Source organism: Rhinolophus ferrumequinum, chromosome 20 (genome assembly GCF_004115265.2).
Source record: "Rhinolophus ferrumequinum isolate MPI-CBG mRhiFer1 chromosome 20, mRhiFer1_v1.p, whole genome shotgun sequence".
Lineage (NCBI taxonomy): Eukaryota > Metazoa > Chordata > Mammalia > Chiroptera > Rhinolophidae > Rhinolophus > Rhinolophus ferrumequinum.
This window is the reverse complement of record NC_046303.1, coordinates 5,238,775-6,392,207: the sequence shown is the minus strand read 5'-3', so window position 1 is coordinate 6,392,207 and position 1,153,433 is coordinate 5,238,775. Positions and strand designations below refer to the sequence as shown.

Here is a 1,153,433-nt window from a genome sequence, read left to right as displayed (position 1 = left end):
TATATGAAAGTTACTAAGAGAATAATTTTTAAGTTTTCATCATAATAAAGAAAATGATGTTTGTGACAGATGTTAATTAGACTTACTCTGGTGACCATTTAGTAGTATATAAATATCGAGTCATTATGTCGTACACCTGAAACTAGTATGTTGTATGTCACTTATACTTCAATTAAAAAAACAACAAAAACAAACAAAAAAAATAACCTTGTGCAGATGTTCCCACATTTTAAACAGTAACAATTTAAGGACATTTTTGTTTGCCAGCATGGGATAATAGACTGAGATATGATAGCAGCACTTGCACTTTCATATAGGCAATCAATGTTAACATGAGAAAGTAGTTTGATATGCATAGAGAAGATGGGGCTAGGCTGGCAGCTATCACACAAAAATAATTAGGTAGTCCTGGTGCATAAGATTGAGCAGTTAGAAAAAAGAAAAAAAAATGAAAAAGTAAAAAAAGGAATTCTAATTGAAGAGTCCAAAAGACTGTCTCTTAGAATGGTTATGGAGACAGAATGGAAAAACCAGTAAAGAATGAGCCAATTTTATGTGAAAGATGATTAGTTTGGTTTGGAAGTATTGATTTTTGAAGGACACCTCAAGTGGAAATATTCTATTAATAATTGAAAATATTTTACTGCTGTTCGGCTAAAGATATACACAGCAATATAGTCAGATTTCTGCCCTTTCCCCAAGGATTCGTGTCCTCTGGCTATTTGATGAAGTATTATAGTAATCTAGGCACTGTGGTGAAGAAATTTTTGCAGATAGAATTAAGGTTACTAATCAATACAGTTTAAGATAAAAAGAATATCCAGGATCACTCAGGTGGTCACAGTGTAATCACAGGACCACTAAAGGCAGAGGAGGAAGGCAGAAGAGTCCATCAGAGAGATTCTTCTGAAGAGAGAGGCAGAGGAGAGAAGAAGCAGAAGGGGAGGTCAGAGATTTGAAGCATGACAATGACTGAACCCACTTTTGCTGACTTTGTATGTGGAGGATGGAGGCCACGTTCCAAGGAATAAAAGAAGACTCTAAAAATCCGAAAAGGATCCCTGGTCGACAGCTCGCAAGGAAATGGGAAGTTCAGCCCTACAACAGTCTGGAACTGAATTCTGACAATAAGCTAAATGAGCTGGAAAGTAGGAGTATCCCAGCGCTTCCAGGAAGGAATGGAGACCTGCTGACACATAGATTGCATGAAATCGAGAGCAGAGAACCAACTGAGCTACACAGTGCCTAGACTTCTGACTGACGGAACTCTCAGATCATAAATGTGTGTTGCTTTAAGCACATAAATCTGTACTAATTTGTTATGACAGCAATAAAGTTGCTAACACAGAAGTGGTTCAATGACTATCCCTTTAGTGATGATGTAACTGAGGCCCATAGAAAGGAGAGAAGAGTTTATAGCTTAAGATTAAACTTTGACAATCCTACGTAAAATGAGGAGCTGACTGGAGAAAGTGGGGTTAGTGAAGCCAAACCAAACAAGGTGGCAACTAGGAAATGCGTGGGTGGCCAGTGATCCAAAGGGCATTTGACAATTACAGGAACTCTTCGGTGTCATGCAAATAAAGGGAGCTAAGAACAGGAGTGGAAGATCAATAAGTTCAATGTCACAGAAAAGTCAAGCAGAACAAGGATGAATGAAAGATCACTATTTGAGAAAATCATTGGAGCTGGAAATCACATTTCAGGAGTAAGAAGGGAGTGGCACAGTGACAAGTACAGATTGTTTGCTTTAGGAGTTTAGATATGAATTGCATAAAACAGTAAGTTTGAAGGAGCAAAGACATGAGGGATAACTGAAATAAACATAACTCCAGTACAAAAAATGACCATGTTTTACCAAAGAACTGTCAATATTAATTATTACATGTTTACACTGTGTTTTCAATAGCACATTATGTGAAAGTGAAACCTTCCACTATTCTTAAAGTGCTCACAAACGTATGGGAGCAGAAGGCAGGGGGGCGGAATAGTAGGAAGAAAAGATACTGGGGCAAACCTGGATCCAAGAAAAGAGAGCGAGTCCTTAGCATTCCTAAGGTTCGAGCTTCCTCAGCAAATACGCAGGGCTAATAATACATGCTTCACAAGTGAGTCATTATGATTACACAAGAAAATGTGTGCAAACCATCTAGCATAAATTCAGTCACCTGAAACAGCTTCAATAGTTCCAAACTGTGTATCCCCGTACAGTAAGGGCAACCTTAGTGCCGGCCCCAGGGCATGTTTGAGAGTTGAGACTATTAAGTTGGTCTACAGCTGGACAGAAAGCCCATTTTTGGTCTGAGTAATTTCTTTACTCTTCCAATATTTCTGGTTGTCCTGAGTCTCCAGCTCACAGATGGCAGAACATGGGACTTATCAGCCTCCATAATACTGTGAGCCAAATCCTATAATAAATCTCTTTATAATCCCTTATAATGAATAAAAGAGATGTTATATATATATATATATATATATATACACACATGTATCTTTCTATACACACGTACGCATATATCATATATATAAAAAAATATATATAAAGCTTATACAGATGGTGCCCAAAAAATGCATACACCTTTTAAGAAAGAAAAAACTGTATTAAAATTGTAATACAATGAGTGATGCTAACATTAATTTGATTAACGCCATCTTTTGAGAGAACATCATACTACAAATAGCTGCCATAATTCACCTTCGAAAAGTAATACATAGATAACATCTATTAAAATGTGTACATATTTTGGCACCCCTGGTATATGTGAAAGATATAGATATACATGTGTGTGTGCGTGTACACGTGATTGGTTCTGTTTCTCTGGAGATCCCTGACTAATGCATTTAGTGTCACTGAAATTTTGGGAGAAAAAAGCATGATACGTTATAAATAGTATTATATAAGTGAAAAGAGAATTATTGAGTTATTTTCTTCTAGTACCTGGTACTATGTTTCCCCGGAAATAAGACCTAGCTGGACAATCAGCTCTAATTCGTCTTTTGGAGCAAAAATTAATATAAGACCTGCTCTTATTTTACTATAAGACCAGCTCATAATATAATATAATATGATACGATATAATATAATATAATATAATATAATATAATATAATATAATATAATACCAGGTCTTATGTAATATAAGACCAGGTCTTGTATAATATGATATGATATGATATGATATGAAATGATAATGTAATATAGTATAATATAACATAATATGATATTAAATAAATAAATATAATAATATAAATATAATAATTTTATTTTTTAATTTGTATATTTTTTATATTTTATAATATAAATATAAATATAAAATAATTAGGTGCTTTTTAATATAAGACCTGGTGTGATATTATATATATATGTAATATATGTAATATAATACAATACTGGTTTTCTTCTTTGCAATATATAATATATAATGTATATTATATAGATATAGATATATATACAATATATATTACAATACATATTTCTATATCATATATTATATATATTTATATATGTAAAAATATATATATATATTTATAATATATATATTGCAAAGAAGAAAGGTTGCATTTGAGAACACATGAAACATGCACCAAAGTCAGCCATGTATCTACCATTAAAGGAGCCTAAGTAATTAAAATAAGTCAGTATCATGCAGCATGTCATAAAATTTAGCACAAACAATAAGAATATAACAAAAGGAAGTTAAAAACTATACCTGGAAGCTAAAGAACCTCACATGAATTAATTTCATACATAAAATAATGAAGAAAATAAAAATATTTTAAACTAAGTGACAATAAAATGACTACACACCAAATTTATGAGTGAAACTCAATGCATTGAATAGAGGGAACTTAATACTTTTAAATATATTCATCAGAAAACAAGAAAGAATGAAAATAAATGAAATGGGGAAATGGAGGAGAAGGGAAGAAGGAGGAGAAGAAAGAGGGAGAACAGGAAAAAAGAAGGAGGAGAAGGTTAAAGAGGAGGCAAAGGAAAAGGAGGAGGAGGACATGACAGCCCCCAGCCAGTTAAACATAAAACCTCAAACAAGAAGCCTGTTTGTTTCAGTTCCTTTTGCCTAGTACATCGTGTACATCTTTCATTAAAAAAAAAAAACAAAATTTACAAGTTATATACTAAAAGACAAAAAACATAGTTTGAAGAGACAGAAACGACAAAAATTTCATAATTATCAGACCAGGAAAAGATTGTTAAAGAAGGGACACATGAAGGTTAGATAAGATCTTTTTTCTTCTTCTTATTTTTAAATAAAACAATTCACCGTTTTTATTGATTACATAGGTACATATTTCCAAGCCATGGTTCCAAGTACCTGAGTTAAGTGGTATAGCCATAGGGTAGGCATGTGATGTGGGACCATTTCGTTAGCCTCTCCTTTTCATCCTCCACTGGGGCAAATGTGTTTCTGTTTAAGTTTTTGGAACCTCATGTAATATTATTGTCTTAACTCCAGTGAAGCAATTGTCAAATTGCACATTTTTCTCAAGTTCACGTGGAACAGTCTCCAAGACAGACCACATTCTCGGACAAAAAACACACCTTCACAAATTGAAAATAATAGAAATTGTACAAAGCATGCTTGCTCTCAGACCACAAGGAAATTAATGTAGAAATCAATAACAGAAGGATAGCTGGAAAATCCCCAAATACTTGGAGATTAGTCAACACACTTCTAAGTAACACACAGGCCAAGGAAAGAAGTCTCAAGGGAAGTTAAAAAGTATTTAGAACTAAATAAAATTAAAAGTTATAAAAATGTATGGGATTCTTTGAAAGCTGTGCTTAGAGTGAAAATTATAGCATCAAATGCATATATTAGAAAAGAAGCAAGATCTGAAGCCAATAATGTAAGTATTCACATTAGAAAACTATACAAACAAGAGTAGATTAAATCCAAAGTAAGTAGAAGAAAATAATAATAATAGAAATTAGAGAGAAATAATGAAATTGAAAACGGAAATCAATAGAGAAAATCAACAGAATCAAAAGCTGGTTCTTTGAAGAGGTGAACAAAATCAGTAAACCTCTAGTTAGGTTAACTGAGAGAAAAATGAGAAGACACAAATTACTAACACCCAAAATGAAAAAGAGGCAATCATTACTCCATGGACATTAAAAAGATAACAAAGGAATATTATGAACAAAATCACCCACAAATTTGATAGCCTAGATGAAATTGACCAATTGCTTGAAAGACACAATCTACCAAAACTCATATAAGGAGAAATGCATCATCTGAATAGGTCCATATCTATTAGAGAAATTAAGTCAATAATTAATAACCTTCTAGAAAAACAGAAAGAATCAAGTCCAGATGGGTTCACTAACGAATCCTGCCAAACATTTAAGGAAGGAATTACACCAATTCTCTATAATCTCTTTCAAAAAATAGAAGCAGTGGGACTACTTCCTAGCTCTATTAAAATTTGAAAGTCTATTGAAATTATGTTGAATCTTAATTTTATCACCTAGTCTCAATTAATAATGGCATTTTCATGCTATATACAGATTAGATACATGGTTTCTTTTCCTTCTTGGAGAACGATGTGGGGTTTGTTTTTGTTTTAATTTCTCTGCTGGCATCCAAATACATTGATGTAAGATTCCAGTTATTTTTTCAGAATTGTAAGATTCTAGAGAATAGATACTTTGTCTACGTTATTAAATGTGCCTATTTCTTTGCGTAGAATTTTGCTTAATGACCGCTTTGCTTTGATGCTTGTTGTCACTTGCAGAGCCTGTCTGTAGAGAGCCACCGTACATACAAGTCGAGCTGGAGAGTTTATAATGTCCTTTGACGTAGCAGCTGGGTCCTTGTTAAATCCCTTTTCCATTTATTTATCTAAACGTCAATAGATGCTTTGAATGGCGTTAGCCAAAAATAATCCTACAGCCCTCACTTGAGATTTCAGTGTCCCTAGATTAGATTCCTACTCTTTATGTACTGCTGTTTAATCTCTTGTGTACCCAAATAACTGTACTATCATCTTTCTCAATCTTTATGATATTCTCTGTACAGATTATAAGGAAGATTCAAACAAAGGTGACTTTCATGTTTTATAGGGAAAGTACGCTCTTCAGGAAATCAATCACCAAATTCTTTTCAAAATCCTGGCAAAGTGTGACAAAATGTGAGCTTAAAGGAACCCACGAGAATCGTTAAAAAAACATCTATTTATTCATACAGTCTACACATTTTTAATGCATCGTTGCTTCAAGGTATCAAATGATAGATTCATTTTCTGTTAAAAAAAAAAAAACTGCCTAAAATCCTGTCAAATCTAAGCTGAACTGTATGATACTGAAGAATATACTTGAATTTCTCAATTATGATAAAGTTTGAATTTAAACAATCTCCAAATACTGACTATTATCTATTACATGCCTCAAACTCAAAATTATGTTAAGAATTAAAGTTCAAGGAGTAATATCTAATCATTAGTTATGTAAACTGCAAAAACATAGGATTCCATACATTTTGTTATTCATTTCTAGTAACTTTAGATTTTAAGTTTTAAAATAGAAAATCTAATCTTACTTTCCTATAAGCTTTAATTAAGGATAGAATATTCAGAAGTGTCTAACACCTGCTTTATAATAAGTGGAGTATTATTTCAAATGCCAGATGGACCAATTAAAATATTCTTTTAGATGATGTAAAATCTTGTGATGTAAGCTTTTTTTCAAATCCAAATTTAAATATGCTCTATAAGAATGTAAAATTATCTAAGTACATATTAATGAAATACCTTCATTTTTACCTTGGAGAGAGTAGGATTGAGTCTTTTTTTTTTTTTTCTTCTCCACCATTCCATCTTCATTCTTGTCCTCCAGTTCCACTGTTTTAGCATTCATGCTCTTGTTTTCCCATGGCTATTGCTGCTAGAAGCAGCTCAGAGTTTATATAGAAATGAGTCCCCAAGAACAAAGGGAGAATTACAGGCTTTTAACCTGCAAATAACTGGAAATTCAAATTGGTGGAAGATAAAGGTCATAGAGAAAATGAATTTGTATATAAAAATACTTCACAAAGATTGTATCCTCTGCTGGCTCCTATACTTACACAAACTATTTTGACACAGTTTATGCAGTTCACACAGTGGAACCCCATTTGTAGCTTCTACCTGAGTCATCCATCCAGTATGTATTTCCAACACTCTCCAGACACAAGTTGCAGGTAGAGTCCCCAAAAAGGTTTGTGCACAGTCCCTAACACCTTTCTGACAGCCACAATTGTAAATAGCTGATTTTGCATAAAGTGAAGGGGTTCCCTATGTCTAGACAGAAAATAATTTCTTAACTTTATTACAGTCAGCAAAAGTTCGTGGTTTTATCTTCCGTTGTTTTTCAGCACTTTGTTCATGTCTAGTTGGTAGCATTCAGCACCTTGCTTTTCATTTTCCTATTCCACAGCAGTCTTCCCTGATAGCCTCCAGGGACCTCTGGGGCCAAGGTCTGGTGTCATTCATCTTTGTATCTCTGATGCTTGGAACCCCCAGGTTGTCTGTGAACTTGGCTGTCAGTCATGGCATATGTGGGTCTTTGTCTCATCAATCTGAATGGCGTGGTCTTTTCATACTGAAAAATACAATCACCAGTGTCACCAGAGACCACCTGACCATGGAGAAACCAAAAGGGTACCTAAACCTACAGCTCCGGTCGTGGTGACTCAGAGCCCAAGTGTAAGCTGACTCACATTCAAAGAAAGCCTTTCAGCAGGTGTGTACACAGAAGGAACCTGGCAGATGAGATTTTGCCATTCAGCATAGCACCATTTCAACCCCATTCTGTGCCCTCTTTCCACATTGGACTTTTCATGAGGCTATTTAAACACATACTATTTGTCTGTATTTTGGTTAGAATATGCTTACCTGTGTAGCTGTACACACACTACATCCTGTGATCGTAACACAGTGGCCACAACTATCATGTTTGCAGACTGGTAAGATCTAACTCCGTCTTGAAAGCATCGTGTCTGTTAGAAAATCCTTTAAAGTCTGGAGAGTTTAGACAACAGTTTAACTGTCCATTTGTAACCTTCATGACATCAGGAAAACAATGGTTGAATTTCACATCTAATAGTGGAGGGCTACAGCAAGTAGGATGCTTAACGACATTCTACCAAGTCACAGATGCCAGCATTCTGCCAATGAGATAGGTATAGAGGAGAAGATCCATTTTTAACTCAGATCTTCATCAGGAAGTTAGCTTCCTCCATGACAGATTCAAGATAGATTGGAGAATGCAGAGTGCACTTTTCATACCATAACACGAAGATCTAACATGAAAGGAAACAGGAAACTCTGGCTTGTTCTAAAGATAGAGAAAAGTCATCCTAGAGTAATATTAAGCCAAACAGAGAACTAAAATTTTGCTCTCAATTGGAAGTAAGGAAGCACTATGTGCCAAAGGTTGGAAACATTTCAGACTTCAGAATGAACACTGAACAAGTACATAACAAAAAACAAAAACTGTCTGAAAAAAATCAAAGGTGAGAGAGAGAGAGAGAGAGAGAGAGAGAGAGAGAGAGAATGCCAGACTATTATATGATATGCACTTGTCCCCACAGAAACAGAATAGAAATATGAACCAGATCAGAATAAAGACTAAACTTTGAAACATTTCAATAGTTCATTAATGGGGAGGAATTAGAAGTTTATATATCTCTCCCACTACATATTGTTATCAAAATTTTGTTTTGCTCTTGACTTACAACTCTTAATTAAAGAAGCCCTGCATGTATGGACAGAGTGGACAAAACAGGATGCCACACTCCCTTGACAACCTTGCTTTAAAAAAACATATTTATGGAGAGTACTTGTCATTATACCTTATGCCTAGAAGAGTCAAATGCAAATGCACACTCTTCTGTATTCATGGGTGACTCAACAGGCATTTACTCCAGCAAATCCCCAAGTCTCATAAAGTTTTGTTAAAACATAATCCAATGAGCAAACAGAGCTCAACTTTCCACTGAAAGGAGATGTATTTCCATCCCTCCGTGTTATATATGTATGTATATATTGGGCTACATGATCAGTGAGATTCTTTCCAGTTCTAAATGTTTGTAGTACATGCACGTTATAGGTGTGTGTAGGTACATAAGAGTTTCAAAGTCGCTCCGGAGACACAAGTTCAAGTGATAATGGGGATTCTTTTTCAGAGACAGTCCCAAGAGGCCACTCTGAGGACTGGGGCTGAGAAGGACAGTGAGAAGCATCAAAATCACACTGAAATCGTTTTTTTTTTTTTTTTTTTAATAGTTACAACAATGCATGAGAAAAAAAATCACCTGACTTTATGTTTCCAAACACACATGAGGAAATTCAGGAACTTTCCCTCCTTCCAGAATCAGTCAATATAAAATAACATCCACAACAAAGCTTTCTTCTCTAGAACTGTTTTCCGTAAGGTTAGGATTTATACTGATAGAAATTCACGGATATTTTCTCCTTACATGTTCTTGCATTATCTTACAGTGCCATTCAGTGAACCAGTTTTTACCCCAGATTTATCAACGCTATTGTCTAATGGCCTATAGTTTCCACTTATCTGCATTTTAAAGAATCTATTCATTAATAGATATATATTGAGCATCAACTGTATGCAAAGCTCCTTTTAACCAACATGAAAGCTAGCAGAAATTTGACAGAGCTTAAAAACTGATTTGTGAGGTTAAATTATATATTGATTATAGGCAGTGCAGTAACGTGCAATGTATATATTGCAAATATATTGATAATATACATATATGACACTAAAATCACACAAAAAATATTTTAAGGACCAAAGAAGTGGATTGGGCTCACTAATGCAGTAGTATGTCATATTATGTAGAGTTCATCATGGAATGAAAGGTTAGGAAAAACTTAGCAAACAATATGGAAATTAGATTGTGCCTTAAAAGTAAATAAACTTCAAATATGCCCAGAACTTCAGTAGATATGGAAAAATACCATTAAAAATGGGTTAAAATATAGTGTGTCCAAGACATTTTGAAGTTATAAGAATAGACTAGACTTGCCAAAAAAAAAAGAGGAAGCACTGAAAGATCCACTTGAAGGGAAAGTTAAAGTCAGATTCTGGAGAGTTTTGTGTTCCAAGCAAAGGAATCATTAGCTGCATTATTTTATACGAAATGAGAAACTATGGCAGGTGTTTTCACAAATAGATTATATTGGAGAAAACTTTATGAAGATTAGTCATTCAAGAATTAGTATTAGGGAAAGAGAAACTAGAGATTACAAAATAACACAGGCACTATTTCAAACTCTGTACTGAATGTGATGAGAAACTGAACTGTGTGTCATCTCTACGTGGAAGAGATGGAAAGGAAGGAATTGAATGTTTTCAACAGGTGCTTTTCAGAGCCTTGGCAGGTCTTAGTAAAGGATTTAGAATGGCAGTGGGAGAACACGTAGAATAATCCAGGTTTTAATCCTGGGTTTGAAAAATGCTTCTATCATTAAAAAGGAACCCAATTTGTTAAGAGGTATGACCACCTGCATTACAAAAGTTGAGTTTGGGATCCTAATGGATCATCCAAAGGGACACGATTATGAAGAAAGATAACGATACAGGACTGAAGGTCAAAGCCGTAGATAAATATGGGTAATGATGTCTGAAAAAAAGGAGGGAAGCTGGTAACGAGAGATCACTTCTGCCGATCAATGTTGCAGACTCCATGGTGCGCTGAACGGTAAAGCAGACTTGGGGCAACAAGAAATGGGGGAGTGGTGTAGAAGAGAAGAAATAAGAGGAAACATCAGTAAACAGAGATATGTTGTTTTAGATGCACTGTATTCAGCCAAGTTGTTATTCATGAGTGGAGACAAACAAAATTCACTCTCATATATTCAAGGTCTTAGAATACACATAGAATATAGACACTCTGCTGGATATATATCATTGGAAATTTTAGAACAATGTGAAGGTTTAATACCTGAAATCCAGGATTTAACAATAGTGAAATACCAGAAAAAAATAAGTTAATATTGAAACTCCTTAAACGTACAAACACATATCTAAAAAATTATGTGTGTTTGTATATATACGTGTATGTGTGTATTGATCTGCATATACTTATGTGTTAATCAGTAATTCTGGAGCTTGTAAGAGGGTCATGAAAAAATAATTAAAACATAGACCTGAATCTAGCTCCAAATGAGTCTAAGAAGAATAAAAATAATGTGTTATCAGAGGTTTTAAAAGATGCTCCTGAAATAAAGAGCTGTGACCCTTTGGACCTAAAAAGCCGATGGACATGGAGGTCTAGGCCTTCCCAGGTTAACCTGTGTGCCCTTAAGCCCTCCTGTGGAGAAACGTGTTGGCTGTCAGGACCTTAGCAGAGGAGCGAGTCCTTGGACATAAGGCCATTTTATATCACAGGAAGAGAATGAAGGTAAAAACAACTTGAGAGTCTGGGCCACAGTTTGCTCAACTCAGACATGCGCTGTAGACCTAAACCATAGTAGGGTCTCAGTTAATAGCTTTTAAACAGAATTAAAAGACTGAGCCCTAAGCTGTTCATTCACACTTTCGTAATATAGCGTTTTTGTAAATGTGCCATGAACTTAGAGCCCTTTCTTTTCTATAATTAAAACTTTAAAATTCTCTTTGTTGTTTTTGTTTGTTTGTTTGTTTGTTTTTTGGGGGAGGAGGTTGTGTGGCTACAACAAAGGGAATATTAATTTTGGGAATTTAGTGAGATGAGTTTCCATTGATATGATTCTGATTTAAAATTCAAGGACATCTGAACAGGTTTGGGAAAAGGTATTGAGGGCCTTCTGGCTATTTTTTTCCATTTTTTTTTCCCTTTCTTTTACCATCCTACCTCCTGTCTAGCGGGCATGTCATAACCCGACCAGGAGTTTGAAAAATAAATGATTGCAGCTGTCAGTGCCTACTGCCTGAATCCTCGACTTCCTTTATGAATATTTGGGTTGCATTGTGTTTTCGAGTAGCGGGCCATTCCGGAAGGAGGCATGATGGGTCTTTCATGTAAATTAATTTCTACAGCTGTAACTTTCACGCCTAGCCTGGGGCTCTTCTCTGTGACTTTGCATTTATTTAAAACAGCATTTTGAAAATTAAAATGCATTTTTGTTGAGTTTAACTTTTATTGGAGACAGCTTGAAATTATTACTCGATCTGCATTTTAAAAACAACTAATAAACATGTCCCTCTTAAATAATTGCTTGCTGAAGACTTCTCCACTCTGTCATTCTTGTATCTGCCTCATCTGCTTCCACTGCAGTCTTCCTGTCTCCCTTGCCCTCTTCATATTTCATTCTGTTTGCTGTTATTTTTTTTTTCTTGCCATTAACCTAAGGAAACTTTTATTCAAGCGCACGGTCCAGCCCAAATTTTAAAATACTACCTTTTGAGTTGTTCGGACATTTAGGCTTTCCAAAATTGCAGTGATCACCCAAGATACTGTTTTTTCAGCTTCTCACTATATGTCTAGTTTTGTTGTCCTGTTTTCCACTGTAATTTATTTCAAATAAGACTATTTGATGTTAACATTTAATCAAGAATTTTCTCAATGTATGTTTTTAGAGGTTATGATAAAATAAGTCACCGATCTTATGCACGTCAGTTTTATTGGCAGATTCAGCTTCTAGACCAGCTCCTAGGTATTTACACAAACAGAGTTGATGTGGGTGTCATATTGGTGACACTGTGACACTATGTGGTGACACATTAGTTATTCTGTGAAACTGCCTAACAGATGAAGGCAAGAGAGAAAAAAAAAAAAGAAACAAAAAAACTCAGAATCATAAGCTAAATATTACCTCTAAATCATCTGAGGATAACAAAATTATGAAAAGAGCAGTTATGATTAGAGCAGAATTCATTCATTCAATAAATATTTATTGAACAACTACTATGTGCCAGGTGCTCTGAAATCTCATTGCCTCTAATCTGAACAGGGCTCACGGTCTAGTGATTGAATACCAACGTATTTTTCTTTCCTCTCTTGAACTAAGGATTGTATAAGCAACTTGTCCCACTTTTAAAAGTGATCCTCAAACAAACAGCCAAAAAATTGCAAGAAGAGGAATTGACAATTGTGCAAGTGATTTTCTAGGTTGTAGCTCTTGGTCTCAGACCTGTGCATGCTAGCTGTGGGAGAAGCAGAACCAAATGTCAGCTGCCACTCCAAACCATCTGTGGCATCTTTCAGGAGAATATCCTGAATGTTACAGAGAATAAATGTTATAGAAAAACAAAGGGATTCGTTTAATTTCCACAGTGCCCTTCAGTTGATTGGATGTTTTTAATTCTGAATTGCCAAACATTATTAATTATTTTGAAGACATGTCCATGAAGCCCAGAAATTAAGCAGCTGCCTTGGCTTTCTTAGGTGCTCACTCCACAGTCACGGCACCATGAGATGACTGGCGTGTTCAATGTTATGCACAGAAGAACCTGTGATGACTTTTCTTCCAACCCTTGTCCAGTAGATGTACAAGGCAGCCACATGAGCTGAGAGCACAGAAAGAGGACCTATGATCTTTGGGCAACTTCTCATCCACAATGAAATACCTGTGACATGCTCGTTTTCACTTTTTAATTTTTCGTATGCTCTGCTGCTGTAATTTCTCTCCATTTCATCCTTCCTTAAAAAAGAAAATAATAAGAAGTCTCTTTACTTCTCTTTATCCTCTTGTGGATGGCTTCTGTTTAGACTTGCCATTACTCACAGACTGGTACTCACAGACTTTGCAGAGTCTTTACAAAAGTTCAGTAATGGAGAAGTTGTTTAATTTTACACCGATAATTGTAACCTTTCTATATTTACAAATGCTTTTAATGGCCTTTTCCCTCAGTTTTACTGACACCAGGAAATTTTGGGTGAAATTATGTTACCTTGGAATGTTATATATGATCATAAATGTACTATGTTTGCTGTCAACTTTAGCTAACTGATTTTAATGATACATTGCATTAGTTCAGTGCTCCATCAGACTAGTGCTTAGATAAAGTATTTCTATGGAGATCCATATTGGAAAAGACACGTGTCTGCCATCATCCATGCTAATTCATGATCATGCATCAAAAATCTATGGGCAAATTTTGTGCTGGTCTATTTCATGCTAAAGCTTTAGTTTTACCATTTCTTCACAATTGTCATTAATTTATAAAACACTCAGTCTATACAAATTGCCATTTATATTTTCTTAAGAATGTATGTTTAAGTACTTTTTTCCCCCAAATACCACAAATGTAAATCTAAATGTTAGTTCTGATCAATTCTATGTACAAACGCATAGGTGACTTGTTTTAATATTCCCAATCTTCAATTTCTCTGTTGGTTAAAAGAGGAATAATTGATAATAGGTAAGGAGCAAGCAGCGAGGGTAGATTTCACACGGTGTATCACCACCAAAGTAAGCATGTACAAACCTCCTCTGTCCTACACATGCTCGCTGGGCTTCAGAGAGCTCCGTCTTGGCGTGGAGAGACATGGAGCACATGTGAACACTGGACAACTCAGACTGGAGCGCAGGAACATCCTGAAACACAGACAGACACGATCTACCTCTGTCTCTAGAAGGTCCTGGCCTGAGATTGAGGAGGACAGCGGCTTAAATTCAAATCGCAAATGTTGTGTCTAGGCTGCTGATGGGCTTTCCAATACTCTCTGTTGTCCTCTTGTAAGGAATTCCCTCTTTTCACTTAGTTACACCCCCAGGATTCTAGATCCCCTTCACAATACATCATCTTTTCCAAAATTAAGCTCTTCCTCTTCCCCTCTCTGTTGAGCAAACTGGTACAGAAAAACCTGTGTTGCTATGCTGAGTAAGCATAAAATAGCATGTTTTAGGAAAACCTGTACAAGCAGAAAAGCAGCGTCCTGCTGACCATCACCCAGGTCTTATTTTCAAACAGAGGCATGCCTCCATGAGGTTCCCTTTAATGGACATACCAAGAAAGGACTTCTGAGGGCAAAGCTATTTTAAGGCTCCACGTATTTGTAGGAACAGGTGGCAGGGAACACCTGCAAGAATATAAATGTTCTTCCTTAAGGAACTAGCTTTGTTTGAAAAGTGGAGACTGAGCTCAGCAACGGGAATCTGCTAACTCAAACCTGCAGAGACAGATTTGTACTCAGATTCTGAAAAGGAGAGGAAACGCGCCTCCAGAGTTATCCATACTTGTTTCTCCTCATTATTCTAGTTCAACCACCCTCATTTTCTACAGGTTGAGAAAGGGAATGGGGAAAAGAAGTGTCATCCGTGTATTCTCTCTGGGATTTTATTTTCAATCTTCTCTACCAGTTTCCTCTGTGGTCTGCCTTTTTGCTTCTCAAGAGCCTAATTAGATGTTTTTGTTTGTTTGTTTGTTTGTTTGTTTGTAATACATAAACAATAGTTTATTTCATTATTCTGAAGACAATGCTGGAAGGGGCTAGACGTTCTGGAAACAAGGAAAGCATGAAGATAAATATGTCAAGATCTTATCTTGCTACTTTCAGCTCACAAGGTTTTTCTTGAAAATTAAATGACATAGAGTATGTGAAGCATTTATCCTAATGCCTGATAAGCACAAAGTAAGGGATTGATTTATTGAGCTTCATTTAGATAGCTATTAGTTAGAAGTCAAGTTTGTCATGAAATGTCCCTTATACAGAAGTTAAAAATGAATACAATAGCATGTTTCAGACTCAATTCAATATGACAGTTTGGTAATGACTACTTCTTTAAATCCAGTCACTTTAAGATGACTTGTTCAATTGAGGTGCATCTGTTAATTGTCAAATAAAACTGGTTTTGTTATACAACCTCTAATACTTCTATTTATTGTCGTAAAAATATATGGAATATCTGGGACACAATATAGAAAAATTACTGAACCATTTAAAACTATATTCACAATAAACGAGACAGATAAGCGAAGTAAACAAAAATCTAATTTAGTCTTAGGCTGGTGCAAAAGTAATTGAGGTTTTTGCAATTGTTTTTAACCTTTTAAACCGTGATTATTTTTGCACCAACCTAATGTTAATATTTACTTCTAATAAGAATGTGTTGGTTATTAAGGATTATAAATAAGACACTGTCAGTATCCTTACAAAGATCCTAAGTGTTAGGGATATTTAACCCCATTTCTTGGGAAGGGAAAATAAAGGTAGGAGAGAAATAAACAAATGACCCAAAAATGACACATAACTAATAAGTAAGAGGGGCAAGACTGAAGTCTAGATCTGACTTATTTTCTAACTTAAACTCTCACTATCAGATCAAACTGCCTAAATCCCCCACTTCTCATTTCCCCAGAACTGGTAGCTTGGAGAAAATTTCACTGGTGGTATGTATAGAATACTTATTTTTCTGAGAGTTATTATAGGATGTCTTGTCCTTGTAGTTATTCTAATGGAAGAAATGAACTGGGATGAAAATGCCACGAGAATACTGAGGGGTATTTATCTTAATTATTTCTCAGCTCTTTTGGCTATAAACAAGCAAAATCTTTTTCATCTGAAATAAGTATTAGACAGCAACTTACCATTAACAAAGAGGAAAATAGTACCTGGATCTTAGGAAATATTAATGAAGCTCCCTAATTATCTAACCTATTATCCAGTTACGATGTATGACAAAATTCAACTGAAATTTAAGCTAATTTCCATTAATTTCTAGAACAGCGATATTCTTGGTTGTTCTTTTCCTTTTAACATTATCAATCCAGATATGTTGGATGGCCTGGAATTTTCACACTGAATATACCTTTCATTCGAAAACTTATTTTGGTTTTGACTTTGATAAGTAAGCCACAGAACACCTGTGAGGTGACTAATAATAAATGCTCGCAAAGGGATTACTCTAACAGTTTCTCCTTGCACACAGCATAATACTGTCACTTCATGCATAATACTGAATAGCTAGAAATAAATACCTGAGAATATGGTCTATGTGTATCAGTATTTGGGAGGAAGAAACCTTTATTTCAGCCAAATCAGCACATTATCACACAGGCATTTGACTATCTGCATTGTCTCTGTTACATTGAATTCCTATCCTGAGTCCTTCAGTCTAAGCAACAGAGAGAGTCTTCTGACCCAGAATAATACATAACTTGATAGTCTCATAATCGGGGGCCGGTGATATCATTAAAGAGCCAAGAAGGCCAAGGGGAAGATTGCCTTCTCGATGTAAAATAATAGGCTAAAAGAAAAGTTTTGAAAATTTCAAATCTGTGCTAAGAAGCGTTTCTTCTCCCTATTGCATACATTCATTCACTTACATATATGCCTGCATCTTACAAATACTTGTGTATCAGTTATGAGATGTCTGGAACTAGTATATACTCGGCTTTGGTGACAGAGCGGGGGAACAAAGCAGCCAGAGACCTCTGCACCATTGGAGCTCGCATCCCAGTAGAAGGTGGGGCGGGAAGATAAACACGGGATGTCAGAGGGTGGCACATGTGACAGAGAAAACTAATACAGGGAAAGAGGTGATGGGAGGTGGGAAATTTGTCCTTGCACACACAGCCATCTGGAGATGGGATTCTAGCAAGGAATGAACCTGGAGCCCTTGACTTTGAGACAACTGATGTAAACTAACATAATGGACATGATCACGTTCATTCTCATGATCCCACAGTGGGTGGTTCTAGGGAAGCTGTGAGATTGGGGTGAGGGAACAGGACTGGGGGCCATGCCAGCGTCGTGCAGAAGTCTCAGACCCCTGTATCCTGCCAAAGCTGATGTGAAAGCTCACCGAGAGGCATGGACACTTCTGGATGATTTACAAACACTTAATAATCAAATCCTTGGAAAGTTAGCAAAAAGATTAAAAAACAATTTCTACTTAAAGTTATGTAAATCAATTTAATATTGGAGGAGAAAAGAGGGACATTTAGCAATGTAACTGTTGAGAGGCTGGCAGGGGGACAATGATTCTTAAAGCTTTCACTTTAAGTGGTGTACACTTGTATTTAGTCAGGAATAATGTAAGAAAGTGGTGGGCATACATTAAGGTATTAGAAAGCTAAACTCTTTTCTGCAGGAATGCAAGTTTACTGAACATGCATCCTTTTATTTAAAAATAGAGTGAGCTTGAGTACCTGTTAGGATTTTTACCAGGGTCTAAGAAATCTCAATACAAAGAATAAAGAAATATATGTTTATAAGAGTGAGTGAGAATTCATGTATCAAATCTACATGCTCTTCCAATTTTTAGTGGAAAAGGCACATTAAACAAGGCCCCTACTTCTCCCAGCACTACTATTTATTAACACTGCATGAAAAGGGACTAATTTCTTATAACCTGAGGGATGTAATCATGGGATCTGGATTTAATATTTATGCCGATTTGCAGCTACCATTGAGAGAGATTTTGAAGACTTTGGAAGGATTTGAATGACAATATGTAATTTCCTGATTAGAAACAAGGCAGAATTTTTCAACACTCCTACTTTACTGTTGATATTATTCACAAAAGGTAACATTTTGGACCAATTCAAGAAATAAGCCAACCAAATAAATTAAGTAATAGATTTATTGTGAAGTCTGTATACAAATGAACAAGAAAACAGCCAAACAGGCAAACAAATAAACAGAAATATATATATATACACTCACTTATACAACAAAGATGTCACCCCTCGTTTACATGCTTAGCTATCTGATATCCTCTGCCTAAGACTCTTCCAAGTTATAATTATGCATTGGTCCTTTATGAAATTTTGATTTTGTGATATGATTTGGTATAAATGTAAAGAAATCTCAGTTTGGGAAGTTAAAGGCATATACTAATATATATTTCAAATTGCCCAAGATAAAATTGGTTTTTATTCTACCTCCTCACTCCACATGTCACAATGTTGTTTTTAAAATGATGAATTACAGCTCCATAGAAAATATGTTAGATTTTCACACAGAGATCATTCCATTAATGTGATTCAGTCGAAGGATATTTCATCTGTTGTAGTCAGGAAAAAAAATGACAGATTGCTAAGGAAGATGAACTTCTGATTAATAGAAATGCACACATGGCTACAGAAAAATGATTTGTTGAGAAATCTAAAACTAAAAGCAACAAATTTAAAGACACAAGAAAAGTCAAGTGTTAAAAATTAGTCTGCACTACATATTTAAAATGTTTTCACAATTTATGTGTTTTACAAATATTTTAAATATTTAAAAATTATGACCATTTAAAGAATGAAACTAAAATAAGTATTAAAAGTACCAATTTATTTCTTCATAATTGCATTATCCTTTTTGAATTCCTTTTTGAATTTTTTGTAAATTATTATCTTGCTTCTCTTTATAATTTTGCCATATCTATAAATTCTTCTATATTATATAAATATATCTGTATTATATAAAGGATAATATATCACTTAGCTTTGTCTGATTTTAAAGATGGAATCATACAACGTGCATTTTTTTGGTACTTTTATTTCACTAAGCATGTTCTTGAGATACATCCATGGTTTTGTATGCAATTCATTAATTATCTATTATAATTTATTTGTTAGTGCTATCAATGGATGTTTTGATTATTTGAAGTTGGTTTTTCCCCCTTTTACTTTTAATGCTATGAACATACATACATACATCCATACGTGTGTGTGTGTGTGTGTGTGTGTGTGTGTGTGTGTGTGAGCTTCTGGTATCATGCACAAGAGTTCCTTTAGGTATATTATCCATGAGTGGGATTTTAGTGTTGTAGGGTATGCGCATGTTTAACTTTATTATGTAATACCAATATGTTTTCCAAATTGTCACAAACAAATTATGTGTATCCCTCCCTACAGGATGTGCATCTTCCTCTTTTTTCACACCCTCACCGATACTCAATAATGAGAAAAAATTAAATTTTAACTATCTGATGAGGTTAAAATTAAATTTTAACAATGAAAAATCATGTCTTTTCATTACTAAGTGACACTATTAATATCAATGAGCCTAATGCTCGATTTGGTAGCACATATACTAAAATATCAATGAGCCTAGCATCTATTCCTTTGTTTACTACACTTCAGTGTTTCTTTTGTGAATTTGTATCTATTTGTACCTCCTGTCAATTTTCTATTGAGACATTTTTTTTCTTTTCTGTGATAGATTTATAGAAATACTTTTATGGTCTACGTATAATATTTGGTCAGTTATTAGCATTGCAGGTGTCTTCTCACAAATTGGGCTTTGTCTTTTAACTTTATAGTGTATTTTGATGAGCAGATAGTCTTAAGATATTTTAAATTAAGGTTTATCTCTTTAGATAGCTTTAGATTAACACACAGTTGTAAGAAATACATAGAACAAACAGAATAATCCCAAAGAAATCCACACCAGGACACAAATAGTCACAATTTTAGAAACGAAAGGCACACTCTTAAAAGCCATGAGAGAGAAAGAACATCTTATCTACAGAGCATAAACAATTCAAATGATAGATTTCTTATCAGAATCTATGGAGGCCAGGAAGACAGTGGAACATTTTCCAAATGCAAAAAAACAAAGTCAATCCAGAATTCTGTATCCAGCGAAGTGTCTTTCAGTAATGAAGTAATAATCAAAAAAAAAAAAAAATTCAGATAAAGGAAAACAGAAAATAATAAAGTGGCAGACTTAATCCCTAGCATGTCAATAATTACATTAATTGTAAATGGTCTACCTAAGTCCTGATATCTGGTGAGCCGTGTATGCTCATTTAGTTCTTCAGTGCTGACTGAAAAGATGTTATCCCTTTATGCGTCTGTATATACATTTTTAAATCTACTCATCAAGTGTTTTCAAAAACCCTCTTTGAGTTTTCTTAATTTTTTAAATAAGCTAAATAGATAATTAATTTCACAGGAATTGCATATCATGATCTTATGCATCTCGTATTTTAATATTATATCCATAAACATGTTATGTTTTTTTATATATATATATAAACACATTTTTATATATACACATTTATTGTATTTCAATATAATTTTATATTGTTTACATCTTTTAAATCTTATAATGGATTTTTTCCTAGATATCTATTGATTAAATTTATAGTAAGTAGCATTTTTAATTGCATCTTCTAATTATACATGCATTATTGTAAAGCAAGTGACTTGTGCATGGATCTTATATCTAGATAATTTGATGACCTCACTTATAAATTCTGAATATATATAAATATGTATTATACATATATGACTATCATAGAATTCTGACTAAATCCTTATAGGATACTATGCTATTTTCCAGGTCTTTGCCTCTTTCTCTCCTAATTTATATTTTTTAGTCTCTCTATTTCAGATATTTTTTTCATAACTAGACATTAAAATTCAATAACTTCTTTTTGCCCATGTTTAATCATTGTTTAATCTACCCATTAAATCTTAATTTAATTATGCATTTTTAATTTCTAGAAGTACTGTTTAGATCTTGTTCAACTCTAATTGGACATATTGGTATTCTCTGGTTCTTATATCATATTTTTATTACTTTAATCATATTAAAAAATTTATTTTATATTCATCATATGATTTGTCCTGTATCCACAGTTTTGTGACACTGGTTCTAAAGACTTTTGGTATTATTACTCCACGTCATAGTGGCTTGTTCCTTCATATAGTTAGTGCTCTTTGATTTTGATTTCATGTTTCTCAAATTTTAACTGTGGGGTAATTTTTTTCTTTAGGACTACGTTTAAAGTGTTAATTTGCCTCTACCTGGTATGTAGGAGAAATATCAATGCAGGATCTCTTTACAATTTTTGCTAAAGGTTTTCAGGCAATACAGCTCATAGAATTGTTTCCTCAAAGGAGCGTAACTGTAGACTAGTAGTTAATTTTCTACAGATACTTTTCTTTGTACTACCTTCAATTAGATTTAGTGCTAAATTAGGCAGATGTTGCACCAGATATATCTGCTGGGTAGTTGCTCATGTTTATAGTTGCGTAGGTGATGGGCATAGATTCATCTCACTTGTTATGAGCAAAAGTTCCAGTGATCCAACCACACATGACTTTAATGCACAGCTATGTGTGTGTATAAGTTTATTCAGCCACATTGTTATCTATAAAAGAGTTCAAAATGTTTCACATTTCTCTTATAGTGATTGTGTTTGACTTTGTGTTCTACTTGATTTTGTATTTCACTTTCTTATTAGTGGTTTGTACTAATGTGAATGGGTCAAAATTTTAAAGTCAAAAATGATTCTAAGCTCATCTCTTTATATATGTGTGTGTGTGTGTATGTGTGTGTGTGTATATGTATATGTGTATATTCTAGATTACAAAATTAAATGACATTTCTTAAATGTCAGCCTCATGCTCATATTTCAGTTTATCCTCTTTCTTCAGTCTGGAATATTATCCTAACTCCATCCTCACCCAGTCTAATGTGGTGAAAATCCATGACTCACTCCAAGCCCACGTGAGACATGGAATTCAGGAAACACTCCCTCATTATCTGCTCCTACAATCATACCACATTGCCAAGGATTATTTATTTTATCCATATATTTTGAACATTAATAAAAATTATTCATTCTCATTTCAGTGTCAAATCCCTAATTGAATATCTGATTAAAGAAACCTTGACTCTCCTTGTTATATTGTTAAAATAACATGGAATAATCTGTTTCTTCAGATGGGAGCGTTCAGAATTCAAAATACTGTATATAAAGTAAACAATCTTTATTTCAAAGAATGAAAAATGACTCATGACACAGAAAGGAAATTGATGAAGAGTGACTTGAAGTGATAGCTATGTAACTTTAAAAATATAAGGCCATGCATTTAGGGAACAGTTTTTTTTTAACGTAATGCAGTTTTGAAATAACAAAGAAATGAGATTTGGATGCAATTCTTTTCAACTATGGTTCTGAGATGTACACTACTTCGAAAGTGGAAAAGTTACATTTTAGTAATAGATTAGAAACAAAATGAATTAGCAGATCTGATAGAATTGCAATGGAGATGTTAACATAGGGACGTAAAAACCAATAAATCACCATTCAAAGGGATACAAAACAAAGCCCTCTTACAGATGTATATTTGAAAAATGAATCATGCACCACCCAAGTAAACACCTAAAGGAGAAATATAAACTGGGTACAGTTTAATTGATTATACCGATCTCACTATGACAAACAAGGCAATAGCTTTTCATTAAAATTTATAAAAGAATTACAAAGGTTAGAAACAGTTCATGGCTTTAACGTCCCTTCATTACCCACTTTCTTCACCTTCTTCTTCCCCTTCTTTTGTGTCTTAAACCACATCCATTTAGCATTCAGCCAAAAGAAACAGTGGGGCTCTCTCTCGGCCCTGCCACTGATGATTTATTAAGCTCATTTTCTATTCATTTGTTTATAGATCAAACACAGAAAGAGAGACTCAACAATATTGAACATATTTAATAAAAAACACACACAACAAGTATTTAAACTTTGTGTTGTGCCAGGTTAGACATTTTGGAAGAAAGACAATAATTACACACAGGCAATTGCTTTGATGTAGCCTCCGAAATCAATACGGCTACTTAGTACGAGATAGACATTTCTGTATGTTTAGCGTCGGCACTCTTTCCAGAGTATGACATGTCAGGTAAATGTGCTTTATTGCAGACATGAGAAAACAGATAAATGAACTTCTTCTTGACAGCCTGATTCTCACTCGCTAACCTTTTATAAATGGGGTATCATTAATCTCCCTTTCGCCACAACAGCAGTCTCCAAATTGGTTGATTGGGCACCCCATTAGTAAAAAGTTTTTGTTTTGGCTACTCTGTTGTTTATAAATAATAAAATGTATCTCTCTCACATAGATTATGAAATATACACACATTTCCAAAAGTAGAAATTTTAAATGAATGTGATAAACATTAGCAAAAGAAAGTTCTAATGTTTTCCTTCTGTACTTTGTGGATTGTCTAGCTCCCTGAGGTATGCATGTTTCATTCTGAAGACTGTCATTTTAGAAAACCTGTGTGTTTTTGTGAGACACAGCAAATAGTTGAATAGAGTAAGTATCTACAGGTTGTAGAAAACTACAAGTGCTTCTCTGATAGTTTCCCATAGAATCAGAAGGTTTTCATTATGTAGTCTTCATGTTTAATGAACATTACGAGTCTTTAATATCATTTCCACATAATACCACATTTACCGCCCAGTTATAAAAGCAAACGTCTCACCCCTAGCTGGTATTCCAGAGTGAAAAGATTAATCTTAGGTCCAGCATAATTATGGGATATTCTACACAGTCTAGCTTGTTTTTATTGAATCAACTTTTAAATAAAATGATTAATTTATCCATTCTAAAAAATGAGCACAGGATATATTATCAAGCTAGACTCCCTGGTTCTGGTATATTAAGCATTCATGTGTGGGACATGACTATCTAAGTTTTGTCATTTAAGTGGTTTTACTGTTGATTTCAGTTGTCACAGTTCAGTATGCAGCAGGAGTGTGGGTAGCAGTGTCAGCTGTACCTGTTTCCACTTAGCAATGAGAACAAGAAATATGACTATACAGTTGAATTATTGTAAAGTACATCTACCGAAAAATAAGTTTAAAAATTCAAGTTATCAAAATCTAAGTTACCAAAATCAGGGGCTTTAGGGAGTAGCTGCATTTGCACTAAAATCTCCCTTAACTTTAGATTCTTAACAAATAGTGGAATGATAAAAGTGGTTGTCATTTAGAATATTCCTTCATTTTAAACTCACTGCCCTGTTTCACATTAATAGTGCTGCTTTTTCATGATAAAAGTAGATCAATGATTCAGTACAGATCATAATAAGTCTTCTCAGAGACCAAGATCTAGCTGGTGAGTATTTGATAGACTATTATAAAGTCTATGTGATTACTGGACTATTCAGCTTACGCTAGCAAAAGAAATATTGACTTAAAACTGCATTTTGACACCTACAATGCAAAGCTAACCAGAAAAAGAGGGAACATATTGTATCTTATGACCGTATATCACTGTACTCTCAAAAATTCAATTGTGACCATGGGATGTTCCTTTCATAGAAGTGTTTAGGCACCCACATAGCAAATGAAGCGTTGCACTGAATGAAAACAGATATGAGAATTAATTTTAAACTTCTGGGGGCAATATGAAAATCAACAACTATTTTAGGAAACAATAAGATGTGATTATGATTATATGCTCTGTTATTCTTTTTTAGGAAACACGTAGGATCCTAGAGACTTAGAATTTAAAAGTCAGTGGATGCATCAATTGAATTCAACTTTCTTTTGTTTTTATAAATGAAGAACTGAGGGCAGAGAAGTGAAAAGTCTTACTCAAAGTAACAAAGCGAGATAATGCAAAATCAAGACCAAACCCTGGCATCTATTCCTTAGTCTAAAATATGCTTGCCATTACCTCACCTATAGAACATTTCCTAGACTCTAATGATATTATTTTATAACTTTAAATTTTATTTCTTTTAACAATGAAAAGTCACTTTAAGTCCACCTTGGAAAACAAGGTTGACCTTGACAAAAAAATTGTGTTGTAACTCTAAAAAATGAAAATAATTTCTTTCTCATTATCCTTTTTGGAGAGCAGTTTTAATGAAATAAAATATATAAAATAAAATAAATATAACTATTTTATAAATTAACAATAAAATATGTAAAATGAAATATATACATAAAACAAATATAAATAAATATACATAAATTAAAAATATATAAATATATGTAAATAATATACACAGATATGTACGTATATACAAACATACACTATATATATACACACATATATACAACATTCAAAAATATTACATAGATTTGGATTGTTATATTTGCATATTTCAAGAATCAGGTTTTCATTGTTTGATAATCATTGCCTGTGAAATATAAAATAATTAGTGTGGGATACACTGAAACACAGAAAAATATATGACAAGACAAATGATGTAATTATTTACAAAGAGACTTGACCAGAGAGAAAAGGAGGAAAACCGATAAAATAGTAAATCTCCTGCTGATCAGCAAGAATCTCAAAACTTTTCAAATGAAGAAATTCTGGGAGGTTTTCATTATACTACAAATTATACTTTTAAAATTTTATAACTATAATTGTGGGATTTTTCTTGCCAAAAATGAGGCAAAATAAGGCATCTGTAGCAGATTGATAGATCCCTCATATGCATAGCAATTTTGAGGAAACACAGTTTCCTCAATTTTTGAGGATATATAGTTTGTTTCGCTATGTTTATTTTGATATGATTTTATTTTAATGTTGGCTTTAATTCCTTCTTTATATTCCAGTGAGATTCATGACTTCCTTGTGGGAAAGTCATATGCTTTGTTTTTGTCCTGTCTGTTAAAATTAAAGAAAAAATATATAGTTTCAACTGGAAACTATCAACTGAAAAGAGTATGAAAAGAAAATATTGCATACATATATTATGTGTCGCTGGATTGTATTAGGGAAAAAAAATATATATGTATGTTTTTATATATATATAAAATGTATATATATGTGTTGTGTGTGTGTGTGTATATATATATATATATTTGTAAAGAAATCTAGGTAGTTCAGAAGCCACTGTCTTAATCTATAGACAAAATTTCTAACAGATGAAGGAAGAACATAGATTAATCTTTACAACTTTTGCCTTCTAAAATTACACAAAGGTTACAAAACAATATTTAGACAGCGTTATCAAAATGAGTGATATATGCCTCCATGAAAAATGAATATAACGGGTGTGCTGTGAGGAGAGTGAGAAACAGGCAAATCCCTCCAGTGAGACTGCTGTTGACCTTCTCCTCCATCCATTTTACATGGTGTCTCAACATACAATGTGTAGAACATTCACAGTTGCTGGCCCAGTGCTTTTCAGTTACAACCCTTTGCTTGGCCTGACACCGAGCATGCTACAGGGTGACCGACAGAGCAAGATGGGAAAGACACTCATATTCCCTCTTTCCCTCACCCACCATGTCTCATGCCCATCCCCCTTTTCAACACTATTTTATGCTAGGAAGGTTTTGTGATTTATTGCCCTATAATTTCCTCAAAAATGTCAGTCCCTAGATTCTTCTCCATTCAACAAATGTATATATCCCCTTCCCCTAAGTGACTAACAGATCTTTAGTCCTTTTATCTGTAATTTCCACACAATGTGATCAGTGCTAGGAAAGTGGTGTATTGTCAGATGATTTGAGCATTGCATGTAACGTGAGCATCAAAAGCAAAACCCTGAATTCAGAGGATCCAAATTTTAAAGAACAGATTAAGTGAATTACACATGCCAGTTAGTTATACTGCTGATTGATTTTAATTTGTAAAAATCTAATAGGCACTTTCACATTTGACCTTTTAATCAATGGACATAGAACTTCTAGTCATGGATTCTTTTCCCTTGGGAAGAGGAAAATTATGGTACGTAAGAATTATTGTCAAGAATAATATAGGAATTATCACTGTACTACCATTATAATCAATTATTTATGTGTTTATGTTCATTTGAGAAATTAAATATTGCTATTTATGTAGCCCATGTTAACTAGAAAATCAGAAGATTAAACTGAGATTAATGTCACCTTCAATCTTGGCTCTAATATTAGTACATGGAAGAAGTTAAATTTTATGCTTTGCAAAGCTTTACTCTTTTACTTGAGTAAAGTAATCTCAGCTTGGGTTTTGAAGTAGGACTCTCAAGTTACTTTCTTGCTTAGAAACTACTCAGAATCCAATCTTAAGGCAGGATATTTGTTTTTATTTCTCTGAGGTTCTGCAAAGATCCCATCTAATGAATTTAAATTAGTTATATTAGAAATTAGGGTGCAGTGCTTCCTTTCTAAACAAGTTCATAGAAATCCCAGACTACCTTTTGTGTAGTGAAAACACGTTGGAGGAGTCTGTAGCGAACTATGGCTAGGATTTTGGGGTTATAGAATACCCTTGCTTTATACTCACCTTATGACCCTATAAGCAATCTTGAATCTTTCTATTTTTATTTATTTTTTCATCAAAAGACCTGCAGTGGGATTTGGAAGTCCCTATAGTCAGCACATGACTCAGGAGGTCCAGATGAGCCTTTGGAATGTGGAGAAAGGTGCGAAATGAAGTTCTCCAGGCATTTTTTTAAAGATTTTTTTTTTTATTAAAATACATAATTGCCTTGTGAAGTTTCTAATTCATTTTGCTTTGCAAATATACTATAACATGTATTTCTTAGGATTCACTTTTAGGCTCTGTGATGCTCAACTTTAGATTAATTCCTAAACTCTAAGTAATTGTCTTTTTGTTTTGTGTAATACTCTAATTTAAGGTAATTTATAATTAGAGTTTTATTACCAGAACATTTTGTAGAAATGTATTCACAATTTGAAAAACTGGGATAATTTGGAAGAGTGTATGCAGAATAATTTAATTAAACACAAAAAATATTGGAAATTCAAGTCCCATAGCTATCAATTAATATAGTTATGCAATACCATTCTGCTTAACAAATTGATAAAATTAAATAAAAAGTTAAATCACAATGTTAAATCGATGGGAATTCTTATACATTGAATATGAACTGTTAGAAGGAAACAAACCAGGAAAGTGATAGAGTGACTATCTTAGAGGTGGAATTATGGGACTTTTTATCTTCATCTTTCTGCTGTTCTGTGCTTTCCAGACGTTGAAAACATGCATTGATATTATTTCTATCACAAGGGTAACCATGGTCTAACAATAGTATGCCTTTCATTAAAAGTTAAAGTATTAGTTTAAAGATATCATAGAGAAACTCACCCATCCAACTTTTTGTTTGTTTGTTTTTTAACTGTAACTTTATTAGTTTAGATAAGGTAACTTTCAAGGTTCTGTTTATTCTGTTATTCTTTGATTGGGGTATTAATGGATGCACACATAAATTTTAAGTATGTCACAGCTGTTACCTAGGGTAATTCTTTGATTACAGAATCTTCTAAAAATTATAATCATTTTGACAGGAATAGCCACATTTCTGAAAATCATCTCAAGTCAGCGTAGCTATAGTTCATCCTGCTGTGCCCTGTCCTAGCCCTCTCCAGACTCTTCCTGATCCTTGATGCCCTTCTGCTCTGAAAAGCCTCCTGCTCTCGGAATGAGGATAAATGGACATGTTGGTAACTAGGAGGTGTGATCAAACAATACCGTGCATGTTTATATAAAAAAATATATATTACAGTAAAAGTCACATTGCCATTAATCCCTCTCAAAATACTCCCCCCTCGCTTTGAACACACGTATCCCATCATTCTTGACAGTTTCTGAAGCAGTTCTAGAAGTCCTCTTTCGTGAGTGTCTTTAGTTGTGCTGTCGTGGCTGCCTCAATGTCCAGAATCTATTCAAAACGTTTTCCTTTCATGGTCATTTTGACTTTGGGGAAGAGGCAGAAGTCGCACCTTATGCAATGAATAAGGTGGCAGAGGACACACCATAATGTTTTTATTTGACAGAAATTGCCCTATACCAGAAGCAATGTGTGACACAGAGCATTATCATGATGGAGGATGAAGTAAAGACACTCATGAAAGAGAACTTCCAGAACTGCTTCAGAAAGTGGCAAGAATGGTGAGATAAGTGTATTTGAAGCAAGGTGTTGTATTTTGAGGGAGTTCATGGCAATGTGTCTTTTACTATAATATTTCTTTTTATTTAAACATTCACCATATTGTTTGATCACACCTCATAGATATAGATAGACAGGTTTAGATACATGTAAGTCAGCTGCTAGCAGGTATCCAGACACCTTGCTACTCAAACGGGGTCCATGGAGTAGCACCATTGGTGCCACTTGGGACCTCCCTGGAAACAGATCCTGAGACCCCACTCCCGACTTACTAAACCAGGCTGCATATTAACCAGATCCCGTGATGACTGCTATGCACATTAAACTCTGAGAAGCACTGCCCTCATGCTTATGATTCGATCATAGAAATCTAATCATCAGGATCCAGACATGAGCATGGCTGTGGAGGGTTAACGTGGGGAAGATGGAAAGAACACTGTAATTAAGCAGATTAAGCTAAGGAGAAGACAGGGTGTTAGCCACGTATGTAGGTGGTCACTGAATGGTTACCTAGAATGATGAAGGAAAATGTTGAGAGAAAGTGATCCAGAGCTAAAATGTTTGGTTAGAAGAGTATGATGGTTAATTTCATGTGGCAGCTTGACTGGGCTGTGGGGTATCCAGACATTTGGTCAAATACTAATCTGAGTGTGTCTGAGAGAGCGTTTCTGGGTAAGATTAATATTTGAATCCGTAGACTGAGTAAAGATTATTCACCTTTTTGTGGGTGGGACTTAGCCAATCAATTAAAGACATGAATAAAACAAAGAAAGCTAAGAGGAAACTCCTGTGCCTGACTACTGGGGATGGAACATCGGTATTTTCCTGTCTTTGGACTCAACCTGAAAAATTGGCTCTTCTTGATTCTCAAACCTGCCAGCTTTCAGAGTGGAACTTCTATCACCAGCTCACCTGGTTCTCAGGCCTTTGGGCTCAGCTCTCTGGGGTCCCCGGCTTGCCTACTGCAGCCCTTCAGACTTCTCCGCCTCTAGAATCACATGAACCAATTCCTTATAAATATCGATCAGCTCTGTCTCTCTAGAGAACTCTAACGCAGGCAGAGTCACCAGGAAAACATGTGTAAGTGACAGTGACAAGGAGGGGTGATGACAGGAAAATTCTGAATATCCACTTTTTTGAGGAGCTAGGATTTTTGCAGCATAGAGGAAAACTTACTTAAAAGCAGTGATGAAGGACAAAGATTTTTGATTACCATCAAATTATACTTGGGAGTAATTGCGCTGTGAATGAATAAAGTAAATACCCCTTAAGAGAATTGCAGGGAAGCTAGTATCTTCAGGGTACAGCAATATTTTAATGAGAGAAACAGGTGAAGAGGATATTAATAGAAACAATTTAGGAAATAGGGAAGTTTGGTGATCAGAAATCACGGGTTCCAAAGGGCACTGTGGAAAAGTGTGGGGGTGAGGACAGAGCGGTGATGGAAGATGAGACTGGATTAGGGGCCATACAACTCGATGTGGTGCCAGGTGTTCATATGATAATGGATAATAACAGAAAGACTTCTGATAATAATTGAAGGGAACCTGGAGAGTAAGAATAATGAAATTCTAGGAAAACTCTTAGAGGAACTAAGAATCAATTAAATTACAGATATTTGAATTGGAGATGGACCATTGTTTATTCTTGTAGGTCAAAGTGATTAAGTAGACCTGGAGGTGGCAAACTGTCTTAAGAGGCTGTTCAAAGTACCATGTCATCATGAGAATGAGACCTGGGAGTGCCAAGACCTCCCACTGCAGTAGGCACTGAAGCAGCCATCAGGGAGCTATTATATCAGTGATGGATCAGGTTTGTTGTGGTAACTCGGAAACACTAGGAGAGCTGAAAACTTCAGGGAGGCTGAGAATTCTAATGTAAGCAACTGGACTAACATATGCCAAATATTAGTAACCATTGCTCTAAAACACTATAGAAGTGTATTTGCATTACTTATAAAATATGCCACTCCATAATGATTTATTCCTGAATACTTCCTGATAGCTATCATATTCTACGATGCATCTGTAGACACACCTTCCTATAACCACTCAGCAGGTAAGCTCTTCGAGTGTGTTATTAAAGAACTTCATGAATTTATTAATGGATGAAGAAACAAGTACACATCCCAAATCATATTTTTGCTTTGCCAATTCTTTGAATTATGGATAGGTACTTTGGCAAGTGTTTTCATACATATATATATATTTTTTTTTTCTTTTTTTTTTTTAATTGGAAGCTAAAAGCTCACATTCAAACTTGGCCAGTGTAAAATGCCATATAATTTACTATTCAGTTAAACTAACAACTTTGAAATATTTATAATAATTGTGCTAAAATCCTGCCAGAATCATTTTGCTGACAAGTTTCAGCCTTTATTTGTGTTTAGTCTTATACAGAATTTCTGAAACAGATGGATTTTTAAAATCTTTATTATTGATTTCTCAATCTCCCTTAATATGTATGTGTTAACCAATATATTTCTGACCAAGGAAACTAGAAGCTCACCACATAAGTTATAAGATAAGAGGAATCTTTTCATTTCCCTATCTTAGGTATCTCTAGTCTTCAGAACCTCGTTTATGCCCTGTCTTCCATAATCTGAAGTTTTCAGCTTCATGACTCCAGTGACAAAACACGAAACACTGAACAGTTTCAATTCATTAAAAAAATACTGCAAGGTTATTGAATTAGTTGTATGAATTTATAAAATACCACTCAAGGCAACAAAAACTGGTAATGATCCTGGTTTGCAATAAAATTTACTTTCAAATAGTCCCCATCTGTGCATGAACAATGAGGCACTGAGGTGTTTCCTCAGTTCTACATTCTGATTATCATTCTATTGGCCCTCAATTTAGAAAATAGTTTGACTCTTCCCCTTGATATACTCAATATGTACCTTTATTTCAGCAAAACTACTGAGATGTTTTCATCATGAATTTTTGTATTTATTGTATTATTTCTTTCCACTTCTCTTGCTACACACACACACACACACACACACACACACACACACACAAGCTTCTGCTTATAACACAAGCACAAACAAGCACAAACACATACCCAAAATAAAATAATAATAATAATAATAATGATAATAATAATAATTTCTGTTTGAAACAGGAAAATTAAGATGAGACTTTGGTTTATTTTCTCCTCCTCCCAGCCCTGTTGCCTCTCCCAATATGGAGTGTGGTTTGACAAAACAAAACAAAAACATGGTCTGAGAAGTCTGGTAAATTTGGATTCTGTGATCAGTGACATACAATTGGATAAATTTTAAAACCACTTAGAATCTCAGGATTCTCCTATGTAAAATGAGAATATATATGACTTCCTGTACTGATACTTGTGAAAAATAACGTATCTGAGGTTCCCACTTTTTACACAGTGGTCCTTCAAAGAACAAAAGAGCATAAATGCAGATGGACCTATGAGAGGAGAACTGAAAATGAATTCCAAATTGAAACCTTACTTGAAGTTTGACATTTCACATCCATATTGAAGGATAAAATGTTCATATGTGAGGGTTTCTCAGTTCCATCGTCTCCTTTTCCCACTCTGGGATTATCACCTGTCCTGCTCTACCTACCTGGAATAAAAGATCAGAACCTGTGAAGAGTATTTTTCTTGACAAGCGATCAGAACTATGCCATGCACTCACTTCGAGAGCTTCACAGTGAAGGATAAAAATACTGTAAGGAGCATATTATGCATATCTTTGACTGACTCGAAAGGAAGAGTAGATAGAAGCCTTATTGCTGGGCCATAGTGGCATGCACAAGAAGGTTCTTTGAGTTTGCGGCCCCCTGGAGTTTTAAGAACAGGAAAGGGAAAAAGGTTTTAAGAGTGGTAATGTATTAGCACTGTAATGTTGTATTAAGAGTTGTGATGTTTGAAACATGACTACAAGACTATATACCACACGTCTCGTGACTTTGTAAATATATGAAAATGCTTATGTATATTACAATGCACTCTACTATATATCCATTTTTTTATTTTAATATGAAAGTTATGTTTATTCTTCAAGTCGTTGTGGAAAATTGATACCAGAGAAAGGTTGGCATCTTTATACTGTGATTTTAAGGGTCCAGCATCTCTGTTGAAAAAAATGAGTTAAATTCCTTATCTGCTTAGCATAGTGTTTGTCACAGCACAGTGAATTAGTAAACACCAGCTCCAATTCCAAGTGATTATTAATTTTATGTATCGACTGGGTTGGGACCATTGTGCCCAGACATCTAGTCAAGCATTTTTCTGGGTATTTTTATGAGGATTTTTTTTGAGATGAGACATCTAGTCAAGCATTTTCTGGGTATTTTTATGAGGATTTTTTTGAGATGAGACTAACATTTAAATCAGTAGACTCTGTGTAAAGCAGATTCTCCTCCACTATTGAATGGGCTGCATGCAATCAGTCAAAGGCCTGACTATATATATATATATATATATATATATATATATATATATATATATATATATATATGTCAAGGGTGCCCAAAAAATGTATACAAGTGGACATTTTGGTCAACGTTGCTCAAGCTGTAGTTCGCCATAATCAAAAATGTCTGGACACTGATGGTCACCACTTTGAGCTTCTCTTATAATTGCGGAAGTCAAACATGACTTGTATTCATCTTTTGTTATCGGTATATATTGAATATTACAATTTTAATACAGTTTTTTCCTTTCTTAGAACGTGTATAAATTTTTTTTGGCAACCTCTGTGTGTGAGTGTGTGGTGTTGTACACACACACACAAAGATTTATTTGCATACACACACACAAACACACACACACACCATCTTATTGGTTCTATCTCTCTGGATAAACCTAATATAACAGTTAATGATGAAATCTTTTACTCTCTATTAGAAGATATGTAATTTTTAAACACAGAATTCAGTGGGATCTAAGATTCTTGAACACCATTGAATTAAAATTAGGACCTTGTATAGACATTGTTGTCTCTTCAAAACTCATGTGAAAGTCCTAGCCTGAGTACCTCACAATGTGACTATATTGGGAGATAAGACATTTAAAGAGAAATTAAGATAACATGAGGTCATAAGCGTGAGCCGTAAGGCAATGACTGCTGTCCCTATAAGAAGAGATTAGAAGACCGACACACACAGAGGAAGACCATGTGAAGACACGAGGAAAAGACAGCCATCTCCAAGCCCAGAGATAGGCCTCAGAAGAAATCAGCCCTGCTGACACCTTGATCTCAGCCCTCTGGCCTTCGGACCAGTAATAGAATAAATTCCGGTTGTTTAAGTCACCCACTCAGTGGTACTTCCTCACGCCAGTGCTAGAACAGTAATCCTGACTGACTTTGGGTGGCAGCACGATTATCCTCTGACCAAATTTATCAGCAAGAGATACAGATAATTGATTAGCTCCATTAGTAAATTAGGAGTCCTAGAGATTAATAGATCCATTTGTAAATTAATAGATTCTGAAGCTTTATAGATATGCCACTTATTTGAGAGACAGGATATTTTAAAGCGTATAATTCTCAAATTAAAAACATTCAGGAACACTCCAAAAATGTTAGAAGGACCTCTGTAAGCACCGACTGCATGCAGCCGTCACTGCCTCTCCTTCGAAGCGCGGCCTGGCACGTGGTCCAGGGAGTCAGCCAAGGCTCCTGAGAGAGCGACAAAGGAGGACCTGGTCTTTGTGACTGGCTAGCTAAGGGACTGCTGTTTCTCAGTCCTCAGGCAGCTAGTCCTTTTCCCTTTGAGATGAAATAGTAAACAGTTGAATCGGATTTTGACAGCCCTCCTAATATCAGAATATATTTTATTTCCCCGGTTACTAGTCCTACTAAGGTTTTTAAAATGTTCTAAGCATTAAAAGCCTCACATGGAACATCCAAGTTATTTGTCAAGTGCACCTACATGATACAGCATTCCAAGATTTTTATAGGAAGATTGTTTAATGAAATGGCCCTGAGTGTAAGATCCTCTCTCTCTCTCTCTCTCTCTCTCTCTCTCTCTCTCTCTCTCTCACACACACACACACACACACACACACACACACCCCACAGAGATATCTCAGAGTATCACAAGATACAGTTCTAAAATCAAATTATCTAAAATATATTTAGTGAAAACTTTTTATGAGCTTTGAGCTTTTTTCTTTATACTTCACTGTTGAGTATATCTGCACTCTTAAGACATTTTTGTTATCGTTTTAACAGTGCTATTTTCAAGTAAAGCTGTATACAAAATACGGTATTAACCCTGATTTCTTCCCAGTGGTCTTTCAATAAAACTTTTTTGTGCTTCAGTTTATGAAAATCAAACAAGTTTTCAAATACTGATATAATAGCATATGAAGTATGATCCATAGAAAACAATTCTTAAGGCATTTTTAGGTATTAGAAAATATACTACACACCAACATCATAATACTTTATTATTTTGCTAATCAGTGTTAGTTCCACTTGCATCAATCCCTTCTTTACTTTTCTAATGTTAAGTTTCTCCTTAAGAAGTTTAATGCTTTTCAACATTCCTTTGCCCTAAAGTGTCTCTCCCACTACATTCCAGTTTCTTCAGAATCTTAGTTCCCTAACTCCCTCTCCTTGGGGTTGTTAGAAAAAAAAAGAAAAGAAAGAAAGAAAGAAATACTTTTCTTTAGACTTTGCATTTAAATTAAAGCCATTTTATACTGTTGCAATAATTTGAAACTTATAGTTCATAATAGGCATTCTAAAGTAGTTTAGAAATTCTAACCTTTATAAGCAGTCTGGTATCTATTTGAATGTATCCAAACCACTAGACTAGCTTATTCAAATCTCGTATGTAATCAGCAGTTTCAAACGCAGTACAGGAAATGACTAGTTTTACAAATAAATTGTACTGTTCAGCCTATTACAGAATTTCTCTTTCTTTGTGACACAGCTACTAATTACTAACGAGTATCTTTAGAAAATTAGATCCAGTGTTCAACTTTTTTAATATTTGCTCTTTTGTAGACTTACTGAACCATGTCTATTAAATTACTTAACCTCTCTGTGCATTTTAACTACTTTCATAAGAACATTCCTTAAATAAATGTGGCTTAATGTGTTTTAAGATTGCTAAATAATATGTACCAATTAGTCCGATGCAAAGTTTATAATTAAATTCAATATAATTTAATCACGCCTGTGTCTGCTCAAAGAAAATCCTATGAGCAAAAATCTATTACGGTTTTTACCTTTATTTTCAACAAGTAAAATTTTACATTAAAGGTTTATTTATGTAAGTGCCTTTTTCAATTCTTATTGACTTCATAGAAGGCAAACAGTACCACTAGTTTGAAAGTAGTTTTAAATTTGTTATAAAATTAATTCTGCAGAATGCATACTAATTATGCAGGCATTATTAGTTGAATAAATGATGAATACATAAACTGACAGCTTAAGAAAGAAGTGGAAGGAAAAGTAGACCCACTATAGAAATGATAGTAAGGTAATTCTTTTGCACAAAATATTTCAGAAAAATGGTATAAAACAAATTATACAACTACTTCTGAGAAATATGTACCAAGGCGATACTGGCCAAGATAAGAATTTAGACTGGGAAGGATAAGAAAAGAACTGCAATCTATTCTCTCCCTTTATTCGGAATATCTGGGTAAGGACAAAAGCCAACTGAGACAGACCCCCTGCAAAACCCGTTAATGACAGAGACCCCTCTGACACATATGCCACCTTCTGGACTAGCAGAAGAGCCCTTACTTCTGGGATGATGAAAGCCGAATGTATCTGAGTCCTGGCTCTTGGTAAATGTCACATAAGCTATGTAATTATAAAAGGAAGATGCTTAATGACGGAAAGAGCTGCCTTTTATGTAACTGATGTCCAATATGCATTACGTAGAGACCTCATACATTAAATCCAGGACCCAAGAACTGTCTATTGCCTCCTGTATCCTTAAAATATTAGCACATTTGGATACTCTGTGCGATCTCTTTTCTTGTGAATCTGATTTGACCCTCTGAACGCCGGTGTCGTGTGAAGAGCTAACAGATGTGACAGATCCTGTCCCCATGCCACGCTTTCAACTAAGACCAGGAAGGCCACGCCTTCGCTATAGGGGTCATGCCCTGAAGTAAGGGAGACTGTAGACCTAGGCTTCAAAAGAGCTTACAAAACAGTTGAAAAATGTTATCTGTTAGGTCTAAGAACGTAAGAGTCTTGTGATCATGAAATCAGGTATTCATAAGACCCTATTTAAGCCCTGGATTTCACATCTTGTTCAGATGTTATAGGTAACTGACACTTTTGAAACAATTCGGTTCCCTTGTGTGTGTTTTGTTTCTACCCATTTAATAAAACAGTATGGAAAAATAATGCATATGATTTCACCTGAAATTCTGTTAAAGATACTTTATAGCACCTTTCTTTCCTCTGGACTTGCTAAGCCTAAGGCGTTATATTTTGAAGCACGTTAAGGCTTTCAGCAGCTCTGCTACCTGCTTTCGTAGGAAGAAGTGGCCCATTTAGCCTGATGCTATCAATGCACGTAAGCCAAGAGAGCACTGGATCTTGCCTTCCTTATGTCATGGCACATACCCTGCGTTATACCGCCAGCCTTCTGCAAAGAGAGAGTCCCTGCACCCCACTGGCTCCCAGACAGAAGCTTCTGCAAACACTTTGATCCACCAAGCAGCTGCTTCCCTTTGCGATGACGGACCTCTGTAGTTTACACATGCTGCCACACTTCTTCCACAAACCACAAGCAGAACGGAAGTGCCTCAAAAGGCTCCGAGAACAAGGCAGAATGCAGCTGCTAAGAAATAAGGGATAACTGCAGCTTAAAGGGACAATTAATGGCCTCTCACGTCCATGTTAATATTAATAAGCCCATTTGCCTAAAGAAGGGTTAATTTAAAAATGACAATCCACACCTCTTTATTATCTGTCCCCATGCTTCCAATAACTAGAAACACATCCTTCTACTTGTCATGGGATATTCTTCGCTTTCAGCTGTATTCTTGGTTTTACATTTGTGAAGGTCCTTTAAACACATACTAAAAAAAAAAGCCATAAAAAATGCAACAGCGACATTTAGACTGAGTACGGTGCTCTCCTCCAGGTGTTGATAACAACACTGACCCACTCTATTCCTCTGGTATCCATACACACCTCTTTTTTCCAGAAATTAACTCAATTAGAACTCAGATCTTACTCACAACTTTAGTTTGATGCATCTTGTGTTATAGACGCAAGCTGAATCTCCTTACACTAGTTTGGCTAACGAGCAATTCACTAAAAGATGTAGTCTCTGAATTATAATCCTTTTTTTTTCTCAAGCACACCCATGTCACCAAAAACATTTAGCTGGGGATTTTTCAGTATGGTTGGATCAACTTTAATTACATGCATATTTTACACTTCAGACTCTAAATTTTTCTCATAAATTCAATGCTTTTTATGTGAATGGATGGGATTTCTCTTGGAAGCATGTTCCATTTCTCTCTATTTGTATATAGTTGTGTCTGAATCCACCCCCTCTGGTGGCAAAATCACTGGGGTTAACCATCTGAGTGTAGGTGTTTGCCTACAGTTTGTGTGTGTGTGTGTGTGTGTGTGTGTGTGTGAGAGAGAGAGAGAGAGAGAGAGAGAGGAGTTTGGATATAGGTGTACTTATCATTGAACAAATATATTTTCAGCAAACTGACCTATAGTAAGACATGATGTTATTATCAAGAGCATATGTTAGCTTATTATATTACATTGTCAAAGAGCTAGAAAAGGACAGAGAGAATATTCCATCTATATATAATCATTTTGAAAGAAAAGCCTTATAACTTGAAATAAATTAATTGTGATATAATGCATATACATACCAAAAACTCACCATTTGAAAGTGTACAATTCAGAGTTTTTTTAGTATAGTCACAAAATGAAACATCACACCATCTAATTTCTGAATTTTTCATCCCTCTAGAAGAAGCCCTGTACCCACGACTGCTTACTTCCCGTTCTTCCTCTAGTCATCCCTGGCAACCACTGATCTATTTTCTATGCCATAGATTTGCTACCTGTACATGTTGTGTGCATGGAATCATATGATGTATGGCCCTCTGTGACTGGCTCCTTTCACTCAGCATAAGGCTTTTAAGGTTCATTCAAGCTGTATCATGTATGAATGTTTCATGCCTTTTCATGGATGAATAATATTCCATTGTATGGATACATCACATTTGTTTATTCATCAGTCAATGGACTTTTGGATTGGATTGCCTCCACTTTGGGTTATTATGAATAATGCAGCTACGAACATTTGTGTATAAATTTCTGAACACCTGTTTCTGACCCCTGTGGGTGTATATAGCTAAGAATGGAATTGCTGGGTTATATGGAAACTCTATGTATAACTTTTCAAGAAACTTTCAAATTGTTTTCCATGGTTTTCATCATTGTACATTCCACCAGCGATAATGAGCGTTCCAATTTCTCCACTTACTTACCATGCTTGTTATTTTACATTATTATTATTTTAATTTTGTTGAAGTCTATTCCCTATAAATTTTGGGGGGTTGCTTATGTTTTAGTGTCAAATCTAAGAAAGCTTCGGCTATCCGGAGTCATGAAGATTCACCCCTTTGTTTTCCTTTAATATATTATAATTTTAGCTCTTACAGTTAGATCTTTAATCCATTTGAATTAATTTTGCATATGATGTGAAGTAGTGGTTCAACTTCATTCATATATGCATGGATATCCCACTGCCATTGGCTGAAAATACTATTCTCGCCCTACTGACTGGTGTTAGTATCATGCCAATTGACCATAGATGAGTTATTTCTGGACACTCAATTATATTCCATTGAACTCTATGTCTATTCCGTTACCACACTGTATGAGTTACTACAGCTTTGCGGTGGTCTTAAAATTGACAAGTGTAAGTTTTCCAACTCTGTTCTTCATTTTCAAGGTTATTTGGGCTACCTTATTTATGACTCAGACTTTCTTATTTCTTTACATGTCTCATAATTTTGTTGAAAACTGGAGATTTTAACTAATGTAACATGGCAGCTCAGAAAATCAGATTCTCCTCAAGCCATGGTTCATTTGTGTTGTTACTTACTAGAACTGTTGTTTGTTTAGTGACATTTCTGAACCAATCCTGCAAAGACTGTATATTTGTCAAGTGTGATCACTAATGTGTGTCCTCACTTGCTTAGTGGTCAGTTATTAAATAGACAGAGATTCTCTTAAATATCCAGAACCAATGAGTCTCTGAGTCTTTGCCAGGGGACTCTGGGTGGGTGGGACTCTAGGTGGGTGTTAGAATATGCTTTGCACCCACTTAACCAGGTCATTTATGGCTCTTTCTTAGTCAGTCAGAAGAAGAGCTTAGAACCTTCTCAGACCTTCCCTGAGCATGTGTACAGAGCTGTACATGGACATGGATTTCCAGATTCCCGAAAACACTAGAGCTTCCCCAAGCCCGGGGATGAATAGCTCGTCTGCAGCTTTTCCTTTTCAGTTTTTGGTTAGTCTCTTGTTTGTCCCAATGCCTCATAACGGCTTAACGTGGAAACAGTTAACAAAGGCCTTATAGGAGAAGCTTGTTAACACTGGGTGAATTGACTGAAGTCAAACAAAGGCATGTTGTTTTTTCAATGCTCCTCAGGTTGCTGCAGGCTTTCATTTAATTTCTACAATTCTCTAAGAGGTGATTCTGACCTTTTTGGCCAGGTTTATTTTTTTTATTACATAAAGGAGTGAACTTTCTGAAGTCTTTACTTTGCCCTTTTCACAGATGCCACCACCTGTAACTGTTTATTCATTAAATAATATATAGATTGCAATCTTTGAAGTCAGATATTCACCTCTCAGTTAAAGACTAACTTGAAGGATGTCAGGTCTTTGTGAGTGTAGAGTATGTACAACTAACTGTTATTGCTTTAAGGCATTTTCAGAATAAATTTAAAAATCTAAAGATTTCTATTAGAATTGTCATCTGAAAAGACTATCTATATTCAGACTGAATTTGGATGATGTATTCAGCGACTCTCAGTGATATTCTACATGAGATGTTTATTTAGTCATAAATATTTCATCAAAGCCGGGTGTGGAATTTTTAAAAAGAGGTGCAGTAGAGTTACCTAATTTCCACAGGAGTCTCAGAATCAGACAAGGGTAATTTCGTCTGACATTTTCTCTGTCAGGTAGGCCAGGTGACTGAAATATTCTTCATCCATATGAGCCTCTGATTCTTTTTTCTTTTAAGTTCTGAGTTATTACACGATGAGTCAATTATGTTCTATGTTATAAGCCAATCATACAAAAAATATAAAAATTGCATGCAGAACCAACAGATTTTAATACTTAAACTGACATATTGTGAGTATTGGGAATCTTGTAGAAAATCCAGTTCCACATTTTTGTCTCTTCCTTTCAACCTGGGCACCATGATCTATACACCGAGGAAGTAAAAATGATTGATGTTGGTATTTCTGAGAACTTCTAGATGGGAGGTCAGAAAAATAATGTCATTTAACTAACTAATTTGTATAGACATTCACTAAATCCTAGCAGATCCCAAAGGAAAGAGTAAATATCTCGAAGTCAGGTAATATAACACAGGGAGAAGACATTTAAGCTAAATTTTGCAAAATGAATAGAGATGCATCATCTATAAAAAGTGTATTCCAGAAATGCAGAACAGTATACATATATAAAATATTGTTTTTTTATGGTGAACTCATTTATCTCTTTTTCTCCTTCAAAATCTGATTTTTTTTTCATATATCCCCACTTGCACATTGTTTTATGGGAATCTGAACTCATGCATCTTGAGAAGTGGACCTAATTGGTAGAAGTGTAATGAAATGAAAATGTGAGCCAATTTTGACCAATGAGGGGTTTTTCAAAAACGTTTTGTAGTTCCTAAGTGAAAATCAAGGAAATAATAATCTCTTTTGTTCTTCTAGAAATTGTCATATCTGAATCTAATACTTGGAATTTATGCAATGTCTTGCCATGCACCAAAAATTAACATTGAAACTGACCAAATAAAAACCAAAAAATCCTATACCCTTGATGATAGCAGTAAGGCACGAATCAATCAACCTTTAGGCAGTCCTACCTCTGGACCTCTATAAATATTCTGTAACTTTGTTTTGTTTTCACTTTGTTTATTTATTTTGACATTCAATATGAATTTGTATTAATTTCAGGTGTACAGCATAGTGGTTAGACATTTGTATAACTTAAGAAGTGATTCCCCTGACTAATCCAGTACCCACTCGGCACTATGCATAGTTATTACCATGTCACTGACTGTATTCCCTATGCCTCACTTTACATCCCCATGAACATTTTGTAACTACCAATTGGTACTTCTTCATCCCTTCACCTTTTTCACCCTATCCCCCAACCCCTCCCATGTATCACCCGGATAAATCTAGTACCCATCTGACACCATACATAGTTATTACAGAATTATTGACTGTATTCCTGATGCTATACCCTACATCCCCATGACTACTTTGTAACAACCACACACACACACACACACACACACATATATGCATATACATATACTAAATGAGATATCTCACCTTAAATAGGTGTGTCTACTTGTATGACTAATGAGGCAAAAGTTAATTATGTGATTTTTCACCAAGACGATTTGATTTCACATTGAGAAATTGTAATTGATTTCAATGTACAATAAGAACATCCTTTCTCTTTTTGAATCAGTATTGGAAAACCTCCACTGAAGTTGGCAGCTCCCAGGAGCATGCCATGACATATTAGAAAATTAAAGATTCTACCATCATTCAAAAGGACCCAAAGCAGAAAATTCACTCTCTAGGTTCTGGGTGAGTAATGATTTTGATTAAAAAGCCAAAAAGATATAAAACCCTTTGACTTGTACCTCCAAATATCCTAAAATCCCTTTGTTACAAATTCAAAATATCCAGGTATAGATGTCCCAGAAAGTGAGAGGTATTTTCAAACCTGTCAGATGATAGCATTATGTCTCAGCGATCTATGGTCACAAAATACACACAACCTCCTACAACACCACCTTACTCATCAGCCTGGTTAATTAAATATTTTCTGTTTCTGTCAGACATGTGTTTTTTTTTTTTTTTTTTTTTTTGCCTAGGCATTGGTAATAGAGTTTTGAATAAGATCATAAAATTCCTGTGCTTATGGATTTTTAGATTTTTATCATTAAACAGATAATCACACAATTATTTAGTTATGATAATCATGAGTACAGCAAAAGAATGGTAACAAGGCACTTAAGAGCAATGTGATCGTCCTATAACTAGAAAGGTAAATTAATTAAAGAGAAGAGAAAGAGAAGCATTTTCTTCTCTTCCCCGTCCTTCAGATGATGTGTAGCATGAAGCATAGCATAAGGACAGCTACGATGTGTCCAGTCACTTGGGAAGACTTCTGTTAACCTGTTTGTGGTATTTTTCTAACTCACGAATCGCTTATGGGGGAATAGGTGGAAATATTTTCCTGGACCCAGTAGGTATCATAAGTCTGATTAAAATTATAATTTATAAAAGTGAAAAATGATTTATTATACTCTTGGAAATAAGTAGCAAAAAATTACCAGCTGGCATCCTTCCAGTTTGCCAGCAGAGTAGTAAAGTTAAATAAAATGAGTCGCTCAGTTAGTAATTTTAAATAAATCACTGCTCACTGCAGTCTAGCTATAAGTGTACTATTTATAAGACAGCTCAGTTAAAGAAAAAACTGATTGAAATTTACAAAGGAAATGAATGATAAAAGAAAAGATTGTTTTGTTTGTCTGTTTTGTTTAACAATGAAGTTTTTTTCATTATCTGATACCAAATTTTTTCATTATCTGATACCAAAATTTTTATTAAGTCTTTTTGAAATAGGATTAATGATCTGAAACAAGACTCTTTACACACACACACACACACACCACACACACACACACACACACTCTACGGTGTTAACTTTTATGTATCTAAGAGTTAATTAACGTAGCCTGTCTCTTAGTGTTATTACCTACCAAGTCTACATCAAACACAACTCAGAGGTAAATGAGACAGGCAGAGATGTGAAAGATCTTCCAGGAAACTGCTTCTGTCTTGTTCCCAAGCTCCGATTACATTTCTCCTTTTTTTCTTTAGTGAAGTACTAACTGTCTTATTACAAGATATTTTGCACATTCAAGGCTTCCCGATGTCTACTCCAAGAAAACAGAGTAAACGTGTCTGGCCGTTTCCAATGGGGAGTGTAAAGCTGTGTACGACTTCTCTTATACACATTTACTTTTACCTCCAAATTCCTCTTTCCTTCTGATTGCTAGCTGCGGCAGTTTAGACAACTTTCCTGTAGAATATAAAATTGTTCCACTAGGTCACACCATCTTGTAATGATGGTCTCCATTTCTCAAGTGATTACCAGATCCCAGGCGTTATTCCAGGAATTTTCAGAAAACATCTTTAACCCTTCAAATCACCTAGAACACAAATAATATTTGTTCTTCTTTATGTAGATGACAAAAATCTAACTATTCAACAAAGCTGAATAACTTACTAATGGCAACACAGTAAAGAACAGAGAAGGCAGCCATATTTCAGATCTTCCAAAGCAAACTCTCAAAAGGTGAAAAGAGGTAACAGATTCAGAGAGAGAAAAAAAATAAGGATGGATTTCTGTTTGGAGGAGCGTTTTTTTTGTTGTTGTTTGTTTGTTTTTAAGAAAACATATGTAGCTCTAACTCTTTAATCACATTTTTGATATAATGAAATCTCTAAAATCTATCAGACGTGACTGCCCAAAAAAGAATATAGACTGTTTTTTTTAAGTGTCTGAGGTGAACAAATGGTAGACAATGTAATATTTGGGACAAAGGAAGATTAAAAGGTGGAGAAGGAGGAGGTTTTGCTTATTTTTATTGATTTAGAATGAAGATAGTGGCAATTCTGAATGAGACAGGGAATACTCGAGAAAACTTTATAAATATTTGGATGCGATTAGGAGTGGTTATTAAAGAATGTAAAGAAAATGGAAAAAAGTATCTTTACAAATTAGGAATAATAAAAGTTATCTCTTGGACAGAGGGACAAAGGTAACAATACTTTGTGTGGTAAGAAATGGAGATAGCCCAGAATGAGAGAATGCCACGAGCAATGGGAAAAGACTAGTAGAATTGCTAACGTAGGACAGAAGCAGTGATAGACAAGTTTGGCAAACACTAGAATGCAGTCACATATGCTTCTGAAGTTTTAGCAGGAAAAAAAAAGGGCAGAATCTTATAGCAAAGAGAATGTTTCAATTCAAAGTTTGATTACTGTCCAGGTAGAACCTGCGACCACTATGAATTCTCTCATTCCCATGGAAACTAGTTATAAAACAACTACAAATTGCTGCTAAATATTCTTCTTAAAAATTCATAAGGATCTTCCAGGCACGTTGACAAAAGGGCCATACGGCACGCAACAAACAATACACAGAGTCGATAAATATTCACACGGCAGGAAAATAGCAATAATGACTATTCTGAAAGCTTATATCTAGATTCAGAGCTCTGCAAGCTATACTGCCATTCAAGAGCAATGTGACACGGAAAAGCCTCAAATTAAAATTCCAGACATTAGCAGCAATTATCTAATGGATTTTCACTCCCATGGAGATATTCCAAATTTCTATTTCTAAGTGAGAACTCTGTAGCACGATTTCTCCTCGGGAGATGGTGTGAAGTAGAGGCCCTGCTGTTCTGCTTCTTGTGAGCAGACCCTCAGAGGAAAGCATTTCACAGGCTGATACAGCGGAGAGGATGGGAAGAATGTGTGACTATCACTTATTGTCACCTGAGTTGAATTTTATGCATTAGCTGTGCCAATAATACATGCATGGGATATAATTTAACACACTAAAGTTCTTGTGAACGTATGCCCTGGCTGCATTTCAAGCTAAATTAACTGCCCCTCTTTGTTTTAAATATATATATATATATATATATATATATATATATATATATATATATATGTATGTATATATATATATATATTATTATTATTATTATTATTATTATTATTCTTAGGCAGAACACCTACAAATTGAAATATGTATGAATGTGATATATAAATCATATGTTCATTCCATAAAGATTTGTTCCTTATTATATTAGACACCATAAACTGACTACATAATTTGTTTTTCAATTTGTAAGAGACATAATACATAGGAACATCATAAACCTTTATTAGTTTGGTGCCTTAGTAGAAAAAGATGAAGGTTTAAATGTAAGACCTATCTTAGTGTGATTCCCTGAAAACGGAGCTGGAAGGACAATGGACGTACTGACGCTTTCTTTAGAAAGGAGGTGATTCCCCCCGCACCCCTGTGTTGCATCATGGGGCCCTTTCAGCTGCTATTCCAGGTGTCAGATCTATGCTCTGCACTGTGTTGGTTCAAATCCAATCCAGAAGGAGGGAAAGGTAACAGACTCTCAGTGCATGTGCTGTCCGCTGTGACTCCAAGGGGGAGGCTAAGGAGAACGGCCAAGCACTCCTCAAGGAATGACTAGGCAGCCCCAGATGGTGGAAATTTGGGGCCCGCAGGAGTTGGTTAGGGCATTTGAAGCACAGCAGGTAGCTGAGGAGACGTCAGGGAATCCCAGAAAGTATATACAATTTGAGTCTGACGCAAAGACCAATAGTTACAGACATAAAACATTCATTGATAATGAGGAAGGATTGTATTTGGTAAACGGTAAGAAAAACAGCACCCAGCACTGCTGCTTTTCCAGGATGTGCTGAATAAATGATCAGAGCGAGACGCAAGAGAGATGCTTCCTGAATCAGCAATCTATAGAAAGCTAGATTGCAATCGCCGACCTCTATAGAAAATAGAAAGCAGTGTGCTAACTCTTATTTTGTTTGTAGGGGTGACTGGTTTGGGATATTATATTTGTTTTTATCTCTTGGAACACAGGGCTTTGATTGAAATGTTTAATGTAAGGAATCATGAGAAAAGATAGAGGGTAACTGTCGCCTCACGGAAAATGATAGTTGTAAGTAATTCAACTACAGCTCAGTGGGTTTCTACTTGATAGCAGATAGTGAAAATAAAGAGTGGATAGTCACCAGAGAAAAACCTCTGTTATAAAAATTCTTTCATTTTCATCATTCAACAAAAATGTATTGAAATAAAAACCTGCCAGGTTAAATACCTCACAGAATTCTTTTTGGTTTTGGCACTGTGTTGGGATTTTATTCCACATTAAAGTTTGTTTTGTTTTCTCTAGTTGTATATTTTCCCAGAGATAAAGGTAGAACTAGAAAACTGTATAAAAACCCTCACTTGACTGGCTCCTATACTGAGCTAAAATAAGAAGCCTTTTCAGAGCATATAATCCTATTAGAATATTTTGGAGGCAGATAACGGTACTCTCGGAAAGCACACACTACATCATGAGGGGTTCTAACGTACAGTAGAGTCTCATGATTCACAGATTCCCTATTTGCTAAATGTACCTATTTGCTAAAATTTATTTATAATGCAAAACTCAACAATCAGGGCACTTTCGTTGGCATTCATGGACACACACACTGTGATGGATTTGATTGCTCAATGTGTGGTTCCCAGAAGAGGATGAACAAGGCAGCGCTCTTCTTGTTCAGCTCTCATACTGTATGCAAGTGTCCTTCTCACAATCTAGTTTTCACATGTTTTGTGCTTTGTTGGTGATTTCACTGCTTTAAATGGCCTACTGCTGACCTGCCACTAGTGCTTGCCAGGCACAGAAATGCTGTGACGTGCCTTAGGGACAAAATATGTGTGTTCAGGCATGCTTACAGTGCTGTGGGTCATGAGTCCAATGGTAATAGATCAGCAATGTGTATTACATAAGTTTTCTGTAAACAGGCACACATAAAATAAGTTTATGTATCGATCAGTTGACAAACATGTCGCAACCAGAGGCTCATAGGAACTTAACTCTGAATTTCCTCTAGAAGCAATGATTCAGTATTTGATAAATCAGTGTTCTTGGTGACTTTATAGAACAAATTCCCCATGAATAATGAAAAATGACTGTACTTAGAAAAGAAAAACAACTGAAAATCATATTGAGAAGATTTTAAATGATCTGAATAGAAGACTTGATTTGGGGTGAGATCTAACACAGATAGATTACAGAATAAAGGGAGCTAAAGTTTCTGTCAATTCCATTCTTCTTTTGCTCGCTTCCTTACAAAGAATTCGTAGGCTAACCAACAGAAAATACTTAGGATAAGGATAGGGCAAAGAAGGTCCAGTAAATATCATTCTCTTTCTTAAGTTTAAAACTAACTGAGAGGTCAACACAGGCATCAGCTAGAGTTCAAAAGTGAGCTTTATTACTGACAAAAGCTACATGAAAGGACATGCATTAGTACTCAGTTAACTGGGCTTTCTAGTACTGAGCCCCAGATTTAGATGCGCTTATCCATCCAGGCACAGGCAGTACTCACAAACTGCAGGGACTCCTTAAACAAGGCTAGAATTCCCTCTGCAAATTTATAGGCTGAAACAGAAGAGATGAGGGATGCTCCTCTAAAATCAAATGAACAAAGAGTGAAAGTCAGAGAAAGGCTGAGGTGATTTTGCTCCCGTCAAACAGATAATGCACTCCTCCTCCCTTGGGAAAAAAGGAATGCTGCAAGGCTCTAGCAGTGTTACTATTCTTCCACGTTGAATCAGGAAATGAGGGAGAGGAGAGCCTTTACCACATTTTCAGGAGCCATTTCATTGCATTGTAAAAGCAACTCATTTAACAAAATTCTTATGACATGGGGGTACCGTACAGGTCTACCGACCTCTATAGAAAAAGCTGGCAATCACCACAGACAGAATGATCATTTAGAACTTTGAGTGTCTTAAAATGCCATGTCCCAAATCCCTCTAGAGTGACAGACTATTGAACATAAGCAGTGAAAGCTGTAAGACAATGGAATCACATTTTCAAGGCACTTAAATAACTTGCAAACTCTAATTCTATTTTCACACAAATAAAAACTAAGAGAATATCTTACCAGAAAGTCTGACTGTATTAAACATTAAAGGGATGTTTTTGTATCAAGAAAATGAGCACTGTAGGAAACACAAGCTGTAGTAAGAAAGAAAGAGAAACAGAAAAAGTAGATATGGGGTTCATTGAAAATGAGTATCAGCTGTTTACAACAATAACAATACAGTGTCTTTTCTGTGTTTTAAAAAACTATGTAAAAATGTTCATTCTGACTCCTAAGCCATAGTAGTTATTCTTTGAGCAAAGCCCTCTATGGTGTCAATTAAAACCCTAAGGTATTTAGCAGGACTCCTATTTTTAAAGGCTCCTGAAACTCAAGCTATATATTACTAACAATCTCTCTCTCTCTCTCTCCTCTCTCTCTCTCTCTCTCTCTCTCTCTCTCTCCTCTCCCTCTCTCTCTCTCTTTGTATATATATATGGATATATATCTTTCCATACATTTATCCATATACTTGCTGCTGTCTACTTGTTTTCTTACGGTGTCCCCTTGCATATGCAGGAAACAACAGCTATGCCAGGGAAAATTGTGAACAGTATTTTGAGCTCATTTCTATATGGTTTCCTCCTGTCTGAGATCCCATCCCCTGAAAATCCTAGATGTCTTGACTGTCTACAAATCCACGCTCTGTCTCCTCTGCCCATTAAGAAGGCTTCAGACCCTAAGGAACATGCTGTTGGGTGAACCTTTAGTCCCAGCGTTAAGAATGATCATTTTTCTGAAGGAAAAGAATATGTGAATATAAGAAACACTGAGTATATTTCTTGTGTCTGTAGCAGAGAAGAAACCCCTCAAATATTGGCTGCCTTAGTCAATCTCTTAGTGCTTTCAAACTATTCTTTTATATTTTGTATCCTGCTGGCCTGGTTTATATTTGTGATAGACCTTTCTGAAACAAATTCTTCTGTCATGTCTGGACGCTGAAGTTCTTATGATTATATGTTTACCATCAGATTTGTCCTAAATGATAATAAAACAAATGACCTCAAATTTGCTTAATAAAATTGAATAATATAAAGCACATTTACTCAATGGAAAATCTATTGAATGTGAAAGTGAATTTTATTTTTGTTATTTTTATACTATCTAATTTCCCAAATACCTAAATTAAATTGATGCCTCTGATTTGTCAGAGGGGTGTAGAAGTAAAAGGGACCTAACTTTCACCAATCTAAGCCTCATGTCCATCTCAAAAAAGATCACATATTGTAGATTCCATTTCTTTGAAACAATTAGAATAGGTAGATTGGTGGTTGACAGGGACGGAGGGAAGGACAAAGTGGAAAATAAGTGCCTACTGGATAAGTGCCTAGGATTTAGTTTAGCAGTGACAAAAATGTTTCGAACTAGATAGATGTTCAAAACATTGTAACTTAGTACCACTGAATTTTTCACTTTAGAATGATTACTTTTATGTTGTAAATTTTACCTCAAAAAAAAAAAAAAAGCTTTATATGGACATGTATTAAAGCTGTTTATTACTTTCAAAAATAAGTAAAATTGAGTAATAAGAATAATCAGTATATGCCAAAATCTGAAAAGCTACAGTAATCCTAGAACCATAAGGAAAACACAGGGGGAAATTGAAATGCATTTGGTTTGAGGAGAAAAGGCAAAGGCATCAGGACAATGTACTTAAGAAAAGACTGCTCTTGAGGAAAATAACACGGGCAATGTCAGCCTGTGATAGAAGCTGGGTTGTGCTACGGGGAACAGAAACCTATCAGTGTTCAGTATCACTGCGAGCCTTCTTATCAGTACTTCAGCTTGTTATAAAAGGACCACTAAGCTTTCCCTCGATCGCTCTTGTTCATATAAAACATTTCCAGAGAGAAAGGATATGCCATGTACAGCTTTATCCGTATGTGAAATGTCTTAATACAAAATGACAATAGAAAAATAAGAAGTCATGATTGAAAATATTCAATTAACAACTTCCATCATGTCCATATTCCATTTTTTTATCCCCTGTTAAAACCCCAGAAACTCACAGTGTAAGTTTGCCAAATTACCTAGAGTTTATGAATACTCACATGATTTTTACATGTATGTTCCCGTGTGGTGACACAGTCACACGACCAGTAAGCAGCAACATCCATTTCTCCTAAAGTACCTTCTAAGCACTATAGAAATTGACTACTTCGCTTTTGTCCAAGAAAAATTAAGTCAAACTCAAAATTGGCACAGATGCACATATAACAGTCAATCCGGAGACAATATATGAGCAGACTTAGGTTAACTCCCTAGAGAATTTAAGCAAGATAAATTATAGGATTCTGTAGGCTGCATTAGAAATATGTCAGCCTTCAGCAGACGCTTTTAAAATGAAAGGCTTGTTCAAAATGAGGGATCTTTGTGATATAGAAAGGATGCCAAGTAACACCAGTATGTCCTAGAATTACTTTTATGTCAAGGGTGGGAGCAGCTGGCTTCCTGGAAGATCAGTGGTTTTATCAAAAACATTGTTTGAAAATTATGGGGAAAAGAGAACAGTACAACATATTAATACTCACCATATGACAAACCATATGCCATCTACATTCCTCAAACCACATTTCCAAGGAACAGGGAGAACTAATGTAGAATATTGCAGCACATTTTATTTAGGAATACTCGTAGAACAAAATTTTTAGTTGTCACTATGGTTCAGATATTTCAACAACACAGAGCAATTTGTCTGGTAATGATCTACCACAATAAGCGTCTACATAAAACTCTAAATATTTTTCATCACAAAAACCAGGCCTGGTCATGAATTGAAGCTATAAAAGTGACGTTTAAAACTAAAGGAAAAGGTAACCAGGAATCAACTCATCTGCTTCAAGTTCTCATGTATTTCAAATACTCACTGCAGTCATTAAAGAAATAAAATATCAGGGGAAAGTCTATATTGCCATTCTAAGCAAAGAAAGGGGGCCCACACATTTTTCAAATACTTGCAATAGTATACAACTGACACGTGAACAATGCTAAACTTGTGACTTTTCAGAAACTTAACTACTAAGAGTTTACTGTTGACCGGAAGCCTTATTGATAGCATAGTCCATTAACACACGTTGTGTTTGTTAGATGTATTACATACTGTATTCATACAATAAAGAAGACTAGAGAAAATAAATGTTTTTTTTACAAAATTATAAAGAGAGAACATATTTACATTACTGCATGGTATTTATCGACACTGTAAGTTTATGTTGTCTGTTTAAAAGATGAATCGTGTATCTGCCAGTTCCTACATTGATATTTTCTTCTATGATACAAAACACTGTAAATGTTATGTGTTTTACATTCTTCTTTCTTTACTTAAGAATTGTCCACTATCACCTCTCCCATAATAATTCTAAGGACCCCCAAATTTTATGTCTCAACTTTATCACTAATTTCCTTGCTTAAACTTGTTCAGTTACTCTGGCAAAGGGATGGATAAAAGTAATGTTCTTTGACCCAGGGCTTCACTAGTCTATTATGCTAAGATTGAAAGGGTGAACGCAGATGACTGCTTGCTAGGATAAACTCTAGATACCCTTATGTGGGCAGCCAGTTTGCTCAGTGGTTAGAGTGCAGTGCTCATAACACCAAGGTCGCTGGTTCGATTCCCACATGGGCCAGTGAGCTGCGCCCCACCCCCCAACTAGATTGAAAATAACAACTTCACATGGAGCTGATGGGTCCTGGGTTCTGATGGTACTGTTCCCCAGTATTCCCCAATAAAAGTAATTAATTAATTAATTAAAATAAAATACTCTTATTTAACAAGTCTATATAACTGTGTTATAGATATTAATTGAGAAACATCCATTTTCCTATTAAGCATATTAAATTTGCCTGGCTCTTGAACAAATCAAGATCCAATTAACTCTTTTAACTGTCTAAATAAATAAAGAGAACATCAGATGCCAATATATAAATGTATTACTAGGGCTTAACTTGAGAGAGAACTAAGACTTATAAGTAAATGTTGTTTAAAACCCTTCAATTATTTCTTTTGAAAAGGAAAAAGAGAACTTATTTTTCCCATTACCTCATAAATCCCCTTTTAGAAAGCAACAACAGTATTTGAATTCCTAATCGTCTCATTTTTGTTTACAAAATGTACACTGTGTACAAAAATTAAAATAATAGAGGAATAATAGAAGAATCTATTGTTTATATCATCACATTACTGAAACAGAACTACAATTTGGAATTAATGAAAACAATAACAACATAATAATAAAAACAATAAAAACAATCTACTTCAAATATTTCATTTGCTATAAGAAAATTTAATATTGAAATAATGGTAAGCTCTTAAGATGAAGGCACTGAGATGAAATCACTGCACATATGTAGAAATTATCCACATCTAAATCGTCTAAAGAAAGTAATTTTAAGATACAAGAAATTATTTAAAAATCAATAAAATACCTTGAAAAACGTTTCCATTTTATTCTACAAGAATTATGATTGCCTAACACCATTTGGACCTGGTTCTGGGAAATCTGGACAGTGGGATTTCAGATCAGACAAGAAAAATCCTGCTTTTCACAAGTCTCCACCAGGTGGGCCTTAGCACTGAAGAGCTCTCATGAGTAAGAAGAAAAAAGAATAAGGAGAAACGAGCCCAATTCCAGCCTCTAAATAGTGGCACAAAGTATATATTCTGGGCCAACAAGTGAGCTTTTACCAAAGCTCCCCATCCCCCAAACCTCTGGCCCCAGGGTAATCCTGCTAATCCCATAGGAAAGGTGGGGAGAGGGGGTGGGCTGAAACACTCCAGGCCTTTCTGAAGGAGATGGGCAATGAAAGTTCCTCTCCTCCTGAAATGATTTCGCTGGTAGCAATTTGATTGTACTTTGTGGAATGACAATTCTGTAAGACAGAGATAGGGTCTCAGGCCACAATTCCTTTAATCCTCAAAGGTTATCTGATGTCCTTTAGAGGTGCCATAGAAAGATCAGCAGCGGTAATCAAATTGGAAAGATTATTCTTGACTCTATAGCAAGGATCTATTTCATTTTCATTTTATTTATTTTTTTTGGTAAGAAACCATACTATTTAGACAAAGCCGACTCTCCAAAAGGATTAAATTTTGTTGTTGTTGTTGTTGTTGTTGTTGTTGTTCATTGAACTCATATTCAAAAGGCTGATTTCTAAGCCAGTTTCTGTATGGTTGTTTTTACATGCAGTGATTTATCAGCTGCCATGTGCCCCTCAGATAAATTTAAAAACCGTTCCCCGGAACAGGCAGAGCCTGATTTTTAACAGAAATAATTGAAAAAGGCACCAGGGGGATCCCTAAGAGCTCTGACTGTGCCATTTCAAGAACACCTCCTGAATCAAGTCAATAAGAGAGCAGCGTGAGAAATAGTTCTGAGCAGTATAATTTTTCAGGAGAACAAGCAGATACCTGGTAATATTTGGAGAGTACTCTGCGCTCTTCAGAAAAGGGTGGATGTAGAGAATGTCCTTCCCCTCCCAGGCCCCTTGTGTACCAGCATCGTTTTAAGGCTCCATCTGTTTGTTCAGGATTCCAGTTACCATAGAAAAATAGCAAGTGCTCACTGACATTCCTTGTTTTATTATATCGTGATGACAGTTCTGTTTTGACCAGTCTGCTCTTCATCCACGTTGACCTACGGGGTGATGGGAACTACCGCAGTATGGGAACTAGGTTTCAAAGGACACGGCTCTTACTTTAAAGTGCATGCCTGTGCTTTTTGGAACTCCTTTCTTTCAGTGGTTCAAGCAGGCAAGCATGTACTCTAAATAGGATGAGGAGAATGAGTTTATTGGAATGAAAATGTAATGTGTTGTTACAAATAAAGCCAGAGAATGCTGTTGTTCCTGCATATTTGGTCATTTATGTCAAGAAAAATGGCCCTTGAGACAATTGATCATGGGGCAGGGGTAAGCTCTATACTGGTAGTAAAATCCCAAAGCTGCAGCCTGAATAGTAATTATTTTTATTGACTCGTGCACAAAAATATGTAGCTCTTGATCTGTTGAAGCTCATGCCTTGTACCACTGGTTCTGTTGCTCTGTTTTTTCATTCCTTCCTACAGACCCACCCCCTTCCTTTTCTCCTTTTATTCCTGTTTTCCTATCTATTTCACTGTAAAGTCTTATTACTACGAGAGAAGATTGTAAAATGAAAAGTGGTGTTAGTGAGAGTGAGGATAGGATTTTTTTCCCTTCCTCAGGCTGAATTGTGACTTCAGAGTGGCTTAGTAGAAAACTTAGGAATTCCTTGTCCTAGTTTTCTAAGAAAATTGCTTTGGAACATTTTCCTGACACCAATTCATTAGCAGTAGAGCTTATGAAGACAGATTTTGCTACGCTGAGTCCGTATTCTTTTAAAAGTACAAATGAATGTCTTGTCAGGCTTTTCAGTCTGATTTTTTTTCCACATAAAACTAGTAAATTATAAAATTTATTTTCTTCGTTAATATCTTTTTGCACAAACAATCTCAGTAAAATGGTTTACTGAGGACATGATAGTTATAACATGTCCACTGGGGCTCTGAAAATAAACATTGCCCATCTCATAATAATCACCTCTGAAATTATACAATGTTATCCTGTAAACACTGTTGCAAATTGGACAAATGTACATTTTGTTTTAAATAGCATGTTTAATGTGTTTTGCTGTTTAATTGATAATTTCTGATTGTTTATTTAATACCTTACAATGAGGCCATGGATATTTTATCATTCCTAAATTGGTCATGCATGTTTATATAGAAACAGAAATAAAATGGATGACAGAACACATATTGAAAAGATTCCAAGTGACTTCCAAAATATGTAAATAGATAGCTGAATTAGTTTCTGACCATCACAATGATAAATTATGTTCTTATTCAAAGGCTTTAGGTCAAGTAAATAAAATTCTCTTAGCTCCATTTCTTCTCACAGTTTGGCTTCTTTCTTATAAGCTTTATGTCATATTATTAGAAGAAAAAATAAATCATTCTCTAGAATCTAACTTAACCAAGTTATAAATTGTATTTTGTCATGAGTTTTCCAGGACTTTTATACAGATCTAAAAATAAGTGTGTTTTTACATATCCATTTTATCAGTCACATATATTAATTTTTTATTGGTAATTCTCTTTACTGTTACAACAACAAATCCCTTCTTTTTTTCTTACCAAGTTAAATGTCTGCCTAGGCTATTTTTCTAAAAAGCTGTGCTTAACCTCAAGTCCTTAAAATTTTTTGTTATCAATTGAAACAGCACTATTAATAAAACAACAAATATGTGAATATTTCATGCAATATGTAACAAATATCCATAGACATCTCATTTGATCCTAACAACCACACAAAATAAGTAAGTAGATATTATCATTACACCATTTTATGGATAAGAAAACTGAGGTTACAATGGGTAAACGTTATTTTTCTTACGGCCACTTAGCTGATAAGTGTCAAAAGAACACAAATGCAGGTATTTGGACTCAACTTTCAGTACACGCCAGTCTCTGATAGGCCCTGGAGTTATCAAGATGAATGAGATACATCCTGCCCTCCAGAAGCTCACAATCAACTGTCAGAAATATGCTTAGTGTTCTGTGGGTAGGGACAAGTAGTAGAAGCTTTTCATACAGTGTGACCTGATCTGAAAGGATGTCTGAAAACTATCATCCTCACCTGAGTCTTGAAGACTGAATAGGGGTGTGCCATGGAAAAGGAAGGTTCTTTCCACGGTGTTGTTTCAATGCATCCAGGTGTCCAGTGAGAGGATCAAGGCCTGAACTAGGACAACGGAAGTAGGACTGGATAAGGAAAGACGTGTTGGAATAAGATTAAGTGGGTAGGAGTTTACAAATGATTGGACTCCGGGGTGAGCGGCATAGAGGATTCAAGGTTGATAAACTGAATGGAGGAGAGCAGACCTCCACCTGCAGGAAGGAATACACGAACAGCCAGTTCTAGGTGTTTAGTCTGAGACAGAATTAGTGATGGTTAACGAGTTCTCGTGAATATAGACCTTCAGGATAGCAAGTGAATAACTGGGTATGTAGATTTGGAAGTCACCGGAATATCTGTGAAAATTAACAAGGCGAATAAATTGTATCTTTCAAAAAATGTGTGTCATCTGAGAAAGGCACTGAGCAGAAAACAGAAATCTGAAGAATACTACGAGATAAGGATCAGAGGAGTTAAAAATGATCAGAAAATAAGAGGAATAAATGGCACGGCATCAGGAGTGGAGTTTAAAGCAGAAAGGAGTGGTCAACAGCTTCAAAAGCAGAAATAGCTTCAGTAAATGAAAGTGGTACTAGGATTTGGCAATGGTTATACTTTAGTTGTTAAAAATCATCTTTGAGGTTTGTTCTTTCTTTAAATGTTCTGGGGAAGTATTTCTTTTCGCTAGTACTACAGAATCATGATTTTTTTTTTTCCTTGCTTAAGTAATTCTGCAGTGAGGTGCAGGAAATGACAACAGAAAGATGCGGACATGCTTAGGCTCCTTCCTCTCTGTCCACTTGAGGCTTGGCTCTTAGTTTGAATCCTAGAGCAGGACTATAACACTCAGCGACCTTTGACTACATCATTCTTGTACGCCAATCCCGGGACAAGATGCAGTCTGTAATTCATCTCTGTGAGCTGAGGACTACACATCCCAAAACATACTCCTCCACGTACCCGTCTTGACTTTGCTTGTTGGCAAGGTTCTCCCTGTGTCGACATCGCCTCCTAGGAGGCTTGGCCATTGTCTAACACCTATTTCAGTGCCTGGTAGTTTGTGAAGTAAATATACACTGTTCTTTATTTTTTATTTCTTTATTATTTTCCCTAGCATATAGTCCCCTCTTTGTAATGGGCAATTCCCTACCTTTTGAACCCTGTGAGAGGCAGAGCCCGTAACTTCTGGTGAAGTTGACAGTTCCAGCTTCTTGCTCTCCCAGTGTTCAGATGACTTTCCTCTGTCCTCTCAGATCCATTTCCTCCCTTTCTCTGCCCAACTCTGTGTCACAGGAAACTATGGCAAACTTCTGAGGGGGTTAGGTCAATGGAAGGCAGTGATGGATGTTTGGAACATGGGAGGAAATGAGAAGCTAGACAAAGTATGTATCATTCTCTTATTTTGTTCTGGCCGTCTCTCTGTAGTGTCTTCTCTATGACTCTATCTCCTAGGACAATGTCCCTCGTGGCCCCAACACTCTGGTGTTCCTCTATTTTTAGTTCCAATCAAATCTCCCTCTCTTCTGGGTACTAGTAGCATCCATTTTCCCCCTAGCCCTATAGCTTCCTCTTGTTGCTAATCTCTGTATGTTCCCACTGTCCTCCATTTGGCTGCTCAGCTCTTCCTTCCATCACCTGCATTACCAATCCACTGTGCTTGAGAGACCAAATGGTTTCCTGGTCTTACAAACTAATCTAGACCCTGACTACCTCACTCAGCCTCTTTTGAAGCTGGGGTGCAGGTCTGTGCCTCAGGACTCATCAATCATCTGAACTTACTCTGGGCTTTGGAAAGTTTGCTGCCACCATAATAAAGCAAGAACAGCACTGGAGAGAACCTCCCTGGCAGGTACCGTGTTTCCCCAAAAATAAAACCTAACCGGAAAATAAGCCTGGCATGATTTTTCAGGAGGACATCCCCTGAACAGAACCACTAATGCATCTTTTGGAGCAAAAATTAATACAGGACCCGGTCTTATTTTCGGGGAAACATGGTATATGGGTTTCAGTGCGGCTGGCCGTACTGATGATGGTGTCCACTGCCCCGTCCCGTTATTGTCAGGGGTGCAAGCTGCTCTGTCAAGTGCTCAGTGGTAGCAGCAATGGTTCAGAAATGTGGTTTGGAGCCCTGTTAGCTCCTCACTGAGTTTCTCAGCCTTCTAGGAAATTCTCTACACTCTGCTTTTGGTAAATTCTTTGCCTAAGACGAGAAAATTAGTTTCTCTTGCTGCCCACTAAGAACACTGATTGATACACACTGAATCCTATGAGTCTTGAGATCAATGTAGAACAAAAAAATGTGAGGGAGGGGGAAGGGAAGGGAAGAGGGAAAGGGAAGCAGGAGCGGGAAGGAAGGAGCCTGCAACTGGCCAGCTCAGTCAGTTTCAGTGCGAGTCTTCATGGCAACATCCTTGAGTGCAGACTTAGTGGCAGCTCTTTGGGATGTTGTAGGTCGTAGGTGGGGCAGGGACAGTACAGACATGTCTGTAAATCACTTCAGACACCAACTGACTTATTCTCTTGAGTTTGCAGCCCTGCAGCTGGGCTCCGTGAATCCACCTTCTGGGCTCTTTCAATGGAATCTTCGGAGATGGCATGGCACTGTTCATTGCGAAAGTGTCACCACAGTCCCTGTAAGTCAGGCTGCAACTGGTTGCTTGTTTGCCTGTCTCACATGGGACAGTGAGCTCCTTAACAATAAGTACTGTGTCCCTTTGTTCCATATTCTAAGACCTAGCGGAGAACAAGAAAAGATACTCAGCAAATATTTACTGAACAATGATTGGATTCCAGGGAACCTGATTGCGACACTGAAATTTTGTTCTGATTTGCTTCTGCAAATACAGTCATGGAATTTAGAACATTGTGTTTGGAGAGAGCACACAATGTTATTTAGTTCAGCTCTTTTCCAGCCTCCTCCAGACTTCCTTCCCCAGGTCTGTTGATAATATATCTCCTGAGATGGTTCACTAGACTGTCATCTCCAGGAACACTTCCTTGTAAAGTGTCAGTTATGACCTCCTTGGTGGTACATCATTCTGCACTTTCACTGATTATAAGAATTATCATAGTGCACTGCAGTCATCTATCTAATTGTCTGTATCCTCTATCTGACGTGGAATATTTCGACAACCAGAACCATGGTACCGCATCTGTACCGACCCTTTGCACAACAATCTCAGACACATTTTAGGCCTAAGATCTTTCCTAGAACACTTGGAAGGATTCATGCGACTGATTTTTTTTTTTTTTTTAATGCATACGAAACTGCATGCAGACATATGCCCTTTTTTGAAGGAAAGGTCCATAGGTGTTTGCAAATGTTTATTGACTTTAATTTGGTCAAACTCCAACTTGAATGGTTTTGTTGTATTGTAGTTTAATTTTTGCAGCACAAACTGCAATCCATTACAGCATCAAATCTCATTTAGTGTTGTTTCCATGGACATTCTCTCTATAATAAAATATAAAAAGCTGGGAAAAGGGCAGAGAATGAAAAACAGAAATTATCTGTTCTCTAGAAAATGTTCTACCCCATCTCCCTTTTCTCCACTAGGCAAGAAATGTCTCTGCACTCTCTGCTGAGATGTTACCTATTATGAAATGAGAAGGACAGAAAAGCACAGGGGTAACAGTCCTGGCTGGATTCCACTCGACTGAGGAATTAAAGTCACTTCAATTAAATACTTAATTAAAAAAATATGTTGCTGGTTTTTCTCACCAGGATTTTTCCAGTCCACAATCCTTTATTTGAACTTGTCAGGGTCAGATGGGTTTCCAAACGTTATGATTTTCTAAACATCAAGAAAGTAATAAAATGCACCTACTGCACAGTAAAGAGCACCCTAGCAGAATGTGGTGCAACATCCCAAAATCTAACCCAGTAAAACTGCTACACGCAATTGTATAGTGGGTCAGAGTGAGAGGGATAGATAAAGACTATAAATAAATGTCATTCTAATCAAATTCTGAAGCCAACTACTTCTAGGAAGACAAGTTTTGCTGTCCCCACCTCCCCCCCACCAAAAAAAATATATCAGTTTTCAGAGTTATTTGGATCTTGGAATTACAGACTTATATTCAACTTTCACTACCGGGCCCTTTATTATGAATTTTGAAATTAAATTATTTGTCCTAAACTATCTCAACTTGAAACTCATAATGGAGTTCATGGAAAGCTATCACTGCCAAATGAACAACGGGGGAAAAGAAAATGAGTATAGGAAGTACGGAGAAAATAAACTCAGCATTTTAAAATATTATCTACTACAAACATAATTTAAGAGTTTTAAGATTTATGTATGTATGTATGTGGTGTACATAAACACAAATGCACAAATATACACACACAAACACACACACACACACACCAGATAAGCAACAGCAAACACAGAATATTAAATGGCACACACGCATCGTCCAGAAAGGTTACTTTGGATGCATATATGTCTTAGTGGTTGAATGAGAAAGTGTGGGGGGCAATGGGATATGGAAAACTGAGACTGGTGGTCTCTAGCCTCATGATACTTAAACTTCCCATTAGGAAATCAGAGATATATATTCATGAAGTAGTTAAAAAAAAAAAAATAGAGGACCCAAACTTTTTGAAATGGTGGTGTTCAGGTAACGTTTGCTCAATGGACTTAGTGGTTAAATCATCTTTGGCAGAAAGTTAAGGTGCAAGTTTATGGTCAGGCATTCTAGCTAAAGCCTTTATTTCTCCTTGTTTTCCACAGGAGAATCTGCTCTGAATGAAGTCCTTTTTAAAACATTATTGGGAAAATTTCCATTGAGAAAGTAAGAGATCAGCTATATAAATATCCTGTTGAAAAGTATACAAAAAAAAGAAACAAAATATACAGATAAGAACAAAACATAAGATAAGGATGGGAAAATATTATAAAAGAATATTCTTCCATGCCTATCATCATTTTACAAGTCAACTGCTTTTTTAAAATTAATAATACTTTCAACAAGAAGAATTTTCTGAAGAGAATATTAATCAAAACAAGGGAACCTGGTTCACTCATTAAAATGTTTCATTATTAAGACAACATGTCGTCTATCAGTTATTATCAGTTGTAATTTATAGTACAAATAAAATTTACTCAGTCACATATTTAAAAATCAGGTTTAGCAAAGTCATTCTTGGTAATCAGATTCTTATAGAAGCATTTCAAAATCATAAATTACACGTGCGCGCACACACACACACACACACACACACACACACACAGCCTTATTTGCCTGGACTCAAACTACTAGCAGCTAGTGAATGGGACATAACCAGATCCTACTTGCTTTTTACAGAGTTGTAAATTATACAACCGGGATGGTGGAAACCATATGTTCCACCAATTGACATAATTTTCTCCCAAATATCCACTCTTTCCCCCAGAATATGTCACCATATTCTGTCATTATGAATCACTCAAAGAAAGACCTCTGGGGGAACTGCAGTCTCTATTGGTTCACTGATGTGATGGCTTGAACAGAGTGACAGATGGCACACGCGCTTTACTGATTCTCAGAGTAACATAATTGTAACTGATGATTGTCATAACTTTCACATTTCCCCCAGGGAATATTTCTTTCCTCTTTTGACTTCTTGTTTGCTCTAGTCTCTCTAGAATTTTTTACTTTTTCAATGCCCTGATTTTCCCGATTTCTCCTAATTCCATACCTCTCATTCCTCTGCTTCCCTTAGATGTCCAGTCTAGAGCAAGTATATTAGAAAGGGAAAATTAAATACAATGGTGTTAGGAGAGAGAGAGAGAGAGAGAGAGAGAGAGAGAGAGAGGAGAAGAGAGAGAGAGAGAGAGGAGGAGAGAGAGAGAGAGAGAGAGAGAGAGAGATAGAGAGATAGAGAGAGAGAGATACGAGAAAGAGAGGAATGCGGCGTCTATATAGCTCGTTATCTATATAGCGAGAGAGATATATCTATCTATCTCTATCTCTCTCTCTCTATCTCTGCTTCTCTCTCTCTCTCTCTCTCTATCGCTACTCGCGTCTCCTCCATCCTTCCGCCGCCTCATCTCCATCACATCCGCCTCCATCCTACCTCCCTACTCCCTCCGCCGACGCCTCCTCCGCCTCCTCCTCCGACTCCTCCTCCTCCTCCTCCGCCTTCCTCCGCCGCATCTCCTCTACACTCCGCACGCCTACCCCCAGTCAGTCCTTCCTTCCTGCATTCCTTCCTGAAGTGAAGGAAGGTAATGCATGACGAAAGACCTCTTTACATGCCCGGATACTTGATTTAGAAACATTCTAAAATAACATGCACCTTACTAATTACTGTAATTATCTTGTTTATATGTATTAATGCATCTCTAAAATGTGTGAAATACCTTACATGAACTAATATTCACCTTAAGCCCTTAATCTGATTTCCTTTATTATTTTGATTAACAGTTCAGCTCAGTCATGTAGTATTGATCACGCTAATAATAATTGTTGTTTAAAAAGGGGCTTCATTAAATATTTTCAAATTCAAGTTGAAAATTAATACAACAGAGAGAACTAGAAAGAGACTCTAGGAAGAGAAGAATGTGGATGGCATTTATAAGGAAAACAGCATCACTGAAATCTTTACTATGTTTTCTCATTTTGAAATCATAGTAGAAGATGCCGTGGATGATTGTACCCCCAGAAGTCTGGGAAACAAAATATTATGAAGCTTTTTGAAGTCAATCGATGAAACATTGAAGCTTCTGAAAATTTCTCAGTGGGGATGGTTACATAGGACCGGATGCTGAAATGATTGCTCTTAATTTTCCCACAACCCTTCTCAACACACAAGTATACACACCCACCCAGCCACACACATATCCTGAGGTGTCATTATACCACAGAAGAGCATATCAAGGAGCTATTTTCTGTTAGTTAACAAAAACAAATATACCAATGAACTCATCATTTTGTTCCAAAATAATTTATTTCTTTTCATAGAGTTTCTACAGACTGCCATGAACTTTTTATACAAGGATTCAAGAATTTAAGAGACAACTCACTAATAAAAAAAAATTAAAAAAGGTAAAATATGTTTTGAAAAGCATAAAAGAGTACTAGTCCAAATAAACAGAAACATTTCTATCTGCTGTGATCAGATTTAACTGTTTAAAAAATAGAAATTCATTTAAAATTTTCTATTATCAGGATTAGTGTCCTTACGTAAACTCGTAAGTTCTCCTAAGAAAAGGCTCGACTACTATATACACTTCACAAAAATGTTATCTAGTGTTATGCTGAGTGAATATCAAATAGGAATCACCATAGTAAGCAAATTTTATCCATGTAGCATAGGATTTTGAAGTCAAGGAAAATGGATATTAGGTATTGTCATTGCTAGCGGAAATTATTTCTGATAATATGGGAGGTGAACTGAGGTTTTCCAATTAGAGTTTGTTGAAACATGTTTGTGTGACAAACTAGTTTCTTTTCTTTTTATCTCCCAGCTGAACTCAAAATACTTCCACTTGTACATTATTTTCCACTAAAAATCTATGCTCCTTCCTCTGCCTTTTCATATGCCTTAAATACTCTCCATCTCAGATTTTGGCACGATCTTTGAAGGAATGACCATAATCCCATACCACTCCCTACGTCTCTCTTTTAGCAAGATCTGCCCTGTCTGATCTATCTATACCAAATATTTGAGGTTTTCTGTGGGTTTATATCATAGTAACTAGAGATGAATATTCAAGATTGAATGTTTAAAAAAGCTATACTGTTACTAAAAATAATAAAGTTCATAAATGAAACTAGCTCATAATTTCCTTCCTTCTCCAACAGCATCTTAATTTATCTTAGAGCTACTCCCACACAGAACAGTTCCCTGTCTTCATGCACAGATGTTGCATAGTTTTCCCTACATTCCTGCGTTCTCACCCATTTCTCATTTTCTCCCCCTTTTAGAACCAGTCTATTCTGCAGTTTATTAATAGATACCATAGGCATAAAGGATAATTCCGTGGTTGGATAAAAGGCCTCATGCATTTCAACATCACCTTTTTGCAAGAATAGTTATCGAAGGTCATTCTAGCAAAGATCCCCTAACCCACTTAAGGAAGAGCAAAACAACTGCTCGCTGCTCTAATATCACGATCTACTCACCGGAGCTTCCATTTCCCTCATTGTCATCAGAAAGATTATTTAACAAACCTAAGTTTAGCTATTTTTTTTGTATACTATATCCGGATGTATTTATTTTATAAGTGGATGTTTGTTCCTTTGGGCTCCCTTCACCCATTTTGTCCCCACGCAACCCCCACCCCCACCCCGGACACTGCCTCTGGCAAGCACCAGTCTGCTCTCTGTATCTATAAGCTTAGCTTTTGGGTTTTGTTTTTGTTTAGATTCTACATGTAAGTGAGATCATAGGATATTTGCCTTTCTCTCTCTTACTTGTTTCTCTTAGCCCAATGCCCTCAGTGTCCATCCATGTTGTTGCAAGTGGTAAGATTTCATTCTTTTTTATGGCTGAATAGTATTCCATTGTGTATATGTACTGCATCTTCTTTATCCATTCATCCACTGATGGACAGTTAGGTTGTTTCCATATCTTGGCTATTGCAAATTATGCTGCAACACCAGTGGGGGTGCATAATTGCTGGACCTTCTATTTCCCTTGCTGTCATCAGTAAGACCATTTAACAACCCTGAGCTTAGCTAATTTTTTAAGGTATAGAAAGAAACAAATGTTACAAAGTTAGAAGCAACAACAAACAAAAGCATTATTAACTTCAAGTGAGAAAAAAGTATGTAAAAATGTTTCATATTCTGAAATGTTTCATATTCAAAAAGCAATATGTTTTTTCTCGTAATAATTAATATTTTTATGGTTGGAACTTTTAGACTTTAAAAAATCAGGTATTCCCGTAAAGTTTAAATATCATTGTTTTCATGTATAACTAGATATCAATCATTCTCTATAATCTCTTACTTTTCCATTTGGTAGTATCATTTTAGGTTACTAAATGAAAGTTACTTTTGCATAAAATTGCTTAAAAGAAGACATTGTTCAAATATGAAATAACTCATGTTCTTCATAAGTTTAAGGAGGAAGCAGAAAGAAGAGCAGGATAAAGCTCAATTATACGATGAAAGAGTTGGAAATTATAAAGTGATGTGTAAGGGATTTTAAATCATCCTATAAAAGGAAGCCTTGAGTTAAGAAAAAAAACATCAAATTAGTTGTCCTATTAGAGACATAATACAGGATTAAATTGAAGATCGGACAAACACTTTATCTAAAATGGTAAAAGCTGAAGTGACATCTTACACACATACTTCAAAGATAAACACTAATGAATAAAATAAATTTCCATTCTGACAAAGGGGAAAAAAAAATCTGTAGCAGCAAATGGGCTTAGGGTTTTGTTTGTTTGTTTCCTTTTCTTTTGTCAGCTATATGACTTCAATACAATTAGAACTACCTGAACATTTTTCCTATGTTTATATTTTAAGGCAATTTCTAAGTGAAAAGCTGCTGGCCTGCTCCAAATTCACGGTCCCCTCTGATGACACCGACAGATGGACAGTTTTTCCTCTTCTCACACATGGGTAGACTCTCACATCTTTACTGGACCGATACAGACATTTACTGACACCTTTCTAATATAGTTTATATACCACTTTATTTGTACCATATCTATTACATATCCTTTCCCTTTGTATTCCCTACTGACAAGAATAATGAATTTAATTTAGTGACACTCAACTCTTATTAGGATTCATAATTGACTTTAAGTTCTGATTTATAAAAGATCACAAGTATCTTCATGGATTGAATGTGTTTATTTGTAGAACTTTGAGACGTCATGCAAAATAAATCCACACTTACGTTTCCTGCTATATATTCCTAAGACTAAGCAACCTCAGTGATGAGAACAGACAAATCAAAGAAGAACAAGTGCCCATGTTTGAGCAACAGAAGTGAGAACAAGTGTCAGAATCTCACTGCATTTACAATTTGGTCTGGAAATTATGTTACTATTAAGAAAACACTTACTTTAAGATACATTGGCTGGTATCAACATATCTTTGATTAAAAGTGTTCACATTTTACAATTAGGATGTGGATTCCAAAGTATTTTATAAAGCAATTTTTTTAAGATTAGGAGAATAGGAAGAATTTTAAGTTTAAGATAACACGTTGGTTACCACGTTGCTACTTTTTATAGGGACTAAGTCGTGCTGTTTGGATTAGGCTATGGAATGAATTAAAATTTAAAATGTAATTTTCAATCAATATCTTATTTATCTTTATCATCCTTCTTGCCCATTTTTCCCTCCATACTAGGTACTTCCAAATATTTTTAAATTAAAATCTAATTAGGGAGTAAGAGATATTCATTTATTATAACTGGTCAGAAATGAAGAGTTTTTATAGAAAACCTGTGCATCTATGTGACTGGGAAATAGGATCATCTGAAAAAATTAAATTAAAAACAATTTTCCTGGTGGACTGATTATTTACTTAAAGACAAATTTTGTATATTCTGATCTGTGATTCTAAGGTTGAGAACCTGCAAACACATTTCCCAGACTCTGTGGAAATAGAAACCACTAGAAGGAATGTTGACTTTCTCCCCATGGTTTAAAATGGCTCAACAAAACTGATTATACTCCATCCCACTTGAGGAAGAAATGTACTTTTAGGAACATAAAATGTTTTCTCTATTTTTGAACTTTATATAAATTCAAAATAAGTTAATAAAGGTGAAAAAAGGAACGTAGCACAGGTGGGAAATTTGTTTTTAAATTGTGCCATGGAAAATTTAGATTTAAAAATATCAATTATTCTATTAAATGTAAAATTCTATACATTCTAATTAAAATGCCAACATGTTCATAATTTATTAACAATGAATAAAAATAGTTTGCACTAGACATACAAAATACAGGGATTTGAAATTTGAGAATAAAAAGAAAGAAAAAAAGACAAACAATTATACACTAAAGGAAAGCTGGTATAGCTATATTATTATTTTGAAAAAGACTTTAAAATGTACTAATAGAGATTTAAAAACTAGATTTTATAATTCATTGATGTTATATTCCACTCAAAAGTGTTTATCTATTTTTTAGCAAGTACTTGCTCATACTGCAATCTCAGTCTCACGAGAAACTGGAAACAACCCAATTCTCAAGATGAAAAAGACGTTTTAACCTTTTAGCCAGGATGCTGCTTATGCTGTTTATAGATTAGGTAGTGATTATATGCAGAACACAGGATTCTTCTCCTGTGTTCTCTTCTTTCCAGAAGACTTATTCTCCAGCACAGGTGATGGGCTTTTAATTGCAGCTTCAGCTGTCTTTCCCTGTGCTCTAAACAGGGCCCACCCTCAGGACGAATCCAAAAAAATGAAACTCACTTATGCCAGTACCTTTCTTCAAGTTTCAAGGTCTCTCCCAAATCAGCTTGCTTTTTTTGTTCAGTCTCTGGAGCCCCAGATAATTTTTTTTGTTTTTGTTTTGTTTTTTTCATTAATCTAGAGTTTAATCATGTTACATTTATTATATATATCAGAATACTAGAGCTTCACCCTGCCAAATGGTAACAGGACTCCATGAATTCTCTTTGTTGTGCAATCTTCTATTTAACCCATCAATTTCATTCTGAAATTTGGTGACAGTCTCTTTCCTCTCCAAATCTTGCATTGCTTCCTTTCTTGTTATACTTCTACAATTGGCCTAATCGTTTTTGACACTTCCTTATTCCTTTTGATGTTAATGGTTTATGATTTTTGAATCAATATTTCTTCAAGCAATTTACAGACAATTATTTTGTATTCTGTATTAAGTAATGCCCATATAAAGAGTTCTTAGAAATCTAAACATGCTGTTTCATCTCATTCATGGAGGCTTTTACTCTTTGTGTATTTGGTAAAATTCATTATGTGCTCATACTAGGCTTTTTTAAGGAGATTATTTGAATTTGTTTGTCACAGGTCTTCTAATTCTATAAACTCAGGACCGTTTCAATTTTCTGCTTAGTATTTTCTGAACCTTGAAATTAGAGTAAATTTAAATTACAATTAATGTGAGGAAGGCCTATGATTCCAAATCCTTAGAGTCACCGTTTTCCCATTCTGAATCTGCCTAAGATAGACAAGTTATCTCGTCATCTTCCTTTGCTGGCAGGTTGAATTTTCTGTCACCCCTTTATTAACATCATAGCTTTTTGAGGGTTCTTGCTTTATATGCAGGTGTCAGTTTCAACTTGTCACTTTTTAAGAGCCCTAGATATTGTATCAATTTCACTACAGAGCCTTTAAAATTCAAGTCCAGTTCCTACTAAAAGTGAATGTCCCAAAGAAGCTATAGATTCTAGATTTGTTTACCCTTTTGGTTATGTTTCTCAATTTTTAAAAACTCAGCTATTGATGTTATAATAACCTATTTGGTTTAATTTTTCTGTTCCTCGATGGCTTATAATGACTGTTTTTCAGACTATCTAGCCCACCGTGTTTTTAGAAGTTCTGTACTTAAAGAACTCATGATTCTCTGCCTACTCTTTCAACTTAGTATTTTCCTCATTCCCTTTAAATTAATAGAAAATGTCATGAAACTAGACAAATTGCTCTTATTGGAAACTCTTGCTAACTCATCAGTGATTTATTCATTCCAATCGATTGCCTTTTCTACTATCCTTAAGTTCCCAGTTCCTTTCAGCAGATAATCTTGCCTACTATTTTCTCAGGCTACCCAATATTAATTGTTTATTGTTCCTCTTTTCCTGCCACAAAATATCTGTATTTTCACACATTCTTTTTTTTTTTACCTTCAGTCTGCAAGATTAATTCTGACACTTGTGCCCTACTTTGTCCTACTACCATCTCCATAACCATTGTGCTTTCCAGATTATTTTCACCCTGCTTTTGAATAGTCAGTCTTCCCATGATGTCTCGTTGGACAATAGTCTTTACTCTGAAATCTCCTTTGAATTCACCAGTCCTTGTAAGCAATACATCCCTTTTCTCTGCTATCAAATATGTTGAGAAAACAGTCTTCTCTTCATCATCACCCACTTTATTTGAAATTATATTGACACAGTTTCACCAATGATTCACTCCATTCAAGCCGTTCGCCCTTTTTCTCATCTCCTTAATCTTTCTGCAAATTATCTTCCATAAACTTCACGTCGTTAACTCTCTACCTTTTGGAAATCTCCTGACTAATCTAGCTTCCCGTTCTTGTCCTTATCTAAAATGTAGGCATTCCTGAGGGTTCCAGATTTGGCTGTCAAGCTCCTATCCCCATAACTCTCTACGCTACATCACTTACTGATCTCTTCTCGTCCCGTGATTCAACATATTACCTCCATGTAACTCATTCCTAAATTTACGGGCCGAAGCCCCTCCTTTTCTTGCAGTCATTTAAGCAGAAGCTTCCAGACATTCTTTATTCCTCTTTTAACCTTGTCATCCAGCAGTTGCCCCACTGAGACAATTCTCCTTATACAAAATATTTTTCATTCTTACTGTCATCACTTTATTTCCCCATCACATCGCCTAATCAGTCTCTTAATTTCTCTACTTGACTCCCTTCCCTCAGTCCACTCTGAAGACTGAAGCTGAGTTAACTTTTCAAGAATGTCGCTCTGATCATGTCACCACCATCCCGCTCAGAAACTTTCTTTTATTGTCCCAGAGTAGGCGAACTGATTAACATCTGGGAATTTCTATAATCTGAGCCCTATTTAACCTCGCAGTTTATATGGATTCACTGTAGGCACTCCGGTCACCTGTCACCCTAGATGCACCATATCATTATAACAGCTTGGGCTAGTCTCTGACTTTAAGGAATGGACACCCACTCACAGGAGTTAAAATACAGGAGAGTCTATTGAAAGGGCACCGGCTCTTTAAATAGGTCTAACACCGACTTAAATCACATGAAGCCAGCAGGTGAGACTTGGGAACTAAGAAAGGTTGAAGCAATCTCTTGAGACTTTCTTTGCTTCTCTGTAGCAAGTCTACCAAATATAGCTTCCACTGCTGACTCCCATGTGATACTTCTATGAACTCATCTCCCCCATCCTATCTCAGTGCCTTTGTTTCTTCGATGGAAATTTTTAAAGACCCACTTTTATTGGTAGCTGGCCAAGCAACAGTGTGACTGACTCTAGGTAGGTGCTATGTCCAGAGAAGGCCAGGCGATTGCAAATGTATATGTAAGAACATACACTGTTTCCTGTGTCTGAGCTCGTTTGTGTATCATGGCTTCTGCTTGTGATTCTAAGGACTTTCCCCAACCTCCCCATTTTTCCAAATACCCCAAATCACTCATCCTTTAAGACCCTAACCAATGCTGTATCCTCCTTGAAGTTTTTCCTGATCTCTCAACTGAAAGTCGCCTCTAGGTCTCCTGTGAGTTCCCTTAGCTCTTCTCTGGCTCCCTGCTGTGGCAAGTCTTATCTCCCAAATTCAGCTGAAAAGGGAACCTCTCATATTCCCCTACTGTGCTTCGGTTAGTACAGGAACACAAGAACCACTTGACAAACATTTGTTGAATGGCAAATAGGATTCTAAAGGATAATTAAAGACAGGAAGTACTTCTAAACCTTCAACTGAATTCTTTTTTTTTTTTTTTCCTGAAAGTATGTCACATATTGTCATAAATATTCCTGCAAGAGAGGAAAAACCTCTGGGCATTAGAACATATCTAAATCAATTCATTCTCAAGTTAAAAAAAAAAAAAAATGAGACTGCACTTATGTCCCAGATGGGAGACTCAAATAATAGATTAACTTAAGAAAAACAAACAGGTAGAAAGAACATCCAATCATTCAGTAAGAATGCACCCACCATATGCTTGGAGGTCTCTACTCCTTACTCCATTTCTAAGCAAACAGGACTGCTATGAGTTTAACCACTCTACTACCTTCCCTTAGAACAGTTGCTGAACTCTGTTGGATTGCTCATCAGCCATCCTTCTGCAGAGAGGGACGATACAAAAGCAATCCACAAAATATATGTTGCAGTTCCTTAGCTTCTGCTAGTCTTTTAAACTCCACATCGTAGACACTTATTACTTGGATAATCTAAGGGGAGGGATTCTATGCTAGATAGGGACTGTAGTCCATCATTAGGTAAGGGCTATGGAACTACTAAAGCATCTCTTCCCAGCATCTCTTCCCTAATATTCATTAAAATTTCAAGGGGCTGAGAATGGGGGCCGAAAACTCCTGTGGACTTCAGGACAGTAGCTCAGTTCCCCCACGAGGCACACTTGACCTGTATGCTCCAGTTTGCTGGAGTGTTCCGTTAGTTTTTAGGATTAGTAGTTCAATAGGACTTGATCTCTGCAAAGTTCATTCTGCTCACTCTGGTATTTTTACTCAATATTTTACTTCCTTATCCAGATCCCTCTTTGGCTTGTTAGTTTATCTTTCTCTCATATTTTGAACAGTGTTTTTGAACCATACCCAGTGAAATGTATTTGTGGTCTCTGGACTCAAGGGCTTTAATGATGAGGCATCTTCTGTGTGATTCTTATCTAAAAATAAGTCACATTTCATGGTATCATTCATTTATTTGCAGGAGCCCCTCTGTGCCTAAGAATCCCCAATAAATTGATATTATTGTCTCTTCTTGTAATGATTTCGCTGCACATTTGTCTTTCCCTGTCCAGACTAGAGTCTTTAGCAGAATTTAAGTGTTTGACTTTGGCCTCACCAGCATTTCACCATGGGATCCGTTTAATTACATTTGTCCTAGGCTTTCCCAGAGAAATTCCAATACAGTTTTTCTTTAAGTATTAGGTTGGTGCAAAAGTAATTGTTGTTTAAAAGGTTAAAAATAATTGCAAAAAGCGCAATGACTTTGGCACCAACCTAATAACTTTTGATTATAGTCAATGCTGTCACCAAGGGATGATGTTAAACGGCATAAACCTCCATTAGCCTCTCCGAAGTTTCCTATTCCAAAATGAGCATGCAGTAGAAGTGTAAATGGCAGTTACACTATGCAAATACAGCTTCTAGAAACAACTCCGAGGGATGCTCCCTTCCCAACTAGATTATCCGGCCCTGCTCATACATATGCATCTTTTTTCTAATACAGCTTTCTACGTGCTCTTTCCTTGGAATAATATGAACAGACAGCATTTTGTCCAACTTCATGCCTGTCTTTCAGCATTTGTCACTGTCAAGTGTATATTCCAGATACTCGATAGCTGTATGTTGAACCAAACAAGTTTGGGAGAGGTTCTCTTCCCCCTTTGGGTTGAAAAATTTGTATATGAGATAGTCTGTGTGTATGCTGTCAATCTGACCTTTAGATTGTACAATTACATGTAATTAGCATTTGATTCTATTACAATTAGATGTAATTGAACTTCAAAATTTATAAACTTTTCCTTTAAAATAATTTTGAAATTGATTGTTTCCCCTAACCATAGTACACCTAGGTCTGGCCCAGTTGTAGCATCTTTCCACTATTACTATGGAAAGGTACCAGTGAGTCTTTAAGAGATGTTAAAAACCATGTTATGCTTCAGGACTTAGTATGTTACATGGCTCCTAGACACAGGATGTTATCAGTCCTTTAATTTTTTTTCAGGTTAGGTCATGCTATAAACCTAAATGATGCCAAATAGAACCTTGAGATCCTGAAAATTTCCCGCAAAAATAAGAATCCCATTGTATTGGTCAACCCACTTGTTACATGTATACTACCGTGTTTCCCCGAAAATAAGATCTAGCCAGACAATCAGCTTTAATGCGTCTTTTGGAGCACAATTTAATATAAGACCCGCTCTTATTTTACTATAAGACCAGATCATAATATAATATAATATGATATAATATGATATAATATGATATAATATAATATAAGAAATATAATACAATATAATATAAAAGGCCTGTCTATATATTATATAAAAATTAATATAAGATCCGGTATTATGTTATGCTATGTTATGTTATGTTATATTATGTTATGTTATGTTATATTATATAAGACCCGGTCTTAAAGTATAAAATAAGACCGGGTCTTATATTAATTTTTCGCTCCAAAAGACACATTAGAGCTGATTGTCTGGCTAGGTCTTATTTTCAGGGAAACACAGTATTCTTTTTTGTTTTGTTTTTTCTGCCAGCAGTGCCTTATGTTTGCCTTTCTTTTATGAGGAATAATTTAGCCATCCTTTTTCATACTTTGAGATCCTGTTTAAAGAACACCTACTCCAAGGTAGCTTTCTTAATTCTTTATTTTCATCTTCCCTTGTCTCACTCTCACCAAATTGTGATAGCACATCCATATATTGTATTAAAGTTATTTTACATATTTGTTTCATTAAACCAGGAGCTTATTGGGATTAGTGACTTAGTCTTATTTTCTTTGTAGTCCTAAATCCTCAACTAATGCCTGGACAACAAATTTAAGTCTTCCCTCTCTCTCTCTCTCTTTCGCTCTCTGTCTCTCTCTGTCTCTGTCTCTCTCTCTCCCTCTCTCTCTCTGTCTCTCTCTTTCTCTCTCTCTGTCTCTCTCTCTATCTAAAAGAATAGACAGAGAGAGAAAACCATGGAGGTTTTCTCTCCGTGGCTCAAGATGGCCTTCTGTTGCTGAGGACCCGTCAGAGCACGAGGGAGAGAAATATATATATATATTAGGTATATCACTTGATATGTGTGAATATTTTGGAAGGTTGAGCTATTAGTATATCTGTGTTTAAAGTATAAGCGTACATTATAACAGTGATCTTTACAAATGTCATTTTAGAAGTACCATGACAGTAAGTGTCAATGGTGGATTGCCAGTTCAGAAATAATTTCTGATTTAAAAATAAGATAATTTATCCTTGTCATTGCAAGGTAATTAATATAAATTTCATTTGCATATTCTTGGCTTTCTTTTCATTCTTTAGTTTTTAATCACTCCTAATAATACTCTGAAAAGGTGACCTTAGGAAGTGATTAACATATATGTTTAGAATAACAGAATAATTGCCTGTTGATTAGTGTAGTATTTGAAAAAAAACAATTGATTAATCCAGGAAAAATGTTTCTCAAGCGAGAAAATTGGGGGACAATTGTAATACATATCATCTTTTTAAAGAACAAGTACTGCATTTATTAACATATTAAATAGTTATTAAAACATTAATACTTTATATTAATGTTAAAATATTAAAGGAATCTGAGCTTTTGGTAGAAACTGGCAAACATATAACAGTTGGTCTTCAATGTAGCATTGCTTTATCATCCTTTGTTTCCTTGTGTTTTTCCCTTTGTTTTCTTTCTTCATTGTGAAAATTCTTCATTTCTTTGTGAAAATACTCATTTATGCCTTAGGCTCACCCCTGTGCATTAGCAATATTTTTTGCTATAATTCCTCTTCCTATAGTTCTTCACTCTCTCTTCCATCCTTTCCCTCTTTCTCATCTCTTCTTGGTCTAGTTCTTCTGAACTTCTTCCTCATTGTTACCTCCTGTGACACGTTTCCTTTTCCCTGGCTTCCTCCACATCACTTGACACATCTTCTTTTTCTTTTTCTTCTATATCACACTCTTCACTGTAACTTGCAGTTCTTTCCCTCTCTCTTGCATCCCTTTCTGAATCATCTGAGCCTGTTCTCCCTCCTACTCAGTAGAACTACTTCCATTTAATTTTCCAATTCAGTTTCCCACTCTTCAAGAAGCTACATCTAATTGCGAATGCTATGGCCATCAGAGGAGATTACTTTGCACAGGAATCTTTCACATACTTCACAGATTTGAAGTTTTTCTCCATTTCTAATGGAAACTCAGTTAATGAGTTGAAGAAGATTGATCTGGAATTCATGGTATATATTCAGTCTTCAGTAACTCCCTATCCTATCTCAATTATTTTCATTTTAATGCTCTAATTAAGAAGTTGATATTTTGTGAGTATTTTAAAGTCAAGAATAGAATAATACTAATTAACACCAAACAATTTAAAATATGCTGAGCCTTTTTGACTCACAGCTTACCCATTTTCATGAAAATAAAAATATCAGGCTTAGAAACACATGTAGTCAGGTAGGTATATACTCTTCAACATCCAAACTGACACCAAATTAATTCTTCTCGGTGGGCTGTCAAATGGCAATAGTCATTTTCAAAAATAGCTGACTTTAATAGATCTATGGCAAGAAGTATCTTGAAAGTTTTAGATATATTAACTGAATAAGTGAGTAAGCCCTCTCTAAACCAACATGAGGTGTGTGTGTATGTATACACACACAGAGAGGGTGTCAAAAATATATACACATTTTAATAAAGGAAACAACTATTAATATTGTAATACTCAACATAGGCCAATGAGAAAAGATGAATACAAGTTATGTGTATACATTTTGTTGGCACCCCCGGTATGTATTTTATCTTCTTTTGTACAAATGAGAAAACTGAGACACAGGGCCTGAATAACTTCTATGAAGTCACTCAACCCAGGCAACCAACAACCAACGCGGGGTCATGCCAGCCCCAGGCAGCGGGCATTCAGAGGCTGCACACCCGAGATACTAAAAAACATGGAGACTGATAGGTACTCTTTGTTCACTGAATACTCAGTAAGTGAGCAGATGCAGTAAGTAACTGGAGTTAAGCATGCTGGTGACCTCGAAGAGGGATGACTGGTTGGGTGAGGTTTTCTCTCTGTGGCTCAAGATGGCCTACTGTTGCTGCGGACCCGTCAGAGCACGAGGGAGGGAAATATCTGCATGCTTTGTGTGAATTTTTAATACACATCACATAAGCATCACATATAAATTAAATCATCCCAAGATAACCGATATGTATCTATGAAAAAATATGAAAATGCAATCAATAAAATTATAATCTTGCATTGATTGTAATGTTAAATGCTTGATTACACACACACATAGTTACACACAGAGGACTCTTCTGCATTAATATTTGTTTAAAAAAAGTTCTTTTAAAAAGTCAATTGTAAAGATTTTAAATTTTAATGATGTGTTATTACTTATTTTGGACTTTATGCAACCCACTGGACATCCAATTCAAAATCAAATATATTATTCCTCATTGATGAAATATAATTCAAGATACCAAATTTAGAAGCCCATGTTTAACACGACTTATTTATAAAATTGATATATTTAAGAGTTTACTTACACAAATATGCATGTTTTTAAATTGTCAGATCTTAATAACGTAATAACTATAGCTGTTTTCCTACAGAGTATTTACTTTGTACTAAACATTATGCTAGTTCTTTGCGTGCATTATATCATTTAATTCTTAAAACAACCCTTTGAAATAAGTTCTATTGTTATCATCACTAGGAGGAATATTTACAATATTAAATCAATAACAGGTATAGCAAGAACATGGACCATTCAAAATGCAAACCAGTCATGACGGAACTGGGTTCTGAAGGATTCTTGCTGAGTCCAGTCCTGTGTTGAGGAAGATCTGGGGAAGGTAGTTAGTGGTGGGGCTTGGAGAGAGCTCTGAGAGTTATTTACCAACTTGTATCCTTCATTAGATGACTTTAATGTGTTCATAAAAGCCTTGCCATTGGTTGCAAAGCAGTTAAACAATAACATATATTTCTATTAATTTTCATGATAAAAAAAATGTGATGCATTTCATCCCAACCCAAGACACTCAAACAGTGTTCAAAGGTAGAAAAGTCTGAACAATTTAAATAACATGCAATTTCGTGAAAGCATATTGTACTAACCAAAGGAGGAAATGTTGGCTTAATAGCAGTTGGAGGTAGGTAGAGAAGGGTACTGAGAAATCATAGGAGAAGGACATGAAGAAATAAAGAGTCAAGTAATTGACCTTCAGACTGGTAAGCCTTTTGGGAGGTACATGGTTATTTTGCACTCAAGTTGCACTTAAAAATAGTGACAGCACAGGGAAAAAAAGAAAAAGAAAAGAAAAGAAACTTAAAGCACAAAATGAAGACCAAACTTGAGAGCACTTCAGAATAAATGAAACTGGTTCAGGCTCACAGCAGACTGAAGGGTCACAGAAGCATGTACTTCTTTATGCCTCTCACTTGTTTGGAGAACAAAGCAAACATGCTAACACAGTGATTGGAAATGGTTTTGTATAATATTCTCTAACCAAAACCTGATGTTTTGGAAAAAATGTAGTAAACATGTCTTTGCCCGAAACTGAAGTGTCAATATATTGTTTAATATGGAGTATTTGTTAAGTTGTGGCATAGAAACGGTATTATACTGAAATAAAAGAGTCATCTGAAAAGTGTTGTTAACTTTTTAAGAGTCGTTACAACTCTTAAATAATTGAAGACTTAACAATCAATTCATCCATATGTGGTATAAAAGCTGAATATTAGATCTAATCCCTCCCATTTTCCACTGAGGCAAATGATATTGTGAGAGGTTAATTAGCCAAACCTTGGTCGTAAAAATAATACTAGTCAAAACTTCACCCTAATTCTGCCTCATATCAAAGACTGTGTTCTAAATAATTGTGCTATGTAAGAAGTGTGGCGGGCCAGCCGCCACAAATCGAACAGTGCCTGAATGGGGGAGTGGGAATGAAAAAAGACACTCACACAAAATGATGATGCGGCCGGTCTTCAGTGATCCTGAAGCCCAGACTTTACTTTCCTTTACCAATTTATACCACCTGTGTACGTGCAGCTTAACAATCACGAATGTGTATTACCTCATTGAGAGTAAATTTTTTCAACTTTTACATATAAACTACAGACTCACTGAAACTTCCCCAAAGTCATTATCTCAATGACAAAGCCCACCAATTACCCTGATAATCATCAGTGATCTGTGTCCAGGAACTGGCCATTCCCACCTCATTCCTTAGCAGCTTGCAAGCACCCTCCAATTGCAGGCAGAGACAATGCCTCAGGAACTAAAACTGAGCCAGTCTGCAAGGCTTCAGAATAACAAGAAGTCATGGCTCCCCACAAAGAAGAATATCCTTGTTTACATCTATTGCCAACATTTGAATGATAGAAAAAAATTATACAATTTTCTATCAAGGTAATAAAATGATCAGATTTGCAAGGGTCTGCTTTACATACTGGTGAAGTAGGTAGACCTGGTCTGGTGACCACATAAATACAAAGAAGACATTTCCTAACATATTTCCACCATTTGGTAGTCTTCCAGTTTCCAAAATGATATATTCTGGGATAAAAACCAAAGGAAGCTTTTATCATACATAAGTACCACATGAGATGTAACTAACCAATGCCTTTCTAAAGTGCCATGAAAATGATGCTGACATATGAATCCCAAGACCTGGGTTTCACTTCTACTGTAGCCACTTACTACGTGAATGGCACTAATTATGTCACTTGAGCTTTCTGAACCGAGTTTCTTTCTGTATTGGAGGTAACAACACTTTTCTTACTATACTGCAGCATTGCTGCAGAAAATTCCATGTAATAATGCAAGTCAGTGTATCCTTCAAGCTACTTGCCCCATTGATATGTAAGCTCTGAGATTTAAATATATATATATATATATATATATATATATATTTAAATATATATAGGCATATGTATAAACATAAATATATACATATATGTATTTTACATTTATTGGAGTGACAAGGGTTAGTAAAATTACATAGGTTTCAGGTGTACAATTCTGTAATACATCATCTATGTATCACATTGTGTGTTCCCCACCCTGGGTCAGTTCTCCTTCCGTCACCATATATCTCACCCCCTTTACCCTCTTCTACCATCCTCATTCATGCCCCTTATCGTCTGGTAACCACCAAACTGTTGTCTGTTTCTATGAGTTTTTGTTTCTTAGTTTGTCTTGTTCCTTTGCTGATTTCAGTTTTATAGCCCACATAAGAGTGAAGTTATGGTTCTGGACTTTTTCTGTCTGGCTTATTTGCTTAATATTCTCAGACAGAAAGGGGATAGATTGATATTCCACACACAAAAACTTTATTTAAAAGACTGAAAGAAGGAAAGGCAGAAAGGGGTCTCCGGGTACCTGGTGTCAGGGTGGAAAGCACAGAGATTGAGAGATAGCCGCTAAAAGGCAGGGAGAAGAAAAGCAGACTTCATCTGTTTTAAAGTTTTGTTCTAGATGGCCATGAAATTTGACGTACAAGAAAATGGAAGTAAAACTAACTAAATAAATTAAATGCATGTTCTTTTTCATATGTTGTCTAGAACTAATTTTCTTGTTCTACTTAGTCTGGAAATGAGGGTTCCTTTACAATGTAAATCATTTTTGCATATTGTTTACAAATATAAATCAATTCTAAGGTATAGGCTAGGTTGGTTCTAGGAAGGAAGGAGGGAGGGAGGGAGAGAGGGAGGAGTGGGGGAGAGGGAAGAAGGGAGGGAGGAAAGAAGGGAGGGAAGGAGGGAAAGAAAGAAAGATTGGGGCGAGGGAGGGAGGAAAGAAAGATGGAAGAAGGGAAGGAAGGAAGAAGGAAAGGAGACAGGGAGGGAAGGAATGAGTTTTAAGTTCAGTGCTATGAAATAGGTAATTTCTTGTTTAGAGTCCCTACAGTGGACTCTGGCTTTAAATGTCTGCCTTCACATTATTCCCTCTGTGTTATGGGATTTAGTTGCCAATACTCATCCTGAATGTTGCACCATTTAGAAATCATTTATTCATAGCTTGGAGACCCAATAGCTTCAAAACATTTTCAGAGTACAGATAAATTATGACTACTGCCACCTTACTCACCATAGTCGTCTCAGCTGGACTGTTGAATGAATTTAAATTAATCTCTGTCAGTTTTAACCCATCGCAGATAGGGTCCTTAGGCTTTTCTTCCATAGTCAGTTGCAGCAAAATAACTTTGTTTCATTAGTCATAACTTAAGAACTATCTAGCTACTAATTAATAAGCAGTGACTCGTCCTAAAGGTACCAGAGCACAAATCAAAAATACTGCAACTTTTTTCTTCTTGTTTTATTTCAATATATAACTAAAGTTCATGTTAATTTTAAGACAATCATATAACTTACTAACATGTCTACCACTGTGTTATGTTTACTATAGCTGATGCTTTTATTTTTATTTTTAACATCAAAAATATCCTTTAACTTGAGAAATAATGACAATATTATTTTTTTAATTATGAAATGTTAAAAATACCTCCTTCATAAACTCATGGTTCTAGTGAGAAAAAAATATTCTAGTCGTTGTTGTACTTCCCATAAGTTATTATTGCACAGTAATTTATTGATCAACCGTAAGTTTAAATGGCGCAGATATTATACCTGTAAACTCTCCGACTGCTTTTGCTCTCCTAATTTCAGTGAGAAACCTTACAGATCTAAACATAAAATAATCTTTCATCTTTCTTCTAATTTTGGTCGTATGAAAGAGAAACTGAGAGCATTCCTGTAGCTAATAAGAAACAATAAGGAAAATCGATAACTTCCTAAGTAGCTTTTGCTCCTTTAGACAAGAAGAGATCCGTGTGAGAGAAAGATATTTTGTTGTCCGAAGATGCCAGTAAGATATTGTATTAGTAATGAATATATAAAACAGTAATCGATTAGAAAGGCCACGGGTCTGTCCCCCGAAAGTGTCCTTATAGGACTCCCAAAAGCTAGAGAATGCTGACGAGGGCCTGGCTTCCAGGATATCCATTGTGCTCACACTTGACCTTTCTGGTCTGACCAGACAATAGACCTACCAGGGCCAGCAGCAGATAATAAGACATGGAATGCTTTCCTTCCCTCTGTGCTCAGACTTCACTTGCCATTTGCATTATTGTATTTCCAGGAGAGAGAGACAATAACACACTGATGGCACAGTAACAAAATCAGAATCTCTTCTGAAATAAATGTGGGTACACTCCATACTTTCATGAAATTCTTTTTATTTCACACAAACACATTTCTGAAATTATTACTGATTTCAAAGTAAAAGTTTGTGTCTACAAATATGAAACTATTTACCTTTCAATCATGTGTGTGTATTATTTGTACGATACACAAACATGTGTATATAGTATAAAAATGCTAAGCTACATGGATCATTCATTTATGATTTTGAATATTTTTTCCATCTTGATAGCGTTCAAATTAATATACTTGATTGCATAACATGTACAAATACTATTTGTTATGATGGTCAAGTACTAAGTCATTTCAAGATTTCTCAAAACAAATTAAAAATAATTAAATTTAACAGCTTTGCAAATATGTTTACTGAGAGTCAAGTTTGTTTAACATGTTTTTTTCTGCTAATATCTGGGCAATAAGTGGGTTGTCATTTTTCAACATGAAACCTATACAAATGCTATTTAATCTTATAAATGGCTCTGTATTAAATGGTACCTTCATTTTCCAGAAAGCATCATGCTTTAGCCAGGTGAAAATATTCATAGATTCTAGGTGAGATCTGAAAGAAAAATGCCAGTCCTGGGAAATTCAGCCCCTATAGCATTATCAGACAGAAGAAATACATCCGCTATTTATACATAAGGCTTTTTGACACACGCAAATGACACCGGAGTGGTGACTTCCTGTTCTGCCTTCCCCTAGGATATCTCAGATGTATTCCTCTGAAGGGATCTTTAGCTATTAAAATAAATTGCTTTCGGCTGTGAATATCTAATTACAAATAATTAGTAGCAAAGAGGGCATGAAAGATCTGTTACTGATTAACCATAATACAAGTTTGGTCTGGTGTCTGACAAAAGTAGGTTAGAATCAAGACTAAAATACCAATTAAACATTTGGTAGGATAATTTAAACACGTTTCTGAATGAATTAGAAACAAAACCAAAGAGCCTGCTTCAGCTATACGATTTAAAAGGAAAATACAGAAACATTGAGCAGAAGACCCTGTCATTATACCGATTTGGGCTATAGTGTGCAGTTAAGGAAACCAGAACTCTCTAAAGAAGCTCTCACAAATTAATGCTGAGGTGTCCCTTGTCAGCTGGCCAGGTGATGCTCCCTGAAGGAGGGATGTGGTGTCTGCATGGACCGCTGTCAGACCAAGGCATCCATCCAGCTAGATGAAGCCTTGGTAACGTGCTGGTGAGGTGTGTGGTACAGCACTGCAGGCGCAATGATTGCACAGTACTACACACCTTCCAAGAGGCCCAAAGGGCAGTGAGTAGTCAGGTGCTGAGACAGGTGCTGAGACAGACATCCCACAAATGACAACTGTGCCCAACTGACAACCCACAATCTACACAGGCGGACAGCAGAGGGGTAATTTGCATTAGGAAAAGATTGTTCACTTTAGGTTTCTTTGTAATAAAGAATTACCCTGGCATATTTTTAAATAGCTTCATCGAAGTGTAACTGACAAACAATAAATTGCACATAACACTTCACACTTGTTAGAATGGCCATTATCAACAAGACAAGTAATAATAAGTGTTGGAGAAGCTGTGGTGAGAAAGGAACCTTCATACACTACTGATGGGAATGGAAATTGGTGCAGCCGCTATGGAAAACAGTGTGGAGGTTTCTAAAAAAATGAAGAATAGAATTACCATACGGCCCAGCAATCTCTCTTCTGGGTCTCTACCCAAAAATCTGAAAACTTTTTTCCGTAAAGATACCTGTACTCCGATGTTCATTCCAGCATTATTCAGGGTGGCCAAGACATGGAAACAATCAAAGTGTCCTTCAACAGATGATTGGATAAACAAGACATGGTACATATATACAATGGAATACTACTTGGCCATAAGAAAACATAAAATACTGCCATTTGTGACAACTTGGATGGATCTTGAGATTATCATTCTAAGCGAAATAAGTCAGACAGAAAAAGTTGGGAACCATACGATTTCACTCATATGTAGGATATAAAACTGAAAGCAACAAAGGAACAAGACAAGCAAAAACTCATAGACACAGATAACAGTTAAGCAGCTACTAGAGGGTAAGTGGGGAGAGGATGGTAAAAGAGGGTAAAGGAGGCCAAATACATGATGATGGAAGGAGAATTGACTCTGGGTGGTGAACACACATGCAATCTGTAAATGATATTTTATAGAAATGTACACTTGAAAGCTACATAATTTTACTAATTAATGTCACCCCAATATATTTAATAAAAATAAATAATAAAATAAAATGTATCATTTGATAAATTATAATATTTGTAGGTATCACCACCGTCAAGATAACGAACATATCCATCATCCTCCCAAAACACCTCATCCGCTTTCCTCCTTCATCCTACCCACCCCCATCCCTCTAGCCCTGTCCCCAGGCAACCAATAATACCTGCTTTCTTTCACTATAGATTAGATTGCATTCTTTCTCTCTTACACACACCCCCACACACACACACACACAAACCCTGCTAGAAACCTCTTGGTCCCTTGAAAGGTAAATTAGAACTGATTTAGAAAAAACAAAAACTGTTGCAGTATCTGATCAAATAACTGATTTCACTAAAGAGGGGGGTTAAAATTGCTTAACATCTGCTTAGTGCTTTCACAGTCTTTCAGATTTCTCCCATGTCCATCATCCATTTGATCCTCACACGTTGTTATTAAATTTATTAATATTTCCATATAATACATATTAATGACTCTAACAAAGACCAATCCAAATTCTTGAAACACTGCACAGTCGCTTCTAATTAACTCAACACAGACCTGCTTTTATTGCTTTGTTATAATCTCTTTCATCCTCCTTTATTATATAATACGCTTTACCTTGTAGGACTGTTCCCGTAGAGTTCATTTCATATTCATAAAGTTTATATATTTTTGCTACTAGAAAGAGTCTGAAGTTTGAAAGCATTACTCTTTCATTCCTCACCCTCCCCTTTTCAGAAAATCAAAGGAATTTTTCCATAACTATAATTTCCACATTTTTCTTGAATAGTTGGCTTTAAAAGCCTTTAAAAGCCTTGTGAAGTAACACAGTCTGATACTAAATGTCATGGTGTCATGTCTTAATAGCTTTCATTAGGCTGAGGCCATCCTCTCAACCTGAAACTTCTGGGACACGTACCCACTCCTCGGAGCCTGAGGCGTACACAGGACACCTTCACTTTCTTGTCGTTCCTCTAAAAGCAACTGCCTAGAAGGGATGTGGTAACCGTTATATAAAACAGCACATATAAAAATATTAACGCCAGGCACATAGTAGTTACTCAGTAAATTGTAGCCATGGATTTGTTACTGTTGTTGCCTTGTAAATCTATTTTAATAACTGCATTTATAAAGCTTATTTTCCTATTTATAAGCACAGGCTTATAGGTAATCATTTTCTGCCTTCCCACACTTTTCAGTCCTTCAGGATTAATTATCCTTATGATGACCTTTTCGTAGCATGGCTTTCTGTCTTAAAAAGTTCCATTTGGTAGAACAATTTGTTTTTGTATTTTAAGAACAGTAGAACTTGAACAATCACTGACTTAAGTTATTTTTGGCCTTAATATTGAAAAAGAAAACATTGCATCCTAAAAACAATTCTATGTCAACCCAGCCATGCTCTTTTTCTCTTGAGAGGTGGTCTTCTAAATTGCAGTTATATTCCATAATGTATACAAGGTCCCCAACACCAGGACACAGGATAGTGAGGTCTGACAATTAAGTTTGAGAATTGTTCCAACGATGTTGCTAATCTTTTTTGATATCAGAGGGATTATTCATTATGAATTTATACCAACTAGACAAACAGTTAACCAAGTTTACCTTTGGAAGTGCTGAAAGGCTGCGTGAAAAAGTTAGGTGACCTGAACTTTTCGCCAACAATTCATGGCTCTTGCATCACGACAATGCACCAGCTCACACGACACTGTCTGTGAGGGAGTTTTTAGCCAGTAAACAAATAGCTGTATTGGAACACCCTCCCTACTCACCTGATCTGACCTCCAATGACTTCTTTCTTTACCCGAAGATAAAGGAAATATTGAAAGGAAGACATTTGGATGACATTCAGGACATCAAGAGTAATATGACAACAGCTCTGATAGCCATTCCAGAAAAAGAGTTCCAAAATTGCTTTGAAGGGTGGACTAGGCCCTGGCATCAGTGGTAGCTTCCCATAGCTTCCCAAGGAGAGCACTTTGAAAGTGACTGTAGGGATATTCAGCAATGAGGTATGTAGCACTTTCTCTAGGATGAGTTCGCAAACTGAATTGTCCGAATTTGTATTGTTATCTTTGTGTTTGCAAAAAGTCCATAAGGAATTAAATTTTCCAAAATTCATTTTCATCATCATCCTCACCTAGCTCTTTTTCTTTCAATTTTCACACCATCATATTTTAGTTATACTAACTCAGATGTGAGTCTGTGGCTTATATTTGTACTTGCTCTTACATTTCTAATTACTTTGCCCTGACACTGTAGGAAGGTTTTTGTTGGTAGTTATTTTCTCTTCAATTTTTTTTTCACTTACTTCTGCAGTATATGCTTTTCATTAATTACTATAGCTGTACATATATATTTTACTGTCTAAAACTTTTTGGCTCTGTTTCTTCCGTTGAGACCTCACGTTTGAATGTGTCCTGCTATTCTGTGCTCTTGAGAAATGAGCAAAGAGAAACGTATAGTTAGTTTTTATTTCTTCAAGTAGGATACAGCTTATTTACAAGTTTACTGAGTTATAAAAATGCCACCTGTAAGATCTCTACTTTCGAAAACTTCTTGTGATTTACTTTGTAATCAAGAACATGATATGTATTTTTATAAAATGTCCATAGACTTATGAGAAGGTTTATATGCATTCCGTAAGATGTACCTCTCTCTGTCTCTCAGTTTATATATATTTCTTTTCATTCCCTCCAGAGGACTAATACAGGGATTCTATGCATAGTCTTTTCCAAACTGCACGCCATTCTTAGGAGTCTGAAATGTACCAACTGCCTTGTGTCTAAGAATCTGAATTTAAGCAAACATGTCTCTGACTCATCGTAATAGAACCAATTTTCAAGTCTCCACCCTGTACACCTTTCCTAAGAAGATAGCACCTCTTATAGGAAAGAGGATGACATATAAAGGGCAGCTCACTGAGGTCGCTCTGGCCTCTGATTCTAAGAGAGCGCATTTCTGTCTGAAAGGAGGCTTTTCTATGGCTGATCACTATTATGTGACCCCGTGGGAAGAGGACTTGGTCCAACACTAGGAATACTTGAGTATTAGAAAACAATAGTATAATGGAATTATGCAGTTTTAATACTAGGAAGTATATGAAGCATCATCTGGACACACACACACACACAGACACACACACACAAATTTCACCTCCTCCTCTAGACTAAAGGAATCACGTGATTTTCTTCAAGGTGACTTTTTCAAACATCCCACAGGCCAACAATATATTTCACAGTGTACAACATAAATATGTCATTTTCCCTAAATATAAAGTTGTCCAAATTGGACAACTTTATATTTGGTAAATAACGTGTGACTAAATAGCACCATATGTGTTTAGACATACAAAAGAATCCATCAAAATTAGGTCTGGCAAAAATAAGTACGATACATAAGGGAGGTAAATCTATGCTATAAGAAAAATGTATTTTGTAGATGTGGGCATTTTTTATAAGTTTAGAGGCAGAGTAAATGGATGATACTGTGTACTTGCTAATATTTGAAACTGAGGTACCTAAATGAGCCATTGAAAGTGTGCGTCTACTCACTTGAATTGCTCAAATGCAGTACCTCAGGGGATTTATAGTAGAATTAGATCGACCTTTACACCAATCAGAATATAATGCACATGGGGAAGCTGCTTCAAACCCTACAACATTTCTTCTTTGGCAAAGCCAAAGACATGAAGTCCATATTGATTTTAAATAACGGAAGTAAATACATGTAAGACCACAATAAAATCTTAAAGAGAAAACACTGTCTCCTCAGCAAGATACTTATAGTAAAGTGAATGGAGTGGACAGAGAGAACCATCCCGAGTTAGGAGGACACAGCAGGTTCTATTGGAAACAGAATGATGGCTGCAGATATCTGTGTATGTGATTGGCATGTAACATCAGCCATTATTCTGTCATACTATCTATTTCAGCAGTGAGCAAGAAGTCTCACAATTTTGAATGAAATTGACCAGAGTGCCCTATCAAAACTCTGATATAATCAATATATCAGTGAAATTCTAAGTGATCTCTTTAACACCTATTTCACAATACTGTGTGGTGTACCTTCCATGCACTTGCAGTAAACTGATCCAATCAGTTTAAAGCTGAATTTTGAAAAAGTAAAAACTATCTACAGCAGGGCATCACACTTACTTTTTAAAGTTACCAAAAAAAAAAAAATAGCCTTATTCAAATATATTCATTTTTTATGTTTGATAGGTAAAGGTTAAATCATAAAAACAGAATAAGTCCAAATTTTTGTTAATACAGTTTTAGATTTCTAAGGACCCTTCAATAATAATGAAATGTTATCATCAAAAAATACAGATCGGTAATTGAAATAATCTAGTTTTGTTGTAGTATCAGAGAGGGATGGTATGTCCTAAAAACACTTGAAATTTAGCTAAAAAAAAAAAAATCAACAACAACAACAACAAAAGAAACAAACCTAGAAAAATGTCACGTGTTATTCCTACATACCTGTGGAACATAGGGTTGTTTTCTTGTTTGTTTTTGTTTTTTACCCATAATCCAGTGCAACTGTACCAGTCTTTAAGACTATGGCCAATTGAAAGACAGTTAATTTTCTCTCACCCACATGGGAAAGGTAGGCAGAGTGAAGCTAAAACAGAATCCTAATGATAATCCATTGCAGATCCAGTGCCTCCAACTACCCATAAAAGATGGACATAAAGGAGAAACGATTATGGCTACCAGGCATGATTCTTTCACTGTGGCACCAGGGGGTCATTGCAGGAACCAGCTTCAAAACCTGACAAAGACCCTCATTTAAAAACAAAACTTGGGCAAAGGACATAAACAGAAATTTAACAGTAAAGAAATCTTAAAGGCAAATCAGCACCATTAAACATGTTGAAACTTGTGTGCAATTAAATAAATATAAATAAATAATAATACAATACTACTTCTTATCTTCAGATTAGCAAATATGAAAAAATGAAAATACTCAGCATTAGGAAGAACTATGTATCATCCCACAGTGTCAGAAAAATAAATAAATAAATAAATAAATAAATAAATAAATAAATAAGGTGTCTTTTATCCTGGAAATCCTATTACTAAGAATATATCTTAAGGAGATACCTCAATAAGTGAACACAGAATTTTAAGCAAGAATGTTCACAGACACATTTTTTAGTTATCACAAGTTTCGAAACTATATAAATTTCTATCCGTTAGGAACTTAACTATCCAGAGTTATCCAAGCTCCATTTCAAAACAATAATGAATATTGATGTTCATTTTAGCCTCTGTATTTACTGCTCCAGATTTCAAAGCAAAGCATGCATTCCCAGAATATTAGTGGACAAGTGGCAGGGCCTCCCTTCCAGTGAGAAGGGAGTGGCGATTACTGTGACATGCTGCGAGAATGAAGTCACGGGCTGAGGGTTTTGAACATAGGTCTTCTGGGAGCGGGGAGGTTGTTTTTTAAAATGTCTAATTAATGATGGTGTCTTTGGAAATGAAACCTATGGGCAGCCTACTGAAAATTACGTACTATGGTCTGAATGTGTCTCCACGAAATTCCTATGTTGAAATTCTAATGTCCCATGTGATGACCCTACTAGGAGGTGGGTCCATTGGTGATTAGGTCATGAGGGTGAAACCCTTATAGAGGAAGACCAAGAGGGCTCTCCTGCTCCTTGCACCACGTGAGGACACAACAAATGTGCAAAATGGAAGAAGGCCTTCACGAGAACCCAACCATGCTGACACCCTGATCTTGGAATTCCAGCCTTAGAACTGTGAGAAATAATACATTTTTGTTGTTTATAAACTAACCAGGCTGTTGTAGTTTGTGATACAGCCCCAACACACTAAGACATTACTTCGTCTACAGAATAGGAGGGGAAAAATTAAGTCTGGCAGCCAGACACCAGACTTGGGCACCACGGTTGAAGTCATAGCTGCTTAACCTGTTTATAGAACTAAGTCAGTTCACAGACCGAAAGCCTTTGATTGACCGGGCAGCTGGTTCCCCTGGAGGAATGACCCTGAGTAACTGCCACACATGATACTGCAAATCTTTCTCCTAGTTTGTCCAAAGGCATTTACCACCATTTACTGTGGTGACTAGAGCATGGATGGGAACCTGTGAGATACGCACACACCTTTAAAAATGTACTACAGACAGGCTCAAAATTGGTGTTCATCCTTGGAGGCCCAAAATGCTACAATATTTTGCAAGTCAAAATGAAGTATATGACAGTAATTTGTAAGTGGTGTTTTCATTCAAGTCTGTATCGCCGTGACCCCGGTGGGCCAGAGAACCATCCTGTGATTATATTCCCATTTCCTGGATACATCATTTAAATAAACCTACTCAGCAACTGGCAGAATCCCCGTATTGACTCCCTATTTCATGCAACAAAGGTTATTATGCTAGGAAGGGCCAGTGGAATCCCCTAGAACTTCCTCTCCCTACCAGAATAGTAAACCATGGTGATCCCACATGCCTCCCAAATGGAATAGAGCTGGTAGCAGAAAGATGGATCTCAGCAAATAAGTATGCAGGGCCATAAACTTAATCAGGTGATTACACCAATTACAACTGCTATTCTAGAAATAGTACATATGTTCCTTGGAGCAAATGATCAGTCTCTCTTATCTGGTATGCAGCTGGCATGGGCCAGTTTCTCTGCATTCTTGTTCCAAAATCTGGAGGGTGAGGCTACATGAAGTCATGTAGTGCAGTGGAACAAATGACAGGAGGGAGGATTTGCCAGCGTGCTTGCGCTGAGGTCTGACCAACGTTTACCAGCTTCCGCCTGGTGCTCTGGCGCCTGGCAGCCAGGCTGGGCATCGGAGACCCCGCGGCTTCCCGGGACAGGGGCAGAGCCAGCGAGAGTCCTGGCAGGGGAGGATTTGGAGGCCACCCGGCATACTGTACCTGCTCCCGCGCCCCACCAGCTTGACACCAGCAGTCCAGAATATATTGTGCCTAATGGCTTTCTGCTGCTGTTTTATTAAGCGCTTTTTTAAACGACATGAAGTTGATGAAGTTGATTTCAGCCGACTTTCTGCCAGGGGCGCAGGAGGCTGTGCAGGAGCCCGCGCTGGGAGGGCGGGGCACGCAGGACCCGGGCCTCACACCTGGGATGAAGGAGGGCGCCAGGGAGGATGCCCTGCTCCCTGAGAACCGCCAGAGGTTCAGAACCACCGAAGTCCTCCGGCTTCCAAATGTGTCCACTTCCCTTTTTTTCTCTTTTACATCCAATCCATTTACTTAAGCATATAATGCCCGTAAGTCACTTTGGCCACTCAGCTGGAACTCTTCCGGGAAAGCCTGCATCTCTTTCTTGATCCTGTTTCCCACAAGTGATGCGGAGCGACTGCGTTTTGAAGGTTAGAGCCCACAAACCCCTGTTCCTTGGTCTTCCTGGCTGGGCTGGAGACGAGGCCAATGGAGCTCAGGGTCACAGGTGCTCTGAGGAGGAAGGCACAGCCCAGGAAGGAGTCAGAGTGGTAACAGGTGGCCACTCGAGGTGCGGTGTGGCTCCACCCACAGAAAGAGAGTGCATTAGCTGCAGGACACAGACGTGGATGAGCTGTGCCTGCAACCTCGCCCTGAAGTTGTGCGGGCGACATCCCCGCCCACAGCGACAGCTCCATGCTGCCCGGTGGGCTGGGCCCATAAGCATCTGTGACCCGTGTCCCGGCAGCTGTAGCCACAGTCCCTCCGGACCCCAGCAGGTGAGCGCAGAGAGGCAGTGTGCCTTAGCTTTCCTCCAGGTACCTGGTTTGACAGTTGCTTTCTTCCTCTGGGACAGTTGTGAAGAAACATGAAGAGCAGTCGGGTTTTATCTCACAGGGGTGAAAGTGGCTTAGAGCCCAATTAACTCTCCAATTCCCCACCAAAGTCTAGTCTGCCGAGGTTTGCATCCTAGTGAAATCCTACAGAGTACCACTCATTACACTGATGGCATCAGGAAAATGGACCAGATGGTCAGGAAGCAGGGATTTCCTTAGATGAATTAATATGGTGTATTTGAGCCAGGAGATGGGGGAGATAAATCCTATGAAAATTCAGGGGCTAATCACCTCGGTGCTGTGTCTGGGGTCTAGTTGTTGGGACGTGCCCTCCAAGTGAAAGGTAAATTACTGGGTTTTCAGTTTTTATTATTAAAAAGGGAATCTTTGGATGCTCGAGACAATGTATGCCACTTTGCAGTGTGCTAGTTGATCGATTTACAGAGTAACCCATAAGGTTAACAGTTTTGAGTGGGACCCAGAGCAAGTCAGGGGTCTGAAGTTAGCCCCAGTTTTAATGCAAGTCACTCTGCTATCCGAGCCTATTGACACAGCAGACCTAATGATGCTTATAGCGTGTAAGAAAAATAGAATGTTATATACAGCTCAGGCAATTTCCAATTGGAGAAATGCAGGGCAAACAAGGAATGGGAATAAAACGATTACTTCATGGTTCTCTTACACAGAAAAAAAAGTGTGTTTTTTGTTGTTGTTGTTGTTGTTGTTTTTTCTTTTGACAACTACTCTTCTTGCATTGTCTCTTGTCCCTCATGCTATGTTTGTGTCCTCATGGAACGTTCCAGTGACAAGTTCAATGAGGAAGGGAAAAAAAACCTCAAGACTTTCATAGCTGTGTCTGCATTATATTCCTGGAACCAATAGGGAGTGGATTCCCGTAGCATCACCGTTCCATCCAGGAATGTCCTTGAAAAATGATATTGAAGATAAATTCTCCCAAGAGAACAATTTTGAACCACACATTTGATTTTCCAGTTTATCCGAACCAAGAGATGGTCAGTGCATGACTCTGTCCTGATACCTGGGCAGTGACTGGTGGTTTGACTGGATTGTCAGGAATATGGAAACAGATTGGATTTTGGGTCAAAGGCAAGTCTGGAGAAGAGATGTGTGGATGGACTTGTACAGGTGCACAGAGTACGAAGATCTTTGTAGCTCACATTAATGCCCATCCAGGGGCATCCACTGTACAGGAGAGTTTCATATCTCAGATGGAAAGGATAACATGTTCCAATCTTGTCAGTCAGTCTGTTTCCTCAGCCACCCGGTACTAACCCAATGGATCTACATGAAAAGTGTGCATGGGACTTCTGGGTGCATCACCCAATGAAGTCGCCATCATCTGACCCTTTTATGGCTACTATTGGATACTTAATTAGCCAACATCAGAGACCAGACCTGACCATGATTCCTTCCTCTTGGAAGACTAGCCAGATACCTTCTGACAAGTTGTTTACTTTGAACTCTGCTGTATGATGCTGAAGCTACGAGTTCCACCAAACGGAGAACCAGAAGGAGACTGTAAGATAAGAAGATGGAAAAGGGGCTTGTCCCATCCTGGTTGCTTTCTGTCACTGCGAGCATCATCCTAGCTTTTGTTCTAGAAGTAGTAGTGATTTCTTTGGCATTCTTAGAACCGGCCTGATCACAGACCCTCAGATGTACTAGCAATAGCGAGAGCATCCCCTTCTCACAGGTCTAAGCCTCAGCTTTGCAGGGCTCCTCCTTTAAGTTCTTGCCAACAACAACCAGGTGACAAACATTCCTTAGAAGTCTGAATCCCACCTCCACAGGCGCTTCCTTCATGTTTCTAACTTAGGGGATTCTCAGCTTGTTCCCATTGTTCCCCAGTCCTAGAGGTGGTAGCTTCTTCTCACAGTTATCCCTGGGGTATGTCAGTGCTTCCTTTTGGTTTTTCCGTCCCCTCAATACCTTTTTAAACAATCCCCTATATTAAAATTCTTTCTCTGGAAACCGCTAATATGATTTCTGTTTTCCTGACTAGTACCTGACAATACAGTGAGAAAATACACAATTATAACCTTATTCAGCATCATAAGATTGGAAATTTGAAGTACCACCTTGACTATAAACATAAAAAGCCTTTGAAAATAACATAGTTTTTATTTCACCTAAGAGAGTTCACATAATGGGGAAACTCTGTGAATGTAATGAATGTGAAAAACCCTTTTAGCAGAAGTCAGCTCTCATTGATTGTCAGAGAACATAAAAATACAGAGGGAGGAAGCCCTAAGGATGTAATAAAAGTGGTGAAAACATTCCATTTGAAATCCCATCTCACTAAAAATTAGCAAACTCACACTAGGGAGAAACCTGATGAGTGCAACATATACGGAAAAACCTGCCAAACACACAAACAGAGAAACTATACGAAGGTAGTAATTGTGATAAAATCTTTCACATATGTCACTTTACATAAGAGAATGCACAACATGAAAGAAATGTGATATGAGTACTAAATGTGGCAATTCCTTCAGCCAGAAGGTCCATATCATTATTTATCATAATAGTTACACCAACAATGTCTCTAGACCTATGAGACTGCACTGCTTTCTCAAGTGCCACAATTTGAAAGACCCATTTTGGCCCTATTCAAGCCATGACTCTTCATGGGACACTGAGTCCACAGAACCAAAGGAAGGGCCCACCCAAAGCCTACGACACTCACTCCTTCTAAATCACTGTCTTTGTACCTCAGACCTCGTAAATTCCTGTCCAAATAGCTTTGGGGCCAGTTCTTGGTCCTGCAGGAGGCTGTTCTTGGGGTTTTCCCTCTCGTGATCAGAAAGCAACAATGTGTAGCCCCTTCTTATGCCTGTCGCGTGCACAAGAGGTAACTGTAGGAAAGAGCTTGGTTGTGCCCCATGGAATGTCACACACCCTCACAGAATGCTCCCCACAGGACAGGGTGAGCCTGGGTATTGAAGAGACGGAGTGTGAACTGCAGGCCCAAAGGAAGTGAGTCATCCTGTGACAACGCCTGTGAAGGCAAGAACCAAAATGTACGCGCTCCCCAACAAAAGAGAATTAAGTAGGAGGGAAACACTCTGAACGTTTGAAAGTGTGACTGTTCAACGATAAATCAAAACATACATCAAACAATTCATACTCTGAGAATCTTATGAAGCATGGTACTATGGGGAAGTAAAGCCTTTTCTCTTAGATATAATCTTACGTTGTAAATCATGTTTTAGATGTTATACCAAACGTCTTCTAGAAAAAATGACAGAGATTTATTAATAAGTTCAGTCACTGTGGATATGAAGCTATTAAAATCTATTGAATAATTTTAATAATTAAACAATATACATTAGCATACAAACAAACTTCTCCTGGGATAGAAAGTGTTTATATAAGTAAATATAGAGAGACATTGGACCTTCTTGTTATTCTGACATAACCACATCTATAAAATTAATATAATAAGTAACTAACATATATTTGTCAAGGTTTTCTACATTAATACCACCAGTGTGGTATAATATACATTGGAAATAAAAAAAACACTTCAGAAGTTTAAGCTGTCATTCCACAAACTTTTTCTCCTTAGAAAATATAAATAGCTCTGACATTTGTAACTCAATTGTCCTTTCAATAAAAAAATAAAATGAAAGAAATATAAAAATTAAAATAACTATTATTTTGGGTAAATTGCAAAAAAAGGACTTTCTGTGAAAAATACTCAGTAAAATATATCAGCAGATTGAAAAGTTTCAGGGCTAAAATTAGGTTAAGAGTGTTGTCCAGAAGTGAATATTTTCATGGTAAGATTTTTGAAACACATTTTACTGAAACCCAGATTTAGGGAAAGCCTTGGAAATTAAAAGATAAGTGAGTAAACAATATACCTCAAGGGAGGGATTAGAGATTTACCTCCTTGGAGATATGTACTATCTATCAAAGGAGAGTGAGACATGGGGCCATGGAGATATCCCAGGGGCTGTAAACCGAGAGAGGTTTCCCTAATCCCACTCCCAGGCCTTTACGTGGTTGTTTATATTCTCGAAGGCAAGAACCAAGGACATTTTGCTCTCTTTTTCTAAGGAGCATTTCTTTATAGGAGGGAGTGAAGATCACTCTCCTTTTCTCAGGAAGGAACAGTTGTCCTCTTATATAAACTCTCCTCTCCCTATTTTTAGTGTCCCTCATGCAGAGTAGAGATCCAGGCACATGTAAGGTGACCTCTGTCTGGCTTTCATCAGATCACCTGACTAGGGGAAAATCAAGGCAAAGAGGACCAATGCAGTTATTGCTGTAAGTAATAATTAATATTTCCCTGCCTCAGAAACGTTGTGCCATTTTTTGTAATAACACAAATAAATGTAGGTGTTAAAAACTTAGTAGGTGTGACCTTTCTGCTTTCTGTTCCAGATAGTCTCACATTACATACCTTTAACAGACAAAAACCTTTGAAGGCAAAAAGCAAAGAAATAAAACAGATGAAAGGACTATGCCTAGAAAAGAATTATAGAGGAGGTTACTGGCACATGGAAATGAGAGTGATCTGAAAGATAGCAATCCTTTTAAGATTATGAGAGAGTCATATTAACAAAAAATCATAAATTTTGCTTTAAAACGTTTGTGATTGTTCAACACTTAACACCCGTGTCTCGCCAGTTCTCCAAGGTGAGGACCTAGCCTGATAAAGCTGTGCACCCACAAAGCACTATAACCCCAACAGCCACCTCACAGGTGCCCAAAGATGGGAAGGGAAACACCTCGTAATGAGTGGAGTCAGAGCCTCAGGTTCAAGAGGAAGCCCAGGAGCCTAACCTCAGGGCTCCCCACATGCCTGCCAGCAGAATTGCGGAATTGCTTTAGCCTGGGGATACTTGGTGCCCGGAAGTGAAGAGAGACATCAATTGGCCACCAAACACCCACATGCTCCCCAACATTCCCCAGCCCCTTTGCTGTTAAAAGAAGTTGTGTTGCAAGTTGTAGTCAGCAGACGATGATCAGTACTGTGAGTCATTGGGGCAGAAGCATTAAGACCTAGTTCTCTCTTTCCTGCCATAGTCACCTGAAAGTCGATGCTGTTTCTACCCGATACGCGCCACCTGGATCCCACTGCTTAGAAGGACGCAGCCCTTGAGAACCACTGGGCTCATTGCAGATTTTGAGTGAGTAAGTGCGCATGTTGACTCCTGAAATGGGGAGGTCTGTATCATCACAGCATTGTGCGTCACAGTTCTCAATGAGGGATGGTTTTTGTCCCACTGGAGACATTTGGCCATGTCTGGAGGTATGTTCGGTTGTCACAAATGGGAAGGGAGTGCTACCGACATCGCGTGAGTAGAGGCCAGGGCTGTTGTTAAACATCCTGCAATGCACAGGGCAGCCTCCACAACAGAGAATTTGCTGGCCCAAAACGTCGGTAGTGCCACTGTTGAGAAACCCTGGCCAAGCCTAACCTGGCCCTTCCAACAGTTAAATGGGCTGTGGCGTATTATTAAGCGAAAAATCAGAGATTTATTCTGATCATCCATATATAGCATTCTGAGATTGTATCAGTGTCCCTGCATCCACTCCTACCTATAGTCTCTTCTTCTCACAGTAGCCAGAGTGATCTTTATGAAAAATGTGTAGTAAATCACATCACTTTCCTGCTCAAGCCTTCAAGGACTTCAGTCACGCTTACAATAAAAGCTCTGCTCTGCACCTTGGCCTACGAGGCACCTGGCCTCCTCCCCACAACGTCACTGGTGTCCCTCAGGTCTTCCAAATAGACCCCTTTACTGTCTTTCGAATGTGGCAAGCGCACGCCTGCCTGGGAGCTGGAGGACACGGCCCTCGTCCTCATGAGTGTCTCCTCTGGCTTTGACGGCTCTCCCCTCGTGAGGGCTCTGCTCCAACCTCTCCTCCAGATAGGCTTCCCTGATTACCATTCTGGAATAGATCCCTATCTCCAGCCACTCTTAATCCCCTTGCCCTGCTTTATTTCTCCGTATTGAACTTCTCGCCCGAAATTAGCCCTGCAAAGTCCAGGTGTAATATTTCCCCCACGACATCTCTAGATCTGCAATCATGACAAGGTCGTAGTAAGTACACAATAAATACTTGTTTAACAAATGACTAAAGGCATGGATGTAAATTCATTGCAAGGTACCTGGAACTATACCAACATGTTAATATCAGTCACCCTTAGGTTGGGCAATTTCAAAGGATTTTCAATTTCTTACTTACAATTTTATATATTGCTTCATGTTCTACCTATGTTACCTTTAGAAACCAATTTTTAGTGTACTTTTCAAAGAGAAAATACAGACTTAAAGATTACGTGAAAGAGGGTTGAAATTGGAGGCAGTTTCTCTATTATATATCCATGAATGGAGAAGTTACGTAATAAATCTACAGTTTGGCCTGTTACACTCTCTTGGAATCAAATGGCACAGATCAGATTCCTCTGGTTTTGTATTTTATACGGATTTTTTTTTCCCTTTGGTTGATAGTAAGTCCATCTATGGAAATATAGAAGTAGGAGGAATTTCCCCTAATCCTTCAAAGGGTTTTAACTCAAAAGACCAGAATCAAGTTAAAAGAAAATCCCACAAATAACATGTGGTTATAAAATAACAAGATTCCTACCCAATTTCAACCTTCAGAATATCTCTTAGAAACTAAAAGTTGTGTATATCCATCACTAATGGTAGCTGAATGAACTGCAAAACAATGATAAAGGTTTTATGAATTTGTCCTCATGCGAAACTCTCAGTACAAGCTACATTTGAGATAATTAAAAAACAATGGGCATTCAGTATTGGGAAAGGATGTTAATCTTCACTATTGAATGAGATTATGTGACAATGTTATAATTAATATGTCTAGTTTCTTTTTGAAATGACAAGCATAACCAAAATGAGGAAGCTTTAAGATAGGTTTATGAAAGGCCAATATGAGTGTATCTCTGAAGAAAGATCTATAGTGAATATGGATGGTAAATAAACAAGAACGTTCTTTCTTCACGTACTAGAATGAGACGTTTTCGGGGGATAAAAACAAATATTGAAACAAAAGCATTTTATGTTATCAGGTTATAAACAGTTTTAATAAAAAATAATATCCTAAATAAAGAATATAAAAATGAAAAACTTTCAACTAGGTTTCTTCATCTCAGTCAATGAGTTTGTTTTTTAATTATGTCCAATAGGAGAGGAAAATACAAATGGACAATTGGAAAGTACTTCAAACTTAAAAAAACTAGATACTAATGAAAGCATTGATATAGAACTTTGAATTAAAAATATTCATGTTAGCACAACTATTTTATTTGCATTTTAAAGAATATGGCTGACCAAAAGACTGAGTCATTTATTAAAATCATGTCTCTTTTAAAGGGATAAAATGCCTATTCGTATACAAGGTCATTCAATCAAACTAGAACAAAAAATAATGAGATTATATATCCAAGTATCTGGAGAGTGGCTAATGAAATCAAGAGCAATAAGCCAATAATGTGACAAAGCTATATTTCATAGATTTTCTTTTACTTAATAGCATTACCCAATGAAAGGATGGGACTATGAACAGCATACAGTATGTGTTTTATAGTAAGGCTTCCTTAAAGATTTTGATATGATGTCTCCTGATATTTGACTCCCAAAATTATTACAAATTGGTTTGGATATGAACACAATCCTGTGGATAGGAAACTGATCTTTAGGTTAAACAAAAGTTAACCTCAAATTAATATTAACGGAATCCATTGGATAAGGCTCCAAACAGCTTGCATAGCAGTGAATTTATTCATTAGGAGGCAATGGGCTTGATGGTAAATAAAATATTAGGTTGGTGCAAAAGTAATTGCGGTTTTTTGCAATTATGTTTGACCATTTAAATTGCAATTACTTTTACACCAACCTAATATTTAATTGAGTACTTACTAAGAGGTAATAACTGAGCTTTAATTACATTTGCTGATTATATTAAAATGGAAGAGTAGTGAAAATGGCAGACAGTGTTTGCTGGGCTTCAGCAGGAATGGAGTTCTAGGTGTGGTGGGCAGGTGATTTAGACAAGTACTGCTTGGGATTCCATCTCAGTGAGTTGATATTTGGATTTTATATCTATTTATGTGTTTTTCTGCTAAAGCAGTTACTTTCTTTGTCTGATAAAAGCAACCACAAAAGAGTTGGCAGTTTTGGAGATGCAAGGCTGTTTTTAATTCTATACTTTATAAATTTACAAAAATTATCTTAACCTGAAAGTTGCTTGACAGACTTTGGGTACTTGAGAATGATCAAAATGGATAACCAGGAAAACTATGAAATTTGATAATTTACTCATTCTACACGTATTTATTGTGCTTCTAATCTGCGCTAAACATTGTGCTAAGAGTTTACAATATTTGTGAACTAAAGCGATTAGTCTTTCCCCCTGTGAAATTTACATTGTACTAAAATCGTGACCTCTTGGCTTCCTAATCCTCTCTCAGTGGCACTGTACAAGATTTGATAGGAAAGCATAATAGATATCCTCCATGCTATCGGGTGGGGGAGTGGGGGAAAGGAGTTAGCATAGACGCAGGACCTACTGGTTTTCTGTGTTGTGCCCAGGGGAATACAGACGTAAAAAGCACCTACAGCTACTGGGCAATTAATTAGAAGCAAAAAAAGGTTAAGGGGAGGGGGATTACAAGAGACTTGATGAAATGTGTTAGACAAATAGATGAGGACAGGGAAACCTCCAAGGGGGGAGCAGCATGTGAAAAGGCACTGAGGTGTAAGAAAGCATGGTGTGTTCTATGAATATAAAGAACAGCAGGAGATAAAGGGGCAAGAAGATTGGGTCACGGAGAGCCTTGTGTGTCATGCGAATAAGTTTAGAATCCGGCGGTGAAAGAGGTCTCATTGGAGAATTCAGAGCAGGGAAATAGGATCAGATTTGTATAAGGCTCATGCTGGAGCAGAGGAAAGCGAGCCAACGTACAGGGACACTGATGAGTCCATTGCGTAACCCTGGGAATAGATGAAACCCGCACTGTCCAATGTGGGAGCTGCTAGTCACATGTACTATAGAAATGTTCATTGAAATTAATTAAAATTAAACAAAATTAAAAATTCAGTTCCTTAACCATGCTAACCATGTCTCAAGTATCGTATAGCACCGATGTGGGACATTTTCATCATCCAAAACATTCTGTGGCAGCACCGGATACCTAACTTTGGGCAGGAGTCACCTCCTTTTGGGAAAACAGTGAGATTAGACTGAGGGAGGGAAGAGGGAAGGTGTTTGAAGGAGTGAGCTCTTTCAAATTTACTCAATGTGTTTCTACAGTTTTCTTATTCTTTTGCAACAAGAATGTACTCATGCACCATTAGTGAAAACTGAAAAAAAAATATCAGCGACTAAATTTGGTAGTTATTGTGGGGATGAAAAGGAAGGAACAGGCAGAGAGGTAGACTAAATGTCTCCGTAAGTTTTGTTGCCTACTTTTAATGCTGTCTATTATAGACTCTGAAATTCTCAAATACTTATTAGTATTTAATATAAAATATATTTAACAAGAAAACTTCTTGATGCTACATGATATTGAACTTAATTTTTTACAGGAAAAAATAATCAACACTCAAAGGCACACAATTACACTGACCATGAATTATACACAAAGATTTGGACCGAAGACAAAGTGTCTCTCTCGTCACTACATTGTGAGGGAGCAGAAAGGCAGCTGGGGATGGGGGGACAGCCTCAGCTGGATCACATGTGTACCCACAAGTCCACGGCCTCGATTTCATCCTTTCAGGGTCAGTGTGCCACACCCACTTTTTGGCTTTTCTGGGAGGTGCCCCAAAAGCTCAAACAGAGTCAGGCACGAGTCTTCTTGCTCGCTAGCTGCCAGACTCCCAAGCTGTCATGTCAAGAACGCTGCACAGCGTGCTCCAGGGAAGTCTTAGCATTTAAATCTTATCAGACTCTTGTGGTGCAGTGAAGATGCTGTTGCTTCTCAAGCCCAAATACTGCAAGTCAAAGTTCAGGATGGAAGCAAAATTAATGCACGCATGCAATAGAAAAATCAGCAGTATGAGGGGCTACCTTGCAGGATGGTTTCAGATGGTTTCCAATTTGCTACACTTCCATTCATGTCGTAGAAGTTATATTTTTAACACATTGTTTTGTAATACCTGAAATGAAAAGGTGAGAAACTCAAAGAAGCAAATCCATAATAATCGAACTGCTTATTTTTCAATAAACTGAAACAGTTTATTTATCAGTAAACTGAAAAGCTTAAGCACTCCCTAACTCCTGTCAGCTGCAGAATGTCTTGGATTAGGTTGCTTTTATAGGGACAGTCCTAACTTTTATTTTTGCTCAAGAAACAAGACAGGCTAGGAATGTAATACAAAGATTATATTACATAGCTATCCTAGCTGAAATATTCTGTTACATGTTTTGTTATTTCAGAAGTGCTTTAAGTCATACCGACTGGCTGTCACTCATATATATGTGTGTGTGTATATATACATATATATGATATATAATTGAAATTACGTAATATATTTTATATAGCACACATAAGAGAACACGAATTATATATATAGTATTATATATGTGTGTTACATTACATTCACCACTTACCTATTTCTGTCTAAAAAAAAAAAAGGAATAGTATCTAAATATGTTAGAATTACATGTCATGCCAGCACATCATACCCTTTATTTCTCATTGACTAATTCTGTGAACACAAAGTAAGTATTACCACTGGACTCTTTCATTTTTAGTCATAGAAAAGGAAAGAGAAAATAATAACTCAAAAGTGAATACCCCTCCTGTGATGCGAGGAATAGAACCCAGGTCAGATGACCTTTTGTTTGAGATTAGCCCTTTACAGAAAAGAGTCCCTAAAAAATAAACCTGAAGGTGGATATCCTGATTTGTGCTAACACTCCAATGAATACAGTATTTTCCCCAGTTGTCTCCAGGCGAGTCCTCTGCTGGCTTTTCCAAATACCGCGCCAGCCCATTGTCACCCTCTCAAGGTCAGGCGGTGTTTCTGCAGCTCCACAGCCCCTGTTTTTGTTCTGCACCTGCTGCCGTCAAAGACATACACCCCAGACCAAGCTGGGTAATGGTGTTTCCAGCAGTGACAGCAGGCTTCTGGCTGCTTCTATCTAGACAGCTGGGCAGTGGCTCACACTTCCCCTGCAGGTCTGTCAGACAGGCCTGAAGTTTGAGGAGCTCAGGAAACCTCCATCTTAGGCTGATTATAATTTGCTGAATTCAGAGGTGTTTCACATAAAAATGAAATATATTTTTTCACACTGATATGAAAAATGCATGTGGAGATACATATTTAGCGCACACACACACACACACACACACACACAAACACACACACTTGGTTCAATTCCACAAATTTATATTGAACACCGTCTGTGTACAAGTTTTAAGTTCATATATATTCAGAATCTGTGATCTATGATTTTTAGGAACTTAAAATGTAATTAGCAGGTCAACTATCTTAGGTCAAAAGTTACCTGATGTCATTTTAGTTTGTTTCTAAAATGGGATATAACTTAAGCCTAACTTGCAAAAAAAAAAAAAAAAAAGAAAAAAAAGAAAAATCACGAGGCCGGCCCAGTGGCTCAGGCGGTTAGAGCTCCATTCTCCTAACTCTGAAGGCTGCCAGTTCGATTCCCACATGGGCCAGTGGGCTCTCAACCACAAGGTTGCCAGTTCGGTTCCTCGCGTCCCACATGGGATGGTGGGCAGCGCCTCCCACAACTAAGATTGAACACGGCACCTTGAGCTGAGCTGCCACTGAGCTCCTGGATGGCTCAGTTGGTTGGAGTGCATCCTCTCAACCACAAGGTTGCCAGTTCAACTCCCGCAAGGGATGGTTGGCTGCGCCCCCTGCAACTAGCAATGGCAACTGGACCGGGAGCTGAGCTGCGCCCTCCACAACTAAGACTGAAAGGACAACAACTTGAAGTTGAACGTCACCCTCCACAACTAAGTTTGAAAGGACAGCAACTTGATTTGGAAAAAAAGTCCTGGAAGTACACACTGTTCCCCAATAAAGTCCTGTTCCCCTTCCCCAATAAAATCTTTAAAAAAAAAATCATAATGCAGCTAGTCAAATTAATGGAGGGATATCCCTGTATAGAGCTTCCTATCATTTATAGAAAACATCTAAATGATAAAATCCTGGTTTTCCCCCAAAGTCACTCATGAATATGAATAGCTTTTCTTTTTTATGTACAAACCAAAGCTTTGAAGTTTTGTGTTGCTCATTAATTTTACATTTACCTAGATACCCCACTTGTTGACACCTATGTCAGAGTAGTAATGGAGAAATTCTTTAAAAAAATTATTATTAGCCACTGTTAGGCTCACCGAGCTAAGAATGCCTCCTTAACAGAAGTGCGTGGTTTTTTTTAATAATATGTTGTATAGTTTGCAAAGTAGCCATCAAAACTAAGAAGATAATGAAATAAAATTGGAAATAATAAATATGCCATAAAGTAAGTTAATAAAAGTAGATGATAAAAACTAAAATAAAATTTAAGATTTAAAATTATATAACACTGTACCATTTGTTTGGTCCTAAACAATTGAATTGCTAAGCAATGCTGTGTGCTAATTTCCCTACCCGGTCTTCTCCTCCCATTTACTCTACCCTCCTCCAGCCTTCATTTCTGATGTTTTTTCCCTTCTATCCATGTCCTCTAGTAGCTATTCCAAATTTGGAAATACTCAGTTCTTGGTGTATTTATTTCCTTTAAATACCTAGTCTTTCATTTATATTTCTCCTGTTGAATCTGCCATAATTTACCACGCAAAGTAGTTATTTCTATTCCTAGTGTATTCTGCTATTAGAAAGTAGTTACTTGAGAGAGAGCTCGTCTCTGTGTCTTATGGAGCTTTGTAGCACTTGTGGTTCTTAATAAAGGTTCCCCTGAATACAATCTCACATATTACGAGATACAGTTGGATGAGAGGCAAATTTGTTGTCACTCCACATTTAATCTATCTGATTTGCCATGGTTTAAGGTGTTTTTTTGAGTTCAGTATTTCTTATTCTTCTTTTGCTATTTGCAGGACCACAGTAATAAACTAGAAATAGAGCAAATAGAAACTGAACTTCTTCAGTCACATTCAATTCAATCAAGGTGTGGCTCATACACTCCCACAAATAAAGCACCTCTTATTCATCTTACTTTGTGGCACTTACAATAGAACCGCACTCAGAAAAGGCTCTGTGTATCTGTTTATGTCAATTCTGTTGCTGGGACAGGAAGCGACTGGGAAACATTTGGGTTCAAAAGTATCAGAGTTCACAGTGTCAGTTCTGAGTATTCTGGACGAGGACATAAACATTTTTACTTTGTGCTTGTCTGGATTGCCAGAAAAAAATATGAAATGAGCCCCAATTCTGTGATTTTCATTCTGCTATTTTAATACTATGTGGTCACCCAAAGTACACTATGAGTGATCGTGGTTTTAGAATATACACAGTACAGTTTAGTATAGCGTGAATTCTGAATCAAAGCTAAAGAAATGAATCAGTGACGAATCTAGAGTAGCCTATCTCTGAACTTATGCTTTTTGGTTTCATCTTGGATATTTATTTCCCCGATGAGAAGAGGAATTTAGAAACTTGTATTCCATGTATTTAGTAGCAGGTGGAAAATGATGTAAGTGATTTTCCTCCAGCACAATAGCTTGGAACGTTGTACATCCTAAGTACTTTCTTTCTAAACAGAGTTCCTAGGCAATCATCTTAAAGCTAGGTTTCCTATTGAGCCTACAGGTCTGCGAGCACATTGGCTGAGTCAGGATGTGCTAACACTTTCTCACTTACGGTATGTATGTCATTGCCACACGGTCTCAGTAAGTGAGGAGCCCTGGTAAGAAAGAAATGTTCTGTAATCCTCAGGAACCAAAGTAGTACTTATATTCAGAGACAGATTGTCTGGAAAAAAAATTACCTAAGATGTAGTCTGTTGTCAATAGCTCACATATCTCAGATAATGTGGAAAAAATATGAAACATGTCCAAACTGGGTTTTGATGGCCTATCTCTGTGTGACATGGTATTAGCATATGCAAATATATGTCAGCACCCAATCGTACCCCATTGTGCCCTCATCCTACCTGTGCGTCTGTCTAAACCTACAATTGTCTGTGTGGCTGTCTCTGCACTGGGTACATGTTATCTTACTCTGTGTGAAGCGAAATTGAGTGTGATTTGTTATAGAAAAGCCCCATAAGCACTCATTCATGAAGCACGACTTAAACACTTGGGCTCCATGCTAGCAACATTGTTTGCAAATGACACTTCATGAAATAGCAAAAGAATCTCGGTGCACACCAGTCTATGGCAAATCTGAGAACAAGCCATTCAGTGTCTGGCCAACTCCATTCCATGCTACTCTACCTTTATACCTATTGAGATCTTAACATCAGAAATTATTTATTAAGATACAAACTAAATGCAAGGCACTGTGCCCTATATTGAAACATATAATGTAAAAGTACCTTGACATTATGTATTCAGAACACTCAGTAAAACAAAGCCCTTATTTAAAGTAAACTTACATGTAACAGAAATCCATTCAAATGTTGTTTAGAAGAGGTTATTGAAGCAAGCGTATTAGACTTTTACACTCATGAACCTGGCGTGTGTGTGTGTGTGTGTGTGTATGTGTGTCTGTGTCTATGCCGTTATAAGTGTAGGAAATGCCCAGGATCAATATTGCATGGACAACATTTGTTGTTTTTTAGGTTTTGTAATGTCACTCTCCAAAAGTCATTTTCACAACTCTGCCGCTCTTCACATGCTCACAGTCATAGAACTGATAAGTAATTTCAGCAACTAGTCATTAGATTTTTGTAATTCAAGACTAAATGTAATTCAAGGCTTTTGTGAGAAAAAGCTAAATGATCATTCGCCCTAAATGTCTTCCCTAAGGGTTAATTATCGGGCAATAACACCTGCATCCTGAGTCTGTGGAGATGCAAGGATGGATTTGATTATGTCTAGAATAACTCTTTGATTTGCTTAGTGAATTAAGCTATAATAATTTGCAGCAATATTGTTGTTATCTATTGCCATGAGATAGTTAACTTGTGTTTATATAATGTCTTTCTTAGATTAATTGGAAATGCTCCGTTTGAAATCAGAGTGGTCTCTAGAGAATGCTGCTAAAATGTTTTATCCATTAAAAATAGTTCAAAGCCAGTTAAGTGGCCAATGGAAAATGTAATGCTTTAGAAAGTCCCTTCTAAACACATACTTTGGGCCACCATGCATGTCTATATTTGACTTTTGAATTAAACCTCCGTGTAGCATATTCCATGTTAGGAAACACCAGCAGAAATGAATAGACTGTGTGTGATGCAAGGGATTATTACAATGATTGAAATGATCCATCAGCTCATTTCAGTTTGTGTGCTTAGAAACAACTTGCTGGAAAGGGGCATCAAAAGGAAGCAGCCACCTTCTATTTTAATTGTATATTTGATGGCATTTAATAATCGTTAAACGAAGTGTCTATAATCCCATGGGCTCCTCAGAAAAATTCTATGAATCCTCATACTGCTACTACTACTACTACTACTAGTACTATTCCTATTTCTGTTACTTTTACTACTACTACTACTAGCTACTGTTTCTTCAGAAACTGAAAGGTGCGAAGCATATGCTAGGCATACACACAGGTCCATTTTCTTTAAGACGACTGGAGTGCACCCTGTAGTGTGTCCCCCAAGACCCTCTTCTCAGGAGCAAGGCACTCATTTGCCAGCTGCCAGAAGGGTTAGCTCTGAAGTGACTTCCTTGACATTTCCTTTGGCCAAAGAGTTGTCTCCCTGAAAATTACATACCCTTTTCTCGGCAGCCTACACCCAATGACTTGTTGATGAAAACTTACAGATAATCACTATCCCACATGTCCTGAAAACAACACTCTAAAGCTGTCAAAGTCTTCAGATTTCTGTTACTTATAAAGGTCCTATCACTCACACAGCCCGTGTCCCTGTGTTTTGAAATGAAAGCCTTCCTATTCTAGATCATATTATCCTGATCATTGCCTTTCCAATGGCTTAGATGTTAGACCCTTGAGCCCAGCTTTCCTGGAATTAAAAATTAGGAAAAATTATAACAGCGATGCAACAATGTGATTTGGCAAAAAGCTGTTTGATTTGTTGCCGATGGTTTTCTGCATAAATTATAAAATTGTAACATATGGCAGAAAATAGAGTAAGACAAGGAAAAATCAAATACAAATTCTGAAAAACAGACACAAAACTCAAAAGATGAATTTTGCTGAACCACCTCATCACTTACCCATCTCAACCACATATGGAAATCAGGGATTGAAAATATTCTAAGTCAACCAGTTTGTCAGGCCAACCAAATTATTGCCGAAACCAATTATTGTGACCTAAATCAAGAACCGTCATGATAATGCAGGAACATTGCATGAGCTCTAGGTACAGGGTCTGTTTATTACTTGAATTGGGGCTAATGAGACACTTGATGTATACATGATTTCTTTCACTAGTATTCAGTCAAACCAAAACGCTGCTTAGAAGAAATAGGTTCATTTTCACTTTGTGGCACAAGTTTCGCAGATAGACTCCAGCTCAGTGGTAACAAGTATTCCTACTGATGGATATCGTTTATAGTTGCTAATGAGGAGTCATCATGCGCCGTAAGTCATACAGAGTAGAAGCCAACATGTTCCACATAATGACTTATGCGGGAAACTTGACTGAGAACCTTCTACTCTAGGAAGCTTGATGAATGTAAACGGATGAATAGCAGCACTTGTGATGGAAACAGATGTAACACCTGTGAAACCACAGTGACTGTACTGCTCCTCCTTTTTTTAGAATCATTAAAAGCACTACAATCTTAACATACAATGAGCCTGTTAGCATTTAGAGCTTTCCCACATGCCTTAACTCTGTGTTCCCGGTGATGCTCAGAAGATAATATCTGGTTACACGAAAATAATGAGCACAGTGATTTAAACAGTAACAGAGCATTCATTGCTGCATATTAAAACACTACTATGTATGGTCTCCTATTAGCACCTCCAAGAAGACAAATGTTCTAATTAGGGTCTGGGCTGTAAGAACTGTTGCTGGTAGGAGGTAACGTGTAGGTCGACTAAATGGAATACAAAGCTAAAGAATATCCTAATTCTTGTAAGCAAAGCTAGGGAATTGCTAAGAGCAAGGCGACCAGAAACACCACCCCCTTTCCGTAAACTGAGGCTGTTTGAGGTCCGTGTGCGTAGAACTGGCATGGAGTAGAGCATACTTAACCTAGCTTCACTCAAATTAAAATAACAAGGGGTCTCGACAAGTCTCCCTCCTGTGTGGTTTGAGTTTTTGGTCTTTAACTATGACATTAGTATTTATAAAAATGACAGAGAGGTGAACACGGTACGGAGTTGTCCCTGCCTGTGATGCGTATCTTTCTTGATCCCTTTTGTCACTCCCTGATCTTACAGTCTTTTCTTGTGTTAAGCAGTAACTAGTGGATGAGGGCAGAAGTAACATTGCCAGGTAGTTTTTGCTTGTTTTCATCAGGCTACTTAAGGGAGTATTCTTCCCAGTGGGTGCATTTTCTGGGTGAGAAAATTACCTACATTCATTTCAGAGAGAAAGAAACAAAATTACAGAGCCAGGTAACCACTGTCCTAAGGGGATTCTTGTTGTTTGTCAGCCTCCCAGTTGTTCATCTCCACGGGCGAATCCTGGGAGAGACTTGCTCCTCTTTCAACTGTGGGAAAAGCTTATCTTTGGCAGCTTATAAATTATCAGTGCTCCATACATACTTGATGTCATTTTTCTGTTTTTCCCTTCAAAAATCGATCAGGTCTGTCTTGCTTGATGGCCACAAGCTTCAGAAGAGGGGAGGAGGAAGAAAGAGGAACACAGACCTCAGCGATTTTATAGTCTTCTCTTCTTCCATTCCCATCATAAGGCATGTAGGACCTATGTCATAAGAATTCTGGAAAAAGTAATGTCTGGTCCCATCTCTATAGAGGGTGCTTAGTACCTGAAAGAAAACAAAGGTACCCTCAGAGAGTTTTCAAACAGGCAGTATTTAAAACAAGTAGGATAAAAAAAAAAAAAAAAAAGTCCTACTTTGTTTAAATATGTATTAGATTGGTGCAAAGGTAATTATGGTTTTTACAATTATTTTTAAACTTTTAAATCACAATTACATACTTATTTTTGCACCAACCTGGTATGTGTGTGTGTGTGTGTGTGTGTGTGTGTGTATATATATATACACACACACACACACACATATATATATAGTATTAACATGTTAATACTATATAAATATATATAGTATTAATATGTAATACTATATATATATATATATATATATATATATATATATATATATATATGCCATGAGGTCAGATAAGGTCAGTATTAAAAGCATCAGGAAGGATTTGAGAAGAGTTGAGATTTAAGAGAAGCTGTATATAGGATATGGCTTTGACAGGACCTATCAAGTAGTAAAGTTGGAAGTTTGGGCTCCACGGGAAAATGTGAATAAAGGAATAGAGTAGAGAAAATGCAGAATGGTTTTGAGAAAATAGTCATGATGGAAATACGATCAGAGCAATGCATGCAGTAAAATGTTAAACCCAAAAGGAAATTAGAACAAGGGACTGGGTGACACAAGGAGGAGCTTATACATAATACAGTAATTGGAAAGTCATTGGAGGAATTTTATCAGAGGAACACGACAATTGAAGCTGTAACTTGAGAGATGAAACGGTCATAATATGTCACATGGATTACAGAGCAGAGAGAAAATAAAAAAAGCCAATGAAGGCAAGAGAGATCAGCCAGAATGGTGACATAATTAGAAAAAGGGAACAAAACATGTATTGGTCACATGTATATGACTTTTGGAACTGGTTTGACTGTAGAAAGCAAAGGGAAGTGTGGAAACAAAAATGATCACCAGGTTTTGAGCCTGGCTTACTGAGAGAATGCTGGTGGCAAAAGGAAGAAGAAATGTGTGAAGTTAAAAACAACACATTCAATTTTTGATATATTGATATTATGAAGCTTTCAAAGCAAACTGTTGGAAAATTTCAAGCATACAACTTGAAATTGAAAACCAGGTCTGGATCAGTCAGTCCTATAGATATGGGAATTATATGCACAGAAATAGTGGGGATGTGGAAATGGATGAAATTCCCATGCGAGAGAGTTTGCAGAGCTGTACGTATCGTGGGGCCAATAATGGAACGTGGGTCAGCCATACATTCAGGAGGTGGGCAGAGAATGAAGCAACAGACAAAGAAAAGGAGGAATGTCCAAAGTGAAAAGAAAACAAGAAAACGGTGAAGAGACTCCATACTCTCATGTACTCAGTATTGAGGACTTATTGGTATATTCTAATCTTAAGAAAATAAAAATAAATAATTGGTAAACTAGTACAAAATGTGAAAAAAAAAACTAATCATTATCAGAGTTGCTAAACAACATACCCAAACATATAGCAGTAGCATACGCTAATTTCCCTAAGTCTTACATATATTTGGATTTTGACCACTCAACATTTTCAAAGAATCTGAGGACACGGTTTTTTATCAAATATTTGCTCCTCTTTGTCGTTTGTCATTAGAAATTCCGACTTGGACTGACACAATGTGCCTATTTTATGTTTGTGTCTTCAGGAGAAGGTAGTGAATGACAATTTAAATGGTTTCAAACATTAGTAAATAACAATAAAGAAAACGAAATTGAGCACTAGACTGGATATACAACAGGATGCCAACCAATTGATGTGAATTTAAATTTTCTGCATAAAACTACAAAGTGACAGCTCTGGGAAGGAGTTCTGATAGATAAGATGCCGCGCTCTGTCCTTCTCCACAGACAGAGGTGTTGCAGGAGCCAAGAGGACAGTCAGTGGGTCTTCTGATTCTGTTGACCACCAGAGACTCCTATTCAAAAGCACAGGACTGAAACGAAAAAAGGAAAAACAAAAAGCACAGGACAAACAGAAAATGTTTAGAAGATACAAATTTGATTTTAATACTCCGTGGACCACTTACCTACCCTGTTTCCCCCAAAAATAAGACCTAGCTGGACAATCAGCTCTAATGCGTCTTTTGGAGCAAAAATTAATATAAGACCCGGTCTTATATTATATTGTATTATATAAGACCGGGTCTTATAGTAAAATAAGACTGGCTCTTATATTAATTTTTGCTCCAAAAGACACATTAGAGCTGATTGTCTGACTAGGTCTTATTTTCGGGAAACGTTATATTTCCCGACAGTATTAGCCAACATTTGAGATAAGTTGTCTGACAAAGATGCAAATATCAGCAGTCTTTTTTCTTTGATGAGAGGGTAAAACTTGTAATTAGCATTAAGGATCTTCTTGAAATACTCTCCTGATATTTTACCCTCCACTGGCGGCCACCATTGTGGTGGTATTGTCTCTAACGTATGAGTTGAATCTACCTACGAAAATTTACATAGGGCTTGAAGAACTTCTCATTATTTACAACACACAAAAAGCGAGCAGATGTAGCTACTTGTGAAAATACATCAACACAAAGATGGGCAATGCATTAGGATATAAACCTCCCATTTTAGACTCAAAAGGGGGTAAATTAGTAGTTCATTTTACAGAAATGGAGAGAGACACGTACAACAGTAGTAAATGGTACACAGTGATTCTATCTGTGAGAAACCAGCAAGGATAATAATAATACAGGTGAACTTTAAATTGAATTTTATAATTTGCTCAAAGCTTAGAAACTCTATCCATGATGCCTGGTCGAGAGAGGAAGGTAAAATTTCACATTGTCCCTTTCTTTCCAAACTCAGACTGGCAGGAGAAAACATCTAATGTAAGATGTTTAACACATTTAATGTAAGAATTAAATATTTGTGTTACGACTGGTGGATTTGCTTTTGGGTACCCACTGAGAATTTATCCTTTCTTTTCCAGGAATAGCTATTGCCTTCTTTTGTGTCTCTTTTTGTGTCCTGAGAACTTGGCCTGACAACTGTCAGGTTGGTGGCCCCCAAAATATGGCTGCACAGAAGTGTGGGTTGTACCCTATTTGCAGCTGGGGCAGGTCACATCCTGGAGGTGGATGTCAGTGGCAGTGCCCAGAGTTGTCTGCAGCCACTACTGCAGCTTTTTTCAGCCAAAAACCAAAACCAAAGGCTAATGCCAGCCACTGTGGCTATAGCCTAAACCTAACCTACCTAAGCCTTATGGCTGGATGGATGGCTACCAGTTGTGAGGAGGAGATGAGGAAACTCTGCTCTGGCAGTGGTGTGCTGCTAAATATTTAACAGCGAGCTTTCCAGGAAAAAGTAAAAAGAGAAAAGAAGAACTGATTTGTTGCATTTTTTTTTTCTTCCTGTGACGTACATACTCCCACCTTGGCAGATGTCGTGCTACCAATGTGATGGAACTGAATGCAGAACTGGGAAGAGAGGCACATGGTCAGCTTTGGTGAGCAATGCCAGACAGTCCCGGCTTCCTACTGATTTCCGCTATCCCACATTTTCATTTGTTTTTACAAGCTGAAGCCTTTTGGGCTCTGGACAGTATGACATTGAAAGAAAGACTGACCTGGCATTTTTGCACAAGTCTTCCTCGAGTAAACTAAGACTTTGAAAGAATTAAAGCAAAGCAATTAAAAACTAGGAAAAATATAATTACAAAGTCTCCAGATATTTCTCCAGGTTTGGTATTAGAGCATCAAACCAGAAAACAAAAACAAAATAAACAAAAAACAAAAAGAAGAAAAAGAACTCCGCCTTCTTAAAGGCACAGTAGAAATCCATAGTCATCTTCATCATTGCAATGCTTGAGGCTGAGGGGTGCATCTGGGAACATGCTCAATGCAACATCAGCACCATGACTCTGCCATCCGTCTCCTCGGTGCCGTCAACTTCTGAAGAACATCACTAAACAGTCCTTCCTGAGCCTCCTCCCATCACCAGTGCCTCTTCTGAGAACTTCAGCCTCTCTGATCATGAGTTCTCATCCTTGGCCCTCACTAAATGCATCTTACTTTCCTTTCTATTTGATGGCATAGTTATTTTTTTCTGGCATCTTCATCTTGATCTTGGGGAAAAAGACTTTAATCTTCCCCCAACAGATAAAGGAAAATAAAGGAATGAACAGCGGACATAATCTCTTTCTAGCTTGTGTATATCTATATCTACTCCTGAGCCTTTCAAGACACTCAGACTTTTCTTCTTTTTTTTTTTTCTCTGCCCCCAGAAAAAGCAGTTAGAAGTTGGCAATTGTGTACAATTCTTACCATATTGGGGTAGAGAGTGAAGAAAAATATGGCTCTGTAGATATGTAAAATTAACAATCAGCACAGAAATAATTCATCCAATGAATGGGAAGGCATTACTTGACCAATGGCTCTTAAGTATATAAGCCTAATAAATAACAAATTTGGGAGATCACAATAAATACTTTGACTCAGAAATGTAAAAGGAAGAAAACTCTGCCAATCATGAAATATACTACCTATCAATCTGGACTTTCACCTTATGTTACAACTGTATCCAGCCTGTTCTGACCTGCTCAGTGAGCTGCAGCTTTGCCTAGATTGACTTTCTCAGCATGGCCACTGAACCCTGCGCTGTTACATTCCCGTCTCGGATGGATGCATTGCGCCCCTATCTCACCTCTATTCGCCGCTATTACCTCACTGAACAGATATCATAGTATTGCCAATAAAATCGTTATATGGAGTATACATGAAGTCAGCTTGTGTCAGCCCTTGCATTTTCTTACGTAGGATACACATCATAATAAAGTCACATGTAACCATTGATATACCTCACCAGTTCCTTGAGGTCAAACACTGTGCTGTGGCTTTTTCACAGACATATCTCCAGTGACGAAGGAACTTACAATAGTTCACCCTATTGGATAACCTAGAAAATCTTCCATGCAATCTCTATTGTTTCACACTTTTTTGGGGGGAAGGGAGGAAGCTAAAGTATTCTGTATAATAAGCATTCCTTGAAATAAATATATTTTATATGGGATGAAATAAGCCTACTCTTAATGAATGGAAAGAAACCACATTGGTCTGTGCATAGGAGTCACCTAAGGGGGATTCTTTCCCTAAATCCGTAGTTTCTGTCCTATTGATTCAGTATTTATAGAGATTGACACTGGGGAATCTGAATTTAACAAGTGCCCCAGTGTTTATTGTGATCAGGTGAGTTTAGGAAACGTTGCTTTGCTTTGTGAAACTGTCTCCCTGAAACCAAGCCAAGTGGAGGATTCTGAAGGAAAAGAGGAAAAGCCTGAGCCAGAGGGCTGCTCGATCGTGACAGACCATGTTGAATTTGACAACAGAGCCGACGTCAACAGCCAAAAAAGGACAATCGCTCCACAGATGCCCCTGCAGTTCACTACTGCCCCACACCAACTGACCTACACCATTCTGTGACAGGTGCAGGCGCGTGTTCGGATGCCATGAGTCACCCGTTTATGGTCATGTCACTTTTGGTGCTTCAAATGTTGCCTTTTAGAGTCTAGGTGCTCATAAATCATCATCTGTTGACCATTGGATCAGTGATCAAAGTCTGCTGAAGGATTTACAAATCTCAGAATACACACCACCTCACAGCCACGGCTTCGCTGTAGAAGAACAACTATTATCCCTTGCATTCCGGTAGCTTTATCTGTTTCTGCTTACTACTGCTCAGATCTCTTCTAAACTTTTAAGTTCTGTCCAGCTTTGTAGTGATAGTCATATCCATTCAGAGAGATTCATATCTGTCCTCTTCTCCTCGATATTTATTTCACTTGAGATGTATTGCTTCCCTAATTGCAATTCAAAAGCAAGATATCCTTGTAACCGTCGCAAACTTTAAATGCAGTTTCTATATTGTGACAATTTTGCAATCGTTTTGCAAAGTTTTCCAGACAATAAAAAGGCAGTGCAGATTTGCTTATGATGACACCATGAAGGGTCATACATCTGTACCCTTCCACTCCAGGCTACAGGTATAAAAGCCTTTGTAAGGTTTCTGACATAACAAGAGAATACCAGCTATTATTCCAATGAGTAAAGACAACTGCTTGACGAACCTCTATTAATATCCATCACTGCTCCAGACTCCTCTAATCTATAGAATGGACTTTTAGTATCTGAAGACAAACTTATCTGAGGAAGTGAAAATACTCCAGCATAAGTATATCAGCTTGATGCAGAATTTAGGCACTCCAAGATGGGTAGTTTCAAAGTAAAAGGTCTATGAAAGAAGGGAGGCAGTTTGACCATGATCTAATTTTGCCTTACTGATTTTTCTGTGAGTGTTTTCGACCTTATTATTCTGAATGCTGACAGGATCACGTTCCTCTCATCGGTCAGAATCACATCAAATGGAATGGGAAGATTTTCACCTGTTTATTTGTTGATTGCTTATATCAGCCTCTCTCACTAATAGACTATCTCAAACTACAGCTGGCTGTATTTGATAATATAATCAGCAGTCTGCTCCTGCCTGAAAATTGAAGAATGAAGCAGATGACTCACTGTGCTCTTCTCTCTGGTATAGGAGCTTTGACAAATGTTAGGCTGCTTTATGTTTGCTTTTCAAAACAAGGAAGGAAAATTGTGTTTATTGAAAGAATCACTTAGGAAGAGTGTAAAGATATGCTATTCTGGGGTAAACTAAAGTGATTTTAAACAGTTGGGATTGCATAAGGAAAATGAAAAGAAATATGGAAAAAGATTCAAAAGTTTTCTATTTTCCCTTCTGATAAATAGATAACTTACAAGCTAATACGATGTAGTCAGAAGCCAACACTGATGTTTATTAAAACCATGGTCTTTATTCTTGCATCACATCAAACTCTTCGCAGTTTCTTTAAAAAAAATTTAGTTAAAGCTACAAGGGTAGGGCGACATTTTCAATGTCTGAGAGGAACTACAGGAAAAATTAAAGATATCATTGAGTTCAAAGCAAAATTTTTGAAAAACTCTTTAAAGGTCATTAAATGTAGCTGATAGAAAAACTTTCATGGAGAGAAATAATTTTAGCACTTCACTGTCAAGCTTCATTATCCCCAAACTAAGAAAGAGGGAAAAGAGCTAAGCAAACAGCTCAGATGATTCATTTATGGTCTTCCTGAGTGATGGGACAGTTCCCCCTGAGCCAGTTAAAGTCTGACTAGTCAAATTGTTGTTTAGGAAAGCAGTGAGAAAATTTCAATTTCAAACCATTATTCCCATATTGCAGGGCATTAAGCTGAAAATGTGATCTTAGGGATTTATATGTGAGAGATTATTTACTAGGCTAGAAATAAATGCAGTGATCTTTTAAGCAGGGCCTATTCTTTGGTAATTTGGGGTCCCACCCAAAATTTAGATGCAAGGAAGATGGAAAAGGGTAAACTTTTGCTTTCCATACACAAATCAGATTTATCTGAGTGTCTCCTTCAAATCTCTCTTCCTCTCTCTTTTTTTTTCTTTTTCTGTGACTGAAGGAGAAGTCTTAGCAGATTAACCAGAGGCATGCACGAATCATTTGTCAAGTGACTGATGAAGGTCATCACAAGGTATTAGTGAGAAATCTTGACAAAAGAGTAATATTGTATTGATCATCCAGCTGAAACTGTGTTCCCCTGTACTGCAAGCATGAAAAGCATTGAGTCTTATCCTTGCATTTCATTTTGAAATATCAAGATTTGTTTATTTTTAAATAAAGATAAATTTATTAGCATATTTTTTTTCTGTTTTTTTTCTTTTTACTTGTACTAGCCAAAGCAATCCATGTATATAGTTTAAAAAGGAAAATAGTGATAAAGGGCTTTATTGAATCATTATTGTCTAAAATCTTAATCCTCCAGACTCTTACAGAATTTGGAGTGTTTGACCTTTACTCTAACTAAGGAGCATTTCGTTTAGAAATGTGCCTGGAATAGGAAGAAGCAGTCTGGAGAATCTAAAGGTAATGTATGAGAAATATATTCATGCCTAAAGGTATTGCATTATTTTCTAAACTCTAATATTGAAAAGAAATACCAGGCCAAAGATACATTCTAATACATAACCAGAATATTCAAGTTCAGAAGACACCTAAAAGGTAGTCTTAGCAGGTAAGAGTCATGTTTCCAGAGAAGCTGATGTGACCCTCACTTTCTCAGGCATTATTGCATGAGATATTTTTCCCTAAGTGGATCTTGAAAGCCTGCAGCTGATTATGCATCAAAATTCATAATCTTCTGAATGATTTAGAGAGGGAAAATAAGTGCATAATTTATGAGAGTGTTTATATCTGATCTCGTCCTCAATCAGTTCTCATTAACCTTTGTCAAAAGAGTGATTATGGAAACCAGCAGTCCTTGATCTCCCTTTTGCCTGCGTTCCTTTCTCCTGTTTTTGTTAATATGTCCTTTCTATTGTTGTTATACCCATATTTATTGTTTTCATTAATATGGCTATGCATATATGGTTCATTGTTGGTTCAAATTTGTGCAACATGATTATATTTTCTTTATATGTAATTTTTATATTTCTCAGAGAGAGTAACTACCCCTTTACTTTCCATCTGCTTATTTGTTTTCAAATTTCTTGCATAGTTCTGACTTCAGTCTTCAGTCTATCAGTTCCATTGTTTTACTTCTGTCATTATGTTGTCTACCAAGTCTGCTATTATAAAACAATGGTCCTTTGAATGCCTACTTCTCTTTCCTCTGTTGGATCCCTTCCTTATTTCCTGGACCCCATCTTTTTCTTTACTTTTGTTTTCTTCATTTTGATGGAGCATTTCCTCCAGTGGCTTCCTAAGAAGGAGTACAGAGAAGCTTAATATTTTTTGAGAATTTGATATCAATAAAATGTCCTAATATTACCTTTAGACTTGATTGATATTTAGGCTGGGTATAAAAGTTTGGCTTAAAACCATTCATTCAGAATATACAAGGCGTTTCAACTGTCTTCTACTTTCTAATACTACTTTTGAGAAGTCGGATGCTGTTATGATTCCTAGGTTTTTTTTGTATGTGATTTTTTTCTTTTATTTCCTTTCTGAAATTTGTGATCTCTGCATCCCTGGTGTTTATCTTTGGTATTCTCACCATACATTCAGGTAGATCACTGTACTAAACCTTTTAGGATGTATAACTATATCATTCAGTTTCTGAAAAAATTTTTTTCGGGTGGGGGCTATTTTTGTATAATACCCCATCCATTTTCTTAGTTTTCTCTTTATAGACCTCCTATTAGATTTTTTTTGATCCTCTGAACATATATTATATCATTTTATTTCTTTTCTGTTTCTATTTCTTGTTGTTTTTTTTATTAAAGGTATTGATTTTTTTAATTAGAAAAATTAGAAGGATAAACAAAAATGGATTTTAAATTGTTATATATTATTGGGATTGGAATAGGGAGAATGGAAGGACAAAACATGTATCGTTGTATGTGTCATGTGTGTAACTTTCTAATGGTTTGACATTTGAATAATATAAAAAATTATAGTTAAAATAAATATTAAACATAAAATACAATAAAGATCAGTTCTTGCTACATAACAAACACTATATAAATGTTACCTATTATTTTATGAGATAGAGGTCTGTCAGGAAAGCAAACTCTACTAGTTATTTCAAGTAGAAACACATTTAATTCAAGATGTGTTCCTAAAATTAAGGACTATGAAACATAAATTAGATAAAGCCACCCCTAGTTTTCAGGGATTAAGGAGATATGGGAATCTCAGAGAGCCGTAATTGATGTTTGCAGCACCAAAGCGATTTTCACAAAAGAATGCTAGAAGCCACTGGTAAAACTGCACATCTGCTGCCTGAAAACCGCATGCTTGCTTTCCAGTGCTCAAATATCCATAACAGCTTTCGTTGTTCTTCTGCTTTCTGAATCTGAGTCATGAATGTGCCTCTTCTTGGCTTTAAACCTGCTAGCAGAGATTTTGAGAAATAAGGTCCCCCATCGTCCAGCCCCTGTGTTACAGGAGAAAGTATGATGGGAACAGTGTTGCCAAAAGGCCGTCTGACACTGTTATATTATGACTCATTTTAAATGTTAATATTTTCCCTTTGAAATGTTATTCTGCTCCCTATATTGTCTGTTTTCTCAGTTCTTTGTTCTCTGTTTACTGCTCTTTTTGCATTGCTGTTGATGTTTGGTTATTTCCTCAGATGCCTGGTAATTCTTTCTTAGTGAAACACTAAAAGCTTCCAGAAGCTCTGTGTATACTCATATGGGTGGGGCTTGTCTCCAGGTGAATGGGGATTATTTCCAGATGGTCTGCCAGTGTGTTCATTTGGGCAGCCAGATAGATTTTGTGCTAAGAACTACCAAATGCCAGTATTTTTCTCTAAGTTCGTTCAGTTTCTCTGTAGGAAGGTCCTCCAGACTTTTCATCCACTCCAGATGGCCTGATGACAGTGCAGCTGTGGTTAAGGATGGTGGGATTGGTACATCAACATTGGATGTATAGCTATTAATGTAATTTCATTTGCAGTAATCTGTCTCACTCCTGCCTGGCTCTCTGCTTGGTATTCCTGAGTTTGGAGGCTTTTTGAAGAGCCAGCTTTATGGGTGTACCATCTTTGTAGTTACAAGGGCACTTCGAGGGTCCGTGTACTTTGTTTAGTTCTCTACTGTAGCCATCTTGAAATTCTTAATTTTTGAACAAGTGTCCCACATTTGCATTTTGCAGTGGGCCCCACCAATCACATAGCTGTCTTGGGCTCCATTTCAGTGTCTACAAAGCCTGTCTCCTGAATTCTGCAGGGACTAAAGATGGGTAGTTGCCTATCTTGTTGTAGAGATGAGAAAGAAGGGAGACTGGAGAGCAGGATTTTAATGGTTTTTTACATAGGCTTTCACAAACAAACAACTAAAACAGAAAACTAGGTCCCCACATGTCTGATAGCCCAAGTCCAAGTCCTTCTGCGATTTCATGGGTAACGCCCTCCGTAGACACGGCGTCGGGTCTTCTGCTCGGAGCTCTTCAGCATCGCCATGAGCTCTTACACCCTGTGGCTGGGGATACTGATATTTCCAAGAGTCACTGAATATCAGCTTTGTGATGTTTTCTGTGTTTGCCTTCTTTATTACTTGGCGGGGGTGGAGGGAGTCATTTTAGAAAGCAGAAGGGAGCAGAAATTTCTTCTTGCTGCCACCTTGAAACCAGAGGCCCATATAATGTTTTTATAATGGTATCTAGAAACAGAAAATTTAAGAGGCTTCCTCAAGCTGATTATAAGAATGAAACATATGGTTTTGAAAAATGTAACCAAAAAGGGAGGTCAGTTATCTTTTTTTTTTTTTTTTTTAGTATTTTAGCTGAATATGTTCCTTGCTTAGTGGGTTGTAAATATTATTTTCTAGAAATCCTTATTTATTGAAGTTAAATAGCTAATATATTGTTGCCAAAAGGAAGCATTTCTCCCCCTAATCCAAGTGGTTTCTGCTGGCTTTTTCAGTTAATTATTAATATTGTCTGAATTCCAAACTAAAAGCTTAGCCTTTTGTGGCATGTATTTTTTATTCTGTTACTTAGAGCCCACTTCATAAACAATATAATTTAAAATGTTTATGATATACGAAACAATAATTTAACCAAATGTAAAATTACATTCATAAAAAGAATGTGGAAGATTTAAGAACTGTGAAATTTTAAAGCTCTCCAATGATTGATCTTCACATTAACATCTGCATTTCTGAGAAGCAGGGCAAAGAGAGAAGCAGTAAAGTTACATAGTTCTAATGAGCCTCTATTACTACAGATGGTCTGGTCTTCACATAGCTAACTCCACTCGAGTATTTGTCAGTGGAAACCAACATGGCAAGGACTGGGTACAGTGGTACCTTGGTTTTCGAACGTAATCCGTTCCGGAAGATTGTTAGAGTTCTGAAACATTCGAAAACCGAGGTGTGATTTCCCCATAGAAAGTAATGCAAAATGGATTAATCCATTCCAGATCTTTAAAAGCAACCCCTAAAACTGCAAATTTAGCATGAATTTTACTATCTAATGTTACTATAGAGCCATAAAATTTACAGTGTTCGTAAACTGAAATCTTCGTCAACGGAGACGTTCGAAAACCGAGGTACTACTGTATTTTTCTCTATACCACGTCATGGAGAGGCACATTTCTCTCAGCTGTCTCCTATCCCACGATTCCCTGAGCTACTGGCAAGCCCTGTGATGGGGGCCACTTATTTTTAGCATGCTTCAGTCTCAACTTTAAGTTATTTTCTCTTCTCTTCTACGTATGTATGAATGTATCTAATTAGTTTGGACTTCTATTGTACCAGTAATCTTTAGGTTAGTAACACATCATTTATCCATGAATTTCTGTCTATTTATTTAGTTAATTATTTGTAATATTGTAACAAGCACTCTGGAAACCAGTATCCAAATAGAGCCTAGAACCTAAAGAATAATTTTCATTTTACTCTAGAGTTTAAAGTGTGACCTCTTCTAATTCATCCTCCTGCCTCCGCTGTAACCTGAATCCTGCATCCAGCATTCTCTTGCTTTCCTTTATTTAATGTATGTATGTAGTCCTAAGAAGGGGGGCATAGGGGTAGTGCCCATCTATGCCATGTTCTTTTAACCAGCCCTACCCAGAGCAAAATCTGTTCGTTTATAAAAGAACCCATAATATAGTTAAACTGAGATTATGTTTATGAGAAATTGTAATCCCTAAATAAATCCTCAAAACTAAAAAAGGACTTTGAACCTAGTATCCAAAGTACTGGGTAGCACATAACAATTCCTGATTATATGCGCACATTTGAGAATTCAGAAAAAATGAGAAATAGGAATAGTAGTATGCTGCTTTGAAGCTGAATACATCTTTCTTTTCCTCAAACTATGCGTTTTTACCTCCCTTTTTCTAGACAAGTATAGTGAAGAAGTGTCCTCTCCTAAAATGTAGTTTCGGAATATTTCATCAAAATAGCCCTTGTTTTCCTCCTGGCAACTGGAGTTGTCTTTACCTCTGACTTTATCTTTCTATGTTGTTTATTTCCAGTAAGTCTCCGGTCCTCCTACACAGTTTGTCACCTCATATCCTCCCTGCCACCTCTACCTCCCTCCCCATACTGACCTCCATATAGCAGCAGCTGCTCCACTCTGAAAGTGTTTGCAGAAACATTCTAGCGCTGTCCTGGGGATTACAGAAAACTTGGGATGTTACAACACATACGTTTAAAACCTACCCAGACAAATTTTTTTTTTTTTCACTTTTCAGAGAGGCAAGGATGTGAGGTTAACTACCTAACACAATCTTTCACTCTTCACTATCGTTGCTGAGTTTCTTTTCTTTACTGTTACTACTTTCTTGGTACTTTCCTAGATCTTTTTGTGTAGGCCCTTTTGGTTTTTCTCTATCATTCCACTTTTATGTTCTCTTACTTTTTCTAATTCTGCTTTCTCTTTCCCTGAAAACCTATTTCTTCAGGCTGTTTTCATTTTACTACATCAGAGTAGTTTTTATCATTTGTGGTAGAGTTAATGTTGAAATGATTCAAATCAAGTTGGGTGCTTTTATAAAAATTTTTCCTATGTCTTATTCATAGGGAATTCCATTTAAAGAAACAGCATATGCAATAATTATTTTCTAAGGAGAAAATAAAATGTAATAGTATATTTTTATCACGTAATCTTCACCCTATGTAACAGTGAATAAGATATATACTAATTAAAGATTTAGAGTTACCTGACACATTGTTTATGTATTGGTTTCAATAATCTCTCTCAACCCAAGTACCCTCAAAGTTCTAGGGAAATAAAACCAATAGAAGAATGGCAAAGTACATATTTGAATTCACATGTTTTTCCAAAACATTATTGACATTTTGGATGACTGAAGGTGTTGCAAGAGTAAAACAGAACAGTTAGGTACCTATATTTTGTTTGTGATAATTGAACTTTTTATGTGGCTGCATGTATTCATTATTTTCTTTAAATGTTCCCCTGATACTCTTAAACCCTAAAATATTTTATTATTCCTGGGCAAATTAAAGTTCTAATATATTCTTATCCAGTAATTTTATTATTTTATTATTTTTTTAATTTCCATTATCTCAGTGAGGTCCAATTTATCAATTTTTAAATGTGTGGGTTATGATTAGGTATCAAGTCTATGAACTCTTCCCCTTGCCCTACATTCCAAGTAGTTTTTTTCAAAATTTTTATAGGTTTACATTTTGCATTGAAGTTTACAAGCCATTTTCAGTTAACGTTGTATAAGATGTGAAGTTTGGGCTGAAGATTTTTTTTGTTTTATTTTTTTGGTTTTTTGTTTTGGTTTTTTCCCCACGTGGATGTCTACTTGCTACAGCTTTATTTTATGAAAAGCTATCCTTCCCATATTGAGTTAATTGTGCACCATTGTCAAGAATCTGTGTGGGTCTGTTTCTGAATTCTCAATTCTGTTCCATTGATATATATATATATATATATATATATATATATATATATATATATATATATGTATATATATATATATATATATATATATATATATGTATATATATATATATATATATATATATATATATATATCTGTCACTTATCTAATCTGTCACTTATCTAATACCACACTATATTGATGACTTCAGCTCACAATAAGTCTTAACATTGTATAAAGTACTTCCTCCTACTTTATTCTTCTTCATCAAAATTATGCTAGTGTCATTCTGTTTTAAATGAGGGACAAGACGAGGATGTTAGCTGTTTTAATATCTAATCAATATTAGTGAAAGCTCACAGTGCAGGCTAGTGGGAGAATTGACCTGTGGCACAGGTGGCATGGCAAAGTATGTGGAAAAGATAAACCAGTTTTAACATAATGCAGTGGGAACATTGATTATCTATATGAAAATAAATATGACCTCCAACCCAGGCTCACACTGTAGGTGAAGATACATTGTAGTGAATGTAAAACTTAAATGTAAAAACCAAAATTTTACAATTTTTAGAAGAAACTATAAGAGCATATTTTTATGGCTTTGAGGTAGAAAAAACTTCTTACGCAAGATGCAAAGATTGTAATAAATTCTACAAAAGGAAAATAAGATTAGTGGATTTAACTGCCTTAAAGATTAAAGTTATGTTTTAAAAAAATGCACCACAAAACATTTAAAAGACAAAGCTTTGGTATGGGACACAATAGTTGTGAGTATATTACTGGTGAAGGATTAGTATTTAGAATTTATAAAGGACTCCTAAAATCAATACAAAAGCAAAGAAAAGCAATCCATTAGAAACTTGAAAATTATAAGAGCAGAGAGAATTCGAAAAAAAAAATTAAACTTCACGAGGAATCTGAGATGTATGTGTGTGTGTGTATATATATATGTGTACATATATATATATACACACACTCACATATATATACACACACACACACACACACATATATATGTGTGTACACACACACACACACACACACACACAATTTTTCAGGCTACAGACTACCAAAAATTTCTAAGTCTGATAAAACAAAATTTTGGAGAAGCTAGGGAGAAATGGAAATCCTCTATAGTGCTTAATATGTTTGTAAGTTGTCACAAATATACTAAGGAGCATTTTGATAGCAGTAATCAAAGTAAACATTCATTAATATGTTTACCTTTCAATCAAGTGATTCTACTTCTGGGTATATAATGCAGACAATTCTTGTACATCTGTACAAGGAAACCTATTGCAAGAATTTTCATTGTCATATTATTTCACAGTAACAAAAATGGTATAAAATACCTGTTAACTGAGGAATGGACAAATAAGTTATGGTGTAGTAATACTGAATACAGCAATTTAAAAAAAGTTATGTAAATTAATATGGATAAATTTCAAAAGCATAATGCTAAATTTAAAAAAGTAAGTTGCCTAGCAATGAATTCAGTAAACCTGCAAAACAAACTCATAAAACTGTGGATACATTTGAATTTAGTATTGATATAAAACATGGCTAGGATGACAAATATCAAATCTAAAAAAGCAGCGTGGGATCGAAAAACGAAGAGTTGGAATCAGGAGATGTGCACAGGGGCACTTTACCTCTATCTATAGTACTTTAGTCTGTACAAAAATGCTGAAGCAAACGAATCAAAATATTAAGATTTGATAAAGCATCTAAAGGCAAAATGAAATGGGTATGACAAACCATCAAAATGAGAAGTCAGGTAGGGAGATAGAATCAAGATACGGGTTTTAGTATGAAACCCAGAAAATGTGAAGCAATTTCTGATGGAAAATGGGAAATGAAGCCAGGAAAAATCCGCCAAGGTGGGGAAAAAGTAACCCTGGCGCTTAGTGGAGGTTACATGTGACATCTGTGAAGTACAGCTACCCTTTGCCCTCACACCTACAGAGATAAGGTGCCAGAAAACCTTGCAATAGGCCACACGATTTCTGTCATTTCCCAGTGTATTGGGAGTTTCAAGATCAGGGCCTATCATGACACCTGGGAAAGTCTGGGGATGCTGGTATCAGCCGTTTATGATTGCTGCCTGCATGCAGTCCATTGTTGATACGAAAAAATGAGAAAATCTCTCTCATGTAGCAACCTGGAAACTGGGAGGAATAAAACATTATTTATTCCGTCAAAATAACTGTGCTAAGTAGGGAGGGCACTTGACCACATGTCACTAAAATTTGATTATTTGAATTTAGATAGAAAGACATTTAAGGAACTTTGTACATAATTCATCAGGCTCATTACCATATGCCTCTTTATAGCTATGAGACATCGCGTGAGGCAGTATCTTCATGAACTGCTCTGCCTCCTCGGGTATCAGCTTGAAGTCCTGAGTTACCTGTGTAGTGTGGAAAGGCCTAGGAAATATTTGATTCTACTATCTCTAGTTCCTCTCTCTTCTCCAAATAATCTCAGCCTGCAGTTGCGCTTGGTGAAAGCCTCTCCCAGAGAGTTTAATGAGATCAGGAGATGAGTTAAGTCATTTATTTTTCCATTCCGTCACGAAAGGGTTCAAGGTTTCTGCTTTCAACAAGAGGCCAATTGATCATGTGACCACTAAGAGTTCTGATTCTCAGCGTCTCTGAATTTATTCATGAAGGCAGAAAGCATCATAAAAAGACTTGAATGAGGCTGCATGAAATTCAATAGGCTTGATGATACCTTCGTTTTAAAAGCCTTCCTGTGTGTCTAAGCTGCATACACATTCTGCCTGGTAACCTGCGATACAGGGTGACCTTGGCATTTGTGAAGCAGGAGTCCACTCTGCCTCTTCAAAGGGCAGGGCTTCAAGGCTGCCATCCTGTACCGAGACCAGAAAGACCAAGAAAACGTTCAGTGGATGTTAGTGATGGTCTCACAGGGCCTGCCATCCTATCCCTAAACATCTCAGATTCTGTCTCAGTAGATATAATTTAAATTGTTTTCTTTTTTCAGAAAATATTTCAAGGAAACCTACAAGAATTTTGATATTTTCAGTACATTTTCTCCTCTCCTCATTATGTAACTCAGCCACGAAACATTGCGGCTTGCAGAGGTCAAGTGTTCTGAGCCTTCCTTCCAGACAAAAAATTCTTTTACATTTCTTCTTCCTCATGCAATCTCTATCTCATAGTCATAGCTGTGGAATCCCAACGTTTCCTTAAATGCCTTTTCCACTGATCCAATATAAAAATCTATATTGCTGGCAGCTGATTGCTTACTTGGCAATCTCTTGTCCTTAGCTTTCATGACAATGGGAAATACCACTAAAAAGATGGTCATTTTTCTCATGCAGAGGTTAAAAATGCACGTTTAGAATGAGAAAATCCATAAACATTCCCCTGGGTGTGAACCAGCATGTGTTCCCATCAACCATTTGGGTTGGGGATGCTACTGTAAAGATTCTCAACATCACTAATCATCAGGGAAATGTGAATCAAAACCACAGTGAGCTATCACCTCACACTTCAGAGTGGCTCTTACCAAAATGACAGGAGATAACAAGTGTTGGTGAGGATGTGGAGAAAGGGAACCCTTGGGTGCTGTTGATAGGAAGGTAAATTGGTACAGTCACTGTGGAAAAGTTTGGAAGTGCTTTAAAAAATTAAAAATAGAACTACCATAATATCCCGCAATTCCATTTCTGGGAACTTACCTGAAGAAAACAAAACCACTAATTTGAAAAGGTGTCAGCACCCCCATGTTCATTGCGGCGTTATTTACAAAAGCTAAGATATGGAAACAAGCTAATTGTCCGTCCATAAATGAATGGATAAAGAAAATGTGATATATGTTATATATACATATATATAAAATATAACACACATACACACACCATACACACACACACACACACACACACACACACACACACACACAGGAATAATAGTCACCCATGCAAACGAGGGAAAAGTTGCTATTTGTGACAACATGGATGGACCTAGAGAATATTATGCTCAGTGAAATAAGTCAGACAGAAGAAGTCGAGAACCATATGATTTTACTGATATGTGGTATATAAAACTGAAAACATCAAAGGAACAAGACAAATGAAGAAGCAAAAACTCATAGTCACAGACAATAGAGGGTAGAGGGGGAGTGGGTGGGAGATGAGGGTAAAAGAGATCCAATGTATGGTGAAGGAAGGAGAACTGACTCTGGGTGGTGAACACACAATGTGACATATAGATGATTTATTACAGAATTGTACACCTGAAACCTATGTAACTTCACTAACAATTGTCACCCCCATAAGCTTTAATTTAAAAAAAGAAAGAATTCAAACAGAGACAAATTCCATATGATATCACTTACATGTATAATCTTAAAAAAAAATCTCATAGATACAGTGATTTCAGAGGGATTGGGGAGATGGGTGAAATGGGTGAAGAAGGCCAAAAAGTACGATTTTCCAAATATAAAATAAATACGTCCTGGGAATGTGAGGTACAGTATGGTGTCTGTACTTAATAATACTGTATTGCATATTTGAAAGTTGCTGAGAGTAAATCTTAAAAGTTCTCACTATAAGAAAAATAATTTTCAACAATATATGTTGACAGTTAATAATTAAACTTATTGTGGTGATCATTTCACAATATATAAAGATACTGAATAATTATGTTGTATGCCTGAAACTAATATAAGGTTATATGCCGATTATACCTCAATAATAAAATAAATAAATAAATAAAAGACACACTTTAGTTTATTCCTGATTTGGGTCATTCTCTAATGATTTCAAGTAATTCTTAAATATGTTGCCTGGCGCTATAATTGTTGTCTGCAGGAGGATTGGTCCAATGTAAGCTTCTGTGATATTTCTGAAAAGAGAACTGAGCTCTAGTATGATTTTCTTTGAACTTATTCTACTTACAGTTTTTAGTGATTTTTGAATCTATGATAGATGTCTTTCATCAGTTTTGGAAATTTTTCAGCTATTATCTCTTCAGACTTTGTTTATATGTCATTTTATCTTCTTTTTTTTTTAACTCTAATTACACAGATCTTTGACTATGTCACATATGTGTCCTTTACTCTTTTTCTATTTTCAATGCCATTTCTCTTTCCGTTTCAATCTGAATATTTTCTTCTGAGCTGTCTTCTGCTTCACTCATTCTCTCTTCAGTGTGTCTAACTAAATGGCTGTTAAATCATTTATTGAGTTCCGACTACCCATTAATATGTTTTTCAGTCCTGGAATTTCCTTTTGATTTTCTTTATAGTTCCCAGTTTCCTGTCAAGTTCCTCATTTTAGCATGTTTCTTAAACATATTAATAATCATTATTTTAAACTATTTACATAATCACTCCAGTATTTGTATCTTTTATGTGTCTATTTTTTCTCTTGGATTTTGGTCAATTCTTAGAATTTTGTATACTTATATGTTTTTCATTCAGTCTGGAAAATAATTGTTCCAAAACATTTTAAAATAATTTGAGGCTATTTAGAGACAATAATAGATATAATTTAATAAATACTGACATCTACCAGAGAGGATTTCTATTTTTTTGGTTAACCTTCCAGGCTGTAGCCCTTTGGGGTCCCGACCTGTAAAAGAAGCCCTGCCTCTTTTTCTGAGCCTTTTCTCAGCTTTAAGCCTCTCTGCATTCAAATTGTCAAATGCCTTAAGGAATTGAGTGCACCAAATTTCATAAAACATGTCTTGGTTTCTCTTATGTTCAGAATCTTGATCCCGCAAGTCTTTGCTACTGCTCTGAGATAAATTGCTCAGATGTATAGTTGTAGTTGGTAGGAAGGTTGGTGCAAAGAATGTGCTCTGTTGTTACACTGTCTAGATTCCTATGTGATTTTTATGGGTGTAATGTGGGCCTACAGAAAGGGTAAATGTGCTGACAAGATATTTTAGAGCCTCTTTCTAGAATTTTGCGATCCAGAACAACATTTTGGAATCTTGTCTTTAATATATATTACCTATTTTTGTCTTGTCTAAAACATACTGATTATAGGAACAATATCAATTTAGATGTAATGTGATGTTCAGAAATTACTGGATGTTGATATACATTCTATATCTTTCTAGGTCATCAAAGGAATCACATTTAGCTGATATTCATCATAAGTTTGCACTGATTCAATTCCACATTTCTTTGGTTTTATGTGAAATCAGATCAAATAGCCATACATTGGACTTACGTGTGAATGCTTACTATGTACCAGAAACTACTAGATAATAGTTGGTTAAAACCAGGGGGGGGTGGGGGAGGGATGTCAGGAGGGATAAAGAGAAGTGGAAGCCAAATTTAACATTTTTAATTGTGTAGCTTGATTATTACTTGCTATTCCTCCTTGCCACAGTTCCTGTTCAATTTAGAGTAGATATCCTAGAGCGATTGGATTCAGAAGATAGAGTAATTAAAAATCATTTATTTATAGACCGTCATGATTTTTTTTTTTGCTGCTTACCATAATTCATCAGTTATTTTCTAATAGTAAAGAGAGAATCAAGATTGTAATAACTGTGTACGGTGACAGATGGTTACTAGACTTATTGTGCTGATCACTTTGTAAGGTATAGAAACGTTGAATCACTATGTATACACCTGAAATTAATGTAATACTGTATGTCAATTATAATTAAAAATAAATTAAAAAAAAAAACTCTGGGAAAAATAAACTCAGGTCTGTCTGACTAATAATAATACGTAGGTAATAGTAATTTAAGAAAAAGAGAGAGAGAATCAAGGATACTACTTACTATAAGAAAAGTTTTAATGTAGAGTTTTCTGGGTTTTGGGGAAGGAATAATGTGAAAGTAATTTGTATATTGTGTTCAATGGAAAAAATATATGTATTATATTAAATAATAGTTTATGTATTTTTTAGTTCTCCTTAACAGAAATCAAATATTTTGAGTGTTTATGTTACTTTAAAATGATAAAAATTTATTTGATGTTATAAATTGAACATCAAACTTCTTATATATGAAGTAAGTGAATGTAACATAAATGGGGAACAATCACAGTAAATCTATTAACAGAGAGGGAATACATTCTTGAATCTATTATAGATTTTTAGAAAAATAGTGCTGAGTAATAGTTGGGCAGGTTTCTGGCACTTTCACTTCAGCATCTTCCCAGAAGTCCTTGCAAATGTAATTTATCTCAATGCCTATAGGTTCTCAAGAACTTTTATAAAAATGAGCTGATTTTTTTTCTCACTGTTTGTATTATACAATGAACTATGGTACTTGTGTCATCTTTCCTTACCCACTCTCTTTTTCCATTCCTCATTATTATTCACGTAGTCAGATTCTATTTCTTTTCAGGGACTGCCAAGTTGTCAGCTTCATTCTCACCATGTTAAGAAGGCTTCATGCCAATGGATAGACTTCTTTCTCTTTATTACAATGCTAAATTTCCATAGGTTGAAGCCTAAAGAAAATACGAGCTTCTGTTTTCTGTATTGTTTTAATAGCAATAAAATACTTTCATAAAAGTTCATGTCAGAGCCTGATCTAATACTTGCATTAGAGTCTTATATACATATCACTATATGTGTTCATTTGTCTGGAAATATTATTTCAATTAAATTTGCTGAATAAATAGGCTTTAATATAGTTCTTTTACCATAAAAGTTAGAAATATTTTAGAGAGACTTATCAAGTATTCTTTCTTAATAAGTTAGTATTCAATGAAGGTATCTGGGGGAAATAGCTTCAACTGGCAGAAGTATGAACTAATAAAGCATGTGAACTGGCTCTGGGTTATATCATGACAAATAAAATTGAAAGTCGTTCATTCTTTACATTGTGGAATACTCAAACTTGAGCTGATAAACTGTGTTTGCTCACTTTTCCTCATATCCTCACTACCAAGCTATAAAATATGGATGAATCATAGATTTGGTTTTTGATTTTCAAGCTTAGACCACTGATAGTTCATGTAACGGGCATGTTCTCCTCCCGCCATCACTATCACTTAGTTAGTATGCAGTTTCTCTTCTAAACCTCTGACCGTTTAGCTTCTAATCGAATGACAATTAAGCATTTCTAATCTAATTGAAATTTGCATTTTAGGGGACTACTTTGCATTATCGTCTGGATATTCAATATCCTCTTATTAATAATAAAGGAAACAAATGACTGATGAATTTTACCCTTTCCCTTCAAAAAGTTCTTCCTAGCTATTATTTGATCTCTAGTGGCTATCATCTTTACCTAAATTGTTACTGAATAATCCTGTGGTTTTATTAATCCTGTATTTTGGCATTTAAAGATCTAAATCCTTCATGTGCTGCTATCATTTGATTAACGTACTTTTGATGAAATCCTAATTAAAGCAATGGATTTCCCTTAGCTCTCATTTAGTCTCTAAATTTTAAAGTGCCTACCTCTTCCCAGAGATTTTTTTACATCTTCTCCATTTTCCTGTAGCAGCCACATATACTTTAAATCAAATTTGGAAACCTTTATAGCTAAACCTAATTTTCCTCATTAAGTTAGGTAGATATGAGTATACATTAATTTTTATTGAATTTAATTTTTATATGATTTTTAAAGTAAGGTCATTAAATCTCTGAAATGGGATCAAATTACTGAAATTAGCTGATGGTCTGACAGATGTCTAGTGGGTGAGATAATTTGAATATTTGGAGCGTGTTATAGCTGACTTGTTGGTTTCTCATTACTTCTCATTTTCCCTTTGAGAGAAAAGTGTTGAGGTTTGCTAAAGTGTGGCCTTTTCTCGTACGTAATTCTCTCATACTCATGCAATCAGTCTGACTTTTCCCTGTAATCACCACCACAGTGGAGCACGGTGAAGATGAGCTGACGCCCTAATACCTTCCTATTCTCCATGACACTATGGTGCTTGTAGTGGCAACTTCCAAGGAGTCACTCCAGCCAATAAAATGATAGTGATGCTGACCACAGTGGCCATGACTGCCACCATGATTTAGTGAATGCCTCCCATGTATCAGTCACTGTTAAGTGATTTACGTATATTATTTAATCTTCCCAACAAGACCTAAAGGTAGGTTGCTATCCTTCTTATACAATTAAGAAGGCTGAGGCTCAGAGAAATGAAGGTTTGCCCAGGGTCACATAGCTAGGATATTGTAGGACCAAGATGGCAACCCAGTGTCTACTTGGCCCTAAAGCTCATTGGATTTCCTTTATTTCAGGGGTTTTCCAACTTGAATCATTGTCAAAATTGCTAAGGTTTTTGTTTGTTCGTTTGTTTGTTTTTTAATACAAATAATCATGGAATCTAATTCAGCTGGGCTTTGGCTAGGTGCTTGAGACAGTATCAAAGAGTTCTTTCCCCCAGAATTGTTAGGTTACTGCTCTCTTTATTCTTGTGTTACCCCTGGGAATACATATAGATTTTCCAGGAGGTGTGGGGCATATGTAGTTTTAGAGGAGTCATTTTCAGTTCTAGATCTTCCAAAATTGATCTGCTTGCCTCACTTTCTCTCATAGAAGAAAGGCATACTTTACCAATTTCTAATCTTAATATGGTACGTTCCCACAAACTGCAAAATCTATAGACCAAATAATCTTTAAAAATGAGAAATGTAAGGTGTTGAGAAACAGAATGACTCTAATAACTAGGTACAGCTATCTTTGAAAGTGTAGTCATTTCCAATTCTTTGATTTAAACAAAATTGAAGCAAGACCCAATTGAGTTGTCAGTTATTTTTTTAATGATTGGTCATAATGTCATTTTTTAACGTATAACTTGGATGTTCAAAGGATTGAACTCCTTCCTATAATTTTTTTTCATTCACACCTACTTATTTATGTGAGAAAAGTTTCTTAAGTTTTTTATATGTAAAAATGAAAAATAGAAACTGAATTTGTGGTGACACTTGTCTCATTTTGCCAATATTATTTGTCCATAGGCATATGAAAATAAAGCCTTGTATATCGCTCATTAAAAGATGCATATCCAAAGAATTTTACTTTTGAAATTTAATGATCATTAACATTTGTAAAATATTGTGTGATTTAATTGTATACTAGTAGTTAATACGAGGTCAGACAATTAAATTCCCAAACTCATCCTAGAAAAAGAGCTACATACTTCACTGCTGAATATCATTACGGTCACCTTCAAAGTAATCCCCTTGGGAAGCTAGGCACCAATGCTGGCGCCTAGTCCACCCTTCAAAGCAATTTGGGCACACGTTCTGGAATGGCCATCAGAGCTGTTGTATTATCTTTGATGTCCTGAATGTCATTAAAATGTCTTCCTTTCAATATTTCCTTTGACTTCAGGTAAAGAAAGAAGTCATTGGGCCTGATCAGGTGAGTAGGGAGAGTGTTTCAATACACTGTTTACTGGCTGAAAACTCCCTCAAAGACAGTGCCGTGTGAGCTGGTACATTGTCGTGATGCAAGAGCCATGGATTGTTGATGAAAAAGTTCAGGTCGTCTAACTTTTTCATGCAGCCTTTTCAGCACTTCCAAATAGTAAATTTGGTTAACTGTTTGTCCATTTGGTACAACTTCATAATGAATAATCCCTCTGATATCAAAAAAGTTTAGCAACATTGTTGCAACATGTTCAAGAACTTAATTGTCTGACCTCATATGCTAAATTGTTAATATCCACAGTCCATGGTTACAAGAAATAAAATATAGATACATATATAGAGATATACTTATCTGTATAGTGATTTTTATCTATATTTACTAAAGTTCAGTGATAGCTCTAAGTTAGGAAAAAAATTCATGAAATCTTCAAGGTCTATGGTTCAGATGCTTACACTTGCTTAGAAGAAAAGACATTTAAAGTTAATTCAAGGACATTCCAGAAACTCAGTGAAGAAGAGATTGTGTACAATTCAGTTACCATTTTTGACTACTATATTTTTACCATATTAGCCCCATAACTGCCATGATCACAATCACTGACACTGGGTCTACCTCCATCACTTTTAAATATGTTACCAGAAAGTGCAAAGCCACTTACCGATATGAAAAACATGTACTTTTATGCAATGTCATGAAGAAAAGGACATTCCTCAACCTGAAATCTCCTAAATTACTCTGATCATTGGCAGTGCTACTAATACGGGGAAACATGTATTGACACCTCAATTGTACCAATTTTTTTCCCCAAAAAGTCTTGTTCCTGTTATAATCACCTCAAAAGAAGACCACAGATATTATGCTAGTAAGAAAGCAAAAACTTCTATCAAAAGGATAGACTTACTAATACTTTGTTAAAGTTAAAATAAAGGACTTGAGGACAAAGTTAGCTCTGCTGAAATTAGCTACTCTGTACCAGATAGCCATTATTTAAAAGTATTTTTCCTTCTATCTTTTTTTTTTTAATTTTAGTAATTCTATCGGGGTGACATTGACTAATAAAATTACATAGGCTTCAAGTGTGCATTTCTATAATACATCATTTGTATATCTCATTGTGTGTTCACCACCCAGTCAGTTTCTCTTCTATCACAGTATTTTTGACCCCCTTTAATTTTTAAAGATTATGTCTGGATCATTGAAAATAGGCCCTAGCAAGACCAAGAATCAAGGCATTTTTTCCTTTTTTTTAAATAATATATATATTTTTTATTAGTTTCAGGTGCACAAAACAATGTAATAGTTAGACATTTATGATTTATATCCCTCACACTGTGTCATTTCTTGAAGAATGAAGAAGACCTACGTATTTCATTCTAGTTCCCAAAAACTTACTTTTAAAAATAACTTTCATACTCATATTTATTAAGTTGCTATGTATATGGATACTTATTTGTTTATGTAATGATGTTATCAGGTGAGAAAAAAATTATGACAGAGTTAGACAGGGAAGGCTTTACTCAAGACTATTGTAATAGGTGTAAATACTATTGTAATAGAGAACAAGATTGAATTCAACTCCTTTGAAACAAAGACAAGACAGGAGAGTTTTCAAGCATTGGGTGAGCTATGGGAAAGTACTGGAGGATGTTAGTGGGAGCTTAATCCATGTGATTAGCCCGCCTGTGTTTGAATACTGGTGCTTACACTTGAAGCTGCACTTTTACTCTCCTACAGCCACTGGGAGATAGAAGCACAGTCTTTTTGATCATTGCATTTCAAAAGGATGGCTCCCAGGGCCTTGAGAAAGACAGTCCTGGACTTTAAGGCTGGCAAGCAGCTGGAAAAAGATTTGCAACAGAGGGACAGAAAGTTTTCTAAAGTAAATGTGCTAAGAAAAGGAAGGTCAGGGGCTTATAATCAGGAAAACCTGTCTTGGTTTAATGAAGCTACAGGGAACGTTAAAATTGTCTTGGTCAGTCATAGCAAACGTGATTTGGGCTGTTGAAAACATCCAACAGAAATGTGGCTTGTCATTCTTAAAGAATTTTTAAAAAGTTGAAATTATATTGAAAGTATAGCATGGGCTCACCTGAGCTGGATTGTATATGCTTGTCCCCAGAGGACGGTGGTGCTCTGAAGGGTGATATCGTACCTGTTGGCCAATGCTCAAGTGTTTTCATTAAGAAGAACAGTGTCCCATAACTATGTGTCTGTAAGTTGTCTCGGCATAGGAACAACCAGATGATTGGCCTGGTGGAGCCTGAGAGTTTCTCCAGTTAAATCTGGTCACATGGCTGTAAAGACATCTGTGTGCCTGCTCACTGAAAGAGGTCCCAACGTGAACAAATTGTGTGCTTTCTAGGGCAGAGCTATTTCACGTGCTCTCATGTGATGATGGTTCCAGACCTAAAAGAAAGCACATTGTGTTGTCTTACAGATGGGAAGACAAACAAGCCTGAAACTGAGACCTCCAGGACCCCTTCTCAATGCCTATCTTCCTGCTATTCCCATACTGTAACTTTACTTGTGATAAAGCTGTTCTGTGACTAAATTGAATCCAGTGAGTCCTTCAGCAGTTGAACACTTAAAGTAATTACCGTATAATTAGTACATGTAATATATGCTTATACATTTTGATTCATATACAGAAACTGCATCATGTAAATCAAACAGAGACCATTCATTTTAATTACTAGAGTTTATCTGTCCAAAACTTTTGATCATGCTGATAGTTGATAAATGCTTTATCAAATTTAGACCCGCTATATATGGATTGATTTCTGCACCTAGATTCTAAAATATGTGTGTATCAAGGCCAAAAAATTTAAGATAGAATTGTACAAACTGGACGTACCCAGGTAATGATAAAAAATGAATTAATTTTTAACATTTAAACATTGAGAGATTTACATATAAATCTTCATTGCCTCCTTCATTTGCTAAATTAGAAGACCTGGCCACCTGAATGTTGCCACCTGGTATCAATCAGCTGAATATTGGCTTCTCTCTTTATAATTAGGCATGGCATTTTCTGTCCACCCCAGTCCACACACAGCCCACTTCACACGTTTATACTACCAGCTTGGCTTAGAACCATAAGGCGACTGAAATAATAACATGCAACGAATAACTAAAAGAGATGGGATATTTTAGACTGGAGAAGAGAAGCCTGAGGAGTGACAAGATCATTTTCTTCAAATATTTCACAGGGAAAATGTGATAAAAATAGTTTGCATTACTCCAATAACAATTCTGATACCTTAAGTCTCTATAGCACCTTCTTTCATTTGTTTTTCATAGCTACTATCTATAGAGAGGCCAAAATTCTTAAACCCATAGTATAGATGAGAAAATTGAAAACAATTACAGAACTTGGCTATGGTCACAAAACTAGGAAAGGTAGGGAGCTGGGCATTAAAGCCAACCCTTTCATCGCAAGGCCAACTGGGGGACACAAACTCACATGCTTTTGGGACCCGATAAATAATGCAAATGTGTGAGCAGTGAGAAGTAACAACAGGTAGTAATGCATGGAACACTGGAGAATACCTGCATCGATTAAAATTTAACTTAAAACAGAAGCAATGATGGGCCAAAACCCATCTGCCTTTGGGTATAAATAGGGACCATGAGTCTTGAACTTCTGTTCTCTACCATATGCTTCCAGAATGAATGATGGATGTCATATCATAGCAGAATAATGGAAAAGTGAGGTTACAGTTGAACCACAAAGATGCTGTAGCTAAGATACAAACCCATGGTGAATTGAATTAGGTGACTTTTAAAATCTTTCCTGATGCTAACATCCTATGAGTGAAATTTTTAAAGATATGTTTCAAGTATTTATAAAACATAGGATGGCCAAGGTGAAATGTGTATCCCATTTAGGCCCTAAAATGATAGAGTATATACTACTGAACACAGAGGTAAAGGAAGTTACACTGGCATCTCGTGTTTTCCAGGCAGTCGTAACACCCTGCTTATTCAGCCCGGGAGGTGGGCCCTGGGCGATTATACCAATGAAGGTAACACTAGCTGTTATAACAGATGAATCCCCAACTCCCAGCTCCCAAACACAATAGAAGTGTATCTCTCCTTCAGATGACTTTCAAAATGGGGGTACCTAAATGACGGTGGTCCTTCCCATAGTAGAAATTCAAGGACTCACCTTCCTTCCTTCATTTTTATATATAATCCAAAGTCTGCCGTGGAGATCATCTCCTTTCCAACCAGCAGAAGGTGAAAAGAATACAAAGAATATTGCACATGGATGTTTTTGTGTGCTGTACCTGGTGCTCACCTGACCACATTCCACTGTCCAGACCTTAGTTACATAGCACGCCTAATGCAAGAAAGGGTGACAGCTAGTCTAGCTGTGTGCCAAGGAGGAAGAGGAAATGGATTGGTTAACAGCTATTCAGTTTCTGTCATGGCCATACTCAGTCTTATTTTAGGGTAAGCACAGATTCCCAAAGTTTTAAAATCTGCACAATCAAAATAGCTCATCTTTGCATAAAGTTAAATATATATTTGACAATGTGGATTCACGTTCGATATCCCAGTGACCCTCACAATCATCCTGTATGAGTGAACTAGTCTTCTGTTCTCCTCATCTTCTCTGTGCTTTAATGCAAATTTAAGCACATGACCTCTGCAATCAGAGATATTTGAGTTCAAATCCCACTTCGACCACTTGCCAAGAGGATTCTTGAGTGAATTACCTTACCTGTGTAAGTCTGTCATCTCATCTATAAAATGATTATCGTAGAAATAATGGGTATTATTGAATAATTATCACGTATTAGATAATGGTATTAATGATCTTATTAAATCATAACAAGTGAATGGGGAGGTTCTGTCATTGTCCCTATTCTACAGATGAGGACACCGAGGTGCAGAAAAGTTAAGTGACTTTGGGGATCAGATGTGTAGACCGTAGTAGAACCAGGATTTTAACCTCTGAAACTGAAACTCCGAGAGTCTCTGCTCTTAACCACTTCGCTATTCTGTGTTTAGTGTAATACATACTTTGCAGGGTTACCGTGAGGGTTAAATTTAAAAGTAAAGAATACTATGTATGACTGAATGGATGAATCCTCCTGTGTCTTATCGTGTGACCACATAGGACTAAACAAATAAAGACATCTGAGCTCTGTCAGTTCCTCAGATTCTTCATAATTCAAAAGGCAAATTACTCTGATAGAGAAGTACAGAAATGTTCACATGTCTTTATGACTTTTACAAGATTGTTCTACTGTTAGGATAAGAGATCAATAACAGAACTCATGAAAAAAGTTTGGTTAGCATTCTTTTTGCCCCCTTATCCAACTGCTTTTCTAAGGTGCACAGTGACATTTTGCGATAATTCTTAGGAAATACATTAGTATTAACATATATATATATATATATATATATATATATATATTTTTTTTTTTTTTCTTTAAATCACTTAGCAGCTTTAAAATTTGCCATAGAAACACCCATGCAGAGCCAAGGGTGACAGACAATGTTGCAGTAGCAGTGGTGATTCAAAATGATTCATCGACGAAGTGTGACTCTGCAACCTTGAAATGGTGCCACCAGGGTGTATTATGCATATGGCACTGATGCCCACACAAAGATTTGTAATTACCAAGCACATGTTGCAGGATATAATTTCTTGCTAGGGGAGAAATCAAAAATCTTGTGTCTCTTAGCTCAAGCATGGTGCAGATCACTTTAATGTGTGACAAAGGTACTGTAGACTCAATTTTACAGGTTACCTCTGAATGTCAGATAGTACCCTGGAAACGGCCGGCAGAATCTGTGCACAAACCCCAAACAGGAGATTCTCGTATATCACTCAGAGCAAATGTTTCTAGGTTTCATTCCCCGGGAAGAGGCTGTTACATTTCCTTGGGGAATGAACTAAAGTTTTTAGTCACAAGAACCAAAGCTAAAAATAAAAATGCTCCTGGAGAATAAATCATGAATGGAAAGCACCTAAGGACTTTCGACACATTTAAAGACAAGGCACTGTTTCAAAAGGTAATAGAGTTTCCTTCTCCTTGATAGTCTGAGGGCCAGTGGAGAAGATAACCAGAAATCTTCATAATCTGGGACCCTAGAACCCGAATCTGTGGGGAACCCCATCACCTTGCTCTTATACCAGTTGAATCTGTGACTCTAATTCCTTAGTTCCTGCCTCATAAAGATGTCCCAAAGGAATGAACAAGTTAAGCCTCTCAAATACTTCCTTCGCTCCTTCTGGAGAAGACGAGATGGTTGCTACACCTGCCATTTTCCATCTCCAAATGGATAATTTTGCACAAATAATCTTCCCTCTTAGCCCAGAAATTGCCCCCTTGATCCATTTCTACCTCGTCTTATATATGAGGTCAACTGGCATTCTCACCATCAATCTGAATTAAATAGATGAAAGATATAACTACATGGCTCCCTTCCCTTTTCCAATCCCCCCACAAGCTTGCATTTCTGAGTTGTCATTTTATAGTACAAGACAGGAAAGATAAATGTTAACCTTAAAGCATAAAACATGGGGGCGGGGAGGCATGGAGATGATAAAACTTGTTCATTCCATCCATTCATGCCACATGCATTTTTATGTGCTCACCCTAGGTCTGAGTGCTGCTCTTTTGTGACTCAAGATGTAGCTGGGTACCGGAGCCAGTACCGAGAGAGAGAGAGAGAGAGAGAGAGAGAGAGAGAGAGAGAGAGAGAGAGAGAGAGAGAACTCGCAGTAGTCCTGAGTGCTAAGTGCTTAGAAAGGAAAGTCAGGGGAAAAAACAGAGGAACGCAATGGTCTCTCTCAGAGACCAGGTCTCTCTGAAGAGGTATGTTTTGATTGGAAAGACGGACGGGCAAAGGACTTCCGTCCTTTGGGTGAGGGATGGGCAAGTGGTGTGAAGGTTCTGAAGTGGAATGCGGTGGTCACGTTCAAGAAGCAGCAAGGTCAGTGTGACTGGAGCTGAGTGAGGTGGAGGAGGGAGCGGGGGGTGGGGTGGTGCATATTCGTTCTCTTCTTCATGTCTGTGGAGCAGGCCTTTTGTTTTCTCTTTCCCCTTTTCTTAGAGATCTATGGTCTCTTTGTGACCGAGGCCACTGTTATCTATCTGCTTTATATGCCAGGGTGGAAATATCTCAGCCTGAAGGAAAAGATAAAGCACTAAAAAAAAAAAAGACACCCTGAGGCTATAAACCAGAATTGCAGACCTGTTACTAGAGAGTGTTCTCCAGGAAGCCAGCCGTGGAGTCTTTTCTGGTGAAGAGCCATTTTACGTTTGCACTGCATTGCTAGGTATGTGGACAAGGAACTATTATGCTGCCTTGTATTTGGCACTCAAACATTTATCCTTTAAAATTACTTTAACCTTTGAGACAGAAACAGCCTAGCATCTTTCAAAAGCAATTGTATTACCACAAATATGCATTTACAAAGCGTGTTTTCCTCTCACATCCTCTATCAGATTAAGTGGAGTCTTTAAAAGGCGACTCCATCACGAGCCTTGTAGAAATGTACATGCAGATGCTAAACCTTTGGCTGTCCTTTTCTGATCAGAAGGGCAGCGCGGCCATATGCTAAGCAGGATGGTCTCCAAATGATGGTGCCCTTAGTGCATCCCCTTTGTAAGGCAGAACTGGGATCCGAGTTCTGTAAGCCTTTGCATTTCCTGTTTTGAAACATACACAGCACTAGCCCATAAACGGACCGCATTTTCATAAATGCATCACCTATAGAAGCATCATAAACATTGTTGGAAATGATATTTTTCCTCAAACCCATAAATGGAAATATTAGAAGAAAATTGAAATTTCAAGTGTGTCCTTACTAAAACTCTCTTCCCTTAATGAAAAAAGTGCTTTATAAAGCTAATGTTTTTCTATTACCATTTACAATTCCTTGTTCAATTTTTAAATGTAATGCTTCTAGCTTCTAGGCTATGACATTGCTATGCAGTCGCGAAGGCACCCCACCGGGAGCCTTGCTTTAATCCTGGTATGTTCCCTCACTGCTGATTGGGTACAAGAGTATTTAGGTAACAATTTTAGGCAAGACACTCACTGCATCCCGTAAAACTGACAGATTTTCTCTGCCCTCGTCAAGGGTTGTTGTGAATGTATGAATGAATAAACGAGCATTTTCCTCTTCTGAGCCCTCTCCGAGCAGCCTGGACAATTCAATATGGTTTGTTCCCTTGTACCCTGTGTGTGCTTGAACCATTCTCTTTGTGCTGAGCTGTTTCTGCTCATGCCACCACCCCACACATGCTGTCCCCAGCCAGTTCTTCCATTCAGCTATCCCGAGTAGCTAATTAGAAGAAAGATGATGTATTACTATAGATCTAGTAGCTGAACTATCCTAATCATCTTTTCTGTCCATTCATCTATCTGACCAATAGAACGTTCTGCAATGATAGAAAGGTTCCGTAGCTACACTGTCTAATATTCTAATCACTAACCTCCTGTGGCCACAGATCATCTGAAATGCGACTGGTGCTACTGAATAATTAAGTTTTTTTTATTTAATTTAATTTTAATTAATTATACTGTAAGTAGCCACACAACTAGTGGTTCTTGTACTAAACAGTGCAGATCTAGACTGAAGTCACAAAAGTATTTTTTTAGGGGCAGGAGAACGTTTTCATGGCCACTTAATGCTTAAAACAGTTTAGACAGAGAATCTCCCTGTTTTATAAGTTGTGAAATTGGTTTCAGGTTAAACTCTGTATCCATAGCCATGAATTTCATTTTTCAACAGTCTACATAGAGCAGACAAGCGTACCTGCTTGTTGGTTTCAAGAACGTCCTCACTGAGGGTTAGCAGGGACAGTGTTCCAGAGGTGAGACGTCTTCCTAGATCTAAGGCTTCCATTGTCAGGGGTAGCATTTTGAGCATTTTAATGATCACTGAGTCTCAGATATGACTTAAAAAATATGCTTTGAGATGGATTCCTACACATAGCCACAAATGAAGAGAAATTAAATGAATCTCCAGTGATGCCAGAGTCAGTTTCTTATAGGAACTGAGGAAGAAACATTTGAGCCCGGTAGTCAAACAGTATTTTCCAGAGAATTTCATTGTTATCTTCTTTGGGAGAAAGTCCCACACGGAGAACATTCGAATGTACATCTTTGTGACTACATCCTTTCTCTCAAAGACAGCCCAAATTCAAAAGCTGTGGTCTTTTTAACTAAGGCTGCTTCAGAATATAAAACAAAAGCCATGATTACAAACAACAAACAAAGATGGATCAAATACCCTGAGGCCCAGCAAGAAACTCAAAGATGGTAAGAAGACTTCAATTTGACAAGAGCAAACACAGTAAAATCGTGATCAACTATAGAAAGTGTGGCCATACACAGTGAAAGATTCTCCAATCCTGCACATCCTGATTGTGAGAAGGGGCACTTTAGTAAAGACACAGGAACATAGGTGGACATTGGAACTGGTCTGAGTGAACACACTAACTTTTTGGAAGAATGTGTTCTAGATCTCCATGAATTGTTGGACAGCGATGGTTATGACAGTCCTGCTCTGTACATGCCCTGGGTCTTTTCAAAAACTCACTGTTTTCAGAACTACCCGGAATTGGGATTTGGAAAGTCCATACCAGTTTCAAAAGATCTAGGTGCAGCGGTCTTTTGAGAAAGATCCTTCACAACTCTAAAGCTCTGTGTCCAAGTTAGTAGTGGAGTCTTCTGATGTTTTACTACCTGAAACTCATCCTCTAGGGTCAGTGGAGCTATGTGGAATGGTTAAGTCAGGGGTCGGCAGACTTTGTCGATGGCCAAATAGTAAATATTTTGCATTTGGTGGTATATGGCCTCTCTTGCAGCTACCCAACTCTGCTTGTAATATGAAGGTGGCCATAGGCAATATGCAAATGAATGGGAGTGGCTGTTACAATAAAGCTTTATTTACAAAAACAGGTGGTGAGCTTATTGATCTAGATAGAGCCTAGCATGAGAGACAGAGAAGTCCGACCATGTTAAGTTTCCCTGTATTGCTATAGGGCTCCTTCTCACACAGGTGCAGCCCCCTTCCCTTCTTTTCCCTTCCCTCCCCCTTCCTCCCTCCCTTACTTCCTCCCTCTCTCCTTCCTCCATTCTTTTTTTTTTGTCCTTCCTCCTTCTTTCCTTCTACTCGTATTCTTCCTTTATTCTTTGGTTATTAAGCAAATAGGTATTAAGAACCAACTCCATACCAACAGTTGGGATTTCAAAGATAAATAAGACACAATTCTTCCTAATTTGGGGAGATAAATGTTTAACATGCTGGGCAAAGATATGTGATATGGCTTAGTGTTAGAGAACCTGGGGTCCAAGGCCATAAGGTAGTAGAAGCAGGGACAGCACTAGACCTCATTGTTCTGATTCAGTCCCCGGCTCCTTCCCTCACTGCTGCAGCCTGGCATATGTTTGGATGGTCAAGAGAAACAGTAGACCAACAGCAATCCATTTTTATAAGCCCTTTTCATAACTTATATTCTGTGCATAGCAGCATTCCCTCAACCTCCCAGCGAAGATTTTTGTTTTTAATAACCCCAACATAAAATTAATAATAAATGTGTTTTTCTGTATAGTAGTATATTTTTATCAGAAACGATTGTAAATATGTAAAACAGTATAAAGGCAAAGTAATTAGTACTTTCAACATTTTTACAAAATTCAGTGAAATATTCTGCTATGTGATCAGTATATACTAATTAGTAAGAACATTTATGCAAAAGTGCTTTGTCTTTCTGCCACTCTGTATTTTTTCCCCTAAATGATATTTATCTTAAAGTTGCATACTTTCTTTAGATCTAACTCCTAACAATAAAATAAACTGTATTTAGATGTAAACTTGAGACTGATCTTAGTAGAAATGACCTATTAATAATTTCTACTTTGCAATTGTATGGACCATGCTCAGGTCACTGGGGTGGGGGTGTAGGGAGGATTGAGCTCATATAGCAAGTGAAACGCACTTGTGGCAGCTTCAGCCTCCAGGCAAAGCTCAAGCACTTCCAGGCCACTTCATTTCATTAAACTTGAATGTAAATTCTTCAAGAAATCTAGTAGAACATCTTGGTCAGTGTACCTTCTACATTTTCAAGGTGGCCTCAAGGAATATTACATCATCACCCTGACATTTATGGGAAGACCTGTTACCCTGGATAGAAAATATTTGTCCAACTTGCCCTTAGTACAAAACTAATTATATATAGAATAGAATGCCAGGCTTTGCTTCAATGTCTTCCATAATTCTCATTTAATTCTCATTAAAACCATGTGAGTGGGTATGGGGAAAGAAAACTTTCCTGGATGTCTCCGTTCTCTTAAGCAAAATCTTACAAAGTGACTTCTTTCCCTTTAGAAGCAGAGAAAAATCCCTTTTCCTCCTCGCTCACCTGTGGAGTGTCCAGCAGCTCACGCACAACAATGGAGCTCACTCTCGGGGCGTTGTCTAGGGGTGAGGACTAGGAAAAGAGGGCGGAAGCCCTTATTATTTACTGTGAAGCTACGAGAAATCTGCCTCTGAGCCAGAATACCTCACAGGTATGTTCGGGATAAAATTAATGAAGATAAATACGAAAAATTAAACAGTAAGGTAAATCCTTTACAAAGATAAGAAGACAGACACGACTCACATATAAGGAAGTCTAGATTAACAAAAACAGGTCAAGTGTGGAAACTGAAATCCCTCCTGTCTTAATCCATTCGGGCTATTCTAACAAAACACCAGAGGCTGAGTGGCTTATAAACAACAGAAACTTATTTCTCACAGTTCTGGAGGTTGGAAGTCCAAATGAAGGCCCTGGCAGATTCCGTGTCTAATAAGAACCCGCTTCCCTGTGGATGGCTGTCTTCTCATTATAAAGTCAGAAGGTGGAAGGGGTAGGAGAGCTTTCTATGGCTGCTTTCTAAGGGCACTGATCCCATTCCTGAGGGCTCCACCCTCACGACCTAATCACCTCCCAAAGGCCCCACCTCCTAACCATCTTTTGGGAGTTAAGCTTCAACAGATGGATTTTGGGGGGACACCAACATGCAACCAGAGCAACTCCTGTCACTGAGATTGCACTTTTTTTGTTCCTGATGGTTGAAGTGCTAGAAGAATTCCTAGACTAGTTGCCTGCCTTTCCCCCAGAGCTTAAGCCCCGTCACCCCCCACCCCGCCCCCATCCCCCCTACCTTCTGCTCAGTACTTTCGGCCTGTCAGCTCCTCTTTGGATGCGCCTGTCTCTGTGTCCTTCCTGCATCCCTCATGCAGGAAGTGTGGGGGAAACGGCCCCACTCCAGTTCTCTGCACTCTGCACTGTTGCATTTATTTGCCTCCCTCACACAGATAATGATCATTCATTCATTCATTCATTCTTCATGCAACACCTGCCTTTGCTAGTTTTGTTTCTGCTTGCTTGCTTCACTATTTTTCTTTTTTAAAGCTTTTTCTTGCCTCGCAGCAGATTCCCGTCTTTATGTGTAGGTCCTCAACACCTTACCCACAATTCCAAAATCCAAATTGTCCTCAGAACTGAGACGCCTTTGTTGGTTGGCTGGTTGGTTTTTACCTATTTGCTAACAAACATCTCCTGATCTGAACTTATCTGGGGGCAAAACCTGGCCTGACCTGATGAGAGGCTGTTTAGATATTATTTCTCCGACCTGGTATGAGCATGGGTACATTTCATGGCAGCTCCTTAAAATGTTTACTTCTAAACTGTTGCGTCTGGTTCCTTGGAGGTGGGAAGGGAATTCCTCATATACTGTGAGCTTCATGTCACCATTCTAAAAATCTACAAAAAAATATTTTTGACTTCTATTTTTTCTATTAGTAACTTATTTTTGATCTATTTACAGAAATAGCTATTTTACTTACTATTTAACTATTTAACTCATACTAAAGGATTTTTTTTTTTAAGAGAAGCAACTGTCTTGTTCTAAAGTTAATTATAATCCACAGTTAATGGTCTTTTTTTTTTTTAATGTAATAAAGAACATAATTGAAATGTGTCTCCTTGGGAAAGCATATCCATTAATTCTTTTTGACTACAAATTTCCCTAAAGCAAAATGCTGGCATAGTCAAATTTACTTTCCTATATTTTTTCAGTAATCTAGAGAATTTCATTCAGAGAAAGAACAAATATTGACTGCCCACCATGGAAGATAATTAGAAAATGGCAGGGACTGGGATTTGGAAGGTGGAGATGGAGCTTGAGCAGGAATAGTGGTCTGTTGCAGTAGCTTTCAGAGAGTGCATGGGGTGGGGTGTCAGTACCCGGGGTCTGAGAACCTCTGTCCTGTGTGGTGAGAGGGGCAGAAGCCTGCAGAAGAACCTGGTGGAACCAAATCTGAGAATTCTGCTGCATTCCAGGATCTTCTGGTAAATAACCTGTGCTTAGGGATTTGAAATAGACCCCATTTGCTGCTAGCAGATGGGTTAAATAAGACACCGCAGCATATTGTCTGAAACATGCAATTATCCTGCAGCTCTCTACTACTGCAGGAGATCTGGACTTGAACGATGGAAGTTGGTAACCAATTCATAAAATTAGAAAGAGACTGATGTCTGGGAGGGAAGAAGAGATCAGAGGAGAGGAAGTGGGAGAAAATGCCTCTCACGATACCCAGTTTCCACAAATACCCATGATACCCAGTTGCAAAGAGCAACTGATGTCAAACATTTCTTTGATAATAAATTACAGGAAGAGCCAGAGCAAAGGATGGCATAAACATTGCATCTTAGGACCAATGAGTACTATTTAAGTGATGTAAAAGTAGTTACTGAGAGCAACTGTATATGTTATCAGTATGTGCTATCAGCTACTGATAGCATCTGTCTGTTTTTATTGTCATAGTTTTAGTAAATGTTTAAAATATTTTAAGATTTCTTTTCATGATCTTAATTATTCTGATATGATTTATCCCACTGAAGTTTTCATTTCTTCAACTTAAAATTCTCTCTCGTTATGGGGAGTTTCAGGAATGCACTCTTTAAAGCCGTTGTAGGGGTTGGAGGAAGAAATGTTAGACATCTGGTTTAATGAAATTAGGAGAGCTTTATCAGTGTAGGATTCCTAAGAAACAATTACCTAAGTTTTGTTCAAATGCTTCAAGTGATGGAAGATGTGCTGTCATAAAGACAGGCCATTGATTTTCAGATAGGGATATTTGTTAAATTTCCCTTACAGTGGTCTAAAACTTTCTTCTTGCAATTTCTTCTGCCCTGTGAAGTAACAAAAGAAAAACTATATCCTTTCCTAGGAGATGACAACAACTTTTATGTGGGCAGTCCAAGGCCCTTCTATTAGTACCAAGTTTCCTATCATTCCTTCACATGTGATTTGCAATTACTGAATGTGATACTTTTATTACTGTAATTCATTGTACCTGGCAGAGTTCATCAGTCTTTCATTTAATCTCATTTGCTTGTTCTCTCTCTCTCTCTCTTTCTCTCTCTTTGTCTCTCTGTCTCTGTCTCTCTCTCTCTTCTTTTCTCCCTCTCTCCCTTACCCTCTCCCTTCTTCCTTTCCCTCACTCCAGTCTTGACCATTCCTTCTCCCAAACCTTCTCTGCACCCCTAGAACTCCCACTTTTGCCCCTGTTGACACCTCCTCCCCTGTAAACAAGCAAACAAAAGCCCAGCCTGACAGGTGCCCCCCTCACCCCAGGCAAGTGGGTAGCTCCTGGGGACAAGGAGTCAGTCTTGGACAGGTATCCTTCTAGGTCAGGGAGAGAAATTAAAATTGTTGTGACTCAGGGCCACGAGTGGGAGCAAAGGAGTTTCCCAGAGACCGTGCCTCTAAAAGGTCCCTTGTGGGAGTGAACAGGGCAGGAAGGCACTGGAATCCCAGAGGATACCTGCCCCACCTGAGCCTGCAGCTCAGGCCCCTGGGCACCTGGCCCTGAAGTCGGCATATCCCGGGGCAGCCAAAGGGATGTGGGATGTTTGACAGCATGGATACATTTCATATTTGAAATGCTTTAGGAACATGGATGCTCTGATTTTTACAAAAACAAATTCTGACACTTAAAACTTATAAAATACCAGCGGCAATCCCCATAGACCTGTTTCGTGGAAAACAACACTGACCTGAAGTCCTGAGAGCTCCTTCCTCTCCTCTGCAATCTTTCCGTCCCCACAGAGCCTTCATGTCCAGGCTTCACTCGTTCATCAGTTTCTTCCTCTTCCTAAAGGACAGGAGTTCAGCCCCATGTCCTGGAAACTGTGATTCCTGGATAGAAAGTTTATGTCACTGATTTCGGCATTCACCGAATAAAAACAGCTATTAGGTATTAATTCAACAAAGACGGAGTGGTTAACTTCTGGGATTCATCAGCGATTAAAACAGAGGGTGGATAAGATGCGATGGTCCCTCTGTGGGCCCTGGAGCCAGGCTGACTGTGTTAAGCCAGCCCCGGCCTGGTCCAGCTCTTCCAGCTTGTGCACACTATTTCTGTGCCTCAATTTCTGCATCTATCAAATGGCGACAATGATAGTGATAATTAATAATTTAATTAGTGAGTCAAGATCCAATGGGGCTTCGAGGATTAAATGTCTCCACACTCATGCCTATAAACCACTTAGAACAACAGTTGGCAGCAACTAAATATTTAATAACTGGCATATGTTAGTGTTTAGGTAGGTCTCACTCTTGAATTCCTTATAGTTCAGTGACCACTGGAGAGAACAAGAATTCCAATGGACAGTGATAAACTGATTGGAAACTTCAGTTAAGATCGTTTGATCCACTAAGGTTCTATCAATGACTCTATTTTTCAGCCATTATTCTTTATTTCTCCATCTAGTCCATAAAGCTATCTCAAGATTGGCCAGTGACCTTCAGATGCCATTGCTGAATACATTATGATTACCAGTATTTTATGAAGAACAGAAAGCATCGTGATACTTTTGAAAAGGTGTGTGTTTGCTGTCAAAGAGCCTGGCTGTTAAGAGCCTGGGCCGTGTCTTAGTCATTCGGGGGTGGCTATAACAAAATACCACAGATCGTCTGGCTGAAACAACAGACACTTATTTCTCTCAGTTCAGGAGTCTGGGAAGTTCTAGATCAAGGTGTCAGCTGGTTTGGTCCCTGGGAAGGGCCCACTTCCTGGCCTTCTCACTGTGTCCCCTCGTGACCTTTCCTAAGTGTTTGCATGTTCAGAGAGAGAGAGAGATGTTTCTGTCTTCCCCTTCTTACAAGGGCTAATTTCATCATGAGGGGGCCCCACCCTCATGATCTAATCCATGTAATGACCTCTCAAATGCCCTATCTCTTACTACCATCACACTGGGAGTTATGGCTTCAACAAATGATATTTTTTTTGGCGGGGGTGCGTAACGCAAAAATTCAGCCCATAACAGGCAAGTTAACAAAACTTACCAACAACTCAAATTCTTCATCTGTAGAGTGAAGGTCAAGGATACCCAAACCATTCCATAGGATTGTTGTGAGTTTGCAATGAGATGGTCTACATACAGCCGGCTGCTCAGCATCTCAGAGGTCCTTCTGTCCAGGAGTTAATAACCTGTGTGCATAATGAATTTCTAAGAATTCCTACAAACATGTATTCTATCTTATATTAATTTGCAGTTGATAGATGAGTAAAATGTAGCCCTCTCCTTGGTATTATCTTTCCACATGATTTTCGCAAGTGCATCAAAGAATTATTATAATATATCTTTTGGGAGCACAATCCTATTTAATAAACGCAGCTGAGAGGCATTTCAGTGTTTCGTATCATTCAAATATTGTCAGATAGACTTTCAGTTGATCTTAAATATTGTCTTTCATTTGCATTTTACTTTTCTAGCTTCTAGAAATAGATCCTTTGCTTTGTCAGGCTTACAGGTTTTTTTGTTTTGTTTTGTTTTGTTTTTTCCCTCGAAATATTGAAGCTGGAGTCCTTTGACTGTTTAGAGCCAAGAAAATACTCTCAAGAATACTTGGTCTGTCTCAGTGGCTTCCGTGTGGGACCCAGAGGTCCTCACCAACTCTCACCAAAGTCCCTTGGGAACTGCAGGCCAGGGGCAGCTTCAAGCTTGGGAAGAGAGTATCTGTGAGTGGCAGGCAGCCCAGGGCCACATGGGTAGGATGTTACGGGGCTGACATATGTAGAGCCCTTCTACTCCTCCTGCAGACTTCTAGAAGACAAGAATGTGCCAGATAGAAACTGTTAGGAGATACTGACTACCATCAGATGCACAACCTGCCCCCAGCAGACACTTATTTGGTCTTTGTTGAAATACTGGCCTGTGGAAATACATGTTTGCAATAACATCCAGCAAGAAAACCTTGAGTGTATTTGGAAGCCTGTGAGGGGAGGTCAGGCTCAGGAGGCAGCCTTGGGTTCCCAGCTCCCTCACTTCCAATCTGGGTTGTTTAGGTCAAGTGACTCAATCTCTTTGTCCCCCAGTTTCTTTGTGTGTTAAATTCCCATCTCAGAAGGGTTTTGTGAAGATGGAAAGTGAGAAGATAGCAGGGCACCTGGCATACTGCAGGTGCTCCAGAAATAGTCCTTTAAATCACCTGCTACAAGGACAGCCACGATGCCATTGTTTACTACTGTTTCTGTTCAGTTCGATTTTTCTTTTTTTAGAGTAAAGGCTTTTTATAAGATATGGAGCTATAGGCTGAAATAATGGAAAATCTAACTAAAGGCGTTTTAAATAACAGACAATTTATTATCTTACGTAATAAGAAATCTGGAGGCATTTCAGGGATCAGATAATTCAGCAATGCAATGATGCCATCAAATACTCATTTTCTTTCCATTTTTAACTCTGATCACTAGCATGTAAAATGTGATGCATGTCCCCTTAAGATGACACCAGCATGTACTTCCACCAAGAGGCAGAAAGACAGATTCAATTTCTCTCTCTCTCTCTCAGTCTCTCTCTCTCTCTCTTTTTCTCTCTCTGTCTATCTCTATGTCTGTCTCAACTTCTGTGTCGCTAAGGAAATCCCAGGAACGAGGGAGAAAGATCCAGTGCAAAATGTGTGACAGAAAAGGGCCTTACAGTAACTCTCCGTATTTTTAATACTGCCCAGAAGGTAATAAGAAAATGTCTCCTCTTTAAAATTAAAGAGGGGCATTTATTGTGTATAGGGAAAAAATGTGGGCCAATAAAATCGATGGAATCTGTTAGCATTCTGGGTTCAGGTGAGAGGGCTGGGTGGAATTATGTGTTGACTTCCAATACAGAAAGGGCTGTTTCGCAGAGGACAGTGGCTGTTTTTGGGTTTTTTTTTCATTCCATACTTAGGTCATGAGTGGAACTTGAGTTTACATTCATGCCTGAGTGTTTGTAAAAACCTTTTACAAAGAAGAATTTCTTGTGCATTTGTGCTTTTACAAATCCAAATAAGTTGCTAGTGGAAACTGTATCCTATTTCTTTGCCAATTTCTATCAAAGGATAATATCTCTGTTGTTTCCGTATGATTCAAGAAGCTTGGGTCAGATTATATTTCAAGGTTCCTGTGGGTCCTTTAAAATAACTCTCAGCTATTTTAAGGCTTCTTGGGGGAAATGTTAATGCTAAAGCTTCCCTCCACCAATAGTACTGACATATGAGCGGCTGAACGGCGGCTGCTGGCAAAACACTAACTAGAAATAGGTGGGTTGCCTGCACTCAAACATACCTGCAGAGGCATATATTTTCCACACACTTTTATTTATCCTTCTTATCTACTAGACTATGTCAGCAGAAGTGTGTGTGTGTGTGTGTGTGTGTGTGTGTGTGTGTGTGTGTGTGTTCTTGTTTTCACCTTTGGACGAAAGATAAATAGGGGCTGGGTGAAGAAGGTTGTCAGTGGAAAAATCAGTGCTATTCCATTTCGGTAACACAAGAGAGGGTGCTGAACCCACTGCTGACTGCCCTGGAAATGTCTCTTTGTTTTTCGGGAACACATATGAATTTTATTTGGTAATGAAATTCTTAAACAATGAAAATGGAAACTGACAAATAAGAAGGGAGTACAACTCAGCTAATCTAGTTCATGTCAGAATTTAGATTCAAATATTTTTAAAGAGATGGAGAAAACAAACTTTCAGAGGGACATACTTCTAACCCTTCATCTAATATTCTATTAACGGACCCCAGAAAATAATGTATTTACAGGAAGTTCTCAACCCTGCCCTTCCATTGGTTCAAATACAGTTCTTTTCTAGTTTCATGGACAAAAGGTGGCTCTATGAATAAAACTAATTAGCTACCCCGGGAAAACCACAGGCTTTCATTACAACCAAAGCTTATGGGGTCTCATCCAAAGGTTTCCTATATCACAGTTCTTGTCAATGCTTCAAAAAGAGTTGGATAATTCCCATAATTAATTTAGAAACTAGAGTTGATTTTCTGCTGTGAAATTACCTATTAAATTTAAAAAGTGAGACTGGCACAGTAATGAAAAATCAGGCACGTGAAAGAAGTAAACAAATTATTATGTACAGCCAGGAAAACGCTGCTTAAACATTGCAATCTAGCGAGTTTGATGAGAAGGGACAGTATAGAAATGAGATCGTCATAGCTTCTAAAAATTAATTATTTAAATCTAAACCGCAAATGATTTAATACTTATAGTTTCCAGAGCCTCTGAACTTCATCATGAAAATGAAGCTCTCACGATAAATCCTACTATGCCCTTGGTAGTTAATCCAGTAGTGACACCGTTTATTCGTTATGTACTCGGTTATGCTTTATTGCATATTAGGTTCTGGGAAAAAAATTAATTTTGCTTGTGGAAAAAGACCATGTTTCACAATAGTAGGCCAACTCTAGGTCTTTTGCGCTGGGCCTACTGTATTTTATGATTTTCATCCAAGTTGCCTCATAGAGAAAATGAAATCCCCACAACCAGGTGCTGCCTTTCCTGTCTCATGCAAGTTAGAGATGAGTGAGGAAACCATCACCCAAGCAGTTGTCCACACCAGGATCTGCCCGTTGGGGGAGGGTGGGATGCGGGCCCAGAGGAGAGAAACCAAGGCAGATGGAGACAGGTGGCTGAAAGTGACATCAACTTGCTAAAACCCCTTCTCAGGCTTCCAGCTGAATGGGGTATAAGATCTAAATCTCTTCGGTGAGCCCTGAAACCCCCCGACCATCCTCCCGCATCTGCTGCATTCCTATCCGACCAGCCCTCTCCGTGTCTCTGATGCACTGGACTCTTTCCTTTCTCAGGAATTTAGCACGTGTCTCTTCCTTTGCAGTGAACACGTTTGTGCCTCTTCTATCAGCTAAAGCCCCGCCCTCGCTTCAGGTTTCAGCTTTATTGAAGAGTCTTTCCCTGTCTCTCTATTTTATATTGTCTTCCCTCACCTTTGTGCCCTCTAGCCTTGATCTCCTGAGCACTTTACATGGATGATAAGTACGTATTTATTTTTCTAGAGCTATGCGTTCCGGTAGCACAGCCAGTAACGATGAGGCTTTTCAACACTCGGAATGTGGCTTGTCTGAATTGAGACACGCTGTAAGTGTAAAATATACTTTGACAACTTAGTACAAAAAGAGAACATGAAATAACTCATTAATAATATTTACTGCTGATTACAGGTGAAAGTTATTTTGGATATAGTTAAGTAAAATAGATTATTAGTTTTGCCCTTTTTTCATGTGATTACTGGAAAATTTTAAATGAATATGATCTTTCTTGTCCTTTCCACTGTAGACTTGGGTGTCCTTCCCGTCCTTTAGTTCTCAGCTTGAGTCACTCCCTCAAGGAAAGTTTCCTGTATGCCTGCCCTGCCCCCAGCTGCTTTTTGTGCAGCGCTTGTCCAATCTCCCATTTTGTTTTGCTTTGTTTTCCTTTAGAGCATTTCCATCTGCGTGACTGTTTGGTTTATCTATGGTGTGTCTGCCAGACTCTCAGCGATAAGCGTGTCTGTTTCCCTTACTACTGTATCTTCTTGGCACATTGTAGATACTCAGCAAGTACTTGGTGAAAGAAGGAAGCAATTGAATAAATGAATCTGGAGACTGGGAGGCAGGTTGCAGCTGGGAGTTCAGTCTCACACTTGGATGGTGTCTTCCTGGGCCTTGATTACGCTGTGTTTTCTGCGTCACGAGCTTCCAGGAGTGTCAACTATTCCAAAACAACCCTCCAGTGATGCAGAGGTAACGGGACATACTTTCCTTCCTGAGGCCCCTCCCAGCAACCTCCCCTTTCTTTCCAGCTTGGTTGTCTAATGAGTCAAACTGAGTGTTGCACATATTCCATATTTTGACCAAGAAAAACAGGTTCTTTGGCAGATTCAATGAAGGATGAAATGGAATATTTGGGCATCTTAAGGATCTCAATTTTGAATTTTTTTTCCTTTCATTTTCACATAATTTCGCAAACTCATATGTCAGCGGACTGAAGAATTATTGCAGACTGCAGCCACATTCGAAGAATGAGCATTAGAAATGCTAGGATGTGGAAACAAAGTGAAAGTAGACCCAACATTTTATCATGAATAACTTAGGTGATTCTTCTATTAACTATTCAGTGCAATTTCACTCCTCAAACTGACTCTTAGCCAGAGCGAGTAATATTCTCTTCAAGCTCTGTGATGTTGGTAGCGTTGTCTTTAAATACTAATGAGCTGGTTTTGAAAGCTGAATTTGTTTAACACTCAACAACCAGACTGAAGAGGCACTTGCTGTTTGCTATGCATAGGTTATCTGTACTCAATGATAAATCTTGGTTTAAACTTTAATGTGACACTTCATAAATAAATCGGAAATACTGCATAATTATCCCAAACATGGGTCCTTGGCTGAGCAGTAGTTTAACACATGCAACTAGGCTGCAATCTGTACAAAGAATATCGTTAAAAATTTAATGTGGCATCCCATGGATGGAAAAGTAACCGTTACAATGCTGTCGAGATTGTAGTTTTCCTCTGTTGGTTGGAAAACAATTCTAATCAGACCAATGGTAATCTTGGGTACAAATGATCTATAAAAGGGAAACCTGGAGGTCCTATGTTCCTTTTTGCTCACCTAAAACTAGGGCCCTGGAGGTGGATAAGAGTCAACTTACGGATGACTCAACTCATTTCAACATGGTACCGTATGAAGAAAAAGACGAGAAAAAGAAAAAAAAATGCTACATTAATGATTATCCACCATTATCATAAGCAATAATATGGGAAGATGGTAGTTCTCCTTTTTTTTTTTTTTTTTACACTACCCAAACCATCTTTGTTCTATGGAATATATGTTTTTTGTTTGTTTGTTTGTTTGTTTGTTTGTTTTTAATATGCCCAGATCTCTCCCTCTTTTGACAACAGAAAGAGATCCCTAGCTATTGTGGTGAACATTAATCTTGGGGTACGGGGTATCTATCAGGATTTTTCAGCTCCTGTCCATGTGACTAATCTAAGCGACGGGCAGGGAGTCCAACTTGGGGCAATCCAGGCCCTATGTGGGGCCTTTTTAAGTTCAAGTTATGATAAGAGAAGCTTTTTTTCTTCTGTAGGCATACGTTCCAAGGGTGAGCAAGATAAACCTAGGACTATGTCTTTTCTTTGGCCACACGGGGGAAATGATCTAAGAGAAAGAGATTCACAGGAAGAATCAAGAGGTAATACATGGAACCACAGAGGTCTGAGTCCTCGGGGTATGGCCCAGCGCTCAGGTCAGCGGATGGGTTATATTAGCTAATAAATAAATTTCCTATTGTCCATTTTAGCTGGTTCACTTGGAGACGCAGTTATTTGAAACAGGAACAGTCATGACTGATACATCCCATTAATAAGGCAAAAATTCAATAAAATAATGAAGCGGCTACTACCGTCAACTATCCTTAAATCCAAACACGCATAACATGGCTCTCCCCATCCTTCTGGTCCATTCAAATGAGTTTACTTCCTAAAACACAAAAGCAAAAACAAACAAGAAAACCTTCCTCAAGACTTCAATGAAGTGATCAAGTAATTGTTGCCGTTCCAAATTATGAATGTTTTAATTAAAAAATAAACAGCATTTTAAAACAGCAATTTATTCAGCTTACTCTCTAAAAAGGCCCTCCCCAGTAGGCAATCAAGGCTGTCAAAGATAAATATTACACTGTTGATGTAAAGTGGAATTTACATCTGAATATTCTGCTCTGAGTTGCCAAAAGCATTTGTCATGATGTTTTTCAAATCCTATCACCCTGAAGCAGCAGTGTGTGTCATCTGTCTCTGCTTGTAGCGATTTCCATGCAGCAACATTAAGAACAAACTTAATTGACAGTCAGTAGGAACCCAAGGGCAGCACACATGATCAATTATCTAAATATGCTGCCGGTTACCAAAGAGAATGGTGTTCATGAATCCCATTGAACAAGGTTTTTCTGTCAAAAGATTTTTGCTTTTTGATGGTATAGCACTATCATCTGAACCTGAGTTATTTTTAGTTCAAATATATGTTAAGTGAAAGTTCAATAAGCTTCCCCCACCCCGTATTTGAAATTTTGAGAACTTTACCTGTGCACACTAATGCTAAATAGAATTACCAATATTAAGAGTGATAGTTCCTATCTGTCAGCTCTTTCCTGAGTATTACTCTTTTCATTGGAGAGTCTTGAAGGCCCCATCCTTCAACCGTTCTCACAGGTTATGTCATTGCACTGTCACATTTTGGGAAAGGGATGGGACTCTACTGTGGAAATGAGATTTCTGGCATCATTTTTTCTGGATTCAAAAATTATTGGCTCTCTAGTCTTTGCTTTAAAGTTGTTTGTAATAGAGGTAATTTTTAATAATTTGGTTTATCGAAGTAAGTCATTTTGAAAAAAATGACTGATAAGTTGTCTGAGGAGAACTTGCATTTCACATAGAGGATTCTGAATATTTAGCAGCATACTCTGGTTGTGAAGCAAGCTTTGGGGTTTAGAATCAGACAGACTTAGGCTGGAATCTCAACGCTGTCTTTCATCAGCAGCGTAACTGATAAAAACATGATCGTGCTTTTTTATTACTGTATCTAAGAAAGTTTTCCCAAACTTACAGTGTTTTCTCTTGGAAGTTTTATGTATTTCATTTTGTTCTATCATCTATTTTTGAGTTAATAACTTTTTATATAGTGTGAGGAATGAATTGAAGTTCGTTTATTCCACAATACAACACACACTGGATTTCAATGGTTCCAGCACCATTTCTTGTAAAGACTATCTTTTCTGCACTAAATTTCCTTTGCATCACTGCCAGTTGTTCTCTGCCCCAGAGTAAGGAATGAAAGCTTAAAAATCTATGATTTGAAACTCTTAGGTTTAAAGATGGAGGGCTTCTAAATGATTTTCCCATTTCATAAGAATCTCTTTCGTCAAAGACCAGGGTTCTCCTAGCACTTTTATTATAGTTATAAACTTTGAGGCACAGTATCTAAGGTGCTTGTGAGTAACAATGCTAACTAAAGTGTCTATTTCCTCGTAAGCACGTGCCAAACATTCATCTGTCAATCAGAGAGCTCCAGGAGACACTGTGACCTCAGCGAAGAGAGTCCTATTACTATATACAGAAAGGATTCTTTGAGATCATCACTGTCGGAGAAGTCAAAGGAGAGCATATAAATGGGACAATGGAATGCCTGATCTGATCCAAAATAATTAATATAATTTTCTGTTTAAATTAAATCTGCTGGTATGACAGTGGTGCACGGTTTGATTCATGAGGATTTGGTTTAAATCCTAATTTAAAAAAGGAAATTAATCCAGAGAAGAATGAAATTTAAAAATACCTCATGATAGATTTCCTTATCATTGTTAACTATTATTATTATAACAAGGTTAATTATGTCGTTGGTAATATAGCGATCGTTAATATACTGATCTAAGGTTCATCACACATCAACTTTTGATTTGAGAAGGGATCGTTGCCTGAGACCCTCGTTTTTGGTCATTTTTGATTGCACATTTGGACTTGGGGAAGGGCTCATTTTAGTTTAACCTACATAATCAAAATACTTTGTTTTAGTACTTCCACGGTGAACAAGAAGTAATGTGTTCTCAGTGTTTTACAACACTGTTGTTTTGGTGTCTCTAAGAGGAGAAAAATACTCTCTTTTTAAAACCAGCAATATATTCTGCCTGAAGTAACTCAAAAGCCTCCTCACTGTGAAGTCTGCAGGGGCATCAGAGAGTCACAGAGATCTATTACGCAGATATATCTTCTCCTTAATCCCTTGGAACATCTGTGGCTGCTTGTCCTTGGGGATGGGGGCGGGGAGGTGACAATTTTGTAATCATGACCAATGGTTGATTCAGGATTTGACGGAAGGTACCTACATAGTCTTCATTTGGAAAGTAGCTACCTATCCCTTATGGGCAGAAGCCAAGTCTAATTTATCTTGATGTCTCCGGTGTCCACTGTGTTGGTTGACAGAGAACAGGTGTTTACTCCACTTTTATTAATGATTATGGGCAAATAGGACAGCCATCTTTAACCAACTCACTAGGACTAGGTTAGTCTAAACATAAGATGATGACAAATGTCATTAGATTTAAATCATTCATGCCTATTTATAAGTTTGAATTTTAGAAATGGCAATCACATATTACTGTTCGGTAGAGTCCTACTTTCGAAGGTATTGGCTATGAGTTTTTTGTCAGCCAGAACATGTACTTTATGAATAGTTGGTTTGTATAAAAGGAAGACGCATCATATCAACAAATAAATCTAGCTACCTCTGAGGCAATTGTTCTCCCTTTTGAATTACAGTGCTTCCAGACAAATAAACACAATGCTTGACTAAAAGGAGCCTAAAATAACAGGTCTTCTTTTCTCACGTAATAAGAAATTGAATTGCTGGCAGTTGTTTGGCCCTAAACTATCAGGGCTCTCAGTTGGCTTCTCTATGACTCTCTGGCCTTCTTAGCATGGCTGTTGCTTATGTTCCATCTTCACAAAACCATGTTCAAAGCAGGGAACAGGGTGGCAAGAGGTAGAGCTTCTTCCTCATTTGCCTCTTTTGTATCCAAGAAGGGAACATCTTCCTAAAAGCTCTTTTCAATCACACTTCTCCCAGCTTCTCTTACATCTCATTGGCCAGAACCAGGTTTCACACTCCCTTCTCGCTCTAATTAATTCAGAGTCTGTGGTCACCAACTTTGTGTGTTTTCGCCCTTGTACTGAACAAAATTGGGACTCATTAGTAAAAAATAGGTGGTGTGGCATGGCTTTTAGATAATCAGCATTGTTTCTGCCTCAATTGCACAACACTGAGCACTGTTTGCTAACCCTGGAGAGGCTAAAATACATTGGAAAAGAACACATAACTCATCTAAAACTCTTTTAGGTACTTTGACAGACAGTTGTCAGCAAACTGGTACAAAAGATTTTCAGGGTCACTCCATCCTCCTTCACAAACAATAGCTCTGCACAAGATGAGAAGGCAACCAGTGTGGTTGAAGAAGTTCCAGAGGCTTTGAACACTGAATCTTCATGAAATGAAATTGATAAAATACCTAAGCAACAAAGGGTTACACTGGAAAGGAAAATGATTCAGATCATACTACATGGCTCGGTTATAAATGGTGTTTATATAGTCGTAATAAAAGAAATACTAAATTGACATAATCGTAATTAAAATACACCTAAATTGACAGGATAGAGAGATGGAAAGTGTGTATATATCTGGTGGGGATTAGGACATAAGTGGTTGCCAGCTACATGGAATCTGGAAGAGTCTCTAGGTATCTGACTGCTTCTACTTTTTCTTTTATTTTAATATACATTTTTTTTTAACTTTCATTAGAAGAAAAAGAAAAGAAAGAAAATAAATTCTGAGAAAAATCCTTAAGCCCAAAGACCTTGAGGTCTGACTGCTTTTCTGTTTTGCTGTATCATTAAAAATGTTTTTTCCTAACTGCACCTTCATCCAAATTTCAATCAATCTTTATATATTTAGTGCCTCCTTTAGACCGCTTTCATAAGTACCTGATGCTATCAATTTCTGAGCCTTTTCGTGTTCTGGAACAAAATGGAAAAATCAAGTTGCTTATTGGTTCTTTACATTGTTGACTTAGGGTTCAGTTTTTTTGTATCTGCTAAGTCATTGACCACATCTCTGCTTTCAGGATCCAAAATGGGTTTGCTATTGTTTCGTCCATCATCTTTGTCTCTGTGACTTTATTCCCTTAAAAAATCCTCTTTGTTGTCATTTTTAGAGTTTCAGAAAGGAGTGGGCCTAAATCGATGTGTCCCATCTTCCATTGCCCTCTTCCCCTGCCAGTCTCCTTAGCAATAGTCTTTATATAATATATTGAAAACTTTCAACGTGATTAAATCCTACCATATAATTTTTCATAGCTACGTCATGCTCTGTTGTTGGAATATATGATCTTTTATTTAATAACTTTCTTTTGAGTCATTTTCAGTTTTTTTTGTTTGTTTGTTTTAGAAGTATTGCTGTAATGAATTCGGTGTAGGAAATTTAGTACATTCCCATAAGTATTTCCCTAGAATAAATTCCTAGAACTGGTATTATTTAATCAAAAGGTATATGCATACGTTAAGACTTTTGCTATATATTGATAACCCAGCAGAGAAGTTTTATTGATTTCATGTCTGTCTGCTGCGTGCAAGAGTGTTTTTCCCCGTACACACTCGTCAATGTTGGGCATTATCATTAAAATAATTCCCTTATACTTTTTTTTTTTTTCACACCACAAGTGGACTCAACATAATTGGTTTTACCATAATGTAGGTATTAGGAAAAATGGCTTAAAATCCATTAGTCTAAAACTGAATATATTTGGCAAAAGTCTCTAAATTTTAATCAGTTTATTTCTAAAAATAAAACCTTCCATATAGCAGATCATTTGGTTGGTCATTTAGAAGTATATATTTTTATTAATTCTTCCTAGCAATTTCATAGGGAATTCTCTTGCTCGATTAGATATTCATTGAAGAAAAAAATGAAATGCAGGTGTTGGTAGACAATTTATAAATCCTACTTAGATAATTTTCTACACGTTTCACTGTGAAACAAAATTTGGGGGGACTTTATTAATCATTTGTTCATGGCTGGGCAAGTCTGGGACTCTTTTCTTCTTTGTTAAATTGGGGGGGAATATCTTAGCCTTGCCTAAAGAAATTCTTTTGGCCATATCCGAAGAAATTGAAAGACCATATATTTAGTAGAGAGCTGTCAACTGCTCTACTAGTCAGCTGCTTCAAAGTTTCATCCAGTAATGTGAGCCTTATCTGCTGTTTATTTGGTCTTTAAAAACTATGAAACTGTTCTGAAGAGCCTTAGAAAACTCCAGTGCACAAAGTTAATTATTTCCTGTTCACATTTTTTAAAATCTTAGAGACAACTAGTAATTATGAAAGACTGTTTGAATGACAGGCAATTCATCCATCTCTCATGAACTGTGATGACTTTCAAATACCTTTTTAACTGCCAAACCCTTTCTTTACATGAAATTTTAAGTCCTATTTGCGTGATGCCTCCTTACACCTGAGAAGGTGAGCAATTTCCATCAGATGGAAATGCCAAGAACACTTTGCTAATCCTCTGAAAGTGAGTCATGTAATTGAGTGTCTCCCTTTTATTTGCCAGAATGTTTGGAGTCAAATTTTGTAACTATATGATATGTCTCCTTCCCAACTCTTTCTGGTGTAATGCATTTATTTACTTTTTCTGTGGTATAATATGAATTTATGTTCATATTTGTCTTTTATTAAATATATTCTTCCGGCTTCTAATTCATTGAAAAACAGGTTGAGAAACAAAGGAAAAGCATTTTTTTTCAAAAACAGCATGGACAATGAGAAGCCTTTGGAGATTCCTAAAAGGAATGATGAATTGACTATATTTGTAGGTAGACAACACAGGTAGCTCTGTCAAGATAGATTAGAGGGGATTCCGAGTGGAGATAGAATGTCAGAGTGAAGACATTAATAAAAGCTCTTGGCCTCCAGGAGTTCACAGCCAAGAAGGGAAACACAACTCTGAATATCAGACAGGATACAGCCATGAGAACAGAAACCATTGTAGGTATTTCCAACAGAGGGGATTTGAAATGAAGAAAATTGTGTACATGGGTGTTGGAAGAGCTGGGAAGCCAAGCATGAAATTGTGAGGCAAGCTGCAGGTTAGCAACAAGAAGCACTAGCACCACTCTGCAGGGAAAGACAGAGGGAGGAAGTGATGTGACAAAGCCCACAACTGGGCAATTTGGGTAGAGCTGCATCCATGGGGAGGGCTGTGTGGAAAGTGCTAAATCAGGGAGGAAGGGAGAAGCTAGCTGTCTGACGAATGCTATCACAGAGAAGATGCAGCTGCCACTCTGGGCCCTCCAGCTTATCCTAAGGCAGGCACGGGAGGGAAATGGCTTCTCCCCTCCTGCCAGGATCCAGTCAGTCACTGTCTTCCACTGACTGAACCAACCTGGAAGCCAGTTGGTAAGAGAAGGAGGGAAATGGAGTGGTCCAACCAGGTAGGACAGAGCAGGGGAAGGACAGAGTACGGGTCTGAGCGTCACCAGGCAAAAGACAGTACTGCCTGTGAAGGGATGTGGTTTGTGCCACAAAGTAAAGGTGAACAGTTTATAGTGGCGCCAGAGGGAAAGATGGATTTCTACTGGGATGAGAGTGCAGCTGATAAACACCCACACAGAACAACATCTTTGCAGATGAATGAGGGCAGATTTGGGACAAAGAGAGCAAATCTGATTAGAAATACAGCTGCCACTAAATTTTAAGAGGTTCTGTTGTCTTACCAGAATTCTAAAGGAGACTGAGACCTTAAATCATTAGATTTTCAAACATTTTAAAGTGTGCAGTGAATTTATGCACGTAGAAAAACATATGGAAGTTACCATTTAAAAAAAAATGGATGAGGATTTGTAAATATCCAAAAGCAAAGTGGCTTTTAGAAATGACTTAAGTGCTCCAGAGAGAGGTGCATTCCTGCCTAACATTCAGCTCAATTTCAGGAAAAGTGGAGTTCTACCAGGAAAAGTGGAGTTCTACCACTCCGCTGAGACTTTAGGCAGAGCTTGCAAAGCCATTAAGCAATTCTTGGTGCATTTTTATTAGGTTGGTGCAAAAGTAATTGCGGTTTTTGCGATTATTTTTAACCTTTAAACCACAGTTACTTTTGCACCTACCTAACACCTGCCAGCATCACCACAAATAATGTGAGGCTGAACTCACTGATAATGGCAGACGTCTATACCACGGCTCCAACTCCAACAATATTATGTGGTCCTAGAACTTTAGCCAGCACCACCCCAATACATAAATACCAAATTTCTTCCCCTTGAATCTGACCAAGCCGCCTGTGGCTGCTAGTATATGCCACTTGGGTATCTTTGATGAGGTGTTTTTTTTGGTTTGTTTAATCCTGGGATATACGTTATTTCATTTTCTCAGTATAGATAACATGCACAAAATTATTCTTTTTTGACCATTTATACTGAGGGAACCCATTGTGTATATGACTCTGGTGAAGAACTGACTATAATTCTTTATGCATTCTTTTAACCAGAAAGAGGATAATTGGCCTGCTTTCGGGGTCTTAATGCATATACTACTCCTTCTCTTTATCCTGTTTTATCCCCCATGACCCTAGTCTATTCAGGAGCTCAGCATTTAATCGTGCAGACCAGATCTTCTGGAATGTTTAAGGATTCCACTTATTTCTGGGCTTTTTACGCTAAATGTTTAAACACTTGACTGTAGGATTTCTAGGCTGTTGGTCTTGGCATACATAACACCGTCATCTATATTTTAAGTAAAATTATCTAAGTTTTGGATATGGGTGACACCAAGAAGTTCCAGAAGACTCATTTGGTGAAGCCTGTTCTAGCCCATGGTGGGCTCATGACCATGGAAGGAAAGCAGCTGCCACAGGCGGAGTAGAAACTTGGACCGGTGGGGTGGTTCTATCTTTATATGTGAGGGAAGAAAATAACACTTCTTTTTATGATATTTCATGACAGAGACATTTTCAACAGTGTTTAGAGTGTCATTCTTCTCCCTTGTCTTGTCACCATTTATATGGAATATCCTGGAAGAAAACCTGGCTGGGTTCACTAGCCACTCTAAGAATGACTGCTCCTCTGTTAATCTAAAAATCATATTTGAAATGAAATAATAACATACTGAGTGCTATTTAGTCTTCTGTCTTGAGGCCACAGGAAAGAAATTTGTTGTAGCACAGGCATCCCTTAGAGATATTGCAGTTTGGTTCCAGACCACCGCAATAAAGCGAGTCTCCCAATAAAGTGGGTTGTAATCTTTTTGCTGATGGAGGGAGAGTCTTGCCTTCAATTTGTAAAAATGGCAACAACTGTGAACCATAGTAGAACGAGGTATGCTTGGATTTAGATTCTGAATATCAGCTGATTTGAAGTCTTAATTCTTTTTATTTTTTTTTTTTCAATTGGGGAACAGTGTGTTTTTCCAGGACCCATCAGCTCCAAGTTAAGTCCGTTCTTTTCAATCTAGTTGTGGAGGCACAGCTCACTGGCCCATGTGGGAATTGAACCCATAACTTTGGTGTTATGAGCACTGCGCTCTAACCAACTGAGCTAACCAGCACCCCCTGAAGTCTTAATTCTTGAATTAGGCATTTAATTAGTATGAATCACAGGAGTGAGGGTGGCATCAGGCTGCACAGGTCTCTAATCTGGTGAGTCTGATTCCCCACACAAGATCCAGACCAGCAGAGGCCGCTGCTTAGCATTTCCTGATGACCAAGAATACTACAGAAAGGGGCTTGAATGTGGTGAGTGTTTTGGACAGGCTTTACCGCCCCCCGCCTCAGCCATTGTCTCTTTCTCTTCCTCTCAATCTCTCTGCTTCCCTTCTTCCCTCCCGTTCCCATTGAAAGCATATATAAACTCAGGCTAATACTGATTTAGCAGGGATTTCAAATTTTATAAACGTTAAAAGATAGAAGTATGTATGACACGGTGACACTATTCTTTGCTGGGCACAAATAAGCATCCCCTAGACCTGAAGGTGTTAGCGTAGCTTTTAAAGCAGAGAGTAGTGCAGTCGGGCCGAGGCCCTGCCTCTTGGACCACCCGGTTAGGGACTTGGTGTGGTAATTAGCATGAGAAACACCTGGTGGCCTGGGGAGGGAGGCCCCTCCTCCCACACTGGCCCATCCCTAAAGAGGCTGGCTCCCATCACCTCCCAGGCAAACCCCAGTCCTCCTGGGAGGCCGTCCTTGGCCTGTGGTGGGGGCACAGCATGGCAGCGTCTGCCTCAGGGCTGGCTGTCCTGGAGGCAGAAGGCCCAGAGGCAGAGACTTGGGCGTCTGAAGCTGAACCCTGTCATCTACCAAGGTCTGAATGGCAAATATTTTCTTTCTCATACTCACTATGAGATTTATCACGGTCCACGTGGTACTATGGTAATTGATTTAGCATTCAGAATTGGCATTAGGGATATCTTCTAAAAGAGCTGAAAAATAGCGTGTCTTAGAGACCACTGGACTCTTTCTGCCTTTTATTTTTCTTCTATTTTTACATCATTGTGTCTTTGCGGGGTTCCAATTCTCAAGCATTCTGTGGACGCCAGTCTGATAAGGAAATTCGGTTAATGCCTCAGGCTGTTATAGGTTACCACCTTCGTGTCCTGTTTCAGTCTTTTAGAAACTTGTAGGCATCTCTCACCTGCCTAAGGTTGCTCTTCTTCCTTTGTTGCTCTGTATTCTTTTGTTACACTACTGACTTTTTGTGGTCATTAGATCATTGAGCAGATTTCTTTTGTTTGTTTTAGTGTTTTTGTATTTCCTTTTGAAAAATTGTGGTAAATTAAACATAGCAAAATTTGCACTCAACCATTTCTTAAGTGTGCAGTTCAGTGATATTAAAGTGATTCACCTTGTCGTGCAACCGTCACCACCATCCATCCCCATAACTCTTCATCTTGTAAAGCCCAAACTCTATACCTAGTAAATAATAACGCTCCAATCTCCCACCTCCCCCGACCCCTGGCAAGCGTGCAGTCTTTATCATTTTCACTACTCTGAGTACCTCATAGAGGTGGAAGCGTACAGTATTTGTCTTTGTAACTGGCTTCTTTCACTCAGCGGAATGTCTTCAGATTTCACCCATGTTGTAGCACATTGCAGCATACATTGTAGCGGACTCTTTAATCTCCCTTGTGTCTTGGGCGGGAGCAGTGTGGGTGGGGTTTACAATTGGCTGTTCAGAACCAAGGGGCCAGAGTGTGGGTGGTAGACATGCCAGTCTGGTTTATTATGACTTTTTAAAAGTTTTATTGTCTCCCCCAACTCACCCACCGCCAGCAATCCCATTCCAGGATCCTGATTTTCTAGGAGGTCCTTGGAGCTCCTAACCATCCTATACGCCCCACTTCCCTTTCCATCCCATCCATTCTCTGTAGTCATCACAGTGTTTTGCTCTTGATTAGGCATCCTTCATTCTCTTCTCATCCCATCAGCCCCTAACTAGGTGTGGTGAGAGAGGCTGCCGGAGAGTGGGAGAGGGACAGGGGTGGAGGGAGAATGGGAAGGATGTCATCCCTGCTGTTAATTAAATAAAAAAAATAAAATAAATAAAAACACTCGTTTGGTGGCAGCAATCTCCCTTTACTCTCAGAGCCCCACCTTTATATTCATAAATATATTAGAAAGTGCTCCAACTGGCTTGTATCATGTGAAAGTTATTGTCAGAGTTTTAATACATATTATCTATGACTGCAATGACGGGACTTCCAGGGAGAAAGGGCAAAGCTTGCTTACCTCTCTTTCAGTCAGCAGACTTGTACCTCGTAGGACTGGACGTCTAGTGTCTGACTCACTCTATTTGTCGTACTTGCTTTGGCTGCTGAGCAGAGTCCAAAGACGAACTTCTAATGATGCCCCTCACCTGGGAATGTTTTGAGGCAGATGGTCACGGTCGTCTACTATAGAACCGAGAAGCTAACTTGCCCATCCTGGGCTGCAGCCTCTAGCCTTCCCCCAACGATGCCATGAAAGGACATTACGGTAACCCAAGGATGGAGAAACCAAGACGGCACTGAAACATGTCCAAATTAATCTTGGAAATGCATTCTATGACTAAGAAACATTTTGGTCTTGGACTCAGTACAAAATTTCAAAACCTAAGCTCAATGAGCCATGACAGGACTAGTCATAAAATTCTTAACTATAACAGACTTTAATTATTGCAAACGATAGCGATGCTTTGTAATGCTAACAGCAATGAGATGCTACAATGCAATTTTTTTTCCAGCAGTAGAACTATTTCAAGTACTCTACAAAATAATTACACTTCAAAGTGCTCCCTAGGCTTGAGACCAAAAGAGGAAAAATAAAGGGTGTGGGGGGAGAGTAAAATCATGCAAAGATAGAGAGCTTTCACCTTCTGTTGGGTTTTTAATCTCAATTTATTGACGTGATGTGATAATTGTAATTGCAACTATAACTGGAATCCATTATTTCAGATCTGGGGAACTAAAATTCATAGCCTTATTCATGTTAAAACTGAGAATAATTTGTTCAAAATGTCCTAGTGAGCAGAAAATTGCCTTATGTCTTTGAGGGGTCATAACAGCTTTCATAGTGTGTACAATAAACCCATTGCAGGACATAACAGATAATTGAAAACAAAAGCTGAATATATTAAGTCTGTTGGTATCAAGGTTAAAGGAGTGGAATGAAGTATTCAGGTTAAGTGATGCTATTAACTCAGTGTCTTCATGTGTGGTACATCTAGTATGTTAATACTTAATGTGGCACTTAGGCTTTTTCATATAAAGCTTCCACTCACAGTTGTAATTTGAATATATATTTTTCAGAAGGTAGAAAGTTTTCTCCACAATGAATATTCTTCTCTAAAAGCCTTTTAACTGTAGGTTAAACAAGCAATTGTGTCATGATCAAAGAGAACCAAAACTAACCTGAGGGATAAATCCTTACTGTTGCCAGAACCCTGAGTTTATTTTCCTGTCTAATAAAATGAAAACACATTCACAGTATCAATATCAATATTACATGGGCTCATGAAAGCAACCGTATCAAATTCCTGAATAGTATTAAGTCTCTATTTTTTTCTCCCAAAACTGTGAGGAAAAGAAACAGCTTATTTTTCAGCCATTTAAAAAGGAATACCTTCTCCCATTTTCCTCCATATCCATCTTTTCCCTCTCTTTGTTCACCATGTTCACCACAGTACTTTTCCTTCACTTTGTTTCCTCCTGTTTTTCCTCTTTCTTTCCTCCCTCTCTCCTGCTGTCCTTCCATATTTTACTCATGCAGCATTCTTTTAAAGAATAGACACACAGAGGCATCAAATTATATGATGTTTATTCAAAGCACTGAGATCCCAGGGTCTTCAGTAGTTACATAAAATCAGAGCCAATGAGAAGACCTCGAGCTCACTCCAAGTTTTTCATTCCTACTCTGAGTGTATCTCCAGTGGTGTCCATAAAAATTGCTGAATAAATGAATAGTATTTCATAATCACTCTTAGCCTCCTAAGTGGGCTCTCTCCCTCTGGTCTTTATTCCCTCCAATCCACCCCATTCGCTGCCCTGAAGATTTTTCAGGTGCATAAATTGGACTTCTTAGAAATATTTCATGGGTCCCCATCACCCAAAACTATGCCACCATCCTCAGTACATACTCGTATATTAGGCTCCTCACTATATGCTCTCTACCAATAAGTCCAGGCTTCTCTTCCTTCTCTCCCTTCATCCTATCCTTTCCCTCCTTGACTTCACTCCTCCCTTTCTCTCTGCTGTCTCATTCCTTCCTCCACTTATGCAACTTTGAAGCCATTTTCAAATTTCAATCCCAATTCGACCTTCTCATAGTAAGCTTTCCCCGATACCTCCCCACTAAGGCAGACTAAAGCATAATATTTCCCAGGCTCCCACTTGGTTTCGTAAGCACTCACATATTAGCATGGGTTATAACTCCATTTCTGTCTGCAAGCTTTTCTTTCACACAAATAGAGGAATCTAAATTCCTTGAGATCAGGAGTGGAAATCAGACTTAGGTCTTTCGGATTTGAAAGGCCACTATGTTTTGCATCATATTGAATGTGAGAGGTTGACAGCAGTGGAGAAGTTGAAGGTGCCACTGAGATTTCAAACGTTAAGTGATTAGGCAGATGGTGAAATCTTTTATCAAGATAGAGAATATGGAGAGAGTTGGTTAGGGGTGGTTACATTAAATACCCGTAGTGAAGGCGCTGACTACAAAGGAGAATAGTGTGAAAATGACCCCCTATGAAAGGCCAACATTTGAGGCACGGGGACTGCAGCGCAGAAGAAGCAGTCAGAAGACAGAGACAAACACAGAAGCAAAAGTAGGCAGAATTTTAAGGAGATAACAATCAACATTGTACAATACTTTGTAAGTCTATTAAGTTTGAGGATTGAAAACAAACCACTGATAAACAGAACATCATTTCAAAGAAATTTCAGGATCTAGGGTAGGATAAAACAAACTGGAATGAATTCTAGAGTGAGATGAAGTTGAGAAAGTGCAGCTGCAGCATGTAGATTACTGAATTTGGACTTGAAAGTGAGTAAGAGACGAGGGGTAATGTGCTTGGTGCAGGACCTAATTTGAAGTTAGAAACAAGCATGTGTGGAGGTATTTTTAATGGACTTGGAGGTTGAAGGTGGGGAGCTGGTAGGAAAGAAGAACAGAATGTACAGAACAGCAGAACCATAACTGAAGGAACTAGTGTGTGGAGGAAAGAGAAGGGGACAGGGTGCAGAGCACACAGGGAGAGTTTGGCCTGAGGTTGAAGGTACTCTCTTCAGGCTGGAAGGTTCAATGAGATACTGGCTGAAGACGTAGTCATGTTTGAGAAGGAATGGGGAAACAATTGAATAACTTCATAGTTCTTAATCCCGATTCTTTTTGTTTAATGAAACACACACTTCAAATCCAAAAGCTATTGCTGGTGCGCCCTTGTCTCTCTTTTATTTGGCTTTTGGCTTTTGTGATGGTGGGATGCCGTGGGGGGTACCACCTTGCCGAAGTCCAACTTATGAATCTATCGGTTGTGATTCCCATCAGGGTCAGGTGGGCAATTATGTTATGCAGCTCAGTATAGGACAACGGTTAAGGAGAACTAATGGATTGTACCAGCGTTTGCAATATCTGAAGGTGTTAAAAAAAAGTCCTTATGCCGAAAAAGAATTTCTCTCTTTCTGCTAGGCTGTTCGATTTGAGTAGTTATTAATGCACTTAAAGCAAGCAAGCATCGCACATTGTGGCTTTGCTTCCTGGGGGAGCCTGATTGCACAGTGAAGGTGGATGTGTGTACAATGCTTGTCTAGAGTCGAGGAGCTGTGGAATGGCAGCTTTGGCAGAAATCAGATGGTATACAAAATCCCCAGTGCAGCCTGGGGACCTACATCAAGACAGGACATCAGCATCTTCGTCTTATCTCAGATCTCCAGGCAGTGTAACTTTCTGTAAGCCGTATTGAATTCATTAAGATTTTAAGAAATATATACATTTAACTCTGTATGATTTCATAGGACTTAGTTATCAGTAGCCTCTCAAAATCTTCGTTATGTTTAATTCATGAAAGAAATTCTTACCTTTCTGCTCTTATATGCCTTCAGCTTTTAAGTAGAGCCTACTTTAAATATTTGGTAGGTTGGGTGAATGAAAAACGTTTTATGCTATTTAATTTTATAAACAGGTATTTTAACGTGTATTCAATTTCTCAACATAGAGACAGCCTTGGAATTAACTTTTTGGCAAAATAAGAACAGTTACTATATAGAGAGTCCCTACCACATTAAAAGCTTTGTATGCATTATCTTATTTATTTGAACAGCTACCATCTAATCTCACTATTTTGTCAGTTTAGACTTCTGTGTGTTGACTCTTCCATTCTTCTGTAATGAGAAAATTAGCATAGTTTTTTATTTATTTATTTTTGAATTCCTCATCATTTACCACATGGTTAAGCCAAAAAAAGAAACTAAATAATTGCTATCCAAATAAAGCAAGGAAGGAAATAATGTTTTTCTTCACAGGGACTGATTTAGAAAATGATTAATGCAGGGTTGTTTAAAAGTGCTAAATAGCCATTAATAAAAAATGTTTGTTGTATGAATTAATTCCACATAGTGAATCCTATACTTAAGATTTGTGAATGTTGCACGTAGCCTGGAATTATATGGCTCATTATTTGCACTGTTTATGAGGTTCTGATTTCCTGGAGTTGTTTGACAAAATAGTATAAATTCAGAATTTTATTTTTCTTCTTTTAACAGAGTGTTATATAATTCACACAGGATTCGCGGAGCACCTCTGATGTATATGCAAGGTTGTGTGATAGGCCTCAGAAGGGAAGAAGTTGGGGATAAGGGCCAGGGACTGGGTGGGAAGAATGTGAAAATCAGAAAGATGTTTCCTGCTAGTGCAGCTTACACATCGTTGTGGGGCAGGAAGGGATAATACAGATTACTATGATGCATTTGACTAATGCAAAGTAATTATCAGTGAATACAGGTACTGAAAACACCAGCATTTTTATATGACTCTATATTTAAAAGTTAAAATTGATTTTGTATTTTACTTCTTAGGGATGCAGTGAAGCAACAGGGGTAAGCGACAATATATCTTCTGTTCCATTTCCCTTCTGCTCTCCAGGACCGTGAAGTGTGGTTTCCAAGGATGAAGTCTCTCCAGCGAAAGGAGTCTATTAGCATTAGAAATTCTATCCACACCAAACCGATTTTCCAAGTCAGCCGGCATTTGCTAAGTATTTCACAAACTAAACAATACATCCATTAGCAATGAGGCATTAATGACTCACTGTGGCCGCTCTTAGAGATAATACATTTTCATATTTATAGGAGTTTTCTTTAAGCAAAAGATTGACTGCAATGGTAATCACTAATATTCACATGGAATCACATGGAAAATCTTTGGGGAAATATTTTTAGATAGACTGGGTGTTGACTGCTCTACATGAAGGAGGAAATGAGGAGTGTCAGAAGGTGACATTCTGACATTTCCTCCTTTTTGCCCACTAGCAAGTTAGCCGACCAGCTTGGCAGAAGCCAGCAGAAAACACGAGACTCCTGGGCAGACACACAGGACAAGGTTAGGGGACAGGTCCTATGACGACATACTCACAGCAGTGGTGGTAGCCAGAGCCTCACGGGTGTTCACCTGCCTCTTTCTGAGGCCCTCTTTCCACGGGGTAATGTCATACACACCTCATGGTGCCTGCACACCTGGTGGGCCGTGTGACAGCAGAGGTACCCCAAGCTCAGAGAACCCAAATCTTTTTTAATGGGCTCAAGAAACCATGCCAGAACTTTGTCCCCAGAGGAGATGTTCTCTTTGTGATACTGGATAGTAAGCAAACCTGCCCTCTGCTCTGGAGGGAGACCTTTTATCATCCAAGCTACTTGCTGTGTAAACGTCCTTGAAAGATTGTCCAAAACAGAAGGGTGGTTAGTGTCTCTGCATTGAAAACATGCAGAAATGTGCAGCACCCATGGAAATCTGTCTCTTGAGACTGTCTTCAGAGCTGCTTTTCCACAAGCATCTTTTATTACACAACAAGCAATGTTCTAGGCGCTTTAGAGTATACGTATAAACATCCTCACTTATTCCCCAAAATGACCCTGTAAAAGACATGTTATCATTTCGTTCTACAGATTAGTAGCCTGGCACTTAGACACATAATGGTTCTTGCTTTGATATGAACAATGAGTGCCGCTGTTGGGGTTTCACCCAGGCTTCCCAGAGTCCAGCACCCATGCTTTCAATTACTGCACACCCCCGTTCCCGGACCTGCCCATTTCACTTTGCCACATGGATTTCATTGTCGGCCTTAGGGAACCCACAGGAACATGGATCTAATCTAAAGAGCCTCGTGTGAAGGTGAGTGTATGTAGCAATTCATTAAACTAATAAAGCACATCCTTCTTTGTGTACGCACTCCATCGACTCAATTCATTTTTTAAAAGGAATTAGTAAGAAAAAGAAAGAAAAAAGGAAAGGGTACCAGGCTCAAGTAAAGAACCTCTGACTTAAGCCTCCAATCTGCTTCATGTTTTACTAATTTTCTTGTTTGATAAGTAGTTCTCTAGTAAATATTGTTATTTTCTCTTGGATCATTTCTTTGACTCTTTGGGACATGTTAGTATCATCAAGAAACTCGTCATATGAATAGTCTTGACTCACTAGCTACTAAATATGGTCCATGTTCTTGACCCTTAAAGACTACTGAAAGTCACTGAGAGACCATTCGTGGTCCCCATGGTCCGACTGCATGTCCCACTATTTGTGTGCCGTGTTTTCATGCTCCATTCCTACTACCAGTGCTGTGTGTTTCTCTTCGTATGGTAACACGTAGGTCGCTCTTTTTGCCTCCGGTGCTCTCTTTCCCCGGCATGTCCTGCTCTTACGTTCTCATCCCACGAAGGTATGCGTGATCTCCCCCACAGATTGGCGTTTCTTCCTCAGGGGAACTGCCTTAGACTTTCGTTTTCCTTTTCAAGGATCATCTGCATTGTGTGTCTGTTTTGTCCACGGGACTTCAGTCATGTAAATTTCCTTTGGCAGTAACGGGTGTCTTCCTTATCTTTGTATATTGCTCTAGTGCATGAATTATGTCTGACACAGTACAGCCTTGAGGAGGGAGGCCTAAGAGGTTACGCTTCAGAGGGACTTGCGAGGAGGATACGTGGAATCCAGTGTGAAGAGAGCTATCTCAAACACTTCCTGGCTGGGGTTAGCACCCAGGTCCTTCTGCGTGCAAAAAGGGCGTACGCTATCACTTCTTGTCTTGGACCGGTGCACCCATTCTTTTGGCATCTTGCTTCCTGAATTAAATATTTCCTGCTGAGACCTTGAGGGGAGCTCCTTTATGCTTCTCAGCTTATCCAAAACATTCTGGGTCATCCTTAGCGATGCTTACTCTAAGAGCTGATTATATGTTACCGTGTTTCCCGAAAATAAGACCTAGCTGGGCCATCAGCTCTAATGCGTCTTTTGGAGCAAAAATTAATATAAGACCCGATATTATATTATGTTATATTATACCCGGTATATTCTATTCTATTCTATTCTATTCTATTCTATTCTATTCTATTCTATTCTATTCTATTCTATTCTATTCTATCCAGTTTTATATTAAAATAAGACTGGGTCTTACATTAATTTTTGCTCCAAAAGACGCATTAGAGCTGATGGTCCAGCTAGGTCTTAGTGTTGGGGGAAACACGGTATACCAGCACCCTCCCCCCCACACACAAAAAACATCTGTTTCCAGTGCTGTCAGTCTTTATGTAAAAACCAAAAAATAATATCCTGTTAATAATTAGTAGCACCAATTAGTGTTGTGATCAGATGGCTTTCCATCTCCTTCCTACTTAAAGCAGAGTATGAATTACACTTCTGTTCCCAAGGTGCCATGGTCTCTATGTGACATCAATCTGAAATGAGTACAAATTAAGAGGAATGTGAGTGCTCACAAAGATGTAAGGATAAAAATTTCCCACAACCTTTCCCATTTTTTGCTGCTTGTTTCTAATGTGTGTATTATGTATATGTAAATGTAGGTTTGTGTATATCTGTGACATAATATAGGTATAGACACACATATACTTCAATTCCAATGTGAATATTTTTACACATTAAAATGTGTTTTGATACCAGCATGCTTCTTACATTGGGTTGTAGATTTACCATAGTTTCTTCCTCTAAAAAGCTATTATTAAGTGGCGGTGCATTTTACAACTGATCATTTAGTTGTTCCTAAGAAACTGTTTATAAAAGGGAGAGGCCAGTTGAAAAACAGTGGCCATAGTTTATCATGGGAAATACGCCTTTCACCAGAGGGAAGCACCCATGTGGTTGTTCTCCCCCAAATTTCTGAGTAGAATGAGAGGGAGAGCCAACTTTTGGCTTCAGTATGGTATCCACATGAGATGACAGTTCTTCCAGGGGCTGCTGGAATGCCAGCCACACCATCTTCTGCCTGGCATTGCAGTGATCTTTGCTGGCACGGAAGCCATTTCATCTCTCGCAGAGTCACTTTCAGTGAAGGGATCAGGGACCTTATCTTGCTAAGATGTGCTGTGTATATTTCATGCACATTGGAAGAGATAAAATGTTTTCTTCTGAAATAACATTCCTTTCCCTTTTTTAAAAATGGCGACTTGGCAAGGAAGCTCTTTTCTATGCTTCAGTTGCCTTACCTAAGAAATGATGAAAACAGTAGTTCTGACTTCAAATAGTTGTTACAGAGGGTGAATTATATCATGTGAGTAAGACAATGGCCTGATGGCTGACCATAGTAGGATTTCAGTAACTAGTAAGTAATTACGTGGAGGTACTTCCCACAGTTATACTTTTTTTTTTTAGGTGCACCCACAACTTGTTTGTCCCTCTCTGGTCGGCAGAGTGTGCAGACATGAGCCAGAGAAAGTTGGGCTTTGGTCTTTATTTTCTAGTCCACATATCTCTTCTGTTGGCCTGCCCCCTTATTCTGTCTGCAAGAAGCTAATTTCTCAGTGTCCAGAGATTACAGAATGTCCACTTCCGGCTCCGTGAAGGGCTGGTTTCAGGGTTTGTTCACAGCAGGACCAATCGCTGTAGTCAGAACTGGGCTTACAGAAAAACACTTTCAACTTTCTCCGTCTTGTGATGAGCAGTGCCTGCCACCATCTCCATCTCCTCCAGTCACTTTCCATCTTGAAATGCAGTGAGGCTTCTCTTCTCTGATTTCCCTACATTGAGGCAAATTATTCTCACTCTTGTTGCGTGTGGAAAGTGAATTAAATTGAAGCCTGGAGTGCAGCCGCCTGTAGATGTGACTCTCACTTTTCTTTGCTAAGCGATGCCATCAGCCAACAGCTAACATTTTTCTTCCCGGTTTTGTTTATTTGTAATTTGCCTACACTTGGCATTAAACAAGCACCTAGAAAAAGAGGAAATGTGCAGAAACTGGCACTCAGTAACAGATCATTGACATCTCTAATGCAAATCCCTTTTCTTATCTGTCTCTAATTCTCTCAATGGAGAGTGAAGACAACCCTTCACCAGCCAACAGTTACACCTTAGCCGAATAACAGACAGGTCTCCATCCAGCCTTCTGGGCTAGACTCGGGGAGCTTATTCACGATGCAGAACAATTCTCAGGGTAGCGTCTCTTCTTCCACATCATAGATGCCAGTCGCATGAATGGAAAAGGGTAGCCAGGGACCTGACGTTAATTGACTGCCATTCACGTTCTAGGAGCTATTAAATGTTTATATTCTTTAAAAAAAAAATCAATGATGAGTGATTACTTCAGCCCTCTGGGACAGCTGTGGTGGAATGCACGGGAAGAACTACCCTGGGAGCTACAGAGACCTTCACTCGTGCTGGTTCAGCCACCAAGGACCTGTGGGGTGCTGCACAGCCCCTTTGTTTGAAAAACAAAAGGGTTGAATTTGTAGGTTTCACCCTGAAGATCACAAGTTTGACAAACTCTGGAGCCATTTTAGCCCCAAGAGAAGACCTGAATGTGTTTATCAGTACTGCCATATTTTCACTCTCAGTTACTTAGAGACTAATTAGCCAGTTGTTCAGGCATTGGGGTTTTCTGATTGTTTTCCTTTCCTTCTGCTACTCACCATTGGGCCATTTCAGCCCTCACAGATATAGGGATTGAAGGAAGTCCATCTAACACCTTAGCAATAACTCTGACAAAAAGGGTTCGGGGGAAGGACTCTGAGACTTTTGATTACATGAGATTTGGGAATGAATTTCAGATTTTGAGGAGGTTTGGGAAAGTGGTTTTCCATTTATGTGTTCTATTGAAACCAATGAGCCGATAATGGCTATAAGGTAGAGAAGAGTTTATTTACAGTTAGGAGATGTATACTTCTTACATACATTGAGAGACTTTGTGTGCATAACCTTGATTGCCCAATTTATTTGGTATAAGACTGCAAACGAATGACTAGTTATGAAGTGCCAACCTGGCTTATGGGCTTATGGTATTGGTGGAATATTTTATATATCTACCGGGAAGTGTAGCCTAGTCAAGGCTCTGGCGGTAATTAAAGAGCCATTATCGTGATTGTTACCCTAATTAGCCACATGTATACTTACAAACACCCCATTTGGGGAAAGGAAAGTACCTCGCTTTGTTACCATGTGTCTGGCACTTTGCCTCACTCATTATATCCTTTTTCATTTAATTCTAAAAAAAGAACAGTAACGTCTATGACGCCCAAACACATTCTATCCCTTGCATGCCCATGGGAAGGGCATTGTTCTCCACTCTTACCTTTTCCTTTCTTCTACCCATTTCCCTTTATCTTTCTTGCCCTCCGTCTGAGTTCCTTTCTTTATTTTCCTTTCCTGGACTCCTTGGTCCTAGTTGCTCATATTCCTTCCTTTTCTTCTTCCCCTTCCCTGCACTTCCTTCTATACCATCTTGGGTCTGCCAAAGGCTCCTGTGGGCGTTCTTAAGCTCCACTGGTAACTTTTGCAGCTAAAACTGTTGCAGACTGCTGGCATAAGTCAAATCACATTTGGCAGAATGTGTGTTATGTATCTGGAAACTGGGTTATACTCATCCTAGAGCAATTAACTAGGTAATTGCTCTGGCATCAAGACAGCCTGTACTATTCTTGTAACGAAACATAATTTTAACTATCGCTCCACCTAATTCTTCTAGGAAGTGCTAAAAAATCTGGCCCATTCTTGTTTTAGATCCATTAAATGTCTCTGCATATTCTCTTTTATCGGAATTTTGCTGGCCTTAATCTCTGTGTTGTTTTTGAACTGGGAGTCTGTGGTTTCGTGAAATAAAAACCAAATGCTCTACGAATTAAGCAAAGTGTACATTAGAGGGAGCAAAAACTTCATCACCTTTTCTTCCTCTAATTTTCTTCCAAACCATTTTCCTGGTTTATTCAGCACTTTAGATCAGTCCCTGCAAACAGTGAGCCCCCACTTCTAAGATGTGACAATGGAAAGAATTTTGCAAAGGGGAGCAGGAAGGGTGTTTCTGGTCCACTGTTGGTGGTGTTTACGTCATGGACTCATCACTCCACCTGATGGAACAATCAGCTGTGTAGTTACAGAGAACCTAACCTGTGTGCTCAGCTTTGTGCTGATGTACAAACAGGGAAAGCAATAGGGCACCCTGCCCTATGAGTTCATAATACAGTGGGACAGTTTACCAACTACACATGGCAAGACCAAACTCTGCAGGAGAGTTGGGGGTAAATTTTTGTTTTTCTTTTCAATGGACATCAAAGGCTGCTGGTGTTCTGCAGAAACAAAAAAGAGCTTGCTGCCAAGGAATATTTCTTGAAGGATTTGGGGCTGGCAATGAGCCCTAAAGAATGTGGCAAGTGGGTGAGAAAGAAGAGAGAGTCTCAAGCATGGACTACTTTTTCTCGTATCTCTCCCACCTCCACCTTTACTGTGAAATCTGGAAAAACAAACCCATCAGTGAAGCAGAATGGATAAGACTGCGTGTTTTGGAATCTGATAGTGTTTGCATCATTATGTGTCACCACCCTGCTCTGTGACCTTCACTTAAGCCCCAGGACTGTCATCTATATGATGCAGATGACCACAGCGCTTACCTCTGGGTCTCTCTGAAGATACCTTATGATGCTCTTCATTCACTCAATGCATGTTTTTGAGCACTTTATTCTAGGCTTGGGGGACATAGAGGGGAACATATTGGATACATCTTTGTCCTCAAGAAGCTGAGAGTCCAGCCGAGAAGACAGATGCAAGTACATAAAATTATTTGCACCGTTCCTGATTCATAGCCAGTCTTCAGTGCTTATTGGTGTACACTAGCTGCTATTTTCAATTATCACAGTAACCCAAGTAGGAAGATATAAAATGGAAGAAAATACAGCATTTCTGCCAACACAGTTGCACCAGCCAGTGATATCATGCACATTTAATATTCTGTACTGAGTCACTAAACCTCCAATACATAGTGTCATATCAACTGATCTGTGGTATACAGCAGTGCACTGGGCAGGACCGGAACTCCTTGACAAGGAGCTCTGCCTCCCTGCTTGTATAGTCAGCCTGGGAACTGTAGAGCAGGGAGGGCTTCTTCATCTTTAGAACTAGATAGCTGCTACTTTCTTGACCTTCCTTGTGAATAAAACATATCCAGTCATCCACGTCTTGGCACTCAGCATACACTGCTGTGCAAATGGCATCTAGGGGCACACCTCAGTCCAGCGTCTACTGAGTCGTATGCAATTCCGTTGGCCTTTCTTCATGTAGTTTGTCCTCTTGCCCCACAGGTTTTATGCCTACTGTCACAGATTCTTGAGAAGCAGGAATCTAAATATGATTCAGAGACTAGCATGCAGAAAGTTTAATGGGAGTGATCGTGATCATACCTGACCTAGAGAAGGGAAGAAAGGAAGCAGGATTGGGCAGAAGGAGAAGGGGGCTATTGTCTCACTGAGGTCCTCAGTCGGCCCATGAGGGCTTTGACCTGGGAGATCCCTTCATAGGTGTCCCAAGGTGGGGCAATGTCACCAGGCCATCATGGTCCCATGCTGATCAATCATTAGATGAGCTGTCCCAGGGGTAGGTCATGACCTCAGATGAGGTGGCTCTCTTCAGCCAAGGTAACTAACTCCCTAAGAAGCTGGCAGAACAAGTCCCTTATTCCTGAACAGAGATCCTGTTCTCACAATATCCACTACATACACACTCTCTCTAAGAGGTAAACTTAGAGTAGAATCCAAAGGGGTTTGTTTGTAATTTTTGTATTCTACTACAGGATTGCCAATGCCTGCATAAAATAATCATGGAATTAGTATACAGATACTCTTAGCTCCTCCAAAACCTTCCATTACAACAGAAACTTGACACAATAGTGTGACTTGGATTTTTTGAGATATATAGTTATTGGGGTTAGACAGGAGACTGCGTGTTATCCAGATAATTGATCCATCCTTATGACTGATCTTTTCCCACCATATTTGGTTTTATGTGATACGGCTGAAACTTTTCATTTCTTTTATGAGCTCTTTCTTGGGTCCTGAGTCAGCATTCTTTCATGAAAAATGTTACAGTTGAATTAGGTAGTTGCCTATTATTTACTGTCTTCCCTACTGGATGTGTATTCTTCTTAATCTTGTTTACATTAGCAATAAATAGTTCCTAGAGACCATAATGATACTTTTATTTCCATCAAGCACTGTGATCACTGGTTCAGTCAGATCATAATGCATTGCTGTACTGAGCTAAGCTAATGACTCCTCAAAACAGTGTAATAAACTCACAAATGAGAGCTTATTCAATTTTCTGTAATTGTGAGTTAAATCTCCCAGGAATGCATAAAATATAGGGCCTTCTGAGTTTACGATTATTTTCTTGCTTTTAAATTAATTTAATTTGTTACCACATAGCTGATATATTTTAATTCTAATACAGAGATGTTGAAATCTTATATTGTTTAAAAATTTGTTCTTTAATGTGTTTATGCTTTTTAAAACTAAAAGAACTATAAGGTAATACAGTAGGGGAAAAGTAAATTACACATAAAAAATCCATTTCCATGCTAATGAAGTGTGTTATATCAGACTCTTCATGCTTTAGGGGAGAAAATAGACATACTTAAGTAATTTATTTCCTTGGATAAAAGGTGTTTGTTAAAAATATAAACCACAAGCTTTCTAGTTAGTTACATTTTTTCCTATTTATGTGTTAAAGGAAGTGTTTTGTTTGAAATTACCAAGGAAAAAAATCCTTAAACAAAACAAAATGAAATAGATTGAAAATCAGTTACAGATTTAAGACACTCCATTTTGTATTTTCATAGTTAAGCCTAAGGCTATTGTTTTCAAACTTTTTAAAGATTCATAATAGTTTTAGTCAAATACTATAATACAAATTGAAAAACAAAATATTTTATTTAAATAAGCAGGGATTCCTACTCCCTTCCCCCAACGAGCATGTTATTTTTAATCACTTTTTCCTGTACTTAAAAAAAAAAACTTATGAGAAAACGCAAATATATACAAGAGCGTAAATGTTAAGATGATAAACCTCTGTGTGCGTCACTCAATGTCATTAACTGTCAACTCATGTCCAATCTTACCCATTCTTCTCTGTCCTCACACAGATTACTTTAATGTTGTATCATTTCATCTGTAACTATTTTACATGTACCTTTCAAGATCAGGACTCTGTATAACACAGAACCACACCCCTATTGTTATACTTAAAAATTAACAGTAATTTCCTAAGAGAACGAGATACCCGGTAAGTTCTCTAAGTCAAATTATTTTATGTACTTGTTTCAAATCAGTATTTAAATAAGACTCATACATTACAATGGGTTGTATAAATATGAAGTCCCTTTTGCTGTATAGGTTTCCTCTCCAGGTCTAATTTTTTTCTTATGGTTTCGTTGTTGAAGAGAGTGGGTCATTTATTCTGTGCACAGTCTGGATTTTGTCGATTGCAATCCAATATGTCAATTAATGTGTTCCGCTTTTCCCTCTAGTTCCTGTAAATTGGTGGTAAGATCTGGGGAACTGATCAAATTAGCTTTAATTTTTTGACAGATACTTCAAATATCGTGTTGTACTTCCATCCATCAAGAAACATATCATATTTTGTTAGCTTTGTTTTTTTAAGGGTTATCAACAACCATTAATGAAATTGCCTAGATCCATTATTTATGGTGTTAAAATATTAAAATTTTATCACTTCCACTTTCTTTATTAGCTGGAATATTAAAGAAATACTTTTCATTATCAACTATTTAGAAATCCTAAGATACGGCTTTTATACAGATTGAGTTTGCTTGATTTGCCCCTTTATTTACTAGTTGTCAGAATAAGCGATTTGTTCCCAGCATCCTCTAGATATAACCAGGGCATTCTTAAATTATTTCTACCACATTTTATATATTTTTGATGTGTCAATCCATTGAAGCTATCAAATGTACTGATGTTCAACTGTCACATATTCGGCCAGTGAAAGGCTCTTTAAGCGGTTTGTGCATCCTTTGGACTCTTCTGTAATGTTCTTCCACAGCTTCCTAATTTTCCTATGTGACACGAAGTGCCCGATTCAATTTATACATTTTCTGTCACAGACCTGAAATCAGCCATTTGTCCAGAACTCCAGGAAATGGTATTAATAGTAACAGTTTGGGTGCTGGGGTTATTTGCTTATCGTTAAAGGTTACTTATTGCTATTGGTTTGGTCATTGTATCTAGGCTTTTTCAGTGAACAGACTTTTTTGTTTTGTTTTGTCGTAATGAGTTCTTACATCATGAGTTCTTACGGATAGAGTCTAGTCACTTTTAAAGTGAAAGGGTGTTTGTTTGACTGCATTAATCTTACATATATACATTGTTTCTCATGCTGAAAATCTCAGTTCTCGAAGAAATCAATATAATCTTTAATTTGCTTTACCCCATGATACACATACAGTGGAATCAGAATAAAATACAAACACTGCCATTGGCAATATAATTAATAGAGTTTCAGATTTATTTTTTTTTGTACTTAGGTTACATCTCACCTGGCATACATAGTAAAAGTTGCTGTGTTTCAAAGTCACGTAAAATACAGAGGGTGCCAAAAAATATATACACATTTTAAGAAAGGAAAAAGCTATTAAAATTGTAATACTCAATGTATACCAATAACAAGAGATGAATACAAGTCACGTTTGACTTCTGAAATTACAAGAGGTACTCAAAGTAGTTCCCATCAGCGTCCAGACACTTCTGATTATGGCGAACTACGGCTTGAGCAACGTTGACCAAAATGTTAACATCTCTTAAAATGTGTATACATTTTTTGGCACCCCCGGTAGTTTTACTATTTTGCTACAAATACAGTACATAGTTGGATTCATATGCTTTGCTTTGCTTTAATTTGTTAGAATTTGCCTTTTAAAAAATACTAAAATTATGCACAGTATTTTCATTGCTCCATCGTCAGATCTATCAACAAGGTATGTTCAGAGGAGCCTAGCTTCTGTCTTCTTGACCCTATCCCTTACTTCCCCTGTAGGGAAACATTGAAAACGCTGGAATTGATCCTCCCATCAAAACCTTTTCTTTGGGGGAGGGGGACACTTAGGAAGGTTTGCATTTTTCTTCTTATGACGACTTTATAGTCATATCCTTATGTAATAACCACAATTCCTTCCTTTCTCTCTGGATGTTGTTGCCTTTTGGTTCCCTACTACTGAAAGCAGCTAATCGCCTTTTCACCCTCCCAATTCTTTGGCAGCGTTTCATTGACAGCAATATCTTTTTCAGTTGAAAGTCACAAGGTAATGATTCATTTTCATCTACTTTTCATATACTCTCCCTACTCTTCACCTTTTTTGGTAGCTGAACGTAAGAATATACAGCCATTACCTACAATTATTTCTCTGTTATAAATACCATTTAGCTCTTTCACATCAATGTTCATTTAATGTTCAACACTAGTGCTGATGTCATTGCCATTAGCCATTTTGCTCATCAGAAACCCATTCTTGGTCAACGCCTAAAGATGGGTTTAGAGGCATAATATTCTTGGAACTCTTGAATTTTCCTAGCATTTTATTATGGCTCTTATAATCGAAGTCACTTGTGCTAAATATTAAATCATTGGCTCACATTTCCCCCTGTGTTTCTTTGTTACCACTTTGTCTTCTGTTGTGAAATGTCAGTGTAGACAAATTGATGACAATCTCATCTTCTCTCTTTTGTTAGTGACTTGGTTTCTTTGCCTGGCTGCCCCATAGATTTCTTTTTCCATTAAGGTTCATCATATTAGTGTGTTTTTCTCTGTTGGCTATTCTGGTTGTAATTTCATGCTTTTGTTTATTTCATTATCAAATTAAAATTTTAGCATTCTAATCCATTGTGGACTTTTTTAGTGTATACACACACACACGCATATGTATATGTATATGTGTGTGTATATATGTATGTATATGTATATATATGTGTATATATATGATCTTCTTTACTTTTACTTCCTCTGTTTTTATTACTATCTCTTGAATCTTTTATATAGCTTCATTTTTTTTAATTTTTAGAATTTTCTCCTTTCCTATGCTGCTTCTCTTCATGTAGTATCCCTAGTATTTATTCACTTTTTGTGTTTATTCTAGTTCTTTGTTTCTGAAATAGTTTTCCATTTATTTTTAAATCATCCCTATATTTTTCAGCTATTTTTTTCAAGTCTTTTTTTAATCTGCAATCAACTAAATGCTGAGTTTTTCTACATCAGATTTATGTCATTCTTTCATCACATTCTTAATTTGTTATAGCTTATTTTGAAGTATTAGGTTGTTATTTTCATCTTTTCAGGCACATCTTTATGATGTACATTCATTTGTTCTTTGATCATTATTTGCTCCTCATTCTATTTTTTTAAACATACATTTTGAATGGGGTTTTATCATAGTCCTCCGTCACTCATGTCTTAAGTGTGATCATTTTTCTTCTATTCTTATCAGAAGATGGGCTAGGATAGCTTTCCTCACCTCATAGTTTCAGAATTCTATTATTTTCACCAAGTTGTACAAAATGTGGCCTTGTACTTCCTGTAATATGGAGGCCCTGCTTCTCAGCTGCACTTTCATCTGGACCTCTCTCTTGTGTCTGTCGCCCCTCTGTTGTTCAACTTGGATTCTACGCCCAGTAGTTCCAGCTCAGTGTGGACCTTCATCCTAGAAGAAAGCTTGTGCTAGTTAGTTTCCAGAACTTAGCATTCCCCTACCACTCCAACATCATCTGACCTTATAGTATTCACATTGTACTGACCTGTAAATTGGAACCCGCAAACTTCCCTTCCATTTTGGCTGCTGTTTTCAGCTTGCCCTGTGGCATACTCCGACTGTTGGCTTTCTGGGCCTTAGGGCCATCTAAAGGTCTCCTGTTATTCCCGGTTCCTCTATTCCAGTTGTAGATGCCACTTGGGTCTTGTTGCTGTCAGTGACTTATATCCCTGTTTATATTTTCAGGTTTGGGGACACCTTGCAGGTACTTTTTGCATGAGTGCTTTGTAAGATTTGAATTTACTCTTCTAGTTGTTCTCTCAGTTATTATGCAGGGGGTGGGATCCAGATAGATATTCAAACACTTTGCTGCAATCATCATTTTCCCAAGCCAGTATTTTAAACCTAAGTTCTACTCAACATTTTTGAGGTAGAAGAACTATGTGGAAACTTTCCATCGAAGACTGTCTAACTCAGAGTTTTATTAGCCAAAGTGCTATTTCTATTGGAATTTGCTAGGGAACAAAAAAAAGTTTCTGTACAAATAGTGTTCTAGGAAAAAATAATGTATGAAAATAAACCAGTCCTTCATTGTGGCAAGAAGGAGTGGAAAACACATACACAATATAGTTACTTGGCTTTAAACCTCACCAATGTCTACTACTAATGACCCTTCTGAGTTTCCCTTCAGTGCTGAGCTCATAGTAGGACCTAACGTCATGAGTGAATAATTGAATTCATTTGAGCCCTGGTTGTTTCCTCGCCAAAGTATTAGGAGAGTAACAAAGATTCTGTGCAATCATTCTCCTCCCCTTCATTGTTCTCCTTAGGCCTCCTAATGACAAACGCGCAGCTCACATGCGAGGGCACGTACATGGGCACGGCACCCCCACCCCAGCACTCATGGCCCACACTCATCATGGCTTTACATGGTCCTATTTAAGAGAATTCGAGGTTTCAAGGGAAGGGTTAACAATAAGCTTTGATGACTGAATTACTTACCTTTGAAGCTGCTGACGCTCTCAGGTCTCGGGCCTGGGAGACCCTGACTAGTACATTATCATTTGACCTTAGAAAAATCGCAGACAACATCAGCGAGTCTTGGACATGGTGAAGATACTTAACTGAAGCTTTTGGTGCAGGCTTAGCTGGAGCAATAAGGTGATTAGGAACAAGCAGAGGAAAAAATACCAATTTTTAGAAAAGATCAGCACTAACAACCATCGAAAAAATGAAGACTGACAGGCAATTGATTGCTTCATTCCACTTTCACTAACCATAAGGGCGATGAAACTGGATGGAGAAAAACAATTGATGAATGCCCAGGCGTTGCCTCATAAAGAGAACAGTCTGCTTCCTGAACAGAAACCAGGAACATCCTTTCTCTTTCTCAGTATTAGCTTCTGCAATCACAGTCCATGTTCGGGTCAAGCCAGAAGCTGTTGATGGTAGATACAGTGCTTTTTAAGGTCACTGTTCTCAGCTTCACGTCTCTCTGCTTTTTACATCCATTTGGAGATTAATTTCAGTAAATGAATGGGGTGGGAGGTAGGGAAGATTAATGGTGCTTAAGAATTGTGGCAGCTGTAAACACCTCCAATCCGATGCTATAGGTTCGTGGCTGAAGTAATGACCTTGAATTTTTATAAACTTCATAACGTCAAGGTTTTAGAGATCCAGAAAATAGGCACGGAGAAGATTCTACTTAGCATCATGGAAATATACAGATGGATGCGTGATAAACACTGGGACCTGAGAAACAATCTGGGCCCATAAATTTGCTTCTGGCTTTAAGTCCGAGAAGGAACCGCAACACCTAAGAGGGCATTGAGCATAGTTGTGGTAAATTGTCCACTCTAAAGGTTTTTGTTTTTCTTTTTTTACAGGTAAGTAAATAGGGGGTAAAAAAAAAGAACAAGTTGTGCCTGTAAAAACAGCAACAACAATAACACCAACTGGGGCAAACAATAAAACTGGAGAATAAGAGAAGAGGTTATAATCTCATCTATGTAAAAGAAGAACATGCCACTGAAAGTGATCTGTTTTCAGGATTCACATAGGAACTAGAGATACATCAAAATGTTCTGTTTCTTCAAGAGTGTATTGGTAGGAGAGAAGAGATTTTGGTGAAAAGTCAAACAAAATAAGACAGAAAAGGAGAGGATGAGATGATTGCAAGGAAACAAAAATTGCAGTAACAGAATTAAAACCTGCATTGGAGATACTAGTAGTAAAATGACACTGTAGAAAACAAAATCAGTAAGAACAAATGTAAAGTTCTTCAGGAATATAAAGGAAAAGTACAAAGAGATTAACATTATGATAGAGGCAGTGATAACGGAGAATAAAGATTCAATCTAGAAATTAACAAGTGTTTCTGAATTAGACATTGGAATAAAAACAATATTTAAGAATACAACTGGAATGTACTTTACTGAGCTTAATAAAATCTGAGAATGTATATTTAAAACACACATTGATGCAAAAATCAAAGGAGAGATTTCTATCTCAACCCAGTCCATATTATAAATGCTATATAGTATAAACGTGCTGCCCTCGGGTTCTTGGATGTTTAGCTATGTTTCTCTATTGGCTTTATACTTGGTGGTACATTCAGTCTTTGGTTATACCATCCTAAAATTTTGGAAGGCTTTGTTCTCTCCCGGCATTGTTTTACTGTCACCAAGTCTGAAGCCAGCCTGATCTTTTGTTAGCGCCCCCGCCATGAGATTTGCTTTTTCTGCCCAGTTACCTACGTTATTTATGGCTGTAAGTGTTGTAACTTAACTTTCTCCAAAGATTCTATGTGAAAGTCTTTTTAGTAATAATTTATGTTCAATTATTTCTAAATGACTATCGCTTTATCTTTAAATGGAGATACCTATTCTTTGAAAAATAGCAGTGGGCAGAAGGTGGGAGGCAGATTTAGCTAGAGGCTCTTTGCAGTCTTTCCTTGGGTTTATCAGTGTCTTACACCTGTCGCTGAATCTGTTGTTTCTTTTGACTCGGGGATGTATTTGTTTTTTACTTTCGATCGTTGGTCATAGCAGAGCCTTGGGGATCACAGGGTCCTAAGTTGCATTTGGTGACCACTGAGAACCTATTTTCTCTCTGTCATTTCGCTTGTCCTCCTGTATCCCTCTCCACTGAAGGCAGGGTTGTAGATAGAAAATATCCTTTCAATGTGTTTTCTTTCTTTCATTTTCTCCTCTCTTGCTGTTCAACAATGTCAAACCTGTTCTCTAGAAGGCTATCTCCACCTCCAAAAGACCACATATGTATCTTCTAGGGCTGAGACATAGTTTGGAGGCTCAGGGAGGTATGTGTTGGTGATTATTAGCATGCCACTTTTTTGCCCCCCCAGATTTTGCTATCTTTGACCAGTGTGTTACAAATTACTTTTTAGAGTTACGGCGGTTTTCTTGTTTCACTTGAGAAAGGGTTTCCCCTCTCTGTTTTTCATTCTGTGCTGTTGTGTTTGTTTGTTTGTTTGTTTGTTTGTTTGTTTGTGAGTACTAAGAGAGGGAAATGGATCATAAAATGCATTCTTTGTTACCAAAATTCACAACTGTGCTTTGTATCTTTAGTTGTGTAATTGTGTATGAATGCCCACAATGCTCCCCTTTTAGACTCTAAGCCTTATGAGGGTGGGGACCTTGTCTGCTTTTGTTTATTTGACTCAAGCAGTGCTTCCTGTAGGCTCTGAGTTAGCACAATCATCCATCCTAGCTTTTGAGATTCTGGCAGGTCCGTTCTCTGTTAGGGCTTCTTTGCCCCTTTCAGGTCCTTGTGTGAAATCTAAATTTGGTTTAGAGAACCATGAACATTTGTGTCGTGGTGGTTAAGACAGCACGTTCTCATAGCTCTTCTAGCTGCATCCCCTTTAGAGTCTGCCAGAGAAGAGTCAGGTTGCCATGTGTTCCCTGGTGTCTGTCTCTGTGGTTGTCCTAACGCTCCTCCATTTGGCTTAAGGTGAGTGGGCCGGAAGCTCCCTTTGAAGTAGAGGGAGAGGCCTGACCGTTGGTTACCAGTGCTCTTTAAAATATATGCACATGTATGTATTTATACTTAGAAAAATCTCTATATTTCTATTTATGTTGTATAAACTTCTTAATATATAATCTCTATGTAGTCTCTCTGAATATATATCATATCTGGTATTGTATATAATATAGAATAGATTTGTATGTAGTCTCTTCTATGTAGATATATATTTAGATATAATATTTTAAGGTATCTATAAATGTTGTTATGCATTAGTTATATATTTATAGAATCTATAATCTTTATGCTATATAGTGTTACGCTATATAGTATGCTATATAGTGTTATATCTTTTTCATATTTTACTTAGTATAATATATTTAGCATATATTATGTAGTATACTATATTATAAACTGAATATATATACTAATATATTTAATAGGTTTATGTACTGTATGTTATATATATATATTACATATAATGTATGATATACATATACATATATACATTCTTTCTATATAGATTATATGTCAAAAACCCTAGATTAAAATAGCATATAAATTTGGGATTTTAAGCTTACTTGATTGTGCCTAAAGTATTTGATAGTTGAGAGCTAGCACTGTGTACCAGTTACAGGTAGGCTTTAGATTTAGACATCTGTGTGACCTTGAGCGTTTTCCTGAAATTCTCTGTGTCTAATTTCTATAGTATTTAAAATGGGACTAATAACAATACCCACACCTCAGGAAAGTTATAAGGTAAAATGTGAATCGTTTGGCATAATGCCTGACACGAGGCCATGCCTTGATAAACGGTAGCTAATATTATTTTTGCTACTGAATTATAGTAATAAAACTGTTACTGCTCTGTCAAATATATAAGTTATTGGTGCTTTTGAGTGTGTAGAAATACTATATCCAATTAACAAGTGAAATATAAACCAAATGTCCAAATTTGACAGTATCCGTTGGCTCTTCCATGATGTGTATATTTGTAAATATTCTTTATGAGCTTTGTTTATAGCAGATATTTAAAAATTGCTTTAAAATCACATTATACGTTCCTAACAACTCAGCTTATCCTGTTTCAAGTTGTGATATATATATATATATATATATATATATATATATATATATATATTTTTTTTTTTTTTTTTTTTTTTTTTTTTCCCCTAAAGCTATTCTAGAGAGACAAATGCAGGCTATTTGGAGCTTCTTTTCCCAAACATGGTTTCGAGTTTTGTTTTGGTAACGCCACATCTCAAGATGCCCTTTTTAGTTTCCTGACAGATCACCCCAATGGGGTCTGCTCTTTTGACTCTGCTTATTTATCTCTGTCTTTCTTACTAAGACATCCAGATTCACTTTGGCTATTTCCCCCCGGAGCACGGCACTCACAATTTTCTATAGCTCTTTTTCCTTCTCTAGTTTTTTTCACCTTGCCAAGCTGTGTGCACGGCTCTCTGAAGAGTTAACACAGAATCCATCTGGTACCTCCTGACAGCGTGCCTCTGGTCCATCTTCATTTTATCATAAATTATCTTACCTGGCGGCACGGCGTCCTTGAAGTGTTCAGCCAAATTGCAACAAGCTCTTTGAAGCCCATCCCAGCTTGTCTGTTCTTAATGGTTTTGCCTTCACTTTGAACAGGATTAGTGCACCTTAGAGCAAAATCAGCTTTGAACCAATGGAAATTTCAATGCCTCCTAATGTAATAGAGTTCACTAGGAGAGACTTGAATGGTAATATTTAGACAAATCTTATCTAAATTAAGCTGGTTCCTCAGGCTATAAAAACCTTCAGGACTCATCTCTATCCCCCTCCCCCTGGCCCCAGGGGTGACTAGGGATGAAGACAATCCTTGAGCCTCCCCTGATGGTGGCTGTCTGTTGGGTAGACCGAAGGTGAGGCTGCCTGTGAGTGGGCCAATGCGTGAGTCACATTGGATTATACTGAAGAACTGGGTTCTACTGTGTTAGAAATCTTTCTTAGTCTAGAGCAATAAATACTAGCAGGACTGATATGTGATTTGTGTATGGGAAAACTTTGGAACTTGAAGTCATCTTTTTCTATTAACTTGTCTTTATGATGTTGAGCTGTTCGTTCTATCTCAGAGTTGGTTTAAAAAACATTCTGCTGGTTGGCTTTCCACCTATTTCAGACAGGCTTGGCCAGCCTGAGGCCACGGCGGTGCTGGAAGTTTTCATGCTTGCAATGGCTCTGTGTGGACAGTGATCTGAGAACAGTCACCAGGCACCTATGTGGGAGCCCCTGGGTGATCAGATGGGCTCAGCCGTCTTGCCTAGGCTTTTCAGCTTCCTTGATTTCAACTTCCGTGGGAAATTAGAAAGAGGAGAGAGATAACAGCCAAAACATGGTGAGTTCGGGTCCAGGAAGGGGATGAGGAACATCAGACGGGCAGCACGTTGGCTGTAGTGCCCTTGTCTGTGTGCTTTTTGCTTTTGTACGTGTACCCAGCCCAGAAGCTACGCACAGATCCGGCTGCTCAGAGTAGTGGGTATGGACCTCAGAAATGGCTCATGTCTTCACTTGATCTCAACTCCCTGGTTCAGGTATTCAATTTGATTGTTACTTTCTCCTGTTCCGATTTGGTGTGCTCCTTTCTTTTTTTCTCTCCCTCCAGCCAGTTTTCATGGATGTCTTCTTTTATACTGACTTTGCTAGTCTCTACAGCCTCAAGATTTTTTTCTCTTCATTCTGTGGATCCCAATCATGATCCACGTTAAGCCTTAGGTCACAGCCTGGTGGGGCCACTCTGTCACTTCCCAAAAAGGATGCATGATATTGGGTGGTAGAAGTCAGGGCGGATGTCCTTTCACTCATACACCTTCTCCTTTTGTTCATATGGAAATGAGATTGCTTGCATTTACGTTGCCAGAGCTATGCAAAAGACTCAGGTGCCATTCTCTGCCTTAATTTACCTGGAGAGAGAGCAAGAGAGACAAAGAGAAATGGGTTTTTCATAGATTGAGGTAATCGCTATCTATTTTTACTGTAGTAATTTCTAGTAGGGTCTAGTGTCAGTATTTACGCTATGCTAGATTATAATTGACTTGTGAAATTAAATAATAATTTATAATATTACCAAATTGAATGGACTCTCTTTGGCCTATTTCTTAGTTACCTTATTATTCCCTTCCTCCAATACTTTTCTCTTGGCTTTTGTGGTAGTACTTCCATATTTTCTCCTCTCTCTCTTGTATCTCCTTTCTTAGTCTCTTTACTAGCCTCTCTTCCTCAACTAAAACTTGAAGTATTGTAGTGCCCTAGGGCATTGTCCTGGGCACTTTTCTCTGCATTCTCTCTCCGTGTGATCTCATCCTTTCCTATGGCTTTTGCATTCTTTCTCTATGCTCTTGGCTCACAAATATGTCAGGAGACCAGATTGCTCCATCGAGTGGCTTTTCCTAAAACCTGAGCCCACCAATGTTCTCTTTCCTTTCCCAGCCACATCTAATCCATGAGCAAGTCTTCCATTTCTTTGTACATTTCCCCTTCTGCTATCTCACTGTGGCCTGAAACTCCATCATCTTTCCCCTAAGCTGCCACAAGTCTAACACGTTTTCTTCCTTTGACTTTTCATGACTTCTGGTAATCCAGTATCCACACAGAAATCAGAGTGGTTAATACATATATGTAGATTTATGGAACTCTCCGGCTTATTACATTTTACTGGCTCATTGTACCTAGAGTAAAACATATGGCCCGCAGGCCATGATCTAACTCCTGCCTGACTCTTTGGTTACATCTTATACTGTTGTTCGTTCACAAACTGGCCCCCACACACAGAGGGCAAGGAGAGACCAAAGAAAGAGACAGTCCACTCCAGCTTGGTAGGTGGCAGGTTTAATAAGCAAGAGAAATTACTAGGCTTGTCTCGGGCAGCTATAAGACCAGTAGGTCTCCACACCTACCCACCAGAATCTTAAAGTTTCTATAGAGGCCTTAACTGGGTTCAGTCATGTATACCGTCCACATGGTCTCAACAACACCATACTCTCTCAGAGCTATGCCCTTGGAACAGCTCCCGCTGTGAGGATGGTCGGCACAACATACATTCCCAAGGACTGGGAGGGGTGAGGTGCCTCCAATTGTCTGGTCCAGCTCTCGGGTCAACCGGCAGTCCTATCTTCTCAATGACCTCCTCCGACAGCTGTCCCTTTAACTCACTACTAGCTAGGTGTACCACCCTCTTTCTGCCTTTAAATCCACTACACTTTTTTTTTTTTTTTTTTTTTTTTTTTTGTATTCTTCAGCCTTTGCACTTGCAATTCCTTCTCTTTGGAAAGCTTGACTCCTGGCGAGGTACACTGGTGTTTCACTTTCATCCTTCAGACTTGTCCTGTTTATCTGAAGCTTACCCCCTACCCAGTTATTTTCCATTCTGCCTCTGATCTCGTTATAGCCTCCATACTCAGCACTCTCTGCAGTGACCTGCTTGCTGTTTATTTTCCATTCATCCATCCCCACTGCTCTACCTCCCCAGAATCCCTGGGGACTAGCAGTTTCTGGCACAGTTTCTGCTCAATAAATTGGTGAAACAATGCATGGAAAGTTATGTATAGCCACATCTGGCATCAGGGACAACAGTCCATTCTTTCATTCATGTGTGGAAAACGTTTCTTTCTCTTTTTCTTAAGAGTGGGTGCTGAGAGAGTATTCACGAATAGAAGAGGGGAAGGGTCCATGGAGCTATTTATCATGCTGAAATAAATTGCAGTCCAAATATATTTGGAAACCTCTGTAAAAGGGGTAGAGAATGTGTTCACCTCTATGGCAGGTTTTAACATGTTTCCTCTCTTTCCTCCTACCACAAAAATGAGAATCCATGGCATAGTAGAACATGAAATAAGGCTAGTTTTGCATATACTGCCCCCAGGCAGGTTTCAGCTCCAAGAAAATAATGATCAGAGCTAACGAGGAGTTGACAGTGCAAGGCAATCTGTGTGAAAGCCAAACACGAACACCTAGCCCAGATCGTCTGGAAATCTGAAATCCAAAACGCTCTGAAAAGTGAAAAGTTTTGTTGAGGCAAACTGTTTTTGCAACAAACCCGGATCTGATCTTACAGGAAGCAATTTCAAGTCTGTATTCATAAAATTCACATTTCCCTGGAGAAATATTTCCGGTCAGTGTGACAAGGGATTTGTACGTCATGTGCATGAAGATCCAGCTCTCCAGGGTGCTTTCAGGGACTTGCAAAATGATCCCCTACATATTCTGGCCTGGACACCGAGTCGTTTTTTTGTTTGTTTGTTTGTTTGTTTTTTTACAGTGTCACAGAGCTCCATTACATGATTGGATTCAAAATATGTCCCGCTTTCTTCCATCAGTCGTTATATACGTAGGCTCCTTGTAATGTGCAGGGACCTGTTGTTGCCCAGGAAATTAAAACATATCAGCTTCCAATTGTAACTGAATTAGAGCAGGAAAATAAGTTTCCTTTCAGTAAGTGACACCTGCTACTATGGGAGGAGGCGGCAAGAGATAAATGGTAGCACACGGAATGAGCAAATGGGGCAGAAATAAAGCCAAGTTACAGTCTCAATGGCTTTTCCAATGAATGACAAGTGGTGACAAGGTTCAGAGTGTGATCCAAGCCGTACCAGCACTCACTAATTACCAGGTATTTTGCTTGTGCTTGGCTTTCACACAGACCAGCTCCCGGCATGCCAGAGTCAGTCAATGGCAAACTCTACTCACCATTTTCCAGCACTGATGACTCTTCATTAACTCTGACCGTCATTTCACAGCAGCTGAATCCTCGTCTGTCTGGAGGGGAGACAAGAGGAAACAGCCTAGCCGCATGTTCCACCGAGGAATATTTGTGTCCTCAGGTCCTGCCACAGCAATTAGTCAATCCCGTGTTTGGTATTTGCTATTTCAGAGGGCTCAGGGCAGCATGTTTGATGGCTGGTAGATGATTTGACATCCGGTGCTATTGCAAGCGGTGTTAGTTCCAAGAAAGAAAGAAAATAGACTGTCAGTGCATTTTGTTCTCTTTCCTGTACCTGGTGGTTTTTTTGTGGGTTTTTTGGCGTTTTTTTTTTCCTTCCTGCTTCTTCAGTCTATCTCTAATGGACCCTGGTGAACTTAGAAACCAACAGTTAAAAATAGAAGCTTTCAAGGACAAAGAAAAGAAATGACTCTGGTTGGTATTAATCTGTCCTAAAGAAGTGAGAATAAAGTGATGGATATAGAACATGTAGATAGAATTTGTGAGTTCTGAGTGTATTCAAGATGATGATCTCATAGATGGAAAAAAAAAGCCTTCTGAATGAAATAGAAAGAGCAGTTTCTTCTTTCCTACTCTTGTATGTTTTGCAAAAACAAAGGAAATCATTTCTGCCATTAATTATAATATAGTATTTATGAGGTAAAGTCCACATACAGTGACACACATATATCATAAATGAAGACTTTAATGAGTTTTAATAAATGTCTGTATCCCTGGAACACACACCCCTACCAAGATGTAGACTATTTTCATCAACCCAGAAAACATGCCTCTTTCTAATAAACCTCCCACTCTCAAGAGGCAAATACTTTTCTGACTTCTATTACTGTAGATAAATTTTGTCTGTTCTTGAACTTTATGTAAGTGGCATCATCGTTATACAGTGATTTATATCTGACCTTTGTTTAACATAATGTTTTTGAGATTCATCCATGCTTGCTCATCTTTATTGCTGAGTAGTATTGTATTGTGTGAATATAACAGGTTTGTTTTTTTTAAATCTGTTCTGCTGATGTATATGTAAGTTATTTCTAGGTTTGGCTGTATGGATAAAGCTGCTTGAACATTCTTGTACACGTCTGTTTATGGATCTATATTTTCATTTTGTCTAGATGAATACCTACAAGTGTGATTGTTGGGTCAGAGTAAGTGTACGCTTCGCTTCCTAAGAAACTGTCAAACAGATTTCCAAAGTGACTGTACCGTTTTACATTCTTATGGGTAGGATCTGTGGGCTTTATTTGCTTCACAGATTCTTTACAATAGTATAATTAGCCATTCTGGTCCGTGTTTTTACATTCTGACAGTTTTAATTTGCATTTCTCATATGACTAATGAGTCTGGGACACCTCCTGTGTTCCCACTCTGAGACCAGGTTTGGGGAGAAGGAGGTTTTTTCACAGAGATGGATGATATAGGAGGAGAAAAGGGGAGATTTAGTTTTGGGTATATTAGTTGGAGTTATGGCACTGGATTTCAGGAGAAGAGTTTGGAAGACACAGGTTTAGAAATCTACGACAGCTTAAATGTGAAAGCATATGCCACTCCGAGGAAAAAGACCAAAATCCAATGTTATAATTTCATAAATTGTCACAAAATAATTCTCCCTAGCCTTTCTCCTCTCTCTCTCGGCCCCATTGGAATGAGACACCATCTGGTCAGGGAAACAGAAGGTTCTTGTTCTCACTGAACTGATAGTAGTTAGGAAATAACTCTAATTATGGATGCCTATTGAAAATTTTAAAGAAAACTAAATGCTTACAATATTTGCCTTAAAAATATTTTTAAGCATCTTTTAAAATTCTTGTTGATGGTTCCTTAAGTAATTTAACATTTACTGTTAAAATAGCCAAGCACTTTACACATGCATATTATGGAAGTAGTTTGACAGAATTGAACATATCTGAAAATGGAGGAGGAGGAAAGAGTGAGAAACAGTGATCCAGAAAGAAACAGATTTTTATACTTCATTCTTAAATCATTTTAATTACATATATTACCTTATGCTGATTTTCTCTCAAATGTTATCTTTTTGTTGAAGGTTTTAGTAGAGGGATGGAAATACTGCTGTGTAGAAGAAATCTGAGTAACACTAATTTCTTGGTGGTTTCATAGGTTTTAGGCATAGGAGCACCCCACAGCAAATCTTAAAACTACACTCTTCCTGTAACTCACCATATAAGGCAAGGCTTCAACTTAAGAGAAGGCAACAAAGATCAGCAGCAAACACGTAAATTAGGGAACTGCTGTGAAGTTTTTAAAGCTTCATACATAACACTTCATCAGGCTTAGAGAAGAAAATGAAAGTACCCCAAATGGTATCCATTCTTTTTCTCGTCTACCAGCCAGGGCAGCTCACATCAGTTCCCTAACTGGCAACATCATTAGAAAGTGTGCTGCAGTGTTTGCTGGTGGCTCTACTAAAAGGAAGTTCCTTTTATTTCGTGTCTTTTTCTGGAAGAAAAAAATAGAAGGAAAAGTTGGAACATTAAAGAAAAAGAAAGGAGAGGTGTCACTCTCCCCTTTCCTGAATTGTGGGTATTCGATGGGATCCAGCGGTCACAGAGAAGCAGAAGCCCGGGGCAGGCGTAAGCTAGCAGGCAGGCGTGTGGGTCTTGGTGCAGGAAGCTGGCCATGCAAACGGAATGCCCTGGGAGTACTCAGAGCCAGGCCTGGGGAGGGCGCAGCTTCCAGGGTTCCCCAAGGGCCTGAGCAGAGCCCTTCCTTCCGCTGCTCTCATTAGAGATGGCGAAGCGGGGGATATGCAGTGTTCAGCTGCTACTTGCAGAATTTCTTCTTGATGTAATCCTAACAGGCACAGTCTAGTAGATACAGTCCCTATTTGTATTAGTGTTTGGAAGGAGTAAAGATTAAGGGGAACGGGAGGAGTTTGAGATTCCTAATCAGTACCAGCTAAGAGGCATGTCTGTTGTCCTTACAGCTGTGGCAGCCGGGTGGACTCGTCCCATAGTGCTTTTTTTTAGTGTGTGTGTTTTGTTTTTTGGGGTTTTTTGCAATAAGTTACTACTTTACTAACAAATTAAAACCCTGAAGTTGATTTCTTTGGGAGTTCAATTATTGAAGGAGGGTTAATTATAAAATCTACTCATTGTAATAGATTTAGCATGGAAGGCTATCTTGTAGAAACTACACATACTGATGTAGTTTGTGGTTGAACAGTTTCCAACGTGCTTGTCCTATCTTGTTCCTAACAAATAGTTGCTCTGCCCTGGAACAATTCGACTTAAGAGAAAGAGAAAAAAGAGAGAGAGAAGAGAAGAGAAGAGAAGAGAAGAGAAGAGAAGAGAAGAGAAGAGAAGAGAAGAGAAGAGAAGAGAAGAGAAGAGAAGAGAAATAGCTCTTTCATCAAATGCTTATTCAACCCAAACTTTGAGAACTGTTTTAGGAGCTGAGCATAAAAAGATGAAAAATCCATAGGTCTTGCCCTCAAGGGGTTTAGAGACTAATGAAAAAGCTACACCTATATATGTTTGCCCAATAACTAAAAATAAAAAAATAAAAGATGTTAATTACCTATCCTCATTGAATTGTTTGTTTAAACCAGGCTCTGCAGAGGGGACAGCAGGATGAGATAACACCTCATCTCTACAGAAAGCTTCCTTAATTCAGCCGCTGCTGAATACTTTTCTCTGTGTTGTATTCCATGCAGCATAGGATGACAGTTGGGGTGGGGGGGTGGGCACAGAAATGGGCACTTATTTAGCTCAGACATCTGAGGGGCGGCTGATCTAGGCTGGTCTACCTGGGCAGTTCTGGGTCACGTGTCTCCCCTCTTTCTCCCAGTCTCTGCATGCCCTTTACCTGGCAACAGCAAAGTATAAGCACACTGACCGGCACACCCTTGCACCTGCTCAGTTCTGTTGGCCAAAGCAGGTCATGTGGCCAAACCCAAGCAAATCACTGGGTGAAGAAATAATTTAGCCTTTTAGAGGGAGGAATTGAAACGTCACATGCGAAGAGCATGAAGATGGAGAGCTGAATCATTGGGACCAGTAATGCGACACAGGAGGTGTCCCAGACTCATTAGGACGCACGTTAACTTGGTTCTGGCAGCAGTTCCATGAGGTGGGTGCTCTTACCTGCTAAGACTGAAGAAGGATGTGATGGAGACCATCTGAAGCTAGCTGTATGAGTCTGGCGGGCTCTGCCGCTTACTGCCTGTAGGCTTTTAACACTTACTTAGTTAGCCCATTGTTCCTCAGTTTCTTCATATTAAACTGGAGAAAATAATTTTATTGAAGGGTGCTGTGAGGAATAAATGAGTTTACGTGTTAGATGCTTCACATACTGTGAGACACATGATAAATGATAACTGAACTCTAGCTGTTGCTACCAAGTTGATAGCTAACATTCCTGGAAAGAAGAACTGTGGTCGTGAAAACCTGTGACTTGGTGTCAACAATAATGATGACTAGGACAGCTATGTCTTACATCATATCTGCTCTGATCCTTGCCCTGAGAATCTCAGGCCCTGGCCTCTCCACCTGCTGGTCACAACTCGCTTGTTTTCATTCAACAATCTTTTGAAGATAGTCTTATAGGTGCTGTGACATTTTATATAATAAAACAAAAATATAACTCTGTTAGTAAAGGCTACACTTTAATAATAATGGTTACTGACAAATTAATTTCCCTTTGCTGTCAGAAATAATTTTCAGGAAATCATTTAGTTTTCATAAAAAGCTCTATTTGCAGAAAACACGTTCATCATTCAGATGTTAGATTTCTCCTTTTATTTACCCAACTCAGGTAGAACCATTATTCATAAATACACAATTTGAAACTTTCAGAGTTGCAGGAGAGGTATAAAGATTTAAACCTGAGTATTCTAGAATCGTGCAGGAAGGGTTTTGTGTTTGAGGAGAGATTATTTCATGTGTGACAAAATACAGAAGTAGATATTTATTCAGTCATGAAATATTATAGACCATCTGTCCCAGAAAAACTTGTCGTAGGTACAGAGAACATAAATGATGAAAACATCATTCTTGTCTTCAACACATTCACAGTCCAATGGAGAAAAGCTTTTAGAAAGTACATGATTACAGGACAGTGCAATAAGCTCCGATAATTGTCCACACGGTGGTCGGGGCATCTTATCCAGGTAACAGGGAATTCTGGAAGGCGAGGAGCAAACGAGTGGAAAAGGAGAATACAGAGTGGAAATTACAGGGACCGTCAGGCAAGCAGAGAGAGAACTGGGTGCAAGTTTCCGGGCTCTGGCAGTAAAATCATCTGGAATGGATAGAGCATTGAGTTGTTGAAATGGGACGAAGGAGATGACTGGAGAAATAGGCAGAGTTCAGATTTTCAAGGACCTTGGCTCCCTAAAGACTGTGAACTTTACTTAAAAGTATCGCGCAGCCACTGAAGATTCTCAACACAGTCTCATTTACATTAGCTCTTGATCCTTCTAATAGCTCGTGGGTTGGTGGAGAGGGCAAGGCAGATGAGGAGGGTGTTGCCTGCCGGTAAGAGCTAAGGGGGCCAGACTTAAGACACAGTCAGTAAGAATAGGGAGAAGGGGAAGGATTCGATACAAGGGTCTGGGCGTGGAGCAACAATTACGACGTTCAGGGCACTTCCTTTCAGGATGTGCTTTAGTAAACAGGAGGGTAATGATGCTTGTTTCAGCTTTCCCTGCCTCCCAGCCTGGTAAAGTGAATACGTTCAAATACGTATATGTCAATTGCAGCTGCACCTACCTTTCAATTGTTTCCCTTAGCTCCACAGAAAAGATGTTAGGTATTTAGCAATAAACCTTTGCTACCACAAACCAAGGATGGATACATAGGCTGTTTAAAACCTAGATCTCTCAGGTGATCAAACTGACCCTGAAGAAAAGTGCTTTCATTTAATCAAATCCGGTCTCTTAGACTCTTGGAATTTCAGCAGTTGAAGGTAACTGCATAGACCCATTGTGCAGATGAGCCTACTGAGGTCAGGAGACATTAAGGGGACCTCAGTGTAACGTGCTAGTAAAATCAAGGTAGTCGAACTTAGTTTGTAACACCTTCTACCATACCACATCGCTACTATTTTATTTGTAAGTTATCCTGTCTTGGGTTAAATTGTTTTTCTTGTAGTTCTTCAACGGGTCTTTAATGATCTGTTTTTGTTCAGTTTCAACATTTTGTTCCTACTCATATTTTTCTTTTTCATTTCATGTTTTTAGTTCCACTTGATGGTTTTCCTTTAATGGAATAAAACTTTAGTTTTACTTTGCACTGCAAAAGAAACGCATAGAAATAAAACTTTTTAAGAGAATAATTTAGCCTCAAATGCATCCCACAGTAATTGGGTATTATAGTACGTTTAAATAAATTATAGTTAATTAAGCATGCAAACACACTAACTACTGTAAGTACCCAATTAGCTACCTTCACTGAAATAATTGTCCAGAATAGCACATTTTTAAAAGGCGTTTTTCAAGGTGCTACATAAATCCTTGTCTGTGGTGTGAAAAATGTAATTACTCATAGAAGAAAAAATATGGTAACCATGGATTGTTAAGGAACACAAATGTAGCATGAATTACTGGTCTTTCTCAGCCCCCTTGTTTTCACCTATTAGGTAAAATACCTGAGCTAGAAATTTACGAAGGTTTTCCACTTCTCTAAAGTTTTGCAGTCATTCATCTATCAGCTGTGATCTGTAACGCATTTTATCTGCAAGATCCTATATATCCCCCCGAGTTTGCCTGCTTTTCTTTTTTTTTTAAAGTGAAAGTTTATTGGGGTGACAATGGTTAGTGAAGTTACATAGGTTTCAGGTGTACAATTCTGTAACACAGCATCTATATATGACATTGTGTGTTCACCACCCAGAGTCAGTTCTCCTTCCATCACCATATATTTGATCCCCTTTACCCTCATCTACCCTCCCCCACCCCTCTTATCCTCTGGTAACCACTAAACTATTGTCTGTGTCTATGAGTTTTTGTTTCTTTATTTGTTTGTCTTGTTCCTTTGTTTTTTCAGTTTTATATCCCACATATCAGTGAAATCAAAAGACTTTTTCTTTTTTTTTTACAAGCAGCATCTGCAGCCATGTCCTATCCCAGCCCTAATGCATCTCATTATTTTCTCTGGTCCATGAAATGGCTGCTCACTCAGAAATTCTATTTCATTGTCTTGAAAAATATCCCTCAAATTCTAACCTATAGACAGATCCCCGAGGGTCTGCATGGCATCTATTGTTTTGTTGCTTGGTTTTTTTGTTGTTGTTGTTTTGTTTTCATTTAAATGACCTTGTAGTAAAAGCTTCCTGGATTATCTAGGTGTCCTCATGACTGGGTACTGTCACATGGTTTCTGTGTCATATTTTTAGTTACACCAAAGGAAGAATGAAGAACGCACCCACTATCCCTGAACCCTAGGTTTACATTCTGTTTCTGTTCTTTTAGTGTTACCTTTAAATGTTCAACATGTATCCTTGCCTTGATACAGTCTAAAGTTACCCTATCCTCCTCCCAAAGAATATGAATACATTAGAATGCTTTAAATTTCATAAACAGTCTTTAACTTCTTCCATTTGTTCTAAAAATCCACTGCTGGCCTATTATTTACATAAAATAAAATGCACATGTTATGTATCCAATTGGGTGAGTTGGGGCAAATATACTCGTGTATACCCATCCGTTTGGTTTTTAACACCCTCAAGGTTAGTCACTATTGTTTGGTCAAATCATATGTATTTACCAATAGGGTTTAACCTAATTTTTATTATACTTGAATTTAGATTTATTCACAATACTTTAAATTCCTTCACTTTTTTCATTCTACACTTTGAGTCTGTGTTCAATTTTCTTTTTTCCGAAATACAATCTTTAGTCTGTTGTATATACAACTGTGGCGTTGAGATTTGTCACTCAGCACACTAAACGTTAACTTTTTCTGCTCTCCTCCACCATTGTCACTGTTAGTCAGCTGTCACTCTAATTGTTATTCATTTTAAATAATGGATCCTTTCTCTTCAGCTGCTGTCTTAGATCTCCCGCTGTTTCACTATAATCATGTCCTGCATTTACTTTTATTTCTTCTGCTTGGGATCTATTGAGGTTCCTGAACTGGAGAACATCTACTTTCCATCAACTCTGAGAATTTCTTGTTCATGGTTGCCTCAAATGATATCCTCCATTTTCTCTATTTTCACCGTCTGTGTTTGCTGTTAGGTTAGATATTAGGCCTTATTTGTCCTGTGTGTCCTTTAATCTTTCTTTCAAATGATTATCTCTATTTCTCTGTGCTGAATCTGGGTAGCATACTCAGTTATGTACTGATATTTATTAATTACTGATTTGCTTCTGTCTGACACGGTCAGCCAACTCATGCAGATTGCAATTGGTAACATCTGTGTTTTTCCTTTTAAAACATGTTTTTTCATGTCTTATTTTAGCCTTATGATTTCTTTACCTTCTTTTATCTCTTTAGTTAATTGACGCATACTTAATTTGTATCTCCATGTTAGTTTCCTAGGGGCTTGTACTAAAGTACCACACACCGAATGGTTTAAACAGCAGACATGGATCGTCTGGCAGCTCTAGGGGCGAGAAGTCCACACCAGGGTGTCGGCAGGGTGGCTCCTGAGGACTCTGAGGGGAGTATCTGGTGCAGGCTGCTCTCGTCGCTCTTCATGGTTCACTGGCAGTTCTGGGCCTCTCTTGGCTCCTAGAAGCATCGCCCCAATCTTGGCATACCCATTCACATGGCACTCTCCCTGCCTGTCTCTTCTGTGTCTAAATGTCCCCTTTTGATAAACACACCAGTCACATTGGATTTAGGGGCCCACCCTCTCCAGTAAGAACTTATCTTACCTACCAACAGCTCTAATTCCAAATAAGGTCACCTTCTGGGGTACCGGGAGTCAGGATTTCACTGTATGACTATTGGGGGAGGTGTGGGAGGGGCCACGAATCAAATCATAACAGTGTCATGTAAATTATGGTTCTAAGCATTTGAGATCTTGGGGTCTTCATTATTTGGTTTTCATGTCTGCTGAGTAGATTGCTACCTTTGGGGTTTTGAAAATGTTAAATGTGAATTTGAATATTCAATGAGGGACAATTGGTTTTTCTCTGTGGGGACATGGCAAGGAAGGCCTGGGTGGGTGAAGGGTCCATCCCAGCAGTTTTGTGTGGCTTCTGCTCCAGGCAGGCTGGGGGCAGCACCGCCCAGGGCTGTTTGTGTTGTCAGCCTCACTAGCGGGCTAGTTTCTGGGATAGAGAGCAGCTTCCTTAACTTGTCCCTGGGCTGTGGACCTGAGATTATGTTAACTCCTCCTTAAGCAGGATGGCGGCTCTCAGAGGTCCCGGGATTTATACAAGAGTGTCATACCCATGGCTCCTCCTCAAGGGCCGGAGGTCTCAGACTGTGTCCCGTGGTCAGGAACCAAAAAGTCCAGCCTCTAGCCATTCTAAGGCTTGAGAGCTGCCATTCCGGCCACAAATTTCTTTTCTCTCCTGCCCTTTGGATATTTCCTTTTCTTTTTCTCATTCTTTTGAAAATGTCAAACATAATTTGCAAGTTGTGTTTTACTCTGCATCCCTACATACCGATGGCGGGGGGGAGGTTCTTCAGTGGCTTATTCTCATTTCCTGGAGCTGGAAATCCTAATCCCTTATGGAAGAGTTGAAAATAAAGGTCCAAAGAGGTTCCAGTGCCTTAGCTAAGATGGCACCATTATTTGGAATTCTATCTTGTTGACGTCCTGTTTGGTAACGTCACAGTCTCGCTCTGATTATTCCTTCTTACCCCCATGATCATCAGCTCGCTGATTAAGCAGCTTACGGGCCTTTTCAGGATGTCCTTTTTTCCCAGATTCTAGGCGACCTCCGAAGTCTTCTGAATTCCAGAAATCCCGATAGTAAGGTGCTTCAACAGGCAGGCATTGAATAATTTTAATATAGTTAGTGATTATTACAGAGAAAAACGTTCTCCTCTTCCTTTCTGAAGTCTGACCAAATACTGGGTGACACTGTGCCCTTGACATTGTCTAATTCTCCACGGAGAACTCGAGAACTTCAGTGTGAAATAATCCCATGTTATTCTTATGGTATGAAATTGATGTTCTTCAGCTCCATGTGAATGTTGATTGAGCCCAAGGCAGGTTTTAGGTGATTCCTTAATGGGAACCTCACTTATCGTCGTTGGGGACATCACCGTAGATTGAGCCACAGAGCTGGCTTCTGCCGCGCGGCTAGCAGGAGTGAGATTTTGTAGGAAAAATCTTCTGGAGACAAGCATGACTTATTCTCCATGTAAAATAAAACACATTAGCTGAAATCCCATGTCCCATGAGGCCAGGCTGACTTTCATTTTATGTCAAGACTTCTGTCAGTCTGTCAGACACATTTCACACTTAGGACTCTTGGATCAAAGTTCATGGATCCCACATAGCAATGAATTCAAAATTGGAATTAATGTAATGTAAAATATTTAGACACTGTAGGACACATTTCCCCCTGTATTTCCAGCAAGATATGAGATTTTAGTGGCTTTTAGGATGAGCCTCAACATGATTCTGCTCTGTGAACAAACAGGGTTTTAAGGAAAGCAAAGCATGCTGAGTGACAGGGACCTGTCCCTTTCATTAGACAAACTGGGTGTGTCTAACAAGTGAGATCTCACTAGATATTACAGTGAATGAGTCAGGAATCACAGAGTACCCGGAAGTTTCTCTTGATTATTTTTTTTGACTGCCAAAACCTGTGTCTGTGCACACCCCGGGGCTATAGTTCTTCTGATCAGCAAGTACTTTATTATATATTCCTGTTGGACGTGATAAGACTATCAAGGAAAGCTTGTACTGATCTGGTCACAAGCTAGCTAGGTGACCTGCTCGGTAGGCTGTGCTCCCAAAGTTTTATTCTTGGTGGAAAAGCACGATTTCCCTTGGCAAGGAAACCCTAGTCATTTTACTTCCTCGCAAGTCTTGCTGTATCTTACAAACCTACCAGAATAACAGAAGTGATATTTATAAAGATAAGCTACTCTCCATTAAGCTGTGAGGCAATCGAAACCTTAGGAGATAATTTATACTCACAGCACAGTATAAAGTGAAGACACAGTTGCATCATTAATGAATAACATCGCTATGAAATTGTATAGTTGCTCAGATCATCCAGCATCACACTGCTTGCAAATGCTTACGCCAGAATGTGAACCTGGTCTGACTGAAGCCAGGGTTGCGGACCACCATGTCTTGAGACTTTTAGTTTCCCTCTCCAGATTATACAAATAATTTCTGTACTAGGCAGCTCGACATCTGCATTTGATGTAATTGGTCCCTCAAAAAATTTAAATATCAAGATACCAGTAAATAGGAGGCAAAGTTCCATAAAAAAAAATATGCAATTATTTTTAACCTTTTCAACTGCAATTACTTTCACACCAACCTAATATTTCTTCCTTCTGTCCAAACAGGTAAAGATCTCTTTGCAAGTAGCAATTTAAACAGACAAAAAAAAACCAATGCCTATAAATCTAAATATAACGAATTTCCATTTCTACAGAATCGTTGACAAAGAGGGTATAGCTAGTATTTTCATAGAACTCTGTATGTCACAAAATGCGCTAATACATCACTCATGAGTCTCAGAATAGACCAGTGCAACAGTTATTCTTCTCATTTTATAGTTTAAGAGATGGAAGCACGAGCACACCAAATAGTGGTTCCCCTCTTTTCATATTAATATCACCCTGGCACTGAAATATATAATGCTCTTACATGGATGCGTTGGAAAACTTATCAAAGGGATCACACCCCGTCAAATTTCTGTAAGTTTTAATCTCCTAAAATCTCCCAAGTGATCAATTTTTCTTTTCCTTATAGAATGATGATTTTCCCTTTACAGAGACTGAAAACTTAAAGTTTAGTTGCTATTTTAGCCAAACTACAACGTAATCTCATTGATTATAAATGATGAATCATATTCATAAATTCAACAGTGTTAAGAAATGAAAATATGTAACTCTGTACTTTAGGAAAAGTCACTTTTATGAAAGGAGAGTAATACTCCAAAGGAAGTTCTAAAAATAAAAATGGTGTAACATTTATTTGTTTGACCATTTTGTTTATTTACTAACAAGTCAATACCATCCTAATAACCCATTTACTGGTGGATATTAGTATTAAGAGAGTGTAGCCAAATGGCCCATCAAACCATACAAGTAGCTATAGCCTGAAAGAGAGGTAACATTTTGAACACTCAGTCTGAATTTACCACAGTAGGTTTACATAAAAATGCCTCCGGTGGAATAATATGTGTGTTCTTGCTCACCCAAGAACCAGGTCACCTAAAGCATTTCATCTAGAAATATACTTAAATTCCATGTGTACAGGCAAAGCACTGCTCTAGTAAAGGATGCACGGCACTGTTTAGAAACACATTTTACTATTACATAAGAGACAGGTGAAAGAGATCTTTTTGAAATGTACTTCACACACTTAATTCAGAATTATTTATAGAGATTATAAATGGCGTTAGGCTGCACAAAGATATAACTGAACTATATTTAGTGGAATTCAGTGGGGGGCTCTGGCTTACAAGAAGAAAATGACTAGTATAAAAAGAAATCATGGTGTCTTTTTTCATCAAAGTGAGAACAACCTAAAAGATAAGCACTTTAAAAGTGCTTTCCCTTTGATTTGCTGTTTGCATTGGAAGGCAGTGTGACACGCAACGGCAGAAAGAGAGCTCAAGGTTATTTGGAGCTTTATGTAAAGAGACATCAGGGCTTTGGAATAAAAGTGCCAGTCCTTTACTCTGTGTCTGGAGTGACTTTATTCATTGAGAAAGGGTCTCCTGGGGGTGGGAGGGAAGCTGAAAAATGATAGAGTTACTATTGAGATTTTAAAGAGATTAGAGAATTGCTTTATGGAAAAAAAAAAAAAAGCTAAAACAAAATCAGGAACCGGCCACATTGCCCATTTGCTTCAAAATCCGCAAGTCCCTAGGATCTAATTCAACTGAATAGAACTTTCATTGATTGTCTAGGGTACAGTTGCAGGGGCTCTAGTGTAATTATGACTGCAGCACCCAGATAACTCAGGGTGAGTCCATGACCTCCAAGATTTTACCTTCTAGTTGAAGGATAAGAGAAGGGCGGAATAAAAGAGTTTAAAGCACAAAAGGAGAAATTTCTCAAGAATTATAAATATAATATCGTAAAGAGTCAGCGAGGGGAGAGAATTTGCTTTACTTAGATAACCAGGAAGGCTTTGCTAGAGGAGGATGCTTTCGAGTAAGAATGTGTAGGCTCTGAATAGGAGAGTCCTACTGGGGAGAGTCTAAACCGCTTATAGGCTACAGTGAAGCCGGAGGGTTGGGAATGCTGAGTGTGGAGCTTGATTGGATTGTAGGCTGTTTGGAGGACGACGGTGGGAGGCAAGCCTGGGACCATATATTGGGGCTTTGCGGATGGGGAATGAAGTGGCAGGTGGGGAAAGCCAGCAGAGGGGCCCTTGGGGGCTTTGGACAGGCAGAAGATTCAGCTCAGGGGTATGGGTATCGGACAGACCTTGATGTAAATCCATACTCTGCTCTTTGCATGATGCATTTCCTTGACAAGGATGAAATTTGGTGGAACATTCATCTCCCTTTCCACAATTAAAATGATGCTTTTTAGTGCCTACCTCCAGGAGTTATGAGGATCTAATAAAACAATGATGTTGCTCATTGTACAAAGTAGATGGTCGTTAACTGTTTATGATTGACATTGTTCCTGGTGTGGTGATTAAGAAAGATTTCTCTAACAGCAGCGCGCATGGGAAGACCAGTGAGGCAGCTGGAGAGGAACAATGAGAAAATAGACTTTACAGGATTTGGAAACAGGTGTTTGTTTACGTCTCTGAAAAGAGAGAGTCAACGGTAACTCCAAAATTTGATCCTAGTTTAGAGGGTAAAATTTGAAAGCTATGTAGTTTTTTCTTACGAAGTGGATGAGTTAGATTTATGACATGTTGAGTTTGTGGTTTGGGTGAGTCATTTAGATATTTTCAAAAGGCAGTTCGAAATGCAGGGCTGAGGCTTAGAGAGGTTACACTCAGTGACATGAACATGGGAATTATCTGCTGAGGGGTGCTAGTTAAGGACCTGGAGGGGAATAAAATCAGCTATGGCTACTGTGTAGACACAGAAGGTAAAGGACTTAATCTTGAAAGCTGTCTACATGTGGGGTTCAGGAGGAAAGAAGGGGACCATCAAGAAAGAAGGATAACACAGCAGGGTACTGCTGATAACACAGTCTCATGAGAACCAATCGGTGAAATAGGCAGTTTCGAGAAGGAGACGGTCACAGAAGCTACAGAAACGCCAAAGAGAACACGGATTCTATCAACGTTGCTCACCCAGTAGGTACCAGGCTGATGCTAAGAGGCTGCTCCTTACTGCAGCCTGACAAGCCCTGGCGGAGGCTGCCTCTTCTCACTGATCATGGCCTGATCCTGCCCAGGCCCCACGAGAGGGGAGAGAAGGGCTCCCTGTGCTGTTCTCGGTGCTTGCTTAATGGCCAACACACCTGTTCCTTCAGTACCCCGCCTCGGCTCAGTACAACCTCCGACTGTAAGAGGCTGTACTTGTCTTTCTTTGTAAACATAAAGCAAAAATGGTCCCACCTTACGAATAGTCAGGCTCACAGGGCAGAATCTTAGAGTTGGAAGTGCCTTTAGAGATTAACTCATCACATCTGGGCTCATAGCCCAAGGTGCTGAGTTATCTGCTGTGGGCAAGGCAGCTTGGGAAAAGGGGGGATGAAAGGGCTCTGACCTCAGCTGCCCTCTGCAGGGGTACAGAGAGAAAGGACAGAGATCTAGCTGTAATGTCCACCGACAAGGGTTGGGATCAGTGTTTTCTAGTCCAGGGAGAACCTAGCTGGAGGAAGGTGGGCCCAGAGTGAGGACCCTAGGATATTAGACAATTTCCCAGGGAACTAGGGAACATGGAACAGGATAGGGATCTAGGTACCAATTCTAGAATATCCATGGGGTTTCTGAATGTAAGGAGTCGGGTTAGAGTACTGCAGGCGAAGGCTGGAAATCAAAGCGGATGTGGCCCGGTGCTGAGTGTTGGGTTTGTTCCCTCCATCCCTGGCCATTGTTTTTCAACAAGGAAGCAGGAAAAGTAGTTCGTGGGCCACGTTTCCTATTTGTCTTTCGAGAGGGCAAATGAGCGGGGCCTGGATTCCATGCAGAATGATATTCAAATCTTACCTTTACCATTTACTATTCACCTGGGAAGTTATTTAACTTCTCTGTTCCTCAGTTCCCTCTATGCATAAAGGAGGGATGATAACCACACACATTTCCGAGGGCTGTTGAGAAGCTCAAACTAGCTAATATTAGCTAATAGTGCTTAGGGCACAAAGTCAATGCTATATACTTATTAACATCATCCATTGGTGACTTTTGTTAATGTTAACTCTTGTCATGTAGATCAGCTGCTAGACTGAGATAACTGGGAATACCTGTGCATACGATAGGACAAGTCTCGTGACTGGATACCATGACCGCTCTCCTGTGTCCTGGGCAGGCTTTGCTGAGAGATCACGGCCTTCTTCTCTGATAAACCTAGTGGTAGCTTCAGAAATATTCTCCATGTGGAGGTCCAGGCAGTCTCTGCCAATCAATTAGGGCTAGAAATCTACTGGACATCTCTGAGTGTAGACATTTCCCTCACCACCACTAACAGATAAATGTCCAGCTTTTTAATAAACCTTTTACTGTCAATGAGCTTATTGCCTCCAAAAGTCATCCGTTTCATCATATCCCTAATGATTGCACAGTTTATGTGGGGGGTCAATATCTACTTATTAATTATCGGAACAAAATTAAAACAAAAAACAGTTTATTTCAAAAATCTCAAAAAGAAAAAAACACCCAGATTTGCTGCTACTACCATTTCATATGCACAAATATATATTAACCTCTTAAATAAACATCTATCAGACTTTATGTTCACACTTATATTTAAAGAAATTGTCAAGTATTTCTTTGTAAGTGTTAATTTTCATTTGGCAGCTGAAAAAAGTTCAATGCTGTTCTTGCAGGTATGGCTTTGATATTTATTCTTAGCAAAGTAAATACTGTTTTAATGCTTTCTCTCTCTCTCTCTGTCTTTTTTAAAAAAATGACCTGGACTTTTATAAAATATTTTTGAATCAGTGTACACTCATGATTGTAAATATGAATTTCTAACTTAATCATGAGATCCAATTGCTACTTAAAAACATAACAAAACAAACAAAACCCCTGAAAACCAAAAACCAAAACTTCAATGGTGATAGATAGGTCTGGATATTTTGGTGGGAAATTTAGGGCAAGAATCTTTATTCTGGATTATCAGTTTCATTTAGATAAAATCGTTAGTGCTTTATAGGAATGAAAAACAAAAGACACCAACAGATATTTTGGCTGCTGTTCTTTTTTCCCTCCTTTGTATACACACTAGGTCTGTTCTTTAGATATTTTAAAAAAAGAGTCTGGTGAAAGGCTTTTTATTGTTGTTTGTTTGTTTGTTTCTTTCTGTTTCATGCTGTTTTGGTGATCTCTTCATGCCCAGTGTAAGAGTTTCCAACATTGAAACTCTTGTTTCAATGGAATAGTCCAGTCTAGTTCTATTCTTCCTTGGACTATTCCCCAGAGAGATCTGCGTATACATGACAGAAGAGCCAGCTGATCTGACCTTTGCAGTAGAAATATAGAACATGCTTTTCCTGACATAGACATAGAAATAATTTTGGGTACTGATATTTTTTTCCCAAACTAATAGGAGATAAAATGATTAAAATAATAAGCATTTATTAAACTTCTATTAATGTCAAGTGATTAAATACTTATCTCTATTTTAATCTTGCTGAAAGGTGATTTGTATAATCTTCATTTTATAAGTAAAAGGAAACTGAGGCTCAGGGAGTTAAGCCACTTGCCCAATGTGTCTCTGTTAAGAAGTAGAGCTGGGTTTTGAATCCAGGTTTGCCTAGTCTTGCCAAGACGCCTTCCCCTTCCACTGAACCATCCTGACTCCTAACTGGATTGACAGACTGTCGATGGAAAGTATCGACCTGGAAGAGGAAAGGCATAGTAGGTCCTCAAAAGCTACTTTATATGAGAACCACACAGACTGCACATCTGACCGCACGTGCCATAGTCACAAGGGAAAAAAATCTTCAAAGGAAGAAAATACTCTAAAATAGGGGAAACTGGTATAGAACCATGAAAGCCCTGAGATTCATTATTTTCTCAAAGCCTCAGGCCTAAACCAGAGCCATAAGTAACTTTCAGTTCCCAGACTCTAGAGAATTGTTATTCTTCTTCTATTCATTTCATAGCTAGCTATCGCTGGTTTTATTACAACCTAACTTGGCTAGAGCCTTTAATTATGGTGAGGTGAATCCATTTGTGTGAAATAACAAGCATAAACTTTCTTCCATTTTCAAAAGTGAACGTGTGGGCAAATTCAGATTGTCATTTTCCCCCCACTATGTTTATCCTTCACTCTAGCCTCCCATTTCTGTGTAATTTGTGTCTTTCAGACATTATATTATTTATCTGTGGAATGTGACAGCTAGAAGGATCAAGGCCATTTCGTTATTCTTTGAATCTGTCTCAGACACATTACTTTCTTGGTTTAAATAAAAAATCTGTATGGTAACTTGTGATTTAATCTTCTGTTTTAAATGTCTTCTTCCCTGATGACATTCCTTCAGCTTCTTGATTCAATGCAAATGCTAATGCAGATATTGAATTTCTCATTGAGTGTTCTTTATTTTACTTTTAAAATGTAGGTAAAAAACAAAACCCCTACCTGATTCTGGGAAGATTGCATCAATGGCAGCCTAATTTTGGGTCTTCCTGAATCCTCACATAAAAACAGAGAGACTAGAAAGCAAAAGCAAAAACCCATGCTCAACAATGATAGCAATACCAGGTGTCACCATGACCCAAGGACCCCAAGGTACAAGTAGGTGTGCATTAATCACTAAGAGCCACAAAACCTATATGCACTTGACATTTGTGCAATAGAAAGTGAAGCAATGTGGCCAAACACAGATGTGCCCCTCTGACCCCCCCACACACACCTCCTTAAGTTGCCCTGGTGTGGTTAGCTGTTAAGTTTCTTCAAATGTGCTTCACTTTTGAACTCGCATCTTTTTGGGGGTGGATCCAGCCAATGACTGAGCAAGACTGTGATAAAAGGTCTAGCTGTTTCCACCAGAAAGGAGCAACTGACATAGAGAATGCAGACCACAGACCTGTGTGGTGGTTGGCGCTTTACTTGCCAATCTTGCTTGCTCTCCTTTCCTTTTAGAACTTATACTTTGCATCCTAACTGAGTCTCAGTGTCTGCTTCTGTGGGGACTCTGCTGACACAGCAGGGCCAGATGTTTTGGGAAAGCAGGCAGTCGGCTGGGAAGGTCTAGTGCCCGGCACAGATGATAGACCTGTCACCAAAGCCTCCCTTGGTGGTGACATGGAAGAATGTGTTGGGGGAGGAGACTGGAAGGTGCAATGATTCAGGCTTTGAATATGTGCGAGGAGAATGCTGTCCACAGAAACAGTGGGATGGGCTGGTAGTTACTGAGTTTTATCGATTGTCTACAGAGGGTGAATGAAAAGCTGAGGACAGTCAACAAACAAGGAAAAACTAAGTACCCTGTTTCCCCGAAAGTAAGACCTGGCCGGACAATCAGCTCTAATGCGTCTTTTGGAGCAAAAATTAATATAAGACCCGGTCTTATTTTAATATAATAGAAGACCGGGTGTTGTATAATATAATTATAATATAATATAATATAATACCTGGTCTTACATTAATTTTTGCTCCAAAAGACGCATTAGAGCTGATGGTCCAGCTAGGTCTTATTTTCGGGGAAACATGGTATGTAGTCCCGAAGTTTCCTTTGGTAGAACTTACAGGAGTCTTTGTATCTCCTACAGGAAAGCTAACATCCAAACCCATTCCCGAGGGAAAGACACTCTGCCCCTCAAGGCTTATAAGAACTACCTGGGGGCTCCCCCTACTCCACGTCTGGCTGCCACATCCATTGCCAGCATTAAGTTGCAGCTTCACCCAGCGAGGACCATGCTGGGCCTGGTGGGGGAAGAATGGAGCTATTCCCTGAAGGGGTTGTAAGAATTAGCCAGCATGCACTAAAAGAAGCTGGTGGAGTACCCCTGGGTCTGGATTTCAAGGTCACTAGACCAAGGGGACCACAATGTAAGACTGAATAAGGTAGATTTTATTGACCTGAGGAAACTCCTTTGGGGTGCACGCTGCAGTCCCTTGGTGAGAACGTCAGTAGGTGCTGCGAACTCATTCCTTGGGTGTCTCTTAGAAACCTGAAGAGAGTGACTGCCCAAGCTGAGAGAATTGAAATGCCATAATTGTTGAGCAGAGCTAGGGAATTAAAATGTTCATGAGAGTGGGTATGCTAGTGTGGCTATGATATGTGAGGCCGGAAGACCTGCCGGAGAATTCCTAGAGGGTCCCCTATTCACTAGGCCAACAGGGATGTGACAGCGAGAAGGGAACCGGCTTCATTAAGAAATTCAGTGGTGGCTGTCCTCTGCAAAGCAGGGCTGTGATGATAGGAGAAACTGTTAACAGAGGTTGTCTTGTTGATAGCCAGGAGACAATGGGGCCCTGAAGTAACAGAAGCCAGGTGTTAGCACTTAACCTCCAGGTGTCATGAAGGGGCAGCCAGGGGGACTTGACCTGCAGAGAATTGTAACGATGTTTAATAGACTCGGCGATCTCACGGGCAAAATAGATGGACAGCCAACAAGGTCACTGCAGAATATGTGTAACGGCAAGGAAATCAGAATGCATGGGCAGGAGACTCAGAGCAATTTCCCCAATAAAAAAAATCATGATCTCTGTCTAGCTTCCAATCCTAGACCATGTTGCAGATGGAGAATTCACTGACTAAATTCACGGAAGTGGTAACTGGGTCTCCATGAGGAAGGAAGCTGTGACAGGTATAGGCTGTGATGATTGTCCCAACCTCCCTAACAGGCCTATGGGCCAACAAGTGGGAGGCTTGGACGAGAGCAGAGGTCAGGAACTCAGAGGCCAGTGGTCAGGGCTCCTGGGTGAGCACAGTTCTGGGAGGTGATGTTCACATTGTACTCTGTACAAATGGAAAAGCCTGAGCGAACAGGGCCTTCAGGGGCTGTGCATCTCGCGGCTCCCTGTTTACAGGAGAGCCAGGCAGTAACACCATGGGGCTAATAAGGCCAGGATATAATAAAACACTGTCACAGCTTGCGGCCAAACCGGAAATGTCATGTCCTTCCTACAGGCGAGTCAATGAGAACTTGAAGGGGTAAGAGTCTCCCTACTGTGCTGTGGGTGGATTTGGAACTTCTATGCAGGTTCTACATGTTATGATTTTGTTGGTTTGTTGCTTTTACAGGAGTTCCTATTTCTCTGTTGTTTCTCCATTGAGGTGTAGTCCTCTCTCTGATGGGCTCAATCACTAGAAAGTATGAAAGGTAAGAAAGAAGTGAAGAGATGGGAGCCAGTGCTCCGCCAGATGAAACACCATTCTGGCCCAGAGACAGCCATGTCTCTGCTTTCCAAAGACTAGTTTCTAGCTATGTAAGAATCACCCGGAGAACTTAACTAAAAATACTCAGAAAGCTTTCTGGGATCACACATACTGAATCAGCATCTCTGGGGTGGAGGCCAGGAGGTTGGTGTGTACTCAGGGCTCCTCCAAATGGTTCTACAATGCAGGCAGGGTGGGGAACCAGTGACTATGTAGCAGTGTCTGGGAGGAGCCGTCTTCCTGGTGGGTCAGGTCTCCACCTTCATCGTGAAGCTGCTGTCTCTGAGCAGACTGGTGCTGTGGCATGGAGCCGTTCACGTTCAACTCAGCGCTACTTTCTCTAGACAGCTGTTTTAAGAAGACAGGTGCTCAGGTGAGCACGGATTTGAATGTGTTTATTGAGCTATTTTGAACGATTCAGTTTTAATGGGTGACTGAGATTCTGGAAATGGAAGATTGGCTAAGGGTTGGCAAAAGCCTTTTCTGTGTCCAAGTAATAGTAAATGCTTCCATTGAATGTAATCAATTTCCCTTTTGCCTTCAGTTGTTTGTTTCTTTCTGTAAGTTTCTAGTTGGTCCATTTGGGATTTGATTCTTACTAGCATCTGTGCAGAATTACACTGTAAAGAAAATGTTCCTGTTCAGATTAAAAATCAGCCAGATTCATTTTTATAGTTCTCCTCTATCTGGGTCTGTGAAGCATAGCTGAATGGGTGCAGGGCCCTAAAATTAGCTCCAGAAAGTTCTCTAGAAGATATCCTGATGGCAGACCAACAGAAACTTATATGTGCTCTTTACCTCATGGCTTGACTCTGTGATGACGTTGGTAATTTGATGGACCCAATTTTGCCAGCTGACCTAGGAATCATAGTTACGTGGCATTTATGCCACCACCACCCTCCTGGGAGCCTGTGGCAGACATGGCCTGTCAATCATGGCATTCTTTTATGCTGGGCCTTGATGTGGCCTCAGAGTCCCTGTGAAGAGTCCTCAGCACCTGATTCAGGGCAGCACAACCGAGTGACCATACCTGCCTCACAAAAGGCTCTGCAGTGTGGGCGAGTGGAAAAAGCAGGGGGAAAGAAGGAAAGACTCCATCTCTGACTTTGAACAGAGCATATCCTCTCTCTCAGGGCTTCGTGTTCCTGCATACGAAATGAGATGGCTGGTTCCTTTTCAGTGTTTCTTCTTTCCATTGAGTTCTCGCTAGCGTATGGCTTTGTCGTCCCAGTACTTAGGGGCTTTCGTTAATGGCTTCTGTGCAGGAGTTTTTAAAAATGTAAGCCAGCTCATTCCATACCTGTTTTTACTTCTTCAGTTTCACACTAGCTGATCTCTAAGATCTGTTTCAGTTTTAAAGGAGCACCAAGTATGACTGTCGTGCAGGAGACCCTGCTTCCTGTGCCATGTGTCATGTGGGGCGGCCTGGCGGGGTCTCAGCTTCCGCTCCCCACATAAGAATGCAGGATGTGGCTAGGCCAAAAAGGAACACCCACGGAGCCATAGGAAGGCCAGTCACACCACCACAGTCTCACTGGACGCTCGGGGAGTCTGCGAGACACAGGCAGTAGTAGCCACCCGATCTGCAGTCCGCCATTCACTTCTCTGCCTGCCAACCAACCAACCAATCAACACAGCCCCGCAGTTACATCAGTTGCCAATTGGCTAACTGGTTACAGCTGACGGCCAACCAATCATAATTGATGGTCATTCACTACCCGAGCCAGCACCTCCCCTTGTGAAGCCGAGAGCCTGGAAACTGCTCTCTGGGACTCTGTCCCCACAATGACCTTATATATTGACTGTTGTTGTGATATTATAGCTTAGGCTTCTGTAGTGTAAACTAAATTTGGACATGGGTAGAAATAAATTTATGTGAAACTCATAATTGGATACTTAGAAGAGGTTCTCCCTGAGATAAGGAATTCTTTTGCTTTCCTTACTGCCAGACCTTTTCAATTTTCTAAAATCCAAAATATCAAAGGTCCTACATTCCAATGGGGTTGACATATTTTCTGTTACATTCAGGTCTTAAATTGTTGACCATCTTCCAGACAGAAACTTCCAAAGCTGGGCGCAGTACACAAAAGTATGGAAAGCCAAAGTCGGCCCAACAACCTGTCCAGGAATTCCTCCTTCCTGATTAACCTTTGACCCAGGGCACCCTTCTCTCTGCAGTGTCCCCTCACCCACCCAATGCTTTGCTTGAATGAAGCACTTTGTCATCATAGGTCCCTAGCTCCTGTAGCGGGTAGGAGCAGTTTCCCTGTCTACACAGAGTAGACACAAAGCACTCACAGGGAGAGTAGTGTCTTTTTTGGTTTTGTTTTCCCGCCAGAACTAATCAGTTTAAAGGCAAAAACAAACCAATCAGTATACTAAACCTTACCCATCAGCTTCTACTAGGGATGATGACACGGATCGAAAACTGTTAAAACCTTAAGGTTCTCCCTTTAAATATAAAGGAACCACAGATAATCCTTTTTTTAAAGATGTAGTATGTGAATCAGGTGCTGAGCTCTTTGCAGGTGCTATTCAAAATACAAAAGGTGTTATTTCATGAAACCTCTGTAACTGTAGAAAACACGGGCATGCTAACTTAGGCTTCAGCTGTTGTGAAAAGAAAATCTGCCGATAGCACAAAAGGGCAAAAGGGTGACATCTGGCATCGCAAATTTTCTAAGAGGGTTTTGGCACGAAGCCTGCATTAAAGAGCAGAAGCAGGGGGAAAAATCTATTGAAATAAAAGGGAAAAATGAGGACAATACAACATTGACTTCTAATCTTTAGCAAACCTGTTTAAAGCCTCTGTAACCATTTTGTTATTGTTATGACCCCAAATGGGCCATCGCCTCTGATATTGGCTCTGAAAGACAGGAGAATATGACCACATAATATTTTCTCAAATAGAGGAGGCTCAATCTCTTCATAAATTCCCAACCACTGTACACTTGACTTCACCTTTTCACCTGAGCGAGTAACGCACAGAAATGTTCACATTACTGCAGGATCTCCTCCACTTGACTTGTTTGGATACTTTTAAACATAATGCATCGAGTGCTGCTTGAAGTAATAAAGAATATGTTTCAGCTCCAAAACAACAGTGGCATGGAAATGGTGATTCCTGTAGCTTGAAAAGAAAATAATACACTGCTGGATACAAACAAGGGACGCGTTAGGATAACGTTTCTAAATCCTGTAATTACTCAAGACACTGAAAGATAAGCATCATCCTGGAGAATTACCTTTGCAGGAAGCACATTTCAGAGGAGCAATTCCGGGGGGTCCCATTTTTTCGCAAACTGTAGTATTTGGCCTGGATGATCTCAGCTTGAAGCCGAGTGGGTAAGTGATTAGGAGTCAGGAGCATAGCTGTTGATTCTGGATGATCGATAGCCTGTTGTTTGACAACTGGAAGGCAGTGGTTTTGCTGAATTCTGAGTGACAATCCTGTGGGTAGTTCTGATGTGAGCAGTCTCCAGTACTTGTGCCAATTGCTTTGATATGCATGCACATCTGTGAGGTGACCGAGCCATGGCAACAGTTCTGTGAACAATCAGCCTTTGTGTTTGACCTCAGACCCCATGTAATTATACCGAAGCTTAAACTTTACTGATGGAAGTTCTTATGCCTTCACCTTAGTTTCTCACATGGAGATGAAAGTGACCGTATTATCTGCAGTATGACCTTGATCTGCCCATGACGAGACCTCAGTGGGAGTTTGGCATGTGAACTGGGGACACAGTATGGCCTTGGAGAGTGGTTTATAAATAGAACGTGTATTGCCTTACATGATTTATAAAGCCATGATGCCAGAGATTGAGCAATATTTGTTGTTTGAGAGAAAGTAAACTATAATGACAACAAAATGCTACTTTTATACACCAGCTATATAAAAACCTTCCTAGTATAGAGTTCCTTGGCCCAGACAGTAAACTGCATGATTTTTCCCCCTAATTTCCCTTAATACTAATACTAGAAATGTAGGTCCTACTATGTGGTTACTTTAAGTAAAAAGAATTACGAATAAAAGGAGAGTAGGGAGAAAGTGTTAAAAGGAGAATGACAGGCTGAGAGCTTCATTTAAAGAGGATATATCTTGAGCATTAACGAGGAATTTAATTCTCCTGAGTGCCAGGTTAACCTAAAGATAAAGGACCAAGGATTTAAATTTTACCTCTCTTGTTACCTGTAAGAATAGTTACCCCTTTTATCAGTTATCTAGTGTACCAGGGCCTTCTCTCTACTCTATTAGACTGGGTTTGGATATTCAAAGAGTAGACCCCAAATGGAAAAGAATCAGAGTCAGGCACGGATGGGTGTGAATATTTAGAATTAAGGAGGAAATACAGGAGGGTGACCGAAGGCATAGGCTCTGAAATCAGATTGTTTCCAAATCCTAACTCTGTCACCTATTTTCTCCATGAGTTCTTATACCCAGGTATTCTTTGTACCATGGGGATAATTATGGATGAGTATGGTGGATTGGTACTCAAAAATCATCTTCCCTCTTGCTAGCCTACCTTCCTCTCTGTCGTGTAGAAAATGAAAAACTGTATCTCGGAGGTTGTTTACTTCTTCTTATGAAGGATTGATTTTCACAGTAATTGTTCTTCTGCCATAAGCAACTAGAAAGATAGCCAAATTTATAAAAACAAATGTTTTCAGAAATTGGCCACTAGGTACTACAAGACTGTATCCCTGAGAGACGGGAAATAAATGAAGTGTCGGACAATTTCCCCAGGTTACTGCCAAGAACACTTCCCAGGAGAATATGACCATATAATATTCCCAGGTCACCACGTGGGGAAGGGAAAGCTAAGAAACCCCAGTGGTCTTGCTGATTGGAAGAGACAGAGATGAGAGTCAGGAAGCCAAGGGGGCTGTAATTTGCAAGACAAAGTGTTAGAGAGGAGAAAGCTGTGAAGAGAGAGAGCTCTAGAGATTTGCAGAGGGGCCTTGTTTAGTCTTGGAGTGCTGATGTGTGTAACATGAGGTGCAATTTCATGAGGCTGGAGAAAACAAAAACCACTGGAAGTCAGAAGGTCAGATAATTCCAGGAACACATCACGCTAGGAATACATCATGTCCGTTCCAGCCAGAGTAGCAAAACTTCATCACATATGAGCCACTGGATAGAGACCTTAGATGGGTAAGGCTTTAGTAATGGAGATAGATTATCCCAAAGGGAAGACTGTTATGTGTGTGCTAGGAAAAAAAACAAACAAACAAATGAACAAATAGCCCTAAAGCCATCAAACTGAATTACTGAAAGCCACTTTATTGCAGGCCAGAACAAAGTTGAACATTTTAAAATGAATACAAAAAAATTCATCACTCATTATCTTTAAATTCACAATGTCTGTCATCAATGAAAATATTGACATGCAAGGAAGTAGGAAAACATTACCCATGACCAAGAGAAAAAGCAACAGATAAAAGTAAGTAAGTGATAGAGATTATGGAATTGACAGAAAGGAGCCCCCAAACAGCTATTATGAGTCTTATAAATTTGTTCAAGGACATAAATGAAAAACAAAAAAAATGAACATTAAGAAAAGAGAAATGGAAAATATGAAAAAGACCCAAGTAGGATTTAAAGCAATGAAAATGCAATCTCTAAAATGAAAAATAAACTGGAAAGGATTGATCACAAATTAGCCAGGTCAGAAGAAATGATCAGTAAACTGGAAAAAATATCACCACAGATGATTAAAAATGATGCATGGAGAAAGAAAAGATTGAATCTTATTTAAAAGAGCATCAACAACCTGTGGAACAATATCAACATCTCTTAACATATTTAATTTGAGTCCTAGAAGGAAAAGAAAATCGTGGGGTAGGGAGAAGAGAGAGGACAGAAATATTTGAAAAAAATGTTGGCCAAAGATTTTCCCAAGTGATGAAAACTTAAACCCATGCATCCAAGAAGCTTGAAGAACTCCGAGCCAAATAAAAATATAGAAAGCTGCACCAACGCACAACATAATCACGTTGGCATAACAATGTGATAATAAGAAAATCTTAAAAGTTGCCAAAGAAAAGACATAAGATATTATTCAAAAACAAAGGCAAAATAAAGATACTTTTTTAAACAATTGGAAGCTAGGAGAATTGTTTGCTACACTCCAATGAATGCTAAAGAAATTTCCTCAGGCAGAAGAAAATTTATACCAGATAAAATTTGTACATATAAAAATAAATGAAGATTGCCAGAAATATTTATAAATATGTGGGTAAATACAAAATACATTTTGTCTCATTTAGAAGATCTCTTAAAAGATAAAAAAAAGATCACTGATAAAAGCAACATAGCAATATATTGTGAGGTTCATGACACATGTAAAAGTGAAATAAATAAAAGCACCAAGGACGAGAGAGAAGAAATAGAAGTACACTGCTGTAACTGTGTAAACTATATTGAAGCTGTTCTTGAAAGTGCATTGTGACAACAAAGGTGCATTTCACACTATAGAGCCACTCCTACATAGCAAACAGAAATATATATATATATATATATATATATATATATATATATATATATATATATATATATAGATCTATACCTATATTGAATATTTCCATACTTCTCTCTTAGAAATCATAGGACAAAAATAAGAGAGGATGACATTGTTGTGGAGTGAATGTTTGTGTCTCCCCTCAATCCATTGTTAAAACTCCATCTCCAAGGAGATAGTCTGTGGAGGTGGGGCCTTTGGGAAGGAATTAGGATTAGATTAGGTTGTGGGGTTGCGGGTTCTGTTGATGGAATTATGTCCTTATAAAACAAACAGACACAGGAGCGCTCTTTCTCCACTTGCACTCACCAAAGAAAGACCACGTGAGCCCATAGCAAGATGGCAGCCATCTGAAAGCCAGGAAGAGGGCCCTCCCCAAGAACCTAATCTTCTGGCACCCTGATCTTGGACTTTCCAGCCCCCAGAACTTTGAGACAGAAGCCTTAGTTGTTTACACCATACAGTCTATCGTATTTTCTTACAGTAGCCTGAGCCAACGGAGACAGTGATGTTAGGTCTTCAGGTCCATGGACAGATATATGCCTCTATTTTTTTTCGATATTCTTCAGTTTTTCTTAGTGATGTTTTATAATTCTCAGTATAAAGAGTATACCAGTTTTGCACATATTTTCTTAAGTTTTTCCTAAGTATTTCATATTTTTGGATACTTGTGTAAACACTATTTGTTAAATTGTTCACTGCCAAGATATCTCTAAATATACTATTTAATTTTTATATATCTGTCTTATAACCTTTGATTTTACTAAACTCACTTATTCTAGTAGCTTATTTTGTAAATATATCACATTCTATTTTTAGTCAATTATTTATCTTGTATTGAAATCAGTTCTATTTCTTCCTTGCCAATGTCTATGTCCTTTGTTTGTTTTTCTTTGCTTATTGACTTGTCTGTACCTTAAGTACCATATTGAAGAGAAGTAGCTGAAGTAGACATCCTTGCTTTGTTCCCAATCTTAGAATTTCAGTGGGAAATTATGTAGAATTTCACCATTAATATGATGTTAAAATAGGGTTTTATTTTTATCATTTTCATTACCAGATTGAGAACATTTTCTTCTGTTCTTAGTTTTCTGAGTATTTTTGTCATGAATAAGTGAATTTGTAGAATGTTTTTGCTACATCTACCAAAATGCTTGTATAGTTTTTTCTTTTGCAGTCAGTAATTATGGTGATTTACATTGTTTTATTTTAAACCAACCTTATATTACTGGGAGTCTCTCAATTTGGTCATGTATACTGTACATTGTATACATTTTATAAATTATTAGATTAAATCTGCTAATATTTAAATAACTTTTACACATACGTTAATGAAGGATATTTGTCTATTGTCTTTTTGTCATGTTTTTGTGTGATTTTGGTATTAGGATAATGGATATATCCACTGGATATATTCTGGCTTATAAAATTCTTTATGAAGTATTTCCTTCTCTGTTTTTTTATAAGAGTTTATATCAGGTTGGTATTATTTCTTCCTTAAATGTTTGGTAGAAATCACCAGTGACGTAATCTGTGAGGCTAGAATTTGCTCTGTTCAAATATTCTTAGCTAGACGTCAACTGAAAGCTGGGTAGGAAATGGGATCTTTAGTCCTACAACCACAAGAAATTGAATTTCTCCAACAACCTGCCAGCAGGAAGCGATTTCTCCCCTAGAAATTCCAAAAGGAAATAGCCATGTGGGCACCTTGATTTTAACCCAGTGAGACCTATGTCAGACATAGCTATAGAACTATAAAATAATAAATCTGTCGTTTTAAGTTACATGTAACAGGAGCAATAAAAAACTAGTAGACCAATATTCTAAAACAAGAACATACCGGGGGTGCCAAAAAAATGTATATGCATGACTTGTATTCGTCTTTTGTTATCGTTATATATTATTACAATTTAGTACAATTTTTTTTCCTTTCTTAAAATGTGTGTACATTTTTTTTGGCACCCTCTGTATTTTGAAGACTGATACAATTTGAGTTTAAATTTTACTGTGAAACTAATCAATGTAGTGTGATATTGGCATAGGGATAATATCTAGACAAGTGGTTCTCAAAAGTTTTGGTGTCAGGATCCCTTTAAAGTCTTAAAAATTATTAAGGATCCTAAGATGCTTTTTGCTTACATGAGTTATATGGGTTATAGCTGTTGATATCTACCATATATTTTAGTTACACTTAACAAAAAATCAAATTAAGAAATTTAAAAAATATGCCTTTGAAATATTTATTTGAAATACTCACTTGAAAATAATTATAATAATCTCATTACTGAACAACATATTAATATTTCTGATGAAACCTAACTGTAAGTTCCTGAGACCCTCAACAATTAGAAGAATGGTGTTATTTTTCATTTTTGAAAATCTTTTTGATGTCTGGTTTATTAAAAGTGAGCTAGATTGTCATTTCTGTTTCTTCATTCAATTTGTTGCAATATCACATAATGTCGCCTCTGTAAAACTCCATTGGAAACTTACAAGAGAATGAAAGTAAACAGATAAATGGGTTATTATTATGAAAATAGTTTTTACTTCAGGGATCCCTGAAAGGATCTCTGGGACCCTGACCACATGATGAGAACCACTGATACAGATCAGTGGAACAGAATAAAGTCAAGAAATAGACCCTTGAATGTACATTCAATTGATTTTGAGCAGAATTACAAAGGCAATCCAATGGAAAAAGCATAATCTTTTGAACGAATGATGTGGAACAACCGGGCAGCCATACTTAGAAAAATGACCCTTAGTCTTTCCCTCACACCACATACAAAAATTAACTCAAAATGAGTGATAGACTTAAACACAGGAGTTAAATGATGAACCTTCTAGATACAATGCTTTGTGACCTTGGGTTAGTCTAAGATCTTTTAGATAGGATCAGAAAAAAAAAGGATAAATCATAGAAGTAAAAGGAAAAGATAAACCAGACATCATCAAAACTAACTTTTGCTTTTCGAAAGAAATTGAAAAGACACGCCACCGACTGGATGAAAATATTTGTTAATCATTTCTATAATGAAAGACTTTTATCTAGAGTATGTAATCAATTCTTCCAGCCAAATACTAAGATGACATTTTAAAAACGAACATAACATTTGAACAGGTATTTCCCACAAAATGTTATGTTGGCATATGAAAAAAGTTCATCACCATTAGTCATTAGGACAATGCAAATTAAACTACAATATAATATGACACACACTGAATGAATAGGAAAAGAATTACGGTATCAAACGGTGAGGATATAGAATATGTACAACTGTCATACTCGTACCTAGCTAGCGGGAATGCAAAATGGATGACTACCTTGGAAAATGGCTTGAAATGTTCTTATACAGTTAAACATACAAATATGTATATACCACATCACCCAGCAATCCCATTTTTAGAAATTTACTCATGAAAAATGAGCACATATATTCACCAATAGACTTGTAGGTGAATATTCATAGCACTTTATTTATAGTCGCCTCTAACTAGAAACAACCTAAACGTCCATTTAGGTTCATAGATAAACAAATTGCATATCCATGCAGTGGAACATTACTCAACAATCAAAGCAAACAAACCACTACTGATATATGCAACGGTATGTAAACTCAAAAGCCTTACACTGAAGTGAAAAAGCCAAACACAAAAGACAAAGAAATGTATGATTTCATGTCTACAAAGTTCTTGAAAAGGCTAAACCATAATGATAGAAAGTAAGTCCATGGATGGCCTGGGGCCTATGGTGACAGGCAATGATCGATGGGGTAGGGACGCCAGTCAACATTGTAGGGGTGGTGAGAATGTTCTAGATCTTGATTGTGGTGGTAGTTATATAATTGTATAACTTCTCAAAATTCATTGGACTCCACACTTACAATGGGACATTTTTATTGTATGTCAACTACATGCCGATAAAGCCAAAGATAAAAACTACATCCCCCGGTCTTACCTGAAGCTAGGCCTCTGGGTATGGTAGAAGTTAACTAGTAAGATATAGTTCTTAAAATTGGAAAGGTGGAGTGAAGCAGATGGTGAGCTGTTGAAGCTTCTGCTCTTTCTGCTGGTGAAGAGGTAGCGGAGGCACCCAGTTTGTTCCATGGCAGCATGACGCCGAGCTCACCACGTCCAGTCATTTGCTGTGTAGGTACCAGGAGGCAGGAGTGGGACTTCCATTCTACGAGTGCAGATCATAGCTCGCATTGGATTCCTAAGCAGGAGGCTATAGCAGCTTGTGATTCATGGCACCTCTGTGATTGTGGCCATCGCTGAGCTGTTGTGGCTTCCAGACCAGTATTAGTTTTGAGGCCCATGGTTTTGACCGTACAAGAGGCAGCACTCATTTTGTGCTATGACTTTTGGAACTGTACGCTTTAAACTCAGCCCAGAACCTGTTTCTTCAGCCTTTTCAAGGGTTCTGTAAGCTATATAATACCCTAGAAAAAAACATACTTCGTTTAATCTAGTTAGAATGGAGTTTGTTCTTTAAATGCTAATATACTCCCTTGCAGGCATATTGTGAGAAATAAATGAAATTAGGGACGTAAAACACTTACTAGTGTCTGGTACTTAGTAAAGAACTCAATGAATATTATTACCGTTGTTATCTAGTGATAGGTAAACACAGGGTGAGCAAACCAGCAGGGGGGTTGAATTTTTGCTCATAGTCTTCATCAGTTTGAGCTGCTATAACAAATTCCCGTAGACTGGGTGGCTTAAACAACACATATTTCTCACAGTTCTGAAAACTGGAAGTCCAAGGTCAAGGTGCCAGCAGATCCGGTGTCTGGTGAGGACCCCTTTCCTGGCTTGTATGTAGATTTCTGTCTTTTCGTCGTATCCTCACGAAAGAGCCCCGAGCTCTGTCATGACTCTTATAAGGGCGCTAAGTGCCATTGATGGTGGTGGTGGGGATGGAGGGCTGCCCTCCTGACCTCATCTGAACCTAATTACCTCCCAAAGAAAGTCCCCACCTCCTCATCCAATCAGAGGTAGGGTGTTAGCATATACATTTGATGGGGGTGGGTGGCACAACAAACATTTAGTCCTTAACACTCACCTATTCAGATAAAACTGAAACCATGCAATGCTGTGATGGTTCCCAGACATGCCAGGTTTTTTAGTGGAAGCTAATTTGCCTTAGATAATCAGGCTCTTTCCTCCCTCCCTAATCCCAGCATCTGCTCTCCAGTTTGCTTACTGGACTCCAGAAGGAAGTAAGTAAATATCCTGAATGTATATCTGCCTCAGGGGATGAACGCAGAATACTAAACCTGGGATCTCGCTTCTACATCTTAAGTTCAAGAGGCAGAGGGCTTAGACCCAACAATCCTCAGAAAGCTAGGAGGTAGTAGCAGTGTTGGTGGTTGATCACTCATAAAGTGCATGAGATATTCCAGAGGATGGAAGGTTGGCAAATGCTATCCTGATTTTTTTTTTAAAAAAGCAGGGAGAAAATCGATTCGGAAAACTGTGGCGTGACAGTCCTCATGTAAATATCTGGCAAAACTATGTAATGGATGTTTAAGTGGGTTTTAGTGGTTCAAAGGAAAGACTGCTATTAGCAAGAGGCAGCTTTAGTTTACGGAGAACAAGTTCAGCCAAGCGAAATGTGATGTTCCTTTTTAAGGGAGGTTATCTGACTGGCAGATGAAGGGGGTGCTAGAGACAGACTTCAGCGAGGAATTTGACAGTTATATCCTTAGGAATAAGAGGGAGAAATGAAAGCTGCCTCATAGTACAAGGCAGTGACCTATCTGACTGAGTATTTATAATGTGGGGCCAATTAACGAGTGCCCACAGGCAGGCTCACCCCCGCCAGAGGCTCTGAGACCGTATCTGGCCCGGGTCAAAGTCAAGGTCAGGAATCCAGTGGTTTAGCATGCACATCAGCAGGATACCTTGTTCTCCCAGACATCTTGCTTGAAATCTTGATTTGGGATCCTGGCGTCATTCTTGACATCCTGTCACTTCTTAACACTCATTATCTATTAAATATTAATTAAATATGTCTTATCCTAATCGTCCCTGTTACCACATATCCTAGTGCCTATGTCATCCTCTTTCAAGTCCTGCAATAGCCTTTTAACTAGTGTTTCCGCCACAGCTGCTCTGCTTCTCCTCACAGATCCCTCAGTGAGGGATCGCTTACTTGTCAGTTATCTTCTTAGAAGTCACATCGGATCATGTCACTCTCCTGGTTAAATATCCCAACACAAAATAAAGTGAAAACCCCTTCATAATCTGACCCAGATCTGTATATCTGGATTCATTTCCCGTGGCTGCCTGCTTGTACACGATCCTCATGTTCAAAAACACTTCAAGTTCTTCTCAGTCTGTGTTGTGGGTCTGCTATTTCCACCGCCTGCTCTCTTCTCCGTCCTCACTGATAAGCCCTCCTTTTTAAAGTCCCCTGAAATTGAAAGAAGGCTGACACCACTAAGCGTGGCCGTGTTTCAGAACCCCAGGGCCTCCATCCACAATGCAGTTTACGAGAGAGACTCCGCACACCGCTCCTGGGGGCTCCTCTTCACCTGGATTTCGTGTCAACGGCGACCCTGGAGTTCTGACACTGGGTGGCCCCGAGCGCGCCAGGTCAGATGCTGACAAGTATTCCAACTGTGTGCAAGTATAGAGAACACAGTTCATCTCCTTTTCTTGGCGTCTATCCCCACTCTTCCCTTTTCCAGGAGTAACCACTGCAATCTACGGGGTTATTTTAGATGCTTTAATGTATTTACTTAAATGTGTAAGTGTACACACAAAGGATGATTCTGTTTTTTTTTTCCTTTTGTGAGTGAGATCATACTACACATTTTGTTCTGTAACTTTCTTTTCATGCTTTTCAATAAGCGTTGGGAAATGCTGCTGGGCAACATACATAGATGTACCTCATTCCTTTGTGAGTTGATTCGTTTGTCAGGATTCAGTTCAAATAGTGTCTGTATTTTTGTCAAACTCCTTTTTGGCAGCTCAGTTACCATTTTGTGTGATCTTTTAACACTGCCTGTTCCTACATATTAGTGCTTATTGGAATGAATTATAGTTATGTCTCCATAAATCTTTCTATTTTCTCCCTAAATGAACTCTGATGTCTTCAGATAGAGACTGGGTCTTGGGATATTTTAGTGGCTCAAAAACATTTCTATCAAGGACAGTTATATTTGAGTTTTCCTCATAAGCCCAACAGCAGATAGTTAAGGAGGTAAAAGCAAGTGCCATACTCCTTAGACACCTCTTTAGATTTAAATGATTAGTTTCCAAACCTCTGAACTGTCCAAGGAGAGGTATTGCTTACCTTGTTTCCTGGGCGTTTTAAAGGTTCTCCTTGGTAACATATTTGGAGCAGTCTGTGATTTGTTGTGAAATATGATATTTCACAGTGAAATGCAAAATTCAGGGGAAAATTCCTATTCTCCAGGCTAACAGTGGCTCCAGGCCCAAGTTCATTTTAAACTGGGCATCAATTAAACCAGACTTATTAGGTCGGTGCAAAAGTAATCGTGGTTTAAAAGGTTAAAAATAATTGCAACTACCACAATGGCTTTTGCACCAACCTAGTATTTCCTAGCTTATCTTTTTTTTCCTGCAGGTATAAATTAAAGCTCATTTTAAAAGCCTATTCTGTCTTACTTTACCTTTATTTTTTTGATTGAGGTATAATCAATATATAACAGTAGATTTGTTTTGGTGTACAAATTAATAATTTGATATTTGTATATTTGGTGAAATGGTCACCACAATAAGTCTAGTTAGCATCTATCACCATACAGAGTTGCATTGTGTTTTTTTTTGATAATTTAAGATTTACTCTCTTAGCAACTTTCAAATATGCAATGCAGTATTATTCATTATAGTCACCATGTTGTACATTACATCCCCAGGACCTGCTTATTTTATAACTGGAAGTTTCTACCTTTGACCCTCCTCACACCCATTTTGCCCACCCTGCAACTCTTGCCTCTGACAACCACTGATCTGTTCTCTGCATCTCTCAGCTCATATGTATTTATTTATTTTTTAGATTCCACATGTAAGTGAGATCGTATGGTATTTGTCTTTCTCTCTCTGACTTACTTCACTTAATATGATGCCCTCAAGGTCCGTGCATGTTGTCTCAATTGGCAAGATTTCCTTGTTTTTATGGCTGAATAATATTTCTCGATGTGTGTCTATATCCACATTTATAGATAGATAGAGATAGAGATAAAGATATGGATATATATCTCTCACAGTTTCCTCATCCATCCATTCACTGATGGACCCTTAGTTGGTTTCCATATCGTGGCTATTGTAAATAATGCTGCAGTAACATGGGGGTGCATATATCTTTTGGAGTTAGTGTTTTTCTTTTCTTTGGATAAATACCCCGAAGTGAAACTGCTGGACCATGTGGTAGTTGTGTATCCAGTTTTGTTCTTTTGCACGTGGCTGTCAGTTTTCCCCGCACCATTTGTGGACGAGACTGTCCTTTCTCCATTGTATATCTTTGGCTCCTTTGTTGTAAATAAATTGGAGATATATATATATATATATATATATATATATATATATATATATATATACATATATATATGTTTATTCCTGGCCTTTCTATTCTGTTCCACTGATTGATATGTCTGTTGTTTGTTTGTTTAGTTTTGTTGTTTTATGCCAATACCATACTGTTATGATTTCATACCTTTGTCATGTCATTTAAAATTAAGGTGCATAATGCCTTTAGCTTCATCCTTCCTCTTTAAGATAGCTTTGGCCATGTGGGGTCTTTTGTAGTTCCATACAAATTTTAGAATTATTTGTTCTATTTCTGTAAAAAATGCCTTTGGAATTTTGAAAGGGATTGTATTGAATCTGTGGATTGCTTTTGGTAATATGAACATTTTAATAGTATTGATTCTTCCAAACTATGAGCACAAAATACCTTCTCATTTATTTGTAGACTCTCAGTGGTTGGTGAATTTTATGCTGTGTTAATTATATCTCAATCAAGATTAAATTTATTTATTTATTTATTTATTTACCAAAGTAGTTAAAATTTTGAAGAAAGAAAAGTGAGAGAGGAAAAAGAGAAAAAAATCTTACAAGTTTTTTTTCTTACAATGTGTGTGAGAACAGGGAAATCCAGTAAGGGGACATGAAAAGTTTTTTTTTCATGTCAGCTTTCTACTAATTTTCTAGACATCTCATGGAGGCACAGAGATGCAAGCTATCTTTAGTAATAATTAAGGTAAAAACCAGCCAAGTGCTTTAGCAAATCATCTCGTTTCCTGCAGAGGCTGACTGCCTCTTGTGTTGTCACAATAACCTACAAAGCCAAGAGTAGGCCTATCACACAGGCACCAACCCAATATTGCAGGAAGTATTTCAATTGCTAGGCTTACAGGGTGCCCATAAGTTTTACTTAAGTTAGAAATTATCTTAGAGATCCAACCTAAGATCCTTTGATTGTATAAACAAGGCTATTCACTGCAGCACTATTTGTCAAAGGAGAAATAACCCAAATATCCATCAATGGGGGTTGGTTGAATAAATGGTGCTACACACATTCAACAGAGTATGAAGCCGCTGAGAAATAGAATGAGGAATATCTCTCTGTGCTGCTGAAGAGCTATCTCCAGGGTACATTCTTAAGGGAAAAAACAAACAAACAAACAAACGAAAAAAACGAGGCAGTGGAAAGTAGTATGTACAATTTGCTATCATTTACCTAAGAAAGAAGAAGGGATGGCTTCTTTTATGGGGAGTGGACAGAGGTAGTAGTTTAACTTTTTTGAATACATGTTTTTTTTGTAGATTTGACTTTTGAAATGTCTAAATATTTTATCTAATTCTGAAACAAAATTAAATTTAGAAACTGATCTCAAAGGTTAAAAGTAAACTGAAATTAATGGACAAACCATTTAACTGTATTTAAAATTTTATATTTTCTAAATTATCAAGGGTAGAACAGAAACCATTTTTAATTCAGAGAATTCTATTTAGGCATTTTTGGCATCTGCTATTTGACTTTTTTTTCCCAGTGACCTAGAAATATTGATTTCATGCTTTCATTAGTATTTTGTAACTTTTACAAAACACTTATTATGTGGCTGCATAGTACTTAAACTTTTACTTCCCATTTAAGCCTTACAACGACACAGAAAGGTATTATGATCTGCTTTGAGCATCCTACTTTTCTAATAAAATAAAATATATTGTTAAAACAAACAAATTATCAGTCTTAATAGTACTGTAGGTAAGACTCTATTAAATTTTTTTTTCCATTACTGCTTACTGCAAAGTACCAAGGGATAATTTTGGCCATTTTATAGATACGTTTTGATTAAACTTCTTGGGGGCAGTGATGTCTAATTTAAACGTATATTTTCATGATATTTATCATGGTGCTTTATATAGTATAGATAATAAATGTTTGTTTGATGAATGTTTGAAAAACTTGCCACGGGTAAGAAAAGAATCCACATTCTGAAAGAAACACCAATCACTTTTTAAATGAGTAACGTTGATAACCAAATTCAACGTCGATTTTTCTCCATTTTTATGTTATACTTGCTTCATGTGTTCATTCCTTGCATAAACATTGATTGAGCACCAAGTGTAGCAGGCTCTGTGCATCAGCTGTGCCCCTGTCGAGCTCGCTGCATGACCAGGTGTGTGTTCTACCTCTTCTGGAGTCTTTTAAGGGCAGGTCCAGAAAGTCAGCCCAACAGAAGGGAGGACTTTCTTTTGCTGACTCTTTTAGGCAGAAATCACCAACTCAGATGTATTTGGAGACATCTTAGAAAATTTAAATAAGTGAAATGGACCAGGTAAAGAGTCCATAGGGAGTGGTAGGGTCCTAACAACATCCAGCTCCCTCTGCTACCATGACAGATGGGCTTCATGATTACAAGAACTTCCAAGAAATACGGGAAACTGGATTTTTATTTAAAATATCATAATCTATAAATATTGACAGTCAGTGGGAAAAAAATGCAGCAGATTACAAAGGAAAAACAAAACTTTAGAAATAACACGTGAGCCCCTACGTGGTTCTGGCTGAACAGAACCTGTTTGTTAACTGAATTTGGCCTGTGGACCACCACCACATGACCTCTGTTTAATGATAATGTCCTCTGAGTTTCACATCACTGTCGAGTATCCCATCTCTTCCCTAGGGGGTTGATGATGGGGACATTTATACCATCCTGAAAAGGCTCCAACTGCTAACCAGTTTGGGTCTTATTCTGTGACCTCAGCAGGACGACAGATTAAAATATAACATAATGGCAGCATCTCAACAAAATCTACATAAGAGGTTTTCTTTTTACAAATTTGTGCTTCAAAACCCAGAAGCGTATTCTATAGCTCTTCACATGCTTGTGTTGCAGTTCTTTCTTTCTTCTTCATTCCCTAATATTCCAAGCTTTAGTTACAGTCATTTGTACTATTTTGACTTTGTGCTTGACAACAATCACATTCAAACTCAAACCAGAATTTTACGGAGAAGAAATAGTTTTGGAATGCATTGACTCTTCTAGGCCTGTGGTTTGATTTTTGTTTCTTATGTGTTTCTAGCAAAGGTAACATCTTGTCTCTTTGAACTAAGACTTATGACTGTCAGTTTTTAGACACTAGGGTTATAGTTAGTTCTTTACGTTCAAAATTCAGCTCTCAGAACCCACTTACTATTAGCAGGGGACAGGATTCATAGGTAAATGATGGATTTCCTTCTCATACCTCTTCCTTGCATAAAATTATGACTGTTGAGCTAAAGGAAGAAATTTGAACTTTAAATTCCTCCTTCCCCATTCCAATATGGAAGGAATGTTAGAACTCCTGAAATAACCCATTAAGAATGGGGAGTGGTAACTAATCTCTGACAACCACTGGTCAAGGAATGGAATATCCTTGGTGGAAGGAGTCATCCACCTTATTACGAGAATATAGGTAGGACAGTGTGATAGATATCAGCCCATTCAATATCCACTTTAATCTGTTTCTAGTGTGCCTTCTGTACTTGAGTTTGGAAAGTAAGAATTCCCAGATACTAGGAATTGGGATGTAATGTGAGTCTCCCAATGAGAAGCACTTTCATGAGATTTGAATTTGGGGCTATGGAGAGACTGGGATGAATCTAGCAGAGAGAGTATGATTCTAGAGCCGTCGGTTGTTATGGTAACACCCCAATTCCACAGGCAGCTTCTAATTAAAGCAGGGGCAGAATCTCCCTTAGTCATTCTGTTCTGCAGTGTGGTGCAGTGGGAGTCATTCCTAGAAGCTCAAACTGGAGTCTTCAACCCTCTCGTTAATTCTGCAAATCACTTGAAATCCTGTAATAACTGCCTTCCAAATGTATAGTGAGGAGAAAGTGTTAGTCACTTTGTTTATCTGCTAATGTGTCCAGTAGCCAGGCCAGATCATTGAGCCTCCAAAGAACCATCATGACTCCATTTCCGAGTAAGGTATTATGTAAGAAGAGAAAGTTAATTTGAAAATGAAGGGGAAAAAAAAGCTTCAAGGGGAAGAACTCCTTGACCAAGCACCTTACTATTACTGCCAGAGGTATTACCTCTAATGCCCCAATCATGGGGGAAGGGACTCCTAATCCTCCCTACTTATGTATAGTTCCCCAAGAGAATTATCGTGGTCTGGGGGTGGGGCTGGTGAGACTTGTACGATTGCGTTTCACCAGTGCCTGGCTAGTCAAGCGCCACACAAAATCCCCACGTGTAGAGTTCACGGGCTCCAGAGTTTTTCCCATTTCAGAACCCTGGGGATGGCTCTGCTGAGCTGAGCTGACACTAACAGACACCCATTTAATGAAGGCTTAGATATCACCTGGAGCCTCAACTTACATCACCACTGAAAAAAACATTATGCCCAAATTACATATAACACCTTGAGACTAGGGACTCTCTCTTTGTTTCATATCTTTGACACTGTCATCACTGACTGCTATCCAAAATATAGCTCCCTTTGCTCTTCTGTCCTTTTATCAGAATCGCAACTCCATTTCCTATGATTTTTTTTTCTTTTTTCCTCCTTTTTGCTGATTTTTTCCTTTACAATCTTTCCTATCATCCCCATCTGGAAAACTCAGTTAGTGATAAAGATACTCCTACATAGCCATAATCTCTTCAGTTGGCTTCTTGCCCTACCTGGAACCCAGATCTCCCTGAAGCGCACAGCTTCTCCTGAATTTCTCTACAGTGAAAGCTTGTTATTTTTCTACGGTCACATTTTCATTATGTTCCTAACTTCACAATCCTGATTATAAGCCATTTCTCTTCAACACTCTTGTGAAAAATCACTTGTTCTTTGAAGTCAGTGTCATTTGGTTATGATGTATTTAACCCTCTGTACGTATATATTTACTTGCATATATAGGCCTCTTTGTCACCCTTTCCTCAACTGTGTCAAAGCTTTCCACCTGGCTGATAGCCCTCCGCTTCATCCTGAGTCTCACCATTTCTCTGTGCTCATGTGAACAAACCCATCCAACCCCTTGGCCTAAGAGTTTGACCTTGACCTTGACCTTGACCTTGTCGACACTATTACCTGTCATCCCCAGTCCACGTCTGCTGCTTCCACGCTGGTGTTGGTTACCAGTCATAACCTCTTTACCTCTGAAATCTTAAACTCTCAGGTGCTACACCTTTCTTCTCTCTTGGACCATTATTCCCATCGTACTTGCTTCCCTTAACCGATATTTCTAGGTCCTAGATCACTCACTACATTTTCATTCACTCTATCATCCCATTTAGAAATTACTTGCTTCCCCATCTACCCAAATCCAATCTTTCAGCCAAGATTGTATCTGTCCTGCCACATGTGGGCTCTGGAATGAACTGTCTGCCTTATATATTATAACTTAGGTGTGCTGCAGCTCAAGGAAATTACAAACTCCACAGATTTGTACTCTGCAAATTTGTGGTCTGTGACCTTGGATGGGCCTTCGCTTCACTCTTTTGCCCTGTATATGACCTAGATCACCTCTCTTTATTTCACATAACCATTGAAAATCTTCGCCAGTCTTCTTTAATTCTTCAACCCTGCCTCTAACTTTTTTGGAAGATGGAGGCCAACAAGCAGGAACACCTTGACTTCTAACCTTTTGCGTATCCGCGGGCTTTGCTGCATCGGCCTTCTCCTTCCTCACCGTTTCCCTTCCGCATTCAGCAGAAGAAGACTCTTGCCTACTCATCAAGGCCAAACCTCCCCGGGTGGACCGTTCTCTGGGAGTGACCCTCCTGTCTGCACAGAGGCACACTTCAACAACAGTGTACTCTGTCTCAGAGCCCCGTAGGCTCTTTCTCCTCAACCTGTAACTATGCTTAGTTCTCTCCCACATTCAAAAGATCCTTCTGGTCCTTAGTTCTCATAAACTATTGGCCAATATCTTGCTTTTTTTTCACTGTCTAAAATCCTTAAAAAATTATATGGGGGGAAATGCTGGCTAAGACACTTGGCACTGATAGTTTTGAAAACCTAAACGATAGAGACTAGAAACCTAGTTATTTCAAAACTGCAAGCAGATTTTCTTTTCTTGAAAGGTCAAATAAAGTGTTCCTTTTGTTCTGGAAGAATATTTAATTAGACCCTTTTATTAGATAAATATAAAGCAAGTACTCACCTACTGTTCTTGTGGAGAACAGAACACTATTGGCCCAAGTTTGGCATTTTTTTTAGACTGAGAAGTTAAGCTCTCTGTTCGTAATAGAAATCGTTTTATATTCCTGGAACAGATTACCGTCTCTGAGATGTTCTTTGTGTTTGTTTATGTGGTGGGAGGAGAGGAGAACTATTGCTTTGGCCCTGAATAAATTTAGAATGCCCATTATTGCAAAGTGTTGCTTATTTTCGAGGAGGCGTGGGCATTCTTATTCAAGAGGTGAAGGAAGGATATAATCAAGGCAGGTGGATGCCTGCGGAAGGATGGCATCACTTGCACCTGGCATCGAGGAAAAGTTGAGAGAAGGGCCCAGACTAGTTCTGATACCCAGTGTTATATAAATCTGATTGATGCAGAAAGTACTGATGTCGGATACAGTATCCATAAGGAAAGGCTATGCTCCTGTGAATGGGGAGATGTTCTCGATGCTGGAAAGCATTCTTCCATCAGATATTCAAGAATGAGGTATAACCTGGCACAGGAAATGGGCATTGAAGGGCCTGAGTGCCACACTCTAGTAACAGGGGTGTCATAACCTGGCTTCTCCATACCCGTTCACTAAAATGAACCAGGGCTTCTTGGGAAAAGTCTGCTTCCAGGAGGGAGACTGAGAAAGTACAAATGAGCCTGTGGATTTATTAGAAAGTCAGAATGTGCTGAAAGAAGGATGGGAACATGTCAAAGGGCATAGAAGCCAGCTTCAAGTGGCTCCTGATGGTCAAATATGGCAGTATTTGAGCATCAAAAAAAAAAAAATAATGGTATGCATCATAACCAGTTGAATACAATAATAATCTGTGAGTTCACATCAATATAAATAAGTGAAAGAATTGAACATTTGATAGAGAATAGAATGTTCACATAGCTTCAAAATACCTCCTCCCTAAAATATAGAGTGACATCACAGTTGCTATCCAGGCAGATGTTACTTCAATCAAGAGATCAAAGTTAACATCTCAATGACGGGAATAATTGAAAGCACGTACCCCCTGATAGATGCAATGAGAACACAGTATCACTTCTGTAACATTCCTGCCCAAGATGCACAACCTGAATCTAATCATTAGAAAACAGCAGAGAAACTCCAACCGAAGAACATTCTACCAAATAGTTGGCCCGTAATCTCCAAAAATAACAAGGGGAAGCCAAGGGAAGACAAATTATTTCTCATTGAAGGTGACCAGAGAGAAATGACAACTAAATGTGTGTGATCATGGACTGGACGTCTTTTGCTAAATATCACTTTATTGGCATATTTGTTAAAATTTGCATGGGGTTTGATCATTAGATGAGAGTCTATCCGTGCCAGTTTCCTGATTTTGATGGTGGTTTTGTGGTTATGTAGGAATCAACAAATAAAACAAAAAAATGTTAATGTCATCCTATTTCATCCTCAATGGCTAGTAAGAGGTGGATATTTGTGTTAGAAAACAGTAGCTATTACCCACTGCGTCTAGTTCTTAACCTCTCATTCATTTTTACATGCTGTAACGTTTCCTTTTTTCTTTCTTTCTTCCACTTTATTTTAACTGATCTTGGTTGATAAAACTTGTGCCACTCAGTGTCTGGATGGTCTGAGAAGCTTAACTTGCTTATGCTTCTGCTCACTGTGGTAACCTATTCCGTGGGAAAAGAATATAATTATGATCAAGATCAAAATATATGTACGATGCCTAGAATAGTTCTTGGCATATATTAAGTGCTCAAAAATGTTGGCTATTCATTATTATCATAATTATGCCCATCCCAGAATTCTTGCCTGTGATCCAGACCTATACAGAGGGTGCCAAAAAATGTATACACATTTTAAGAAAGGAAAAAACTATATTAAAATTGTAATACTCAATATAAGCTGATAACTAAAGATGAATACAAGTCACGTTGACTTCTGCAATTACAAGAGGTGCTCAAAGTGGTTACCATCAGCATCCAGACACTTCTGAACTACTGCTTGAGCAATGTTGACTAAAGTGTCCATTTGTATACATTTCTTTGGCATCCCCGGTATATTAAAGTGCTCACTAGACATTTCCACTTGGATGTCCCACAGACACCTGGAATATAAGACGCCAAAAACTGAGCTCTACAGTGCAGGACTCATTCCTTATCCTGGTGAATATTTAAGTTATAAACCTGAATACCATCCTTAACCTTTGGTTTTCTCCTTTTTTTTTTTTTCGTACTTATTCAATTTATGGCCAAATAATATTAACTTCCTTACTGTCTTGTTATTCAATCCCCTTTTCCTCCTTCCTTGTTGTCACTCCCTTACCTCATCACTCATTGTCTCCTGTTAACGACCGCAATCTACCTAGTTTTCCTGCTTACCCTTGATCTTTCTAAAGTACTGATATCAACGAGTCCACCCTCGCCCTTTTTAATGACTTCACATCGTCTTTAAGACAAAATAGAACTTAGTATGCCTTACAAATACCATTCTCCCTAGTTTTTATCCTGTGTCCCTTCTTTCTCTTCCCATTGCTTAACCATATATTTCCTAACTACTGGTAGTGGGGTACCCACAAGTGCCTGCTACTCTCTCTCCTAGATCTTTGTTCAAGCGCTGTTCTTTGTGGGATACCATTGCCCATAGTCTTTGCTTAGTTAACTTTTGCTTTCTTAAGACTTAGCTCATGCATAATCACCTCCAGGAGGCTTTGCCTGAAAGCCGCATAGGTTAAATGTTCTTCCCTCTTGTGCTTCTTTCACAGTACTCATCCCATGGTTTCATATTTATTTATGTATTCTCTATACCTGCATTCCACTGAAAACAACCTGAAGGCAACCTGGATTTGTGTGAATGTATGAGTCTGTTCATCTCTTCACACTGTATTCCTAACACCAAGTGCATTGTCTCAAATATTGAAAACATTTTTAAAAGATTCTTCAATTCTTAAAGAACACTGGCTGAATTAGTGACTTTCTCTTATTTCTGCATCATTTTAGACTGACATCTGTTTATAGTATATTTGTAAATGGTCATGCAATTATAGTATATTGACAAGGTTGTCTGCATTTACTTTCTGTTCTCACTGTCCAGCTTTCAATAAGCACTCAATAAACATTTTTAAATGAATATGCAGTTTATAATTAAGACATTGAATAAGATATTAGATCTTTCTTTAAATATTTTTCTTTAGAAACATATACTTTTCTACCAGGCAGTTTCCTTTGCCTGTAATATCTGAACTTTCTAGAGTCTTCAAGATCTTAGCTATTTTTAAATATTTCTGACTCATTGATGGTGAAAATGATTATTTTAATTTTTCAGGGGATTCATTTCTACCATGTATGGCATTGGCATTGGAATGATTTCCGCACTCCAGCTAAGACCATTGAGTTATTTTCTGTATAATTCCTATAGACTTATAATCATCCAAACCTCGGATAGTACCAAAAAACAACCAGGGCATTTTATACCACAAGAGTTAAGAGTTCATAAAACAACAAACATAAAAACAATGAATAAATCCTAAAAATGGGTCCCTTGAAAGTCTTTCACAAAAGCTCTGAGGACTACCTCCAAGTAAATGCAGGCATAGCTTGTATAAAATTCTAGAATTCCTAACGTCCTTGGGTATGAGTTAAGCCTCAGTGGCTATAGTTCATGTGATTGAATCAGATATGACCAAGAGATTTATTTATTTCATATATTTTCATGACCCTGGATTAGTGTTAGAAGTATCTAGCTTATAGACTGAGGTAAAATAATGTACTAAATATGGAATCACCAAGGACTTCAACAGTGGGCCTATTTTTGGCATTTCTCTCCAATAATATCATATAAATATTTGACTGATAAAAGTACCTCCACATCCAGGATTCATTCAGTGTTCTTAAGAAGGGTTGACTCCATGTGTTAACTCTTTGCTGCCTGTAACAGAATCAGTCAGCCGACATCCCAGAAGAGTGAATCCCACTGAAAACTAATTGGGATATAATAGGACAGGTCATCGTGGAACTCCATGCTATGTCTCCAATTTACTTTGAGATGATGCAGTATTGAAGGTTAATATGTAGCGTGGGCTCTGGTGTCCGGGACACTAGAGGTCACTTAAGGTATCAGTATGCATTACGAAAGCAGAGCTCATAGAGGAAAAAAGGTAGATGCTGTTGTCCTTAAAGATCTCTGTCGATACACCAAGATCCCCCGAAGCTGGAAAGCTAACATGCTCCACAAGCCAAAGGCATGGCCCAGAGGAGGTGAAAGTCCATTGGCTCTGGAAGGATTCTACAGCCAGAGGTTATGGCACTGGAGCCTGTTTGCATGGTCACGAGTCGACAAAAGGGTCTACCAGTCCTGGATGTTACTTCCAGAGAGAGATGGTTAAACTATCAGAACCATCAGAAGGTGAAAAGAGCCCATGATTCTATTACAGAATTAAGGAAAAGAGGCCTATCAATAGCAACGGGTGACCAGGTGAGCGCATCTCTCAGTCACTTCCTAACTCAATGCAAAAGGCCAGGCTAGAGTACCGTGACACCTTCCTAAGAACGCCCGTGTTTATCTAGAAAGCTTTAGATAGACTGAACTCGGACTTCAAGCAAGCCATTGACTCTCTTTGAAACTCAAAAGCAAAGTGGCACTTAGTAAAGTGGAGACTTAGGATGCATCTCCCAGGGTCTGGTTACGTAATAATGCAGACTGCCTTTCATCGGGCGCTTATTACTATACACCTATGCCTGTATTGCTTGAAATACTTTAGTGATTCTCAAAACCTCTTAAACAATCAGGAGTACTGACTATGTGCTTAATAAATAGGTTGTTGAGTAATCACGTCCACTAAATTTCTTGTAAACATTTGCTATTTATACAGACACGATCTGTTTGAACAAATAACTGGCTGGTCAAAGTAACTATGGAAGAAGCACTGTTTTCCACATCTACCCAGGGTAAAACAGACATGAAAATATAAAATGATGCAAAACAAAAATCCATCTATTTATGTTAAACTCTTTATTGAAATCTGTCTATATTCAAAGCACTGCTATTCATGTCTGAAGAGCAGAGAGATTGTTCCCTCTGGGTTTGCAATCTAGTGAGGAAGATCAGACATTGCTGAGACAACTGGACTAACAGAAAACTTAAGAGCACTATTTTTTCTTGTTTTATGTTACAAACCCCCTTCTGCAATATGACTAAAGTCAACTACAGAACAAGCTAGAGTTTGTTTTGTGCATTTTGCTGTTAAAAAATGAAATTCCGGAAATGATGACTATAATTTTTAAAGAAGAATTATGGCAAGTTTGTAAAATGTAATGGCAGCATAGACTCTGAATCATGTACTATATAGTCAGACAGATGCATGATTTTTTGATTGAAGGGCCGTAAACAAATAATTCACGTTTATTAGCTTTCAGTTTTCTCATTTGTAAAACATAAAAGATAGTAAGAACTATGTCACTGTTTGTCTTTTTTCATGGAGACACATGGGATTAAAGAGATACATAAAGCAAAGGAAGAGAGAGAATACTCGTGCCCTTGTAATGCAGATATTACTAACATATGAAGATTTCAGAAGATTAAGTACCTTCTGAAAGGTTATGCAAGGGAGTGGTTGAATTATGCCAAGTTTCATAAACTATTATTACCAATTCCATCTTGCAGATATACAGGAAAGACAGTTTTTGCCTTTGATACTTGGTCCTCTTCACAGTTTGATATAGCAGCTGCCGTTTAATTCCTGGGTATAATATCTGTACAATGGTTCTGTCTTTATTGTGCAGAAGAATAATCTGGTACACTTGTTTAAAAGCAGATTTGGGGGTGCCCTTAACCTCCCATACTGATTCACTGTGTTTGGTGAGGGACCCCAGAATCTGCATTTTTAATAACTGCTTCCAGGTGATTCCATTGCAGGCCATCTGTAGATCACATTTTGAAAAACACTTATCTCCAGTCACATGGGAGATTTTAACAGAAAAGCAAGACATCATTCAGTTTTATTAGAAAATAACGTATTGACAGTGTCTCAGTTTTATCAGAATACCTAGTTAAATATGTTGCATTAAGCTGAAAGGACCTAAAAGCTCAGTCTAATCCAAATTATCCTTATTTGGATGGATGCAAACTGAGTCCCTCAAAAAGATTTAATCTGCATATGCTTATATGCAAGGTAGATGCTTTCTGTGATAGAAGATAGCAGGAAACCATCACTGATCAGAGTATTATAGTTCATACATTTTCAGCTGTATTTGATACCCTTAAGGGAAATCTTACTAATTATGTAGTATAAATCCCCTTAAGAGGATTATACTAATTTAGTAGATTCCCGCCCCCCCAAACAAAAACACACAATAACAACAACAACGCCCCCCCCAAAAAAAACACAATAACAACAACAAGAACAGTGATATCTCTGGATTAGGTTAAAAAAAAAAGTCTATAAGTCTATAAATTATAAATTTAATTCAATGAAAGAAAGACAGAATTTTAAGGCCATGAGATAATCTTTCCATAAATCTTCGCATAATCCATTCTTTAGAAATCATAGAGGAAGATGTTCTATCGATGCTTTCATAAATCTTCTGTTCTGTCTGCTCATTAACTGGACTTCAGCTTTAGCTGATCTGCTTAGCACCCAACCACAAACTTCATACCTGAAGGTGTCTGATCACCATCTGTCTAATCCAGAACCAGTAATAAATCAACGGACAGAAGTGATTCACAGCTTCCTCAGGTCACTGAAATTCCTTACAATCCCTGTCAGTACAACCATCAAAGGGCTAATACTTATTCTGTTTTCTTGTTTTCAGTGCTACTATAACAAAATATTTATAACATTCTCAGAACAGGTAAGAAGACTATTGAGTTCAAATGCAAAATACGCGGTGAGTCCAGGAGCTTTTCTACTTGGATCAGAGGTTTTGAATCTTTGAGATGTAGCCTCTGTGTTGTCAGAAAACCAGACATTTTTTCATAAAACCTATTTAGTGTCAGTTGCACTTTGTGGATCGTTGCATGATTGATGTGCAGTGCGATCCCTAGGACCCCACACTCCAAAATGCATGTGAGTAACAGGTGTAGACTTTTCCTGGAGAAGAATAATGCCAATGTGAACCAATGTATATCTGAAATCTAACAGACTCCAAGTTAGCAAGGAGCTTGAAAACCACCTAACCGAATCTTCTACCTAATGGTGGGTCTCTACTATAGTCTGCTTGATGGCTACGATTAAAAATTCAACCACATCAGAGGCTTTGGCTTACAGTTATAACAGCATATAGCTGAACCTCAAATGTATTTTAAGAGAATTGTATGTATTTTAGGAAAAATCTAGAAAAGAAGCTAATGTTTCCCTATAGCAATATGTCAACTAATTTTCACCTCATCTTCAGTGCTGCTTACAAGGAGCAAGATTTATGTAAATGTAAAGAATTTATTAAGAATCATAGCAATACTGATTTAAATGCAATGAACCAAAAAGAAAAATAGGGATAGTTCACAATTAATGAACAATTAGTAGTACGAGGCACTCTGAGAGTGCTTCCTATTTAATCATTTCAATGATGTTACGAGAGGATGGTTTTCACCATGTCTTACAGATGAGAAGGCCGAGTTCAGGAAGAGCTGAGCAACTAGCCCAATTTACTGTGACCAGTAAGTGACAGAACAAGACTCTAACTTTGTCTGCTCGACTTGGACGCCCATGATCTTTCTCATTGAGCCATTCGCTTCTCTTATTTATACCGTTTCCAGGTACCTGAGGAAAATCATGGCATTCACAGTTCTCACCCCTTCTCCACTCCATTCCCTATATCCATCCCAGCATTGTGGAGTGTCATAATTATGTAAGGGAAAGAGCTTGGCCTTGAAATCAGATTAGGTCTCCTGCTTACTCTTTGTGTAACTTTGGAAAAGATATTTACTCTTTGTAGTTCAATTCATCCAGCTGTAAAATGGGTATAAAATAATCTACCTAAATAGAAGATGTCTGTGTTGCCTTCCTCTTCCTTCAATCTAGAATGAAAGAATGGTAGGAGTAAGATAGGTATACAGAAATATGAGAAAATTTATTTTCTCTCCACCATTATATTATGTGAACCACTGCCAATCCTAAACAGCTACCTTAAAATGATTTGACTGAAACAGTTGAACCCGAGACATTATAATCTGTTATGAAGACAGATTCATGATAGTCATGAAGAAAAAAAAGATTCTGTAGTTCTGGTTATGCAGCTATTAATTTAAGGCACTTCCACTATTCCTGGCTATTAATTCTGTAGAAACACATTCTCCCAGTTCAACCAATGACCTTTATTGCTAATTTTCAAGGGAATTTTCAAGACTTGAATATTGAACATTTTACAGACAGGATTTCTTGGCTTAAGAAGAACTTGACTGAATATTAACAATATATTTTATTGCATTTTTAATTCATAGTATATAAGATATTTTTAGTATAATCAAAGCATTAATTGTCATGTTTATTCAATTATTTTAAATAGGTTAAGTGAGGCTGGTGCTATCATTTTCTTATTGCATAATCTAATAGTGGATTAACACACTTTATATATTTTCAATCTCATTTTATTCTTTTGCTTTCAGTTCCAATGAGTTTCACCTTTGAATTTTCTTTTCCAATTATATGCTCAATCTTTTATTTCTATTTAACTGCTCATTAAACCAAGTTTTTTCCTTATTTTTATTTTATAGAAGTAATCTTCTTTTTGTACTATGAGTTTTATTTTCATTTAACCTTTTAAAGATCAACACATTTGTCATGTTCATAGTTGAATGGCCAGCTGTGAATTAGCAGAGATAGTGGACTGTGACACTCAGACAACACAGCTACTGATTCCCACCCCAGGTAGTGGTCCTGATTTGAGAGCAGTAGTGGGATATTGGGAGATGCTCTGGGTTCGAGGTGATCTGTGTCCCAGTGGGTGCTTCCTTAGGCCTGTCCCCTTACTGTGTAGGGGCACGCTTTCCTTATGAAACTGGAAGTTTGGATTGGATGGGCGCTTAGTTCCTTTCTACCTGGAAAATCATGGGATCTTATAGTTTCGTGGATCCATGTAACTCTTTAATATCAATAAATCCTCATGAGCACTCTAAATGTATCTTATTAGACTATATGTGTAGCCTCTGTCAAGCACGCCTAGACATAGAGGGGTCTGGCATCATTTTAAAAAATTCTACCTTACCAGCTCCTCGTTGTATTTGGTTAAGGCTGGTCCCCCGAGATGAGAGGCAGAACCATGCATGGCAGGTCGGAATGATTTGTAGAAGTCCTCACCAATTTCTCTCACTATTAGTCACTTTCTGTTCCTCATTTATCCTCATTCTTCCCTAAGAGATGTGAGCACATACTGAGTGCCTAGTTCAGGGGAATGGACACTTTTAGAGGATAAATCAAGGTGCTTCTCTCCATTCCACATACAGCAAACACTCGACTGGGAAGAACCTATTACGGAAATCTCTTGGAGGAAGGCTGACCATTGTTTCCCTATTTGCAGTCATCTTATTTCTAGCTTCCCATAATAGATTATATATGGTTGCTCTTAAATTTTCAATATACATCATTCTGCACTGAGAAGACACAAGCAAGTATCAGAATAGCGGTGTCTTTGTTATTTTTCCTCTAACTTCCTCACTCCCCACCAATGAGTTGTAGTAGCCTGGCTCTACTGATGTGTTTAATACTTCTACTGTAGTATTAACAGTAAATTTAACTAACACGTTGTTTGCTCACTCTTTTATTCCCTTAATAAGCGTGTCAATTATTGAACTCCAGCCACCCTTGTAGCACCTGAACATGACACCTCCTGCCTCCCGCAAGAAGTCTTTATTTATCATCGTCTTTAGTCTTGGAGACGTTTTTAAAAATCCTGCATAGCTGTGTTCTTATCATTTCTTGGGTATATTTTTGAAGTAAAACATTTTATGGAACTAATGTTCTGTATCCCAACGCACTAATATAAAAATGAACTGTCGTGATTTGCTAAAAGTAAACTCAGCCTGTTCATTCCCCATTAATTGATGATATTCTAAGTTCCATACATTTCTTTTTGTTTGTTTTCAATTTTTTTTCAGTTGTTTTGCTCAGATTCAAAGAATGTCATTTACAGGAATCCTCACTCTTAGAAAACTCTTGATTATTTATAGATTAACAATTAAATATTCAAAAGGACGGTGCATTTTCTTTTATTATTTTTTAGATCGCTTTTAGTCACTTCTGTGCTCATTTGTACTGATGTTATAAAGAGATAGATAAAAGAGGGTTTTCAGTCCTTGAGGAAAAAACTATGTTATTCAATCATATTTCCCTCAGAGGTTTGACTGGCAGACATTTATTTCCTGCAACCCCTAGTAGACTGTAAGCTCCTTTGGCATGGAGACCACACTCTATTCATGAGCACACAGTACCTGGAACACATTAGTGCGCTCTCTCTCTCTCTCTCTCTCTCTCTCTCTCTCTCTCTCTCTCTCTCTCTCTCCCCACCCCCCCGTTTCCCTCCCTACCTCCCCCCTCTCTCCATCTGTGTATTATTCACATAAATAGAAGTTTATTTTTAAATTTTCTTCTTGGATGTATAATGTATTTTCAGTGAAATGCACAAATCCTAAGTGTAGAGTTTGATGAATTTTGACAAATGCATATGCACATGTAGCCCACATCCTATCAAAATAAAGAACAGTTCATCATCCCAGAAAGTTTTCTCACATCTCTTCCCAGTCAAAACCCCCCTGCCAGAATCAACCATGCTTCTAATATATTTGGATTTAGAATATACTAGTTTCCCTGTTATAGAACTTTAAGCAGTATGTACTCTTATGTCTGGCAGGTTTTACCAGTTTTTGAGGTTTATGCTTGTTGCTTATCCATCAGTAGTTTGTTTCTTAAGATAAATGGGTATTGAATATACCATAATGTAAAACCCATTCTTCTCTTGTTGGAGAATTAGTATTAGTTTGAGACAGCATTATTTACAGGTTTTAGTTATCATAAATTAAGTTGCTGTAAACATTTCTGTACAAGTCGTGTGTGTGTGTGTGTGTGTGTGTTTACCTATTTTTATTTCTCGTAGGTAAATATCTAGGAATAGAATTGCTAGGTCATAGAGGTATGTATATGTTTAACTTTATGAGAAACTGCCAGGCTGATTTCCAAAATGGCTGTATCTTTTCGATCTCTTCACTAGCATTTCATGAGAGTTCTAGTTCCTCTAATTCTTGCTGACACTTGGTATTGTCAGTCTTTTACATTTTATCCTCTTGGGAATGTACCATGGTACAGCCACAGAACAGTTTGGTGGCCCCTCAAAATGTCAAACAAGAGTTACCCTATGACCCAACAATGCTATTCCTAGGTGTATACCCAAGAGAATGAAAACATGTATTCTCAGAGAAACTTGTGCATGTACATCCATAGTATCGTTGTACATAATAACCAAAAAAATGAAAACAGTCCAATGTAATTTATCCAGTAAAATGATAAAATATAAATGTGATATATTCATACAGTGGACAATTAGCACTAAAAAGGAATGAATTAATGCATATTACAACACAGATAATCCTTGAAAAATGATTCTAAGGGAAAGAAGCCAAGCACAAAGACTTACATACATATCATGTCATTCCATTTATATAAAATGTCCAGAGCAGAAACATCTAGAGACAGAAAGTAGAATCATGGTTGTAGTCTAGGGCTTGGGCATGTAGTAAGGAGAAATGAGGAGTGACTGTTAGTGGCTATGGAGTTTCTTTTGGGAGGGACAAAATGTGCTAAAATTGATAGTGGTGATGATGGTACAACCCTGTGAATATATTTTAAAAATAGCGCTTTATACACACTTTACACTTTATATAGGTGCATTATATCATATTGTCTATATGGGTGAATTATGTGGTAAGTGAAGTATATCTCAATTCCGCTGTTTTTTAAAACCTTTAAGGACCTTACGCAGAGCGGGTGACAAGCACAACAGGCCTAAGGCAAGCACGTGCGTGGTGTGACGGAGGGGCAATTGGAAGCTCCACGTACGTAGCTCGAGTGGAGTGAACACAGCACAGAAAGTAGTGGGAATGAGTTTGGCAAGGTAAGCGGGGCCAGGAGACACGGGGTTGTGGAACCCATGGATGAAAAGGAGTGTAGATTTGATTATAAACGGTGCAGGAAGTCACTGGAGCGTCCTGGACAGAGAAGTAGCACGATCTGATGGGTATTACAAAAATCCCTCTGCTGCCTACGTGTGTGGGGTGAGAGCTGCAGAATGAAAACCGGGGAACAATGAGGAGTCTCGGACAGGAGTCCGGCTGAGAAACGGTTGTGTATGGGGCCAAAATGAAAGCTGTGAGGCTGTGAGAAGCGCTTGGACTCGGGATGTGTTTTGAAGTCAGCGCGTAGAACTCACTGACCAGACTGGATATGTGATGTGGGGAAAGGAAAGCATGAAGGAGAGTTATATGTACGTACATCTGTGTGTGTATTTGTGTGTGTGCTCCTCTCATGAGAAAAGGAGCTGATGGCGTTCATTCCTTCTCTAGGAGCAGTATTTTATTTGGAAGAGAAAACGAGATGGTCACATTTTTGTTTGTGCAAACTCTTTTATAGTTTATTCGTTGGATGTGCATATACAAATATACTCAGAGAATGTTCTTAATATTGTTGATGTAAGAAATAAATTACCCATAAAGTTCAAACATATAGTGTGTTGCATACATAGTAACGATCTAAGAGAGAGACTGCTCTGTGGCACTGCTTATTTTCCTGTGACAGTTTCATTCTGTGGTGTCTATTGAACGTCTGCGATTGATATCTCTCATTTATTTTATGTTTTTACTTAGTTTTTAGACAACTGTTCAAGTTTTAAGGGAAATTTTCTGCTGACTTTTTTTGTAGGCATTTTTACTCTTCTACATGGCTTCTTATGTCTTCTACTATTTATATATGAAAGCTGAATCTACAAATCTTCATCCTATTTAAATCAAACCCTTGTTTTCTGTATGTAATCGTTTTGTAGTTGGCCTCTTTATAGCAATACATTTACTTTTTTAATATACAATTTTTTTAAGTACAATTTCCATTTGGAAAGAATATCAGCAACGTTTAGATTTTTGTACTTTAAGTGACCATTTATATGCACATTGCACCTTGCATATGTACTTGTGAAATCAAAATGAGATCAAGTTAGCTAGCTACAAAATGCATCAAGAGCAGAGCTGACTGCAGAAATCACGGTGAGCTACCCTGTAAGCCCATTTATTTGTATTTTCATTAGGATACATTGAAGTACACAGTTATTCTATTGTAGACTGGTGACCTACAATAAAGGTGCTTGTAATCATTGCCTAAGACTGCTATCAAGGTAAATAAAGGTCTTAAATATTACAAATAAATCAGTCATTCTGGGATTCGGTTAGTATTGTAGGTTTGCGTGCATTTCAGAAAATTCCTTTCTGTTTGACACAAATTCCAGCTTCATCTTTCTAGTTTCCTGTGTCCCTAGTGGGCGGACCTGGAAGTCTTTCTAGTAGCATCTCTTCCTAGTTTTAATGATAACAGAGAGTTTTTCAATTCCCAGAAGTGGATGACAATACCGACCACAATTCTCACCCACAAGGGACATTGGGGATCCAGTGTCGTGGCTCTTTACGTACTACTCTGCGTGTAGGGTGTACCCAGTGCCATCAGTCCCACAGTATGGCCAATGTGAATGCTGCCTGCCCCCAAGTCCCCAGGATCCTTTCTCCAGCCCTATTTTTGTTTCTACAGTGGGAACACTCTCCATGGATGAGGAGAGTCTGGTAGTGGGTTGTGATTCCCAAGTTGTCGAAGTGAGAGCAGCAGGTGTTCCCTCTCTTGTCCTGGGATAAGGCCGGGCCATTTCTATTGGCCACAGAGAATTTTAACTGGAGCTAGATGTTCAGAGGCTGAATCATTCAATCCGTGAAGGCAGATTCTGGGGTTATGGAGGTGAATGTTAAATAAAGGGAAGAAACTCCCAGGGAAAGGAGAATGCACACGGGCAGAGGGGACAGCTGCTCTTTCCTGGACTAAGGGAGCACTGTCCCCTGCCTCCTGTACGTCAGTGGGGACAGCAGATGGACCATCGCCAACACTGGGGAATGCTGGCCTGAGAAGCAGTGCTGCGTAACTGCTCCACAATATGAGCAGCATTCATTGTTGTTTTGTTATTATATCCAACCTGATTTTTCCTCATAATAGAGATACATCCCATACTGAGCAGTGGCTCCAACTGGAATCAACAATCCAGGGTGCAAACCGATCGGTTTACCTCAGTGAAAAACAGTGCTAACTAATCTATGTCGGCATCTAGTTCTGCCCCACCTTGGGCTCCACTCATGCTCTGCTCTCACAACTTACGATCGTTAGGGTACATGCTGATATGTGGTCTGACAATTAAGTTTGTGAACTTATTGTAATGGTGTTGCTCACCTTTTTTGATATCAGAGGGGTGATTCATTATGAATTTGTACCAACTGGACAAACAATTAACCAAGTTGACTATTTGGAAGTGCTGAAAAGGCTGCATGGAAAAGTTAGACGACCTGAACTTTTCGCCAACAATTCATGCATGGCTCTTGCATCATGACAATGCACCAGCTCACACAGCACTGTCTGTGAGGGAGTTTTTAGCCAGGAAACAAATAACTGTATTGGAACACCCTCCCTACTCACCTGATCTGGCCCCCAGTGACTTTTTTCTTTACCTGAAGATAAAGGAAATATTGAAAGGAAGACATTTTGATGACATTCAGGGCATTAGGGTAATATGACAACATCTCTGATGGCCATTCCGGAAAAAGTTCCAAAATTGCTTTGAACGGTGGACTAAGTGCTGGTGTCGGTGCATGTCTTCCCAGGGGGTGTACTTCGAAGGTGACCGTAGTGATATTCAGCAATGAGGTACGTAGTGCTTTTTCTAGGATAAGTTAGCGAACTGAATTGTCATACCTTGTATATATCCCTCCAAAGCTTATAATGAAACCAAACCTCTGTATGACCCTCAAATATCACTCCAGCCCCTAGTTTCTATAAGTAGCAAAGACCTGGGAGGCCTGAGTCAGTAGCATGATAACTGGTGGGCTTAGGCAGCTTTTCCTTCCCCTCCCCATGGATGTTTCCTACTCAATAATTCCTTCCATAACAAGCCCCATCAAGCTAAGTGATGGAGGCTCCGAGATTAGAAGTGCCTATAAGAAGAGGAGATTGTAATCTCATTTCTTGATTGGATGTCTGCTTATGCAGCAGACTTTCTCGTTTTTGTTTGGTGATTTTTGTTTCTTTTTCTTTTTTTTTTCCCCTGTACATATATCTTAGCAGATATGGGAGTGAGACTGGGGAAGAAAACTGGAGAGAGAGCAGGTCTAGACTGGGATCAAGTGTGGAGCAGGTTGCTTTTCTATCTCTTGATGTGGTAGGAATATAGAACCCTCCATGAGTAAAGCAGACACTGCAGAAGGAAGTTGAGTTTGATTCATCCTTGGAGGTGTGTTATTTAACAGAGCTGGCTGCTGGGACGGATGAGGCTATCCCCTGAGAAAGAAGGGGTGAAACATGCCACCAGCTGAGGTACAAGTGATCAAAGTGGGACATATCTCCCACTTCAGGGAAGACGGCGATGGGAAGGGCCTCTGGACAAGAAGGCACAGCTGTCCCTCACAAAGCCTGAAGCCACTTGTGAGTGGGCGGTTATCTCTTCCCATCTTTTCTTTCCCTTCATTCTTCGCCCAATCCATTGAGGAGGCTGAAAGATACAGTGAGGATGTGTCTTACGAGCAGACTTTCCAAGAAAATGTGAGGTGAAATATCAAAAACAAGGAAGACATTTCCATGCGACCAACATCGGTTCAAAAAGGAGGAAAAGAGGGAGGGAAGGCAATACCTACAAATAATTAAAGAAAAATCTTCTCTGCTAAAAGACCCCATATGTAAATTTTTGTTGCAGGTAAGATTATTGAGGAATATAGCAGATGTATCCTGGTAAAAGTTCACAATTCTAAGAATAAAAAGAAAATGACCTCCAGATGTAAATAATAGTTTACTTAAAAAGAAAATTGGACTGGAAGCAAACTTCTCATTTGTACATTAGAGGTTAGAAAACCATATAACAACTAGATTCTTGCATGAGAAGTTCTGAAACAAAAGAATCCACTATTCTAGTTAAGATAGCATTCACATGTTAAGGAAAAGAAAGAACTTGTTAATACACAATATTCAAAAATTATATCAACCACAAACCCTATTTGAGAAAGTAGGAAAGTATTATAACCAAGTGACAAATAAGTCTCAAGGGAAACATCAAAAGATGATAAAGAAGAAGAAACAGTAATCATATTTTTTAAGTTGTATACGTATTTAGGGTTGTTACCGTTTTCTTGGAGAATTGACATGTTTATCATTATGCAATTTCTCTATCTCTGATAATCTCCCTTTTTCTGAAGTCAGCATTGTGTAAAATTAATACAGTTATTTCATCTTTCTTTTGATTAGTGTTAGCATGGCATATCTTTCTCCATCCCTTTGCTTTTAACCTATGTAAGTAATTATATGTAAAGTGGGTTTCTTATAGACTAAATATAATTGAGTCTTGCTTTTTTTATACACTCTGACAATCTGTCTGTTAATTAGTGTATTTAGACCGTTTACATTTGAAATAATTATTGATATAGTTGGATTAATATCCATCTACCATGTTTGTCTTTGTTTGCTATTTGTTGCATTTGTTCTTTGTGCCCCCCACACCCCAAACCCCTTTTTCTGCTTCCTCTGGCTTTAATTGAGTATTTTATATGATTGCATGTGTTTTCCTCTTTTAGCATATCAATCAATGTTATTTTTAACTAATCTAAGTCTACCTTCAAATAGCATCATACTGTTTCAGGTAAAGTACAAGTAATTCACATCCCTTGTCACTTTGTTGTTATTCATTTTATGTATCTATATGTCATAATCACCTAATTTGATTCCTAATTTTGCTACAAATAAATTAGTATCTTTTAGATACCGGACAAGGAAAAGTATCCTTTAGATTAAGAATAAATACAAAAGATATTTATCTCTATTTTTCCCTGATGCCTTTTTTCTTTCTTTTCTTTCTTTCTTTTTTTTGTGTGCAGATACAAATTTCTGATATAACATTTCCTTCAACACTAAGTATTTTAGTCTGCTCTCTTGCTTGTATGGTTTCTGATGAGAATTTCATTGTAATTCTTACCTTTGTTCCTCTGTAAATGGGAAAGGTGTCCCCTCCAAGCCCCCAGGTGTTTTCAAAATTTTCTCTTTGTGGTTTTCTGAAGTTGGAATATAATACCTCGGTGATTTTTGTTCTTGTGTTTGGTATGTATCCTGCTTTGTGTTCTCTGAGCTTTCTGAATTTGCAGTTTGGTGTTTGTCATTGATTTTGGAAAGTGCTTAGCCATTATTGCTTTAAGTATTTCTTCTGGTCTGTTTTCTCTTCTCCTGGTAGTCCAATTTTGTGTCTGTCTCTTGACATTGTTCCCTGGTTCTTGGATGTCATGTTTTCTTTCTTTCCTTCCTTCCTTCCTTCCTTCCTTCCTTCCTTCCTTCCTTCCTTCCTTCCTTCCTTCCTTCTTTCTTCCTCTCTTCCTCTCTTCCTCTCTTCCTCTCTTCCTCTCTTCCTCTCTTCCTCTCTCTCTCTCTCTCTCTCTCTCTCTCTCTCTCTCTCTCTCTCTCTCTTTCTCTCTCTCTCTCTCTTACTTTTTAAATTTCCATTTGGAAGTTTCTATTGATCTCTCTTCAAGATCATTAACTCTGTCCTCATAATTGATGTCTGGTCTGTTGATGAGCCCATTGAAGGCATTCTTCATTTCTGTTATGATGATTTTGATTTCTAGTATTTCTGTTCAGTTACTTCTTAGAGTCTTCTTCTCTCTGCTTACATTACCCATCTGCTTTTGCATATTTTCTCCTTATTCCACAAGATTTTGAAAATGTCAATTTGCAACTTAGATGACAGCTAAAGGATGCTTTTCTATATCAATACAAAGAAATCTTACCAATAGACAAGATAAAAATAAACCAATAGGAATGCGGTTAGCTCACAAAAAGCAAATAAAATGGTTAATAAACTCATAAAAAATTACTAAATTAACTAATAGTTAATAGTTAAGGAATGCAAACAAAAGTAACAATTTAAAATTTAATATTAAAAAAACTCAGGCACTTACATTAATTCTGGTAGAAATTTGGATTGTTACAACTGTTTTGGAAAACAACCTGGCAGCAGCCATTAAAATAAGTCCACGAACCCTTAAACCTGGACAACTCAATCTTGCATATCGATCCCCATACAAATAAAAGCAAATTAGGGTTTACACATCGATGTTGATGGCATATAATTATTAAAGTGAATGTTTGGTGCTATGAAAATTCTTAAGTTATGAAATAGCCAAACTATGGAATATATCACACTCATTTTAAGTAGAGCTATGCCAGTTGACTTGTAGGGATTGCCAGAAAATATTTATGAGTGAGAAGAGTACAGTGTAGAAAAGTGTGTATAAAATATGATACTAATTTTGGAGAAATGGTGAAAAAACGTAAATACTTGTATCTACTTAAAGATTTTGCCAGAAGTTGCAGATTCTTTTTATAGTATGATTTTATTATGGCAAAATAAACAACTGAGCAAAGGAAATTTTTAAAAATTCCCTGTGTAGTGTGGAGATGCCTGTATGTTTGAATAAGCAAGTTGAGATGTTTGGGTAGATACACACAAGATTGTTAACATAGGTTCACTCACTAGGTCCATCCATGCTGTGGCAGATGGCAAGATTCCATTCTTTTTTTATGGCTGGATAAGATTCCATTGTACCACTTCTTTATCCAGTCACCTATTGATGAATACTTAGGTTGCTTCCGTATCTTGGTTATTGTAAATACGCTACAGTGAACATATGGATGCACACGTCCCTTTGAAACAGTGTTTTTGGTTTCTTCAGATAAATACCCAGAAGTGGGATTACTGGGTCCATCTTTGTCTCTTGTTACAGCATTTGTTTTAAAGTCTGTTTTGTCTGGTATAAGTATTGCTACTCCAGATTTTCGTTTGTTTGTTTCCATTTTCATGAAATATCTTTTTCCATCCCTCTACTTTCAGTCTCTGCGTGTCTTTTGATCTGAAGTGAGTCTCTTGTAAGCAGCATAAAAAGTCAGACAATTAAGCTTGTGAACTTTCCACCCTGCACTTACTACAATGGAAAGTTCGCAAACCTAATTGTCCAACCTTATGTGAGGGTCAGTGTCAGATGGGCACTACATTTATCAGGGTAATCACCTCACAAGTTATAGAAATGTCTAATCCCTATGTTGTATACCTGTTAATTGTAATTGAAAAATACACAAAAATATTTTCAAAACCAACCTAAAATAAATAAAATGTGGAACTTAAAAAAAAAATGAGTTGACTCAGAAGATGGGACAGAAAGGAGGCATGGAGCCGATGATAAGCTTTTTTTTTTTAATACATGTTTGTATTTCTTCACTGCTTTATATTATATTAAAGTAGTAATTTAAACAAATTAACTATACAAGCTCTGAGGAAAAAAGAACACTGATATACTACTATAGAGATTTGACTCAGGAGGTCAGCCTGGATGTGGTGAGAATAATAGTCACAGTGTTGCAGGAATGAGGGATGTAATATAGGAATTAAGTGTTGCATAGCTGTGGGAGTGGCTGAGGGACTAACGCTCCGTAAGGCCGTATCTGGAAGAGCACAGAAAGTCACTAGCCCCTTCAGCAAAGGCACTAAGTCATATCTCCCATGATCCCCCCATGAAAAGTGTTGCTTATTTCACTTCTGCCTTATCTTATCACTAAGTCCTGTCAGGCACAAAACTGGTTAGTCATCGTTCCAAGATGAACCAAGCTGACAGAGCACTGTTCACCTGGTTGTCAACTTGGCATTTATATAAACCTTTTCAACTTTCAAATCAAGATAATAACCACATCACGCTTATGACTAACATTAGAGAGAGAGAGAACACACACACACACACACACACACACACACACACGAAAACACATATCGCTATCATAGTCTTTAGTCCTTATTTCTGCATGTGGTGACATGGCCATAACCTATTTTATCTTCCTTTGTCTAACCCCATGCCATCTCTCCTTTGTTCTCAGCAAGTAACTGAATTGTTCGCAGTTCTTTGATTATTTGGTTACCCAAACTTTTATGCCAGAGGCGGTCTGTGCCATTAGCAGCCCTGCTTATGTTACAGTTTTCTATTCAGTTTTGTCACAGGAGTATTAAGAGGTGCCCTAGGAAATCTCCTGAATTCTGAGTATGTTGGTTATCTATTGCTGCATAACAAATTACTCTAAAACCTAGCAGTTTAAAACAACACATGTTTGTCATCTCATAGTTTCTGCATGTTAGGAATCTAGGAGTGGCGTAGCTGGATGTTTTGCTTCAGTGTCTCTCACAGCCTGTAATAAAAGTAGTTAGCTCCAGGCTAATTGGGGAAGGAGCCCCTTCCAAGCTCAGGTGGTGGTTGTCAAGATTCAGTTCTTCATGAGCTGTTGGACTGAGGGCCTCGGTTCCTTATTGGTTGTTGGCCGAGGGCTTCCCTCAGTTCCTTGCCAAGCAAGCAGAGCTTCAGCTCAAACTCTGTGAGCTGATAAGACAGTAGAGAGCCTGAGACGGAAGTCACAATATTTTGTACCTTCGTCATGAAGGACCATCACATCCTGTGAGGAACTGACGCCATTGGTGTGTTCTACTGGTTACAAGCATGTCACTGACTTCAGTCAACCGTCAAAAGGAGTGGATTGCACAAAGGCATAAATATAATATCAAAAGGTGGGGACCACTGGGGTGATCATAGCAGTCTGCCTGCCACATGGGGTGTACGTCTTTCTGCCACCATTGTGTATTACCAATCAAACCGCACCCAGTCATTAGAGTCACCACGTTTTTGTCTGTTAATTCCATCACATAGGGAACTCAAAGTGATTAGGTGGCATTCTCAAATTTTAGTTTAATGGAACCATTGTTTTATCTCTTTGTGGAATCTTTACTCCTTTGGAAACTAAGATCTCTAAACCAGCAGAAACATTTTGAGCGTGGAAGGCAAATTGAAATCCATCTTAAATGTTGTCATGCAGGGTGTGATGTGGGGGTCTCAGCTCCCGCTCCCCACATAAGAACACAGGACGTGATGAGGCCAAAAGGGAACAACCACGGAGCCATAGATAGGGGAGTCATACCACTATATTCTTGCTTGCTAGCCCCCATTTGCTGCTGGCATAGCCACGACAGTTATATTAGTGACCAATGGCTCACTGGTTACAGCTGACAGCCAACTAGCCACAGCTGATAGCCATCCGATCACAGTTGATGGCCATTTACTACCCGAGTGAGCACCTTTCCACGTGAGGCCGAGAGCCTGGAAACTGCACTCCTGGCTCTGTCCCCACACATGTCTTTTTCAGTAAATGTAAATCGCTGCCCTTTTCGTAAAAGAAGTGCAATTAACCTGCCATCATACAGCTGACTGGCTACCCCGCAGGATGCTGTTATATGAGGAGTTCATGGTTTGTCTCTATTATTGACAGCTTGGGAAGTCAGCGTCGATGTGACCAGCTCAACCTCGTTAAGTGGACGCCCGTGCTGCTAAGTGTATCTATTCACCTGTTCTTTTTAGAACTAGGAAGATGACCAGAGAGTGGCTTGGGGGACCCACTACAGATGGTTAGACATCTACATTCATCACCTGGCTCTCACAGTCCCCTTTCTGAAGTGAATCCCTGTGCTGTTTTTTGGCCCCAAGAAGTGGTGTAAGCTTAGAGTGGTGTCCAGAATTCCTAAGATGTTTGGTATTTCTTTCCCTAAAGTACGCGTGCCCCAGTAAATGGCTGTGGGTTCTTTTGTAAAGGCTAAATGGATAATGTACATGACACATTTTCAGCAGAATAGCAGTATCCTTCCTCAAGGGTATGAAGTCCTCTGCACTTAAGGCACTGTAAGTCTGCAGACCACTGAAATCCAGGAGTGGAGAAGGACACGAGTCTGTTGCAGCCCTGCAGGTCAGGCCTCCATGCACCAGTCCTAAAGGTTTTTGCTCATGCAAATCAAGGAGATTTGAGTTAGTTGGCTGTTCATCTGACTTAGTCCCACAGATATGATTATTGAGCCACCAAAATGTCTGTCTAACTGTGTGACTTGCTGCATCCCTGTGACCCACATGGTAACCATGCCCACCTAGACTCTGGTAGTTAAGTAAATGCCAGCAGCACTCACGTGGTTCCTGCCACTTCAGTGTCCCATCATCCCGTTGTTTTCTGGGACTCTAGTCCATGGATAGCCTCTCCCACTGTCACTTCTGACATGCAAAGAATAGACATTAAAGTCTTTCAGGGTTGCTTGTTTCCCCCTCATGAATGTAGTTCTGAAGCACTTGGAGAAGGGGGTGGGTGACAGCAGCGGCACACAATCAACCCATCCCGATTTCCATAAGTCTTCTGCACTCAATCTTTCCTACCACAGGGACAAGTTACAGTCACCCAACCACACAAGCTGGTACAGCTATTGCCACTTGTTCAGGGTAGCAACTGAATCCAAAATCGCTCATTAGTGATCCATATAAATAAACCCAGCTGAATCCAACAGTGTATTCCTGCCCTCCTGTTCTAACATGCTTAGAATCCATCCCTGAAGATATGCCCCCAGTTTATAGTGAAATTACATTATCAAAATAAAATTGAAAGTCACTTGTTAAAATAGTGCAATTCTTTCAGTGTGTATAGTATTTTCTCCAGAGTCAGACTTGGCGTTTTTTTTCAAGGTTTGATTCCAGTGAAAGGTTCAGAATCAATGAGAGGTGATAGAGTGGTTCTTTGTGAGAACCGGCGTTGTCTCACAAGGCGACAGGTGACGTAGTAAGAGAAGGTGAATCTACTCCGGGGAGGCACCTACTAAGTGGAATTTGGGGGTTTGAGGTCCTCAGCTTTATTGGCATCTATCCAGATATCTCTGTCTCTGTATTTAGGATTTCATTCCTTCCTAATTAGTGTCGTAGATATTCTGTAGGAGACCCTAAGAAGTTATGATTTTTTTTTTTAACATTTTAATTCAGTCACTCGCAGTTTCCGATTTTAGATTTGGTTCTCAAAAATTTTAGATTTGGTTCTCAAAAATTACCTATTCTGCAATAGGTAATGTGTTAGGATAGTCCTAGATGTCTCTGTTTTTTTCAGTGCAGTTAAAATAGCCCACCATCTCTCACCTTCCCAATCCTTATATTTCATATCATTATGATAATGTTGGTTTATTTTGTTTTATTTTTAGGTAGGTCACCCAAAGCTATAGGTACCTGACTCCAGGTGACTCTTGGTGATAATTTAAGAAACAGTTTTATATATGTATATCATGGTCTATATCCTACTTACCGCTGCCAATGAGGTTACTAATGTTTTTAAGTCTTGTTACATCATAGAACTAATTCCAGGTTCCCATCTTTAATTTTCTGTTTTCAATACCAAAAGCTGTTATCGGTCTGGGTTTGCTCAGGAGAACTGAGCCCCTTCAAGTATTGCAGGAATAAGTGGTTTAACATTGGAATTAGGGTTTATACACATTTGCTGTGTAGCTGGGTAGAGATTTGTCTGGAAGGCTGCAGCTAGAGGATCAGAGAGACTCTCATTAATCACTTGACTCTGAGCAGTGGCACTGGCCTGACTGAAAAATCTTGCAGGATGTTCGTGCAGGATGCACAGGAAGCCTCAAAGTGGGAGCTCATGAAGAGGTCTGAGGAAGCGTGGCAGTGAATGAAGTCCTCGCGTTCGATTCCCATGGCCGCTCAAGAAAAATGGCTTCACTGCGCCTTCCAAATAGTTTGTGAGGCCCTCTCACTGGCAAACTCCAACTTAAACCCCATGGGGAAGAAAATTCTGTGAAACATCTCCCAGACTTGAATGGAAGTAGTGGCACTTGTGTAGGCTTGTCAACAGACAATCCAGAACAACCCAGTCCTTTTCTGTCTCTAATAATGGTTTTTCAAAGGCCCAAACTCTTAAAAGGCCAGTCATTCTTAGAAACACTCTATCGTAGTGTATTGAATTCAACCACCATTTTTCGAGTGCTCTGTGTCCGACATTATACTAAAACATGGGGCTACAAAGATGAACAAGTCACATTTTTGAAGATCTCACAGGCTAGCAGGGAAGAAATATATGGCAACACAAAGTGGTGTTTATTTTAAGGATGCTTCAATGACGGTGCAATTCAAGGTAAAGTGAGGAATAATGCATTTTTGTCAGGTGAGCTAAGTGGAGGTCATTCTAAGAAAAAAGAATAGGATGGGTTCCAAGAAAAGGCATATGTTCCAAAGATTAAAAAGTGAGAAGAAATTCAAGTGAATTTGTATGGCTAGAAATTAGAATTCAAAGAGATCATAAGTGAGATTAAGTTGGAAAAAGCAAGCAGAGGTAAAGTCAGGAGGAACCTATATAAGAGGTTTAACTGTTTTCTGTAGGAAATTGAAACCAATAAAGAGACTTAAGCCCTGGAGACTTGGTTTATATAAAAATCACTCTTACAGCAATAAAGGGGAAGAATTGGAGCGGGTCAAGTCTAGAAGTAGAAATGTACATTAGAGGCAGTTGTCACAGTCTAGGTGCAAATTATATAAATGCTGTGCTAGTTTTTATAAATTATATAAATGCTGTGTACAAATTATATAAATGCTGTGCTAGTTTTTATAAATTATATAAATGCTGTGTACAAATTATATAAATGCTGTGCTAGTTTTAGAGGAGGGAGTGGTTTCAAAAGGAGGTTCCCCTTCATTTAGTGATTAATCGTTGGGATGTAGACGTGTGTAGGGAGAGATGATCTGGCATAAACTTTCTAGTTCTGGCTTGGTTGACAAGATAAATAGGTAAAGGCCATTAGTGAAAATAGAAGTTAAAACTAACGTGTTCTTTGTAAGGACTAAACTATGGAGAAATACCTTAATCCATTTGGTAACTTTGAAATGGAACTATTTTTGTTTTTAATTATAAAGTGTACAAAATGTTCCTATATCTCCATGGTATGTAAAAGGAGCATACGTTAGCAATGTCAAAATAAGAAATGCAATATATGTGCAATGCATGACCTGTCATATTGCATATCGGTCAATTAAAAAGCCTTGTAAATAGCACACTGTGAATGTCAGGAAATGTAAGCAAAGATGTAGGAAATTTGTGGAATTAAATCAGAGCCATTCACCTTTTACAAGTGAAGGCATATTATATTCTTAATTTCCTTTCTCTCTCTCTCTCTCTCTCTCTCTCTCTCTCTCTCTCTCTTTCTTCTTCTTCTTCTTCTTCTTCTTCTTCTTCTTCTTCTTCTTCTTCTCCTCCTCCTCCTCTCCGTCCTCCCCTCACCCTCCTCCTTTTCCTTCTTCTTCATTTAATTTGTAAATTCTGGGTTCATAGTCCATATCTTCATCTTAGTTTTCTTGCCACAGTAACTCATAGTTCTGTTCATAAGTACAGTGTCTGAATAAATAAAATTATCATTTAATTAACAAATTGATCAAGTGAAAACAACTGTACTATCACAAAGTAATAATTACAGCAATAAATTAAGGTCAGGAGACCTGGGTCCTGGACTCAGTTCTGTCACTTAGGCAGGTGACCTAGTTCTCTTTTAGCCCAAGTTACATTTCTGAATGATTGATTACTTCTACCTTTGCACTTATAGGACTATATTTTACTGTATTTAAATATAGGGTAAGGTAATTTAAATGTATTTAAAGGTAATTTAAAGGTAATGCATTTAAATATAGGGTAAATATAAGGTAAGGGGTAGGGTTTGCTATGTATCCTAATCTTTTTTGTATTCCCAACAGTTAATCCAGTATCATGTGTGTGGTGGATTCTTAATTAATAACAGTTGGAAGATTAAATAATTGATTAATTATCAGGAGTGTGAAGGAAGGTTAAGGTCTGGAAGGTGGATGGAATCAAAATCTAGACCGAGAGCGGAGATTTGAAAAAGCAGTAATAAATCAGTGATAAAGCCAGGGGTAAGTTGGGAAGAGGAGAAGGGGAGAGTAGTCACGGGAAGACCTGTGTTTTCAGTCGATCTGCTCAACAGGAACCTCTTCTAATTTGCATAAGGGTGCATATGTCCTGCCCCTAATGGTAACAAAACACCCCAAAAATCGATAATAAATCACTGGTGTCAGTTCTGACTACATGAAGTGTTCCAGGTTTCTCTAATGTTTGTCTTATTTATCATATGGCAAGCTCTGCAAACGAATGCTGGAGAGGATACTGAATGATTTTCAGTAACTTTATGCATCACCTCTAACATAATTTAATACTGAAGGCATTCTTCTTGAAGGGTCCCCAGAGAAATAAGAGGTCCATACGTACGCATAGACCTGCTACCATGGGGTATTACCCCTTGATCTTTGTAAGAAAACTTTTTTCTAATTCCCATACCTTAGAGACATAATGAATAAATGACTGATTAAAAATTTTCTTACTGAATTTATGCACTTCGTGAAAAACTAGCTAGGTTAACATTTTAGAGGCTGTGGCATATGTGCTGTTTTAGAGACTCTTTATGTAGGGCTGATTTGCAAACATTGTTCTCTTGGGTTTCTCCTATGTATCCAGTTTTCTCAGTCTTTGATTTTGATTGAAAAAATAGGACAGTTATGAACCAAGGAAATATATCCGAATGTTGTCAGATATTTAAGCCAATTTGTGACTTGGTGATAGATGAGATGGTAAAGATGCTTTAAAAACTTGTTTGTTGAATTCCTGTTCCTATTTAAAATCAGGAATATTGGAACTGGGAAAATCCTAGTGGCCTAACTTCCCACTTCATACAGACATCCCTTGTCTGTCCTTTGCTTGAACATTTTCCATGAATGGAGCTAGAAAAGATGGGGTCACTTGTTTTCCATCTGTCTACTGCATCATCGAACAGCTGTAATTCTCAGAAACTTACCCTTATTTTGAACTGATATTCTGCCTTACTGAGGATCTATCACTTTAGATTCCTTCTCATCTCTCTTCTTCTAACCTGAGGGACTGGGCAATATTCTCAAAACAACTAGTTTTTTATTAGGTCAGAATAGTTCCATCTTGAGTTTTGTTTCTTCCAGACTAATTAGTTCCAGTTCTTCCAACCATTCTGTATACCATCTAATTTCCTGGAAACCCCACTCATGTTTCTATTCCTCTTGCCAGTTTTCACTTTTGCAAAGAACCCGCTAAAAGACTGCCTGTGTTTGAATGACAACACCATTCCTTTCTACCTGTGTGACTTCAGACAGTTATTTCATCTCTCTGTGCTTCAGTTTAGTTATTACATGTAAAGCATTAATTTATTCCACATATATTTGTGGAGCACCTCCCATGTACCACACCATTTTCTAGGTGATTGAGAAACATCAGGGACCAAAACAAAGTTCTTTGCCCTCGTGGAAAGTATATCCATTCTTATGACTGTTCCTGGCATATGATATTAGTTATGTGCGTGTCCATTTGTGTATGAATGTAACATCCACAGGAGTCAAAATATATTAGACACACATTCACTAGTGCTGAATGCATCAGGAATATTACCTTCTTAAAACCGGATGAATATTTCTTTTAAAGCAGCATAACATTGCTTTAGTAGCTGGGTTAATCATTGCCCTTGTGAAGGCTAAGATTAGCTGATGACTTCAGTTGTTTATTTATTTTTTAAATAAATAAATGTGCTGTTATTAGTCAATAGAAACACTCATTGGTGTGCGGAGTACAAAAATAAGGAGAGGACTAGAACCCATCTTGGGTGTACTTGCGGGGCTCAAGTTTCCTGCCCTGGCCTCCACCTTACTGTGTGTTCTTCTTTATGTCTGCTTGCCTTGCATCCTCCTGCCCACTCCCCCAGCCCAGTGGTGGGCTGGGGTCACATGTTCCTGCTGTCCAGCTGATTGGTAAAAATTCAGGAAATTTGCAAGTGGTTGAAAGCTAAGGTTGGTAGCTTAAAAATGGCCACAAAGAGAGTATTTACACCCCAGAAATCAGCAAGCCCTACACATCTACACTTTTTCTGAGCCAGCTTACCAGAGTGTTGGTCCAACCCAAAAGTATCTGACCAGTGTCTCATTATTGTGTGTTTTAGTTGGCAATTGAGTTTTGATTGAATCTTTGCTAATAATTAGACTTCCGGCTGCCACACACTGAACTGTCCTTTCCATCATGGGATATTTGTATTTTAATACAGGATTTTTTTTTATTTTTATAAAGATAAAAAACAAAAACAACTACAACAACAACAAAAATCTTCAAAATATACAGAAGAAAAGGTTGTGACGGTGAGAAGGAGTTTTTATACACTTTTATGAGGACAGGAATCTTTCTTTTTTGTCACTGACATATCTCAACCACTTAGAAGATTGTGTGGTACATGCTAGGTGTTCAGTAAATATTTGTGGAACCAATGAATGCTTTGCTTGTGATAACTAAACTGAAGCACAGAGTGGTTGAATAACTGCCTGAGGTCCTGCAGCTAGGAGGGAGTGGAGCTGGAGTTCCCACACAGGCAGTCTTTAAAGATCTTTTGTTTCTCGAAACTAAAGGAATTTAAACAGCTGGCCTATGATTTATTCACTGCCATCCAAGGAAGGAAAGGAAAGGAGGTGGGCAGCCCCATCAGATCTCCTTGTCAAATGGAACGTAGAATATGCAGAGTAACAATATTATCCAAGAGTATGAGATCTTATCTGCTTAGTATCCTTAAAAGGGTGCTCCTTTCAGAACAGCCTCTGGGGCATTGGGATAGGGGTGGGGGTAGGGACCCTGTGTCTATAAACAATTTAATTAATATGTTTTAAAATTAATGAATACATGTGGGGTATAGTGACATACTGATGACAATTTAGAGTAACGGACAGAACAGTGGTCCTGAATTATCTGTTTCTTTCCCGGTCAGAGCACGTGATTCTTCGTGGTATCTAGTTGGCATTTCTTTTTGTTCAGGCCCAGGACCGCATTCTTCATGGTCGTTCTTTTCAATTTTTCCCTTTTCAAAAGGCTAATTTCATATTTCCAACACAAGAACAAGGTAGCGATACTGGCATTCCAATGCTGTAGATCTTCCAACTATATTCATATTGAAAATCCTTAGTTTTTTAGTCTCTTTTATAGTCATTACTTAAAATTGTGTATATTTTTATACTTTTAGAATAGCAATGACTTTTTTTTTTAATCCCTTCTAAATAATGTGCCTCTATTTATTCAAAAACAAAGAAGCAAAGGTAGTTTCCCACCAGTTTATGGTGGGTGGAAGATTGCATTTACATTTCGATTGTTGCTCTGGAAACAGGCAATTAGTTATAAACCAGGCCTGCCGTTGTCATTTATTGATGAAGAACCACTGATACGGAGTCCCTTCTTTTGTAAATTTGAGATAAGCTGTCCTCCCAAAGACATCAAGATAAGATGAATCAATGCCCATTGTCATTTTGACAGGCCATACTCTCCTGTTAGTTTATACATCTGCTCTAGGAGAGAAAACTATCAGATACTTTCGCTGATAATGATGAAGGAGAGAGGAGTTGGCTGGGTGTCTGAGGACAGACAGCCTGTCAGGGCAGGGTGGGAAGGGAACCGCCCAGGTCTAATGCATGCCATCGCCCTGCAGGGGGAGCCGTGATGACAGCTGATCCCTCCCCTGCAATTTGAAGTCTTGCTAAGGGCCTGACTGTACTTCTCAGACCTGCCAACAAGGATTCCTCGTGATCTCTCAGTCTAGTAAGGTACTGTGAGCTATTTTTATATGGCTGTTTTCGGGACTTCACTCCTATTTTGAGGTGACCCTGTTCCGTGGGGAGGGACTCCAAGGACAATTCAGCTGCTCCCACATGGTTTGGAGAAAAGTCTGCTTCATGTTAAAAGCTGAGGAAAAAAATGAGGATTTTTACTACAGATACTGAACAACTTAAGACATGGCTCAAGGGGACAGTATTACAATAGCTACCATGTAATTAACTAAAAAAAAACCTCAACAATGCTCTCAGTCTTTACTAATACACATGAAGCCCAGCTCAAGGCCTAAATCTCACAAAATAGCCCTGTGTCCTCCTTCTTCTTAAGAAGTCAGCTAACTCTGAGCCTGAGTGAGAAACAAACACCATTCTCTGCCTGATTTTCCTAACTCTCTTCAACCCTTCTTGTATCAGAAAATATCTAATATTTTCTATTCATCACTACATTGAAGAAATGCCGATGTCTTTTCACAGACTTAATCTTCAGAACCAATGTGTCAGAACCGTGCAACTGATTGTTTTGTTTTTAAGTCTGAGTTTTTTAATCTTAAAGAAAAGTTAATTTTAATAATTAACAATTAAAACCAATAAAAGAAGTATAAATAGTAACCAAAAAAATCATAGTAAAAGAATTTTAGGTGAGACACGGGCTATGTTTACTTACGCAAATAAAGGGCAGGATCATAAGGGATTATTAGAATGATTAAAGATCCAAAAACTTACAGAATTATTTGAAATCTTTCTCAGTAGAACAGGAATGTTGGTATATTTAACTTGCAAAATAACCCGGACTTTCCACTTTAAAGCCTAAATGGAATAATATGTGATAAGGTGGAATAGTAAGTGATAGTGCCTTGTCCAGCGTCTGGAACTTAGTAAGTGCTGCATAAATGTTGATATATGAAGGATGGCCTCCAACTTCTGCTCTTTTGGCTAAAGGTAAAATCCTAAACATGCCTGATGTGTGTACTGCCCGATTTTTTTTATTGCTATTCTGATGATGTTATAGGACAAAAATGGCAAGGAGATTGAGAACCCAAGATCATTTTCATTGCTGTTGTGGTGTTTTCAAGTAATATGGATCATTGCATCGTCAGTACAGCTATGGCTCGGCACTCATTGTGATACTGACTTTGCAGATTGAGCTCCTCACAATCAATTGTGTATCCCATGGCCTGCAGGGCTGAGTTAGTGTGGACATGGCTCATGGAGCGGAAAGTCTTTCAGAGTCTGATGTAAGGTTAGAGAAAGCAGAGAGATTTACAATACAAGTGTGCTGAGGTCATTTCTGTTCTACATTACTCTCTTTCTCACTTAGGGAAAATAAGATCTAAAGAAGTAGCCCAGAATTCATTTTCATAGTCTTTGGAGAATTACTAAACGTGATCAATTTATTATTTACTTTTACTTCCACCGGTAAACCCCATTGGAAGGAGATGCTTTGTACAAAATGTAATCCTTTAAACTACACACTTATTTACCAAATTAGAAATCATTCTGACAAAGAATTCCTCTGATTTTTTTCCTTTAGATTATAATATATATTGATTATGGTTTTCTGAACCTAGAGTTTATTTGGCTTTAATATTTGATAGCATAAAGAAAGAAAACAGCCCTTCTAAATTATTCATCTTGGTTAATAAAAGTGAGCACTGCACATTGGGTTGGCTCCTGAAAATCCATTAGTCTATTGTGAAATATATAATTATAGACTATTATGAAAATAAGACATTTTTATTACACATATGCATTTGACAGTCTGCAATTAGCTTAGACTCTCTAATTAACATATGTTCTACTTAATGATGAATGATTATAGATTATCATTTAATTGTGGATAATTTCAAATATTCATCTATTTTTTTGTGAATCTTAGAATAAAATAAGCATTTGTCAAGAGCAAGAAGAGTGGTGCTTTCCTGTTTGTTTTTGTCCAGTACTAAGAATTATTCTGAAATAAGTGGTAATAAATAGCTTTCCTTTCAGTAAATTGCTGAATATTTTTTACTGTATATGTCCTGCTATCATATTTATGAATGCTGTTGGTTTTTTCTATGAGTTATTCATGAGTAATTTTTCACATAAAGAATAATCAATAGCATAGGGAACTATAGAAGCTGCTGTGAGTTGCATTAATTGAATACCGTTTTTTTCCTGAGTAGTCATTCTAAACCCTTGGATTTCATCAATCTACCCTAATCAGAATATATTTGTATAATCAGGTTACAGAACAAATTATACTTTTTAATGTAATAGTACCTGACCATCTTTGAATGGTTCTATACAGAGGGTGCCAAAAAAATTTATACACATTTTAAGACAGTAAAAGTGTAGTAAAATTGTAATAATATATACTGATAACAAAAGATGAATACATGTCATGTTTGACAAATACAAGAGGTGCTTAAAGTGGTTACCATCAGCGTCCAGACACTTCTGATGATGGTAAACTAGTACTTGAGCAATGTTGACTAAAGTGTCCGCTTGGATACATTTTTTGGCACCCCCGGTGTGTGTGTTTGTGTTTGTGTGTTTGTGTGTGTGTGTGTGTGTGTGTGTGTGTGTGTGTGTGTGTGGTGGGTTTGTTATAGTTCATAGATAAATTTCTATGTTTAGAAAAATAATATATAAACAGGAAAACCATGAAGCATAAGAATCCATTTCTTCCTCTATATGCCAAATGAAAGTGCCGTCAAAATACAAAGCCTGTGAAATAATTGTGTTTTTTTTCTTTCTGTATATCCAGTTGAGTGGGATTAATGAATTAATATTTCTAAGATTAGAATCTCTTTTTTGAGGTTTAGAAGCAAGGGAAAGATAGTTAGTAACTCCTTGAAACATCTTTCTTGGTATTTATGGTTTAATTTGCATTCTTGACAGAATGCATTGCTTAAAAAAAAACAAGTCCACATATCACAAAATGTAAGTAGATATAAGTAGGACTGTAATTAAGTTTGGGCTGTGTATGTTTACTGACAGTATCTAATGGCCTAAAGCTGATTAAAAAGAGGGTGGAGCTAGAGTGATGTGCTATGGCTGTATTTGCAATAAAACTGCCCTAGATTAGTGTACTGCTTCTCTGTTTGATCTGATGAATCCCTAACTAGAATGCTAGGTGAATAGCATGTACTGAGCATCTTATTGTGGCAGACAGAATACTGGCCCCCGAGATGTCCACATCCTAATCCTTTGGACCTGTGAATATGCCACCATATAGGCAGCAGGAATTCTGCAGGTGTGATGAAGTGTAGGTAGTTTGAGACGAGGAGATTATCCTCAGCTTCTGTGGTGTGCCCAGTGAAATCACAAGAATCTTTATACAGGGAGTAGGAAGTAGAAGAAGAGAGTCAGAGGGAGATGTGACTAGGGAAGGATGGTCAAAGAAATACCTGGGCTTGGCTTTGAAGATCCTTAGGAGCACAGGGTTCTTTCTAGATTCTGGGAAATGCAAGGAAAGGAATTCACCTCCAGAACCTCCAAAAAAGCAATGCAGTCTGCCAACACCTTGATTGTAGCTCAGGAAGAGGCATGCTAGACTTCTAAACTACTCACTCTGTTTTCCTACTGGGTAAGATAAAATAAGTCGGGGTGTTTTAAGCCACCAAGTTTATGGTAACCTGTTACAGCAATAGAAACTAACACACATGAACCATCATATTGTGACAACAACTACGAGTACTAATAAAACAGCTGATAGTTATCGACCTCTTATCATCTGTCTTCAGCATTAGAATGTTGCAAAACTTCATTTGAATCTCACAACAAATTTACGGGGTTGGTACTATTGTTAGCTCCATTTTAGAGATGTGAAAAGTGAGGCCTCAGTTAAAAAGTAAATAAACAGGTAGTGCATTTGCATCCAGTATGTCTGACCTCAGTGACTTCTCTCTGAACCACTTTCTAGGACCTTCCTGTCTGGGTAGTGATGGGTGAAAGCAGAATCTTCTTTAGTTCAATTCTGGTTACTGAAAAACCTGTCCAAAAGATTTCCTAAATTTAATATTAAAAATATAATAAACATAAGTTAACCCTTCTTTTATAAATTAGTGTCTTAGAGTACCTCAAGATTATTGTTAAACCTCCAATTTCTTAGTGGTGGAAATGTAGGGTGACAAATATCAGTCCTAGGTTGATTCTTAACTGACTCTAGGATGCAATTGAGTTTTAAGCCACAAAAAAAAAAAAAAAAAGATCCTTTTCTTGTCCCATATGAATCAAACAAAATATGTCACTTAACCAGTTGTATATAATTAAGATTTCCATCATCCAAGACTGAATATTTTGACTAAGGTAAAGATTTTCTCTTTTTATGCTATACCTGAATCATCCTGCCTGCTTTTCCTCCTTATTAATTTGAAAATATAGTCTGTAACATATTTATCTGAGAACATTAAGCCATATTTATTTAAAATACATCAGGTATCTATATGTCTAGTAAACCCCTCTTCATAGGAAGTTTTCCTTTACTTAACTCCCCCTACATTTTCCTTAAAATCTTTACATTGTTAATCCTTCCAAAGTTTGCCATTTTTACCTACTTTTCATTTGCCTGCTGAATCGGATAATCAAATCTACATACTTTTCCTAGTGTTTCTCGCCCCCCGGGTTTATATTGTGTACAATTGTGGACTGAAATTATTTTTCATGGACTCATTTCTTGTTTTCTCTGTACTTTTTAATATCAATATCATTCAACTCCTGATTTTCATTTAGATAATATCTGCCGATGACAGCTGTTTCAGTATAAATTATATACAAGGTAGTTTGAAAAGCATCTTGACCACTGCTCCTGGCACACAGGCCAGGGTATTAAGGCTTGCCCATCATTATTCAAATCTTCCTCCACAGTACAGTGCCTAGGGGGGTTACTGATTCAAGCTTCCTGACACTCCTAGGAAAAATCAAACAAGAAACAAAGCAGGAAAACAACCAATGGCAAAGATCATCTCTTAGAAGCTGTGGAGTCGTGCTCATAATAATAATGATCATAATTATTATGGGGGGGTCACAAGAGCCACAATGCTAATTGTTGGTCATGTCTCCAAGGGGCAAAGATACAGAGAGGTACATAGAACTTTTACATAATTCCTCAGTCAGAATCCTACGTCCTCTGCAGGCTTAAAAGAGAAAGGAAATTACGGAGAAGGTCAGGGCACACACACACACACACACACACACACACACCCCTGGGATTTTGACCCCAAATATCTCTGTGGGTCCTCTGGCCCTAATGAGTTGGTTCTCAAAGTGTGTCCCCATACATACCAGCAAACTTCACATCACCTGGGAACTCGTTAAAAAGGCAAAAGGTCCTGCTCTAGCTCAGACTCACTGAATCAGAAACTCTGAGAAAGAGGCTCAGGGATTTCTTTTAACCATCCCTCCTAGTGATTCTCATACAGGCCAATGTCTGAGAGCCAATGAAGTTTCTAGAAAGACTGAAGTCTCATTTAAGCAATGGTTAGGATGCGTCCTTTTCTGTAGAGTACACCCCCGTTCTCTGTTACCCTTCAGAAAGTAGTGTGACTTTCCAGGGCAGAGAAATACACCAAAACAAGCAAAAGCAAACAAATAGAAAACCCGAAACAAACCTAAAATATAAACACAAACTATGAAAAACAAGGACCCTAATAAGAAAGGCCTCATAGGCAGAAGCACTTTGAACTTCTTTTCACACTGAGAGCTCTATTCCGCAACACAATAGGCCAAAAGCGTCCTCCACCCTGGGCCAGGTGGGCAGGCTGTGTGATCAAGGCCTGCTGTAGGACATGCACTAAAACATTAGGGAAGTCAGTCAGAAAATGCTGTCAGCTAATTCAGGTTTCCATGGTTGACTGGCCGCCCTTCACAAAGTTACCACCTTTGAGTGAACAACAATCAAGCAAAGACTCAACCTCAGTGCTGCCACTTTCAAGGAGTCCTTTCGTGACTCTCCATCCAGGTGACACTATACAAGCACAGCACAGCCCCCAACCCTACTTGAAGGGTGCAGACAGCTAAAAATTGGAAACTGAATTGAATAATTGAATAATTAATGCTTGTCGTGTTGTGTTTACAGGGAAAGAGGACTTTATTTTATTAACTAATTCAATACCTTTATTATGCCCCATAAGAAGTTTTCTGGTATGGAAAATTGCAATTGGGTGACAATTCAAAATATGTAAAAATGCTATGCTACATTCAATGCATATACTAAATTCCTTATTTCAAATTTAAAGAGGTGTACAACTTGTAATAATAGAACACCCGTTTCTCATTGCTACCACTCAATAAACATGAAACATATATTTTTAAATACTAGTGAACAAAGTCTAATTTTTAGCTTTTCAGAGATGCCCGTATGTCTCTCTTTGTCTTTGTCTGGGGTTCCTGTGAACATTTCTCTTCAAGATGGATGCACACAGAGCCTTTAGCAGCACCTAGGATGAAACTCTCGCTTGTACCTGACGATAACCTGTGTATTGACTTGATACCCAGATAGTTCTGTGGGAGACTTTCAAATTTTCAAGGGTAGTGCTAGTTGGTGATGCTCCCTCTGCTTAAAGGATTACAATAGTTTCCTATTTGGTCTCCCTTGTCGCAGTTTTTACCTTATTCATCCACCTGACTATTAAATAAGTTTTCTTCTAAAGCTTTTTAAAACCTTGACTTTCATCATATCGTTCATAGCTTTTCATTACCTGTGGGCAAGTCATTAGCAGTTCCTCTTTTATTATGTTGTTCTATTGAGATTTGGGGAAATGCATAAGCATGGTGACACGCTCATGACAGACCTGGTCCCGTCCCAGGACGTATACAAAAGCCTCAGTATCAATACAGCACATCTTGGAGTATCATTTTTTACTCTATAATAAGTAGTTGAAATAATAAGGTTTACATTAATTCATTCACTTTAAAATAAGTCACGAGTCTTTTATGCTTGTACAGCACTGTTTTGAGCTCTGTTCTGATTCTTCTGTAACAATGTTTGAGAAGACTTGCACGGAACAGATTTACCATTCCAGCCAGCCGTGGGGACTTTGGCATCGTCTCCCCTTAAGACTGTCTATATCTTCTTCCGAAAGTTTTATAGCTTTGCCTTGTGATTTCAGTTCTATAATTTATTTTGAATTATTGGAATGGCCTGTTTCAAAATCATTTGTTGCTAATTAGATCAACTTAGTTGATAGTGTGATTCAATACTTTGTACTTAATTACTTTAAAGTTACTATTTCTAACAATTATTAAGTCAAGAGTGTTGAAGTCACCTTCAAAAATGGTACAAACACGTTTGTATTATTCTGTCTTCGTAATGAATTGTACCTTTTAATACTTAGAAATTTCCTTCTCCATCCCTGGTCAATTTCTTGGCCTGAAATCTACTTTGTATTCATTATGATTACTGTTTCTGTAGTGTAGCTTTGTTTATCCTTTTGCTTTTAATCTCTTTATAAAACTTTATATTTACAGAGCATTTCTTATAGACAGGCATATATTTTGTTCTTGCTTTAATCTAGTCTAATAATTTCAACCTTTCAATTGGTATGTTTGGTCCATTTATAGTTATTGTAAAATTTGATATAGTTAAGTGCAAAATAGTATTTGTTTCTATTTGTACCATTTTCTTGGTTCTTTGTCCCTTATTTCCTGACTTCTCTTGAATTGAACATTTTTTGTCTTTCATTTTAAATGAAAGACAAATTGAAGTGTAAGTTATAGCTGTCTGATTGCTTGGTTGATTGATTGATTGATTGGTGGTTGTAGAGTTTACAACAGGAGTCTTTACCTTATCAGAGTCTCCCTCAAAATAATATGATACCTCTTCACATGTGTTAGGTTGGTGCAAAAGTAATTGTGGTTTTTTGCAATTGTTTTTAACCTTTTAAACTGCAATTACTTTTGCACCAACCTAATATTATAAGAACCTTAGGGAGTTTACTTCTAATTCCCTCTCCATCCATTATGCTGTTGTTGTGATATATTTTATTTCTACATATGTTGTAATCTACATACGTTATTATCATCATCATTTATCTTTTAAAGAAATTTAAAAATGTAAATAAGATGCCATTTATATTTACACATGTAATTGCCATTTCAGAAGCTGTCCATGCTTTATGCAGATCAAAATTCCCATTTGGTGCTATTTTTCTTCTGCCTGAAGAACTTTTTTTTCCCATTTCTTACAGTGCATATCTGCTGGTAACACATTTTTTTCAGCTTCTATTCGTCTTACAATGAATTCTCTCTCTCTCTCTCTCTCTCTCTCTCAGCTCAGTATAAAATTCTAGGACAATAATTTTTTTTAGCACTTTAAAGAAATCCTATTTTCTTATGGCTAGCCTTGTTTTTGAAGATGTCTCTAGCCATCGTCATCTGTTTCATATGTATTTAATATCGTGTGTGTGTGTGTGTGTGTGTGTGTGTGTGTGTGTGTTTCCATGATTGCTTTTAAGATTTTCTCCATTGATTATAGCATACTTTGGTGTGGTCTACTTCACAGTTCATTTTCTTGCTTTTGAGTCATTTAATTTCTTGGATCTATAGGTTCCTAGTTTCATCAAATATGTAAAATCTTTGGACATAATTTCTTCACATATTTTTTCTGCTAATTCCCCTTTTGCATTTAAATTATACATATGTTAAATCATTTTAAATTGTCCCACAAGTCACTATGGCTTTGTTCATTTTTCTTTCAATCACTTTCTCTCTGTGTTTCAGTTTGGATATTTTCTATTACTGTGTCATCATATTTACTTTTTCATCAGTGTATATCTCCTATTAAGTCTATCCAGTGAACGTTTCACATACATCTCGAGTATTCTTTGCACCTTTTATTATAGTTTACGTTTATTTCTAGGGTGCAAACCTTCTGAAGTCTCCACTGTCTGCCCTCATGATTCCCGAGGTCTCCCCACTCTGGCTAGTTGGTACTTGAATGCTCCCCAGTGCTGTTTGATCTCTGAGGAGTGTTCATCTTACAGCTCTCTATTAGCTCTTTGCATGGTCTTGTATCAAGCAAAATAAAAGCAAAATATGTATCAAGCAAAATATGTATCAAGCAAAATATATGCAAATTTCACCCTACGGTTTTATTCAAAAACAGACTTTGGAAAACCCACCAATGAAGGGTTCTGAAGTTCTTCTCTATACATTTTCTCCTCTTTGTATTCTTGGAAAATTGCAACTGCCTCAGCAACCCCAAACCTCCATCTCTTTCTTAGCTCAATGCTCTGCTTGGGTTCCCCGCTCCATGCGCTACAGTACACAATGTTCCTGCAGGACCAAAATACATAGATGGAAGGGTACCCCATTTGTTTTTCTTCTCTCAGAGATCAGTGTTCAATTTAAAATCAGTTATTTCAGATAGTTTTTCGAGAGTCTTGGCTGTTTTCAGCGGTTGGGCAAAACCAACTTACTTACTTCCATATGGTAGAAGCCTTAGAAAAAGGATACACAATAACCAGTGAAGAGGGTTCTTTTAATGTCTGAAAGTGATATCGGTGCTATGGGAAGGGGGAGCTTTCAAAATATGTTTGGCAGCAAACAGAGGAGAAAAAAATAAAATCCTTTCAGATTTGCATTTCTCCAAGTTCAGACTGTTCAGTAGACTAGGAATTTAGGTGAGGATGCTTTATAGAAATTCATTTTCTGTTGTTTGCATTTATAAGAGAAAACAATTTGAGCAGAATTAAAAGTGGAATGGCCGCCCTGATGTTTTACCAAATTCAGGGGAGACTGATACACAGCTTCTTGGTTTGTATTAGAGGAATCTGCTCCTTCATGCTCTGATTTCATGCTCTGATAAGTTGGATGTGGTTTGTTTCAATGTTTACATCACTTCTGCCAAGTTTCATAATGCCTGCTTGGATGTCTGGTCACATTTTGATGCTCTTTTAACCTTTCTTTATACTTTAAATCCCACAGAGTTATGATTTCTTGGGATTTGGGAGTGAGATCAGTAAAACCACTGGGAAATTTAGAATATTGCTTTTCTGTGGACCATTCCTCCAGGGACAGTGGAATCGATTAAAAAAAAAAATCCTTACCACCTTTATCTATGAACAGAATGCCCTGAATTGGAATGAATCTTGGTATAATTTAACTTGGACATTCTGTGATTCTGGCCTCTGAACTTTTGTCTGTGAGACTTGTCTTTCTCCTTCTTTCTGCCTGTTTCAATTGCTACAGTTCTGTTTCACCTGGTAGGTTTTTCCTGCCCGCTTCACTACACACTGATCTCTTTGTCCCCTGAATTCTGGAACCAGGTTATGACTTGCATATAATTAATCAGATATCAACTTATTACATAGTTTTCATATTATTTAATTTATGCAGCGTTCTTGTTCCTGTCTTCATGTATATGGAGGTAATTATCATTCATTGTTTGCTTGTTCATTCTTGTATTCATTAGATATCTAATCTTTGCCAGGTACTGTGCCAGGAGATAACATACATTTGGGGAAGGAAACAGATATGGTCCCCACTCTCATACAGCATGAGAAATATGTATCAAGCAAAATATATGCAAATGTATAATAATAAATTGTGATATGTCCCTTGATAGCCAGGAACTGCTCTATAAAAGAATATTAGGTGAGACCTAATTAACTTTGAGTGCTTAGGGAAAGTCTCTCTATGAAAAGGAAATCTGAGCTAAGATATGAAGAATGAAAAGTAGTGAGGTAGGCAGAGAGTACGGGGAAGAACCTTTTAGGCGTTAGATGTGTCATGGTGTAAAACCGTGGGCTGGGAAAGAGCTTGACACAGTGAAGAAAGCGGAAGACAGATTGTGGCAAGAGCACAGCTGGTGTTTGTCAGGGAAGGGCTGGGAAAGGAAGGCAGAGGTCAGATCTCTGGGGTCTTGTAGCTGCATTATGGAGTTAATTGTATTCTCATATCTATGGAAGTTGCTTAATCATTGTATTCTGAATGAAAATGAGCCAGGAGGCAGAATATGACTTAAAAGGGGAATGACCTAAATCCTCAAGAGAATAAGGGAAAAGGAAAGATGTGCAAAATAGTAGTTTTCAGACTTTATTGTTCTCAGAATAATGTGTGTGCTTATTAAAAATGCATATTTCTGGCCCTCACCTCCAGAGGTTGAGCCATATTTTCTGCATTTTTATAAGTACCCAAGTCATTCTTTCTGATGGAGGTAGCTGTGACTCCATTCTGTGAAATACAGGTCTAAGCAGTTCATCTTCTGCCTTAAAAAAAAAAAAAAAAAAATGGTATGGTAGAAATAAAGCTGAGTGACTACAAGAGGAATAAGTAGAAACATAGACAACGCAACAGAATAAAAGGTAAGGCATTTCGGCACTCAAAGATTCGTTGTGCAATGGGATGTGGATCGAGTCCTGAAATATTCAAACTTCAGCTGTGAAACTCTAAGTGACAAAGTCCCAACGTGATTTCTCAGCGTCCCATGAAGATAACACCCAGGCTGGAACTTTGTCCCACAGCATCTGTCATGGACTTGGCAACTCATACGTGTTGAATGCACGGATGAATATTTTCCCGATACTTCTTATCTGGTTCTGTTTTCTCAGTGTACTTATCATATTCTACCTCACGGCTTGGGGAAGAACGAGATCCTGCTAGTTCTGATAATTAATGTATTGCCTCTTGGAATCATTTGAATAAAATAGTATCTGGAAGAGAGCAATGATTAACCTTAAACAAATGATCTTTAATCTATATCCTCCTAACACTTCCTATTATGTACATACATAAATTAATCACAACAGAATATGTGTTTTTCTTTCTAACTGGACTGCCAGCTTCTCAAGGGCAGGAACTGTGCTTTATTTGTCCTCATTATGTGTAGAGGTACCCACCGCGTATTCTTTGGTTGGTGTTCAAAGAATTTGTGTTGATTGAGTTGAATTATAATGATACTGTAAGTATCTTGGCTCCTCAGTTGCGACAATTTTTGAGATTAAAGAAACTTTCAGTACTTTTCAATACTTACATTTGTACCGTTTGCCCTCCTCCCAAATCACAATGGGATTCAAGGACACAGAAGTTGACATCACAAGCACCATTGATGGGGAAGTGCAGCGTCCCCAACTCTTGGGTTAGGATTTGGGTTAGTGACAGTGTCATATAACAGATGCTGGAATGCCACATGTGAGTGACCTAGAGTCTCACTGAGTATCTCAGATGAGCTCAGACTAAAAATGGGTTGATTTCTTGACAACTTGGAGCCAACATCAATAGAACAAGCCATTATTAGATGGAGGGAACCTTCTTAGTTTGTTGATTGAAACCTAAGGAAAATACCTGGGCTGAGAATGGTGAGCTAGATGGTCCAATATTAGGAATAATTTGGGAGTTGGGTCGTCTGAAACCAGAGCTCTAATCTGGTGATGATGACAGTGGGGATGTAGTAAGAGATGTACAGTGGTGTCCAATGTGTAACTCAGGCAGGCGCCACTGGCCAGTGGAGACCATGCCACGTGTGAATATTGGAGACTGAACCGCGCTGGAATGCACAGGTAACAGAATCTAGCTCAGCTGAAAGCATTTTGTTAGGTTACAGGCCACAAACTGTGGCTTGTGTCAGGACCTTGGGTTTAGAAGGGGACTGGAGAACTAGGAAACTAGGCAAATTGAGTTTGAAATTATGCCAAATCAGTGTCTAGAAAGAGACTTCTGGTTAATCTTGCTCCCTTGATGTAATGATCTGAGGGTCACTTTATGTCTGTGTACAGCTACCAAATGGGCATAAAAAATTCACTTAAACCGCACTTCATGTGATTATATTCTAAGGCTGACCTCACCCAGGTTGAAGCAAGCAGTATTAACTTGCTTGGTTAAGAAACACATCGCCTCGACAGCCTTAGTATTATTTTACAGAAAAGCTTCTCTCTTCTTTGATGCCCCTAAACTTATTTGTGGAGAGCATTTTCAGTTTCTCTTTAAGAACATCTCCAATGGACGATTTTGTGTCAGCTGGTGCCTGGCTCTTAATCAGCTCCTTTCTAAATTTAATTTTCCTGTTTCCTTTCCCTGCTCCACTGAGCCCTTCCTTAATTATCAGATTACAGTGTTCAGCACGATTCCTGGAATTGTTCATTTTGTCAACCAGAAAGAAAACAGACCTTTGATATATGTAAGACGGTGCCTTCTCATTTAATGATTCTCCAATTAGTGTCCCAGTCAATCTCAGGAATTGCACCTGAAATAACCAGTGAGCGAACTCGCCTTCTGTTCTGTTCGCTCATCTCTTCCTACCACCAGACTTACCCATAATTTGCAAAGCAGGACTTTGGTGAAATAGCCAGTCACATGACGTCATGTGAATATCAGATCATTGTGCTTAGCTCTCTTACTTGGTGAGTCTGTCCCAATCTCTTTCTGTGTAGAACGACTTGTGTGTACGTGTCCCGATCTTTGCCCCTGTGTCTGGCAAATGTTAATTTCATTAATTAGATAAGTAGGTGTTAGGGGTTCCTGTGTGCCTGGAAAGTACTTTGGCCAAGAAAACCAAAGCAGTATGTCGGGGCTGGCTTCATGGGTGTACAACCTGGGCAGCCACAGAGGGCCCATGATCAGGAGGGCCTGCCTGTGATCTAATGGTCTCTTGGTGTCGTTCTGTAGTGCTTCCTTTTATCTTTGAACTTGTATTCCGTAAATGAAGTTTGATGGGACAATGGAGCATGTGTGTGAGCACAGGAGATTGGCACAGTGTGTACGCCCACCGTTCTGGCCGCTTCCTTTGCATGGAGTGTTTGTGATGCCCAGGGCACAGGATTCTGATGGAGCCATGTGCATGGTATTCAGCAAGACAAATAGTGAGTACAAAGTGGCACATTACCTCTGCACTGAGTAAGTGAGTCCACTCGGTCTGGGGTGCTGTGCTTTCCATGTGAACCAAATTGGATTCAAATGCAGTAAAGGGACAATGGTGTTCTAAGAAATGTTAATGACTGTGAACTAATAGGAAAATATATATAATATTAACAGGAATGCATATATATGAATAGGAATGAATATATATAAAATATTAATAGGAATGAATAGATAGATATATAGACAGATATATATATATATATATATATATATATATATATATATATACATATATATATATCCCCAGTTCCTGGCACAGAGCTCCTAAAACCTTTGTCATTTCCTAAGTGGGAGAAGCACTAAGAGCCTCTTTTGTTTTCATATTTGGTCTTTGATCCCAGTTGCTAATACAGAGCTCCTCAATCCCTTACAATTTCCTGGTGACAGGAATGTCCTTTGTTCTAAGGGGTGTCTCTTGGTGACTCCTGGATAGCTTCAGGATGGGGGCTGGTCACCAGAGAGACCCATCCATGACTAGAAGCTTGGAGTGTTCAGCTCGACCCCTCGTGCTCCAGGAAGAGGGGAGGGGCTGGAGGTTGAGGTGATGATTGATCATGCCTATGTGATGAAGGCTCCATAAAAACCCCAAGTGTGGGGTCTGTAGAGCTTCCAGGTCGGCGAGCACATCCCTGTGCTGGGTGGGGGATGGCCCACCACTGCTCCATGGTGACGGAAAGTCCTTTGCTTGGGACCCTTCTAGATGTTGCCGTACACATCTTTTTCATCTGGATGTTCATCTGTATCTTTCATCATATTCGTTTCGAATAAACTGGTAAATGTAAGTGTTTCCCAGAGTTCTGTGAGCCCTTCCAGCAAATTATAGAACCCAAGAGGGGCTTGTGGAAACCCCAATTTATAGCCAGTCTGTCAGAAGCCCAGGTGACAATCTGAGACTTGTGATTAGCATCTGAAGTGGAGGTGTGGGCAGTCTTGTGAGACTGAGCCCTGAACCGTGGGATCTCCTGATAGATACATTGTAGGACATCTAGCTGGTATTGAAGCATTACTGGTATGAAGACCCCTCTCACCCACGCCCCACACACATCTGCTGACCAGACGTGTCAGAAGTGAAGTGTTCTGTGTGAGTAGTAAAGGAGAAACACCAAGAGTATTCTTCCTGTGCGATGATCAAGGAGTCCTGTCATATCCTTTCTTACTCATGTCACTTCCATGTGTTAGCCAAGCATTGCAGCTGAAAATGATGACACAGAAGGCAAGGACAGTCGGGCAACCACAGTTTCTTTTCCTTTCATCCCTCCTTCACTCCTCAGTAAGCTTAAAGTAGAGGGTGTTGGTTGAATGTATGCATGTGAAAAAGTGAAATACCGACAGCCAAGCTCATTTTGTGCAGTATTTCTGTTGTTCTGCTAAGAAGAACATGCCTGCATTTACAAACTACAAAATATGACTTGTGTAATTTTGTTGATTCTGGAATTTAGATAAACGCTCTTATATTTGCATTTAAAATAAGCACTGCACAATATAAACAGCAATGGTAAAATTCATCCTAATAATCAGAAATTTAAATTTTTCTTTACTTGGAACGACATTCAATAGCAAATTTAGAAACACCATAACAAGTCAGGAGAAAGGCCAGAAAGAAAGAAAAAAGTTTTATCACCTTTTATAGCACTCGGTTCCTGCTGTTTGGACAGGAAGCCCCCGTTTTCTTTTTACTCTGGGCCCTCCAGAATGTTCTCAGGATCACTTCTATTTTTCCTTTCTTTATCATGGATCCCCCGAAAGTGTTTGTGGCTCCAAGAAGAGCCTGTCCGATGGGTTGCTCTGCGTGAACCCCCAGAACGCCAGGCTCCATTAGATCGCTGACTACTCCAGGCCACAGGAGGGCAGTCTTTGTATCTTTCATCCTCCATGGAGGGAGACTCCATCACAGGGGGTCCTTGCTGTGTGAGTCTTTTTGCCTTCCCTCTTTTATCCTTTCTTCATTCACACTGTAGGGTGGCCCCACAACACCTTGGTTGCTAGCAACCCTTTGGAGTCAAAAATGGAGAGGACTTTCTGCGTGTTTCAAATGAGGCATCAGTCCTACGTAGGCTGTCGGCAGCTGAGAACGCAAGGTTGGAGTTTTACAGTTACTGATTGTGGTATAGCACAGTTTGTGGATGTCAGGGCACTGAGCCTATAGCAGCTTGAGAGACAGAGAGAGAGGGAGGGAGGGAAGGAGGGAGGGAGGGAGGGAGGAGAGAACATGTTTTAGTAGTGGCAGAAGACTGTGGTGGTGATATTTTTTTTTCTTCTCTACTTCTTTTCAACTGACATTCCCCAAACTATGAGAAATTTCTGAAGACTGTTTTCTTCATTTGAAGACCATAGAGTATATAGTCTAACTTTTACAATGTTGATTTCTTCTGATTATAAAAGGCTACTTTGGAAAATACAGGAAAAACTATGAAAATGAAAGAAAAATTGCCTATAATTTTATCATACAGTTAACTAGTATTAACATTTTGGTGTATTTTCTTTTTGTCTCTTTCTGTCTTCATTTCTCCCATTTCCCTCATTCTCTCCTATCTTCTAGTCCTTCTTCATATCCTCCCTTCCTTTCTTCCTTTTTTCCTTCCTTCCTTCCTTCCTTCCTTCCTTCCTTCCTTCCTTCCTTCCTTCCTCCCTCTCTCTCTCTCATCTATCTGTCTATATATCTGTATCTATATCTATCTATCTATCTACCTATCTATCTATCTCTCTATATGTATATGTATGAGTATCTGTATCTGTATATGTATATCTATATCTATATATGATCCATTGGATTAAGCAATGGCCATTCTGGTACTTTCTGCAGTTTTAATGTTTAGATTGTAGTACAATCAATTCAATCAGTTGTGTGGTGACTGAGAATGTTAAATGATCCAAAATAGAATAGACACAGTCAAACTGATATCTGTGAATAGACACAGCTTTAATCATTAGAAGATTAATCAGTAAGGTGTTAACATAAACCAATAAAGCAAAGGTACTTCAGATTAAGAACTTTATATCATTTAGAGTTTCACCCCATTATTCTTTCCATGCAAGTGCCCTCGGGCTTTCGAATTAATTGCATGTGATTTAAAAAGGTTTAAGATGAAGGCGACACACTCAGCAGAAAGCAAACTTGACCATTGCTATCTTACTTTAATTAATCTCTTTATTCAGTTCATTCAACATCTGAATCAAAAAAGTAAAATCATGTTCTTTTGAGATGAGGAAACAGTTGAGTTACAAAGTAATCTGATATAGAAGGGATCAAGGACGGACTATAAAACATAGAATTCCGAACAAGTGGACCTGAATTGAAAGTCCTTTTATACCAGGTTTTTCATGCTTCGGTGGCAGACTTTTCTTCCAGGTTCCCTGGATCCTGCCCTTCACCCCTTTGGGGTTTGTGATATAAAGCTTTCTCCCTTTCACTTACAGCCTAGGCTAGCATTCTAAAAATGACCAGGTTCTAAAAGCCATTCCTTTTTTAACTCTGTAAGAATTTAAGGCTCCTTTAGAAACCAAAATCCTCTCGAGACAACTGAAAAGTGTTCTCTTTTTCCATAGCAACCCTCTTATCGTATATCGGAAACTCAGTTGGATTCTACATTCTTTTGTGGCTGCATTCATTCACTTACTCTAAGAAGGGCAGAATGCCTACTATGTGCCAGGCACTGTACCCCATGAATAAAAACTATAGCCTCTTCCCTCTGGGAGCTCATTCTCAGGGGAGAAACAGACATTCACCATGTGATCAAAATGAATTAGCATATGTGAAAGATGCCGCAAGGAGAGTGGTTGCAGCACTAGAAATGTTGCAGATGATTCTAGAAATGCCTGTAACAGCCAGAGAAAGTAAGGGTGTCTGTGAGGTCGAAAGATGAGTAGATGTGTGCCCTAAGAAGGGGCAGGGGAAGAAAGAGCCTTTCAGAAAAGAGAACTGTACTGGCAAAAGCTGTCAGGGGAAGCAGGATAACAAGTGCATAAGAGTCTGTGACCTGGTCAGAAGCACATTTACAGACGATCACACTGGTGACAGCAAAATAGGTGGGTCTCTAGATCCTAAGCTGGGAGCTTGTCTGGGTTGGTGGTGAAGTCCCTGCTATAATGAGCCCCAGAAATGACACAGATTTAAAATGTTGTTAAAGCTGTCCAATAATACACTGTATTATTTACAGTGCATTTTACGCAGAGCATGAAAATAGAAAATCTTTTTTAAAGACTTCAACATGAAAGGCCCTATGGGACAAACCACATTTGACAGAGAAATCACTTCTGAAGTCTGGTGAGGAAAGAAAGACAAAGCAGCTGCGAAAATGTTCCAGTCAACAGCCTATGTGTCAGACTAGGATGGTGGTCGTGAAAAAGGTTTGAGGGAAGCACTGTTCTAGGTACTAAACATTCAGTGAGCAAGAAGGACAGAGTCGCTGACTCCGAGGGACTCAGATGTGGTGATGCAGACACGTGATCCAGGACCCAGAGCACACAGTGACATGTAAGCACCCAGGGCACAGACCAAAGAATTCACAGGACAGGGCGCCCACCTGTGAGTGCCATGGGCAAGTTTTCATGGGGGTAGGATGCTGAATCTGAGTGTTGAATAGGAACTGAGAATTCTCGAGGTGACTGTGAGAAGGAAAAGCCAAAGAGACAAAAAGAAGAGAGTAAATGAAAAGAGGTAATGCTAAGGGAACCGCCCAGTACTACGGAGCCATGTATTCCAAAAGCTGGCTTGGGGTCGCATTTTCCCAAGTCTGTAACAAAAGGAGGAGAATGAGGGTAAGGAGAAGCACACACACATTTTCAAAGACACACAGATTTCCCAGGTACCAGAAATATGACAATGGACAAAGTCTTTGCCTGTACGAAGCTTACATTCTAACGGGGAGACAACTAATACATGCATAGTGAAAGGGACTTTCAAATAGAGATAAGTGTTTTGAAGAAAAGTAAAACGTATGAAAGTGACTGGAGGTCATCTTTTAAATACTGTGGTAGCCATTTCCACAGAGGTGAGAGTTGGAGACCGGAATGAAGTGAGGAAACGAGTCACGCCACTATCTGGATCAATATCTGTTTCCAGTAGGGGGAACAGCAAGGGCAAAAGCTCAGAGGCAGGAACGGGCTTGGCATTTCTAAAGAAAAGAAAGAAGAACCGTGAAAGTTGAGTAAAGACAGTGGGAAAGAGGGGAATAAAATATGAGTATGAAAACAGAGCTGGGGACCAGATTATATAGGTCGCATCTCTGCTTCACATTGTTATGCAGGAGACCCAGATAGGGAACTTGGATTTCATTCCATGTTGGAAGAGAGCAAACCTAGCTCTTTGTTTCCCTGGTTATATTATTTGGAACACCTGAGAAGAGAGATGTTCTTTTAAAAAATAGTGTTATCCTAAAACAGGTGGTGAAGTCCAGCTTGCTGTTCCGCCTGTGTGTCTTATGAGTAGCATGGTTCTTCTGTAAAGAAAATCTGGGACAGGATGTAGCTGCCCATTGTTGCTTTGGAGAAGTGAGGCTGAGAAGCAGCGTAAAGGACTGGGGAAGGGAAACAAGGAGTGTTCAGCCTCAGGTGCTTCACTGAGTTGAGGGTCAAACTCGGGATCTAGAATTCTGCAAAACCCCATTTGGGGTTTGACCGCTAGAGAATGTTCTCTCTTTAGTGCTGGGCATTATTCTTCAGCTAATTCGATTTAGAAAAACATTGTTTTCTGTAGTCACTTTATGTGTTTGAGCTGAGGGTCAAAACCCCCCTGTCTTTGTGTCATGGGTGGTAATGTGGCAGCTCGCTGACACGAGGCTGGAGACCTCACCGGATGTCCAGGTAGGTCCTAGCACCTGAGATACTGTAGTCAAGTCATTCCCGATTTTAGGATCTGTTTCCTTATTTAAACTTAAAGGGCTTGGGATAACTCAGATGGTTTCTATTCACTTGTGTTTCTGTGGGTTACTTTCAATGTGTATCTCCTCTTCTACACTTGTGTCGTGCTCTTTTAAAGACTTCAGTGAAGGATGTTTAAGCTAGTTAAGCTTTGCCATGTTAGACTGGGGTGGGGGACATCAGCTGAGTCTTTCTTGGTGTTTTGGGTCTTACTTCTGATACTCTATGGGTTGTTATCCCTCTTAGCTTCATTCCATGTGAAAAATCTCATCAAGTGCCCTAGATGTTCCTACATAAGATACTGATAAACACAGGGCATAGAAATTCTTTCGTATTTTGGTCCTGGGGAAGGAGTCGAGGTGACAAAGGATATTACATTTCTCAATTCTATACTATGATGAAGCACAGATGAAATTAAAACAGGCACACAGCAATGTCTATTAGAAAAAATCAATGTGCCTAAATACCAAAACAAAGCATTAACAACACTTAAAAATTCTCAAAACAAATAAGTAGTATAAGGTGCAATAGGAGAATTATTAGTTTGTTTTATTGTGTGTCAAGAACCATTTTTTTATGAGTAACAGTGGTAGACATTAAGGCATAATGTAATAGTTTGGAATCTAAGAAAGCTTTTTCGTTCTACATTTCCTATTAGACAAAGAGTTGTTTTGTGTGTGTTTTTTAAACAAAGTTTAAGGGAGTTGAATTATTCTCTAGAGCCTAATATCTGCCAAACAGCTCAGTACTCCTTTAAATTTGGTTCAACTCTCTGTGAAATAGTAATATGCCACTCTTGACCTCCATTTTAATGGAAAGAAGGATTTTATTAATATGCTTTCTTAACAACTGCTCTAATTAATATGTACTAGTCAAAAGAGCTGATTTACACTACAAGATTTCATAAAGAAGAGGAACTAAGTAATCCTGAAATAAAAGCTTTATCTGAATACACAGGACGATGTTCAACAATGCATACTTAAAGTGAATTTCTCATAGGGGAACATCCAGCCCAAATTCCAGTGCCAAACAACTCCACTGGCAAAATGTACAGTTGTGTTTTCTATCATCAGGAGGCTCTGCTGAAATGAGATCTGTTTGAATGAAGGCCAGGTAAAAAGAAATGCAACTTCTATTTTAGGGGGATTGTCTTCAAACAGCCCAACGCCCTTCAAAGGCATTGCAGTAACTGGCTTTATTTGAGAGTCTTGTTACTGCTTCACAAATAAGCCATGGGAGAAAGATTGGTTACTCCTATTTATTTTACATCATCTTCTTAGAAATGCTGTCTGAAACAGATTGCTTACCCTCCCTGCCCCCCACACCCGCTCCAAAAATCAGTCTGCAGCAACACCAATCAAATAAACAAAAATTCTAAAACTTTCCAAATCTCGCTTTCATTCTATATTTTAGGATGATAGCCACATCTGCCAAAGAAAACCCTGAATATAAAGAAGATAAAGAAATATGGGCTGTGATTACTCAGTGAAGATAGAATGTGTAGATTTTATTTTAAGGAAAGTCCCTACCGTGTTTAGGTAAGAAGTCACCATATGTAATTCCCCTTCATCTGTCATCTGAGAACGGATGCATTTGTAACAATTCCAAATTCCTCCTCTTTTAATTCTGTCGTCTTCATCTGGTAATCTGTGAAGGATCTTGAATCAGTTTTCTCTCTGAGAAGATAATCTCACATGGAATTTTCAGAAAAATTCACATGACAAATCACCTGATGTAATCCATAAAGGTTGTCCTGCTACCTGCTGGGGGCCATTCACCTATGATGAAAATATGATTCCTCCCCTCGTGGACTGTGCAGATAAGATCAGCAAGGGAGAAAAATAAGCAGTTAAATTAAAGAGAAACCAGACTGAGCTAAACACAGCAACAGATACATCCAGTGATTGGGGGTGAGCTGCGAGGAAGGAGGTGAATCAGAGAAGCTTCATGAAGGAAAGGCCGTACCAGTGGGTCTGAAAGGATTTGGGTGGGAAGGGACCACCCAAGTAGAATAAGCTGAATAGAGGCAGAGAAATTGGAAAGTGGCAACTCGCTCCAGACAATGAAGAAGAAGCTGGGTTGTCGAATGTGTGACGTTGAGGGGAAGAGCTGAGAAATTAACCTGGCACCTTGGCTGGGTCACGTGTCCCATGCGTTCAGATTAGGATGAGGGTCTTTGTGTGATGTGACTGCAGATGACCCCTCAAAGGTGTCACGTCCTGCTCGACGAGAGTTGTAGCGAGCGAGGAGGGCAGCACAGGGTTAAGAAAAGACAGTAGCCATGAATAGAGTTTAAGCAGACCAAGGGCCCCCCAATCTCAAGGACTGGAAGCTCCAAATCAGGCCTCACATCAGCTTTTATTAGTTCGGTGGGGAAGTAAAGGAGATAAAGCTTGTGGATCTCAAGATCTGTGAATTCTACACATCATAATAGGAAACCGACTCAAGTCAATCACCCTTGCCTGCAGGCAGCTGGACCCTAAGTCTCAACGTCCCCAAGGGACAAAACCTATATGCATATGACTAGATGGAGAGCACCTCATTGAATCTCTTCCCCTGCAGGTTGTGGGAAGGAATGCAGCCACAGAGGCTGAGGTTTTCCTTAGCCTCAGGAAGGTGGGGGGCTGTGCCCACCTCCATGAACCCCGTGGGTTCTCCTGTTGGTCCCCACGACTGCGCCTGGCTTGAGTTGTTCCTTCCGTGAGGAATCTTACTCGTCATTGACTGTCCAGTCATCTTTCTGGGACCAAACAGGGAGGCAGAAGGTGCAAACACAAAGGTTTAGCAAAGTCCCTGAAAGGATCCGTCTTACAGACTCTCCTTTCTTTGGGGAAAGGTAGAAGGAAACAAATGGTTAGGCTGCTGCATGGGGACACAAAGGAATGGCATGAGCACAGCCATGTCATCAGAAGATGAATTTGAAACTGGGAATCGGTTAGATTAAGGAAAGGACAAGACGATGGCAGAGCAAACAATTAGGAAGTAAATGAAGTCATTTCAGGTGAGAGTAATGAGAATCTTAGACTGGGGACAATGAAGGTACAGTACGTATCTGTTGAAGTTAGTGTTGTTTTACAGCCTGATTCTAGTATGGGATTTGTGAACCTTGAGAGATTATTTTATCCCAGAGGATAAAATTTTAAAAAGATTTAAAACATTTTAGATGTCTTCCTCATTCTCCTATTGGAAAATTCAAAATGATCTCATTTTCTCCTAGGCTATTTATATCAGAAATACAGCCCCAATGTGTCTATAAGTATTCAAAACACAAGTATATAGCTCATGATAAACATGTAGGCCTCTTCCTGTTTATATGGAGTTGTCCCTTTCTATGCAGGAAGCATGAAGTACTCCTCTGATCTTGTCTTTTCTTTGCAAAAGAGGTCTCATTCTTTGTTCTCTCCCAGGGTTGAGGTGCATTTTACACAGTACCACCCCATGAAAATCATATGCTTTTGGGAGCCCAACAGCAGCAATTCAAGTGACAGTGACTGATTTGGCACAGGTTACTATGAAGAAAATATTTCACCCAACTTAACTGTTGTGCTACTGCTAATTTAAATGCCAACATGTACAATGTTTACAACTTAAGCATAAGTGAAGCGTCCCAAAGTTTCATTATATAACCCCACCTGAAGATTATAAAAGATGACTGATGCCATATGTTTTTCATTTAAATATTTGTGTGTGGATAATCATTGAGCTGAATATATTCTTGCTGTTACAGTGTGACAGAATCATCATTCCTCAAAAGTTTTTGTTAATAAACTATACGCTTTGGCTCAAGGGCACAGTAACCCTTGTATCAAATTAATTTAATCATCAACATAAACTAACGAGAAATTAAAAACGGTGTTCAATATGTTGTCATTCCTGCCTCATACATCTCATGACTATAGATTTCCTAAAATGAGTTAATTTATACAATGAAATGTCATACTAGATATAACAACTCTTGTATTCTTTCATAACTTTATTATTTTGGGGTAGGAATTACCTCGTTTCTCCTCTATCTAATTGGTCTTTTTTTTTTTTTTTTGGACTGTGTTTGAAAGTAATTCTTTCTTGAATGAATACTTTGTTTTATAGGTATACATAAAAATAAAAATCATCTTACAATCGGAAGAAGTGGGAAGCAACTTGTACTATACAGTTTGCATCATATTTTATTGTCATAACAGCTCTACTGCCCTATACTGAATAGTATATCCATGTCGCCCTACAACTTATGAATGAGACATTATTTGGAAATAGGATCTTTGCAGGTATAATCAAGTTAAGATTAGTTCATACTGGGTTAGAGTGAATCCCAAATCCAATATGACTGGTATCTGTATAAGAAAAGAGGAATTTCAACAGAGACACATGGGATAATACGATGTATGATCGAGGCAGAGACTGGTGATGTGTCACTCCAATGCCTAGGGTAGCCAGCCACCACCAGAAGCTAGAAAGATGCAAGGAAAAATTCCCCCTTTGGAACCTTCGGGGAGGGCATGGTCCTACCGACACCTTAATTTGGAATTTCTAGGCTTCAGAACTGTGAGAGAATGGACTTCTGCTGCCTTAAGTCACCCAGTTTGTGATCGTTTGTTATGGCAGCTCTAGGAAGCTAATACATCTAGGAAGAAGCGAATTTTACCCATATTTATTGAGAAAGCATCTGTGGGGAAAATGAGTGCTTTTTGACCGCCTAGGGCATCAAACAGCTTTATGCAATGTGTTTTGTATGATCGTCATAATAACCTGCAAGGCAGGTATTAAAAACTAAGGACACAGAGACTCAACAAAGTTAACATGTACCGTAGTCACTCATATCTTTTCCTTTCAAAGCCTTGCGCTCTTTCCCTTACTTCGAGCTGCCTTGGAAATAGTACAAACTGTTAACAGCAGGAGGTCCAGCCTGGTCTGCTTCTCTGTATTGGGTTGCTACGCGTTAGGTGAGCTGTTACATAAGATAACTCTAAGTCTTTCCCAATTTCTGAGGTTCTAGAAAAGACTCGGCAGGCCACTGAGAATTCTAGAATACGACTGGATTTTAGAGCTCCTACTAACCTAGGACACTGGGGCAAAACACATAGACGGCCTCCCCATAGCGCAGAGTGGAGAGGCAGCACTTACGAGAACTCGAGAACTCCTCATTCCCTCCATGTAATCCCTCACCACCTTACATGCTCCCTAAAAGCACAGCAAGGAATCCTTGGCTGCACTTCCATCTGAATTCATGACTTTTAAAAGTTTTCAGTCTCCAAATGGGAATTCTCATATATATAAATTTTTCTGTATTGCATGTCACTGATATCAAAATTCTTTCATCTGTATAACGTAAAACATGCAAGTGGATGATGGGTCAGAAGGGCTAGGTTTGAATTTTGGATTTGCCGTAGATTAAGACATGATGTAATCTCTTTACTTTGATAGCCGTATCTATGAAAAGAGAGAGAAAGACCATTATTTATTCAGGAGGCATCCATTGAGCTTTAATATGTACCAGGTGCTCGAAATGGAGAAGACAAAATGTCAATCAGTGCTAAATGCTATCTGTATCTGTTAAATTTTTGTATCATTTCCTATTCTGACATTCTGGAATATTTTGTATATATGAGAAAAACGTTTTCTCAACTATATTCTACTGTTGTATTATTTAACGGGACCATTTCGAAAAGCTCTTTCCCTCCATTTATTTGTTATTTCTGTGGATATTTAGATAAGAGAAGCCAGGCAGTTACTCACTGATAAACACAAAGAAAACTGTTCAATGTGACAGAGTCAACATTTTAAATCCAGCGTTTGAATAAATATTTATCCAGTATATTCATGTATGTGGTATACCCCAAGTCAGAGTGGTAGCAAATGGCACCATTCCCAGATCAAAATAACAACAGATAAGAATGTTTAATCACATCTATAGACTCAGGCTAATTTGCAAAATGAAAGGAAACTTGTAAAATTTTGAGTTAACACTTCAGATTAAACTGGGCACATTCAGGGAGTATGAATCATGTTTAGATGCCTTCTTTTTTATAGTTCTTAGATTCCTGGCATATGAAGAGGTTGAACACTGAGTGCCTTCATGGAACTACAGAATAACATCAGAACCAGATTGAATCCTAAGAAAATATCATCTAGTTTAATTCCTCGGGTAAACTGTCTGAAGTCCAGAGTGGATTAGAGACTTGCTCAGTGTTTCCCTCATTGAAAGGCCAAGAACGGCCATGAAGTACACTGCACATGTCCGTCTATGTGCAGGCTGAATAGAATAATCTATTTTCCGTCCATCAGTCTTGTGAAAGGAAGAAGTGTTTTGTTTTGTTGGGTATTTTTTTTAATTACTTTTCACATATATCTGTATTTATGTAGGGAGTGTTATACGTTTTGGTCTAAAAAATTTAGGGAACTCTTTCATAACTTTTCCCACGTAATAATACCATTGTGTGATTCTTCAGTCATTCTGTTAGGCTGGCTCAGTTACAGTTTATGCTCTCTCACTTATCTGTATCTGTAATTATGCATCCAGAACATGACATCTATATTTCTCTAGTGTGGTTTGTATGTGCATTAATATGGCACAACTGTGTGGCGTTATCAATTAAACGTGTGATATTTCACATTAGAGGTTAATTTTTCTCACTTTTTTTTGTTTGTTTGTTTGTTTGTTTTTAGTGGCAGTTACTACCTCAAGGTGCCTAAGACATATTTGGTAAATGATGTTATTAACATTTGTAAAGCTACTTAAAAGTTTATTTCTCCAACAATAATGACAGTTTATTAACAGTCAAATAATATACGCTGGGGCCAATTATTAAAAAATGCCCTCTAAAAAGCACTTTGAAAGTAATAATTTCCAGAAATGCCTTCTCTATGTGTCAATTGTTAAACAGCAAATACTATTCCATTCACGCCATTATATAGCAGCTTATCAAAATATCTATTAAGGGAGAATTAAGGTGCAGTTTTGGAAAGCATAGTCAACACTATATCACTTTTATGTTAAAATAGAATACATAGCTATTGGTTTCATAAAAGAAGTCACTCACAGCAAAAATGGGCAAAAAAATCTTTTTGACTTGGTAGAGATACATAGAAAAGATTGATTTTTTTAACTAAAGGGGTGACCTCCTTAAATGTGCACATGAATCTCTAAGTGTTAATGACATTTTTATGCTTATTCAAATCATCATAGATTAAAAATGGTTCAGAACCCTGCCTCTCAGTGAATGTTTCTGGAGCTTAAGTTAGAAAGGAAACAATCCTGAGACGCACAGTGCCCAAATCTCTTCAATCAACAGCTCCATAAGCACGGGCCGAGCACTCTCCTTTTTGTATTCTGGCATAGACACTGGCCATGTTATCTGAACTGTTAATTCAAGAGGTTTGCTTTCCTCCGTCTTTCCACCCCCCCCAACTTCCTTCCCTCCCCCCTCCTCTCTCTGACTCTCTTTTTCCATAGACACACCTATTGTGTGTTTTATTGCTTGTCGGCTTTCTTCTTACCCCATATTCACTTTTGGCATCTTACACTTTCCGCTTTAGATACGATGAAATATCATAAGAAAACACTATTGAGATTGTTTTCTTGACTTGTAATGGAAAAAATATCAGAAATCCTACAATAAAGTCTACCTTTTTACGACAGTGTGCCCTACGCTATAGACGCAAGGGAGTCAGGTGGTGCAAGAGCTGGCTCAGTACCTGACCATACTTTTTTGTATTTTAAACGTTTTTATTCCCTACCAGAGACATTAATTTTGTCTTTTGTTTTCTACATTTTCCAGTTGCACCTGTATTTAACACTGCTCTGATCGCCTGGAGATATTTACTGGTTGCTTTCCTAAATCTAAGGATTCTATGGTTTTAGCCTAACTATACATTTTCAAATCTAAGGCAATTTGTGAATAAATCCAGACTGCGATCAGCCTGAACTTACTTCAGAACCCAATAGCCACATTTAACGTACAGACAAAAATCTGATTATGAAAAATAGTATTCAGTGAGAGGTATTACTTAGATTACAAGATTATAGTGATTGAATGTTTATATATATATATATATATATATATATATATATATATATATATATATATATATATATATATATAGGTAAAATGGCATATAGCCAACAAAAAAATTTGGCTGTATTTTCAATTTGTCTTTCTTTGGAGTTCCCCAAATGAACTGACTGAATATAATTGTAGCTTGTCATTTCATGACTGAAAGTTTTACTTTAATTCACATATTAAAGACAAACCTGAATCCAGTCAAATCATCATAGATTCAGAATTGTGGACTAATGTCCCCAAGCCGAATATGCTAATATATGAAAACTATAATACTTTTTAAAAGATCTCCAAAATAATTTTTAAATAATGAGATCGTACTTAGATTGTCCAAACCAGGTGGGAAATCATTATTAAAACTAGCCTTTAAATATATGTATGTAAAATGAGATAATGTATTTTTTAAAATGTAGTAGATTGTAGATTTTACGTAAGAAGATATCAATAATAGAAGATCTTCCCCATGTTATATTATTCTAATTCAAAAGGAGAGTATAGTGTTGGCCCTAATAACCTTGCTGATATATCGACTATTGGAATATGTCAAGATTTGATTATAATTCACATTCTAGACCTGTCATTCTGAGTGCCAGGCAAATTCTTAAACTTTGTCCTGCTTTACTTTCCTGTTCTGCAAAAAAAGGTTTAATAATAATTCCCACCCACCTATCAGAGGGTTATTTTATGACTTACTGTGATACTTGGCACAAAGTAGGTCCTTAACAAATGCCTGAGAAACATTGGTGGACGTGCGTACAAGGGTGAAAGTGTCGGTGTGCCAATAACATCTGCCTGCCTAAGTATTTGCCTAAGTTTAAGTGTTGAGTCAGATGAATATGCTGCTTCAGATCCCCTGAGGTCCTTTTCAGTATTTTCTCATAATTTCATATTTGAAGCAACAGCTGGAGATCCCAGAAAGAGGCTCTCCGTCCGTGCCTGAGTGCCCATGTAGCTCCAGGGGACACCTGGTTTCTTTCAATTTTCACTCGGGACCATGTGCTCAAGAGTATGTTCTGTGATTTATAGCTGAAATACCTTGATCTATGTCTGTAGGACAGCTAATTAACCCATTGACTTTTACAATCTCAGTTTACACACATGTTTATTTCTTATGCTCAAACATGTGAAAGCAGGGGTCAAGATCTGTGAAGGGTCTGTGACTTTCCCCCAATTTGAAAACCAACAAGAGAGCTCGCTCAGGTTTCCTGGATGGTGGCGTAAGGCATACGATGCCTGGGTTGGAAACCAAAGTGTCATAACTCGCAGCACAGCGGGCACAACGAGATTTGGTTCCCATTGGTCCCCTTGTCCCTACGTCCTACGGGAGTGATGCAGAAGCAGATCCAGGTGGCAGCTGTGCATAGAGTAAGTCTGAGTCACCTCAGACTTTTATAAGGGGATTGCAAGGAAATCTGTGCCCCCCCGGGGGCACTTTGCAGAGAAAAGCCTGCTCGCGTCCATGCTCGTGGGATGTGCAAAAATGCGCATCCCGTTGACAATGACACTGTGAGAGGGTTGCAGACATCTTCACACTTCACCCCAAATACGCTGACGTAGATCCCCGAAGACTGAGGACTTCTCCTACGTGGCCACAGCACCATCGTCACTCCCAAGAAAATCAACATTCGCAGTTTCTTTCTCTTCAATTTTTGTTCACTTTCCTCTTATGCTAGAATGTGAGTACTGTTGGTACCTGCCAGTACCTATGATGGGGACTAAGGTACTAATTGACTGATGTTCTATGTAGAGTTGTCTGGTGAGAAGCCATCATTCGTAAATCTATTTAAGATCTCTGTTATATCCTATGGCATAATGAGAGAGGATTGAATAGGCAAAACTTGTTTTTGCTAGCAAAGAAAAAGAGGGGAGATGTTGAAAGTGGTTGCAAACACGGTAATAGCAGCATCGATAGTAATAGCTGGCCTTTGTGAAGCTCCTATCACATACGCGGCACGATGCCAAGGTTTTACCTCGTTTGCATCATTTAGTTAGTCATTCTTAAAGAAATACCGTGGAGTTTTCCTAGATGAAAGAATTAAAGTCACTTCCTCCAGGTCAGCGAGTAAACAGCAGACTCAAGTCCTGGGCCCGGCCTGCGAAATTCCACAGCCCACGCTCTCACACTGCCGCTATCACACCCTTCACCCTCTGCCGTGTGAGCTAACCTGCGTGAGCTCGCTGTGCTCCATTAGCACAAATCATTTGCACGAAGCCATCCTCTCTTTGAAAGAGGGCCTCTTGGCTCTGTGGCTTCCCACTCCATTTAGAACTGTCACTGTATCCAGGACTTTAATACGAGAGAGGCGACATGCTGCCAGAAGACACTCAGCGTCATTAGAGGTCTCAGTCCCAGAATCAGACAAACAAAATTCCAATTCTAGCTTCTCACTTACCTTGGGTTGGAACTTGGCAGGTCAGCTGGCCTCTGTGTGATTACCCTTCTGTGAAACATGAATGGCAGCGACATTGGCCTAGAACAAAGTCAGTGCCCAAATATGCCATTGATGATTCTTCACTGGGCACCTGCCCCTGCACAGGACGCTGCCCCAGCTTCCCTACGGGGGAGTGAGAACAACCAGAGCAGCCCAAGCCGGAGGCAGCGAGGTTGTGCCTGTGTCAGGATCCAGGCGTATACAGGTTCCAGAAGCGCTTGGCTCCCTCCAGGGATGACAGGCATACAGCGCAGATATAAAACAGCGTGATTTAGTGACTGAACTGCCCTGACCCGACTCTGCGTAAATCTTCTGGTGCCCAGGACTGGGGAGCACTCCTGGGAATGCTGACTCAAATGCTTCTCTTTCTGCACTCTATTCGTTTTCTGTGTAAAACACCTTTTAATACACCCCCTCCGATCCCATGGAGTGGAGGCAGCCACAACACTGGCCTCTGATTACATTCACTCCATTTGCCTGAGGCTCACCTCCTAATCCGCAGGCATGAGATCTGAGGGGGTCTGGGGGTCCCGCTGGCAGTGCCACTGCAGCTGGAAGCCCCATCACACTCCAGCCACATTCTGAGTTTTCCTCACCCTTACGATGGATCAGTTCTGCATGCTTGCAAATTATTAACATTAACAGAAGGTAAAAGTTTCTATGTGCTCTGGCAAATGCTAGGCTTTTACCCCCTGTCCTGCCCTTAATACTATACAAGGAAGGAGAGCTGCTTCTGAAGACTATTCCATTGGTCTGATTTCAACCTGTTATGGCAACAAAGGATCCCAGGAAATGTCCCCTCAGAGAATAATTTCTAATAGAATCTATTGTTCCCTGTGATTGGTGGGAAAATTCACAATCATTAACCTCAAACTTGGGGTGACTCATGCCTCCGCTGTCAGGATGTCCTTTCAAAATTCCTGAAAGTCAGATGACAAAATGTTTCTCAAAGGACCACGTTCTAGAACTTTATGAGTTTGACATGTCGGATTATTTTACAATTTCCTTCCATGAGATTCTGGAACGCATTACACAGTGAAGTACACCACACCCACCAGCACTGATTTCCACAGCAACCTCAGCCACATACATATGTGGTATACATTTCATTACATAGATTCCAGCTGTGGACTTTTAAGAGGAAAGTCGGAAATGACATAAATTACGAAGTGAAACTGTGATCAGCTAATGCAATAATTTAAAACTATTTTTTAGTCATCCATTCCTGCGTTCAAGCACAATATATCATGTGGAAGTTCAGAAAAAAGATTAGAGAAACACTCAGACCAAAGCAGGGTGGCTGTAGCTCTGAGGGTGGAGCCCAGAACTGGCCAGTTCATCCCTCCCGTCAATCATTGCTGACCCTCTGCTGAGTGCTTAAGATACAGAAATGGCTGTGGTCCCACCCGACCAGGGGCTTACAGCCTAAAGTGGACTTACGTCATCATTCAACGGGTTCAGTATTCTAATTGAAGTGTGCTTGGGGCAGGTTGGACTGCAGAGGGGTACAGTCTGGGAGCTATAAGGAAGAGCTTCCTGTAGGAGTTGGTCTGATGGTGGACTTGTTTAAATAAAACCACACTGGAAACATACACAGGACCCAGAATCTAATGGGCTAGTGTACAGTTAAGGACCTCAGCTTTGAGGTCATGCTGACCGGGTTTTACTCCCAGCCCACTGTTTATCAAGGAGGCAACTTGGGCCAGAGAAACTTAACCTCAGTACTCGTCTGTCAAGAACTGAGGTTCACACTTGACTCAAGGTGCTCCAGATATGAAAGAGTATATGCACGGTGCTGGATCTCATGCTATGTGAAGACTCTTCTATCGTTTATTCTCCTTCTGCCTCAAGCCGATGATGTTGGGTGAAAGACTTGTTTCTAGGCACAGCAACACGAAACAGAAGACTGCTTTCGAAAAAGTATCTTTGAGACGCTGCTATTTCAAAATCTGCCACTTCATGCCCTTTGGGTTGAAGAATAAATGCTTCAAAAGTGCAGGCTTCTGGAATTGCTACCAAACCTGCAGAAAAGCTTTTTAGTGCTTCGGACTTTTTTTTTTTTTTTATCTACACTGTAAGCTTGGTTGTTGGAGAATAAGCCTGATGTCATGAGTCATTTCTGCAGCTTTTTCTCTTATAATTTGAGAGGCACATAAATTCAGGAACAAAGGTGATTCTTGATAAAAAGGAAATGGTAATTCACACACACACACACACACACACACACACACACACACACATACACCTTTATTGCTTAATGTGATTCAACTGTGAACATGTACACAACTTCCATTACTGGGCAGTTGTTAATTCTTTATATATTTTGATTATGTCTGAAATAGATGACACAGTTAAATTGCTGTCAAAAAAAATGTTTTTTTAAAGAAACTATTCAGAAACAGATAAACAGGTAGGTATCCTGGGCTCTGTTTCAGACTGGGACAGTTGTCATTTTCTTTTCAGTTATTTTAAATACATTACCATGACCCAGAATAAAATCCCACAAAGGAGGCTCTCTCTTATCTCTGTGTATGGAGAAGATGAGTGGGATTTTACATAACTACTTTTCATGTTTCTTATGATTGACTGATGAGGATTTCATTCACTGTTACTTTTTCCTCTAGTTCCCATCAGTTTGAAATAGATGTTGAAAGATGCCCCTAGGTATATCCTAATTGTTTTCCATCAACCTTTTTTGCCTTCAGGTTTCTGTGCGTGTCCTTATTAAATAAATGTTTGTAAAAATAACCTTACCATTCTGATTTTCCACTGTGAGTTTCTAGATAGGTTCTTCATCATTTATTATCATCTACCAAGCATGCCTTGAGCCTTTCATTTGAATCCAATGATGCTTGCTCAGGGGAAAAATAAATGAACCTATGACTAACAGAAGCTTTAAAGAGATTTGGCTTTCCTTGCTGCATGATTTCTTCTTTGTGTTTTTCGAGAGGAAGCAACAACTTGTTCTAGAGGGAATTCTAGCTAGATTTTCATTTTCACCTGTTCCCAGAATGGCTGGAAATTCACACATCCTCACCCCAATTTTCTTTGCTCTGTTTTTTAAAGGCTTGCCTTAAAAGAAAAGGAAAAAAAATGACAGAAACAAACTCTTTGCTTGCATTTTCATTCCTACTTGTGTTGTCTGACCTAAATGACACCGAACAATATCTTAAGTGGCTGTACTCTCAGCTTCATTTCACAATGGACCACATTTAGCATCCAGTCCAGTGACATTTCAGAACTTCTTTCATATTGATCTTCAATTTTAGGTCATGCAGAAATAGTACAACTGGGTTCCTTCCAGCCTATTCCAGGAAATGTGACTCCAAAGCATACAAAATACCTGTTTACAGTAAACACGTATTTTGTGAATAGTATATAAATACTGTCAAAGTAGAGAGACAAAAGAACATTCTGATGAAAAAAAAACATGTTCATTCAAGAGAATTCCCCTCACTTCTCTGTAATCCCCACTGGGGATTCTTCTGAGAACTAGATTAATTTATTTCTCACAGCAAAATAGTGAGCCAGACTAAATTCAAGATTTCTGGAGTTCACAAGTAAGTACCCTGCACTCAAACACAGAAGCGGTTTGTTATCTCCTTCTCAGGCAGGTTCCTGTACCGTCATTCTTGTTTGTGCTATGCTTGTTGAAAATGCAGGTACAAGTCGACCAGACACACGTTTTTCAAAGCCGCCCACACATCTACTTGTTTGACAAATCATTTTGCGATGAGGCCCATTACGAACCTTGGACGTGAGATATTTTTCTGTGATATGGTAAACATTTTTATGGTTTCATGCCTTTGGAGATTTGTTTTAATGGTTTCTCTTTTTTCCCATAATAGAAATGTTGGAATAATAGTTCTGACTACCTTTGGGACTTTCTGCTAATACCCTGTGGTACTAAGAGGACACCAGTGGGATGGAGTATGCATTAATATAATCATATCTGTTCCTTCACGCAATAAATTGTGTGAAGTGCATACTACGCACAAAGCAGTGTGTGAAGTATTGGGAGGACAGAGGTGGACAAGAGGATTTCTTCCTCGGGGATTTCTCAATAAAAGAGACCAACACGTGATTCAACAGTGAGCAAACAGAGGGAATAATGTTTTGTTAGAGCCATGAGTTGTTGATTTGGGAGCCCATAGAAGCAACTAACTCAGCCTGGGCGTGGGGTCTCAGGGAAAAGACAGCTGACACTTCCTATTGAAAGATAACTAGGAGTTGCAGGGGTCACTGGGGATAACAAGCTGTGGGACGTAAACTAGAATGCAGAGTATGTGGTGAAAGGCATTGAAAACAGATGGGAGCTAGGGTTGTGAGAGATGAGCCTGAAGAGGGAGATAGGAACCATTTCAGGAAAGGGCGTGAATATGGTTTAAAGACTTTTCCCTCCTGGCTTTATTGAGGTATAGTTGGCAAATAAAAATTGTGTATGTTTAAGGTGAACATCTTGATGTGGTTTTTTTTTTTTTGGTTGTTTGCTTTTGTTTTTGTTTTATTTATTTGTTTATGTTTTAGTTTCAGGTGTACAAAACAACGTAATAGTTAGACATTTACACCCCTCACAAAGTCATAACCCTCCACCCCAGTCTATTATCCCTCTGACATCGTATACAGCTGTTACAATTCCATTGACTATATTCCCTATGCTACGCTCCACATACCGTGAATGTGTGTGTGTGTGTGTGTGTGTGTGTGTGTGTGTGTAATTGACATTCAGTATTATTCAGCTTCAGGTGTACAGCACAGTGGTCAGGCATCTATGCAGTCCATGAAGTGGACTCCTTAATAAGACAAGCACTCATCTGACACCCTACAAAATTTTTACATTTGTGGGAGACACTAGGGTTTGTTTCTTCCTCCCTCCCTCCCTCCCTTTTTCTCTTCCTTCCTCCCATTTCCCCTTCCTCTTTATTTGTCTATCTATCTATCTATCTATCTATCTATCTATCTATCTATCTATCTATCTATCTATCTATGTATCTATGTATCTATCTATCTATCTATCTATCTATCTATCTATCTATCTATCTATCTATATTAGGTATAATAAAAACTATGCATCCACACATCATTAGAAAGTACAGTTTGACAAATTTTTCATAGGTCTATATGCCCGTGAAACTATCAATACAATCAAGATAATGACCATATCCATCACCCCAAAAATCTCCTCTTGCCCCATGGTAATCTGTTTCTTCACTATAGATTAGTTTGGATTTTCTGGAAATTTGTATTAAAAAAATGATAAAGTATGTATTTTTTTGGCTCTAGCTTTTCACTCAAAATAATTATGTTGTATTCATCCATGTGGTATAACATTCTATTATGTGAATAATAGAATATATTATTCTATTCTATTCTAGAATAATAACATGTGATAAACAATTTGTTTATCCATTTATCTATTTGATGGGTATTTGGGCTGTTGCTATTATAAATGAAGCATCTATGGATGTTCCAGCCCAAGAGAGCAAATCTGGTTTTGTTTCCCTTGGGTGAATATCTAAGAATGAAGTAGATGGACAATGTGATAGATGTTTAGTTTTTAAGAAAATGTCAATCTGGTTTTCATTTTACATTTTCTCCAGTAGTGTGTGAGTTCTGGTTACCTCACGTACTCACCAACACTTAGTAATGTCCAGTTTTTAATTTTAACTATTTTAGTGGATGTGTAGTGAGATATCATTTTGGTTTTAATGTGCATTTCCCTAGCAAGTAATGATGTGGATGGAACATACTTTCTTTTACTTATTTGCCATCGATGTACCATGTTTGCTAAAGTTTCTGTACAGATTGCTTGCTCATTTGCTTTTTTTTCTTAATAATGATTTTAGAGAGTTCTTTATATATTCCAGATACAAGTCCTTTATCTGAAATGTGATTTGCAAATCTTTTCTCCCAGTTTGTGGCTTATCTTAATTTTCTTAATGGCATCTTTTAAAGAGCAGAATTACTTAATTTTGAGTTCAGTTTATCCATATTTTATTTTATGGATTATGCATAGATGTTAGATTTTGTCAAATATCTTCTTCTGCATCTATTGAGATAGCCATTTTTTTTCTCCTCTAGTTTGCTGATACTGTAAACACAATATGTTTTCTTCCGTGTCCCCCAACCTGGACTTTTATTTACATTTTCTATTTTTCACCAGTTTTAAACAATTTGATTATATCTATCTAGATATAATTTTCTTTATACTTCTTATGCTTGAGGTTCATTGAGCTTATTGAATTTGTTTGCATTTTCATCATATTTAGAAAAAACTTGGCCATTATTTCTTTAAATATTTTTCTGCATGCACCTCATTCCACCTTCCATTAGGGACTCCCATTACATGTATGTTAGACTGCTTGATGCTATTCCATAGTTCAGAGATCCTCTGTTTATTATTTGCACTCAGTTTTCTCTGTACTTTATTTTGAATAATTTCTATTGCTATGTTTTAAGGTGACTAATTTTTTCTTTCATTATGTTTAATCTGTTGTTAATCCATCAGTGTATTTTTCTTATCAAACATTGGACTTTTTCTCTTCACAAGTTAGATTGGAGTCTTTTTCATATCTTCTGTATCTTTGCCTAATACTCGTATATTCAATATTTTCTCTACTTTCTTGAACACCTGCAATGTAGTTATAGTATCTGTTATAATGCCCTTGCATAAAATTTCTATCATCTGTGTAATGTACTTTTTCATTTATTGAATTTTCTCTTCAATGTGGGTTATATTTTCCTGTTTACTTGCATAGATGGTAATTTAATGTAATTTGTTAGGTGACAGAAATTGTAATTTTATTTTGTTGAGTGTTCAGGAATTTTTATTCATAAGAAATGTTCTTGAACTTTATTCTGGATCCTAGTTAAATTACATGGAAACCATTTGGATCTTGATTTAAATCTTGTTTGGCAGGACAGATGAATGTTTACTCCAGCACTATTTTGTTTCCCAATGGTGAGGCCAAATCTTTTCCTAATTTTTTTTTTTTTTTTTTTTAAGGATTTTGTAGTCCTACAGAATTCTAAATTACCTAATACTCTGAGAATTATGAGGTGTTCCACTCTAGCTCACAGGAACAATAACTATCCCCAGCTCTACTTGTGCTCCAAATGCATACATACATACATACATACATACATACGTGTGTGTGTGTGTGTGTGTGTGTGTGTGTGTGTGTATTTTTTTCCTTCTTACTCTTTTGGGCAATTCTTTTCTAGCCACAGAAGCTTCTATGCGTGTGTACTGATCAGAACATTGATGGATACTAAAGAAAGCCCCTCTACAGATATCCAGAGTCCCCTCTCTTTGCAGCTATCTTCTCTGTATTATTCTTCTCAGTAAACTCCAGTCATCCAGACCTCCCTGATCTCTTGGCTCCATCTACTGCATTCTGTAAGTCATCCAGCTTTTGCTTGGGTTTCCCCATCCTGGGCCACAGCCTGGAAACTCTTTCCAAGCAATAAAGACAGGCAACCATAGGGATTACCTTTTTTGGTTTCCCTGTCTCAGGCATAACTGTCCTCTGCTGCATGATGCGCAGTGTTTTAAAATGTGTTTTACATATTTTGTCCAGTGTTTTATTTTTTTTCAAGCCGGAGAGTAAGTAGGTCCCTGTTGTTTCATCTTGTTTGGATACAGAGGTCCCACTGTAGGCGTCTAAGCATCGAAGTGATAGAATCATTTTTGAATTTGAATGCGAACTACAGCTTAACTACAGAGTTTAGAGGAGATTGCTTAAAATAACTTTTATAATAATGCAGAAAAGAAAATTATGTAAACCAGAATGTAGTCTGTGACAACTGGAACAATAAGTGATTAAATAGTTTGTAGCCATTTAAAAATAGTTTTCAAGGACTTAATGGTATGATTGAAAACAAGTCAGGATAAAACATTAGATTTTTAAAAGCAGGTACTAAATCATTTGTATTATATTTTACTAAGTGAAAAATAAGAAACCTATAAAATTCTTTATTTAGAGAGAAAAAAGTAGCAGAAACGTGTAGCATTGTACCCATTGCATAGTAAAATCATGAGTGATTTTATTTCCTGTATTTTCCAAATTGTATTTAACACACATTATTTTCACTGTAAGAAAATAAACTCTAAAAAAGTTCTAGAATAAACAATAAACAGCACTAGATACTGACTGATATTAGTGAATAAGTGTGAAGGAGTGGTGTAGGTTAATTCACTTTTTAAAAATTCATTTAGACAATTTATTGTGGATTGATCATTTAAGAAGAGTACTCTTTCTTGAGACAATATAATTATAGTAGCCAGATGTTCTATTTTATTTACTTATTTTTAATTTTTATTAAATGTATTGCTGTGATGTTGGTTAGTAAAATTACATGGGTTTCAAGGGTACATTTCTGTAATACATCGTCTGGATAACTAACGTAAAGAGTACTGAAGGTGAAGCAGCTATTTGGGGATGGTATTGAGTTCATTTTTGAACTTTTAGAATTTAAAGTACTTGAGGGATACCTAGGTCGAAATGTCTAGTTTCAGGCATTGGTTTCAAGTTCTAAAACAAGCTCAGAAACTTGCTCAGAAACAAGCTCTTGGCTAAAAATATACATTTGGGAGTCATTGATAATAGCTGAAGCTGTAGGTTTAGATAAGGTTACCTAAATGTCATAATTCTTATGATCTAACATTATATTTTTAATTTAGTTCCCTACGTAGACACACTATACTATCGAAATCATGAGTAAGCAAATGGGCTATTTGCCTAAAAATAAATTAAGAGTAATTATATAATTATAATTATATATATATATATATATATATATGTAAAATAACATGATTGCTTTTAACAGTGTGACACTATTGGTTAATGTTGGTCGTTCCCCAAGTATTAAAAAAAAAAAAAATCAAGTTTAGAAACTGAAAAAAGTATGGTGATAGTGCCCGATTAACAACTTCTGTGTGTATCAAATCTTTGGATGCCACACTGTGCTCTAAGCTTTTTGAAATCAATCAGTGTGGCTTGTTCATCTAGCACAGAGCCTGATACATAGAAGAAATTCAATAAATATCTGTTGAAGGTGTGACAAATACTATGTAGCAATTGAACCAGACTAGAGATTAAATGTATAAAGTTATGTCTACCTGGCTATTGTCTCTTGCCCACGCTTCCTTTTTTATTTTCCTTCTTCATTATACACATTCTCTTTACTCATCTCATGTAGATAAAGCGTGAAGGAAGTGAGCGTCTTTTTCCAACATTTGATTCTGTACAATTTCAGTCATAGGATAAAGTTAAAAGAATTTTACAGTGCACACGTATATCCACCATTAAGTGGGTTCTTACTATTTTAGTATCTTTTTATTATATTTGCTTTATCATGCATCTATCTGTTTATCTATTAACCCTCAATCTATCTTATTTCTTGGTATATTTCAAGTAAATTAAAGATATCAATTCAATTCCTATTAAATACTTCAGCATAAATAGCTTTTAACTAGAATTCAAAAATTGCAACAGTCGTTCTTATTAAGATAAAATCTACAGGCAGTGAAAAACACAAAACATTCTGAGTTTTGACAGGTGCATACAGCTATGTAACCCAAACTCCTATCAAAACATGGATCACTACCATTGTCACAGAACATTCTCTCATGTTCTTTCCCTTCCTTTCCAGTCAATCCCCTCTACTATCCCAGAGGAAACTGCGGTTCTGATTTGTTTCCACTAGAGAATTCTTTTATCTGTTGTGGACCTTATCATAAAAGGGAGCATAAATATTCTTTCGTATAAGGATCCTTTCATTCAGCACATTTTGAGATTTATTTGGTACATTATCAATATTTTGTTCTTATTATTGCTGAATAGTATTCCATGATATGAATATTCCACAGTTTGCTTATCTATTCTCCCATGGAAAGACTTTTTCTGGCTGTTTCCAGGGTCAGGCTATTAAAATTAAGACACGGTGAAAATTTGTGTGCAAGTTTCTTGGTGGACATATATTTTAATTTCTCTTGGTGAATACCTAGTAGGTGTAGGATTGCTGGGTCATAGGGTATATGTATGTTTACTTTTATAAAAAACACTCCAGACCTCCCCTTTCCAAAGTAGTTACACCATTTTACATCCCTCCATAGTTGTATCATTTTCATCCCCAAATATATGAGAGTCCTGGTTCATTCGGACCCTCCCCTGGTTTGGCAGACTTTTTCAGTTAATGAATCTGTAATCATGCCTTGTTGTGATAGTATTTGCATTTCCGTGATGATTAACGGTGTTGAGTACCTTTTCAGGTGCTTATTGGCTATTTATACAATCTTTGAGGAAATAATCTGTTCAAATATTTTGCCCACTTTTTATGGAGTCTTTTGTATTGTTTATTGAATTGTGGGAGTTCAAAACTAGATAATCAGTATTTAAAGGGAGAGACATTTTTATGCATTGTATTTTCCACTGAAGCTAGCCCAGCATCTTCCGCATAATGAGTGCTCAAAATATTTGCTTCTTACTATTAATTTGAAATGTACACTCAGAAAAAAATAGACATAACTTGGAACTTTGAAAACTACTTTGGTAAATATTTTGTCCACCACTTACCATACCCTATTCTCCAAAAAGTACAGAACTTAATTGGCTTACTCTCTCATGGGTTGACGGAATTCTTTCGGTTTTGCTTTTGTTTATCCCTTTTGTTGAAGAGAGCACACGGTGCAGGAGAAGCAGGTTTTTGTGTCTTGGAGTGGACTGTGCCGGGGCTTGTAATTTCAATGTCACTCTTAAAACCTTGGAAGGGAGACATTTTTGCCGCCAGCCTCCTCCAGCCTTCAGAGAACTGGTTGAGTTGTCAGAAATCACAGAGAAGCCTGGAAGGTCTTTGTGGAAAAGGCGTAGCAAGACAGAAAGGTTTTGTTTTAAATGAAATGTACTGATCTTCACTGAATGGTTAGTGGCAGCAGTCATGAGCAGTGTTAGAAGCATGATGCACGTTAGGGGCCTGGGGTAGACACCGATGTCCATTCCAGTTTTGATCTGAGGGCAGGTCTGCGAGTGGCTGGTGTGCTCTTCCACCCTTCAGAAGGCTGAAAGACCCAGTATGACATGATGTTCGGTGACACTGAGACCCACGTAGCACGGCATAAAGGACATTGACATCATGGCATTGGGTCCGGGAGCTGCCGTCGGTCTCTGGGAAATCACTGACTCTTTCTGAGCCTCAGTGTCTTGAAGATAGGGATGGCGATAGTGCTTATCTCGGAGTACTGTGTGAGACTCACTGAGAGTGACATGTCAAGACCCTGGCACACGCGTCAGCACGATAAATGGCAGCTACTGTTATTATTTCCATGGTTCTTACTAGTCGCAGCAGCAGTGCTACCTCTCCATCTTTAGGGCAGATGGAAACTCCAAGCCCCTCCTAGCACATAGTCTTGCTGACAATACATGTTTACCTTTCTCCTTAATTTGCCTAAGTTTGATAGAGATCTACTGGTTCCTCTTGAAGCCTTTCTTCCTTCTCTGATATCCAGAGCAGTTGCCATGGCCACGCTTTCTTCCTCATCACAATTTTAATTCCTCGATCTCCTCTGTCTTCCTTCCTTTAAAAAAAAAAAAAAAATCAGCACTTTGAGAGTCAGCACCGCTGGCCACTGACTTTGCTTTGTCATCACTTTCCCATCCCTCGGGATCAGACTAGAACCTGAGGGAAATGAAAAATTGTACCTTATCAGGAAAATGCAGAGGCTCATGTCATAACCCTCCACTCAGGGCTGCAATTAAACTTGGCTCGAGGGGAGAGGGATGTGTCACAGGGACCAGGGACAGTCTGCCAGACAGGACTCTGATTTCCTTATGCTTCTCCTGTAAAGCAGAGACCAGGGAAGTTGGAGCAAGAACTTCGAGTGACCAAGAGGCCCCCTCACTGCTGGGCTTCCAGAGCTGGGGTTTTGAGGTGTGACACTGTCGAACCCGCTTCTGATGAACTGCTGTGTAGGTATCTTTCCTTAAACACTAAGGGGTCAGCCCAGGTCCCCGCAGGTCTGGCCTGAGGTTTGGCTCTGCACGAGGTCCAGCAGCCTGGACCCGTGTCAGAGATCAGCATGATTCTGTCAGTCACGCAGCCTTCGAGTGTATGTTTAGGGAGTGGGAGAAGGTGGGGGACGTGTGGGCTTCTGGTCACTCGCTCTTCCCCACCCTGGGGTCAGTACTGGGTTGTACCAAACAAAAATTCCTCTCTGATTCATTTTGAGTTACAAAGGGACTATTTCATACAAAGCAAAACTCTTTTAATAATCCAACTGAAAATTAGTGTGGCCAGTAAGGGAACAGGTTGATTCAACAAATATTCTCCAAATACAGAAAACTGCTAGTGCCAGGAAAACTGTGTGTTCTTTCTCTATATTTTTTTAAAAAAATAATATGAGAATTTTTTTCCCCAACATCTAATTATGTTCCATAGGATTGGGAACAAGAAATCTACTGTTTTCATTTAACGACCCAGAATTTGCTATTATAGCATAAGAGTGACTAAAAGAAAGAGATATTAACGCCAAATAAAGAAGAAAAGAGTAATTCCGTGTTAATTTCCCTCTGTGCTTTCAGCAGTTTTGCCCAAAAGATTTTTGAGCTTAACACAAAATAATTTAGTCATTAGTCCAGTTTCTCTCTCTATCCTGTGTCCCCCACACGGTAGTATAAGATCTACTAACAGTGATAAAGTTGCAAAATTAAACATTTCAATATTTGATAATGATCCATCTATAGACACAATATCAAAAAAATTATACTTCCAAAAATAATAATAATGAAATAATCTCCTTGGAATTGAGATTGAAATTTTGCTTGGCCTCACTGAACTTTCTGGTCTCCAATGCTAAAACTATGAAGGGGAATCCCTCTGGTTACGAAAACAGAAATGTACTTTGATCTAAGGCGAGTCTTAACATCCATTAAATCATTGCATTAATGGACGCAGTGTTTGAAGTGGGTACTGGAGACTTCTGGCTGCCATGTAGAAGGCAGGAGAAATTTATTTGGAGGCATCTGGCGGCCCAAAATAAGGACACCTTTGAAAACAATAGGAGTGAGACCGAAATGTGGGAGACAGTAGCGGAAGCCTGAGGTTCCCTCCCCTTCAAGTGGATTATTTTAAAGATTAAGGAATTCCAACAGGCCTCAAAGATGTAAAGGGAAAGAGTTGCATCCCTTCTATTTCTAATCTCCATTTTGGGGTTCTAATCAGTCCTATGTTTTTTTTCATTTTACTTTAGCATTCAGTAAATATTCACTTCTAAACGTACAGAGATGATCATGGCTACCACTGCTCTTTTTCTTGAGAGTTAAGTAGAAGGCTAACTCATGAGTAATATATCTTAAATGTGATTCTTGATACACTCATAACACTTTGGCCCATTTGTTCATTTTGAAAGAGTGGAACTTTCTTCTAACTTTTAAAGTTTATCCTACGACTTATGAAAGACTCATAAAAGCATAAACAAAAATAATTACCCACAGTATTACCAGCAAGACATAATAGTTGTTAATATATTGATGTATGTACTTCTAATCTTTTAGGTTTTATGCACATACAGCCATTTATTAAGTAGCCCAAACTTAGTGGACTATGAACATGGAAACTTTTGTTTTTCTTTATTATCATCTATCCCCTGGCCTATGATGCTTAATCCCTTAACAAAAACTTCTGTAGATTGCAAAACTTTCTAGTCACTTCCAATTCCTAAAGCAAATAAACAAGAAGCTGAAACAAAAATGGACTGCTGTCTTCTCTAGTTGAAAACTCCCATCTCACACCACCTTTAAAGCCCTTTCTTCTGTCTTCAACCAAGTTTCAAACAGATGGCTTGGGGAGAGAGTATGCTGTGCCCTTTTTTCCATTCGTTCCACTCTCTCACCATAGAATGAGAGGTGCATGATCTGCTCAAATCTCCCGCCTTTTCATTCTTGTGCCTAGGAATTTATATGGGAGCGCTGTCTATCTCTGGGCCACAAAGAGGGAGGTGTGAGATGGACTAACTTGGAGAGCACTCCGTGTTACCATGGAGCCTGAACTCCTGATGACTCTTTCAACCAGTAGTTTTTGTTGTTGTTGTTCCTTCTTTGTTATTCATCCACTTACATAGACTAGGAGTTGAGGGGTTAGGGAGGAGTGCTGGCAGTTGGAGTAGGAAAGTTTACTCAGTTATCTCTTAAACTCTGGGAGAGGTTTCTGACACCGCTCACTGGTGTCCTTCTTTGGGAAGTGATGTACTTGGAGATCCTTCGTCCACAGTTTTTGATCCGAGCAGGCAGTTCTAGGATTATAGACAAAGTCCTCCTAACATCCTGTGCATGCGTATATAGGAAGTGAATGGAGTGTGCAGAGAATGTTAATATGCTTTTCTGTGTTGCTTTGTTTCGTACATGGTCTTCTCCAGTCAGCTGAAGGCATTGTTCCGCCCATCTGTGTGTGTGTGTGTGTGTGTGTGTGTGTTTGGGGAAGGATCTGGTGTGTGTGTGTGGCGGGGACCGGGATGTGGAACAAAGTGTTACAGCAAAAATTCAATGAGAACCTTTCCAGCTTCTGATTTCCAAAAGAGAATTTTACAACAAAACACCAAGCTTGGAAGCCAGGCGTTATATAGAGAGAGTATTCTAAATTCATTGTATTAAGAATCACGTTTTAAGGACTCAGATTGCAGAGTGCCTCACAGAGTGTAGCAGCAATACCCTTCCTGCCTATGATGGTCAGGGCAGGAGGGAAAACGGCATTGGGGGGAGGGGTATTAAATTTGAGAGGAACTCTAACACTATCAGGGCCCAGAGGCTTAGGGAATGGGGAGAAAAGAAGAAGGGGTTCAAGCTCCCAATCCCCTTTTTCCAAACTTTGACCTAGAGCATCAGAGGAGTTGTAGATAAGTTGAGAGAAATGCCAGGAGTCTTTATCCCAGTTCATGTTTAGAAGATTGTCGCAAATGGGGCACCAGCAATAACCTGGGGGTGACCACTTCAAAGTAAATTCAACAGGGGAAGGTCAGACGTAAAATTTTTGAGCCATCCCCAGTTCTTATAGGGTTGGGATGGGGCCCCCATTTTCCTTCAGCCCCCAGCAATGACTGAGAGTAGCCATACTGAGACAGTGTAGCTTCTCTGAAGCTGCCAAGAAGAGGGGCAGATGGATTTGGAGTGGATCCTATGACATGCATAGTCTGGGACAAATGAGACAGCGGGAGGACAGCAGAGAATAAGTGGCCTCTACTCTTTCTAGGGCCAGGAACCAATGATGTATGATCCCCATAGCCAGAGAGGAAACTGGTCTTAGGAAAGTGAAGAGAGACAAGACCTTGAATTCTACCAGCGGGTCATGCAGTAGAGACTTGGCGATGGGGCACAATAGCACCAAAGGTCACTGCCCATGTCCCAAACTCCTTCCCACCACCCCCTTAGCCACCAAGAGGGCAAAGTAATTCCACAGGTACCAGATATAACCATGAGCCACACAAGGTATAGGGAAGGGGGTTTAAACCTCTAGACACTGAGCTAAGCCTGAGCTAACTAAAGAGTCAGTTGAAATTAGAGAGTACTGGACATGAAATCTACTATATTTTTTTAAACCGCTCAGTGTATGTGTGTGTGTGGTGAGAGAGAGAGAGAGAGAGAGGTTGAGATTGTAGGCTTTAAAAGTATAGTATTTCTTATCACAATGTTATAAAAACAACATTGAATTTTATTATTCTAATTATTTACTATTAAAATGCTATGTTTAATCATATTCTGAAAATGCATTTGTGTACACATGAACACACGTTGTTAAGCTCTCTTTTAGACATAGAATTCTCAGCCAAAGGTTATAGGCATTTTCAATTTTGGTATATTTTGCCAAATGACTTATCATGAAGACTACACTTTCCCACTTACTTAGTCCTTTCGGCAATATTTAATAAGGTGAAAATGCTCAGAGCTTAAAACTCATACTTAACTTTTTAGGTCTCTAACAGAGAAACGATTCCTTACGTTTACCAGAAAACACACTTAGAGATAGTAACTGAGGTTTTTGGGACGTGAAATGTTTTGTAATGTGAAAAATTGGATATAAACCAAATATCCACCGATAGTAGTGGATAGAGGGTCATAACACTCAAACACTGGGATGGTGTACAAAGTTGAGCACCCTAGGACAATGTAAAATAGATCTCAAAAACAAAGCAGGGAATAAAAAGGTAAGTTTCAGAAAGTGACACACTATATGTTGTTTTTAAATACGGATGTTATGAAATGGTACAAAAATTACTGGAGAAACGAGGTCTGACAATTAAGTTCACGAACTTGTTGCAACAATGTTGCTAACATTTTTTGATATCAGAGGGATTATTCATTATAAATTTATACCAACTGGACAAACAGTTAACCAAGTTTACTATTTGGAAGTGCTGAAAAGGCTGCATGAAAAAGTGAGACGACCTGAACTTTTCGCCAACAATTCATGGCTCTTGCATCACGACAAAGCACCAGCTCACCACTGTCTGTGAGGGAGTTTTGAGCCAGTAAACAAATAACTGTATTGGAACACCCTCCCCACTCACCTGATCTGGCCCCCAAGGACTTCTTTCTTTACCCAAAGATAAAGGAAATATTAAAAGGAAGACATTTTGATGACATTCAGGACATCAAGAGTAATACGACGACAGCTCTGATGGCCATTTCAGAAAAAGAGTTCCAAAATTGCTTTGAAGGGTGGACTAGACACTGACATTGGTACAGAGCTTCCCAAGGAGAGTATTTTGAAGGTGATTGTAGTGATATTCAGCCATGAGGTATGTAGCACATTTTCTAGGGTGAGTTTGCGAACTGAATTGTCCAACCTCATATATTCACCCAATTACTGACGGCAGGGAGGTTGCCTTGGTGGTGGGAAGGGAAGGACTGGAGGGCCATTCAAACAGGAATTCCACTTTATTGTGTTTCATTTCTCTTATTATTACATATTATTAATCTTTAACAAAATGGCAACATTAGGATTAACCAATTCTGTGTAAGAGGTATATAAATATTGATTTCTTCTTATACAGTTTTTTTTTTTTTTTTTTTTTTTTTTAAAGAGAAGAATTCCAGGTCCCTTGGCTTTTAGCCTCTGAAGAGTACCTTTACTGACAGCACCTGGGGTTTGTACCTATTTATTTTAGAAATGACACACCTACAGTAGTAGAGAGTTTAAATTTACTAAAGACCTGAGGCTAATATTAACAATCTAGCCTTCTTAGATTGCTCTGTTCTCTGGGACTGTTTTTCTTTGCCCAAGTGAAATTCAGAAAATAACACTTGGAGAGTGTTGGGTCACTTTCCATTATTTGTTGTCATACGAAGATGTGACAATTAATTTCGCGAACTCATCTTAGGAAAAGTGCTGTATACCTCATTGCTGAATATCACTACGGTCACCTTTGAAATACTCCTCTTGGTAGCTAGGCTGGTGCCTCATCCTCCCTTCAAAGCAATTTTGGAACTCTTTTTCTGGAATGGCCATCAGAGCTGTCGTCGTATTACCCGTGATGTCCTGAATGTCATCAAAATGTCTTCCTTTCAATATTTCCTTTATCTTCAGAGAAAGAAGTCATTGGGGGCCAGATCAGCTGAGTAGGGAGGGTTTTCCAATACAGTTATTTGTTTACTGGATAAAAACTCCCTCACAGACACTGCTGTGTGAGCTGGTGCTTTGTCGTGATGCAAGAGCCATGAATTGTTGGTGAAAAGTTCAGGTCATCTAACTTTTTCACGCGGCCTTTTCAGCACTTCCAAATAGCAAACTTAGTTAACTGTTTTTCCACGTGGTACAAATTCATAACGAATAATCCCTCCGATATCAAGAAAGGTTAGCAACATTATTGCAACAAGTTCACAAACTTAGTCAGACTTCATATGGTTTTATCTCTTTTGCCTTCTTAAAGTAGTAATAAAAAATTGCTTATTCACATAGTAGAATCAATCTCACTGATTGATTAATGGGCCAAGTGAAGTTTTTAAAAGAAAAGTTTGTAGCCAACCACACCCATTCTAGACTGGAAAAAAAAACTGTGATGAGCAGGACCTTGTGAAATAGGTATGGACGTTGGCGTGTGAAAATTTTCTTGGAAGTTACGAAGTATAATAAAGTGTCAGTTGTTTGTTCTGTTACATTTGACAAAATCACCTTGTTTTTTGTACACTGTTGGAGCTGGTGACCGAACTGTTTAGAAATAGATGAGATACTGAGATCCTAACTTAATTTTTAAGTGCTGAAGAGGGAGCCCACAGCCCTAAAATAAGAGCTCTGCTGGTGCTTGTAGATGGACTTCTCACCTGCAGCCATGGGAGCCGTCCCCTCCCACTGACCCCACCTCCACCCTCAGCTTTGGCTGGATTGCTCTGCAGGACAGTCCAGTTTGACACTTGTCTGCCCAGTGTGAGTTCCCGTTGGATACAGCTTCCTTGGCGTTGGGTAAATTCAGATGTTTTTATTTTGGCGATCAGTGCTATTTCTTTATTGCTGGATTTACATCTCCCTCATTGCTAATGACGTGTACCATCTGATAAGTATATTGGCCACTTGGTTTCCTCTTCTGTGAACCACGACCTCATATACTTTTTTCATTGAGCTGACCTTTTCTTATTGATTTGTAGTTCATTGATATTCTGAGTGAAACTCTTTTGACTTTTGTGTATATTGCCAACTGTTCTTTCATTCTTTAAAATGTATTTTAACTTTGTTTATGAGTCAGGCAGAATTTTTTTTAATATTGGCAGTCAACTTTATCAACTTATTTCTTTAATTGATTATGCTGTCTGTGTCCTGTTTAAGAAATTATTTACTAAGTCAAGGTCATAAAGATAGTCTTCTGTAATTTTTTTCTGACGGTTTAAAGGACTTTTTATTTTTTCATTTATTTTTTTCCTGTTTATTTTCACTTGGGTCTCCAACATATTTGAATGTAATTTTAAAGTACAGTTTTAGATAAGGATCTAATCGTTTCTATACGGAAATCCAATTTACATATGCCATTTACTAAATATCTAACATTTCCCCATAATATTTAGTTATGTTTCTATTATATATACTAGGTTTCTATATATTTTGTGATTTATTTTAATGTTTGGTATTTTGCTCTAAATATATAATTTGTATAACTTACAATTTATTCTTCAACCTGTGTACTATTTATTTAGTAGTGTGACTTTTAGTTGCACACATATTTTTAAATAGTTCTGATATTGGCTGTTTCTAATTTAATCATTATGTGGTAATAAGATATGATCTATACAATAGCTATTTGGAGGGATTTGTTGAGATTTCCTTTATGGACTAGTGAGTGTCAGATTTTGAAAATTTTCATGTGCACTTGAAAATTAGTTTAATGTGATATTCAAAACATACCTAATATATATGTGTGGTAATGTGTGTTGTTCAAATTTTCTACAGCCAAACTAGCTTTCCAAGTGTTCAAACTATCAGTTTCCAAAAGGTAATTTAAATATTCTGCTTAGATGGTGGTTTACTGAATTATTCCCTATAATTCTGTCAGTTTTTGCCATATGTGTTTTGCACTGCGCAGTTAGTTGCATGGAAATCAGGATTTCTGTATCTTTGGGATTTCTGTATTATTTACTTCATTACGATACATTGTGTGCTTATCTTCAGTGAATTGTTGTTTCTTTGTTTTGCTTCACAAGTTCTCTGGGTGTGAAGTCAGTTCTATGAGATAGTTTCCTATTTCCCGCAATCGGGCCCCACGGGCTCCACTATTTCTGACTTGGGTGCATGTTAACCTCTTGGCTTTTGGTCTTGATTCATTACTTCAGTGCGGGATTCCAGTGTCTCGGGCTTGATTCTGTCTCCAGTCCATGACACTTTGTGACTCGTAAGCTTCTTCGTATATCCTCAGCCTCCGCTGGTTGAATTTTTCAGGCCCCACATCAAGTCCCTCTTTCAAGCCTTTCATGTGTCCAGTACGATGCTGCTAGAACGACCCCGGCCCACAGTGGCGTGGACTGTTGGCGGACATTCTCCTTTCCACGGCCCCACAACATGAGGGTTTCTGTGTGCCTCTAACAGTTTGTCACCCATTCATCTGCAGCCTCTGATCACCAGTCTGTGTGTCCTCTCATTCCCAGCGCCTGAGTTTTCAAGGAGCTCTTTTCAGTGTTAAGTCCAGCTATGGATTGTGGATTTCTTAAATGTAGTTTACTATTATATTTCATTTTGATTTTCTGTATAACTGTGTGTGTGTGTGTGTGTGTAGGGGAGGAGATGATAATTTCAAGTGAGTTAATCCTGCTAAATTACCCACATATATACACAAATAGGGACTTGGGGTGTGTTTTTTTTTTGCCTTTAATTTTAACCAAAAGACATCAGAGGACATAGTTTTCTCATTCAACCATTAATTATTCCCCTGGTCCTACATTAATCTAAAATGTGTATTTTGATATACATTTTAATCATATACCAAAATTAGCATAAGTATTTCATATTTATATATCAAGCATATATAATTATTTGTACCATGTTGAATATTAATGAAAAAATATATTTTATTTAATAGATACGTAGTTTTTCCAATCTTTTTGCTCTTTTTGTTTTCTCTGTAAAATTTGCTTCCCCTTCAACAACATATGATACTATAACTTTTTCTGCATCTTTTCAGTACTGGTTTATTGCAATTTTTCCTTTTTGGCAATCTTATAAGTGGAATATGGTTTCAGTTGGTATTTACCTGATTACATTACTGTGGCTTTAGGTGTTGTTTTATGGAAATAATTTGGATTTCTTCTGTAGTTTGTCTCTTAGTACCTTTTGCCTCTTCATGTTGTTGTTGTTTTTCAATAAATCAGTCACTCTTTGTGGATCACATTGAGGAATTTCATGTGGTTTTGTGTATATATATATATATATATATATATATATAATTATAATAATTATTATTTTATTATTAATAAATTATTTTATTATTTATTATAAATTATTTTATTATTAATAAATATAATTATATTATAATAATATATAATCATTATATATATTATTAAATCTGGATTGCTTATTTAAAGAAGTTGTTTCCAATACATTATTCAGATAGAAAATTGTTATCCAATAGATTCTTTGCATCTAAGTCTTTAAGTATATATATATATATATATATATATATATATATATATATATACACACACACTATATACGTATGTATGCATATATGTATGTTGTTAAGGGTCTTTTTTTGGTCAGACAGCTTATTGTATTGGCATCATTTATTTCTTATAAATGAGAAAGCTGCCTTTGACTAACAATACTTGGTTCTATCACAGTAAATCATCACGTCACCTGAATAGAGTTAATTTTTCACCCTTTTTCCCCCTCCATGCCCAATCTCTTTTTCTATCATAGCATCCTGGAGTTCTGTCGTACTCTTCTCCCATTTCAGGCTCTGACCCAAACCCCCAGGTCAGTCAGGGTCCTCTGAATTAGGTCCTACACTTCACTAAGAGCAGTGGTTCTCAAACTGGCATGCATCAGAATTACCCCAAATTCTTCTGAAAACACAAATTGCTGGGCCTCATACCCAGAGCCTCTGACTTAGCAGGCTTAGCACAGCATCAAATGATTTGAATTTCTAATAGGTGGTGCTCAGGGTGCAAGGGCCACACTTGGAGAATGGTTCACTTACGGAAAATGGTCCTTAACTCCAGTCACCTAGAGAGCTGTGAACAGATCTGAGGTCTGTGTCCTTCCCCAGATCAATTCAATTAGCTTCCAATTTAGATAATGCTTCCTTGGTTTTACGCTGAAGACAAAGTTCACAGTCAGTTATTTTGCTGTGTGGGGCTGGAACGTGGCCTGACTGCCTCCGCTTTCTGGAAGGTAGTTTTCTAAGTCGTTATTCTGAACATCATTGCATCGTTACTCCTGTTCTTTACAGTCACTGCTTCCAAATGCAGCTTATTAGCGGGTTCATTTGGAGGAATAGCACGTACCTTTGTGGATGGGTCCTCTCCTGCACCTCTTTTAGAATGTGTAGCGCTTTGATCGGGCTTCAGCAATAAATCTGAGTCCGTCCAGTATTTTAAAAATGTCTATTTATTATCTGTGTTTGAGACTTGGAGAAAAACATGATAATAATTTAAACAAAAAATAATTATAGCTACGTGAGTCTCCAAGGAAACAAGTAACATGTTCAGGAGCTCACAGGCAGTATGATTCTAAGCCCCCGTTACAAACCCTGGCAGTGTGGTTCCAGGTGGATGCATTGAATTGTCCTGGTAACTCTAGGTTCACTGTCAGGGTGAACTGGCAGAATGATCATCTCTCACTCTGTACATTTACTTCCTGAGTAGCACACGGATAAGCTGGAAAACCACACCCTCGATTCTAAGCAGGGAGGTCCGCCTTGGGGGGCTCACTAAGCAGGGGCAGGAAAGAGACAAGCAGACTCAGCACAAACACAGATGGGTCCAAGAGAAGCCCACCTAGATCTCTCAGAAATTTCTCAGTATTTCTGTTCTACTGATGATATCCTCTCTTGATTCTTAGCATTATTCCCAAATTACACTTCTTTTAACCTTGCCATCACTTTGTAGAAGGTTAGACAGGAACAGAGTTAAATGTGTGCTGAGTTCATCATTCTGAAAGGAAGGAGAGAGACCTGCATTTCTAGCTGTAATTCTGCAACAAAAAGCTCCACGACCTTGAGATAAATAACTATGTCTTCCTGGGCCTGATGTTTTTTTTTTCTTCTGAAAAATTAGTCATCTAATTTAGTTGATTTAAACATTCTTTCTAATTCTAACATTATAAAATGGAATAATCTAGCTCCAAGTTTGACAAGTGACTCTTGTAGCAACGAGGAACTGTTCCCATATCTTTATGCTCAGATTATTTGTGTGTCTCGTTCTAGTGATTTATTGTGGTCATGAAATAATTTCTCAGCTTCCAAAAGAACAATCTCTTTACCTGTTTTTCATAAAAACATTAGAAAGAACAGAAATCACCCTCAAACCAAAACCAAAATAGGAGAGAGACAGACAGACAGACAGACAGAGAGAGGCTCTGATCTTGAGATGTTGTTAGTCAAATAAGAAAACAAGTAATTCCAACTCACTGTATTTCAATTGTACTGGAATTTATTAATGTATGTATAAAGCACTGTGTGACGCAGAGTTAAAATTGCTATATCTATGTCACACAGTATCAGGGTTACTGCCATTACCATGATACTTTATATTTTAAACCCTCTGTTCTGTTTCCAGGGAGATGAACTGACAGTGGCATACAGATGTATCCAATGGCAGGCAGTGTTCCTTTGTGTTTAAAATATTTGACCAAAGATCCCCCACACTTCTAAGCATAGTCACCTATGAATAGATACATCTTATAAATATAAATTTAAATATATATATATGTATACATACATATTCATATATATAATTTTATTAATGGCTGAATAGCTGAGGAACTTAGAGAACAATTTCAAACACAACTGTCTCCATCTCCTTCAAGATATATGCATGCTCAGGTAATTATGACATGTACTTCTGACTTCTATTGGCAGCTATTTTTTTTTTAATTTTGCGTATGTGTTTTCTGTAACTTGCAGAATAGGGAATGCATTTTGTACAATGGGCAAGCATTTTCTCTTGGAAGTTATTTGCTCATTTTAGACACCTTTTCCTTAAGGTAAATAACGAACTGATATAGTATGCAGTTTGGGAATTAAATCAGAATTAAAATTTAAAATGGTAGTAGGTAACCTTCATCCCTTTGATGAGTATTTATTATTATTATTATTATTATTATTATTATTATTATTATTATTATTTTGGTGGCACTTTGGCTGTATCTGTGGCTTTAATATTCAATTTCATTAAACAACAGTTGTATAAATAAGGTTGTGATGTCTTAGTTTGGGTCCCTGGAAAACACTGTGAGACAGAGCTTCACGTGCAGGAAGTTTATTGGGTGAGTGTTCTCAGGAACAGCTGTGCGGAGTGAGAAAGGCAGGATGGGCAGAGGAAGAAGCTGAGCTCCCATGCAGCTGCAAACAGAGGCGTGGCCACGCCGCCAGGTGGCTCTGGAGCTGGCCCTTCAGAGGAATCAAGGTGAGGGGGTTGTCTGTCTGCTCCGCATGGACCAGTTGCTGGACATGGGCTTCCCCCAGGGAGGCGATGCGAACTTACAGGAGGCAGCTCTCTCCTACAAAATGTCACTTCCAAAAGAAGAGCTGGGGATATTTTGTCGATGACTAAATACTAATAATACTCTGACATGAGTGTGGTGTAGGAGGACCAGCACTTTACAGTGTTATCCACACACTACGGCAGTCGTGGGAGAAGCATTACGGAGAGAGTGCGTATCCGATGCCAGTGGTGGATTTCCGTTTAGTAATGGCACCGAAGTGGGACAATGTATTCTAAAATTTTGCATATATAGAATATACTCTTCCTAAGGAACTCAGCGTTTAAGTCATTGAATTTGTTTGATTCTAGTTGTTTCTTGTAATGGGATAACTGAGAATAAATGCACGATCTGAGCAGGGAACATGAGTGAGTGTAGAATGAACATGGATTCACGTAGACTTTTTTAGTACGTATGTTTGCAGAGGATGCCATATATTCTGTGTACCCTATGAGTGTGAAAAGGGGCTTTCTGACCGAGTATTAAGTTTGACGAACGCACATATATGCATATATCCAGATTCCAGCTCTGTCTCACAAGTCCACGTCCCACACTCTGGGACAAAACCCTGACTTAATTGTTGCAGTAGCCTCTTACCTGGTCCCCCACCCTTTTTCCTCGGATAGTCGGGTTTCAGAGCATCTTTTACAATGTAAGTAAGTTGATATGACTACTTTGCTTAAAAGCATCTCCTGTCTTCCTGTCTCTCTCAGAGCCTCCAGGGCCCTATGCGATCTGACCACTGGCCTCCCTCCTGCTCTGCCATCACTCGCTCTGCTCTGTGCACACTGGCGTTCTGCTGTTTCCTGAACATGCCATTTCCTCTACCTGGAGTGTCCCTATTCCAGTGTCCTATTCCAGAAAATGGCACGACTCGTTTCCTCACTTCCTTGAGCTATTTACTCAAAACTTATTTTCTTAGGGGTTGTTCCGGGAGATCCGACCTACAGTTTCTGCCATAGTTCCTACCCCCAACATGTCTGACTCTTTTCTTTTTCTCCTTCACACTTATCATTATTTAGCAAGGTGCCTATTTTTCTTATTTGTCTTGCTTATTTTCTCTCTCTCCCGTTGGAGTGAAAATTCCAGGAGGGCTGAGATTTTTGTCTTTTCTATTTGTCCCTCTAGCTCTAGTGCTGAAGCTAATGCCTGACATTTAATACACACCATATATATATATATATATATATATATATATATATATATATATATATTTCCTAAATGAAAGCATATTTAGAAGACAAATGTGCATATACAGTGCTTTTACCACATTGGACCCTGGTACCAAGTTTCTGCAAAACAGAGGTAACAATAGAAAGAAGAAGAAAAGAGTTTCTGTGGGGCCTGCCTCTTCTGCTTTCTCCAGAGATGAAGGTTTTGCAGACCGCTAAGAGACCTTCTTCAGTGAGTGTTAACTGTGTCTGGTCCTTCCCACATGAGATGCCAGGAAGTCTTGAAGGGAGAACTGGCCCTCTAGAATCCTGTACGTTCCTTTGTGCCCAACTGTGAATCTGTGAGACAACACTGCTTATCCCATGGGTGTCAAGAAGAAGACACTTACGACTAATGAGAACAATGAAAATGCCCTACTGGTCATTAAGAGACAGTATCTTCTTTTGTTCTTTACAAGCGAACCTTGCCCTGGTCCCTATTTAAAACAGGACAAGAAACTCTAAGGCCTATTTAAAAGAGATTAGCTCTAGGTCAAAGCCAAAGTCTGCTTTCTGTGAACTAGTCTCTGAATTCAATACCGAACAAGTGTTTCAATGTCATTTGCACCATGAATATAGCAAAAATTCTTATGGAAATTGCAAGAGAGTTTCTTTCGAACGTCAGCTTGTTTTGGAAAAGGATGTTGAAATTTGGTTTTCAGTTTGAGTTAAAAGTTACTTTTTATAACACTGTGGAGTTATAAGAAGCATGTCAAATGCAGAACATGCTCCTTACATGTGATGTCTGTCAATTTTGTAAATCCCACAGGACCTGCACTGCCAGGTGTCAGCTCTCCTCCTATCACGCTTCTAGGACCAACGTATCAGAAGCGCTGTGTCTAACGACTGGCAGGCCACCTTGAGGCAGAGTGGAAAATCGAGAACAACGACCATGGCTATTGACTATAGAGGGCACGTGTGAGCTCTGCCTTCTCCCTGTGTTATCCATGACCGTCACAGTGGCGCTCACTTCAGGACCCTTACCTGGGAGGAACTCGGAGACAGCTGTCAAGAGCGCCAGAGGCATTAAGCAGTCAGTGGTCTCGTGGTTCAGCATCACTTCGGATGCCGTTCTAAAGCTTTGCGATATCGTATTGGAAGTCTGTACTGACAGCAAATCATAAGAGACGGCTTAGAGCACAGTTCTTCTCAGACTGAATACTAAAGGTGGCACATGCTGCTTCTCTTTCCTCTTTGCTTTCAGCAAAACCTCAGAACAACCAGAACAGCTATGGCTCATTAGGATGCAGATGGTATAGGAAGCTAAGCCCCTGATCATCATGGCTAAGTACCCAGGAGCAAAATCGTGATTTATACATTGTCTAGTCATCTTTGCAGAATTTTGAAGTTTCAGGGTGTGGGCAGAGATCGGATTATGTTAAGCACAAATGCCGATATAGTATCCAGATGCCCCCAAATATTTAGTCGCATGACCCTTCCTTTCATTTCTCTCAGGAAGGATGAATGAGAAGGCCAATCAGCAAGTGGTTTTATCTTAAAGCAAAAAAGATACATCATCAAAAGGTGATCTAGCTTTACTAAAGATGGGGTTTCCATGTCCGAGGGTGGCAGTGCCATAGGGTGGTCCACTCTGTCCCTGGCATTGTCTGGGAGCACGTCCTGGTTTGGGGACACTGCTGTGGCCTCTGACAGCCTGTGGGGGCTGCGGGCTGTCCCCGCCTGGACGGGACAGTAGGGCCATCATGCCACACACGAGCTTCTTGAGGCATTTGCAGCCCAGCAGCCTCACAAGCAGACACTTGCCACTGAGAAGCCGAGGAGGATAGATGTTCTCTGCCTTTTGCTCTGCTCAGCCATCACAGGGGTGACAACCTCGATGCAGGACACCAGCACGTCCCAAAGGAAAGTGAACATTTCTCTCAGTCTCGTAGCCCTTTGTCAGCAAAACTCCAGATTCCTAGAGTTTGAGATGATTTGTTAGCATTCTGCTGCTTCCCTGAATGTTTTGTCATCCAACAGACCAAGCCTAACGTGGCGAAGCGTGCCAATCCGAGGCATTTGAATACTAAGCCAGATGTGGCAGAACATCCTCTGCCCCTTAACAGATCATCTGTGTCTTCTCCAGGAAGCCCCAGACTATGTGAGTGGGGGCCACTGAAGCATGTCCCCCTCTTTCTCTCTTTAAGCAGGCACATATCAAAACAACACCGTTTGTAGCACCCCCCATTTTCCTCAGCCACAATACCTCACGTGTGGGATAACTAGGTGTCTTAGTGTTACAGGACAGTGACGCATGGGATACCTGGCAACACAGTTTGCACAAGGGGCCCACACATCCTGTGTGCTTTGGACCGAAGGGGAAGAATGACGATGACCGAACAGGGAAGCTGTGAGGATTGGAGATTAAAGCAAAGCCTGGCCAGAAGGGTCTGGGAGCCACACAACTCTCTGAAGGAATCATGAGCTTCTCAGATGGAAAGTGAGCTGCTCACAATATCTTTCAGGGAACACTGACACTGTTTCTCTCATCAGCCACTTCGGCTGTATTTCCACATTCTAGACTCCATGGACATGGTGGGAGCATTTTCCTGTTGTTTGCAGAAAGAAATAAGGAGTCATTTTTCTAATATCAACAGAATAACTCACTGCAATTCATTCCCCTGCCTTCCTTTTATGCAGCAAGACTGATATTTGCCATCGTACGTCCATGGAAGGGCTCTGATACCCCTTGCCTGATCTGTTGAACATCTCACTGTAGCTGCTGATAAAATCCATTGTAAAAGACAGAAAGACAATCTCATGAAAAGAAACAGAAATTATCCTGAGTACCACAGGCCGGATAAAAGTTGGAGGCATATATTACATGTTGCCCTGCATTTGAATTGCTAGACTCCCAAAGGTCCAGAGCTAAAAGTTGTATCTGTATTTATGTAACTGGGGAATGTTCCTGGCATTGAGGCATCAATGACAAGGAAATAACAAGCTCCATTACGAAAGTGAGAGCATCTCCTGGAAGACTGGCAGGCATGGTAATGGAGCAGTGCACCGTGCAGACAAAAATCAACACTGCCAAGTGAGAACGGTATTGGATTCTCTTTGGAGACGGGGACGTTCTTGGTAAACTGCAATTGCGCTAGTTTTGCTATTTGTCCAAAATCACATGGCAGAGCAGAGTACCTGCTAGACGGAACCTGACTATTGCAGGGTCCCACTAAGGCAGGCCCTCTCCTTCCTGGGCACGTGCCATGCTTACTCCCAGCTCTTGGCCTCTGCCGAATTTCTTTTCCTGCAATTCTTTCCCAGCCCATCCTCCCATGCAGATACCATCCATCCTTCACAGTATGAGGCAGTGGTAGTTACACAGTACTTCCTGTGTCCCAACAGTAAATTAAATACACACACATACACATATATATTAAATATATACACGCATATATATGTATATATAATATATATATATGTCTATATGTACACATATCTGTGTGTGCATGTTTATCATCCACCTTAATTCTGATCACAACTCTATGGGGTAGATAGGATTATTATTTTCAATTTACAAATAATTAAATTGGTGCCCTAGAAATCCAGCAGCTGTCCAAGGCCATTCAGTTAGTGAATGGAGAAATCCAAATTTGAATCTAATCTCGCTTTACCAGCCCATGCTCTCACCACTATGCTGCCCTGCTTCCTTCAATTCCAATTGCACACATCGTTGGCAACATTCATTCCAGTGCTTAATCTTATACTGTATAAGATGATTATCTAAGGTGTTTATTAAATCAAACGTTTCCCCATAAGGTCACAAAGTTAAGACATATGTATATATATGGAATATATGTAATCTAATGTAGTACAGTATTTCCAGTACTGTAGAGACCTGATATTACATATTCAATTATACCTAGTAATTGATTAAATAAGCCAGTTAATATAGATGCAATAAAATGAGAAAAATGCAAAAATACTGCATTCATCACTGTGAGATCCATTTTGCTAAGTATGACTGAAGCATGGCGATGGAAACTTCCCCACATGTCTCTGGTCTCCTTTAGAATGTCAAGCTGATGTGCACACTGTAGAAACCCAGCTCTGTTGTGTAGTCAGGGCGCGCAGAGTACATTCCCGAACAGCAATTCAATGGTGAATAGGTCAGAGGGCTGTCAAGTAAGACAGTCAAGTGATGCGCTGAAAATAAGCCAGAAGCAATACAAAAATCAATACAGACATCTGAGAAGTAGCTGGGGTTGACCAGACTTTCTGGGCAGGTCTGCCAGGCAGATGTGATCTAGTTTACCCATAAACCAACCACTAGTCCAGAGACCAAACAGAAAAGATGTAAGTGGCATTAGGGTCCCTTTACGGAGGCTCTAAGGAGACCTGACAAGATAAACACTCATGTATAATTGACACTTCTGAGTACTCTGGCCATCAGTGAGCCGGCAGACTACTTCTGAGCCTCCTGGGGAGTACCCTGGGCATGGAACAAATAAGAGTAAGATGACTATTCCTGACGATGCTCCATGGTCCAGGGAGTAAGATGGACTCAGAGAAAGCTCTCGCCTGGCCATCACTTACAGATGTGAGAATTTGTATGTTATCCAACCACTGTCCTGACTGCAAGTTAGCACATAGTAAAAATAAGTCATGTCATATTAGCTATTTTAAATAAAGTGATGCATATAAGTGTATATGAGTTTCTTATCACAGTGTCTGGCTATGATAAATATGTGCTGAATAATGAAGAGAATATCATGAGAGGGAAGGATGTATGTGGTTGAGGTGGGCAGTAATAGTGTAGAAAACCATTCATTTAGTCAATAAATGTTTACTGAGAACTACTTTCATAGGTACTGAGTATAGAACTCTAAACAAAATCAACTTGAGGCTTACTTATATGGAACTTAAAATCTAGGGAAGGAGACAGACCCTAAAAATTAAAATAAAAGTATAGTTGTAAGTTATGAAAAAGGATATAAAGGAAAGGTAGAGGGCTGAGAGCAAGAATAATGGGAGAAGACCTATTTTAAATTGTCAGAGACAATTTTGTTGAGGGAGTAACATCTAAGCTGAAACTTTAAAGATGAAGAAAACATCTTTCTTCGTCTTTAACGAGCACAACGGGATGGAGGGTGGAAGCTGTCCAGGCAGAAGAAGTCTTTCTGCTTAACGTGCTAAGGAAGGAAAAATCTTGACCTTTCAGCTGAATGAAAGAAGGCTAAACTGATGGGGCAGCAGTGGAGAGGAAGGGAAGGACCCACGGAGAGGACAGAGGAGGAACAGGTACGTGCGAGTGGACTCAGGGATTCCTAGGCTACAGTGAGGGGTATGGATTTAGTTGTCAGGGCAATGAATGGGAGGTTATTGAAAAGATCCGATTAAGGTTGTCCACTTTATGGGAAATGGAACAAGGATGAATCATTAAGACCAGTTAGGAAACCATTCTAGTTAGGAAACCATTCTAGTAGTCCAAGCTAGAGACCATAGTGGCTTGGGCATGGGCGGAAGTGATGGGTCAGAAGAGAGGCAGAAGTATGGAGATGTATTTCAGAGGCAGTGTCTGTAGGACACACACACACACACACACACACACACACACACACACTTGACATAGAAAGGGATGTACCGTGTTTCCCTGAAAATAAGACCTAGCCGGACAGTCAGCTCTCATGTGTTTTTTGGAGCAAAAATTAATATAAGACCCGGTCTTATTTTACTATAATATAAGACCGGGTCTTTAATATAATATAATATAATATAATATAATATAATATAATATAATATAATATAATACCGGGTCTTATATTAATCTTTGCTCCAAAAGATGCATTACAGCTGATGGTCCGGCTAGGTCTTATTTTTGGGGACACACGGTAGATTGATGATCCCACTAAAATACATGTTAGTTTTAAATAGTATAATATAATGATAGCTTGTAAGCCACTTTTGATCTGTAGTCCATGTATTTAAAGATTTTATCAATTCTAAGATGCCATTTAAAAAAAAATCTGTCTCTCTGAAATCAGGATTATCTTATAATTGAGGACAGATGAAAGGAAATGCCCTGTTTGTCATGTGTTTTTTGTGTTTTTTTTTCCACACAGCATGAGAAAGTCCCATGTTTTAAATTTATAACATTTGTCCATGTGTTATTTTAAATTTATCCAATGAAAACTTCTTTTAAAGAAATCTTCAGGCTCAAGCCAAAATAGGACCCTAAAGCTGTGAAATTCAGAGTTCTCGACATCAAAGCACACGGCAGGGCATGGTGAGAAATGTTATATGCCCAGTGTTTCTACTATAAATGAATTCCCATCAGCTGAGAAAGCAGAAGACAGCTGACAACAAAAATGTAGTGGAGCCCATAAACACAAGGTCATTATTCCCTATTACAAAATTATTCAGCAAGGAGCACACTTTCAAAACATTTATGGGAATTAGGCAGCCGAATCCCCATGTGATGTTTTGAAATTTCACCCAGAAGAGTTTAACGGTATTCATGACAACACTGTAATTATTTTCTGCCTGACTTCAATCCACATTTTAACTTTTAACAACAGTGTATTTTGTAGCATGATTAACAATTGCCCATGGACTAGTTAGGGGACAACTCACTAGTTCTATTCATGTCAATCTTGTTCTTTGGCTAGATCATCAGATGGCACAGCCTTGCTGAGTTTGTGTGAGGTTTTCTAGAACTGCAGCCTGGGAGCTTTCATCCATGCATCTCACCTAAGAAGTCACTATTCTACACCGTCAGAGCACTGGGTTGCTGCTGGGTCGCTGCAGCTGACAGACCCATCTGACTTCTAACTGTCACAGAGAGAGAATCCATTTTGAGCAAATGGACCACGTGATCCAGGTGGCAACGAGCTAGAGTGGCAATTCAGGGCCAGCCAAGCATCCAGGCTGAAGACACTGTCTCTTTACTAGGATTTGAAATAACCTTACAGAAGCCACTCCAGGCTTTGTTCTCCAGCATCTGTTCTCATTGTCTGATACTGATATACTGGTCTACACGGCAGCATTTTTCCTTCGACATACATTACTAAACACTCCACAAAAGTGCGTGTTTCTTAGGGACCGTTATCTTTAGGTGCCTAGGTCCTTTCTAAACCATACAACCAGCCCCACACAGAAGTATGTCTGATGTCCTTGGGTGGTCCACAGACACTGTGCTGAACTCTTATCCACAGTCACTTGCTCTCTGCTCTCATCCTTCTTTTTTAATCTCCTGATTTCCATTTACATTTTCCTTCTGGATCTGGGGTTTACATAAGAACAACTACAAAGCGGGCCTTAACATCTAGCAAGAATTATACTGAGTTACTCGTATCAGATAGTAAGTACTTTGGCCGTAGTCTGGCCATGAAGGAATAAGACAGTGTTTGGGTGTAAACTGAGGAATGTAGTACAAGAAGGAAAGTCGCTAACAGGAAATGGTAGGGGGCTCAGAAACAGGAAACGGGGGGAGTCATGGACAAGGGTAGTAGAAGAGACAGGTAGGAGTTTTAACATAGGCACGGAGTGGCTGCCTTCAGGCAGGGTTGTTCAATTGAGGAGGTGGTTAGAGAGGCGGTGGAGGTCAGCTTTCCTTGTATCACCATTTAGTTAATCCTTGGCGCCACAGAAATGTTTACTGAAGTCCTATAAATACGTGGATGAAATAGAAGAATGTTTGCCGTGTCTTCTAAAGGGTGTTATCTGGGTCATAAATCCCATGTGCTGTGTTATAAAAATGGGGTTCCCTGGGCTGATAGAACTGGGAAATGCCGTTCCATCGATCCTCCTTAAAATTCATTTGACACTGGAGCACATTAGAGGCCTTGAGGTGTCTCGATTAAAAAAAGATGATTTGACTTGTTCAAGCTTTCTGTTTCCAAATAAAAAATTAACTTTGAGGCACATAATTAAATAAATTGTTTACGCAATTTAAGGAAGCAAAAAATAGCCTTGATGAGTAGGTGCTCAAGTAATGTAAACCAGAGTTTTCCAAATTTTGAGTTCTCAGTTCTAATAAATCATTATATTTATATAGATTATGTACATATAAATATATCTGGATATATTACGTACATTATTAAACACACACACATCACACACACACACACACACACACACACACAAATAGGAAGTCAGAAAGTGACAGAAATGAAAACATTTAAAATATGTTTATTTTATCTTTGGCTATTCAAAAACATTTTTCTCGCACAATATTTTAATTTATGACACTTTTTTAGTGAAAAATGTGAATAATTTTCTTTTTAGACTACTGAAATTCTTGTTTTAAATCCTGGTTTAAAATTTGTGCTACATGAGTGAAAGGAGGGGTTCTAAGTGGAGTTTATTTCCATATTAGATTTAAATGACTGTCATATATAAAATAGGTACCTCAATTTTTTAAAAAATACAAATGGACGATGGATTCAATTCCATTAACTAATAGCTCACAGTATAATATACATCCGTGGGATTACGTAGCATTGGTGGACATGGACCCATATTTTAAGCAATTACTTCAGTGATTTACCTAATTTGGACTTCTTGTCAAATCTGGTAGTATCATTATCTATCCTTCATCCTCCAGTCGATTGTCTTACTCACCACCTGGTTACATGCTGCCAATTTGGGGGACCACTTGTCCATACCTGTAAGAATTTCAGCTTCAATTCTAAGCTAAGGCAGGCCTGTTCCCCTTCTCGGGGGAATGCTGTTTTTTAGCACATGGAGAAATGAAGCCACAAATGAAACTTCCTTAGCCACAGGGACTATTTCAGGTGTGTTTCAAAATCCTTTAGACAACTAGTACTCTGAGCTTATTTTTCAACAGAGTTTAGCAGAGAAAGATTTCTGGAGGGAGTAATTTTGGACCTGGATGTACAACCAGATAAAATGACAAAGGTTTTCAGAAAGAAAAGGAACGATATTCCAGCAGAGAGGGGTACCAGAGTCATTTTATTTTCTATGACAATAACTTTAGGGGACATCATTACTTGTAATTGTGTGTGTGTGTGTGTGTGTGTGTGTGTGTGTGTCACACATGCATGATGTTTTACTAGAGCGGGGCGTGTGCAGAAGTTAGAAATTAGATATGCAATAAACGTGCCCAGATTTCTAGTTTTATGATCATCATCAAGTCTATTAAATTAATCACATTAAAATGTGTAGCTTCTTTCATTGCTATCACCCTGATATTGTCAAAAGTAGCTCTGGGATACGCACATCTTCCCATGTCACATGTTTCTCTCTACCCGCCAATGACGCAGGGATGGCTATGCCCAGGCGCCCCTGTGCTGTTTTCAGCACCGACTTCCTATACAAGGGCATCCTTCCTCTTCGCTTGGAAATGCCCTCTTCCCACCCGATTTGCCCATGTTCACCTCAAACACCAGTGGTCACAGCCAGGGGCCAGAGCTATGATTCTCCCGCCCACCTCAGCAGTGTGGCCCACAATAGCACATGCAGTTAGGAGATATGGATTGTTCTCTAAACGCTTAGAATTTTCTGTGGACATGACAGACACACCCTAAGTTAACCTTCAATGATCCACACCTTTGTTTCATTCCCTTCCCTTGGGTAGGTGTGGGGAGGGGGGACCAGTGACTTGCTTCTATCCAAGTCAGCAAAGCAAAGATGGAATGTCACACCCATGATTACATTTCATCCCTTAAAAATCTTTTTGTCTGACTAGAGAGAGACTTTTCTGCCTTGCTGGACTGATAAGTAAGCCACCATGTTGTGAGAGGGCCGTATGGCATGGAACTGTGTGCAACGTGCCAGGGCTGAGAACAACTTCTGTCTCACAGCCACCAAGAGGATCAGGGACGTCAGGCCTACAACCATAAGAAAATGCATTCTTCAAACAGCCCAAGGGACCTTGGAAATGTACCTTTCCCCAGTCAAGCCTCCACACGAGAACCGAGCCCTGGTGGACACCTTGATGGCTGCCTTATGGAGAGACCAGCTCAGCCCTGCATCCGACCTACAGAAACTGTGAAATGGTGACCCAGCCATCTGACCTACAGAAATTGTGAAATGGTGACTCTGCCACAGTTGTGGCCATTTGTTGTATAACTATAGAAACTAGAGAGTGGAAAAGTAGCCAGCTTTTTATTTTGTAAATGTCTATAAACCAGTTTTTGATAGATACACTAAGGGGCATGAAATAGGTCATTATTTCTTAATCTTTGATTTCAACTCTTGCCTCCACTTGATAAAATTGTGCATTGTTCTGGAGATCGTGCCATTTCCCCGACCTCTGTAAAGAGGTCACGCCTTCTAGTTTGTGAAATCATCAGTAAAATGACTATACAACTAAACTTTGGCTTCACTCCACGAGCCTTGTAGTTCCAGACAGTTCTATTGTCTAAGCTTGAATGATAAAAATAATGGCAGAGAACTTACGACCTGAAATAAGCTTTTCCCAAGCTGCATGTGTGTGGTTCCACCTCTCACCCTGATGTGGACTTGTGCTCATTAGGAGTCACTGGATTAGTGGAGCCCGAGGGTTCTTTCCAACACTAACTCTCTGTGATTTTGTGGTTTAAATTCATTCTAACCCATGTAATACCGAAACAAACAGAGCTCTAGGGTACTCAGCTCCCCAGTCACACTGCTTGTTTTCCCACCACGTGCTCTCCAGAAAGGAAAGGATGTTTTATATTCCTGACTCGGTGACGTCCATCGTAATCATCAATCAGTGAAGCACACCTATCAGAGTCTATTCAGGTTTAAGCCTAAACTCTAGTTGTGGAATGAGGTATCCTGAAGAAAGGAGTGGGGAAGATGACTTGTGGCCTCTTTGAAATCATGGCTCAAAAGGAGTGGTCGATCCCATCAGCACATTGACCCAACCCGTAGGCTCTTCCTACTATTGTTGGACTGTTTTCCTGCTATTCGGGGCATCTTCCAACCTCTACTTCTTCAAGAACCTGCATCCATTAGGTGACCATTTAAACATACAGGGGTAACTCCGAGTTTTCCTATATAGCTGTCCCCAGCGGTGCATAAATGAGGTCTGCCCCACTTTGAGGTATACTTAGTATCAGAGATTGCCTCATTTAATGATATATTCTATTTAGAGATTAATGTGTATGATCTACACATAAGTTGGTCCATGATTATCGGAGAAGAACTATAAAGTGAAATCAACCAAGAATCAATATGCTTAGTAATTATCCTGGCATTTTCAAAGTCCATATTTTAAAATTAACAAAAATTATGTTGATAAACTTGGAGGTCGTCTACATCATCCCTCCTGGATTTGATTCCTGGTGCAGCTTCTTGCCAGTTAAACAACCTAGAGCAAACAATTGCATAGCTATGCACTCATGGTGAAATTAGACATTTAGGACTGTAACAGAGAATGTTTTATTAGTAGCTCGTGAAAAGAGACTTTTACATTACTATGAATAAAAGAAAGTCCAACAATAAGGCCTAGGCTTCCAGTGGGAAAAGGACACCACTTTGTATAGTCAGGAGGCAGGATGGGGGCTAGGCGGGTGGGGTCGACCGAATAATACCCTGGTTCAAACTTATCAAGAGAAGAGGCGAGTCCATCAAGGCTGCGAGTGAAAGAGCCCAACTCTCCTCTGTCTTTTCAGTGACACTTTTACTAAAATGAATATTGCTGAATTCTTTCAGTATTGGTGGCTTTTCTTCTGGAAACTTTAAAGCAGCGCTCAGTTCTACAATAAGGTTTATGGGAAAAGAAAATGAAGACATGCCGTAAAAACTAACATCTGATTTATATAATGCCTACATATCTTCAGGGTGTTGTGAGAGTTAATCCCAATAGTATAAACTGCCTAGCACAGTACCTGACACATGTGCTTTCAACCAATGGCAGCTGTCTTACATGGTACGTCACCACCTGTGTTGTAGGAAGATGAGAAAAACCCTTGCGCAATGATAATTTCCTTGAAAATATACAGTAACATATAAGTACTATTGATATATCACAATTAAATTAAAAATTGCAAGCAAAAGTAATATATTCAGCAACACATATTTAAGTGAAAAGTACAGGAGCCCTTTAGGAATGAAATAGAAAATTAAAGGATAGGCATCGTTAATAAAAGAAAGATCAAATGATCCCCCAAGAATATGTAGGAAAGGGCAGAATTTCATACTAAGAATCAAGTAGGACACTGTGGATCGTTAGTGAATAGAACCTTAATAATTTTCATCATAAGAAGTAAAGTTGAGTTATTGGTTTCTAAGTTTTCCCTAGCTTCTGAATGACTTACTATTTATCACATCGATACTTTCTAAAGAAAACTTCCCAATGATAAAATATACCATAGCAGGTTGAAAAATGTCCCCATCTGGCATCACAGTTGGAGCCCTTTTTAGTGCCACGCCATGAACCTGATAAAGAAGAGTTTGCTGAATCACCTGAAAATGATCAAGTATTTACATAGAGAATAGCCACCAGGAAGGTAAAGTTTTAAGACTCTCATACAATGCTGGTAGGAGTAAAATTTGTTCAAGTACTTTGGAAATCCTTTTTGGGGCTATCTGCTCACGTTAATTGCAAGTTTATCCTATGACCCAGCAGTTCCATTCTTAAGTTTGTGCCCTAGAAATGCATACACGAGCTCCAAGAGACCCATGTGAGAATATTCTTAGAGTCACTATTACAAAAAACAAAAAACAACCAAACCAAAAACAGGAAACAATCTAAATGTCTATTAACAGTAAAATAGATAAGTTAATTTTGATATATTTATACAATAAAATACTATATAGAGATGAAAACATGCAAACTACAGCTGATTTCACAAACACAATATGGAATGAAAGAATGGATGTTACAATTCCATTTGTATGAACTTCCAAGACCTCAAAAGTGGTCTGTGGTTTGAAACCAGGATAATTGTCGGGAGGAAGAAAGATGCGTAATGATTAGGGAAACATATCTGCATGCTTACAAACTTTGGGAAACAGAACGATGGCTGCAATTGTGCTTGAGACCCAACTGGTTAAAGTATTTATGCTCAACAATACAGTGTAAACAGTTTCGGTAAAGGATGATTCCGGAAATCTAAATGTTATGTGTATGTGCCTGCACTGTGAGAGGTCTTCTAAAACTGGCCATTGGAAGCAGATACGTGTGATGTGTTTACATAGACTCTTGTCTTAGTGAGGATTCTCCAGAGAAATAGAACCAACAGCCTGCATGTATATGTACAGTAAGAGGTTCACTATAAGAAAGTGGCTCGCGTGAGCACAGAGGCTGGCAACTTGCAGGGTGGGGTGGCAGGTTGGAGACACAGGAGAGCCAGTGGTGCACATGAAGTCTGAAGACAGTCAGCAGAAGAACTCCTTCTTGCTCTGGGAAGATAGTCTTTTTGTTCTCATCAGACCTTCAAGTGATTGGATGTGGCCCACCCACATTATGAAGGGCAATCTGCTTTACTCATGGTTCACTTATTTCAATGTTATTCTCATCTAAAAACACCCTCCAAGTTGATGCAAAAAAAAATTAACCGTCACAACTCCCTACACTTAACTGCAAAGAATCTAATGCATGTTTGGATCATTAATTTCTAATTCCTACCCACTGGTGTTATATTTGGATAGATTTGACTAAAAAGATGTGCTTCTCTTCCCCCTAGTCTTGTCATCCTAGTTTTGCTTCATCTTTCTACATCTTTTATGAGCATTGAAATTTCACTTCCTTGTACGCTGTGCTATATTAATTGCAAAGAATATGTCTACAATTATGAGGTTCACACATTGTTTATAGTCTTCATCAGCCATGTATTTTTAAATGTCCTGGGCAATCCCTGCTCTTACATTTATGGCACAGAGCTGTGACATGCTAGCGATGACAGAAGTTCTCCAGTGCTCTGTAAAAAACGCCCGCTACAGTTTCTCACTATGGCTTTTCTTTCTGCCTTTGTGTTGTGGTCATGATAGAGATTAACTGTCTTAGTGTGTGTTGCCGCTGGATGGAAAGAGAATAACTTATCTAAGGTGCCTTAGGACTCCACAGCCACTGTCCTCTCTTTGCTTCTGTACTCTCCAGGGCACTGAGAATTTTGTTCTAGTGGAAAATTCGGTTGTGGTTCTAATAAGAGCAGTCACGCCAACCTGAACTCATTTCCTTTATGGCATGGATTTACTAGCTTGGCAAATCAAGGACATGTGCTACTGTGTTTCTCACAACGTCTTTGCCAACAAGAGGATAAAATGAAGCCTAAGTGTGAGCATGAGGATAAGAAATTGAACTTGACTGAAAAATCATGATCAAAGAGTATTGATTATGGAATTGATGTCAATCCAGAATGTAAGCTGTATGTATGGCTTGTCAGAAGGCTACTTACTCGTTACCAGTTCTGTGACTGCTCTGCCCATGAATGGAGGAGAACCCCTTAGGATGCCCTATGCTGTTTGGATACTCAGAGTCTGATGAGAGAGACCACATGCAGAAGATAATTATTTAACAGTGTTGGGGACACAATGACAAAGGTACATAGATGTGTGGGTACCATAGTGACACTGAGAGAGGTACTTTCAACCAAGTCCCTCTTTGGGGGAGGTGACAGGTGAGCATAATTTATGTTAAAAGAAACAAAACAAAACAACTCTGTCACCCTGCTCCCCCCAAAATCAAGGCTGATAGGAGCATACCAGAATTGGAAAAAGACAGTGGTAGTTGTCAGTGGTAATATCGGGAAACAGGATTGGGGCTGTCTAAATTTCTAAATCGTTAGTATTTTTCTCTTCAGGAAGCATATATGACTTTTGTAACATCAAAAAAATTGATATACTTTTCAACTTTCAAAAGACGTAGTCTCTAACCACATATTGGATTTAAAAGAGAGCCCCCCTTGCCCCCGCCCAATCAAAGTGCCATAAGCTGCTTGACATCGTATCTCACTTATGTTTACATATCCCTGTAGAAAGGTGAGGATTTGCCCACAGATAAACCTCATCAGTTTATCCACGGGCCATTGGTATGATTGTTCTAATTCACTGCAGAAACCAGTGAAATGTGTGGTTTTTAAAAATGGCAGCCCTGGCCCTGGAACCAGTGGCGACATTTTTGAACCAAATGTTATTTTTTAATTGACCAGTGGCAAGTCCCCCCCCTTCTTTTTCTAAGTTAGAGTGCTGTTGCAAGTCTTCAAAGCACACTGGATCCGCTTGAGACTTTTCGTCTGTCCCTTCATGCTGGTAATGCGAGCTTTACTGAACCCTGCTGTAAAGCAAAAGGATTTGATTCAAAGAAATGCGTCCTTCTCACCAGTATTGTGTAACGGCTTGTTTGCAGTTCTCCTTCTCTTCATAGAACTGATTGTGTTTCTTGCTTGGGTTCACTAGATTAGCACCAAGGGGGGAAATAGATTTGTCAGATGTATGGGTGACGACTGATGGCAATCAAAATGCAATTAAATATTCTTCTCTTGTGAGTGGAAGTAGCAGGATACTGTTAGCCATTGCTAGTTTTTGTACAACTTCTTTACTTGGCTACAGCCCAGGTACCAATTCCTTTTCTTCCTCCCACCTCCCATCTCATTACACACACCCAGAACCTACTTTTCATACATTTGTGGGGTTAGAAGCATTTCAAAAAGCCAATTCCCCTCGCGGTGTAGTGACTTTATCTTGTCCAGTTTGGAAGTCTGGTTCTCCAGAATTTCTCGACTAGGATTTGTACACCAGATGTGTGACATCTTTTGCAGTGAGGTGATGCGACAATCTCTGCCATATTTTTCAGGATAGAGCAGAAACCCCAGATGCTGGTAGACAATAAGGGTGAAAGTTTCCATCAGTTCTGTGCTTGATAGTGTTCCCCTCAAAAGATATGTCCAACTCCTAACTCCCAGTACCTGTAAAGGTGAACTTAGGACCTTCATATTAAGGACTGCAAGGTGAGATCATCCTGGATTTAGGGCAGGCCCTCAATCTACTGACTGATATCCTTATAAGAAGAGGAGAGGACATAGGCACACAGGGGAGAAGTTCATGTGAAGACGGAGGGAGGGGTCATGGCCTCAGGCCAAGGAACCGCTCAAGACACCAGAAGCTACAAGAGGCAATGGTGGATTTCCACTAGAGTCTTTGCAGGGAGCGTGATCCCGCCAACACCTTGATTTTTGAAGTTTGGCTCCCAGAATTGTAAGAGATTCCATTTCGGTTGTTTTTAACCACCAACTTTGTGATAATTTGTTACGATAGCCCTAGGAAACTAATAGAGGTTTGAGGACCAGGAAGTGGGGTGCTTTAGGTAATAAATACCTAAAAATGTAGAAGTTGCTTTTGAATTGGATAGTGGGAGAGGCTGGAAGAAGTTTGATGCACGTGATAGAGAAAGCTCAGATTGTATGGAAGAGATGGGTAGAAGAAATGTAGACACTAAACATGATTTTGGTGAGGACTCAGAAGGAAGTGGAGAGTACAGTAGAGGATGCTTCTATTGTCTTAAAGAATACATATGTTGTCATGAATAGAACGCTAATAAAAATATGAATGTTAAAAATACTTCTGGTCATGTCACAAAAGGAAAGGAGGAACAGGTAACCGGAAACTGGAGGAAAGGTGATTCTTGTTGTAATGGGGCAGAGAACTTCACTGAATTAAATTCTGCTGGGCGAAAAGCATATCTTTAAGTGATAGACTCAGATGTGTAGCTGAGGAGATTCCAAGGAAACTGCTGAAGGTATGGCTTGGTTTCTCCTGGTTGTTTATAGTAAAATACAAAAGAAAAGAGAAGAATGGAAAAGGGCAATGCTAAGCAAAAAAGGAAGTGGCGCTTGATGATACTTGGTGTACCCGGATTGCAAAGGACGTATATATTAAGGAGGCCAGTATCGGGAAAGCATGCGCTAGAGAGAAGGCCAAGGATATGTCTGGGAAACCTTTTGCAGAAGAGATGAAGTGTGTGACTCCTGAGTTTAGGAGATCATTTCAGCAGACATCAGCAGCAGAGGTAAGGTTATCCTGAAAGATCTATGGAGGAACCTCTTGTGTAAGGGTATGTATCCCATGGACATGGATGGTAGGCCCACAAGTTTTTTGAGACTGTTGTACCAGGAGAAACACTGCCAGCCTGGACCGAAGGGGTCAGAGACAGGACTAGAGAAGGAGGCTATGTGAAGATGGAGGCAGTGATCGGGGTGATACCACTGCCCACCAAGGAGTGCCAGGAGCCTTCTGAAAGAAGCCAGATGCTCTCCTCTAGACCTTCGGCTGGAGCAGGGCCCTCCTGACACCTCAATTTCAGACTTCTGGTCTCCAAAACTGAGAAAATTAATTTATGTTACCACGTTTGTGGTAATTTGTTATGGCCACTCTAGGAAACGAATACATCATCTCTTACAGTAAGTGCTCTCTTAACCTTATTAACAGGTTCTACAGCTTTAAGGGAAACGACTCATCACAAATTTAACTTTACCAAAGGTTAATTGATCTAAACGAGAGTTTAGCTCCTATGGCATCAACATTATAATGAAATGATATTAAAGGAAATGACATTACTGGAGGACCCATTGTGCTCTCTTTCTGGTTCTGCCGACATAAATGGGAGGATCTGATCTCTCTTACCTAAGTTCAATGTCTGGGTACCTTTAACCCAGTTCCAGGTGTACTTATACCAGTCTGGAATGTTCCAAGGGAATTAACTCTCTTCCTCTCTCCTATTAACTGTTTCTGTGAACAACCTGCTCAGCATTATAAATTGTAACAAAGCCTCAGAGGCATTAAATCTTATCATCGTGGCAACGATTAATTAGAAGTCATTTTATGTGTTTCAAGAGCCTTTAAAAAACACACAGTCATAACGATAAATAAAAGACCACAGGTTCTTGCACATACCCTACTGGGCGCTAATTGTCAGCCTTTGTTTGCAAGTGAGAATGAAATGATGTATGACTCACTTGCTTCCAACATAAAAACCTCTTAAACTTTGGGAAGGTGGGAAGAAAAGAGCAAGAGAGAAGGCCAGGAATGTTGGAGAAGGGGAGGGAATCTGGCGTTACCTTGTATGGAGGCTGTTACATTCTCTCTTCTTAAAAACAATATATTGGAAACCCACATATGAATAAATACTCCTAACAGAGTAAATGTTACAGAAAAACAAAGTACTTAATAATCATTCATCTTCTGGAGTCCGTCATGTGTCTTGTGCACATACTAACTGTTGCTATAAGAATGATTTCCACTCATATTTAATTTCACCACTTACAAAAGGTTTGTGAATACATTTTGTATCTAGGTGTCTATGAAAACTGATTCTGACAACTCTGTGTGGTACATATGGGAAGGGGTAATTGTTTCATCTTACAAACAAGAAAACAGACTCAGGCTCCCCCAGTTCATAGAGCAAGTATTAGAACCTTGTCCAGAAACAGGGTCTCCTGATTCCAGCCAGTGAACTTTTGGTTTCTTTCTGCTGACTGTGGAAAAAGTGACCAAATTTTATGGGTCTAATCAAGATTATGTATATATATATATATATATATATATATATGTATGTATTCCTATATAATGATTTGGAATTTTACACATAAGAAAACCAATGTGCAAACCTCTGTTTAACGGCTTGCTTCTCTGAATATATGCTTTGATAGTGAAATGAAACAGAAGGTGGAAATAGGTATATTTAAATCCATGTGTTTCATTGTGAGAATATAGCATGCTGCTACTAATGTATGTGGTTTAAGGAGAAAATTCTCATGTTGTATTGGGTATAGAATGGTGCTTATTATTATTATTTTTTTTATGATAGGAGAAGATTAAGTAGATAGTATTTTTTTTTCTATGTTATCTATGACCTATGAGTGGAATCAGGTTGACTCAAAAGGGCAATTCATTATCGCCAGAAGGCCAAGAAACTTCTAGGAAATAATTTTTAAATATTTATACACTGAGTTCCCCTAAATCCTTAAGAAAGGAAAGTGACACATGATTCAGTACAATGAAAGACCCATGGGTTTTATGCTGGTAATTTGGCAGGTTTACAAAGGTAAGCATTAAGGTGTTTTTTTTTTCTTTCTTTCTTTGAATAAAATGAATATGGACACATTTTGAAGGAGCATTCAAAAAAGTCCTTTAAAATTAATTATGCAGTTTTTTAAAAGAATCATTAAGGAACTAATGGTTTAGCTGAATTGATACCTGGAACATCATTTCCATCCAATAGAAATTTGTTTCAAATGCAGAATACTTCCCAGAAAATTGCTAAAAATATAATAAATTAAGCATACCAAAATCATATCTATTTTCTCCTTGCTGCTTTTGATCATGGTACAATAACATGTCTCCAGAATAACAGCTATTCAGAATATTTGCACCATCAGAGAATTGAAAATACTTGTCTGTAGGAAATGCATACTCATGAGCCTAATGGAAGTAGTTAGTCATGTGTTGTGATATATTTATATATTGTAAGCGTACATAAAGCCCAAATGAAACATCTATAGCATTTGGATGTTTCAATTGAAACTATAAATTGGAAAGTAAAGAGATATAAATTTTAACTTGTGACAACCTTGACTTCCCTGACGTTACCTAAGGAGCTTTTCTGAGATGACTCACTAAACATGGACATCTCGAGTGGTTGATGGGAGCACAGACTGATGATCTCAGAAGGGGTGAGAACTGAGACTGTTATTGGGCCTGGAAGTGCAGCAGGTACTGTAGGAATGCCTGGAGCTCTCCAAGGTGTGAAATGATCATCTTTCTATTCCTGAACCCTAATCTCAGCTTTCTGTCCTCTCTATGATGAAAAGACCATTTAACATTTTCCAGTTGAGTTACTGGGCTATGTAAAGCAAGTTCAAGTAATGCCAGCTTATCCAATTAATGCTTTGACAGTTGGAAAAAGAAATGTACTATTTGTGTTCATATGTTTTTAAAGACCACATTTGACCATCCAGGCTTTGGTTTGGTAGCGATTGTGTGGTTTTGCTTTGCCAAAGGATCCAGTTTCCAAACCAAAGTCATTTGTGACCCCTACTTTTTTGTCGTTCCTATTTGAGTACAGTCATTATCCTAGTTTTCACTTTCTGTGGTTTGACCCGCAGTCAACCATGGTCTGATAATGTCAAATGGAAAATTCCAGAAAGAAACAATTCATAAGTTTTAAATCGCATGATGTTCTGAGTAATGTGTTGAAATCTTTCATTGTCCCATGCTGCCCCACTTGGGATGGGAATCACCTCGTTGTGCAGCAACTCCACGCTGTATGCTGTACACACTACCCACCCTTTAGGTACTTGGTAGCCATCTGGGTGATCAGATCGGCTGTCACAGTATCTCAGTGCTGTTGTTCACGTAACCTTCTTTTTACTCAGTAATGGCCCCAAAGCACAAGAGGAGCGATGCTAGAAAGTCAGATATGCAAAAGAGAAGCAGTGAAAATGCTTCCTTTAAATGAAAAAGAATGTACGTATAGGGAAAAACATAGTATAAACAGGGTCTGGTGCTATCTGCGGTTTCAGGCATCCGCTGGGGGTCTTGGAATGTTCCCCTGTGGGGGGGGGGGCGGGCAATTGGACGCCAGTGGAACATATAAGAGCTCTGTTTAAATGATCTAAACCAGAAGATTCCAGAAGAGATTTAGAAATTCCCATCTCTAACTTGTCTGCTTTCCTTCCCACTAACAACTGAGGCATACAGCTGTGGAGTCAGGGTTCTGCCATTGTTGATTTTTCTTACTTCTGACTGTTCTGTTCTTCCTTCCCTGGTTCATTTATCTTATTTTAGGCACTAGAATATTGCTTAGAGTCCATTCTCTTCTTTCTGTTTATGTTTATAGACCCTCCAGGACATGGCTTTTCTTTTTCCCTTTGTCCAAGTTTGATGAACTCACTCTCTCTATATATAACTCCTGGGGCAGCTTTGCGCAGTGGCTGAGGGTGGGAAATTGGTGCAAATGCATTTGATAGAAAAACTAACAGCTGCTCAGTATAAATCGCTGTTACAAGCTTTGGACTGGCTGCCACAGGGTGCTGAAGCTCCTGAGGGGAGGAGAGACCAGAAGGTTCTGGTCGAGGCATATGAGCTCCAGTTCATCATCACGAGGAAACTAACAGGGAGCATTGAGACGACCCTCGTGGGTTTCCAGGACTCCTATCTGACCTCAACGTGTTTTGATGTAACTGAAGAAGTGACACACAGAGCTACATGTACTTCTGTCAAGTTGGTTTCCTCCTCACCCACCACCACAGACACGATCTTCCCATAGAAAACTCCAGTATTTACACCATCGTGCCCTATATCTGAATTTCTGCCTGTCACACAAGAAGCCCAGGATACCCAAGTCACTTCACTAGGCAGCTTGGAATATCCTATAATTGGCCTCCATCTGCCTCCTTCCTCACCCCCGAACCCTTCTTCTTCACCCTCTGGAATACATAGTCAGACATCGGAAAAAATCCCCTTTGCATTTAAGCTCTTCTTAGACTAGTCCTTTCTTCTTCTTTCTCTAACTAAAATCTCGTCTCCCTGAGGGAGAAAAGACTTAACGAGTCTTCTCAAGTAGTGAATCAATTGACCATTTCCTCAATATGTCCTGTGGGCTCCCTCAGTTACCTTTCTATAGAACTATACAAATCCCATCGATCCTTTTAAAAAATAAAACACTTGTAAATAGTAATATAATAAACATATTCTTATATATAACATAAGAATATAATAAACATATTCCATATTCTTGCTACTCAGAGTGAAAATTAGTTAAGAATTTATCATCTTTTACCACAGATTTTTGTCAAAGGAAAAAAAAAGCATTGGAAAGAGAGTAAAAGGGTGCTTAATCCCCACTCCAGTTGTTTTCCTCCATACCGTTCCCCACCAGAGGTCACACTGTCACACCATCGTCTCCGTATGTCTGTATTCTCCAGTCTTTTTTTTGCTTTTCACCTACAAAAATATATATGATTGAATGCTTTCTTAACTTTTCTCTTCTCTGGAGCAGAATCAAAGGGTAAGGAGTACTAGAGTAGATTTTTGCATGATCTTACCTGTCGTATGGACAAAGAATTCACTGTTCATCCTTTACGGCCCAGGTCTAGTACAACCTCTCCTTCATGCTTCCTGGTAGACAGGCCCCCCCATGCTATGTATTTGGAAATCCCTTTTTTATACCATGTGCCATTGAAATTTTACATATACCCGGTCACGTGCTGCTTAATGATAGGGGTACATTCTGAGAAATGCATTGTCAGGCAATTTCTACATCGTACGAACATCATAGAGTACACTTCCACAAACCTAGACAGTCTAGCCTAATATTGTGATTGTATGTGCTATACATTTATATGTCTGTCAGCGCATAGGTTTATTCATGCAAGCATCACACAAACATGTGAAGAATGCTTTGTGCTGTGACGTTACAGAGTCTACGACATTAACAGTAGGAATTTTCCAGCTCTGTTCTAACCGTATGGGACCACTGTCGCATATGTAGTCCCACCATTGACTGAAACATTGTTATGTGGCTCATGGCCATATAGAGATAGATATAGATGTAGATAAAGATAGAGATAGAGATGATATATAGATTAAGCTATAGATTGAGATATATAGATATAGATGATATAGATATGGATGTATCTTATTTAAATATAGATATAACTTATTTAAGCATAAATATGTTTCTTGAGATTGTCACTAACTACTTGTTGTCACTTTGACATTATCTTTAGGCGTCTGCACCTGCAAATTGCCTAGCAGAATATACACATACCCCCCCCCACACACACACACTGTCTCACAACTCCCTGCACACATGCACACACACACATTTTTCCCCCTCTGTTCACTTCTCCTACTCCAGATATATAAAAATAAAGGAATGAACAATAGAATGGTTGACTAAGGAACATGTAATGTCTCAAATTCAGTAGGTGCTCATTATCTAAGTGATGTGCTATACTGCTAATTCTTCATTCCTTTATTACACATGGCACTAGTAAAAAGTAATAAAGGGCTCTTAGCTACTTGAAGTGTTCTCATAACCTACAGGAGCATCATTTGTCTTGGTGGCAGCTAGGAAAGGAGCAAAGAACTATTTGTCTCCTTTTGACTCATATTTCCACTTAAATGCAGAGAGATAAAAAGCCAGAGACAGCTTGTACTAATTAGAAGGAGAAAATTTAAGAGAATATCGCTCTTGGCAGTGTTCAAAATACCAAGGTCAAACATTCTGTAACTCTTTGCTTCTCCATGGAATAGTGCATTGGGTGACAGGACCTCATGGAGGCATCTTTTTGGATTCTACAACAAGGGCCTAGCAGCATAGAGTCAAGAGGTTGCATGTTAATTTCTTAAATGGTCACTGGGAAACCATGATATCCTGTTTATTCATTAAACATAGTTCTTAAGAATATTAATCTCAGCCTGAAAGATGAATACATCTGGATCTCTCGCTCCCTTGCGGTGCCATTTAGTTGCTCTGTTGCATAAAAATGGCTTAGACAATGAAGCTCAAGGACACTTTCTCCTTCACTCCCACCCCCTTTATCCATCATATAATTTAGCAGTGTCGTGACTTTTTGACTGACTTGTGGCTCATTTGTATGGAATAACCATTACCAATTATCTAGTTTCTTGCCTTCACAGAAAACCACACCTCTTGGGCAAATCAATCTGTTCAGTGTCTTTCGGTCATTTATTGGCAGATTAAGAAATAAAATTGATATTTGATAAAGACTCAATAATTCTCATTTTCTTTATCTAAAAATGCAGTTATTCCCATAAAATTGCTCATCAACGCTACCACTATGTAGGAAAGAATTAACCAATTTTCTGAAATGTTCTGCGAAGATCAGTAGCACAACACAACCCAAATTAACTAATTGAGGCTAAATCGCATCTGTCAAAATAGACAAAATATATATTTAGAATGCAGTTTCTATATTTTCTACTGTAAATAGTCATTGAATTTCTAATTTATACATTTCGATAACCCACGATGGACCTCTTCGGGTCTCACTTCTAATTGTCAAGTTTCCTGTGGAGATTATTAAACCCTTAGTAGAATTAAACAAAAGTTTGCTTTCCATTTAAACTGTTAGTAAAATCCGTTAGTCCTTTTTGATCAAAGGAGACTTTCATTCAGTTCTCTCCCTTCTTGTTCTTTCTCTTCGGTATTGCAAAATGATCACAATATGCTTAGGTTTGATTATACAGTATCAGCACAAGTTCCTTTTATCATTAATGCAGTTAGGTAGGCATCACAACCAAATGAAGCAGGTGTGTAATAACCGCCACAAAGAGGGAGAAATCCCACAGCAGGTTTGTGTTGTGTTTCTTAAGAATTACACTTTATTCTACTGAGTACAAGCTCCGTGGGAGTTGTGGTCATTTTCAGCTTGTTCATGACTATATGCCATCGTTTTGTCCGGTGCTTGCTATAACAAGTACTCAGTAAACATTTGCAAATAAGTCATGTTGCTGACCTTGTTTCACCCAGACTCAATCATCCAAATTCTAAAATAAATGCTGTAAAGAACTGCCCTTTAGTGGTTTGGGCAAATAACTATATTCCTGTTCTTTATACTGACCTTGAGCAATTGACCTTCACCTTTAACATGAAGCATCACTTACAGCTATGTTTTAGGTTCTGTCATCATCCATCCAAATAAAGTCCCCATGTGAGAGATTGGATTTTTAATACATATCAGGAATAAAAGAGCACCGTGCTAAGTGGATACCATTCCTTTCTCTCTCTTCAGTTGGAAAACGAAGGTAAATCCAATTTGAATGTGCCAACAAGGAAAAGAGCTGAGCTCATAACTGAGAGCTGTTGCTTTTCTTTAAACTCTATATTATACTTGGATTCTTCCATCTGAGATACATAGGGATTTTCCCATTTTTTAAGGCTTTTATTCAGGTTCTCAAATCTCCATGTCTGGCGTGTTGTTCAACAGACTGTCATTTGGCTTTTCTTTAAGAAAACAACTTTTGAGAATGCCACCATCTCTAGCTTTTCATGCTATATATAGAAGATAATTTGCTGCACCTTCTTGGATCGATTTTGCCACCTCAGTTACTTTGTGAGAGATAATTGACATTCTTTGTGCTATGACAACTGTATGTGATGGATTAGTTCTAGTGGTTGACACTGGTTAGCTTCGTATCAATCACAGAATTTCATGAGTAACCAGATTCAAGTTCTATGCAAGACATAAGAGATTTCCAGACTTAACTTTAGTCAAAGAACAAACATTGTTCTCTCTTTGAAGAAATCTTAAATTTTCCAGAGTCATGAAAACTCAATAGGCTATTAGTAAAACAGTATCTTCTTGTCAGCATATATTATAATTGAAAAACTCTCATTCTTGTCAGCATATATTATAATTGAAAAACTTTAGGGTATGACTGTAGTGGTACTTTTATATCACACATTAGAGCCTTAAAAATAATATAGTTAACTTTTTACAAATTAATTGAGAGTATAATTTTTCATGCAAAAATGTAAAACTTATTTCAAAAGGATGCATTAAGACACACTTTATATTTAGTTATGTTTAAAGGAGTACATGATAAGGATATAGTTTCAAGACAGTTTCTCCTTGTCATCTTGAAGATTAATGAAATACTAACAGAAATACTATTGTGTATTAAAACATCAAATGGCAGACGGCATATCCATAAGAGTACATACATTTTAAGGGAGCTTAAAACTTTTATGAGTTGTATTTTCTTTTGTGATCATTTATCTATTCGTTTATCTCCAAAGATTTTATACTCTCAAAGCTTATTTTCTTTTAGTATTCGAAGTTGGGTGTGATTTTAAGATGTAGTCTCTATATCTTTTTAGACAAATGTCGTCCATTCTCTTTCATATAAGTAGTTTAATGTCTTCAGACCCTCTCCACTCATCCGATAACGCTGTGTTTAACCTGACATTGTCCTTTTGACTAAGAAGTGATGGGGCTGAATGACATAATCTGCATGTTAGTGATAGGGAGAGGAATGACTTGAGCCTGGATTAATGTCAGTACAAGGCCAAAATTCCCAATTGCAAACTACAATCTGGTCACCCCAAAGTGTCCAAACAATACAGAGAATAGTTTCCTAATGTACAGACTCATGATTTAAGATGGATCAGTGGTACTAACTCATTGGTAAAATTCTGTGTGTGTGTGTGTGTGTGTGTGTGTGTGTGTGTGTGTGTTTCTGTTTCACTTCCGAGTTGGCCAGGTGTTCATTATTACAAAATTTGAGAAACATCTTGCTGTACTTTTCACATGTTTTCTTATAGAATTTTTCAACTTAACTCTCCTAGTCCTTTTTAAGGTTAAACATACTTTTTTCCCTCCTTTATCTCTCTCCCTCTCCCTGACTTATTTTCCCCTCCCTCCCTCTCTTCTTTTTCTTTCCTCCTTTCCTACCTCTTTCCCTTTCTTCCCCTGTCTCTTCTTTCTTTCCCTTAACTCTTCTTTATTCCATTCACCCATCTTACGTCAGGATGTTTCCCTTAAAACTGAATTCTCATTTGTAACATTCTCAAAACAATATGGACCGCCTTGTCTGTATTACAGGACACTGGAGATAGTAATGTAATTCACTCAAAATTCCAGGTGGTATAATTTAACACATGGTGGCTAAATGATAGTAAATCCTGATAGGGTTCATTTGCTGAAAAATTCCTTCTTTGGGAAATGACTGACTTTCTTAATTTTATAAAATAGTCACTATGGTGAATTGCCCCAATCTCAGAGGCATGTCTGTTTTAGTCATCTCCTTTTTTATTAACAGAGGAGCAATTGCTTACTGGCCTATGTAAATATGGATTTTAAAAAGATAATTTTTTTTTATAACAGGTAGTCATTAACAAGCGCAGACTTTGGTAAAAGAGTACACACTTCAGCTGTGACATGACTGAATTCTGGAGACCTAAGGTACAGCGTTGGTGACTATGGTTAATGATATGTATTCTGTAGTTAGAATGAGCCGAGAGTAGATCTTACGTGCTCTCACACACAAGGGTAACCGTGTCCCGTGATGAATGTGTTCATTAGCTTGATTGTGGTAATCGTTACACATTGTAGAGGTCTATGAAATCACGTTGTACATCTGAAGAATATACATTTTTTCATTTGGCAATTATACCTCAGCACAGCTGGGGAAAAGTTGACCAAACATTAAAGAAGCAGCTATTGTGGTTGCGTGTGGAGAAGTGTGCTCAAAGAAGTGACCGGGTGGAAAACGTTCTAGGATAGAGAGGGAGCGCTCTGAATTAAGAGACCCTGGTTGAAGGTGAGTATTCTTTATTCAGAAGTAAGAGCTGGAGAAAGCATTTGAGTAATTTGCACTGGGGCACCTGGAGAGAGAGAATATAAAGAGTATAGATAGCTACACGGATGTCAGGAAAGCATGGAGAAGAAAGGGTGAGTTGTCCGTTGCTAAGGAGAACACTATCAGCCTCAGCCTAGACTACCCAACCAGAATACCTAGGGTTTCCTTCAGAATCAGACCTTCTTATAAACAGAATTAGCTCAGGTGACCTAGCTGTGGTCACCAGCGTGAGAACTTACACTCCTCTCTAACTTGCTTGCCACCAGATTCCTCATTTAGACAATTAGGTAAATTCGTGTATCCTAAAGACAAGCTGAATATGAGAAGAAATCACTAGAGATGAGAGCATTCAGATTTCAGACTTCTTCAGTCTCTCTTGCCTGCCCCGAGATACATTACCTAGAAAATAAAACAAACTGAATTTGGAGCAAAATCAGCAAATTCAGAGGAGAGTGGGAAGTATTGGAGTTCAAGGCTTCAGTGATGATGGCGATTATACATATTTCTCTAATTACTGGATGATGCCAAGAGGGAAACTCAGCACCAGCTACTGTGGGCCTTTAAGGAGGACATGTGTGGGATGTAGTCCTGATGGTTCACTGGAGAAATAGAATTGGCGGGTGAGAAAGACATTTATGCACTGTTTTGTGAATGGTGCTTAGATTTGCTGGGTTTGTAAACTGACCTCAGTTTCCATTTTGGACTACCTGCAATTATTTCTTGATATTATTGAAGGTCAGTTTACCCATAAAGATTCAAAATGTATAGGAGTTCGTTCAATGAGATCCAGAATTTTTCATTCACTCTTGTATTTCTATTTAAGGACAACTAGTACAAGAAACCATTCTGAGCTGGCTGGCACGAGATGAGCAAATTTGATTTTTGATTTTTGATTTTTTGAGGACTTTTGAACAGTTACATCACTGTAAGTAAAGAGATTTTATTTTTCTTGAAATTTACAAATCCTTTAATTTAGTACCAGGGAGAGTAGTTACATTTCTGCTACTGTGGTTTAAATCCTAGAATAAATTGGAAAAGACATTTGGAGATTTTAAAAGCCCAGAAATACATACTCAATTCCGGAGATCCCATATATACTAATATTTTCTATTCCTGTTTCTCTCTTCTATTCATCCTTGAAATGAACTTACAGTGTTTTTCAAGTGTGGAAATGAGGACGTTCAGAGTGAGTTTTGCTGGATACCCCTGCTTGTTCCGTGTTTGTGTGGGAGTTGTGCCTTCCCGGCCCAGCGACCCTTGCCTGTGTCAGAAAGCACCCCCAGTGACTTAACGTCTCTCGTTGCTTTTTGATCTTTATGTTTTGTTCTGACATCATTCTCTCAGACATCCAGCATCACTGTAATGTTGATAAGCATCTTTTAAAAGCTAAAGCTCCAATAGTTTTATTTGATCAGAAATCCCTCAGTAGCAACTTCGCCTGAGTTGTGGAAGTTGACTCAGTGTGAAAACCTGTTTCCACCATTCAGCCCGAGACCTGCCTGTGTTCCAAATAGAACGTTCAATGACTCAGTGACTGTTACTCTTCCTGCTTTCTAACCCTTGTCCATTGTGAGCCCTTCCATATGAATACAAAGCCCAATGTTCCAAAGAGGAACTAAGGAGTTTGAAATGTCTCCATCAAGTGTAATGCAGTTGACTGGCCAGCGATAGGCACAGAAAGAACAGTTCCCTACCAGGCGCTCTTGTCTGAGAAAGGAGTTGCTGACACCTTTTCGTCTTCTCCCCATGGGAGCTTATTTCTTATTTCTCTACCCTCAGAGAAACAGAAGGAGAAGAGAAAAAATAAGTGTGAAATGCAATTGGAAACTGCATCTGGAGATCTATACTTTATTAACCAAAGGCTAAGAAGATATCTCATGGTCTCCCCTATCAAGGTTCATTTTCAGACGGTGACTGTATATATATATATATATATATATATATGCCTGAGACTTTTGCTGCAACCAGGAGGATCCTACCCATCAATTTCAGGCATCAGAACCGCAGCCCTTTCTTTGATCTCAATAATAGATGACTGGGAGGCAGCTTAGAAAATCCATTTGGCAGCTTGGGTTGAGGTTGAACACAGTAGTTTTCAAATCCATGTGACCCTGAAGCTAATGAGCGTTTGCCTACCTGGATTGGGGAGAAGAGGAGACATGGGTCGTAACTAAATGCCCTGAACAAAACAAGTGAGCTTCACACCCTTTTCCAAACCTCATTCTTCCTCCAGTATTATCCATTCTCAGTGAATGGAGACCCAATAGGAACCTTGAAACAGACTGGAACTTCTCCATGCCTCAGGCTCTCTCACCTTCAAACACCAAATCCTGCCATAATTAACTCATCCGTTTACTTATCTCCATCCCATTCTCTAACTCATGCCACCAACGATTGCTAAAACAGTCCTCAAAATGGTCTTCCTAGCTTCAGTTTGGGTTTCTTCTAATCTACACTCTACACTGCAGCCAGAGTGACCTTCTGAAAGGCAGAAGTACTTGTAACCTCCTTGTAGTTATGGTCCTCAAAAGCCACCTGGACGTTGGTTTGCTATGACCTGAAATGTTCATTCCCTACTTACATGCCCGTCCCTATTTCTCACCACCCCTCTTTCTCTGTAGTGAACTAAACGCCCCGGGCTTTCCCACCTCTGCCCCTATGTTTTGACATATGGTTCCCTTTTCCTATAACACATTGCTGCCTTACGGCTTCCTCCCACCTATCTTTTGGTCTCAGTCTTCCTTGGTCCGTGGACTTGATTAGGCTCTTCTGCTACTTCCCCTTTAGCTCTTCTCTCATAACCCTCATTTTATGTTTTTGTAATCATGATAGTTATATCTTCCCTGTGAAAATTAAAATTTCATGATGACTCTGGGAGCTGGGAGCGTACCTCAGCTTTTGTTTACCATCAGTGTCCATGACTCCATGATGTTTGTTGAATGAAAGGCTGGATTGACTTGTCTACACTGTCTGAGATGCAGGGACATAAATGGTCAGCTGAGAAATGAGTTTCCTTCTCCTTGCCTACCTGGAAATAGAGGGAGTGGTTGACAAGACAAAGTGCCATGAGAGCATGTCTGTGTACGCCCCTAAGGGAAGGGCCAGCGAAGACTCTCGCCCATTGAGAAGACTGGGCGACTTTGGGAAACATGGCCCCCTACCTGGCTTTGCTCTCAAAGCTTCAAATGGGGGAGAGTGGTGAACGTGGGGTAGGAAACTTAGTTGCAGCCTGATGTAAATAAAGATAACTCTGGAGAATTAGGATACAGGTATAAGCAGTTCAAAATACTGACAAAAAGACCTGAGCTTTAAGGAAGTCTGAAAGAACGCAGGGTTAGCAGAAATGAAAATATGGAATCTTCTTTTACATTTTCTCTCTCATGCTCAGTTTTTTAAAGTCCATGATCCTGACCCTCCTGCCTCCCCTACTTTCTTGCCTTCCTTCCTTCCTTCCTTCCTTCCTTCCTTCCTTCCTTCCTTCCTTCCTTCCTTCCTTCCTTCCTTCCTTCCAGAGTACAGTTATTGTCAGCCTACAACACATCAGACACAGTTCTAGGTATTGAGGATACAATGGTGATAAAGTAAAAAACAAAATCACCAGACTCATGGAGCTCATATTTTAGTGGAGAGACTGACAAATAAACAAATAAATAAACATGTGCTATAAAGTCCAGTAGTGATCAGTACTGTGAAGAAACATAAAGCAGAGCAAGGCATAAAGTGACTGGATATGCTGTGGGGGTGGGGGTGCAAATAGGCTCTTCCAGACCTGTGGATTAGAGCAGGCTCTCTGAGAAGATGTCAAAGTCAAATTGCACCGGGACAGAATTAAACAGGTAAGGGAGACTATTCAAGCCAACTGCAATAGAGGAAAGAGATTGAACTGAACTCTGCTGAAACAAAAGGCAGGACAATTTGTAAGCACTGGGGTGAGATAGTGGAAAAGTACTGGAGGATGTCAGGGGTAGTAGTCGGCGATTTGGCCATCTGAGTTTGCTCATTTTCCCTTATAGAAGTTCAGCTCCTGTTCTCCCTCAGAGACCAGGAGATACTGGTGCCTTGATGATTACATATTAAAGGGATGGCTCCCAGGTTCCTGATAAAAGGCATCCTTGGGTTGTAAAAGTGGCAAGAGGCTGGAAGAAGATTTACATCTCCAATGGGACAGAGAAATAATTTAAAATTACAAGTTTTCTAAAGTAAATACTCTCAGAAAAGGGAGGCCAGGGACCTATCGTCAAGAAGAAACCCATCTAACGTTGAGTCAAGCTGAAGGGAATAGTAAGGCCGTCTTGGTTAAACGTGGCATCGGGACAGAGACTTAGAGGAAGTGACAGAAGGAGTCCTGAAGATTCTGCAGGTGAGCTCTGCAGGCGGAGGCCAGAGCCAGTTCAAAGGCTACCAGGCAGCATCAAGCCTGGTGCTGGAGGGGACTGAGCAGGGCGGGATGGGGGGCAGGTGAGGCGAGAGAGCAGGGCGGAGGCCACACCATGGAGGACTTCTCAGGGAAAAGGCCTGGAGCTTCTTGTGAGGGCCCTTGTAAGCCATTGGAGGCTTTAAAGGAGAGAGTTTCATAAACTACAGGTAAGGCAGCCTCTCCGGGGTTCGGGGTGGAGCGTGGAGCAGTTAGGAGGTGACTGTGGTAGTCTAGTCGGGGCTCGCATCCTGGACCAGGGCGGGAGCAGTGGAGGGAGGGGGCTTGACATACATGGTCACCTTAGGAAGTCGGGCTTCCACATATCAGGTTGGGAGGGACACAGCTATTCAGCCCATAAAAGCAAGTGTGCTGAATATGTTTTAAGGGATGCTTTTGATGTTTCAAAAATGCATATGAAATACAAATGATTGGAGAAAGTAGAATTTTGTTTGGCATTCTTAATCTCATTTTACAATGTAGTAGTTTTTAGAATATAGTATTTTTTAGAATTCAGTCTTTATACTGCCTTGACCAGGCTCTGACGCTGGCACTGTCCTCAATAAGAAACAAATGTCAGCTCCTCCCGGTCATTTCTTTCAATGTAGTTTTTGAATCTCTTTTTCAATTAAATAAAGCAAAAGTGATCATCATAAATGAATGATGACAGACTGCATTAACTTGTGGTGCTTTTAGTTCTTTATTAACTTTAATCAGTGGGGGATGAAACTCAAGAGGTTGTGAAAAATCAGGTGAACCCAGATGGGCTTCGCAAAAGGACCCTTTCCAGTGGCGCTCGATTATTTTGTCCTCAGATACTTTTTATTTGTTTTTCTACACAGTTCCTGAGAAGTTGTCCAGTATAAAGTCAGATGGGGACACTGAGTGCCTGCTATGTGCCTGCCTGGTTCTAAGTGCTGGCGTTATAGCCGTTTATAAAACGGATAAAAGTATGTGCTCTTACCGAAGCAACTAGACAATAATTAAACTGACTAAGTGAAATCTGTATGCTGAATGGTAATACATGCAATGAACAAGCATAAAACCGGGTTGTGGAACTAGGGCGTGTTGGGCTGTGGGTGGGTGTGCAGTTGTAAACAGAGAGATCAGGGGACGTCTCCCTGGAAGGGTGGGTGTCTGAGCAAAGGCATGGAGGGAACCGCGGAGCAAGTCCGCAGACAGCCCCGAAACAGGCGCCGCGGGTGGAGGGGACAGGGAGAGCAGGGTTTTCGAGGCTGAAACACAGCTGACATGTTTGAGGGACAGCAAGGGTGGGGCCAAGTAAGGGAGAAGGAGAGCGGTAGGAAGTGAGGTCCCAGAAATAGGGGGCCCCGGGGCATGGAGCGTCTTGAAACCATTGTGGAGTTAGGGCCTTATCATTCCGCGGTCACCTCTTTCCTCTCCTCACTGCCTTGCTCTTGTGTAAGCAGAGTTCTTCCTTCAGGATTTTTTTACAAATGAAAACATCGCAAGGGCACCGAAGGAAGCAATGCTTCCGTGAGTGATTTATAACAGCAACGCGGGTTACAAAAAGTCAACTGAAGAGAACTGAAGCCTTTGGGAGGATAGCGAGCTGCGTGGGTCTCCCTTTGGAGTCACTGGAAAGTTCTGGAAAGCATAGATTTTGTTTGGTTTTGTTTTGGGTCAAGTTCCCATCTGTGACCCAGAGATTGCCAGCTGTTTCCCCTCTAATCTAGGACACCTAAACGAAGACATTAAACAAAGCTATTGAAATTTTATCTGTTTCTCACACTGTTTCTAAATATTGATCTTGCTAAGTTGCTGCACTTCTTTGTTTCCTGGTCTTAAAATGTGGTGCTGTTTTTAGGACAGTATTGCATATTGTGGAAATCCATCACTGCACTGAGTGCCCATTGTGGTAACTAATGTGATGGAATCTGTTAAATGTGTGCAGGGGGTGGATAATGGAGTTGCTATCATTTGTTAAACATATTTTCAACAGAAAAATTACTTTTACTTGAAAACACATTATGGTGGTTTGTCACTAAATTGATTGAAAAACTTTGGAGGCTTTTAAGCAGAGGAATAACACATGAGCTGACTCACAATTTGAAGGACTCACTCTGGCTGCCATTTAAGGAACAGATATTGGGGACGTGAGTGAAACCAGAGAGAACTCTCTGAGGCCACTGTAATAATACCGGTGAAGTAATAATTACCAATGACAGTAGGCCAAGGGGTTAGCGGTGCAGGTGGTGAGACCTCACCAGAAATATTTTGAAAGTACAGCTGGTAGAACTTGCAGAAGGATTGGACACGGATTGGGAGAGAAAGGAGTCAAGGATAACCCCAAGGTTTATGGCCCATAAAATTAGAAGAAGGGTGATACAATTTACCGAGATAGTAAAGACTGTAGAAGGGACAGGTTTCAGAATGAAGATCAGGAATTTGTTTTATGACATTTTAAGTTGGATATGCCTACTAGAGGTCCAGGCGGAGTTATCTAGAAGGCAGCTAGATACATACGTCTAAAGTTCAGGGTTGAGGTCTAGGGGTATCTCTTTAGGATTCATCCACCTCTATGTGGCATTTAAATGAAGGAGTGTAAAGAGACAAGTTGCCCAGGGACTGAAGCCAGGGGTGCTCCATCCATGTTTAGAGATTGGAAGGATGAGGAGGAACCAGCAAAGGAGAATGAAAAGCAGTAAGTGAGAAATTCAGCAGGGTGGTGTTCTGGAAACCAAGTGAAGGGCGCATCTGCAGGAGAAATTAACTGTGTTCCACGATGCTGGTGGGTCTAGTGAATGAGGACTAAGGGTGGCACATTGCATCTGGCAACAAGGAGGCCACCAGTGGCCTTGAACTATCTGCTAATTCAAAGATGACTAATTTTTGTAAATTTGTCTCAAATATATAATGCTTCCCTCCGTTTATTTATTTATTTATTTTTTAATGTAGAATATGCCATTCACTTTCTAGAGGTTCAGGCTAAATACTTCTGATATTCCGTCGTGTTATGGCTTACATATGATTTCATAACATTTACTGGGCATAGTTTTACATGGCATGCAAATCTTTTTCTTATCAACCCATTCATTTTTTCTAAATAAGACGAACTATACTAAGTGGTGATAGCTACAAAACGGAACTGTGCATAAAAAAATAACTACGCATGGAACTTTAAAATAATCTCTTAAATGATTTTATTCCATTATCTTATTTTACTCTCCAGGAATATGAAGCTAACGTGTATAGTATTGGAATCCAAGAGCCTTTGCAAACCAGAGTGAATGTATGAATTGTTCATTATATGCTGAAATCTAAAATAGATGACTTTTTATCATCCTTTAACTCTTCTAAATGATCCCTCTGGAAATCTCATTCTCATTCTCTCTCTGTCTCTGTCTCTCCCTCTCTCGTCCATAATGAGCTGTGAATCCTATTATGTCTCTTAAAAACTATTTCACGTTCTATGAATTTTGTTACAAACTTCAGACTTCCCTAATTCACTGTAATCACCAGCCAAACCATTACATGTCATGTTTTGTTTGTAACAATCCAGCATTACCCCCCCACACACACACATTCTCAAACTCACCTGGCATATGCGTGACACTGATGGGGTCTCTAAAGAATGTCTGGACAGTCAGCACGTCTTTGACTCTGCTCAGTACTCACAACACCCAGTCCACGGAGTGTATTGGCTCTTTCAGGCCTAAAGACTGAAGCACTTGAGTTCATTTTTGTCAGCCCAGCATATAAATGCCAAATAACTAGTGTGGCCATTCCCGGATGGGACTGAACATAGGAATTGATTCTTAAAATGTGTCCTGCGGCATTTAATTATACTCAGTGATCTCCCATTAAAAGCCAAATGAAAACCAAAGCAAACAGACGTACTCTCTCAAAATTAAGTTTCAGTCCAGCTGTCACTGTCACTCTCTTACTCTCCTTCAAAGCCAGCTTCCCTCCCCAGTGACTCTGCTGAAACTGCTTTTGTCACCATTGATCTTGAATTGCCCACTCCGGTGTGAACTCTATTATCTCTTGTAACCTCAACATTCAATTCTGTTCCAAACACATCTAACCCAACTCTTCCCCTTGGCTCTCATGACAGCATACGCTTTTAGTTTTATCCCTGTGTTTATGCCATCTTCAATTTTCAGGGTCCACTAATTCTTCCTTTCCTTAAATGATGGTATTGCTCAGATTTCCTCCTGACACGTCAGAAGAGTCACCTTAGAAGTACTGACGGCAAGTCAGACAAACACAGGAGCGCTAAAACCTTAATTGACTGGCATTTTAATATATTTACAACTTTGGTTATAATAGGACAAATGTGAAATAATCGAGAAGAGAATGAAGCAATCAATAGATCAGAGCAAGCTAAGCATGTGTGGTCACAGTGTGGGGTTATCAGCCCTAAGTTCATGAAAAATTAATATGCTTTACAACCCGTGACTGAAACAATTAGATCCCATCCCTGAAATTTTGGAATTCATGATATAACAAGTCTGCCCAATACTTAATACTCATTTTATCATGAATTCCAAAATGTAAGGGGATTGACTTATTTGTCTAGTTCTTCACCATAAAGTAAGAGCCTCATGGACAGAGGCTGTTTTTGCTTTTGCTTTAACTATGAAACCCTAGCCGCTTATTAATATTTGACACTTAGTAGGCACTTGCTACACAAATGAATGAAGTAATGAGTAAATGGATGTCTGGGTGCCAGTGAGAGGCTTCAAATGGCAATTTGGACTTTCCATTAAAATATCTTTTTTAATGGAAAGTCCAAATAATTTTTCTATTATTTAGAAAAATAACTATTTCTAAACACATATGTGAAAATATTCCCAAAAGGAGAAACCTAATTACTCTGTAATTCAAATGAAGTAGCAGTCGAATCCACTCTCGTACATAACTTTCATGAATTCCGGGCTCATGAAACACCATCAAATTCCCTAATGTTTTCTTTTCTGACAAGAGCCCATTAACTTAACTGAAAAGCAGGCTTGCTGCCAGACTCTGTTTTGGGGTGAGGCAAACGCTTTACTACCAAATGTTTTCAAAGGGCATAGCTAAATGAAAACGGCAGAGCTGGTCGCTTTCTTTAGTAGCTTTTACCCCTGTAATTGTCCTGTCTTGTTTGTTCAGTTAAGACCAAAGGAGACAGAATGTGGGCTCAAGTGGTTGTGAAGTTCAGAAAGTAGACATTTTAGAGTTGCTGCACCTGATAAAATAATTTTCCGTTCATAGCACTTTACATGTGATTTTGGCAACGGTTATAGGGTTTTTCTTTCTGTTTTTTTTTTTTTTCCAACACTATTGTCACAGGGGAAGCATAAAATTGTAATACAAATCAAAATTTGGTAGTTGTGTCTGTTACTGACAATACGCAGTAAATTGAGTATAATTGGCTTCTAAAATCTGAATTAATTAAGCTCGTTTATGTCTTCTGAAGGGGTTCTGAACAGGCCTCCCAAAGATGTACTCCTTTGGCGTGTGGATTATTTTGAGCTGAAGGCAACTGAGACTCTGTCGGTTGAGGAGAAATTTCTGCTCCTCCTTTACCTAAAAATCGAAATTGGGGGCCCCGCCCATCATAAGAGTCATTACCAGAAATGACTTTGTATGACCTATCTATGGGACAGGGCAAACTCCTGATTACTGAGCATCTGCTCTTCTTGCTGTCCTGTGAATTACCCTCCTCCCATGAATCCCCGGGATGCCTTACCTCTCTTAGCTCAGGATGTCATCTATTTTACCTTTCTGTCGCTGACTATTTTGTGTATGTAGGGTTCCACTTGTACATACATAAATTTGTTTATTTTCTCTCATTAATTTGTCTCATGTCCCTTTGGTTATTAGACCAACAGAAAGAACATAGGAGGGAAATTGCTTCCTCCTCACAATGTTCAAAACATCTGACTGCATAAGTAAAGGTAACCGGTCACCTTTTCGTTCTCTTTTTGTTGTGAAATGGGAAGAATGTATACATGTGCCAAATTATTGATGAAAAAAGCATGAAATAGTTAAGATATTGCTATCCCATCTGTCTAACCAGATTGAGAAAACTTTTAAACTGAAGTAGTTGCCATGATAAAATAAAACTATTTCCATAGAATAAACCTCATTTCCTATGTTTCTCAACTGGCTATTGGATATACACGGTCAGACAATTAAGTTCACGAACTCATCCCAGAAAAAGTGCTACATATCTCATTGCTGAATATCACTTGGTCACCTTGGAAGTCCTCCCCTTGGGAAGCTATGCACTGACGCCAGCGCCTAGTCCATCCTTCAAAGCAATTTTGGAACTCTTTTTCTGGAAAAGCCTTCAGAGCTGTCTTCCTGCTACACTTGATGTCCTGAATGTCATCAAAATGTTTTCCTTTCAATATTTCCTTTGTCTTTGGATAAAGAAAGAAGTCCTTGAGGGCTAGATCAGGTGAGTAGGGAGGGTGTTCCAATACAGTTATTTGTTTACTGGCTAAAGACTCCTTCACAGATAGTGCCGTGTGAGCTAGTGCACTGTCGTGATGCAAGAGCCATAAATTGTTGGCGAAAAGTTCAGGTCATCTAATTTTTTCACACAACCTTTTCAACCCTTCCAAATAGTCAACTTGGTGAACTGTTTGTCCAGTTGGTACAAATTAATAATGAATAATCCCTCTGATATCAAAAAAGAAGATTAACAACATTGTTGCAACAAGGTCACGAACTTAATTGTCAGACCTTATAGGTTCCCCACCAGCGACGTACAGGCCCACGGCCTCTCCTTCGCAGCCCCTACTTAATAGCTGCAAGCCCCCCAGCCTTGCTCTCATTCTGACGGGTGCATGCTGCTGCTAACAGTGCTTGAGCACCCATCATTCATTCAATAAATACATATTTTTGTGGCCTAATTTGTACCCAGCCTTATTGCAGGCACTAGGGAACCAATGGTAAAACACCACAGACACGTCCATCGGTGACAACTGGAAAAGGTATACACACAAGCAATGTTAAAGAAGGGAGAGTCCCCAGTGGTGAGAGAAATGAACAAGGTGCAGTGAGGGACCTTCACTGTGGACATGGCCCTTCACGAGCTCTAGGTCACAGTGCCCTTGCTGAGCCTTCCAGGCTGTTCCACCAACTCCCTGTGACATTGGCAGTGTCTCCTCCATAGCTACTGGCAGTGCTAACTAAGGATCCTTTCCCTCATGCCCGGCAGGCTCTTCTGGGAAGGTGAACACCTGCCATCTCGCACCTTACTTCCCAACACCTAAGTGTCCTCCAAGTTCCCTTCTCTGTTAGAGGACGTCACGTGTTTGAAAGGAATACTGTAGTGTTTGCATTTGTTTTATATTTGGATGATTATAACTGTCGGGACTTTCCCGAGGACGCATGACTATGTGTCCAACTATTAAGGGACTGAACGTGTCTGTGGTGGTGTGGCTGAGGTAAGTAGCTGTGCACCAAGACAGTGAGTATTCCACTCATTATCTGTGGACAAAATAAAGAACTAGGCAAATAATTTAGATTTAGGATGATTTACAGAACCTCATTAGCAGCGTTGTATAGCCAGTTAACTAGGAAACAGAGGCACGGCTGTCTTCTGGGTTGATCTCAGGAAAATGGGGTCAAGTTCAGACACTGCTACTTACCATGTTTCCATATGACATTGTGCAAATGATGTTTCTGACATCTGGGTTCATCCCCGATAAACCCAAACGAAAACAACTGCTCTGCCTTACTCTCAGTAGACTCTGAGGTTTGAATGGAATTGTGCCATAGAATTGTATATTGATATTATTTTCTCTAAATTTAGAATAAAATAATATTTATGAAGGCCAATGATCTGCCAGGATTTACCCAATAGAGGCAAACTTGTCCTTGTGTTACAGATGAGGAGACTAACAGAGAGAGGCTGATCCACCCAAATTCATGTTGGTTCTAAGCATTCCTGGAATGAGAAATGAAGTCATTTGGTACAACATCCTATTTGTCTTAAACCAAGTAGAAAATGTTACAGTATGATGGGTACTTCATTTTATTAGAAGCTTGATATTCAAGCTCCTGCAGGGGGCCTCCTCTAAAAAGTGGAGGAAACCTTCAGAAGGGTTTCCTTCCTGCTCTTATCCACATAAACTGACCTATTTTCACCTGGTTTACATATTGTCCTCTTATAACTTCTTTTAAATCGAGAGTTCTTAGATGAACACAAATGAATGAATGAAGGAATGAATGAATGCCCCTCATTTAGGCTACTGTAAGTTGCCAAAGTTATTTGAGAGCTAGCCAGTGTTTTGCTCTCAGAAGGAAGGCTGTATAGACGCCTATGACAATTTTCTAAATCATTTGAAAACTCCCCAAACAAAGGCTAAGGGCTGGTGGTTGGTGTATTCAGTATTGTCTCCAAGGCAACTCTTTCTCTCCTTTTTTCTGTAGCCTGTGAATGACTGTGTAGGAGGGATTCTGTGAAAGGACCTGTTAAATTATGTTAAATATTCATTTGCTCATTTTAACATCTGGATAAAGACTTTTTACACTTTGTGAGATACATATCCAAAAGAAACTTTAATTGACTTGGTGAACTATCTTTCTCCTAAGAAGGATAAATAAACTGGGACCATATATTTTCTCATATTGCAAAAACATAAACAATACCATGAAGGGAAATCAAAATAGTAATGGGTTGGTAGAACTGCTGAGATGGTTGTAATATTCTTTCAAACATTTTAGCTTAGCCATATTGGTTTTTTATACCTATGTATGCAGAAATTCACAGGTGTTTACAATCTCAGTATAGTTTGTAATGAATTTTAAAGACGTTACAAACAACAGCAGCAAGCCATGAATGATTAGCATTTCAAATCCAAGGTGGAGAGAAGGTATGATGAAACCGCAAATTATACTTTTTAATAAGTGCATTGTTCTACTGAAAGAGAGTATTCACCGACAGCCAATTCCAATTCAGTAGTGATGAATTATTGTTTAAAAGCCTTTTCCCTGTGATATTTTTGGTAAGCAGTTAACAACTGCTCCGCTAATTTTTATGTATGCATTTATAAATCTTTACTTTAGTTAAATTTCACACCAGGTTAACTGATACATGTTTTTGAAGCATATGTGCCTTCTCTACCTTCTCTTTTCATTTAAATTTTCCAAAACAACATAATTTTCCCAACCATGAATAGGGGGAGCACAGTAATATGAAGAAATGGCAAGGTTGGGGGCATAATCTAGGTTTTATACCTATCACCTTTTGTTTGAAAAAGAAGCACTAATCACCTTCTAGAATTCCATCATCACCTTGTCCTCCCATAGTGAAACATTTACCGTGGTCCCTCAAACTGATTAACCCAATGCTAAGTTTCTGTGTTACTGGATACCTCACTCTATCCTCAGGTCTTTAAAAAAATCAAGGAAAGCTCTTCTATTCTTATATATATTTTTAACCTCAAGATAGATTAAGCATACAAGAATCCTAGCTTGTTTATTTTCAATTGGAACCAATTGAAAGTTTACAGGGTATCCAAGTTTTATGTTTTAAAATTGTGTACTCTCATTTTAATTGTTAAAATCACCTCCAGTTTCTGGAGTATATTATCAATAATTACGATAGTTTTATGATTTGTCAATAGTTTTAGGATTAATCATTCGCATCAGCTGTTTATTTTTGCATAAAATATCTACTGACAAATAGGTGAAGTCAGAGATGACCTAGTTATTAAAATTTAAGGCATGCAGGATGGATTCCCTCTATATGAAAGAGTCTCCTTCAAAGACCTGAAAGATAAACTATTGAGATTGGCAGTGAGTGTAATTTCCTAAAAGATTTCCACGTAGAGAAATTTCAGGAAGGCAGAGGAAAAGAAATACAAGTCACGGATTTTAATACTCATTCTTATAAAGGCCCTGGGCAAAAGTATCACGTTCTTATCCCTCCCCACCCCCAGCTTTATGGAGGTATAAGTGACAAATAAAAATAGAAATTGTATACTTAAGGTTTTTTATTTTTTTAAAAATGGATGTTTTGATATGCACACGCGTAGTGAAATAATAGCCACAATCAAGCTAATAGCATATCCATCACCTGATAGTTTTCATTCTCTCTCTCTCTCTCTCTCTCTCTCTCTCTCTCTCCCTCCCTCTCTCTCTCTCTCTCTCTCTCCTTCTCCCTCTCCCGCTCCCTCCTCTCCCTGCCTACCGACCTCTTGGTGGTAAGAACACTTAAGATCTACCCCTTAGCTAATTTCAAGGACATGATACTGTTTTTACTAGAGTCACATCGCTGTACATTAGATCTCCGTTCCTTTTACATCTTGTGTAACTGAAACTTGGCCAACAGTCCGTGATTTAGAATACCTAAAGGGGAGGATTTCAGGCTAACGATTTCAGTAATACAAGATAATCCAGGCTCATCGGCACAGCGTCCTCCCAGTGCACGCGGCGTTGGCATAAGGCAGCCTCGATGTGCGAGGATTGGAGGGGAGAAGCCTGTGAATGTCTTAAGTGCAGTGAATGCCAAGCACACAGTAAATGCCTTTCTCACTGTTTGCTGTGGACTGGTGGTGCTGGTGGTGACAAAGAGAACCATGAGGGGTCACACGCAGGGGACGGCCTGCCAGCCAGGGCACTAAGCCACTGTCCTTCTGCCTCTCCAGGGCAGAATCCCACGTGGAACAAGCGTCGTGTAATTTGTGTGCAGTCTGCGTGATGCTCGCTGGCCTTTATGTGAGTTGGTTATTAGCAAATGCCCTGGGAGGGTTAGAGAAAATGTATTTCAGAGAAATGGGATGAGATTTTCTGTTGGGTAATAATCCTCTTTCGAAGTTTGCTGGCTTTGACCTTTTCACATTTCAAGTATTAGAGCCCATCACAATATTTAATATATCTCATTTTAAGACAGTCCTTTACACACCTAATCAAATCCCCTTTTCTCAGTTTTCAGTCACTTTGTTCTCTCTGGAGAGCCCCTGAGAACTGCTGGACAATGTACTTGATCAAATAGCATTTCCAATACTTGCAGTCACTCGGGAGCTCACCCCTCGACAATCTATTCAGGATAAATAACTTGTTTCCTTCTAATGTTTCTGTATAGATTTTATGTTATTAAAAAAAAAAAACTTTGATCAATTTTTGTGGTTCTTTTCTTGATCTTTAAATAGTTTTCTTAAAAATGGGTTTCCCATTATAAGGTGCCTTTTATCTGTAACATCCCACAGGATGCCGTGTACATAGTGACCGCCTCACAAGTAATGGTGGAAGAAGGTGGGCAGAAAAGAACAAAGGAGGGATGGAATAAAGGTGGCAGCAGGGTACAATGGTTTGCTGGTGTTACATGGTTTAAAGGATTGTGAGAGGGACCTCGTTTAAAACACATCTCTAAAATGCCTGAAATCCCGTCACTAAAGTTTGTTTCTGAATATTATACATTGTTTGTTACAAATGCACCTAGCATGAGTCTTTAACACCTCAGGGAGAATTAGTTCATGGGGACATTTTGTTTTTCCTCTTACAGAAAAGACTATATAGCAATGTCGATACCTGTTTCTATAAAGCGGTGATCTTGATATCACTTATAAATGGGGGAATGATGTCAACATAAAGGGAAGGTCATGCTGATTCATGTGGCTACTTCTAGGCCTAGAGAGCTGGTGTAGCACTAATTAGAAACTTCTGTAGGAAAAGAAAAATCCATGAGCTTGGATGCTGCACAGATAAAGTCCTTCGGGCTCTATGTTAAGCCAGTGCAAAATGAGCTCTTCCAGCTGGGGATTCCTCTCCAGTGAGCTGAACTCCGATTTACCCAGACTTTTCTGGTGGTTTCTTCACCATCCTATGCCCTGAGCACCACTCCCACTGACACTGTCTCTGCCCCTGTAAGCCATCACCCCACCCCTGACGTGTGTGTGTGTGTGTGTGTGTGTGTGTGTGTGTGTGTGTGTGAGAGAGACGTCTTTGCAGCAGCCTCCAGTCATGCCAAGAGCCTGCTCAGCTGCCCAGGTTGTCTCTGGAGGAACCCATTATGTTTCCATGTAGTGCCTCTGGTTACCACATAGCCCAGAGTTTGAGTGGCCTTCCCAACCCCAGTTTTTTCCATCCATTGTGTTACTTTAGTATGATTTTGAAGAACGGGCATTGTTTTGAAATACATATATTGGGGGATAGTAGAAATTATATTAATCCTTAGCAAGGTGTCAGTAGGGGACTCTGGGATGTTGTTTGGAGGAGAGTAAAAACAAGGGAAAAGTACAGAAGTTAGAGATACACGCAAAACAAGGCTTCTCAAAGTTTAAATGTGTTGGAATCAGCCCAGGAGCTTGTTAAAACGCAGGTTCTGATCCAGTAGGTCTGGGTGAGACCCAAGATCTTGCTTTTCTAGCAAGTCCAGGGGATGCTTGCTGCTGGTCCAAGGGTGACACTTCCAGAGGCAAGAGCCCAAACAACAGGTAGCAATTTGAAGAGCCGCCATCTAGGACTGGGCCAGGATGCAGCACATGCTTTTTCAGAACATGATGTGTTTTCCTGACTCACAAGCCAGAATCATTACTAAAAGCTTCAGTGTGAAACTAATCAAAAGTAAAAAGAAAAAGGTTGCCCAATGTCAATGTTCCTTTTATTTCTCTCACAGGCACTTAGGAAGCTGAGCTTATCAACTGGTTGTTAAAATATTAATACTCAGAAAGAGGTCCTTTTTTTAATCTCATATTAGAAACAGCTCAAGTTATAACCTCTAAATATCTCCTGAGCTAGAAAAAGGCAAGAAAGATAACCAGGTTCAATCACTTTTATTGACTAAACAAAGTGAGTTCCTTACCTTACTTGGTACTTAACATTTCACTTTTACTTGTCTGGTTTCACAATAACTATTATGTGTTTTGATCATCTTCAGCACGCTAAAGGAGGTCAAGATATACTGTAAGCTTGAGCTAGCATTTTAAAAACAAAGTAGGACCTATAGAAGCTTAAAAATAAATTCCTTCTGAAATTAAAGATTTTGAAATCATTTAGCAGATAGATAAATATTGCATGAATATGACTGTACTGCATGAGAACGACTGATGACAAAATATAAAATAATAATAATGGGGGAAAAGGGTTTTCGTTATCATTTGTTGTGCTGTTTCACATATGTTATCTTATCCAGCTCTCCTGAAAACTTGGTAAGATTCAAGCCTCATTTCAAAGAGGAGGGAACCAAGGCTTGGAGGGGGAACTGACTCAATGTCACACAGCTAACGGGTGACATGCCAAGGTTCAGACCTAGATTTGCTTGAGTCCCAAATCTACATTCTTAGTCACTAAGCTCTCCAGTCCATTTGGAGGCCCTAAAATGTAGGTAGAATTTATGTCGGATTTCTATGCCATGACAAAGAAAAAGAGCATGAGATTCCCCCTGGCATGCAGCCTTCCTCTTTGGCAGTTACCTAAAGTCCTTTTTGGAAGTAAGTGATGTGTAGATTTCAAATAAATAAAATGTTTCAATGCCTCTGCGCCCCTCAAGGACTTCGTAAGTACATTGTGGTTTTTGGAGGAGTGTCATTAGCCCACGAGTCCCAGCTCAAGACCTGATGTACTGTATGTCCTTGAGGGTCTCTGTCCTGTGACAGTTGAAAAGCACCTGGAGAAATAAGATCCCCAGGGTTAGAAATACCTGGTAGTATAGTCTGTCTGTGATTTGAACCATCTTCTGAGCTCTTGGTATGTTACGTCATGGCATGAGTACCATGTGGAGCCGGCACTGTGATACCCAGCCTGTAAATGCTTTGAAGCAACCAAGGACAGGCTTGTCAAATTAAAAAGTGCATCTGTGCAATACATGAAGAGCTAAAAGGGGGGGGGAGGGGGGGTCAGAAAAATCTCTGAGCTGAAAGAAAATTTTTGGAGCAGGAAGAAGCTGTTTACTTGCTTCAAGAATGGCTGGGCTTTCCAGTAGGTTCAGCTGTTTGCCAAAGTGCTGACGAGGCAGATGTGGAGACCTTCCCCCTGAATGTAAATCACTTAGTAAAGAAAATTTCTGAGGAAAAGTCTCTATCACACGTGAATGGTTTCTAGAACCTGTGTCTGGAAGCTGCAAGCACAGGTATAACACAGAAAGGATTTTCTGACAGTGGCACTAGCAGACATTGAACTTCACGGGGCTTCTTTATTAGGGTTATTACTGTTTTTGTTAGCGCTCTGCTCACAAAGTTTCAGTCCAACCCCAGTTCTATTTTCCCATGAGCCGTGTTACTTTTAGCTCAATTTTGCAGAATGTGAGATTGTTCATGACAAGCCTGTGTCAGGAAGCTTAGTGGAAGCAGAGACAGTGAACAGTTTCCAGAAGCGCCTTGTTTTTCTCTTTTTGGGAGGTGCAGAGATTTGTCGTGGCCACGACCTGCAGCTCTTGTCCCTGCAGCTGTTAGTGGCTTACGCATTTGCTTGACCGTGTGGGCTAAGCCTAGGAGAAGTCCTTTAAAGGTTGACTTTGTAACATGGGCCATACGGAACTGACAAAACTTGTAACCTTTCACCAAAAACTTTCCTGAACCATACTTTCGACATCAGGTTAAAACAGGCACATTTATATCGGATTACGCTGGAAGGTGTGAAGAAGACCAAATACAGACAATAAAAAGGCATATCCACCTAAGAAGGGATCTGCATAAAAATAAAAAAGTATTTTAAAAATTAGAATTGTCCATGACTGGACTGGCCAGCCTTGTTAGCTAGTGAGCTCCCTGCCGATAGAAATCTTCTAAAGGTGATTGGATTAATTTCAACCACAAACATCACAGCAGTGGCACCTACAATGCTTGGGATGTTGGATGAGATAAAACAAAAAGTCATAAAAAAATAATAATTACCATGTCTTGAATGTTAACCAGGTGTCAGACCCTACACTAAATTTTTACTCATATTTTATTTAAAGAATAAACATGTTTTATTCTCAGTGTATAGATGGGGATAAACATATTTCATCTATTACAAGAATTTAAATATTTGACACACTTAGTATGTTGGATATTAGCTTGCCTTATTTCAACAGGTGTAAGGATAAGAAAAAAGTTGAACTAAAGTTAATGATATAAGAAAAACTTGGCAGTGGCTTTAAAATTCCTCATGTCACTCTACAAAAGCTTTACAACATTATTGATTCTATTCCCCAAACTGTCTTTCCTATCCCCGGGGCCATCGTGTGGTTACCGACTGTGCTTTCTAATCCCCTCACCTTCCCCCTTATCCCCACTCCGCCTCCCATCTCGCAACCCTCAGTTTTTCCTCTATATCTCTGAGACTGCTTCTGATTAGTTTGTTCATTTATTCAGTTCTTTATAATAATAGTAAAAAAAAAAATTCCTCATGGCACAAATGAGAATCACTATTGTGTGAATGAATGAACTGGATATTTTGTGCTAGCCCTTTAAAAATGTCTCCAAACGTTTCCTATGATTTCATATTCCAAGTAAAGACATAGTGACCCATACTCTTTGCTCAGCTCTCCATTGCTTGTTATGTCAATAGCTTGTCCTTCACTTTGGTTTCTGAGCATGACACAGATTATAAAAGTTCTTAGCTTCCTACACTCCCATGAGTAATAATTGAACTTCTTTTATTCTTGGACTCTGCTCTTCCTCCTGTATGTTACTTAAAGTTTACCTGGTCACCTCTGGTACTGTGTTGTGGCCAGTGCATGACACGTAAGGACTCTGTTAACCTCAAAAAAAAAATCATTGAGCTATAACATTGGCTTTGAATAAAAATGATAATCAATGTAGAGTTTATTGCCTAAGGACTATCATTGATTTTACTACAGTTTGTTTAAAGAATGCGAAGTGTATAAACGATCTAGGAACTTCTTGGGGTATGTAAATATTGTGTCACATACATCCATTTTGATCCTGAACATCAATATTTATGACAAAAAGGGAGCTAAGTGGAATTGGAGTTTTTCCTAGAGTGTCTGACTCAAGCACGTGGATTAATCAAATTTACTGTATCATTTGGTATGAAGCAGTTACATTATTTGTTCATAGTAATGAAAATGGAAAAGATAAATTTGTAATGATAGGTTAAAGTAAACAGCCTTCACATTCAGGATTCTTAACGTTTTTACCCATAATTGCCCAAAAAGTCTTTTATCAATTTAGAATATCGAAGCGGTGTGGTGGGAGTGATGCTCGTGAAACACCTGACATGTTCACCTCTATTCTCCAGCCTCCTTGTAGCTACATGAAACCACGTACATCTGTTCTAGTCTATGAGCTTGGAAGGGAAGGTGTTCTGTGACTTCAGGCTGAGGCAATAAAATGCCCTCGTTAGGTTTTGCATCTCCCTTACCCTGGCATAGGGATCTCAACATGCCCGCTAGCTCCACTCTTCTCAAACTTTAATATGTATGTGAATTGCCTGGGCATCTTGTTAAAATGCAGATTCAGACTTAGGTTTGAGGTGGGGCCTGAGACTCCTCATTTCTGACAAAGTTCCTGATGATATCAACGATACAGATCTACAGACCACTCTTTAAGCAGCAGGACACTCGAGATACTAGAACCTCCCCTGGTCCCTGAGTGACTGTCTGGAGTAGAGCCTCACATTGGGCATGGAGTGTGAGTGTGTAATAAATGTGGCGTTGGGCAAATAGGATAACAAGAAGTACAGTTTCTTCAGAAAATGATTCTTCAGAGTACTATAGATAGCTAAATAAAAATGAATAAACAAATGATTCTACTTCGCGGGTTCATAGATTGTAAAAACTGTAGGGCACTGATGCAAGACGTTAATAATGGGAAATGGTGCATGTGTGGCAGGGTGAGAGGGCCATATGACAGATCTCAGTACTTTCTACTCATTTTTGCTGTAAACCTACACCTGCTCTAAGAAATAATCTACTTATTGAAAAACATTTTAATTACAATCACTTTTCCAACTTTTCTCCATTCCAAAGAATAAGTAACTAAATAAAAGTCACACGTTAATGTACTAATGAAAATGAAGAGAAAGAGACAAGTTCTAAGATTGTGGTTTTTTTTACTAAGGCAATAAGTTCAGACAACTTAAAGAGTGAGATTCCAGGGTGGCTGTAGATTAAATTTCTCATATATCTTAGCCCAATATCTACTTCATATTCAAAACAAGACAGTTGTACAACTATACTTTTATAAGAATGTCTTTCCTCAAAAAATTACAAAATTGAGCACAAAGAAAAGACAGGCAAAATTTTAGTTGAAATTGCAAAGGACATTAATTTGTTGTGTAAAAGTATATGTAGGAAACAACTGTGGAAACAAGTGGGAAATACATTCACATTTCTGCAAATATCTATTCCAAAAGTTCAGAGCTTCATACTTGTAGTAGTAAGTATGAATTGAGGGTGTTATGAAATAATGCGAGAAACTTCTTTTTGAAAATTATTATAAATGTAATAGCTGTACTTGGGGAAAATTTTTTTTTTAAAAGTAGGAAAATATATGTTAAAAGTAAAAGCCTCCTCTAAGTCGACTTTAATTGCTATTCCCAATTTCACTCTCCAGTTTTTTAATGTTACATCCCTGACACCTAATAGTACATTTATATCTAAATTGATTATCAAAATCAAAGATGAAGATTTAATACGTTTACATTACCTCTCCTCCCCATCCTCCTAATTTTGTCACTTATATTATTAGTTTATTCTTGATCGAATATCAGAAATTCCATATGGTTCAACCTCACCATGAGGGTTGAGGGCTTATTTATACATGAGCATGTAAATTCATGTATATTATCTTGTCAAATTTAAATTGAATAGGGGTTGCAAACCATCCGATTTAGAGTCTAAACTTTGGCAATGTGTCTTGGTTCCCTATATGTAAAATTAGGAGATGCCTACCCCTTGTATACTTTCGCTCTCCTCTCCCTCTTATACCTCGTGATTTTCTTATCCAGGACAATATTTTAACATTGTGTGGGCAGGTGACATTATCAGTCTATTCTATGAATATCATTAAATCTATGGTCTTTCTGTATTCTGTAGTTTATTTGTAGAACTTAAAATCAAATTAATAGACTTTAAAACAAAATAAATGTTACATTTAATCAGCAACATTATCGTCCCCATAAAATACATTACCACACATTTCAAGCATCAAGGTAGATGCAGCTACTGTCTCAATGTTGGGACGTAAAAGCTGGGATTTAGAAATGATAAATAACTTTCGAGTGTTACATGATTAGATAAGTGGTGGAGCAGGATGAAAAAAACGCATTCCATCTAGCTCAAACTGGATGCTCGTAACCACTCTACGCTCATCCATTTACTTCAAGAATATTAACGTTTGGTTTGCTTCACTTCTCAGTCAGCACAGTTCATAACGGGTTAATAAGCCCTGAATGTTCTTTCAGCTCCAGCAGTGTGTAGTAGCTCTGATTCATTACTCACTGCAGTTAAGAAATACTTACTGCCTAAATAGTATTGTAGACTAAGCTTGATGCTCCAAGAAAGAACAGCCCTTTGAAAAGGCCATCACCCCCGCTGTGTGACTGCTTTGTCCTCATGAAACACGTGAGACATAGTGGAAGTGCTTCATACTTATTGACTACATTTATTGCACTAATACAGCTACAGAATAATTTTTCTTGTTCCTGCTTAATGGCCAATTATAAAACTATTGATATTTTCCTCCAAGATGAAGGTTCAGCAATAGATTATATATTAAACTTTATAAAAGGGACACATTAAATCAATGGTCAATGTTTTAACATATAGAATATTGGGTTGTTTGGATATTTTCCTATTTAAAAACAAAAATCTCTCCTTGATACTTTTTCCATATCATTAAAATTTCAATGTATAGTTCCATCTCAAGATGGAAGATTGAGAGAAATGAGAGTAATAATATATGAAATACAGTTCAGGCAGTAGGAAATGGAGGCACAACATGAGTAAGTTGCAAATGGTCCAATTCCTGCAAGACTGGCAGCAGATAAGACCACACCAAATCATTGTTCATCTTAAAAATATACTTGTATGTGAATTTTGTGTTCTGCTTTGTAATATAGTTATGATTGTTTTAATATAAAGACACATTTTAAATTACATCAGATAAAGCTGACACTCCAATGTATATGTTATTGTGTTGTGTTTTTTATCCCAGAACACGATATGTACATTCCAGTTTGAAAAATAGAGAACTATAGTCAAGAACATTTGTTTCACATACAATTAATGCTTTACTTGTTTGCTAAATACTTTTTTAGAGTCTATTTCTTTGCTCCTTCCTTAGGACTATACCTCCTGGCTGCCTTTTCCCCTTCACGGGCCTCAGTGATTCTTTGCAAGAACATTCTTGTTTAGTTTCTATTGGTAACTCCGAGCTTCACTGCTTTATTGCCAATCAGCCCGTGAAACTCTAGGCAAGCTTTCTGTCTTATAGAGCATCATGACACCCTCTGTGGATGCTGAGCAGGTTGCTGTTTCCTTTACTGCAGTATCCCCACCATACAACTAACACAGAGGTACAGAGAGTGTCACAAACTGTAATGAAGGTGTGGAAATTCCTGGGGGGATTACAGACTAATGAAAAGAATGCTCTTCAACCTCAATACTACATATAATTTTTCATCTAGTCTAAAGGGAATACATTACATTGATTAAAGGGTTCCCTCACTGGAGCCTTTGTGTTTCTCTCTCTCCAGTTCTACCCAGCTCACTGTGTTAACACACACACACCACACACACACATATATATGTATATATAATTTTACATTTTTCAAATCTATTATTTTGTCTAGTTTAATAGTAGACAGCTGGATTTTCCTAGGTATTCGTGCTTTCAACCTATTGCAACCTTACATCATGTTGCCTCTGGAAAACACTGTACACTCAAGAGAATAAAGACTTAAAATGTCAAATAATGCATTAAAATTATCATGGAAATAGGTTGGAACTTGCAGATCCCTAAAAGGGTTTTGGGAATCCATCAGGGTTCCCTGGATCACCCTTTGAGAACTACTGATAGAGTATTTTTAAAACAGTACCTGTCACAGAGTGATTTTAAATGTAAGAATGCGGTATCACTATTGACTTTATTTCTAAAGCTAACAGGAATACCTTAGCTTATATCAGTTCACATTTTCAGGACCCCATACCTATATCAATTCTCATAATTCCTTTGCCTGTCTGGTTTCTCTATTTTAGCTTCTTTCCTTGGCTCTCCTTTGTAGTCTAGCTTTCCAAAGTTGAGGATTCTCTTTTGAGCTCTTCTTGGTTGGATATTTGTTTCTCTTTGAACATGACATCTGTGATTTACAAAGTCTTACATGTATGTGTACAAAGCACCTGACCTTTCAATCTGTTGTCATCCCCCTGGGTACTCCGATAAGTCTACCTTTCACCTGGTCTTCCAAGTAGGGAAGAAAACCCTGAATGAGAAGGGGGTCGGATAGGTCACCCAAATGAAAGACCGAAGCACAGATTAGGAGCTATAATGGATGCAGACTGAGACCTCTATGAATTGGACCCATATGAAGATAAGTATTTTGCCCATGGTTGACATACTTGCCCTGTCATCTAATACAAGGGCTGAGATAGGACCAGGTGGCTAAGCCATGGAGGAGGGGGATGGCAAAGAGGGAAAGTAGGAAAGAAGAAATGGAAATGTTAAATATGTAATAGAATAAAAGGAAATGAATAATAAATAAAAATTTATTCATGACATAGGATTAGGCAAAAATTTCTTAGACATACCAAATGCATGATCTATAATTTTTTTTAAAAATGGGATACATATTAAAAACAAAAACAAAAACTATTGCTCTGCAAAAGATCCTGTTAAGAAGGATAAAAGGCAAACAGAATGAAAAATACCTTAGTAACTAGGAGAAAATATTTGCAAACCACGCATCAGGCAAATTGCTTGCATACAGAATATATAACAAGCTCTACAAATTCAATAATAAGAAAGCAAACAATCCAATTAGAAAATAGACAAAATAATTAAACAGATACTTCATCAAAGACGCTCTGTAGATGCCAAATAAACATATGAAAAGATGTTCAACACTGCTTGCCTTTAGGGAAATGAAAATTAAAATCACTATAAACTATCGCCATACACCTATCAGAATTGCTAACATAAAAAATACTGCTAGTACCAAATGCTGACAAGGACACAGAAAAACTGTCTCTCTCAAACATTGCTGGTGAAAATGTATAGCCACTCTGGAAAAGAGTATAGTTTTTCTTTTTTTTTAAAGGTAAACATATGCCATGTAGCAAAGCACTTTCTTCCCTCCCACTTCCTCTCTTTTCCTCCCTCCTTTCCTTCCCTTCCTCACCCATTCCTTTCCCCCACCCTCTCTTTCTTTCCTCTCCTCTCCTCATTTCTCCCTTTGTAATCAAGATCCATCTATTAGTTTTGATTATTATGTCTTGGGCGGATATTTATTAAATAACTAACACATTTTTACGTTATTTTAAGGAGGTATCTATCCAGCGTGTCTCAGAAAGAGGGTGGCTTCAAGTAACAGTATCATTTACTCATGGAAACCTAAATCTGAATGACAGACAGGATTTAGGACCAGAAGAAATCCAATGGCTTAACTCCATTTCTTTGTGGTCCTTTGGTTGTGCACTACTGTTTCCCTATGTCTTTACAACCATGATGCTGTAGAGGAAGAGAAAGAACTGCTTAAATAAACTCTCAGAAGAGTGAGAAAACATCTTTTTTAGAACGCAGGAAACCTCTCCTTGGGTCTCAATGGGCTGGAATGAGTCACATACCCATTTCAATGAATGCCTGTGTACAGGAAAATCGCAAGTCTGTGCATCCTGAACCCAAACATTTTGTCAAAGCCCATGAGATTATCCTGACTGCCTTAGATTGATCAGTTTGCCTCTGGAGCTGGGGGATCAGTCCCCTAAGTGGCATATTTATAGAAAGTGGGCAAAGCGGAAATAGATGTAGAGAAGAAAACCAGTGCCCACTGTACAACATGCACAGCTTGTGAATATTTTTGGAGGGAGGAGAGCCATTCTACTACTCGTGTTCTACATTTTAGATGACAAAAATATTTAAGCTGGTCCTTCAAGCTGATATGATATTATTTTTTTTAAAAAATACTACGCTTGCTTGTGTCAAACAAACAAAGGAAAGACTCATTAGAGAATGCATGTGAAGCAGTCACCCATTTGAGAATTCTATGGTATCAATGCTATTCACCTAGGTAGCACTTGATTATTTTGACAATTGAGATGTCATCTTTATGGTAATATGTGATATAATTTCCTGCAGTAAGTGCAATTTTCTGGCTGAGATATCCATCTGGACTCATTATTGAATGATGATAAAAAAGATTGCTTTGTAATAATAAGGCTCATTGCCAATTCATTGGTTTCTCTTTTCCTCAAGTCATAACAAATGTGCTTAGCGACTTTTACTCATGGGGCCAAATTTCACCCTAGATTTCAGTTCTGGCATAAAGTTTGACTCAAGGCTTTTTCTCTCACATTGAGGTAAATTATTTGGTGACCCAGGCATTCCTTGCTTTGTGATTCAATGTCAAGACATAGATTTCCCACTGGGTAAGATAACAAATCACACAAAAGCAGACTTGCAGCGACAGCTAGCTGGGTGAACAAACCCATATTCAGTTGCAGAAACTTCCAGAAGATTGACTACCTGCCTTATCCTTTCAATCTTTCTACTCTCCCCAGGATTTTGGCCAGTTTGAGTCTTTTAATTGTCTGCATGCCATGGTGCCTGGGGACTAGTGACGAGAGCCCTGCTCACTAAAGATTATACACATGCGGAATACATCGTGTGAATGCAGAAATCTTGGTGATCTTTAAGGCAACCATGGGAATGAAATGGGATCCTTCTCCTTGTGACCGTCAGCATTTTCAGCACGGCCACCTGGCCTCCCTGTTACCCTGTGGCCTCATATCACCTCCTGATTGTCTCATTGTCCACTTTGTCATTACTCCTTCAATCTCTCAACTCTGAAAAGAAAGACCATAAATCTAAGTGAATAACATTACTTACAAATTCCAGTATGATCATCTGTATTAATGATTCATTCTATCAGTATTTATTGAGCCCTTCTTATGCAGGCTCTGGTAGAGGGGTTTAGAAGATACAAAAAAGAGACATAAAACTTCAAAACGCTTAGCTAGGGATGGCTTAGTTCAGGCTTCAAAATAAGTGCCACTTGAAAGGAGTAGATAAAACACTCTGGCCATTCACAGGAATGAGGGTGAACATCGAAATGGGGAGACAGTGGTCTGATGTGGGCGGGGGCAGACAGCCTTTGGCCCCCAAATATTTTTTCCATCTACTGATGGATGCTTCATGTGTGTTGTGCCTTATGTTTACCACTCTAAGTCTAGGTTTGATCTTTACCAAACTACTCATTCACATTTAAGTCAGTTCCGCCTCAGGGCAAACAACTGGGTAAGTGTCACCTAAGCCCACTTATTATTATTAATATTATTATTATTATTATTATTATTCCTCTCTCTGGCTATCAGCAAATAAAGGTAGACTTAAAACTGCGCTGCTGCACGGCTACCTTATCTGCCTCAGGAATATCTCAAACAGAGTAATTGCTTCTTCCTTTATGCACTCGTAGCATTCTCCACACTTCTCCATTATAGGATGAGGGTATTTGACTATAGTATACACAGTGGCGGCTAAATAGTAGGTACTCAACAAATGTTTGTTAAATGAATGAGTAAGTAAACATAGTGATAAATGAGCCTAACCCACAGCTCGTATTTACTGGAGTCCGTGACCTAGAACTTCATGGTACAGAGAAAATGGATAAAGCCTTTCAATAGCTCCTTGCCAATTATATGGACTGAGCCAGGAGGGCTTTCCAGTGAATTGACTCTAAAAGAGAGCGATAAGACAAAAGGAGCGTCATCATTCCATGTCCGCAGATTCCTTAAAGTTTGAGAGCACACACTATTTTTATTTCCCCTGTGATGACACTGTGCCACCCACTCTCACCCTCCCCACTCTGGTTAATTTATTCATGCTCCAGAACCTTCTGTTTCCTGAGACTTTATTATGACAGAATCTCAACCATACACAACCATAAACAAAAGTGATGAGACATTTACAGTGACTCCCCATAAAGTTATCACCTAGATCTAATAATTAGCAAGATAATGCTCCAAAATATGGCATACGTGACTCCATAAAACCTCACACCTGAAATGTAGAGAGGGTTAAGGACTGCCTGTCATTGTGACTTTCCATTTAGCATGATTTCCTTGTGTTTTCGTGATAGTTTCAGAACTTTAATCTGTTCAGAATTTTTTGAACTGATGTCTGGATACCTATAATTTGGACAGATTCCCCTCAAAATCCTGAGGTCCTCAGTCTAACTTAGATTGAAATGGGCTTGGAGCCACTGTAAGGTGGAGGCTTTCCAACGGGTGGAATAGTTCCTGAGTTCACGTTGGGAAAGTGTGTGGCGTCTGCAGACTTGCCATGCCATAGGTCTATTCAGGAGAGCTTTGCGTTGTCAAAATTTCAGTCTGAGATGAACTTGGCAGAACCCCCAGGATTTCCTTATGGGGTGTGGATGTTTGGGTCTAGGATGCGCCACAGAGAACCTCTTCCCAATTTATAGATCCCAGATGTCTTGCCTCATGAAGTTGCCTGGAGACCTCTTTATCACAGACTAATGTCCCTGATGTGGCCCCACCAAGGACACCAGGGACAGGGACCATTGTGGCCCCAGTGTATTTATACTGTGTAGACACAAAGTATGTTAGCTCTTCTCTACGACTGTCCGGCCTTGGCATTTTATTTTTATCTTATCAGTATGTTATAAATCTGGGCTTCTTTTCTGTTTACTATCTTAAGTTCCAAATCAACTTTCTTATAAGAAATAATATCAAAGTACTGAAAGGATTTTGAAATAATAAAACAATCTATATTGGAGCTAAAATACACAGCAGTGAGAGGAAGAAAACAGAACAGTAAATCAAATGGCATACATACTTATTTATCTAATATGAGGATTCTGTTTATGAGACGAAAGTGAAAGGGAAAAAATGTCATACTTGGTATAAAATGGAAAACAGAAAACAAAGCCAGTCATAGAAAGGCCATATACTACATTTAATGAACTAAAACTCAATTTAGAATTAAGAATACAGTTTTTGGATTTGATTTTTTAAAATTTGTATGAAGTACAATATTGAAAGCCTTCTATCACATACCATACAACCTCAGTCCGCTTCAATTCTTGAAAAGATGATCAGTAATAAAAATCTGATAAGTATCCTTCCATCATTTTTCATTGTTATTTTTTATTCTCTCTCTCTCTCTCTCTCTCTCTCTCTCTCTGTCTCTCTCTCTCTCTGTCTCTCTCTCTCTCTCTCTCTCTCTCTCTCTTTTTCTCTCTCTCTCTCACACACACACACATACACACACACACGGATCCAGGTTTTAATCTGAAGCTTATATAAATTTGAAGTTCCTCTTTAAGAAAAAGAATACAAAATTATAGATACAAAATAAGGTATAATGATACATATTTTTTAGAATGAGAAAAACAATCACTGCAGATTTAAAAAATTAAATCTAACAAATAGCACAAAAATCACAAAATCTAGGAAAAAACAATGCAATATTTTTATTAACTGCCAGACACATCTGTAATACTTATTCCTACATTTTATAGAACTCTCTTTATGGCTTCTTTTTATAACAATTATTAAAATTATTTTCTGTTGAGATAATGAAAGATAATTCAATCTCTAGTAGTGTTCAGTTGAAATTTTTAATAATTTTGATTGTTTGATAGTTTAAAAAGATTTATTTCAGCTTCGCAGAACTTGTCATATGCAACTTTAGCACTATTGTTAAATTAGGAACAATCTCTGTTGCGTTGATTATAGTTATGTGCTGTGAGAATTGAAAGAATTTTCCACACACTGGATTCTGGCTCCATAAATGGCGTCTTTTGTTTCTCCATTATTATCCATATACTTCTAGTGCAGGTGCAACTGAACAGTTCATGTCATGGGATGACTTCTGTCCCTGCACCTCTGTGTCTCAAACCTGAAGACCCTTCCCACAGCAGGCTGCGATGAATAACTCGGTTATACTGGAAGCAACAACACACCATGTAAACATGTTCCACTAACGCCAAACCCAATGCATCTCCAACTCAACTTCTAACTAGCCAAGTCCCCAGAATGCCTATATTCACTCCAGGTGTGATGGAGGGGAACTCGGAGTGGAAAGAGATAACAGTCTAAACTGATGACTGTTAGACTATGTTCCTTTAGAAAATTTTATGATCGTATGTCACATTCTAGGCCCTTGAATTTTATATACATATGAAGCTTATGCCTCATTAACTTAGCAGTAAATCTTCCTCTGAATACAAGTAATCAAAATGGGATCCTAGGGAATATATATATGTAACTATAGAAATAGTGATGTAGATAAAGATACATCATAATCTCTAGCTGCAGATATAACTAATATCCAAGTTAACAGAGAAATATGAGAAATAGATGTCCATTTGTAATCATGACAAACTAGATACTAAAAAATACTATGCATACTATATAATGAAATATAGTAATTTTAATTATAAACGTCATATTTTTTTCATTTATTCTTTATAATATGAATTGCTTGCATATGATTAGAACATTATAATATTTGGGGTCCAAAAATATAGAAAGAAAAAAATAAAAATTATTAATAATTGCATAACAAAGATAATTATTGTCTACATATCTATTCAGTTTTCTGCCTGTGGACTCTCACAGACTCGTGTTGTATATAGCACTCTCATTGTTTTCTGCTTAAAGCTTTATTGTAATTTTGTCCCCAGGCCCCTAAATATTTTTAAAAGATAAAAAAATGCTAATGAGTGCACATTTTTCCACCTCATAGAAATATTTATAACCCCAACCCAAGAGTTTAGAAATATATATTTTTTTAAGGTTAGATTTTTAAGTTTCCAATTTGCTAGGTGTGTTTGTGTGTGTGCATGTATGTGTGCATTGCTTGTTAATTGCGAATTTTATTAAATTCTTGTCAGAAACTGTGACTGATAATTACCAATTTGAGAATCTGTCAATGCTCTCTTTGTCATCTGTGGTGTGAGTAAATTTAAAAATATTTCTTGAGCATTAGAAGATAACTTATATTCTTCGCTGGTGGGGATCAGTGTTTGACCTATGGGTTATATTTTTTTTGAAGGAAAACAGTAATCTTTATCTTTTTTTTAAATGTATTTTAGTATTCCAGTTCATGGCAAATAAAGATTTCTAGTACCAGGTGTTCATTGGGGCATACCTTCTATTAATATAAAATAGCTGCAAACCGTTTAATATTTTGGGTTCCTGCTTTGCACCTTGTATAGAGATAAGGATCTCAGAGATTCTGAGTTAAGTTAATGGAGAAACTGCCGCAAGCACAGTGCCCTGTGTGCTGGCAGTAGAGCAGGATGTGGGCAAAACCTTGGAGAGTACCACTAAACATTGTTTTGCTTTTCAGGAAGATGCAAGGTTGACTTTAGTCTGTCCGGAAATGATAGGCCTCAGGAGGTAGGAAGAAGAATTAGGTCCCCAGTCTACTCTTGACATGTCTTTTGAATAGAATTGAAATATTACATTTTAATGGAGAATCTTTAAAAAATAATGTTTTGTCAGATTTCTGCAGCAAAAAAAAAAAAGAACCCCAAATTGTATCTCTTGCAATTCTGTACTCAAAGTATCTCAAGCTTTCTTTCTTTACTGTTAAGACTATAATTTTTTAAAATCTTCTCTATAAGATTGAATCTGTAAGATATAACTAAATCTTCCCAATGTTTTTCTCTATAATTTCCCCACATATTTTTTTCTATCTCACACCTTTCCCAATGCCTTTTCTTGCTGAAACTCCAAGCCTTCTCTACTTCTAAAATTATACTATCCCTCTTCCAAGAATTGCCTGTCAAGTTCTCAAAAATACCACCAGAAAAAGCTGATTAAACAAAGCCACACATAAATGTACTGCCATAAGGGAGAATATCACTTTGCCCCAATTTTAGTAGTAACGTCTCAAAATGGGAAAATTAGGAAAGGGTATTTATAGTTATAGGGAGTTAGGACTTAAGATGTGTCATTTGAAGATGGATCTGATGAGGAGGAAAACGTCTTGGGACTAGACAAATACCTTTGGGTTGGTGGACAAAGCAAGGTGTCTCACTCTTAGTCTTCAGGAGTAAGCTGTCTGGTTGGTTCAGCCTTCACTTCCAGAACAGTTAATGCAGCTAGGTTATGTTTGCTTAGTCCCAGTATTGTTTAACACAGGAACAGGGAATTATGCTGATTTTAGTCCTCATCGTTCACTATTTAAAGTATCTCCACCACTGATGTTCTTTCCCCCATTATCTTTTTGTTTTCTTCTCCTAACAACCTCTAATCTTATTTCCCTCTCAAGACCTTTTCAACTCTTCTTTCTCTTCACAACCTTTACATACCCCCTCACCCACAGGAACACTAAAACAATTGACGAGAGGAAGAGCCCTAATGAATGAGGGGACTGTATCACGTCTCAAAAAGGGAGACTTCTTAATATAGTCATAGAAATTGCCCAAATCATTCACCTTCCCTCCGCCTTGTTACCCTCTTAGTCTGTTTTAGCCCCCTTCCCTACTTCTGCTCACTACTGTATTCTTTAGTTGTGAATTCCCCCTCACTGCACTCCACCTGCCCCAAACCACCCACAGGACAAATGCAGGGAACTAGGCAAGAGGAGAGAGTGAAATATTTATTCTAAATAGAGTCATTAGAATAGTAAGCATCTTGGAAGTTTATCATAAAAAGCTTTTTTAAAAATTTTCATAATGGATAACTGTTTCTCTATTTTCAATCTTGCTTTTTCTTGCAAGTGATATATGAAAGTAATTAGGAAAACTTCTTGTTAAAGGGGGGAAAGAAAAAGCCAAAATATAAAGGAATGCCTCAAAGAAGAACCCTGAGATTGTACTGAAACAGATTGCGTTAGCATTGTTGTGGTTTTATTTACACATTTTCCAGGAGGGTGTGGAGGGAAAACAGTGAAATGGAGAGCAGTTGTTTTATCCTTACTACTCTTATATCCTCCTCCCCACTCCCATTTTTAAAGTTGAGAAAACTTCCAAACCTATGGAAAAATTGAAAGAGCGATACAATGGATACCTCTATGCCCGTCACTTATATTCAACAATTTATACATTTCTGTAGGATACTTTAACCCTAAATGCCTCAGCATGTATTGCCTACAAAATAATTACATCCTGCATTGTCATAATCCATCTACCACTGTCATTATAGTAATGATTGGTGGAGGATGGGTGGGCATAGAAATAGGCTCCTCTCTCTATTCTGCACGTAAGAAAACCTACTAAAGAAGAGCTTGGTGCTTTACGTTTAATTAAAAATGTAATGGGATTTTCAGGTTTCTTCACTCAAAGACTATTTTGAAGTGGCCTTCTTTTTTTCCCTTTGGAAACAAGGTTTGAGAATATGTTTCAGGTCATCTTGATAATTATATCTAGTTTTGAAAAGTGAAAGCTATTTTTCCTTCAGCTTTAGTGAGGTATGATTGACAAATAACAATTGTGTATATTTAAGGTTTACAATGTAAGATATATATATATAAATATATATATATATATATATATACACACACACACACACACACAAACGTATAACATTTGAAATTTTATCAAGCTGAAGACATATGGGACCACATCACACTAAAAAGTTTCAAAAAGCACACAAAGGAAAAAGTCAGCAAATATAAAAAGCAAGGGATGGAATGGGAGAAAATATTTGCAATGCATGATTTTTCTAGTTGTAATTCTCAGCTGACTCCAGGGCTCAGAGCACGCTAGCCAGAAATTCTCTTCTCCCCAAGGCTCACGGATTGTCAGTGGAGTCATTGTAGGTAGAAAACAGGAGAGGTTGAACGATCCCTTGAGGATGCTAATAAAAGTTGAGAAAATTAGAAGCAATCTACCCAGGCTACTGGATAAAAGATGTTAGTGAAGTATAGGGACACCAAGAAGTAGTCACTTTCCAGGAAGGAAGTGAATAAACACATAAGGGAACGAGTGGAGAGCAGCATAAAATGTTGTTGAAAGGTCAAGTCAAATGAGGGCCCAGAATTGACTTGGGCATATCGGAGGTCTTCGGTGACCTTCACACAAAAAGTTCTGGTTGACTGATGGGGCCAAAACTTGAATGGATTTGGTTTCAAAGGGAATAATAGCAAAGGAACTAGAGACAGAGCCTGTGGGCTAATCTTTTAAGGAGATGTTTTGTGGAGGGAGAAGAGATCCAAGACAGTAACCAGAGTACACAGGGGCATGTGTCCAGGGAAAGGGTTGTTAGGTGGGGAAATTTACAGCATATTTGTATGCTGATGAGAGTGATTATGACACAGGGAAGATTGATGGTATAGGAGAGGAGGGGTCATGACTGGAGTAGTTTCCTTGACTAGGCGAGAGGGCTTGGATCTAGTACCCAGTGGACGTAAAATTCCTACATGTTTTTTTCAAGTAATCTGTACTGCAGTCTGAAGATCTTTTCAAAGATATTTCTCAGTCATGAATTCAATTTTCTGAAATGAAAAGGTGCATTTTAATTAGTTTTTTCCACAGGAACAGGCAGGAAACATAGCATGTGGATATGGGTACCGATAGGTTGGTAGGGGCAGACCGCTGGAGTCCTCTCTTACTCCTTACGTAGTCTCATTAAATTAGAAGCAGAGACATTAGTCGAGGGTAAGCATTAGGACAAGGTATAACATGTTTGTGAGAGGAGAAGGTACGAGTCATTCTTCTAAGAGGGTGACTAGATGAATTAGATAAAAATAGTGGGGGAGGGAGAGAGACGTGCTGTGGTTTTGAATCTAGACATTTTTATCTATGACATCTAAAACTCTGTACAAACTGCACCAACATGAGAAACTTGGCAGGTAGAATTTTGTTCTCACAGAAGGAAGGAGTGGGGTTGGGATGATCTAAGGGAAAAATAGGTATGCTTACGGCTCCCTCTTACTGAACTCTGTGACCTTGGAGACGTAATGTTTTACCGAAAATAAAAGACACACATTTTGTGAAAAGACTGAAAAGTGTAAAACTAGACACCTGTGTTGGAGAATGTCCACGGGGTCTCGTGATGGTCAGCCCTTGGATCATTCGTTTGGAGATGAACTCCTTTTAGGGAGGATCCTTCGGGGACTTCAGCTCTCTACTGGGTGAAATTGGATTCTTTGCCGCTGGAGACTGGATACCACCCTCCTTTTAGGCTCTTAATACAACTGAATTAAGACTTGCTAATCTCAAGATTAAAGGCATATAAAGCAATGATAAAATTACTATATCTTCGACATAAATGTCAATGAGATCAAATTAATGTAAAAACCTTAATTTACTGTTTTATGGAAACTATTTAACACAGACTGTTCCTCCTGAATTTGATATATTTTCCCAGGTGAGTCTGATACCCTGCCAGTTTGCCCTGCCAAGTGAGAGTTTCCGTTCTGTAGTCTTTTCAATTGTCTATATATCAAAATGGTTCATCGTGGAGTCTTGCATATTTGAAGTTCAAAAATTAAGTAATCAGCTGGTTTGGAAACTGAAATGGGTATAAGGTTTGTTATCAAATTTGGCGAATAGTGACCTTAACCTCTTAAAGATGGACATAATAGTCTTGGCACAAAGCAAAGCTGACACAGAGACACCCTTTAAGTTGTCCTGGAACCTTCTCTACAGGAACCTCTAGATGAATTAACCTACATAAATTAGGGTATACTTGGTTGTGCTAATAGATTTTAACATTTCAGGGACATTGCACAATAGAAATCTGTTTCTTGCTCACTTCCTAGTCCCGGGAGAATGGTCAAGTTTGGTTGACTCTTTTTCAGGGAGCCATATATTTTTTTCATGGTGTGTTACCTGTAGGGACTTAGAGTCATGCACATCTCACTGGAAGACAAACGAAGAGCCTGCAGGAGCCCTTGAGAGGTTTTATGTGCCAGGCACATGAATCACTTTCAATCATAATCTGAGTTGGCAAAGACTCAGAAACATGGTCATAACTAACTGCAAGGGAACCTGGAAAATATAACTTAGAGGCATTTCTAGGAAACAGAGAAAAATGATTTTGCTAAAGTCTCTGCCATCTAATGAAGGAGAGTGACTATGGCAAGATGAGGTCATCAGTGAAGAGTTTGTCTATGGGAAGGTGGTTGTAAGACTGCTTCTCAAGAGATTTCTGACTTAAAATAATACATTTTTAAGAGAGATTTATTCCCCTATATTTAAGGAGGAAAACTGGTAATGGCAGAGGGGAGCTCTTGGTAAATGTGTAGCTTAGCTCAATTATGCTTCTCAGCTTTAGAAGAAAAGAGAATTTACAGGATATCAAGACCCATGTCTTCAAATTAGGGTTTTTGTTGTTTTTTGTTGTTGTTGTTTTGATTTTTTCTTTTTTTTTTCTTTTTGGTTGTATGTGTATGTGTGTGAGTGTATGTATAATTAAGGTATTACTGACATATAATGTTATATTAGTTTCAAATGTACAATAGAGTGATTCAATATTTGTACATATTGTTAAGTGGCCACCACAATAAGTCTAGTTAACATCCTGCACCATAAATAGTTACAACTTTTTTTTCTTGTGGTGAGAACTTTTAAGATCTATTCTCTGAAGCAACTTTCAAATATGCAATACAGTATTATTAACTAGAGTCACTGTTCTTTACATGACATCCCCAGGACTTATTTACCCCATTCACACATTTTACCCATCCCCCACCCTGCCTCCCACAACCATCAATCTGTTCTCTGTATCTATTTTTTTTTTTCTTTGCTTTTTTAATTCCACATATAAGTGAGATCATATGGTTTTGGTCTTTCTCTGTCTGACTTATTTTTGCATTGCATAATGCCCTCAGGTTGCAAATGGCAGGATTTCCTTTTTTATGGCTGAATAACATTTCAATGGCTATATCACTTTTTCTTTATCCATTCATCTACCAATAGACACTTGGTTGTAGACATGTCTTGGCTATGGTAAATAGTGCCTCAACAAACATCTTTTTTGGGGTACACATTTTTTTGGAGTCATTGTTTTCATTTTCTTCAGATAAACACCCAGCAGTGGAATTCCTAGATCATATGACAATTCTATTTTTAATTTTTTGAGGAGCTTCCTATGGTGTTTCCATAGTGGCTGCACTGATTTTCATTTCTACCAACACGGCACAAAGCTTCCCTTTCCTCTCCTTCCTCATCAACACTTATTATTCCTTGTTTTTTTTGTAATAGGCATTCTAAAGGGTGTGAGGTGATACCTCATTGAGATTTTGATTTGCTTTTTCCTGATAATCATATATATATGATTATATATATATATATATATATATATATATATATATATATATATTTGCATGTAATCTATAAATAGTGACAGTTTTACTTCTCCCTTTCCATTTCAGGTGTCTTTTATTTATTTTTCTTGCCTAGTTGATCTGGCTAGGACTTCCAGTACTACTATGAAGAATAAAAGTGGTGAGAGTGGACATCCTTGTCTTACTCCTGATATTAGAGGAAAATCTTTCAGCTTTTCATCATCAAATATGATGTTATATGTGGGTTTGTCATATATATCCTTTATTATGTTGAAGTTAGTTCCCTCTATACCCACTTTGTTGGGAGTTTTTATCATAAATGGATTGTTGGATTCTGTCAAATGCTTTTTCTACCTCTATTGAGACGATCATAAGATTTTTAACATTAATTTTGTTACTGTGACATATCACATCAATTGCAGATGTTAAACTATCCTTGCATCCCTAGAATAAATCCCACTTGATCATGGTGTATGATTCTCTTAATATAGTGTTGTATTCAATTTGCTAGTATTTCATTGAGAATTTTTGCATGTTGACAGGGATATGGGCCTGTAATTTTCTTTTCTTGTGGTATCCTTGTCTGGTTTATATATCAGGGTAATGCTGGCCTTATAAAATAAGTTTGGAAGTGTCTCCACCTCTTCTATTTTTTGGAAGAGTTTGAGAAGATTGGTATTAATTCTTCTTTAAGTGTTTGGTAGAATTCACCAGTCCTAGCATTTTGTTGGGAGTTTTTGTTTCCTGATTCAATGTCCTCACTAGTAATTGGTTTGTTCAGGTCTTCCATTTTTTAATAATTCAGTCTCAGTAGGTTGTATGTGTGTAGGAACTTACCCATTTTTTATAGGTTGTATAGTTGTTCATGGTCTCTTATGATCCTTTGTATTTCTACAGTATCAGTTGTAACATCTTATCTTTCACTTCTGATTTCAGTTATTTTACAATGCCATTCTCTTTGCCTCATATCACATTTTTTGGTTTAAAGTCTATTTCGTTTGATATGTCTAAGAACTCTAGCTTTCATTTGATTCCATTTGTATGGAATATCTTTTTCCACCTCTTCCTTTCAGTCTGTGTGTGTCCTTACATCTCAAGTGAGTGTCTTATAACAGCCTATAGATGGGTCTTATTTTATTTTTTAACCCATTTAGCCACTCTATGTCTTTTTTATTGGAGAATTTAGTCCATTTACATTCAAAGTAATTATTGATAGGTATGTACTTATTGCCATTTGGTTAGTTGCTTTCTGGATGTTTTGTAGTTTCTCTTTTCCTTTCTTCTCTTTCTCTCGTCCTTTGTGATTCAATAACTTCTGTAGTGGCATGTTTAGTTTTCTTTATATTTTGTGTATCTACTATGAGTTTTTGGTCTGTGGTTACCATGAGGCTTACATATAGCAACTTATATTTATAACAATATAATTTGATAACAACTTAAGTTTGAATGAATCCTAAAGCTCTATATTTTTTTACTCATTCTTCTCTCCCTATGATTCTTGGGTTTGATGTCACATTTTATGTCTTTTTATCTTGTGTATCCATCCCTTAACTAACTATTGTAGCTATAGTTACTTTTACTACCATGTATTTTAATCTTCATACTACCTTTATAAGTAATTAATCCATAACCTTTACAACATAAGATTATTTTGAATTTCACTATATATGTTTACTGGTGAGAGTTATATTTTCATATAGTTTTTCTGTCACTCATTAGCTTCCTCTCTTTTCAGCTTAAAGAAGGTCCTTTAGCATTTCTGTAAGGCCAATTTGTTGAAGATACTCTCCTTTCACTGTTGCTTGTCTGGAAAACTTTATCTCTCCTTCAATTCTGAATGACAACTTTGCCAGGTAGAGTATTCTTGGATGTTTTTATTCTTTCAGCACTTTAAATATATTATGTCACTCCCTTCTGGCTTGTGAAGTTTCTGCTGAAAAAATCTGCCAATGGTTTTATGGAGGTTCCCTTGTACATAAAAAGTTATTTTTCTCTTGCTGCTTTTAGGATTCTCTTCTTTAACTTTTGACATTTTGATTATAACATGTCTTGGTGTGGGTCTCTGGTTCATCTTCTCTGGAACTCTCTGAGCTTCCTAGATCTGGATGTCTGTGTCAGCCATTACTACTTTCACATAAGTTTTCTACCCCTTTCTCTCTCTTTGTTCCTTATAAGACCCCTTATAATGAGAATGTTGGCCTGCTTGGTATTGTCCCATAAGTCCCTTAAATTATCTTTGCTTGTTTTCATTCTTTGTTCTTTTTGCTGGTCCGATCGTGTCAGTTCTACTGCTCTTTGATTTGATTGATCCCTTTCTTCTGCTTCATCTAGTCTGCTGTTGAATCCTTGCAATGTATATTTCAGTTCAATTATTGTATTCTTCAGCTCTCTGACTTCGTGTGTGTGTGTGTGTGGTTGTATCTTTTTTAATTTTGTTTTCAATTACAGCTGACTTCTATTTGGTACTTCCTTATATTTTTTATCTCTTTGTTGAAGTTCTGTGTTCATCCATCTTTCCCCCAAGTTTGTTGAGCATCTTTATGACCGTTCTTTTGAACTTTTATCAAGTAAAGCACTTATCTCTGTTTAATTAGGGACTTTTTCCTGAGGTTTTATCTTTTTCTTTCATTTGGAACATATTCCTTTGTTTCTTCATTTTCTTTGACTCTGTGTTGGCTTCTATGCATTAGCTAAGAGAGCCAGCTCTCCCAGTCGTGAAGAAGTGGCCTCATGTAGGAGATACACCTCACTGTCCTACCCTATCCTAGTTCTTGGTTGTCGCTCAAAGCTTTGTGATTGTCTAAGCAGCCTATTTTACATGCCGTAGCTCTCAGTAGTTAAGGGCATACTGAGACTGTCAGGGTCCCTAAGGGGAGGGTCTCAGTGCACCTAGATCAGGCTGACTAGAAGCCATCCCTCAGGTATCTACCGTTAAAGTATGCAAATATATATAGTCCTGTGGGACTACAAGTGTGAGTCCCACTTGGCCACCAGAACCAAGTGATCTAGAGGTGTCCCCTGGGCGGCAGTCACAAAAGTCAGACACCAAACAAGTATACAAGCTCCTTTCCAGGAGATGCTGGTAACCTGGAGTGAGGCAGAGGGTGAATGCAAAGATGGCATACACTGACCTCTATTCCCAGTGTCCCCACTTCAGTAGACGCCTAGATATATGCCAAACCAGATGCCTGTTCCCCTAAAAGGACAAGAAAACAGGTGTCTCTTACAGAAAGACTGGGGGTGTGTTTCAGCCCGCTGTCTTTGCAGTGCCCTAAGGTGGTAGTTGGGTAAGAACTGTCTCTCTAACTGTTACAGTGCCCTGGGACCCAGGAACTCTGGCCCCAGTGGCCACCGGAGCTGGGTGAGGAAGTGTTGTCCCCTGGCTGACAGCCATAAAACCCAAGGCACCAGACACTCATGCAGGCTCCTTTTTGGGAAGACAGTGGTGCTCTGGAATGCAGGAGAAGAGTGCAAAGACGGCGTCTGCCCTCTGAGGTCTCTGGAAAGGATTAAAGTCAGCCTAGACATATGTTTAACTAGAAGCCTGCCCCTCAGGTCGCAGCTGTGAATAGAAGCAAATTGGCCTTATTCACTTAAAGACTGGGCTCCTTGGCCTGTTGTGTTTTTTTTGCTGTGCCCTGAGGCGGAGGGGAGTAGGGGGTGTCCTGTTAAGAACTCTTTCTCCATTGGTTAATACTGGACGTGACTGTGATGCCTACTTTATACTTTCATGAGTGCATCCGTAATTAATTTCACCTGCAGTAGCATTTTTGAGGCGGTAACTTATGAGCTGAGTTGTTCAACCAGCACCAAATGTTAACTGTGCTGGTGATGTGTTCAAGATGGCTAAGGAATAGAAAACGTAGAGAGTATCTTCTCTCTGAGGAGTTACAATCTTGAATTAATAGTTTGAGTAGGACTGACACAGGTAGTTAGTTAGGTAGCAAGGCTGACGACCAGTTTGCCTTCCTACTAAAATATTGAGTCATTCCATGACAGTGGTGAGAGGATCTTCCTCACATACCCCCTATTTGCTCTCTATCCTGTGCCTCATTTCAGTGCTCAGCCCCCTCACCCGTGGTCCCCAGACTTTCCTATATTCCGGCAATGACAGGGTCAATATCCTGTGCACTCAGTCTTTTACACATAATCCCAGGGAATGCACTTTGCCAAGGGGAAAACAAAAACAAAAACACAAGCCTTGAAATAGCAATACATATTTGGCAAACTGCAGTTAACGGCCAGAGCATGAAGTTCAAGTTGGGGGAGAGAGGGAAATGGAACTGACGAACCAATAAAAGTCATGAAGATCCGTGGAAAGATTTTAAGCATTTCATCTATTAAAACGCTAATTTTGACCAACCTGAGTACATAAGTACTCGCTGATGGTTGCTGAGCAAGCTATTACGATGCTAATGAATTATTATTAGTGGCATATGCTCTTAATATGCCTGTTCTTTTCTCCTTTTGTTCCTGCCAGCTAACGATGAGTTTGCATCCACATTTGAAAATGACTGGTCCTTGTTTGGGATTATATCTGCTGATGAAACACAAGAGAACGAGACCAGGCACACAGGGGACACTGATTCATAGACAGAGTTTCCATCATCACAAGCCTCTAGTTAATAGGAGGAACAAAGAAGGAAAGGTTCATAAATATAGACTAGCATGCTGGCGATTTCCCTCCGTACCTATACAATTACAGAATCTGTTATGCTAATGTTACACCACTTTGCAGTTGGTGATTTCAGTATTACAGAATGAACACTGAAAAGTCATTGGGGGAAAAATATCAAACTTGGTTTATCCAGAGTGTTTTGTTGTTGTTGTTGTTTTTCTATTTCATTTAGACAGTTTACCAAATAGTGACCAAATATTGATAAATGGGTTTATTTATCAATGTGAACAGGTATGAGATCACTGAGAAGTTTTTTTGTTTTTGTTTTTTTTTGGTTTAAAAGGGCCAGTAAGAAAGGTTTGGTTATATGGAAGTATTCATAGAATCGGGTCTCTATTACTTTAATTCCTTACTTCCAAAAGAGACAAGATGTTCCTCATTAATGGATGTACAGGTGAAATGATAAACACCTCAAACAGTACCTGAGCAAATCAGTTTTATTTCAACATCACAGTTTACTGTTTCTCCTAACTGGCAGCCACTACACTGTAGATACTGTCAATTACGATATTATTCCTATCACGATGTGTGTAATATGTTTTTCCGTGTTCCATCTAAAGAGTAAATGACTTTACTCCAGCAATTACTTTCATCAAATGTTAATTTTCACATCCTTTCAGCAGCAAGCACCAAAATCAAAACCCAACAATCAACAGAATAAGCATAACAAAATCACAAATTTAGCCCCTAGAAGACATACGGGAATAACATTTTCATATTCTGAAAGGTTGGCTTCTTTTTTGTGTTTCTTTTTTGGTATTAATCAACAGGATATTACAATTTACCACAAATGCAGGTGCCATTTAATATTTGAAAACTCTTTCTTTAAAGATACAAATCATCTTAACATGAAAGGGACGGTCCTTGCTCAGCATCATCTCGGTGGACGCTCTGCCCTTTGGGGTTCCTCTTCTCCTTCCTTCTCCTGTGATCGGTGCTGGTGGCAACTCAGTGATGCAGTCACGCCTCTTTGCTCTGAACTGGTAGGCGCTCTGGAGGAAGAACAGACTCCAGCTTCTGCCAGCGCTCTGGAGGCCACAGGATGTGTGTGGCATGGGCGTGCAGAAGTCCCAGAGACACCTGGACCCACGAGAGACACAAAGAAAGCAGAGGAGAAATTATTTTATAAGGATCAGCGTTAATATCTTAAAAACAGCATCTGATCCAGGACGGATAGTCCATGGAAAGATGATGATGATGATGATTAAAAGTACGAAACACCCTTTTCTAGGTGCTTTGTGCCTCTCTAGGTATATGTGCCTGCAAAAGCCTTTACTCCTCGTGACCATCTGAGGTAATTATTCTCACTGTGCATATGAAAGCTAAGGTCAGGAAGGTGAAAGGACTTGCCAACACTCATACAGCTGCCAGGCGGTGGAAGCTGGCTTCAAGGATGAGAGGCTCAGATCCAGAAGGCTGAAGGCTGCAACCTTCACCACCATCCTCAATAGCCTGCTTGCATGGGTGCAGGAAGCGTAAACCTGGTTTGCATTCTCAGAATTGCCTACAGAGTCCCTGGTATCTCAGAGAGGGACTTTTTTGGAAAGGTCAGAGAGACATTAAAAAAAAAAATGGTTTTTGCAGAAAACATTGTCCCACCTACTGGATGAGCAGCCAGAATTAGACGTAAGGTTGCATGGGGTGTCTCCATGGAAAGTAGACTGAGCAATACGAAGTAGGGTTTACAGAGAGATGGAATTCCAAGGGAAAGCCAGCAAGGTGGAATGGGATGCTATGAAACCAAGTGTAAAGATCATGGCTGATGGCAAAGGACCCCCGTCGGCAGAGAGACAGCAGGACAGAAGAGGAGGCTAAGGAGGAACCTGTTCCTGGAGGACTTAAGGCTGAGCCCTGAGGAGGAAGGAGCAATTCAAGACATCTTAGGGCTCACTAGGAACATGAGCTGCAGTGTACAGACGAGTGAGAGAAACCTGCTTCAAATGTAGACCAAGGACCTGCCCTCACAGATGACCCTTCAGTAGGTTGGAGGCAGGGCCTGAAATTCCGTCTTTTGCTACTGGTGCTACTGCTGTTGCTCTGAGCTCTTTTGATGCTATTTAGAAGCTTACAAAATGCACTCGTGTTTAAGAGCATATCTATTGAATGCCAGCAATAAAGCAGACACTACATGTCCATCTTATTTATCATTTTATTTTCAAATGGTTTTCCTATAAATTGCAGCTCCAAAGAGATTAACAAACAACTGCTTTCACGGAAGTTATTCTAATTACTAGCATATGCATTTGAAAAATTACATTGTCCATGACTCAAAGGAAAGAGCTGAATGTCAGGAGAGACTCCACAAAGATAACCAGAAACACATTAAGCTGAAAGAAAAAAGAAAAGAGAAACCCTTCACAACAACTTGAAATACAAACAAAATAAACCCAAAGGGTACCAAGAAGCCCCTGGGCCCAATAAAGAGAGATTTTTCTTTAACTTGTTACTCTGAAAATCAAACCTATAGGAAACCTGAAAATGCGGTACAGAAAACAGCTCTATTCACCAAAATTCACCACTTACATTTTTCTGCATTCGTTCCTCTCACTATGTGTCATTATATGCACACATATACATTTTTTCTGAACAATTTGAAAGTTGTTGACATCATACTGAATTCTCCCCTAAATAAATACTTCAATGTATGTCTCCTAAGAACTAAGACTTTTTCCTACATGAATACAATATATTATATGCAAGATATTTAATACTAGTACAATATTTAATATAAGTCCACATTCAAATGTTCCCTCTTGTCCCAATAATGTCTTTTATAGCTATTTTATTATTAAAATTGTTAATCAAGGATCCCATCGTGTATCATAATTGTCATTATTTTGCTTCAGTTTATATTTAGCTCATTTTAATCCGGAGTTCAGGCCAGCTGCCTCGAAAAATGTCCTGCATCTGTAACTGCCTGATCTTTTTCCCTTCCTGAATGGATTCGAGTTACATATTCTTGGCAAGAATACTATATAGTTGCTAATGTATTCTTCCCATTCCAGCACATCAGGAGGCATAAAATATCAGGTTGTCCCATTGTTGTGATAAGAAGTTTGATCGCTTGATTAAGGTCATATTGTCCAGATTTCTCCACTGTAAACAAATCATTTTCCTTTTGTAATTAAAAGTCATCTGTGGGATTTTTTTTCTCAACTACAGTTCACATACAATATTATATCAGTTTCAGGTGCACAAAATAGTGATGAGGCATTTGTGTAACGTACAGAGGGATCCCCCTGATAAGTCTCATACCCATCTATACCACACAGAGTTATTAACATTATTAACTAGATTCCCTATGCTGTACTTTACATCCCCACGACTGCTTTTTACAACTGGCAATGTGTACTTCTCAATCCCTTCACTGTTTTCACCCCGCCTTCCCATCTAGTGACCATCGGTTTGCTCTCTGTATGGATGAGTTTGTTCCTGTGTTGTTTGTTTGTTTTAAGATTCCACATATAAGTGAAATCATTTGGCATTTGTCTTTCTCTGTCTGACTGACTTAGCATCATATCCTCTGGTCCATCCATGTTGTCACAGATGGTAAGAGTTCCTCCTCTCTATGGCTCAGTACTATACCATTGTATATTATATTGACGTATGGTCCCTCTATCCCCACTTTGCTGAGAGTTTTTACCATAAATGGGTGTTGGATTTTGTCAAATGATTTTTATGCCTCTATTGATATAATCATATGATTTTTATCTTTTATTCTGTTTATGTGGTGTATCCTGTTACTGTGTTTCCCCAAAAATGAGACCTAGCCAGACAACCAGCTCTAAGGCGTCTTTTGGAGCAAAAATTAATATAAGACCCAGTCTTATTTTACTATAAGATCGGGTCTTATATGATATAAGACCGGGTCTTATTTTACTATAAGACCCAGTCTAATATATAATATAATATAATATAATATAATATAATATAATATAATATAATATAATATAATATAATATAATATAATACTGGGTCTTATATTAATTTTTGCTCCAAAAGATGCATTAGAGCTGATTGTTCGGCTCAGTCTTATTTTTGGGAAAACACGGTAATTGATTTACAGATATTGAGCCAAACTTGCATCATGATAATAAATCTGTGGGATGATATTTTGAAATATGTAAATGTCCTGTCTGTCAACATTTCATCTAATCCTCTCACTGCAGCTCTCCAAAGAAAGCTGTTCCGTAAACCATCTAATAGTTTTAACATCCATCGATGATCCTGTCTTAATTATTACATCAAAGATTACAAAACAGTGATTTCCACATTGTTATGTCTTTTATATTTATTAGCTTTCATTTTTCTCTAAAAAATCGCTTCCCCTCCCCACTCCAAATGCCTCTATTTTAATATCAAAGATTCTTTTTTTCATTCAAAACCTGTTACTGTTTTTTGGTTTGTTTGAAGCTCCAATGCCCTATGTTGGGCCAGTGGGCATTCTTTCTTATCTTTGGACACGTTGCCATTTGTCTTGAAGCATTTTAACTTGACTGCTGAAGATAAAGCGACCCTGGGGCCTCTGAAACCGGCCGGCAGAAGGTAAGGGTTCTGACCAGGTCAGCACAGCCCAGATCTCTGTCTGCAGGATCTGGTAGTGAAAAGTGGTGAGAATTTTTTTCTCTCTCGTAAATTTAGATTGGCAAGAGAAAATATCTGTGAAACTCGGGCGAATGACTCTTGCTTATTTGGTATCTCAGGCTAAAGACTTTTGCTTATTTGGTATGAGTCCTCATGAGTTTTGTTAATTCTGTTTTTCTCTGTCTCTATTTAGTGTCTCTCCTTTCGTCTTGTCATATGTCCTAAGAGCTTGGCCTTCTGACCAGTGAGAATATTTTCTCTCTGGTCTCCACCACCTGGAAGGTGCATTTACCTAGGTATATCTGGTAACCAGTCTAATCGACTGGGGTTTCAAGCCTTGGGTAAGCCATAAAAAGCTTATTGGTTCTCTTTGTCTGGCCATGCCCACTCTCAGGAGTATTTATCATAAGGGTCCCCAGCCCAGAAAGGGTCTTTATCATCTCAACCATTGTTGCTTGTTAGTAATGGAGAAATCCTATTCCTGCAGTGCTTGCCAAATGCCATGAGTTACCGTGTTTGTGGCTGGAGGCATCTCACATTTTTGTGGGTGATCTCAAATGCATAAAAGAAAATGCTAGACTTTTTTTTCTCCAGAGAATTTGAGATGTTAATCATCAGTTTAGCTCAAATAAACTCTTATTAAAATGTCCTACAGATTTGGACATTCCTTACCGCCAACAGTTATAAAATTTGTCAGCAAGAAAAATAACTTGGTATGATGAAATTATTGTGAGTAATCTAAACTTTATTGTTCAAAGCAAATAAATTAAGTAAATGTAAGTAGAATAAAAGTTTATTTTTACATGAACTCTTTAACAATGGTTATATTGTATGTATACTTTAAAATGTTTTAAAGTTTTGCTTGCTAAGTTAAATGATGGGTATTCATTGACTGTCTAGAACATTTCCAAGTATGACAATATAATGACACATAAATTACTGAACATAGGTTTATCTACTTTTTGTTTATTATGGAGAAACCAAAGATATTTGGGTCCATTAGCAAACATGTCTTGTGCCACATTTAAAAAAATTCTAGTAATTATGATATGTGTTCATAAACCTATTGTTTTAAAGACTGGTGTAAAAGACAATTCAAAATAGCTTAGTTTTCATTAGAAATTAAGTTTGTTCTAAGGTTAAGAAGTCTTATATAATTAAGCTACAAAAATTAATAGGAAAACAACTTGTATACAAGATAAGTAGAATATGTTTTGGCCAAAAAGGAAAAAGTATGAGATATACAGATGTATTTTTGATGGAAAAGAAATTAACTCTGTGCTCGAGTGAGGTGGTCTCAGAATGGGAAAGAAGAACAGGACAAATCCGTATCTAAGAAGGAAAGGCGTAGATGGTTTGTGAAAAAGGAATCTTGTGAAAGGAAATTTTATGTATGATCCAAAATAAATAAGATGAAAATAAATGTAATCAAATAAGTGAATGAATTTACATTCAAAAGCAAGTTGACGCAAACTTTGAGTTTGGTTTTCTCCTTCTGCTGAACAAGGACTATTAGTCTGCTCCTGATATTGTGAAAAAACTTTTCCACCTGGAAAGCAAAGATTTGGTCCTATCAAAACAATTTTATGTTTTATGTTGTCTTAAGTCCTTGATTACTTAAGAAAAATGAACCTCCTCAATAGGAAGAACTAAATTTTGCTAACAATTATGCAAACTTATGTATTTGTCTTTGAAGTCTTGTCACTTTGGTTAAATAGATATTTAAGTATTGCTTCCTAATGACTTATGGCCCATTTAGTCAAATGTCCAAAACTTTTGATATATTTTCACTAAATTCCCAAAATTTAAATTATAGAGTCTTGACCTGGAAATAACTTTGGGGTATTCCAGAAGAGCTTCTAGAAGACCTCAAAATATTTGTTTTCCCTCCTTACGCAAAGAAATATTAAACTAATTAGGCTGATTTTGGTGTGTTAAAATTACATGGGAAGCGCTGTCAAATAAGAAATAACACCGAGCCTTCTTTATGTTGTATTTGTATATGGTATATGTTCCAGAAATTACGTTAAATTCCTGGAAATCTAAGACGTCCTGACATAAGATGTCTTATCAGAGTCGAGGCACACACTTACAAAGACTGAATGTATCAGATTGCGGTACATGTGAATGGAGTTCATTCTGTTTTTGCAAAAATGATCCCTCATTGCCAGACTTTTCCCTTCCCAATTTCCTTGTCCCATGGACACAGTCAGCTTCTGAATCAGATAAAAAATCAGGTAAACTAGCACCAACTGTGAGGGAGGAAGAAGCTTTCCTCTACCCCCGAAGTTCTATCAGCTGGTCTAACAATCAAATAGACATGGGACAGATCAGCAAGAGGAAATAACCAAGTGTGATACATGCATATGTATGGGGACTCCACATGCATGAGAGAGTCAGCGACCCCACATGCACGAGAGGTTCCAAGACAGAAAGGGGGCATGGGTGTCTAGGACACTCTGAGCTAGGGATGAGGTCAGGTGCCCTGAGGACTCTAATGGGTCCTTGCAGAAAGATGAGAAGAGCAGATGCTTAGCAAATAGAAGTTTGTCCTGCGCAGCACACAGGTCAAAAGAGGTCATCTCTGATCATCTCTCATCATTATAGGACAAGGCCCCTAATTCAAGTTCTTCCAGGTCGTCAAGGTGGGGCAGACATTTCTCCGGAGCCTGCAGCTAACGCTGCCTTTACCTCCAAATAATCCCCACACCCCAGAAGCACATCTTGGGCCCTAAGTTGTTAATACAATGAGGCCGTTAGGGGGGCTGTAACCCAGTCTGACTGGTATCCTTGTAAGTAGAGGAGATTAAGAAACAGGAGGCTACAGGGGACATGTACACAGAGGAATGACCGTGTGCAGACGCAGCAACATGGCAGCCACCTGCGAGCCACTGACAGAGGCTTCAGAAGAAAACAAATTTGCTGACACTTGATCTTGGACTTGTAGCCTCCAGAACTGTGGAAACATTTCTGTTAAGCCAGGCAGTCTGTGGCGTTTTGTTATGGCTGGCAACCCTAGCACACCAATGCAAGCATGAATTAAAAGGACTGTGTTACAGGCTGGCTCTGGGAGATGTCCAATACTCACTCGAAGTAGGGTAACAGAGGAACAAATTGAGGCAAAAAGAAAAGCAAACATTTCCGTTATTTAGAGGAGAGAGAGAGAGAAACATATATCATTTTTTCAGTAGGTTAGAAACTTTGAGCAACCAACCTAATATTTTATTGGGACTTGACTCTCCTCTACTTTGTTCTGTCCTATGTGTAACTGTGACTCCTTCAAAGGATGCACTGGTTTTAGGCATAAAGAATTCATTATCACCATAAATTTTAAAACAAAACATTGAATAAACCATTATAAACCCTTGGCAGATCCCTGTATTTGCAGTATCTACTAAATGAGAAAATTGGTCCATCCACATGTATCAATGGACTTCTTACAATAACTTACTCACAGACTAGGAATTGATAATCTAGAATAAGAGTCACCAGACTATTTTGATTGTGTCCCCCATCAGCAAAAATATTTGAGAATTCACCCTTCTCTCTATAGACACACACACACACACACACACACAGTATTAACACGCCCTAAAACTAAATGTTAGTAAAGCTTAAATTCTTATCTTTCTGATCCAAAGTTCTACTTAATGTTTTGTTTTTGTTTTTGTTTTGCATGCAGGGGATCATTGTACACAGCCCTGGATAGTCCTGCTCCCCCTTTAGTGATCTCTGCTTTGGGCAACACCAGAATGACTGGCTGGCAAGTCATCAATGCTGTTACCTGATTTGTATCGTCCACACCAGGCCACGGGACCACGTGTTTAAATTTATACTGGATCACTGGTCTTCCACTGAATTGGCTCTACGGAGAAGTTATTTTGGTACCTGGTAGACACAGCCCTCAGGAGCCAGCCTCTCCTTCAGGTGCCTGAGTCATGGGTGTGTATTACTCGAGTTCCCTTCACGCCCTCTCATAGGCCTAGAGTCTACAGAACACTTCTAACTCTTGACTTCACAACAAAGGGCGTGCAAGGAGAAGACTAGGACAAGTAAAAGCACCAGAGCCCAGAGGTAGGAGAGAGGGGAAAACACAGGAAAAAAGTTAAGGAAGAAAGAAGACAACTGTTGTGGGAGCAAAGAGCTTTCTGACAAGACATTCAGAAGTAGAGCCGGGGTCAGAAGAAGACCAATGTGAGAAATGAGATGAAACACAAAACTTCCAAGTTCATTTGATTAAAATGCTCTCTAAAAAGGAAATACAAATACATTTTATATGCACTATTAGCAAATAAAATGTCTTTGATGAATTCACTTAGCAGCATAGGAGAGAGAAATTTCTACATAAACAAAGCAGCAGTGAGATGATGTTTAAATATTAAATCACCCACAATTATTTTTGAAAGTCAAATCGAACTCGAACGCTATCCAAACTCTGCAGAACACCGTTCTACAAGCAGCACTGGCTTCCCGAAGCTGAGAGAAGTCACAGCTTTCCCGTCTGATGCCCACGCCCTTCCGTCCTAGTCACGTCGTCACGGTTTCTCAGTGCGAGTGCCCGGCTCTGAGGGCCTGTCCATCATACACCTAACAGCACAGGCTGTGCCCACCTTCCTTCTCCGCTGGATGCTGCCCTCCCAGACGATACCACTCTTCCCAACAGCCCTGGGAAGCACCTTAGAACACAGTAAGTGACATGAGAGCTTCCGTCGTCATGGATGATTTGCCACAAGGGACTGACAGTAAACTGCTTCGACCAAAGGGCTCTGATAGCGCTCTTTGATACAGTCACAAAAGAATTTTTTAAAGGTACAGTTGGGAATTTCAAGCACATTTACATGCAATGCACAGATTTAAAATTTTTATGATCTATTTTCCATGTCTTAAGAATTTAAAAAGTACATTGCAAAGGCAATTGGTCTGGGTTGCCTCTGACCTGCAACACAACAGAACGATAATGAGAAGGAGAGAAAGTCATCACAACCGACCGCCAGTCTCCCAGGATGAGTCCCAGTGGTTATTTGGGGAACTGACCACTCTTTGGGCTATTTGTACCACATTACAATCTTCCAGAATACACACCAATCTGCTTGCTGTGTTGGCCAGGGAACACTTCTCTGCGCTGCCTCGACCAAGCGCCCAGCTCCTTCTGGCCTGTGGGACCACACAGGGAGGGGTCGTCCTAGCATCCCCCACTGCTGAGACCTGGGACGGGTGCAGAGTAGGCCACTGTGAGGACCACAGGATTTCACGTAGCGCCTCCACCATGTGCGGTGCCCTCAACACGCCGCTACAGTGGGACACGTGGAGAGAGTACTGGGCACCCGCGAGCAATCGAGGGTGTGGTGGGCACTGCACACTGGTCACCACCCCGGGCGGGGGAGTGGACTCCAATGACCGGGAGGAGAGCGAAGACCATCACTGTGCCAGACAGTAGGAGAGGAACTCACTGCGTCTTGGTGTCAGTCACCCAGGAAAACACAATTCTGCCAAGCACCAGTGGGGCCACGCTCTCCTCACATGGAGGAGAGACAGCAAGGTCACCTTTAGCAGTGGGTGCCGGGGTCAGCGCACAGAGAGAGAGGTCCTGGCCTCCCTGACACACCACTGAGGTCACCATAGGTTTGGCTAATGTCAATATTACACACCACCAATAACAATACCACCAAAGGCACATCTTCAAAAGCAAAGTGTGAGAGGGAAAGAGGGAGGGAGGGAGGTGAGGGCAAAACCATGCCTGCAACAAACAGTATAGAAGTCAACTTTCCTGTGAATCCTCACAGAAGCAGACTCGTGGTCTAAGTAAATCAAACAGAATTAGAAATAGGGGCGGGCAAAAAAACAAAGAGCATATGAAAAATAAGGAATCGCACTGTTTAAAAAATATGAAAAAGATATTTTTAAAACGACTGAACAGAAATGATGCTACCTACTGTATTTTTTAATGTGGATTAACATACAGATTTGAAATGTCATCAACATATTTTATACACTAGACAAGAGTCATAAAGAAAACAACAGTGGCCTATTTATCATCCACGCACATTCCCAAAATGCTTCTCTACACATATGGGCAGATAAGCACAACTCCTCTAAACGAGATCCCCTGCAGAGGCTGCTTCCATTCCAGAAAGTACGACCTGGCACGCTGAGGGCAAAGCTTGGCTTGAACGAGAGGCATAAGGGTCACCAGCCAAAGACAAACAAGGAAAGTATAGAAATTCCTCGAGCTAAACTGAGAGCGAAAACATATACTAGGAAGAAAGGAGGGGAGAAAGGAGGCTCTAGAAAAATGGAGAAACAGGTTAGAACAGAGGGGAAGGAATAGACCGGTGAGGTAAATAGATACAGAGGCAGTGCCGGCACAATGGGAAGCTTGCTTTGTTGTGGGCGATGAACCATTTCCATTTCCCCTTCCCGTGGGGAACCCAGCATCAGTGCCAGCTATGGGAACATGTCCCCATCCAGGAAAACCCAGCACCGCTTTCTTGCTCTGAACTGAACTGACAAGACTCAGGCTCCTCCTCCCCATAAGTTTCCTTTAGATGAGAACTTCCTTCTGGAAGATGCAACACAGGCCCCCAGTACTTTACGTGCAACTCCAAAATAATTCAAGTTTTTGTCACTGCCTGGTCACAGAACCGACCCTGAGCTAAACTGTTATGCAATTATAGTCTTTATTTATCCACGCTGTGTGCCAATTCATCGTTTTTGCTGTAGGAATATTAATGTGCTTGATTACTGAAGTCGGCCCAGACTCTGCCAGGAGCGGTATGTTACGTAGGGTGTAGACCTCGTTTTCTAGGCTATTCATAGACACTGGCATCACCTTCCCAAGATCCGAAAAGTCTGAGCTCTGAAACACATCTGCCCTCCAAAGTGGAAGACGCAGCAGCAATACCCGTAAGGATCTGCAAAGGTAAATATTTACCAAAGAAGGTCAGTGGGATCAGAGTTATGGGCTCCATCCTTGGTGGGATGGGCACCCTGCCAAACGCTGGCAGTATACACAAGATAACAACGATGATCCCTGCCCTCTAGGACCGTATCATCTGGCGGGAAAGACAGATGTTTAAACAAAGCATCAAACTACAACAGGACAGCACGAAGGAGCCAGGTGCCCTGGGAGCAGAATCGGTGCATTCAGGCCTTGGGAAGGCTCCCCTGGGCAGACGCGGCTAAACTGGCGCCAACGGATCCTGGAGACTTCCCTCTCCTGTGACATCCCCTGCCAAAGTTTTATCTAGAACATTCTTCTAGCCCTCTTGTCCTCTACTACATTTTGAAATTGAGGCTGATACACCCTAATATTTGCAATGGAAAAGGAAAACCATATGCTTTAGAAAAGATTCGAGACGAGACCCTTTCTTTCAAAGGCCTCATTCTAGCACAAGTGTTTTCCTTCATTACCAACGATTTTAACTTTAATCATTTCAATGCAATTTTCCTGTTCACGACTTAGCTTTAATCGGAATGCATTGTCAGGTCACTCCGCGGCCTCTTCACAAGTCTCTCTAGGTAACTACAGAATCATGCATAATCATTCTAGTCTCCCAGAAGACACCTTCGGCAAGTAGTTAGTTCAACATTTTATGCAAAAATAGATACAAAGCAGGCCCCTAGGGCATCTGCAGCTAATTTTCATGAATTAATTGCCCAGGATTGATGTCTCTGCACCAGTCTCTTTACCACCTAATCAAATCACTGCAGTTGAAGTGGCCTAAACTACTCATTCTGCAGCTTGATTAAGCAGGTGATGAAATGCTTGAATATAATTTGGATAGTTAGCAACAGTAGCCACGGTAAACGGCGGTGGATGGATGACATGCTGACCGATGCCTCCTCGGTTACCTGTGCTCTCTCTAGTAGCTGATGTTCCACCTGCTATTTTTATGTAGGAGGTAAACAGTTCATATAAATAGATGAAGTCAGAGGTGTAAAAGCTTTGATTGCTGTTGACATGGTTTTAAACCATACTTTGGCCAACGGGGCAGGCAGCCTCTATGACGGAGTGGATTGCCGTTGGTCAGAGAGCATTCGGGACAAGATGCCCCATATTTATGCCAGCCCTGCCACTGTGGTGGATGCAGCCACTCCTCTGCCCTAGGACCTCTGTCATGCAGGGCAGCCTGTGGGGTCTCAGCTCCCGCTCCCCACATAAGAACGCAGGATAGGGTGAGGCCAAAAAGGAACACCCACGGAGCCATAGGTAGGGGAGTCATACTACTATATTCTCGCTGGTGGCCTCCGCCTCTCTCTCTGCAATCTACTCTTGCTAGCTCAGCCACCATCTTCTTGCTAGCCCCCATTTTCTGCTAGCGTAGCCACGGCAGTTATATTAGTGCCCAATGGCTCACTGGTTACAGCTGACGGCCAACTAGCCACAGCTGATGGCCATTTGATCACAGTCGATGGCCATCTACTACCTGAGCCAGCACCTTTCTATGTGAGGCCGAGAGCCTGGAAACTGCTTTCTGGGGCTCTGTCCCCACACCTCTGTTCACATGGGCGGTTATCTGGCCTTCAGTCTCCATCTAACCATCTCTCCCCACTTCCCATCCCTCTTCTATTCCATCTTTCAAAAAGAAAGTTAAGAAGTTTACAAAACAACCAATAAGGAACAAAAGAAGATAAATAAAAGTGACAGCTTACAAGGGTCAAGATCGTTGCTGTGGAAGAGTGCCACACTTGGTACTTAGCCTCTGGGGGCCAAAGTGAAGAAGAAAGGGCGCTTACATAGCTCTCCCTGGGAGGAGGTAGTGTTCCAAGTTGTGAGGGAAGCTCCGTTTTTATCTGAGTAAATTTCTCCAAGCTATTCCTCACAGGGGGTCTCACAAATAATTCCTGACCCCAAAATCTTGCTGTATCTAAGTATCAAAATGGGCCAGGTCCACTGTAACACGTACCCCCCAAAAGGCAGAAGCATGATTCAACTTGCTGACAATTAGGTGAACATCGTTCCGCAAGAGACTCAGGCAACTAGGCTTGTATGTCATGCCGAGATCTAACTTACGCCCAAGGTAAGTACTGAGATCACCTGAAGGCATAGACAGACGGTATGCCCTTTAAATGATCTGTCAGAAACATCACTTCTTTCAACTGTGTTTTTGACATCCAAGATCTGTTCTGTGTTGTTTGTAGCTACAGATAATTCCCGACCCCAAAGTCTTGCTGTGCATCTGTGAGTCGGAAGTAGTGATGCACTGCACTCTGTCCTTCTCGTCACCGGGACATGACAGTCTTGTTAACCAGCCTGTAATCCGTCCCCACCTTGCTTTCTCCCATGTTCATGTCATCTTCCTTACCTCCCTTCATTCCAAAGGCATAAAAGAGACTGCAAACTGTCATTCTGGGAAGCGTTTTCCTCAGTCTGTTGAGATCTTGCTTCCACGTGTATCCTCTGTTTGGCTCACATCAACTCTAATAAACTCTTACAACATTTTTCTACAGGCTTGGACATTCTTACATGGATTTAAGAAAGTATGAAATACGGGTGCATTGCAAATGCTTAGTAAATGCGCTCTTTATATACGAAAGGCAACTGTCAATTTTTTGTTTCCTTGACTGACTTGAAAATCGACTGCATTCTTCCTTTCCTTTTATAATTTGCTGTTTAAGATGAACATTACATGGAAAAGAAACATTAGACTATGTAAGAATTAGGGAAACTGACTGCAAAGTTGTGCCCAAAATGCATTCTTTTAAAGCTTCCCAAACCGTTGAGAGTTTTACATAGAAGCGTATCATACCAACTCCGACCTTATCAACGCTAAAAGGAAAGCAAAAACAGAGACCCTAGCATACCCATTGGAAGACTTTTCTACTTCATGCCCAGTGATCTCTGAATCCTTCTCAACTACCGTGTTTTAGTCTTTTCCATCTGTGAGCTGGACTGCAGGTTGTCACCGACTCGGGCTTTCTCACACAGGTGCTGGACGATAGCCCTGGCTTCTGAGACTGCCTCTCCTTGCACAAAGGCTCATGTCACCCTTCAGGGGTCTTTAAAGATCTCGGTCAAAGTTGGCCTCAGAGTTTCCCCCTGAGTGAATGGAACCCTTAAGAGTACATCAGGGTACCTCATTATCAATACAGTTTTTAGCTAAACCTCCACAAATCATTTTTCCCTAAGGAGAAAGCCTCTCTTCATAGTTCTGCTCATCCTGCTCCCACAGGAAGACTTCTCTGGAAAGACAGAACATGCCACAGTTTGGACCCAGAGGGAAAGTGGGCCACCTCCACCCTAGCCTGGAAACTACTTTAGAGTGAACACGGAGCCTTCCTCCCAGGGACCCTTCCTCTTGTCCACGGCACCCCCTGAGCGAACAGCATACAGTAGCACGTTTTCATCTGAATACTAGTATACTAGTATACTGAATAATAGGATACTAGTGGTCAATACACGTGGCCACTAGTGTAAGAGAATGAGAGCTGCTGCCTTCCACGCACTGTGCCGGCAGCGCTGGTCTTAACTACCTCTGCACGTCTGTGCGGACGTGGTGGGACGCCCCCCCACTGCTGCCTGCTCGAGCTGCGCGGCCTAGGTATTCCTTCTGTCCACTGCCAGCAGCGAGGACGAAGCCTCCGCCCAGGTCACGCACCTCTGGCGTGTCCACAGCCCTTCATAAACGTACCTCTGCACTCAGCAACTTGTCCCCTGCATCACTCCAGAGTGAAAGGCTCACCTAGAGATGGTGGAGGCTGCAGCCTCCTTGGGGCTATTGTCTCCAAGCATGCTCTGTGCCACCTCCCACTGTTAAGAAACCGCCACTAATCACGTCCTCTACCAAAGTGGAGTGGCAGGAGGTATTCACAGAGCACCAGGAGTGGAGCCCGTCCTGCCTCCGAGTAAAGTCTTTTCACGCAAATTCTGGCTAGAGTTAGCCCACTGCACCCAGTCCTAACTGGCACTGGAAACTAAATTCCAATTAGCTTTCCTTTTCCTTTAAGTGTTCCCCCCACACATGCACTTTGATTTACCATGTCTTCTTAAACCGGAAAAGACAAGTGTTTTATTACCTTAAAGGTATTTTTTAATTCCAGGGGATGGAGGAAGTATCTCAACTCACACTCATCACAAAGAGAGTTTCCTCTCTACTCACCAGCCCTGAGAACTCAGCACACCGCCTGCGTTCCTGGAGCACCAGGACGTGCAGACAGCCCAGGAAGACAACTGCAGTGAATGTCGGGAGCAGAGTGCAACGAGCGCAGGTTCCAGAGTCAGACAACGGCGTTGGGAGCCAGACTCGGAAAATTAATGGCTGGTCATCTCTGATAACGTCTTTATTTTGTTTTTTCTTTTTTAAAAGATTTTTTTTTTAAATATAGAGGACATACCGTATCATATTAGTTTTGGGTGTACACCATAGCAATTCCACATTTATAAATCTAAAGAAGTGATCACCATGAGAAGTTCAGCAATTATCTGACACCATCCCACGCTATCACAGTATTATTGACTATATTCCCATGCTGTACATTACATCCCCATGATTTGTTTTATACCTAGAGATTTGAACCTTTTATTCCCCTTTGCTTTTCCCCCCTTTTTGAATTTTTCAATGAGATGACATTTGATATTATTTTGTATTAATGTCAGGTGTACAGCATAGTAATTAGACATTTACATAACTTAAGAAGTGATCCCCCTGGCTAGTACCTACCTGGCACTATACATAGTTATTACCATATTATTGACTATATTCCCTATGCTTTATTTTACATCCTCATGACTATTTTGCAACTACGAATTTGTTTTTCTTAATCTCTTCACATTTTTCATCATTGCCCCCAAACCCCTTCCCATCTACCATATTTCCCCCAAAATAAAACCTAGCCAGACCATCAGCTCTAATGCATCTTTTGGAGCAAAAATTAATATAAGACCCAGTCTTATTTTACTATAATATAAGACCGGGTCTTATACAATACAATATAATATAATGTAATGTAATATAATGTAATACTTGGTCTTAGATTAATTTTTGCTCCAAAAGACACATTAGAGATGATGGTCTGGCTTGGTCTTATTTTCAGGGAAACATGGTACTGTGTCCCATTGTTAACTGTCCAATTAGGAGTTATGCCTTTGAGGGAAATTGTATTTGGTTAGCTTGTGACACTGGTTTATAAGTATAAAAATGACTGCAAGACATCTTGCTCCAATAAATTTCCGTCTTACAAACTCTATCTACAATAGCAGTAAAACATGGTTGTTGTTATGTTTCATTTTCTTATACAGAGCTGAAGTTTGAATGAGATTTTCCACATACCAGATGAGCTCAATAAAAACACAATCCTTTGGATTAAGGTAACATCCCTAAGAGACCTCTGCCTCTGGTAAAGGTATTTGCAGTAATGAACAAAAGTAGAATAGGGGACTCCACTGTTGCTTTAAGTTACATGTATGACAAATCACAAAGAAATTGCTTTTAGGTAAATGGGCAATATTCTCTTGATTTTCTCCCAGCTTTTCAATACCAGTTAAAAGGTCCATTGGAAGAATAAATTTTCTTAGCAACATAGCGCTGAATTATAAATGGCACCAGTTCCTGACCACTGACCCATTCAGTACCCTAACCCCTGCTGGCTTCTGTTTTCACTACTTAACAGAATTGTATTCTTAAATCACCAACATTTCCAGGGGCTTCAGTCTGTCTTCAGTCTCCATCCTCCTGTGTGTTATTCAGTCCTGCTGATCACTCCCTGCTAGCAAGTCACCCCCAATGACGACCTATTTCTCTTCCTAGTGCTCTGAACACAATACACAGCTTTGCTGCCTTCTTATTACACACCTGTTCACCGCATATAGGTATCCCCTGAAGTGATGTCTTCTACATCTTTCTATTTATATGCGTCCCCAGGTGAACTCATCTACTGTCATATCTCAACTCCTGCTATTCCGCCAGTATCCCTTCAGTCTGTGTTTCCAGCCTCAGCCTTCCTTCTGACCTGCACACCTGATTCGCTGTGGCCTTCAGGACATTCCCAATGGGACATCTTCCTCATTATACAGATGCCACATACGCAGTGCAGCATCTCATCATCACTTCCCCAAGTGGATATCTTACCCTGGCTTCTAGATTGGGGGTCTCCCTTTCATCCAGCTTTAACGGGAACCTTAAGAGTCATAATTAGACTTCTGTTTCTGCATCAACACTCTCCCCTCTACTTTGTTGCCAGGTTCCTCGTTGCTTGCGTCCCTCTGCTCCTTTCCATTCTCACTGCCACCATCCAGAGATGGATTCTGACTTCCTCTGTACCTAACTCCTCAGTTCCCACCTTGTTTGGCTCCAATTGCTATACACACTGGTCTAGATGAATTTTCTAACCTTGGCTTCAACCATGATGTAGTCTTCACTGCCTACTAACATAAATAAAAGATACACAGCATAACATTCAGGACCTGCCACAGTATTAAACCCACCTACTGACCTTTCCACTCTTTTCTCTAACTATTCCTTCACCATATACCCTACACGAGTTGTCCCTGGTGACTTCCGTGACTACCAAGGCTAGAGAACCACTGCCCTCAACTACAACCAACTGGAAGTAGTCACAATTGTTGCCTGGTTACTCTCCATCCATGCCTTTGCTCCTGCCATTCCTCTAAGAGTTCTTTATCACCACCTCCAAGGCTTCCAGCAATAGGCTCCATAAAGCCTTTATAAAATGACTCTCTTCCACCCCCAATCTGATGTCTCTCTCGTCACCTTATTTATACAGTTATGTGCTATCTTCCTTTGATGCCTTTGAGGTCCTCTAAGGCAGAATCCACATCTAATCCATCTGTTTTGCTCTTCAAAGTACTCAGTGTAACATTTTACCCATCGTAGGCACTACACAAATATTTTCTTCATAGAGAAATAATAGAATGTCAAAAATAATGACATTACCCACATAAGGCCAGTTTAGGAAGGAACGACTAAATAAGCATGGCCCACAACACAGACCTAGTAATTTTAGCAGGAAAAATATTTCATAACGTTGATTATTTTAAAATCTAGATATTTTTATTTCATAGGAATATATCTTTAAAAATCATTTTTTAAAATTGTACACTTTTATGATATAGTCATAGCTTGTATACATAAACAATTCTACTTATTTCTTAATAAGTAAACAAACTACCTGTGGCACATTGTATTTTTCATAGATAACCACAAAAATACACCCCAACCCAAATGCTCTTCTGCTATGTAATCTTTCCATCCCCCCGCCTACAAAAAATGGAGTCTGTTTCTTTACCTGCTTGAATCTGCCTGGGGAAAGTGGCCTGTGACTGATCAGTTCTGAGCACAGCACTTCACTGGACCTGCAGCTCTTTCTTCTCGCCTTTTGGAGACTAGCCATCACATCAGCGTGGTGACTCTGAGTTCACCATGTGGTGAGAAGCCCAAGCCACATCGAGAGGCTGGAGAATGAAATGCCACATGGGAAGAGAGATGGTGACTTGCAGTTTTGGAATTATTTGGAAGGGACAGAGCACACTGTAAAGGAGACGACGAAGAAAGTGTTTGGCAACCTCGCCCACAGGATAAAGAGGTTCTAAACCTAGATAACGTTAGATACAAAAGAGAAAAGAGGCAATGCAGAAAACAAACAAGCAAGCAAACAAGAAAACCAAGAGAGGAGAGGTCGTCAGTCTCAGGAAAATTACGGGGAAGAGAAATGAAGTCTAGGATTTAGGTAGGTCCTTAACTGCCTGTAAATCAGAGCATGTGATCTAACACAGAAGCATACATGTGACCTCCTGGGTATTATTAAAGCTGTGTGAAAAGATACTCTGGACTGAACGAGAGAGAGAGAGACAGAGAGACAGAGAGACAGAGAGAGAATATGTTGTGGTGGTTCCTTAAAAAAAAAAAAAAAAAAAGACCCAGCAATTCTACTCCAATATACTGGAAACAAATACTATTCATGAATGTTCGTAGAAGCACTGTTCACAATACTTAAAAGTGGAAAGAACCCAAAATTTATTAATGGATAACTGGATAACCAAAATGTGATATATGCTGATATTGTATGTATTAGGTTGGTGCAAAAGTAATTGCAGTTTAAAAGATTAAAAATAATTGCAAAAACCACAATTACTTTTGCACCAACCTAATAGATACAATAAAACATTACCTAACCAAGTAAAAAGGAATGAAGTACTGATACATAAGCATGGATGAACCTCAAAAGCATTGTGCTATGTGAAAAAAAAAATAATAACACAAACACAAAAGGTCATATATTGCACGAGTCCATTGAGATGAAATACCCAGAATAGGTAAATCCATAGAGACAGAAAGGTCATGGCCAGGGAGTAATTGCTTAATGGGTATGGGGTTGCCCTTCTGGGGTGATGAAAATGTTTTGGAACTACACAGACGTTGTAGGTACCCAGCCTTGTAAGTGTACTAAATGCCACAGAATTGTTCCCTTGATGTAGTTAATTTTAAGCCATGTGAATTTCATCTTAATAAAGAATAAATAATAGTCTCGAAGGTTAAAGAAATTCTTAAATACATTTTTTAAGAGATGGGGAGGGAGCAGCAGTACATGATAGAAAGGGATGTATTTGTAGAAATAGTCCAAACCTGAGAGTAGTGTCATAACATAGGGTACTTATTTCACGAAGCTAACAGGGTAGACACACTCAGAAGCAACAGAATTACGAAAAGAAGACACACACGACCTAGTTAGATTGATCATTAAGAATGATGCTTCCCAATTAAGGATGTAAATCAGAGACAAAAGATGAACGATATATTCCACAGCTGACATACTGTGGGCACTGCAAAGGTTAATAAGGTGAAATCTCTTTCTCCAAAGGCTAATAGTCTGCTATAGCTGTGACCTTCGGACGGCCTTGTGTTATGTGGGAGGTAAATCGAGTATCAGGATCATTTGGAGGAAGAAGAATTTACTTTCCAAAAGCTTCATCAACATTTGCACTGTCCCTTACTGAATGATCAGAGATAGGGGTGGGGGAAAGAAGAGTGAGCAAGCACTGGTGACAAAAGGCACGTGGTGTGCACAGAAGATTCTATAAGCCATGAAGGAGGGCTATGTCCAGAGTGCCTGCGTTCCTGTCTAATGGGTCTGGACCTTATTCCTTCGTTAATGGAGAGCACGGAGGTTTCTTAGTGAATGACATGAGCTGTGCTTCAGGAAAACCAATCTGGCTGGTATGTCAGGTCGATAGAGGAATGAAGGGGCTGTAGGCAGGGAGAGTAGTTAGAAGTCACCTCTAAGAGTGGAGGCAAGAGGAAATTGCACCTGCACTGAGATAAGGACCATAGATAGGAGAAAGGGGACAGATAAAACAGATATTAGAAAGCTTATTGGAAGCTGGGGACAAAGGGAATATTCTATGAATTTGATCTGGGGAGACTGAGAGGGTAATTGGTTCATTAGCTAAACGAGGTGCTATAGGTAATTAGAAGAACGATATGGCACAGATATGCGTTCCATTTTGCATGTACTACATTTGAAATCCAGATGGAAATGGCCAACCGACAACAATGGAGCCTGAGGGAAGAGCATTAGACGCCTAGGAGACAACCATAAAAGTGTAAGGGTGGAAATTCAACTGAAGTCTGTTATGCAAATGGTCGGTGAGCACTTGGGGAAATGAAATCAACCAGAAGCAGCTATAAGTTTGCTGCCAACTCATTCCGCCAACTTACCCTCAATTCCTTTGTGACAAGGTATCTCGACTATAAATCTAAGAGGTGCACCTTGATTTCAGCTAAGCATTTTACAAGTATTTCATATCCTAACGGTTAAAATGGAAACACGCTGGGATAAAAGCAGATATAGGTGGATCCATAGGGGATTCAACAATTATACCTGAAGCATATCGATTGTGGCATGACCATAAACATAGGAGAACCTAAAAAAGTATTAACTTTACACTAAAATATTCATCCCCCTAAAGGAATGGCTTATTTATCTTACTGGGCAGTTAGAAGGAAACTCCAATAGAACCACAACAAAATATTTTGTTGTTTTACACTGTTATTCTATGGTTGGAATTTTAGCTAAAACTGATGAAAACGGAAGGGATTCTTAAGAAATTATCTCAAAAGAGTTACTTGTGAATACCATTTGGAAGGAAACTGCTAAACACAGCATGTTATCTTTGTATAGAGTACACATACAAGCTGCCTTGTTTAATAATTTGGGAGTCTTAAATATTTTATTGCTAAAATACAATGGCCAATCGTATATGTCACTATATGCTAATCTTTGTCAAAGCAGTCATTATAAAAAATGTGCCTTTCAATATTTTAAATCATTAGCAATTTCCATGCGAAGAAATTATCATTAAAATTTCATGAGGCAGCAGGACCTGGGAATTAAATGCCAGAGCAGATACAACGATCAAGCTCCGATTCAAACTCTCCACCTTGAGGTCCCTGGCTATACTGGCAGAGAGAACCAGGATGTGATTGCAAAATACACTGAAAATAATGTTCTCTCCAAAGGGAAGTCAAATCCATCATCTACAACTGCTACCTAATGGAATAAATAGGTTTAGTCATTATTGAGATTTGAATGTTACATCTCAATACAAAACATAAGCTACTGTTATCCCTTGCTAACAATTCTTACCAAGTAGTTACCTCTAACTCTATGAGACTTATTGTTTCATTGTAACTCTACCTTTAGAATCTAGACTTGTAAAAGGATGGATGGATGGATGGATGGATGGATGGATGGATGGATATCCTTTCCCTAGTGTATTTTCAGACTCTACTTGCATTAGCAGCATTCATTCTCTCTTGATTACAATACCCCTGATTTTCCTCCTGTGACAATACACCAGCAACCTTGTAAACAAGGTTGGCCAATGAGATGAAAATGGATGCTAATGGCTGGAACATCCGCAGAAGGCTCTTTAAAAGGAAACTGAGAAGATACTCTCGCCCTTAACCACTGCTGCCTTCCCCTTTCATCCTTTCTAGAATTCAGAAGTGAGGATGCCATCAGAAGCTCAGCGGGCACAGAAACATTAGTTGCTCTTTGGACTAAACATAGTGCCCTAAGGAGGTCAGGGCTGGAAGACAGTGGGAGCACTGGAACTCTTAAGAGGGGGAGAAACCAAATAGATTTTCTGTTACATAATTAAATTTAATCACAACTAATACACTCTGTGTATCCACTATTCACTGTCTCATCTTTCCACGACACCATTCTAGTCATAAGATGCTGCCTAATTCAAATCTATAATATTTGCAATTCATTCAATGGTTTCACAAATACGAAAGCACATAGAACCACATGTATAGAAAGCACATCGAAAGAGACCAGAACATGCCTGAATCGTCTGTGGCCTTGTGTCCATCCGAGCTACTTTGAGAAATATTTTGAATTCGTATTTTAAGTCAATGCTCATGACATGGTAATTGTTTTTATAGATTTTCAGTGAAGGTAGAGTGCTTTGACAGCTGTCAGCAAAGTGTCTATAAACTATAGTAGTGAAAGTGAGGGGACTTAAAAGCCCTTATTCTTGGTGACCTTAATTTGGTCTAATACCGAGATGATAAAAACTGGCATCCACAGAAGAAATAGCATTTACTCTTTCCCATACTCTTCCCCTCATGTTATTCCTCGCTGTCCAGCTTCCCAAGCCTCTCGGGGTTGTACTGAGAAGTGACCTCAGCTGCAGAAACAATTCTGCCCTAGACCCTGTGCTGGTCCCACCTGAGTCCTGAAGTACCCATCCTTTCCAATATCCCAAGAAATAGGGCCTAGAATAGTAACTTGCATATCAGGATCAACGGCTTATTACACCCAGGAACATTCTTTTAGGTAGGAGGAATTCTGAGATGGCCCCAGGGTCCCCATCTGCTGAGCATGGCTACCCTCTCCTGGACGGCAGGTGGAACCTATGACTTTATTCTAACTAAGGGAATATGGAAGTAGTGATGGGATGCCCCTTCCATGATTGCATTCTATTATATAAGACTGTCTTAGCAACTGGAGTGCAAGGGATTCTCCCTTGAGAAGCAAATGGCCATGTTGTAAAGTGTCAACAGAGCGGATCACATAGTAGGGACCTGATCGCTATCTCTGGGACCTAATGGCGGTCTCCAGTTGATAGCCAATAAGAAGCCAGAGGACTCAGTTTTACAACCACCCAGAAACGAATTCTGCCAACAACCAGGCTGAGCTTGGAAACATTTTTCCCCAGTCAAGCCTCCAGATGACAACAAGCCCAGATGACACATTGATTCCAGTCTTAAGACACCCTGAGCACAGGATCCAGCTCAGGCAGCCATAATTCCTGACCCACAGGACTGAGAGATGACAAACATGACTTGTTTTGAGGCACTAAGACAGTGGTAACTGGTTATGCATCGTACAAAATGAATGCACTCCCCAAGCTTTCTTTGCTTCTGCTTTGACCTGGCACCCATCACCGCAAAGTGGACTTTCTCACTGTTCTCTTACGTGAAGCCCTTCTTGATTCTGAGAGCGCCAGTCTGCAGCACTGAGACTTCAGCTCTGGTCCCCTTCACAAGGACCAGAGGCCTCCCCTCCCCCTCCACACACATCCCTCCTCACACTGCCTGTACACTCTGCCTGGCTTTGGTGAGTCCCAGGTTTTCATATCAACAGGTCCTACCTACCAATCCCCACAACCCTCACAAATATCGGCACAGAGAGTGTGTGTCCAGTATTCAGACATTACCCATGGATGGGTTTCCAGGTCAATAACCACCCGGCCGTCGGGGTTGCCAGAAATCTTTTGACAACACTCTGACATCTCCAATCCTTTATGTCACTACCCCTTTGACTTCAGATTAGGTTCTCTATTGGACACTGGACTTTCTTACCTGGTCATTTATTTCAACCTCTCTCCTTCCCTCTACAGTTCAAAAACAAAACAAAACAAAAGCCCACCCATTAATTCTAAGAATGAAGCAAATCCAGTATTAAATGCTTATTTAGTCTGGTCAGCATATTAGTACTTCTGTGTATTGATATAATATGTATAATTTAATTTTTTATAAGTTCATTTTGGGGAAATGGGAATGAAATGTCTTATCAAATGAGTGTTTGCAAAATATTTCTATCCATTTTACAAGCCTTGCAACATAGTTTTGTTTTGTTTTGTCTTTTAACAGATCTATTTTAACTGATCTAAATTATTATGAAGTATTATAGTTAAGGAATCTGTTTTCTGTTTTATGACATGGCATGTTCCACTTCTGATGCACTTGAGGCCATTTTGAAGCCATCTTAAACAGAAATGTAATGACCATTTATTACAAAATTCATATGAGAAAGTTATTATCCACTTTAAACTATCATGCTGCAATTTTTATAAATCAATTACAGTGAACACTGGGTATTCCTATAAGGTAGTATATATAGTAGTATTTACTGCCCCAATAGCAGGTTACTATCTTTATCAATAATCATAAAAGCTACCAATTATTTAGTACTTACTAAGTGTCAGGCATTATTTTTAAGTGCTTTGCATATATTATCTCATTGAATCTGGGCAAAACTTGATGACAAACGTTAATCCCATTTTATATATGAGAAACTGGAAGAGTAAAGATGATAGACAGATTTCAAATGATAACACAATTGCAAAGCAGGATTTAAGCCCAGGTTTTAATGATGCCAGATTTCATCTCCTCTCATAGCGCACTAACTCTACTTTTATTCCTATATCTACAGAGTCAAATAAAATATGTTGCTGAAAGATTTCTAAATTTTAATTGAAAGGTAGCATATTTGATTAATTTAGGACACAGATCTGGATTCTTTTGGCTCTCATCTTATTTGGCTTCAATATATACCTATATATTTGTATATATGTATGTGTGTGTATATGTTCACATAAACTTTTGATTCAGCAATTATTTATAAATAAAAAGACAAATATATCATAGACAATACTTTCAGGAAAACAACTAATGCTAATCATGAATATTAAAATCTAAGTGACTGGGAGTACATCAAATCTGTAAACCAAATCACCTATAATTATTATCTTAACAATATCAATTCCAATCCAAGAACATAATATATTTTTCCACTTAGGCCTTCTCCAATTTATTCCAGCAGTATTTTGTAGTTTTCAGAGTATAAGTGTTCTACATATTTTTGTTAAATTTATCCCTGAATATTTCGTGGTTTTTATGCTACCGTGTTTCCCCGAAAATAAGATCTAGCTGGACCATCAGCTCTAATGTGTCTTTTGGAGCAAAAATTAATATAAGACCTGGTCTTATATTATATTAAAATAAGACCAGGTATAATATAATATAATATAATATAATATAATATAATATAATATAATAGTGGGTCTTATATTAATCTTTGCTCCAAAAGACGCATTAGAGCTGATCGTCCTGCGAGGTCTTATTTTTGGGGAAACATGGTATTGTTAATAATATTTTAAAATCTAATTTCCAATTTTTCATTCCTAATATATAAAACAATTGATTTTTTTTTGTATATTGAACAGGTATTCTCCAATCTTATTCAACTTATGTATTAATTTAGTAGTATTTTTGTACACTCCTTAGTATTTTCTACACATGCAATCATATTGTTTTCAAAAATTTTACTTTTTATTTATGAATCTGTACACCTCTTATTTTTCCTATAGTATTGTACTAAGACTTCCAGTACAACACTGAATGAAAGTGATATCAAATATCCATGCCTCATTTCCTATCTCAGAGAGAAAGCACTATGATATTTTATGACTATGAAATTCTTTATGCTTTACGAAAGCATTATCATTAACTATGAGGTTGCTGTAGGTTTCTATAGATACATGTAACCAAATAAGGATGTTCCCTTATATATTCATAGGTTCCTCAGAATGTTTATTATAAATGGATGTTGAGTTTCATCAAAAAATTTTTTTTGTATCAATTAAGGTACTCATTTGCTTTTGACACTTCCTTATGTTAATATGAAAATTTACATTGACTTTTGAAAGTTAAACATTCTTGGGATAATGCCCACTTGGCTGTGATACACAGAGGGTGCTGAATAAATGTACACACATTTTAAGAAAGGGAAAATCTGTATTAGAATTGTAATACTCCATGTACACCGATAACAAAAGATGAATACAAGTCATGTGCATACATGTTTTTGACACCTGCAGTATTATTGTTTTTATATATTATTGGATGCAATTTGCTAATATCTTGATAAGGATTTTTGGGTCTATGTTTATAGGGATTTTGATCTGGAGTTTTCTTTCCTGGTAATATCTTTGTCTAGTTTTGATATCAAGTAATTCTTGCATTCTCAAATGAAAGTGTTCCTCCCCCTCATTATATATTGTTGTATTTATAAACAAAAGAAAGGTCCGGAATTCAGTAGAGTTTTACCAGCATAATTTCTGCTTCATTCTCACACACCCATCCCCCAGAGATAATTCCTTTGCCTTATGTGTTCCAAAACCTCAGTGTGCGGCCCATTCATATTTTTAAAATAGATCAATATACAAAATCAGTTTGCCTTGTAGAAATAATGTAGTGGAAGTATGAGCTATGAGAAGCAATGGGGAACAAAGGAATTCAAAATATTGTCAGAAACAGGGTACTGTGTTCAGAAAATAAAAAATTTGGTGTTTAATAAGTTTTTGTGTGATGATGATTACTGCTCAGATAATGACTAGGTTTCAAAATAAAATGTGTAAGGTCGTCAAAATCTTACTGAAATCTAATTATATAGAAAAGGATGGTTTTCTAATAGCTCCCGAAAGCTTTTTTAAAAAAGATTTTAAGAGTAACTTCCTCAAATTCATAATATTCTGAATTGGTTTTATACTTTCTAAAGAAAAGAGTCAAAGTAACTATATTAGCTAAGCATGTGTAGAGGGAAATCACCAATATAATGTGCTAATAACAACCTTCAGAGAGTGCATAAGAAAAATCAAGCCTAAGTTACTTCAGGTTGAATAGTTACCTTTAGGAATATCACCCCTTCCTGATATTTCCCAGGTTCTCTTACAATATTATCACACCTATTAAACAGTGCAACTTTCCAATGCAATGTGTAACTGTGAACTATTCTCAGTCATATTTATAGTTCTCTTGTCTCAATGGCTTAGAGACACTACCCCAGCCATGCTGATATGTGTGAACCCAGCACCATGGCAAGGCTCCTTCAAACTGTCCCCACCAGAACTCAGGTGACAACAGGGCACATTACACTCTACGGCAAGCTGTCTATTAGACTATTAAGTTCGTCTGGCCCGCTTTGTCAAGTTTCTGTGTTTTAAATGTCAATTTCTATTCACTTGATTTCTTTTCACTTGGATTTGCTAGACTGAGAATAAATGGCCTTTTCCAAGGAAAAGAACAGGAAGTAAGACTATCAGGAAAAGTAAATTTGGAAGTATCTTGGCGGGGGCGGGGGTGGGAATTCAGTGCTGGTGAGAATCATCTTTAAGTTAATTAACCATCTTGGAAGGTCATTGAGATGTTCCCATGTCCTGTTTTCTCACACTGTCCCCTGCCCTGCAATGGACATTTGGCTACTTATGTACCACTATGGACCCTGATTCTATCGCAGATGCCAAAGCCAAGAAAACTTTCCAGTAAAGCATTTGCTTAGACTAGATCAAATCTCTTATTTTTGAAAAAAACAAAAAGTCTACTTATTTTACATCTAATGATAAAAATTCAGTAGTCATTTTTTCTATACCATCAGCTCATTATTATTATTTTCATCAGAAATAATGAGAGAGAACTAAAAAGCGATGAAATTAGACACACTCTTTCTGTCTTTATTAACAGGCATCACGAGGGATTTAGTGATGGAGGGATTTATAACTACTGGCTGGAAAGTGTTTAAAACGATCTATAAATATCTTTCATCCATGCTGATGTATGACCAAGGATAATCCAGAGTTGACTACAATATCTCAAACACCCCATCGAACATTATTTTCAACAGTTGGTTGGGTTAAAGGAATGAGACTGTTAAATGATTTCTACTAATGTTTCAGGTGAACAGAGAGTAAATGTCTGATAATAGCTCAGACTGAAAAAGAACTATAGTGTGAAACTTACTTCATGGTAAATGGTACTTTTATTATTTACTAAGAAATACTGTATATGCTTGTTGTGAAATGCAACATTATCTGTTTTGTCTAAGGCCTAAAAGATTTCCCTCAGGTAATTAATGGGGCCAACCTGACAAAAGGTTACAAAATTTCTTGGGGTAAAAAAAATGCAGAGGGCTGAAGACAGTAAGAATATTTTCTTTCCTAAATTTTCACTTTTATGCCAGTGTGGCCATTTTTTTAATCCCAATAGTTCTGGTACAAATATTGTCAATGGAAGAGATGATTGGCTCTGGAAAGAGTAAATGGTTGTTGGAAATGTTAAGGATAAAATATATATAATCTGCAGAATTTTTTGACTGATTAAACGTGATTAAAAAATGAGGTGGGGGAAAGCGTCAAAGATAACTCTCAGATTTCTAATATAAAATGGTGGTGCTAGTTACTGAAATTTGAAACCCGGGTTAAGAAGTAAGCATTCAGAAAAATGGAATTTTATAAAGCTCATGAGAGATGTCTGGAATGAAAAACTATTTGAGTCATAAGAAGATGAGGAATACCAGTTGTTGAAGATTCGGGCAAGTCTGTCTAAGAGACCACTTGGAATAGAAAAGAAGGCAGAGAATGGAAGCTACTGGCCATCAACACTTAAGGGTTTATTTGATAGATGAGGAGGCAGCTCAGTAGACAAGAAAGTCACTGTCTAAAATATAAAATATGCAAAATACAAGCTCTCAAAAAGCAGGCACTGTACGTATCCACAGCACCCATTACACCACCTGGAACACAGTAGGTCAACATTTGTTAAGTAAGTGAACAAAGCAAACAAGAGAGTGATGCTATGAAAACCAAATGCCTAGAGCCTTTCAAGGAGGACGTCATTTACAAGGGTATCAAGATGTGACTATTGGACTTGGCAATTCAAAAGTCATTTTATTCTATTTTATTTTATTTTATTTATTTTTTTAATATTTTTTATTAGTTTCAGATGCACAAAACAATGTAATAGTTAGACATCTATCATTTATATCCCTCACACAGTGACAACACCTCTCCCCGCCATCCACTACTAAAACCTTACCAAGAACAAGTTCTGTGGAATTCTGCTGGTTGAACCCAAGTCGGGATGCACTGGGGAGCAAAGAATAATGGAGCACTGGAGATAAGGAAGAGTGATTCGTCTTTCAAAAGACTGGGAGAGAGTGCAGGAATTAGTAATAGAGAAAACTAAAGGAGGAAACAACATTGGGAACTTTTTGGGGGTATGTTGGGAGAGATCTGAGCAGGTTTATGTGCTGGGAAAGAAGCCAAAAGAAGGGAGACCTTGAAAAGGCAAGAAAGGACATAATTGATAAAGGATCCTGGGACATGGAGGGGATGAGTTCTCAAGCAGAGATGGAGGAATCGGTGTAAGACCAGAGGGAAGAACTATCCGATCTATGGAGTGTTTAAACACGGAATGTGAGGGGGAAGGAAGAGTCAAAGATAACTCCCAGGTTCCTGGTGCAAGATGGTGATCTATACCTCTGACCTCTATAGATAGGTAAGAATGAGAGCAAGTACAGGTGCGCTTATTGGTGTGGAAAGTACGTCCAGGGCACTTAGGCTTCAAAGCCTATGTTGTGTAAGCAACTCCTCAGCAGAATTCGCAATGAAGCCATCTTTGTAGGAGGGTTAGGGTTAAAATAGGAATTTGGACGAGTGGTAGACATTTGGGGCAAACTCTGGCCCCAGGTAGGGAACTTACTATAAGAAGAATACCTGGAAAGAGCCACCACGATCCAATGAAGAGGAGCTGACACACTTTTTAGTTGGCTGCCCTAATCTGCTTTAATCGTTGGGTTTTCTCCAGGGGCACTCAGCAGCTCTGGTATAGAAACCGCGAGGTGAATGGCAGGTTTCATCCAAGCCTGGGTGTTGGCAGAGGAGGATGAGAACTTGGACAGGAACCAGGGAGCCGACTGTGCTGGACTCAATGGAAGTTAAACTACGTGGAGAGGGAGGAGGGTGGTGATGTTGCAGGTTTCAAAAGAAAGGATGGAAGTGCTTCAAGAGTGTAAAGGGCAGGGCGAATTAGAGGAAGAAGGGGAGTGTGGGAGGCTGAAGGCTAAGAGAAGCATGGCCCTGGATTCCTTCCATCAGCATGGGAGAGAAAGGGCTCCGAATAGAAGGTGGACAGACAGCTTTGGGTGCAGTTCCATACAGACATCTGGGCAGCTCGGATGCTTCCATGAAAGAGCCACGAGCAGGAAGAGGATAGGTGTAAGCACCCTAGGGCAGTGGCACCTGTGAAAATGCTAATGTTTGCGTGGCACCCTGGAATAACGGCATGAGGCCGCCTGAAGCAGTAGGTGACTGCATCAAAGGGGAACCTACTGCTTACCCTGGTCCCCGTCCCAGTCTATTCACTGCATGCACACCAGAACACCGATTTAGGAAAACACTGCCTTCGGAAACATAGGTCAAAATCTGGGAAATCAAATGACTGCGACACAGCTCAGGGGGTTAAGCGTGAGAGGTTCAAAACAAAGATAACCGTATCTGAATCCAGGCCAGCACCGGACTGAACATGTGAGAAAAGTGCCGGAAGAGGAAGAAAGGAAGAGTCTGTGACTGTGGTCCTGTGTGCCATCTGAGGTCAGCTTTTTGGTGTATGGACGAGTCAACGCAGAAGTGAAGCAAACGCGGAGGTGACATTTAGAATCCGTAACTTCGGGAACCGGTGCTTTTAAGGTGATGAGAAGTAAGGTTTGCTTCCACTATTTTTGTGTGTTACTCATATAATACATAACCAAGTATCACAGGCAATAAATCGGGAATTTTTAAAAAATATTTAAAAGCTGTAGATTTTTTTACAAATGAAGTATTCATAATAGCGCTCTGGGAAAAAAATCCAATTTCTCAAAATGTATCCTGACATTTCTTTTCTTTTCTTCTGCTCAGCAATTGCACAAACTAACAGGAAGTTCTTTTAAGTCTGGAATGTTTATAAGAATAGCCTTTTTTGTGTGTCTGTAAAATATACAGCGCTTTATTGTGCTTGAACATCTTTGAAGGACTGATCAAAGAAGCAGAATATCATTTGCATCGTCAAATGACCTTGGTCTGTGATCATCACAGAAAACAAGCAGCTTTAGATAAGAAGAAGCTGTCAATTGGCTATATTACAATAGTGAGAGTTCGTCTCATGCTCTGTCCTGTGGCTCTGAATTATAACACTCTTTTATGTAGTTACACTGAAAATCACTCCCCACTGTTTTATGGCATTTTTGCACTTATAGCCAAAATATCAAGTAAATCAAGTTGGAGATGAAATCTTTCTGGCTTAAACCAATTCAATATGTTCTTGCTTCTGACAGCTGTAAAACTCAAGAGTTATTTTACATCTCAGGGTTTGAAGTCTAAACATCACAATGTTGGATGACCAAAGCATGCCAGCTAAAACCCTGGAAATCTCATGATCTCTGAGAAATTAGCTGAGGGGGGCATGAGCAGCTCACTGTTATTGGATGAAACACAGGGAAAACATAGTAAGGTGCCATTAGCCAAGAAGCCTAAAGCAAGAAATAGGAACAAAATTTTAAGAGATACCCAAATTGGAATTACAGTGTGGGTGTTAACCGATGATAAAACAGAAATACCGTGTTTCCCCTAAAATAAGACCTAGCCAGACCAACAGCTCTAATGAGTCTCTTTTGGAGCAAAAATTAATATAAGACCCGGTATTATATTATATTACATTATATTATATTATATTATATTATATTATATTATATTATATTATATTATATTATATTATATTACATTACATTACATTACATTACATTACATTATATTATATTATATTATATTATATTATAGACCTGGTCTTATATTATATTAAAATAAGACGGGGTCTTGTATTAATTTTTGCTCCAAAAGACGCATTGGAGCTGATGGTCTGGCTGGGTCTTATTTTTGGGGAAACGCAGTATATTCTGTTTTATTCTAGAAAGTCAGCTAAGGATAAAGAGGCTGAGCCCCAGTTGCATCTGGTAATAATTCTAACAAAATATTTATGTAGAAAGTAATCGCTCTTCTTGGAGGCTGTTGTAACAATTAGTAAAAGAAAGAAAAGAGGACTAAAGAGATAAGCGAAAGCAAACACATAAACAATAACTGAACAGTTTGTCACCACGAGGAAATACTGTCATAATTGCTTGAGATTTTATAAGTAAAAATGCCTATGTCATCAGGATGACTCATTGATGTGCACTAAAACAATTTAAATTTTGGGAAATAAGATGTAATCTGGTTTTTGCTCTACTACTAATAACTGAGAAATATGGTACTGACTGCTACTGGAAGTGTGGAGGTGGAGCTGGAGCCCTTCTCTTTGTGCAGGAGCTGTCTTGTATTCCTTGGAACATAACTTTTGGAAACTCAGTATTTATGCTGAATATTCATGAAATCATTTCAGTGCATTTCTCTTAATGGTTATGACTGCTACTTTAAAATAGCAAAGAAATATTTTTGGATTCTTGCCACCCTGGTTTTCCAGAATTGGTGGAATTCACAAGTGACTTTTCATTCACAGGTTTCCAGAAACACACACTTCTCCTTTGTGACTCTGGATTGGCAGCAACTCTAGAACCGAGTGGTGCTTTGGGAGGGCCTAACGCTCCCTCTTTCTCTCAGCTACCTCATCCCCACTCAGTTTACCATCAAGATTAATGCACAATATGTAAAAACTGTGCTTGTTACACATAATCAGCTTTAGGAAGATTTCTCTTGCTTTCCCCAGAATGGAATCACCACCTTCCACCCTCCATGCATCTAACGTCACCACTGCGTGGCAGTGTAGTATACTGGTCAGTACCTGGACTCGGGCATCAGACAGACTCTGACTAGAGACAAGCCGAAAGAGACAGACACTACCTTTTTTTAGGGATGTAAGCCTGGAAATCTTTTTACTCCCCAAAGTCTCACATTCTTTATGATGGTTACAAGGACTTAATGAAGGATTTGTAAAGTGCTGGGCAGCGTCTGGCCAGTATCGTGTTCCCCTGAAAATAAGACCTAGCTGGACAATCAGCTCTAATGTGTCTTTTGGAGCAAAAATTAATATAAGACCCGGTCTTATTTGACTATAATGTAAGACTGGGTCTTATATAATAATAATATAATATATATTATAATATAATATAATATAATATAATATAATATAATATAATATAATATAATATAATATAATATAATATAATACTGGGTCTTCTATTAATGTTTGTTCCAAAAGACACATTAGAGCTGATTGTCCGCCTAAGTCTTATTTTCAGGGAAACACGGTTAATAACTGTCCAATTAAAGCCAGCTATTTTTAATACTATTGCTACAGGTATTATTACTGTTTATTGCAATTTTCCCCTGCAAATTGTGTATCCAATGAAAAAATCCACAATAATAACCATGAAGAGTTACAGGAAATAAAGATGTCTTAATAAGGTTTTATTTCTTACTAGTAAGCAATTTAGAGTACCTATAGGTAATCTGAATTTTATTACTAGCTTTGAATATTTTATCTGCACAGAATTATAGAAATGTAATTTATGTTGTTTTGAGAAGGACTAATTGTCAGGAAAGGAGGTTTTGTGGCACATCAAAAATCCTAGCTAAAAAAATGAGTTGTCACCTGTTATTGACTGAATTGTGTTCTCCCAAAATCCATGTTGACAGCCCAAGCCCCAGTACCTCAGAAAGTGACTGCATTTGGATAAAAGGCCTTTAAAGAGGTGGTTACATTAAAACAAGGCCCTTTGGGTGGACCCTACTCCCATCTGACTGGTGTCCTTGTAAGAAGAAAAGAGGACAGAGGGAGACAGCCTGCATGGAGGGACAGCCACGTGAAAAGGAGCAACAGAGCGGCCTTCTGCAAGCCACAGAGAGGCACTTCAGAGGAAACCAACCCTACCAGCCCCTTGATCCTGGACCAGCATCTAGAAATACGAGAGAATTAATTTGTGTTGTTTTAGTCACCCAGTCCGTGTTTTGTTTTTTGTTTTGGCAGTCCTAGCAAACCAGTATACCATCTAGGGGTGACCAACTAGCAAAAGAACAGAATATGACAAAAACACTCCCCTAAAACAGGTTGAATGTGATTTGATTATTTAGAGAACCTTTCAGTCTCATAAGAGACTGCTTCAGAGTTATCTGTACAACCATCCATTTTCATTTTGCTAGCAAAGAATGGAAACCCTTGCTATTAGAGAGTTCCAGATAACAGTTTAATTCAGCAAGGATTGATTGGATTGTGACCGTGTGGATTGTGACCCGTGCTCACTGGTGAGAACTGTATATAAGGGGAGAGGATAAAGGTAAGTCAGAAAGTACTTCAAATACCCTACAACACAATAAGCGAGAGAATTGTAAACAACCGTGAGATAAAAACAAATTAAAGCGCGATAATAAAGCTGACAACCTAGGGATCTGAGGGCACAGCTGTACTCAGAATTGATTTTAACTGGGTACATTGAGGAAGGCTTAGTGGGGAGACTCGTTAGAGCTGGCACTTAAAAGACAGTAGGATTTCAATGGGTGAGAAGGAGGAGAACGTTGCAAGGTGAAGGACAGGACGAAATACTTTGGAATATTTGGAAAACAGGAGTAAGGAACTAAGTCAGCAGATTGTGGTGAGGATGGAGTGACAAGGAGCCTAGAGGTTTCTGAGTAGTGAGTGGCCTAACACCAAATATGCAACAGAAAGAGCAGTGGGGGCAGCGGCAGGAGTTACGTTAGGAACAGAACCAGTTATGTAGCCAGTGTTACTTAGAGCACACTGTGGGCCAGGCACGCAGCAAACACTTCACGTTCATGATCCCACTTAACTTGCAAACACCACTTGTTACGATGCCTACCATCTTTGCTTTTCAAAACGAGAAGCCAGATGCAGGGAAGTTAAGAAACGTGCCAGAAGTCAGACAGATAATAAGTAGTAAAGTCAGGATTCAGACAGGTCTCACTGACTCCTAAACCCGTTAACTTAATTCACAGGAAGATTTTCTCTTTGATATGAAAACAAAGAAATCATACAATCCATTTTCTCACATAGTTGGATTCATTCTTTTTATTTTTCTTTTCTCCTCCTCCTCTTTTTCTTTTTTTTTCAAATAGATGCTGTACATTGTAATCCATCTGAAAATATATTCCAACTTTTGTTTCTGTGGTAAATGCTATTAAGAGCTTCAAAGGCAAATTTAAAATCTGTATCATTCCTTCTGGCGAGGGAATCCAGGCCTATGTGCTAGGCCCTTCCTGCAATGACAAGGGACTTAGATCCTAACTCAGCCAGCTTGTCCAGTGATTACCCACTGGGATGGTTTAGGACATACATTCTGGGAGCACAGGATGTCATGCTATGGAGCAGAGACATGTGTGGGCAAAGCAAGTTTCTGAAAATAAAAGCTCTTTCTTCTTCACTATCATCCTTCTCGGGCCACGAAACCCTGGAATTTGGTACAACCTGGGCAGGAAAACAACTCAGGCTGGGGAGCAGGCAACCGTGGCAGGCTCGTCAAAGCTGTCCTCAGCTCGTCTAACTCCTCCTGAAGAGAAAGGTTTCCCGATACTTAGGACATTGCAATGCATTTGCTAAAACACACACATCAACTACAAGCTGGAAAAAACGTTCTTTTACTAGGAATAAAGAATAAGAAAATGGCTACTACACTAGAGTAGGAAACTTTGGGCACTGGACCACAGATGAGGACGACACATGTATTACGAGGAGGGTTTTGAGGTTTTCAGTCCCCTCCACACAAGGAAGACACCGGGAGTCGCCGTCACACCAGGTGATGGAATAAACTACCACTGTCTGATGCAAAACCCTAATCCAAGTGTTGGACCCTACAGTTGGGGTGCACCTGGCATAGGACCACCCGACTCACAAGCAAATGTAAACCCACAGGTGTGTGTCTGGCTGAACTTTTGAGACCAACATTTTTGCTGACCAAAGGGAACAAAAGTTAATTAACTGGGAGTGACTACTTCATTGGGGTCATTGTTATTTTTCGTTTAATTCTATGAATGAATCTTTACTGATTAGCAATTGAAGCTGTACTCAAAAAATGACTGATGAAGGAAAGGACACACTATGTTTTAATACAATTTCTGTAAAAAATAAAATATAAAGTAAAATAAAATATAAAATACCCAATTTGTGTATCAAGAAATAGTAACTGGAAACTTTATTTTATACCTTCTAGTTATAGCTATAGCGATGAATGAATTACAAAACAGATAATTATAGAGATGTGCCACGTAACTCTCAACTATAATCTCAAATTATTCTCACCTAAGAATAGATATTTTGGAATAGTAAAAACAAGGAATTTAAGAAGGAAATACTATTTAGGAAATATTTAGCAGAAACATTTGCAAACGCTTAGTAGAAAGAGCTTACAAACAATTTATATGAATTATAACACTAAAGAATTTGTGTTAAATTTGAGATCTTACTTTGATTAATAGCTTTCTAGTTATTTTCCGTCCTTTATGTAATTCTTATCAACAACCCCTCAAAATGCTGTAGAACACTTAGGATATTCCAGCTGATTTGTGATTGTCAAAATATTCCATATTTTAAGCATAAATAATATTTTTAGATTTATAACACTAAAACATTTTAAATGGTCACCATTTATTTGGTTTGAATTTGTAGTTGTAGTTTTCCATGTGAAATAGAATTACGCTTCTATAGAGTTAAGGGCAACTATTACCGTGCTCCCCCGAACATAAGACCTAGACAGATAAGCAGATCTAATGTGTCTTCTGGAGCAAAAATTAATATAAGACCCGGTCTTAGTTTACAATAATATAACACCGGATATAATATAATATGATATAATATAATATAATATAATATAATATAATATAATATAATATAATATAATAACATAATATAATATAATATAATACCAGGTCTTATATTAATTTTTGCTCCAAGAGACGCCTTAGAGCGGATTTTCCAGCCAGGTCTGATTTTCGGGGAAACGCAGTAGCTAGATCCTGCTCCATATCCACTCTCCCAAATTTAGCTTAAATCAGGAAAAATTAGAGTGAGCATTAATGTCTTAACTTCTAAATTGGATCATGGCCACGACCTCTTTTGTAAAGCATTTCCATGAAGACATTTCCTCTGTTGCACTCAGGAACATTGTGTTTTTCTGTTTGCTACAGTGCAGGACACTGCTACACTGTAGGATACACCGCTGTAACTTATTGTAAAGCAACGCCGCGGGTTCCTGAGCAATGTCAGAGGCCGACTGTTCAAGGTTGCTGAGGATGAGGGAAAATGTCCTCAACCTTTTTGTGTGTGTCACAAAAGAGAGATTTAAAAAATTAGATCCAGGGAAAAAAACCAAACAAACAAGCATTCCAATAATTCCAACAGTTTTGTTTCTGTGTTTTCATAAATACCGTTCTTAGCCCTCGGGTTTTTCTAACGACTATCAAAATCCATCAGAACTAAGCCTTCTCCCATCAGTCATCGCTTGACCCGTGCTCTTCTCCCAAGAATCACTAAGATGAAGGGCATCACCTACCCGCGAGAGGCTTAGCAAGACTTGGCTGTGAGATGTGAAAATCTTCACGACCTTCACTACAGCACAAGTGTCTCCAAGAACAATTCATCTAACTACATCATGACACTGGATGACAGGTCTGCGACTCAGGGAGTATCAGAACAGGAAAGCTCCAAGGCCCTTGGGGCAGACAGATAAAATGAGGCAGAACCTGTCTAAACAACACATATGTTATGGTACTAGTTGCGGTGTTTTCAAAGCCTTTGCCCTGGGAACTACACTGATGACGCCGGAGTCCCCCCGAGTGTACCTGCCATAAATCCTTTGAGACCCAGACCAGACTTCCCCATCTCCATTTTACACCGAGGAAAACAGAGACGACGGTATCTGGGAATCCTGGAATCCAGGCTCACATTTTTTCATTATTATGTACTCAGTTCCTAAAGAAATTCTTGTGCTAAATATTTTGCTTTTCTACCTTTTTAAGTCAGTATTTTGGTACATTTTGGCTTTTTTTACTATCTGTGCAAAACAATATAGTTTCTTGATTTAATATCAATTGCAGATATATAGCAAACTTAATTATAAAAAACATTTGTGTTTGCCTTCTACACACAAATTATTAAAGTGGTATTATTAAAATGTAGCATTCTTTATTATACATTCATTTTCACATCTGAAGAGTTAGAGTCAACCACTCAACAGAAACGAGACGGGAAGAAACAAATATTTTCGGAAACAAACACGCCTACTATGTTTAAGCACCATGTTCAGCAAGAAACACAACAGCTTTGAAACAATCACTAGCTAGTGCAGGAGAAGATGAGCTAACAGGAAACTTGGTACCGGTGACGATAGTGGTAGTAAAGCAAGTTAAGTGCTGGGAGAGTACAGATTAAAAATGAGTTTATTCTGATTCTTAAATCTTATTCAGATTTAAACTGAATCTTACAGATGAGAGCAGCCAGAATAGTAATTACAGCTACAGCTTCTGCTGCTACAACTCACATAGCACTCGCTGAAGGCCAGGCTGGTTCTAAGAGCCCTACAAATACCAACTCATTTAATTACCACAATAACTCTATAAGGTGAGTACTAGTATCCCCATTCTACAGGTGAGGAAACTGAGGTTCATAAAAATGAAATGACTTGCCAAGGACACGTAACTAATGAATCGTGGCGCTGGGACTTGATCCAGATGGTCCGGCCCTAGAGTCTGTAGTTCATAATTATTAAATCAAATGGACCCCATGGAGAAATTCAACAAGGAGGAGGGGGTCAGCCTAACACTGGGAGTAGTGACGTATCCTGAGTTATGAGATAAACGATTGTGCTGCCATCCATCCCTGGGCTCCTTGAACATCTCCCTCACCCTCCGAGTAGATACGTGAAATACACAGTCCTCCCTTCTTCCTCCCACCATTCGCCTCCAATTCAGTTGTGCTGATAACACAGAAAGGGAAGAAGACGGAAGAAGCAAAGCCAGCATGCAAAAGCATGGAAATGTACTTATCTGCAAGAAATCACTACATACATAATAGGACATTTAGGTGGAAGTTCAGGCTAAAGCAGTGAGAGAATCATGAACACAGGAGGTGTCAGACCACACGCTGAGTTCCCAAAGCGGGTGCTGAGAAGCAGGTACAAAATTCTCAAACGCCGGGCTGTCATCTAAGCTCTATGGGTGGACATTAGGGAGGAGAGTTTATTTGGAGAAAGTTATTGATAAGCTGTGAATTCGACACTGAAGGATGGGACATGTCTGCTCCTCATCTAAACCTGTGGAAGACACTCAACAGGACCTCCTGGGGACCTCAGTGAGTGTCCACTGCAGTTTGATAAGCAGGTGGACTGGGGTTCGACTCGTGCACCAGAAACCTAAATGCCAAGGTTAGTCCCACTTATGAGGGAGCAAAGCGGAGGTTGCTAAGTTAGGCATCATGTGATTCCCAGGGGACAGGATTCATCCTGTGTGAGTGCTTTCTGTGGACCAGACATGGGCATTTTGTAAGAAGGGATCAGAATGAGGTCCCCTTTGGTTATCTGAGAAGGCCATCTGGATAGGGTCAACAGATCCCCCCAACTGGATGGACCATTGGCTTTCTTCACCCACATAGGGGTAGTGCCCCATTAAAACAACTGCAGAGGGAACAGTCTACTAAGAACCAGTGAAAGCATTCGCAAAAAGTCAGCGTTTACATCCCATACCTGAGAGCAGCTATGTCAGAGCAACGCTATGGTGTTGATCAAGGATGAACTTCCCGCCCCTCCCAACCAGTGCCCCAAACCCAGGGAACCAGCATCTGACATCAGCAGCCAGGATGGAGGAGCAGAAAGCCAGGCAGGGAAGGAAACCAGGACCACTTATCGTTCTCTCCAGGGCAGCTTTCCTGCCTGCAGGAGGCCTGGGCTTGGAGCGCAAGGCGAGCCGCTCTAATAAAGTTCAGAATATGAAATATCACATGGCCTACAGACTTACATTATTAAATGGAATCTGTGTTTTTGCCCCAAAAGTATCCGAGAATGTCCAGGAAAGTCACGGTGGCCTGACCGAACTTGCATCACGGGACAAGAAAAGGCCTCACTTCACAGAGTGGATGTAAAGTAAAAGTGTCTTATATTTACATTGACCAAACTACACTTAGTCAACATGCCAGCTACACAGGTGACAATTTCCACACTGACCATCTGCACAGGTGTAAATTCTGCTCATTTCTGCTCACAGTGTAAAGGGCAGCTCAAGGAGCTTCAGAGTGCAGGCTCTGGAGCCAGTTTGCCCGAGTGGGCCTCAGTTTCCCCATCTAGAAAGCAGGAGTAATAACAACATACGCTCCCTGGTGTTGTTGGGAGGATTAGATGAAGGGATATGTGAAAACACCTAATCTGCTGCTGCGCCACAGTGAGCACTCCACAAACGGCAGCTGCCCTGCTAGTTATCGTTACGATTACCGATAATATCAGAAGGTTCTTTCTACCCTACTTTACATTCAAAGACCCATCAGAGCCGGAAGTGCACCACTACTACATTGTATCTAATCACCGTCTGACTACGTTTAAATCCCCATACTCAAATGCTACCACGGCGTCTCCTCCCATCTGACAGACAGTAAAAGTCCAGCCTCCAAAAACAAAATCAGAAACCAAAAAACAATTAATGTTGACTGAGTGCCTGCTATCCCCACGCCCAGGACTCTGGGCTCTACACACATCACCTCCTTCATCCTCCCCAACGAGGAGGCTACTCCTATCACTCCCCTACCCCTTTCCTGATGAGAAACGAGACTTAGAACAGTTGAGGCCACTGTCCATGGTGACAATCAGTATGTGGCAGAACCAGGAAAAATGGTTCAATATTTTTGCCAATTTAGGCTAATCAAAAAGTATGTTGTTCGTAAAATCTTGTTTCACTTTGGGTTCAAATATTGAATATGCCCCATGCCATAGGGATTTCACTAAAGACTACTAGTTAGTCTTAGTGAACTTAGTTAACTACAAGTTAAAGCAATGCGACTTTTGAGGAAGAAGCAATCCTCTTTAGTCACGTGTTTTTAGAACATATAGAACATTATGAAGTAAATCAGACAGATTGCCCTTTGATTTCAAGTGAAAGATTTTCATGTCAGAGCACGTACAAAACCAAACAGTAATTGGTTTTGGGTTCACAATTTAATGGGTGTGAATAGAAAAAGATAGCAACTTAAATGAATTTAAGGCATGATATCTATCAGGTGAACAATCATTTGTTTTTATTTCTTGCCTTTTTTTAAACATCTTTAGCCTCAGGTCCCCGATATCTAAAATAGGGATTTGTTGTCAGAATTAAAGGAAATTTTATATACCGTGTTTCCCCAAAAATAAGACCTAGCTAGACAATCGGCTCTAATGCGTCTTTTGAAGCATTAGCAAAAATTAATATAAGACCCGGTCTTAGTTTACTGGGTATAATATAATATAATATAATATAATATACCAGTTCTTATATTAATTTTTTATATTAATTTTTACTCCAAAAGACACATTAGAGCTGATTGTCCGGCTAGGTCTTATTTTTGGGGAAATATATATATGTATATATTTGTATATATATTATATATACAAATTTATGTATACATGAATTTATATGTATGTAAAAACTACCTTTTTAGTTGTAAAAGGATGTAAAAATTAGCACTGATGTTTATTAGATTTTTTTTGTATTTAAATATACAGAAGCTCAAAAAAGTTACATGAAAACGTGCAGATGCTCAGAAGTCCTGACCCACAGCAACAGTGTATCGAGCATTCAGAAATGCGGTGACGTTGGCCAACGTTTGTCATCATAATAATGAATCCTACAAGAGCCTCTGCAGTGTCCGGGGAACACAGGAGAGGGGAGCTCGCAAAGACTCACAATATATGCAATGGTCCCGAATCTGGGACTCCAACTCCTGTTACTGTTTTCCTAGCTCTCCCCACCCCAAGTGCATGGGACAAATATATAAGCACAGCCACGAAAAATGACATGAAAACTAACACCTTGTGTGACAATTAGGTGAAGAATCCCTGACATGCTCAAACATTATGGCATTTATGTCACGAGATCGAGAAATCTATTTTCTCAATCGACACCAGAATGAGAGCGAGAAAAGCCACCACTAGCTACATACCATTTATTGATCACTCCATTGTTATTAGGTACCTGCTGTGTGCCAGGTACTGAATTAGGAGTTGGATTAAAAAGCGGCCCCTTTGAGCAGTTTTAGACTAGTTAGGGACACACACAATTAACTGGGAAAGAGTATGATGTCTGCTAGTTCCAGGAGCTATAGGAGCACATGAGAGGGACTTTTCAGAGAGTGCCCTGTGCGTAGGGAAGTCAAAAGTGATCCCTAAGGACGCAGGGCTCTGTATTGGAGGAACACGTAGGATGGTGACGTTCAGGGGGCTGGACAGCATGAAGGACTCAGCGACCTGACCTGGGCGAGTGTGAGTGACCAGCAAGAGAGAGAGGGTGGAAGAGGTAACCAGGGCCAGATCATAAATGGCCTTAGGAGCTATGAGTTCTCAGGAAAAACTGTAAGAGTAGTAATACTGAATAAACATGCCCTGGTTAAGCATATTCGTTTACCTCCTGCTATTGATTATTGTTAATAATAGCTGGTTTCTTTTAAAGAAGCTTCCAAATTTAATCAGAAAAGGACGAGCGCAAAGACCTAAAACAAGACACCCCACATCTTTTCCTAATTAACAATAAAGAGATCTTTAGAACTCCTTTCTCTACTTGCAGCAATGTGCATTGTGATTTGACAGCTTGGAATATGGTAGTGAATTCACCTTCTCTGAGAAAGAATGGACACAGATAGCAGGAAGAGGGCTTCTCCTTTGCCCTTTTATCAGTGTGGTTTTTACATTCTGTCCAGGACCACCAGGACCTCATGGGAAAATTAATGCTCCCTAAGCTAAATACTGACTTGTAGGAATAGGTCAGCAGTGCCAGTTTACTGATAGTAGTGAGTTCTTTAGTGTAAAACACTAGATAATGCCTGGCCTACTAAATGACCCAGGCATCTGGTGTAAGTGTCGCTGAATGGAAGGAACGAACACTCAAATACAATGGACTCCAACTTCTTTGATACTTTATTAGTTAAGATTACACTTGGCTGCAAGAAACAGAAACCTCCCCAAACAGTGGTTTAGATAAGATACTAGTTACAGTTATGCTGTCTGGTGCTAGTATGACCGTGGTACAGGGCTACCAGGACGAGTCACCTTCTATCTTAACTTTCTACCAAGGTCATGGCTATTCCCCTCACTACCACCTCAGAAGCCAAGCTGGCTGACAGAGTGACAGGCATCACATCTGGAGTTTAAGATGTAATGTGGAGGAAGAAGGTGAGCAATGGCATATCTTCTCCCTTTCAAGACACTCTCTGGGAAGTTTTACTTAAATTTTATTGGCTAAATTTTAGTTATGAGACTCCACCTGACTACAAAGAGAGGTGACGGAGTCCAGGTTTTCAGATAGGTGTCAAAATGCCCAGATGAAAAAGCATGTTTTTCTAGGTAAGGACAAAGGAAGAGAGGCAAGGAGGGAGGGACGGGATAGTTTTATGAAAATTCATACAGTCAATGTTATTCATGAGACAGAAAAATGTCCAAATTATAATTTGCGTTAGTAATTATTCAGATTCTAGGAACAATGCATTATCAAACAATGCATTTGAATATAACATCCTGAAGTCATATCTACATTACTTGGAGATAACTTTCTGTGTTAAATGAAAGTTAAACAAAATAAGGCATGCGATATATGCAAACTGTTATATTAAACAGTTGCCATTATGTTAAACTTCAGATCAGAGAAAACCTTATGTAGCTGATTCAGCTCCCAGAAAGTAATGGTTTTGCTTAGAAAAACTGCCAAGACCAAACTCTAACAACATAAATCTGTCACTCATATAAAACTTTCCAACAGATAAACACCACAAGGGTTACCTGGTTTAAGTTTCCAAGTGCAAATTCGATCTGAAATGATATTGCCAAAAATCTCTGTTGTCTAGAGGATGTTTTTAAACATCTACAAAGAGAGTGAACAGTTATAGCTCCCACTCACAGATCTGGGCCTTCAGAAACACATCAATGCATGCTGTACATAAGAGCCAGCTGGAAGACATTTTTTTTTTTTTTGTCAATACAAAGCAAGGTCACTGCATTCTAGGAAGACTCAGCACTGTTTATTTCACTTCCATAAAGGGATTGTTCAAGGGCAAATTCTAAAAGAATGGTTCTCAGGAGCACAGAAACCCCTGGAAAAAAAAAAAAAAAGACAACATTGGGGAAAACTCTGAATATCTACTGGGATATTTTCAGATTATATGACAAATAGAACCAAAGAGTGTATTTAAAATGAGCTATATCTTGCACTTATCTTTACATATTTAACTAAATGTCCTTACTTCTTATTTCACAACAATAGACAGAAACACAAATACTGAGAAAATAATTAACCAGTGGCAATTATGATGACTCACTCTGGAAAATTTAAGATAAAAAGAAAAACTTGCAACAACAAAACACTAGCCAGACGTAATCTAATTTGATGAGGGCCTGCCCTCTGCTAGACACTGGTTCTGGTTGCTGAGACCTGTTCCTGCTCCCTCAACACTGTACTTTTTCTCTACACAGCATATTAATCATTGGAAATAGGGCCGGTCTAGGGTGAGGCCACATAGGCATTTATCTCAGGCACAAAATTTAAGGGGGCACAAACTCCTCATTAATCAACATAAACAACATTTAATGAACTATTTCAAAAGTAAAACAAATGCAAAAAAAAATGAAATATCAAAATTTTAATACACGTAAGATCTGTCAGAAAGCATTACCAAATACTACTTGGTTTGAGAGGAAATGAGACAAAGGTTTTCAAGTTAAAAAAAATGTTTTTAGGTACAAACTTCCAGTTATACGATAAGTAAGTCCTGGGGATCTAATGCACAGCACGGTGACTATACTTGATAATACTGCATTGCATATTCGAAAGTCTATAAGAGGGTGGATTTTAAAAGTCCTCATCATAAGAAAAAATGTGTATTTAGGTATGGTAATGGACGTGAAGTAGACTTACCATGATAGGTGTCTCAGTATATACAAATATCAAAACATTATGTTGTACACCTGAAACTAATACAATCTTACATGTCAATTATACCTCTATTTACAATAAGATGATTTGTGGAATGTCTTCATTTTAAATACTTTTGGACCTTTACGAAATTCTTGCTTAAGAACATAAGGACAAAACACAATCTAGGATATTTCCTTCCCTAAGAGACTGAAAGGAAATCTAGGATCTTCAGGGAAAAAGCCATTATGGAAAAATAATGCATTGGTGTTTACAAAGCAAATCTCATTATGTATGATGGATGGTTGAAACAGGAACAAATGAAAAAACATGATGATACTCCCTTAGAAACATGTATTTAATATTTGGCTAACATCCTTTTTTTCATCATCTAGACATTTTAACTTGTTTCCCTACGCCTTTTACAAACAATCTTTTGGAAAGCCAACATTCAAGTAACTGGAAGAAGCCTTGAGAAAAGAAGATGAAACATACGCAAGAAACAAAAGCAAGAGTACTAAAGAGAAAAAAGAATAGCCCTGATAACCAGTCAGTGCTCCAGGAAATTTTCTTTGGAACATTGAAACAAGATCTAGCTGTAACATAATAAGGTAAAGGAGGTAACCTCATTGCTGTGACATAGCAAATGAATAACCGGGAAATTCTGATCTTTAATGAAATAAAGTCTAGTTTGTTTAAACCTGTACTATATTCTAGTTACTTCCAAAACAGTAATTCAGTGATTACATGTAATATTAAAATATTTCATACCCATTTGTATTAAATGTTTTAAGATGTAAACAAGTATATTAATGCTATTTTTTAATCCATGAATAGATGGATATGAATTACAAGATAATTTGTATCCAAAAAAAATTTGATGAACTTCTGAGTGGCTCTATCCACTATAGATTCTTATCTGATAAATTCTCATTTCCTTGGTGGGAGAAGATTATTGAAATTGCTCATTCCTCAGCCCCACACGACATTTTCTCAATCAGTATCTCTAGGGTTAGAAACCAAGAAAGTGCATTTTTAAGAAGCACCCTGGGCAATGATTATGTTTCCAAGTTTGAGAACAACTGCCAAGGAGGTAGTTTAAATTTGAATTTTTGAAAACAGGCATGACAGAAATAGGTCATGGGATAGCTTGTGAGCTTCAGGACTATAGAAATGGACAGCGACACAGCATTTATAGGATGTAAGATCTCTTTCCCTGATTCAGTCCAACTGAGGTTGATGGATGATAATTACAGTAGCCTGCTTAGCGTTCATGGATGGTTATTGCTGCAGGGAAAACAAGCCAAAGAAGTGTGTTGCGATGCCTCAGTGCCTTGGTCTTAGAACGTCTAAGTAAAGATTCTAGGGTTTTTGTCGGTGTTTTTAGTGTCAGCGCCCTACGTTATGAAAGCTTATGATTGATTACTAATGTCTTCCCTATCTTGACATATGTACAGATTCATATATGCAATGATTTTACTTATATTTTAAAATCTTGGTTTCAATGCTGTTAAATAGTAAAAAGTGACTGGGACACTCACTATTATTAATGTCACCACTGTTTTCAAATCTAGTGTCCCAGGGTCTCCGGGTACTGGGCCCTCCATTGTCATGGCAGCAGGGTTATTCTCGCTCGTGAAGCTCTCTGATACACACTTCTCCATTAGTTCAGGGAGGCAGTGGGAGGCAGGCTGGCCCACCTTCAGCCAATCAAGGAGGAAACCTCCACACTTGAAGGGATGTGGGTAAGAGGAGAAGAAACAGCTTGTGTAAGGAAGAGGTTGGGTGAGATTACATCTCGATCCGTCAGTGGGAAACAGAAGGGGAACGGAATCTGTAGCAAATTATAGGTTATAGAATGTTAAAGCTAGAATGCATTTGAGGGAACAGGTAAATAAAGCCCTTCACTTTACCAATGATAAAGTAAAAGCAGGGAGAGGTTAAGTAAACTGTTAGGCCCTTTAAAATAAAAGCTCTCATGGATCACCACAGTAACACTGTTTATTATGGTTTCCATGGAGACTCCAACCCATAATGGAATCTATAAGCTTTTCCTCTATAGTAGTTACACTCTAGGGAAATGCTTGATTGAGCTTGGAGAAGTTGAACGTAAAGGGAATAGAAGAAGAGAGCAAATGTTCCCTAAATCCATTAATTTTTCATAAATCAACACTTAAAAATCTCCTCCAATTTTTCTACCTCAAATAGTGTAGTTAACGAGTCCAATTAGCTTTCAAACTACCTACTCAAATAGAAGACTCTACTCAAAAAGATCTTGGGTATTAGAAAAGGGAATGGAGGGAAGTATAAATGACTTTCAGTGGCTCCTTTGATCAAAATGCTTCTTTTCATTTGCTAATTCATAAGCAAGAAGCTGAGATCCATTGTATTTTCATTATTGACCCCTGCAAATGGGGATGTGCCTTCTGACATTTAAGTATTAGGACAAAATCCCGCACAATGTTATCATGGGATTATATATAAAGAAGCCCATGTTTCAGTGAAATATTGAATCCTAAACTATCGCAGCCGCAGCATCAAGACACCACAATTTTCTAACAACCATACACAGAAATCACAGCTCATTCATGACCAATGGTCCTTCAGTGGTCATTCATACTGGTACAGACCACAGACATGTGATAGCACATCATGACTGATTTTTCAAAGGAAAACAGCCAAAGGGCAATGGCCACAGAGACGAGAGAGGCTCTTGTTTGAAAGTGTGTATGTGTGTGTGTGTGATAGAGAGAGAGGGGTGGGAGGGGAAGAGAGAGAGAGAGAGAGAGAGAGAGAGAGAGAGTAGTGGACGAGGAAGAGAGATGAAGTAGTAAGAGAATATGGGCAATGGAAGGAAACTGTGTCTAAACATCACTGTAATGAACCATCCTTACTTATATCCCAGAAACTTTGGGTCACTTTACAATGGATGTGGATGGAAGAATGGAGGCCCAGCTATCTTTACTTCCTGTTACAAAGGTTTGGGGTGCCATTCAAGCTTCCCAGACTGGTTTTGAGTTTCTTTTTACCAAATCTGGTGCATAGAATAAAACCACCATCACATGTATTTCAGTATCAGGGACATTCCTCCGGCTAGCAGTTTTTCCAATCTTCTCTCCAACTTATACATCCCCACCAAATAATGTATCTCTCTTTGAAGGCTGTACTTTAAAAATGGAGTCAAAGGGTAAAAAAATATCAACATTCATTTCATAGCACCCAAGAAGATAAGTGACGTAACGGTTTCCCAGTTCTTTCACTACATTTTATTTTTTAAATAGCCACATTCCAGTTAATGTAATGAATGAATATTGATGCAACTCCAAGATAAATAATACATTATTTCCAAGATGACTAGGGTTAGCTAGACTGTCTTTGTTCAGAAAGTCCAGATTTAATAGCCTGTAGATTTACAGTACAGTTTTTCTATCTACGAACTGTACTTTTTATAGAAATCTGTCAGCTTTACACAGCAGCTATCTCTACCCAAAGGCATATCTATTCTGGATTAAATGTCAGTCGTCTCTTGTCTTCTTTCTGCTTCTCTATGGACACTGAAATAGTTTATAGAAAGTAAAAGATATTTTTGGGTCTAGTGATATTAACTTTGATTTTGAATTTTAGAAATTCAATTTAGGATTGTCTAAGTGTACGCATCTGCTTACTGCTTAGTATAAAGCTAATAATATTCAAGCTCATAAAATAATATGTTATAAAAACTAATATGAAAAAGGAAATTTTCATGGTACCATAACATATTTGCAATAAGAGCCTTTTGCTGGTAATTGGAAGATCCGGCTTCACTTCACTGTTTAATCACCCACAAAACTTTTTATTGCCCTATATATTCCTCCAACAAGGACATTATCCTTTTAATGTGCCCCTTAGAAAACCAGGCAACATGGCATAGTTACAGCACACACTACTCTTTCCAACATTAGAGCCACATTTTAATCTAACCATCAGGCTCTGACAATGCATTCTAAAAATGGTATATATCTGAATCTTAAGGGGTTATTATTTGATGCAGAATTGCATAGGTATGAGGTTAGGACATAAATAATAATTATAACATAAATTATGTGTGTCTAAAGTACTAACTTTTAAATAAATATGGTTGACAGTGTAGACTATACAAATATAATGTTTTTAAAAACTCATAAAATATTTTGTTCATAAGTGTGATTAAGTATTGCATACTTGTACTTGTGTATATTGATCGATATACATTTAGTTTTCTTTCTAAAGCTTTTAAATAAGTTTAACAATTATAAACTACTATTTTTAAATTTAAAATTAACATTTTCACAATAATTAGGAAAACATAAAGTTAGTTTCCTTTAGTATTTTCTGGACAGAAATAATTAGAGAAAAGTAAAATGGTTTACTTTAGGATATTGTTTAAAAGATTTTAGAACTTAAGCATTTCAAATTATGTTTGTGTAGTTCTAGAGCTGTGGTTTAAATTTATGAACAGCTATGAATACAGTGTAAGAGCCACAGCAGCTGGTTATCTAGTTTAGTGAGCATCTACTATGTGCTGGTCATTGGGCTAGGTATATGAAGATAAACCGGTGTCTCTCCCCCAAAAGGAACTTAAGAGTGCAGTGGAGAGCAAGATATCTAACTACATTGTCACAACGTGCCACCCAAGGCCATAGAGTTGTCACAATATGCCATGTAAGGCCATAGTAGAGTGGTCACAAGGTACCATGGGGACAGTGGGGAGGGATGTGGGTTTAGAGGAATTTGCCGGGCTGATAAGACTGTGCCTTCTCTGGAGGAGAAACAAAACTAGGTGGTAAGGCAGGGAAAGACAGCAGAGACTGTGGAGAAGACTTGGTTGAATACATATGGGTCTCTTGGCACAGTAGCACAAATTGAAAAGACGTAGAAGGAGATTTCATTTGCCATGTAAAGGAACTCAGGTTCTGTGCTATAGGTGAAGAGAAGCCACTGAACAAACGACGTAGAGACATGGTAAAATCTGCATGTGAGACGACCGCTGTGGCAGCACCCAGAATGACAGCTGTAACAGCACCAAGCAAGACTCCTTAGGGACCACTGTCAGGGCAGCAGATGTGACGATGAGAGGAAAAACTCAGATATGAGAGATCAAGGAGCTGAAAAACAAGACAGTGGGTGGATAATCAGGTATGGATGAGGAGGAGAGAGACGTCACCAGTGAATCCAAGGGGCCTGGTGTGGATCGCGGGAGAAGAGGGTGCTGTTTCAGAGACAAGGGTGCAAGAGCAGGCTGGTAGCGAGAGAGGGAGAAAGAAGATGCAGGTACATCCCTTCTGAGTGGGTCCAATATCCCCGTGAGATGCACAGGAATACTGTGTGGTGGCAGCTGGATGTGTAGCATAGAGGTTTGGAAGTCCAGGTGGAAAATAAAGGCTGGGAACAGTGTTCGGTCTTCATCGACTTAATTTTGATCCCAGGTTACAGATGAGTTTACTGCAGAGCGTGCACTCTGAGAGCACCGGTAGGCCAAGCCCGGAGCTCAGACAACCACCGTGGGAGGGAGGCCCAGAGAGAAGATGAGCTCAGTTTGTATCAGGGAAGTCCTCCTCAGAGAACTTGAAAATTACATCCATGCACACATTTCTATTCTAAATGCCGACTGTCAATTTAAGTTAGAGGTCTTGCTTTGATTACTTTGTCTGTATAAGAAATTATTAAGACAGATGCTCTTAAAGACTGAGAACTTGCAAAAATTACCCTTTCCAGCGGGAGACAGTGGCCTGCAGGTAGCTTTGAGTTACACCCAATGACGAGACGGGGGAGGCTGTGGAAAGGAAACCAAGCCAATTCAGGAAGAGCTGGGTGATACCTGCCTGTAGCCGTTGTTCTTCCCCTTTTCAGGAGGACGGTTCATCATTCACGTTGTATATATTTACACATATTTTCTGATTTGCTATATGCCAGGGAGTGTGTGAGGCATTATGAGCAGTATGTAACCAAAGATACTAAAACCTCTGCCCCAGGAGCTAGAATTTGACTGGGGTGGAGGGATAAGTAAGTAAGTAAGTTAAATTATATAGCATGAGGTTGAGACAGGTGGAATAGAGAAAAATAAGGCAGGAATGAGGAGCAGTGAATTCAGTGTCGGGGCAAGGTTGAAACCCTGGGGTGCGGCCTATGCAGTCACACAGACCCCCGCGTTCAGAGGGCTCCATGCTGGGTGCAGTGTTTGACTGCCACCATCTTAAATATCTTAGTGTTTTTAACAAGCGGTCCCTCAAATGACGTAGTTGGCCCTGGTTGTGATTTAAAACATGGTAAATGAGCTCACCAGATGTGCTCTCCACCACGCTGGACTCGCCTGTCCCAGGGGGCTGGCCACATCGGCTGTGGCAGTCACCTCCTATGACCTCCCCTGCCCTCCAGCTTCCGAGTTGGTTCAGACGACAGGGAGCCCACGATAGGCAGGAGTTCCAAAGGTGCTTCTCTCAAGGGGCCTTGTCGCCCTCTTGTCTTGATGTAGGTTCTGCAGCTGCTCCTACTCCTTGTCCATCTAAGCTCTGCTTTACGAAACCTGGCACACACACAACCCTCCTGATCTCCCGACTCCCTTTGTTAAAACTCTCCACAATTTTTCTCATCTGAGTCTGCCATCTGTGTCCTGCCAGGACTTCAGAAAGACCTCATTAAGAAGATGACACTTGCGCAGATTCCTGAAAGAGGTGAGGGAGAAGCCGCGTGGCTCCCTGGAGGAAAAGGATTCCAGACCCTGGAAACGGCCAGCATTCCAAGCCAGGGTTTCGTCACGTGAATCAGAAAGAGTCAACAAACCACAGTCTGGGGGACAAAGCCAGTCCGCTGCCTGTTATAAATAAAGTGTAATGGGAGCACAGCCATATCCACTCACGGAGGTATTGCCTATGGCTGTTATCGTGCTACAACGTCCAAGTTCGGTAGTTGTGACAGAAACCATATGCCTACGAGGCCGAAATCATGGCCTATCTTTTCCTTTACAGAAAAAGTTTGCTAACCCCTAAATTAAGGGATAAGAAGGCGCCAGAGAATCTGGAGCCTTTTGGCTGAAGGGGAGAGTGACAAGAGGCAATGCCACAGAGATCGTAGCAGCACAGATGATGAGGGCTTTAGCCTTGCAGGCTGTGATGAGGGGAGGACTTCATTTTCACCAGGAAAACTGTGGCTGCTGCCTTAAGAATGGTCTAAGGGAAGGACAGAAGCAGAGCGATGAGAGAAGAGACTGTTGTGACATGCCAGGAATGACGTGATGGTAGCTTAGATCAAAGCAGTAGCCGGAGAGCTGGTGAGAAGTGGTCAGAGACTGGATGGATTGTGATGCTCCTGCCAAAATGATCTGCTGATGGACTGAATGGAGGGTGTGAGAGAAGGAGAGACCGAGCCACAGCTTTCCTGCCTGAGCAGCTGGCAGTGGGCAGCTGCCATTCCCGGAGTGGGGCAAGGTGGTGGGAGGGAACGGGCATGGAGGGGTGGGAGCGGGACTTGCGTAGCTCGTGAGTTCAGTTTCAGATGTTGTGAGCTTCAAATTTTGATGAAACATCCATAGAGTTATGAGATTGAAGGAAAATGTGTTGTCATGGGATTCGGGGAAGAAAATCTTTCAAGGAAGGGAAGAAAGGAGGGACCTGCTGTGTCATGTCGCTGAAGTCGGGGGAGATGAGGTTGACAAATGGACCATGGAAGTCAACAGCTTGGAGTTCATCGATGACCTTCAGAAGAACAGGGAGGGGTGTGGGTGAAGCCTGACTGTAGTGGGCTCAAGAGAATGGGAGGAAGGGAAACACAGGCTGTGAGTATAAATTCCGCTGAAAGAGTTTGGCAATGAAGAAAATGAGGGGAGTACGAGGTTGCTAGACGTAGAGGCTGAGTACAGAGACTTTTTTGTTTTTCTTTAATGATGGAAGAAAAACAGCCTGTTAGCTGTTAGCTGTTAGGAAAGCTCATATAGACAGAAAAATATTGATGATGCAGGAGAGAAGCTAAGAATCGCTGCGGTGCTGTCCTTGTAGGTGAAAGGGGATTGGTTCTAGTAAGTACCAGCCTTCGCTACCAGCAGGAGAGTTCCCAGGGCAAGTGACACTGAGCTTTTTAGTAAATAATAAATCAATCAATATTGACTTTCAGTCTTCCTACAATAAAACCTCCTAATGCTTTGTGAACAGTGAGGACATTGGTATATAATCAAGATCTTGAAGTTCAATTCACTGTTTTGTCACTGATTTGTTCCCAGACCCCCAAACAAGACGTCCAACCTCTTTATGACTTAGTTTGCCTTTGATTAGGAAATACAGTGTCTACTGATGGTTGTAGTGTCTGGTGAATTAATAAGCTACATAAGTGAGCCTTGCCAGGCACCAGATCTCTCTGATTCTAGCGGCTACAGAGCTCCACAGATAGAACAAAAGGAAAGTTCCGTGTAGACTTATATGTCTATGCAGCAAGAGCTATGTGGAGGTCTCTTTATGGAGCCTTATTCCTATATAGATCTTCTCAAGCTTCCTACAAATGAAAGATAATTACTGTGTCTTAATACTCTCTATAATTAAGTTTCACTTCTGAGAAGACTTAGCTTTTATGTAAACAGTATCCATTGAATCTTCTTGCTGCCATCATTGCCACAAGAATCTTGCACATGAAGCATGGCTACAGATTGTAAATACACCCTGTGCATCCTTGGAGACAGCTCAAATGTCACCGCCACTGGGAGGCATTCCTGGGTCCCCTGGGGAGAGTGCCGTCTCTGTCCTCATTACACGGAGTTCACACCTATGCTAAAGACACTGACCAGCTGCCTCCTCCACCTTTTCATGTTTTCCCCGGAGGCCTCGGTGACTTGCACAGAATAGAGATGAGATAAATACTTGCTGAATGAATGGATTTCAGGGTATAAATTGCAGAATGGACGGAGGCCGATGAAATAAACTGGCAGGATGCACAAGGAAAACCGTGCAGTAAGTGGGTCCCTAGCCAGAATGTTTGTGTCAGTGGTCATGAGAAGGGAGGCCCACAGGGCATATATTTATCAATTCTGAGTATTTTATAAAAAGACTCCAGTTGTCAAGGTTGCGTTGGTAAACAGAGTCAAGAAACATTTTCTTGACTGGGCTTTTTAACCTTAAAAGTGGATTTCTGAGCTGTCCCAATCCTCTCTTGGTAAAAACACATGTGTTATACAGACTGAGGGGTTACTTGTTTCCTTGAGAAAGTACACAAATGTCTTAGAGGAATTTTAATAGCAACGAGCTGGTGAAGCCATAGCTCCGATCCTCTCAACTGAGAAAGGATATAAATCAATTGAGTTGACATCATGTCAGTTTTCAGCATCGAACTTTCTGGCAGGAGTAAAGTCGCTATTACTGTTAGATTTCACTCTTTCCCAGTCTAGATTCTCTCTCCCTCTTTCCCCTGCTGTGAGGTCTCCGTCTTGGAATTCGCTATTAAGCTTTTTAATAGACAATCTGCTTCAGCACTTTGAGAATAATAATAATAAAAAAAAAGCTTCCTTTTCTCCCACAATGGCAGTTAAGCCTCCCATTTACTATGAAATCGAGTGAAGACATCTGTGTTTTGTCATCAAAAAAGAAAACACTTTTATTTTTCTAATTATTATCTACTTATCAGTCTTGGGTGAAGAATTCCCGTGCCTTTGTGCCACCTTGAAAATCCAGTCTTAATCCCCCCGTCCAGGCCGAAAGTAGAATCATTCCCTTTCCATTAGCCTTTCACCTGCGTCTTCCTCGGAGGAGTTCACGTCCAATATCAGAACACCCTTCACGTTAAGTTTACATAGGAAACATTTGTGTGTGTGTGTTTTGTTTTGTTTTTCTAATAAAGATAATCTGTATCCCACTTGTCTTTAGGAAACTCTAATAATTCAGAAATAGATGTAAATGTTTCAGAGCTGTGAAGGACTTTGAAGCCGATGTTTTCCACTTCCAGTCACTAGTGTAGGTGAATACATTACAGGTCAGAAATGAAACGCCCACACCACCGTAGGAAAAGTCGGCTCTCATCTATTACTCACCGCCTTCAGCTTATAAAAACAGGCTTTCTGTTGTTCACTACTCCCAAAGGGCAACCACTGGAAAGGAATGACATGCCTAGAAGACAGCAGACCACGGGGACAGGGAGGAAAATGAGTGCTGGTTTTGTTTTCCTCCAAACGCACCACACAACTGGCTTTCAGTGTGTGCTTTATTTATTTATTTATTTTTTCCTATGGTATGTGTATTGGAAAACCTCCTGTGGTACTTCAATACCTGGCAAATCTCAAAAGGTTTGCTGACTATTGTAAAAGCTCTGGCTAAACACTCAGCCCTCACCACCAGTGCAGCCCACCGAAGTGGCCTGTCCCTCCTGGGCATCCTGCAGACCCCAGAGAATTAGGGCCCAACAAGCCTCAGGAGTCGGACAGCTGAGCTCCCGAGGTGGCCAGCACCCAGCCAACCACACCACAAACTTCCGGTCTCTGTAAATGGCTCTAACAGGACGCATTGCAGATGGACCTGCTGGGCGGTCTCAGTCTGTGGAATGCTAGCACTCCACCACGGAAACAACAGGCTGCATCAGAGACATCGTGACATCTTGAGAATAGAGATGGGAAGGAAATAAGCATAGCCATTCCCCTTTATCCACCTCACATCCAGCCCTGCTAATTAAATAGAGAATAAAGCTTTCAAATGATCAGTGATGCCACGTCCATGACAGAAAACTCTTCAACTTTCCCCCAGACTGAGACCTATTATTAGGGAAGAATTAGACCCTTCTACACTGGTTATACGAAATCAAGAAAAATATGCCGAAGTCCTTCCTAAGATCCCGAAAACTCAACATAGGCCATAGGAACAACCATAATGCCATATAATTGAGGTAGATATGCATCCATCAAGCACCTCTCCAGATACTTACAATTTGTACAAAAATAACCATTCATGTCTACCAGATGCTTGCTATAGGCTGGGAGCTCACTAGACGTAAACGGGAGCCTCATTGACACGGACTGTCTAATGTAAGCATTACAACTGCCTTGTGAGGTACAATTATGAATCCGATGTCACAGATGAGGAACTTGAGGCTTAAAGAGCTGAAACAAACACATAGCTGTCAGTTGGGAGCCTCAGCTCGTAACCTCTAAGCCTTGCTGACTTAGAGGCTTAACACAACCTGTTCAATTCTCTAAGTTTGACACTTGGCATCACAATGCCACCTGGCAGCTTTATGTAATATAGAGGTCTGAAATTACATCGGCAAACTCATCCTAGAGAAAGTGCTACATACCTCATTGCTGAATATCACTATGGTCACCTTCAAAGTGCTCCCCTTGGGAAGCTATGCACCAACGCCAGCCCCTAGTCCACCCTTCAAAGCAATGTTGGAACTCTTTTTCTGGAATGGCCATCAGAGCTGTCGTCATATTACCCTTGATGTCCTGAATATCATCAAAATGTCTTCCTTTCAATATTTCCTTTATCTTCGGGTAAAGAAAGAAGTCACTGGAGGTCAGATCAGATGAGTAGGGAGGGTGTTCCAATACAGCTATTTGTTTACTGGCTAAAAACTCCCTCACAGACAGTGTCGTGTGAGCTGGTGCATTGTCGTGATGCAAGAGTCATGAATTGTTGGCAAAAAGTTCAGGTCGCCTTTTTCACGCAGCCTTTTCAGCACTTCCAAATAGTAAACTTGGTTAACTGTTTGTCCAGTTGGTACAAATTTATAATGAATAACCCCTCTGATATATAAAAAAAAAAAGGTTAGCAACATCGCTGCAACAAGTTTGCGAAATTAATTGTCAGATCTTGTAGCTCCAGTGTTCTGTTTGTGCCAACACAGCTGTCCTGGCCAACGCTGGGTCGACATCCCAGACCCCAGGACACCCCTGAGCTTCTATCATCTTAGAACAAGGTCCTAGAAGCAGAGAATGCTTTCTCCATCAAAGCCATTTTCCTGTACCTTCCAAAGCATCATGAAACTATTTAAGACATTTAAAAATGTTTAATTGTGACTCATTTCATTTGCCTTTTCATTTATTTCTAAATTTTATTTCTCTTAAAAGTTGTAAGAAAGAACTTTATGGAATTTTTATCAGGAAATGAGACTTTTGGTGAACATACTGCTTTTTTTTCCATCATTAATGAGTTTCAAAGCGCTACTAAATATACAAAATACCCAAATAATAGATCTCAGTCTAGGGGAAGAGTTGAAGAGCTTTCTATCATGGAAATGACATCATCGATCATTCGAAAGCTTTATTCTCTATTTAATTAGCAGGGCTGGATGTGGGGTGGATGCAAGTAAATTCTAAATTGCTATAATTGTGGGTCCACAAAAACTATACATCCTGATCACTTCAATCCATGTAAGAAGAAAAGTTTACAACCCTTGGGGTAGGGTCATCATTGGCTGCAAAGTGGCAGGTTTTGTGTATGCTGCAGACCTTCATTTGAACTTGATTATCACATCACCTCAACATCAAGTCCCTTCCAGACCTGCCTTGGGGTCAAGGTTACCTTCATTCGCCAAGTTACCTTTGCTTCAAAATCTTATATTTATCCTTCACTATTTTGTATCCTTCCTGACCTCCACACAAGCACTGGGTCTTGTTATGTTTTCTTTAAGTAACTTTGTCTGGGAGGGCACAGGTCAGGTTGGTAGAAATGGACTGGTGAAGTCTTCTGGAAGTCTCTCAGGAAATCTTATCTGCTGAATTGAGTTAATGTCCACTTGTATTTTGGACACATGCCCAGAAGCCAGTGGACAGCAGGATCTTTCAGAAGCAATCCAATTCCCCAAAACAGAAAGTGCAGAAATAAAAGGCAATGTTTGCAAAGCAAGGACAACCATGAAAATGCATTGTACTCCGCCCTGTAAATTTTGAAAACATTTTCCCCATTTCTATTGTTAATCAGGATTTTTTTTTTTAAGTTTAATTTTAATCATACTCTTTTCCTTGTAACACTGCATGCAATGAAACCATCCTTCGAGCTGGGGAATAGCACCATGGTAACAGATTCTCAAACATCAGCAGAGGATGGAGCTTTTCATGTGTGATCACAGTTCAGAAAAGCAAGAGAAGGGAATGACAAAATTCCACATTGAATGTCTTTCCTTCCTTGGGATAACATCTGGAGAAAGAAATCCACAATCTCATGAGATAATTGGGAGGGCAAAAGGGAAATGCAGTCAAGTGACAGACCAAGCTTAAAATGTTAAGAAGCTAGTTAGGGGATTTTAAGGTTTGAAATAAATCCTTTATTTCAGCTCCCTAAAGAGATAAAAAATTCATTTCTTATTCAATAGAGCAGAGCAGAACACTCTAACATGATACCACATTTTTCCAGCACATACTGAAATAGTCTCATTCATTCCCTCACTCAGAATTCACTGGGTGCCCACTATTTGCAAGCAAAGCCCCATGGTAGGCAGTATGCTAGATTGTGGGATTTCTATAACACATCTTGGTGAAAAATGGTACAGTATATCCAGACAATGGAACAGTATTCAATGCTAAAACGAAATGAGCTATCACATCATGAAAAGACACGGGGGAATCTTAAACATATATTATTAAGTGAAAGAAGCAAATCTGAAAAGGCTACATACTATATGATTCCAACTATATGTCACTCTGGAAAAGGCAAAACTATGGAGACAATTAAAAGAGCACTAGTTTCTAAGGCGGGGACAGAGATGAATAGGCAGAGCACAGAGGATATTTAGGAAAGTGAAAATACTCTGTATCATATTATAGTGATGCACATGTCATTATGCATTTGTCCAAACCCATAAAACGTATAGTATTAACAGTGGACCCTAACTTAAAATACAGAATTTTCGTGATTATGGTGGATCAATGTAGGTTCATCCTTGGCTTAAAACACACACACACACACACACACACACACACACACACACACACACACACACACCATTCTGATTAGTGATGGTGATAATGGGGGAAGCTTTTCATGTGGGGGGCAGGAAGTATACGGGAAACCTCTGTACTTTTCCCGTACAGAGGGAACAGCTATTCACCTAAAACTTCTCTAGAAGAGTCTTTAAAAACATAAGGACATTTAAAAAATAAGTATTGTACACAGAATGAATTTGGCATCCCCATCTCAGAAAGCTGGCTGTTCTAGAAGCTGGACAATATAGGTCCATGGGAACACTTCTAATCGGGAAGGACTTGCTCCTCCTTTGGGGTCAACATCGCTATGTCACTCTGACAAGAACCTCGTCTTTCTAAAAATTTCATAATTTGGAGTAACTGGGTTTAAAGCTGGGTGCTAATGAATTAGGGAAGTATTTAAAAGAAGGGTCCTTTTAATTCTCATTGCTGCTGGACAGAGGTCTTGCTTTAAAACAACTCCGAGAATATTTCATATTTCAAGTTTAGCTCGTCTTTAGCTAGACGGGTGCTTGTCAAGTGCTTTGGGGTGTTTAATACCATTTGTTCTTCCAATCTTGTTTGCACTATTAATTCGGTTAATGGGTTAGTAATTCTTTCTTTACAGATAGCAGGAAAGTAAACTTCAGCCCAGCACGTTTCTAAATTATTGTATCCTCTGAACAAATGGGGTACAGATTAATGAGGTTTTGCTCCAAGCTTTGAATTCACAGGAGCCTTAAATGAAGCGACACATCCTTGTTTCCATTTAATGAAAATAACAATCAGGAAATGTAAATCTGAGTTGAACACAGTGTAAAAGAACTGGGTAACGACTTGCCAACATTGAAATCACCTTCAAAATTCATCCCTGGCAAAACAAGAGGGCTCTGACTGCCCACCGACCATGCCAACCCCACAACCATTTAAAGGGGAACCCAAAAATCACCGAAAGCCCCTTCTTAGCTGCAGTGAGGTTCACAACTGTCACTCAAATACCTACAAACTTACTGCAGATTAAAAAAAAAAATCAGAGGGTTTCTGATTTTTAGGTTGTTAATCTGTTTAATTATAAAACAGTGTAACAGCCTCCCCCCTCTATTTATTTCACCAAAATGAAAATGAGTAGATGAGACAATATATTAGTTACACAAAATATTTTCTACATCACCAGCCTATCATGTTCAAGCTTTTAATAACTCATCGCTATTGAGACTTCTCTTTACAAGGCACAATTAATTTAATTTCAACAAAACTGGTGTGCAAAAAATTTGTGAATTTACCATATCAATATCTATTTTGAAATGATTCTTCATAAGTGAGCACGTAATTGCAATAATAAAAAAAATTCACAAGTAGGAGAAATGAGTATATCAATGAAAGAGTTCTGACCCCAAACAGGGGGGATAATATCTAGCTACTTTTCTGTGTTACTAAATTACTCTGGGAGAAACATGTGAGTATTTTAATGTCGCATCACAACCCCCAAACACAATACTCATAAATCCATCAAATTCAAAACAAATGCTACTATTCTTTTACTTCTATCCAACTAAGATATTATTACATACATTAAGAAAAACTTATTATCTCTGTGATTTCTTATAATGATTCAAGCTGACAAAGGGGAGAGCTAATGAAAACCTTACCACTCCAGCTAACAGGTTCAACTCCAAATCCCAAGCCTCAATTTTTTCATCTGTAAAAATGAAGTACTGCTGATCTAGACATTCTACTGGCATATTCTTAGTCAGCAGTCTGCAAGGAAAAGCTTAAAGTCTGTAACATAGGGCAAAATCAAGGTATGAAAGTTTTGCATATGTGAAGGGTGCATAGTCGCTACGCCAAACTGCGTAGAATAAGACAAAGTTTTCTTTTTCCTTCAAAAAATAGCATACGCCTATAATAAATCAAATTGCTAAGGTTTTTCATAATGAATAGAAGTTTCTAAATATAAACATTATCATAGGAAATTAAACAGCTATACAGGAAAGTGATGTATTTATACCACAGAAAACAAGACAAGATTACTAACAAATTCCCAAATTTGCAAAAATTGTGGGTATGTTGAAGCAGTTATCATAACTCTGAATATATGCTCATTAAAGATAATGTGGGAGGAGGGCAGCATAGAGCAAAAGAGAGTGCTCAATATTTTTGAAATGACTTACCCTAATATGACATTGCCGGATGTATTTACCAACATAAATTTAAGATTAGTAATTTGCCTGTAATTAGGGTATGCTGACACAAGATGGCAGTAATAGGTAGGCCATAATCACTGGGGATGAAATTCATTCAAGAAATCTTTAACGTACCTCCTAAACATACTATTTATATTATCTAAAGCTTACATGACAACTAAGCTTCATTAAGACAACATATTACATAGTCTAGAGAAATTTTGTTGTTGTTGTTAGTAAAGTTACATAGATTTCAGGTGTACAATTCTGTATTACATCATCTATAAACCCCATTGTGTGTTCACCACCCAGGTCAGTTCTCCTTCCATCACCATATATTTGATCCCCTTTACCCTCATCTACCACCCCTTCCCCCCTTACCCTCTGGTAACCACTGAACTATTGTCTGTGTCTATGAGTTTTTGTTTCTTTATTTGTTTGTCTTATTCTTTTGTTGTTTTTGGTTCATATGCCACATATCAGTGAAACCATATGGTTCTCTACTTTTTCTGTCTGACTTATTTCGCTTAATATTATAGTCTCAAGATCCATCCATGTTGTCACAAATGATCCTATTTCATTTTTTCTTACTGTCGAATAATAGAGAAAAAAAAATTAATCCAAATATTGAGATTCACTTTCATTATTACTGACTTAATCCAATCTGTAATCATTCTTTCACACCAGAATATCTTTAACAACTATTTTGAAGCCTTTTCTTTTTTTCAGATTTTTGGCTTTTTCTATGGTTGATTTTTCAAATCTGAAAGCAGTTCTAATGATTTGATTAAATACTAGAATTTGTTGTGACTACATTGGCTATTGAGTTTTGTAGAAATAGAATCAATGAAACATTTCCAGACAAGATAGAGATCATTTAAATGAATTAATTGGTAAAACATAAGCTAAAGATAGGTTATTTCCAACTATTTTCTGGCTCTTAATAAATTTAGTTCACTTCAATTCTAATGGGCATTAATTTGTCAAATATCAGTAAAACAATATAAATGTATACAACCTAGAAAAAATAATAATAAGAAGAAGAAGTTTACTATTTCTTATTTAGGAATGGGAGAATTCCATGGTGGGGATACAGACAATGGAATCACATTAGCTTATTTTTTAATCTCTTTTAAACTATGTTTCCCTTATGAAAACTGAGAACTTGCATTCGCTCTATTTCTTCAAGAGAGCATGCTTAATATCTTGCTTTCTAGTCTCCTATAAAGAAGACAAAATCACAACTAATTAGAAATTTGGGTGAACTAGGAGACCCTGTAATCAGAACTTCACCAGCATGTACTCAGAGGATAGGACCTGGTGTTTGAGCTCCCGGTGCTTCTGAAGAAACTTCTGGCAGTTTCCCGGTTTAATTGGGCCATTGGAGCCTATCTGTGTGTGGAGAGGAAAACAAGGTCTTGCTTGTGTGGCATTTAAAACGACTTGATTAATGATTACCTGCAACCATTAACTTCAGAGTCATTATAATGCTATCAGTAGTTCCTGATTTTTTGTCTTAATATTTATTTTGCAAGATGCAAAACTGACCTTTTAATCTGTCACATAATTTATTTATCCTATTAAGCCTTCCTGTTGTTTTTGAGTCAGGGAGCCCTGCCTAAATAAAACCTTACCTACTACAGAACCAGTTCATCTGATCTAGCGAAGTTGAAAAGGTTCTGACACACAAGCAGACAGAACGAGAAAGAGACTTCACATAAGGGTGAAATTATGTTCTCAGACCTAAATTTTAAAAAATATTTTACTTTCCATGTGGGTTTATACTTTTTTCTTTTAATTTGATTTTGAATGTATGTGTGTACCTCAGGATTTCAGCTCTAACCCTCTCCTGGTCTCACTGATTCATCCACTTCATGGCTCCTGTTGGCATCTATTCGCTGATGACTCTGGGACCAGCTCTCCTGGGCACACTTCTCTCTCTACTCAGTTATACAAGGAAAGTACCTGGGCATCATCTGGACTCCCTCTCCCCCGTCCTATGCTTATCTAATCATCAAGTACAATGTATTCTGTGTCCACCTCACTCTATTTCTAGTGTCGTCCCCTTGCTTCACGTCAATATTTGGGGTGGAGGGAGGGCTGAAACAATCTCACCAGTCTCCTAACTAGTCTTTCTGCTATCAAGTCCATCAAGCCCCAAATCCAGGAGTGATGCTCCAGACAGAATGATTCTTCTACAGCACACACGTCTGATAATGTCCTGCTCTGCTGAAAACCCATTGCTTTCAGTGTAAAGCCCTAAGCATGATATTTAAGGTATTTTATGAAGCTGATCTCTGCTTATTCTCCTATCAATGCTTGGAGAAAATTTACTGAATAGCTATTATGTCCCCAGCACGACTCCAGATACTGAAAATACAGCAGTAAATTAGTGTACAGAGCATCTGCCCACCAGGTCTGACTGTTAGTGGAGGAAGGTAAGAAAACATGAGTACATATTTAACAGTTTCAGGACACATGGGTGCTATGAATAAAATAAAATAAGATGTTAGAGAGAGTAGCTTGGAATATTGCTTTAATTGTCTCAAGGAAGGGGACAATTCCTCAAGGAAGGGGAGGATATGAGTGGAGTCTTGAATAATAAGCAGAAACGTGAAAATCAGAGGAACCCTGAATTGAAAGACTCTGGGACTGGAAGGGATTCATATGTTTAAGACAAGGAAAACAAAGAAAGAAAGGAAGGAAGGAAGGAAGGAAGGAAGGAAGGAAGGAAGGAAGGAAGGAAGGGAGAGAGAGAGAGAGAGAGAGAGAGAGAGAGAGAGAGAGAGAGAGAGAGAGAGAGAGAGAGAGAAGAAAGAAAGAAGAAAGAAAGAAAGAAAGAAAGGAACAGAGAGAGAGAGAGAGAGTGAGGGAGGGAGGTCGGGAGGGAGGGAGGGAGGGAGGGAGAGAGGGAAGACGGAAGGAAGGAAGGAAGGAAGGAAGGAAGGAAGGAAGGAAGGAAGGAAGGAAGAGGAAAAGGAGGCCAGAGCAAAGAACATGAGGCCAGAATGATAGCAAGGGCCAGACTCACAGTGCTTTGCAAGCTTCGACACAGTTTCCATTCTATTATGCTTGCAATGGGTAGCCACTGCAGAGTTTTAAGTAGAGAAAGGAGTGACTGATTTATAACATTAAAATCTCCCCCATCCCCAAACTCCAAGACATTGATGAAATAAATTGAAGACACAAAATAATGGAAATATACCTTGTGTTCATAGATCAGAAGCATTAATACTGTTAAAATGTCCACACTACTCAAAAGCCATCTACAGATCCAATGCATCCCTATCAAAATTCCAAGGGCCTTGTCAAAGAAATACTTGTAGAACAAACAATTCTAAAATTCTCATGGAATTACAAAAGAGACTGAATAGCCAAAGCAATCTTGAGAAAGAAGAACAAAGCTGGAGACACTTCCTGATTTCAAACTATATTACAAAACTATAGTAATCAAAACAGTATGGTACTGGCATAAAAACATATAGACCGATGGAACAAAATTGAGAACCCAGAAATAAGCCAACACATACAGAGTCAACTAATATTTGACAAGGGAGCCAAGAATATTCAATGGAGAAAAGACAGTCTTTTCAATAAACGGTGCTGGGAACATTAGATATCTCCATGTAGAAAAATGAAACTAGACTCCTATCTTATACCACTGACAAAAATTAACTCAAAATGAATTAAAGACTTAAATATAAGATCTGTAACCATGAAATCCCTGAAGGAAAACATAGAGAAAAAGCTCCTTGATAGTAGTATTGAAAAGCATTTTTTTTTTGGACATGATACCTAAAACATAAGCAATAAAAACAAAAACATGTGTGACTACATTAAGCTAAAAGCCTTCTGCACAGCAAAACAAACAAACAAACAAACAAACAAACAAATGGAATAAAAATAAAAAATGCAATCTATGAAATAGGAGAAGATGTTTGCAAACCACATATCTGAAAAGGGGTTAATATCCAAAACATATAAGGAACTCATGCAACTTAATATCACAAAAACAATCGGATTTAAAAATAGGCAGAGGACTTAAGCAGACATTTTCCCCAAGAAGACATACAGATGGTCAACAGGTACATGGAAAGGTGCTCAGCATCACTAACCATCAGGGAAATGCAAATCAAAACCACAATGAAATATCACTTCAATAAACTATCACCTGTTAGAATGGCTAATATCAAAAAAGAAAAAGAAAGCAAAAAACGAAGTAACAATTGATGACAGTGTCCAGAAAAGGGAACCCTGGTGAAAATGTAAATTCATATAGCCACTATGAAAAATAGTCTGCAGATTCCTCAAAAACTTAAAAATAGAACAACCCTATGATACAGCAATCCCACTTCTGGGGATGTATCTGAAGGAGATAAAGTCACTATATCAAAGAGCTGTCTGCCCTCCCATGTTCATTGTGACATGTTCTTGGCCTTACAACAGCCAAGACGTGGATACAACCTAAGTGTCCACCAACGGAGGAATGGATAATAAACATGTGGTTTATATATGCCATGGGATATTATTTGGCCAGAAAGAAAGAAAGAAGCCTTGTTGTTTGTGACAAAATGGGTGGACCTGGAGGGCATTATGCTAAGTGAAACAAGTCAGAGCAAGACATATACTGTACGATCGCACTTACATGTGGAATCTAAAACATACAAATAATAGAAACAGTGGAATGGAGGCTGCCAGGAGCTGAGGTGTGGGGGAAATGGGGAGATGCTGGTCACAGGGTATAAATTTCCAGTTAAAGATAAATCAGTTCCCAGGAGGGACTATGCAGCATGGCGACTATGTTAACGATACTGCATGGTATACTTGAAAGTTGCAATGAGAGTAGAGCTTCAGTGTTATCACCACAACAATAACAAGACAATGGAAATTATGTGGGTGATGGATGTGTTAACTAACCTGATTATAGCAAATGTTTTGGTGTAGCAAATCATTACCCTATGCACAGTGAACTTACACAGTGTTCTATGTCAATTCGATATCAATAAAGCTGGGGGGAAAGTCTAAAATAAAAGTTCCCTTCTATCCTCTTCACTCCCTCCTCTCCCATACTATACCTCTGCACCTCTACTGAGCGACATGGTGCATGCTTTCTCTCCAGGCCTGTTGGTCCTTCTACCTGGAATGTCTTCATCAACACCTCTCTCTCTCTCCCTCCTTCCCTCCCTCTCTCCCCCTGCCAACTTCCACTTATCCTTTTGACCCCCCAATCAGACTTCTTTGCCAGGAAGAAACCTTTTCTCCCTGGAAACAGACAGGTCTCTCTGCTTCCTGCATCTGAGCTTTAGAATCAGAGCTTTTACTGTAACATGCTGGGACTGCCTATTTGTCTTTCTCTCTCACTGGATCATTGGCCCCTGGTTCTTTCCTATTCTATCCAGATGTGCACAGAGCCCTGATGCAGAGCAGTTGTTTAATACTTTCTGAACGAACGAAGGAGGTATTTTTAGTAATAGTCACCATTGAGTGCTTAGAGGGTGGAGATAACCTTATGGAAACTCACACAGGAGTAGGTGTGCTTACAATTTGTAGAAGAAAATAAACAGGACACTCCTAAAATCCTTGTAAATGTCCCAGCACCTCTTCGTCTGACAGCACAATTTCATAAATACCCTGGTCCCACTGGCCCAGCCTTTTGACTGTATTCTCACTTTCTCAGCACATATTTCTAAAGTGCAGCTATATTCTCCCACTTTTTCCTGATAATCTGCTAAACTATTCTCTTGCTTGCTGGTGCTCTTCCCTTGTTATTTCCTCACCTACCTAGACAAAGGTCTGCCCTTTTCTGGTTGCTTCTCAAATTCCCGGTCCAGCCTCTGAGGCTCATCAGCTTCCATACTCACTGCTGGGCCATCCTGCAGCCATTCAGCATCCCAGGAGTGGCTCTGTGCACAGAGAACAGTGTGTTCTATGCCACCCTCCATTTGCAGGCAGGCTTGCAATTTAGTGTTCAGCTGATACCTCCTTACTCGGGCTTGGTTTTCCAATGGATAGGTGACCTAGGTCTCCTCCTTTCTTCTCCCACTGCCCATTTCCTGGCCATAGCATTTTTTGTATTTTTCTTAGATCATGTGCAGAGGTGAGGAGTGGAATTGAAATGCAAATTAATCCGTTTTGATCATTCTGAGCAGCTGTCATAAAAATATTTGATAGAGGACAAGGTTGAAAATATTGGCTCAGTTGAGAATGATAGACTGTCTATGGATATCATTAATCTGTGCTATTTCTATAGGTCACCATTCAACATGGGTAATTGGAAATGAAAAGAGCAGAAGGTGGAAAAAGCAAAAAAAAAAAAAAAGAAAAAAGAAATAGAGATAAATGAAAAGTAAGAGAAGAGAGAGCGAGAAGTGAGGTAGAAGTTATAGTACAATAAGCCCAACCAAAGGCTGCCCTGGATTTGAAGCATTAAATCTGTGTCTCCTGACGGGGAGACAGGGCAAATTTACAGACAGACGAACATCCATCTGACCCCTTACCTAGCACACTGCAGATTGAAAAAACAACCTGCTGACTCTCTGCACGGCTCCGCGGTGTATTGGTCTTTTTGGTCCAAGTGGAGACGAGCCACTGAGGTTTCCCATTCCCAAGGCGCTCACACAAACAGACCCACCCACGTGCACATGTAGGACTGAGCCGGCAGGCAGTGCATTCCCAATCCCCAAGGGATGGAGAGAGTCGTGTCCTTTCTCAAGAAAGTTTGTAAGAAAGAAAGTAGCAGTGTCACGAAATCTCAGGAACTTAAGTCAAGCAATAGGTAAGTATCCCCTGTGAAGAACTCTGGGGGTGTGTGTGGGGGGGTGCTTCTCCCTAATCCCTTAGAGCCAACGGGAAGTTTATGCAGGGCCAGGCCTGCCCAAATGGCGTCCTCGTCCCGCAGTGTGCCCCTCAACATAACGGCAATCATGAGCGGATGTACAAGCATCTCTGTGAATACATTCAAAGGTTTCAGAGAAATTAGCCTTTGTCTATAATTAGAAAGTACCAGAAATGCATTGTGTTTCAGGAACTTGTCTGAATGCATTACAATTACCAGAGCAGTCATACGCTCACACCTCCCAGTCAAACTTCATGGGAGTTCAGATCCTTACATCGTCAAGCGCTGTCTTGTCCCTGCCGAATTCTGTGCATGTGCTTGGCGGCCGTAGATGTTTCTAGGGTTATTTTTATAGATGTGGCATGGCAAATGTCCTTCTGAGCTGTGGTGCGTCCTCACAGGAAGGTACGGAACATTGTAGGAATGTTCTTCTTTGGGTGGTAACTACATTAGGGATGGACAGGAAAAGGCTGCTGTCGGCAAAAGAGCTTTACCTGAAGGCGTTGGGTTATCAGGTAGAGAGAGCGTTCCTGGAACATCTGACCCTATAAATAACATTCCAGGAAGACCTGGGGCCCCTGGGCAGCACACGTCACTTTGTATGGAAGGAACCGCCCTCTGGCAAAATCGCCACGCAGTCACCCGTCTACCAGGTCACCGATTTGTCCCCGTGGGATTCCGCGGCCCTTGCTCCGTGGGGCCTGTGCTGTACCCCTCCGCCCACCATGGACACCCCGAGTTGAGACCTGGACAGGAGATCGAAACGCTGACAGCAAGGAAGGGAAGAAAACTAACGGCAACGGTGAGGGAAACGTAATCTCTAGAGGATCAGCGGTGATAACTGGAGTCCCCCAAGGGAGGAACTGCTGCGGACAGGATTGGGGGTGGTATTCCCAGCAGTCGGGAGATGAGCCTAGGCCCGAACGCCACTGGGACGCCGATGCTGGCGGACCTCACGGCGCAGGATCGGGCAGAGCGCACGTGCCGATGTCAGCACGGAGACTCAGGGAGGTGCCAGGGCCACCTTCCCGGGGGGCGATGCCTCCCACTAAATAGGCTAGACATTCGACATGTGATGAGAAAAAAAATAAGCAAAAAAAAAAACAGGGAAAACGGGCTGCTGAATAAAAGGTAAAGGTCGCACAGGCTCTGCTCTGATGTCCGCTCGGGGGCGCGCTCCGGCCTGCCGGGCCCCGAGGGCAGCTTCACTAAGGCCGGCAGCCCGCCCTTCTCTTCACCCCCCAACGGTCCACAGCTCGCTTTTCCAGTTTCACCCCACGGCCCCCTTGGCTGAAAGCCTCTTCACGGAACATGACGTGAGGGGCCTGCAAATCCTCTCTCGGAAGAAAAGATGCTGCGCTAACGCACGTGGGCACGGCCGGAGGCGCATCTCGTTCAGCACTCGTGGCTTTGGACAGAACCCACCGAGGCAGGTTTCTAGTCAACCGTCGGGACCTCCTGACTGGGGTCAGACAGGCCCACGTCAGACTTGACTTCCTGCGGTGTCATCTGTGAGCCCCACGCACCCGCTGCAGGCACAGTCCCGGGAGGGGGGACTCAGACTCCGCCTTCAAGCTGTTACTGGGGGAGCCCTCAGCACTGCTTTCTAGGGACTGACGGCAGGAGACTGCTTGCTCTCTCAACTATGTAGATGGGAACTCCGGTTAGAGCTACAAGCACAATCTGCCACTCTCATTTATTTATAACTGTCCTTTCAAATGTGTGCTACTCTTAAAATAGTTACAAACGTGGGATTTTAGAAAGGAATTCAACATATGTATATACACACATTAATAAATATAAGACCCGGTATTATATTATGTTATATAAGATCGGGTCTTATATTACAGTAAAATAAGACCAGGTCTTATATTAATTTTTGTTCCAAAAAATGCATTTGAGCTGATGGCCCAGCTAGGTCTTATTTTCGGGGAAACACGGTATATTCCCAAAGCAATATATAAGTTCCAACTAACAAGACCTAAAAAAAGTTCCTTGTTATCTTGGAGCAACGTTTCATAAGACATTATCAAGCAAGATATGTGTTTTTTCTAGTTTAGTTAGTGTATGATACTATACCAAGGATTTTCAACTGTATACACAAAAGAAATGTTGAACCTTTCAGTATTTCAAGTCCTCTGTACTTATGAAATGTTCACAAACTGCCTGCAGCTACAATGTTGCAACTGCTTTAAGCAAAGAACACCGTATCTACCTCCTAATTGGCTGAGACACATAGAAAATTCAGGTGTTTCAGAAAACAGTGAAAATGATTCATTAGATCACTCTTATCTGAAGACATTCTGAACCAGCCTCTCAAGCTAGTATTATAGAACACTTGACATCAAGGATCCTATGGATAAGGTAAAAAATCCATCACTAAAGTGTCAGGTACAGAAACAGATCACAGTCATCCTCCCTTATCTATGGGGGAGACATCCAAGACCCCCAGTGGATGCCTGAAATCGCGGATGGTACCTAACCCTATACATACTTTTTTTCCTTTTCCTACACACCTATGATGAAGTTTAATTTATATATTAGGCACCGTAAGAGATTAACAACAACTAATAACAAAGTAGAACAGTTATAACAACAGGCTGTAATGAAAGTTATGTGAACGTGGCCTATTGTACTGTATGTACAGAGTGGATACACTGGACAAAGGGACGATTCACATCCTGGGCAGCATGAAGCAGGACAGTCAGACTTTGACACAGTACACAGAATGGCGTGCGATTTAAAATTTATGAATTGTTGACTTCCGGAATTTTCCCTTTTACATTTTCCGACCTCGGTTGACTGCGGATAACTGAAACTGCGGAAGTGAAATTATGGATAAGGAACTACTGTGTACTTGGAACTCTGACCAAATGCTGTCTTGCAACACATAGCATAAGAACCCTTTTCCTTAGACTATATTCCCAACCACCACAACAAAATAGCTAGGCTAATATTATTACAGCACCTGACTTGGTGGTTCTGAAACAGATCTAGCAACTTGGCCGTCCAAAGCAAGGGTCTAGGTGAGAAGGACCAGCATAATGAAACCAGCAGTTTGACTTGGGAGTTAGGTCATGCTGGACGGTGACCAGGCAAGGGCTCCATGGCAAGTGAATAACTTGTTTGTTTTTTTAAAAAACGTGTTTTTAAGTTTCCGCACTAGCAATGGTACTAAGTGAGTCTCCCCAGCTGCTTTCCCAGGCCCCAAAGCAAATGGTCATCAATAAAAAATATTATTTTGTCTTTCAAGATAATTTTATTACCTTTATCTAGTTGTAACCAGAAAAAGCTTCACTGCATCATAAAATAATTTAAACCTGCTTGAAAAAGTTGTTACGTGCAATTTAAATATATGTGTATATATGTCTATGCACACACATCTTTAGAAAATAGATTTTAAATTGTAAGCAAAGAAATCCTAAGTGTCAAAAAGAACAACAAAAGTAGTTAAAGAAACCATGGTACACCCATAGGATAGAATAAAAATCCCAATAATCCTGGCCAATAAAAATCCCACCTTCAGTGATTATTTAGTGATATAGGAAAATGCTCATAGCAGAGTGAAATGGAAGATAACAAACTTTATATGCTATACTGTAGTTTTGAAATAATAATGAAATAATACAGAAAATACTAACAGGAACCATTGATATCTCAAGCATTAACTATCTCCTGAGAGTGAAATTATGCATGTTGTCTTATACTTTTCTAAATTTTCCCAAATTTTCATAATGGGCATGTAATGCTTACATCAACTTCATGTGTGTGCCCACATGCGGTTCTGATCGAACATTAGCTTGTGTTTGTAGTTTAAAGTGTGACCAGTTGCAAAAACAGAATTGACAGCGGGTTGAGTTCGTTGCTAAGAGTAGTGTCACCTGAAATGGAAATATTCTATTTAAATTCCAAGGAAATACCCATAGCGATTGGAAACCTAAAGAAGAGGGCAATTGTAGAGAGTCCTTTCTGGACCTAACCTGGTAGAGAAAACCATGATGGAGAAAAGGCCACGCTCGTCTCACTTCGCAGTTCCATGATATAAACATGTATGTGGAATGTCTTAAAGTTTCAAATGGACACCTTTGTGTTTAGTTCAAAGCCATTCCTAGAGGAACCCTCAAATGTTTTTCACGTTGTTCAAGTGCTACCCTTTCATATTGAAAGTTCTGAGTCAGAAAAATAGATCTCGTCTTTGCTACGTCTCACGTTACTCTTCATTGGGAAAATAAAATAGTCCATCCATGTACACTACAGGTAGAGTAAAAGTAAAGAAGCCAGCAGAGACCAAGGGGTCTCAGCTTTCTTCTGCAGAAAAAAGACACGGGAGCTGCTCTGTGAACAGAAAGCTGCTCTCTTTGTTAGTGAACTAACATGATCCTGCTCAAGCCTGGGGGGGTGGGAACAAAGTCACCTTGCTGTTAAGAAGTTAACAAAATATATGGTGATGGAGGCAGAACTGATTCTGGGTGGTGAGCATACAGTGTGCTATACAGATGATGTATTACAGAATTATACACCTGAAACCTATGTAATTTTACTAACCATTGTCACCCCAATATATTTTAATTATAGAAAAAAGAATTTAGCAAAACCACACCAAAAAAACAAACAAACAAAAAAATCCTGAAAAAACTAACTTTTTGAGGAAAGAACTTATAAACCTCAAAACAGAGTTAAAACAGTTACACCCTGGCCACTAAACTGTCTGTAATTTACATAAAATATATTATAATAAACAGTGACTGTGTACCAGTAAATTACCGATAATCCTCATCTTACGCGAGTGTAATGAACACCGTCATTCTCAGTGATTTCTCTCCTAGGCAGTTGGCATCTAAAGATCATTATCAAGAGCCCACAGGCTAGAGATGGCTGTGGCACACTTCAGACACCACCAGTCTATCTGTCTGTATCACAGGGTGACTTAAGTGGTTTGAGTAATATTACAAATAATTATTCTTTAGTAAAATGAGTAGTATTTCACAGAGGTGGCTTCCTAGTAAGATCGTGCAGGTGCTTCTGCCCTTCCATACACAAACTATGAGAATCCATCACGCTCCATAGCCAAACAGCACTCAAGGTCTAGAATTTCTTTGAGCTCGGTGCCCCTCTATTGCAGGACACTGCCACCTGAGAAAACCAGAGGGCTTCCTGATCCAAGCACCATCGTACTGCCTCTTCTTTGGAGGTAAACTTTCATGAAAGTTAATTGCCGGGAGATCCTATACAGGCAAAGAATAGACTGGTTTTGTGCCTGCATGCTAATAAAATTATGGCAGGAGTCAGACTACACTTTGCTATCATTTGAATATGCGGGGGTGGGCAGAAAGACCTGTATCTTTTACTCACCCTCAATTTCTGGAAGTTATCAATATTTGACAAAAAAGCCTGAGAACTATCACTCAACTCAAGGGTCAACTTCTGGGCCAAGCATTCCCTTTTCTCTCCAAGTAGAGAGACTTTCTTCCTCTGTGCTCCCCACTAAATATGGTACCGAGTTATTCTATCACATTGCAAGGCAGTGACTTTCTTTTTTTTTTCTTTCTTCATTTTTTTCTTTTTGGAATGTATGTCTTCCCCACCGATTGTGTATTTCCTTACACGTTAAAATTTACATTAGGGACCAGGTTAACTCCATCCCTGTAACAGGACGGTTCTCGTTCATACCTGTAGCTATCAATCTGACAATGGTTCTATGTTAAACTTGGTTAAAAAAAATAAATAAAAAGTAGGGAGAGCTTAGCATCACTGGAAACTTTTGTGGATGCCTCAAATCCTTTTCCATGAGCCCTGTTTTCATCAGCACACCATTCTGGCCCGTGGGCTTCTTGAATGAGACACTGCAACCCTGTGCAACGGTCACAGGAGCCCATCCCAGCAGTGTGCCTGCCATCACCTGGTCAGGCCACGTTGGGAAGACACAGGCGACAAATAAATAGATGAGTGTAACTCGTCTGTGCTTTGACAGCCCCACAAGCTAGTGTTTCCCGTGATGGGAAAAACGGGCTTGTAGAAATATTAATAAGCAAGTTGCAATTATTTGGGTGCAATCAAACTTGCCAGTCATATACATTTCCCATCCTATATTTTCCCCCAGGGTGAAGAAAAAAAAAATAAATTTGCTGCTCCAAAAAGATCCCATAAATAGAATAGTTTCTTTAGCCTATTAATTGAATATAAACATTCTATACCAAAACTAACATTGGGGAATACTGCTGAGGAAGCTGCAGAGCTAGAGAATGAACTCTGCTTCTAGAATAGGATGTCTTATGTTATATAAGCTTCATTCTATAAATACATATGGCAGAAATGTCATTCTGCATTATTCTTTGCGACAATATGTGTTATTTTGAGGATCTGTTACAGTGGTGGCTGGTAGGTCCAGTATATTAAAACTTTCATATTGACAGTTACAAGAGAAAAAAATAATCCCGATACCAAATAAACTGTCCAAAAAGATGTAGCTTGGTGGTTAGAGATGCAGTCTCTTATTTTAAAACTATCATTTTAAGATGCTGAAAATAAGTCTTTCACATTCAAAGACTGACTTGTTTGTCATTGATTGTTCTGTTAGACTAAAAAAGGAAACCTAACATTTTCTAACTGACGGACAGCAGTGAATTCCTCCTTCTTTAAACACCCACACTGAAAACTTCTTGGCAGTTTTCAAGGCAGTGCTGGGTGAGGAAGAAGATGAGACAATGTGAAGTTTACCAAGGTGAACATCTGGCTTTAGAGCCACCAAATGAAGGCAAAAATGTAGAATTTGAAAACAATTTTGAAAAGTTTTCCAGTTGAGAAATCTAATAGTGTCTGAAAGGTTTTGTGGGTGAAAAAGAAAAACAGATTTGATACTTGGTGGGTGTTTTCACATGTGTGAGTAAATATGGATCGTAAAGAAAACTGTTTAAAAATACATATGTAGTAATATAAGACATCGTACAATTCAGAATGTTGTCTTCAATTCAAGAAACTATTATTTAGCGTCTATGCTATATATTGGAAGAAGCATTGGGGACAAAAAGGTGAAGATAATCCCTCAGGATACGTACATGACTCACCATTTACTTCTGTTGTAAGTCAGTGAATGAATTTACTCTCATTGCTTTATCATTACTGTTATCAGAGATAACCTCTTCCAAAGCCGGGGAAGGGGGTGCGGGGGACACCTAAAACAGAGCTAAGCAAAATTAATTTTATTTCCTCCATCATTTAGAAAGCTCTGTGGCAGTAGTTGTCAAATTTTATGTATAAAATAATTTAGTTGGACAAACAAACCTTATTGGGAGGGTCTGGCTGGGGCTGTGGGGACCCAAAGAAACCTCAGTTTTAAGTAAGCCCAGAAGAGGAGTGTGACAGGTGCTGTAAGGATCACCATTTGAGAGATACTGCCCTAAGGACTGTGTCAGCTCCTAAGCATTGTTTTCCAACAGAACTCAGCTCCAGGGAGCGGTGGTCTGGAAATGTCCAGCTGGCATGCGGTGGGCTGGGTTGAGGCTGATTTGTAGCGTCTTCCTACTTCCATGGTGTAAATACTTTGCATGGCCGACTCCAAGCTACCAACGTGAAATCACGGGACATGGAATTGGGAAGAGATGCTCAGTAACGCAACATTATGTCGACCTTACCTGATAGCAAAGTCGAGCCAAATAATTAGAAAGTGAGGTTTTGAGGGTTTGTTACCTCCATTTTTTGTTACAATTAATAGGCAAGGTTATATAATTTAAGTTTGAATGATGGCTGTGTTATAACCACCACTCACAAAATTCCTGAAAATTTTAATAATTGGCTCCCACAGCCAGTTATAAGCCAGCTCCAGCACACACTGGTGAGAAGAGTCATTTTTAGTTTGCATCAGTTCGATATACAAGTAATAAGTGAAAGGAAAGATTCCACTAGTTAGCCTTATAGTTGCTGCTGTATGCAAATAAATGTGAATCAAAGTTATTTTTGTATGTAATGAATGCAATTAATTGATTTTTTCACTCACACTTCTTCCATACCTGAAAGGTGCAGTAAGTTACAACAAACATGGTGAAGGCAAAGCATATTTGGTTCAGGGACTGCCCTTACTTCTTTTAAACACTGCAGCTTCAGGCCCTGAGAAGGACATCACTTAGTATGGAGAGTACAGTGCTTCTGACTTGGGCATTTGGAGTCATTTGCTAATGTTATATAGCGAGTAATTTTTTTTTTCCATTTTTGATTTTTTTCTTTATTTTTCTTTTTTTTTTTATAGCTAGTGATTAAACTTTAAAAAGTACATGTCACAGAATAGTCTATAATGAGCACACACTAGCTTTTCCAGGAATAGCCTGATGGCTGATCTAGTACCTCCCAACTGCTATACCTGTGAGCCAGGAAAAACTTTATGAGGTGTATTATTATCTCTCAGGGCCCTAGGACACCGCAGAATATTCTACCAGAGATTAATTAAATAAATGTTGCTCAAGTGATCTCCAAGAGTTGATGTTTCTTTTCCCAGCAGGATCCTATTCATTAGTTGTCCATGGGCCATGGTAACAGCAATAATTACCAACTGTTCTTTCCTCAGTAAGGGAGACCAGGAAATAAGTTCTTTAAGGAACTTTCTACCAAGGAAGCAAGTGGCACATCTGGATTTTGAGGTTGACATTTTTGCTTTTAAACTACAGTTTGGCTATAAAGAAAATGCATGAAAATACCATTTCCGACAAGCTTTTTTAGCATGAGTACTACCAAGAACATATTCTCTAATGCTAATTAAAGTCAGTAGGTCATATTTTTCTACTTTTCCCACTGTCTCTAGTCATCTTTGACATGAGTTATTTATATGGCTGGCCTAGGTAAGAATCTCTTCAGGAAGTGCTGAGATCTGGCTCCTTTTTCTGCTTCATTACAATCTGAGGACCTTCCATCAAAGCTCAGAAACACGGTTGATCCCCATTGGTATTCAGGAAATGAAGTGTGCTGTTCCATTCCTGTAATTGAATTAGAAGCTGATTCTCTGGATTATTCCTCTATAATAGATGGGAAAAGTGTATTATGTTTTTAAAAAATCAAATGTTATGATTTCTAGTGGAGCTGAAAAGAAAATTGAGAATTCACCATTGGCAACAGAATAGTTTTACTTAAGAAAAACATTTCCCCATTGTCTCCATCTCTGCAAATTTTGTAGAACTAACGCCCACGTAGACATCAAGAGTATATTCAGAGGTAAACGTGCACAGTCTCGTTGGTTCTATTGTTTTGGATTCCTCCCCCACCTCATCACAACACTTCAAGCACACAACCCTAATGACCCCTCAAGGTCTCTCTCCCCACCATCATGGCCCCTTCCCCAGCCTGCCAACTCTGTTCCAGTCCCACTGAGGTTCCTTTTTAATTAGGAGCCAATGAATTCCTGGGAAAGTGTCAGCTGATTAAAAAATCTAGATGTGTCACCTTAAGTCTTATCTGCATTTAAATGAGACTTTTACACACCTAAACTCGAGCATGTGTATCTCATTTAGAGACCTTCACCAAACCCCTCTCGCTCCTCCCAGCCCATGGTCAGAGTGCCAGCCTTTCAGTCCCTGCTTCTCTCTTGATTTGCATCCTTCTCTTGTCACCTGAGTTTAGAAGCTGCTTAGGACAATAGCTCCACTAATGTGGGCTTATTATCTGTTTGCAATACAGAGTTTTCATTAGGAGACTAAGATGTTTAAAGTTAGTACTTTATACATATGTACTCCTTGTTAACCTTTCAAATGTAAGGATAATTATTGATCATAATTTTGTAAGAACTCATGGATCACTGAAGAGGCTAGTAGTTATACACACCCTGTTTGACATTAATACAGGGCAAACCGAAAAGTATGTACAGTACCCTCAGTAATGTATTTGACCTTGTGCTCCAAGAATTATCTACTTATTAAATTAGCAGCTGAAGAAATGTGCTCTTGCTTTTCTCCATTAGTGTAGCATAGCTACATTCACTATGCTGAGTAAAAATTCTCAGCATAGTATAACATCACTTATTCTACATATTGTAGACCTAAGCTCTGCACATTATTAGGTTTTTCAGATAATTTTAAATTGAATTAAATGCATTGCTTACTCTTAATCTCAAATTCAAAATGGCAAATAATTGCTGAATTTTAACTTGCCATTATGGTGTTATTACTCATCAATAATGTCAAATGTCAATTTGATATATTCTTTCTAAGATAAAGATGTTGTATAATTTACTCCAAGAAAACTATGCAAAGAATATGTTCCTAAAAGGAACTAAAATATTCATTTTCCACATTCAAATATAATTTCGGCAAGGTATAAATAGAACTTAACTGACAACATGTTATGAATTGTCAAAAACCTTCAACCAAAATAAAACAGACCCATATAAAATATTAACAATAGCCTGTGCCTGAAATAAAACTTTAAAGAGATAATTATAAGAAAAGTAGCCTACCTACCTATACTTATTTTAATAACAAAAAACACATATAAAGTTTTACCATAATTATATACCTAAGGTGATAGTCTATGTAGCCCTCCAACTTTTCTGAAAAATTAATAGGCAATAGAAATCAAATTCTCTTTTCTAATAAAGGAGAATAATCACTTTATTCAATTAATTTACAGCCTCACTAGGGAAAGATTAGCTGTCATCCCAGTTTCTTTCTAATCTAGTTGTGGGGGGAAGAGATGAGACCTGAAGATGAACTTAGTGAGGGACCAGCCCTACGAGCTTCTGAAACAGGGTCTGATCCACTCCAGGGCGGGAAGGTCTCAGCTCCCCTCAGCCTAGATTCAATATGATTCCTTGGCCATCTCTGGCCTTTAAATCCAGGCGTGCACAAAAAAAGAGACTCTGAGACATTCATTAGACTTACAATTTCTGACTGAAAACATGTTTTAAGCCTAAGGTGGAGAGGGTCCAATTCCGATCCTCAGGAAGATTATATCTTCAAAGACAGATAACACACGACTACTTTAAATGAGAATTAACAGTAAAGACACACATATCAACAGGGTAAGAGTCTAAGGTGCCAGGGATGCTGACAGTTTCAGAAGGCTCTGAGTTAGCATTTCCAGTTTGACAGCTTCCTTTGCTGACAATATGTTGTTTACTGAACTGTGTTAATGTAGCCTCATTGGGGAAGGGAAACAGATGGAAAGGTACCTGTGTGAACTACATAAGTACTTTCAAAAACTTTATTTTTTTAACTATTTTGATGGTCTTTAAGACAATCTGATGCATATTCCTTTAAGATATGTTTATTTGCACATATTCAGTCCTCTCAATTAAAAAATAAAAACATGTATAAGAAAGTTCTGTTTACATTCATATAGACCCAAACTTAAGCTAACAGTAGGTACTTACTATATGCTAGGCACTCGGGTGGATATCGCCGTATGAATTTGTCTTAGAGAATGAGATCCTCCAGAGAGGAGGATATAATGCAACTCTTGGTTTAGAGTTGCATTACATCTTCAGCTATGTACAAAACCATCACCTACCTTGGATAGAAAAAAATAACCAGGTGCTATTTCCAGGAGCGTGGGCATTCTTGCCTCCTTGGACTAGGAGAATAAAGAGGTTCAAAAGACAGGGGTATAGAAAGCACCAAAAAGGCCCTGAAACAAAAGCTTCAGAAAGGACCACACGCAGAGGCCCTGGTAGAGATAAATAAATAACTGAATTTCAGTGTGTAGGTTCAAGTAATAGAAGAGGAGTAAATAAGGGATAATCGTGCTTTCTCCTCGGAGGCCCTAGGGGCTTTCAGGAGGACCTGGTGACAAGTTTCCTTCATCACCATCTTGGTCTCATTTGCTTCAACTCAGCTACCAGGGGACGTGGAGAACAGAGAAAACCATAACATGGCATACCTCTGGAACAAGTAAATATTTACTTTACAAGGACCTCAATGAGTCATGAGTCCAGTAATAGAAGACTTACTCTCCAATTTGCTTTCCCTTGGATGACTTATTTTAGGTAACCAGAATAAAACAAGAAATAATCCTCTGCAGCGGCACAACTCATAAACTCCTTCTGTGTTACAGTTAATGAGTAAAAAAAAATACTTGACAGCAAAATCTATGGGCTTCTTCAGCAATGGAAAGATCTTATTTCACAGTTTTAAGTATCTGGATGCACAGGTTCAAAACTCATGAAATGTAAAAAACGTGTCTGTTTGCCTTTTAAAATATCATGTAAACGGTGCATCTCCCTGCAGTGCCATCGGACTGACAGCGTCTCTTCCCTCCCGATCCACATTCAACCTATAATCCAGACTCATCACCGTCTGAATAAGTCTGATTCCATCCCCAGCTGCCACAAAGCCATTACCTCTGAACTGGACCACTGCCAAAACCACCCAAAGGCTCAGGCGGCATTTATATCTGCTTTATTTCCCTCTAATCTGTCCTCTGTGGTTTCACCAGAGTGATCTTTAACAAACATAAACGTGATCATGCCATACCCTTGCTTCAAACTCTTTAAATGTTTATTATAGTTCTAGGATAAAAGCAAAACCCCAATCCACCAGTGGACCTCATACTTAGTTGCACATTGAAATCATCTGGAAAGCTTAAAAAAAAAAAAATCAAGAACAACATCAACAAAACCCCGATGCCTGGACCCTACCCTCAAAGACTCTCATCTCATTTGTCTGGGGTGGGGCTGACACCAGATTTTTGGAAGCCCACCGAGAGCTCTCCTGTCCCACCAGGGCCAAGAACCAGCGCTCCAGGGCCGCATCACCCAAGATGGTGGCCGTGGACCACAAGTGGCCATTAGGCACTTGGAATGTGGCTGGTCTGAATAGAGACCTTCTGTGACGGTAACATATACACTGGATTCTAAAGACGGCATGAAAAACAGAGTATGTCTTAGTCTTCTTTAATATTGATTACATGTTGAAATGATACGATTTCAGAAATGTTGGGTTAAACCAACCATTATGAAAATTCATCTCATGTCCTTTAACTCTTTAATGCGGTGGATAGAAACTTAAACGATCTGTGTGGCTCACGTGATATTCCTGTCGCACGACCACAGAGCCTTACCTAGCACCAATCACGCTCCCCAACCCTTCTGCTTTCATCCCTCACTTCCTCTTTGTTTCTGAATTTATTCCTTTCCATCACAAGGTCTCAGTGCACTCTCTGCCTGGGTGGTATTTCTCTCCCCTCTGTTTTTCTAGTTAACTTCAATTTAGTCTTCAGATCTCATCTGAAGAGGTAATAGGTCACGTGCCCCTCACATGACCCAAGAGAGTGATCAAGACAACAATATCAAAGTACAGTGCATGTCCACTAACTCTGTGGAACAATACTTTGTCCCATGTAACCTCAAAGAACTGAATTCAAGGTTTCTTTTGGAATAACAGAAAATTAACCTTTCACTATTCTTCATTAAACCTGATTCAGCTAAAAATTATAATTCAGTAGATCGGAGGTCAATAAAGAGCCAGATAGTAAATATTTGAGGCTGTGAGGTCTCTGTCACAAGTATTTATCTGTCATTACGGCGTGAAAGCCACCATAGACAAAACATGAATGAGCATGGCTCTGCTCCAGTGTAACTTTTCTACGGAACAAGTGGCAGGCTGGATTTGGCCTACAGGCTGTTACTGGCCAACTCCTGATTTAGATGAAGAAAAGTAAATTGGTCTAAAAAGTTAACCACGGACTCATCAAAAGGAAACTATGAAAACAATTCCCCAGCTGAAATTTTGTTGTGCTACTTGAATTCGTGGAGGTCGATATTTTTTCTTATAAGTAAATGTTGCTTTGCTATTTACATGGTGGTACACGTATGTCACTTGATGACTTCTTACAAGAACCCTGAAAGGTAGCTGTTACTGCCACCCATATTGTGGTCAGCTACAAGGAATTATACTCTTAAGGCCACACAGATATGAAGAGCAGAACTGGAAGTCAAATACTTCTAACCTCAAGCTTCGTATGTGTCCTCACACATGTCAACTCCCCTACTGGAAATCACTGATAGAAGTTTTAAATTTGTAATTATGTTTCCAAGTTACATAAAATCCTAATACTTCTTAAACAAGACACTAGAAACATCCATATTTTGTAAAACATAAAATTAGAAGTTACATTTAATCAGAAATAAAGTTAATTGTAATTTGTCATTCACTTCATGATATATTTTTTTTCAGTGGACTAGATTCAGACATGGTAAGTAAATGTTGGTGTTAAAATAGCAGCAGGTAGTGAAAGAAATCTGAATGTTCAATCATTTCTGAAGTTCTTTTTACCGAAAGCTATTAGCAACCATAGATTAAAACGGAAAATGTGTGACTTAACCAGTAAAATATCCTTGAAACCCAGCTTACAATCTTAAAAAATGTGTACCCACTTATCATCATTTTGAATTGTTATTTTTCAATAGCACATATTGTTATTAAATGTTTCTAATTCTGTTGGAGATGACTTAGCATCAGCATGGCTGGACTTAGGAAATGTTCCAGGAAACCTAAAAATCAGATATCCTCCCCCTTTAGAGTGGTAAAGAATTCAGGAATCGTTCTTAGTTACCAGGACAATACAATCAGTTGAAAGGGCAGAAACAGGCCCTGAGGTATTAAATTTCCCAGGCAGCTTTCCAGTTTATTATGAGACATATAATCGGAAAATGAGTGACTTCGTGAAGGCCACACGGTGTGAAAGAGGTGAAGCAAAACAGAATCAATGTCTGCCACCCCCTATTACAGCAGTCTTTTCAAGATGATACCTTGGGTCACCAATCACAGGAATGCATATTTATCAATATAAAGTCATGGTAAAACATATGGGCTTTATTCATTGTGGAGCTGTTTTAGCTGATCCATATACTACATACTTTGTACATATTATAAGTAAAATACTTTAATATGGAAAATACTGCAACAAAACTTCTTTACCCTGATCAACAATAACACTTGTTTGCGCCCCAGAATTTGTCAATTGTACATTGATATTTTTCTCTTTTTTTCCCCACATGTTTACATCTAGTTTTTCAAAGATACTTCAGGTGTCTTAAGAGATAGGCTATCTTAAGGCTGCCCAGAACTTGGCATATAACACCCTAAGTCCTTTTATAAGCAAAAAAGATGAATTCAAGAAAAGGATACTTATTAGAAATTCCGCCATATTTTTGCATATGAACTACAAATATGTCTTTCACTAACATATGCTTTTATATTTGCTTAAATAGCCCATGATGAACACAACCCCATAAAAAGAAAATACTTATTTTAGTCTAATGTTCCCAGAATTATAATTCTAACAAATGAAATAAAATATAATACGTGGTTACTTGAAATTCAATATATATCTTTCGATAAAAAAAAAAAAGATAGATTTTTCAGTTGCCCTTTGACACTTAAAGACATTTAAATGCTAGCAAATATTGTGATTTGCAAGAGTATTATGTTTCTGGAAACACCGGAGAGCTCAGATAGGATTTGTTCTATCTTTCCACAGAGTAAAGATGCTAAATAGAGAGTGGGCTTAAGCAGGGCAAACGTTTTGTGACATTGCTGTCACTTCACTGGAAAATGGAGGAAATGAAACAGGCTGTTTGGGGGGGTGGGGGCTGCTGTAGAAGCGGGGTGGGCACCCACACACAAACCCTCAGTGCTCTTCCTTCCACCAAAGGTTTTTGATGGTTCAAAGCTAAACTTCACACTACGTCTAATGCAAATGTGCAACCCTCACTGTACTTGTATTACAGTATGCAAATATAAATAAAGTTAGCACAAGATGGTGAACAATTAATGAGATTCATTGCAGGGCTGTTTCATCACTGAACTCTGTTTTCCTGCCAACGGAGACATGATGTATTTAATTCTAAATGACACCACCTGCTCCCACTTCTAAGTGCAATGAGAACACTGCCACAGGGCACGTTGGGAATTAACATCCAGGCTTCCTTTTAATTAGGCGTTTCTCCCTCCCGTGGAAAGCCAAAACCACAACGTAATGAAAAACAGCACAGCTTTGTAAGTCGATAGTTGAATTTGGAGTGCTCATCAAATAAAAAACTTAGGATATATAGCATAATATTCCACCATAATAGTATTCGTTCCTTGCTGTGAAATTGCTTTCTTACTCGAAAGCAGAAAAAAGAAAAAAAATGTGTAAGAAAATACAATATCATTTGATATGACAAATCAATAGGGAGTAACTTATAAGAGAGGAAAGTGGAGTGGATGTTTTCCTTTGTCATAGTTACCACGATAATGATACTGCGAACTTAAGAGTGTTTTTATCTGAGGCTTTGAAAGTGCTTCCCTGACATTAATGCACAATGTTTCAATACGCCCTCAGTGAAGTATCAGAGAAGTATCAACATGCTATCACGCACATTTCCCTAACAGGTAAGATGCCTTAGAGGACCGGCCGGTTTTTTTCTAAGAATCTTGCAGTAAGTTCTTTATAGCTTTTCTCTCTTTTCTCAGTTCCCTCCCCTGAGCAACTGGGGGAGGACACACACACTTCCTTTACACCAATTTCTTATCCAGAGAGTCTGCCAAATGAAAATCCACTTCCAGAGGTTGACAAGTGGCTAAGAATGAACTTAGACCAGGCAGTATAAGATCCACCAAATTGTTTTCCCATCAAGTCCTGCTTTCACCCCCAGAAGTCTCAAAATAATGCCCCGATTCAAAGGTGGTGTCCAAATCACGTTTGAATTGCTTATGTCTTTAAAATAATTTGAAAGGTGTGAAGCCAAAACACAAAGATTCATCTAGGAAGGTGCACTCTTCCAGTCATTTAGGAGTCAGGCATTCACTCAAAACATGTGTCTAAAGATCCTTACAGGCCAGCTTCTAGGTGCCAGGAAGAGGGAAGTGGACAAGGTGGGCAAAATCCTTGCCCTGGTGGAGCTTAAGTTCTGATGGGGAGACAGGAAATGAAAAAATATCTAATGGCAGGATGTCATGAAGAACAAGAAGGCAGGTTAAGGGAAGGGGGTAGGAGCTTTCACACAGTCCTTAGAGCAGGTTTCCCTGAGGAGGGGAAGTTTGAACGGGAACCGGATGAGGTGAGGAAGGGAACCAAGTAAACCCTGATTACACTGCATGCCATTCCTTCTTGCCTGCCCCAAGACTTTGCTCCTGCAGGCGTCTCCTCCACATCCCTATTCCACTTTCTACTTTTTATCCTCACTAGCATACATAGACATATGCTCTAACATCTTCCATCAAATACATAAATATAAATTAACCAATAAAGTTCATTTTAGTTTTGACTTGACATCTCTCTTTCAAAGCCATCCCATCCATCTAGTTCTGTTGACAGCCCAAGTCCTCAAAATGGTTGTCTGCACGCAAAGTCTTCTCTTCCTCCCACATGTTCTTGACCCTGCACCCAGCTGGGTTTGTGCTCCACCACTCAAGGAAAGAGCTCTTCAGAGTTGTCAGTAATCTTGGCAGTCAGTTCTCAGTCCGCATCTTCCACAGCACTTGACACAGTGGATTCTTCTTTTTATTTAGAGATTTTTTAAAAATACAGCTAACATACAATATTATATTAGTTTCAGATGTACACCATGGTTATTCAACAGTACCCACCTAGCACTGTACAGTGTTATTACAACATTATCGATTATATTCTCTGTGCTGAAGAAGTGATCACCATGATAAGTCCAGCAACCAACTGACTGTACCACGCTATCACAATATTATTGATATTTTTCCCCCTTTTAAAATTTTTCAATTAGAGTTGACATTCATTACTCTATATTAGTTTCGAGTGTACGGCATGGTGGTTAGACATGTATATAATTTAAGAAGTGATCCCCCTGACTAGTCTAGTACCCACCTGGCACTATATGTAGTTCTTACAATAGTATTGATTATATTCCTTATACTTTAAATCCCCATTATGATTTCACTTATAAGCGGAACCTAAAGAACAAAATAAACAAACAAATGAAACAAACAAACGTAGATACAGAGAACATTTTGATGGTTCTCAGATGGGCGGAGGATTGGAAATGGGTGAAAATGGGGAAAATATTACGAAGTATAAATTGGTTGTTACAAAGCAGTCATGGGGATGTAGAGTATAGCATAAGAGATATAGTCAATAATATTGTAGTAACTATGTACGGCATCAGATGGGGACTAGATTTATGGGGGGATAGATGGGAGGGGGTTGGGGTGAGGGTGAAAAAGGGGAAGGGATTAAGAAAAACAAATTGATAGTTACAGTGGATTCTTCTTGAGATACTTTATTCTCTTGGTTTTGAGCACACCACCCTTTTAGCAGCACTGGCTGCCCATCTCAGTATTTGGGCTGGTTCCTCCTGACTCATTGCAGTGGTTCAGGCCTCAGTCCTCGCAACTTCCCCCATCTCTGTCTACACTTACTCTGCCTCCCCCAGCCCAGGATTTAAATGGAGAACTTCCATGTGGAAGAGCACAGATCCTCTCCAGATTCAGTTATCCAACTGCCTACTTGTCATTCCACTTAATTGTCTAATGGATATCACAAATGCAATGCTTTGTGTCTAGTTCTTAATTCTGTACTCCCACACACACACGATACTCCCAGAGTCTTCCCCACTGCGGCACATGTTGTACTCCCAAGATGGCCGCCACAACACCGACTGTGCCATGTGCCTCGCTGTGATGTGACCTCACACGCCTTCCATTGAGTGGTAGTGTGTCTGTCCTCACTCCCTCTCCTCTGAGGGTACCTTGGTGACTGCCTGGTCCATTAGAGTACGGAGGAAGTGACATTATGCGATTTCTAAAACTGGATCATGAAAACCTCATGCAATTCCATTCCTCTCTCTTGGGTTACTCACTCTTAGAATTTAGCTGCTGTGCTGGGTGGAAGCCCTAACTGGCCCACATAGAGGGACCACCTACTGAGGTCCTAATCAAAAGCTAGCACCAAATGTTCGGTATGTGAATGAAGACACTTCCAGATAGTTCCCACAATTGAGTCAACCCGAGGAATTCAATAAACACTGCTTGTTGGTAAAGGCCATTCCCAGCAGACGAAAGATCTAGTGCACATGTTCCGAGATCGGAAGTAGCTTGACTTAAGAAACGTTTCTTAACATTGTGACCAGGACAGAGTATGGATGGGGTAGAATGAATCAGAGCAGGTAGCAGAAGAAGTCTAAGGCCTGATCATGCAGTCCTTGTGATGTTATAGGTTACGGCAAAGACCGAAGGGAAGAAACTGAAGGCCAGTGATGTGATCTGATTGGCATTGTAAAAACAGAATCCCAGATGTCTTTGGAAAACAGCCTGTATGAAGAGGAGAAGAAGACCTGTTAAGTAGACTAATCCAGAGGCACTTGCAGACAAGCAAGAGACAAGCAAGAGATGATGTGTCTTGAACTGTGATGGTAATGACAGATGGCCCACTGAGGTAGTCAGATACAGGATGCATTTTGAAAGCAGAGCTGAACAGGCCTGATAGTTCTGAGGGTAAGATAATGACAGCAATCAAGGATGACCCCTAGATTTTTGGCCTTAGCAAATGGTTAAACAGTGGTACTATTTTAACAGTTTTACTTTAAAGTAGGGTCCGTTTTTCATATGATGAATTCAGAGTTGGCAAGCAAGTTCCCAGTTCAGTTGTACAATGGTTTCAATACATGGGCATTCCCAGAATCAATGGGTAAATTCATGTATTCTCAGAGAGCCCTGGATATAATACCTAAACTTGAATAAAAATATGCTAAGAGGTTAACGGTGATATCCCCCACTAATGGAGACCTGTCTGTGCCACTGCTTTGGAGATGCACCCCTGACACCTGCATGTACAGATGGCCTAAGTGGACAGCCTGAAGATTGACATGCATGGTATCGGGCAGGCAAGCCATCGAGAAAATTACAGACATACACTTCTGCTCACAGAGACACAGCTCTTCAGAACATTTACAGATACTCCAGGGGGAAACAAATCACACTAAAACCCCAATATGAAACCACTCATATGAAGAATTAAATACTTACATGTCTTTCTCCCAACATGTACATAAAAGAAAATAAGTTTGTAGGACAGCTGCTGACCAGGGCTAAAAAGAAATGTCAAATATTGAGACATCCTAAGAAGTACAGCTCTGTAGGGAGCAGCCATTAAAATGGGCTACACTGACTTCATGCTATCCAAGCAGAAAGAGCAACCTCCCCGAACAGCCCTTCTCTTCCGTAAGTTAATAACTCTTTTAACATATGTGCCATTCAGCTTCCTGAAAACATTTTGACAGTGACTTTTCTTCCTCTCTCCTCCAGAAGTAGAAATGAAAATTCTTACTGTACTATCTTCAGTTATATATATATCTATATATCTATATATATATACACATATGTATATACACATATATATGTTATATATATATATAGTTTAGTTATATATATATATATTGTTTGGTTATATATATATATATATGTGTGTGTGTGTATATATATATATATATATATATATATATATATATGTAGTATATCCGTCCTTCAGACTTTGTCCTGTCTGTTTTTGAGGTTTTCAGTGGCCAAGAAATGAAAATGATTTTCTTCTCCTAGTTTGGACCAATTAAGAGATAGACAAAGAAGATCAAAACGTCAGCTTTCTCACAGAGAAAGCTGACCCAAGAATGCGGCTTTTAGGTGTCACCACAGTGAGCCCTCTAACACCTCCCCAAACCATCCCCTCCCCGAACTGGACAGTTGACAGCAACGTGGGACCACTGCCCGCCACTCTCATGGGAGACCCTGGCCCAAAAGATCCCGGAGGAGGACTGAGCATATCTGTCTTGCAAAAAGGCGCCTAAAAGAGAAATCCTGGTACAAGCATTTCTTCCGCCAAACTCAACTATGAACACCAGCCACTCACCCTGCCCTGGGAAAAGCAAACGATGGGGTGTAGAGAGGGGGACGTCTTTCTCCCAGGAGTAGAAATGCCTCTGTGACAACAGGACGAGAAGGAATCAATGTTCCCCCATCTCACTCTCCAAGGTTGGACAAGGAAACTAAACTTTATCTCCAGTTGTGGAGCTGGCTTTTTACCAACCATCTACACATATGTCCCCACATGCGGGAATTAGGCAGCTGGTGGCAGCTGCCTTGAAACCTACTACCTCCATCTCTAGTTCATGGAATTTAGCAAGTAATCGAACTTCCCAGTATCTTTTTTTAATCTGAAAAGTGACTATACTATCTGCTAGGGTTTTGCTGGAATTAAATCAAAATAAATTTGTGAGTTTGGCATATGAGTGCTAAAGTAATGCCTTTTTCTTTCCTTCCCTAAGTCTGATTCAGGACTAGCATAGTTATTAAAATTTGTATTGAATCAATCCCTCCAACTTTATTTTAGGTCCTGCCATTTGGTTGAACTTGACAGTGTTTGGGATGAAGCCTCAGGCTTACTTAGTCTTACTTTCAGTGTTGATGAAAGATTCCTTTAAATACATAAATTCTATCATCAGATATATATATAGAGATAGATAGATAGATATAGATATGTACATATATATATATGTGATTCATGTTGTAAATGTCTTTAAAATATATATATATATATTTTAAAATATATATATATATTTTTAAATATATATATATATTATTTATATATATATATATATATATATATATATATATATATATATATATATATATATATATTTTGAAGACATTTACAACATGAATCTTTAAAAAAAGAACAAAACATCACCACCAAACAACTATCTCAGCATCCTGGTGACTCAACTACAGCATATGGCCACCATTGTCATTGTTCCCTTGGGACAGAGTACTTTCCGGGTTTACTTAGTAAGGCACATGGAAAGCATAAGAATGTTTTGATCATAAGACGAAGATTGTATAAACTCATATCTATTAAGAGTTAAAAAGAATTTTATTATAGTTCTAACGTATTGATTTAAAAATACAGATAGAGATAGAAAGAGAGAAAAACCAAGATAAAGACAGTTTAAATGACTTGAAGTTGCACAGCTAGCTGTAAGAAGGCCTGGCCCAGCATTCTACCGCCTGGCTCAGGACTCGGTCCTCTGGTTCAGACACATGGAGGGAAACACTGACAAAGGGACGCAGTGGGACTCAGGGGTGACTTGAGAACAAGTGCTTGGAGAACAGAGAGAATGAGAAAAGGGATGAATGCAAAGTAGCCAGAACATTCCAAAGACAAACGCTGTCAACTTCGTGATGGGGTCGGGAAACAGAATATGCTTCATGATTACGTCGTGCTCCTGATTTGCTGTTTGCCCCTTAGCTCTGCGTCTTGCCCTGATCACAGAAGAAAGCTAGAACAGTCTCCTTGGCTGTCACGTGATTCCATACTCCCTACTTAGTGGTGATTAGAGACCTAGAACGCATACACCATTTGCAAAAATCAGTATCCTCTCATGGCTTAAATATCAGATGTTGAACAAGTGGGCCAGAAACAGACATAGGACGATAATGAACATGACCATAAAATCCTCTCGCAAGGGCAAGACAGTGATTTTTACTCACCAGCTCTGACAACCAACTCAAGCATCATAAGCATTCAGCCACAGAGAGACATCTGCTGAACCAGAAATACAGAGACATTTGACATCTGTGACCAAAAGCCAAGAGAGCACTGGCAATGCGATCTTGCTGGGATTCAAGTCCGTATCCTGCTTCCCAGTCCCAGAGCAGAATCCCTGCGCAACGAATCGGGAAATCACTCTAAGTCTGTTCCCATATCTGGGAATCCAAGAGGAATCAACAGTCTTCAGGAAGCCGTTCTGAGACAGTGGATAAGGCGCCTTTCTTACCCTCAAAGACAGCACTGCAAAGCAATGCTTACCTTGCAGTGAGACAGGGATAGATGGACAGAAGTCACTCAGTGCTCCCCCTGGAAGCCACGGCCTAGGAAGGAAATGGGCTCAAGGTAACGAAGAAGCAGAGCTTCCATCTCCTGACTCCGGCTCAGTGCTGTTTCCACTGAGCTCCACCAGCTCCAAATGCAAATACACTCTGTTCAACCATCTTTTCCTCTTTTCGTCTCTTCAGGGTTCAAAACTCTGTTTCCAACCTTTAGAAGGAGGTTTTCTAGACAAAACTTTCTACCCAATTACCATTGAACCTTGTTCTCATCCTGTGGTTGAGAGATTGAGAGGTTTTCCCCAAATACTAAAAATATACACTATATTATGTTCTATCACAGAATATATTGTAAGGGAAACCATATAAGCTGGATAAGGAAGAACGTGAAAGGATTCTGCTGACCAACAGGAAACACGGCGTCACAGCTCCAGTGACCCTGTAAGCAAGCCCTGCAGAGGTCACAGGTGAAAAGATGGGCTTTCGCCTTTCAACATTTGATTAAGTTTATGTATGTAGAGGGTGTCACCCGAGACCTCCAGAAAAAAGTGCATTTACAACGCATACATAGTATAGCTGAATGCCTTAACTCATGTTAGCTCTTCCCTTGAGAACTGGGAGCTAAGCAAGTAACATGTTTATTCACTACAAGTTCCTCCCCCAAAAAAACCTGACAGTGTCTCCTTTGCCTCACACCCAACAGTAAGACAGCTCATTTAATTTAAATCCTCACCCAAAAGATCTGATATGCCTTCTGTTAAATATTAGAGGCAGCTTGGAGGTGGGGGAGATATTGCTGGTTTTGAGAAATTGCCTTTATATAAGGGTAAAAGGTTAATGAAAACAAGTTTGAATCTTAGAAGAAATTAAAACATTCTTTTCACCTCCTCTTCCCTTGTCCTTGCCATAACTAACTAATTCAAACACATAAAATCCATCTTATTTTGAAACATTCAAATAAATTAAGACTGATAAATAACTAAGAGGAGAAGCAGTTAGATAACACCTGTGGGCTGAACTTGACTTTGGGCTTGGCTTTATGGAAAGTACAAATAAAAAATCAGAGGGAAACCTCCTCGAAGGTAGGAAAGACACCTCATTCACACTTCTATCCACAGTGATCTGTGCACTCTCTGGCCCAAAGGAGATAATCAGTTAATATTTTTTTTTCATTATAACATTTTTTTTATTAGTTTCAGGTGCACAAAACAATGATCATAGACGACTGGATTAAGAAACTGTGGTACATTTATACAATGGAGTATTATGCAGCCATAAAGAGAAAATAAATCTTACCATTTGCAACAACATGGATGGACCTAGAGAACACTATGCTAAGTGAAATAAGTCAGACAGAGGAAGACAAATACCATATGATCTCATTTATATGTGGAATCTAAAGAAAAGAATTAGTGAATGAACTAATCAGAAACAGTTAATATTTTTAAGAAATAAACTTAGATAAGAAGAAATGATTGAAAAAAATGAATGAATGACAAAATGCCTAACTTTTGGCACTTATGTTCATTTATTTTCAACCTATTCCTAGAGAGGGAGAGGGAAGGAGGGAGGGAGGGCGGGAGGCAGGGAGGGAGGGAGAGAGAGGGGGGGAGAGAGAGAGAGAGAGAGAGAGAGAGAGAGATTGGAAACCAAACAGAAAGGAAGGGGAAAATCCACTAAAAGCTGAGGAAAGATGGTTAAGTCAACCGAACATCACATCTATATCTGAGTTCCTTAGAAGTCAAGAATAAAGGGAAGCAATTAATTCTGCAGTTTTATTGTCTAACTACAGGAAAAGAAGTCTTCAGAGAAAGAGAACTCTGTTATAAGAAAACGTTCTGGTAGAAACTTACATATTAGGAATTTATATACAAGAAACTCTGGGTGACTTAAAGGGCAGTGACGTGACCCGCCTCTTGCAGAGGAGGTAGGAAGGCTCTTTCCTTTGTTTGAACTGACTTTCAACAAAAACAAATGAGTGGTAATAAACTGTAACTAAAACGAGCCATTTTTAGTGGCAGTTAAGCTTGTTGCTTTCTGCTGATTTTTTTTTTTTTAACATAAATAAAGTTTGGAAAAAATATAGAGGAATAAGTGATGAATAACCCCCAATCTTAAACGCCAGTTGCTCCCTCTGATGCTACAGGCAGGAACTGGATAGCAATCGAGCCAAGGTTGAGGTCTTCGCAAAGAATTGCTCAGAGCACAGACTCCAGTGTTAGGTAATTGGCTGCCTAACGTGTATGTCTAAAGCTTAGAATTAGGAAATAAAGGCCGATTTATGAGGATGTTCAAACCAGTTTTTAACAGGGAGATTCCTCCACTAAAACCAAGTGAAAAGGAACCTTAAAGAAAATCCAATCAAAGTTGCGTGAACAACTTGATTTCTGAAATTCAAGTCAGAACATATTTTTAAGACTAACATATTGAGGATATTATAAAACCAGTTTAGATTATGAGGTTGTTTTTTTAAAAAGAGGATAAAGTTATCTTGTATTTTTATAACCTTGAACTTGTTTTTGGAAGCACTTCATGTAAAGTATGGATTATCACCTATTTTGAATTACCTACTACATAATTGCTCAAATATTTTAGCAAAGAGGAACATATTAGAGTCACATTTACTCAAGGAACTAGAGTATATAATTCCTAGAAGAAAAGATCAAAGACGATAACATACTTTTTTTTTCCTCACCAATCATTTTATTTCTCCAAACTAATGACAAAAAAATGTTTGGTAAGTAGCATCTGAAGGCAAAGTCAAGACCACAGGTCGAGGAGATGGGTGACTCACTGGCCATGCTGGTAGGTTTGTCTGAATTAGCAATTCCACTTACTGAAGCTTTGCTTCCGCTCACCCAAGGGTCTCTAACACCGTTCAGCAGTGATGTACCCTAGTCCAACCTCACTGTAACTTATCCCATGACAGTGAGGGCGGATTTTTAAGTCCTGTCCATAAAAGTTCCCCGAAGTTGTGCTAAAAATTATTTTAATGCAAAATTGATCTGAAAGATTTGCTAAAATCAAAATGCTTAATGTTTAAAATACTTATTAATCATTTTTCTTTAGTGCAAAGTTCTATCTGTACAAACAGAATTCATACACTTGAAAGAAGAATCTGATGACTTTTTATCTAATCCCTGTTTTCTTAATCACTTCCAAGTTTCTTGTTTGTTGTGGCTGTACTTGTATATTCCACAAAGAAAGCACTGAACTAATAGAGAAGATTATCAGGAAACAAAGCATCAGGCAAAAGGTCTGAGCAGACAGATACAACAGCAATATTAGAAGCAGTTTGAGAAGAAACATGACCTTACAGAGGGCGAATAATCAAGCTCCTTCCTATCTGATTTAATGATGTGTCTTTTCTTCGGAAGCTAATTTTTAGAATTTTCATGGCTCTGAGGAATTTTTGAATGACCAAGTAGGGAGATGGGAACAAAATCAGAAAGCCTGCACATACATATTAAGCAACAAACTATCAAATCAACAAAAAGTCATAAAGCATCTCCAAGATGTGCTCACCTGCCGATTCCTTGAGCAGTTAGGAGAAGAAGGACCCATGGTTTCTGCCCGTGAGGTTTACACTCTTGTTTGAATGAAATATATATTTATAGAAACTATTTTTTTCTCATCATAAGTTTTCCCTAAGATAATACTTTTAAAAATATATTACCATAATATTTCTACTCGTTGTTGAAAAGGGCATCTGCACATTTTCTTAAAATCGATGGCAGGCTGGCATCATTTGGCCCTAACCATGAGGACCACCAGCCCTAAGGGGTACCTTAATAGGGAATGTGGATCAAGTATTTAAAAAAAAAAAATGTAATCAAGTAAAATCAAAGCACAGGGCTTACAGCTTTTAAGAGAGCAGATTTACTTGTATATATGGATGGCAGCATGCTATCTCTGCTTCCTGGTAGGTCATTGACTCTGGTATACACAGCTGGAAATGACACCAGTCCAAAGTGTCTGCCAGTTTTCCAGGTCTGCCTAGAACGTCCGAACCATGAGTATCCTGAGTCACAGAGCCCACATGTGTGATCTGCTCTTTAGCTACATAGCGGTGCTGCCGTTTTTATCTATCATTTGGCTCAGACTCAGCTTTGCCATAGATTGTTTGCATGAATTTTATTCAAATTGGAAAAGACTATATGCTTTCTAGACCTCCACGTCAAAACTGGACTTTTCCGCTTTGTACTTCCTTACTCTTTTTGCTGTTATTGTCCTTATGATGACAGAGTTGGTTGACTGAGATTCAGAATAAGGATTGCTAATGGGGGCAGGAGGAGCAAACGGCCGATGTCCTTAATAAGATCCTAAAAGACGGGTAACAAAAGAATTTGCATTCCTGTTTATTTATGCTACTTAAAACTCTAGCTGGATTAGAACTCGAACAGGATTGTGGAATGTGGAAACAACTTCACTCCTCAACCATTTCTGCTGCGAATCCTCTGACCATAAAGGAGGTAGGTCATGGCTCATTACATCCAAAGAAATCCCGTCATGGATAAAAATGGGTAATACCTGGGCCCATACACGTGCTCTGGGAAAGAGAATTCCCCCGTGCTGGCACGGCAGGACTGCCAAGGCCCAGAACACCGGCGGACAGATCCTGGGTTGGGTTGACATGGCTCGTTGACTCGTAGAATCATGCTTTGTATGGCTCTGCAGCTGACAGGTTGGGTGGGATAAAAGGCAGTGGGCCCACCGTTTTAGGAACCTTTTTACTTGGCAGGCACATCTCATTCTATGCGGCAGCCAAGAGCAGCGAGCGTCCCTGTGTCTCTGATATAAACACGAAGCCCTGGGAGTGTTCCCACAGTCTCACTATATGCAGTCTCTCTGCTGTGTTAGGGGTGAGCCAGAGGAAGAACAAACCTGAACTCACTGAAGTCAACGAGCTTGCCCGTTTTCGAATCTGGGTGAGAATCCTTGGTCTAGCCTCATACAGACGGAGAACATAATGAGTCAGAATTAAACTCAGGAGACGCTTACATTACTCAAAATGATCTTCCGAATCGTCATGAAAATTCAGGAAGACTCAAGGTTAACCCAGAAGAAGGATGAAAGCAAAAATTCCTTTTAAATGTAAAGACAATTTGTGTGCGTGGCTTGGTGGGTATAACACCACATCTTAAAATTATATTGTTTCCATGTTGTTAGGTGAAATGCTGTAATTTACTTCAAATTAATATCTTATAGTATTATTTTGTAATATTATTTATAACTGTACTATAAAATACTTAGATTACGACGAGCATATTATTTTTGGATACTATGAGCATTCAAATACTGAGGAATGTATAATAAAAATGTAAGATACGGTTTCCTATGCAGAATATATATTATCAGCATGTTCATTGTTAGGGGTCATAAAAACCACTATCTAACTAACTATACAAGGTTTCTTTATTCGGTAGATATTTATGGAACATCTGCTTTCTTTAAAGCACAGCATTAAGAACCATGAGAACATAAAGCCAAGAAACAAAGCCTGTCCCTGAGGAAGTTGTAAAGAGAATAAAGTGCGAAGATACATATGGAAGGCTAGTAGAGAAATTACAAGGTAACGCCGGCACAGCTCTCAGCCCACTGAAACAGTTCAGGACCTATGTCTGTCTACCTGGGCCAGTTATCTGTTCAAGGATGACTAAAGGAGTGGCCCTTGCCCTCAGGGAATGCACCGTCTAGAAGGAGAGACACACATGCGTGTTAAAATGTTCACATTTCAATACCTCCTGATGTGATGGAAACATGCGCCAGGATAGCTTATTAGCAATCACTAGAAGAATGTCAACATCATCCCCATGGTGGTTTCACAGACAAGGCTTCTAGAAATAGTAGGTTTGAACCTGAGTCTTGAAGGACACCTAGGATTAGGACAGGTAAAAGGGCAGCACTGCAGAGGTATTTTGGGTGGTGGGAATAAAATGAACAAAATCCCCGAGTCCGGAATCCACAGTGGGAGCTGTGTAGGGCACAGTGAGGGTGACACAGACAGGAGATGAGTGGTTAGAAAGCGGCCGTGAGGCACGAGCTGCAGAGCTGTGGACAGCCAGTTGAGGTGAGCCTTGACTGTCACTTGCAGAGCAGGGACTCAGTTTGATGGGGCCACAGAGACACAGTGGGGACTGAACCGCTGCAGAGTGAGGTCTCTAGATGGGCGGACTCTGAAACCAGGTTCGGTGTTCAGGTATTTACCAGACAGTGCTGTGGGTATGAGCACCTGGACAGGAAGTGAGACAAGCAGGAGGCTCAGAGAGAAGTCAGCTGACTCTCCTGCGAGCTCTGGCGCTGGAACGGCCAGGACGCCAGGAAGAGCGCCTTGTGTTGGGTCTTAATCCTTCAACTACAAGCTGTCATTGCATGTGGACCATGCCAGGAGCAGGTATGACCTGGGAGCAGCAGGCCAAACTCCGAAGGGGCTGACGGGTTGACCACTTGCAGATGTCCCCGGAGCTGCGATGAACTGTTCCTTGAAAGAGGATGTGTGGGGTTACTGTCCAAGTTTCATGGAATAATACAATGAAGTGGTTCTCAAAGTGTGGACCCGGAACCAGCAAGGTCACCACTGAGACCCTGGTACACAAGCAAATGCATGGCCCCACCCAAGACTTGCAGAAACAAACTCGGGGAGCAGGCCCACGTGGGAACTGGCTCCTGTAGGCACCAGGCAATCGGATACCAGCAGAAGTTTCAGAACAACTGGTAAAATGGGTATTTGAAAGGTGAAGAAGTAAATCAGTGAGTCCCTAAGGAAGAGTGTCATTCCCCAAAGCTCTGTGTTGCACGGCTTTGAATCTACATGTCAACCTTCTTAGAATTAATGAAGTAGGAGATGCCCTCTCCATTTTATTATCCATATGCTAGGAGGCTGAAACATCTGGGATGTGGGTGGTAAACACTCACTGTAGGATCATATTATGGGAGGTTTAATATTTAAATGTTAGATCCTTCTCCAATGTCAGCGAAGTGCAAGAGAGTTGGTTCATCATTCTCAGCGAGTAACTTACACCTCACCACACCATAATGTTTCAATATGTGCAATGCAGATACTGTTTTCCATCCATGTAACTCATGGAAACATTAACAGATGAACATGATAAAATGTATTAAAATAGAATAGAGACTTGGAAGTAAGATATGGTATGGATCCAAAATAGCATTAAACCTATCTATTACCAGAGAAGATACACCACTGTTTCCAAAGTATGTCATGTCTCAGTCCTTATTACATGTGTTGTGTGTTGTAGAAGATAATCCTATCCATTCTACGTTCAGCATGAAGAATGTTTAATCACACAATGTGATGTATAGATGATGTATTACAGAATTATACACTTGAAACCTATGTAATTTTACTAACCATTGTCACCCCAAGAAATTTTCATTAAAAAAAAAGAATTTTTCACAAAACAAAAAAAACATATTCAACTAAAAGGTTACTACACACTAAAACAGCAATTAACAAAATATTTCTGTGCTCAGATCTCTGACTGCCAAATTTCTGATTAACTCTGCAATACAGAAATATGGTCCAATTCAAATAATTTCTTTTTAACCACCCTCAAATTTTCTGGCATATTTCGAGAACGGTGATGTGAATGATGAGAAAATTTTAATGTTGCCAGAAAGTACAAAGATATCATACAAAGCAAAACACTTTAAAAGTTAAATATTAATAATATTTCCTTAGGATGAATGGCTCCCATAGTCAAGAAAGCAGTCGGCCTCCGACCTCTGCATCATGTCTTGGTCGCTGCTGATAAGGCTTGTTCTGGCTTTTAGTTTTAAAATTTTGCCAGTTTGTATGTAAAAGCCAAAACTATGTTCTAATTTTAACCATACGCTCCTTATACACACCTACCCTGGTTCCGCTTTTCCAAGTAGCTTTATTCTTGCAGCTGACTCTTCGGGTCCTCATGGAGGTCTGTCCCATTTTTAAGCTGATACAATTAGTTCCATTCCAACTAATGCACTACCCTCTTTCTTATTCTCAGCCCAGGAGGACATTTCTCTGTTTGGCCAGGGAGAAAGCAATTTGAAGGTGCGTCTGAGTTCTCTAAAGTGTATTAGAAAAACTCTCTCTCTGTTTTACCCATCTGCAACCTAAACGAAAGGAAAACAGGGAACAAACCCCTTCTCAATAACTTGCCTTTGTTGGTAGCACCTTCCTCCTGATGATCATCCGGACACAAAGGCCACTTTCCGCCAAGTAAGAATTTGATCATTTGCAATAAATTACTTAGGACTCTCATGAAAGCAATTATTATTCCCAAAGCAGTAATTTGGGAAAATAATTTAAATGTATATACCCATATATAAATGTTTTAATATATGGTTAAAATGATTAAAACTCTGTGTATAGACATCTTTAAAGTTATCCTTTTAATACCTCCTTATTAATTGTATATAGTATTTTAAGGTATTATCCTACCTAGGAAAAAGCAACATTTTAATTCCATATGCAAGTCCAGTTATGCTCTCAAAACTAACCCCCAGCTAAACCACTGACTCATTCTGGACCTTCCTTCAAACCAGATACAAGTCGGAAGAAATCAGTGTAACTTCTCCCCAGTGTAACTGTCTTAATATCCATGTGTTAGGATTACAGTGGTTTCTAGACCTGGACATGACCTAGAGATTTTTACTTAAGAGAAAGTTACAAGTTTGCTGAAATATTTTCAAAGGGTTTTAATTTTTACCTTAAGAAACAAAACAAAACGATTGCCAAAGTTTGGATGATGAGTTGCAATAACGGATTTTCACTATAATATATACATTCACTTCAGTGAATGTATAACACTTCAGAAGATGTTCCTTACTCAATGTCTGCTTAAAATATAAATTACTTAGTACATATTTGGATAGCGACAAAAGCTGTCTCAAGACATGGTAAGGAGTGTAAAATTCTATTCCAATACATTCTTGTTGAGAACAATTTCATTGTTCTTCTGTGCCAATATCCTCGCATACACCTAGGGATCTGGCCTGGTGGCAGGAGGCTGCATAACTCACGGCCCCCACTGTGGGCTAATGAGCTCAGCCCATTTGCTGTCCTCCAATATCTCGTATCTTCAGGCTGCAGTTATAACAGGGGCAGGGAACCAAGAGTTTATTTTAGGCAGCCCTTTAGGAATGAATGCAGTCACTGAAAGGTTAATTGTGTCTTCTGAACTATTAATTGACTCAGCTCCAGGACTACTATATAAAACATATGGTACGAGATCCAAGCAACTGGCCAGGACTGGGCACGGGGGCATCCGGCTGCTTTTTGCAAAGAAGGACCAGAGGTAATCCCTTTGCAGCTGTGGTGCAGATGGTTTTCTTTACACCATTTCACTGAATACTAAACAGACACTAGAAAAAGTCTGAAGACATAATAAACAAACAGCTGACTGTTAGCTTAAACTCTCTTTGCATCTATCAGAGAGAATAATTCAGAATCTCTGGATGTTTACCAGATAAATAGTTTAAAAGAAAAACAGAGATGTGAGAACTGAATGAAATGATTTTGAAATTGTACCTAAATATGGTTCTGTGTGGATTTCTTCAAAGTAACAACATACTAATTACATTTCACTGAAACTTCAGTTATGGGTGTCATGATTCATTCCCCTCGACGTTATCAAAAGTGTAGGTTTCTCTGAAAATATGCTGAGACAGGTAAGCTGAAATCACCTTTCCCTAAACGGGTAAGCTGAAAATCACAGAGATGTCTGTTAACCTTTATTTTTCCTCTTTAGTGTGGCACCCTAACACACTGTCCTCTTTGTAAAATAAAATGCACCATGAAGCTCTGTCACCATTTTGACTTCACATCATTTATTCTACCCTGGCAGAAAAGAAATATTTAAATAGAAGACTGGTTAATAGATAGGAAAAGAGCGAAGTCCTATCAATGAATGGGTTTGGCCTGTTCATATCCTAGCAGGTAATAATAATATGTTAGGTGCACTGAAAACACTAAGATAATATTAAGAACAAATGAGGTGACAGGGAATGTATGTTTGACACGTTCTAGACACTGAGGTCGCAGCAGTTAGAAAATCCCGTCACACATATAAACACACACAATTTCATATGTAATTAGAAACAAGGGCACCAAAACTCTACCACTTTTAGTTGCTGATTATGGATAAAATTAAGAATAGAATTATGCCTAGTATTTATGAACAACTTTTTTTAACTATCTTGTTTTTGGTCAGATGCTGTCAGGATTTTCAAAACTTAAACATATGTTACTTTGAAAATAAAAGAAGTTATGGACAAGACTATGTTATTTACTTTGTTAATAACGAGCAGGTCCCAACCCAAAGGTATTATTACTTTATGCAAAGTAGGTTACACATTAGGTAAACATAATTTATATTTTCTTTGTGTTCTCAAACCTCCTAGAGCGTCAAGTGTTAAAATAAAGATGTTCAAAACCTGAAGTAAAAAATTACTGCATTTCTCTAACAGAGGAACTATGTGTCTCATCAGTTGGACAGTTCTGGATTTGTAAACAGCAAAACAACTCAGTCAGAATACGTTCTGAAGCCCTACTACCCCATGGCATCAAACCCAAAGTAATCTAAATGGAAAGAAAATCCGTCTCTCATCCCCACAGTTGAGTTACACACACTTCCACACACTCCCACACACTCTGGGGTGTAGCGATGGCCGTGCATTATGGAAAAAGCCAAGAGAAACCACACCGACGCAGGCTGTCAGGCGCTGGGTGCCGGTATGATGTCTTTTTGCCCAACGCCTGGCATCTGGAATGGGCGTCCTCACCCTGCCTCTCCATATCCATCTCGATCCCAACTCTCAGCTAAAAAGGTTTGGCTTGCCCCTTGTTCAGTCTTAATTTCTTCCTCCTCACTGGCTTGCTATTCACCGTACTTGGTAAAACACAACAATGGTCACATTTAATTCACTTTTCAGTGTTCAGCTAAAAAGGACCATACAGAATCCACACATGGCTGCTGATCTCACTTCCAGCCCAACGAGTAAAAAGACTCTTGCCGTATGATCCTCCAGCTGAAAAGTTGTGCTGTATCACACTGAGGAAATGACTGGTTAAAATCTGATAGGGTATGTTTCCAAAGGAACTCATTTTTTTTTTTCCCTCAAAAATCTTAATTTACTGGGAGGCATATGACTCCTATCTGGATACATTAGTTACCAAGCAGCCTAAAAAGAATGCTGAGTTGTTGAGACGGGGGACAAATACTTAAAAGTCTAATGCACACAGCTGCTTGTTAGGACTTCAGCCACGATGGGGGTTTTAATGGGCCTCAAATATCCTTCGGAAGCCATTGCTTCTTAGCTGCACAGCCCGAAGCTGGAAAGAACCTAAGTCACCTGGAGAGTGAGTCAGTCACGATGGGAGATACCCAGATTCATTAGATAGGACTGGGAAATTGCTTGGGTCTCAAATATGTGGTTTTCTTCAAAGTAATAATATAAATAATCTCTGTCAAACTTCACTTATGGGTGCCATCACTCATCAAATGCTTCCATTTCCCTGAAAATGTGCTGAGATGGGTAAAGCTGAAACCACTTCCGTTTCAGTCAGGCCCGCCACACTGAGCACCATTACCTTCCTGGGATGACAGGAGGTGCTGAGGTGGGGGCAGAAGACAGAGACTGGGGTGAATGACGATGCCTGTCTGCCCCCCGCGCCACCCCACATGCTTGGATGTTTTTAACTTGTTCGGCAGGTAATGAGCCCAGTAAGTGTATTAGTTCTCTGTTGGATTGCTAGTCCTTTAAAGAACATTATTACTTTTAGCAATTTTCTCTATTCCTACAACATTGCAAAATACTTTAATTTTTGCATGGAAGCCAAAAGCACCATAAAGTTTAATGGACAATTTTTTTTTCTTTGCTCATTTTAGGATAACCTTAGCAACTAATGAAGATGACGTCACAGAAAATCCTAAAACAAGCATTAGTCTTGTGAGAAATGTGATCAAGGCTAATATATTCATAAACAAGAAGGGGTGGCAATTCATTCTAAATAGCATACTGGGCTTATTCATCAAAGTGTCTGTACAGGTGAAGGGTGGGTGTACAGTCAACTTTCCTTTTTCTTTACTGTGTAGTTTTATATTCATGATTTCTGGCATAAGTATTAGTTCGACTTCTGTAACAATTTAATTAAAATTGAAAATCTGTGTATTTTTTGCTTTTTTGTTTTAAGATTTGCCATATGTGACTTTTCGATTACTAAAGTCGTACACAGATGTTGTAAATGAATCAAGAAATCTGGAAAGTATTCTCACGGACAGCTGCTGTACTTCTGTCCAGCATGTAGAACCTGCTGGAAGCAGCATCCCGGTTTTCCTTTGGGAAAAGCCAACCTTCTCCTGACATGGCTTCCTGGCTTGAAGGTAAGCCCACCCAATAACAGTGTTCTAACCCTCTGGCCACAGAGATTGCCTCAGACATAAGCCAATGATTCAAGCCTTTCACCAAGATTCGAGTTTAGAACATTGCTGCTACTTCTGACTCTAATTCCATTCTCCAGGGAGAACCATTGATACCAGTTGGGTGTGTTTCTTTCCAGACTTATTTCTCTTGTCATATATGTTTGTCAATGAAATAAGCCTAAGTATACATATACACACATATGTACATATACATACATATGTACTGATATATCAGGGGTGCCAAAAAAAAGTATACAAGTGGACACTGGTCAGCGTTGCTCAAGCAGTGATTCGCCGAAATTAGAAGTCTCTGGATGCTGATGGCAGCCACTTTGAGCACCTCTTGTATTTGCAGAAGTCAAACGTGACTTGTATTCACCTTTTGTTATCGATATATATTATTACTATTTTATTACAGTTTTTTCCTTTCTTAAAATGTGTATATATTATTTTGGCACCCTCTGTATATGTATGTACTTGTATAAAGTTTCTACATAGAGTGGTGTAGTGTATGAAACTGACCTCTTTCACTCACACTTGGATTATTTATATGTTTCCACTTCAGGGCAACAGAGGTCCCTTGATTTGCTGAATCACTGCATAGTATTCTAACACACAGAGAAAACATAAATTATGATATTACTCGTAGGATAGTCTATCTCAGAATGAGCTACAATAGGAGAAAAGCACTGGCCAGAAGCCTCATCAAAGTGCCAAACTGCATATGTTCATCTAATTGTTCAGTGCACAGAAGATTTCCATATGTGAAACATAGCAACTCATATGTCTTCAGGTACCATGTTTCCCCAAAAATAAGACCTAGCCAGACAATCAGCTCTAATGCATCTTTTGGAGCAAAAATTAATATAAAGCATATTAACATTAAAATCTTAAAATATTTATATTAAAATATAAAATAATTAATATTACAGTAAAATAAGACCAAGTATAATATAATACAATATAACATAACATAATATAATACCAGGTCTTATTTTACTATAATATGAGACTGGGTATAATATAATATAATGTAATATAACATAACATAAGACTGGGTCTTATATTAATTTTTGCTCCAAAAGGCGCATTAGAGCTGATGGTCCGGCTAGGTCTTATTTCGGGCAAACACAGTATCAATTCCTTTGGTCAGTGGCCATATTTAGTCAATATTCCACATGCAAAAATTAATTTTTTATATACAAACACTATATTGTTTGCAGGGTAATTACTGACAATTGATATCCTTCACCCTTGTCTTCTTTAATCACTGAAGATTTAACTGACTGTAATGATTTACTTAAAGTTTTTGTCTACTAGATTCTAAGTTCCTCAGGGATGGGAACCACATCTGTTTTATTCTGTAGTGTGTGCTTGGCACATATGCACGTATGTCAGTGACATTTTGTTCAATGTATCTATGAATGATGGGTGGGAGAAAGGAGAAGAGAGGGAAAAGGTGAAAGAAATAGAGGAAGTGATAGAGGAGAAAGAGCCGAAAAAAGAAAAGAAAAACCTCATTTTGAAATCATGTACATTAATCTGTAAAAGTATTCCATGAAGATGAATGATGAGAGCTTGTTTGCAAAGGAACTAAGACTAAGACGCCATTCAGAAAGAATGAGATTGTAGTGGCTCCATTTTATGTTTCTTCCATTGTTAAGTAACATTCTATATGTAGATTATGTTTCCTTACACATTTCTCCTTCGTTAAAAAGGCAAGTCAAGCAAATGTCAAGCTTATTTTTAGGGTATCAAAATATATGGATACTCATATAACTGTCATTTTCAAAGATACTGCCTTTTTCTTAGCCAGCTAGTTTGCTTAATAAATCCCGCTAGGGGACCTAACGCGGCACGCGACTGAGTAGGAGAAATGACTCTGTAGTAAAGTGTTTCTCCCCTCATTTTAACACCATCCTCTTTTTCCATGATTAAGTACATCGTGAAAAAGTTGTCATAAAAATCAAAGGATATTGAGTGAAAAGAGATGCCTAATAAATTTTTCTAACTTTCTAAACCATCTTCTTTTTGTACTTTATTCAATAACTAATTCCCATTTTAAACTGAAACTTCCTCTCTCATTTGAGCAAAAAAATGAGGCCGAACTATTTTTCCTTTATGATTGGGTCATTTTAGCAGGAAAAAAAATTGCAGCATTACTTTGGGTCTGTACTCTATATGATAATTCTTAATTTTCTGTAGATTTTGGATTATTTAAAAATATCAAGTTAAAACATTTTTGAATCAAAGGGAGCTACCAGAGGAATGGGGAAAGGATGTATTACTGTAGTTAACTGTAGACAAAGAAGCTAAGGATTTTAATTCTGTAGAGAAAGATCAGAAATTTCAAGTAAATACTCAATTCCATATAGATACTGCCCTAGGCTAATGTAATATTTATTAATTCTCTACTAAGGTACATGTTTAGTACTTTTTAAATCTGAGTTAAAGATTAAAAAAAAAGAACACTTTAAAATTATACCCAAAGGAGTGTCAATTAACAGTGCTGTTTCCGCAGATAAAATAATTTCATCTAAACTAACTTCCTAGACAGAAAAATATTTTCTATACTGAATTCAGAACATCAGCTATTTTTTTATGCTTTTGAGTGTAGATTAACGGAAGACAACAATCCCTAATTAAAAAAAAAAAAAAAAAAAAAAAAAAAAAAACTAGCACTCTTGATGTCACTGGCAGGATTGGACTCTCTCTATTGGAAATTAGCCAAGAGATTGTTACATTGCAATTTCACTTTATTCTTGCCAGGACCAGCTCTAGACAAAAAGTCAAGCAGCATTCTCAATCCCACTCCTGTTTTTCCTCAGTGGGAAATCATTCCTGTGTCACAGAAATGGTGTAGAATGACTTTCCACAGAGGGAAACAAGGCTGAGACGGGCCTCAAAGTCGTCTTCATGCCCAAGCTGTCAGTGTGTGATGTGGACGTTTCTCCACATGAAAACGGGATGCTCGTGTTTTGGCTGACATGCAGAGGTGTGAGCATTCAGGAACAGGTGGAGAGTGCTGCGGAGTCTGAGCAAAACATGCCAGAGCTAAGCAAAGGGACTCCACACGTGTGTTGATGAAAGGTTGCTTTCATCCACTTGAGCAAAGCCAAGGCAGCAAGATCACAGAGTAACAGAAGCAGTGCGAGGTTGTTAGATAGTCACAATGAATTTCTTCAACTACATAATATGAAGATTTTAGAGTTTTTTAGTAAGCTAGGCCCTAATGATTTTACTACACAAAATGTCCTACTGCAGCAGAAAAAAAAAAAAAAGTGAGTTTTAGAGCTAAAGGAACTCAGAATTGGAAGAAGGACTGATAACATGAATTAAAAGGTAGAATGAAACTCCCAATTAAATAATTATAAGCTACATTTTCCAAGCAAAACTATAAGTATTTATTTTCATGGTGTACTTAAATTAAGACTGTATAAACGTGTTTAGATCAATTCCATTTTTTCTCTTAATTCCTCTAAATCATTTAACTAATATTTAAATTATTGTTTGTTTTGTTTAATTTGCCATCTTTATCCTAGTTTTTCAGACTTAGGTTCTCATGATTCAGCTATGGTTTGTTTCTGGTAATGCTCACAAATGTTTCATTTGATACCAGATATTGTGGGCAGATGATAAAAATCTGTGCTCATTTTTATCACTTCTATCTAACTCCTCAAGTAGTCTACACAAATCCAATAAGAACCCAAATCTATTTATCTTCAGGGTATAATACAAAACCCACCTGCTTAATCAAGGCTTTGATTAGCAGCATCTATATTTATGAAATGCTCTTGGCTCTGCAGGTGAAAATCTTTTATATGAAACTCAAGTGTTATTAAATAATATTCTGGAAGGCTATCTGTGCTTTATGTGCATGCGTGCAAGTGTTCAAGAACTTCAGCCTGAGGTCTAATATTTTAAGTTCGGAAGCTTACAATATAAGAAAATCTCCTCTTAAAGTCTGAGTTCCATTTACCCAATAAATCAGAATATATTATAAAATCGACGTTACATCAAGGAAGTACCTTACGGTAGCTTGGTGTTTTGTTTCCCATTGAATCTTAGGCAGTCTGCAAACTACTACTGAGTAACTATTAAATGTTATCTGAACATATATGTATAATATTATGGATATTACCTAACACACACACACCCATAATAGTTCATACTCAACTTGAAGGAATTTACATAAACAGGAACTTCTGACCGCGGACACCTTCATTAATAAAGCACAACGTGTCTAATTCTATCGTGTGCAAGGCATACTAATTATCAACGAAAATTATGTTTTTGCTTAAGCTCCTCCTGAAGGCACAAGGTCTTATTTAACAAAGGGTGGCGACTCGTGCACGAAGCTGAGCAGTTCTGAGCCTCAGTCTTCTTTCTGGCTAGGTGCACGTGCTTGCATGTCCTGACGGTTCGGGGCTTCCTTCCACTCACCTATGAGACTGACATGATTGTGTCCAATGTCCCCGCTGCACTCAGCTCCTGCCATCTGATTACAGTGATTATGCTGCTGCTACTGCCCCTGAAGATGACAGTAAAAATATCTGTGGCACACCCAGGCCTTACCAGGAGTCAGCCACTGTCCCGTGTAATTTATATACACGCATTTCATCTTCACAACCTGTGTGGTCAATATTCTGAGGACTTGTATTTTAGAAAAGAGGTTAAATATCTTACCCAAAGTCCAAGAGATCAGTGGCTGGTATACAAATCCAGGCAGTTTGATTCAGAGCCCACACGCCTCACCGTTATGCTACTCCGTAATGAACCATCATGCTTTACAATGTAGCTATAAACAAGAGTCCTCGTCAGTGAAGTTACTAATAGTTCCCTTTCTGCTGACGTGAATCTAATTGGTCTTTAATTGCTGTATCTGTCATTCTCTGCTTGGTTGTGCAACATTTTAAAGGGATTTCAGTTATCAAAAAATACAACCCTTAAAACTACCCTAGGAAGGATATGGAGTAGTTGTTTTTTGTTTGAATTTCATTTATGAGAAAATTTAGAGCTAAGACCAAGAGATTTATGAGACTTCCCATTTAGAAAGTGAAGCTGCATCCAACCCCTTAGAGAGCAAAAAAGGGAAGACACACTGTCACAAAGCCAGTGGACAACACAGCCCGGTTAGAGCTTGAGAGTGCCGACGTCTCTGCCTACACGTCCAGCATTCTCAAATCTGTTCTCCAACCTAGCTCGTTCTCCTGTCTAACTAAGGTTTTGACAAATCAGATTGCACAGAATAAAATGAAGTTCATCCTTTTCTTCCAAACCTACTTTTTCTCCTAAATTCCTTCTTCTGATGAATGATCCAACAATTACTTAATTAAATCAGAAATCTGGAAGTCTCTGCTTTTCTCTCCATCAATTCCACATGGTCACTCGATTCCATAAATTCTAGCTTCAAAATGTTGCTCTGATCTCTTTATCTCATTCCCATTGCTATCGCTAAAAACTCTTAAATTATTTGCAGGATATAAAAGGTTCTTTGTGACTGAGGACCATTCACTCACCATCTTCATAACGACTCTTTTGTACCCTCACCAAGCAACTCACTCCTCATACTTGAGCATAAGTTCCTATGAAAATCACTCTGCCTGGAATTCTCTGTTGTGAACACTTCTTTATTCTAAAGAACTATTTCCTTATCTGTCCCCATCTCCAAATTAATCACTCTTTCTTTTTGTCCATGCCCATATCATAGTATTATGATATAGTATTATGATATTAGGTCCATGCCCATATCATAGTATTACCTTTTGTATTGTATTAGGTTGGTGCAAAAGTGATTGCGGTTTTTGCAATTTTTACCCTTTTAAACCGCTATTACTTTTGCACCGACCTAATAGTTTAAGGATGATATATTCCACTTGATGAGATTTAGCTCTAGACTCTGTGCTTTGCATGTTTTCTTTAATCCATAAAAAAGCCTGCAATGAAAATAGTATCCCCATTTTACGGATGAAATCCCAAAGCATAGAAAGGTTAGGTTACATACTTCAGAAGTGGTGAAACCCAGGTATAAAATCTGTTCATCTCCAAAACCCCATATTCTTCCCATTTTACCCTAGTCTTCCCTTAAATAGTTCATATTTATGTAGCTCCATTGGCCATTGAATCTTAACTCCTTCACTGCGTTGAGTTCAAGTTTTTGGGTTTGTTTTCAAAATGTGTCCAAAAATCCACAAAAAATAAAAAGTTGATATTTTGACTATTTTATGCATTTAATAACATTTTGAGCTGCCTTGAACATAAGTGAATTATTTTTATTTTAAAGCCTTTGTTATATGGTAATAAATTTACCCTTAGATTGAATTTTAGCAAAAAATTCTCAAAGCATATGAAGTGGCATCAATTAGATTTAAGTAGAGATAAATTAGAATCTAATGGCATTGATGACATAAAAAATGTATTACAAAATGTTGCAAAATATGGCATTCAAAACATCTTTGGTGTTGATAGTGCAAGCCACAGGAAAACATATCTGAACATCGCAGCAAAATTAATATGCAAGACATGTATCTTATTCAACACGGAGGCATCAATACCTGACACATGGGCTGGCACTCAACAGATGCCTGGTGAGTAAAGGAATGTGCCCACGTATTGTTTGGCTCACTAATAAAATCCTGTTCTTATTAACTACCATTTAAATAGAAATGTCAGTTTCCTGAACATGACTGATGAAGAAAGAAGATTAGAACAGTGTTTATGAGTTTTTAATGTAATTTTTATTGAGTTTTGTATCCTAATTCATTAATAAAAGAAATAAAGAATAATACTGGTATGCTTTATCTCCCAACATTTTTCAAATTGGCTATGTTTTCTTTCGATACGATGCTTGGGATAAATTATTAACTCCTGTTCTTCTAGAAAGGTCTATCCATTTTTCACACAATGACCTATGCCCTAACTGTTTTATAAAAATACATTTGCATATACAGTCTGTGTATGTTTGTGCAACCATAGTTTGACTTTTCAAAAAGCAGACTGACATTCATGAAGTGATCTTTAAAGCATACAAAATTTGGAATGTTCTTTATTTTAGGAAGCAAAATTGGGACATTTGTTTCTTAGTCTAAACTTATCCTACAGATATGCTTATCCTAAGAATGGGAGCATTCTAGTAAGTAAATTCCAGTTTTGGAACTGGCCACTGTGAAGCACGTATAGTAAATTCTTGTCTTAAGACGATAAAAGGCGGAGTACTTCCTGACGTGGCAGAGTACTGAAGTAAGTAAATACTGCTCTAGCTGTCCCAGTAGCCCCTCTAATACTTTGATAACAAAATTGAAGAGTAAAGTGGATGCTAGGAAAACTAATGGACAGAGAGAAATTCTGAAGATTTTTAAGGTGGTTCAGAGACAACCTTTCACGGGAAGGTATTTGGCTATTCTTTCACACATGTGAGGATCAAAGAATAACAGAATCCAGCTCTAGAGACCAGTTAGATACACTCAGAAGCATCATTCCTGTCTATGTGATTCTTGTCAAGCTACCATTCAGTAAGGTCTTGGGGGATGCCCTGCTGATGACACACAGATACACGAAGCAGGCATTCACTTGCCCAACCCCTATTCCTAAGCATTTACGAGAGGTCAGGAGATTTAACAGTATCTCAACTCGTGTTCATTATATGTTTAGAATCAACGATTAGAACCTAACTAAGATATTCTAGCTTGGAATTGACATTTCTGAGCCTTGGTTTCTGACCAATGATAAATTCTGTGCCTCCTGAATCTTTGTAGCATCTGCGGTCCGCAGTTATTGCTGACAACAATGGTGACGGAACGTCACCACTAACCTCTTACATTTGTGTAGCTATTTAGAGTTTGTAACCTTGTGTGTTACATCTTTGGAGCTTTCTGGCCCGATAAGACTGGCAAAGATAAATAGTATAGCCTTTTCACAACTAAGGAAGCAGAAATTCAAAAGGATTAGCCTCTGCCTAGAAGAGTCTTGACTTAATATGATAAAAAAGGGAGGGGCTAAACCTAAACTCACAAATCAGCTTAGAAAATGTGGACAAAACACAGACACCACCAAATATTTCATATTCTAGGGGTAATGAGAACTTAGAGGAGTGGGGTTCAACAGCTTAACAGCTTCAAAGCACTTTAAATTTGGAAAGAGTTGCCTAGCATTTTGCTTTAGCTGTGAGTCTTCAATTTACCTATTTTTTCTGTTAAGTGCTTCAAGCAAACGTAAATGCTTTTTGAATACAGCTCGGAAAATGTACCAGGGGACAGGGGGTGTTCTCCATTAAAATAAGCTCAACTGAGAGGATTCTAAAAGCAAAGGATATTCCTTTCAATTTGATTGACTTCATAGATAAAAGCCGTATTCTTATAAAAATAAAATACAGGCCGCTGTGAAAAATTCAAATCACTAAATGGCATAAAGTGGATTAATATTTTAATGTTATAGTTGCCTTTTATTCAGACACAACTTTGAACATAATAAATTTGGTTTTAGAACGAAAATCCTCAAAATTCTGAGTTTGTTTCTTTTCTTTTCTTTTTTTAAGATGTATAATTAAATGCGTCTTTGAAGGAGCCTGAAGGTTGTTCAGGGCAGAAGAAAAGTATTTTTATTCAAACGAGTCAATCTGTGGGAGGCCTCCACAGCTGTCTCCACAGGAAACGACAAAGAGATTGGAGAAAGCAGCCAGAAAGCAGCCGCTAAAGGATACAAGGATTTGAAAGGGCATCGTGGGTGAGGGTATTCACCTCCATCAGCTCTGTTTTCCTGCCCAGGGGATCCCAAGGTGGGCACACACTGGGGCAAACCACACGTGTGCTTGGTGTTCTTCCCTCCCGATTTTCACAGAATAAATCAGATTATCACTCACACCCCAAGTTACCTTGTGTGAGAAAAGGGTACGAAAGGAACAACTCGTGGTGTCCCAGGAATGGCAAAGAGAAACGTGAGAAAGGTGAGGGTCTGCATGGCACAGCGTGCAGTGAGTCTCTTCACTTTCCCAGCAACAGAAGGAGGGGAGGCTGCTTCATTTTCCTGTGGAACATCTCCTTCTAGAAGCTCAGGTTCTCAAGCGGCCTGGAGAGGCAGCTTGCAGGCCAGCGGTGTAGCTCACATGGGAGTGCATTTCTAAAACCCGCCTAGAAGGCAGAATCGGCCTGGATTCAAAAGATGCCTGAAGAGCCCTTATATTTTTCTAAAGCTCAGCAGGAATGGCTTTGCACATACAACCCTGTCCCTATCCATAAAAATAATGTACTCAGTAGTATACAGTTTATAATAAAGAAGTCCGTAATGTACATCCTCCCACCCCACCCCTCAAAAAAAAGCCGTGCAACGATTTAAGTATCAGACTCACACTCAGGCTTGCGAGAAACTTCTACCATGAGGTATGTAAGAAGCCACTTGGGGTCGCAGTCTCCTCAAGAGGAGACTATGAAGCCCCCACTGTTTCTAATGTTAGAGCCCTTCTCTCTGGGGCCTGTTGTTTTCCTTCTGCCTCCCTGCTTCCCTTCACCCATCTCTCTTCCTGACTACTTAGAGGCGAATCCAATAACCTTGGCCATGAGGTACTCCGAGGCCCTCTGAGCCTGGTATGTATCAGTTTTTGATCACGGCCATAAGTTACCACAAACTTAAAACCGCTTAGATCAAACACACACACTTGACACCATGCAGATCTATTGCCTTCTGGTTCTAAGGTCAGAAGGTGGGATCGGCTGCTTGGGACCCTCTGTTCTGGGCTTCCTGAGGCCCGAATCCAGGTGCTGGCTGCCTGGGCTCTGAGGGAGCGTCCACCTGCAAAGGTTATCCAGGCCGTCGTGGGCTGAATCCAGTTCCACACGGGGGGAGGGCTGAGGTCCTGTCCCCATGCTGGCTCTGGGCCAGGGCTCTTCTCAGAGCCCAGAGGCCACGCGCTGCCTGCAGCTCCTGACCCCTTTCTCCATCCTTTGGAGCCAGCCAAAAGGGTTGGGTCCTTCTCACGCTTGCACACCCTGTCTGCCTCTCTCTTCACTGCATCTCTGATTGATTCTCAAGCCTTTCTCTTTTGATTTTGAAGCCTCATGTGATTATACTGGACCCACTTGAAAAACTCCAGGCTCTTTGTCGCATTTTAAGGTCAGCTGATTATTAACCTTAACTCTGTCTGCAAAGTCCTCTCCTGGCAGCGCCTAGGGACGGACTGGGGAACGGGGAGAGGCACCTTGGAAAGATGCCACTAATATTCTGCTTGCCACACTGCGGTAACACAGTCTCGGTCTCAGACATGCTTCCTCGTGTCCTCAAAATATACTGCACATCGGGCCACGTCACAGCCAGCCAACGTGGTGGCTAAGATTGTGTTTGTAAAATGAAACTCTGTCGAAGAGGACTATTATGAGACATTACAAATATGTGAATAAAAACTATAAAGAGTTGCAATCGCAAGTATAAAAATAAGCATGCACTCAAGGAAGAATGCCCTGGGCTGACACAAATACTAGAGGGAAAGAGCCTGCGGAAGCTCTATTTGTTCTCTAGACACTTGGGGTCACTGATTGATTGAAAGGTGCCCAGGTGTGATTTCTTGCCAGGCGCAGTCTAAAGTGCTTAGTGCTTTGAAACAAATAGCGCTCCCAGACTTCTAAGCGGCCTAGGTGAAAGTCCCTAATTGAATCTAAAGATCCCAGCTGAGTTTTGAGACACTTGCTTCCTAACTGACTGACTTCAAAACCACTGTCACTGCGACGTTAGCCGCCATCTGCCCTGCACTGTCTTCGTCCTGGCGTAGTCCGGGGCTTTGCTAAATCACATCCGAGCCAAGTCAGGCATCCTGGAATTCCCAGAGACTGACACACGCCTTTCCTGTAGTTAGTGGTCCCAGGTTTCACCGCTCTCCTCAGTAGACAAGCCAGCCTCCCTTACTTGTTTCATAGACTAAAAGGATCGTGGCCTGGTTTTTGCATCTCCTCTGGAGCTTTACTTGGTCTGGTGGCTATCAGTTGGCTCAGGACTCTGCAACCTGGCCCTGTGCTCTGCAGCTCCCTCCCACTCACCCAGAGCTGACTCCATCTCATGTGGCGCGCCAGGCAACCTGCACAGGCACATGACAGACATGAAACAGTGACCCTGGGGAAACCTTTGTTTTTTCACAAGCACCAATCTACAATCAGAGTGATTATAGAGTCCAAAGATTATAGGCATTCAGTTTATTCTGACCATTTAAATGACATAACCACGTACGGCGCGGAGATGACTGTTTTTTTTCCTGACCCAAGAAGCTGACTTTAGGTAATCAGGCCAGCAGGAGAAAGGATGAGAAGGCCTTTCTCTGTTCCTTCCAGTCCATTTCCTGACTGCTGTCCGCTGAGAACTCTACAGATGATGTACAATTGGAACCTCCTTCCATCAAACACAAAGGGTAAGCAGTACACCTGGAATGGACTGCTTCCCAATCCTGGAAGATACTCGTATTCTCTCCAAAACAAGGAAAAGTGAGACTCTCAGAAGTGTCCTGCCACTGAGGGGCATTCTTTGACCCTGTGGGGGCATGTCTGATTTTTACAGACTTCGGAGTATGTTCACTAAAGCAAAAACAATAACATTAAATCTTCAGCTTTTTCAGAACTTCAATATTAGAAAGGACTTTTAAAGCAATGGTCATTTCGGTGCTTTTTCAATCTAATAACACATACATTATTCACTGTACTGTATGCGACGGAATGCCAAAGAGAGAGCTCCATGTGGTGACTTTCTCCTGGATTTCAGGTCTAGCTCTGGAGTTGGCTGTTTGGTCTCTGTCACCATCCACAGCTCCAGTCTTATTTGTCCAGCAGAGATTTTGTTTCAGTTTGGTTTTAGTTTGATTCCCTTAGATGGACAAGCAAAAGCTGTGCCATTATCTTGGGTTCACATCCACCCAGCCTCGACACTCATTTACTTACCATCTTTGGCCCTGAGGGCCCCTGAGATGGATATGAAAGCTCTCTTCAATCAAACAGTGACAATTAAATAAACTATTTTCTTTTTTTTTTTTTTTTGCTGTGGTTACCAATAATTTCAGAATTAAGTTTAGTGATCGTCTACATTAATAAATCCATTTGAAGTAGTTTACAACGTCTTTCTCCTTATAAATTCATTGTTCTGAGTTCAAGTGTTCTACGTCTTTTTTTAATGCAATTTATTTTTAACGTTTCCTGAAATCTTCTTTGTAAATTATAAGTAAGTCTCAATTGTAATTTTAAAATAGGTTCTCAAGCAGAAATACACCAGATGTGGTCATCTCTGTAGCACACTCACAAGTACAGCCCTTTCCCACCCCAGCACAGCAGTCTACCACTTAAGACCTGGCTACTGGACATAAATCAGGACTTACCCGCCATATTAATACAAGAAGTTAAGAGGGGCTCCAGGCTACACCCACATTACGTCTTGAAGGCGTTTAGAACAGTCCATGTCCAAATACGCCCCTTTGGCATATTGATTATTTTCAGCTGAAGGCACTTACGAGAGCAGACGTAGGAAGGTGTCTCTGATCTCCCCCTTTCTACCTAAGAGCAGGCCATATGATTTCACCTGAGAGAGGTGCCCTTCTTGTATCAGGGAATGAAGAATCTTATCACTGGAGGCTGGGAACCGACGGTGAAATGCATCTAACAAACAAACCTACTAAAACAACCCTCATCTTCCATTAATTTCCCCATAAATTTACGAGTCACTTTCCCACAATTTACTGGCCTTAACCCAAACCCCTTGGTCTTGTCACTTCTTCACAAACTTGTCATTCTTTGTTAAAAGAGTGTGTAAGCTCTCGGTTCTAACTGCTTCTTTGGGTCTTCATTTTTCTTATGAGGACTCTCATGTGTCCATAAAAGCATTACATAAAATTTGACGCTTTTCTCTTGTGAATCTGTCTTATGTTGGTTTAATTCACAGGCCCAGTCACAGAACCTAAGAGAGTAGAAGGTAGATTTTCCTCTTTTGCAATACACATACAAATTAGCCCAATTATGTCCTGCAAAGAAGTATCAAATCATTTTTCCAGCAACCCATCGTAAGGGAGACTGATAACAAAACAGAAGACAACCAACCCTGAGAGAAATAAAGTTTCATCTTCCTTCCAACTGTCTCACCTCATACCATCTTGGGACAAAAAAACTAAATTTTTGTGTTTACAGCTTTTGTAGTTTAGTATTTCTTATATAAACAAATGCTTATCTCTGATTCCCAGCCAGACTGAAAATTACAGCATGTGACAACACAGGTGTGAAAGTTGACTAGTGTTGGGGTTGCCTCCTGTTGCAAAGAGGAATTGTAGGTGTTAATAAAAGCTGAGAACTGATCACAGTCCGCAGTGGTGATCTTCTCAGAGACCCCAACTTCAGAAAGCAAAGCAGGACCTGGTTCCATGACACGGGAGCTTTTTGTGACCTGCCAGAGGCCACACACTTATCAGGTCATCAGTCAGCCTCAAAAAAACAGAGTACAGATCAACACTAGAGCCACCGACAGGGGTGGGCTTCAGGTAGAAGCACTCAACTGGAAATTTGTTTTCGGAATGTGGACTTGTCATCAGTGCCACCCGGCTCATAATGTCACCATAAGAGCACCTCCAGAAAGAAGAAGTATGTAAAATAGGTAACGGAATCCCTTCTAGTGGTCATAGCAGAAAAGCATTTGTTTCGTCAAAGAAGCCAAACGAAACCAAACAAATCCTTGTAGCAAAAAAGATACGGCCCAGGGACCCATTCTAGGGGGTGATGTAGAAAACATGCCTGGATAGGAGGTAGTATGCTCCATCTATCATCGTGTGCTGAGAAATAAAGGTGTTTATACCTGAAACCAAATGTCTGATTCATGTAGGTAATATGGAGGATGGCAAAGCTTTTTATAGACTCTGAAATTTTTGTCCTCAGGCATTTCAGATGATCAGACAAAGACTCTCAGAAAGACTCTCATAAACCTGCTCCCCCTCCACGCCCCCCAAACACTGAGAGAGCCCTGGGAACAAGACAGCCAGAACGTGGAGAGAATGAGCAGGGGTAGCAAAGCCAGGAAAACTAAGCTATTTAGTTATGCATTTCAAATTATTTATCCTAACTGACATACTTGCCTTTGTTCCTTAAAGATATGCGTGTTAAACTTAGTAGCTGATTTTTTTTCTAAATATTTTCTTTCTTTCTTTGTGAATTTAGGTGGCTAGAAATGAGATGTATTGTTTTTGCATATACAAAAGTGCATTTCATAAATGCTAAATAATAGGAGATTGGAAACCTTTTAATAATCCTGGTTATTGTTCTCATTGTCTGTTTTTTCTTGTTCTTCTCATTTAACAAATCTTTCTTCAAATCACATTAGGGGGGTTGCTACCTACCCTGGCGGGTCACTGACTGCGGAGCATGGAGTGTGCTCAATCGAACCTTCTAATTACATTGAGACCCAGGGCGACACCCAATTGTTCACTCTCATTTATAGCTGGGAGCACCCACAAATGACATATATTAATGAACTGCAGATCCTGTGGTGAGTTAATAGGATAACAAATCTCAGTATTGCAGAAATCAGGGTGGGGAGAAGCTGAACTCTTTGTAAACATATGACCTGGTGGTATGGAATCCCTCTAGTATCAGTTAAGAAATGATAAGGTTGAGTTAATACCGGCCCCTGTATTCTCATTGCTCTGTCCACCTCCTCCATTCATAAGTTCCAGCTGGCTGTTTCCCAGAATTTCTCTGAGGGTAAGACCCGAATTTACAAGTATTATTGCAATTCGGGGCAAGGAGGCACATGCATGAACACACGTGCCCAAACCTTCTCATGCAACATGAATTATTAAAGCATCCCCTTAACAACCTCTGTCACCCAGACCTTCTGTCTGTTCCCCTGGTGCTTCTGACGGCTGCTGTGGTAGAATGACACATAAAGCATTAGCGAATCCTATTTTATTTTCACCCATCAAATTGGAAAACAATGGAAGACATTGACAACATCTACTGCTAGTAAGAATACCTAGGGATGTCAGGAAACACTTGTTCACTGTTAACGGCCACATTTAACGCCATCACCTTTCTGACAAGCAATATGGTAACAGGCATTACAATTTAAAGGCAAAGATACCTTTTGAATCAGCGATCTCAGCGAGGGGTTTTTTTTTTCATACCTATTTAAGGGAGCATATGTGAAGATGTACACACAAAGCAGTTTATTGCACTACTGTTAGGAGTGGCACAAAACTGGAAAGACCCTGAATGTTCATCATTAGAGGAATGACCAAATAAAACGGGATACATCTGCATTGTGGAATAATATACAGCTGTGAAAAAGAACGACTTAGATCTATAGGTGTCGACATCAGGCAAGGGTGTGTGATGCATTGTACAAAATGAGGCAACACAGACGATGTATACAGTATCATTCCAGTTTAGGAAAGGAATGGAAAAGGGAAGGAGGGAAAAGGGAGGCAGAGAGAGGGCAGAGGAGAGAAAGAAGAGGTAAGTGTTGATAAAATGCAAAAACATGTTTATGTGTGTGTCTGTATGAGCACAGAGAAGAAAGCCATGATGCAGATAACTACGTAACACTGGTTATTCAGAGGAATGAGCCTAGAGGAGGGAAGGGGAAGTCACTAATTTTTTTATATAGCTCCGTAGGGTTCTACTGGGTACAGAGAACATGAAGAACCTTTGCTGCCCTCCTTTGTGTAAAAACAACAGCAACAATTTGAAGATGTTAGGGTGATGTATGCCTTGGAGGGACCTCTAACTAGCTGGTGAGAAGGAACCAGTTTTTAGTTCGGTGAAGCTTTAAGATGACTGGGGTGGAGCTGAAAGCAAACACTAACAGATGCTTTCCTTCTCAGCAGGAATTCTAGTGGTGTTTGGACATGAAAATGCCTGGAAGACCTGGCAACTGTCTTCAATTTCCACCTATAAATTGCAATTTATAGGTTGGGGAAGACGCCTGTTGACAAACCAATAGACCATAAAAGAACAGAATGCTTCTGGGCCTAGACAAGGGACACCCAATTAGTTTTTGCTTAATAAATCCCTTGAATAATTAAATGCTACCATCCTTCCAGGAAAAGCTTTGGCTTAAGATATATACTTATTGTCGTAAGTAGAAAGAGTAGTTAGAATTTTTAATAGACTAGTTCTTCGCTCCATAAATAACAATGTCCCGCCAGCAGTTATCTAGGCCTTCAATCACGTATTCCTAAAACAATCATTGCGCATACACTCCAAATAATGTAAATTTATTTATAACTAATATACATGTTCTACTGTCATTCAACATTTTGAGTTAATAGTTGATGAAAATATATAGTAGGTATTTTGTTACTTTTCTCTTAATGCATCAGCCATGGATCGTTCTTAGTGTTTCTTGTGAAATGTGCACTCCTGTTTGGGAGCTATAGTTTTATAGGTCCTAATGGTTTATTTATTGAATCCACTTATATGTTCCATTAGAAACATGGAACAGTTAGTTTATTTGACTCAGAAAAATCTATCACAAGAATAAATCTCTGACTGCCATTCAACTGTTGATCCTAATATAGTCCTAAATGGTTTCAGAACTAGTGATTTTATTTCCCATGATACTCCACGTGAGAGCTGTTAGATGTCCTTATTCATGTAACTGACATATCAACACCATCATGATCACTGCATTCTTCAGAGATCAGGTCTACTTTTGCTCAACAGTCCATGTCAGTGCTATTGTTTGACCCTTAAATCCCTTAATTTAAGCCATATTAACATATGAAAATCTAGACTTACAGATAAATTAGGAGATGATGAGTCATATACTAAAAGGATTCTTTTGTTCAGTAAAGGACAGATCCTGGGATATCTTTAAATAACTGATCGCATTAGGTAGTTATTTGCAAAAGTATGGTATTTATATACGTTAGTTATAGATATCAGTAAAAATATCAAACAAACAAACTAATGTTCACTAGGGCTTGTAACCAATACTTGGCTAATCAAGAAAAATAAAGTCTATTACACAAATCCAGGCTGTGCTAAAAAGAGCATTCATTTTCAGTTTAGGTTAATACAAATGTTATTCTCTATTGACCTGGGTACAAATTTACCAGAAATCACATTTATGACAAAAAAAAAAAAAAAAAGATCAGTCCTAACAAGAGTATGTTGGGTATGTCTCCCTGAACTCCTGTCTCCTCCCTTAAAAAAAAAAAAAAAAAAAAAAAAAATATATATATATATATATATATATTATATATATATGAGAAGACTTATTATAATATATATATAATAATATTATATATATATTATATATATATAGAAGACTTATTATAATATATATATATTATAATATATATATTATAATAAGTCTTCTCATAATTCAGAAGATGGTAGTATTGTCACAATAATGTTGGGGGGTGGAGAAAGGTAGAAAATTCCATGGAATGACTTGTTATCTATATATTGGCTTGAAATAATCTAAATTTACATATAACAGAATGGAATTGTATGGAGAAACATTTTAAGGAGACTTTAAAATGTCCATCTTACTATAATTTGTACATATGCAATGTGATATTTGAAAGGGCAATTAAAATTATGTGCCCTTGCCCCAAATGATCATTTCATATACACACTTGCTTTATGAAAAACTTCTTTTTTATTTTCTATATAATACTTGTTTTTTTTTTAACTTCTGCATACCCACCCACATGTGCAAACTTTCATTCACAGAATATTTAAAAGTATCTGGTGTTCATGGATGTATACATTTTAGCGATTTGGTGGGAGTAAACTCAATTTTGGCAAAAATTTAATTATTAAATTATAATTTAATTATTAATTATAACATTATTGGCTGTGTTCTAGAAGTTAGGGGGCACTAAGATTTCAAGGAAATAGGTCACTATCTAACAGTGTTTATTTAATTCAAGGGTCCATTCGATAAACTGGACAAAGTAGCACTTGTACATTTATAGTTAGCTTTAGATTTTAAAGCCCTAGTGGTTTACCAGATGGATTAACAAGTGTGTAATATACACTTCTTAACAGAACATTTACTTCTGTTCTGTTCAAAAATTTTAATTGGCATTTATATTTTGTCAATATATAAACAACAGATGAGATAGTAAAAAAAGGCAATAGCTTTTATCCTTAAAATTTCTAATGGGAAATCTATGCATGAAAATTAATGCCAGATTACAAAGTAAGACCATTTCTTTGTAGGCATTTATTTTTAGATAACTAGTAAGACTAATCTAAAATCATTAGTGTAATTAGAATTTAGACAAATATTCCCACATGAATATGTTCATGCTTGCTTTATAGCTTCCAGGCTTTCTTTTATCATAATAGATTTGTCATTCACACTGCATTTCAAATCAAATTTTACGTGACTGCAATAGATATATTATGGAATTAACAAATATTGAAATATTATTGCTTGAAGTATTCTTTTAAGGATTGGCTTTTAGGGGAAAATTAATTTCTATGTAACAGCTACTGAGTACAGGTTGGACTACGAGTATATCTGGATTGGCAAACAAAAGATCCTTACACATCTGCAGAAGTAACTATAAAAAATAATGAGTACATTATCAAATTATCTAAGAACAGTTGTACGATTTAAAAATTTGCTTCTGCCCCTGGTTTTTAATAAGGGTACAAACATAAATATGTCTTAGTTAAAATAAAAACTAGGCTAATAATCTCAAATTCTAAAGACTTTCATGTGTAGACACACAGTAAAGCACATAGCATGAAACCCATCTGCTGTAAAATGGGGCAGGAACACATTAAATATTCTTATGAATCTCAGATCCAAAAGGATTATATTATAGAACATACGCAGGATCCATGATGCAAAATGGGCTCAATAGCTTCCTTAATAATTTTTTGTCACTATTGGGGGATTTTTTTTTCTTTATACTTTTCAATGTGATGAACAGGGAGAAGAAAATATTTCAGTAATTTATTTTTGTTTATTTGGCTAGAATAGCAAATCATGAAACACTCACTGCACATAATTAGCTTCTCTGCACCGTGATTCCAAGTCTCTCTGGACACAGGGCCGGCAGACCAGATGGTACACCTTCATGCGATGCCTTCGAAATCGAGGCTCAAGTTCAGGTCCACAGGCCACAGGACAACAGAAGCAGATTGCAAGTTGAAGCGATCAATTCAACTAGGCAGGCCTGGGGCTGGCAAGTCATGCTCTACTCTAGGGCCAAAGGGCCAACTGAATGCAGGTTTCCTCCAGCCTCCAGCTCTCAGTGTGTGGCTGCTCACTAGGTCTTTTATCTTTTGGGCTGGGTGATTTTGAGAGGTCAGAGACAAAAGAGGTGAGGAAGAGGGGAAAGAAAATCAGTTTGCAAAACACTCACAACCTGCTGTACTGAGAAAAGGATAAGCGGGTATTTGCCAAAAGATAGGCCATTCTTCAAGATTACCTTGTATCCAAAGGGTTTTTCTTAGAAATTGTCCTTTGCTTTTAATTAACGAGACTGGTCAGTTAACAATCTGCCTTATGACTAAGTCTGACAGAGCTTAATGGAAGAGGAGCTTACTCGCAGAAAAGCAATGGAAGAAATTCATTAGAGAAGTCTTAAAACCTGAAAATTATGGGCAAAGCAGGCTACCCAAATGGAAATTGAGCAATTTAAGATGTCTTAATTAGATTTAAAACCAGAGCTTAGAAAAACTAAATTAGCTCTATCGAATCAGATTTAAAAAATCTAAGATAAAATGCATGGTTATTATTGGGTTAGTGAATACATTCTGGGTAGCTTTGTGTTGGCGATTCTAAAAGTCAGTCTGTAGGGGGAGTAACAACAACAAGAAGACAAAGAAGATGATGAGCATGAACTTCAAATAGTATTCCATTTATTCCTAACCTCACAGTAAAGGTTTTAAGAAGATGTTCTAATAACAGCTCCCTGCCAAAGGATTTTGAAGAAATCCAAAACAGATCAGCAAAGAACAGCTTAGTTTTAACTTTGTTGGGCAAAAAGAAAATAGAAGAAACAAACCAATTTTTCCGATTTATTATTCATTTGAGAGCTAGAAATTTCTCGTATATAAAACCATCGTGATTCAAAAGTGATAACAGTATGGGTCTAGAGGAAGCCAGTCAAAGAGTCAACAGAATATTATATTTACTAGATAAGTATTAAAAATAAAGGAAGAGTAAAAAAAGAGAAATATTACAGAAAACTAATCCTAAGGCTTGTCACTCATTCCTTCGTATTTATTGGACAAATAAGTCTCAGTCATCATGATGGGAATACACCTTAGAACAAAATATATGAGGTCCCTGGCATACGGGAAAATAAAGGCTAGTGAACAGAGAAGACATTAAACAAAAATGGCACAGGTCAATGTAACTTACACATGAAATGTATAAAGCCACCTATGTGAGTTGATACTAGGGGAGTGTGATTTGGAGAAAGGACCCTGAAGAAGTAAGTAAGAAGTAAGGTGAGAAGTGAATCCAGAGGAAAGAACGGATGACCAGTGCCAAGGGAAGAGTATCCCGGCTGGAAGAGCCGCTCTCACAGAGGCCGCGAGCACTCAGGCAAGAGAGGGGGTCAGGGTGACTGAGGCGGGGGAGGATGAGCCTGGAGAAGGAGAAAGGGGCAGCAGGACAATAAAATCTGTGGATTTCATACCAAGATTAGGACCTGAGTGAAGCATGAATCCTTTGCGTGGTTTCAGGCAGAAAAGTGGCATGATTAGATTTGAAAAGATTGCTGTTATTACTGAGTCAACAGTGTTGCAGTAGAGAGGTTTCAGGATTCTCAGAGCACACCCATTAGTGTATTCATTTAATGTTCATTCAAGACACATTTTTCAACATCTACTGTCTGTCAGTTCCACTGACGAGGAGAGAAAAGTAAAGATCAATAAGGCTTAGATTTTGCTTTCAGGAAATGTTACAGATTATTAAATAAATATGATTTATTAGAGGTAAATGTGCATTGAGAGGTATGTACAAAATGCTAAGGAAGATGAGGGGAACACTTCACAAAAGTGAAACACATTGAACTGGGACTTCTGAGGTGATAAGAGGAAGGGAGGAAAGTTCTGGGCAATAACAACTGTAAAATAACGGAGTCATAAGAGAGGACGGAAGGGAAAGAAGGCAGAAGAAGTTCAGTGATGCAGAACCTGGAGACAAGTGCAGGAAGACGAAGCTGGGAAAGGTAATCTTGTGACAAATGGATGCGGTACACGTTAAGAAATTTGAACTTTATCCTATGGTCAATGAGAAACTATTGCACATATTCAAGTCTGATGGGGCCTTGTATTTTAGAAGGATGATTCTAGACCCATGTGGAAGACTGACCAGAAGAGGAAGGCACTCGTGGCTGAGGGGACAGATTTTTGCAGTCGTCCAGAGGAGAGGTGCTTTTATGGATGAGTGTTTTTGTGCCCCCCAAATTCACACATTGAAGTCTAATCCCCCATATGATGGTATTAGAAAATTGGGCCTTTGGAAGATAACTAGGTCATGAGGGTGGAGCCCCCCTGAATGGCATTAGTGCCCTTAGAAGAGAAGGTAAGCAAGCTAACTAGTTCTCTTTCCTCGTTGTGAAGACACAGCAAGAAGTCAGTGGTCTGCAACCTGGAGGAGGGTCCTCTCCAGAACCCGATCATACTGACCCGGCACGTCGGATGTTGGGTTTTCAGCCTCCAGACTGTGAGACGTAAATGTCTGCTATGTCAGACACCAGTCTGTTATTTTGTTATAGCAGCCTGAGCTGACTAAGACAGTAAGGCGTAACCTAAAGGAGAGTATGAAGATGGCAAGGACGGACACGATGGCTCTCCCAGTACCTTCACATTGCACTGCAATAGGGCAATGAATAAGTCTGGACCCAAAAAAACGACCAAGGCTGAAAGTTGAGGTTAAGGAGATGCTAAGCTCCCAAGGGCATATCAACCTCACAGCAAAGAAGAAACCAACAGTCAAGGAAAGAACTGAACTAACTGTAGGACTAACAGCTTGGGATGGAGGAATCTTAGATGCATATTGCTAAGTGGAGTAAGTCCATCTGAAAAGGCTGCCCTCTGTATTATTCCAGCTACAAGACATTCTGCAAAAGGCAAAATTATGGAGATGGGAAAAAGATTAGGTTGCCAGGGGTTAGGAGGGATGAACAGACAGAGCACGGAAGACGTTTAGGGCAGGGACACTAGTCTGTATGACCACAATGGTGGGTACATACCATTATACATTTGTCAAAACCCATAGAAGGTACAAGATCAAGAGCGAACCCTGATGTAAACTACGGGCTCTGGGTGACAATGATGTGTCAGTACAGTCCATCAGTTGTAACAAATGTGTCACTGGGGTCCAGGATGTCAGTTTTGGGGGTGGTTGTGCATGTGTGGGGACAGAAAGTATATAAGAACTCTCTACAGGTTCTCCTCAGTATTGTTTCAAACCTAAAACTTCTCTAAAGAACAAAGTTTATTAATTAAAAAGTTTAGCATTTTTCTCTATACACCCTCTTAATGAAGAAGAACTTGCCAGAAATGAAAGAATTCAGAGAAGTAAAATAATCAAGAGGTTTGACCATACTAAAATGAAAGGTTTATGTGTATATGAAATCATAATACAAACTACGATATTGGAAAAATGCCTGCCCCAAATATATCTCATGAGGTATTACAGTTCTTATTATCTAAATCAATATGAAAAATTTCAAATTAGGAGATGGACTGAGTTCATGAAATAAAAAATCACAGGTGGAATAAAAATCATTAATTAGCACATGAGAAACTGTGCTACTGTACTAGTATCAAAGCAAAATGTGACTTGAAACCATGACATTTATCACTTACCAAATTAATAAAAAAATAAGTGATAGAACTCAGAGATAATAGTGTACCAGAGAGATGGACATTCGCATACGTTGCCTTTGGGATTATGGAGCAATAAATATTTTCTGGAAAGCAACTGGACAACATAATGATAGGTATGAAGAGGCTTAAAAATGGTCCTATTTTTAACCCATTAATTCTACCTCTAGAAATCTCATTCTGAGGAAATTATCAGAGATGGAGAAAGATACATTTATAAAGATGATTATAGCATTATTTATAAATGCTAAAAAGTACAACCTGAGACTCCAAAATTAGATTATGCTACATAAGTAGAAAATAATTCAGTAATTTAAATTCATATTTTAATGGTCTTAGAAAATGTTCATAATGTAATATTTAGAAAAACATTTTATTTTGGAGAAAAATTCAGCATATACATATGTATACATAGAAAATAATGGTATTTAAAGATGATGTAATTATCTACTTAGAAATTCAAAGAAAATGAATGGGAAAACTACTAGAATCAGGTAGCATAATATAATGGCTAATTAGGAAATAAATTCAGGAATATATATATATATATAGTATATATATGTGTATATATATATATACATATATATATGTATATATGTGTGTGTATATATATATATATATATATGTCAGCTATAACAATTACACATATTTTTTAAGGTCAGTTCCATCACAATTTAAGAAAACATACCAAGATGAGAACAGTCCTTCTATAGCTGACTGGATAAAGAAGATGTGGTATATATACACAATGGAATACTACTCTGACATAAGAAAATACGAAATACTGCCATTTGCAACAACATAGATGGATCTTGAAATTTTCATGCTAAGTGAAATCAGTCAGACAGAAAAAGTGAAGAATCATACGACTTCGCTCTAATGTGGGATATAAAACTGAAAGCAACAAAGAAACAAGACAAACAAAGAAACAAAAACTCATAGACATAGACAACTGTTTAGTGGTTACCAGAGGGTAAGGGGGGGAGGGAGGTGGTAGAAGATGGTAAAGGTGGTCAAATACATGGTGATGGAAGAAGAACTGACTCTGGGCGGTGAACATACAATGTGGTAGATGATGTCATACAGAATTATACGCCTGAAATCTATGTAATTTTACTAACCATTGTCGCCCCAATAGATTTAATTTAAAAAAATTAAAATATTCTGTTAGTTTAAGAATATACATTTAAAAAATAAAAGGTAAAATATACCAGTATGGCAGAGAATCAAGGTCAATCATAATTTAGAAAGAAATCTTATCTTAAACGATTACTAAAGTTTCTGCCCAAGAAGAAATAGCTAGTAATAGAAACAAGCAAACAAAAACAATCAGTGGGTAATGAAAGTTACATAAGCTGAAGTCCTACACAATGGACAATTTGGCTCCTCTGTAAGTCTAAAATATTTAGGGTACTGAAGAGGGAAGGCCAACGGGGTGATGGATTAGTGCAATGCAGTGTAATAAGCTCTATGTGGGAAATTGGGCTCCACCTCCTGCACGGCCTGTTTGGCTGAGGGGCGTCAGCTCATTACTCAGGGCTCCGTTTCACGAGGTGCGACATGCGGGATGAGTTAGACAGTCTTCCCCATTGTACGCTGATTCTGATTCTGAGTTCATGCTAAGAACCATTCTGAGCAGAAGCAGACTCTGCACTCCGCAGAAGAAGGAGGCAATTCTTCACCATCGTAAGAGAAGATTTAGTATCCCCTGTACCCTTAGTCACCTGTCAATTTATTCAACTTGAATGATATTTCCATTTCCCCAGCCCAGATGAGTCCATCCTCTTTCTTTCAAAACTCTTTCAAAACTCATCTTCTCTAAGATCCTTTGCTAAACATCTTACCTTTATTTGATCACTATAATCATACCCACAGTAGTTCAGTGAGATATGCCACTCCTTAAAGTTAAAATCAGACATAGGCTTGTCAATCTATATCTTAATTTATATATGGGCAGCTATCTAAATCATCTCTTTATAAATTTTACTTGGTAAAGGATCATTAACTAATTAATCAACTCAGTGCTCAAAAAACGTGATGGACCCAACCACAAAAATCAGTATGCTTACAATGAAATAAGTTTTAGAAAAAGTTTTGAAAATATGTACAGTCTTGATTTGCCTTTTCTACACACCCCTTTGAGCTGTTTATCCACTACAGCAACCATTCTTCTGACCTAATGTACTTTCTTCCCAAACTACCAAATTTATAGAACTTTCAGTAAAAAACAGTAAGAACTGCATCCAAAAGACTACCCCTTGAAAACACTCATCATCAAGTCTGTTAAACTGAGATTGTAGGTAAAGGCAATTTAAGGTACTTCATCTTTTTAAGGCAATTATTGGTCAAACTTTTTTTTAAAAGTCTCCAGCTAAAAAGCATGCACAGATTTTGAAAGGTTATAAGTACCCTTTAGTTAAGGACAGAGTAATGCCATTGCTAAGATAGGTAGAAAAAGGATGTTACTTTCTCGAAGGGAAACCAACCACCTAGAAGTTAAGGCAAGACAATATAGCAGCTGTCCATAAGTCTGGTGATGGATAGTGGAAGTGACATTATTTTATCTGATACAAATTTATGAAAAGGGAAAATCAGGCTATCTTCTTATAAAAGATGAAAAGTTATATAAGTGTCTTGAGCAGCTAGCAAGACCTGACATGTCAAATCAATCCTCCACTTAAGAGAAATTGATTTGGAAATGAGAAAACGTCCCCTTTGTCTTTCTTTCTGGTACCAAAAAAACCAAACAAATAAACGAACAAACAAAAACAACAAAAAAACAAATGCAATAGTTGTCTTTAATGAACATTTATATCAAGATATATTTTGGAACGTTACCAGTTAAGCACCAGAGGCTGGGACCAGGGACCTTTCTTTAATTAATGAGAAATGAAAGCTGAGCATTTTCAGCCTCCTAAATGCTGGTAAAATAGGTTGGTGTTCCTGAAACAGGAGCGGTCTTAAGAGACAAGAAGTTCTGGGGTCCACCAGCCATTTGGAAGACTGACTCATCATTAACTTTAATGAAACAAAGAGCAGTGCCTCTGGCAGACATGCCCTGATATTCGTCTGGTCGCTACTCAGTAGCACCACACACCAGGCCAATGTGTTCCGTTGTTTGCGGAATACTTAGCAGCTGGCTCATCTTGGCAGACATACCTGGAGACCTGCACAGGGTCATCATTCAGGCTTTTAGGGTAGCGATGCTGAGAGACAGGTAACACTTTCTCCAAAGATTCCCAAACAAAAACTGTCTCTGACTCGTTCTGACTTGACGCTTGGATTCATCAGTGACCCCAGTGCTGGAAGACACTCAAAACTGTATCCTGAGGAAAATTCGGACTTGACTGGAAGAAACCTCAGCAGGTGCTGGTCTTTGTTGTAACCCAGGACACTGCTGCAGCTCCGGGATGTTCGTCATAGAACAAGAGCCCGACCACCTGTGTGATCCCTCGTGGAGCTGCCCTGAATCAGCAGTGTGGAATACCGGCCATCTAGAATGTCATCAGGTAGGATACCATTGAACTATTGATTTAATTCCTACACAAACTTTGAGTGACATAAAGGACATTTGAAGAAGAGAGCCCAAGACAGTGGTTCTTAAATGCGAGTTAGACTAGTGACATTAGAATCATATCAGGAGCCTGGTAAAACTGCAGATGCTGAGATCTCATCTGAAACTGGCTAAATGAGACATTCTAGCAGCGGAGCCCAAGGATCTGTATTTTTAAACAAGGACTTTGACTCCTATGAATATTCAAATTGAGAACCACCAGTCTGAGGGATTCAGAGTCCAGTCAGTCGTCGGGGTACTTCTCTTCTGTTTTCGGGTTGCATTAAACCGCTGCAGAGATGAACCACAGCCTCACCGTATGAAATATTTGCTTGATTTAAAGGTGTTTCAATGTCAAAACATCGTATTTTGTTTTGACCGCGATCATACACAGCGACGTAATTTCTGCTCCTGTTTTGCCATACAAATGCTAAAAGAGCACTGCCAGCACATCACTCAGTGTTAATTCTAACACTTTCTTAGACATGCTATGGCTTGATTTTCCTAATTATAAAAACTATGCTATTCATAATGTCTCCCTTTTCTTCTGGGCTGCCAGGAAGCTCAGAACCAAGGTGATGCCCAAGTGTACCAACTGCATTACACCTCACAGGAAGCACATGTGTTTTCTCCCCTCTTTGATCTCTTTTCCCTTTCAGGGACATTTGGATTCATCGTTTTTTTTTTTTTGTAAGTTTGCAGGGCAAAAAAAAAACCTCCTAAGATTATCTTGGAATGTGTTAGCATTCCAAATCAAATAAAAATTATAGTGTTTTTATAATTTGTATCCTCTTTGATTTAGAGTACCCACTGGTATCCATTTGGGAATAGATTTGTTTTATTTTTCTCCATACACTTACCTGGACAGAAATATAGGTCTAGATTAGTCATAAGTCATCCTTAGTCCCTGAGAACTCTAGAGATATGATTACTGTTTCCACAGTAAAGTTTTTGGAACATTCTTAAATATAATTCCTTGAAATAGCAGAGGGGGAGATAATTAAAACTAACCATTAGCCCGTTTGAAGCGTCTGGTACACAGCCAATCCAAATGCATGCCTCAGAATTCAGCACTGTGTGTTAAAAAATACCTGGAACCTATAATATTGGCTGGGATGGACCTACTGGCAGCCAGCACTGATGGGAAAGAACTTTCTAATAGCTTCTTTCTGCTTTCTGATCAAATCTTTCTGAGATCATTGGATCGACCGTTTTTGGTGTATATCTAACCTACAACAGAAACAATTGGTTGATGATCTTTTTCTTTATTGTTTCTTTTCCTTTTTACTGGAAATAACTAGTTCATTGGCTCCTTTGATTAATGTAAAAGGTAGATTTAGAATTCTATAACGCTGAAATGACAATTTCATAATAAAACTGAGTGTTCATCAAAACTCTGAGGATTTCAAAGTCTCTTTAAAGTCCTTTGACTGAAAGAATTGGATTACTAGAGAATTTAGAGATTTCAAAAGTCTTTTTTCAGTCTTTAACTATGGTAGCTTGATATCTCTGCCAAACAGAAAACCCACATGCAAAAATGTTAGAAATTCAAAGAAAGCTCTTAGAAAATATTTCAGGGCAAAGTATGAGATTAAAATGTTTAGTCCACATTCTGATTTTTGCCAAAAGAAATATGATATGTCAATAAGTGGTGCAGGAACAACTGGACGTCCATATACAAAAAGGTGAATCTAGACAAAGACTTTCTACACTTTACAAAAATTAACTGAAAATGGATCATAGACCTTAATGTAAAACACAAAACTTTAAAATACCTAGAAAATAACACAGGAAAAAGCTACATGGCCTTGGGTAACACTAAAGCCATAATCCATGAAAGAAATTATTGAGATGCTGAATAATTGAAATAATTATTCAAATTATTCAATAATTATTGAAATTATTGAGAAATTATTGAGATTATTGATATTTAATTTCACTAAAATTAAACTTACTAAACACAATGTCAAGAGAGTGGGAAGACAAGCCACAGATTTGGAGAAAATATTTACAAAATGCATATCTTATAAAGGACTGTTATCCAAAATATACAAAGAACTCTTAAAACGCGACAATGAGAAAACAAACAACCCCATTTAAAAATGGGCAAAAGACCTCAATAGACACTTTCCAATGAAGAAACATAGATGGCAAATAATCATATGAAAGGTTGTTCCACATCATATGTCATCAGGGAATTACAAATCAAAACAACAATGGGGTACTACTATACACCTATTAGAATGGCCAAAATGTAGACCACTGACCACACCAGATGCTGCAAGGATACGAAGCAACAGGAGCTCTTGTTCCTTGCCGGTGGGAATGAAAAAGGTACAGCTGCTTTGGAAGACAGTTTGGTGGTTTCTTACAAAACTAAACATACTCTTACCATAAGACGCAACAATCACACCTCTTGGTGTTTACTCAAATGAGTTGAAAACTTGTGTCCCACACAAAACCTGCACACAGATGTGTATAGCAGCTTTATTCACAATCACCAAAACTCAGAAGAAACCAACATGTCCTTCAGTAGGTGAACGGATAAATAAACTGTGGTCCATCCAGACAATGGGATATTATTCGGTGCTACAAAGAAATGACCTATGAAACCATGAAAAGACATGAAAGAACTTAAATGCATATTGCTAAGTAAAAGAAGCCAATCTTAAAAGGCTATAAGATTTCAAGTATATGACATTTTGGAAAAGTCAAAACTATGGAGACAGCAAAATAATCTGTGGTCGCCAGGGATTGAGGGGACTGAGAGATAAACAGGCAGAGCACAACAGAGTTTTATGGCTTTGAAACTATCCCTTACGATACTATACATTTGCCAAAACCCAAAGAATGACTGTACAACACCAAGACTGAAACCTAATATAAACTATGGCCTCTGGGTGACAATGATTCAGTGCAAGTTCAGGTGTAACAAATGCAGCATTCTGGTGTGCCATGATGACAGTGGGGCAGGCGGTGTGGGGCTGTGGGGGCAGAGGTGACATGGGAAATTTCTGGACATTCTGCTCAATTTTGCAGTAAATTTAAAACTGCTTTAAAAATAGTCTATTAAAAATGTCTTTTAGGAGTAAATGCCATTTCCACAAAATCTTAAGACCTTTCTCGTTTGTCAGTGGTAGAGTTTTGCAGTTTTAAACTTAGAGAATATCCTTCACAATCATATTTACATAGACTGCTGATTTATAAATTTATTACTTGATCTTATCTACAATGGATTTTAATGGGTGTTGTAGTTTCAGCCTGAAATATTAATATTAGGAATTCACGAACTACTCTGCAACATGCATGATTGCTTATTTTTCCATCGTTATAATCAACATTTAGTCTATTCTGAATTGACTAAGTAGAGATCAACATCAATGTTTAAGATGGTCAGAATAAACAAACCAATGTCTGGGCGGCATCATGTTCCATTCTGTAGAATGGGCAAAGTAAATAAACTGGATTGGGGCAAAAATATATATAAGAGGATTAAGCCACCTATCTTATAAATAACACATTTTCTACTTTCCCTCATATTTCTAAGCTAGAATATGCTACGAGTAGAGTAATAAGTTCATAGGAACTATTACCTCCTATAGAAAGGTGTTTGAATATATAATACGTTCTTGGATTTCCTAAGATAAGTTAAAAAGCAAAGCCAAGTTGAAAGTAATATTTTTTATTGACCAACTTTATGTTGACACACTTATAGCACTGAAAAATGTACTTCCTGGAAGCCAAAGAAGAAAGTTCTTATTCAATTGAAAGCAGGTCTGCCACTACTGTATAGTTAGTACAATAAAGGTATTACCAGGAGCTCAGCTTTGAGATTCACGTAACTGGATTAGTCCTAGTATCATTTTCTATACAAATGGAGAAATAGAACACATCCTTTCATTGGTACTGTAATTGTACTGACAGTTCACTAACACACAGATCAGATTGATAGCAGGTGCCTTTACACCTGCCATGGACAGTCCCAAAGTCATAACGTGCTCTCTTCCAAACATACGTTGTAAGGGAACTTCCTTCCTTTGTATTTCTCAAGCCATTTTGGAAAAAAAGAAAACCCAAGAAAACTAAAACAGAGGTTAACTCAATTTCCTTGTTTGTTTAAAAAAATATCAAAACAGCTTTCAGTGGTGAAAGCTCGAGTAGTCACACTTACATGGAATGAGTCCAATAACATTAAGGGATAAAAGTGAGTATAATGGATCCGAGCAACTGTGCAAAAATACCGACATCGATATTTTCTAATTATAATAAGTTTATGAATTATTTGAAGGTTTTTTGTTTGTTTGTTTATGTCAAAGCCAAGAGGAAAAAGAATAAAGAATGACAAACATCGGAAGCTGACTGAGGCGGTACCATTAGTGGTGTCACTGTGGGTGAGAACAGAATCCACTCTAAGAGAAAGAGAAGACAAATGAGCTAAAATCATTTTCGCTAATTTATCGTCCATCAAAAAGAAGAAATCAAATATATTCCCACCAGCAAAATCCTTTTAGTGGTTTTCATTAAAAAGGAATGTCATTTTTGTAATAATTGAAAAGGTTTTATATACCAAAACTGTGGCAAACTTTTAGAGGTAGTTTTCTCATTCTAATTATTAAGAGCTTGAGTTTGACAACCTGAAAATACATTTCAGAAGTTCCCAAAAGCCTATGAATTAACTGTAAGCCAGAAAAAAAAGAAAAAAAAAATCAGAAATACACATTTCTGATTTCTCAACTAATTCTAAAGAGGTTGACCAATTATAAGTGCATTTCTAATTTAAAAAACTAATATAATGACCACAGTAAAGTAATATAATGTGAAAATATAAGTATTTATTATAATATCTAAATGCCTATAGCAGATGCAGAGGACATGGAAAACAAAGCTATTAATTTAAATTAACATTGTTATACTACAGAAATTATAAATTATGTCCACATGACCAGCATAATTTTATTTCTAAAACATTTCACATAAAAATGCATATATATAATGTGATATGTACATTAACTTATATTTTCGAAATTTTTTATATCTCCAGTATATCATGTACCTTCTTAAACAAAGTGTGTGGTGGTGTGTAAACAATAAATATTACACATACATATGTACATATATGTGGGGTTTTACATACCATACTCCCCAGGAGGGAAGAGAAATTTCTTTACAGAAGTAAACTTTTAAAGTGAAATTCAATAGAAAAAGAAAATTTTTACATTAGAATCTCAAAATAACTAAAACTTACTCACTGCTCCACTGCCTATAAAAAAAAACCTCTGTTTTCTGAACACAATTTAATTTTGATAAATAGTCTCTTTTTCAGCAAAGAACAAAAATTCCATTTTACAAATGCACTGAACAATAATGCAAAATAAGGCAAATGCCTACTTTCTGTCACAAAAAATGTGACATATTCTTCCTAAATTGACTAATGTCATAGTTTATTCTGCATCACTGCTCTTTTGCATTAAGCAAGAAATATATGAAAGCAAGACAACATTCAGGCTGAAAAAAAATATAGACAATAGAAAAGAAAAAAACAGATCTGATCTCAGCCTTTTGAAACTGTAAAGGGAGAGAAGACCCTCCTTAGGCTTCTGCTTAAAAAAAACAGGAGAAACTATTGTTCACTACTCACTTTGGGTGTATCACATTTTGTGTGTTCTTCCTATTTAGCTATGTCATCTTCCCTATTTTCCAATTAGAATGGAAGCTCTTTGAGTTCTCAACACTCATCTCATATGTGTTGACCCAACACTATTCAAGAGAACATGATTCTCTACCCTCTGGTTTATAGGTTCAAATTACTTTGACAACTTAAAGATGCTAGAAAACCTCCCCTGCTATTCACGGCATAGAAATTGTGATGATGTTAACTCAAATTAATGATTTTCTGAAATACATATTTCTGCAGTAAACTGTTATTCATCCACGGCATATTCGCTGTAACCTATCCTCTTTATCCGTGGACCATAACTTTTAAAAATAAAATCTGATTACATTCCCTACAGAGAACACTTCAGTTCCTTCTTTCATAAGTTCTCTTGTCATGATGTAGGTTTAATTTCAGAGCAATTTATTGCAGATATCGTTTATATTTACCTGTGTGATTATTTATGAATGTCTCTGGCCCTCTGTTGGCTGTAAGCTCTATGAAGGCAGATGATACTTCTGTCCTGTCCACCTCCCAGCTTAGCATTTTGTTGATTTATATAAAGTTTCATTAAAATGTCCCCAAAAGCACAAATGAACTTATGTGGATCAGCCCCTTCATATTCCGTATACAAACTCTCAAAAGAATATACACATGCACCCACTTGGAGGTTTATTTTGTTCTCAAAACAGATCCTGAGACGCTAGAGGGCTAAGCTAAATACCTATTTCTTAACTTCTTCTGTGTTATATCCTAAATCAGCAACAGTACCCTCCTAAGGGGACTCTAAACTATAGGAAGTTTCAAAATCCAAATTTAAGTTAACAAAGTGCGTAACAGATATGAAAAGGTAGGTTCCAGAAACTATGGGTGCATATACAACCACTTAGAAAAGGCAAGCGATGATTTGAAGAAGCCAACCTGTATTTAATTAGAAAAAGACAGGAAAAGACATGCCAATGTAACTTATATCCTCTTTTGTGATAGTTACTGGATGGCTGGGTTGAGTAGTTTGGCTAAAATGTCTCAAAGTCTGTATCCTAATGGCAAAATGGAAATGTGAGGGATGGATGGCAGTCCAGTTGGGTGGATTCACAGGTGGTGAAACTGTCAGACCCAAAGAGCACTCACTTACTGAAGAATGGATGGATATCAGCTACGACACGAATTTTTCCTTGGCTCATTCTTTGCTGATCTTTTCATCATAATGCCTGGGAAACATATTTCTCCAATTTAAAATAACATCTAGTTGTGAGTAGGAGTGGTTTGAGGCACACATGCTTTAGAGTCCAAAACACCTGAATCTGAATCACAGCTCCTCAGATTAATAAGAGCATGACCTTGAGTGAGATTTAACCTCTGGAGTTTAGTTTTCTTCCATATAAAACAGAAACGAGAACAGCTACCTCGCAGATAGAAGTCACACATATTGGAGTTCCTAGTACTGTGCAGTGCATATATATATATAATAAGCACTCAATAAATTATGCTTTTTCTTACGATAACCAAAACATATTAGAGGCTTTGATAGACGTGAAGGAGTAACAGGTAAACTTCCAGGACAGTGCACAACCCCAGGTGTATTTGGTGGCTTTTGCTGGGTTATGCTGAACTCAGCACTGCTGGGAGTCAGTTAGCCACTGGTCTCTTACAAACTGTGCATCTTGAGAGCAGAGGTGAAGACTGCCTTTGATCCAGACTCTCTTTCAATGATGTTTGCACAGTAAACAGCGTTGGAAGATGACGGTAACATCTCCCGCTCTAGCACAGTAGCCTTAGGAGATAGATATAAAAGATTCAGAGTCCCTAAGTTCTGTGTTCTTCTCCTGAACCACAGTACACTATCTGTGTGTGCATTTGTCACCTGGCCTTCTTCACATCATCCTGTGGAAGCTGCCGCTGAGGGAACTAGCACAAGTTTTGCTACTCTAGCTACAGGTACTATTGTGAATAATAAACTGTCCTTTTCTCTGGGCCAGGAGTCTCGAATCCTCTGCCAACATCCATGATGCCATCGCAGGCTACCTTAGCAGTAGGGTGAAATGTCAGACCCTCCATAGTTCTTGACAACAACCTCCAAATCTCAAGGGCTTACCCCAACATAGATTTATTTCTCATTTTCCTTATATTTTACGTGTCGGCTGTAGGTCAGCTAGCTCTGTTCTACATAGCTTCTTCTAAGTCTAAGAGAAAGGCCCCCATGTGGGACATGTCTGTTCTTGTGGCCCAGGAAAAAGAGCAATGGAGAAGTCACATGATGGCTTTTAAAATGTTTGTTTGATCACATCATACGTCACTTTCACTTATGCTCCCCTGGGCAAAGCAAGTCACGCTGAGAAGCCTGATGTCAATGAGGTGGGAAAGCACTCTTCTCCCCCACATAGAAACTATTCTCCTCCCACATAGAAAAAGGCAGGATGCATAATCCTCTTACAAGGTGGGGGAGGGAATAAGGGAAAAAATAACACATTCTTCCACACACAACACATACTCAGCAAACGACACTTATTTAGGACTAGTCATATTATGACATGACATAACATAACTAGTTATGTTAGGACCAAATAAACAAAACTTAAAAGATCTCCATGTTTCAAAATTGTTTCTAATTTTTTTCTGTATTTCGGTTATGATAGTAAAGACTATACCAAAGTTCAATAATTATTTTCTTTTTAAACTTGAGAGTAGAAATGGGCTCAGTACGATGGTCTACAACTTGGACTAAATGTAGTACAGTTGGTAGGCATGTGTTCAAATATGCACAGGGACATACAAACATGAAAAATATTTTGAAAAGGATTAGAAGGAAATAAAGTTTACTACTATCAAGAGAATAAATATATACATCATGCAAAGTTTTGACCAACCATCATTTAATAATCATAACAAAAGCTCCTAGAAGGATTTTTTTAGCAAGTGTACTTAAGCATCTCTCATGCTCCCTTTTGAAATTTTCTGTTGTTTTTCTCAAAATCACTTCCAAGAAACAGAGGGTGCATGAAGGGTTATTGATGACTTTTGCTCTGGATTATGTTCTAGACATAATTTTCCTTTAGCCATCTTTTCGTCAGATACCCTGTTTGACCTCATTACCTGCTACATAGCAGACTAAGTCGGTGTGAAGTAAACATGCTTTACTTTGAGGCCAATACACCAATCAAAAATTATCAACTTACTCTATATGCCTGACTTCAAATAAAGCCATAATTGTGGAATTCTAAGAACTATGTCAATCAGTTCTATTCTACCATATCTTTTTACCCTTAACTATGTTCTCTTCAATTTAACAATGCCATATGTCTTGATTCATGTGCCACATCCATTCTTTTTAAAGTGGCTATGTTCCATTCAAGGGATATTTTCTAAATTATCTCAATGTTTAAATATCTATATATTTAATATCTAAATATAGTTACCTATTATGACGCTATTTGTTTAACATCGTCAGAGATATTCAATGAGTTAACTCATCCACATTTAACGTAAGCGCTTTTATCTAAGTATTTGAAATTTATGTATTTTAAAATAAATTTTAGCTATTCCCTGCATTACTTATATGAGACTGTAAGTGTCAAAACCTGCACATATCTGTGTGTGCACACACACACACTGTTTCATTCATTGTTGGGTCCTATAAGTATTAACTGAATTACTGAAAAGACAAATTCAGACATACACTAAATCTTAACCATCCTCTCAAAGGAAAAATTAAGACTGAGACTTTTCTGAAATTTTTTCGAGAAGGCATAAATACACTTCCTGTCCTTCAGCCTTTTCACATCTTGTCTTAACTCTCCAGTGCTATCTGCATTTCATTCTCATCAAATACATTCAATCAGCATTTACTCTGAGTTCTATTTCTTAATTATCAACAATTGTTTGAAGCTCTAGCTATGGCTGATGTATTGTTACCTTACAAATGCTATTCTCTTGAACTTCCTGCTGGAAAAATGTTACTAACAGATGGTGGAGCTTCTTGGGATAGAAAACGAGACTTTGCATATCAATGCAAATCTGACAAGTGACTTAATCACTAAAGACATTCTCCTTCAAGAAACAATCAGCTAGGCAGCACTGATGAAGCGAGGGAAAAAGTCATCTTAGATGTAGACTTTTCTGTATTTTTCTCTTTTTGTTAATTAAGCAGGTTAACAGTTAAGGTATCTTTCCACTTAACCTGACTGCAGTTCCATTTCTAATGAGGGAAACAAAGTAAGAATCTTACATTTATGGCTCCAATTAATTTTTTTCAAGGAGTATGTGGGCATCGGTGACCTTAAATACAGACTAACAATTATTACAAAGATGAATTACTTCCAAATCATCCAGGCATATCCAGGAGCATCTAAGTACTGGGAGGCATAGGAGTAAAGGGAGAGAGACAGGGCGATATATCTCTGAGAAAAGTCAATTAAAGGCTTCTGTCTCCCGAAGACGTTTCTGTGACCTTTGGGTAATATTTTAAGGACATGACTGACATGTTTTAAAAACTGTTTCTTTTTTTTCCAGCGAAGCCTGGTCACAAACCCTTATCCACCAGTATCCATTATATTTGTGGTTCTGAGGCAAATTTCCGGCTCTGCCGTTACTGTACTTGGAGTAATTTCTCATTGGGGTAAAGAGGAGAAAAGAAGAAAAACAGTAACTTCAGCAAGAAGCCCAGGTGACAGAAAGGGAGATGGACATAAGCACAAGGTCAGGGTCACATAAATATCGGATAATTAGTTACAAAGATGGGAGCAAGGATTACAACACAAAGGTCTTGCTTTGAGAATATGCGGATTATGGGGTAAACGCAGGGAAAAGGAGGGACGTCTGAGCCACGGAGCAGAGGACACAGTCTCCGCTCCTCTTGGCACAGCCCAGGCACTTGGTCCCAACAGGCTCCCCCTGTGCCACCAGAGCTGTCCCCTGGGGCATTCTTCCCTCAGGCACCCCGCCCTTGAGGGCATGTCATCACCCATCTTCCCCACCGTGAAACATCCCTATTCTAATCTCTTCTTCCTCAAAGTCTTAACTCTCCTTTCTAAAAATAACAATCTTAAAGATCGCCCCATGCTGAGAAAAACAATAGTAAAGTTACAATATATTACTCCTTGAGGGATGTTTACATTCTACCAGGGGTTTCTCAGAGACACAAAGCCTTAAACCTCAAGGAATGAATCTCAGATCTAGGGCATTTCACGTCCATCAGTTGGGTCTTGGGAGATGCCAGTGTTCCCTCAATCAAAGCCTACACACCCAGCTGCCTGCTCTGCCATACATACCAGCCTTGGCAGTATTTCACAAAATGTTCAGAGAGCATCAAGTGAATGAAAGAACGTCAAGGTACAATTACCAGTGCCAAACACAACGAGAAGTTTGCACAGACCAAAACATTATAGGTCTGTGTACACTATTGGTTAAAGGCACTTTTATTTAGATGAGATATTTTTATCCACACCCTCCTCAACTAGTCACCCATTCACATGGTAACTAATGATTACTGGGTGAGTGAAGCAGTCTGCTCGGGATATAAAACAAAGCACTGCAGACTGGGTGGCTGGACAATAAAAATGGATTTTCTCACAGTTCCGGAGGCTGGGAGTCGGGGACCAGAGTTGCCAGCAAGGTCAGGTTCTGAGAGCTCTCTTCCTGCCTTGCAGAGGGCTGCCTTCTTGGTGTGTCCTCACATGGCAGAGAGAGAGCTCATGCCTCTTCCTCTGTGAGGAAGGGCACAGTGGTCCCTTCATGATGGCCCCACACTCGTGACCTCCTCGAAACCTAATTAACTACAAAAGGCCCCGTCTCCAAATAACATCCCACTGGGGTTTCCACACAGGGATTTGGGGAAGGCACAACCCAGCCACAGTGGCGAGAACATTGCTAACAAACATTTGTACAATAAAATGTATGAGCAATAAGACAGTCTATGCGTATGTGAGGAGATGAAAGGTGAGAAATAAGAGCAGAGGTATTATTAAAAACAAAAACCTTGCTGTGTATTTTTATTTTAATAAGTTTCTGTGACTTGAACTATCCCCGAGTCTCTCTCCCCTTTGCCCTCATCCCTAGATTTCACTTTGGATCAAGTTGAATGGCTTTGGCTTTCCCTTGCATGTGAAAGCAACTGCCAACTCCGCTCCCTCCAGGCTTTTGTTTGAAAGCTCTTCATTTCAGCAGGTGAGCCTCAAGCGCTTACATATTTCAAAAATAAGCACGACTGCACTCAAGTGCCCTGCTCTGAAGCTGGGTGGTTTCTGAAATGCCTGCACTCGTTAGGCTCACGTTGAGGTTTCCGAGGCTGACACTTCTTCCCCTTACACACACTGCTCAGGCATGGGAGCTGTGCCCCTAGGAGTCCCCCAGTGAGTCTTCAGGGCTCCAGACAAAAATAATCAACACACAGAGCAACAAAACAGAGCAATTAACCAAAGGCAGCTGACCTTCAAAGAGACACAAATGCAAATTGAAAAGTTTCTATTTCAAGCTCTTTTTTATTTTGAATATAACATTCTTGTGAGTTAAAAAAAAGGTGTAACCAACTTTAAAATTCAACAATAGAGACAAGCATGAGGCATTGGATGAGCAAGCCTAACTAAATCAAGTACAGAAAAAGAACACCTGGTGTGTATTATTGCACCTAAGGATTGCTTGGTTTTTCTTATGCCCCCAGCCCATTTGTTCCGTTGGAAACAAAAGAGGTGTGAGATTTGTAGATTCAGTAACAACAGCAATAATTGCTATGTTGGCTGGAGACAACCCTCTGAGCTAGTTTAACCAAAGATCAAAAGTCAATCACTCCACGTATGACAGTGGCCCAGTACGTTATGTAATTATAATTTTAATAGTCAAATCTGGGCCCGGGGGGTAGGGGGTTCAAATCATAGCACAGTCTTTGTACACTGTGCTCCGAACTACTTTAATCAAGGCACTGATTAAACCTTTGAGTGTTGGGCTGTGCACGAGGCAGAGGGCAGACACAAAGATTACTAAGTCGTTTTCTACCTCCAGAAAATCTCTGACAGTAGAACATTTGAAGGGGCTCAGGGCAGCACTACCCCATGTATACAAGCAGTCGGACAGCCCCCGTCTTTAAATGGATAATTGTGATGTGTAGAACACGCCACTAAGCACTGTATTGGGTGCTTTTTACACGTACAAGTTTCCTGAATCAACTAGCCTGTGTCCTTTAGTCTTCCTACATTCCAACCAATTGCTTGTTCTGGAAAATAGCCAAGTTTTAACAGTTCCTGAACCAAATGCAAAGATAAACTTCTGAAAAAAGAACAACACTCCTTGAAGGAAAAAAAATAAAATAAAACAAAAGAGTAAGGAAGACTCCAATTATTTTAATATTCTTTTGGTATAGGAAGGTTCTCTAGGAAATGCAATCACTTTTTCCATTTTTTCAATTTAAATAGTTTCTTTCACTTTTACTTGCTCACACATGAACGGCTTAAGTGAATACAAGTAGTGGAATTTCTGCTCCCAGAGTTCAGGAAAAAGCAATTGTACATGGAACCATTAAAACTTGTAATAAGAAAAAAATACATATTTAATTAACACGCTGCCTCATTTCTCCCATCTGATTTCCTAAGTTAAAGTCTGATTCTGTAAATTCAAATAATTTGTAAATTATCTGAAACTAATTAAAATTCTCAAAACTCCACCAAAAAAAGAAAAGGCAGAGTATGCATACGTTCAATAAAAACGAGAATGTCTAATCCTTAGAATGAGATGTATTTGGATTTCCACTATGTCTACATAACCGACAATTAAAAAAATAAATAAATAAATTCAATATTTTTGCACAATATGATTGCACCGTTTAAATGCCATATGAGAATAGATAAAACAGATATGGGCTCCTACGCACCAGTGTTTATCAAGGCATTGCCTGGCCTTTCGTTAGAGGGTGTTAATTTGACTTGAGGAATACCAGCTAAAACGCAGCTTCCCTGAACCTGTGCAAGTCCTACTAAATCAGGATCTCAAGGAGGCTGGGAAGTCTCTATTTTTAACAAGCACCCCAGAGTCTGGTGCACTCTAGACTCTGAAAAACAGTGCTATGAGATAGTAATCATGGAGAACAAGGATTCTGTTTAGAGAGCTTTAGCATGGAGCCAGGAGCTTTGGCCCATGCTTCTTTCTACCTTCTCAGGGAGATTTTATTTACCCCCAGACTTCAGTCATCCCGTACCAACTCAGACTTTGCCTTCTTCTCATCCCAGTGATATCTTGATAGCACCCATATGCTGTAAGTCCTGCCACTGGCTCGCTAGATAAGGATGGTGACTTTTTGGTGTCCCCAGAGATCCCTACCACTCCCCTTTCTACGCTGCCCCTCTTCCAGGTTTCAGCCAGCCTGGCCCACTCACCTATTACAAAAGCCTTGCGCTGTACCTAACAGCAACTCTTTCTTTGGCCAGGTCTCTCCTTGTCTGGTTTGCTTTCACTGAATAATCTGTTTATTTGTTTTTTCTTTGAATAGCTTATTTTGTTGCTACTTTAGAGCATGAGTATTTTTTAGAGCAAAGACCTGTTTAGTTGAACTTTATTTTATTTTCCCCATTATCCTTTCTATTTAAAAAATTGTTTTCAGCTTTATTGAGGTATAATTGACAAAACTGTAAGATATTTAAAGTGTATATTGTGATGATTTGATATACATATACGTAGTGAAAGGGTCCTCCCAGTTAGTTAGTTAACACCTCCACAACCTCACATATTATTTATATTCAAGTATAGTCACCATGTTATACATTAGATTCTCAGACCTGATTCATCTTATAGCTGGAAGTTTGTTCCCTTTTACCAACCTCTCCCTATTTCCCCCACACCCTAGCCCCTGGAAACTACTTTCTATGAGTTTGACATGTTTCTTTTTTTCGTAGATTCCACATAGAAGGGATACCGTACAGTATTGGTCTTTCTGTCTCACTTATTTCACTTAGCAAAATGCCCTCAAGGTCCATTCAGGTTGACGCAAATGGCAGCATCACCTTCCTTCTCGTGGCTGAATAATATTCCATTGTATAGATGTACCACGTCTCCTTTATCCATTCACCCATTGGTACACACTTAGGTTGTTTCCATGTCTTGGCTATTGTGAATAACGCTGTGACGAACATGGGAGTGCAGGTATTGCTTTGATATCCTGTTGCCATTTCCTTTGGATAAAAACCCAGACATGGGCCTGATGGATCATCACCATGTGTTTTCAAGGTGGGATACAGCTCACTCTCTCTCATCAAATGCTTCCTGGAAAGTGCATCATGCCATGAGCCCCTTTCCAATTCTCACCGGCCAGTCTCTGCAGACATTAGTCTCTCTTGTGCAAAGATGCCCTTCTTGTATACGTCACTAACTTCTTATTTCTGAACCAGGAGGCTCCTTAGAGCTTAGCCCATTCATAGAACAGAAATTCACTTATCCATTTAACACAGGTATATTAAGTGCCTGTTACAAGCCAGGCAGGTCCCACAGCAGTGAACTCAAAAGACAAGGTTTCTGATCTCACGAAGCTTCATTTCCATTGGAGAAGACAAAACAACAACGCAAGTAAACATAGAAATGAAATAACATAAGAGTTGTAAAGAAAGTAACATAGCAATGATAGTGATGGCAAAGGTTTGTGTGTTCCATCACTGGATGCACAGAAAACTCCCCTCTGAAGTGGAGAAATAAGGAGCCTGCTATATAATAACCTAAGGGAAGAGAATGCAAGGAGAAGGAGCCAGCTAGTACTAAAGACCTTGGCTGCTGAAGGAACTGAAGGAAGGCCAGAGCGATGTAAGCACAGAAGAGAGGAAAATGCAGAGGCCACATGGCCGCGAGGCCCCTGAAGGGCTCCCGTAAGTCAGAGGAAACTTTTTGGAGGAGATTTTAAATTCTAACAGCAACAGAAAGCCACTGAGATGTTTCACGTAGTAGAGGGACCTGGTTGCAGGGGCAGATGAACTCAGTTGCTATCTAGATATTGGGATTTAGAAGATTAAAAAGGAAAGCTTATAGGCCAGTTAGGAAAATGGTGGTGTGACGTATGATGATGAATTAGGGAGACAGCAGTGGAGATGGAAACACCAGGTAAGTTTGGGATAAATGATAGTGGCACAGCTAATGGGCCTTGATGGTGGGTGCAAGGGGAGTGATGAAAATGAGACACCAAGAACGCCTTCTAAGCCTTTTGGCTTGCATAACTAACCGTGTTTCCCCGAAAATAAGACTAGGTCTTATACCATATTTCCCCAAAAATAAGACCGGGTCTGATATTAATTTTTGCTCCAAAAGACACATTAGGGCGTATTTTCAGGCGATGTCTTATTTTTTTCATGTACAACAATCTACATTTATTCAAATACAATCATGTCATCTTCTTCTGGAACATCGTCATAATGTAGTAAATGTGTCCGTCTGGCTGACGATCTTAACTGGGGCTTATTTTTGGGGAAACATGATAATGTGGATGGTGATGCCATCTACTGATGGAAGAAGTCTGAGAAAATCAGATCGAGGTGGGAAGGAAGGGAGGGGAGAGTATCGTTTGAGACGTGCTATTGAACATCCAAATGTCCTAAGACCTGGGGATATAAATCTGAGCACCATGCATGAAAAAATCACTGAAAGACACGAGATCAATTTTCTTAAGGACAGCTTTAAGCAGAAAGGAAATTTCAGGACAGAGCTCATGGGTGTGCCAAATTTAGAGGTCTGGTAGAGAAGGATGAAAATGCAAAAGAGGCCCAGAAAAAAAAAAAAAATGGCTGGTTGTATGGACTCAAAGAAGCTAAGGAAAGAAAATTCTCAAAATGTTTTAAGGAGGAGGTGGCCAACCACATCAAATACTGCTGAAAGGCTGAATAAGATAAATACATGGAAAAGCTCACTGGTTTTGGCAACATGAAAGTAACTGACAAACCCTGAGCCAGGTGAATGAATCATCTCTTCAAAGCCTAGGCATCTATCTAGCTGAGCTGCAAAAGAAAATTGTGGAAGAAAGGTAGAAGGGTGAAAAGAAAAGAAGAAGTCGATGCGAAGAATATCTTACTACAGCTTCAGAGTTCTAGTAGATTTTAATCTTAAACTACAGTGAGACATACATGTCATACAAGAACGACTTATAATAGAATGTTTTAAAAGAGAAACGTAAAGTACTATCTGACATACTAAATCAATCTAAATTTGGATCTTGGAATTTATTGGCATGGGATAACCAAATCATTGGTCCAAATTCAGGACACATAAGGAGATTTTTTAAAACACTTACAATTAATCATGTAACAAGAATTGCCAACCAAAGTCTACTAATACACAGGTCCTATGTAAGTTACTCCGAGGAGTACGCAATGCTCCTCCCTCTCTCCAGAGCAAAACTACCAAAAACCTGAAGAGGAAAACCAATCTCCCATTTGTTAAGAAGCCCAAATTATTTAAATTCCACTGAATTTGAATTTGCATAGGTTGCAGGCAGACAGCAGAATCTCAAAGCCACACAAAATAACCACACTTAGTCTTAAAACAGAATATATTAATCTTTTCTGGCACTGCTCCCTCACTGAAACCACAGAACTCAATGCTAGTTTTGGGTGAGTCATGCTGTAAAATTTCCAGTTGACTTATCCACAGAGAGATGGCAGCACATGAAACAGAGCCCACGTAAACTTTGGAGAGAAATAGCCTCCCTGTCTTCACCTTTCTGCTTGGCTCTGATTTCTGATAACATTACACCAAGGCCAGGGCTGCCTGCCAGGGCTCAGAAAGCTGAGCAAGTTGCAAAGAGTGAAGAAGCGCTCTTTCATACTCAAATAATCCTGAAACGGATTCTCCAAATTACTTCCCAAGATAAGTGTTTCTCAAAGATGGTCCTTTTACCCCATTCACCTGGTTACTGGTGCTGTCAAAAAACAAACAAACAAACAAACAAACAAAAAACCCAAAGCCCCACTTCACACTTGCATCCACCCAAATCTTTGAGGGGCAGGTACAGGCATCTATTTTTTTAAGCTACCCAAGGCTTTCCGAGGCACAGTAACCCCTGAGAACCTGGGTTCTAATTTGTCTACTGTGAGTTACCGCTGCAGATTTTTGGAGGTTTAGGTTTTTTCAGCTTTTGTTTCTTCATTCTTCAACTCATTTTACACAACACTGCCAAATAACTGCTCCTAAATTGCTGTTCTAATAGTTTTTCTACTGTGCTCAGAGCCTTCTGGGTGCTTCATGGTCTGAAGGGTAATGTCCAGACTTATTTGTGTGATGTCCAAGGTCCGTAATCCTGGCTTCAGTCAGACATTCCCCTTTCTGTAGTTGAATTTCTACACCCCCAAAATTGCTCAAAAACCATGCATGTGGTAAACACTTTTATTATATGATAGTGTGGTCTAGCCTTTTGTCTGTCCAGCGCCCTGTAGAAGCCAGGAACAACAACCCCTTTTACTAAGCTGGCATCAACATAATAAGGTTTCCTTTGAGCTACCACAATCTTTATGTAACTCTGCCCCCTGGCCAGGTTAGGTGGACTAGCGGTAGATACTGGATCCAAACTATAGCTACCACAGTGCCCCACCCACTGAGAATGATTGATTGTTACAGGAGGATGGGCACCTGAATTAAGTTAACTCTTCTATTCTAGATCTTGCTCCCCTGGTTCAGGATTGGCACATGACCCAAACTGACCCTCTGGATCCAGAGCCACAGTCAGATCATTCGACAACTCGGCTCAAGCTGTGACATGTAACATGGGGAAGCTGCCGTGGCCCTGGTGATAAGACTGGGATTCCCTACAGCTCCAGGACGACTTGGGGTGCAGGAGACAGGCATCTGGTGGGCGTGAGGCTGGAAAGCACTCCTTTAGCTCACAGCTCAAAGCAGTGCCTTCGGGGACACGTGAGGGGACTTTGTGCTACTTTGGGGGAGCCACCACTGCACAAATAATTCCTCTGCCTGCTAGCTGATTTCTGTTGTTTCACTATTTTTTTATTTTGATGGTGATGCTGAGTAGAAGAGAAAGGTTCATGGTACATTTATAAAATGTTGAAAGTAACATTTGCAAGAGATGATATAAATCTCTCTCTCTTTCTCTCTCTCTCTCTTTCTCTCTGGAAGGTTATTATATTTCCCCCTTTGGGGGAGGGGTAGAGGAAAATAATATTGAGAGTAGGAGAGATACAGTCTCCTAAGGTAGAAGGAAGGGCTATTACTTGGGGGTAAAAGAAATCAGAGGCTGAGAACACAATGTACGATGAGCTTGGAAGACACTATAATTTATTCTAGGTCCAGTTTGCTTTCAATCGAGCAGGAAGAAAATATAGAGTATATCTTTCATGCATCTGTAAATGACTGCTTTGCATGATTCATGATGTTTTTGGTTGGTTTATTTTTAAACCAGACTGAAGTTATAGAAAAGCACATTTGAACAGAGTAATCAAGGAATCACGGTACTAGTCCCCATGGCCACACCGGAGCCTTTCAGGAATTAGAAATAGGGAATATAACAAATAATGTTATAAAAGAAGGCAATGTCCTGACAGTAAAGGATCATGATATATCAATTATATATGATCATGATAAATCAATTAGTGTAACGTTCTTATACACAGGCATATCCTATCTAAACCCTCTGCAGAAAAGAACATTTTATTCATACTTTTTTAAACCAATAACTAAATTTCCTTTGGTGAAACAAAGAAAAGGCATTGTGGATAATGAACTCCAAAAGAATGAGGAGTGAGACTGTTAAGGGTGAAGATAGGGTGGAAAAGCATATAATAGAATTAATTTCACATTAATATAATACTGTGATATGAAATATCACAATATTATGGAGAGATTTTCCTTCAATCATATAATAGTTTCCTTAAAAGGAAAAAGACTTCAGCTAAAGTAGGGTAGGTCCCTCCCCCAATTAAAATATAGAGAACTATTATGTGCCTATAATAAAATCACATCAAAGAACCTACTCTGGAAAATGTATTTAAGATCTTATACGCTTTTGTGACTCAACAGGATAATAATATCTGAAAAGATAGAGCAGTTTAACCAGCAATGTCCATCTGGGCAAAAAAAAGGTTATTTAAATACCACGCACTTTGATGAATGACCTTTCAAATGGCCTTACCCATTTTGTACTGTTAGTTTTCAGTCAGTTTGGGGCATTGCCTTAAATCTAAAAACAAAAGCCCAGTGAAACCATGCCTTCAGATCGAAAGAATTCACTCATTTCATGGCATGGCTAGGCCCCGTTCTGTACATATTCTTTATTTGAAAGACCTACGGTTTTTTGTTCGTTTGTTTTTGTTTTTCACTCTATGTTTTGTTTTTTAATGTCAGAAGATGCACATAATTAAGTGTGTTGTAAAAGACTCTGGACCAGATATTTCAAGATTAGAATTTTCCTTTGACCAGAGTCTACATGATTCCATGGGGACTTGTAGAAATGACATCATTTATAATCTTATCAGGTTTTTTTTTTTTTCTGAAGTGAAACTTAATTTCTATGAACAACCTAAATAAAACCATGTCTCATTGGAGAGGAATGTCTCGTTTGTCTACAGCTTCCCAGCAAATACCAGGCAGATAAAGTTTAAAACCATTGTAGGGAATAGGCAAAAACATGTCAAAACAAGGGAGCTTTAAGTAGTTTCGAAAGTGGTTTGGTTAAAGCTTTCAACTATAAGTACAATCACTGGTGGTATAGGTAAAACTTTAACCGAATGTAGTTTTTAGTCTAAAGTAGATTCTAGTTAATAATTGTTATCTTTATTAAAATCAGTTTTCCTGATCAAAAAACTAAGCCCGATATTCCATTCTCTTCCTGCAACCTATCGGCAATCTAATCTTTCACTCATAATTTTCCCAAATCCGTTTTGCTGACATGCCTCTTTTTATTACCCTCCTGTCCAAAAATGTAAATGGCTTTTCAGTACCTCTTAAATCGGTATGTATGTAGTTCAGGACATAAAATTAATGAAGCATAATACAGACTCTTTACCTGAACAACTATATGAAAAAGGAACTCTCAACTTGTAAACAGATTTTTTATAAAAATATATAAAAAGATTTTGTTCTTTAAATACTTAATAACTCAGTTTTATTTAAATAACTTTGATATAATTTTTATGTTTATTAGTAGGCATTTTATTTTGCCTTTAGATTTTAAAAGGTACTTTTGATATTTTACAAAAAATTGACTTCGTATTTTTTTACATTGACTTTTTGTTTGCATTTTGATAAACACATATTTGAATTTTCTATATGAAAATAAAATTAAATATTATTTTAATCCTTTACATAATTATTGTAAATCAAATGCAAATTATGTGAAAATATTATAGCAGCATAGTGATTTTACACAAATGGAGGTCAGAAAATTTTATGAACATACAGTAATTTATGAATTATATGGGTTTTCATTACGTTACTCTTACAAACATCATAGGCCTTTCAGCAGAATATTCAGAGACTTGGTAATAATAATTAAATTCAGTCATTTTTGGTAAGTTTGCTGGTGTTAGCCATATGAAGGTATATTTATCATGTTAAAAGAACATGTTTCATTTAACAATTTGTTAATTTAATTTATAGCCATTAAATATTTAGATATGTGTTATGTAGACCTCCATGCCTCAGGCCCCACAAATGCCATAACGCGTAGCTGCTGATGCCAAGTTTTAAAATTTTTGTTTATGTAGTTATTAAAAATATTATATAGTTTAGACATAAAGGTGCGAAGCATAACACAGATGGTGCCAAAAAAATGTATACACATTTTAAGATAGGACAAAAACATGATTAAAATTGTAATACTAAATATATACCAATAACAAAAGATGGATACAAGTCACGTTTGACTCCTGAAATTACAAGAGGTGCTCAAAGTGGTTCCCATCAGTGGCCAAACACTTCTGATTACGGCAAACTACTGCTTGAGCATAGATAACATCTCTTCAAATGTGGATACCTTTTTTGGTACCCCCTGGTATAATGAACACCTATAGATGCACCACCCTTCTTGAGATAGGAGATACTAGTATGTCGTGTCCCTGTTCACATGTCCCCAATGACATTCATTTCCTTCCCTTCCAGAAATAATCACTATCCTGAAGTTTTGACTGCTATTTTGAACGGCAAATCCCATAAAAGTAGATTTTTCTATTTGCTCATGAGTCTAGTTATGCTTGATTATTATATATGATAGCTCTCATGCTACTAGGAAACTTGAACTGTCTTTAATACTCTATAGATTCTTCTTGGGTTTTCTAAATAGACAATAATAACATAGGGGAGAGAGAGAGAGAGAGAGAGAGAGAGAGAGAGAGAGAGAGAGAACCAACAGTTTGGAATCTTTCTTTTTAATCACTACATCTCTTATTTCCCTTCCTTGCCTTAACCTGCACTAGCAATGACCTTTTTTAGCACAATACTGAATAGAATTGGTAAAAGTTGACTTATTTTCTCTTGTTTCTGATTTAAAAGGGAAGGCATCTAACATTTCTTCCTTAAGCGTGAAAGGTGCTGCAGGCTGATGCCATTGTTTTGAGAAGTAGAATGATGTGATCAGAGTTCTTTTCAGGAGACATTCCCAGTGACAGGAGGCGGGTTGCAGCAGAATCATCCAGGAGTCAGATCACAGGAATCACTGCTGTTTGTGCTTGCGCGGTGAGGTCTGTGGTGCCCCATGGACAGAAGACACTCATAGCTCTGAGTCTCACCATTGTAATAAAGAATTCCGTTTGCACTTGCTTGATTCACTGAATTAGACACATTTTAATACACCACAAACTCTCATGGGTCTTACTAAGGATAATATCAAAAACTGTGGTTATTGTGACTCACTGTGGGCCCCACGTATGGCTCCATTACACAGAAAATAATCACCAAAGTCACTGACAGTCAAACTGAACTTTGAATTCTCTTGCCAGTCATTTCAGTAAAGATAATCAACAAGATACTGGCACAAAGCAAAGTCATTTTTAAGATTACCCAATAAGCTTTAGGAAAATGAAAATTTTTCCAAAGAAAGCTATCTCCCAGAAGCTTAGTCAAAAGACAAAGTCATTTACATAGTTTGATGTTTGCATAATAAGAAACGTAGAGAGTGATTACCCAGCAAATATTTTAGAAATAGATATCCATTTAAATGAAGCGATTCAATCTCAAATCTTGAATCACAGTATATTCGAGGGCAGATTTTTTTCTGCTGGTACTATCTAGACGAGGCAATAGCCATTTTTCCTCCTCTTCTGGGCCCCTCATACATTCCATTTTATTTTTCTATGCAGATACCAGTTTTGTAGTCACCAATTACCCCTTACACATAATGAGGGTTTCAATCTCACTTTTAAAAAATTCCTGAGATCTTATAAAACTGCTAAATTAATAACAATGTATATATTTCACTAAATGTTGGCTCCTGACCCACTGTCAGTGAATATATATTTCTAAAAACTGAACATGCTTCATTCTGTAACTAAAGGGTCCAAACAAGCAGTATTTGCCATAGTAATGAAGTCTAATGACAGTTCTGCTGACATTTCTATGAAATGAAAATGAAATCATGTGCAAAATGATTTCTACACTAGCAGAACAATTAAGACAGAAGGCAAAATTTGATTTGGTAGAAATGGAAGCAGATATTATCTCTGTTCTCAGGGTAGGGGTCGGGGGATACTATTATTTACTTCACCACTATTTCTCGTTGGTATGACCTTTCCATGCTTTCTTTTTAAAATCATATGTTTTTTAATGTCCTAACTGTACAGTAACACATCCAACTGAAAGCAATGACAATCCTCAGTGACTTCTTGTTTCTATTGGAAGCAAGGCCATCTCTCTGTTTTAAATATTGCTCCAAATAATTTTTCTTTCTTTTTTTTTTTTTTTGAGAATTACCTCTCTCGTTATACAGATGTTATAATGACATTTCTTTGAATTGGCTTTGGCCTTTCATGAAATGCTTGCCTTTGTCTACACTAGCCAAATGAAAATTATACCTAAATAAACTTGGTGAGGTTGCTAGTTTCCAGCACCATTTAAGGGAACTGTGAGAAACAATTGGAAAACAGCAAGGTAAGATTTTACGATTTTACAAACCACGGGACGGTTGTTACCATTATTTTTCTATAAAAATATTGATTGTTTTAATTCCTAACAAAATGTGTTAATGAATAAAAGCATGTCTTACAAGAAAACAAAAAAATATATAACAAATTGAAGTCTAAGCATCATTTTTCAAAGTATGAATAGAAAACTATTTGGATCCTGTCAACACAGTCTAATGACCTTTTTCTTTATTTGAAAATGGCTGATTTTAAATAAAAGTTACTCTAGCTGCTCGAGAAAATTTACACAAGGAAAATGCTACACTTCAACAACAAATAAAATGAAATGTCAACTCATTCCCCCAAGTCCACAAGATTATCCTGTATTGTGTAAGCAGAGTGTTTCCAGTGTAGCTGAAACCTATTAACCAGTCTAGGCATAAACCACCTCATTCACGAAACATGCAGTATCTAGAGTGTTTAATGCAATATCAGATTTTACCAAACAGTTATTATTTTCACCGATTTCAGAATATCTGTCTTACCAAATCCTCACAGGAGAGTTCATGGCTTTTTTCTTATGGGTTTCCGGTACACAAATGTCTATGCCTCGAAGAGGCTGTCACCCCCTCACTTGGAGAACTTCTTACAGGTGTTGTAACCGCCTGCTGTCTCCTGCCCACCTATCCTTCCTCCCAGGTAGGAGCTGTACTTCCACCGTACCTAGTGACCCTCCTACTTGCTCTTTCTAGGCATCAGGGCATCTCTTGATGATAGTGACAGTGGCAAAAGACTGGGAAGAATCACAGGTTAATGTCCACAATTTGAATCTCTGCCCTCATAATCTCTGAATATTGAAACACCTCCCAAAACTCCATCCCAATTCCTCCCTTTGTCATGTGGTCTCAAAACCATCAAAACTTCCCTTTCCTTTCTCTTTCTTTCAGCCACTTGCATCTCTCCGAATCTTGTTTTGAAGCTCCAGTTAATCACATACCATATTTCTTTTTTACCAAAAACACATAAAGTAAGGCCAAATTTAAGAACAGGCATGACTAGATAGTAAACCTCCTAAAATGTTCATTTCCCTCCTGTATTACCTAATTCAGTAACCTCTCTAATTAACATAATCCTTATCTGTCCTGATCCATTCCACCCATCTGAATCCAAGCCAGAATCAATCTGGAAAAATAGTAAATGCTAAAAAACATCTTGAAGACATAAATGAAAGGTTTCCATGATATGAAAACATGAACTTTATTTTTCCTCTCCTTTCTCACTACGTTTTTAAAAATGAGAAACATTTTAAACTTTTGTAAGTTCAAAAGGAATACTGTGGAATTTTAACCTTCATTTCAATGTTTTCTTATATATCATCACTTTCAGATCATCAGTTCATTTAATTATAAATAAGATTTCTAAGTCATTTAATCTAAAACTATCATCTCCTATTAGGCACTTATCCTTCAAGAAAACATTCTAGGGGGTTAATATTTCAGTTAATTAGGCATCCATAAAATGAATGATTAGATCTTTCCCAATTGACTTGGAACTAAAAAGAATGCATATTTAGTATAACGTGAATTTCCATTCTCAGTCAGAGGCAAAATACCACACGTAGTTTTTGCATATAGATTGTTCAGTTCTGTTTCATGGTTCCTGCACACAAATTGTTCACGAGGTGACACTATGATAGCAAACCTAAGACTCAAAATACTTCTATTCATCTTGGAAAGGTTATCTTTGCCTTGAAATGTTTGAGGCAAAAGCTCCTTCTCCCCACCCCCACTAATGTCCTTTGGTCAGTGAAATTAAAATGTATTATTTTAGGTACTAAATTAACTAGGATTTCTATGATAACATCTATTCCTCACAACAAATTGGTATACCACAAACTGTGAAAGTATCTTAGTGGCTCATGGCTTAAAGCTAGATAAAAATGATAGAAAAAAACTTCAAAGACAGAAAATGTACAAGCTAAATGGAGGCCATAAAAAGAGGCACATTTCTGTTTTTACCAAAAGGAATGAATATCTGTGAGAACATTTTAACTATAAGTACTGAAATGAATATTTATAATAAATGGAAAAAAGAACTGTGACATGCATTTTTAACTGAAGAGTCTGCTAATTTAAAATAGTTAAAAATTACTGTTTGCAAATCCACAGCTATGTATGTACACATACAAATACAAAATTTGCTTTTTATGTGCTTTCAATTTAAAGCCAGCAGGAAATTCATCAGTATGTATTGTAATTAGTTATTTTTGGGTGCTGGCAAAGAACAACAGCATAGCTACAACAAAAAATGTATTAATGTTATCTACATGAAAGAGGGGATAACAAAGGGAAAGATGTTGATTTCTTTTACAGAGAAAAAGAATTAGTAAGAGGAGTGCTTATCACATAGCCTAAGAAATTATAAACCTACACCTCACCATCATCAGATATCTTTAATATATAATCCAGGAAAATCAAGTACTAATGGGCACTGAGAAACATTTCTAGACAATTATCATGATTTTAATGAAAACTTACAAAAGGTATGTCTCACGCTGAAAATCTAAGCTAACGTTATGAATTAGTGAATTCATATTATGAGAAGATAGGACACATTCTATCATTGTGCAATGAAGATATATTCAAGAAGTTTAGAACATGAGATACCCCATGTAAGTGACAGGATATTTCCATACCTGATACGCTTTCACTGAACTCATAGTTCAATGGTTCCAAATGCTACTGTGAAATATACAGCAGGAAAGGGAGCCCCGGGGAGCCATGCAATGGACTTGATACACTGAGACATACGTGCAACAAACTCAGTCCTCTCCTCTCCCAAATAAGGAAGCACATGGAATGCAACTCACTAAGAATATTAATTATAGAAATAATATCACTTTGACTCTAATTTATTAATAAAGAAAAAGCAAACCAATCTCTAATTTCAGTACTTATTATGAGCAACGAATTATTTGTCACACACCCCACAACTGACAACAAAACGTTTTCTAACACTTCATTCAGAGTCTCTATCCTAACCACTTAAAACCCAAACTAAAGTTAACTAATATTTTAATGTGGACTTGGCCAAACACATGATACATCAAATAGATTTAATCTTAATGGGAGAGAAATACAACTACTTTCAGGTGATTTACTTTCACTTTCAAGTAGCTGCTAAATTCGTTTGTAACAATCACTCCTACTGAGGACAAGTGGTCTACAACATTCCCAATCTCTTCATCCCACTTTGGTGTACCCTACAAAGATTAAATTGTACGTTTGTTATAATTACTATTCAAAAGCAAGAAAGACCTCAGAGATATTCTATTATTATCATTGCAACTACAAAAAAGAAGGAGTTGTCGCCTAGTTTTCTTCCACTTATCCATAATCTCATCTCTCTTGTTGTACTTTTAACCAAAGGAGACTCAAAGTGGCTGCCCCCAAGTAACAATAATGGGGTTCCCCATGATATGTAAAGGAAATATTCCATAGAGACCACCAATGTTCAGTTTTAGAAAAAACAATATGGATACATTTTTTTTTTTTTGCAAATATATCTGAAGATGTTCAATATTAGCTTACACATACATATTAAGTATTTGCTTTAGGAAAATATAACGGGTGAAGATCCAAGTTCTTAAACAGGCATAGGTAACTAGAAATCAGGTGCAATTTCCATTAATTAAAAGATTCTTTGCTTTGTATAATGATATATTGCAGGGGTTCATAAATATAGAATTTCTATATGTATTAAAAATGAAAAACTTTATAAAGTATCAGTTTAGTCACATATTTTATGTTATATAAAGATGGCATAAGGAACGTCTGCATTTCTGCTATAAATTAAATGTTGTGAAAATGTTACTTACCAATATGATTTCCACGATACTTGCATTTGTACCAAACAATGTAGAAAATTGATGGCTGTAAGTGTTTTACCCATTACCTCTGTTCAACACTAACTGAAACCATAAGGTACAAATCATTTCCGTGGGGGGAAAAAATAGACCTTCCCATTGGGATCAGCCAGTCAGCTGAAAGCATCTTTCCATACTTTACTGAGGTGCCCATGTTCTTCTCAATGAAACACACACACACAAACATTGCTATCCATCTAGGATATTTCAGAGGAAATTTTCTAACATAAACTGTTCCACTATGAAGTTCATGGTAAATCTTGGCCGGATTACTTGAGCAAACAATCTGACACACCTGTGCGCCTACCTTTGCAATCCAATGACATCAGCAACAAGGTGACTTACCGGCCCAAAAGAATTACTGTCAAAACTGTGCCCGTGATGATCGCCTTCAACCCAGATATGGCCGCGGGGTACTTTCACGTAGCGGTTCTTGTGTCCCATGGTTCTGGAAAGAAATGGCGTAACCAATGGGATGAGAACAGAAAAGAGATCACGTAGCTCAGCGCACAAAATTAGGAAGGGCAAAAATGCTGTTATAAGGATACAAAAGGTTATTATGGGTTAACCACAAGGCCACGCCATAACTACGTTTTTAAACAAGATGTGGTCAGGATTCCGTAAAGCTATCCACACTATTTTTTCATTTGTTTTCTGTAGGTAAATGCTGTGTTTCAATGAAACGCATTAGCACCAAGTATCATGTTTGACTACTTAATTTAATTCACAATATCCTAAATATGCTTTTCTTCAAGATGAAATTCAGTAAGTGCTAACAAAATACAGATCTATTTTTTTTTTCCCCTAACGTTTACTTTTAAGTCAGTATTCAACTCTTGGTCAGCTGCAATCTTCATTTTTTAGTCAAAAAAACTTCTCAAACCACCTGACATCATTTCTCATGATCTCTTAATAATCTAAAATTCAGGATAGTAAGAGAGAAAAAAAACTGGATGATCTCTTGTTAAACATAAACTATCAATGTCAGTTGAAAATTTTTGCTAAGCACTATTTAATTTCATAAATTATTCTTGAAAATGAGAAAAGTGCTGATATTTCTTTATTCATTTTCTGTTTGGATGATCTATCCATAGCTGTCAATGATGTATTTAGGTCCCCTGCTATAATTGTGTTTTGGTCAATTTCTCCCTTTAGTTCTGTTAGTAGTTGCTTGGTAAATATCAGCCATACATTTATGGACATAATTGACATTTATAGAGAATGGCTATCATCAACAAGACAAATAGTAATAAGTGTTGGAGAGGCTGTGGAGAAAAAGGAACCCTCATACACTGCTGGTGGGAATGCAGATTGGTGCGGCCGCTGTGGTAGGCAGTGTGCAGGTTCCTTAAAAAATTAAGAATCACCATATGACTCAGTAATCCCTCTCCTGGGTACCTACCCAAAAAAATCTGAAAACATTTATCACTGCAGCTTTATTTACGGTGGCCAAGACATGGAAAAAACCAAAGTGTCCTTCGATAGATGAATGGATAAAGAAATTGTGGTATATGTACACAATGGAATACTATTCTGCTATAAGAAAAGATGAAATAGTACCATTTGTGACACCGTGGATGGACCTTGAGATTATAATGCTAAGCGAAATAAGTCAGACAGAAAAAGTCGAGAATCATATGATTTCACTGATATGTGGTATATAAAACTGAAAGGAAAACAATGAACAAGACAAAGGAAGAAACAAAAACTCATAAACACAGACAATAGTTTAATGGTTACTAGAGGGTAATGGGGGAGGCAGGTGGTAGATGAGGGTAAAGGGGGTCAAATATATAGTGATGGAAAGAGAACTGACTCTGGGTGGTGAACACACAATGTGATATATAGATGATGTAATACAGAATTGTATGTTTGAAATCTATGCAACTTTACTAACAATTGTCACCCCAATAAACTTTGATTAAAAAACAAAAGAAAGAAAACGAGAAAAGTTTTAGCAATTTTGAAGACTATTTAAAGCTCAATGATCAAGGATTCACACTTAGTGGAACATTCTATCTTAAGCCTGGCGAGGAAATGGAATAAAGAAAGGCTCCCTCACCCATGATGGTGGCAATGTAAAATGATACAACCTTTTTCTTTTTTTGCCAGGTGGGCTTTTTTCTTTTCTTTCTTTCTTTTTCTTCTTTTTTTTTTTTTCCAAATTTATTAATAGGCTAAAATGGTCAATCTTTTAACGTAGTTATTCTACTGGTAGAAATCTGTTTCAAAGATGTAATCAGAAGTGTGGATTCTGAGACCTACCCACAAAGGGGGCTGAGAGAGAACAGAGAATTCAAAAGATTTTATTGGGCTCAGCATGCTCAGCATGTCTGAGAAGTTCGTTACCAGCAAGATCCTGAATAAGATGCAGTTGGTATTAGAATAATTCAGAAAAATCAGTGGGTGAGCTGATACCTTTGGGGAAGGGAAGTTTAGCATCTGAAAGAACAATCTTTCAATGTCATACAATAAATAGCACTGAGGCAGGAATGCTGACTTAGCACCTCAAACACTCAGATACTAGGTGGGAAACTTAAGGGTTCACAAATTTTTAAGGTTTTTGCCTAATGGAAATGTTTTCTGATACTTAGTGAGGTCAATCGCAAATAACAACCACAGAAAAAAGAAAAAAGAAAAAGAAATGTGGACAAATATTTATTATCAGGGGTGTTTCAACACAGGCCTTTGAGAACAAAAACAAATCATCTTCCTAAATATCCAACAGCATAGAATTGGTTAAATGAATTATGATACAACCCGTTAAGTAAAAGGGATCGAATTAGAATGAAACATTATTCCAATTCTATGATAATAAATTCTCTAGGAGGCAGAGACCTTTGTTTTTTTTTTTCTTTCTTTTTCTGTTATTCCCCAAAGCCTTTGGGAAAATACGTGGCCTAAAGAATCTCCTCAATAAATGTTGGTTGAAAGGTTGATGAATGAATGTATGAATATCACCCCCATGTCTATAAAGTTAAGCTGGTTAGCTGAGCATGGAACACTGTTCTTGGAGCTGCAGCCCCTGTCAGACTATTTTTGTTAGCAAGTTGTATATGTGCAGAAGAATGCGTAAAAAATGAAAACTACACATAAATTGATGCCATAGAAGTGGAAACTATTCATTCTCTGGAATGGTTTTTAATTTTCAAGACAAACTCAGTGTTGAATTGCTTTGCTTTAGATCAGTAAATCATTCATGCAAGGAAGTGATGCTGCGGCCATCAGAAGCCAACTGTAAGTTAACGACTGCTGTTTATTTTTAATTACTACTGAGAAGAGCTTCAACTTTTTAAAGAAGAACAAGAACAAGTTGAATACATCTTATCATGACATACTCTGTAATATAAGTGTCCTTCAATTAATATCAGGCAATTAGTTCTTGACATTACTAGTGCTTTTATACCATGAGACTGTTTCAAAGAACTAATATCCCACATCAAGTATTAATGACAAGAAGACTTTTTTCCACTTCATTTTTAGCAAGGCATACTCCTAGTAAGTCCAAACAAGTGTTTACCTTATTAAACTAGCTATTTTGGATAAATACTTAGGAAACAATTACCCATTTTGTCTCTTCAAATAATCATTCAAGCAGAATTATGAAATAAAACCAGCATAAGAGATTAAGGGTGGTGGTTAGACGAAACAAAAATGGAGAGGTTGCGATAGAGCTTCATCTCTGCAATCAGCCTATTTGGGCTTTTGTGTCTGACTTAGCACTTCACTTTCAGTTTATGGAAGCCCTTCGGCAAGTTGATGAAACTCTCAATGTCAGTGTCCTCATTTGTAGAATGGGGCAAATAGTACCCAACGCGGACAGTTGTTCTATGGATAAAGTGGCATATGTTAAACACTCAACGATTCTCTTACAGTTGAGACTGTTTTAAGGAAAGCTCTCAATACAGTTCTGATGTATAGTAAGAACCCAGTAAGTGGTAGTTATTATTGCTATTGTCCACTTTTTCCACGCTTTTCTTTCATTTCATAATTCAGAATATATTCAGCATCCACTATCTTTCAACATCAGTCTCTTAAAATTACCTGAGCTATGCTTCAATAATTTATTTTGCCCACAGTTGTGCTGTGACTACAGAATATGTTTGATGGTACAATGAATCTTATTTTTTTTCTTTTATTCTTATGCCCTTCTGGGACACTCTAAAACTTACCTGTGAAAGCACTATTTGTGCATATTTAAATGTGCAAAGTAGTAAGTAAAAGCAGTCTACGTTTTTGTGTTTTCACTTACTAATCACTTACTTATTTGACGGTTGCAATGCTTGTAGACAGTTTACCTAGATATCAGACAGGTATGGAAGAACCCTGGTAAAATTCATGCCATATACACAGTGCATATTCTATTTCTCTGGTTTCAATATAACTTAAAAAATAAATAACCCAAAGTAGTTTTAAAAAATATAATGATAAAATATTGAGCTGGTTTCTTTTAGGACTGCCAAAGAAATATAATACTTCTAATAGAATTCCTCTAGAGAAGGAATTTTAAATAGTTCTGTGCTCCTGAATTCACATTAAAGAAAGACAAGATAATCTTTTAGGTGATTTAAGAGTTAAGTGAGGTGTCAGCCTACAAGGTTGTATATATCTGTGGCTTGCCAATACTTTTAGTTTTGACAGTCAAAAATGAGTTCTGTATGGTATTCTAACTACCTGTCTAAAAAAGGCATTTTTAGTACTAGCTTTACCAAGACAAGTTGCCTAGATCTTATAAATGGAATGAAGAATGATTGTCTACAATTTGCTTCGACCTTGAAAACAATAGTTATTTTTAAGTTTCTGAATCTTTTGAGTGTCATCAATTGAACACAGAACTGTGGATGTAATTCTTGATACAATAAAAAGGAACAAATTCATATTCAAAGTCTCTCTCTCTCTCTCTCTCTCTCTCTCTCTCTCTCTCTCTCTCTCTCTAACTTAGGCCATTAGTATTAACAATTCATGATTCATTAGAATGTTTTATTTCTTTTTTATTCAAGCCATCCCATTGATATTTCTGATGGCCCAAAGTAATGGCTGCCCTGAGGATATTCACTGCAACCTGGATTCTAAGCCTCTGGGTTTTCATTGTCACAAAGGCACCAGCAGTCTAGGGGTCAGGTTTCAGGAAGATCAGAAATTGGAACTAGATCTCTTTTATTATCACCTATAGAATAGACTAGAAAAAAATCAATCTACCATCAGGAAGGAAAATGTGAAGGACACTTGCCTATCTAGAGTTGGCCTCTGGAAGAGAAAAAAAAAAAAATCTTTGTGAATCCACTTCCTGCTCCCAGGTGAGATGAGAGTTCAAGGCCGCCCTATTTGTGTGATCCAGCAAAGTTAAGAATTAACTATAATTGGCCCCAGGAGTCTGGCAGAAGGAAATATACGACTCTTCAGGAATTATACGTCAGTTCAGAGTTTTCAGGTTTTCTATACATAAGTCCCAGCCAATAGGAACTCAGAATTCAAAAGAACAGAACTCGCAGGGAAACAGCCAGTATTAATGAGTCAGGACAAACAACAGACAACAGAATTAGAGCCCCAAAGACTTCAGATACTGGAATTATCAAACATAGAATATATAAGTTGTATATATTTAAATATTTTTATAATTAAAAATATGAAAAAGAGCACTATTCTATTTTTAAAGAACAGACATTTGAAAAGAACCAAACGGTACTCCTAACATTTAAAATACATGATTAAATAGGTGGACAAAAAGAGCCAGAGTAGTATAAGCTAAAGAAATGAGTATTAAACTGGAATATATACCTTAAAAAATTACTTAGAATTTAGCCCAGAGAGGTAAAGAAATGAAAACTGTAAGAGATGTTAAAGAGACATCAAGAACATTACTAGAAAATGTAACAAGTATAATCAGAATCCCAAAGGAAGGAAATAAAAAGAAACAAAGAAGAGGCAATATTTGAAGAGACAGTGGTAGAGAATTTTTCAGAATTGATGAGAGCATGAATTCACACATTCTGTAATGAAAGCGCAGAACACTAAACACTCCCTACCCCCTCCAAAGAAAATGTCTGAGAAGCTGCCAGAGGAAAAACAGGTAGATCATCTTTAAAGGAGTAACAACTAAATGGACAGCAGATTCCCTTGTTAGGGTATAATTTGCATCACCTGTAATTCAGCCATTTTAAGTATATTATTCAATGAGTTTCAAATATCTATACAATCAAGTAATCACTAGATCAAAACACATGAATGATCCAAAAGCTTCCTCCTAGCTCTCTGCAGGCAAATCTGTCCTCCTCTCCATCCCTGGCTCCAGGTAACCATGTTTGATTTGCTCTCTGTCACTAGTTGTACCTTTTCTAAACTTTCATATAGATGGAATCTTTCAGTATGTATTTTTTTTTAATTTCTGGCTTCTTTAACTTAGTCTAATGTCTGAGATCAAGCCATGCTGTTGCATGTTTTATTCATTTGTAACCATGTTTTTCTTAATAGTTTAGTTATCCTGATACAGCACAGTTCATTTCTCAAGCAATAATTCATAGACTCTTAGGTTGTTTCCAATTCAGGGTTATTGTTAATAATATTAGTAGCTATGAACATTTGAGTATAAAAGTATTTGTGTGGACATGTTTCCATGTCTCTTCAGCATCTGTAAGTGAAATGGCTGGGTCATGTAAATGAATGTTTGACCTTATAATAAACTGTCAAACTGTTTCCCAAAGCAGCTGTACCAGCAATGGATGAGTTTTAGTTGTGCCACATCTCAGCAACACTTGATAACTATCATTCTTTTACATTTTTGCCATTGTAGGGGCAGATAGTGGTTTTAAGGTGCATTTCCCTAATGACTAATGTTTTTGAGTACTTGTTTGTCATGTGCATTCTTCTTTGGTGAACTACCAAAGGTTTTAAAAACTCAATTAGGTGGCTTTTCTTATTATTATTGAGTTGCAGGACCTCTTTATATAATCTGGATACAACTCTTACCATATGTAGGTTTTTGCAAATATTCTCTCCAAATCTTTAGTATATTTTTTCATTTTCTTCACAGTTTTATTCTTTAAAGAAATTGAGAATCCAAAGAATAGGTCATAACAGCTTTTCACTTGAAAAAAAATGAAATGTCATTTTCTAAATAGATTGTAGACTGTTGCTAGGTGATCAGAGCAAATCTGTTTAGTTCATTTAAATTAAAAGTTACATTTATACATCTTCACAATAAAGTTGCAGAATTAATTTTATAAATTTAATATGAATGTTCTCAGTACAGCTGAGAATGGTTTCAGTGATGAATATGCCTGATGTATTTTCTTTTTCTAAATTTGGATTATAGGAGCGTAAATGTAACAATTTCCTTAATGTAGAGAATGTTTTCTCCTGTTAAACATACATCGTAAAAATATCTATGGCTGCCCGTGAAAATAACTTCAATTGTAGTGAGAATTTGAGAAAGAAAGATGTCAACATTTACCAAACAGTAGATGCCATCCGTGCTAAATCAGGCCTTGTATATAACAAACACTTAAGCTATGCTATGCACATCAATGCAGCAGTGGGTGGCAGTTTATGCTGTGTTATCTTGTGTGTGATGGTTAGTTTATGAGGAGAAGCTTATGAACTCTGTGACAGTAGGAACTCTGCTTTGACTTTCTTGGTATAAACACTTATTGACGGACAGCTATGTGAAACAGTATAAACGGTGTGGTGAGGGTATAGAAAAGAATAAGACGCTGTCCCTTCCACCAAGATTGTAACTTACACCATGATTCAAAACATAAATGACAAAAGTGGTCCATAAAATATATATGACAGTCTAACCAACCATAAACCACCGTAGACAAAATTTAACGAGTTGAAAGCATCTACAAGAAAATAATTGATGAATGGAGGAATAAATAAATGAATAAGTGTCAAATTTTGCTAACTGCATAGGTCTCCAAAGGTATTATTTTAGGCTGGAAGAGCCAGGAAAGTCATTATGAGGAGTTGAATCAAGATATGAACAACAGATAAAAGCTGACAGATAAAGAAGATAGTATGGAATTCAAATGGCATTCACTTATAGAAGGAAAGATGTCTTTTTCCTTCTTGCATTATTTCCTTGTGATATACAAGCATAAATTCAGGCAAATATTTTATAAGTCACTTTCTAATGAAGACATCCAGTCATTATAATTGTGCAGGAAAATTAAATATATTTAAATTATTTCATTTTAATAACATTATTATTGATTTTTGTCGTCTTCCTTTCTTTCAGTTTTTAGTCTTGTTTTAAAGGGCTTTCCTCAATCCTAGTTTGTACATGTAACTTCCAGATTCCTTTGTTATTTAAAATACTGATTTTTTTTATGAATTGCAAAATTATATACCTTTCCCTTGGCCTAAATTTGGTGGTCCGGGGAACTGTATTAAGCAAAGGATCTGTCAAATGTTAGTTCCAGGGTGTCCTGATGGCTCAGTTGGTTAGAGCGCAAGCTCTGAACAATAGGGTTGATGGTTTGATTCCCACATGGGTCAGTGAGCTGCGCCCTCCACAACTAGATTGAAGACAACCAGCTGCCACTGAGCTTCTGGAGGGGCAGCCAGATGGCTCAGTTGGTTAGAGCGCGAGCTCCCAATAACAAGGTTGCTGGTTCAATTCCTGCATGGGATGGTGGGCTGCACCCCATGCAACTAACATTGAAAATAACAACTGGACTTGGAGCTGAGCTGTGCCCTCCACAACTAGATTGAAGGACAACGACCTGGAGCTGATGGGCCCTGGAGAAACACACTGTTCCCCAATATTCCCCAATAAAATGTATTTTTTAAAAAAATGTTAGTTCTGGCAGGATGCCTATTAACAATCACTTCTGTTTAAGTTATGATACTGAAATATCTTCATAATTAGATGTCTAAAAAGTTTGGTATTCATTCCACAGATAAGAAAGGAACAAAGGAGGCAAACTTTAACTTTACCCTCTAAAGGTTTTTCATCTGGGCCTGAGAATTAAATGGACATAAAACATTTAAACCAGAGAAAAGTACAGCAGGTCCTCGATTAATGTTTCATTCACGTTGTTTCATTATAACATTGATGAGATGCTGTAGGAACTTAATCCTCATTTATATCAATTAGCCTATGGTGAAATTGGCTTTGTAATACATTGTTTTGTTTAAGAATCGAAGACATTAAATGAGGACTTACTGTATACAAACTTATATGAATTTTACGTGACATGACAGACTTCATAAAAAATGAAGACCCAAGGAAATGGCCCAACCTGCATGTTTTTACAGTAGGTTGAACAAAGAGAAGCAATTATGGAAAAAATAACTGTGTTATGTGGGAAGGCTAGAGGAAGACAATGATTTTAGAAGTTCTGTTTGTATAGAATATTATCTGTCTCAACTTCTTGTCCTGGATGATAAGAACGTTACTTTGCTTCTAATACAGAGAGGATACTTTTCACATGAGAATTTCATCTGCTTTTAAGAAAAACAAAGAAACAGCATTTGCTGTTTTTCCAGTCGCTTTAAGACAAAATAATCCTATGCCAAGGGGGCATATTTTGTGGTGGTTTACTGGCCACCACAAAGGCAAAGGCTAAGAAACCAAATAAAACGAAAACAACACAAAACTTAACAACAACAAAAACACAAACCCAAATAACAACAAAAAAAAACGGTTCTCAACTTCAGGAGGGACTGCTCCCCATCTGTGATTAAAACTAAGACAGAAAGATGTAAGAGTGAGGCACCTGCTGACGCTCTGAGGCTGGTCCGGTCCTTCCTGACATAATTCACAAAACACTCTCTAGCTGCAAAATCAGTGCTTTGTCCTGGGTTCGTTATAATGAAAGAATTTAGCCACCATTTTACATGGTCATTACAATGAAACTTATGATCATCTAACGGGTGGAAAGCTCTGGAAACCCGCTGCCTTTGTATTCCTATTTCGGAGTTGAGGACTTAATGTTTTCAAGCCACTTTTTAGGTCTTCCAGGATATAAAGACAGACCGTTCATCACTGCCTATGGAATGACTGATCTGCTTTCTTTTGCTTTGTTCTCTATGGGGGCCTGTAACTTCATGTTTCAAGACGTTGTTTCTCTGGTAACTCTACTCATGATCACTGGAAATGGTTATGAAACTATGTGATCTTCAAAGTGTAGCATAATTCCGTATCTTTTGAACATAACTTTTTCATGCAGTACTTTTAATTGCTTTTTTATAAAGTTTTAATTACCTACCAGTCACATTTCTATATACAACTACATCACAAGAACCAATTGGAATTTGGTTGCAGTTGCACTGAGACCCTTTTTTTAATCATCAATCACTTTTCCAACCAAATATTCCTTAATATGTCTTTAACAGTTTCATTCAAACACATAGCATTATAGAGAGAGAATATAATGACTTCTTCAAAGAGTTACCAAACTAGATCAAACATTTGACAACTACAGGTCATTCTTCAGAAAAGATAAATATGCATCAAATGGGTTTTATAAAGTCCCAAGGGAGCTTACTAATTTAAGTTCAAATTGCTTCAGCCTTCATGAACCTGTATTATAAACCCAGATTTTAATGTCTAGGCCAGCAGCATTCATATGTAAACAGGTGATTGCTTGAAAGTCAGAAGAGATGTTTATCCTTCCCTCTAGACAGAACTCTTACATGGTGGCAGGACCCTGACCTAAGAATTGTCTGGGCTACAAAGCATGAGGGAAGTTCTGGATCAGGCTGCTTACCTGCCATGAGGCTTTATTGTAAACGTAAGTGTACTTAAAGCTTCCTAGAATATTTTGTTTCATGCTTGTCTTTGAATATTTGCTATCCATGGCCTACGTCTCAAGTAAGTAGAGAGCAATTCTCTCAGGTTCCAAAAAATGTGGTCTTGAGTGTAAGGCTGACTGTTCCATGATGGGAGAGAACATTCAGATATTCAGTTCAGGCAGGAGGAAAAGGAAATCACTTTTAATGAGGTTTCATTAAACCTCTGATGTCACCAGAATAACATTAAACAGCATAAAATTGTCTTCAATATCCACTGAGTTTGTATGGTGAACGTCTGACCTGTAAGAAATTACGTTCAAGTAGATAAAGCAAATCTTTTTTAAAAAAATAGTAATTTCTCAAAAGAAATTCTTGTGAAAACATAAGTTGAAGCCCTCTACAGACACATCCCCTTGATATTCTGCCATGTAGGCTGATTGCTGTCCTCTCAAAGTAAAATTTAAATGATATAAATCACCTTGTGAAACTTTGAAACCAGGTAGAAAAACCATAACTAAAAGGAAAAAAAATCAGGATTCACTTTTATTTATGCCCAAGTCCAACAACTAGTTCCTCCCTCCTTCGTTCCGACCGTGGTCCAAACCACCAGCATCTCCTTCCTGAACTCCTGCCGCCACCTCCTCCCAGGCTTGCACGTCTCTCCTCTTCTCTACCTTTACTCACTCCCCACCCAAGTCCAATCACATCACACTCCTGTGCTGTTGAAAAATTCCCAGTGGCTTCCCATCACACTTAGAATCAAGTCCAAGTTTCTCACTGTGACCTACAAGCCCTTACAGCTGGGTTTCCCAGCTGTGGCACTATGGACATTTGGAGCCAGATCATTCTTAGTCATGAGGGGCCATCCTATGCACTTTGGGATGTTTGGCAACACCCCCGGCTCCCACGCACTAGATCTCAGTAACATCCCCTTCACAGTGTGACAACCAAAAATGTCGCCAGGAATTGCCAAGTACTCCGGTGGGGCAAAGTCACCTCCTCCGGGAATCGCTGCCCTACAGGACCTGGCCCCTCCCTACACATCCAGCCTCATCGCCTCCTACTGAGTCCGTTCTACCAGCTTCCTCTAGGTCACGTCCCTGCCTCTTCACGCCAGCCCTTCTCTGCACTTGCTCGTCTCTGCACGGAATGCTCTTCTTCCAGGCTCACTTTCTAACCTAATTTGTGTTCCATGTTCCTATGTAAATGTCTGCTCTCTATTTAAATTAGCTCCTTTTGTCGTCCCCTGGCCCTTGGCACACTTTTCTTCATAACACTGATCTGCTCCCCGACTTTATAATCTATCCCCCTGTTTACTTGAGTTTTGTCTGCCTCCCCTACTTGACTGTAAATTCCACAAAGCAGAGACGTCAACTATTTAGTTCAACAGTGTCTTCCTGATTCCTAAAACAGTGCCTGTCTGTCTGTGTTTTTGCTAGGTGCTCCATAAATACCACATACTGACTCAATGGATGAATGAGTCTGAATTCTCGTAGAAGTCCTCGTTAGAATACTGTCGACCATAGGAGGTTGTTGTTTCTCTCACTTTGATAATCACATTATGCCACATCTTAAATTGACAAGGATTTTAGACATCTTCAGGCTACTCAGTCTTTTTACCGATTAAGAACTGTGAGGCCTGGAGGGGTTAAATAGTTTGTAAACAGTGATGGACTTAGTCTGCATTAATTGACCTTTAAAAACCAAAAGGATGAAAACCAAATTTCAGGGCTTCTTTTTATAATCTCCCTTTGAGCATTTTACCCACGTGGATGGAAGCTTCATTTACAAATTAAATTGTTAGAAAAATTGGAATTGAACGTGAATACAGGTATTGAGTATAAGATAACTGTTTAAGAAGCCTATTAGTTGCCATCTTGGTAAGTGAAGACTATGTTGTCTTAGTTTTTATATAGTAAATTCACTTCATAACATAAATAATAAAAGGAATCGTTAAAAGAAAATTGATGGCTTACAGTTTGTAGAAATAATTTCTTATTATAAACTGAAATAACTCAAAATATAAAAAGTATAGAGTTATATACTTGGTATTGGCACTATCTGAATTGATTCATTTCATGGACTTTACAGACGGCTTTGCCTCAAAGCTGTAAGACCATAGGGGGAATCTGCGTTGTTGATACACACAGTTTGTGGCTACATGGCAGCTGATGGTAACCTGTAACATGATTACTGAGATATATTTCTAGCAATTCAACTCAATTCACATTTATTAAAATGAACACCTAAAATGTACATTTTGGAGGGGTCAGGAGCATTAAAAAGTTAAGTATGGCAATGACTCTGAACTCAAGGAACTTATAATATAGCACAGGAGACAAAGGAAGGACTCAGAAACTACCACACAAAGCAGAATGGAATGAATTCTAGATCTGAGATATAATGATGATGATGACCTACTGTGTACCGACAACTTAGGATGGACCATGGAGTGTGCTAAATGCCAATAATTTAGGAAAATAGTGAAGGATTTCAGCCTAGATTCACAAAAGCCTGTGTATGTTACTCTTCGATACCCCTTTAAGAAAAAGATATTTTTATACTTTATTTATTGTGACATTCAATGTTATTTTATATTAACTTCAGGTGTACAGCATAGTGGTTAGACATTTATATAATGTATGCAGTGATCCCCCTGACTAGTCTAGTACCCACCTGGCACTATACATGGTTATTACCATATCATTGACTATATTCCCTATGCTTTACTTTACATACCATGACTATTTTGTAACTACCGATTTGTACTTCTTAATCCCTTCACCTTGAAAAAGATTAATTCTGACCGGGCTGGTCCTGACCTGGGAAATTAGAAATATAAATTGGAACACAAATATTGTCATGAGTGGTACAAACTGTGACAAAACATATGTAGCTTGATAAAGTACATCAAGGGTTCATGTTAGAAAAACCATGAATGCTTTGGTTTGGCTGGACTGTGGTTTAATGGAAGCCAGCAAATACAGGCTGTAGGTTGGGGTGGGACTGTCCATGCACAACATTAAATATCAATCTAAGAAACACGTACTCCATTTTGTAGGCAATGGGGCACCTTTGAAGGTTGTGCATCAAAAAAGTGTCATAATTATCCTCATAGGACTAGCAGCCTGGGGCAAAACAACTCGACTGAATGGTCAGCTGCCAGTGGAAACCATTCCTCCAGATACGTGCAAGTGCAGCTAATCTCCTCCAGTGGGTCCCTCACCGCCCACACACACCAAGCTTCTACTGACTATTAGGACAATATTTCAGTGTATGTGTTGTGTGGCCACCTCGATGTGGGGTGAGACTTAATTATATTCAACCCACCCCACTGTTTTGGGTTTGGTGTGGAAGGACCCCAGGGAAGCAACCATTTAAGACTCAGCTGTACAGCTCTAGAACAACTTCCGTAAAAAGGCTATTTGCCAGTGAAAGTGAGTCCAAGTGTGCATTCCCTCTTAAGCACCAGAATCACATAATGAACATAACCTCTGCATCTTCTGCTTAGATACCTAGTTCATTCTAAAAAAGCAATCCTGTTTCACCCTTATCAAAAATCACCCCACTCACATAGTAAATGCTTCTAATTATAGTCTCTTCAGAATTACAAAACACTGCTCTGATTAGAAGAACTAGGCTTCCCATGGAAATCTCTACGTCCACCTAAGCCTTACTTTGTTCTTTACTGTTTCAGTTGTGTTTCATATTTAGTAACCTGACTTGCAGTTGCATATCTGTTTCTAATAGCTTTCCCTTTTACAATGATCAGCTTGACTACAATACCCCAAAAAACACAAAGTTTTTGGAGCTGATCATTTCCAAACCAATATTTTGCATGAGTCCCTTGTCATATGGGTTCTTTCCTCAGCACCATAATATTTTTAATTTTTAGGTCATTGTCAAGTCTGTGATTGCTCTAAAGATTTACTACTTATCCTTATAGTTATCTTTTTAAAAACTGTTCTATAATGTCTTCTTCATGAAAGCAAAAAAAAAAAAGGTAAAGGATGAATGCATTCCTCATTTTCTCAAAAATTTTAATTACTGTATGTGTGTGTGTGTATGTGTGTGTGTGTGTGTGTGTGTGTGTGTGTGTATATATATATATATTTTTTTTTTTTCTGGATAGTTTCAAACCAACATTTAGAGGGGCACTTATACAGTCTTGGGAGGTCTGAAAAAAACTGCAGAGCACGTTATATCTAGAACTGAGAAATGAATCATAGCTAGTAAAAAGATTATGAAAAGGCATTTCAGGCAAAAGGAAAGCATAATCAAAGGCAGGAATGAGAGATCATAAAGTGCTTCATGGGTTAATATTGGAAGAACCCTGAATTCTGTGGCTGCCTAAAGTTGGTGTGATGGTACATATGGTACCATATTTCAAAGGAATTAGAAATTCTCTTATCCAACACAGTCCAGATTGATAATTACCAGTTGTTGTTTTTTTAATTGGTAAGGCCTGGAATTATACCAAAAAACCATACATTCATTTCTTAATCATATCATTGTATTATAAAACACACAGTGCATAATCAATTCACCAGTCTTTTGAGATAAAAAGCCATCCCCTTTGGGTATAAATCCAAAAGTTAGAGTTATGACATTCTTTTCTAAACTATACTTATGCTACATGTTTGTCATTCCCAGTTTTAGTTTCTTTACACTGGAGTGAAAACTTAAAGATATTCGTGACAAAATCTGAATACAGAATCCTTCTAGACTTTTACAAATCTTCCCCAAGCTTTCACAGTTGTCTCACCACATTTGACAGAAATTTAAAAGAGAAAACTCATTATAAGTTAGTTTTTCAAAACATTTGACTGTTTTTCTTCCTCATGTGTCATCAATTTGTATAATATTTAGTTAAATTAGACATACACAATAATAGGCACAACTAGAATAAATATGTTTGGGAACCACCACCACTGAGGTTTTCAGGCATACACTTTAGCTGGCGGGAACAATAGTATTACTAGAGGGTAAACTTTTGGCTGTGAGCATTCTAGGCCACGGACCTCAGACAGGTGTTTTACAGGAGGGATAGAGAGCTTGAGCGAATCCAGCTCATCCAAGTGATGGATTCCCTTAAGAGAGCATCTGTTTAGTTCAGGAGATGCAACACCAAAGAAAGCTGAGCTCGAAGAGAAGAGAGGGCTAAGTACGGGGAGCTAGGCTCTGAAACGGGAAAGCTCGTCTGGAACGGCAGTCTGAGCAGAGCCTCAGAACAGGGAGCCTGGAGTTAGTCAGCCTGGGTTTGAGTGCTGTCTCTCCACTTACTAGCCTTGACGTTGGGCAGGTTATGTAGTTCCCACTACATACATATAGCCCAAAAAATGTATACACATTTTAAGAAGGGAAAAAAACTGTATTAAAATTGTAATACTCAATATATACCAATAACAAAAGATGAATACGAGTCATGTGTATACATTTTTTGGCACTTCAAGTATTCATCTTTTGTTATTGGTATATATTGAGTATTACAATTTTAATACAGTTTGATATATATATATATATATATATATATATATATATATATATATATATATATATAGAGAGAGAGAGAGAGAGAGAGAGAGAGAGAGAGAGAAGAGAGAGGACTTACTCATAGGTGCTGTTCGGACTAGATGAGTTAGCATTGTGATGATGTGTGCTTAGCGCAGGGCTGGGCCAAAACAGGCACTCAATCCACATGGACTACGTTATTATACCAAAAGTGATGACTGATCGTTTCTTGATTTGCTGTCCCACAGCATAATTATGACATCATATATGTAAAGTCCTTTGAATGGTGCCTTGCATGTAATAAAAACTTCTATTGTAATCTGTTGTTGTTATGAGCCATTTAAAGATTTTAAATGAAAGAGTGATCGGATTTGCATTTCAGAAGGAAGGATGCCAACAGTGAGAAGGAGGGATTGGAAGTGGGCTGGGGGCCAAGCCTGAAAGTGGGACAATGCCTAGGTGACTAGTGCTGGGCTAAGACACTCCCAGGGGGGACAGGCAGAGGACAACAGGAGACAAGACTCACTCACGTGGCAGAACTGGCAGTGCCCACCACTGGATTGGGCATGACTCATGAGTGAGAGGCAGGCACTGGTGACATTTATCATGATGCTTTTTTCCATGCAGTTGTACTCAAAAGACAAATATTACATGTCTTTCGGTTTATTGGTAAATTCAGGAAAGTAGTAAGAAAGTCAAAGCAGACATTTCTAAGAAATACACAAAATCAGCTCCAAAAGGAGAAGAAAAAGCCTTAATTGTATAAACAATATCTGTGCATCTAGTAACCTCAGTGTCCAGGATAAATGGGTCCCTTTCTTATGAAGCCATCAGACCTCTCTCCCCTTCAAAACTGTTTCCAGTTTGGAATCACTACACCATGCAGACATTCTTTCATGATCCAGGCATGAGAAGTCTTATGGAATAATTCTTTGAACATTTTTCCTTTAACATGAACTTGCTGGATTACTGATTTAGTGTTTACTCTACTGAGGAAACTGTACAACAAAGTTGAGTAGTAAAATCATTACGCTCCCTCTGTTGAAACGTTAAAATCTTTGAGGAGATTTCAGATATTTCTGTGTATAATCTTTCCTGGACTTGGGCAAATATCAATACTTGAAATACAGTTAAAGTTTCCAAAAACCACACTGAAAGAGAAAAAGTACTCTATTATTAAAGAACTGTCAACACGCCGTCTTTATTGTGTAAAAGACAAAAAATAATATTTGGCAAAATAAACAGGAAACTATAGAAGCCCTGTTTTCAACTATTTAAGCTTAGAAGGCTTTTCGTGTGTATTTGGATTCTTTTGAGTTTTAGAGGGTTTAGACACCAGGGCTAACAATGTTACAGAATAAAGTGGTGTGTATGGAATAACAAAATAACAGTGAAATTTAAATTCTCAGTTCACTTAATTAAAAAAAATGTACTGTAGGTGCTGTGTACCAGGATACAAATATGAGATAAAACAGATAGGGTTCACCTTTTCAAGGAACTTCTAATCTAGTGGGAAAGATGGACATTAATCAGATAACCACTCCAAAGTGCATCATAGCTACGCTAAGGATTATTCAAGAAGGGGATCGGAAAGCCACATACACTTAGACTAGTGGAACCTGAGCTGGTCTGAGGGCATGTAGAGAAGGAAAGGGACGTTTCAGGCAGACTGAGAGCTATGCGAAAGTCCCGTGTCCAGAGGAAATCTAGGGCATTCGAGAAACTGAAGGAAAGTCGGAGGGGCAAAAAGGGTGGGCGAGTAGCATGAAACGAGGAAGAAGTGGTGACCTGTGCTGTGCTTCACTGGGAGAATTAAGACTAGCAGCCACCACTGTGGAAAACAGTATGGCGGCCCCTCAAAAAATTGAAAATTGGACTACCTTATGACCCATCAATTCCACTCCTGGGGATCCATCCAGAGAAATCCAAAATGCTAATTCAAAAAAAATCTATGCACCCCTATGTTTACTGCAGTGCTATTCACAATATACAAGACATGGAAACAACCAAAATGCCCATCAGTAAATGACTGGATTCAGAAACTGAGGTATATTTACACAATGGAGTATTACGCAGCCATAAAAAAAGAACGAAATCTTACCATTTGCAACGATATGGATGGACCTAGAGAACATTAGGTTCAGTGAAATAAGTCAGACAGAGAAAGACAAATACCATATGATCTCACTTATATGTGGAATCTAAAGAACAGAATAAATGAATGAACTAATCAGAAACAGTCGCAGAGACATAGAGGAAAAACTGAGGGTTGCTAGATGGGAGGGGGGCTGGGTTTAAGGGGGAAGGTGAGGGGATTAGAAAACAGTCAGTAACCACCACATTGCCACGGGGATACGAAAGCCAATTGGGGGAATATCATCAAAGATGTAAAGATATTGTAGGATATCCGATGGACACTTGTCCCATTAGGGAGACCACTTCATGGATGGTGTAGATGCCTGATCACTGCACTGTACACCTGAAGCCGAAGCTGAATAATAATGAATGTCAACTACAAGTTTATACACACACACACACACACACACACACACACACACACACACACACACAGGCCAGCCTTGGTGAGGTCACATTTCGAAGAAAACAGCATTCATCTTTCTTTTATTTCTTTTTTTTTTGAGCCTTTTTGTGAATTTTCTTTAAGAGGCTTCTCTCGGGGCCTAACATGCACTATCCCCACTTCCAGGCCTTCTCGGGGTCTCTTGATCCTGCTGCAGCCTCTCCGACAGTCCCCTGCTCCATCCTCTACCTGCAGATATCAGGGCTTATAAAGTCCATCTACTGTTCCCACCATTCCATAAACTGTACCTACATTCTCCAAGGAAAGAGAAGGGTGCATTCTTATTCTCATGGTTTGGGAGAAGAAGCTTTACATTCAAAAAAGCAGCAGAGTTTAAAATAAAATAAAATAAAATAAAGAGTAATACCATTAAGTCAATGGGAGAACCAAAAATGAAGATACGAGGCCAAAGCTGACTAAGGGAACTTTCAAGTACAAGAACCTCAGTTTAGCCTTAGGTTTAGAGACTGGACAGGTGAGGTCATTCCAGCGTGAGCAACCCAGACATGCAAACAGAGTGATGGGATAACTTCATCCCGTGCTACAATCGGGATGAAGTATCGGGGTGCATTTAAAAATGAGCATGACTACAACAGAGCACTCAGAAGGACTGTAGTGATCAAAATAAAGTAAGGAGAGCGAGATCTTAATGAGTCCGAGCCACTGCAGCAAGGACAGTCTGGTCTCTTCCCTGTTGGTGTCTAGGGTGCACTGGCAGTCTGCATGCTGCAAAGTAACTTCGTGAAAGCTGCATTTTCATCAATTATTGCAATGAATCTTGGATTTATCCACTCATTCCACACATATTTACTCAATTCCTATAATGCCCCCAAACACTGTGCCAGCTCCTAGAAAGACAGACAATAAACCAGGAGGGGGATAGTCCCTAATATAAATGGTGAAAAGTTGGATGTAGGATGCCAACCTTGTGAAAGGAAAATAAGCATCCAAGAAACTTTGAAATTTTTATCATAGATTAATCGTGGAGTTGAAAGAGGGGCATCAGAACTGACTCCATCGTTTGAAGTCTGCGAGACAAGGAGACGATGTGTCAAGTAGAAAACTGGGTCACATTTGGGGGCAAGGCAACGAGTCGCGTCTATGAAATCTGAGTTTCAGGTGATGAGTGATTTCATCACGTGGAGAGGTCCCATCGACAGGTGGGGTTCAGGTGTGGGATGTGAGGGTCTGATTTTCTCACTCATTATTTGTGGCTGACAGTGCATAATTCTGGGAGTTCAGACACATAGTATCATATCTAGTCATTAGGGGAAATATTTTTCATTCAGGCCAAGTCTTTGTTTTAATATTCTGCTGCATGTTCATGGTCATGAGATTTAATATAGTAGAAGGTACCTAATGGGAGGACCCCGGGATGTGTTAAAATCAAATATATTTAGGAGATAACATTATAATTTACTCTTAAATATATATGAAGTATGTTTATGTGTTTATGAATATACATAATCATATATATGTAAATACACAAATAAATGTATCTATATATTTATATATAAATGCATGAACATATGCATATATATGTATATGTGTATATATATTTTACAGACACATGCAAAACATATACACATTCATGTATGTACACATTTCTTCTCACAGAGATCTTGATCATGGAACTTTTCAGAAACAAGCACTAGAAGAGACCCAAACATTTATTCAAGACACCGTCCAAATAAACTATCATATATATATATATATATATATATATATATGGATATGTATATATATATGTGTGTGTATATATATATGGTGTTTTAAATGCTTATTACTGTTTAAGACAAGTCATATATTTGAATGGTTAAAAATTAAAATTAGAATATATACACAGCCACAGAAAAGGAAATTACTTAACAAGAATTGCATGCTTTTTCACCACCACTTACGTACGCTATCATGTATGGTAAAATGTTTAAATCTAAAAGAAGTTATAAAAATGCACAAATTCAAATTCAGCTTGAAAAGTAAAATTAAAAATACATTACAAAATGTAAATCAAAAGGCATTCATTTATGTTAACATTGCTTTTCCCTCCAAGGGTTTTTTAAGCACTCAGCAAACTTGATTTTAGCAGCCATGCTCTAATTTCAATTATGTGGAAATTATTCTATCTTCATGGACATGAAAACAGAATAAAGAATAAATGACTTGTCCCTGTTCAAAAAAGATATCAAAAACTATAAATAGATTCCTACACATACTTACTAAATACTCCTAATAAACCAAGTTGGCTAAAAGAAGCTGAAAGGGGAGTTTTGAAAAATTCTCTGGGGATCAGGTATTAAATGTATGCCACTGAACAGAACTGCGTATGTTTTTACTCCCCTATCTTGACAAAAATATCCCTATTCTCTGATCTGGCAACACAAACAAAATATTTTTTCTAGCTTTACCCACACTTATCAAGGAAGAAAGAGACAACTATTACTGCTATCTACTTTAACCTGTCTAATCCTTCAATTTCTATTCAAGATTTCCCAGAAAATGTATGTATTTATTTTAGGCATTTGATAGAATGGCAAATATGTATCAAAATAATTTCCTCCACTGAAATGACAGTAAATGCATTGAGAAATTTTTCCTCCTGGAAGGTAGAAGGAGTTCCTAGAGTTACTTTCTATAGTACGTACAATGTTCAAATTATGAGGCGTCCACATCCCAAAACACAGGTCTAGCCTTTTCTGGTGTACTCCTTTCCAGTACCCAGTTAAAACACAAAAGAAGAACCAAACATACAGACCAATAAACTGAAGGCAAAAACTCTCAAGCACATAGTAGATGAAAGAAGGCTGAATAATTTGTCCTCCTTTTTTTTTCTTCCTTTTTTTAAAACAGGCAATTTGGCTGTACCTATTAGATTTCAAAATGTGTGAATCTCTTGAGCCAGCAATTTTGATGGTCCACCCAGCAGAGGCAATTGCAAACTGCAGAAGGATGTACGCATGGGCGTGATCACTGCAACATCATTTGTAATAGCGAAAAAACAAACAAACAAAAAGATAAACAATGTAAGTGTTTAGCAATAAGTAAATTATAATACATTCCAACTGTGGAATGCTGGGCGTAGATTACAAATGATGAGCTAGATTTCTGATGATATAGATAACGTCCATGATGGATCTGGATGAAAAAACAGTAATAAAATACAGACAGGCACATACATATATGCTTCCATGAACATGAAAACATTATAGGAGACACACCGAAATGCTAAGTTTGTTCACCTCATGGGAGTAGGATAATGGGTCGCTTTTTTAGGAAGCAAAACTCTTACTTTATGTTATACAATTCAGTATTTGGGTTTAAAACGTCATTGGAAAAAAAAAACAAGAAAGCAACAGAAAGCTTGAGTACATGCCAGAGACTTTCTGGGAAGAAGTTTCTATTTGCTTCTACATTGATACATGAGGTCTACATCCACCCTAAAATTGAGGTGGCCACCTCCCCTCCATGCTGTTGTCCTGAGACCTCAAAGCTGGAGCCCTTCCCGGCCCAGCTGTGAGAACCTGTTATTTTGCACCCATTCGGTGACCACATAGCCTCATAAGCAGCGAGGGCTAGGAGGATAGAAGACATGGCTGCAGAGGGCATGGAGAGTGGCACATGACATTTGGAAGGTTGAGACCATCTCATAATAAAGACACATAAGTAAGGAGCAGTCAAGAAGAACCCTGGGAGCAGTAAACTTTGGAAGTTGTAGTTGTTCATGATCTGTTTTCAAAGAAACTCTGAAGTCTGATTTAGGATTGCGAGGATATGTCTGGTCTTCCTCCGAGTCCGGTAAGAAGGAAGTAAGAGCAGAGGTCACTTCTGCCCAGGGAGGTCCTGATAGGTTCATAACCACTGGGTACCGGACGATAGGGGAGAGAATATGCATGTACCCTGCCTTTTGGATTAGGATTTCACCAGGAGGTTCAGTGAGCGCTGAAGGCTGGGAACAAACAATATACCTTGTTGGTTAGCAAATATCAAGTACAGTTTCATCTTCTTCCACACCCACAAAACAAATTCGCATCAATACAAATATTCTGTTATGGAAGACAGGAAAGCATAGCTCTGAACAGGATTTTGAAAAGTTTTAAGGGTAAAAAGTTTAAACATTGGAAGCTACTTATCGGTGAAAATCATACTTCCCCTGAAGCATTGCTAACATGTAGGCTAAGTAGTGAATTAAAACTACTAGTAAGGTATTTGTTAGCCAGTCTGAGGTTGTTTAACATGGCCAATACTTTTGAAGTTCTGCCAACTGAAAAAAAAAAAGTGTTTTTAAAAAGCTAACATCATATATCATGTCTCTAGCACACTACTGCTTTTGTCTCTTTGTGGAGTTGTTATAAATCCATCAACTGTAAAAAAATTGAAATCAGAATTAGAAATCAGTCTGTTTATCATATGATTTGGTTATACACAAATTATCGGACTTTGCAGTGACGATGATGATACCGGTGGATGAAGTGACACTTTTAAAACAAGCGTTACCTCTGTTTGAATACTTGTACGGTAATCAAGAGATTTCTTTCCTAGAAATGGTGATTCTGTGAAGCATGGATTTCAAACAAAACATTTAACATTTCTCTACTCTTTTTGTTCCAAAAGATAGAGAGAAAATACATCTGACACCGCTGTATTTTCCACCTTTTTTGGGCTATCACAAAATGAATAAGCTATTCTACTATTATACAAAGGAGGGGGGTCTCCTTTGGGTTAGGAAATTTACAACAAAGAGCAAAAATGAATCCTTGAAGATGTGTCAAGCCAATTCAAGATTCTGTTCTCAAGTGAGATTAAAACCCATCGATGTACTTTTTTTTTTTTAATCTTGGCTCTATTTCCTTCCATCTTCCCTACACAAATACAGATACAGAACCAAAGGAGTGACAGGAAAACCAAATAACTGTACTAGAAAAAATAATATATTTTTCCTTACTTTGTGCCTGTTTTATATCCATCAATTATTTGATCATTTGATATTGCTTCCATATGTGCACTATTATAGTTTACAATACATTAGGGTCCCCGAGAACACATTTTGTATTAATCAATTAATTATTATACAAAAAAATTACAAAAAGACATTTGTAGTGGGTGTTCCACAAAAAAAAGTAGGTAAAAAGATAGGCTCACACCATAATCTGCGGAAACTGCGAATGGGACCTTATTTGTAAAAGGGTCTTTGCAGATGGAACTAAGTTAAGGATATCAAAATGAGATCGTCCTCCATTATCTGGGCAGGTCTTGAATCCAACGGCAAGTCCTTCTAAGAGACACACCGAAGAACAATCAGAGAAGAGGGAAGGCCGTGGGAAAACAGAGGCAGAGATGAGTGGTACAGACACTGGGCCAGAAATGCCTACAAGCCCCAGAAGCTGTAAGAGGCCAGAACATTCTTCTAGAACCTCTGAAGAGGACACAACTTGTAAACACCATGAATTCAGATTTCTCACCTCCAGATCAGTGAGAGAAGGCATTTCTGTTGTTTTAAGCCATCAAGTTTGTGGTCATTTGTTCAGGTGGCCCTAGGAAACCTAATACAACATTTTTTTATTTTCTTTTCATGCCTCTCCTTTCATTCAAAGCTAATACATAATGATAATCACACTACCTATCTGCATATCAGAAATAGTGATACGTTTTGTTATAGTCATTTTCTTATTTTACCTTCCTAACAATCCTGTGAAGGTGACATTATTATTAACTCATATTAGAAATGAAGAAACAGAACTAGAATTCAGGCCTATATCAGCCTCTCCAGTCTTTGGCACTCCATTAAAAATATGAGAGAAAAAGAGAGAATACAAATGAATATTTCTTTGCTTGTATATGCACCTAAATTGTCTCTGGAAGAAGGGAGAGAAGAAGAAGATGGAATGCTAGGGGGAGAGCATCCGTCACTCGATTGCATTTTTTAAATTTCTGAACCATGTTAATGTATATTTAAAAATAAGTAGCAAAATAGAAACAGCCATCATCTAGTGAAAGAAAAAAAAATCCCAAATCACTAACAAGAAATGAATGAAAATATAAATTTATACACAAAGGGGACAATCTGGGGAATATAAATAAAATCATATCAGACTTAGAAAACAAGGAAACGTGTTAGACGTTAGACGTCAAGAAAGTGTTAGACGATTACTGGAGTGGTACTGACCTTTTTGTTGTTGCTTAAATAAAAGTCACCCCTTCCCTACGATATGTCCTAACTCGCACCTTCTCCTCCACTCAGAAGCATCCATCTTCCCATTGACAATAGTCCCAGTAAATATCTCAATGTTCAATGTACAACTCTCTCTCCCACAGGCATTTCTCTCCTTATCTATTCATTGTAGTTCAGGAAAGTTTGATACTGTAGCCTGAGAAAGTATATAAAATTGGCATCTCAAAACACAGATTATGAAATTATTATCAAGGGAGTTATAAACCCACGTTCTCTGGATGTTATTTAACAAAATGGAGGAGGTTTTCTGTCCTGAGTGATTTGCATTGAGGCTTAGAATTAGAAGAGAATATTTATGACCTTTGGTAGCTATCCCTAAACCCAAAATCCTAAGATTTTAGTGCCTTTCATCATAACCCTTGCATCTAAGATGTGTGAGCTACAAAAACAGCAAAGACAGGCTTCTCGTTGTTACCGTGTTTCCCCGAAAATAAGCCCTAGCCAGACCATCAGCTCTAATGCATCTTTTGGAGCAAAATTAATATAAGAACTGGTCGTATTTTACTATAATATAAGACCAGGTCAATATAATATAATGTAATATAATATAATATAACATAGTATAATATAATATAATATAATATAATATAATATAATATAATATAATATAATACCAGGTCTTATATTAGTTTTTGCTCCAAAAGACGCATTAGAACTGATGGTCTGGCTAGGTCTTATTTTCGGGGAAACAGGGAATATCCTCTTCCTGGGATTCTTTTTTATTAAGCCATTCCTCTTTTCATTAAAAAAGAATGTAATAATTTTCAAAAAAACAAGAAAATACATTGTTATTACTATAGGGTCTCAGTTTGTCATTATTATCAATTAGCATTTTATCACATTTTTACAACTATTCAATATGGCAGTCGAAGGCAGGGATATTGCCTTCTCAGGGATACACGTAAACCGGAAGAGATAACTGAGTAGATTACACTGAAACCAATAAAATCCAGGTCAAATGTAACAACCTGCAAACAGCAGCAGCCCCCATGCATAGTAACGGCTCAACCATGAATAAGATGTTTGGATGAAGCAAAAACTCAGGGCCTTCCGAGGGTGATCCACTCCCATACGCTGACTTTTGCATGACTTTCTCTTGTAATTTCACATGTAACTTTCATTTCATGACTTTCAATTGAGTGTTTAAAATGACAAACTGATTACTGGTAATTAATTTTTGATTGATTTGCCCTATTATGTCTCCCTGAAATGAGCCCTAGGAGACAGAAACCGACTCGGGTAGAAAATTGTGGCTGAGGTATATTGAATTAATCTAAACATGCAAGGAACTAGGGTTTCGATATCAAAAATCACGAATGGAACATAGAAAGGGCAGAATCAGCACCTATATAGAGCCTGTGCTACTCAAGGCTTTTCTCGTAGGGACTCCACATGTATTCTGGATGATTTTCACTTCATTCTGTGGAGCAGTGAGGGCTTATTTGCAAGCTCCCTCGAGATGGCAGAGGCTTCAGCAAAATATTTATCTCATAGCTTGTTTTCAGTTGAACACTGGGGAAGACAATAAGCCAAAGATTCCCTTACAAAAACGTTTTACAACGTACACATTTTTTCCCACAAATTCAATGATTCCTTGAAAAAACAAAATTCTACAAATACCTATTATGAACTAAGGCATTAGGGAAGAGAATGGAAAATTTAGGTTCATACCTTGAGGGGTGACCCTAGATGGGGACACGGTGGGAAATGCTGAGTGCATAACGGGGGGGGGTGATATGTGGGCACCAGGGCCTGAAGAGGACGGGAGCTCATTTGTTCTGGAGAGTTCTGAAGCATTTCACAGATGTCTCTGAATTAGAGAGGCCATTGAAGAGCTAGTCCTTTAAAGGTTTCGGAAATAATTTGGCTTTTTGCTTCTACTAGACAGAGTATCCCATAATTTACCCTGCAATATTGAAGTGATTGCCAAGGGGCTGGTAAATTTGAAAGTTCTGTTGTTGGGTATTGATCATACACGTTCCTACATTTTTGAAATAGTACTTTACAATATTTAGTATGCTTTCCTTAGCTGCTAGCTCTCATAATACTTTTAGGTAAAAAAAAAAAATTATCATCATGAGTTATGTCACATTAATTATCATAGTTCTTACTCATGTCACCCCTTTGCCCCAGCAACTGGTCTGAGTTTTTGTTAAAAACAAGTATTTTGAGATAATTGTAGACTTATAGAGAATTATAATAATAGCAAAGAGAGTGTCCAATACCTTTCACCCAGATTCCCCTTATGTTAACATCTTATATAACCATAATACCGTAAATGATCAAAACTAAGAAATAAATATTGTTTTAATACTGTTAACTAAACTACAAGCTTCACTCAAATTTCAACAGTTCTTTCACTGATGTCTTTTTTCTCCTCCGACATCTCGACTTTTAAAAAAATAATAATTTAGTGAATGACCAGTTATTTGACAGAGAAAAAAAGAACAGGAATTAGAACTGCCAGCTTCTTAAATGAGACATTCGTTGTTACTAGCATTTTTCATTTGTTTCTTTTAGGCTCCAAACATAAGTTTGTTCAGTCTTATTTTATACGCTACTCACTGTATAACCTTAGCTGGACTCTGACACATAGCAGACGGACAAAAATACATTTTTCCCCATTCTCTTCTCTACTTTCCCCTGTCATTTAAATCCAGATGTGGCTCCTTACACTGGGGATGGAAGGCTCAGTCCCTTGAGGTTTCCCGAGAGAGAGGAACCTATAAGTGACCCGTTCTAGTGGGAGAGTGGTGGCCGCAGACACTCATCTATAAGACCGTCATCTGCTAAACGCACGAGCCACTCCAGTGTCTACATCAAAGCGCGAGGCGAACTGTCACCAGCGCCTCTGCACATCCCTCATCTCTCGTCTGCATTATCTCCTAGCCAATTAGCCAACAGAGGCCAAGGTGCTTTATTTCAAATCACTCTCCCTTTGAAGGCTTTCATTGTAAACTGCACGTAAGAATACTAGGCAGCCGGGCCAGGGAGAGAAACGCCTGAGATAACACCCTCCTGCTTGTTACTTCTTCCGTTCCCCTTTTCAGGGCGGCAGCGTTACTGAGATCACATTGTATTCTCATTTATTCACTAACATGGAAGCTTGGATCTCAGAATAACAAATGTGTTTAACTACTCATGGCACACTGCAAGGAACATTATTTTGACATACGTGTGCAATTGGTAGCATAAATACGTAGCTCTGGCACAAGAAGGATACCCCATCTCTCCCGGAAGTTAACAGCAGACTACTTCAACAGAACTGCTTAGAACTTGCTCTGGAATAATTCTCCAAAGTCATCGGCATTCAGGAGAAGTGATCTCTTCTTGCAGCGTCCCTTCTAAGTGTACTGAAGAGCACTTGCTCCACTGCAGAACTTGCAGTCTTATTATAGATTTGGTTCATTAGCTTGAAAATAACATTAAGGGCTACAGTATTCCCCTTGATTAAATAAGAATAAACTTCATTCCGTGAGTGTTTCCCACCACTCCCATCCAATGTTCACAGTGCCCAGATGCCATGAAAATAGTAATTCCACTCTGTTTTGAAAATATTCATAGAAGCATTTATAAAATTGTGGAAATAATTGTTACTTATTTAAGAGGCGTAGTGCCCAGGAGAGAATGGATATGCTAATATTTGTAAACTGGAAAGAAATATGCAAATGTCAGGCTGAAATACAATTCCACTTGTTCATGTCTTCCACAGTCTTGTATATCAAAAAGGTAAAATGTTTGTCAATTGTCTAACATATTTGGTCCAAAGGACCCTGGTAGTGAAAAGGGATGCTACAGTCAGTAATTATATTTAAATAAACATAGTAGAAACAGATATACAAGATATAAAAACCCCAATCAATTTGGAGCTTGCTATAATTTGATATATTTTAGAAGGTTTTTTTTAATTGATAATTTAATGAAACCATCTAAATCTATTTGACATATTCATATCCCTAGAAAATGACTTTAAAAATTAAATGACTCAAAACCCATAATAAATGTTTGAAGCTTTAAAATGTTATTTTTTTCTCCCCTTCACTTACCCTGCTGGTTAGGCCAGGCCAAGGGGACAACTAGAAACACTCTGGTCTAATGCTGTGTCTCATTTTACATATTTCAAGCAAGACTTAGAATTATGAAAAATTCTTCCACCACCCACTGCCCGTGGCTAGGCCAGCAGATATAAACACACTGCCCACTAGGAATCACCTCTTTGGAATTTTTGTTCTTTGGCTACAATAAGGGGAAGAACACATAAAAGGTGAGTTATTTATTGCTCACCAATCAACTTTCAGTGATAAACAATGACTATAACTATTCTGGATTTTTCTTAAGAATAAGTAATTCTTGTAGTATTAGAGAAAACTTCTATCTCTTGACCAGAAATACAGGAAACAAGATAATTTCCTGTTAAAAAATACGATTTTGAGAAGTGATTAAAATGAGGCATTTGGTAGGGTCACTTATCCAGCAAATTACCTTTCTGTATAAAGACAAAGTACATGCACGTGGTGTCAATAATATCATGAAAAAAGAAACAAACAGAAGGTGAACTCTTAAAAAAAGAAAAAGAAAAGAGAAAGGGAATTCATAAAAAGTGAACTCCTAAATATCATGGGTTTTACATGAAAGGAAGCTTTACTGTCATTTTACTTTTAAGGGAGATTCTCCCCTTTTATACTAGGACGATTAAAAATAATTCACCAAGCCTACTATATTTCAGCATTACTTTTTCATAAAGTCTATCAAATAAACTTTTCACATAAATATATTGTCACAGTTAATTATCAGTTAATGACGGAAATATCTTGTCAACACATTATTAATTTAATCTAAATTGTGACTCAGAAGGTCTCATTTTTAAAATCAGAACATCACTTCTCATCGCCATGGCCCTGCAGTCTTTATTTAAGCATTCCTTTTAGAGAGACTGAAACTGATTTCCCAGAACTTTGGTTAATGACAGTGCTACGTCCCAATGTACTAGAGATGATTTCACATCGTAGCTTTCTTTTTGCGGATGGACAACAAAAGCCCAGATTCACACTTACCCAGGCACAGTCCTCCATGGAGGTCCAGGGAATTAAGAACGTACCCTCCTCATTGGCTTCAGGGTAGTAACATTCAGCTCCCCTTATCACTCAGTGGCAAGTTTACCTAATTGAGTTTAACGTGTAACAAAGTGACAGTTCACAGGATTATTTAAAATTCTGTCTTCTATCTAAAACTAGATGAAACTATTTGAACAGTCAGTCTTTATCAGCATGAAGCCAGATGTTGGCCAAGGAGGACGTGGACAGAACTGTTTCTTTTTCTCCCCAGGATTTCTTTAATCCACTTCATTAAAGCACAATTGAGAAGAGGTTTCTGATGAAAACATTTGTAGTTCTGCAGCCGGATAAAATGGTGGGGATAGCGATCAGGATTTATTTATTTCTATGTCTCCCCTAATACCTTACACTCAACATTCACCCACAAGGCAAAGATTTCCAGGATGGTAGAAGGCTTCTGCATGCCCCAACCCAGCCATGCCTGTACCAGGGGGGTCCTGCAAACAGTGTACAGGGACCTCACCCTTCCGTCTGTCACAAGGTCCTCTGGGCCAGAGGAATCAGATTGAGCCTATGTTTCTGTCCCTGTGGGAAACGGGACAGGCTGGTTTTATTTTTAAACACTGGATAGTCTCATAATGTAAATAAAATGGACAATAAGGTGCTTACTTCAAGAACAGGATTCTCAAGTTAGAAAAAACTTCATAGTTAGTTGTTTGGATGTTTCACTTTGTATCACACCTGTGTGTTACAATTATTATTCCAAAGTAGAATTGGAATACAAGTAATGAACTGATTGGTAGAAATGCTCTTTATGCCTCTGCTCCTACATGGCCCTAGAGCCTTTCATACATATCATTCACGAAAAAGCTAAGGATATTTTCTGTAAGAGAAAGAAAAGGAACAACAGAGAAATTTGAACTATATCCAACCATTCATGGCCATACGTGATGATGATGGAAAAGAAGACAGGCATTGGCAGGGGAAGTTGATCTTTTAAGACTTGTATTGCTGGGTAAACAATTAAATCATGGCACGAGATGTGGGAAGAAAGGTTATAAGAAACATGTTAGGGCTAAGAAGGGAGGGCAAAGGAATGCCAGCTTTTACTTTCAATACAGTGATGTTCAAACACGTAAACCACATTGTTTCTTAGGCTGAGTGAACTGAAAATAAACAGTGGTAGATGCTTCTGGATATTTGGTCTTAATGAGCTAACTCTAACTTCAAGGGCATGACCTCTCACAAGGCACAGAGTGTATGAAGATCTATCTTTGAAAATGAAAACAAACCCCTCAAAGTGTCCCTTTCCCCCCCAAACTCCCATATATCTACCCAGCCATATGCTTTTCATTCGTTTTGTTTTTGGTTTTGGTTTTGTTTTTTTAGTTTCAGGTGTACAAAACAATGTAATAGTTAGACATCTACACCCCTCGATGATACATCTAATAAAGGGTTAATATCCAAAATTTATAAAAAACTCATTCAACTCAACACCAAACAAACCAAACAACCCAATTGAAAAATGGGCAGAGGACATGAAGAGACATTTCTCTAAAGAGGACATAGAGATTTCCAACAGACAAATGAAAAATTGCTTAACCTCACTAATCATTAGAGAAATGCAAATAAAAACCGCAATGAGATATCACCTCACACATATCAGAATGACCCTCATCAATAAATCAACGAACAAGTGCCGGAGGGGATGTGGAGAAAAAGGATCCCTCATGCACTGTTGGTGGGATTGCAGATTGGTGCAGCCACTGTGGAAAACAGTATGAAGGTACCTCAAAAAATTGAAAATGGAACTACCTTATGACCCAGCAATTTCATTCTTGGGTATCTATCCAAAGAAATCCAAAACACTAATTCAATAAAATATATGCATCCCTATGTTTATTGCGGCGCTATTCACAATAGCCAAGACATGGAAACAACTGAAATGCCCATCGGTAGATGACCGGATTAAGACATATGCTTTTGAGTAAACACTTCATTCAACTTCCATGTAGATCTGACGTCATGTCTGAGGTAAAACAATATGAGACTACTTGACAGGCATTCAGAATTTCTTTTTAATTGCCTGTTTTTTTAGGTAGCAGTAGGAAAAAAAAATACAATAATCAAGTATGGATACTTAAGTGACAGAATATTAAAAAGCTGGCAAACTTGGCTTTCTATTGAGTATGCTGTGTAATTATCTTTTATTCATTCATTTCACCTCCGTGTCCTATATTACTTAATTGCAAAGAGAAGAATAGACCGATCATGTGTAGACTAATTGCTAACTGTGTAAGTGATTGAATCATCCTGTCTTCAATCCATGAGAGAAAAAAATATTAATGAAGACAATACAAAGAAGGCAAAAATAGAAGGATATAATCAACAAAAATATATACTGCCCGCTTGGTAAAGTACGATTTAAGAACAGATGGTAGAAGAACGAAGTTAGTGCAATCCCACTCTTGGTCTTACTCATTTTATTCATACTTCAAAGTTAAAAAGAGGCCCACCAGACTTAAACATCTGCAAAGGAATATTAATGGTAAAAATCAATTACTATATAACCATTTTATGTGCAAGGATGGGTGCTCAAGAGTAACAAATGTAAACTTGCTAAAAGGCTCTTACACTGAAAGTTGAGAACGTTTTTAAGTTGGTATGTTTTTATCCTCCATACATGGTCTGTGTTGATTTATGTCAGAAATTGGTGACTACATGAGGAGGAGCACAGTTTATTTATTTCATCTATGAACTAAGTACCAAAAGTTTAAAAATCTAAAAGACCTGCCCCAAACTAGAAAAGATTACTTTTACTGCTGGTTCTTGTCAAGGGATAGAATCATGATCTTGTTGATGCCTATATCTTTCAAAATGTTTTATCATAAAATATAATATTCATGGAGGATCATGGCTAAAGGATGTGGGTTCCATTAATTTTTCTATAGTCTTTAAGTTTTTGCCTGGATTGTCTTTAATCCATTAGAGACCTATGTATGTGTTTGGAATAAAGGCTTTAGCAACGTGTAGAAATATTTTTTGTTTATTTGTTTTGTTTTGTTTTTTCCTAAAATATATTTTGGTGCTAGCACTTAGAAACGCTATAATAAACATCTCTATGAGTTTTATCCTTGCATTTTTGGTACATATATTGGTGTGGCCATCATCTTTAATATCACACACAGTGCCCTTTTAGGAGACCCATGAGAAACATTGTATTTACTTGTTATCCCCAAGAAAAGCTTTCAGGGGACACTGTAAATCTTTTAAGTGACTGTGGTAGTTTTAAAAGATATCTGCAAATTATTTGTCACCTCTACAGTATAATTCCTCTTCCTTGAATAAGCCTTGCTCTACTGACTCAGTTCTAGTGAATAGAAAGTGACAGAAGCAATGCTGCATGATTTGGAAGGCTAAGATAGGAAAGGCAACATAGCTTCCACCCACTCTCCTCCCTCCCTCTTCCCTCCTTCCCCTCCTCCTTCCTTCCTCCTCCTTCCTCCTTCCCCTCCTCCTCCTCCTCCTTCCCTTCCTTCCTTCCTTCCTCCTTCCTCCTCCTCCTCCTTCCTCCTTCCTTCCTCCTCCCTTCCCTCCTTCCTCCTCCTTCCCTCCTTCCTCCTTCCTTCCTTCCTTCCTTCCTTCCTCCTCCCTTCCCTCCTTCCTCCTTCCTTCCTTCCTTCCCTCCTTCCTCCTTCCTTCCTTCCTTCCTTCCTTCCTTCCTTCCTGATAGTCTACCTATCTCCACCACCCTCTCTTCCATGACTTGGAGACATTAGCGAACACGTATAAGAAGTTCTACTTCTTGGGCCACTATGCTGGAGAGACCACATGGAGAGACCATATAGATAGAGACAGAGATGCTCAAGGAATGCCAACTGCTGCAGCCTCAGCTCTTTGGCAGCAGCATCAACTGCCAAATATCTGAGTGGGAAAACCTTCAGAGATTCCAGCCCCAGCCCTCCACCCCAGCGGGCTGATGCCAGGTGGTACAGAAATGAGCTATTCCCATTAAGCTCTGCTGAAATTGCAGAATCATGAGGAAAATAAAGATACTCTTGTGTGGTAGGCATAATAATAGCCCCCTAAAGATGTTCATGTCCTAAACTTCAGAGGCTATGAATGTGTTGAGTTACACAGCAAAGGGAAATTAAAGTTGCGGACGGAATTCAGTTTGCTAATTAGCTGACCTCAAGATAGGGACTTCATCGTGGATTATGCAGATGGAGCACTGTAATCAGAAGGGTCCTTGAAAGGGGAGGAGGGAGGCAGAAGAAGAGGGTCAGAGGGAGACATGAGCGCAGAAGGATGGCCAGACAGACGCAACATCACTGGCTTTGAAGATGGAGGAAAGGGACCATGAGCCAAGGAATGTGCCCTAGAGAATGATCATGAGCCTCTAGAAGCTAGAAAGGCCAAGGAAAGAGATTCTCTCCCCCAGTCGTTAGAAAGAAATGTGGCCCTACTTGATTTTATCCCGCTGAGACCTATGGCTGTTTAAGTCGCTAAGTTGTGCTAATTGACTACAGCAGCAGCAGGAAACTATACCCTCTTGTTTTAAGCCTCTAAGTTTGGGGCGTTCTCATCTACTATCCCATAATGGGAACAGTGACCTTGCTTAGTTCTCAATTGTGGCCTATAGGAAGCTCAACCAAGTCAATGAGTCACCTTTGACAATTTTGTAGGATCTCCTATCTCCACTCTAATTTCCCTTTTTCTTGATGTTTTCTCTCCTGTGTTGTGCTTAATTTATTATATTACCTCAAATCCTTTTAAAACAGGGCCAGAAATAAATAAATAAGATAGACTAAAACAATGTATTTACCATGATGTACCAGAAGTAATGAGGTAGATGAATGAAAAATATCTTTTCTTGTTCAAAATAGACTCAAACCTCTAAAGCAGAACAACAGCTACGGAGGGCACCCACTGAAGACAGAAGCAAACATTCCATTTAATATTTTCTAAAAACAGGGACATACAGTGTTTTTCAATTTAGGAAGAAGAAATAAAAACTTCTAGCCAAAATACGATAAAAAAAATGTATGTATGTGTGTGTGTGTGTGTGTACCTAATGATTCAGCTTTGTATTGTGTCTGCTTAAGGAAGAGAGTATAAAGGAAGAGACAAATGAAAGCCAGGACTTGACAGAGAAAGACATATAAACAGAAGGAAAAAGGAAATGATTGAAAAAAAAAAAAAGGTTTGGGCCGACGGGGTCGGGGGTGGGGGAGAATGAGCACACATGAGTGAGCTGGATCCTTCTAAGGCACACAGGGAAAAGTCAAACAGTAATGCACACAAAATACATACAGTGAGAGGTACACTCAGCAAGAAGAGAAAGGCACTTTCATCGCATGAAAAGCACTCCTAGCATGTGCTTGTTGGAGATCTTCTTATTGGGGATTTCTGACATTGCCCTGGATTTGAACATTCTAGAATAATAGCAGGAATATTGTTTCTCAGCAGGTGCTCATCGTCGCTGAATCTGGCCTTCCTGATCTCTTCTCAGCTTCAGACACCAAGTTCCCTGAACGCAGCTCAGCCTGTCCCAGTTCCTGAGCCAGAGGGAACCTGGGCAGCGACGGCACAGCAGAGGCAATTGCCTGAGGACTGGGATGCTTCCTGTTGCATCAGCTGACTCTTCTGGACTTGTCTGTTCCTCTACTTGCCAACTGGCTACAACCATGTCTGCTGCTGCCTCAGTTCCTCTTACTTGTCCGCAGCCCCAGTTCACTGGCTGGACAACCTATCGATTCATCCTATGTACGTAACATGGCTGGCTGGGGCCCTGCCCCCACCTATGCATCGCGCAAAGCCACAGAGCTTAGTGACCTGCACTGGATTCCTGCTGCTCTCCTCCACTCCGCCACCATTTTCTACTCCCTCTCAATAGCATAATTTGTACTTTTGGATACCTTATTGAGATCAGTAGCCCAGCTCTGTCTGTAATTTTGCTGGTGAATAAATGGCAGAAGATCCCCCTCCCATGGGGGCAGAAGCAAAGTCACTCTGCCTGCCAACTTCACGTCAGAAAAAAGAGAAACAAAAATGGTGCTTAAGCATATATACAGTCCCATAACGGCAGAGCCCCTGGACTTAGCAAGCAATTCCTCGATTGGGAATCAACATGGAAGAACCAATTCTTAGTAATTCGTGAGGACTGCATTCTATCCAGTCCTTCTTGGTATCTCTATCGTGGTTGGCATTTAATGCCCACAGGATGTCAAGGCTACTGAAATCGCTTTCATCTCCAAATCAACACAACATGGAAACCTGTGAAGCAGTATGTAGGATTAACACCAAGATATTTACATGGTAACACTTAGATATTGACCCTTGTTTGGGAAAGTAAGGTCCCCTTTCATCTCGGACTTCAATAGGAACTTCTTATTCTTGGAGGGGCCCACCCGAGGCCACATAAGTGCTGCATGTCTGTTCCATTTCATATCAGTGGATGGCTTCCCAGCTGATAGAGCCTTGTGCATTCATCATACAGCGTGAAGTCTCCTTCTGTGGAGGCTGTTGCTCCAGGAGCACAGTATTTTCTGCAGATAATGCACTTCCCTGAGCCTGCATTGAGTTGCTCTCACAGCAGCTGTAAATCAAGATTGACTTTTTGAACCGAACTTTGCATAATTCAGCCAGCTAATCAACATCTTCTGCCTAAGCAGCCTCATGACTTATAAGAATTTGCAAAGCTAAAAACTATTCACGACTGTCTCAGAATGATTAAATAACAAAAAGGCTTTGCATTAACAAATTAGGAATGAGTCACTTACTTTCTGATTCTTCACTGATCAAGAAGTGACAGAGAAGGTGCCATTTACAAAGAGAAATGTCACAAAATGATCGAATTGTGAATTTCTTCTAGTTCCCCATTAGAAGACAATGACCAGAAAAGGGGGTGGTAGAGAGGGTAAGATAACAGCTATCAAATACTAGTCTGTCAAGAGACAAATCTCTGTGTCTCAGTGGTAGAGCTAGTCTCAGCTCAGGAGAAGTAACCAGTTCTGTAGCTGAAGAGTCCGCTGCCCATAATCTTTTCCTCAAGTTTAGGAGTGAGCAGTGTTAAGTCAAAACCCCATTTAGTCAATGCATAGTTACCAGGTGCTTCCATGGAGCTTCATTGTTATGCTGAAACCTTTATTTCCTCTTCCTCTCTGGGGCAAGTATTTGGAAAATGGTGACCAGCTCCTCCACCAATCAGAATCCTTCATTGTCTCCTGATTCTTTTACCTTTGCCACCAAGGTCATCCCCCTTCCCTTGTGGCATGGTCTTGGCCAGCAGAAGACATTTTGCTACCATCCCCCCACCCCCCACCCCCAGCTCGAGCTGAGCTGCTCTAGGTACTGACCCATCCCCAGGAAGGCTGGATCTGGAAACTCACTGCTTACACCACGCCTGCCAGCAAATGGTAATGAAGATGGGAAGGAGGAGGATGCGTCAGACAAATTGTTCATGTATTTGTCACAAAAACCACATAGGTAGGTTATTTTATGATTCTCCTTTTATAGAAGGAGGTTGGGAAGACTTAAGAAATTTGCCCAGCGTCACAGCAAGTGGCACAGTGAGGGCCTAAACTATGACATGAAACCTAATGCACTTGATCATCACACTAATAATTTGAAGTTATAAATTAACCAGGAAAGTCTGAAGTCCTAAGAGAAGATCAGAATTACCAGCACATCACGATAACCACACTGAAGCAATCACACCATGCTGGAAGATAAACTCAGCTCTATGATTTCCCCAAAGCTCACTTACCTAGTATGGTTTTTCAGTTATTTCATATGAATGCATTTTCTATCTTCAGTTATATTCTAAGTTCACGAAGAGCAACAACTATACTCACACAAGTTAAAATTTCTTCTTTCGTGACAAGCACAATGCTACTCAAAGAAATGATCACTGTATAATGGTTGGTTGAATCAATTTTAAATGTTGGGATCTCAAAAATACCCACCTAGGGCCTTACATGGTACTTGACATCTAATGCATGTACAATGCAGTTTTTCTAGGGAGCAAGAAACAGGAATGAGGGTTATAATGATCCAGGGAGGAGCTGGGGTGGTAAGTTGAGAAGCAGGGTGCTGTGCTTCGGGAGAGCTTAGAGAGGCAAGCAGATGATGAAAAGTAGGGCACAGGGACTAGGGTGAGAGCCGTAGGTTGGAGATGCACACGAGAAACACTTTACTGCATTCTATGTTTACAGGAATGTTCCAAATTTTTCCGTGGGGACAAAGAAACGCATCAGGGATTTCCCTGGCCTGAAACATATAGGGCTGTCATAGAAATAAAGGGATGCCACCAACTCCTGAAAAGGAATGTCATTTGCAGCAGCAAAAGTAACCCTTCTTAACTGAGTGCAGTGTTCAGGTAATTTAAGCTCATTCCCACTGCAAGGGACCTAGTTGTTTGGACCAAAACCCAAAGAGCCACCTTTGATTCTTCTCTTTCCCTCTGCCTTTGTATCTAACGATCAGCAAGTCTTCCGACTTGATCTTCAGAATGTCCAGTCTCCATCATCTGCAGTTTTTTTCCATTTTACCACCCTGGAAGTCGCCATCATCTCTTATCTGGATTATTATAACCCCCAATCTCCACGACCTGGCTTCCTGCTTCCATCCTTGTCCTTCCTGTTACAGTCTGAGATATACCAGCCTCATGATCGTTTAAACATATTAATTAGATCCCCTTACTCCCTTGTTCCAAACACTCTACTGGATTCATATCTCACTTAAAATAAAATCTAATCTCTGCCACGGCCCACAGGCTGCATGTGTTCTAGCCTTTCCTCGACTGGCCTCTCCTTCCGCTAGTCTCTACTCCATAGTCTACGGAGGACCTTCTTTCCCTTCCTCATACGTGTGAAGTTCATTAACACCTTACGGTCTTGTCGTGCCCTCTCCCTTGGATTCATTGACCCTATACAGTCACAGCACCACTCCTTTCTGTTAGCAGGTCTGGGCCACCTTCCCTGACTACCCAAACCCTCAAACTCTCCTCCAATGAGCCCAGTCAATGGGCATCGCCACACTTTCTGTTTTTTTCACCTCCTTCCACTATCACCCATCTACTTATGTGTGGCTTGTGTTTATGTGACATTTCTGACCCTCACCTTCTTACATTATAGTTGCATACAGACTCGTGGCAGTAGGGACTCTTACCAATTTATCCACATTGCCTAGAACACCACCAGTTACCTATTAAGGCTCAACAACTATTTCCAGAATGAATGGATAAATGAAAGAGTCACACTAAAAGTCTGATGGGCTTAAATTAAGCCCTTTCTGAAGATGCTGCTTAAGCATTTATTTTCTGAGCACGTTGAATAGTTTTTACATTCTCAGATGCTATTTGAAAAAAATATTTGATATTTTTGCCTTAGCAAAAAACGGAAGATTTTTTCACCCACATTTTCCACACTTTTAAGACTGTGGTCCTCCCTATGGGAATCTAATCACAGAATGATAAGGTGAGAATGAGAGAGATAATTGAAAGAACAGTATAAAAAAATTTCATGTTGCCTTTCTGGAGAAAGCAATAGAATTTTTCTAGCATGATATACGACCATACACGCCCCCAGTAATGACCTGCAAAAACGTTATTTCAGAATATTACATCAGGGAAGAGCTCTTACTCTCTTCAGTTGTGCCACAGGGTTTTTCAGATTGCTGTTACTGTGCTTACTTGAGACATGATCACAAATAAGGAGTGTGTGGAAATTATAGCTATATTAACTTCATCATGTACAGTTAAGTATTCCACACACTTGGAAGAACGGCTCCGTCCTTTGCAGTGTGTGCTACACAGAGACATAGCCTTGGAGGGAGGGCCTGGGTGGAGATACAGCTGCATCAGACTTGAGCGGTAGTCAGATACCCCTAGATTGGAAGTGGGTGATAAGGCATGGATCAAACTGTGGGTTCTCCGGCTCACACCAGGTGGAACAGAGATAAAATACCTACAAGTGCCCCGGACCGATAACGCAAGGGAAGGTGTGCTTAAGTCCATGAGGTGAGTCTGTGAATAATTCCACCTCCTTTAAAGAAACTTCCCACCTATTCATCTCTCTACTTCCAGGAACTTTTATTTGAATACAGTAAATATGCAGCAGAGCATCTGTTGAATTAAACCTTGTTACAAAGAAAGAAATTATGTGATGCTTTTATAAGAAGCATGTGCTCTGAACACAGGACTCATGAAGAATTTTTAAAGGCCTTCAGCCCTGCTCTCAGCCTTTCATCTTTAATACTAAAATTCCAGGCTGTATGACTGTTGGTTGAAGAGACGTTTTCAGTCTTTTATTCAGTCTTACTCTACGGATAAGGCCCTTGGGCCTTGACTATGTAGAAGGCTAGCCCTGGCCCCAGAGGCTCTTTTTCAATCAGGAGAAAGTACAGATTCTCCCTCTTCAGATTTCTGCTCCTAATTAACGATAAAAACAAACACAAAACGCCAAGACAGTAGGAAATGGCAGCCTGGTAACTCTCAGGCTGAGAGTGTCATCAAGAGGAGAGAGCCACTGGGGCTCTTGTTGACTCATTCTGCAGTTTGGGGGCGAAGAGGGTCACGGAGAAGGGGACTCCAGCTGAAATAACCCAGCCGTCATGCAACGGTGCATATTTGACCCTTTCTGAATTCCTAGATGGCAGTTGCATATGCTCAACTTCTTACAGCTGAGAGGGTAATAAGAATGAAGGCGTGGAGAAGTTCACTTTCAGACTTGTTATACCAGTTCATCTTGGCTCTTACCATCCACTTCTCATTTGTAAAAGCACACAACCCACGTTATACTTTATCTCATGCCCTGGCAGAAGAGCACTGTATGTTCTCGGCCTCTGGATCTCCCTTCGTGAATCTTGTCTAAGCTTCAACTGTACCAACACGTGCACACAATGTCCTTGATGGTTTCTGCAAGTGTGGATGAAAACGGGGCACTGTCATAAATCTAACTGAAAGTACCCTCCCAAGGTGATCTGGTCACAAATTCCTAACCGGGCAGCTCCTGGAGGGTGGTCACACCCCAGACCCATAACTTCATTAGCGAAAGAAGACCTGTGCCTTGAGGTAGTCCCACCCATTGTTTCTGTGCATCCAAGTTACACACCTTTGAAATGCCTCTTTTTCAGACCTCTCAAAAGCTTAAATACCCTCAATAAAGAACATATTCTTGTCAACTATCCTGTAATCCCATCCCCACCTTGCTTTTTCCCACCTTCGTGTCATCTTCCTTAGGTTCCCTCCTTGATGCCAAATGTATGATAGAAACTGCCAAACTGTCTTTCTCCAGAGTATGTGAGGTCTTCCTTCCCAGCAGTGTTATCAGTTTGGCTTAAATAAATCATTCACTACAGGTTAGGACAATTTTCACTTGACACAAGAAATCGCCATACACCAAACATTTGAACTTAAAAAGGCTGACTGAAAAACTGGGGAGTCATATGGACTGGCCTGCTGTCATGCAAGTAGCCTTCTTTATCTCACTGGTCCCCTTGACCCTTTTCCTCTCCCTCTTCGGCCCCTCTTGCCCTCCCCTTAGACCTCACTCCCTGTTTGCCTCCTTCTCTTATGCCTGTCAGGTCAGCAATTCCTGGCTTCTGATCTCCCAATGCCCATGCTATCATCTTTTAGGTTGAAGGCAAAAAACAATTGAACAGAATTGACTCTCCTTAAAATCCAGTCTGGGTTATCAATACATGATTCAACATGCATTTACGGCATACCAACCTACCAGTCCGTGGTTAGCACTATGCTGGGGACAAGCAGGGACGGAAGGGGAAGAAACAGTGGCCCCCAATACTTCCTGGCTAAGGAATTCAGTCTACGTAGCTGGGTAGGCAGATGCTTCATAACAAAAGCAATACAGTTAAAGGATAGTGGGTAAGTGCTCTGTGACAGGGTTTTCTGAGACAGACTGACTTAGAAAGAATGATGCATATCTTTACTAAAAATACACTTTCAGTAAACACCTTCTTTTAAATGAAGCAAGAAATCCAAACAGTCTCTCTGAGACTAATTCATATACCATGTGTTTCCCCGAAAATAAGACCTAGCTGGACAACCAGCTCTAATGCGTCTTTTGGAGTAAAAATGAATATAAGACCTGGTATTATTATATTATGTTATATTATATTACATTACATTACATTATATTATACAAGACCGGGTCTTATATTCATTTTTGCTCCAAAAGACGCATTACAGCTGATGGTCTGGCTAGGTCTTATTTTCGGGGAAACACGGTACATGTGCCAACTATTGCACATTTCAATAAGGTGAGCACTGATGGAGTTTTGATTAAAAAGAAAATTGATTTTTTTCCTAATGATCACCTAAGAAGAAGAATATCCTGAAAATATAATATGCAGTTCCTCCCAGAAGATGAGATAGTACAGAGTAAGGGAGAATGGAGATCTGAATGTTAGATCATTTTATATGCAGATCATTTTCCTGGAATCTATCAAGAAATCCAAACATACCACTAAATTTAAGCTCCCAACAGAACAGATTCCACAACTGACAGATGTCACTCACGGACATACGGTGACCGGCAGGGATTCTTTCACTGGCTCCTGAAGATCAATGCTTACATTGCTAGATTGTCTAAGCAAAATATGCCGAATCCTAGAGATGGAAGAAGGTTTAGAGCAGTGGTTTTCAACCCGGGGGACAAATGAGAATCACCTAGGGAGCTTTGAAAATGCTGGGTCCTGTGGCATCACCTCCATCGGTTAGGATTTAACTGGTCTGGCATGGGACACAGCATTTTTTTTTTTAATTGTTCACGGTAAGACCTTAAAAATCACAGATTCCTGGACTCCATTCCTCAGGTACCCAATTCAGTGATTTGAAGTGACTTCCAGGAATCTGTGGTTTTGACAGTGTCCTAAGAGCATCCATGTTTGGCCAGATTTTGAAAACCACTGATCTAATGCAAAACTGCAGAAAGTAGAGTCAGTTGGTTCCAAGCCATAAAGCTAGTGCACGCGGGTCAAAAACTAATGTACCGAGACTCCTCGTGCTGTGGGACAAATGCTGTACTGCGGCTGTGAGGAACTCACAATTTCCTGCTACCTGGAAAATAACATTGACAACATGATGAAGTAGTGAGCAAACCTCGCCTTCTTGAATCCTCAGCCCTAAAAAGGTAAATGACTTCTGCCCTGTCCCCATTTAAGGGAAGACATATATATCTTCCCTTAAAAAGCATGCCCACAGTAAACAGCGACATAAGCAGGCATCAAGGTTAAATAAAACGTGGGCATATCTCCCTGTACTCATTATATTAACAATAGAAGGATCGAGTAGATTGCTAGAAAAATTTCCATGTGACACCCCAGAGCACAAGAGATCTTCCACGGAAAAGACCACTGAGTGTTCCAACACAGAATTCTCTATTGAATTTTGTGGAAGGTGAAAGAGCGCTAACATTACAAATGCATGCCTTCAAAACAAGTACCAATTGTAAGCCCAGCATAGGCCCAAAGTCTGTCTCTAAGAGAGATCTAATTTCAGAAATGCCACAGTGAGGTAACCCTTTAAAAAGTTAAAAATAGCATCAATATTTAAACAATAACAATAGACAAATAGAAATCAAATGTCAAATATGCTTAGTTGGTGGTTATTCATTAGAAATCACAAAATTATAGAATCTCAGAAATATAAAGGCTTTTAGAGATCTCATCCAATCGTTCATCCATCCAACAGAACAAATAAAGGACAACTGCAGGGAAGTTTATGGATTTCCAATACGAGTACCATCTGATCCATCTCTTCTAGACTAAGGATTGAGAGAGCCAAGTTTTAGTTCATTAGCTAGGTATGTCAACCAGGGCAAGTCACACACCTTTTCTGGGTCTCGATTTCTTCACCTATGACAACAGTGAACTGAACTTGATCTCTGAAGTTATACAAATATCTACCACTCTATTTTAGTAAATTAGCAGTGAAACGAAGACAACGAACATCTTAAATGTGTTGACCATTCAGCAGGTTCCCTGTAGAAGCCTGACATCATGGATTAACTTATCGGACTCTCAGGAAATGTTTCAGGTGTCATGAGAAAGAAACACCACAACACAGTTAGATGACTAGATGGCTTAGGGAAGAAAAAACAAAGAACTCAGAAAGTCCTTATGACTAATATGCTTACAAGTGGTGTTTTAATCATTACATCACGTACTGACTGTGTGCTTCATGAAGGAAGCGGTCTGATAAAATACTTAGGGATCCGATCATCACTGCTGACATTCATCCAGCATGACAGAGGAAATCACTATTATGGAGACTTAGGTTCTGCATAATCAGTCTCTGATATACTGATATATTTAAGATATACTGTCTTAAAAATGGAAATCAGAACCTACACTAAGGCAACCTTTTAGGTTGAATGCATCTCTCAGAAGAGTGCTTGTGCATTTCTTATCTCCAGTGTAAGTAAAACATTTCATTTTATCCAGCACCCTACTGGGAGAAACATCCCATTTTCAGAGATATTCTGTTGATGACAGCATTATTGCTACACAATATATCAATTGAAGCACCATAAGACAATATGCCATACAATTTTCATTGCTCAGCATAATTTGTTTCTAAATCTTCATTTATTTGCAGCTGTTGTGACTGTCTGGGAAAACTATTGATGGTCTTCAGTATCGTCTTATTCTTTGGTGGTCTTTTGAATGAACAGTGCCTGTAAGCCTTTTGCTTAGCACAAGCAAAAGAGATCTTCTCAGTTATGATTAAGTGATGGTGTGAAGTTTTTATAATGATATTAACTCATTTAAGCAAGTATTTGGTGCTTAAGTTATGGTTCATAATTCTATTTAGAGAATAAAGCAGGACACTTATTGTTGAATGAGAAATAAGAGATTTAAACTTGTGAATCATTTAACTAAATCACAATTTGGTTTCATTTACTGCATTCATTCCCAGCAGGCTTACAATAAACACCTTTATGCTTTTAAAGTTTTCCCACTTAGGTCTTCCCTAGGGAGAAGGTGAAATCTAAATTTTAAAAGTATTCCTTTACAGAGTCCACGCACAATAGAACACAAAGGAAAATCATGAACTCAAATCAGTAACTAAATGCATCTGTAAGTTTCTTAGGTTCCAACAGTATGGCAACAAATTCTAATGTATTAGATATTTTGGTTCATCCTCCTTCACAGAACATGGGTGTGTTTTTGTTAAAATGGCATAAACATCCTTTAGTAACTGAAAAAATATAACTTGGTTAAAAGACTTAAGAATAAGCTCAAAAACACCATAACTGAATATTAAACTGTGTTATTAGCCTTGTTTTGGTGTATAGAATCTATTGGTAATCAAATACTTTATTAAGAAACAGTGAGTTGCTCTGAATTATTCTTGTGGCATAACAAACTCTATTTCTAGAGTACAAATTCACTGTTTATTTTCATCGGTGAATTACGTTTCTTTCTTTGTTAGGGGGGAGAGGGAAATTTCTCTTTTTTTTAATTAAAGTTCAATGGGGTGACATTGATTAGTAAAATTACATAAGTTTCAACTGTACAATTCTGTATTACATCATCTATTTTTCACATTGTGTGTTCACCACCCAGAGTCAGTTCTCCTTCCATCACCATATATTTGATCCCCTTTACCCTCATCTACCACCTCCCTCCTCCCTTACCCTCTGGTAACCACTAAACTATTGTCTATGAGTTAAGTTTTTTTTTACAATAAATATTAACATAATGTGGAAAGGTCTTATAATTTTCCCACTGACTAGGAGTCCTTGACATCCAAATGCTGGCATTAACTTATAGAATAACTCGTTCAAAAAAATATGCAGTAGCAATGTCAAGATTTACTACAAACACACTAGAAGTGTTTTAAAAATTAATATTAAGCTGCTATGCTTGGCTTAATTAGCTTTCTTCTTCATTTACAAAGCATATCTGTCTGGTTTTATGAACTAGGTCTCCAGTCTCCTTTCCTACAAACCTGTTTAATTAAAGTTCAACAGCTGTATACACTTTAGAAACAGAAGAATGATTTTTCTCCCTTGAAATACTTAATCCTTTCTTAAAATATGATCCTTCTGAATATATATTTAAAAGGCAATGGACGAGAAATAATCCACCAACAGAAAAACCCTGGCAGCTTAGGACGTTGGCACTAGGTAATCGGTGGGTAGACAAAAAAGCGATTCCTACACTGGGAAATCTCTGACCCACATGGGGCATAAGCAGATTTTTGTTCTCTGAAAACAAAATGATAGCTACGTAGAAGAACAAATTGTAAATAGAAAAATCAAATAAATAGGCAGAGGCTAAAAAGTGCTATAAAAGCACAAAATTTAGTGGGTTTTGTAAGACTTCTGGATACTACCATACACATCCAATATCCAGGAGTATGAGTAATCAGGTGACACCAGCTATTTTATTTTTTAACTTCTATTTATTTTAAGTGTGTTTTGCCAGGACCCGTCAGCTCCAAGTCAAGTAGTTGTTTCAATCTAGTTGTGGAGGGCGCAGCTCACAGTGGCCCATGTGGGGATCGAACCGGCGACCTTGTTGTTAAGAGCATCGTGTTCTAACCAACTAAGCTAACCAGCCTCACAGTTCCATATTTTTTTTTTACATCAATACTTATTTTCTATTTTGTTTTGGTTTTGTTTGGTTTTAATAGCCATCCTAATGGATGTGAAGTGATATGTCACCGTGCTTTTGATTTTTACTAGCCTAATGAATAGTGAAATTGAACATCTTTTCATGTGCTTGTTGGCCAGTTGTATATCCTGTGTGGAATAATATCAGTTCAAGTCTTTTGCCCATTTTTGGATTGAGTTGCTTGATTTTTGGTTGTTGAATTTTAGGAGTTCTGCATATATTTTGGATATTAATTTCTTATCAGATATGATAACACCAGCTATTTTGATCAGTGTTACCGCTTTATGATCACACATGCAAATACTTATTTATTAAATAATATAGATACTCGTATGTATACATGTTACACAGATAGATTCCATAAAATATTGAAATGATGACAAGAATTAAAGGACAAATAGGTGTCATGGGTCCTCAAATGGCACACCTTTACATGACAGATTAAAAAATAATAATAATACAAAATCAACTCAGATATCAGCTCATGCTGGTATCACACTATCCCTACTCCAGCTTTCTCTGCTCCAAGTGCTCTCTCCAGCGTACCAACGGGACCATTGTACAGAAATGCATGTGTATTTTTAGACTATTCTAATAGTTCCTTGCAAAAAAGAGTCTCCAGCTCAACCGCGCTCCCCTCACGGTGGTTTGTTTGTGGTACATGTGCAATTAATGTGGATTGAATAAGCACACTGATGGTGTAAGAGCAAAATTAATTCCTTTTCAAGAGAAGAACCCTAAAATGGACTTTGGTAGAGCATCATATTGTTCAGAAAATGCACTTTCCATCCCTGAGAGAGGGTTCACCCTGGCGACACCAGGCTTGGCCATGTGATGTGTTTTAGCCAATGGCATGTGAATGAAAACTGCATGTGCCTCTTTCAAATCGAAGCCTTCAGATCCATCCCTTGGTTCCACCAGGCTTGCTTTTCCATCTCCCCCCTGACTGTTACTACCCTGCCAGCCTGAGTCCCTGAGGGCAGCCAACCTGGACCCAGGGCAAACACAACTGAGTGAGGGACAGTCCCTATTACAGTAAACCTCTGAGACTTGGGGGGAGTTTGTTATCATAGAATAAGTCAGTCTAGACTGGCTGACACGGGTGCACTGGAGCTTTTTCAACAATAAACACGCATATCCTCAGCCCCCTGCTAGGCGGGGACGACCCCAGCGGCGCCTCTGCTACTGGACAGACCACGCGAAAACAGATGGCTGAGACGCCTGGTGTTTACCACTCGCTTTCCTTAACCTTCAGCAACATGAAAAACGAATGCTGAGCCAATTAGAGAGTTTGCATTTTTAAAGATAAGGACTTGGGATTGATACTAATTGGGCTAAGCTGAACTACTTCCAGAATAAACAGGATCATTTCACAGAGGGATGTTCAGGAGTGAAGTTCTATAAATATTGCACAGAGCTTTCCACAGTCATTCCATTGAACAAATACTGGGCACCCTCACACTATGCTTGATTTCATGAGCAGGGCTGCGCTAGATGTGGGCTCCAGAGATGGTCGCTGTCCTTGACTTCAGAGCTCTCAGGTAAAGGGAAGCACCCCTGGCCCTCACACAGTTAGATGCGCTTGACACCTCAAGGATTAATAAAGTGCTATGGATGCAGGGAGGACAGAGATGTCTGTCAGGGTAACCACACAGGGTTGTGTTACATGGGTCGGGGATGGGGAAGGGTCTGCCCACACTGGAGAAAACACGAGCATATACAGAGAAACAGGAAAGTGTTTTTCAATCTCAAACAATGTATCTCTACCCACAGTGTGTGGTCACATGGGTATAATGGGGAGAGGGGAGAGGAAGAAGCTGAAGGTGAAAAACTGCCTATTGTCAGAGGCGAGTGTTATGATAGAGTGAGTAAGCACAGCACACGATAGGCGCCCAAAAGGGATCAAATCCAAACCACAGAACCACAGAAGGTGGTTTGGGAAAGAGATGCCTGAACTGAATCTTTGGTTTACACACATGCACACACACACACACACACACACGCCACGCACACATACACACACACACACATATATTTGTGTGCATGTGCATGTATATATCTATACATACAATATACATATGTATATATTGTGTATGTGTGAAAAAGAGAAAAAGGGGAAAGGATGGAGGGGAGGAGAAGGGACGAGACAGGAGGGAAGCCATTCCTTCGTCAAGGTACAAATCCGACAAGATTAAAGGGTGTACAATGAAAAGCCTCCCTCACACTCCTGACCCTCAAGCCCTCCAGGTCCTTTCTCTAAAGGCAAATATCACACGTGTACTAGCACATTCTAACCACTTTTGATTGCAAAGAAAGTGGAAGTGATCTCCTAGAAAATGACGGGAGGTGGTGGTCAGGATCTGATATCTGACAGCTAACTCATACACGAGCGTGTGTGTGTGTGTGTGTGTGTGTGTGTGTGTACATATAAATCTGTCCCGCTCCTCCTAATTGTTCCAGAGTGTTTTCATTTTATGAATGCACCACAGTGTCCTCAACTACACAGATACATTTACAAGGTTCCAGTCTCTTGCTGTCATACACAATGCTGCAAGTAACTCCTCGTACTACCCCTGGGCCCTCATGTTCAAGTCTGTCTACCAGGTAAAATCCTAGAAATGGAATTGCCAGGTAGGAGTAGGCTGAGCACAAATAAGACAAAGGGAACGAGACAAAAGGAAGGTGCTTCCTGCAAGAGTAACAGTATGTGAAAAGTTGCACAACTGCCAAGAAAGCGCAAATTGTGGGTGAGGCTGGAATATAATAGAAAGAAGGTGAGACACCCAGGGGCCAGATCACTGGAGCTGCACATCTTTGCTCCCAAGGGGAAGGGCAGGACGAGATTAACACACTGTCCTTGTGGAAGAATGGAGAGGCTTGGTAAGAGCAAAAAGGGAAATCTCTTAGGACACAGGCAGTGATGCAGGGGACGATAATGGAGACCTGGTGACACATCCTCCTGGGCATTGTGAGGGACAGTCCTCCCCTATTCGCCTCATGCACTTCCTCCTCTTGGGAGCCCTGCAAGGCCAATGGTAAAGCAACAGCCATAGGGAATGGCCCAGCGCAGGGGGACATGACACCACTGTGCATGTTTTCCCACCAAAATTCCCAAAGCATATCCCAACACTGGGAGGATAAGCTCAGGAGTGAGGCAGTGGCAGCCACCTGAGCAAGACTTTGACATGTGTGATGTGACAGTCTGTCTTGGGGGAAGGTGGCATCATTTTATACCTGGTTGGACCAACGTGGAAACAGGTTAAACCACGAGGCTTAGTTCATTTACTTGAGAGAATGATACTATAATACTATAAGATTTCCTCAAATTTCAGCATGCACAGAATCACCTGGAGGGCTTATTAAAACAGATTGCTGGGCCCAGCCCCAGAGTTTCTGGAATGGGCATCAGGAATCTGCATTTCGAGGAAGCTCGCGAGTGACGCTGACGTGGCCCAGAGATCACACTTTGGAAACATCCTCCTGGAGCAAGTCTACCCTCCACGTTGCCTACAGCACATAAACATACACGTGGCTTCTACAGTAGAAAATGTCCAGATTTTTATAACTAAAATATTGAGAAAAACGTGTTACAGACTGTACACATATAGTGAACTCCCATTTCTTTGTATCTGTAAAACTCATAGATTAGCATTAATACACTAACACCATTAACTCAATAGATAAAGGTATAAAAGTTGTCAAAGAATTAAATTTTTGAAGTTCTATTTCATGGACCTTTAACCATCAAAAATAAGATTAAATGACTAAAAGAAAGAACCTTATTTCCTTAAATAATCTATGAGAATGAATTAAACTAAACGTCAGATCACAATTTGGAAATCTATTTGTTCTAAATATGACAAGGAGTTGGCATACATAATATATTCAAACCGAGAAGAAAACATTTAATACCATTTCATAAAAGGGCAATTCTGGAACAGACAGTTCTTAGAAAAGGAAATAAAAGGTTAATAAATGTATAAAACATTATTCATAGTAGCAATAAAAATAATATGAATGAAAAACAATAAGAAATAGTTCTTTCACCTTTCATTTTTGCAAAAACTAAAATGGTGCTAAGATTCATCACTGACTCAATATACAGTGAAATTTTCCAACAGTGCTGGAAATGTGGAAAGTGAAACTTTCCTACAGGTTTCATTACATTTTCCTTGATTTCCTCCACTTTACTGCTAAGGATGGTGCAAGTTTTAATTAAAAAGAAAAAGCATTATTTTTTGAAAGTTATGTGAGATTACTAGAGCTCAGAAACATTATAAAGTCAGGAGTCATTTCAATTTCCATCCTGCAGTAAGCATTTTCTGGATTTTAAGGTAGTCGTATTAGATTTACAATCGGGTATGATTTACGTAATCCCCCAAAGACAACCCCAGAAATCCATTAAAAGTCACCTTACTTTCCCATACATACACTAAATTCTAATCCATTCATTTGTTTCCTCTTCTATTATCACATTCAATGCTTCTGTAAAACGTACTGTTTATTGTACTTTCATCGCAAATAGAAAATCTTTCAGTTTGGCTTTCTATCCTTCTGAACTCCATTCCAATATGTATCACTTGCTCCTCTTCTTGTTACAGTAAGAGATTAAATAGTCATTTACTTTTTGATATATGTCAAATGGAAATCCAGCCTCCAGAAACGTCCCTTGGAAGTGTCAACACACCTAGAGGTACAGCAGTGGGGTTGCAGCATTTGTCGCCGCCTGCTCCAGGCTGCAAATTAAAGTCAGGCGTTTCATAATGGTCAGAGAGTAGAATTTATTTGTGTAATAAGCAAAGTAGAACATCTCTTTCATTCCCAGGTGTCCCGTTGCAAAAGCCTGAAGTTAATGGTTTGCAAATCATTCTACCCCAAATATACAACTTTCATCACACAATTTACTTTTTTGAAAGAAAATATCAACAACTGCCAGCCCCTAATAATGAAAAAAAATATACTTTCACTTAAATTCTCATTTGAATCAACCAACTACTAGGACAGCCGATTTCAAAATCTTATTAGTTCTGCTAGCATGAACTATTTAGATTCTCATGCAGGAGCACTTTGCAAGAAAAAAACAAGAACGACACTTCTTTTTAATGAACAATTTATAAATTAATGTAGTTGTCAACAAACCTTTTCTAATTTTGCAAAACTGCAAACACAGACTTCAGTTTCAAAATCAACATTTTCAGTATGGGAATAATTACTGCTTGTGTCTATGACGCCATTATATACATAGGTATCTGTCATAATAAGTTAGATGACGTTTGAATATTTTCCGTAACATAGTGAATGAACTGAGGAACTAAATTACTTCTGAAAAATGGATCCCCTAGGTACTTGCCTACCTTTTCTCGGTACCATCGCTCTGGTAAAGCACAGGCAAATTGAGCTAAAAATAATAGCCAATAGCCAATTGGGTTCTAATACCGGGCTTATACGAGGAGCTATAAATAGCATGGCGTAGTACTCAGATACAGAATCTTCCCAACTGCGGGGCTATTCTTTTTGGATTAAGAAGAAATTATCTGGGCAATGAAATATATTCTGCTCTTTTATGAGCATGGCGGCTATTGCCCAGCGAGGTTGTTCTGCTGGGTTCTTATCCTGCAATAGCTCTTCCCTACCCCGCTCAAGACAAACACCTTCCCTGCCCAGACAGACCCACGTGGCTTCCAGCAACTCAGCAAAGATCTCACTTACAATAACAGCTCAGCGTTTTCTCTCCCATGGCCCTCTGCTGCAACCAGTACATAACCAAAGAACCCCTGGCTTTTAGGCGGATTCTTCTCTTCTATTTAAATGACTGTCCTAGGACAAGAAGTAAGTTTTATATTTTCTGCTGATTTCCAAGTTAAGGGAATGGAAGTGGATAATATAGACCAAGGCCTGGCAAACTGGCCCATGAGCCAAATCTAGTCCAACACTTATTTTTAAAATAAAGTTTTATCAGAGCCTTTATTTTATAGTTGCTTTCATGCAACCATATCAGAGTTAAGTACTTTGGACAGAGAGAGTATGACCCACAAAGCCAAAACTATTCATCATCAGGCTTTTACAGAAAACGTATACTAGTCCCCGCTACAAGTATAGTAAGGAACAAGCAGCAGAAAGAGCCCAGAGCAGGTAACTGTGTGCGGGAGGAAACAGGTCGCCGTAGCCCGCATTTGAGATCTTGCCTGGAAAGGTTTAAAGTGTTCTTCTTCCAACTTTAGGGTTCACAAAATATGGACCTATTTCTTAACCTACCAGTACAACCCAATTATTTCAACAATAACCGAAAAAACCTGATGATCTAACGTGAGCAGGGCATCTGCTAAGCTCTGTGCTACCCATTTATTAGCCATTATTTCACATAGAAAATCAGTTAACGAGACATTAAGCTTTGATAGTGTGTTCAAGTTTACAAAGGACTGGCATATATATATATATATATACATACACATATACATATATACCTATATTTGGTCTTCAAGATAACCCTGAGGATAGAGAGATTAAAAAAACAAACTAAAAACAAACCTCAGAGTGTTCAAGTTTGCACAGCTTGGAAAGATCAGAGCTGAGACTAAATCCCCGGTCATCTCTAACTCCAAGGGCAGTGCCCCTACTATATCTGGCTCCCTCTCATTTTCCTTAGATACTTTAAAAATCTTTGTACAAAAAAAATAAGATAAAAAATTACAAAAATTTAAGAGCATCCACAACTAATTAAATCAACACTTTAAACATATCTACTCTCTGCATGAAATTCTCCCTCCAAAAACATTTTAAAAAAGAAACAGTGGCCAATTTGAAGTTTAAACAAGGTCAACCTTAAATTGCACAAAAATAGAAGTGCTATCTGTTCCTTAATTATTAAGTAATTATTCAGGCTGAAATATTCTTGAGTCTTTCTGGCATGCTTTTCATGCTTAGTAAAAAAGGTATTTTAAGACAATCTTCTTAGCTTCCTACTGAGATAATTATACTTATATGTCTTTTCAAAATATTTGACAGACTTACATTACTGTGAGCAGAAAAAAAAATACCAAAAAATCAATAGTTAGTTCAAAGGAGTGCACAAAAGTTAGCATTTCTCTGTATTTTAACTTGGAGTTCACCAACTTCAGAAAGTTATTCTAAGAAATGTACTTAAGGCAACAGCAGAGAAAGCTAATACACAAATACACTAGCCAGCTCCAGGGGTGACGTGCTTCCTGCTAGAAAATCTCATGCTCTAAAAGGGCTCCCAACATAATCATCTGTACCGAGAGTCATGGCAGAACTGACGAGCGAAGCCCCAAGCCAGACAAGAAGAGAGAAAAAGGACCTTAGTCAAAGGCATCAAAGCTATAAATGGCCGGCCTTCTTTTAGAGAGCAGCACACATGTGGACGGTGATGGAGCCAGGTCGGGGCATCCTGCTACCTCCCTGTTGCTGAGATTTGTTTCCCTAATGAAGCGAAGCCAATGGGCTGCCTACCTGAAGCGCCCAGTTACTTCAGTCCCTGGGCTTCCTAATACTTCCTCTCAGATACGGTGAATTTAATATGAACACTACTAAACAATGAGGTCATTATTTAATATGCGTTTGCATGTTCTTGCCTTGAATTTCCTGTAAATGGTTTAGTCTAGGTCACACATTTCATTGCTACCCAAGTATGTGCCCATGGTATCTTTGTGTGTGTTAGTCCTAGGACTATTACTTATTATTTAGGTACTAAAGAAGCAATTCTGGAATTGCCAGGCTTTTCAGTACCTACCTAGCACAGGTATATGTGTAGACTAGTGTAGCTATGCCAGTATGGCATACACATTGGGAAACACAAATCCTCATACATATGTATCTCAAGTGTATATTTTTTCTTTATGGAATATGCAAGGAAAGAACTGTCATTAGATAAATATTTTTCCATCCTATCAATCGCCTACTGTGAGACATAAATTAGAAGACACACACCAGATACACATCTGGGAGTGTGATTAGGGGTAAGAGAATAGGAGACCTTCCTTTTTACTTCAAACGCTCCAGTACTGTTTGACTCCTCCACACATATCTATCTAATCCTATTCGACAGACAGAAGGACTAAGGCGAAAAACAAAACCAGAGAAACCCTGGATCGGGGTGGGGAGAGTACCACAAGAACAGGTGTCATCATTATTGGAAAAAGCAATTCAGTTTAAATGGTCTATGACTTCCAGCAAGTACTCTCCTAAATTGGAGTATACACACTATGTTTGTTCTAGTGCCTCTGGAAAGCTCCTTACACTGATAAGTTTGTTACAGAAATACTTTGGACTTTAAAAAAATCAAGATGATGGGGCGGCCAGTTAGCTTAGTTTGTTAGAGCGCGGTGCGCCTAACAACAAAGTTACCGGTTCAATCCCCACATGGGCCACTGTGAGCTGCGCCCTCCACAACTAGATTGAAACAACGACTTGACTTGGAGCTGATGGGTCCTGAAAAAACACACTTAAATAAAAAAAAAATTTTTAAAGTTAAAAAAAAATCAAGATGACATTTCTTCATATAAATTTAAGGTGACTATCTCTCTGATGGTTAGAAAGAAATACCTGTCGCTAAGGCATACCGTTTTTATTAGCAATTCAATTTTTATACACTGGCACAGCAGTAGTGTGATAAATAATCACCTACAACTACATAAACAAAAGAAATATTTCCAAAAAGACACAGGTTACCTAACAATCTATAATTCTTTAGTAAAAAAGAATGATCATTCGTTAGCAAGAAGGTAAGAATGTCCAGACTATATTAAATAATTTCTCTGGTTGACACCAAAGGGAAACTGATGATTTTTTACAAATGCTTCTTAATTAGTGGTAACAAGGCATTGGACAGGCCCTGGGACGCTTAATTTCACCGTTCAAGCCCTTATTTACTAAATAAAAGCATTGGTCTGATCTTACCTACTAAACAAGGACGTGCTATGCCAATTTAACTTGGAAAAATTCAGGGTTCAAATGAAACCTAGTGAATGGGCCTCAGAGATTCCTGAATATCTTCTCAAGTTCCCACCAGCTAAGGCCCAGTCTAGAAATAGCCTGTCATCCTCAAAATCAACTACCCACCCAGCTCCCATCTGCTTCCGTGCTCTAAAACATTACAGTCACCAATCTTTTTCAGGGTCCTGGACATCAGTTTCTTTTTAAGTTTCCTTTTCATCCTGTCCTTCCTTTTAGGACAGTATCATGCATTCCCAGTTCCCTATGTTCCAAAATGTGGAGAGTCAAAGAGAGCCATAGAGACACGTCAATCACTATTATTCAAGGCTACTGCATAAACCATAAAATAGTTATTAAACAAGCATCGTGTTTAGTTATACTGGGCAAAACTCAACTGAGTTCTGTTTTTCTTCCTATAAAACTTCATCATTTGCTGGAACAGAATATGATTCAAACATCTGTGAGAAGCTAATATTGATTTCCCTCTCTTCAACAGCACATTGAAAATCAACAAGCTTTCAAATGTCTAATTCCCCGTAATTTAATAGATTTTTTTCGGTAATACCAGAAAGTTATTTTTAATAAGTTAGGGTTTTTGATATCTTACAATATACTCTCTAGACCTGAAGAAGAATTATCATTTAAATTTGACAGTGAGAGAAGTCTCGTGGTTGTCTCCCTGGACTAGTCTGCAGGATCGGCACTTGTTAGAGAAAGTCTTGCACGGTCCTTTCTGGCAGGAGATGTCTGTGCCGTGAGCAGGACACATACACTTCTCCATACCACGGATCCTGCCCAACTCATTCCTCCAGGGCCAAGAAGTGATCGAGCTTTCTCTGACCACCTCTGGGAATTCTCCTGACAAAGGAGGGCAGGAATCCAAGCAAAATCAAATTAAGAGAATTACAAAGGTGATTACATGTCACTGGGAGAGTGACCATGTGTCGTCCTTGGTCTTGGCAACCCAGTTTCTGTTGATGATCCCAGTGTAATAATCAATACCATCCTCTTTCATTCTCAAAAATGCCCTAGTTTAGGTGATAAATTATATGGTTACCATCTTCACCGGGGACTGAAAAGTTATTCACTCTCTTCACTGAGGTTACTAACTACAAGAAACCCCAGATTCCAAAGGTCTGTAGAGTGTATTTCACCCAGAAAGAGGAGAAATGAGGGTAGGCTTCATTTCTGACCAGACTGACAAAAAAATAATCTGTGAAACACAGAAACAAGTGTCCCCAGAAAAAAATGTTGCTGCCTTAGAAATGTCAACTGTGGTTGATTCGTATTGACTTGTTGCAGTTTAGAACTTTGTATTCTTTTTATCCTTTTCTAAAACAGTGCTTCTGAATCATAATAAATTAATAAGAAAAAAAATAACTATGAAAAATATTTTGGTGGAACGAATGGGTCCGTCTAAATATCACTTTCATTTGCTTTTTGCTGTTCGTGTTATAAACACACCCATGTGGGTTACCATTATGAACATGACTATGTTCCTAGCTAAACTATCCAGAGTCAAGCAATTACCTTGTGATTTGAATCAGCGTTGACATAAAGATAGAAAGCACAGACCTTCAAAACCTCCTCTTTTACAGTCTTAGGAATATTTGGCTGAATGTTCTGAACAATACTTCAAGTTTACCTTGTCGATATAATCATGACTGAGATTGCAAATAATGTGACTATTCTTATGAGTCACTCTGAAGTTAACAAATCCAAGCATTCATATTATAAACAAGGATACTTATCTAGAAGAAGCTAAATATGATTTTCTTAGAGAAAAATACTTGGACCAGCTGCATGGGTCAGACTGACTCCCTTTGGTCTATTCTCATCACAGCAAACAGAATGTTCCCTTAACAATGTCAACTGACTCCCACCACTCCATGGCTCAGAACCCTCCATTGGCTTGCCAGCTCACTGAAATACAATCCATAATCCTTCCCGTGGTCCACAAGGCTCTGCAAACATTAGACCCAATCTCCTACCTCAGATGCTCTCCTTCAGTGAGGTCCAACCATGCTAGCTTCTTGTCATTCCTTAAACTCACTTCAGACATATCTATATCAGCTTTGCATTTGCTGCCCCTTCCCTCAGATACCAGAATGGCTCTCTTGCCTTAATTTAGGAGTCTGCTCAGATATGATCTCATCAGAGAGGGTCCCAGTGGACCATATCCCTCAGCCGGCATTCCCAGACGCCCACCACCACTCTACATCCAGACCTACTTTGTCTTCATAGCACTTCTAGCTTATGGATTGTATGCTATCTATTTGCCTGTTTATTACCAGCTTTCAACAACCAGAATGAGGGCAGGGACCTTGTCTCTTCTGTTCACTTACGTCTCCAGTGTCTAGGCCAACACTCATAAAACAAATGGTCCCAAGGCCCACGCTCTCAGAGAACTGATTAAATGAAATACATCCTGATCACGTAAAACTAATTTCAAAATTTGTGTTGAAATGTTCTGACTTCTGAATCTGAAGTCCACGACTTCCCCCATGGCACATAATCCTTAAATCAATTTCCTCTGAAAAGGGTATTTATGAAGTACTGGTGATGGTGCATATACACAGACCTCTTGGGAGGAAAATCTGGCTGTGTATATTAGAATTAAAAATAACAACAACAACAACGAATGTTGACTCCATATTTCCACTCTTCGATGTCCAGTCTACAAGAATAAGTACACAAGTGCAGAAGGTATGTGTGCAAGGATGTCCACTATACCACTGAATTTTTCAAGCTTGTGTTATTTCTGTAATAAGAGAGGGAAAAAAAAAACTGAAAAAGGGAAAAGTTTGTCTTCCCCAGAGAGTAAAGTCGAAGCAACTACCAAGCAGAGCAGATTACAGTTTTATTGAACGGGAGGTTGGAAGGGCAATGCTGAGCGAAGCGGCTTCTGATCACACACCACCCTCTGGGAGGCCTCCGGTGGGCGCCTTACCTAGGAGGTGCCCCTTCCAAAGGCGCCTTGTAACTCCGCGGTCTGTACGAGGCGGATGGCCTTTGGAGCCACACCTGACTGGACCAGGGCAGGGCACCTACACCTGCGGCAGCTCATCAATGGGTTGACCAGTGGTCTGTCAGGTGGATAGACCCGAGGTCGCCAGCTCAAAGGGGCACACGCTCAGGTAGTCTAAACATGATGCACACCCGGGCAAATCAGCAGTTGGCAATGGGGCAAAACCCAACGGAAACACAGACAAGACAGGCGAAAGCAACGTGGCAGCAGATGGAGGCCATGCGTGAGTGGAAACCGCAAGTCCCGCTGTCCTGTCACCCTGTCCGTGAGTGAGCAGGGCTGCCCCTCGGCTCGACCACCCTCCTTTCCAGTTGCCTTCAAAATGGGTGCTCTTTAAACTATGTTTTAGTTCATATCTGCTTTGGTTTCCAATTGGAAGCAGTTTAACTAACAAAACATTAAATTAAGGAATGGATTAAGTCTTTATAGGTCTTAGCCTCTGAAAAGATTATGGTTCCTTCTCTACCCTCTCATTATGTGTAATTCAAAATAAAAATACTAGGAAACTCACAGGAAATGTGACAATCTCTTATATTTCAGATTCTTTCCCCTTTGATCACTGTATGAAATAATAATGTTTTTCCAAAAGAGAAAATCTAGATACCTACATTTGCGCTTAGCTTACCTAGTAGGTAACCCGAGGTAAGAGGCGCTGCAAGAACACATCGCAGACCACAGCGTCTCGCCTGCTACAAGCTGTGCACCGATGGACTAATGACTTCTAGTGGCAGACACACAGCATGTTTTCAAATTTGTTTTTTATATGTTTTGGCATTTTTAAAACTAGATCACAGGAAAAAGAGGTAAGCACATAAACAATATTTTATTACCTAAATATACTCTAGTTTTCTTCAACACTATTAGAAAATTATTAGAGAAATATTTTCAATCATTAATTTAAAGCTCAGGCAGCCTAGCATCGGTAGGGACCAAGGAGTCAGAGAATGAATTTTAAATTTTCTTTTAATACACCAAACACAAACTACATTTTTCTAATCAATTATCAAATAGATTTAGAGGCTTCACAGTAGGAAAGGCTTGGCCCTGACACTTCCATTCCTTACGTTATCTGTTGCTCTATGATGGAGATGTAGTCAGGGGACAGAAAGGGACATACGTCCAAAGTGGCCATTTGCAAGACTGGAAAAGAAGCTAGACTCTGACATGCGGGTCGCAGCAGTGAGGAAAGAAGGTGTGAACCCACTCCATCCCTATCATCTCCCTTTCTCTCATCCCCCAACCCTGCATCTCGTTCCCGCTCAGCCTCTCCTCTGTGAACCCAGTATTTACATTTACTGAGGAAAGCCACAGCACAACCTTTTTCTCAGAAAGGTCTCCTGGAGGACTTCTGAGGGCAGAGTGTTTGATGTCTGGCCAGGCGTGGCCATCTCACATCGTTGGCTGCACAGCTAGTGACCTATAATGGTGCCTCTGAATCAAAGCTGTATTCTCTCTGGATTATAAAGGAAAGTGGAGCCCTTGGCATTCCTGATCCTGTGAGAACACTCTACATAGATGCAATGTTTTTGCCTGCTTTGTTGACTGGTTCTGTCTGTTTTTTTTTTTTGTTTTTTTTTGTGTGTGTGTGTGTGTGTGTTTTGTGTTTTTGTTTTTTTTAATATATATAGCTTTACTGAGATGTAATTCATGTAACATATATCTACCCATTTAAAATACGCAATGCACTGTTATACCATATTCACAGAGTTGAGCAACTATCAACACAGCATATTTTGGAACATTTCCATGTCCCCTAAGATAAAACCCACCGTCCCCATCAGCGGTGGCTCCCACTCACCCCCGCCTCGATGCCTCTGGGAACCTTTCATCTACTGTCTATGTCCATGAACTCACCTATTGTGAACATTTCATACAAAAGGAATCATTCAATATGTGGTATTTTGTGACTGACTTCTTTCATTTCGCATAACGTTTTCAAGGTTTGCTGACTCACTCCTGGAATGGGATTTGAATCACACCCACACAAACTGTTTTCCAAATATTAACAGCATATTTGGCATATTCATGGATAGGTATGAAATAGCTTTCCCAATGCACGGCTCTTGAGTTTTCCACTGAAATCACAAGGCTAGATAGACTCTCAAAATTAAAACAAAAACAAACAAACAAACAAAAATAGAACAAAACAAAACAGAAAAACAAAGCCACCAAGTTCTGCCAATTTGCAATCCGTATCCTCCAGAAAATGCAAACTGAGTTCTTTCATACAATGCACTCATGCCTGACTATAAAATCACATTATTATATACACACATTCATCTTTCCCCAAATCCTCACTCTATTTAAAGAACAGAAGTCAAAGGACAACTTATAACTCAAAATATAAACAATCTAATGCAAATTAAACAAAGGCATCAGACACTTCACTCAAGAGGATACACAAATGGCAAGCAGGCATGTAGACATGTGCTCAGCATCATTAGCCCTCAGGGAAATGCAAATCAAAACCACAGTCTGGTTCTGCTTTACACCCATTTATTCTGTATGGCTACAATAAAAAATGTTCATAATGCCAAATATTGGCAAGGATGTAAAGAAACTGGAACCCTTGCACGTCACTGGGAATATGAAATGGTATAGTGACTTTCGAAAATTGTTTGATAGTTTCTGTAAAAATTTAACACACACTTAACCATACACGCAGCATCCCTAGGTATATTCATAATAGAAATAAAGACACATTTCCACCAAAGACACAAATGTCCCACAGCATTTACATTACTGTCCCTATCATTACTCATAATATCCCCAAACTGGAAATAACCCTGAAGTCCATCAATGTGTGATGGGTACACAAAATGTGGCAGGTCCATACAATGGAACATAAACAGTACCAAAAAGGAACAAACTACATTCCATACACACCATGGAGGAACCAAAAACACATTCTGCTAAGTGAAAGGAACCAGATACAAAAGACGACATATGGGATAATACCATCTAAACAGAATTTCTGGAAAAGGCTGCTTATGGAGACAGAAGCGGGCCGTGGTTGTGTGACACCAGCAGCTGGAATTGGTAGGAGGCAGTCGTAACTGTAAGTGGGAGGAGGGAACGTGTGAAGGTAACAGAAGCGCTCCAAACCTAGATTGTGGTGAGCGTTACACAGCTGTATAAACTTATACTAACTCTTTCATTAACATGGGTGAACTGTATGCTATACAAAGTGTACCTCAGCAAACTTTTAAAAGAAACAAAGACCAAGTACACATTCACAGATACAAACCATACCTCGGAAGCACCACTGATCCCATATCGGCTAATCATGAACAGGTAATCGTGACATAAAAATGTCGGCCACTCATTCCTACATCAGCAAGTTCGCAAATTATTTGGTCAGAGGACTCCTTTACACTCTCAAAAATAATTGAGACCTCAGAGAACTTTTGCTTAGGTGGATACTACCTGTCAATATTTACCATATTACATGGTTAAAATGGAGAACTAAAAAAATCTTTAGTGATTCAATCTAAACTAACAATAAGCCTATATGTTAACAAGAAGAACTACATTTAATGAAAAGTATAGTTATTTTCCAAAGCAAAAGAAAAAATGAGTGGAATGTTAACATTTTTGCCAGTTAGTGTCTGGCTGAATTAAAAAACAGCCAAATTTCCATATCCGTTCCTGTAGTCAGTCTGCAACAATCTCACACATCATGCAGCCTCTGGAAAACCCCACTATATAAGGAGAAATGAGAGTGAAAAGGGTAAATTATATCTTAGTATTATTAGAAAAGTAGTTTTGATCTCACCAACACTCTCCGCCTCCCCCCAAAAAAGGGTTCTGGGCACTCCCAGCGAGCGTCGGCCTACCCTTGGAGAACAACTGGCCTTGATTCTGCTCTAAAACCCACTGAGGTTCATTTTAATGAGACTAATACAGATAATTTACGATCAAGCTCTTTTGAAAAACAGGATCAGAATACTTTTGAATATAGTTTTCAAAGCAGTCGGACTCCCTCATTATATAGACCTGGCTGCGACTTATTCAAAGTAGGAACCAAAATGAGACTTATCATTCCACAGCAATACTTACTTGTTGAATCTCAAACACTGTTCCAGGCTTATCAAGTACAATAAATAAGACATTACGACACATTGTCAGAACACTTGACTGATTGCTACAATGTTGTTTGCTAAAGCTACTATTTTGTCACTGATTCCGAAGCTTCTGTTTCACATCTATTCCCATCTTCCCCATCTCTATTATAATAAAAGCTCTGCCCTAAGCTTCTGTATTTGCTTCTAAAATAATAAAATGTTTTTGAATTTTTCTAAAATGAACCTTGACATCATAATCGAAAACAATCATGTTAATTTTAATATCTGAAAAGCAATGGTTTAATGGTCGTTTTAGAAAACATGGTCAATTTCAGTTTAAGTACTATTTCTCCTGTGCCTCCGTTAAAAGAGACAATGACCAGTAAGTTTATGAGTATGTATGCCTCACAGCCTGAAATGGTTGGTGATACTCAACTAAAGAGGTACCATCTCATTGGTGATGTCTCCAAAGCTTTAGTCATCTATGAAATGTACTTCCCATGTAATGTGATTTAAAACTCAGCAAAAATCGAGATATTTATAACTTTAATGCCAAACCAACAGTGTAAGTACTTACCTTACAATATCTCCTTCAAGAGCAATCACTCGCTTAATGATCTTCTGTTCAGGATTTTTAGGGGACCTGGAATAAGATAAGATTCTACAATCAGCTATGTCTCGGTTGTTTTAAGAAAATAAAAGGAAGTTCTACAACCCAATAGGCTGTATTACAGGCACTACAGAATCATGAATCATGACATTTATCCTACTTCGGTCCCTAGTGAGATGGAGTTACTATTGAAGTAACTCTTGTTTTAAATCTCTGGAGACAAGAAGTCATGCTGAAACTTTACAAAAACAAATGCAGAGGGATATAGACTCTTATTAGTAAAGCTAAGTTCTTGTAGGAAAGCGGATTCATACATAAAAACCGATTAGGCATTTCTTTAAAATGATAGCATGCTTCAATTTATTTCATTTCAAATTAACAGAGGAGTTTGATTTAAATCCTCAAGAAAACACTGAGGGTAAGAGGTATTTTTGAAAAAATAAAGAATTAGGAAATTCTTTATACTATATTTAGGTTTAGCCTTAAAGATTATGTCATTCAGAGTGCTAAAACAAGGCTATTGACAGTTAAGAGACACTGATAGGTTGTGACAGACTGAACGCAGACATCATTGACTTTGAGCTATGATTAATAACATATGGTAAATGTTTACTTAGAGTGATACTGTTTACTCTAAAAGGATACGCCCCTCTCCCTCTCTACTTGCCTCCTCCCTCTTTCCTTCTCACTCCATCCCTGGGATCTCTTACTCTGGGGGATGCCATGTCTGTCCCCAGCAGCCCCCCTGAGAGACTCCTTTGGGGAGAAACTAGGAAACACGCCCTTGAACCCCAGTCCAGTCTTCAGAGAGAGCAGCTCTGGCCAACAGCTTCACGTCCAGGGCATGAGACTCCAGGCCAGACCCCCCACTTAAGCTGCCCCTGGCTGTTGGGTCCTTAGAAAACGTGTGAGATAAATGTTTGTTTTAAGCTGCTAGAGTTGGGGTAATTTGTTACACAGCAATGGGTAATTCAATCTTAATATGTCCAATTTCCTGCCAATAACATTTAAAGCCTTTTGATTTAACAGACCTATTTCAAGGAACATCTCATACATCACAGAAATGATCATTTAATATGTATCTGAATATCAGCGAGAGAAAAATATTTCAAGTCACACTTGAACTGAATTACTTTTAAAAAAGGTAAATGCACAAAAACTGAAAAGATTGAATATATTCAAAATACAATACTTCATCAAAGGAAATATGAAGTCTCAGTAAGATTAATATTTCACATTTTATCTTGCAGAGAAAAATGAAATCATCTAAAACCATTTGCGTCTACTTGTGGAAATGAGTCTCAAATTTTTTTACTAAATTCATTATTAATGTCCTTTATTTTTAAAAGGAAATTTGATCAGAATGTTTGATTGAAGTGTCCCTTCACTGGATTGACTAAATATTATGTTTCTATCAATTTAATGTCATTTATGTACATCGTCTCGGCAGGGCTACTTACAGAATTTTAAAAGCTTTCCCTCCCATGTCTCTCTGTTTAGATAAACAGAAACATATCAAATGCTATTCAACCTTAGCGATCACCAAAGAATTACATATTAAAACAATGGAGGGCCATTTTCCTATTATATTGACAAAGAAATAATGATAATACAGCTTATTGTTGAAGGTTTAGGGACATGGATACAATAAATATAATGCGTGTCATCATGTAACATGCCTTTTTGTAACTATATCAAGGTGTTATATTCTCTTAACATAACAATTACACTTTTAAATATTTAACCTAATAAAATGACTATGGATGTATGCAAGATTTCACCTACGTGGATGTCGTCTATTTTCTAAAAAGAGAAAAATTTCACCAAGAATAGATTAGTTAAATAAATTATAGTCTGTCCACATAATCAAATATTTTCCGGTCATTAAAAGATAGGTTATAAAATAATTTTTAATGATGTGGAAATATCAATAGAATGTAAAGATGAAAAACGCAATTTTGAAAACATTATGTATCCCATGACCTCACATCTGTAATTACAGAGAGACAATGTCATGCGGTTGTACTAGAAAGGAAAGAAACAGGAAGGATATAAAACAAAAAGTCAGGTGGGAGGGAGTTCCACGTGTGATAACACACGAGCCTGGCGTTTAGGTTCAGATTCCTGAGAAGCCCGTTAGCAGATGACAACTGTCTATGTCACATGACATCCCCTGAGAAGAAATGCCCCCAGCTAGGGGAGAGGCCTGAACTAATTACCCAGCTGCCCCACCCAATATCAATGCAATATTAGTGTTAATGAAATAATATGAAAAGCAACCCTTATCGGCATAAAACAGTATTTTCTGCCAACAACCTTTAAGCTTCTGAAATACTTGAAAACTATTTTAGATTTTAAAATAATCTATAGTTTAAGATCATGAAGCAAAATAGAATATGCAAAGTGAGCTATCTATATAATTAAAGTCTTATGAATTACTACTTAAGTATATCTATAAATTTTAATGCAATATTAAAATCGAATCTAATCAAATGATTCAAAATAAAAAAAGCTATTATTAACATTAATCCCATTACTGCTCAAAATCTGTATCTATATTTTAATCATTAGGCTGTTGATTGCATGACTTTGAAATAAGTAGCAGGATGAGAACTATCATAGATTTACATTGTGAAAGTCATTGAACTTCCCTTTGTCTGAATTTTCTTGGCTACTTGCCTATCTCCTAGGAAGTGTGGAGAATAACAAGTGAAGGATTGTGCCTTACTTTAGAGATACAATGTATTCCTGCCCAATAAACACTAAAATTCACATTTAAATTTATAATTTTAGTGGCTGCATAATAAGCATTATTTTGCAATATTTATTTCTGGAGCCTGGATTTTAATCATTGTTTTCATAAATCGATAATTTAATTAGACAAGCTCTCTCCAGAGGCTTGGACGAGAGGCCTAGCATTGTCTAGTAACTGCATAGGTCAGTTTGATCTGGCAGAATTTGTCTCTAACAAGCATGGTCGTGGGGAAGGGATCAGAGTCTAACTTAGTCATAGGAACATTTTTACGATACTGAATATTCTTCTTGAATTTCACTTTCTAACTTAATAGAAATATTGCTGCCTTTACCCCGTGACAGGCCAAAGAAAGTCTTGTCTGACTGTCATCTTTCTAACTGATTTCATGCTCTTGTAATGTTCCCCAAAGGTCGTGATTTGGATGCTGTCTGGAGCCGTAGGTACTTTAGAACAGTCAAGTGAGGCCCCCTTGTGTTTTGTGGGGATGGGAACATCAGCAAGTGCCCTGCCCTCCCTGTTCCCGACCCCCACACCCATCCTGATGTCAAAGGTCTACCTTACCCTCGTTCTTCTCTTATTCATAATAAAAGTCTGTGGATTGTATAGGTTTTTATATCTACATGGCTCAGGAGCGGCCCAGATTGTCACAGAATTCATTTTAGGATTAGAAGTCACGTTAGCCACAGCCTAATATAAACACTGATCCCTCAAAAACACTAGATTATTGGACAGTAATTGTACTGCATGTATTATAGCAAGGTCTAAATTTTAACTCTTCATTAATGAGGTAAAAGTAAGAAATAATATTCTGGGGATACCTTATATTGGATAGGCTAAGTTTTTACTGGCCTAAAGGATGGTCCTGTATTAAATAACGCACATAGCTTTACATCAACATAAAAAAAAGAACAGAAATATTGCTGTTTTAGTCATCAAAATAAGGTTTAGAATGAAAAGTCCAGACAACAGCTATAAAAAGTCATATCAAATACAGCTCTCATTGTTTTTAATTTTGGAAAAAGTTGCCTGGGTTTGACATGCTTTTCACAGGTTAGTGCTAGAAAAGGCCTGTGAGTATATATAGCCCTTCCCCTGCTACTGTTATTCATGCCCATTCTCCATGGCCTAAGTGCTTCTGCTTGGCCCCTTGTGCCCTGCAAATGACATGGGCTTGGGTACAGTGGACATGAAGTCCACTGTCACTGTCCTGTCTCTGCTACAAGTGAGCTGCTGACTGCAGCTCTGTTTTGTTTGGTTCTTCTTCCCTCCCCCTTTACCCCCTCTTTCCCCCCCCCTCCCCTTCCCTTCATCTTGAGCTGGCCAAGCAGAAGGAGACTTCACACCAAAGTCCTAATTTCTTGTTCCTCTTGAACGAAATAGAAAACAGGCCCACATTCTTGAATGAACCAAGTGCCCTGGCGCTGAGAAGCTCAGACTGAGGATTAGCCACAGTCCCACAGCTAGTTGCCCAAATGTTAGTCCTGGGGCGGGGTGGGGCATGTGAGTTTGGGAACCTCCAGAAGTCTTGAAGACCACTTCCACATCCATTATCACAGGACTACTGAGCAAAGGTGTAAGGAAGCCCCAGCAGAGGGTCTACAGCACAGTAGGGACTCAGCCAACAAGAGCCACCTCTTCCTGAAATAAGTTCATAAAGGTGGTCAAGTAACAGGGCCCAGGCAAACGGTTCCAATCCTGGTTTCAGACTTCCACAGATGGAACGCTTATTTCAAAAACCCTCCAATAAAAGGCTTTTCAGAGTCTGTTGCATTACAGTGCAAAAAAAGCATCTTAAAGGTTTGGCCAAGTTTTATTACACAATTCACTAAAGAAACATTACCGTTAAATATAATTGCATGCATACCGAAAACTCACAGGTTAGTTTTAAATTAGATGGGTAATCAAGTCATGTTCAGTGTTGGATCCTATATTCTTTGTGTCACTATCAGTAGTGTGAACTTTGTGCATACAGCCCATTTTTAAGAATTCATTTTTTAAATTCGATGCAGTTTTATGAATTATTACTTTCAAACTTTTCAATTAGGTCATTATTTCAGGTACGTTTTTGCCCTTGCAGATTTGTCTTTGTAGCCTGTGAATTTTTTAAGCTTAAACAAAGGAGATAGCACAGACCGTTGTTCTTTGGGTTCATTCTTGAACCCTCACCAGTACAATGCTTCTGACATCAGATACACTTTCAGAAAATGATATGTATATATATATTTGATCCCTAACCATCACTTTTGCCCTCAGAAGATGCTCCAATCCAAGGGCCCCAGAACTAGCACAGGGAATTACAGATGTGGTGGCAAGAACCTAGGGTAATGCATCAAAGGTGTCTTCTACAGAAATGCCGTATTTTCTTAGCTAGGGATCGGGTCTCGGGGAAGGGTCACCACCAGACAGGGACAGACGGTGGTGAAGTGTATAGAAAACCCTAACAAGAGTGCACAGAACCTGAGAGCATAGGGGCCACTTTGGGGGGTGGGGATGGACCAGGGTAGACGGTTCATCCATTTTGGTGCCTCTCTCAAGATGTACCCTGTGTGAACAGCCTCCTGAGCAGTAGAAACAGCATCTCTCAGAGAACCTGAGGGACCCCAGTCAGGTTTCTAGCGAATGTAGCAGCAGGAACAACCACTTTAGGTTTCAGATTTATCTTCTACAAGTTCTTATGGAAGTCAATGTATGTTAAGAGTACTGATGAAACAACAGAAGCACGAACTTTAAAAAATTAAACTTTTGGCGGAATCGAGTGGCCAACGTCTTGCGCAGCAACATGCCTAAGTTTTATTGTGACTACTGCGATACATATCTCACTCATGACTCTCCATCTGTGAGAAAGACACACTGCAGTGGTAGGAAACACAAAGAGAATGTGAAAGACTACTATCAGAAATGGATGGAAGAGCAGGCTCAGAGTCTGATTGACAAAACAACCGCAGCATTTCAGCAAGGAAAGATACCTCCTACTCCATTCTCTGCTCCTCCTCCTGCGGGGGCAATGATCCCACCTCCCCCCAGCCTCCCCGGTCCTCCTCGCCCAGGTATGATGCCAGCACCCCACATGGGGGGCCCTCCCATGATGCCGATGATGGGCCCGCCTCCTCCTGGGATGATGCCTGTGGGACCTGCTCCTGGAATGAGGCTGCCCATGGGAGTCCACATGCCAATGATGCCAGGGCCCCCCATGATGAGACCTCCCGCCCGTCCCATGATGGTACCCACCCGGCCAGGAATGACTCGACCAGACAGATAAGGGAAGAGGGGAGCCTCTTTCTAACAGTTCTATATAACTTGTTCTATTTCTCCAGGAGATCATGGTGCTGGGACTCTGGGTGTTTCCAAACAGCATGACAAGGAATACTCGCCCCCCTTTCCTATCAAAGAGAATAGTTTCAGAGGGTGTAGTGGGACAGGGAAAGCAATTTTCATTTGTATTGTGAAATGTGAAAATAAAATTGTCAACTTTTAGTTAAAAAAAAAATTTAAACTCCTTTTTATGGATAAAAATTTTCTTGGTTAAAATGAACAGTTGTTTCACTGGCACTAACTATGATTAGAAGAAATTTAATAAGCAAATGGTAGTAACTGGTCTTATTAGTAAATCAACCTTGATTATGTAAAATCAATTAAAACTGTATCATGACTCTAACTTCTGTCATCTAAAAGAGCTGAACTACTTTTGTACTTGAGAATTTTGATTCTGAAAAATAACTGTCTTCACTTAATTATGAAAAGTCTAAGATATTTAGTATAATCATAACGATCAGCTAATTTCTACCAATGTTTATTAATTCTAGCATTTCAATACATTGAACATTGCTATCTCCTTAGTGAACATAATTACAGTTATATTTCACTGTCCAGAAGATGTATGAAATGAATATATACAGAAGTACAGAATAGAAAACAGCACATATGTAATACATAAATACACATGTATATGCAACTCTTCCACGTGATAGAAAATCATGGTAGTTAAATAAACTCCTCTGACCTCTAAAGAAACTTCTGGGCTGAAAACACATTCCCAGATTTATTTATTTTATAAGTTTTGTTTTCACATATTGAATATGCTTAAAGTTGTACATATATGTAGAACTGGATATGAATACTTAATAGAAATGTATTAAGACTATTCTTTAATGTAGACTCCCAAAGTGCAGACCTTCCAACAGAAATACTAGTACTCGCTTCCCAGGCAAAGTAGGACATGACAGGGGTGTCCACCATTTTTTCTGTAGTCAAGACAGGTGTTGCTCCTCTATCCACATCATCTCACTGAGTATGCCTTTGCAATAGAGTACCATGTAAGGCCATGAAATAAAACAAAAGCAACCGGTCTGCAAAGGAATTAAAACCACCAATCCAGCCTCATAACCATAATACTGCAATTAAACTAACTGGCTTTTTACTTTTAACCTCAACCGGGTTGGGAAATAGTGCCAGGTATTTGTGGTAGGCTTGAAGAATATACAAACTGTAACCGACTTAAAGTGCAAGCTATTGATATTTTCTGTATCTAGCCTTGTACATATCCATCAGCATGGCCCAGAAAGGGCAGACCTGCTGAAATGCAAAATGAATACAGTGTGTAAGTGCTAAAGTGGGGACAGGTACACTGATGCCCACTGAAGATGCTGGCAGTATCTGCAGTCACCTGGAGAACGCTACGGGGAAAAATGGCACAAGGGTCTCCTGTCTCCCACGCAGCTCACTCACCAGAGTGCCACGATGTTGGTGATTCTGTGGGATGTGAGGTGCCAAGCTTAGGGCAGGGCACGTCTTGGTAGAAATGAGGAGCGTGAGAGGCAGTGTTGACCCTTTCACCTGGAGCCCGCATTTAACCCCCCACCCACTTTTCCCACCAATAATTTCTAACCTGGCAAATATCTGGGAGAAAAGGAGACAGAATTTTTACGCTGATAAATATAAAAATGAATATTTTATCTATGGTGAATTAAGCTTTTGAAGTCTGCCTAATTGTGCCTGACTGGTGCTTGCAGTGGACAGAAGCTGTTAAATTTACGTTCCCAGCAGAGGTGTCCACTCCCAAACAAACAACATGGCCAGAATGTTTCCAAGGTAACTCGTAATCAGACAAGAATGGGAGGTATATGCTGATGTACCAATGCCCAGCGTTTCGGTCTAATGACTACAGTGACGCTATGACACTTGTCAGCATCAGGCAATGGATAATAGAGAGTCAGATGGAAGTGGGGGCATTTTCGGTGGTTGCCAGCACGGGGGTATAGGGTGACAGGACCTTAACAACTGAGGCCCAGATAATAAGGCCCATATACCTCCCAGTGGGGACCAGCATGGAGAGATGCTGACTGGGGTTCAGACGTCCACTCCTGATACTATCACACTGTGAACTCCCCAGAGCTACTCTGGCAGTGGGGAGAAGGATAAACAGACTTAATTTGCCATGAACTGCCTCAGGAAGTTCTCAAGTTTACCCCATTTGAAATAAGAGAATAGGTTTTTCTAGCACTAAGATACTTAAATTCAGTAATGGAAAACTAGAGTTACGTATTTTTGCATACCTGGTTTTTACGGCTGAGAATTTGTACCCATTCCATTTTCTTTATTCCATTATACATATCTGCGGATTCATATGCTCTGTAGTGACTGGAGTGACATGCATTATTAATATCTCAGCCTTGCTGCTGGATTCAAAATTCCTAGTAAAATTGAATTAGGTATATGTATGAGGAGAGGTAAAATTCCACGTGATCACTGAAGTTATCCTAATTTCTCTAAAATGTTCAATCTCCTGGAGAACGTAGACGATACAGAGGTTTGAATGTAAGTACAGTATGAAGCATCCTGGCTCGCTTCTGTTCTAACCCTGTTGAACTTATTAATTTTTAAATTATAGCACTAGTGTTTTATGGGACAGATCTCAGGCTCCAATAACTACACACAATTTGCTCCCTTGAAAATGTCAACTTTATGCCCCAATAGTAGACTGAATAGTCTTCACAAATTGTCTTCAGTAAAAATGCATGAGGTTCGGGATTTTACAAAATCAACTGCAACTGGTCACCTCTGAAAACAGCATTATTATTTACTTGCTCAGCTCGACAGCCATTTATATAGTTCTAGTTGCTAAGTTATCAGAAAATATTCTATATATTTCTTGTTCTGCTATTTATGCTGCAGTAAGTTGTTAATATAATAGTTCATCAATGCTTTTAAACTAAAAAATATGAAAATGAAATGAGATGTCCAGCTGCTATTCTTAATTGTATGCATTCGTTTCTAGTTCTCCTCACTGACCTACCTCCTTTCTGCTGGATTGAGTACATGGCACTAAAGAAAGTATGGGAGAAGATACTGCCTGATAAGCTAGAAGGGCTTAAATTTTGAAAGGGTTTTGACTGGCTGGGAATACATGTCTGTTATTGAAAGGAGGCAAGTTGAGAATGACAAAAAATTGGTGAGGAGTCAAAAAGAATTGTGAGGGATTGTACGGGAACTTTGGGGATTATAGAAGGAAAATAAGGGAGGATATTTCCAAGGACGAACAGAAGTGACCTTACATGGATAAACCAAGTCACAGAGACACAGAGCAGGGACTGGAGAGAAACATAGCCAGGTAAGTAAGAAGAGAGATTCACCAAAGAGCACAGAAGCACTGACGACTCCACCTGGATACAGAAGATGGCTGGAGTAGCTAAATTTGACTTCTAGTAATTTAACAGAGCCTCAGAATCAGAGAAAGTTGGTTATGCTAATGTTACTCCAATCCTGTGATTGCCCTCTTTTCCCTTCTTAGGTTGTCCTGGAAAAGTCTTATTCTTTGTAAGAAAATTCAGAGGTCAAACTGTCTTGCCATTTTCAGTTGATTGTACACCATCAGCCATCACTATAATGTATGTCAGGTATGTCCTTTCTATAAAAACTGAGTATGTTGAGGATATAATTTGCCGAACAAGTCACCCTTTTCTATTACTCTTTAGTATACACATACAGTAGACACCTTTTTTTCACTAATCCCTAAAATTGTATTCCAAATAATCGGGTACCCACTTAAAATGGAACAGACGGTGTCTGCCCACAGGTGTTATTCCTTACAGGAAGCCAGTCGGATTGTAGGCTGAAAGACATTGATTAATGTGAGAAAGCTTGCTGCTTTTCTGGGCTCCAGTCTTCCGAATCTGTACACACACAAAGTGGACTCTAATCTCTACAGCTGTCATGTTGACGTGAGCTGTACATTTCACAGGCTCTGAAACCACTCTAGCGCTCAAACATTATCTGCAGCTTTCCTCACAACCACAATAGCAGTGAGAGACTATGAAGTAAATGGGAGCAGAACCTCATCTTCGTGCGAACCGAAAATAAATTCATGGGAGACTGGCTTCCCCAGGGTTCCCACAGCTGAACCTCAACGAGCATCTCCCAGGCAAGGTATAACCATGTATACTCCTCAAATACCTCTAGAATGGAGTAAAACAATGCCAAATAGAATCAAGGGAAATAATCTCCAACCGGTTTTACAGGCCTGTGGCTTAAATGCATGAAGGGGGCTTTGATTTAAGTAAAAGCAGATTTTTCAGAAACATATGCTTACCACCCACTGCTCTTCATCTGAATGGTACAAACTTAAGAGTTTCATTTCCCTGTAGCACGGGAGCTTTGCCAAGAGACGGGAGCACACACATCAGTGATTAACAAAGATCCGCAGCATACAATGTGTTTTCAGGGGTCTAGTCTACTTTAGAGTGGGTTTCAGGCCATGGGGCCATGTTCCGTTGACCATGTGGAGAGCGGTTTTGAGTTATATAACATTTTAAACTCTCTTTTGGACTTTTCAAAAACCTAACTCTACTCCCTAAAATAAAATGCCTTTCTTGAAAAGATGTAAGAAAACCACCAAAATACTTCTCACAAAAATCCCGATTCGGCTTCATTTGGAAATGTGTAACCCCAAAGCCTCGCTGATGCAGACCCTGTCTGTCCCACCCTTTATCAGTTCTTTCTTGTCACTGCCTTCTGGTCACCTTTCTTTTTCCAGCACAATGCCCTCACCCCCAGGCTATTTACTGGCACTCAGGTGATGCCTCACTCTAGTGCTTTACAGCACCAGCCAAGACAAGTCGGGGTCTTTTCCAATTCTTCTTCTCAACACCACCCCCTGTGTAATTAGGACACGCATCCTTCTCAGACATCATTTTTCAGTTAGAATATATACACGATTGCTTTTGGCCTTCTGTTATAAACACAGTTATTTCCTGCTACGTGGTTTTGTGTTATACCTACGAGGAAAACTTGCTCAACATCTCATCTTTTACAATCACACTTCCCTAAATCCTTATAATTCCAGGCTTTGAAGATTTACACACAATATTCAGAGGAGTCCTAGGATGCTGTTCTGGAAAAGTCTTATTTCTTTTTTATTAACTTTTAATACTTAAAAGTCTATCGACTCACAGTTACACTAATCTAATCACATAATCAATATCCTACTGCAGAATTATCACAAATAATTGAACAGATTTAAAATAAATATGTAACATGGCTTAATAAAAGGAAGTGGAGCTCAGAGGTTGTTAACGCTACGGAACAAAAAGAAGGGAAGTGACCATATCTGAATCTCTTACAGTACCTTTCAAACTATATCAGTACCCTTCTAAATTAAAATCCCATTTCAATTAGTTCCCAGCAATCCATTCTAATCACTTTCCACTCAAAGACTCAGCTGTTTAGAATGCAGACTGGATCACTGCTGTGGTGATGTGTACTTGACCTCCATCCTGTTAACAAAGAGACTCAATTAATTATTTGCTGTTTTGAATGGCTATTTCATTTCACCTCCACCTTTCTTTAAGTGTTAAGAGGCTCAATTGCTTTATCACCTGAACCTTAGCTTTGGAGAATGCACGCAGAATTTCTTAAATGGCAACTGACAAACCATCTTGATCCAGAAAGCTAATTTCCAGAACCATATCTCCTTCACATCTTATGTGAGAGTCAGCTGAAGTAACTCATTGACCCGGAGGCAGGTCATCTTCCAAGAGAGCCTCTCCATTTTGAATGGCCCCTTTGGTGCTGATGACACACTGGCACTGCAGTGGGCTATTCTGTCACAGTTTCCGTGAAACATCGGTTTCATTAGAAATCTTACCCAACACAAAGCTACAACGCTCTCGGTATAAATTGGAAGGTATGTAAATTCATAGTGTATCGGTTTTTCCTATGTAATTTTAGTTTTTCCTGTATACTTTTAGTTACATTAAGCTCAGTTGTATAATCTCATATTTAAACCCTAAAACACCAAACCAGGACAAGAAGATAACTTTGAGGTAAATGTGAAAATGGTTTTGACAATGTCTAGGCACAGCAGAACTGACACTAGGGAAGGTACTAGGAGCAAAGCCAAATGATAGAGCCTGGAATCCATCATGAATCTTCGGATTTCTCTTGTATTCTTATCATACTAAGACCACGTAACATTTCAGAAGTTTCCATTTGCCTCCTAACTGTTTATTTAAAGGGTTATTCCTGTCTCCACGGGTAGATTATAATGAAATTCGTGATTGTCTTAACCTTCTCGTATCAGTCCTAAATCAGTTACTGGTGCTTAAAAAAATAAGTAATCAGCATTTAATAGTAGTTAGCTCATAAGAAATATGCCAAGATATTGCTACTAGATATCTCATATAAGTGGAATCATAGAATATTTGTCCTTCTGTGTCCAGCTTATTTCACATAGCATAGTGTCCTCAAGATTATCCCACATTGTTGCATGCATCTAAATTCCATTCCTCAATTCTCATTTTCATAACTGATATTAGTCATTCTTTCATGAATATCCCAAATGATTTATCAACCAAGTAGCAATTAGTTGGTATGTTTGTTATGATCTAAATAAAAAATGGCAATGGAAACTTTGAAAAAAAAAAAAAGAAAAAGAACAACACATACAACTCCTCAATTCTTCCTAAGAGAATATAGACTGTCATAAAAATCAATAATCTTGAGTCTGCAGATCTTAGTCTGTAAATTAGTGGCTCTGAAACTTTAAAGTCTACATTAGGGAATGTGGGATCCACATTTTAAAAATCACCTAAGTGACTTTGATGTAGGTGGCCCTACCCCATCTTTGATAGATGCAGCTGGGAACCCTCACAGGGAAATTCAGCATATTTGCTCCCTACATATTCAATAAAGACATAAGCCATAAAAAAACCATAACGTGTTTCTAAAATGAACATGACAGATAACTCTGATTTTGAAACAGGTACAACATTCTAAACTCGTGGTTAAACAAAATTTCCTACTAGGGAAATAGGCCAACATTCTAAAATTCCATATTTAACTTCAACCTGGAATTGGATCTATAACTAGTATAGAAACAGCATACTCATAAGAAAGAGCAAAACATCCCATTTCCAGGGTTGTTTAGGATATAAAAACCTCACTCAGAACAGGCACAATGATGAGAAACTATGATGTAACAGAAAGGTTATGGGTGGTATGAAGAATTCATGATACAGAAGAACTTATTTCTTACAGTCATTAATTCACTCAACAAATAGCTGTGGAATGACCACCAGGTACTCGTAGGTACCCTGTATGGCACTAGCTCACAAAACAGACCTTATAACAATTTATGGCACTCATGGTATTTTTAGGATTCAGACCCAAATGCTAGCTAGCTTTATTACCTAAAGCAAGTCATTTACCTCTGTTAGCATCTGTCTTTTCATGAACAAAACGAGGTGATGGCTAGTGGTACTGGTGACCCCAAATGTTGCTGTAGAGATCAAATGAGCTACTAAACATAAGCTTTTGAGCTTCTGCTTTTTCTAAGAGTGAGTGTCAGAATAAGATACTAAATTATATTGGTGAGCTCCAAGGGTCCAATTCCTACTTTAAGTAGGAAAGAAGTTATAATCTCTGAAACCAAAACTACAAAATGAACTTCTCACTACAACAATCACTGTGTAACATTCTGTGACATCTGTGTCTTGGTCTGTTACACCCAGACAGGAATAATTCTGCCACCAAGTAGGAGCTCGACTCTACTGTCACATAAATGTCAAATAGTCAGTCTCTCTCTCTCTCTCTCTCTCTCTCTCTCTCTCTCTCTCTCTCTCTCTCTCTCTCTCTTCCCTTCTCCTCTCCCTCCTTCCCTCTTTCCTTTCATTTTCTTTCTGCCTTCCTTCCTTCTTAAAACCTTCTTTATAAGATTTTTTTTAATAATTAATGATGTCCTACATAGATTAAGCCCTTTTTATGCCCAGTAATTTGTTGATTTTTGTTGTTGTTGTTGTTAGTTCATGAGCTGTTAAATTTGTAGCTAAATGTATTCTTACTGGGCAATTTAATTGTTCCAGGGAAATGCAAAAGTTCAATCAACCAGTTTTGTGTGGAAAGTAAAAGGAATCTAATTATTCTGTTGTGTATTTTAATTGTTTTTTTCACTTAAAAATTAGGTAACCAAATGAAAACAATGATATTGCATGAAAAATGCTCAGAAAATACAGCAAATAGTTCATAGACCATCCATGAAGCACAAGTAGAGAAATCCAAAGCCTAAGAGATATTCAGAATAAGCCACCAGAGAGTTGATAAGTGACACTTGTCCATTTTTTAATCTCAGATTCCTTGCTTCCGTGTTTTCTTTCAGTATAACAGATTATGCCATTTATTAGCATATTTTCTAGGCTTTTATTCTGAGGATTTTAAAATGCTGACTTAAGTGGGTAATGTTTTGAAAGAGTGAAATATTAGGTACGTATATTTTATAATAAGAAAGGTATGCCATGGACAAATGAATGTTTTCTTAAAAGCACAAATCAGATGATTAGAACTGAGATTAGGACTCTGGGTAAGAGTTGCTCAATTTATTATTCAGAAAACCATATTATAATTTCTCATGGTGACCATCATCTACACTAAATATTCATATGTTCATGTGAGAAAGAAAACAATATTTAATCTCAGTTTGAGTAGATTAATGATTGATGCAAAGTCCCGAAAGAACCCTCCCACTGACTCTTTGATCTCTACATTTTTTGATAACTCTTTCTAAGGGGTATGTCAAAAACACAGAGCCCTCTTTTAAAACGTGAAAAAGCCGTAGTTTTGCTAAAACCAAAACATTGAGTTTTAAAAATTATGTGTGACTTAAAAAAATAATTATAAATATTAAAATATAATTTTAAATAATTCTTAATAGAAATTTAAATTAATTGATGGGAAGGTCTATGGAGAAAATGAAGGTGGTTTGGTGTCATTAATATTTGAAAGGTCAGTGCTTGGTATTCCACTTAGATGATCATTTGTTGGACAGACCCACTGTTTGGTCCAATAAGGTGTGCTTCCTGAGCTTCATAAGATTTACATACTACTTTTCCAGAATACATACATACATGAATATCCATATAAATCCACATAGTATATGCTAATTTTCTCTGTGGTAGAACGTATCATGTTGTCTGGCTATCACTACAAATTTCTCCAAAATTTCCTAGTACTTTTGGTATCTATCTATGTATCTATCTATGTATCTATCTATCTATCTATCATCTATCTATCAAAATTACTCATGTTTTTATCGCCCAGAAATAATGGCGAGTAACATTTTGGTATTCATCTTTTCTCATTTTTTAAAACTCTGCACCTATTTTTTTTTAATGGACTAGTATATGATGTTCTGTAATCTGCGTTATTTTCAGAATTTAATAGTTTGTCATGACAAGTTTTTCCAATTCTTAACTCCTTAAAGAAGAAGTTGTAGGTAGACTAACACAAATTAAAAGTGAAAGATTTGTGATTATCTCATTAATTCTAGCGATACTGGTGGTCAATGAGATACTAACCTACATTAGGGCTTTGGGAGAATTGAATTATTGGGTTTGGCGGCAGTCACACTGTTAAAATTATGTGGGTAATTAACAATTCTTGCCTACAGTTAGGTCTATATTTGGCAAATCAAACCAATTGGTCATGCTTAATACACCACTTAGGAAAACCTTGCTAACTTTACTATTAGGACGGGGCCTGACAAAATAAACAATTATAATCACGCTCCTGGAGTGTGACAGAATGTTTAAAATAAAATTTGAGGGTCGTCTTACTAACTTTTCACTAACTTTTCCTTCCCTGCATGTGGCCCTCTCTCACTTCTGCCGCCTCCCTTATTTTTGCTCTGATACAGGTAGTGCCTGGATACAGGCACCACCTCAAAGCAACACCTGCCACCCTGTCAGTTATAACTGTATTCAGTGTCTGGAATAATAAGTACTTTCTCTTAACTTGTGTTGTCTCGTTTCCTGCAAAAAGGAATAGGGAAGTCAATATAAAGGGATTAATTAAAAAACTGATAAAGTGGCATTTAAGGTCAAACACACCTTCCTCCATTTAGGACCACAGCTTTACTGTTATCCTTATCATCAGTAAACATCACACATACATAATTTTGATTCTGTTTATACTCATGCAATTATGAGCCAATAACTCTCCCTTGAAGGAAAAATATCTGATGAATCTCACATAAGTTTTATTAAAAAATATAAATCAATTGGTCAATTCTGCCCTTAAGTAGAAATTGTTGGCGGCTTTTCTATGTGAAACAAAAAACAGCTAAATATCAAGAGGAAGTAGAGCAAATGAATTCATGACCCCAGACTTCAAGGAAACGTAATAGCTTAATTGTCAAGGTGAACACACACAATTAAAACAAAAGTTCTGTCCTCCTTTCTAAAAATAATAGTTGATATAGTCGTAATGCTGTTAATTTGGCAGACCGATAATAAACATTGCTTCTCTGTAGTAAATTAAAAACAAAAAACAGAAAACAAAAAAAAACCCAGAATCTTCTTAAAGTTCATTTCAGAAGTCACTGCCTCCACAGAGTTTCCTTTCCCATCATCATTTAGAAATTTAATTACCAGAATCTAGAAAGCATCACCTACAGACACGTAAGAAATGCTTTTAATATGTGCCATCGCAATCTCAGTTCACCTACATGTAAAATTAAATATTTATTGGAGTCTATATGTTTTGCTCGAATTGGACAAAGAACCAGAATGGAAATTCAAAGTGTTTGACAACTGTTATGACTGATTAGAAGAAAAGCAGGCTGGCAAAGACCATCGAGGTCACTAGTACATACTGGCTGAATGTCAGCCCTTCTGAGGACATATGTCTACACACATTCATGCAGTATCAAGGGAAGAAAACGGAGAGGAGAGCTACTTCTCCCTCATTATTTATTTAGTTACTAAGATTTTAGTATTTAAACTTTGTAGGTTTTCACCTCCCCAGGTCATGACTACTCACCCACCCACCACAAAAAGTAAAACACATACAGACCCCAGACGCCACACTTCTCCATCACCTTACACTGCAGGATGGAATAAAGGTCACCTGACACAAAGGAGACTGAGCAGACTTGTTTTCCACAGGAAAGCAGGTGTAATGCATTCTCTTAGATTGTCTAAAGGAGCAATCTGATGGGATTCGAGCTCTTAGACTGCTGAGCACAAGACATGTAAACGCAGCCGTCCTGGGCAGCCAGGCGTAGTAGCAGCTAGTCCTACACAATGAAGCCCAGTTTGTGAGGCAAAAGATAAACAGGTATATGAGATATCCGGTTAACTGTAAACATTTATTTTTTGCTCAAGCTAGTTGAGACGTGTGGTGTTCTTATCACCAAAATGGTCTGGATTCTTAAAGGAGAATCAGGAAAAGCAAACGCTTATCTTGCCTTTAGGTCAAATTCAAGAAAAGATTTAGGATTATCAGACTGCAGCAATGAATGTTTAATTAAATACAGTTTCAGAATCAACCTCACAACCCTAGAATTGTGACTATACCCCAGAAGAGCTAATGACTTAGGTCCCACAAGAGGTGAAACAAGGACATGAGCATTGCTAAACACCAGAGTTGTATTGGTGACTAAACTTGAAAAACTTAGTAGAAATTATGTATTTTTTTATTTTTTTATTTTTTTTTAATGAGGGCACAACTCACAGTGGCCCATGTGGGTATCAAACCGGCAACCTTGGTATTATCAGCACCCGCTCTAACCAACTGAGCTGATCGGCCACCCCAAACTTTTTTTTTTGTTTTTAATGAGGGCGCAGCGCATAGTGGCCTTTGTGGGAAAACATTTAGTAGTAATTTTATGTAAGCATTCATTTAAATCTTCTTTGAGTGATATTTTATTTTTTCTAAAATTAATGGTTATAATTTTATGCTTGATTATCTTAATAAGAATATTTTTGTTGAAAAACAAAGACTACGGCTATTTACCTCACTTACGAAAACCCAATTAGCAGGGGCTTTACCCAATTGCAATAAAAACACATAAGAAACAAAAATTCATAGAATCCTCATAAACTGCATACTTCTTAGCAATGAAGCGACAAAAACATGAATAGCATGAAATGTCGTGGTTCTTAAAAGTTTTGTTTTGTTTTCTTTCCTTTAAAGTGAGTTAGAACATCAGAATCAAAATAAGATGAATGCAATCTCTCTCAAGGTCAACAAATCTAAATTTTATTTGCTATCCACAGGAAGAAATTAAATATCATTTATAAAACTGAAAACTATACCATTCCTAACAGGACAAAGATTATTAAAATACAATTTTTTGCAAGAGAAAACCAAAAACAACTAGTCACATTTATTACTGTGTTTCCCTGAAAATAAGACTGGGTCTTATATTAATTTTCGCTCCAAAAGACGCATTAGGGCTTATGTTCAGGGGATGGCATTCTGAAAAATCACGCTAGGGCTTATTTTCCGGTTAGGTCTCATTTTTGGGGAAACATGGTGATACTAACCCAATGGTGGTTTCATAACACAGCTTGTAAACTTGAGGGAGTGGAGGGAATCCATTAAAATATTTCCTTTAAAAATAAAACCATCTATTACAAGTATAACCAGCTATCATGCTAGATGGAAACTAGAACTTTGAAAAATTAGAAATATACCAGAAAAAAAGGAACTTGCTAATTCTTTGAGGGAAATTTAAGCTTTCATCACAGACCAGACATTGGCAAACCCAAGTTGGCATCCGGCTCCAGTTTCTGCCTTGCAACATCAGTGATTGCACCCATCCACTCAGAACTTACTTTTTGTATTTGTAAAGCAGGCAAATGTTAGAACCCTGTTACCCAGGAGCCCCCAACCCCCCCACTCTGGCCAAGGAACCCCTCTTCACCCTCAGGTGTTGCTCTCAACCTTTGATTGGAAACCAAATTAATCAGTTAATCTCTGAAACAGAATTTGAGACCAAGTAAGAGTTTAGGAGAGATTCCTCCAGGCATATGCACATTTAACAAGGGGTCTTTAAAGACTGAATAGCCTTTAAGATACGGAGGAGTCTATCTACACCATTGCAAACAGAACCGGTTGTGGGGGTGATAATCTGGGTTTGGGGGCTTCCCAGGTCTCTTGAAAATGAAAATCCGATCCCAGATACTGTCATCTACTCTCCTACTGTGAACCCTGTCCGGGCTATTCTAATAGAATTTTTAAAAGATAAATGAGAAACAACATGATACAGAGAACACCAACTTCAGAGTCAGAAAACATAGTTTTGGTTTCTGGTCCAATCTCACTGCCTCTCTGGGTCTCAGCAGGTTATTTGTAAAACACCACGTCCAACCACCACCCCAGCCCCGTGCTGTGACACACTGTGGCTACGATGGGTTGAAGCACATCTTCACGGTTGGTAAAAAATCAAACAATAACATTATTCCCTTAAAGAAAACACCCTAGGACTCTCCGCATATTTTGTTTTAAATATTTCCCCCCTTGGATTACCCATGTTCCTAAGGGGAGCTAAAGCAGTAAAAAATGTTCTATTAGGACCTACTGTCAATTCCCACTGAAACAGGGAAAACTTCTTAACCCAGGTGACAATAGCAGAGTAAGAAAAAATACACATCCAACTAGTGGAAAGGAGGGATGGAAGCTTAAAAGCATCAAAAATATTCCTTTTCAGGATTACTCCATCACTTTCATATTTACCTATAGCATATAGGCAGGTAGCAAGATTCAAGAAAAAGACAGGGTGAGCAACTTACTTAACTGAATTAAATAATCTATAATATTTATAAAGATGTCAAGGAAGAAAATAATAGTTGAATTCTCACAAAAGCAAATGTTCTTGTTATTTTTAAACCCTTGACAGAGGAAGGGATAATCAGTTGACAGGTACTGACAACGCACTGTATTCCACTCAGGAAACCCGTTTTTGAAAACACAATGACAACTCTGTTTGAACTGAAACTGTTATCTTTTTAAAACTACATGCCCAAATTTAAGTGGCTCTTTCCATTGGCGGTTTTGTCAATCATTTCAAAGGTTTCTTGGACTCTAATATCCTGAGTAGGATTTCCCAAATGTGTTTTGGGGAACACTAGCTTCACGGAGCGTGAGCTTCCCACGACGTTAATGGTAGAACCTTGAGGGCAAGGGTTCTATGAGAAATTAAGCTTTGGAAACACCAGGTTAGAGAAGGGAAATGGGTTTCGTTATGTCAAGGTTTCTTAGAGCCTTTCATATGCTAATATGAACTGTACATTGCTAACAGATGGTTATAGTATGCAGGTGTCCAAAATGTCTTTAAGAATAGAATCTCTTTTTTGCCAAAAATGTGTTAACATATCACAGATGGTATGAACCATACTGCCTTATAATTTAGTTAAGAAGCATTACATTCATGTAAAGGTATTAATTAAAAATTATAGTTGTTCCTGTCAGCTAAGGTCTTGTTAGAATTATTTGTACCATCGGAAAAAATGCTTTTCACATATTAAAATTAATACAACCATCAAAAATAAAGGAGCAATTAGAGCGGCCGGATGGCTCATTTGGTTGGAGCGCAAGCTCTCGACGGCAAGGTTGCCGGTTCGATTCCCACATGGGATGGTGGGCTGCACCTATCCACAACTAAGATTGGAAAAAACGGTGACTGGACTTGGAGCTGAGCTGCACCCTCCACAACTAGATTGAAGGACAATGACTTGAAGCATGGGTTCTGGAAAAATACACTTTTCCCCAATATTCCCCAATTAAAAAAAATAAAAGTTGCACTAAACTTTAAAAAAATAATAATAATAAGGGAGTAATTATAGTGTTCCTAAAATAGAGTAGTATGTACTCAGTAAATATGATGTTGTAGAATAATATCTAAAATTTGGAAGGAATTTCACAATATATTAAGATGTATAAATAGAGTATATTCAATCAGATGTAATTTTTCTAAAACATATATACTCGTGTGGTTTCGAGCATATGGAAAAAGTGTCTGGAAGAATAGACATTAAGATATATTTCTGAGTATTTATACTTGGGTGTTGGAATGATAGTTTTTTAAATATTTATCTTCAATTTTTGAAAATACATAGTATATTTAAATAACTAATATTTCCAAATAAAATATTAACATGCAACTAAATATATACCAATGACAAGAATTGGAAGTTCTTTTATAGTAAAAAGTAAAAACAAAATAAAAATACATATATTTTATCTTTCCCTACAGACATTCAATAGGCAAATTCTTTTAAGACATGAGAAAAACAAATCTCTAAAAGTGATTTTGGTAGTGAAAAAGTTAACAATGTCAACTTTTATTGGAATCTATTTTTCCATTTTATACTTTCAACAAACAACAACACATATTTCCGAGCATTCACCATGAACCTATTAGTCAAAGGCCAATGCTGTTTTTACCATCAATTATCTGTGTTGACTGATGCACCATCAGTTACTTTCCATCAAGAGCATTGCTCAGTAAAAACCCTTACATTATTTTCTGTTTACTGATCCTAGTGAGAAGCATACAAATGAGGTTTAATAAAGCAATTATATATATATATATACACACACACATATGTATATATGTGTATATATACATATATACACATACATGTATAAAAACTACACAGCCACATGAATAAGGAATTTTACTAATATATACTATGACCATATCCATAATGCTTTGTAACTATAAATTAATTTATAATTATCTCCTGTAATCATGAAAACATGAACATTTAAATAACTATCTTTGTAAACTTCTTTAAAAATACCTTGCAGTTTATGGCCACTGCTTCCACAAATAATCCTAGCCCAAAATTCAAACTTCAATATCATCATGCAGTAGATTAACAGGAAATCTGAACAGACCGTATTCAGGACCACTGGCCTACCTAGTCATCTCTAAACTTAGTTCATGCCGACCTTCTCATTGGTTTTGCTAAAGCTGTTCACTCTGCCTGGAAAACGCTTCCTTCCCATTTCTGCCATCAATATCCTCTCCATTGGCCAAGCCTTTCTTAAACGTCCTCTCTTTTATGAAACTGTTACTGTCCCTGACCCATTTGCTTTTTTATTAACTTTGATCATACTTCACATATTTTTCATTACATAAATTATAATATATGGTCCCATTATATATGCATTTCTTTTATTTCCCCTAGAGATTGAAAATCTACTGAGGGCAAGAAAATTTTTGTATTAATCTCTGCATTACCGATGTCACCTAGCATGATGTATTATACATGGTAAACATTTGATAAGTATCTATTAATTAGAAATTACAATAGCCACAGATTTTGGCAACATGCTTACTGAAGTGAATTATTTCTGTTGGTTTCAGTAATGTAAATAGCTAACCATAGATATGACAGCTGAGTTATTAAATAATGTGCATAATAATTACAGATTTGCTACCCATTTCAAGCATACCAGGCAGAAAGAATAGAGTTCATAAATATTAAACAGAGAAGTATAACGATATTGTATCAATAATGTGATCAGCCCTCAAAAGATAAATCGTAATCACAATATAGTTTAATTTTCCAAAGAGAATCTGAGCCATATTTGAAATTCAAATAAAGATGTATTATATTCTTTTTTTTTTTTAACTTAACTGAGTTCCTAAATGTCTTGGCAAGAGCTTTATAATATACAACACATTCATTAGGAAGCTTAATCAGATCACTCGAGCATTTGTTCCTATGGAAAGTTCATCCAAATGGATCAAAACCCTTAGCCAATATCAATATAACTATAATTAAGAATATATTCAGAAATACTATTATAATTAATGCTTATTCAAATTGCCAACTTCTTGGCGAATAAATTAATGTTGTCCTTGTAGGCCACTTTTCTTCAGTCCCTGGAGTTAAAATAACTTGGCTGGACTCCAAGGACAAATCACTCGGGAGGCAAAAAGATAATTTCCTCAGTGAGAATTCACTGCATCAAAGGGGGTTCATCATACAGAACATAATAACCTACTTATCCTGACTGAGCTCTCAACCTAACCTCGTTATGTTAAAACGAACGCACATATTTATTTTAAAATCAACTAATTGAGAAAGAAGTAGTATTATAGTATCATATCAAAAAACTTAAAGAGAAAAGGCCAGGTCTCCCTAAGACTTCCTGCCCTATAAGCTTTCAACCTATGCCAGCTCCTTCCAGCTCACAACAGCGGGCAGTCATGTGCCATTTTAATGGCCAGAATGAGAAGGAAAAGGCAACATCACAGCACCCTGCCTCTCCCTCCTTGAGCTGCCCACTCTGCATGTTAGGTCACTGGTGGCTCATATCATTATGAAAGCTGGTCCCTTCAAGTTAAATGATTTCCCAAAGAGCAAATCCATTGGGCTAATTTCCTCATCCTTGTTTTCTAGAAATTCTACCCTGGTGGCTGCTCCTCTCCATGAAAATCTTGTCAACATTAATAAGATTAATTGTTTTTTTTTTTTAGTTCCTTTTCTAGTTCTTCTTGCTGTCCCCCAATAAACAGCCCTCCTCCCCCAAATTGGTCTTTTTCTCTCTGCCTTGGCATTCTCAGGGATTCAAGTATTAGATCCAAAAAAAAAGACATGAAGATCTAAAATCTTTTACCCGTAAAGTTCAAAATCTCCCTGGACTTCCCATCCAACAGTCTGATTTTGTTGTGAATGTAGCCCCCTGAACGCTGCACTGATACCCGAGACTCGAACGGACACAAAACAAGCACGCATCTCTCTTCTCCCCTATTGCCAGGAGCCACAAAAAGCAAACACAACACAAAACGCCCCTCCTGCCTATTTCTCTTAGAACACGCTTGACACTTTAGCATCAGATGTGACTTCTTCCTGTCTCTCTCCCCATTTCAGGAGCATCTGCCTCTCCAGTGTCTCTCCTGTCTGTCTTTGCTTTTCTCACTATCCATGCTCCAGAGCGGGCTTTCATTGGCTCATACCTGGATTTAAAAATAAAAAAGTATCTCTTTATCACTATCCATTCCATCTATTATGACAGTCTCACATTAGTACGCTGGGGAATGGCTCTGATTATTCACTCATTCCTTAAATATTCACAGTTGTCCTTTCGTCGAGGCTTTTTTATATATATAGAGAGAGAAACCACACACCTGGCTTTCTACGCATCAACCCCAATTGATCTTTGCTCAGGTCTGTCAGTTTCCTGTGCTCTCTCTTCATTTGCACAAGCCACAGGAACTCAGCCTACTCTTAATTCTGCCCTTGAGGCTCTTTCCGTCCCCTCCCTCGCCTAAATACAAAATGAGGTAAGTTGTCCCTAAATATCCATTCTCACTATTTTTTTAGCAATAGAAAAAGTCCTCAGCTAAACACTACCTTTCCTAGCCTCCCTTACTTCTCCGTGTGACAACAGGGTATGAGCAGAAACCATACATACAGCTCCCAGATTGTGCCTTTACAAGGAAGAAGTATGTCCTTCCCTTCTTTCCCACTTTCCATCGTTGATCCTGTAGATGCCAGAAACATGGGAGGAGCTGAGGACCCACAAGGAGTCTGGTTCCTGAACAAGCTCTTGGAGCAGAGACCCCACCCCCTTTTCCAGACCACCTAGATTTGGATGTTTGTGTATGACAGCAATAAATTTTGACCATGTTTAAGCCTTTGTCATTTTTGTTTCTGTTAAAGTAGCTAATAGAACAGGTGATCTAATAAATAGACACTACCTCTCCGACACCTCTCCTACTTGTGAACACAAATGACATGTGCAGCTCGTGAGCTAAAGTACAGCAGGAAGGAGCTAAGGAGTAACACTTCTGAGCTTCCAATGCCAGGGAAAAGATTTAACTGCTGTTGCTAAGAAAGAAACGTGGTACAAAAAATCAAGGTACATGTTTTCAGTTCGGGCCTTAATAAGAAAATAAATCTTCCCAGAAGAAGGCACATAGCTACAGTACATTCAAGGTAGACAGAAAATTAGCAAGCTGCCGCAGTCGCACCATGTCTATTAGAAAGTAAAGGGGATGTTTTGAAGAGCACAATCGAGAGAAGTAAAGCTAGCATGAACATCAGTCATTTGCTCACACAAAGACTTACAACTTGGAAAAAAGGATCAGGAAAAACGGAAGGTACAATGCCAGCGCAGACTGGCATGGAGTACGGACATTATGGGGTCCATTAAAGAGGAGAAATGGAATTGGAAGAACACAGAAGAGGGAATTAGAATGGATGGAACAGATGACAATTTGTGTAACAAGGACGAATCGTGAGTTAATACCTGAACCCCACTGAAACATACTCAGGGTTACCTAATTATTGATCGTGTCTGTGTGTATGTTTAAGAGTAGTTGTCAGAAAACTGTTTTTCTCAGGTCTGATCAAAAGGCCAAAAACGTGATCAAAGACACAGTGAAATTACTCTGTTTCTTCCCTCAGGTGAGGAGGCGCATTGTTGTTACTGAGCTGGGTTCAATGACAAGGAAGTTCCAACATGTCTGAACAGTCCTTGATATGGACCTGTCCGGTACATAGATTTTATATTGCAGCACTTTTTGGTTCAAGTATCTAAGAATCAGGTGGTTTTCCAGGTCTGGCAAGACTCCAACATTCTTGTGGCACCACAAGCAGTAGTGAACCCCACTAGGGACCGTGGATCAAGGAAAGCCAGGCTAAAACACGCGGCGCGACACCAGCCCTCCTAGTTTCTGCTATCATTGGTATCTTTAGCCAAATGAATCATGAGCTGTGCTGTGTTTCCTATCTAGCTGTAATCCACCAGAAATACGACAATAGTAAAGAAATACAGTTCTACAGGTTAGGTCATTTTCAACAAACCCTTTTGCAGCATTTATAATTCTGAAGTAAGAACCCCCCACACACACCCCTGATGTAATACACATAGGATGCCTTAGGCGCCATAGGGGTAAAAGCATGATCTTTCGTGTCAGACACGCATGGGTTAAATCCCAGCTTAACCCTGTAGTGGTTATGAAACTCTGGGCAATTTATAAAACATCTCTACATTTCAGTATATTATACTGCAAAATCAAGATCAAATAACAACGCAGACAAGCATACAACTGGACCTGTAAGTGCTACGACAAGTCAAAACACTAGGGAGGTGTTACAGGACACCTGACCTGCTTTGAAAAATCAGGGAAGGCTTCCCTGAAGAAGTGATATTACAACTAAGAGCTGAAGGACGACAAGGGTTGACTAGGGGTTGGCAAAGAGGGTTCCAAGCAAAGGGAACACCGTGGGGAAACGACCTGTGGTGGAAGAAGGTACAGGCAGCTCTGGCGGGAGCACAGAGGGTGGGAGGGCAGCTCAGAGTATGATGAAGCTGGAGGTGTACGCAGATGTCAGCGACACAGAACAGCATGAGCCAACGTTCAGGAAAGGGCTGGAAGTGGCAGGGTGACACGCACACAGTAAGCATTCAGTAAAGGTTAGCTTTATCATCACCGCTGCGGAGTAACACCTGGGCTGGGGAGGCACTGCCTCATGCACACTGACTAGGGGACAGAAGGGAGAGCCAGTCCCTCCTTAGAAAAATCTATCTTTAAAAGACTTTTTCTGTCTGAGTGGGCTACAAACACACATAGGCCTTTTTTTTCTTACTTTTCTCAATTTTTAAATTTTGAGAGAATTGTAGATTCGATTGCAGTTGTAAATGATAATACAGGATAGTGGGTACCCTTCCTTCAGTTTTCCCAGCGGTACTCTCTTGCATAACTACAGAATACTGTCACAACCACATACTGCCACTGACATACCAACTGACCTTAATCAGATTTCCCCAGGTTTGCGGTCGTGTGTGTGTGTGTGTGTGTGTGTATGTACTGAGTTCTATGCAATTTTACCTCCTATGTAGATCCATGCGTGTATCACCACAGTCATGATACAGAATAGTTCTATTGCAAGGGGCCCTCGTGCTATCATTTAACAGCCACACCTGCCACCCTCCGCCCTCCTCATCTCCCTGAACCCTGGCAACCACTAATCTGTTCTCCATCTCTATCATTTTGTCCTTTCAAGAATGTGATATAAATGCATTCATATCAAATGTACCTCTTATGGATTTTTTTTCACTCAGCATAATCCCTTTAAGATCCATCTAAGTCGTTGCATGTTTCAATATCTCTTTCCTTTCTAGTAGTCTATCTTCTAGATACACATCCTTTGTCAGCTATGTGGTTTGTCAGTATTTCCTCCCCGCCTTTAGCTTGTCTTCATAGTGATTATAAATAACGATCAGTATACAAAATCAGGGATGTGAAAAGGAATATATATGCAGAACACTTAGAACTTGCAAGATTCTTTAATACTGGACGCTGTCAATAAAACTATGGTTTCTGACATGCTCCAGAAATGGAAAAGAGAAGCTCTGTTGCACGTTTTAAGTTTCCTTAATTGCAATATATCCTCTGCTCCTTCAAATTCCATATGTTTAAATTATTATTGTATTAATTCTAAGATGGCATTCCTGGTATCCCCTTGGCAAGGCTGACTGGGAGACAAGGCTCAGCAGGGACTGCCAGCTGGATGCCTAAACGGGGCCACTGCCAGAGGCAGTGCAGGGGAGCTGGACTCCTCACATGGAGGTTCAGGGAGCCCCCAAAGTTTTCCAAATGACTGGAAGTGAAAGCTGATCATTCTTAAGGCCTGGGCTAGGACACTGAAACAGCGTCACTCCTGCTGTATCCACCCGGTCAGGGCAGTCACAAAGCCCGCTCAGTCAAGGCGGACAGGATAAGGGCCCCATCCCTCCATGGGGAGACTGTTACAGAGCTGACAGCTATCCTTACTGCACCACAGGATTTGGTGGGATTCAGAGAGAAGTGGTCGGAGTTCTTACTGAAATCCCTGACAATGGCTTCAGTCTCCCTTACAGAACAGAACACAAATACCATTTCCAGTTGAAAAAGAGAGTTTCCTCCTAACTTTGAAAACAGCGCTGTCTTCTGGTATCCACTGCTACACCTGAGAAATGGGAAGTAATTCTGTTCCACAATCTTTTTTCAGACACTTGTTTCTCCTCTTAAAACTTTTATAACCTTGTGTTTTGCCTTGGTGTTCCAAAAATTCAGTATCTTTCTGTAGATTATTGTATGGTGGTAGCCAAATGATAGATTTCCTTCAGGAAAATCTTCTGGCCTGTGTTACTGTCTTCCACTATTTTCTTGCTAATTCCTTTTCGTTTTCTATATTTTTTCCTCAGATTCCAATATTGTACCTCCTTTATTGCCAGCTATGCCTTATCATTCTATTTTTCATACTTCTCTATTTGTTCCCTTGCTCTATTTTCTGCATGATTTTCTCGTTTACTGACTTTATTGATTTAATTTTGACATATTTTTTTTTTTATTCTTTAAGAGTGCTCTCTGGTTCTCTAATGGCTCCTTTATCATAGTATCTCTAGTTCTTATTTTATGGATACAATATGCTCTCAAATCTTTCTGAATATATCAGAAACAAAATACTCATGTTCTATGAATTTTCATCGAGGAACTGCTTTCTTGTTTGTTTATTTGATCTTTTAAGTTCATCTTGCTGGATTGGAGGGTGAAATTGTTGACGAAGGTTGCACCTGCTGTCGTATAAGAAGGGCTTTTGGCTCACTAAGTCTTTTCCTTGCGTGGGAATTCTGACTGGGATGTTTGTAGGGCGTGGGGCATCACTGGGGGAGGGAATCAAAGCCAAGGGGTTAAACTTGGCAACTAGCAGAGCAGGGAGCAGCTGACAAATTTAACCCGACCCTGTCAATTGACGGTCAGAGGAGTTTCACTCACTTGACTACGGAGCATTAACAGTCGTACATTAGCCTGAGCTTTCCCAGGTCCATCCACTCCATTTCTTTACAGAAGAACCATCTGTTTAGTTCCGGTTGTAGTTTTCACGGAACACTTGCCATATGACTGTTCTGAGAACGGAAGTCGGGGAGGGGATGGAGGCACTCTCGATCCCCGATTTTAGCTGCACTTCTCACCTACACCCCCAGGACCTTGCGGACGGCCAGCTGGGAACGAACGCCTCGCCCGCGTTAAGGATGTCTCCCTTTCGGAATATTTCATGAGGGATGGAAGGCAAGCACAAAGTTCCTGGTCTCCTGCCTCGAACTGAAAGTCCTTCATAAGTTTTTACATTTAGTCTCAACCACGGTAACAGCTCTTGCCTTTACAGGTACAAACGTCAAGGGATCACCACATGATGATAGGATACAATGCAAGGCAATTAGGTGATAATATATTTGGATGAATGGGGGTTTCATTTTGTATTTGTTGTTAACAAATGCTCATTTAAAAACAGATGGGTGGTTCCCCTGGAGTAGGCTGAAACTATGGAACTCCACCCTTATTTCGACATCCGCTTGCTTGTTTTGCAAATGTAAAGAAAAGGTAACAAGAATGCTGAAAAGGCCCAAGTTAGTAGCAAGAGTACTGCTCTGCTTATAGACGTTCCCCGTAGACAACGATAGTCATTGGCCAATGTGTCTATGTGTCACAGGTGGGTGTAAGTGTGGCTGAGACATGATCAACGGACACGAGTAACCGCTGCAACGTGGGGTCAGAGGGGAAGGACTCCAGCGTTACAGACGATTTGCCAAAACATCGTGTTTTTTTTTAATCTCTAACACAGGTGCCCAAACACCTGCCAGTTGTCATTGTACAAAACATTATTTTGTTCCTATAAAATGAGATAATGTGATGTTCAATTATTTCAAACATCTTTTTAGGCCAATTTTCAATGAGGGTCTCAATATAATTAAAATCCACTGAAGTATTACTTCAACTTACATGTTCCATACCTCTTTGTAGTCATCGTGTATGAAAATATGATAAAATAGAAAACTATTGAAAAATATAGTATGTCCTCAAATAATGCTTTGACAGGTAAGTTTTAAAGATATTAAAGAAAACTCGAGCAGGTAGGTTAAAATCAGCTGCTTACATATCAAAAGAAGATCTTGTTTCAGTATAACAAAGTATTTGAATAACTCCTACTGTGAAATTGGGAAGGTAGTTAATTATACCTTACATAACTCAACTAAGGAAACATTTACTAGAATCTCACAGTTAATAATCTGTCAAAATCCTTCATTGCTGAGTTTAGATTTTTGCTTAACACACCCTCTACCAACGTCATTCCTGTATTACTTTTCTATCACTGGTACCAAATTGTCACAAATGCAGTGGCTTAAAACAGAATTGTTTTCTTGTTCTGGAGGCCAGAAGTGCACAGTGAGTCTTACAGGGTTAAAATCAGGGTGTAGACAGGGATGGCTCCTTCTGGGAGCTGCAGGGGAGACTCTGTTCCTCGCTTTTTCCAGCCTCTGGTGGCTGCCAGCGTTTCCTGGCTGTGGCTGCACCACTCCAATCCCTGCTTGTGTCCTCACATTGCCTTCTCTTCTGTCTCTTCGATCACCTGCCTCCCTCTTATAAGGATCCCTGTGGTGACGTCAGGTCCAGCTGGATCATCCAGGATAATCTCCTCATCTTGACATCCTTAATTTAATTATACCTTCGAAGGCCTTTTGGCCATCTAAGGCAGTAATTATATGTCTGAGGATTAAGACATGAGCATTTTTGGGGTAGGAGGGCTATTATTCAGCCTATTTACCTCCTCTCCCACCATACTAGATAATACATGGTTCAGTGTCTTAAATTATCTTTAAATACTTTTCCATGCTCAGTTAATTTTATACACAGATACATGTAATCACATATTTGCACACACATATGTACCAGAAGATGTGATCATTGATTAATAAAAATGCATTTGTGTTATTTACTCTTTTCTGCATTTTCCTTTTCTTACTCAACAAACCTCATGGACATCTCTTGGGTTATCTGATTTAGCTCTAATTGATTTTGTCAAATTTGCAGCATCACTTTACATGGAATGATGATTCTAGCATTTATTCAACCATTCTTTTACTGACCGTTATTCCTTTTGTTTCAAGTTCTGTTTTAATTGTTTTTGTCTTTGTCATACACACAATCTGTAATCAATATCCTCCTACAGAGATATCCTTGTATTGCCTTTATTGCCTGGCATGTGCTCCCAGGAGTGGAACTACTAAAGCAAAGAACAATTGTATTTGGTATTTTAGTATATGTTGCCAGATTAATTTTCCAAAAGCCTCTAACAATTCACATTTTTACCACTAATCCTTTCCACTTTATCCCTGCCAATAACTATTATTAGCCTCTTTAATGGTTGATAGTCTAATAAAAAAAAAGAAATCCTTCATTGCTATAACATTAAATATAATATTTAAGTGTCAGGCCAAGTTTTCTGTGGGTAGAAGCAAGTTTCCCAAGCTGCACATCCCAGGACTGAGGTGATGGTGTCATGCTGGTAATTTCTCCCTATATGTTCTCCTTGGCATCCAGGACATTCTCCTGGTGACACAGACATTGCCATAGGAACCTTCAAATCATACATGCCCTTTAGGAGGATTTTCCCACCAACTTATCATTACTGTTACTACTGTTATCACCCTTAGTTTATGTTAGCATTTCATCATACACTGAATCAGAATAACCTGGGCTCAGTCAGGCTCTAATTGTCCTTGTCTAATCTATTATACAATTAGACAATTGTCTAATCTAACTGCCATTGCTAGTACTTTGCTTGGCCTAACTTTTCTTAACTGTAAGTGGAAATAATACTAACACATTTCCTCTCCTCTCCATCTTAGAGATATGGGTGATACAAAGGCTAAAGAATACATCGTATATGAAATAATATGTAAACCGTAAAGCTCTTATTTATTACTTACATATTCACTCACTCAGTTACTTGATAATATCATTAAAACATTGCTTTGATAAAGCCAGAGGTCATACTAAAATCTTTCGCTTTTATAAATTACATAGTACTATGCAAATAAAAAATTGTTATTGCCATTAAAATGTTCGTGTTCTTTATTTTGCAAATCTCAGATAGATTAGAGTTGAGTACAAAATAGCAAAATAAACACGAAATTTGGTAAAATAAGAAAAATATGTTTGAATGCTTCAGTGTCATTCACTGCAAAACAACTCCTCTTTCCCCACTCCACTGAACGCCCCTCTCCTTTTATAATTGGAAATTTCTCTTCAAACACATTTGCAGAAAAATATTTAAGAAATTGAGAGATTCCACTTTGCATAGTTTCAACTAGTACATACTGATAAATTTTAGAAAGAAAGTGATGAGTCACTGCCAAGCATCATGGATTCTCTAAATAAAAGGGCAAGAAACAGTGAGAACAGCACACCCCAAGACAGGGCAATGGAGATTGTGGGTTCCAGGGCCAGACATCCTAGGTTTAAACGCTTGCTTTTGCCATGTATAATCTTAGTGACCTTATGCAAGTTGTCTCAGCTTCTATAAAAAAGGAAATGATATCCCACTTCCGTAGCATTGCCATGAGGCTAAAAAATTCCATAAAGCACTTAGGTCAGGGCTTGTCACTAAATACAGATCTGATAAATGTTAGTTAATATGATTATTATGGTCTCAAGTTTGCAAAAGAGGTGTTCTCAGATCTTTTGAGAAACAAATCATCATGCCCAGAATAAACACCATGCCATAGCCCAAAAATCTGATAAGAACAGATTAAGAATCAGGGTGTTCTTGGCCATGTGCCCATTTCAATCAAGGCTGCTCCACAATGAAGCATATGCTTCCGGTTAGGGCCTCAGTGACTCCTATACCTGGGCATGGCCCTGCCGTCAGTGTATGATACACAGGCAGTTTATTTCCTTACCTTCTACAAGTAAATCCATTAATAAAACAAGTGGGCATTTGAGAATAGAAACAAAAGTTGGATTTTGAAAATCTCAGGGTGGGTACGCAAAGGAAAACAAAAATACCCTCTCTTAGCACATCAAAGCTATTAAATCAATGAAGCTAAATATAATTCCAAACTGTCCCAGGTTGCTGTAAGATACAATATTCGGTAAGCTACTAAGTCACGGATGACTCGGGAGCCCACCCTAAGCACAGTTACTTCTGTCATCATTAGGGTTGGTGTCATGCAGGGCGGCCTGCGGGGTCTCTGGTCCCACTCCCCACACAAGAACGCAGGTATGGCTACGCCAAACAGGAACACGCACGGAGCCATAGGTAGGGAAGTCACACCACTGTGGTCTCACTGGAGGCTGGGTTTACACGACGTGCGGCCTGCTGTCCACTTTGCTGCCAACCGACCGACTCTCCTCCTCTCTCCTCTTCTCTCCTCCACTCTCCTCCACTCTCCTCCTCTCTCCTCCTCTCTCCTCCTCTCTCCTCCGTAGCCACAGCACTTATATTAGTGGCTAATGGCTCACTGGTTACAGCTGACGGCCAACTAGCCACAGCTGATGGCCATTTGATCACAGTCGATGGCCATTTACTACCTGAGCCAGCACCTTTCTATGTGAGGCCGAGAGCCTGGAAACTGCTCTTTGGGCGCTGCCCCCACAGTTGGAATGTGTGAATCTAATATTTCCAGATTCCAAGGATGTGTGCCTATCTTCCCATTTATGTCACTGCCACTTCACTCTGCTGCTTTCCAGCGTGGTGGCTACATTTAAAATCCCACTTGTCTTATTGTAGGCCAACCCAGAATGGCTGGCTGACATACATCCAGTCCAAATTGTTTCATCGTTACGCTATCTCACCTGGAGGCTAAAAAAAAGGAGAAAACCAGATAGGGTGTTTCTCATTAGCAATGATACTTCTCTTACGGTGTCATAAAAAAAGCTCTTAGAAATTAATGAGCAGTTTGTTTTGACCCAAATGTAAAGCTAAGTGAGACCCAAATCACACAGTGAGAACAAACACATGAAAACAAATGCACACATTGCTGTGATACAGTTTGGGGGAACTACTTAAATCCAGCATATACATCACCAGTCTACATAACAACCAACCCAACATCTGCTGATCCAGGCACTCCGAGTACTGACTGTGCAGTGGCCTCAACTAAGCAGATGATTCGTACACACAGTTCATCCCTTACTGATGTCCTTGCAAGTAGTCACCATTGTGAACGGCCAGATTACTTCCTGTTCCGGGAACGTCTAGTCTTCTGTGATTCATCAGCTACTAAAGGACGGGAATTCCTTTATCTGGGTTGGATTTTGAAGACAACCATTCCAGAGAAGGTAAAGAATGCAAGTGCATCCTTTGAAAAGGTCTTCCTTTCTAGTCACCAGGTGCTAAAGACTGGCCTCCAGATAACTCTTCTAGCTTCAGGATGCACGGAAACCGACCTAGTACGTAGTAGCTGCAACACTTCTTAGTAAACATACTATGAGGTAGATAATAGAAACTCATTTCAGCTAGGCCAGCTTTTCTTTTTCTTTTATTTTTCCAATGTTTTTAAAGCCACGAACCCCTTGGTCAAGCGTAACTGGTGAAAACCAGTTTCATCAGTTCTGTCCTGCACTTTCTGTCTCCCCTCTAACAGCTCTCAAGGGGACCATCCAAGTCTGGGCTTAGGAAGAATGCTCACATTTCACGGTGAATTATACCTACACCTCCCATATAGTTTAGGAAACACTTGATTGTTGCGCTCATCTTATAAATACAGCAGTGATAATATGCCGATTTTACTTTGAATGGCAAAACCAATCAAATAGTAGTGATAATTGACTTGAAAAAGATTCTAAGGACAACTCTTGACTCAATGAGGAAAAAAAGAGAGAGAGACAGAGAAAAATAACTGATTTGCAATGACTGGCAAGGATATAAGAAAGGTGGAATCTGTGTCACATTATTTGGCCTCTGCATTGTATAATGAGCTTTTTTCCATAGGCTCATAGACTTTTAACACTAAAAGAGATTTTAAAAAGCAACCAGTTTAATTCCCTCAAGCAAAAGCACATTTTCCCTCAACAGGTATTAATTTTAACATTCATTCATTCCTGACATGTTTATTAAGCACAGATTTCTGACAGATGCATGTTTGCCTGCTTTTCTGTTTCTTTCAAGAGCGACAATTTCATCTAGTGGCTCAGACTCCAAAGTGCTTGCTGTCCTCAGGTGACAGTTACCCGTTCCTTCAGGCTGTGAGCACATGACCGTGTCAGCTGCCTTCTTATTTGAACCACTGCTCCCAGGCTCTCACCTTTGGAGTCTATTTTCCTCTTTTCTGAAACCCCATTGTTAACACGGAAGCTCTTCGACATGTACCTCTTTTCACCCAGTCAAGGAAATCACTGCAGGAATTCTCCCCTCCATCACTTGTTTCATCAATTTCTCTCCATCTCCTCGATTATTTTTATCAACACACAAATATGAGCTCTTGACCCCACATCTCTGCCATACGTCTGCCTCCCCTACTCTCTTCCCATTTCCTTTTGAAACTGTGTCACTAGGACTTTGCTACCTTTCCATCATAAGAGCGCTTGCGAGAGTCGGCGCCGTTTGACACAGCTGATCACGCTCTCCTTGAAATATGTGGTTCATTGGGCTTCTGAAATACAACCATTTCTTAATTGTCCTGCTTCATCAGCTGTAACTTTCAGTTTCCCTTGCTGATTTTTCCTCTGAAATATTAGAATTGCCCAGGGCTCACACCTCATACCATCTACAGTCAGTCGGTTAATCTCATCCAGTTCCATGTGTTTAAATATAATTGACATGCATATGTACATGTACACATACACATGTATGTCTGTAAGTATATATATATGCATGTAAATGCATATATACGTATATATGCCCATATATATATTATATATTTATAAATTCCAAACTTCCCTGAATTTCAAATTCATATGCTCAACTGACCATTTGTTATCTCCACTTGGATGTACCATATGCATCTAAAACTTAACATCTCGCTAACCAAAAGTTTGATTCCCTACTTCACACCGTTTCCTGAGCAGTCTTCTGGTCAAACTGCAGTGAATAACAACTCTGTCCTTGCAGCCTAAAAACCTTATGGCCTTATTTTCTCTTTATCTTTCAACTATATCCAATTTATGAGCAAATCTTGTTCGCTCTCCTGTCAAAATATATCCGGAATCCAACTACTTCTCAGCACTTTTACTACCATTGGTGGAAGCCACGGTCAGCTCTTTTCTGGGTCACTGAAGTAGCCTCCAAACCCCGTTTTCCTAATTTTCCTCTTGCCCTTCGTATTCTCTATACGCAACACAACACTGGAGTGAATCATGTACCAGGCCAGATAGGTTCCACCCTCTGCGCACATCTACCAATGAAATGGCCGTGACGTTGCTGCGCAGTATGACACCCCCGGCACTTCCCTGACGGCATCACCTTCCACCCATTCTCTTCAGCTCCACAGTTAGTGCCACTGGCTGTCTTATGTATTCTGAGCACAGACCCGTACTGTTGTCTCAGGGACAACACAGTGCAAACACTGATGGCCCCTATGCCTTGGTCACTCTTCCCCCAGATATCTGCATGGCACCTCCCTCATTCCCTTCAAGTCTCTGGTCATATGTCATCATGTTAGACATGAAACAGACACCTCCTCCAGGTTCCTAGATACTTCCTAACCCTCTTAAACCTTGTTGTTCTCCATAGCACTTGTATATATAGGGTTCTGAATATGCACACGCATGCACGCACACACGTGCACACGTGTGCACACATGTGCACACCCCTCCCACACATGTGCCCATATACACACATGCATGCATGCATATAGTGCTGCTATCACTGCTTATTTTTACGTCTCCTCCCCCATCCCTACACACACACACAACAGCGTGGCTTGCATGCTGACAGAGACTTTGGTGAGGTGGGTTTACTGCTGCATCCTCGGTGTCTAGGGGATGCCAGGCACACAGTTAGAACGCAAAGCTGTTTGTTGTATGAGTAGCAAGGAGGAAGTACTCATACGGGAAGGTCCAGCAAAGTAATAATGGAAAGATACAACAGTGGCCTGTCTTGAGTTCCAGAGAATGAGTTAGAGATTTCTAGAAATGAAATTGAATATTCTAAGCAAAAGCAGGAATATGCACTGATCTTGCATCATTTGGGTGATGTCGGAGGTCATGAAGACCACTCACTCTTCCCCAACTCGTCTCAGCTTGCACTGACTGTTTTCGTACCTAAATTTCATTAGCATGTGGGATCCATATACATATTCTAGCACTGCTTCCATATCATTTTATAATTTTCCTGGCTGTTCTTTTAATACATAATCAATAAGTAGTCATTGTTTATCTATTATGTGTCTGCCATAACAATCTGCCAGTATATCTTCTCCCTGGAACAATAAAGAGCTTGGTTATCTGGCCTTATCAGATTGTTCCACATAAGAAGATTTTGTCCACAAGTCACTTTACTGTTACAAACCACTTCTTTAGTTTAGCCAAGAATGGGTGTCCTAATTATTTGGTACAAGGCTGTAACTGCAATGATTTTAGTAACACTATATAAGCAAGTTAAATTAAACGCAGAACATACGTCTGTCAGCCTATTTTTTCATGTTAGTTTTGATCCTAACCATTTCCCTAAGACTGTATATTTCAGGAGGGGAGAGACTATGTGTTGCTCAGGCTACCTCACACATAAAAGGCACTTAAGAACTGACAATAATGGTGAGGCATGGGTATATAAGAGTATCTTTCAGATGAAATATTTCCATTTTAAGTTGTTAATATGTGAACATTAAAAATGTTGACATACTGAAAATTTACAGGGTATATATGACTTCTGCCATGTTTATTTGTGTCTTTGTTTTCAGTCTGTCTCCAGAGTGAATAAAAAGAGAAAGTCAAGCTTGGGCAGTAAGAATAGTCCAAAGGCTCACCAAGCCACTCCCATTCATATTCTCATTCCATTCTGGACAAAGGATTAAGGGTTCTCGGAGCATCCAGAGTAGAAGCTGAAAAATAAATGCTGTGGTTTTGAGAGTAGCGCAAGAGAAATGAAACAAAGGCTCTGAACCTTATTTGTGTTCAGTAATACTGCTCCAAGGCAACATTTTTATTTTTAAACGTATGCCCTCATTTACTCAGGAAATTAAGAAATGTACTCGCCACGTCAGAGTCCCCACTACTAAAGCAACCTAGCCACCGGCTGATTTACAACTGAGTCCTAATTGAACAGTTGTGGTTTTAACTATATCAGCATATCTGCAAGTTCCTTAGATAAATATTCAAGCATTTCCCATAGATTTTACAGGCAAAGTAAAGAGAGTCTTAGAGCAGGCGAGATTCTGAGGACTACTTAGCATTTTCTTCGGCTTATTTTTCTTAGTTATATCTCATTTTTGACACATATTTTCAAAGACCGGCTATTTAAAATATAAATGTTTTTATTAACACCAAATAAAAGACTTTAGAGAAATCACATGGTCTTTTGCCTTTAGTAATATAACAGACATTTTAGTTTAACAATTATTTACACACAGACAGCTCTTAACTTCCTTCCTGTTATCCTGGTTCTTTTTCCTTCTCATGCCAATAATCCTGTTTAATCATTTTAATAAGTTACTACTCCATTCACAGGGCAGTATATTCACTCAGACGCCTTCAGACCAGGAAACAACAAATAAGACACAGAGCACATCCTCACAGGTATAAGGGAGCAAAAATGGATACTTTATGTTAAAGCTGTAGAGAATTTATAATTCGACTCGTTAGCATGCTTACCCCAGAACGACTCTTACTATTGACCACAATTTGTAAAGTATTACAGCTGGAAGGGAGCGTATCCAGGCCAGACTACTCTTCTACAGAGAAGGAAACTGTGGTTTGTGGACATCGAATGGACACCGAAGATCCAGACCCAGCTGGGTCACCAACCCAGGCACACTGAGGGAAATCAGAAAACGGACGCTCATGCTGGGGTACAGGGTAGGTTCAGAGAGCATAAAGGGAGGAGAGAGTTGCGAGCACTGCCATATTCCAGCCAGAGAAAGAGCGTTCAGGGCTCAAGACCACAAACGGAGCACAATTTCAACTGAAGACAAGTTTGAGGTACGTATGGCTTCAAGTTGACTACCTAATGAGGCTATCAGAGCTTCAAAAAAAAAAAAAAAAGTCAAGATGAGGCCCAGGTGCTGAAAGTGTCCCTAGGATGAGATGTGCCAGGTGCCCCATCACCATGGACGGCAAGAGGGTGCTACAGAGATCAGTCAATGAAGGGGACGATTAGAAAAGGGTTGTAGAACTCAGTGGCACTGGTGAGTGGGTAGAGACGCGAGGGTAGGCAGTAACGGAGGAGGGAAAGCAAAGAATCCGCCAAACTGGGTGCTCAAAGGGGCTGTGGGTCTATTACCCGTGGAAAGAGGGACACCAGCGTGCTGGCGTAATCATGTGGTGTCACTGAGACAAAATTCTAAACGGACTTCTGTTTGCTGGGAGCAATGTTCATTAACATCTAATTCAGGAACACCTATAACTAAATGCTGGTTAGACTCTTTACTTGGAGAAATCCAGCCCTTCCGCTTTTCCTCAAGCCACATGCACCCGAAATAGACAAGCATATGCACTATCATTAAAGAATAAAATACACATAAAAACACACGCTCAAGGGACATTTTCTTTCAGGGACACAGGACATTTCAAAAACAGTTTGCTGAAGGAAAGAGGCCTCTTGCTATGACACCTCTCTAAAACGAAAGCTGAGGGAGAAGGCCATAAATGGAGACTTTCAGCGATATTAAAGACTTCTTTTTGGACCAAGATTGTTTCCTGTACTTGAGTGCTTATATTTCTGTCTAAGACGTCTCTTTGGCATGCTCTGATAGTTTGCAATGTTGCCACCAGGCAAGAAATGAATTCTGGCACCATGTTGTACTGAAGACTGAAATAACTGAGAAAGAGCGTCAAATGATTCTTTTCTCCATGAACAGTGAATGAGCAAATAAATACACAAATGAAGGGAGAATCTCTTCAATGCTTGTGTGACTTTGGTAGGTTACAGATCATTCCTCCAAGGAAGAAACCATGCCTTGCGTGGAAAAGGGTATGACATAAGCTTGGGACTGCCATGTCTCTGAGAGGACAGTTAGGGCAAAAATCTCATTATTCCCACTCGTGCCATATTTCCCTCTGGGACTTCAAAGTCTGGGAAGCATGTAACTGGAGCGCACTTTTCCAGCGTCATTTCTACCACATGTGTGGGACAGCAAGAGAGCAAGGATGTCACCTCTCAGCCCTCTGCTGAATAACATAGGTGTTTAGTGAGTTACAGTGGCAAAAGATACACAAGGAAACAGAATTCTGGGAGGAGAAGAGCTGAAATGTGATGCAGATCGAAGGTAAATGAATAAAAAATGTCCTATGGCTATCTCAGGTACTATTTGATCGAGCTAGTTCTAATACGCAGTATTTCTGATGAGATGTACAAGCATGACTTTTCAGAGTAAACAATGCAGTCATGTCCATTATTTTGAATTTATATTATGCTGTTCCTCTGAGGAGCTTCAGCGCCTCATACAACATGGCCACTGCCCTCCAAATTACCTCACTACGGTACTGAGAGTCCTTCGTAACAGTGCAGCTAGTAAAATAGAAACCAATGCACCCATTGCCCCACTTTTATAGTTTCCCAATTTACAGTGAAGGTATTCACACACAGTGATGTTTATACAGGATACTAACACCGAGGCAAATGAAACATAAGTTGAAAAGGACACACACTTGACACTGAAAAAGTTTAAACAAATCTTGATAGAGATTAAGCTTTAGAAGGCAAATAAATACAGATTTAGAAGATATATATATGTATATATATATCAGAAATTTATATATAAAATTAGCCTCTCTGCAGTTTTAGGTAAAGTTCCGGTGGCTATATGTATATAGGATCACAGAATTGAATTTCAGAGGTGACCTGGTCCGACCCTTTCGATTACAGATTTATCTGCCAAGGGCTTTAGCTTTTATCTTACAGATGAGGAAATTGAAGTTTAGAGGATCCACTCCCTGTATCTTATTTCTTCAGAACTTGCTCAAGGCTCCTTGAAAGGCAGAAAATGGGAATACAGTAAGTTCCTGTAAGAATATTTGCCAGTAGGGAGAGGACAGGAGTTCCACGTTTCATATTCGGCAGCTTTCGTACATTCAGCACCTTTCTGTCACATACCCAAGATACTGTGCACTGTGTGAGGTAGACACTGGGCCTATCACAGTGCGCTAGGCTGACATGAGTCCTGACCTCACAAACCTCACAGTCCACTGAGGGATACAGACAAGTAGAAACAATTGGGAGACGCCGAGATAAAAGAGTCAGTAAATGATGCCAGGTGGGACCGTTGGGGTAAGCGTATGCTGGACTGGCTAAGGCCTTGTGAGCCATGCTAAGAGCTTGAGAGTTAGTCCCAAGGGCAACAGAGAATCATGGAAGGCTTTTAAGTAAGAGGTAGACACGAGCATATTCTATTTTAGAAAGATGACTTCTGACTGAAGAAGGCACGTCAAAGCAGGCAGACCAGTGAGAAGCCTGCTGCAGTTCTCACACCAAGACAGAAGTCGGCGTCCTGCCGGGATAGAGAGAAGTAGCCTTAGATGTTGGAGGTGAACTCAAAGAACTTGGTGACTGGCTAACTGTCAGGTCTGAGGGAGATGATGAGTGGTGTCCATGTTCCCGGTCTAGTCACTGGGTAACCAGGAACCATTCACATATAAAAAGAAACACAGGAGGAGAAAGAGCAAGCTTGGAGTGTGGAACATGCATCAGCCAACCAACCCGTCTCACATCCAAACTCACACATACAGCCCTGCTGACAAGTGGGGAAAAAATTCATTTTATAGCAAAGTAGCCTAAGCCCTATAAATGGGGTATTATTAAAGAGTTAGATCTTAATTAAGAATATCTTTTATTCAAGTTTAGTTTGTGGCACATCTCAACAGATTAAACATCAAGTAGTCTGCTTACTTTTTAAAAAAAAATAAAAAATCATGTTTACTTCATTGTGTAGTTTGCATACTAGCAAGAAAAATTTTTTGGAAGACAGACATGTGAAAAGTTCCCTCAGGGTGGTCTTGACTTGGGTTTGGAAGGTGGTGGTCAAGCCCTGAAAACCAGATGTATTTCTAGCTTTTATTGTGTCATGTATTCATAGCAAGCTTCATTATTTTGCTGGCAATTACCTTTCAGAACTGTAGATACATTCATAATCAGATAGAAATATAAATTGCATTTTAAATGTAAATATAAATGACTCCTAGATTAATCTTTGTTTGAATTATTGACCTCTATTAGTTCTTACAATCAAAAGTTGACAACACATATGCATTTGTAAAAGGCTTGAATGTGACACCAAAAGCATAGGCAACAAGAACAAAAATAGACAAATGGGATCATATCAATCTTAAAAACTTGGTTATCATAGGACACAATCCACAAAGTGAAAAAGCAACCCACAGAGAGAAAATATTTGCCCATCATATATCTGATAAGTGGCTAATATCTAAAATTTGAAAAGAATTCCTACAACTCAACAGCAAAACATCAAATAATCCAATTTAAAAATAGGCAGAGGATTTAAATAGACATTTCTCCAAAGATTATATACAAATGGCCAACAAGTGTGTAAAAAGATGCTCAAAGATGTGGGCATCAGAGAAACGCAAACCACAAAAACAACAAGATACCTCACCGACACCTATTAGGGCGGCCACAATAAAAACAAACAGAAAATAACAAGTGTTGGTGAGGACGTGGGGAAACTGAAACCGTCATGCATCATTGGGGGATTGTATAAGGTGCGATTGGGATGAAAAACAGTACAGAGGTTTCCCAAAAAAATTAAAACTAAAACTGCTATGTAGTCCAGCAATCCCACTTCCGGGTTTCCTCGTACATCCAAAATAACGGAAAGGAGGGTCTTGGAGAGATATTTGTATGCCCGTGTTCATAGCAGCACTATTCACAATAGCCAGAAGGTGGAAGGAACCCACGTGTCCAATGACGGTGAAGGGATACACAAAATGTGGTAAATCCGTACAATGGAATATTATTATTCAGCCTTAAGAAGGAGGGAAATCCTGTCACATTCTACAACATGGATGAACCTTGAAGACATCATGCTAAGTGAAATAAACCGGTCACAAAAGAACAAATACTGTGTAATTCCACTTATATGAGGTCTCTAGAATAGTCAATGCCATGGAAACAGAAAGGTAGAATGGTGGTTACCAGTGGCTTGCGGGACGGGGAAAAGGAAGTTGCTGTTTAACACAGAGTTCCAATTCTGCAAGATGAAAAAGTTCTGAAGACCTGTTTCACACAGTGTGAATATACTTAGCACTACTGAACTGTGCACTTAAAAATGGCTAAGATTCTGTTTTTAAACCGTCAATTTTATGCTTTGTGCTTTTAACCACAAAAAAAGAGACCACATATTGTATGGTTTTCTTTATATGGAATGTCCAGGAGACACAAAGTAGATTAACAGCTGCTTGGGGGCTGGGTAGATGGGAGGTAAATGGAAAATGACTACTGGGTACGGGGTTTCTTTTGGGGGGTGATGAAAATGTTCAGGAGTGAAATATCTGTGATGGTTGTACAACCAAATGGATATAGTCAAAGCTGTTGAACGGTATAATTTTTTTTAAAAGGCTTTTTGATGTCTAGTGATTGACACACTCATGCTCCCTCTTATACAGCCTCTCTTTGCTACCAAACAAAGACTGCTAAGCAATTCCAAACTATTCAGCACCCCTCAAACACTAAGAAATATTATAAAACAGTTCTTTCAGATATCTTCATAATTATTTTCTCTGAGCCACTGCATTCAACTCCCTGGGAATTCTAAGGCAACAAACTAGAATGCAACAATAATAACTAAGAACAATGGCATAAACCCAGAGAATTTCAAGGATAAAAATATGAAATTCCCTTGCCTGAGATTCAGTATACATTGCAAAAGCAACTATGTGTGTCAGTCAGATGTTTTGCCATCTTATCTCCAACATCTAAACTTAAAACTACACCTCCAATTTGCACTAAAAGCCTGTGTTTCATCTCGTTTAAACTCAGATAAGAATTTAGTATGAAGAAGATTAGCTATAAGAATGTGTATTTGTCTTCTTTTACCCCTCGAATTTGAAAAAAAAAGCTCTGTAATTTGTAAGTATCTTACAATAATATAACCGTTTTGAAGATATATTATGTTTACACTTGAATAACATTTTGAGCAGAAAAACAAAGTCAACATTTCACTAAAGTGACAGCAACGACTTCATTTCAAGAGACATTTCATTATAATTATAATTAATAGAACGCCTAAATATCTTGGCTTATTTTTACCTCTATTGCTATTACTTGTTTTCCAGTCATCTCAAAAGTCCAGATAATATAATACCTGTCACTTTTAACAGAAATGACTGGGTCAGCTGAAAGGAACGGTATGGATATCCAACTCTGGTGCCAAGAAAACTGAAAGACCACAGATCAGTGAGCAAAACCCAGGAGGCTTCAACACCCCAATCCTGGTTACAGGACTTGTCTAAGGTCTTATTCCTTTCAGTTTACTTTCTGCCTTTATGTTTGATACAATCCCTCCTTCACCATCATATTAACAAGTGGGGGTCTCTCCAGCTTTTACCTTTGGTGCCATGTCACATTCTCTCCCCTAGTTGACCCAACGCAGCCCGCCCCCCCAACACACAATCACACACAAGATACTCCCACCCCCACCCACCCCACCCACCCCTAGGGCTCAGGCAGCTTTAGACAAGAGCCTGAGGAGGCAGACAGATGTCGCAGGAACTGTCAATAGAACACATGCTGCAGGGACAGCGTCAGAGAAAACACCCATTGAGCAGAAAGAACGGCTCCTGAGTTTACAAAAAGATGTCATCCTGAGTGATACAAAGGCTTGTTTGTACAAAGCAACGAAGCCACTTAACAATATATGTTGGACAAACAGTCACCTTGGAAAATGAAAGAGACGGGGATCTTTAGTGCATTTAGACTCTAATACAGAGTCTCAATCACCTAAAGTTACAACTATTTTAAACGGTCTTTGTTTGCTTTTCTGTTTTTCAGTTCTAAGGTGGCATCACTATTCTATTATTTGAGCTCAAGTTATTTCTCAGAAGTAGGAAAAACCTAGTAATTCCCTGCAAGTATATTATTCTAAAAGGTTGCAAGACAGTTATCACTGCTGCAGAGCCAGTCTGGGTGTGATTGGGGAACCAGACAGCAGTGGGTCCCAAGGTTAATGGGTCGGTGTCGGCAGCTCTGTGGAGCAAGCGTTGATACCACTGCAGATAGTGTGTGAACAGGTGCTAAGGAATCACGAGGTGCTTTGCGGAACTAGCGTGAAATGGTATGCGAAAGGGAGGACATTGAAGCACAGGGCAGTTTCCAGAGAAAAGAACCATTTTCTCCCGTCCAAATGAGGAAGTTAACTCCAGGCTGCTCTGTGGTTAAGACCTAAAGAAGTAGAAACACTTCCAATAGTGACTAACACTTACATTTCGCACGTACCAGCCGCCATTCTAGCAAATTTGCATATATTGTATGAATCTCAAACCACTACCCAGCAACCCCAAAAGATAAATAACGATTGTTCACATTCCACATAAAGAGCAACTGAGGCACAGAGAGGTCAACTGACTTACCTGATACCACACAGCCAGTAACTAGAGAAACCAAAATTTGAATCGCATCATGTGACTTCAGAGTCCATGCTCTTAGCCAATAAAAAATAGCATGCATTTTTAAATAAGTATCGGTATTCTTTATGAATACATTTGACAATGGCATTGATTTTTTTAAAAATCCCATAGGCTACACCTACATATATATGGTCCAATCTTCTAAATACACATGCTTGGTTAATTAAGACAAACAATCAGCTGAGTGAGTAGCTGGGGTGTAAACAACATCCAAATGACACAGTGAGTGTATGTCTAGATACTGCACAGATACTTCTGCCCTTTGAACACAGAGATGACAGTCTTTGCATTCTGAGCATACGTCACCACGTAAACATGCAAGAGATGTGCTGAATATGGATAGAAGGTAAATAAATCAACACTGTATAAATGAAAGGCCTGGTGACAGAGGAAAGCACGCTGACGAGGGAGGACCAAGGGAGACAATGGTGACTGAGCTCCATTGCCACCTTTGCACATGGCTTCCTTCCTCTGCGGGAACTCCTGGCCCAGACCCTTTGGCCTTGCTGGGCTCAAAGGGAGTGCAAGGAGTCCGGGGGCAAAGAGTGGAGTCAGGAATCAGAGAGAGGGCCTGTGGTGGGGAAGGGGCTGTGTCTGAGTCACAGGCCTGCCCACCCATCCAGGAGCACTGGCAGGAGGGAAGCTTCTGGGAACCGGCTTCAGGGGAGGCGGCAGCAAGGTGGCCTCCTACCTCCTTTTCAAAAAACCAAGAGGTCAAACTGAAAAAGAAAAAGATTTCGCCTCCTCTTACCAGGGCCGTCTGTCTCCCTTTGAAAATGATATTAGAAAAGAAAAGGCAGGGTTGAAAGGCAACCCAGAAGAAAGATTCACGCCTGGAGAGTTAAAATAGGTTTTCAGAACCAGTGCAAATCAGCAGTTACTGCCTTTGGAAGGGACCTGCCACCGCGGACTTCAGGAGCCTGGCCTGCCTACACTGTTAATTATTCCCCGAAAAAAAAAAAAAAATACTGGCATTAAGGGCACAAATTGAAAGGAAACTCAGTGACCTTCCTTCTCTCGCTTCCCTGATTCGTACCTTCACCTCTTTCTGGAACACTGCCATACATCTCCACATTGCAGCCAAAATGCCCCTTTCCATGAAGGCTCTCCTGGTCTCCAGAATGATACTTTATCTAGGTAGCTCTCAGCTGTGTGTTCTGTTCACTTATTCAACACGTATTTATTGCACGTCTGCCACGTGCCAGGTATCACTGCAGACATTGGGGTTGCAGCGCAAACGCCTGCGCCCAGGGCGCTTACGTTCTACTTCAGTATATTGTACACTGAATGACATACATTATATATTTTATAAGCCTCTTATTAGACAATAGCTCGTAATAGGCAATTCATGTTGCTTACACTTTTGAAGTCTCATCTTGCTTTGCAGAATATCTCACGTAGAGCAGATGACACTTGAAAAAAGATCAGTTAAACCTTTTGAAGTCAATAGGAAATCAATATTTCTATATGGTGGTGGAAGATGCTACCTTGGAAGGACCTTCAGGAGAAAATTTCACCTTTGTATTTGGCACATATTCTCATCTTTTACCACCTACTCTAGACATTAAAGTGTAAACATACATAGACTTGGTCAGAGGAAAGGAAAAATTCCATCTCTATTTCCAACGTACTAAAAATGATACAACGAAAATCTTACAGACAATGTTATGAAGCTTCTAACATTGAAGAAGGGTGTTTACTGAAACAAATTAAGGAAGAGGGCGAGAGAAAGCGCCTTTAAAATCAATGACCGACATAATTCAAATTATTTTCAAAGGAATCTGAAAAGCATGTCATGAGGTGTTTCTTAAATTCCTGCTCAACTTGGGAAAGTGTGACAACCTGTAATAACTGGAATAGATCAATACTTCCTCACCTGGTTTTAATCTCCAAAACAGTCAAGTGCATTGATAAGAACCACACATAATTAATGAGTGTAATAGATTTAAGTCACCAATAAATCACTTAGTAGTGGCCACACGATTGAAAAAGACACTGCTCATTACAGATAGTGAGTCTACTGTACACTGTTAGTTACCCCAGGAAACCACAAAAACAACGCTGAAGTTAGAGGTTAGCCACTTCCTCAGGGGAGATGAAGCTCCTTCTGGGATCCAACCCACTTTCCTTCTCTTGTCCCTCTTCTCATTTCCTTTTCTCTTTTATTTAGCAGATATTTATGTTTTCATAAGCCTCCGCACATTCTATGTGAAAGCAAGCAGGGCATAAGTAATAAATATCCCTCACAGTTTGATTATTCGGTCATCCTAATCAATCAAGAGGATTTCTTAGGGGGGTGGCCGGTTAGCTCAGTTGGTTAGAGCATGGTGCTAGTAGCACCAAGGTTGCCGGTTCAATCCCCGCATAGGCCACTGTGAGCTGCACCCTCCTCAAAAAAAAAAAAAAAAGAGGATTTCTTAGGGAGAAAGGCCTGTCCTGAGCATTGGGTTACCCTCCCCGCCAAATGAACCCACACTGGCCCTGTCCAGCCAACTCCCCCAGTCTGAAGATAGGGCCACTTTCTAAATCTCCAATTTTCCACCTACGCGAATATAGGTCCGCTTAGCTAGGAGGCTAGGGGGAAAGGGGTGAAGACAGGTTGTGCTTAGCAGAAATGTGCCTCTCTGGAAGCATGATTCCAGGATTTAAGTGGCATCCTTAGAATGAAGGTCCCCCTGCCCCTATCAACCCAACAGAGGAAACCACACCCAAGCTTAACACTTGGCTCACACTGCCTCATTTTCCAACAGATTCAACGTCATGAGTCAATCTACTTAGGTGTTTCTCAACTTTGGGTGTGGAGATGAATAGGCTCTCCAGAGGTGCTGGGGGGGCGGGGGGAGCAGGACTTTATACACTCTCCTCCCACCCAGACATCCCGAGGCCCCCTGCTCCCTTTAAGAATCTTAGGGATCAGCTGCTGGTGATGGGAACATGGAATGCTTCTTGGGAGTGTTAAGGGAGAAAAAAGAGAAACACTGACCTCTGCTCATTAAAAACCTTGGCCCTCCTCAAGGGCAGTCTACACATCCTACAGCTCCAGGACTAAGGACAAAAGCAGATGGCTCACCGAGTCGTGTCATGACATCTAATTGCTGGGTCTCCCAATCAGCGGACCCTTTCCCACCCCCTGTGTAACAGACCTGAGATGGCTTTAAAAAACACCCTGGAACTTGGATCAAAAATAAATGTCATCCATTTTTAATGCTGACCTTTCTTTCTTTTTTGAATGATAAAATGTTGCTAAATTGAATGAGAAAGACAGCACACACCCAAAGCAGATGCAACTCATTCCTGAGCTATGAGCAGACACTGCCCAAAATCACGTTTGCAGCTTGGACCCAACTGCTCATGCCCTCAGTACAAGTGTCGTACATAATGTAGCAGTGAAAGTGATGACAGCGCTGCATGGTCACAGAAGACCCTGGGAAACGCTGCTGTGGATATGAGGACGCGATGTGTGACGTGGGGCCTGATAAGATTTCGCACCTCTTTCAACAGTGTCCCGAAGGCAAGTTCTGTTGTTTGCTTAGGCTCTGCAGTAACATAAAGGCTTGTTGAAAGTCAACTTTTGATTTCACGTACTTTTTATAGCAACCGAATACACTTGCCAACAAAATGTTATTATTTCCTTGTAAAACTGATTTTTAAATATTCAAGTGCTCATGGCCTTGGTGAAAAAGAAAAAGACATAAACGAATCATCTAAATTATTATAGTTTAAAAGACCCCCTTTCAAAAATATATATATATATGTAACTTTAATCAAATCACAGCTTCTTAATTTGATGAACATTGGGGGTAGGTATGGGCTTTAGAAGGTTACAAAACCATCTGGAATGACACAGGCATTTCTAGGGGCCAACAGTCCATGACTCATCAAATTTCCAAGAGTGTAAATGACCCCAGAAAGGTTAAGAATCACTATTAAGAGAGATGGGTGAATAAATAGTCAAGGGTATTTTCCACTGCGATCTCCAGACACAAGGGAAAGCAGAAAGTATCAGTGATGTGTAGGTGGCCATGATAAACACGTATCTGAATATGCCCAAAATACTGGGCCATGGCGAGTTGTAGCATTAGACTATGAATCAGGAACATATTATTTGAGGGAACTGAAGTAGAGAATGCAGCGGGTATCAAAGACAAATAAAATTCCAGGTCAAAGTTTCAGTAAAATGTCTCATATACCTGAAAAAAACAACCTCAGTAAGCTCTAATTGGTTCACAATAAGCAGTAAATATATAAATTACACAGTTGGATAAATTGTGACACATGTGTACACCTGTGAAACCGTCACCACAATCATTATGAACCCGACCATCATCCCCAAAAGTTTCCTTGAAATCCCTTAGTAATCCCTTCCTCCAGTCCTGTCCCCTCGCTAATACTAGTTTGCATTTCTCCGCATTTCATATAAATGGAATCATTCTGTGTAGTTGGTTGACCGGTGACCCCCAAAAGATATGTCTATGGCCCAATCCCAGGAACCCGTGGGTGTTACTGTATTTGGAAAGAGAGTCTCTGAGTCATGAGTTCAGGATCTTGAGATGAGGAGATCATTCTGAATTATCTGGATTGAGATAAATCCAATTAAATGTGTGTGATATAACACAGAGAACAGAAGGTGACAGGAAGAAGGGGCATAGCAGCATGGAGCAGCCCCAGGTCCTAAGACAAGAAATGCAGGAAGCCACAGAAGCTGAAAAAGGAAAGGAACGAGGCTGACCCCTAGAGCCCCTCTCGAGAGAGCAGTCGGGTCAATAACCACAGGTTTCTCTTCTGGCCTCCAGTATTGTGAGGGAATAAAGGTGCTGTCATTTGTCCTGGCAACCACAGGAAACTAATACATATTCCTATTTGTCTGGCTTGTTTCATCCTGCAAAATTATTTTTAGAGTCATTCTTGCGGTGGTAGGTATCTACAGTGTATGCCTTTTTTTATTGCTCAGTATTATTTTGCTGCGCTCATATCAGCGTGTGAGTCTCTATTCAACAGCTGATGAACATTTGCATGGTTTCCAGTTTGACACTATTACAAATGAAGGTGCCATGAACATCTATGTATGCGTGTCTCTCTATGGACATCTACTTGCACATCTTGGGTAAATACCTAGCTGTGTTACTTTCATTGATCCTCTTCTGGTCATATTGTATTGCTTTGTTGCATACCTCGAAAGTTTCTGTTGGATGACAGACACTATGAATTTTATCTTGTTGGGTGCTGGATATTTTTGTATTTCTATAATTATTCTTGAGCTTTGTTCTGCGTCACAGTTAAGTTTCTTGAAAAGAGTTTGATTCGGTTGGGTCTTGCTTTTAAGTTTTCCTAGGTGGGACCAGAGCAGTGTTCAATCCGGGTCTAATTACTTCCCACTGTTCCAGCAAGACTCTTCTGAGTCTTGACTTTTCTAGTCTGGCTGGCGGGAATCGACACTATTTCCAGCACTTTTTTTTTTTTTCCAAATGGGAGGGTAAATCCACACCCTCTTATTCCATCCTGTTCTAAAGCACAAGTTCCATTGTCCCTTTAATAACCACCAAATAACTGGAACACATAAGACACAAAAAAACTGTAGGACAATTCCCCTGTGGAGAAAGAAAAATGGACAACAAAGAGAAGCAACCCCTGACTTTAATTTGCCCATTTTTAATTATTTTTCAAATATTCCTCAAGTCTATCAGCTGCTATCAGAGTGAATGGTTGGTTTGGGGAAAATAGAAAATGACTGTTGAAGAGGTTTCATGAAGTGGATATTGAAATCAGCATATTTAGTGGAGGGCAGAACTATTGAACATTTGGTTGCCTATAAATAATCCTTACCAAGTTATCAGATTCTCCAAAGAAGAATGAAGATAATTCTGAAACCTCACTATTGTGACTTCCAGATTCATTTATCAGGCTCTCTTTAGCAACTTCCATCACTACTGCCATACTTTTATCATATCCATTTCCCACATCACTCTGAAATTTGTCAGTGATACCATGTTTGGATTGTGTGATTTTCTTGCCAGAAACTTGCCAGGAACTCAGGTGTCCACAGGCCCCAGGAAGGTAACATAAATGAGTAAATGGAGTCACCACCACCACCCAATCTTTCTGAGAGTCAGTTTCATCATCTATGAGATATAGTTGGTAATGCTGTCTACTTCTTCAAGTTGTTGTGATGAACAAACAAGAAAAAAAAAGATTTCCTTCGGTAAATCTTAAAAATTGCATGTCAATATTAGTAATTTTTACCAAAAGGAATTAGGAGAATCAAATCAGCTATTGTTCACGGTATTCCCTGGAAAGTTAGTATTGTACATACCAATTTTTATCTACAAAATTCAAGGTGTATCACCACAAATACTAAAACACATGTTCTCTGATTTCATTGAATTGTTGGTACTGCCTTCCTTTTGACTTGATTTCCTGAACTGATAAAAGTATGGTTAAAATGGCATTTCATCTGTTAAAAATAGGGCCAAGAATATAATCAAAGAAGACTTGCAGCGAGCACAAATAAATTTAGCAAAGAAGATACTTTTTATGCACAGAAGAAGCCATCTTACTTTATAAAGGGCCTCTTATTTGGACAATAATTGCAATAATTTTAATTACCCTGGTGTCCATAGCCAGGAGAGATTAGAAAGGGTAATAGAAAGGGCGAGTGAGGAAGGGTTCTGCCACAGAAGCACGCACAACTGGCAAGAAGACAGTATCCGACAGTCTGGTATCTGTTAGTCGGAAAAGAAATAGAAATCAAAATCAATGTAACGATTCAGTCACCAGATTATTAGGTACTGAATCAAAGGTCAGCATACTTTCCAAAACCATGATCCAGAAAACATAAAGATTCCCCCCATTACTACCTATTTAGGGGTAATGTATTAGAAAGATCACCACCTAAACAAGTTGTGCTTAAATGGTTAACTCTAACTCCAAGAAAAGGCAAATATTGAGAACCACACAGTTCTTAACAATGGGAAATAGGTATATCTTCAGTGTAGCTTTCATGCAACTACGTACTCTGGCTTACAGCGCCAATAATCAGACAGAACTCTCCTTGAGGGCAACGCGAGATTCCAGCTCCCTCTGGCACTCCCAGCATCCAGCACGGAGATGCAGCGATTTGGCCACGACGTTTACTGAAGGAATGGATGACTTCACGTGCAGGTACATGTGAAGGGATGGCTAGATGGCTGCATAAATAATAAATCTCATTTTAACTAATTTACGATTAAATTTCTTTTTTAAACATTGTTTGCTCCAGAATGGAATTTGAGATTCAGATATCTTTTTCTCAAAGCCCTTAAAATTTAAACTTTCTATGATTTGTAATAGGCATGTAACAAGTTCCCTGAGTATTTTACAGAGTTAAATGTCCTTGCCAACCTGATAAGTCTTTTGGCTAATATTTCCCCAAAAAAACACAATTTAGGAAAAATGCAATAAACAGAAAAATTGTTTTGGTGCTATTATTACCAAAGTCTCAAGTAGCACATATTTTTTTAAAAAATAGAATTCAATAAGCTATAAGAGCCAGAACAATTGCACAATTTTACTTTCATTCTACTACTACCTGATGCAAATAATTTAAATTCCTATTCCAAGTAGTTAGCAGTTAATGTCTTTTTTGCTCCCTATAAAACCTGGCAGCTCTGTGTAAGATGGCGTGTCACAGAAAAATGTGACCATTTAATCCTTAGAACAAAGTTTCCTTATTCTTCCTCTTATTGCGAAGGAGAATGATGTTGACATCAAGCTCAAACTGTTTGCCCTCAAATGCCATTATGAATGTGTAACAGAGAGGAAAAAAAATGTGCAACTTAGATTAGATTACTGGGCTTCTAGCAGGCTCTCCCGGTGCCAATTACAGAAGACTTTTCATTTACATATAAATAGCTCAAAAATTCCAACACAAATGTACTTGAAGACACTGAATCAAGTAGTTCAGAAAAACATGGATTAGGTGCATTTCAATTTAATTTTCAGGTGTTTACAAGAAGCATGTATTCAAGTAAATAAAATAAATAGAATCAATTTTTATTACAGAAAGTGACATCGTTTTAAATTATTGAAATTATTCCCACACTGCTCTTAAACCCTTCAGTCAAGGTTTCTTTTAGCATGCTGTTAGTCTTTTTGCTGAAAGGAAAAAAATAGGTAGCTATAGAGTGGCGGTGTGATGGTTGGGATACACAATGCCGTTTTTCACCTTCTTTTGGGTTTTGTCTGTCTACATCAGAGACGGCTCCTGAGGTAACTAGTGCCTTATAAAGATATAATGAAACAAGTTGCATTGTTCCAACTTAACTTGCTTTTATCTTTCTGTATAACCTGCTCTAACTTGTCAGTCTCTGTCATTTTCTCTCCTACTCCAAGACATTCTGTAATGAGACACTTCATTAGCGTCTCTACCCACTAACTCACCACAGACTAACCACTCCATTTATTGATCTATTACCTATGAGGAGCCATTTCAGCTTGAACTGCAGCTCTACAACTAGAGTTGATAGACGGTACTCACAGTGCTGTGTAACAGAAAACAAACAATGCTGTAGGTGACCACTATGTGCCAAGTTCTGATTTTCTGCATTCTTGCGGGTCTACATAGATAGATACACGGAGAAAAGGAGGTTGATTTGGTAGCTACTCATGCATTGAAATAATATGGGTGGTGTTTCACATTTTACAAAATATGTCAGAATTGTTTGTTTTGTTCTGTGTAAATAGCTGAAAATATCTAGTTCACTGAATTCCGCAGATAAAATGCCACAACTGAAAGGGCTAAATGGCTACAATGTCTTCCTGTAATGGCGTGTGTGTGTGTGTGTGTGTGTGTGTGTGTGTGTGTGTGTGTAGGGGGGAGGGGGAGGGCCAGGGCAGAGGGAGGAAGGCAAGGAAGGAGTGGGATTGGGGGAAGAGGCTGCAGACCGTTCTGTAACGGGGTGGCCGAGGGCCTTTAGTGGGAAGCCCTGGTCCAGTGGGAGACTCTGGCCAGTGCACATGTTGGAAACACTACTGACACACTTGAAGTGCTTATAGAAAGGACCCGTATGGCAAGTCTCATCTTCAGTTGAGAAACTGTATGCATTACTGAGTATCTGCCATGTGCGGGGCACGCTAATATGTCTTCTCTGAGTTACATAGTATTCAGACACAAACTTTGACATACCCCTATAGGGAGGACAAAACAATTCTAACTGTATATTTCAGGGAGCAGAAATTCAGAATAGGAAAAAACTCCAAATTCATAGACTAAAGCAGTATTGTTATCATTTTTAAGCACACAAGCTTGACAACTTAGACTAGGAGAAATGATTTTTTTTTTAGAAAAATAAGAGGTAGAAGCAAACAGGGACAGATACTTGGCAAACAGATTTGAATACATGAGGTAAGTCTTGTGTAGTGCAGACAATTAACTTCTTCAAGTTTATAGTTTAAAAGTTCATAGGCTTAAAATTTTAGGAAACTCAAAAACAAATGGCAGACGAATTTTAACAAAGAATAATAATACAACAACTGTTAATCGGCCTCTCCTAATTCTTTCCTTTTACAGGTATCTGAACAACCCTGAAAGGTAAAACTAATCTCTATTAAGGTCTGCAAATAAGCCACCAAATTCAGCCCTGAACAGGAGACTTGTGCAACCTTAGCCAAAGCTCGGTGAGTGGATTTCCATCGTCAAGTCCAGTGACCATAAACTCAGCAGCTCACACATTAGCTTCCACATCCATCACTCTCGTGCCGAACACACAGGTCAGTGATACACTGCAAATTGTCTAACACGTGCCCTTCCCCTTGTACGCTATCCCTTGTTCCTCTCTCACTCTACAAATTATGCAAATTAGATTTTGCAATCAGCATAGGCAAATCTCTATGTCTGCCATTATTGCCGAATATATTTAACAGTCATCGTCTTCCTACACAAAGATAATAGCAAAAGGCTATGATGAAATTTTCACACAATGGAAAGACTGTAATTTATTTGTAATGAATATGGTACAATTGTCTGTGGAACCGTTTACTAAATATATCATCAAAAAGAGGTTCTCTGGGGAAAAAATAATAAATTATGTTGTATTTCAGTATGGGCCTCATTATTTGACAACTCATTTCTATAACAGGTACTAGATGCTGCTAAAATACTAAGCTTTTAGTTAGTGTTCCATGGTTTTCCTTGATTTTCCCTTTTCTTTCCTCTTAATCTCATAATATTTGCTAAAGAAAACGCTATATATTTAAAAAGAATAATGATATATTTGCAATCTAAAATGATTGGGTTTGAGAGACGGAATAAAATCTTATCAGCAGTATTATAAAAACTAAGTTGTAAAATCAGGTTTTCTTTAAACGTCACTGGAGTCTGAACTTTCCTCTTAAGAAAAATCTGAGACATACTGAATGGATTAGAATACACAGTGCATCAATTAAAATTGCATAATCTTTACATAAAGTAACGACAATTTGCTATTTAAGGTTTAAATAAATTTTAAAGTATTTCATATAATAAATTCCAGTAAACAGCTTTTACTAAAAGAGTCCTCTGAAAACAATCACTATTTAAAACATACTGAGTTATTTTAAAGGGAGCCAATAGGTACAGTTCATCAGGTGTCATCATAAAACTGCCACATATTCCATGAGCTTTCAACAGATTTAAAACTCATGGACATTGATCCAACTTCCACAGACCAGTGGCAGAACCCAGATGCAATAACAGACTTGAACAACTTTCGGGGGATATAGCTCCAGGAGGCTACATAGAGGATTACACCTGAGAAAGGGGTCTGGTTTCAGCTGACGGCTTCCGCAGGGCCAGCTGGGCCATAGCATCTCCACACTTCCCACAGTGATCTCCTGGGCAGTGGGGTCCTCTGGGGAGGTACTGTCTCCATTTTTGAGGTGAAAAGGTTGAAATATAGAGAGGTCAAGAGACATATTTAGATCAAACTACCAATAAGCAGCCGAAGAGGCAGAACCACCTATCTCTTTGTATCAGGGGGCTCTGACCAGGCATGAATGCACTCCTTTCAAAGACTTGTTTCGTCCCAAGAACCAAAGGTTGTAATTAAATTCACCTTGCCTCAGCAGAGAATGAAATACTCCAAATTATCCCATCAATACTTAGGTCCCCTTGTACTGGTCCAACATGTTATGACTCTTTTGCTGTGAATCTAAAAACACATGTAAATTGAAACCTACCATGGTGGAAGAAAAGCAAGTGACTGTTAGAAAATATGGTATTGCAATTTACAGGTCATTAGTGTCATACCAGCTATAATTTTAGCTACTTCAGTCCAGCAACACATTTTTGAAGGACTGAGTAAATCTGATATTTCTGATGTTTAAGAAAATCATTGTTAGTCAAAGAGAAGAACAGCTGTAAAACAAACAAACAAACAAACAAACAAACAAAAGAAACACTAACAGTATAAGAGTGATTTCTAGCAATATTTCAGATCATGTTTCACAGGCAGTGTAAAAAGAATACAAAAACGTAGCCACTCAGTGGCACAGTGACAGAATCACAGCCCCAAAATTCTAAAACCCAGTCTGCCAGAAGTGTTCCTTCTCCCAAGTTCCTGATTCGTTTTAGGAAGCCAGAATCTAGCTCATTCCAGCTCATTCCTACAAAAGGAAGCCTGGATCCCGCCAGGTGAAACTCTACCTCAAGAGCCAAATGGCAGTGAGAAGGAGGTGTAGTTTGGGACTGAAACAGTTGCATCTTATCTCTGAAAGGCAATTACAAAAAAAAAAAAATCTGAAATGAAGAAAGTAAGTGAACAAAAACTATAAATGTGCTGAAAATTGATGCCATTTTAAAAAGCTTTTTTTTCTTTTATTAGACAAACTCATATTTCTCTCTTTTTTCATTTAATGTAGAAACACATGATCATATCATGAATGTCCATAGAGAATATAATAATTTTTATTATTATGAAATATTTTTTCTTCCTTTCCTTTTCTTCACATGGATTTTATAGAGTTGGAAGGATTTACAGAACAAACATGGGAAGTCAGAAAAGATGTCCATTTTGACTTGGATTAAAGATTCAGCTTTGCAGCTCCTAAAGAAATCTCATTGTGTTGTTGTCACTAAGATTCAAGCCCAGGCACTCCTTGAGAGTGGGGGTGGGCTACTCACATTATCAACTATGAGTGACCGATAAGAATAATATTGACATGATTTACATTAGTAAAAAATGATTAATCACATAGCTACCCACTGCATTTACCATCCTGTCAAACAAAACTATATGTGGTGAGAACAAAAAATGAAAGACAAAGTCTTCAGTGATTCTCTTTGATTTTATAAAATGACCCTCACGCTGAAATACTGACTTGTTAAAATGCCGACATACAAATATGGACAGTATTAGTGACAAATGGATAACTACCTTATAGTTTATAGTACTTCCCAATTGAAAAAGCATCTTCTTAGACATTTTCTCACTTGTCCTACATAAATTGCTACTCTTCATTTGTATATTTTGTATAGCTGACCCTCTAGCAAGGCTGATAAATGAAGTGCATAAACTTACAAAAGGCTAAAGAACTTCAGGGAGAAAAATGCATCAAAGTAAAGATAAAAGCAAGACTGTACACACATATTTGCACACATACACACATGTGAACTGAACAGTTAAGTAAATGGAGGACGAATGGAGGGAGCCAGACTTCTCACTGTTGAAGTGGGAAATCAGAGGTAAGCAAGGCTGAGATGGAGGTGTGTTTAGAACAATCCATGTGGTAATAGGTTAACTAGGAGACATCAGTATGAATTCATGTTTACCTTAATACAGACACAGATACTTACATATAGAAATGTTTCTAGTTGTGTGTATATACAGGGGTCAGTAATCTATAGATATATTCCTTTGCTCTGTCAGGTGAGAGAGTCTAGAAGCAACCAGCCCCTAGTGGCAATAAACGTACCTAGTGACCAGCTCTTGGTTTCTATTATTTCTTTGGAGAACCTTGACTAAAACGAGTGTGCATGCGCGCGCGCACGCACACGCGCGCACACACCCACACACACACACACAAACAGAGGTATAAAGCTGAGGTATAAATCTAACAAAATATATCAAGATCTATATGAGAAAAACTGCAAAACTCAGATGAAATAAATCAAAGAAAAGCTAAATAAATGGAGAGATACTCCATGTACACGGATAAGAAGACTCAATATTGTCAAAATGTCAATCTTCCCCAAATTTGTCTAGAGATTCAATGCAATCCCATTCAAAATCATAGCAAGTTATTTTGTGACTATCAACTAATGGGTTCTAAATTTTATATGGAGAGGCAAAAGACCCAGAATAGCTAACACAATATTAAAGGAAAAGAAAAAATCTGGGACTGACACTACTTGACTTCAAAACTTACTATAAACCTATAGTAATCAAGACAGCATGGTATTGACAAAAGGACAGATGAATAGATGAATGGAACAGAATAGAGATCCCAGAAATAGACCCATACATATACAGTCAACCGATCTTTGACAAAAGAGCAAAGGAAATTCAATGAAGAAAGGATATTCTTTACAACAAATGGTGCTAAACACCTGGATACCCACTTGCAAAAAAATGAATCTAAACAGACTTTATATCCTTCACAAAAATTAACTCAAAATAGATCATAGACCTAATTGTGAAACACAAAACTATAAAATTCCTAGGAGATAACATAAGAGAAAAGCTAAGTGACCTTGGGTGTGCAGTGACTTTTTAGATACAACACCAAAAGTATAATGCATGAAAGAAAAACATGATAAGTTGGACTTAATTAAAATTAAAAACCTCTGCTCTATGAAAAACAGTGTTAAGAAAGTAATAAAGTAATAAGATAATTTATAGACTGGGAGAAAACACTTGTAAACACATCTGACAAATGACCTTCACAAAAACTATAAATGTGCTGAAAATTGATGCCACTTTAAAAAGCTTTTTTTTCCTTTTATTAGACAAACTCATATTTCCCTCTTTTCCCATTTAATGTAATGTAATGTTACCCAGAATATACAAAGAACTCTTAAAATTCAACAAGATCAAGATGACTTGATTTTAAAAAAGGGCAAAAAATCAAAACAGACACATCACCAAAGAAAATATATGTATGGTAAATAATCATATGAAAGGATGTTCAACACAACATATCATTAGGGACCTAATGTTACATCAGCTAAGAAGCTATAAAAATCACCAATAAATGCATCAAACTATTAGTCATTAGGGAAATGCAAACAAAGCCACAGTAGGATAACAGCACCCACATAACAGGATGACTAAAGTTGTAAAGACTGGTCCATATCAAGTGCTGACAGGGACATACAACAAGTTGAACTCTCTTGCATTGCTGGAGGAAATGCAAAATGGTGCAGACACTTTGCACAATATTTAACAATTCCTTATCAACGTAAACACACAGTCACCATGAGATTCAATCATGGCATTTCTAGGTATTTACCCGTGAGAAATGAAAACAAATGTCAATATAAAAATGTATATGTTAACATTTACAGGGGGGTTATTTATAACAGCCCTAAACTGGCAATAACTAAATGTCCATCGACAGTTTAATGGATAAACAAATTGTGGTATATCCATATAATGGAATACCACCCAGAAATAAAATGAAACAAATTCCTGACACAGGCAACAACACAGACAGGTCTCAAAAAGCATTGTGTTAAGCCAAGGAAGCCAGATGTATGAAGTGCACATGTGACGCTAGAAAAGGCCTAACTGTAGTGAGACGAAGCACACTGGTAGTTGCCAGGGTCCGGGTGCCAGGAAGAGAGCAACTGCAAGGGGGGACAGGGGGAGTTTCTGAGGTGATTAGAACGTTCTTTATATTGAGTCTGTTATGACTTAATAAACTGTACATTTAAAATCGGCGGATTGTATCGTAGGTAAATAATACATTAATAAAGATGATTAAAAATAAAAGAGTGACAAAAGTGGGGAGAAATGAATGCTCAATTCAGCAATAAATTATTTGCCACAAGGTGGTACATGAGAGGTGAAGTTCAAAGATGTATTGAGGCACATTTCCTGCTCTGCAAGGAATTCATAGTCTAGTGAAGAAGGCAGACCGAATACAGCTGAGAATAATATAACTACGGTAAGTCTAATAATAGAAGTATAAACATAATTTTGTAGTCACAGAGGAGAGTGATTAATTCTACAAGATTCACAGAAATCTTGACAAAAAGACAGCTATGCTGGGCCTTAAGAAATAAGGATTTAATAGGTGATGTTTCCTAACTAATCAGAAGCTATATTATATACTCATTTTCATATATATTTATCGATTCATCCATTCATCCATCCATCCATCCACCCACTCACTTATTCCCTCATCTTTCAACTATCTACCACTGCACTTAGATAAACATTAACACGGCAATATGTACCCTGTAGCTGAATAGGTTCATGCATGATATTTGTTCATTAACTACTTCATCCATGAAATTAAGAAAATTAAATCTTCAGGTTTAGATATACTTAGGGTAAACAACTATTGCAGTTGCTCAGGACTGACGAGTTTCCTGGGATATGTAATTTCATATCTGGGTATATGGAATTTCCAGTGCTAACACTTGGAAAGTTCCAGGCAAACAGAGAAAAACTGGTCATCCCAGGCATGTCAAGAAAGCAGTTATAATTCGAGATACAAACTTTATGAGTACTGCATCCTCTATATAACTGGTTATTGAATTCTCGTTTGTTTTGATATTAGCTTATAAAACATGATTCTAGACTTTAAATGTACTTTCATTATAGCAGTTTTTTTGAGTTCACTCACTATGTCCTCTAGATATTACGAAATGGCTCAAATAATAGTCGATTTTTCACTAGCTAGAGCTAAGAGAAAGGTGTTTAATTTATATAGACCTAATTTAAATTTTTTTCTAATGATTTTATAACTAAAAGGAAGGAAAGGTGGAAGGAGGGAGAGAGGGGGGAGAAAAGGAAGGAAAAAAGAGCTGTAGCAACAGTCTGTATTGTCTAACACCAATACCGCGGACTGAGTTTGTACCATAAGAATTTAGCATCTTGTGTTGTATGTCTAATAATTTCTGCAAAACAGCTAGAGTAAATTGAGTCTGTAAAGCACTGCGTATTTGCTCTATCTTAGCTGCAAAACCTTACATCTGATCCTGGGTGAAATTTATCTGCTTCAACGTGTCACCTAGAGTAATACCAGCTAATCACCACAGTGGCAGACACACGCTCCAGCTCTGACAGCTTCATAGGAGCTAAGGAAATATTGTTCAATGCAAACAAAACAGACAGATTATTAACGAAAGTGTATGGAACTACACAAAGAAAAACTCCATCTAGATAACCAGACTGTACTTCCAGTACAGGTCCTGTACAGCTTTAGTATTTTTTTTTTTACCATTTTATTAGTCAAGTCAATAACAGAACATTAAAGGAAAACAGAATATTAAAGACTCCACTATTCCTTTGGATAAAAATAAAGTCTCGAATTAAGAAGTCATCAGCTTCTCCAAGATTACAAGAATGGAAGTTTTACTAGAACTCTCATCCCCACCTCACTCTCCACCTTGGTCCCACTTAGACCAATAATACTGATAGATGCCTAAAGAGGGAAGGCAGGGAGAGGAATAACAAGGAATCACCATTTTTCCCTGTTCACATCATCCCGCATAAACAGCTGGTACTCAGTAAACCGAAGTGAGAAAGACAAATACAATTTTCTAAAGCAAGAAAGAAATAGAAGATGACACACAAGTCTAGGCCAAAGTTTTGCTCCTAAAGACACATTGGGGCTTATGTTCAGGGGATGTTTTTTTAAAAAAAATCATGCTAGGGCTTGTTTTCCGGTTCGGTCTTATGTTCGGGGAAACACAGTATGAGGCACCATGAATTAGGAGTTGGCCACTAGAGCTGGGGCGTCTTTGTTAGAACGAGACCTAGAACCAGAGAATATAACAATACACAGTGACCCCCTTCTATGTGCCTGATGGGTTACAAGTGAAAAGAGTCAAATTCACGTGTGATCAGGTGCCTCAGTAATATACGCGCTGACATATGTAAATGCTAGCAATAACAGCTTTAAGAATTACGGACGCAAGCTATGGCTGGGCATTCTTTCAGATTACTGATTACCCCCACCTTCCGTGAGGGGGATGCTGCAGCGATACTGGACATCATCTCGTTATGTAACATAAGAAATTACTAGGTCTTTCTCCCTCTCCTCCCCCCCCAAAAAATGTTCTCACCAGAGAAGCCCTTAACTATCTCGTTTCCTCTCCTAAATGGAGTCACCTGACATTGACTGGGCATCTATGCATCCTCCTATAACATCCCAGGTTTGATATTGGACCAGTTACTTCTCTTGGCCTCAGTTTCTTCATCTGTAAAATGGGCATGATACCAGTCCTTACCTCATAAGGTTATTATGAGGATTAGATGAGCTAATGAATATAAAGTGCTTACAACAGAGCCCAGCACAAAGGAAGTTGTATAACTTTCAGTCGTTATCATTGCTAGTACTTTTCATTGTCATTTGCTCACATCAATCCCTCTTTCATACCAATCTAAATCAAGAAATATGGAATTTTACTCTGAGGAGGACCTCAAAGCTAACACAGGAAACCTACACCACTAGATCGAGTCCATTACTATTTATAATGCTATTTCCTTTCAGCTCAAGATTTACAATTTCCCAGAAGCTTTCCCTGCATAAGCCAGACCCTTTAATGACAGTAAGAAAATACTGTAAATTACATTCTGGTCCCAGCTCTACTACAGACAGCCGGTGAGCCCCAGGTAAGTCACCTTCCCTTTGGTGGCCTCAGCTTACTCGCTTCTAAATTAGTGTTTGCACTTGAGGGTTGCTAGGTCCCTTTTAATTCTAATACTCTGATTCAATAATCCCTTAGTGCTCTTTAATGCATTTATATGACATTATAAATTTGGCTTTCTGACACTTTAGAATTTATCTCGAGACACTTAACTAGATTATAAGCATCAAGACCCTCTAGGGCGGGATCTTTATTCTCCTTTTCCTTTCCCTCCATAGCACTTTGCTCCTTCGGAAATTAAAGGATTAGCCAAAAAATGTCTACTGAGTGAAAAATAAAGGATTAATAAAGCCATCAGTACTTCCAGAAGCAATCTGCAATTTTACTGATGTTACACTATTCTTTTATTAATACTCCTACTTGATTAGGAAGTTGTTCAATTCTGTCATGCAAAAGGGCCTTTTTAAGGGTAATGCACCCGTGTAAAAGGGGATTATTAAAGGTATTTTACAAAGCAGATAATTTTACAGTTTCTATAGTCTTGGACAGGTGGATAAAAGGCTTAGCAGTTGGGGCCACGTATTGCCCTAATGTATCCATTAAGATTATAAACTTCTCCCTAATATCATAAGAAATTACCATGTGGGAGTCTTGCAAATAAAAGGAAACATGTTTGTTTATTAATGTTTTCAAGTGACATACTGTTTTGTAACAGAATAAATATGCATGGGAACTAAATGTCAAGGACCAATAATAAGCAGTCAGAGCTGCAGACCTCACTCTCAGCTATAGTAACACAGAGGTATAAGCTCATGCAGACAGAAAATGAACTATTTTACAAGGAAAAATTTAATGAACATGTTGTCGTCATTACACTTTTCTGTTGGAGGCTGATTTCCTTCTTCAAGTTGTTTGGTGCTTGAGGCTTTAAAAGGCTAAGATGACCTTAAACTATCATATCTAGATGGACCACTAATCTTGAGAATTATGTGCTCAAATTTGTAGAGGTATAAAGGTTTTCAAGGCAGCTGTAAACACATAGTCTTTCTGAAGTGGCGGTTTCTAAAAGATCTGGAATGCAATTAATAACATATACGTACTGTAAAGTCAGAGGAGAAACAGAGGAAAGTAAGCATGGTACAGGGGAATCATAAGACATAATTGAGGCCAAAAGTAAAAGTCATTAATTTCACCAGAGTGCCTTGGATGGTTTTAAAAGCCCACTTCAGCTGCATTAGCAGGATATCATTTTCTATTTCAGGAGGAGTGATATCAAACCGAGGCGGCTTTGTTGTAAATGAATCCAACCGCCGTATCTTGTGAAAAGGGGTCATTTTAATTTCAGGGTCTTCATTACCCAGCCAGGTAACTGGCTGAGCTGTGAAATAACATTAACAATATAAATAAGCTCCGTTGTCTTGAAACAGGTAGTTATTATTCAAGTATTTACTTCCAGGGCTCTCTTATGCATTGAGATTTACATAACAGAATTTTGGCCTTTTCTGATATTAGACAAAAAGTAAACTTTACTGAAACAACGTAAAGTAGTTGATTAAGTATAATATTAAATAATTTAATGGTGGGGGGAATGACAAGAGACTAGTCGTTGGGAGAAAATACAGAAAATAAGATAAATGTGTTAAAGTTTACATATCTATTTCCTGATGACAGTTTAAACTTACCTGTGTGTTATTAAAAGTAAAATATTTGAGTTGATGTGTCCACTCTATCTAATAGCTGTGCCAAACAACAACAAAAATCTCTAACCATCCCAGAACAACTCTCTCCCATATGTTGGAGATTACTGAAATGCTGGTGAAACATCAACCATACCATCGCCAGCAAATGTTGCAGTGAAGAACCCTAATTTGAAGTTAAAATATTTTCCTCATAATCCGTGGTAGGTATAGCACCAGATCCTAAATTAAGAGAAGGCTTGTGTCCAGCCAAAAGGACTTATAGAATTTAAAGGGCAAAGAAAGACAGTGAGGATCCAAAGAGTCTTACTTTTACAAAAGCCTAGGCATAATTAGTTAGAATTCTTGGGTGGTGAAAATGAAAAAAGATGAGCAATAGATTTGTGGGGTAGTAATCTGGAAGAGCACATGCTATCCTCATCAATAACCAGCCATACAAGGGACGTAGGGGACAAGAGGGAGTGAAAGGCATCCGCTTTTTCCAACCTGCTGAAGTCATCTGTCGTGGGGGCCCAGGGGGCAGTTAGCAAGCTCACCAACTGTGACCATGACCCGGAATGGGGTGCACTGTGCAGTCAGAACCCCCAGGCACCAGCATCTAACTAAAATGGAAAGAGGAACATCGAACCTAGGTGGCTTCGTAGTAAATGAATCCTACCGCTATATCTTGTGAAAGGGTCATTTTAATTTCAAGGAAGAGAAATTCTGGCTTATTCCGTAAAATGAGCGCTTCCGCACACAACTGCTCTGCTTCTAGCACTCAACGGAAATATAACGAACAGTAGAAGGATATACCTGTTCTTGAGTTGAGTATGTATGGAGGAGAGTACCATTTTCAATACTATTCTGGAACTAATGTTTTATCTGAAATAAGTTAAAATGAAGCACAGTTTAAAATCGAAGGAGATCATCTGTACAGATCACGCTATTAATAGAAAACAACTTAAGATACCTGGGGAACAGGATACTGGCAACCTTCTCAAAGTATAAGTAATAGCTAAAGTCAACCGTGGGAATGATAACTCATTAACCAAAATTAAGGTTCCCGCTTGTGACCTAATATAAGTAAGACGGTAATAGAAATACATTTCTAACCCACGCAATTCATTTTTTTTTTCTTTTTCATCTCTGACTTAAAATATTTGGGGAAAAGGTATCGCTTCCTGTTGAAGATAATTTCTATTCTAAACTCTGGTAATGACAATGCACAGAATAGGATGGTCTGCATCAATGATGTGACGATAACCTTGATTTCATATCTTTCATGATTTTTTTTTACATATGAGGTCACTGTATCTGTTCCAACCATTAATTCAGAACATGTATTTCATTTTAATTTCAGAAAACATAAAATCTCAATTATTCAAATGACAACTGGGATGCAAAAATGGAGAGTGTTCCACTTAGGGAACCATAAAAATGTTCAAAACAGTTCGTTTATTTTTAATAAACACAGACTATCCTTCTCTGAACATATGAGCCCGTCCATAAAAGGGCATGGGTTATATGTCATGGTTGTTTCCATGAATGAGAATTTCAACCAAATTACCTAAAATGATTTATTTGAAAACAATTTGATATTCCATTAAATAACTAAATTCCTTACATAGTTATGGGCGTTACCAAAAGGACCAACAGTATTTCACAAGTTGGGAAACATCAGGACATGGAGAGAGATAATAACAGGGACCCTGAGAACTTAATTCAAACAGCGAAATTTGCTTAATTTCATTCTTACCAAAGCAAACAACGAGTTTAGGGATTTTTCTCCCCCAAGTTTAATGACATGGGTTATACCAAACAATTATAGCAAAGAGAATAGTTAGTCAAATTTATCTAACATTTGATGATATATCCTGAAATACCTTTTAATTTAAAACACTTCTTATTTAAAGGATCTATGACTGCTCCCACATTTTAGGACATATTCTTTAAGAATGACACATAAAAAAGATTTGTAAGACTTTATAGCAATAAAGCATAGTATGATAAATCAGTTTTAGTTACTTCAGAAAATATCATAAATTAATATTGATGCCATTACTTGGCTCAAATATTGCACAGAAGGGAAACAGTCAAATCGCTCACTTTAACATGCATCCGATTACAAATGTATAACGTCATCATGTAATTCTAGTTGTTCTTAATTATGGTTCACAGCTGGCATTTTGGTATGATAAATCTTCCAGAAGATAATCCTACTTAGGGATTAGGGGCTAATTCTCACGGTGGCCGTGTCCCACCTAAGGAAATTTAAATGATTATTTTCCGGGAGCTAATAAATTTTTGATACCCCTTTATTAATGAAATAATGGAAGGTCCCACAAGGTAAAATATACTAAACTAAGATGGGTTGTGGTAAAAAAAAAAAAATACGTTTATAGAAAAAGTTTAGAGTTCTACTGAATTTGTTTCCAAAATGAGCAATAAGTAATTTTAAATTTAAAAAAAAAACAAAAAACCCTAAGCATGCACTTGTGTTTCTTTAAAATGTGTCTTTGTGGCAGCTCATTCTCTCTTCTTCTCCATAAACATCTAACTCTGGCAAAAGGCAGCAATGACCTCAACTGACAGATACAGTGGCTTTTTCCAGTCTTCATTCTTTTAACCTCTCAGAGGCATGTGAAAAAATTAAACTCTTGTTGAAACTCTGTCTTCTCTTGGCTTCCAAGATGCCATTTACCTGAGTCTGTTCACTCCCAATCTATGTTTCTGATTGCTTATGCTCCCCAGTCACTGAGGTATAGCGAGAACCAAAGGACCCTATACTTGGTTTCAACCACCCCCTCTGTGAATTCTGACCTGTTCTCAGTCCAGGCTTTTCCTTTGAATTTCTAACCCATACATCCTACTGGACAGGGGCACCTGACTGTCCCGCATGTGATGATAGAGCTATAATGCAATCTAATGTAGTTAGTGTTAAGAGCACAGATTCTGGAGCCAGAACGCCTGAGCTTGAGTAGCTGTATGAATGTGAGCAAGTCATTCAACCCTCTGTGCTTCAGTTTCCTTATCTGTAAAAAGAGAGACAATAATAACGATCTATCATATAGGGCTGCTGGAAGGGTTAAATGAGCTGAGAATGGGACCTGGTACATAACAAGGGCTAAATAAAGAATTATTAAATAAAATAAGAAATACTATAATTTAAGATTCTTAAACTATCCCTTAGAATTCCCTTAAGTATACTTGCATTTGTAAAGCCACATGTCTTGATTATTAATCTGGCGATCACATAGAACATTTAAATAGTTTATCTCCTGTGAGAGCTAACCCACTGGTCGTATCTGAGCTCGGGACATTTGGGGAAACAATAAGCTAAAGCAGGAAGCTAGGTGCTGACAGGGGTCTTAGGGGTCCCTGGTCACACAAGAAGAAGCATGGAGGTGAGGCAGGCCAGGTAAGAGCTTCATCTATTTAATGCTCTGCCCAGGATCTTAGTGAGGACCAGGGGCACCCTGCTCTGCGTGGTCTGCCCTGCCACAGCCGATGGCTACCATCTCTATTGGGATTTCAGGAGTTTAAAGGGGCTTACAAATCTCAACTTTCCTCCATTCCCTCGGATTCATGATGCTCTTATCTCTTCTCATCCTCTGGCATTCCAAGGAGAGGAGAACAATAAGGAAAGGAAAGATGACTAAGCATTTTGAATGGACACAGACCATGCCTTATTCACCATACAGCAGCACCTAGCCGAGTACCTGGCATATAAATCAAGTGTAGTAAATATGTCTTGAATAAAAGAGTGAATTTTGAAAGTGAATGAGGCAAAAGAAGTCAAATTCCGATTTTTGTCGCTGATTCCATTGACTCTACTTGTCTCAGAAACAACCATACCCCCAAAATGTCTGAAAACATTTATCCGTAAAGATACGTGTACTCTTATGCTCATTCAGCATTATCCACTGTGGCCAAGACATAAAAACAACCAAAGTGTCCTTCGGTAGATGACTGGATAAAGAAGATGTGGTATGTACACACAATGGAATACTAACCTGCCACAAGAAAAGATGAAACAGTGCCATTTGTGACAACATGGATGGATCTTGAGATTATTATGCTAAATGAAATAAGTCAGACAGAAAAAGTAAAGAACCGTATGACTTCACTCATATATAGTATATAAAACTGAAAGCAACAAATGAACAAGACAAACAAATAAGCAAAAACTCATAGACACAGACAACAGTTTAGTGGTTACCAGAAGGTACAGGGGAGTGGGGGAGGGTAGAAGAGGGTAAAGAGGGTCAAATACATGCTGATGGAAGGAGAACTGACTCTGGGTGTTGAACACACACTGCAATAGAAAGATGATGTATTACAGAATTGCACACTTGAAATCTATATAATTTTATTAACCAATGCCTTCCCAATAAATGTAATAAAAAATAAAGGAATTTTATTAAAAAAAAGAAACAACTATACCACGCACCTACCCCACCTCACCTCTCCCTGTAGCTGCTGATTTCCTAACCAGTAGTAAGTGCCAAGAGCATTCTAGTATGTCCCCTTTTAATTTTCAAAATATGAAATGAAAAACAAATACTTCTGTAAGAGCATTTCTTAAAGGTCTCTCTTGAATTAAACACACTCAACAAGTTGATTTTTAAAGGCAGCAAGAAATTACAAAAAAGTGGTAATTCAGCACAGTAATGTGGAGTTACAATGAACTCCCCAAGACACCTAAGGTTTCATGGTGACAGAAGGTCCCACCTTCTTGCCCCTCCTCATGCCCCCACCATTAACGTCTTAACAGTTTATTTATAAAGTACCCAAAAGTGCCTGTAGGCAAACACATAAGCTTTAAAGGAGATGCAAATGTGACATCTGCCATTTCGGTCTTGCAGAATTTTATATTCTCCAACTTAGCTAAATTTGTGATTTGTCTTTAGTTATGGACTCATTCCCTTCTAAGTAGTACAGGGTAAAAACGAGGTATAAAAAAAGAGAACAAACAGAACAGTAAAAGAACTGTGTTTTAACACTGGAAAATGCCAGTATTACTGTGTGACCTAGACAGAATAGTTTCTCTTTTTTTTTTTTCACTCTAAAACATGCAATCACATGTGTGATCTTCTTCATGCCATCTCTGCAGAGGTGTAATGAAGAAGGGTTAGTAAATATGTACCAGGCAAGAAAGTAGCACAGAAGACAATGTTTTTAATTACAAAATATGAGACCGAAAACAATTGTGGACAGGAATATTAAATAGAGCTCATCACTTTAACTTCAGATATAAGAGAATGACTAATAATTTGTCAGCTCTTCTGGCAGTGAAGGGATTTGATAGAGACGTGTAAGAAAGTTCACAATCCAAATGGTACTGATCCTTTAACAACAATAAGAAAACACTGAAGCATTCACCAAGTTAATTCTTGCATTTTGGTATCAATCAAAATATATGATGTCAAGCAGTTGTGTTCCCGGAACCATTTCCAGTAGAGAGAACTTACTGTTCCCTAGATGCTTTCTGATCTATTTGGAAATGCCCTCACCATATCATGAAAAGCGACATCACCTTCTCATCGTCACATAGCATGGAACGGAGAGAAAGGAGAAAATTACACCAACACTGACTGTACCTCTGGAGACTTAGAATCTAATATTGTACACACTCTGTAATTTTTGACATCTTTATGAACAAACCAAATCAACCATTCGTCAATCTATTGATGTCTTATTTCTTAACTATCCAAAATTAGTTGATGAGTGACAGAATAAGAAATAAATTCAAATAGACAACACAGATGCAAAAACACAATCATTGACAAATACCTACAATTGATCAAATTTTATATTTTTTTATACCATCAACAATTAAGTGTGTGTGTGTTAAGTGAGGATCATTTTAAAGGTTACAGTGGATAACTGACAACTCAGGATGCTATCTGATTATAATTCATTTATAGTTATTTATAATTTATTTATACTCTACCCTGATTTAAAGCATCTTATAGAGATGTGAACAATACAATGAGGAGAAAAAATTTTAAGTGAGAAAGATAAGGTAGAGAGAATAGGAACCTAGGAAAGTATTAAGCAGATAATAGTGAAACTGATATACAACTTACAATAATGAAACCCTGCTAGAAAAAATTATTAAAAACATCTCACAAATTTCAGTCTTAGCTTCCAGACACAAAGATCACAACAGCTGTGAGGTAAAACAAAACCTGTTTCTCTTTAGAAACACAACTACGTGACTCGCTAGTTCATCTACTCAGCCAAAGCAACAAGAGTCATCTCTGATTTTTTTTCCTTTTCATTCACCTTCCAGATTTTCCCATTAATAAATCCTGTAAGTTACATTGCCAAAGTAGATCCTCAAAATACACCCACTCTTTTCCATTTCCAATGCTGCCACCCTAGTCCAATATATGACCCTCTCTCATCTTGATTATTCAAAGGACCTTCCATCTGGTCTTTCTACAATGTATTCTCCACATAGCAGCCAGTGGGGTCATTTAAAAACACAAATCAAATCTTGTCATTCCTTTGTATACAACTATCCGTGGCTCCCTACTGGACTTTCAGTGAATCCCAGGCCCTTCCCCATGACCTTTGTCACCTAGACCTTGAATACCTGTTTGAACTCTTCTCCTTTGGCTCTCCTACTGGCCCACCGTATTCTAGGATATTCTTTCTATTCTTCAGTATACGCCAAGCTCAAATCTGTTTCAGGGCTTTGCACTTGCTATTGCTCTTGCCCAGAATATTCAGTCTTTAAACCTTAGCATGACTAACAATTTTTGTCAAGGCTCACTTCAAATATCACTTCCTCAATAAAACCTTTACTAAAAACTCAAAATAAATGCATGTGTGTGCACATGCACCCCCCCACACACACGCACACACTCACACATGCAGGCATATAACCGAGTCTTATTTTCTTCGTAACATCTCTAGAGGAAATGATCTTATTAACTTCCTTGGTTACTGGTTTGTTGTCAGTCTCCCCGCCCCCAACTAAAATGTATGCTTCATGTCAGGAAAGCCCCATAACATGGACTCAAAGCTCAAGGCAATGAAAGTTCAAGATGCTGGGATCAAGAGAAACTTCTCCACGATAAAGAACAACAGATTTTGTTCCCCCTGAAATGCAGGCCAGCGTTGACACAGCAATATGTAATTCAGTAAAATCAACTACACAGGAGAGGCGGATGCCAGTGCATGTATTTCGGCTCTCTGTGGTCTGATATAATCGATGAGTCGGTGTTAAGAGCATCTAGAAGGATCCCTGAACTGCATATCATCCATAAACTTCTGCTTTTCTGAGACAAGATTTTGGAAGGAACAGCAATAAGTTTGAGAATCTGCTTGCTTACCAGACATGAAAAGTAGCTACGCCAGGCAGCCAGGTAATGGCAGAGATGGTGCATTAATATTTAGTCTACCCAAGTGAAAATTCAGGGGGAAAAAACCTAACTTCACTCTCACTCCTAGTTGAACTAACGGACTGACAAATATATATTTTCAAAGATAATTTGGGGAAGATTTCCAGCCAAGATGACACTGATTTCATGCTTTGAGTCCATGCCTCTGTGACAAACTGAAAGCAACGTAAAGTAAATGTGAGAAAAGAAAATTAAAAAGAAATTGCTGTGTTACAAAAACCTCTCTCAGTATAAGTCAACCCTCCTAACCCTTCCACCTATAGAAACATCTCTATTGTCAAAAATAAACAGTTGCACAGCTTAAATATAAATGGTACCCGTTCTGAGTCAAGGAACCTGAGGTTTTGGTCTGCTGGCCCCAGATGCAGGAACAAGTAAGGCAGCTAAAATTGACACCAGGACCCAGGAAACTGCAAATTACTAGACAGAAAGCAGAAATGGTGGCGGTTGTGGAGTAGATAGCATCATGGCCCCCAAAGATATCCACGTCCTAATCCCTGGGACCTATGAACATGTAATATTACACGGCAAATGGAGAATTAGATTGCACATAGAATTAAAATTGCCAATAAATTGACCTTAAAGTAGGGAGCTAATCCTGAGGGCCCAGTATAATCAGTAACGTCATGAAACACAGAAGCAGGAGGTGGAAGAAGAGTCGGTGTCAGAATAACACAATAAAAGATAGAGACAGTGGAAATGAAACGGCTGTGTGCGATGCCAGAGGGGTAGCAGATTGGGGGAGGGGGACTATCACTTTGTGAGGGGTGTAAACGTCTAACTATTACGTTGTTTTGAACACCTGAAACTAATAATAAAAAGAAAGAAAAAAGAAAAGGAAAAAGAAAGACTCGGGGGCCATTGCTGACTTTGAAGATGGAAGGGGCCGTGGGCCAAGGGTGCAGGCAGACTGCTGAGGCTCAAAAAGGGAAGGCAACAAATTGTTTCCTCGAGCCTCCACAAGGAATGCAGCCCTGCAGACACCTTGAATAGCCCGGTGAAACAGGTCACACTGCTGACAACAGGACCGTGACATAATAAATAGGAGTTGTTTCAAGCCACTAAGTTTGTGTTAATTTGTTATTACAGCAATAGGAAATAAATACAGATTGTAATGAAAACTTCCCATATAAGAACATAAACCAAAATACATTTCAAAAGAGTAATGATGAGAATAAAAGCAAATTTTAAAAACTGGGAGAAGTCTTCACCAGAAAATAAAATTAAAATAATCTAAAATAGTTTCACAATAAGGATAGTTTAAAAACTCAAGATTTAAAAAAAGGAATAAACCATAAATAAAGCATAAAAAATTTACAATAGGCAGAAATTAAACACCAAGTGCATATGAAAAATTTGCATTCGAAATTTTAAAATAGAAATATGTAGTTATTGATTCAAAAAATAGATTGAATAACCTGTAAACCTACCATTGCCAAAGAGAGAATTAATAAGTTCCAAATAGTACTGAGAAGAGGCCCACAAGGCACCCTAGAAAGCTGATGCAATAAAAGATATTAGAACAGTTAGAGGACATGGAGGAGAGATTGAGAAAGAACACAGAGAAAGGAATGGAATAGAACCGTAAACATAGAACTTGGTAAAGCACTTTCAGAAGTTTAACTGAGGATAGGGCATAAAAAATAAGTAAATTTTGTATTAAAAAGATGGGTCAAAAAATTCTAATTGATATTAGCACAGTAACTCAGACACGCTAAATTTCTTTAAAAGGAAGAAGATTGTGTAAATATGGAAAATCACTACCTCATAAACCAAGGCTTACAGTTTATGCAGAAAAAATATCTGGCACATTTTTAGACAGGATAGCTCGTCACTAAATCTTTTATAATCTGTGAGTAATGAAGAATTGCTCCCTTAACAAATGAGATTCTTGGTGGCCCATCCAATCACTCTTAGGGTTGGCCATGGGCGGCTAGCTAGCAAGACTCAGCCTTGCACCGATCTTTAAACCCTTCCGAGGGCAAGACAGCTTCCTGTGCTGCTTGTTCAGTGAAGGGTGTGATGGCAGTACAGTCGCAGGGAGCATGACCAGGACCCGTTCAGAGAACAGCCCAGACTGTTTTCAATATTATAGGAAGCCCTTCAGAGAACAAAGTTATACATTAACAACTTTTCACAGTTTATGTCATTTAATTGAAACGACTCTGGACTCTAACTAAGGAAGCTTAGTCCTTCCCCATGTTCTTTCACATCTGCTACAATCTTTTTATGTCGATCCCTACTATTCCAATTGAGAAAATGATATGAAATGGAGATACCGACCTCAGAGGAATTATTGTAAAATAAATTAAATGAGAATCATAAACGAAAGTGAGCGCAACTCTTCAGAGAATAGACTTCATTTGCCACTTACGAGGTTTACAGAAAATGTGTGTGAACCAACATATTAATAGACAACAATGAGCTACCAGTGCTGGGATTCTATTTATGTCTCTTTCTTCAGTGGAGTACTGATCTGTTTGAGGAAAAGGGATACAGCAGGGAGTGTATATCTGCCTGAGGACAGTGCAGAAACCTACTGAATCCAATTTCAAAACAGAAGGAGTAAAAAAGCAGGTGTTCACTACCTGGTGAGCCACTTTTCCTAGTGGCCATATTTTAAAACACAGATACTTGGCATCTTGCGGTACCCACGATCTTAGCATTCATCAGAATGAACTGGAATAGACACTGAATTCCTTGACTGCCTCTCAACATCCTATTGCAAATGATTTCTTGTCGAATGTCCCAAAGTTGGATTAGAGATTAGAATAATCTTACGGATTTCTGTCTATTTTACCTTAGTGATAAACTTAAGTGTATATACTAGGAAAAGAGAACGGTGGATGACATAACAACAACAATAATAGTTTGCATTTCAGAATGTTTCTTACTTGTCAGGTCTGGTGTTGGGAATTGTATTCATTACCTCTGTTTATTGAGCCCTGACTCAGTACTAGGCATGGGCTCGAGTACTTTGCATGTATCGTGAGCTAATCCTCCAAATACTTATGAGATAGATATTATGTTACAGATAAGAGAACAGGCTCAAAGAGGCTAAAGCAGCTGTTCATGACCATATGGCTTGTGAGCTACTACGTGGTAGACAACCACTGAACGCATCGCTCTTTGCTCATCTCTGTGCAAACATGCTGTCACCTCTACTGGGAAAGTCTCTTCTTATCCTTCTAGAGCTGATTTCAATATCATCTTCTATGTGACGTCACCCCAAACCACCACCATTAGTCAGTATGGTCACTTCCTTTCTCTGTTTTCTCCTTGAGGTTCTATATTATACCTTAATTGTGGTACTTAACCCGCTAGCTCTTATTATCAATAGGTGCTTCCGGGGGATTGCAACAGCACCACTGACATTAAATATTTGTTGAACAAAATCAATAAGCAAAATAACATTTTAAAACATAAAAAACAATCCTATCTACTTGGTCAAGATGTTAATAATTACGAAAGCAAAATCTCCAAGGAATAATATACTTGTGTTTCATAAAGACTATGCAAAGACAATTTGTATCCAACATCAGGATATTGGGAAGAAGTCACCAGAAACAGATTATTTAAATAGTTCCTATTTCCTCAGCATCTAATTTCTGATAAGTGCTCTTCTAAACTTCTACAAGGGACACAAGGTCGGTCCCTGTCCTCAGAAGAGATTTTGAAATAATCAGATACTTTATGGATCGGTTTGAAATCTAAGAAAAATTCTCTACTAAGTGGACCTAGAGTTGTTACATGGGCATATTCATCCCCACTAGTGGAGACCAACTTAAATATATACCATTATATCTGATAGCCGAATACCTCCAGGGTATCTTTTAAAATTACAATACTAAATAAACTTCTATATTTAAAACTTAAGGCATTGATTTTTATGATAGTTCTAAAAAGTGTTATGGGATATTATGACTTCAGCTCAAAGTTAAGTGACTTTTTAGATCCTTTAAATTTCTTCATAACCGATCACTCTTAGTATTGTAAGAAGCCGGTTATAACCTGGGTACATCCGTTGTCTTTGATCCACCTAAATCCTATGTTACCTACGTTCTTTCTTTGTAAAATAGTGCGTAACAACAGGATGTTAAATTGGGTAACTTTGCCCCAGTTTATCTGAAGCCCCAAAGGGATAAGAATGAAAGATCTCAAAGTGTTTCCAAAGTAAAGTGCTTCCAAAACAAACTCTGGAGCACAGGACAATGCTCGTCCTCTTTGGCAAGACTGCAAGAAAGTAGTCAAAAGAGTTTTGCAGTTCAACACCCACTTTGAGGGCATAAAGGGAATTAAGCAGAAATTAGAAAGACTAGATCCTTTCATCAAATTTATCGATTGCTGTAATTCCCATCTCTTCCTTTGAGGGAAAGGTGGGAATTAAAGGAGTCACTGGAATATATCATTTGGGAACACAGTGGACACAGTGGTCTGGTCCCTAACTAGAAATCTAAGAAACATAACCTGTCTCTCCCTGGTCAAAGGTTTGAGTTTTGAGTTTCCCCTGGACCAGGTGTGAGGAAGACTGATAAAGTTGGGGAGGAAAAATTTTACCATATCCTTCTAGGTTCTTTGGGATGGTATAATAATTAAATCAACATGAGATGGATTAACAAGAGAAAATGACCAAATATAATTATATATGCACATATGGAAGGCCCACATACATGAGAGAGTCAGAGACAAAAAGGTAAAATGAAGACTATATGACATCCTGAGCCGAGGAATGAGTAAGGCACCTGAGGCTTCAGAGGGGAGGAGGGCAATTTACAGGATGATGAGAAGAGCAGATGTTCAGTCGTGAGATGTTTGTCCTGCCACACAGATAGGTCATAGAAATATACGGTAATATCCAGACAATATACGGAAATATCCGGTAATAATTCTTAGTATGGGCTAGGCCCCCAGTTTAAATTATTTAAGGGAGAGGTAAAAGTTTCTCTTGAGGTCATGGGGTCTCAACTGCCTTCAGGTCAAAATAGTTCACATGCTGAAGTGGTACATCTTAGGGAGGCCTATTCTGATGCATTTCAACAGGAAGGGGGAGGAGTACATGGTTTGTCTCCAACAGGTTCATTTCTAGGACTAAGGCATATAACAAGCACGTTAAGCATTCAGTAAGCACGGGTTAGATACTCCCGAATTGCCCATTCACAAAAACCTTTTCTAATCCCCTAAAAGCTTTTACTACACAGAAATTGATGCTGCTGAGGGAGTAAAGAAGTTTACATATTTTGAAGCCAAATTCACCATATTTCAAATTGTTATACTATCACGTCTGCCTTCGAAAACTGGGGGGGGACATTAATCTCTCAGAGCTCAGTTCTCCCATCAATAAAACCTAATTAAAGGGCTGAGACTAAAAACAAACAAACAAACAAACAAAAAGAAAACCACCAGTGTAAAATGTCTACATAATACCCAAAGGTACTGAAAATGTTAGCCCACCCTCTCTCTCCTCCTTCCTACCAACACTTTTTTTTTTTTTTTTTTTTAGCAATGCAATGTTACTCTTATATAGTGTTATTTATATAGTCTGGTGAAAGTAAAAAGCTCTTTTTTCCTACTTTTTGACTGGTAGACTGCCAGTCATCTTAAAGTGATTTTGCCAGTTATGTGAATTTTCTACTGTGTGTGGTTTTCAGTAGCTTACGTCTCCGTTTTATAGATGACTCAATGTTGAGCCTAATTACCGCCTAACTACGGATGCAAACCTAGGAAATATACCCTTTTGGATTTAGCCACACTTGTGCCGAATATGTACCATATCCTTTCGAAAGTTTTTTTTTTTTTTTTTTTTTTTTTTTTAATCCCTGTAAACACACATATGTGGTAGCCATGGGATTATCTCTAAATGGTATCGGAACTGGGTTCATTGAAAAGCACAGGATATACTCAAGTTGCTTTAGTCATCAGGCCTCTTACCTGGAAAACACTCAGGTGAAAGCTGAGTGTGCTGATTATAGGAAAAGAAATTAACAAATGAGAAAGCTGACTTAAGTGGTATTGAGAAACAATGGATAAAAGAAAAATATTCAGGATCCTACATAGGGAGGATGTGGGGTAGTTTGTTTGTTTGTTTGTTTGTTTTTAATGGTCTAAGAATTTTTATACATCTCCTCTACTCAGAAAACAAAGGCAGAGAGGCTAGCACGTGACTGTTTATTTTTATTTTGTCAGCATTTGTACTAAAACCATGCTTTGTTTTTCTCTTATGTCACTAAGTTATTTTGCTTCTGAGACCACTGAAGATTTCCCTTGGGGAGCCTCAGAAAGCCTCCAGGGAACTTTCCTGAGCAAATACATCTATGGAATGGAATGCAGGACAAAGAAACCTGAAATCAGTCTTGGTTCTGTGTACTCTGGAGACTTACATTTATTCTTATTGAAAACATCTCCAAAGTGCTTTGATCCCCTTCAGTAAAAATTTCTCTATAAATATAAGGCTGCTTATGTCAGTATAAAAATTATGAGCGATTCACTACAGTTCATGCTTTCACACCTAGAAATCTCCTGGGAAAAAGTATTAGAGAAGTGTCTACCTTTTGAGATGTAAGTTGGCTACAACAAGAAAAATGGATTCATTCTAATCGTGACTAGTCACAGAAGACACCATAGAAAAATCTTCCAAGCAGTTACACATGGAAACACTGTTTTGTTTTGTTTTAAAAAAAACTTAGATTGTCCCATTTTAAAAAGAATTGTGATTGATTATATCCGAAACGGCCTCTTTGTTAGAATAGGCAACAAAGAATATGGTAAGTATCAATAGCCTGCAGGAAAAGAAGACAGATTTTCCAGTCGGCCTCCCTCTTCTGAACAGGGACTTCGCCAGCTCCAGGGCCTGAATGAATAACTGGCTTCTCACTGCTCTTTCCTGGTACTGGGCTTGTTTTCTCCACCAAAATTCAGCACCACATAAGCTTAGCTCTGTGTCAGAAGACAGACAATAAAATATGGTTGAGAAAGAATCCCAAGAAACACATCATGGATAGGAAACTCCATTCAGTGACAAATGTATAAATCGATCTGCTGCTAAGTAAGTGGAATGAATTCTACAAGACTTAGCAAGAGGGAACTATATCAGATTACAGAATATTAAAACCCTAATTGCTAAACAAATTAATCATTCCGTGTTTAGTATTTTAATTTAAATGAATCAAGGTCTTTATGGTAGTGAAGTAAGATAATCCAGGAGAAAACAAATCATTTTCAAAGAGAAATTAGATTTATATGAATCATTACTAAGAGAAGAATCAGTGAAGTGATAATTTGCAATAAAAGGAAAAGAAAAAAATGGGTCACTAGGGAAAGAAGCAAATCAGTGCACTAAAATCTTTAAAACCACCATCTTCTTTGTGAAAACATATTTTTAAGATTGTACTTAAAAAGAATTCTATTTGATATTTTAATGTATAGGCACTTAAAGATTTATCTATAAATAGGTAGCTCAGTTTTCTAAAATAATCTATGCTTTAGAGACAGAAGATTTTTTAATCATTTGGTTGTTTTGACTTTCTAAATGTCCTTTTCTCTCTTTCAGCTATTTTTTAAGCATGATATCAGCTTCCCTGTCTTGAAGACATTTAAAAATACTTCATTTTGAAGAAACTATCAAAGGGACATCAACTGGCATGTATGCTTGGCATCAGGGCACACCAAATGGTCCAATTCAATCATTTGCTGTCCTTGTGATACACAAGTGAAGGGTCCCCGAGACATGTGAATGGGGCCTCCTGCAGAAGGAGCTTTCCCATTGAGCTATGCCTTGGGAACTGAGCACATCAATGCCTGCAGAGGCTAGTCTGGGACACACACAGGAGGACGTGACCTCCACAGGAGAGAGGTGGCTTTTGAAGCTGAACACAGTGAGGAGAGATGCTTTCTTCCAGAGAGACAGTGAGGCCAGAGGGAACAGGAACTGCGTCTCCCTCTGTGGGACAGCGTTTTCCCCACACGGAGCCCTGGAAACAACAGCAGGAGGAAATGCCCGATACTTTTTCCCTTTCTCCAAGGGACAATTCTTCAACAGTTCAGAAAACGTCTTCTCAATGTGATCAATTTGAAGGAGAAAATAGTAAAGAATACAAGAGAATTATTAGTAAAATGACAGGCTCGACGTATAGCTTCTCCACTTGAAAAATAGCAAAAAGTTAAGAGGAAATAAAGCAGTTGGGCTGGCTCAGAAGTGGCCACCAGGGGTTGCACTGACCACCCTCCCTGTCTCCCACTCCCCTCTGCAGGCACTCAGGTGGTCTGTCCAGGATGTGATTCTAGGCCTGGAAGCCCCCACCTCAGGAGGCAGGGGCTCTAATACTTTCACTGCCCTTACCTCCTCTGTGGAAGCTTCTTTCTGAAGTTCACATAGCTGTGGGATCCCCACCTACGTGGCTGGCGTGGTTGGAAGGCCGTTGGCTGGGCCTCTGCCCTCTGCACCATACTGCCCTGCTGCGTGCTGGGTCCAGCTCTGATGGATCCCTGCCTGCCTCAGCTGCTTTCTCAAACTGGACTCTTGGAACACAGCTCTTTGGCCTTCTGCACAAGCTGAATTGTTCATGGGTGAGAATGTGTAATAATGTCTGATTGAAAAATGATCCATTAGGCTTCAAAGGATATAGTGGGCAGAGAACTGAGGGAATCCAGGGGAGAGAGCCATGAGTTCCAAGACCATGACGCCAGCCTAACCAGAAGATGCAGACGTCTCCATGCCAGCGGCCACCTTGAGATGCAACGTGTAAGTGCTAGCAGCTAGTAGTTACACTGATACCAGAAAGGCATTAGATCAATGTATGTGTAGCTAGTGCTTTTGGAATTGGCATATTTCACAAAAATTCATGACATTTAACAGTTTTTAAAAATATGTTGTATGATTTCTATTTTATCCATTCAAGCCTAAATTAACAATAAACTGTTATTTCAAATTCATCTTGAATTTTATATTTAAAGATGCATTTCAGAGTAAGCTGTTTGTTTATTTAAAAATTAGCATGTCTCTGAGTATATTCATACCTATTTAGGATGGTATGGCCTGTAACAGAATTAATGTTACTAATGAAAGTCTTCCAATACAAATACAGTGAATAACACTAATGCAGGCTGCACCACCTACAGCATATTCAATTATGTAGAACACTACAGTAAGGGCATTCTGTCGACCACGTCAATCTGGGCAGTGGCATTGATAACTGCTCAGTGAGACCTTCTTCCGCCAAGATAAAGTTTGAGATGTGAAAACCGAAGAAAAGGAAGCTCGTATTTACTTGGAAGGCCACTCATAGGCTTCATACCTCTAAATAGGTTCATATGTCAACATCGTACCAGATAGTTATAAATTGTAGATATGTAAAATGTCTGCTGTGATGCTCTTTCAGAATAATTATACCAGAACCCCAATCTGCTTAACAGTTTATCATATTCCACTGGAGGTCACTTCTACATGTAATTGCCTTGAATTCTTTCTTGCTCACAGATATAATTTTTCCATCTTGTAAATAATACTCTTTTGAGTTCACAGAGGACCTCACATTTTGGCTCGCGGTGATGGTCCCTAATCTAAGAACGCCTGGTGAGTCAGAGCACCCCCCGGCACCTCTCAGAGCCTGCATCCTGTACGTGGTCCACTGGCACAGTGCGCCCACAAGGTGGGCCACTGCGTTCCACGAGGCAGCCTTTCACCACCTGCCTCTTCCACTTCCCCACAAGGATGGAGGCAGCTAACCATCCTCAGAGAAGAAACTGTGGTACCAATTTAGTTTTAACCTTTTTCAATTGTAATTCTTATGCATTATAACCTAACACCAAAACAAGTCTCACTGAAGTGAGAATTCGTAAAATAATATAGCAAATACAAGTGATCCCTTGGTTAACATCCTATGGACATTTGCTTTGAAGAGAGTTTAACAGTACTGACCATTCGTAGGGATCCGCATACATATTAAATGGAACTGAATAAATGGCAATTTGTAAGTCAGGATTTTCAGTGACACAACCTCTGCCACCAGCACTAGCACCCTTAAATCTAATCAATGTATCCTTTGGGGTCACAGATATGAAGCTTAACCCTTTCAGTCAAATTTTCCATCAACTGGATACTCATTAAGCATCACTTGGTGCTTTCAAGCTAGTTGAAACGATGCCTTTAATTATTCAGCAATAGAAAGAAAATCATCACTGTAAAAACTTCCTCTTTAATATAAAACATGTGGTCACTGTAAAACATTCTTACCCATAAGAACTATCTTATATACACACACGTGCCCATGTGTGCAGCATATGTGGGTACATTATACTTATTCTAAATGAAAAATTCTCCAAATTTTGTTCTACAGGGTCTTCAGCATTCTCTCATCATCACAATATACAGGCTCAAGTAACTGACATTTCATTGCTGCAAAAGACAGAATCTGGTCAACTGAAAATGACAATGCCTTGAATTTCTATAAACACATGAACTTGTCTTCCTTCTTTTACAAAGCCATATAAAAGTCGACGCAGGCACCCCAAAGGGACAGCAAAGCCTCATCCTTTCTACCTTCAGCTGTCACCTTAGTTACAGATAATCTCTAGTTATGAGTTCAAATAAAAGACAAGTAATAAAAATGGATCTGTGAAAATTTACACCATGACACAATTTACACAATGACACCATACAAAATTATAATGTATAGTTTAGACGTTTTTCTGAAATACACTGGCTCATCCGTTTGAAATAATTTGAACTTCAGTCATAAAAAAACCAAACGGTTCTTATAAAAAACAAGCTTAAACTAAGAAGTGTCCTTGGTGTTTGTAGGATACTGTCTGTCCCCGTTAAATATGAACTCAGGATGGAATCACAAATAACATTACAATTAAAGAGAACATGATTCTTTTTGTTACATATTTTTTAAATTAAGGTTTTAGTATCTATGGAAATGAGACAACGAAGGGCAGAAGAATAAATCTATATAGTTCAGTTTGCCACACTACCTTCCAACACATCTTTAAGTAGGAAGCTTTAAGAACCACCGCCCCCAAATAAATCAGCATATAGAAACCTGAGAATAGTTACCCAAAGTATTGCCATCTTCCCTGCCCTTCAGAGAAATGAACGAAAGTCTTAGGGAAACACTCACCTTCAACAAACGGCCGGCATGAACTGACGTAATCCCTACCACCAAGTTTCTGCTTTAAAAAAATTAAACCCTTGAAAACTGAACTAAGTAACTGAGATCATTATCTTGATTTTTCTCTAAAATAGTCATTGTATTTTCTCACTTCGATGCTTTCTCACCATGTTCCTTCCTTATGTCCCCTTTCTCACAGCTTATCAATAGTAGTAAAATAAGCAGTACCTTAGCCATATAAAATAGGGACCATAAACTGAAGTGGAATCAAGCATGTTCAAAGGATTTGAATTTATATATTCATATTTAAGGTGATGAAAGCCTTAAGCGTTCTCTAATTGTTCCAGGGAAAACTAAGCATTTCGCCCTCTATAGCCCACTATAATGATCTATTGCATCCAGCTTTTAGTTCCCTAGAGTACTTAGTTATTTATAGACCTATCTCTCCTGCTAGACTAGACATTAGATACGATAGGGAAAGACTCTATCGAGTCAGCGTCTGTGTTCTCCCAGGGTCTAAAATAGTAGCTAGAACAAACAGGGCACTTAATAAAAGTTCAATGAGTTGTTTTTATATTATTTGGCACAGATATTTGTCATTTATCTATTTTGCTGACCAAGTGGAATAGCTTTTGAGCAGCAGCTTAAAATGTTAGCAGGAGACGACAGAAGAAATTCTCCCCAAGGGTAAACTTAATACCCTTGTTTGCTCATGTGGGTGACTCAATGTCTAGAATTACAGCCATTTATGTGCCATTAGAAGGTAGACCCTTTTCATTCAGGGTTTGTACATGTGAATATATTTTTGACTCTACAGCATATGGTAATAATTTTAAGATTAAATTCCTGATTGTGAACAAAACAGCTGTTCTTGCCAGAATCCACTCCTGCGGAAGTAGCCAACGCTGCCTCATTAGTTAGTAAGCTAATGGAAACGTTGCCAGCATTTCTTTCAGTGTCTAGAAAACAGAGTCTGCAGTGTGCCAAGTCTTCACTGATTTATTTTTGTAAACAGCGGTGTAATAAACTCAAGGAAGCCAAAAAAAGCAAATTTTTTAAAAATAAATATTCATTTGCTATCAAGATGAATATGACCTTCTTGCCCAAGCCTATTACTGACAATTCAGAAAGACAATGTGAACTAGTCATTCATTTATCTTAACTGCGTTTACGGGTACCACCACAACTCAAGTTTAAAAATGTCCTCAATTTTGCATTCCTGTAGTTCTTATGTAAGAAATCACATTATTTTTCCCACGTACCTTATTATTTTCTGACCTTTCAGAAAAATTGGATAATATAAGTCTACAATATGAAATCATATTCCAGAATTCCACTTTACTCCCTCAGCAATCCTGCACATAACCTTCAGCTTTACACTCATTGTATCACGTGGGGATCCTATAATACTGGGGTTCAGCTGTGCACGCTCGGGGGTCAAGATGGTTGTAAGACTTTGGGGCAAGTTATCTCAATTTTCTGAGCCTCAGTCTTAAATCTACAAAATTGAGGTCATTCAGTATCCATTTTATTGTTTTCTTCAACTGACTAAAGGAATTAATTCATGTAAAGCAGTAGGGTAATGCCTGTGACACATTAAGAACTCAATAAAAGTTAATTATTATCATAATGCATCAATGTGGATCACTGGTTCAAAATTAAGCTGCTTGATAAAATGGATACTGTGTGTATTTTCAGAGCTTCCTTTCTCGGTTTTGATTGAGATACTGTCTTAAAGTTTCGGTATTTTACTTGGATATATTGCACTCTCACAAATTGTAAGAAATCTATAGCATTAGGTTTCTGCAACTTAGGACCCAATGCCCTTTCAAAAACATCTCAGAATTTCCATAATTTCTTGTGCATAATAAAAGACAAAATGGACTTGGAATAGAATGGTGCTTGTCGTACATCTGTTTGCATTCCTAAAATGCATGTCTATGAGTGCTGACGTAAACATTTTTAATCTCGTTCTTTGATTACATGGGGTGGGGGTGGGGAGGAGTTTCACACAGAAGATGGCATACTGGCATATCCTCAGCTAGTTTCAAAACAAATAAGATTTCAATGGTGAACATGGCACACAGTCCGGGCTGTCAGGTTCACAGCTTGAAGAGAAGTGGGCAGAGCACAGCTACCACGCATCAGACTAGCTAGAAACCGCACATCCAGGTGAGGAGGTGATCAGTAAAGAGGGAAGGTCAGGACCAAGCTCCAGAGGGCCTCGGCTGACTGGCTGAGTCTGGAATTCATTATCCGGACCAGGAGGATGGCTGGCCTTGGATCACTGGAATTCCAGGTAGGGCTCTCTGTAGGCACCGGGACGATGAAGGTGCGAATCTATGGAGACTCTCCCGGAGCTCCCGAACTGGCACCACCTGCTCAAAGCAGGGCGGGTTGGGGAGGAAGGGGTGGGAGTCATGCTCCCTTCCCACCTCCCCCCCACATTCCTCATTTGCAATTCCCATCAAAACCACCTCCAAACAATATGTCTCAGATCCACAGGCTCTTTCCCATAATCACTGACACCTGAATTGGCCAAGCCAGTCTCATCTCTTTGACTGCTCTAACAGACTTCTAAGAGGTCTCTTGGGTCCCAGTATCCCCTGTTCCTAGTCAGTTTCCAAAACATATTGATTCTCCACAGTGCAGCCAACGTAGTATTTAAAAGTTCAGTTGAATGATTTCATCTATTTGCATAAAGCCCTTTTAATGATTTTCCTGTGACACTTCCATTAAAATCGATGTCCCTCTTCATAACCCTTCACTCACAATATGTTCCAGTCACATATATATTCTTTCACTTACTCCTCACATCGAGCTCTTTCCTGCCTCAGGAAATAGTATTCCTTCTTTATGGAATGTTCTCTCAACACTACCAAATCATTTCAGGGCTGGCTCGGCTCCAAACTTAGCATTTCAGCTTTAAAGTTCTCTCTATCCCCATTCAATGAATGGGGTCCAACTGTTATTCTCTGACTTGGCACCCTTTCTTTTCCTTATTTTCTATAATTTAGAGCAATTCTCTTTCTTTACTTGTATGTGTTCATGCATGTGTGTGTGAGTCTGTGCGTGTTTGGTGGGTTTGGTTTTAGTTTGTCTCCCATAGTAGGCTGTAAATTCTATAAGGGCTGGAACCACATCTCTACTGGGATAAACTGAGCACTCAAAAATATGTATTTAATGAATAAATTAATAAGTGAATGAATGAGGTTTTAAAATATGAGAATCATTAACTAAGAAACCCAAAGGAGAAGTCATAGGAACACATGCTGATTTTGAAGTAAAAGGATCGAAGGATTGAAGAAAGTGTTTAGAAAGATAACATTTAAATAGGGACCATGTTCCGTGTACTGCAGGAAGTGATTTTCATTGGTTGTTTCCTTTAATCTTTGAAGTAATTCTTAACGAAAATGGGCCAAATAGCTAACTTTTGCCCATCCAGATCCACTCTCCATTCTTTTCCACTGGGTAGCAAAGAATCTAACCTTGCCCAGAATGAGGTCAGGGATTTGCCCTTGGCTTCTGAGAAGTGACCTCTATGCCCTTGACTTGTTAGGAGTGTCTTTGACTGCCTAGGAGCCTTGGATTATGAGAGACAGTCTAACCGTGTGATTTAGGGTAGGGGCCGGCTATTCCAGAAAAACCAGCAATATGACTTAGGAAAGGGACATTGGGCCACATAGTCCCAATGAATCTAGAGACTGAGATCAACTGCATGGGCAATCAATCAATCAATCAATCCACCCTGCCTATGCAATAAAAGTCCCAGTAAAACACTCAATGCCATGGCTCGGGTGAGCTTCCCTGGCTGGCAACACCACATGCATGGTCACACACTGATGCCAGGAAAAGAGTGTGTCCTGGCTCCACAAGGGCAGGATAGTAGAAGCTTTGCATTCAGCACTTTCTCAGATCCTGCCCTTTTGTGCTTCTTTCATTGGTCAATTTTAATCTGTATACTTTCCCTACAAAAAACCATAACCGTGAGCATACCAGCTATCAGTGATTTATGAGTCCTCCTAGCAAACTGTCAAACCTAAAGATGGTTTTGAGAACCTTCTGCCAGGAGCCTCACAGATACAGGAAATCACTGTCTCATTTTACAGATGAGAAACCAGAAGCTCAGAAAGGAATCCATAACATGTTTAAAGTCACATAGTGAGGGTAAAAGTGAGAATTGAACGCAAGTTTGTTTAACAGCAGAGCTCACGCTCTTTCCATTACAACAGGCAGAAGAAAATTGACAAAAAAGATAAAGCAGGAAAGGCAAGAGAAATCGGCAGAGAACCAGCAAAATGCATGGTCACGGTCTATAAGAGACTGAGGATGTGACAGGGTGCAGCACGAAAGCTATAAAAGCCTTCAAAGAAGAATGTCTGAGTGCTAGTAGCCCCTGAATTAAACCCATGCGACACCAACAACATTTGAAGTGTGAAGCAATAAATATATCTAACATAAATCGCTAATTAAATAAATACACTACGCAGGTCAATTTTGGTGAAGAATACAGTATGTGCATCATGTATACATACTGGCCTACATACATATACATACACCTATATAGAGAGCTCAGAGAGAATACAGGATAAGAGAAGAAAAGTGCATGAGAGGACAGATGGCTACATTTATTTCACGTATCACTAATACTTTTGCAAATATGTTTGTGACTGATGGGCAGCATTTTTCACTGTAGAAAAGGAACATTTCACAATAAACTTTGGCAGAGAAAAATGTATTCTGCATGAAACAATTTCTCACATTTCCAAGCTGATACAAATTAATATGCAAAAAGCACTATGGAAAAAAGTGATTGATCTTCATATTTTCATGAAATCAGTATGTGGCTTACATTTTTCATGTTCTGAATATTTTGTAAAACAGTACTGCTTTCTAGTCCCGGAAGTGGGGGAGGGGCGGCGGGCAAGATGACCAAACACACAGGTGTAGGCCCTAAAACTTAGCAATGATTCTTTAGTTGAACAAAAACATGCTTGAGGGAAAACATCAATAAATTATTATCTTTTAAATTTACTGTTTTTAGGTTTATAATAGCACATATATCAACTTTAGGCAATAGAAAAAAAAAACAAGAAAAAAAAACCTTAGTGCTGTCAAAAGCAATTAAAAAGTTCCCTTTAATTTCCAACTGGAATTTAGTATAGGGAATAGTAATGCGGAAAAGAAACCCTGTCTATTCTCCAAACTTGAAACTTCCCAGAACAAACCATGAGGTCATTCCAATTTTAGAAAATACATCTCAGAAGTCTAACTCAACTCCCCTTTGTTCTCTTGTTCACTGAATTAATGGGCTAATCAGGGGCTGAAGCCAGCTATCTCTCTGCCAGTAACAGTGAAAGAGGGATTCCTTGAGAGAGTTGCTTTTTACTCGCACTCAATCTAGTCGTGGGCTCAGAAGGGAGCCTGGGTCACTGAACCGCTCTGCCGAGCCAGCAGGGGTGCTCTCCCCAGCGTCATGGGGTCTGCTCAGCAAATGATTCCTTTTGCAATGGAAGCAAATAAATTCACTACTATTGTTCTTAATCTTCTCATCTTCAAATTGAAGAGATTGATCTAAATCTGGTAAGACAAATAGATTCCTTCTATCTATTCCTTCTATCTAAAAGGAGTTGAACTCCTTTTCACTGGCAATGACTGCTGGGCATCCAAGAAGGAGGCTTTGTGGAAATGGAAAGGAGCACTTGGATCGATTAGCAATGTCTGCCATGGCCAAGCTGCGGTGGATTGGGTGTTTATTTGCTAGATAATTGTTACCTGTCTTTAGAGCTCAAATGCTTGGTATAATGAGGAGTAATAATGAACTCATCTACAACGACAGACAATAAAGAGCTCTGGACCTCAGGTTTTTCATCTATAAAATTAGAAAGTTACAGTGGATAATACCTAGAGTCTCTTAAAACGACAGCATGCTGTGTTTATAGGTAGAAAAATTTTAAATGTGTCTTAATTGGCATTTGGAGATTTTTAAGTATAATGAACACTGATTATTATATTGATCAATGTTACATAGCATTTGGATTCCAGACATACAGATATGCAAAGCAATGATTCTCTTGGATACTTTGCTGTACTTCTCACTAATGCCGACCCAATTACCATTTAGGGCCCAGATGCCCAGGGGAGATAGGGCCATCTGGAACTGGTGTCCTTCTTAGAGAAACAGCTAAGTGGAATGACAACTGCACTAATTTCAAAGAATTAGCCCCCAGGCTCTATCTATCCAGAATGTGCTACTGAACCAGTTTCCAGGGGCAAAGGTTCTTCCACTATTAGCAAACATATCATGAATCAAGTCACATTCCAGTCTCCAGTATAGCCAATCTGAAGTTTCACACCCAGAATATCTGTCAACCTTGCCCTTCTCCAAAAATAGTCCACATATAACAGAATATAGCTGATAAATATTACCCTGAACCTCACAATACAGATTTGTAGGTGGAAAGGACAACAGGTTCTTTTAGCACAAGTAGTTCACATTTTTGTCAGAAATATAGAACTAGATGTAAAATCACAGTGAGAAAAACACCTGCCAATGTGTAAAGTCCAAAGAAGCTTTGAAAGATGAAAAGAAAGCTATAAATTCCATTGGAAAAAATAGTGAGTGCCACAAAACTTTAAATGGTTGCAGGTTCCACTTCACAAGAAAGCCTTGCATCTGAAAATGCCAGAAATCTGTAAGCTGCAAGACATTCCACCAAAGTTAGAAGTAGCACACCCCAGGACTGCACCTCTGAGAACATCATGGCAGACAGTGATTAGTATTCAGCTGATGGATAACAGGGCAGTAATATATGCAGATAATGGCTAGAGAAAAATTTTATTCATTTGTTTTGGTTAGATAAAAATGTTATCTGTCTAGAAAGTAACTGGTGATTGGAGAATTTTTTATCAAGAAAATAAGGAAGGTTGGTAAACACTTAGCCAGGTGAAGTTGTTTTTGCAAATTAGACTTTATAAGTCTGCCAAATTGAGCCTCAGCAGGGAAACACTAATTGAGTGTAAAATGATTTTCCCTGCCGAGTTTGGACTAACGATTCACAGGGGAATCACCAAGGCTCTGTTCCACCATGACAACCACGCTGAAAGGGCCTTGGAAAGCAGACACAGAATATGAAATTGTAACTGACCCCAAGATACTTAAACATAGACCAAACTCACATTTCTTGATTATATATATATATATATATATATATATATATCACACATACAGATATACCTTCACATTTCAGTTAAATAATTAAAAAGGATTACTTATTTGATATTTTTCTTGACACTATTGTTAATTCAATTCTCTCAACCTAAATTTCTGATCAGAAAAAAATCATGACTTTAAAAACTTGTGTACTTTTTAGTTTTCTAAGGAATATGATGTTATGTATTACTAAAAGTTTAGAACAGATAAAAGAACTTTTAACAGCAAAAAGACAAATGATGCACTGCAAAAATTGGCAAAGGACTTGAATACATAGATTTTTCTCCAAAGTCGATATACAAATGGTCAACAAGCACATGAAAAGATGTTTAACATCGTTGGACACTAAATGAATGCAAAATTAAATCTATAAGATATCAACTCAGACCCACTAGAATGGTGAGAATAAAAAAAATGGAAAATAACAAGTGTTGGCAAGGATGTAGAGAAATTATAACCCTCATATATATAGCTGGTGGGAAGGAAAACTAGTACAACCACAGTAGAAAACAGTTTGGTGGTTCCTCAGAAAGTTAAACATAGAATTTCCATATAACCCAGCAATTCCATTCCTAGGTATATAACCCCCAAAATTGAAAATACATATTCAAATAAATATTGGTACATGAATGTTCATAGCGCAGAATTCACAATAGCCAAAAGGTAGAAACAACCCAAATGTCCGTAAGTGGCTAAACACAATGTGGTCTATACACCCAATGGAATATCATCCAGTCATAAAAAGGAATTAGCACTGCTGAAGGCTACATTGTGGAGGAATCTAGGAAACATTTTGTCAAGTGAAAGACACCAGACACAAAAGGTCACATATTGCATGATTCCACTTATAGAAAACATCCAGAACAGGTATATCCATACAGGCAGAAAGCAGAGGAGTGGGTGCAAAGCGCTAGAGGAATGGGAACACAAGGAGTGGCTCCGTAACGGTTACAGGGTTTTCTTCTGGGGCGGTGAAATGTTTGATGGAATTTGATATAGGTGGCATTTGCCCAACACCATGAAGGTACTAAATGCCACTGAACTGTACACTGTACACTTTAAAATGATTACTTTTATATTATGTGACTGTCCATTTTGTTGTTGTTGTTTTAAGTTGATAGCAGACTTCCCAAGACTGTGTTGTTAAGTGCCCATAAAAAAATGATGAGGTCATGACAAATGAGTGAAAGAAAATTTTAAAAGAATTACCCACTACCAAATCTCAAACAATCTAAGAATCACAATGGATAAAGATGATAATAGCTTAAAACTCATTATGGGGAAGATAATCCATTAGTCCCTTCTGATACTAAACAAAAAAGGGAGAAAATAAAACTATTCCTTACACCAGGATGCCAACTAATACATATAATAGGAATGACAAAGCTACAAGTAACCATTTTCTAACATCATAATAGTACTTAATGCAGGCAAGAATCAACACTGGATGCTAAAACTATTACATAAAATTTGATAAGGAATAGAATATTTAATATATATTTTTATATATATATATATATATATATATATATATATTTTTTTTTTTTAAGTTAATGCTACAGTGAAAAAACCTGGCAAATACTACCGCTGCTAAGGGATCATGTTGACGTCACTGAAACTGGAACAAACCAATAGCAGATGCCTCCCGATGTGATGTACTTACATTGTATTATTTTCAAAATGTAAAACCTCAATCCAATCACGGAAAACCAGAAAAACCTAATACAAAGGAAATTCTATAAAATTCAAAAAGTATCACTGTCATGAAAAACAAAGAAAGTCTGAAGAGACATGACAACCCAAGGCAATGCGTTCTCCTGAGTTGGATTTTCAGTGAGGACAAAGTAATGGCTGTAAAAAATATTGGAACAATTAGTGACATTTGAATATCGATTATATATTAGATAACAGCATTGTACTGATCTTAAAAATCCAGAATTTGGTCATTTTATTGCAATTATGTAAGAGAAAAGCTTCTTAAAAAGAACTTAGAGCTAAAGGGTCTTCATATCTGCAACTTACTTTCAAGCAGATCAACAATGATAGCAAAAAAAATGACAATAATATGTGTACATACATACATACCGTGTTTTCGGGGAAACACAGTATAAAAACAGTCACATACACACCCACATACATATATGTGAGAGGGAGCAGAGTTTGCCACTTCCAGAACATGCCTTTTTAGGATATTGATGATTGGAACTTGATCATTTTTAAGACATGAAAGAGTCAGGAAAAAGTTTTGACCTTCTCCCCTATGGCCTACAACAGGAGATAAAGGTCCTGCTCCAGGAAGGGAACTGTCACTACAGGTAACTGTAGTTTCATACAGACTAGTCTGTGGTAGATGAGAGGAACCCAGCGAGGCCCATTTAATCCAAGACCTCGCTGTGTCCCAGTGTTAAAGGTGGCCCAGCAAATGATTATTTACCAAACGTTTGCTTTTTCATTTCCATAGGAACTGCCTTCCTGGTCTTTGAAGACCCAAAACACAACCCACCTCCCAACCTTCCTTCTTCTTAGCTCAAGATGGCATATCCTGCCTTAACTGTGGGATATGTCCTCAGGTCTTTAGGTTTCATATTTTTATGGAACCCTCTTACGTACATATGTAATACATTTGGTCATTTTCTGCTGTTAATCTGTCTCATGTTAATTTGATTATTAGTCTAGCCAGAAGAACTCAGGAGGGTAGAGGGAAAATTGAATTGTCCGCCCCCCATACATGTATATGTATATATATGTAAGGACAGAAATGTACCAAGACCAAGTACAACAAAGTGTATACCGTGCCTCCTTTGGTGGGCAACACTCTCTCCTCCCTTCTTGATCCTTTCTGAATTTTCAAAGTTTCTACATTAACTGGAGCTATTTGGTTACTAAACATTTTTAAATCCATATTTATTTAGTAAAATAACATTAAATGAATAAAGAATCGATATAAGTTTCATTGAGTTAAATCTGACACTGATTTTTTTCTAAACTCACTTTTTTAAAATACAATACTGTGTGAATGGACATGTACATACTCATATATTTACATTTGCTAAATTTTAATCATCCTTACAATTCTCTCTCTCCTACACTTTGAGTCGGGCTTTAACACCATGTCCTAAACCATATATGAGATTCTTCATAATTCAAACATACATATGCTTGAAAATGCATATAAAAGACTATAACTTTTCCCAAAATATACTAAATGAGCTTCTAATTTTACAGAATCATAGATCTCTACCAGTAATTTGGATAATAACTGTAAATTCTCCATTCTTGCTCAAACCATAATCGCTTTGGTCTACTAACAAATTTAGGTCTTCTAAACAGGACTTACTTCTTCAAATAAGATGAGTCTTGGTGTTAATTGAAATGTATGATTGCTACAGCAGACTGCGGATATTATTGCTGTAGGCAGAAACAGAATTATAATGAGGATCTGATAATTCATGTAACTCGAGGCACTTTGAGAGTTCTCCCATTAAGAGAATGAAATACAGATATAACCACATCGACTTGAAACAAAGCAAAGGCTGTTTGACAGACAAATTCAACTCAATCCTTTCAAATGCAATTTTATCACTTTTATATACATACAAAGAATATTTCAAAAAGAGCTATAGGTGATTGAAGGGACCCCGAAAATTACACTTTATTAGCTAAATGTTAAATCAAGTTAAACATCTGATGTTTCCATCATTTAACACTCAGTTAAGTCTGGCTAAGGGTCATTTATAAATGCTGAGTTTGTTAGATTTTTCTTATATCAAACACTCCAGTTCAGTTTCCTCCAAAAAAAAAAAATGTTTATTGCGTGCCAGGCATCGACCTGAGTACCAAGAATACCAAGACACACACATCCTGGTCTCTGCCAAACCCTGACAGGATAACCAATTAGGGACCTAATGTATACTCATTTTGAAAACAGAAACTTCATAATAAGTCTCGGTGTTAGAATTCTCTTCTCAGCCGCCACGAGAGCTCCAGTGCTAAACGTGCACTATAAGTAAAGACTCTGTGGGCACGTCAGATCAGAAGCAGCTGGTAGCTTCAGGCTGTTCGTTTCAAAATGAATGGAAGGTTTGTAATCAGTACTATTGAGGACGCGGTCAATAGCATAAATACGTATATACTATTACAACCTTCCTTTCAAATCTAGGGCATTTTAGGTGGCGTTGGGATGCAATGAATTCTAGAGAACAACTTAGTCTACTGGTGTTTCTAAACTTGGTCAGGCAGGAAATCTAAAAAAAACGGCTACTTGAAATATATGTTTATTAAAAATGTGCGACTGCAAATACACTTAAGGAAACGCAGGGAAAAAGGAAACATTTTTTTAAAAAACAAGACTTTCTGATAAGGCTGTTGGCTTTGTATGTTCATTAATGTTATACTACTGATCTTTAAGAGTCCATGAAGGTAATAAACTTGTACTTGCTTATGATGCTTGTTTCTGGGTTTTAAACTTGTTGGCACCTCTTTGTAAGGTGGGTGTTCCAAGGAGAGACTTGAGCACCCTCTGTACACAGTGAGTTATCCCCAGGGCACCGCTTACGTCCTGGGCCAAAGTCCAAAGACAAATGCCCGACCACTGACTCGTGTAGACAAATCACCTAAATGCCATGAGCGTCAGCAAAATAGTGAAACTGCAAGGAATCTACAAATGTGTATTAATTTCTGGTTTGTAAATTAATTGCTGTATCAATACATGTCTTGCTTGCTGGAAAGATTGAACAGGAGCTCAAAATGGAGGCAATAATACTTCCATTCCCTGCTCCTGACTTTATGGGTTGAGAAGTGGCAACCTCTGATGGCGGTGTCTGCACAGCACTATGTACATTTAAGAAAATGACAATTGCTCATGTCAAAGAATGAGGAGAACGATGATAAAGATTATATTGTAATCAATCAAAGTCCTGTAAAACCTATTTTGCAGAGTGAGGAAGAAAGAAAGGTCATCCGATTTTTCAGCAGGAGCTACTTTCTTTGCTATAGCTTGGCGGGAGCTAGAGAGCAAGGCAGGAGCCTTCTAGAAGCAGTGTTTTCTCACCCCGAGTCTGAATTGGATGCTCATTAAAGCGCCACCAGTTTGCAGTAGCCATTCTGAATTTAACAGTGACAATTTGGAGGCTGCACATTCTGAGGTCTGACTCTGAACATGTGTTTTTCCCATCAGCATGGAGATAGCACTATACCATTTAATTGCAAAGCACAACAATGCAAATCTAGATTAATATGAGAATCCACATTTCGCCCTTCCAGTGCTGTATGTCACACTTCTGAGGGAGACCCTAACAAGAGCAGGAATTAAGAACAGGTCACAAGAACATCTGCTTTGCTTATTTTGATTACATGGGCAGGCAAAGGAATTTGCTTTTATAACACTAAAATAACTTGGAATCGGCAAAAATAAATGCACCTTCTGTCTCATGGAATGTTATTACAGTAGGACGCTTTGTGGATGCTTGGTGGCATTTCCAAGCATTTTTTTTGTTCCCCTCATTTCTTTCTCAGCTCCATAATGCAATCCTCATGGTTTGAGCACTAGACTTCAAATGAGACATCTATTCAGAGCGTGTTCAGGCAAAACGAGTGGTTTCCTTAGTAATGGGAGCTGTGTGAGAAGCTTTGGCTCAGCCCCTCCAGCCAGCCAGGCTTCTCCCCGTCTTCAGCTCACATAGGCTCCCAGGAAGCAGCATCCAGCTGGGAGCACCCCCAAGTCTGAAATGGCTACATCACCGAATATTCAATGCGTTATTGCAATAAAATGTACCCTTTTATAAAGGTTAAAGATGTAAGAAGGACTCCTAACTGTGAGCGGTTAATTGACTCATTTTCTGCAGCATGTCAGTGGAATAGAAAGAAAGATAAGGAATTTCACAAAAAGGACATGCTATTTTTTTTTCATTTGAATGTATTTTAAAGCATTTCCTTACCTTAAAACCTTTGCCTGTCTTACGCTTTTTCTGTTCATGCCAAATGACTGCTTTGTCTGATTGCCCAGTTTTCTCTCTAGCAATCGCCTTTGATAAAGCTTTGAAATTCTGTTGTGAGCAAAGTGTGTATATTTTGCTGTTTTATAGTCTCAAATACATAAAAAATAAAATAATAAAGTAGTTTTATGTATAGCAATGTTGAAGTTTTATGTATGTTATCTATTGATCCATTTACTTATTTATTTTGGGGACAACACAACACTTAGAGAGAGAGCTGGCTTCTCTAACAGAGTAATACAATTGGTATTCATCTTAAAGATTGACTCTAAAAGGCAGTCAAATACAGACAACTATTCTCGAATAAAACCTAACAGGAAAATAAACCAAAAATTATCTGAGCTGATATAATGCTGGTCTTGGAGGATACTAGTTTACAGATGTCTTCACACTATGTTGAAATCATCCAATTAGGAAGGCGAGAATATGGTCCAAGATTTTGAAGTGAGAAAAGTGAGATATGGCTGACTTATGCTGGCATTCTGTGAATGTGCTGTGTGAATCTGGTTACAAATAAGGAACATAGGAAGCCGAAGTTGTGCTCTAAAAATGCAAACAGGAGAATGTGGGCCTCAGATGATATGTGAAGGGAAGAAAATACAGTTTTAAGAGTGTTGGTTTTGGAGTTCGACCTAGCTCCTCGCTACCTCCATGATTGCAAAAGTTAACTAACCTCTCTGAACCTCAGTTTTCACTTCTGTGAAATGGGGACATGCCTAACTGCCTCACAGTCTGGTGGGAATGGCACTGTAGGTATGCAGTGCTCGCCACATTTCAGTGCTTTACGTGTAATTAACACTCAACAAATTATAAAAGTACCTATTCTAAGTACTTCTATAATTTCAACATTCATAACTTCTGCATTTTCAGAGCGATGTATGTTTCAAATTCTGATCTACTCCACAGTGTCTTGTAGATAGCTCAAGGAAAATCATTTGTATTTTCCTGAACAGCGATAATAAATATAACAACAAAAATAGCATTAGGCTTGCAATCAAAGAGAATACTGCATCCCCATCGTTGACAGTTGTGAGGCCGTTTATTCAGAAATTGTGATGGATTTGTCCTCACAGTTCCTACCCACACATCAGTTCTCGATGCAAACAACAGCAGTTATCTCTGACCCAGTTGGCCCAGTTGACAGATTATGGCTAATTGTCACACACAAGAACAAAAGCATAACCTTGCTCGCATTTACACACGTCCGCACATCCACAATTCTAGATATAAAGACTTAATGCTGCTCTGCTTTAATACTTGGGGATTTTACTTTCTTATCCACCAAACGTCTACTCAAAATCCACTCATCCATTTATCCAATAATACATTCTGATCAACTACTCTGCATTCTGGAGCCAGAAGCAGAGCTCTAACCCCAGGCTCCCCTGGCAGGGAACAGGTTTCCTACAAGAGGGAGGGAGTATATGAACTGCAAACAAAGGGTGAATAGTGGGAGGAGACTTGCTGAAGAAATGTGTGTGCCTGACTGTGTGTCATGGGGTACCAGCACTGCCAGTGTCTCAGATGGACTCAGCAAAGACACAGAGAAAAAGACCAGCATGGGGCTTGAGGAACAAAAGCATCTCACATGACTGGAGCAGAAGAGCTGTAAGGAGGTCCTTGCACACAAGAGCCAGGTGGTGGGAGGAACAGAGAGAAGGAGCTTGGAATATTTCTTCTGTTTATCATAAGAAACAAATTAGGGGTTTGTTTGTTTTGTTTTGTTTTGTTTTTCCATGAGATGATTTAGAAGATGGACAGGAAGGGATGAAATTGGGAGCGAGGAAGTTGGTACTACTGCAGCAGCCAAGGAACCAGATGATGGAGACTTAACAGAGAACACAATTCAAGAAAATGTGGGGGTGAAATCAGCAGGATTTACTGATGGGGCGAACGCAGGATGTAAGTCAGAAGGAGAAAAGACCCTAAACTTCTCCGGGTAAATGGGTACTGCTACGACAACAAAAGAAATAAAAAGCAAAGGAAGAAAACCCAGGTAGGGATAAGCTTAAGAGGTCAGTTTTACACACACAGATTATGAGGTGCCTGGGGCTCGTGCATGTCAAGATACGTATCTGATAGTTTGAGGACTATGTAAACAGACACAGAGGAAGACTGTATTTGCAGGAGCAGTGATATATATTTGAGAATAACGAGTACAAAGCTAGAAGTGATTATATGATCTAAGAGAGCATGAGAAGAACTGTAGGAAAAAGGAGTAACCTGGGAAAAATATTTAAGAGGCAGATGAGCTCACAGTGAAAGCAGACAGAATATTCCGGAAAGCATGAGCATGACGAGGAGGCTCTGGTGTGCAAGAACCAAACAGGGAGGGCACTGACAGATGCCAACGGGACTTTCGGTGGCATGGCTGGAGTAGAAGCAGGTAGAAGTGAGCTGGAAAAGTGAGAAAAAGGGATGTGGTAGCAGCGAATGTTGACAGCTCTTTTGAGAAATGTGTATGAGGAGGAAAAAGATGGAGAGATCAAGTTGATTGTTAAAGGAAGGACTGTTGTTCTTCCTATTTTAGTATGAGTAAGAATTCAACACACCTATTTTGTGGAAATACATCAATTGTAGGATAGAACAGGAAGAAAGTCTCCCAGTGACAAATTTCCTGAGAATACAGAAGTGGATGAATTTGAAGGAAGAAAGGGAGATTGACAAAAAGTAAATGTTTCATCCCTTAAGACTATAAAAGAGAGAGATTGATGAGTGTGGATAAAGATACATGAGTTGGTTGGGAGGTTGTGAAATTAAGGGAGTTCAGACTTAAAGGCCTGACTCCAGGGAAGTTCAAAGCAATGACATTTTCCTAAGAATATTCAGAGACTGAGAAGGGATGCTGAAGTGAGTGCTAAACTTTGAAAGCATCCCTGAAAATAATGGGATAAAGAGCTGACTTAGGACAAACATAAGGATGGAAGAGCATTGCCGAAGACCCAGCTGAAACGTGATGCCCTACGTTCACTGTGGGTCCCAGCATGCACCACTGTGACTTCCTCCAGGACACTTTACTTCTTGCAGACAGGAGTGGAGAACAAAGATCATGGCATTTTCCAGGGGTTCTGACTGGACAGGTATGTGGAAGACTCAAGCGAGAGAATCAAGGTGACTGGCTAGTAGTTTCGATGGTCAACCGTGGTAGGTAGGAAAGGGAGAGAGATGAATGAGGACAACCAGGAGAGAAGGGACCTCAGAAGATTTGAGGTCTCCGTGGTGTCAAAAGCAGACATAGGGGGAGCACCATTCTTCAACAGCCCAATAGATAAGAGTTAGGGTACAAAGCAGGATCCTGAAGTTCAAGATCACCAGCGCAGAACAAGTCCAGTTACCAACAAGATGAAGGGAGTTCCCCTGGGAATGGGTTTCTGAAATTAAGTGAAAGTTATTTTCATTTAAGGAGACTTTGTCATTTTGGATTGGTTTTATGCTTAAAAGTTCGCATCTCCCAAAATTGTAGCAGCGGTTAGGGTGGAAAAGAGTATTACTCGGGTGATAATCAGGTCTCAAATCTACAGAGCCGCAGGAAGGTACTAGTGAAGTGGGAAGGTGAGCAGTGAAGGGGCTTGGTGAAACAGGACAAAATCCACGGCTTGACCACGGTGTTGAGAAGCCAGAGGAGGTGCAAGAACACGATCCCATCGACACTCATGAGCACGCGCGCGCGCACACACACACATACACACACACACACACAGCCCAAAGGGGTGAGAAAGGGAGTGGTCTCCAAGCAGAGAGGCTCATTAAATATAATCCGGTACTGGACAGAGATTAGATTTCAGCTAAAGAAGGAAATGGAAGAAGTCTGGGAACTAGCTGAACGGAGGGCAAATCTGCTTACAAATGAATAACAGGAAAAATGAGAAGAATTGGGGGGTTTCGAGTAGATGAAGCATCAGGCAGCAAGATGGCGGTGTGTGACAGGATGCCAGAGGCTTTGTTATCTGTGACAGAGAAACACACGTGGAATGATGAGATGGTAGGAAGAGATATACATCAAATATCCACAAATACCCAGAAGGACCGAAAAGGGCAAGTCACAGAGAGTGACTGGATTTGAGAGTCCGACAGACGGTGACAGGTCGCAGGTCTCTGAGCTCAGTTAAAGGGCATTCACAGCTCAGGGGACAGCAGAAAGCACATGGCCGAGGCCAGCCTGGGATGCCTGTGCTCACCCTATGTGACGCCCAAATTCAGGACAGGTCACATGGTGGCAGCAGCTCCCTGACCACTGCCAGCGTGGGTTCTGATACCAGGAAGCAGAGGCCCGGCTGGTTGCACCACCCTGCAGTGCTGAGGACACACATAAAGTGTGTGCCCGATGGACGCTGCTCTCATCTCGTGATAACAACACGATGCTTAGCACAGTGAGTGGTTCACCACGCAAGCCTGGGACACAGGTGGCTCCCAACCCTGCCTCAGCCACTCACACGCTGTGTTGTCCGTAGGAAGAAAAGCAACCTGCTTCCTTATTATCTGTAAAGGAGGAAACAGTATCTGCGTACAAGCCAACTGTAAGGAATTAGATGCTGTAAGTACAGTGCTTATTTAGCTCAGAGCCTGGTACACAGCACTCAAGAAATGGTGTTTAATATCCGTAAGTCCTCACTGGTCACTGCAGTGGACACCACCCTTTACCTGGGGAACTTCTCTTTGTCCTCTGCCCTCTAATTTTCGAGGAAGACGGATAACAATGACAGAGAATGCTTTAGCCAGGGATAAGCATATGGCCCATGGAAGGTCACAGACCTTCGTCCCGAATTTTTCAAGTTGGAACTAAGAAAGGGACAGTTTCTTTTCAGTGGTAAAATTGGGAGGGGGAGAACGTAGGAACTGGTGGTGGCAATCCTGCTGGGCATGAAAAGACAGCTGCTGGTCTGCAGTAAGAGAGAATAAACCCCCAACTCCAGGAAAAGCAGCCAAGGGAGAGGAGAGAATCTCCTAGCAGTACTTGAGTCCATGCCAATTTGTCCCTGACATCCAGCTTTCCCTCTGCCCACACTAGAGCACATAAGACTACATTCCCCTAAACGACCCAGCAAGGTGGTTTTAAACCAAGTTAGTTGTAACCTAAAGTACTTTAAACAGGGATTGTTTCCCTGTCAGCCAAAAGTATCATGATAACTACACATACTTAGTATGGACAGCTACTCACAAGTTTGACATAGAGGAGACTAGCAGGGACCGCGGCTGCTATTCCTTTCTCGGGATTCCTGGAAGGGTGCTCTACACATACCCAGAGGTCAACACCTGCCATCGAGAGACAAAGCTTGAATCCTATTAGGCAAAGTCTGCACATTTATCTACATGCATGTGACTTGATTTGAGCACTCCTTGCACTATCCAGAGCTTCCTTTACCCAGTTCCCTGAATCAGAAACCAGCTGATGAAGGGGCTGGATCAAAGGAGAGTCATGCCTGAATAAAGTCTACGGAGAGATAATACATGACGCTGTAACTCTCGAAAATAGATATGTATTGAGTACCTAGTTTGTGCCCAGAAATGCCTCTACCTGGTCATCTATCTAATCTACTCATTTCTAAAGACACTCCAAAGACCAAACATGCAAGCGCCCCCCCAAAAAAACAGTCCTACTAGGATGTAGTTGGATGATAAGATGGCCTGAAAATAATTTAAGATTTAAAGCTGAAGACCCAACAGTGGCATTACTGTAGTAATAACTACAAGCATCTCCCTTCAATTCTGCCATTCTTGCCAGTTGTCCTAAGTGACTCTTGTTCTACACTAACAGGTATGAGTCTATGAACAATCACTAAAAGGTGAGACGGAGAACTTCAGCTCTGGGCCTCCTGCCCTCTCCATCAAATAAGGCGGAGAATCAGATGACAATGACAGCAGTCACCTTCCTTCTCCCATCTAGTGCAAGTCAAGCAAAAGTGACATAAAATATTCATGAAAATTCAAATGACCCTTTAACTTACAGGTGGTACAATATAACTAAATGCCTAAATATTTTACTGGCAAAAAATGTTTGCTTTCTTTTGATCGGAAATCACTGCCTTGATTTTGGCTTAGATATAAACTGATAAGCTGCATTAGCTCACCCTTACAAAAGAACCCATATAAAAGCAAATAATAATAATAATAATAATACCAACAGATTTTGCATAAGAAGATTCCATCAGGGGCAAAATGTTACCTCACGCCATCTTGGTCCTAATTTTGGCTTAGAACTTGCGTGACTCTTAGTTGTTACATGAACCCAACTACATTTAATATGTACTAATCAAAGAAGGTGAAAAGAGGAAGTGGTCAGCAAAGGAAAAGGCCAAGTCAAAGACACGCTCTCATCTTCCACAAATAACATAGCTCTCTATGAAAAACCTCATGCATAACTGAAGTCACCAATCTGACAAAATCTATTCCCTTTGGGGGTAGGTTTTTTTACTAACTAAATGATTCTGATTTTACTTAAATGTTTGGAACAAAATTGTACACCAAGCAGTGACTCCTTCAGTCACTCAGTGAAGTTGAATTAATCAAATGCTGACCTTTTAATATGTAAATGGTATTATTGAATAGACAAAGCAAATAGGACATACTCATGTTTTCTGCCAACAGGCTGCTTACTATCTAGGCTCAGATATGCCATAAATGATAATACATGTTGGAACAAGAAAAGTAAAATAAACAGAAGTAAACTTAAATGTGATAAAATGAGGAAAAGACTTACTTTCATTGAAATGTCTGGGTGGGGGCTTCTCAAAGGATGGGATTTTTGAGCAGCACTGGCACGCTTAAAGAAGAAATAAACAGCTAAGAGTACAACATGCAAGGTACGTTCAGGAAGTGAGAAGGCTTTGCTGTGGCTGAGAGATGAAACGTGCTGGAAGCAGGAAGAGAGAGATGATGGGCAGTGACATGAGAAACACATGAGTGAGTGTGGCCCAGCGGGAAAGTGTCAGCCTTGGAGTCACACAGACTTTGGTTTGATTGCGACGCCAGGGAGAAGCTACGGGAGTTTTTGCACAAACAGCCCTCAGTTTTCTGATCTGTAAAATGAGACTAATTGACTGTAGAACATTTGAGAAGTATTAAAAAAAAGAAAAGAAAACCTCCCCTTATCCCATCAAAGATAAGTACCGCCAATAGTTTGGTATACTTCATTTTTTGATATATTTCTTTTTAGTTATTTCTGCACACACACATATATACAGTGTGTGTATATATATATATATATATATATATATACACACACAATGTGTATATATATATGTAAATATATATACACTGTACATATGTGTGTATATATTATATATAATGTATATATGTATGTATATATATATATTTAATATTTTACTATTTATTTATTTACATGGCTAGAGAAGAAGTAAAAGTCAATCCTCTGAAACAGAAGAATGAAGAGATGCTTGGAGAGAAACCAAGATGAAAGACAGTTTGGATCTATGGAGAAAGACAAGGAGAAGGAGAAGGAAGGAGAAAGGAGGCTGAGGAAGAGACAGACAGAGAGACAGAGACTTATCTCCTTGATTTATGACTCTTCCTCATTCTTGGTTGTGAATTTCCTGAGTGGTGAAATTACTTATGTTCTTCAACTGGAGTCATATCCCTCATTAAAAATAAGACCTACAGTTACATGAGGGTCTCATCTTTTTCTCCAATTCTAGCTTTCAAAAGTCCTTTGAAAAAGTAAGTGAGAACTCAGATCCAACTTTCTTTAGTTCAACATTCTAACAAACAGCCATGCACCGTCCCTCCTGCTTCTGACTTAACTAAGAGCTAATCTGCTATGGGAGTTAGATGACAAAGGACATGTCACTGAAGATCTTCCTAGCACAGGGCCAGGCCCTCCTCATCAGTGGCCCATTCATATTTATTCAGCTTTCTGTGGAGTTCAACCCTTCCTTCCCATTAGGCACTGCATTTCTTCAGAGCTGTTTCTCAAATCGTGCCAGCCATAAAAATTCTGTCGTTAACACTGAACAATCACAACTATATAAAATTACCCACTGTCTAGTGCATAAAACTCATTCCTTTTTAAAAATAGTCTTTTATTTTTAGCCTCCCTTGTTGCTGACTACATTGAGTTGGTTGGCTCAGTCATCAATCAAGCATTTATTTATTTTACAAATGAAAATCGAGTGTCTTGTGCAGTAAAAAGAGCCTTGCTTGGCTCTGTAGACAGACAGCACTGAGTTCATATTTTAGCCCCATCCTTTAGTAGTTTGGGGGGACATTGGGCATGTAACCTCCCTTCTTTGAGCCAACGTTTCTACGCAGTCAAATAGGGATAAAAAGATCTATCCTGTAAAGATGTTACAAAGACTAAAACACTTTTAAAACATAGACAGTTAGTACTCAACAAGCATTGTTTTCTCCATGTTTTTATGTGCTATGGAGCTTAAAGGTGAGTAAGATATAGACCCCCTCCAGAAGAATCTCATAAGCTAAAAGGGAAAATGATTCAAATTATAGAAATAATTATAATACAAAAAAAAGTGATAGGAGGAATAAAGAATGCTATTTTGGGTCAAATAAGAGATTGTATCTTGTTAGAAGGTCTGAGAAGATTCCACAGCAACTGGGCGGAGAAGGAGAAAGTCATTCCAAACAGAGAGGAAAGCTGGAACAGAGGATGAGGACGACAACGATATGGTGATGTCAACCATTCATTCAAGATTTCTATGTTGCAGATACTTTTCTAAGCTTTCACACATATTACCTACCTTAGTCCTCTTAACAACCCTAGGAGGAAACAGAGAGACAGAGATGTTAAGTTCTCGCTCAGGGTCACAGAGCAAGGGAGTGGGAGGGAAAGCATTCAGACGCAGCAGACTGTCCTCAGAACCCACACTCTGACCACTACCCAGACTACTTCCCTAACGAAAGTCCACTGCTCCTCTAATAACAAAACAAAACCCCAGAAAACCATTGCCCAGGATGCCATGAAAGAGCAATAAGCCTTCACAAATTAATAACTTCAACCTTAAATCAGTTAATACATATTTATTGTACTCCTATACTTTCTTATTTGATCATGAAGGCAGAACTCTTTCAACATCATGTCAGGACTGTAATTATACATTTATGTTTTTAAATTATCTCAATACATTTTCATTAGAACTGAATACTCATTCAGGAAACCCTGCAGACATCGATCACGAGGCAGCTGACATGCCCAGCCATGTAATAGAGGACAATTGCAAGGTGAAACTTCTCTGAAGTTTCAGTAGATTTTTAAGGGAAACAAACCTGACAAAGAAAGAAAACAGAAGGAGAAAAAGAATGAAAAACGGACATAGATCCATGTTCCAGTATATGAGAGGGTGACGTGGGGAAAAACTCTTGGATGACCTGATGGGGGTGCTCATTCTTGCTCAGCTGTGTGCACTGAGACAATCGCCTGATCTCTTAGAACTCAGGGCACTAGAGTCTGAAGATCGATTGTTTTCATAATTTGATGACCATTCACAATTACGTTACTTCAAAAGCTCCGAAATCCTTATTCAGCCACAATTTAATGTCTTCATATGGTACTTCATTAAGATGTGACAACTAAATAAGTTTTTAACACACCTTTTGGGAGAGCCGCCTTTCATATTTCCAGTAAATGACAGACCTGACTGATCAGTGAAAATCACCGGAAACAAACACTGATTCTGCTAAGCTGCTGATGTTGTTAGAGCAAGAAGAAAACTACAGCCAAAGAACAAAATACTCATCCTTTTCACCGAAAGCCGGAGTTATTTTCTTTCTTACATTGAAATCTCACTTCTAATGTGCCATGATATTCAATTTATAAAAATGAGTATGAGATCTTTTGAATTTAACATATATCCACAGCAAAAAGACAACTGCAAGAAAAGCCATCCAGTGTCCTATGTGCCAAAAAAGACAGTAATTTAGTTAAAACAACTCCCTCTGGTATAGCATAAGGGAACATTAAAAATATTAAACTCTCACCAAGTTAAAGCTTAGATTTTTCTTTGATTTCTGAAAGAGCCTGAAATTTAAAATACTAGGTATGGTTGTTGGTTGCATTTACAAAGCAAGAAAGTAGCTTAATCATATATATGTTTGATTATCACCACTTACCATCATTACGGGAGTCCATTATAATCGTTTGATTACTGGGGTTTGTCAATTATACAATCAATACCAATCAACCAAAGTGATATGCTCAGGAGTGAATGGTATAAAACTAAAATTCCTTTTTAAAATAATTATCATATTTTTATACAATTTTTCCATGTGTGGAAATAAAATCCTTCAAGTGTTGAAATGATTTGAAATATGCAAGAAATTGGAGGTGGAGAGAGTAAAATTGGGGGAGGAGAATAAGGATGGTTATTTCTATTATCACAAGGACCTTAAATTATAAGTAGATACATTCCATGACAACACCCCCGGCGTTTGACCAAAGACCCCTCACATTTACAGAGTAAACACTAGAGTGTCTAGTAAAGATTAAACTTTACAATAACATTCTGAAATAGGTACTACTTAGATTAAGCGAGAAGCAACTTTTCTCTTGAATTCATTTTATTCAAAAGTTAGAAACCATTTGAATAAATTTTTCTAGATGGAAAATATAAAGCATTTGGAAACTTTTTAAAGAAAACTAGAGTGAAAGTATTTAGTGACTAGAAACAAAACTACTGTTTTGTTTTGTTGTTAAGTTCCTGATATCAGCATAACTGCAAACTACAGGTCTATGTTATTTCAGTGAACACAGAGCAATCAGATGTGAAGCTTTTTCCCTCTTGAAGTAAATCTCATAACCTGAAAATGCCATTTGTTTTTACTCCACTAGAGGGTAGTCTCTCAAAACTAGGGCTGGAGTCATGAATTTAGCCCGCTTTTGACCTGTTGATAAATTAATCCTCGTGTTCCATTCTTGTCAACAAGATGTTTCTCTAGTATCCTAATTAAGGCTGTAAAACATGCATTTTTTACATTGCCGTCTATTTATTCATAGGTGTTCCTGCAGAAATATACACTGCTATGCTTTTCTGTGTTTCTTTTCCCAATTTCTGTTAATTCAGTGTTTTTTTTTTTGTATGTGGTGTTTAGAGTATATTTTCCTGGTAAATATACATTCAGAGTTAGTAGGTCTAAGAATCCAAAAAAAAAAAAAAGGTTTCTTGAGGATTTAATCTATTACAGTTGAAATATTCCCCCAGAACAGTAAAACATACACCCTACACACACGCACACACACAGAACACAGATACCCACATAAACACCTCAACACACATACTCACTCATATGTGGCAGAATAACTGGATCACATATAGAGAAGTGAGTGAATGTAATTGGAAATACAAATTTGTAAAAAATATCACCTCATGTGACAATGTTGTGAGTGATAGAGAAATACATACTTTATTTTAAAAATCTGGTCAATTCAGATAAGAAATGCCATTGCTTTTAAAAAAAAAAAAAAAAAGGTGTTATTGAACAGTAAGCACATATGCTAAATTAAGTAGGACCTAGAGAGGACCAAATGCCACTTAAAGGGCTCCAAGCAGCTCTTCTTAAATAATCCAGCCATCCTGAGCCTCACAGCGGGGCGCCGGAGGCTCTGCGTCCCTCCCAGGTGTTTTGAATATTTGGGAAATTCGTATTAGTAGTGTGCCCTGCCGTTTTCAGAGAGAAAAGACAATTTCCCTGAAAGACTGATAACCTAAAAATGGGAAAACTTGTCCCCAAATTCCTCCCCCTCATAAAAAGGAAGGAGAGAAAGAAGAAGGATGGAGGGAAGGGAAGGAAGGTGGGAGGGAAGGGGGCGGGAAGAAATGGTACCTAGGAAAATATGCAAACCTGTCTCATTTATTTGTATCCTAAGCAGCAGTGTCATAGGACAGACAGGTCGTTGCAGCCAACCAGACGGGGGCAGCTGCGCGCGCTCCACGTTGGCAGTCCGAAGCGATTGGCTCCTCTCCGGGGAGTGGAGCGAGCTCCGTTATTAACGACCGCCGAGCAGGCAGCACCATGTCAGTGTGACAGCTGATCGGGTGAGCGCTGCAGCACTAACCGCCACGGAAACGCGGAGAAGGAAGGAGGGCCGGCTCCCAGGCTCTGTCTGCACTGGATGGAGAGCCTCCGCCTGCCGACCCAGCGCGTTCCCGGCGACGGGAGGGAGCCCGGCGGCAGCCACCGGCCTGCCTTTCCATTTTAGGACACAGAGATAAATGTGCGCTGGCGTGCGTGCATCTCTATAGTACATGTGTGCGTCCACTTTATTCCACGCACACGAGCACCGATTTTCCCCCGGCAGACCACAGCCATGTGACGATCGCAACTAAGGAACTGAGGGGTCCACGCGCGGGGACGCAGAAGGTGGGGACACAGAAACTGCTCTGGCAAGGTAAGTTTGAAATGCACATTTCTATTGAAATGTTCCCTGTTTCCTTGTTTAGTTGATGCTTGTGTATTTACACCTAAATTCTCCTTTGATGTTTGCTTCCTGCCTGAATTCTAAGAGCATTTTCCTTTCCCTTTTACTTTGGAGAAGAAATTCAAATGCAGAAGCCCTGGGGCTCTGTGCATGCCGAGCTATGCGTGCGCGATTCTCCTACATGCATTTACTAGCTCGAACGCCCATCAGAGGATGTGCGTGGGAGAGAGAAAGCCATGCTGGGGGGAGGAGAGAGAGGAGGGAGAGAGAAGAGAAGGGGACAGTAAGAGAGAAGAGAAGGGGATGGGGCGCAGGATTTTCCCCCTGGTTTTTCCTTCACATTCTTTGTAATGAGAAGCAGAGCACACATCATGCTGTGTTTTGAAACCAACCTCCCAACTGGGGCATTTTTTTTCCCCTTTCACCTAGTGGATGGAGATCAAGGCAAATGTCGCTGTGTGTCAATGGCTAAAACCACTGAGCAGAGCGGGGCATGAGCATATCACAGACGGTTATTGAATTTCTGCCAGGCTGCATCTCGGGGGTTGGGGCAAATGACTTCCCTTGACTAACATCCTCTCGCTGGTCTGCGGGACGGTGCAAATGTCTGATTGCTAATACAGCTGGAACCAACACGCACTAGGCAAAAGGATGCCATGAACCAGAAGAGTCGCTATCTTCTTGGGTAATTAACAGCCTCCCAGCAGGATGGCTTTGATGCACTTTCCCATTTAAGAAGACTGTTTGTTCAAACCAACTGCTGTATTTCCTTTGCCAGTATTGAGCTGGGTAGCTTAATTCGCCTCTAATTTATTCATTTTTAACAATATGTCCTTGTTTTCCGTGCCTATAATTTTAGTAAAAGCAGCTTCCTGAATATGAGTAGAACCTTCCTCATTTAGTGAAAAGGGGATCATGTGAAAAATAAGAAGGGGAGAATAAGGATTCAAAATATCTACCTAGAAAATAGTGTGTCCTGGTCCTATAAATATTCTCCTTAACCGACATTCCTCCTGAGTTTCAGAAGCAATGCCTTTGAGACAGAATTACTCTCAGTAAACTATGACCATCCGTGCAGCAATGATGTGTGGAAGACAGTGTGGGTTAATGTATACTCCCAGTCTTGTCAAAAGGGAAGCAGCTACTTAAAATATGCTTTCAAACAGACAACATCAATTGAGGATGTACACGGAAACATTCGCTACCCCCTTTAATGGGCCTGGAAAGACACTAAAACAAACCTGGAATTATTTACATTTCATCTTCTGGAGCTCACGCCTCCCCCTCCTTCAGTTCAACTAACCAAATAGTTAATGGAGTCTGTTTCTTTCAAACTACATGTGATTTTTCTCTGTAACTGTGATTTCAGAGTTAGCACGAGCCCCTTAGTTTATGATATGAGCTCAAACCAATAATAATAATAATAATCAGCCACTTAGATCCTGCCATTTTTCCATTAATGTGTCCAAAAATCAGCCACATTGACAATATGTAATGTAAGAAGCCAATTAATTCCAGTGACCTTTGCAAATGGTGACAATGCAGCAGCTGACAATATGCCGCTGGCTTCGATTTTCCCTGTGTAAAATGAACAAGTTTAAGAAAAGGTTTCTCGCTCAGCTGAAAAATGAAAGGTGCTGAAGCACTGCTCGCACGTTGGCAGGCTGGCTCACTCTGCCTCTCACGCCACCTGCAATCTATAGAAAAACCAAAATGATTTATTACAAAGAGGAAACAGGGCTTTATTTGCCTTTCTGCAATCCATGACAAGTGCTGTTTTTGCCACAGAACAGACCCGGTATTTTGGGGTGCCTCCTAAGTTGCTAACCAAGAGGAAAAGCGGGAAGTGGGTATTCAAGCTCCCGGCTGCAAACTCCTGTATAATGTAGCATTGCAGTATTGATCCCAGTATTTCTTAGACCTTTTCCGGGGAAACTTTTCACACCACACACGCACATTCTCAATTCCTACCCAGCCTCTTTTAAAATTGCAATCAATGATACCTAAGAACGGTGGATTCACTCCCTTAAACTTGGCAAAGCTCACACATGTATTTTGTGGATTACAGAGGTCGAGAACGTGTTCACTTGCGTTTGAGAAATACAATCACTCCAGGCCCCTGGTGTTGTTGCTCAGTGTGTGCCAGTGAGATTGCTGATCTGACCAGCATGTACCAATGCAGATGATGGACATATAAGCAGCCTGGGAGACGTAACGATGGTCTCCCCAGTCATGCAGTCATATAGAAATAACAGCTTTTAGGCAAGATGAGCTTCAAAGCACTGTCTTTTCAGGGTGTCCCTTGTCATGGGCAACAAGCTGAGTTAGAATACTGATGAGGAGGTGGGATTTTTTTCTCTGGTTGTTGTCATTGCTGTTAATGGTTTAATAAGCACTGCTATCAGCTTTCTAGGCTAGTAATGTAGGGACCTATGAAAAAGGTGATCAAGTTATGATTCACTAACTGTATTTTATTATTTCTTTGCTCTTTTTTCACACCCATTGCCTTTTTTTTCCTTAGTCACAAAATGGGTTTCATGTTTTACTTTTTCCCCCCCACTCTGAATTTTCTCTGGTGGAAAATTCCTACTCAATGTGGCATTGCAATATTTATTGCAAACTAATTAAGTTGATCAGAAAGGTTTGGAAGCTGAGTTAAAAAATCACACTAATGTAAGTTAGATGTTATTACTTAATTAGCAGTCCCTGATGATGCTCATAGATGAGGTAGCTATTAGGGAATCTGAAGGAGATCATTAAAGGGAAGCTAATGGTATGCTAAAACACAAGTCCTTCCTTCCAGCCTCAGTTAGGATGCCCCCAAAGAATAATTTAAGATAAAGTAGCTGCGGCCAATCTGGAGAAACATTGGACATAGCTGCAGCCCACTAAAATGTTCCATGTAGACCTGGTTCCGGGTTTAACCACTTCGGCATCACTCCTTGGTCCCATGAAACTACAAAAAGCAGATGAACAGGATCTAATACATTAGTACTTGTTGTCAGCGTTGTCAAGATAAAGCTCTGATACTGGTCTGCAAGGAAAGCTAAGGAAAGCGCGGCTGTGTGGCAAGTGAACACGCATCCCACCCAGAGCTGCGTGAATCCCTCCCGCCTCTTCAGATCAAGTGATGTCTGCTTAGACACCTAGGAAGTGGAACCCGGTAACAACTGTCCCTTCAGCCACAATGTAAAAGGAGATCGATTTCTAATACGAAGGAAATAGGTGGTGCCAGAGGACAGAAAGTCACAGGGAGAAACAAAAATGTTTTCTTGATGGGAGGGGTAGGAAAAGATCGCAACAGATGTGATTTGGAGGTCATTAAATAAGGGTTAGCAAGAAGACAAAATGCCCATCTCCAATCTCTGAGAAAGAATACAGTGCCCACGGAGCCATCTACCCTGTTTGCATAATCGTCAAGTTTGTACTACCTGCTTGCTCTCATGTTAGTTTATCTTTTGGCTGTGATGAGGGACGGCTACATTTGTAAAGGTGCAGTTAATAAAAGCACATTACACAGCTTCATCCTAGGGGAGTGTAGGAGGGGACATGTTTTCATTTAATCATCGAATTGTAGGATTGAAAAGGACGTGCTGTAGGCAGTTTATTATGCTCATTTCACAGGTAAAGCAACTGAGGCCCAGAGGGTTTAACACCCTTTCCCCAAATCACACCGCCCTCAGAGGCCTAGGGCAACGTCTTAGAGGACTCCCTCCAGCACCCCCATAAAAGTCTGCCTAATTAGTCTCTCAAACAGTATTTCAAAGAAATGGGGAAAAAGAGTGGCAGATATGTGCCAAAATGAAATAAAAAAAACTTAGGGAATGTTATCCAGATGACCAAGTACTCTAAAGCCAAAGCAGACGTCAGCAAGAGAAGCAGTGATGACTTGTTGAGTAAATAATACCCAAACACTGCAAAGCCATAATTCATCTTTTGGATACAGTCCACTAGAGCTTGTAATGAGTCATAAAAATTACAGCTTCGTCCTGTTTTTATACACCTTAATAATAATACTGCTATCGTTCAGAGATTCAGCTATTGATCATCCACTAGAAGTTTTTCCAGAAATTCTGAAGGCTCTCCACATCCTTTCTCACCTGGTTTCACTGGAGTATTTTAAAGGCACTTACATGTGCCCTCTTCATATACAGTGTCCATTCTCAGGATCCATGCTTTCCTCTACACCTCACTGGAAAGCTGGAGGATCCCCTCTGGAGGGCCATCCCTCTTTCCCTCTCTTCACATCTCCCTTCCCCCCAGTCTTTTGTTGCCAAAGTTAGAGTGACAGCCTTTGTAGACATGACAGATCTCCTTCGTTTCAGCCCTAGTTTTCCTTTCTGGCAAACTTCTCTCCATTTCTAAATGTGCTCTCCAAATTTTGCTTAAGATAACCGTAATTGACACAAAAACTTTGGGGATGGACGTAAAGAAGGACACAAAATATAACAGCATAGTTGTGAATATTTGTTTAGCGCTAGACTGTTTACAGAGCACTCTTTCAACAATGACACTTCTCCTCACCACACTCTGGTGAGGTACGTATGGAGATGTCTTAAGATGGGAGGACGAAGCTCCAAGAGGTTGGAGATCTGTCAGTCGGGTTGCTAACACGTGGAGGCACTAGGGACTTCTCACTACCAAGGTGGCTGCAGCCCTCGTCGGAGTCCACCTCGCACTCCGTGAGTCTCTTAGCAAAGGTCCGTTCCCTTTTTCCTGAACTCCCACTCCAGACTCACACCTCCAAGTTCTAGATCCTTGTCGCCATACCATACTACTATGTGGGTAGATTTTCGCAGAGAAAAAGCCGTGCTTCTTAATTTAAATCACAGCGAGTGATATACCCAGTTAAACAAGAAAGACACACCCAACATCTATTTTTGGAGAAAAGGCCTACATGCCATTCTACCTACTCCCCCATATGTTTGTCTGACAGCATGAGCACTCTGACAAACAAACACATGCTTGTCCAAAGTCTCAGAAACTGGATAAAATGGGATGGGCGTTCAGGCATGTTCCAGGTGGCTGGAAAATGATTAACAAAGTCCTCAAAGGCACTTGAAGCACCACCAGTGGATAAAGTATTATCATAAAAGTAATTTCTTGGGCATCGCCTTCCTGGTTAGTTTGTCTTGGGGAGAAAATGACACACAAAGACCTCAAAATACCAGTATTCACCTGATTCTGAGAGCCCTTTCTAGGGGAAATTTCATCTTTCAGAAGTATTGTCATCCTGAGAATAAATGCATGTCCCTCAAACACAGGTTCTACAGGCTGTCACGTCAAGCTTTACTTCCCAAAGGTGAAACAGTCCACAGATAATCAGCTCCACTGTTTAAGAGGGACAGTGAACATCACCACTTTTTTCCAGGTCTACATTGAAAAGGCCCAGACTCCCTAGTGAATCAATTAAAGGCTTAGTGTCAACAGGCAACATTTTCTATTTCCGCGGACCTGAAGCCCCTGGGATTTCATTCCCTGAGAAGTGACGGAGGAGGCAGTGGTTCCTGCTATGTCCCGAGCAGGGACTCCGGGCATGGGAGACTGTGGCCCCTGGGAGGGAGCCTGCCAGTGCAGGGACCAAGCAATGGCCTTCCGTGAGGCTCAGGACCCCCCGCACTGCCCGATGACCAAGTAATAGCGGATATTCTGACCACAGAAAACACGGGAAGAGGCCTCATTTTCATTGTGGTAGAGAGGACTGATTTGTGCTTATTCCAAATTTTCTCTAAAATTACAAAATGATTAGGTTGGTGCAAAAGTAATTGTGGTTTAAAAGGTTAAAAATTACAAAAACAAAAACCCCGCAATTACTTTCATACCAACCTAATAAATAAATGACTACAAAGAAACAAAGGTAAACATTTCAGTAAATTCATTCCATGGAAGTAAAAGTTGTTCCATAGTAGCTCAGTCTCATGGGACGAAGAGATCAAGGAATTTAAATTACATTGTCAGCTGACTGATTTACACTTTACTTTTGTTAAGAAAAAAAAATAACTCAAACAATGTTAAAAACACACATGTATTTTCAGACACACAGGTCTTACTGGTTTTTGTGTCATTAGAATATTTTCCTCATCCCTATATTCATACGCCCCAAACAAACTGGCCCTCTCGTTGTGGGCTCTACATTTATTTCTATTTTCATCAGAAATGTGTCACTCAAAAGCACCAAACATTGAATACATTCTACAAAGAGTTTATGGGACCACAACGGCCTTTACTGAAGTTTTGATAAGTGTAGGGAGTAATTTTAATACACATCTGTACAGGTCATATCTTTATTTCTACAAATGCCAAAGGGGGAAGGCTCTACACTGCCTGTGTCTAAGGCATTGAGAACAAGACGATAGGATAAGTGAAAACGGGCCTGAGTATAGGTTACAGTGTTGTATCACTGAAGAGAAAGCACTATATGATGGAAAGAGAAAACCAATGCTACCACCACCTATGAAAAAGAAATACATTCTGAGCACATATAAAACTTGGAAGCTCTCTTCCTAGTAATTCTTGAATGAAAACCATATAAAATGTCATTATAAGATATGAGCTGAGACTGTATTCGTCCACCAGGTCAATTTCTTGTGTGAACAGCTTCCCAAACACGTAATCTGTATGTGCGCCTCTCCTTCTCGTTTATCACCCACTTTTATATTATGGTAGATTTTATGGAGCATGTTTTACACAAACACTACTGATGTCAGAAGGTCGTGATGTTCAGCTAACTTTTTAAACTCAGTGAGGTGTTTGCCAAACTACCATTTCCTGTAATGAACAAGCAAATTCCATGTAAATAACGAAGTGTCATTTTTCATTGACACTATAAAATGTGCCACAACATGCTGCTGTTGGACAAAGTGGTCCAAGGAAGGAAGAATGAAATGTTTTACTACATAAGTTACTGTAAGCAGAGACTTTAGGAGTTCAGGTCACATAATCTCTCTTAGACAATCCTTTACTGGCTGAGGGGATGGTAATATTTGCAGGTCTCATTTACTACACGTGAGCGTTTTCTGTGCCAAACACTGTGCTAAGCACTTCACGTGCGTTTTCTCATGTAACCCTCATAATAACCATCCGAAGCAAGTAATATTATTAACCCCATTTACAAATAGGAAAATCAGGCTTAAGGAAGAAAAGCAACGTGCCTCAACTAATTCAAGGCAGAAAAGGAGAAGGAACCCAGGTTAGTTTGGCTCTTTGTGCAGGGGGCAACACTGCCTCTTGTTGGTACCACCTAAATACTGCCGGTCTACACTGCCTCTTGTTGGTACCACCTAAATACTACCGGTCTACACGGCCTTCAGGGAGTCAGAGTCTTTACCAAAATGCAATCACTCCATTCCACACATCGTGCACATACTAGGATAGTGTCTCTTTGTAGCACGCATTCATTGTTCCTTCAGAAATCGTGTGTTTCTAAGAGAAGAGAGACAATTTACTTATTTACATATAATTAAGTATTAGCACCCATTTGATTAATGAAAATGAGTTTTGCAGTCCAGTTCACAGCCAGATCCGTGAACTAGCAGCTTACAGTGATCTCCTTTCACCATTTTTTCTGTCTAGTAGAATTCGACATGCTTCTTTACCTGAGGTCATGCAGTGCGGTAACTGGCACAAAGAAAAAATGCAAAGCTTAGCAAACGTCTCAACGTTGTCTTTAGAACAATCCTTCTCTGGGTCCAATTCCAATTTGTGGATCCTTTCCCTCCTTGTGCATTCTCTTCTACACAAGGGAGTTAGTTAGAGACAGCCTGAAAATTTCACTGCTAGTAGAATCATCAACTTTCAATGGGATCCATCAACTCCCCTCAGTATTAATAAGCGTCGAGCTCGGCAATGTTAATTGATGAGAGTTCTAATCCGCTTTTCAAACCGAGCGGGCTGAGCCAAACCTAAAACTTCAGTAAAGTGTTCCATGGCAGCTGTTTGCAAAACTTAAGTTCTTCTCACTGAGTGACCTCCTGAAAGAGCTATCGGGGGAGCCTTTCAATGGGCTTGGCCTACATAGAAAAAGCTGAATGTAAAATTAAGGCCAAAATATCACTGAGGATTCTCCCCATGATTAGGAATGGAGTTTAGAGAGCTCATGTCCATAAGCATTTTCTTTCTGGAATGATGATATTTCTGAAAATTTTAAGTCCGTAGCAACTGAAAAGTGAAATCCGGGTAATGTCTGTACATCATGAATAACCTAACTCAACACATGCAAGAAATAAAGAAGGACATGTACAATTTTGAATGAGATGATTGGATTGTTTCTACCTGCTACTTGTCACAGTCACATACAACGATGGGGAGGAGGAGCAGAGAGGAGGACGGGGGGAGCTGTACGACCGCTATTCACCACGCACCACAGCCCAGGTCCCGGCTAAGCCCCACACATCCCTCAGCTCACCTCAGTTCACGGCTCCAGGAGGGGACAGAGGCTGGAACGGAAAGCATTTACCCAGCTTCCCCCGGGGCACGGTCCTGAGTTGAACTCTGAAAGTCTGACTCCAAAGCCCATTCTATTAAACCATGCTATTGTGCCTCTCACATCATGTATTTCTCAGAAGAAGCACGATATAGTTCTCCTCTGGGAAGCATTTTACTTTTTTAAGCAGAAACATCCAACAACAGGCCCTTTCCATAGTTTTAAGCTCCTCAGCAGTGATCAGGAAAGCTTATATAATAACGAATCAAACTTTACAGGGTTAACACATCGTGCAACCTGATTAGTATTTCATGAATAATAAAATGAACATTTAATAGACTTCAACTAATCTCAAATAAAAGTATTACTTGCAGAGTCCTACTTAAACCTTCTCATGAATGTGTGTAACTTCAGAAGCACAATGTATAAAAAAAAAAAAATGACCATGGTTGAATTCTAGAAGGACTTATGAAAATCTAAGATCTTTGTTGTTTTCTTAGGGAAGAGCAATGAGAAAAGGAATAAGGGAAGTTTTCTTTACCATAAATATCTTGCAAATTGAACATATAGAACACTGTTTCAACCCTATCCTTCACCTCTGGATGTTGCTCACCAGATTTGGGAATTATTTGAAAACATCTTTATATGTTTCTGAGTTTTGGACACCTAGGAAAGAGGATGAACAATTATAAGTTCAAACATGCCCCACAAAGGATTTGTCCTATCTAGACGGGCACCTCAGTCTCTGCATGCTGCCCCCGCTCCTTCCCACACCAGCTGGAAGTACAGATATATTGAGTTCTCAACCTCACTGAAGCCTGGGGCTTCCCTTTTGACATAATTATGTTTAATTATCAGCCAATGACCTACGCTGTACTTTACTTGATAGAGGCTTCTATGAATCTTTGAAAGGAAAGATACTCTAAAATAATACACCACTTAGTCATTCATTTAGACCTACTACATCATGGCCATTTAACCAATACCATGAATACAGCTTGAGATACTGAAAGGAATGATGTAATGACACAGCAAGCAGAACTAAATCTATTGACCTATCGATCTACCTACCTACCTACTTACATATCATCTTAATGGTGCTCATCTTATAAGGTGTCATTCTCTCAAGGTTTTTGATGGCATCATATCCCAAAAGTATCGATAACCACATTCATTATCTAGATTATATACATATGCGTTTTGCTTCACTTTTAACGTAAAAATGAAGTTTATTAACTTGTATCTATGATGATCTACATCAACTTCACTTGGGTGCTTATTTATAACACAGAATCTCTGAGAGTAACACCTAAAAATCCCTAGTAATTCTTTGCACAAAGTTTCAGAACTAGCAGTTAAAGATTCAAGTCCTTCTTCCTTGTCCATTGATATTTTTGTTTCAGTTTTAGGAAAAAATGTTTATTTGTGATAAACAATGAGTTGCTTGAATTTGTAGAGAATATGCGTACAGGAGGCATACTGTGTTGTATTTTTCCCGAGAGAAGTTTGGGAACAGGATATGGCTAAATGATGTAGAGTTTGATTGTACGGGGTCTGATGGACACATTCAAGTAGATGCTCTTAGTTAACATGCTGGTGATACTGAGGTAACTCTAGCCCCTATTTCTAGTACCCCCAGTCTAAAGAGGTCCACCATCCATAGTGACTTCTTGACTCTCAGATATCTATAGGGTGGCAAATTATGTATCCTGAGGAGAAGTGTTTACCAGAAATGGACAAAATCCTTTTTTCCCACATGTTCATGAATATTTTCAAATATTATACCACATTCCACATGGGACCCAACTGAGTGTCACCCAGAAACTCCCACTGGCATAATGCATGAATGAATTCTACGCTGACTATTGATTTGCCTTCAAATGCCATTGAATAATTTAAGGAGTTAAAACTGGTACAACAGAATCATGAAATGAAGAGGGATTTTATAAATATGAAGTCACTTGCTCAAAGTGACTTCACTACTGAAATACATAATTGGAACCAGAAACCAGGTGATTCAATACTTGCCTAGTGGTTATTTCACAGAACATTGACTGTGATGGTAGAACTTCAAAAAGGATTGGACCATATGTTCCAAAAATATCATTCATTTTCCTAAGCACTGTGATGATCAAAATTTCCCAAACTCAACCTTATAGAGAAATTCAGCAGTGCCTTCTCTGTGAAGGGCCCATGTTTGGACAACCTCTTAGCAACTGGAGTCTGTCAGAGGCCCAATTCATATCATCCAGTCACTTTTCAAGATGCCTCTTTCGACTGACATTTTATTGACCATAATGTGTTGCTTCTGCTCTGTATCAAGCATGTTAATTTCTTGGGACTTGGGTTTTGAATTTGTGCCCTGAAGTGACTTTAGCCGAGAGTTGTTTTGTTTCATTTTTTAAATCAGGAAAATAAAAGAGAAAGAGAAAAAATATATATTAAACAGAAAAACACAAATTAAAAAAAAAAAAAGGCAACCGTACAAAAAGCAAGTTTCATATGTTTCCAACTTGACTGCCTCTCCTGAACACCATTCTGAGAGAGCCAGGGGGCAAGAAAATAAGATAAAGCATTTCCATTGGCTACTTAAAAAGTCTTGGGGGTAAGTGTGGGGAACAGTGAAAAGAGATATTCCTGTAATACAGGTTTGGGGGGACAGGCTCCGGTTTCATTTTAATTTCCTGAGAGTAAGACCACTCATATCTCTGGTTTGGGGCCTACTATATTCAGGCAAATTTGAATTTGAAAAGCCCAATTTGCGAGAGAATGATCCTCCTGCTGAAAGATTCCTTCTCTCAGTCCTTCACGCATGCCCATACATGTCTTCATTTCTCAGAGCTCCAGCTAGTATTGCAGTTGGAAATGATGAAAACCCAGGTAGAGAAGAGACAGAAGTCATACAATTCTCTGTCTCCCATTTCTTGTGTTCCGCTGTCCAATAAATGTACTGTTCTGTGAGCTACCATTCAGTATTGTTCTAGAAAATGAAACAATTTCTTTTGTCATCTGCTTTAGATTTACCAAACGCCACCCCTTTTTGTAGAAATGTTCTCACATCTGTTGCTAGTGTTCCAAGTTTATATATTTTGAGTATCCCTATCCTTTCAGTTTAGTAACTAACGCTATCACTTCAAAGCTGCCGGTATTTGTTTAAAAAGGGAGGGGGGTAACATATATGAAACTACTCAGCATGGTTGCTAGCAATAGTTTAAAATAGTGCTCAGTAATGGAAAGTCTCAGCATTAATCCCCCAACATGGTCTTTCAAAAAAAAAAAAATGCTAAAGAAAGGTTTTTAAATGTAGAGAAAAGAAGGGTTGTTAGTATGGATGGAAAATCTGGAGGACTGGCCAAAGGGCAGCGGGGGAAAGACATTAACGTTTTCTAATAAACTACAAGCTGCACTACTTATCAAATTAAAAATACGCACACAAATACCCAGGCTCCCATTCCATTGGAAGCAGGAGCAAAGTCTCCTAAGAATGAGAGTCATAACTTCTGGAACACTGTGGGAGAAAGGAAAAGCAAGCAGCGGGAAGGAAATATCTGATCTACAAGGGCGGGGGGGGGGGGTAGGATAAAGGAAAGGAGAGGAGTTGTAGATATGATAGCATCAGAAGTGAGTTGGGTCCAAAAAGTGGGTCCCCTTGCCAGAACGCAAAGAGCAAAATCATGACTGTAGCCTTTCAAAGAGTGATTTCTATTTCCACAGCAAAGGAATCATGGAGACAAAAAAATGTACTCATCTCTATAGATTGAATATATGTATTTCAAAAAAAATAATTACAAAATCTTTTAAAGAGCCTTTCAAAAATTAATTTGGTTCTTCTTCATGAGAAACAACAAAGAATCCGTGTGTCCACATGCTGAAAAATGACAAAACAGATGTCAAATAACCTTCATTGCGCAACAACACCCTGCTGTGAATCTGACATCTAGTTATCCCTGTTAACTTCATGTATGGAACTCAGAAATTATGCAGCCAAGGAACAAAATACTAATTCATGACAGCATGTAGAAAAGAGCAGATGAGAACAAAATACCACAAAAGTATATAAATTGTCCAAATGAGGCTGCATATGTCCCCGTCTTCGATGACAACAGAAACTTATTGACTGGCAATTTACATCTACTTTGCATCCTGGTTCTGCACATCACAAAAATGGGTTGCTGTGGCAACTGCCACGTGCTATTTATCTTGCTGGAAGAAAAAAGAACCCTCAAAGTACCTTCTAAGACACAAACACAGCGTGTATTTGTATTGTTCCTCCCGCCCCAAGAGAACAAATCTCCTGACAGTAGGTCTATTTTTTTCAGAGCTTTAAAAATGGGCTTGCTTTCTGTCATTTGCATTTTTATTATGTATACTACCAATTTATGCAAATGGAAAGAAAAAATCCATAGAAATATAAAAGAGGTGGATATAGATCGCCTGAGTCCCACGAATGTGATAGGGCCATTGTCTTTTATAGCTCCCCCACTTTTATCATCGACTGCTCTTTTAGCCAATTTAACTCCACTGATGGATGTACCACATCCACGCATGATGCTCCAAGGAATACACTGAGAGCTCAATTCTTCAAGCATCAGCGAGGGCACACTGATTTTTCTGGACTGAACACAGGAGCAAGGTGCAAACAGGAGATTGTTCATTTTCTTGGAAGCATATTCTTAATCTCTCAGTAACACATAACATAACCTGTCCATACGGACACTGTGCAGGGCCTTAGAACACATCTCCTTACCAACATCTATGCACAGTGGAAAGGAACTACGCCACGATTAATAAAGTGGGAAGAACACTCATGGCTTACCCACTGACTTCTCAATTGGGAATTAAAAGAATGGAGGCAGATGCATACCATGCTTCTCCGAAAATAAGACCTAGCCAGACCATCACCTCTAATGCATCTCTTGGAGCAAAAGTTAATATAAGACCCGGTCTTATTTTAATATAAGACCTAGTCAAATATAATATAATATAATATAATATAATATAATATAATATAATATAATATAATATAATATAATATAATAAATATAATATAATATAATTAATATAATATAATATAATATAATATAATATAATATAATACCAGGTTTCATAATACAATATAATACTGGGTCTTATAAAAGACGCATATTAGAGCTGATGATCCGGCTAGGTCTTATTTTCGGGGAAACATGGTAGAACATGGAAAGCCCTGAAAAATGGAACAGTGTAAGCTCGGGTCATTGTTCTCCTTACTCGATGGCAGGTTTGACAACTTTTTAAATTCGCCAGATGTTTGTCTGATGTGGGGAGGTCAACTCCTCTTGCAAGAGCTCAGTTCTCATCCCTTGAAACAGTAGAACTCTCTTCTGTCTGAAAGCTCGATGATTTGGAGAAGGCTCTCTAAGAAAAATGATCCACTTAAAAAACAAATACACAAAGAAACAGACAGACAAGCAGATAGGTCTTCTATCCACACCACTCCTGCCATATGAAAACCCCCTCCAGGGCTCGCAGCACCCTATGCTTGAATTAGGGGCTCACTATTTTGAGGCAGGAGCTCAAACAGGGCAAGGATGGGTGCAGTGGTGGTGCAGAAAGATACTGGAGATATCCAATGTAAATAAGAAAAAGATAACGGGAGCTAAAGTCTCAGGGTGGGAAAGTACTATGAGTCCAGGATGCAGATAACAGTGTCCCTTACAGGTCTTGGAGGGAAAAGACCTGCCTGTATGCTGCTCAGTTTTCTGCTACTCCATTGCATCATATTAAAGAAATGGAATGAACACGCAAATGGATTTTTTTTCTTTCACTTTTCCTTGGGCAACAATAGCGAACAATCAATTTAAAAGTAATTGCAGAAATGTGTGTTTTGTTCACAAGAAAAAAGGAAAACATTCATTCAATAGTACCACATAGAATCATTTGCTTAATAGCAGTTCTAATATGTTATGCATTTATTCAATCTACTTCTTACTATATTAAAATGCAAAAACAATTATTCTGGATGTAAATCTGAGAAAACAATCAAAGTTTCTATTAAATCAGAGAAGAGACAGTTAAGCTGCAATGTGATTTGCAGATGCTCGTGAATAGACAATATTTAGAGATTCTCTCACTAGAAAGGGAAAAAGAAGGGTGACAGATTCAGAGACCCCTGCCCTCCGTTCTTTCTTCCTACTTCCCTCCCTCCTTATCATCCTTCCTTTCTTCTTGGACTCAGAACATTTTATTTAAAGTTTAGCAACTCAAGTGATGTAGGCGTGTAAAATTGTCTTATGTTACAATACCAGCCCTACAGAAGGTAGAAACTTCCTTTCTACATGTCGTTATAAATAGTTTACACTCAACTGATCAGCCACAGGGAGATATGGGAGGGCTCAACAGTCTATGTCCTTTGTCACATGCAACAACAACAACAAAAACGTTTGGTTTGTTCTTTGTGTACTCACATTAAAGCCATTTCTGTTCATTAAAAACCTCAAAATGAGCATGTTCAAGAAAAGGCAACCAAATGTGAACTCATGAATAGAAACAGTCTGTGCATGTGTAACAAGCATTTTGTATTTTACTTGGTCTGAAAGAAATTTTTAACGTCCTCATGCTTTAATGGGGCGCTACTGAAGTAATAATCTCAAATGCGAGACTCAATAAACGTTTCACACTCTGATTAAATGTCAAGGCCATAGATTTGTTATTTCAGATACAGTGAGCAATAATTCTGTTGGTTAATAATGAACTCCCAAAGAATTATTTGCAATGCTGTCCCTTTCAAAGCTCTGAGTCATACTAAATACTTCCAATTCTGCCGATGGTATAGAATCTAGTATATAGAGCTTACATTTTTAAGGAAATGTTGCTCATTTCACGTGTGCTGCGTGGATTCGCCGTGCTTCTGCTGAAACTTGCCACCAACAATATTTGCCCAGTCTTGACTAACAGTATTGCTTTGGCTTGCGTCAATTTTTTTCCCCCTTAACAGTGTCTGTCCATTTCCCTATAACAAGGGCATTTTTATGCCCTAAAGTATTTAGGGAAACACACGGTCTTCTCTAAGTGTAAATTTCTAGCACAGATTCTTCTGTCCAATCTAGGCTTCACTAAAGACACAAGCTTCACAGATGCTGACGTAATTTAATGTCTGCTTTCCATTTGATGACTATCAGCCGGAAACAGTAAGGTCTGGCCCCCAGTCACACCAAACCCATTTTCCAGAGGACTTTGCTCAACACTTGCAGTCAATTATCTTAATGTTTATTATTCCTCTTTTTGTTGTCATTATAGCATTTTACATTATCTTTAAAAGTCTGTGGCAATTTCAGATATTAAGAACTTCTTAGGACCAACTTTACATGGTTTTCTATGTTCTCCAAGTGGAAATACCCAAGATTAAAAACATAATCTGTACACCTACGTGTACACTATTCTACTACTGTAGACGTAATCCATAAAAGTGGGGAAAAAACTGTCTTAAGTGAAAAAGATATCTTAACAACACACTATTTTCATTTGTTCCCCCACAACAGATTTATCCAAGGTATCGTGAGGATAAAGATTGAATTAGAGATACTTTCAAGATTTGATTTAAGCAATCTATATTTAACTAAACCTTTTTAAACATGGTAATATTTACAACTGGCTTTTGTTATAGTTTTGTAGTCACCCAAATTAAACACACACACACACACACACACACACACACACACACACATTCTCAGTTTGCCAATTTTATATTATCATTCAGTATTCCACTCATATAAACTGTTGTCAGGAACTCAGCATTCATCAGCAAAACCAAGGTCACGGATGAGTGTCTCATACAGTAAATATTTTTATAGCGATATTTCGCAAATTCATAACTAAAAACAATTGGTATTCATTCTTTCATTCATTCACTCAGTTGATATTCCTTTAACTAGCCAGGCACTATTCTAGTGAGGCATTGGACACACAGCAGTGGACAAAACAGAAAACTGCTTTAATAAAGTTAGCATTCTAATGGAAATGATGAGAGGAAGCCATAAACAAAAAGTAAATACGTAATTTCTGGTGGTCTGGAATGCTATACAAGGAAAACAAAACAGGAACAGTGACTTGAAGTGGTACTTTTGCTAAGGTGATCTATAAATAAGGTATCATCAAGTAGGAAAATTAAAAGCCAAATTAAAGAACAAATGTCTAAAATAATTTCAATACAATAATTTGAATAATGTAACATGTCCATTGCGCTCCATGGGATGAGCCATTAACGTTAATGTCATAATTAAGTTTAAAAAAGAAGTATCATTTAATTTTATTCAGCACTGTGTATGCTTATGATGTGAACAAGCCATTGGTGTGGACCTGAAAGTCCTTAATTAAAAACCAACAAGGGGGGCAATTAAGTACAAATGTATCACACAACGCTGTGCGCAGAACACCTAACAGAAAGATAGCCGATGATGGAGTGAGAGATCTGGACCCAAGCTCAGTATCAATCACTTAGCAGTCCTTTCACTTGCAGCGATCATTAAATCTCTCTGAGCCTCGCCTTATCACCTGTGAAGTGGGTATATCAGCACAGGCCTACAGGATTACTGTGGGAATCAGATAAGGACATGTATGAAAATTTAACAAAATGTTCACAACGTAGCACTTCATGGCTGCTATCACTTTTGTTGCTTTTGTTGTCTGTTGCTAGTGTGATATGACAGAAAAGAGGAAATTAATAGAAATGACCAAGACCTTAGAGAATTTTTAAGATCGGGATTGGAGTAAAATATGCAAGGATAAGTAAAGCTTCAAAGTATCTGTCTATGAATATTGGAATTAAGTCTACAATAGAGAAAATGACATTATTTTTTCTAATCTGTGTTGTTCCACACAATGCATAGGAATCAGTTTTTAAAGAAAACCTCAAAACTAGAATTTTTCATCTCCGTATTTTTTATGATTCTGACAGTCTAATTACTCTTCTCATACACTAAGGATAGCATTTATTTGCTGAAACAAAACTATATCTTCCAAAAAACCCTACACAGAACCAGGAATAATCACATACATCTTACTAACCAGCATCATGAATAACAATGAACAGAAATCAGAAAAATGTTTTATGATATTTGCAATTTACATCTTGAACTCCAACTCCACAGTGATTTAATCTAAATTTTACTACATGATTGTACTTGAATTAAATACATAAAATATAAAAATAATATGAAAAATATCAGTGTAAAATACAACTTTCAAGCTTAAAACAGTTTCTCCATAATATGAAATGGAGGTTGAATAATTCATAACTGGCAATACGTAACATTCCTACAACAGAAATTAATGGTACATTAAAGAACTTAACCTCAGAACATAATTTTCTTTGGAGAACATCGAATAGTAAATTTAGGTGAATGTCTCAGATCAAATTCAAAGGGTCCTAGACTTTGAATCATGCGACTATATGAAAGGAAAAATTTCTTTTCATGACTCAAATCCAGTAATCAAAATGAAAAAAAAACATATCAAACCCTACCCTGTGAAGCAGTTCTACAGTAACGTAAGACCATTTGCTTTCCTTAGCTTAAACTGATAGTTTGAAACCTATTCCTAAACTGTTTAGAGAGTTTATCTACTGAAAAATTCATCGCAACAGGTGATTTGTCACCTAATTTTCACTTAATTCATATATGAAATGAATACCAGGCTTCTAAGTGTAAAGTGGGTATAAATTTACAACCTTCGTTTGAAAGAATCCTTTCTCCCCATTAGTATAGAATTCCCTCTCCATGACTGGTCCTCCAGCCATGTGCAAGAAGATGCTGAAGTGAGCATGATGGCAAAGTTCTTCATAAGGTAGGTGTTGTAAAAGCAGTTAGCCAGGGCCTGTTTTGCCCATTAATACAAAATGAAAATTTGGTCACAAACTATACTATACTACTTCCATTTCAAAGAAATGGCCATTTAGTCTTTTTTCTTCTTCTTCCTTTCACTTTGGTCCTTTCTATTCAACACATAAAGGCAATACATATTTCCTTTTTCATGCCACTGTTTTGGGGAATCTCATTTTCCCTAAATTGTTCATTAGGTGGAGGTAGCCTAATTCCTAGATAGTCTAGCGGTCAAGTATCACCGGAAACGTACTGAAGTAGCATTCATCACAAAGCCGAGTATGAGCAAGTATAATGTGAATCAAATCGTGTCCGTTGTGTCAGTAATAATTGTAAATGATTCCAAGGGGGGCTTAGGCACCAGATCTCACAAAGTTGCTTATATAAGGCAGTCCTACAGAATTAACCCCCAGTAAAGAGCTAGCGCGGAGCTCCTGGGAAGTTAGGCGACAGGAGGAAGGAACCCAAAGCTTTAACATGCATGTAGTGCCTTTTATTTCCACATGTGAAATAAATAATAAAGCTTCGCTGACCTCTGGTGCTCCAAGAAGCCGCACCGTCACTTCTTCAAGGTGCCACTATGTCAGGTCTCATTAATCACTGTCACCACCGTGTTAGAAAAAGAGCCACGACCTGTCCAAGAAGGAGTTTCTTTCCTGAAAGATGCACAGATGTGCACACAGGCATGAAACCTGCCTCCAGGCTCGTTTAGACGATTACTTTTGAAACTCAAAACCATAACTCAGGAGGGTTTTTCCAAGCCTTCAGTGGAGTTTTTGCTGTTGCTCTGTTTTTAAAATATTTCTAGCTGTCCCTGGAAACAAAGACAGAAACCTTGTTCTAAGCACATTGTCAAGTGTGTATGGGGAAACCACACAGCACCAGGGAAATCCGGCGCACTGTCCAAATGAAAACGGGTGAACCATTCCACACTCGTTATCAGGAGGTAATGATCTGGACCTTGGCAGTGTTCTCAGCTGCCTCAGTCACAGTAACAGAAAGGTTTCACACGGAACTTGTGGCGGCCACGTGCTGAGCAAGGCACACCCAGAATGTGGTGCTACAGTGTATTCATTCATTCTGTGACCCTAGGAGCTCATTTTACTTCAGTTCCTTTCAAAACGTCTTTTATTTCCATGATTCTTGGTAAAAAACACTGACATCCATACTGCTCTGTTAAATAGCATGAAAATCAATATTGTATTATGTGCAGAAGAGAAACTGCACTACCCGCAGACCATCGACTCTGAGTTCTTGTGAAAAGAACATTCTTCTCTGAAATGTAAATGTGAAATTTCTGTAATAATATTGCTGCCAAAATATTCTTCATTTTCGATCTATAGTTACATCAGTGAACTCTTGTCCACGGGATTCCTTATCTTCTTTATAAACCAATGACTTTCAGTTCTGCCAAACTGAGTTCATTGAAAAATAAATATGTGATAACAATTTTTTTTGCTGCCATCCTCTTATAGCAAATCTGTGCTACAAAAACCATCCCTCCTGAGACTGGTATAAAAGCATTTACTTTTACAACCAATACAGCACAAACTGATTTGGGTTTTTGGGGTATCTCTGGCTGTCACACCCTCCCATGTATAAAACCCCAGGGAGAACAGTGTTTGTGAGACCAGAAAGCAAAAGGCAACAGACGTGAACCTACATCGAATCAACTCAAGCTGGGATCACCGTTAGTTTCTTTTAACTACACCAGGAGATGGACAATCTTCAGGTGACTCAAAGAATGGAGACTTCAAAGACTTAGGTTAGGGGACTCGGCTGTCTTCTGATGAAGAAGAAAATGATTTTTAAAATTGCTTGAATTATCTGGATAATTACCCAAAGTGCTTTCATCTGAACTGCAGGATAATTGAAAGAAGGTCTATGTGAGACATGCATTTCCACTGGAAGGCGTCGCTAAGTATTTCTCCTGTCATTCATTCAGGGAGTTCGCTAGAGAAACGACCTCCAAATGTAGCTAGAAGTGCATCTGAAGATAAAAGGACGGCATCACTTACAAAGCATTCCACTATACTAGCTTCCCAACTAAAGTGGAACTGGACAGTAAGAATGAGCTGGTAGAAATCAAAAGTGTCAAGGGCAAAAGAGAAGCATATATAGGAAGACTCATCGTCTTCACTCATGTGAATTTTTTTTAGTAGAAATTGATGCCTAACTAAACCAATTACCCAAAACATCTACAAATAGGAATAAAAATTGGAACAAAATAGGAAACTTTGGTACACAAGTTTAGTCAAGGACATGGAGGATTTTCCAAACAGAACTGACAGATCTCAGTATAGAAACGCACATGTGTGCAAGCACACACACTTTTTGCCAAGAGAATAATTATTTTTCTTCTTAACATACATGAGTTTTTCTTGATGTAGAAGTTTAAAAAAAGTCTCAAATTCTCTATGAATTTATATGAGTCCTAAGAACCCTTCTATAGAGTACTTCTGATCCAAGTAAAATTAGCACCCATCTATCTGCCATAGTTTAACACACATGATGTAAACATGAAAATATCATGAAATTTCTGTGTGAATTCTGTATCTGTACAAGGAAGTATATTGAAGCAGTTTTGAGCTTGTTTGTTTAAGGTTATTATAAACAATATGTACTTACAGAGCGGGAAGGGACCTCTCGTTTTAGAAATGAAGTCACTGAAGGTCACAAGATCACCTCTTAGCTCTTGGGTCTGCGTGTTTTCCCAGTGCCCTGCTGCTGAAGTGCTGTTAGCCAGTGAAATAGAGAGCTCAAGTTCAACGATAACCTAAAGCAAGCTTTCTATTATTCTGTTTCCCAAGTTGGAAAATAAGATGATTATACTTCAATCTAAGATGAGTGACTGTTAAGGAAATGCATAAATGAGTGTTTTGCCCCCACCGACACCTCTACTTGGGACTACATAAATGCTAAATAACAAGGGAATGATAAAAAGGAAGTTAAAAAAGCAAATCAATCAAAATCCACAGACTCTCGCACAACATTGAATGGAATTCTGTTAGGCTGTATTATAAATTAGAGTTCCCCAATACATGCAGTGAAGAAATGCAAGAATAAAGAGACAAGTTCAGCCTTAGAAACAGCACTTTTGTTAATCATGTACAAAAATCATCTTCACATATAATGCTATTAATGAAGTGTTCAGCTGAGCAAAAATGAGAATTAAAAATAAATATAAGTCAGACTTCTTTTCATAATGAGAAATGGCAATATCACGCAAGCTGGTATTTCATGAGGATACAGAAATCACTACACAGATATGAAGCGTTTCTAAGACTCAGATTTTATTACTCACACTTAAATATATATATATAAAGGAAGAATTTCTGCCCTGCAAATTTCCCCTCCTGAATTGGAGCTCTGCTATAACTCACTACGTCCACACATATGATGGTTTAGGGTGCCACAGTTGAAATTATTTTTTAAAGAAACAATCCTGATCCTATTTTACTTTATCCCTATGGATCTCCCCACATATAGTACAAGACTTAAATTCTGACAACAGTAGAAGAGATGAAAAAGTTGAAGACTCCCTCAAAATCTGCCCAAATCATATTTAAAACTCAGGAGAAAAAAGAATTGTGCTATTCCTACTTTCTCTAAAAGAAATTCATTGCAAGGTCCACATTTTAATCTAGGGAAGTTAGCTGAGCTTAATTTCATGCGAGATGGAGAGTACATGACTTTTTTATTATCTTCACTAACATTCTCCGTGTTTAAATATAAAGTCTTGAACGTGAAAAGGACACAAAATAACATCAAATTATCTGTCTTTTTTTTCCTTTTTTATCTATAACTGTACTTATTATAATGGTAAGAGAGTCTTAGCCAGTTTGAGAATCTCAAAATATCTGATTTGAGAATCTGAAAATATCAGAATCTAAGGAAATCATTCTCAAAGATGGTATCCGTTAAATACCTGGATATACATTACATACATTTGAGGGCATAAATATTGCACAATAACAAAAATAACTTTGCTCTAATAAACAGACTTCTGTATAATGGTGACTCGATAAGAAATCTCAATGGGATTTTTTAGGATATTAATAATCAATGTGTAAACAGTAATGAAAATTTTGTCCAAATCCCACATTTTATGGGGATCTGAGACTCAGAGAGCAATATGATTTATCTGAATCAACCAGCAAACTAGGCCTATAAAGCAGGTTTTCTTATTCTAGCTCCCCTTCTGCAATATTCAACTGCCTTCTAAATGTCAGCTGAGTAAAACTCCTCTATCAGAGGAGAAACAAACAACAAAAAGCCAGAGTACCCATGCAGGTGGAGGAAATACCTTTCTGAAAAGAAAGTAAGATGAGAGGTACTATGTTAATAAACATTTGAGAGGAGGTAGAGCTTAGTGGTAGTAAAAGATAAACTGAGAGATACTAAAGATTTAAGTGTTACTTTGAGCAAAAGTTGATTCGAATAGGGCAGAGCCAAACCAGAAGTGGTTAGGAGGCTACACTGACAAGAGCTCAGGGAGAGACTTTTATAAAGCGTGGAAGCAAAGAAAGGGAATTATTGATTGGCTGCAGCTTAAAACCTAGCTGGCCTATTGTGTCTAGTGGTCCTGTGGTTTCAATTCCGTAACCTTGAGACACGGACAGGCTGAGATTTTGGTTTCCCTCGGAAGGACGCCTTGACATTAGAGCCAGCTCAGTGTGACGGCCTCCTTGTTTAACTAACAGTAGTAAAGACTGGGCTGTAGAGGCACAGTGAAGATTTGAACCTGAGGGAGAGTGAGCTGGCAAGTCACTTAGGCTCTTTGGCTTCCTATGAAAAGTAAGGATAATGATAGCGTCTACAAAAAGAGCTGATGTGAGGATCTCCTGTGAGAATTCATGTAAGGCGTACGACCAGTGGCCCAGGGGACATGTTTGCCGTTGATGTGTCATTAACTGCTCCTTCCACACCCATCCCCCGCCAGTGCATGTCCTTCCTCCCTGCCCCATCCCTTAGGCAGCGAGTCCCCACCATGGAGACTGAGTGCTATCACACCACACCTTGAAAGGAGAGAGGCCAATTTGAATTCAGTCAAAGTCAAGGGAAATAGATGAAACCATGAAAGGCTATAGACTGACATGACAGAGGGGACATACGCATTAGAAAGAAGGCCTAAGGTTTCTCCGAATTTTCAACACTCTTTCAGAGTGTATCACTTTGTATGAGTCATTTCACCTCTGAAGGCCTCTGATACCTCATTTCAAAGAGAGGATTGGAGCATAAGGTTGGTTCAGAAACTGAGGTCTTTGGAGCCCTTCAGGATCAGATGCTATGGGCAGGAAGGCCAAGCTGGGTACCATCTAGATCTTTCCAGATACCTTACTCTCCTGCACTACCCCACCTCCTGTGCTAACCAGAAAAGATCCTTCCTATGTTTGACTTATTGTGAATCCTGCTAGGACTTTATCTGAACAAAGTTTCACAATTGAAATGAGGTTGAGAACCAATGGATCTGTATGCCCATTTCCAGCTAAAAATTTTGATGTCACCAAAAATATGCTATTTTTACATGATACCAAATTTATTTAGGTGGCTTGAACTTGATTACCAAAAATCCATATCTTTCAATTTAACAAAAAAATCATAATAGATATATTGTTCACATCAATATTAATAGTTACCGACAACTCATATTTGCTTCATTTACTCGATCAAGGGACCTAATCTAGGCAATTTACTTATCCAGTGGTTAGTTTGCCTTAATTTGATAACTAAAGTAACTCTCTTCTTCATTTACTACTATGGAGATACAAATATAAAATGAAATAGAAATAACGGTGGGTAATTAATCTGATAGCATTTAAAAGCCCCATAAGGACTAAAATTCACTGACCCTAATGTGTTCATGACATAGGACTAGAGTACTGAATATACACTTATGATCAATTAAATACAAAGGTTACAATCAGAGAAGACAGTTTACCCATAGCCATTTTTTAGACACCTTTTTACAAACCTTTCATGTTCACAGGGTACTATCGTATAAGTGTAGAATGGAAAGGAACCTTAACAATCATATAACCAATTTCTGAAGTTCAATGTTCATTAACCTGAGTCACAAGAATGGGAGTTGTCCTGCCCACAACTACAAAACCATCTGGTAAACCTAACCCACGTTTCATACCGAAAAGCAAAATTTCTCCCCCTTTACCAATTCTTTATTAACAGATGAATATTTTCAGACAACATTCATTATTCTACGTAGTCACCCTGATTCACTTCCTAACAGTTGACATACAAATTCAAACAGTTAATTTGTTTTGAAAAACTGGAAAATAAATATTTCCCAAGGAAAAAAGAATAGCTGCTTAGAGGAAGGCATTTAGTATAACTCAACAGTGCCTTGGGGATGTGGAACCTTCGATTAGAATTGAAGAAAGATCGAATTTTACAATAAAAGAATATAAAGTCAGATCATGGGGGAATGTGATTGAAGTTCTTCATACAAATGCACTTAGCTAGCAATTAGCTACAGAAGCAAAGGAAACACGGCTTCAGTGTGGTCATGGCAACTTCCTATCGCCACCAATTTTTGAACTTAAGTATCAAATGTTTCTCTTCTTCAGACTCTGTGGTCTTTTTAAAACACATCGTGGGGCACAGGGAAGAAGCCGCACTTTGTTCTTAAGCTTTAGCATTGACAAATTCATCCGAGAGATGGCAGAGTTTTAAATCTTCTTACGCACGTGTTTCCCCATAGACTGCAGTTGATTTCGTATAAGCCTCATAAAAGAGTGCAGGGCATTCAGGTTGCCTCAGATGGACGGAACTACGCGTTCCCTCCTGGCCTCATACTGGTGTGTTACTGGGCGTCACACTCTGCTAATCACTCCTTCATTACCTGAGAACTTGGCAAGTAGACATTTCATCTCATTTGCTGCTGACTTTCCAGTGTCTACAACCGTGCCTGCCAAAAAGTAGGTATTCAACTCCACATTTCATAAATGATGAAAAACCATGGAAGCTAAAAAATGAAGAGCTCTTTACCAAAGAAAAAAGTAGCTTTTGCCCTAAGTTTCCACATATAATTATATCCAGAAACAATTTGTTTTTAGAGTCAAGAAATCTCAAGTTACAACGAGTGTTCACAGGTTTTAAAAATATCATAAGATATGAGAATTCTCAAAATCACTTTCCTTTAATGGCCTAAACTGCAAGTTTCATGCTTCTGGCCAGAGTATAATTATACATATATTATACATATAAATTAAAACATAAAATGTTTTAGGTCCTTGACTCTCCTTCAGGCAAAATCTACATGGGAGAGCCAATTAGAAAAATTAAAGATACTGTGAAAACAATTCAGAAAGCACAAATGGACATTTGTATTAGGAAACTTCCACATCTTAACATACTTTATAAACTTAAAAATGGAAAAAAAAAAAGGTTTCTGAATCAACCCATTTTGAAAAAAGCCTTAACTGCCAAATTATACTGTTGATGAAAAATAATTTTAGTCTTTCAATCTTGTGAAATAAAGAGATTAGAAATGAAAGCACAGTGACTGATACATAGGCTCTCGGCAAATACTTATTGAAAGATTGGATGGAAGAATGAAAGAGCAGATAGTGATAAGTCTAATATCCACTGACTTTGAACTTGTATGAGTCATTCAATCAAATCATTTAAAAAGAGCCTATATATAATACATTTCATTGGGATGTCAGTTTTCATTTCTGGTGATATTTCATTAACATCACCTTCTGAACTTTAATAATATTCAATTATAATTTATTTTGCTTTAATATCGGAAAGATTCTGTTGCCTTTAAAACTAAAAGAAGGTATAAAAATACCTTCTAAAATAGTTGTACATGAAACAACAACTAAAAAGAACAGTAGTTAATTATGAGTCGGTTCTCAGTGCCTAAGTCTATGACCACATGCATGAATATTCACCCTACCGAGGGAATCGTTTAATGAAATTGTATCTACTGTTAGTAACATTTACTTGTGTATGGCTTAGTTATCACATTTTAAGGAAGAAAAGCAACATGTTTTACCTACATGTTATCTACTTTATATCCATCCATCCACCCATCCATCTACCCACCCACACATCCAAAATATAATGTTTATTGAAGGCTTAGTATGTTCCAATCCCTATGCTAGGCTCCAGACCACCGTCCCAAGGAACACTCCTAAGACCTTAATTTTCCTACTCTTATTTTAAAAAGAAAAAAACTCCCAGCAAATGGATGGAGTATGGGAAATTATATAAGTGTATCAATGATTATGCAATTCAGGTTTTCTAAGAGCTTGTTTTTGGGTTTTTTTGAAGAGTTCTTTTTTTTGAAAGTATTTTAAAAGGAAAATGGGAGAGCGAAAGTTGGGGGCGGGGCAGAGAGAATAAGAGTGACAGAGTTTAGGGCATTAAAATTCTCAAAAAGTTAAAATACGATTAGCCATATATTTGACCCCCTTTACCCTCTTCCCCCCCAAAAAATAAATAAAATAAAGTGAGATTAAGCTGGTCAACTTATTTTTTAACACTATAATTATTTTTATATTTGAAAAAATTTTATACAGATGTATATAAAAAACAAATGAAAATCTGTCCTTCTAAAATCAATACCATCATTATAATTATTTAGTCCAAATCCCAAAATGGACAACAGCAAAAACCATTTTGCAGTGGTACAGCTAAAATGTAGATCTAAAGAACAGCTATGTTTTTAACTTGCTGCCTAGAAAGTGAACCATTTTCTGTTTTGCCAGTGGACAAAGTTGAGTACAACGATAATATTTCTATTTTTAACCATCAGACAGTAAGAAAAAAAATTCTGTAAAAATCTGGGGCATATATTTTTTTCTTGTTTCTGATTGTTCTTTATTGTCCGTTATTTAAGAAGGAAAAGAAAAGTCATTTTAATCACTATTCCATACTCTGTCATCAAACACAAGTTATAAAAAGACACATTTGTGAGTCATCATTTAGCAAACATTTGTTTAATGACCTGTACACTGGAGGTACTGGGCCAGCAACTAATCAACCAAGCAATGTACAAATATAATCAAATCAAAAGTGAGTTGAACACAGTCCCTAATTATAAAAATCTCATAATCTCGTTAGGGAACAACAATCTAATAAGCACATGTCTTGGTAGTAAGGTAATAACCTAATGTCTAGTAATAATCTAATAATGGAACGTCTACTAATTTCATGTCCAGTAAGGGGGAAAAAGCAATGCAACTAAATGATTAGGACACTGACGAGGGGTGACCAGGAAAGACTTCAGGGAAAACGTCCCATCACAGGGGCCTGGGGACTCAGGTCATGCCGAGGACCATGGGACTCAAGAGGCCCAGTTCCTGTGACAGTTTGCTCTTCACTTCAGCAGGTATCTCAGGCTATCATTTCTGATGACTATGAGCGTTAAGAACTCTAACCCGACCTCCCTGCCTCAGATTCTAAATTCATAAGCCAACTGTACATTTCCAATGTCTACTTCCGAGGACATTGCTTTAAACGGAGCAAAAGCACTGACCAGCAGATTCAGGTCTTGCCACTCACATCTCTCACTGCAGTGTGTTGGCATTTTGGTTTTGTCCCTTCTGGGTTTGCTTAGTGTGAAGCACAGGCTAGTCACTGCTAGTAAACTGATTACATTTATTTTCTAAACTTGAAAAGCTGAAGAACAAGGAAATGGCAGCACCGCTCAGAAGTGAAATCACTACACCACCCCATTTTTGTTAAAAGTATGTCGTCTCTTCTCTACATACGCATGCAATGTGGGTTCTAGAAAGAGCTGCAGTCCTAAAGACAAAATGTGGGTTCGAATCCCACCCCATCATTTATCAGCTGTGTGACTTCAGGCAGATGGGTCTCAAGACCCTTATCTCAAAAACGGGGACTAAAGTACCTTCCCACCCCCTCTCACTAAATCATTAATAACATAAAATAAACAGTGAACAAGAAAGGGCTTTGAAGCCCATAAAGCGCTAAGATGTAAGATACTATGACTGCCTTCCTATCCTCAAACACTCCATGCCAAATCGTGCATTAGTGGAAGCATCGTAATCAGTTCCAAAGACACGAGAAAAAAATCAATATTACAATAAAGAAAGGCACAATTTCCATATCCTCTCTTGTGCTCCCCATACTGACAATTTCTTCCTACAGACCTGCAGGAATACAATTTAAATTTGTTCACCGCTATGAGAACGCTATTTTCAAAAGCTTCCAGAATAAATATAGTTCAAATGTGGTAGTTTCTGGCATGTGGCTATATCAATGATGAAGTGAGGTCAGAAAACAGTTTCTAATTAGATGTAGATATAAATTTAAGAAAACACACGAATAATTTCAGAATACAAAGTGGTGTTATTAGGTTAACCACCACCCCCACCCCCACCCCAAAAGAAAGTCTCACCATGAACATTTCTAACCCTCTACTCAATGTAGAGGAGGCTGGAAGCAACTCTATGAGCTGCTGGACAAAGTGGATCTAACTGATTCCTGCACGAGTTAGGATTGCTCAGTTCTCAACGGAGGAACGTATGGGAACATGCAGAAATGTGATCTGTGCTTTGTATCAATGTTTTTTCTTCTTGTTGGGGCTAAAGAGGCAATACACTTCTGGTTTAGTTTTATTCAGGTGTCACTCCTATGTGCGTGCACCCATGTCAGTTCTGACACAGAACTGGAACCATCTGTGTCCCCCCTCCAGACTGAAAACTTACTGAAAAGGGAAGAGACCGTGTCTAATGTATGTTTTGTCCTCCAGCTATTCACCCAATAACTGGGACATAGAAGGTGCTCATTAAATGTTGACTGAACAAATTAAGGAATAAACTACAGATATAATATTAGATCAACTTTTTTTAAGTCTAATGTTCCTTTATATTAGACTCAAATTTAATCTTTAGATATTAGTAAATTAGGTAACACACCTTCGGTGTAAGTAGTAGATTTATGCAAGTTAAAACAGCTACATCTTGAAATTAGGAAATTAAACAGATTGAATTGCCCAAATTATATGTAGGAAGATGAACAAATACATTTTTTAATTAACATAATCCATTTATTGCTTCCTTCAAAACAGTCTTGAGCAGCTACTATATTGTAATTACCTTGCCCAGAAGCCAGGCACGCAAAGTCAGGCAGGTATCAGGCTCTCAGGGAGGTGAGTGCCTGGTGAGGGAGGAAACCAGGTAAATATTTTGGCAGAGGTGTGTGCTGGAGCCATGGGACCACCATGGACTGCACTAACTACACCCGGGGTGGGGTTGGGGTGGCGTGTGTGTACAGAAGGCTTCCCAGGGAGGTGATGCTTGAACCAAGGTTTGAAAAAATAGCAAGTTAACTTAAAGAAACTGGCATTCCAGGCAGAGACAAGAGGACTAGGGACCCAGAGCTCTTACCAGCAGAGAGAAGGTTGCAAGCAATAGGATGGCAGAAGATGAAGAGAAACAGAGAGAAAGAGAAGAGGGACCTCAGATAGTGGGGTCTCTGTGGACTAAGTGTTATCAGGCATCTTCAGCGACGAAGGAGCTGTATTAGATTTCTTTCCTCAGGGGACTTAGAGTCTACTTAAAACAGATTAGGAGTAATAGCTGAAAAGTCCAGTTAAAAAAAATGATAAGCAAACAGTTGAAGTAATGAAAAAAGCAAAGCAGAGACACTTTTAACTCAAGATAACTTATTCATCATCTGAGCTTCATGGCCTGGTTTTTAGGTAAAATTGCATCTTGTATAATAAAGGATAAGAGGAAAATTAGGTGTGACTTTGAATTGTAAATGTGTTACAGTTTTGAAAAACAAGGAATTTCTTTTTTACTAAAATAAGTTTCTATCTCTTCATAGACACCACATGTCCAGATATATTTCTGTCTGTCACTGACACACCCATCTGATTTTAGTCAGTCACAATGCCATCAGGACATCACTGCTGGGCAGAGATGAAAGAAAGAGCAGGACTGACAGTCTGATTCTTCTGCAGACCATTAGCACTGGGGCACAAAGCCCCAGATGAATAGTCCAGCTGGGGCCAGCCGCCCCCCACCCTTACAGGCAGACCTCGCCAGCAGTCCAGCTGACAGAGCATATTACTTAAACGTAGTCAGGTATCGTCAAAGGCAGCACATATTAAAATTGCAACTTGGTTTTGGATTGCTTATTTTTATGTGATAAAAACATCAGTATTCATTTAAAAGAAGGAATATCTAAGTGCCTGTTTTACTGCTATAGTAAATTTACTTTTTCACTGCCAGTGACTAATAGAATGTAAGTTATTTTCAGGGAAAAATAAAACAGGCAAGCATTAATCTGAATTTCAGTTAAGAATGACAACATACAGGTACGTCTGTGGCAAGTTAGAATTAATCCCTTCCAAATGCGGCAAAATTCAAGTCACTTTATACAAAGGAGACTACGGAGAGAAGTATGAACGAAAACGCTAAATCCACTACTTCTAGTTCATTTTGTGGTGGTCTCCTGCGAACCTGCAAACTACCGGCTAACTCATTTGATGGTAACAAAATGGTATTATTTACTTATAACCTTTTAATTTTGCTTCTCTAAGAGGGAAAAAAGCCATCACCATTGAAATGTTTTCCTTTTTCCCCCTATAACTAATTTTCAAAGGGAATGACAAATATAATAAACAAAATTACAAGGTATAAAGTAAAAATTTGAAATAACAGGAAAATTCTAGAAGCATATTCATTATGTTTAATGTAACTTTAGCCTTCTAATGTTTCCATTTCTTAGCCCATCCAATAACTATCAAAGACAGTCTTGACAAGCCTGAAGTCACAAATCATATTGAACTGACTGTAAACATTAAGAATATTATATATGAGATCATCGTAATTAGTTAATGGATATTAATTATGGTATTTTTTTCCTTTGGACTAATTATTTTTCTCTTTCTTCTTTTTATAGTTTATTTTATTATAGTTAGCATCATGCTGCTATTCCTGCAAGTACTGAACTAGCATGGGAGGTGAATATTACACTCTGAAATAAATGAATTGCTCAATTTCCGGTTACCATCTATACATACTCCGTCTTCAGAATGTGTATCAGTATTCTGTGAAGGAGACAGTGACCGGCTTTTTTCCAACATGCATGACGTTTCTGGACAATGCAATTGGGGCACTGGCACTTATTTCCATGAAGAAAAACTTTGCGGATCCATGGCATTCGTCATTTGACAAATGCAACCATTTTCCTTGTCAGTCAGCTCTTACTGAACTCACTCACGGGGACTGTGGAACCCTGAAGGGCCCATTCAGTTTCTGAAGAAGAAAGCTAAGATGAAGGACATGCCACTCCGGATTCATGTGCTACTTGGCCTCGTGATCACTGCACTCGTACAAGCTGTAGATAAAAAAGCAGATTGCCCACAATTATGTACGTGTGAAATCAGGCCTTGGTTTACACCGCGGTCCATTTACATGGAAGCATCTACAGTGGACTGTAATGATTTAGGTCTCTCGCATTTCCCAGCCAGACTGCCTGCTGACACACAGATTCTGCTCCTACAGACGAACAATATTGCAAAAATTGAACACTCCATAGACTTACCAGTGAACCTTACGGGCCTGGACTTATCACAAAACAATTTATCTTCAGTCACCAATATTAATGTAAAAAAGATGCCTCAGCTCCTTTCTGTGTACCTGGAGGAAAACAGACTCACTGAGCTGCCTGAAAAATGTCTGTCTGGACTGAGCAACTTACAAGAACTCTACATTAATCACAACTTGCTTTCTGCCATTTCACCAGGAGCCTTTATTGGCCTACAGAATCTTCTTCGCCTTCATCTCAACTCAAATAGATTGCAGATGATCAACAGTAAGTGGTTTGATGCTCTTCCCAATCTGGAGATTCTGATGATTGGGGAAAATCCAATCATCAGAATCAAAGACATGAACTTTAAGCCGCTTATCAATCTTCGAAGCCTGGTTATAGCTGGTATAAACCTCACGGAAATACCAGATAATGCTTTGGTTGGACTGGACAACTTAGAAAGCATCTCCTTTTATGACAACCGGCTTATGAAAGTGCCCCACACTGCTCTTCAAAAAGTTGTAAACCTCAAATTTTTGGATCTCAATAAAAACCCCATCCATAGAATCCGGCGGGGTGACTTTAGCAACATGCTACACTTGAAAGAGTTGGGGATAAATAACATGCCTGAGCTGATCTCCATCGACAGTCTTGCCGTGGATAACTTGCCAGATTTAAGAAAAATAGAAGCGACTAACAACCCCCGGTTGTCTTACATCCACCCCAGTGCGTTTTTCAGGCTCCCCAAGCTGGAGTCGCTCATGCTGCACAGCAACGCCCTCAGCGCCCTGTACCGGGGCACGGTCGCGGCCCTGCCCAGCCTCAGGGAGGTCAGCATCCACAGCAACCCCATCCGGTGTGACTGCGTCATCCGCTGGATGAACATGAACCAGACCAACATTCGGTTTATGGAGCCAGAGTCGCTCTTTTGTGTGGACCCCCCTGAATTCCAAGGCCAAAATGTGCGGCAGGTGCATTTCAGGGACATGATGGAAATCTGCCTCCCTCTGATAGCTCCTGAGAGCTTGCCTTCTGACGTGGATTTGGAAGCCGGGAGCTATGTTTCCTTGCACTGCAGAGCTACTGCAGAGCCACAGCCCGAAATCTACTGGGTAACACCTTCTGGACAAAAACTCTTGCCTAACACTCTGACAGACAAGTTCTATGTCCACTCTGAAGGCACGCTAGACATACGTGGCATCACCCCAACCGAAGGGGGTTTATATACTTGTATAGCAACTAACCTGGTTGGGGCTGACTTGAAGTCTGTCATGGTCAAAGTGGATGGTTCTTTTCTCCAGGATAACAATGGATCCTTGAATATTAAAATAAAAGATGTCCAGGCCAATTCCGTTCTAGTGTCTTGGAAAGCAAGTTCTAAGATTCTCAAATCCAGTGTTAAGTGGACAGCCTTTGTCAAAACGGGAAATTCCCACGCCGCCCAAAGTGCTCGAATACCGTCGGATGTCAAGGTGTATAACCTTACTCATCTGAACCCGTCAACCGAGTATAACATTTGTATTGATATCCCCACCATCTATCAGAAGACCAGAAAACAATGTGTTAATGTCACCACGAAAGGTTTGGACCCTGATGGAAAAGACTATGAAAAGAGTAACACCACCACATTGATGGCGTGCCTTGGGGGCCTCCTGGGGATCACTGGTGTGATATGTCTTCTCGGCTGTCTCCCTCAACATATGAGTGGTAATGGTGGACACAGATATGTGAGGAATTACTTACAGAAACCAAGCTTTGCATTCAGTGAACTCTACCCTCCTCTGATTGACCTCTGGGACGCAGGCAGAGAAAAGAGTTCCGCATTGGAAGTGAAAGCGACAGTTATCGGTGTGCCAACAAACACATCCTAAAAATAAACAACTAAACCTACTTCAAAGAAAAGCTCATGGCTGTAGTTGTGCTTGGGGAAAAAAAAAAGGCGGAGAAATATTACTTTCTAGAAAGAAGTGTAAGCTTCACCAATGCTGCTCCCGACCAATGGATATATGTACAAGTTCGGCATTTTAATTAACTGGCTTCAAAGGGTACTGTGGCAACCAAATAAAATAATTCCATTTTCTAGAACTTTCATGTAAATTTTATGTCTGGACTACGGTTAAAGTGGACGAAAACATTTCTGTATTTTTTTTAAGTATATAAGAGTAGTTGAACTGAGCAATACCTCCTACTGTGTTGTATCACACATATTAGCCACGAGTTTTTGCAGTGACCAGATAAACTTGAATTGACACGTGGTATAACAATTGGACACATTCTGTAGAGTAGACACAGTGAGTATGTGGGCCTCTTTTATAAGGAAAAATACATTTTGGATTAAAACCAATTGCTTTTGCCTTGTTTTTGTTTCTAAATAAAGAATAATTTCTGGGAAATGTCATCTGACCAGATATCATTTCAATGACAACATTTTTAAAAAGTGTTTTTCTATAATGAAATTTGGAATGTGAAGACACCTTTACTGGGTTCTGTGACATTTTTACTGAAGGGCAATCATGACATTGTATTTAACCCTTCAACTAGTGACAGAAACAAATCCTCTAGGAAATCATGTATTCACTTAAAGATTTTCTTTTCTTAACAACAAGCTCTTGGACTGGATTTAATTATTAGGTTCACATAATGTAAACCCAATGTCTGAGGAACCGAAAGTCTTATTTTAATAATTAGTAGTAACTCAATTTTAAGATGCTTGCTTTGCAGGAAATGTTGCCAAACCTCGGCAGGACTTATGATCTAGGTGTAATTTTCAAATCTCCCTGTGATTCTAAAATACTTAATGAGCTCCCCTGCAATAACAAACAAATAACCTCATAACTTGCTGTGTTGCAAACATAGCAATGAAACAATATCTTCTACATGACTCCACAAGAAGGTGGTTTATATACCTGAATAGCCACGAACCTAGTTGGTGCTGACTTGAGTTCTGTTATGATCAAAGTGGATGGTCCTTTTCCCCAGGATAACAATGGAATTTAGAATTTTAGAAGAGTAGGATTTTCCAAGACAAAAATTTTAGAATTTTACTTTACAGTAGAAGAATTTTATAGGTTCAATTTTATGAAATTCCCCCTTTTATTTACTGCACCCCACTATAAAAATGGCAAGAGTCAGATAATTCCAGAGTTCAACAGAAATTTAAGACGACAGTTTTGCTAATGAAAGGAAAAACGCAGACAAATTTAAAGTAAAAGAAAAAAAATGTAAGTGCAGTTCTCTATGACTATAGTTCAGGAACCTAAAAAACTCAGCTTTAAAAAGTTGAGAATCATTGAATTGAAATTTCCAGAACATTCCTAACGATGTAGAATCTTATATAGCAAATGTAAGGATGTTACCTGGACAAAAACAGCCAAGATCTTTCAGGGTGTTAGTCATATTTACAAACAAAAACCCATTTGTGTATAAGGGAAATATCCTGAAACAGTACAAAAATCACCTAAAATAAAAAGCCACACTTTTTATAGTCAAATCGCTCACCTCTACAAAGCTACAAGGTGTCCGCGTTAATTGTGGTTGTGCTTGTTCATAAGCAAGTGTTTCACTTTTTTGACAGTGGCTTGCTGCAAGTATCAGCACGTCACTGGCCTGTGGACGTTCCCAACACTGCAGTCATATCCAGGTATTTGTCAATGCTCGACATTTGCTTTTGTGAGAGCAGTGCCAGTTGCTAATTAAATCTTAGATGTTTCTGACAATGTGGAAGGTAATCGTGATGCACTCTTTAAGATGAAAGAAAAAACTGTGTTAATTTAACACAACCAAAAAATGAGACTTGCTAATTCAATGTGTTTCCCAAACACAAGTTTTACAACCTGATAAATCACTATCATACACTGGCTGACATTAGAATTTATCAGCAAGACACGCTCATATATCATGAGAGGTTTCAGCACCACGGACAGAGCTTTTTAGAGCCAAGCTATTTGTCAAAAATATAGAAGTTGAAATATGACCTATTAGGATGCAGGTATTGTATAGGTCAGCAAGAACTTTCTTGGGTATCTTTCATGTTTCTTTTAAACCTATCTGCATGAAGAACTATAACAAACATATCATATAGTTGAGAATCCATTTCAAGCTATATTTTCCTCAGAAAAATTGTAGCAAATAGCACTCTGAATTGACATAGTGAGTGCTGAAATGAAGTATTTTTTACAGACAAATAAATATAGATGCTCAAAGCAAAATAACGATCATACTTACTTCATTAAATTATAACCTGAATTGCCACTAAATAAGAAAAGACATTCATTTGAATAACAAGAATGGCAACTCATGTTTCCTGTGTTACCCTCTAAATCTTACAGAAAGTCAACTAAGCATAGGTTAAAGTACTCAAAGCATCTAACTGACAATTTGGTGATACCATATGGGTGCCGCCACAAACTTTACCTGTAACAAATAGAACTCTAATGTTTATACCTCTGTGAATGCCAAATGATCCCCTCATCTTGCATGGAAAAAACATTTTTTTCCCCACAAAAATATACATTTTTTTACATTACATATTTTTAAATTTATACTGCAAAATAAAATTCAAATTTTCTGAAATTAGTATGTCCAGTTGAAATGCATAAAAACAATATGAAGTAAAATGTATAATTGTCAGCAAAGCCAAACAATAATATGCTGCCAGTCACATGCAGATCATTTTGCATAGGAAAAAAAAGAAATATATTTACGGCACATACATCAGTCTTTTCATGCTGATTTCAGTTCTTAAATTTTTATTCTAATTAGATAAAAAGTGTTAAGTAAAACTAGATTGGTAAGTATTAGCTTTATATTATAATTCCTTAGCCTATACATTTAAATACATTTTGTTTACATTCAGTAAATATTTACTGTATGGCTATTAGTCACTGGAAAAACAGAAGTGAACAGGACAAATTCCTCACCAGTAAGGGGCTCATATTCTACTGGATTACATTCTGGGTATGTAACACTGCTTTCATAAATACGTCTTAACAATATTACTTAGTAGAGTCTCAGCTTCAATCCATAATTTCAAAGAATGGTAATACTCAGAAAATCACAGATTTTAATCTTGGTCTAAAGTGTTTTACTTATCACAACATGCTGATGTAGGATTTAATTCAAATTTATTATTGAAATGTATTACTTATTGTACACTACATATATAGAAACTAGCCTAATACCACCGTTAGACTGCTAAATTAAGAAGCATGTCTACTTACCATAGACTATTTCTAGGCATAGAAACATGGATAACTATGTTTCCCCTAGTTTAAACACAGAGAGATTGATCACCCAAGAAACATAAGAAGTTAAATTCAAGAAGATAATCTAGCACTGACAAAACGTTTATGTATTTTATGAGGAGAACCAACTTACACTATCAACTCCCATAAGATCTTACAACAACTATGAAGGAAAACCTTAAAATTCCGTAGATTAGCCTTTTACACAAAAAATCAGAAGTGATAGGTCAGTAACTAATGAAGCAAACAAAAGACAACTAATAGTTTAAAAGTATATATTAATATTTGCCAAAGAAAGGGAAAATTCCAATCAAATGTCTACACACTTATCACAAATATCAGAAAAAATATTCTCCTTGTATATGTCCCCATGAAATGGCAGGTTGGGCTTCATCCAACGTTGACATTCTAGAAGATGGGGAATAATGACTAGTGATTATATTGTGACTACATTTTTTTAAATCCAATCTTCTTCATTTTCTTTCTCTTTTTTCTTTAACTTCCAAAACAAATGATAACAAATAAGTAGAAGTGTTTTGTTTGCTTTTTTTTTTTTTTTTATTGGGGAACAGTGTGTTTCTCCAGGGCCCATCAGCTTCAAGTCACTGTCCTTCAATTTAGTTGTGGAGGGCGCAGCTCCCCTCCAAGTCCAGTTGCCGTTTTTAATCTTAGTTGCAGGGGACACAGCCCACCATCCCATGAGGGAATTGAACCAGCAACCTTGTTGTTAAGAGCTCACACTCTAACCAACTGCGCCATCCGGCCGCCCTAAGTAGAAGTGTTTTTGAAGAAAATGGTTGTTGTAGATCTGTTTACTATACTGAACATCCCAAATGGTCATTAGGGGTTAAATCTAAACAGAAAGACTACAGTGATCTTGTGCAGCAGATGATAATATTTTCACCCTTAGTTCTACAGCCCCCAGTTCTGTTATACAAGTTGGCCGTGGCTAATGCATTGCTTACTAGGTCGATGTTTGGAAGCATGGCAGTATTGTACTGGAAAGAAAAAGCCACACCTAGAATGAAATGCTACAATCAGTGTCACAGAGTTCTGGAAAAACAAAGAAACTGACTCTAGTGTCAACACAATTGTGGCTGCTTTCATGTATTAATTGGAAAAGTGAAGAATTTATCTATTGTTAAGGGTGACCACCAACTATTATACCTCTGAAGCAAGGTAAAAATAAAAGCACTATTTGTATACAGGAATAAAATGAGAAAATCAGAATTAATTCTAATAGTCATAATCCACATATGCAATCCTTAGAAAAAGATACCAAAGGTAAATGTTAAGGAAGGATATTCTAGTGAAATGTAGATTATTTCCAGAATCTGGCCTAAATATTTCATTAATGAGATAACAAACGTACTTTTGAATTGACTAGTGAACACCCAATATTCTCAGATGAGAAGACAGCATATGAAGTACAACACAAATCTTTTCTATTCCTACTGAAAATAGACAAGCCCACAGAGATTGGAATTTACGTATTCTAGTCCACTATGCTTACACATCAGAGAGCTCTTAGCATATCTTTGAAATAAGCCATATAGTCAATAAGAGGTTAGGTTGATCGCAGATACATCAATACAACTTTCTCTTAAAAGCAAACTGAGGTATTCAAATACGTATTAAATTCAGAGCAAATATCATACATGATTTCAAAATTATTGTAGAGTGGCCCAGAGTAACAAAACATGGCAACAAAGAATTGTGGTTGACCTTGGCAAGACTTTCATAAGAATAAACTATAACGGCATTGGAAGACCTCACAGTACTTTGTGTTTATATTTACCTTTTCTAACCCTAATATATCATCAAGAAACTAACAGCATTATGTGACCATTGTAAGGAAAGCGCAGCTTCTCATTAAAACATATGGTGCGGTGTCTGAAGTTATTGATTCAAAATCCAATTGCGATATCTATTTATAATGTTTACCAGCCGCTGCAACAAATAATGGAGTAGGGTTGAAAAATAAATCGACCCTCTTAATCCCAGCACGGAGAGAATCACAGTGTAATAAAATAACCTCCCTGTCGATTGTCGTACCAGATTCAAAGCTGGTGAAGACACAAATAGTTCTTGAAACATTAGAGATGCCATTATTAAAACAATACGGTCAAGCACACCAAAAGAATTCTTCAAAATGAATACTATGAAAGAAGAGTTCTTCAAAAGAATACCACCTAAAATTGAATCTCATTATCAGAACTCGGATTAAAGTCAGATACTTCTGGTAAACGTCCCTTTAATACTGGTTTCAGAGAGGAGTCACATATTCAATAAAGAACAAGAAACAACGTCTCGAAAATAACTAAGGTTTCTGGGATTCCCATCCCTGTTTCCTAGAAAGTTCATCAATAAAACATTATAATGTATATTCCCATATTAAATCATTTATTTTATCAGTTTCGCAACACATTTACGTACAAAATATATAAACTTATATAATTATATGATTCTTACTACACAATGCAAACCCATGAGTATAAAAATAAAAATCCTTCAAACCGTAGATATGATACAGAAAAGATATGCAAATAGAAGAAAACATTCCTTTCTTTCTACTAACAAAATCTTTCTCTATGCAAATACATAGGAATTAATAGAGCGCATAGAAGAAAGGAGCTACATCAGAAACAACTGTGTGAGGATAAGGGTAGTCTGGTTAGCGAGCTAATGAATTCTGTGTTTCAGGCCAGGCTCAGTCCTGAAGTGACAGTACGATGCTCGAGATATTTCCCTGCACCTAAAATGCATACAGTTAATAAGTATGTTATTAACATATTATTATATTTGAGTAAATTTACATTCATATATGCTTGAGTAGCAAGATAAAAACTAGGAAGGAAGGAAATATTTACTAAATGCTGAATGTGTGTCAGACTAACCATTTGTTACAGTCTTAAGAAATCCACTCCACATCTAAAGTTAAGGGAAAACAAACATCTACCACGTTACTGTGTGTCTGGCATACTGAGGGATGTTGTGTCCTCACCCCATTCTCTCTCTCTCTCTCTCTCTCTCTCTCTCCTCTCCCCGCCACTTCCCCTCCCCCATCTCTGTAATAGAGTTTAGCTTTGTGGATGACTCGTCGTCTATTACAAACCTTGGGTTCTGAGTAGTTCTAATGTATGAATTGGAATTGAACAATTGGCTCTGAGGAATTCTATACATGAAAGTGTTTTAGAACAAAATTATTTAATATAACTTAGATGACATGGATTGTCTGTTAATAAATGGGGCAGCAAAAATTATTACATAAGAACTTGACACCTTCAAACCTATCCATGGCATTAAAACTTACAGATACCCATCTAGGAAGCTGATCAGCTATACTTCCCAACAGAAGAAACAAGGGGGTCCATTAAAACAAACAAACAGATATTTCAATAGGTTAATGAACTTCTATGGAATTAAACTGGCAGGCAAAAGCAATTTCATGTGTCAGGAAGTTCCTCAGTATTCAATGAGTACTAATTTTTGCTTGCAAATGTTTGAAAGTCACTATGCTAATCCACGTTCCCATTCCAAATGAGATGCCACCCCCTTGAGGTTTTGTTTGTTTGTTTGTTTGTTTTTAATGAATTGTCAGTATGGTAAAATTCCATCCAAGGAATGAGATTTGGAAAATAATAGTGGCAAAGTTTATGCACAGAGAAGGAATGGCCCATGTTTTCATTCTCACATGAATTTTATTCACGTACTCTTCATTTATTGAGGATCTACTATGTGCCAGACATGATACTACGCTACTAGGGAGTCAACACTGACAATAAAATACAAATTCCCTGACATCATAAAGCCTAGAGTGTACAGGTAGATACCAACAAATTAATCTGGCAACTGCAACATACGTTAATAAAAATATGATAAGCATGGGGATAGAGTACATATATTTGGGAGGTACAGTTTATTGTAAAGGGGCCCAGAAAGGGGAATAACAACTAAAAATATCTTTATACAATCTCCCAATTAGAGAACAGAGAAATGCTGGGGGCAGGCTAGAGACAGTTTGAAGATGACAATAAACTGAGGAATTTGAATAGCATCAGAGTGCTGAGTAAATGGGACAAAGGTCTAAAGAGGGAAAAAGCCAGGCTGGCTTCAGAAAGAAAAATGAAGAGACAGGTTAAAAAAAAAAAAAAGAAGAAAAAATCAGATTCTATTTGTTTCCAGCCATGCTGGAAACTAATATCCCAGGGAAAATGACTAGGCCAAATTTAAACCACCAAGACTGATCTATAAGGCTACAAATATCAGTTTCCCATATTTCAATCCTGTCTCCCTCTGTCGTCAAGTTCTAATCTCCCATCCAGTCCCCAGCCCTCCATAGCCATAATATGAGAAGCTGGGAATAAAGGAGAAAAGGAAATAGACATAGTCACATTCTATCCTACTCCCTCAGGCCTCCCTAATCTGAAATGACATACCCTCCATGCACACACAAAGACCCTCACAAACAGACTCAGACACACCCTCATGTTCAAGCCTAGCAGACTGCATTATTTGCAAGACAGCCTGATTTCAGATATTTACATCTGAAAATACATCTCCCACGAAATGAACAGACGGTCCAAATGTTACTCCAGCTCTCCACTGTCTCCTCAAAGGGAGAAGAAAAAAAGAGAGACAGAGAAAGAAAGAAAGAAGGAAAGAAGGAAGGAAGGAAGGAAGGAAGGAAGGAAGGAAGGAAGGAAGGAAGGAAGGAAGGAAGGAAGGAAGGAAGGAAAGAGGGAGGGAGGGAGGGAGGGAGGGAGAGAGGGAGGAAAGGAAGGAAGGAAGGAAAGAAAAGAAAGATGCCCTAGGTATTCTGGGCAGTTTTGTATATAAAAACCAAATGTAATGTAAAATTAGGGTCTATGTTTTTGAATTTAAGACATGTCTAGTTTTATTCCCACCGTCAATTGTATTTCTCTTCCAGAAATTTCACATTTATGTCATATAGACTTTAATAAGTATATAATTATAGAAAGAGATATTAAAAAAAAAACAGAAAAAAGTTGTGTCTCATTTCTTTGAAATATGTTTTCTACAATATCAAACACAGTTCTTACTGGATCTTATAGATATCACTATCCTCAAATAGAAAAAGAAATCACCCTCTATTATGTTTTTCTAGTTGAGACTTTGAACTCAAAATAACTTAAAACAGGAAAGAGTATTTGTAGAAGTACTGAGCCACATGAATCAGAACTCATTCTAGATTTTTCTATAGTTTCTCACCACCATGCTCTCTTAAGAACAAGATTTATTAAGATTGTCTAACATAAGTTTAATATAGGTTTCAGAGTAAGTGCCTTAATGTCACAATAATATAAAGTTCAGTTATGGAGATGTACTTTGAAATTAATAGAAGAGGTAAACATTAATACACATAGTAAACATAACAGATATAACAATAAAAATAATAGCATTAGCATAAAAATTTGGAGATATTTTTAAATTTTTAATTTTTTTGAATTTTCTCAAAAGTGTTTTGGGAACTGTGTTTCTAAGACTATTAAATTAGCCATTTTTCAATTCTTCAACATCTTGTGTTTGAAAACTGTTGGAGATTTTCACCTGAAACCAAAGGGGAAATTCCAAACAGAAAATAAATTGCGTAAAGCCACATCCATCTTCCCAGGATATTAAAAATGCTGGTGTCTGAGTCTGCCCAGAAAGGCTTCTACTGTACCCTGCTGCCAGCTCCTAATTTATGGAGAGGACTCCAACTCACCATGGCAGGTGTATCTGTTTCATTTCTCGCTGGTATTCTGGGGGTGCCAAAAAAATGTATACACGACTTGTACACATCTTTTGTTATCGGTATATATTGAGTATTGCAATTTCAATACAGTTTTTTCCTTTCTTAAAATGTGTATACATTTTTTGTCACCCTCTATAAACAACAGAGAATGGCCTTTAGACTAAAATGATTACTAAGTATAACAACATATTTTATTAATAAGAGTAACTCTGCCTCAGCAGTAGGCTGCAGTACTCAGGCCACCTGATTTTCAGTGTGAATACTCAGAACCCCAGGTAAGAAGCCCTGTGTGGCTCAGCACAAACTGTCATCTCATCCTTGAAAAACCAAGTCAAGTTTTAGCTTCACTGAAGCCGGAATATATAAAATACTAGAAAGACTGTGACATCAGTAGCCCTAGATTTTGGAACTAGAGTTAAAATCTTAAACTCATGAGGATGTTATAAAACTCTATGGGATTATATATCTGTAAAGTACTTTTTAAGATATAAGACATTTTCAGATACATCATGTCTGGCATTTGAGTATATTATCCATATCTACGCTGTGACGGCAGAAAACTATGCTAGCATACCTGGATGAATTATTGCAAACCCAGTGATTATTTCCACTCCTCCAAAGTGAGCGCTGTCAAACATCTGTGACTGCCTTTCAGAGAGGCAATGGGCTTCTCAGTAAAGATTTTTTCTGTACTAGGAAAAGCCAACCCTGCGATCTTCAAATAATCTGGCTTCAGAAAGGAATTTCTTCTATCAAACCTCTCCTAAAGTTCTCCCTGACTTGAAATCCTAAGTTAAGAATTATGATGGCACATTATTCTCTCAGAACATATTGTTTTAAAATATAATTATTTATTTGATTGCAATATATTTTATTACAAAAATAACATATTATACAAAGTCAAGAAAATGCACAATAGTCTCTCATTCTCCATGTCCCCCATATACATTCTTACAAAAACCTGCCATTCTGCTTTCCACAAGCTTATATTATCTCTGATTCTACTACCCTAACTCTTAATCTAAACTAGAGCTGCCCACACTTTAGAGGTGGCATCAAAGACCTCCAATCTCAGAATAAAGGACATCTTCAGTCATCTTCTTGCCCAGCTCCAGAATCTCCCGATGACATGATTGACAGATGCTACCATCGTCTACTAGGTCAGTCCCTTATATATCACCCTATTGCATTTTTGAAAAGTTCTAAGACTAAAAGCATTTTCCCCTCATGTTAAATGAGAATCTGCTTCTTTCCATTCCACACAAGTGTTATTTTAGGGAGCGAAAGAATAAATGTAATGTATATACAATTATGCAGGGCAGCCCTGCAGGTCGATAATGCTATCATGTCCCCATGTTGTCTTTCCTCCACACTAAAGAAATCCACGTCCATAAAGCAAATCAGGTCACTCTTCTCCAGAAAGATCCAACTCATTAAAGTCTCTCTTCAAGTGGAGTACCAGAAACAGAATGCAACCCTCCAGGTGTGCTAAGCTCGAATCTCTTTCTTTGGTTGGGAGCAATGCTAAGTAAATTCCTGCACTACTTTCCACTGAAAGCGGAGCCAGCTCGAGGCAGACAAGGGTCAACGTACCTGATGCCAAGTCCCGTGGTGCAACAGTGGTGGTAGCACCATCAGCAGCATTTAGTCACTGCTGTTCCCGAGCATATGTATCAACTCAACCAAGCCCTACGCGGAAGAGGCAATCAGTAGCTATACTTTACAGCATAGGGGAGAAAAGTGAGGTTTAGAAAGTATGTTACCAAGGCTTCACTACTGTGCTTCTCCAAAAATAAGAGCTAGCTGGACCATCAGCTTTAATGCATCTTTTGGAGCAAAAATTATATATTATAATTATATAATAATTATAATATATAATTAAAAATTATATATTTTTAATTATATTAAAAAATTATAATATATTATATTATATTATATTATATTCAACCCGGTCTTACATTATTATTATATTATATTATATTATATTATATTATATTAGACGCGGTCTTATATTATAGTAAAATAAGACCGGGTCTTATATTAATTTTTGCTCCAAAAGATGCATTAGAGCTGATGGGCCAGCTAGGTCTTATTTTCGGGGAAACACAGTAGTAAATTTTTATGGGCAGTGGTGAGAGGGTATTTTGGTCTCCACGGAAAAGCAAATGGAAAGCTTGCTAACACCTACTGTGAACCTTAGAATTTCTCATGTGACCTCTTAGATAAATGCCATTTGGCAGGTAGTAGGGGTGGTTCTGATGAACAGCAGTAATTATACGAGCAGATAGTTAAGGATCTGTACAGTTAGAAGTCAGAGTTCACTGATAGCACACTGTCAGAAGTAAAGCCTGATACAAACTAAGAACTGGAAATGAGAAGCAGAGCAATTTCACCTCACTGCTGCCACGGCCATTAGAGAAACTGATACAGCTACGAGGTTTTCAGTCACAACCAGAAAGACAATCCCAACTACTCAAAAAGAAAACTAACGAAGAGGGTCCCTTTTATCCTGGTTGTTTAATTGCTTAACTTAGTAAGAGCAGTCAAGCCCCACCATGAGTTAATAGGATGCTAGAAGGGAGAGTATGTAAGATTAGAATAACTAATGCTTGTTTTTGTTTAGCTACTCGGCTTCTAAACTTGTTTTTAATTGTGGTCCACATTAAAATAAATGTAATACAGTGCAACACACATGCAAAAAATTTAAATTTCGCACACCCACAAAATCAGTCTTACACTGCACAATGTAAATTGATGTCTTCTATTCTGTTCTAGTTCTGGTTTGAAAAATGTTGGACGATCTGTTAATGGACTGCATTAACCACAAATGAGTCGTGACCTGCAGTGTGAAAAAACGTTGAACACCTACAAACACAACTACGCTCAGAAATAAATCGCAAGTCAAGCAATGACTGTGGAACTACCATTTACTCTTCTTTTCTGGAGTTATCAGCTCAAAGCTTAGTATTGTTTCTCTTCACTCCAGGACAAGAAGGGAAAGTAAAAGCAGCAGTTACTGAAGAGGAGCTAAGTGCAGGGGTAGAGAAGGTGAGTGTGCTCCGTATGTACCGAGGCTTAAAAGAGCTGAATAACCTGCCCAAAAGGAAGGGTTAGGAGTAAAACCTAAATATACGACTCCAATGTTTAATTTTTCCATAGGTTAGAGAAGGGTCCACAGCAATATAGTTAATATCTCTAAAATGCACCTGTATACGGATACTGTAAAAACCTCTCAAAGGGTAGAAAAACATCTTAAATTATTAAATCAGGAGATTTTCAGGTAAACTCCTTACAGATTTCTGAGCAAGAATGTCCTCTGGTAGATTCAATGGCTTTGAGAGAGGAATGAATTCTAGAGTTTCATTCAAAAAAAGGAACAGTGTATTAGTTTCCGAGGGCTGACAAAACAAAGTACCACATAGCCTTCCTCCCTACGTCTGTGTCTCCATGCCCACCTCCCCCTCTCCTTCCTCTTATAAAGCCACCGGGCATGGGACTACTTCCAATATGGCCTCATCTTCATTTGATTACACTCGTAAAGACCCTATTTCAAAATAAGGTCACACTCACAGGTGCTGGGGTTAGAACTTGACTATGTCCTTTCTGGGGACACAATTCAACTTCTACAAGCAGACAGAAATGCATAAATCTAGGATGTCCACTATACAGTTCTCGTCAAGTTGAAATGTTTCAAAGATACAAAGGCTCAGTTCACCTTTTTGTGGCAACAGAGTATGTGAGTGCTAACTTCTTCCATCTCAGTTCATTGATAGCATTTACAATGGTATAATAAAAATGCAAACAAAAATAAAGCAAAATTAATTTTCAAGAAGGATTCATTCTATATTCAATTTATACAAATTATCATGCTGGAAGAGCCATTCAGATGTTACTTATAAAAAGTTTTCGTCTGTGTGAAGCAAAGAATTTTTTAATCAGTGTTTATTTAGCTGCTGAAGATTCATTTCACCATTTCCTAATCGTGACAAAAAAAAAAAAAAAAAGATGTTAAGCCAGAATTACAATTTTCCATCATGCAAAACAAAACTTATAGAAAAGACTGGCATATTGCTTTATATACTTAGGAAGATCAATTTCTCTATTTCACACTTTCAGACCACATTTCCCAAAGAAAAGGCAAATGTAATCAAGCTTGATAAGCCAAGAAGCCAAGCAAATGAGAGGAAAACATAATTTGATCTGAAGGAGAAAGATATTAAATTGCCACCTCAGTGCTCTGAATGATACAAGCACAGAGTCAAAAGCAGCTCAGTTTCTTAAAACCAACTGGTATTTCAATAGTTTTACCAAAGAAGAACAGAAATCAGTGTTGAATTTTTGTGAGGCTAATATGAATGAGCTAAGAAATTATATTTTAAAAATCTCACTGCGAAATACAGTTGGACAACAGATGGATTCACTACACCTTTGTATAAATGTACTTTACAATACAAAGAGGTATCGCATGCGTTCTTTTCAACGTATTTGCTGAATGTGGATAACGTCGTACTTCCTGGAGTCATCTGATGCCTGTGTTCTACTGGAGGAGACCAGATGGCTCCAGGTAGAGGCTTTCCTCTGTAGCACAACTAGGGCGACAGCCTCACAGAGAAAACAATCAAAGGCAGTCACTCTGTCTAATGATGGGCCTCTGACATCTCATGCTCTACATCAACTCCCGGGAACACAGGAAGGAGGAGACAGTATGCCTTTATGTTTAGTTGTTGTTGTGTCATTAGAATCAACCCTGGTCATTCGCAAAAGGTGAAAAGAATTCACAGTCTGAGCCTGAAATGAGGAGACCCAGGAAGTAAGTTTATTCAAGAAGAAGAAAGCCGGCCTAGACGTTGCCAGGGCAGAGGACTGCACCTAACTTTAGGTTCCCTTTTCCTTATATAGGAAAGTATAGGCAAATTTCCTTATGGCAGGAGCTGTGACATACAGACTGAGGTCACTTGATTGACATGTTGGTTATATAACTAGTTTGTTTCTGCACATGCTCTTACCCAGAGTGTTTACAGAAAAACCCACGGGGGTGGGGGAGGTCGGGGGGGCCAAGCCTTAATGTCCATTCCATGCTAATTGCATTACAATTAGGCCAGAGGTCAACTAACAGGCAGGTTTCCGCAGTTTGCATGTGTGAAGAACCAGTTAAAACTAGTTGGGTCATATCTCCTCATTCTATGAAGGTTTAGACAGCTTAGATTTATTTCTAGGGAATGAGCCTGGGCGGTACCTGGGGAGGGGATGCAGGCCTGGGCAGTCCCCCTTCAGGTTCACTTTTATTTATTTATTTATTTATTTATTTATTTATTTATTTATTTATTTATTTATTTATTTTTAATTAATTAATTAATTTATTTATTTATTTTAATTTATTGGGGTGACAATTGTTAGTAAAATTACATAGATTTCAGGTGTGCAATTCTGTATCACATCATCCATAAATCACACTGTGTGTTCACCACCCAGAGTCAGCTCCCCTTCCATCACCATACATTTGATCCCTCTCACTCTCATCTCCCACCCCCCAACCCCCTTACCCTCTGGTAACCACCAAATTACGTTCCCCAGATTGACGCTTTTTTGCCTCATCAGTTGTGGGACCCACTTTTTATTATCTGGGCAATATAACTCATTGCTTCTTATGTAACTGTTTAACCCATCTTAAATTTTAATAGCCGCAAATAAACAAATGATATCACTTGTTCCAAATTAGGTGTAACTTACAGAGAAAAGCCTGCAAATTTAGTTACAATAAATTAAAATAGTCATGTAAGAAAAGTAGAACATATCTTAAAAAAAAGAAAGAAAAAAAGATTAGAGATAAAATTCTACCAACTTATACTCCCATTGTTATTTAATTCATCTGAAATCATATTCAGTTCTTACTATCCTAAAAGTATACTTAGTCACTTTGTCAATGAAGAATGTCAGAAATTATGTGGTCACTTGTCTGAAACAGCTTAGCATTTGCACACCTTCAAATAATATAACTTACTCATAAAACCCTTTAAGGCAAGAGAGAATAGCCTGCATCTATATTTTAGGAAGGAAAAATATTGAAAATTGTAATGTATCAAATATCACAAATACAGCAGAAAATATCATATTGCTGAATATTTTTTTAGTTAACATGACTTTAAAAAACAATCTCCATTGAGCTCTGTATTTAAAATTCTGTTTGGCTACAGGGAGAATAAATGAGCAAACAAATGAATCTGATGTCCATGGGATGTCAACAAGGAATAAACCTTGCATTTTTATCTTTACCCTATTTACACTGCACAATAAAGAAAAATTTTTGGAACTGAGCTCTTGGAAGACTAAATTAAGATACAGTTTTCCTGCTCTGGGAATCTCAGTGGCACTATTTCCCAGAGGCGACAATCCTAAATGATTCCAATAAACTAGAACAATGGCCAGAGACTGGACTAGGTTGTTTTTCCTTCGTTCAGTAGTATTTACTAAGAAATTAAAATGTTGGGAACTTCAGAGTACTATACAAAGATGGACCAGATACGCATCTTGCCTACAAGAATTTAGAGAATTATCTATGGTGGGAAAAATGACTCAGGAGGAAAAAGAGATAAGGAATGCTAGAGCGATTAAGTAGCTTCCAGATACATTTTGTGAAAACTCAGATAATAGTAATTAAGGTGATCCTGATATGCTAGTTAATTATCTCTCCTATCTAGAATGCTGTTCTTTTTTTTTAACAGAAGACACATAACATCGTGCCTATTCTCTTTGTAAAAACAGCAGTAAATGTCCATTTTCTAAAATAGAAAAAAATACATTTTTCCCTCTGAATTAAAAATCCTATTTTGAACAAGGAGAAGAGAACACCTGTGAAGATGTATTTCACCTACTGGAAATCTGGCTCACCTCACAATTTCCCAGGAAAAGAAAAAACTAGGATAATTCTTTTCTGACAAGATTGCCTTATGCTGTTGGCATCACTACTTCTTCAAAAATTGAAGCTCTAATTTTATTTCTGCAGGTACCTCCTAGCTTTCTATTGTCTCTTCTACTAAACTCCCGTCACAATCACAATTCGATTTCCGACTTACATGTGTTATTTTCTTGAATACAATGAACAGGAGAGAAAAAAGAAAAGAGCAGGAAAAAAAGAGACATAAAAGAACAAATCAAACCCCTCCCCCAAAAAAAGTGAGATACAAGAGACTAAAAGGCAAGGTAAGAAAAAAGGAACAGACAACAAACGGAGGTGTGGCAGAGAGAAGAGAAAAGAGAGAGGAGAGAGAGACTTGGAATCCTAAGAGGACAAAGTCTTCTGCCCACTTGAAATGTTAGCTTATTCACCCTCCTTAATTGATGGCTTGTGTCTACTGTCATCTGTCCTTTAAAAAACTGGTCCTCAAAGGCAGATGTGACATGAAGTGGCAATGACCTGGCTAATATGAACCTTTGGACAGGATCGTCTATGCCTGAGTCCAGGTGAGTCAAAACCAGTGAGTTTCTCCTTGCACATAGACTCTGCAGAGCTCGATCTAAATGAAAGTCAAAGTAATACCTTTTCAAAGATACTATACTTCACTCAACATTACAGATTTGCTTTTGAACAAACTTAATAACAATTGGGACTAGAAATGATGAGAAGGCGCAGACATATAATTAGTCAGGGGTTAAATAAGCTAACAGGGCCAAAGCGTTTTGACCAGACGGCTTTTGGCAATTTTGGAAATATCTGGACTTCTCACAGATGTCATGGGGTGTGAGATTTGAAAACATTTCCATCCGCCTAAACTAAAGAACTATTGCTCCTCATTCATACTAATGATAATTGCATGCTACTTTCCCAGTTATTAAGGCTGTTTGGCTTTTTGAGAAGAAAAATTGCCTATTCTTCCCCTGAAAGGGTAATTCTCAAGCCACTTGGGTAAATGGCTAAGTGACAAAGTGAAGCAAAAATTTAATACCATGGAGAGAACTGCTAGAAATAGTCTGTCATGTCCACTCTGCTAAAAATAGAGGAAAATAACTTGTATGATGACATGCTCTAAGAATCATGGAATATTATGCTTTTTTTAATTAAAAAAATGCATGGCAGGCTAGTGGCAGAATTGGATGAGCGTTCAGATCTTCTGAGTTTTAATCCAACGGTCTCTACATTATCCTTCAGTAGCCATAAATTCTGGCACGGCTGGTGTTGGAGAAAGCAAACGAGAGACAACTAACATTAATTCAGCTCTTTCTTCTGCTACTAACACCACACTTCAGACCACACTACTAATACCTATGGTAAAGTCTTAGATATAATTATTTCCTAGAAATACTACTGTGAAGCATCAGAATTCAGTTCCCTTATACCCCTCCACAATCTTTCTTCAAATATAATTTTACCACTTTTTGTTAAACCAACATCCATATACACAGAGTACGAAGAAAATGTATACACATTTTAAGAAAGAAAAACTGTATTAAAATTTCAATACTCAATCTATACCGATAATAAAAGATGAATACAAGTCATGTTTGACTTCTGTAATTACAAGAGGTGCTCAAAGTGGTTACCATCAGCGTCCTGACATGTCTGATTACGGCGAACTACTGCTTGGGCAACGTTGACCAAAGTGTCTACGTGTATACATTTTTTTGGCACCCCATATACATTATTATGATTAATTAAAGCTGAGCCATAGAGTACACTATGAGTATGATTACATTTTGTTTCTTGTGCTATTCTGTACTCCCTACAATCATTGTCCTTTTTTTCACTTGCTTAATTTTCTATATACCAAGAACAATTCATTCCACATGCTAACATCTCTTGTTAATACAGTAGCCTTCCCATTCTCTTTATCATTGTGGGTTGACGTTTTCTTTTGATCCTTTATTAGTACTTTAGTAACATTTCAAGGAGAGACGATGAACACATTAGTTCAATCAACCATATTTAACAAGGAGCCAGAGATTGATTTTGATACCTGTGTGCAATATTGAAACATTAACAAATGTTAACAAGTGCCCAAAGTCATGAAACACAGAATGCCAACACAATGAGTAGGTGTGGAGAAATGTACCAGTTACAAACAGGTTCTGACTGTTGAGAAAAGCCACATGAAAGCCTAAGCTAGACTTTTGGATTAGGGTTTGTCAAACTTTACTGCGCCTATGACTCACCTGGGAAGCTTACTCAACTACAAATTATGATTAAGTCTTCATTTCTAACAAGCCCCCCAGATAATACCAATGACCGTGGTCTAAGAACTACACTTTGAGCACCAAGGCTTTAGAAATACCATTTAACCGTGTTATACAGAGTGTAGGAACTGAGGGAGATCTTCGCAAACATGGGGAATAACCTTCGCATGTATCTTAAGTTTTCCAGTCCATGTCTTTGAGTACAAGTTCCTTACTAGAGAAAGCAAAATATCACCCAGAGGAGGAGGCACAGTCATTCCAGGTCAATGCTCTACCAACAATCCAAGGTCAGCTTGGGAATATTCACACTTGACCAGTTTCTCTGTACCAAATCAGCTGTCAAGAACAAGGTCACGTGGAGCCGCGGGAGTCGAGCTTCCTGTCTGCTCCAGCACTCTGACACTAACCCCAACTGGCGTTTCGCAATCCATTTCAGTTTTGATGTTAACCGCTCGAAGTTAACACAGCCCCCACACGTTAGGGGCTCAGTCCTCGACAAGATGCCCTCACTTAAGAAGCCAGTCAGAAGGAGTCCCCCAAGTCACCTGCATATCTGACCCAAGAGCGACAAATATGGGGGTTTCTGATGACCACCGTTAGATTTGATAACTGCCTAGAGTGACTCATAGAACTCAGCAACGTGCTATACTTATAATTACAGTTGTATTACGAAGAATATAAACCAACCATCCAAATGAAGAGACACACACAGGGAGAGGACTTGCAGGCTTCCAAACACAGAGCCTCTGTTCCCTTTCCCTGTAAAATCAGGACGTGTCACCTCCAGGCACACCAGTATGTTCACCATCCAGGAAGCTCCACGGAACTTCAGTGTCCAGAATTTCCATCAGGAGTTTGGCCATGTGACTGAACTCAATCCCCAGCCCACCCCCACTCCTCCTTGGAGGTGAGGCTGACATATCACATGGATCAAAGGCCCAGCACTCTAACCACAGGGCTGGTCTCTCTTGCTTCACCAGTCTGCACCCTGATGCCATCTGGGGACCCATCACGAATCACTTCATGAACATAGACGAAGCGCTCATGAATAACAAAGACGTACCTACCCACACCGGAAACTCAGGGTAAAGACCAGAAATTCATTATTACACCATACAGCTGGCATCTATTCTAAATTCCACTGCTTTCTCTTTTACTTTAATTAAGAAATAAATATATTCTTATTAGGAATGAGTTAAGAGAGAAAGTGAGGTGACCAAAGATAAAAAAAAAATAAAGAAAACTGAATTGTCGTTTGGCATCTAACTAAACTGGCGAAATGCATGTGACACATCACTGTATCCCCCTGGGTCTTAATTTCCTCTCTGATATCAGAACGGGGTTGAACTGGCTGATCTCCCTAACACTTTCTGACTTTAATATTCCATAATTCCATGACTTTATAAATCTACTTTATTCACTGGCCCAATCATTGAGTGATTTCTTCAGGTGCCCAAATTATCACCTCTTAGCTCGGTCAAAACATCCTTGTAATATTTATAGGGAAATGATCATCTGATCGTCATGTCAACTGATTAAAAAAAGGGGTAGCGGTGGGGGCTATGACATCAGCTTATCCCGAGCAGCGTATTTTGTTAGCCTCTATTCCCTAAATTATCTTCTTTAGTAACTTTTGAAACTAAAAATTAACTCAATCTACTAACTAATCGTGCAGATTTAGAAATGCATTTCTTATCACTTTCTAGGACTCTGCTGCAGACCTTATAGACTTCTTTCTATACCGATCTGTGTCAAGGAAGGCAAGACGATACGAAAGTATTTAATCCACCATATATCAAGAACATAAAATAGGACAGAGTCCCCTAAACTAATTATCAGTTATCCTTCATCTGTCTTTCTCATTCCAGCTCTAATTGTTATTTGAACAGCAAACAGTGTATTATTTGAAATAATAAACTCATGGATTATCTCTAGTATCAGAGGCCTGACAAAGCGCCTGCTAATTCCTATAAATGGAATCATTTTATACACCTGTTGAAGAAATCAGAAAAGGTATAACCAGCAGGGTTCATTTTGATATTTTTTCTTTGCTGAGGACAAACAGATCACTACAATGAATATCTATTGTGAATGTACAGGGACTCCGTTAGAAAATAATTAATGTAAAACAGAGGTTCTGAACGTTATTAACAGACACTGAAAAACTGGGCCAGTGTGTGCGAGAGCATAAATCATAGAGGTCATGTGTGTTAATGAGAAAAGAGTGTTTATTAGCTTGCAATTTAAAATATAAAGCCCTTCTCCCTCAGTGGCTAAAAATGGAACAATATCTTGTACCTGAGAACAGGAGAAGGCGGTGCCCTCAATTAGATGAACAACTCTCCCCGCCCCCGAACTTTTGTTGGCATTGAAATGGATCATTCTGATTCTATTTTTAGACTGTGACACCTTTGCTTTTATGGACAGAAAGCACAACAAAACCTGGCCCCCGCTACTGCCTACACTGGAGAGTTGTGTACTCTTTTTAAGTTTATGAAAAGCATATCTTTTCTCAGTTTACAATTACTCGGTGGCTAAAATGCCATTATTTCCTAACTTTTATGAGTGCTCCAATCAATGTTTTATTTTATACGTTTATTTTGAGATCAAAAAAGATGGAAAATGTTTGCAAACATAATGAAACATATCAGAATGTCATTAAAAAAGATATCCAATCATTAGAAGCGGCTATTTTATTATATAACTGAGAAATAAGCAAAAGCACTGAATTAGCGTGAATTAACGTGAGGTGACACGTTATATAATTATGATACTTTAGTACTACCAAGAAGTCACTTGTTTTTCTGATGCATGTTTAAGGAATCCTGTCCCCCTAACCTCATCTCAGTAAACAAGTGGAGTAAATACCGGATTCCAGGCCGTGCAGAACTGACTCTTGGGTCAAAAATTCTAGGAACATATCCATGAAATCATGGATTACACTCAAGGACTAAGATATTCCCTGTGAAAGGCCAACAATTGTTAGATTATATTATTTAAAGGAAAAATAGAAATGTTTTACCCCATCTACAATTTAAAAATTCACCCTGGATCATTTTACAGATATTTATTTCTTAGAAATTGATTTTCCTTTGCTTCCAAATTTCCTGTTCCACTAATTTTAAATGAAAGCATCCTTTATAGACACTTCTTCCCAAGAGAAGGAATAATACCTTGAATGAAAATGGCTTTCCCATCTGAAGAACCCCAAAGTAAATTGAAACCATACCCAATAACTGATCTTTTCATCAGGGCCATTATGCCACTCAAGATATCTATCCTACCATCTACCGGGGGGAAATGCTGGCTCTTTTTAAATGATGTAACAGTCTTAATCATGTTGTGCCTTACAAAGAAACCAATTTGGGTAGTGTATATTCAAGGCTATTCTAATGCACAAACTAGTGATCTAACCATAAAGCTTTAAAAAAAATTGTTCTATTTGTTCTTTACCCTGTCCAAGTTGGGAAAATATTTTTAAAAATTGGTATTTTGTTTTCTCGTCACAGCTTCTACGCTGCAACCTTGTCAAATGACAAGTCTTGTGGCGAGACTAACAAAATCTCCACGTGATAAGACAAATGACCTCGCAAGGCAAGCCCACGGGCTCTGATGAAATCCACTGCATTTACGATACAAAGGCAGAGCCCAGACTACAGACTCAAATAACATTTCCTCACGCACCCCCACAATTTGCCTCTAGTGACGATGTGCCAGAGTCCCCCATGATAACGATTTACCCCTTTTCCTACAAAACTTCTAAGCCAATGTACAATGCAGCCACATTCAATTAGCCCATTCTTACTTAGTGTGCAGTTGCCAGGCACAGCGGTAAGTACTAGAAATACAGCAGTGGGCAAGACAGACAGCTGTCGCTGCCCTCATGGATCTCAGAATTGAAAAGCCACACCGACCAAGAGCCAGATGTGCTTGGAGACGTTGCTAAGGGAGAAACCACATGTCCACGGAGACGCTGACTGCAGTGCTGACTGGTGGACTAGCTCGAGTATAGCTCATCCCTCCCTAGAATCATCCTTTCCCTTGTCCTCCATAGTTGTCATCCCCTACCCCTTTCCTACTAACCCAAATACATACTGCTGCTTATTTGAGGGTTGCCAAGATAAAATATGTGAACCCCAGCAGGTGGACATTCTGGAAGACTGGCTGTGTGAAGAAACAGCAGACAAGAAACAAACAACTGCATGGATTACACTGAGCCAGGAGCCTCCCAAAGCCATGTTAGCCTCTCAAATATTTATTGACTAGTCACGGGCTCATACTGAGTGACAATGTTGAGTAAAACATAAGCCCGAAGGGTACACACAGTCTTGCCAAGGAGAAATTAACGAAGCAATCACTAACAATATCAACTCAAACTCTGATCAATACTGTGAAGGCTAAATATGAGATTGTGTTTCAGAGGGGACTGATCTGGACGGGGGTTCAGTGAGGATCCCCCTGGGAAAGTACTGTTTAACTTGTAATATTAGAATAGACAAGGTAGACTTGCTAAGTGAAGAAAAGGCAGAAGAACCTTCCGGGTGAAAATGTGCACAGATGGGTAAAGAATCTAGGAAAGGCTGGGCAGGGTCAACAATGGGAAGAAGGGATGAAGGCACAGTGTTGCTGGAAGAGAAGGAATGAAAAGTGCAGAGAAACACAACTCAAGAAACATACTTGCAAGGATATCCAATAAGGCCGCAAAGACCCAGGTCTTACCCAAGAAGCAGCTGTTTGCTAATTTATGCACACAATGTGTCTGAACGGAATACAAGCAGTGCCTCAGAGCAGAGGACCTGAGGCTCTGGAAGGCAGAAGTAGGAAGGAGATTCACTGTCCACTGTACAACACGTTGTGCCTTTGGAAATTTATCTCTGCACTTGTATTACCTATCTAAAAGAAATCAATGCTAAATATATGTAAACCAGTGGCACTATCAGGAAGAACTGACTGAGGGAGGGGGAAAGCCAGGACAACAAACAAAGGCTACTGGTCTGGTCTGGGTAACAGTGGAGACAGTAAGAAGTTCAGAACAATGACAGTTCTAGAAGATAAAATCAACAATTCTTTCTAATGGATCACATAGTGAAAGTCAGAACAAGAATCTATCAAAAATGAATCCCAGATCGCCGACTTGCACCTGTATGGATGGTGGTGTCACTCATACCAGAAGACCCTTAAAAGACGATTAGATTTGGGTGGAAAATCAGCTTTTCGCATGCTTGCATTTATGGCGCCTTTCATGTATCCAAATGGATGTTGAGATCGGATAATGGGAGCTCAAAGGAGACGGCCAGGCTGAAGTCATACCTTTGAGAGCCACTAACATATAGGAGTAAATGGTGATTAAGCCATGGGTATAAATGATAACACTGAGAGTGATCCCCTACTGCAATTTGTGTTAATGTATTGCATTACATTGAGAATATCTAATTCTTTTTTCAAATAATTAAATTTTAATAATGTTTACTGCTCTTGGTAAAGTCCCATCAAAAGTACAGGAAAGCAAAAACAGATCTAGGAAACGTCTCGAGCAACACAAAATGGTGTCCAGAGTTGAGTCAGCATGGGGCTGACTCTGGATGCTGAATCTAATTATAATCAAGTCACAGATGGCAAATATCCAGTGTAAGTTTTAACAATACAGGAATCTCTCAGGATGGGTATATGAATCGTTTGGACAACCATAACCAGGCACTGCCACATAAGATGTCAAAGGGACGGTGTGTCTCTGGAGGAGTCACGAGGTGAACTCTTCCACTCGCTCTCAGGGTGTCACCTAAGTGTCAGGGTGAATGCGGAGTCTGGTAATCACAGACAGTAAAACAGCAGTAAGGGATTATTAGGATCATGGGTCTGATTTAAAGAGCATAATTCTGTGAAACAAAATCTAGGGGAGTGTGTAAAACTCATAGGCCATTAAAAACAAATTAATAAATAAAATTATTATCCCAAAGGATGGCTTTGGAAAATGTGCTATTAAAGCCACCGCTACGGGTCAGCTGCTCACTGGACACGCTGGATCCAGGCCTCAGAAGTCAGCTCAGAGGAGTTACGGAAAAGCATGGCAGCCTGGACGCGAATATCCTGCCTCACTAGGAGAGATCAAGGAATGTCAACCTGCAATATATCTTTTTTATTTTTAAGCATAAAAAGATCAGAGGAACAGAAAAAAGTAAATGAAGAGAAGTTACAACGTGATATACCCTCGGATGAGTATAATAGCTAAAAATGCCTTTCAGGTATCGATTAAAAACATAAAAAAGCACCATTGAAAATGAGTGGCTCTACACCATTCTTGTTACTAGTGACTGTTACATACCATTTTATGAGAACTAGAGAAGCATGAGAACTAGAAGCATGCCAACATACATGGAAAAAATTAGAAAACGTGTTGGTGATATCTATGAATGTCCCCCCCAAAGGGATCTACCCTGTACATCACTCAGCCACAGCTCCTTCCTGCTCCTGCTCTCTTCTCTTCTATCGTGGCGGTTCTGACACCTCGTCTGAGTCCTGCCTCACTCTCAGGGACCTGAAATCCCATGAGAGGCCTGAGCCCTCCTTAGGCCAATTGTTTCAGTTCCAGTAGGTGGGGGAAAGACTTCAGGAATGGCAAAGTGAGGACCTCCATAACAGCAACCAAACACGAACAATTATCAAAATAAACTCTTTCAGAATTCCAAAAATTAACCAAAGGACTGCAATAATCCAAAGAGAACTTACTGGAAAGAAAATAGATGAATCTTGCTAAAAACAGTGAGCTTTTTGTGCCATTTTAAATTGGCACTTTGGAAAACAATCTGACCCAAAAATCCCACTCCTTAGGTATACCCAGGAGAATTGCAAATATAATATCCCCACAGAAACCTTTACACCGACGTACACACCAGCGTTATTTGTAATGGGCAAAAAGTAGAAACAACCCAAGACCAACTGATGAATGCACACATAAGATGTGGTATATCTATACAACGAAATTTTATTTGGCAATAGAAAGGAATGAAGTTCCGACCTGCCAAAGCATCAGAATCCTTGAAAACAAGCTGAGTGAAAGAAGCCAATCAACAAAGTAAAGTAGATTTGTGCTTGCTAGGGCTGGGGGGGGGGGGGGGGGGGGGGGGGGGGGGCATTAAGGAATAGGGAACAAGTGCTACAGAGTGCGGGCTTTAACTTGGGCTGGCGGAAATGTTCTGAAATTACATAGTGGTGATAACTGCCCAACTCTGTGAACATGGTAAAACCCACTGAATCACATACTGTGAAAGTGTGAAATTGAAGCTTTATGAATTATATCTCCATAAAGTTATTTTTAAAAACATTTCAGTGGATGACAGTCTTCACCTGGGCAAAACTACCATTTAAAGAAGACATTAACATGAAAATTGTAAATAATTTTGTATTTTGAGCTTAACAGAGGTCACTTGACAAAGTTGTTTGCTTCCATCTTTATTAATTCTAGAAATTACTTCTGAGAATATGATCTCACAGTCACATGTAGTAGGTATGTGCCTGTGAGAGAGAGAGAGAAAAAAAGAGAGAGAGAGAGAGAAAGCGAGAAAGAGAGAGAGAGAGAGAGAGAGAATGCACAGAGTGGTATCATTACCAAATGTTTATATCAGTTTATTGATTATCAAATGCTTATAGTTATCAAGTATTTACATAGTTGTTTTAAGTGTTTCACGTGGAATAGCTCACTGAATTCTGAAGCTACTCTAGGAGGTTAGTTGCATTCTGAACTTGAGAGGAAAACTAAAACAGAGAGTTGAAATAGGCCAAGGTCACAGAAGTAAGCCAAGGCCACATATGTGAGGGAGCTGAAATCTGAATCCAGGCTGACTATGCTTTTTCCAGAGCCTGTGCTCTTGACCACATGCCCTGCTGCTTCTGTAATAAAAACTCCTAAGGAACATGTTAAAAACAGCACAGTAAGTACGTATGTTGAAGACATCACAAATACATACCATAGGGAGAATGAATGAAAACAGAACCCCAAACAATCTCCTAATGTTTTATAAATAGGTGCTAAGAGCTTGGGATATAATTTCCACTTAGAACGTCATGTAGAAATTCAGCTTGGACAGAAACAAGATGACGTGTTCGGAAACACTATTAAATGACTCAGAGAAAACGATTGTGTTGAAGATACCTGTAAAACACTGAAACTTTCTTCATGAAATGTCCCAGCCAAAATAAGGCTATACATTTAAATTAATAAATCATATATGAGATTTTAAATAACCTGTAACAAAATTAATGGAAAATGAAAAATGAATACCGGAGTCATTTACAATCACGTCCATGAAAAAACAAGGGATGCCGTGATGTTCAAGAGTACTTCCTTCCGGAGGACCAAATGGCACAAACAACTAGTCACGTTTCTATTCAAACCATCGAAGCAACACCTCCCAGCTGTTCTCATGCTCCACGAAGCAATACATTGTTAGTTCACCAGTAAATCCGGGAAATGTCAGAAAGCCAAACCTCAGCAGAATTTTACTTTACTTGGTATTTTTATTTTATTTCCCGTACTATTTTGTTGTATTTAACTTGGTCACATCTGTTCTTCATAAGTGGTGACTTTCAAGAATACTTAAAATCTCATCCATGGTGTGAAAACCAAACAGCATACAGTGATCTCTTTTCAGGGTTAAGTGTTGCATTAAAGATTGAGAAAGGCATGGATATAAACCACCAGAGACGCATGCTCTCTATTTTGAATTTTCAAATTAGGCCTCTCATCATCTCTTCAGACAATTCCTGAATTGTCCTCAATCATCTCCGAGACACATGGGCTGCTGTCATCCCTAGGCAGGCAGTCCGGGGGCCTCCTTCTGACACAGTGGTCGACCTCCCTCCAAGCGCCACCCTCTCTACCACAGGCAAATGTATTTCCTGACACCGATGACTGCATCACCTGTTAGTACCTTGAAGATCACGTAACAAACCACTCATCTTGATGATACAAACTTGGACCATACCTCCAACTTAGTCCTGGGCACGGAGTCTGACAGACCTTTACTTTAATTGGCTCTGCCAATGAGCTGGCTTTGCATTTCAAACACGAAACAAAGCCAACTAAGGAGAAGCAAGGTTTGGCTATCTTCTGTGTATTGTTTTTCCACCGAGCACTCAAAATATTTGTTGCTAGATAATTCTGCACTCTTGAAGAAAACACAATTACCTCCATAAATATGTATGTGCGTCTACAGACATACGCAAGCATGTATTAATTTTGTGGCAGAAGTGGAAGCCTAATGCTCTTCCTGTCTCACAGAAATAATCACATTTGTTTCAATCCCTCTGCTAATCTTCCTGGAGCTCAGTTTTCTCTCTGGTCTCCTAGCCGATTATGTGAGGTTACCTGCTCTCCTGCGTGGTTTCCATATGACCAACTGTGCCATTTCATTAACCACAGCCGGTTCCTGACGCCTGGCGAGGTTATAAGCACTGATGGCTTTTATTCCTTAGGAAAAGCTGCTCCCCACCAGAGAGCTGCTCTGTCTGCCTGCGTTAGGGTCAAGATGTCACACAGAAAATTGTCCCAGGAAGTCTTGAGCAAGCTGGTCATTATTGCCCCTGTATAACAGGGAATGGTATAAGCACTTGAAAAAGGGAACTTGGATTGTATTGATCTGTAAAATGCTGAGGCCACCTATCAGGGTACCTCAGCAGAGAGAAGACTCAATCAGCATTTGTTCGACTTCAATAATAATTGAGAGATGGAAGGCCTTAGTTCCACCGATACCCATCTGGGATAATCCAGTTGATATTTTCATTCTTTTTTGTAGATCTTTAAAATGTCTAGAAAGATCTAATTACCAGCTTGCATGAAATATGGCGCACGGAGAAAGGTTTAGTGACCACATAGAGATTTAATGAGCAAAATGCAACATGTGAGAAACTTTCTACAGGACAACTAACTTGGATTATTCAACAAATAAATTTTAACGAGAGAGAGAGAGAGAGAGAGAGAGAGAGAGAGAGAGAGAGAGAGAGAGAGAGAGAGAGCACTGCGGTAGTTGGAGGTACTGCATCCTCTGTCCACAACTCAGCTCCTCCTCAATAACGGACAAAAAGGTCATTATTTTGTCTCCTTTGAATTTTACTACAAAAATCATGTGCCTCGATTTTACTTGCTTCTAAACCCCCTCTTCAATTTCTCTTTTTAAATTATCTATCTCTCCTAGATTGTGAGCGAACAAGTTGGGCAGCAATCATTATTCCTAGCATCCCAGGGCTTAGCACCATGCTGTGTAAATAATGGGTAACAACAACAACAACAACTTAAAAAAAAAAAAAAATTGGATGGATGGGTATCGAGTTCTAAAGTAATATTGTGTGTATGTGTCTCTGAGTTAAATATAAATGCAAAAACCTGCACTTTTACTGGAAATAACTCTAAAGGCCTTCAGTTATGCCAAAAGGGAATGTATTATGAAGGAGAGGAAAGGAATCATCTCTTTTCAAAAGAGGATTTTATATGTTTGGGAGTACCGCCTTGGGGCAAATAGCTAGTTATTTAAATTCGAAAAGAAAGCTCTTATCACAACAGTATCTAAAAGTCCTCATGACTTCGGGGATTTTAAAGCTGAGTAATTTATAGACACTCAGGCTTCTCTGCCCTTACAATATCAATGCCAGGCAGTAGACCTACTACGGGTGAATCCTTTGTTTCACAGATGACATGCTCTAACAATAAATACTGTGCCAAGATGCAGAATTGGTGCAGTGGTTTGACTTACAACACACTCAGCACGTAGTCCAACTTTCTGATGAGTCATTTGGATTTTGTACCCTTTTGAACTGCTGAAGGATGTCTTGATTAGCAATGTAAACTAAACTAGGCCTAGCCTCTCTTGCTAAGCACGGAAATTAGTCAGTTTACGTATGAATCCATCTTGACTAAGAGAAATCAGTGGACTCTGGAGCCACGTTATTTCTCTTCACTGACATTCTTCTTAGAAACGGAGTCAGAGCATCTAAAATTGCAAATAAAAAAATGCTTCACCTTTTAACAAACATACATCAAGGACAGAAACAAATGTACTCACCTTTTAATGAGAACTATATATTTTCTTTATGGTGCCTGCACAATAAGCACACAAATCTCAAAAAGTTACCCAGTCTAGGACACTATAAAAATCAATTTTTCATTGAATGACTGCTTATATCTATTTAGCACGAATTATTGCCTTTTGAGTACCAGAGAATTTTTTCTCCCTAACTGCACATCCCATTGTATCAAATCTGGTTAGATGAAGCAGAAACAAATTCCTATTTCCTAACACTTATTCAAACCCTTTAGACTAGAAACTATACTGTGATCGTCTTCACATTTCGTCAAATTATTCTCCCACTTACAGGCACACTAACAAATCCTCATTTCGTTGCTTTTGGCTTTTTATGAAAAAGAAAAGGTTCCCCACTAATTTCGCAGCACAATGATTCATTCATTGCGCAATCTTGTTTCTTAGTCTATTAAAATTAAAGATGCACATGCCTGTTGTGCCACACTATTATATTCAATAGTTGGCTAAAAAACGAAAGGAAAAAAAAGAGTCAAAATGAAATTAAAACTATGCTAAAATACCTTTAATAGATATTTCTAAACATTGTGTGCCTTTTCTTTTCTGACTTATCCTGTAGTGACTGGCTCCATTTTTAAAATTCTGTTAGAAACATAAATCATGGTAGACAGGCATTAGCATTACCGTGTTTCCCCAAAAATAAGACCTAGCCAGACAATCAGCTCTAATGCGTCCTTTGAAGCAAAAATTAATATAAGACCCGGTATTATATATTATATTGTATTATATTATATTATATTATATTATATTATATTATATTATATTATATTATATTATATTAGACCTGGTCTTATTTTACTATAAGATTATATTAATTTTTGCTTCAAAAGACGCATTAGAGCTGATTTTCCAGCTAGGTCTTATTTTCGGGGAAACAAAATATCCACCACATATGTGTTGTTCAGGATTTGCCCTGTAAGAATCATAATCATCACATCAGCAGAGAGAATTTTATTTTTAAAGTACAATAAGAAAAAGAACACCAAGAAAGTCCACACTGCAACATGAAAAAAAAACAAACAAACCTTTTTATCACTAAAGTTGCCAGATCTGACTTTCAAGTTAATATCAGAGAGGAGAAAAATGGTGACGGTGGAGCAATAATACCTACAAAAAGGGATTTTAACTGGAACATAGAGCCCTGGTGCTCTAAATCTGAATTGCTGTGAACTAGGGATAATCAATAAACGCCTTAGCAGCAATTTCAGGTTACACTTCACACAGGAAACTGTTGTTATATAAAAATTGCTGTAAATTAGTTATTATTAAAACTTTGCTGGGGGAAAAGATATATTCAGAGATGTATGGACAATAATTCTGCCTTCTCCACCAGGAAGAGAATGAATATGGCCTTTGTTTTCTGAGTTTGTTTTAAGAAATAGAAGAGGCCAAAGTGTGTAATATTTCCTTCCACAGAAGCGCAGATACCAGAGAGTGTGTGTGTTTTCCTTGGGGATGGGGACACAAGCCCTGAGGCTAACAGGGCAGCTGCAAAGTTGGATCACACCATTGCACTCTGGCTGGCTCTGCCTTTGGGGACACTGTCATGGCGGCAGCTTGTCCACTGGGAAACCAAGGGGCTAAGGAATATCCACTCTAACAAAAATCGTATTTAGAGCTGTTCTAGGTAGGCGTTATTCTTTTGTGAAGTTCTGTAACTTTGAACAAAGAAACTGATATCTCATAATGAGTACACTATAGTCTCTTTTGACCAACCCCTAATGCAACCGAAATGCCAAAGCAGCTAATGTGAATTGATTCAGGGGAAATCCTTGTACGCATATCCTGTCTCTCTGTCTGTGTATAGACATTTGCATACAATTTTCATATCGAAAGATTATCTCTATGTGTCACCATTTTCTTTTGTATTACCTACAAAACAAACACATAGGCTGGCTAATCACTGTTAATTTTTTTGGTTTTATAAAAAAAGAAGAAGGGGAAGAAGAGGAAGAAGAGGAAGGAGAAGAAGAAGAAGTCTGCAGCCCAAGCGTTCTATCTTACTTATCTCTGTTCCTCCTAGGACATGACACATAGTAGGGACAACCCGAATCCTACAGAGAACAGTGCATAAATGTGTTTCGTGAACAATAAAGAGGAAGCAGAGAATTGCAATTCAAAATCCTGACCTTTAAGAAATTCACAGTAATAGGAACTGGAATCTTGCTCTCACATCAAGGGATACGGCCCCCAATTGACTGTGACTGAAACAGAAATTCAGAGGCAGCACTCGCTACCAGGGCTGTTGGTTTCTGAAATAATACGGCGATTTCCTCTGATTATAGAAGTAACTCCTATCCATCCTCAACAAAATTCAGGAAGCGCTTACAGATCCAAACAAGAAAATCATTAAGCATACTTCTGCTGCCTGAAGATAACACATCCAACAGTAAAATTACATAATTCAGATATGTTTGGTGCAAATTTTCTCATATAAAATTGACACCATACAGGCTATATTTATGGTTACCATTTTGTTTTACTTCACATTATATTGTACCATTTTTAAAAGGGTCAATCTTCAAAATGACAGTATTAAATAGGTACATAGCAATCTGTTATATTAAAAGTCTATACGTTTTTAAAATGAATCACCACTTTGGGCTGGAAGTTATGCTGTTTCCAATCTTGCCATTTAGAAATAAATGCAATATAAACATTATTTACAGTAATCTGTGTAAACATTGTTGATTATTTCTATAAAATAAATGTCTCAAAGTCAACATTAATTTTAATGATCTGCTAAATGCCTGTCTCACAAAACCGCATCAATTTAGTCTCCCTAGCGAGAGAACATTTCATGTGAAAAAGAGAAGCAGATTTGCAATCAGAGTTTAGAAGACAAAATTATGACATCAAATAACTTGGATACATAGGATATTCTAATCACTAAAAGTGTTTTCTAGCCTTTGAAAGGATTTGATCTCAAAGGCCCAGATAGATTATGGTACAAAATACCAAACTCATTGCACTCTATTCAGTCCCACAGCACTAAAACTATAAAAAGACACACATGAATATGTGGTTTAACATTTTATAATTATTTATTATAACATATCACAGAAGGATGTAAAACTACTCATTTTCATTATAAATAAAAGAGATATTTCCTTTCCTTAACAGCTTGAGTGTAAGACTTTCATCCTGTAACAGACTCACCCTCCCATAATTCAAAATGACCCTGCAGTATACTGTAACGTCCACATGCATTTTGAATGCCAAAACTTATTGATAAGAACTATAAAATTGCTACCCTTAGAAATAACTAGGAATGGTCAGAACACAGTCTTATATGTGAATTTTCTGCTCCGGGTGGAGCAGTGAGCTTTGGCTATGGTTCTCAGAACTACTCAGAAGCACCTGTGTTACTGAATTCTGCTCAGTGAAATAATACTTGTCTAGAACTATCTCCAGGAGAAAACTGTTTTAAATTCCTCTCTATTATGATTAATCTTAATCAGCCATTAATGAAAATTCAGTTTTCCTAGATGGCAGAACACACTTCGTAAAGGGGGGAAAGCCAAAAGTTTGTCAAGTGACAGACATCTACCTTCCACTTTTAAAACAGCACTACATTATAGAATTGTAAGATCCAGTAAAAGAAGAAAAACGTAAAAGTAAGCACATTTCTGGAGACTACTGGTTATTGAACAATTATAATTATATTCACGTATTCTCCTCCGTGGTAGCACAGGAAGGGAAAACCCTAGCCTCAGTGACAACATTAAAAGGCGTCACTCTCAGTACTCTGTGTCAGAATTTTTATTATTTTTTTCTATCATGTGCGTGCTCTCTGGTCCCATTCTATTTACAAAATGAACATTCTGTTTTAGCTTTTTATTATTCAAGAAGCAAACATGCATTCCGGCACAGAACTAGAAAATTATAATAGAAGGTTACTGCATTTTTTCACATCAAAGAAAACTTCTTCCAGTATTTCCAACTCCTCAAAGTAGTCTGATGATAGGTAGGTAGATAGGTGGGTAGGCAGATCGACAGACAAACAGAGAGACAGACAAACATAGGTAGACAGATACAAATACACACACACACACACACACACACACACAGATAATCTCCCAACAATGTTGCATACAAAATAAACCCAACACCAATGACAGTCAACACACAATTCATAAGGGTGAGATTTTTTAATTGTATAACATAATCCATTATAGCACTTAGACTAAACACTATTCACACAGAAAGTAGTGGCAATTAAGCTTGGAGGTAATTATGTGCTTTTACAATTGCTAAGTGTAATTTTAGAATGAAAAACTGTTATGAAATGCAAATCTAACTTCTATCCAAAATGCTAATTTTTCAAATCACACTGCTTTCAGTTATTTTAGGACATGCCATCTTCATGGATGCTATACAACACTCTATGATATCGTTTCTAAACAGGTAAGAAGCTATACTGTGTACACATCTCCACAAAGATCCACAAATACATACTCTTGGATAATGGAAAAATAGATAGGCTTGTGTATTCCAGTTTTCTAGAATTATCAAATTGAAGAACAAAGAAGCTGTTCTGTAGTGTAGAATCTAACCTTTCATTTGAAACTATTCAGCCCAGGGATAACACAAAATCTAATTTGAAATCAGAGGGTGGTGTAACCTTTATCCAACAGATGCTTCGTAGATCCACCTAAATTTACACTATCAATGAAATAAGCAAGACCAAAATTAAACTGAGACTCTTATCTTCTTTAATATGCATACACTTAATATCTAAGAGTTAATACTTACTCCACGGAATGTCATATGAATGACATGATTTGTAAAGGGTATTTGAAAACTCAGTTTATAAAATTCTCATTCTAGTTAAAACTGACCAGTGATGACATGATGCAAAGTTCGTTCTCATCTCATAAATATGCACAAACAGAATAAGTCATTGCTAAATATCTCCAAATAAAATGGCAAATTAATTAAGAGTAAATTTCACTTACATTCATGAAATTAAGTCATAACTATGTTTATATTACTATAAAGTTATTAAAAAAATTTTGTTAGAAACAAAATGTTCGATAGAATTGCCATCTACAGTAAAAATGATAACTCGCACTAAGGACTCTTTGATCAGTGTTTTGTTTGAATTTATACATATCAGGGGCGTCCACTGCAATTTCCGTATTTTACATGAGCGTTTACAAGAGGTGTTTGCTAATACTCAAATTGAAATCATGTGTATCTTCAGAATCATGTGCTGAGGAAGTCACTTTGCTTACTGATAAGCCAAGTACACTAATGACCATCTATCTGTCAACCAGCTCGTCACTCATTATCACACACCAGCTGTGACAATTAAGTTCGCTAACTTGTTGCAGCGATGTTGCTAACCTTTTTTGATATCAGAGGATTTCTCATTATGAATTTGTACCACCTGAACAAACAATTAACCAAGTTTACTACTTGGAAGTGCTAAAAAGGCTGCGTGAAAAACTTAGATGACCTGAACTTTTCACCAACAATTCATGGCTCTTGCATCACGACAATGCACCAGCTCACACAGCACTGTCTGGGAGGGAGTTTTCAGCCAGTAAACAAATCACTGTATTGGAATACCCTCCCTACTCACCTGATCTAGCCCCCAGTGACTTCTTTCTTTACCCAAAGATAAAGGAAATACTGAAAGGAAGACATTTTAATGACATTCAGGACATCAGGGTAACAAGATGACAGCTCTGATGGCCATTCCAGAAAAAGAATTCCAAAATTGCTTTGAAGGGTGGACTAGGTGCTGGCATCAGTGCATAGCTTCCCAAGGGGAGTCCTTACAAGGTGGCCATAGTGATATTCAGCAATGAGGTATGTAGCACTTTTTCTAGGATGAGTTCACAAATTTAACTGTCTGACCTCAATACTCTGTTAAAAGTTTAAAGGCTGAATTTTTTTATTATTATTATTAAGACAGAAGAAAGGCTATACGTTCATGAGCTAAGTATTCCACTTAAGAAGTTAGACAATGAAAAATAAAATAAAAATAAAGTTAGTCAAAGAAAGGTAATAGCAAAGATAAAAACTTAAATTAAATATAAATGAAGATTAAACAGGGAATTACTAAGCCTGAAGTTAATTCTTTGAAAAAACTAATAACTCAGATAAACTTCTAGTTTGTTTGGAAAATTAAAAAGAGAGCGAGAGAGGGGCCAAATAAATATTAAGAATGAAAATACAACATAATCAGAGATATAAAAGAATTTAAAGATATTAGGAGAATTCCATGAATAATTTTATGTCAGCATATTGGAAACTTTCATGAAATGAAAATCCCTTTATGAAAATATAATCAATTTGAAGAAGGTATAAAAATCCAATATATCCACAAGTATTAAAGAAATAAAATTACTTGCTTAAGAAAAATCTGTCCACAATAAGTATACCAGAATCAAAGATTTTTAGATGCAAGTTGTATCAGACCTTCAATAAACAAAGCATTTCAATCATACACTTTTCCAGAGAATGGGAGGAAAAGGGAGGGGGAAGGATGGAGTGATCCATTTCCCAACTCTATGAAGCCAATATAATCTTGACAACAGAACCAAAAAATGGCAAGAGAACAGAAAATAACGTGCCTATCTCAGTCGTGTAAACAGATATACGAACAAAATATTAAAAAGCCAAATCCAGTGACACAGAAAAACAGTTCTACTCTTTGACTAAATTCTCCTTTTTGAAATGCAAAGGAGAATGACCATGAAAAGATCTATGAATGTTATCCATCACATTAACAGATTAAAAGAGAAAATCCTTATCATTTCAACAGATGCCAAAAAAGCATTTGATAAAATCCAACAGCTAGTCATGGTAAAAAAAAAAAAAAAAAAAAAAAAAAAAAAAAAAAAAAAAAAAAAAAAAAAACACCTCTTAGCACACCAGAAAAAGAAAAAGGTACCTACCAACCTACCAAAAAGCCTTCAGGAATAATTATTAATGATGAATCACTGGATAGCCTATCACGGCATATTCAAATTCTACAAACACTTCAGGACACTAGTCCTCAAGAATTCAAGTGTCTGTGAGTAATCAGCCTGCTAAACAAGTGGATGGTGTGGAAGAACATTAATATGGATGAACATTAATAAATACCAATTCATGTCACATTGTGGTAGGCAGACTTCAGAGTTTCCACTGGCTACAAAGTTTGGGGTTTTTTATTCTATTGATTAAAATGTTTATTGTCTTTTTGAAGCAACGCAGCAATTCACGCATTTTCAGTTGTAAATACTTTCACTGACAGGTCTACATTTAAGACAATGTGACAAAACAAAATGTTTCTACTTCAAATAAAGGACCAGCTTCTTATTAAATTTTTATATGAGGATAATGACTTTCAGTAAGTGTTCTGAGGCTCCATCTCCCTGATCTATGAGTATATGTTCAACAACTGATACTGCACTGTAGTCCAAAGGACAGTCTGGGGTTCTACCTAAGCACACTAAAATTGCCCATCGTGAGATTCATAAAATTTATGACAGACCGAAAGTAAGTTCACATCAGTATCTTTACACTTATGAGCAAACAAATTGTTGATTACTAACTTTTTGTTAAACATTTTGTGTTCTACATCTCCCTAAACGCACATATGCACATGGTTCTCAGGGGTTTTACAAATGTCCAAGACCTGAATAAAATCTGAAAAAATTTAATAAACTTTGATTTGATTAGATTTGTATTGGAATTTGTCCCTAAAATCATCTCAAGAAGCAAGGACCGCCAGTAACTACGCACTCTTCATAGAGTCATAGGGAATAAACAAGTTTGGCATGATCACAAAGGCAAAATGTGGCATTTTCAAATGTTAGTGAGTACAACACAAATTTACTGAACGGTAAATGTATACTTTAGAGTCATCAAATGTGCTCAGCTAAGGGAGGCACACTCTCTGTGGGGATTCATCTGTTTTCAAATCGATTTTTCTTTACAGTAGTCATGTTTGTGAAGCATAGAAGACTCTAGATCTTGAGTTATCAGTTCTTTTCCTTACCCATTGGGGGTGCTCTGCAAGCCCCAATGCCAGACATACTCTTGACAAAGATTCTGAACTTGACCAAACTCTAGTCAGACTTCTCTGAGACCTCTTCTCAACTAGTCCTCAACCATGGCCAGTGATAACTGCACACCCTCCGCACAAATGGTTCCGCACACCCCACACCCTGCCCCCCGCCACACCCACACACTAAGAGCCTTGAACAAACACTAACATCAACATCCTTTCTAACAGCCCAAAGGCACACTCCTAGATTGACCCCAGCCCCACCCACCACGCACCCCCACCCTTAGAAGTGCCTGCCCGAAAAAGCTCAACACTGCCAGGAGAATTTACAGTTTGTAAATTTAAAAAATTGTACTGTTTGTGAAAATAAATCTTTCTTCACTGTACATTCATTTAGGTGTATTTAAAGAATGCTGGATGCTTAAAAACTTTCTGGCGAAATATGAAAACTGATTTTCTGTCGGATATGTTCTCTACAAAAATGGATCTGAGTGTGAAAATTATTTATGACTACAGATTTACCCCCCCAAATTTTTTTTTGAAAAAACTATTTGCATATGATCTAACTGTCTGTGATTGGTTTTGTACTTCTGGGCTTTATTTTCTTCCTTTTTAAAAAAAATCTGAACTTTTGCTTTGCTTTGAGCGTTCTAAACTCATTTATCTGGAAAACTAAATTCCCTGCGGTCCCATTAAGTATCTTGCTAAGCAAACCACCCCGCAGCATCGATAAATGGGAGGCTTGGATGTGAGCCAGCCTTAGAGGATGAGAGTAGGTCAGTGCATTTTAAACCAGCACATCATTAAAGAAGAAAGGACTCTTGCTGCTTCGCCAGCTTACCTTTCTTTCTGGGCAAACACACACACTTATTGACCTATGCTAAATTTATTTTGCTTCTCTACCCCTGCCTTTGAAGCATCTTCCATATTGCTGTATAGATCGGACTTAACAAAGACGTCCGTAATTTGAAAAACAGATCCAAAGATAATCTTTACAATCTACTTGTATACCTTTCAAGCAAGGTTGTAAACAGTGTAGCCTTCCCCTGCATTCTTTCTATTGGAAGTTATTTGTCATGAGGAAATAATCTAGACTCCACAACTGCCACTACAAGTAAAGTTGCTATGGCTTTTTAAATGGATACTAGATTATGTGTTACTGAATTAAATCCACATTACTTTGCTATGGCTGCTACACAAAGTACCACAACCTGAGTGGCTTAAACAGCAGACATGTTTTGTCTCACAGTCTGTAGGCTCCAAGGAGTCTTCAAGTTGCTTTCCTCTGAGGGCCGTGCGGGAGAATCTGTCCTATGCCCCTTTCCTCTCTTCTAACAATCTGCCAGCAACAGCCATCTTTGGCTTTCCTTGGCTGTAGCGTCAGCTTCTCGTCTTCACACGGCACTCTCCCTGTGTCTCTATCTCCGTGTCCAAATATCCCCTTTTTATGAGGACGCAGACACTGGAATAGGACGCACCCCAATGACCTCATTTTACCAGGATCTTCTACAAAGACCTTTTTGTCCAAATAAACTCACATTTACAGGCAACTGAGGTTTATTTAGGATTTCAACATCTTTCTGTGGGACACAATTCAACCCATAACAAAATTTCATGAGGAAGGGTCAGACTTGTGGGGCACACTGGATTTCCATGTTTCTATCAGACCCAGGGGTCCTACTTTTTTGTCATCTCTTCGTTTATTGCTATTATGATTTTAACTTTCCATATTAGAGTTTAAAAGCACTTAAGTTCATTTAGATTCAGAAAAAGGTGTATACAGATTGTAAACAATGATTTGTAAACACACATATAGAATCCTGATGGAATATATTCTAACGCATACATTTATGTATGCACACATTTAGGTTTTGTTTCAAAAAGTCACCCAGGGATTAACAGGTGAAACTGCTGAAACTGAGTCATTGTATATTGGCAGATATTATGGATTATCATTTGGAAGTAAAACAAAACAAAACAAAACAAAATGAATTCTTTGTATTTCCTAAAACAGAAAATAAGGCTCCTTTTCTTGTTAATTTATATTAGTTTTGAGCCGCAGAAGCCCCAGCTGCTCAGCTGAGAAATCAAGGCAACTTCCACCTCAGGAGTTTGGATGTGCAGCAGTCAGATGGATTGGCAAGGAGAAAAAGACCAACTGAAGAATGGAGTCGTTTGCTTCCACAGTTACTCCAGTTGACTGTGGCCGGGGCAGAAGTCCAGAACAAGTGGCAGAAACAGAAAGGCCAGAAACACAGTTGTTTGAAAGATGGCTGAGGCCAAAAGAGGAGTCCACAATGTAAGAGTTTAGCCGAACACCTTTAAGAGCTGAACCCCGCGGCAGTCATTTTCAGAAGAAATGGATAAGTCTAGAAGACAACAGAGAGGTAAAGAATGTAGACAGGATGGCGGCCCTGGCCGTGACAACCCCACCAATCTATCCATGTACTGGCGTGTCTAAGTAACGAGGTCTGAGGTTTCCAGTCATGGTCGTCCTAGGCCCAGGTTCACCAACGGTATCATGTTGTCTGCATTTGTTTTCTTGTACTTGGAAAAATTCTTAAAACAGAAACATAAATTTGAGACACACAATCATACTGTGTTTCCCTGAAAATAAGAACTAACTGGAAAATAAGCCCTAGCATGATTTTTCAGGATGACATCCCATGAATACAAGCCCTAATGCGTCTTTCAGAGCAAAAATTAATATAAGACTCGGTTTTATTTTCAGGGAAACACAGTAATATATAAAGAGACAGTGCTTTTATCTCATAATCAGGCTATTCTGAATAGTTTGGGTGGCTCAGAAAGCAATAAAAAAGCTTTGAGTGTGTTTGACCATATTTCATTCTTCCATTTTTGCCTCTAGGAATCAGTACACAAATCCACAATTTTTCCAAGTGTACAACAATGAGTGCAATCAACTTTTGTCATGAGCATTTTGACAACAATTTTCTGAAAAGAAAAATAGGCCTTGAAAACACACAGAGATAGCGGGCAAGCAAGAGGAACCACGTGGCATACATTTATATTTTAAATTATCATGTATTAAATTGTCCTGTGAGGCGTTTTCAGTATTGTACCACCTTGAGCTAGGGTAGCACCGAACCAGTGTTGGGAATCACTAGTCTCAAGGGAAATGATACTTGAGTCTCCTAATTTCATAAATATCACAAAAACCATTTAACTATTTGACTTTAAAGCACAGTGAGGCAAATAGAACCAGTAAGGAACACGCTATCGAACACTAATCATTTAAGGCCTTCTCACCTCCACTTCCAAGGTTCAAGATCATTCTGCCTCGAAAAAGAACATGGCCAATCTAACATTTGTGAGAAATACACTGCATTAAAATTGGATTTTTAAACTACAGTTATAAATTTTATAATAAAATAATCTGGGAAGAAACGCATAAAAATCCTGAAGGAAGTTTATCAACACCCTGATAAGGCCACAGTTTGCAGAGGATATGTGTTGAGATGCCCTTAAACAGGAAGCAACATGAACCATCTTTTTTCTTTTCAATCACAGTCCTGCTGCTTCCAAAAAAGGGGGGGGAAATCAGGCAACTTACACTAAAAGCAGATAGAAATGTTTACTAACAGATATTAAATTAAGAATTAAGAAGATAAGGGCCAAAGGGGTGGGAAATGGAACAAGAAATCAGTAATTTTGAGAAAAAGAATAAGTGGAATATTGTAGGCTTCTTGAAAAAAGGGCACGGGCAGTTGGCAATTCCTTCTCTGCTTTAACAAAAACCAGTATGAATCTCAATCAAGAAAATAATACATACCCAACATATTGTGAACATGTGTTGCTGAGACTATATTTTGAAGATAAAGAAACCTCTGTCTCTTGCTAGATCTCTTTGCTAAATGGTATGAACTGTAAGGGGCTTTTATAATTCAATGATGTATAATGTGCTGGTTCTAAGCAGAGACTACTCAACATCAAGTTCTTTGGAGAAAGAAGAAAGGAATCTTAGCAGCTCCGATTATTAACTGATGTTGGATTCCACATTGAATGGAATCTACAAGTTGAAGCACTCTATGATTCAATTATCTCTGTCAATATTTCTTCAGTGTGGAGTGGCATATGTTGCATTATAAAAGTGTATTTAAAGGCAACATACCATTATGTTAATTAAAATCAACTTGAAAATGGCAAAATGGCAGCGAATGCATGGTCTAATGTTGGACAAACCACTGTGCCGGTAATCTATGGAAGCAGTAGAATTACGGTGTTGTGTGTGGCAAAGAGGAAAACGTCAGCTTCTGAGGGACTGTTTTGGCACCATATGCGAGAGACAAATGACCAATGCCCGCAGTCAGCACTAGTTCCAGCAAAGAACAACTGAGAGTGTAGGTCATAAACGCCCCAGGAGATTCTAATCACCTAGAAGTAGAGCTTTATTACCAAGTATTAGCATTCCTACCAAGGCACTGTAGTCAGAGAAAGACTTATAATAACTTGAATTTTCTTTTCCAGAATTTAACTTAATGAGATCACGGTGTCTAAAAACTTCATCTCTCTTCAGAAAAAAAATACAAGCTTATTGGTCAAATATTGCGTTTTCCCAATAAGTTCATTTTTTACAAAATAATTTTTGAAACACTCTTTGAAAACCACTTTCCACATGAATAAAAATGTAAGTATTAACAACATAAAATTAATAACTGATGCAAAAAAGAAAACCAAAAAAAAGGATTCAATATGTAATTGAGAAGCATATGGGTTATATCAGGTAGCAGTATGCTCACTTAATTTTTACTATTCTATTTAATCGTGTTATAGTTAACTCATAATTAAGAAGTACTGTACATTACAAAATATAATTTGAGCAAAATGATCCCTTCACTGTATAGACCAAGAGTCTCATACCCAATAAATTAACTAGCCAAAGCCCATTCTGCTCACCACTGGGCTCTAAGCTGCCTATGACATTGACATTGTATCAATTTCCGTCACATGTTCTATGTTCAGAAAAGTGCCTGCCATTGGGTACAATCGATGCACCGTTCAGCCAAAACGCCTCCCTCTTCAGGCTACTTAATCATAGCCTGAATGGCAGGATTACCATCTCCACCCATCCACAAGCAAAATTCCAAACAAAATTTAAACAGAAAAAAATGCAAAGATGCGATTATTTCTGACCTTCCACATGATCAGACACTCTACTGAGTGCAAACGCTCATAAGAACTAACTGGTGTGCCTCACGGTCTAATTTCCCCATTGGTGACATGGGGGTAACTCGGATATTTCCCAAGAGAAATATCATACACTTAACCAACAGTTTGATGCAATGACTAGAGAGCAGCATAGTATGGTAATTAAGAGCTTTGGGCCCTGGAGAGCTTCCCATGTGGCTCTGCTCCTTACTGCCTACGGGACACATTATACAACCTCTCTGCCTGATTTCCTCATCTGCATAATAGCAAACGCATCCCCTGGTTGTTATGAGATTATGTAAGCTAACCTTTGAGGAGCACACGGGACATGCCTATCACTATGGAAGTCTTGTCAGTCACGTGCTACAACACCCAACAATGCTACCAGGACACAGTGGCCTGGCTACTACTAACAACTTCTATGGAAGAGTTGGAATAACCTCCAACAACAACTGAAGGGAGACTGAGTAGAAGTGCTCACAAGTGACAACACATGTTGCTGCCCAAAGTCCACTGAGGACATCTGAATCAATCCCCCACACTTTGACCTTCCACACCCATTCTGTTACACGCTGCGGACGAGCTCCTCAGCCAACTGCTGAAGATGCTGAGAAGGGTAAGTCTACCTGCCCACTAGGAGGAAAACCACCGCAGAACAAGTGTGTCGTTTTTATATATTGCTCGTGACCACCACAACGGTTTGGGGACGTATATACCCATTCTTTTTCTCACGGTTGGTGTTAACAAATGGTGAACCGCTTATTATCTGTTCATTCCCCATCAGAGAGGAAGAAGGAATGCATTTCTGGAGTAACGGTGTAATTTCCACTCCGTAGCAGAACAGCAAATATAATGTGCCTCTTGGTGTGTTTATCTTATCAGAAGAACAAGCTAGGAGAGAAATGTAATCCATATATTAAATGGGAATGAGAAGAGCTGAAGGTTTATCAATGACAGGGCATATCTATCAAGAAATTGTAGATCAAATATGAAGAGAGGAGCTTATAAGATCGTCATAACGTTGAAGAGAGCCACAAGTAATAACCCACTTTTCTCTGTTGTGTCATTCACGACCTTCTTATCTCCAAAACAGGGAAACGAATCTAAAATTTCAAACTATTCTAAAAATACCTACCTTATAGTGAGGTTAAATATATGAACGTAACAATGCTTACTTACCACTTCAAACATCTCTTAAAATGAATTCTAAATATCAACGCCTCTCATAAATATGAACTCCCGTGGACTTCCATCTGCATGGACTTCCATCTCCAATTCTCACTACCTGCCTAATATCATAAAGGAAAATCACACAGACATGCACATACTCATGGAAGAAGATGTCTTAAAACATTTGGACCCTAGCCTCAGTCTCATTAAAATGATACGACAATCAACAGTAAGTTGGCTATAAACACACAGACTTATAATAATGCTATTTCACAGTTTAACAACTCTATGATTTTCAGTCCTTTCTCCTAGTTAGTCTCCTCACATACTTACAAATGACAGAAGCAAGGCAGGCAGATTAGAAAATCGAGGCAGCTAGCAGTTTAATGATGCCTATAGGTAGTGAATGACAAAACCGTGTGTTCTGACTCCTAACTCAATGCACAGTACCATGCAAACACAGGTGTATTTACACATATGCGGCATGGAGCCATAACCTATATTTTTATTGTATGTTTTATTTTTGAAGCTCCTACCTCACCCAATGCAAAAACATATTGTTGGTTTCAAAGTTCACAGTCCTTACAAGAAATATACAACCTAAATCTTTTGGCCCTTATTTATTTATTTTTAAATTATATGATTACATTCTCCCTGCTTCAGAAAATTCTATTACCGTGTGTAAAACTATTAACCGGCCTCCTATTGACTCTAGTAAAACAATTATTGAGAAAAAAATACTTAGCCCCATAAAGCATGTGTATGGCAACAAATGTAATCCCTTCTTGGCACAGATGCACAAATTCAAATTGCTGAGAAAGAACCTGAAAGATTTTTTGAAATCAATACATGTGCACTAAATGTTCACAGAGAAATATGAAGGTAAGGTAGGTATAAATATATAAAGCTTAGCATTAAACTAATTCTTCTAAGTGGGCTGGACTTTCCAATAAAGAATAAAAAGCCAACAAATCAAAGAGAGATAACATTCCTGGTGAAATACGAGGCACACAATAGACATTTAATGGTTTCATATTGCTTTAAAGAGCCTTCACATTTTATGAAAGCAAATACTGAGCTCTAGTAGACTGAAAAGGATATATTTTTTTAAAAAAAGGTATCAGAAATTAAGTGAAAATCAGAAGCAACGACTGCTTTCATTTCAGCTCTATGCAGGCAGATTAGGATTAACTAATTACACAGCTCCCTGGTAATTTCTTGCTTCCACTTCTGACTCATCCAGTATGAGAACCAGCAGAAGGTCAAGGAAATGTTTTGCTAAAGCAGCCACCACTTTCCCCATCCTGGCTTAGCCACATTCAAGAAAAATACCCTGAAGTATCTACCCACCCTCTCCCATGCTAAGGAAGAAATTTCCTCAGCCTCTCAAAGGGGGGAGGCTGAACAGCCTCCTGTGGGTGTCACTGTGGGTCCCAGGGGAGCTGAGTTCACGCTGATGTACCTGGATTCTGGTACCAAAAAAAAAAAAAAAAATAACTATGTTTGAAGCCACCACTCATATTTAGGAGACTGAAAAAATTGACCTTAACAAGAAACAGGATTAAAAATGTTTCTACTTTTGAATTTAAAAAGTTAAACTGAAAAATCCAATTTTCACCCAGAAAAGATAAAGAGTAAACAAAACTCAGCCTGAATGAAAACACCCTGCCTTTTCCCCTGGCAATCAGGGTGAGCCCTAAAGGTTTTCCATATTTTGATTTCCTCTTCTCTAAAATGAAGAAAATAAGATTATCTGTCCTGAAGGAGTTGATATGAAGATTATGATATTGTAATATAATAAGAAATATATATGTTGGTCTTTGTCCCCAGCTCCTGGCCAGAGATCCTAAAACTTTTGTAATTCCCGACATGATAAAGGTGGGGGGAGCATCTTTTGTTCTGATATTTGGTCTTTGACCCCAGTTCCTGATACAAAGCATTTAAGTCCCTTGGAATTTCCCAAGTGATAGAATCGTCTTTATTCTAATGAGGTGGCTCTTGGAGGCTCCAGCAGAGTGTAAGGATGGAGTCTGGTCACCAAAAAACCAAGCCATGGAATGAAGCTTGGAACTTCCAGCCCACATCCCATCCCACCACTGCTTCTAAGGCACTTACGAAAGCTCCACCTCCACGACCTCTTCTAACCCTAAGTACCTCCTACAGGCCCGTCTCTAAATACCACCACGTGGGGAGTTAAGTCTTCAATGTGTGAATTTGGGCAAAATACAAACATTCAGTGCATAACATGGAGAAACTGAAAGACACGCCTGCTGCTGGTGGAATGTAAAATGGCACAGCTGCTCTGGAAAACAGTTCCTCAAACAGCTAAACATAGAATCACCACGACACAGCAATTCCATCCCTAGGAATCTATACAAGAGAGCTGAAAACATACGTCCACACAAAACCTGTACACCAATGTTCAAAGCTGCATTGTTCCTAATATTCAAACGGGAGACACAACAGAAATGTACATCAGTGGATGAACAGATAACCAAAATGTGGAGCAACCATAGAATGGGACATTAGTCATCCACATAAAGAAAGGAAATTCTGACATACTGCAACATCGATGGACCTCGAGGACACTGCTCTAAGTGAGATAAGCCAGTCACAAAAGTCTACATATCATGTGATTCGATTCCTATGAAATGTCCAGAGCAGGAGGACCTATACACACAAAAAGATTAGTGGTTTGTTCTGGGCTGGGATGGAAGCCATGAGGGGCAGTGTGGGGAAGGTGAAAGCTAACGGGTGCTGGGTTTCTTTTGAGGCAATGAAAATGTTCTGATATGGATAGCAGTGATGGTGGCACATATCCATGAATATACTACAACCACTGAATTGTACACAATAAATGAGTGAATTGTACGGTATGTGAATTATAGCTTAATAAAGCTGTTTTAAAAACCGTTAACAAATTAGAAATGAAAACAATTTTGCCTTAAAAACTTAACCATACAAAGCTTTCTTGAAGTCAAAAATCGTATGCCAAAGCAAAAGTCATGTGAGAAACAAGACCAAAAAAAAAAGTTGATTAAAACAAAGGTGGGGGATACAAATGGCAAAATAAAGTACTTTCTGGTAACCCTTCCATCGCATGATGGTCTTTACTGCATTGTTCCCAGAATTTATGCATTTGAGTCTTTTATTGGAGGTATCTGAACCCGATCACCTAACATTTCAAAATCCTCTTACAGGGGTTTGTTTCCTTGATGTTCAAATGGTAAACTCACTGAAGTTTAACTATTCTTTCATTTCAGTTCCTAAGTTATAGAATTACAGATTTTTAAAGTAATAACATAACACGGGGTGGGTAGGAGAGAAATACACATAGGCCATCCCACGTTTGCTGTGAAGAGGAATCTGTAATTTGTTTATGCCAAAGTACTGAAGCCATTAGGAATCACATGGTTCACAGTATCAGAAATTATCTGAAGAAATGCCAAATGGATTTGCACAGAATAATTTACATAAGGGAATTTTTTTTTTAGGTTTAAGAAACATATTTTTTTCTTTTATGAAAAGCAGAATATTTGACTTTATATCAGGCGGCATATTTCCAAACAAGCCGAAAGGAGAAATGTATTTGCCTCCTTATGATCTAGAAGTATCTTTCATTTTTTAAGTATCATACAAAATGATAGATATAAAATGAAAGGTCAGAAAATTTAGTTTTGGCATATGGATGTCATTTGTTCAGTCTGAAGCATATTGTAAATCTACTCATAAGTGTAAATTGACAAACAGGCATAAAACTTCCACCTTTTGCTAACTCATGAGAATTAAAATACACTACTTAAAACAATGCAAAATCATTTACACTCATTTATATCATAAAGAAAAATGAATGGTCCATGGTGTGGATTCTCTTATTGCTCATAATGTTTCAATGATTCTCTTCGAGTTATGGAACACTGTTTCCTTAATCTAGTTTATTTCCTAAGCACAATAAAATTAGAAAGGAAAAGAGAATCTGTGTCCTCTTAACAGCTTTTCTTTTACTCATACAGTACTTGTCTTCGTGAGTATGTACGTCATTTGATGACTAGCAATACTCAAGTTCAACAGTGAATGTGGACGCAAAAAATAACAGGAAAAATGTTGGATCTTAAAAGTACTGCACAAAAAATTCATAAGAAAATCATTAGGGGAAGTTTGTAACCACAATAAAAACTTGACTTAATTACTGAGTTCCAAACTGCCCTAACTTCTGAAAATGAATCCTTTTTCCTTTGCCTTTCATTGTTAATTATTATTTTCTGTTTTTTACACGTTTCCAAATATCAAAGGTGTAGGTGTCAAACAGAGTAATAGAGAGAATAGAAAACTAAAGATCAATGCTGCTATGTACTAATTGTATACCCTTTAGGGCATGAATTAACCAAAATCATTGTTATAACGACCTCTGCAGAGAGCCCACGTATTTAATTTGCCTGGATGAGCCTTTATCCTAAATGTGCTCGAAAAGTTAGAGACTGTGATATTGCTTTTATTCACTTGTAGGTACATCAAATAGGACCACTGGAAGATGGGGCAGGAGGCTTCATGTCACAATGAGTGGGAGGGACCTGCAAGGTACCTGAACGTAAGGGCAGGAAGTCGAATCCCAGCTTCCGCCTTCCCTGTGTGCACTGGCCTGGGTTTTCACTTTCTTTTACTGTAAAAACGGGGTCACAATGACAAACCAAGTGAGATAAGAAATCACCTGACACCATGAGTGATACAGAGTATGCGCTTGATTATGCTAATTCCTTCTCATATTACTATTTCCTATTAGCTAGGGGATATTACATACCCATAAGAACCAAACACCTTTCTTATGAATCACAGAATCAAATAAAATTATGCTGAAATGAAATGTAATAATTATGTTCAATTCAATTATGCACACATATTGACAAAGCCTCTATTTTTTTCTTAATTTTGGCTGCTTTATATGGGATATGTGCTTCTTTTCATAAATTAAGAACAAAATTAGCATACTGTATGTGAGGTTCCTATGATATTTCCAGGATAGAAAAATGTCCTTTTTTTAAAGTTAAACCTAGCATATTCAAGTAACACATATTGTGGTGCTTAGCTACTGAAAAAAGGATATTTAGCTTTTACAACCACCAGATATTATACCATTATTTCCATACTATCTATTATACCATTATGACTATATTATCTTACCATTATTATCACTAAACGTAAAACTATTTAAATATAATTAGGAGTATACTTTACCTGATGTCCTTATTACCATATTATTTTTATTGCTAGTGGACAATTTGCACATACGTTTAAGATACTCATAATAAGACTGTCCTAAGATCACAGAGCCCAATTTCCCCTGCTGTGGTTAGCTGGAGGATAAATAAAACAATATCTTCATGGGGTTTTCCAAAGTAGAAATAGATAATATTGGCTCTGACCACATACTATGAAACACGCTTCTAATGACTACTTCAATACTTTCGTCACCCTTTTCACTATTCTCATATTTTCTTATTTATTTACATTAAAAGGATGTAAGTTCTGTGAATGTATCTGTTTCGTTCATCATCATACATGCAGTGCTCTAAATACTGCCTGAGACCTCAGAAGCGCTCAATAAATAGATTTGATCAATGAGACTCCTGTGCTTAAGCATACTGAAATGCTGAAAGAGGTAAAGGCTTGAAAAGGAGAGGCGGAGGGGCTCATGCATCCATCCTTGGGAGTGATGCAGAGGCTCCGGCCCCACATACACAAGCACTACCTGGCAGCACCCAGATGACCCACGGCAGCCAAAAGGGAGGCTCCATTGCCCTACAACACACTGCTGAACTTGACGATTTGGAATGTGGGTGCTGGAATAAACGCACAGGTTTTATACAATTCTAACCAAATGACCAACATGATTTCATCTCCTTGTACTCCACAAACCGTCACAAAACATTGCCCGAAACTCTCTTTCAATAGCTGGATAAAAGCTAACACAAGAATCAAGTACACTAACTCCTTATTGTTCAGACATTCCTGATTATTCTTTAGCTAAAACCAATAGCTATGCGTCTTGTAGCTAGCTAACCTGTCACTTTCGATGTGCTCAAACCCCGCTTACATATATATAGAATAGGTATGAATAAAATGATTTGGATTCAAAAGCTTTAAGAATAACCATCTCAATACATGCAGCCATTTCATATTTTAATAAAAGAAATAAGCATAAAAATAAATAGAAGGCATAAAAAAGATTTTTAAACTTCTCTCCGCTGAGTGGCAGAAGAGGGAATGAGCGGGGACTGGATACATAAAAAAAATGCAGATTCTCTTTTTTTTTTCCAAGTCCATCCTCAATATATTCTGTTTAAATGCTCATTGCTTTTCTGTTGTCAGGACTCAGTGACTCAGTGTGCTCAATAGAAATCTGGGACAGAGTGAATTCCCATCTACCAGGGTAATGGCAAGTCCATTATTTTCTAGTTTCTACTTCCTCCAAGTGTTACCACTCTTTGGCTCCATTAGATCTAAGGAAGCTGGAGGCTGTCCCGATGTCTCAACAGGAATCAATTTCTGAGGAGCCGAGCTCCCACCTCTGTGAGGCATTCCATTCAAAGGATTCCTCAGACTCTGAGACACTCAAGACAGCAGTCAGCTTGGAGTCAAGATAGAGTCTGTCAGTTTATTTATCAACTGAAAAAGAAAAACGGAACATGACTTTGAAAACCGAGACCTAGAAAACAGAGCATGAAGTACCCCCAGGGATGAAAACATGGGGTTAAGAAAATATTTTAAAAACCAAATCGGGGTCCTCAGAGAAAATAGTTCTGGGCTAGAAGGTGGAGGTGAGAGTGTGCTAGAATCTAGGGCAATCATGATTTTAATAGATTTAGTTGCAAATAAGAAAAAAACCTGATTCTACAGATAAACCCAATGCACTCAGAAGCAAAGACATGCAAAAGAAAATAGGAGAACTCAGGCCAGTTTCTCCACAGTTTGGATTCTCTCAAGTGGTAATGTACATTGAACTTTGGAAGTCAGCTATTCACTAATCAAATCAACTCTTAATTTGTGATTTGAACGCCCAATCTTACAGATACAGATTGGCAGGGTTTTTTTTTCTTAAATCGGTACCTTGCTAGATTACATAAACCTTTATATTAACAATTATTTTACACCAAAAATTTAAAGTACCATTTACATTAAACGTTAAGACATATTAAGTATTTATAATTGGGTCTTAGACGTTTATTTTGCGGTTGCACTTAAACCAAAAAATGAAGAAAAGCAATTATGTTTTACTTAACCCCATGCTGCCTGCAGATGGATGATGTGGTACTTCAAATAGGTAAAAATATGAACACTGAGATTTTATGAAATGCATGTTAAAATTATGCCAATAAAATATCTCCATCCTGGAAGGGAAGTAAGCCATTATGATGCATGCGAATGTAATAAGTCTAATAAGGGATATTAGTCATATACTCAAATTCAGTTCTGATTACAAAACAAAAATATGCTGGAAATTCCGTAAAGATCAAACTAATTAAAGTACTTAATTGCCTCTGACTAATTATGGAAATTGGCAAGCTCAGTAAGGAAACAAGGTTTTAAAAAAGAGTTTATATTTTAGGCCTTAACTTCCTGGGTTTCACTTTACTGGGATCCACTTCGAGTCGTTCAGATCTGATATTGCAAACTCTGTCCACAGAGAGTTATAAAGGGAAATGACTGCACAGGCATCCAAGCTTCACTGGGGGAAGCAGAAGCTATATTCTCAGACTTACAGCCGGAAGCTGGGTGGGCACTTTCCTAGACAGCTAGACTGTACATTGTTTCTCATGAGCATGACCTCTCATTAGAAGATATTTTGCCATTGCTGTTCAAAGAGCAATTCCTTCCATAGGGCATATCTGTAGATCATATTGGTCCTTTCACCTCAAAATGGCAAATGCCTGAATCAAGAAATTATAAATCCCTGTGAAATATTTGCCATGATACCAAAGACAGAGTTTTAGGCATAAAGGAAAGAACATGCACACCTCCAGAGATCGATGGATAATGGTTTTTCAAAACCCGGTTCTGCCACTTAATAGGTGTATGAGAACTTGAGGAAGTTACTTAATTTCTCTTGGTTTCATTTTCTGTCTTCTTAAGATGGAAACAAGAGCATCTAGTTTGCACTGTTGTCACAATAATAGGGAAAATATAAAGTGTGTAGCTCATTTACGAAAATAGAAAGTACCCATAAATGGTAGCCATTATATTTTAAATCCATCAATGAAAGACAACTTTTTTTATATTCTAGTTCACTACTTATTACAGGTGTATGAGGAGCCATGAAGAATCAAAGAGTACCCTGGGGTCTTCTTGAGAGAAATTATGATTCTGCCTTAGGAATCAAAAAGAAATAGGAAGAAAAGTAGTGAAAATTGAGTCAATAAGAAAATGTTCTTCTATGTTCTTTAATCTTCACTTAAAATTATTTGCAGTGTCAATTTCCATATCAAATAGCCTCAAAGGTACCATTATTGACAAAAATTATATTATGTACACTGAATTACGTTTCGTATTCCAAAATATATATATATTAATAATTTGAAGTCAGTGACTTAATTACAAATATTCAATTTCTCCGCATTCTGTTAAACAAGGACATACCCAGTCGTTGTCTCAAGCACTGAAAAACTTCCCTTGCCTTCTCCTTCTCCAGAGCTCCTGGTCTCACACCTGCTGCAGAGACCGTGACGAGCACTTATAGCAAGAAGGATGGGAAAGGCAGTTCCTGTTGCCACACCTCAAGGTGGGCACAGAACACCATGGTGAGGCAGGGTGCTGTGCAAATGGCAGAACTGGAACAGCAGCGTGACTTCCGGTGTTCCTTCCAGCAGACCCCAGACTGCCACTGAATGGCTATGCCATCTTTCAGAACTATCCATAGATGTGAACGTGTGTGTGTGTGTGTGTGTGTGTGTGTGTGTGTGTGTGACGTAAAATCTGAATTCAGGAGTATTCAGTGTATAGGAAACCACTGTAACTATATCCCCCACCCCCACCCTCACTCCCACCCCAGTTACCCCACAATAGTATTTGCATGAAATTTGTATAATAAGTGAATAAATGTAAAAATGTTCTGAATCCAACAAAGTCACTGTGAAGAAAGATGCTCTTTCAGGTCCTATCAATAAGTATATATTAAACCAAGAAGGCTCTTTCTCAACAGTTGCTGTTTTGTGTTGTTTTTAAGCAGCAGCATTGCCGAGCTACACATGAATGTCATCACTGAGTGGAAACAGTCCAAGAACTCCTATCACGCCCACTAGAAGGAGAGGCTTCGGAAAATCTCTAAAGCGATGGCAGTGGTCCAGGGCCCGTGCCATATGGCATCCCACCTGCCCCGAGAAGTCTTCTCCATGTCCTTTAAATCTCCACAATAAGATACTGAGCCATAAACAACCATGTTGGCTTTGCAGTGAGTTTTCTGAGCTCTGTGTGGTAGCTGCAAAAATGCCCCCATGCTGTGCGTGTTAATGAGACCCTCCATAGGCAGCTCTGGTACATAAAAGCCATCACCCATCACTCACAGGCCTCTTTCTTCTGACTGTTTCTGACTGTGTTCATTGCATTAAGGAACTGGAAACAACATATACTGAGAGAGATAAGGGGGGGTGTCAGGAGGCATGAGAACTGAGGATCTAGAAATGACAGCAAAATGAGAAAAATCTACAAGTTCTAATCATATTACGTGCAAGGATTGATTTCTAAAAGAACTAAGCAATTAAGCACACACAAACACACACACACACACTTTGCATTTCTGTCCAATTTGCTCATTCAAATCTTTATTTCAGTGGTTCTAAGACTTTCAGATTAAATAAGAGAACAACAATCAGAAACGACTGATTAGCCTGCTTGGCTTGTTGAAAGGTAGGAAAATATACTTAATTCTAAATCCTGTAGTGAGGACTATATAAATATAAATCAGAATAGAAAAACATAATCCTAAATTCTAAGATATCACATCTTTAACATTTAAGTCAAAAAGTCATACTGTTCTATGAATTTTATAGGAAGATCAAGGCACTAATACAAAAAATGAAGAGACCCTAGAAGTTTGAAGACAATCTTATTGCAAAAGCATATACCTTTGGATTTCAAAAAAAAAAAAAAAAACCAACAAAAAACAAAATGGAGGACGTTTCTCTTATCATAAAGCATATCAACATACAGAATTTTCTACTGCCTCCGTTGCAGCTATGATAACACTCCAACTCTGGAAGTACTGCCTTCACTGGTGCTTCTAGGCAGTTCTTACCTGGGGTTTGTGGACCAGGTGTCCACACACACAATTCAGAGCTATCGATAAAACTGGGAGGAAAACAGGATAAAACTGTTTTCCTGAAAATTAGCAGCCACTGTGGAAAACAGTATGGAAGTTCCTCGAGAAATTAAAAATAGAACTCTGTTATGACCCAGCAATTCCACTCCTGGGTATTTATCCAAAGAAACCTAAAACACTAATTTGAAAAGATATATGCATCCCTATGTCCACTGCAGTGCTATTTACAACAGCCAAGATGTGGAAGCAACCAAGGGGCCGCCAATAGACGACTGGATAAAGAAATTGTAGGACATTTATACAATGGAGTATTACTCAGCCATAAAACAAAGAATGAAATCTTACCATTTGCAACAACATGGATGGACCTAGAGGGTATTATGCTGAGTGAAATAAGTCAGACAGAGAAAGACAAATATCGTATGATCTCACTTATATGTGGAATCTAAAGAACAAAATAAATGAAGAAACAAAACAGAAATAGACTTATAGATACAGAGAACTGATGGCTGCCAGATGTGAGGGAGTTCGCGGGGCTGGGTATAAAAAGGGAAGGGACAAGAGGTACAAAGTGGTAGTGAGAGGAGAGTCACGGGGATGCAAAGTACAGCACAGGGAATATAGTCCCTAACATGGTAATAGCTGTGGACAGTGCCAGGTGGGTACTGGACATATTGGGGGGATCACTTCCTAAATTAGATATAGGTCTAACCACTACACTGTACACCTGAAACTAATATAAAATAATATTGAATGTTAACTGTAATTGAAAAATACATAAATAAAAAGAAATTTATGACACAGCCAAAAGAGAGGCAGAGAGAATAAATAAAAGCCATTTACGCTCTTAAGTATTTCAAACACAGTGTTGGGGCAGGAATTCAGATTACTGTATTATAATTCTGTTTTGGCCTTCCTCATAGTATGGAGCCGATGGGAGTGTGACAGATAGAACAGGCCTTGGCACATAGGACGCTCTTCATGAACACATGTTGAATGAGTGAACGAATGCTGTGTTCAATAGTACAAGACACAAGAGAGTGCTTTAGACGTCAGTGAGGATTATTTTTTAAATAAGAAGAATTATAGCAAACACTTAGAAAGAACTTATCAGATATTTTGCAGGTATTTTGTTTGTTTGTTTGTTTTTTAACATTTAACCCAGCTCTGTTTGTTTGTTTTTGGGTTTTTTTTATTGGGGAATACTGGGGAACAGTATGTTTCTCCAGGGCCCATCAGTATTGTTTTTAAGTGTTTTACAAACACTAAGTCACTTCGCAGGCCCACAGAGTGACTTCCAGAAGAAACGACTGAACCACGGAGATCTTGTATCATCTGCCCCCAGTCACTTCAGCGGTCAGTACAGGTCTGGGATCCAATCCAGGCAGTCTGGCTGCAGCCCGAGGCCGCCCCCACTTCCCCACACAGACAGGTCAGAATGAGGCTGACAGCAGGCCCCCCCTTTGCTGCGGTTTCTCTCCCTACAGTTTCAGTTTCCATCAATCAACCACAGTATAACATTAAATAGAAAATTCCAGAAATAAACAATTCATAGGTTTTCAGATGCTCTGCGTTCTGAGCGGCGTGATGAAATCTCCAGCTGTCCCACCCTGCTCGCCTGGGATGTGACTCAGCCACTCCTCCAGTGTCTCCACGCCATATATGCTCCCTGCCGGTTAGTCACCTAGTAGCCTTCTAGGTAATCAGACCAGTTACGAGAGTGAGAGAGACCATATTCACGCAACTTTTATTACAGTATATTGTTATAATTGTTCTAACATTAGTTGTTACTGACCTCCTACTGCACCTAATTTACAAACTGAATTAATCACAGGTGTGTGTAGGAAAAAACCTACATAGAGGGTTCAGTACCATCCCAGGGTTCTCACATTCGCTCGGGCTCCTGCAAGGTGGGCCAGGGGGGACGACTGCATTGACAAAATTGCTTTGGAAATGGACACTTAAAGTACTCTGAAAGGGCGCGGGAGGCGGAGGAGGGCAGGCTGACGCAGGCATGTCAGCGGAGCAGGAGCCGGCGGGCGGGGTCAGTGGCGTCGCCCTCCCGCCTCCGCGCCGCCTGCTCCCTCCGGGGCGGCCTCAGTCTCCCGTAAAGGTGGTAGCCGCACGTCTCCGGTCAACTCCTGCTGCTCACAGAGGGCTCTGCCCATGTAGCTGGATCCTGCAGTTCAAGGGAAGAGCTCTGTAGTCCCGGGAGGAGCCAGGAGGCCATCCGCCAGGAGAGCGCATCATCAGGCATGTGTGCGTGATGGGGACGAGCCCAGAGAGCGGCCACTTGACAAACGTCCCCCCAGAAAGAGCGACTCATGTCATTCCTCACACCGCCTGTAGAATCAGCCAGCAGTCCTTGTTCAATAGAAAGACGTCCTACAAAAGGTATTTTTAAGCTCAGGACCTTTCTCCGACTGGCTCACTTCATTTCAGACCAGACCTATAAAAATGGCTTCTAATCAAGTACCTCCTGGTCAGGCACCATCCCAACTGTGTATTTACATGGCACCAGGCTACTGACAAAGCACACGGAGACCCGGATTAGGGGAGGGGTGCAACACAAGATGCAAAAGAGAGAGGGGGGCAGTTCCACTGAAGAGACCAGTTAGAAGTCCGCACCCAGTAAACTCAGGAGCTGAGCGCCGTCTCACTAACCCCGGCCAGCTGTGCTCAGCACACGGCCTAGTACTACTGAGCACTGAGCACTGAGTACTGTGGAGAGAAACGGCCCTCAAGTAGCTCACAGGTGACAGCTCCAGACGGTGGCCTGTAAGTACCCGGAGCTAAAGTGTGCTGCTCAGAAAAACATGAGAAAATTCACATTTTACTATGGCCATTGTCTAGTCAAGGCTCTACAGCATTTCATTCCTTGAAATCAGAGGTTTCAATCAAAATTACGAAAACAACTAGGGGGATAAAAGGAGCAGAGAAACCTGTCTCCAAAGTAGAAACTTGACCTCTGTGGCTTTAGAGGCCTGAGCAGCCCCTGTATCAACGACAACTATTGAATGACATCAGTGCTTTCAGGGAGCGCACTTTTTTAATGAAAAAAATGAAATACTACAACGGCCTGCCAGAAAGGAAATTAGTTTCACATTAATGACCAGAAATACTGCACTAATATTTAATAAATATGGCAGAGTTGTTTCCTCAGAAGCTTTTCTGTAATGTTTTTACACTCTATGCACAGAATCTCCTTTAACTGTCCTCTCACTGATAACCCACGTACAAAAAGATATCCAAACAAGAAAGATGCATTCATCCCCATTCTTCTACACCCTCCAAATACTGAAGAAATGATGGCGTCCTTCAGCAAAAATCTAGGGCAAACATGAAGGTAAGAGAATAAGGATGATATTTTTCATGCAGTGAAGTTTCAGAGGGTCGCCATTATTCATAGCTTTTAAGATCTCGAACTGACTTCTCCTGAAGTCATTTCTCTACCTCCATCCCACTCCAGGGATGGGGAGTAGAAGGGCAGGTGGGGGCAAGAAAAGTCTTATCCCACTTGGTAAGAGAAAAGGATGGCTTTCCTCATCTAAATGCTTGTTCAAGCAAATTGCTATCATACATTAGCCTTAATATATCTATTCGGTTATAAAAAGTTTTATTTACAGGACAATTCTGGGGGTACGGTCAGGGGGGTTGCTGATATATATCTTCATAAGATAATTTTAGTTGTATTTCCAGCGCAAATTAAAGTGGCCAGTTGTCAGTATATCAAAATAAATAATGGTACAAAAACTGTCTGCAGATATAAATGTTAAAACATCGTTTCACACCATTTTTTACACTAAATTAAATGTCTGGCCAATAGCTACAATCACTGATCACTGAGCTGGTAGGTGTACGCTTTATCATTTCCTTTTATTTCCAGGGAAGTGTGATGGTTATTATTTTTGATTCCTCTAAGCTTTCTAACTACTTGATCTATTTTTCATGTTCAAGGTAAACGATGACATTGAAGAAAAAACAAGTTTCGTCTGATTCCTACGAGTCCGCCAGGCTTCCGTTTAAAATTAAATCTAGCATTACTAAATTTAATGTAGTCACCAAATTTGGATTATAGAGTGTCTTTATTTATCATCAAATATACTTTTCGACTCACCAAAAGTAAAAATTATTTTTGTTTTGCATAAGATATATGATTCTTAAAACAAAAAAATGCAGGCTTACAGGAAATATTTCACTCTTTTATGCACTAATAGAATAAATAAAAACATGGGGCAAACGACAGTGCTTGAAAGAATGGACACTGGAGTCACTCATGCTCAGGTCCAAATCCTTTTAGTAGATACACGTGTGTCACTAATGACATGTGATCTAGGCAGGTGACGATCTCTGGAGCCTTGGTTTCCTTATATAGTCTGGTTCAAAAGCCACACTCTCGACCACTAGGGATACACCGCTTCTGTATATAGAGCAAGATTAGGAATCCATGCAGACCGGTGCATCGGTATTTGTGTATACTGTAATGGGATGCAAATAAATTTCACAACAATCTTGACCAGGGAGTTTGACTAACTGGAATTTGAAGTTGGGGAAGGAGAGTTTGTGTCACAAGTGTGACAGTCATCTCAGCTAACTAAGTGGGAATATGTGTGAAACATCTAATACAAAGTCTGACACAGAGAACATCAATCATGCTACTTCCTTTTCCTTAGAGCAGGCTTTGGAGAATAGAAATGATTGACCAGTGCATTTCTGAAATGGGAGAATGGAGAACATCAGAGATGGTAAGAATGAGAAGCAACAGAGACATACTGCCTAGCTCACAACGTTTTCCAAGGGCTAACTAGCCTGGCTTACAGTGCAGTCAAATGACTTAATACAATTTACAGCACATTATTTTGCATTTCAAATGATATATTTTTAATGTGCTTTGCCACATTCCTCCTCCAAAGTGCAGGTAAGAAAGCCAAGGCAAAAACAGGTGAACTGTTTTACTTAGCCTCACAGAGCAACTGAAATTCCATTACTGCATGTAAAATGCATTTGTTTCCTCACAGTCACATTTGCTAACAGAATGCTTCCAGAAATACAGTTAAAATCTACAAGTAGGTAAAATGTTGCTGTTTAAATACACAGGCCCCCTGCATGCTTTTACTTTGAAACAAACTGCCTTGGCTGGAACTGACTTCAAATGCACTCTTCACAGCAATCCCCCAAAGAAAAATAACTGCGTATGTCTTCCTGCTGACCTGGAAGTATTTTGGGTTAGCAGCACAATCGTTTCTTAAACATGTCTTAGGACTAAGCGACTACCTTCAGAAAATGAAGTCAGGCCAAACAAGAGTTGATCTTCTATGAGCTAAGCAAGGAAACCTTTTTTTCAAAGGGTACTCCATATTTCACCTTCTTTCTATGCACAACCCTCCACCCTACTGTCTCGCCCTAATTCTCTGTTTCCCACCCATTGCTGTTTAACAAGAAATGCAATTATTCTGCAAAAGACAACTGTTTGGTTCTATTCCTACAGTCAGGAACTATGTGTGTGTGTGTGTGGCGGGGGGGGGGGGGGCACAGAAGCCTGTGTTTGTCAAGATCTGGCCGAAAGGAACTGGAGCAAATACTTCCACAGGGCACCTCACTGCTGGTGTCGCCTAGAGTTTGGCTGATCAGCTATGTATCCAAGCGGAAGAAGTCATTTTCTCTCACTCCCACCTAGAAGCCAACAAACTCAGAATGTGACAGTGAACTTTTTTAACCCTCAACAGCCGGTCAGATTACCTGATACCCTGAAAATATTAGGAGGTCCCGTAACCCCATATATTTAATTTAAAGGCAAAGGCAAATACTTTTAAATAAAAATACTACACTATAAGTATAAGGAACTGCAACAAAGTTCTTTGTTTCCTATGATGACTTTTTAAAATACCCTATGTAAATTTCTTTCAAAAAAATAGCAATTTTTGCTTCTTTTTAAATTTTTGCACCCTGACTTGTATTTAGTCTACAAACTGAACGATCTAATACTGCCACCAATGATAATTCCTTTTCTTCTTCTTTTTTCCAATAAAACTTCATATGAGAAATAGTTATCTTAGTAAAATTTGCATGAAGTGTGTATTTTAAAAGAGAGAATTTTCAATTCTAACTGACAACAGATGGAAATCGGTCAGGAGTTTGAAACATACCAAGCTTGAAGTGCCTGGTCCATTCAAATGGAGCTAAGGTGACGTCTGGACAGGGGCTCTGCATTTGGGGGCTATACAGGCAGTTTAATCAGGGGAAGTGAACGCCCAAGAGAGCGCAAAGTGTAAAAACAGATCAAATACAGAACTCAAGTGAACAGCCACTATTGAAAGCAGAAGAAAATCAGAAGAAACAACCAAGAACAAGTCACAGAGGTAAGAGAGGGAGCCGTGGATGGCTGAGGAGGCCCAGGAGGAGTTCAGAGAGCGGAATAGATGGCTGTCCTTGCAGACTGGGCAGTGACCAAACACCTGAGGGGAGGCTGAGCCGTGGCAATCTCCAGTCCATGGCACACCTCGTGAGTTCTGCTGAGTAGAATGGATGCTTTGGGCAGAATCCAGACTGCGGTGGATGGTGTTAATAGAATAAAAAACAACTATTTAAGAATGGGAGAAGACAGAAAAAGGAGAAGTTTTAGGGGAAATTGATGTGAGAAATTTCCTCTTTTTTTTTTTTTTTGAAAGATTTTGCCTATTTCAAGGCTAAGGGGAAGAAACTAAAATATTAAAGGAAGTTGATAGGTAGCAGATAGAGGCAGAAGAGCATAGGTGATGCTTCCTATTTACCGTGAGTTTGTCATGCAGGGTGTCACGTGGGGTCTCTGGTCCTGCTCCCCACATAAGAACGCAGGACATGGTGAGACCAAAAAGGAACACCCACGGAGCCATAGATAGAGGAGTCATATCACTATAGTCTCACTGGAGGCTGGATTAACACGACGTGTGACCTGCTGTCCGCTTTTCTGCCTACCAACCGACCAATTCGACTCTCGACTCGACTGACTCACTTGCTAACCGCAATCCGCCTCTCTGCAATCTGTAATCTACAATCCACCCTTGCTAGCCCCCCATTTTCTGCTAGCGTAGCCACGACAGTTATATTAGTGGCCAATGGCTCACTGGTTACAGCTGACGGCCAACTAGCCACAGCTGATGGCCATCCGATCACAGTTGATGGCCATTTACTACCTGAGCCAGCACCTTTCTATGTGAGGCCGAGAGCTTGGAAACTGCACTCCTGGCTCTATCCCCACAGAGTTCAAATGCCTTTCTCCCACTCCAGGAATGAGTGAGGTAAGAATGAATGAATGAATGAACTAATTTACTGGTGTAGAAAAATTGGGCAGATTGCCAGTTATAAAAACAGTCACCGGGATGTAAAGTACAGCATAGGGTAGACAGTCAATTATATCATAATAACTATGTGTGGTGGTGTCAGATGGGTACTAGACTCGTGGCGTGATTACATAGTAAGTTGTATAGATCATAAGGTTGTGCATCTAAAACTAATATAATATTGTATGTCAAGTGTGATTGAAAAATAAAAATTCATTTTATAAGATGTTATAGTAAAAATCAAATTGAGGGAATTTATGGTGAAAACTATGGTAAAGATTTGTAATAAAAAACCTAGAAAAGCTCTCAGAAACAGAATAAAACATTGAGCAGCCATCTCCAACCTTTTTAAAAGAAAAGACAGTTCTATGTCACCCAGGTTTTTATAATTCTCAACATCGATTATTTGAGATTAAGGAGAAGCCAGGTGTAAAATACAGACCTAAGCACTGAAAGTCCTCAACACCCAGAGACCTTGCCTAGAGGTGTTGGGGCCAGAATGGAAAAAGTCTCCTCATTTGAGCAGGCAATGACTTAGAGATCAACAGGGAATATCCTAGGACACATGTTGATTGTTTAAGAGTCTAGGTGGGTTAGCCAAAAGCATTTGTGGACAGCCTAAGTTTGATCTCTTTTAATACCACTTGATTGCACCTATCATTGCACAGCACTCACTCGGGGTCAATTTCTCATTATCTAAACTGTATCCTACCCATTAGTTGACTGTAAGTCATCAAGATATGTCAGATAAGTGTTTTTTAAATATTATTGATTTTTAAAAATTTCGTCTTTCATATCAGTCCATTTTGAACCTAGTAGTCAAGAGAACAAATTACTTCTAAGGTCACGGCTGTCTCTTGGGATTTAGCAGTTATACCCTAGCCTGGCCAGATGGCACACAGTTCCCGCAGCTCACCCACTGGACACCTGCCTTGCGGCACAGCTCTCCTGCACACACCTGCGGGACTGTGCACTCTGTCAGACCAGGCACCAGACCTTCTCAGCGTTCTAGCCCCGCAGTGGCTAACCCAGAACGTGTGCCCCGTGGCTGTTCAATAAACTTTAATGAACTGAGCAGTGTCCTCCTTCTCCATTTACGAGTATGTTTTTACTATCGGAACAAACGTGTACCTAATCTCAGTCTATATGATAACTGTTACCCCAGTTTGCTGTGTTCACCACTCATTGATCCATCCTTCTTCAAGCCTGGGGGAAGGACTCCTGAGATCCCCGCAGAAGCAATCCTCCTTTGTGCTACTACATAGGTTTACAACATTTGTCACACTGCAGCGCAATTATTTGCTTTCAACACCCCATCCCTTTTAATAATTGTAAGCTCCTTCAATGTGAGAACTTCATTTATCACTATACTCGCTGCCCAGCACAATGTACACAGCAAGTACTCAATAAGTGTTTGCAACTGAATAGTAGTACTTCTCGCTTCACATCCAGTAAATCCACATGCAGCTGATAAAAACATCAATCAGTATTTATGTCTAAATAAACGAGTAACACCTAAAACATACAGCATTTCCTTTATGAAATTTCTTTTATAAATTATTCTCACTAGATCTGTAAGACAGGCATTTCTAACCTTATGGTACAAATCACAAAATCTAGCTCCAGTCAGTATCCATCTCTATAATTATATTTGGCATGCAGACACTAAATTTCCAGCTTATGTTGCTGTACACTTAAATTATCCAAAACAATTGCAGTAAAACAAATTTTAACTTATTATTTTCAGAAGCAATATTCCATACATAGAATTATATTCTTTATATTTTTGTAGGTATAACAAGCTTTGAATAATGCATTTTTGAGTTGTTTAAAAAGAGTAAATTATTTTAAAATAACACAAAACTGCCAATGTATGGTATGTTATTTAATATGTTAGTTTTTAAAGATGTAATAGGCACACATAAAACTTACATTGTAAAGTACATGAAAAATGCACCAAGCAATATATTTTTGGCTTCCATTTATACTTACATAGAATCACAAAGATTTTATTAAATCTGTTGGGTTAACACCATTTACTCTAATTCAAAATAATAAGAACACTAGAAATCTAAAACTCATTAATACTTTTGGAAGATGGAATAAGAAGCTAGAAACAATTTTTTAATAACTTATCAGTTCTAAGTGATGCCAGTTTCTATGATACCATTACAAATTGAACTGACATGATCAGCTGCTTCTGAAGACTAATTTCATAAATGCATAAACTTGCAAGGAATAAGAATGATTCAGGCTGGAAGTTCATGAGAGGCTCACTAATGGGAGAAGTCAGTGTAGATTCAAAGGAAAGAATCAAAATTCAGTGTAAAATTTCGGCTGCATTGCCTTATCAATCGCCATACTGACTTTTTTGTAAGATTTTTATTATGAATGGATTTTTATTTTTAAGCGCACACACACACACACACACACATATTTTTATTGTTTTATTATGTGACCAAGTCCTTCTTTAGGGTGCTTTAAATATTTAATCTCATTTATTTTAGCTAACTTAGGAGAATGTTTTCACAAGTACGTATGATTTCAAAATTGATGTTTTGATGTTCGTTCCAGCACTTATGGATTTAATCTTTAGAAGTTATCAGAAAACTATTAAATAAATTAAAATCAACACACTCAAATAAGCTTAACTGCGGTCTCTCCAAATCTATAAATTTACTTTCACAATAGGAACAAACTGCTGTAAAGTGCAATCAAATCTAATTTTTTAAAACCAAGTTTAATTCTGGCCTTATAAGAACTAAATAATGAATATAATTATTCTTTTAGAATGAAGTAGAAGATTAGCTTGTTCATTCAAAAGGACGAAGTGCCTTTATGGTAGTAACCTTCCATCTGGCACCCCCTAGGTCTAGGTCTGCTGTTCATTTTCAGAATCAAACAACAAAATCAAACTAGAAAAAAAATTTTTTTTCAAAAAAATGACTCATTCAGCACTAGAAATTTTAACCTGAAACAACACGGAATTTTTCCTAAAGCTTTCTCACTATCATTGTAAATGAAGATTATGAATTTTCATTCAAAAAAGTTATGGAGGACACCAACAGAATAGTCTTCTATTCTTTGTTTTCTAAGTAAATGGGTACTTTTCTAAAAAGCTTCTCAGTTTTAAAAGTAATACATGCTCATTGTAAAAAAAGATAGAGAGACAGAGTGAGAGAGAGAAAAGGAAGAAAAATAAAAGCAGTGCACAGAAATAGGAAATGAACATAAAAATGTAAATTCTTCTCATTTTTTCTACTTTCTTTTCCAAAAACTAACCATTGTTCCTTGGAAAACTTTAAAAAAATTTCTCTGTATATATGTTTGTTATTTATCTGTATAGCTTTATCTTTACATAAATGCACTCACACTATTTGTGTTCTACATTTTACTTTTTTGACTTAAAAATATTTTTTAGACATGTCGCTTTAACAGTACATATAAAACTCGCTCATTGGTTCTCATAGCTGTGTAGTATTTCATGGAATGGGTATTTCACAATTAATTTCACCCCTATTAAGGTTAACTTGACCTACTTCCAATTTTTCACTATTATAAAGCTGCCCCCAACTTCCATGAATTCTCTAGAATTTGTGAAGAAGACTTCTTGAAATAACGACATATCCTTTTACATGACCTGAGGAATACTGACTTGAAGAAATACAGCAGTCGTCATGAAGATCCCATATGTAAGACAATCGATTGTAAATGAACCAAGTGTTTATAGGAAAATAATTCTCGGAGCAATATAGTTAAGTATCTGAGGAAGGAGTATCCATACATCTTTTAAAAAGTAAACCAATATAGAAATATAGAATTGGGATTCAACAAATCAAAGTGGAATGTGTCATCAGGTAAAAATGAAGAAGATACTTCTTAAATATAAACCTTAGAGGAGGTATCAGTGGGAAAGATGGAAAAAATAATCACATTAAAAATCCCCCAGAACTAGTACACCACAGACTACTATGTGTTTAGTCAGTACTATTTCATTCTAGCAAATGATAATCTGGCCTAATTCTAATGCTGAAACTGAAGTTCCAAAGGTTTAAAATAATTTGGCTGCCCTGAAAATTTCTCTTGATGTCAAGCCATTATTTTCAAATTGAAATGTTCTTCGTGCTTTGGAATGTCCACACATTAGTTAGTATTTTGAAGTAAATGTCTGCTTTATGTTAACAACAGTAACCAACAAGAAGGAACAAACATTGATTGACTATAATTTAGAAACCACTATACAGATGAGGTGGCACAGCATAACGGAGCTCACATCGATAACGTTAGGATTATTCGGTTTTAATTAATAATTTTTCTCCAAAGATTCCAATGCATTTTGAGGTACATGTTCTTTTCTTGTTCTCCAGAACCCAAGAATGTAATTACTAACAGGAGAATAAACAAGGATTTGCTTCTACTCATTTTTTGAAAACAAAGAAAATGTTCTCTCTACTTTGCAAAAACGCTGGCTGAAGGTTTGGCCGGTGTGACGAGTCCTCTAAATGTGGCTCCAGACCTGCCCTCAGACCCATACAACACAGTGGGTGAGCACAGGTCAGGATGGAGCCGTACCCCGGGTCCGGTCACTTGGTAGCAGAGGAACTTATGGAGTGCCCTCAGAACCTGGCTCTCCTGACCCACAGAAGTGTGATTATCACCCAGGGTTGCTGTGTGGTTCCACTGAGATTTTGAACTCAAAGGGTCTCACCATGACAGTGCCGGTCCCTCTGGATAAACTTGGCTCGTTATGAAGCTGTGACGCTTACTCCCCAGCATGTACCATGTTTTCCCGGAAATAAGACCTAGCCAGACCATCAGCTCTAATGCGTCTTTTGGAGCAAAAATTAATATAAGACTCAGTCTTATTTTAATATAAGACTGGGTCTAATATTATATAATATAATATAACTACCGGGTCTTATATTAATTTTTGCTCCGAAACAACGCATTAGAGCTGACGGTCCCACTAGGTCTTATTTTCAGGGAAACACGGTATCTCATGCTGCAACCAAACCCGATCCATATGTGTAAGTACTCCCTAAACGTGCCCTGTGGATTTCTGCTGTGATCTTTACGTCCTCCACAGCCCAGGTCTTCTTCCTCCATTATTAGCTGCTGAAATATTAGCCTGCTTTCGATACTTTTGCAAATACTACTTCACTAAAGCCTTTCTCCCAGTCCTCATCTGTTACTGGAAGCCCTACAGTGTGGGCTTTATGTGCCCATAATGCTTACATCTGACCTAATGGCAGTATGTCCTTGTCGTATTTTTCTCTTTAGATTGGAAGCCCCTAGAAAGAACATTTACTTATCTTTGTAACCTTGTCAATATTTACTACAGTGCACACAATGCTATCTACTGAATTGGATGTTTGATCAGAGAATAATGCATTTTCAGAGATACGTGCAAACTGGTGGGGGTCTGGAAAAGTATGCTTCACCTCTCAGTGTCCTGCCAGTATGGTCCAGATTCCACTGAATTTCACAAATATATTAGTCACCATGTCCTGGAATTAAAATTGTTTCTGTTTATTCCATTGATAAAATTTTTGCCCTTTTTTTCATTATTTTGCATTGATTTATATGTGGGGTTTGGTCCATGGAAGGAATTGGAATAAACACACTCTTACTCTGCTATCACTTGCCAGAAACCCTGCCTTATTTTCTGAATAAATCAATACGACCTATGTATATTAACTCAAATACTTCAATTTTCTCATTTAAACATGCAAGTGTCTCTATTTAAAGCTATTTTATTCTAATGCCGAGGCTAACTGGACAATCTTCCCGTCACTTCACCATTGTCCCTTTTGCACTTTAAAAACACTATTGTGAATATAGCCATAATCAATTAAAACAATATGGAAATATGTGTATGGGATATGTAAAATAGAATCAAATATGGACTATGTAAAAGTTAAAACCACTAAAAAGCAGCCAAAGACTAACAAAGAATGATTCTCCTTTAAGACATTAAAAATATTACTATACCGGAAAAAAAGAAAAGGTCAGTAATAATGACTAGAAAGTTGTTATCCTGTAACAGTGTTAATCTATATAATTTGACTTGAGTACGAATTTTGCAGAATGATAGGATAATGTAACACACCAATTAGATAAAGCATAAGCTTTATCTTTCACTACTGGTCTGTTTCTTGAAGAAACTTAGAGTAGTAAGTAATTTACTATTGTCATTAACCTGATCTGGGTGCATTATTACCAGAAGATACCAACTCTGCTAAAGTAAAAATTCTGTTCTTATCGTATGAATGGATGTCCATTAGGGATCATGTGAAAACCACCAACCTCATTTCAGTAGATATCTTATCTCACATAAAATGTGTTGCTAGACATAAAGTATCACTGGTTTACCTCTAAATGATCCAGCCCCTTCAGGAAACTGAGTGTAGTTTTAATAAAATGGGACTCATAAGTTTTTATTACATTTATAATGAATGCTTTTCAGTTTTATAGGCTCTTTGAAGGAGCAATTTCGTTTCTCTATTAAAACATGACTTTATATCCTTCACAACTCTCAGGTTTCAATTTTATGTTGCAACCACTCTAAATATAAATCACTCTAAACATAAATGAAGATACTGAAGTTTTAATAAAGACATAGAGTTATTTTTACTGACATGTATGGGGCGCGAGTTTACAAAATTACAAGAAGAAGTACAAAAGATTAAAAGCCCTTTATAGTCTTATTCCTTCTATATCCTTTCCATCACACAAAACCTTTCAAAACCAATCAGTGGTTGCATCAAGGTATATAACATACTTAGATATTAATAAAGAGGGATTCATGATATTACCCTTTCAGGAAAAAAGCATAATAAAAATCCTTTTAAATGGACTTATTGGTGCATCGGAGAGTATAACACTGTTTAATTTAACTTAGTGGATCTTTAATCAGTCTCTTTATTCTATCCACATCCATATAAAATTTTCAGACATGCTGGCTTTGTTTACACCATCAAAGTCTAATTCAAGTTCAACAGCAGAGGTTATTACAAATGAATTAAAGGTAGATACAGGAAATTTTGTTTATGTTCCCAACTAAAGAACCTACTATATTCTGAATCCAAATTAAGGGCTGGTATTAAAATAGTGACTGAGGCATTATCTCTGCCCATGAAAATCTCAGTATCTGTTGGAGAAAAGAGAGTGACAGACACATAAACAATTATAATCTGTTGTGGTACGGCTATCGAGGAGATATACTAGATAGCTGTGTTTATAATAGATGATTCACAGCAGTATTGGAACGACTGAGGAAGTGCAGCCAACTCTGCCTAGCAGATAAAAGAAGACTTCATGGAGGTATTTCATCTGGAAATTAAAAGATAGCAAGGAGTTCACCAAACACATAAGAGACAGGAAGGCACTGCAAGCAATAAGAAAAACCCACAAACATGACTGCTAAGCACATGTAGTATTCTTGCACCAATTAATATTTTAGTTCTCATTTACTTTACTCAATAGCCATCTCAACAAAAATAAAGTGTTATAGTGAAAAACAAAAGAAATTATCCCTATATTTTTAGACGAAGTCTTCCACAAGGGCAAAAACAGATCCTAGTAAGACAGTTTCCATTCCCATCTTAGCTTGTTCAGATATTTGGGAACAATTCTTATCTATTCTTCTAAGAAATTCATATGAAAAAGCTAGTGTCACACACATATGCTTGGAGGGTCCAAAGACATCTTTGAAACACAAACAATTCATTAAATGGATACACAGAGCATGCGTACATCCTACAGCTACATAATGAAAATCAATGTGTTGTCCCCAACCAACATTTATCATGTCAAATCCACAGGCAATTGCCTCAATTGCAGGCATGCAATCTTTATGAAATTTTTGCAATTTTTGGAGAATTACATTCTACCAAAACTATGACAAAACTAGGTACTAATCTCAAAGCACATCTGTCAAGTGGTAGCTTCTGGACTAAAAGGTTTCAAATGTTGTGATAAACACATCACTCCTAGAATGAAACAGAATTTTCTTTGAGAAACAATCAGAAGCCAAATGAAGGACTTCTGTTTCCTTTACTATCTAGTTATTAAGTTTCACGATCCCCACTCTTGGCAGAAAAAGTTGGTGCAATTAAAATCCATTAATGGAACTTAAATTTGTCTGGAAAGGGGAACTATTAATTGAAACGCTGGCCCCTAAGTCCACCTTGCTAGGAATTCTCTGATGACAAATTTCAAGAATCAAAACTGACTGCACTTGCCATACACTCAGAGCGTCCTGTCATGTGGAATTCACTGTTAGGGAAGTGTCGTCCTTTCTCCCATGGAGGCCTGTCATTTTAACTGATCTACTCCAAATATACCCAACGGGGCAAAGATGAGTGTCCTCACAGTTAGTTTCACTCATGAACCCAGCCAGCAATTCAATTGCCTCTACTTTGTTCTAGTTTGCTGCACTCTAATGATTGGCAGTTAAGAGGATATGTAGAATTGACTCCTCACAGAGACTGGTTGAACAGTGCCAAAAAATAGCATCAAAGGAAAACATCATCCGAGCAAGAAGGGAGTTTGGGGAAATGAACTACTTCTCTTTAGGAATGGGATGAAGGGATAATAAGCGATTTTACTCTGTGAACTCTAGTTGACCCAATATTGATTGATTAGTAGAGTAGAAACAGAGATGAGTGTACATGGGGTGTTGTGAGTTTTGTAGACAACTGGCTTCCTGAAATCTATTTTGGAAAATGGTGGATAGAAACAAGCAAGCAAGTAAACCAACCTATTGGGAGCCACCATATTGGGAGACCAAGCACGGGTACAGACAACTTGAGAGGTGTCTCCTGCCCCAAAGTGTAAACACTGGTAGTCATCTTGTCCTTTGCAAAAAGGCCATTTCTACTCCATAAAATCAAAAGTAAAAATTAAAACCTTCCAAACTAGGGCTATATATTTAGATAGATACCAGGAAAAAGAAATGGCTAATGTTTAAAGGGATATTTCATTGAGATGAATTGATTCTTGAATCAAATCCTTCCCTTAAAAGAACTGCTCAGTCATCTTCATGAGTAAGGCATAGATTTTCCTCCGTTTTGTTTGTCTGATTGATTTGTTTTGATCACATTCAGGCAATAAATATTTCCTGCAGGCGTCCTATGTGTCAGGCACTGTTCTTGGCACGGGGACACAGCAATAAAAAAAAACAGACACACAACCCTGCTTTTGTTGAGTGTTTATTGTAATGAAGAAGTCAGGTAATAAGTAAACAAGAAAAAATATATAGTGTGTCAGATGACAATAGTGCTATGAAGAAAAATAAAGAAGGCCAGAGGACTAGGGGGATATTGCACAGGGTGTTATTTTTAGATAGAGTACCAGGGAACATGAGGTCTGTGCTATTCAAGGAAAGAACAAAGGTAATAATGTTTGGGAAAGAATAGGCTAGGATTATATTATAATCAGTCGTTTTTAAAAATTAAAGTGGGAGGACCAAAGAAGCTCAAGAAATAAGATTCACAGTACTACTTGATCTGCCTCTGTCACTGTCAACAGGAGGTAAAATATTTATCTCTGGCTTCTTCTTTCCCATTTTCCAGAAGGAGGGACATGGGTTTGAGACAAAGAAGCATAGAAACTAAACAGATCTCAGAATAACATGCAGTATAATCAGCAGCAGAACAATGTAATCCCCACAAGACAGCTCCCAATTACTGAAAAATCCCTGAAATCTTAAATCTCCTGGAAATGACTTCCACATGTTGGGGACATAATATGGGTGACCCCTCAAGACCTGTGTTAGGAATCAGTTTAAAACAGTTGCTTTAATAACACAAACTAAGTGCAGAATAGACCAAATTCACTGATCAGTCATGCTCTGAAAGTCTAACCATCCCAATCTACACTCAGAAAGGAAATAAATCTCACTTTAGAATAGCCATCTATCACCTTTTACACGATCTGCATTTTAAAATATTATTCTAAAATCACACCATTTCTCTAGTGGATGAGAAATTATGTCCTGTCCAAGAATTTTTCAATGACTGAAACAAATCCCGCTGTGAGTAGTTTTGAAAATACTTTCACAAGTCCACCATGCTCACTGATGCAAATGCCTCATGAGACGTATCTACTTTTAAAATGCAATTTACAATTCCTTCTGTTTAAATAAATCACGATACGAACTGCAAGGCATAAAACAAAAATCTCATTTTAATCTATAATAAACCCCACAGTACATAGTCACCTCTGCATTACAACACACATAAAATAAAAATCTCTGATTAAACTATAATATTCTGCACAATTTTCCATGCATTCTAAGTATTCAGTAATGCTGACCAATGTATATTATGTGTGTTAGCACATAGACTAGCTATATCTGATTATGTTACAATGACCTATAAGCTCTCTTCCTATGAAAATTCTATAATACTGTATTTTTCTATTTAGATTACAAATAACAAATTATTTAAACACACACACACACACACACACACACACACACAACGCTACTTGCAGGCATCATACGGAAAACTTTCATATAATAAGTCAATCGGTCTTCAAAACAGCTTGTGAGGCTCAGAGAAGTTAACTGACCTACCCAAGAATACAGAGTAAGAGACTAGAATTCAAACCCCAGTCTTTCCGAGTCAACTGCTAAAAACCCTCTAAAAAAAAAAAAAAAAAAAAATTGGATCACAGTTACGTAAACTGATGCTATTTTCTCATAGAAATAAAATCATGATAGGAGATTAGAGTCCTCACCAAAGGTCTGAACTAAAGAAACCTAGAAAAATAACACAGCATGTTTAATTAAATATTTCACAGACTACAAATCATACAGGTCTGAGACACCTATCAATTAACTTAAAAATAATAATCTCTGTGCTACATTTTTTTACCACAATAAAAAAATATTAAATTTAAAAATGTGAAAAAAGAAAAAAAAAAGGATAATCTAGATTCAATTCTATTTAGGTTTCCATTCAGAGATCTGCCTAGCTACTGCTGCCTTCTAAGACTATATCTGACTTATTTTTATAGAATCAAAGAAAAAGAGTAAAATAAACAGACCAAAAAAAAACCAAACAAACACAAGGACACAGAATTTAGAAAGGTATTTGCAGGGCGATTTTGAGAGTCAGATATGTACTAAGTCAGATATGTACTAAGCAGGAAGCATTCTGAACACCATTTCCTACCAGTCACAATGCAAGGCAGGAAAAACAGAAAAGATGAAAGCAAGGCTCTTTGAAGCAGTTGTATTTGATAAGAAAAAAAGGACAATAAAAACAAATAATCGTAATATAAAATATTAAGTGATAGCTTTGTGAGGTTTTGGAGGAGATTCTGGGTGAAATAGTTCCCCTGATGGCTTTTGGAGACAATGGGCTTTAAAAACATGAAGTTTGATGTCAGACTCTCCGTTTCTCAAAGGAAATCTCCGTGGATGAATCGGGAGGCCAGCAGCCCCCACATGTGCAGCGTGCCCCTGCTGACACGCAAGAGCGTGACGAATCACCAACACTCAATGGCACCAAAGTTTCCTTGCTTTGATCTCTGTCGTGATATGATTTCTTCGCAATGTCAAAACAGCAAAATACTTTAAGGCTTTGACTTGAATAGTGGCAAATATTAAAGGTACAAAATGGACAAAATCAAGTCTTTCTGTCTGGCTAAAAAAAAATCCATTTATTGGCGCAGCCATTATTGCTGGAAGGTCTGCTTATATTTTTATTTGGAGGGTAGACTGGGAGGTAAGGTGTGACTCTCTAGTACTGAGACTAAATTCATTTTCATAAATATATCAAATATAATACATGTAATACATCAAGACCTCATACATCAAATGAACGAAGCCCTTCAAAGTACTTTTCCTGAACAGGCTATATATTTATTCCAAGGGCATTGCCACTGCCACTTTTAGAACTTCTCTATGGGGACTGTCACAGAGCCCATTTACCAGCTCCTCAGGGAAATCGGTCCTATTCAATGTCACAGGATATTACAAGTCAAAGCGGTCTCTTCTGCTAGCCAAAAACACATTATTCTCCCTCCTTCCATCTTCACCTCTTGAATTTGATTTAATGAATGAAATTTACAAACTAACCATTTCAGTAAAATAAACAAACAAATAATAAAAACCAAGCTTTATACGCTAAAGAAGAGGTCAAACCGGGAAGCTGGGCCAGGCCCATTTGCTTCTGCTCTGCTCTCTCTTAGCTGCTCTGGCGCTGGATCTAATCCCACACACAGCTCCCCAGAGCATCCCATGGGGAGAAGCAGAGGCTGCTGACGAGGGGCCCTTATTGGATTCCCATCAGGAGTCAGATGAGCTGGGGCGAATTCATTTGTGCTCTGCTTGCATTAAGTGCCATTACAGGATAACAGGGGCACGACTGGCTGGAAGCCTTTCTGCGTCTCTAGAAGTGCAATCACTCTAAGGAGAGCTGTCTGGACAGCTCCAAACCCGAGTGCATATAATTAAAACACGCTGCAGTACGCAGTGCTGAATCTCCAAAGACAGCGCGATGATGCCAGATTTGTTTTCCCAATGATATGGCAGACTGCTTGCAAACTACCTCACATACTATCTCATTCTTACACAACCGTGACTTAAAAAAAATCTATAAACTCCTTCAGATCTCACTACTAGTAAAGTCTGGAGGTATTTTACTACATCTATCAAAGAACACAAGAGCCTGCTTGCTTTAACTTAAGCCTATTTCCTCTCTATCCATCCAGAGGAAACAAACAAAAACATGTTTCTTTTAATATCCCTTCATGCAAGTAAGTCCCCCTGAGCTTTCCAGCTCTAAGCTACATAAGCCCCGACTTGCTGGCAATTTTCCATTCTTTCTAATAGTTCCCTCAAATGAGCACCTCAAAGGGCCCTAAAGATAGGGTCTGTGTTTATGTTCTTTATGGAATGTAGCCACCCAATCAGTGACTTTGATCTTCACATTTTTAAAGTGAAAGCATCGCCATAGAAGCTTATTCTCATCATTCAAGCAAAAGAACAGTAACACAGAACAGAGCAAAACAAATAAACACGCAATAAGCCTCTTCAGGGGAGACATTTCTTCCTAAGGTGTTATTCTTGGGTCCAGATGGGCACACCATGGAAACATTTCCAGTAGGCCTAGAAAAGAAGACCAGCAATTGCCAGTTACCACTCAACTGTTTCTGAATAAAAATAATCTTTACATAAAACATTGTAAAGATTTTCAAGGAAATCTATTCTGTGATTTGACCTTGGGGGTACCTCTCTCTGCTTTGGGGTACATAAAGTAAACCTTTCTACAGGGAGGGAGTCGCCGCCCTCCACTTGAAAACAATCATTAGGACACAGCCGTGGGTTGAATTATACTTAAAGCACTACTGTCAATAAAATTTACCTTTGAGGGGATGGAGAGCAGCGGCCAAGCACTTGGGCTTTGCAACTGAGATGCTGGGTGAAACCCCAGCTCAGGCCTAATAAAGTCATCTCTGTGCCTCAGTTTCTTCATGGGAGACCGACCTGTTTCACAGGGTCATAAGAATTGAGTTCACAGACATACAACACTTCAGTTCCCGGGACAAAGAGCTCAATTGATGTTAGTCATGGTTATGCTGAGTTCAAAGTCATTGCTCACCTATATCTGAGCCTTCAAATATATCTTCCAAAATATACCAAATCAACGAATTAATTCCTAGCAAAAGATAGAGCCTTTCTGTTTGAAAAGATTCATTTGACTCCATCAGCCTTCGTTTGGTGTATTCTCAAAATAAACTTTTCATTTTGGGGCATTCCCAGGGCTGCCCCTAGTCAATCCATCCTTACCACACCTCAAGTACCCATCCCTTTACACATCTGCCTTCCTTCTACTGCACCAGCTCAAAGGACCCCCCTGCCACACACACTTTGATTAGCCTCCAAAACTCAATTCTCTTTCTCTCTTCAGCCTTCAATCAGCAAGTAATGGCCTCTAACCGAGTCCATTTACAAAGTTACATATATTGCTTGTATCACTCAGCTTTGGTTTTAAAGGTGCACAGCAAAACATTTGTTTTGAACATTCCAATTTGTTGATATTTTATCAGGATTCTTTCATGTGATTAATCGTTCAGGAAAAGAACACTAACTAAAGTAAAATTTTCATTGACATGGTTTCATTTGATATTTTTAATAGTCCAAGTGATGAGAATGGTGAAAGCAAGAAAGATTTATTTCCATAACATAGCTCATTATTGATTAGAATTCCAAAACCAAAGCAAGTCCTTAATTAATAACCCCTTGAAATTATTTTATTGTGTGGCTGAATTACCACACTGGTATTTATTCATTTAATTATGCCCTGACCCAGAGAACTGGCATTTTTACTGGCAGGTTATGAAATGTTTGTTAAAGCTATGAAATCTAATTACAAAAGCCTTCTTTCAGAGGCTCACAGAGAGTGAAGAAGAGCGAGAAAATTATTTCCCTGGTGCCAAAAGAAGACTTATAAAACAAATGAAAATAAATAGAGTGAAATCAGATGAATGATACATAGTTTAGGTGGTTTAGAATACACAAGTACGGGAAGCCAGGAGTAGAAAACAGAAAGATTGGTTGGTACCATCATTTGAGTCTTTGTAGGAAATGTTGTTAACATTATCTACTTTCTTTTTTCAATGGGGTTGACTACAACTGAAGTTTCATGGTTGCTAATATGTTATCATTACTCAAATAATTAGACTTGGGAGCAATAGATTTTTTTTTTTAATTAGCTATCTCAAAGCAAGTACCATTATAATCATCTAATTATCTTTTGAGGCATTTTATGCAGAAATGCTTTAAACATTCACTGCCTTACAATGGGTGCTGGTTCCACATTTGTAGCTTAAAACTAATAGCATTCATGAAAATATAGTGATGGGAACCTAAAGGGCACAATTTATTTATTTCTTCAGAAAATCAAAAGTAATTTTCAGAAAGTAAGCAGTCACTAATTCTATTTAAATTCAAAAATTAATATGTAGCTTCAGTTAATAAAAGTAGTAAAACTAATATCCATTTCCAATGTATTCACACATGAGTGAAGCCTAAAGGTATCTCGTAGCCTAAATGCCAAAACATTTATCTTTATTCAATCAACAAGACTGCTTAGCTAAATAATTGTCACCTTTATCAGGATATGATGCCCTCCTGTAACAACACAACGCACAGTTCAATCAGCATCTAAGAACAAATGATGTTTGAGAAGACATAATTGTACTAAATGAGATTCTAAAGAGCATATCTACCCGGTTACTCCAGCAATCATGGAAGAAAAGCAGTGAGAAAAAGCCACTGAAATTGATAACTGGTGACCTTCAAAAGCTGCCATTTTAGTGGAGCAGCAAGTGTAGAAACCAGATGGCGTGGGAGGAATAAGTGAAGAGGGATGTGCAAGAGGCGGCCGCCACAGCGGCCTCCTCCCCTTTGAAAAGCCCGATAGTGAACACAGGCTGAGATCTGGGAGCCAGGAGAGCGGTTCTGATAAAAAGGAGGAATTCCACATAGTGGCTTAGTCGGGGGACAGGAAGCCAGGAAAGATATAGGTGTGAGGGGGAAATCCCTTTTTTCCCCACCTGCACCACCTGGCTGCTTGTTTATTTGCCACTTGGTACAAGGCACATGGTTGCGGGATGGCAGAAGGCTCACGTGTGGCTCAGAGAGTAAAGAACGAGGAGGCTCTCTCAAGTTCCTTTTTGGTGTTTGGCGGTTTTGATAGAAAAGAACTCAACTGCTTCTGCTTGCAGCCTGCCTATCGGGTGGGGTGGGGAGGGGCTCAAAAGAGCCTAGTGCTCCGGAAGTCTGGTGGCTGCTGGTGGCCACTCTGGGTGGGGGCCCAGCATTGGCTTTGCTGGGTTGGCCACCAGGCTCCATCCTTGTGGCTTTCCGAGCCAGGTCAGAGCTGATCATGCTGCTGGAAGCCTAGGGAGACTGTGGGTGCCCTGGGGACTCCAACACTGCAGCCATGAATGGGACAGTGGACTTCTTGAAAAAGCAGCTCACCCACCAGTGACCCAAATCAGCCTTCGGGAGACCGGTGGTGGGGGATGGCTTCCCCAGGGCACTCTGCATCTCCACAGGAGCTGTTACTGGAAGTGGAGCCCAGGCGGCGCGGGTAGTAGTCCTGGGTGGCCACGAGCGAGCCGCTGGAGGGGCTGGCTGCCCTGCTCTCCCGTGTGGGCTGCTGGAAACCTCGGCAGCAACCCCTTGAGGGCCTCCACACAAGATCACGGGTGGTGGATGGGGGCGCTGGGCCAGGAAGCCCATTTGCAGAGGAGGCCACATGAGGCCGCTCCACGACCAAGATGCGTGGGACAGGAAATGATTTCTTAAGCAAGATCATAGAAAAAGGTAAAAGGAATAGGCTAAAGGTCTAGGGATAGGTTTTGAGACAGAGAAAGGATGGCAACGGATGTTATATCAAAATGCTTGGCTGTTTTTAGACAGAGGGTTGGTCGGAGCTTAGAGAAAATAGAAAGAGTTGGGAACAGCCTTTGTGAGGTACTGAGAATGCTTCATCGGGAGGACTCGCTCCAAACGGCAAGAATTAACTGAACACATCACAGCATCCTGGCCTGATTTTGCTGTGGTCCATTATTTCTCTAAACGGGCTATAACTGCCATGTAGGAGTCGCCACTACAATACAATGAGAGTTAGAAAACCAGCCTGCTGTGGAAACGGAGCAGTCTATGGTTTAGAAACGCATGTTTTTAGAGTAAGGTGTTTGGTCCTCAGGAGTGTTGTGACAGAATTTGCCTCAAACAAGTTGTTGAGAGGGAAAAGAACAGCAGACGGATACTGTTGAAGCAGGAAAGGAAGAGCCTAGAGGACAAACATGAAGGTTGTCTTACAATAAGACAGTTGTGGGCAGACCCTGTTCACCTGAGGTCAGACGTGAACATGGAGAGGATCGTGCCCAGAGAGGCTGAAGTTTCCAAAGTCCAGATTAGAAGACTGAAATCCTGCTTAATGTTGCTCTTGTCTTTTTATACCACAGATTAAACTGGGCTAAACATTAAATCATCCTAACCATTGGTCAACCCAACTCTTTACCTTGATCTATTGAACCAGATCTCTCTGGCTCTCTCAGTCTGTCTCTCTCTCTGTCTCCCTCCACTCCCGTACCCGCACCACCACCCTTTCCCTCTTAACTTTCCCAGAAACTATAATGATGAATCTGGCCTGGGAAACTTCACCTGGAAGGTTAATTTCACTTTATGAAAGAATACAATCACAGATTTTCCTTTAAAAAGCAACAAACTTTTGTTCAGTAATTATGTATTATTTCTGCCCTCACAAAAATACAGATGATAATGAAGAGTTTTAAGCATCCATATTTTTTCCTGTGTAAAATATATCATCAATAGTTAACTTTGGTACCCATAAGGGTAGAGGCATGGTTTAAAAAAACACACACAATAAGTCAGTTAAATAGGCAGATAATGATTTTATTTTGAAGAGACAGTTTTTATAAAAATTCACCATCTCTCACCTTTGAGTATCCGCAGTACTTTCCAAAGATATCTTTTCTTGCTTATTTAGAAAATTCTGTAAGGAACATTGAAGACAAAGTTTCTGGTAATAATTCAATAAAATTAAAGAAATAAAACCAACAATCCTTTCCTTTACAGTTCTTCCTATGCTTCAATAGCATGTATGCTATTAGGAACTTTATTTTCAACCCAATAAAATATTTGCTTTTCAAATTTATGTAACCGTTTAAACTTTACCTAAATAAATTTAGGATATGAATCCCTGGCATATCGGTCAACATTTAAAGAGAGTCTAGTACAGTGTCATGGAGCTTATCAGGCTCTCAATAAACATCTACAAAAAAGAGATTAAAGTAGGGGGTGGCTGGAAAGCTCAGTTGGTTAGAGCGCAGTGCTCTTAACAACAAGGTTGCCGGTTCGATCCCCACATGGGCCACTCTGAGCTGCACCCTCCACAACTAGATTGAAACAACTATTGGCTTGGAGCTGATGGGTCCTGGAAAAGCACACTTAAATAAATAAAAGTTAAAAAAAAAAAAAAAAAAGGGAGAGAGAGATTCAGGTAGAAGACCCCATCTGTAGCCATGGGCCAGACCGGGCTCAGAGATGTGATTTGTTCAGCACACACTGTTGGGGCAAAAATTGCTTTTTAATGAAAATTGTTTACATATATAAATGGAAAACTTCACTGAAAATATCCAAACTTCAGTCTTCTCCTAAGAAAATGAAACAGAACAAAAACTGGAAGTTCTGGCAAAACGAGGCCTGCATTTCCAAATGTCGTCATTCTGAGCTGAGTGAAAAATACACTTCAATCCAGGCATCAGATATTAGTTCGTCAATGTCCCCACCATTCTTCATTGTTTACCATTGGCTACAAGTGTCTATAGTTGCCTCCACACAGACATTATAAGTGTATCAGAAAAAAAGAAAGAAAGAAACAGAAGTACTATTTCCCCAGCATGTTCCTGAGCTATTCCATTCCTTGGATAACCGCCCCCCCACCCCCCCACCCCCGGTCCCCCGCATCCTTCTGACCATGTTCTCTGTGTAAAGTAGTTCACTAAGTGTCTTGTTCTGAGTCAAAAAATAACAGACCTAGATTTGAATCTGAATGTTCAAACCCTAAGTCCAGTGCTTTTCCAGCTTTGCACAGTTAACAAGGCTAGCAAATGCGGAACGGTCATTTCTCCCAAATAGAAATTATGAAGATGTTCTCGTCCATTTGAATATAGCCATTTTTATAACACAAGATCAAATTTACTTCACACAACAGGCAAAATAAGAAAGGCACTCATCCAGTCTAACTTCAAAACTGACATATATCCTCTCCACTCTGAATTCCCCTCAACAATAAAAGTCAGATGCAGAAAGCAGGAGACCAGTCATTCATAGGCACCTATAGGACAAAAAAAGAAGGTCAATCTTCAAGAAATCCGCAGAAGAAAACTGTGGCAAAACTTTTCTCCTTTCAGAAACTACTCTGCTCAAATTCTACTTTCATTCTTTCTAAAATGAATCTAACATTGGCTTTTACACAAAACTGTGGAAGTCCTCCTTTTGTTCCTTCCACATTTTTCATCCATAAAAGTGTTCATAATCATGTCGTCCAAACAAGCATTTATACTTAATCTTCACATTCCCTCTCAGCTGAAATTTCTTCCCATCCCTTATTAATTTCCTATCTTCATTACTATGATTTCTTTTTTATTGTCCTCTTGACATTCATCCTCTTTAAAATCCTGTATGGCCAGAATATGTGGCTAAAATAACATTATTCTCCAACTGTCTTTCTTTTTCACAAATGCATCTTTACTCTCTCTTGGCAAATTCTAAAAATTCACCTTTAAATCACTCAACACCTCCCTGTCATTATCTTCTCTGTCACTAGACTCTGGAGTCACACATCACCAAATTTGTCATCTTGCAGTCCTTCTCTAAGGTTCCACGCAGATACTCTTTGAGATATTCTCTTTTTAAGAGCATTATTTAAAATATTCCCCACCGAGATGGAAGAGCAGGAAAACACGGGAAGCACTACCGTGTTGCCCGAAATAAGACCTAGCCAGACAATCAACTCTAATGCGTCTTTTGGAGCAAAAATTAATATAAGACCTGGTATTATATTATATTACATTACATTACATTACATTACATAAGACCCGGTCTTATTTATAGTAAAACAAGACTGGGTCTTATATTAATTTTTGCTCCAAAAGACGCATTAGAGCTGATTGTACGGTTAGGTCTCATTTTCGGAAAAACACAGTAACTATATCTGCATTTTCTTTCTTTCCTATGAAAAAAGGGATTGGTTCAAAGTGCACCTCACATTTTAGATTTGCTTTGAAACTTAATTTGGAGCATATCATTTCTAATAAATTGGAATTTGCAATTAAATGGTTTCTCAGATTCTAACATCTTTTGGGCAAAAGACGAGAAGCAAAATTCTACCATATAAGGCATTAAAAACTGCAAATATTAGAAAACTATATCATCAAAAGAACATCATTTTAGGCAATACGTCTTTCAACTTCACAAGGCTTAGCTTTATGACTTTATATCCAGTCAGCCACAGAAGCATTTTGAAATATTTCAGAGGAAAACAAGTGTCTTTGAGAGTGAGGGGAACAGAAGAAAGTACATTTTATGAAATGGCAGACACACGATTTGGTTCATACAGATATTTGAAGTAAAAGACCAAATGGCACATTTTAATTATTCCCTTTGTAAATTTCGGGGGGGAGGGGAAAAAGGTACCATCTTATCCAGGATATTCCCCGTCTACTGATTCCCCTCCTTCCCTCCTCCTCCTCCTCTTCCCCTCCCCCCTTCTTCTCTTTCTCCTCTTCTTGCTTTTCTCTCTCTCTCTCTCTCTCTCTCTCTCTCTCTCTCTCTCTCTCTCTCACACACACACACACACACACACACACACACACACACACACACACACACAGTGGAGTTACAATATTCCGGGTTGGGGATGCTTTTCCTCTACTCTGTGATCCATAGTAAATTTTACGCTAAGGCTAGTTATCCTTTTACTATTAGGAGGCAGCCAGTAGCCCAGCCCAAGAGGAAGAAAATCTGTTCTGGAAGCTCTCCTGGTAAGAAGAATAAGAAAGACCTTTCCAAAGAGGCCCTGGGAGCACTACTGCTAACATCAGTCTGCTGAAGTGGTCACCTCACCCTTTTCGCACGAAACTGACGGAGGTGAGAAAGATGATGCTTGCCTCAGACAAGTTAAAGCCCCACTGGAGCCAGGCCTGAACTCAGCGTCTCTGGAAGCACTTTGCCCCTAGGGGGCAGAGTAAGCTGCATGGAGAAAATGGGGTCTCTAAGGAAAAGAGCAAGGGAAATGGATGCGGAGTAGACAGCTGACCCACCAATGGCTACTGACCAGAAGGGAAGGTGTAACTACATTATCCTACTTCCTGTACTTTCCAAACAACAAAACTAGCTACATTCTGATTAGAAGCAAATTACAGTAAATTTAGGAAATCCTTAACTGCAGATCATGAAGCTGAAGAATAATCACTATGAATGCAATTCTAATATTAGGTTGGTGCAAAAGTAACTGTGGTTTAAAAGGTTAAAAATAATTGCAAAAACTGCACTTACTTTTTCACCAATCTAATACACGGCAGAAAAAAATCAATTAGCGATGACATAACTATCAACCTTCCCTATAGATTCTAGAAATCATACCTTTAATATAATATTAAATTTAGTATTTTTGGAATTGAAGGTCTTCACTATCTCCCTTGGGATGACGGAGGAAGCTTAGAATGCTCAGAAGCAACATTTTTCATTTTCTCTTCTTTTCAAAATACTGAGCTACAGCAAATTTGAATCATAAGCACAATAATAAGGATTTATCTCTTCATTCTTTTGCTGTGTAAAACTGTTTTAGCCTAGCATCTATGGACTTATAAATAAATACCAAAATATACACAAAGGTTTCAAACCGGGAACTCAGTCTCTGCTTCTGTTCTAAAGTTTTCTCGCAGAGCCATCAACCAGGCCTGGAAACCAATGTTTTACAAGTCCTACCAGTTTCCCACACCCTTTTAAGCTGTCCAACCCTCATACATGTCACATTTCTTATGAAAATAAATGTCTTCCTCCTGAAAGAGCTGAAAATCAGGTATGCACGTACATGTGCTATATTTGCTACATTTAACAAAACAAAGGGTAAGCTTTCAGCATTGTTTTCATACATTTTACCAGTTGCTTCCATTACAAAGTTAAGAGAACTACACTAATAAATCTTAGGCAACATACATAAAATGTTCCCCATGTTAGTTGTAAAGGAAATCGTAGAAATGACCAAGGCTTATTATACATTCAGCTAGGTCTAAAATATTTTCATTAACCCAACAGGAGTTATGAAAGTCTCGACAATTAGAACATAGCCAATTAGCCCAGTTTAGAAGCTGTACGCCTTGAATTCCATTAGTTACTAACACAGTTATTGTTTCTGATTAATTATTTCAGGCTGACCAGTTGTAGGCCAGAGCTATGTATGTCAAAGTGACTCACTCAGTTAGCAGTGACACCAGTGGAAATTACTTTCCTATGAACAGTTATGAAATCAGGGCCCCTGGCAAAAGCCAGTTATTTCGAAAGATAATAAATCTGGGGAGTTGGTGGCCTTTCTCAAATAACACAAAATGATGACTATTTAAAAAAAAAAAAAAAAAAAGACCCAGGTTTCTGCTTAACAGTTGAAATAACAAACACTTCCACAATATAGAATATCTATACATGTTAAAATGTCACCTATGTTACGCCATTCAAACTAATGAAAAGGGTAAGGAAGTTATAAAATACTTAAGAAGATACATATATTGGGCTAGAGTGGAAAAGACTACACCGCTGACTTACTAAATCGACTACTGATGTGATAATGACTCAGTTTAGCTAGTTAGCTGTTTACTATCTTAAATTATGTTTCTATAGAAATTTCTAAGTTACTATACTTTAATACCAGACTAGTGAAAGAGTTTTAAAAGCCTCTTTATAAAGGCTGGAAGCCCCACCCAATCATAATAAAATCACAAGTGATTTTGATTTCAGACAATGTTTTTGAAAGTGTGATCATAGGATCTCCTGTGATGTTTAATATGCTGATTCATCCCAAGACCTGATGAAGCAGAATCTCGGCAACCAATGCCCAGGACCCTAAATTTTAAACCAAAGTTCTAAGCAATTCTTCACTGGTTTGAGCTGTTGTGTTTGCCAGTGCATAATTATTTATACACACACACACACACACACACACACACACACACACACACACACACACACAGCTCAACACAAAAATTAGCCCTACTGATGACATGAAATTAACTTAGATATTATTCAAATTAAGTGAGTTTCTATTCTTGCTTACATATTTTTATGAATCTCTCATAGGATGCTTCCTCTTAGGAAACAGAAATCACATCTAATTTAATATGGTTGCCTTTTTGCCTAACTAACAAAGATAATTTTGAAAGAGTAGTGCAAGGTAGGAAGAGTTCTCCTGCCGACACACACTGGGATCGCCCCTATGAAAACAGTCCAGCACGGGGGCCGAGGCTGACGAGGCCAACAGGACAGAGAGCAGAGAAACAGACCCGTGCCCGCAGGGACACCTGACAAACGGCACAGGTGGCATTACACATGGGGGAAGACAAACGGTGGGGGGAGAAAACTCCTAGCTAAACACCAGTCACAAAACTCAATTCCTGCTTTATTAGACCTAAACGTGAAAAGCAAAATATAAAACAATATACCTTTATAACATGAGAGTAAGAAGAATCTCTCCTAACCAAGAAAAATACCTTTTGGCCAACAAAACACAAACACACATACCAAACACAACACTGCTACATGAAAGTGAACATTTTTGTACAAAAAAACACATTAGCAAAATTAAAACAAGGCGCAGGCTGGAATAGATGTCATCAAGTTTCATAACTAACAATATATCCAGAAGATAAAAGGGCACCTAAAAGTCTCCAGTATTAAAAAACAAACAAACAAAAAGACCAACTTCCTAATCAAATAGAAAAACAGTAGTAGGATACAAAGACACATTTCACAGAGCGAAAACAGGCAACAGGCCCTGAAAACATGCTCAACCTCAGTAATCACAGAGCTGTGCACTAAACCTTCAGGAATATGATGTTTAGATTGATTAAAATTGACAACACAACAATACCAAGTATTTGTGAGAAGAGTTGCAATTGAAACATTCATATAGTGTGTAAGGGAGTGTAAAATAGCAAAATCACTTTTGAAAACAATTTGGCAGCAATTAGGAAAGTAGAAGAGGCATAAGCTCCAGACCCGGCAAATATTCCATTTGTAGGTATATTCTCTAAAGAAGCAAATGTTAAAATATGATAGGACCGCACGGCAGCTACATGGATATTTATTATTATTCTCGATCATTGGCCGTGTTTAGAAAATACTTTCTAATTTTTTTTAAAGGTTTTTAAAATTCTAATTAAACAAAGTGAACTCAAGGGAGCTCAGTTCAGCACACTTGGCCAAAAAGGGGTACCACAAAGAAATATAATAAACTAATGTTTAATTAATTTTTACAATATGCAAACACGCTGCTATTGTAAATTCTTCAAAACCCTTTTTCATTAACTCATACCATGCACTGCAGCCTTGTCTTATTAATCCCAGAGTATGATTATAGATTAGTCAGTCAACTATATTTTGTAACATGCTTAATTACCCAGCAAATCTCCATTCTGCACTGTTTTGCCTGATATTGGCTGTAGAGTTCATTTCAATTATTTCTTGCGTTCTCCTTGCAGCTGAAAATTTCCTGTCTGGGTTGGCTGATATTTATTAAGGTTAAAAAGGTGTTAATCTTTGTGGTTACAACAGGATTCTGAGCAGTACCGGGACTTCTCCGAGACCACAGCTGCTATGGGTAGTGGCCATTATTTCTGTTGCGCAGTATTTTTATCTAAGTCAGCAGCCTGTGCAGGCATCGTATGATAGGAAATAACAGAACTGTGCTGCATAGACTAGGGAGAAATGTATGCAATGTCTTTTATATTGTTGCAAGAAGTAGTGCTCTACAGTGAAGGGAACTGACGATGGTAAACAGAGCATCTCAGTTCTGTCACTCACTCCCTGTGGCCTTAAGTAACCCTTGTCCCCTCGCTCAGCCTGGGATTAGTCATATGGACATGATGGCACTGTCCTGCCAAACTCACAGGATTCGTGTCAGGCCATGAAAGAGATGATTCAAGTGGGAATGCTTTGTGAAGGAACTAGAAAGCATTCCAAAATCAAGGGGGACGGCCCTTATTCTGATCCTTTCAGAACTAAAAAATATACTTGTAAAATGAATACAATAAAATTCTCAGAAACAGATAAGAAGAATTAATGTGGTGGCCTCAGCAAGCTATGATTTGTATGCGAGTGATTATCTGTTACAGGAAAACTTGATGAGAAAAGAAACGACCGCCAATGACATTTTAGGAAGGAACACTGTTCAAAGTAGGGGTACATCATGAGGAAGTTGAAGAAAAATGTCTGGAGTGCTTTCTCCCACAATTACTCAAGAACTAAAGTAAACAGTGATCACAATTTGTATGCAGAATGTAAAGTAGGCACTAGCTGAAAGAGGGTATCCAGATAGAGAATGCCAGGCGTGGCTGCTTCCCTGAAAGCAGTGGTTTAAAAAGTGTGCCAGTGCACTGCAGGGGTCCATGAGAACCTTTGAGGAATCTGTGCAGGCAAAATTATTTTCATAATAATACTTAGATGTTATTTGCTTTTTTGCCAGGTGGATATTTACACAGATGATGCAAAAGGCACTGACAGGGGCATTGCTGGTGACTCAGCAAAAATCAAGTCCATGGCACCAAACTGTATTAGTCACCATTGTACCCTTCACAGCTATGCACTTGCATTAAAACAAACATACAAAGCGTGTTGTATTCAAGAATGTCCTTGATGAAGCAGTAAAAAAAAAAAAATCTTAATTCCGCCATATCTCATCTCTTGAGTTCAATTCGTTTTTGTTTTTTCCTTCCATGTGGTAAAATGGCAAAAACACAGAAAGCACTTGCTACATTCTAAACCATAAGGGTTGTTTTGAGGAATAACCTGTGTGGTCATTTGAGTTGCAAGCTGAACTAGCCACTTTTTTCATAGAACACCATTTGTACTTGAAGGAACAACTCACAGACAAGTTAACAATTACTCAGCCTTGGGTTTTCAGAAGACATTTTCACAAAAATGAATAAGCCAGTCTGTCACTTCAAGGAAAATTCACAGTATCCATTGCCAATGATAACATTAAAGCTTTCAGGCAGAAATTAGAAGCTTGAAAAACTTATAATGGCCTCTTTGAGTATAACAGCTTCCCAATATAATTTTTCTTCATGAGATCATTCGTGCTATTAAAAATTGGATTTCTCTATGCTGTATAATGAAATGCATCAATACTGGGAGAATCTACAAAACTCAGTGAATCAATATTTTCCAAGTGACCAACGCATGGTTTTACAATATTATGATGGGTAAAACGTTCATTCAAAATGCCAGATAGATGAATGGATTTTAAAGAAACAAAATTCAAACCCTGGGTTCAGAGAGGACTTTATGAATTGGACCTCAAGGGCAAGGGAAGGAAAAGCAAAAATGAATGAATGGGACTGTATCAAACTAAAAAGCTTCTGCACAGCAAAAGAAACCATTGACAAAACAAAGAGGCAACTGAAGACATTTGCAAACAACACCTACAATAAGGGACTAATATCTAAAACATATAGAGAACTCAACACCAAAAAAACAAACAATCCAATTAAAAAATGGGCGGAGGTCCTGAACAGACATTTCTCCCAAGACAAACAAATGGCCAACAGACAGATGCTCAACTTCAGTAGCTATTAGGGAATTACTTCTATCAACAAGACAAGTAATAACAAGTATCGGAGAGGATGTGGAGAAAAAGGAACCCTTGCACACTGCTGGTGCAAATGTAAACCAGTACAGCCACTACTGAAAACAGCCTGGAGGTTTCTCCAAAAATTAAGACTATAGTTGCCACATTACTCAGAAATCCCTCTTCTTGGTATCTATCCAAAAAATCTGTAAACATTTATCCATAAAGATATGTGTACCCTTATGCTCATTGTAGCATTATTCATGGTGGCCAAAACATAGAAACAACCAAAATGTCTCTTGACAGATGACTGGATAAAGAAGATGTGATACACACACACACAATGGAATACTGCTGTGCCATCAGATGAAATACTGCCATTTGCGACAGTATGGATGGATTTTGAGATTATTATGCTAAGCGATGTAAGTCAGACAAAAAAAAATGAGAACCAAATGATTTCACTCATATGTGGGATATAAAACTGAAAGCAACAAAGGAACAAGACAAACAAAGAAACAAAAACTCATAGACACAGACAACAGTTTAGTGGTTACCAGAGGGGAAGGAGGAAGGAGGTTAGTAGAAGAGGGTAAAGGGGGTCAAATATATGGTGATGGAAGGAGAACTGACTCTGGGTGGTGAACACACAACGCAACATATAGATGATGTATTATAGAAATGCACACTTGAAACCTATATAATTTTACTAACCAATGTCACCCCAATAAATTCAATAAAGATAAAAAAAAAATCCTTCAGTTCCTCTACTAAATCACCTTTATTACCAAGTAATGTCTTTCCACGTTGATGATAAACACATTCCAATGGAAACACTAATTAATTATTAATAATTACATTTTGTAACTATTTTTAAAACTATTTATTGAAAAAAATCCTTATTTTCCATTTGAAAGGAAACGTTAAGATTAAAATCATCTAAGTCCTGGGTTAGGATAGTGGTACGTATGTACCAGTTATGATCATGTCAGCTTCCGGTATGAAAGTTACAATCAGGTGATCAAGGCAACTGTTTTTTCTTAGGATCAAATCATCTCTGGGTTCTGCCAGGAAGGAAGGATGCTGTGGAATGCATGACAGTGGTCCCTGTGGTCCCCCACTCCTCACCCCACCCCACTCTCCTGCAGCCTTCTTCCATCTTTCTAGGTTAATATGTGTCATTTAAGTCCTGAATTTATCATCCGGATTGACCTCAACAATGGAGAAAACTGAATTTAGTGAAGATTTCCAGGCTGACTAAAAGAGAAAAAGAATTACTGTATATACTAAAATCCATATCATTAGTGCACCGAAGGCTTCTTGATTTCAAAGGCAAATGTTTGGTAAGGTTCAAAAAGCAGCTTTTTTTTTTTTCTTTCTTTCATTCCCTATGTCTAAATATGTGGGAAATGTTACACTGGAGAAATGCTCAGAAAAAGCCCAAGTGTAAAGAACCGAAGATTATGTAAGCTTTGGTAAAAATCTCTGGTACATTTTCTCAGCTCTTAGATGTGATTCCAAAAGGGACTCTGGACAGTGTGGGATGGGCTAGCATGAGGTTTATTTCGAGCTTTTGAGCTTTATAGAACAACAGGGATTTGCAAGCTTGAACAAATTCCTAACCATCACCACGGAAGATCTCTTTGGACTTGACCAAATCAAAAACCGACAATAATGAGTTGCCAGGGTGACAGGGTCCTTATGTGTTATGATGGCACAGGAAAAGAAATGTGTGCCTAGGGCATTTGTTTTAATCATGAAAATGGGGCAGCGAGCGCTCAGTATTCTTCGTTGCTGGATCATTTCTACCACCAATGTAATAAATGTGAAGGACGACTCCTTGTTTTGTAACGAATTCATTTCTTCACTTCACAAGTGCCTGCACCAAGACCTGGCAGCAACTCAAACATTAGTGAGGTCTTCTCTACTCTAGATCACCTGAGGATGCGAGGAAGAAAGACAGTATCAGGGGAAGAAAGGCAGAAGAAAGAGCAACAAGATGAAAAACTTATTATACCCTTACTTTTGGGATGGTTTTGATGAGAATGCTGATACACTCATAAAAGTGTTATTTCAAACAACTTTAAATAATTAAACTTCATAGCTGTTCGTGAAAGAAAATAAATGTGGTACAATCATACAGCTCTTTTATAGGAGACTTTAGGCTGGGCAGTATAACCTTTATTCATTCATTCGCTCATCCAGTGTTGTTCACCAGTTTTTTATTGACCGCCACTCAGGTGCCAGGCCCAAAATATATTACAATGCCACGACACTCCTCACTTGGTTTATGGAGTCGGGGGGCAGGCGACGGCGGGGGGAGAGAGAGGGAACACACTACTACGGGTATAATTACAAACGAGATACAATCTACAGAAAGCAGACAGGGATCTGGGAGCATTTGTAACAAAGGAAACTGTCTTAGACTTAGGGTACTGGGAAGGCAGGGTTAAAAAAAAAGCCTTCTTTGAAAAGGAAAGGCTTGGGTGGTGAACACACAATGTGAGATACAGATAATGTGTTACAGAACTGTACACCTGAGATCTATGTAACTTTGCTAACAACTGTCACCCCAATAAACTTTAAATTTTTTAAAAAAGCCTTGAGCTGAGAGCGAAAGAATGAGAGGCAGTTTACAGAGAGACGGTGGGATATGACAAAGGCACTAAATACACAGAAATCCTATAATGGGTGGAGGTTGGGGTATGGAAAAAACAAGGGGTCATTAAAACACAAAAATAAAAAGTCAATGAAGCTGGAATGCAGACAGTGACGTGGGCAGAGGAATCTGAAAAGGGCTTCCAGCTCAGGTTACACAGCCAACGAGCACTCTTGGGCAGACCTTCAACTAATTCAAGTAGAACCTGTGTTACCATAGTTGGAGGTGCACCGCTCGTCAGAAAACCGTCTGTGTACATAAGGAAGTCTCTCTCTAATGCTATTTTAATTGGGCACATTCATGGGTGTTCAACTTTTTATTGTTCTATACAATTTACAGGGGTTTTTTTTGCATTTATTTTAATTCAAACAGTTCATGAAAATTGGGGGCGGGAGAGTAAGGCTGGCGAGGTAGGCAGGAAATAGATTTTGTAGGGACGTTTAGGCCCCAATCATTTTGGTCTCCATCTGAAGATCACTGAAGGCTTTTCACAGGGCAGTAAAGTTGAACTTTCCAAATACCACTTTGGATGCAGTGGGACAAAAGGTGATATAAAGCCGAGTAGGCAAAGGGGATCTGATGAATCAATGATTACAGTAGTCCTGACTTCAGAAGCTGTCACTGGAGATGGACACAGTGGATGGAAATAAGACTGGTAAGACTTTGTGGTAGAAGAAATATGAGGAGTGGGGGAGCAAGAGGTTTCCAGGTAAACCTAAAACATGGTGCTTGTACCACTGGAGGGGGGGAGGTGTGATTCAGAGACAGAAAGCACTGAAAGAGAACCTGGTTCAGTTCTCAGAGTACTGAGTTTGAGGTGCCTTTGGCATATACAAGGGAAGATGTTAGGCAGGTAATTAGATGTAAAAGTCTGGAACTCACATGAGTAATCTGGCATAACAATCAAACAGTACAGCAGAACGGCCAAAGCAACGTTTTTTGAAGCTAATATACCTAGCCTAAAACCACACTTAAGAAATGTAAATTAAGAAAAAGTTATAAAATACTAATGTATTTTAGATCGCTTAAGTTCTAGTCACAATAATATTCTATTGGGTTTTTTATTCATTTATAATATCCTTTATTCCTGTTTAAAACAATAAAAGAATTAATTAAGGTGCAAGAAAAGTGTATCAACCAATAAACATATCCTCTTATTTGGTTTATCAGATTAATCAACTAGCGATAGATCAGAACTTGTAAGGAATAAAAAAGAATATACTGGGGGTGCCAAAAAAAAGGTATACACATTTTAAGAGATGTTTATCTATGCTCAAGCCAGAAGTTCGTTGTAATCAGAAGTGTCTGGACGCTGATGGTAACCACTCTGAGCACCTCTTGTCATTGCAGAAGTCAAATGTGAAAAAAAAGTAAAAAAAAGTAAATTTTGTTAACGGTGTTGAGTATGACAGTTTCAACACAGTTTTTTCCCTTTCTTAAAATGTGTACATGTTTTTGTCACCCTCTGTATTTAAATTGTGTGTCAGGAAACAAATAAAGCAGACCTTAGAACTGGGCACTGAGAATCTTGAGTGTGCAAGATGGTGAAGAACCCGCGTGAGGCTGGAGACAAGCCGGAAGACGCAGCCCCGACCGCTCACCACCCCCCAAAGCAGGATGGCACAAAGGGCATCATCGCACTGCGGATGAAACACAGGTTTGCCTACTCTATTCCGGCTCAGCACAGTTGTGTGGCCAGAGTTCGCTCAGGCTGGAGGAGGGGTTGGGGCGGGGGTGAACGTAGCTGGTCTTTTATACAGTCAGTAACGCGTGGCTCCTTTCGCTCTAATCAGTATTACTTATGAAACACGGGGAGAAAACTAGTGAAAGAGTAAAGTACCCAGCAACGAAGAATTTCAAGTCGCCTTGAGGGGCAAAAGCATTCTCAAGACCACACTTAGGACCACCAGGCAGAATTGTAGAGGAGTTAGTCTAACAAATGAATGCGACTGGAATCTGCTCGAATAATAATATTATCATAAAGTAGGCAATAGTTTTAGACAATCAAATACAAAAGGAATCATACAAGTCACAAATTAAAAATATGCTTGCTTCCAGCAGCTCATTTAGATGAAAATACCCAGGTTACATTGTTAGTTCACGGATCACACTGTTCTCTGCAACAATCAGACCTGGGCACAATAAAAGCCCGTAGGTAAATGTGTCTTCTACTTCATGTTAGCAGTTTAGAACAGTAATCTTGAGGACAACTATGGGTTTTCATTTTGCAAGAAGATATTAATAACTCAATAAAGAAAAAGTGAACATCAGAGCACATGTATCTTTACGGATAAATGTTTTCAGATTTTTGGGGTAGATACCCAGAAAAAGAAAAGAAAGAAAGAAAAACTAGAAATTAACTCCACCCTGCCTTTTTATATGTAATAAGGTAAGTAAACAAAAATTTTAATAGAGGTTTTTCTCAAAACATTTTAACAAACAATACAAGTAAGATTTCTTTAAAAGAAAAACAGATAACTATGTAAACGGTGTCTGTGTACATGCATACACAAAGGGAAAAACAGTTATAATACCAAAACAAAGAATTGTTCAGACACCCTGTGTGCAATCAGAATATCTGGAGCATCTAACTTTGCAAGTATTTAAAAGCTGACAACAAACGTAACAGTAATCTGTCTTCCTCTTTCAAATGAAGTAAATTATTGTGATGTTTACACCACCGTACATTCCCTACACCTATAATCAATGCAAGAATGCTGAGTGAACTTCATACTTGGAAATCATTGACAAGCAAACCCCATGTACAACTTTAGCCTCTGCTCTTATCTGCCACACAGGTGTTCACTGATTCTTCTGGAAAGTCCAGCTCTTTCCCTCTGGTATAAGAAAGCCTGGGTATTTACACAGGCTTCCTCGTATATCTTCCCGAGCTAAATAACTCCTAATCATCCATCAGGACTCTGCCGAAGTTACGGCCCTGCGGAGGCCCTCCCTGCTTGCCCACGCCAAGGCACATAGCTGGGTCGCTGCCTCTCTTGTAACACACTGTGATTTTCCTCACACCCGCTGTCAGCTTAGTGCATTTATGTGTTTAATTTGTCTCCCTCAACACAGTATAAGCCCTGCGAGGGAAAGTATTCATGTGTATTTTATCTACCAAGAGCAACACATATGTTAGGGGCTTAATAAATATTTACTAACTGGAAATGAATGAATGAATAAATGATGAGCGAGTAGACAAGTAAAGTCAAGTCAGAGAACCACGACAAAATATGTATTATAATGTTCAGAAAAAAAGTCAGAAGTTCTATAAGGGTCGACACTTGGAAAATAACTGAACTGCTTCTCAAGGATTATCATATAATACAACCGTCAAGTATAATTCTTTTTCTGTGAGGAATACCGACAAAATTCAGAGTGCGATCTAGGAAGTCGACGTGAACCTTAAGACAATTCAAAAGAGAAAACAGGGGGCAAAATTCTCAAAAATAAAAACCCCTACTAAACAAAATCACTTTCACACACACAAAGATTCAATATGACACATGATATAAAAGAAATGCTCAATAAATGTGGAATGAATGAATATATGCCTAGCGTTTCTACACTATTTTCTTCACAATTGTGAAGAAGAGACAAGTAACGTGAATTTACACGTTGACACTTCAACATAATTTTCCGTCTTACAAACTTTAGAGAAAAGTTAGGACATAGAACATTTGCCTGGATATTTATACCTTCGGCCCTAGCAGCAGTTTAAAATGTGAGGAACAAAGAATCTTCAATTTCAAGAATTCACAATCACCAATAAAAATAGCTAACAAATCCCACAGAAATGCATTTTTTTTGCATAATTCACCATACTGACTCGTTTTGGAAGGAAAGTGAAAATCACTTAATTATAAGGAACTCGGGAACCATCAGCTGGGGAGGGCTCCGAGTGGTGTGAAAGCAGCACAGACACCAGGCGTGGACTGGAAAGGTGGGTCCTGAAGTCAGCCACATCCGCTTCTGAAAGGTTCCGTTTCCCAAACCAATAGATTTATTTCTTCCTTCTTCCTCCTTTTATTTCTCCCTTCTGTGATTTATTGATTTAATACTGTATATCAGAGCCTTATATACAACAAACACTCAATTACTGTTAATAAAAGCTGGGAAGATTGCAGAGGAGGAGAAGTATCAAATATAAACTTATAGAGATATAAATTAAAGAAAAAAAAAAGCAGGGGTACATTCCAGGGTCAGTCTAGGAAGGGTCTAGCACTTGCCTCTGATGTAAGCTCCCACCCTATATGACCTAAAAGAATGGTTTTCGAGTGACAAAGACGTCATAGAAGGTAAAATATCCATATGCAAAAGCATCTTTTACGACATAAGCAGAACTGAAAGATGATCCAATATAGACATGTTATATATAAAAAACAAAATTCGAATTTTTAAAAATAATTTGTAATAGTGAGTGGTGTGTGAAAGTCAAGGTTTTGCAATCAGACAGACCTAGCATGAGTCCACATTTTGCCACTTACTAGCTGATAAATCTGGATTAAGTTCCTTAAGTTCTCTGAACCTTAATTTTCACATCTGTACAGATAAGCATAATAACCACCACCTTTCAGAATTATTCTCAAAATTAAGTGGGAATGCGTGTGATGCACTTGCCATAATTGCAATAATTGCAGCTTTCATTACTGAAGTGGAGGAGGACTAGAGATCGCGGTGTCCCCCACCCCACACCTTAGCTGAAGAAGATGACTCAGGCCTGTTGTTGTTATGCCCAAAGTAAAAGCAGACTTTCCAGGGTCTCCACCTCAGCACATTTTCCACGTATGCAAATTTGGACTCCTTCCAGGTCTCTGTCAATTGGAACATCAATGGCTGGTTCAAATCCACATTATACTCAACATCATGCTAGAGCCAATTTGCGATCTAAGCTACAGCTGTGAGTAAATACGACCTACTTTCCCAGAAACCACCTCTCTCATTTATTTTCCTTATACAAATGGACTTTATTATGTATAGCGTTCACTCCGATCAGACCTCAAAGCCAACATTCAATCATCAAGGCACTAATTTCAACAAGGCCTAATTTATGCTAATTAAACACTGTACCCCTTTCCACTATTAATTTTCACAGACTTTTAGTACAATTTGAGTCTAATGTTCTTGTACTAATGACACGACAAAGACAAATTGTGCACGATTATAACTACCTACTTCTTCGAAGGCACCATATTTATCAAAATCTGGAAAACAAAAATAACCCTGTCTTAAGGCAAAGGTTCTTATATTAGGTGTAGTTGATTATGATTGAAAATGAACTCTTGAGGCAGCGTATCAACCTGCTAAGACCAACTCCTTGTGTAATCTTTATCTCTGATGATCTTCTGTGAAACCCAGAAAACTTAATCTCCCACATTTTCAACTGCTTATTTTTACTGCCAAGTCCTATCCATTTGGCAAGTAGATGAGGGCAGTCATCACTAGAGAAAAAGTCGGAGAAAAGAATGAATCAAATCAACTCCTTTCGTTTCAATCATCTATTTAATCGGCACAATGAGAAAGCTAAGTGTTCCTAGTAAATGTCAGTAAGTGGTATTTTGTAATTTTTGCTTAAAAGAAAAAAAAAGAGGTCTATAATAAAATAAAATAAAAAATAGCTGGTGTCCTTAAGGAAGAGTGGTAGAAATAGTTGCTAAGGTAAAAGTTTGGGATTAGTACCCTATTTTCACAATAATGAATGTTTCGACTTTGATAATGAATTGATTTCCTCATTAGTAGAATCAAAATTCAATTTGAATAAAGCTTTGGCAGCGGCTTTAAAAAAAACCAAGTCCATTAAAAATATAGAATGTTTCCTTAAGGATACACAGTTACTGCTACGTTTCCATTTCTTCTAGTCAAAAATCAATGTCACACTGGGCCATAATGAATGGCTGCTTGCCAGCTGCACTTAAACTGACTGAAACTCATCATTCCTTTAAAATCTATTCTTCTAGCAAGAGTAATTTAATAACTTGACTTATTTAAGTTTGTGATTTGATTCAAACATATAATCAAACGATGGCTTGGAAAGCCTTTTACACATAAGAGGAAAAAAGGCTGTCTTTATTAGTGTTACAGATGTTTACAACATAGCCAATTTTTAAAGACAGGACAGAAACTGGAGTCAATTATTAGATACAGATTCACACCTGTTGTCTGTCATGTTGCAAACCCCTAGGTGTGAGATTTAGTCAAGGCACATGAAAATGAAGAAAGACCAGCTGCAAAAAATGATTTTTTTCCCATACGGTAATTAAAAGGAAAAACGGTACTGTGTGTTGTATCTATGACAATCCCATTATTTCATGTCAGGGACAGTTCCATTTTCTTTTAACAGATTTGTGTTGCTGTCAAGTCTGTTATAAAGGCTAGGACTCACAGGTCTAGGCGATGGGCCTAATTTATATTGGTAGTCAGTCCAATTACCTTTGCTAAATTTCTCTCAAGCATATTGGTTTGACATCAGAAAAATTAAACACTCTCACTCCAACGCCACTCATAATTCTCTGGCACAATGAAGAGTTTATCAACATCACATCAGACATCTGACCTACTCAGACCATGTCCTAGAAACACTGAGGTGCTTCAAATACTAAATGCTTTTAAAATGCAAACCACAGAGTCCCTAAAATACACAGGGCACAGTAATAATAACTGAGCACATCCAGTACAGGCAAATCCTACAGGGAGCATATTCTTCATTGAAATACCTTAACAATATCTTATGTGCTTATGGTGCAATCAGGCAAATCTTTACTTTGCATTTGCATCTTATTTTCTAAAAATGATTAATTGAGTATGCACTTGAATATTACCAACAAGAGCATATCCATGCGTATAAAACATCGTTGATACGTTGTCATGCAGGGACTCAGCTCCCGCTCCCCACAAGAACGCAGGGTATGGTGAAGCCAAAAAGGAACACCAATGGAGCCATGGATGGGGGGTTCATGTCACTATATTCCAGATGGCGGCTGGTGGAGACACAGGGAGTAGGATCAACACGATCCACAATCCACAACCCACTTGCTAACCGCACTTGCTAGCTGCAATCTGCCATCTGCTTCTCCGCCAACCACCCAACCCCTAGCGTAGCCACGGCAGTTATATTAGCCGCTAATGGCTGACCGGTAACAGCTAATGGCCACCCAGCCACAGCGGATGGCCATCTGATTACCGCTGATGGTCATCTAATAACCGAGCTAGCACTTTTCTGCGTGAGGCCGAGAGCCTGGAAACTGCTCTCTAGGACTCTGTCCCCACATACATGCAAGTCTTTACGAGTGTGCCTCATTGGAGGAAAACAATAAGTCAAAGTTACAAATAGATCTTTGCAAAAAACACATTCTCTGCAGTTTTCTATCATGTATCACATTGAAAAGATGATCTGCTTTGTACAAACTTGACTCGAACACAAGACAGTGAGTGGTAGGCAAAGAAGAAATGTGTAAGCTTTGGAGCTAGACAGACTTATTAATAGATGCAAATTCTGGCTCGATGACTTACCACCTTTGTGACTGGACGTAAGTCATTTAACAGTTCCAACTGACTCCAGTTTCTGTTCTAAGTGTTGGATTTCTCATGTGGAAAATGGAGATAATATTTATCTCAAGTTAAATAACATGTGTAGAGTGTCTAGCAAAACAAGAAATGTTTTAAAAAGTAATGCCAACCTAGCCTCCTGGTGTGAAATAATTCTTACCGATAGAATATCGGTAACAACAGCAGGATTTATCAATCAAGGAAGCCAAGGGCCACTTGTTATGACATTTATAATTAAGTCCCAAAGGTCTAGTCAAATGCATGCTTTGCTAAATTTTTATCTTTATATGTAAGTCTAAAGTACAGACCATATATATGTATGTAGGTAGGTAGGTAGTATGTATTTTCCACCTAGGGGGAAAATACCAGATTTTCTGTGTCTCCAGATGATGTATGGAACCAAATAACAAACAAAATGAAGTAAATATATTTTAATGGGAGAGGGAAAAAAAACAAAAAACATTTTTATAGTCAATGAAAGAGGCATTTGCTGGTACTGCTAAAGGTATTTGACACCTCTAGCAGAAACATGCTAAATTTTAAAACATCCTAACATTACATGTGAAAAATACGGTTCAGCTGACCCAACCATGGAAAATGCCCTTAACAAATCCATGAAACAGGTTTTCCTTTCCAGCATAAAGAATTATTCACTGAGAGCATCGCAGAACTGACTTTTTACACGGGGGCTAAAATGAAAAGAATAATTTGGAAAACAGAATATTTGTTTCGTCTTCCACAGACATTTATTTGCTGAATACGTTTGCTTTAGGGAAACAGACAGCAACAGGTGAGCAGGACGAGGACTGGTGTAGGCTGCTGGGTGATCACACAGTTCTGTCATCAGTCCTTTTGGGATGCTGATTTTAACGTCCAGCTGAAGTATACCCACCAGGGGAGAACCCAATCTACTCCACGATTACTTATGACAGAGCACTCCTAACTGAAGTCCAATTTGTTTGTGGAATTGCAGTCATTCTGATTCAATGAAACCATAAATGAATCTGCCATTTATAGCTCCCACTGCAAAGCAGAAAGCAAACAAAAGAGACGAGCATCACAGCAATTCTTCACAACTGGGGTCCCGGGAAAGGGCCGGCAGGAAGGCAGTCATGGGAGTTGTGAAAAATCTAACAAGCCACAAAGCACCATTTATTAACCTGAGGTGCCTGTGCACTTTTTGCATCAGCTGTATTTCACCTCCTGAGTCATTCACCTGGCACAGATGAGTTGGTGGGGGGCTTTGCCACCATCCTTCTTTGTTCTGATGGCTTCAAGGATCACCCAAGGGCCAGACATGTTATGTTAGAGGACCACTCAAAGTGTTCTCCCAGCCAAGCCAAAGCCAACTAGATTGTCTCTTCTGATTAAAGGAGAGCAAATTTGGGAGACTCCAGACAGGAAGATGTTAGAATGTTTCCCAAAGGGAAAGAGAAATAAATTTGTAAATACTCCTCAACTAATTAAGTTCAGACTCTGACATTCTATTATCTTGTGTAATGACTCCATTATTTGGAAACTATTATCTGGTGTCTTATAATCATTTTTTAATCTGTTATATTTAGTGAAGTGTATATTACTAGCGGGGGAAAAAGGAGACCTTAAGATATTTTTTTTCTGTCATATAACAAATCTCTTTGTGCACTTTTCTTGTGACTCCAATGTCTAAAGGTGAAAAATCTTGTTACTAAAGGAACTGTCATATTATTTTTACCTCAAGTAAACAGCATTTTTTTCCCGAAGAAACAACAGCAATTTTTAAAACATGATATGGGAATGTCTTGTTCAGTGGTCAGTCAGTCGTTCCAGGAATATCTATTATTCTGAATACGAAATATTCATAAAAGTGTTGAATTAAAATGCTTCAGCTGTTCACCATCACTAGTAATTCTCCATCTAAATCTCTTAGAATTAAAAGCTCTGACAGAACTACGAGTGCTGACAGGTATGCAGGTGGCATTAGTCAATTTCAAGTGGTTGAGATGGAGATTCATTCAGGCGTTAGTGACTTCCGTAACAACGCTCCACCTGAACATCCTGCGCCTATTGGGCTGCCATCCTGTGTGACAGGAAAGTGATGTGCTTTAGAAGAGCACAATTCCCAACTTCAGAGAACATTCCACTACAGACATCCTGCCTCTTGATAACGAATATTTACAAATTTACTAAATATTTACAAATTGCTTCTAAGGATATGAAACTATCCATTTGGGGAGACAGTACTATTTCTGTTGAACGTCCATCTTCCATCTGAAAATGTAATGCCACTCTTGTCACCTCTTCATGAGCTTTATTCCCTAATACCAGAAACTCTCTGAAACCTATGGAGGACACGGTCTCCTTACTAACCATTCTCGTATCTGTGAAAACTGTGACATGAACAGAAATGAGAAACAGAATCTGCTTTAACCAAGTGAGAAAAGAGCATTTCTCAGAATCTTACCAACCACCACTTCTTAAAGTAGGTCACTCAGGAGCATGAAGAGTGATATTCCTCTCTGTTCTAAGCCTACAGGCAGGATTCTATCCCTGTGGAAGCAGCCATTTATTCAGCTGGTGGTGCAATAACAAAGGTGGGCAACATCAACCGACCAACAAGGGAAGTAAAATCAGTGTGTGTGTGTGTGTGTGTGTGTGTGTGTGCGCGCACGCGCACATGTGAATGTTCTGAACGTTTATGTATGGGGTTCTTAAAAATACGCCAGTGGAAAAAACTCTCAGATGGGCAGTATGAACACAGAGCTAGCAAACAGATCCCAGAGACACACATCCTTGCAGCAGATGAATGAGCACCCTAAATAAGAATCATACGTATATTTTAAATAGCTGTCATGCAGTCCGAGAAGAGAAAGGTTAGTGGAACTGCCATTGGAAGAGGAAAAAGGGACAGGGAATAACCCGGGATGGAAGGCAGGAGCAGCAGAGTACGAGCCTCTGCTGAATAATATGTGGATTGAATGTCGCATTAGGTTTGAAGCCAACACTAAATTGGGCTCTTTGAGCATTTAACTTTAAATTCTATTTTAAAGAACCGTGGAGAGTCTCTTTAAGATTAGTAACATTGGCATAATATGCAGATAATTATTCAGAGATATCTTTTGATACTGTTTCACATGCATGAACATTTTTTTTTAAAGTCCCAAACATTAGAAAATGGAGTTTCCTATTGAGTATTATTCTAAAACCTTAAAGCCATGCTGGAAGCTACATTCAAAAGTTGCTAGGTTCCAAGATTAACAATATCATTATTTAAAAGAACAAAGATTTAGCTTGTGTCTACATAAAATGCCTTCTATAAAAGTAAAAAATGATATGATGAGTTACAAAACTTTCACAGATCTTACTAATATTGCCTAGGCATCCTCTAATTTCTACAGATGTTTCCAATATTATCATAAGTAGAAAACATGGCAAGAAGAAAGATATGGAAAATAAAAAGACATTGCAATCCAATAAAATTTTAGGCGATAAAGGTCTCACCTAGAGTATTTATGAGGGACGGGAGCCTGTCATTCCTCCACTAAAATCAATGCCATGAGAAAATTAGGACATGCAGATGACACCCCCAAAAATCTTAGGAACCATTTGCTGAATGAACACTCACAGATGCAGTGAGGAAGTGGAGAGTGCAGCAAAAGATGGTACCTGCCGTCTCTCAAGGAGCTCACGGCCAGGTGGGGTGGGCACGCCCCAGGAGAAGAGTGGGCGTGAGAGAGGGCTGTCCAGGGAGGAGGACGAGGATGGGTCTGCCAGGTGAAGGGCGTGTGAGGGCACTCCAGGCCAGGCTCAGAGATGAGAGGAAGCCAGATGGGGTTCTGTTAGGCTGAGGGGACTGCTAAAATATGAAGCCCTGAGAGAAGGTGAAGATCAAGGTCATGGAGTGTAACACCAAAGGTCTGAGAGGGACTTCAAGAGCTCTAATGAGGGGTGTCTGAGGTTTGTGTTTCAGAAGGATCATATGAGCCAACCAGGGTCCAAGTTTGCTACCAAACAATCCCAAAATAGGTATCAATGTGTATTAAGCTTCCCGAAACTCATTGCAAACAACTTTATCTGAAGTCAGAGACGTACTTAGGCCAAGGTTCATGAATTCAAATGTTTACAAAAGAAAGGCAAGTAATGGAGTGAGTGAATAGGCTCAGGCCTTCGGTGAACCAAGGACGATGTGATCACTCAGCCCCAGAAATCCACTGCCTGGCAGAGGTATGGTTGCACCTCATCTAACATGTAAAGAAAACCAGAAATCAAGATTCCTAGGTCAACTATGCTGATTTTTAAATAACAACAGCTACATAAATATTTTTCCAAACACTGAAGTACGAGACACAATATTTGTAGAAATTATCAAACTTGACAGATTGCAAGGGCATTTAGAACAAATTCACTAAGACATAGAATCAAATTACCTATGATTTGGGCTAAGCATTTTCCCCGAAGTACCCTCATTGGAAGAGATTTCTAAGTGAAAAAGGCTTTAAAAATTTTGTTTTGGTGGCTATAAATGGTAGAGAAAAACAAGTTAACTAGTTCTCATTTGAGCAGAAATCTATTTACCTTTGTTTGATTTGGTTTTTCCCATCTCAGAATAAAGTGGATGGTCCTAAACATTCTGGAATGATCCTAAATCTTTTAATATATGCAAATCTTCCAAGGGGAAAGCTTACAAATACAGACCATAACAAATACAAAAAAGTTTTGTTTTCACCTGATCTGGGGAACAGAAATGAACACAAGAATACTGTTTCATGGATGAAAAACTCCTCTGAAAGAGGACATTTCATTTCCTAATATTGTACTCAAGATGCTTTTTTAAATCTCAGCGTGGCTTGTCAGCATACTTAATACTAGATTATTGCATAACTGACCAGCCCAATGTATTAACATTTTATAGGTAAAAAGGAAAAAAAGTCAAGCTACATACAAACGCTTATCTAGTGTATATCTTGTGTTTCTAGAAGAAAATTTTCAGCTTTTTATCAGTGCTAATTCTTACACAGCAAACACATATGCAACTCTCAAATGTAATCAATTAATATGATATAGAAAAGATTTTAAGTACCCATGATCCCATAACCATATGTAACAACCACTTTATATTTTTAATCTATATTTCAAACTAATACAGCAAGTATTAGTTCTAGACTGATGAAACTGCAAATTCTATAGCAAGTCCCCTGCATTCCAACAACCCTATATTATAACCATCACCCATGCATTTTTTTTTCCATTTCCACAGATTTTTATGAACAAAAATCAAAATATGATAATTGGATAGACTTCTAGTAGTATAGAGAACACTTGGATTCTTTATTGGGGAACAATATTGTGCTTAATTGGGGATGAAAAGTTTGTTTTACCTATCATCATGAATCATTATAAATACTCACAATCAAGTTACTTAGTATTTATCCAAAAGAGTTGAACCTCAAGTCCACACAAAACCCTGCACATATATGTTTAACAGCAGCTTTAGTCACAATTGCCAAAACTTGGAAATAACCAAGTTGTCCTTCAGTGGGTGAACAGATACATAAACTGTGGAACATCCAGACAATGGGGTATTATTCAGCACTAAAAAGAAATGAGCTCTCAAGCCACAAAAGGACATGGAAGAACCTTAAATGCAGATTATCAGTACATTTATAAAGCATTTCTTCCCAACAGAGATCAAAAAGGGTGCCAATGAGAGAGTTATTACTCTTCCAAAAAGTGCTACAAATGTCATAATTAAAGAAAACAAAGAAACCTCCACCACAAATTGAATATCATCTTTTCTAGGAGGCAAGAATGCATTCTCAAACATATCACAAGGACAATTTTTACAGACACCATTTTAAAGTGTTTGAAAATTTCACAGAACAAAATCAGGAGAACAAAGGAATGGTGGGGGAGGCAGGGAGAGAAAGGAAAGTGGTGATCATTTATTTTACATAAAAGTTCTCCACTTAAAATGATTCATTACAGAGGGTTTCTTTACAGAGAACCTTCTAAAAAGTAATAATATATAAAGACATCATTATAGTGTATAATTAACAAAAGCATCCACATATATGTCATTTTACCTTAATAAAACCCTGTGAATTACGGATTATAAACACAAATTTATAAGTGAGGAAAAATGAGGCTCAGTAAGGCAAGAGGTACATCCAGGATCTAAAAAATAAAGGAGCCACAGACATAAGCCAGGATTTGAACTGGTCAATTAATTCCAAACCTCATGCTCTTGATAACACCAGCATTTCTAGAATATTCAGAGTACAGAGAGTGTCCTGTATTAATCATTGTCCAAGCTTTGACTAAACATTAATTTTTAATTATTTTTTATTTTTTAAGAAAAGGTTATCTATCTATATGCTGTTTCTAACCAGAAAATAACTCCTACATACCAGCTTTATCTGTATTCTACCCCAAAACCACAATTACCAAGAAATGTTTCTGGAAACAATAAATGCTTTTGATTTTCTTCTTTCCTCAAAGATATTCAATAGCTGTAACATTCTATAGCCTTGTCATTTAAAAGAATAAACTATGAAAAATTCTGTCTCTAAAATGAAACTACAGCATAGAAATTTATGTTATATATTGCATGTTGTTTCTTTGGAAAAGTAGAATTGTTTTTATTTAAAACAAAAGAATTAGTCATTTGATATACAAAATATTCTAGGAAGCTCATAAAAATTTTTGGCTCTTTTTCTTGTTTTAAAGTATCATGCTAAGTTTTCTTGTTGTTGCTTTTGTTTTTTTAAATACAAAGATTGATTTACCAAAGTTACAGACTTACAAAGTGGCACATGTAAACCTTCATTTTGCCTTTAAACAAAACAATATGAACTATAATAATTTCTGAATTTCAAATAATGTTTGAATCTAGTATTCAATATTTTCTAAAAAATATCACTTTCATAACTGTGCAGAATTCAGAGGTGAAAAAGAAATACAGTAACATTCCTAACACTAAAGTAGTGACAAGTGTGACCGTGGGGACACAGTTTGGCTCACTGTATGAGATGGTATACATTATTTTCTACTTCTAATTCGGTCTGGAAACATACTCCAAATGAATAAGATACATCAAGGAAACATCCCACTGCAGGAGGATGAAGACCGTAAATGGTACTCCACGTTTGCAGGTAAGCAGTTGCGTTTTAAAATATTCTTGGTGCTTCCTGTTCTCATCACAGACGTCCCGTGGTCTGTCCATTGTTCATAGAGGACCACGCTGCTGAGAGTGAAGGATTTTTTTAAACTGAGCAAAAGTGTAAAGTGTGTTTCCGTATCACAGGATAATCGTAAAATCCAGTGAGTACCCCAAAGTGATGGAAGTTGGCACTTCAATCATTCAACTCTCTACCCTGAGTTGCCACATTAAATGATCAGATACTGTGAATTCACATCCTTTGAGAAATAAGTTTTCAAAAAACGTGAACTGTCTAAAAGACACAAAACACAATGGCATGAAGCAATTTCTGGTATTTAATGAAAAACCATCTGGGTGAATCGTCAAATCCGGAGATCTTTCTAGATATGTGGTCATCATTTTTAAACTGAATCATCTTAAATGACCTACAATTTATAAAAGTAGACTAGAATTACAAAATTATATTCTACACAAATACCAAAACAAGTTTTTCCTTCAAGGTGTTTATTACATTATAACCCAACCAGAAAGAAACACAAAGCATTCTCAGGTTCTCTGAGGAAAAAAAAAAACTGACTTAATTTGGTTGGCAGTGTTTCACATGGAACTCATAAATCCCACTGAAAGTTGTCATTTCTATTAAAAAGAATAATATGAAATAGTCCATTTTATCTATTAACTGGGGGTGGTTATTCAGTGATTTTGTTTTAACTTAAAATTAATCCAAAAGCCTATCATTCTGTAGGACAGATTGATTCAGGTCACCGGTTACTAAATTAAACATTTTTCTGCTTTCACTGCATCTCATTAACACGCTATGGCAAGTTAAAATAACTCAGTGCTTTCATTTGCACACTCACCATTTTGTTATTGTTTATAGCAACCGAATTTGACACATAATAATTCAGGCAGCATTGGTTTTACATTATACTAAAGTATTAATTTTCAATATAACCACATTCTTTCGTCCAACAAAAGCTAGTTCAGTGGGGATTTTACTCAAGTGATCCTTCAATTATTATACAAGGCAAATTCTTCTAAGACTTCACACCTCTCCTTGCCCTACTGATCCATTTCTCTATAAATTAGAAACTCATTATGAGCTTATTTAAACTAGCTTATTTGTTTCAACAACACAGTGAATGATTACATCAGCACAAACTAGATGGCCTATACATCTTTAAAACACCTTTTTCCAAACAACATTTGATTCAATATTAAACAAGTCACATTTTCCTAGCACAGTGATGTATAATTACCACACCACACAACTTTGCATGAAGGCTAATGAGGAAATTCTTGGAACATCAATAAAATAATGCTAACTCAGAGTTGTTCCTATATCCTTCCTTCTGTCACAAATTTGAATTAAGCAGATACTCAAAATGAATTAAAGATCAATTAACATCATCCCTCAAATGTGGGTTGATCACAAATAAGTATAATGTACGTATGTGAGAAAAGAAAAGGTGAATTGATTGAAAACAAGAAGGTCAAAGGTAAAATATTTTTAAAAATTCACAAAACAGCAGGAAGAGCTACAATTAATCGCTAAATACCTTCCATTTTGTTCACTCATGTTTGCATATGTCTACATATTTATAAATGTCCCCTTCAAAATACTGCCTTTATAAAGAGTTTATTTTTAAAATTAACATGTTAAAATTCCATTTTTCAATACTTATATTTATGGCCACTGGCACAAAATTAAGGAAATGATACAATTAATGACCTACATTGTAATCTGAATTCTACAATACTGAGATTAAGCGATACTGCCTCTTGTTTCACTACAGAACAGAATATAGTACAAACTACGTCATTTTGGACTTGATCTAAAAAGACTATGTTAACTAAAGAAGCGATGGAGACTGCGTATTTGAGGCCAGTACCTGTAAGGCCACGTGATGGTCTCCATCTGTCAGGATCTTTACAAAGCAATACTCTTTCACACCTTGTAAGTATGTTTTCCAAAACATTTTCATCAAAATGGATTGCATTACTTTTACAAATGTATAAAAAAATTGTTGTTTCTTAGTGAAATATATGACAAATTTATTGTTTTCTCTAAAGGACTATGCAATTGAAACAGATATTACACACTACAGGGATGTAAATTATACTTAAAAATACAAAACAATATAGAATTTTTAAGTTTACTCTGTCAGGTTTCCCATGTGTATGAGTTTAATAAAAACATACCAGCCTAAATGAATAAAACAGTAGATAAATTATTTTTAAATCATTATTTTTATTAATCTGATTTCAGTATGAACACACATGGGAATAAACAATTGGGGTGTTAGAAATTATATATTTGGGTATTTAGGATCAAGAATAAAATTCTAGAAGCCAAGAGTTGTGAATCTCAACTGGAAAATGTGCCCTTTGCTAGTTAACACTTGACTCGCAGTATAATATAATAAGATGATGGGTCAAAAAAATCTCCATTAACTTCTTAAAATTGACCTATTTAATAACATGACAAGGATTTAATTATGATGAATTTCTCCAGAGCCTGTAAGTATGGAATAAAGATAAGCAAGTCTCCTCCTCCAAGTTCCCTTCTCAGAATTGAGCACGTGGAAGGAAACACACTGCCCAGTGTCCCTGGGCACTCACCAACACCACCATCCCCACCATTTCCCTCCCAGACTGGTCTCAGACAGGAGACCTACTGTGTGTGCTACTGCCCTCTGTAGGCAACCATGAGACCCAATTAAAGAGATATTCTTCTGCGTCTTACATGGCCAATCCAAACAATTTTGTTTTAAAAGCATACCTATCCAGATGCCCTTTATCCTTTGAATTAGGGCTCCATTCATTCAACACATTTTAACAACCTACTACCGTGTCTCCCAAAAAATAAGACCTAACCGGAAAATAAGCCCTAGCATGATTTTCCAGGAGGACATCCCTGAACATAAGCCCTAATGCGTCTTTTGGAGCAAACCTTAATATAAGACCCAGTCTTATTTTGGGGGAAACACAGTATGAACCAAATTGTCAAATGTGTTGGAGATACAAAATGAATAGAACTCAAGAAGCTTGAAATCTAGTGAATAGACTTATACCTTCAAGGACAATTATCACATAATGTGTAAATGCTAGAGCAGAGGCACCCGTGGATCGCTATGAGAAAAGAACACTTAATTCAGACTAAAGGGAATACGGTGAAACATTACACAGAAGCAAGGAGCTACTTAGGTGATTCAGAAAGACATTTCGGGCACAAAAACTCAGGAACATAACAGGCGGGGGAGGGGGACACATAAGTATGAGCGAGAGACTGCCGTGCCTTGGGTGTCAGGCTAAGAAATATGTTTATCCTGAGGGTTATGGGGAACCACTGAAGAATTGTAAGCAGGAGTGAGATACGACCGCAGGGCAGATTTGACGTTTAGAAAGATCGCAGGGGAAATAATATGCGGAAGCCTGTTAAAGGTGACCACGGTTACCTAGTGAGAAATGATGAGGGCTTCCACCACCGCAGTGGCAGATGGAGAAACTGTAATCCAATCAACAAACAGAGTGAGAAGCCACCATGCTGGCTATCGTGCCAGGCACCAGGGATACAGCAGTGAACCAAGGTCTCTACCGTGGAAATTACACTCTATGGGAACAATCTATAAACAAGATGAATAAGTGAAATAATAGTATTTCAGAGAGGGAGAAGTACAGAGAGAAAAAGTCTGGGAAATGGGGGGGAACGCTTCCCCCAGTAGAGTCTAGTGGTTTGTACTAGACTCTATTAGAGAGGCGGGTTTCATAGCCATGACCAGGAGTTCTACTCGGCCCATACTGCACTTCGAATCTAAGTTGAGAAACAAATGGAGATAAGAAGTGGCCTCCGGGATACAGGGGTCTGCAGTTCAGATGAGAAATCTGAGACAGAGATACATGTTTGGTGGTCGTCGGCATATCGGTGGTATTCAAAACCATGGGCCTCGATGAAACCACCAAGAGGCTTCATGTTGTTAGAAAAAAGGTCCAAGCACTAAGCACGAGGGTAATGCAGCAATTAGAGATAAGAAAGAGGAAGCAGAACAACCAAAGGAGATTGAGGAATAACCGGGGAAACTGGAGGAACCCCAGGAGAACTGGAAGCCAAGTAAAGAAAGTTATATTTCAAGGAAGAGGGAACGATCATCGTTGTCATCTTAACTGTCAGTCAAGAAAAATGAGGATTAAAAACCTGTTCACTGAATTCAGCAGCATGAGATTGCTGGTGACTTTAATAAGGACAGATATTTTAAAGACAGAACACATAGGTGTTATCTAAAATAATTCCCAAGGTTCTGGCTAGGCTGACTGGGTGGGAGAGTATATTCACAGACAGCCGTAGCAAGTACAGTCATACACAGCTACACTCAGCTTCAGAGTGAAAGAAAAATCCCCAATTACATTTCTAATAAAACATCAACACTTAAAGCGAAATAGCAACATATGAAAGCAGAACACCTGAAAAAAGTCTCAAAGAGTAACGATTAACTGGTTTTATCTCTCTTCTTAAAATGAGATCATAACTATCACATGAATAAAGGCTCATCTCTCATCGAAACTATCAGACGAAAAGCCTCATTCTTTAGGAGAAGAGACCCAGATGGGAGGCTAGGAGCTTGCCAGACAGTCACCCCTTTAGGGAGGAAAGATGTCCCCATATCATTTCTGTTGGAAACAGCAGATGGAGATTTTTGTTTGTTTTGGCCTTATAGGTACCCTCTTGGCAAATACACTTCTAGAAAACTTGTCCAGAAGAAACCAGTCCTCTGAGCAGGAATGTTTTTAGGTCTCTAACAGGAATCCAACCTTCAGATGGGCTAGATGACAGCACTAGCCATGAATTCATTCCACACCAGGAACCAAAAAAGTTGACTAAGTAGTTACAGGGAAGAATAAACGGTAAGCTTGGTACTCAGGGAAAATCCCTGTGGCCAACAGGGGGCTGCCCCTCACCCCATATCAAGGATCCTGGCAGTGGAAGCAGGGAGCCACTCCCGGACTGTTCACTATGGGAGCTGCGGCTCTGACCTTGGTCGCGGTAAATGAGGAATGGGGAGGGGGGTGAGGGCAAAAGGCTACATGTCCCAGAGGCAAGTCCTTGGGCCCCACGGCTGTGCAGCCTGGTTCTCAGGACAGGAACCAACGGCAAGGACGCCGGTTTCCTGAACTGACCCTATCGACTTCCAAGGCTCCGGCACCTGAGTCTTTTATACAATAAGCCGAAAGGATTAATTGTTTGAAGCAAGCTTGTTTACAGATCACTGGAAACAACTGTTAACTTGATGAGCTTCAGAGAGCTGTGGGACAATTTAGCACTAACCTAAAGAGACAGACAACATTTCTAAAATGTTTCTTATTTTAACAGAAAACAGTTTAAGGTAGATTCATTTCACATGGCTCAGCCAGTTTCCCACATAAAGTCACGTGAGTCTATTCTCTCTCCAACAATCTCTGAACAATACTGCACGCGTCTTCCTGTTTGGAGTATATTTGATTGAATACGTTTTCTCCTGCGCCTTGGCTACATCTTCATGAGCAGTATATTGAGCCCAAATGGAAACCTTGATTCCAATGAAATCTGAAACATATCATTCAAGTTGATTCAACAAACGAATATACCAAGAGCTGTGTGAATGAAAAGATGATTAAAAGGCCATGTCTTATCTTCAAGGACATAAATGGAATTCAGAGGGGTGTGAGGAAGGGATCAGGAAAAGCTTTATGGGAAGGGATGTCATTTGAGATGGACTGCGAAAGGTGGCCAGACTTGTAACTGATAGAAGAGCATCCCTAAGAGAGGGACAATGAGCAAAGATGGCGCAGGGGGCCAGCGCGGGGCCTGCCAGAGCAGGAGGGAGGCAGGGAATGAAGGGTGGGGCTGTGCTGCATGAGGAAGTCACTGAAGATTTCAGAGTGGGCGAGTGATATGATTCTGGCTTAATTTTTTGAAAATTAGGCTGGAGGCAGAATAGTGGTTGAAAGAGAGACAGAGAAGCAGACAGAAGATATACAGAGAAGCCACCTGTATTGTTCAGAGCAACAGAAAGGGAAACACAGGTTTTGTGGCATTTCAGGGATGGCTCTCCATGACTGGGAAAACGACTGAGTTCCCAATCAGGGAGGCCCTCCTGCCCTGACCGTCCTATTTACAATCTCAGCAGCCCCTCCACTCACGACCCCATGCCTCTTTTCCACTTCACCTTGTTCCACAGCACTTACCGCCATCTAACACTGTGTAAACCTTATCTTGACTTGTTGTCTGTCTTCCTCGACTATGATGAAGGGTCATCAGGACGGGGACCTTGACCCATTTGGATCACTTCTGTATCTCTAGCACTGCAAGTACTTACTAAATAAATGTTGAATGAACGAATATGTCAAAGAAGGCAAAATGACTGAAATCCAATGGCATCGTTCACAAAAACCGTGGGTCAGGGTTTGCTTTTTTTGAGTCACAAAGCTACAGAGCATCATGAAAGACCCTAGGGCAGGGTCAGGAACCTGGTCCCATCTCCAGCTCCGGCCCTAATGACATGTCTAAACTCACAGACATCATTAGGGCCAGAGCTGGAGATGGCACTGCATTTCCCCTTGTCTGTAAAATCGGGGCTTTAGTGGACTTGCATATGCCCACTGTAGGATTAGACTAAGTCCCGATTTAATGAGCCAAGAATGTGGATTCTTCCTGCCAGATCTGTCAAATGGCCCAAATCTTGTCACACACTGGCCTTTCATACGTGTGGTCAATATCACTTACCCAGAAAGAACTCACTTTGCTAGACATAGTTCCATTGAAAGGAATGTTCTTGAATCAAACTCACCATAAGCAAGGTCACAGGCTCCTCCAGATAGAGAAACAGAGTCAGGGCCCAGTGACCCTGACTGACCTCTCCGCCCTAGCTTTCCAATATTCCCGAAAGCATGTTTCTCCCAAAGCCACTCTTAACTGACTTAATACCCTCCTATCTGGGTGGTTTTGACAATGAGTTTGGCCTGAGGATCCTGAGGACAAATTAATTTCCTCCCAATCTCCAAGATATATTTTAGGGATGATAAGCTATATTTCCATAAACTGTCATAGGACCTCACCCAGTGTGGAACTGCTCACCTTTTCTTCTTCAAAATACAAATACACCATCAGAATATGTGTGGTCCTACCAGATAGCTATTTTTTAAGCACTGAAAAGCATAGTGATTTTGAATGACATGAATTTTAAGTAGTTTGAATGGGTTATAAGTACAACTGTAAAGTCCTTTGGAAACAGAAAGTTGTTGAGATAGATTCAATGCCATGATTTCATCATTATCTAATTTGTTATTAGTTAACACTCGTACTCCCCTTGGTTAGCACCAGGGTCGTGGGCTGCAGGGTGATGGGGCAGCATGCCATCTGCTCATTGCCAGGGGCAGTGGTCCCCTGAGCTCTCCGTGATTACAAACAGCCTCAGAAGAAACAGTGACTCCATGCCCTTAGAGGCCGGAAGCTCAGATGTTCATCCAGTTCTCTCACTGATTTACTGGGCAACTTCTTAGCAGGAGACTCTTAACCTTGGGCGATCGGTTTAACCCAATCCTTAACAAACTTGATAAGGACAATATTTTTTTCCCTCTCAAGCTTTCAGGTCAGATTACACCTTTTTCTATATACTATTCTCCCGAGATAATATTACTTATCAGCCAAAAAGGTGTTGGCTGAGTTAATTAAAATATGATTCCAAGATAGACCACAAATTGACATGCTAAACAACCATCTGAGTCCATGAGCCATTGTATAAAAACAGTCTCGGTTCATTATGTATATTATTACAGAGTATCTTCTTCAAAGAAGAATAAGGAAATGCTGTACCATTGGAGCTGTATATCATCATATTTAAGTATCATAATTCAAAGGATTTTTAATTGGCACTAATTATTAATAACAACCCCAGCTTCACCAATAGAGCAGAGGCAGCAATCACTTAAACATCTGCTTTAGAATTAGAAGGTCTCTGCCCCCAGTTTCCTCATTCACCAACCCCACTCAATGATGTTTTAATTTCTGCCAGTAGAGATTTATTCCTACGTGTTACATATTACACCCCCCAGACAGTCTCTGAAAAAGCTGATATCCCTGGAAGATATAGGCTATCAGGATGCAATCCATCACTAGCACTGTGGGCCCCCGCCACCCCAGGCAGGAGGAACTCAAGAGTATTACGTGTTGGCAGCCGGCGGAGCTAGAAAAGGGAGGTGGCAGATGTCTGAAACAAACTGCACCTATTTCACGGTTTTGCCCAGAGCAGGCTTCCAGGAATAGGTTTTAGCTTTGTGGTGGTAGCAATGGAAAAACACAATGGCAAAAATGTAAACTTGCTGCTTTAAAAAATTCAGCCTCAACAAAAACAAACAGAAAATGGAAGCTGTACCCCTAGGGTAGGGATCTGAAAAAACCTTCACATTTCGAGACAGGCTACTGTCTTTGCTGGTCCTTGACAACTTAAAGCATCCGCAAATCTTGCCCATTTTTTGGTTGGTTGTTTGTTTTTTCCATGCTTCTACAGTAGGTGGAACGAGACCCAAAAGCACATGAGGCACAAAGGTCAAAATCACATAGGGAGAGAGGCCCCCAGGCTCCAGCACGAGGACTGGGCTCGATCTGCCTGCAAAGCGGCTGGTGTCTGAGATCAAATACCCAGGTGGCATCCAACTATGGGGCAGGACAGAGTTTGTAGGGATGAGGGAGGCGTCCTGTAAAATGTATATCAAAAGCAGCATCTGCTCCTTGAAGAAACACCTTTATCTGATTCATTTCCTTGTTACAACAAATCTCAATCTTTCTCAAGTTTTTGTATCATTATTATTACATTGTCTCATCATGCTCAAAAGAATATATAAATAAGCATTAAGAAATACCATCTGCAGGAAAAAAAAATATTCCCTGGGAAAGGTGGAACAAATGACAAGACTTTTAGGCCAAGTCAAGTACAAATCATCTTGGGAAAAAATGAAAGTGTGCAAGTAATTGTAAAATCAAGAAGCAAATACAAAAACAACATGTGTTTGACATATATCGTGGCCTCTTTCTACAGAAAGTATCACTTGTTTCATCTTAGAATTTAAGAATAAAGACATATTTACTTAAAATGTTTATTGTAAATTATTGTGTTACACAATGAATACTGTATTTTATTTCTATGTGTATGAAGGTAATACAAATTTTAATTTCTGGTAACATATATTGCAGTTTGAAAAAAACAAGAACCAATATTCACATCATGAAAGAAGAGGTAACCAGTTATGGAATTATATTATCAAAATATGGAATTATGAATTTAAATCCAGCTGAGCACCATTACCTCATCTGGAACAAGACTTATAAAATATGATCACCACACATAGAAACGCGCCTCTAAAGCCTATCATCAACCTATGCAACCACTTAGGAACTAAGAACTTAACCTGGAGCCCGCCCGCCCCCGCACCACCACCACCACCACCACCACCGGCACCACCGGCACCTTCTCTCAGGACAAGCGTACCCATTCTCTGCTATCACCAACCCCACCACCTTGGTGCTGAGTCCCATCCATCCTCCGTCCCTAAGGGAACCTTTCATTCTTTAATTCTCTCTTCCGCATGTCTAATCTCTCTCTCTACTGCACTTTCTACGTAAGCTCATAAATATGCTCACGCCTCCTGCAAATTAAAATCACTCCTCTTACATATCACCACTTCCTACCAACCTATGTCCCCTCTTTCTTCACTGCTCAAGTAACCGAAGAAACAACTACTCGTATACACCCCAACTCTAATTTTTCGGTTTCATTAGTCTTTAGCTCTCAACAATCGAACACCGGAATCGTGCCCCGCAATAATCCTCTGAAATAATCCTTCAAAGTGACCAGTGACACTCTGTTTGGTGAAACCCAATAGATCATTTTGAGTCCTTATCAATCTCTCTCTAATGTCGGGCACTGCCGGCCACTAGTTCCTATTCGAAACCCTCTCCTCCCTTCCCTTCTGAGACTTGCACACATCTAGGAACTGTGTTCTTCTTATCTTCACCTGTCTTATCCTCCTACCTGCCTGAGCAATACTCCTCTGTGACTTTTCCTGGGTCTTTGCCCAATTCTCTAACCTCTACAAGCATCAAACCTTGTTGGAAAAATAAAGAACTGGACAAAGAGATAGTCAAACTTCTCGCTTGAAGCCAAAACCTGGGAGCCACCCATGTCTATGTCAGGCTTGTCCCTTCCAATATACCAATGAAATATTATGCAGTGATTTTTCTAAAATGCAAATGTGAGTATGTGCCTTCCCTATTTACAATCCTTACAGAGCAACCCAAAGTCATCAAGATGAAGGTCAGACTTCTCGGCTTTGCACAGCAAGGTTTGCCACGAGCTGTGTGCTTCCCACGTCCCCAGCATCCTGACTGCCCCAATACTCTGAGCACCCTGCCGCGGGCAGTGCTCCGCCACTGGTGCCATGGCGTCTACACCACCATCCCTGGTTATTTTCACACACTGTTCTGGTTTGAGAATGCCTCTCCATAATGGCTAACACTCTTGTCCTTCAAAATCCAGCTCAGGCAACACTCGTTGGCATTTGCAGAATATTAACCTGTACACAATTTATTATTCTTATTGCTTCTTCTTTCTCTCTCTCTCCCTCCTCTCCCCCACTGATCTGAAAACCACAAATTTATTTTGTTTCTAGTGCCTATCACATACCTTCCCATTAAATGGGGCAAGAGGAAGGTAGTTTCCCTTTCATTTTAAAAAAAACACAACACTTCATTCAATGAAAATGTGTCAAGCAAATGTACTACAGCATAGATTCCATTACTTGAAAGTTATCATTACCTGCCTCCCATTATGACGAATAAACTTCAGTGCTCCTTTACAGAAACCTCTTCTACTGATCTGCTTTTCATTTGTTCCTAATGTTCAGTATTATTCCTGAGCATAGTGACAGAATGCAATCCCAGGACCAAAGAGCCTAAATGCATTCCATTTGTCATGAGTATTGTATTTAGCAACTTGAATTCTTTTTATGCAGATGCAGTCCATCAATTATCTCATATATTTATCAGAGTTCATTATAAAGGAAAAAATTTCTCTTTTGAAAAATCTGAATCACAAGAGAAGAAACGCTATGCTATTATGTGAGCAAATTAGCTGTCAAAAGCAACTTTAAAAGGCTTACCAAATAGCATCCTACCCTTTGGGAAGCAATTTCCAAGGCAAAAAAATTAATCAAAATAACTTCTACACGATACCTGTTTTTCAATAATGTACAGACTGTACGTCTGACCTGAAAAGACCTCCATCTAATGAAAACACAAGTATTTATTTGCTCGTTCCCTTACTCACAGCACTGTTTCGTCAGTCCTCTGCAAAGATATAACTGGATTTCGCTTATGTTATACGTAAAAAAAAAGGCCTCTCTAAAAAGAGTACTTAACTCTTAACTTACAGAAACAATTTTAAAATTTTTCATGTAAAGTACAGTTTCAGGACCACATAACTCCTGTTAAGACATCACATTCTCCCCTGACATGCCCGGTGATGGAATAGCCAACCTCAGAATAACAGAATTCATCACAAACTAAGACTGCTTTTGAAGTAACTGAACACAAAAAAGCAGCAGGCAGTCTTTTTCTCCTTTTTCTACCTTTCACAACCTCAGCCAGTCGTTCTCAAGCTTCCTAGTACCCCCGAATCATGTGGGAGGCTCATTAATACAGATTGTTTGGCCTACACACAGAGTTCCTGATGCAGTAGGTCTCTGTTGGGTTCTGAGAACTTGCCTAATTTCCCAGGTGATACTGAGGTTCCCAGTCTGGGGACCACATTCTGAAAACCACGGGCCCAGGTGATCGCATCCACACAGATGCCTTCCGTTACTCCAAGTCTCCAGATCCAATCAGACCCATCTATCCAATTGCCCATTTGGATGTCCTGGAGGGTCCTGCATGGGAAAGACCCTACACTAAATCTGTACCCAAAACGTGTATCGGAAACAATGGCACCACCATCTGATGAGCTGCTTAAATACAAAGCTTAGAAGTCATTCTTACCTTCCTCTCTCTCTCTCTGGCTACATCTAATCAATTGGCCAAACTCTCAGTTCTGCTCCTACCCATCTTTCTAATCCACCCACTTCACTTCGTCCCCACTACCACCCTGATCTAGACCAGCGTCTTCTCATGCCTGGACCACAGCAAGGGTCCTAACCAGACACTCTATTTGTACTTTAGCCCCCTTTCCATCTATTTTCTGTAGTGCAGACAGAGCAATCATTGTAAAACATAAACACGGTGAGGTTAAAACTCTCCCGTGACTTCTCTAATTTCATTTGGAACAACGTCTAAGACTCTTAACGTGGTTTCCTATGGCCATCGAGATAAAGCCCCTGCTGTATCTTTCCAGGCCCATCTACTGCAAACTCCCCCACTTGACGTTGCTGGCCTCCCACCACGTCTCTTTTTTTATTCCTATCTCAGGACTTTTACTTACGTTGACACCTTTATACATCCTCCACCTTTTCTAGCAAATCCTCATTCCTTGGATCTCAGCTTAAATGTCATGTCGGATGCACACCTCCCAATTCCCCAGAACAAAGTAAATCACCACCATATTCTCCCAAGTCACTGCGCTCTCCCCCTTCGTATGACTGAACACATTGGGGTTGACATGTTTACTGTGCATCGACCTCACCAGTTAGGCTCCACAAGGAACCATTATGTGGTTCACCATTTTAATCCCAAGGCCGTGTGCAGTGCTTACCTCACAGTAAGAGTCCCAAACTAAGCCCTGATTGGCTGATGCTTATGCCATCACAAAAATGCTGATGTCTTCATCCAGATGGGGAGTGAACAAAGTCGTGAGGGGCTGGCCACGCTCTCTGTAATGTCCGGCCTGGGCTTCCTCCCACAGCATAACTCCGGCCGCTTCCGCGGGCTCACATAGTCCCTCCTCTTTGGGCCCACACTCTCTAGAATCCAGGACCAATCCTGACCGTTGGCAGAAGAAAGATACAGACTTCCAAGTCAGCTTCTCCACTGTGCAGCAATCCTCTTGCACTGCCGCAACAGTCCAGCCCAGCTTGGCAATAGCCCAGCTTCTATCGAGTGGCCCTGTGACCATTTCCTCTATTTTCTAGTTCACTATGAGTAGTATGGCTTCAAAATTGAGCATACCTCTGAATCCCAACTAAACAAAGATGAAATCCAGGCTATCCCTTTCAGACCATGCCCGCAATAGCTATCTATCTGAATTTCAAAAGGTAGCCTTCTCCCCACAAAGCATCTACCTGCCCCAAACGGACACCTACACAGAATCAACACAAGAGTTACCCCGCTAGCCCCTATCCCCACGGATTCGTCTCCTAAGTGGAAAGCTGGCAACAGAATGTTTGCCATAGAGCTCGTGTCTTGATTTTGCTCAAAGATTCGCACTCCTGGCCTTCCTATGGCCTGTGAGATATTCTTAATCTCTGCTCTTTCATCCATTCATTCAAATACCGGGAACCTCCTGTGTGCCAAACACAGTGCTAGACATTGAGGGTACAATAACAAATAAGAAATGGCCTTAGCCCTGTAAACAGATCACTAAAATGATAATACAAAAGTATGTACTGAGACGCCCTAAGAGTCCCGAGATCAGCTACCTGAACTAGGTGTCTTCCTGGAGGAGGCCATCACGGAGTATGGGTGGGTGACCAGAAGTCGACTATGTCTTCAAGAAGAACATTATAAGCAGAAGGAATACTTTGAACAAAGCCCGTGGTCAGAAAATATCAGAGGCTCCCTAGTGAAACACAATAGCTCAGCCCGGATGGAACACAATGAAGCCCCATGTAGTGGGCACCAAGTGGCGAGAGGGACACATCAGGCCACGCAGCCTCATTTGACTGACACACTAAGGGGCTGCGATTCTGCTAGTGGCCAACGACACCCTGGAAAGGCTTATGGAGAAGGCTGGCATTGTCCGATTTGCATTTTGACAGGAATTCCTAGAGGATAATGTGAAGCAGATTCAAGGGCACGAGCCTGGGGACAGAGACAAAGGACGTCCCGGCAGCCATCTGAGAGACAATGAGGACCTCAGCCAGTGTGACAGCGGGAATGGAAGAGAAGGGATGCATTTGAGAGTTTAGAGCTCGTAGTCTAATAGGGAGCAGCTGTAAAACAAACTATAATACAGAGTGACAAGCTCTGAAGTCAAAGGAGTGCTTGGGAGAAGAACCGGAATTTCCCGATGGGAATGGCCTCGTGATGAACGGGGCATATGCGCTTCTATTTGGAGGCTCCAGAGAGGTGCACATACGAGGTCTGCCAACGGAGTTCAGGAACTCATCCTAGAAAAAGTGCTCCATACCTCATTGCTGAATATCACTACGGTCACCTTCAAAGTCCTCCCCTTGGGAAGCTATGCACCGACGCCAGCGCCGAGTCCACCCTTCAAAGCAATTTTGGAACTCTTTCTGAAATGGCCATCAGAGCAGCCGGCGTATTACCCTTGATGTCCTGAATGTCATCAAAATGTCTTCCTTTCAAAGTTTCCTTTATCTTTGGGTAAAGAAAGAAGTCATTGGGGGCCAGGTCAGGTGAGTAGGGAGGATGTTCCAATACAGTTACTTGTTTACTGGCTAAAAACTCCCTGACAGACAGTGCCGTGTGAGCTGCTGCATTGTCGTGATGCAAGAGCCATGAATTGGTGAAAAGTTCAGGTCGTCTGACTTTTTCATGCAGCCTTTTCAGCACTTTCAAACAGTAAACTTGGTTAACTGTTTGTCCAGTTGGTACAAATTCATAATGAATCATCCCTCTGATATCAAAAAAGGTTAGCAACATCGTTGCAACAAGTTCAGGAACTTAATTGTCCGACCTCATACATTGTTGTAAGATGTCAGAGACAGGGGACATCCATCCCACCCACTCAGGAGCTCTGCCAGACGAAGCTGGACCTGACAGGGTCCTAAGTTGTGGACACAGGGAGGTCAGGTCAGCGGGACTAAAGGCTGAGGGGAAATCCTACCCCAAACCCTGAGGGTGCACTGAACATCCTGAGAATGAATACTTACGCTTGGCTGGAGCACATGAAGGTGGTGAGAAGGGTAGAAGTAAAAGCAGGTTTGAACCTAATGCTGGAGGGTGCTTATACCTGAGTGATCAGTTTGATTTACAACAAAGTCAATTTTGCTCTGAGTACTATCTACCGTGTTTCCCCGAAAATAAGACCTAACCGGAAATCAGATCTAATGCGTATTTTGGAGCAACAATTAATATAAGACCCGGTATTATATTATATTATAACTGGTATTATATAATATTATATTACATTATGTTATATCATATTATATTATATCCAGTCTTATATTATACAAGTCCCTGTCTTATAGTAAAATAAGACTGGGTCTTACTGTTTGTTCCAAAAGATGCATTAGAGCTGATTGTTCGGCTAGGTCTTATTTTTGGGGAAACACAATATATCTTTCTTGAAATTTCTGAAAATTAATAACTTGCCTAGCATTTCCTTCACCAACACATAGTTTTGAAAATCTTTTCCTGGAAAGAAACTGTGCTTCTCTGACTTCCTTTATTCTGCCCAAACCACCCCAAATTATTACTTGCACCTGGCTTTTACCTACATCTGTTTTCCCGGGGGAGGGGTGGAAGAATTATCATAAGTCAAAATCCAATAGAGTTGGTAATTCTAAGATGTAAAATGAGTGAGACTAGTGAAGCAATTCCTACAGGAAAAATTTACAAGTCTCTGATCTGGTAGATTACCCTTTTAAAAAGCCAAAACTCATCATTACATAATATGAAACATTAAAACTTCCATTAAAAGGAAGGTTGAAATGAGTCTTAAATAAGATGCAATCATACGGAGAATTTTTTACAGTAACTGAAAAGAACCTTAATGACTTTACTTATTTTACTTGAACCTCTCTAAAAACCTTATTGCCGGTAATTTGGGCTGATGAGTGTAGAGAATAAAGAAGAACCTTGATTTTAACACGGCTCCCTCAAAGCTTGGCCCTCTTGTGGTTTTCCGATAAGCTATTGTTAGATTCATTTACAGTAAAATAATTATCAGCTCCCTAAGCAAGGCACAGAGCAGGTTATCGATTGTCCCATGGAGGACTGCTGGACTGCTCCTAACGCATTCTAAATTACAACAGCAGCTGTACTGCAATTAACAAATACACATGAATCACCCAACCAGTGATATCTCAGAAGACAGAAGGGTGTCTGAAGTGGACTGCTGTGATTGTTTTCCGAACAACTGCTTTGTAACCCTACATCCAAAGAGCGGTGTGTAAGCCAACAGGCACATACATGTCCCAGGAGCAGAGGAGACAGAGAGCTGTCCTTGCTATTCCCAACAGGAAGAGTCGCACTGTAACAGTGGGGGGAATTCAGAGTACAGATGTGAAGGGGCACCACCGCTCCGGCGTCAGTATGTAGGGCACCCGTATGCCCACATTCACACTTCTGGATGCTGCCAGACGTCTGCTGGACAGCTCCAGGTTCCAGGTCCCACAGTGGTCGCGCTAAGGCAAAACCATCTCATCTTGAGATACGTCAAAATTAAACTCAGCAAGTTTCCAGCCTGTTTGAACCCTTTCGTGTTTGGAAGAATGCAACTGCACGGAGCATATTCATAGGAATCCTGTGGAAACTCTGAGAAGATTTGCTGGCAGGGACTCAGGGCCTGTCAGTTCCTGTCAGTCAAAAAGCCTGCACTTCCACTAATGGTGGGGGAGCCCTCTTACAAAACATGGACGTGGCCCCAATGTATCTTTCTCTGCAAACAGTAACAGTAAGACACTCTTACATAAACAGTTCTAAAAACAAAGTCAAATATTTCCGAGGGAAAACATCTTGTTACAAAGGAAGTTTACATTTTGGATTGAATTTCTAATGGCTTGGGACCGAATTACTGTTCCCCACTAGCATGTCTCAACTTGAGCTGCTTCCTGTAACTACCCCACACTTCAAAAACAGTAGGGAGGATTGGTGAGGAAAGCAAGTAATTATACTGAAATTTTAATAATAAAAATTCCACTTTTAAAACATCACATAAACCTTATTTGGTGTGTGACTCTGTGTGTGTGTGTGTGTGTGTGTGTGTGTGTGTGTGTGTGTGTACATTCATAAGTCATTCACAAGATAGCATAATTAAGTTTAAACAGTGTTCCCCAAACTTCTTTACCCTGGAGCACACAGAGAAAATTCTTTCCTTTGTATGAAACATGGGTAAACACACAAAACTGGACTGGGTGCTACAGCCACTCTCTAACCTTTCATCTCACCCACCACAACCATTGTTTTGGTAAAACGACACCTTTATGTCGTAAAAAATTCAATCAGAACTGATCATTTCAACCATCAAAACTGATCTGAAACCACCACTCAGGTAACCACTGGATGCTTCAGTAAACACTATTCCCTTCCATCTTTCGGCAGGTACATAGATGTATGAGTTATGCACATCAGGCAGGAAGTTCTGTAACAAGATGTGGTTTTGACGTATTCGTGCTAAATCCCCAACTAGATAATTTTTAACCTTTAAGCTATGAATTTAAACACAAGGAAGGAAACCAAATAAAGTACGGTCTTTGATTTACATATTTTATCATTTTCTAGCTCATATGCACTGTATGTATTCTACTTTTCTTACATATACCAATTATCTAGTTTTTTTTTTCTGTGTGTGATCAAAACTGTTTCCTTGGAATCCAGGCTAACTGGCACCCAACAATTAGACTCCAAACTCTACCTCCAGTCCAACTTTCAAGGTATTTTATGCTCTTCGTTAGCAGCATCCACTTTTAATAGTCACTGAAACAAATTTCGTTCAGAATGAAATATTTTTCCTAATTATTAAGAAATGAAGCGTGGAGAAGGGAACTTGAACTACCTGAATAATCAATAAAAGGCAAGGCACGTAAGTAGTCGATTGAGAACAAGTCTCCTGTGCTGCTTTTATAATCAGACATTCAAAAATAGTTTTGTGTTTTATTTTCCTTGAGGAAGAGAACAAATCTTATGAAGTAGGAACTACTTTATGGAAGTGGTAAGGCTTAAACTAACTTTTAAACTTTGTCTGGGTTTACACAACATCAGAGGAGGAACAAACAAGGCCCTAATGTGGCCTGAGGCAACGACAGTGGGAGAATGGTGACTCCCCCGCCCCTCCAAAAAATGATAATGTCCATATTCGGACCCCAAAAAGCTATAAATATGACCTTTTTTGGAAAAGAGTCTTTGTAAGTTAAGGATCTTGAAATTAGAGCATGTTGAAATAAATCCAAAGACGAGTCCATAGAAGATAAGAAGGCACAAGAAGAAACATGAGGGAAAGGCTTTGTGAATATGGAGGGCCTGGGTGCTCCTTTTATAAGCCAAAGAACGCCCAGGACTGAGGGCCACCCAAAAGTAGGAGGCGGGCACGAAACAAATTCTTCCTCAAGGCCTCCAGGAAGAATGAATCCGCTGACACCGGTTTCAGACCATTGGCCTCCAGCACAATGACAATCAATTTCTGTCACTTTAAAGCCACCCAGTTGGTCATTTTTTGTTACAGCAGACCTAGAAAATGAATATACTATTGACAATGTACTGTGGCCAAGTGTATTATATTATATTATATTATATTATATTGTCTGGTCTTATAGTAAAATAAGACCGGGTCTTATATTAATTTTTGCTCCAAAAGACGCATTAGAGCTGATTGTCCGAGTAGGTCTTATTTTCAGGGAAACATGGTACACTTCACAGAGGTTTCAACCAATATGACTTGTGTGAGAAATGTTATTTTTGCAAAAATGAAGCAGATATAATATTATATCCATGTTTATCAGAAGGAATGCTGGACTGAACAGGTAGAAAAACAGTCCATATGTCAGTATTACATAAGTAGAGACACTATGATACAAGTCAGGAATAGTTGTTCATGTCAAGTGGCACCGAAAACAAACTGATTTCAGAAGGTTACAAGGCAGGTTAAGTCCAGCCAATGAACAACTGTCCTCTGAAAGTGACAGGACACGGAAAGGGGAACACACGAGTGGAAAGACGATGGTTGTTTTTCTGGGCTCTCTAGGATACTGTCAAGCAGTAGCAATAAATGCTTCCTCATTGTTGCTAAGTTATTTAAGGTTCTTCTGATCCTCTTAACACCTTCAAGTGCACACCCAAAATTTTAGAATTCACAACTGTGTCTGAAATAGAAAATGTTTGAGAATCACAAACCTGTAACGCCATGCTAGGTAGTGGGCAAATAATGTGAAGAAATGGCAGCCTCATGGGGCTAAAGTCATCACCCATTAAGGAAAAGGAACACACGCACACACAGACACATGCAAAGCACAGAAAGAAACATACAGATCAACTTCTGGCATGAAAGCATGAGACGCTCTGCTGACCTGGTCTCAAGGGAAACTGGTGAAAAGTATAGATCTATATCGATATATCTATATATCTATATCTATATCTGTAAATGTAATGCCTTTGGAAATAGTCTAAGGACAAACAGCAAGTAAAATGAAACAAAACAAACAAAAGAAACAACCACTCCCCCCGCCCCCGACACACCAAAAAAAACACACACACAAAAAAACACCTATTCAAGAAAATTTATGGAAATTCTGTAACAAAGGCAAGAGTATGTGGTATTCGAACAAAGACTGCTCCTTCTCTCCTCACTCCTAGTTCAGAGATAAAGAGGAACATTTTATAATGATAAAAGGGTCAACTCATTAGGGAGATATAACAATTATAAACATATACACAGCTAATAACAGGGCACTGAAATATGTGAAACAAAAACTAACAGAAATGAGAGGGAAAATAGACGATTCAACAATAACAGGTGGAGCCATCAATACTCTCCTTTCAATAAAGGACAGAATAACTAGACAAAAGATCAACAAGGAAATTGAAGACTTGAACCACACCATAAACCAACTAACCTAACAGACACCGACAGAAGACTCCACCCAACAACTGAGCATACAGCATTCTCAAGCGCACCTAGAACATTCTCCAAGACAGACCATATGGTGGGCCATAAAACATAAAACAACCTCAATACATTTAAAAGAATAGAAATAGCACAACATCTGTTCTGAAACCATAATGGAATGAAATAAAAAATCAATGACTGGGAAATTTGGGGGAACTCACAAGTAGGGGGAATTAAAGTACACATTCCTTGCTGTGGACTGAATTTATATGTGGAAACCCTAACCCCCAGTGTGATGGCATCAGGAGGTGGGGCCTTCGGGGGGTAGTAACTAGGTTATGAGGGTGGGGCCCTTGTGAATGGATCGGTGCCCTATGAGAAGGGACACCAAGAGCTTGCCCCCTCTCTCTGCCATGTGAAAACCCAAGGGGAAACTCTGCAAACCAGAAAGAGAGGCCTCCCCAGGACCTCCCCGGGGACCTGCTCGCACTCTCCCGTTGGACTTCCAGACTCCAGAACCATGAAAAATGAATTTCTGTTGTTGATAAACCACCCAGTTATGGCATTTTCTTATAGGCACCCGACCTAAGACATTCCTACATGACCAGTGTGTCAAAGGGAAAGCAGAGAAAGCAACGTGGGGAGTGAATGAATGGCAGCAGCAAGGTGCTACCAGAGCACAGAGAGACAGACACCGATTCTATTGAGGAAGATGCAACAAGGCTCCGCAGAGCAGAGACAGCAACATTCAGGCAGGTCTCAGAGGACAAATGTGAACTTATGTGGCAAAGAGAAATGGAAAGCAGCAGCTTAGCACATGGGGAGGTATGACAGCGGATGATGTCTTCTGGAACAATGTGATCGGAGAGACTGGTATGTCGGGCGTGTGGGAGGAGGATGGAGGAAAGGGAGGTGCGGGCCACGTGGACGCTGGCGTATGCAGCACACTTTTATTCTGGGTAATAGGACAGCATGGACACTTGTAAAAAGGGAAGTGACATGACCACATTTGTGTTTGACATCATATTCTATCGCACAGTTTTCATGTATATTACTCTTTTCTTCAGGATACAGGACTTTTTTGAGTCAGGTAAAACACCCATACTTCCTGTGGTTCCATCACAGTTCCTGGCACCATGCTAGGGACGTGGCAGTGAGTAAATGGCACAGTTACTGCTTTACTGCACAAACTTCACAATTGCTAGAGTTATTGTGCCCATAAACTAAAGAATATTTCTTGAATTTTTTTAATTTAGTTAAGTTTGTTGGCTATCCAGTATAATTGAACAAATTATAACTGAATTGTGTTTCCTTACCCTTTAATGCTACTAGGAAAGCAGTCTTAACAGCCTCTTCTCTTTCGTATATGCAGCAATTTTTAAAGCAACAATACTTAACAGGGAATGAGACCAATTAAGACACCAGATCTTTGTTACAATCATTTCTATCCGCACGAAGGTAAAAGCCATCTGCATCTAAAGACCACAATAAAATCTGCAACACAGCAGTGTGCCAAATACATGAAGTTTATTGTAACTGTTCTAGAAGAATTTGTAATGAAATAAAAGCACAATGATTTAGACACCTACCAGCACATTTAATCTCAAAGCATAAAACCTGACCACCATTCACTACCTAAAGACTAACCCCACCTCTCCTAAGAAACTGCAAGGATGGACATGGGGTTGGGTACCACAGGGAACGCACAAAAGGACAGCAGAGCCACTGCGGTTATAGAGCCAAATATTTCATTTGACTCAATCATCTTGGTTTCATAATTTTCTCAAGCCACGCTTGAAAGCCTGAAAACAAAACAGAGAAAGCAGGTGGCAGAGGTAGTCCCGGGGTAAAGCATGAGTACAGGAAAAGTCAGAAAGAAAGAATTTTCAAAAATGTTACTATAAGGAAACCAGGGACCACCGCTCACTGGCGTGGTCCGGAAACAAAGCCAGGATGTGGACGGAGACAACACGAACGAGAGACTGGCAAAGAAGGCTGGCATTCACAGAAAGGAAATATGAAGGGCTATTCGAGATTCTTGGAGGAGGAACAGTTTGGGGAGATACAAGTGGGAAAGCATGGAGATGACTTTACACCAGGGTAGCAAGAGGGAAGAGGAAATGAAAGTCAAGAGCTGAGAGCTGTGAGCCTGCAGCACTGAAAACGCCACAGACATAGAGAGGAAGATGGAAACTGAGGAGAAAGAGAGAAATGCCCAGGAGAGACAACAGCAGGAATGAGGATGGGAATGGAGAAATAAGCACGAACCCAAAAGCATTATCGTAAGAGATATGGTTAAATAATTTTGCAGAACAATACTCTGGAAATCACAATGGGAAGGAGAAAAAACATATGACGTACTCCTCCTCTATTTTCATTAGAATAAGTAGGAGTAAGAGAATTACCCACTGAAGACTTTTGAGAGAAGTATCAAGGGCAAGTATCTGAAGGTTGTCAATTATCAAAGAAGTGCAGTGGGTGCTTCCTTTGTTTGTATATTTGGAGACTCTAGCCACATTTCCTGAACTAAGCTAGGCTCAGAAAGATAATATACCCTAGATCAATGCTTTTCAGATTTTAACGCTCAGAGAAATCATCGGGGGATCTTGTTAAAATGAAAATTCAGGCACGATAGATCAGGACCTGGATCTGAGATTCTGGATTTCTAACAAGCTCCCAGATGACACTGATTTTGAGGGTATGCAGACAGTAGAATAACAAGAACCTACATTTCAGTACCTTCAAAATACAGGTGTGTGTGCGCCTTAGAGGAATGTTTCTCCAACTACTCCAATGTGCATATAAATCACTCTGGAATTGTGTTAAAATGCACATTACGGTTCAGTCGGTTTACAGTGGGGCTAGAGAGTCCCCATTTCTGAACCTCCCAGGTGTACAGATGTTGCCGGTTCACCACCTACACTGTGAGCAACAAGGAATTATAGAGCAGACAATTCTACACCATACAATTATGTTAGTTTGGCCTAACATTATTCATGCTGGCAGGATGTATTTCCCCTCATCCAAAATGTATTGGATAAAGCATTACACACTCAGAGTTTCTCCTGACATTTTTTCAAAAGACCAAAATGTTTGCAAGAAAATAATAATGCAATCACAAAAATAAAATCATTTGCTTAATTATGTGTTGCAGGGGGAAGACATCATTATAAAATAATCCCACCGCAGGGCCCCCAGACACTGTTCGCCTTTGTGAAAACATCAGGAGAGCGCTGGGTGTCTCACTGTCAGTGAGACTTAAAGCCAAGGAACGATGTGTGGAAACTGACATGCAGTGTTTCCCCGAAAATAAGACCTACCCAGAAAATAAGCCCTAGCATGATTTTTCAGGATAACATCCCCTGAACATAAACCCTAATGCGTCTTTTGGAGCAAACCTTAATATAAGACCCAGTCTTACTTTCAGGGAAACATGGTAGCAATTATTTTAAGAATTTGCAAACAGCCTCTTCTTTCTAGCTTGCTGTAAATTCTCACAGCTATACGAGATTTTTTTTTTAATTTGTGAAGTAATTGAAGGTAAAAGACAGACTGAAAAATGGATAAATTTGCACCCCGTTTTAATGTGAACAAATCAAAATACAAAATAATTGGAAATACATTTTTCCTACTAGTAAATGTCATGCACGACCACAAACACCTAAGTACACACAACCTGTGGAGGGAAAGAGCTAAGATCTCTACAAGGAAACACAACATCTTACTAACCTATTTGAATTTCCCAAGGGGGTGTCCAAAGATAGAGAAACATCAGACCAAGTTTCACATGAAGATTTTAAAAATCAAATTAATATGGAATTAGAAGTCTTTGAGACTTTGCTAAATATTGTTCACGGTGGCCCAGATAGTCCCTGTCACCTGAAATCAATATGATAAAACAAAATGGGTTCAGGGTTTAAAAAAAAAAAAAAACTTTAAATTTCCTGCCCTCCCCCCCAAAAAAAAACCCAAACAATGATTAATTTAAAAACATTTGCCTGATTTTATGTTGGTCACAAATAATTAATGTAGGGAGAAAAAAAATAATCAGTGATGAACAGGAAGTTCTGTGATAAAAGCAGTTTAAACAAGTGGTCTCAGAGACCCTTTCCAGTACAAGCGAGTTTAACATGTTTGTAAAGAAGTGCGAAGTGAAATCTCCAGCCCAACCACAGTAAGAAGATCTGTGAGGCAAGGAAAGTACAGGAGGGTTTTCATATGATGCAAATATGGAGAAACAAATGTACTCATATACTGCAAATAGGGAGAAACAAACACACTCATGTACTGCAAATAGGGAGAAACAAACACACTCATATACTGCAAATAGAGAGAAACAAACGCACTTAGGCTGCAAATATGGAGAAACAAACGCCCTGGAAAACACTGAATAAGCTGCAGCCTTGGCCTTCAGGAGCTCCAGTGCCATGAGAAGGGACGTGGAGGTTGTTACCTGCCATCAGTGGAATGAGGACCGATGGAGCCGTGCTCCTGGACTCAGCAGTTGTAGGGCTGGAGGGACAGTGTGAGGGGTCAGGAAGGGCTTCACCTGTGAAGGATGGGAAGGAATTGGCAGAGGAAACATCGCCCGGGAGACACAATGGCTGACTCTGTCACATGAAACCATGTGATTTGGGAGGAGGAAATAAAGGAAAGGACATCAGGATGCAGACCACGAAGGGCTTTTAATACAGGGCCACAGCCTAGGAATAACCTCAGTCATATGACCTTCTAAATAAGATGCCCGGTGAGGAAAATAACAATAAAATAAAAAATTACAAAATAATCAGAAATCGTCATTTACAAAACCATGGCCTAAACAATATTTCCTTAGAAAAATATCTAATTGAACTTGAGAAGGCCCAGAGAAAAGCTATTAAAATGATCCAGAAGTGAAGGGAAAAGGTTAACATATCAGGACAAACAGCAAAGTTTAAGATACAAAAGTTTGGTGTAGAGAGGACTAGAATCTCTGAAATCGTGGCATCAATAAGGGCTTATTCCCTAAATTTCAGAACACTCTCATAAAGGAGAATCCTTGAAGCATAAGGGAGAGAGAAAGTGATTCTGGGTCATACAGGAATTATATAAATGTTCATGCAATTCAATTTTCAGTGCTAAGAATGGATTTCCCCAAGGTAGTCTTCCCCTGGTAAAATCCTACTTGTCCTTGCAAACCAACGTAATGCCGTCTGTAGACCAATCAGAAGTCATGTTTTCCTCCCCAAGACTCCCACAGCAGACGATAGCTCTTAGCACAGTCTTCCTTCTGTCTTTCCAAAATGGAAATACATTTCCAAAGGCTAGGGAGCACACTTTAATCACATCTGTATACCCAACCGTTTCTAGATTCAATAAATGCACATGCATTTAACGTAAAAATATTCATGGAAAGTCTATTAAATGCAAAGCATTGTGCTTAATATTTCTACCCAGTAAAGAAACGAGAGACACATTCTCTCTCCTGAAAAACCTCGCCTCTGGTAGGGAGGTTAGGTAAGGAAATATTCTTACACAAAATCAAGGAATAAGGCACAGAGAGCACACATTCGTGTCATTGTTTTTTTATTCATTCCCTACCTTCATTCGAAAAGGATCTTTGACAGAAATAAAGCATAACACTAAAAAGACTAGTTACTGAGGCAAATGGGGAAAAAAAAAAAAAAAACACAAGATGGAGTCAAGAGAGTTCACAAAAAGATACCCAGTCTATCAGAGATGGGCAGCAAAATAATGAGTGACAGGATTCTCCCCAACGGGTGCTTTTCCTGGCAATGGGACATTGGAGCACTGTCTTCTGGGGAAGGTCATGAAGCAAACACATGCTGTGGACCGTCTCCTGACCTACGCCACTGATGAATACAACGACGTTCCTGCAGGCTGCTTATCAACGCTGATCCTCAACCTAGCCCATGACATAAGGCTGCAGAACAACTCAGGAAAAGCAATTCACCAAAGAGCAAAACGCAGCTCTGTGATGGCTCAAATCAAGGGAAAAGACCCCAATGCCTAGCCCTATGAATCGATTACATATTCCTCAGAAATATTCCCCAAACATTATTTATTAGGACTGAGAAGACACAGGGGTCTACTAAGAGCACATCGAACTTGACGCATCAGCTGACCAATTGCCAGATGGCACCATTCCATGGGCACCTACCAGTTACATGTGGATAGCATCACACTCTGAGGCAGAGGAAGACAGTGATCTCTCTCTGAAAACAGTCCTGGGTCCCCTTCAACACACTCACCAGTGGGCGCTTGAGGACCCAGAGACCTGGCACCTGGTCACAGGTCACAAAAATATTAGGACACACAATTTTCAAGGCAGGCATTCCCAATCACCAAACCATAAAAGAAAACACTTGGCCAGACACCTTTCGAATAATTCACATTAGGCAACGTTTCAAGATATCTTTCAAGATAAACTGGCTACAAAATGCACCCTCCCTGAATGAGGATGACAAAGCCCGACGGGCTTGTCGGATACAAACTCATTAAATGGGAAAGGATGCCGGCAACTGATTGTCGGCAAGTTCTATGAAACGAGACGTAATGGCAACGATTCGATACCACAAACAGCTCTTTAAAGACCACCCCCAGTTTGTGGTAACAAGTTCACAATACCGGCATAAGACAGGACCTCGTTTTCTCTTTCTGGGTGGGAAGAAAAGAGAGAAGGGGCATGTAGCCTGATCACTTAGAAATGATTCAAGCTATTGAGATGCACAATGGAATATATACACATTCCTGCTTTACCTGCTCTAAAGTACTTACTAAGCTGTCAGAAGAACACTTACGGATCCAGATTTTAACCATAGCATTCAGAACAGTAACTTTTTGTACAGACACCATATATGGAAGGGGGAGGAGAGAGGCAAATACCTGTACCATGAATACAGATGCAATTTAAGCATCTTCTATTCCACAAAATCAAGTGCCCCACCCCAGAAAAAAGAAATTAATAAACAAACCAAAGACTGCACTGTTAAGAAGCTATTTCCCTAAAGGTATTGAATAAGAAAATGGCAAAAGCTGATTGCTGATTGCTGGTTTCGTTCAAAATGGCATGAATTTAGAAGCTGCCATTCTGATTTGGGTGCACAGTTGGGGGGAGACAGATGATCATTCTTTAAAAACTGTATAGACTCAACGTCCAATCACAGAAAACCAGAAATGCAGAGCCAACAGGGGTGAGGAATGGAAGCCAGTCCTTTACAATGGCCCTTAAGCAGTTTCACAGACAAGGGGACTCCACTGGAACGTCTCTAAATGAGGCATAGTTACAAGAAAGCAAGAGAAAAACATCTCAGGGTCTATAAAGCCTGCGGCATTTGGTTTTGGTCCATGAAACTGAGAAATATAAACTATCAAATTTCAACCAAAGAAAATCTAGGTTTCCATGAATGAGTTCAGAAATCGAATTCATTCCATAGGGAAACATTAAAAAATAATAATAATGACCACCTTACATTTCTAAGTTACATAAAGATTTTCCTGCAACTTATTATGGATTTTTTTGTTTGTTGTTGTTGTTACTGTTGTTTCTGAGACACTGAGATGTATGCTGACAGCCAGAGAAGTTCCGAAGAAAGGAGACAGCCCATCTAATCATGGATAAGCAGCCCTAAGTAGGAATAAAAATATATCAGTGTCAGGTACACCAAATTTTGTCAAAAGGAAGACAGCATTCTAAACAGAGATAATCCCTGTTTGCCTGAACATAGGGTGTTTGTCCAGAAGTAAGGAAAGCCTGGGTAGATATGTCGGGGGCAATTTCTGAATGGCCTTGAATGTTAAGATATGGTTTCGACAATTGTCATGGTGTGGAACCGAAGCTGGACATGAAACTACAACACCGGGCAAGTACACCAGGTTCTTTTTTCAGTGATTTCACAGGAATATACAAATCAGGAGACCAATTCTGGAAATTTGGGGGAGGAGATCCAAACCATTTCAGCGTTCCAGAAAGACACTTTAGGCATCCATCAATGGCTTTATTTTCCTTAATTGTTGCTCTGGACCTCCAGGAGAATTTTGATGTTGACACGGCTCCAGGTTTTCTATAATTGTAAAGGCTATTTGAACTGGAATTTTATTCACGAACACAATAACTATCAGCACAGTTAAAACCCCTCTTAATACCCGCCACCTCAAGGGCAAAGCCTGAAACTGGGTCAGACCCTATCAAACCACACCCACTGCAAATTACTAATTCATACTAAGTTAGAGGTGCCCGCAAACCTCTAACCTGTACCTTATCTCTTACTGTCTTCCCCGCCCCAGCTCGTCACTACACAAAGGAAACAGGAATATTGTTCAGTTGCTTCCCATGCTCATAGCAGTCATCCACATCCTTCGTAATTGTGCTTCAGAAGGGCTTTTCTTTGAATAGAAAGGTTGTGCTATTGACCCAGCATCTGTGGGTCACGGGCACGGAGTGGCTTTCTGGGAACGGGGCCATGGCATCCTTTCACACACCGCCTCCCGGTGCCCTTTCCAAAAATCACTCCCCTGTGCAATGTGCAACATGAGATAAAATATAAAGTAAGGAGAGAAACTTCTCTAAGTACATGGAAGGAGGTGAATAGGCTGCTTTACGTAATTGCTAAATGTTGGCCATACTTGTATCGTGATTGGGATGTTTTAAAAGCCTTCTGAGGTAATTTTTAAACATAATTAGTATTTATTAAAACATGATAGACTTTTTTCTAATGAAGTAAAAGATTTAACTCGTGCAGGTTCTATTTGTATCAGAGGTCAGCAACCCCGGAGCAGCCATGTGCACGCTGCTGATTCCTATTTCTGGCAAGCGAGGGAAGGAAGAGGCAGGAGCCCAAAATAGGCAACTCAGAAATATGTGTGATGCCTAGACATGTGAGACCTTCCTGACAAAGCTATTTCACACTGAACTTTTGATCCTGTTTAATCCTCCTGTTATGCTCCATTTTTCCTCATCACACTTATCACTATTTAATACACTGTATATGTTATTTTTTATCCATCTCTCTAGGGCAGAGATTTTTGTCTGTATTTATATCCCCAATGCCTAAAACAGTGCCTGGCACCTAACAGGATTTCACTAACCATTTGTGGGCGGTAGGGAGGGAAGGGAGGGGGGCAGGAGGGACAGAAGGGAGGAAGAAGGAGGAAAGGAAGGAAGGAAAGAGGGAAGGAAGGAAATGTAAATAGAGATCTCAGAGGAACTATTTATCCGCACTTCATACCTATGTTACTTTAATTGGAAAACAAGCCCCCTTTTAAAGCCTAGATGTGACCGGTCGCAAAGGAAATGTTTTCTTTTGTTTTGTTTTCTAGATGAAAAGAAGCAATCGAGAGGCACAGCTGTATTTTGCAACTTGGGGTGATTCGATCAGAAAACAGCTTTTGAGAAGCACGAGAAACAAAAGTGGGAGGCCTCTGCAGGTAAGCAGCCGTCCCAGCAGCTCCCACCATCTCAGTGTCTCTTCCTCCAAGGTCATGGCATGCCTGGGTCTTGACCACACGCATTGCCGAGAGTGCACCATGAGGTTCCCCCAAGCTGAGTAAGCCTAGAACTGTAACACCAGCATGCCTACCAGCCCATCTTATTTTTGACGGGTTTTTAGAGCTGAGAGAGAAGGGATCTAGAAAAAAGTGTGTTTACTTTTAAGCCAGGAAAAAAGGGCAATGCAACTCTTTTCTTCCTTTCAGTGGGAAACCCATCCCCTGAATCCTGGAAGCATACACACAACATTGAGCCTCTTTTAAAACAGAGGGGGGAATGTCCTTCCAGAAGGAATCTCCACCAGCTTCCAGGGATAGTTGAGAAACTCTCCCGACATCACTCCTGTGGTGAATTTAAGCTCTTTCTCACTTGTCCCCCTGCAGTGAAGATAGAACAGCTGTTCATCAACACTCGTATAATATCTGTTCACACGCAGTGAAAACCAAGAAAACAACCATGTTTGAAAATGCCTGTCAAGAGACAATCCCCCTGGGAACCATTCCTGGCCTCTGTGTCTCACTTCACTGTGCCTGAAGACTGTAATTAAGTCCCTATTCAGCCTTCGCTTCTCTAGCTCTGGGCTGAATAAACCCAGTTCTTTAGACTTCCATCACAGAGCAGATTTCTCAAACCTTTTAATAAATTCTGTTAGATTCCTCTGGCTTCTCTCCAAATTCTACATAATAAAGTCATGACCAGGGCTTCAGGAGAAAAAGAGAATTAGCTGGCAGCATCGTACTGCCATGTACTGCGACGTTCTTGCATTTGGACCCTTTGTTTCTCCTCCCCATGTGAACTGCCCTGCATACACCTCCACACGGAGCCATATTCTCTTCACCCTTACTAGTTCTCGCCACTGGTGATGATTATTTTTGAGTTGTAATCCTTTTGTTGCTGTTGTTTCTCAGACTACTGGAATCCTAACCTGGCTTGGTGATATTGACATATCACATGTCACTAATGAAAATGAGAAAACACCAGGATAAAGGCTGGGATCTGGAGAGTATTATTCAAAATCCACTTCCACAAACTTCCCAGACTGAGCCACAGATAATGTGAGTCCGACACACCTGGATTTAAATTTCAGGTCTGCTGTCTATTAGTTTCAGGACTATCTGGCCACTACTGAACTCTTCTGAGGACAACAATGGCTGCTTCACAGGGCTATCGCGAGAAGTGAGTTGCGTTAATCATGGCAAGAATGTTGCAGAAAAAAAAAAAAAGAATGTTGCAGAGTGATGTGTACTCTGCCGTAATGCTGACAGGTATTTTTTCTTTTACCTACGTCATGGAACACCCATGCTGGCCATTTTGAACCACTCTCACAGTCCAATGGTAAAGGTCAAGAAGGTTCTTTCCTTTTCAGGATGAAACTCAATGGGAAGGACGAAGGCTGGTCTGAGCAATTCTCGACACAGCTCACTATCCCGGGTGTCTCCGGGAGGGCAGCAGGAATGCAGAGTGGGGTGTGAGTGGCGGTGCACAAGTGAGCAGTGATACATAGATGACCAGTGGAGCACAGGTGAGCAGTGGTGCACAGGTGAGAAGTGCACGGGAGCTAAGAACGCTGGCACCTGGGACCAAGTCAACATAGAAGCCAAATGTCTGAACTTGACTGCTTACCCCATTTATTCCTGAGCATTAGAACAGAAGGCTGTTCAGATATCAATTTAACATTTCATTTTAGAAAGGGAGAAGATAATAGCTTATTGTTTCAAACATAATCAAAATATTACTATTCACTTTCTGTGAAAACCATTTTTGATTCTTGTATTTCAAAAACAATATATGTTTCAACATCAGGAAACTATATATTTATTGTAAATGAAAAACAAGATGAAAATGTTTCTATTTTTAAAAAATATTTAAATGAATTGTAACTTAAAAAGGCAGGAAATACGAAATGAATGCAGTTTCTCTAATAACTTCCTTGAAATTTGACCGCTTGTGGAAAACTCAACTCAGCTGGAAAACCAAAGAGTTATGTCACCCTTCACAGGAGTGCTACAAAAAGCATAACTCCTGTTAGGCAGAGCACTTCTGGAAATGCTTCCAAATTGCTGATTGACAAGAATATGATTTTATCTGTAATTTTAAAACATTTCTCAATAATGCGGTAAAAACTCGCAATCAATTATGCTCTATGTAATGTAAACTTGGCAGAGAAAACGCATGTTTATAGTGTGAATAACAGGAATAACTAACATGCAATGAGTCCTTCCACACGCAGGCACCATGAGAGGTGCGCTCTACAGCTACTGTCACGTAACCCTCGCAACACTCTCCCCACAGGTGAACGAGGAAGTTAAAACACACAGAACGGAAGTCACTGCTCAGGATGACATGGCTAAGAATGACACTCAGGACTTCCTGAATCGAGATGTGAATATCAACCCGACCCAATTCTGGTCACGAAATTCAGTTAGTAGGTCATGACCACCATTTCTCTTAATAAGATGTGATAGGATAGAACAGAATAGGACCAAATACAGTAAAATAAAAACAATAACATTTTTTGCAATCCACTTCTCTAAACCTGTTTGTTATACTAGAAGTAATGAAAACCCTAGAAACAGAACTTTAAAGCTTTCCAGAATATTCGGAGATCATTTAGGTCTACTGTTCTATTTCACTTTATAAATGAAGAAATTCAAAGCAAGTTTATGTGACTTCCTTTACCCATAGTCATCTGACTGGTTGGTAGCAGTGTCAGAATAAGAGCCTTGGACCGTTGAAAGTAAATTAATTTGAGAAATCTATTAAAAGGGCACATTTCACTTTGAAAGTGAAAGAGGAGGCTATCAGTAATTATACCAGGAACACACATAAATCTGAACTATACTGAGCAAACTAGAATGTATAGTATATGGCTTTAGAAATGAACTAAAACCTGTCTATCAAGCAAACACGATAGGGAAAAATTTGTGTTCAACACAAGTTTTTTTTTTTTAACAAAACAGGGCAGTTTGAAATTGCTAATAAAGCTATAAGCAAGTAATAACCCTTATATCTATGCCGTTATGTTTTTTCCTTTTATTTTGTTGTTGATATTTACATAATTTAAACACTAAGCTACCAGAGAAACAGGAGGAAAAAAAATACACACTTAGTGCAGACATAGCAAAGAAACCATCAGGACCTTGTCAAAGGTTCACAGAGATTTCTCAGAATTTTCCAGTTTTGATACCAAAACTGGCAAGGTCAGATTCAAACTAAATTGCTGATACTATGGAATAAAACACACCAGATGCAAGTGACAGTTTCTATACATATAATTCCTAACTGATATTAATATTCAAAGAACTTAGCAAAGAAAACTTAAAAAGGGGACTACTTTCTTTTTACATATAATTTTCTCAGTATTTCAGAGCGAAGATCAGTTATAGGTATTTCTTACCCCAGGTAAGTGTTATACAGCAATGAATGTATGGTTCAATCAGTGCAAAGATACCTAATATTTTAGCCTAGAAAATCATTATGTAAATCTAACTGGTTTATTCTGCAGCACTTGTGACTTGGAACATCTGCTCAATGCAAGTTTTTCTTACAATACATGAAGTTTTAAACTGATGCTTTTGCCCTTTACTAGATTAAGAGACTTTTAAGGTGTGACCTGCATTGAGATACTAACGTTACTGCACATATCACCATCTGCTCATATATATTTTCACCTAAAATCATACAGCATTCATAACTATACTAGAAAATTATCTTCACACAATTTGGCACTTGATTAAATGCATTAATATCTCATTTGCCTGAGGTCACCATTTCAACATCATGACAACGAAGGAAAAAAATGTGAGAACCAAAAAGGAGATAAAAGAGTGGTCAAGGTGGCAAAACACATGTCAGAATGCTGGGCACTGAATTAATGCTGCTCACACTTAGACACAACTAGAACCGGGTAAGAGTCCTGGTTTCCCTTCCACAAAAGACCAGAATAAGTAAATTGGGTAAGAGTCACAAGACTGACACAGAGAAGCATGCTGAGAACAACATAATATGAAATCTGAGTGTGGAAGCAAGTGAAGAGAAGGAAAAATCTTATTGTATAATTATTCATAAGAAGTCAAAATAAAAGAAACTGGAACTCTCCTATCATGTTAATAAAAATATAAATGTGTGCAGCCATTGGGGATAGCAATTTGCATACACTAGTGAAATTTACACACACACACACACACACATATATACACACACAATGTACACACACATGAACACACACACACACACACACACATATATTTTAACATCTGGACATACTTTGCCACATAGCCACATGGAATCATGTATGATGATGTGTCATCAGTGTTATTTATTCTATTAAACCTAAGTAACAATCACTAGGGGATTAGATAATAAAAATATGGCACATGAACAAAAATTAACTCCAAATGGATCTTAGACCTAAATCTAAAACCTACAACTATAAAATTTCTGGGAGAAAATGTTCATGACTTCTGAGCAGGCAAAGATCCATTAGAAAGGATATAATAAAGCACTAACAGTAAAATAAAAATATGGACAAATAGAAATTCATAAAAATTAAAACTTCCATTCCTCAAAATAAATTATGTAAAAAATGGAAAAGGATAGCCACACAATAGGAGAAAATATTTATAATACATATACCTGACCAAGGACGGGTATCCAAAAATAAAGAACTCATGTAACTCTACATAAGATAAATAAACCATTTGAAAGTGGGCAAAAAAAAAAATAAAAATTGAGCAGTCACTTCACAAAGATGTAAGAACCAATACGCACTTGAAAAGCTGCTCAACATCCTAATTTATCAGGAAAACAAAAATTAAAACCATAGTGAGATTTCAATACACACCATTGGAATGGCTAAGATTAAAAGCTGAGAATACTACATATTAACAGACATTTCACTAGAGAAGATATGCAGATGGCAAGTACACTATTAGCCATTAAGGAAATGCAAATTAAAACCAAAATGAAGTATTATTACACAATCATTAGAGCAGCTAAAATAAAACAATAACACCAATGCGAAATGCCAACAATGGTGCAGAGAAACGATAAAGCATATATTGTGAGTGGGAATGTAAAATGGTACAACCACTTTGAAAAATAGTTTGGCAGTTTCTTAAAAATAAACAAGCAAACAACTTTACATACATTACTGGGCATTTATCCTAGAGAAATTATAACTAATATCCACACAAAAACATGTACACAGTAGTTTATGCAACTGTTTTTGAAATAGGCAAAAAAATAGAAACAATTCAAATGTCTTTCAATGGGCAAATGGTTAAACTAACTGCAACATCCGTATTACTCAGCAATGAAAGGGAAAGAACTATTGATACATGCAAACAACATGTTGGATGGATGTTAAAGGCTTTATCTAAGGGAAAAAAAGCCAATCTCAAGAGGTTATATACTGTATGATTCTATTTATACAACATTCTTGAAATGATAAAACTAGAAAGATGGAGAACAGATTAGTTGTTTCCAGGGTTTCACAAAGGGAGGGAGCAGAAAGAGGTGGGGGAAAGGAGGAAAGAGGGATGAGTGTGACTGTAACGAGCCAGCATGACGAACCTGTGTGCTGACGGGTAGTACTGCATCTCGACTGCAGTGGTGGTGACTTGAATCCACGCCTGTGACAAAACTGCGCAGAATGATACACCCTTGTACAAAAAATTGAGTGTATGTAAAGCTAGTGAAATCTGAATAAATGCTGTGGATTGTACCCAGGCCCACTTACTGGTTTTGACATTGCACTAAAGTTATGCAAGATGTTACCATTGGTGGGAAATTGGTGACAGGTACAAAGGAATCCCTTATATGATTTTGGTAACTACAACTCTATATTTCAAAATAAAAAGCTAAGGGGGAAAAAGACAGATAATAAAAGAATGTATGAGAACTCGAATTCTTATCTATTACTGGTGAAAGTGACAACCACTTTGTAAAACATTTCGCCAGTTTTTAATAATATTAAATATATACTTATCATAAAACCCAAGAAGTCCATTCTTAGGTGTTTACTCACGAGAAATAAAAACACGCCGATACAAAGACTTGTGCATAAATATTCCTACCAGCTTTAGTCATCCCAGCCCAAAACTGTGAACAACGCCAATGTCCATCAACAGATGAGGGATAAACAAATTATGGTACATCTAGTCAATGAAAACTGAATCATAATAAAAAGAAGTGAACTACTGAGACAAGCCCCAGTATAAATGGATCTCAAAAACATGCTGATCAAAAGAAACCAGAATAAAAGAGTACATATAGTACGATTCCATTTATAAAAAGTCTAGTAGAGGAAAAACTAATCCATTGTGACAGAAAGATCGATGGTTTCTTGGGCCAGGGGTAGGACTGAGTGGGAAAGTGCACCAGGGTATATCTTGGTGAAGGAAATGTTCTGTACAGAGGGTGCCAAAAAAATGTGCACACATTTTAAGAAAGGAAAAAAAACTGTATTAAAATTGTAATAATCTTCGGCGGTAAGAAAAGATGAAATAGGACCATTTGTGACAACATGGATGGATCTTGAGATTGTAATGCTAAGCGAAATCAGTAAGACAGAGAAAGCAGAGAACCATATGATTTCACTGATATATGGCATATAAACCAAAAACAACAAAAGAACAAGACAAACCAATGAGAAACAAAAACTCATAGACACAGACAATAGTTCAGTGGTTACCAGAGGGTAAGGGGTGTGGGGGATAGGAGATGAGGGTAAAGGGGATCAAGTATATGGTGATGGAAGGAGAACTGATTCTGGGTGGTGAACACACAATGGAATTTATAGATGATGTAATACAGAATTGTACACCTGAAATCTATGTAGCTTTACTAACAATTGTCACCCCAATAAACTTTAATTTAAAAAAAATCGTAATACTCAATATGCACCCATAACAAAAGATGAATACAAGTCATGAATACAAGTCATGTGTATACATGTTTTGGCACCTCCAGTATACTGACTTTGATGTTGTTTATAGGAATGTATACATTTATCAAAACTTGGTAAACTAAATACGTAAAATAAGTTTATTTTACGCATATAGTACCTTAATAAAGTTGATGTTTGTAAAATGCGGTATGTGCTTATCATAGAATATCAAGTAGCAATAAGAGGTCATGAATTCGATATACACATGGCAACAGGGAAAGGAGGGAAAGCACCACCTGAGATTTGTACACAATACCTTGGTATTTGTAGAGAGGTAGCTTGCTGTAGCGGCTAAAGGTGTGGACTCCAGAGCCAGACCGCTCAAGTTGAAGTGCTGTCTCCACACCTGAGTTACGTACCCGCAGGCAAGCTGCTCACCCTTTGTGTGACAAGAGGGATAAGAGCACCTAATTCCACAGGGCTGTTGGGAGGAATAAAAAACGGAATGCTGGTAAAAGCTTAGAATAGTCTCTGGAATGTGAAAAGGTCTACAGAGCTGCTTGTTAAACACTGAGTAAATAAAACAAACAGCATAATCCTTTTCCAAGGGTACACATATAGGTAGCTAACGCAGCTGATGGAGAACAGATTGTAGGGACATGCCTTAATACTTTACATCGATACTTAATGGAGGGAGAGGAATGCAGACAGGAGAAAAACAAGGAATACACTCAAATAAAATAAAAGAGGGGCTGTACACTGATCAGTGATGCGAGTCTGCCTTGAGCAAACGAATTCTGTGAACTTGAGGTCATAAAGGGAAAAAAGTGCCGTCAAAATGCCAAACTGTCTCGACCATACTGGATTCAAGGAACAGCCTAGAAACTTCACCATGTGTCCTGAATTACCAGTACCATAAATAAGAGTTGTAAAATGACTGCACTGGGACAAAGGCAAGGGCAGAGGGCAACAGACTAGTGTGCTGTTAAAACCGCACACACACACATACACACGTGCACACACACGTGCACCAAGTAAATTTTAGAGTTTCCATCCTGTGACTAAATGGGACATCATGATCACAAGTCTGGGTTGGTTTTCGTTATTTATGGATCTCACCACAAAACCGAAAGCTACATAAAGATGGGACTGGCCACAGTGCTGGTACACAGCAATGAGCCCTAACTAGCTGTTCATCTTAGTCAATAAAAATCACTGAATGGCTGCTATGCGCCAGGTGTTCTGCTGAACCCTCCATCAGAGAAATAACCTTCAAAATGCAGCACAGAATTAACTGGTCGTTAGACAATCACACAAGAGTTGGGCATTTTCGGGAACAAATACAAACCTATTACCAGTGGAGATTTCCCAGAATAATTTTAAAAGTGTAGCTGAAGCAGAGGGAAAAGAGACATGCGCTTCTCTACTTTAAAAGGACAGGAAGAAAGCAGATCTCAGGGAAAATAGTATTAAATTTATTCATAAGGTACCAGTTTACTGCGGTTTCTGATCAAAAGCAGCGTGCACTCAAAAACGGAATCCCGTACATGAATTACGTATCAGGATTTTTTAAAATAGATTCCTGCCGCTACCACGCATAAAGATATGCACGTGTTCTGTGTACACACAGGATTTTGTTGGCCAGCCTGGGCCCGTAAAGAGAAGGAGGAACCAAAGGATGGACAGCCATCGGCAAGCCTGCATTAGCCGTGGCGGCATCCTTGCTGACAAAATTTCAGTAACTATAATACAAGTAAGGAATTACTTCATGAGGTGTCTGAAATAAAGGCTGGCTAGACCGTGGAAAGAACATTGGAGTAAAACTGACTTTGAAGGGGAAAATATTAAGACATTTATAGATCTATAGATACCTCAAACACTCTCAAGCGAGGAAGTGACACTGGTCCTCTGGGACCAGGCTACAGACTTGCAAAGTCGGACGCCTGGAACCAGTGTCACAACCTAAAGAAGGTACGGGTACCATCCTGCGCTTCAAGTCCAGAGGGATTTGCCTGCAGCTTTGCAGAGCTCTCTGTGCTGTCTGCTTCGTAGAACCCCCTGAAGGTCTTCTCTCAAAATACAGGACACACACCTCACTCCCGACCAGTAACATCAGAGTAACTAGGGCTGCCGGCCATACATTCTCTACGATCAGCCAAAATAGTGGGCTTTTTTCTCTTTAATTAAATTTTGAGATAATTGTAGATTTATATGCAATTGGAAGAAATAATACAGACAGATGCCACATACCCTCTATCCAGTTTCTCCGAGTGGTGACATCTTGCAAAACTATAGTACAAATGACAGCCGGGATCTTGACAATGACACAGGTAAGACAGAACAATTCCATCACCTCCTGCTGTCCTCTCACAGACACAACCACCTCCTGCCTCCTGCCACCCCCAAGCCCCCATCCTGACCCCCGGCAACCGTTAATGTCCTCCATGTCATAATTTTGTCATTTCAAGAATGTTTTCTACATGGAATCATTCCTACGTCACCTTTGGTGATCAGTGTCTTTCATTCTGAATAATCCCCTGGAGACTCAGCCAGTTGTCTCATGTGTCTTTCCTTTTTATTCCTGAGTAGGATTCCACGGCACATGTGTGTCACTCTTTAACAATTCCCCTTTCAAGAGCATCTGGATATTTCCAGTTTGGGGTGATTACCCATAAAGCTGCTGTGAACATTCATGCACAGGTTTTGTGTGAAGGTAAGTTGCTTCCCCGGGACAAAAGCCTAAGAGTGACCTTGCTAGGTCGTATGGTAATTGCATGTTTAAAGATAAAAGCATCCGCCACATTTTTTCCAGAGTGGCTGCACCATTTTACATTTCCACCAGCAATGTGTGAGTGATCCAATTTTCACATCCTCACCAGCATTTGGTGTTGTTACTTTCTTATTTTAGTCATTCTGATAGACGTGTGGCAGTAACTTATTTTTGGTTTTAATTTACTTTTTTCTAATGGTTAATGATGTTGAATACCTTTTCGTGTGCTTATTTGCCATCTGTACGTCCTCTTTGGTGAAATGTTTCTTCATGTCTTTTGCCTATTTTCTAACTGGATCGTTTGCTTTTTGTACTTAAATTTTGAGAGTTACTTACATATTTTAGATACTAACTTTTTGTCCGATGTGTGGTTTGCAAATATTTTCTCCCAGTCTGTAGCTTACCTATTCATTCACTTAACATGGGTCTTTAACAGGACAAATGAGGTCAAATTTATCACTGTTTCTACGGAGTGTGTTTTTGATGTCAAGTAAAAGAACTCTGACTGGCCCTAGGTTCTGAAGATTTTATCCTGTTTAGTTTTTTTTCCTAAAAGTTTTACGCTTTTATGTCTTACATTTAAGTCAATGATTCTTTTTGAGCTAATTTTTGTATAAGGTATGAGGTTTAGGTGAAGGCGCATTATATCACCTGTGAATGTCCAACTGTTCCAACACTATTTGTTGAAATCCTTATCCTTTTTCTTTTAATTTGCCTTTGTACCATTGGCAATACCATTGGGCATATCTGTATAGGTCTGTTTCTTCCCATATGCTGTGCCTCTGATCTGTGTGTCTAATCCTCTACCGGTATCACATGGTCTTCATTACTGTACACCTTAATCAAAATAGTTTTCTAAATGTGGATTAGGTCACTCCAGGGTGCTGCTTGAAAACCTTCCCAGGGCTCCCTGACACTCACAGTGGTACCCTAATTCATTGTTCAGGCTCTCAGAGCCCTACAAAACCAGATTCCATCCGGGTTCTCAGGTGGTACCCACACCCAGGCACGAACACCCACACCCACGAGCATCACCAGTCTTCCTCTTATTCCCTGAGCACATCTGAGAAACCCCTCACGGGGATGCTCTTGCCCCAGCTCTTCTCAAGCTTGGTTTTGTCATCGCTGTCAACTTAAATGTCACCTCCCTTAGAAAGCCTTCCTGTGCTACATAATCTATCCCATTATTCCTCCACAGAGGAGCTAGCCCTGATATTTCTACCATGTATTTACATGTTGAATTTTCTCCCTGGACTTCCCAAACCAAAAAATTAGTTCTGTAAGACTAGGATTCTTATCAGCCGTGTACAGCATTGCATGCCCAGCACCTAGAGTCGTGCGTGGCACAAAGGACAGACAGCCTCATTAATATCTGCTGAATAAATGTAGTCTCCATTTATGAAGTCTGGTATAAACAATCACAACTACAGTAATACCAAAAACAACCAATACCTATACATAGCACTCTTAAGAAATACTTCTCTCTCTCCACACACACACACGGTCGGACATACGCTCACTCAGTCCTTACAATAACTCTAATATTACCATCCTGAGTTTATAAGAGAGAACAACGGAGGCACAGTTTAAATACCTAACCAAAGTTATGCATCTGACTAAGTGTAAGAGCAACAATTCAGGCCCAGGCTGTTAGTGTGTGCTTAGCCATCACGTGAGAAAGTAGTACAGAACATTTTCTTTCTTTCTCTTTGGCTTCTCTGATGGAGAACGTGACAACTGCTAAGACCTTTATCACTTAGCATCTTTATTTGATTACTTCTAGTTTCAGTCTCAAAGAAAAACAGTGCTGTATCAGGAAAGGGTATGACACAGAATAGATTTTAAGGAAAGTTTTCTCAATGGGACTCATTTGTAGGGTAATTACTAGGCCCGCAACATTCCAAGCTTTAGACTCGCCTCCAGTGACCTGAACCCCAAATACAGCATTCACTAAATTTGCTTCTCAAACGTTAATTGTATCCTTCTCGCCTTAAAATAGCTCACAATACTGCTTTCTTTGCCCCCAGCCTTGAGGTTTTATAAAGCAAAAGGTGGTTTTGTATAAATAACATTTGGAAACTTGAAGCTACACAGATATGTAAGACACACACTTTTAAAAGCCCAAATGTATTTCTAAGATTTCCACCTTTGATTGCCTTGTTCTTCTCTACTAAGTGTCCTCAAAGTGCTTCATTTTTTTTCATCTAAGACGACTATAGCAATGTGACAAATTAAAACATCTACTACTTACAGATAATTTCATCAACATATCAACTAGTAAATATTAGCAACTCTTAAAGTATGAGTGACTCCTCAGTCCTTCCCTCAAAAGAAAATCCCTTAAAAATCAAAGCAATGAATCTTTGGCTGAATAAATTAAGAAGCTCAGTCACATAAAGCAAATTTTTTATGTACTTACATATACTCACTGTTTAGAAGCAGCCAATCTCAGTTATTTATTTCTGCAACACATATATTTATCTGTAGGAAAGTGCTTTGGGATTTCAATTCTATGATCACAACTATGCAAAGTTAGGATATCTTGTATTTTATTCTGTGAGGTTCCCTTCTAATTTGGGGAAGAAATAATTTATGGTTGATTCTCTTGCTCTTTGGAACTACACCTGATCCATTTGTCAGAAATAATAATGGCATAACAAGGCAATTTTTCAGAACTGAGTAGACAGTTTTTAATATGAAGCTTCCCAAAGATACGGACTTCTCCAATTTCTATGAACATTTTTTAAAAAGGAAACACAAAAATCAATCTCAGCCCCTTTACTAGAGTTCTTCCGGGATTTCACAAATGCTTTTAGGAGCGACCTTATCATTTCCTGGGCAGTAAAAAGAAAAAGGTGTGATGGAAGGAACAGAGTTAAGGGAACAACTATTAAAACCACAAACCCCCAATAGAGCTTTCGTCTGAAAAGAGTCAAATACTCTATTGGCTACTCTAAGAGTCAATTCTATGAGAAAAGAAAAATACACAGAAGGTAATCTCGTATATTAGTGGAAAGTTTATTGCGTCAGAAAGAAAATGAATTCCCATATACTATTAACTTCATACACTAAAATGAATTGAAGAAACTAGTTATTCAAAAATGAAGAATGGCCTCTGGGAAACTCTGCTGCCTAAAAGGATGTAATGGTCAAAGCTTGTTTGGATTATTATCATGAATTAAACTAATTATGTGGATGAAGATATTGTTAACAGAAGAGAAATTCTCCTGAAATGCTAACATTGCCATTTCTGTCATATGATGAGAAATCAATGTCCAACTGAAATGAGCAGCTAAAGCTTTTACAGAAAATAAATGTCACAGTATTTATGGAGATAGCTTCTTCCAAAGCAGCAAAAGTGGTGGTAGGGTGGAGAAAAAGAACAACAGTAAATATTGTGCCACAAATGGAAATGAAGTTAACATCCTAAGAATGAATTGGGAAGAGTCAAAATGTAATGTTCAGCCATTTGCAGAAATATCATGATCATATATATATATATATATATATATATATATATACACATCCCATATATACATATAGTATATATATACACACACACACACACTCATTTATATATACACATATGTGTATAAATATATATTTTATGTAGAGATATGTATATTTTATTCATCAAAGTGTTGTTTTGTGTGTGTGTGTGTTCAAACAGTAGCTTAAACTATCTGCAAATCAATATCCAAAAATCAGATGACACACGTTACTTTAAAAAGCATGATTTAAGGAAAATAAAAAACAATGTGCTCAAAGAAAAATTGTCAACATGACACCTATAAACGGAAAGCCCCAGAAATAAGAATTTGGAAGTGTGACTATCTAAGAGAGAGAGGTCTTCTTTTGAGAACAGTGGCTCCAGATTTCAGATTTCAGTTGTGACAGGAAGTAGAATAAGAGAACCTATTGGCAAGAATAAGAATATAGAAAAAAATTTGTTTTACTTTGGAAGGTCGTTTTCTTTTGTTTTACTATGAAATGGGGTCTTCAGAGGGTTGCAAGGGTTCGGAAGAGTCCGAAATTAGGAATGGAAAAAAAAAAATCAGAGAAGAGTATGATAAATGGAGCAAGAGAGAGAGCCAGGTTATCGGAAAAGCATTGGCATTTTGGCAGCAACTTAGAACGGCAGCAGTGTGACACTTGGTATGATTGGCTGGCTTCAGGGCTTGGAAAGAAACCCTTTCCTAGGGCTAAACTGGAATGGCAAATGAATAAATCAGCACATTGATTTACACAGCAGTAATATCATATGATGTGTGTTGATGAATTTGTTTGGTGGGTCTACCCCAGAAAAACTGACAAATTTTGAGATACTGAAGAATCGACTTTCAGAACCTGCCAAGCTGGTAACCAAATTCTAGAATTTGGTCCTCGAAACAACAGGCACCCTGTGAGACTGTCACTGCCCTGGATGAAGTATCCACTCCTTTGGTCACCACCTGCCTTGTTTCACACAAAAAGTGGTGGAGAATCAGGTGAAGCCGCTTTGTAGGAAAAGTGGGAGAAGGAATAGGGCAAGGGAGAAGATGGTAGGTAACTTCCAAAACTATCACCAATTTCATGCACACATATATACAAACATTATGACATGTAAAATAAAATATCCCAAATTTTAGGGATTATTTTAATATCTTTATTTAAACAAAAATGACTTCGATTAAATATGTGTAATGACTATTTTTTCATTTTCTTCTTCCTTTTATTCTGTTTTTCAAAATTTTCCAACGTGCACCTGTCCAATCTTATTAATCAGAAAAAATATATTTTAAAAAAATTCTAGCATGTACCTGACCTTTTTTATTTGGTATCATTATCAACAAATTTTAAGAAATATTTATAGACTTTTCATTTTTCTATTGTAGATCGCATTGATGAACACTGGGATATGTATATTATTTTTTTACTTCAGAAAACAGGTTCCTGAGATGCTGTAATGACAAGCTCTGCTGAGAAAATAATGTGGCATAACCAGTCTTTAGGGTGTAACTCAATGCCTGGAATCGCATACATAAAAAGGCACATAATAGATAAACAATACATTTAATCTTTAGCCCAACAGAGTAATTAGAAAAACTTTTAGGTGTTTATTATTGTTGAGGCCCTTGATAGTCTTAAAACTAATGTATTTTCAGAATTGGTGTATCTTTTAAAAATATTTTCCCATTCCTCTGTGTTTTAAAACTAGCATAAAAGATAGAGCTGTTTCTCTTTGTCCCCTCTCTGTCAAAAGCTTCATTCAGAAATCACTATTTCCATGAAATACACCTTCTCAATTTGATGCCCCCAAACCATCTCAAAGCAATGACCTGTTTTGGAAATACAGGCCAATTTTTCATGCTTTAAAAATCTGAATCCAGGAAGCCAAATTTGGGCCTTAAAAATTCAAACCTTTTTCTTATAAAGAATAAGATTATATCCTTCATTCTTCATCAGGAAAAAATATCCCTACATGTCTTTCACCTCTTTTTTAAAAGAGTGCATTGTATTTTATTTAATTTTACCTCAACAAAGTTGATTTCCAAAAGAAAAAAGACATCCAAACTATCCACTGAGAGAAGCAAATTTCCAACAGGTGACGACCTACAAAGTTCCCACAGCTCTTTGTTCGGGACATTATCTCAGCACTTAACCACACTGAACACGGATCGTTTTGTATTATCTGCCTCCCCGTGCAACAGTGAGGTGGGAGGAGGCAGGCAAGGCACCTCGTCCATCTCTGTAGCCATGCAAGCACAGGGACTGAAGCACGGTTATGACAATGTATCTAGAACTTTCAGCGGCAATTTCAGAGTCAATCATATGACTCCATCTTTACTGAATGTGTGTTCACAAAATGGCGTGACTCTTCCACTGGCAATGTGTTCATGTTTCTCCCCACTGTTCATATGATGCCACCCAGAGCCCCTGTCCCTCTCTTCCATGTGCTGAACTTCTACAAATTCTTCAAAACCCAGGACTGCACCCTGTGCAGTGTGTGTGTGTGTGTGTGTGTGTGTGTGTGTGTGTGTCTGCGAGAACTCATGCCTGTGGGTTTCCCCCACTGTGTTCACTCCATGAGGCAAAACCAAGGGTTATTCATCTTTGTATTCCTAGCAGAGTGTCTGGAACATAATAGGCCACCAACAAATGTTTACTGGATGCAATGACATCTGACATCTAGCACTTATGCTTTTTATTGCACTTGACAAACAGAACCAATTCTTCTCAGCTGTGTAGAGGGATTTTGATGTGAACTTTTGGGAATTGGACTAAGCACAAAATATGGCCAAAGTTTATTACTAGTTTCAAGGTGGCTTAGTAAGATCAGAATCTACAATCTCAGCACAGCATCTAGAAAGAAAAAGCCACACCAGAGAGAGCCTGTCACCCTGTTGCTACGTGATTTTCACCGTTAAGTGGAACTTCAAAACATCAGACTACTTCTTTGAGCTATGCCCTAAACAACAAACACACATATGGATGTTGAGCCCATCGTTATAGCAGCCCAGGCAGTAACCTCTTCTCTGAATTAAAATGTGCATGTGCGCATGCACTTGTGTGTGTGTGTGTGCGCGCGCGTGTGTGTGTGTGTATGTGTGTGTCCATCCATCCTTGTGATGATTTCATTTTATTTCAGGTCACCATGATTAAGATCTTGATCTTGACAGTTATTCTACCAATTTTGGTCTGAACCAGTGAAAACAAATAAGTTAACAGGATCACGGGCCGCGACACGTAGTGAGATGGAAGGGAAAACGATGTTGATTATGAGTGTGTATTTGCATTATACTTTTAAAATGTATGCTTACAGAATCGATTGCTTATTATTAAAGAGCTCAGATGTTTAATGTTTAAAGAACTGCTTAATTGTAAGAACTTTTTTTTTCAATACATGTTTTTTCATTTAGTTCTTAGTTTACTATTTCACTCCATTTCCCACATATGCATAAAATGGAAAACTGAAAGAAAAGGGAATAAACATATGCGTATATACATGACCTTCAGTTATGCTACAAAAATTTAATACCTCAATTTAATTTTTTAACCCTAAGAAGTCTTTTACTGATATACCTCATAATTTAAGGATTTTAATTTTTTTAAACATTGCTTATTTGGCTGAGGGTTATATCATAAATGTTACTATTTTGTAAATTCTTATTTTAAAAGCATTACCATGACTTTCAACTCACTGAGTCTTGCTTTTTAGTTCCATGATCTTCTCATTTCAACCAGGTATTTTAGTCCTGAACTTTATGTAAAACATGGTCATATATGCAATATTCTATTACAAAAATATAACTAGAAAATCTATGATTATCTGTCTCACAGCAAGTCAAATACAGAAGTTCCCAGAGTAATATTTCCCAAAATTATACATACCATATACAATATACAAAGTTTATGCATGAAAACTTAATAATTATAAAATAATTATACATATATTGTTTATTAATTTATTAAAATAATTTCCAAGTTTCTAAGCTTCCCACATGTTTAACCATACTCATAATTTACAAAGCTTACCTTTATTCTTTGAAGGGAATTTTTTCTTATAACCATTTTCTTTATGTTCTCATTGCATTTCTAACTTCCTTAGAAAACCCAGAGTAGTACAACTTTTATTGGTATCATAGTTCCTGGAACAGTACTTCTAGTTGTTAGATTTAAGTCTACTAAGAAGACAAAAATATCATAGCTATATACACTATATAATAACTACATATAATACAAAAATATAATAGCTACAGAATAACTACATAGACTATAATTGAACATTTTCAGCAACTCTACGTTTCAGGAAATAGATGCAGATTGAGTTGTTTGACAAAGTAGAACAATGACATCAGTGTATTCAATTCAGTCTTTTAAGGTATAACTAATTCCTGCATCTCTATTCCTTGTCTTTCCAATCTCAGCTGTGCTCATTGCCTCACCAGATAATATGCTTACATCAGCAAATACACAGGAATGAGCTCCACACTAGAAAGCTGATATAAGATCCAGACATAGCCCAGGTCCTATTTCATAGAGGTATGTGACAAAACGATACCATCTGAAAATATTACATTATGTTTCGTGGAAATATGGAAGTTAAATAAATGTATAAGGGCAACTAAAATAATGAAATCTGAAGAGTTTTATTTGGTACGAGAGCAAAAGGAAAGGAAACTGAATCTTATTGGTGATATAACAGTGGGGAGTGTGAAAAAACACTTATGGAAAATTAAACTTTCCATCTCAATGTTATGTTTTGGGTCAGCATTTACATCTGTATACAAAGAGCCACAATCTTTTCCAGGCCGAAAAATATTATAAAATTGATAACACAAAGAGTGAACTGCTAGAATGGTAAAACAGCTGACTTGTCCTGACCTCACTTTAATGGTATCATCATAGAAAAGAATGAAAATTACACGGAATGAATGAAAAAAAGGTATCTCTGTCATAAACTTTGAAACAGAACATTATAAGGAAAAAAACCTCAAGAAACTTTGGGGAGAAAAAGATGTATTCCTCAATAATAATTTATCTTGGCCTGAATTCATAAGAATATCCTTTAGTTTTGCAAACTGCCTCCAATCTGCTGAGAACCATTCTTTTTTGCCAGCTTAAAATAAGCAAAGATTACACAAGTACCATGTGCCATCTTAAATAAGGAAAGAGGGGAAAAAAAAACCAAGTACAATATGGTATTTAAACAGCTGTGTGAAGATACTGGTTAAAACAAGAATCATTTTTTTTCAGCTGAGCTTGTTATACTTCATTTTGCTAAATATAAACTAGTGCATCATTAAATTAACCACTGATTTGTAGACTAAAGCATAGAGCCCCACCTGCAAATAATCCAATAAACGTAATAATTTTTCAAATGCTAGTGAAATGGTCATAATTTGAGGCTGAAATTGTGGAGAAGAAAGAAAAACTGCAGAGATTATGGAAAACTGCAGAGATTATTTTGTAGCTATAGTGAGGTGGAAAAATGCAATTGTTTTCATTATTTGCAGTTTTATTTGAGTGAGCTGACAAATGTACAACAAATAATACATTTGTAAATACTCTAGTAAGAATTTTACATGGGGCAATTAGTGAAGTTTATTACAGAAACTCAATCTTTTGGAAATAAACAAAAATGTTCAATGTTATGCAGCCAGTCTAGTTGAACATTACAAGGAAATGAGCTTGAACCAGTTAACAAAATGGAAGAAAACAGTGTGTGTTCAAAATAATTTTATACCGAAAGGTCTATGAGGAACCATTTAGTATATTAGAAGAGTTAATTTAGTATGTGGTATCTCGTTGACCAAGGAATTCATACTTATTCACACAGACTCACTTAGTCTCCGCTTTCCATTATGTTAGAAGATTTTATTTCCACATTAAGTAAATAAAACATTATGGTAAAATATATGGTTAAGCAAATATGTTTAAAAGACAATACATATTCATTTTCCAGGGTGATTGTGTTCTATTAATAAATGTATTTAGAGCAGAGGCTTTTTAAGTGGGGTACATGTACCCCTCATCTACCAAAGGGCTCAGTAGAGAATTCAGCAGGGGACGGCCCATCTATTTAAATGGAAAAGAGGTTAAGTGTTTATTTTCATTAACATCTAACTCAATGTTTAAATTTCCCTCAATTAAGAATGCAGACAATAAATGGCAGTATTAACAGTACCTGTTACCAACAGTAACCACAGATACTATAAAACACTGTTACTCATCACTAACTCCAAAATTACTGTACTTACTAGAAATAATGCTACATCTTATCATTATTATACAAATGTTACTATAGTGAAGATTTTGATAACTGTGTTTCAATTGAATTGATTTCCTTTAGAATCCTATACAATCTAAAAGCATTCTGGATCCACAAGACTTCACCAGACTGCAAAAGAGTCCATGGCACCAAAAACCATCAGCACCTCTGATTTTAATCTAAAAGTAAGGTGAGGGAAAGGTAAGAAGATGAGAAATTCTGGAGCTTAACATTACGTTTTGCATTAGAATTTTGGTTTTGTTTCATTTTGCTTTTTTTTTTTTTTTTTTTAATTCTGGGAGAAAAATCATCCTAGCTGAAGCCAATCAAATAAATATTGCTTTAAGCACTAATTAACACCTTCTTTTTCCACCCATTATTGGTTCTAAGAAATGTCCTTTAGTACAAAATTGTACACTAATAATGGGAGAGAAGTATAAAACTGTTTGTCCTTACTTAGACATTCCAAAAATAACTTCAAGATGTACTAGATTAGGATAGACAGATTTTACATCGTCCTACAGTAAAGTTTACTGCTTTCTCTGCCAGGTGAATGGCAGCATATTCTTGTAATCCTGGCTGACTCATAATCGGGGGGGAAGGATTTGCAAAATCAATGGCTGAGTGCCAATTATCAGACAGCAGGATGATTGGCTCTAGTGAAAAGATCACATCTGGAACAGTAGGTGCAGTTGAAATTGCAACCTGATGAAATTTACGGTAAAACGTCATCGTGTTCAAGGCCCATTCTCCTTTTGCATGAGCTGGGAAGGTCAGTAAAACGAGAACGGGATAAAACCGCTATTCTTGAATTTCTCAAGTAGTTCATGGAAGCAGTAATCAGCAAGCATTTCAGCAAAGTAAGCATTCAAGAACTGGGAGGACGGTGAAAGGTAGATACACAGACAGCGAGGTGAGCGCCAGGGAGGGAAGGACGGAGGGAGGGGATTCATCATCTGGTCGCCAGAAGGTCTCAGTGTGACCAACAGCAAAGGGACTGAGTTGGGTCCCCGAAATGATCATCGTCAACGAAGAGCCTTACTCAGTAATACTTAGAAGAGCTGAGAGCTTCCCCTTCCAGCATGTACAGTCACTCTGGTAAATGCCTGAGATCCCACAGGGGAGAACTTAGAGGCAGGGCTTTCAGTACAGACTTGTAGCAATTGCAATGGCTTACACCAAAGGGACCAAGTTCTCCCTCTGCAGCTAAGGGCTCTGGGCTTGTGAACGGGCTCAGGTCTAGACACTCAGTGACAGGCCACCACGATGTCTGTGGTGGGGAATGAAATCAGGTATCTGCTCACACATCCAAAATGTTACCGTACCCCCAAAGGCTGTACTTCAGTGATTATTTAGCCACCACCAATGATGACAACATTGGGGTCACAAGATCCTGATTGTCACCCTGGCTCTTCTGACCACTATAGTACCTGTACCTACCTTGCCTCTGGCAGTAACACCTAGACACTCTGCTGGTCACTCCAGGTTTCCGTGATGCCATTGAAATGAGAGCCCATTTCACCAGTCTCACCTAACACCACATTCCAAGGCCATCAGAACACAGCCACCGGAGAATTTCTCCAGGATATTAGTGTTCCTTTCACCAACGCACTCCCAAATGTCACAGTGAGGGAAGTATGTGTGGATCACACATGCTACGTCCTCTCCAACATGCCTAGCTCCCTACATTTTTTCCCTTAGCAAGGTCAAGGCCATTACAGGGTCTTCAAGACGGAGAAAGTAAATCTCGTCAGAGGCAGGAGGAGGAGCTGTTTCCCGGGTACAGCATACAGGGACTTGCAAATCAGGCAGAGAAAAGTGAGCTTCAAAGTTCTCACACGCATCAGAATTCACATGAGCCTATTCATTGCAATTCTCATGATTCCATGTTTGTCCAATAAGTTCTTATCTTTCACATAAGGAAGCTTGGAAGATTGTGAACTCGACTTAAACTGTTATTCTCCATTTCTCAGGGTCAAATTTGGGGTCAGATTTTCAGCTGCACCAGCACTGCAACAATAAACGACAGGACAATCTTGGGGGCCATCACGGGCTCTCTGTTTCTCTGACCACCTTGAGCTGAACTCAGCATCTGCTCTCTAAAATCCTTCTATGCGGTCAGAACCAGCCGACCCACCTGAGCGTCTTAACAGTCACCATTCTCACCGTCACAGTCGATTACAACGCCCCTTTGATTCCCCAAAGCTTTGACCTGAGTGAACGCTGCCTTTGCAATAAGAAAGCTGGCAGTTGAAGTAACTAAGCTGCGCCTGCCCTCCAGGGCAGTTTTCCACGGGCAGTGGATCCTACCGGGTTCAGACTCAGTCATCTCAGATAACCCATCCCAAATCCTCATCTCTGTAATCTGGTGTCTGAGACCACTCCTGGTTATGGTCCACTCAGGAAAGCCAAAGCTACTCTACCTATTTCAAGCATAAGAAAGTTAAGACAGGAAATTAATTATACAAATGTGGAAGGCGTTTGAAGACTAAAAGGGAGAGGGGGCATAAGTGGAGACGTAAAACAAAGACACGGTGGCAAATCAAAGCCAGGGCACTACCACGCTGGGCTGCAGCCCACATGCCTCCAACCGCTGCTGAGCCCCTAGACACAAGGCCACAGTGACCCCTGGTACTGCTCTGCCCCTGCTCAGACAGACCAGGTGGCGATGCTCCTGAGACCACCCCCAGGGCTGCTGAACCCCAAGCCAGCTGCAGTCACCCTCAGTCGCCCCTACTCTTGCTGTGGGCTGAAGTGCACGTTCCCATAAAGGGAAACAAACAGCTTCCTCTTTTCCCCCACCTTCCACTCTTCCACCATGGCCTTCCTCCCCTGAGCCTAACAGAAAATGTGCTGGCAGGGGCGTCCGGCCTACGCAGTTCGCAGGTGTGTATGGGCAGTTGAGTGGAGACGGGCAGGTGTGGGGCTCAGAGACGACAGCACTGACTGGCACCAAACCAGACGCCAATGTCACATCAGTTTCATACTTTCTTGACCATTTACAAAGTTACGTGGTATCAATAAGAACTGTAAAGAAAACCAAATATCACAGAAGCACTCAAAATGCCGTTTTTCAATCGAATCTTAGCTTTCTTAATATTCAGTAAGAATCTACCGTGTTTATTGTACCTGATATTGTGTCAAATGCTGGAGTTACACGTGTAAAATCAACTGCAGGAGTTCTTACTCTAGTTGGAAAATAGATTCAGAGGAAAGAAACAAAATACAATTTAATCATTAAGAACTAGGTGAGGGTGCCCGGTACAGACGCAAGGGAACCAGGACCGGCAGGAAGAGCTACAGAAGGCTTCAGCAAAACAGGTGTCTGTTGGGAGAAAATTAGAGTTCAGCCAGATCACAGGAAAAAGGAGTTCCATGAAAACAGTGTGTGCAGACATGATAACACATGGGAAAGTGGCAGGATGTTAAACAGCTGGAAGACAGCAAGTGAGAGGTGGGGAGGGGGTTAAACTACAGAAAAAGCTGGAAAGGTTATGTGAGCAAAGGACGATGCTATCTCTGTCCTACAGCTGATCATCTGATGTTCCAGGGCTTTCTGCAGTAGCTTGTGAGATCAGATTCGCATTCTAGAAAGATAACTGCCGGGAGTGGAGGACTGATTAAAGTGGGGAAGGCTGGGGGGATGGCAGATCAGTTAGAAAGCTATTTGAGTGAGAAAGAACAGAACTAAAAGTGCAACAAACTGACCCAATCCCCCTAGTCCTGTCGTCATAGTCTAGGCAAAGGCTGGCTCTCCCCTCCTTCCACATGTAAGCTCCCCAGCTTCCAATCAATCTGGCAGTTAAGCCCGGACTGAAAACTATTAATATGCTTTCAATGTCCACTTAAATCACCATATTTCTTGACTGAGATTAAGCAAATAAAATTATCCTGTAGATTTTTCTAAACAAAAGATGGAGACCTATGGAATGTAATTGAAAAGATTATAGTCTATTTTTTATTTGTATAGTTTTTTATAATTGTCTTACAGAAAATCTACCTCAATAATGTTCTGTTTAGGTTATCATTTAAACTCGGTCACATTTCCTTATACGGATTAACCAGAAGAAACAGAAATTGCCGAAAGCAAACTAAGAGGAAAATATTTTTAAAGCATAATGGATAATCCTACCCACAGAAAAATTAAGGATCGGTTCTCATCGTTTCTAAGGTCACCCTCCCCCAGACTAACACTGACTTTTTTCTATCATAATAAAAGGTAATCATTTGTGATGATATCACAGTCCATTTCATATAGCCAACCAAAAAGAGGCCCTCTTCAATTGCCATCAATAGTTTTTCACAAAATTTCTACTAAATTCTGTGGGAAATTTGGAAAGTTGGGCAGAGGGAGGTCCAAAGAACAGGGCGAGAAATAGGGAACAAGCCTTGGCAGGTGAGAGGAAATAGAACACGGGTGTTTTCTTACCATCATGCTTCTACTGTATTACAGTACTCAGGATATTTTGCTAAAAATGTATCTGACTCCTCCAGGAGCCTCTGAGACCCTTGATGGCAGAAACAATTATTATCCATGCTTGTCTTCACTGCACACAGCACAGAACTGGCACACAACAAACAAGCGATAAATGCTTAAAGAAGGGAAGGAAAAAGAGGTGATGAAAAGAAAGACAGTCCCTGAAAGATGAAGTGGAAAAGGTAAAAGACAAGATATGCCCTCTCCTCCACTCTGACCAGGGCGACCCAATCTCTAACAATTCTTTTTTAATAAACTAGCCCTTTCACCATTGTCATCACTCACACACAAATACTGCTTTTCATTTCCAATAACAAAGATCAATTTTAATTTTTTTCAGTGGGATTCTGGAAATAATGCATTTCTAAAAAGAAATGACTTCAATTTTTACAACTATTTCTGAGGCTTTTGGATTTCTTAAAAATTTACATGCCTATTTCCAGGGGTGGGGGATGCTGTCAGCTTATTTTTGTGTACAATGTAGTTTACTCCCCCAAAGTCATGCCGCCCCAGCCCGTTTAATCTAAATCAATCACACTGGCACCTTCTTCACTGCCATTTAGGCCACCGTGATAAACGACACTAAGTCAAATTGGGGAAATAACACATAAGAAAAGATTTCAGGAGAAACCTTTCAGGAGAAAAAAAAAGTCTTTCAGAAGGGGGAAAAAAAGGCTTCCCAATCTCTCAACTAATAGAAAGATGAATGTTAGAGATAATCATTACGTAAGATTATAAGGAACAGAACAACCCCTCTGGCTCCAGTGGTCTGGACAGACTTCATGGATGAGATAGGACTACACCAGGCAATAAAGGTAGGAAAGTATCTTACGAGGGGAAAAGCATTGCAAGCGGGAACATGGACTAAGCAAAGGCAGAAGAGACCTAAAGAGAGGACAGTGTTGGATGTATTCAAAGAACAAGCCAGCCACCCTAAGTGGAAGATGCATTGACAAAAAGAAGGTATGTCACTTACAGTGGCTGAAAAACAGTATATATTTCACTGTGGTAAGAGCTAAGAAAATAAAATTCGTTGTGATCTAAATGTATCATTTAGGGAGGACTACACAGATAGGGAAAAAAGGAAAACTGCAAACTCTTCAGCAGCGAATAAAATTATACCACGCTAGTAGTGGTCCTTATTATTATTCTTTAGGACTCCAGTGTGAAGGGCTACGGCTCAGAAATCTCAAGCTACCAGGGACTTCAATTTAACACACATTCCTTCACGAATGAGTAGTGAAAATAAGCACTTTTGTTTTAAAAGTAGATGGAAGAAAGGGAAAATAAAGAAATGAATGAGTGTATCTGATAGTATGTATTGTCTCATACATTTACATGTTCGAGTAAGAAAAAGTACATTCTCATATGTACAGCAATTATTAAGGGGCATTTCTAAAGGACCTCACATACATTATCGCCTTCGATTCTCACCACAACCCCGCTGAGAGGGGTGTTATGAGCTCCTCTACACAGGCATGAAACGTGGCTCTGAGAGGTTCAGCGGCCGTGGAAGAGTCAAGTTCTCCTCCAGCCTCCCTCATTTCATCTAAGAGATACCTATAATATAGAGTTTAACCACACCTGAAGTCACTCTGATCTACAGATAAATGAAGACTCTAAAGCCAATGCGTCCTTATTCAGACCCAGTGTAGAAACAAAGATTTAGCCAAGCCGAATGTCACCGGGCTCAATGCAAGATTTCTATGTTAAGATCCAATATCGTAGAGGCAAAGAAATTCCATGAGTCCCTGGAAATTGAGGTTTATCACTCAATTTATCACTGAATATCTATCTAGTCCCTAGATATTCAGCATTTTGAGGACATAATAATAATAATGAATCAGAGACAGGAATAACCTCACAATAAAATATTCAAAGGTCTAAAAATTAAAGGCAAACATTCTTAACAAAGAGTAAGTGTACGGGATTTTATTTAACTCTTAAATTTGGAAATTTTAAAAATTATAAAATTCAACAAGTATGTTCAATAAATATTAATGGAATATAAACATTTATTTATAATGTATTCTTTAAATGCTACACTTATGCAAGCCATGGAGGACTGGAGAAGGAGAAACTACATTGGCTTAGGATTTTGCAATTATGTTCTCCAATTAAGGCCAGAATCTAAAAATGAATGAGTGAAGGAGGCCACAGGTGCAAGGAAAGGGCCTCTGAGAATCTCAACTGTCCGCGTAGTTCGCCATCGAGTGCAAGGGTCGGGGACGGAGCCTGGTGGTAGCAGACAGCAGGTACATACAGATGCCGAAGGAAGCCGGCAAGGAGAGAGGTGGATAGCCACTCCCCACTAGAAGCTTTTACCCCTGAAGTTATCACAGCCATGACTAAGGCTCCGATCAGGTGCAGCCTCCAGCAGACCCCGACATGACCAAAAGGACTAGAGAAATTCACTGCAAAGCACTCGTGTGGCTCCGATGAAACCAGAAGTGGGCTTTCTAGCTCTACTACAGGCAAACTTGGAAGGCAGTGCATTTCTAAGACAATACCTTTCCAAGCCACTTCAAGACTAAATAACTACGGCATAATTCGGAAAGATTTCTTCATTAATGGTTTCTTTTAAAACTATTGTAGTTGCTAAATTAGGACTATTAAACAGCTGGTGTTATTTATCTTTCACGTGTGGAAATAACAGCACTTCCAAACCAATTAATGAGCAAATATATTGTCTATTCTTCACAAGATTCGGTAACAGACAGATATCACCGAGTAACTGTAAGATTAGCCCGCTAATCAGCCAGAGGTCAGCCATGGGCATGGACGATCTTTGTTACCATTATCTTAAAAGTAGTCCACACGTTGTAATCACAGAAGAAGGTAATAGTCCTATCACACCATCATGGTAGTCAGGAAATCACCATGTGGCTTAACGTCAGACCACTCTAGGATCTGAGAGTCGGAGGAGAAGCAACCAGATTACGGGTGCAGGGACGAGGCCGAGGGCAAGCTTCCACCTGCAGGACTTGGTGACAGAGGAATCGTTTGTGATCGCGTCACACTCGGCAACGTGCCAAGAGACATTTTCACCCTCACAGCGTCCAGAGAACTAACTGTTTAGCACCATCAAGTCATGCCCCTGGCGTTTTATGGCTTAGAAACCACAGGGAAAGTCCTCCTGAGCACAAAACGCCAGGCTCTACACAAGAGGAACGTCCTTCTACCCCAATATGTTACACATCACATACACAGTAGAGACTTCTTCAGTATGTCCCAAATGGTATTTCCAGAACAGTAAAACATTCACAGTATGGCCAACTCAAGCAGGACTCATTGCCTGGTGAGCTGGTGGGAATGCATTGGGGTAGGAGGTGGAAGAAACAGAGTAAGAGAGAATGTCATCAGTGAGCTACCAAGTTTCTCACAATACACCAATTTGATATATCTGATTGTCCCAAAGACCAGCCCTTAAGAAGAAGCGACCTTATCCATGCCTTTCATGGTGCCATGAACTTGGAACACATGAAACTTTTGAGAAATATCTGCTCTATAAAAGAATATATGACCACGAGTGGGGATGAGATGGCACACAAGTCCATTCTGCCTTCAAGAAAACATGGCCACCAAAATGTGTATGAACTGTGATATGCTATTCTCCAGGTCTGCCCCCTCCCAGAATAAACAATAACCAAGAGCCAGGAATCCCAGGACACTCCTCGTGAATCCAGAGGTTTACTGATCGAGAAGTTACAGTCCTGCTGGCCTTTCGACCCAGCTTCCCTCGTTTGCCTCCCCTTCGTACCAAATGGAGCACCTGTCCATTCTGAGAGTTTGTCAGCACCCAACAGGCTGTGTCCACAGATTACAACCTTTATTGAAAGAAGAGGATTTTAATCAAAATCCTGCTTCCTTACATGATTTAATCATTTCACGCTGATTAAATGGATGACAGTAATTATAAAGAATGTTTTCCATCCATTCCAAGTGCTCCTTAGAAGCTCACAACTGCTCAGATCTCTGATTTGAGAAAATGTACTCAATGTCTTAAATTAAATGCAAATATTCTCAACTGGGAAAACAAACTACAAAAATCTTTTTTTTCCCCTTAAATTAGTTATCTTTGAAGTTGAGCTTCTCAGGTGTTTGCAATACATCCTGAGAGTGATAAAAAAATAAGTCCTTAAAAACACTGTAGTCCTAAATCCAAAGATTGGAGTTCTATGCAAATATGCCCCAAGTCCCTAAATTCAGAAATCCTTGAATATAAACACTTGAATGAGGTTTCAATTTAAGTATTCTCTTAACAGACTCACTCTTCAAAGTCCAAGAGTGAAGGGACACACTATGAATAGTAGTTTATTTAATTAAAAGGTGTTAACACTATATAGAGATTTGTATAGAAAATTTCAGCCTGCTTTTTCAAAGCTTCTGTAAAAACTTCTACAATTTTACTTTCATATTTGCCTTGGTGACCGAGTAACTGACCTTAAAATACCCTGAGCTGTCATGATACAAATCCTTAAACCTAAAATACCTATGTTAAAACCTAAAGTATGTTAAAACCCAGAGTATAATAAGCCGTATACCTCACTCACAGTACTTCAAGCACTTTCTTTCATTTTTGAACCTTTATAATTTCTGTGAGAGAAAACAATGCCAAGAGATATCCCTGTAGGAATGTAAGATAACAACTTCTGCCTGCGTAATTAGTCCTGGATACAGACACACACCTTTAGGACTAGATATCTACTGAGCAATTACTAATGAATAAAAGGCTGTCCCAGAAATTCTTTTATGCCTGATCCACTGGAATAGTATGTGACAGATAATAGATTCTCAATAAATATTTATTGAGGTCAAAGTGACCCCATGACTGCTTAGATGCAGAATTTTAATTCACATCATAAAGATACCCTGAAACTGAACAAAACACAAGCATAACTTCAGCATAATATTATAACAGATTGTGCAGATGGAATCATCAGCCACTTTCTGCTCCAAATCAATTAAATGCTGAGGCAGAAAGTATAACAAAAGAATTTGGAGTTATATAGCCAAATTTGAAACTAAGGGGGATAAATCTTCAAATGCCAAAAAAGAAGTCTGGGTAGCAGCAGAAACTGACTCCAAAAATTAGAAATAGACTAATATTAGGAAATTAATACAATCCTGTATTATGGTCTACTAATACTTCTATACAAGTACACTAATAGCATTCTCAGATCACAATGCAACAACCAAAAAACCAAAAAAAGAAAAAAACTAATAATAATGTAAAAGGAAAAAAGACCTTTACACATTAAATTTTAAAAACAAACTATTAACTAATATTTATAGTCACAACAAAAGAACTTCTCAGAAGACTCCATAGCATTAAATACTTACATAATTTTTTTAAAAGAAAAAATGTGATTTCAATATTCAATTCAAAAAGCTAAAAAAAGATCAAAGTAAAACAAAAGCAGAAGGAAGCAATAAAAACAAAAAAACTAGAATTAATAAATCAAAAGCTGGTTCTTTGAAACAGTCAACAAAATAGACAAACTACTGGTCAACTGAATCTTTAAAAACTGGGGTGGGAAGTAAGGTAAATAGAAGCCCCAAAACATAATAATAAGAAATAACAAGTGAGAAATAATCAACAAATGAGAGCAAGAGAGATGAAACAAAGACTAAGATAGAAGAAAAGTCTCTTGTGCACACAAATAAATTTGAAAACATGGATAATATAAAATTTCATTTAGCAAAATTGACCACAATAGAGAGACTGCTATTGAGGAAATACCTAGAAAAAAGGTAAAACCACCTACAGACCATAATTCATAAGAGGTTCCTTAAATTCAGTTGAGGCAAGCCAACGGAAAAAGAAAGCCACTGGGGGTGACGAAAGCAGGAAGGAACAGAAGAAGGAAAGGAGGGAGGGAGGGAGGGAGGGAGAAAGAAAGGAAGGAAGGAAAGAAGGAAGGAAGGAAGGAAGGAAGAAAGGGAGGAAGAAAGCAAGGCAATGAATATTTTTAAGAGCAGGATCCCAATAACACAATCCATTTAAGGTCATGTGTAATATAATTTTTAATTTAAATGTAATTTCTTTAAATGAAAAAGTCCAATTCAAAAGAGAAAAATAAATTTCAATAGTTAAAAATAAATATTCAATATCAACAACTATCTCCCTATTTACTAATTTATTTTTATTTTTTAACAAAGCAATAAAAGGTAAACGAACCAAAACTCAAAGTGCCAAAACCTCAAGTAACACATCAAGGATGCTTTTTGGAATACTCTGAATGTGCTAGAACAACTGCTTAACATCTGGTTGCTGCACAACCTCTTTTTTTCTTTTTTATCAAATATGACTAAGATAAGTCTGTTACATCCATAAAAACATTAACTGAAATCAATGTGCAAATTAGGGTGCCTGTGTGGGATGTCATTTCATTAATTTCAATTCACTGACATAACTGTTCTCTAAATTTATGAGTTTTGCAAATGCCATCCCATAGCGAATGCAATATTTAGTGAATATTATTTTATTATACTAGCATGAAATCCAACAATAGTTTAATACACAGAAAAAAAGATAATCTGAGATTTTAGTCACAAAATAATTTATATACATTATTATAAATATCTATTCTTTGAGTTAATTGTGAGCTTTTTAAATATAGATAGACACGTATTTTACTTTTAAAATAACACCTGTTAATACTAGAAAATTTGAAAGACTCAAAAAACATATAAAAAGGGACCATTTTTAAAATGTTATCTTTAGGGCCGGCCTGATGGCTCAGGCGGTTAGAGCTCCGCGCTCCTAACTCCAAACGCTGCCGGTTCGATTCCAAAATGGGCCAGTGAGCTCTCAACCACAAGGTTGCCAGTTCAACTCCCGCAAGGGATGGTGGGCTGTGCCCCCTGCAACTAGCAACGGCAACTGGACCTGGAGCTGAGCTGCGCCCTCCACAACTAAGACTGAAAGACAACAACTTTACTTGGAAAACAGGCCTGTAAGTACACACTGTTCCCCAATAAAGTCCTGTTCCCCTTCCCCAATAAAATGTTTTTTTAAAAAAAATGTTATCTTTAAATTATAAGAAAATTTGTGAATATTTTGGCATATTTCGTTTCAACATTCTATGGAACTAGATATTTAAAAAAATACAAATGTGAAGGCTAGCAAAATAAATAAGTCTATTCCACTCTTTAATGTTATTTTTATAGGTATTTCATCATATCAGCAAATTGCAAACTGTAATATCTAAATGAATGCTGTGATAATCATATGGACCTATCAAATATTTTTAATCATTGTATTACTTTTGTGCTTAGGTTTTAAAAAATGTTTTAGTATTATAAATCCTTCTGTAATAAAAACACTTCCTGTAATTATTTGTATAGTTCTCTGGTTATTTCCTTAAGAGAAATTCCTTGATGTAGAATTACTAAACCAAAGGACATAAATTTTTTTTTATCTTTTTTGCGAATTAAGTCTACTGGGGTAACACTGGCTAATCACATTCGATAAATTTCAGGTGTACAACTTTGTAGTACAACATCTGTGTACTCCATTGTGTGCTTCACGCAGACTCTCCTTCCATCACTATGTATTTCACCCCGTTGATCCCCTTCGATCAACTACATCCTTCTTCCCCTCTGGTAACCATCACACTGTTGTCTGTATCTATCAGTTTATTGGATTGTTTGTTCTTTTTTCTATTATACATATCTACTAACTGCCTTGGAAAAAATTGAAGAATTTTACATTCCCATCATGATGACACAACTTCTATTCCCTTGAACCCCTGCATGTACTGGATACTATTTTTCAGCATTGTTAATGCAGTGGATCAAAATGGCATATCACATTTGATTCACTGGCATTTCTTTATTAGAGAGGTTGAACCCTTGTGAAATTTTACTGCAGTAATAATCTACTAGAATTTTAATCTAAACAATAATGTAGTTTTGCCTACACCTGGGCAAATAACACTGTTATACAGTGTTATTCATAATGTATTATTGTTTGAAGTCATATATGGTAAAGCAGGCGATGCTTAAATTATGTACAGTATTCTTTCTAAATGTTACATTTCATAATAGCTCCAAAAACCAGAGTAAATTTTTTCTCTCCTCATTTCCTATTACTTTCAGGTTTATAAAGATGTGAAGAAAATTATACTGAATAGAGTTTTTATATATGATAGAGATTTTGAAAGCAATTAGTCCATCATCACACTTACATTTGGAATATAAATGATCCATATGTAAAGTGAGACTGCAAAAAAAATGCTTAACAGTTGATATTTTTTTTAAATTTCTGTGGTATATATACACAATGGAATACTATTCTGCCATAAGAAAAGATGAAATAGTGCCATTTGTGACAACATGGATGGATCTTGAGATTATTATGCTAAGTGAAATAAATCAGACAGAAAAAGTCGAGAACGATATGATTTCATTGATATGCGGGATATAAAACTGAAAGCAACAAAGGAACAAGATAAACAAATAAAGAAACAAAAACTCATGGACACAGACAATAGTTTAGAGGTTACCAGAGGATAAGGGGGGAAGGGAGTGGTAGATGAAGGTAAACAGGGTCAAATATATGGTGATGGAAGGAGAAATGACTGCGTGGTGAACACACAATGTGATATACAGATGATGTATTACAGAACTGTACACTTTAAATCTATGTAATATTACTAACCATTGTCACCCAATAAACTTTAATTTAAAAAAGTAGAAAAAAATTTAATGAAAACCAAAGATTAGAATTAAAATATATCTTCATTTAGACATCCAAGGTATAATAATTCCAAAGTTGTGAACATGTAATCTCTCTCCCTCCAGAAGTGAAATTCCAACATGACTCCATTTTCAGTTGTCTCTTACACGGCCTGGTTCAGAAATCCTCTTAGAAACCCTTTGCTCCCCATCAACATTCCTACTTTGTGAATATGGAACAGCAGACGTCAAAGGTACAGTGTAAGTGGACGAGAGTGAAACTGGGAGAAGAGAGAACAAAAAAAGGAACAGGACAATATCACTTCCTCCGATTGGAGTTAATCCCATTTGGATCAACAATGGAGACAAATCAAGGGCTTCAGCACTATTTGCCACTGTCATTTTGTAAGAACTCAAACTTTTTTTTAACAAAGAAAGAATACTCACTGGGAAAAAGCCACTACTCTTTATTACAGTCACAGCCACCAAACAGAAAGCCCAGGATTTTATTCAAGAACATGTATAAGGCATTAACAACTTTGGGAACTCTGGTAGTGATGCAAAAAAAAATTAATTAAAAATGAAAAACTATAAAAGATATTTTTGGAGACAAGTGTGGACCAAATATTAGATGACATTACAGAACTACTGTTAACTTGAGTAGGTGTGAAAAGGTGGTCATACTTATGTAGGAGAATGTTTTTATTATTTTCTATAAGTACGAACATTTTAAGTATTTGTTTTCAAATATCTGATCCCAAATTGCTCTCCTTAAAACTGAAATTAATTAGGTATAGTAATAATATTCACAGAGAGTTGAAAATGAGAAGGATTACTATTATCTTGCACATGTGGGGAGAGAACTAGTGTGGATATTTAAAATAGTTAATTTAACATTAAATACAGCAATGTAAATAGTATTAAATTAGACATAGATAACTACAGATATTGCCCTATTAAATAAACTGATCTAGAAAGGTTTACAAATGTGGTCCCTCACACCGGAATTGTTACATTTGCAATGCTTCAATCCTCCTAAATTAGCTGACTAATGGTAAACACTATGGATTTATAATGACGTCAGAGTTCAAACTTCACCTTTTTGAGGCGTATTTCTTATTCTATTTAAAAAGAATGTTCTGGGATTTATTATGAACATGGTTTGAAATCATCTATTCTCAACCCCAAACCCCTTACAATTTTATTCACTAGCATAGTTCTTTGTTGAGTAAGCATAATTGTTAGGAGATTTATCATTGTTTCAAACTTTTAGGTAGCCCTAAGGATGACTCCAAAAAAAGTCACACACAATTTGTGACTGCGGCAGGTATCATTTTCTGTCTTTTAATTTATTTTGTACTTTAGAGTTTTCTCCTCTTAAGAGATCTCTTTATAGTCGATGCAAGTGCTGTTTGGAAAAGAATAAAGATTATGACATTAACCACTGTCATTCAGTTATACTTCTAAATGTATATTTCACTTTCTATAATTTATAACTTCATTTCACTATCACAAATTTGAACATACAGATCATTTCACATGATATGTATGAACCAACAAAAACTTTACTTGGACATAGTGGCAGTAGGCAGAGAGAAACAGCGTATTCAATTCAGTTACCAAAGCCAATTTAAATAAACTTTGGAATACAAAAAGAAATAATTTGAGTATTTAGAAATGTATATGAATATGTAATGTATGACTTATATAGAAACAAAGAACACAAAAACATCTACCAAAAATTATCTCACATTGTAGAATTTAGGAATTAGGAAGTCTCAACATTGAGCTTTAAAAGAGAATTGCCTATAAACATTTGCTTATTCAATAGCCGAAAGTTATATACAAAATAGTGTCATTTCATCACTTAGCTAAAATTAGAGATGTGTCACCCAAATACTTTAATTTCAATAATTATGTATATGACAGCCTTTTATAGCCATTTATAAGACATATGGACATTTGTACAACAAGACATCTGTACAACAGCCTACTTTATACCTTTGGGCTTATAGATTTTGTTATAACACTTTGTATATCATGGTTTTTTAAAAAAAAGTAGACATCTCTTAAACTCATCAGAAAACATAATACACAAAAGAGTACCTAAAAATGACAATTCTTAACGTTTATGTAAGAGAAAATATTATTTAAATAAAATCTCTAAACCCGCTTTATCTGAGTTTTCAGTCAACTTCAATATGAAGCATGATGTAGCTTACCTTAACGTGTCACGGTCCAGTAATAATTTCTATGACTTTATTCCCATGTCTCTTCTTCCCTGCTACATGCGTCACTACCACTGTTCCTACAAGGCATTGTACTTGGCTGTTCATTTATCCATCTATCTCATTAAACCATAGAAGACTATATCAAATCTTTCATGGCATCTGGTGCAGAACAAATATATGATATATGAATAAGCAAGAGCTAAATAAATATGGCAAATTTTAGCTCACCAATGCACTGTTTCTGAATAAAAGAGAAAACCATTTTTAACTGTTTTCACGGGAAAATTAGAAGCTAGAAAGCAATCTTAGGGGATCTTGATCATTTAAATGCTATCATCAAATCCTCTGTTTCACCCAAATAAATGTAGAAGTAGACTGAGAGAGCCACAAATTGCCTGAGCTCAGAAATGGAAGCAGAGAAACATGGACCATATAATATAGGAAATGCTGACCTGTCCTGATTTCTATGTATGAAAAAGATCCCAATTTCAGAGTGGAAATGGGGGTTTCATTACCTACATGATCACCTGTTTGGGGGGGGGGCGGTAAATATAGCAGCTATATATGAAAATAAATATGGGAATAAAGCATTATGAAGCACAGGAACTGCTCATACATTTCCATCTTTTTGTCGCTAAGCGGGAGAACATAACAGATAAATGTAGTAAGCCACTTCATGACCTGTCACTCACAATAGAACTAATGAAAGTACAAAGACCCAATCTCGCTCAGAGAACTTGTGTGATTTTGTAAAAAGAGCACCATTGGAACAGTTCTCTCAGAGTACTCTCCGATAAGCTCTTGAAAGTTATTTTGAAAATTGTAAATACAGCTGGGGTTCTTTTCAACTCAGCTACCGATTACAAAGGAATATTAAAGATGCTTCAAAATTGATATAATTCAGGAAAAGTAACTTAAACAATATTGCTGCAATTATGATGTGTTACAATGAAATCCATGGCGGCTGGAAAGAATAGGCGCCCACAGAATGATAATTAGAAATGCATTTACATAATTACTCAGTTCTCCCAGTAAGAAAGCACTAGTCCCTCCTTGCTCCTTACTGGTAGAAGAATTATTTCAGAGGTCGCAGGTCACAAAAGCATTACAAAGTCTGAAGAACACAAAAAATGAACCATTCAAAAAAGTACGGCTTTAGATTTTACAATCCTCCATGAAGCAAGGCTTGGAGGTGGGTATATAAACTAAAGGTGTGCTATGTCTGGGAGCAGGTAGCAGCTGGATACCGTAGCAGGATAAGTGGGCGTGCCACGGTGCGGGGTGCTCGTAACACTGAAGGGCAGGAGACGGGTGTAGAGCTTAGGAAGCGAGGTGGATAATCACTTGTCATTAGACAGCAGCTTAATTGCTTCAGCAAATTCCCATGTAGCCATTCCACATGAAACGTCAACATGCCCTCGGACTTAATAAACACACAGACCTGCATCAGACAATCTTAGCAAAAAGACAGCAGTCAATAACACATCACACTTAAAAAGACCGTCCTTTTATTATTTAGCTTCACAAAACACATCAGGGACTCTACGCATTAATAACAGAAAGACAAAAGGCCATTGATTTTTACCTTAGTAAGAGCTCGGAATCTGCTTGTTTTCTAACCTTATGACTATATGTCTGATAAAGCCTATGAGGTATAAATCTAATAATTCAAAATACCTTCTCATCTTTGGGAAAGCTTTCATGTATATTCAAGATTTCAATGTCATAAAAAGCAAAATTAGGTTGCTACGGGATGGTGGGTGATATCAACAGATAGAGAAGATGCTGGAAAGCCAAAGCAGTGGCAGTGACATAAATCTCAAAGTCCCAACATCTCCTGGGGGGTGGGGGGTGAGAAGCGGGGAAGGAACAAGAAGAAGAAATAAAACTACGCAAACTCATAACCTCACTGTAACTAGAGGACAGAAACATCCCAATGTCAAATTACTCGTAAGTACAAACATAGATATTAAAGCCCAGCAAACTCTGCCTAGTGTTCCTGCCACAGCCTTCACAGGGACCCACAGCAGCTCAGGAGGAATTAGACCGAAAGAAAGGAGAGGGGTGCTGACGGGGATTTAGAAGCACTGCTGGAAAGAGAAAGTGATCCTGTGTGTGAGAATACGGGAAAGTCGACAGTTAGATATGAGCACTGACAATGAAGAAAGGCTTGAAAAGGCACATGGGACATGACCAGGCAAGCTCACAAAGGTCTCACGGTGGAGGGAGCAGAGAGTTCAAAGGCAGCCTTGGAAAGTATACACAGACAGGTAAAGACGCAAGAGGGATGTTGGAATCTCGTGAAACAAAAGAACATTTACAAATAAAAGGACACGTGACAATTCAAAAGCCAGTGCTATCCAGTAAAGAAACCATACTTCGCCTACAAGGACAGGAGAGGGTGATCTTGAACTACGAATGTCATAACCATGTCAACTCACTGAAAAACAAAAAACCAAATAAAATAACTGCTATGAAAAGAAAATTGAAAATAAGAACCTAAGTAATTTAGCTGATGAAAAGTCCATTCCCTCTCCACAAAACTGACAAAACAGAAGAAAACTGGAACATAAAACTCAAAGCTGAATTAAATATCCACAAACCAGCAGTTAGGTAGATGAAACAGAAATTCAAAACTAAAACCCTAAACTTAAACCCAAAATATATAGTAATATAGATGCTTTGAATATGTATTAAACTTTAAACCTTGAAAATAGAAAACTTCCTCTCTAATATATGTGTACGGAACATCACAAAAATTGATCATATATTAGATTACAAAAGAAAATAGTAAATTCTATCAACTAGAAATATTATAAGCAACACTCTCTGATCACAATGAAATAAAACTGGAAATTATGTAAGCAATTTTGTAAAAGGCTCTTCTACCTGGAAACATTAAAAACCTTTTCAAACAACTTTTAGGTAAAAGGGTACATACAAACTAAAACTAAAAAACACTATCTTTTAAAAATAATAATGCAAACACTGCATATCATATTTTTAAAGCACCGATCAGACGAAAATCCATAGCTTTAAACATTCCTATCAATGAAATTGAAAGAATAAAAATATATAACCTAAAATATTGCCTCATAAACGTGTTCAGAATAACAAAAATTGATTTGTATAACATGGTGTGCCTTCCACGCGTGACTACAGAAAGGCAGTGCCCAGGTATGACGGAGCCTCTCACTGTTTTTCTATCAGGTTCTGACAGTGCAAAAGAACGTCTGGAACTTGAACTCCGTGTGCGGGATTCTTAAATGTGGCCTCTTCTAACACTATTAAATGTATCTTTTTTTATCCTTCACTTCACTGTTATTCCATTTCCTTCACTTTTTCTATCGTGTCTCAGAACACAGAAAATCAGAAAGAGAAAAGTAGGTTATTTCAGGCAAGATTGGCCAGGTAACAAATGTTTTGAGACACACCTGTTCTTTCTTCAGTCACATCGCTCTTACACTGTCAATCACCCCGCAGAGAGCTCTGAGCAGCAGATTCCACTGGCCTCTAACCCTGTGGCAGGAATGGGTTGGAGGCTGATCCCAGGAGCTCAGCAGAGGTTCACGCTTATTAACAACTGCTCGTCTGGAACCCGAGCTTTAACACTGGGCAGGAAGCAGGGGAGACAGAAACGGCTTCTTACTGAAAACAGACAAACTAGAGCTGGGTTTCAGCTCCCCTCACCTCCTCTTTTTTATGGCTCTCTTAACTATTGAAACCCATATTTAATGAAATGATGCATATCTTTATGTAAGAACAGATATGAGGATGAGTGCGAAGTACCTATATTATAAGTCTGAAGAGTTTTAAAAACTCAACTGGGCAACATGAAAAGGTAAAATGTCAATAGAGTGGAAATACAACAAAGCTAAATGGCAAATGAACAGGGAGAAAACATTTACAGCACATATAACAGATGAAAGGTCAAAAAGAGGTAATCGGTACCAACATTCAGTTAACAGAAGAAATAGAAATCAGCATAAGAACTTCAGAAGATGTCCGATATCACGAATAAATTAAGAAATACAAAAATCAAAATTATCTTGCCACGAAATGACAAAATTTGATAGCTTAATAATATCCAGTGTTGGTGAGAGTTTGGGGAAACTGTCATTCTCTATATTTGTGGAAATGTAACAGGGTACCACTTTATTGGAGGGCAACATTGCCAGTACCTATCAAATTTAAAAACGTGCATATTTTATTTCTATCTCTAATCATCTATTCTACACATACTCATACATAATTACAAAGTGACAGATTTTTAATTGCTAATTTCTAAAGGTCTGTAATAATATGAACATTTGATTTTTCTTATAAAAGAATCAGAAAATTACATATTTCTACAGGTATATTGCCTGAAATGATACACACAACATAGATAATGGTTGCCCATGGGGTGAGAAGTGTGATTGGCTAAAAAAGGGTAAAGAGGTACTATTCTATTTAATTCAACATATACTTAGCTGATTTTGAATTTTTATGTCAAGAATAGTGCCCTGTATACCTGTATAATTTCATTTTAAGAAGTTATTTTTAAAGTGAATAAGAGAGAAGGGAATGAAGATAGTATGTGTTTAAGTGTTTTAGATACTTTTAGTTATGATGCCACTTTTCAACCTATCTTTCAGTCTCAACAATATTTTTATACTTTTCTATTTGTTATCTATCTTTGATCGGGGGATGAATTTCCTAATAATACCTTCCAGTTCAAAAATTCTAACAGTGAGTTTTCTAGAGTTCATCTTGTCTATGGTGATATTTTACTTTCAATGACAGCGTCTTCAATTCCATAATTTCTAATTGGTTGTTTTTACACCCATCCGTTCATGTTTAGTTCTTCCTATTTTGTTACATAATTTCTTGCTCTATTTCAGTGAAAGTGATTTATTCACTTATGAGAATGAAGCATACTTGTGTTAAAGTTTGTATCAGACCCTTCCATTGAACTAATTCTACTTTTTTTTTTAACTGAAGTATAATTGACATACATTATATTAGTTTCAGGTGTATAACATAATGATTCAATATTTGTATATATTGTGAAGTGATCACAGTAAGTCTAGCTGACATCTGTCATCATACATAGTTACAGAATTTTTTTCCTGTGATGAGAATTTTTAACATCTACATGAAACTAACTTTATATAAAGCAAATTCATGTCTGCATAATTGATCAAGTTGTCTTTCTCAGAAATGGATTCCTTTATCTTTTTATGTCATTTATAGTGGATCAGGTAAAGTGGCCCAACAGACACAGCTTTGATGAAGTAAACCAAATAAACGAGAATGGTGCCAAAAATAGATTAGTAAGGATCACATATGTTTAATCTTAGTAGTTCAACTGCATCTTTACATTTAGTCAAGTTATTTAAAAGCAAGCATACACTGCTATTATTTAAGTTTGAATATTCAGCCTTCAGAAATTCTGCAGTACTTTCTTGGTTCAGTAAGATTTTTTATATTAGGATTCAAATTGTAACTAACGCAAAAAAGATCCACAGTGGTCAGTTAACTGAAAATGTCATGGTGTTTTGTTTTGTTTTTTTTAAAGCAAGGAATTGTAAAAATTAGTACATTATACTAAAGAGTTTATTTTAACTTAGAAACATAAATAAACAATGATTTGCCAGTCTTTTGAAGTTATTTGAAGATAAAAAAACAATTACTTAGAAATAGCCAATAATGGTAATCAGTGTACTCATCCCCTCTTAATTTATTTTATTTCCTATTTCCCGTGGCTCATACCACATGCTTTGCACTATCTACATGAAGGAATTAAATAAATTATTTGGATTGATGAACAGATAGACAAACAGATGGGAATAAATCAACCATTCAGCAGAAAGAACCAAGTCTGACCTCAAATTAGTCAAACCTAGAGAGTCTTAGTTACCCAAGGTGATCAGAGAAATAGCAAAACCAAGTGTCATACAGGCTTTCATTCTTTTTTAACAATATCAGCAGGAGTAGAAGTAGCAACAGCATCAAGAAACACTCCCTAAAAACCTGCCATGTAAAGGACTCTATAGGGTTCACCAGAGACACAGAGAAACAAAAAGACCGCCCTGAACATAATCATTGGAGAGTTCAGACACACATGAAAGGATGTATTACAATTCAGAGCAGCCGTGCTAAGTGGCAAGTAGGTGAGACAGAGAACAAGGGGAGACAAAGGCAGAAGCCAGGAGCAGAAGCAGAGGAAAAGCACATCCTGGAGGAGGCAAGACCTCGGCCATGGTGAAGAGGTGTCCCAGCCAAACACACAGTGACACAGACAATGGCCTCTGGGCAGCAATTAGATTCGTTTAGCAGATGAGAGTCCGCAGGAATGTGTGTGGAAGTTTTGCATGGTTGAAGAATAAAAGCAAACTGTGGAAGGAAACAAATGCCACTTCCTTCTTCTTTGCACATTCTTGTTTCAACTATGACTGTAAATGTTTTAGATAAAAATGAAAGGCTAAATTTAAAGTTCAACTGTCCACCCCCGTACTTGTCATTCTAGCTACAGTAAATTGTCATCAATTTACTGGACAGCAGGGAGTAGGTATTCCGAGTAATCAATTTGTTCAGTAAAAAGAGTTAACAGTAAATGTCAACTAAACATAACCTCAATTGTCCTTGATAACTTACAAGTTGTTTAGGAAGGCAAAAATGCCGCTAGTTCTAGAGCACCACTGTATGCAAGCTTCTGTAATGTGTGCTGCTGGTTATCCTTGCATTGATACTTATGATATACTCTTGTGAAGTATTATTGCTTTATGGGTAAAGGAACCCAGGTTTATAATATTTTTACTAACTAGGGAATTAGCAATAGGTCAGATTCCACATTCTTTTCCCTTTGCCACAATACTCTCTATTTGTGCGTGTGTTAAGAAAGATGTGTAGCTGGCAACAAACTTTCCCCAAATTAATTCAGTTAGTGTTATATTTACCCTGAATCTCAAGAATATTGCTCGAGGAGTCAATGGCTACCTTTTTTCTTGATCACAGTGCACTACAGGTGAGTTCCTCTGGATTTTATTTGTACAAACGATTCTTTCTTCAAACTAAATTACTGTAAAAACACTTACCACAAAGGAAATTGCTAACAAAATCATTATCTACCTCAGTACAAACTAATGCTATTACCTCCAGGAAACAGAATTATATAATGGAAATATTAGTTTAAAAGGTCACTGGATGTCAGAATGTATCATCTACAGAAGTCTCCCGAGACACCATTCATCACAAAATATAATGCTTAGAACACCAAGTTCAGTGCCATGACTCAGCAGAACTCTCTCCTCCCTGGTCATTTAGCACTGGTTATGAAGCTCAGAAAGGGGAGGACAGTTATTCTCTCTCCAAAATATTTCTTCCCACTTGCAAGGAAGAAGAAAGAAAACCAGAGAGGCCTACCTAAGCAAGATTTTATTAAATATACATCTAATACCTACATTAATGTTCTAATGTATCAAACATGTACCCAGAAATGAGGTCTAGAAGTAACCAGCTTAGGCCCACACCTCATTTAACAGGTAAGGAAACTATTATAAGACCCAGTGAAGTAAAGGGTTCACTCAAAGTCTCAGAACTACTGGTTCAAAGAACCACAAGTAAAGTGGTTGAAAAAACCACTACTCGGAGCTAAATAAAAGCATTCAATATAATTGAACATGAAACAAAGATATGAAAACTAGTGATATTTGCTTTCCTCTATCTCATTTAAAAACTTCAACTCCGCTTTTTCTTCTGGACATAGCTTGGCATAGTAAAGGAATTTGGTGAAAATTGAATAATTAGCCTCCTTCAATACATCAAAATATTTTCCAACCACTACACTTAATGCAACTGAGGTTGAAACAGCATTCAAAAAAGCGTATTAAATAAAGTTGCCTATGTTTTAAAATATGTGGTGAGACCGGCATATACTCCCCAAAGTGCTAACGTGGGATTATAAGGTAATTATAGTTGGCAAAGAGATATTAAACCTATGTTGATCACTGATACTACCATTCTGTATACAGAATACTGCAGACACAGTTCATTGTCTGTGACATGTTAAACATAACCAAGAAACTCTACTAAAGGAAAAGAAGAGATGGAAAAACTGACATGTCCAATGAACAAAACTCTGAAAAAACTGTTTCTGATTTCAAGTCCAAGAGTATTTTTGTAATATGCATAGGGAAAAAAAATCATTACTACTGAGCATCAAGTACATCTATAGCAATTTCAATATATTCTCTGAACATTCATTTTTTTAAGTTCTGTTACAAAACTCTTTATATGTCAAGATAACTGCTGCAAGATAAAATATTTATCCATTCAACTTTTTCCTACATTGAATGGAAAAGTTGCGACAAACAGAAAAGTGTAAAAGACATTACTTTAGTTGTTTTAAAACATGAATTATATACTATTTAGATTTCTTAAAAAATAAAACTGCATACTTTCAGCCAATATGATCCGTTTCATCAGAAACACATCTTAATGTTCACCATAATCTAAGATATAGAATATAATACAACCACTTTAGCTGTATTTTTAGCTGAAAACTCTTTAGTTGTATCTCCTAGAACTAAACATACACAAAAACTATGCCCCAGCAATTCCACTCCCAGCTAGAATGAAATGTAAATTGTGGATGAATCTTACAAAGGAATACGACACAGCCATAAAGCTGAACTTCCTCTCCACATAGCAGCGATGAACCTGAACTACGTGATGGAAAGTATAAAAAGTCAGACACAAAAGAGCACAGAGCATCTAATGCAATTTATAGACACTTTCAGAAACAGGCAAAACTAACCTACGGACATAAAGACCATCTGGGCGAGGTAGCGACAAGAAGGGGGATGAGGGACATCCCATTCTTTACCTTGGTCTGTGGTGGTTACCTGCACAACACCTTGGAGAGTTCACTAAGCTGTACTCTTCTGATGTGTACACATTTCTGATTGTATGTCCTACTTCAATTTAAGTTTTTCACTTAAAACATTCAGTACATTTTAGAATTTTTCTAAAGGTACATCCTGGAGTAGTGAATTCAACCTAGCAGGAGAATTCAGGATAATGGGATTCCAGTAGTAACTTTTCCACTAATTGGCTATGTGACCTTTAGCATAATTTAACCTCTCCGTGATAATTCTAATACCCAATAAATCTCACAGATCTTCCGAAGATTTTTAAAAACACTTTAAAGCTGTGCTAGCAGTCCAATGTGTTCTCTGTTGTGCCAAAGAGCCTGGCATTCTACTCGGCCACAAGAAAAGAAGAACTACTGCCATTTGCAACAACATGGATGGACCTTGAGAGTATCATGCTAATTGAAACAAGTCAGATGGGGAGAGTCAAAAACCATATGATTTCACTCATATATGGGATATAAAAAAGAAAGCAACAAACTAACGAATAAAAAATTCACATAGAAAGCAGTCCGGTGGCTCCCAGACGGGAAGGCGGTTGGAGGAAGGTTGAAGAGGGTAAAGGGGGTCAAATATATGGCGACAGAAGAAGACTTGACTTTGGGTGGTGAACACACAATGCAATATACAGATGATGTATTGTAGAACTGTACATTTAAAACTACATAATCATATTAACCAATGTCACCCCAATAAATTTAATTTAAAAAGACTTAACGAATATACCTACTATGTATAAGGACACCGTGCTGGGCACCTGTCACTTATATTCTGGTGAAGAGAAATAAAAAATATGAAGCAAACATAATGAATGAATGAATGAATGAATGAATGAATATCTTTTTCTATTTAAAAAGTATGCATTTAGTCATACAAAAAGTTTCACTGACCTAGCTATAACTACAGTAAAAAACTAACATTTAAAATGCTTATAGACCTAATCCTCAGTAAAAAAGGAACATAAAATTTTATCTCTGTTATAATTATATTTGCGGGTAATTATAATAATATTTTTGAGATCTGAAAGATAATGCAGAGACATTCAAAAGTCAATTTATTATGAATGTAAGATTGTATATATATTTAATGGTGTGTATATACAATATTTTTAATGGTGTTATAATTATAAATCTCTAAAAAGTTACATGATTTGTGTTAAATGTATTTTAACACCCTTCCAGTATAGAAGATATTCAAGAAAATGAGCAAACTAAAAATAATGACTTATGTACATGCTAAAATAAAAATTGCCTAAAAATTCAAATAACAGAATAAAATGGCAATGAAACTCACTGAGACCATTTTCATTCCACTCCTTAGCGGTTTAGAATTGTCTTTCATCTGTTAAACCCAGCCAAGCTAAAAACCCTTGAAATTACCTATTATACATACTAGACGTTTGTAGAATATGATCAACAAATATTTTTTGAGTGGCCGTGCCCCTTGCTAATCCATTCTCCACACTACAGTTGTAGTGGTCTTTTTAAAATGACAATTTTATCAACTCTAGCCCCTTTTAAAAATCCTAAATGGCTCCTCTTCCACCACTGGGTCACATCCAAGTTCTTTCAAATGACTTTCGAGTTAGTATGCCCTGCTTACATGTGCAGCCTTACTTCTCCCCACTCTCTCTGAGCTTAATTTATCAACCACATGGTTCCAACTTTTGGTTCTCTGAGTTTTTTGAATTTCTGGCTCCAAACATCAGCTCTCTAGAATACCATTGCGTGATCTTTCTTCCTAACTTCTACTCAACCTTCAGTACTCGCCTGAGACAAGACATCATCTTCACTGAGAACAACTTCCCGCCTCCCTGCATACCCAATGTTTTTCCCCTATAGCAATCTCATACTGGAGTGGACTAGACTGGACTGCTTAATGGCTCACTTCCCAACCATCAGCCAAGGACGGTCCATTTCTGTGTCACTACTCAGTACCCAATGACCCCTAGAGAGCTCAGAATCTGTCGGATGAATGAGTGAATCATATAAATGTCAACTCTTCCAGTGACATAAGGTGTGGGTCCTTGGGACACAACACAGAATATGAATATATTTCTCACACAAATAATGTTATAGTGAGACGGCTGCTTAAATCTGAAAAGCCAGAGTGAAGGAGAAAGTGACCTTGGAGAAATTACTTAACTTCTTCAAGCTTTACCTTCCCCTTGGAATATGGGGGACCTTCATCATCTCATTGTGTGGTATGACCATCCACTCATTGATCAAATCAATACAGTCACCGTCCTGTTTCTTCTCTCTGTTTACTACCACATCCAACCCAACCAAGAAGTCTACGCACCCACCTCCAAAGGGGTATTTCAGTCCGTCTACTTCCCTCCTTTTTTTCCTATCCCCATAGTAATCCATTTCCTCTCCTAGCTGTCTAAGTATGTTATGTCCATTCTTGCCCCATTCACTTTATTTATCTTAGAGCAGGCAGAGAATCTTTATCAAACTGTAAATTGAACTGTGACTCTATTTCAAGTCTCCCTCCAAAACTTCCTACTGCCCTGCTCATGACGTGGTCCTTACCGACTGTCGTGCGGGGGACCCTGCTCACTGCTCCATTTGTCATACGGGGCGGCCTGCAGGGTCTGCGGGGTCTCTGCTCCCGCTCCCCACATAAGAACGCAGGACATGGTGAGGCCAAACAGGAACCCCCACGGAGCCATAGGTAGGGGAGTCACACCACTATACTCTCGCTGGCGGCTGGGTTGGAGACACAGGAACCAGGAGCCACACAATTCTCAACCCTCACTCCGCCGCTTGCAGGCTCAGCCACCATCTTCTTGCTAGCCCCCATTTGCTGCTAGCCTAGCCACCGCAGTTACATTAGTGCCCAGTGGCTCACTGGTTACAGCTGACGGCCAACTAGCCACAGCGATGGCCATTTGATCACAGTCGATGGCCATTTACTACCTGAGCCGGCACCTTTCTATGTGAGGCCGAGAGCCTGGAAACTGCTTTTTGGGGCTCTGTCCCCACACCGACCTTCCCACACATCGCACCCAGCTGTGCCCTAACAAAGCTCCCAGCACCCTGGCCTCCTTCCAGCCCTTGCACCATGCCTCCAAGCCGCTGTACATGCTGTTCACTCTGCCCAGCACTCTCTGCCCTTGGTTTCTGTAGGGCTGGCTCCTTTACTTCCTTCTACTTCAATGTTATGTCACTCGAGAGGCAGGCTCTGTCACTGACCACTGTATCTAACTTGTTTCCTCAGCCCACGTCCCTGTTCTTCTTTAACACCAACACTTACCTTTCCCTGTTTGCTCAGCATATTCCCAGTGTGTAGAGCCATGCCCAGGCACACAGCAAACAGACTGAAAATGCTTCAGGAAGGAAGAAGGGGGCAGAAGATGTGCACACCATTTTGATGTGAACAGGGGTTCCGTACTTTCTCTAAATGTCACCTCCAACAGCCTGCCATCCATCGGTAGAGCGGGATAAATGCCTCCCGTTCTGAAGACGACTTTTAATGCATAAGTTACGTGAGATGAGACATGGGCTGACATAACTGAGTTAAAAAGTAGGTAGCTGTCACCTTAGGAAGGATGAATAGGATCGTGGAGAAATAGAAGACAAAGTACTGGAGACTTTTGATAAGAGAGAACAAGTCCAGAAAGTTCTGAAAATGAAGTGCCACGTGAAGGTAGTGGCATCAGGACAAAGCCACAGGAAAAGGCTTTGGAGGAGAGAATGAGGCAAAACAACATTTGAATCCCAGAAATCTAGGCCTGTAAACAGTAGTAAAACTGATGGGAACAGGAGAAGTAGCAAAAATACACCCTGATTATTACACATTTCACGTGTGTTTTTTCCCTAGAATTTTCCCTGCACAGAAATATTAAGCATGAAAATTGGAAATTTCATATAGGATCACACAGAATCTTGTCCAGATTTTAAGAGTCCATCAATTAATTCCTTTATAACTCCTAGGCAAGTCTAATATTGCGAACGCAATATTACTAATTCCAGGTAAAATGCCTAGTCGAGGTCCTCTTATGGCAAACTGTTCCTTGCTGTGCTTTGTGAAAGCTCAGGGCTTTTAGGTTCGTTTTCTGCTGTCACCTGAGGCACAGTTTGCTAACCACTGCTCTGCAGTGAGCAGCTGTTTGCAATAAGCCCCACGTTGCAGACAACACAAGACTGTCTCCTGGGGTTTACAGGACATTGATTTCGTAAAGGCCAGATTGAACACTTTGGGGGAAATGGAAAGACAGCTAACACATGCAAAAGGAGAACTAATGCATGGTATTTGATTACCGGAGGACTGCAACTTATTACAGGGATTGGTCACCACAAAAACTGTGGTCGGTAAATGGCCCAGGTAGAATATGCTGGAAAATAACATGTTGTGTAAAAATTGCGTTCCCTCGTGGGACATCAGAGATGTATGTCACCATGGAGGTTAATTGGGGTGTGTGTGGGGGGGTGGTCTGGCTAGTGGTTAACAGGTCTGACGCCCTATTCAAAGTGCTACTGTCCCATGGGACCATGCTGGCCTCCACTGAAACATCTGCTATATTGAACAGCTCATTTTAAGGCAGCTCTGTTCTGGAATTCTTCACAGTGAGCGAAAATCTACTTTAATTCTTTAAGTCATGCCTATTAGGTTATGCTCCCTAGAACCAAGGGAATAAGTCAAATTCCTCTTCACATCCCCACAAATATCAGGAAACAGCTATAACTTACCATCCTGCCCCAAACCACTGTAGCTTATTCAACCGTAACATGTACTGTAGGACATAGTGTTGAGTCACTTCCGTTACCTCGCTGCTCTCTTCTAAATATGTTGCAATTGCTGTATTTCAACAATCAAAGCCAAATGCACTAGCCTAACAGTAAAAACCAACATACCTTGCATGTCTTATTTCACTAAATCCTAATAAGGAAAGAATTACAATCCATCTTATAACGAAGACACCGGATTACAGAAGTAGAAACACTTGCTAGAAGCTATGTACTTAGTGACAAGGTCAGGTATTGAACCCATGTCTGAGCCCTGTCCCACACTACTTCCGGGGAGACTGGACCAGACAGGAAGGGGGCAGAGGGTCAAAGAAGCTTCTGAATATCTGTTAAATCCCTGACTCTGTTATATAATACATAAACTGACCATATATTTGAGCCATCTATGAGATCAAGTAAGTACTAACCACAGTTTTCTTGGAGTAACTGAAAAAAAGGCTGAAGACGACAAGGTCAGGATGGAACTTTCCAAATGCTACAGGAAGAAGACGGAACTTCCCTCGGAGTTAGGAGGCCACTGACTCATGTAAATGATACAATTTATACACTGACTAACTTTAAAAGGTTATTCTAAAAGTAGATGTGGACAGATAAAAAGGGAAGCACCCTGGAGGCCGAGAGCAGGAACAAAGCCCTCACCGTTCACCATGTCTGAACTGATTAGTGATGGGGATGGAACAAAGTACGTTTATGGATTCAGGAGACGTGGAACAGCACAACTGACGGTACTCGGTGATGGTTTGGAGGACAAGCTGTAGTGTACTAGCGCTGTACAACGCAGGCTGTGGGTGGCTCCAGGACTTGAGTTACAGCTGCCCCACTTGAATCTGTGTGATTGAAGATGGACTTCAGTGTCTGCAGCTGTGAAACGAGCACAGCACATGGGTACCTAACTCACGGAGATGCTAGTACCATTTATGTGCTAGTAGATGGACGAAGCATAGAAAAGTCCCGTCACACAACAGACGCTCAGGAAATGTTAGCGATGACAATGGAGGAGGAGGAGGACAGGAGGTAGTACAGCATGACTCCAGGTCTCTGCTGAGGTGATGAGATGGACCTCAGCAGAGGGAGCATGGGCAGAAAGGCAGACTCGAGAAGGAAGATGATGGGCACTAGGAACATGGAGAGCCTGAGGAGTCAGGATTATCCATGTAGCAACGGACTAAAGAATATGAAAGTAAATGGCTGGGCTGTAGTCTGTTGAGCCTTTCGAAGGAACTTGGCTTTGAAGGAAAAGGCTGTGAGATCCTGGCAGGACAAGCATTTCCTGTTTGAAAGAGAAAAACCTGAGACAGGGAGGGATTGAAGGGATAAATGATTAAAAGCTTAACGGGGTGAGCAAGTCTGTTTCAGGGCAGTTGAAGAAAAAGGGGCCCAGAGCACAGGACAGACCTCAAACAGGAGTGGAGACTCTCCTTCTCCCAGAGAAGCAGGGAAAGGGGGAAAGGATGGATGCAGGGGCGGATACATGTATAGCAGGACATAGAGGGAGTTTCTCTCTAATGTTCATATTTTCGCATGACCTGAGATCAGTGCCAAGGGGATGAAGGAGGTTGGGAGGCAGGGAGCTGGACTTGAGGATGGTAGCAAAGCTGCAGAGTAATGTTTGAAAAAAACGGCAGCGTGACAAAGGAAAGATATTCCTGCGATGAGCTTATATTGTCTTTCAGGGTCCAGTTCAGTTGTCAACTGTAAGAGTTCCCCTTATTTTCTTCTCATAAATGACACTTTTATCTCTCATACAACATTTGGTTTAAAATTCTGTTAACAAATTTCCTGTGATAAAATATTCATGTTTGTCCTTCCCACGAGTTCATGTTCAGTGCGAACTACCCAGTCATTCTCTAAAACATAGTCGGTGCCCATCGTTTCTTCAAAGAAACAAGCCATTATCAATGCATCAAACTGTACTCTAATCCCATACCATTCTCCATTTCAGTGTGTGAGAAATCAAACAATACAGTTTTTAATAAAAAAATAAGGAAAATAGAGAAAATATGCAGTTTCTTTTTTCTAATAGCAAAACACTTCATGTAAATCTGCCCTATGACGTAAGGTCATTGTGTCCATAGGTTTTTTGGGGTTTTTTTGTGTTTTTTTTTTTAATGGCACTATTAGTATGATGAATAGAATTAGAATTATGAGATGGTCCTTAGAAACCATTAAGACAGCACTAAACTCTGTCATAGGACTTCGATACCCTCCTTATAGAAACTGCACCTCTGCCATCTGCTTATTAGCTGACTCTGCATCCATGGGGTCTGATATTTGAAAGCAAGGAATATTTCTTCTCTGTCCTTCTTATGTGTACATATCACAAACTCCTAAGGACCTTCCCAGAATAAATTGAAACTAGCAAAGAAATTTTTTCTTCATCAAATATCCTTTCAAGTATTTATTTTCTTCCCCTGTAGACGAAGTTCTGTTTGTACCAGTTACCACTTTATAAGCCTGGGCATGCCGAACACATCAGAGGCTGTTTTATATCCAGATATAGTTTTCCTGCAATTGTATCATGTGGCAGGAGGACACAAATGATATTTGACCTATAACGACATTCTCAAAACAGAGCGGCCTCCCAGAGCCTAAAATGACCAGAATCAGGACATAAAATTATCTCAAGTCTACTTTTCTCTAAAATTTTGGAAATAAACATCGAAAGCTTAATTGCTAATATTAATAACAATAACTTATTTGACAAATGTGAGTGAGCAGCTACGTTGGGCAGCTGCTATGTTGGGTATGGGGTGGCTGAGCAGACTGCAGGAAACATGATTCCCGCCCTCCGGCAAATACCCAGGCAAGTGGGATAGAACACACGTGAAAGGACAGAATGGTTTCAAGAGTTTTGAGCAAGAATCCAACAAAGGGAGCCAGTTCATTTATAATGGTGTCTTTGTTTTTAAATTTCAAGTGTTAAAAGTCAGCTTTTCCATCTAAAGTTTAGTGAAGCAAATAAATTTGTCTTGGCTTTCATAGAGCCCTCCAAACCTTAATTCTGTAGGGGTTAAGAGATAATCCATGGCAACGGGCTCTATCGGAGGAGGAGGAGGACTCTTTTGGTACAAGCGAGGGGAGCAGAGGTAAGTAAGTAAGAAGAGACGTAACTTACTGACATAAGGAAGAAGAGAGAAGAGCCAAAATAGTCACGGAGAGCAACAGGAGGAGGGGGAGGCCAGAGAAACAAATGGGCTTTGCCAGGCAGGGCCAGACGCTGGGCCCCCCAATCCAGCCCTCTGCCTCCCCCTCCTCTTGCCTCAGGGGCACAGCAGCCCCCACCCCGCCTAAATCAAAATGAATACCCCTTCTTCTCTGATGCAAAAGTGTCTGCAAAGCACCCCCTCCATTTTTCATGGCCTTCATCTACTCCACATGAATCAGGATGTTCTTTATGCAAAGGTGTTCCCATCTTAAGAAAAGTCCTGATGCCAATCGTTAAAATAATAAAATAAAGTCCATACATATTAGTAAATTCACATATATAGTTACATTGTCGGACTTACAAATATTTTATTATTAATGCATTACCTTATTATAAGTTACTAGGGATTGACTCCTTGAGGGCAGGGTCATCTTAGTACCCCCAGACCCTAGAGCAGTACCTGGTAGGCCTTTAGTACATTATGATGGGACAATATTGATTCTGCAAACAGGAGGATGTTTACTGATTATGTGAATCACATACGATCATTCTCTATAAATACTCAGACCGAAAACAGCAGATTTTATCTGAACTGTCTGATTAGGAAGAGACTTGAGCTTCACCTCACCCTGGAATCTTTCACTTCCTTTTTACAGAATATTTTACAGCAAATGCAGAATTTAATGTTTTTCCAAAATAATCCAAAACATGTAAATCTTGACTCACAGTCACCATGAGGATTTTCTCCTCTTATACCTTTGATCTAGTTTGAATTGCATTTGAGTCCACACTACACCAATTTCCTCACAGAGTTTCCATTTACTGAGAACAGAATGATGGACACTAATTGTGGAGGATGAAAGTCAGGTGAAAAATTGACTCTGCATTTTCAATGATTACACTTAATATTATTAGGTTAGATGGCCAACTATTACATTGTAAGAGATGAAAGTACAACACAAATTGATGAGGAAATCATAATCTTAAAACTTTCAACAACAGTCTGGTATTGATTTTGATGTAAAACTAAGCTTACTTAATACATTTTTTGGTCAATTGACTATTGCATGTACACTAAGGGTAAAATGGTATCTTGAATTCTATACCAGCCATTAAATCAAAACGAATGAGGGTGGCATCTTTTCTTCTTGCACTGCACTGTAGATAACTCCCGATTCAAAAAGATACCCAGCAATGGGAGCGATTCATCACCAAGATCATTTGTGTCACAATTCTGCTTCCACTGCTGGTGAAGGGAAAAAAAAAGAAAGAAAGAAACTATTTCTTTTGACAAATGTAAATTTCAAATGGATGCTACAGATAAAATTGCTCAATAAACGAGTGGCTATCGTAACATGATACTGCAAAAAGAAAGCCATTCACTCACTGTTCTTGAACATTATCTAATTATTTCATTATAATGCTAAATTTGAAGCCATGCTTTTGAAATGAGTAAGTGCAGACACTTTGTCCATCTGAATTTCAGCCATGTTGGTCCATGTATCTAATGATCACCATGCTGCACTTTCTGACCTGTGTGTTTCAAGACAGTTACCATACTGTGCCTCAGCGTATTTCATTTGTTTTATTCAATTAACACTGAATCTGATTAGGCTGCAACTTCTCGGTGAAATGATGTTCACCTATTTAAATATGGCACTGGACTGAATAGTTCCTTTTTCTGTGCCATTTTTTTTTAAAGTAGCATTTTACATCAGCCTGTTTCTCATCAAGACAACAAATGTACAACCCCAAGACCTATGAGTAAAAGGTAGCTGGGCATCAGTCAGCTAGCTGGTGGGAACCACGGCACAGACACCAAGGTGTGACAAAGCCTGTGTGAATGGTGAAGCTTGGCTGGATATGGGAGACGTGGTTAGGAAAATAAACACCAAACTTTATAGCAACAGTACACAGGGGACAAAAATCTGGACATGCAAATTAGTGGAGAAAATGCAGAACAAAACAATTAAGAGTATATGGCATAGGGAAACATAATAATGAATGGCTCAAAAATACTAGGGAAAAACAGACATATCTCTATCAATAAACCTTTATAAATTTGTTCATTTTTATCTTAGCAAAAAATATAATCTTCTCAACCTTTTTCTAACACAGTAAGTAGAAAAGAAAACGATAGGTTATTTCCACACAGATGACTCCAACGACATCTGGAATATAGCTGAGAATCTGTCCATACGTGTCATGCGCTTGGTGTTGACAGCGTATTAGAATGGACCGTGTATACATATTATCTCTAATCTTCAAAAGTTCTTGTAAATTAAACATTATTAACCAAATTTCATAAATGAGGAGGGCGAGACTCAGATATTTTGAGAAACATTCCCAGGGTCATTCAGGTACCAGTTAGATTCCAACCCTGCAACCTTTACTTTCTGGCTTCCAATTCAGATGCAGGTGCAAGTGGTCTAAGCCAGTGGTTCTCAAAGGTTTTGGATTCAGGACCTCTTGACATTTAAAAAAGTTATTGAGTATCCGAAAGACCTTTCTATTTGTACCATATTAGAAACTAAAATTGACAACTTAAAATATTTGTTAATTCATTTTAAAATAACAGTAACAAACTTATTACGTTAGCATAAATAATACATATTTGTTTGAAATAACTGTATTTTCCCCAAATAGTTTAAAAGAGTGGCACTGTTTTATATTTTCACAAACATCTTTGATTTTTGGCTTCATAGAGACAACCGGATTCTCATATCTGCTTTTGAGTTAATCTGCTGTGATGTTACATGTCTTGTAGTCTCTGCAAAATTGCACTGCACATTCATGAGAGGAGAGCGAAAAGGGCAAATAAATTCTTAGTGCTATTATACAAACAGTTGTGCCCTCACAGATTCCCTGGTGGATTTCCGGGATCCGTTAGCATCACCTCAACCACACTTTGAGAACCCAGGTTCCAAAGTACATTATTGACATTGTCTAGGTATTTCAGAAAATATAAATTCAGATATGCAAATATAAAATGTTTGTTTTCTACAATGTAACTTATGAGCTCTCAAGCTGCTATTCTGCCTAATGTCTGAGAAGATAAACTAGTCATTTCTGATAAACTTAGTCACTTCCGGGTTTCTTCAGAAATTCTGTATAAGCTCAATTCCCGAGTTCACGATTCCTTATTCTTCTCCCTGAGGGGAGGGTCACGTGGGGAACGCAGGTCACACAGCAGCCACCTGGCATCAGATCTGCAGAGCCCCGCTCTGGCATCGTGGGGCCCGTCCTGGTCGGCTGCATTTGTGCCATCTGGCTGTCAGGGAAATATTTGCAGTCCCACTGGCCACCAATCAAGTCCTCCAGGCTGTCATTCTTAGCTGTGTCCCCATGTCACAACTGAGAGGTCCCTTCAAGCACTGGTCTCAACAAATTTCCCCGCCCTGGAATGAAGGAGTTCCAATGGCCTCCCTGGGTCCACAGCAAACCAGGGGTCATCATCCCTTCTTCTTAGTGTCCAGACTCCTCGCACAGCCATGTCACTGTAGTGTGGGATCCATCCATGGGACCACTGCCTGGAAAAGTTCCAGAAGGGGGGTGGGGAGGACTCATCACTACAGCTCCCACGCTGTGATCACACAGGCCCTGCGTACTTTCCTATGAGTCGTGCCATCTCCCTGGCTTTCACCCACACAGACAGCACACATCGCCCTTGCTCAAATCTTCACCTAAAGGGAGCTTCTGTCGTCATCCCTTCAGGGGCTCAGCCTGAAGAGGAAAATTGGAAATAGTACCCCCCTGTCCCACTTCTGACACAACTCCCCCCTCTAGCCCAGGCAACACTTATTTAATATTATGACAAGTCTGTCCCCTTTTGTAGCTAATTTCATTCCAATCTATTGTTTAAATTTGAAGTCATGGGCATGTAAAGTAGAGCATAGGGAATATAGTCAATAATATTGCAGTAACGTTGCATGGTGTCAGATGGGTACTAGACTTATTGGGGTGATCGCTTCATAAGGTATGTATGTCTAATCACTACGTTGTATACCTGAAACTGATATAATATTGAATGTCAACTGTGATTGAAAATAAATTTTAAAAAGTAAGTGATTTATTTAATAAACAAATAAATGTATGCTCTGGTATCTCAGAGCTTTACTTTAAAAACTCAAGACTCCTTTTTTATTTCATTCGGCCCAACTCCTTCAACTCGGACATCTTGGACTTCAAGACAAAATCAACTGTAAATTTTAGGCGCCTACTTAGAACTCAGAAAGTAAGAATTTGACTCTTCTTTAAAGAGTTCATTCTAATCTCAAACATAAAACTGTAATGGTACTAAGCTTCAATCTGATTTAATGGGGCAAGGGCTACGGGTATTAAAAACATATACATACACACGTATACATACATATATGTAAACACAAAAGGATTTACTAACAAGAAATTATATGAGTTATATCAAAACACAATCGTTTTACATTTGTATAATGATCGATTCCACATACACAAATGTAGTCAGTTATACATGTTACATTAATTATGAAAAGGAAACATTGTTTTTATCCACAAATTTTGATTAATATTACTTCTCCTCCCCTTCTCCCTTCTTCTTCTGAAAATATATGAAATATCAAATACTGCTGGCCTATATGGGGTCCTCTGGCAGCACCCTAGGTGGTAAGATGGTACCGATAGGTATGTAACTGGAGTGATGAGAACAGGCACTATTTAAGGAGAATGAAAAAATTAGTTAAGGACAAAGCATAGTGCTTCATGAGTAATGGAGATACAAGGCCAGAATATCTACGATACAAAAAATAAATAAATATATCAGAAAAAAACATAAATTTTCATTCATAAATATGAATGCAAAAATTCCAAATAAAATCCTGACAAATCCAATTGCGTAGTTAAAATTATCGCCTTGTGACCAAACAGGACTTACCACAGAAATGCAAACCAGGCAAATTTAAAGATACCTATTTATGTAAAATGTTCACCTTATTAACAGATAAATACAAAACATATCTACAGCTCTCTCAATTGATACCTAGTATCAGAACCTGAAGTACTTAACATCTAATAACCTCCACTTGAAGTTAAACATTTAACAACCAAAAAAATAAAGAGAGAGAGAAAGAGAGAGAGAAAGGAAAAGAAACCAAAAAATCCTCTTAACCAACCGTGAATAGAGAAAAGAACATGTCTTTGATTCCATACCAGGCACCTAAAGCAAATATTACATTTAACGGTAAATAGGAGAAAGGTTCCCATGCAAGTCAAGGGTTAAGGGAGTTTTATTCCAAGAAGGAAAAATGAGACGTATAAGGTTTGGTTATGTCTACCTAGAAAGACAGACACAATCAACCGAAAAGGTATTAGAATGAATAAGACTATTCAGAAATGTGGTCAGAATCAAGATCGCTATTAATGTCTTTCTATACTCAGAATCACTGAAAATTGTATTGAGGGGAAAAAAGATCTTTTTAGAGAGAGAGAGAGAGAGAGAGAGAGAGAGCAATAAAAATATATGGAATAAGTAGGAATAAACATAACAAGAAATGTTCAAAGGTTATATGAAGGAAACATTTCTACATATATTTTATTTGTAAGATTTTAAAAGTACATCAGTACGACCCAGAAGGTTCTCATCGACGAGTACAGGACTTCAGAAAACGCAAATTCCTTTTTGCCCTGCAATTAATCACCAGCCACTTCAAGGAGACGAGGACAGAGACTGGCCCGATGTGGTATTTAAAATTTTGGGCTAAACACACACATCTGTGTGTTTCTACTTGAAAACTGGCAAGATATAAAACACATTTAAAATCTTTTTTTAAATACCACGCACCAACGATCCCTTAGAGGCAGCAACGTTATATGGTGCTTAAACAATGAATTTTTTTCCAACAATAACAGTTTTCTTTAAATTCATTTACAAAACCTCACCACACAGCATGAGGCATAATTTCCTGGTAAGCAACTATAAAGTAGAATTAACTATCCTCAAATGACTGTGGAGGGAAGTCAGCCATGTCAGATGAAGATGACCATAAACGCAGTTAAAAACATGCTCATTTACATAGCCCCCTAACCATGTTTAATTGCCACAGTAAAAATCCTAAATGTGTTCCCTTCAGATGCTGGTCTCTGCTTTTACAACTCAGAATAGTGTCAACTGAATTAACTTGTTTTATCGGAATGTCGCACTTGGCTTTTTAATTTACCTTACTGGTAACACTCACAAGCTCTAGCTGTCATGTCTACACATTTTGACCAGGCAAATTAATGTAATTAAATCCATCAAACTGATTTTTACGAGGTGAACAATGTGTTAAAAATAAAAAATAAAACAGCCTTCAGCAACATGAATCATCATGAAGAATGTACAGGAAAAAATACAGAGGCGCTGCTGTCCATTTCTACCTGGCACCTTTACACACCTGGAACACGCTCATCCACCCATGAACCAGTGAAGTGATGGTAAAGGAAAGGCACCAGCCAGTGTTAGAAATACAGCTGTGGCAGTCCTACGTCACGGCCACCCTACCTGCCACACGCCCTGATCTCTGCAAGGCACAAGACCCTACCTAGCTTTTCATCCTAGTGTTAACCCAATCCTTTGCCCACCCTACCTGAGCTCCAAAACCCACTCTCCATTGGGCTGTCACCCACTCACCTTGTACGTTCAGAGTGTAAAACCATTTGGCTTACTTTTGCTTCACTCTCTGGGTGCCTCACTCTCTAGAATGAACTATTTAATCAGTAGACCCGAGTATGTTTGGATTTGGTTTCCTTCCTGGACTAGCCTTTCACCTTTCCTCACCTGTACCACAGCTTCAGATGCTCACCTAACTACCCTCTACTCGTTGCTCAAAGACCAGGATACCTCCCAGAGTTAAGGATGAACCATTCACTCCACCAATTGTTAAGGTAACTCCCAAACATTCATGAAAGTATCTCTCCCTTATATATTATATAGAACCTTCAACAGGAAGTAGCACATGAGAGAGAAGTGAGTGATTCTGACCCGCCCAGGGAAAAATCACAAAGCACAAACCCATCTTGCTTTCCTCCCTAACACAATACCCGTTGGTTACCATAATGCCCAGCTCAGTGAGGAGTCAGAAACCAAAAGTAAGCACCCTAGGCAGCAAAGTGGCAATGATCTAGACTGACGTATTCCAACACACATTTAGTTGCACTAAAAGGCTCACTTAGCCAATTCACTAGATGACCCCTATTGCCATGAGAACTATGCAAGAGTGAGATTCCTCCAGTTTTCACACTAGAAGCAAAGTCGTCTTCCTGTGGCTGCCAGAAATGACCAGTCCTAAGTGTTGGTCTTATGCTCTTATACAGACCAGGGAAGATACTGGGAATTCAGAGACACGTGAAAGCTCTTTGAAAATGATGAAGATTAACATGGGTGTGGACAGAAATCAAGACAGAAAGAAAGGAGATGTGCTGTGATGTAATTACCTAGAGATACCGGCCGTTGACACTGTGATACATTTCATTTCAATCTTTGTTTCCCATGTGTACAGACTGGGTCCCTCGACTCCATTTCAGTGGCATTCTTTACTTCGAGCCAAGCTAGAAAACTAACCTAGAAAGTTCAAGTCTGCTCCGGAACTTCCTGACAGCTAGACTTTGGCCCAAAAGGGAGCCCTCACCAAACAGATGTGCCGTGTGACCTTGAGTCAGAGTTAACACAGTGTGGTGGAGGCAGGACGGGCAGCTGTTGCCTCTGCTGTTTTTACTTGCAAAATCAGTCAGAGAGAAATTTGATTTTTCGGCAGCATAGATCCTAATGTCCCATCCCTACTTTCACGAATGTCAAAGCCAGGGCCAGTCGTTCACTTTACCAGAATGAATCACAGCAGAGTTGATGAGCTCTTTGAGTCGGCAGCTGTGAGGTGGTCTCCTAACTGCCCTCAAGAAGGCAAAAGCTCTAGTTTCCCCAGCAGGCCTCTTGCAACGAGCAGCCCCTCCCGCAAACAGAAACATGCTCACTGCATGTAGCAAGAACTACAGTTTTATTGTGTTTGAATCACTGTACGTTTTCATCTCCTCTGTTACATAAGCTAGTGCTTACCTAACTGATAAAGAGCTCAACAACTATTCATTGAATGAATGCTGAAGATAAGGATGAAAATGAAATAGAAAAGAGGGAGGGAGGCTGGAAAGAACTGAAGAAGATGGACAGATGGATGGAAATCTAGATTATTTTTAAAAATTTATGGAATGAACATTTTTCCTGAAGTTTAGAATTTTTTGGTATCATAACAACCACTTTAGTAAATAACAGATTTGAATTTATTTTCTATTTAATTTTCTGAATGAGAAAAAAAATGTGTTCTCCATTCCTATCCTATTGAAACTTATATTCTAATATACCCCATAATTTTATTTAAATGTTTCAGGTTAAGATTATAATTTTGTCATATACTTAATTACACATCTAAAAGTTAAGGAGAAAGTCTTCCATAATACATGAAGCTAAAATCAAATGCAGACACCAAAATACCACATGTGCAAAAACTGCACTCCAATTTTACTGCATGCGTACAAATCATGGAGGCATGACAGAATGCTTTTACACCTTACAGTCTGGTCCAAAGACCTCTGACAGTGAAGAACCTTTCAGAGGTTCTCTAAGGTCTCCCTTTTCTGAATACATGTCTACATGAGGGCATATTTTCTTCATTTCTTCGACCAAAACAGTATATCACAACAGACTGAATATTAAAGCAAATATGGGAATCCAGCTCTTTCTATTAAGCCAGACACTAAAGAGAGCTATAAAACTGTAAGACAGTGCCACTCTTTTCAATAAATACTTTTGTTTTGGAAATAGTTGTTTTTCATAAAAATATCTATGTTAATATATAATGGGGTTAGTATTCTTATTTTAAATGAATTAATTAATAAATATATACTTTTTAATTTTCCCAGTTTGTATTTTTAATATGCTAAATATTGATAAAAACTAACCCACATCAACAAAAGCTTGTTGGGGTCCTCAATTTTTAAGAGTTTTAATAAACTATAAACAAATTAGCAAAATCCTATAACACTGCCAGAATTCCTTTTAGTAAACAACAAACTATATTTAAATTTAACTAGCTTTCTACAGGTATAAAATACTAGGCAGCCTTTCAAATTGCTGCAGTAGAAAGAACATGGTATTGAATACATGGGTTTAAATACTAGTTTCACAATTTGTAAGCGATGTGGGCCTCTGGTCCCTAGTATTCTCACTTCTACCAATATGACAAACGCAACAGTAAGCACAGCAAAACCAAAATCATTTCATGGTGCAAGCATTCTCGAACATTTAATTACCCAAGACTATATAGAGTGACTTTTAAATAATTATATACATTAACTGATTCAATTTTCTGGGAGTACCTATTTCACAGCCAACTCACTGTTCAGAGTTATACATTCTGTAGTAGCAGTTGCAGCATCACTGAGTGTGGCTGAAGCCATCACAAAATTGGTTCTTAAACAGCTGTCCTGTTTTATGGAGTCTCAACAAAATACTTACCTGTTCACATGTCTGCACTGATTTAAAGATTTCTTTCTCAGTGAAGCCTGGATATGGCCCAGGGACGCACCCACCTTTCAGTGAAGATGGGGTCCTCTAAGAGAGCTGTCTAGGACACTCATCTTTGATGGCAGAAAATCAATTTTATCATAACCTGTTTGTCAGGCATCCACAACCTAGAAATCTACTCTCCAATAGTAACAATCCAATAAACTCTCAATGGGCATGATCTCAATTATTTTTGTCATCTAAGTTTTACAAAAAGGATGGTTGAGGAGAGTTAAGGTCTGAAAACAGTGCTTCAAAGCAGTAGTTTTTTTTCTTTTTTTTTTTCTTCCATGCTCCCAGAAGAATATTCCAAAACTCTGCAATACACTTTTTCAGTTGACATCTAAAATTTTTCATCGTAAGTTTAAATGGGATATAATTTCCAGTATGTTGTAAACATTCTCATTTGAAAACAAAACTGTTACATCACTCTTTAAAGGGTACAAAAAAAATCTAAATTCCCCAGGAATTTAATAGACATGCTCATCCATTTATAAAATACTTTAAAAGTAAGAAATTTTACGTGGTTTTTGCTTGAACTCATTTACATTCATTTCCACACAGAATTCTACCCTAATTAACACATTTCTTTTATTTCTGAAAGTTTTTATTGATCGCCCTATCATACTGCTCTACAATAGAAATATTTATCTTCAAATCTTGCAACTGAACTTTGAAATTCTGTTTATTTCAGACTTAAAAGTTCAAACTAAAAACATATATAAGAAATGCATTTCTTTATGAAATGGATGAAGTTCCCTTTTCTTCTTTTTTAAAATTTTTCATAGGCCTCTAAATATTACTTATGTGAGTATGAGACAAGGTTGCACATCAATTTTTCTATTCTTCATTTTTCTCTTTTTATGAAAGGATTGAAAAATCTTGTTCACTTATATAAGAAGATGAACAGGGAAAGAGTTTTGTTACGGCAATGTTGCTCGATTCTTCAAAATCAGTTAATCATACATCAAATATTTTTCATAACCTATCATCTAATAACTCAATTTCATCTTCCTACAAGTTTCTTGAAAACAAAGAACTGAAAACCACTTCAGTTACAAAAGGATCTGTTACCTACTAATTAGGTCATTCACTTTTTCAATACCAATACTGATACTTCTAACTGATCCTCTGCTTAATGCAAGGGATATTTTCTACCATGGGGAGAGGAATGAGTGAGAGGCCCATCTGTATTCTTCTGGTGACAGGAGAGAAGAGCAGTTGTGAAGAGGGAAGCAGAAAAGGAAAAACTGCTTCAGAGATGCTTTCTCGGGTGGACCAATTTTAGGAAAGACTATGGAAACTGCGGACTTAGAAATTGATTCCTTCAAAATCAACTGTGTCCTTTGTAAAGAAATCACGTACTAATCGGAAGACCTAGGTTTAAGGGATACACTATTCTTCCACTCCTTTTAGGATTGTAATTTCTGTCTTTCTCTCTCTCTCTCTCTCTCTCTCTCTCTCTCTCTCTCTCTCTCTCTCTCTCCCAAAAGCCCTTTAACAGAAAGCAATCATATGAAGATCACCTCTGCATTTATTATAAAAATACTGATGATGACACAATCATCCCAACAATACATAAGTTCTAAATCCTTGCTACTCAAAGTACGGTCCTCAGAACAACAACGTAAGTATCATCTGTGACCTTGTTAGATATGCAAAATTTAGGCCCCATCCCAAACCTACTAAATCAGAATCTGATTTAACGAACTCCCCAGGAGATTCATATGCACATAAGCATATAAGCACTGGTCTAAGAAGAAGGGAAATCCTTTTGAAAACTTAATAGGTAGTAGACATTTGTCTCTTGATGAAATAGTATTTCCTCGTTTCTGGTAAGAATTACATAGCCCTCATGTTTCCACTGTTGTCCATCTTACTAGCACCAGCCCGTTTATTTCCTAAGAGTATAAGGCTCAAACTAAAACACATATTGGAAACACATTTCTTCCCATTGCCCTGGACTTCCTCTCCACAGCAGCTAGGGCAGAATTTACATCACAAATCTGACCACAGCACACCCCTACTTAAAAGCCTTCAAGGCGTGTCCAAGTTCAAAGTAAAATACAGTATGTGAGCACTTGGTTACCTGGCCCGGTTACCTCTCTCATCTCCTCTCCCAACTGCCTTCCATTTCTTACTATACTATTCTTTTAGCGCCCCGCACACACCACGGGGTACCTGTCCAGCGAGCTGTTGCTTACTCCCAAAGAATACCCTCGCCCTAGTACTGTCCCACTAATCCTCACTTGTTATTCAAGGCCCAGGTCAGGCATCTTCTCCTCCAGGAAGCTGCTGCTTATGCCAGCCCCACTCACACTCACACACAATGGGCAAGGTTTATTTGCTTTGGATTCCCACAGAACTTCGCATTTTATATTTAAATCATCCCTATCTCCCTAAATAGACAATAACCTCCTCCAGGGACTAACAAAATTAAGGACATAAAGCAGGTAATAAATACTGAGTCAAATTGAATAAAATAAAATTGAATTCTTAATTATAAAAACTGTAATCCCTCTTACAATTAGCATATTTGCTTCTTCCCTGATCTTCTACTTTTGGTGTTTTTATGCCATCTGGTAGTTTTTTATGTTTTGGTTTTATTTATTTATTTATTTTAATAATCTACCTCAATTCCTTTTTTGCAACAAGGCAGGGTACAAATATAGAACATGACTATGTGACTTTGGTTAAATTACATAATCTATTTATATCAATTAAACAGTAATTATAAAATCATGTCAAGTAGGTAATATCAAATTTGGGATCCATGTGAAACATTTTATACAAACTATAAACATTAATACATGGCGATTGTTTGTTTTTATTAAAATCATATCCAATAGCAAAAATTACAGTAGTTAGAACTTTAAACCAACAGGAAATACCTTAAGAAATAAGACAAACTTTAAATGAGAAGGTCCTAACCTTTCTACTGCTACACTTTTAATATTTACTTCAGTATAATATTAATACCCTGGAGTGGCCTTTGCACAATTCTATGTTGTCTTAGTCTCCTGTGCTTCAAGAAGGATGTAGAAAAATAAGTGATCATTTGAAATGGCTCAGCTTCTGAAACACAATCTGCCATCATGAATATTTTATTTATTGAAAATATTTTCAGGCTTATCCTTTTCAGCAATCCCACATCATAATACTTTATGTCACCTGCCTGTGACAGAAATCATTACTAACCCCGTACAGAGGCTCCTTTCACACCACACTCGAGCAGCTACAATATGGCAGCCTCGTCACACTCCTGAGGAATACTAGCGCAAATGCATAAAGGACTATAAATAAGGCAGAGAGAATTAAACCGTCATAGGTTGTGAAGGATGCATCTTAACATAAGTCAAAGAAACTCAATAAATAACCAGTTTGCTGGAGGATGAGAAGAGGAAACAAGCACCAACTGGCTTAAAACCACAATTTGTCAACTTATAGAACCAGAAAACTAGCACCCACATCTTGGTTTTACATGCCATTGCTCACTAAAGAGAATCACGGCTCCTTGGAGAGCTGGCTGATTCCAGAGCTGGCCAGAGAAGGTACACGATGAGCCTGGGGCATCTTGTTATGCCAGAAAGGAAGGAAAAGCTCAAAGAATGATAAGGCATGTCACAAGGACTCAGAATAATAAAAGATGGGGGAAAGGGAGAGAATAGGAAAACAATAAAGACAGAGAACAAAGGGGGAGACAGGAAAACTCAGAGAGTAGAAAGCCGAGAGCTAACTGTTAGAAGCAGAGTTGCTGCTGGCGTTGGAAAACCACCGGTTTGCACCCACCGCAATGAAACCTGGTTCAGGCAATAATTATCAAGAGACGCTAAACCAAGAGGTTTTGATCAGGAGCAGCATGCGTACGTGGTCTCAGACTGTCTCCCCAGGGACTGCTCACCAGTAACAACTGGGCATATTGGACAACACCCGGACCAAGTGGACAAAGCGCTTCCAAGTGACAAAGCAACAGAGAGAAGACTTCTTCACCTACTCTCCATCTCCACACATGAGATAATCCGTATTTTTAAAATCCTTAGTATGCTATTCAGAAAAGGCTGCCTTTATCAGACACAGAAAAGGAGTTTTCCCGGGAAGCGAGCGCGCTCACACAGATGGATGAAGTGAACATATGTCATTCGGTGGCAGCCCAGCTTCCAGCCCGGTTCCAACATCACTTCAACTCCCTTTGGGGGAATCTTCTCCTCCGCTGTGCAGCCCTGGTGAAAGCATGAAACCAAATACATGTTCTCTGACTACAGAAACAAAGACAGCCCTCGGGGACAGCTTCCAGAACCCTTCTACTTCTGGGGATAGGTTGGTGAGCACAGAGGCAAGCTCAGTCAATCAGACGCACTCTCTCAGGAGTGGGTACATGAAGCCGAGTCCGTGCACGTGCCGAAGTCACGGCTAGGGTCGGCTCATGTCAGCAACAGAACCGGGCGTTTTGGTTGAATGTTCTCGCTGCCTGCAGACCAGCCAAGCTCTTCTCTGTTCCAAGCATAGGTCTGCAGTCTCTCTTCGATCCCAGGGAGCTTCTCCCACCCCAGACACTTCTAATAAATTCCTTCTTTGCTTTTAAGTCAGAGTCTATTTCCTTTGCTGGCAACAACCACAAAGATGATAAGTGTATGGAATAAAATATAAAGACATAGGGAATAAAATGATATAATTTCGCATCTCTTTGGATGACTTTTATTCTTTTCTATTGGTTTGGTGCATTGGAAAACATCCTGGCCGAAGAACATGAGGATCTAAAACCTTGTGCAGGCTTTCCATCAGCTGGCTTTAACATCCGAAGTGTGAATTCACTCTGCTGCTTGATTTTTTTCCCGTCATCTATAAAGGAAGTGGTTTGAACTGAAAGTTTTCTTGTAGTCATCAAATATGCTTTGTAGAAAGGAGATTCTGAACGACAATACCAATAATATAGACCCTCTTTCAAGAAATAAACATATGGATGATAGATGAATTTAGCTCTTCCCATTCTTTTTTAATATTGTCTTGCATGCAAATGAGGTGGTATAGTCATTTCTAGCATGACAAATAAACAGAAATCAAATACTTTCAGACTGTTTCCCTGAGAGAATGACCTCACTATCTCAGAAGACATAGCTGTAAGGAATAAATAGGCTTGAAATATTATTACTCAGTAAATACCATTATATTTATAAGATCCACAGGCAAAGTGCTTCTTCTGTAGATGTTTACATTTTCTAATATCACAACATTCTCCTGAAATGTGCCTTTCTTTATGTTCTCAAATGTGTATAAATACCAGCCTTACATAAAAGTTTCAAGTTCAGAGAATATATAATCCCTTTTAAAATTCATAGACGCGTTTGATAGACATGTTTTGCTAAATATATATAAAGTTGACCGGTGCCCTTACTAAGGAATATATCTATGAGAGTACTAGGGGTTCAATTTTCCCGAGAGACGTAAGTTACTAGTGTCCAAATCGGCCCATTTTCTTAAACTGGCATTAACCATAAATTGGCAAGAATCGAAAAACCCTGCGGGAGGTCATACCACGAGGTCAGAAGTTTCAATATTGAAACTAAGACATCCGCAGACGTGTACTACTGTGAATTCTTTAAAAATTAAAAAGTGAAGCCATCCTCAAAAAGCCATTCAAATCAAGAAGACTAACAATCATTAAATCATAGCTCTATGAATAATGATTACTTAGCATGAACATTAATCAAGCATTTACTGTATTTGAAATGCTAGGAGACTTTGTTCCTCTCTTGAAAGTTTTGTTTCCCTAGACCTCAGCTTGTGAACACTATTTATTACTGACTCTCAACAATTCAAAACCCAGGGGATGCCATCTGTCACGTAAGTCACTGTGCTAAATTCTGGGGCAGCAAAGAGAACTAAGAATTGGTCTCTGGCCTTAGGGTACACAAAGCCAGGAAACCGATATATTGTGGTACATACGAGAAGAGAGACGGCATCTAGAAATGGTACCTAGTCAAGGAAGCAATTAACTGTTTGGGGGCAGAGAAAAAGCTACAGAGAAGAGGTGATATATTAAACCATGATAAAAAGGTAAAAAATATTACTACTAAAACTGTATCTAGAGAATGGACCTCACAGTCCGTCATACCTGAGGGTAAACCCCAGCTCTGTGCTCTGGTGGCCATGGGAAATGGAGGAGGTGGTTTGGAAACCCACAGTCTTGCCCTCATGCTGCCAGTGGGTTGTGATCCTACGCAATTTCACTTAATCTTTTTAGGCCTGTTTCCTGGTCTATGAAGGGAGTCAGAGAGTCACGCTTTAATCTCTGATTTTCCCTCTGGTTTTTTCATAAGTCTGTATTTCATATCAAGTTATAAAAATTCTTATGTCAGTTGGATGTCTTCACTTAGCAAATATGTATAGAAGACCTACTATGTGCCCAGCACTGTTCTAGGCACATAGGATATATCACAACAGGCCAAAATGTCAAGGAGATTACACAGAAAACATCTATTGAAAAACTTAAAACGGTTCAATGCCTCTTTGTTCACACATCATTTCCCTGTGAGGAGTATATATTTAAAATAACACTGAGAAATTTGACATAACTATGAACATTAACACATAAAGAAATTTAGATGAAGATGAAGTGTAGTTGATCACACTGACCTCAAGATGTTTCTCTAAATTCACACCGAATCAGTCTGGACAACGTGACAGAAAAAGCAGTGCATTAAAGAGCTCTCTTGAACCAGTGTGGTACTACTTGTCTTCTTCGTTTCAACTCTTAACATCGTTTCTGGAGAGCTATGATATAACCAAGCGAGTTTTATTTACGGGTCAATGAAATCTTTACATGGTAAGAAAATATAAATACAAAAACCTATCATCTCACTTCTTTTTCAGATAGTCCACTTCCAGATCTCGTCTTTTCCAGCCTTGTTTCAGACTGTTTTATTACACAAGGTCTTTATCTGCAAGTCATACATTATCACTTTTCAAAAACTGGTTTATTATTCAATAAGCAGTTGTGGGGCATCAGCAATCGCAGGCAGCTCCCGCTGGGAGAGACACTCACTCAGAGCACGTCCAAGACGGGGGTTGCTGGAAGGATGCGAGGTGAGGGAAGGAGGAGCAGAAACCACCTGCTCCCGGAATACACCGTGACTGGGGAGGCACGTGACAACTCCGTCTTCTGGGCGTGGCCTCTTGCGTCCCTCATCCACACACTTCTCTGCGTGCCCCTTCCCGTGATCTCATGGTGATCTCCTCCTCATGGGGGCCACAGCTCCCTGCGCTCTGCTGCCTGCCTCTGTGTCATTCTAGGAACTGCATCCCCTTCTTCGGAGAGAAGATCTTACTGGGTCGTGCTCACTGTCCCGCATACAACATCCCTGTGGGACCGAGGTCTCATGTCGCGCCCCCTTCCACACCTCTGTGCCTTGCCTGCCTTCAATGGTCAGGATGATGGGGGCTGGGTAAGGGAGGGGTCACACCATGCCAAAAAACAAACACAAAAGCCCTGGTACCAGGTGCAAAAGGAACCACTCAAAAGAGGGCTATGGCAGGCGGTTCTACAAGGTTTCTAAGAAAGATGCCCCAGGCACTCAGGCACCTTCCAGGAAAGTTCAGTACAGGATGCTGGTGTCTCACCATAAAGACTGCACCTACACAGACCGACTCACAAGCCATGTCCACCAAGTGAGGTCATTTCTTTAAAGTCACAGGAGGCAAATACACACAGCATGTACCAGAAATTTACAATTCAAAAAGGTGTGAAGAGGGTCTGTGTATGTGTTTTTGCATAAATAAGCTCAGCTTGGGAAACTATTCTTTAAAGCAAAACCAAACCAAAATACATACGAACAAAACACACTAAAATCACGATTTTTAAAGTTGAGCAAGTCAGCATCAAATGTGCACTGCAAAGCGTCATGTCTTAAATCTCAGCTCTCGACCATCATAGTCTCCCAGCTGTGAAACTCAAATACATTAACAAACGGCCAGGATTCTGCGTGAGGGAGCAATCACCCTGGGAGTATTTTCCAAAGCTTCAGCAGCCTCATTTTACGAGGGAGGGGAGGGCAGCCAGCCCTGCACACGCCAGCCTGAGGGTTCTGTCCCGGCCTCATATGTAAAAGTAGCAGCAACTACAAAAGAAAACTCAACCAAGGGAAGTTTGGAATACAGTTTGGTCTATGGTGAAGACTTTCATAAAGTACTGGAGCCACATGAAAGAAGTGGACACCCATCACTTGTTCTCTTCCTTTCTGATGGAGGGCAGGAGAAAACACATCTCCGAGGGGAAGGAAGTCGCCTCAGAATGAAGTGGACACCAAGGAAAGCAGAGAAGAGATGTGAAAGTGACTGGTAGAGGCAACGATCAAGCCTCACCTCCAGCCTCCATAGCTCTGGGTTTTCCCCCTTATATCCAGGCGAAGAGATTCTTGGGCCTTTCACACTGTGGACAAGGCATCATCACTTGGGAATTTTCTGTACTTTTCAGGAAATCTAAAACTACTCTAAAAATAAAGACTATTAATTTAAAAGTGAGGTTTCAAATGATTGCTGATACTTGCATCTCTTCTGAGGAGTTTTGTGTTGTTTTTTTTTAACATAAGCAAGTTCTGTTTCATAAAGAAGAAGAACATGGTAAGAGTGGGGGCAGTCACAGAGAGAGAAGGAATTATAAGCTGCAAAAGTGATTTCCTTCCCGAGTCTCCCCAGGATGGTGAACACGACGATCAGCAGGGGTGGTAGGAAACCCTCGTCTCACACCACCGACACACGAGAGAGGATAGCATGAGCAGGCAGAATTCCTCATGCGTTACGTGCTGTTCCACACACTGTGAGACTGTGAATCATACTCTCACAAATACCCACAAATCTACACACTTAAAGGAACAACTTGTCAGGATGAAAGTGAAAAGGAAGTAAATCAAGTGTTGATTTCATCTGTTTCTTTACTTAGTGAGGAATAGGGCCTACAAAAGTATACAGTTTTCTCATTACAGAGGATTAAATGACTTATCCCCAAATACTTAAAAGTGGCAAAAATGATACTTGAAAAAAAAAGAGAGAGAGAGACTCTAGAGGAAGAGACCACATGCCTCTCACAGAGTGAACGTGTCTTAAATGTAACTGAAAATGCTAATCAGGCAAAGGAAAACAAATTTTCTATGAAAAGGAAAAAAATTAGAGATGGTCCAAAAAGTGACCATAACGTTGGATGGGGGTGGCACTAAGAAGTAAAGGTGGGCCCCAACTCCCCAGAAGTGTTGCTGTGAGAACTGAATGAGATAATGTCTGTAAATATATTTGGCAAGTGTCAGGTAGTAAAAATATTACAATTGGAGAAAAACACTGAGGAAAGGAGAAACTGCCTTTCAAAAGTGCACCGATAGGTGAAGCAGAAAAGAGGTCATGCACTTGGGCCCCTTTCCTGGCTCCCTGACGCTCTCGGGGCTGCCACTGGTAACGCTGCGCAGGCGGAGAAGTTTGAACTTGTGTGTTGTCCTCCACAACTTCAGTGACAAGCTTTGCTGATGCTTGCAGTTCCTACAGAGACAAACCGGTTAGTAAAGGTTATGAACTAAAGGAAACTGCCTTCAAGGACAGGATGCGAGGATAGAACAGATTCTAACCCCAAAAGGGAAAACAAGCAAAGATGGGATTCAACATATTTTGTGCCAAATTAACTTCTCCTCTGCTGACTATGGTAGCTCACAAGTCACTTGCCCCCTGGCATGAATGGAGAACCTGGGAAAATACATCAGAGATTTAAAGGCACCCGTTTTTAAGTTGAGGAACTCACAGAAGACAAGAACAGCTTATGCTTTAGAAAACACTGCTTTGAATCAAATCAAAGTAAAAAAAAAATGCTTGTTTTTTCCCCCGGCTTTTTTAATCATGAAGGCAAATATGCCAAACACCTGCTTCTGATGCTAGGCTTGCTTTGACTCTTCCTAGGTTGGCCTTCAGTACAGACCCCGTTCCTGAAAAAAGCTAAACCCTCATCACAGCCACTTCCAATGACTTAATGAGCTGCAGAAACCAGGTCTGTAGAAATGGCTCACATGCTAGCATTTGACAGTGTCATAAGTGCCTGTAAATGAATATTGAATAATGCAAATTGTTGACAAGGCATTTGCATCAATCAAGGGAATAGTCATGTAATAAATTCACATCTGACCTTTTTAACCTTTCCTACTATTGATCATTCTGAAGCTGGTAGGTTCCTGCACGAGGCTGATGGCCGGAAGGAAACAGAAAGAAATGAAGAGCATCCTAGGAGAATGACTAAGAAAAAGGTACAGAACTTGGTGACAGAATCTACTTCTTAGGGGGAAAAAAACGACAAGACTTAGTTCCACAACCCGAGCTTTTCCAAGTCTGTGCTATCCCCACGTTATCACTGTCCTTGGATCTAAACAGCACAGCTCCCGCGGGCACAACTTACCAGCAAGCTCCTTGCATTTTCTTCAGTAATAAGGCAAGAAGGCCATCCATACAGTTCTTATCAAGTGAAAGCCAAAGTCAAATCCTGAGAGTCAGGCAAGTAACGGCACAAGTAAAATGCCTTTGGTCGTAAATCAAAAGCTAAAAGGGCCTGAACGAGGGTGACCCTTTAACAGTATTCTCTCCTAGCTTGACAACCCAAGTGAGAAAACAAAGTGTGGGGGTGAGGGGTCATCACCTGTGCAAAGACATGAGACGCAGCATCTGATAAGAGTTCAGGCAACTTCCCACGTGAAACCAGGTAAAGCTGCTATCAGTAGGACTAGGCTTCTGTTCTCAGAGAAGATATGAAACGTTCCCATCCGATTATGTCCAAAGATGATACTGTGATCTATCAAGAAGACGTGACTACTTTTGGTGAATGCTTCAAACGCCCTCCAGTTCTGCCTCTGCCGAGCAGGGTGCTGCAGTCTCCCACCTACTTGGGAGGTGCCGAGCACAAGTCTTAACTGAATGATGAACTCGGCAGGACTTCCAGGATGGAAATGAGACTAACAGTCCTGTCTGCACCTGGAGACCTGTTTGCCAAGCATCAAAGGAAACAGGCTTGTTGAGCGTCGCTGTGGAGAGGAGAGACGGATCAAATGATAGAAGGTACGGATGAAAAAGCATCAAACGAAACGACTGCCTTGTGAGGCAGTGAGATGTCTGCCACCAAAGGGTGGCATTGGCTCCACTTGCTGAAAACAGTGTTTCCTAGGCCTGGTACTCATCTGGCTCCTTCATGAAACTGAGGGGAAAGCCCGGAAACACACAGTTTTAACCAGCAGCTGGGATGATTCTCACATAGACTGAAAACAGTATACAATCCTGGCAAAACAACCAGGCCCTCGCAAACCTGTGGACAGATTCCCCACATGTGGTGAAACTGTGATTCCCCACATGTGGAGGAACTGTGACGTCTCTTTGAAATTTAATTTCTATGAGATCACAAGGGCAGGTAAAACAAAATAGCAGCGGCAGCAGCAATAGTAATACAGTGAACTTGAGAACATATATGACTTAAGATGCACTGTAGTGTCATGTCTAAGAAACCAGGCTCTAGATGTAAAATGGCCTGGATTCAAGTCCTGCGCCACTGACTAGCTCTGCAACCTGGAGAAAATTATTTACCTTCTCTAAGCCCCAATGATTTTATGGGTGTAATTCTCAGCTCACAGAGAAATGAGGAGTAATTAACTCTGTGTTAAACATTTACCTAAAATTATAGAGAATGAAGAGTCATGGCAAGAAAAGAATGGACAAATCTGACGTGTTTTTAGTTAAAAATACAAATTACGAAAGTTTAAAAACAAAAGAAAAACCAATCTTAATACTTTAAAACACAGATACAGCCAATAAGCATATAAGAAATAGTCAAGGCCATTATTCATCAGGTAAATGCAAACCTAAATCACACCCGCCGGGACAGCTATAACAAAAAGTCCTTTAACGTGCTGGTGGGGGTGTGGAGAAATGGAAACCTCCCTCTACTGCTGGTGAGAAGGTAAAATGTGCAGCCACCTCTGAAAAACAGTTTGGCAGTTCCTCAAATGCTTAAATATACGAGTTACCATATGATCCAGCGATTTCACTCCTAGCTGTATACCCAAGAGAACTGAAAACAGCCATTAAACAAAAATTTGTGCATGAATGTTCACAGCAGCATTAATTGTAATAACCAAAAGGTGGAAACAATCTGAATGTCCATCAACAGATGAGTGGATAAATTAAATGCGACATATACAAACAAAGGAATATTATTCAGCCATAAAAAAAATAGTAAAATACTAATATTAGCTTGGTGTAAAAGTCATTGCGGTTTAAAAGGTTAAAAATAATTGCAAAAACCGCAATGACTTTGGCACCAACCTAATACATGCCACAAACATGAACCTTGAAAATATTGTGCTAAGCAAAAAAGTCAGTCACATAAAACGACATATTTTATAATTGCATTTCTATGAAATATTCAGAATAGGGAAATCTACGGAGACAGACATCAGATGAATGGTTGCTAGGGGCCGAGGGGAGCAGGGACCGGGGGTGATGGCTAAGGGTTCCTTGGGGGGAGGGGTGTAGGGAGCGGGCCCTGAGCTGACAAGGGCCTTGCGGCTGCCAGGCCATTCCCAAGGGAAGCCGCGCCTCAGCATCTGCCCAGAAAATACAAGATAACACGAATACAGCCACAAACATACAAACTTACCAATACACAGAACAGAATGTTCTACTGATACCTGCTTGTTCTGCTAATACTTGTTTGTATAGACAATTGTTCTAACACTGCATATAAACCCTGTGTGAAATAAAGACTGTGCCACTGCCCCACCATCCGAGGACGGTGGACCTCCGGATCCCAGCTTTCCCGTCTCTGCGTCTTTTCTCAATCTCCTCGCCCTTCCCCCTCAGGCCAAGCCTTCCTGGCTGCCCAGGCCATGGCAGAGGGGCATGAAAATGTTTTAAAAGTGATTATGCTGATAAATGCACAACTCGGTGAATATACTAAGTCACTGAATTATACACTTCAAATAGATGGATCATATGGTGTATGGATTAAATCTCAATAAAGCTACTTTTTAAAAGATATACCAGTGGTGCCAAAAAATGTATACACATGACTTGCATTCATCTTTTGTTACCAGTATATGTTGAGTATTACAATTTTAATACAGTATTTTCCTTTCTTAAAATGTGTATACATTTTTTGGGCACCCTCTGTGTAAAATAAGGGGAAACATCTCTCTATGATAAAAGTGTGTGAAGCTTTGCGTGCCCAGCACCCTTTTCTTTGGGGAGCAGCCTTCCCCATCTCTGTGTCATTCCAGGAGGGCTGTCACATGGCGCCCACACCCCACTCTTGGCACAGAAGCTGCTCGAAATTTCTGCCTCTTGCCTCTCTGAGCTGTTTCTGTGCTTCCTGAGGCCTCCTTACTCAAGTCTGTTTTCAATTCTGTGTATGTCCACACTTTATACACTAAATCCCTCTTTTTTTGCTTAATCTCTCAGTGTAGCTTGCTTGTAATCACAAAATTCTATTTGATATACACTCTCAACTCTCCCAATCCTTTCTCTAGAAGTGATTCTATAAGCAATTTGCTATGAACTCTACTACATTTTCTATATATATATATACAGTTTCATATCCACATATATAAATATGTCTTACTAGCATACTACTATATATTGTATGACTACACCACAATTAATTTTGTCATTCGTCCATGAATAGTTAATTGTTTTATTTATCCATTGTACTGTTAAAATCAAGGAGAGTAGGGGGTACCCATAAAAAAATACATCACGTTAAAATCCAACAAACATTACTGAATAGACTTAGTGGTTAAAAATAAAAAAATTTACATACTTTATAGAGGAAGCTGAAAAATAATTTTTAATTAATTTTTGTTCACAGTTTAGTTTGGCAGATAACATAGAACAATTATTATCAGAAAATAAGCAAAATTGCATGACAATCATCTTATACAAGTTGAAGTTATGCAAATTCAATTCAATTTTATTAAATGTCAACTGTGTAATATGTTTCAATGTGCTGGTTATATTGGCCCTCCACCTGTCCAGAAACAGACCTTACAGCTCAGCATACTTATGCACCTAGTCAACAGTTTGAAATTGTCACAAGTGCGAAAATTGACACACAAAATTTTCAGAATATCAAATATACTTAGGACCAAAAGAGCTCCTGACCTTTATTATGGTAATAAAGTCTACGTTATTTAGTGCTTACTAAGTCATATGATCTCAGTTATTTCTCAAAACAATCCTCTGAGGCAGGTATTATTAGTATAATAACCCAGGGTATTGTGGTACAGTAAGTACTCACTTAACATCCCAGCGAGGCTCTTGGAAACCGAGTTGAAGCGACACGGCATAAAATGAAACCACTTTTCCAAGAGTCTGATATAAACGAGACTTAAGTTCCTATGGCATATGTCTGGTCACAAAAAACACCACCAAACCTCGACATAAAGACCAAAGGACTTCCAATAGTAGACACTGAAATCGGTGTGAACTATACACACATTTAAGAAAGACGAATAAAAACAAGGAAGAGAACTTTTTTCCAAACGGCTTTTTACCAAACGGAGCCCATCCCGGCCGCCAGTGACAGGGCGCCAGGCAGGACCCCGCCTGGAGAGGACGCCCTTCCACGGCAGGGCCACTCACCCGCGCAGCCCCTCAGACGGGGACATGCCCTCGCGCCAGTGCTCTTCACGTGCCCATCTTTGGGACATGGGAGGACACCAGAGTCCCCAGAGGAAAACCACTCCGAGAGGGGAGAACGTGCGGACTCCACACAGTGCGCCAGGCTGAAAACCTCCCCCGCCCCCATCAGTGATACGATGAAACCAGGCTGAAGGAAACAATGTTATTCCAGGACCTCCTTAGTTTTAAGTGGTAAATCTGAAATCTGAAGTCAGGTCTATCTCTAAAGCTCTTTTCTTAACTAATAATCTTTACAATATCTTAATAATGGTTTTAATGACTGGCTGAAGAATTGCACTGAAGAGTTTTTATAACATTCAATTGTACTAAAACATCTATATTTACAAAAATACTGCAAGCAAAAAATCAATTTTCTGAATCAGCACAAAGAGTTATTGGACCTGAGTTCTTTACTTCTTGGTTCATGAGAAGCTACAATATCAATACCATTATCACGCTGATAAAGTTGAAATCAAATTATTTTAAGCCACCTACTTGACAGACTTGGGAGTTTTACAAAAACAAAAACCAGGTTAGTACGGACTGCTAATGGTATAGTTATTCTGGACCAAACATAGGTACACAGTGTCATCAGAATAAAAACTAATATAAAATACATCATGATTACTACAGACACTGTTACCCAGTAGATCTTTCCATATTTATGCATATTTAATTAAAATGATATTTATCTAAAAGCTCATGAGACTATTTTGAATCCTATTTACTAAAAGGCTAATAAGAGTAGAATATGAGCTGTTTATTAACTGAAAAACAAGATATGGCATCTGTACACAGTAAGAGAAGACCAGAATTAAAAATAAAACCTCACTGAAAGCTTCTCATGAACCTTACATTAAAAAGTTCCTGTAAAAACACCATGTATAATGTCAGCCTCTGATAGGTAAATGAAAATCCGTATTCCAGTCCAAGAACTTGTCTAATGAGAGAATATAAACTATATATCTATTTCTCAGGATGACAGTTGTTCTACGTATTTAAATACAATTCATTTTCAAAATCATAAGGTAGGCCATAATGCTTACACAGTAAGATAAAATTTTGTCACACTGCACCTGAAAATAATCTCGCATTAGATTGCTGCACCTCAGAAAACCACTGTTGATATTTCATTGAGCCAAATAATAGTTCCCTTACCATGTGAATATAGTGGAAAGGAACCATGCTGAAAGACATGTGCAAATGCCAGTCATTTTCTCAAATAATAGTAATAATATTAATAATAATAACAATACATATCAGAAAACTTTCACCTTCAAGAAGAAAAAACTCCAGAGGTGTCAAAATGGCACATATTTTCAAACTCTAAGTAACAAAACTGTTTGACATGTTATTATGAAATATTTGCTCATCAAATAAACAGCAACTCATTTTAAGATTAAGCAAGAAAATTAGCAAGTCAGTTCAAGTCTGGAATTTTTTAGACGAAATAACATTCACGAACAACTTTCTAAACGATCTTGGTTAAATTTTTTCTAACATAAATATCAGGATTTATACATCTACATAAGTTTAGGTAAAAAAGAAAATCCATATGTACTGCAGGTGGCAACTGTTCCCTGCAGATAATTCAGTACCATGAATTACCTAAATGAAAATCAAGAGTGAATTATTAGAAGACAGTAAAAAGAGCGCCACCAAAAACTTTCCTGTGTACATTCCTCAACACAAATTAACAAGAAAGAATTAAATCTTCGCTAATTTATTTGTCAAGGAAAAAAATGGGATCCTTTGTTATTGCACCTAAATAATTTGAAAGCACTTCACAGTAATATGTCTTTTTGTGAACACTTATCCAACGGTATAGTTATTAGTTGTCAGATCAAGGCCCTGCCAAGAGAGTTTTTAAAACTTTATAAAGAAACACCTTCTACATTCCAAATGAGACTGTACTTAAAAGTCTTCGAAAAATCAGAAATAGCATATTCTATATTTATTGACGACTAGAACACGCTCCAGCAAGACAATGATCTTTTGTTACCATAAGAGCAATCTCATTGTGCATTCCACCTCACACAGACTGACAGCGACACCCCGCACGTAATAAATGCAACACTAGTCACCTAAGTGGAAGAGAAAGGACTAGTTTGGTTTATATTTGTATTTTTATTTAAAAATTTAGTTTCTTATAATTTCACTTCTTGAGTTAATACACAGCTATTAAAAAGCAGCACTTATAATCAATACCTCTAGTTATAGCTATTCCCCAGGCTCTCTTACATTTGAGCACCAGAGTTATGCAATATGGAAAATACCCAATTAGGTTTTCCTGGACCAATTTAGTTTGTCCAGCTATTGAATATTTTGGCAATAAATACATTCACTCTTGAGAGTGTGAGAAAAAAATGAGCCCTTTCATTAGCAGTAAAACTAGTCTAGAAATGAGCCATCTGGTTCATCTCTGATATACTGAGATCGTATCATGTCATCAGAAATTTTTTAAATTACCAGGCAGAAATTGCTAACCTCAGAGTACAAACTGAACTCAGTTCCCTTCACAAAAAGTAACAGAACCTTTTCCTCTAAATTATTTGAGTTGATTCTCAGTCAAAAACATTAAGTTGTTCTAATTTCTACCCACTTTCCAAGTTGCCAGAATGAGAGAACAAATCTGAGCTCCTCATTCACATATAAGTAGACCTGGGAATACAGAAAACTACGCTACCACCCAGGTGCTTGTATTACGGTCAACCGGCGCTTAGACAACACTGCACAAACCACCGTAGCTGCCTCACAGGTTGAAAATACTGCCCTTGAATCCATGCAAACAGCTCTTCTGGACTTGAGTCATTCAACAAACAGACGAGGTCAGACAATTAAGTTCGCAAACTCATCCTAGAAAAAGCACTACATACCTCATAGCTGAATATATCACTACAGTCACCTTCCAAGCACTCCCCTTGGGAAGCTGTGCACGACACCAGCCCTTAGTCCACCCTTCAAAGCAATTTTGGAACTCTTTTTCTGGAATGGACATCAGAGCTGTCATCCTATTACCCTGATGTCCTGAATGTCATCAAAATGTCTGCCTTTCAATATTTCCTTTCTCTTCGGGTAAAGAAAGTCATTGGGGGCCAGACCAGGTGAGTAGGGAGGGTGTTATTTGTTGACTGGCTAAAAACTCCCTCACAGACAGTGCCGCGTGAGCTGATGCATTGTCGTGATACAAGAGCCATGAATTGTTGGTGAAAAGTTCAGGTCGTCTAACTTTTTCACACATCCTTTTCAGCACTTCCAAATAGCACACTTGGTTAACTGTTTGTCCAGTTGGTACAAATCCATAATGAATAATCCCCTTGATATCAAAAAAAGTTAGCAACATTGTTGCAACAAATTCGTGAACTTAACTGTCAGACCTTCGTACTTCTATTTTACACTTAAGAAAATGAAGTCTTAGATAAACTGGATGAACTCTGTAAGGTCTCATTCACCAACAAACATTAATTAAATGCCTTCTACACACAATGCACTAGGACTGAAGCAGCCCTGCACTCATGGAGCTTTTTCTTACAGGGTCAACATATAATAAAACAAAATAATCAAACAAAACATATAATAAGTGAAGTGCTGCTGATGGGAAAATACAGCAAGTGGGTGGGAGGTAGGAGTTTTGAATTAGATGGTTAAAGAAGACCTTAGTGACAGGATGGCATCTGAGCAGAGACCTGAAGGGGAGGAGGAGAACCAAGAGGTTGTGTCCCAGTCTGAACTGTAGCCCAAATCTTGGATTTCCACTGCCATGCTCTCTCAAATACGGCAATCTGCCTCTAAAGGAGGAACATGTCGACACTCGGGAATGTATCAGGGGAAGCAGTGCCCTGTTCTCAGTATTGCAGGCACATTAGTAAAACAGTGCAAAATCCTGCCCAGGGCCCAGAGCACGATCCCATGCCCAGATGGGTCCCTGACCAAACATTCAGATGCTCCAGAAAGATGCCAAGTGGTCACTTCCATCGACAGGGCCAGCAGGACCATTCCAAAGGATAAAATATTCAAGTTGTAACGAGGGCATGCTGGGTCTTTCTATTGTTGTTTTTAAAAGCAAATGTCCTGGATGGTTTGTCATGGTTTCTGTCATACAAAAGTCATTTCACTCCACTCTGAGGTACTTGGCAGTCACAAGCCAGAAAATGAGCCGCAATAACGAGGGGAAAGTACAAGCATCCAGTCCTGTACCCAGTTCGGGGTCTTCACCTATGACACGGCGTACCTTTTCCAGGGAAGCATTTGCTCAGTTCAGCTAACTGCCCCCTACCAATCAGAAGTAAAAGTTGGTGCAAGGAGGCGGGGTAAAGAAGCACTCCAGCTAACAACCGCTCCAGGTGGTCACTAAATCACCTGATGTAACTAGCCATCTCTACAGGAAATAGATGTCCGCGGCATAACGGACATCACCGTGAGAGCTGCTGTTCCCTTCGCCCAGTGTGCTCCAGTCCTTACTACTATTACTTCTCCTTTTGGACTCACGTACTCACTCGTTCACTTAACAAACGGGAGCCGAATACCTACAATAAGCCAAGTACTTTGATCGGTTCGCTATTTAAAAAGGGTGAGTGTCTGCATGTGCGTGTACACATACATATACACAAAAACACACACCAGTTACATACAATGGCCCTGTGTGACTCCATTTGGGAATATTTCTAAGCACCTATTTAACCGTGTGTCCTCAAAAATAAGACCTAGCCAGACAATCAGCTCTAATGCGTCTTTTGGAGCAAAAATTAATGTAAGATCCAGTCTTATATCATTTTAGATAAGGCCCGGTCTTATATTATAGTAGACTAAGACCGGGTCTTATATTAATTTTTGCTCCAAAAGACGCATTAGAGCTGATTGTCTGGCCAGGTCTTATTTTCAGGGAAACACGGTAAATTTCAAGTGTGAATACATGTGTATTTGCGTGCCGGTGAGTTTGCATCTGAGAGACAGAGGCACAGAGAAAGAGAGGGAATGCAGTAAGAAACAACAAAAGTACCTTAGACAAAAACAGAAGAAATCATAAAAGCCTCGTGAGAAAATGAAAACATGTCTAAAGGAAAAGGCTGGAGTGAGCCTTCACTCACTTCTCTTCCCTGTACAATCATGTTCACCGCTCTTCACCTGTTCTCCCCATAGTCTTGGTTCTCCCGTGCTCTACAGTCAAGATCTACCTTTCAAACTATTTGCAAAAATATCTATGCCACCAACTTTAAGCTGACAAGTAATTATATTTTATCCTCCAAAGGAAAATTAGGCATAAAACAACCCCGCCAAAAGAAGAACTAATCCCTCCGACTCACGACTGAGGCAAAAGAAAGAGATTTCACCAAGATAACACCTTGAGTTTCTGTCTTACTGTCCATTAATTTTAAATTTGATCTTACTTTTATATCACAAAGCACTTATTCAAAAATAGCCAAAGAATCTGTACATCCACATGTTGTCTTGCAAAAAGAAAAAATACTATTATTTGTATTTCTTGTTCAAACACTATAGAATAAAAGAATTGTTGTCAGCAAAGATGTGGCTCCTGCAGATACCATTTACCCACAGGATTTGAGGCTTTTTTATGACAGAAAGTGCAGAACACTTTGAGTATGCTTACAGATGCAATGGCACAGAAAAGGCTTTTAACTTTGGCTCATTTCCTCTGACCACCATGCCTCCATTATAAATTATAACCTTTCAAAGCTACAGATCCTTCAAAACTAGCTTTTAAGCTACTTTTCCATGGTATCATCACAAAATAAGAACACTTTGTGGCTTGAAAATAAAAGCACGAAATTATTGGACTCAATAACTGTTCTCATTATTGCAAACCAATAAACAAGGCTCAACAATTGTTTTTGCTAATAGCTATTGCTTATTGAGCTGCCAAGAAATAAATCCAAAAGAAACCAAAGAAAGATCTGCCTTAACAATATAGATGGTTTCTTATTCAGAAATGATCTTTAATATTAGAAATGACTAGCACACATCTCAGAGCTATTATCATCGGTGTAACAGAATCTTAAGCTAAGCCCTAAAACCCCGTCCTTCACACCTTTGAATAATAATTGAACAAACTCAAATACTAGATAATTCCATTTTTAACTTAGTAATTTCTTTTTTGATATCATCCATACCAAATGTTCCTTGCTCAGAGGAACTACTTCAAATCTCTACAGCACTTTATATCCAAAGAAAATAATAACAGAGCTAGATAAGAAGTGTCAGGCCCCTTCCCCTTGTTTGAGGCTCAGGGATTAGCTGGCATGGCCAGCAAGGCCAAGACCAAATATTCACGAGCAGGTTGCAGACAGTGGAGCCAAGCCGGGAGGCGACACACATAGATAGCTAAGAGACTGGGAACTGAGCAAACAAGTAAACATATGAAGGACGATGGGAACCAGGATTTTCAGTGCTGGAGAAGGAAACTAGAAGTATAGAAAGGGGGAAGGAAGGATATATTCTGCTGTTTGGGTTTGCAATTGGAGGTATCAGTGTGAACATATTTTTCAGACAGATAGCTCAATATATAAACAGGTGAGATGATAGATAGATAGATAGATAGATAGATAGATAATGTGTGTGTATATAGTGTATACATATGTACATGCAAACCTGTATTTCCTAGATTTATTCAGTAAGGAGACCTAGCAGCAAAGCTATCCCAATAGCAACGAGCACCTCTAGACCCCAGATCTTGGTTTCTAAAGGTCACGCTTCCTTAAAGGAACCAGAAGTCCTTAGTAATTCCAAGGCTGAGGCAGGAAAAGTGTAAGAGGAGCCTAGACCATTTTTAACATGATGAACTGCAAACACAGCACCTCTTCTGTGGTAATTCTGCCCCCAACACCATCTGAACCTATTCATGAGGAAACACCAGATAAATGCAAACAGTGAGGCAGAACTGGGCTGTAGTCTTCAAAAATGTCCAGATCATGAAAGATAAGGCAAGACTAAGGAACAGCTCCGAACTAAAAACCTAAGAGGCAGGAGAAGGAAACGCCAGGCATGACCCTGGATTCTGGACCCATAAAGAACGGCACCGGGACAACTGCTGGATGAGGAATGGGGTCTGTGGATTAGACGGAAACATGTTAGCAGTGTGAATTTCCTCTGTGCATGGCTATATCGAGGTTATGAGCGAAACGCCCTTAGTTCTAGGAAATATTAACGTACTAAGGAAGTTCTGAGGCATCATGTCTGCACCTTTTACTTTCAAGCCAAAAAAATTAAAAAAATCTTCAAAATACTGTGTGAGAATAAAGGAACAACAGGGTAAAGGGAGGGGAGGTAGAGAGAGGGGGGATGGAAGGGGAGAGAGCAGAAAAAAACAGACCATGAAAAGGCAGTTATAACAAAATGTTAATAGAGCGCAATTTTGAGTGATGAACATATGTGAGTTTTTGTCCTATTCTTGGAATGTTCCTGTAAGTTTGAAATCATTGTAAAAAAGAAAGTTTTTGTTTTTTTAAAAATGTTTGGTCATAAACGTCCAATCACCATTAAGCTATGTTTTATCGGGTAACAAAGGAGGGCCTTGTTATAGATTTGTTCCCCTTAACGTTCTACGAAGGGCCACATTCTGCCGAGTTTTTCAAACAAACAAACAAAGAAGTCTGCTGAGGATAGAGACAATATACAGCCTACATAATTCTAAAAGCACTCAAGCAAACAAAATAAAGATGTTAAAAGGGCTTTTATCACTGATATGTCTAAAAAATGTGAATTTTTATTTCTCATGAAACACTTGGCTGATTAAAGTTGATATGCACTGACAATTATAACTATCAGAAGGATATCATCGCAGAAAATGCCTGATATTCATGAAGTGAGCAGACCGGTGCAGCCAGAAAGAGGGGTCACCCACATCCCACTTCAAGGACGGACTGGCTCACTGCCTTCACGTGGGGGTGTGCTCAGAGACAGCCTCGGGGTCAGCAGAATTCAACGTCTGCCTCCACTGCAGAGGGCAGCCAGCCCCAGCGGGGCATTCCACACCCCGGACAGAACAGAGGACATGAGGCAACGCTGAGGGCAATCCTGCCCCCAGAGCCCCCACCGGCTTGGCTGGGGCTTTGCCAGGCCTGCAGGGCAGCGGGGCTTCTCCCTCACCAAATCCTGCATCTTCCCCTTCTGATCACAGAGGTGGATCCCTGACATACATCTTGCATCCCAAACTCCAGCTCAGTGATTACATCCGGGGAACAAATCTATAACAAGGCCCTCCTTTGTTACCTGATAAAACATAGCTCGATGTGGGCACATTTTATAATTTTGTCTTGTGAGCCAGTAATGTTATTTCTGACGCACAAGATGGTTGTAAAATTTCTTACGGTGAATTCTACCTCTGACTCCCATCCATTTACCTTCTCATGCTGTGTGACAGAAGAAGTGCACCTTCCTCTTTTCAGGTTAGCCAAATAGAAAACATAATCATTGTTTAAACAACAAATTTCCCTCTTATGGTCCATTAGCTCCTGCTGCTTGTTCCTGTAGTGAAACTGAAATATAACAAAAACGATTTCCATGGCAATAGATAATAATCCAGTAAATGTGAATTTCTGACTTAGCAACAGAACAAAACAAGAGGAGATTACGGGACTGCAGTGGAACTAAATTTCAATATCTGTGTATTTTTAGTACCACATTTTAAAACAAAGGAAACACAGACAAATGCATGCACACAGAACTATGAGAGGTAAAACTCTAATTATAGGATAAGCCTGAAAAACAGAGCTCGATCATCAATTTGTAATACCAATCTTTACCATCACTACCAAAATATCCTCAACTATCATAAAAAAATATTTTGCTTACAAATTCGAGTCTTCTTTTATTTGAAAGTCTATTATCTACTATATTATCGGTTTCAATTACTAATATGTCCCATTTTGTTCGTTTTTACTAATAATTAAACATAAGGCTTATGGTTAATATGGGTTAAACATAAGGCTTATGGTTAATGAAAGGTTCTCGAAGGACTGCAGAATCTGTAGAAAGCACAGGACTAGAGGAAGTGGAGGGTCTGTGAGCATCACAAACGGGTAGCAGATCTCCTCTGATGCGCAGTGAGCTGATGCTTTCTATCCCCCGGAAACACGGAGTCCGCACGCTCTGTGGACCACTCTCTAATGTGCACGTGCTTTTCTACACCCTCCCGCCCCGCTGAGGTGTACGCTCACCAAACGGGGAGGGTTTCTTCCCACACTTACTACCAGCTCTTCTTGTTGCTGTAATTGTACAATTCAATTGTTCATAACATGATGAAATATAAGTACAAAAAGGGAAGTAATACTGCATCTTAAAAAAAATGATTTTTTTTTACAACAATGAAGTAACAAATGAAGTAATTTGTTAATTACTTCCCTTAACAAAAAGGGAAGTAATACTGCATCTTAAAAAAAATGCCAGTACCTGATGGCTCAGTTGGTTAAGAACATGAGCTCTGAACAACAGGGTTGCCGGTTCGATTCCCATATGGGTCAGTGAGCTGCGCCCTCCACAACTAGATTGAAGACAACAAGCTGCCACTGAGCTGCCAGAGGGGCGGCCTAATGGCTCAGTTGGTTAGAGCGCGAGCTCTCAACAACAAGGTTGCCGGTTCAATTCCCACATTGGATGGTGGGCTGTGTGCACTGCAACTAAAGATTGACAACGGCCACTGGCCTTGGAGCTGAGCTGCGCCCTCCACAACTAAACTGAAGGACAATGACCTGGAGCTGATGGACCCTGGAGAAACACACTGTTCCCCAATATATTCCCAATACAATTTTTTAAAAAGGTACTATGCATTTCAAAGATTTTATAAAAATGAATCCCAAAATATATGAACAACCCTGTTTCCCCAAAAATAAGATTGGATCTTACAGTAATTTTTGCTCCATTAGGGCTTATTTTCAGGGGACGTCTTATTATTTTCATGTACAACAATCTATGTTCAAATACAGTCATGTCATCTTCTTCTGGAACGTCGTCCTAATATAGTAAATGCATCCGTCTGGCTGAGATCTTAACTGGGACTTATTTTCAAGGTAGGTCTTATTTTCAGGGAAACGCAGAAATTGGGTATGAACAAGGCTAGACTAGACAATTAGGGAAAAAAATTATTTAAATCTAGAAGGATTCTACACTCATATTGCTTTGTATCTTAAATTTTTCCTCTTTTTAATACACCAAACTAACAAGTTGTAGATAATGCCTTGTATTGGTGGTTTATACAAGGATGATGATGCAAAACTCCAAGCTTTTTAAAGGGAAAAGCTTCAGCCTTCCAACAAAAAATGGCAAACATTTAAACAGCAGGTGGTGAGGTAAGAGTGTGAGTTCGAGGAAACCTGGAGAGGCCCCTTTAACACACAGCAATACGGCCACCGCTCTCTTTCAGTTGCCTCCGCACTGGAGGGGGGGTCCCTGCCCCCTGTTCTGACCCACAGCACTGAGCACAGCCCCTTATCCTTGACCCGCCACAGGCACTGCCTCCGTCTCAGGCTAATTTTTCTGGTTGGCAGTGAAGACCCAGAGAGCGTTTTCCCCTGCTCGTGTCACCATTCTCTCCTTGTTTTGCATGTATGAATTCTTGATTACCAACTTGATTTCACTTGTATCCGGCCTATCACATCTGTAAACTGAACTTTCTCTCTGGTTGACTGTTACCCCAGGTGGGCCTCAGACAAGGACTCGTTCTTGGCCCCACAGTCACATGGGCAATTACTTAATCACACATTTCTAATTCTTTAAGCACCGGTGCTAATGGATAGATTGGCTAACCAGGAAAAAGGTTACCTGGACCAGTCAAGCCTCTTTCTCTTCTTTCAGACACATTTTAATGGCCAATTCCTGCACCCTGGAAAAATGCAAAAGCTACCACAAACAGAATTTTCTGCCATGAGCCCAGCATTTGCAGATATAGATCCTAAAGCATCAGATCTGACAGCTTTTTACTCCATCATCTGTTGTCTTAAATTCCTTACCACTGACCTCACTTCCCCTCAACCTATGATAGCCTTACCACCCTCTTTGAATTTTTGAGCCTCTAATTCAGTGCTCCTGATTATACTTGAGCCGTTTTTACTCACACCACTTCTGACACCAAATGAGAGGTGTTTTACCACCTGACACCAACCAATTCTAACACCAGCTGGGTGTCCTACAATTTAATTCCGCCTGACCCTAGGTCCCCAGAGTTTGTGGCAGACTCTGTAAGTTTAAAGGCTCAGTCCCACAACACTGCCCTCACTTCAAATGTCAGCCACAGGTATCGGGTCCCCTGGTGACCCACACTTCTGTCTGATGTGGCTACAAAGTCAGGGGGTTTCCACAATTGGCTTTTCCCACAAGAGTCAATAACTTGAATGGCACACAAAACTCTGGAAAACACTTGACTCGCTATTACCAGTTTATTATAAATGGTGCAAACGAACAGCCAGATGAGGAGGCACAAAGCGTAGGTGTGGGAGGGTCTCAAGCACAGGACTTGTGTCCTCTTGGGACTGGGCTGTGCCACCCTCCTAGCACATGGGCGTGCTCACCAACTCCGAAGCTCTCTGACTGCCATTTATGCGGCTGTATGGAGGATGCATTACATCAGCGTGACTGACTGAATCATTGGCCATTGGTGATTTACTGAATCTTCGGGCCTTCTCACCTCCCCAGAGTTGCGGGATGGAGTTAAAAGTTCCTTCCAGTCAGGGCTTGGTGTTCTGGTGACCGGCTCCCTCCTAAAGCTATCTGGGGGTCACCAAGAGTCATCAGATTAGAACAAAAGATGCTCACATCACTGAGAAAATTCCAAGGGTTTTAGAAGTTCTGTGCCAGAAACAGGGGACAAAGATCAAACCTCTCTCCATACTACCACCATGCATGAACTCTTCCTTCCTTGTTTCTGCCGTTCCACAGACTCCCTTACAAGTCAGAGTTCTGTGCTGTGACCTAGCCCCCTGCGGCTGCTCCCCTGGCATTAACTCTGAGAAACTCCTCTCTTTTCTCCTTCCGTTCCCTCTTCCTTCCGCAAGTTTGTACCAGATAATAGGCAGGATTTAGATGATTACATATTTTCAATTAGCTTTCCTCTGTTGTCTGCTCTGCTCAGGGAGTATCTGCAGTCTGTAATCTCTGCATGCTAGCAAGAGCTATTGAATTTGCTCCTGATGTTTTATGTAGGAGAGAATGGCTTATGGGTTCAGTGTCTCTAGGAAGAACGTTCCCCTAGGACCAACACATCTATCGCTCTATGTTCACTTACTGTTTTACTTTTCAATTTCTCCCCATCACCATTTCACTGCCAGGAGTCCAACTTTGCAATTTAATGTCTAAAACTAGCAGAAATTAAGGCTTAGCCTCTGCTTCCCTAAAAAGCTATCCCTACCCGAAGAGAGGCAGAACCTCCGGATTCTTTCTCCTGATTCTCTGTTCACATAAATGGGTTCCATCTACATGTCTGTGGGGACAGAGCCCCAAAAAGCAGTTTCCAGGCTCTCGGCCTCACATAGAAAGGTGCTGGCTCAGGTAGTAAATGGCCATCGACTGTGATCAAATGGCCAGCAGCTGTGGCTAGTTGGCCGTCAGCTGTAACCAGTGAGCCATTGGCCACGAATATAACTGCTGTGGTTACGCTAGCAAAAAAAAAAGGGGGGGCTAGCAAGAAGATGGTGGCTGAGTCTGCAAGCGGCACAGTGAGGGTTGAGAATTGTGTGGCTCCTGGTTCCTGTGTCTCCAACCCAGCCGCCAGCGAGAGTATAGAGATATGACTCCCCTACTTATGGCTCCATGGGTGTTCCTTTTTGGCCTAGCCATATCCTGCGTTCTTATGTAGGGAGTGGGAGCTGAGACCCCGCCTGACACCCCGCACGACAATGTCCCTTTCCTGAAAACGACAAACCCAAAGATAGCCACGAGATGCAAAATAGACACCCAACTTCATTCTGAATTGAAGCACTCGCTGTTTTTTATTGCCATGTTGTCACGTTTTCAAAAATTTCTTTCAGTGATAACCCTTTTTAAGAACTGACCTTCAAAAGCGTAAACAGCTACTGACCCACCTCCTAGTCAACTCTTGCATCCACAAACCAACGTATTTCATTTATTAGGATGCAATTTTTTAAATACTTTGTCATCTCTGGAATCAGGATGATAGTGTAGTTTAAGTGACAGTACTTTTTCTTTCTTAGTGGTACCTAAAATAAGGGCGCATCTTAAATTTTATAAAAAACAAGTTCCTTTCCCAATAGCCTCTGGTTGACCACCAGAGATAATCCATGTAAAATGCTTAGCACTGGACAGGGCATATAGTAAGTGCTCAATAAATGTGATTTGCTGCTCTCATCAACCTCATTACCCTTGTCATTATCATGTTTCTAAACAAGTAACAGAAGTTTCAGAAATAAAGATAAATTTAGCTTGAGTTCTCATGCATTCTCCTTCTTCTTCTTTTTCTCTGACTGCCTTTTGTTCATTTGTTTTTGTCCTAATTTTGTAAACTTTCCACTTGTCTCTGTGTGAAAGCACAGTAAAAAATCTGATGGAATTGCAAAAGGTTGTGCTAAATGACTTAGCTCAGAGTATTCAAGCCCAACAGGATATAGGATCTTTTCATATCCAAGGACTTTAAACATCAGATCCTTTCACTAGCTACCAAACCAAAAAAATAGGAATGTCACTGGATAACAGACTATAAGACAATTACACACTTAGAAGTCTTTGAAAATGGCTCTTATCAATCATCTTTTGTTTCCAACTAAAAGTACCAAGTCATATTTACAAATGACATAAGCTATTTTTATTCCACATCACTCTTCTACACTCTGCCATTTTTTTTCTTATCTCCATAAACAGTAACCTGAAACCTATTTCTGCTTCAATTAGAACACAATCAATTAAACTGACATATTGTGGGCCAATTTTGTTGCCTAAACACACATTACTACTTATGCTCAGTTTCACTTTATACTGTATCATCCAGTCATTTGGACAGAATTATTTTACTTAATGTTAATGAATGTGCCAGTATAAGAAATATACATGTTTTAATAAAAAATACAGTACAGCTCCAATACTTCCAAAACGGAAAAAAAAATGCAAATCAGTCAGTTTTTTGGAATTTTTATATATGAAATTCTGATGTTGATAGTTTTTGCCTTTCTCCTATTTTAAACAACTTAATTGAAGTATAATTTCATCTCTGGTATACTAAAAATACACAAGTAACTGTGGCAAATTATTCTGTACCATTCTCAAGGGAAAATTACTAGATATTGATTCAACTTGGACCTTCGCTGAACAATGTTCAGTAATTCAACAAATTTATTTAAACTATAATTCTAATGATTGAATTTTGACATATCATACTGCCTAGGAATAAAGAAATACAGTTGGTAAATTATTTGTATAAATACAATATGATTATAACTCAATATATATTGCTAGTCTGTAATTTTTAACTTTTTTCTCACTAAAATGTATGAAGCTAGAGGAAACAAAACTATTGTAAAATTGTAAGAAGAAAAACCACATTTAATAGACATATCCACAGTATATATTCCTCTAGTTTTTTGTCTACACAGATATACTTTATTTTTCAAATATTGGGACTATAGCACACATCATTTTTGCAATTTGACAATAGCAGCATTTTCAATTTCCTTACATAATTATCAAAAACATAATTTTTGAATGGCTGCACCTGTGCACCCATCATTTGCATATACAATCATTTATTTAGCTGACCCACCACTGTTGGACATTAAGGGACATTTATTACCATAATGGTGCAATAATAATAAACATCTCTTTATCCGTGCTCTAGTCTCTGATTTGTTTCTGAGGGAAATTTTCTAAAAGTTAAAAATATCAAGTAAAGGCATGGAAACATTTTCAAGGCCTTTGATTCCCACCACCAAACTGTCGTCCCTCTGATAATACGTAAGGGTACAGATTTACCAGAAACTTCATCAACACTGAGTGCCACCAGCATGGTGGATGAACAAGTATATCTCACTTCGTTACCTATTATTACAATTACAAGGAGGCTTAATCACTGGAATAATTTTCCATTTGCTTCTTTTTTCTTTTTTGAACTGTCTATTCCTGACTTTTGCCCATTTTCTCTCAAAACCATTGCTTTTTTTTTTGTATTATTTTGCAATTGTCCTTCATACTTGAGTGACATATTAGGTACTGCAAATACTTTTCCAGGTTTCCATTTGCTTTTAAATATGATTTCAAGTTTTTTGACAAATAGAAGATTTCCATTTTACATAATCAAATTTATTGAGCTTTCCCTTCATTGTATTTCCTTTTGGTTTTACATTGAGGACAGTTTTCCTCATCCTCATATTCAATGACTCACCTGCACTTTCTTCATATTTTATGGTTTGCATTTTCGGTATTTATTTTTTAATCCATTCAAAATATATTTCACATACAGGATCAGTAGAAAGTCATGTCTTTGACAAAATTATTCTAACACAAGCAAGTTTAAACTATAAATACTTTTTAGATTAAATGCATCACTAATGGTCCTTTCACACCTTACAAAACTTCAGTTGTTTTTCTTTTTTAAAATCTAAGTTATAGGGGCCGGCCTGGTGGCTCAGGAGGTTGGAGCTCCATGCTCCTAACTCCGAAGGCTGCCGGTTTGATACCCACATGGGCCAGTGGGCACTCAATCACAAGACTGCCAGTTTGATTCCTCGACTCCCACAAGGGATGGTGGGCAGCGCCCCCTGCAACTAGCAACGGCAACTGGACCTGGAGCTGAGCCACGCCCTCCACAACTAAGATTGAAAGGACAACAACTTGAAGCTGAACTGCACCCTCCACAACTAAGATTGAAAGGACAACAGCTTGACTTGGAAAAAAGTCCTGGAAGTACACACTGTTCCCCAGTAAAGTCCTGTTCCCCTTAACAAATAAAAATAAAAATAAAAATCTTTATTAAAAAAAAAAATCTAAGTTGTAATAATATGCACTAACATATCTTATATTTCCAGAGTACAGAATCAAGATTCTCCTTCATTTTTTGTTTCTCATGCTATCAGCATTGTAAGAGAGACAACAGGACATCCTACATTATAAAGAGAAGTTTGATGCTTGGCTCAATGTAGAACACTCCAAGTACGTCTATGACGTACTACTTTAAAAAGTGGACTCAATCCCTCTAGCTATTGAAGAAGATTCCAAATTAAAAGCAGAGGATGCATTCACATAAATTCCATTTTAAACTATCACTAAAATGCCTGCACTGTCTCCAGGATACCAGCACGGTGTGGACTGGGCTTTGATTCAATGTCAGATGCCCCAGAAGCCTTCCCTGGGCCCCAGCCCCACTCTCCCACTGGGTGAGGTACCTCTCCTGTGGGATCTCCAGGCCACCTGAACAAACCTGATCAGAGCGCTTACCACCTAGTATTTCACTTTCTGGCTTACCTGCAACTCACCCCACTAAACCATTAGAGTCTCAGAAGAACTGTATCTCAGGTATCTTTTTATCCCTACCACCTGACTAATAGTAAGCAGTTTGTAAATAATTTGTTAAATCAATGAATGAGTGCGGGATTACAAGACGTCTAGTCTCTTTCAGGTCTGCCCGTTACTAATGACTGCAACGGTAAGCAAGTCATGTAATCTCTATAAGCCGTGGTGTCCAATTCAGAAATCAGTAATTTTCTTAAAAAAATTACCTATTAAGACGTTGAAGTTCGAATTTCTATGACTGTATGACCTCTCTTTCCAGAATCCAGTCTTACACTCCTTGCTGCTGCACACCCCTACCCCCTTCGTGGTATTCCCTTTTCCCCCACCAATTTGGCCCTCCCAAACTTTCTTGACCTTCTCCACCCTACCCCACTGTCCATTTAAAATGGTCCTACCCCGCTGTCCTTTGGGCCATCCTGTGTAGTCAACCACCTATGCGTGTATCTGTAGTTTGAATGACACTACCTTTTAATGTACCTCCCTCGTGCTAAGTGTACTGCACGCAACGGAAAGACGCAAGTGGTGTGATGAGGGTGTCCAGGCACAGGCTGGGGAGGAGCGCTCAGCCTCTCCTGCTGACGTCTTTGGCAAAGCATGTGGCTTGACACATGACTGCATTTCTCTTCTGAAATAAAACGTCTCTGTAGTAAAGGTTATTAATATTATTTTATAATATCACAACTCCTTTCCATAATGATCACTAACAGAAATGACACGTATGATGTTTTTTGAGTCACAACACAACAAAAGGATTAGAATACTAAACGCTTCCCAAATATGTTCTGATAAGGAAAGGGAGCTCTACCAGTAGATATACGAAATAAAAGGGAAATTCAAACCTAGATTAGAAAGGCTGAACTGCCAACAATGATGCCCATTATCTGACCAGAAGAAAATAAAGGGAAGGTGGAAACAGTATACTGAAAATCTATACAGAAGAGACAAAAGGATGACAAATACTTTCAAAGAAGATTTCTATGAGGAAGAACCTGTAATTTTAGAAAGTGAAGTGAAAGACCTGAAAATATTGGAAAGAAATAAATCACCAGGGGGAGGTGGGGTACCAATAGAATTACTTCAAGCCACAGAGACGTAATCTTTCAAAATCCTGACAAGAATGTGTCAACAAATGTGGAAAATAAAATCATGGCCTACACACTGGAAACATTCAACATGCATCCCAATCCTCAGAGAAAAGGAGATGCCACGGAGTGTAATAGGTAGGGGACCATTGCTCTAAGCTCCCACGCAAGTAAAGTGATGACCAAGGTGATGCAACAAAGGCTTCTACCTCATTTGGAGCAAGAAATGCCGCATGTTTACTGGATTCGAAAAAGGCAGAGGTACTCAAGATCTAATTGGGAGCATTCACTGGACACTGGAGAACTCTAAAGAACTGCAGAAGAAGGTTAGTCTATGCTTTATGGACCACAGTGAAGCCTTCAACTGCACGGATAATGAAAAGCTACGAGTTGCTCTGAAAGAAACAGGCATGCCTCAGCATCTGATTGTCCCGATGTGTGACCTGTATCACAGACAGGAAGCTGCTGTCAGGACAGAATATGGAGTGACAGAACAGTTTCCTATAAGCAAAGGAGTTAGATAAGGATGACTTCTCTCTATTTGTTTAATCTGCATAAAAACATATATAAAAAAACTAGGCTAGACTCACAGGAAGGAGGAATGAAAATTGGCAGAAGAAATATCAATAACTTAAGATACGCAGATGACACCATCTTACTGGCAGAAGGTAGCAATGATTTGAAATGATTTCTGATGAAAGTGAAAGAAGAAAATGCCAAGGCAGGATTGCTTCTGAACATCAAAAAGACAAAAATCATGACGACAGAAGTAACACACAACTTTAACATAGGCAATGAAGACACTGAAATAAAGATGGTGCTTACTTGGGATCAGTCATCAGTTCAAATGGAGACTGCAGCCAAGAAGTCAAGAGACGCAGAAGGGCAGCGATGAAATACGAGTAATTAGGAAAGACCATCAAGAGCAAAGATGTGTCATTAGACCCAAGGCTAAGGTCACCCACACACTTGTATTCCCAATTACTATGTACTAAAATTGAACAGTGAAGAAGACTGATAGGGAAAAAATGGATTCATTTGAAATATGGTGTTGGAGAGAGCTCGACCGACACTGAACTATCAGAAAGATGAACAAGTGGGTCCCAAAGCAAATTAAGCCTGAGCCATCACTGGAGGCAAAACTGACGAAACTGCCACTGTCCGACTTCAGGCACATCAGGAGAAGGCTGGTTGTTTCAAAAAGACAGCAATTCTGGGGAAAAAATAAAAATCAGCAGGAAAAGAGGAAGACCAAATACGAGATGCAGTGACCACATAAAAGAATCCATTGGCTGAGTCTCCAGGAGCTGAGCTGGGCTGCTGCGGATGGCACACGGTGGGCGTCACTCACTCATAGGGTCACCAGGGGTCAGAGCCCACGCAACGGCACATGACACACAAGGAAAGGTTTGTTTTGTTTTGCTTTTGTGTTTTCTGCTTTTCTTGTTCTAGCTAGATTTTTAAAACATTTCCATAGATTTTCAGAATAACTTCATTTTGGATTGAAAGGTTTTGCTTTTACTTTTTGAAGGATTTGATGACACGTGGTGAGTCTGATCTTCCTGAGAAGCCTTAAACTGTCAGCCTGTTATCCTACCTGTAAGCCACCAAGTCATAACATGACTTAAAATGAAGTCTGTACAATAAAATACAATTCCAATTTGTTAGTGAATACATGTAAATATTAAGGATAGTATTTGAACTTAACAACTGTTTTCTGTTTGCCAACCTGTGGTAAGGGTTATGGAGGAGTGAAAGCAATGAAAACCAATTTTCTGCCTCCAAGGAGCATACATTCTGATACGACAGTGAGAGCGCCGCTCAACTCCCAGTAACACAAGGTAGAATAAAAGCGTTCCTTAAAGAAAAATAAATGAATTCTGTAGTGGCATAAGAGAGTGGTAGCATTGAAAGAATATATGTATATATAAGTACAGAGAATTAGCTGTAGCTCTAATACCCTCCTGATTTTTAATGTACTTCTTTGAGCAATAAATATGGGAAAAGTTACCCAACCACGTCCTTTCCGAAGGTACACTAGTACTTGTGTAAAAGTGGGTTCTGACAGGCAGTGGCCGCTGCTTGCTGAACAGGAGGTTCCTCTAATATCCATAAAGACTGGATGAGGAAAATGTCAGGCGAGCCATGGTCAGAAGAGAGCAATTACACTGGCAAACCATGGACTAGGTAGCAACATACAAGCAATAACTTGAGTTGCTATTAAGCAATAGAGTTGGGAAGAAGGTTTGTTATTAAACCTGCATTTATTCAGAGCCTTAGTGTGAAACACTAGGTGAGTGAATAAAACCCAGGGAAAACATTCTCGGAGAAATTGTCTCCCATGTTATCCATTTATGGTTCAAAAAATAATAAGAATAAATTCAGAGACCAGTCCTTCATGTAGTCATCTTGTAAATGTCCTATGTATTCAAAACAAAACACAGCGAAAGCCATCTTTCCTGAAATTCCCTCCCTGTAAAATACCCAGGCTGGTATTCCTGGTCCCTGACACCAAATTCTCTTATTCGTATCTGTACATTATCCACATAATGAAACGGAATCACCCTTTTCCTTAAGATGTTGCATGTATCACTTTATTTGCTCAAAAACTTAAAAGCTTCCATTTACTACAAAATCAAACGGAAACTCCTGGTGGCGGGCGGGACATTGAAGAGCCTTCATATCTCTATGATATTCAACCTGTTTCCTGTTATTTTCCCAACAAGACTTTTCTGTTCCAGCCGCAAGGTCTTCAAAGTTCCACCAACAAGGTCTTTACTTACGTTTATTTAGACATCGACGTCTCTGGCCATCCTCGTGCAGCAAATCCTCTCCCTCCTATTGAAATCTTTTCCATATCAACTCAAGCACCCTTCTCTCAGGAAAGTTATCCCAGGTCACCCAAACCCACACTACTTTCTTCCTCATTGTTTATAATGTTCACTTTGGCAAATAACCACATGCTGCCTTAAATTACTTTCAGCTGTTTTCATACCAACCAGGTTAAAATTCTTAATGTTAGATGGTTCAACTTTTATTTATTTTGTACATCCTATGATATTTAGTATATCACTTGGTGAATTAGTAGGTATTCAAAATATATGTGCTGTTTAAAAAAATGGTCAATAAAATACTCTAGTCTAACACCTTTTTTTACACATGAAGAAATGGAAGACAAAAATTATAAATAACTATTCCAAAATGACACACAGTTTGAAAGCCAAGTCCAAAATCCAGAACTCTTTATCTTTAAGTTGTGAAGAATCTGGCAGAAGGTCCTCCAAGGGTAGAAGCAAAGATTCTTCCCAATGTAATACTGTTAAAGTCGGGGTTCTTTCACTTAAAAAGCAGCTTGAATTCTGAATGTGGAATTTACCTCATAGTTAAATGTAAAGCATATTTGAGGCAAAATTAGCAGTGCTGTTTTAAAGCTTTTTCAAGGGTTTATGTTTATTTTTATAACTGACATATTACTGTAAGGACCATTTCTAGGACAACCCCAAACACGTAGCTAATCAACTAGTATCAAAGACAGTGTGACATATTAATACAAGAGTTTCATCATGGAGGCATGATCTATCCATCATACTTAATACTTCCCTAACTCACAGGACTTATCTACTTGGCTGGAAAATAAATAACCACACAAATTCATACCAGTCAATCTACTTTCTAAAATATTTTGGAGTACAAAGGACCTAAATTCATATGAGAAAATAATCAGTATATCAAGGAATCGGGTTCAAAGCAATACAATTAAAACCGGTTACCACAAAGAGCTGAAATCTGAGGAATACTAGGAATTACTGAAAGCCTTTTAGGAAAAAAAAAAAGGTTTGCCCAACTGCTATTGCAATGACAATGATAAATTTCACTTCTTAATGACCTCATGTGGAACGCATTATACTGGGCAGAATACAAACACATTCAAACATGATAGGCATCTAAGGGATACTAATTATGACGACCTTCTCCCAAAAACGAAAAATGATTTTGAGCAGAACTCTGAAGTATTTTTAATGCTTTTTGGAATCTTTTTTTCCATGTAGGAATAATCAACTACATACAAACAGTTCATGGAAAACTCAAGCATTTATCTTAGTGAAAAGAGGTGGAAATAAAGTCCAAAAGCTCCACTTCTGATCCATTTGAAAAAATTTAAATTTGGAGAGCACATTACTTCATTTTTAAAGTCTCTGTACCCAAAAAATAAAGCTTCAATATTTGACAAAGCCAATAATATCAAACAGCAGCCCACCAGTCCCTAAAGGAATGATGTCAATTGGTATTTCTTAAATTAATTCAGTGACCTACAGTAATGTAAGTTCTTTATACATAATGTCTGTCAGTGGGTAATACAAAAATTCCACAATCACTTCTGCTATCTGAACAAGAGCAACTGAAAAAATAGATCTACAGCAGTTCCTTAATTCCTACTGCACCTGCGTCTGTTGCTTATAACAATATCAGAAAAATTAAAATTAGCTTGCTAGAACTACCATGCTACAAATTAAATACAAGTTTAACCAAGATTTCTGGGAATGTCTAATCAGTCAGCTTTCTGAGCAGACACTCAAAGTCTGTACAATTCCTTTTACCAGCTATGGTTTAGAGTTCCACATGTGCTTCCACACCTCCTTTTTTAACTACTTAGGAGAAAGTGTGCAGCAACATTCCTCACTGAAGATTTCAAAGGTCTCGGGACATGAACATGCTCTAATTTAAAGGATTTGTCTGTTATTTCCAAACTTCCTTCCTCTACATTCACTGTTCCTGAGTACAGAGGTGGTCCATCAGAGAGACCAGCAGAAAATTTAAGAACAAAGAGCTCCAACTACATCATGCTAACAAATCACACCACACATTAAATTATACAAAAAAAAAGTGTATTTGGAACAATGCACAAAAAATTTTGACCAGAACTTCACATTCAAATGTCTAAAGAATTCTGAGCATTTCAGATCGTACTACACCATCAATTCCAGAGAACGGTTAATAAAGTATAATATCAGATATAGGGTATGTCTAAGACCAAAGGAGGCTAGAATATCACATATGTAGATTTTTTGCATGAATTATTTGTCTAATTACAAATGTAGGTGAAATGAGGATAAACATAAATTGCAACCTAAACGCATTCACTGAGCTTCCCTACTTTGCTGCCTATCCCTTCTCGTCTCCCTGGTCTACGCGTTAGCCCACCCCCGGGCCCAGCGAGGGTTCAGGCCCCAGGATCTCTTCTCTTTCTCTACTCACTATCCAGCTCAGAGGTCAGCAAACTACTTCCTGTGGCCTAAACCCAGCCTACCACCTATTTGTATAAATAAAGATTTATTGGAACGCAGCCACAACCTTATTTTTTATTTAATTATTGTCACAATTTTCCACGATACAAGGGCAGAGTTGAGCGGTGGCTACAGAGATGGCAGGGTGCATGTGGCCCTTTACAGAAAAGCTTCTCCAACCTTTTCTATAAGGGATCTTGCTCAGATCCATAGCGGTTAGTCTGTACCCTGACAACGCCCAAAATGCTATCTTCAGCCCTGACCCAGATTTGCATTCCAACTCCTCACGCCACATCTACTGTTGGATTTCTAGTAGGCACACAAATTTAACATGTTTAAAACTGAAATTCTGATTTCCACCCACTCCCACCTGCTACTACACCTTTCATGTCTCAGTACACACATTTTCATTCATCCAATTGCTTAGGCCAAACAACTTTAGAATCACTCTTGATTCCTGTTTCTCTCCCATTCCAAATCCCAACCATGAACAAATTATATTCTCAAAATATACCTGGAAACTGGCCACTTTTCACGCACTCCAATGCCAATGTGCCTTACATCCTACTTTCACAGAGCATCCAGCGTGATCAGACTCCTACTGCTGAAAACCACCCAGGCCACACGCGTAACTGTACTGCACGACGGGGGCCCCCGGTGACAGCCCCCTTGGGGTTCCCCACACGAGCCTCCTGTCAAGCATGGTCTTGCCCAGGATCTTCGCACTCGCTGTTCTGTCTGAAAAATTCTCCCCCCAGATACCTGGTTGGCTGACTTCCTCATTTCTTCAGGTCTCTGCTCAAATATTTATTAAGTCAAACGAGAGGCCTTCCTTATTCACTCTCTAAATTAGTCAACTCTCTAGCCCTACTGTCATGGGATTCCTGAGAAACACTCCAAGACTGAGCTACGTGTGCATTCGGGGGAGTGCTGTCGGAAACAACCTCTGGAAGGAAGTGACGGAATCAGGACAGGCAGAGGGAGAAGCTGAACGCAGTGCAGCAGCTGTAACCAAGGCCACAGCCACCGCCACAGCCACCTCGGTGGGAATGGCCCTTCAGAACCATCCCAACTACGGCAAGGGGCTGGGTGTCCGAATTCCCATATCGGTGCCCCAGAGAGGGTGTATGACCTTGGGTAGGACACCCATGCTTCAGGGAAATCAGGGAAATGCAAATTCAAACCACAATGAGATACTATTTTACACACACTAGAATAATCAAGAAGACAGAAAATAACAAATATAGCAAGGATGTAGACAAACTGGAACCCTCACACATTGCTGAGGAATGTGGCATATTTAAGATGTCCCGTAAGTGGCCGATTTGTAACACTTCTAATTATCTCCACTCACCATTGAAACCAGTCACAAATATGTATATGTTCATTACAAGACAGCTTGGTCAGTAACTAGTACATATTCACTGAGACTCTTAATTATTGTAAACAAATTTAAAAAATGCCCATTATCTAATCTACTGAATCAATGTGTTTATCTAGCTATAAAAATATCACTTTGGTATACGTAAATAGAACTTTATTCAGCAAGAGTCATACATAACCAAACACAAAAACACACACACACTGAGTCACATATACTCTATGACAAAGACTTTTCTAGTGCAACAGTGTCACGCAAGTGAAGGCATGAAAAGTACAATGGGACAAGATGATATGACAATATGTTTTCTCTTTTTCAGATTAAAGCTTAGTTATAAATTTCACGTGGCAGTAAACCAATATAAATGGAAAGCTTAGGAACAATAACTTCTCATGTATCTTCCAGTAAAACACCCTCAAATTCAGAGATAGCTCTAGATAAGAGAACTGATTAATGAACCATCTTGTATATAGTCAATATTAAAAAAGAAAAAAATGAAGGCACCTCATATAAATGATCAGCAAGACTGTAATATTTGACAACAATGTATTTTAAACACCCAAATAAAACACAAAACCCCGACTGAGGAAACAGGATGTGTAACTAAAACCATATTCACTTTCCACAGCTTTGCAGGCTAAGACCGAACACTCCACCCACGTCAGCACTTTGGTCTTAATGATATATCGATGCAAAGCTAGAATAAAAATGGTGCTAAGATGTGTGCCATTTATAACTGAGAATAAATGTTTCTAAGTGCTGACAAGTTTCTGTCAGTTAAATTGCTTTTACGCAGAAATATTTTTCCCTAAATGCTTCCTCTAGTATTTTTGTAATTAATTTATGTTCTGAACTAATAATTAAACAACTTTTGTGTGTGCTGGTTATCCAAGTTAGTAATATGTACATTTAAGGCATTGATTTAAAGTTGAAGAAACCATTCCATAACAGAAAATTAATTCCTGTCCTTAACTATCTTAGAGTAAAATGTGCCTGCCTAGGAAGCAATGCACCAATAATAAATTTATGATTCAATATGGACATCAGCCCATATTTTAAAACTTGCAGATCTATACAACCAAGCACATTAAATAGTCCTCGTAGGTAACACAAGCGTGAGTAACTCACATAACTCAGCACACTCCACGGTGACAGCCATCCCAACAGCATGTGTGCATTTTAATTCCCCATCCATTTTTAAAACAACCTGTAGATGCTGTCGATGTCATGAATGAAATCATCAACTTGAACAAAAAAAGGAAGGATGGAGGGGGGAGGGAGGGAGGAAGAGGGAGAGAGACAGAGAAGGGAGGGAAGGAGGAAAAGAGAGAGGGAGGGAGGGAGGGAGGGAAAGAGGGAGGAAAGGAAGAAAGAAGGAAGGAAGGAAGTTCTACAGATGTTTCAGGCAGTCAAACAATAAGGGAATATTATGAACAATTCTGCATTATAGTTATCCAATATCCTTGATAAATTAGAGTAAATGGATAAATGACCTAAAGAGCACCTTAACCTCTGTGAAAAACCAGTTTTGTTTTTTTTTTAAGATGTCAGTATGGTATAACACTGATTAAGTAATTTTTTGGTCTCTATATAAAACAATTCTTTGAAATCCCTGAAAATAAAAATACATACACAGTAACATAAAGCTTTCTTCAAAGAGTAACCAGATTCAATATTCATGTTTAGAGCAATGACATTCACTATAATGAATTTAAGTGGGAAAAATCACTCTGCTGGATTGCCACAGGACTGCCCTCTCTGTGGCAATGTGACCAGAAAAGTGAGCAAAATATTCATAAACTAACCAAGAGACATAACATGCCAGGCCTTAAAAAATAAAAAAGAGACTCAAATTGCAAAGTATTAAAATCACTCACAATACTTTCTTTAATCACAAAGCAATTAAACTAAAAATCAATTTTACAAAAAGAAGAGATGTCCTAAAATATTGGAAACCAAGCAATATACTTCTAAATAAACACTGGAGAAAAGACAGAAATCACAAAGGAAATTTAAAAATAACCTCAAGTGAATGAAAATTAAAACACAGTATATCAAAATTTGTGGGAAAAAGCTCAAATAGTACTCATAGCAACACTTCATAAATTGCTGCACGTTAGAATCACCCGGAGAATTAGTAAATACCCAACTGTACTCCCTATTGATTTAAACAATTAAATCACAACGTCTAGGGTTGGGAAACAGGCATTCATATTTTTTAAAGACTCAGATCATTTCAATTTGCAACAAAATTTGGGAGCCACTCGTTTAGAAGAAAATGTGTATCTTTAAAAATCAAATTTCTACCTTAAATAGAAAAACCAAAGCAAATTAAAACCAAAGTACATAGAAAACAGGAAATAAAAATAAGAGTAAATAATAAAAAAATAGAAAACAGACAAACCAAAAGCTGCTTTTCTGAACACATTTTTTTAAATGATAAACCTCTAGTTACAAAGACGAAGAAAATGGAGAAGACACAAATTATAAATACCAGAAATCAAAGAGGATGTTCTACAGATGTTTCAGGCAGTCAAACAATAAGGGGATATTATGAACAATTCTGCATTGTAGTTATCCAATATCCTTGATAAATTAGAGTAAATGGATAAATTGCTTGAAAGACACAAATTACAAAACTGACTCAATAAGAAGCCCATCGTCAATCTCAAAGATTGAATTTATAACTACATGTCTTCTCAGGAAGGCAATTCTAAAACCAGATGGCTTCCCTGGTCAATTCTATTAAATATTTAAGGAAGAAATGAGACAAATCCTACACAGAGTTGTTTAGGAAAGAAAAGAGAAGAAGGAATACTTCCTAACTTATTTTATAAAGTCACCAAAAGCAGATGGGCATTACAGAAAAAGAAAATGACAGATCAATACACCTCATAAATGTAGACGTATGTGTCTTTAAAAGAAATATTACCAAATCAAATCTAGCAACATACAAAAAAGGATAATGCATCATAACCAAGGTGTGGCCTCTCCAGGAATGCAAGATTGGTTTCACATTTAAATACCCAATCAATGTAATTAACCATACCAACAGATTAAAAAACAAAGCCATACCACCATCTTGACAGCTGCATAAAAGCAAGTGACAATAGTCAATACTCATTTCTGATTTAAAAAAATAATAATTATCAGCAAAGTTAGTGCGAATTATTAGGTTAGTGCGAAAGTAATTGCGGTTTAAAGAGTTATAATTGCAAAAACTGCAATTACTTTTGCACTGACATAACAGAAATAGAAAGTGTGCAGTTACCAACTTCTTGCCATTGAACTTCAACCTTCCCTTCATTGCCTTGCTTGGTGACCGCGGAGCTGGGCCCTGTATCATTTCTTCTTTGCCAGCTGCCATGACGCTAAGTAGAGGGTGCTGAAAGAACATTGTAGGAGGAAAGGACTTCTCTCTCTGGTTCCAACGCGCTCTTCTCTTCCTGCTCCTTCGGCAGCCAGGAGCACAGGGGTGCCAGGCGCACGACCACCCCCCGCTGGTGTCAGCAGCCCTCCCCTGCGAAACTTCCCAGGGAGATCCAGCGGCCGCACCCCAGGGAGTTTCCCCAGCCAGTCTCACCAGCGCCACCCAGCGGTTCCCCAGAAAGTTACAGTCGCGTCCCCGTGAGCCTCTTCCCAGAGAACTGGGCCAGCCCCCAGGTGTTGGCTCCCCTCCACCACACACCCCAGGAACAAGCAGAGAATAAAGCACACTGGAACCAGAAAGACAAGCCCCTTCTTCCGACCACCACAGGAGGCTTCCAAGACAGTTTCAGTGACGCCTCCACGGGCAGTTTCCCAGCAAAAACCAAAAGCACCCAGAGGACAGATTCTTTAGTAAACTGTATTCTATACAATGGGATCCTATCCAGTGCTACAAGGAAATGAGCTCTCAAGCCACGGAAAGACATGGAGGAAACTTAAATGCAGATTATTAAGTGAAAGAAGCCAGTCTGAAAAGGCTATGTACTGTATGATCCAACTATACGGCACTGTGGAAAAGCAAAATCATGAGAGACAGTAAGAAGAGCAGTGGTTGCCAGAGGTTCAGGGGGAGGGTGGGGGGTGAACTGGGGGAGGACGGGGGACTTTTAGGGATGTGAGACTCTTCTGCTCGATACTGTCATGGTAGATACATGATATTATGCATTTGTCAAAACCAATACAACTGAACAATACAAGGAGTGAACCCTAATGTAAACCATGGACTTGAGTTAATCATATTGTATCAATGTCGGTTCATCAATGTTAACAACTGTACCACACTAATGCAAGAATAAGGGAAACTGTAGAAGGAGAGAGGAGATATGAAAGCTCTCCGTTCAACTTACTTTCGGTTCAACTTTTTTGTAAACCTAAAACTGCTCTAAAACATACAGTCTACTAATTTTGAAAACACACACACACACATTTTTAAAATTTCACGGAACTTCTGGTAAGCAGAATTCTAAGCGGACTCCAATATGCCTGCCCCCTGGTGGACACACTAGGCACGACCTCTTCCCCTTTGTGGACAGGACTATAACTATGATTGTGTTTATTCTGTGTTAGATTATGTCACATGACAAAAGTGAAGGGATTCTACAGATGACATTAAGGTCCCAAAGCATTTGACTTTGATTTCGTCGAAGGGAGATTATTCTGAGATAATCAGGTGAGCCCTTAAAAGGGACTGGCCCTTCCTGAAGGAAGAGTCTCAGAGCCTGAATGATTCTCTTGTTGACCTTGAAGAGACCTTGGGAGGGGCCATTGTAGCAAGGCCCTAAGAGGGTCGTCCCAGATTGAGAGCAGTTTCCAGACAACAGCTAGAAAAATATTGGGGCCTCAATCATATACAACCCCAAGAAACTGAATTATGCCAAAAACCACATGAGCATGAAAGAGAACTCCAGGAGATCACAGCCCACCCGAGATCTTAATTTTAGCCTGTGAGGTGCTGAGCACAGAATCCAGCTATGCTGAGCCCATTAGCATAAGGTTTGACCCATGAAAACTATGAGATAATTAATTTATGTTGTTCCAAACCACTAAGCTGGTGATAATTTGTTACATAGCAATAGAAAACTAATACAGTCTTTTACCTTTAAGCTGACAAACCACCAAAGTCAACAAATTACACTAAAAGAAGTCACTTGGGGTTTTGTTTATTCTGAAAAATGAACTGAATTTCAAAGTCATAAAAATGGAAATTACTTTAGTTTGCATATAACTGGTGTTTGACATTTTGAAAAGCCAAATTACAAATAGCATATATGACACAACCGTGGCCTATTAAAAAAAATGCATAAAAAGGAGTAAAATGCAAGATCAAAAGTATCAGAAGAAACTTTTAAAAATGCTACTTAGGATTTTTCAAATTGTTACCAAGTGATCATTTTAAAACAAACACACATATGCAGGTTCTGCCCCCAAAAAAAGTACAAAGAAAAAACAAAATTTTAAAAATCTGCAAATAAAATGTCATGAGTCCTGAATTTCTGCATAGAGATTTTATATAATTTTCCAAAAGCAAAGTCAATGGTTATGTTTCTCTATGTGCCAGTCTCTAGAATATAAAAAAGTAAGAGCCAACCAAGTGAAACAGATGAAAAACAAAATCCCTCATACCATGATGTAACACAAGGAACAGAGTTTAAAATTCTGGTGAGGCAAACCATTTTTTAAAAGATTATGTATATTCTCTGCTATGGAAGAGAATATTGAAAATCAAAGATCTGAAGATTTTTATGACTTTTTATGACAGGTGAATAAAAGGGTGTTTGATTTTTCTGTTTGTTTTCTTTTCTTATTAAATAGTTAAAAAACTAATGGTATCATTCTCATAGATAGTGTTCTTTTTCTCCTAGCCTTATCACTCTGTGATTCCTCAGACTAAATTTAGACTATGTGTATTAGACTATCTTATTAACATTAAAAAGTACTTTAAAGGGAAGTTCATACATTATGTTAAGCACAAAAAAAGGATATAAAAAATTAGTAAATTAAAATGAGAGTGAGAGGAAGAAATAAAATATTAGTAATATCTCAGTAAGTGAAATCTGAGGAATATTAAATAACTACAGACAAAAATGTTTATGGCCAATCAAGGCTTAGAACTGGTTAAGAAAATTATTGAAAAACATAGTTTCTATTGCATTGAAAATTTATTCTAATAAATGAATGGATAAACAAAATGTGGTTCAGCCATACAATGGAATGTTATTCAGCCTTAAAAAAAAAAAAAATGAAGTGCTAGTACATGCCATGCAATGTGGATGAACCTTGAAAACATGTCAAGAGAAAGAAGCCAGAAGTTAAAGGCCACATGCTGTATTTTCATTTATAAAATATTCAGAATAGGTATATCCATTCTGGGCATGGGGGACTCCTTTGGTGATAATGAAAATGTTTTGGAACTAAACAGAGGTGACACAACATTGTGAATGCCAATGAACTATATGATTTAAATGGTTAGTTTTATGTTATGTGAATTTCACCTCAATTTTCAAAAAGCTAATCGAGTCAGTCTAAATATTAATGACATTACATGTAGAACATCTAATCCCAATTTCTGTCAACTCTTGACTGTGCAAATAACAATCACTAGCACATGAATTATTAATTATTCCATTAAAGAACACACTGAAACTTTATATGTGGTGCTTGAAAAGTCACATGTTCACTGCATTACTAATAAAATATTAAATTTCTATCCTGTGCTAGGCATATGGTGAATAAAATTTGCAAAGTTTTTCAGAAAATTCTATGTAATGATATACCATAATGGCAGTTCACATAATTGTACTAAATAATATGCATACTCTTTTTTCTGCCAATTATTTAATTGGGTTATCTGCCAATTATTTCATGGGTTACTGTCCAATTCCATGTCATAGCAAGACTAGATGTAGCCCGAATTTTGGAATCTGGTTTAGACCACTAGGATTAATAAACTAAGTACTAATCAAATTATGAAGCCTTTCAACCAAATAATCCACTTTTCTTTAATCTTTGGAAACATTTTATTAAATTTCCAAAGAGAAAAATAAAAGTATCCCATACAAAAGGTTTTAACCCCCAGTTTGAAAACAATAATTTTAACCCAAAATTTAAGATTTTTCAATATAGTTGGTTCATTTTCTAGGAAGAATATCAAAAAAGTCTAACCAGAGCAAACACTTTTAAGGTGCTTTTTCAGCTTAATATAGATAGATCTGCAAGCATAACTTTTGTCCATAATTATGAGAACTGCCTACTTTGTTCAGTAAACCATAAATGTGTCCTATGTAATACAGAATTTAAGTCACAACTGAGAGTTTAACAACTAATTGACATTATAAGGCAAGCACAATGTGATATGAGTCATAATATCTTTAACAGAATTAAATTGAGCACTAATTTTACATAAAAATATTAATAAAGTAGATGCTAGACCTGAGCTGTCCAGTACAGTAACCATTAACCACATATACCTATTTAAATTTAAAATAATTAAAATTGCACAAAATTAAAGATTCAGTTCCTTGGTGGCACTAGTCCCATTCCAAGTATTCAACCATCGCATGTTGCCTAGCAGCTAACATACTGGACAGTGCAGGTTTCCACCACTGCAGGAAAGGCATCATTTTACAGAGTTGGATTCACATACACTGAACTCATGAAGCTTAAGCTTCAGGCCTCCTCGCTTGAAAAGACCCTTCAGAGACCCGGGAGGGGCCTTAGCAATGTGTTCTCACGATTACGTATTCCTATAAAATTTGCAAAAGAAGTTTTCACCATAAAAATGTCTTTCTCTTTCCACTCCCACTTCCCCTCCACTGCCCTGCTTCTTGTGTCAGGCGGTGCGAGTCACAGTGGGCCACGCCGGGGTCCAGCAGAGGCAGGTGAATTGGTGCGCCGTTCAGTGTGGGTTTAGTGTGCTATGCAGTGCACATGGTTGCAGTCGTGGTCATGGGTGGGTAATCACTGCCGTCTGCTCTACTGCAGGATTGGCTTCCGGGATTACACCTCTCTTCCCACTCACCTGGAGACAGGAAATGAAGGTGCAGAGTCGGATGTCTGTCGGGACAAGCAGAACTAGAGGCGTGTGGTAAGTAGAGGAGAAACAAAGTGTGAACGTGGACAGTTAGAAGCTAGTCTGTCGGGAATTTTTCCAATCATGAGATATGAAAGAGTGTAAGCAGATGATTTAGTTTTTAATCAATGCCTAGTCAAATCATATTTCTCTTACTAGGAAAATAGCTCACAATGCACACAGAATTCTGTGCATCGTACAGAGATGCAAAGATGCATGATGCACAGAAATGCATCATTTCTTTTCTTTTTTTGATGAGACTCGCATGAAATAGAGCTTTCAGAAACCCTGTTTGTAGACCACAGACCCACAGCAGCTCTACAAACACTCAGTATGTCTGAGTGCAGTTGCCTGTTCTACACACGTCAACTATTAGTAACAAAAACAAAATTTTATTAGCCGGGCTACAAGCCAGGCTAATTCATCTCTCAAATCTCTCTGTTGGAAACCATATTGTAAAAGCATTGTCACAGAGAGAGGCAATCAAAGACTCTACATCCGTAGATGCGGGGAAAAAATTGTCTAAAAGTACAATCAGCAGTTTAAAAATGTTATTTTTGTAAATATTGTGGTGGTTACGTTATCAGACATCTTTTCTTCAAAACCGATCTGTTGTGATTTCTTCTTTCATTCTAAATAAATATTGGCTTTTGTACATAAAATTGTGTTTGCAATATTGTATTTTTTTTCTTAAAGAGAACTTCGCCCAGCAGGTCTACGTTTCGGGTCCCCAAGAAAACCTTCATCTTCCCCTGATGCTAGGAAATTATGCTGGATTAAAATGTATATTTGCCAATTAACCACTCTACATTTTCATTTCTTCACTCCATATGCATTACAAAACCAATAATCCAGTCACATCATTGTCAATGAACCCCAGGATTTAAAAGGGTTAATTTGAAACACATCCCTTCCCTTCTGCTCACTGTGGACCTTATCTGATATCTCTCCAAGCTTCAGCACAAAAAGCTCACATCTCACTACCACTAATACAAATGTCATTCCTGGTAATTAGGTTACACTGAGTGCCTTACAGCTTTGTCTTGCTAATGACTAAAATTCTTACCACAGTGACAATTATGCTTATTCAACAACCAAGACTTTTCTTTGAGTACACCTTATATTGAACCAAATGCTGGCTTGATGATATCAGTTAATTTAAAATAAAAAATAAAAAACAAACAAAAATTTCAGAACAAAAATTTCCGAACAAAAAATGTCACAACAATAATACACTCCATCTAATTACATTTAGAAAAGGTTCTAAATGATACCAACATTTATAAAAACCACCTTTATGTGTTATGAAAATGCACTTACAATAGAAATCTAAAAATGCCCCAAGCTAAATGCCATTTACGCACATATTCCTTAAGGTATATTTTATTTATATTTTATTTCATGCCCTTTACACTTCATTAAGGCATACTTCAAGTAACCTAATTTCTCATGATTGTATTGCAAAGATATTCTCAGCCTGAAATTACATCAAATAAATAGTAAATCAAATTTCTGAAAGCTATAGCCATAGGTGGAAATCAAATGAAATGCCTAATTTCACATAAATGGCTAAAGCTTTAAGTGGATTGAATTTATATAATTGCCTAGGGACACTTATTCAGAAGTGTTTTTGTTGCTGTCTCCTATAGCTGTGGAATAATGTTATTCTAATGTATGAACAGTATTCTGGCAGCCAAGACAAAAAGATTTCAGTGGCATTAAAAAAAAAAAATGAGCAGTTATGTTAAAAAATTCAAGAACTGAACTTGGACATGGAATATACAAATTGTAGTAGTTGACCCTGATTTTATACACTTACTAAAGATAAAAAAAGAAAGAACAAATTTCTTAACTAGGAGGATTGGAAGAGAGAACTTAGCACCCTGACCCCAAAAGTTGTTCTTTCGTGGAGACAGAAGATGGAACGGTGGTTCCCAGGGGTTGTGCGGAGGGAGGAACGAGGGGGTATACTGAGTTAGTGATTAATGGGAACAGACGTTCAGTTGGGAAAGATGAAAACTTTCCGGAGATGGATGGTGGAGATGGCTGCACTCCACGCCATTGAAATGTACACTTCAAAATGGTTAAAATGATGCATTTTGTGGTATGTCCATTTTACCATAAAACTTGACATTTCTTTAACTCTCATGCCTATTGACATGCATTTCCAAATTTATAACTCACAATTCTCTAAGGGAGTGACCCATCATGATGCATATTTTAAAGGTGCAGAAAGAGTAAGCAACTTCCTTGAGGTCACATACCTAGTTACTGGCTGAGCTGGGTTTCACTTCAAGCAGTGGAACCCCAGAATTGTGTATAAATATTGCTAATTTATGTACCAAACTCAATCCTAGAATTTGTTGTTCTGTCTTTTTTAACAGAAGGCTTCATCTGAACAGAAGAGGTATAAACTCCGTGCAGATTAATACACATTTAAACAAATCTTGATTCAGAATTGTTCCAGAATCTATACATGCCTCTGTTAACATAAAGGCAAATAAATCTGAACATCCCACTTCAACAGCGTGATGCCCTCAAGACTCCTCAGCTAGAAGACATTTTATACCACCATGTTTCCCCGAAAATAAGACCTAGCCGGACAATCAGCTCCAATGCGTCTTTTGGAGCAAAAATTAATATAAGTCCCGGTCTTATATAAGACCCAGTATTTTATATTATATTATATTATATTATATTATATTATATTATATTATATTATATACCCAGTCTTATATTATAGTAAAATAAGACCTGGTCTTATATTAATTTTTGCTCCAAAAGATTCCTTAGATCTGTATAGCTGTGCATGATGTATAACTATACTACATTAAAAATTATATTTTAAATACCGAGACTCTTAATACAAAGGAATTTTATATATTCCGAAGTAATTTTCTTCATTGCCCAATAATTAAAACTCTGTGTATTTTCATCGACATTTTACAATAGATCATTTTAAAAGCCAAATAAATATTAAGCAATTCTATCACAAAAGCAAAACATTTCAAACAGTTGCCGTATTTCCACTGCCTACCCTTTTATAAAATATGTGCATTTTGGGGTCAGAGAATTATGTTACTTTTGATGACCACCAGGCAAAAAGCTCTGTCAAGTGACTTTCAGGTTCATATAATATAATGCCATTATAAGCAATTACAAGGCTTAATGGAATGCTAGCTGTTTGTACTTCTAGCATTCCCCTAAATCCATGTCATTTGTCATTTCATGAAGTCATTTAGCTTTCCTTCATCAATTACCTCTCAGGTTTTCCAGCCATCATTTTTAAGATCACTTCACACAGTCTTTCTTCACCTTTCTATGCTTTTCACTTAAACATTTACATACTTTGATTCCTTAAGGATGTCATGTTTTGACAAAACTATTCTGTGGTGCAGGGGAAAACAATCAGAAGAAAATGGTGACCTGGGGAGTGTCAGGGCAGAGGTTGATTGGTAACAGACACCAGAGACCTTTCTGGGGTGATGGTAATGTTCCATATCTTGATAGAGGTTTGGATTAAATTGGTATAGGAATATGTCAGAATTCATAAGGTTCCCTTAAGATTTATGCATATCCATTGCATTTAAATTTTATCTCAAGAGAAAAAAATAAAAAACAATAATATGCATGCATGCTGCAGTACTTAGGGGGAAAGGCCTACAATTCAGTTTTAAATGCATCATAAATAAATTAGGACGAATTGTTGGATGAATAGAGGGATGAGTAGATGGATAGACACGTAATAGAAAATGTTTGATAAAATATGAGCGGTGGATATACTGGTAATCACTGTGAAATTCTTTCAAATTCTCTGTTTGAAAATTTCCATAATAAAATGTTATAAATTTTTAAAAATCACTTCTTCATAATCCTTTTCACTGTAAAATTCACCCAGTAAAAAAAGAGGAATCAGCTAGCATTCCCAAAGATTTTAATTATCCCCTTGCTTGATCCTATCAGGTATTTATTAAAACTACGCAAACACTTAAAACTAAATAAAAAATCTTGTTAAATTTATGAATAACATTCATCCACTCCTTCATTCATTCACATATGCCTTCTACGTACCTGATGTCTCCAAGTGCTAATAAATAAAGATAATTTCATAAAACTGTCATTATTTGCAGGTGACATGATACAGAGAGAACCCTAAAGATTCCACACAAAAAAAATTGTTAGAGCTGATAAATGAATTCAGTAAAGTAGCAGGATACAAAATCAATATTCATAGTTTGGTTGCATTTTTGTATATCAATAATAAACTATCAGAAAGAGAAATTAAGCAAAAAATCTCATTTACAATTGCATCAAAAAAATAAAATACTTAGAAATAAATTTAACCAAGGAAGTAAAAGGTTTCTACTCAGAAAATTATAAGACATTGAAGAGATAAATTAAAGAAGATACAAATAAAGGGAAATATACCGTGCTCAGAGATAGGAAGGATAAACATTGCTAAAATGTCCATTCTACTCAAAGTGATCTATAGATTCAATGCAATCCCTAACAAAATACGAATGGCATTTTTCACAGAACTAGAACAAACAATCCTAAAATTTATATGGAACCACAAAAGTCCCCGAATAGCCAAAGTAACCTTGAGAAAGAAGAATAAAGTTGGAAGTATCATGCTACCTGATGTCAAACTACACCACAAGGTTATCAGCAATCCAAACAGCAGGTACTGGCATAAACACAGACACACAGATCAATGAAACAGGACAGAGACCCAGAAATAAATCCATGCCTATATGGTCAATTAATCTACGACAAAGGAGGCAAAAATATGCAATGGTGGTAAAGACAGTCTATTCAATAAACGGTGTTGGGGAAAATGGACAGATACATGCAAAAATGAAATTAGACCACTTTCTTACACCATATACAAGAATAAACTCAAAATGTACTAAAGACTTAAATGTAAGATCCAAAACCATAAAACTCCTAGAAGAAAACACAGGCAGTAAACTCTCTGACACTGCTGTTAGTAATATTTTTTTCTACTCTATCTCCTCAGGCAAGAGAAACAAAAGAAATAATAAGCAAATGGACTACACAAAGTTTTTGCACAGCAACAGAAACCATCAACAAAATGAAAAGACAACCTACTGAATGGGAGAAGATATTCACTAATGATACATCCAGTAAGGGGTTAATATACGAAATTTATAAAGAATTCATACAACTCAACACCAAAAAAACAAATCCAATTGAAAAATGGACAGAAGGGCCTGAACAGACATTTCTCCAAAGAGGACATACAGATGGCCAACAGACATGAAAAAATACTCAACATCACTAATCATCAGAGAAAATGCAAATTAAAACCACAGTGAGATATCAGCTCACATCTGTCAAAACAGCCATCATCAATAAATCAATATATAACAAGTGTTGGCAAGGATGTGGAACTCTCGTGCACTGTTTAGTGGGAGTGAAAATTGGTGCAGCCATTATGGAAAACAGTACGCAGAGTCCTCAAAAAATTGAAAAATGGAACTACCATATGCCCCAGCAATACTACTCCTGGCTATCTATCCAAAGAAATCCAAAACACAAATTCAAAAAATATACGCACCCTTATGTTCACTACAGCATTATTTACAATAGCCAAGATATGGAAGCAACCCAAGTGCCCATCAGTGGACGACTGGATAAAGAAGAGGTGGTACATATACACAATGGAATATTATTCGGCCGTAAAAGAGTGAAATCTTACCATTTGCAACACCATGGATGGACTTAGAGTATATTATTCTAGGTGAAATGAGTCATTCAGAGAAAGACAAATACCATATGATCTCATTTGTATGTGCAATCTAAAAAACAAATGAACAAACAAAACAGAAACAGACTCATAGATACAGAGAACAAATTGACGGTTGCCAGATGGGCGGAGGTTAGGGGGCTGGGTGAAGTGGTAAAGGGATTAAGAAGTACAAATGGCAGTTACAAAATACTCACAGGGATATAAAGTACAGCACAGTCATTAATATGGTAATAATTATGTATGGTGCCAGGCGGGGACAAGACTAATCTGAGGGGATCACTTCATAAATTATATGAATGTCTAACCACTAAGCTATTCTCCTGAAACTAACATAAAAATGATATTGAATGTCAACTGTAATTGAAAATAAAATTTAATTAAAAAAAAAAAGACAACATCATTGCAGTACAATGTGATCTATAGTAAGTATTACATGAATATGGCTCGCAGGGCATTTTCTGAGCCATGAAGGATGAGTTAAACTTTTCCAGATGGAGTACAGGGAGGAAAGAGTTCATTCTAGACCGTGGAAAGTTGTATAATTAAGCATATAATACAGAAATTTTATTTTACAGCTAAAACTAAATTACATTGGCTACTTCTTGAATACATCAAAGTATCTCAAATTAATGCACATACAATGGTCCCTTACTGCTGTTGGAAGTCTGCAATCTTTCCAGTCACCAGTATAATCTAGAGATCTCTTACTTGCCACTGAACCCAAGATGCGTGTATTTCATTTTAAAAAATTAAAGGTATGTCTACATTTTATTTTATTACTATTTAGGAGTTTACTTTCATAACAAGTTTTACCTGGAACTCACTTTGTGAAACATAGCTCTGAAGCTCTGAAATCCCAAGAGTGAATGCTCAGGATTAGAACGGTTTCCTAGACCCAACGGCAAATAAAAACGCAAGTTTCTCCCTTCGCAACTTGGCTCAATATAAAATGACAAAGTGCTGTCTAAATTGTTTGCAATCTTAGATATGTTAAATAGTTCACATCTTCCTTTTTAAGGCACGCAAATAGTCCCATTTCCTTTAAATCTTCTTTAAGTCCCATTTCCTTTAATGAGTACTCTGGCTCTCTAAAAAACTTAAGCAACATTCTTGAACATGTGGTTTTACTTCAATAGATCTTATCATCTGCAAAATGTAGAGATCACTCTACATTCACACGCTTAAGGTAAGGATTAGACACTTGAAACATAAACAGCAGTGAGCACTTACTGTTCGACATAGAGTAAGAATACAAATATTTACCCAAACACGTATTCATGTAATTGCACAGATAAGCTTTTGGAACTGAGCCATGAGCTAAGGTGAGCCAGAATCCATCTTATCCTTTGAGTTTAACAACGAAGTCCTAGCTCATGGCCACTTCAATGTCATGACAGTTTTTCATTTGCTCCCTTCAAGATCCAAACTTCTTACTTCACGGCTCACCCAAGACTGGCACTCTTTACAGAGTTCACTAGCAAAGACCCTGGAATGCTTTTATCATTTACCTGTGAGTGGCTGAGAACAGAAATATCACTGGACCTTCACCTCGAATAATCCTCTAAAAAAATTCCCAGTGACTGAGCTGAGCCAGAGGTTCAGATTCGAGATGCTTTGTAATTTGTTTCAAACCCTGTTCTACAGGTACCTTCAAATGATACCTGGGCGGAATGAGATGTTTTGTTCTGGGAGCCTTTGAAAAAGTCAGGCAGGAAAGATACTGTTAGGGCCATTCTGAAGACTGAACACTGAATATAATAGAAGATAAATATTCAGAGGTTCTAGGGAAGAGAAATTTCTAAGACCAAAAAGATTAAATAGAAAACCTGATTTCATTTGCTAGTACATATAATAGTGATGGTTACTATTTAATAGAACGTCATTACCACTTTGAAATAGAAAGAAGTGAGAATTTTAAGCTACAACTTTGCGATACACTTAAGTGATCCAAGTCAATAAATGCTAAACGGAAAGGGACATTTCTGCTCAGAGTCAGACAGTCCGTAAATCTAGGAACAACCTTGCAAAATGATCTTTACTATTGATCAACGTATTAATCTCTATGCTATGGCTGCTCTAAGCAAAACATATTCTTCATACTTAACTATTAAATTGTAAATCTTGCCCAACATATCATAAAGATTTCAAAATAGTTAACTCTTCTTTAATGCCATAAGAGCAAACACTTTGCTTCAGGCTCAGTTCTTTTAGACAAGCCCATCACACTGACATTCTCTTCTTGAGAAACATGCTGAATTGAAGACCCAGATATGGGTCTTATTTTGCTGGAATGTTGGTTATACTCACATAAAAAACTGAGTGCTAGTGGTACTGATTTTCACTTTCATCTTTCGTGATCTGCTCTTGTACAAGTGTGGGCTGGCAGCGTTCGGGCTGCACGGCCCATTGGTTCAGTCCTGTCAGCAGAGTGCAGGAATTTGAATAGGCCTGTTGCTTTTTTATTCGCAATATTCTAAGAGAGTGATTGTCTTTACTGTTCCCTGATCTTGTATTTCAATCTTAAAGAAAATAATAGAGTAATTAGGGCCTTATTTAGCAAATACGTCATTCTGCTTTCCTTGTCTACATAAAAAATAAATGTTTGGCTTCTTATATACATGAGAAAACACATAAGGCAGTAGAAAAATGAATACTGAATACATCAAAAGAAAGAGAGATTTCAATAGTATTTTTTTATGTAATAAGGATTAAAGAAAGAAAAACAATTTGATATAAAAAATTTGGATGTCTGAAAATACTTAGGTGAATCCCTATAGTCCTAAAAAAACTTTACAAAATGATTTATATGTGAAAGAAACAGATCTGTCATTTCAAAAAAGAAAAATATTTTTTGCTAAAAGGAGTAAAATCTACATTACATTTTTTTTTTAATTACTTTGAGTACCTTTCTAAAGAAATGGCCAAGTGCCTAACAATTTTATTTTTACTTAAGAAATCGTATTCTGTTTTACTGACAATGTGCTTTATTTTAAAATTACAACAGTACAAAAGGTTCAAAGACTATCCAAAGTTCAAAACAGTCTACAATAACCCAAGCCACAGATGACAAGACTGCACCACCTTCGCAAATCTGTAAACGCTTGAAATTATATTACATAACCACAAACAAATAGGTACATATTCCCTAGTGAAATAGCTCCATAGTTGCCATGATTCATTCTTTCATTTTCCACAAGTACTTAGAAAGCAGTATAGTTCCTGATTTTAAAAGACAAGGAAGGAAAAGTGGAAAAATAAAACACAAAATATTTTGACAAATTGTAAACATCTAACAAAACGTGAATCTTTCTTTTCTCCTTTCACTTAAGTAATACTTACAGAAGTGCTTAGTCTGGGGGTCCTCAGTGAGCTACAGGAGGGGTTCCATGAATCTCCAGGACTAAAAAGGAGGGGGCTGCATGTCGATATGGTGCACACGTGAATGTGCGTGTGTGTGTGTGTGTGTGTGTGAGAGAGAGAGAAAGAGAGAAAGAGAGAGAGAGAGAGAGAGAAAGCGCCAGTCCTGCACTTACTTCTAAAGTAGAGATTAAGAGCTTCTTAAAGGTATCAAGATGTAGCAGAAGGTTGTAGTGTTTTAAACGTTTAATTACATGGAAGGACAATACCAGGTAGTCTTCTCAAAGTTGGGGGGCAGGGGGCGGCGTGTGAAGAATTTCAAGGAAACATAAACACAGACTCCCATTCAGGGTACTCATTAACCAGAGGTGTTAGCTACCCTAAAGAAGTTGGAAATTACATTGCTTAACATAAAACTCCTTTTTGAAAAATGAAATTAAAAGCCTGCCAGGGCACCGACAGTTCGCATAACATTTAATAAGACTAAAGGTAGGAACAAAGGTTCTCAGTTATCCACATTGCGTACGCTGAAGAAGTTCCCCAGCATGGCCTGAGCCCCCATAATGCCTTCAGATAACGTGCGGATGCAAAATCCTATCTCTTTATTGGAGCACACACACAAAGGGCCTCTCCTTCTTCTCATCTTCAGAAACAATGAGCCTACTCTTAAAAAAAAAAAAAAAAAAAAAACAAAAACAAGTCTGCTTGGCCAGAGTCTTTTACCTATCATCAAAAGAAGCCAGGCCTTAGGAAAGAAGCTGGCGAGGCAGCTTGAACACGGAAAGGTCCATACGTAGACTAGGGGAGTTGGGCACCCACAGATGGTCCTACGCGTGGTTCCTGAACTGGGAGCAGCAGGATGGTATCTAGCCAGTACATAACAAAGCACTGAAGATCAGCTAAACAGAGAAAGAAAGAAAAATCAACACAGCACCCTCATTTCACATTTATCAAACATCATCCTTTCACAATAGCCCGGAAGAATTAAGTAAAGGATGTAAAGATGCACATCTAATTGAATTCCAACCCAGATGAAACAGTCTGTGTTTCCTAGAAACTGAAACTACAACAGCTACATTTTGCATTTCAAAGGCAATAGAACTTGAGAGAAATGGTCTCTCCCAGGGAATCCCTTTGAGCTTTTCACAAACATTTATCATGGTAATTTCATAAGTTTCTTTACTGGACATATCAGCTCCCACTTGGAGAAATGCAGAGCCCAAGAACCCAATTCACAGCAGGAGAAAGGTAACAGAGACAGTACTGCGCAAAGCATGCTGGACCAGAATCAAATCAGAAGCCCAGGGCCCTGGCTCTAAAATTAGTTGGAAGGACGTGAGTTCCAGGGCAAAAAACGATCTGGACGTAGTTGCCCTTCCGTTGCTACCACCACATGTATACAAAGCAAACATAAGGGAACACATTATATTCTATTATACAGAGCCACTCGACCTCTCATCTGTCGGGCTTTATCTCATAAATAGCAAAACCCTCTTTGAGACCCTGATTAGAACATGATAACTGAGAATAAAAAGAGAAATTGGAGAACACATAAGGTAAGGCAAGATGTGGAAAATGCATTTGACATGTTCACAATTCCCACAATATGCCTCCTGTCTAAGCTAAACAACGTATGTCCCAAAACCATAGCTATTTTATCTAAATATAACACACTAAATTATTATTCTTCCTTTCTTTTGTGGTAGAAAAAAAACGGTTTAAAGAAGCACTGAAACTTATAAATTTTTAAGGAAAGTTAAAGATATCAAGTATGCCTTTCAAGCTGGTCCAGTATTTTTTTTTTAATCTGGAGTTATAATAGATCTATAACTCTGAGTCTATCTGCTGTTGCTAGCCTATGGGAGAGATAATCATAGATAAAATGTTTGTACTTGACAGCAACACTTCCTTAATTTACCAGATATTCCAAACTTAGGTTGGAATCCTTTCTCAAGCCAGGCAAGCAAAAGTAATCACTTAGAAAAGCAGTGGGAGCGCTACTTTAAACTATTTATTTTAAAAAATAACAAGCTCTGTTTGAAGAGATCTAAGGAGCATAACCAAGTATTTTCCTGGATGCTGGATGCACAAAATGAGACCCTTTCTCAGCTCATGAATACTTTTATTGTTTTCTCTATTACACCAGCAAGTCAACAGACACTATTAAAATTAAATATACTGTGCCCGTTTTTATCTTGAGGACAAAGTTCTGCATCTCACTCATGGTTTTTACACATGCAGCATCTCCATGCTCGAGGGCCCAGATGTGTAGCGCTTTTGTTAGAAAACAAAATCCAGATAAACCGGAGAGGAAATGCAACTCATGGTATAATGACATTCACCACTAAAGAATGCACTTTGGACTTTCTCAAGATTTCACTGGTCAAAGGAAAGGAAATCATGTGCTCACGAGCAAGTCGCTTTGTTTGCTGGGCCTTGGTCTTCTCACACATAGCAAAGTACTTTAACTTATTGGTTTTGTTAATCTATAAACTCATTGTTGGCAAAACCATTCATTATACCCTAACATCCACCTGTAATCAGCCACCAAAAAATAACATGCAGAATGAAAGATCACAAAGGTTCTTTCCAGCCTGATTAATCTTCAATTCCGTAATTTTTTAAGTCTGATCTTTGAGTGAGTAAGTCCATAAAAACATGGTAGAACACACAAGAGAGTGAGAAGTCCACACAAAACATGGTAGAATGAAATGACGACCAGAAGAGAAGAAACAATTTGCCAGTTGAAGATTAGCTGAAGAGCGATCTGCTTTTGTGTTAGTAGACAAAAGATGGCAGAGGATCACAAAGACAGAAATAAGATATGAGAAGGTAAGTCAGATCAGTTAAATCTTGTATTTATCAAAAAATAATTTTAAATAGTTCCAATTTTTGATTATCCATTTAATTAAAGAATTGCCTCCATCAGACTTCACCAAAACTACAAAAACTCTAGTTCTAACCTTCATAGAAAACATAGAAGTATAGTTTCTGTTTTCTTGTTAAACCTTCATAGAATGTCTAATCATGATGTGAAATAATTAAAATCAAAACGTCCCTAATTTCTGTTGAAAAAAATATTTATGCTCTTTGGGCAACAAAAGAATTCGTACTTAGAAATTCACATTTGGACAATCTATATTTAAAATTCCAAAATACAGAAAAAAAGCTGTAAGCCACAACATGTCTACCACAAAATTATTTATAACAGCAAAACTCCAGAAATAACTAAAAATGATTAAGAATGATCACATAAATAGTGCCTTACCCACTTGATCTTCTATTTTGAAGCCAATTAAAATGATGGACATAAAACCCAAGTGGCAACATGAAAATGCTGTGTTTAAAAAAAAAGCAAAGGCAATAAGCTGGAAGGAAATACACTATGTACTAGAAAAGGAATAGTTTTAACTAAACAATGTAAGAACATAGAAGCAAAATTGCTCATCATGGTGTTTCATACAGAAACTAGAAAAGTTAAACTAAATAAAGATGCATATTTAACTAAGACAGATATGAGTTGTCTTCCAAATCTTTCCTTCTTACGCTTAGATATACATATCACTGAATACTGAAAAAAGAATTTTTTCCATTGTGTAAAAATCCAAATAAAGTCACTCCAATTTTTTAAAACCCTGTTTCATTATACTTGGAATCTTGTCATTGAATTAATCTCAAATAATTTAACATTAAATCGTTACACAAACCTATCCTTATTCTTTTCTTTTTTATGAAAATCAGCCAAAACAGATCTTTGAAAAAATACAGAGTGAAAACAAAGAACTGTGTCAGCCTCAGTATCCTCAGCAATAAAAGTATAAAAATAACAGTCTCGAAAGATGTACACAAAATAATTTTAATTGTGCCACTTATCAAAGACTATTTTTTAATTAGCATTTCTTTTTATTTTATTATTCCTTCCTACCACCTAATCTAAAGGCCATTATCACATCATACTGTTTTAATTATCTGTCTAGTACTTGTTTTTATCTGATATATTTATATTTTATTTACTTGTTTATTATTTATCTGGCACACTAGAAAGTAGACTCTTGGGGTAAAGGAATGTTTTCTATTTTATTCACCTGCAGAGTTGTCACATACAGACATGTATGTTTTGCATATGTGAATAGCACATTACTACACTTATACAGTGCACAACCTGTACAACTGAACATGGCAGGCCTAGTTCTGAATGATTTTCATACATATCACAAAAAGCCAGAGATTTTTGTTATGGTATATATACATACCGTAACTTAACCCATTAGAATTTTAAGCATGGAAAGAGACCTTAATCATTAAAAATTATAGAACCATTTTTTTTTTATAGATTGCCATCTCTGCTTCATAAGAAATAAGGGGTTCTGAGTTTAAATTATTATTATATTCAGGAGTTCTGTACTCACTGTTTCCAAACATAAGTTCTCCAAACATAAGTTCTTTTTATAATTAACATCTGACAATCCTCTAGAAAAATAAAATTCCAGTTTTAATCGAAGTTAAAGGCTAGAACTATTTCCTGGGAAATCTAACTCAAAGTAAGCAATCGTTTCTTTACTTGAGATTATTCTAGCCACAAAACCGTGGCTAGAATAAACGAGAATGGAATGTAAAACCTTTCTCTTCTAGGTTATTGTTCGCAAGCTGGAGGAAACTGAGAGGCAAAAGAAAGCACCCAAAGGCCATGTGACAAGGATGCATAGAGGATGCTCCTTCTTCCCAGCAGACAGATGCCGACCAGTAAGACCATGGGCTACAAACAGCAAGCTTCTCATTCCCACACCACCACCACCGCCACCCCCCCACACACACTCATAACACAGAAATTACAACGTCTATTCCCCACCTGGCAAATATGAACTAAATTCAAATGTGTATTTTTCTACGATGTGCTGGGCACCATAGGATGAAATATGACAAGGAATCACTACTTGGCCCCAGAGGAGCTTCACTCCCACTCCCACTCCCACGAGAACAGTATTTGGCAGCGAAGGAGCACAGACAGGATGCGGAGTCAAGGTGGGGCCCGCAGTGAGAACGGGCCCTTCTATGCCTAGTCCCTGGGCAGGCGCATCTCAAACCCCACGGTCTTACAGCCCAGAGCGCATGCCTGTTCTGGAACTCTAGCCCCCGGGAGCTTATCTCCTCGCCTACCTCTTCCCCCCACACACTGCACAGCTAATGCCTTCATCTCTGCTTTCCAGAAATGGCCTTTCCTGGTCGCCCCTTCCATTCCCTGCTCTACAACTGCTGCCCAACCAAGTGCTGTGAATTGAAAAGTCAAACCGTGCGGGCCTGGCCCTCGTGATGTTACCGTTTAAATACTACAACTGAACAAAAGCCTTTGTGTTGACAGGATAACAGGAAGGGGAGCACCGGCCTCACCTAACCATCTAAAATGCCTCAATTGCACATTTGCTTTGGAAATACTGAGGATTTTTTCACTTCACTTTTTCCTTCCAGAACATCCAACACAACTTTTAAATCAGTTGGTAAAAACATATACACATAATAGCATAGATATTTTTAAGATGGAGGTTTAAAAAGTATCTCATTCAATCCCCCTCATTTCGAAGATAAGAAAATGAAGCCCGGAAAGGGTGAGTCACACAAGACCACACAATGTATTAGATGAGAATTCCTCTGTGGATTATAACTAATTTATACCTATGCCCCATGAAGTAGTCCATTTTCCAATAGAGTAAGTTCTCCCTATGAATCTACCCAAGTCCCAGGCCACCTTCGGGATAAGCAGAGGATGACGACCACGGTCAGTAGGGAGGAAGCCTGACTGAGCTGGGAAAGGTCGCAGAGGACACAGAGCTGTGGGCGTTGATTCTAAATGAACTTACCTCCCAGGAAACCTGGTAAACTCCACGTGGCATGGCACGCCTAAGCATAGGAGCGCAAACATTTACCCGTCTCCTCTGTCCCGTGTTCGACGTGGGGACATGTCAGTGTGCCGTTTCACATCTGTCCCCAGGCCGAGCTGCACAGGACAGAACCCTCTTCGACATATCTGAGGGACTTCAGAGTCCATGTTTTCAAATGTTCTCACACAACACTGAAACGGCTGAAATCATTCAATTCTCGACTATTATATTCAATTTAAAATATCATTAAAATCTCAACTATATCTAACTTAAATATTTTAATTCAAATATAATTCATATATTTATGTATTATTTATTCTGCTGCTACCCATTTTCTCTCCATTTTCCAATGTGGGGATCACTGTAAATATTGTAAAACTCAGTGTATTTTCAATTCTTTACATACAGCCATAAAGAGAAGGAGTGAGGACTAGAAGGGAGTAATCTGATTTTCTATCCATTATAAGGGGAGGAAAATTTTAAACGGCATTACAGATGTGAAAATTGAACTGTAAAGAACATAGCATGTGCATCTTGACAGCATCCAATTTCAAAAGGTGAAAAATGTTTAAATAAACTTTTAAATTACTTCTCCATAAATATCCCACAACATTAAGTACATACAGGCTTAGTTTCTATGAAAGTAATTTTTAAATGTACATTTTTATAAGAAATCAATTCCCTTGTCACTGGGAGAATGAAGTCTGTTACTATTTTCCTATATTCCCCTATTATTCATCTCTTGAATGTGTTTGTTTCTTTCCATTCATTGCAATGTCCTTTTCCTTATGTTTTAAAATAAGCTACGTATTCATGTATCTGTTGATACACACATTTATATTCTAGCTCAGCTGATACATCGGCAAATATTTCTATGTATACACACACGTCTATGTACATGATACACACATTATGTACATGATACACACACATGTCTATGTACATGATACACACATTATGTACATGATACACACACATACATCTATGTACATGATACACATACGTTATGTACCTAATACACGCACGCATCTATGTACATGATACACACACATCTATGTACATGATACACACACATCTATACACACGATGCACACACTTCTATATATATAATAGACACACACACGCAACAGGAAGGATGGTACAGTGGTTTAGATTCTAGAACAAAACTACTTGGTTCACGAGCTTACACGAGTTACTTAGCCTCTGTGTGACATGGTCTCCTTATCTATAAAAGGGGAATAATCGTACCTGCTTCTCAGGGTCTACAAATGACTAAATAATTTAATATTTGTAAAATGATTATTGTTGTGTCTGGCACGATTAAGTAGCTGTAAATAATGCTGAATTTCTGAAAACCTTATTTTTAATTTCCTCTTTCCTCCTTCTCCTTTTCCTCATCATCATTGCTTCCAGTGCAACGTCTTTATCAAGTTCTTAACTGTCAAATCCAGCATTATAGATATTGATACACTTCTTCACGTTAAAAAAGAAACAACAGGCCACAGTTAAGTTAATGATAATGTGTATACTTAAAATAAGTAAGTCAGAGGGTAAAGTAATCCTCCGGGTCAGAAACTACATGTGGTCTGCAAACTCGAGCACATAGACCCCTGGAATTACATGAAGATTTTTCTAAGGGTAGTTGGGCACACAGTGTCTTTAACGGAATCAATTTCCAGATCCCCAACTCCTATATAACTCTTTCCTAAAACTGATCTGTGTGAGAAAGTGCCTCCCACGTAGACACTCCCTTCCCATTTCCCTACCAATTCTTAAGCATGCTATACTATATAGTATATTGTTGTGAGACAGAAAATCCTTGGGGCACCAAAAACAATCCAATAACAGCAACAACAAAAAAAAACACAACTCCTCTTTCCCAAGTAAGGAAATAGTAAGGAAATATCCAACCTCTCTCCTCCTTTCTACCAATTGACACCCATCCCTCCTGAATTAAAAAAAAAGATACACTCATACATGTACACGTATACACCTACACTAGTTCAAGCTGCTTTAGCCTTCAAAGGAGCAACCTATACAAACAAGGTCACTGTGAATAATGAAGAAGCATAAGTTTGAAGACTAAGAATAATAAAACTTTAAACTAGAGAAAGGGAATTCAAGCACGTTCTCTAAGACACTGTCAGCATTTTTCAGACACAGTTTAGAGCTCAAATTAGATGATGATCTTTTTTGTGGAGTGCTGAAAGGGTAGAGGTTAGAAAATAGGATTAATTGAAGAAAAGAAAGGAATAAGAACAAAGTAGGAAAGAGAGAGGAGGCGAGGCAAACTGATTTAATATTAAAGGAAGAAGTCCTGTCAAACAGACCAATTGCATAAACTTCACAAATTGATGGAGCACAGTCAGTGACTGAAGCACCGTATTATCAAAACCAAATGCCTGAATGCTACTTAGTCTATAAGAAATCACGCACATTCTCTACACATAGCACTGGCCGCATACGAAAGAAATCAATAAGTACTTTTCTAAAAGCAAAGCTTAAGCAGAAGATAAGAGAAAATATATAGGTCACAGAAAATAGAAAACTAATGGTATTTTTCCATACAGACTTAAAACAATTCTAGTCACTAATGAGCAGCAGGGGTGAGGGAGGGGGATGCCTCCAGGAGATAAGATACTACTTAGTGATACATGGAGTGGCTTAGACTTATCTTTTTTTAGTAACATTTCTATATTAATCACGATGCAGGTTTGTCCTTATCAGCAACAATTTTGTATAATCTACCATGGCTGTGTGTGTGTGAGTGTGTGTGTACATACATAATATACATATGTATATACATACATATACATATATGTGTACACACACACCACGTTTAGTGAGGCAGTTTATGATACATTCTGCATATTTGAAATTGAAAGCCAGAAGCTAACTATTATTTTAACAAGCTGTCAAAATATGCACAGAAACATTTTTTGCCAAAGAAAGATTGTTTACATTGGTTTTTTGAAAAGTAGATAAAACTTTGACTTCCCTAAACAAACCAGAGGCACACAAAATTATCATAAAATTCCTATGACGCATATGATTCAATATGTACCAAAATCCTTCATAAGTAAGATTGATTTCCAATAAATGATCCCTGGTTTTGAACTCAGATAATTTGCTGCCCATTTTCCTACAACATAGTTTATTCTTTTCTATTGTGGAAGAGAAAAGAAAGGACAAAACTGCATCACCAGTATTTTATTATTATTATTATTTAATATTGAATTTTATGTCAACCTTAAAAAAATATTCAACTGTTGACTTCCTGTTTCTCTGTCACTGAGCTCTCTGGGCAGGCCCCGACTCCATTCTCTGGACTTCTAAGGGAAAGGAACAAGATGACACAGCAGGTAGCTACTACATCTCTCCAATTCAAAGCCAACTTACTGCTCTCTTTCATACAGCAAGTTGCCACCATCTCCTCCTCCAATAATCCTGATCTTCCTACAGCAACCTCTTCTGTAGCACTTAGCTACCAACATGCTACGTCATTTACACATTTATTGTATTTTTTTTAAATCTGTCTCTTCCTATTAGAAAGTAAGCTTCACAAGGGGAGATCTACACAGTTTTGTTCACTGACCTGTCCCAGGTACCTAGAATACTAAAATAGTGTCCGACACATCGCAGGTGCTCAAAAACATACTGAATGAATGAACTCTTACTCTGCCTGGAGCTCTGTGTGTACCAAACTCCCCATGTGAGGCAGCACTAACTAACTAAACCAACCACATTTGTCTGCAACTCTAACTGGTTAATTGGCACGTGATTATCCTCACCCAGTGTCATCATGGATAAGAGTCCATTGCTGCAGTCAGAAATAATACACAAGTATGCATAGTTCAGCCTTTTAAAAAAAATTATTGAATTTATTGGGGTGATACTGCTGGATAAATAAATAGATTTCAAGTGTATGATTCTATAACACATCATCTGTATATTGCACTGTGTGCTCACCACCCAGAGTTCAGCCTTTGTTAAAACTTGAACCATGCTTCCGTTCCTGGCTGACCTCATTTTATGGCCACAAGAAGCCCAAGCATCCCATTGTTTCGCTGGTTTCCTGTCCCTCTTTGGGCAATGTCTTCAGTCCCCTGCCCTGAACATCTCTCCTACAGATTCACTACCTAGAATCATTTCTGTATACACTTCCATTGATGCCTTCTCCCCACCTTTACAGTACACTTACGCCTCTGACTTCCCGCTGATCAAACCATCCCTAACAACCGCCATAAAAGCCCACTAGAAAAAAATAAGTAAATAAAGAGGAAATATTAAGATGAAATGAAGTTATTAGAGGGGGCCCTAATCCAAAATGACTGGCATCCTTGTTAAGCAGAGGAAATGTGGACGGTACCATGTGATCGGAGCAAAGACAGACCCTGAGAAGACACAGGGAGAAGTCCGCCGCCGGCAAGCCAAGGAGAGGCCTCAGAAGAAACCAACCCTGCCGCCACTTGGAACTCGAACTTCAAGCCCCTAGAACTGTGAGAAAATAGATTTCTGTTGTTTAAAACCTAAAAAAACAAAAGTCCATTAGTAATAGATTCATCTACACCTGTGTGAATCTGTGTACTATACCGGGGGTGCCAAAAAAAGTATACACATTTTAAGAGACGTTATCTATGTGTTACTTTTCGAAGTTGAATTGAATTACAGCAGCGACGTGTAGTATGACGTTAGCTCAAAAGATGGTGTCAATCAAACGAACGCTAGGCGACCATCACCATGCGACAGGCAGGACAGTCAAAGAAAATGTGGAAACACAGCTGTCATTCGAGGTGCGCAAGACCATTTTGAAGTGGTATTTGAAATTCAAGAATGCTGTGGAAGTACAACGACAATGCAGGCGTGAGTATGCAACAGAACCTGCAACACACCTCACAACTGCACGCACTCGTGACAAGTCTGAGACGCATGGTGCTGTGTGATGTGCACATGGGAAGATCCTGAGGCCTCGCACAGCAACAAGTCCTGCCGCTTTTGCTGTGGTGTTGGAACAGTTTACACGCTTGCCACAGAAGTCTACCAAACAGTGTTCACCGTCATCAGAAGTGTCTGCACGCTGATGGTAACCATTGGAGCACCTCTTGTAATTGCAGAAGTCAAACGTGACTGGTATTCATCTTTTGTTACTGGTATATATCCTTAAATAGTGTATCCATTTTTTTGTACCCTCTGTATATAAATAGATGGTATAACATGTATCCTTGTAAAAGTGTTCATATTAAGTTGTAGCTTTATTTGATGTCAACATCTTGTCTTAAATTAATTAAGTACATACAGAGGTAGATGCCATCTATAGGACAGGATGAAACAAAGACATCATGTTGACTGTTAACATGGCACAGCCCAGGGCTCAACTTTCTGCCCTTGAATCAGTGAGGGAAAAGAAACCAAGACTGGAGGAGGCGCGGCCCCTCATATACAGGGTGATTTTGAGCAGTCCAGGTATGAACTGACTGGCTACTTCTACCAATGTCTCAAGCTAACCCAAGAATCACTCTTTCACACAGCATAACATTTCACACAGCAAAATAACCATTTCTGTCCTTTCAGTTGTAAAAAGAGAAAGCTCCCTAAAATAACATGTAGTTATAAGTGATTAGTACAGAGTAGGCACTCAATAAACACTTGCTAAATAAATTAATGAATCAATGAGTAGTTCCCCATGGTTTGGAAAGTATGGCTGAAGATAAATTCCAGACTTTTAAATATAAAAGGTTATATCTCAAAAATATTTATTACCAACTGATAAATATAATAACAGTTAAGTAAATATATTTGCAGGCTCAATAAGAACTTTATGCACTCATATTCAATGCATCATTAAACTGTTATTGAGACAATTTTATAACAATAAATTGAAAACCTTTTGATTTTAATCAAATAATTCTGAAGTGACAATTTATGCTCAGCTACCAGAGAGTAAATACCTGTTTCCAATATTAATGAGTCAACAATAGTAAGAAAATTAATTTTCATATACTCTCAATTTTGAATATGTATTTTGTTATAATATTTTTGATTCTGCTTTCCACCAAATACACTTAGTATACCATTTTTCCATTTTAAGAAGATTAATCACATAAAATAATGAGAAACATTTCATTCTCAACTACTTTATACTCAAGGAAGTATACAAGGTATTAGCTAAGTTCACTAAGAATTTCTGTTGTTTATAACATTTCAAAAGAACATTGCTAGAATTCTTTTTTAATTTGCATAGTTTTAGTATTAAAATTAGTTATTGGGATAAAATATATATTTTTTTAATTAGCAAGGCTTTTACAAGCCAAGTGATCAATAAGTATTCATGATTTTTAACTTTTTTTTAATTTTCTACCCAAAAATATAATCTGGGCCAAATTCAATCTACTGACTCAAAGATATGGATGAGAAATTCAAAGTCAGGAACTCTAATACAGATAGATGAATGAGTGATGGAGGAAGAAGAGATCATAGAAAAGGTAAGGTAATGACCTTTCCACCATGGTCTGAATGTAATCCTTCCTATGAAGTGAAGTTCAGTAAAAGGCCTGTTGAGAAACCCAAACTCTAAGATTTGTCAGAAAATAATGTAAAAGACTGAAATATGCAAAAAAATATTAGTGGGTATCCTGTCTAGTGTAACCTTCTGCGTTATCTGATTCTATAAGGGCTTAAGTCTGTTATTGTCTTTCAGCTACTTTACAACTCTCTAAATAGTAAAACATAATAATATAGATGATTCGTTTCCATAGAAATGCAAATAAATTTTGTCCAGGGTGAAATAAATCACTAATGTTCATAATCTACAAGATCACTGTCCTGTGGGTATTGAGTGGTTGTGCATCTGCTGTACATTCAGCATCCCTGACTGCCTGTCTAGGAGTGCTCCGTTAATCCTTCTTTGAACAAATTGTAACATCCTACTGGTTCTGTCATTAATTAATGAGCAAAACAAAAATTGTTGACACCGTTTTATATTTGTATAAGAGTCATGATTTTTTTTTAAAGTAACCTTTAAGAGTCAACGTTTGAAATGACACTTACTTTCCATGAACACATTTTCTTAAAATTTCCACTAGATCGTAAGTCATCCCATTTAAATTACTCAAGCTAAAAATAATCAAGTACGCTTCAGTGAGTCCCAAACACCATCATTATACGATGTACTTTTATTGTTCATATACCACTGAGAAAGAAAAAGCTTCCAACTAAACTATGACAAAAGGCTGTTATTTTTTTTATCATTTAAGATTTCTTGTATTTTTATCCATCTTTGATATATACTCCACTGTTCTGCTTCCATGCTTTTGGGTATATACAATTTATGTTTCCAAGGCCAAATCACAGGATTTAGCAATTATGGTAGCTCCTAAAATGCACATAATTGAAAGCACTGACACTATGACCCCATTTACATATACACAGACAATGACAATGACGTCCAAAGTACCACCTGGCGAACAGAGAGTTTAAGAAGCTACCAATTTAAAGATGCACGCTAATTTCAGATATGTTGAAATATGGAAAAACTGTGCCTCTTATAAGCCATAAAATACCATAGTTATAAATGCAGAAATACATAACACGATTATAAGTAGCCAATAACTTACCATCAGAAACCCTTCTCACTTACATGGCCATCATTTGCTTAAATATTAGAGCTAGTATAATCTATACAGACTGATAGAAATGTATAAATCTTAAAGCTAAGAACCAAAATCACAGTGAAGCCAGATAATCCTTTAGAGGTAAAAATAAATGGTGGGGTCCTTGACTGGGCCAAGGCTATTTAATCTGTTGGTGACTGGACGAGTAGTAGTGGTGGTTTGGTCTCTAGTAGAGGGGCACGAAAGATGTCTTAGCATAAAAGAGCTGGCTTAGAGTAAAACAATGAATGAAAGGAAACAAGCACCCCATCCTTCCTAAGGAAACAATCTTCCTCCTCCTTCCTGATGTACTGTGGAATCCCTTTCCCACTTTCAGTCTAGTACTAGCTAACAGCTTGTAAAACTGCTGTTATTATAACAACAATTTCAGTCCATAGATCCTAAGGTTTTTTTTCTTAAAGGATAGGTTTCTCCAACTAGTTGGTACCTCCTTGAGAATAAAGGAGACAAAGTTCTCTCCTGAAGACTCGGGTATCCTTTTCCCAATTAAAAACCTAATATTCTAAATACTTACTAGTGAAATCAATCAGATTTCCTACTCAATTTGACTTCTTAATTTTTGGCCTTCCATAATATGTTAAACAAGTTTCAATTGTCTCCTGCTGAGGTCTGCAGGATTGCTAGAATATAGTAGTAGTCATAAAATACTGGTAAACTTGACGGTAAATTTTCTCTCACAATAGCCTTGCTTCTCACCATTAACCCATGAGGTACGTATGGCAACAATCATTATTCACATTTCATACATGAGGAAACTTAAGCTTAGAGAGTTTAGGACTTTGCCCAAAGTCACACAGTTAATAAGTGGTATTGTCAAAACTGTATCCCAGGCCCTGTGACTTTGGGTCCAGCCCATTTCTTACAATCACAGATTTAATGTGCCATGCCTACAAGCTTCCCTTCCCTCTCTCTTCCCTCACATAACAAATGGCACTTGTCCCAAGGATCCGGCTTGCTCAGTTACTGAAACCACAGCCACAGTAAGTTAATCATTATTAATGCGGTAATTCCCTACCTGGTTACACTTGCATTTTAGCACTGATGTTATAAAATTAGGTACAGCAGAGTCTACTGGAAATACACAGACTCGACAGTCGGGGGCCAGGTTCTAGCAGCACCAGAACACTTCCTTCTCCTGTGCCTCAAATTCTGCATTTGTAAAAGCGAGGTGAAATGTAGAGGAACTAAGGTCTTTTCCTAATTAAAAGCCTAATAGTCTAAATCCTTAGCAAAGGGATCAATCAGATTACCTGCTAAATAGCACTTAATATTTAGTTTTCCATGACGTGTTGAAAGAAAAAGAGGAAACTGTAGAAATCTAGAATCTAGCTGCTCTATGCTAGAATACATGAACAGAACAAGAACACAGAATACATGAATAGAAATCTAACTAGACTCCAACCATACTGCCTGACTAAGCACTCATTTAAAACCACTGAAGGTTATGAGGATAAAGAACTGTATAGACAATTGCCATGGCAGCCCTCCTAGGTACACAGGGTGCCATTATATTTTACTAGCTTATAACATACTCTTTCTTTGTGGATGGCAAAACTACACTTTTCTTATTACAAATGCCCTAGTTCTTCCCGCGAAGTTATTATAAGTCTTCAAATGTCACTAATTTACCCCTTAAAGCAAACATATAAAACCCTTTGTGATATATGAAAAATATTTACCATGTCTTCTAGTTGCTTCAAGATACAGCATATAAATCACTGCGTTCCTAAGTAAAACCATACTACCCAGATATTTTTGTCTAAAGATTTAAGTTAAATTGCCCCCGCCCCCTTTTTTTTGGTCTTTTGTAGCTTTAAGGCCTCTTAATCGCCTTCAATCTCCAAGATATAAATTAATTTTTCAACAAGTGAATAAGTAAAATTTGTATTTTTCCCCTTTTTCTGCCTCCTCCTTCCCACTCCAGTTCAGGCCGTTGTCTCTCAGTCTAGTTGTGTAGGACCCAGCTCCCTGGCCCATGCTGGGGTTATGAGCCTTGCACTCCCCCCGGCAGAAGCAGTCAGTCGCCGGTCGTCAGTCGGCCACTCACAGCAGCTCACGGCAGCTCTCGCCGGCTGCAGGCTGCTCCCGACGGCTGCCGGCCACTCAGCTGGCCACTGGCCACTCATGGCAGCACATGAAAGCCCACGGCAGCAGACAGTAGCCCACACCAACCTCCGGATGCTCAGGGCAGCTCAGGGCAGCCCAGATCCAGAGAGAGCCGTTGTTCACAATCTTAGCTGTAGAGGGCGCAGCTCACTGGCCCATGTGGGAATCGAACCGGCGACCTTGGCATTAGGAGCACAGTGCTCCAACCACCTGAGCCATCAGGCCGGTCTACAATTTGTATTTTTAACTATTTGATTAGCATAAGGATTTGTATGAGTAAATTTTTCCTGTATAACTACTTTTCTTTGTATGAGTAAATTTCTGTTAAAATGTGAATTATTTCCACTTAAACTATGAGTTGAGCTTTTTACTAAAAGTAGTTTCAAAGTGGCCAAAAACACTTTGATCAATTTTTACAGAAAGTTGGGCTGGCCTGGTGGCTCAGGCGGTTAGAGCTCCATGCTCCTAACCCCGAAGGCTGCCGGTTTGATTCCCACATGGGCCAGTGGGCTCTCAACCACAAGGTTGCCAGTTCAATTCCTCGAGTCCCGCAAGGGATGGTGGGCTGCGCCCCCTGCAACTAAGATTGAACACGGCACCTTGAGCTGAGCTGCCTCCCAGATGGCTCAGTTGGTCGGAGCGTGTCCTCTCAACCACAAGGTTGCCGGTTCAACTCCCGCAAGGGATGGTGGGCTGCGCCCCCTGCAACTAGCAACGGCAACTGGACCTGGAGCTGAGCTGCACTCTCCACATCTACGATTGAAAGGACAACAACTTGAAGCTGAACGGCACCCTCCACAACTAAGACTGGAAGGACAACAACCTGACTTGGAAAAAAGGCCTGGAAGTACACACTGTTCCCCAATAAAGTCCTGTTCCCCTTCCCCAATAAAATCTTAAAAAGAAAAAAAATTTTATAGAAAGTTATTATAATTACCATGAAAAATATCCATGATATACTTTCTATTTTTACAAATGAGTAAGCTACCATTGCACTACTCTATTACAAAAAAAGAAAACCTACCTTGTTACCAATAAAATTTTTCCTCCAATCTTTCTCCTTTGCCCCTCTGCTCTATGTCCTCTCAAAAATCATTTTCCTCAAAAATTTCCAAAAAGAGTAAATTTTCTTGATTCTCCCATCCCTCTGATCTTTTCATCACTTTCTTTGAGAAGGTAGCCAGAGCTTCAGACACAAAATGTAACTCACACTCAAGATATTTGAATTTCAATAAATAAACCAAACAGAAATACATGTAAAGCTCTGGGCACAAAAATTGAACTTCTAAGGAAATGTTATACGTCTGTCACCTTGTGTTTTTCTCTCTTACACACTATACCTTCATCTGGAGAAGCAATGGGAGAGCTTAAGGACACAGACAGTGAAGGTGGATGGCTTCACTCCAACTCTTGCCCCCACCACTTAGCAGACTGTAAACTGAGTCCCCTCTCTGTACACTAATAAAAGGGACATAAGAGTATACAAGTCATAGGGTTGCTATGTGGGATACATATCGAATCACCTACATTAATTTTATCATAACTAAATTAATATTTATTTGTTTATTTATATTTATTTATTTATATGTATGTATGTATGCATGTGTGTGTGTGTAAATGTATATGTGTGTGTATGTATATACATACACACACACACACACACACACACACACACACAGTGCCAAAAAAAGTATACATTTTAAGAAAGGAAAACTGTATTAAAATGGTACTACTCAATATATACCAAAAACAAAAGATGAATATGTCACGTTTGACTTCTGCAATTACAAGAGGTGCTCAAAGTGGTTACCATCAGTGTCTAGACACTTCTGATTACAGCGAACTACTGCTTGAGCAACACTGACCAAAGTGTCTGCTTGTAAACTTTTTTTGGCAGCCCCAGGAATATGCTTAAAACAATACCTGACATAAAAGGTGTTCTATGAGCATTGACTGCTATTATTATTATTAATTTTTCCTCTGATGTTTGTCTCTTGATCCACGCTTTAAGTCAACCTAGCCTCAATCATTTTATGTGGATCCTACCTGCTCAATCAAATGGGAATATATATAAACACAACCAACTGTTTTACTATCCAAACTACCTATTGTTGAAAAGGTAAGACCTGCCACTGCGTACACCTTGTTCTCTGACCCCCAGTTGGCAGTACATGTTAAGTCCTCAGGAGTTTGATTTTCTTACAATGCATTTGTGATAACTGTGCTGTCAAACGAGATTCTGATATGCATCCATCCCCCACCACCTGAGTCGTTCCTGGACCCATGTGAGACATCACACTCCTGGCCGCCACCCCAAGCTCTATTCAGGCTTTTAAGAGGCAGCTACCAAACCCCACGTCAGCCAAAGAAATGGCCCTCAATAGTGATCGTCATCCCAAAACGTATATGCTTGGTTTTGTTTAATTGTAGGGGATAGGAGGTGGTATTTGAGCCCAGACATTGCTCAAAAAGACATGAAAAATCATCAAATTTAGAACCTTTTTAAGGAAAAGGTAAGGAGTTGGGGAGAGAACCTGGGAAAAGAAACTGTCCCTGCAAACTATAAGCCTTCTGTTTAAGTTAAACAAAAAAAAGAAAACTTTATAAAAAATTTGCTTACTCGTCTTAGCAGAACGTATCTCAGCTGCAATAGCTATAATGAACAAAGTGATTATTGTTACTGTATTAAGCGGCTTTGAGATACATTTTAATGTACATTTATGTATTCTCGTACATAAGCACTTAGTTACCGATACATCAGAAATATCTAGATCCCAAAAAAGGTTCAACTTAGAAAGACTTAGAAATATATATATATATAACTTAGAAATATATATATATATATCATTTAGAACTATTCCTAGTACATAGTAAGCTCTCAAAAACTTTTAGTTCTAAAATTTCCAATTGCATATATAGCCCGGAACTATAGTCAACTCTATAAAAGATGGTACTCATTTTAAAGGAGATATTTCATTGCAATTACAGTTTGGACTTTTTTTTCCCTTCCTACTTATATAAGTCACACTGCTCATACTCACTTAAGCACAATACAGTTGATTTTAGAGAATAAATTTGCAATGGTGACTGATGTTTACACTGAAAACAATATGTTGAGTCCTGAGTTCATGTCTGGACTTGTTTGGAATTACAGAGTTGAGAAGGTTAATTACCATTTTAAAGATGATGATTGGCTTTTCCCTTGTTTTCCTTTTGAGTAAAGGGTAAACCATCTTACTATATGCAAAAATATTCCTCTTGAAAATGTATTCATTGCTGTTTATGACCTCTAGTTTTCTTTCAAATCAAGCAATTAAATTTTAAACAAACACTTGTGAAACAGAAGCCAAAATGACTTCCTCAGCATATTTAGTACTTCTTAAAGTTCTCCTCCCAGAAGTTAACACTCTCCGATTAATATTTATCCTCTTCCTGGAAGTATCGATGACTGTCACTAACTACAGTATGCTGCCTAAGGGAAGCCGACTGCCAGCTCAGGCATAAGAGGTTAATGATAAAAGGATTTGGTTAGGTGAAAAGACACGTGGCATTATAAAGAACTAATATCTCATCCAACTGAAATATGCTCGAGTAAGGAAGCCAGGAGATAACCAACTGTAAAAATACAGTATTAAGAAATCGGTAACAATCAAAGCCATTCTTTCTCACTCCAACTAGATCTACTAACTGCCAAGGTTACTTTCTACTTACATTAGTATTACCTCAGGGGATCTTTTGTTTGCCTATAAAAGTCAGTCATGCTGCACAACTTAACAAACATATTTCTCTATATTAGTTTCCAAGTATAGAAGCATACCTGTAAATAAAGCATATTTCATTCATTGTTACCAGGATGTTGTTAACTCGCTGCTCAGGAACCGAAATATCAATACAGGGATTCTTTCACAGAGAAACCAAGAAATCTGGTTGCTCACCTCGCTATGGGTATCACATACGCATCCCGTGTTTTTGATCATCTATTATGAGTATAGAAATGCTGCCAGGCCATACTAACCGCACTTGATGCCCAGTTTCTCCCACTAAGCATCATGGAAGAAGTTAAAGATGATATCTCTAACTTTGCCTTGTGACTACAGGTAATGCCAAGAACCCAAATAATAACCGAGGAACAGAACAAGTCTAGAATGGGAGAGGTAGCGAGGTTGGGATACACCATGATACAGGTATATCCAGTAGACAGCTAAAAATGTCAGCATGATGTGTAGGAAAGTAGTCAAGGGCAGTGAGGAATGGGACACGAAAAGAGAGCCAAGACAAGAACCAGCAAAACAGAGAGCTCAAAGAGCAAGAAAGAGAAGTATAGTATATGACACGGGACAAAGATTCAAGGAGGAAGTATTTACAGTATCTGACCCTGCTCAGAAATCAGAAGGCATTCATATGATGGCCATTGAATTTAGCAATGAGAAGGTTTAGAGATTTTTTTCAAGGAGTTTCTGTAGCATATTGAAGATAAAAGTCTAATTTCAGTGGACCGAGGGGATAAATGAATAAAGGAACTGAAGAGAATTCAAACTACTTAACTCTTTCTCGAAGTCTAACAGTAAAGAGAAAATAGGCCAATTTGGCCCTAAATCCTGACAGATTCTAGGAAGTACAAGTCTTTGTCACTACTGGATAGAAGAGGGGAGAAAACAGAAGGAATTAAAGGTGACTCTAAAGTCCCTAATTCGATTCATGGGTAGAGAGATGAGGATCCAATGCCTCAGCTACACGGTCCAATACAGTAGCCTGGAGCCTCAGAGAGGCTGCTGAACATGTGAAATGAGGCTGGTCCCAATTGAGAGATGCTCTGGAAAACCCATACCAAATTTGCAAGACTTAATACTTCAAGATTTAGGATTTTAACAGACGTGAAATATCTCATTAGTATTTTTAATATTAATTACATGTGGAAATAGTACTTTGGATATATTGAGTAAAATGAAATATATTATTAAAATTGATTTCCTGTTTCTTTTTACTTTGTTAATAGGCCAACTAGACAACTGAAAATGACATGTCTGGCTCCCATTATATTTCTATTGGACAGCCCTGATCTAGAGAATGAATACATACTGGATTAGCAAAGGAGCAGGATTCAGGAAGGTTCTTCCCTGTCACATTAGAATGCAGTTCACAAAGAGGTCACCCTGGACAACTTCAGGATTATAGAGTCTAAGAAACTAACATCCCAACTGATTAGGTGGCTTTGGTCTTCTGCCTAGTTAGGAGCAAAACCCAGACTGGACTTCACCCAGGGTTTTACCTCTATTATTCCACCTCTTAAAATGCCAATGAAAATTTAAAAGTTTGAATAAAAAAAGATAATAGTAGCATGACTGTTATATACAGTTTATTCTATTCCACAGCCCATAAAATGACTTGCTTCCAGTAAAAATCACAACAAAATCATGACCTCAATAAACACAGAGTGTTCTGTGTGCACCAGTCAACCTATAACTAATGTTCTAAAATTTGTCAACCCAGGATTTGTTTTGCTTTTGTTGTACTTTGGTCATATATACACTCTGAATTTATTTCAGCCCAATTCCACACTAATGTTAAAGAGAGTGTCATCCATTCAGATATATATCTCTTAAAAAAAAAAAGTTGTAAGAAAGCACACATGAAAAAGTTCAAGTAATTTACTTCCCAATTCTTGTGTTATTATTACCTGTGATTCGAGAGTAGGAACTCACTAAGACATTACGGTGCTCTTAAGTATAATACTTCTGGAAAGCTAAAATTTAAAAATGACAAAGTATGGCTACAGTATATGACGATGTACTATATTTCAAATTCTGGGAGAATTGGAAGTCCTACTTTGCTCACTGAAACCTTCAAAGCTCATTCAACCGCTATGTTACAGGACAGCCACAGTTTCAGGAAGACCAATAATTATGACCAATCAAAATCTTTGGCTGTAATTTCTTTAATACTCCAAATTACTATAAATCTATTTATGCTTCCCCTGTAACAAAGGGCACATTAAAAAAAAGAAGAAATGACATTTTCTTTTCATGCTAATTTTCCACATGAAATTGAATAAACTGATCACCTTAAACTCTACACAGTATTTAATTTTGTGAGATAGTTTAATAAGTTAATGACTGCCAAAATCATAATAGTGAATGTCTTCGTATAGCAATTGCTCCTAAATACAGTGCTGTAAATGAAAAATGATCATTTGATTAGACAGCATGGTTATTTCGTTCTGTATATCTACCTTGTACTTATTTTAACAAATAAAACTACTATTGATATTCTAAAATGACATTACTGGGAGTGATAAAGAATACCAGCTTCCGCTTCTTGCATATCTGCTATCTCAGTGTATCATGCAAACCTAGCTAACGGAGTTAGGCATCCACAGGGTGACTGTGATTTTCAAGGAGGGGTTCTCAGTTTTGATCGACAGGTTTCCATTTTTTTGCCTTGCTGACTTCTCTTCCCATAACTGGAGTCCACGTCCTCATTGATTTCAAAGGTATTCCACTCTGGGCTTCTCCATGGCGCCTGCCCACTGGCTGCTGGGACTTCCCAAAAGACAGACCCAGGCATCATTTCAAGCTAAGCTTCAGCACATTCTGAAGAGATTCCTACTCTCCCCTGCTTGTATTTGCCCCTTTCAGCTTACTATATCTAGTAGGTGCTAAACGTACTACTGCACCTTTTCCTAGTAAAGCCTGATTCAGCCTGGCGCTGCAGAGGATCTGGAGCAGACGAGTCGCAATGGCTGTTTATGTCAACTACTTCAGATGAAGAGTAACCTCTCGCTGATGAGGAAATTGGGTAAGTATCTCGGTAGATTCAGTATCAATACTCTATAAAGAATTTACCCTAAGCAACGTTTTAATGGACTCCCAATTTGGTACAAAGCTTAGAATTTGGTATAAAGGGTTTTTTATTTCCTTAACACTCAAAGCATCAGTGAGAGATAAGGCCACAAAGTTCAATGACAGTCTAGTTTTTCACTGCTACTAATGAAAATCTGGCCATGTTTAGGTCTTCACTATAAAGGCTAATGTGTGATTTAGACATTGTTATCCTCAGACGAGGTGAAGCTTTGACACTTCGTTCAAGCTCAACAAACCTATTTACCACTTCTTCCCTGCAACTCTTCACTCTTGCCTCAAAATATTACACACGCCATCTTTAAAACTCTCTTGCTTATTCTTTGGTCATGTATGTATCACCTCATCTTTCAAATCTAGTTTCAAAGTCACACTTATTTTTCTTCCAGCCCCTCTTCCTTCAGTCACTCATCAGCCTCCACGTCACAGCATCAGTTACTCACGTGGCTCTATAAACTAATCACATCCCATGCATGCTTGCCTTAGTGCCACGCTGTTTATACAATACACATGGGTACAAACTATATCTGCCATTTCTATTGTGCCATCTGACAACGTTTATCACCAATGGCATGCTGTTAAACCAGACGATTTAGATTGTAATAAGTTCTGCAGCCCTGATGTGTGGTGCTTGCCAACTTTCCTGATATAAAGACTCCCACCATAGCTGAATTCAAGCTCCCAACAGGAAGTAGCTAAACACGGGGCTGGGAATAAATGTGCACGCTGACCCTTGGGAGCCACGCTGGCACAACTGCTGATTTACTAAATAGCAAGCTTCCCTTCCAATGTGCCCAATGGCCACATTTTGTATAAGTTTCAAAAATGTCTATTTTTCAATTTTGTCTTATTCAAGACCCATCCAGTAATACAGTAAGTTCCACAAGGAAAGGTGCCATGCCTGTTGTGGGGACAGAGCCCCAAAAAGCAGTTTCCAGGCTCTCGGCCTCACATAGAAAGGTGCTGGCTCAGGTAGTAAATGGCCATCGACTGTGATCAAATGGCCAGCAGCTGTGGCTAGTTGGCCGTCAGCTGTAACCAGTGAGCCATTAGCCATGAATATAACTGCCACGGCTACGGAGGGAAGTCGAGGAGAGGAGGAAAGAGGAGGAGAGTGGAGGAGAGTGGAGGAGAGTGGAGGAGAGTGGAGGAGAGTGGAGGAGAGTGGGTCGGTTGGCTGCAAAGTGGACAGCAGGTCGCACGTCGTGTAAATCCAGCCGCCAGTGAGACCATAGTGGTATGACTTCCCTACCTATGGCTCCTTGGGTGTTCCTTTTTGGCCTAGCCATGTCCTGTGTTCTTGTGTGGGGAGCGGGAGCAGAGACCCTGCCGGGCGCCCCGCATGACACCTGTCTATAATGTTGTATCACAGTGCCTACTTCTGTGCCCAGAGGAAGCATTTACAAAATATTAGTATTTGCCAAATGAATAAATTGTCAGTACTTTTAAACAGCACAAAATATTATGTAAGTATCATAAACTAAATTTGACATACACATGTGGAAAATAAACCATAGAGAAAAAACTGTCAAGTTAAAGGTAACTTAGAAATTATCAGTTATAATTCCTTCATTTTATTGGGGAAAAAAATCCAAAGAAGTTAATTGACAAGTTAACTGACACACAGTCCCTTATCCCAGAGTGAGCCTGGAACCCAGGTCTCTGGGTATCTGGTCCAAATCTCTTCTGTGTAGATAATCATGACTGTCCCATGGGTTATTGCCTACTTGAGCTAATAACCTATTGAGAAGCTGCTACTAACATTTTGAAAACCAGACTTTTGCATTGGTTTTCCACATTAATACATAACGCAGAGAGATACATTGGATATAATGTCTGATAAAAGAAAAGTCAAGCTAATTATAAGAATATCAGTGACAAAAGAAAGACTATAATTACAAGGGATAAATCAGATGACCTTTTCTTAACATAGGATCATAGGAGCGGAGATTAACCCAAATTCTATATTCGTACTGTCTTTAAATTTGGAATCATCTATAAACTTAATCATTTCATTACTATCCCCTCTATCTAATCATTAGTACAGAGGTCATATAAAATTAGACCTTATACTGAATCCAGAAATGATTACCAAGATCTTTCCACAATTCAGACGCAGAAGATATAAAACTGTAAAAAAGGCCAAGGATCTATCAACATCTTTATAAAATTTTAATAATGACATATATATAAATTATCAGGTTAGAGAGAAAGAAAATTTTTCTTTCAATAATACTTGGAATTTTTACCTATATATGCTTTTAAGATGTGAATTGAGATATGCTTATGGAAATCATAATCTCCTACACTGAATTTCTATGATAGGTTCTACTAGAAGCACTTTTAGAGGCTGTCAACCTATTACGAAACAGATGGGTGAAGTAGACTATAAATTTAAAAGAACTGATCAATAACAAAAATTATAGCTGAAATTACAGTATTTTAATGAATTATAAATGATAGCTATCCTTTTCCTGAGAAATTCTTCTTCTGTTTCACTACTGGTTATCATTTAAAAATCCACATACAACAAAGGTGCTAAAGAATCATACCACCTTGAAGACAACTATAAACATCACCCTCCGGCCCCCATTTCTACAGCAAGAGGGAATCTTCAAAGAGAACTGCAGTAGGTCAAGATCATTAGCCAATGCTCCGCTAATACCTAAGGCCGTTGTCTGCTTTTTTTCCAGTCTGATCTTATTACTACCTAATTATCCATATTTCTTTTCTTCCGTTTTGTTAAACTGAAATTCACTGAAGTAGTTTAACCTTTCATTTAAAATCATTAAATATCACCCCCTCCTTCACTGATAATTAGTCTCTCTCTTTATTAACTAATCAATCTCTCCCCTTGATTTATTATAAATCTTTTTTGCCAAATTTGGATCCATTCTGTTAATATATTCTTTACCTTCTTTCAACTCAATTAACACACTGTCACTGTTACCAAAGCTTCCCTATTATTTCTTCCAGTTCTTATTGCTCTTTAAAGATCCTCTTGTAGAATAATGAATTTTTAATAAACCTGGAATATTTTAGTGATTCTTATTTAACTCTACAGTGAAATTTATGTGAGACCTACAACTCACACTGTAATGTTTCCTACCGTACAGTCATAATACTCTATGGTAACTTTCCAGCAATACAAACACACAAATCTTTGCAATGTAACTTATGACCTCTAAAAACACCGTAAGCCATATTGTAATTATCATATCCACAGCCAAATCAGACTGCGCCAGCTTCTCCGTCAGCAATTTCAACATCCATACAATTTTTAATAAAGTGAAACCTATACTTGTGGTGCCTTCAGTAAATATTAATGTGACCTCTGGATGTGAGTAAACCTGACATTAGATTATGCAAGGAGTAACCTTTCAGAATACAGGTCGCTAAGGCTTCTCATTAATGGAAATACACAATTATCAAAAAAAGAAAATAGAAACGTATTCCAGTTCCCTTCTTGGAAAAAAAGGTTTTCCTGAGCTCCAAAGCACTGATAAAGTTTGGTGGCTGTCGCTTTAAGCCCTTTCTCTTTCTTATCAGCCACAGTCACATTTCCCAGCAACTGCCACCTCCATTCACTAAAAACAGAGATTTTTTTTTTCTTGTAAAAGAAAAAGAAAAACGGGAGGGTAACTACTGACCCTGGATTAAATAAGGTTAAGTTCAGTTTTGAGACTTCCTACACATTTCCAGGACCTAAACTGTGAAACAGAATAGGGAATCTAGGATCATTTTTTATAAGAACAAGTGGACAGAGTGTTAACTGGTGGGAAATGCATCTTAAGTTGACAAAAGAGACGGAAATAAACAGAAAATGATTAATCATCAGAGTCTCAAAACCTCAACTCCAGGAATAAATTACAAAGAGTAAAGAAATGTACAATTTCTACAGCTTTCTTATTTTGAATACTTTTAAGCAAATAGGAAAGGATTTTGCTCTCATCCTCCTGTAAAACACCTACCTGACAACTTTTAATTTTTCAATATCACTAATTTCAACTAAAGACTTAAACTTAATAAGCATATATTCATTTGATGCCTTTGACCCAAAAAAGCCCTGGTGTTCATCTCCTCATTCGTTCTAAAATTTCTGTCAACTGTGCCATCATGGCTACTATTCTTTAAAACATTTCAAGTCAGGTTTGACTCTAGCTACAAAAGCATGCAACATATTTTTCTAATATTCTGAGGAACTGATTCTTATTTCCAGCTCCTTAAATACTCCATCTTTAGCCCTAAAATTTTCATGTAATTTTTTAAATGGAAGAGACCTCAGAGATAAACGAGTCTACACCTCTTTATTTTGCAAATGCTAAACCTGACCCAAAGAATAATTAAGATAACCTGGCCAAGGTTGCTCAGCCTGTTAGTAAGTGATGCAGCTGAAAGAAGCAAGACTTCCCAAGCCTAGTCCTGTATTCTTGCACCAAGGACTTGGCAGGTAGAAGCTTACAGATTTGTTTTACGTAAAAGAAAATAATTTTTAATTAGTTAAGTACTTAAAATTGGTGTTTTCCAAATGCTTGGTAAGACTCTTTTACAAAAGTTCATTTCCTTATGCTTTTTTAAGGTAGTATTAGAACTGTTCGCATTTTTTACTCACTTAGCATGATTTTCTATTGCTATCTAACAAATGAAAACAAACATAAGGGTTTAAAATAACACCCACTGTCATGCAGGAGACCCTGCTCGCTGCGCCATTTGTCGTGCGGGGGACTCTGCTCGCTGGACCAGTTGTCACGCGGGGTGGCTTGCAGGGTCTCTGGTCCCACTCCCCACACAAGAACGCAGGATATGGCTAGGCCAAAAAGGAACACCCACGGAGCCATAGGTAGGGGAGTCATACTACTATGGTCTCACTGGAGGCTGGGTTTACACGACGTGCGACCTGCTGTCCGCTTTGCTGCCAACCGACCCACTCTCCTCCACTCTCCTCCACTCTCCTTCATTCTCCTCCTCTCTCCTTGATTTCCTTCCGTAGCCGCGGCAGTTATATTAGTGGCCAATGGCTCAATGGTTACAGCTGACAGCCAACCAGCCACAGCTGATGGCTATCTACTACCTGAGCCAGCACCTTTCCACATGAGGCCGAGAGCCTGGAAACTGCTTTCTGGGGCTCTGTCCCCACACCCATTTAGTCTCAGCGTTCTCCAGGACAGAAGTTGTGCAGCTTCAGCTGGGTACTCTGCTGAGGGTCTCAGAAGGCCAAATTGAAGGTGCCAGCGGGTATCGTGAGGACCCTCTCTGGAGACTAGGAGAAAATCCATTTCCACGCTCATCAGGTTGCTGGCAAAACTCAGTTCTATGCGGTTGTAGGACTGGGGTCCTCATCTCTTCGCAGGCCTTCGGTCAGAAGTCACTCTGTTCGTAGAGGCAGCCTGCTGTCCGAGGCTCAGGGCCCCTGAATCTTCAAACCAACAACAGGGCATCAACTCCTCACCCCACTTTGGACCTGCTGCCTCAACCTCACTTCCTCTTCCACCTCTGCTTTTAAAGACTCCTGTGATTATACTGGGCCGACCTGGATAATCCAGGATACTTTCTCCATTTTAAGGTCAATGAAAGGTCAACCTTTGCAACCTTAATAATGCCTGCAAAGTCCCGTTAGCAATGAGAGGTGATTTACTCATGGGTAAGATAGCTCATCATATTCGTGGTCCTGGCGAGTAAGGTATAGAATCTTCCTGCAGACCAAAATTCTGCCTATTACACTTAGCACGAATTTTATTTAAGGAAATGTGACTGTTGACAGATCTTATTGTGCAAACTTAACAACTTAACAGTGATATAACTTTTCACCCCAAATATTATAAATCCGTTTCCAGGAATGGCTCAGATTAGCCCTGTTGAAATCCAGTGCCCACCCCGGTACCAATCACCAGGCCAGCTTCATAGAGACGTGACCAGACCAGTCACACATGAGCCTGAGCTGAGAAGGGCCTCACATGTGGAGCTTAATGCTCTGCAGCTGTCCTCTTGAAATGCTTCACACTTTATATTTGTTTTGTAGGTGAAGTCCAGTAAGATAATGGAGCATGTGCTGTGGGGGCGGGGGCAGAGGTGGGAGGTAGGGGAGTGTATGAAAAGTATATTACTCTTTCTTTTTTTGAAGAATAGTTTCAACAGGTACAAAACTCTAGGTTGGAACATTTTTTTTCCTTTAACTCTTTAAAGATGTCACTCACTTGTTCCCTAGTTGAAAAGTCAGTTATATTTTTGCTTCTTTGGAGGTAATACATCTCTTTCACTTTCCTTTTAGGTTTTTCTTTTTTGTTTGTTTGGGGTTTTTTTGTTTTTGTTTTTCAGTAGTTTGATTACCATGTACCCTGAATGTGTTTTTTGTTGTATTTATTCTGATAGGGTTCTGAGTGCTTCATAAATAGGTAGGTTGTTGTTTCTCATGAGTTTTGAATAGTTCTTAGCCTTTACCTGCTCAGATATTGCTCCCTCATTCCTCCCCACCCCCATTCTCTCCTCTTCTTCTGTGACTCCAATTACATTACATTCTACGTATGTGTGTGTGTGTGTGTGTGTATCTTACACTATTCATTGTACATTCCATTCTTTTATTCCTCCATACTCCAGTCTAGATATTCTAAATAACCTATCACCCAGTTCATTAATCCTCCCCACAGCTGTGTCTAATTTGCTGTTAAACACATCTATTGAATTCTTTGCTTCAGTTATGACTAGTTTTAATTTCTGGAAATTTTTTCCAATTCTTTTTATTGAATCTGATTTTCTGATGAAATTATCTATGTTTTCCTCAATTTTTAAATATACTGATAATAATTATTTTATAGGCCATGTCTGATCATTCTAATAGCTAGATCACAATGAGATTGTTTCTGTTATTTATTGTTTTATTTTGTTTTTATCTTCGTCCTTGCTTCTGATATGCATGGTAACTTTTTACTTATTTATTTTTTATTTTATTTCATTTTTTAATAGTTAACATGGACCTTGTTCTGTTTATCTTTATTGTAATTACTTATATTTCAGTAATTTTCTAACATTTTTTTCTATTAAAGTTGTTATTTTTTTGTATTAGTTTCAGGTGCACAAAACAATGTAATAGTTAGACATTTATCATTTATGTCCCTCACACTGTGTCAACCCCTCTGCCCCCATCCACTATCCCTCTGACTTCACACACAGCCATTACATTTCCACTGTCCACATTCCTAATGCTGTATTCCACTTCTTGTAACTTTATACATAATATATAAATTTGTAGTTGACATTCATTATTGTTCAGCTTCAGCTTCAGGTGTACAGTGCAGTGATCAGGCATCTACATCATCCCTAAAGTGGTCTCCCTAACGAGACAATGTCCATTGGATACCCTACAAAATCTTTACAACATTATTGATTATATTCCCCAAACTGTCTTTCCTATCCCTTTGGCCATCTTGTGGTTACCGACTGTGCTTTCTAATCCCCACACCTTCTCCCTCATCCCCACCACCCCCATCTAGCAACCCTCAGTTTTTCCTCTATGTCTCTGAGACTGTTTCTGATTAGTTCATTCATTTATTCTTTTCTTTAGATTCCACATATAAGTCAGATCATATGGTATTTGTCTTTGTCTGACTGATTTCACTTAACATAGTGTTCTCTAGGTCCATCCATGTTGTTGCAAATGGTAAGATTTCTTTCTTCTTTATGGCTGCGTAATACTCCATTGTATAATGCACCACCGTTTCTTAATCCAGTCGTCTACTGATGGGCATTTCGGTTGTTTCCATGTCTTGGCTATTGTGTATAGTGCGGCAATAAACATAGGGGTGCATAAACTTTTTTGAATTAGAGTTTTGGATTTCTCCGGATAGATACCTAGGAGTGGAATTGCTGGATCATAAGATAGTTCATTTTCAGCTTTTTAAGATACCTCCATACTGTTTTCCATCGTGGCTGCACCAATCTACAATCCGACCAACAGTGCACAAGGGTTCCCTTTTTTCCACATCCTCACTAGCACTTGTTGTTTATTGATTTATTGGTAGCCATTTTGACTGGGGTGATGTGGTATCTCATTGTGGTTTTTATTTGCATTTCTCTGGTGGTTAGTGAAGTTGAGCATTTTTTCATATGTCTATTTGCCATCTGTATGTCCTTTTTAGAAAAATGTCTCTTCATGTCCTCTGCCCATTTTTTAATTGGGTTGTTTGTTTTTTTGGAGTTGAATGAGTTTTTTATAAATTTGGCATATTAACCCCTTATCGGATATATTATTGGCAAATATCTTTTCCCATTCAGTAGGGTCCCTTTTTGTTTTATTGATGGTTTCCTTTGCTGTGAAAAAACTTTTTAGTTTGACATAATCCCACATGTTTATTTTTTTTCTTACTTCCCTTGCCCGAGGGTCTATATCAGTAAAAATCTTACTCCGGGTAACATCTGTAAAGTTCCTTCCTATATTTTCTTCTAGGAATTTTATGGTTTCAGATCTTACATTTAAGTCTTTAAGCCATTTTGAATTTATTTTTGTACATGATGTAAGGAGGTGGTCCAGCTTCATTTTTTTGCATGTGTCTGTCCAGGTTTCCCAACAACGTGGTAACTTTTTATTGATGATCAGGTATTGTGTACCAAAATTTAGAGATTCTGCATGATGTCTCTTGCTTCTGGCAAGACAGACAGTTACAGTAAAGGCAATCACCGTAAAGTCAGGATTGAGTTTATCAGAGGCTGCATGTCAATTTTGTAAGTCATGATCTATTTCTAGTTTTCCCTAATTCCAAGGATGTAACCCTCAGGAGTCTCAATTAGAAGTTAGGGTTGTTTTACCAGGGTCCCAGCCCCCTCCCCCTGAAGTCCTGTTTGTGATACCCTAACACTGTGAACCTCCAAAAACTCTGCTCAGCATCCCCCATCTTGCTGCCACTGCTTGGTTTCTCAGCCTCATGGCCTGTGGTGCTTACAAAGTGACAAATGACCCAAGGTTAAGAGTGGCACCAAGTACAGAGCTCCCCTCATGTGTTTCTCTTTACTCTGGGAACTCGGCTCCTTGGTAGTGCTGCAGTGCCTTTAGGTTTGTTTCTTGTTTGTTTGTTTGTTTGTTTGTTTGAATGTAGCTTTCTCATATTCCTCAGTATGGGCCTCACTGTGAAATAAATCAGTCTGTCATGTCTGGAAGTGGAAATCAGGTATTGACTGATGTTAGGGGCCTGTCTTTATGTATGCATCTGTACCTTACTGATTCCAAGAGTATTTAAGATAGTGTATTTTCCCATGCTGTATTTCCTCCTTGAAACCTAAGCTGTTTGCTTCTCTCAAATTTTAATTATTTCTCTGTTAGAATTATTATTTAAACTTATATTCGAAATGTTTTTCCTCAACAGCTCGATCTGACTCCCTACATATAATACAGAAGGTGTATTTGGGAGCTCCTTCTTTGTAAATGCTGTCTTGCACTTTTATTTTACACAAGGTAACAGTGTTCTCAGAGACTGAATTTGTTCACATAAAAACAAAAACAGTTACAAACACTATTTCATAGAATGTTGCCTATATAACTTTTTTCTTTGACAACTTCTACTCATCTCTCAAAGGATATAAGATTTTATGAAAAGGGTTGAGCAGAAGCTCTGGATATCTCCTATGGTTACGTTACCATAAAAATCTCGATATTCAAAACTGAAATTTATGATCACCGAAACATTGCCAAGCTGCAAATTGTCTCTGAACTAAAAAAAATGTTGTATTGCATAATTAAAAATATAAAAATTGTGAAGGCGGTTTATTCTACTCAAGAAAGCAAACTGCTATGAAAGACTACCTTAAGGGTACCCACTTTTCATAGGCCTAAGAATAGCATTTACAAAATCAGTTAAACCTATGTCAAAGAATATCAATAATACTTATATTATCTAATTTCATTTTAAAGTATCATTTATGTACTTAGTAAAGAATGCAAATTACTAGGGGTAATTGAAAGTGCCATACACTAAATCTCTCACCAAAATAAAATGTCCCACAGATACCACTCTCCAATATTTTTACAATTAATTTTTTGAAAAAATGAAAACCCAGGTCCTTCATCCTGCATATAGACTCTTCTTTGGAAAGTCATGGTCTTTCTAAAGTTGTGTTCCTGAAATATACAATATTAACTACAAACTCAGAAAAATATTTGGCCATAAACAAATAAAAAAATACATCAGGAATGAATGCAGATACAATAGGTAAGTGTACACAATTATATTCTCTCAGCTCAACAGATAACTGGCTTTTAATTCAATTATGGGTCATTATTCCGTTATTATCATTGTTCTGGGCATTTGTTTCAAAACATGAATTTTGTTTTTTAGCAGACTCCAATTAATTTCCCTTGATGGGTCAAAGGACCTTTAAAAATTTACAAGCACTCAAGACACAAAGGAACAAGCGACTTTAATTTCTTTTTCAAAGGCTCTATTCCATTTCATCTACTTCCCTGGCTCAATCTTCATAACTCTTTGCTCACATTCACTGCTAGAGACGTAGCCATCACAGTAGCCATCTGTCAGCACCTGGCACTTCGTTTAGCGTGTCACAAACCAGCTGTTGAAACTGTATGCACACTGTATGTTCATAATAAAGTATCACTGGTATTAATGAAGACTACATTTCAGAAACCACTGTATCAGAAATGTCATTACAGCAATGAGAATAGCATGATGTATGTAGAGATACAAGGGCCTGCATGACTTCTTTGTTGGCAGTGAGTATGTGTCCTCAACCAAAGCCCCACCACAACACTCAGAGGCACCCTCGCATGACGGTGAAGAATGCAGGATTCCACGTGGGGCCCTTCACGACTTCGCTCTGACAGTGGCTAGCTGCATGTCCTGGAGGAGGTCACTTAACCTCTCTATACCTCAGTGCTGTCATCTGCACAATAGGAACAACAATAACATCTACTTTTTTGAGTTTTCTTATATAATAAAACATGAAAATAGAACTCTTAGCCCAGTGATGGGAAAATAATACGCAGTCAGTAAATACCAAAAATTGTTGTGGAAACCTTTTCTTCTCTTTGTACATTGCATGCATGTCTTTTTCTCTGGACCTGATCACCCCAACACTCTCAGCAACACGGAGTATTTATCTGTGTTTTTTTTTTGGGTTTTTTTTGGTGTGTGTGGGGGGGAGGTCTGCTTTTGCTCCAAAGCAACCGCCTCAGTGTTGTTCCACCTAAGACTCTAGGATGTCACCTTAGCTCTCCTCAGACACACGGCAGGAAAGCTGCAGTGCATAATGGAAAAAAGGCTTAGCTGCAGAGATGTCCAACAGAAATGTGACATGTGTCACGTGTCACTGCAAACTTTCTACCAGCCACATCAAAAAAGGAAAAAGAAACAGGTAAGTTAACTTTAATAATATATTGTATAACTGAATATATCCAAAATATTATCGTTTTGACAAGTGGCAGTACCACATTTCAAGTGCTCAGAAGCCACATACATTCCTACTACATCAGACGGGACAGGTTTTGACCTGGATTCAAAGTCTGCCTCTGCTATTTACTTGCCATCTACTTGCTAAATCTCAGTTTCATCATGTTAAAAACAGCGGTCTCCAGATACCACAATGAGAATGAAATGAAAATGGCATACATGAAGCACACAGCACAAGGCCCGATGTACACTGGTGCTTAGTAATGAGAATTGCCTCACCCTACCCTTTTCCTCTGGAACTTTCTAGAACATTGACTCAGCGTAGCCTAATCTGTGAGCTAGCTTTGTTCCTTCTCTTCTACCTCCATGATACACTATAGGTTTTTCCCTGCACCGTTCTCCCTCCTTGTTTCCTAGCAGCTACGAACTTGACTGTGTGGACCTCTGGAAGCCATGGGTCCTCTAAGACATGACACAAATATGTGGTCCCAAAACACTAAAAAGACCTATGCCTAAAAATTTCCTTCTCCCCTGGCCGGGTCTCATCCACCACCACCCAGTTGTCACCACTGCTACAACTTCCTCAGCATCTGCCATCAAAAGCAGCGCTTCTCCATTTGAAGATAGACTGACCTTGAAAATTAAAAAGGTGAGGACCATTCTGCAACATAACTAGCCAGGATGTGTCAAAAGCGACAGCATAAAAAAGACAAAGAATGACTAAGGAACTGGTCTAGAAAAAGGACATTACTAAGAAAAGGGGTGAAACTCAAATAAGGTCTACAGATTAGTTAATAGTTCTGTATTAATGTCAAGTTCCTGGTTTCAATAACTGTACTATGGTTGTGTGTAATGTTAACATTAGCGGGTGTAAGATGAATAAATTCTGAGGATTTAATGGACAACATGGTGACTACAATTGATAACATTATATCCTATAACTGAAATTTGTTAAGAGAGTAAAACAAATGTTCTCACACACACAAAAAAAACAGAAAACAAAGTAGTACACATGGGAGGGAATAAGATGTGTTAATTAACTCAGTTGGGGAAACACTTTCACAGCATATATGAATCAAATCATCACGTAGTATATTTAAATATCTTACACTTTTATTTGTCATTTATTCCTCAATAAGACTGAAAAAAGGTATTAGGGGGCACATGGAAATGCTATACCATTTTTATAACTTTTCTTTAAGTCTAATATTATTTCAAAATAAAAAGTTAAAGTACTTTTAAACATGATTATTTGAAATTTTATTATCAAGGAACCTCTGTCCCAATAGATTTGTCAATTGATATGTCATTATAAAATAGTGTTACTTAGATTAAGCCTATTGCAGAAAGGCCATTGTACAAGTTAACGAAAAGTCAATTCCAAGATATAAAAAATCCACCTTAGTCACCACTATTAGTTTGCAAATCCACTAAAAGAATATGATGTCACCTACACACACTTAGTAATACTGAGGACTTGATGACAGCAAATGTGTTGCATGACCAGTAATGCTATTCAATATATATACCTTTTGATTTAACATTAACATGCTTAAACAATAACTCCGCTGCAATTTACGTTTTACCAAAAGAAAATGACAGGAAAAGATAAGGAAGAAAAGCATATTCCAATTGCACTCCAGCCCCTACCCAGGCATTCCTTGCTTTAGGGAACAACCCTGGTCAATAGCTCTAAACAAAACTCTCTGCAATAACAGAAGGGACAGTCTGTTCTGCTATAACATTTGTTTCTGTAGCATGAATTAAACTCAAAGGCAACTGGTAAACGGAGAAAGGATTTCAGCAGAAAGCAGAAGCTGCATTGGTTCACACGTGATTTTTTCTTCCCCAGATCATTAATGTTTAGCCTCATTTACGACAGCAACGGAAAGCTGGGTATACTAACACAATAAGCCCAGTACACCGACTGGGCACCCACAGTAAGCCAGGAGGAACCTATAGTATACATTCAACCCTATCCTTAGAAGTGCTTACTGAAAGGTTAACCCTGATTTTGTTAAAAAAAAAAATAGATTAGATATAAATGTAGACATATAGATGATAAAAATTAGAGATAGATAGATGGGGTAGAGATACAGACATAGGTGTAGATATAGGTAGAGATAAACAAAGATCTAGATTTAGACATAGATATAGATATACAGATATACAGACAGATGTACAGACATAGATATAGGTATATAGATGTATAACTACTTTACACAAAGCGATGAGCAGAGCATACATCTCTGATATCAGTACATTTTGTACAAAGCTTACTATCTTTTGTCTACTTGTAACTTCTGATGATAATGTTCCCACTGCCCTTGTATACAAGGTGTGATCAAAAAGTACGGTGAATGCTGCTGCCAAGTGCCATCCAACAGAAAGGCAGGGATCTTCAATACAGGAAGTGGAGTGTCGAACCTTAGCAAGCGTATGTGACAAGTTTCAACTTGTTGGATGCAGTCAGTTGGCTGTGAGCTACAGTTGAGAGAAGGTGTATTTTAAAGTGTGCCGTAAATCATCCTCCATCATGACAACGCTCCGCGTCACACATCACTTCTGGTATACAGCAATTTCTGTCAAATAAAAACATTGTGGTGTGTCCTCATCCACCTTATTCACTGGATCTGGTACCGTGCGACTGCTGGCTCTTCCCCAACGTCAAAATGATTCAGGATACTGAGGCTGCCACGACAGCGCAACTAAAGACACTCATGAAAGAGGACTTCCAGAACCGCTTCAGAAAGTGGCAAGAACGATGGGATAAGTGTGTTTGATGTGAGGGGGAGTATTTTGAGGGGGATTAATGGTAATGTGTCTTTTACTGTAATAATTTTTTTTATTTAAACATTCACTGTATCTTCTGATCACATCTCATACATAGTCTCAACCCTTCCTGATAGCAGCTTCCAGCAAGCTACCATCACCTTTTTCATTTTATGGAAAATCCTACATTTACTGCAATGTTTACTTATTAGAAATTTCATATGTCTTTTGAAGTGTGCTAGCATTTTTAATGGAGTTGTTATTCTTTTCATTAGTACTCTGGTTATGAGAGTTATAAGCCCTGCTGATTTAAGTATGAATCTGCAAATCGCAAAGTTTTTAAGAAATGCATATAATATTATAGTAGAAATGCTTTATCTCCACATACTCTGAATACATAAAATGCCGTTCCAGGATAATTTTAAAATATAAGCTGTCATACAACCTTGTTTCCAAATATTACTTATATATCAATGAAATGTGTTATTAATATCGATTTGTATTTTACACAATTTATATTTAGCCATCAATTCAAAATTTCGTCATGCATTTCTGTATTAGTCACACATTTCTTAAATAGATACGATAATCTAAAGTAGTAATGCCAATTATTACTAAGTTAAAACCAGACTGATGCATTTTGTAAGAAAAGCAAATATTCAGTGTTGACATGAATTAAATGTATATTATGAACATTAATCGAACGAACATCAATCTTTTCAAATGAAGCAGTCTGTAAAATGTAGAAATATATAAGGATGTGTCTAGAAAGCACTTTTGCTCATTAAACTAAAAAGATACTTTAAGCAGTGTTTTTTATAGTATTACATCATGCTAAAGAAGAATTTAGTATGAGACTTCTTATTTCTCAAAATGAGCAACAATTACTGCTTAATTATTTGTTGTGAAATAATATCCTAATCACTAAGCATTCTCTTATGTAAGTGGCACCTGCATTATGAAAGAAAATGTGTTATTTGTACAAGACAGAGATAGAGCACATAATAAACTCGTTAAAAATACAGTTCAACTAAAGTGGCTATAATTTATTGTCAATATCAATTTGAATATACTGTTTTTTGAAATTAATCTACATAATAAATAAATCACTTCAATATTTACACAAAAGAATTGTATTCTCTTTTCTTTAAATAGCATATGATATGCTAGGGTACTTTCTGGACCATGCAACCCCAGAATTTCAAGGAACCTCTTTTATTTCCAATTACCTATTTAAATTCACTTGCTTAGAGATAGTCAGCATGTTTCTAACAGAAAAAATAAATAAATAACGCACAATTGTCTGCTTAGAGTGTGACCTCTTTCACTTGGGTGGGTATCCTCTCCATCACCGACTAAGCGAGGATGTAACCTTGTCAAACCAAAGGCAAAAGAATAATGAGCCTGCGACAGGCTAACCCAGCATGAAAAAGGTTGTTAAGGAGGTTGCAAAAACAGTACTCTGAATGATAAAATAAAAGTATACTCCGAAAAGTAAGTTAATATTAAAGAAAGCACTCAAGAGCAGGAGAAGCATTTAATCCCTATCCGTGAATGTCCGCCATGCATAACTCCATTCACTTTTACTTATTTGATTAGCCACTAACCAGATTTAGTTAATATATTTTCAGATGAATCCTGGTAGAACAGGCTTGACAGAGACACATTTATAAATTATCTATTTCCACAAAGCACTAGCCAACAGTAAGTATAAACAAGTAGATAATGTTTTTGCTTTCACCCAACAATTATAAATATCATCCAACAAGAAACAATCACTCCAATTCAAGAATCAGATATACTCGTATAAACTGGAAGTCGTCAGTAGGATTTTAGCATTGTTAAAATGAAGGACAATAACTGCCACATTAATTGCTATCCCAAAGCACTAATTGGCACAAGAGGGAATCACATTAAAACATTTTTGTAAGTGGCTGAAACCAGAAGAAATAAGGCACGTTCTCGTGCAGTCTTCTCAGTGTGAATTTACTTTTAAAACAAACAACCAAAAAAAAAAATCTCAAATCTAAACCATTCAAGCATATACTAGGACTATGTATTATATCATTGTGTCAATTATGCACATTTTGACATTCCTTTTCTACATTAAGATGAATAAAATTTATGTTCCTGATCGGTCGTAATACTTTAACAGAGAAACAGTGCCATCTTTTGGTCCCATACAAAAGCTTCCAGTATACTAGTCTTCCAAACTTCCTTTTTTCCGGTTAAATTACTGATATACCTATACATAAATGTCATTGAATTTCATGTCACAATTACCTTCTTCTAGAAATATTCTGTATCTACACAAACTAACAAAACATAAGAGTAAGATATTGCTTCCAAGATGCAAAATTTCAAAATAATCCAAAGTAATACCAAATACATGAACTTTAGATCAATATAATTTCTAATCAACATTTCATTAAACGTATTTTACCATATCCAAGTATGTCAATCAACTGACACATTTTAAATATAAAATAAAAATCTTTTTTATAGCATCGGTACATTTCAAAATTGATTTTTTAAAACAGTATATTTTAAATATACCTATTAATTTAATAATTGACAATACAGTATTAGCAGCAGATTACTAGTTAAATTGGATAATTATAATTTATTTGCAAATATAGTATGTTTCTGATTTACTTACACCAATGACACAATGTCACCACGTTGGACTTCAAAATTTCTCACTTTCCAGTGGTTCAAAAGTACCACATCGGATGACTGGCTCCCCCCAGGATTCAAGGAAGGCTACAAAATAAGGAGAAAGAAGCACATCTATCATTTGTATTTGTCCATCTTCATGGTTCCTCGCTCTTCATAGTTGTAGCATGGTGCAATAAAACATTTATAATAGAGTTCCTCTCAATAAATTGCCCTTCTAAAGTAACTGCAAATGATGACTTTTCAAAAAGGCTTATCGGTGTTCTTCACAGGTGAACCAGGAAACAAATACATTATCAACACTTATATCAAAGGAAAATGTACTGGATAGTTAAATCTTCACTAAATTCCAGGAAAGAGGTATGGAAAGCTTTAAGGATTTAAAAAAAAAAAAAAAAAAACTTGGAAGAACTGAATCAACAGAATATTCAGATAGACGCTAACTCTGCAACAGTACACATCGTTGGTCCATTCCAGTAAAAAAATAATCTCAAATCAACAAGGAAAAGACCCCTATAAAGAAGTGAAGAGAGCAGAAGACACAGTGATGGGACAACCATGGACAACGTGGGAATTGCCCACTTTGACCTCTCTTTTCTCACGGAAGTGTGCAGCCAGGGCCCTGGTCCCAGTTTAAGCCTAGGAAATGGCTTCATCCTCGGATTCAGACAAGTCTCGATGTGCCTCAAGACTGATGGGCAAGAACTGAGAAACACTGTGTGTACAAATTCATCTGAAGGTCGGAACCATAAGAGTTTCACTGAGGAAGCAGGAAGTCAACACACCTGTCATGTGGACAGGGGTGCAGAGAAAGCGATGGATAACAAGTCAGAACCCTGAGGTAGAGTGGTGGCACAGAGAATAAGAAAAACAGGTGACCTTTTTCACCACTGATTTCACAGCGTCTCTGAGGACATCAGGAGAGGACACATCAATTTGTGTGGTGCTGGGAACCTTCGCTGACGGTGGTGGCAGAAGGCGACGACTACAGTGACCAGGGTGGAAACAAGGAAAGCACGGATGCCAACACCAGCCAGGCCCGGGAGCAATAGTGACAGTGTCTTTCTGAAAGATCTGTGGAATTATCTGCAGATTTTCTACAAAGCAGATGTGGGCCACACTGCAGACATTTTGCGTCGGGGCTATTCTCATGATCTTATTTTTGACTCCCCAGGTTTTCTGTGGCCAAGAACTATTGTTTATCCTTAAAGACTTCAAACACTCCCACAGCTTCTACCAACTTCTTTATGCGATAATATCTAAATATCTCTATGTTAAGTTGTGAATTCCATGCTAACCATTTCACTTGACTATCTGACATAAAGATCAATATGATTAAATAAAATGTGCCATCATTTCCTACCAAAAAATAAGTTTTCTTCCTTATTTTCTCATATCCTATTTACCATTTTCCCAATCAACCAGCTTAAAATCTTAGTTATCTTTTTACTTCATAGCCAACCAATCACCAAGCTAAAGGTTTTTTGTTTTGTTTTTTTCTTCATAACATCTTTCACTTATGGCTCATTTTTTCTCTCTACCATCATCATATTTCAAGCACCAATCATCATATAACTCACCAGGTATCACCATTAATCAGTACCTCACCTCTAACTCAGGAAGAAATGATCCCATTTCTTTCTAGCTATACGATCTTAAGGAAGTTACTTTATTATGTTTCAATGTCCTTACTAGTAAAATGGTGATAATTATAACTATTACCTAATTAATAATTAAATATTAATAACAGCCCCATACTTACTGAGTGCTTTCCCTAGAAAACCTCATCAATATCCTCAGTTGCAAGCACTACCTATATACCAGCTACTCCTTAATCCACAATCCCAAATCACTTCCTCCTACTCTACGAGTACTCAATACACAGCACTTCATACTACAACACTAGGCATACTGTAGTGTCATTTTTGTTTACCTGTCTGTCTCCACAACTAAATAGTGCACACAGTTTATCAATAATTGTGACTGCTAGTTAAATTTGTCCTCCAACCCCAAATGTTTCATTGAGATTCTAGCATATAGTTCTAATTGGTTGCTGGGCATCTTATTTAATCAAGCCATCCCCCTATTTAAAACCCTTCACGGGGCCGGCCCGGTGGCTCAGGTGGTTAGAGCTCCATGCGCCTAACTCCGAAGGCTGCCGGTTCGATTCCCACATGGGCCAGTGGGCTCTCAACCACAAGGTTGCCAGTTCAATTCCTCGACTCCCGCAAGGGATGGAGGGCTGCACCCCCTGCAACAGCAACAGCAACTGGACCTGGAGCTGAGCTGCGCCCTCCACAACTAAGACAGAAAGGACAACTTGAAGCTGAACAGCACCCTGCACAACCAAGATTGAAAGGACAACAACTTGACTTGGAAAAAAAAAAAGTCCTGGAAGTACACACTGTTCCCCAATAAAGTCCTGTAAAAAAAAAAAAAAAAAAAAAAAAAAAACCCTTCACTAGTTTCCCATACTAGTTTCCCATCACTACCAGCATGACAGTCTTCAAGATAAAAATCAAGACCCACGTGATCTGCAGGATGCTGTCAGTCAGCACTGTCACAGGTCCTACAAGTTATACTCAACCACAAGCACTGCCCTATACACTGGTTATTTACTCACACTTCCAAGGCATCATAGAAGCAAATATTTCTGCCTGAAACGTATCTTTCTCCTTCCTGCCATCTAGTTAACTCTACTTCAGAACACTTGAACGCCATGAGGCAGTCTCACAGGAATTCTTTCATAATATTCCTCATCTTTCTTTTTCCCCATTAAGTGATCCAAAGTCCCAAGTTCCCATCACAGCCTTGCTCATTTACGTCATGGCTTATTTAAACGTGTAATATAATTATTGCCTTGTCTCTACTTCTGAGAGTCTATAAGCATTTTGATAATAGGTCATTTCTTATGTCTGTGTTCTTGACACCTGAACACATAGGTGATTAATAACTTTAAGTGGAAAGAATAAAAAAACAATTAACATACCCAAACCAGAGATTATAGTCCACCCACAATGATACTTCTCTATCCCCCTCCTTAGTTAACAGTACTATTGTCAGTCACCCTGTCCCCCACTAGAAGACTCTAGAGCCATCCTCAATGTCAAACTCTCTCTTTGAGTCTCCCATCATCAGACTTTCCCTCTGCCCAGAATGCCTGTTCCCTACTTGGAAAATCTGGCCTATCTTTCAAGGAAAGACAGTTTTTAAGGGGAAAAAAAAACAAACATAACCCTGCAATTTCCTTACAGAAATTAAGAATTTACATCCTGGCGCGCCAAGGCTGGGGACAGAAGAATCCCCACAGATTCAAATCTTGACACTTGGATTTATGTTTCTCTTACAGAATCACTCATAGACCAACCTTCCTAAAGCTAATTGTTAGAGCCAAAAGGCAATGCATTATAAACAAAAGATTGATGCAGGAGAGGAAAACAAAAACAAAAAACAGAAGGAAGCATGTCTAATTTCAAACAGTAAAATATTAGAATCATCAGTCAATACCTGAAAGACCGTGGTATGTTTTATAAAGGAAACAACAGAGTTTTCTTTTACCTTTCCTCTCCTCCATAAGGATAAATGAACCATTCCCTGATCTGTGATCCCTTAGCAATTTAGATAAACTCTCATTAAAACCTAAAACCTTGTTGTAGGTACCTGCCTACACATACGATTCTTGCTCAACTGTAAGCTTCTCAACTGCAGAAATCACATCTTGTCCACTTTTGTATGCCCAGAAGAGTGACTGGAAAATAGTATTTCTATACTTTGAAGTTTAAAAGATTAAAGGCTTTTATCTTGTTTTTTGGGGGTTGTTTTTTTTTTTTAAGAAGGGTGCTGCTGAACAGTGGCCCATGTGGTGACCAAACTGGCAACCTTGGTATTATTAGCACCAGGCTCTAACCAACTGAGCTAACCAGCCACCCTAAAGGTTTTTAAAAGCACATTTAAACAAGAAGATTCCTAAGCAATGCACATTATCTAAAAAATGTATACATCTCTTTCAATGAAAACATATTCTGCATTAGTAAGACATTTTTTGTGTGGCATCAAGGAATAAAGTTGAACCATGCTTTATCATCCATAATGAAATAAAGCTAATCATAAAAGAATAGCTTTTTCTTTACTGTTCATTTATGAATAAGAACAAATGAATATGAATAACACTTAACAAATGAATATGAATAACACTTATCATAAAGAAAAACTTCCTTGAATTGAGAACATAGTCTAGAGCACTATAAACATCATAGTTCTTTGCATTCAATTAAACAATTAAAAAGAAAAAAACACTTTACTTCCTGAGTTTTCTAAAACAACTTTTGAGGAGAAAAATAATGCACTAACTTCAAAATGAAAAATTTATATGAAAAATTAAGAAAAACTCATTTGGATGGTGCTACTTGAGAAAAATTAGTAAACCATGTCATTACTTAGAAATTACACGCCTTGCTTCCCCTTGTGGAAATGGCATGTTGTGCTTCAAACAGAGCAAGCAGTCTTTTCAAATCAAAGAAGTTATAAACATGAAATCTAAATTAAAAGTCATAAACTTTGGGAAACTGATGTAAACAGAGCCCACATTTTCTTGTTATGTTGTTAATACTTTAGATCCTAGATTCCCAGAGACTATATCCAAATTACAACCAACTTAAAATCAGAAAGATTTGGATGTTAGAAACCTCATCAAAAATTAAATTATGTGTTTCTACCTGTATTTCAGACTGTGTCTGGTGTTCCTGCCAGTAATCAGGAGATTTCTAGCAGTAAGTGGAAAAATCTTGAAAATCATTGGAATTACCAATAAAGAATAAAATGAAGCCAACAGCTGCCCTGCCCATCTTTTCTTCAGTGATTTGCATCTTCACACTCAATCTATTCCTTGGCTTCTACCATGGAGCACAAAGGTTAAAAACCAAAGTTGGAGGAGTCTTTTGGACAGCCCCTACTCTGAAGACAAAAAATCTGCTCACATCTTGGCTCCATTTCCTTACTAGCCAGATGACCTTAAATATTTCACCTTTCTAAGCCTCATTTCTGTCTATAAAATGGGAGTAACAGTACCACCGACACCCTGGGTGGCTATGAGAATTAAATGAGAGGATCCTTGATACAAAGTAAACAGTCACCAAATGAGATTGATAATGAGGCCAGCAACCACAGAACAAAGGAAAACAAAATTGAAGACAGTGTTCTTTCTGCAAGACTAAGCTTTTACATACTGCCCTAAACATTTTTCCTTTTAAATACTAAACTGGAAATCTTCAGGCTGAAAATTCTACTCCTCATTTCTAAATTCTTGGTGGAATGTGTCTTTTAAGTAAGTAAAGTAAGCAAGCATACCTTTATTTTGGATCTCAATTGTTCTAACTCTAAGAATGATTCCCCCAAAAAACCGTAATGTGCACAACTGTTTAGTTACAAATATCTTCTATAAAAGTACTATGCACATTTGTTTTAAATCTCCATTTTTAAAATATATACACAGATACGTACACATATAAAAAGATATACATTAAAAATCTAACTTCTGAGCTCTGTTGATGAGATCATGATTTTCCTTTTCTTTCCTTTTTTCTGTTTTTGAAAATTTTTAAGTTACATTAAAAGGAGGTTATTGTATACTTTGCTCTGACCTAAGTACTATATCTTCACTCTAAGAAAGACTATGTACATCAGCATATTTCAAAAGAGATTAATAAATTTTGCTAAAGCAAGAAATAGCAGATATCAAGACTGCTTTTGAACCAAGTACAAGACAGAAGTTGGGCCTTAATGCTATTGCTGGTCAAAGACCATGCTGAAGGATGTTTATTCCTCTTACAAACAAATGTTATTGTCAAGGTATCTTAAATTGTCCACTTGTGTCCAAGTTCAAATCATATGACTGTTTGGGGGGAATCAGTGTCTTGGTTTAGGAACATAGAAGCCCCCTAGAGAATTTCTCAGAGACATTAACAGATCCCTTATTTAGCCACAGCCATCGCTCAGTACATGATATTATTCTGGTTTTGATTATTTTCTATAAACATCTTATTCATTACTTCTTATTAATTTTTTATTTTAAAAAAAGCTTACAATTTACTACTTGCAGACTACCAACAAAGGCTGGTTTAAACCTCACTTCTTTAGGAGCAATGCTTCCAACCTTTTGGTATATAAAGGGCACCACCCACCTGAGCTACATACAACCTAAAATGTTTAAATATTAAATTTTGTTCTTTTCAATGTAACGGTCCCCAGTTGCAGCTATGGGGAACCAAGAGTATCCATCTTACTTCTTTTGAAAAACCATTATTAAAGAGAAGTGATTGGTGCAGGGGCGGGGGAGTATATTAGTTAAAAAATAAGAGAAGAAACTGAAATTATAATATTTGTTTCAAACTTTTTCACATTGTATCACTGACCAGGAAGCATGAAGTACAGTTAAAATACACGTACATTCTGATAATAGAATTATTATTATTATTTGATGCCACACTTTTGAAACAATATGAGTAAAATGGTCTATAACACTGTCTTCCTTCCCTTGCTATTCGGGGTCTCTACTGTGTGCATGGCTTCTGGAGTTCTCAGATTTGTCTCATAAAATGGACTGTAACTGTACCCAAGTCTGTACAGAGCTTTAAGTTACTGATGGAGCATTCCTCCAGGTAAAGGGTACTTATTACTCATACTCTTTAATGCCTGACCCCCTACAATGACCATCCATCTAATTCAAAAATTATTCCAACTCTTGACCTTCAAGCCCCTAACCTGGCGAGCTGATTAAAACCTAGAGTCACACATACGTTACACTTGAGTGCTAAAAGGAGGGCATTCAAACCATAAAGCATCTTGGGAAAGTTATACTTATGAAATCCTAGTATCACCTGGCAGTTTATTAATAAGTGTAGAATAATGGGCTCAGCACAGCTGCTCCCGCGTCCACAAACTCCCCACAGGAGCATCTGGCGAGATCATGAAGTTCCCATTAGGGATCCCTCTTCCCAGAGTCACCTTAGAGCTCTGGCCTAGATGGTCACCCCCACCAGACCACACAGGCCCGGCAGCCTCTCTGCTCACATGTGTAGACTTCAGACAGCTCCCACATGAGCTGGAATACAGACATATTCTTCACACGTCCGACTCCAAGGACAAAGAAAATAGGACGCCTTCATTAAGGCTGTGAAGCTATAAAAATTCACTCAGACTTTCTTTCACTCACTCGTTCCTTCATCAGTGAAAAACTACTGAATTCCAACTCTGCCAGGTATTATGTTAGGTAATGGGATTCTTCACCCTTGGAAATCCAACTGTGGATCTAATCACTTTTTATTCAGAGATTTAAGAGTTTGGGTTTGTTTTGTTTTGATTTTTGTTAAATAAAATTTGTTCTAATGTCATGTGCTTATTTACAGACTTAGAGTTCTTTAAGCCTTCGCCACTTAAAATTGGGGTCACTCATTGCCTCCTTTTGATATTACTGTCTGAAATTTTATTCATGTAAAAATAACTTGTATTGTCTGTGAATACTAAATTTCTTAATTTTTCTTTAAAAAGCCTTTAAAGCTGTATTGATAAAATTTAAAAATGGACATATACCATATTAATTTAACTTGAAAGCATAGAGAGCTGCTAATTTTTCATTCTCCTAATCTTTAATTGTATTTCCTGTGTACTACAGAGTGACACATCAAAGTTTTACAGGCACTCTCATATATTGCTCATACAAATAAAAATCTTTAAAAACTATCTGAAGGGTAATTTGCCAAAATGTATCTAAAGTCTTTAAAATGGTCTTATCTTTAGACCTGGAAATATCATATTTAGAAAGCTATCTAAAGAAATCCATAATCAAAAATAGGTACAAAGACGCTCCTCAAGCATTATTAATAATTGGTGAATAACACAGTCAACCTAAATACCAATAGTAGGAAACTGATTAAATTAGCAATAGCTAAAGTATATGATATATGGATACTAAAAGACATTAAAAATTACATTGCAGAAAAATATTTAAGGATATTTGGATATCTTTAGCAAAATAAATTAGGTTAAAATGTGATCAATGAAAGAAACAAATTGGTGTGATCCAATTTACAGAAGAAAGGGAGGGAGAGAGGGCGAGAGGAAGGAGAATTATACAAAAAAAAGATGAGAAGAATTAATAATAGATTAAGAATGCAAACTTTGAAGTCAATGGCCTGACCTTAAATCTGGATAATGTTTAACAAATTATTTCTCTTCTCCTGTTTCTTCATCTGTAAAATGGTTTGGTAACAGTACCTTCATCACAGGATTGTGGGGCATAGTAATAAATTATCAAATTTGAATAAATTATCAAATTTGTAATATTGGGAACACTGTTCAGTCAATACTTTTTAACTATTAGTATTATATAACACCTTAAAAGTAACCAATTCTGGAAGGTGATGAACAGTATTTTTATTTTGTGTATTTTGCGTATTTATTTATTTTGTGTATTTTTCTATATTTTGCAAGTTGTCCCCCATCAACCTACAATGCTTTAGAGTAAGAACTAAGCAATTAATTTTTTTAAAGGGGAAAGGCATCTTAGTTTTGTATCTTTTTATTACAAATATTTTTAGTTTGTCTTCTTCTTTAACAAATTCTTTAGTGTTTAAGCATCCCCTTAATTCAAATCACTACACTGCAAGGTTAAAATCTACAGACTTTCTGGTTGAATGCAATAATGCAATAACTATAAAACACTATCATTAAATATGTGTATGGTGTTTTCTTGCTAATAAAACTGATACTGAGATAGCTATTTAATAGTTAAAATTAATCATGATAAGAAGTAGGTCATATATAATTAATGAGATATAAAAGTTATGTAAATACACATTTCTATGTATTACCAAAGGAAAGATTGCTATCTGTCATATAGGCCATCAACATGGATACATCTGCACCCTGACAAAGCTTTAACTTCCTCATAAAATTGAGAAAGCCTTTCTTATCCACTAGTAGGTCCTTCTCCAAAGCCCAGAAGAAACCACCTTTTTCTCTGATGGGTCCTCCAGACCTAAAAAAAAGTTCACAGTATGGGAAAAAAAGATGTGTGGCAACAGAAAATGGTTCATCAAATAAACAAAGGTCTTTAGGCGGCTGTTGGTGTGATTTCCCCAGGTGCACCTCCGTCCAAGGAGACCACATCCCCAACAGTATAAAGGTGCGGCAATCTACTCACTGCGTTCGTACAGGATTGGTGAACAAAGCTATGAAAATGAGACAACAGGTTTTCTGATCCTTTAGTTCTTCATTATTTAAGTTGATGCCGCATCAATTAAAAAACAAACAAACAAAAAAACCAGAACCATTCTAGAGTACGAATACGTATAAATAGAAATTATGGTCCAGGGGACCCCTGAATTACATGAGTCAAAGTTATTAAAATTAAAGGGTTCAATTGTGTAGGAAACAACCTGCAAAAGGAATTTGAAAGCATTGTGGCAGATGAAGGAGACAAAAAGCATACAGCCTTATATAACTTACATTACTGGACCTAACTTGGCCCAATTACTCAGCAGTCACTAGCCAAAGACAATTCCTGACACTGGGGATAGTCCCTTCCCAAAGCAGCGTGGCCCGGAACAAAGGATTGGATTCGTCTTTATTCAGGGAAATCACGCATAAACACCACGGCGAGCATCCTCATCGCATGTACAGATGGGGACATCCTTCCACATGCGCAGCTAGAAAACATGCCTATGCATACATAGCATGCGCAAAAATGGCAGAAAACTTCTGCCCCGGCAGGAGATTTTAGGATGACTTTGAGGGTGGAAAGAGAACAGTTCATGAAGAGGTTAGGTACAGAGCCCTCCAGCAGCTTCTGCGCCTCAGGCGGTTTGAACAGGATCAGCCCCCTGGTCCAGCAAACCATCCTGGACTTATCCCTGAAAAAAACAAATGTCCTGGCCAATCATCAGTGTCAGGGATGGCATGGGTATGGAAGACAGTTTAAGTACGTCTCAGCCCTTCTGTTAAACTCTTAGCAAATTACAGGATATGGTTACCGATCAAAATGAACCGACATCTTGGGATGCTTATCCATGGAGCTGGGAGGACTGTGGGTGGAGCTGGGCCCCCTATTGAATCTCTAGCCCTGACTTCCTGTGGAACTTGGTGGTAACTTCAGGGGAGGGATGCTAATACACAGAATAGCCATCTTGGAACTGGGCCATTATTTTCCTTCTTCACGTGGCAGCCGGTTGGAGCCCTGGGTTGGAGGTGTGCCCTTCCTGTACTGTGTGGTGGTTTTCGTTTTTTTTTCCTTTCTTTTTCCAGAATAAACCATTTTTCTTATGGATTTATCTGGAGTTATTTTTGCCAGTAGACATGACACAACCTGATAACATACAGGGTCATCTAAGTGGGTTTACAGGTTAAAACAAAGTTATGAATTCTAAATAAAAGTTCTTGGTTCTGCAGTTCAGGCCATGCTTAACTAGGCAGTGAGTCAGCTAGTCTGATCTGATCTCTCAGGCCTCTGCAATCATAGAGATTGCAGTGGTCCCAAGGGACAAGCTCCAAGGTACAAGCAGCTAAGGCGTCTCTGTTTGCACGATGTTTGCTCTAATTCCACTGGCCAATAGAAGCCGTATCGCCAAGCCAAGGGTCAGGGTAGGGGACTACTCAAGCGCTTGGGAACCAAAAGGCATGACTCATGGGAGTTGGGGAAAGGGGGGAGGGGTGTTAATGTAACAATCTACTGAAGTCCCACCCTCTGGACTCGGTGACTCCTATCCCTCCAATGTGCACAATATATGTAGCCCTGCCAAGAACACCACCGTCTCCTCCTACTTCCGCAAAAGGACCAAAGTCCATTACCTACCAATATGCTTCAGGTCTGAGTGTGGAGTAGGATCCTAGGGTGCAACTTGAGCCTTTTTTTAACTGACTATCCCCTTAAAACTTTGTAGACTTCCTAATTAAGATTCATTCCCTTCCCCCTAATAGGATATCCATAAATCTTTTCAGATTAGATCTTTCTCTACTTTCAAGTATCTGGCACATAAGATTCTTGTAATCTTATCATCTCTTTTGCCTAACTAAAAGGATCTACTAAATCACACCTTAAATCTTTCTGAGGTTTCAACAAAGAGTCTTCCAGGGAAGATTTGATATTTACCCCCAGGCCACTTACTTTGAGAATTTTTTGCCTGCCAGAGGCTGCTAAAGAAACAGTCTTATTTTCCAACACAGAAATTCCTGGACATCCTGTGTTCCCTCTATTTTCTGCATTAAGTTCATATCTCTCTTCTAATATCTTAGAAAAAGCGATGAGAAACTAACTGACAATTTCAGTATTCTACCTGGAACTCTCCTAAGCCAGATCTATAAATTTGTTAAGTACATATTCTATATTCCAAGTTCCACAGGAGACGGTTTTTAAAAACCGTGTCAGTACCGTAAAACATGGGTCACTATCATTTCCATTTCCAACAACAGTTTCCTCACTACCTTTCCAGCTCCTATGAACAGTTGTTTGTCATTTGTCAAGCCTTTGCCAATAATCGCTGCACCATTTTCTAGCCCCTAACTGCTTACCCAGTCCCAAACTAATGCCACATCTTTTAGGATTTTGTTTTGGCAACACCTCACTAATAACACCAAGTTTTGTTCTGGGTACTTACCACTTACTTCATAACAAACCACTCCAAAACTGTGTGTCTTAAGAGAACAACCTTTTATTTGCGCACGATCTTGCCATTTGGGTTCAACTCCGTGGGGAGATTCTTTGCTGATCTCTCCTGAGTCACTCATTCATGTGGCCACAATTATCTGGGGCTCCCATGGGGCTGGAATATCCAAAGTGACCCTAGCACCTGGCAGGCATTTATGTAACTGGGGCTTGTTGGCCAGGATGCCTCATTTGTCCGCCGGGGTCCCCTCTAGCAGGACAGCCTGAGTTTCTTGTGTGTTCCCAGCGTTTACCGAGTTCCTACTTCAATTACATTTGCTGATGCCCCATTGGCTGAAGCAAGTCACATGGCCAGAGTCCACGTGGAAGGAAACTGTACAAACCAAGGAGGGACATGAGATGCACTGAGAGCCATCACTCTAAGCTCTCCTCACCCCCACACCAGGCAACGGGCTATGCTCTCAGCTGACACTCTCTGCTTCCTGTTGGCCATTTGCAAAACTACAGAAATAAAAGATGGTTTATACTGTAAAGAGGGGGCGGGGGGAAATTAGCTGGCAAAAAAATATGAACTAAATGAAAAAAATTAAAAGATACCACTCTTAAAGACACAAAGTGCAAAACATGCATTTAAAAATGTAAGAAATAAAAACGAAGTGTATAAACTGGTAATAAGAATCAAAAATATCGTAAATTATAACACTGCTATAAACAATTAGAAATAATAAAATAAGGTAAAACTAGCACAAATGTGTGATGAATAATTTAATAGATAAAGGATGAGGCATAAAAAACATATTTTTAAAAGTTCCTAAGAGATAGAATTCAAAAGCTTAATTAATAAATTAAGGCAATCAGGGTTTTTCAAGCAAAAGCAGTTCTCGTGTCTAGCAAATGCCCCAACAACTGGCCCCAGGCAAGAGTTGGGGCTCTCTGTGAATGAACGGGTTCTCGAATGTCAGTATTTACAGAGCTTGTCGCCATGCAGATTCCCAGGTGCTGGCAATGATTCTAACTTCATAGATCTGGACTGGGGCCCAGGAATCTTCATGAAGAAGCACCCAGGTGGTGTCACCCAACAAGGCACAAGGACCACCTGACTTGGGAGGGCTTATTCAGATCAGGGGACTCCTCATCTGCGGTGTGGTTGCACTGACTGCTTGCAGCGTGGACAAGCCCACATTTCAAATTTCAGATCAAAGCTAACATGCTCCCCTCCCTGAGTGATAGCTCAGTTGAAGCAGCTTTACCCTTCCAACCTTCCCTTCAGCAAAAATTATAGCCGCATTTTTCAAATTATAGGTCATGACCAATGCATGAGTCATAGAACCAACTTAATAGGTTGAGAGACCAGAATAGAAAATATCAGAGGGCACTGCACATAATGATGGTAATTAGGGTTTAAGTATTATTACATGAAACTTTTGTTTCAGTTGTGTGAATGTGTATACAGTGAAAAACTATATTACTTAATATGACTCATGGACAAAAAGGTTTGAAAGCCATAAAGACTATCACCGATTCATCAAGGAGCTAAAAAGTTTTCAGGTGAAGAGGGCAGAAACACCCTCAAAGTCCAAGAAAAATTGGAACGATTATAATTTCATTTTATCATATTCCTATACTGTTTAATTATTCAGACACTTCAGTATTTCAAAGAACAAACTGAATATGCATTTAGTGAGCGTTCCTCTGAGCAGGCAGGTGAGAGGTACATGGTTGCTTCCTTTTAGAAGCTTATAAAGTATCATCACTGTTAACCTATGAAATAACTAGACGATTGAGGACAATACAAAAGAATTTATAATCACGAGTTAAATTTACAGTGCTGTAGGATTTCAAAGAAGTGAGTAACAGAATTGGGGAAAGTTGTGTGAAGAAAATAGGACTTGAGTTTAGCCTTCAATGGAGTTCAAGACAAGAAAAAGCAGGAGCTAAAGGTATAGCAATGTCTTGTTACGTAGCCAAACAAGGATAACTGCCTGCAAAAAGAACCTCAGACTCTCAGCAGTGAGTGGACGTACTGCACCCAAGCGTTCCGAAGCCCAGGTCCTTTCCAGCTTATAGATTGACCACTTCCTGCGTCCTCAGTGTCCTCACCTGGATCCTGTGCCATCAGCCAGCAGACAGGAAAAAAGAGAGCAGGGCTCCCAAAGAAGGCTTTGATTGGCCAGGCCTGGGAATGTCACCTGACTTGTCATCCTTTTTCCACTGGCCAGAACTCAGTCACACGTGACTACTAGGCAAAGTAAAAACTACAGCCCAGGACCAAAGTGGAGAACTGGTCCACTTTTTCATGGCTGGTCCTCTCTCTTACTACTACAACACCCAGACATAATGCAAAGAACAAATATAGGAAGACTCTGAAAGGTGGAAAGAAAACAGACTGGAGCTATGGACCTTAGGACTTACGAGACGACATGATGGCGAGGTCCCTGGGGTATCTTTTTGCTTCCCATGTACCCTAGGTGGAGTGCTGGAGAAGCCTGCAGCCAGGAACCTCCAATAGGCAGGACAATAACACCTGAAGAAAAGCCTGCTTTCCAGACAAAGGATCAGAAAAAGGATGGCGAAGAGAACACCTTTTTTATAATACTTGTCCTAATCCAGCCAAACAGCAAAGGAAAATCTGGCCCCACACTCTTGTCAGCAGACCGAACAGGAAGCTAGAGCCCCCCACACACCACACCTGGCAGCAGTGAGACAGGGCATGTCCCCTTGAGTTCCCCGACACAGCAGCAAAGAGAGCGTGAGAGGGCCGGCAGGGCTAGTCAGCACACTTTCTCCCACCCCAGTGTTAGTTCGGCACCTTTTTCTTTTTTAATTTAAACATAAATGTACCATACAACCTAGTAATTCCACTCCTAGGTATGTGCCCAGGAGAAATGAAAACATGTCCCCAGAGAGACCTGTACCCAAGTGTCCACAGCAGCGTAATAATGAAAATATGGAAACGGCCTAACTGTTTATCCCTGGTAAATATAGAAACAAAATGTGGTATATCCACATGATGGAATACCATTCAGCAATGAAAAGGAACTACTGATACATGGTACAATATGAAAAAACCTCACAACACACTACATATAGTGAGTATAAGAAGCCAGACGCAAACCACCACCTATTGTGTGTTTCTATTTACAGGAAATGCTCAGAAAGGCCAATCAGTGGTCCCCTAGGGCAAAGGGAGAGCGAACATGAACTTGAAACAGGCACAAGGGATCTTTATGGGGTGAGGGATATACTCTCAAAGGTAATGATTGTAGAGCTCCGTACATCTAATTAAAAAATAACTAAATCACCCACAATCGATACATTCAATGGTATATGAATTATACATCAATAAACCTGTTTTTAAAAAACTAGACAGGATAGTACCATGAACTTCCCTGTTACCTATCATCTAAATTCAACAATTATGAACTCGTGGGCAAGCTTGTTTGTCTGTAACCCCACGCCACTTTTCCTCCGCCCATATTACTTTAAAGTATTAGATTGGTGCAAAATTGTGGTTTTTGCAGTTATTAACCTTTTAAACCGCAATTATTTTTACACCAACCTAATAAATCTCAGCTATTATATATTTCATTGTAAATGTTGTAAGATTCATACTGTAGAAGGATTTTTTAACCTAACCTACCATTTTATACCTTAAAAATATATTAATACCAGTGATAAAAATGGTACTTGGATCATTTTAAATAATTTTGTGTTGCTTTCTCGTATTTTCAGTTCCCTCTTGAATTTCTTTAAACTTACTACATTTACCAGCTGATAGTTCTAATACCGAAAGTCTTTCATGTGTGATTCTGCTAAAGGCTGTTGCTGACCCTCACTCACGGCTCATTTCCTTCTGTGGTATTTTTTTCCTGTGAGCCCAGGTCCATCCAACATTGCATGAGCCCAGGAAGCCTGGTGTTGCTTCTGTCTGGGGCCTGTGGCTGCTCTGAACCCAGGTCCACTGCACGCTAATATCTGAATTTAGGGTTCTTAGATGTAGTGAACGTGAATTCAAACTCCAGTCCCACATCAGGGCTGCCTCTCTACTCAGAGCCTAGACAATTTTTCTTGCAGGACAGATTTTGGTTTTAATTTATCCATTCTCTAAAGATGTGTCTAATTCCATAGTCTTGAATTGACTCAGAATTTCTGTTCCAACTCTCTATCTTATACAGAGGGTGCCCAAAAAAGGTATACACATTTTAAGAAGGAAAACTGTATTAAAATTGTAATATTCAATATATACCGATAACAAAAGATGAATCCAAGTCACGTTTGACTTGTGCAATTACAAGAGGTGCTCACAGTGGTTACCATCGATGTCCCGACACTTCTGATTATGGCGAACTACTGCTTCAGAAACGTTGACCAAAGTGTCCACTTGTATACTTTTTTTCGCACCCTGGTATGCACTTCATTGTCTGATCCTGATATGACCATTTAAACCAAAAATTGTAAGTTAGCAAGACCTGACAATGTCCATAGGACAGCTGGCGGTTTTGACGCATACCTACCACCCGGGAAATGTATTTCCCTTCAGTTGTGCTCTGATTGTTTCCCTTATCTCCTCCAAGGTTACTGTGCATCTATAAAGATGTTTCATGGTTTAGTGTACTTGTTTATGACCTTCGCATTCGGAATATTTTGAAGATGTCTACTGTACCGTATTTCCAGATACTGAAGTCTAATTCCTTCTTATAAAGTCAGAATCTTCCATTTAAAATAGGGTACTTTCCATCAATCTAAGTTTAAAATCCTTCATCTTCCATTCTAAAATAAGCTTACTTTCTATCTTTGTTCAAATTCAAAATATACTACAAAGCCATTCCAAAGTTAAATAACTTCCTAATTATACCATTCCATAAACCAAAATAAAATGGGACCAAGTATCTCTGTGAGCAGGAATATTACAGGGAGGCATGACAGCATAGCAATAAAGCACAATTTTTACTAGTTATTATTTAGTGAATTGAAAGGCATTCTCAGAATTGGTTCAAGCCAGTTCTAAAAGGTAACGGCTGTGTGAGCTTCGGTAACTTATCTCAAATATCTGGCCTCCCTCAGTTTTTTAAAATGTAAAGTTCAAAACTTGAGTCAATATCTTTTAAGGTAGTAAGAGTTCTAAAAAATGAATCTGAATAAGGTATTAAATTTTAAAATCTATAAAAGAAAAACATTACTATACCGATCATCAAGCATCATGACTCAGAAGAGAATACGGAAGTATTGTTAAGGGGCATGATGTGTGCAACCTACTTTCAAATGGTTCAATAACAACATTTGTGTGTGTGTGTGTGTACATATATGTGTATATACATAGAAACACAGGTACATATATTACATGGAGAGAGAGAAAAGAGGGAGGAAGGAAGGAGGGGGAGGGAAAGACAAAGGGAAAGAGAGTAAACGGGGTAAAATGTTGAAAACTGGTGAATCTGAGTGGAGAATACATGGGAGTTTTCTGGTGCTACTCTTACAACTTTTCTGTAAGTCTAAAATTACTTTAACATTTAGAGAGAGAGCGGGAGAAAGAGAAAGAGAGAGAGAGAGAGAGAGAGAGAGAGAGAGAGAGAACACATTATGAAGTCAGTGTTAAATAAGGCAGCTACAACTCTGGCTACAGAAAACAGAGGCATACTGTTGTTCTATCGTAGGAAGAGAAGAAAATCCACAAAGAGACATTATGAAGTTATCACTCACCAACTGTTTCAGCATCACATATGTTTGCTGTTATAAATACAAACGGATCTTTTTGAATTCTCTATTAATGACAGATAGCAGAACTACATAAAAATGCACCTAAGGGGTGAAAACCTCAGGTGAGATTTTTGAGCCAAAGGTAATTTGAGAAGAAAGCGCACACAGAAGCCAATAAAGCATTAACTCCCGGCTTCTGTCAAAGTCAGCCCCAGCCGACCAAGGGGAATAAGAACACAGAGTGTTAGCATCACAGGAAATGTGTGCCCCGTGCATCCCCATGGATCCCTGCATCTTGGAAGTGCAAATTCAGCAGGTAACATAAAACTCCCTAACTCGACGTTAAATTCTGGTGCATAAAGCGCAATATAGCCTTTCCTTGAGAGTCTATTTGTATCTGGCTTCTCAGAATTCAAAATAATACTTACAACCTACAATAACTATTGAATTTTAAGCACACTACAGGTTTTAAAAAGGTTTTAATAAAATAAATGTAATGGAGAGAGAAAGAGACAGAGAGAGAGAGAAAGAGAGAGAGAGGAGAGAACCTCTGTCCTCGCTTTATTAAACAGAACTTTTAATTTTAAATTCAGCAGGGAAATAAAACAATGACTATAAAGAACGAGGTAGGAGTCGAAGAAGTTGATTGCAAACCAGTTTCTTTAGGTTCATTTGCAGGTCGCTGGAAGTCAAGACAATTTTGAAGCAATGATTGCGTGGTTTTGATGAATGAAGACCTCGATGCTGATTAAATTCTATTTTCCCTCACATTCTCTAAATTTTCTAATATATTCTGCATAAATATTTCTCTGAAGTCTGAGCTCGAGAGCTAGTATTTATTGTGTTGCAGTGTTTTCAAGTTTTTCCCCCTCTGGCTATGCAAAACGGAAGGAGGCGAATGGTATACGATATCACAATAATGTAGCAATCGCAATAAAAACGGGACAATGAAGCTTACAATTATTTCTTGCACTTACTTTGTAAAGTCTTACATCATCATTTTAAATGTAAAAGGCATACACCTTTTCTAGAACCAGTGACCCTGCTGCAGGCATTCTCACTCCAATCAAATCTAGAACTTTGGTGTGAGGTCATTAAACTAATCGAGGGCACCTTTTTACTCTAAAAGCCTCTGTAAGGGACTGAACTTCTAATATAAATAACTGCATTCCATTCACATAAATTTCCTCTGTAGTTTCAACTGTAGGCAATATCGGTCTTCATTTCCTGACTTAAATTAAGGTTGAGTAATGTGGTGCTTCTTTAAAAAGGCACCTACTTTCATAGTAACCTTTCAGCAACCAGCAGAAGTGATTCGTGTGCACTAGAGGGGAACCCACCAATGCGAACAGTCATTACCCAACAATTCCTGCCAGCATCCCTATGTGCAGAGCGTTGCAAAGGGCACATCTCACCAATCATGGACATAGCTTGACAACTTTATTTAAAAAAATCAAATGTTTTATAAACTGAATCCTGTTTTCCATTGAATTATGTCATTATACCATTAAAAACTTTATTTTCATTTATGAATTACTTTCAACGAGCTGTGTCTCCATGTTTGATCATCTTTATCCTTGCAGCCAGATACCTAATTGTAAATTAATATTGGAAACCTACCTAACATACAAAAGGAACCACTGGGTAGTGTTTAAAAAGTAAAGAATTATTCCTTTTAAGAAGGAATCCTGAAAACGGTCTTCTATTAAATCCCACACAACAGAATTTTTAAGACACAAAAACAGCTCTTACACAAAATTTGCTATTCAAAGTGAATTTCCAGTGCAGCTATAACAGTGTTTATTCAATATACTCCAAAGGACTGGTATTACATGTCCCTTTAATGAGATTCGACCTTTCAATCCTTGGATTTCCTTAAATGACATGTCTACAAGTTACACAGGGATCTTTAAGAAAAACCACTTTAAAGAGATGATCCACTTGGCCCTGGGCTATTTCTAACCTAAAGACATCTAAAATGAATCAATCCATTCCAGAATTCAGTGACTCAGAGTACCCACCTCTTCCAAGTTTGTCAGTCTTGGACGATAAAGACTCAGGTCATTCTCGGTAGACCCAAAGGTAAAAAACAACTTTTTAGTTTACGTCTGCAGTCAGCCAAGGGCCCCGGGGGTCTCAATGCCCGTCCGTGGTAGATGTACTTACCTATTCACCATTCTTCCTTCCCTCCCACCCTTGCCACGTATTCCCCGTGGAAGCAATGTACTTCCTGATCTCACTAACTAGATTTTTGCCACGTGACCTTGCTTTGACTGATGGGATGTGGACAGAAGAGTGGAAGTTCCGAACTGAAGCTTCCTGAGTGTTTGAACTCTTGTCTCCTGCTGTCATCCAGAAGAAGAGCAACCCCAGACAGCAAAGGGTCCTGCAGTCTAGGCCCCAATAATACATGAAGCAGATTGAACCAAACCTACAATCAACCGCCAGACTCAGGAGTAAGAAACAAAGATCTGTCTGGAAGCCACTGAAATCTTGGGGCAAACAGCCCCAAGTTAACACAGTGGCCAATAATGCAAGGGCTGAAGGTACATTCTCTGGCACTGCTCTGCTCCAAATGAAAATTTCCAGGTCCATTCTCCAAAATGGTATGTGGAACCAAACAAGTTTGATTTCTGGATATACCAGGCACTGGCTAAACATCTACCCGACGGTCTGGTATCTTCTATATGAATCTCATCTGAAGATGTAGCCATCATCCCAGATTAGTAATTCTTGAACCTCCTCCACTAAAGTAGAAGTACCTTTAGTGGAGGAGGTTGTATCTGATTCACCACTGCCCTACCACACTTAAAATCGTGTTTTGCACTTACAAGCCATTTGATAAATAACTCCTTATTCCACCTCACAGTTACCAGTGCCTTTTATTATTGTCCATACCCCGAAATGACCTCCTGAGTTGCAGAATTATTCATGTATTTGAAATGACAGAAATGACTAGATATGATTTTTCCACCTGAACACACAGGTAAACTGACGAACTTTGCAACAAATGAGCAAGACTGATACCTACACCAATATGAATTCCTTCAAAATGGCACACTTCAATGAATACTGAGAAGTCAAATGGACTGTTAGATGGCATATCTCATGGTGCCACACACAGACATGCAGCAGAGATGTGCCAGCAGTCGAGGGTACGATTCCAAGGGAGGCCTGTTAGGGAGCCTGTCAACCCTTCCCCAGAGCACTTTTCTGTCTTGAGTCTCTCCATCACTGGCCCTCTGTGTCACTGTGTCCTGCTCATTGCCCCAGCTGTCTAATTTTCACCATCATCCTCTATCACCCAACTGATCTAAGTTATTTTCTTTCCTCTTCTTCTGCATGCTTTCCATTTTCTTTCCTGCCTCTTGCTTTTTTCAGCCTTTCTTTTATATTTTCAAGCCTTGGTACCAGAAGACACACCACACATCCAGTGTACTCCTTTCCTTCACAACAAATCAAGCCACTGCCATACACCAGATATAAATCCGAGGCCTCAGAGTCAATAAAAGCAGATGTGTTCCCTGCAGGTTATTCGGGGACTTCCAGGGATTGCCACATACCCTGCCAGCTATTTTAGTACTTGCATCATTAGATAAATTTGAAGACAGGAGAAGACAGGAATTTTTTCCAATTTTTTTGTCCAAATGTCAGCTGAACCCTATAGTCTAAACATGTTCTTTCATCAAAGCTGTGCAACAGCTCAGATGTCTTTAAATACGCTGAGTTGATGACTCCCTATCACTCGTTCTTATGATGTCTGCTCCGAAAGAATTTTAAGGATGACTTAGTGATATTTAATGAAATTGTCAATACATTATCTATTATACTTAGAAATAGTCTAAAGTCCCTAAAAATGGACACAACTGTGATCAATACACATCTTTCCTTTCTACCCAGAATAACCTTTCCCCTTTTATTCTGAAAACAGCACACACACACACACCACTTCTTCTGAGAAACGTTACCCCTGTCTCACTGTGGACCCCCAAGGAAGTATCATTCCAGTATATGCTGTCATTTTCTTACTCAGACTGTCCACGGGCTAGAGGGGTGCCCATGTCCAAAGTTGGGCCAACCCTGGCACCCTACCCAGCTGGCCAAAGTGGATCTATATTTGTATAGATAAGGGCATGTGACCCGAGCTAAACCAATCACAGTCCGTCCCCAAAAGTTTTCAAAGTGAAATGAAGGCAAGAGGAGTGATCTCCCTCAGGCGGTGATGAAACTGGGCATCTGAAGGCATGAGAGCTGCCAGCAGCCATGTGTCCTGCATTGTGAAGAAAGCTGGTCTGCGAAAACTCAGCCAAGATGCCGACAGAAGCAGACGTGAGAAGCAGAGAGACTGAGCGCCCTGGCAGCACTGAGGGCCCTCGTTCCAGTTGTCCATCCCTGACGATTGCCACCCTCCTGCCTCCTCCTGGGTACACAATATGCCGACCAATAAATTCGCCTTATAGCTAAGTCAACCCAAGCTGTTTTTCTGTAACCAGTCGCCAAGAAAATTCTATATAATATACCAACTGCAAGGTAGCAAATTTGACTTCTTGGGGGTAAGGTTGAGGAGTACTACCGTAGATGCAGCAGACGTGGTGTTAGTCATTGTTAGTGGACAGATTGGCATTTCAGAATGACACTATATAACACTTTCCTCGCTGAAGTTAAGCCTTGTCTGTTCATAACATTGTCAATTTCCTGTATTTTAGTGAAGTTAGTAAATTTCCTCTTAGCACAAGTCATGAACGTAGATGATCAGTGGGCAAGTGCTGGGCTTAAAACGTGAATGTCGGGGTACTAAGATTGCCATATGATTTTCTGGAACATCATCAGATCCATGGTCAGGAGTTTTCATGTTCTGGAAAAAATCCATCTCAGGATAGTAACGGTCGTGTAGCAAGACAGCACTACTGAAACTGGAGAAAATCATAATCAACGTGATTATTTGTTACCAAAAGATACATACCTGTCGTTGATGGATTCAGGGGGGTCCAAGGGACGAAAAAGGGGACTTGGGGAGCTATTAAGAAGGCAGTTTTAATCTCCTATGATGGTCCTGACTCAAAAGTTCAGCCAATGAAGCCTAGCTTTCCCGAAGGATTGGGTCTAAGATGAGGCCACTAGGAATTCAAAATGAAAGAGGCAGGAAATATGAAACCCAATTTGTGTTCAACGTATTAAACTGTATTTAGGAATAAAGCCAAATACCTGTGTTTCCCTCAGCTTATGGTTACCCTACCCATGGCAATAAAATGTTTTTGCTTTCTTGAGCCCACCATGGAGGGACGCGACGGGCGGGCTCCGAATCCGCTGCCCACAGAAGGTAGAAGTAAATATTGACAGCCCTGCGTTACAGCTCCAGCTTCCCAAAGAACACACACTCTGAGGACCTCAACCGACTGCCAAAACTCAAGAAGAAGAAAGCTGGCTTTCAATACAATAATTACAATTTAAAAAAGCAAATTCATTCTAACTGCTCAAAGCTGATGTCTGTGCCATTAACTAGTTCTAACTGAAACAGAAAGAAAAAATGAAATAAACTCGTTATTCTCTGCATAATTTTAAGCTCTTAGAAGCTTATATATTCACTGTACTTATTTGTTTTACAAGGCTATTTAGCACAACACATGAACTTAATACATGCCAATAACAGAAGAAAACACACCATATTACAATATGCAAATTCTTCTTAATTGCATAAACTTACTTAAAAACCTAGGCCCTAGACATCAACTTTAGAACAACAATGTTTTCTCTAAGTTATTCCAGAAGTCCATTTGCATAAGACTTGTGGAAATCTCCACTCCAAAGTTCTTCCAATATAAACTGCATTTAATCTTTCCAGTCAGCATCGTGCTTAAAGAACACACTAGAATATCTGGGACCAGTGCTCCAGACTTTTCTACCTACCAGAAGAGTGTGTGTGTGTGTGTGTGTGTGTGTGTGTGTGTGTGTGTGTTACAGTAGCCATGTTGAGATATATATATATATATATATATATATATATATATATATATATATATATATATATTAAGCGGTATTTAAGTGTGGATTCAAATATCCATAATTAAAATATCTTAACATCCCATATCATATCCACAGAAAATGATGTCATTTAGTAAAATTTCTTTAGCATCCCCATTTACAACTCCTAAGAAAAATAAATTATAGATACCGGGAACAATCTGATGCTTGTTTTATTTACCTCTCCTCTGCTTACGACTGCATTAAAAGATTTGATAAGGAAATTTAGTTAAACTTCAGCACAAGGTCTTGTTAAAACATGCCCATTCTCAGCACAGTACTAAGATAGAGAAATCTCATTTCTACTGCTCGAGAAACAACGAAGCATGTGCTTTCAAGAATGGCGTCGCGTTCATTTTCACCTGCATCGATGCCCCTTCCACTCTTGCCACACAGGCAACCCGATCCAGGAAAGTCACCGCCACAGGCACTGCCACAAAAAAGCCTTTACAAAAGGCCTTGAAGTATCTTTTCACCCAGCCTTGAGACTGTGCCATACCTAAAAAGAAAAAAAAAATACAAGTATGAAATTAAGTATAAAACAAATGTCCAAAACGATGAAAAAGAAAGACAGAAAAAACAGCTTAAGAAAAATAAGACTGAAGGAAAAGCAACCTCATAGCTTAACTTATTTCGCACTCATCCCCGTAACCACTGTAATAAATCTGACTTAAAATCCCAAAGGCAAATATATGCACTCAGATTAACTCTTTTCAGGAGCTCAAGTCCACTTGATAACTTCCGTGGAAAATTGCTTCTCACAAAGCAGTAAGTTAGAAAAAAAAAGAATTCCAAAAGTAAATCCTTTCCTGCTGATGATTATGGTGAAGATGCTCCCTGTATCTTTCATACCTGTTCTATTCTACAGTAATAGGAGTTTTAGTGGGACGTGCTGTCCAGCCTCCCTTGCAGCTAAGTGTGACCGTGTAACTAGGTTTGATGAATGGCTTATGAGCAGAAATAATATACTTCCATACTGTGCCCTTACAATGAGTATGGCCTCCCGTTTCTGCTGTGCATTTTACGATACAGGTGATAACCAGGTAGTGTAGGAGCAGGAATAGCCATCTCAAGTTAAAGATGGCAAAGGAACACAATAGAAGGGTCTTAGATCCCCAGCAGTATGGAGGCACTGGAGCTGCCCTGGGCTGCTTACACTTGAACTATTAAATGAGAGATAAGTGGCTTTCCATCATGTTTAAACTACTGCTATGTGGGCCCAGGTTGTAGCAGCCATACTGATTCTAATACAACGGTGAAATCTATGATAGATCAAGGAGAGAAAATCACCTCATATGAATTTGATACAGGTAATTACCAACCCTTACTTACTCTATAACCATTTGATTAATTTTCAGATTTTCAAGGGATATGGCAATCCCTCAACTCTCTCACGCAATGACAAACAAAACAGAGACCAAGAAATGCTACCCAACCAGACCAAAAGGAGGCAAACACAGTCAAACAGATGAAGAATCCTCCTGGCAGGGAAAGATAAATAACCAGTTTGTTCACTGTCTTACTTACATAAACCTTATGTCCTACCCAAGACTGGAAGGAAAGATAAAGGGGGTGGGGGAAGGAAGGAGAGAGGATACAGGTCTCCTGACCTCTCCTTCCTCCTTACAGTGTGCCATTAGATCAGAGCAACTGGAACATTCCCTAACACAATCACAAAGCTTGTTTAGCCCGAAACCCACAGGTCAATTTGTTTCCAAGATGATCTAAGATTTCTTGTCCTCTTGAAGCAGATCCAAAAGGGTCTAGAAATACAATTCAGACCAAGTATATACCTGAAAGACATACATTATTTAGGCTTTTCATTTTTCAGTTCCCAAATTATACTACCAATGAAAGCATTGTTGTGACTATATTAATATTACAGATATGAAAAGAAGCCAAAAACAGACAAGAAGATAGGAAAGGAAAAAGAGTAACAAATACATTCATAGAGAGCCCAGAAATAAACCCATGCCTACATGGTGAATTAATCTATGACAAAGGAGGAAAGACTATAAGAGGTGTGATTACAAAATATGGTGAATGTTTAAATTAAAAAATATATTACAGTGAAAGACACATTGTTATTAACTCCCCTCAAAATACTCCCCCTCACTTTGGACACACTTATCCCGTTGCTCTTGATACTTTCTGAAGCAGTTCTGAAAGTCGTCTTTCGTGAGTGTCTTTAGTTGTGCTGTCATGGCTGCCTCGATGTCCTGAATCATTTTCACTTTGGGGAAGAGCCAGAAGTCACCCAGTGCCAGATCCAGTGAATAAGGTGGATAAGGACACATCATAATGTTTTTATTTGACAAAAATTGCCGTACCAGAAGTGATGTGTTACACCGAGCGTTGTCATGATGGAGGATGATTTACCGCACACTTTAAAACCCACCGTCTCGCAACCGTAGCTCACACCCAACTGACTGCACTGAACAAGTTGAAACTTGTGACACACTGTTACTAAGGTTCAACACGCCCCTTTCTGTAGTGAAGATCCCTGCCTTTCCGTTGGATGGCACTCGGCAGCAGCATTCACTGTATTGTATGATCATACCTCATATATTTTAATGATTAGGTCAAAAAGGCTTATATGAGAGGATTTAAACTCAAAACAAAACAAAGAAACAAACAAACAAAAAAAAAAAAACAGGACCAATGCAATTAGCAAACCATGCTTCTACACATCGTTGGCTGCTCTTAGAATAAAAGCAGCAAACATATGACAAAATGTAGTAAGTGTTGTCTTTGCTGTTCCTTGTGCTCTGAATGCACGGACCTTCACTAAATAAGTAGGGGTGCATGCAGGATAAAGACTAGGAAAGCTTTTAAATGTGAATGATTATGCCACAGCCATTCCAGTTAGAAGGTAGCATGATTACAATGTAAATTTAGGAAAAAAGAAAAAAAGAAACATTAACATAAGTCGCACTAAATTTAAATTCCCAGAATTGTGAGCCTCCCCTTCTTTCCCAATATACACTCTCCTATGTACTGCTACTTCAGTGAGTCACTCTGTCACCCCAGAAGGAGAATCAGGGGCCCCGAGGTAGCCTACATGCAGCTGCATGTCTGATGAAGTCAATTCTGGGCCTCAGTTTCCTCATCTGTAAAAAGAAAGGTATTAGATTCAATAGTTAAGTTCCTTTCTATGCCCAACATTCTGTGTTTCTCTAAGTTTTTCAATTGTTTCTCCAGGACTCTAGCAGATACTAAAAAAAAGAAAAGCACCCAGGCCAAGAAGTGATCTGAAGTTGCCTTTTAGGTTGGAGACTTTAAGTGCAGAAAAGAAAAGAAGTCTTTGCTTTTATTAATCAACCAGGTGAAAAGGGAAACAAAGAAGCTGGAACCCCGTACAAATTCTGTAAAAGAACATTTTACGCATAAACATAGGGAAACACCTGGAAGCCGCTGCTCTTACACTTCTCGTTCCCGCAACTCCCCTGCAGACCAGGGAACTGCCGCCATGTCCCACACCACAAAGCCAGGACAAGTCTTTTTCTCCTGAGAGATTCTCATAGGCCACGTGGGAGGTGTGCCCACCTGAAGGTATGCAGATTGGGCCCCAAGCCAAGGGGAGAAACAAAGCTACTTGCAAACATGTGGTCACAGCTCTCAGAGGCTCAACTGTCTCAGCCTGTCCTGGCCTACCTGCATGGTGAAGGACATGTATGCCTCATAGTAAAACAAAGCCCTTTCAAAACCTTCAAACTATCACTAAAATACTAAAGACACTATACATAAATGAAGACATGAGCATGACATTTCTATGTCAAGCCATACAAAAAAAAATGTTTCAAGTTCTATGGCATTCCCTTTTGGGTAAAGTTAATGCATTCCCTTTTCTGTATAAATTGCCAAAGAATCAGTGGTCTTTTGTCCGCCCTGTTAGTGTTTAAAACGACCATATTACAGCGCCTAGTGTCTGCTTCCTCTGAGAAAATTTCCTTTCAGCAATTACCATGTGCTGCTAAAATCATTCCCAGCAAAAAGGAAATAATGTTTATCAGTAATCTCGTTCTTCTAGTAACCACACAAGTCAATTAAGTTTATAACACTGCTCATGAGAAAATCCTTACTTAAGTGGTAGGTGCCTGGTTCATTGGCACGGTGCTTAAACTGAGAACATTTTTAAGTAAACAAGCTTTCAAATTGAGCTGGATTCATACTTGTCACCTGGGATAGGGCACCTGTGGGTGGAAGTGTCTTGGTGAGGCTGACCTCTGCACACATGGACCTGCGCTGTAGACGACTCTTTCAGGACTCGCTAGGGTTTAATCGCGCACAAATTCATCTAGGATCACTCTTAAACTTGTTTAGATGCGATCCTGTACAAATCACTTATCCACAGAAACCTGGGGGATAAAGACCCCTCATCTTAATTATAAAAAACAATTTTAAACACTGTGTGGGAGATTTGAAGGTAAGAGGAAAATAATAAATCACACAGCAGTACCTTGTATAAGATGTAACCTTTCAATCACATAAGAAGCCTGCACAATTAGATAACCAAGTCAAGATTTTACTTACATACTCAAACTATACATCAAACTATGAATGTCAGAGAATACAACAGCAGGGGTCCAAGCAAATCTGACACCCAATTCCTGATGCACTCAATATATACTTATTGATCACCTACTGTGTGTCCGGGAACCGTGCTGAGGGGTGAGTACACAGTGCAGAGCAAGGCAGGCGTGGCCCGTGGCCACATGCAGCTTGCATTTTCACTCTTTCTACATTAAGTGCCTACTGTGTGCTAGACACTATGCTAAGACAGACACCAAAAATAAAGACAGACCCAGTTGTAGTTCCTTCCCAGAGGCACGTGTAAGAAGATCACAAGGAGTAAGCAGATGGCCACCCATGATCAGGCTACCCTCCTCTGTGGACCTCCCCAGGAGCTCTTGGTACCCTCAACCCCACTCTGCAAACACAGCCATAGCCTGTGAGAGGGAAACTTAATAACTGATGAACTAGAGCAATTCTGATTCCACCGGAAGCATATCAGGGAAACTGATCCATGGAAATCAATTCGAAACAACATGTCTCAGGGCCACCTTATCCCTTTCACTTTATAAGTAAATATTATAAAAATAGACAATTGGTAATCTTCAGAATGTGAACTCCAACATCAAATTCTTTGTCTTTTATCATGTCTGACTTTGCAGTTGTTACTCGAAAATTTTCACAAAGGACAAAATGGTAAGAAAAATTAAAGAATGAAGAAAATCTGGCCGAAAACTAGTAAAGGGAGAAATGTAGTGAGGTTATACTTAATGGGAGTCATGTTCTGACAAAGATACCTGATAAAAAAAGCGACACGGGTAGTCGGATGAAGATAAGAGCCCTCGGTCTTGACCTAAAACTGCTGGACAGCGAGAATCGTCACATTTTACTGGTAAACTGACGAGCCTCTGGATATTGACCAGAGAGGTGAAAGCCGACATATTGAAGTCAGGAGTGTTTAAATCATCAAATAGATCATCAAATAAAAGGTATTTCTTCAGATGAAAGCATTAGGTGTCTAAGAGAACAGGCAACTGCAAATCAAAAAGGTAAGAGACTTTAGAGTGTCCACTACATACAATACAGGCCATCAAGCCCGTCTGCTGGGTAATGAGACACCTGATATGTAGCACGATAATTTTATTCTGCTTTAATAATCTTGTTTTAAGATGTGAGCGGCTAGGGACTATCATATTTCTGGATATTAGCCAATTAACAAGAATTAAGGAATGCCAACACTAGCACCGTCTTAGGTATTTTGAGATTTTTTTTTTTAAAGCAGAATAAAGGAAAAATACGACTTAGTGTCAGAACTGGACCACAGGAATAAATCATATAATAGTCATCGAGAGAATAAAGTACTGGAGTTACAAGAAACAACTTCATGAGAAAAGCTGGGGGAAAATGAATTAGAAGGTAGGTCGTAGGTTTAAAAATGTTCACTATAAAATTATTAAAACTTTTCCGTATGTTTAAAATGTTGGAAATAGAAGAAGGATAAATTACACTTGGTTGGTGTCCCAGACAAGAGGGAAATATGATTATGAGATTAAAAGGTACATATGGCCTATGAGAGATTGTGAGAACGCTGGCCAGTCCAGGGAACAGGACATGTATTACAAGAAGTGAGGAATAAGACTGGACTTAATACTTATTTTTTATTTTGCTTTCCTTTGCTCCTAGCAATATGAAAATCTTCATGACACCAATAGCTTTGGAAACCGTAAGAAACAAAATCCACAACACATAGGTCTCTCTAAGATCTGGCTCAGGCCACCCTCGCCCTATAAATTACCCTTTAACTCCATACAGACTCCATTTGACTGCATTTACAACTAAGGACCGATCTCGCATTTCAGCTATCGAAATGCCATAAAGTCTGCAAGAATAGTTGACCATGAAAATTAACAGGACAATGAATAGCTTTCTATAGAATGAGAAAAATCCTATTAAATGATAACCATTAGCAAGGAGAAGTTTGGTAAGGTTTAAACTGTAACAACTACAAACTTGGATTTCAACATTGTACTTGGTATTTTTTTCCAATTTAATAGAAAAGCATAACTCCTGTTGCTAAGTAAAAGCTAAAGGCAATACTCAACTTAAGCTAACAACCTGGCAACTTAAATACACGTGTAAGTGAAACGACCACGGACTTCACCACAACCCAAACAAACCAGTTAGAGGACTTTGTACCATTTCACCGTAAACCTATTTATTCCTGAAGCAATGATATTTTTAATTGGCCAAAGAACACATTTTCAGTATCAGAATACTTACTGAACAGCGAAAAAGAAAATACCACATTATTTAGCATTTGGGCCATGAGTGAAATTGGCTTTTTTTAGGAAAAAAAATTAAGAGAGCCTGTAAACAGACAAAGCATCCTTTAAAAAAAAAAAAAAAAAAAAAAAAACCTGAAAACCCTTCAAAAATCAAAACTAACAAATAGGAACAAGACAGGGAAATAAGAAAACACTGCTCCCTGCCTGCCTCGCTACCTCCTATTTCGGACAGCTGTCTGACACAGCTTCCGTACGCATCTCTTAATCACCTTTCTGCCTGATTTATAAGTGGTAGAAGGGTCTCATTTATACCTCCACAGCAAGTGAAACAGGCAAGTTCTTCAGAGAGCATGATTTCAGAGTCTCGTGAAAATCCTACCCTGGCCTCTGCTCCCCCTGCCTCAACTGCATTGCTTCCTTTAGCAGACTACAAGCAAGTGAATATGAGACATCCACTCAAACTCACATCAAGAGATCAAGAGCAAAAACATGGCTTTTCCTTTGATCAGCTTTGGGAATAGGAAGCAGAAAGGTTTCTCAAAATAACCACAGCCACCAGACCCTAAAGGGGCAAAGACGGGAAAGCAAACTCACAGCAAGATGGGACTGGGAAACAGTGTGACCAGCAAACGTACGGCCAGCCCGGGGACTCTTACTACTCTTCACAAAATGACAAATGTAAAAAGTGGAAACCCAGGCTCCCTGAGCAGGGAAGACAGTAAGGCTCTGATTAGTCTGTCAAAACAAAACCTGTCCAAACGATGGTCGGAAGTTATGGAAGGCTGCCCACAGTCCGTCTCTGGCAGCTGCCCATCCACAGGGTGCTGCAACAGCAGCGGTGCCAGCTCAGTACTGGATAAAGACGCAGGCCAGAGGGAAGGCTTGCCCAAGTTCAGGTGAGAGCCGATGACTTTGCAATGAGTGGCTATGGCCCTTTCCCGTGCCTTCCAAGGTCCCAGTAAGTGCCAGTGCACATGGCACACACACTTATTAAAATGGCAACAAAGGTCAGGCTGGCAACATGAAAAAAAATACTGGCAGCCAAGAGGTCAGAGTACAAAGAGGGTTCCCCTGGAGACTAAAGCAGATGGAGCTCAGCTCTCTAGACGCCAGGCCTGGGGCACGGCAGGTGCAGGGAGCACAAGGAGCCCCAGAGGAGCCTCACAGCAGATGGAGCTGACAGGTTATTCAGATGGCTCCCCACACATAAATGCCTTCATTTCATTTTGCCTGCTTGCTGGGGTACTAGAAGATTCTGTTTAAGATACCTGTGAAATCTCATCAACATGCAATGCCCTGAAGTTACAATGTATCTGCCAGTCAAAGCATTTAAAATAACTCATGGGAGTCTGAAATTGTGTAAAAAAAAGAATATATATTTTTCAATGCTGTAAACAGGTATCTGCAATGAAATACAATGGGCCCAGCTATACAATTCCAAAGAAGTCTCAGAAGTTGGGGAAATAAAGCAACTTAAAATGTCCCCAGATTCTTATCAATGTTATTTTGTGTGTCTATGTTTAGATACTTGACCAGTAAGAGCCAATGGCTGTCAAATCCAGTACAGCATAGCATTATGTGACACTCCATCAGTCTGACACGACTCTACATGAATCACCTTATGAAAAGGTGTGATATTAGTGCAGAAGTTGTCGTATATACATGGACAGAAAAAAGGGGGCTGCGGTGGTTTTGAAACACTCCTGCACATTCGTTGACAGTCCCCCCTTCAAAATGAGGAGCCTAATTCCCATCTTCTTAGGGGTGGGCTCGACCTGGTGACGTGTTCCCTGCAAACAGAGCGTGGCATTCGTTAGTGATGCTGTGTGATTTCTGACGCCAGCCTTCAGGAGGACAGCTTCCTCCTGGCTCCTTCCGGGATCAGCACCGTCTCCTGAGGACAACCAGCCCTGGCAGAGGCCCAACTAGAAAGGGACTGGCCCCTCCCCTGTTCCCTCAACAGCAGGCGTGACCTTGGCCAGCCATGTGAGTGAGCCGCCTGCAAGGCACAGCCGCCCTTCTCAGGGACGCCTTCAGAGAACTTGGGTTGGGTTGAAATCCTAAATTCAACATTAAGAGAGACCCTAAACGAGTATAACTGTGAAGCTGAGCTGCTCCCACATTTCGGACCTATGGAAACTGTGAGAGATAAGAAGTGTTTCAGGCCACTGAGTTAGGGGGTAACTTATTTTGCAGAAATAACTAAGAAAATAGTAAAACCAGAAAAGATCCAAAGACAGAAAGAAACGTGGTACATGACAAAGATAGTCCCATTGAGGGGGAGAGGCTTGAATTAACACGATTTTGAAATAACTAGCCGCAATTTGGAGAGGGAAAAAATCAAACGTGGGTATTTATATAACTCATTATAGAAAGATAAATTCCACATAATTCAAAGATTAAACATTAAAAGTAAAAAATAATAAAATACAAGAAAATAGAGGCAAGCAGTCTTTGAGGGGTGAAGAGGCCTTTCTTAACATTTTACAAAACCCAAATCTATCAGAAAAATAAAAATACTGATAGATTTGACTACATAAAAATCAAAACATACCATAAATAAGGTTAAAAGATAATCAGCGTGATATTAAAAATTGTTATATTAATCCCAAAGGTTTAATATCACTAAAAGTATACAATTCTTACAAATTATAAGACATGTTCTGAGAAATAATTGAGTAAAATACATGGAAGGCATTTTACTGAAAGAAAATATGGAGAGTATATAAAGATATAAAAAAATACTCAACCACACTAGTAACAAAACAAATACAAATGAAAACAAAATATCACCTTTCAATCTATCAGCTCATTAGCAGGAAAACGATGTCAGTTGTGTTAGCTCACACATAATTTTCCCCAGCACATAAATGTTTTGATCCCATCAAGAGCAAGTTTTCTCAGACTTGAAGTCTCATTTATTGGCTTCAAGACTTCCACTATCTGAGGAAGCTGAGCGCAGATGAAGAAATGCACAATATTTTCCCGTGTTCAAAATAAAATTGGAAAGTCAGCAAGCACCCTGGATCAGATTTTTAACGTTGATGAAATTAGTCTTTGTGAGAAATGGATGACTTTAATGGACCTTAACTCAAAGTAAGAAAAGTAGGTTTTAAGGCTGCTTAAGACCAATTGTGATAATCAATGTAAATGCCTGTTGAGATTTAACCATTTTTATTATAATTTATTGTCATTTTTTTTGTTTATTCTGTTTTTACAAAATTCCACTGATTTCAAATCGTCTGTTTCTAATGCTATTTTCCCTATAGGCCATAGCACTTGTAGGACATCATACTGCAGAATTAAAGACTTATTCAGGAATCAAACATGGCATTAATAGAGAAATGCCTATGTTATTTGGGGTAAAATTCAAAGAGGTAGAGAAATATTCATGAGTAAAAAAAAGAAAAAGGCAGATTAAACTTTGTTTTACTTCAAAATGTAAAAAACAGGACAAAACACTCTCAATAGTCTTGTTTTATACTACACATTTTTAATACATATTATATACATAAAGAAAAAGAAATAGTCTTGCCCTACTTGACATTCAAAATCTAAACAAGACAGTGAATTAAACAGGCACCAACTGTGGTGAGTGGAGGAGGGACTAACCCAATTAACTGTGTGTGTGTGTGTGTGTGTGTGTGTGTGAGAGAGAGAGAGAGAGAGAGAGAGAGAGAGAGAGAGAGAGAGAGAGAGAGAGAGAGAGAGAGAGAGACAGAGAGAGAGAGAGAGACAGACAGAGAGACAGACAGAGAGAGAGAGAGAGAGATTTGCTTCTTTTAAATATGAGTTCTGAACACAGGCAGTTCATACTGAACCTACATTGCCCAACATTGCAATTCACCCATGATCTTTCCTTTTTTAAAACCACTTTATTGTGGTATGACTGACATCCAAAAAGCTGGATATATTTAATGTATACAACTTAATGCATTAGGAGGTGAGTATACATTCATGAAACAATGACCACATTATATTCCTTAAACATATCCATCACCTCCAAAAGTTTCTTCCCACCCTCTTTTAATCCCATTAAATGCTAAACATAGTTCTTAATTATATACCCTCCGCTGGGGTTGGGGGAAGGAGGAATGTAAACAGTGAGGAGAGCAGTTCTATTTTAGATACATTGTAGTATTAAGCAAATGAGTAAAGGTGTTAGTTGGGAGCTATTTTCGATACTATTTTAGATACATTGTAGGATTAAACAAATGAGTAAAAGTGTCAGCTGGGAACCAGAGTGCTGTCTGTGGGGAAAGGCAGATATAAGAACACTGGGGGAAATCAAGGAAGAACCCTCTGGAGATCTAAAAGCACAGACACCCCAGTAGTGATGAGTATATCAAGGGCCCAGTCTTAGGCACTGCTTCTTCACAATAAGGAACCAGGGCTCTTCAGAGAAAGGGTTCCTTCAGGGCTGTGCAGGGAAGGTGTAAGGTGAGTCTAGAACATCTTCTTACATGCCACCGAGTGAAGAAATTCTCAGAAAAATGATGAAAGCACATCAAAAGGACATGGGGGCCTGTCTGAAGGTCTTCCTACTGGCGAAATATTGGAAATTGATCACCTAAGTAATTAATGTTGGTAATGATTATAAACCACTGAAAATACCTTTGGGTTTGCTTAGTTTCTGAAACTGGGCAGTATTTAAAAACTGGTATTGCTCCTCAAAAGGTAAATCAAGTAGTGCTAATATAATTTAGTGTAGGTAATACTATGAAAGTATTTTTTAAATTGATGTCCAATAAAATGCAAAATATTATTTTAAAATAGGTTTCCTTTGGGATCATTCTCAGATATATGTTAGTAATAAAGGTACCTTGCAAGTACAAAATTTCTTTTCAATTCATCGATATCTTTCTACATAATTTCCAAAGTATAATTGTTGAGCTGAGTAAATAAAGCTTTCCACTATTCTTTGATTATTGTATCTGCATATCCAACTGTTACGTGAATTTGGGATCCAGTGGTGAAACGAAGTTTGTGAATTTGAAACATTTAAAATACACATTGCTGCATTAATTATCACTAGTCTGAGTGTACAGTGGTTGGACCCCTGTGTGTGTGTTAGGAACCAGTTTGGTAGGAATCAGCTGATGGTGAAAATTTGATCACAGAAATACCCACGTAGAGGGAAAGCATGGGTTTTGAGAAGCATAGTTATTCTCTGATGCAGCTGTTTCTATATTTATCTTGTAATGTTTAATGGCATTATTTATGTACCAATCTCCAAGTCAATGACTCATAACAGAGAATGCCAAAATAATCTAACTGAACCACGGAAAAGCCCACTATAAATGCCAGCTACTGCTATGTTTTATGTACTGCAAACTAGTATCTCATCTCACTTTAATAATTTCTTAGTAAAAAAAAAAAAAATCACCTCACAAAAAAAATTCATCAAACTCACATTTAACTAGCAATTTTGGTTATTCACCATAAAGACACAAAAAGGGAAGAGGGTAACTGAAGCCAGGGGTTGCGCCATCACCCAACATTCACAAGACCAGTGGGGAGGACTCGACCTGCTGGTGAAGACACTGCTGAGGCAGGATGAGCAGAAATGGGATCATCTCTAACAGGATCTTCAGCCGTGCCAAGCACAACAGCGTGGGGCCCGTGCATGGTACTCAACTGGAAGTCAGGGAGACGCCTGAAAACACTCCCAGCTCAGTAACTTAGCAAGTTAGGAGACTCTGAAACCTGCAGAGCTGAACAGACATCATTACTCCTAAGATCTGGGGAGCGGGGAAGCAGCCACCTACCTAATCGTCCTCTCCCGCAGGAAACCTCACCCGCTCTGTAACCCACAGTTTCATCTTCCAGCTCCAGACCCCTCTGGCACATACTGACCACACCCTCACTTGGCACCCAGTGTTGTTAGCTACCTTTTTATAGCTAAGCCCAGCCCCCAGCTGGATGGGAAACCTCTAAAGGGAAGAGCCATGTCTCACCCTTCTCTATGTCACCTAAAGGTCTTAGAATTCTGCTAAGCACTTGCAGGTACTGAACGTCTCTATGTTTTATGTACTGCAAACAAATATCTCATCTCACTTTAATAATTTCTTAAAATGAAATTAGCTGCTTGTTTAATTTTACGTAGGGTTTTATATTGACACCCACTTACAGTGTTGATGGACAGACAGTTGGGTTTGGTTGCGTCAGACACTCCATTAAATGCCAGTCAGGAGCCTAAGTGAGCCACCACATGGCCGGAGCAGGCCATTCTGGGAGACACCCCATCAACTGACAGCCCTCCATGCATGTGTCACCCCCAAACCATCCACCCAGTACTACACCTCATCTCCTCTTGCCATGCTCAGTATGAAATTAGGAGTCAGAAAACTTGGATTCAAGTCCTAGCTACTGTGTTTCCCCGAAAATAAGACCCACCTGGACAATCAGCTCTACTGCGTCTTTTGGAGCAAAAATTAATACAAGACTCGGTCTTATTTTACTATAAAAGACCGGGTCTTAATATAATATAACATAATATAATAATATATAATACCGGGTCTTATATTAATTTTTGCTCCAAAAGACACAATTTAGCTGATTGTCTGGCTAGGTCTTATTTTCAGGGATACACGGTATGCCAGTGACGAGGCAATTAATTCATCTACTTGAGTAGATTACCCCCAAGGTTCTTTGCTCCAACAATCAATGAGTCTAACTTCAAGCCTTTTCCCTTCATACTGGAAATCCAAGGAATGGCCCCTCCCCTCACTACTAAAATGGCCAGACCTCGGTGTTGTCCCGTTGTCACCATCAGCATTGTATCTGTGCTCCAAGACCTGTTCTGACTTCTGCTGCAAGGTTAACATACTCATGACATTGTGTCCACCTCTAACGATAACACTGTTACATTTCTTGTCTGCTCTGTACTTCACACCTATGCACAATTAACAAACACACAGCGAGTGATGGTTGGATTGTACAGGATAACACACACCCTTGGGAAAACTTCTAATATATTCATTCCCACTTCCAGCATCAAAGATAAGTACCCCATCTGCGAATAAGCACCGGTAATAATAAATAACACTAAGTTATGTTCATACTGGTCACCAAATAGGTTGTTTTCAACTTAATCGACAGCTCAGCGGCCCTGAGAATAATTCCCTGGTCTTTTCAACTTTGTAAGAAACATATTTTGTCTCAACATCAAATGATATTAGGGCGCATCACAGTAAATGGCTTAGAAAGAAAATCCAGTAAGAATTTTGATAGATTTTAGGGAATATATGAGCTACATAAAAATATATGAACCATGTAGAAATTTAAAGAAACTTAAATTAATATCTATCAGTTCTGAATAATAAAGAAGTTTTCCAGAACATAATGTAGCTTTGGTCTGCAAAAAGACTAAGCATATCACCCACAAACTTTTCCCTAGCCACGTGATGTGGTGTTATTCAAGTAATTAAACAGGGTGAAAATTTCCCCTTTCCATATATGTCTAGGAAAAAGAACCATCATAAAATCACAGATGAAAAGTCAGTTTTAGAAGCGAATGTATGCAACAAAATCTTCCAGGAAATGTTTAAAATATAATTTCTCCTTGGCCAAAATGATACCCCTATTTTGCTTAATTTAGGGTGTGAACTTCAGTACAAATATTAAAGTCACAGAAAAGTTTTTGAATAACACTACAGTGAAGTTTTGTTTCATTTTTTATAAAGATAGACTGATGCGTCACTCACAAAATCAAAGTAGCCCTCTTCCACAAATTATCAAATTTATACACTCTGAAAGAAGCATGAATTGGAGAAAGAAAGAAATGCTATGAAAAACAATTTTATTGTGAAACCAATGAAATAAAAATTTCAGTCTAGTAAAGAATATTCATTATGCATGGTCGAAAATAGTGTATCACTTTAGTGACATTAAAATAAACTTTGTTATTTTAATTATCTCAATGAATCACTACCTTAACCCTATTTTATCCCATTTTAAAAGGTATAAAGTGACACGCAGAGGGCCTGAGTCCTCTTCCCAAGGCCACACCCCGTGGTGACCTGACCCCGTGGGCGGTGCCCTGGAGCCCTCCGCTCCACTGCCTCCAGTGATTCTCCACCCCCCGAAAACACCGCGATGAGTTACACCCCTGCCATTACAGCACACACACGCAATTCGCACAAGAGTGTTCTGAACACACACTTCATTTCATTCACTACACAAAAGGTAAATGCGCAAGTAGCATTAATTTCTAGTAAATTTTCAAATGCACAAGGGGTACAAAAGGAAGAAAAGCACAAGTCTATACACAACATCAATTAATAGAAAAATAGAAGTAGAGTTGTCTTTGTACTTAAGCACTGAAAACCCTTATTATCCCGCTGTCCTTTGGGCCCTCTGAATTGCCTCTTAGAATTTGTAGGTTCCCGGCCGAAACAATCGGCCGAAACAATAGGAAGCTGAAAGCTGAAAGATATGTGCATTTCAAAACATTGTGCCCTTTTGCAATTTCCCTTCTACATTTATTACCCAGATCTTTAAACACTCAAAGGAGAGCTAAACCAATTCAACTCTATGTATAACATGCAAAATTGGAAATGCCACAAAATCAACGCGACCTTTAAAGCGTAACATTTTCCACAATCGTTTAGTTAATACTAGAAAAACATTTTACAGTGTTATAAGCATAATATTCATATGTAATATTTTCAGCAAATATAAAAGCAAATACAGAACTAAGTACTTAAAAATCAACCCCATTTTTAAAACAAAAACTGCAACTAATTTTAAACTACCACTTTTTCTGCAGTAGTTACATTTTTTAACATCCATAACCATACTTGTATGCTCCAGTTTTCAAATTCAAAACTGATGTAACCATTGTCACCCTACCCCAGTCTCCTCCTACAATTGGTAGGACCTACTAGTGTGACTAATTCTCCCCCAATTTACCCATACTCCTTTGCCTTCTGTGAGCCAAGAGGGCCCTTGACCAATCCCAAGGGACGGGTCTCCACAGCATGCTTTCCAACCAACAGACTCCTCGGTCAGCTATTATAAGCAACGATAATAACGAGGTGGTCGATATTACCATAAAATTAAATTTTGTATGAGAGCAAACATAGTCTTTTATCTTCAGATCCAATCGTGTATTTGTTAAAAGATACGTAAATCAATGCTAATAAGATGGCAAATCTTCCCCAAGACAGAATCATGCTTCAGATCAATCACCATGCTTACATTTTTTTTATTCCATAACCAAGTAGCAATCCTTGAGACTCTATCTTTCCCTTTGGATTTTTCTGACAAAGCATTTCAATAGAAGCCAATGAGAAAAAAGTTTTTCTCACCCTTTTTCTTCTCTGCACCTCTCCTAGAAATGTACCTTTCTAAATTGTAGACCACGACCCCACTCCATTCAAAAATCCTGAATGGATAGACAGAGTCCGAATTCTGTGGCCCAACATTCAGACGTCAAGAATCCGGCCTGTTCTCTTCCAGAGTCACCGCGTTCTGTGCCAGGGTCACAGCCGGCACCTTCACGTGTGCTGCTCCTGCGGCCTAGAATTTCTCTCCATACCAGCCCATCCCGGAAACATGTGACCTAATCCTAGCTCAGAACGTCACCTCGTGTTCTGTGACGTCACGGCCATGTGCCCTCCCACCAAAGCTTTGTTTGTATCTCATTTTGGATGCTTACATTATATTCTGAATTACAGTCATTTATTTGAATATTCATTTCCCCTATTTTTACCACAGGGTTCTTTTGGGGGGGTGGCGAGAGGGGTTATTCACTGTTTTTTATTGTGGTAAAATATATGATATAAAGTTTACCATCTTAACCATTTTTAAGTACACTGTTCAGTAGTGGTCAGTACATTCAGTTATACAGCCAATCTCTAGAACTCTTTGTCTTGCAAAAGTGAAACTTCATACCCACTCAACAACGTCCCTCCCCGCTCCCTCCCACACCCAGGCCTGGCCCTATTATCTTACTTTCTGTCTCTATGAATTTGAATACGTGAGGTACCTCATATGAATGGAATCATACAGTCCTTGTCGGCTTGTGACTGGTTTGTATTTTGTTTAGTATAATGTCTTCCAGGATCATCTGTCATGTAGCATGTGTCAGAATTCCCCTCCTTTTCAAGGCTGAATAATAGCCCCCTGTTACTAGTAGCTAGTACACGAGTTCATCACAGTTTGTTTATCCATTCATCTGTCTCGGACTCTCGGGTTGCTCCCATCTTTGGGCTATTGTGAATAATGCTGCTTGGAACACAGGTCTTAGAGGCTGCTTTAAACTTTTGGGGGTAGAAACCCGGAAGTGGAATTACTGGGTCATATGGTAATTCTATGTTCAATGTTTTGAGGAGCTGCTGAACGATTTTCCACCGTGGCTGCACCACTTCACGTTCTCACTAAGAGTGCCCGAGGGTTCCAAGGCATCCTTGGCAACACTTGTTACTGTCTATGTTTTTAATAAAGCCACCCTGATGAGTGTGAGGTAGCAGCGGCTCCTGTGGTTTGGATTTGCATTTCCCTAATGAACCAGGCTGGAGCATCTTTTCAAGTGCTTATCGGCCATTTGCGTGTCTTCTTTGGGGAAACATCCATTCAAGTCCTTTGCTCATTTTTTAATTGGATTGTTTGTTTTTTGCTGTTGAGTGGTAGTTTTTATATACTCTGGATATTAACCCGCTTATCAGATATATGAACCACAGAGTGCTTTTTCAAATACATTTTTCTATTTCCTAATTTTTCAGAGTTGGCTATCTGTAATAGAGAAATATACTTTGAGTTGAATATGTTTCTTCCTTTTCAATTTTTTTGTACAATGCAAAATTCAAAATATCTAAAAAGGGGTATACAATGTAAAATAAGACTCCCTCCCATCTCTGTTCTCCAGCCACCAAGTTCCAATCCCCAGAAGCATTTTCCATTTTTTTTCCTATAATTCCCTACAGAGAGAGTCTGTGCCTATACAAAACAATATGGATCACAATTTACTCTCCTTCGAAATAGTAACCTAATACCCACTGTACAGGACTTACCTTTTGACTTAAGAATTATTCCATTTCGGTATATATAAACTGCCTCATTCTTTTAAACAACTGCTAAATATTCCACTATATGTACCATAATTTATTTATCCAGGCCCCCAAGAATGAGCATTTAAGTTGTTTCCAATTGCCGCCAAGTATATCCTTAAATATATATTATTTCACATAAGTACAAGATCTGCAGGCTAACTTCTGGAGAGGAATCAAGTGATATGTGTATTTTAAGTTTTGAGAACTATTTTCAAATTGGTCCCAAGGAAAACTGCAAAAATTAACATCCCCATTAGCAGTGATGATTCTTCCTGTTTCCCTGTACCCTCAAAAGCACTGTTTTCAAAATTTGTTTCTTTGCCAATATGATCAGTTAAAAACAGGGTATCTCATTGAAGGTTTATTTTGAATCTCTTATTATGAACTGTCTATTCATGGCCTTCATATCTTTGTCTGTTTTTCTACTTGATGGTTCATCTTTATCCATTCAGCTGTTGGTATCTGTTACATATTTATGAAAATAGCCCTTTTCCTATGATATGAACTGCAAATCTTTTTCCTAGTTTGTCTTTGCTTTTTGATACAGGTTTGTTTTTTTTGTTTTTTAATTTTATTCTGTTTTTGCCAGTGCATAATTTTCATATAGTCAAGTTGTATCACTCTTTTCTTTAGTGGTTTTTTCTGAACATCTCTTACTATTCCCAAAATAATCGTAGTGAAAATCCTCACTACCTTGCAAGTAAATTATAGTTTCCCAATTGGTCTACTTCTCATCATCCCCTCAACTTTACAACTTACCCCATACCCTTGTCAGATTGATCTTTTTAAAACACGGTTTGCCCATGAGTACACAGTCAAAAATCCTTCAATTATTCCCTCCCTACTATTTATAGACTACTAAGTCTAATATTTAGGTCATTCACAATCTAACCTCGATTTATATGTCCCACAGTCCCTTACGGTAGCCAAATAGTTCATCATTGGTCCTAAACTTAGGAACAAAGGTATTTCCACTGTCTCTGTTCAAACTACATCTGGTAGTTTGAAGGTTCTTCCCGTCCTTCAGAGGTCAGTTCAAGTTGATCTGTCTGCTCTCTCCCAACCACTCAAGACCACATTGATTCAACAGCTATTTAGTAAGTGTCTACTACATTATTCAAAGGTAAACAAATAAGGATATACAATGAATTTTGGGCTATCGGGGGGGGTCACAACAGGGATAGTCAACCTAGAAGGCACAGTAGCCTCTCAACCTTTGAGCAGGTTTAGAGATTGAGAAATTGAGAAGATATGACCCAGATTTAAAAAACAAACAAACAAACAAAGGCAAGGTAAATAAGAATTCATTGTCTATGAGTTATTCTGATTGGATTATAGAGTGCTATGACTGGAGTAAAAAACCAAAAAGAGAGAGAGAGAAATGCTGGAGAGGGGCAGGTGAAATAGGGTCTTTTAGGCAATTTAAGCAAGTTTTTTACCTTAAAGTGGTTGTGGCTTACAACTGTCCTTAGGTTAAGGTAAAAAACTTGCTTAAAGTGAGCTAGTCAAACAGAAATTTTAATAAGATCACTGACACTGGGTGTGAACACACAATGTAATAATACAGGGATGATGCGTTACAGAAATGTACACTTGAAACCTATGTAATTTTACTAACCAATGTCACCCCAATAAATTCAATAAAAATTGAAAAAATAGAAAAAGATCACTGACTAGAAGCTAGACCAGCACTTAAGTGTCCAGTCTTGAAACTGATTCAAATATCAAATGTACGTTTACTTATCCAATAAATGAATTTTAAACAGTTGTGGGACAGAATGCTGCAGAAAGATAGAACAAGGTAATGTGTCGCTTGGCCTAAGGGCTTCAAACAATTACTGTCGCTAATCAGAGTTAAAGATGAGGCTGCTGGTGATGAAACATCAGAGCTGACTCTCCCCACTTTGTTTCCATTAACATAAAATCCAAGACGGAGAAGCATGACCTACAAATCTGTACCACTCACTCAACAATTTCAGTCTCCACTGCATGCAAAACAGTCATACCTCTTTTTATCATCCTTTCAAAACCTGGGATTAAATGTCTAGGAAGATTTCATGAAATGTAAGGATCACTGAATTGCCCCACATTTAGCCTGGGTAGTGAGAACCCAGTTGCCAAAAAAAAAAAAATATATTATCTATCTCGTCACCCAGTTTAGTTCTCTAAACTGACATTCTATGTGGTTGCTACAAAGAGAAGTTACTCCAAATAATCACATTCAAAAAGTTGTCCTACTACGTGCTTCTCTAGAATGCTTGTTAAATTTTCTTCTCCCCATTCTCAACATCCTAAGTCAGACAACAGCATGTACTATTTCCTGTTCAGCGGTGACAGCTCCTTTTGAACTCCCGAGTCTACCTTAGGGCCTGGTGGTTGCACCGTCATTCGTACACCTTTTGCCATAGGATATTTCATCTCTCTCTTTGGCGGTAAGATTTTTTTTTTTTCTTTTAAGGAGGGCACAGCTCACACTGGCCCATGTGGAGATCAAACCGGCAACCTTGGTGCTACCAGCACCACACTCCAACCGAGCCAACCAGCCACCCCCGATCCATTTTTTAAGGTAATAGAAGGAAGTAACTACAAAAAGTTGAGATTGCAATATAATACAGATGTCAACTGTACTACAGAAAATGACTTACATTTATATTTGGAACTAAACACTGTTGAGCATTCTCAAACTCAGAAGTGTTAAGTTTTCTTTAATTTTTATTCATTAGTATGTCACCAACCATTCCTCTGAGTATTTTAAACTAGAGGGACATTTTGGTTGAAACTAGAGTTATATTCAATATATCACCTGCCGCAGGATTTCAACAAGATTATTTTTATTCTCTTCCCCCAGAATCTTTCCACCTAACTCTACCTTGCCCTAGTGACTTCAACCACACAGACTGATAGTAAGGGCTTTAGAATCTAGCCTTTTCTTACCATAAACAAGAAATAAAGTGTGTCCGATTCTACAGAATTGGGCAATATCATTCATGCCTTTGGAAGGAGGACTAACATCTCAAGCTGACAACTAGGTAATAAATATGATCTGAAGCCAAGCACAGGAGCAGAATACCCCAAAGTGTATACCTTTCATAAGAAGACACGAGTAGGCTTAATCAATGAGACATAGCCTGATAAAACACCGACATGGCTAAATAATCTTTTCAGCAGTACAGCAGGTCCTCGAACAACATTTCATTCAACGGTGTTTCTTTATCGCAGTGATGAGATGTCATAGAAACTGAACTCGTTTCTATCAATTAGTCTTTGGTAAAATTGGCTTGGTTATATATCTTTTCGATGCAATTCCAAGAATCTACCAGTGATGATGAAGACTTACTGTATTGCCTTTTTAACCCCAAATTATTTTTTCCCTTTATTACTTATCTACCAACCAAAAAAAGAAAAAATTGAAGACAGCAACCATGTACAGCTCATTAAACAAATAATTCCTTACATTTCTTCATAATGAGTTAAATTTATAGAGGAATCTTACAAACAGCTCAAAAATAACCTATAAAATATGGATTATCTCTAGTTTCCCAAAAGGAAAATGAAGTTCAAAGATAAAAGGTTCATGTTCACATAGCTGACAGTAGTAGAGCAAGCACTTGAATAAAAATTTTCATGAGTCCATTCCACGTTCTTATCATTACACATTACCACTTTAATTCTAGTTTACATTTAATGCTTATGCTTTACAGTTTTAAAATAAAGGTTTTAATGATATTTAGAGGAATAACATCATGCAGTCGCATACACCCGACATGCCTCAAACTATTAATCTTCTAACTTATCATAACCCATGTCTGTGTTCAGACTACAGTTCTTCTCTGACACACGAGAAACAGTGAGACTCATTAAAAATACGATTAGTTTATAAAGTGCCTCAGACTACCTTTACATAATAACAATACTAAATAGTTATTATTTAACAAAACTAAATAATACTTATTTAGTATTTGAATCTGACACTAATAAAACTCTTATTAAACAAACTCTTGGAAAAATATCAAAATGTTTTGTAAATAATCTGCTATACCAGGCAAACTAAAAATTAAGGAAAAAAATGTTACATACTGTATGATTCCAACTATAACATTCTGAAGAAGGCAACAGCATGCAGGCAGTGAAAGGCTGAGTGGTTGCCAGGGGTTAGGGCAGCGGGAGAGACAAACAGGCAGAATACAGAGGATTTTTAGGGCAGTGAAACTTCTCTGTATGATGCTATAATGACTGACACATGTTATTATACATACATCAAAACCCATGAAAGCACACCACCAAGAGTGAACCCTAATGTAAACTATAAGCTTTGGGCAATGATGACGTGTCAATACAGGTTCAGCAGTTGTAATAAATGCACCATCTGGTGAGTGATGCTGACAGTGGGGGAGGTGGTGCGTGTGGGGGGCTGGGAGGGGGTGGGAAATCTCTGTACCTGACACTCAACGTTGCGGTGACCTTAAAACTGCTTTAAAAACTAGTCTATTAAAAAAATTACGGGAAATTATCTGTGGCGACTCTAATTACTTTCCACACAATTGTGGCTTTATAGGTCCACTCTTGTCTCTTTGGTGTCTGGGCCATCGCCCCTAAGCTTCAAGGGACTCTACATACTCACCACTCGTCGCAATGCCAGCTCTGCCTCTGGAGCCACTCATCCTCTAACATCGGTAGACTTAGTCTGAAGACAGGGAGATAATGAGGTACAGACAACAGAGAAGGCAGACTGTGTGTGACTAAGGAGCTAAAGAATTCCTAGAGAGAGAAATCTGCAGGAAAACCTGCAAGGAACTGCAGAAAGGAGAAAAGAATCCTGAGGTGCTCTGAATTTATTGGTCCATATAATGTAAAAATCATATGAAATGAAGTTATCCTAAAATACAAAACATGATATCACAAATATTTCCCTCCTGTAAAAACTGTCTTTGCTGTACACAGTCCCAAAACTAGAACTGGATAATGTGTTTACAACGTGTCCTCCGGCTGTAAGCAAGGTGATTTTTGAAATGTGGACCATAAATACTGCAAACATTTTGAACAGAAAGATAGAAAAAAGTCTGTATGTCAAAGTGCCATTACAAAGACCTTGCTCTCTGCATGAACTTTTGGCTAAAATGGCAAGGATTACACTTTTGTGATTTAGTACATAAAAGACAGAAGTATACTTTTTAACTTCTGGGTATTCTGAATCTAAGAAGTTCAAACCATGCTCTGAGTTACCAAAGTGAGCCGTTCACTGAGGTTTTGGAAACAGTCACACAGGAACTACTGTGGGGCATGGGCGCTGGCTTCGGTCATCGGTAAGAAGAGGCTAAGCTTACCTGGCACATCCAAATATCTGACCACTTAGGAGAGGCTGAGGGCTCTCCTGGCAAATCCGAGAGCCGTGAGCCAGGCGTGCTCGCTCGCATGCCCGCCCGTGCCTGTAACTGCTCTCCACATGGAAGGACTCAGAAACCGCAACCTCCTGCCTCCACACCTCCTGACTCTCCAGGGTCCGCCAGCCAGCTGCCTGCCAGACGCCTCCATCCCACCAACGATACCCTCTGCAAGCACGTCAATCACAGGTCCAAACCTGAACTCCTGTCTGCCCCTCAGACCTGCTTTCTCTTCTCTTTCCCCTCTCACCCACCACAAACCTGGGTGGGTGAGAGGCCTTCTAGCATCCTTGCTCTCCCACTATTTTTACAAACAGTCGCAAAGACCAGCCAATTTTCCGTCCTCCTTAACATTTTTCCTAAAGCTCTTCACTTCTGAGTATCCCCACTGCTTCTCCCCCCACCCCCACCCTGGTCTAAGCTCTCAGCCTGCTGTTACCCACACTAATGACTGTCCCTCCAATCTTGCACCCCCACCCCCACCACTCCACCCCCAGTCTACCCAGCACACTGCTTTCAGTGACCTGTCATGTCACACACAATTCTTCTCCAGGGGCTCGCTACTATGCTTGGGACAGAAAGTACGCCCTGAATTACTGATCCAGTTTCATCTCCTTTCGCTCCTGACTCTGCCCTTCACACTCTAATTTCCCTGACCTACATACATAGCGTTCCCAGAACACATTATGCTCTCATAATGCCACACAGCCACTCATGCCATTAGCGCTACCTGGAAATGCTTTCTGCTGCCTGCCAACCTGCCCAGTCCTCCTCGGCTTTCAAGACTCAGCTCAAACACAACTACTTGTGAAGCCCTGCCCTGGCGTTTCCTTCGGGGGTCAAGAGTTCCTGCTAGCCTTCCTTTGCACTTGGATCTTCACTATGGTGACCAGCGCACAATACCTGAACTCTTGGTCAAGATGTCTACTATGCTACCAGCCTCTAAGCTACTTGCCTGAGAACAGCGACTTTTCATCTCTTTATTGCCTCAGCACTAGTTCAGCGCACACAGCATGTAGTATAAATAAATAAACTAGAGGCAAATGAAAGGGCAAGAAGATATCCACTGGAGTGTGAATATGGAAAAAACCCAGATCTGAAGGAAGTACAGATACCTATTACTAAGTCCCACCCATAAAAAAACAGAAACACATGGTTATTCAGGTAGTATCAAGGTGACAACGAAAGTTATCATTGGACTAAGCAGGCAACGAGGAGGTCAGAGTTCCCAGTGGAGCAGCTGACAAAGATCAACGGGAAGGACAGAGATAAAGTGGTTCCTTCTATGAGTCAAGTTCATCAGCCTATGTCCCTGCAATCAGCCAAAGAGCACACCTCCCTCCCTGAGGTCACCACTCGTTCCCTTTGTCACAGGCCACACTCCTCTCCCGGGCCCCATTACCACATGCCAGATCCTACAGGGAATGGCCCTTGGTCAGAGCTACCTGTCCTGGCCAGTGGGTTAGTCTGGGATATAAGAGAAAGGGCGAGTGTTTCTTCTTGAGGCAAGGACCTAGAGGAAAGAAAATGAAACTACTATTTACTGAGGATCTACTTTGTACCAAATAGTGTGCTACCTTACAGACACTCACTAAATCTCACAGTAATCCTAAGGCATGAGCCCACTTGGCAGGGGATAAATCAGTGTCCAAGGTCACACACTAAGCAATGCCAGAGCCTGCCCCAGAACCCAGGAATGACAGCCTCCAGAGTCTTTCCATAGCCCTGACCACCTCAACATGGAGGGGGACGCGGTCGAGACCTTCCAGGTTGGAACTCAGAACACACTGTTTTCCAAAACACTACTATGTGGGTTAGGATCTGCAGCACCACTAACACATAATGGGAGGCAGTGCTTTGAGGTCTTGACCTGGAAATCTAAATGCTATTTGTGATTTTACTCCTATAATTACCCTGTTCAACATTACAAACAAAAATGGACTCGAAAATGATTTTTTGAAATACAAAGGGTTCTTAAATGAGGCCTTTCTTTAAGAATATTTTTCTTCCACAAAAAAAAAAAAAAAACCCCACCAAGGATAGAAACTACTTTGCCTTGTTAACTTGTAAGAACAATGACACTAGAAGACACCTGTGGGAAATGTGCTTATCTGACCAGGTGCTAATTTATAGTATGCTGCCATTTGAATAAAACATCATACTAAACCCCAGGGACCAGGGCTTATGATAGAAGTGCCACCAGCTATAGCAGTACAGCTGATATACCCACAATCTACTGACAAAATGTACTCCTTTGCAAAGTGAAACCAGATGTCTAGTGTGAAATCAGATGTCTGTGGACTAGTCTTTCTTGGCAGACGTCTAGCACATTAGATACACTAAATACACAGTTTAGCTGTATTATTATACCCACAACTTGGCAAAATCATGACAGGTCGGACATGAAGCATCAGCATTTTTATTGTAATTCTCATAAGCCACAGACATTTCTGAAATAGAAATCCTAACTTGAAGCAGTGTGTCTTTCTCACTTTGGGAACAGTGTCAGAGCTTTTTAAACACATTATGGAAACCCTGGCCTTTCATTTTTCAGGCTGGCACTCTTTAGGCAGGGCTGTGGAATGATCTGACAGGGGGAATTGGAGCCACATCAGGTGTCAGTCCTTGTCCCAGAAAGTCTAGGACCAGATGCAACAGGTGATCATTGTGAAAATGCAAATACCCAAGAGGCTTAGCACCTGGAGGAAGAAAGTTAAGTACTAGACTGCTTTCCACAAGATTATAAGAAAGATCGTAAGTGACCAGATAGAGAAACAGGGAGGGACATTAACAGTATCTGTAGGCTAGTCACTGCGTTGTACACACTCTTTTTAATATTCTATCATTCTGTTTTGACAGATGAGACAGTACAGAACAGAATTTTAACTGGCCTGAAGTGGCGGAGCTAACAAAACAAGAGCCAGGAATCAAGCACACGTCTAAAAGACTACAAGGCATACTACTTCTACTTGAGGATTTGTGGTACAACAAGGAATGGTGGTAAATAGCCAAGAATACGGAGGTAAAAGGCAGATATTTATAATTTTGTTAAATGGTAATATATAATCATGAAAAAATTGTGAATCAAAAAGTTGAAGAAATAAACACAAATTGTTGACAGTGGTCATCTGAGAGAGACTTCATCGGTAACTGTCTTTCATATCCTTGGAAAATTCCATTTTAAATAACTTTTTTTGACCTTATATAACCTTTGTAACCAAAAAAAAAAAAAGACACCTTTTTCACTTCAATAAAAAATGAGGTGAAATGTACAGAAACCCATGCAAGTGAACTTTAGCATTGATTTTCCTAAGTGCATCATCCCTGACACTCTCCATCAGAGAGCTTTCTAATCTTAGGCCATTTGTATGGAACAATTTAAAAAAATTATCCTCATCTAATTATTACACTGGTACATTTATTACCCTGGAAACTGACCATACTGTTCATTACAGGGCACAGATCACCATGGTCAGTCAGCCTTGAGAGTTGATTGCAGAAAGTACCAGAAAGGCAGAAAAATACCACTGTTCTCCCACAACACTGTACTGACCTACACACCACTAAGATCAGGAGTATCCGGAAGGTTTTGTAAATAAACGCTTAACCTTTCAGAAAAACCACAGAACACTGGAGAGGCCTGACCCAAAATAGCCATCTCCAACACAGCCTCATCCTTCTACCCTCCTACTTATATTAACAGACAAATAACTATGGAATCTGTGAATAAACCCATCAACAATGAACAATTATTGTCTGGGTTTTCGTCAAGTATATGGTCACCTGCCACTTGAGCAGAAACAAATAAGACAGGATCAGGGCCGAATCAGTCAATGTTAAGATGCCAGAGAGGGCAATTCTAATTTCCCTGCGTAAGTCTCCCAGAATGCACTATTCGACATTCTTGCTTGTGGCTAACCTGAATTTTAACCAGTTCAAAACGTCCCTTTGTATGTGACATAGAGGATGCAGGAGGCACTCCCAACCTTCTGGGAAGAGCTGGATTTCATTTCACTAATATGGGGACAGGGGCCGGAGATAGTGTATTGGAGAGTGATGGAAAATTCCCAGAGAAGAACCCATGAGAGACCACACTGCAAATCACAGCACACCTCCAAGGACCTCCATGTTCTGGTGGGCAACTTTTCAGAAGTCAATAGAAAGCTGGAGAGCGGGTATCAAAGTGAAAGTGAAGAGTTAAAGGCCCTGCCTGGTCATTTCTCCCTCCCAAAATACCTTCTATCAACTTGAGAGAAGATCCCACGTGAACTTCAACACTTGTGACATGGCTATTATCACGCTTTGGAGTCCGAAAGGATTATTATAGGAGACCCCTTTTAAAATGTAAAGAGCCTCGGGAAGGCGTTCCTGATCATCGCCAAGGAGGACCATGCTTCTTGAATGCTCCAGCCCCGGGATTAGTCACGGCTAAGCCCTATGAACCTAGTGGTCGGTACCACTAGGAGACCAACGTTCCAGGGAGGCGGCTGGTAAGGACCGTTTTCGGTGAGGTCAAGTGGCCCTTTGTGGCCGGCTGTCAAACTCCTCCTGGGCTTGGAGAACGTGACCCTTGAAGGTGGGCCTCAGATTCCGGATGCAAACGTGTCACCTGGCCGCGAGGTCCCCCAGGGGCCGTTGCGGGTCCAGCCCTTCTCTCCCGCGCTCTCTCGGGACAGTCCTAGCTCCTTCCACCCCGTCATTCCTTACTTACCCTTTCTCCCGCTCTTCCTCGGTGAGAAGGGGTAAGTGGATAGTTTGTGCCCTCGCCCACTTTGGCCAAATCCCTAAAAGTAAAAATGACAGACAGACACGTGCTTTAAAATGCTGATGCCCAAGCCTTAGAACTCCCACCACCTGCCCAACACTTCCAGGCGCAGGGCAGCGCGTCCCCACAGCGCTCCCTCTCGGCCAGGACTTGGGACCGGAGTGCTTCCCTGTGCGGGGGGCGGGAGGGGGGTGTCGGGGGGCTCTCGCTCCGCAGGGAGGCGCAGGTCCCACCCGAGTCCGCGGGAGGCGGCGGCAGCAGGGCCGGCCGCCGCGCGGGGCCTCGGAGACACACATGCTCGCGCGCACCGCAGGACTCGCGGCCGCGCAGCCTTCCGCCTCCCAGCAACGCCCGCCCCGCCGGGGGCCAACTCCCGAGGAAGGTCCCAAGGCCTGGGGACCAAGTGTCAGCGACGGCGCGCCCACCCACCCGCGCCAGCTTCGCGACCCCCACCCGCCGCCGGGCGCGCGCCCTCCGCACCCGCTGCGCCGCTCAGCCCCCGGGGACGTCCCCGCGCGGCCCCGCCCTCCGCCGGCGGCAAGCCCCACCCCCGCCCCCCAGCGCGCGGGAGCTGCGCGAAGCTCCGCCCCTGCCCGGGGTGGGAACAAAACCCGGCCGGGATTTACGACAGATCACGACGGATCAAAAATAACACTCGTTCCGCTAACAGCGCTTGAGCGCTTCCTCTCAAGTCTGCACCGTGGACTTGGCTGCGAGGGAACGAAGGGCTGAAAAATCTGTGAAACTGTGTCTTCAGCCCGCCCTCCCCTTGACTGACAGGCCAGTGGCTGTGAGCGCACGGCTGTAGCGAGTGGCAACGCGCCTGGCTACACCTCCTCTCGGGACTCCTTATAGCCTATTATTCTCAAGTGCACAAAGGAAGACAATTCAATTTTGCTGCCTCGAGCAAGCCAAAAGGAATAATCCAGAACAGGTGCTTTACTTTGGAGAAACTGACAATTTCATACCTAAGCTTGGCCTTCAAATGGTACAAACTCTGAACTGGGTTATGACAACCCACAAAGGAAGGGGACCCTAGAACTACCAAGCCGACATGAGATACTTTTTTCTCATGTTTTTTTTTACCGTTCCCCAAGTTATATCTTTTGTCTGTCTTTATTGTCCCGGATACTGACAAACCACAGTGCATTTTCAAATCATTTAATACATATGTAAATACCAGACACCCTGGTACTTTTGGTTCAAAATTACCAAAATTCTAAAGGTTTAAGAACCCACTCAGAGACTTAAAGGACCTGATAAATAGAACTCCCAGAGTCTCCTAAGGAGAATAAAGTTGCTCTGCAATGAAGGGCCTATGTGCCAGTTTCGTCGTTTTTTTAATTTTCAGTGAAATAATTACTGTAGGGTAAGCCCTTTTCTGCCAGTGCTCAAGGATGTCATTCCAAGAGCACGTCGCTGACAACCTGCGTGGAATAGCAGTGAGGACCTATTAATATCAGTAAATTGGAGGGGGCCCTATTGGCACCAAATTAAAGGGAGTTTCTGCTCACTGGTAGCCGACTGTCTGGAATGCAAGAGGATAAGCAACAAAGACAGGTATGCGTGAATTGTATTATAATGGAAAGAACATAAACACACAAAAAGAGTTACTAGGTCTGACCTGACTTTGTCACTAAAGTTCCTCCAATGTTTTTAAAAAGAAGCTGAGGTCATCTGAAAAAGCTACACACTCGATCATACCAATTATATGACATTCTGGAAGAAGCAGAACAGTGGAGACAGTAAAAAGATCTATGGTTGCCAAGGGGCTCGTGGGGAGGAAAGGAAGTACAGACGCTGGGTGATAATGATCTGTCCATGCAGGGTCATCAGTTGTAACCACTATGCCACTTTGGTGCTGAGATGTTGATAGCTGGGGAGGCCCTCCAAGTGTGGGGTCACGGGCTACATGAGAACTCTACTTTCTGCTCAATTTTTCTGTAAACCTAAAACTGCTCTAAAAGTAGTCTATTTAAAAAAAAGAAGAAGTAGCTGCGGTAAAGTCTCAGAACATCTCATTTTCTTCAAATCCATCAATTAAGTTCTAAACTTGAATATTCGGCTTTATATGTGGAGTTGAAATATGAGTTGTCTCCTTATGTTAGTATTGCCCTCCATGTGGCATTACTGTCATCGGGGAGAAAACGAACCATGGTACAAAATTAAATTGTGATTGGACATCATGCCATACAGATTCTATGAATATATTTGCATTCAGATTTATTCCTACCTATACATATTACAAACAATAAGCAAATGGTGCAGGATGTCACGGAGGTTTTCAAACTACCTGTACGTGGTCTCAAGATCCCTTTACAGTCTTAAAAACGATTAAGAACTTTAAAGAGCTTTTGTTTGTGTAGAGTTCTGTGTATATGTCCATATTAGCTGTATTAAAAATGAAAATGAAAATGTTAAATGTGTTTAACTCATTTTAAAAATAATGAACCCATTACATGTTACTATAAAGAATATTTTTCAAATAATGACTACTTAAAAAAAGAAAAGCTTACACAATTGGGCAACAGGAAACCCAGGGAACTCACTGCCCTGTCAGGCCTTAAGTCCCAAGGTGCCTCAGTAGCCCACCTGCCACTTTTCAACCTTCAGAGTATTCCTATTCTTGTTTGTTGAGGTATGCCCAGGGTTTTTAGTTATGAGAAGGAGGACGTGGGAGCAATGAGGCTACTTCAATTTGGCCAGAACCAGAAGTCCTCTTTGTAAATACTTTAATAAGGTAGAAGAAGTGCAAAGAATATATGAATTGTTTTGGAATATTCAAACATGAAATCAGAAACGGATGTAAAATCTGAACTATCAAAAGCAATATCAATTTCCAAAATCAAGGCAAGTACACAAAATAAAATTAAATAAATTCACTTATATGAAGCTGTGTGCTATAATACTCAACTTCAGGATGCTTTTGGATGCACTCCTAATTCAACAAATATCAACTCAAAATGAAACAAATGTTTCTACATCTAGAATATTTGTTACAGAGCAAAGATCAAGACTATCAGCCAGGGCAATGCATGCTTTGTGTATTTTAAATTTTTTATATTAAGAATGATAATTTTAAATATTCTTTAATGCCTTTCATTTTTTAATCAGTTCTCTTTTTTGGTGTTTAGTATTAATTTTTTTCTATTATCTTCTCTTTTTTTCTATTATTGGGTAGAGATCATTTTTACATGTTCTTGAAAGATATGCTTTTGTAACATGCACTTATTATGTCTTTATTTTTTATAGAAAACCTCTGAAACTGTTAGTATAACTCCATCATCAAAAAAATGATACACTGCTTATTGTCATCACTCATCATTATTTAAAAACACATAAGTACTATTAAAATATGGAACAACTTATGATTTGTTATTCCTGGGAATTCCTATTTTTTCTCTGAATCTGAAAATATCTGTCGGGAATTTGTAAACACTCTAACAATGTAAATGTTCTGACTGATTGCCTTTTTCTTCTTTTTCAACAATGAAGAATTAATCAAATTTTTTTCTGTCTCCAACTCATATATCCAGACTTAGTTGGTCATTCCAGGCACTCTGAGCCACAGAAATTATGACAAATGCTTAAACAACCTAAGGACATTCAAGCTACATAAGAAAAGGCTTAGGTGAGAATTTGATAGCTATCTTCATAAACTTCAAGAGCTGTCCTGAACAAGAGAGATTGCATTTATTCTGTGTGACTCAAGAGGGTAGAGTAGGCTAAATGAGATGGAGTTACAGGGAAGAAAATTTTGACTACTTATATATCCATTTTCTAGCAACTAGAGGACTCTGAGAGAGAATAGATTGCCTCAAGACGTAATGATTTCCTGTCAAGGAAAAAGGCTGGACAACCACTTATTGGGGATGTTATCAAAGGGACTCAAGAGTTTATGGTTCTTTCTGTCTCTATTACCTCATTTTATTCTCTTGGTAAGATACCTCGGATAAGTATTAAAACTGCCAGTTATGGATGAGAATGATGAAATTTAGAGAGTGTATTGGTTAGGATTCTTGGGAAATTATAAAAGCAACTTGAACTAGCCTAAGCAAAATGAAAGACAGTGTAAGACTGAGTGGTATTTCACAGACTTTAAGGCCAGTATGATACAGCTGGACTCCAGGATGAAGCCATCTGTGCTTCGCAGCACATGACAGGTGGAAGATATTTACTTCACAGTTCCTTAGTTTACATGTCTATCATTCAAGAGACCAACTGAAAATGATCAGCTGCCTCGATTATTTTGGACTTTATGGTGCTAATTTATCATACCTTCTCCCTTCTGATTCCTAAGCCCATGGATGAATAACCACAGTAAAACTGGACTGGAGAATGTGACCTCGATTAGGGGCCACAATGAAGTTTTCTACAACTTTTCCTTGGGTTGAACTCACTCAGTCATGAGCAGATTATCAAATGACTGCATTTCTTCCACCTCAGGAGCAGATCTGACCTGGTGAGCTTGTCATATGGAAAAGGCTCCGGGGAAGGCATCTAGGAGTTAAGCATACTCTACTTGCACACATACTCGTACAAGAAGAGAAAAGGAGCCCAGTCAGAACATATGCTATGCCCTTTCTCCCCAACTCACCAGTTAAGTAAGTCACTCCACCAACTTCCACAGGGATGAGAGGCTGAAGGATGGAGAGAAGGGCAGAAACTTTCTCCATTAATATTTCCAAGAGATTAAGGATATGATGGACTAAGGCAGGAATATGAAGAAGAATAGTCTTCCCACAATTACCAATTCCTATTTCTGGAGATAGGAAAACTAATTGGGCCCTTTGAAACAGATATTTCTCTGGATCTAATCAATTATGTCTAGTACAGTCACTCAAGGGAAAAAACATCGCTGCCAGTGGATCACCATCACGGATGGGACAGGCAATTCCTGGAGAAAGACGGCTGAGCAGATATCCTCCAAAGTACATTCAGAACACACTTCTGTCTCTACATTACAAACATATTCTTAATATCAAGGTGCAACTACCACATGTCCGAATGCAAATACACATACACACATACCCACTCACATATACTATGTGGTGGGAGAGCACGCAAAGAAATGGATGGATAATTCATTCCACCCATTGGAGCCATTGCTCTTCCATTCAGTTTTAATTTAGTTCTCACCTTCTTCTGATTTATGGATTAAATTATAAAGTTAACCACCCCCAGTGCATCTAATATACAATACTGGAGAGAAATGCCCATGTAGACCAGTAGCGAAAGGAAAAAACACATAGTGGTCACTGGTTCAGAGCATATTGGTTGAAAGTCAATTAGGTTTTAAAGCTCTTTCAGAGCTCCAAACACTCCAAATTGTCTTCTTCCTTTCTTACTCTCATTAATTGAATTAATTAATAAGCATTTATTGAGAGATTTTATACTAAACACTGTGCTAGGCACAGCAGAAAATTCAAAGTAAGGCATCTTTCTATCCCTGAAATCCATCATTTAGTTCTTCCTAAATTGAGATTAAGGGACAACTGTTTAATTTTTTTTATATTTGGTTTTGTTTTGTTGGGAAAGGGTTGTTAATAGGTGTTCTGGGGGAAAAAAATTCTTTCTATTTACAAATAAATTATTAAAGTTAAATGGATTTTTTTAAAAAACCATAGGACTTCTTTAATATGCTAATGTGTATTTCAATCTCCAAGACAGGACTTAGAAAAAGGACATTCCTAAACTTATTTGATCGGGAATTCTTTGTTCTCTTGAAGCCCAATTAATTAACATCTCCCTGTGTACTGTGGCACCCGAAGTGGAGCTACAGATGTACCAACCATGGGGGGCAGGGGAGGGATTCTCTGTGTGCAGGGCTGACCACGTTATGTAATAGTAGTCACGGTATGCATGTGTAGTTTATTTTATTTATCCCTACATTTTCTAGAATGTGTACATGATTATTTTTAACTTTTTTTAAAAAAATGTAGATTAAACACGAAATAGAGACCATAAAAGTAATTTTCTAAAGTGATGTCCTACCTCATTTATAGTTCTCTAGCTCTTTTAGATAGCATTTGATATTCTTTTAAAAAAAAAAGTTATTTCTACTTTGGGGAGTAATGACTTGCTAATGGAGATTTCGCTAAAAAAAAATGTGATGTGGAGTTTGTGATATGGAACTTCTAAACATAATTAAAAAAAATAATAATAGAGCACCAATCCTCATTCTTTTCTTGATAAAATAATTCCTCCTACATTGTATTCCAATCAACAGCCTTAAGGCCTTGTGATTTTTCTCTCTGCCTTTGGGTAATTGCAATGCATTTTGCAGCTGTTCTTAGTCCATAATTCAAACGATGTCTCCATTTCTCCCATTACTCGGCCTTAAGTTCAGGTCACAACCTGCAACAATATACACCTCCACATTTCCCAAATATTCTCTAATGTTGTACCATTTCTTCACAATTAAATACGATGGACCAGTGTAAGTACAACGAGTATCCAATTAAAGCTAAAGGTACAGCAAATTTGACCTTACCTCATGATTTTAATGTTGGGCTCAATTATTTTCCTCGGTAGTATCACTTTCATGATTATAAAATACTGAGTAAAATACATTAGGATATTTACATAGTTTCATAAGCATTATGAAGGGGTGGAGATGATGAAGCTGCCAGGATCAAACATTAGGCTGTTAGCTTGTCACCCCAACATAGGCCTCCTTGGGCTAGTGATTATTTTCAGCTGATTATTTTAAGACACTGAAAGACTCAGGAAAAACCTTTGACATTCCCCTTACCTGCCCAAAAGAAGTTAGATAGACGACCTGCTCCAGGAGGGAGCCATCACCATCCACTAGAGGTGACTATAGTTGGATCTGAACTCGGTGTCATAGACACGAAGGAACTCAGTGAGGCCCTCTTGGTGCAAGTTCTCCGTGTCCCAGTGTTAATCTCTTATGTCGTTTCAGTTACTTGGCTAGCCAGAAAAACTAAGGGGGAAAAGGGGAAATTTTCCACTTCCCCACTGTTGTCCGGCAGAAGCATCTTGTGACGCTGTGGAATGTTTAGCAATGAAGGATGAACATCTGGCATCCAGCATACGAGAGAGGATTCAGACCTGGAGCTATACCCTGGACCGAGGTGCAAGTTACCTGAAAGTCAAACATTCTAAAGCCGCAGACTGCCTGAATTAGAGGACCAAACAACATGCGGTGTGTGTTCAAGGATTAATTCCTACTGGATGACCACGGAGATGACCTTCCTCTTCGGAGGACAACACCTGTGGGCTGGGTTCTGAGGGATACAAGGATTCCCACACGTTCTTCCAGACTGAGGGGAGAGGCTGGGATGTGAAAATACATAGTGTGTCTAGAAAAGAAATTTGGTTGTGAAAAGTACAGAGGGCACCAGGTATGTGGCAGTAAATGAGGCCAGAAAACAGTAGATGGAGGCCAGATCACTAGTGCTAACAAGGCTAGACTTTTTCTCTAACTGGGAGCCGAGGAAAGTTTTTGAGCCGAGGGCATGGTCTGGGTTTCAGCACAATTACTGTATTGGGCCCATAGGGAATAGATGATTCTGGATTGAGGCTGGGAGGCTAATCAGGATATTTTAATCCTCTCGTGAGAAATGATAAAGACTTGGTTGAATGGGAAGGAAGAAATAAATAGGAGAGACATTTCAAAAAGAAAATGAACTGATCTTGGTGAGTAAATCCATCACAAACACATTTGGATGCAAGAAACAGAATTTCTGCCAAACAGGTCTTAACGTGGAGGGATTCATTTTATTCAAGTACAGTCAGGTAGGTGGCTGCTGGTGTTGGTGCTTGACAAAACAGGGACATTTCTCAGTTCTCTCGGTGTTTGCCTCATGCTGTTACACAAACCTCTTCTCCACAGCGGATTTCAGGTGTCATTGGCCAGAGCTGGGTCACATGGCAGCCTCTAGCTGCAGTGGAGGCTGGGAAAGTGGGGAACAGAAGTGTCTGGATCACCTGAGACTGAGCATGGTCCATAACTACAGGCTGATCATACTGTTCTTTTGAAAAAAATAAAAATATCTGTCTATCTACATATCTATCTATCTATCTATCTATCTATACAAACACACACACACACACACACACACACACAAAAGCATGGAATAAATAGGCATTGGATATTAGGTAGACAGTTAATAGAGTTCGTCACAGTGACTAACTGGGTATAGGGGGTGTAGTTGAACAGTAGTTGAACACTGTTTAGGGTTGAACAGTGTACCCCTAAAACTTCTGTCCACCCAGAACCTAAAAATGACTTTTAGAAACAGGGTGTCACAGAGGTAAGTAAGGTAAGGATTGTGATGAGGTCACACTGGATTTGCTTAGGATGGGCCCTGCATCCAATGAGAGTGTCCTTATACATGTCAAAAATAAAGGCAGACACCAGTTAGAGTGGTAAGGACAGGTTTAGTCAGCAACAAACTCTCAAGATAGGGAAGAGGGTCCAGCGTGAACTGAATTCACCTTCAATTTGTGCACAGGTGACCGGGCATTTTAAAGGAAGAATGAAGGAGTAGGGAGGGAGAAAGGTGGGGGTTTGAGCAGAGTCAGAGAAGTGGACAATGACAGAAAGTGGGAAGGGAAGGAGGGGGAGGGGGTGTTGGTCCATGTGAAGGTGAAGTGAGCTTTCGAACTGACACTTATCAAAGTTAGGCTCCTACCCTCCCACAGAGACTGGGACACGTGGGGCGAGCCTCAGGGTTGGCTGGAACAAACAGTAAATTCTTTGGGCAGCCTTGAGCTTTCCCAGGCAGAAACGAAAGAGGGCTAGACTCATCATCTTAGAGATTCAGTCTTGAACTGTTAGAAACTATCCCAGTGTTTGATTACGTCTTTTCATGTATATATGTCTGATAGGTAGGGGGGGGATGGACAAAATCATCCATGCTGAGTCTGCAGTTTTTATAGACCACGATTGAGGCCTAGTCAAGAAGAGGGCTTAGAGGAGCCTGACTAGAGTTTGGTCAAGGAGAAAATCTTTGTCATAAGTGACAGACACAAAGTGGAACTATGTGACCCAAACCCAACGAACTTAGATGCTGGAAGATGCAGGTAGGACCCTCCTCTAGAACGTTTGGAAGGAGCATGGCTCTGCTGATACTTTCATTTCAAATATCTGGCCTCCTGCACTGTGACAAAATTAATTTCTGTTGTTTCAAGTCACCTAGGTGGTGGCAATTTGTCCCCACAGCGCTAGGAAACTAATACACAAGGTGAAGAAGCCGGGAAGCGTCCGAGCATAGGAGCCAGGTAGATACCAATCCCCAGGGGTGAAAATGGTCACTGAGACGTTGGGAAGTACTCCTACGGGATGGCAGGCAGTGGCTAGGGAGGTGCATTGAGGCTTGAAGAACGAGGCAAAGACTAAAGAGACTGGTGAGGAAAGACAAGTACACTTCATCAAGCAATCGTTTATAATTTAAAATAAAATTGTGCTTACTTCCCCCCTCAATGCAAGTATTCCCTTCCCATTTCTAAATCTATTTCTGCATGGTGAGGACAGAAGAGAAAGCTGGCATCACTGAGGGGTACCGACTTTGACTTATGAAGACTGGTGAATTTCTTCCAACTAAGTTTGGAAAGAGTCGTTAGCAGTACTTTGATTTCCCACTTTCCTAAGTAGCAAATTTAGCAGCACTCTCTAAGCTTCACCATGGATTTCTATCTCTGTTAAGTTTTTATTAAAAAAAATAAGAAAACAAACACTGAGCCTAGTGCCGCTATACGCTCGGTGTTCCTGATGTCATTCGTTCATATTTCTAACATTGCATTTATCCCACTGCATTTTAACTATCATTCTGTCTGCCCCTCTAGACTATGAGTTTCTTGAGGGCAATCCACCATTTTTATTCTTACTGTACCTCAACTGCCTAGCACAATATTCAGCACTTTAAGTCATTTCTGTAATTATTGTTGGATGAATTGCGGTAACAGCAGCAGTTAAGGACACAGGCTCTGGAGCTCGACTACCTGGGATAAATCCCGGCTCTACTGCATATTAGCTTTGTGACCTTGGGCAGATTACTAAACCTCTCAGAGCCAAACACTAAACACTGAGAACTGCAGTGGAGACATGAGAGTCACTTTATCTGCAGAGCGCTAAGCAAGGAGAACGGGAGAGTTATTGCTCAAAAGCCCAAACTCCTCGATGGTTTCCAGACAAGGGGCTTTACAGAGCAAAAATCATGAGTAAGGGGTCGGGTCCTGGGCTGTGTTGATTGGTCAGTTCTAATGTAAGCTGCAGCAATCTGATGTCTCCAGCCCTCTCAGCATCCTGTATGGGTCTAGGGGATCCGGCCAGGTGGTCTCCAACAAAAAGAGAGCAATGTAAGACTTGCTGGGATGAAAAAAAAGGGAGAGAGAGACATCTTGAGATTGCGAGTCAGTGACATGACCTTAAGAGCAGAAAGAAAAGAACATTTCATGCTCAAACATTTCAGGCCACATTCTTCTGTTATCCTGTTATCTTTCTCTTAAGCAGAGCGAACCTTCTGAAATCTGCTTTACAGGCCCCAGGACATGACTACATTCCAGTGCAGCTGTGACTCCTAAGAAGGGCTAGTTTCATCATTTTAACTAAAAGCTAAATCCTAATATATCTAGTCTGTTATGATTTGCTCTTGGTGTCAGCGGCAAACTTTCAGGCAGATCTGGGAAAGAAGTGTGGATGGAAAGGGGGCCCCATATTAAACCTGGCAAGCTCAGGAGACTGAAAGTAACCACATAGGATGGCATGAACATAGAAATTCCTAAGGTGGGCCATGGTGGGGAGTCATATCCTTGGCCTGTAGCTTCCTTGACAAAGGTCAATCTTTACCTGAAGTGAGTCTATCTATTGTCTTTTTGCATCTAAGATAACACACCCTTGGAATATAAACATAATCCCTTTCCCAACACCCCAGGGGACACAACCCACCACACCAGAGCAGGAAACTACAACATCCCTCATTGTTATCTTGTTCCCCAAATACCATCTCTATGTGCTGTAAAATGCTATTAACTGTCCTGTACCCACCAATGTAAAAGAAGTGTGTGTCTCTTTTTTGCTTTTTATCCAATCCCAGAGATTTCCCCACTTTGCTTTCTCCCACCCCCTTAATCTACAACCAATGGATTTCATGTAATCCTCCTCCTTTGATTCTAATGTATCAAATAATTTGCCAACCCACCATTTTCCGTAGCATTTTCTCAATCTGTTGAGATTTTGCTTCCCAGCAATTGTCGTCAGTTTAGCTCAAATAAACTCTTATAAGCTTTCTCTTAGGCTGGATGGTTTTCATCGACAGAAGGACTTCCTATTATTTCTGGGACTAACAACCTGAAAATAGGATAATACAGTACCTTGTGTCACTACAATGACATCCTCATTGAATCCCCTGTTTCTGCTCTTTGGGGCAGTTTTGACATGGGAATAACTAACAATCATATCATATTCTTAAAAAAAGATGGATCTACTCAGTGGTGGCAGGGTTCCAGGCAGGCTATCCCAACAGATGGCACCTTAGCATATTAACTATTTCAAGCTGAAAGAATGTGAGAAAAGGCATGTGTGGGAAGGACCTTCTGACCTTTCCCTGAAACATGTCATAAAACCCTCATGTGAGCGATGCCCTGCCTGTACCTGAGGGAAAGGAACATCCTTACCTGCAAAGATAAAGGGACACAGAGAGGAACCTCAACGAACAGGCCTTGCTAAGGTGCCCCTATTCCCCCCCCAACACACACATATTCCACTTACTCATACTGTTTATCCTGTTGTATCTTCCCACTCTTCATCAAACCTAGCATAAACATTCAGGTTTAATCATTTCTTTTGAGGTTTCATTTCCTTAGGAAGGCTCCCTTATCACATACAACTCACATTAAATAAATGTCTATGCTTTTCTCTTGTTAATCTGTCTTTTGTTACATGGGTCCCCACAGAGAACTTTAAAAGGTAGAGGCAAAAGATGTTTTTTCTCCCCTACGCTGGAATAAAGTTAAATGTTATTTCATGTGAATTTTCTCTTTTTAATATGATCCATATAGAGGGAGAGTGTATGATCAAGCTGTTTTTAAAATTGATCCCTCTATTGGAAAACTAAAAGGATTTGTGAAATCAAGACTAATAGAATCTTTAGAGCATTGAAAGTTTCTAAACCACAATGCAAAAGAGTTTTATTTAACATAAAGCTTTTCACATGGTTTCCTCTGCCATCCTTCTATACGTTTTCCCAGAAAGGACAGCAACAAAGGAAGAATACGTAAACATTTTAATCATTTCTAACTTGCCACCTGTGACAATTCACAGTGCTGAAATCATAAAGGATGGGATCACTTTGCCATTTCTTTAAGGTCACCAAGGACACAAGCTCAGGACAGACTGTATTTGTCAGACGCAAAAGAGATGACTGGTAAGGTGGCAGTGACAAATCTGTTCTAGGCTCAGCTCATTTTACTGAAGAATGTGTGTCCCCTTCTGACATTTATCAAAAGAAATTCAATTTTATAAAAAGAAGGATGTCAAATAATAGTACACAGCTAACACTCATTCCGCTACTGTCAGAAGGCCAGATGAGGGCAAAAGGGAAAAGGTAGATGGAAGAGAAAGTCATGCTGACATGAAACAGAAGACCAAACAGGGTGGAAGTTCAGGCATAATGTACTTACAGGCTTTAATACGTTTCTAATTGAATCACCCATTTTTGAGATCTATATTAGTGGCTGCTTATACTTGGAATACTGGTTTTCATTTTCTCCAAATACAAGGAATGGCACGAAGTGGAGTTTTTGTGTGTGTGTATTTTTGTTTTTCTGCTGCGTCAGGGAAGAAAGCTAATGCAATCTGGTAAAAACCCCAGCACCAGGTACAGTGAAAGGCATCCCGTGGGCAAGCAATCAATATTTCTTATGATGATGAGAATGATTTTTCTCTGGCAGAAAAGGATATTCTGGGTCAGAAAATAAAACCAGAAGTTGTGACAGAGGAAGTGAAAACTAGAAGTCAGATTAAGATCAAAGGAAGGGATTCTATTAGCAGACTAATGATGAGGCTGAAAAAATACTGTAACAAGTTAATAGTGTTTTACCATACTGCATAAAAATATTGGATTAAGGTACAAATTAAATCTCTTTCGCGGTGAGGGGTTTCTGCAGAACATAAGCAATTAGGCTGCTGTCTAGAAAAGGCAGGACACTTGATTAACAGATCTGAAAAGACAGCACAACGAAGATGGGTTTAACACCAGGAGGGGAAACACCAACTGGTATGCAAATTGACTTTCGCCAAAATGTTGGATGATTTCAATCAAGGACTGAAATACACTTTTTTTTATTTTTGTGGGTTTGTTTTTTTTTAATGTCACTCTTCTCTGGCCTTCAACTAGTTGAAGGATGTTCTTATGAAGGAAATGCTACTGATGCACGTGTCCCAGCCCATCTCCTGAGGTGACTACTGAAGACACTACAGGAGATTTAACCATGAAACAGATTTTTGCTTCCCTTCTCTAAATTTTCAAATATACTCGATGTGTCCTAGCTCAGGGTGGTTGCGCAGGCAGCTTGTGGGACCTGGTAAAGTGTGTCTAACCACTTCCAGTAGCGTACTCTCTGCTCAGATCTGATGCAGCCCAAGGCAATCTTATTTGGAATAGGGATTCTAAGACGTTAAAATCAGTCAATGACCAAATAAGGAAGGCATTGTACTAAACCCAGAGACAGCCGTTAAACCAGGAATTCAGGGAAAATCATAACCATTGTACTCCATCCCCAGACTTGTGCTTCCCGTCTTCGAGCTTTTCAAATTCAAGGTCCCAAAGGTTATTCAGACTATTTAAAATTTTATCTATTACCAAGTTGTCTTTCCTTGAGCAAACACAATCAAGCTCAACAGCACATAAAGCAGATCGTTCCACTCCTTTTTGGCAGCTTTTGGGAAGAATTAAAGTCATACCGACAACCTATGTGACCTTAATACAGTAATCTTCACAGCTATGATCAACACCGCTTTCGGGGTTTGAACATTTGCACTGGGCGGCCACAGATATTTGCATGAATCGTTTCGCATACAGGGAGTAAATAATAAATGAGCAAATAAGCCAAATAAGTTAACATACACCATTTTCACCCTCCATCTCAGGGGTCGACAAACATTTTCTCTTAAGGGCCAGATAGTAAACGTGTTAGCCTTTGCCTTCCATGCCCTCTGTCCCAACTACTTATCCTGTTTCCCCGAAAATAAGACCTAGCCAGACCATCATCTCTAATACATCTTTTGGAGCAAAAACTAATGTAAGACCCAGTATTATATTACATTATTATATTATTATGTTATATTATTATATTATATGAGACCCGGTATTATATTATATTGAAATAAGATTTTTTTATAAGAATATTTTAAAATATAAGAATATTTTAAAAATTAAAATATGAATTTTTGCTCCAAAAGACAGCATTAGAGCTGATAATCCGGCTAGGTCTTATTTTCCGGGAAACACGGTAGCTCTGCTGTTGTGACACAAAGGCAGCCATAGAAATACCAGTTAAGTGCTGTTTATAATAACAGGCAGCTGATTTAGCCTGCAAGCCACAGTTTGCTGACCCTTGCTTCACTTCATTATTCTTTCCCTTCACTTCTTTTCATTCATCCTCTACCACCAAGTAGTCTTGTAGTCCAAATGCAGCCACGCTGCGGCTATGGACCAAACATTATAAACAAAGATTGCAGGGGGGACCTGAGATCAGTAAAAATCTGTGCTAACTCACTAATGAAACAGACACTGGGAAATATCAGAGTTAATCCATTCCTCATCCTGCTGCTTGAGTGATCCTTCTAAAATGCAAATTCAGTTGTGGATCTCCGGAGCTTAGAACATCGCACCTACAGCAGACAGCCCCTGCTCTTGAGCTTGTCACAGTGGGCTGGCCATGGCTGACCCTGTTTCCTCCCCTATCTCATTTCTTGCCATCCCTCCCCTCTCACATCCTGTGCTCCAGCTACACAAAAGGAATCATAATTTCCAGAATGATACCTGCTCTCTTGCCTTCTACCCCAGGCACTTGTTACTCATTCTGCCCGAAACATTCTCCTACAAACATCCCTGACCTTGCTGATTCCTCAAAGACTGAGTGTGGGTGTCATCGGTGAGTCTGACCTCCAGACTGTGCTTTCAAGACACCAGTGGCATACCTGCTTTCTAATACCCTCATCACTCTCTGCAGAAGATTATTTCCTTGCCCCAGATACATGTAGAATTCTTGAAAGCTGAAACCACCTTTTCTGTAAGTATGGTGCCTGGTATTAATACATGGAGAACAACCCATAAATGATTATTGAATCAATCAATCAGTCAGTCAATCAATCAATTAAATGAGCTTTGGGCCCTTCGACTTCTGCATGTAACTTCAATATTTCCCAACTATGAGCAATTTATTTTCTTTTGCATATTATCTATGAATGACACCCAAACGACTAACTGGGAAATGAAAAAAAAAAATCAGAGAACCTGTAACTCAGTATCATATAAAGGGGAAAAGTATTAATAAGACCACTTTGCCTTTACCACATAAGTAGAAATGTTTTCTCAACTGCTAGTCATATGAGAGCCAAGTTTTATTTGACAAGTAAGTAATTAAACATTTATGGGGTCTACTATGAGCAGATGAATATAAAGACATCCAAAGAAACAGACTAGAAAAGAAAGTTTGTGTTTCAAAGGAAAACTACATATTATTAACATACAGCATACCCTCTGGGTTATTGTATGTATCAGAGCCTTTCATAATCTTTGAACTGTTCTACGACTGTTTGTAAGTTGATTGACATTCACATTAAGCCTGATGGAGTTTCAACTGACTTCCCCACCACCGGTGGAAAAAACCAGTTTTGCCTCCATTTGTAATTCCATTCCTTTACCTCATAGAAACTTATACCTTTTGACTTTTCCTTTATACCAATTATACCTCTACCTGGTTTCCTCACTGAAGGAGTAAAATAAAATCTTTAACACATGTTCATTTTTATATCTGCATGAGCATAATGATGTTACCTTAATTTTAATTATCTTTTAACAATACATTTCAAAATGGGATAGAGATGAAATCAGGTAAGAGATAAAGGAAGAAACAAAATGCACAGGTTTTGGATGTGCCTTGCTTGGACAATGAATAGACAGTGAACAGAGACTCAGAGACACTGACGTGCCCAAAGTGACAGAACCGGATAATGGGGCTGAGATGAAGGTGAAGGGTAAACAATAGCTACTAATGGAAAAAGCAATTAAAATGACTAAAAAGGTGTGACGAAAGGCTCAATCCCTCACTGGTCTCAAATCCCCAAACATAAAAGCAAGAACTACCTTTTTTTATCCAAGAGAGTGGCAAAGACATGAAAGAGATACCATGCAATATGGGCCAGGGGGTGGCAGGGATAGGCGCACCCCTGCTTTGTGAGACAGTGTGTAATTGTAAACTCTTTAGGAGTCTATGGAGTAATATTTACTAAGATTTCAACATATGTGCTCTTTGACCCAGCAATTCTATGTGTAGATATTTAGTCAGTGAAAGACTTCCACAAGTATGTGATGATATATGTTCAAGGATGTTTATTTCTAATATTGTTGTAACAGAAAGTTACATCAACCAGGGGTTGCTTTAGAACAGAGCATACAGAATGATCATTTTTTGTTTAAAAATCATATATATACAATGGTTACCTTAGAAGGAGGTCCTCCTTCTATAGAGGTCCTCCACTATACATTTTTTGTTTTATATGTTTGTATTACATTCATAACATGCAAAAGTAATATGTGAAGATATAACTGTAAGAGGATCCAATCTTTTAAACTTGAAACAGAATCTTTTCCGCTATGCCATGATGGACTGTATCATACAAATTAACCCGTCTTTTCAATGCACCAATAGAAGCTTATCAGCGGGAGGGGGCGGGGTTTAGAACAGCATTCTGGATTTGACCCACCTGGGGTGGAGAGAAGTCATTGCTCTATGAGATTTCCTATGGATGTGCACGACATCCAAATAAAGATTTAATAAAGATCCGCACACCCTGCCCAAACCAATCATACCTTTACCTAACCAACTAACAGGTCTTTGGCCAAATAACCATGAGAATTTTACCTAAATGATTTTGAACAACTTATGGTCTATGGAATGTGTGTGTGTGTGTATACACATACATATATATATACATATATTTTGAAATTGGAAATGACTGGATGTCTTTTGACTATAGGCCCAATAAAGAATTCAGTTGCTGGATGATGAATTAATGCTAAATGATCTGAGTACACATCATGTTAATAATCACTTATGAATGAATATAATTCAAATTGAATGAATATATTTTAATATTTTGGAGGTTAATTAATTTCAAATTACTTTACTCCTGATTTCAAAATCTGCTCATTTGAAGTGGAGCCTTTAGTAGGTGCACAGTATATTATCCTTGTAAGAATTCAGATCGTCAGTTACACTCAAATGCTATAGGAAATAGATTTTATCAGACAACCGAACCAACGTCATGGTTCACTATCCATAAATACCATGGCAAATAATACTAATTAACATTTACCACGGGCTTAGCACATTGAAATGACTTCTGTCACTTGGCCCTCCAAGCCACCCAGCGAGGATGGTATGATTATCCTGGTTTAATGGAGTAACTTGGGGCACAGAGCCAGAAAAGGACTGACTTCAGCTAACCCAGGGTGTCAGAGCCAGTATGCAGCACAACTTCCTGGAATCTTAATCCAGACATACCAGCTCGCTAATATTTCAGTATTTATGAAGCCACACTTTGGAGTCTTTTACTTATTAAAAAACAACTTTGGAGAAATAAATCACACACATACTCGTGCAAGTTCCCCAATGAGGCCATGTGGAGAGACTGGATAATATCCTAGTATTCAACAGTTTCCATCCCAAATTTATTTCCCGTTCAATGACATAGTTTCCAGCTGCTTTCTATTTACGCCAAAGCTAAAACAATAAGAAATGGGAATATTGAGGAACAAGAAGGACGCGGGGAGGCGGTTCACGTTTCTTGGCAGTGGGTGGTGTTCAGCCTTGTTCCCTGTGCTCTGATTCTCCTCACTGCACAGGACTGTGCTCTGAACATAGCAAACCAGCCGTGGAAGCTACCGGTAGACTGACAAGATGGAATAGGTCACAGAGGGACAATGGGGACTCTATTTCCCAGGAGGGACTGAACAAATGTTTATTTGTTTAGCGTGAATTACGGGTGTGGAGGCCATAGAGGCTAGACTGCTAATTGATGGCACTTTCAAGACTGCAATTCTTGAGAAAATACATTTTTCCCCCTTCATGGTCGGTTATCTAAATAGTTAAATAGAGCCTCTTCTGATCTGGTATTTGTCTGCCACCCTCCCCTTTAAAAACGGATTTCTGAGTAATTTCTCTGAACATGCATTTTAAAGGTGTGTAATTAACTGGTAACAGGTTGTTAGGTAGCTGATGAGGTGTGAACCAGCCACTAATTTGTTTTCTTTATTTACAACTTTCCTTGCACTGGAAGATGACAGCATGGTGTTTTTCATTCCCTGCTTACTTCACCAGATTAAAAAGTGATTTGTGAAGCCATTTTTAATTCCTCAAATTCCATTAAAAAGGAATATCCAGGGGAGTCTTAATCAAGACATAATAGGCACTGAAATGTGATCACACAACAGCACGTCTGATGTGGCCCTATTTCAGATCTACTGTTGAGGGACTGCCTCGGTGAACTGAACGCAGCCCTAACACTGACCTGCAACTTCTGAAATAACCTCCACGCACTTGACAGTACAGGACTGAATGTTTGCCGCTGACACACTGTATTGCTTTAGAAGTGATCACATAACCCACAGGGATAATTTGTTACCAAATTATAATTATTGTGTTATCACTAAAATACTTTGCTTTCCCTTTCAAATTGCCTTGCCTCCTATTTAATAATACATTTCTTAAAAATCAGTTTGAGAAGAAATTAAAATAGAAACATAATGGAATGAGAATTATTAAAACACAAGACTGGAATACAGAGGACGCAGCTGAAACACAAACAGCTAAACGTAGAATCCATACGTAACCAAAAGTGGTCATGTAGATCCCGGGAAAATATTGAGTTACTCGGTGAATTCGAAGACAAATAAGAATAAAAGCTTTCTCCCTGCATTTAAAAAATATCTAACCAAAAGTTAAACTGCAGGATGTGTGAAAACATATGTCCAGAACTGCCCACAAGCCTTGGATAGGCAGTTAACCGACATGGCCCATGGCACATGGCACAGATGTTAGGGAAATGGCAAGCTTTTCCTTTCTTCCCGTCACCACTAGAACTTCCATCTAGAACACCATGGCCTCCAAGACACTATTTTTAAATAAAGATGTGTCTTAAAGCCTAAACTCCAGAAGCAGCTATGGTGATGACTTTTGTATTATATTAATAGCCAAGGCTTAGTGAATTCTTGATACACAGCAGGCACTGGGTTGTTGTTGTTTTTTTTAATTGTAGTAACATATTTTATTTAACTAAATATATCCAAAATATAATCAGTTTAATATATGATTAATATAAAAATTATTAATGAGATCTTTGCATTCTTTTTTTTCATACTAAACTTCCAATTCTAGTATGTGTATTCCACTTCGAAATCCAGTGTGTGCATCACACCTCTGTTTTTGACCAGCCACATTTCAAGCGCTCAGCAGGCACCCGTGGCTAGTGGCTGCCCCCTCAGGGACCATCCCCTGCCAAATACCGAGCAGCCCAGCTGCTCACCTTCCACCACCTTCTACTACCCTCTTCCTTGCAGCCCTTACCAAGTGTCTCACATTATCCCATCTGTTTGCGTGCGTTTTGTTCCTCAAGGCAAGGCCTCGCTTTGACGAGTGCCTGGCACACAGTAGGCACTCATAAACACTGTTGTGTCTGAATCCATGTCCGGGGTGGATGGCAGGCCCCGGGCCTCCTCTCCCCACTACCTCGAGCTGCCCAGGCACCTGGCCCTCACTTCTCCAGCTCTGTCCCCTGGATGTCACTTTGAAATCATAGACCTGACAGAGGACTCTGCCCCCCTTAGAGTTCGGTGCTCAGCCACGTAGGGACTCTAGCCAGGCCCCATCGTGGCCACACGGTGTGCTCCCTCCTTGCTGAGTGACATGTGCCAAGGGGGCGGCGGGCTGCTCCAGGCCTCTGCGCCAAGGTGGAGCGAGTGGTGGGGGCCAGCGGCTGGTCCCCAGAAGCCTAAGGCCCAGCACTGAAAAGCGCTTCTGTTTACAAGGTAATCCTGTTTTAAATACAATGGATTTCACTTTGGACACACTTTTGTATAAACTCATTGATTCATGAACAAGTCCCAGGTGCTTTCTTGAGGCCACACAGCTGTGTTTCTGCCTCCACACAATTCTCACACACAAGGCCATCGTCACATTCTCATGTGCCCACTAATTTTCGATGGGGACCAAAAGCAGAGCCACGGATGTCTTTCTCCCATCACTTCCACAGAGACATAGCTTTGTGTGTGTGTGTGTGTGTGTGTGTGTGTGTGTGCGCGCGCGCGTGTGTGTACGTGCGCATGCATGCAATATGTGATTCAAAAAACTGCTGCCCCCAACCTGATATACTTTGCTAGAAAATGAACCCAATCTTAAGGATTTCTACTCTGTGAGAACAAAACCGGAGAGAGGGCCATATTGGATTGGGGGTAAAGGTGGGGTGGGTGAGAAAAGAGGGACTGACCGGGCTTAAGGACAGAGTGTTGCTCAGAGAGGTTGAGCCTGGGTGGGACACCAAAACAAGGGGGCTCAACGGGTCCTGGAACCTGGATGAGGGAAAGCAGTTAGACAGGGAGGTACATGCAGAAAACAAGGCCTGGGCAGTACCCAAAACAAACTTAGCCCACAACACACTTTCAACAGACCCAGTGGCATCTATTCTCAGGAGATTTTCCGCCTGGGGAAAGTGGTTTTGCTAACTTAGATGGGAGAGAAATCTGTATCTTCCTGAATTTGAACGTTTTACCGCAAAGGGGGTTCCACAGGCTTGGCCAGACTGCCAAATGGATCACTGGCTCAAAAGTAGTTTAAGAACCTGAGTCTTAGCCATTTTCTCATTATTTTGTTCTTCCAATGCCATTTTTTTTTCTCTTATCAATCTCCTCTCTAAAATCTTTTCCTATTTACTCTTTTGAGATAACTTTATATCCTTTATATCCATTACTGTCCTTAGATGCACTTCTTACAAAATCTGTCCTGGTTTGCCAGGACTTTGAAAGAATGGGCTACCTGGAGAAAAATAACCACAGGCTAAGGTACAGCTAAGGACAAGAGCCTAGTTTACAATATGTGTTGAGAGTATCTGTGGTGCATTTAAAATCTGCCAAGTATTTTACCAACACACCCACAGGCTTTTTGCCCACAGGCCAAAGGAGAAAGGAAAAGACCAGACAAGAGCATTATAAGCACAGGACTGGGTACCCGGGCGGCCATTTATCTCAGCTACTCAATACTAACCTCAATTTATCTTCTCCCAGGAAGGAGTGTTTGTAAATTGCATCAAAATGATTCTGGACTATCAGGCAGTCTGGTCTCCTGGACTCTTGGAAGCAGTTAGAGGGGCTCTCATTTGTAATGTCATGTCGGTTTCTTATTATTTAATATGTCAGCCAAGGGAGAAAATGCCCAGATATGTTTGCTCGCAGTATGTGATCACATCTCTTCCTGTATGAAGGATTTTAAGAGGGCGGTGATTACCTTGAAATGCTTGATTACAAGAAAGAGGTGCATATCTGTCATCAGTACCTCATAACTGTGTTTTGGGTTAATTTTCTGCTGCAGATGTTTTTACGCTGTCTATTCCACGTTATTCCAGCTGTGCAGTTTCAGATTTTAATGGAGACAACACAGTTCAAAACACATTCAAAATATTTTAGTGATTAGAGAGCAATTTTAAATTCTGTTTGCCTGTGCATTTTAGCAATGCTAAAAAAAAAATATTTATTCCCTGCAAGACTGTTTCACACTCTGTCCAGAATGTTCAAGAAGAAAGAATAAATACTGTTTCTTTCCATTCCTTTCTAAACAATCAAATAACGATCGTTCACTTATTTTGTTGTCTGATAAAAAATACACATACTAAGCTGAAAAATGTCAATGCAAAATGCTTTTAGATCTACCTACCATTTTTCATATTTTCCTAAACCTTTTCATATTTAGTTTGCATTACATATCCTAAGACATAAATCTTACTTTGAGAATATAACAAGTCTTCATTTCTCAGGTTCTTAAGTCTGTTGCTATCTTTGTTTTATTGGCAGGTTGATAAACTTTGAAGGATGTTTAAGAATTTAAGACACCTGTACATGAGATGTAATTAAATTTCCCCTCTATGGTATCATGTTAACTCTTTCAGAATAAGAGAATCTTATTTCCTACATTACCTTTTCTAAGAGACTCCCCAGCACCCTGAAACCGAGGTCAATGACATTTCAGGGAGTGAATAGGAACATTCAAGAGTCTAAAATCAATCCAAAAAAATCACTCACTTAGGAGTTGTCAGGTTCAAAAGACATTTGAGCTCAGCCCGAGTTTGCTGGTAAGAAGCCAGTAGATTACTCTCTTTTGAGAAAGGTATGATTTCTTTTTTCCAGAACAATTTGATATAGTATATTAAGTTACTTTAACAAGTGGAACTCCTCAGCCAAAGTTCCTTTGAGCAACATTCTGAAAGTGAAGGAATGAGTTGTATCAGGCGGGATTCTTATTAGAAAGAGTGATATCAATATTATATTCCAAAATATTAAGGTTATTGGGGTTGGGGGTAGACGGCGAGCCCACTTACACTAACCAGGCTGGGCTTGGTGATTCAGTAGGAGAATTCTGTTTAAATATTTTCAGGGACCAGAAATTAAAATTTTAGGAGGAGAAAGAAGAGGAGGCGAATCTGAGTGGACAGGCCTAGCCACCTAGCTCAACACACAAACTCTGGAGTAGTGAGACATAGCTCACCTCTTGAATCCATGCTCGCTTTGAAAAACATTGAAATCCTCCCTCCAACCACCCCCGTGAAAAGCATGAGACATTTGCATCTCCCTCAATCAGAATCTCCTAAAGGAAGAAGGGAACGTGTTCTCTTTGAACACTTTCTGGACAAGAGGGCTTTCTTGGGCTGTATTTTCCATAGTTTACATTTCAAATATGATAGGTGTTTTTGTTAGTTTGTTAAATATAAAATTATAATGCTGAATATAAAATATCTTTTTAAAAAATCCCTGCCATCATATAAAACAATACAAAAGATAAGCATGTCTCTAACCACTGACTTTAGAGCTTGAAATCTCCATATTAGTTCAATTTTTGGATTAAGGCAACAAAGGGATCCTGTCATGTAGTAATTCAGTTACCGGTACTTTTGTGACTATAATTTATCAGATTGGTCCAAATCCCTAGGACAGAGTGAACATTTGATGAGGAAGCCAAGAAACATCCCAGGAAGGCTGCTTATTGAGGGCTGCCCCAGATAAGGCCTCCCTGAAAGGGATCCAGGGGAACAGTGCCAAGAAGGTTGGGGAGCCCTGAAAAAGGGGTGGCGTAGGCCCCTTTTTCCTGTACAGCTATGACATTTGTGCCATGTCCTGAAGGATTAACTGGGTTGTATGTGGCAGACTTTTCTGCTTGACCCTGGGGCTCCAAACTACGACGGCAGGGATGGAGTAAGTGGAACGAGCGGATTGCTACAAATCGGCTGGCCTTTTTTGTGTGTTGGCTATGTTCCGCTAAGTCAGTTTTCTGGCAGATGTGCACGAGAGGCTGACTGCTATGTCTGCCAAGGTATTTACTGCCTCCCTTTTGACCGCAGGACTTGCGAACATCCTCCAGGCCAAAGAAATGGCAAACATCGTATAAATCCTAACGCGGAGAATCAATCACCTGCAGCTCTAACCACTTTCTCGTATACCCTACAGTACGCAGTAATACGTTCCGAAAAGTCTGAAGGAATCCACACTCTCGTAAACGAAAAAATATTCTGCCATCCACTTAGTTTTTGAGATATATGTTCCCATAAACCATAAATCTTGACTTCAAAACATCATGAATATTCATATATTTAATGGAAAGAAGAAAATTTTACAATAAAACTATACTGTCAAATAGTTAAATACGATTTTAAATATAATTGCTGTTCCAAACGAAATAGTGGCTATTGTCAGTGACCAGGAAAGAATACTAAGTAAATGTTTTTAAAGGTTCTCAGAGAACCATTTTTCTCACTGTACAATTTCTTGTCTCACTTTATTGAAAAGATTGGTTTCCTTCCAGGAATCTTTAAACTAAAAGTAAGAATGATCACGCCACCACCAAAACCCAAAACCAACCCAAAGAACAGCCAGCCTCAACTTCCCTCAGCGTTGGCTGTATGGAAAGCGTGCTGAGAGATCTATGTGGATCGTGTCGTTTACCTTCCAACCACTTACTGCTGTTATTATCGCTGGTGAATAAATATGTCCTAGACAAACATTTACAACAACAAACATATACAAACATATACAACATTTCAAAAGTTTAACACAACAGCCCAACAGTAAGATCAAGTGTAAATAAAAGGGAGGTGAGGACAAAATGTGTGTATCAGTATGTTAATGCTCAGGCATGACTACATAAAAGCATAATGAAGCAGTCAGATGTTTAGATCTATATGACAAGTCACTGTCAGTGACCCAGCCACACACGTAGACCCATGTACCACTATCCTGCCATGTCATAAAATGTTGGAAGAGAGCTCATTTTGGTTGCGGTATTGGAGAGGGCTTCATGATGCTGGTGATGTTTCAACTTGGCTTTTAGAAGAGGGATAGAATTTGGAAAGGTAGAACTAGAGGAAGAAGGAAAGGGCATTCTCGATATGAAGAACAGCACAAACAAGGCAGAAAAAGGAAAATGCAGGGTGATAGTTGGCTTTGGTTATGGCAGAAGCTACATGAAGTTGGAGTACAAAACTGAAGAAGTACATTCTGGTTAGTGCAGTGAGGTTCCTGAAAGTCTCCCAAAGAGTTCACACTCTAATAATCTCAGTTGAACTTTTAGCTTGCTTTGGTAAGTGATTTGCATTAATCAGTAGCATGAATAATTTTATTTTCCCATACATGTTGAACGGGTCATCTTTAGGCTAGTCCTGCCCAAATTATCTGAAATTCCAAAGTGATGAAATACAAATTAATGAGATTTTATTGTCCAAATTGATAAAGCCACATAAAGAGAGTTGGAAGGTCATGAGTGGGTATAAAAATAGATTTCTTGTGGTTTTTATTTGCATTTCTCTGATGATGTTGGGCACCTTTTCATTTGTCCAAAAAAATCTGAAAACATTTATCCATAAAGATACATGTGCCCAGATGTTCATTGCAACTTTATTTACGGTGGCCAAGACATGGAAACAACCAAAGTGTCCTTCGGAAGATGATTGGATAACAAAGATGTGGTATATATACACAATGGAATACTATTCCACCATAAGAAAAGATGAAATACTGTCATTTGACACAGTATGGATGGATCTTGAGATTATTATGCTAAGCGAAATACGTCAGACAGAAAAAGTTGAGAACCATATGATTTCCCTAATATGTGGGATATAAAACTGAAAACCACAAAGGAACAAGACAAACAAATGAAGAAACAAAAACTCATAGACACAGACAATAGTTCAGTGGTTACCAGAGGGTAAGGGGTGTAGATGAGGGTAGAAGGGATCAAATATATGGTGCTGGAAGGAAAACTGACTTTTGGTGGTGAGCACACAATGTAATATATAGATGGTGTATTACAGAACTGTACACTTGAAACCTATGTAATACTACTAACCATTGTCACCCCCACTAAATTTTAATTTAAAAAAAATAGATTTTTTTGTCTTTCCAGATTTCTTGTCAGGTGTGAAAGGATCAAGTGAAGTATTTTGTGCTTTTTCTTCTGGAGAATGATCTGTGAGAAGAGGACATTTATGATCTTTGCTAGATATCAGGAGAAGAGTGAAAAGTACACAGATGGTAAGTGCCAGCCTGAGAGGAGAGAATGAATTCCATTAGATAACTTCCTAAGAAAGGGCCCATGTTAACACTGTCTTTTAATTCACAGAAGTTTTCTCTTTAAAATATAAAGATGTATTACATAGTAATACTTAACAGACCTAAGAGGTTTGTTAATTATCTTTGCTAAAAAACCATAAGAGATAACTTTCATTTAAGCAATATTCTTCTGAGAAAAATTCACCTCTCTCTTTTTATTTATTTCATTTCACTTCATTATGTATTTTATGTTTTGCCTGACATGTCCCAGTAGGTTTGCAAAGCCTATCTACCTCTCTTCAGTTGCCTGTTTTGCTAGGACTCAGCCCAGAGGAATCAGGAAGAGGACAGCCAAAACTACCGCAACACATTTAAATCCAGTAAATAGTTGAGGTACAGTTGATGGTTGTGAAGCTGCTGTGAGTTCCATTTCATCTTATCCCCTTATAATGTAATTTAGGTTTGTTTGGTTGTTGTTTTTTGCTTCTTTTTAATCCTATAGGGAAAAGCTTTTGGTGATTGAACTGCTATATTTAATAATACTTATTTTAAGGCAATGGCTTTGAAATATTTCAAGTCATTTCTTTTGATATGTTTGAAAAAAAAATGTATAGCATTTCCTTGCTAGCCCCACTGACAAAGCTAGAAAGAATGAAAATGAGTAGGACCTGAAACTTGCTCTCCTTGATCCCAAAGTAACTTTTAACTTCAAGGCACCAGAACAGAGGGCTCCAAATTCAGTTAAGTCAGTACCTCAGGTCAAATCCACAGGTGAATAGCGTCCACACTGCTGTCTTGCAGCATCCTGTACATTAGCCTGGGAACACTGGGTATGTTCCATCTTCAGATGGCAACTCTGATTGATAATAGGTATTTAGAGCAAGGACCTACAACCTACAGCTGACAAACTACAGACTACCGCCCACAGGCCAAATCCAGCCAGCCACCTGTTTCTGTAAATAACATTTCATTGGAACACAGCCATTCTCATTCATTTCATTTTGTCTTTGGCTGTTTTCATCCTACAACGGCAGAGTTGAGTTGGTGCAACAAAAATCACATGGTCCACAAAGCCTAAATTATTTACTGTCTGGTCCTTTACCAAAAAAAAATATTTGCTGATTCCTGGTCTAGAGAATTATGTTAGGAAGACTGCTGAGGCTTCAGCTAGTCTCAGAAGGAAAGAACACTATGACTGATTTTTTTAAATGCCTGTTATGGTCATGGTGTGTCCCTTTCTCAGAAGTAAGAACAGCATGATGGGAAGTGTGAGATGTAAAAGAGGAGGTTCAGCATCAAACCCAAAGCCTAATTATCTCCACCAGGAATGGGAGGATGCTGAGTAGTAGTGTCAAAGAGATAGTAGCAAGGACGCAGGAAGTGATGTCAGGAAGAGATGACTTGTCACCGGGGATGCTAGAAAACCAAGTCTAGCATTCAAAGTAGAAGTGCATTAAGTTTGGTTTACTAATTTATGCGTTCAATTACTTGTTGGCAATATAGAAAGTTTGGAGGGAAATTCTCTGAGTTTATCTAAAGGAAGGTAACAAGGCATAGTGGTAGGAAAGAACTCACCTTTCCTTGAAAAAGTGGGGCTCCTTTCCTCTGCACCATCCTTCACACACACACACACACACACACACACACACACACTCAGTGTTTCCCCTCTCAAAAAGCTGGCTGATTTTCTAGGAACAATGGCTTTTCTTTGCACTGAGATATTGCAGTCAGAATCAGAATATAAAGACAACCCTCAATGAGTGGCCATTTATTTGAAATGAACTTAAATACAGCACTTGCGAATGGCCAAAGGCAATATTTTTACTAGTCCCTGGATCATAAGCACCTATTCCTGTACCTCATAGAGTCAGGATAGAATCTAAGGAAAGACAATATAAAAGTGCCTGAAGATTTTTAGAATGTTAGGGATGCTTGCCAGTTGAAATGCAAAAACCTCAACGTGGGGCAAGATGCAATCCAGTCCATTGACTGGCAAATGAACAAAGTGAAAGAAGCTGGGTAGTCACTAACACTTTTAGGAAGAAACCAGCCAAGTAAGCTTAATTTCTTTCTCTGACACACCAACAGAGGAGAAGCAATAGATACGATATATCCAGACTTCAGTGAGGCTTTTGAAACCATTTCACTTGACGTTTCTTTTCAATAAGCTGGTAATACATAGCTCGGATCACAGTGCTGTCAACTGCCTGAAGAGCTGCAATCAGAAAGCAGCTATCAGTGCCTTCCTGTCACCCTGAGGTCATTTATCAAGTGGTGTCCATCCATAAGGGCTGGTGGTAGGCCAGAGTTATCTGCAGGGGGATGCAAGTGATGTGAATTCAATACATTTGCTGATAACACCAGCCAGGGGCAGCTTCTTACACCTGGTAAGATGGGAATAGCTTTCAGTGACCTTGATTACGTCAGGCTGGTGGAGTGGGACAATCTCAAAGTCCAGATGCCAGGCCAGGACACAGTGGGAAGATTTTTCTATGCAGGGGGGCTGATGGCATGTTGTAGTAAAATTCAGCAGGGTTTTATTTCCAGAATATTCTGAGGCACGGTAATTAATTAACAACTCTCCATGATGCCAAGAGCTGTAGAGCCACTTTTATTATGCGAGTTTTCTAATTTGCAAAATGCAGGCTCCAAGATATGCCTCACAATATTCTTTTAAAATTTAAATAACCTCTGGAAAATATCTGGCAGATATCAGATGCTACATGTTATTCTCCCTGTCTCTCCCTGTTTTCCCAGTCTTATTACAGTGGGAACAGCACTGGGTGGGAAAAGCACTGGATTCAATACTGAAATCCGTAAAGATATATGTGCTCCAATGTTCAGTGCGGCTTTATTTACGGTGGCCAAGACATGGAAACAACCAAAGTATCTCTCGATAGACAATTGGATAACAAAGATGTGTTATATATACACAATGGAATACTATTCTGCCATAAGAAAAGATGAAATAGTGTCATTTGTGATAAAATGGATGGATTTTGAGATTATAAGGCCAAGCGAAATAAGTCAGACAGGAAAAGCAGAGAACCATACGATTTCACTGAAATGTGGGATATAAAACTAACAACAAAAGAACAATACAAACAAATGAAGAAACAAAAATTCATAGACACAGACAATAGTTTAGTGGTTACAAGAGGGTAAGTGGGGGGGTGGTAGATGAGGGTAAATGGGGTCAAATGTATGGAGATGGAAGGAGAACTGACTCTGGGTGGTGAACACACAGTGTGATATATAGATGATATATTACAGAATTGTACACCTGAAACCTATGTAACTTTACTAACCATTGTCGCCCCAATAAACTTTAATTTAAAAAAAAGAAATTCAAAAGGGGAAAAAAATCTTCAAGAAATGAAATTATTGGCATTGAACCTTAAAGCACCCTCTGGCATATCAAATATTATCCCTTCAAAATATTTTAACCATCAGGTAGAATACTTTTGCAAGGATGTTTCAAAATTATCTTAGTGGTGATGAGAATTTTAAGAAACTGACCTTCGGGAATCATGGGAGTCAGAATTGTGGCTTCTGTTCCTTTATGGACCTTACAGAGATTATTAATTCCATGACCATGGTGGGTACTCAATGGAGGCCTGTTTTATCTGCCTTGTAAATTATCAGAAGGAATGATTTTTTTCTTAAAATCAGTACTTGGTAATAACTCTCAGCAGATGTTCTTAACCCCTTTGGGGATTAGACGTTGCTCTGAGAACAAGGAAGGCATAACAAGCCAGTTTACTCAAAAGTGCTCATCTAAACCTAGATAGCAGTTAGGTCTTAAGTTGCAGTCCCATAAGTAAAGGAGCTGGCCCAGACCCCGGTGCCTGCAGCAGTGGAGGTGCAGGTTACGCAATGATAAAGCTGGTGGGTATTTTTGGTCAGTCTCTTTCAAAAATAAACTCACAGATGTCCTCAATTGTTAATATCTCTGCTTGTAGAGGATAAGATTAAAAGGCTCCTGCTCCCAATTCCTTCCGTTCAACTGAGGAATACAGAGAAACTGTCAGAAAAAAACAGTTTCTGGTGTCTAACATTTCTGCCTCATTGTGACTCTGGGTGTATCACTTTTATTTTACTGCAATAAATTGGCCTGTCAAAAGAGAGCTTCCCCACGTTCCCTCCACCAAATCTACCCCCCTTGGTGCATCTAGACCCCAAACGTGACCTTTTTCCTACCTCATCCAACCTTGGCACTGACCCTGTTCTCTGTCCCTTCTGTCTCATCTGTCCCCTCACTCCCCCTTGGATCATTCCCATTAGGTTACACGCATGTCGTTAATTCTCTAACCTAAAAAATTTATTTAAAAACCCAAAACACGTTTTTAAAAACCCTCCCTAGCTAACATTGCCAGACTCCGTTTTTTGCTCCCTTTTACCTCAAGACTCTGAAAAGAGTTTGTCACGCGGGACGGTGTGCGAGGTCTCCGGTCCCGCTCCCCACACAAGAACGCAGGACATGGTGAGGCCAAACAGGAACACCCACGGAGCCCTTGGTAGGGGGAGTCATACCACTGTACTCTCGCTGGCGGCTGGGTTGGAGACACAGGAACCAGGAGCAACACAATTCTCAACCCTCACTGCGCCGCTTGCAGGCTCAGCCCCCATCGTCTTGCTAGCTCCCCCTTCTTCTTCCTTTTCTCTTCTTTCTAGCCTTGCCACGGCAGTTATATTCATGGCTAATGGCTCACTGGTTACAGCTGACGGCCAACTAGCCACAGCTGCTGGCCATTTGATCACAGTCGATGGCCCTTTACTACCTGAGCCAGCACCTTTCTATGTACGGCCGAGAGCCTGGAAACTGCTTTTTGGGGCTCTGTCCCCACAGAGTTGCTAATATTTTTGTTTATGCTTCCTCTATTCTAAGCCACCTTCAACAGAGTAATTAGGCTTTTGTTTCCTCTACTGTCCTCCAACTCCTATTATCCAGAATCTAATAAAGCCCCACGCTGAGAAAGTCCATGGTGAATTACCCGTCCTCATTTTCCTTGATGTGTCTTGCTCACCACCCCTTCTCTGAAACCCTTCCTTCGCTTGTTCTCCCAGACCCCACTTTCTCTGGGGTTTTCTGCTGTCTCACTGGCTGCTCCTCTCAGTCTCTCCATGGCTTGACGCAAGTCCTCTTCTGACCTTCAAACCTTGGAATGTCCCAAGACTGTGTCCTCAGACTCCTCTTCAACTTCTCTATTTATCCTCTGGGGGATTTAATCCAGTCTCGTGGACTTGATTAAACCACCGAAACACTGACAAGTCCCAAATACGTATCTTTGGCAGAGACTCACCCCTGAATCCCATATATATCTGATTGCCTTCTTGACATTGCTACTTAGCTGTTTAATTGACATCTCAAATGCAATGTGTCCAAAACCAGATCCTTAATTCGCACACCACACCCGAATTACTCCTTTACCAGACTTCTTCATCTCAGCCACTCAACTCCATTCTTCCAGGTGCTCGAGTCAACAAACATGGAGTCATCTTTGACTCCTCTCTTTATTTTTCAGATCTGTCAGTTCTGCCTTTGCAATGTACGCAACTCTTCTATTCCTTCTATTCCCGTTACCTGATAGAATTATCGCAGTAGTCTCCAACCAGCCTCTCTCCTCACACGTTTCTCTCTAACCATGCGCATACTCCACGTACACACGTGCAGACTCTAGTCTTCAGAGTCATCTAAGGGAGCCTGCTAAAGCTCAAGTTCAGTGAAAGCTGCTGCTCAAAAGATTCCATTTGTTTCCCATCTCATTCTAAACCAAATCCTCAGGCTCTTCCATCACCCACAAGGCCCCACACGGCCAAGTCCTGGCACGACTCTGGCTTCATCTCCTACCACTCTCCCTGCTCATACCTCTTCTGACATACTGCCCTCTTTGTGCTTCTCTAGTACTCTGAGTACACTTCTGCCCCTCAACTCTTGCCCTTGTTGCCCTCAGTGCCTGGACCCCTTCCCACTCATAAATTTGCATGACTCTCTCTTTCACTTCTTTAGGTGTCTGCTGAAATCTCATTCGCTCCAAACACTCTATATCAAATCCCACAATCCCACCTTATCTCATCACTCTCCAGCCTAAAGCAGGGTAACAATTTCAGTTTAATTCTTCACTTATCACCATCTGACTAATATAAATATGTTTGTCATCTGTCTCCTTCCACTAGGATATAAACACTGTGAGAGCAGGGGATTTTGTCTCTTTCACATACTGCTTTATTCTCAGCACTTAGAATAGTGCTTTGCACAAAATATTTGTTGCCTAAGTACCCTAAAAATATTTCTTGCTAAGTACCACCTAGTGCAATTGCTCAGAGCTGCAACCTTTGCTTCAAGAGGTTGGGCTGAAACTAAAATTACTTGGAATATTTTAAAAATCATCTATAAGACCCACATGTTTTCTCTGGCATAATCCTGCAAATAAGTGTGGACTCTTGACCAAGACTTGTTGTGGATGTTACTTCTACTAAAATATAAAAATGGCTTTGGTAGTATATCAGTTAGGGTTCTCCAAAGAAACAGAACCATCAATATGTGTGTGTGTGTGTGTGTGTGTGTAAAATTTTATTTTAAGGAATTGGCTCATTCAATCATGGAGGATTGGTCCAAAATCTGATGGGGGAGGCCAGTAGGCTGGTGACTCATGGAAGAGTTATAGCCCAAGTGCTAAGGCAGTCTGCTGGCAAAATTCTTTCTTGCTGGGGAGAGGTCAGTCTTTGTTCTATTAAGGCTTTCAACTGATTGGATGAGGCCCTTCCATACTATGGAGGGTGATGTACTTTCCTCAAAGTCCACCAGCTTAAGTGTCGATCTCATCCCAAAAAAGCCTTCACAGAAACATCTGGAACAAAGTTTGACCAAATATCTAGGCACTGTGGCCCAGGCAAGTTGACACATAAAATTAGTCATCAGAAGGTTGGTTATTCCAAATATATATATTTTGGATCTGCCTGCTTTGTGTTTCCTTCACGTATTTAAAAGCTCCCTGGGCACACTGTTTTTCAGGAGAGTAGGTGATTGATAAATGAGCTGTATTTCATAGAATGAGGCAAAGGGGACACAATGGATGCAATCAAAAATTTACTTTCACCATTTACTTTCATTCTGTTGGGGAAACTCTTCTGCTAAATTGCTCAGTCACTTTTCTACACGAGGTTGTGTTCAATGATTTATACCCATTAAACAAACTAAGAGGTGAGTATGGAAAGTCTTCCCACATCAATAATTCCCCTGGAGGTGGCCCAGCAGCGTCTGGATTGAGATTGACAATGACCTAGAACAGGGGTGTCCAAACTGCGGCCCGCGGGCCAACTGCGGTCCGCAATCCATTGTTAAGTGGCCCGCAGCAAAGTCCAAAAATATATTTAGTTTACTTAACTAAACCAGGTGAGGCCATACGTACTTCACCTCGAGTGAGTGGCCCGGCTGTGTGTGTATTTTACCGCATACGGCCCTTGGTGAAAAACGTTGAAAAAAGTTTGGACACCCCTGGCCTAGAACATCAATGCCGAATCAGCTTTTCTGGGCTTGGAGGAAAGTGTGAAGTGCTAAGCCCTGTGCAAAAGTCTTAAGCCCCACAAAACATCAACAAAGAGGCTGGTGATCACTATAAACTGTAAAAGTTTAGCAACCATTGTGACCAGTACAAACTACATGGGTTTGAAGATCATGGTAAAACATGTAGATTCCCAAAATAAGAGAGTGTGCACGTGTGTGTGTGTGCATGTGTGCGTGCATGCACGCGTGGGTGTGCATATGTATGCATGTGTGTGTGTGGTGGGATGTACGTTTCTGTTTCATTGAAAACAGTGCTACGTACCACATGACATCAGTGCTCTCTGGACAAGAGCACAGGAGAAGGCAGTGGTTTGTAGTCATTTAATGTGACAGCACAGATTTGGGAAGTCAATAAATGCTTGACAGTAAAGGACTAACTAACTAAATCAAACATTTGAAAGTCTTCACGTCGGTAAATTTAATGCCATGAACTGAATTTTCCCAGCAGTTAATTCAGTGTGTCAGCACTGGCTGTCTTTTCAAGGAAAAAATTTGAGTAACCTTTTAGTAGACCTGAAACTCTTACTCTGTTTTTAGTGTAGATTCAGCAAGAACTCTGGAAATATGGGGTCTAGAAAATACTAGCAATAAGAATACAACTATCCTAACAGATGGGCATCACTACTCTAATTTCATACTCTTGTTTCTCACTTGGGTCCCTGATCAATTGTAAATCATGTTACCAGCTGAGGTCATTCTGCCCTTTCAGATTTAAATAGAATTGGCTTCAGTCTCTGTTCTCTGTCCTGTGAGGAGTCGAGAACTCTCCCTAGATGTTTTCATAAAGGCCTTAGACTCATGTTTCTATGGACATGCCTACTCCAGGTCCCACTACTGCTTAGTGTCATTTTTGTCTGACCCCCGCTCCCAACCACACCCTCACGCTTCTCTTCTCTGCTGTGTACCGACCAACATGTGGAATGGAATATGGCCCCGTTTCCTTCCTGAGAAAACTGCACAGATGAGGCACGTGGGTGTTCAGCAGGCTTTAGCAAAGACCTGGGGATGAGTGATTACATCAGAGCAAGGCAAACAGCTAAAGTCCACACAGCTCTAGCAACCCCAACCCAGCAGGGCTTCTTCCTATCTCGCACCCACATCTCTGCTACCTTCCCTTCTCTGCTTTCCCTCACCTCCAAATCTCTGTTATTTATTATTCAAAGCCATTCAGTCTTCTTACAGGTCATCCCCTCAGGGCCTCATCTACCCTCTAAAAGTGATCTTTCACAGGACAGGCGGTCCCCAACTTACAGTGGTTCGATTTACCATTTTTTGAATTTACCATCTTGCAAAAGCAATATGCATTTAGGAGAATTTTGATCTTTTCCCAGGCTTGCTGTATGCAGTACATACTCTCTCGTGATGCTGGACAGCAGCCTGGTGCTGCAGCTCTCAGTCAGCCAGGCGACCACCACGGTCAACAATCAATACCCTCCATTGTATTCAACGTGTTAGAGATTCTGCCCAACTGTAGTCTAATGGAAGTGTGCTGAGCACGTCCAAGGTAGGCTAGGCTAAGCTGTGATGTTCAATAGGCTAGGTGTACTAAATACATGTTCAACTGACAATATTTTCAACTTACGATGGGTTTATCGGGACATAGTCCTATTGTAAGTCTAGGAACACCTGTATAGTTTTAAACCAATGACAGAAACCCTGCCCACAGTCTGGTGCCAGCTGTTAAAAGCTGTTAAAAGGTCCATTCCTATCTGAAAAGGTGACCTGAGAAATTCCAAATCCATATCACTGTCTCTCAACTTGAATCTTCATGAACCAAAGTACTGAAGGACGTCCTGTAGTTCTTTTTTCAATTTCATCCTTTTCCTGATTCCATGATAAGCATCGCCTTTTAAAAGTTTAACTTCCTCCTAAAAATTCTATTTCTATTCTTATACCTGTAGGTAGATCACGGTATAAACTCTTTGTAAGCTGAGAAGCCGTTACTGCATCTGAGCTGATTTATATTTCCTAAATATTAACTCTTCTGCTGTACCAGTTCTCTGCTTGCATTATTTACATCATTCTATATCCAGAAAGCTAGCAAGCAGTCTCAGGAAAATTCCAGAAACATCAAATTCTACAGTGAAGATGCTTGAATTCGCGCATCCCTCAGTATGTGAGGTCTGTTGGGGCACCTTCAGTTAGTTACTGGTAAATTCAAAGATCTTGGTCTAATAGTGACTCAAAACAACTCCTTTTTCATTGAAATGAAAGTAAACTTTAAGAAATGTCTTGGTGGACCATTTGGATTCAGCTGGAGCTTTCAGTTCCCCAGAGAATTCACTTCCTTTATTTTGGCAAAAATACCTATAAGTGTCTACCGTGTGCCAAACGCTGTTAAGCGAGGCTGTACGTGAATTAAATAATTTGGTTGTCACCACCGCCCCACGAGGCAGCTACTTTCACCTCCAAAACATATGAGAATAGTGAGGCTTGAGAAGGTGAAGTGACTTGTCCGACAGCACAGATGCTGGCACACCAGGCGTAGGGGACAGGGCCCTGGCACACGTAAACAAAAGAACTGAGGAGAGTGTAATGAAGAAGTGTGTGTCAGGGTGTGGGCAGGGATAAACAGGAGCGGCAAGGGGTGGTGACGCACACAAGGGCAGCAACAGGGGGAGATGCCATTACAACCGCTGGGCCCCCAGGGCCAAAGAGGGAGCCCCGACTGGAACCTGAAAAGACCTGCAGCCATGGGCGAGGAAACCCCCAACAGCAGCTGTGATCTTAGGAAGAGGAAAGCAGATACTGCCCAACAGCATAAATTCCTCGAGCTCCCATCATGCTCTGGTCTGCTCGTGCCTGTCACTGGCCAAACTCAAGCTAAGACAGAGCTCAAAGGCACCTGGGAGGCCCAGTCCGGAAAGGTGAGCGTCCGTTACTCCGTTAAGAGTAGAAACGTAATGAACACAAACCCCTCTTCCTCTCACGTTGTGCAGCCTGAGCGGCCCACGGCACAAGCTCAACGTCACAGTAGGGCTGCAGCCCTGTCGTCACAGCGCTGGGGCTTTCATCAGGTCGTGTGTCATTCGGAACACAGATCTCTGAATAGTATCAGCTGATGAGCAGCACCTCGGTGATCCTATAAACTCTCAGCTGCCCGTGTTTGATAAAACAGGAGCACCAGGAGATTGTCGTACAGTGGCGTGGCCTGAAAGTGTGTGCTCCCCAAATTCTCATGTTGAATCCTACCCTGCAGCGTGATGGTATTAAGAGGTGGAACCTTTGGGAGGCGATGAGGTCATGAGGATGGAGCCTTCACACGCGGGATTATTGCCCTTATAACAAGACATGGAGAGCTCCTTCCTTTCTCTGCTCTCCACCGCGTGAGGACACAAGAAATCGCCAGTCTGCAACTCGGAGGAGGTCCCTCACTAGAAGCTGATGGGACTGGCTGGCGCCATTATCTCAGACTTCTCATTCTTCAGAACCACAGGACACGGGATCTGTTGTTTATAAACCACCCAGTCTATGGTACCTTGTCTCAGCTGCCCCCAAATGACTAAGACATACGGTGTATGCCACGAGCCTGGCATACTTCTGTTCAGGGACCTGTGCTAGGCAGAACAATGGCCCCCTAAAGACGCCCACCTTCTAATCCCCAGAATCTGTGCCTGTAGCTTCTGTGACAAAGGGACTTCACAGATATGATTAAATGTGGGATAGTAGTTTGGATTATCCAGGTGGGTCCAAGCTACTCACATGCCTCCTTCAAAGCAGAGAGCCAGTGTCAGCCACAGGAAACCAGACGAATGGCAGCATGAAAGGAACTTGAGCCCTGGGGCTGGTTTTGAAGGTGGGGGAAGGATATCAGGAGCTGAGGAATGCGGCAGCCTTTTGGAGCTGGAAAAGGTAAGGAAACAGATTTTACCTTGAAGCCTCCAGGAAGGACGCAGCCCTGCAGACACCTTGATGTCAGTCCCAGGATGACTATCTTGAATTTCCGACCTACAGAACTGTAAGACAATAAGTTTGTGTTGTTCTGAGCTGTTGAAGTTTGTGAGGGCGAAAATAGGAAAATGACACAGGCCCTTCATCTTTCTGTTTCAAGATTTATTTGTTTCCGGGTTTGTTTGTTTTCTTCAGAAAGAAAGGCCCTCAGTATATATATTTCTGGACACCTGATGACTGACATTCAAGTGTTCGACAGGCCCCAAACATCGATCTTCAAGCGTTGAATCTTTAAGCATTCAAGGTCTAGGGGGGAAGCTGTGTTTAATTGCACACGGGTGTTACTTGAGACTAAATTGACGCGTCCCACTTCCATTTTCTTAAATCTCACTCATCACCGGAAAAAAGTTTTGTTTTGGGTTGCTGTGAAGTAGTCAGGGGAGAGCAGTCTTTGAAAAATGGTCCTAGAACTAGGAACCTATCCTGGCCATGTGTAAGTAGAAGAACAAAAACTTTTTAAACAAACAAACAAACCACCACGTCAGCAACGATGCTTTTGGTGTACAGTTCACTGTTTCTGCACTGATCTCACGGCCTCAGCTGCACAGATGCCTGAGGGGTTCCTGACCAAAATGTTGTCACCAGAGAGCTAATAAAACGCCAGGGCACCTCAAATACCAGGGGGCTCTGATGGCTTCAGCCACACGTGAGGTGTGACCTGGGTTGTTCAGGCACAGGCCACCTGTGCCTGAAGGGTACAGAGCATAAGGACCGGTGGGTCTAGGGAAGGCCCAGTTGTCCGGGTTTTAATCTCAATTCTCCTCTTCCTCATGTGTGTGTGAGTGTAGCCCTCGGGCCCCCAAGAGGCAACAGCCCCGAGAGGCAACAGCCAAAGGACGTTCTGCTGCTTCGGTAACAACAGCACCTCACGATTCACTGCACAGGACCAAGCCTATGCATTTCCAGATCTTTCCCTGTGTTTTGCAAGCGGCACCAGGCGAGTCTCTTCCACTGAGGATGACGAGAGTCTGCCTTTCTATTAAGCTCCCTTTGTTATTTTTGCCTCAGACATGATTTCTGAGTTTGTAGTCCCAGGATTTTAGATGAAAAGAATTTGAGAGTTGGTGAAGGGGGCCTCACGATGTGAGAATGCTCTGTTTCCAATCTCACAGAGTGCCCACATGCTGAGTGGCTGATTAAACGAAGGCCAGGAAAGAAAACAAGAAAAAAATCAGCTGCATTGGGATGGGGGAGTCGCGTTTCACTGTGTGCTTCGTACTGATTAATTTTTTTATTTGTCATCCGTTTCCCAAAGGAGAAAGGGGGGAATGTGTCACCCCTCCCCACTCCAGCATCATAGCACACCCATCAGGGCAACGTCCAGGGTACCTGCAGAAGAACGAAGCAGGAAACCTACTGCTGCTGACTTTCTCTGTTTATACTTCCTCTCTTCATCCTTTCAAAACAGTTTGCTCATCCATATCCTTTCTGAAACCGGGGCGAGTATACTGGAGACCAGCTCTTTCGAAGCACAACTCCCTCTCTTTCCCACACAATTAATATTGTATGTCTTTCTCTCTTAAGATCTATGGAGAAAATCTGTCTTGTCAAAAGATTTACTTAGGGGACAGAAGTGAGAAAGAAACGTCTTACTTTACGAAACGCGAACCTAGGTAACATCTTTAAGACGATTCTTGCTGACCTGTTTTGAATATTTCTGCAACCCATCTATGGTGTGTATTCCTTGACCCACTGGCCTATATATTTGCACAGCATCTGCCTTCTGCTCTTCAAAGCTAACTTCATTCCCTTCCGTGATTCTCCCTTTGCTTAACAAGGGCTCTAAGCACGCAGGCCTGGAACATCATCCTGGCAGTGGCCAGCGAAGCCGGAGCTGGGCAATGACTGGGCAATCTGCCAAGGATGAACCCCCGCAGGAACACGCATTGGCCTCGAAGGCGAGAACAGATTCAGCCTAGGAGGTGCTTTCCTATAGCTGGCTGTGTTTCAAGTCAGCAAGCAGGTACTTACACCGTGAGAAAAAGGAGTATCAGAAGAAGCAATGCGACGAGTACAAAGACCTTATGAGGTTTTTGTGGAGGAATTATCTCGGGACTGGGGGTCACCTAGGCACTACCCACAGGAGAGGCTTCGCTGCCTCATCTGACACCAGGAAGGTCTGCAGCTGCTACCGGGGGTCTTAACCAGGGCTGCCTGTAGCAATCATGTGGGGGGGGAGCAGCTTCAAAACGCCCACAGATGGCCACATCCCTAGAGACTGTGTTTTAATTGGTGTGGAGTAGCTGCAGAAGTATTTTTCAGCAGTTGCTCAGATGGTGAGAAGGTGCAGTCAAGGTCGAGAGCCCAGGAGGCAGCACATCCAGCAGTCCGTGTACCACCATTGCAGCACCATGGGCACTCAAGAAGCTAAGGTTACATATGCACATTGAGCAGGGGGGTGGTGTCCACATGTGTCCTGAAGGGGACACTTCTCCAACCACGTTCTGTAGGAAAAGTTCTCATTGTCTAATGGTCAGCTGCATAAAGTGTAAAGCTGTGCTGCCAAAATAGTATTTAGGAACAGAACAGGATAAGGGATTGAATTGAAGCTGATTTTAAAACATTAGTAAAAAAATCAGATTAGTCATTCAGAATGATCGATAAAAATAAACATCTTCACATACTGTATGAGCGTGCAATTACTTGATAGGAAAACTCACCCCATCTTCCTTTGTTCGAGCGAGCAGGGGCATGCTGGTGTCATTTGTAATTCTGGCAGAATCAGCACATCCTCTCCTCCCACAGGTTAGAGCTCCAAGTGCTGATTCTGAGTGACAGGAACAAATGTCATTCCAACCGCCATCTCAGCATGAGGAGGACGCCTGGGTACGATGCCAGTCTTCTCCCTGGCTGAGGTCTTGCAAAGCTTAATTAATGTTTGCTAAAACACTGGGAGGACCTGATATAGAAATGACTATGTAATTACTGTGAAGGGAAATGGTAGTAAAATTTACTGGGAGAGGAGGAGGATTTAATTGGTGAATCTCATGCTTTACTTTGAAAATTATAGCGCACAGAAGTGAGTGGACTTTATAAGGACCCAAGAATAAAGGGAGTTATCCTAAGAATAGTGGTATATAAATCTAAGGTATTATTAAGTTTCATGGCTCAATTTGATTTTGTTTAAATTTATAATAATAATACAAAACTAACCACCTACATTAAAACCATTTGTTAGAGATTAAAATCTGTTTCTATAGCTGCCTCCTGAAATAAAAAAATCCCAGGACATAAAGACCCTTAGTTTTCTGTGAAATTCAACCAGAAAACATACCCCAGCCATCAAGAAGGTAACTGGATAGATTCTGAGGTCTTCCCATCACAACATGTCTTTCGGACGCCCGTCGGAGCTGCATAGGATATTTGTTGGATTATTTCTTGCAAAACTTGAGCAACGTCAGTCACATCTTGCATGTTTATTAGTTTTTATTTTTTCTGAAGCAGAACATCTGAGCTGAACTTCTTTATCTGATAACACAATTTCATTAACGTGTAATTTGCAGTGGTTTCTTCCTCCAGTCCATCTTATGGTACAATGTTAATCGCATCCATCAATTCCCATTTCAGGGCTAATGGATTAAGGACAATCATTATTCTATCTAACTGGTAGGAACCAAGGTTTGCAAACGGCACTTACTGTGTGGCTTGGGGCTCAAAAGTCTGGGAGTCAAGCAGCCCAACTCAGGACTGAGCTTATTTGTGGGTCCAAAGCAGCACAAGGCAGACGCTCACCAGGACCAGCTCTGGCCCTGGCTACGGGAGCACACCCTGCCTGCAGGGAGAATAGCTGGGCAGCCGCAGCAGTCCAGGGCTTACCAGTAACCTTCTTTCCCCAGGAAGGGCTGTTTATCTAAGACATTCCCAGGATGCTTTAGGAGCTGTGACCAGGTGTGAGATCAAAGCAGCCAGTTCGAGGGGCTCAAATGGAGATAAAGTTGTCCAAGAAAACAGGCCAGAATCTGGTGTCACTTTGTTAGGAGTTGCGTTCTTGGGTATGTGCAAGCCTGCAGCAAGAGGTAGGAGCTAGAGATCCCTGGTCACCAAACTAAGACAACTCCTGGACTGGGATACAGAGAACCCAGGGTGGGTCCAAGACAAAAGTTAGGAACAGGGCCATATGAGAGGGCAGAGGCAAGTCCTTCTGAGGGAGGCGGGTGGTGGCAGCTGGCAGGCAGGTCTGTGGCTCTATGGTGCTCGTCTGGTCGGGTGTCACCCCTGCTTACCATCCCTGAGGACCTTGAATATCATCTTCGGCATGAGCAGGATGAAGTCTGACAGTGCTCAGCTTCATCTGCGTCCCGTGCTTGAGGCAGCGGTGGTAGACAAGCCACCCTCCCAGCCTCTCGGACCCTTTCGTGTGGCGAAAAGGCTCACAGCGAAGGACCAGCCTGCCCTGCATGTTCCCACATAAGACCCACCTCCACCTTCCTCAGTGATGTGCTCGTTTTATAAAACAGTGAGTTTGCACCCTCTCTTTGAGACACTTCTCATGAGTGAATGCCCTCCCTGTGTCAATAGCCCAAATGACACCATCCCCTTCATTGTCTGATGCATTTTATCTGTCCCACGTCTGACCTCGTTGGCACGTCACAGAAGGACCCGATGGTCTTACTCCAGCCTCCCTTCTTGCTGCTCTTCCAACAAAGCCTGTACTCACTTTACCAAGCAAAGGACCACCTTCTCTGGGGTCTCTGCCTCTGTGCAAACTGCTCTGACAGGGAAGACCTCGTTGCCCACCTCATCTTTCCAGCTAGTCCCAAATTGTCTTTCAAGGCTAAACTGAGCTGTCCTCTCTCTTTGAAAGCCTTCCTCAAAACCCACCACGACTCCTGGCATTTTGTTTACTGCGCCCGAGCCCTTCCCAGGCTACTTTGGGCATACTGTGTTAGAAGTATCCCATTTACTTATATTCAAACAGGTGAAATCCTATTAGACTCTGAGCTACCCCGTGCCTGGTGAGAAGGTACATAAGTGTTTGTTGGAATGGCGTCTGTCTGATCAATGTCAGGTTTAGAGAAGACTGTCTACGGGGATCACCACCTCCGTGCTGTTTAGGTGGGAGTGAGGTTGCTGCAGTTCTGAGGTGATTGATAAACCTTACCCTTTAAAGATCGGAAGCCCTAATTAAATGTCAAAAGGGACTAAATAGCAAAGCGTGGATTGTCTCTTAATGAAGGGGAGAGAACAATTGAATGAAATGATCTGGTACTTCTTTCAAGTGATCATGCTGAAGCCTTAGAATCATCCTCAATTTCTTTCTGGCCTAGGTTCCGGATTAGAGCTAAGGGGCATGGGTGACAATGTCAAAAGCAGGGCCTGGAGAAGGAGCCCTTGAGCCACCTAAATGAGAGGACCCCTCCCTATGTCCCTGTCCCTTATTACCCCTCTCTTTCCCATTTTCTCTTTCACACTTTAGTTCACTCATTCCCAACTTTTAGTCATTACCACACAAGAGACTTTATAATTCCTGCCACATCTGTGTCCCATTAACATTGTCCTGCGTCATAAAGGCACACTTAATATGACTACCTTAAACAATAACCACTGGCACTTTTCATGAGCCAACGGTCACCTTAAAAATACATAACAAGAAATTCTCAGCTTCCAGCCTGCCAGGAAATGGGCTCCACACTGATGGAGTAGAAGAATTCAAAAAGGGCCCCTTTCTAGGGTATTCTAGAGGTTTCCCCCACCCTTGATTATCACTTTGTGTGAGAAGCTTTGTACTCGCTGAAAAGCTGTGTTTGAAATGACAGTTCAGGTCCCCTGATACCTGCATCCTATTTTGGGCGACACTGCTAGAGTTTCCAGTCTCAAAAGAGATAAAAAGCTCATTATTGTCTTGATCAACTGTGTGTCGAGTAGTAAATCCTGATCTCTCCCTTACGTGCCACAAACAATCCTGATGACTTTAACATCCTCCCCATTTTACTTTCCAACTCTTGTAACCACTTCCAGTGCATTGCTCTAGGACCTCTCTTCATGTCCTGTGGAAAAGCACGCAGCTAGAATTTGGAACTGACATTTAGCAAGTTCCTATTTCAGGGCAATTTTTACATTTTAGCTCTAGTAATCTTCCTAACAACCTTGAGAAATAGGTATCACGATCTCTATTTGCAGATGTGAAACTTTTGCTGAATGCGACAGAGCTAGAGATTGGAATGGCCCAATGGTTGATCCTCTCCCCATGCTGCCTCCACGAATGTGCTGGAGACGTATTTCAGTCGTCACGTCACGGCTTCGTATCATGGCGGCATTGCCTCGAGATTCCCACCTACTGTATTCCTAGTGATAAAAGCAAAGCAGCTCTGCCCATGACTTATTTTCAGCTTGGGATCACTGTGCCCATTACATCTGGAGATGACAGATAGATTTCTGTTGAAAGTCAAGGCCACACAACAGGAGGAGCTGCTGGAAGCTCGGCACTGGGACACTGTTCCAGGGATTGGCAGGAAAGGATGCCCAATCAGAAATGTCTCCCGTGGTCTCTGGAGCAGGGCGTGGTGACATGAGTGCCATGCATCTGTCACGCTAAATGTCATCTTTTCTGGAAGTCCTTATGTGCTTAGTCATTTCCCAGTTAGCATTTACATGTCTCTCTATTTTCTCCTTTTGTTCGTAGCGTAGCAGTGGTCCTTTGGGTTTCTTACAACTTCGTTGGCGACTCGAGTTTTTAATACTTGAATCCAATTTTTGTGAAGGTGCTAGGAAACCTCATTTCTCTTTTTTACATAACCTAATATTACCTACCTAGCTAAGGTGATAGGAAATAAATGAATATAGGTACTTCATACCAAAACAGCCACTAAGACTGTAGCCTCCATGAGATTTAAAATCTGTGAAAAATAAATTTCACAAAATACACAGTAAAGTTTTGCCAGTTTTTGTGCTTGCGATTCCTAAATTCAAAATTGTTTGCCTATGACTGAACAAGTCCAATACTAAATGGAGTACATAATCCATTTGCAATTTCATACATAAAATTTCTCCAAGTTTGAAGAGCCGCTTTAAAGTTCAAAAACAACTTTGGTTATTTCTCTTGAGAAGACTTTCACTGTTTAATTTGTTGGCTAGAATTCAATAAAAGTGATTTTAAAATGTTTATCCATGTTTTTCAAATCTCCAGAATAATCAGTTTTCTTTCGTTTTAAACTTAAGTAGGCCTCAGATACCAGTTTGCAAATGGACTGCTAACTAATACCTGAGAAGGCCATATTTTCTAATATCTGTACAAAGAAAACAAAATTCTTACACCGGAAATATTTTTTATGTAATTATAGAATATGTTTGGTAAGAAGGGAGTGAACACACACACATACAATATTAGGTTACCATTAGAATCGTTTCCTTGTGTTTTAGAGTGGGAAAAGCACAGTAATTCTTTTCCTACAAAAACTTATGCATACCCATAATTTAAAAGGATTAAGTTCTAAGAACTATTTTATCTTTGTGAGTCACTCATAATTGGAATATTTTATTGTTAGTATTTGCATATGATTCTTCATAAAAAATGTTCATTCTGGAAACTAAAATCATCTGCTCTAAATTATAGTATTTTCTCTGAGAGTTTTGCTTTTCTCAAGTACCCCAACCAAAGGCAAATGAAATGAGAGAGAGCACAAGTGATATGGCAGCCTCAAGAGAAAATTCCTTTTAATTGCATTGATCTTACTTCATAAGGTTAAATACAACTGTTCCCCAAGTTATATATCATTTTTATTGAGGTTAATGTTGAGTCAAGATCTAATTTCAGCAGCTTTTTAAAGTTATTTGAACTGTTTCCCCAGCTACATGATGATACTTAGTATTGTTCACTTGAAATTCCAAATCACAATGTCTTATTCCATTTATAAATAGTTGGGTGTGCTTTTAATAAATTGTGGTCCATAATAGGAGTATGTGCTATTTAAGCAAGGAAACTTCAGAAGATTTTTGTTTCTGAACTATGGCTAACTTGATTACATAAAAAACAACAACAACAACAACAAAAAGCCAACTAACTGGTTGTTCTGAAAGTTTTTAAAACATGGCCTTATATTATTTGACACTCCTCCCATCAGCAGGTAAATTTGGGCAGGTTTTAAAATAAAGGCTTCCACAACAGACCTCAGCAGAAGTGACACTAAGTGATCTATGATGCTGGGGCACAGAGGACCATGCAACTTCTTTGCTGGAAAACTTGATCTTGGACCCCTAAGCCACATGGAAGAAGTTCAGCTACCTGGAGAGACCCAGTATACGTGGCCTGACAGTGAAGTTGGCGAACACATCTTAGAAAAAGTGCTACACGCCTCATTGCTGAATATCGCTACGATCACCTTCGAAGTGGTGATCTCCCCTTGGAAAGCTATGCACTGACACCAGTGTTTAGTCCACTTTTCAATGAAATTTTGGAACTCTTTTTCAACTCTTCTTCTGGAATAGCCATCAGAGCTGTCGGCGTATTACCCTTGATGTCCTGAATGGCATCCAAATGTCTTCCTTTCAATATTTCCTTTCTCTTCGGGTAAAGAAAGAAGTAATTGGGGGCCAGATCAGGTGAGTAGGGAGGGTGTTCCAATACAGTTATTTGTTTACTGCTAAAACCTCCCCTCACAGACAGTGCCGTGTGAGCTGGTGCATTGTCGTGATGCAAGAGCCATGAATTGTTGGTGAAAATTTCAGGTCGTCTAACTTTTTCACACAGCCTTTTCAGCACTTCCAAATAGTAAACTTGGTTAACTGTTTTTCCAGTTGGTACAAATTCATAATGAATCATTCCTCTGATATCAGAAAAAGTTATCAACAGCATTGTAACGAGTTCGCGAACCTAATTGTCAGCCCTCGTAAGTTTTCTAGCTAGTTGTTGTTGACTTCAGGCCTCCTGCCACCCCCACAAAGGTGCCAGACATCAGTAAAGAAGTCTCCAGATGATTCTGGCTCCCAATCCTTTGAATCACCTCCAGCTCCGCAAGTCATCTCAGCCGCGGCCCTAGGCATCACAGAACAATGCATGCTCCCTGTGCTCCATCTGAATTCACTAACAGAATCCATGAACACAGTTAGAACAATGGTGGTTTTATGCCTCTAAGTTTTGGAGCGATAGATAACTGGAACATCACTTGGTACCTGTAACAGGGGTGCTGTCATAATAAAACCTAAAACACATGTCACTAGTTTTGGGGCCAGGAATCAGATGAAAGCCTGATGGACTTCGAGAAAATATTGAAGAGAATGGAGTAACTGTATGGGAAGTTGTAGGAAAGAGGATCTTTGTTAGTGTTGGTGAAATGTTTGGTAACACTGTCACCCTGTGATAACATGGAAAAGAGGAAATATACCTAATGAACTCAGTGATCTAGCTAAAGAGATTTCAGTGCAGAACGTCAAAGGTCTCTCCTGGCTTTATCTATCTGCCTATAATAAAATGTGAGAGAAGAGCAATGCACTAAAAAGTAGAGTTTAAAAAAAAATGAAAAAAGTACAGGTGAATTTTCCCAGCTAAGAAAGGGTTCTCAAAGAAAGGACCTCAGGGAAAGGATCAAATCCTACCTGCTGTCAGGAAAATGTGGTTGTAGGGAAAAGAGAGAGAGCTCAGGGTGTGACTTACCCTGTTTCTCTGAAAATAAGACCTAGCCGGACCATCAGCTCTAATGGGTCTTTTGGAGCAAAAATTAATATAAGACCCGGTCTTATTTTACTATAAGAAATACTATAAGATTTACTATAAGAAATTTTACTTATAGTAAAAATAAGAAATATCTATATTTCTTATATAAATAAGTAAAAAAAAAGAAATGCTATTAAGTATAAGTATAGTAAATACTATTAAGTATAAGTATAGTAAAAAAAAAATACTATAAAATTTACTATAAGAAATTTTACTTATAGTAAAATAAGACCGGGTCTTATATAATATAATTAATACAATACAATACAATACAATATAATATAATATCATTTCATATAATACTGGGTCTTATATTAGTTTTTGCTCCAAAAGACACATCAGAGCTGATTGTCCGGCTAGGTCTTATTTTCGGGGAAACAGGGTATAAACCTGTGATTAGACCAACAAAATTTAAGGCAGAGCTCAGAGCCCTTTTCAAACAATCAGAAATCTTCTAAGGATCTTAAGTGTGTGCCTGGCAGACACTCCCCATTAAACACAGACTTTCTAAGACAGACAGATGAACATGACGTAACAGACAAATCTAAGAGCTTTAACGGCTTTGTTCCTTTGTAGCATCAGAGGTGGCCCAAGGTAGAGAAAGACTTCCTAGGACATACATTTCCAGGTATGTCTAATGAAGTCTATGATGAGTGGATAAACAAGAAACATAATTTTTCAAGAAATGATATCAGCTTGGAATGAAAGAGAAATAGTATAAAATTAAAGTAGACCTTTGGACCCCTGACCTTCTATGGGCAGGAAACAAAGTGAGAATATCTACCAGATGCAAAAATGAGCTATTTATTTTAAGAAAGGAAGGATGATGCAGAAGATGAAACCAAGAACCCAGGAGCCTAGAATCACGGTAAGCTACTTCCAGAAAGGCCCTGCTCAAGGAACTAGCACCATGGGCCTGACGATTTCAGAACTGCTGGTGACTTCGGTATGCCCTCTGGCCCCCGTCCCCCTTTTTGATCAGGAGTATCTATTGTAGGAGGCCTATGCCTGCCCTGTGCCTGTCTGTTGGATATATAGGGGGCAGATAACTTGTCTCTTCAGTGTTCAGGTCTTTGAGTCAAGAGAACTGATATCCGAGGAACTACCCCAGGAGTTTCATCCACATCTGGATCTGATTTCGATAACAAGATCCTGGAACTCAAACCTGAACTTGACCCTGGAGAATGAGACCTTTGTGAGTTCTTGACAGAGAGAGAGTGTATTTTGTATGTGGGAAGAATGTAAATACTTGTAGCCAGTGGTCCAGCTGAGGCAGTTTTAAAACTTGGCCACAAATTCTTTGACACTTCTTTCTCATCAAGAGGTGAGGAGCTATAGACGTCTAATCCATGAACACAGATACTTCTTACTTGTATCTTCTTTAGTTTCTCTCACCAATGTCTTACAGTTTTCAGTGCTCAGATTTTTTTGTTGTTGTTGTTGGTCAAATTTATTTCTAGGTATTTTGTTCTGTTTTTGATGCTATTGTAAATGATACTGTTTTGTTTCTTATTTGGATAATACATTGTTAATGTATAAAAAAAACCAGCTGATTTTTGTATACTGATTTTGTCTCCTGCAACTTTACTGAATTCATTTATTCGTTCTAGCAGTTGTTTGCTTTTTGTTGGTGGAGTCGTAAGGATTTTTCTATATATAAGATCATGTCTTATACAAATAGAGACAATTTTACTTTTTCGTTTCTTATTTGGTTGCCTTTCATTTCTTTTACTTGCTTGACTGCTCTAGCTAGGCCTTCCATTATTGTGTGTAATAGGAGTGGGCAGATACCTTGTTCTTGATCTTAGAGAAAAAGCTTTCAACTTTTCACCATTGAGTATGACGTTAGGTTGTTTGTTTGTCATATGGCCTTTGTTACGTTGAAGTATGTTTTTTGCATACCCAATTTGTTGAGAGTTTTTAACATGAACGATGTTGAATTTTGTAAAATGCTTTTTCTGCATCTATTGAGATAATCTTGTGATTTTTATCTTTCATTCTATTGTGATTATCAATTCTTTTGTGTGTATGTTGAACCATCCTATATCCCATGGATGAATCTCCCCTGATCATGGTGTGTATGATCCTTTTCATGTGCTGTTGAATTTGGTTTGCTAGTATTCTGCTGAGAATTTTTGCATCTCTTCGTCAGAGATATTGGCCTGTAGTTTCTCTTGTGGCGTTCTTATCTGGCTGTGGTATCAGGCTAGTGCTAGCCTGGTATCATGAATTTGGGTGTGTTCCCTCCTTTTTGATTTTCTTAGAAGAGTTTGAGAAGGATTAGATTGAATTCTTTTGTAAATACTTGGTTGAATTCACCAGTGAAACGATCTGGCTCAGTGTGATGTCCTCAGTAATTACCCATAGTGTAGCATGTGACTGGCTTTCCATCTTTTCTATGGTAAATACTACACCCTTGTGTGTGTAGACCACATGATTCCATTTATACGAGGTATCTAATATAGTCAGACTCTGAGACACTGAGTGTAGAATGGTGGTTGTGGGGGCTGGGTGGAGGGGGAATAGTAACTGCTATTCAGTGGGTGTCAAGTTTCAGTCATTCAAGATGAGCAAGTTCTAGAGATCTGTGTGACAGCCACTGCGCTTGTCGTCAACCAGACTGTGCTGGACACAACAATTTAAGGGCTAGATCTCACGATATGCAGTTTTTACCACAATAAAAATAAACACATAACTAAGTGAATAAACTCAGTACAGTTTTAAAAAAAAGGAATTGTTAAGGCCCTCAGAGGTGCACATTTGTCTAGAGTACAGCTCACTGCAAATAATCATCTTTTAAAATGTGCTCAAGTGTCTGTGACAGGCCAGCTCCTCTCAGACAGAGCACACTGAAACCCCACTTTGGTTCTGAGCACATGGCCGAGGAGCATGCTGGAGCTTGTCTTGGGGTCGTAAGGGATCCTGAATCCACGGCAGACAGAACATTTGAAAGAATGTATGGCATAGTCAGGCGCAGAGCAGACAAAACTATTCAGACATAGGAAGAGTTCTCCTTGAGCGGGAGAAAGACTCGTTTTCCAAGGACTAGACTTTAGAGGGCTGTTACCCCAAGAACAGTCTTTGTCGGGGTGCGCCAGAGGTCTTCGGCAGAAGAATACAACGTCTCATGGGAGGTGAGGCGAGTCAGGTCGCGGCCAGCTGATTGTCTGCTGGGGAATCATAGGAAAGTGCCTCCCAGCTCTGAAAGTCATTGATTCAGTGACTCAGTGACAACACTTATCAATTAAGTTAACAGATTATTCTACGTGAAGCACTGAAGTCTCAACAAGGACTCCCGGGACTCATTCTCTGCTCTTTGATGAATATCAGCTGTGACTCAGAACTTGGAAAAAATGCTTAAACTTTCTTTAGAGACCTGTCTGTGAACCCCAACATGCTGCCCTGTCTCCCCAGCATTCTGGCCTCCGCAGCTGTGACCATGTAACCTCCTACTTGGAGAACCAAGCTCTTGTGTCTGGTAATCACAGAAATCCACTTCAAACCCAATCAGGAAAAAATGTGGAACTTCAACCCAATTGAAAACTGGGTAGAGGACCTGAAGAGACATTTCTCCAAAGAGGACATACAAATGGCAAATAGACATATGAAAAAATGTTCAACATCACTAATCATCAGAGAAATGCAAATAAAAACCACAATGAGATATCACCTCACCCTAGTCAGAATGGCTATCATCAACAAGACAAATAGTGACAAGTGTTGGAGAGGCTGTAGAGAAAAAGGAACCCTCGTACACTGTTGGTGGGAATGCAGACTGGTGCAGCCGCTATAGAAGGCAGTGTGGAGGTTCCTCAAAAAATTAAGAATAGAATTACCATATGACACAGCAATCCCTCTCCTGGGTCTACCCAAAAAATCTGAAAGCATTTATCCATAAAGACAAGTGTGCTCCACTGTTCATTACAGCTTTATTTATGGTGGCCAAGACATGGAAACAACCAAAATGTCCTACGATCAATGAATGGATAAAGAAGTTGTGGTATGTATACACAATGAAATACTAATCGGCAGTAAGAAAAGATGAAATAGGACCATTTGTGACAACATGGATGGAGCTTGAGATTATAATGCTAATCGAAATAAGTCAGACAGAAAAAGTAGAGAACCATATGATTTCACTGATATGTGGCATATAAACTGAAAACAACAAAAGAATAAGACAAACAACTGACAGAACAAAAACTCATAGACATAGACAATAGTTTAGGGGTTACCAGAGGGTAAGGGGGGAGGGGAGAGCGGGGCTCTAGAAGAGGGTAAACAAGGTCTAATATGTGGTGATGGAAAGAGAACTGACTCTGGGTGGTGAACACAATGTGAGATATAGATGGTATATTATAGAATTGTACACCTGAAATCTATGTAACTTTACTAACAATTGTCACCCCAATAAACTTTTTTTTTAAAAAACGTGGAACTTACCTTATGTTGTAACAGCTATTTCAAAAACTCCAAGGCAGAAAGAGCTGTCCCGTCTGATAGACTCTGGACTGGGACAGCCATCACACAGCCACCCCGTTTCTCACCACGTCTTTGTCTCTCTTTGTCTTTCTCAATCTCTGTGGCCATGTAGTCTTGTTTGTACTGTTAATCAGTGCATCAGCGTCACTCTTCTCTCTGCAGGTAAGCTTTCTTGGCTTCTGACATGCAGTGCTGCCTTGCGGGTCTATGTGTAAGCTTAAAGCCATTTCCAAATTTCTAAATTCCCAGCAGTCTTGATTGGCTGAGCTTGGATCAGCTGTCCACACCCACTCTGGATGGTCAGTGGTCAGTGGTGGGTGGTAGAAATGTGGTCTCAGGGTTTGTCTTTTTCAAGATGAAAGAGTTCTAGAGATCCGCTGTACGACAAACAATGTGCTTATGGTTAATGGTAAATAGAAGGTAGATCTCAGAGAGAAGCAATTAACGAGCAGAGCAAATACCTAAGTGATAGAAAGTTTTATCAAAGTACCTAGTACAGAGTAACTGCTAAATAAATGTTATCTTTAGATTAATTACCATTATAGAAGACAAAAAAGTTGACCTGAGATACGGATTCTTCATGGGTGTGAATTGTAGGCTCATACACGAGCTAAGTGATTTGAAGCTCACAATAGAAATGTGTGTCTTAGCAAAGTTCCAGTTGATAATATCGTAAACTTTCACAATCACTATCAATATCAAGACTGTGATTTTTAAAATCAGTAATGTCAGAGCTCTATTATAATATTTCTCTCCAAAACATTCCACGTGTAAGAAATAAAAAGAAAAATAAAAAGGCCCAGAATTCAATACACGGCTCCTAAGACAAACCATTGATTTGTAGTCAAATAAGATAGGCTAAGCCATTTATTTGAACCTTTCAAATTTGCTCCCACATAATGACCAAAGAAATATTTTAAAAGCAGCAGGAAAAAACTTGCTGAATATGTTACATCTTTGAAGCCCTTTTTGGAAAGCATTAGGTAAAGCTTTGATATCTTGCTTATAATCATCCATCATTCCTCAGTGAAACTTTCGTTGGGAATATCCAAACTATCCCAGTGGGGTTAAAACAGGCCCAGTGGCTGAGAAATTTGCTTTACAAGAAAATATAATCTATGGAGCTCTAAGGTCTGAGTTGATGCGATTTTTATATGACAAAGCCAGTTATGGGCATATCCACTCTCTACTTACTGAGAGCTCATTTAAGCTAACATCATTCCATATCATATTCCTTGAGAACTAAATCCTTTGCTTCTTAGGTCAGTAAAACTCTTTTTGGCTTCAGGGAGAGTTTTGCCTACCTTTGGCAACTGCTTCTTGTGTCTAGACCTAGTATCCTTACGTGAGCTTCCTTTCCCCTTTATTTTTTTTGAGTTCCTTAACGTCTGAAAATTTTGGCGGGCTACATATTAATAGTTAGGTGCAACTCCCATGCTAGTTTGCATTTACGTCGCTCCCCTTTGCCTCTGCTGCTTAAGCAGTGTTGTTTTTTTTTTTTAAGAAAAACTCTGTTGGCATACTCCTGAGAACTCACAGATTGTAATGATATAAAAACTTCAAAATATATCAATATGCACTTAAAATACTGGGGGATGTTACGTAAGAAAATATATAGTCTACAGCATTGGTGGGATGACCAAATTCATGTGTCCTGTTTTTGCTCAGTGACACTAGCAAAGCGCTTTGAAATGCATGCACAGGTCATGTAAGAGGGTAGGGAACGTACACTAAAGCGGTCAGTTTCATCTTTTACAAATTGATAAAAGGCAGCCCATTGACTCTTTCAATGTCTTTCAAAGGAAAAACTCACTATCAGTCTTCCTTCTCTCTCTGAAGAAAGCAGGAATCGAGCTTTCTTGGCAAGTGAAGGCTCATTTCACTCAACAGATTTATGCAAATTGATATTTTAGATGAAGATGTCTCAAGAAAGGTCAAGAGAATGCCCCAAACGGAATTTGGTTTCAAAGGGCAAGTAGGAACTCCAGACCCATTTGTTTTCATCAGTATTTTGCTGTTCCCACAATACACATGTCGTAATCAGATTCAGTACGAGCAAAGCAGCCTCACTATTGCTCCCTGACTTATCAGGGTACCTGGCTCTAGAGTCGAAAAGATTCACATGACCTGCTCTATTGCCCCCTTGCCATTAGTCATCATTTCACTCTAGTTTGGGAAAGTAAAGGCAAGCTCAGTTAC

At 38.7% G+C, this 1,153,433-nt stretch overlaps 3 protein-coding genes, 1 non-coding gene and 1 pseudogene across 12 annotated transcripts; 3 read left to right on the top strand and 2 right to left on the bottom strand.

The window, feature by feature from the left end:
• Positions 1-393,304: 393,304 nt before the first annotated feature.
• On the bottom strand, positions 393,305-1,100,069 carry IMMP2L (inner mitochondrial membrane peptidase subunit 2). 8 transcript variants are annotated; one of them, XM_033088452.1, is made up of 7 exons: positions 1,100,006-1,100,069; positions 1,099,472-1,099,544; positions 1,071,891-1,072,027; positions 1,048,138-1,048,241; positions 614,128-614,193; positions 551,096-551,198; positions 393,305-393,957 (listed from the first exon to the last, which is right to left on the bottom strand). In XM_033088452.1, the coding sequence occupies exons 3-7, from the start codon at positions 1,072,023-1,072,025 to the stop codon at positions 393,838-393,840; spliced, it is 528 nt and encodes a 175-aa protein (XP_032944343.1). In that variant the 5' UTR covers positions 1,072,026-1,072,027; positions 1,099,472-1,099,544; positions 1,100,006-1,100,069; the 3' UTR covers positions 393,305-393,837. The 8 variants fall into 8 exon arrangements, with proteins under 8 accessions (XP_032944343.1, XP_032944345.1, XP_032944344.1 ...); XM_033088454.1 differs by lacking the exons at positions 1,099,472-1,099,544; positions 1,100,006-1,100,069 and adding an exon at positions 1,095,491-1,095,510; XM_033088453.1 differs by lacking the exons at positions 1,099,472-1,099,544; positions 1,100,006-1,100,069 and adding an exon at positions 1,079,076-1,079,246.
• LOC117012320 (U1 small nuclear ribonucleoprotein C-like) lies at positions 619,667-620,402 on the top strand. The gene has a single exon (XM_033088460.1). The coding sequence runs from the start codon at positions 619,695-619,697 to the stop codon at positions 620,172-620,174; it is 480 nt and encodes a 159-aa protein (XP_032944351.1). The 5' UTR covers positions 619,667-619,694; the 3' UTR covers positions 620,175-620,402.
• On the top strand, positions 662,064-662,137 carry TRNAT-AGU (transfer RNA threonine (anticodon AGU)). Its single transcript has one exon. It is a non-coding gene; the product is annotated as a tRNA-Thr (tRNA).
• On the top strand, positions 722,864-757,530 carry LRRN3 (leucine rich repeat neuronal 3). 2 transcript variants are annotated; one of them, XM_033088450.1, is made up of 3 exons: positions 722,864-723,295; positions 741,486-741,569; positions 754,508-757,530. In XM_033088450.1, exon 3 carries the CDS (start codon positions 754,882-754,884, stop codon positions 757,006-757,008), a length of 2,127 nt encoding a protein of 708 aa, XP_032944341.1. In that variant the 5' UTR covers positions 722,864-723,295; positions 741,486-741,569; positions 754,508-754,881; the 3' UTR covers positions 757,009-757,530. The 2 variants fall into 2 exon arrangements, with proteins under 2 accessions (XP_032944341.1, XP_032944340.1); XM_033088449.1 differs by lacking the exon at positions 741,486-741,569.
• LOC117012316 (pancreatic progenitor cell differentiation and proliferation factor-like) lies at positions 834,090-834,705 on the bottom strand (annotated as a pseudogene).
• Positions 1,100,070-1,153,433: the final 53,364 nt, after the last annotated feature.

What these genes read in the sequence shown, in the direction of transcription:
- LOC117012320 (XM_033088460.1), top strand. Translation starts at nt 619,695, where the DNA reads ATGCCTAAGTTTTATTGTGACTACTGCGATACATATCTCACTCATGAC.
- LRRN3 (XM_033088449.1), top strand. Translation starts at nt 754,882, where the DNA reads ATGAAGGACATGCCACTCCGGATTCATGTGCTACTTGGCCTCGTGATC.
- IMMP2L (XM_033088452.1), bottom strand. Translation starts at nt 1,072,025, where the DNA reads ATGGCACAGTCTCAAGGCTGGGTGAAAAGATACTTCAAGGCCTTTTGT. An exon ending in GGTGACATTGTGTCATTGGT is followed by an intron (nt 614,194 to 1,048,137) that starts GTAAGTAAATCA and finishes ATCTTATTCCAG; the next exon opens with GTCCCCTAAAAATCCTGAAC. An exon ending in CTTGAAGGAGATATTGTAAG is followed by an intron (nt 551,199 to 614,127) that starts GTAAGTACTTAC and finishes ATTTCTTTCCAG; the next exon opens with AACCATGGGACACAAGAACC.